The sequence below is a fragment of the Saccopteryx bilineata genome, chromosome 2 (assembly GCF_036850765.1).
Source record: "Saccopteryx bilineata isolate mSacBil1 chromosome 2, mSacBil1_pri_phased_curated, whole genome shotgun sequence".
In the NCBI taxonomy this organism is placed as follows: domain Eukaryota; kingdom Metazoa; phylum Chordata; class Mammalia; order Chiroptera; family Emballonuridae; genus Saccopteryx; species Saccopteryx bilineata.
This window is the reverse complement of record NC_089491.1, coordinates 187,878,583-188,892,519: the sequence shown is the minus strand read 5'-3', so window position 1 is coordinate 188,892,519 and position 1,013,937 is coordinate 187,878,583. Positions and strand designations below refer to the sequence as shown.

Genomic DNA, 1,013,937 nt, shown 5'->3' with positions numbered 1-1,013,937 from the left:
TACACTCAGCCCGCTGCTTCTGTGGCCCCTAAGTCTCCAACTGGCAAAGCCTGCATCCCAACCCCATGCACCTCTCTGTCCCCAGGCCCTGTCTTCAAAATCGCTCCCCTTCTTCCTTTGTGCTGATACCATCCAGGAGGCAAACTTATTTTCTCCAGCTTTTACTGACTAACTGATCCTCCACTGTGACGGGGGAGAAGTCATTTACTTTTTTCTCAGGAAACATCAACATGTAGGTGGGAAAGAACTGGCTTCCTGGAAGCATACTTCTAGAAAGACAACCCCCCTAGGAAATGAAGCAAACTTTTTATCCAGGTACTTCCTGTTTCCTCGGTTTAAAGCACCCTCTCCCCTGGTCACAGCCTTATAAAAGAACTTCAAAGGCCCCAGCTTCCTAGTTTAGGTTCATAAGTTTTTTTAAAAAGTCTTCACAAGTTTAGTCTAATTGGGCATTGAGTTATCCTACAGTGTTCTGTGGGTATTTAAAGGAACTTGATTACTAATTTCTATTCAGCTAATTTCTGCTAATATTCTTGTGTATATTTGATCTGAATATATATCTTACATTATTCCTGTGCTTGGGGCTTCGGAGGATAAAGCCTGCCTTGCTCATATGTCATTGTGAGGTGAAAGGCACACAGTGGATGATATTGTCACTTTAAAATGTAAATATTTAAGTTTATTAATTAAAACTGGAAAAAATGCATCTTCACTTGCAAAACTATAACTTATCCTTCTCCATGGCCCGGCTCTGCTCCCCATGTGGTTGCCCTCCTGCAGAGGCATGGATGAGTGATGGAAGAGTTCAAGATCATGGTGTCATTTCTCAGATACAAGTGTTAAATTGTTTTTTTGTATTTTTCTGATATGAGAAGCCGGGAGACAGAGACAGACTCCTGCATGCGCCCAACCAGGATCCACCTGGCAAGCCTACCAGGGGCGATGCTCTGCCCATCTGGGGCATTGCTCCGTTTCAAGCAGAGCCATTCTAGCACCTGAGACGGAGGCCATGGAGCTGTCTTCAGTGCCCAGGCCAACTTTGCTCCCATGGAGCCTTGGCTGTGGGAGGGAAAGAGAGAGACAGAGAGGAAGGAGAGGGGGAGGGGTGGAGAAGCAGATGGGTGCTTCTCCTGTGTACCCTGACCGGGAATCAAACCTGGGACTTCCACACGCCGGGCCGATGCTCTACCACTGAGCCAACCAGCCAGGGCACAAGTGTTACTTTCTTTAAAACTCCTTTTTATAAAGCTAATTATGCTTGGAAGGAGCATGTAAAGCAGCTAGCCTTTGTTTAAACCTTCTTGTAAATTTGTCTGTGAGTGATTGAAAAGATCTTAAGAAAAGGAAACATAAGTATGGTCGGCTACATGAACTTCGGCAAACTGCCACCATTCAGAGCCTCATTTTCCTCCAGGAAAATGAGAATAAGAAACTATTTCCCAAAGTAGTTTGAAGATCAAAATCAAAATGAGATGATTAATGGAAAGTGCTTTTTAAAACACAAATGCACAGGGAAAAGGTGGAATGTTGTTATGGTTCCGATGGAGGCCGAGGAGAAGGAGAGGACAGTGGAGATGGGGACACCGCAAACCCTGGAGGGCTGAGTAGCCACAGTGTCGAAAAAGGTGGAAAAAGAAGTGAGGAGCCCCAAGACACACACTCACTGGCTTCACAGCCTGCACAGAGTGGCTCTGGGAGTCAGGTCAGTCAGGTGACAAGGGGGGCACCTTCTGGTGAAAACAGCCTGTGTTTTATGCCGGAAGAGCTGGCAGGCCAATTCATAACCTTGAAGCTTTTGAAGACGTTTCTCAAGCTCTCTGTCCCTCAGTTCCTGGTCTGTAAGTGGGAGATGATGATAAATGTTATTGTCAGCATTCATGGGAATAGTAGAAGAACTGATGTTGTAAACAGTAAAGGCCTATGTTCACACTTGTGTAAAACAGCCACAATCAAGCAGCTTGCTCTCTGAAGCGAGGCACAGGCATGGAACTGCGTGGGGGGCCGCCGCACTCCTCAGGGCCATGTGTGCCCGGACAACAGTGCCTCTGTCACTTACAAATGTCCGTGATGGAAGCAGTAAAAATTAAGTTGATTAAATACCAGCCCTTGAGTATCTTGTCTTTTTACTATTTTCTTTGCTAAAATAGAAGTACATTTAAAGCACATAAGGAAGAGCACTTGTCCAGTTGTTTGAGATGTGAGCTCAATTAGCCTCTCCCCTTTTTAAATGAGACACCAGTTTTACCTAAAGAATATAATAGTCTCAGTGGTAGAGTGTCGGCCTGGCGTGGAGTCCCGGTTTGATTCCTGGCCAGGGCACAAAGGAGAAGCGCCTATCTGCTTCTCCACCCCTCACCCTCTCCTTCCTCTCTGTCTCTCTCTTCCCCTCCTGCAGCCAAGGCTCCATTGGAGCAAAGTTGGCCCGGGCGCTGAGGATGGCTCTGTGGCCTCCGCCTCAGGCGCTACAATGGCCCTGGGTACAACAGAGCAACGACCCGGCTGGGCAGAGCATCGCCCCCTGGTGGGCATGCCCGGTGGATCCTGGTCGGGCGCATGCGGGAGTCTGTCTGACTGCCTCCCCATTTCCAACTTCAGAAAAATACAAAAAAACTCCCAAAAAATAAAAAACAAACAAACAAAAAAGAATATAATAGATTATTGTTAGTTCTGGTAGATGAATACCAGAATATTTCATATTCCAGTAAAGGAATGAGAGAGCCTGTCATTTCAGAGAAAATAACACATAGTGTTTATCACTGTGATAGAATGAAAACCTTTGAGAGGAATTTAGAATTTTGTTTGTCCAATATTTAAAATTTGTCTAAAGATATCAATAAAATTAACCAATGTTATTTGTATTTGTGTGTGTGTGTGAGAGAGACAGGAAGGGAGAGAGAGTGGGAGGAGATGAGAAGCATCAACTTGTAGTTGCTTTAGTTTTTTATTAATTGCTTCTCATATGTTTCTTTACTGGGGGGCTCTAGCTGAGCCAGTGACGCCTTGCTCAAGCCAGTGACCTTTGGGCTCAAGCCAGTGATCTTGACATGATCTCATGCTCAAGCTGGTGACCTCGGGTTTTGAACTTGGGACCTCAGCATCCCAGGTGGACTCTCTACCCACTTGCTACCACTGGTCAAGTGTGATTTGTAATTTTTATTTAAGAAATCTTCCAGTTAGAATTTTGGACTCTACCCCAAAATGATGATTAATCTGAAGTCATGATATTTGGAGGGTGCATTTTCAACTTTTCAGGGTGAGAAGTAAACAAACTCATGAGCAGGTGTCAGACACAGTCAGCCTAGCCTGGTGCAATTCCTCTGAGTTTATTCCTGGTTGCTGGTATTCAGTAAATTAAGGCCATGGTTGTCTGAGACAAAATGATAAGTTAGAGAGCTTACCTAGTGCCAGCACTCAGAGTCTCCATGCTGGCCCTAGATGCCCAGGCCCTCTGGGTGGAGGGCAATGGCTCAGGCTCTAGAACCTGATGAGTTGTAGACGAGGGCCCAAATCTTCTGCTTACAGAGCTGGAGGGACAGGTCTGTGTGTGTTGGGTGTGCTCCAGGCAAGAGGAATCCAGTGAGGAGACTAGGCCTTGGCTGAGAGAGCTCTAGAGCAAGCATCGTGTGTCTGCCCTGCCTGGGTTCACAGCTGGCCAGCCAGCAGCCTGAAACCTACTCACAATTCCTGGCAGGAAATGTAGAGCCAGATGTAGCTCCTGGACTGGCCCTGGGACTGAGAGGGGAGAGGGTGGCTTTCTATTTGAGATCGTTCAAATAAAACAAGTCTCCAAGCCATTGATCACATGCATCATTCCAGTTGTGCTGTCCCATGTCTCCTGACCATGCCTTCCTCCAAGGACAGTTCCCAGATGCAAACACCAGAAACTCTAGGCGATCCTTGATGAAATTGTAGATCTGAATTGGTGGGGGTAGGGTGGGGCTCAGGCAAGTGCATCTTAAACAGGACTCCAAACACTTGTTATTGCATAAAGATACCCCCACCCCTGCAGATGGAAAACTTGTACAAATATTGATCGACTTACGACCTATGCAACTTACGACCATTAGACTTTACGACCACAATCACTAGCCATGACTGCTCTGCGTCTGGCAGCGCAAGCGTTGCCCAGCTGGGCATAAGACAGTGTGGACCAGCTTCCAGCAGCACTACCATCTCCGTGTGCACCATTTCAACTGTTATCCCAGACTCGGTACAGCAATTTGTGTTTTGTGTCTTGGATATTTTTCATCAAACCTCTCCCAAGATGTCTACCAAGAGGAAATCGTCTTTGCAAATATTAAACCAGTTGTACTGGTAATGCAGTGTTTTACCTAAACCTGATGAATATAAAAAATAAGAAACAAAATGGTGTAGAGATGATACAAATGGCATAAAATGAACAAAGAAAATTATGATATATAACAATAATGAAAGAAAATTATGATAAAATATGACTTAAAGATTTTGATAACATCATTTCACAGTACTGTACATATAGCCTACTCAACTTACGACCAAATCGTGTTATGACTGGTCTGTTGGAACCAATCGTGGTCGTAAGTCGAGTACTAGCTGTATGTCAAGACAGCTGGGAAAGCAAATATTTTTGGATTGCCAGCTTTTCAGTGTTCCTCAAATTAGACTATCCTAGTTGTTTACTCTGTCAAACCTTGAGAAAAAAAAGTGTGTTTAGGTGCTTGGAGTGGTAGAGAACTGCATGACATTTCTCATTCCCCCTTTCTTTTCAGGCTTAATGTGATTCCTGAGTTTCCAGTGAGCCTTCTTAGTTTGGAATCACATGGATATCACCTGCCCCCTGCTCCTCTACCAGGAAGTGGAAGCCTCATCATCAGGTAGGTATTCTTTTTCTATGCTGTGTTACCAATGACCACAACCTTAGCACTTAAGACAATGCCCACTTTTTATTGCATCGTTTCCGGGGGGGTCTCCTGCCCCACACAGCTATGACCCTGGGATCAGATGGCTAAGTCCTCATCTGGACCTCCTGCCCTCTGCCACACTTCCACGGATGTTGGTAGAACACACTTCCTTATTATGCAAACTGGAGGTCTTAGATTCTCACTTGGTTCTGGCCTGAGGGCACCTTAGGTTCCTAAAGGTGCCTGCAGTGCCTGACCACACGGCCTTCTCCACATGCGGTCCACAACAGGGCTGTTTGCTATCCAGTCGAAATCTTACTAGTTGCGTGGCCTTAAGTAAATTACCTAACCTTTCTCAACCCCACTTTCCTAATCTGTAAAATGGGAGGTTACAGTATACCTACCTCAGAGGACTGGACATCACAGAAGAGAACACATGCAAAGCACTTAGCACAGTCAGTGCACAACAGACATCACACCAGCATAGCCATTATTCATGAGCACTCTAGGGAGGTCTCCTGGATGGGCCAAGAGCTGATGGACACTTCCGTAACACAGGACTTTCCTCTCTATCCCCTCTCAGAGTTTTAGAAGCCTCCAAAGCAATAGTAATTCAAGTTCTGTTTCTATCATTCCTGGGGATGGGCAGTCTGTGAACATCTTCATATCATGCCTATGTCTTCAGTACCAATTCTCTTTGTCAGCAAACGGCCTCAGTAATCCTATCAGCACGACTCTTCCTTTCTTATGCTATCTCCTCATTCTTTTAAAACCAAGACAAGTTTTAGGCCATGTTCAATCCATCACGGGTTACTCAGCAAGTACAGAAATGCAAAGCCATTTCCATATGGACCACTTCCAGCAGCTGCCTCTCATCCTGCCCTGGCCCCTCGGACTGTGGAGGAGAGGGGTGTGACTGTGGCCACACAGCAGCAGTTCCTCCCAGCACTCAGTTCCTCTGAGGCAGAGTGAATTGAACCATTCACTTTATCACAAGGCTCTCTTTACCCCTTGCCCAGCTGCTCAATTCTGAGGCTAATTTGGCAGAAAACAGGACTTGCATTTAGTGAGTAAGGATCAGGTCTGAAATATTCTTACAGACCATTTGCCCTTTCTTTTATCAGAGCATGTTTACAAAGGAATAGACTCATCTAAATATCTTGTGTCTCAGTTTATCATCACAAGGAACGTCGACTCGATAGCTGGATTATTTAGGGGATCATGTATCACTCATTCATCCAACATATGATAGGTTTTTCCGGGAGCCTCCTATGTTCCAGACAAAGTTCTTGGTTTTAGAGATCCAGCAATGAACAGGCAGACAAAGCCCCTTTTCTGATAGAAGGAATGGGGGCAGGAAACACAAATAAACCAGAAAATAGAAATCTTACCTCTGCGACAGCATGGGTGGATGCTAAGTGAAAGAGGTCAGGCAGAGAAAGAAAAATACCATGGGTTCCACTTATAAGTAGAATCTAATGAACACAATAAACTGAAGAACAAATAGAAACAGAGGCAGGGTCACAGGGAACAGAGGGACAGCTGTCAGAGGGAAGGGGTAAGAGGGGATGGGATCACAGACCGTGAAAGGATTGGCCAGATTATACACACAAACACACAGATACAGACAACAGGGTAGCAATAGCCAGAGGGAAAGGGGGGATAGAGAGGTAGGGGAGAGGGGTAAAAGGGTAAAATGGGATGGGAGGAGACTTTGCTTGGGGTGGAGGGTGTACAATGTGGTGTGCAGATGGTGATATATTGAGTTGTACACTTGAAACCTGTATGCTTTGGTGAACTATGTCATCTCAATAAATTAAAAAGAAAAAAAGAAAAGGAAATAGCCTGGTGGCCAGGCATGCCAGATAGAGATTTTGGTTAAGAGCAACAGAAATAGACTTTGTTTTAACAAAAAGCAGAAGAAGGATTTTACTGGGAAGATCAAAGGAAAGGCTGAAGGACCAAGATGCGGAAGCTCCAAAACCAGAAGAACTCTCAGGATCTAAGAAACTAGAAGTGACTGGCGACAGTGGCCTTGAAAGGCATTCCCACTCGAATCAGTCAGCTCCTGCTGGGCCTGGCACTTCCTCTGGGTCAGGATGCCAGAGAGGGCAGCTGGTGGATCTAGCTTGAGTCATATGCCCACCTTGCGCCAGGGGAGGGCAGGCCACCTGGATCGACAGTTCTTCCAATCACCTTTCCAATGGATAGAGCAGTAACTCCCTAGGGCAGACCTGGGGTGCTGCTGTGGAGGTAGGAAAAACAAATACTGAGCAGACAAAAAGAACACATGTCCCTGATTATAAAGCAATTTATGTGGGAGAGCCCGAGGGGTTGTGGCTTATGCAGGTGTTCCTTTGGGTTTGGGTTTTGGGTAATTAGATCCCCCTGGGTTTTAAGGAAGTGACAGCCCCAAGGAACTATAGCGGTGAGAATAAGATTGAGGGTTTGAATTCTGTCATTTTGAGAAGGACATTTAAAATTTAAAATTTATGGAGGGGAGTCTGGATGGTTAAGGATCTGGAAAGCCTGATCTATGAAGAACAGTTAAAGAGGGTCTGTAAGCAGTCTAGAGCCCCTAAAAGGTGTTAGTTTTCTCACTATTATGATGTATTCTAAATGAGTTAAATAGTACATTTCTTCTTCAAATATAATTTATTATATAAGGTCTACCGGAAAGTTCTGCCCATTTTTGGAATAAACAAAATACACATTTTTCTTACCGTCAATAAACTTTATTAAATAATATAATTGCCATTATATTAATGATTTCTTGCCAGCATGAGGGTAATTTGTATATCCTATTTTTGAAAAATGTTTTATCTTTTGACGTGAAAACTTGAACCAGTGCTTGTTTGATAGCTTCTTCATTTTTGAATATTTTGCCCTTCAAAAAATTTTGTAAGGACAAAAACAAGTGATAGTCGGAGGGTGCTAAGTCCAGGGAATATGGTGGATGCGACAGACATTTCTTCCTTGTTGAAATTTGTGAAAATTACAGTGGCGTAAATGAACTTTATCAGTAGCCATGGGTACACTATCGCTTCACACATAAGACTAACGTGAATCAACTTTGTTTTAGTTAACTTGCTACGTCAGTATGTATACATTAAGTAATAAAAATAGAGAGGCACACATGCGGCAAATAAACATGTGCTTACGTGTCAAAACTTGTTGTGATAGAAACGGACAGAACTTTCCGGTAGACCTTATATCATTTTAGTTTAATCGAAGGAAAACTTTAGAATAGGTATCTCAAAGTCTGATAATTTGTTATTTTTGCACTTTTGTTTATCCTTTTGTGAAATGAATTTGAGTTAAATTACCTTTGGGGTCTCTTTCAGTTTTAAAATTCTATGTTCTACAAATTTCATCATCTTACCACAATCTGTTTTGAGAGCTATGTCATGTTAAGAAGAAACAACAGACCCAAAATGGAGTCAGCTATGCTAAGCCCCTCCGAGATTTAATACCTAATCTAATTTTCATGGGAGTGGAATTTTTAAACCAATCAGTCTGGAATTTCCTGGTCAGGAGGTAACCTGCCTGATAAAATTTCTTTCCCTCCCCTAAGGGAAGGTGACCTTGCCTGAAATAATCTACATTTTTACCATTCTTATTTATTTATTTATTTACTTACAGAGACAGAGAGTCAGAGAGAGGGATAGATAGGTACAGACAGATAGGAACGGAGAGAGGTGAGAAGCATAAATCATTAGTTTTTCGTTGCGACCCAGTTGTTCATTGATTGCTTTCTCATATGTGCCTTGACCGTGGGGCTACAGCAGACAGAGTAACCCCTTGCTCGAGCCAGCGACCTTGGGTCCAAGCTGGTGAGCTCTGCTCAAACCAGATGAGCACACACTCAAGCTGGTGACCTTGGGGTCTCAAACCTGGGTCCTCCACATCCCAGTCCGATGCTCTATCCACTGCACCACCGCATCATTTTTACCATTCTTGTTCTCCCCTATTTCTGTCTATAAACGCCTTCCATTTTGTAGAGCTCCTCAGAATACCGTTTCCATTTATTAGATGGAATGCTGTCAGATTCATGACTCCTTCAGTTAGATCTTTAAATGTACTTGGTTGAATTTTTGTTGCTCTAATAGTTGTAAATGATATTGTTAACATGGTACCTTTGTTTGCCAAAACTTACTCTATAATATTTTTTCCCAAGAGTATTAAGTTAACCTTTATAATCTTCCATTAAGTAGAGAGAAGTCTGATAAAATTTCTCCCATTTTAAAGATTAGAAAATGACAAACATAATGGAACATAATGGTTCTTAGAGATTTTGTCTAACTATGCTGAAGTGTATTTTCCTTGTTCCTTTTGTAATAAGTATACATTGGACACTATTAGATAACAATCTTGTGAGAATTATTGTCAAACAGGCTATTTATTTATTTTTTTAAAGAGAGGCAGAGAGAGAAAGACATGCCCTGACCCAGGATCAAACAGGCAAACTTTGCCTTTCAGAACAATGGTCCAACCAAGCTATTTTGCCATGGCTTAATTTTATTTATTTATTTATTTATTTACTGATTGATTATTTTAGAGAGAGAGGGGAGGGGAAGGGAAGCATTTATTTTTTGTTCTACTGAGTTGTGCATTCATTGGTTGCTTTCCATGTGTACCCTGACTGGGGATCAAACTGGCAACCTTGTTGTTTTGGATGCTCTTAACTAACTGAACTAACTGGCCAGAGCCCAAACAGGAACTTTTATATAATATTTATCCAAATGTTGTCTACGGTGTTAGGTCTGTTTGGTTACTTAGTTGTGCCAAGGTTTTAAAAATAGTTACAGTAAGATGTGAGCCTAAGAACTCAAAGATGAGATCTAAGATCTTTCTTTCTAGAGTAAGAAGCAATTACAATTTGCAATTTAGGAAAAAAAGGAATCAAGAGGGTCTATTCTTCTGCTGAATATTAAAGCTCACCACAAAGGAGACCCTCATGTGAGATGTAGTTGTGGCTAATTATCCACAGTCTATGGGCTAGAACAAGTGCCTTGCTCAGGGCTAGACAATGAACTCCTCAGGGGCCAGAGATTAATGACCGTTTAGTAAGCAAACGCTTAGAACCACACAACTTAGACTATGCCTGTCTACTGCAATATGTCACAAAACATAATGCATTCTCCTATATAGTTTTTCTACAGTCTATATACAGTTGCTTAGAACTGTCATATGCTTGGACTTGTTCATAAATTATTGATATGTGGACTCTGAGCCAGATCCAAGGCGAAGCTGACTGCTTTCTGCAGCAAGCAGAGTCAATTCCCGAGGTGCCAGGCCACTGAACAGAGTTGGCAGGGGCCAGAGATTTAACCCCTTGACCCTGGGGTGATGGACAACTCAGCTTGTAGACCTGTGCTCAGAACAGCATGAGCACGGAAAAGGGCACCAGGAGGAAAGTGAAGACTTTTGGGTGCTGGTCTTCTGGATCTGGCTCTGCCGCCGCAAGCTGTGTGACTTTAAGTCAAACCCTTCTGTTCTCTGAGCCTTGTTTATTTTTCCTGTAAAAATGAAACAGTTGCATGTTGTAAACAATTTTCAGGCAATGGGAAAACATAAAGGTGTATTGCAAAGTCAGCATTCTTCTTTTAAAGCAAGCTACACACAGGTAAAGGGCACTTCATTCCCATCCCATCTGCAGATCCGACAGCTGTGCCTTGCTGAGCCTGTCCTGGTTGTTCCTTGGTCTTCACTTTTGTCTCACCAGTAGGCACCACTGTAGCAGAAATTAGCTGCAAATGGAGAAAAATAGATGCCCAGACAACTTAAAAAAGGAAGAGGAATTTATTAGTAGCTGGTGGAGCTTATGAGGATAGTAGCAGCAAAGCACGTGCTCCCTGAAGTTAGATTTCGTACATCTTATATACCTTTACAGCTTTAGCTTTCCCGTGACAAGTGCCTGACTTCTTTGACTTCTTTATCTGCAGACCTATGTGGCTTTTGTGTATCCGGGAGGGGAGGAGATATGAGAGGTTTGGACTGTCTGTCCTTGACTATTCACATATCTCATTTTCCTTGCTGGTGCTGCAAGTTCATTTCAGGGAGCTGATACAGGGCTTCACAGCTGGGGTTTGTTACTTTTCAAGCTTTCTCATCCAGCCCTTTGAGCCCTTCCTCCCTCACTACCACGACACAGTGGGCTGTCATGACATTTATGCTCATTTCCACCCCCAGTGTACACAACTGCTGATACTGGTGTGGGCAGGAAATGCCATCGTGCACTGGAGAACCCACATGAATCCTGCTTCCCTGCACACTCCAGACAGTGTGCACCCACCAATGCAGGAAGATCAGTACTTAATAAATACAGTAGCTGTTGGCAATGTGTGCTTTGAGAAAAACAAAACTGGTTGAAGGGTCTGGTCCCATTGGAGATGGTTGCCACTTTTGCTGGAGAAGGCCTCCCTTATAAGGTGACATCTGAGCCGAATTCATAATGAAGGGAAGGCGGGTGTCCCACAATCCCTGGGCAAGAGCAGTCCAGGAGGCCAGCAGTGAAGGGGAAGGTGCTGAGGGTGGTGTAAGTTCTAGTTCAAGAAATACCTAGATCGCCTGACCAGGCAGTGGCGCAGTGGATAGAGCGTTGGACTGGGATGCGGAAGACCTAGGTTCGAGACCCGGAGGTTGCCAGCTTGAGCGTGAGCTCATCTGGTTTGAGCAAAGCTCACCAGTTTGGACCCAAGGTCGCTGGCTCAAGCAAGGGGTTACTCAGTCTGCTGAAGGCCCGCAGTCAAGGCACATATGAGAAAGCAATCAATGAACAACTAAGGTGTTGCAATGCACAACGAAAAACTAATGATTGATGCTTCTCATCTCTAGGCCCACAGTCAAGGCACATATGAGAAAGCAATCAATGAACAACTAAGGTGTCGCAATGCACAACGAAAAACTAATGATTGATGCTTCTCATCTCTCCGTTCCCGTCTGTCTGTCTCTGTCTATCCCTCACTCTGACTTTCTCTCTGTCTCTGTAAAAAATTAAAAAAAAAAAAAAAAGAAATACCTAGATGGATGAGGCTAGAGTGAGGAGGGAAAGCGGAAGCTGGGCAGTGGCGTCTTCTGTTCTGAAGCAGAGGGACCATGAGGAGTTGTTGACCCTTTGCGTCCAGAGCTTGGAAAGCATGCAGATGACAGCACCATCTGGATTTAGAGGTGCCCAGGTTGTCAGTGTTGGCTGGACTTAGAGAGTAAAAGAGTGTTCTGGACAGCTGTGGGACCCGTGCAGTCCCAGCGGTACCTGTGCTCAGAAGAGGGTCCCACCTGGCTTTAAGGCTCTGTGGTAGACATCCTAAAATTCTGAATAATTTTGTTTTGCATTTATGGTCTGTAAGTGAAGCCTGATGGGCCTGTGAAGCCTGGCTTGTGTTCAGGCCTGGCCCTGCCTCCCACCGCCCTCTTGCTGGGTTCTAGGCAGAGGCAGATTAAGGTTGGTTGAGGCCCCAGGAGCAGAAGAAAATATTGGGCCCCTTAAAAAACAGACAGGGCCTGACCAGTTAGTGGTGCAGTGGATAGAGCATCAAACTGGGATGCAGAGGACCCAGGTTCAAAACCCTGAGGTCACCAGCTTGATCGTGGGCTTATCTGGTTTGAGCAAAGCTCACCAGCTTGGACCCAAGGTTGCTGGCTCGAGCAAGGGGTTACTCAGTCTGCTGAAGGCCCACGGTAAAGGCACATATGGGAAAGCAATCAATGAACAACTAAGGTGTTGCAATGAAAAACTGATGATTGATGCTTCTCATCTCTCTCTGTTCCTGTCTGTCTGTCCCTATCTGTCCCTCTGACTCTCTCACTGTCTCTGAAAAAAAAAAAATTAAAAAAAAGACAGGGAAAAATAAAAATACATGTTAATCATATTTTTAAATAAATAAAAAATATTATGTACTATTAATGTTAAAATTGCACGTGAAACCAAACTTGGTGTCATTAGAAAAAAGTGTAGTTGGGATTTTGTGGGTCCCTTCAGAAGTCGGGTTCAGGGTGCACGCCTGGGGCACCTGCTATTAAATTTGCCTCTGGTCTGGGTCATCAGCTCCTGACCCTACCTAGGACTACTGCTGCCCTCACCTGGCGTGGCCTGAGCATGGTGGCAGGAGGGCCAGTGGTGACTTGGCTGTGACCTCTGCATACCCAGTCACAGGCACCTACCCTGCTGGTATCCCTGTGCCTGAGTGAGATGACATTAAATAGCAGATAAAACCACATAGTTCAAGGGAGACTGCAGAATAAAGGAAAGTTTTTTTCTTGCTTTATGAACAAGGGACCCGTGTTTTCATTTTGCACTGGCACCTGGTGCTCCACGTGGCTGGGAAGGCAGTGTCAGCCTCCGCTTTCAGCTGCTTCTCCTGTTGAACCTTATTTTAAACCCCACCACTCTAGGCACTTTCTCATGGATGCTGCTGCCCTCTGCTGGGCAGAGGAGATTTTAGTTCTACATCAAGCCTTGCGCAGAATATGGCTCCCAAATCAAGAATATCGAAACCCTACGTAAGATAATGGTTTCGTCCTCTATGTTCTCGCTCTGGGCTTCTGATGGCTGCTGCTGGTTTGAATAGCATACTTCAAAGTGAACTGCCTTGTACTCAGGTAAGTTTTGCTTCAAAACATAACTTTAGCATCCAGATCTAAGGTATACATTTTGAACAGTTGGTGATACTGGTTGTGCCATCATATAATATTGCTTACTGTGTATAAGATTATTATTATTATTTTATTTAGTGAGAGGAGGGGAGGTAGAGACAGACTCCCACATGTGCCCCGACTGGGATCCACCTGGCAAGCCCACTAGTGGGCAATGCTCTGCTCATCTGGGACCCTTGCTCCATTGCAACTGGAACCATTTTTTAGCACCTGCGGTGCAGGCCATGGAGCCATCCTCAGTGCCTGGGGCCAACTTGCTCAAAACATTCGAGCCATGGCTGCAGGAGGGGAAGAGAGAGAGCGGGAGAGAAGGAAAGGGGAGGGGTGGAGAAGCAGATGGTCGCTTCTCCTGTGTGCCCTGACCAGGAATCAAACCCAGGACTTCCACATGCCAGGCTGATGCTCTACCACTGAGCCAACTGGCCAGGGCCCATTATTATTTTTTTTTAGTCGAGGGGAGGGGAGATAGACAGACTCCCATAGGTGCCCCAACTGGGATCCACTCAGCTACCCATCAGGGCCAATGCTTGAATTAACCAAGCCACTGTCACATTGGGCTGATGCTCTACCACAGAGCCAACCAGCCAGGGCCAATGTATACTTTATAGTTAAAAAAATGAGTTAATGGCACTTTTGTCCAGGATTTAAAGAATATAATCCCTCTAATTCTCAAGTTCCATGTATCTGGCAATGTTTCTTTTCATTGAACATAGGGAGAATGACCTAGGGAACATATCTTTTTGACTGTAAAACATCAAGCAAGCATTTACTATTTCACCATTTCATCACTATGGGACTCTTCTACCAAAACCATAGGGGAAAAAAGCCATTAAAATCGGTGGGCTTCTGTTGTCTTTACCTGTTTCACATATGTGAGGTGAGCTTTCTCTGTGTGTAAGGACAGGGGTGTGATGAACACAATGGAAGTCCCCGTCCAGACTCTACTGTACTGAACATGGTGGCATGTACTTCATCTTTGTCTCATTTAAATTTTGCAGCAACTTTGCCCTAGAGGTATTATACTTCTTACAGAAAACTGAGCAACGATAACATTAAATAACTTTCCTGAGGCTGGTAATCTAGTTCACTGACAGTTTGGACTCAGTGCTGGATCTGCCTGAACTCCAGAGCCCCAAGCCCCTCCATGTAGAGTGTGACAGGCTGCCTCATGACAGACTCTAGCCCTGATTAATTTTGCAGAGAACTAAAGTTATAAGGCTGTAACAGATTTGTTAATGTAGTGACACATTACAATTCACAGAGGGCAAAACTGCAGCCCCGAGGACGGAAGCGGCCCTCCCTAAACCAAGCATGAAGGAGAAGAACTGGACTTAGGCTCCATATCTCCTTACCTCTAGTTCAGTGCTCTCTCCAACATTTCACAGTGAGAGAATAAATCAGTTTTAGACACTGGGGATAATCTCTTATGTGGTGTTTGGGCCTAGAGAAACATAAAAGAATGACCTGGTATGGTAGCATAAAATACATATTGATAAAGGAAAAAGAAAGGAAGCCAACTACATAGGCTGCTCACTGTCACTCTATTGCCACCCAGGGAAAACTTCCAATCAGTTGTTCAATCGGCCAACATTCACTGAGCATCTTCTGTGATCCAAGAACCAAGATAGGTGCTAGACAAACAGAAATAAGTAACTGCCAATAGGGGACTCGGGTCAAATGGAATGAACAAACATGTAAAAAAAACTATACTGCAATGCAAGTCATATAGAAACCGTACTACAGGTCTACAGAAGAGCCACAAACTCCAACTGGGAGAATGGGGGAGGCCCCACTGATGGACAGATGCTCACATCTACCAGGCCTTCAAGACGGCAATGCTGTTCACCCTTTATTTTATTCCTTTTTATAATGAAGTATGCATTCTTAAATTCCAGCTTGTACACAACAGTGGATCATAAAATAATCCAGAAATCAGAAATAGTAATAAGTAACAGAGATATGGATTACTAGAAGATTGCAGTAAATTTAAATTTTCTAGAGAAACTGAGCAACAAATGAAAGTCTTATTTCAGCTTGCTTAAACACCAAGTAAATTAGTGTGCTAATTTAATTAAAAATTTAAAGCAAAAATAAACATGTTAGCTAAAAGACTGACAATTCTATATTATCTTAAAGAGATTTCAATTTAAACATTTTTCCAATTAGAAATAGCGTTAATTTTAAGGTCCCAGATATATTACACTAAACTAAGGGGGAAAATTAAGATTTGGTAATGACTAATATTCTTCTGTTATTCTAGATAGATTACAGAATTACAGACTTTTAAAGTTTTAGAAAAACAGAAAATGGAATTGATCATTTACTGAATCTCATAATTTGTAAAGACTTTTAAATTCAAAAGTAGTATAGGATTAAGAGAGAAAAAAATGTACATACAAATTTAACTAAAAATGAGTTTCCTTATATAAAATTAAGAAGTACCATCAAATTACAAGACAAACTCTAACACATGGGAAAAATAATCACAGCAAATAAGCTAACAATTATATTAAATTCTATGTTAATTATATAACTTAATAATCAGAAAAATTGATAAGAAATTCTCTAACACCCTGATAACACTGGAGAACATTTTTTTTTTCATTTTCTGTTGCATGAGGTTTTAGAACTTTTCTATATATTTCTGCATTGCTGATTCCAAATCTGAAATTCATTTCTTTGGTGCATGCTCTAGTTTTTATGCAATTTTAATTTATTTTTGTTACAGTTAATGGCATGCATTGGTTTTTAAATTGGAGTTAAAAGGCAACGACTCTTGGGTTGAACATCACCACAAGGCAATTGGTGTTTTACAAACATCACTTTTACATAATCATAGTTGTTTTTAAATGTAAAAATTATTATCTGATAAAAACACCCCCTTATTTTGTTTTAAGATTGAATCATGGCTTCTTTGAGTAGGCGTAAATGTAAGAATAGTCCTGACACCTTCTGTTATATATGTGGCTGTTACACACTTCAATGTCAAAGGCGCAATATTTCATCATTTGTGACATGTGCATATATTGCCTATTTTCAAGTTCCCCTTGGTGATCAAGACAAGAATTGGGCTCCTCATATTGTGTGTCATAATTGTGAGGAAATGCTTCATGACTGGACAAAAGGAAAACACAAAGGAATGCCTTTTGGTATTACCACGGTTTGGCGTGAACCTAAGGACCACAGCAGTGACTGTTATTTCTGTCTGATTCATACAAAGGGCATTGGCAAGAAAAAACAGCATATGATCACATATCCTAATATTTCTTCAGCAATACAACCTATCCCACACTCTGAGACACTCCCGGTTCCAGTTTCCAATGGTTTTATTTCTTCTAAGGACGAAGAAAGTGAACATGGTGATCAAGTGTATTTTGATAAGATGCATGAAGAAATGGTTGTAGAATCTGAAGGGTCTTCTTCTGATGCCAAGCAGTCATTAAATCTTCAGCAGTTTAGCCAACCTGAATTGAATGACTTAATAAGAGATTTGGGCCTATCAAAGAAAGCAGCTGAGTTATTAGCCTCCAGGCTTTAAGAAAAGAATGTACTTCACCGGTCAGCTAAAGTATCCCATTTCAGGAAGCGTGAACAAATTTTTGTGGACTTTTTTTCCAAAGACAAACACTTTGTTTACTGTCATGACATCAGTAATCTTCTCAGCCAGCTAGGTGTTACCACTTACATACAGTCCAACAGAATGGTGGCTATTTGTTGACAGCTCTAAACAGAGTCTGAAATGTGTTCTCCGACACAACGGTAATGTTTATACAGCAGTTCCAATTGGTTATTCAACTCATCTGCGAGAAGATTATAATGACATAAAAATTGTCCTTGACTTACTAAAGTATGAGGAACATAACTGGATCATTTATGTGGATCTTAAAATGGTAAATTTCCTGCTAGGACAACAGAGAGGTTTCACAAAGTATCCTTACTTTCTGTGTTTGTGGGACAGCCGAGCTTGGGAGAAACACTGGACACAGAAGGAGTGGCCGAAATGTGAAGCTCTGGAAGTAGGGATGCAAAATATTGTGAATGAACCTGTAGTTAATTGAGATAGGATCATTTTCCCCCCACTTCACATCAAACTTGGCTAAAAGAAGCAGTTTGTTCAGGCTTTGAATAGAGAAAGTGAATGCCTTCAACATATTATTTCTGCTTTTCCTGCCTTGTCTTTTGAGAAGATAAAAGCAGGTGTATTTGATGGACCTCAAATTCTAACCTTCATGCGTGACAAAGAATTTGCCAGGAAGATGAATAAGGAGGAGAAAGCAGCATGGCAGTCTCTTGTGGCAGTTACAAAGAACTTCCTTGGCAACAAAAAAGCAGAAAACTATAAACTTCTGACTCAAAGGGTGCTGTTGGCTTTCCGCGACATTGGCTGTAACATGAGTGTTAAGATTCACTTCCTGAACAGTCACCTTGATAAGTTTCCCGAAAATCTTGGAGCTGTTAGTGATGAGCAGGGAGAATGCTTTCATCAAGATCTGAAGACGATGGAAGAGTGTTATCAGGTGTGATGGGACAGAAATATGATGACAGACTACTGCTAGAGCATCAAACGAGATTGTCCTCAACAAGAAAACAAATGCAAGAGCTACAAATGCAAATTTTTGCCTGAATAGAATTTAAATGTTTTGTGCAAATTTATGATTAAAATAAGTGTTTTAAAATATCTATTTCGAAATTGTAGACAAATTCTGATGCAATCATATCTTTTAGTGTATTAGTGTATTTACTGCATTATAGAAATTATTATATTTTCACAAAGATGATGCCCAAGAAGACATTCTACTTCATTATGTTAAACTAAATGTTGAAAATTTTACAATAAGATGAAAACCTAAAATCTTGAATTGCAAAAAACTGTAGCTTACAGAGAAAAACTAATGTCAGATTTGAGATCAGCACACTCGAATTAGGTAAGAACAATTGTTTTTGTGGATGCAACAAAAATTTTCTTCCCCAGTGTAATAGATATGTTAGTCAGATATCACTATATTAATGCTGCATGACAAATCCTCTATCACTCAGTGGCTTTCAACAACAGCATTTATTTATTTGTTTATTTTTAAGATTTTACTTATTTATTTTACAGAGAAAGGAGGGAGGGAGAGATGGGGGAAGGAGCAAGAGGCATCAACTCCCATAGGTGCCTTGGCTAGGCAAGTCCGAGGTTTCGAACCAGTGACCTCAGTGTTCCAGGTTGACACTTTATCTACTGCACCATGACAGGTCAGGCTCCAATAACAGCATTTATTTTCACACATCCACTGGTCAACTATGATTCAACTGACTTATATTGAACTGGGCTGGGTGACTACTGCAGTCTGCCAGTTCGCTGGGTTGTCTCCAGGATGAGGTTTGGGTATAGGTCTATTCTGAGTAACCCTCATTAGTCTAAGACTAATGATCACCCCGGTCTGGTTCTCATAGTGATGGCAAAAGTGCAAGAGGACAAACCAATCTGAGCAAACACAGCTGAAGCCTTTTGTCTTTTAACATTCTGTTAGCCAAAGCAAGCCATACTGCCAAGCCAACATCACTGAGGAGGGACTGGTGCTCTACCCAGAGTGGGAGGGAAAGTGAAACCCTATCTCAGTGATCAGAATGGAAAAAGGAATTAACTGGCAACCCACAAAATTTGAAACCCACAATTAACCTTTTTATTAATATAACAAATGGAAATTAAAATTGTATTGAGATAGCATTTATTATTATCAACAAAGAAAATGTCAAAAAAATTTAATTACTCAAGAGTAAAAATTCCTCCCAACAAGAACAACATGAGATGCAATAGTTTTACAGATGAGTTGAACTAAATTTTTTAAAAAAGATAATTTCATCTTTTGTAAATTCTTACAGAAGACTGAAAGAGTAGGAATATTTTTAATTCATTTTATGGCATCAAAACAAGAATGCTAGCATAAAGGAAAAACATTATAGTTTAGTCTCACTCTTAAGCATAGATATAAAAATCCTAAAAAAGAAATTACTAAATAGAATCTAACAGTTTAAAAAAGATGGCATGACAAAAAAATACCCCCAAAGAGCATGGCTTAAATAAAAGAGAAGTTGTTAGCTGGGCTGGTCTCTTTGAAGGGACAGATCTGCTTCAACAAATCATGTAGAGACCTAGGTTCCTTCCACTCTGTTGGGAGGTCATTCCCTGGATGACTGTATTCATTTGAATGGTCAAAGCCAGGCCACTCCCACCTCAATGTGATCAACACAATGTGAAGTCAAACTGAGTCCAGGGCAAGCAGTGTTTAAGGAGGATCTACCTATAATACATACCAGCTGCACATCACTCGTGGGGGCTGCTCCTTGTCCCAGGAAGAGAGGATAAACTTTTTAGAGATAATCAGCAGCCTAGTCTATCATTCTAGAGATAATGCTAAGAAAAGATGTGTAAGATTTATATAAAGAATATTATAAGATCTTATTGAAAGACTTTAAAAATAACACCAAAGAAAATAGAATGATATTCAATATTTTCAGAGAGGAATACTCAATATCATAAAGTTGTTTATTCTCTCCAAATTCCAAATAAAAACTGAATGGAATTTTCACTGAAATTGACAGGTCAGTTCTAAAACATACATGGAAAAAAAAAGGGCCAAAAATAGCTAAGAAATGTAAAGTAGATAGACTTGCTCTGGATGACATCGAGGCTTACTATAAATATGCAGCTTTTATGCATTGGGTATTGGTATACAGATAGACAACTTGAGCAGTGGAACAAAATAAAAATTCACAAAGAGCCCTGCATCCTCACAGAACTTTGATATATAATGGGGGTGGTACTGCAGATTATTGGGGGGAAAAGAACTACTGTATTTACTATATGGTTCCGGAACATCTGAGTATTCATATGGCTAAAACTGAAATAGGATTCCCATCTCCCACAAAATACAAAAGTAATTCCAGTTGATTAAGCATGAAAAATGTAAAAGGCAGACCTTAATTACTTTTAGAATAAAATATAATAGAATATCTTTCTAACCTTGGAATTTCTTAAACAAGACACAGAAACTTATGAAGGAAAGAGTTGATAAATTTGACTACTTTAGAATTAACACTTCTTCAAACATATTGTAAAGTAAATGAAAATCACTTCATTCACTGGGAGGGCATATTTATAATACATATAATCAACAAAGGAACAGTAGCAAGATTATAGAAAGAGCTACAAATCTAGAAGATGGACAACTAAATACAACCGAAAAATAGGCAAAAGATGTAAACTGGTATTTTTCAGAAGATAAAAGAAATATTTGTTTCACTAGTCATCAGGAAAATACTAAGTAGACCACAGTTAGATAGTATTTTATACCCAGTGGCTTTTCAACAATGAAGACAACCCAACAAAAAGAAATTATGAAATATTATACAGCAGAGAAAATGAATGAACTTCAATTGTGTGACATAATGTAGATGGATCTTAGAAACTTAATGCTGAGTACATAGCAAGCTGCAGAACTCCCATTATATATGGTGCCATTGTTGTAAATCTAAAAAGCAAACTCACTAATACATTATTTTAAAAGAAAAGAGAATAAGGCACATAAAACTCAGGCTACAGGTTACCGTGGGTGGGGGTTGGTGAGGTGGAGGGCAGGGGAATAGGACAGGAATTGCTCACCAATAGTTGCAAATGACCAGCCAGGTTATGGGTTCATGTGTGTTATTTTATTTAATAGCATACACGTTACATATGTTTTTGATGTTTTTAAAAAATTATTTATTGATTTTAGAGAGGAAGGAAGAGAAAGACAGAAACATCAATCTGTTCAGTATGTGCCCCAAAGGAGGATCAAACCCATAACCTCTGCACATTGGGATGGTGCTCTAATCCAGTGTTTTTCAACCAGTGTGCTGCGGCACACTAGTGTGCCGTGAGACATGGTCAGGTGTGCCGTGGGGAAATTAAACATGGGTCCCCAAACTATAGCCCTGGTGCCGGATACGGCCCACGGAGGCTATTTATCTGGCTCACTGCCAGCCGCCTCCATCCGAACATAAACATTCCCCTCACAGTCCCTCCAGCTATCAGCGACAGGAAGAGTGGAGGCACAGGGAACGCTCACTGACCAATCACCTTCTAGGATTCATCCCAACCAGTAGCGATGAACCAATAGTAGGCCGCCTCTCATCCACACCCAGGAAGGTCCCCACTCGGGCTGCTGCGCACTTGTCATTGTGTGGCCACAGCAAGTAGTTGAAGCTGCTACTCCTCTCCATGGTCCCGATTTCTAATCCTGGTCAGGACTGGAGGTAAATGTTGCCACCACTAGATGAAGCCTCAGCCTCACTGGTTATGTCTATCCTGATGGTGTATATAGATATTTGACCTTTTTCTTTTTAAAAGAGGCCCCGCAGAGGGTGATATACAATGCATCATAATGCATCACAATGTTATCTAACTTTAAAGCTAAAGTTTGCTGATCTTCCTTTGGACAGTTTTTGGTTATCTGTTACCAAGGAGTTCCCCATTCTGGCCAACAAAGCTATTTTGACATTGCTCCCGTTTTCAACCACATATCTATGTGAGCTGAGCTTCTCAAGCTTGACTGCGATAAAAACTAAAAACAGAGAGAGACTGAGAACTGTTGAGGAAGAGCTTCGTGTGTGTCTTTCTACCATTCCTGCCAGGATATCCCTTTTGTGTTCACCGAAACAGGCCCAGGTTTCACACTAAGTGAGTATAAATACATTTAGAAACTATATTATTAACTATATATATAATATGTACTGTGTTAGAGTGTCATTTTGGTAGGTGGTGTGCCCCAGGATTTTGTAAATGTAAAAAATGTGCCGCGGCTCAAAAAAGGTTGAAAATCACTGCTCTAATCAACCTACTATCCAATCAGAGGATATTTTTGTGTGTGTGTTTTTCAATGTTATATTAAAAAATATGATAAAGAAAAAGGAAAGAAATTGGGTACTATTTATAGGTATCAAATATGCAAAGCATTCACAGGAGATTAGAAGAAAAGGGAAGCAGCCCTCTGGCACACTGATGAGGGGTACGAACCGGTGCGGCCGCTTCAGCTGGATCTCTCTTCCTCTCCACACGCACCCTCACACACATGCTGCAGATATACATGATGATATATACACACATGGATATATATGGTCATAAACTTGCTAATATTATTTAACCCAATAATTCAGTTTTGGGAAAATAAAGGCTTAACCCCCCCATTACAAACATTTAATTAACCCCCGAAATTAGAGAAAAGTTGTGAACACAAAGATACAGTTAGGAAGCTCTTTTTCACGGAGGACTTACTTGTCGTTCCTTTCCCTCAGAGGCCTGCAGGCCGAGGCACAGCTGGGCAGACACTGCTGCGGAGGATCCTGGCATCCAAAGGAGACACCCACCTCTGAGGCTATGTAGTATCACCTCATCCATTTCTTCCACAGTCCTTGTACGGTCTGTCATTACCTGGAATGTAAATTTTTTGAGAGGAAGGGCCATGTCAGCATGGTCCTCATACTGAGCTGGGGCACAGGCTGGTGTATAGTAACCATCTGTCAGGAAATGGATGCCTACTAACACAAAAAAGGCCTTTCTGGACCAAACTGGTCAAGATCTGGGAGGCCTGAAGTAATACAAGCAATCTGTATACTAGCAGTGTACAAATTCTATAATCATGTTTGAATTTTTGAGTCAGTATTCACATTCAGTGCTCCCCAGAGAAATGCCTTTCTGAGATTCTAGGGAATTCTCATTCTCCTCGCAAAAGCCTCTTACAAGATCTTCTTGGTTAGGTTTTTAGACATTATAACATAATATAACAATTAGAAACCTGAGATGTTTGGAAAACTGGTCTGAATATATCAGATTTCCTGTGAAGTATTGTTTGAATGCTATAGATTGTGTTAAAATTGACATATACATTTTTCAATAGGTTTTGCCTAAATAACTAGCATATTTCACCTTAAGCCCATAAAACAATAAAAGGGCAGCAAAGAACATATCTTTCGATATACACTATTTTAGTTATAACCCTAAGTTAATGTCTCATTCTCAAGAGACTCATAATGCATTAGAAATTCAAATAGCACCCTGGCTGGATAGCTCGGTTGGTTAGAATGTTGTCTTAATAGGCAGAGGTTACTGGTTCAATACCTGGTTAGGGCACATACAGAAACAGATTGATGTTTCTGTGTCTCTCTCCCTTTTCCTCGCTCTAAAATCAATAAATAGATTTTTTTAAAAAAGAACAACAACAACAAAAAATTCAGCCTGACCAGGTGGTAGCAAAGTGGATAGATCATCGGCCTGGGATGCTGAGGACCCAGGTTTGAAACCTCGAGGTACTTGAGCAGGTGTTGCCAGCTTGAGTGTGGGATTATAGACATGACCCTGTGGTCACTGGCTTGAGTCCAAAGGTCGCTGGTTTGAAGCCCAAGGTCACTGGCTTGGGCAAGGTGTCACTCGCTTGGCTGAAGCCCCTCAGTCAAGGCACATATGAGAAAGCAATCAGTGAACAACTAAGGTGCCGTAACTATGAGTTGATGCTTCTCATCTCTCTCCCTTCCTGTCTGCCTCTGGCTGTCCCTTTCTCTCTCTCTTTCTCTCTTGCTGAAAGAAAAAAGAAAAGAAATTCAAATAGCATAACAGGATTGCAGCCATGCCAAATTGCCTGGGGGGTGTTGTCTTAGATCTAGGGATAGATATTATAATTTTTGTAGTATTTGTATCATTTGAGCAGTCTCATATTAAAGATGGACCTTCAGGGCAAACAGAAAAGTTGAGGCAAAACTTAATCTACCCAGTTGGCAGCAAGGTATTTTTAGGATATTAACTACAGTACTCTAAACTGTCATCAAATTTCAGAGAAAAAAAGAGGTCTTTAAACTCTTGGACACTAGAGCCACGTGTAAACCAGAGGCAGATTTCAAGAACAGTAGCCAACTATGTAACCTGCACTGGAGGGCGGGGTGTTGGCAGGACCCGGTAACAGCGGCCAAGCCGTGCCCCGTGGTACTTGAGAGAAAGATGAACCGTGACGTCCAGCTCCAGGCGGCACAGTCCAAGGACTGTGAAGTCTGCCCCTAGACCTCGCCTCTTACAGCTCTGCCTTCCTGCTCTGCTGAAAGGTCTTCCATTCTCCCGAGAGCCAGGCTGGTGGTTGCAGAGTAGCAGCAGAGGTGGCATGGAGAGGCCCAGAGTCTCTAGTGTGAGGACCATGACTTAAAGGGCACATGTCCTTAGACTTCGTGTGGCCCACTGGCCCAGGCTTGAAAGTGTTTCCGAGTGGGTGGGTGTGGCTCCCTGTCACTGGGTCGGAACTGTGCCTTCTCCCTTGCTCATTTGTTTTGCAGTCCTCAGGATCACTTCCCAACTAAGCTACTTGCACATGAGACTCGTATGTCCTGTGTTCAGAAGAATTCAGGCCATAATAACATCAATTTAGTGTACAACTAAGCTTATAAGAGAGTAAGAGGAATTGGCCAGGGACCAAAAGAAAAAGAAATATGAAAGCCAGATGGTAAGCAAGGACTCAGTAAGGAGGTGGCCTATACTCTAGGGTGTTGACAGCTCTGGGGGTGGTAGTTTAGTTCTTGGTTCATACAGGGGGACAGATGGAAACTAAGGTCTTTGTACAAAGGTTCTAAGGGCAATATCATTATAAGAAGACCCATCCAACAATAAAAGAAGTCCAGAGAGAAACCAAATATAATTTATAAATAGAAAAAAATTACCAACTATAGGAGGAAACTGCTCACAATGAATGAGGGTGAGTAGAAAAAGTAAATAATGTTATTAGATCCTCGAGAACTTCAGGTATTGGAATAATCACATGTAAAAATTTAGAAACTGTTTCTAACAGGTTTACTGACATTAAAGAGAGAATTAAAAATACAAGAAAAGAATAAGAGTATGAGATGAGCATACACATTGGAAAAAGAATGATGAGAATTTGAAGAAATGAATGCATAAATGTTAAGAAATGAAAAACAGCCAAAGAAAACATCAGGAAAAGTTTAACATGGGTAAACTACTGATGAGAAATTGGTGAGCTGGACTAGAGATGAGAAGGACTGTACAGGATGGGAGAAGGAAGGGAGGGAGAGTAAGGAAGGGAGAGTGCAAGAGAGAGATGGAAAATAAGAAAAACAGGCTAAGAGATACAATAAGAAAGTATAACACACATTTAATTGGGATTCCAGAAGGATAGAATGGAGAAAATCAGTATTAGATGATAGTGTTGGGGAATTCTCCAAAATTGATAAAAGATAATTCTTAGATGCAGGCAGCACAACAAATCACAAACAAGAGGAATTAAATGAAATCCACACCTTAGACATGCAGTGAATAGCAAAGCAACAAAGACAATGGGAAGAGAGGACTCAAAACCAGAGAGAGAGGAGATGGCTCACCTGCACAGGATAACACTGGACTGGACAGTGGAGGCAACAGAGGCCTGAGGAGAAAGAAATTGTTAATCTAGAATGGCAGACATGGGTAACTACTGCATAAAGGTAGAAAGGATATAAAGACTGGGAAGAGTTTAGCTTCAACACGTACTCACAAAGGAAGTTCTGATGAAGGATTCCAGAAAGAAAGAAACTGACCCCAGAACCAAAGAAACTGACTCCAGAAAGAAGATCTGAGATTCCAGAAGGAATGGTGAGCAAACGCTGACTATAAAATAATGACAACACTGTCTAATTTGCAGAGTAATAACCCCACTGAAATACTATGTGGCACCATGTAAGAGGGCAGGGGATAATCGGAGGCTAAGTACTCAAAGGTACTTTATTGTTCAGGAGAAGCACAAAGGTATGAAAATGAGTATTTTCAGCTACTTTTGCATCTTACAAGTTTAATGATAACAAGTGGAGGAAAAAAATAAAAGTGTATAACTTCCTCAACAGAAAATACAAAACAATGGAAAATTTCCCTCAAAGGGAAGCCAAAAAGAAGGAACAAACACAAATGCAGACCAATAGAAAGTACACAATTATATGGCAGAAGTAGCTTCAAGTATATAAATAATTAATATAATTGCATAATAATTATACAGGAAATTAAATGAGGTATATTTACAAATGAAAAGATAGATGTTGACAGACTGAATAAAAAAGCAGACACTGCAAATTTATGGGTAGCACACATCCGAGATGACACAGAAAGGATTAATGATAGAAAAAGATACATGGCTCTTATAACCAAAAGGAAGCTTCTGTAGCAATATTTACATCAGAGGAAAAAAATATTGTAACATAAAATGTATTAGTGAAAGAGTCACTAAAATGAAGAAATAGATAACTTACCAAAAGTATATAATATTTCAAAACTTGTTTGCTCCTGATAATATAGCTCTTGTATCTTTAAACAGCAGCTGACAGGATTGCAAAGAGAAATGGACAAATGCAGTGTCATAGTTGGGGATTTTTATACTCCTCTCTCAGAAATTCATAGCTTATGGAGATAAATGTTAGAAAAGATATAGAATATTTGAATCAAAAATATAAAACGCTTGACCTAATGAACACACATAGAACCCAACATCTGAAAAAGAGAATGTATATACAGTCTTCTCAGGAATGTGGAGTGTTTTTAAAGAGGTCACAAAGTCAATCAATGCCAACCTCAAACAAACCAGGTCTTCTTGCCAAACTGCAAGTAAATCAGAAATAAATGGCAACAAAGTATCTCAAAAAGCCTCACACATTTAGAAAGTAAAAAGACACTTGGAAATAACTCATGTGTCAAAAAGTATTTGTAATGAAAATTTACAATGGATATTGAAAGCACCACTTAGAAAAATGAAAAGTAAAGTTATTTGAAGAAAGATGCAAAATAATGAGCTAAGCTTCCAACGTGAGGTATGAAAAAAAAACAAGATAAACCCAAAGAACACAGATGAGAGGAAAAAATAATCAGAGCAGAAATTAGAACAATTGTAAATGAAACACAGTAAGTAGACTCAACAAAGAGAAAGGATGGTGCCTCAAAAGGTATGGAAGAGAGACAAACCTTAAGAAGAATGAGTTAAGAAAAAAATGGCACATCTAAACAACTTTAGAAACAAAATGAATGTAATTTCAGAAATAGCAAGTATTTAGAATTAATACAAAACTACTCTGACTTTATGCCATTTGTGGGGGCTACAGGATTGGTGGCCCAGACTCCCCCTTAAGGAGGGATTTGTCACCTCAGCTTGGGGAGTGCTGTGATTCTCACCTGCAGAAAGCCCCACCCCAAGAGCACATTTTCCCCAGAGAGTTGACATCCAGTGACTGATGTGGGTAGGGCTTAAGGATCTGGCCATGTAGCCCACCTTGGGGCTCTGACCATGTCATACATGCACTGGTATGCTTGTAAATGTTTAACACCTGGTTCTTTGGGGGAAAAACCCTAATTTGTAGTATTTGCTAATTTCTATGGTATAAATACACTCCCCATATATGACTTCAGGCTACCAAAGTGATACCATGAACGTGAAATTGGAAAGAGATGCTGTGGGGCAGCTGTGTCAGGCTTCCTTGCAGGGTTACCAGCTGCAAGCACTTTGCCTGATTGGTGCATAAGCACCTGGCCGAGGCACGGGTGCATAACCTATATAAGGTTATGGGTGCTTGTGCTTGAGAGAGATGGGGGATTGCAGATGCGTGGATTGATTGCGTGCCTGCCACTGTCAGGGGCCATTTTGCAGTTTGTTTGACTGAGAGGTGGTTTCCCCTGCCTGTGTACTTGTCCAGCACTGGGGAGGGAGACCAGCCAGGGTCAAGAGTTGCAGTGTGAGGTGCAGGCTGAACACCAACAGTGCCTGGAACTGAAGCAATCTCTGGAGAAGAAATTGTGGGTTTGCAACTTGTAGTTTGCCTTGGAAGCTGAATGTTGGCAGCAACAGCTGTTAGAGAAACAACTGCAGATTTAGGAGCTAGAGAGTCAAGTTCAGGAGCTTGAGAGTCAGCTTCAGGCCAACAGCTGGCAGCCATAGGAGCCAAAGTGGGTGCGGAAGATGGAGCTGCATTCCTGCCAGGAGAGTGGCTCTGAGTCTGCTGGAGCAGGTGTTTCCGACTCCTTCTCTTCTGAGGGGGAGGCTCAGGCTGCAACTGCCTTCTGCAGACTCAGAGCCCAGTCAGTGGTCACCCAGAAGGTAAAAATCCCAGCAGCAATCTCAGGGGCAGGCACAGCCTCCTCCACAGGTAGTAGAGCACTGTGTGGTCCGGCCCTACACCCAGGCAGAGCTGATGGAGTTGGGGGTACAATTCAGGCAGAAACCTATGGAGTCGCTGGCAGTCTGGTTCTACTGAGGTTGTGGGACTTAGGGGTTGTAGGGTCAGAGGCTCTGCTGGGCTTGACTCCCAATCCAGTTACTCCCTCTAACTATGGTCTTTTTCTCTTCCCAGAGACACTGACCCTCCTGCTGTGGTAAAGCAGCTGCTATGGGCTGAAAGTTTGTGTACCCCCAAATTCAGGTGTCGAAACCTAATCTCCAATGTGGTGGGAATCAGGAGGTGGGCCTTTGGGAAGTGGTTAGGTCTTGCAAGTGGAGCCCTCATTAATGGGACTGTTGCCCCAGAGAACTCTCTTACCTTTTCTGCCCTGTGAGGTCACAGTGCAAGGACAACCATACGGATGCTGGCTGGCTCTCACGAGACACCAAATCTACTGGCACTTTGATTTTGGATGTCCAGCCTCTGGAACTGTGAGAAGTAAATGTTTACTGTGTATAAGTCACCCTGTCTATAGCATTTTGTTATATCAGCCAGATGAACTAAGACACCAGCCTGGCCAGGTGTCATTCATGACTTGCAAACATTGCTCTGCACTTTCTTTGTCTGTTTATTTCCCTGGGCATTTCAGCAACTTGGAATTGCACCAGACAGATGCCTTTGGCCACCTCCGTGCCTCTCAGTTTGGGAAGACAATGGGGAAATTCCCCTGAAATCTGCCATGGGCACTTCGGTGGCCTGCACCACACCTCCTTGGTTGCCCTTGAATCATAGCTCTGATGGACCTCCCTTGGGAGCTGGGACTCGCATTGACAGTATCCCTCCTCCCCCAATGAAATGCTGCATGAGTCACTCTGTTTTTCTGCCTCAGGGTCTTTTCTAAAGCCCTGGGCAATGAAAGTGCAAGCGAGTTAAAGCCCCAAAGGGAAGTCCCATCCACAGAGAATAGGAGCCAGATGGTCACTGCTCAGTCTCCTCTTTGAAATGACAGTTATGCAAGCTTCCCAGAGATCCTGGGTATTGAGTACTTGGTGTGAATAGCAGTGACTTCAAAAACACACTTTTTTTTTTGACTTTTCATACTTTCCTGTCTCAATATTTCACTTTCATCACTCCTGCTTCCTGGGATCGCCTTCCAAAATAATCATTCTGTATCCAAGTCCCTATAACAGGCTCTGATTTGGGGAAACCTACATGAAGATACCTGCTGATTTATATATATATATATATATATATATATATATATATATATATATATATATATATATATATTTTTTTTTTTTTTTTTTTTTTTTTTTTTCTTAAAAGAACATTCTACTCTTTTTTTCAGTTTCTAAATACAAATAACCAAATGTAAAAATGGAACTTGGAATAAGTGCTGAGAACAGTAGATGCTAGTTTGGGGTCTCTGAGAGGCAGATACCAAGAAGGATTAGGTGTGCAAAAAATACATTGAGAAAACACCTGTGTAGGGCAGTACAGAATGGAGGAGGTTGGCACGTGGGTGAGGAGAGCCTTCCAACTGCCATGAGAGGTGAACACCTGTGAAAGGAGAGGGAAGGGAGGAACATGGGGTAAGAAGAGCTTCAGACTACAGGGCAGTGCTAAGAGAGCCTCGGCAGGGTGTGTGTGGGGGAGTTCTGGAACAAACACTGCCCATTCGAGGGGTCCTGCATCTGGCACCCCCTGCCACATATAGCCATGGGCTAGGAAGACTTCGGGAAGATGTGTGATCTTGGTGTGGGCACCCATTGTAATCCAAAGGTATGACAGCTGGGGGCTGTCAGTTATATTCTTGAGATTTGAGTGGTATGCCTCGGCGGCTGCCACAGAGCAAGGTGTCTCCACATTTTAGACAGAGGCACTGGATCGCCTTTGTACAATTTGCCTTGAAAAGGTTCTGCACCATTCCGCCCAAATCTATGGAAAGGGGGGACGCATCGAGGAGAAGGTTGGTAGTGAGAATTATAAGGTGCTGTGGGGAAGAGGAGGGAGTACTCAGCCACGTCGTGCAAAGAAAGGGGTGCTTCTGGAAAACAACTTGGAGAGCTCAATGTCTATTACCTGGGGTTGAGGATGTGCATGAGCCCAGAGATGGCTGCTTGACTCCCACATGAGAACCTTCAAGGAGAGAGGTTTAGCCTGTGACCAAGAAGTGAGGAGGGTATACTGCTCTGACAGGGACTGCGTGTACCTGGTGGAAGATAGCAGGCTTTGCCTGCAGGGCATGATGAACCTGCAGACAGTCTGTGTGAGGTGGGCCACCAGAGGAGAAGCTGACCAGGAAATGAGGACCAAGGCCTGGTGCAAGAGACATTTCCCATGCTGTCACCCTGGAGGTACCAGCCTTCACAGAGCTAGATGACAGGATATGGAACAAGAAAGAAAATGCAAGCTCTGAGCTTGGGTCAGGCTGGGACCCCGCAGAGGCAGAGGTGAGAGCCAGGGTTGGGGGTTGGGGGTCGGGGGGTTGGGTGGATGGGCTGGGAGCCAGGTGGGGAAGGATTAAGGGGAATGGGACTGATATTTTGATTTGAATTGGATTGGACTTTTTAATACCGGAGAATTGGAGAATGGAACTGTTGATTAAGACCTGAAAGTGACAGGAAAAGCTATAAAATCTGCCCTAAGTGACGTCACGGAAATGGCGCCGTGAGAAGCGCGTCCGACAGCTCTCCCCTAAATCACAACAAATTTATCAACTAGAAACAGAAAAATTTATCCTCGGAGCATTCCGGAGTTCCACACAAACTGAAAGCAAAAGGACTGTTATCACTTGAATCTGAGAGACGAGGGTGTGGAGGAAGCTACCGCAGCAGCGACGCTCATTCAAGCTGCGAGGGAGTGCGCCTGCGGTGAGTCAGCCCATATACTTGGGAACCGCGAGCCGCCCCCAGCGGCCGATGCGAGCTGCCACCGCGAGCCGCAGCCGCGAGCGGCCGCCATGAGCGGCCGCCGCGCGAGCGCCCAGTCCGGTTGAGCACCGCTGACGTTCCCAGCGGCCCGCACACTGCGAATGGGGGTTGCCGGCCACCGGTGCCCGGAGCGCCACATTCGCGCGCGTGCCCTGGGCATTCCACGCGCCCAGGGCGCCCTGCTGGCCCGCACACCCAGGGGGCTCCATTATCCTGCGCCTGGTGCGGTCCAGCCGCCAGCGGCGGGGCAAGCGGGAGAGGCTTGGGAGATTCTCTCCGTGGGCGGGGCACCTCACCCAGCCATTCAAGCTAACAATCAAGCGTTGGGGGAGGGGCGCGCGCAGGCAGCCTAAAATACCTTCGGAAGCACAGATGCGACCCAATCACTGAAATTAGCTTAACCCATAAAATCTGCGCACCCTCGGTTCTAATTGATAAGATCTCTCTCAGTTCAGCATTCCAAGACAAGAGGCGTGATATTTTTTAGTGCCTCTCGCTAAAGGGGCGGGGGCAACTTCTGATTGATAGAGCCTCCATATTCAGGGATAAACGCTAACAAGAAGGACTTGGCAGATAATAAGGTCTATACTACACTAGTCGTAAGCAGAGACTAGTGCCTCTTCTTCCCTGCAAAAACAGGCTACAAAGTGTGGAAAGCCTGGGTTGAGAGGTCCAACTAAATGATAGGCGCTGAACAGTCACCTTGACAACAATTGACTCCCACCCCCGCCTGATTACACTGGAGGCCCTGACTGTCAGAGCCTTTCCCAAAGCCTTGCACTGAGTGGGGATAGAGTGGGGATTTCCCAGCTCTTTGAGCCTCTTACTCCCCAGGCAGAAGCAGTTGCAGCCTTATAGCTGGATCACCAGGCTGCTAATTCAGAAAGGGGGGACTAGGAGAGAGAATCCAGGAAAGCAAACTCTCTCATCGTTGGACCCTGCAAACGCCAACAAGCCTTTACTTCCAGCAAGACTAAAGCCAATTATATGACATTGCCATAGAATCCCATCAACTGCAAATCCCTACCTAAGAGTGACACAGGGGCAGAGCCTGGGGTACAGAGTCACCGACTAGGAAGAGGGAGAGAAAAGAAAAAGGAAGAAGTTAACCTCTCAAAATCAAGAAAAACCCACAGACTTTACAACTTGATCCACTAATTTTTTTTTTTTGTTGTTGTTGTTGTTGTTTGTTTCTTCTATCTTTTGGCCTTTATTTCCTCCACCTCGGTCCTTCTATTCTCTGCCCATCTTATGCTTCCCCTTTCTTGAACTACACTACCCATGAGTGTTGCATTTTATTTTTCTTCTTCATCCTCACCCTCCTTTAAGGTTATACTCCAAAACACTTAACTCTCACTCTCTCCTCTTTTGTTTTTTTTTTGTCTTGCTTTATTTTGTTTTTTTCTCCTCCTATTTTATTTCTTCCTTCGTTTTTCTCTTTTTCTTATTTTTTCCTTTCTATTCGTTTTTTCTTTTCTCATTTTACTTTCCTCCCATATAATCCTCAATCACGAACAAATTAGTTAATTTGGGACTCAAGGCTTTTTTTTGGCTTTATTTCTCTTTTTTGCTTTTGTTTTTATTTTTTTTTCTCTTGTTTGTTTATTTTTGTGGCATTTTGGGTCCTCCCAACCCAAGGTCTCCATTGTATTTAGTCTTCGCTCCACTTAATACAACAGATTTTTACTTATTATTTTTATTTTTTCTTCTTTATTATTCTTTTTTGGTCCTTTTTTCTGATTCCCTCTTATCCCTCTCATTATATCTCTTAGTTGACCATCACTTACAAGCAAATCATCTTATGCTTGTCTAAGATTTTCTTCCTTTTTTTTTTTTTTGCATTTAGTAGGTCCCTACTCCCTTTTTTTTGCCCCTTGAACTCTTCACCCCAAATCAGGCCCTCCATTATAGGCACGATATTTCCCTGAGGAGGGGAGAGGAGGGAAAGAGAAGAGAGAAAAAAGGGGGAAATAATAAATTATTACTGTTTTTTTTTTGTGGGGTGTTTTACCCTTTTTTTTTTTCTTTTTACTCTTTATTAATTCTAATTAGTGCTATCAATAAGACCACCCTCAGATGCCGATAAGAAAGAGGAAATCGAATATTATGGATACAAAAGAAAGAGAGGTAACACAAATAGATGTGGAAAAATCTATGGAGAAAAGACTTAACATATTGGAAGCCTTGGAGCTAAATGACAGAGAATTTAAACTAGAAATCTTAAAAATACTCAGAAATATACAAGAAAACACAGAAAGGCAATATAGGGAGATCAGAAAACAACTCAATGAACACAAAGAATATATTACCAAGGAAACTGAAACTATAAAAACAAATCAAACAGAAATGAAAAACTCAATTCACGAGCTGAAAAACGAGGTAACAAGCTTAGCTAACAGAACAGCCCAGATTGAAGATAGGATTAGTGAAATAGAAGACAAACAACTTGAGGCACAACAGAGAGAAGAAGAGACTCAAAAATAATAAAAAACGAGAAAGCCCTACAGGAATTGTCTGACTCCATCAGAAAGAATAACATAAGAATAATAGGTATATCAGAGGGAGAAGAGAAAGAAAATGGAATGGAGAATATACTCAAACAAATAATAGACAAGAACTTCCCAAGCCTGTGGAAGGAACTAAAGCCTCAAATTCAAGAAGCAAACAGAACACCAAGTTTTCTTAACCCCAACAAACCCACTCCAAGGCACATCATAATAAAGATGACACAAACCAATGACAAAGAAAAAATTCTCAAGGCAGCCAGGGAAAAGAAGAGTACAACATATAAAGGAAGGCCTATTAGATTATCATCAGATTTCTCAGCAGAAACTCTACAAGCTAGAAGAGAGTGGACCCCAATATTTAAAGCCCTGAAAGAGAGGAACTTTCAGCCAAGAATACTATATCCATCAAAGCTATCCTTCAAGTATGAAGGAGATATAAAAACATTCACAAATACAGAAAAGATGAGAGAATTTATCAACAGAAAGCCCCCACTCCAGGAAATACTAAGGGGGGTTTTCCAACCAGATTCAAAGAACAAAAGAAAACAACACCACAAGTAACAGCTCCACCAAGAACACAATAAAACCAAACTTAAACTGTGACAACAAAGGAAAAAAAGGGGGGAGAGGATGGAGATTAACAGTAGCAAAGGATGATGAAGTGCAGAAATACTTATAAGATAGGGTACTACAATGAATATGGTAGGTACCCTTTTCATTACTTAATGGTAACCACCCTTAAAAAAACCACCACAAAAACACTTGACTTAAAAAAGGTAGCAACAGAGGAAAGAAGTATGGAACACAAACAAACAAAAACAAATGATAGAAAAACAAAAGAGAAGAATCAAACTAGATACAAAACTAACAGAAAGCAATTTATAAAATGGCAGTAGGGAACCCACAAGTGTCAATAATTACACTAAATGTAAATGGATTAAACTTACCAATAAAAAGACACAGAGTAGCAGAATGGATTAAAAAAGAAAATCCAACTATATGCTGCCTACAAGAAACACATCTAAGCAACAAGGATAAAAACAAATTCAAAGTGAAAGGCTGGAAAACAATACTCCAAGCAAACAACACCCAAAAAAAAGCAGGCGTAGCAATACTCATATCTAATAATGCTGACTACAAGACAGAAAAAGTACTCAGAGACAAAAATGGTCATTTCATAATGATTAAGGGGAAGTTGAATCAAGAAGACATAACAATCCTTAATATATATGCACCAAACCAAGGAGCACCAAAATATATAAGACAGCTACTTATTGACCTTAAAACAAAAACTGACAAAAATACAATCATACTTGGAGACCTCAATACACCGCTGACGGCTCTAGATCGGTCATCCAAACAGAGAATCAACAAACACATAGTGGCCTTAAACGAAATACTAGAACACCTGGATATGATAGACATCTACAGGACACTTCATCCCAAAGCGACAGAGTATACATTTTTCTCTAGTGTACATGGAACATTCTCAAGAATTGACCATATGTTGGGCCACAAAGACAATATCAGCAAATTTAGAAAAATTGAAATTGTACCAAGCATATTTTCTGATCATAAAGCCTTGAAACTAGAATTCAACTGCAAAAAAGAGGGGGGAAAACCCACAAAAATGTGGAAACGAAACAACATACTTCTAAAAAATGAATGGGTCAAAGAAGAAATAAGCGCAGAAATCAAAAGATATATACAGACAAATGAAAATGAAAATACGACATATCAGAATCTCTGGGATGCAGCAAAAGCAGTAATAAGAGGAAAGTTCATATCACTTCAGGCCTATATGAACAAACAAGAGAGAGCCGAAGTAAACCACTTAACTTCACACCTTAAGGAACTAGAAAAAGAAGAACAAAGACAACCCAAAACCAGCCGAAGAAAGGAGATAATAAAAATCAGAGCAGAAATAAATGAAATAGAGAACAGAAAAACTATAGAAAAAATCAATAAAACAAGGAGCTGGTTCTTTGAAAAGATCAACAAAATTCACAAACCCTTGGCAAGACTCACCAAGGAAAAAAGGCACAGGACTCAAATAAATAAAATCCAAAATGAAAGAGGAGAGATCACCACAGACATCATAGAAATACAAAGAATTATTGTAGAATACTATGAAAAATTATATGCCACCAAATACAACAATCTAGAAGAAATGGATAAATTCCTAGAACAATACAACCTTCCTAGACTGAGTCATGAAGAAGCAGAAAGCCTAAACAGACCAATCAGCAGGGAGGAAATAGAAAAAACTATTAAAAATCTCCCCAAAAATAAAAGTCCAGGCCCAGACGGTTATACTAGTGAATTCTATCAAACATTCAAAGAAGACTTGGTTCCTATTCTACTCAAAGTCTTCCAAAAAATTGAAGAAGAAGCAATACTTCCAAACACATTTTATGAGGTCAACATAACCCTCATACCAAAACCTGGCAAGGATGGCACAAAGAAAGAAAACTACAGACCAATATCTCTAATGAATACAGATGCTAAAATACTAAACAAAATACTGGCAAACCGAATACAACAACATATTAAAAAAATAATACATCATGATCAAGTGGGATTCATCCCAGAATCTCAAGGATGGTTCAACATACGCAAAACGATTAACGTAATACACCATATCAACAAAACAAAGAACAAAAACCACATGATCTTATCAATAGATGCAGAAAAGGCTTTTGATAAAATACAACACAATTTTATGTTTAAGACTCTCAACAAAATGGGTATAGAAGGAAAATATCTCAACATGATAAAGGCCATATATGATAAACCATCAGCCAACATCCTATTAAACGGCATAAAACTGAGGACTTTCTACCTTAAATCAGGAACAAGACAGGGTTGTCCACTCTCTCCACTCTTATTCAACGTGGTGCTAGAAGTTCTGGCCAGAGCAATCAGACAAGACAAAGAAATAAAAGGCATCCATATCGGAAAAGAAGAAGTAAAGCTATCACTTTTTGCTGATGATATGATCCTATACATCGAGAACCCGAAGGACTCCACAAAAAGATTATTAGAAACAATAAACCAATACAGTAAGGTCGCAGGATACAAAATTAACATACAAAAGTCCATAGCCTTTCTATATGCCAACAATGAAATATTAGAAAACGAACTCAAAAAAATAATCCCCTTCACGATTGCAACAAAAAAAATAAAATACCTAGGAATAAACATAACAAAGAACGTAAAGGACCTATATAATGAAAATTACAAAGCACTGTTAAGGGAAATCGAAAAAGATACAATAAGATCGAAAAATATTCCTTGTTCTTAGATAGGAAGAATACATATAATCAAAATGGCCATATTACCCAAAGCAATATACAAATTTAATGCAATTCCCATCAAAATCCCTATGAGATTTTTTAAAGAAATGGAACAAAAAATCATCAGATTTATATGGAACTATAAAAAACCCCAAATAGCCAAAACAATCCTAAGGAAAAAGAATGAAGCTGGGGGCATTACAATACCTGACTTTAAACTATATTATAGGGCCACGATAATCAAAACAGCATGGTATTGGCAAAAAAATAGACACTCAGACCAATGGAACAGAATAGAAAGCCCAGAAATAAAACCACATATATATGGTCAAATAATCTTTGATAAAGGGGCCAACAACACACAATGGAGAAAAGAAAGCCTCTTCAACAAATGGTGTTGGGAAAACTGGAAAGCCACATGCAAAAGAATGAAACTCGACTACAGCCTGTCCCCGTGTACTAAAATTAATTCAAAATGGATCAAAGACCTAAATATAAGACCTGAAACAATAAAGTACATAGAAGAAGACATAGGTACTAAAATCATGGACCTGGGTTTTAAAGAACATTTTATGAACTTGACTCCAATGGCAAGAGAAGTGAAGGCAAAGATAAATGAATGGGAATACATCAGAATTAAAAGTTTCTGCTCAGCAAGAGAAACTGATATCAAAATAAACAGACAGCCAACTATATGGGAACTGATATTTTCAAACGACAGCTCAGATAAGGGCCTAATATCCAAAATTTACAAAGAACTCATAAAACTCAACAACAAACAAACAAACAATCCAATAAAAAAATGGGAAGAGGACATGAACAGACACTTCTCCCAGGAAGAGATACAAATGGCCAACAGATATATGAAAAGATGCTCAGCTTCATTAGTTATTAGAGAAATGCAAATCAAAACTACAATGAGATACCACCTCACTCCTGTTAGATTAGCTATTATCAACAAGACAGGTAATAGCAAATGTTGGAGAGGCTGTGGAGAAAAAGGAACCCTCATTCACTGTTGGTGGGACTGTAAAGTAGTACAACCATTATGGAGGAAAGTATGGTGGTTCCTCAAAAAACTGCAAATAGAACTACCTTGTGACCCAGCAATCCCTCTACTGGGTATATACCCCAAAACCTCAGAAACATTGATACGCGAAGACACATGTAGCCCCATGTTCATTGCAGCACTGTTCACAGTGGCCAAGACATGGAAACAACCAAAAAGCCCTTCAATAGAAGACTGGATAAAGAAGATGTGGCACATATACACTATGGAATACTACTCAGCCATAAGAAATGATGACATCAGATCATTTACAGCAAAATGGTGGGATCTTGATAACATTATAAGGAGTGAAATAAGTAAATCAGAAAAAAACAAGAACTACATGATTCCATACATTGGTGGAACATAAAAATGAGACTAAGAGACATGGACAAGAGTGTGGTGGTTACCAAGGGTGGGGGGGGAGGGAGGACATGGGAGGGAGGGAGGGAGAGAGTTAGGGGGAGGGGGAGGGGCACAGAGAACTAGATAGAGGGTGACGGAGGACAATCTGACTTTGGGCGAGGGGTTTGCAACATAATTTGATGACAAAATAACCTAGACATGTTTTCTTTGAATATATGTACCCTGATTTATTAATGTCATCCCATTACCATTAATAAAAATTTATTAAAAAAAAATTAAGTAGGCTATATGTGCAGTACTGTGAAATGATGTTATAAAAATCTTTAAGTCACAAAAAAAAAAAAAAAAAAAAAAAAATCTGCCCTAGATTTTTTCTAGCAGAGAAGAGAGATCTGATAGAATAATTTTAAAAGACAATGGTTGGGGTGAGGAGGTAAGGTGCTGTTTTCATGACTTCCCTTCACCAAGTAGTTTGGCTTGTTAAAAAAAATAGCATAAAATACTGCTTAACATGGTAGTTGGGGAAAAGACACCCTTAAAAAACATTTAAACAGTGCAAGGACCAGTGCCCCCCCTCTTCCACCCCCCCCCCCCCGCTTTCATTTTTATAACGAGAAACATTTAGTCCACTTGCTGTCGGAACCAGAGAGTGCAGAAGCTCTCTGAGTTTACTTGCCTTTTCAGACCTCCTAGGAGCACTGCTCAGGGGATTGGAAGGGTCCTTGAGAAGTCATCAATCTATTTATTCATCAGAGCATCATGGTTCTCTAGAACTGCTCAACAATGTCAGGCACGCGGTCTGAACACAGACATAAACCTGATTCTGGAAAGGAACGCCTACCTTTCTCGCAAACACTTCTAGAGATCAACTCTGGGCTCCTCGTGAATCCGGAATCTTCCTGCCTTCCAAATTCTTCCCACGGATGGACCCAATTCCTCCTGCTGCTCCTAATTCTCAGCTGCTCCTCCTGTCCTAAGAAGAAAACAGCAGATCCACTCCCCGCATACCCCTACCCTGTAGTCTTCGCCTTCTGTCTTCCTCCTTCTTTCTCCTGGGGTCCTGGGGAGATCCGGACCACGGCGGCGCAGCCGAACCACCCCCGTGCGGCGCCCACGGGTCCGCCCTGAGCTGGAGGCCCACGCGCGCACGGCGGCCCTGCGGACGGCAGAGGGCGCTGCAGGTCCCGGCGGTGGGGCTGCGAGACGCGGGCCGGGAGGAGGTGTCCCGCCCCGGCGTGTGCGTTTCCCCGCAGCCGCGAGGGGCGCGCTCCACTGCCAACCGCATCACCCTCACGTGGGGGGCCGCTCGCCACCCCGCGGTTCTCACCGCGGACCGCCTCACGGGTTGCGCAGGCTGCGCGGCGCACTCCGGAACCGGGCTTCGTCGCTGACAGCCTGCGGCTTCCCTTTGTCCCGGATCCGGCCAGAGGAGCAGTGCGGCCGCGGCGAGCTAGCCCGAGGCGAGCCGACTGTCCCCGCTGCTCCCCGCTGCCCGGGCGCTCGACCCCCTGGCAGCTGGGGCGGGGCCTGCGCGTGGAGTGCGGGCGCGGGGCGGGCGCGGAGGACACCCGGGCGAGCCGGCCCAGCTGCGGGGGCCTCCTTGGTGCCTCCACCTGCGCCACGTCTGCCGGCTTCTCTTGGCAACTCTGTCGCCTCACGCCCCCATCTTTGCGGACACCGTCGGCCGGTCAGTGGAGTTCAGCCCCGTCATTAGATAGAAAACTCGAGCTGAACCGGGAGGGAGCGAGTCGGAGCCGGTCTGGAACGAAGATCTCATTGAGACTTGGACATTTTTCATGGCTCCTCGCCACCCAGGTGAGCGCATCCTTCGGCACAGTGGGCCCGGGCGGGGTGGGCTCCGGTTCTGCCTGCCAGAACCTGCACGGAGTCAGGTGCCAGAGCTGGGGGGGAGGTTGCAGCCGAGCTTGGCAGCGCGGCGTACCTCTGGCCTTTCGGTCACCGTGGCACTTGCTCTGGCCTGCCACACAGTCCGGTCGGGGTTTGCAGCTCGTTTGGCACGTCGCGTGCTGCCAGGTTAAACATCCTCCGTCTGGAAGGGATGGTAGGTTAGATAAATCGATTACCGCCCACCCCCAGCTTTGAATAATTTGTTCTGTCTTCGTCTTAATTTAGTCTGAATGTGTTATTTCCTTTGAGCTTGATGACGGTGAAGCAGCTAAGGGGGTTGCTAAATCCATTTTTTTTTTTTCCTCGTTCGGAGCCTGTGCACAGAAAGAATTTCAGGCACACAAGTGATGTTGTTACTACCAGTCTATTTTAAATACAGACACGGAAAGAAGTGCTCCTGGCAGGATACCAAAGGCGCCTGTACTCTCTGTTACATAAGGGCTTAAAAAAATCACTCATTAGTAAAGTTACAGTCGTGATTACCAGATTTTTACGAAGAGAGGTGGAAGGTGAGGATCGTCATTTCTGCTTTAAACTAAAACTTTACTTAAGAATGAGCAGGATCTTAGCTTGAGATAGCCTTTAAGATAATATTGAGCCTTTGCTTTGAACCAATTGGGCAGAATTATAAAATATTAATAAAGTAGGTTTTGTAAAGGCTATTCAGAAAGCTGGTGAAAATTCTTTGATTATGATAGTAATAAAAAGGATCCCACAGATGCCCTTTATGGCTTTCAATGATTTTATTTTTATATTTGATGGAAACACTAATTATGAACTGCCAGTTATTAAAGATCTATTCCTGCCCCAAAACAAAATAAACCCTCCTTTCATATTTTTTTAGGTAAGGAGAAGGACAAGTAGGATGCACCAGATATACTAATGTCTATGCACCCCCTTTTGTGCTCCCCAGCATTTTATTCTAATTGGTTTGGGGTGATGCATTGACAGCTGTAATGTTAAAAGCTCTGTTGGTGATACTAATGTGCAGCCAGGGGTGAGACCCACTGAATAGCATTGAATAATATTTTTTTAAAAAATTGTCACTTTTTAGCCCCAGGTGTGGCTACAGTGGTTTAAGGTAAGTAAAAAAAATAAATAAATAAGTGGTTAGAAATTTGGCTAGGGAACACTAAAATTGGAAAGGAGATGTGTGAAGAATTATAGCATGTACACTTTTGTATTTGTCTAAGTATCTTTCTTGACTTTATTATTTTTAAATCTTCAAAGAATAATTGATGCTTATCAGGAACTGCAATTTCATGTGGAACACGGAGGGGGCATCCTGAGTGGTACATTTCTTTGTGCAGAGGTGACAGGGAAGTTGAGTAGCATTGTCAGGCGATCCCTTTATTGTTTTCATGGAAAGATGAGCAGTCTTATCAAAGATTATTTTTTCCATCTAATCAAAAACTTCTGTTGATGAAGACTGGTAAATTACGTGCCAAACGCTTTGCTTGTTGCTGAGGTCAGAAATAACCCTGGTTGTGGCTTCAGCATTTCCCACCCACCTTAGGTGATTCCCGCACCCCAACCTGGGGGCAGACCTCAGGGATGGTGTATGGGGCTTATGTAAGAACTTCGACTATGCGTTTTGTGCTGCTAAACTCTCCGTTTTGTCTGTTACATAATTGACACAGTACTAGATTGTGAAAGCCCAGGTGTGTGTGTGTGTGGAGGGGAGCACACCCCCAGCCCAGCCCACGCATTTTTGTAATGAATTGCTGCTGTCAAATTAGAGGGGACAGCAGGGAGAGAGGTTTGTGAAAGAGAGATAAGAATAGTGTCTGCAGGATTGATATAATACTGTTCTACTTAGCGGGTTTCTACGGATTTTAGTGCTGCGGTATAAACCTCTCCAGTCTTTTATATCTCCCAGTAGAGGTGAACTGACTGAAAAGCTAATGAATCTTAAGCTTCAGCACTCCTCACCCAGGCTACTTCTGAGCCTCTGGGAGGGCCACTGGGTATTCACATGGTTACACTTAAGTTAGAATTTGTAATTTTGGATTCTTTTAAAATAAGGACATTGTCCGTAACCTGCCCACTTTCCATTATACAAATATGGGCTCCAGGAACCTTGAATCTGCCCTGTCTTCAAATTACATTCAAATATTAACTTATAAAAATGCTTTTTCTTATTTTAATGTCTGTAGTTTTATGAAAAGACAAATGTAAATCTGGCCAATATTGTAGTTGACCTGCTGAGAAAATGCAAATTTCTATCGCCTCGGGTGGTGTGGAGCTCCTGAGATTAGGTATTCTCCTGGAGAACCAGCTCCCAGGGAGCAGGACTGTTTTGCTCTGAGCATAAACTAGAGGTGGAGAAAAGGTAAGGGGAGTGGGGAAAGGAGAAAACTGGGTTAAAGCTCTTCCATGTCTCAGAGGTGGGCTGCCAAGGGAAAGGAAGAGAAAATTACCCAAAGATGCGTCATTAATAAAAAGTTAATCTTTTTGTAACCTCCTTTGCATCTGTCTTTAATAGGACTTTTTTTAAATTAATTTTTTTTTATTTTTTATTAAGTGAGAGATGGAGAGGCAGAGAGACAGACTCCCACATGCGCCCTGACAGGATCCACCCGGCAAGCCCATCTGGGGCCACTGCTTTGTTGCTCGGCAACTGAGCTATTTCAGCTACTGAGGCAGGCCCTGGAGCCATCCTCAGTGCCAGGGCCAACTTGCTCAAATCATTTGGGCCATGGCTGCCAGAGGGGGGGGGGGAGAGAGAGAGAGTGAGACAGAGGGAGGGGGTGGAGAAGCAGATGGTCATTTCTCTTGTGTGCCCTGGCTGGGAATCGAACCTGAGACTTCCATACACTGGGCCGATGCTCTACTACTGAGCCAACTGGCCAGGGCACTAATAGGACTTTTAAACAATGAGCAGTCTGAGATCTGGAGAACATCTTGCAGGAAACAAAAGTGGGTTGGGAAGGACTAGAATGAACAGTGGATTTATCTTCATTAGCAGCTTTTATGAATAAATGGTAGACATACTGTGTTCACCACAGGCATGTTTGGGAGGGAGTTGTTGGAGTGGAGGATTTTTCATTTTTCTCTGAAATGATTTCTACTTGCATCTGAATTAGGATGTCTTCAGATCTTATTATCTTGATCCCTTTTCCACAAACCCCTAAACCCCACCCACTGACACAGACTCTTTCTTTGATCAAACTGAAGTCAGGTCCCTCTGAGCCCTCTTCTTGACTAGGCTTCCACCTTGGCCTGTAAGGACTGCAACTTTCATAGCAGTCCCCCTGACCCCTCCCCATAAAGCAGCGGTTCTCAACCTGTGGGTCGTGACCCCGGTGGGGGTCGAACGACCAAAACACAGGGGTCGCCTAAAGCCATTGGAAAATATGTATTTATTATACAATACATTTTTAAATAAAATAAGTATTTCCAATGGCTTTAGGCGACCCCTGTGTTTTGGTCATTCAACCCCCGCCGGGGTCGCGACCCAGAGGTTGAGAACTGCTGCCATAAAGAGACTTGAAAAAATTCCATCATGGCTTCTAGCAGCCTCAGACCATGCCCCTGGAATGACACAGCCCCCCTTGAATTCCTATTTGGAAAACCTCAAGGCTGTCAAATGAATTTACCCTCTTTTTCAGCCAACACTTGATGATACCCCCCCCCACTCTCCTTTACTAAGCATTTATTTTAAAACCTTAGAATTATAATTATTTTTCTGCTACTTTGAAATGTGTATGTGTCTCCAACAACCCAGGAATATCCTTCTCAAGGACCTGACAGCCTTTTCTTTGAAGTGCAGTCATTAGGAAGGAGGGATCCTGTCTCCTAGTCTCTGTGGGAGGTTAGGAGCCTAACTAACTTTGACTACTGCCAGTTAGCAGACACAGATGCCTAATCACACTGACAGTGACCAACCACCCTACTGTCTTTTGTAATTTTCCATTTCCTTGACTCTGCTGGAACCCTGTTTGTCCCCTCTTGCTCTTCCTGTAAGATGCCCACTGGCTTCTACATGGACTGAAGTTGAGCTCAGTTCTATGCTTTGTTTCTTTCCCCTATTACAGTAAATACAGAATACCATCTGTCTTTACTGCCTTTAGTTAGTGTCTAGCTTTGCTTTTAACAACATCCAACAAATATTTTTGAGTGAGTGTGCCACACACTGTTGTAGGCATTAGATATTAGAGAGCAGTGAACAAAATGGACAAAAACTGTGTCCATTATGGTATGATGGATAAAGTGAACTAAACCATTTAATGTATCAGTTGGCAATAGTGCTATGGAGAACAGTGTATCAGAGAGGGCGAGAAGGAGGGTAGTGTGGGGACTTGCTGTGTCAAATAGGGTGCTCAGGGAAAGCCTCCCTGACAGGGGACCCTGAGCAGAGCATGAAGAGGATGAAAGAGGAGCCATATGGATACCTGAGGACAAGCATCACTCACTGGGGGTGGCCAGTACAGGGAATTTCAGAGCAGAGCTCAGCTGTCACTTTGGAGGGCAGATGGGCCTTTGCTGCAGGCACTTGTAGGGGATTGCATGTTAGTAGCCAGTGTGGCCCATGCCAACCCATCCCTGGAATTCTGTCACTGATTTCCTGGTTCTGCCCTGGACCCTACTCTCCAGTAACCTGAATGGTGCTGTCACTCTTGGGGCCTTAAGAGGCCTTATGTTGCTGCTAGGGACCAGGCACAGCCGAGGGCCGCTCAGGGTAGCTGAAATTCAGTCTAGGCCATTACATAAACTAGGCATAGGGAGGAGGTTGTATCTTCACCAGTAGTTCCCCTTGGCTTGTAGGAACGGGCCACCAGGGAAATTCCGTTTCAGTTTGGATTCCATGAAGTTTCCTAGGAACAAATAGTACTGTGATGAGTAAAGGACATTGACAGCAGGAACCATACTACTCTTTCTTGGGGAATGTCAAAATGTCAAGAGCCTAGAGCAGCTTTTAAGATGAAACTGAGGCAGAGAGAACCCCATGGCTTGAAGGCATCTCTGATTGGTTAGAGCTTGAGGAAAGGAACCTGCTCATTGGCCCTTGTGTGGCCAGAGGGCTGCCCTACATCTAACAACCAGAAAACACTGTATGGACCTGGCAGCAGGCTGTCACATACCCCGCGGGAAAGGTGAGAAGCCAGAGGGGAGCAGCGGCCAGGACCTGTTCACTGGTAGAAAGACATAGCCTTCTAGGATGTGTGGGGGATGGGGCGTGGGACAAGGTGGATAGCTGTTTACTTTTTCAAGCTATTAGCTTATAATAATGTTGATCCCTCACACAGTCAAAGAAGAAATCTTCCCTGTAGACAAAGATCTTCAGATTGTTTGCTGGCCCATAGAGCATGAAAGTAGCTGAAGGAGCACACAGCAGGTGCCCTCAGGAAGGTGGCCTGTTAGGGGATTGGCATTCTGGCCTCTTCTCTGTGCTCTGTGCCTGTTATTGCTTTGTGTGTTCTCTCACTTTGCAGGCTTCTCTCACATGCCCTACCACATACAAAAAATGGGGGATTTAAGGTTATTCCTTAACCCTTTGAGTAATATGAATGTTCATGTACGTCCTCACTCAAAGGGTTAACAAAAAATTCACTACTCAAAGGGTTAAAAATAATTATTTTATACTCTTTAGTTTTTGTGAAGGGTCCCTCTTCTGATTGGTTATATATATATGTGTGTGTATATATATATATGTTTTGGTTATATTGTCTTAGTTACTGTTATATTGTCTTGGTTACTGTTATATAATCAATTGGTTTTTAGTATATTACATATGTATATATTATACATACTGGTTATATTGTATTGGCTGAGTCTGTTATGGCTGCTTTAACAAAAACATAGCAGGCTGGGCAGCTTTTAAACCTCACAGTTCAGGAAGCTGGAAGCCCAGCAGATTCGGTGTCTGGTGAGGGCCCGCTTTCCGGTTTGTAGATGATGCCTTCCTGCTGTGTCCTTGTTTGTTAGAAGGTGCCTCTTATATAAAGGTACTGCTTCCGTTCGTGAGGGTCCTGACCTCATGACCTAATCACTTCCCAAAGGCTCCACGTCCTCATACCATTGCATTGGGTGTTAGGTTTTCAGCATATGAATTTAGGGGGGACACACACTGTTGGGCAGATAAAATATATTCTCACTTTGTTAAAGATGGTGCCGCCCACTTGGAGGCTCATCGCCCGGGTGATAATATTAGTTGCCCTTCTTGCTTGGGATGGGCGTGATTATGTTAATGTGTGTTGGGGGAGGGCTTTCCCGCCAAAAGGTTTTAAAAGGAGCGATCACGTTGTTCTGGGAAAGAGTGATTATGTTCTAGGAAGAGCCCATACTGGAGGAGATTAGACCAGAGAAAGGCCACGTGGAGGAGAGGAGAAGCAGCCAAGATGGTGGAGTGCTGAAGGAGAAGCCAGTTTGTGTAGAGTTTGTGCAGAGAGAAGGAGATGGGGAACAGAGGTGAATAAGGCTGGTGAGGCAGAAACTTTGATTTTAGGAAACTCGGATAAGTCAGTGTCTTTGGGAACCCTGAATGCAAAGGGAAGTATTTCCCCACTGTGTGTATTTCTTGCCCGCTGGGTGCAAGCTAGGATTAAAGCTAATGGCCCACCAGTTCTTGGCTCCGTTGTTTCATTACCATCTGTCCGAATCCAGTGCGAACCTGCATTGGCCAGGCGGCTGTGATGATGGCCGTGGCCACTGGCTTTACATTTGGTGTAGTCTGTAGCAGGATTCAATACAGATCAGTATGGAGCCACTACCACCTTTGAGCAGTGGAGTAGAGGACTGGCTGCTGTTATGATTCCCCATGGCTGTCCTTTTGGGGGCCGTAGGCTGGCTGACTTTTACAGCCATGTGTGAGGAAACCAAGAGCTCTGTGGAAGAGGCTGCCCGGGACCTGCAAACCAAGCAGTGGAAGGAGCTGGAGCAAACGTGGGAGAAAGAGATGCCGACCCTGGAGCTGGAGCAAGCACTGGAGGAGGCCGACCAGATTTGTGAGATTCGCTTGGAAATGGAGCAGCTGCTGGAGAAGGAATCACAGGTTCGTGAGTTGCAGTTTGCCCTGGATGTTGTGGAGAGCCAGCAGCGGCAGGAGGCCGGGGCCGAGGCCAGAGCTGGGGTTGCAAGGTCTGCAGAGCAGAAGGTCGTAGTGGCCCGGGGCTCGAGGCCAGCTGCGGGAACTGGCATTTCCAGTTCCTCTTTGGAGGATGAGGAGAATTGGTCTGGAGTTGCAATCCGCAGTCTCCAGAAGGTAAAAGCCCAGCAGCAAGGAGTACTTGCTATGCCCCTGGTAGGTTTGCGATCTTGGGACATAGGGGTGACTGCCATCCTGCTCTCTGGAGCAGAGATGGAAATGCTGACTGCCATTGCCATGTGCTCCTTCTTGGGACAGTGTAAGACCTGGCAGGAAGGCAGGGATGAGTGGAGTGGCTGAGGCCCCATGTGCATGGACTGATTCCTGGACTATGACTGGAGTGGGCACTGGCTTCTTTATTGGATGGACTTATGGATTTTGGACAATGTAAAATACCGTGATGGGGGTGGGGGGGTCGCTTTGCTGGAGGCCCTCCTTCTGCCCCGGGGAGCTTTTTCCATGGCTAGAGAGAAGTCTGAGGACATTTTGCACTTTTGGCAAAGTGCTCAGAGACTGGTGAAATGTACCTTTGTAATGGTTGAAATTGTATGATTTGTCATGTTGTTGTAATTTGTGTAATGTGCCTAATTTCCTTGCACAGGGATTCCGGTGGTGTGATTGTGGGTAGTAAAGTGAGCATAGGGGTGGATTGTTGGGCAGATAAAATATATTATGCTCACTTTTTTAAAGATGGTGCTGCTCACGTGGAAGCCTGTTGCCCAGGTGATAATATTAGTTGCTCTTCTTGGTTGGGATGGGCGTGATTATGTTAATGTGTTGGGGGAGGGCTTTCCTGCCAAAAAGTTTTAAAAGGGGAGATCACCTTGTTCCAGGGAAGAGTGATTAGGTACTAGGAAGAGCCCATGGGAGGAGAGCAGAGAGAGCAGAAAAGGCCATGTGGAGGAGAGGAGAGACAGCCAAGATGGTGGAGTGCTGAAGGAGAAACCAATTTGTGTAGTTTGTGCAGAGAGGAGGAGATGGGGAACAGAGGTGAATAAGGCTGGTGAGCTAGAAACCTTTGATTCTAGGAAACTTGGATAAGTCAGTGGCTTTGGGAGCCCTGATTGGAAAGGGAAGTGTTTTCCCACTGTGTGTATTTCTTGCCCGCTGGGTGCAAGCTAGGATTAAAGCTAATGGCTCACCAGTTCTTGGCTCTGTCGTTCTATTACCATCTTTCCGAATCCAATGCGAACCTGCATTGGCCAGGTGGCTGTGATGGTGGCTGTGGCTACTGGCTTTACACACACATTCAGACTCTAGCACATACATAACCAATACATGATATATAGAAAGTGATTGATTTTGAGACATAATTCTGTACCTAGGTGCTTTTCAAGCTCTTAATAGTTCTAACATTATTTGGGAAGGGTTTATTTCCCTTGAATTTTCTAGGTAGGTAATCATATCATCTGCAGAAAATGATTTAGGTTTCTTATTTTTGTTTCATGTCTTATTACCAGAGTGTGATTGTTAACTCAGTTTGTTGAGGGGCTTTTAAAATAAGCTTGATAATTGTCTTACCAGCAGATGTACTTCCCTAGTCCTGGAGAGGGTGAACTGTGTGACCCCTCAAGACTTTTCCTTATTAGTGTTGTAAAGTACTCTACCTCACTTTTGTGGGTTTATGTAGAGACACCAAGTCCAGATGAATTTTGAAGGCTTTTATTAAAAGGAGGAGAGTTCTTAAATATGCCAGCTGCATATGACTAATACGGGGCATTGCAGACCTAAATCATGTGCCAAATACATCTCAGAGGCTGGTTATATACCCTTTGACCACATACAGGTTGGGGGGAGCATGACATCATGACATAATTATTAAGCTTATAACAGTTGTTTAGGGGATTCATAGAAACATTAAAACTTTTAAGGTAATACAATCAAAGACATTTACAAATCTTTTGGTGTCTATCTTACCTCCTTTGCCTAGAGGTATGTTACTCTTAGAATTCCAGGAAGGGAGGAAGAGCCAAAATCAATGTAGGGTGGTATATAAATTCTGTCTCTTATTGAAAGAGAAAAGAAGTTCCTCAGACAACCTTTATTCTATAGTTAAAACTAAATGACCCATTGTCCTTGTAAGTCAGGAAGCTTCTACATTCTTCTCTCTCCCCTCCCCAAGGAAAGGATGGGACAGAAGGCCTGACCTTTCTTCCTAAAATATCAATATTAATTTTGCAACTTTTTGGTACCTTACCACATTAGTTTTGCCCGCTTTGTTCACCTACTGACCCATTGAACCAGTAGATTCAGTTCCCTTAGAAAAGCAAAACAGTATGTTTTAGAGGCATTAAAGGTGAGGCAGCATTATATATGATTAGGGTTAAGCTAGTATAAATGACAGGTTGACAGTGATTTGGGAACTTTGACTCACCTGTAGAAATGAAAAACCAACATATAGCTTTAGCTTCTATAAAGACTAGGGTAAGGCAGGTAAATTTGTTAAAAAATAGGCTAACATTGATATAGTAATTTTTTTGTTTATTATTTATTTTTACAGAGAGAGAGAGAGAGGGATAGATAGGGACAGACAGACAGGAATGGAGAGAGATGAGAAGCATCAATCATTAGTTTTTCGTTGTGACACCTTAGTTGTTCATTGATTGCTTTCTCATATGTGCCTTGACCATGAGACTGCAGCAGACTGAGTAACCCCTTGCTCAAGCCAGTGACCTTGGGTTCAAGCTGGTGAGCTTTGCTCAAACCAGATGAGCCCGCGCTCAAGCTGGTGACCTTGGGGTCTCAAACCTGGGTCCTCTGCATCCCAGTCCGATGCTCTATCCACTGCGCCACTGCCGGGTCAGGTGATGTAGTGATTTTAAAACGCTTTTCAAGCCTGAGTGATAATGGTACAATGGACTGACCATTGGCTGGGGACACTGAGGACCCTGTTTTGAAACTGCAAGGTTGCTGGCTAGAGCACTGGCTTTTCAGCTTGAGAGCGGGGTGGCCAGCTTGAGTGCAGGGTTGCTAGCTTGAGTGTGGAATATTTAACATGATCCAAGGTTGCTGGCTTGAGACCAAAGGTCGTTGGCTTGAAGCCCAAGGCTACTGTTGTGAGTCCAAGGTCACTGTCTTGAGCAAGGGGTCACTGGCTTGGCTTGAGCCCCTGGTCAAGGCACGTATAAGAGACAATCAATGAACAACTAAAGTGACCCAACTACGAGTTGATGCTTCTCATCTCTCTCCCTTTCTTTCTCTCTCTCTCAAAAAAATAATAAAAAGAAAGAAAGAAAATGCTTTTCAAAAGTGTTGTGGAAAAGAGCATGGGATATAGAAAGATGGATAACAAGAAAAGGAAATTGGCCTGACCTGTGGTGGCACAGTGGATAGAGCATCAACCTGGAATGCTGAGGTCACTGGTCAAAACCCTGAGCTTGCCCGGCCAAGGCACATACAAGAAGCAAGCAATGAACAACTAAAGTGAAATAAGTATGAGTTGATTCTTCTCACTCTCCCTCCTCCCCTCCCCTGTAAAATCAATAAATAAAATCTTAAAAATAAAACAAACAATAAAGCAGATTTTCACTCTTCGCCAGACTTAAAGTACTAATCTGAAAACTTGATATGAACACTATTTCTGTTAAATAACAGTACGTATTGAGGAAGCAATCTCAAATCATCTAGAATTAATTGTCTTTGTACTAAGCTGTTTGAAATTACTCAAAATAACTTTCAAGACAGTCTTTCTCTATACACAACTATCTTCTTGGGTTGGAAATTTCGCCGCATATTATGCCAAACATTTTTGTCTCTAACTGTTTTGTTTCTATCAGTTTATTTTTAAGGGAAGCTAATTTGAGAACTGAAATAATGCAACAGAATAATTTTGGTTGAAATTCTTATTTCTAAGTATTTCTGTTAGTGTTGCATAATATCTTAGGAAGTTTGTATGACATACATGCCAAACATTACATTTACTTTTTAAAACCTCTAGCATATATTTTTTTTGAAAAAAATCGCATGTTATATTAGTTTAACTGATAGCTAGTAATAAGTTTTATATTGAGTGAGCTAATTTGCTTCTATTAGCAGTTTTAAGAGATTAGTGTAATATGATTACTTAGTTCTCTACTCCCAAATTTAACACTAAAATTATTCTGCTAGATTTTAAGATTCTCATTTTAACAACAACCCAAAATACTGTAGTGGAATATAAATACAACTTAGAACTAATATGTTATTTTGGAGAGTTAGAAAACAAAAAGCAGAGATGTGGTTTGAAATTGTTGTAGAGTACCTAATCCACAAATCCGCAGGTGTTTGTAGAGGCACATAGTCCAAATTAGTTTTTGACAAGTTTTATTAAAGGAGGAAATTTACTAAATATGCCGGCCACATATGGCTGACACAGGGCAACAGACCCAAATTGTGCAGACCCCCAAAATAGTTCAGGGGCTGTTTATATACTCCTAATTATACATGAGAGGGGAGAAAACCAGACATCACGGCATAAGTTTATACCTTTTGTTTAGAGATACATACGTTAACCACATGCTTTCAGGGGGGAGGGGTGGTTTCCATGGGAACAAATGCCTACAAATTGTCCATCAGCTCAAGAAAAGATTTAATTCTCTTCTCCCTACACCTGGCTACCCATTGACCCTTCCCCCATAGGTATGGGGGAAGGTCAGGGAATCCAAGTCTCCTTTCTCTTTCTGCGTTTACAACACAATGCCATCTAGGTCTTATGCTAATCACACAAGCATAGAAATCACACTTACAAAATCTTTCTGCACACCTAGCCCAAATTAATAAAATGTTCTTTAAATTTCCTAAAATATTAATATTAATTCACTTTACAACATTCCCCACTGATTCTATTTCCTAAGTCAAATCTTTGACTTAATTTACTGATGAGCATAAGGCTGTTGTCTAGGAATATTAACTTATAATATGTAACAGACATTTAACAGACAGCATTAATAGCAATACAGTTCACTAAAGAAACAAATGCTATTGATTAATTTCTTACAAACTGCACATAACTTTTGCAACTTACATAAAACTAACTAGCCGTTATAACAATTTACTTTTAGTCAGAACTTTTAATTTTAAAACTTTTAACCTTTAATGACAAATAAGTTGGCTTTAGTTTTACCCTAGTTTTCCCTTTCCTCCAAGTCAGATTAAAAAGAATCCTTAGTTTCTTCATATATTCGCCATACGTAGACCTACAGTTTCCTGTTTGTGGTTGATGCCTTTTATTTCGACAGTAGTGGGAGTCCTCAGGATCACGGTGTGTGGCCCTGTCTGTGTGGGAGTCAGTCCTTGGGTGATGTACTGAATCTGCTGGAAGTACCTTTGGACAGTCTTTTGAACAGTTTGCTGAATAACCTGTAAATTCTGCAAGTACTTAGGAAAGAGTGGTTATGTTTCTTTTATTATTTGATTCATATAATTTACTTGCCCTGAAACTTTGGGTACCTGTGGGTACAATGTAACTTCAAATTAGCTTCCAATCAATATTAAGTTTCCCTTCCACTAGCTTTGAGACTGTGGACACGAATGCAGGTCCAAAACTAAAATGGGCAAGCTGAACCTGGAAAGAACCATAGATAGCAATTTCCTAATAATTGTCAGTTAATTTATTAAAGTTTATTTATAAATGTTTACCTGAGACAGTTTGTTTCTTCCCTGTTTTTAAATCTTTTCTAATTGGTTTCGAATAAACCTTTGGCAATAAGGGTCACAAAACCCCACTGATTCTGGATGGCATCTATTCATTTGAATTACTGTGTTTCGATTTTGAGGCAGACTAGAAGAATATACAATTAACAATAAAATTCAAATTGCCAATGTTAAGAAATACTATAACAAACATGTTAATACAATAAAGTGACTAAAGCCTACTAGATTATTAAACAAAAATAAAATTCTAACTAATATAACAGGATTTAAAATAAAATTCTTACAGTCACAAATGTTCTTAACATGTTAACGTAATTTCATTAAATCTATGCTGACACTATTGCAGCTTTGCAAATGTAGCCTAATTTCTATTTCAGTCTGAGAAATATCCTAAAGAACAGGAGTTACACATATTCAGGAAAAGTCCACAAGGCATTGGAGTTGTGGTCACATTCTACACTTTGCATCTAGAGTTTAAGTCCTAGTAACCACTGCTTATAGCTGGAATTAGGAGCAGGTCCCAGCCTATAATAGGCATGGGCATTGAGACAAGAGGAATAAATAAGACACTATACATTAAATAAAGCAATAAAATCAGACTGTCAGTACCCACAGTAGAGATCTTCGAGGGATAAATAAAACTCAAATATTCAGGCAAGGCATAGTAAATGGCCCTTGTGTTCACAAGAAATGAGATCAGTTTACTTGCTACTTGGAAGAAATACCTTAGTTAGGCCCGTGAACGATGTCGTGAGATGGGGCCAATGGCCAGCCTTGGGCACCTTTAGCCTTCAGTGGCAATTCCCAGTATACTGGGCAAGGTCAGGTCACAGGTAGCTGGAGCAGGACTAGAAGAGACTGAACCCTCCCTCTGTGGAGCAAGGGGGCAACTTACCTTCTCGTGTCCTTTTTCCACAGCAAAGATGTGTCACCCGGTGGGGCTGGGAAGCCTGGCAGTCCTCAGCTCAATGACCTGTATTTCCACTCTTGATGCAAGGCCCTGATAAAATCCTATGAAGCCCTTTAGGGTGCTGGAGCCTTTAAGAGCGTATGCCAAAAGCTGGTATTTCCTCACCTCTTTTGGGCTCTATTTGTCTTTTCTGTTACTACCTTGGTCATTATAGACCTTAAAAGCCATGCTCAGAAGATCTCGCTGAGGGACTTGAGAGCCCTTTTTGTCTATATAAACTCTTGGAAAAGGACAAAACAGCATTAGTAGCTGGATTAAATCAAGAAAACAAGATTTTTTTGGTGCCTCCTTTAGAATTCCAGAGTCTCTTCGCTGCTGAATAACTCAATACATTAGTATTCAAAATAAATGTCAACAAAAGTATTCCCACTATTCCCAACTCATGAAGGGCTTATTTTTAATTTTAAAGAAACTGTCAATTAACCAGAAGTTCCAAGATATGACTTAGTATTGAACAGTATTGTTTCAAAATAATAATAAATTAAACATGATATAGAAGACATTATTAACAATTCCTAATATTTAAACTAAAATTCTAATATTATAGGGCTATAAAACAGCAAATAAAGAATTAACAAAAGGCCTTTAAAATAACATACATTTTAACATGGAAAATACTTTTTTTTTTTTTTTTTACACAATAAGAGATTCTTGGTATAAACTACCCAGTTGGCAATGAGATATTAACTTTCTTTTGACTTATGGTAATTTCAATCATGAGGGGTGGGGTGGATGCCTGAAAGAGAAGCAGACTCCAAGAACTGAGAGCTTGCTACTTTTACCCCCCTTTTTTTCTCTTTTCCTTCTTTACACTACAATGGGGAAACAAATCACCACTCCTAACTCAGTGGTTGGAAAACCTATTAGTTAATAGAGCCAATTACTAACAGTACAATAACTGAATTTTCTTTTAAGAGCCAAATTTTAAATTTAAACTATATATGTAGGCACCTTCCCTACTGAGGCATCGCCCGCACTTGGCACTCTGTTGGAGAGCTATACCTAAGAGAGCAAAAAAGCCTTTTGTGGCCCACAAGCTGTTTGCGAATGGCAGCTTGCCAGCCAGAGTTCTTAGGAGAAGGGGAAAAGGAAGAGACATTCCACGTGTTTGTCCCTCTTTGCACAACTCGAGGGCTGCCTTGAACCCCAGCCTGGCCAAACTGCGAGGCTACAGGCTCAGTCCCAAAGCAGCATTCTCACAGGACTTCTGTTCCCTTCTCCTTTGCTGCCAAATTAGGGACACGGTTGTCATGAGAGAGGTAGCACGGTTGGGCGGGCGTTTGGATCTCACATTTCCAAAAGCCAACTGACTTTTATTTCTTCACCTGGCATCTGTTTAGCTTAATTTCTTATAATAAAAGCAGCAAATAAAATATAATTTTTATAAACTTATCTTCCTAATAATGGGCTGCTTTTAGCCTATATGAGGTTTCCAATTTTTCCCGCAATTCCCTGAAAATTCTATTTACAGTTTTTACTATTATAGTTAATGCTGGGGGTCTTCCTTATGAACTCCATGTCTTCTACAAAACTGAAAGACTTGGAGAGACTCTAGCACCCTCTCCGCCCGCGGGAGAGTGTTGGAACTTTTCCTCATTTTTACACCAGTGGGGGCAACAAGCCACTATTCCCAACTCATGAAGGGCTTATTTTTAATTTTAAAGAAACTGTCAATTAACCAGCAAGGTCCACACCTACGGTTTGTTAATTTCTAAATTCCTTTTCTTTCCTTTACGATTTTTCTAAAGCAAAGTTTCAATTTTTAATTCTATCCCTACCCTGTAATTTCTAAATGGGCAAACCTCTTTTGGTCAGTAGGTGGACATTTGAAACTAATTCCTATTCTATATTTTAGTTATTTTATCCTTACTTCATTGCTTTTTTCTGTTGCTCTATACACAGCAGGCTGAATCCTAACCTAACCATGTGCCTGGAGGCGGCGGGCTGTTGACTGTTTGCCCTCTGGTGCAGCACAACAGCGGAGAATGGAGAACGTTGGAGAGGGGAGGGGGCATGTGTATGTTTGCCTCTCCTCAGCTCCGCCCCTCGCTCCATGCACGGTGCGTTGCTGCTCGGTTTTTCTCACTCAAACTGCTTACTTGCTAGTCCTTTTGCTCCAGAGTTTGGAGAAACACTTTCAATTTGTGGACTCTGCTTTTCTCTCATTTAAATTGCTTGCTTGCCAGCCCTTCTGTATTAAGCAAACTTTTAAGCCACTGTGGTGGATTCATTGTTAAATTTAGCCACCGATCAATGTATGGAAACTGATCAGGACAACCCGGGTTCCCAATTACTATATTCCAGACTGTCCTTATTATCCGGGGATTAGAACTTCTGGTTGCTATTACTTATTACAAAAGTGAAACTTGTTTCAAGAGAATCTAAGAATTATTGCACCAATAAAACAAAAATATAAGACAGATAGTTAACTAGCACCCAGAATAAAAGTATTGACTACAGAGATAATAATTATTCCACAAGACAAGGGGAAGAAGCCAACCGAAGAAAGTGATTTTCCTTCAGGGGAGAAGTCAGAGCTCCCAGAAGGTAGATATGAGAACAAAGAAAGCCACTTAAGATTGCTTTTAAGTCAGAAGCTTCCAGTTTTAACACAAAAGACTCAAACAGGCCTTGAAACAGACACATTTAGACATTAAACAAAAGACTTACAACCACACATGAGCACGCCTATTTCAATTAAATGATACCGGATAATTTGGTGAACAAAGACAAAGCCTCACAGACAAGGGAAGGCTCCCCTTGTGGCCTCTCAGGTGCATGCAGGTCTCGGCACCAGAGATTTCTTAACCAGGGGTTTTAGAGACAGAAACATTAAAGCAAAGACTGAGATGAGATCTCGACAAACACAGAGACGTCTCTTGGAAGTCTTGGTTGAGATTAATCAATCCAGGTTAGCTCAGCCTCCACTGATTCAGTGCGATGTGAGACTGACTAATCCTGGATGGACTTAACCTCCATTAGCCTTCCTAGAGATAGATGCATGTCCTCACTTCTATTTCTCTAGAACCCGACGTCTCTGAAGGCCGGAGGCAGAACTGGTGGACCTGGTCCACTTAGTTCCTAATAATGACCAAATGTGCAAACACAAAACCACGATAGAAGCCGATGGACCTGGTCACTTTCAGCTCCTACTAATTGTCCTTCCAGAGTACGAGCAGATATCCCCCAGAGTCCAGGCAGGACCTAAAAACTTTCCACTGACGTCTTGGTCTTGGAAAGCCTGGGCGAACTTACAGCCACGTCTGATCTGTTTCACTGCAGATCAAAAACATAAAGACTGAAAAATAGTCTCGAAAGCCTTACTCCACCGGGGTTCTACATCCCCGGAGTCCCAAATCAGCAAAGCCCCCAAATCCACTCTACCTACTTCTAGTCTGACACAGACTACAGACTAGTTACAAACATAAAAGTGAAAGTAAGAGTTCAAAGGGAAGCCAGAAAGTTTGGTAAAGCAGAAAGTTTCTCCACCTACCTCCTCAATTTTCTCTGCCGAATTATCCAAATTGTCGAATTTGGAAACTGGAAGGTGTCTACTAGGGAACTGTCCAGACCCCACAGGAGGACCGGGAGCCCTGGAAGTCTCAGGTGGCACACCTCTCCTCGGCTCTCAAGCGGGCCCCGGGCAGCTCCCTGCAGAGTCCACACGATTCGAGGTGCCTCTACCTGGTGATGCGAAACACCGTTGGCCCCACGTGGGCGCAAATGTTGTAAAGTAGCTAAATCCACAAATCCACGGGTGTTTGTAGAGGCACATAGTCCAAATTAGTTTTGAAAAGTTTTATTAAAGGAAGAAATTTATTAAATATGCCGGCTGCATATGGCTGACACAGGGCAACAGACCCAAATTATGCAGACCTCAAAAACAGTTCAGGGGCTTTTTATATACTCCTAATTATACATGTGTTGGGCAGATAAAATGTATTATGCTCACTTTGTTAAAGATGATGCTGCCCACGAGGAGGCCGTCGCCCAGGTGATATTAATGTGTGTTGGGGTGGGCTAAAGGCAGGCAGAATCCTTGTAGCCTGGGGCTTGGTTTTGGGATTAAGCCTTTCCTACCCTTTTTGATGTGGGGTGGTACAATCCAATCATGCCTCAGATAAGTGACTTTGTATTAGAGACTTCCGTATTTTGTATATTGGATTAAAGGTTTGGATATCTACACTATAAAATAGGGGCAGAATGGGAGCTTGCTTTTGGTTCCTGAGATTATCATTAGAAGAGAGAGCAGAGGAGAGCAGAGAAAGGCCACGTGGAGTAGGCCAGGAGAAGCAGCCAAGATGGCAGATTGCTGAGTGAGAAGAGAGTTGGTGCAGAGTTTGTACAGGGAGAAGGAAGGAGATGGGGAACAGAGGTGAATAAGGCTGGTGAGCTAGAAACCTTTGATTCTAGGAAACTCGGATAAGTCAGTAGCTTTGTGAGCACTGAATGTGAGTGGGTTTTGGAGCCCAGTGTGTGTGTTTACTTGCCCGCCGGGTGCAAGCTAGAATTAAAGACTATGGCCCACCAGTTTGTGGCTCTGTTGTTTCTTTACCGAGTGTCCGAATCCAATGCGAACCTGCATAGGCCAGAAGGCTGCTGTGATAGTGGCCCTGGCCATGGCTCCTGGCTTTACAACATGGGAGGGGAGAAAATCTGACATCACGGCATAAGTTATACCTTTTGTTTAGAGCAGGGGTAGTCAACCTTTTTATACCTACTGCCCACTTTTGTATCTCTGATGGTAGTAAAATTTTCTAACCTCCCACCGGTTCTACGGTAATGGTGATTTATAAAGTAGGGAAGTAACTTTACTTTATAAAAATTTATAAAGCAGAGTTAGGTAAGTTAAAGCATATAATAATAATTACTTACCAAGTACTTTATGTCAGATTTTTGCTAAGTTTGGCAGAATAAATCTTTATAAAACAACTTACTATAGTTAAATCTATCTTTTTATTTATACTTTGGTTGCTCTGCTACCGCCAACCATGAAAGCTGGAACGTCCACTAGTGGGCAGTAGGGACCACATTGACTACCACTGGTTTAGAGATACATACATTAACCACATGCTTTCAGGGGGAAGGGGTGGTTTACATGGGAGCAAATGCCTGCAAATGGTCCATTAGCCCAAGAAAAGATTTAATTCTCTTTTCCCTACACCTGGTTAGCCATTGACCCTTCCCCCATAGGTATGGGGGAAGGTCAGGGAATCCAAGTCTCCTTTCTCTTTCTGCATTTACAACACAATGCCATCTTGGTCTTATGCTAATCACACAAGCATAGAAATCACACTTATAAAATCTTTCTGCACACCTAGCCCAAATTAATAAAATGTTCTTTAAATTTCCTAAAATATTAATATTAATTCTGTAGCTTTTGGCACTTCACAACAAAATTACCCTTCTCCAGGGTTAAGACTAGAGAGAGAGGCTTGTAAGACACTTGCCTAAGGTACAGAATTTAAGGGGACACCAGAAAATTGAGCAATGAAAGTAAGTAACTGTTGGGGAAACAAATGTTTTTAGGTTTGCTCACTTGTATTGGGGCAGTGCTGTGTGTGTAGTCTGTGGAAGGTTGCTGGTGCTTGCCCTCTGGGCGGCAGATTGCGGATTGCCTTTCTGCTTGGGAGGGGCTGTTGTTAGCTGGAGAAGTCCCCAGATCTGTGTTTGCTGGAGAGCACACGGAGAGAAAGATCCTTGCTGAGGCTTGTGGGGACCTAGGAGTCCTGAGGGTGAATCCAGAGAATGTGTCCAGGTTGTGGAACCTGAGATCGAGTCGGGGTTTGGGAGCCTTGATTTCCTCCTGGCCTGTTTGGGGAGTGCTGAGGCTGGTGGGGGCCTGAGAGTCTGGCTGAGTTCAGAATGCTGAGAGGCTTGAGAGCCCTGCCTGTTTGCTGGTCTGCCCTTATGAGACTCGAATAAAGGGAATGGCCCACCATCCTTTGGCTCCACTGCTCCTTTACTGTCTGCCCGGATCCAGTGGGACTCTGCATGTGCCTGGCATTGGCTGCGGCCACTGGCCTTACAGCAACATTTTAATATGGTTTAAAAAATAGTGTAAAAATCCATGATGAACAAAATATCAAAATACAGCATAAAACTTTGATTTTTCCTCTTGTTTCAGACTCCCATTTGGAATAGTATGATACTTACTGATCATACCTTAATTTAAAATGTTGATATTTTGTTCATCATGGATTTTTTGAATAAATTTTTAGTTTTTAAAATACTGTAAAGCCAGTATCCACGGCCACTATCACAGCCGCCTGGCCCATGCAGGTTTGCATTGGATTCAGACAGTCGGTAAAGAAACAATGGAGCCCAAAACTGGTGGGCCATTATCTTTAATTCTAGCTTGCACCCGGCGGGCAAGTAAAATACACACTGGGCTCCAAAACCCACTCAAAGTAAAATACACACTGGGCTCCAAAACCCACTCACATTCAGTGCTCACAAAGCTACTGACTTATCTGAGTTTCCTAGAATCAAAGGTTTCTAGCTCACTAGACTTATTCACCTCTGTTCCCCATTTCCTTCCTTCTCCCTGCACAAACTCTGCACAAACTGGCTTCTCACTCAACACTCTGCCATCTTGGCTGCTTCTCCTGGCCTCCTCCACGTGGCCTTTCTCTGCTCTCCTCTCTGCTCTGCTCTCTAATGCTAATCTCAGGAACCAAGAGTAAGCTCCCATTCTGCCCTCATTTTATACTGTAGATTCATAACTTTTAATCCAATATACAAAATAGGGAAGTCTCTAATACAAAGTCACTTATCTGAGGCATGATAGGATTGTACCACCCTACATCAAAAAGGGTGGGAAAGGCTTAATCCTAAAACCAAGCCCCAGGCTACAAGGATTCTGCCTGCCCACAGCCCGCCCCCAACACACATTAATATCACCTGGGTGATGGCCTCCATGTGGGTAGCGCCATCTTTAACAAAGTGAGCATAATATATTTTATCTGCCCAACAAATACCAATTATCTTGGAACCACATCTGAAATGTTGGAGTGAGGAAATTTTGTAAATTCTCTTTTCTGAAACGTTATAAGAATTTCACTGGTGGAGGCAAAAATTGACAGCCTATTTTAGAAATCTAGAAGTTAACCACTTTTAACAATCCAAGGAATTTTTATTCAAGAGAAAAGGTTTAATTTTGGTAAGAACAGTGAACTTTGTGGCTTTTAAACCTAGCACCACAGGAGCTTTGAAAACTGAAAACTATTGGAGGAGACTCTAGTCTCAAGGCACTTTAAATACCTTATTCTCTGAAAATTGTTGCTGGATGACCTGTCTGGCAGCTTGCTGTACAGTGCCATTCTCAGAGCTTTTTATTTCACCAAAGGAAATGAATTCTAATGACTCAATTCATTTATGTAAATAGCCTTAGGGCATTTTTAAAAATAGTGCTATTGTATACCATCACAGTGGTCTGAAGTGGATTCTTGACTTGGGGTCAACGAGAAATTGATCAAAAAACTTAAAAGGAATAATTGGAAAGGAGATAACCGTAAGAGGCTTTGAAAAGCTTTGGCATATTCCTTAGACTAGTGGTAGTCAACCTGGTCCCTACTGCCCACTAGTGGGCATTCCAGATTTCATGGTGGGCAGTAGCGGAGCAACCAAAGTATAAATAAAAAGATAGATTTAACTATAGTAAGTTGTTTTATAAAGATATATTCTGCCAAACTCAGCGAAAATCCGACATAAAGTATTGGTAAGTAATTATTATTATATGCTTTAACTTGCCTTAACTCTGCTTTATAAATTTTATAAAGTAAAGTTACTTTCCTACTTTATAAATCCCCATTACTGTGGAACCCCTGCCTTAAAACCTAGAAAGCCCATGTTCATGTGCATACACTCAGGAAAGACTTGAGAATGCCCTAATTTAGCATGTCTGGCTGACACTGAGACTTTACACAAACAGGAATAAAAGGCTAAGGCAGAGTTGTAAACTGCGCATCAGAGCACAGAAAACCTGTGTCAACATTCACATAAAGCCCCTCAGCAAAAGTTGTGAGACATACTGTTTCAAAGCATTTAAGGAAATCTCTGTTGTATCATTAGCTGACTACTAAAGCATATTGAGCAGAGACTTAAGAGGCTGCATGTGATAAAGAAAACAGACTTTACAAAATTAGTTTAGAAAATGGAAAACAGCATTAGAAACAACAAAAAGAAAGAGTGATAATAAACCTTTGGTAGTGGTGGTAGAATCTGATTTCTGAGTTGTGATATTACAGTACTTTAAATCCTGTTTTTAACACACAATTAGAATGCACATAAAGAAACAGGAAAGTATGATCCATTCACTAAGGTGACCAATCGTCCTCCTTTAGGGAGGACAGTCCTCTTTTTGTAAGTTCTGTCCTTCCTCGAAAAGTGTCCTCCTACATGTCCTCCTTTTTGGTATTGGAAGAGTAATCTGTAAATGTCCATATTTGATCGATGCAGAGTCGATCCATTGCATGTAATGTGATGTATTTGTATCTAAATGAGTACTTTTTCTTATAATTATTATTAAAAATTAATAGGCAAGTAAGCATAATTACAATATAAAATATTACAAATGTTTTTATTATGCATTTCTCATATTAGTGTATTATTGCAATGAATAAAATGTTTCTTTTCTTTACAATATTGTTTTCTTCAATTTATTTTTGTATTCCTTTTCATTGTAAAAAAGTTGGTCACCTTACATTCACGGAGAAAGAAACCAGTAAGAAGTATCCCCGGGACAGTCCAGAGATTGGACTTTTTAGATCAGTCAGCAATTATACATGTGTTCAGAATAAAATTGTGTATAGAGCAGGGGTTGGGAACCTATGGCTCCCGAGCCAGATGTTGCTCTTTTTTTTTTTTTGGGGGGGGGAGAACACATTCACTTATATATCTGATAAGGGATTAATATCCAAAACTTACTCATAATGAATAGAAACAGAAAAACTGTGTTCTTTATATGACACTGTGTGAGTAGCCCTCCCTGTTTTTTGCCCTCTTTGTTACCTTCGTTATGTACCAAAACCACGAGTGTTCAATGGCTTATTCCTTCCATCCTGGCTGTGACTGTCAATGCAGAAAGAACACTGGCAATGGGGATGGTTGGGTAGGGATGACGAAATAGTTTAGGAGATGTTGCTCTTTTGATGGCTGCATCTGGCTCACAAACAAATCTTTAATAAAAAATAATGACATTAAAAATATGAAACATTCCCATGTATTACAATCCATTCATTTCCTACTGCTCATGTTCATGGTTGTGGGTGGCTGGAGCCAATCACAGCTGTCCCCCGGGACAACACCAAATTTTTATTGGATAATGCGTAACGTACACGGGTCATTGTATGTCTCTCATGGAATTACATTTTAAAATATTGGCATTCATGGCTCTCTCAGCCAAAAAGGTTCCCAACCCCTGCTATAGAGAATTAAAGGCTAGTATGAGAATGCTGTCTCACCAAATAGAGCAGTGGTAGTCAACCTGGTCCCTATTGCCCACTAGTGGGTGTTTCAGCTTTTATGGTGGGCAGTAGCAGAGCAACCAAAGTATAAATAAAAATATATATATTTTGAATATAAAGTGGGTCTGTTGTAAAGAGACCAAATCATGTTTATTAATTAATTTTACAAATCTCTGCCTTTTTATTGGCATGTTTAGTCAATTTATACTTAGTGGAATTACATGTGGTATAGGATTTACATCTGCCATTTTACTGGTTTCTCTACATCACATCTCTTTGTTCCCCTATTCATCCATTACCACCTTGTTTTGTGTTAGATATTTTTGATTACCATTTTAATTCCCTTGATGTTTCTTTTATTAGATTTTTTTAGTTATGTTCTTGGTAGTTTGTAATATCTTTTACATTTTATAGATTTATAAATATAAAATATAGATTTATATTTATAAATATATTTATAAATAGATTTAACTATAGTAAGTTGTTTTATAAAGACTTATTCTGCCAAACTTAGCGAAAATCTGACATAAAGTACTTCGTAAGTAATTATTATTATATGCTTTAACTTGCTGTAACTCTGCTTTATAAATTTTATAAAGTAAAGTTACTTCCCTACTTTATAGATCACCATTACTGTGGAACTGGTGGGAAGTTAGAAAATTTTACTACTAACAGAGATATAAAAGTGGGCAGTAGGTATAAAAAGGTTGACTACCCCTGAAATAGAGGATATAAATAAAGAGACAGAAATGATCAAAAACGAACACAATAGAAATTCTGGAGTTGAAAAGTACAACAGCTTAAATGAAAAAAATCACTAGAGGAGCTCCATTGCAGATGTGAACTGGCAAAAGAAAGCATCAGAAAAGTTTAAAATAGAGAAATTTAAATTATACAATTTGAGAAACAGAAAACCAAAAGAATAAAGAGAAATGAATAGGACCTCAGACTATTCATTGTGAGTTCCAAAATCTGCATAATGGAATTCCCAGAAGGAGAAGAGAGAGAAAGGGACAGAAAGATACTTCAAGAAACAATGGCCAAAAACAGGTCAAATTTTATTTAAAACATTAATCTGCATATTCAAGAAACTCAATGCAGTCCAAATGGGATTAACACAGAGGTCTACACCTAAATACACAATGGTCAAGTTATTGAAGATCAAAACAAAGAAAATAGTAAGGGAGAAGTCAATCATTATACACAATGGGTCTTTAATAAGATTAACATCCGACTTCTATCAGAATTCACAGAGGCCAGAGGGTAGTAGGATGATGTACTCAAAGTGCTATAAGGAAGACCATCTAATTAAGAGTTCTATATCTAGCAATGCCATTCATAATATTAGAAGAAAAAATTAAGATGTATTAGCAAAGCAAAAAAATTTCTTAAAGATTCTTAAAAACCAGAGAATTTGTTACTACCAGACCTAATCTACAAGAAATAGTAAATGGAATCTTTTGAGTTGTAATGAAAGGACACTAGATAAGAACTCAAATCCACAGAAGAAATAAAGAATACCAGTAAAGGTAATGACATTGCTAAATGTAAAAGATATTACAAACTACTAATAACATAACTAAAAAAATCTAATAAAAGAAACATCAAGGGAATTAAAATGGTAATCAAAAATATCTAACATAAAACAAGATGGTAATGGATGAATAGGGGAACAAAGAGATGTGATGTAGAGAAACCAGTAAAATGGCAGATGTAAATCCTATACCACATATAATTCCACTAAGCATAAATTGACTAAACATGCCAATAAAAAGGCAGAGATTTGTAGAATTAATTAATAAACATGATTTGGTCTCTTTACAACAGACCCACTTTATATTCAAACACAAATAGGATATACCATGAAAGCAATAAGCAAAAGAGAGCTGGGAATGGCTATGCTAATATTGGACAAAATAGGTTTTATGTAAATAATTACTATGCGAGATAAAGGAAGTATGTATTGATAAAAGGGTCAATCCATCAGGGAGACATAACAATTACAAATGTGCATCTAACAACAAATCTCCAAAATACATGAAGCAAAGTGACAAAATTTGAAGACAGAAATAAAAAAGTTTAACAATAATAGCTGGAGCGTTCAATGTCTTACTTTCAATAACAGATTGAAACCAGGCAGAAATTCAACTAGAAAATAGAACACCTGAACAACATTATAAACCAACTACATACAACTAACATTTACAGAACACTCCACCCAAACACAACCAAATACACATTGTTCTTAAGTGCACATAGAAAATTCTTCAGAATAGAATATATCAGGCCTTTGAACATATAGTAGGTCACAGAACAAGTCTCAATGAATTTAGAAAGCATTGAAATTATACAGAATAGATTTTCTGATCACAATGGAGTAATATTAGAAATTAATAGCAGAGGAAATTTGAGAAAATCACAAAATGTGGAAATGAACACACTCTTAATAACCCGTGGGTCAAAAAAAAAAAATCACAAGGGAACTTAGAAAATACATTGAGGGGAAGAACTCATGGAATGCCAGAAGATCAGTGCTTAGGGGAAATTTATAGCTCTGAATGCCTATATTGACAAAAGGAGGAAGATCACAAATCAATAGCCTAACTTTTTATTTTAAGAAAGTAGAAAAGAGCAAAGTAAACCCAAAGCAAGCAAAATAAAGGAAACAATAAAACACTAGGGTAGAAATACATGGAATGGAGAATAGAAAAACAATAGAGAAATAAAACGAGAAAAAAACCAATGAAACAAAAAATTGGTCCTTTGAAAAGAGCAACAAATTTGGCAAAACTTTAGCTGACGAATCAATAGAAAAGGAGAGACAGCTCAATTACTGATATCAGGGATGAAAGAGGTAGCATCACTACCCATCTTAGAGAAATAAAAAAGATTATAAGGGAATATTACGAATAACTTTATGTCGACAAATTAGATAACCTAGATGAAATGGACAAATTTTCAGGAAGACACAGCCTATCCAAGTGACTGAAGATGAAATAGAAAATCTGAAGTGACCTATTACAAGTCAAGAGATTGAATTAGTAATCAGAAAGAGTTCCCTGCAAAGACAAGTTCAGGCCCAGGAGGCTTCACTGGTAAGTTATACCAAACATTTAAAGAAGAATTAACAGCAATTTAACACAATCTCTTCCAGAAAATCCAAAAGGAGGGAACATTTCCCACCTCATTCTTTTGGGCTAATATAACCAAAGAAACTAGAAAAGTACAATATTTCCAAATTAAAGATGACAAAAAGTTAGTTTGCCTGACTATTGTCCATTTTTGATGTAACATGTTACCACAGACTTAGCAACTTCACACATATATTTATTATCTTTCAGTTCTGGAAGTCAGAGGTTTGACATGAGTCTCACTGAGCTAAAATCAAGGGACAAGCAGGCCGCATTCCTTTCTGGAATCTGTTCCCTTTTCCAGCTTCCAGACACCTTCATTCCTTGGCTGTGGCTCCTTTCTCAGTCTTCAGCACCAGCATGGTGCATCTCTCCTGCCCTTTTCATTTTCCTTTGACTAAGACACTTTTCCAATTCCCTTTTGTACTTTTAAGAACTTGTTATTTTATTGGGTTTATCAGGAGAACTTAGAATACTCTCCCTGTAACAAGGTCATCAGATTAGTACCTTAATTCTACCTGCAACTTTATTTTTCTTTGTCATTTAACCCGACATATTCACAGGTTGTGGGGGTTAGGATGTAACATCTTTCTGGGAAAGAAGTTGTGTGTTTGTGTGTGTGTCGGGGGGGGGGCATGATTCTATCTACCACACTTTAAATACATATATGTTACTACATCACAGTTTAATATTTTCATGACAGCATAATAGTTGTCATTCAGTTGCCCTAATCTATAGAACTTTTTTTTAAATCTATATGAAATGTATTAAACTGGCCAGAAGCAACAGCAAGAAAAAAATGTGGAGATATAAAACAAATTGTACAACATAACCATGTAGTGATTATTTGTGCATATGTGTTTGTATACATAAAACTATACATGTATACATATGGGTGTATCTGTGTATATATAAATACACACATGTACACATAGTCTTATAGTTAATCAAGTGGTTCCAGAAAATCAATATACCATAGAGCTTCCTGGGAAGGTAATGCTTATAAAATAAGGTCAGATTTATGAGGATCCAAAAATCAACCAAAACTTCTTAGTGAAGAATGTAAAAGAGACAAAGAGATTTTATTCTTTCTAGGTTAGTCTCTTTTTGTACTCATTTTCTTCTCTATTTTTTCCTATTCTTGCAAATTAAATGTTTTTGTGCTCTTAATGGTCCATCATGTAGAAAGTGAACACAGCTCTTATGAACAATATGAAATCACCAACTCACAAGTATACCGTATTAGTACCGCTGCTTTGGAGGAAGTCAGTGAAAAACTAAGAAAAGCTATCTGTGCACTGTTGCATCCAGGACACTTGTAATTCTAGTGAAGGTCCTAATTCTTTCAGTGGCTACAACACTAGCTTTGGTTTTCCAGAAACACTTGACTTGCGAGTGTGATCACTGTCATTGGCAGGTGCCTGGTCCATGCCAGACTTAAAAGACGAAAGGTTGTAGTGGCGGCCATTCTTGGTCAGCAGGGAGCTCTCTGGCCACTCCGTGAGTGGCTCCTCTGTGTATTGGATTTCAGAGTCCCTGAAGTTAAATTTGAACAGTCTGCACACTTATCTTAACTTCAAGAGCGTATCCAAGTATAATCTGTGCTAGTCCACATGTGTTGCCTATAGAAATTAGATGATTCATCGTGAAGCTTAAAGGGATCGGATGACATTTACTGGGAGAATAAGTATAGAAAGACTGGGAATGACCTTTTTCACCTTTATTTGATCGTGCACTGTGGTGACCTGATATGGCATGGTGAACTTCAAAACTTCATACAGTTTATATTCCAAAGTGGAATCAGAGAAAAGAATGTTGTGATAATCTTGAATCCTAGTGAATTCAGTGCAGTGTATTTTCAATAATTCCACATATTTACATAATTTTCCAAACACATTTGAACCTGTATACTTCTCAGGACCAAAATTATATGGCTGGATCCAGTTACAACTTTGAGAAAAGAGCAGTTTTTCAGGAAGCTTACCACATTTTTCGCTCCATAAGACGCATCTGACCATAAGACACACCTAGAGTTTTAAGGAGGAAAATAAGAAAAAAAATATTCTGAACCAAATGGTGTATTAAATATTTAATAAAACACAATATTTTTAGCTCCATAAGATGCATGGGCATTTTCTCCTCCACTTTTGGGGGAAAAATGCATCTTATGGAGCAAAAAATACGGTAATTAATGTCTTTTTCTTTCATCCAACTTGGAATAAAGAGGCCCTGGTGGATATCTGAAATGACACCGATCTTCACTCATTGTATTTCTCTTTCTTTTCTTATGCAGCACCTTTAATATGCTACCCAAACAGCCCCTCGTAAGCCTTTCCGCTCAGCTGGGCACAGGTTGTTCCGCCTTTCTGTTCTCTTGCACACACGGTATCTGAGGAAACCAGCCTGCAAGACCATGTGGAGATTCCTTTTGAACTTTCTCTGCAGATACTGAACTCAGCGTTTCAGCTGGTGCCCTAAATATAAATGCAGCCTTCTGAAGTAGCAGAGGGTGGCCATCAGGAATTAAACTGCCAACATCACGAACCCCTTTGCTGGTCTCCAACCAGTTTCTAGGTTTGGCCTGAGACTAGTGTCCGGGAGTGATCAGTCATTCCTGCGGACTGGTGTGAGACCTCAGCCATGGGACTGTCAGCCATGCATCTGCCGGGCCAGCTTGCTTTTGGGTCTCAGTTCCATTCTTAAATATGTAGATACCCAACAAAATTAAAAACACGTGCACATAAAAACTTGTATATCAGTGTGTACATAATAGCCCCAAACTGGAAACAATTCTTTTTTTTTTTTCATTTTTTCTGAAGCTGGAAACAGGGAGAGACAGTCAGACAGACTCCTGCATGCGCCCGACCGGGATCCACCCGGCACGCCCACCAGGGGCGACGCTCTGCCCACCAGGGGGCGATGCTCTGCCCCTCCGGGGCGTCGCCATGTTGCGACCAGAGCTACTCTAGCGCCTGAGGCAGCGGCCACAGAGCCATCCCCAGCGCCCGGGCCATCTTTGCTCCAATGGAGCCTTGGCTGCAGGAGGGGAAGAGAGAGACAGAGAGGAAGGCGCGGCGGAGGGGTGGAGAAGCAAATGGGCGCTTCTCCTGTGTGCCCTGGCCGGGAATCGAACCCGGGTCCTCCGCACGCTAGGCTGACGCTCTACCGCTGAGCCAACCGGCCAGGGCCTGGAAACAATTCTAATATCGATCATTGTGGCATATTCCTACAATAGAATATTATTGGTACAATATGGGTGAACTTTGAAAATATTTTAAGTGAAAGAAGCCAGACACAAAGGGCCACATAGTGTATGATTCCATTTGTATCAAATATTCAGAACAGGCAAACTCACAGACACAGAATAGATTATTGGCTGCCAGGGTCTGGGCATAGGCAGACAGTGGAGTGTCTGCTAATGGGACTGCTGTTCCTTTGGGAGGGCAATGAATTGTATCCTTTAAAAGGGCATAATTTATGGTATGTGAATTACACAGCAGTAAAGTTGTTTAAAAATGTATTTGGCCTGACCAGGTGGAGGTGCAGTGGATAGAGTGTTGGTCTGGGGTGTGGAAGACCCAGGTTTGAAACCCTGAGGTCACCGGCTTGAGTGTGGGATCATAGACATGAACCCATGGTCACTGGCTTGAGTCCAGGGTCGCTGGCTTGAGTCCAAGGTCGCTGGCTCGAGCCCAAGGTCGCTGCCTTGAGCCCAAAGTTGCTGGCTTGAGCAAGGGGTCACACTCACTCTGCTGTAGCCCCCCTCCCCCATCAAGGCACATATGAGAAAACAATCAATGAACAACTAAGGGGACTAAGGAGCCGCAACAAAGAGTTGATGCTTCTCATCTCTCTCCCTGCCTGCCTGTCTGTCCCTCTCTCTGTCTCTGTCACATATAAAAAATAAAAATAACAAATAAAAATGTATTTGTCTTGGTTACTGAGTTGTTTTGTTCCTCTTTTGTGCCTCATTTAGTCCCTAGCCCTTTAGGGACTTTTCCCTACAGGCCTGTTGCCTCAGAATTGAGGAAGATACCAAGATGGAGAGAGTACCAAAGGAAGGTTGGTGCTTATGTGTGAAGTACCAACAGCTGTCATTAGAGAAGGGGGACTGCACTCACAAAGCAATAATCCGAGTGTCTGATGTGGGAGCAGGTTCTGTGTGAGCAGTAGGGCCAGTCTTTGATGCCCACAATTCTATCAGCATTAGGAAGAGTTAATGTCATCACAGTAGATTTATTAGTAAGGTAGAGGAAGGCTGTACTTTATGAAGTAGCATTGTCCAATAGAGATAAATGGAAGCGACAATGTAATTTAAAATTTTCTAGTATTCACCTTAAAAAGGCAAAAAGAAACAGGCAGAATTAATTTTAATATATTTTATTAAAATTAATATACCCAAAATATCATTTAACATATTTAAATATTTTACTTTTTTTTTTCATATTGAATCCTCACACTCAGGTGTATATTTTCCACACACAGCACATTGCATTGGATAAGCCACATCAAGTGTCCAGCCCCCACAGGAAGCTGTGTGGCTGCTGGATTGACAGTTATAGAGCTGTTTTTTAAAATCTGACTCAATAGCCCTGGCTGGTTGGCTCAGTGGTAGAGCGTCGGCCTGGCGTGCAGAAGTCCCAGGTTCGATTCCCGGCCAGGGCACACAGGAGAAGCGCCCATCTGCTTCTCCACCCCTCCCCTTCTCCTTCCTCTCTGTCTCTCTCTTCCCCTCCCGCAGCCGAGGCTCCATTGGAGCAAAGATGGCCCGGGTGCTGGGGATGGCTCCTTGGCCTCTGCCCCAGGCGCTGGAGTGGCTCTGGTCGCAACAGAGCAACAGAGCGACACCCCAGAGGGGCAGAGCATCGCCCCCTGGTGGGCAGAGCGTCGCCCCCTGGTGGGCGTGCCAGTGGATCCCAGTCGGGCGCATGCGGGAGTCTGTCTGACACTCTCCCCGTTTCCAGCTTCAGAAAAATACATAAATAAATAAATAAATAAATAAATAAATAAATAAATAAAATATGACTCAAGGCCTCTAGAGATACAGCACGGTGTACTGGTTTTGACTCTAATCCAGATTCAGATTTTGACTTTGGCTCTAGCACTGTTTATTATTAAAATGTTGACACGTAATCTCAAAAATAATGTTATCTATTTTATGATTGGACATGTAATATTAGAGAGAAATAAAATGTTATTTAAAAAAAAATTCCCATTGAGAGAGAGAGAAAGAGGTGAAGGGAGAGAGATAGAAAGAGAAGAAGGGAGAGAGAGAAGCATCAACTCGTTTCACTTAGGTGGTTTTCTTTCGTTGGGCGCTCCTTGATTGCTTCTCACAGGTACCCTGAATGGGGGGGGGGGGAGGGTTGGACCCGTGATCTCAGTGCACTGGGACAGTGCTCTATCCACTGAGAAACATGGCTTAGAAGTTTGGTTTGTCTGGGGCATGGATGTGGGTAGCTGAGGAGTAGGGTGGTTGAATTAGAGTTGGGGGTCATGTTTTTGCAAGACCCCTGCAAAGGAGTTTAGAATATATTCCATTATTAAATAGTGAGCACCCACCCACCAAAGAGCTTCGGGAAGAAAGTCTTATGGTAAGATTTGTTCTTTTTTACTTTAACACAGGGGTCCCCAAACTTTTTACATAGGGGGCCAGTTCACTGTCCCTCAGATCGTTGGAAGGCCGGACTATAAAAAAAAACTATGAACAAATCCCTATGCATACTGCACATATCTTATTTTAAAGTAAAAAACAACAACAACAAAAAACCAGGTACAAATACAATATTTAAAATAAAGAACAAGTAAATTTAAATCAACAAACTGACCAGTATTTCAATGGGAACAATGGACCTGCTTTTGGCTAATGAGATGGTCAATGTGCTCCTCTCACTGACCACCAATGAAAGAGGTGCCCCTTCCAAAAGTGCTGCGGGGGCCGGATAAATGGCCTCAGGGGGCCACATGTGGCCCGCAGGCCGTAGTTTGGGGACCCCTGCTTTAACATCTTGGGCAAGTCACTTGACCTTTCAGCTGTGCTCCTCAGTTTCTTCTCCTGCAAAACCTGTATATTGAAATCTACTAAATGAACTGCTTTGAAGAGGAAGTGAACTTGCCTGGTGACCCAGCTCATACGGGATGAATTGAGACTGCTTCTCTGGTAGTTTCCCTGTATTGCTATAGCACTGGTTCTCCAACTTGGCTGTGCTCCAGTACTACCCAGGGAAAGCTTTTAAGAATATAAATTCTTGGGATTCAAGGATAAGTTTTGGGTTAGTGCCCATAAATCTCTGTTTAACAAACTCCCTCAGTGATTATTGTGTAGCTACCGTTTCAGGTTTGCCTAGATAGTGAAAAAAGTTCACTTTCGCAGCCCTTTTATTATAGGACTCCCAGGCATTAGGTAACACCTACTTCTCTTGCCTGTCAGCTTCCTTGTCCTTTTGCCCGGTAGATGTTTTGTAGACCTTGCTTTGATAACAGTGTTAATTACCAGTGGCCTAGGGCTCCTCTCTATGAGGTTGAGCAGTTGGTTCTTAGGCTCTTCACAAAGTGGTCTCATTTATTTGTTATACGGCAGCTTCCATACATGTATGTGGTGTTCACATATCATAGCCAGCACTCCTTAACTTTGCTTACACTTTTATTCAGTTGCTTTCTTAATATAAAATCACTTTTTAAATTTTTTAAAAATCAGAATAGAGGAGATAATGAGACAGACTCCTGCACATGCCCCAACTGGGATTCACCCAGCAGTCCCCATCTGGGTCCAGTGCTCAGTCAAACAAGCTGTTGTTAGCACCTGAAGCTGACACTCAGACCAACCAAACCACTGTCTGGGGGGTTGAGGGGGTAGTCAGAAAGGGAGAAAAGAAGATGGTCACTTTTTCTGTGTCCTGACTAGAACCGAACCCAGGACATCCACATGCAGGGCCAATGGCTAGGTCCTGAAGTCACCTTTTAACTTTCACAAAAAGCAGTGTAATTCTAACTGGTCAGTTAATTCAGGGTGGTTATTTTTCAGTAGTTCTTTATGGTTGTGATACTTTTAGTAATAATTATTTCCTTTTCCTATTACTACTGTTACTATTAGTGCTGTTGAATGAAAATTAATATTGACTATGTGTTTTGTCACCAAAAAGAATTTATTTGGGAAAGAGAAAGGGATACAATATGGTGTGTGCAGACGTGGCAAGGGAAGTGGAAGTTGAGGGAAGGGGAAGCTAGAATGATAGAGCTCCATTATGAGCACAGAGCTCTTGCTGTAGAGTTCTTGCATACTTTTACAATTGTGTATGAGACTTTTATAAGCCCTAGCTCCTCCCATAAACCCTCCAGCCTGACTGTGTTCTCTTAGAGTTCCAGTTAGTCTTTGTCAGTGCTATCATTCAGCTATCCTTGCCATCATCAGTGCATTTACCTTTAACATTATCGTGGTCCACATTAGGTCATAATATCTCTGTTTTAAGGAAGCAGTCATCACTGGAACAATGAAGAGTGACTCTGAATATTGAATTTTCTCTCCTTGATTTCCTCTCTTGGTCTTATGTTTTAGAATTTTGATTTGGATATGAACAAAATTATGCATTTCACCTACCTAGCATATCAACTTGGACCTTGCTGCCACTTGGCGTGCTCAGAGTGTTGATTTTTTATCTTACTTCAGATAGTTAATTTTAAAAATAGGGAATGAGAAATAGAAGAAGTGTGGTACTATAAAGAGATCAAAAAGTTTATATTGAGACTGGCTGCTGTTCATGCCAAAACACAACAGAACAATTTGTGGTAGGCTGCCAACTTAATGGATCTCCTGGTAGTGTTGTCGAACAGGAGGCTGCCCTTCGGGTCTGCCTCAAGCCAGCTGGTGACATCTGGCTTCTTGACTTTGTGCAGGAAAAATCTCAAAACAAAGTCCAGGTCAGTGTTTTTCAGCCTCTGATCTGCAGACTGCTGTCTTCCACCAGAAATTTTGTGCTGGTTCGTGAAAGAGTTAACCACCCTGATGTTGTGGACTGGCACAAAATTTCTAGGGGACCAACACCAGTCCGCAGACTGGCTGTTAAAAAATACTGGTCTAGGCGATCCTGAGAGTATGTTTATTAAAGCTGGGGGCTGTAAAACAAGGAACGGCCTAGGATAGAAGAAGCAAAAGGAGGGCCTGGGTGGCTGTTGGGCAAACCAATGTGTTTCAAGTGTGAAACAAGTGAGCAGAGGTGGATCAAGGTCTGTTGAGGCCCTAAGTGCAGAAGAAAATATTGGGCTCCTTGTCCCTTGTCATTAAAAAAAAGTGTAAAGTTGGGGTTTTGCGAGGCCCTTCTGAAGTCATGTGCCTGTTGCGCCTGCCATTAAATCTGCCTCCGCAAGTGAGTTAGGTTTGCTCACTTGTATTTTGCATTGGTGTGGGGCAGAACTCTGCGTGTGTGTGTGTGTGTGTGTGTGTGTACGTACTGCTTGCAGCCTTGGGAAGGGGCTCAGGGTGGCAGATTGCAAATTAGAGTCTGCTTGCACCCTTGGGAAGAGGCAATTATTTGCTATTGTTTGCCAGAGGAGTATTTCTACCCAGCCTATTTGGCGGGGAGTGCTGAGATTGGTGGGGCCTGTGAGTCCGAAGGGTAAGTTTGAGGAATAAGTCTGGGTTATGGAACCAGAAACTGAGTTGGGGCTTTGGGAGCCATGTGGAAAGAGAAGCAGTTTTCCCTGTTTGCTCGTCTGCCATCAGAAGACTTTAATAAACATCCTCTGGCTACACTGTTCCTTTACCGTCTACCTGAATACAATACGAATCTGCATGGCCAAGATGGTGATGGCCACTGGCTTTACAGTGGTGCTCTGCTTGGCTCTCTGGGAATGCTATAAGAAAGAAATGAGTGGAGAAAAGAGGGCTGTGAGGACAGGTTCAGGGGGGTTAGCCTGGATAAGGTACCACTGCCCACTGCTCCCCTGGTTACAGTCTCCTGAGGATGCTTAGAGTTTAGGAAATGCACGCCTGCGGGGGTGGGAGACGAAGAGAAAGACTGGAAGAGGGAAAGGTGTGGCTCACTTCTGGGAGGGAGCACAGGCTGGGTTTTTTGTGTAGAGAGTTTTTAAAGACTGGGTGTTTAGGGGAGGGTTTCAATAGAATATTCATCAGCTTTCCAGGTGTACCCCTTGTAATGCCGTGGCCGAGGCCAGGTAGGTTCACATTGAATTCAGGCAGACAGTAGAGAAACTGTGGAGTCAAAGTGTTGGGCCGGTCCATTTTATAGAGTATCACGATGGTGGACAAGCACACAGGCAGGGAAACTGCTTCTCATGGCAGCAGATGAACCAACAGCAAAACTGCCCCTGGTAGTGGTGGGCAGGCAATTCGCAATCTGCCCTGAGGGCAAGCACCTGTAGTTTTACATAGACTAGACACACATGGCGGTGCCATGTGCTTACACACTAATCATGCAAAGTGCAAGCAAGCAAGCCCAACGCAGCTGTTTTCCCAACATCCCCGGAGGACTGCAGTCTCCTCCGACTGGCCAGCCCCAGGGCAGGGGGCCATTAGCCACCACAGCCTTCCAGGGGTAATCTCCCACCTGGGCCTGGAGCCAAAACACAGCTGAGGCCTAGATGTTATCTCTAACAAGGTGGCACTCTGCATCTGGCTGTAAGCTCAGCCAGCTGATTCAGCTGCCTCAGTTTTCTCATTCTACTTGCCAACAAATTTACCTCGCATCTTACTCTCATGTCTCAGTAGCAGGGGGCAATTATTTTGGTTCTTCGTACTCCATCGCAGAAAAAAACACATTCTGAAACATGTACATTTTTGTACCTAGGGTACTCGCATGGGCTCTGTTCTGTTGGTGTTTAGTTCCACGAGGTTGCCCATGCACATGTCTGGCGGTGGGGGTGGTGTTCACAGCAGTGTTGGGATGGTGCGAGAGTGATGGTTGTGGCGGGTCCTCAGATAGAGGGTTACTAAGTGTATTGTCAGGCAGAGGAAACGTTCCCTTCATTCAGTCTGGACTGGGACCTGCTCAGTTCTCTCAGTGTGGTGTCATGTGCCCTACACCCATGTCTGGGCAGCCCGTCTGCCCTTCCTCTAGCGTCTTTCTCCTGTATCTCTCACTTCTTCCTCTGCCCCCCACCTTTGTGTCTCTTCCTTCCTGTGGTGTGCCTTCCCTTTAGCCTTCTCCTGGAGGTCTGCATTCTTCCTCACACCTCTGTGCCTTCCAGCCCTCGGCCTTCCTGCCTGCCACACTGTGCTCTTGGACTTAATGCTGCAAAGTGGAAGTCGAGAGGGAGGGGCCAGAAACAGAGTCTGGATGGGAAGAAAGAATTGGAAAGAGACTCTCAAGCCCGTCCAAAGGCTGGAGGTGTTCATGTATTATTTTTCAGGTGCCATAAAGATCTTTTGGGTTGAAATAGGAACAGTTAATATCCAAACCACAGATGGTGCTCAGAAAAAATTATGTGTGCTGAGCAATCTGTAGTTTTTGAAAACTTGTTTCATAATTACTGGGTTTTAAAGTCATGTCTAATTTCTTGTTTGTAAAAAATGATAAAATTGTCATTTTTATAGGTAAAAAATGGTTGAATAACAGCAGTTTTATATGACACAATCTAATAATAGCAGGCATGCTGTGGTGTCTGTGGCAGTAGCATTTGGGAGGAAAATTTGTGTCTTTTCTACCATCTAACAACTAATGTTTTTGCTGGATAATTTAGCAAGGAAAAGAATTTTGGCTGATTTATTTTGAAATACAATTTTATTAAGAACTTAATACATATTTTTTAAAATTAATTTTTAAATTTATTTGAGAAAGGAAGGATTTGGGAGAAAAAGAAACACTGATTTGTTGTTCCACTTATTCATGTATTCATTGGTTGATTCTTACATGTGCCCTGACTGGGGATAGAACTTACAACTTTGGCATATTGGGACAATGCTCTAACCAACTGAGCTTTGTGGCCAGGACTTAATTAATATTAATGTTGTCAACATTGCAGAATATATGGGTCCTCTGACTTTTAATTTCTTCTGAATTAGAAGAAAATAAGAAGCACAACAGTATAAATTTGGTATAATTTAGGACAATTAAGATCTACAAAATGGACATCATTATTCATGTGTCAGAGGTATTCTTCCCTGACAATTGCCAAGTTTGAAGTCTTTAAGATAGTTCATTTATATGGAGTATTTAAGAATCAGTTTTCACACCATTAACAACTTGAGGGATTAAAATAGAAAGAAAATTGAAGTTATGTAATCCATTGAGGATTAATATGAAAATAAGATTATCTCTAAAATTCTAGACACAGGCAATGGAAAAATAATGAGTCTGTAACACAACCTCAATTTTGAAGAGTTTGTTTGTGGTATAATTATTGCTTAGATTTAAGAACTCCTGAACTAACTTTATTTTTCAGTGCCAAGTAATATCTTGATGAAGTTACTGGTTATGCTTTCCTGAATCTTACTTTTTTCTGCTAAATTTTCTTGTATCTTTTATTTTTTAAGGTTTCCACACCTGGCTTGTCAACTAGGCCTAATTGTCACCAGTGGCAGAAACACTTCTTTCTTGGGGGTCAAGGTGAGTGTATGTAGATTTCTATTTATTATTCCATTTGACTTGGGTCTGTAATTGCCTGTTAAATGTTATGTACTGCTTTCTGGTGCTCCAAGTACATAACTGGTGGTAACTTTTGTAAATATTAGTAATTAAACAGGCAAATGGAAATGAATTCTCATATGAAAGCCTAATTTAATTTTGCTTTTCTTTTTTAATGTGTGAGATACGTTCAGGCGTTGACTGAAACTGAAGTTAAAATATGTTTTGTAAAGGATTTTAAATTCGTGGAGTGTGTCTGTAATGGATATCTCTTTCCTAGTGGTAATTAATCTTCTACTGAACAAAAGGTTATTGTGTTCTGTTAACATGTGTTTAGTAATATCAACTGACAGAAATAGGACAGGGAGGCAGTAGCATTTGGGGGCTTACTCTGAGTGGAGGATGTGCTTGATAACTGAGGTTACTGAGAAAAAGGCCAGATTTTTTTTTTTTGGGGGGGGAATTACTACAGTACAGAGTTTATTAAACTAAGAGTAGACACTTTAGGGAAGAGCCAAGACCCCAGAAAATTAACATGTTTGAGAGAAGCTTTTCTGAGGGCTGCTGTGAGCTCACACGGCATTTTGTGCAAATTAGACAGTCACCCCTTCTGCAAGTGCTATGCTTCCGTCTGATGGAAAACTGCTGGACTATACTGAGTTTTAGAATAAGACACTTTATTGCCATATGCAGGGAAATTTCAATTTAAATAAATTACATTCCCTTAATTTATCAGAGTTGTAATAAAAATGCAATTTAAAGATAGTGGAGATGCTAATGATGTGATTGGTACCCCCTCAAATGTGGGGGCCTTGCATGTTCACACCCTAAACAACTGCTAGGCTGGCTTTGCTTTGTTGGAATCCAACTAGGACAGACTCCAAGGATGGGAGGCTTTCTGTTAAGTTCTGGTCATTGGGCACAGACAAGAGATATACTAGTTTGGGGGATGGCTTTGATTGTACGCTTAGATTTTATTAAAAGAATAGAGAGACAGCAGTGTCTGTAGTTTGGAGGCCAGACCCGGTGGGCTAAGCTTTCCAGGGATAGAACGAGGCAAGGAAAACTGAAATTGTGTTTTAAACCAACTCTGACTAAGTTCCTGTAAGTTAGTGGTATCAAGTGTATACTTCCAGATTCCCAGACACCGAGGTGGCTTTGTTCTTTACATCACCACCTCTGTGAGTTCTTTTCTCAAAGACTGTTTAAACGTGAGTCCCTCCCACTACGGTCAAAGGGAGTTGTATTCCAAATGTTCTTGTGTTTGTAATTGGTGGCTCTTCCCTACTTGCGAGCTTTTATAATTGGTCTCCTGATGAGAGAACAGCTGTTATGTTGTTGTCGATGGGTAGATGTTTTCTGACAAATACAGGGTAAGAGGTATAGCAATATGTTGGGACCAGAGATAGAGCTGCAGGTGGAGAATGTGACATGATCGATGTGTTACTGAAGAAAAAAAGAACAGATATGAGAAAAAAATAATACACTGGGAATAGTGGGAGTGGGTACCTCAACATGGTAGTTGAGGTCATGGGCGGACGTGGTGGTGGTGGAAGGGATGGTCGAGATGGTGGTGGCCAGTGGGGTGGCCATGGTGAGGGCTGGCAGCAGCTGCCCTGATGCGGATGACTCATAATAAGGGAGGGAATATAGGAGATGGAAAAGATACCAGGCCATAGATGCAAAATATACGGCCTAGGAAAAAACTTTGGCTCCCTTAGATGCTGATGACAGAATCGATTAGAGGGAAATTTAAGGGGCTCCTCTTTGTAGAATACTGAGGTAGCTTTCTTACTGTATCATTTATTCATCCCTTCATTTCAGGAAGACATCACCGGACCTTAAGAGTGACAATAACAAGACCTTAGAGAGGAGTTACAATTCCACTGAATGCTGATGTTTATGTCCTGTGTTCCTGCTTGAGGTCCACATTTCGTGTGTGTGTGTGTGTGTGTGTGTATGTGTGTGTGTGTGTGTGTGTGTGTATTGCAGGGTATGATACTCTAAATACAGAAGTAGAGGAGCTGATGATCAGCGAGAGAACCATTGAGGTGATTTAGGAAACTGGCCCTGGTGTTATTGCATCTGTAACCTTCTCTCCATCACCTGTACACAAACATGATCTGTTTTAAAGAAAGAAATGAGGAGGATTCTTTTTAGTGAATGAAAGGGGCAGAGGAAAAGGGGAAAGAGGTTCAGGGAGGCTTATATGAGTATTTCTTCTCCCTCAATCCCCCAGATAATTGCTTAGCTATCTATTTCACTTTGTATAATATTTTTGATTTTTTTCTTTGCCTTTGCAATACCAAGAAATGAGTGAGAATATGAAGACATTCTGTCTAATTTTTGGCACCTGTGATATTGAGCTAATAATTTTTCCTTATTTTTCAGTAGGGAGTAAGAGATTTGCTACCAGAAAAATATTTGTGAAGACACCAGCTTAATACATGTTAAAATAAAACAACATTTCACAACAATCAGACATTCTCATCATCATTTATTGTCATAATTTTTGGATTGAAATATTTTATCACTCTATGACTCAAATAATTGTCTTGCTTATTTCTAACAATATCCTTTATGCCAGGGGTCTCAAACTTGCGGCCCGCGGGCTGCATGCGGCCCACCGAACAATTTTGTGCGGCCCGCAGACTAATCCACGAAGTTCAAAATATTTTGGATAAAATTAAGTAAGCCTAGGGGCCTACTTGTATTTTTTATTTCTCTAGCATCCTAGCTAGATGTTAGCTTAGTTAACAGCAGTTGTGATGCGAACTACAGTTTCTGGTCGTTTTGTGACACTGAGTAAACTGCATGTACGATTGTGCTTGTTGTACTGATTTTTTTTTGTTTTCAACTGCAGTGAGAAAAGTGTTGCGTAACAGTTGCCTTTTGTAGACCTAGTGCGGCCTGCCTAACGGCTGTGATCTTGCTCTGTGGCCCACATGCTGAGTTGAGTTTGAGACCCCTGCTTTATGCTGATTATCTAAAGAGGTACATACTCTGCAACTAGAGAGATTTAGATACAGAGTAGCTCTTTAAAAAAGAGAAATTAGTGGGTTATCATCTGGTGAAGGTTCTTAGGTATGTAGACCTCATATATATATATGAGGTAGCTTTCTTACTGTATCATTTATTCATCCCTTCATTTCAGGAAGACATCACCGGACCTTAAGAGTGACAATAACAAGACCTTAGAGAGGAGTTACAATTCCACTGAATGCTGATGTTTATGTCCTGTGTTCCTCATATATATATGAGGTCTACCGGAAAGTTCTGTCTGTTTTTGGAATAAAACAAAATACAAATTTTTCTTACTGTCAATAAACTTTATTAAATAATATAATTGCCATTATTATTAATGATTTCTTGCCAGCGTGAGGACAATTTGTATATCCCATTTTTGAAAAATGTTTTATCTTTTGATGTGAAAAATTGAACCAGTGCTTGTTTGATATCTTCTTCATTTTTGAATTTTTTGCCCTTCAAAAAATTTTGTAAGGACAAAAACAAGTGATAGTCGGTATTATTCCTTCACCAAACACTTTCAATAAATTTCTACATGCTTCTGTAGCATTTCTTCCTTGTTGGAATTCGTAAAAATTACAGTGGTGTAAATGAACTTTATCAGTAGCCATGGGTACACTATCGCTTCACACATAAGACTAACGTGAATCAACTTTGTTTTAGTTAATTTGCTACGTCAGTATGTATACATTAAGTGATAAAAATAGAGAGGCACACATGCACCAAATAAAAATGTGCTTACGTGTCGAAACTTGTGATAGAAACGGACAGACCTTATATCTGTCTATCTATCTATCTATCTATCTATCTATCTATCTAGATACATTCTTAGTAAGATTTAGTAAATTCAGCAGGTCCTGGCATGAATGTGTTAAGTTTTTTCATTCTTGTGTTTATGAGAAACATGAGCCTGATGTATCCTAGCGATTTCTTCAATGTTTGGGCATATATTTGAAAGGCAAACTCTCATTTCCTCGTCAATACACTGAAGAATTCCTCTCTTTTTACTTTTAATTCTGTTGAGTGTAGAAAACCCACACCATACATATCATCTTAACTTTATACCAAACAAAGGATAGAAGAAACTTGCCTCCAGTCTTTCCCGGGAACATGGGGGGTAGTGTAAACAATCCAGCACCACAGCTTAACAGCCTTTTGCAACCTAATCAGGCAAGTGAGATGGGGGGTTGGGCAGACTGTCAGCTTGCAGCCAATTCCCCACACCTCTGTCCCCCAAAAATCTAAACTCCAAAAGCCCTGTTGGTTTTTTGGTCCCCAACAGGCACATATTTCTCTAGAATACCATAGGGCACACCTGGAAATCTTCTAGGGCACACCAGTGTACCCTGGTGCACACTTTGAGAACCACTGCCTTAACCACTTGGCTTTACTTCCTTTGGACACTGGACTGAAGGCATCTCTTAAAAGTTTTTTTTTGTTTGTTTCTTGAATTCTGTTAGTTTCAGTCTAGCCTGTTTCATCTCCCATAATATGAAGCATGAGTGCTTCATGCACAAAACTGCTTTAAAATTGAGCAGGTGAATTCTGCCATTAGAGGGCACCAGCTGAACCAGGCTGGCGGAATTCTAGAAATAAATTTATACCATGTGATGCACTGTGCCAGAACTGTAGGTTACAATTGGTTTCTCAGAGACCTTTGAGATTTTTTTAAAGAGCATATGTTTTTGTCCACCAAAGAAGGACCTGTGGTTCTGAAATAGCAAAATGTCCTCAGAGTTTGAGTATGTGAAGAAACTTAGCTGTGCGTGTGTCTTATTTTCTGCTTTAAAATTATCCTCAGGAGTTGATTAGAAGCATCAGGGTCTCGGAGTCCATTGTTTTGGGGAAGGCAAGGTTAATATTTTTCCCAATCCCACTTTTTCCTCGGGCAAAAAACACAGGAGAAAAAAAGGCCATACATATATTAGTATTTAAATCCATAGATCCAGAGCGCAAACATTTAGGGACTTGGTTGCTGGGGGTGGGGTAGGCAGAGTCAGTAAATGTCACAGGAACGATTCAGTCAGGATGGTAGACACCAGGGAGGCTTCTTTGTTGTCTGTGTTTAAATGGCGCACAGGACGGCACCGCTTTCCCTGTGCTGCTCCCTCGTCCTGTTGGCCACACATTGTGACCTTGCCTCTGTAGCTGGGAATGACACCTGGGTTCTGTTTGATGCGAGGCCAGATTTTATTAAACTAGGTCATCGGAGCACACACACAGGTGCTTGGATCATACTGGCAACTGGCACGGTATCATGTTTGGTGATTAAATGGGCAGGCACACCAGTGGGCAGATGGAACGACTTCACTCCTGCTCTCAGAAGCGGATAGCATGGAGCAGGCTGCCAGCAAATGCTGAATGACAGCGGGGATCCTGGATAAGTCCCTGTCATCCTCTTCTGTCAGACGAGTTCATCGCCTTTAAAATTATCACAGAAACTACAGCTGAGTTAAAAATGGATGAGTTATTCCAATGCTTTGAGTTATTGTTTCCACTTGCACATTTGTAGCACAGTGTGCCCCCCCCCCCCTTTGAGAAACACTGAGAACCTGAGCTGACATCAGCCATTGGACTGCGATTTCCGGGAAGAAGCTGGAGACTTTGTATAGGGAGGTTGGTTGGATATTCATTTCTAGTTCTGCATTTGAAGGCTCAGTTTTGTTCCCATGATAGGAGAATGAAATAAATGGCTTTTAAAAAAATGACTTTTTGAGATTTGCTTTGGCCTAAAAAGGATTTCATCATATTTTTATAGTTATTAATCATTGTACTTAGCATCCTGATTTTGTTTTTTAAAACGTGCTGTGTGTGTATTTAATGTTCAGCTGCTGAGATAGGGTTGTTCCTCTGAGATACCTGGACGGGCGAACGGCCTTTTCAGTGGTGGTTGTTGCCCGCGTGGGTTGGGGAGCTGGCTGGCACGTGGGCGTCTGCCACAGGTCCTCGTCCTGTTGCTGTCTGTCCAGCCCATGCCCTGAATGTAGGCTCTACAAGGGCTGGTAGTCTGTTTATTCCTCCTGGTACTTCAGCCAATAGATGTCTGACACATGCTGGGTGCTCTGTGAATGTGTCTAGAACTACTGAAGCAAGATTCATGTTGCCCTTCTTGCTGCCACAGATATACATTGAGAAATTGAGGCAAGACTGACTTCAGTGAAGAAATGGAAAGAAAAACTTTTATAATCGTAGATAGAACTTAGTGGAGGCTCTGGCTTTGCAGTACTGTCCTTGACAACTTGGGTGCCTGTTTATGCTTTGTTATACCAACAGCTATTATCCTTATCACTCAGGATGAGACAGGTCATCGGCAACCCATGATGAAGGGTGACATGGAATTCAATGACGCTCTGGATTGTGTCTCAGCTGTGCCTTTTTGCAGTGTGTGACCTGACTTGTATTATGGTTTCCTCACCTGAAAATGGGGTACCTCCTGTTCTGCGTTCTGACAGGACCCGATGAGATAATGAGAAGGACACCCAGTATGTTACAGGGCCTGGCACTGAGGCAGTGTGGCCTCTCTCTTCCAAATAAGGTCACGTTTAGAAGTTCCTTTCAGAAACTGGCATTTCTAGACTTGTTAACAAGTTTTTTTTTATACTATAGATAATAGTTTTTTTTTTTAATTCCTCCCTCAAAATAGGGCACATTAAAGAGAGTGCTATACCAGAGTAGGGCTTCTGGGGTTATGATTTGGCTTTGAGGAGCAAGTCTAGGCATTTACATAACAGTACTGATCTGAACTAGTTTGTTAATGAACTGACATTCTTAAACATGGAAGCATGTGAGAGAAGACCATGGGAAATCTGAACCTTTGAGGCCTGCCAATCCAGGACAGCTTTCCCTTCAGTGTTTAGTTTAAAGGGATAGTAGTAGTTCTCTGTAATGAATAAAATGCTTGAGAGAATTACATTGGAAACACATGGCTAATTATACATTCTAAGATGTGCTTCAGTTCACTCGAGCATTTCAACATCAACCAAAATGTACAGATACACTTCTGAGTCCCTTCAGCTGAAGCTGTATGCATCCTTTAAATATTTGAGTTTTCTTTTTTTTTTAAATTAAATTATCTGGGCAGATTAACCTCCACAGACTATTATAAATGTGCAAATAATATGCCACAACAGTGGATTTTTACAGACTGCTTGTCAGAACTCAGGTGTTCTTTGCTTCATGCAGAATAATTTGTTATTCATTCAGAAAACAAAGCATCTTTCATTTATTAAGAAAATACATGATCAGCACAACCAATGCATTTTAATAGGGGAAGAGGATTAGGACTAATTGTCTTCCTGAAAGGCAGACATAACAAAATGATAGTCCACCAAGCTCCTGTCTTTATAGCATTTTATCAATACCCTGTGTGTGACACCTTCTTCCTTATACTATAGTTTTTTCTAACACATGTCATTTTCTTACTGAAAACTACCCTTCAGTGGAGTGCTCCGTGTTTCATTCGCTGCCAACATGATCTGATAAAATGTCCTGCATGTGACAGAGCTCATTCAGTAATGTGTGAGTGGAAACACTGAGGAGGCATGGAGGTCTGGAGTCACTGTTTGAGGTTCTCATCATCTAAGATGGGAATGGTGTGGAAGTGTTCATGTCCTTCTTAGGTCCTGGCTGAGCAGGGCACCCACCATACTATGTTTGGGATGACAAGAGAAGCCTGCCAGCAAGTCATCTACGCAACATTTTTTTAAAAAGTGAGAATATATTGAAATGGGTGTGAACAGTTAGGAGTTTCTGTAAATTAAGTTATTACCACTTGAATTTTTTGGTGGCACTTTGGTTTTCCTTGTCAGATAGAGTGCACAGGAGGAGGCGAGGATGAGGGTGGACTCTGCAGTTTGCTGCTCAAAGGGAAGGGACAGGGGACAGGGGGCATGGGAGCTCTGACAGAGGAGGACAGTAGTGGTCCAAAGGGGAAGGCAAGAGGGGTGAGGGCCACGAAGGGGTGGAGAGCTGCCTGGGGGAATGAGGCCTAGGGTATGCTGAAAGACGTTGAGATGACTTTGAGACTTTCAGGTTTCTTTTGGTTCTGTCAGTCCTTTCCTTGTTTGTTGTCTGCACTGTGCCTTGTCTTGTCATCACTGGCAGAGGGAAGGGGTTGGTAAAGAGTCAGCAAGGTGGTTTTGCAGGGCAGGCTCATTTCCTTCCCTGTGTGGTCTGATCCTCTGTCCCACTGTCCGAGGAAGCCAGGCAGCAGCCCTGGAGACGATGCCACCTTGAGGTTATGCTTTCTGATGCCAGCTGGGACTCATATAGTCCAGTTGGTCATTTGCAAAGCTCGGGCTCAGGAAGAGAGTGGGAGTGTGGAGTGCGGCTAGGCCTGCCCATGTGACAGGGCCCAGCAGCTCCCTGGGCCTTCTGCCTCTGCCGGCCTCATATTCTCTGACCACTCTACACATGTACTTACAGGATAATGCCCAGATTCCTCCATGTTTTACCTGCATACTCCTATTTTAGTGCACGTGTGTAAGTATTTAGCGACTACCTACTTTGTGATATTTACTATGCTAGATGCTGAGAACATGAAAGTAATAAAATTTGGGTTTTTTATTTTGAAGAATTTAGTTTAATGGGTAAGCCCAACATGTAAACAGCGCCTTAAAGGAATGTTACAGGGAGTGTTCACCGGCCCTCGTCCATCTTTCCCAGGCCACTCACAGTATGTTTGGGGGCTCAATCAGTATAGATTTGATATTGCTGTTTTATATCTTTTGACTATAATAGTCAAAAAGAATTAAATTATACTTTGTTGATGGTATCTTGTCTGGCAGGACAAGAGATTACTATTTTGGAAATGTTTTCAATAAAAGGGGTATCTGTGATTGCTGAGTTTAAAAGAAAATTAAATTAGGAGATTTTTCCAGTGAAGTTTTCTATTAATTATCCTCTTACAATATTCTCACCGTTCCTTCTCCATCAATTCCTCTACTATTGATGAAAGAATATTTTTGGCCGGAATGGTCTAGTTCTTAATGGGGGTGATCTTTCTGTTTCTCCCAGTGGACATGTGGCAATGTCTGAAGACACTTCTTACAACTGGGAAGATACTATTAACAGCTAATGGGTAAAGGCTAGGAATATTGCCTGCTGTTGTGTAATACACAGGTCAGCCCCTCACAAAGAATTTTCTGACCCAAAATGACAGGTATGCCAAGGTTGAGAAACCCTGGTCTGTATGAATAACCTATATTGCTCGAGTCACTAGAAAATTTACAGGATTCAAAATCAAGTGTGACCATAAAGATATTTTAAAAGATGATATTGAACAGAAGGGGGTGGAGGGTTGGTGGGAGGTGGAATGATTGGTGGTGATTTTATCACTCGAGCTCTTTTACTTTGGCCTTTGATGCATGCCTTTTAAAAAAATAACAAGCTTATTATTATTTTTTAAATTGATGAATCCATCAGATAAGTTGTTTTATTTGATTATCACTTAGCATGTTTGGGCCATGACTCATGTAGGGCTGGTGTCTCGCACAGACCCTGGAACACAGCACGCAGTTAACGTGCATTTGGTTGGATGGACACGTGAATGCATAGATGCGTCTGTTCCCAGAGATGGTGGTGTTTTATTTGTTTTCAGATCCCTCCTTTTGTGTCCTCATGGTTAGCGAAGTGGAAAGTGTGCCTCGAGAGCTCCTGCAGGACATTTCAAAGACTCTAGGAGAGTATTAGGTCAGTAAAGGGAAGACACCCGGCTCTCCAAAGGGGGGAAGCGAGAGAATCACCGGCTCCAGTCAGCTTGTCTGGGAAGCTGAACAGGCAGAACCATGCAGAAGTTCACGAAAGTCCACTTGGTCTAGAGCCACAGAGGACTATGGCGCAAACAAACAGCTGTAGCAGAAAGCAAACGCAACAGAAGTCCGGTGTAGGAAAACAAGCGGGCACACCCCGGAGTCCTAAGGGGAGAAAAAACGGACTGATACAATGCGGGCAAGCTCAGACAGCCCCGCCCCGCTCCCGGGGCACCACCCCTGCCGGTTCTGCTGGGATCTCTGCGCAGGGTCTTTCGCTGGTTTCCTCCAGGAACCCTGCTCCAGCCAGGCAGGCCTCTCTGCCTGTGCTCCCAACATTCCTCGTGCTGTTTGCGCCCCATGTTCTTCTGTCCAGAATGCCCTTTTCTCCTTCTTTTCTACATTTGAGTGTTTTTTTACAAGACTCAGCTCAAGTTCTATGCCCTTTGTGAAACCTTTCCTAAGTTAGCAATCTTTAAGCCTCTGAGTCCTCCCTCCCCACAGTCCTTATGGTTTATCACCGGGGCTTCATGGGGACCCCTGTCAGCATGTTGCATGTGGACTGAGTCCTGGAGTGTGGAGGGGAGAGATGAGGAGAGGTGAGGACAGTACCAGGAGGACTCTGCTCTATGGAACCCTCTAGACTTTTAAAAATAATTCATGGGGGAAATAGGCATCTTTTTATGGTTGTTGAAGCAGAGAGTAAAGGTAGAAAAACATCCCTCTTCTGTCTAGCAAGTGCCTATTGGGTGAATGCCTGCTAGGCAAGCAAGGCATTTTTGGCCAGTCTGCACACAGCACCCTGTGTGCTGGCTTGAGAGCTGCTGGCGTAAGATTTGAGTTACAGTCCTTATCTGTACAAAGAAGGGATGTAGAGTGCTTATAACTTGTCTGCAAACTAGAGACGGACAGTACTGTAAATGCTGTCTAACATTAGGCAGAGGTAAGGTCCTTATGTACAGTGTAGAATATAGCCAGTTCTTGTTTTCAGGTCCAGGAACAATGTGGAAGGTGTGTATGTCTTTTGCTGTGCCCTGGTCTTGACTGCAAGCTCAGGGGGAGACGACATACTTTGCTGATTGACCAGAACCAACCCCAGTGTCTCACCAGGGACCCTCTTTCTAGATTTGCCTTGGAACTTTATAATATTGTGTGACATTCTCAGCAGCAGCGGTTTTTGGTCAGCTGTGTTTAGAAGAGCACTATTAAATGCATAAATTACTTAGAAGATAGGCTTAATAGTAAAGTGTTAAGCAATAGAAGGCAGAAGAGACTTGTAAAAATGTGAAGTGTAATTTTGGTACAGAGAACTTTCATTCTTTATGCAGCATTTCTTAAATATGTCTTGAAACCAGCCAGGAGGTCAGTCTTTAGACAGTTGATTCATTTTACAGTGAAAACTTAGATACAGTAAGATTAAAACCTCATGCTCTCATACCTGTTCTTATTACAAGTACTTGTTTTCTATTCATATGAAAACAATGGGTAGAAAAATTGACCTTGATTTTTGTATTCAGAGTATTCAGTTGCCTGTTTACCATGGTTCCATTTATTTCTCAGTGAAAATTTCCTTTTTTGTGTGTGTCACTTTAGTGTAGCTTTCAGTTGCTAAAGAGGAGAAGAATATCACTATTAAATTAGAATGATACCTTATTTGCAAGTTAAAATATATTCTGAAAAGGCTGAAAGTTTATTCTTTCCAGAGCTTGTTTGTTCTGTGAGGGCTATGTGGTGTCTCTCAGGGTTGTTTCTATACTGCGGTTTCTCCTGGGTCTTAGCAGTAAGGTATATTCCTGCTCTGGCCAAAGCCTTGACTTATGTCAGGATAGGAAGTAGAAAAGGGTGGGGACGTGTGGCTGGCATGGCCCTATGAGATATAGGAAACCCATAGCATTTGCACAACTTAAATGCAGAGCTAGTGATTCTGAAAGATTCTAAATTGTATTTTTGTTTATTATTTTTATAAATTGTATTTATTGATATTAGTGAGAGAGAAAGGGAGAGAGAATGAGTGAGAGGAACATTGATCTGTTCCTGTACATCAGTGGTCCCCAACCCCTGGGCTACGGACCAGTACCGGTCCGTGGGCCATTTGGTACCGGTCTGCAGAGAAAGGATAAATAACTTACATTTTTTCCATTTTATTTATATTTAAGTCTGAATGATGTTTTATTTTTTAAAAATGACCAGATTCCCTCTGTTACATCCGTCTAAGACTCACTCTTTTTTTTTTTTTTCTTTGTATTTTTCTGAAGCTGGAAATGGGGAGAGACAGTCAGACAGACTCCCGCATGCGCCCGACCGGGATCCACCCAGCACGCCCACCAGGGGCTACGCTCTGCCCACCAGGGAGCGATGCTCTGCCCCTCCAGGGCATCGCTCCACCATGACCAGAGCCACTCCAGCGCCTGGGGCAGAGGCCAAGGAGCCATCCCCAGCGCCCGGCCATCCCTGCTCCAATGGAGCCCCGGCTATGGGAGGGGAAAAGAGAGACAGAGAGGAAGGAGTGGGGGACAGAGAAGCAAATGGGCACTTCTCCTATGTGCCCTGGCCGGGAATCGAACCCGGGTCCCCCGCACGCCAGGCCGACGCTCCACCGCTGAACCAACCAGCCAGGGCCTAGGACTCACTCTTGATGCTTGTCTCGGTCACATGATACATTTATCCGTCCCACCCTAAAGGCCGGTATGTGAAAATATTTTCTGACATTAAACCGGTCCGTGACCCAAAAAAGGTTGGGGACCACCGCTGTCCATGATCTGACTGGGGATTTAACCAGCAACCTCTGTGCTTTGGGACAATGCTCTAACCAACTGAGCTATTCTGCCAGGGCTAAATTGTATTTTTAAATACTACCATGTAAGCACATGGACATTGGTGGAATTCTTCTTAAATGAGCCAGTGTGCCTGAAGCCCTGGGGTTGCTGATCCACAGAGCTAGAAAGTCAGAGTGCTTGTTTCAGAAACAAACGGTTATGTGTGTACATGTATGTGTATAACATATTCAGAAAATGGTTATTGAGTGAAGGTTATATATTGGGTACTATGCAGATGTCATGGATACATAGGAAAGTATGATAAGATCCTTGGCTTTCAGGAACTTAAGAGTCTAGAGAAGGTATGACAGGTGAACAGGCAGTTATGGTGCCTGTGAAAAGGGCTCTGACCAGGGTCCTGAAGTGTATATAGTTCTGAAGGCCCTTCTTAAAAAATGTCCAAAATTACAAAAATAATTAGATGGAGGAATGAATGTTTATTTAGAAGAGGCATATGTAGGTGAGGAACCCTGAAGTGTTGGCCCCCATCTGTGGCCCGTGGGCAGTATCCGGCGAGGCTGGGAGGCCCTGAGAAGGACCCAGCGCCCACTTGTGGGTCTCGGGACCCCTTCTTGGAAGAGGCAGCACAGCGGGTGTGTGTCATTTCTACTCTTGCTCCCTTAAGAGCGTTCTCCACACAGCAGCCAGATGGAGCCCCTGAAACCTGCTTCGGTGACACCAGTCCCCTTTCACAGTTTCCACTTGCTTTTCATCACAGTCAGAACGAAACCCACACCCTTCTTCCTTCTCCCTGTCGTTCCAAGTGCTCCTGCTGCTGGTCTCGCTGTTCTTGGAGCTTGTCAGTCATCTTCCTGGCTCAGGTTTGCACATGCCATCCCTCTGCTTGCAGGACACCCCCCTGCATCTTGTCCTGCACGTGGCCCACTCCATCCTGTGTGCAGTGAGGCCAGCAGCCTCCCTGACCATGCCCTCTGAGGCAGCCCTGCCTTCTCTGCCCTCTTTGTTTCAACGTCTCTTCTCAGAGCATCATCACTACATTACACACCCATTTGCTTGTTTCCCCAATTGCAGGGTCAGTTCTGGGGTCATGTCTTGTTCTCTGCACACAGGAGACCTGCAATTAATTTTGGCTAGATGAAAAGGGGAATGAAGGTAATGGAGAAACAGGGTTTGGAGACAGCATTAGCTAGGAGTTTTGTCGTCAGTGGCTTGTGCAGAGGAAAGCTAACCCTCTTCTGGGGCTGTAAATATTTTGAAAGGCTATAAATATATCTGTTTCTGAACAATATAAACTTTAAGAATTTTTAAATCCTCTGGAAAAAATTTCTCTGCTACCTGCCTATAGACAGACAGCATAAGATAACCTGAAATATGTCTAATATTGTACTATCATTAACACCCGTATTAAATGTTTTCTGTTTCAAATTCTTCATTTGAGTTTGGTTGGAGGAGAATTTAAGTTTGAGAAGTAGGAAAAGAGACAAGTGTGGTGGGGGACTATAATTTTAAAGGGGTTAAAAATCTCATATACAATTTTTTCATCTGTTAGTTATGCATTTGTTATGCTGTTTGGAAATGTATTTGATCATGAAAGCAGCATGTTGACCATGAAAGTGACCTCTTGTTCCTGATGGTCTTATATCCTCTTTTCTAGGATGTTTTTTACTGTTTTTTCTTTTATTTTTTCTCTTTTCTTTTCCTTTCCTTTCTTTTCCTTTCTCATTCTTCTCTCTTTCTTTTTTGAAAGAGACAGACAGACAGGGACAGACAAGAAGGGAGAGAGAGATGAGAAGCATCAACTCACAGTGAGGCACCTTAAGTTGCTCATTGATTGCTTTCTCATATGTGCCTTGATTGGGGACTCCGGCTGAGCCAGTGACCCCTTGCTCAAGCCAGCAATCTTTGGGCTCAAGTCAGCAACCATGGGATCATGTCTATAATCCCACACTCAAGCTGGTGAACCCGTATTCAAGCCAGTGAGCCTGCACTCAAGCTGGCAACCTTGGAGTTTTGAACCTGGGACCTCATGGTCCCAGGTCAACTCTCTAGCCACTGTACCACCACTGGTCAGGCTCTAAGGTGTGTTTTCCAAAGTAGGTGCCATGGGGAGTGGGGCTCATAGAATTCCTTTAGGGATACAAGATGAGACAGAAACTAAGCTTTGTTATATTTTGTTATATAAACGGGCATCTTCACTTGTTCACCTGTGACATTCTGAGCTGAGGTGTCCTGAGGAAGCAGTGGGAGATCACATCTGAATGAGAATCATGACACCTGCCCAGCTCTGTCCATGAATACAGGGTCAAGTTGATTTAAAATTGCATGATTTATTTTTAACTAAATTAACCTCCATAAAATAGATATGTGGCTTAGAAACCAGAAACTGTCATACTAACAAGTGAGAGTACAAACAAACATCAAGAAAACAGTGTATTAGCCTGACCAGGCATTGGTACAATGGATAGAGTGTCGGACTGGGATGCAGAGGACCCAGGTTTGAGACCTCGAGGTCGCCAGCTTGAGCATGGGCTCATCTGGTTTGAGAAGAAAGCTCACCAGCTTGGACTCAAGGTCACTGGCTTGAGCAAGGGGTTACTTGGTCTGCTGTAGCCTCAAGGTCAAGGCACATATGAGAAAGCAATCAATGAACAACTAAGGTGCCACAACGAAAAACTGATGATTGATGCTTCTCATCTCTCTCTTTGTTCCCGTCTGTCTGTCCCTATCTGTCCCTCTCTCTGACTGTCTCTTTGTCTCTGTAAAAAAAAAAAAAAAAAAAAAAGAAAACAGTGTATTAGATATTTTTTTACTACCCATTGTATGAGAATTTCCTTAGCCAAGTAAAAGGCTGTGATCACCGAATCCTGTTGGAAAAGAAGTTGGCCAAAAATTCAAAACCATCAAGAAGATGGTTTGAAATGAGGATTTGTAGCTGTTCTTGCAACACTGTACCTTGTCCTAATAGGATAGTATATGTCTTCTTACATTAGTTGCTGGTCAGAATATAGGTATATACAATTTATAAATAAACAGATGTATACATGTTGAGGGATGCTCAAAGTGTCTTACTGCCAAGGAATGTCCCTTCTAGAAAGTTTAGTGTCCACTGCTTGAGGGTCCTGCTATTCAAAGTGTCCCCAAACGTGGGAACTTGTTAGAAGCGCAGCATTTCAGGCCCCTGCATTAGACCTCCAGAATCTGAGCCACATCCCAACAGGTTCCTGGTGTTTTGAGGCGCATCACAGTTTGGGCAACGCTGCTCCCGGGCGTATTTCATCACACACTCCTGTGCTTTTGGAATCAGGCAGTGATTCCCCACACAAGAAATTGTGAAATTAAGCCTGATTTTCTTTTTAAAATTGAGATATAATTGACATAACATATTATCTTAGTTTCTGGTATACAGCATAATGATTTGGTGTTTGTATATACTGTGAAATGAACAGTATAATATATCTAGTTAACATCCATCAGCAAATATTTTAGATGTTTTTTCTTGTGATGAGAACTTTTAAGATCTTAGCAACTTTCAAATATGCAATATAGTGTTCTTAAATATAACCACCATGCTGTGCATTACATCCCAATGACTTACGTATTTTATAACTGGAAGTTTGAATCTTTGCGCATTCCTCACTCCACCTCTGGCAACTGCCAATCTTCTTCCTGTGTCTATGAGCTTGTTTTTTTTCTTTGGTTCTATGTATAAGTAAGATCATATGGTATTTGTATTTCTTTGTTTGGCTTATTTCAGTTAGGTTAATGCTCTCAAGATTGATTCATGCTGTTGCAAGATTTCCTTCTTTTTATGGCTGAATAGCATTTCTTTGTGTAAAGATAGAAAACATGTGGAGTGGGGTAACCAGGATGCAAGTGGGCTTTTAACTAATGCCAGGGGTCAGCAAGGCCCAGAGAACAGATGCCTTTTAGGGATTAAGGGGGCATAGTAATCATTTGGAAAGTCAAACTACAGAACTGCCCTTATTAAATTTTCTAACAAATAAAGAATGAAAATACGTTAGCTGTACCATGTCTTCTTTATCCAATCACTTATTGATGGACGTGTAGGTTGCTCCCATATTTTGGCTGTGGTAAAGAGGGTATTATGGTAAGTGAAATAAATCGGAGAAGACAAATATCATTGCCAGAGGGGAGTGGGGTTGAGGGGTTGGGTGAAAAAAGGTGAGGGGATTAAGAAGTTAAAATTAGTTATTACAAAATAGGGATGTAAAGTGCAGAATAGGGAATACAGGAGGTCCTCAGGTTATGACAGTTTCGACATATGACATTTCGAATTTATGATGCTCACTCTCATAAAAACTTTAAAAAATTGAGACGTGAGTGTTTCGGCTTATATTTTAGCATTGTGCTTATGGACTATGTGGGCAAACTAATTTGGTTGCACGTGGTGGAAGAATACGCAGTAGTGCCGTATATGAATGAGGGCATTGGCGTCCCCTGGTATGCTTACCTACGCCGTTGTGCCTTAGTTGTGTTTTTATGTTCTAGATTATGATTTTACTACTGTGTTAGGATAGCTAAGTGACTTAGGCTAGGGTGTGTTTTGACTTACACAAAAATTCAGGTTATATCACTGTCATAGGAATGGAACTGTGTCATAACCTGAGGACCCCTGTATGGTTAATAACACTGTAATAACTGTTGTTACCAGAACCAGCCAGGGTTTGGGTTGCCTGTCACCCCAAAGCCAATCACAGTGATGAGGACCAAGTGGAATATGAGTGTCTTTAATCAAATTGCCAGCAACCTGAGAAGTCAGTGGACTTTAGGTCCAAAGAACTACTTTAACACTTACACAGTGCTCTTCCTATAGGGTTCAGGGGCTGTTAGTAATTGTGCAAGGGCAAAGTCTGAGCAGTTAGTCATGTAGACAAAGAGGTAATGAGGTGCTTTGTTCTTGAGATAAGGAACCACCTGTCTTTGCATTTCTCCTGTGATAGAGGGGCTCAGACTGGCTATTCCTTCTCAATCTTCGAGCCTTTCATGAGCACTCTTCAGGGCTGGGCTCTTCCCAGTTGCTTACAAGGACACTAACCAGGCCTACTGCAAAGATAAATGTCTCCCTACATTTCAAAGGGGAAGGCCAGGGAGCCATTAAAAGAGAATAGCAAGCAAATGTATCAATTAACTATTTCCTAATGCTTACATAATTTCCTAGTGGCTACTATTACTGAAAATAAAATTTTAACTCTTGAGAAAAAAGATGGCAGCGGAGTAGGCGGATGCACAGATGCCCAGCTCTCACCACCGAACTGGAATACAAATCAATTTAGGAAAAATCAGCATGAAAAACCAACTCTGAACTGCAAGAACGGCTCTCAAAAACCAAGGAGCAAAGAGGAAATCACAGGAGTCCCGGTAGGGAGCCCTTGAACCTCCTCTGCTTGCCAGAACGGAGGGGTGGGGTGGGGCTGAGAGCCCAGAGAGGATCTCGGAGGGAGGGGAGCAGAAACTACTGCTCACAGCCACTTGCCTGGCGACCAGGTGCTTTGAAAGGACCAGCTTATCTCCCAGGTGGAGAGGACAGGGAGAGGGACAGACTGTGAGGGGATAAGGAATGCAGGAGGTGAGCTAAAAGGGCTGACTCATCCGTGCTGGGGGAGGGACTGAACCTTTCACAAAACAGAGCTGAAGTGCTTCCGGATCAGAGACCTCCAGACATCTCTCCAGCTCCAATCAGCGCAAAAAGAGACAGCTGAAAACAAGAAGTGGGGAGGAGGGGCAGTAACTCAGGTCTCCATGGAGATTTGAGATACACCTCCCCCTACTGAAGCTGAGAAAACACCCTGCCACCAGTGAGTCTAGCTGGCTAAAGAGGCCTTCAGAGTCTCAGGTTACACCCACCACATTCCTGGATACAGTTTCAAGGAAGCCCCCTGCTGAGATCAGTAAACAAGACTATCACCTGTTAAGAAAACAAACAAATCAAGACTTCAAAGCTGCCCAAATCCGAAAGTGGATTACAAATAATAGCTGATACCAACCCAAGAAGACCTAGAAATAACACAACTGAAAACTGGAGGCAGACAACACCAAGCCTAGACTCAACCAACTCTACAAATAAAACAAACAAAAAAAGAAGATGAGAAGACAAAGGAGTGCAATCCAAATGAAACCACAAGAGACACCTTCGAGAGATGAACTGAGTGATATGGAAATAATTAAACTTCCAGATGCAGAGTTCAAAATAATGATTGTAAGGATGCTTAGGGATCTTAGAACAACAATGGAGGGGCAGTTTGAAAACCTAAATAAAGAAATAGCAAGTATAAAAAAGAATCAGTTGGAGCCGACAAATACAATATCAGAAATAAAGACCACAATGGAAGGAATTAAAAACAGGATAGATAGAGCAGAGGATCGAATCAGCAAGTTAGAGGACAACTGGAATGAAGGCATGAAAGCAGAGAAGAAAAGAGAAAAAAGACTCAAAAAGTCAGAGGAAACTCTTAGAGAGCTCTGTGACAACATGAAGAGAAATAACATCCGCATCATAGATGTTCCTGAAGAAGAAGAATAACAAGGGATAGAGACTTTGTTCAATCATATCATAGCTGAAAACTTCCCTAAATTAATGCAAGAGAAACTCTCACAAATCCAAGAAGCACAGAGAACTCCATTAAAGAGAAACCCAAAGAAACCTACACCAAGACACATCATAATTAAAATACCAAAGCTAAGCGATAAAGAGAAAATATTAAAAGCTGCAAGAGAAAAAAAAGTTATCACCTACAAAGGAGCCCCCATAAGGATGATATCCGACTTCTCAACAGAAACCCTTGAGGCCAGAAGGGAATGGCAAGAAATATTCAAAGTAATGCAGAACAAGAACCTACAACCAAGACTACTTTATCCAGCAAGGCTATTGTTTAAAATCGAAGGAGAAATAAAAAGCTTCCCAGACAAAAAACAACTCAAGGAATTCATTACAACCAAACCAATGCTGCAGGAAATATTAAGGGGCCTGGTGTAAACAGATCAAAGTGGGAAAAGAATACAGAAAAAAAAAAAAAAAAAGGAATACACCTTTAAAGAAGAAAATGGCAATAAACAACTACATATCAATAATAACCTTAAATGTAAATGGATTAAATGATCCAATCAAAAGACATAGGGTAGCTGCGTGGATAAGAAAACAGAACCCATACATATGTTGTCTACAAGAGACACACCTTAGAACAAAAGACACACATAGATTGAAGGTAAAAGGATGGAAAAAAACGTTTCATGGAAAGGGAAATGAAAAAAAAGCTGGGGTAGCAATACTTATATCAGACAAATTGGACTTTAAAACAAAGGATATAGTAAGAGATAAAGAAGGCCACTACATAATGATAAAGGGAGTAATCCAACAGGAAGATATAACTATTATAAATATCTATGCACCTAATATAGGAGCACCTAAATATATAAAGCAGACTTTGATGGATTTAAAGGGCGAGATCAACAGCAATACTATAATAGTAGGGGATTTCAATACCCCACTATTATTACTAGATAGATCCTCAAGAAAGAAAATTAACAAAGAAACAGCAGACTTATTGGAAACACTAGATCAACTCGATTTAATAGATATCTTCAGAACCTTTCACCCGAAAGCAACAGAATATACATTCTTTTCAAGTGCTCATGGTACATTCTCTAGGATAGACCACATATTAGGGCACAAAAGTGCTCTCAACAAATTTAAGAAGACTGAAATCGTATCAAGCACTTTCTCCGATCACAACGGCATGAAACTAGAAATGAATCACAACAGAAAAGCTCAAAAATTCTCAAACACATGGAAACTAAATAGCAGGGTGCTAAATAATGAATGGATTAAGAATGAGATCAAAGAAGAAATAAAAAAATTCCTAGAAACGAATGACAATGAGCATACAACAACTCAAAATTTATGGGACACAGCGAAAGCAGTGCTGAGAGGGAAGTTCATAGAACTACAGGCACACTTTTAGAAGTTAGAAAAAGCTCAAATAAACAACTTAACCCTGCATCTAAAAGAATTAGAAAAAGAACAGCAAGTAAAGCCCAAATGTAGTAGAAGGAAGGAAATAATAAAGATCAGAGCAGAAATAAATGACATAGAGGCTAAAGAAACAATACAGAAGATCAATGAAACTAGGAGCTGGTTCTTTGAAAAGGTAAACAAGATTGATGAACCTTTAACTAGACTCACCAAGAAAAAGAGAGAGAGGACTCAAATAAATAAAACTAGAAATGAGAGAGGAGAAATAACAACTGACACAACAGAAATACAAAATATTGTAAGAAAATACTATGAAGAACTGTATGCCAAAAAACTAGACAACCTAGATGAAATGAACAAATTCCTTGAAACATACAATCTTCCAAAAATCAATCTGGAAGAATCAGAAAACCTAAACAGACCGATTACAACAAAGGAGATCGAAACAGTTATCAAAAAACTCCCAACAAAGAAAAATCCGGGGCCCGATGGCTTCACAACAGAATTTTACCAAATATTCAAAGAAGAACTAACTCCTATCCTTCTCAAACTATTTCAAAAAATTCAAGAGGAAGGAAGACTGCCAAGCTCCTTTTATGAGGCGAGCATAATTCTCATTCCAAAACCAGGCAAAGACAACACAAAGAAAGAAAATTATAGGCCAATATCTCTGATGAATATAGATGCTAAAATCTTCAACAAAATATTAGCAAACCGGATCCAACAATATATGGAAAAAATCATACACCATGATCAAGTGGGATTTATTCTGGGGAGGCAAGGATGGTACAATATTCGTAAATCAATCAATGTGATTCATCACATAAACAAAAAGAAGGAGAAAAACCATATGATAATTTCAATAGATGCAGAAAAAGCATTTGATAAAATCCAGCACCCATTCATGATCAAAACTCTCAGCAAAGTGGGAATACAGGGAACATACCTCAACATGATAAAAGCCATCTATGAGAAACCCACAGCCAACATCATACTCAATGGGCAAAAATTAAAAGCAATACCCTTAAGATCAGGAACAAGGCAGGGGTGCCCCCTTTCACCACTCTTATTTAACATGGTCCTGGAAGTCCTAGCCACAGCTATCAGACAAGAAGAAGAAATAAAAGGAATTCAAGTGGGAAAAGAAGAAGTAAAACTATCATTATTTGCAGATGATATGATATTGTACATAGAAAACCCTAAAGTCTCAGTCAAAAAGCTACTGGACCTGATAAATGAATTCAGCAAAGTGGCAGGATATAAAATCAATACTCTGAAATCAGAGGCATTTTTATACACCAACAATGAACAGTCAGAAAGAGAAAGCATTGATAAAAGAAATCAAGGAAGATACAAACAAGTGGAAGCATATACCTTGCTCATGGTTAGGAAGAATAAACATCATTAAAATGTCTACATTAACCAAAGCAATCTATAAATTCAATGCAATACCAATTAAAATACCAATGACATACTTTAAAGATATAGAACACATATTCCAAAAATTTATATGGAACCAAAAGAGAACACGAATAGCCTCAGCAATCTTAAAAAAGAATAATAAAGTGGGAAGTATCATACTTCCTGATATCAAGTTATACTATAAGGCCTGATATCAAGTTATATATATGAGTATAAAACAACCTGGTACTGGCATAAGAACAGGCATATAGATCAATGGAACAGAACAGAGTACCCAGAAATAAACCCACAGTTCTATGGACAACTGATATTTGACAAAGGAGGCAAGGAAATATAATGGAGTAAAGACAGCCTCTTTAACAAATGGCGTTGGGAAAATTGGACAGCTACCTGCAAAAAAATGAAACTAGATCACCAGCTTACACCACTCACAAAAATAAACTCAAAATGGATAAAAGACTTAAATGTAGGCCGTGAAACCATAAGCATCTTAGAAGAAAACATAGGCAGTAAGCTCTCCGACATCTCTCGGAGCAATATATTTGATGATTTATCTCCATGGGGAAGTGAAATAAAAGACAGGATAAACAAATGGGACTATATCAAACTAAAAAGCTTTTGCACAGCTAAAGACAACAAAAACAGAATAAAAAGACAAACTACACAATGGGAGAACATATTTGACAATACGTCTGATAAGGGGTTAATAACCAAAATTTATAAAGAACTCGTAAATCTCAACACCAGCAAGACAAACAATCCAATCCAAACATGGGCAAAAGAGATGAATAGACACTTCTCCAAAGAGGACATACAGATGGCCAACAGGCATATGAAAAAATGCTCAACATCACTAATCATTAGAGAAATGCAAATTAAAACCACAATGAGATATCACCTCACACTGGTCAGAATGGCGCTCATCAACAAAACAACACAGAATAAGTGCTGGCGAGGATGTGGAGAAAAGGGAACCCTCCTGCACTGCTGGTGGGAATGCAGACTGGTGCAGCCTCTGTGGAAAACAGTATGGAGATTCCTCAAAAAACTGAAAATCGAACCGCCTTTTGACCCAGCTATCCCACTTTTAGGAATATACCCCAAGGACACCATAGAACGGCTCGAAAAGGAGAAATGCACCCCCATGTTTGTGGCAGTATTGTTCACAATAGCGAAGATCTGTAAACAGCCCAAGTGTCCGTCAGAGGACGAGTGGATTAAAAAGCTTTGGTACATATATACTATGGAATACTACTCAGCCATAAGAAATGATGACATCGCATCATTTACAATAACATGGATGGACCTTGACAACATTATACGGAGTGAAATAAGTAAATCAGAAAAAAACTAAGAACTACATGATTCCATACCTAGAAGGGACATGAAAGTGAGACTCAGAGACATGAACAAGAATGTGATGACAACAGGGGTGGGGGATGGGGGGAGGGGGGATGGGGTGAAGAAGGAGAGAGGGGTTGGGGGAGGGGAGGGGCACAAAGAAAACCAGATAGAAGGTGACAGAAGACAATTTAACTGTGGCGGAGGGGTATACAGCACAATCAAATGTCAAAATAATCTAGAGATGTTTTCTCTCAACATATGTACCCTGATTTATCAATGTCACTGCATTAAATTTAATAAATAAATTAAAAAAGAAAAAAATTTTTAACTCTTGAGTTCCCCTGTCACTTTGTGTAGTGCCAGGTGTGTGCTAGACTCATCAATGTGATTGCTTTGTAAATCATATAAATGCATAACCATAGATAGAATGCATGACACCAATATAATATTGAATGTCAAGTGTAATTGAAAATTTTAAAAAATTTTAAAAAGTACATTAGATGTAATCATATGAAAGCAATGAGCAAAAGACTTGTTCAGAGTTTTGATGCAGAGAGTGTGAGAAAGTATTTACAGAAGGACAGTATAAAGAAATCAAGGTTCAGAGAGGTGCCTGCTCCAGTTTAGGTTTGCTCCAGGGCTGTGCACCTTACACTTTCACATTGGTATCTTCCTTCCATCCATCCTTCCATCCATCCATCCATCCATCCATCCATCCATCCATCCATCCATCCTTTCCATAAATGCCTTTGAAGACAGGATGGATGGAGGCAAGCTTAGACAGAGGGTGCACTTTGCTGGACCAGGAGGTGGGAAAGCCAGAGTTGAAGCCAGATGTTCAGATTCTGTCTCTAGTGATGGATGGAGGTGATGAGAGAAGGGAAACAGCTAGGTGTGGAGGGGGCTAACCAGGAAGCAAAGGGCTCTATCTATACATGGATCAAGAGGAGGCACATTCAAGGGGTCAGGCTGCCTTTTAGGGAACAGGAAAGTTTAGATAATTATATGGGAGTTTTTAAAAGATGTCTTTTATGGAGCCTTTGTCAGACCCAGGTGCAGAGCTGAGCCCTGTACAGCCATCACATTCACCCTTCACACCAATGCTATAAGCTAGGTGTCGCTGCCTCCACCTCACAGGAGAAGCTGAGGCCCAGTGAGGTTGACCCCCAGGTGGGACTTTACTCTGTGTTGTCCCGATTCAGTTGTCAGTGCTGCAGGAGTTGGGTTGGCGAGAGGACTGTGCCCTGCCAGGGGCCTTGTCCCAGGTTAGATGTCTACAGACAGTCCCTATGATTGTCTGGCATGGTTGGATTCTTCAGAGACAGGAGGCACAGAAGGACTTCAGGGACTTCTTGGGAATCTCAGGCCTATGGTCCAGTCATTTCTATGGAAAATTTATGTGTGCAGCCCCAGTTAAAAGCCAGCCTGTCTGGGTGATACTTTGGTTCCAGGACTGGGAGCTCTTGGGTGCACACTGGCTTCTGGAGGCCCAGACGTATGGATGATTGCCAGGCTACTAAACTATAGAAATTAAGGCTTTTATGAGTTAGAGGTCCTTAATGTAATATGCAGTATATGTAGCTACTATTAAAGTTAACTACTGAGGTAAAACTTTATTTTCATAAAGTGTAATGAATTTTCAAAAGCATGGGGTAAATTCCTGTCACTGATGTTAAGAAAGACTATTTAAGGAGTTTCATGATGAAACATGACAATTTGCTTCCAGAAAATTGTTTCTGTGGAGTGATCAGGATCCAAAGAAGATGCCCACAGATTTGGGGGGACGGACAGGGGGAGGGACGCAAGCCTTTCTGAGAACATGTTACTCATGGAGCTCCAGAGAGTTGGGTTTTATTTCAGAATTAATCTTGCTGCTTAATAAACTTCATTCTCTTGACTTTTGTGGCCAAACGGTGAGCCTGGGGGAGGCGGTGTTAGGGGGAAGATTTTAAGTTGCATTTAGTGGTGGAGGTCTTTGACAGGATGCTTGAGAGCTGACCTCAGTGCTCTTTGCTATGTGTCCCCCCACCTGTAAAGAGAGCTTCCATCTGGACAGACAGCTGACCTTGAGCAACACAGGGGTGAACTGCACAAGTCCACTTATATACAAAGTTTTTTTTTCCCCAATAATTGCTGTAAATGTATTTTCTCTTTCTTATGACCTCCTTAATAATGTTTTCTCTTCTCTAGCTCACTTTAATGTAAGAATACAGTATATATAATGCATGTAACATACAAAATATGTGTGAACCGATGGTTTATGTTACTGGTAAGCCTTCTGGTCAAAGTAGGCTTTTAGAAGTTAATTTTTGAAAGAGTCAGAAGTTATATGCAGATTCTCTACTGTGCCAGGGCATAGGGGTCAGCGTCCCTAACCCACATGCTATTCAGGTGTCAACTGCATAATCAAAATATTTCTCTCTATATATATTTTAAGGGTCCTTATGCCTTGTATAGATACTTTGTTTTTTCCAGATAACTCTTCATTTTCTGTGAAAATAAGCGAACAACTCATTCTGTAGAGGAGAAACAAGTCAGCATTCTTCCTGGTCTTCCCTTGCCAGCTTCTTGCAGGAATCAGGGAGTTTGATTTTCTTCCTCTAGAGAGCATAGTGTCTGAAGAGACACAAACCAAGAAGGCCTGGTAACTCTCACACCATCATTTGTGTTGAGTCCAGACAGAGTAAGAGGCTTGGAACTGGGACCGAAGGCTTGGTGTTCAGACTCCATGTGAAAGTGTGATTAGGAGAGCGTGGACAGTCTGGTTGGGGAGCCTGTTTGCCTTGGCCCCGGGGAGCAGCAGTGGGAGCATATCGACAAAACGTCACCACCTGCTGCCCACTGCAGTTCAGACTGGCAGTGCTGTGCTTGTCCCCTCAGCTCGGAGTTGGTCTTTGGAGTCTGACTACTCCCTCTTCTCTGTTCTCCTCTGTGTGCTGGATTCTGGAGAAACTAGGACAAGACATTCTTTTTTTTTTTTTTAAAGACTTTATTCAATTTTTTTTTCAGAGAGGAGAGAGAGAGAAAGGGAAAGGGTTGGGGAGAGAGAAGGTGGTGAGGAGCAGGAAGCATCAACTCTCATATGTGCCATGACCAGGCGAACCCAGGGTTTTGAATTGGTGACCTCAGCGTTCCAGGTTGTGACACTTTATCCCACTGTGCCACCACAGGTCAGGGACAAGACATTCTTGTTTTGCTTGAAGAGAGTTACTAAACATACATGTGAAATTTCATCCTGTGCACACCCAGTTTTTGTAAACATTGCCGTCGGACATGTGACAGTGATTCAGTGTGTGCATCTCACGTTTGTGCTGTGCCTGTTGTAGCTCTTGGCTGGCAGCGGTAGCTTGGCTCGATGATAATGGGAGTCCTCACCAGCGGCAGGTGGACTGTCCCTTGCTGGTTCTATCATGTTCTTGTCAGGTAATCAGTCTAATAGGGAATCTTGTCAGTCCCAAAGAGCCAGCTGACAGAGATGGCTGAACCTTTGTCACTCAGGGTCAGAGCCAGCGGGGGTGGTGCTCCTTGCTCAGTGTTGGCCCTCCCAGGGAGAGTATATCTCTGGCTCCATAAACAGAGAAAGTGGTCCCCTGGCCTTAGGATGGTATACAAAATGGGAAGAAATATGTGGTGGAGTGGAGTGCATTTGCACTTTGAAAATGTGTAAGATTATATAGATGAAGGGCCTGTTTAGTGAGTAATTGCCAGACTTGTGTTAGAGCATTAACTGCAGGTAGTCCGCACCTTCACACTGGGCTGTGCAGGGTATTGTTCTGCATGTAGCTGCGAAGCTATGAGGCCAAACAGGCCTGGAGTGGGTGCAGCCTGTCACTTATAGCCAGGCAGCTGGCTTTTCTGAGTCTATTTCTTTTACTCAGAAATGGCGACAATAGCCAGCCAAAGGGTTGCTTTGAAATTAAATAGGATGCATGTGTATGTGTAAAGCTGGTGGTCGAGGCCAGGCAGGTTTACATAGGATTTGGGCAGATGATAGAGAAACTGTGGATCTGGAAAGTGTGGGGCCATACCCATTTATTGGAGGCTTGTAAGGACAGATGAGCAAATAAACAAAAAAGGGAAAGAGTTAATAAACAAAGGAAAATCTGCTATTCGCAGTTAGGACAGGGGAGCAAGGAAAATAGCACCTCACGGTGGTGAGAGAGCGATCTGAGAGAATCACTGCCCCCGGGGAAGCACCCAGAGCCTTATACAGGCTATACACACATGCCTCTGCCACGTGCTCACACACTAATCAAGCAAAGTGCTTGCAGCCGGTAAACCTGCAAGCAAGCCTAATAACACAACTCCCCACAGTGTGTATTAATACATTTTAAAATGCCTGAGATTTAAATAAGTAATCAGTAGTTGCTTTTATATTAGAATATGATCTTTGGGAATACTTTTCACAAATCTGGAACCTAGGATTTTCCTTCTGGGTTGTGTGTACTGGGCCTGGCACAGTGCCTGGCATCTCATGGGCATCGGTCAGCCAGGGGAAAGTTAGGATGGTAGTGTTCTCTGGGTTCAGTGACCTGAGCAGTACATGTGTGAGGGAGAATGACTCTAGAGGTTTGAATGGGGGTATGACCTCTGGGTGGGACCCACTGGGAACACGTGAGTGTGAAAAGGTGCCTGTGTCTAGTTTTCCCTGATCTTGTTCCCAGAGATTCCCAGACAGCCCCTTACAGGTTCTCCTCCTTAGATTTTTGCTGCCCACCTCTTTCTTATACATACCCAACTCCCAAAAGTATGTGGGAAAAATCCCTTCTTATTCTCATTCTTAATCTAGAGGAGAGAGGCTAACATTTTACAAATAACTTAATCAGAAATAGACGCTGGGTCACAGAGCTGGGAACAGACAGAGCTAAAATTTAAATGCAGGCCAGTCGAAAGCCAGGCTCCAGGTCACCTGCCTGTGGCACCACGTCTCACAGTCTCTCCTTACCTGAGGTGCTTGAGCCAGGCTGATGCTGACCCCTACTGACAAGGCTGCAGAAGAAGGAGTTGAGAAGTTTACAAAGTTCACTCTTACAAAAATTAGCATGTCAAAAAATCTTTCCTGCCTGTGATAACTCTGGTCTCTGGGGAAACAGAATTATAATGCAATGCCAGAAGCAGTAGACAAAACTTGCAGGCAAGTTGCTAAATTTAATGTGCTATTAATTGAGAAACAGGAACACATTTTATATTCAAAATGACTTCAGCTAAACGTGTATCAAAGAAAGATGTAATATAGATACTTTCTATGCAACTGATAATGTTGTTTTATAATTTCAAAGAGTCTATATTTAAGGAATTATCTTCACTCAGTGTGATGAAAAAGAGAAAATGCAAACATATACAAGTCATTCATGTGTGCTCTTGTCTTCTGTTCCCAGACATTCTGGAACTGTATAGGAGAGAGCTGTGACAATAAAGCCTCATCTTCATCTGCGATAGTTAAACCAGAGCCCCAGGCTCATGGAATCCAACATCGTTCCTGTCCCCACTTCTTCTTCTAGCTCTCCTGTCATCGCCTAAGTGCCTGGCTTCCTTGACTTGCAAGAGCATGTAGGCTCTGTTGTTCCACAGACACATAGATGGTTCCTTACTCCCTCACTCCTTTTTCTGAATCACACATGTCCGGTCACCCACAGCCCTCCCAGTCAGTTACAATCTGTTGGTCTGAGGGACACACCTTGCCCACCGGAATACTGAAGAGATTGACACAAATCATGACGGGGCCCAGAGGTCCTCCCTGAGCCAATAGGCAGAAACTCACAAGGTCATTAAGGCAGTGTGTGCCAAACCCGGCAAGCGTCTAATGTGGCCTGAGGTTTAGGGACTTGGACCTTAGGCAGGAGAGGTTAGTATTAACAGGTGGCCACTGCTGCTCCTGGGCTGTGGGCTCTTTGTAAGCCATGCACAGTCGTCTCCCTGTTTGCTTGGAGTAGGCCTTTCAGGGAGGAAAAGAGAACTCATTATAGCAGAAGAAGAATGTTTCACAGGTGCCACAAGTAGTTTTCTGCTGAAACAAGTCTGTTTTAATATAAAGTTGATTTTTAGCCGTTAGCCCCCAGGCAGTTCCTTCTCCGGAGTTCAGAAGCCACAGGTTAGGATCACTAATTATACCCTCCCAACTCTGGTTTTCATCTTCTGCCACTTTGCCCATGTCTGAGAGGCTACAAAGGTGAATCTATTTAGGTGAATTTCTAACCGCCCTTTCCTCCCCCCATTGCATATTCACCAATGCAGGAAGCTTTCCTATCAACAGATGCCAATTATGAGTTCACAATTGTTAACTACATAGTAACCATAACAAATAAAATATACAGGCCCACACAGCAGAAAAGGCAAGTGGGATTACTTTCTACACTATTTTATAAGGAAGGCAAGGTTAACCTGATGTTAGGTTATCAGATTAATCCATGTGGATGAAAACTTGAGTTATGATCATGTCTAGATGGGAGAGAGCACTGTGCTTCAAGAGTGTATCGTGACAGGTGCTTAGCACCTGTAGCGATTGTACTTTCCAGGTTTCCTGGCTCCTCACAGGTTGCTCAGCTTGATGAGGCCAGGTGCATCTGCTGTAACTTACCAGGTTCTGTTGTGCACTTGTTATTGTTGACAGGGTTCCACTTAGCACCTGGATGGTTCAGCATGCCTGAACGGCTGAGAAGGTGGTCACAGGCACAAGAGGTACTTGAAGATAATCTGCTGTTTGAGATACTGACACCCTTTATATTTATTGAGTTCCTATTATTTGTCTTTGATGACTGTGGGGCAGCTGTGTTAGGCTTGCTTGTGGGTTTACCAGCTGCAAGCACTTTGCTTGATTAGTGTGTGAGCACGTGGCAGAAGCACGTGTGCATAGCCTGTATAAGGCTCTGGGTGCTTCCCCGGGGCAGTGATTCTCTCAGATCGCCCTCCCACCACTGTGAGGTGCTGTTTTCCTTGCTTCCTTGTCCTAACTGCAGATAGCAGATTTTCCTTTGTTTATTAGCTCTTTCCCTTTTGTCCTTGCAAGCCTCCAATAAATGGGTATAGCCCGGCATTTTCCAGCTCTGCAGTTTCTCTGCCATCTGCCTGAATCCAACATAAACCTGCTTGACCTCGGCCACCGGCATTACACTGACCTCGTGTTTCTTTCCCAATATCTTAGACCTAGCTAGAAACAGGCCAATGTAATTAGTGAGGGGATTGATTGACCTCTAGAACTATATTCACTCCTATGTGGCCCATTTTATTTTATGATTTTATTTATTCATTTGGGGCGGGGGGAGGAGCAGGAAGCATCAACTCTCATATGTGCCTTGACCAGGCAAACCCAGGGTTTCAAACCAGAGACCTCAGCATTCCAGATGGACACTTTATCCACTGCTCCACCACAGGTCAGGACTCACATGGCCCATTTTAAAGCTACTGTGCTGTGTGCCCAGCAGTACCCTTGACTCCAGCTGGCTGTCTTGTCAGTGAATACTGGTGGTTACCAAGAATCCCAAATTGGATTGTGGGTGGTTTAGTTCAGCTAATATCATTTGAAGTTTCTGTTGCCCTTTCTTCCTTTCCCCTTCCCCTTCCCCTTCCCCTTCCCCTTCCCCTTCCCCTTCCCCTTCCCTCTTCCCTATTCCCCTTCCCTTCTTTCTTTCATGTGTGTCAAGAAGGGTAGCCATTTGATTTGGTATTTGTAATGCCAGTGGCCGAGGCCAGGCAAGTGTACATTGGATTCAGGCAGACAGTAGATAAACCGCGCAGCTGGAAAGTGTTGGGACATTCCCGTTTAATGGTGTCTCACAACAGCAGATGAGCACACAGGCAGGGGAAACCACCTCTCAGGCAAAGAAACAGCAAAATGGTCTCTCACAGTGGCGGGCAGGCAATTCACAATCTGCCATTTGCAATCCCCCTGAGCGCAAGCACCCATAACCTTACATAGAGTATACACACATGGCTCTGCCAGGTGCTCACGCACTAATCAGATAAAGGGCTTGCAGCAGGTAAACCAGCGAGCAAGGCTAACACAGCTGCCCCACAGTATTCCACTTCAGAATAGTATAATGGAGCCTGACTAGGTGATGCAGAATGGTAGAGTGTTGGACTGGGATGCAGAGGACCCAGGTTCAAAACCCCCAGGTTGCCAGCTTGAGCATGGGCTCATTCGGCTTGAGCGAGGGCTCATTAGGCTTGAGCATGGGGCTCACCAGCTTGAAAGCGGAGTCTCTGGCTTGAGCATGGGATCATAGACATGACCCCATTGTTGCTGACTTAAGCCCCAGGTCACTGGCTTGAGCAAGGGGTCACTTGCTTTGCTGTAGTGCCCCTCCCCCCCGTCAAGGCACATACGAGAAAGCAATCATGAACAACTAAGGAGACTAAGGAACCCCAACGAAGAATTGATGCTTCTCATCTCTCTTCCTTCCTGCCTGTCTGGCACTATCTGTCTGTCTCTCTGTCTCTGTCTCTGTCACACACACAAAAGAATAGTATAATGGAATAAGGGCTTAATGTACTGATTGGTTCATTCTATAAGAATTTATCCTCTGAATGAGTAAAAGCTGCACCAACTGATCGAGTGTTCTGTGAAAACACTGAGGGAAATACGCGAGCCTTCCTTGCATCCTCAGAACTACACAGGTGCCCACCATCAACACAGCAGAGGTCTCAGCACAGAAAAGGACACAAAAAAAGGACTTCATTTCTCTTTAAAATAGCTACTAAAAATAAAACGCTGTTTTCTGCAGTGCTGCATGGAGGTGGATCAGAATTGGAGGGAACAGAACATTCTAGCAGTTCAGTAAAATTATTTTGAGCAAAAACAAACCTGAGAGCTCTGGGTGTTACTTTAGCTTATTGTCTATTAGATGTGACAGTGTGGATGAGGACCTGTGTGAGCTGCCTCAGTCCCTTTCTTGGAATGAGATGGATAGAAGTCAATAATTATAGAAGAGGAAATCTCTAGGATAGATTCATCACAATGATTTTACCCTGTTCTGTAGGTTCCTGGGAGGAATTTGGGGTGATAGGAGGAAGATGAGAAAGTGCAATGCAGGTGACTGAGGCCAGGCAGGTTCACATTGGATTCAGGCAGATGCTAGAGAAACTAGCAGAAAGGGTTGGGCCATTCCATTTAATAAAATGTCACAATGGCGGACAAGCACATCAGCAGGGGAAACTGCCTCTCAGGCAAACAAACAGCACAATGGCCCCTCACAGTGATGGGCAGGCAATCCGCACATCCACAGTCCCCCTGAGTGCAAGCACCCATAGCCTTGTACAGGCTATGCACACGTGCCTCTGCCAGGTGTTTATGCACTAATCAGGCAAAGTGCTTGCAGCTGGTACACCAGCCAGCAAGCCTAACACAGCTGCCCCATAGAAAGCTTTGTGGGAGGTTCACCTCATGTTGTAGGATCTGCAGCATGGAATCCTGAATCTAGTTTCTTAGAATAAAGCTTAGACTGTTTTATAATTAATAATCCAGTATAGGGAAAACAGCTGTGGTTCAGCTTGCTCACTTGTTTTCTGGCTGCAAGCAGTTTGCATGATTAGTGCATGATCATGTGGCAGAAACCCATGTATGTGTAGCCTACATAAGGCCACCACTGTCAGGGGTAGTTTTTTTGTTGCTCACTCACTGCTGTGAGAAGAAGTTTTTCTCTGCCTGTTTGCTCGCCTGCTGTCGTGAAAATTCAGTAAGCAGGAATGGCCAATACCTTTCGGATCTCAGTTCTTCTGTCATCTGCTCGAATCCAGTGTGCACCTGCCTGGCCTTGATCACCGGCATTATACCTGGCATAGTGGGCAGGGTTCAGATCAGACTCATCTAGAACTGGCATTACATCCAGCTTTTCATTTACCTGCAAGGAATCAGAGCTGTGAAGCAAAAACAAAACAAAACAAACAAAAACAGACAAACATTTATAACAGGCCTTTCTGGTGTTTTATTTTTTTCATCATTGAATAAGTTTCAAACAAGTCATAATTGGTAAAACATAAGTAATTTAATATTCATTAAATTAATAGCTAAAGATTATGAATTTAAAAATCCTACTATGGTCCCTTGACAATGACCAAACTAAAAGATTTAAAAGGGGTGGGCCTGAAATTGTGCTTGATCAAGCAGTTACAGGGTTTTAAACTCACTAAATGAAAATGCCCCACTCAGATTCCTCACACTTGATGCCAGCCAGTACTTTAGAACCGGGGGCATTTCCCTCTGTCCTCTCCTGGAGAAGTTGGGCAGCTCCTACAGAGGGGGGAGTGTCAGCTGCTGACGGGCAAAGAGGAACCATCTTATAAATCTGTGATTAACAGTTTATTTTCATTGTATTCTTTGATTTTTTACCAATTGTTTTTACCTCCATGTACCCAATTGAAAGCTGCCAGTAATTTAATTTTTTTAATGAAGTTTAAAAAATAATTTTTTTATTCATTTTAGAGAGTGAGAGGGAGGGAGGGAGGGGGAGAGAGAGAGAGAGAGAGAGAGAGAGAGAAGGGGGGAGGAGCAGGAAGCATCAACTCCCATATGATCCTTGACTGGACAAATGCAGGGTTTTGAACTGGCGACGTCAGTGTTCCAGGTCTACGCTTTATCCACTGTGCCACCACGGGTCAGGCCAAATTTTTGGGATAGTATAGACACAGCAACTCTTGAAGATTATGAAACCATATTTGACTTAAAGTTTTTTTTTTGTTTGTTTGCTTTTTTCTAGAGAAGCGGGGGGGGGGGTTGGGGGGAGAGACAAGGACATCGAGCTGCACCAGTATGTGCCCTGACTGGGGAATCGAACTGACAATCTCTGTGCTCCAGGAGGATGCTCCAACCAACTGAGCTATTGTAATGCTGGTGGCCGAGGCCAGGCAGGTTCACATTAGATTCAGGCAGATGGTAGAGGAACTGCGAGCCAGAAAGTGTCAGGCCATACTTGCAAGGACAGGCAAGGAAATAAAAAACAGAAGGGAAACAGCTAATAAACAAAGGAAAATCTGCTATTTACAGTAAGGAGCAAGGAAAACCGCACCTCATGGTGGTGAGAGAGCGATCTGGGAGAATCGCTGCCCTGGGGAAGCACCCAGAGCCTTATACAGGCTACACACATGCGCCTCTGCCACCTGCTCATGCACCAATCAAGGAAAGTGCTTGCAGCTGGTACACCTGGGCGCAAGCCTCACACAGCTAGCTGCCCCATAGCTATCCAGCCAGCACTTAATTTTTTTTCCCTTTTTTAGAGACAGACAGAGGAAGGAGGGGAAAGGGAAGCATCCATTTGTTGTTCCTCTCAGTTGTGCATCCATTGGTTGCTTCTCATGTGTGCTCTGACTGGGGATTGAACCCGCAACCTTGTTTTGTCTGGACAATGCTCTTAACTGACTGAGCTATCCGGCTAGAGCCAAAGTTTGAAATAAAATGTAAAATTCTTTCAGGTAAATACAACTTACTGAACTAAAAGGGTTCACCACTTGGGGTGTTCTATTCAATAACAAAACATGGTGATAGCCTTAGATAGATTCATTTTCATTTATTTGCAGCAAATAAAGGAAACTGGATTCATAAACCCTCTCTCTGGAAGGGGGCTTAGGCATTGCTTATATACACTATTTGATTAATTGTTGATTTCTTTTTTGCAGTTGGCTACACTTATCCTGTTGGGTTCTTATCAAGCTCATTTTATTTACAGCTGAATCTACAAAATACAGTGCTACATTTTAATATTTAGCAAGAATAGCATTTAGTAAGAACTGCCCAGATGTAGAGACCCTTGTCCTATATAATTCAACTGCAAAGGTGCATGCATGTCTGTGCATGTGTGTATCAGCAGTGTAGGGAAAACAGCTGTATTAGGCTTGTTTCCTTGCACTTTGAATGATTAGTGCATAAGCACGTTGGTAGAGCCAAGTGTGTGTAGTCTACATAAGGCAGGGGTCCCCAAACTACGGCCCACAGGCCGCATGCGGCCCCCTGAGGCCATTTATCCGGCCCCCGCCACACCCGGAAGGGGCACCTCTTTCATTGGTGGTCAGTGAGAGGAGCATAGTTCCCATTGAACTACTGGTCAGTTTGTTGATTTAAATTTACTTGTTCTTTATTTTAAATATTGTATTTGTTCTCGTTTTGTTTTTTTACTTTAAAATAAGATATGAGCAGTGTGCATAGGGATTTGTTCATAGTTTTTTTTATAGTCCGGCCCTCCAATGGTCTGAGGGACAGTGAACTGACCCCCTGTGTAAAAAGTTTGGGGACCCCTGACATAAGGCATGGATACTTTCACTCAGAGTGGTTTTGAGGATTGCTTGCCCCTGAGGGGACATTTTGTTGTTCTTTAGCCTGCTACCATGACAGGCGGTTTTCCTCTGCCTGTTTGCTCATTTGCTCTTGTAAGAATCTAATAAATGGGAATGACCCAGCACTTTTCAGCTCTGCAGTTCCTCTACTATCTGCCCGAATACATTGTGAACCTGCATGGCTTTGGCCACCGGCATTACAAACAGCTTCACTTGTCTGTGAACTAGTTGGTAGTTTATGGAGCACATTTTCTTGTGCATGAGAATTATAGGTATATGTTCCAGGGTTTGTCCTCTGAGACTGATTGAGTACCTCTGGGTTGGGTTCTAATAAGTACTGTGCTATTAATAATTGGGCTATGGGTGACACACAGGCCCATGAGTTAAAATACCCCCCCCCCCAACACTGTGGCCCCAGCCAGTTAACTCAGTTGGCTAGAGTGTTGTCCTGAAATGCCAAGATTGTGAGTTTGATCCCTGGTCAGGGCACATATTGGAAGCAACCAATGAATGCACAACTAAGTGGAACAACAAATGAAAGCTTCTCTCTCTCTTTATTTATCTCTCCCCATCTCCTCTCTCCCTTCTCAGTCTCTCTAAAATCAATCAATTAAAAACAAACAAACTTGGCTTTAAAGGTGTGAACATGGCGCTAGTGGAGTCCCCTTTTGTTTTCACTGTGGTTTTACCTCTTCCCCCAATCCTCTAGGTCAGACCTTCACTTGTGTCAGAGTCAAATTAAAGTGATAAAACATCCTTAAAATATGAAATTTTCATATTAAGTTGGCAAACTGCTGTTCTCAGCATTTGTGCTTCCCTGTGGCGCTATGATTCCTATGTTAGAGCGCAGTAATGAGAGGCTGAATGTGGTGAAGCAAGTGGTTTTAGCACAAAGTATCTGCCATGGGCTGTACATTTTACCTGTGGAGAAAACACAACCTGTGCTATGCAACATGTGGGGTTTGGCTGATGCTGGGATCTTCTGTACCATGGAATGGATTATAGTATTTCTAGGGTATTCCACTTAAAAATGATCCATTAATTGGGCTGGCACAGAAAGAGCCAGAGCCGTGGTGTAGGGAGCAACTTGTTTTCCCCATGGTGACATTTGAGGGAGAGCGGGTGCACTGGAGTGATGACCTCCTGGGTGCTCAGCTGCTGCTGCAGTTTGTAATTGCTTTCTCTAGTGATTTGCTTGATGAAGAAGCTGAACTGTTTTCTTGAAAAAAAGACTGGAAACAAACTGAGGCTGTTGGAAAACTTTGCTTAGAATTTGAAGTTCTACTTATCTTCATTTCAAAAGCTAATGTAATATTTTTAGGGTTCTTACTTGTCTGTAAAAGGCCAAGTATGAATAAACATGAGAGGTAGTGTGTCCAAGGATGGTGTGTTTAATTTTTCATGAGGAGTGCATTTTAGTGCTTCCCAACTAGATAGTCCTGATGCTAATTAGCATGAAGATGTTTGCTATCTCCAGAGCACATGTGTGCCCTGCATTTTGTGTCTGTACCAAGATAGTCGCTGTTACTGGTGCCATTTACTGCACTATCTCCTTGTTTTGACCCTGTCTGATCTTAAATGGTAATTTAACCAGAGCTTACCTTAAGCAGTGTGACTTCTTTTTCTTCTGATGAAAATTCAGATGAGTGGTACATCATTTTCCTGAACTTCAAATAGTAGGTGGTAAGCGCAGATGGTTACAGATGCATGCAGGTGAAGGCATGATGGGAGCGAAGAGCTGTGTGTTGCCTCCTGCTTTCTGGCATGTTGTATTTTATGGGCTTTATTCTTGGTTCCTGTGGCACTTGTGCTTCTTGACTGTGTTAGAGAATGTGGTGGTTACCGAGGGGGAGGGGAGGAAAAAGAGGGAGGGGGTGGAGAGGGGAGGGGCACAAAGAAAACCAGATAGAAGGTGACGGAAGACTATATGACTTTGGGTGATGGGTATGCAACATAATCAAATGTCAAAATAGCCTGGAGATGTTTTCTCTAAACCTATATACCCTGATTGATCAGTGTCACCCCATTAAAATTAATAAAAAAAAGAAGAGCTCAGTTGCTGAGCAATGGAGCAACACCCCAGATGGGCAGAACATCACCCCCTAGGAAAAAAAAAAAGAAATAGTCTGTGTTAAAATACCAAAATGACTGATTCTTAGTTTTCAGTTAGGTTTTGAAATTTAATTTTAAATGAGTTGTAGTAAATACTTAGATTTGTTATAAACTCTCTTACCTGATTATCCTCTTTTAAAGATGATTTTAGATAAGAGTCAGAGAAAATAGTTGCAAAGAATGGTTTTTAGAGAAAGTGTATATAATTTTCATTTTCACTTTTAATAGTTTTAATCAAGTTTTTATTTTTTTATTGACAACTAGACAGGTTTCTATGCTTGGTAGTGATTGATAAAGGGTCCACAGAAGCATTATTGGTGACCCATCTGTATGGGATCCATGCCTGCATTTGAAAGTTGTTCCATTGTTCTAAAAACATATTAATTAATTGAACATTGAAACTGTGTGGCCCTGGCCGGTTGGTTTAGTGGTTGAGCGTTGGATGGTGTGTGAAAGTCCTGGGTTTGATTTTTGGTCAGGGCACACAGGAGAAGAGGCCATCTGCTTCTTTCCCCTTTCCTCTTCTCTTCTCTTCTCTTTTCTCTTCTCTTCTCTTCTCTTCTCTTCTCTTCTCTTCTCTTCTCTTCTCTTCTCTTCTCTTCTCTTCTCTTCTCTTCTCTTCTCTTCTCTTCTCTTCTCTTCTCTTCTCTTCTCTTCTCTTCCTGAAGCCATGGCTTGGTTTGAGCAAGTCGGCTCTGAGTGCTGAGGATGGCTCCATGGCCTTGCCTCAAGCACTAAAATAGCTCAGTTGCCAAGCAATGACCCCAAATGGGCAGAGTATTGCCTGATAGGGGGCTTTACAGGTGGATCCTGGTTTGGGCGCATACAGGAGTCTGTCTTTGCCTCCCTGCCTCTCACTTAATTAAAAAAAATTGTGAAATGAGTTTTAAGGTAGTTTTTAAGGACAGGAGTAGGATCATGAAGGAATCAAAATGCATCTTACACCTCCTACTGAAGCAAATGTTGAAGTTACATGAATAATCTCTAAGTCCCTGCAAAGTAATGAAAACATAAATGAAGTCTTAAGTCATATCTTCTGGACTTCAGCAGTAGAGGTGGCTGGAGGAGGGCAGAGTGGTAGTGAGAGAGTGGAAGTTGGTCTAATCTGCGGAAACCTTTGCTCTTCACATTAAGCAAATACTCCTGTCTTTGTTACTACTAAATAAAACTGGCTTGTGGCTCTAACTCTTCAGGGTTTGTAATCAAAGCTGTCTTTCTTTTCTTCCCACATCCCCCTCATATTTGATATAATATAAATTTAAAATTTAAGAAATAATTACAAGAAAAAGATGGAGATCAGCAATGCAGAGTGACAGTTCTGGACCTGCTTGTAGTGCCAGCCAGGTGCATCCGAAAAGGAAGAGTGTGATTCAAGGTTTTTTCTTACCTTTTTGGCCCCAAATCACTTTGTATTGCTTAGAAAATATGTAGTGGGAGGAAAAGGTAAAGCTTTTTGTAGAGAAGACATGCACTATATCTCAGTTCTGTTGTCATTCTTCAGCACTGGGTGTGGCTTTCCTGCAATAATAAGACGAAGAGGCTAGGACTTTCCTATGTCAGGCGGGGAGTTGGTGTCTCACTGTAAACTGCCTGGGCTCTCAGCGTGCTGCTCTGTGAGCTGCGTCCCTTTGTTACTGTTTTGTCATGGTGATCCTGCAGCTTCTTTTCTTTTTTCTGAAACACTGGTAGAAGACCCAGGGGAGAGATTACAAATGCCTGGCCTTTTCTGCATATGTGTCATTGCCAATGGTTTGAAGTTCTTGGACATTAGGATCTTTTAAAGAAAATCCCTAAAAGACCAACACAAATAATTATTAGACAACTGCATAATTTTTATACCTGCTTCTAAGAAATTCAAAGCACTTTCTGTTCTTATTATTCTTTTTCATCTGCCTAAACAGGGATGAAAAGATCACAGGACTGCTTTAAGGAAAAAATAGCAAGAAATGGATGTCAGAGAAACAGCATTTTCCTTCCACTTTAACAACCTAGTGAGTGTTGGCTGTGCATTTTATCCTACTCAGGTGAACATCACCTTGTGGTATAATAATGTGTAGTTTATTGTAGTATATCATTACTATAGTGGTGTCCTACATGACAAATTCATCTATCTGTTTCTTGTCTTGGAACCTACACTTCTGTGGTGGTTTAACTCTCACCTAGAGTCATGAGAAGTACAACACTGGTGGTTTTCTGGTTGTGTCTGCTGGAGTTCTAGTATGCTCATTTCTCATCTTTCAGGCTGGACTTGTAGTGGAAGGAACGGATGGCTCATCACAGTGTTATGCTGCTGGTCCCGAGTCCCATCTCTCCAGGGTGTTCCTTCCATTCAGTTTATTACTGTTTGTATTTCTCCTGTTGGACTTTTATCTACTAGCACTACTCAGGTCTTATAAAGGGAAGATTTAGTATAGATCAACATATCCTTAGCTCTTTGGATTTCAGGGATTGGATAGTTCTGGGAAAAATATTCTGATTTTTAATTTTGCCAACCAAGTAATTTAAAAGAAATCCTCAGTCATCATTCATCACCATACTGTCATTCTCTCCTTATTTATATTGTCTATAGAGAGTTAATAAAAGAAGGAGGTTTTAACTCCAGGAAAATAGAAAAGCTATAATCTCAGACTATCAGTCCTTAAGTGATGGACTAAGTTCAGCTTTTTAAAAAAACTTTTAGAGAGAGATGAAGAGAGAGAGAGAGAGAGAATCAAACATTGATTTGTTGTTCCGTTTATTTATGTTTTCACTGGTTGAGTCTTGTATATGCCTTGACTGGGATTGAACCCGCATGTTGGCATATCAGGATAACACTTTAACCAATTGAGTTCCTGGCCAGGGAAAGTTCAATCTTACAGAGAGGTCACTATATTTCATTACAACAATTCATCATGGGCTGATTGATAACTTTGTTTTATACCAGAGTTTGGGAAGCCTTGGGCTGGGTGATTTCCAGGATTTTTCCCATTCCATGACTTGTGTGTGTGCAGGATGCTCATGAGTACAAGCAGAAAAGAGAAGGCTGCAGAACATAAGTAGTATCCAGGAAAATTGCCAGACACTTCTCTTTCAAAGCCACCCAGCTTAATGTTTATACAGTATTGATTTGATTATCTGCAAATCAGCTGCCAGTCCTTCTCAAAGGGAAAAAACATTTAGAGCTTTGAAAAGCTCTTTAAAATCTTGATTTTGACTTAAACTCCTATCCTCGTAGGTAGGACCTAACTCACTGTACTTGCTCTGGGTTTCTAAGTCCTCAAAACTAAGTAATTAAAGCCATCTTCCAATGAATTTAACCCAATAGCTCATTGTTTAAATGACCTCACACTGGCATTGATCCTAATAGGACCCTCTGAAAGCTATTAAATTCTAGTTCATATTAACTGGTCCTTAAATTAATTTGACAATGGCTGGACTTTCATTGGTCCACTTATAAGTCAGTTTTCATTGTGAAGAAAGACTCTTTTTCATTTCATAAAAAGAATAGTAGGGCAAAAACTTAATATTCGTAGAGTAATATTCGTAGAATTTTGTTAAAAAGAATAGTAGAACAAAAACTGAGGGAACAGATTCCTATATTTTGTGTCTGTTTTCTATGCACTATACAAATAGTTTTGTTTATCATCAAATACACGATTTCTTTAAACCTTTTTTTAAATTATTTATTTATTGATTTTTAGAGAGACAGAAAGAGGAAGAGGGGGTGGAGAGAGAGAGAGAAGCATTCATTTGTGTTCCACTTAGTTGTGCATTCATTGATTGCTTTCTGTATGTGCCCTGACCGGGAATTGAACCCACAACATTGGCATTTCAAGATGATGCTTCAACCGAATGAGATAACTGACCAGGGTCTAATCTTTTAAAAAATTTTATTAATGAGAGAGAGAGAGACAGACAGACATCGATCTGTTGTTCCACTCATTCATATATTGATTGGTTGACTCTTTTACGTGCCCTGACCTGGGATTGAAACCACACCTTGGCATATTGGGACAATGCTCTAACCAACTACCTGGTGAGGCATCAAATATTTGAATTATTTTAAAGTGTTCACTCTTCTCTCTAAAAAAATTAATACATAAAGTCTTTAAAGTGTTTACTCTTGGGCTGATACAGACTCTGATTTCTTTACACACATTAGTAAAAATGTATGTGGAGTATTATTAGACTGGAATTTTTACTTTAAAAAAAAAAGCTGAGATTTTAAGGAATCCAGATGAAATCTCTCATATTATTTGAGTAGTAAAACAACAACAGTTTTGATATCATTCCCATTATTTGAATGGTTGTCCCATTATTCGAATGGTTGGACAAATGGCCTCCCATGGAGAAGCAGACAGATGACAGTGTGGGAGGAGGAAGGCAAGCCCTCTGGAGTGGGGTCCCACATTATAGCTTCTTTTTTTTTTTTTTGTGAAGTTCTTTGCTGGGCCACTCACCAGCTCCTCACATTGATTGCCATGGTTGTCCGTGTCCATGCTTCTGGCAATGATTAAGCTTGTTGATTAGTTTGGATTTATCAAGTTTGGTTAGTTTTTTTGTTTGTTTGTTTGTTTTTACAGAGACAGAGAGAGTCAGAGAGAGGGAAGAGTCAGAGAGAGGGATAGACAGGTACAGACAGGGATGGAGAGAGATGAGAAGCATCAATCATTAGTTTTTTGTTGCAACACCTTAGTTGTTCATTGATTGCTTTCTCATATGTGCCTTGACCGTGGGCCTTCAGCAGACCGAGTAACCCCTTGCTCAAGCCAGTGACCTTGGGTCCAAGCTGGTGAGCTTTTTGCTCAAACCAGATGAGCTCGCACTCAAGCTGGTGACCTCAGGGTCTTGACCCTGGGTCCTCTGCATCCCAGTCCGACGCTCTATCCACTGCGCCACCGCTTGGTCAGGCAAGTTTGGTTAGTTGTTTTTAATTTTTTTTTATTTATTCATTTTTTTATTTTTTTTTAGAGAGGAGAGGGAGAGACAGAGAGAGAGAGGAGAGACAGAGAGAGAGAAGGGGGGAGGAGCTAGAAGCATCAACTCCCATATGTGCCCTGACCAGGCAAACCCAGGGTTTTGAACCGGCGACCTCAGCATTTCCAGGTCGACACTTTATCCACTGCGCCACCACAGGTCAGGCCAAGTTTGGTTAGTTTTGCAGTTGATCAAAAGTCATGGCTCAGAAGGTGTAGAAATTTATAGGAGCAACTCACAAGAAAGGTAGTAGGGTGTTAAGACATTGAAGATTTCCAGGAAGGAAGGAAACATTGACCTGATTTATGCTTTAAAAAGATGACTGTGGTCATGAATAGAGAGTAGACTGCAGAAAGTCCAGTCAGGAGCCTTCTGTACAAGGAGTCTACATGAGAGACGAGTGATGTGGGTGCTGGTGATGGTGGGCAGCAGAGGGAGAGAATGAATGAGTTCAGAATACATTTCAAAAGATCTATTGATGGATTTAAAGGGAGTATGAAGGAGAAAGAGGAATTGAGGGGCACTCTTAGGCTTTTGTTCTGAGCAATTGGGTAGATGTGATGCTTGTGACTTAGTAGGGGCACTTAGATAATAGTAGGTTTTTGGGAGAAAACTAAATGTTTTATTTTGGATATGGTAAGTTTGAGATAAATATTAGGTATCCAAGGGGAAATATGCAGGGCATAAGCAATATTTGAAAGTTTAATGGGTATGAATTTTCCCAATCTGATGAAAGATACCACAAATTCAGAGAATTCTACAAACCACCAATACCCTATAATTTCAATGGAGTAACAGTAAAACTGACAGCTGACTTTTTTTTTTTTTTTTTTACAGGGACAGAGAGAGAGTCAGAGAGAGGGATAGATAGGGACAGACTGACAGGAACAGAGAGAGATGAGAAGCATTAATCATCAGTTTTTCGTGGCGACACCTTAGTTGTTCATTGATTGCTTTCTCATATGTGCCTTGACTGCAGGCCTTCAGTAGACTGAGTAACCTCTTGCTTGAGCCAGCAACCTTGGGTTCAAGCTAGTGAGCTTTTTTGCTCAAGCCAGATGAGCTTTTGCTCAAGCTGGCGACCTCAGGGTCTTAAACTTGGGTCCTTCTGCATCCCAGTCCGACGCTCTATCCACTGCGCCACAGCCTGGTCAGGTGACAGCTGACTTTTTAAATAAACTCAACAAAAGCCAGAACACAATGAAATACTATGTTAAAAAAGCTGAAAGAAAATAACTACCAACCAAAAATTTTATATCTAGTGAAAATATCTTTCAAAGCCAAAAGCAAAACAAGGCCATTTTTTAGACAAATGAAAACAAAAAATATATTGTGAGCATACCAAAATGGAAGTGGAATAATATATTCCAGTAACACATCTTTGTGATTTTTGAACATGCTATAAGGAAGCATTTGCTTCCACCAAAGAGTCTTTAAGGCACATCCTCTTCCCTCTGCCTTGTATTATTCTCTTCTCTCTTTGTTATGTTAACCCATGCTGGGCATCTAGATAGAAGCACAAGTACCACTTCTCTGGAAACCTTCTATGATGCCTGATCTAGTTTGGAATGAGGTCAGATCCTCTTACAAAGGCTGTTATTTGTATTCAAATATTAGTTATTAGAGTCTTCTACAATAATGAATAGAAAAGTTATCGTAATATAAAAATATTTGTGAACTGATGACATGTAAAATTAGTTCTCACTTAGAAAAACTTCTTGCCTAAACATTATCCTCTATCTCCATTCATCCTTTCAGTGTCTTGTATTATTTAATCTCTATTGATAGTTGCATATTTACAACAATATAGCACTAATTGATTCCAAAGAAAAATTACACATATTTCCAGCTGTGCAGAATTTCATGGACTTTGAGGATGAGATGTTGAACTGCTAGAACCATGTACAATGGTAGTGATTAATAGCCAGCAGAGTTATGTGAGTTCCATCATTGGAAGAAGATGTAATGGACAATGAATGACCTTTAGTGGACAATAATTTGTAATAAAAAAGCTACTCTAAGAAAATTGGTTAGTTTTTTTTTTTTTTTTTATATTTTTAACTTTTTTTTTTTTTTTTTATAATTTTATTTTTTTAATGGGGTGACATCAATAAATCAGGATACATATATTCAAAGATAACAAGTCCAGGTTATCTTGTCGTTCAATTATGTTGCATACCCACCACCCAAAGTCAGATTGTCCTCTGTCACCTTCTATCTTGTTTTCTTTGTGCCCCTCCCACCCCCTATCCTTCTCCCATTCCCCCCTCCCCCCCGTAACCACCACACTCTTATCAATGTCTCTTAGTTTCACTATTATGTCCCACCTACGTATGGAATAATACAGTTCCTGTTTTTTTCTGATTTACTTACTTCGCTTCGTATCATGTTATCAAGATCCCACCATTTTGCTGTAAATGTTCCGATGTCATCATTTCTTATGGCTGAGTAGTATTCCATAGTGTATATGTGCCACATCTTCTTTATCCAGTCATCTATTGATGGGCTTTTTGGTTGTTTCCATGTCCTGGCCACTGTGAACAATGCTGCAATAAACATGGGGCTGCATGTGTCTTTACGTATCAATGTTTCTGAGTTTTGGGGATATATACCCAGTAGAGGGATTGCTGGGTCATAAGGTAGTTCTATTTTCAGTTTTTTGAGGAACCACCATACTTTCTTCCATAATGGTTGTACTACTTTACATTCCCACCAACAGTGTATGAGGGTTCCTTTTTCTCCACAGCCTCTCCAACATTTGCTATTACCTGACTTGCTAATAACAGCTAATCGAACAGGTGTGAGGTGGTATCTCATTGCTGTTTTGATTTGCATTTCTCTAATAGCTAAAGAAGATGAGCATCTTTTCATATATCTGTTGGCCATTTGTATTTCTTCCTGGGAGAAGTGTCTATTCATATCCTCTTCCCATTTTTTTATTGGATTGTTTGTTTGTTTGTTGTTGAGTTTTATGAGTTCTTTGTATATTTTGGATATTAAGCCCTTATCTGAGCTGTTGTTTGAAAATATCATTTCCCATTTAGTTGGCTTTCTGTTTATTTTGTTATCAGTTTCCCTTGCTGAGCAAAAACTTCTTAGTCTGATGTAGTCCCATTCATTAATTTTTGCCTTCACTTCTCTTGCCATTGGAGTCAAATTCATAAAATGCTCTTTAAAACCCAGGTCCATGAGTTGAGTACCTATGTCTTCTTCTATGTACTTAATTGTTTCAGGTCTTATGTTTAGATCTTTGATCCATTTTGAGTTAATTTTTGTACAGGGGGAGAGACTGTAGTCCAGTTTCATTCTTTTGCATGTGGCTTTCCAGTTTTCCCAGCACCATTTATTGAAGAGGCTTTCTTTTCTCCATTGTGTGTTGTTGGCCCCTTTATCAAAAATTATTTGACTATATATATGTGGTTTTATTTCTGGACTTTCTATTCTGTTCCATTGGTCTGAGTGTCTATTTTTCTGCCAATACCATGCTGTTTTGATTGTCGTGGCCCTATAATAGAGTTTGAAGTCAGGTATTGTTATGCCCCCAGCTTCATTCTTTTTCTTTAGGATTGCTTTGGCTATTCGGGGTTTTTTATAGTTCCATATAAATCTGATGATTTTTTGCTCTATTTCTTTAAAAAATGTCATTGGAATTTTGATGGGAATTGCATTAAATTTGTATATAGCTTTGGGTAATATAGCCATCTTGATTATATTTATTCTTCCTAGCCAAGAACAAGGTATATTCTTCCATCTCATTATATCTTTTTCGATTTCCCTTAACAATGGTTTATAGTTTTCATTATATAAGTCCTTTACATTCTTTGTTATGTTTATTCCTAAGTATTTTATTTTTTTTGTTGCAATCGTGAAGGGGATTATTCTTTTGAGTTCCTTCTCAGTTGTTTCATTGTTGGCATATAGAAAGGCTATTGACTTCTGTATGTTAATTTTGTATCCTGCGACCTTACTGTATTGGCTTATTGTTTCTAGTAGTCTTTTTGTGGATTCTTTGGGGTTTTCGATGTATAGGATCATATCATCTGCAAAAAGTGATACCTTTACTTCTTCTTTTCCGATATGGATGCCTTTTATTTCTTTGTCTTGTCTGATTGCTCTGGCTAGAACCTCTAGTACCACATTAAATAAGAGTGGAGAGAGTGGACAACCCTGTCTTGTTCCTGATTTAAGGGGGAAAGCCTTCAGTTTAGTGCCATTTAATATGATGTTAGCTGATGGTTTATCATATATGGCCTTTATCATGTTGAGATATTTTCCTTCTATACCCATTTTGTTGAGAGTCTTAAACATAAAATTGTGTTGTATTTTATCGAAAGCCTTTTCTGCGTCTATTGATAAGATCATGTGGTTTTTGTTCTTTGTTTTGTTGATATGGTGTATTACATTAACCGTTTTACGTATGTTGAACCATCCTTGAGATTCTGGGATGAATCCCACTTGATCATGATGTATTATTTTTTTAATATGTTGTTGTATTCGATTTGCTAGTATTTTGTTTAGTATTTTAGCATCTGTATTCATTAGAGATATTGGTCTGTAGTTTTCTTTTTTTGTGCCATCCTTGCCTGGTTTTGGTATGAGGGTTATGTTGGCCTCATAAAATGTGTTTGGAAGTATTGCTTCTTCTTCAATTTTTTGGAAGACTTTGAGTAGAATAGGAACCAAGTCTTCTTTGAATGTTTGATAAAATTCGCTGGTATAGCCGTCAGGGCCTGGACTTTTATTTTTGGGGAGGTTTTTAATGGTTTTTTCTATTTCTTCTCTACTGATAGGTCTGTTTAGGCTTTCTGCTTCTTCTTGACTCAGTCTAGGAAGGTTGTATTGTTCTAGGAATTTATCCATTTCTTCTAGGTTGTTGAATTTAGTGGCATAAAGTTTTTCATAGTATTCTACAATAATTCTTTGTATATCTACGGTGTCCGTGGTGATTTCTCCTCTTTCATTTTGGATTTTGTTTATATGAGTTCTTTCTCTTTTTTCCTTGGTAAGTCTTGCCAAGGGTTTGTCAATTTTGTTGATCTTTTCAAAGAACCAGCTCCTTGTTCTATTAATTTTTTCTATAGTTTTTCTGTTCTCATTTCATTTATTTCTGCTCTGATTTTTATTATCTCCTTTCTTCGTCTGGTTTTGGGTTGTCTTTGTTCTTCTTTTTCTAGTTCCTTAAGGTGGGAAGTTAAGTGGTTCACTTGGGCTCTCTCTTGTTTGTTCATATATGCCTGAAGCGATATGAACTTCCCTCTTATCAATGCTTTTGCTGCATCCCATAGATTCTGATATGTCGTATTGTCATTTTCATTAGTCTGTATATATCTTTTGATCTCTGCACTTATTTCTTCTTTGACCCATTCATTTTTTAAAAGTATGTTGTTTAGTTTCCACATTTTTGTGGGATTTTTTTCCTCTTTTTTGCAGTTGAATTCTAGTTTCAAGGCTTTATGATCAGAAAATATGCTTGGTACAACTTCAATTTTTCTGAATTTGCTGATATTGTTTTTGTGGCCCAACATATGGTCAATTCTTGAGAATGATCCATGTACACTGGAGAAAAATGTATACTCAGTCACTTTGGGATGAAATGTCCTGTAGATGTCTATCATATCCAGGTGCTCTAGTGTTTTGTTTAAGGCCACTATGTCTTTGTTGATTCTCTGTTTGGATGACCGATCTAGAGCCGTCAGCGGTGTATTGAGGTCTCCAAGTATGATTGTATTTTTGTCAGTTTTTGTTTTAAGATCAATAAGTAGCTGTCTTATATATTTTGGTGCTCCTTGGTTTGGTGCATATATATTAAGAATTGTTATGTCTTCTTGATTCAGTGTCCCCTTAGCCATTATGAAATGGCCATTTTTGTCTCTAAGTACTTTTCCTGTCTTGTAGTCAGCATTATCCGATATGAGTATTGCTACACCTGCTTTTTTTTGGATGTTATTTGCTTGGAGTATTGTTTTCCAGCCTTTCACTTTGAATTTGTTTTTATCCTTGTTACTTAGATGAGTTTCCTGTAGGCAGCATACAGTTGGATTTTCTTTTTTAATCCATTCTGCTACTCTGTGCCTTTTTATTGGTGAGTTTAATCCATTTACATTTAGTGTAATTATTGATACTTGTGAGTTCCCTATTGCCATTTTATATCTTGCTTTCTGTTAGTTTTGTGTCTTGTTTGATCCTTCTCTTTCGTTTTTCTATCTTTTGTTTTTATTTGGTTGTATTCCATACATCTTTCCTCTGTTGCTATCTTTTTTATCTCATGTGCTTCTGTGGTGGTTTTTTCAATGGTGGTTACCTTTGAGTAATGAAAAGGGTCCCTACCCTGTTCATTGTAGCGAACTATTTTGTGAGTACTTTTGCACTCCATCGTCCTTTGCTACTGTTAATCTCCGTCTTCTCCCCCTCTTTCTTTTTGTTGTTGTCACAGTTTAAATTTGGTTTTATTGTGTTCTTCTTGGAGCTTTTACTTGTGGATCTGTTTTTTTTTGTTCTTTGTATCTGATTGGAGAACCCCCTTTAGTAATTCCTGGAGTGGGGGTTTTCTGATGATAAATTCCCTCATCTTTTCTGTATCTGTGAATGTTTTTATTTCTCCTTCGTATTTGAAGGATAGCTTTGATGGGTATAGTATTCGTGGCTGAAAGTTCCTCTCTTTCAGGACTTTAAATATTGGGGTCCACTCTCTTCTAGCTTGTAGAGTTTCTGCTGAGAAATCTGATGATAATCTAATGGGCCTTCCTTTATATGTTGTATTCTTCTTTTCCCTGGCTGCCTTGAGAATTTTTTCTTTGCTGTTGGTTTGTGTCAATTTCATTATGATATGCCTTGGAGTAGGTTTGTTGGGGTTAAGAAAACTTGGAGTTCTGTTTGCATCTTGAACTTGAGGCTTTAGTTCTTTCCACAGGCTTGGGAAGTTCTCATCAATTATTTGTTTAAGTATGTTCTCCATTCCATTTTCCCTCTCTTCTCCCTCTGATATACCTATTATTCTTATGTTATTCTTTTTGATGGAGTCAGATAATTCTTGTAGGGCTATCTCATTTTTTTTAATTTTTGAGTCTCTTTCTTCTTCTCTCTGTTGTGCCTCAAGTTGCTTGTCTTCTATTTCACTAATCCTCTCTTCTATCTGACCTGTTCTATTAGCTAAGCTTGTTACTTCGTTTTTCAGCTCGTGAATTGAGTTTTTCATCTCTGTTTGATTTGTTTTTATAGTTTCAATTTCCTTGGACATATATTCTTTGTGTTCATGGAGTTGTTTTCTGAGCTCCCTATATTGCCTTTCTGTGTTTTCTTGTATATCTCGGAGGATTTTTAGGATTTCTATCTTGAATTCTCTGTCATTTAGCTCCAAGGTTTCCAATATATTAAATTTTTTCTCCATAGATTTTTCCTCATCTAGCTGTGTTACCTCTCTTTCTTTTGTATCCATGATATTCGATTTTCTCTTCCTTAATGGCATCTGAGGGTGGTTTTGTTGATAGTATTAATGAGATTTAATAAAGAATAAAAAGTTAAAAAAAATAAAAAAATAACAAATCGAAAAGAGTTGTTTTTTTTTAAAAAAAATTAATAATGAAATAAAGAAAAATAAAATAAAATAAAAATTTTTTAAAAAAGGAAATTATTCCCCCCCTCTTTTTTTCCTCTCCTCTCCTCTCCCCTCTTTCTTGAGAAAATCTTGTGGTGGACTGTGAGTTATAACAAACAATGCCTGTGATGGAGGGCCTGAATTGGGGAAAAGTAATAAAGGGGCAAAAAAGAGAGAAAGAAAAAAAAAAAAAAAAGGAAAAAAAAAAAAAAGAGCGTATGGACCCACAAAAAGCAAATAAGGAAAAAATTTGGGTCAAGAATAAAATGATTTGCTTTTAGGTGTTGGTTTTCTAAGAGTTATGATGAGAGGAATAAGAGGAAAATGGAAAAATGGGGGGACAAATTAAAAACTTACTATTGTATTTAGTGGAACAAGAACTAGATAATATGGAGAGCCAGGGATGGGAGCACTGCTAGTGAGTTAAAAAGGTGAAGTAAAAACCCCCCAAAATGCCACAAACATAGGTTTGAGTCCCAGATAAGATAATTTGTTTGTTATTGAGGTTTGAATGAGAGGAGATGTAAAGGAGAAAGGAAGAAACTAATATAGAAGGAGAAAAGAAAGAGAGAGAGAGAAAAAAAGAGGGAACCACTAAAAGAAGAAAAAAGAAAGGAGAGAGAGAGAGAGAGAGTTAAGGGTTTTGGAGTGCAACCCTCATAGAGAGAAAGGAAGAGAAGAGAAAAGATAATGGGAGATGTAACACTTATGGGTAGTGTAGTTCCAGGAGAGGAGAGAGTAAGACCGGTAGAGAGTTAATCGGCCAAATTGGAGGAGGAAAAAAAAGTCTCAAGAATGAAGATAAGAGAAACAAATGAACAAATATAATAAAATGGGATAGGTTATAAAGTCTGCAGATTATTCTTGATTTTGAGAGGTTATCTTCTTGCTTTTTCTTTTCTCTCCCTCTTCCTGGTCGGTGACTCTGTACCCCGGGTTCTGCCCCTTTGGCACGCTCAGGTAGAGGTTTGCAGTTGATAAGTCTCTATGGCAATGTCATGTGTTGTGCTTTATTCTCGTTGGGAGTCGAGGCTCATTAGCATTTATAGGCTCCGACAGTGAGAGAGTCCGTGTTCCTGGAGCCTTTCTCCTAGTCTTTCCTTCCTCAATTAGTAGCCTGATAGTCCAGGTATGGGGTTGCTGCTGCCTCTGCCTGGATAGTAAGAGGCTCAAATTGCTGGCAACTGCCCACTCTATTTCCACTCAGCACAGGGCTCTGGGTAAGGCTCAGTCAGTCAGAGCTGCTAGCATAATCAGGCGGGCTTTCTGCCCACTCGAAGACCTCTGGCTCTGCCACTCTATCCGATAACACAAGCGGGCGCCCACTTCCGGGGCGCTTGTAGGAAACTCTCACTCACTGTCTGCAACCAGGATATCTGGCCAGCAGTCTCACGCTCTGAGTGAAACCCCCAACCGCAGGGAAAAGTTGCAGCGTTGGAATTGAGTCTCGCTCCGTCTCCGTGTGTGGCTTTTGCAAGGCGCTGGGGCGTCCCGAGATTCCACTTTGGCCCACACAAAGGCCCCTGACTCTGCCCCTCTGTGCGATAACACGGGCACGTACTGCCGAGGCACTCGGAGGAATCGCTCACTCCTTATCTGCGCGCGCAAACCAGGATATGAGGCCGGCCGCGGTTCCCTCTGAGTGAAATAGCCTCCAGCACAGAAAATCTCCACCGTTGGGATTAGTTCTCACTCCCTCCCGTGCGTGGCTTTCCCAGGGCGCTGGGGCTGCCCAGAGACTCTGCCCTCAGCCCACAGAAAGGCCTCTGACCCTGCCTCTCCGTGGGGCAACACGGGCACCCACTTCCGCGGCTTAGGAAGAAATCTCTCTTCCACTAACTGCGCACCGACCAGGAGACCGGGTAAAATGGCCGCTCCGCTTGTCTTTCTTTGTTTGGGTTTGGCGCGAGTGTTAGCTTGTATTGCCCGGGTTGCCACAGGATCAGATTTTCCTCGGCTTGGATCTCTGAGCCACAGCCTGGTTCGGCCGTTTTTGCTGCGGCGGCCTGGATCTATTCACCCCCTTTGCCCGCCTCAGTTTCTATATTCACAGTTACCAGAGAAAGCCGCCCCGTTTAGGTTAGTGAGGAAGGCGGAGCATTTCTTACTCCCTATTTCCTTCGGGGTTTGGTTATATATTTAGCCAATTTTTCACTCAATCATACCTTTGGGTGTATTGCGAAGAATCTGGAAGCTCCAAGTATAGGTTTTTCTGTTTCTGGTTGAAGATCTTGTTGAGTTTTGGGGGAGATTTATCGGTATCGCTTCCTACTCCGCCATTACTCTGACGTCATCTCCGAAAATTGGTTAGTTTTTACAGAAGTCACCTTCCTTATTGTTGTCCTGTAAAAGTTCAGAGTGCAAATAAGAGTTTTGTATTGTGTTATTGTATTTTATTGTATTGTATTGTGCTATTGTATTGTACTATGCTATTTGTATTTTGAAGGAATTGTTATCCATCTCTAATCAACATGAGTCAAACTTTTGTTTTAAGAATGATTTTTAAAAACATTCTTAAATATTAGATGAAATAAAATTCTTTTTAAAACTGTTTTCAAGATAAGGCATTCAATTTATTTTGTGTAAGAAATCACACAAAGCTTAAAACAAGTGCCATTTATTATCTCTCATGCTTTCTGTTAGGAATTCAGGAAAAGTTGGCTAGTTAGTTCTTTTTTGCTGTATTAGCTGTTTGTGGTCATCCATAGGTGTGATTGGGCTGGAATGGCTTGTTCAGATGGCTGGCTGTTGGCTGGGAGCCTTATTTTCTCCTCACATGGGTCTTCCTATGAGGGTTCTTGAGTGTCCTTATGGCACAGGGACTGACTTCCTCAAAGCAAGTGATTCAGGAGGCCAAAGTAGAAGCCTCAATGCCTGTATGACTTAGCATCAGAAGTCACCTACTGTCACTATTACCAGCTATTAGTCACACAGGGCCAATTCTGATTAACTGGGTGGATGAAACTATGTGAGGACAAGAACACCAGGAGTCATGGCTCATTGTAGGCAATCTTGGGTATTGGCAGCCACATAAATTATTCTTTCTTTTTCACTTTTTATGAAAATTTTGTTTTGTTGTAAATGGATTCATTCTAAGGGGCCTTGATTTTGATCAATTATCCCGAGATATGTAGAACCTCCCAAACATTGTTTTGTTCTTATCATAAGCCTATTTGTTGGCTCTGCCTCAATGATGTTTTATGAAGGAAGGGTTCACCGGATCTCACCAACTAGCCCAGTACCTGGAACATAATATGTGCTTAGTAAAAATGTATTAAATGGATGAATAAATGAATTCAGTAGAGGTTATTTGTTCTTGGTTACAAAAGCTCTAAATTTAAATTAAATAGATTTTGTTTTGTTTTGTCTTATTTTTCTAGGTATGCCCTTATATTGCAATTGTAGTAAGCCTATGTTTTGAGTGTTCTGTATTCATGTTAATGTTTAATTTTTAGAGGATTAACTTAGTCTGTGCTATTGTAGAAGAAAAACAAACATTAAGTAAAATAGCCATCTTTCAGTAGCCTTGTAGAATTGGTTTCAAGAGCCCCAGTGGATAACAAAACCTGTAGATGTTCAATTCTCTTATATAAAATGGTATAGTATGTGCATAGAACCTAGGCAGTTCTCCCATATACTTCACACTATCTCTAGATTAATTATAAGACCTAATGCAAGGTAAATGCTGTGTAAATAGTTGTATCACTATGTTTGTTTAGAGAATAATGACAAGAAAAAAAGTCTGTACAAGTTCAGTATAGGCACAACCATCTATACTGATTCCTAACTTCATAGTATGGGGTCAGCTACAATGATTTTTTTTGTTGTTGTATTTTTCTGAAGTTGGAAACGGGGAGGCAGTCAGACTCCCACATGTGCCCTACCGGGATCCACCCGGCATGCCCACCAGGGAGCGATGCTCTGCCCATCTGGGGCATTGCTCTGTTGTGACCAGAGCCATTCTAGCACCTGAGGCAGAGGCCATGGAGCCATCATCAGTGCCCAGGCCAACTTTGCTCCAATGGAGCCTTGGCTGCAGGAAGGGAAGGGAGAGACAGAGAGGAAGGAGAGGGGGAGGGGTGGAGAAGCAGATGGGCGCTTCTCCTGTGTGCCCTGGCCAGGAATCGAACCCGGGACTCCTGCACGTCAGGCCGATGCTCTACCACTGAGCCAACTGGCCAGGGTCTACAACAATTTTTTAAAAGATATTTTTAATCAGTGGTTGGTTGAACCTGTGGATGCAGAGCCTGCAGATGTGCATATGGGAGGCTGACTGTATATGCTATTGGATTGCTATGGATTTGGCTTCTTCCTGGAGAGAAAATTATTCAGCTAAAGTCTATGTTTGATAAAAAAAAATTTAGACAACTAAGGATTAGTAAGAATGATAAAACTGCATTTTAAATAGAAAAATATTGGGCTCCCTTTGTTTAAATACATTATTGAAGCATCATTCCTGCAAATTTGAGAGAGTATCTCCTGAATAGGGTATATTGCTTGGTGTGCTTTCAGAGGGAGTGTATTAGTAAGTTAGAATTATTCTTTTTCAAGGACTTATAGCAATTTGGTGATTATTTTGTAGGTTTGCTATTTGCAGTGTTCTAGAGTTTGTTTATTTGTTGCTTTTTTCCTACTAAAACCTGCTTAAAATTATCTTTATTTAAAAATTAATGAGACTTGGATGGGTCACAGAATGCCAGAAAAGGCCAAGTTCCTGTAGCTACACACTATTATTCCTGCCTACACACTATTATTCTGTGGTGGTGTTATTTAAGTGGTTCAGCTCATAGCTGAAACATGACTCACCAAGGGGGCGTTAAGCTCTTCTAATCTTCTGCTTCATCTCTGCCTTCCTTTAAAATTAAGGAGCCTAATTTTCAATAATGAATTAGTATCTGTTTCCACCACCCCTATATGATAAATGCTGAGCTGTCGGGAGCCGATCAACAACTGCTGGCTGACAAGGTCACAGCAGGAGAAGACCCACAACTGCTGGCTGACAAGGTCACAGCAGAAGACAACCCACAACTGCTGGCTGACAAGGTCACAGCAGAAGAAGATCAAAAACTGCTGATTGACAAAGTCACAGCAGAGAAGACCAATGGCTGCGGGGTGACAAAGTCACTGCAGTGAAGACCAATGGCTGTGGGGTGACAAAGTCACCGCAAAGGAAAGGCACAACGATACTTCCCCCTTTGACTTTTTGAATTAATCTGGCCTTATATCCCCCCTTTTCTGGGTGTGTTCTATTAATTATGGCACAGGAATAATAGTACCGTGCTTTCCCTGTAGATTTGTAGTGATTTCTTTGGAAATGAGACAGAGGGTGTGAGTTCCACAGAAAAGCCTGTAAGTCCCTTGAACTGGGCTCATAGACATAAGAGGCTGGCTATGATATCCCTCGTAAAGAGTTAAGTCTGTAGGAGAATTTCTTCTTAATCATGTTAAAAAGAATAAATTGTGACTTAGGAGGCAGTGGCTGTGCACAGAGCACCCTCCGGCCTTCACTTAACATTTTTTTCTCCCTAGCCTTTTCATGTGATAAGTAGAGAAACATTCCTTTCTTCCTGCTTATTTGATCTGCAAATAGTGGTATATTCTGAGAAGAATAGAGTCAGAACTTAACTAGTGTTTAAATAAAATGTAGGAAGTAATAACAGTTAATGTCTTGTGTTGCTGCTGGGCTATCTTGCAAGTACACTCTGCATATCTTTGGGTGAAAGCTATTCTTAATGTTATGTTAATTTCTTTAGAGGCAAGCCTTTCAGAATCTTGTAGGACACTGCATAAACTCAAGGCCATTTACCTGAGCAAGCGGTGGTCCATTGTTAGTCATCTGCTAAATCTCTCTCTGCCCCTTAACTCACAACAGACTAATACTTTAAAAGCTTTTACTGATGTTGTTATTCAAGTTATTTTGAATGATTTGCTACCTGATTTGTGACTCATAGATGTAAATTAACTGTTATCCAGAAACATGCAAACATAATGAAACAAAAGCAATAATTAACACCATGTGATTGTAACTCGGTGTGCGTGTATAAAAAGGAAGCTATACTAGCATTTGGCAGAGATGCCTGGCAGTAAATGCTAACCGGAGAATAAAGAGAAAGAAAAGAATTTGGCTCTCTCACTCCATTTTCGCCGACGCCGTCTCCTCCTGTGGGACCCCTGGATCTTCCCCCCGGGGCTGGACCCCGGCACTGAGCAAAGAGACTCTGTCTTTAAAGAGCTGCCTTTAGATGCTTGCACAGAACATCCAGTGAAGATTGGCTAAATACTAAGATTTACTAGCACACATAGATACAGAAGCTGTGAGGTAGGGTAGGTGTCAGCATGACATCATCTAGAAGTTCTAACTCCATTTTTATGTGGGACTCTTGGCTCTTCACTCCACCATGTCCTCATCCATTATAAAGGTGGCCACAGCACTTACAAGCAACTCATCTGAACACGCTGTCTAGAGGAAGACAGCTTCTTCCTGGATGTCCCAGAAGACTGAGGAAGTTCTTCAAGGTCTCCAGGAAAAGCAATCTGTTTGGATCTTTAACCCATGTTGAGTCATAGCCCCATTCCTGAACTGATCTCTGGTGGTGGGAATGGGATTTTCCTTGGCTCAGTCAGGGGCCCCCAGGGAGCTGGGGGTAGGGTCAGCCTTTGAGGGTGCAGTGGAAGAGAGCTGAACATCTGGAAAAAAGTCAGGGTTTATTAGAAAGGAGGAAATACATGCTGTGTGGACAACCAAAACAGTATCCCCCACACTGCCTGTCAGGTCCCCAGTGCCTAGAACAATGCCTGGCATGTAATAGGTTGTCAATAAATAATTCATTAAATAAGTTTGTTTTTTTATTTCTGTTTTATTTTCCTAATTCTATGATTGTTTTTGTTTCCTGGGAGGTAAGTGTTTGTACGTTGCTTATGATTGTCATACTTTTAACTGCTATTAAAAAAAAGTATTTAAATAGTCTGTTGCTATTTCACAATTAATAGAATTATTAAAAATAATCTATAATTAGAATAATATGTTTGGACAACTTTGCTAGCATATCCCTAAGGGCTCATTTTTAGTAAAACTAAAGTTTGATTCATTATTCATAACTTATAAGCCAGTGGAAATATAACAGAGAATGCCATGTTATAATAATGGTATATTATAGGAAATATAAAATCTCACATCACTTGTTGACACTTGTTCAATTAAGAGACATGGATTTAGTGGGAGATTAATATAAATCCTGTAACTAGGGCAGTGATGAGGATGCTTTGGTAAGCTAGTCTGTAAGAAGATATTCAGACATTTCCCACTGATCTGTAGTAATATGGGTATGTGTTTATTTTATCTCTTGATGTTATAAACTGTAATTAAATTCTTGTGTTTCTGGGGCCATTGTTGGTTTACTTAGAATAAATTCAGCATCCGGATAACAGATTCTGATGCTTTGCCATGGGGCTTGTCATACTATAGGCAGAGCAGGTCCCAGAAGTGCTGGCTTCTCTTGTTTTATCACATCCCAAAATGTAAAAGGTTTGCACTTGATCATTTGACTAATGGCTGTTGCATTAGGGTGGGCAGTTTGTGGCTCTTGAGATATTTAATTGATGTGTATGAGAATCAATCTCACTTCCTGGTGGCCTTAAAGCTAATTGCCCACAATACTTTCAAATATTGAGCTTTGTGGCTTAAAAAATATTCGTTTCTAGAACAAATGAGGAATAAACCTTAATTACTATTTAAGACCTTTCATTCCCCTAACTGTCATGTCCCTCTGTGTTGTTAATCCCAATAAGGAAGTTCAAATTTTAGAGCCTGAATGTAGGGTTGTAGTGTTGAGGGTAGGGCAGGATCTGTGCAATACTGTCTTAATCCAGGCCCATTATTTTATGTATGAGTGATACAAAAATGTTGATGTTCAAAATTGACTCGAGGGCTCCCCTTTATAAATACATTCTTGAAACATCATTGCTGCAAATTTGGGAGTATCTCCTGAATAGGGTATATTGCTTGGTGTGCTTTAAGAGAGAGTGTTAAATGATCTCCATTGAATAATAGAGTCCCTTGATGATCTAGCAGAGGTTGAAAATTGATGGGAGTGAGAAGAGGACTCTCTAAAGTGAGATGAAAGACTTTCATTTTAGTATTGAGTGTCCAGTTGACATTGACACCAGGGATGTGTCCCAGCACCATTGACAGAGTTATGTGGTTTTCAGGGTCTGTGCTCAACAACTCATGAGAGGAGAACAGAGCAGGTAGAGGTAGATGAGTTGATTCAGGTCAGGGAGAAGAAGTTGAAGATATTTGTATGAATAATATCTGAAGTCATAGATCAGGGTTTTGAGGCAAGAGTTGAAGCCAGGAAGAACTTGATGTGTTGAAAGAAGACAGAGATTTGGCTACTGAAACATTCCAGTCACCACTTCATTAAGCATTTAGGTATGTTTTCTGAAACTTTATTTCACCAATGTTTGGTCTTTTTTGTTCAGCACATTTCAGTTATTAATATGATTTAAGGAAGATATTTATGTTTATTGTGCTCAACTCACACCAACTGTGAAAAATATGAAAAAAAGCATTTACTATTGGTGGAATTGAAATCTCATTTCCCTCCTGTATGCTCGTTATTGCCTCTGATTTGCACATTACTCTAGGCTAATGAGAGAATAACATGTATTTTATTAAGATCAGAATAAATCTGGCAAGCTTGATTTTTGAGTATTTATAAACATAGCAGTAAGTGAATAAAGTAAAGCTTTAATAAATTTTGTTGTCCTATCTTGGATTTTGTGAAATGGAAAAGCAAAGCCCAGGAATCAGGTAAAAACTCTGATGTGTTTTTCACAATCTGAAAACAATTCAGATGATAACACTGTATTTATTCACCAAAAAGCAAAGGTTAGAAGAAAAGAAAAATTAAGTAGCAAAGATATATGTATTTTATAATAGGAAAAACAAATCTTAGTGTAACATGTACATATTTGGAAAATAAGATGAAAAGGAGAACTAGTTACTATCAAGTATACTACTCAACAATAATCAGATAATATTTTGAGTGTTTTATTCCATATTTTGTTTTATTGGTGTATAGATTCTTCCATTATGGTTGTGGTTATTTTTAGTAAGTTTCAAACATTTATGTTACTTGAAAAGACTAGGCAGATAATTGAAGAAGAGAAAAATGACAGTTTCACTCATGGTTAACAGTAGTACAGTGGTTCTCAATCTTTTTGAAGTCAGGGTGCATTTAAAATCCTACAAATAATTGTAGACGCACTATATACAAATTCCTGAGAAGTGTTATAATAATTTAGTCAAATATTAAAGGAAAAAATATAAAGTCCAAGAGTGATTTTATGGTAATTAAACAAAATAAATACAACAAAATTAAATTTATTCTGACATTAAAAAACATTTTTATGTTACATTTTTTGAGTTATGCTTTTTAGAATTCATAAAAAGAAGGGTTAAAAAATAAAAAAAATTACAAAAAGTTATCTTTTTATATACCTAGATACATTCTTAGTAAGATTTAGTAAATTCGGCAGGTCTTGGCATGAACGTATTAAGTTTTTTTATTCTTGTGTTTATGAGAAACATGAGCCTGATGTGTCTTAGCAATTTCTTCAATGTTTCAGCATATATTTGAAAGGCAAACTCTCATTTCCTCATCAATACATTGAAGAATTCCTCTCTTTTTACTCTTAATTGTGTTGAGTGCAGAAAACCCCCACCATACATATCATTGCCACAGACCAGCGCAGCTAATAATTCTGGGTACTGAGGGAGAATGGTACGGAATTAAGTAAATAGACTCACCGAGAAAAGAGGATGGGATCGGGAGGCCTCTTCAGTGCTGATGGCAATATCCGAGAGTGCAAGAGCCCCCAGTTTGCTTTATTATATAGCCATATGCAAATAAGGAAGTCTTTGATACAAAGTCACACATCTGAGGCAAAAACAGGAACTCTCTTAAGGCATAAACAGAAATCCCCCCACCACGCATAAGTGAAATCAGCCAACATCTGAACAAACAAAGGGTGAGAGGAAGGGCATGTAAATTGCTTCCAGCAACTTAAGCAAGCAAGTGAAGTGGGTGCAAATACTCAGCATCATAGCCAATATGGAGGTGGAGGGGTGGGAAAACTTAGCCTTTTGCTAAGCCTCGAATTTACAAAGGCTTTTTGCCACTTGCAGTCTATCACATATCCTCCTTTTTTCTTTTTCTTTTTAATTTGTGTGCTGAGATTTGCACTCATCTGATTTCCTAGTTTCCCAGATTCTAATTCGGAGGCAGACTGAAAAAATACAGAATAAACACAAAATTAGTATAGCCAATGCTAACAGATATCCAAACAAATATTCTAATACATTAAAGGGATTAAAGCATTTTAGATTATAAGCAAACTTTTAGCCAGTACAGCAGGATTTATACTAGAGTCTTTGCTGTTTTAAATGTCCTTAATATGTTAATGTAATTTCACCAAGTCCATATTGGCACCATCACCATTCCACATCCCTGCAGATGCAACCCAACCCCACTTCAGTCCTATTGAGAGCCATCACAAGGGGCAGGAGTCCAGGAAATACATCCAAGAAAAGTCCAAGAGTCCAGGGAAAACTCCAGGAATCCAGCAACACATCCAGGAAAAGTCCACATGGCACTGGAATTGTTGTCACATTTATACACTTTGCAGCTAGTGTTAAAGTCTCAATGACCACTACTTCTAGCTGGTAATGATTCAGATAGACTGGAAAAGCCATCTGCAGCATGAGTGGAGATGGAACCCCTGTTCTCCTCAGCCTGGAGAGATGAGACCAGGGAGCCTTTTCCTGGAGTTTTGCAGCCATGGAGGTGGTGAGGAGAACCTTGGTATACACTATGCTGGGTGGCAGAGGTAAATTTGTCTAAATTAGGAACAGGTCCCAGCCTAAAATAGGCAAACAAAGCAGCAGAAAATAGGACTATCAACACCCACAACAGATATCTTTGAGGGATGAATAAAAATCCAAATATTCAGGCAAGACATATTAAATGGCCCTTGTGTCCATAATAAATGAGATCAGTTTACCTGCTACTTTGAAGAAATACTCTAGGCTCGTCCACAGTGACGTAGATGGAGCCGATGGCCCTGGGCACCTTTAGCCTTCAGTGGCAAGTCCCAGCAGGCTGGGCAAGGTTAGGTCACAGGTGGCTGGATGAGGGCTAAAAGAGACTGAACCCTGCCTTAGAGGAGTGAGGGGGCAGCTTACCTTTCAGTGTCCCTTTTTCCCACAGCAAAGGCATGTCCCTGGTGGGGGCTGAGAAGCCTGGCAGGCTTTACCTCAATGACCTTCCTTTCCAATATTGAAGCAGGGCCCAGATGGAGTCCTATGAAGCCCCTTTGGGGCATTGGAGCCTTTAAGGGCATATGCCAAGAGCTGGTATTTTACCTGATCTCTTTTGGGCTTTGTCTGCCTCTAGGTCATTATAGACCTTAAAAACCATGCTCAGAAGATCTTGCTGAGGGGTTTGAGGGTCCTCATCTGCCTATATAAACTTTTTCCATATATCTGGAGCTATTTGGAAAAAGACAAAACAGCATTATTAGTTGGATCAAATAAAAGAGGGTAGAAGTTTGCAGGAGAAAGAGGTTTGGCATCTCCTGTACATTAGCATTCAAAAGAATTTTTTTGAAGTAAAAAGCATGATAAGGTAGATTTGCAGGAGTTCCAGGATATGACTCCCCATTTTATATATTTTTAAATTGACCTTAAATATTTGCTGGGTACACTTTAATAATACCTTGACTTTAAAGATTGTAAGAAATACCCATAATTTGAAAGGTTTGACAAAATATAGTAAATGCTTTTCCTACATATGCAGAAGCATTGTCAGTTTTAACCAGTTTAGGAAGTCCAATAATAGAAAGTGCATACAGACAATGAGCTATAACATGCTTAGCAGCCTCTCCTGTTCTGGTAGAGGCTACTATAAATCCAGAATAAGTATCCACTGTAACGTGGACAAAGGACTGTTTGCCAAATGAAGGTATATGAGTAACATTCATTTGCCAAGATTGTCCTGATAGGAGTCCTCAAGGGTTAACTCCAAAAAAGGGGACAGATTGTAGTATAGGACATCTTGGACAGGATTTAACAATCTGCTGTGCTGCTTTCTGAGAAAGTTGAAACTGTTTACTCAGGTTTGCAGCATTCTAGTGATGAACAGTATGAGACTGGGTTGCTTGATCTGTCATGGTTGCTCCAATAATTTTCTTTTGGGTAGCTTGATCAACAAGGGCATTCCCTTGCGATAAAGCTCCAGGGAGCTTGGAATGAGCTTGAATATATCCTATAAAACATGGAGTTCTATGTTGATGTACAAGTCTTTGAAGAAGGAGAAATTGCTGAAATAGTTCCTTATCAAAGCAGTTGTCCCTAAGACAGCAGTCTCTATAGTGGAAACAACCATAAGTAAATATTTGCTGTCTGTATACAGATTAAAGGAGGAACATGGCAAATGCTGAAAGCCATGATAATGGCATGTAATTCTAGTCTTTGAGCTGATTTCAAGGTGACTGTTTCAGTATAAACTTGTCCATTGATTATTAAGCCTGCTATTCCTGAGTTGGACCCATCAGTAAAGACTACAGGTGCTTCAGGAATGGGCTTATTAACAATTGTTTTAGGAAAGACAAATGCAGTAATTAATGAAAATTGAACTATTTTATCAGCTGGGTTGTGAGAATCAGTTTGACCTGTAAAATTTGAAAAAGCAATTTGCCATTTAGTGAAAGTTTCCCAGAGCCATTGTTGTTGATCCTTTGAAAAAGGAACAACAATAATTTCAGGCACAAAACTTATAAGCTGTAAGAGTCGCCTACACCCCTTGATAATCAAGAGGCAACAAGATCAAAATACAGAGATAAAACTTTCTTAGGAGTAACAGCTAAATGAATCCATTCAATAGGACCTGAAGCTTGCCACAATAGTCCCGTTGGAGTGTAACTTGATGGACAAATTAGTAAGGCAATTGATTCTTCAGGACTTATGCATTTTAGTTGTAAGGCTTTTTCTACAAGCTTTAAAGCTTGCTGTCCCACAGCTGTAAGTAGATAAGGAGAAGCTGGTTCAGCTGAGCCTCTAAGAATATAAAAAAATGGCTTCAGTTCCCCAGTAGTTAATTTCAAGGAAGGTCTATGTCAGTTAATATCTCCTAATAATTTCTGGAAATCATTTAAAGTTTGCAAATGATCTGTCCGGATTTCTAATTTTTGTGGACAAATTTGTTGTCCCTCAATAATTTGTCCTAAAGAAGAGAAAAGCAAAATTGCTGTACCTTTTCAGGAGCTATATAAAGTCCCGATTCTTTCAAAGAATATTCTAGTTGTTCCAAAATGGTCAACACAGTGTTTTTATCTGGATGAGCAATAAGAATATCATCCATATAATGAATTATGTACACTTTAGGGTGCTGCCTTTGTACTGGAGAGATAGCTTGAGCAACATATTTTTGGCACAAGGTAGGACTGTTAGCCATACCTTGAGGCAAAACTCTCCACTGGTATCACTCCATTGGAGCCTGGAAATTAAGTGAAGGAACACTGAATGCAAAATGCTTGCCATCATGAGGGCTTAAAGGAATAGTAAAAAAGCAATCCTTCAAGTCAGTAATTGCAAGGTGAAGATTCCATGGAATGGCAGGAGAAGGGAGTCCTAGCTGGAGAGGACCCATAATTTCCATAGTCTGATTTATTGCTCTCAAATCTTATAATAGCCTCCAGTTTTCTGATTTCTTTTTAATAAATATAGGTGTATTCCATGGGCTATTAGAAAATTCAATGTGCCCAAGCTGTAACTGTTCTTGTACCAGTCAAGCAGCTGCCTTAAGTTCCCTCCTGAGAAAGGGGCCATTGGTCTACCCATACAGGATTATCTGATTTCCAAGTAATTGGATCTGCACAATGCACAAATCCCTGATCAAGCATTTGACTACTGACTAAACTATTAGGACTGACAAGCAACACTCCCATATTTTTAAAACATCTCTACCCCACAAATTAACTGGCAATCCAGGGAGCACATAAGGCTGAAAAAGTTCAGAATGACCTTCTTGATCTTCCCAGTGTAAAAAACTAGAGCTTTTTTGAGGGGATTTACTGTGCCCTATACCTTGTAATTCTGTGGCTGCTGCATAAGTACACCAAGAAGGAGGCCAATATATCAATAGCTCAGCAATAACAGATACATCAACTCCAGTATCTAAAAGTCCTTTTTAGACCCTTGTATTGTTAGTTCAATTTCAGGGCATTCTTGACCTATTTTTTTGAATCCAATAGGAAAAATCAGAGGAGCCAAATCCCCGATTTCCTCAGGGCCCCTTTTGCAGAATGTGGCCTGAGAAGCAGAATTAGCATCCTTCTATTATTCTTTTAACTGCCTGAAGCAGCTTGAGACAAATTCTTGAAATGACTTATTAGGGCCCTGCTTAATTTTGCTCGGTTCCTTCGTTTTACCTACCTGAGTAGAATCTTATAAACAAGACAATTACAAGACACATAAACACAAGTATAACATAGAACTTTGATTAATCCTCATACTTGAATTACTATTTGGCTCCTAACTCTGAACATAGCTCACAATGCACTAACCAAATTAGTAAGTCTTAAGGATCTACATTCTATTCTATTTAAATTTAAATGAGTGCTCCTTACAAGTTCTAAAATCATTTTATTTTTTCAATATTAGAGCCAGCATTTCCAATTTTTGCATGCAAGAACTTAATCCAGGCATTAAAAAGACACATTTTAGACAACATTAAACAAAGACTAAACAGAAACAAGAATTAGATGAACCAGACAAACCAGAGAGAAACCTGGGATTTCAGAGCACATCCAGATTAGAAAGATGCCTGCCTGATTTTAATCAGGGCATTTTCTGACAGAGGAACTGAAGGATGGGACTAAACAAAATCTCCTCAATAAAATTTGCTCTCGGCAACTGCATGAGAAATTTTGTAGTCAAATCTATCAGGAGTCCCCTCCCTAACTTTCCAGGCAAAGAATAGGAAAGAAACAAAATAATAGTTCAGAGGATTGTTGCTAACACATTAAAGAAAATCGGACAATAACAGGAAAAGCTATAACTTAAATAGCTGAGTCTCCTAACCATTCTCAAATTCCATAGTTGCTGTAACTGGTGGCTCAGGAAGACCATTACAAGACTTTTCTTCTACTTCAATTTTAGCTGAGTGGCAGACCAAGTACCTAGAGAGAACTAGGAGCAGCCAAACTGTCCCATATTCCTTAGCCCCTAAGCCACAAAGTACAGGACCACCTGCTATAATCTCCTCACACCACTGCCTTTCAGAACTTTACTTACTTGTTGCCCTGTAGCAGAACTAACCATTCCCTCCTTCAGAAACCAGGGACATACATCTTGAATATATTGTAAAAAGCATTCTAGCTGCATAACTCTTTTTACAAAAAGGTCCCCTACGTTTGACCCTAATTGTCCCATAATTTATTACTCCCTACTATACTCTCCCCCAAAACTTTCTCTACTCACTGTTCACACTTGGGGAGTTCTGTCACCTGCCTTTAGTTTAGTTTTTTCATACTCAAGCCCCACATTGGGCACCACTTACCATGGACAAGCACGGCTAATAATTCAGGGTCCTGAGGGAGAATGGTGCGGAATTAAGTAAATAGACTCACCAAGAAAAGAGGATGGGATTGGGAGGCCTCTTCAATGCTGATGGCAATATCCGAGAGTGCAAGAGCCCCCAGTTTGCTTTATTATATAGCCATATGCAAATAAGGAAGTCTTTGATACAAAGTCACACATCTGAGGCAAAAACAGGAACTCTCTTAAGGCATAAACAGGAATCCCCCCACCATGCATAAGTGAAATCAACCAACATCTGAACAAACAAAGGGTGAGAGGAAGGGCATGTAAATTGCTTCCAGCAACTTAAGCATACAAGTTAAGTGGAGCTATGGGATGAGTGCAAATACTCAGCTTCATAGCCAATATGGAGGTGGGGGGGGAGAGCTTAGCCTTTTGCTAAGCCTCAAATTTACAAAGGCTTTTTGCCACTTGCAGTCAACCACATATTATCTTAACTTTACACCAAACAAAGAATAGAAGAAACTTGCCTCTAGTCTTTCTGGAGATGGGAGGTAGTGTAAATAGTCCAGCACCACAGCTTAACAGCCTTTTGCAACCTCATCAGGCAGGTATGGTGGTGGATAGGGCAGACTGTCAGTTTACAGCCAATTCCCCACACCACTGCCTCCCAAAAATCTAATCTCCAAAAACCCTGTTGTATTTTTGGTCCGCAACAGACACATATTTCTCTGGAATACCATAGGATGCACCTGGAAATCTTCTAGGGTGCACACTTTTAAAACCACTGGTATAATATGATCTGTAGTTGAGAGACTCTCACAAAAGGTAGAGTTCTAGAATAGACTATAGTTCCATACTTGTTTTTATATTTTTAAAAAATTTATTTATTAAATTTAATGCAGTGACATTGATAAATCAGGGTACATATGTTGAGAGAAAACATCTCTAGATTATTTTGACATTTGATTGTGCTGTATACCCCTCCCGCAAAGTTAAATTGTCTTCTGTCACCTTCTATCTGGTTTTTTTTGTGCCCCTCCCCTCCCCCAACCCCTCACTCCTTCTTTGCCCCATCCCCACTCCCCCCACCCCCACCGCTGTAGCCATCACATTCTTGTTCATGTCTCTGAGTCTCATTTTTATGTCCCTTCTATGTATGGATTCATATAGTTCTTAGTTTTTTTTCTGATTTACTTATTTCACTCCGTATAATGTTATCAAGGTCCATCCATGTTATTGTAAATGATCCAATGTCATCATTTCTTATGGCTGAGTAGTATTCCATAGTATATACATACAAAAGCTTTTTAATCCACTCGTCCTCTGACGGACACTTGGGCTGTTTCCAGATCTTCGCTACTGTGAACAATGCTGCCACAAACATGGGGGTGCATTTCTCCTTTTGGAGCTGTTCTATGGTGTCCTTGGGGTATATTCCTAAAAGTGGGATAGCTGGCTCAAAAGGCAGTTCGATTTTCAGTTTTTTGAGGAATCTCCATACTGTTTTCCACAGTGGCTGTACCAGTCTGCATTCTCACCAGCAGTGCAGGAAGGTTCCCTTTTCTCCACATCCTCCCCAGCACTTATTCTGTGTTGTTTTGTTGATGAGCACCATTCTGGCTGGTGTGAGGTGATATCTCATTGTGGTTTTAACTTGCCTTTCTCTAATGATTAGTGATGTTGATCATTTTTTCATATGCCTATTGGTCATCTGTATGTCCTCTTTGGAGAAGTGTCTATTCATCTCTTTTGCCCATTTTTGGATTGGATTGTTTGTCTTCCTGGTGTTGAGATTTACAAGTTCTTTATAAATTTTGGTTATTAACCCTTTATCAGACATATTGTCAAATATGTTCTCCAATTGTGTAGTTTGTCTTTTTATTCTGTTCTTGTTGTCTTTAGCTGTGCAAAAGCTCTTTAGTTTGATATAGTCCCATTTGTTTATCCTGCCTTTTATTTCACTTCCCCGTGGAGATAAATCAGCAAATATATTGCTGCGAGAGATGTCCGAGAGCTTACTGCCTATGTTTTCTTCTAAGATGCTTATGGTTTCACGGCCTACATTCAAGTCTTTTATCCATTTTGAGTTTATTTTTGTAAGTGGTGTAAGCTGGTGATCTAGTTTCATTTTTTTGCAGGTAGCTGTCCAATTTTCCCAACACCATTTGTTAAAGAGGCTGTCTTTACTCCAATGTATTTCCTTACCTCCTTTGTCAAATATCAGTTGTCCATAGAACTGTGGGTTTATTTCTGGGTTATCTGTTCTGTTCCATTGATCTATATGCCTGTTCTTATGCCAGTACCAGGCTGTTTTGAGTACAATGACCTTGTAGTATAACTTGATATTAGGAAGTGTGATACCTCCCACTTTCTTCTTCTTTTTTAAGATTGTTGAGGCTATTCATGTTCTTTTTTGGTTCCATATAAATTTTTGGAATATGTGTTCTATATCTTTGAAGTATGTCATTGGTATTTTAATTGGTATTGCATTGAATTTATAGATTGCTTTGGGTAATATAGACATTTTAATGATGTTTATTCTTCCTAACCATGAACACAGTATATGCTTCCACTTGTTTGTATCTTCCTTGATTTCTTTTATCAATGCTTTGTAATTTTCCGAGTTCAAGTCTTTAGTCTCCTTGGTTAAGTTTACTCCTAGGTACTTTATTTTTTTGGTTGTAATAGTGAAGGGGATTGTTTCGTTAATTTCTCCTACTGACTGTTCATTTTTGGTGTATAAAAATGCCTCTGATTTCTGAGTATTGATTTTATATCCTGCCACTTTGCTGAATTCATTTATCAGGTCCAGTAGTTTTTTGACTGAGACTTTAGGGTTTTCTATATACAATATCATATCATCTGCAAATAATGATAGTTTTACTTCTTCTTTTCCAACTTGAATGCCTTTTTTTTCTTCTTCTTGTCTGATTGCTGTGGCTAGGACTTCCAGGACTATGTTGAATAAGAGTGGTGAAAGGGGGCACCCCTGCCTTGTTCCTGATCTTAAAGGTATTGCTTTTAATTTTTTCCCATTGAGTATGATGTTGGCTGTGGGTTTCTCATATATGGTTTTTATCATGTTGAGGTATGTTCCCTGTATTCCAATTTTGCTGAGTCTTGATCATGAATGGGTGCTGGATTTTATCAAATGCTTTTTCTGCATCTATTAAAATTATCATATGGTTTTTCTCCTTCCTTTTGTTTATGTGATGAATCACATTGATTGATTTACAAATATTGTACCAGCCTTGCCTCCCCAGAATAAATCCCACTTGATCATGGTGTATGATTTTTTCCATATATTGTTGGATCTGGTTTGCTAATATTTTGTTGAGGATTTTAGCATCTATATTCATCAGAGATATTGGCCTATAATTTTCTTTCTTTGTGTTGTCTTTGCCTGGTTTTGGAATCAGAATTATGCTCGCCTCATAAAAGGAGCTTGGAAGTCTTCCTTCCTCTTGAACTTTTTGAAATAGTTTGAGAAGGATAGGAGTTAGTTCTTCTTTGAATATTTGGTAGGATTCAGTTGTGAAGCCATCAGGCCCCAGACTTATCTTTTTTGGGAGTTTTTTGATAACTGTTTCAACCTCATTTGGTGTAATCGGTCTGTTTAGGTTTTCTGATTCTTCCAGATTGATTTTTGGAAGATTGTATGTTTCAAGGAATTTGTCCATTTCATCTAGGTTGTCTAGTTTTTTGGCATACAGTTCTTCATAGTATTTTCTTACAATATTTTGTATTTCTGTTGTGTCAGTTGTTATTTCTCCTCTCTCATTTCTAGTTTTATTTATTTGAGTCCTCTCTCTTTTTCTTGGTGAGTCTACTTAAAGGTTCATCAATCTTGTTTACCTTTTCAAAGAACCAGCTCCTAGTTTCATTGATCCTCTGTATTGTTTCTTTAGCCTCTATGTCATTTATATCTGCTCTGATCTTTATTATTTCCTTCCTTCTACTACATTTGCGCTTTACTTGTTGTTCTTTTTCTAATTCTTTTAGATGCAGGGTTAAGTTGTTTATTTGAGCTTTTTCTAGCTTCTGAAAGTGTGCCTGTAGTGCTATGAACTTCCCTCTCAGTACTGCTTTTTCTGTGTCCCATAAATTTTGAGTTGTTGTATGCTCATTGTCATTCATTTCTAGGAATTTTTTTATTTCTTCTTTGATCTCATTCCTAATCCATTCATTATTTAACAACCTGCTATTTAGTTTCCATGTGTTTGAGAATTTTTGAGCTTTTCTGTTGTGGTTCATTTTTAGTTTCATGCCGTTGTGATCAGAGAAAGTATTTGATATGATTTCAGTCTTCTTAAATTTGTTTAGCGCACTTTTGTGCCCTAACATGTGGTCTATCCTAGAATATGTACTATGAGCACTTGAAAAGAATGTATATTCTGCTGCTTTAGGGTGAAAGGTTCTGAAGATATCTATTAAATCGAGTTGATCTAGTGTTTCCAATAAGTCTGCTGTTTCTTTGTTAATTTTCATTCTTGAGGATCTATCTAGTGATGTTAGTGGTGTAAAGAAATCCCCTACTATTATAGTATTGCTGTTGATCTCGCCCTTTAAGTCCATCAAAGTCTGCTTTATATATTTGGGTGCTCCTATATTAGGTGCATAGATATTTATACTAGTTATATCTTCCTATTGGATTACTCCCTTTATCATTATGTAGTGGCCTTCTTTACCTCTTACTATAGTCTTTGTTTTAAAGTCCAATTTGTCTGATATAAGTATTGCTACCCCAGCTTTTTTTTCATTTCTATTTGCATGAAATGTTTTTTCCCATCCTTTTACTTTCAATCTATGTGTATCTTTTGTTCTAAAGTTTGTCTCTTGTAGACAGCATATGTATGGGTCCTGTTTTCTTATCCACACAGCTACCCTATGTCTTTTGTTTGGGTCATTTAATCCATTTATATTTAAGGTTAGTATTGACATGGAGTTGTTTATTGCCATTTTATTCTTTAAAGCTGTATTCCTTTTTTGCTATATTCTTTTCTCACTTTGATATGTTTACAACAGGCCCCTTAACATTTCCTGCAGCATTGGTTTGGTTGTAATGAATTCCTTGAGTTGTTTTTTGTCTAGGAAGCTTTTTATTTCTCCTTCGATTTTAAACAATAGCCTTGCTGGATAAAATAGTCTTGGTTGTAGGTTCTTGTTCTGCATTACTTTGAATATTTCTTGCCATTCCCTTCTGGCCTCAAGTGTTTCTGTTGAGAAGTCAGATGTCATCCTTATGGGGGCTCCTTTGTAGGTGATAACTTTTTTTTCTCTTGCAGCTTTTAATATTTTCTCTTTATCGCTTAGCTTTGGTATTTTAATTATGATGTGTCTTGGTGTAGGTTTCTTTGGGTTTCTCTTTAATAGAGTCCTCTGTGCTTCTTGGACTTGTGAGGGTTTCTCTTTCATTAATTTAGAGAAGTTTTCAGCTATGAAATGATTGAACAAAGTCTCTATCCCTTGTTCTTTTTCTTCTTCTTCAGGAACATCTATGATGCGGATGTTATTTCTCTTCATGTTGTCACAGAGCTCTCTAAGTGTTTCCTCTGACTTTTTGAGTCTCTTTTCTCTTTTCTTCTCTGCTTTCATGCCTTCATTCCAGTTGTCCTCCAACTCGCTGATTCAGTCCTCAGCTCTATCTATCCTGTTTTTAATTCCTTCCATTGTGGTTTTTATTTCTGATATTGTATTTGTCATCTCTGACTCATGCTTTTTTATTCTTGCTATTTCTTTATTTAGGTATTCATAATGACTACCCATTGTTGTTCTAAGATCCCTAAGCATCCTTACAATCATTATTTTGAACTCCGCATCTGGAAGTTTGATTATTTTTATATCACTCAGTTCATCTCCTGAAGGTGTCTCTTGTGGTTTCATTTGGACAACACTTCTTTGTCTTCTCATTGTCTGTTTTTAGGTGTTTTATTTGTAGGTTTGGTTGAGTCTAGGCTTGGTGTTTTCTGCCTCCAGTTTTCAGTTGTGTTATTTCTAGGTCTTCTTGGGTTGGTATCAGCTGTTATCTGTAATCCACTTTCGGATTTGGGCAGCTTTGAAGTCTTGATTTGTTTGTTTTCTTAACAGGTGATAGTCTTGTTAATGATCTCAGCAGGGGCTTCCTTGAAACTGTATCCAGGAATGGGATGGCTGTAACCTGAGACTCTTAAAGCCTCTTCCACCAACTAATCTCACTGGGGGCAGGGTGTTTTCTCAGTTTCAGTAGAGGGAAGTGTATCTCAGTTCTCCATGGAGACCTGAATTACTGCCCCTCCTCCCCACTTCTTGTTTTCAGCTGTGTCTTGTTGTGCTGATTGGAGCTGGATAGATGTCCGGAGATCTCTGATCTGGAGCAATTCAGCTCTGTTTTGTGAAAGGTTCAGTCCCTCCTCCAGCTATGGCTGCCGCCAACATGGATGATTCAGCTTTTTTAGGTTGTCTCCTTCATTCCTTAGCCCCTCACAGTCTGTCCCTCTCTCTTTCCTTTCCACTTGGGAGATAAGCTGGTCTTTTCAACACACCTCGCTCCCTGTTCGTCAGGCACGTGGCTGTGAGCAGTAGTTTCTGCTCTTTTCCCTTTTGTGAGATTCCCTCTGGGCTCTCAGCCTCACCCCCGCCCTCCGTTCCTGTAAGCAGGGGAGATTCAGGCGCTCCCTACCAGGTTTGTTGTGGCTTCTTCTTTGCTCCTAGGTTTTTGAGAGCTTTTCTTGCAATTCAGAGTTGGTTTTTCATGCTGATTTTTTCTAAATTGATTTGTATTCCAGTTTGGTGGTGAGAGCTGGGTGTCTGTGCGTCCGCCTACTATGCTGCCATCTTTTTCTCTCCATACTTGTTTTTATAATTAAATATTTTTAATAGAGCTATGGTTGTAAAAATTAAGTGCTTATGGAAATGGAGACCTAGAATAACCAAAAACATTTTGAAAAAGAATATTGTTGGAGTATTTATACTACCAAATTTGGCAATGGTCTATGGATAGACATAAAGATTAATGGTAAGGGTAAAAGACCCAATAATAAACCCACACATTTATGGTAATTTATTTTGATAAAGGTACCAAAGTATTTCAGTGGGGAAAGGATAATGTTTTCAAGAAATGTTGCTGCCAAAATGGGCTACTCACATACAGAACAGTGAACTAAGACTCTTGTTTCATACCAAATACAAAAATGACCTCAAAGTGAACCAGGAACGTCAGGAAAAATGTTAAAACAAAAACTCTTATAAGTTTGCTCATATGTATGAGACTTTGCGTTGGAAAGGTTTCTTAGATATCACATGCAGAGTGTGACCCATAAAAGAAAGCACTAATAAATTAGACTTCATTAAAATTAAAAAGTTCTGCTTTTCAAAAGACACCATAAGAAAAAGAAAACACAGCCTGACCAGGCAGTGGCACAATGTATATATTATCAAACTGGGTCGTAGAGGACGCAGGTTTGAAACCATGTCACCAGTTTGTTCGCGGGCACATCTGGCTTGAGTGTGGGCTCACCAACTTGCGTGTGGGATCGTTGGCTTGAGCATGTGTTCATAGACATGACCCCATGGTTGCTGGCTTGAGCCCATGCGTCACTAGCTTGAAGCCCAAGATTACTGGCTTGAACCCAAGGTCACTAGCTTAAGCAATGGATCACTCACTCTGTTGTAGCCCCTGGTCAAAGCACATATGAAAAAGCAGACAATGAGCAACTAAGATGCCACAATGAAGAATTGATGCTTCTCATCTCTTTCTCTTCTTGTCTCTCTGTCCCTTTCTTTGTATTTCTCTCTGTCTCTGTGACAAAAGAGAGTGAGAGAGAGAGAGAGAGAGAGAGAATGAAAAGACAAGCCACAGTTAAAAATTTTGCTCTATAAAAAATCCTCCTAAGAGGATGAAAAGATAAGCTATGGATTGGGAGAAAATATTTCTAAATCAGACATCTTAAAATGGACAATATCTGAAATACATAAAGTACTCAAGTGTAGTGAAACAACTCACTTTAAAAATGGGCAGAGGAGAAAGTCGAGGAGATGGCAGCGGAGTAGGCGGATGCACAGACACCCAGCTCTCAACACCAAACTGGAAAACAAATCAATTTAGGAAAAATCAGCATGAAAAACCAACACTGAACTGCAAGAACAGCTCTCAAAAACCAAGGAGCAAAGAGGAAGCCACAATAATCCTGCTAAGGAGTGCCTGAATCTCCTCTGATTACAGGAACGGAAGGGGGAGGGGGGAGGCTGAGAGCCCAGAGAGGATTTCACAGAGGAAAAAGAGCAGAAACTACTGCTCTCAGCCACTTACCTGGCAACCAGGGAGCAAGGTGGGTTGAAAAGACCAGCTTATCTCTCAAGTGGAAAGGACAGGGAGAGGGACCGACTGTGAGGGGCTAAGGTATGCAAGAAACGAAATAAAAAAGCTGACTCATTCGTGCTGGAGGCGGCCATAGCTGGGGGAGCTTTCACAAAACAGAGCTGAAGTGCTTCCAGATCAGAGATCTCCGGACATCTATCCAGCTCCAATCAGCGCAACAAGACACAGCTGAAAACAAGAAGTGGGGAGGAGGGGCAGTAACTCAGGTCTCCATGGAGATCTGAGATACACCTCCCCCTACTGAAGCTGAGAAAACACCCTGCCCCCAGTGAGATTAGTTGGTGGAAGAGACCTTCAGCGTCTCAGGTTACACCCACAGCATTCCTGGTTACAGTTTCAAGGAAGGCCCCTGCTGAGATCATTAACAAGACTATCACCTGTTAAGAAAACAAACAAATCAAGACTTCAAAGCTGCCCAAATCCAAAAGTGGATTACAAATAATAGCTGATACCAACCCAAGAAGACCTAGAAATAACACAACTGAAAACTGGAGGCAGACAACACCAAGCTTAGACTCAACCAACTCTACAAATAAAACAAACAAAAAAAGAAGATGAGAAGACAAAGGAGTGCAATCCAAATGAAACCAAAAGAGACACCTTCGAGATATGAACTGAGTGATATGGAAATAATTAAACTTCCAGATGCAGAGTTCAAAATAATGATTGTAAGGATGCTTAGGGATCTTAGAACAACAATGGAGGGGCAGTTTGAAAACCTAAATAAAGAAATAGCAAGTATAAAAAAGAATCAGTTGGAGCCGACAAATACAATATCAGAAATAAAGACCACAATGGAAGGAATTAAAAACAGGATAGATAGAGCAGAGGATCGAATCAGCAAGTTAGAGGACAACTGGAATGAAGGCATGAAAGCAGAGAAGAAAAGAGAAAAAAGACTCAAAAAGTCAGAGGAAACTCTTAGAGAGCTCTGTGACAACATGAAGAGAAATAACATCCGCATCATAGATGTTCCTGAAGAAGAAGAAAAAGAACAAGGGATAGAGACTTTGTTCAATCATATCATAGCTGAAAACTTCCCTAAATTAATGCAAGAGATACTCTCACAAATCCAAGAAGCACAGAGAGCTCCATTAAAGAGAAACCCAAAGAAACCTACACCAAGACACATCATAATTAAAATACCAAAGCTAAGCAATAAAGAGAAAATATTAAAAGCTGCAAGAGAAAAAAAAGTTATCACCTACAAAGGAGCCCCCATAAGGATGACATCTGACTTCTCAACAGAAACACTTGAGGCCAGAAGGGAATGGCAAGAAATATTCAAAGTAATGCAGAACAAGAACCTACAACCAAGACTACTTTATCCAGCAAGGCTATCATTTAAAATCGAAGGAGAAATAAAAAGCTTCCCAGACAAAAAACAACTCAAGGAACTCATTACAACCAAGCCAATGATGCAGGAGATATTAAGGGGCCTGGTGTAAACAGATCAAAGTGGGAAAAGAATACAGAAAAAAAAAAAAAAGGAATACACCTTTAAAGAAGAAAATGGCAATAAACAACTACATATCAATAATAACCTTAAATGTAAATGGATTAAATGATCCAATCAAAAGACATACGGTAGCTGCGTGGATAAGAAAACAGGACCCATACATATGTTGTCTACAAGAGACACACCATAGAACAAAAGACACACATAGATTGAAGGTAAAAAGATGGAAAAAAATGTTTCATGGAAACGGAAATGAAAAAAAAGCTGGGGTAGCAATACTTATATCAGACAAATTGGACTTTAAAACAAAGGATATAGTAAGAGATAAAGAAGGCCACTACATAATGATAAAGGGAGTAATCCAACAGGAAGATATAATTATTATAAATATCTATGCACCTAATATAGGAGCACCCAAATATATAAAACAGACTTTGATGGATTTAAAGGGCGAGATCAACAGCAATAGTATAATAGTAGGGGATTTCAATACCCCACTAACATCACTAGATAGATCCTCAAGAAAGAAAATTAACAAAGAAACAGCGGACTTATTGGAAACACTAGATCAACTCGATTTAATAGATATCTTCAGAACCTTTCACCCTAAAGCAGCAGAATATACATTCTTTTCAAGTGCTCATGGTACATTCTCTCGGATAGACCACATGTTAGGGCACAAAAGTGCTCTCAACAAATTTAAGAAGACTGAAATCGTATCAAGCACTTTCTCCGATCACAACGGCATGAAACTAGAAATGAATCACAACAGAAAAGCTCAAAAATTCTCAAACACATGGAAACTAAATAGCAGGGTGTTAAATAATGAATGGATTAAGAATGAGATCAAAGAAGAAATAAAAAAATTCCTAGAAATGAATGACAATGAGCATACAACAACTCAAAATTTATGAGACACAGCAAAAGCGGTACTGAGAGGGAAGTTCATAGCACTACAGGCACACTTTCAGAAGCTAGAAAAAGCTCAAATAAACAACTTAACCCTGCATCTAAAAGAATTAGAAAAAGAACAGCAAGTAAAGCGCAAATGTAGTAGAAGGAAGGAAATAATAAAGATCAGAGCAGAAATAAATGACATAGAGGCTAAAGAAACAATACAGAGGATCAATGAAACTAGGAGCTGGTTCTTTGAAAAGGTAAACAAGATAGATGAACCTTTAAGTAGACTCACCAAGAAAAAGAGAGAGGACTCAAATAAATAAAACTAGAAATGAGAGAGGAGAAATAACAACTGACACAACAGAAATACAAAATATTGTAAGAAAATACTATGAAGAACTGTATGCCAAAAAACTAGACAACCTAGATGAAATGGACAAATTCCTTGAAACATACAATCTTCCAAAAATCAATCTGGAAGAATCAGAAAACCTAAACAGACCGATTACACCAAATGAGATTGAAACAGTTATCAAAAAACTCCCAACAAAGAAAAGTCCGGGGCCCGATGGCTTCACAACGGAATTCTACGAAATATTCAAAGAAGAACTAACTCCTATCCTTCTCAAACTATTTCAAAAAATTCAAGAGGAAGGAAGACTTCCAAGCTCCTTTTATGAGGCGAGCATAATTCTGATTCCAAAACCAGGCAAAGACAACACAAAGAAAGAAAATTATAGGCCAATATCTCTGATGAATATAGATGCTATAATCCTCAACAAAATATTAGCAAACCGGATCCAACAATATATGGAAAAATCATACACCATGATCAAGTGGGATTTATTCTGGGGAGGCAAGGCTGGTACAATATTTGTAAATCAATCAATGTGATTCATCACATAAACAAAAGGAAGGAGAAAAACCATATGATAATTTCAATAGATGCAGAAAAAGCATTTGATAAAATCCAGCACCCATTCATGATCAAAACTCTCAGCAAAGTGGGAATACAGGGAACATACCTCAACATGATAAAAGCCATCTATGAGAAACCCACAGCCAACATCATACTCAATGGGAAAAAATTAAAAGCAATACCCTTAAGATCAGGAACAAGGCAGGGGTGCCCCCTTTCACCACTCTTATTTAACATAGTCCTGGAAGTCCTAGCCACAGTAATCAGACAAGAAGAAGAAAAAAAAGGCATTCAAGTTGGAAAAGAAGAAGTAAAACTATCATTATTTGCAGATGATATGATATTGTATATAGAAAATCCTAAAGTTTCAGTCAAAAAACTACTGGACCTGATAAATAAATTCAGCAAAGTGGCAGGATATAAAATCAATACTCAGAAATCAGAAGCATTTTTATACACCAACAATGAACAGTCAGAAAGAAAAATTAAGGAAACAATCCCCTTCACAATTACAACCAAAAAAATAAAGTACCTAGGAGTAAACTTAACCAAGGAGACTAAAGACGTGTACTCAGAAAATTACAAAACATTGATAAAAGAAATCAAGGAAGATACAAATAAGTGGAAGCATATACCGTGCTCATGGTTCAGAAAATAAGCATCATTAAAATGTCTATATTACCCAAAGCAATCTATAAATTCAATGCAATACCAATTAAAATACCAATGACATACTTCAAAGATATAGACCACATATTCCAAAAATTTATATGGAACCAAAAGAGGACACGAATAGCCTCAGCAATCTTAAAAAAGAAGAATAAAGTGGGAGGTATTACACTTCCTGATATCAAGTTATACTACAAGGCCATTGTACTTAAAACAACCTGGTACTGGCATAAGAACAGGCATATAGTCAATGGAACAGAACAGAGAACCCAGAAATAAACCCACAATTCTATGGACAACTGATATTTGACAAAGGAGGTAAGGAAATACAATGGAGTAAATACAGCCTCTTTAACAAATGGTGTTGGGAAATTTGGACAGCTACCTGCAAAAAAATGAAACTAGATCACCAGCTTACACCACTCACAAAAATAAACTCAAAATGGATAAAAGACTTGAATGTAGACCGTGAAACCATAAGCATCTTAGAAGAAAACATAGGCAGTAAGCTCTCGGACATTTTCGGAACAATATATTTGCTGATTTATCTCCACGGGGAAGTGAAATAAAAGATAGGATAAACAAGTGGGACTATATCAAACTAAAAAGCTTTTGCACAGCTAAAGACAGTAAGAACAGAATAAAAAGACAAACTACACAATGGGAGAACATATTTGACAATACGTCTGATAAGGGGTTAATAACCAAAATTTATAAAGTACTTGTAAAACTCAACACCAGGAAGACAAACAACCCAATCCAAAAATGGGCAAAAGAGATGAATAGACACTTCTCCAAAGAGGACATACAGATGGCCAATAGGCATATGAAAAAATGCTCAACATCACTAATCATTAGAGAAATGCAAATTAAAACCACAATGAGATATCACCTCACACCAGTCAGAATGGCGCTTATCAACAAAACAACACAGAATAAGTGCTGGCAAGGATGTGGAGAAAAGGGAACCCTCCTGCACTGCTGGTGGGAATGCAGACTGGTGCAGCCACTGTGGAAAACAGTATGGAGATTCCTCAAAAAACTGGAAATCGAACTGCCTTTTGACCCAGATATCCCACTTTTAGGAATATACCCCAAGGACACCATAGAACGGCTCGAAAAGGTGAAATGCACCCGCATATTTGTGGCAGCATTGTTCACAATAGGGAAGATCTGTAAACAGCCCACGTGTCCGTCTGAGGATGAGTGGATTAAAAAGCTTTGGTACATATATACTATGGAATACTACTCAGCCATAAGAAATGATGACATCGGATCATTTACAATATCATGGATGGACCTTGACAACATTATACGGAGTGAAATAAGTAAATCAGAAAAAAAACTAAGATGAATCCATACATAGAAGGGACATAAAAATGAGACTCAGAGACATGAACAAGAATGTGATGGCAATAGGGGCGGGGGGTTGGGGGAGGGGGGATGGGGTGAAGAAGGAGAGAGGGGTTAGGGGAGGGGAGCGGCACAAAGAAAACCAGATAGAAGGTGACAGAAGACAATTTAACTTTGCGGGAGGGGTATACAGCACAATCAAACATCAAAATAATCTAGAGATGTTTTCTCTCAACATATGTACCCTGATTTATCAATGTCACTGCATTAAATTTAATAAAGAAAATTTGATTGCTTTTTGAGGAAAAAAAAAAAAAAGGGCAGAGGACAGGCCGTGGCCGGTTGGCTCAGCGGTACAGCATTGGCCTGGCGTGCAGGAGTCCCGGGTTCGATTCCCGGCCAGGGCACACAGGAGGGGCACCCATTTGCTTCTCCACCCCTCCCCCTCTCCTTCCTCTCTGTGTCTCTCTTTCCCTCCTGCAGCGAGGCTCCATTGGAGCAAAGATGGCCCGGGCGCTGGGGATGGCTATGTGGCTTCTTTTTTTTTTTAGGAGAGTTAATGGTCACTCTCTTTTTTTTTTTTTTTTTTTTTTAATAATGTGTTTTTTTTTTTGTTTTGTTTTTATTCATTTTAGAGAGGAGAGAGAAAGGGAGAGAGAGAGATAGAGAGGGAGAGAGAGAGGAGAGACAGAGAGAGAAGGTAGGGAGGAGATGGAAGCATCAACTCCCATATGTGCCTTGACCAGGCAAGCCCAGGGTTTCGAACCGGCGACCTCAGCATTTCCAGGTCGACACTTTATCCACTGAGCCATCACAAGTCAGGCGGCTATGTGGCTTCTGCCTCAGGCTCTAGAATGGCTCTGGACGCAACAGATCGACGCCCCAGAGGGGCAAAGCATCGCCCCTTGGTGGGCATGCTGGGTGGATCCTGGTCGGGCGCATGCGGGAGTCTGTCTGACTGCCTCCCTGTTTCCAGCTTCGGAAAAATGAAAAAAAAAAAAAAAAAAAAAGGGCAGAGGACAAACACATGGACAGACTCCACAGCCATTTCACTGCAGAGGAGATGGTAAATAAGCACATGAGAAGATGTTCAAATCTTTAACCATCAGAAAAATGCACATTAAAACCATAATGAACCCTGGCCTGTTCACTCAGTGGTAGAGTGTTGGCCTGGCATGTAGAAGTTCTGCGTTGGATTCCTGGTCAGGGCACTTAGGAGAAGCGCCCATCTGCTTCTTCACCTTCCCCCCTCCTTTCTATTTTTCTCTTCCCCTCCTGCAGCCAAGGCTCCATTGGAGCCAAGTTGGCTCACATGCTGAGGGTGAATCCATGGCCTTTGCCTTAGGCACTAGAATGGCTTTGGTTGCAAAAGAGCAATGCCCCAGATGGACAGAGCATCACCCCCTAGTGGGCATGCCGGGTGGATCCTGGTCTGGTGCATGCGGGAGTCTGTCTCTGCCTCCCTGCTTCTCACTTCAGAAAAATACAAAAAAACAAAAACAAAAACAAAAAAAACCCATAATGAGCTAGCTATCGGTATACACCTATAAGAATGGCTAAAATAAATATAGTGACATGCAAAATGCTGCTGACATATTGCTGGTGGGAATGTCAAATATTACAGCCATTCTAGAATTCACTTCGGCAGTTTCTGTAAACTAAATATGTCTTTATCACATGATCCAGCAATCGCACTATTGGGCATTTATCTCAGAGAAATGAAAACTTATGTTCACAGATAAGCCTGTGCACAAATGTTCATGAGACCTTTATTCAGAATCACAAAAAATGACTCAGTTGTCCTTTACTGGGTGAGCAGTTAAGCAGCCATGGTATGGCCACACAGTGGACTACTGTGAAGCAAGAAAAAGGACAAACAATGCATGCAGTGACTTAGATGGGTTTCCAGGAAGTTACGTTGAGTACAAAAAGCCCGTATCAAAAGGTGTAATATTCTATTAATAGGACATTCTTAAAATAACCAAAGTATGGGGATTCACGGGGTTCAGTTTGGGGAGGTGTGGCTGTGCCAGGCAGCACAAGGGAGCCTGTGTGATAGAGCAGTTCTGTATCTTGAGTGTGGCAACTGTTACATGAATCGAACATGTTATAAAATTGTTTTTTAACTAGTGCTCACCATTACAATCATTTGGGAAATCAAATCAAAACCACTGGTTAGGACTTCATACCTATAAAGATGACTAGTATTAAAAAACAAACAAACAGGAAATAACTAGTGTTGGTGAGCATGTGCAAGAATTGAAAACTTGTATGTTGCTGGTGAGAATGCAAATTGGTACAGCCTTTGTGAAAAATGGCATAGAGATTTCTCAAAAACTTAAAAATAGAATTATTATAGGACCCAGCAGTTTCAATTCTGGGTATCTAGCCAAAAGAATTGAAATGAAGAACTCAGATATTCACGCACCCACATTCATAGTGGCATTATTTACAACAGGCCCAGGTGGAAACAACCCAAATTTTCATTAATGGGTAGATGGATAAACAAAATGTGGTACATACATCCAACAGAATATTATTCAGCCTTAAAAAGGCAGGAATTTCTGACATGTGCTCTAACATGGAGGAGCCTGAAGGACATTGTGCTAAGTGAAAGAAGCCAGACACAAAAGGACAAATATATGATTCTACTTATATGGGTACCTAGAGGAGTCAAGTTCATAGAGAATGGTGGTTTCTAGAGCTGGGAGCGGTGTATGGGAGAATGGGGTGTTAAGGTTTCATGGGGATAGAGTTTCAGCTTTGCAAGGTGAGAGGAGGTTTGTGGATGGACAGTGGTGACGGTTGCACAACAGTGTGAAGGTACTTAATGTCACTGAACTTAATACTGGTTAAGATGGTAAAATTTATGTTATGTGTATTTTACCATAATAAAAATTCATGGAGCTACACACACACACACACACACACACACACACACACAGAAATGAGTATATTTAAAACTGGTTAAATCTGAATAAAATCTGTAGGTTTTACCAATGTTAACTTTCTGGCTTGATATTTTACTGTAGTTAATTTGAGCAAGATGTTAGGTTGACCAAAACTGGGTGAAGAATCCAGGGGACCTCCCTGTGTATACTTTCTGTGAATTATTGCAAAATAATTTTTAAAATATTTTAAAGAGAAGCCACAACACTGATTCAAAAGAAGATACACACACCCAAGTCTATTGCAGCATTGTTCACAGTAGCCAAGCTCTGGAAACAGCCTAAGTGTCTGTCAGTGAACAAGTGGATTAAAAAGCTGTGGTACATATATACAATGGAATACTATGTGTATACGTCTTGCAAAGAAGGAAATCTTACCTCTTGCGAGATCAGGGCTGGGGATTATTATGCTAAGTCAAATAAGCCAGGCAGAGAAAGACAAATATCATATGATCTCACTTATATGTGAAATCTAATGAACAAGGTGAACTGAGGAATAGAATAAAGATAGAGGCAGAGTCACGGAGCAGAGGGACAGCTGTCAGAGGGAAGGGGGATGAGAGGATAAGATCAGAGAAGTTAAAGGGATTAGTGAAATTATATATACATAACACAGAGATACAGATAATAGGACAGCAAATCCCAGAGGGAAGGGGGGAGGGAGTTAGGAGGTGGGGGGCAAAAGGGGTATAATTGGGGGCATGTTGTTGGGGGTTGAAGGTGTTATATTGAGTGAGACACTTGAATCCATGTTAACACAATAAATTAAAATTAACAATAATAAAAAAAGACAAGCCACAGATTTCACTGGTATACAAGAAATAGATAAAATTGTACTTACTGGAAAGGTTTGCTATTTTGTTAGATTTTTCACCCATATATAGAGGAATTAAAATTCTGAGGTTTAGTAGAATTTTCCAATTGTACTTCTGCTTTTTTGCTCCCTTCAAATCACTAGACTGAAACTTATCATCAATGCTAGAATTCAAGTTTAGGAAATTATATTTTCAAATGAATGAATGGGTGAATTTCAGTATAGTAGGCTTTATCTTAACAGATTTTATTAGGGTGTTTTAAGAAAAGCATCATTCATATTTTCTCTTTATCTTGCTTTGCAGTGATTCTATTTTATTTTTTATGCTGGGAGGTCAAAAGGAGTGCAAGTATTAGTATGGGGAGAAAAGGAGCTGACATTGATTGTCAGCATTTATTGAAGCCTGGGCTGCAATTACTGTGCACTTACTTTTATACTGATTTTTACTGCCGTATTTTATGTCCTGTGTAGGAGAGATAAGTGTCACTAGAAGAGAAAATTGAAACTCAGAAACATGCAGCGTCTTTCCCAAGGGTAGTGGGCCCATGAGTCCCTGAACCAGGATCCAGACTTGTTTGGGAGAGGCAGCAGAGTGTGTGACCAGGGGCAGGATTTGGGTCAGATTTAGGAGCATGCTGGTTTTTATCCCCTTTATTTGTCTTTGGCTCTGGGTGGCCCTGGCTTTTCAGGAGGAAGTGTTCATAGCACACACACATGGTCAATATTAAAGATGAATATTTAAAACTATATTTCAAGGAGTAAGTAAATATTTGTTGATTAATTTACATTCAGTCAATTTTTATTGAGTCCTTAATTGGTCTCAGGATAAAGGAGTGGACAAACCAGAACAAAATCAAAAAAAGTAAAATATATGTGAGTTAGACAGTGGCAAGGAATAGAAGGGAGAGTGATAGGATGTGTTGGGATGAGTTGATATTTTGAATAAGGTCATCAGGGAGGGTCTCACAGGGCTACCTGAAGGTGGTGAGGAGCAAGTCTGGTAGATCTATTGGGGAGGGGCATTCCAGACAGGGGGAGTGGCAAGTCTAAGAGCCCCGAGAAGGGGATAGCAGCAAAGGGGCCTGGGTGTCTGGAGCATAGTGACTAGGTGGGGTGTGGGGTGGCTGAAATGAGGTCAGAGTAATATGGGGGCCACATTAGAAAGGGCCTTGGAGGCCATCCCTGAGACTTTTGCTTTTCTGTGGGAGAAGGGAGCAGAGGCATTAGCACACACCTTAATGTTCAAAGGATCACTCTGGGCCTTCGTGGAGAAGAGAGGCTGCAAGAAACCCAGGGAGGAAGCAGGGATACCAGTGAGGAGGTTGTTTCGGTAATTCAGGCAGAACATCACAGAGGCTGGGATCACATCGGTGGTGGTGGAGGCAGTGAGAAGTGGTTGGATTCCAGTTCTGTTTTTCTGTTGGGCCCACAGGACTTGCTGATGTAGATATGAGGTACGAGAGATCAGAAGACTGAGAAGGGCTTCAGGTTCTTTGGCCTCAGCTGATTGTGGATGCCATTGGCTAAGATGACGCAGAGTGTGGGAGGGGCAGTGAGCATGAGACCTCCACAGGGTGTGGAGTGATGCCCGTGTGTGCATTATTCCTGCGGCACGTTAGAGCAGGCAGAGTTAAGCTTGTGATGTGGTCATTGCTGTCACGGAACTTGCTGATAAATTAAGGGAGTTTAAAGTGCACACACATTAGGAAGTATGTGAAGTTTATAGGTGATAAGGACCAAAGCTGCATGAGAACCTCAGATGAATGGTCACCTTGGGTTGGAGTGGTTTAAGGTTAGGTTGGCTGTGGTGAGGAAGTAGCATTTCTCTTGGCTTTGAAGTGCTTTCAGGGTTTGGCAGATTAGAGGGCTGAGGAGGTACAGAAGTCAGAATGCCCAGCAGTAGGGATGAAGTCATGATGGCCAATGTGAGAGTTTGAGATGGAGATCAGAGGTAGGTTGGGTCGAGGAAGGCCCTGGGGCCCTGCTTAGGAGTTTCATATTATAGATAATAAGCCATGATTGAAGCGGGCTGATTTATGTAGTTGACCTGATTGAATTACTGCCATAGGAAGTTTAATCCCCATTAGGATTCTTAGAAGTAGGCCTCTTCGGCGTTTTAATTGAGCTGCTTCTCTGGGCAGCTTCCTCATTATTTACTACAGTTTTCCTGATACACTTGCTCCTTTCAGCCCCATGGATGCTGCAATTCCTAATTCCCCTCCAGTCTCTGTGACAACAGTGCCTTCCTCATTTACTCAGGAAATATTTGTGAAGAACTCTGTGGCAGACATTGTGCTGGACCTGGAGGATAAAGCAGGTGGTCTCATGGGGAACAGGCATTAAGTATGTGACCCAGACCACTGCAGTTTCATTTTCTTATGCTTTACAGAACACAGAGGCAGGAAGTCAGGGTAGATCCCTGAGAAAGAGGCTTTTAAGCCGAGGTCTGAGGCCTAAATAATGTTGGGCAATAGAAAGGGGGAAGAGCGTTCAAGCCTGAGAGCTGTGTATCATACCTGTGATAGGAATTAGCCCAGGAAAGAAAACAAAGGTGAATGCAGTCGCTGAGTTGTGAGGGAGGGTCCTCTGAGGCCTGTGCTTGGATCTCTTCTCTCATGCTTCTGCCTCTCCAGGAGTCCCATCTTTGTGGCCTGAGCCCTCTTCTGGGCAGTTATTCCCACCTCTCACCTCTCTCATGATGTGTGAACTTCCTCCTCACCAGGCACCTCCACCTGCGTGTCCTAAGGCACCTACATAGCACATCATAGACTCTACGCAGAATGTTCTCACTTTGCCAGTTCTCAAGGAAACACTGGATATCTAATTTGAGCCTCAGCTTTTCTTCATGCCTCTCTCCTTGTCCCAAACATGGTTTCCACTCTTCTTTCCTACCAAAACACTCAATGTTTTGTTTTGTTTTTAAGTGAGAGACATACAGAGAGAGACAAAGAAAGGGACAGATAGGAACAGACAGGCAGGAAGGGAGATAGATGAGGAGCATCTATTCTTTGTTGCATCACCTTAGTTGTTCGGTGATTGCTTTTTCATATGTACCTTGACCAGGGAGCTCCAGCTGAGTGAGTGACCCCTTGCTCAAGCCAGTAACTTTAGGCTCAAGCCAGCAACCTTGGGCTTCAAGCCAGTGACCTTTGGGCTCAAGTCAGCGACCATGGGGTCATATCTGTGATCCCTTGGTAGAGCCAGTGACTGTGTGCTCAAGCCAGCAACCTCGGGGTTTTGAACCTGGGTCCTCTGTGTCTCAGGCTGATGCTCTACCCACTGCACCACCACCTGGTCAGACAACACTCAATGTTTTGACAAAAAAGCTCAAATTTTCCTCTTTTGCAAGAACTTTTCTACCCATTTAGCCCCCCCCCCCCACTATGATTTGTCTTCCATGGCAGAAGGAATTAATTTTGTGATGTTATAAAACACTGTCCATTGCTATATTAACATTATTGATTTATACTATTGACCATTGTGTATTTGTGTTCTTAATGGATTGAGTCCTTCTAGATCTTTAATCCACTCTGGCACCTTATATGGCATTTGGGACTTAGAGTTTTAGTAAATAACTATTTTATGAGAAGATTAAAAATTAATACTGAAACACTGATGAAAATGCTTTAAATAGGACAATGAAAGTAGAAAGAAAAGAGTCATGTCTAACACAGAATGAGGATATATAAAATGAAGAAAACCCATCTATCTGATTTTCCCTTTGGCATCTTAATCTCTTTTGAACCGCCCGTTCAAAAGAGAATTTTGGTCCCTTGGGATAGTACAGTCAACCTCTGTGTGTCATCCTTTACATTTAAAATTGCATCATCGATGTCTAGGGCAAAGGGTAAGGGACAAACCACATTGTCTGGAATGATTAATTAAAGAAAAAAATAAAATTGTATGCTAACTCACTCCCTCCCCAAGAAAGAATGTAATTGATGGTGAAGTCTGATAGCCAAGAATCTACTTGGAAGTAATTGAAGTTTTCTGAGGGCGCTTCATCGTATTCATTAATTTCTTTTTAATTCTTTGTGATGATGGAGGTGACAAGCTTATTGTTCCCTTCTTCTTGAGTCTTCCCAGGAGGAATAGCTCTTTACATACTTCCCTTTTGTGTGGCAGGCTTCAGAACAGAGAGAGTCTCATCCTGGTGGCGTCCGTTCACGGGAAAAGCTCAGCAGCATATAGGGCTTCTGTTGACTTGCAAGAATGGTTGAGGGAAGACATGCCTTGGCTGCCCCCAAGCACTTTGGCTCATTTGCACAGTGGCATTTTCTCCTCTGTACCAGCATCAGGCTTGTAGGTACATGCTCATTATTTTTGGCTTTCCAATTATAGCAAACTCACCACAGATTTGGGTGAGCTGCCTGGTTATTAGCTAATTACTCTGTTGTAGGGTGTCTGACGTTGCAACGGAGCTGACGTGTGAGTGAGCATAGTCTTCTTTTGTGTTCCAGGCTTCCATGTTTCCCCTCAGTTTATGTGCAGTATTTATTACAAACAGTTATTCAACACAGAGCAGTACTTTATGCTGCATGCTGGGCTTTGCATTTCAAAAGAACGGGTGGGGGATTTTTTTCTCTTGGAGAGAGGGCAGCTTTGTTGAAGAAACATGGGAAAAACATTATATACTCTAAGATGCTCTAACTTGTGATCCTAAGTGTTTCTGTAATGAACAACCAGCAGCAGTGTAAGAGTCCCAAGGAGTTACACACAGAAACTTGGTATGACCTCACTGAAGCCCCCGCCCTTCATGTAGGTTTCTGTTTACTGCTCTCACGTGGAGTGTGTGAGGAGGCATTGCAGTCCATGGCAGTGGGGGTGGGGTGAGGGCGCAGGATGCCAGGGGTCCTCCAATGATACTTAATTAAGCTGTATTTGCCCACACCTGCATTTTAGTGCCTGTTTTGGAGGACTTAGTAGGAAAGTTTCGATGCAGTGTAGCAGCCATGTGTGACATTATGAGCATAGTATTATCCCTGAAAGACCCTTTATTTTGGCCACATAGCTTCATTTCAAATGATTTGTACTCTGTAGCCACAGCATGGCCTAAATTATAGGGGCTCTTAGTGATTATAGCATAAGCCTAGGAGATAGCTTGGAAGGGACCTTGTTAAAACATCTAGACAGCTGTATTTCAAACAGTGATTTGAGTGCTGTGTTCGTGATTTTTTCCATATCTAGAACTACCTGCACTCTTAATTCATATTTTTTCTCTAGATTTGATCCTGTATTGGGCTTAGCTTCCTCCTAAGCATAATATCTGGATTTCATTATGTTGCAGCTTGGGCTCTGGAGCCAGACTGTCTGGATTCAAACCCTAGTTGCACCTCTAACTGTATAGTAGCTTGGAGCAGGTCTCTCCACCTCTCTGTCCTTCAAGAGCAAAATGGGGATAGTTATAGGGTTTTCTGAGGATTCAATGAAAATGAATGTAAAACAGGTCCAGTTGTAAGTGCTCTCAAAATGCTAGCTATTGTTATTCGTTATATGTTTTTCTAATAAGCATGAAACTATTTAGCCATTAAAAACCTCACTTTTATGCTGGCTAAAATTATTATAGATAACATTCTACTTATGGAATATGTAACTTGCTTTAAGAGGCCTTGATCTCATCATTTAGTCTTGTACCTTTTTGTGCTGGGTCCTTTCCTAAATTACCATGGACTCTACTCCTTAGGCAGTTCTGAGAGGGGCCCCATAGCTTCCGCTCATTGAAATTTCCCCTTTGACAGCATGGGGGCCAACTCTAATCTCTCTTCCCTATTGGAGTCCTTTACATAATTGAAGAAAGCCGTGTCTCCTGGTGGCTTCTCTTTCTCATTTCTACACGTGTCAGCTTCTCTTCTGAACCAGCCCCAGCTTGCCTTGCTTGACGAACGCTAGCCCTTGACGAGATAAGAAGCTGTGGGAGAAGTGATTTGTCCTAGGGAACCTGGGATGCACTTTGCTGGGGCTAATTAGTGTTTATAAACCCTGTGAGCACCTGGAGACTGGAAGCATGCAGCATCTTTTCAGATGCAAAAGTGCAGGTGGAAAAAGGATACAGCCAACATATTTTTTAAGAGCCAGAAATGTCAATTTGAGGAAGTCTTGGAAAACTGGTACCTGCTGTTGCTTCTGTGACAAGGAGCTAGATAGCAAGTGAACTTGTTTTCCACTGTATACTTTTTTATCTTTCACATTTTGTATCATACAATGTGTTTCCTATTAAAAAGACTTCAAATGCACATACAGGAAAAGCAGAATCAGACTGTTGCAACTGGGACACATCTTTAAAAAATAATATGAAGGAGTTTTGTCACTGGTCAGTTCATAGTGAACAAAAAAGATAATAAGTATAGTGCTCTGAAAGGAGAATATAATAACCACAAAACCTCATCTCTAGTCTGGACCCTGCCTTCTTCTCCCACCTGCAGATCCGGTTTTGTATGACTGAGTCCTGCGTCTTCTGGAAAATCAGCTAAGGTGTTACTTCCCCTCGGGAAGGCTTCCTTCCTTCTACACCCTAACCCTCTCCCCCAGTCTGTGGCCAGGGTCTCCCTTCCTGTTTCCTGAACATCTTATCCAGGCTTCCAGACTTGTCTGTTTTTACTTAACACAGAAATTACTGTTTTACTGAGATATAATTAACATATAATATTATATGAAGTTTAGATGTACAACAGGAGTCAGTATTTGTATATATTGTGAAATGATCACCACAGTAAGTCTACTTAACAGTCATCACCATCTGTAGCTATACATTTGTGTCTATGGTGAGAACTTTTAAGATCCATTCTTTTGACAGCCTTGAAATATACAGACATGCTGTATATGACACCCCCAGGATGTACTTACTTTATAATAAAAAGTTTGTACCTTTTAACCCCCTTCATCACGTTCTCCTATCTCCAGTCCCCACCTCTGACAACCACCAGTCTGTCCTCTGTGCCTATGAACACTTTTTTTGTTGTTAAAGATTCCACATACAAGTGAAATCACACAGTGTTTGTCTTTGTTTGACTTATTTCACTTAGCATAATGCCCTCAAGGTATATATGTTAATATATATACATACACATATGCAATTTATATATATATATACACACACACACACTCACACACACACACACATACACATATACATATGTACACATAACATTTTCTTTATCCATGAATTCATTGGTGGCCACTGAGGTTGCTTCTATACCTTAGCTATTGTAAGTAAAGCTACAGTGAACTTGGGGGTACATACATCTTTTTTAGTTAGTGTTGGTTGGCATTTTTGGTGCTAAATACACAGAAGTGGAATTTCTGGATCATACTGTAGCTTTATTTTTTACTTTTTGAGGGACTTCATAGTGATTTTCATACTGGCTTTCCCAATTTACATGCCACCAATAGTGTGTAAGGGTTTCCTTTTCTCCACATCCCCACCAACACTTGTTATTTCTTGTCTTTTTGATGATAGGCATTCTGACAGGTGTGAGGTGATATCTCACTGTAGTTTTGACTTACATTTCCCTGATGATTGGTGATGTTGAGTACCTTTTCATTATCTCTTGGCCATCTGTATGTCTTTGGAAAAATGTGTACTCAGATTATCTGAGCATGTTTAAATTGAATAGGTTTTTATTGTTGTTATTGAGTTGTATGAGTTCTTTATATATTTTGAATATTAACCCTTTATTATATTTATGATTTGAAATTTTTTCTCTCATTCCCTAGATTGCTTTTACATTTTGTTGGTAATTTTTTTTGCTGTGCAGCTATTTAATGTGATGTAGTACCACTTGTTTATTTTTGCTTTTGGTGTGAAATTAAAAAAAAATCATCACCAACACTAATGTCAAGAAGCTTATTGCCTATGTTTTCATCCAGGAGTTTTATGGTTTCAGGTCTTATGTTCAAGTCTTTAATCCATTTTGAATTATTTTTGCATGATGTTAACATAGTAGTTCAGGTTTATTCTTTTGTATGTGGCTGCTCAGTTTAATTGGTTAAAAATACTGTTCTTGCCTTATTTTATAATTTTGGCCATATGTGTATGTGTTTATTTCTGGGATTCCTATTCTGATCCATTGAACTTTGTGACTGTTTTTATGCCCAAACCATATTGTTTGATTACTGTAGCTTTGTAATATAGTTTGAAACCTAGGGAGTGAGATATCTTTAGCTTTGCTTTTCTTGCTCAAGATTCCTTTGACTATTCAGGGTCTTTTGTGCTTTCATACAAATTTTAGGTTTTTATTAAATTTTTATGAAAGATCCATTGGAATTTTTGTAGGAATTGCACTGAATCTGTAGATTGCTTTGATATAGTATAGGCATTTAACACTATTAATTATTCCAATTTTTGAGCACAGACTACCTTTCCATTTATTTGTTTCTTCTTCAATTTGTTTTATTACTGTCTTATAGTCTTAGGTATACAGGTGTTTTGCCTCCTTGATTAAATTTATTTTAAGGTGTTTTATTCTTTTGATGCAATTGTAAATGAAATAATAGTTTTCTTAAATTCTCTTTCTGATAGTTTGTTATTTTTTTTTTTTTTTTTTTACAGAGGCAGAGATAGACAGGGACAGACAGACAGGAACGGAGAGAGATGAGAAGCATCAATCATCAGTTTCTCATTGCGCATTGCGACTTCTTAGTTGTTCATTGATTGCTTTCTCACATGTGCCTTGACCACGGGCCTTCAGCAGACCGAGTAACCCCCTGCTGGAGCCAGCGACCTTGGGTCTAAGCTGGTGAGCTCTTTGCTCAAGCCAGATGAGCCCGTGCTCAAGCTGGCGACCTCAGGGTCTCGAACCTGGGTCCTTCCACATCCCAGTCCGACGCTCTATCCACTGCGCCACCACCTGGTCAGGCTAGTTTGTTATTTATGTATAGAAATGTGGAAGACTTTTGTATATTGATTTTGTATTCTGCAACTTTACTGAGTTTGTTAGTTCTGATTGTTCTTTAGTAGAGTCGTTAGGATTTTCAGGACATAATATAGTGTCATATGCAAATAGTGACAATTTTGGTTTTTCTTTTCCAATTTTATTTATTTTTCTTGCCTAATTACTATGGAAAGGATTTCTAATACTATGTTGAATAAAAGTGGTGAGAGTGGTCACCCTTTGCTTGTCCCTTTATCTTACAGGAAAAGCTTTTAGCTTTTTACTATGATTATGATGTTAACTCCAGGATTGTCACATATGGTCTTTATTATGTTGAGGTAAGTTTCCTCTATGCCCACTTTGTTGAGAGAATTTTTATCAAAAATCAATGTTGAATTTTGTCAAATGCTATGAAAATGGTAACATAATTTTTTTCCTCTTTTTTGGGGAGGCGTATGACATGACTTATGTTATATACATTGATTTATGGATGTTGAACCATCTTTGTGTTCCTTGAGTGAATCCCATTTGATCATATTGTACGATTCTTTTTTTATATATGAATTTATCATTAATTTTAATGGGGTGACATTGATAAATCAGGGTACATATGTTCAAAGAAAACATCTCCAGGTTATATTGACATTTGATTATGTTGCATACCCATCACCCAAAGTTAATTTGTCTTCCGTCACCTTCTATCTGGTTTTCTTTGTGCCCCTCCCCTCCCCCACCCTCTCCCCCTAACCCCTACTGCCCCCCATAATGACCACACTCTTATCCATGTCTCTGAGTCTCATTTTATGTCCCATCTATGTATAGATTCATATAGTTCTTAGTTTTTTCTGATTTATTTATTTCACTCAGTAAAATGTTATCAAGATCCATCTATGTTGTTGTAAATGATCCGATGTCATCATTTCTTATGGCTGTGTAGTATTCCATAGTATATATGTACCAAAGCTTTTTAATCCACTAGTCCACTGATGGACACTTGGGCTGTTTCCAGATCTTCGCTATTGTGAACAATGCTGTCATAAACATGAAGGTGCATTTCTCATTTTGAAACAGTGCTACGGTGTTCTTGGGGTATATTCTTAAAACTGGGATAGCTGAGTCAAAAGGCAGTTCGATTTTTAATTTTTTGAGGAATCTCCATACTGTTTTCCACAGTGGCTGCACCAGTCTGCATTCCCACCAGCAGTGCAGGAGGGTTCCCTTTTCTCCACATCCTTGCCAGCTCTTCTTCTGTGTTGTTCTGTTGATGAGTGCCATTCTGACTGGTGTGAAGTGATATCTCATTGTGGTTTTAACTTGCATTTCTCTAATGATTAGTGATGTTGAGCATTTTTTCATATGCCTATTGGCCATCTGTATGTCCTCTTTGGAGAAGTGTCTATTCATTTCTTTTGCCCATTTTTTGATTGGATTGTTTGTCATCCATACAAGTTCTTTATAAATTTTTGTTATTAATCCCTTATCAGACGTATTGTTGAATATGTTCTCCCATTGTGTAGTTTGTCTTTTTATTCTGTTCTTATTGTCTTTACCTGTGCAAAAGGTTTTTAGTTTGATATAGTCCCATTTGTTTATTCTGTTTTTTATTTCACTTCATCCATGGAGATAAATCAGCAACTATATTGCTGCGAGAGATGTCGGAGAGCTTACTGTCTATGTTTTCTTCTTAGATGCTTATGGTTTTATGGCTTACATTTAAGTCTTTTATCCATTTTGAGTTTATTTTTGTGAATGGTGTAAGTTGGTGCTCTAGTTTCATTGTTTTGCAGGTAACTGTCCAATTTTCCCAACACCATTTGTTAAAGAGGCTGTCTTTACTCCAATGTATGCTCTTACCTCCTTTGTCAAATATCAGTTGTCCATAGAACTGTGGGTTTATTTCTGGGTTCTCTGTTCTGTTCCATTGATCTATGTGCCTGCTCTTATGCCAGTACCAGGTTGTTTTGAGTACAGTGACCTTGTAGTATAACTCAATATCAGGAAGTGTGATACCTCCCACTTTATTCTTCCTTTTCAAGATTGCTGAGGCTATTCGTGTTCTTTTTTGGTTCCATGTAAATTTTTGGAGTATGTGTTCTATATCTTTGAAGTATGTCATTGGTATTTTAATTGGTATGGCATTGAATTTATAAATTGCTTTGGGTAACATGGACTTTTTAATGATGTTTATTCTTCTTAACCATGAGCACAGTATATGCTTCCACATGTTTGTATCTTCCTTGATTTCTTTTATCAATGTTTTATAATTTTCTGAGTACAAGACTTGAATCTCCTTGGTTAAATTTACTCCTAGGTACTTTATTTTCTTGGTTGTAATAGTGAAGGGGATTGTTTCCTTAATTTCTCTTTCTGACTGTTCATTTTTGGTGTATAAAAATGCCTCTGATTTCTGAGTATTGATTTTATATCCTGCCACTTTGCTGAATTCATTTATCAGGTCCAGTAGTTTTTTTGACTGAGACTTTAGGGTTTTCTATATACAGTATCATATCATCTGCAAATAATGATAGTTTTACTTCTTCTTTTCCAACTTGAATGCCTTTTATTTCTTCTTCTTGTCTGATTGCTGTGGCTAGGACTTCCAGAACTTTGTTGAATAAGAGTGATGAAAGGGGGCACCCCTGCCTTGTTCCTGATCTTAAGGGGATTGCTTTTAATTTTTTCCCATTGAGTATGATGTTGGCTGTGGGTTTGTCATAGATGGCCTTTATCATGTTGAGGTATGTTCCCTGTTTTCCAATTTTGCTGAGAGTTATGATCATGAATGGGTGCTGGATTTTATCAAATGTTTTTTCTGCATCTATTGAAATTATCATGTGGTTTTTCTCCTTTCTTTTGTTTATGTGATGAATCACATTGATTGATTTGCTAATATTGTATCAGCCCTGCCTCCCCAGAATAAATTCCACTTGATCATGATGTATGATTTTTTTTATATATTGCTGGATCGGTTTGCCAATATTTTGTTGAGGATTTTAGCACCTAAATTTATCAGGGATATGGGCCTATAATTTTCTTTCTTTGTGTTGTCTTTGCCTGGTTTTGGAGTCAGAATTATGCTCACCTCATAAAAGGAGCTTGGAAGTCTTCCTTCCTCTTGAATTTTTTGAAATATCTTGAGTAGGATAGGAGTTATTTCTTCTTTGAATATTTGGTAGAATTCACTTGTGAAGCCATCAGGTCCAGGACGTTTCTTTGTTTGGATTGTTTTGATAACTGTTTCAATCTCATTTGGTGTAATTGGTCTGTTTAGGTTTTCCGATTCTTCCAGATTAATTTTGGAAGATTGTATGTTTAAAGGAATTTGTCCATTTTACCTAGATTCTCTAATTTTTTGGCATACAGTTCTTCATAGTATTTCTTACAATATTTTGTATTTCTGTTGTGTCAGTTGTTATTTTTCCACTCTCATTTCTAATTTTATTTATTTGAGTCCTCTCTCTTTTTTTCTTGGTGAGTCTGGTTAAAGGTTCATCGATCTTGTTTACATTTTTAAAGAACGAGCTCTTGGTTTTATTGATTCTCTGTATTGTTTTCTTAGCCTCTATATCATTTATTTCTGCTCTGATTTTTATTATTTTCTTCCTTCTACTCCTTTGGGCTTTACTTGCTGTTCTTTTCCTAGTTCTTTTAGATGCAGGGTTAAGTTGTATATTTGAGCTTTTTCTAGCTTCGTAAGGTATGCCTGTAATCCTATAAACTTCCCTTTCAGGACTGCTTTTGCTGTGTCCCATATATTTTGAGTTGTTGTATGCTCAATATCATTTGTTTCTAGGAATTTTTTTATTTCCTCTTTGATCTCATTGTTAACTCATTTGTTATTTAATAACATGCTATTTAGTTTCCAAGTGTTTGAGTATTTTTCAGTTTTCTGTTGTGGTTGATTTCTACTTTCATGCCATTGTGATCAGAGAAAGTGCTTGATATGATTTCAATCTTCTTAAATTTGTTGAGACCACTTTTGTTTCTTAACATGTGGTCTATCCTAGAGTATGTACCATGAGCACTTGAAAAGAATGTATATTCTGCTGCTTTAGGGTAAAAGGTTCTGAAGATATCTATTAAATCCAGTTCATCTAGTGTATCCTTTAAGTCTACTTTTTCTTTGTTAATTTTCTTTCTTGAGGATCTATCTAGTGATGTTAGTGGTGTAAAGAAATCCCCTACTATTATAGTATTGCTGTTGATCTCGCCCTTTATATTTATCAAAGTCTGCTTTATATATTTAGGTGCTCCTATATTAGGTGCATAGATATTTATAATGGTTATATTTTCCTGTTGAACTGCTCCCTTTATCATTATGTAGTGACCTTCTTTATCTCTTACTATAGTCTTTGTTTTTTGTTTGTTTGTTTGTTTGTTTTTTCTGTATTTTTCTGAAGCTAGAAACGGGGAGAGACAGTCAGACAGACTCCCACATGCACCCGACCGGGATCCACCCGGCACGCCCACCAGGGGCAACGTTCTTCCCCTCCGAGGCATCGCTCTGCCACGACCAGAGCCACTCTAGCGCCTGGGGCAGAGGCCAAGGAGCCATCCCCAGCACCCGGGCCATCTTTGCTCCAATGGAGCCTTGGCTGTGGGAGGGGAAGAGAGAGACAGAGAGGAAGGAGGGGGGTGGAGAAGCAAATGGGCGCTTCTCCTGTGTGCCCTGGCCAGGAATCGAACCTGGGTCCCCCGCACGCCAGACCGACGCTCTACCACTGAGCCAACTGGCCAGGGCCTATAGTCTTTGTTTTAAAGCCAGTTTGTCTGATATAACTATTGGTACTCCACCTTTTTTTTTTCATAACCATTTACATGAAATATATTTTTTTCATCCTTTTACCTTCAGTCTATGTGTATCTTTTATTATAAGGTGTGTCTCTTGTAGGCAGCATATGTATGGGTCCTGTTTTCTTTTCTACGCAACTACCCTATGTCTTATGATTGGATCATTTAATCCATTTACATTTAAGGTTATTGCTATGTAGTTGTTTATTTATTGCCATTTTATTCTTTAAAGCTGTATTTCTCTTTTGCTATATTCTTTTTCTTCTTTGATCTGTTCAGAGCATGCCCCTTAGCATTTCTTGCAGCTTTGATTTTGTTGTAATGAATTCTTTGTGTTTTTTTTGTTTTTTTTTTTGTCTGGGAAGCTTTTTATTTCTCCTTTAATTTTAAACAATAGCCTTGCTGGATTAAGTAGTCTTGGTTGTAGGCCTTTGTTCTGCATTACTTTGAATATTTCTTGCCATTCCCTTCTGGCCTCAAGTGTTTCTGTCGGGAAGTATGATGTCATCTTGATGGGGGCCCCTTTGTTGGTGATAATTTTTTTTTTCTCTAGCAGCTTTTAATATTTTTTCTTTATCACTTAGCTTTGGTATTTTAATTATGATTTGTCTTGGTGTAGGTTTCTTTGGTTTTCCCTTTAATGGGGTTCTCTGTGCTTCTTGAACTTGTGAGACGTTTTCCTGCATTAATTTAGGGAAGTTTTCAGCTGTGGTAAGGTTGAACAAAGTCTCTATCCCTTGTTCTTTCTCTTCTTCTTCAGGAACTCCTATTATGCGGATGTTATTTCTCTTTGTGTTGTTACAGAGCTCTCTTAGAGTTTCTTCAGACTTTTTGAATCTCTTTTCTTTTTTCTGCTCTGCTTCCATGCCTCCTTCATTTATCTTGTCCTCTAACTCGCTGATTCGATTCTCACCTTCATCCATCTTCCTTTTAATTCCTTTCACTGTGTTCTTTGTTTTAGATATTGTTTTTGTCATTTCTGACTGATTTTTAAATTTCAATGTCCTTTTTTATATTTGCTATGTCTTTATTTAGGTGTTTGTAATCATCATCTATTGTTCTAAGATCTTTGAGCATCCTAACAATCATTATTTTAAACTGTACTCTGGTAATTTGGTTATATCTGACTCATTCTGGTTCTTTTCTAGGGATTTCTCTTGATTCATTTGGATTGCACTTCTCTGCCTTCCCATTTTGTCTGTGTATGAGAAGGATGTGGTCACTGGAGTCCAAATGGTATGGCCTCTGTGATTCCTAGGTTGGTCTTTCTGCAGGCCCACCACCCCCTCTGCTGCTTCTGCCTAGGGTGTTCAGGTTTGAGCACTGCAGGTGCCAGCCTGCTGGGGCTGTTGCTGCAGTTTCTGCCTCTTCTCCACAGGAAGAACTATGATCACGTGCCCAGTTCTACAAGCTTCAGTGTCCTCCGCTTTTGCCCAGCCCTCACCAGTGGGGTTATACACTGTGCCCAGGCCATAAGCCTCTGCACCACATGGGTGAACTTTTGCTCAGCTGCAGGTCTCCGCCTATTTCCGGGTTTTGCCCCACCCCCATGGGAGGAGCCCGCTCTGGTCGACTGCAAACTTTGGCTTCGTGGGCCTGGTGGGTTGCATGCCTGTCCTCAGTCGTGGGACTTCGCCTGTTCTGGGCTTTCTTCCCAACCCTGCAGGAGGAGCCGGTCGTGGGTCTGGCTGCAAGCCTTGGTCTGCGCAGGCCGTGTATAATTCTTTTAATATGTGGGTGAGTTTGGTTTGCAAATAGTGTGTTTAGGACTTTTGCGTGTATATTGTCCTATAATTTTCTTTCGTTGAGGCATTTTATCTGGTTTTGGTATCAAGGTAATGCTGGCTGTAAAAAAAAAAAAAAGAATTTGGAAGTGTTTGTTCCTCTTTTTTATTTATATATTTTAATATCCAGAAGAGTTTGAGGATTAGTTCTCTTTAAATGTTTAATAGAATTAACTGGTGAAGCCATCCAGTCTTGTATTTTCTTTGTTGTGAAGTTTTAGCTTACTATCTCAATCTCCTTACTAGTACTCAGTCTGTTCAGATTTTTTTTTATATCCTTATGATTCAGTCTTGATAAGTTGTATGTTTTTTGGAATTTATCCACTTCTTCTAGGTTGTCCAATTTGTTGGCATATAACTGTTCATAATAGTCTCTTATAATTTTTTATATTTCTGTGTTATCAGTTGTAACATTTTCATTACTGGTTTTATATATTTTAGTTCTCTCTTTCTTCATGAGTGTAGCTAAAGGTTTGTCAATTTTGTTTATCTTTTCAAAAATAGCTCTTAGTTTCATTGATCTTTTCTATTATTTTTTAGTCTCTGTTTTATTTATTACTGTTCTGATCTTTATTATTTTCTTCCTTTTACTAACTTTGCCTTACTATCTTTGGGCTTTGTTTGTCCTTCTTTCTCCTAATTCCTTGAGGGTAAAGTTAAGTTGTGTATTTGAGCCAAGGAAACAATAAGAATGGTAATTTCTTCCCAAGAGCCAAAGGCAAAGCCATTGGTCAACTAATGTAATTGAAGGTTAGAAGAGTCTTGGAATGTCTAGATGTGGGCTGCATTATTAGTTCATTATATAGATTTGTATTAGCTTTGGTACACTGGCAATTTTTCTAGGTTTTGATGAGTAATTTAAAACTTTTTCTGAAAGATGGGAACAGAAATGCCACATGAAGCACAGGGCTTCTTGAGATACAGTTCTTTGCTGGTTTGCTGGAGGAGCTGATACTTCAGAAATTTCACAGACTGTTGGAGTTTTGAGGTAAGCTCTAAATGAGTTTTAAAGATATAGCTGCCTAAATGGTAAGACAGACTTTCCATATGAATAGAACATGATTATAATCATTTATATTGTTGAGTGGTGAAGCTTAGTTTCTGCCACGTGCAAATTTTCAAATTTTTTTAACTCTTTTTTTTTTTTTTTTTTTTTTTACAGAGACAGAGAGTCAGAGAGAGGGATAGACAGGGACAGACAGACAGGAACAGAGAGATGAGAAGCATCAATCATTAGTTTTTCGTTGCGCATTGCAACACCTTAGTTGTTCATTGATTGCTTTCTCATATGTGCCTTGACTGCGGGCCTTCAGCAGACTGAGTAACCCTCTTGCTGGAGCCAATGACCTTGGGTCCAAGCTGGTGAGCTTTTGCTCAAACCAGATGAGCCTGCACTGAAGCTGTCGACCTCGGGGTCTTGAACCTCGGTCCTTGGCATCCCAGTCCGACACTCTATCTACTGTGCCACTGCCTGGTCAGGCCAAATTTTCAAATTTTTATGAGTCAAAGAGATATATTGTGAAGGTAGGATCCATAAAAATTTTCAAATTTTTATGAGTCAAAGAGATATATTGTGAAGGTAGGATCAGAGAGACATCATTTTGCCTTAACTAATGACTTGGGATTTTGAATTCACAGCAAGTAAGTCACACTTTGTTTTTTAGTGACAGGCAATGTCACATAGATTAAGATGTTGAGAGCTTTTAGGGTTGGATTATTTGGCTCTCAAGAGCCTGCCAGATGACTCTTCCATGTTTACATTCTCTCTTCATCATGGTCCCTCCTGTAAACTGACTTGTATCTGTTGAAAATTCATATGTTGAAGCTATAATCCCCAATGTGTTGATATTTGGAAATAGAGTCTTTGGGAAGTGATTAGGATTAGATGAAGTCATGAGGATGGGGCCTTCCTGGTTGAATTAGTACCCTTAGAAGAAGAGGCACCAGAGATCTTGCTCATACTCTCTCTCTGCCATGTGAGGAGACAATGAGAGGAAGGTTGTCTTCATGTCAGAGGGAGAGTTCAGAAACCAAATGGATGGCACCTTGATCATAGACGTCACAGCCTTCAGAACTATGAGAAAATATGTTTCTTTTGTGTGAGCCGCTTAGCCTGTGATATTTTGTTGTGGTAATCTGAGCTGATTAATACAGTCCCACCACAAGCAAAACTTGTGGAAGTACAACTGAGGGCTCAGGACCATATGTTTACTACACAGAAGTGCCTCACCATTCCTTTTCAAGGTTGTGTTATGTAATGCATTTTTGACATATAAATGCTTGGTAGTTTCAGGAGGAGGTGAAAACTTCAGTCCATTTGTGGGACAAATTCTAGTAAAGAGGAGGGCATACTTTGCTTAAGAATCTATAAAAATTCTTGGAACCTGGGAAATTTTATGCTGTGATTAGGGAAACATGGTCATTTGAGTATTTACCTAGCCTAATGTTTAAATTTAAAAGTTCTTAGATGTTCAGTAAGATTAACAAAGTGGTTAATTCATGATGACTATCAATTATGGATGCCACAGTTCTATAGCAATAAGGACCTAAGACAAAATAGTTTAAAAGAGAAACATTCAAGAGAACTATGAAAGCATTTTGAAGAGTTCAAAGTCTGTCAGCTTTAGTTCTCCTAAAAATCATGCATTCACAGCAGTTGAAGGCCAGCCTCATGTGACCATGTTATGTTTAGAAAAACAGAGGCCGAAGGATAAGCTTGTATCTAAATGTGGCATTGTCCTTGCTGTGATATGTGCCAGGTCTGAAATACAGTGGGACTCCCCTAGCACTTGGGTTCATGGGTCTCTGAGGCTGCAGCCTTGTCAAAAGAGACTTCTACTATACTAGGCCAGTGATTTTCAACCAGTGTGCTTTAAGACTTTTTAAAACATGCAATACTTGACTATTTAGTCAGGGGCACTGACCTCTTTTCCATTAGATTGTCAAATAAAAAAAATGACAGGAGCCAATACAATAATAGCCATCCAGTGTGTATAAATAAAAATGATACTTATTTTTTGGTGTGCTGCAGAATTTTAGTGATTGGTTTATGTGTGCCATGAGATGAAAAGGTTGAAAATGACTGCCCTAGCCTGATACAGTACTAAGCAATTTTCAGGGATTTTCCCTGAGTTGGTTTTTTCCCCCCTCTAATTTGTGCAATAATGAACTGTACTCCTATTGGAGTTTCAGGCTCTAGAAAGATATTTTGAGGAATTTTTTAATTAAAAGAAAGTTTTAACTAGATATCTAAAATTTGGAGCCACAGAAGTCTCAATATTAATTCAGACTGTTAGAGAGTTAAATTCATTCTTTTAGATGAACTAGTATTGACAGTGTTTATCTACTAAGAATAGTTAAAGCAGTAGGGAGATTTATGATATACTTATTACAAACTTGTGCTTTTATAAGTTTTGATTGACCTTCTATAGAACCATGAAGGTGAGTGCTAAATTCTTGAGAAGTCAAATCAGAACAACTATGCACATTATCTGTATCAGGCCTTGTGGAAATACTAGATCTGTGCTGGCCAAGACACTAGCCACTAGCACATGTGGAAATTTAAATTTAAGTTAATTAAAGTTAAATACAAAATATATTCAGCGGCCCTGGCCAGCTGGCACAGTGGATAGAGCATCAGTCTGGCATATGGATGTTCCAGGTTCAATCCCTGGTCAGGGCACACAGGAGAAGTGACCATCTTCTTTGCTCCTCCTCCCTGTCCCCCTTTTCTCTCTCTCCCAAAGCCAGTAGCTTGATTAGTTCAAGTGTTGGCCCTGGGCACTGAGGATAGCTTGGTTGATTTGAGCATCGGCCCCAGATGGGGGTTGCTAGGTGGATCTTGGTTGGGGTGCATGTGGTAGTCTGTCTTTTTATCTTCCCTTCTCTCACTTAAAAAAAAAAGAAAGAAACTTCAGGAACTTAGTTGCATCAGACATTTTCCCAGTGCTCATTTGCTACCATGGCCAGTGGCTACTCTGTGAGACTCACAGATATAGACTATTTCTATCCATTCCAGTAAGTTCTATCAGGAAGTGCTGTGTAAGACCATTTTCTCTGCCTTCACTAAATTTTAGTTTGTTAGAGATTCAGGACAAAAAGATGTGAAGAGGAGATGACAAAAGAACACATTATTAACATTTTATCAGCAGAGTCTAAGTAGAACATATGATTAATTATCAGAAGATTTTTATAGGTGATGAATGGTCTAAGACATTAGGCTGAGGTGGTCAGGGAAGAGTTATGATTTTTTCTGGATGTTAAAATAACTGGTAGAGTTCTGACAGGCAGCAATGAAGTGGGAGGTGTTCAGTACGAATGGATTGAGGGTTCTTTTGGGGAGGGAGTACAGGGACAGTGGAAGGTCTGTTTGAGGCAGGCAATGCTGTATAATTTGCAGGACCCAGGGCAGACTGAAAATGTGGTTCTCTTCTTAAAAAATGATTAAGAATATTCAGCAGAGGATTAAACCAAGTATGGGGCCCTTGCAGGAAGCTGGCCTTGCTCTGATGGATTTCAAAGTCAAATTGACTTTACTCTTAGGAATGCTAAAAGTCCAAATTGAGATGTGTGGCTGGAAACACTGTCCAATCATAAAAGCTTGTCTTTGTCTTAGCTTTGTCATCTCCGGGCATGGTACACTTGTCATGGGTTGTTGTTTGGTGTGGGAGCTCCTTATCATCCCATCTGGAGCATGACACTGAAGATAGGGGTATTTTTGTGAACACAAAGAAAATCATAGTATGTGGCTAACTTCTTCATCCCTACTGATTGCAAATATCTCTTCAAGAAAAATGAATGATGGGGTTTAGAAAGTACTAGTAGCTGAGTGCCATTTGTGTGTTTGTTGACAGTTGACTTAATCTTCCCCTTTTAGTTAAATGCTTCAAAGGGATGTATCATGCCAAATGAAAAATCAAAATAGAAATTAACATGGAGGTATATATTTTTATTTTATTGCTGTATAACAGACTGAAAATTCTGGGAGCTTGAGTTCTTACTTCACCTGAACGGCAATGTGTGGTATTATCTTTGGTTAAATGTCTTATCAATTTGCATAGCCTCTTCTTCTGTGAGTTAATGATTACTTAGAATAATTGCCTACTACATGGGTAGGTAAAGAGAATAATAATAAAATAGTAAGGCTTGATGAAGATGCACACTTTTTATGTAGCAAATCAAGTTTTCTTTATTCCTACTTTTTTTTCAATCCCTACCACAATTACTGTGACCCTGCAAGGGTGATGTCTTTTACTTCTCCTGGCAATAACTACATGTGTAAGAAATAATAGAGCACTGTATACCTTTTATCTGGTTTTCCTCAATAATAACATCTTGTAAAACTATGGCACACAACCAGGACATTGTCATTGATATAATCTACCAGTCTTGTTTTAATCCCCTGAGTTTTACTTATATTTCTTTGTGTCTGTGTATGTTTAATTCTGTATAGTTTTTATTAAATGTCTTAGTTTAATGTATCACCACCACAGTCAAGATTCTGAAGTTCCGGGGGGTGGCACAATGGCAATGGAGTAGGCAGACGTACCAACTTCCACTTTCCAGAACCAAAGTGGATTACAACTTAATTTTAAGAACCATCATCTAGGAAAACCAACTTTGGACTAAACTAAGTGGACTCTTTAACCAAGGAACATTGAATAAGCCACACTGAGACTGGTAGGAAAAGCAGAAATGCGGAGAGGGCTGCCCAGCTTATGGAAGCGAATGCAGCCTGGAGGGACTTGTGTGGCGGGAAGTGAGTTTAGCGGAGAGGGGAGGGTCCTGGGCCCCAGGAATAAAGCCCCAGCCTGCAGCCCCAGAGCCTAGAAGAGGCGTATGGACAATATTTAGCTGCAAAACAATCCAGGATACTGTTTGCAAGAAAGAAACAGATTTCTCAGACCCAAGATTCTTCTTAAAGGGACCGCACAGAAAACCTCTTTTACAGCGATTCATCATGGACTCTGGATGACTGGGACACTTGAGAGAACTGGAGCAGCAGGAAGAGAGTGTAATCTAGGAGGCACAGGGAGAAACACTTTAATGGACAGCCACCCTAACCCCTGGGCTGAGTCAATCCCCAAATCTAAAGTGAATATTTCCTCTGAAACCAGCAATACCAGCAAAGAGAAGCAGGACACCAGCCAAACAGAAGCTCTCCTGCAGCATTCAGAGTGGAGTCGCTTAGAAGGAGGGAGCCATCGGGGTACAGTATTGAATGCTGAGGTCTCGACTGCATTGCCACCACCCACACTGCTGAGAGCTTGCTGTAGAGCAGGTGGCGATGGGACTCTGAAGTGCGGTCCTGTCAGCGGGGGCAGTAGCCGGGCTGGCCACAACTGAGGCCCAGCGTGAGCTTGGTCCCACCGGGTGGGGGCAGAGGGCAGCCAAGGGGGCAGAAGGGGTGCATGAAAGCGGTCCAACTTGGCTGTGGGCCAGATGAGCAAGAGCAGTCCTACCTGCAGTCCCACCCACAGGGGCAAGGCGAGGGCCAGGGAACCGGCGGAGGACCATGGCTGAGCATAGGTGCGCAGTCCCAACCATGGTGCTGAGGCTTGTGGCCCCTGCACTGCACGCAGACACACCTGTGGAGGCGGGGCAGAGGCCAAGGCTTGCCAGGGCTTGTACCCCAGCACATGAACACAGCCCTGCCCCTGGAGGAGAGGCAAAAACCACAGTGACTGCTGCAGCGGGCCGGTGCCGGCAACACACATACCTGAATGCTAGAGTCAACAGCAGAGAGGCTGGGGGTCCTGCAGACAGACCACACTTAGTGAACACAGAGGCCACACCCATTGGACTCTTGTGGCCACACCCTTCTTATACACAGACAAAATGAGAAGGCAGAGAAATGCAACCCAAATGAATCAAGAGAAATCACCAGAAAAGGACTTGAATGAATTGGATATAACCAAACTACTGGATGTAGAGTTTAAAATAATGATTGTTAGGATGCTCAAAGATCTAAGAACAACAATGGATAGACATAACAAACACTTAAAGAGATAGCAATTATAATAAAAGTCATTGAAATAAAAAAAAAGAATCAGTCAGAAATGACAAATACAATATCAGAAATAAAGACCACAATGAAAGGAATTTAAAGCAGGATGGATGAAGCTGAGGATCGATCGAATCAGTGAGTTAGAGAACAAGTTAAACGAAGGCACGGAAGCAGAGGAGCGAAAAGAAAAGAGACTCAAAAAGTCTGAGGAAACTCTAAGAGAGCTCTGTGACAACATGAAGAGAAATAAAATTTGCATAATCACCCTGGCCGGTTGGCTCAGTGGTAGAGCATCGGCCTGGTGTGTGGAAGTTCTGGGTTCAATTCCTGGCCAGGGCAAACAGGAGAAGCGCCCATCTGCTTCTCCACCCCTCCCCCTCTCCTTCCTCTCTGTCTCTCTCTTCCCCTCCTGCAGCCAAGGCTCCATTGGAGCAAGGATGGTCCGGGCGCTAAGGATGGCTCCATGGCCTCTGCCTCAGGTGCTAGAATGGCTCTGGTCATGGCAGAATGATGCCCTGGATGAGCAGAGTGTTTCCAGCTTCAAAAAATGCAAAAAAAAATTTTTTTTGCATAATAGGGTTTCCTGAAGAAGAGAAAGAACAAGGGATAGAGACCCTGTTCCAAAAAATCATAGCTGAAAACATCCCTAAACTGATGCAGGAAAAAGTCATACAGGTTCAAGAAGCACAGAGAATTCCATTAAACAGAAACCCAAAGAAATCTACACCAAGACACATCATAATTAAAGTACTAAAGCTAAAAGATAAAGAAAGAATACTAAAAGCTATAAGAGAAAAGCAGTTAATTACCTACAGAGGAGCCCCCATAAAAATGATATCTGACTTCTCAACAGAAACAATTGAGGCCAGAAGGAAATGGCAAGAAATATTCAAATTAATGCAGAACAAGTGCCAAAAACCAAGACTTCTTTATCTGGCAAAGCTAAATAACAAATTTTTATTGTTTAAAATTGAAGGAGAAATAAAAAGCTTCCCAGAACAACAACAACAAAACACAAAATACCTCAAGGAATTTATTACAACCAAACCAATGCTGCAAGAAAAGTTAAGGGGCCTGTTGTAAACAGAACAAAGGGGGAAAAGAATATAGTTAAAGAGGAATGTAGCTTTAAAGAATAAAATGGCAATAAACAACTACATATCAAAAAAAGCCTTAAATATAAATGGATTAAATGGTCCAATCAAAAGACTTAGAGGTTCTGTGTGGATAAGAAAACAGGACCCATTCATATGCTGTTTATAAGAGACACACCTCAAAACAAAAGATACACATAGAAAGAAAGTAAAAGGTTGAGAAAAAATATTTCATGCAATGGAAATAAAGAAAAAAGGAGTAGCAATACTTATATCTGACAAAATAGACTTTAAACAAAGGCTATATAGTAAGAGATAAAGAAGATCACTATATAATGATAAAGGAAGCAATCCAACAGGAAGATATAACCATTGTAAATATCTATGCACCTAATATAGGAGCACCTAAATATATAAAGTGGACTTTGATGGATATAAAGGGCGAGATCAACAGCAATACTATAATATTAGGGGATTTAATTACCCCATTAACAACACTAGATAGATCCTCAAGAAAGAAAATTAACAAAGAAACAGCAGACTTAAAGGACACACTAGATCAACTCGATTTAATAGATATCTTCAGAACCATTCATCCTAAAACAGCAGAATATACATTCTTTTCAAGTGCTCATGGTACATACTCTAGGATAGACCACATGTTAAGAAACAAAAGTGGTCTCAACAAATTTAAGAAGATTGAAATCATATCAAGCACTTTCTCTGATCACAATGGCATGAAAGTAGAAATCAACCACAACAGAAAACTGAAAAATACTCAAACACTTGGAAACTAAATAGCATGTTATTAAATAACAAATGAGTTAATAATGAGATCAAAGAGTAAATAAAAAAATTCCTAGAAACAAATGATATTGAGCATACAACAACTCAAAATATATGGGACAAAAAAAAAAACAGTCCTGAAAGGGAAGTTTATAGGATTACAGGCATACCTTATAAAGCTAGAAAAAGCTCAAATATACAACTTAACCTTGCATCTAAAAGAACTAGAAAAAGAACAGCAGGTAAAGCCCAGAGGTAGTAGAAGGAAGGAAATAATAAAAATCAGAGCAGAAATAAATGACATAGAGACCAAGAAAACAATACAGAGGATCAATGAAACCAGGAGCTGGTTCTTTGAAAATGTAAACAAGATCGATGAACCTTTAACCAGACTCACCAAGAAAAAAAGAGAGAGGACTCAAATAAATAAAATTAGAAATGAGAGTGGAAAAATAACAACTGACACAACAGAAGTACAAAATATTGTAAGAAAATACTATGAAGAACTGTATGCCAAAAAATTAGAGAATCTAGATAAAATGGACAAATTCCTTAAAACATATAATCTTCCAAAAATTAATCTGGAAGAATTATAAAACCTAAACAGACTAATTACAACAAATGAGATTGAAACAGTTATCAAAACGATCACAACAAGGAAAAGTCCTGGACCTGATGGCTTCACAGGTGAATTCTACCAAATATTCAAAGAAGAACTAACTCCTATCCTTCTCAAGCTATTTCAAAAAATTCAAGAGGAAGGATGATTTCCAAGCTCCTTTTATGAGGTGAGCATAATTCTGATTTCAAAACCAGACAAAGACAACACAAAGAAAAAAAAAATAGGCCAATATCCCTGATGAATTTAGGTGCTAAAATCCTCAACAAAATATCATATTAGCAAACCGGATCCAGCAATATATGAAAAAAATCATACATCATGATCAAGTGAGATTAATTCTGGGGAGGCAAGGCTGGTACAATATTTGCAAATCAATCAATGTTATTCATCACATAAACAAAAAAAAGGAGAAAAACCACATGATAATTATAATAGATGCAGAAAAAACATTTGATAAAATCCAGCACCCATTCATGATCATAACCCTCAGCAAAATTGGAAAACAGGGAACATACCTCAACATGATAAAGGCCATCTATGACAAACCCACAGCCAACATCATACTCAAGGGTGAAAATTAAAAGCAATCCCCTTAAGATCAGGAACAAGGCAGGGGTGCCTCCTTTCATCACTCTTATTCAACATAGTTCTGGAAGTCCTAGACACAGCAATCAGACAAGAAGAAGAAATAAAAGGCATCCAAGTTGGAAAAGAAGAAGTAAAACTATCATTATTTGCAAATGTATGATATTGTATATAGAAAACCCTAAAGTTTCAGTCAAAAAACTACTTGACCTGATAAGTGAATTCAGCAAGGTGGCAGGATATAAAATTAATACTCAGAAATCAGAGGCATTTTTATACACCAACAATGAACTTTCAGAAAGAGAAATTAAGGAAAGAATCCCCTTTTCTATTGCAACCAAAATATCAAAGTACCTAGGAGTATATTTAACCATGGAGATTAAAGACTTGTACTTAGAAAATTACAAAACACTGATAAAAGAAATCAAGGAAGATACTAACAAGGGGAAGCATATCCCATGCTCATCGTTAGGAAGAATAAACATCATTAAAATGTCTATATTATCCAAAGCAATCTATAAATTCAATGCAATACCAATTAAAATACCAATGACATACTTCAAAGATATAGAAAAAATATTCCAAATATTTATATGGAACCAAAAAAAGAACTCAGCAATCTTGAAAAGGAAGAATAAAGTGGGAGGTATTACTCTTTCTGATATCAAGTTATACTACAAGACCATTGTACTCAAAACAGTCTGGTGTTGGCATGAGAACAGGCATATAGATCAATGGAACAGAATAGAGAACCCAGAAATAAACCCACACCTTTATGGACAGCTAATATTTGACAAAGGAGGTAAGAGCATACAATGGAGTAAAGACAGCCTCTTTAACAAATGGTGTTGGGAAAATTGGACAGCTATCTGCAAAAAAAAAAAAAAAGTAGACCACCAACTTACACCATTCACAAAAATAAACTCAAAATGTATAAAAGACTTAAATGTAAGCCGTAAAACCATAAGCATCGTAGAAGAAAACATAGGCAGTAAGCTCTCTGACATCTCTCGCAGCAATATAGTTGCTGATTTATCTCCATGGGCAAGTGAAATAAAGACAGAATAAAGAAATGGGACTATATGAAACTAAAAAACTTTTGCACAGCTAAAGACAATAAGAACAGAATAAAAAGACAAACTACACAATGGGAGAATATATTCGACAATATGTCTGATAAGGGGTTAATAACCAAAATTATAAAGAACTTCTAAAACTCAACACCAAGAAGACAAACAATCCAATCAAAAATGGGCAAAAGAAATGAATAGACACTTCTCCAAAGAGGACATACAGATGGCCAATAGGAATATGAAAAAATGCTCAACATCACTAATTATTAGAGAAATGCAAATTAAAACCACAATGATGTATCATCTCATACCAGTCAGATTGGTGCTCATCAACAAAACAACACAGAATAAGTGCTGGTGAGAATGTGGGAATGCTCTGCTGGTGGGAATGCCAACTGGTGCAGCCATTGTGGAAGACAGTATGGAGATTCCTCAAAAAATTAAAAATTGACGTTGACCTAGCGTGCGGAGGACCCGGATTCAATTCCCGGCCAGGGCACACAGGAGAAGTGCCCATTTGCTTCTCCACCCCTCCGCTGCGCCTTCCTCTCTGTCTCTCTCTTCCCCTCCCGCAACCAAGGCTCCATTGGAGCAAAGATGGCCCGGGCACTGGGGATGGCTCTGTGGCCTCTGTCTCAGGCGCTAGAGTGGCTCTGGTCACAACATGGCGACGCCCAGGATGGGCAGAGCATCGCCCCCTGGTGGGCAGAGCGTCGCCCCATGGTGGGCATGCCGGGTGGATCCCGGTCGGGCGCATGCGGGAGTCTGTCTGACTGTCTCTCCCTGTTTCCAGCTTCAGAAAAATGCAAAAAAAAAAATAAATAAATAAATAAATAAATAAATAAAAAATAAAAAATTGAACTGCCTTTTGACCCAGCCATCCCACTTTTAGAAATATACCCGAAAAACACCATATCACTGATTCAAAAGAAGAAATGCACTTTCATGTTTATGGTGGCATTGATCACAATAGCAAAGATCTGGAAACAGCCCGTGTCTGTCCGTGGACAAGTGGATTAAAAAGCAGTGGTACATATATACAATGGAATACTGTGGGACCCTGAAAAAGAAGGAAATATTACCTTTTGCTACAACATGGATAGACCTGGAAACTATTATGTTAAGTGAAATAAGCCAGGCAGAAAAGAAAAATATCATATGACTTCACTGATTTGAGGAATTCAATGTGAACTGAGGAACAGAATTGAGACAGAGGTGGGATCAAAGGGACCAGAGGAAAAGAGGACAGAGGGAAAGGGGAGGATAGGATGGGATAAACCTGAAGGGAAGCGGTGAGGGCGCTATGGGTTGGGGGGCAATGGAGATGTTGAGGGGAATATGGTGCAGGGGGATGCATTTGGGACGACACTTGAATCTATGTGAACACAATAAATTAAAATCAATTTAAAAAAAAGGATTCTAAAGTTTCATTACCACAAGGAATTTTTAGATTTCTCTTATATTACTGAATGTACTGCCAATCCCACCAACCCCTGGCAACCACCCATCTCTTCTCCATTGGTATGTCTTTGTTATTTCACGACAAAAATAAATGTAATCATATAGTGTGTCACCCTTTAGAATTAGCCTTTTTACTTATCATAATTTCCTGATTATTAGTCCAAACTGTTGGGCCTATCAATATATCTCTATTTCTGTCTCTATCTATATCTAATGTATATCAATCTATCTATATTATATATATATATATCAATATATTGTGTGTCTGTAAAGTCATAGTGCACTTTTGACTGGTCACAGGAAAGCAACAAAAGACGATAGAAATGTGAAATCTGCACCAAATAAAAGGAAAACTCTCACAGTTTCATACCTATTCAGTGCAGTTTGATGTGGACTCACGCACAGATTTTTTAGGGCTCCTTAGGTAGCTATCCCGTATAGCCTCTACAGACTCCTCACTGACTGATGGCCTACCAGAATGGGGTTTCTCCACCAAACTGCCGGTTTCCTTCAACTGCTTATCCCACCGAGTAATGTTATTCCTATGTGTTGGTGCTTCATTATAAAGGTGCTGGTATTCACGTTGCACATTCATGATTTCTAATTTAGCAAGCCACAGAACACACTGAACTTTCCCCTGTACCATCCACATCTCAACTGGCATGGCCGTGGGCTGCTCCGCTGTATACACGGTGTTACGTCATCATCTGTGCATGCATACATGCTGCCACATCATCCTACAGAAACTGGGGGAGGGTTTTCTTTTTATTTGGTGCAGATTTCACATTTCTATCGTCTTTTGTTGCTTTCCTGTGACTGGTCAAAAGTGCACCATGACTTTACTGACACACTGTATATATGTATCTATATAAATATATATATAATATCTATATATCAATATATCTATTTATATCTATATTATTATCAATATATATCTATATATATACATATAGATTAGATATAGATACAGGTATAGATATAGATATATAATTTCACTGCTGAATAGTATCCCATGGTATAGATGTACCACAGTTTGTTTAAAAGATATTTAAGAAGTTTCCAATTTGGGACTATGAGCATTCATTGTATTAGTTTGTTAGACTTCCAAAACAAAGTACCACAGACTTGGTGGGTTAAACAACAGAGGTTAATTATTTTTTACAATCATGGAGGCTGGAAATCTCAGATCAAGTTGTTGCCAGACTTAGTTTTTTGTGAGGCCCCTCTGGGTGGTTTGTAGAAGGCCTTCTATTGTCCTGTGGTCTTTCATTCATTTGTAATGTATCCAAATTTCTCTTATAAAGGCATTAGTCATACTGGAATTGGGTTCACCCCCATGACCTCATTTAACCTTAATTACCTCTTTAAAAAAACTTAAAATATAATCAAAGGCTGAAATACTGGGGGGGGGGTGCTAGGACTTCAGCATATGAGGTGGGAGGTAGGGGGAACACAATTCAGCCCATGATTTTCATGTATAGATTTTTTTTTTCATTTTTCCGAATCTGGAAACGGGGAGGCAATCAGACAGACTCCCACATGCGCCTGACCGGGATCTGCCTGGCACGCCCACCAGGGGGCGATGCTTTGTCCATCTGGGGCGTTGCTCTGTTGCATCCAGAGCCATTCTAGCGCCTGAGGCAGAGGCCACAGAGCCATCCCCAGCGCCCGGTCCATCTTTGCTCCAATGGAGCCTTGGCTGCGGGAGGGGAAGAGAGAGACAGAGAGGAAGGAGAGGGGGAGGGGTGGAGAAGCAAATGGGCGCCTCTCCTGTGTGCCCTGGCTGGGAATCGAACCCGGGACTCCTTCATGCCAGGCCGACGCTCTACCACTGAGTCAACCGGCCAGGGCCCATGTATAGATTTTTTTTGATGACTGTCATTTTTCATTTTATTAAGGTAATTGCCCACAAATATAATTGCTGTTTTTTGTTTTGTTTAGGTTAGAGGTGGGAGATAGTGAGACAGACTCCTGCATGCAATGCATCCTGACCAGGATCCACCCAGCAACCCCCCCCCCCAATCTTAGGCCAATGCTTGAATCAACTGTGCTATTTTTAGCACCTTTTTCTTCAGCTCCCAAAGCCCACTGTGGAAAGGGAAGAGGGTGAAAAGGGGAAGAGGGAGGGAAAGAGAAGCAGGTGGTTGCTTCTCTTGTGTGTTCTGACTGGACATCAAAGCTGGTACATCCATATGCCAGGCCGAGGCTTTATCCAGTCAGCAAACCAGGCAGGGCCAATTACTGGGTTGTTTAGTTTTCTTTTTAAACTGTCCAGCTTTGTTCCAGAGTGTCTGTGCCAGTTTACATTACCACTAGCGATGTGTGAGTGATCCAGTTTCTCTGAAATCTTGATAGCATTTTGTGTTGTCACTATTATTTCCTGCTGACAAGTGTGTAGTGATATTTCCTTATGGTTTTAGTTCGTATCTCTCTGATGATGAATAATGTTGAACATCTTTCTATGTACTTACTTGACACCTGTATATCCTCTCTGGAAAAAAAAATTGTTCCTGTGTTTTGCCCATTTTAAAGTTGGAGTTTGGTCTTTTTCTTAGGATGGCTTCCGAGAATTTTTGTTTTCTTTTACATATTCTAAATACGAATTCATTTTTGTATATGTGGTTTGCAAGTCACAGAAGCGTAGCTTGTCTTTTTATCCTTTTAACAGAGTCTTTCACTCTGTTAAAATTAAAAAACAGATCAAACGTTTTTTAATTTTGATGAAGTCTAATTTGTTATGTTTTCTTCTATGTGATTGTGTCTTTGGTGTCAAGTTTAAGAACTTTTTGCATAGCCCTTGATCCCAAAGAGTTTTCTCTTACATATTTTAAAAATAAAACTTTTACAGTTTTATGTTTTCTATTTAAATATATGGTATAAGATGTAAGGTTTAGGTTGAGAATAATTTTTCTGTATATGGATAGCCAGTTGTTCTAGCACCATTTGTTGAAAGGGCTAGCCTTCTTCTATCAAATTGCTTTACATCTTTGTCCAAAAACTGTTGGGCATACTTTTTAAGTCTGTTTATGAGTTCTCTATTCTGTTTCATTGACCACTGTACCTATATCATACTACCAATATCATACTTTCTTGATTATTGTAACAATATATTAAGTCTTAATAAGGGCTTGAGTGATTCCTCTTATTATATATGATATATATAATATACATCAGATTTATATATAATAATATTACATATGCTATTATATATATTTATATATAATATAAAAGTATATTTTTAGCTATGGTAGAGGCTGTGTCTTTTCATATTCACTTTAGAATAGAATTTTTTTCTATGTCAAAGAAAACAGTTTGCTGGAATTTTGATGATAATTGCATGAGATAGATTTTTGGAGATTGAAATTTTTACTATTTTGAGTCTTTCAATCTTTGAAAACGATATATCTCTCTATTTACTTAGATCTTCTTTGAGTTTTTCATCAGTAATTGTATAAATTTCATCATAAAGATCCTACACATGTTTTGTTAAGTGTAAACCTAACTATTTCACTTGCTCTGGAAAGATTATAAATGGGTTTTAAGCTTGTTTACTGTTGTATACTTTGGTGGCACATAGAAATGCAGTTGATATTTGGTTTTTTAATTTTTTAATTCTATTTTATTTTATCATTATTAAATGTGACACAGGGAGGCAGAGAGACAGACTCCCACATGCATCCTGATTGGGATCCACCTGGCAAGCCCCCTACCTGGGGATGTTCTGCTTATCTGGGGCTGCTGCTCAGTTGCTGCTCAGTTTTTGAAAGGGCTAGCCTTCTTCTATTAAATTGCTTTACATCTTTGTCTAAAAACTGTTGGGCATACTTTTTAAGTCTGTTTATGAGTTCTCATAACATATTTTAGTGCTTGAGATGAGGCTGTGGAGCCATCATTTGCACCTGGGGCCAACTTGCTCAATACATTCAAGCCATAGCTGTGGGAGGAGAAGAAAGATATATATATATATATATATATATATATATATATATATATATATATATATATATATATATATATAGAGAGAGAGAGAGAGAGAGAGAGAGAGAAAAGAGAAGGGGTGAAAAAGCAGCTAGTCATTTCTTCTGTGTGCCCTGACCAGTGATCAAACCTTGGACTTTCACATGCTGGGCTGACGCTCTACCTCTGAGTCAACTGGCCAAAGCTTCAATTGATATTTGTATATTGATCTTGTGTTTGCAACTTTGTTGAATTCATTTATTATTTATAAGAGATTTCTTTTTGTAGTTTCTCTGTGAATTTCTACATAATAAGTTATGTCATATGTAAATCAGGATAGTTTTTTTTTCTCCTTTCTAATTTATATTTATTTCCTTTTCTTCCCATATTGTGCTATGCAAAACTTTCAGTATCATGTTGAATAGAAGTGGTGAGAGTACTTGTTCTTGATCTTCAAGAGAAAGCAAGCAGACTTCAGCATTGAGTGTGATGTTTGCTGTAGGTTTTCTGTAGGTATACAAGTTCCTCTCCTAACTTGCTGAGAATTTATTACAAATGAGTGTTGGAGTTTGTCAAGTGCTTTTTCTTTTTCTTTTTTGCATCAATTTATATATATATTTAGTCTATGTATAGTGGGCTGCATTAATCAATTATTCAAATGTTGAACCAACTTTATGTGCCCGGAATGCCATACTTTGTCATGGTATATAACTGTCTTTATACAATGTTGGATTCAGTTTGCTAATATAGCATTGAGTATTTTTGTGACTAAATTCATGAGAAGTATTTGCCTATAGTATTCTTTTTCCCGCTGTCTTTGTTTTTTTTGTTTGTTTGTTTGTTTTTTTCAGAGTAATACAGTTGCCTTAAAATGAGTTGGGAAGTTTTCGCTCAGTTTTGGTTTTCTGGAAGAGATTGTGTAAAATTGGTATTAATTCTTCTTTAAATATTTGGTAAAATTCTTCAGTGAAACCATTGGGTCTGGTTCTTTTGTGAAGCTTCTATAGTATTAAAATTTTTAGTGTTACAGGGCTATTCAAATGATCTCTGTCTTATTGGGTGAAACATACTATTGTTGGTGTAAATGAGTTTCTGTTTGTCTTTTTTGTTTGTTCACTTGTTGCTTTCAGTTTTATAGCTAACATATGAGTGAGTTCATATGGTTCTTGACTCTATATGGTCTGACTTATTTCACTTAGCATGATATTCTCAAAATCTTTCCATGTTATCTTTTGCAAATGGTAGTTTTTAGTGTTTGAGACATAGATTCACTTGTTCTAAGATTCCTTCTTTTATGACTTTATGAATTCTATACTGCTTACAAAAATTAGAGGATATTTAAAAATGAATATGAAGTGATAATGTAGCTCCTAATTTTTGTGAGCAGTAGATTTGAAGAACTTCCTTTAGCCACTTTCTAAGGGTTGGTTTTTTAACAAATTGTTTTAGTTTTCCCTCATCTGAGAATGTCTTTATCCTCATTCCTGAAGAATAGTTTTACTGGATAAAGAATTTGCAACTGACAGTTATTTTCTTTAAAGATTTTTTTTTTTTTTTTTGCATTTTTCTGAAGCTGGAAACAGGGAGAGACAGTCAGACAGACTCCCGCATGCGCCCGACCGGGATCCACCCGGCACGCCCACCAGGGGCGATGCTCTGCCCACCAGGGGGCAATGCTCTGCCCATCCTGGGCATCGCCATGTTGCGACCAGAGCCACTCTAGCGCCTGAGGCAGAGGCCACAGAGCCATCCCCAGCGCCCGGGCCATCTTTGCTCCAATGGAGCCTTGGCTGCGGGAGGGGAAGAGAGAGACAGAGAGGAAGGCGCGGCGGAGGGGTGGAGAAGCAAATGGACGCTTCTCCTGTGTGCCCTGGCCGGGAATCGAACCCGGGTCCTCTGCACACTAGGCCGACGCTCTACCGCTGAGCCAACCGGCCAGGGCTATAAAGATTTTTTTGTTGTTATTTATTGGTTTTTAGAGAGGGAGAGGAAAGGGGGAAAGAGAGAGAGAGAAATATTGATTTGTTGTTCCACTTATTCATGCCATCATTGGTTAATTCTTTTTTTTAAAAGGTTTTATTTATTGATTTTACAAAGACAGGGATGGGGGAGCAAGAAGTATCAACTCATAGCTGCTTCAATTTAGTTGTTCATGGATTGCTTGTTCTATGTGCCTTGACAGGTAAGCCCAGGGCTTTGAACCATAAACCTCAGCATTCCGATTTAATGCTTTATCCACTGTGCCACCACAGGCCAGCCCATTGGTTGGTTCTTGTATGTGCCCTGACCAGGGATCAAATTTTCAACCTCAGAATGTCAGGAAGATTCTCTAACAACTGAACTACCTGGCCAGGGCCTGACAGTTATTATCTCTCAGCACTTGTAAAATGTGGGCCACTTCCTTCTGGTCTCCATGGTTTCAGATGAATAATCTGAATTAGTCATTCCCTATAGGTAATCTATTTTTTTACTCTGAAATTTTTTAAAGTTTTTCTTTCTATTTAGTTTTGAGCAGTTTGTGGTGTGTTTTGGTGTGGATTTCTTTAACTTTATCCTATTTGAAATTATTTAGCTTCTTGATTCTATAGATTTATGGCATTCACCAAATTTGGAATGTTTTCAGCTGCTATTTCTGAAGTACTCTTTTTCCCATTCTCTTTCTTCTTTCCTTCTAGGACTCAAAAAGATGTAATTGTTGGACTTAAAAAGTTTTTTTTAATTATCCCACATGTTTCTGAGTCTTTGTGAATTATTATTATTTTTAGCTTATTTATTTCTGTTGTAAAGTTATGGTCAGTGTTTTAAAAATGAAATTTATTGGGGGGACATTGATTAATAAGAGTATATAGATTTTAAGTGTATAATTCTGTGAAACATCACTTATATATTGCATTGTATGCCCACCACATACAGTCACATCATCTTCCATCTCCACATATTTGACCATGATTTACCCTTTTCTTCCCCTAGCTTCTTCCTTCTGGTAACCACCATACTGTTGTCTGTGTCCATGAGTTTCCGTTTGTTTGTCTTTCTTGTTTGTTTATTTGTTGCTTTCAGTTTTACATCTCATATATAAGTGAATATAAATAGTTCTTGACTTTTTCTGTATATTTCATTTAGCATGATATTCTCAAGATCCTTCCATGTTTTTGCAAATGGCAGTATTTCATCATTTCTTATGGCCGAATAGTAGTATTCCATTGTATATATGTACCACATCTTTTTTATCCAGTCCACATCTTCTTTATCAAGTCCTCTATTGAGGGATACTTTGGTTGTTTCCATGTCTTGGCCACCATGAATAATGCTTTGATGAACATAGAGGTACATAGATTCTGGAAATAAATGTTTTCAAATTTTTCTGGCAGATACCCAGAAGAGGGGTTGCTGGATCATATCTAACACTGTTCTGAATTTTTAAAGAACCTTTATACTGTTTTCTGTAGTGGCCTTACCAGTTTACATTCCCACCAACAGTAAATGAGGGTTCCTTTTTCTCCACAACTTCTCCAATACTTGTTATTACTTGTATTATTGATAATAGCCGTTCTAACTGGTGTGAGGTGGTGTCTTATTATAGTTTTGATTTGCATTTCCCTAATTGCTAGTGAAGTCAACATCTTTTCATATGTCTGTTTGTGATCTTTGATCCATTTTGAGTTAATTTTTATATATGGGGACAAATAATAGTCTAGTTTCATTCTCTCACATGTGCTTTCCAGTTTTAAGATTGAGTAAAATTTATTGTTCTGTCATCAAGTTCACTGATTTTCTTCTCTATCATTCCTACTTTGTTACTGGGCCCATCCATTGAGTTTTTAAATTTGTCTTTTATTGTATTTTTATTTTGTTTTATAAAAATTTATAAGTAGTGATTAAAGCATCTTATTTTTTTCAGTGTTGGTGCCACTTGATTTTTTTTCTTTTTCATTCAAGTAGTCCTTTTCCTGGTTCTTGGTTTGATTAGTGATTTTTATTGTATTCTGTACATTTTGGCTATTATGTTAGGTATCTCTGAATCCTATTTAAATTTTTTATTTTGGAACATAGTTACACTGTTTTGGATTAGTACACAGATCCTAGCCCAGTTTTTTGGACTGTGGCTGCAAATAGTAATTTAATTTTCAAATCTGCTTGGTTTATGTGGTGCCACTCAGACTCCCATTGGTCTGTGCTGGTGCTGTTCAAGGGGGTGGAAATAGTTTATCCAAGTCAGACCTTGCATCTCTAGATGAGGGAAACACGTCTCTGGTTCCTGGGGACAGTGAGGTTTTTTGTGCCTGGCTGTTTGTGTTGAGATCCCCCTTACTGGTGTTTCCCAGATGATCAGTGTCTCCTGATGGGGGAGGCAAGTTCCATCCCATGAGAACAAAGCTACTTCCCATACCAAATCACTTGTTGGGGTGAAATACCCCTGCTTGTGAGAATGTAGACTGCTTCTGAGGCTTGGCATTGTTTTGTCTCTGTGTGTGTCTCTGTGTGTGTGTGAAGGGAGTGTCTCTCTTGCCTGTGCTGCCTGGCCTCTGGTGTCTCTGGGTGGTGAGGGAAATCTTAGGCCTTTAGGGATAAAGAAGCTTCTGAGTCACTTTTTGTAGTGGAATTCCCCTTGGTGGAGCCACATCCCTATCCTCCCCATGTTTCTCAGTAGAGGTTAGTATTCTTGCTTTATAGAGGGACAATGCCTTATCTGACCACTTGTCAGCTCAGGTTCCTGATCAGTTCCCCTTTGTTTGGCTTTCCTGTTGTTGTTAAAAGAACTTTCTTTTGATTCAGGGAAGGAATGAACCTACTTGGGCTGTCTTCTGGTACTAGGTTGAGAATAAGGAAATACTAGGCCTAGGTCATCATCTACCTTTGGGTGGGAGGGAGATCCTAAGGCACCCTGCTGCTCTGCTGATCATTCAGCCCTAGGGTTGCTAACCATTCTCCCTTCCTGTCTATATACCTATCATCTTCTTTAGTTGACACTTGTTTTATTTCCAAGGTTTGTAGCAGTACTCAGTGGGTGGGGCAGGGAGAAATGAATCTATGCCATCTTGTTCAAGCTCACATATTTTTGTTCAGTTTTCATTTTCTTCCTGGATTTGTTTTTCCTTCTTTTTGCTTGAAAAGCTGTGAGAATGGTCTTGTTACCAAGCAAGGCATTCTCTCATGCATCTTTGGATACAGATGCATGGAGGTCTTCTGGATCAGACCAAAGTAAACATCCAGTAGACTGAATTTATTTTGCTGGTGTGGAGTCTTGTCATTCTAATAACAAAAGATAGAAGTTTAAGGCCATATGTATAGGGCATAGAGGAGCAGGAGCTGTTGCTGCCCCTCTGTGGAGTTTACGGGCTAAGTTGGCACTGCTCTGTTCTCTCTGGCACCATGTTTGTAGTTGGTGCTTGTCCTGGTTGAAAGGAAGGTTGTAGCTATCTGGTCTCTAGTTTTAGTTACTTCAAGTAGTGGCCAGTAGCTCTCAGTCAGGGGACTATCTTTGTATTATATCTAAGTAATGCTTTTATTTTGGGCATTGAAAAGGAATGGAGAGGCCCTGGCCGGTTGGCTCAGCGGTAGAGCGTCGGCCTGGCGTGTGGGGGACCTGGGTTTGATTCCCGGCCAGGGCACATAGGAGAAGCGCCCATTTGCTTCTCCACCCCCTCCCCTCCTTCCTCTCTGTCTCTCTCTTCCCCTCCCGTAGCCAAGGCTCCATTGGAGCAAAGATGGCCCGGGCGCTGGGGATGGCTCCTTGGCCTCTGCCCCAGGTGCTAGAGTGGCTCTGGTTGCGGCAGAGTGATGCCCCTGAGGGGCGGAGCATCGCCCCCTGGTGGGCAGAGCTCCCTCTCCCCCCCCCCCCCGTGGGCGTGCCGGGTGGATCCCGGTCGGGCACATTCGGGAGTCTGTCTGACTGTCTCTCCCCGATTCCAGCTCCAGAAAAATACAAAAAAAAAAAAAAAAAAAAAGAAAAGGAATGGAGAAAGTGTAGAAATTAGCATTAGTGGGAATACGTAGAGAAGCAGATAAGCTCGCTCCTTGATGGTCATTTTTTTCTGTAGGAAAGGACACATACGTTGACTTCTGCTCAGAAAGAGAAACTAGCATCAAATTTGTCATGTCAGACAAGATGCGTTTCACTAGTAAGATTGATTCCATCATATAATGAATTGCAAAGGAAATATTATCATGCTTCCTTATTTTTATTTTTTATTTTTTTAGTGATGTAGAAACAGACAGAAACAGGCAGAGATAGGCAGGAAGGGACAGAGATAAGAAGCATCAACTTGTAGTTGCATCACTTGTTCACTGATTGCTTCTCATATGTGCCTTGACCAGGGGGCTCCAGCTGAACCAGTGACCCCTTGCTCAAGCCAGTGATGTTGGGCTTCAAGCCAGTGACATTTGTGCTCAAGCCAGTGACAGTGGGGTCATGTCCATGATCCATGCGCAAGCCAGCAACCCTGTGCTCACGCTGGTAAGCCCTTGCTCAAGTGTGATGAGCCCATGCTCAAGCCAGTGACCTCAGGGTTTTGAACCTGGGTTCTTAGCATCCCAGGCTGATGTTCCATCTACTGCGCCACCATCTGGTCAGGCTCATAGATCTTTTTGCTAATGCTGAGGAGACAGTGAGATGAGAGATGCCATGACTGCCTTTGTGTCATAAGGTGGTTGGGGATAAGCAGGGATATTTTGGGTCACTTTTGCGTTTATCACAAATGGAATGTTGTGTTGAATTATTCTGTCATGAGTACTGTTGATCATACATAGCTTTGCAAGACTCAATGGGATTGAAGGTTCTTGAAGGAAAATTTGAAAATATATTGATTCTGGATCCTTCTCTGATGATTAAACTATTAATGAACTCCTGGTTAAGTTCCTGTATTTAATGTTTTATGTAAGACTAATATTTTTATTGACTAAATGAAAATGAATTTGCTACTAATACACAGATGTGAACACAATCAGTATTTTAAAAAGTAACATTTGCTTGTCTTTTATCAAGAAATACTCATCATTAACTAATTTAATCTATTTCAACTTTTAGTAACTGTCTAGCATTATGTTTTCAAAATTCTCACCACCATGGAAGTGACTCCACGGGACTCACATTTCTCTGTTGGGTGGGGCTTGTGCTCTTGTGCTCCCTACACTGAGGATCTCTCACACTTGTCCGAGGACCTGGGGTGAATCTGTGGCATGACTTTGAATCCTGGTTCTACTGTTTAAAAACTTCAGGCCTTGGGCAGCTGTGTCATCTCTGGTTCCTCAGTTTTCTCAAATATGTACCAGGGAAATGCAGTACTACTGTGTAGAGGTATTGTAGGTACTAAATGGAACAATATGTGCAAAGCACTTAGAATATTATCTTGTTTATAACAATTACACTATGGGTGCTAGTTTTTCTTGAGGTGAGCAGTTACTGTTCTCATGAACCCAAAAGAAAGTTGGTAGGACTGTAGGAATTAAACACCTAGGGATAAAACCACATTGTCATTGCTGTTCATCACCAGGACTTTGATAGTCTGGATGAATGATAATAATACAGTGAACTAATATTTAGCTTGATGCCGTGTTGCCCTGCCTGAGGCTGCTATCTTCCACCACCTCTGATGCCCCCACCTCCTCCATCCCTCCCACTGGAGCGTCATGGTGGCCACGGCCCTGCTCTCATGGGGTGCAGGGTCAGGCCAACAGTGGGAATTTCCCTCAGTCTCTCATTGTTATGTTCTTCATAACAGTCAAATTGGAGACAAGCGATGGAACACACAAAATCCCCATCTAATTTGTTTCTAAAAGGTATGGCTTTAAAAACAGTGGGCATTTATGACAGTTAAATTTATTTTCCTTTGTTATTAAGAGAAGATGATATTAATACCAAATCGGAAATAAAAATCAATTAAATTCATTTAGGAAAATTAAAGTGCTGACAAGTTTATAATGGCTTTTCTGGCTGTCAAGTGAAATTGACATGGTTTAACAATTGATGGGATATAGAAGTTTGCTGTAAAATTTACTGAAGTACATTTCTATTAAAGTGACAGCTGTGTGTAAGGGCCATCACCAGGACATTTAGTTATAGGGTCCATGAGTGTGAAGGAGAGAGATAATCAAATAAGATAATTTGTACTTAGTTTTAATTAGGTAAATTCCCCTTCACGTTTTAATCACATTAACTTAATCATGGATGGTCAGAAGCAGATGGCCAGCCATCTTATTATTGTCTAATTCTGCTCTCTTTTTCTAAGTTATTTTTTTTTTTAAATAAACATAGCTGTCAACTTAACCATTTCACTTGATTCTGACTTAACCTCTTTAATTCTGATTTAGCCATCTTTTCAGCATTTAAAATTTAATGTAATCCCTACAAATTATATTTTAAAAAATATACTGGAAAATCCTATAGTATAATTTGCAATGAAATATGGAATCTGATATAAGGCACTTATTTCAGTGAAATCGTTTATTGTGGAAAAAACAACAATGTGTTTTAAAACACGATTTCTGAAAACCATTAAAGCCTTTTCCGGCTCGTGTGTGCTGTTTATTGTTCATTTGTTTGTTTTTGCAATGTGGATATAAATGGGATTCTGATCTGTATTAGTTCATTAGATTTTTGTTTTACTAGGATATTGGGGCAGGAAGGAACTGGATAATCAAGATTTGACGATACTTGTGGGATATAACTAGGTGTTATAGTGTTTATAGTCATGAAGTTTTCTTCTACTTAAATGTACAGCAGGTATAGCATAAAATTATTTTTTTGTTGCTGTAAGTAGACATATAATTTATGAATTTTGCAGCAGCCTCTGAGATTGGACTTAGTAAACATTTTTTATGTATCACCATCTGCAAATATACTGTGTGTACTTAGCACAAGGAAGATTTTTTTTTTTAAAAAAGGCCCTACTTTTAAGTTCTCTAAAATGGAAGAGACAGACAGATAAACAATAGTACAAAACACTAGGAAATGAATTCTAGATAGAGATGAAACGATTTCAGAGAAAAAAAAGAAAAATCTGAGAATTCCTGAAACTTGACATATGAGCTTGGCCTGGGATAAGGATTTTGTTGTGTAGAAAATGTGTGGCAATGTACTTCCAGGCTGAGGGTCCCAGTGAGCGATGGTGTGTAGGACAGTCTGTGCTGAGTCAGAGAAGGGCCAGGGAACTGTGGTCCCAGGTTGGGGGGTGAAGGAGGGAGAGCTGGTTGTGGTAGGAAATGAGTCAAATCCAGCCTTATCCACTCCATAACAAACACTTCACGGTGCCTGCCCACTGTGAGTGGGTGTGTGCTGGCTGCTTGGGCCACCAGGGTGTCATGGTGGCCACGGCCCTGCTCTCATGGGGTGCAGGGTCAGGCCACTATAAAGGGGGTAAAAGCCTCGCTGTGGAGTGTGTAGTATTAGGGAGCCATCATGTGTGTTTGAGGATAAGAGTTACATGACCTCACAAGGGTTTTAGGAACAGAGGTTGGGCGAGCTGCGGAGCTGAAGGCTGGGTGGAGACAGTAGGAGCAGAGGCTGCAGGGACGGTGAGGGAAATCTCATGAGAGTGGGGTAGGGTTGCAGCCGATGGGGAGTGCATGGCCCCACATGGCGCTAGGATTTTGAAGGGCTAGCTCAGTTATGGGCTTTTTCTTTTTTTATCTGAGAAACTTTTCAAGAAAAAAAATATTTATGACCTCTGCTCTTTCATTTTCCCTTATTCACATAACTTATTTTGCCTAATATACTAAAAGTAGGTGGGTTTACAAGTAAAATTACCTATTAAATAGAGATAGTCTTTGGGGAAGCTGGCATGATGATTTATCCATTAAAATGTGGCTGTCTTGGGCATAATGTGCTGCATGAAGGCAGTTTTATCACTTACCCTGAGGGCAGATGAAAGGTCTTCCCTACTGGATGGGCAAGGGATGAGAACAAGGTGAGGGGGCCGAGTCTGCTTACCTTGCTCTTCCTTTGGGCTGGGAGTGGGAGCCACGCAGGATCTCCCCCAGCACTTCTCCCATCCAAGTACTAACCAGGCCCAACCCTGCTTAGCTTCCGAGATCAGACGAGATTGGGCGCATTCAGGGTGGTATGGCCGTAGACTCCCTCAGCACTTCTGTTGCTTTGCTGGACAGATTTAGAACTTGGGGTCCTTCTGTTTTGATTTGAACCAAAGGTATAGTGGCAGTGTATAGAAGAACTCAACCACAGGGATATGGTTGGCAACTTCACTAAGAAGAACATCTCACATATGTAAGATTTTTTTTTAGATTCCTTTTAGCCCTTTAGGCAGTGATAGATTTTAATGAGATTAGTGATTGATTGTTTTTAGAGAGAGAGAGACAGACAGGAAGAGGAAGAGATGAGAAGTATCAACTCAACTCATAATTGTGGCACTTTAGTTGGTCACTGATTGCTTCTCATACATGCCTTGACCAGAGGGCTCCAGTGATCCCTGCTCAAGCCAGTGACCTTAGGCTCAAGGTCAATATTGGGTTCAAGTTAGCGACCATGGGGTCATGTCAGTGATCCCATGCTCAATCCAATGAGCCCACACTCAAGCCAATGACCTCAGGGTTTTGAATCTGGATCCTCAGTGTCCTAGGCTGATGCTCTATCCACTGTGCCACCACGTGGTCAGTCAAGACTAGTGATTTTTAGTTTAGTTCAGTCACTGGATTTTGAGGACCTGCCTTGCTTACCTAGTAGAATTTCACCTGCAATACGAACTATAGTAAAGTAGAATCTGAAACATTTTAAATGGTTGGATACAGTTCATGTTGGTTGGTATTGGTTTTAGTACATCTGAGAGGTGGTACTCTGGTGAGCAACCATAAAATATGTATGGATTAAAGCATGGGATGTGGCTGATGGCCCATAATAGGCTGAAAAAAACTCCACAAGTAATTGCAGTAACTGCTGCTGGTGGGATTGAGAAGCACTGCCTCTTTATAGTTGTTTGTTTTAGAAATAATTAGGACAGTTAAGTAGGCAGACCTGGAGTTGGTTGACCTGGGTCCTGCTTTCTACTATGATTTGCACCAGATACTCAGGGTGGATTGAATCATCGAGTCTCCCTTTTCACCCTCAGTTATAGTACTGCCCTTCCACACCATAGCTGTGGCCACAAGGTTGTGAAAGTGCCTCGCCTTTAAGCAGGGCCATGTGGCTGGCCTTGCTAGTGAAATATTGTTAGTGGGCCACTGGAGGAGGTGTGACTGTGCTTTTGTGGCCTGAGGATTTGCACTGAGAATAGGCCCTAGAAGGAGAAACAGAAGAGACCTAAACCACCTCAGCCTAGAGCCCGCGGGATCACTGGAGTCTCAATTGATGTGCATATGCAGGTGCGAGAAAACAAATGTTTGTGGTCACAGGCACCTGAGGTTGGAAATGTTGTTCTGTAGGATCACTGTGACAGGAGAGAACTAGCACTCAGTGCTGCGTCCTCTACTGAAAATGCAAGTATTATCTCTGTCCTTTCACACTGAGGTTCTGCACTTAAAATGAAACAGTGCTTCCCTCATAATAAACAGGCAGTAAACAAGTTGTACTATTTTTAATAATTAAAATATGGGATATACACACAAAATAAGGGCACAGTTTCTGTGGAGTGGGGAATTAACCAAGAGGAAGACGAGGCACTAGCATCATGTTGGGCGTTATTGTAAACTTGCTGTGGTGTGGGTGCTTTATACTTACTCATCCAACATGTACTAGGGCTCTCCGTAGTAACAGCCAACGTTGTAAGTGCACAAAACACCAAGTTTATTCTCATGTTATTATTTATTGGCTGTTGTATTATTTTCCATGTGAGCAACTGTAAATCTACTTTGCCCGACACCTATAGGTCTGTATGGCTTCTTTCTCTCTAAAGAGAAAATGATTGGTTGACTTATTTTATGGAATTGGCTGGTCCACTGGGTACTGGCAAGTCTGAAATCTATAGGGTAGGCTGGTGGGCTGGAAACTCAGGCAAGGTTTTGAGGCAGAATTTTTTCCTTGTTGAGGAACCACAGTCTTTGCCTTTAAAGCTTTCAACTGGTTGACTGAGGCCCACCCACAATATGGAGGGCATTTTGCTTTAATGAAGGTCAACTGATTATAAATGTTGATGATATCTAAAAAAATTCCTTTATAGCAACATCTAGACTGGTATTTGATTAAACAACAGGGTGCCATTGCCTACCTGAGGTAACATAAAATAACAATCATAGCATGTATGAATGGGATTTCTGCTTGCATGAGGTGTAGAGTCCCCAGCCTGTTCTTTTGTTTTGTCTTTACAAGAGCTCTGAACAGATGTGACTTGTTTCTCAGCATTTAGTGAATGAGGAAACCAAGGTTCCAGGAAATAAGCCCTTTAACTAAGGCAACACATCTGTCTGATCCAGGGACTTACTCTTTCTGTTCCCTGTGCTGTTTCTCCAGGGGGCATTTCCCAGATAATGGTGAACATCTTTCTATGAGATGCAACTTATATGGGATTCTCTGGCAGAAACTGACTCATAATTCTCCAATTTCAAGCCTGGATGACTGTTAGATAATGAGACTTAGGAAATGGAAATTTACTGATTTAAATGCAAAAAAATGCTGAAGGCTTTGATGTGTACATATTTTATATGATCAGTTGATATATCTCAGGAGTAGAGTTAGAAATAGACACCAGTCTTCTACCCAGTAAGCCAGAATTAAGTTAGGGTCCTTGCCAGAAAAATGAAATAAATCTATCATACATGCCTGTAAACAATAGATTAATTGTGCACTGTACCAAAAAGTCAGCCTAATGCTATACATAATAGAGATACTGATTGTTGAAGTTCATTTCATGTGTTCCTACCATCACATCCTGTTTTCTTGTGTTCCTTTCCTCTTGTGTACTCATTAATTGGTTTTATGTGTTAGTGTTCTGTGTCATTTCCCAGTTCATCCTTCTAGAGAGAAGGGACCTTTTGATTCATGCACTGTTATGCAATGTACAGGGATATACAGATGCTGTTTAATGGTAACCATAGCTGCCTTTTGTAATGAGTTGTTTTGTTCTTTTTATTATTTACTTATTTATTATTTTTTTAGAGAGACAGACAAGAATAGAGAGAGATGAGAAGCATCAACTCATAGTTGCAGTATCTTAGTTGTTCATTGATTGTTTTCTCATATGTGCCTTGACCCGGGGGGCTCCAGCTGAGCCAGTGACCCCTGCTCAAGCCAGCAACCTTGGGCTCAACGCAGTGACCTTTGATCTCAAGCTAGCGAGCATGGGGTCATGTCTATGATCCCCTGCTCAAGCTGGATGAGCCCACACTCAAGCTGGAGATTTTGAGTCCTCAGTGTTCCAGGCCGATGCTCTATCCATTGCGCTACTGCCTGGTCAGGCTGTTTTATTCTTTTTAAAGCTTGCTTTTGTGTTGAGTGATAACTGACATACAATAAAAACACACACTTGGATGTGTGGAATGATGAATTTTGAAATGTGTCTAAATCTGTGTAACTACTGTCCACCTCAAGACACGAAGTATCCCAGCACTGCAGCCAGTGCCACGCGCTGGGCCATTCCTTCTCCCCTCCAGGGCACCCACTGTTCTGTCCCCATGACATTGTCTGGCCTGGGCCTAAGCTTTGTATGAATGGAATACCAGAATATGTTCTCTTGTGTGTCTGGCTTCTTTCGCTGCACATTACACCAGTAGGCACTTGTATTTTTTTTCTTTATAGCTATGAAGTCTTTCAATATAAGAGCAGTCCATACTCTATTCGTTCTAATGTGGAGGGACATTTGGTTTTATTTTGGGGGGGGCAATTATACATAATACTGTTATGAACATTTTTGTACGTACACGTTTTGGTGAATGTAAGAACTAATTTCATATATGCTCAGGAGTGAAACTGCTGGGTCCTGGGGTGTGCACAGGCTTAGTCTCAGGAGGTGCTGCCTGCAGGATTTGAGAGCGGTGCACCAGCTCATGCTCCTGTCAGTGGTTCCAGTGCCTCTGCGTCCTCACAAATGCTTGTTTTTCATTTGGTTTTAAATTGGTAAAGACAGATTCTCTTTAAGACATTTATGGAGTTACATAAGTGACTGTATTTACAGCAATAATTATCACATGCTTTCCCCTTATGATTAGGTTCTTGAATATATGTTGTTCCTGGCAGGCCCTTTAATGTCCACAGATTATTCTCTGATGACCTCTTGGAGCAGTCCACATGTTTGGCTTCTGAGGCTGAGTTAATGTGTTTATAGTTGTGTTTGTTTTCCTTCTGGGCTGTTCCTCAAGACCAGACATGATTTGGGGGCCAGACTTTGTATTAGAGAAATGTAAAGAACTTCAGAGTTGACAGGACTTTCCACCACGTCCTGCACAGCCCCTCTGGGAGACGTTGTGAGGTGCTCTGACAGTCACGTGATTCTGTGAGGAGAGCAGGTGGGCTGCGTGGGCACTTCGGCAACTTTCTCAGCTCCAGCCCTGTAACAAGACTGACACTCAACTTAATTCGTGACGTTTTGTTTTCATTTTACAGCTGTAATATGGGTGTCTCCTGGCTACAAGTTGCACCTGGAGATAAAAATAATTTCTCTGACTTTTGTCCCGACCTAGCTTTTGCCTCCAATTGCATTTGTTATCTCCAGGAGCCTCCAGAGATGTCTGTGGCTCACAACCAAGCAGGGGCTGGTGTGGCCCGGACCCCCTCCCCCTTGCCCTGTGCTTCACAGTGAGCACAGGTGCAGGAGGCCGGTGTGCCAGCAGCCTGTGGGAACAGGGGAGCCCCTTCCTCAGCACCAGGGCACCTCCTCACTCTGGGCCTCTCCTCTGTCCTGTAGTGTTGTGAGGGGCTCTGCAGGGTGGCGGCTCGCCTCTTTCTCACCAGGCATGTCCTGTGGCTCTGGGAACCCCAGGCTGAAAACTGACTCAGCTGTCTGCTTTCTCTCCTGAGATCTTGATCCTGAGGAGACGATGAGAAATGCCCTGCCACCAGCGTGGGGACTGTGCCGAAGGAAGTGTGGTGGGAAGTGGGGGGGCCCTCTGTTACTGTTTCAAAATGTTATGTGACTTTGCCTTCTCTGTAGTTCTGCTTTGTCCCTTTGTGGTATATGATGATGATGTGCCTTTCTCCATGTGATGCATTTCCTCTGCAGGGATGCTGTGAGGGTAGGGCAGGGAATGGGCATAACGTTTATGCTGGAGGAGAATCCAGGGAAGCAGATTCTTTGTGGCTTTAGAATAGAAGCAAATTTGGTGCCTAGGAGGAGGAGGGCAGTTGGAGCCACCTGGTAGGCACCCTAGCTCTCCTCTGCTGACCCATCATGGCACCAGACCTACTTTTCCAGCTGTTTGTGGGTTGGTGAAGGTGGCCTCCTGTGTGTTCTGAGAGCATAGCCCAAAGTGAGCCTTCTTCATGGCCACAGGGCTGTGGCTTCTGATTGAGGGTCAGTGGAAGTGCCAGTGGCCTGGGGTGCCAATACTTAGGTCTGCCGACCCTTGGAACTGAAGGCAGGGACTAGGACTATGTTTTGGGCAGAAGACACCGTGTTGTTATGGGCCCGTAGTCTTAGCCACCTTACTCCTTTAAAAGAAGAGCAATTTTTGTGATTCGAACCACTGATCTACGCCTTCCTGTTTATCCAGTGGTCCTGTAAGCCCAGGAATAAGTACACCTCCCAATTTAACCCCTTATGCATATAGGACACTGAGGACATGAGAATTAAAGTTTAATTTATTATTAAATATGACTGATTTCATTAAAATGTATTTGTGTTTTCTTTGAAAATTTAGTAAGAGAAGGATATCTCAATCCTTCTAATTGATTATTGTGATATTAGAATGAATGTGGTCTTGCCCTCTTTAAAATCAGTGGTTGGTATATCACAAAGTAGGTTAGAATCTCTAGGCCACATAGAGGAAACAAAAATTAAATTTCATATGAAAAATAATTTTACCTCATTTTCCTTTCTTTACTAGCATATGTAGTATACAACTATGAGGTTCTCTCAAACATTCTGTATGGGGTTTTCATTTCCAAAAATAGAAAGAAATTTCTTATTGGAGAAATAGAAGCCCAGAGAGTCACACAAAGGCCAAGTGTTTTGCTTAATTGTATCATCTTTCTCACTAGATACTAAACAAGCCAGTGAGGTAAGTGCTTTGAGCTACCAAAGATTTCAATTTAAGACATTGAAAGGCATCTGAGATAATTTTATTTACTTTAAAATTGGAATTCATAAAAGTGAACATAGTTTAAAACTGTGCTTATTTAAAAAAACTTATTTAGAAAATTAAATTTAACAGGGTGACATTGATCAATAAAAGTAAATAGATTTCAGACAATCTTTCTATTGCATTTGAACTGTTGATTGTGTTATATACCCGTTACCCAAAGTCAAATTACTTTCTGTCACCATATATTTGTTCCTCTTTATACCCTTCTCCCCACCTCCTCCCCTGAATCCCCCTCCCCCTGGAAACCATTTCACTTTTATCTATGTCTGTGAGTCTAAGTTTTATATCCCACCTATGTGTGAAGTCATACAAAAAAACTGTGCTTTATAAATGAGCTGTACCCTATTTCAATAGTGCAGGTACTGTATTTCCCCATATATAAGACACGCCTTTTCCTGAAAAACTTGGGGTCTAAAAACTGGGTGCATCTTATACAGTGGTTGTAGATTTTTTTACTTGCATTTCCCACTTTATATCCTAGATGGAACTGAGGATGAGACAATATATGAAGACAGTGACTCGTCATTAGACACAGATGAAGACAAGATAATGGATGGGAGTTTTGACAGTAATGAGGAGTTGTATGAATTTTATGATGAATAAAACTTGAGTTCAATAACTTTATGTAATACATTTTTTTTTTCAAATTTTGGGCCCCAAAATTAAGGTGCATCTTATGCATGGGAGAGTATTATACATGGGGAGGAAATAGAGTATATTGTAATAGGAGACAAACTGTAAAATTGGTTTCTGTGATTGTGATGATTTCATTCTACTTCATATGTCTAACCTTTTCAGGAATTAACCAAAGTAAACTGGTAGAGCCCCATCACCATCTTTCTTCCTTTAGGTGGGAAAGTATTTGTATCACAGAAGACAACAGAAGAGAAATTCCATGCCTGCTGGAACCAGCTCCATTAAAAGGAACACATCAGGCTACTTGCTTTCCCTCTTTTGTTTAGAAAATTTCAGTCTGCTATCATAGTACCACTTTTTTTTTTTTTTTGGTGACAGAGACAGAGAGAGAACAGATAGGGACAGACAGACAGGAAGGGAGAGAGATGAGAAGCATCAGTTCTTCCTTGTAGCACCTTAGTTGTTCATTGATTGCTTTCTCATATGTGCCCTGACCGGGGGCTACAACAGAGTGAGGGGCCCCTTGCTCGAGCCAGCAACCTTGGGCTCTAGCTGGTGAGCCTTGCTCAAACCAGATGAGCCCACGCTTAGGATTTCAAACCTGGGTCCTCCGTGTCCCAGTCTGATGCTCTGTCCACTGCGCCACCTCCCGGTCAGGCTGTATTATCACTTCTTACCACGTGTCTCCTTTTCAGTGGGGCTGCGTTCTGTGTGCCTCACATGGCAGACCTTTTCATTGTGTTTGAGCGCTCACTTTGCTACCCTTGCACTAAGTAATTATGCTCTTTGCTGATGGACATTGTGAATTTGATCGGGAGAAGAATGAACATGGACCTGTTCCTTTTACATCTTGTGTAAATATTGACCTTCATGCTAAATTATGCTAAAAGTGTTTTTAAATAAATTAATTAAATTAATTAATTGTGTTTACATAGATTCTAGGCTTACCCTGAATGCATCCTCCCCTCTCCCATATTCCCTTCAACATCTCCCTTGCCCCCCTCCCTACAGCTAAAAGTTAACGCAGCTGGAAATACACTCACGCCAACAACATTGATGGAAAATGCATGGCAAGTGAGAAGTGAATAAAAAAACAAGGTGAAATCTCTCTTAGAAGAAAATCCTCACTTTTTTTCAGCATCTTCTGGTCTGTGTAAGATAGTTTATTCTCACTGTGACAAATGATAAACAAAACAGGCCTAATAAATGCACAGTACGTGTAACTGTGTGTGACTGTGATAGCTGTATCCCAATTATGATATTGTACTTCTTTGGTGAAAATCTTCCTGATACTCAAGCCTATTATTTCACCCTTAGTTGGAATTAAAATTTTTTCAAAATAGGAACAAGGAAACACTTGGTTCCTCAGCACCAGCGGGAATAAATGACCCAGCTGCTGTGAGTTTTATGGCTTTACTTTTTGCTTTTTGTACCTTCCTGACATTTCATTCTGTCACTGCAGACTGAGGCGGTGACAAGTATTCAGAGAGTCTGTGCTCACTTGGAACATTTACTTGATGGAAGTAGCTGGGGGTATGTGTCCCCCACCCACTGTTCCCCAACGATAGATTAGGTTGGGAAGGTAGGTAAGCACCAAGTTAACTCAAATTTTCAGGAAGGATTTGTGGAGTAAGATGATCTCTAAAAGGCACTGCATCAAAGAATTATCTGTCTGCATTTTCACATAACGGCTGTGGCAAGTTCCCACCAGAGTCAGCACCCTCTCCTGAGTCAAAAGAAACATGTGAGTAGGGTGTAGGCCTGTGAAGTTACATCCCCCACACATGTCAGCTGGGGCTGACGGTGCTGATCCAGGAACTGCAGCCCGAGAACCTCTGACCTGGACAGCCGGTCCACTCTCAGTCAGGCCCGAGAATTCCTTGCAGAGAGGAAATTTTATTACAAGGTTAAAAGAGGCTTAAAGTGTCAGAGGCACTTTGGAAGTAACAATGGTTGCTGACACTGCTATTGTTTCTGTAATAATTTTTACATTGTTTTCTCTAAGTATAAATTATTTCAGAAAATATGCAAGGAACTGCTATGTCCCTCTGCTACGGCCTAAATGTGCTCAATAAAAATAAGGTAAGATATTCCTACCTCAGGAAGCTTATAATTTAGTGAAGGGTATAAAAACATCAACAAAGAGAGCATAGACAGGTCATTAGGATAAAAGGAACACAAAGATCCTAGTTCATTGGGTTGGGGCGGATCCTGAGCCTGCATTTCTAACAGGCTTCAGATAAAGCCATGTTATCTGAGATCCAGAACTGACACCCGTGGGCAATGTGGCTTGCCTGGTCCTTCTTGTTTGAGGTGTTGATACAGCCAAAGGACTAGACTTCTGAGATGGAGAAAAATTTACATGCATAGGCTGTGAGCTATCATTTGGGGAAAGACAATTGGAGGCTCTAGGATGGTAACACAAAGAAACACGCTCGCTGAGGCTCTTTGCAGCCAATTCTCAGTTTATGGGGCTATTGAATTGCCTGTGTCACTTACATATATCTCCAAATAGCAATGATTAAAATTATTTCACTTAACTAAATGTCTTTTTTTATTGTGATTGAGTTCACTCTCATTACCGTGGCTTATGTAAGGTTTTATATGACTTTATATGAGGATCCTAATTGAGCCTTGAATTTGTTAATGAACACTTCACTGGAATTTTATGTTTCGGGTGTGGAGAAATGTGGCTGAAAGCAGGGGCTGCCTTCAAAGGTCTGGCGCTCTGTGGGTGGGTGTTGGGTGACAGTTATAACACCTGGGACTTAATTAAAGACTGGGGGTTGGACTGTTACATTGGAATGCATGAGCCAGTGTGGATTTTATAGGAGGAAATTGCTTGAGAAAAAAAAATTGTAAATGGAATTATAGGATTTTATTTTGATTGAAGTTTCGAAAAGTTAACTTTATGCGACGTGTTCATGAGTGAATTACTCATCAAGAAAAAGAGTCTCCAAAGCAGCTACCAAGGTTACACGAGTCCTTTTAGTTTTTACAAAAAAATAAAAAAAATTAAAAAAAATAAAATAAATAAAAAAAGAGCGTTTGTGACTGTTGCTGGAAAGAAATGATGAGTGAGCTGTTCCTGTGGACCCAAAGCAGCCTCCTGGTGAAAGTCACCTTTTAGAAATCCAGTCCCATAGTCTCTCAGGCATTGCTAGAGGTGGTTAACCCTCATTTAAAACTATATTTAAACTATATTTAAGGGAAAGATGAGAAGTCAGTTTTTTAATTTTGCTTTTTATATCTTTCATCAGAGAAAGAAAAATAACAAATAATTGGATGTATGTCACTTTTTCTTCCAGAAAGTAATTGAAGAGACTTCTAGAAATAGAATCCATTAACTTTTTTAAAAAATGGGATGTACTGGCCACATGGTCAAATTTTTACCCATATGATATTTGTTCAGGGTAATGGGAGAAAGGAACAACTTATTCTTGGCAGTTGGAAATGTTAGTGGATTTTGCCTCACAATGAGATGGGAGGTGTTGACTCGCCTCATTGTGGTAATGACTGCAGTGCATATGGGTATTGCATCACCCTGTGGTACGCTGTAAGCTTACACAGGCGTGTCTGTGTTGGTTCTGTGCCTGCTGTGTCTCAGTAAAACTGGGGAAACAGAGGAGTGCCCTGGAGGAGAGCCACACAAACAAAACAAAGAAGGAGAGCAGAAGTGGATTTAAAGGTGGGCCCTGGACCCCCACTTCTAAATGGCCCTGCAAAACCCCAACTTGACACTTTTTTTCTAATGACACCAAGTTTGGTTTCATATATGCAATTTTAATATTAATAGTACTTAATGTTTTTTATTTATTTAAAAATGTGGTTAACATGTATTGTTATTTTCCCTGTCTCTTTTTTTAAAGGGGCCCAATATTTTCTTCTGTGCCTCGGCCCTCAACCAACCTTAATACTCCTCTGAGGGAGAGTGCATATTTAACAAGTTACAGTTCATGATATCAAAACTTTAAATGAATCAATTTTTTTCAAGTAAGTATCAGAGTAGTCATAAAAGGAATTATGTGACCTGCAAAGCCTAAAATACTGACCAGATGGTCCTGCACAAAAGGACTGGCTGCCTCTCCTTCAGACCCGTGACTTAGAATGTGAGGAGAAGCAGGAACGTGGAGGCTTGACCCTGCTGGGGAACCTGTAATTTGAGAATGGATTACATGTGTGCCATCATCTGAGAGGAAGGGCTTGAACATGGAGTCTTCTCTTCAACATGCCCCTGTTTGTGATGGCACCCTCCTCCAGGTGGGCAGAGGCCCACCTCGCACACTGGCATGGGGTTCTGGTATCTGGTGCTTTCACTTCAGGGCCACGGGGCACGAGCTGTGCCAGCATGTTTCCCAGGGGCCTGTGCACTGCCAGTGCCCAGAGAAGATGCTTAGAGCTCTAGGTTCCATGGTGCCTGAGCCGGGGGCAGGACGTGATTGAGGCAACCATGTGGCATTTTATTATGTGCGTTTGTGACTTGTGAGGACACATGATGCAAATGGGTAAAAGAGCAGGACTTAATATTTAGTTGTTAAATTATCTGTGTTCTAATCGGGACTCACACACACACACACACACACACACACACACACACACAGAAGCAATGCCAGAAAGTAGAGATTGGTGTTGAAGTTAGAATTTTAAAGTGCTGTGGGTAAACATCATTTCAACCATTTGAAACTATTTTAAAGATATTTGGATTTGGAATATAATTTTAAAAATGGGAACACTGTACTGACTCATTATCAGTAGTATTTCTTTTTCGTATCAGTGAACTGAGGTAAGACTCATGGTCCATGCCACTGACAGGCACTGAAATGAGCTCACCCTTGAGGAATAGAAACCCTGTGTTTTGGCCGGGAACTCCATGAACCATCTCTGCTGGACCAGGGACTTAGGAAACTCCCAAAGGAGTCCCCAGGTTTTCCTTTTAAGAAAGAAACTGAGTCACTGTCCTCTCAAGCTGAAAAAGAAATTGTGATAAAAAGTTCAATCATTGAAAGACTTTAGCCAAAAGCGCTATGGAAACACTAAGTAGACCACAGTGTACAGGTGTGGAAATAGCACTCTCAGGGGTTCATTTCTGTGTAAAATGGGGCATCATATTACATTCGTTGCTGTTACCACTAATGACACCATGCCCCTGTGTTTTCCTAAAGCTCGCTATTTTGTGCAGAACTTCCCACTTATTTGGACTTATTTAGCTCTCATTTAAACATGTGACAAACATAGACAAAGAAATTGGGATCCCAAACAATGAAGGTACTTGACCAAGGTTAGAATGCTTTCATGTAGCCAAAATGGGGCTCACATTTTGCTGTTTTTATCTCATCTGCTGTGTTCTTTCTTAGATACCAAAGCTTCCTTTGTAAGTAATCGATGAAATTTATGTGCTGCATGCATATCTAATATCTATGTAAGACATTTTATGGATGCCAAGTGTTAATAGCCAAGGGTGAAGTTCAACATATGCATCATGATATTAATATTAATGAGAACTTCCACATTTTTTTTTTTATTCAGTGAGAGGAAGGGAGGCAGAGGCAGACTACTGCATGCACCCTGACTGAGATCCACCTGGCAAGCCCACTAGGGAGCGATGCTCTGCTTATCTAGGTCGTTGCTCCGTTGCTCAGCAACGTAGCTCTTCTTGGGGTATGAGGCGGAGGCCATGGAGCCATCCTCAGGACCCAGGGCCAACTTGCTCCAATTGAGCCATGGCTGCAGCAGAGGAAGAGATAGAGAGAAAGAGAGAGAGAGAGAGAGAGAAGCAAGAGGGGGAGGGGTGGAGAAGCAGATGGGTGCTTCTTCCATGTGCTCTGACTGGGAATCAAACCTGGTACATCCACATGCCGGGCCAATGCTCTACCACTGAGCCAACTGGCCAGGGCTGAGAACTTCCAAATGTCATAAGATACAGACAAGATTGAGGCTGGGGATGTTAAAGCTAGACATATAGACTGACTGTTGAGGAGAAAAATATTTGCTTAAATCAAATCCATTCTGAACAGTGCTCGGCAGCTTCAATCTGTGCAAACAAAACCATCTCTGGAGGGTGTGGGAGTGTTGTCTGCAGATGGAATGTACAGGGATGTTGCCAACCCCTGGGATCACAGCAATCCCAGGTACAGTAAAGAATGGCTTCTCTGATCAAGTGACTTTCCTATTCTTCCGGGACTTTCCACCACAGAAAATAGTCAGCATTAGTAATTTACAAAGTAATTGGTTTTGCCAAGTCCTTCTATATTATTTCAGCAGGTGGCCTTGTGAAGAGTCAGCTAAAATCATGCCTGTTCAGCATCAGGCAGCATTTCAACCACCAAAGCTTCAGAATAAGCAGTAAGCATTTGGGAGTAGAGCATTTTAATGTTAAAAACTCCTAAATAAGCTTAGTTTTTTTCAAATGGTTCAATCGTAAATAATTATGAAAAGCACAATCTCTTAGGTTAGTTTTGCCTCTGAATCCTACAGTCCAAGCGTCCTGCTCACACCTCACATCTTGAGAGCTGCAGTGTGTTAGAGAACAATGACCTTTACCTCCTATGAGGTTGGCTTCCTGTCTCCTGAGAGAAATGTGTACTTCAAGAAGGTAATTCTTTTAAAATCATTTAAAGTTTAATTTTGTGGATTTAAAAAAAGCCATATGATAACCAGGCAGTGGCGCAGTGGATAGAGCATCGGACCGGGGTGCAGAGGACCCAGGTTCAAAACCCCAAGGCCGTTGGCTTGCACACAGGCTTATCCCGCTTGAATGCAGGATCATAGACATGACCCCATGGTCACTGGCTTGAGTAAGGGGTCACTCGCTCTGCTGTAGCCCTCACCCCTGGGTCAAGGCACATATGAGAAAGCAATCACTGAGCCTGACCAGGCAGTGGCGCAGGGGATAGAACATTGGACTGGGATGCGGAGGACCCAGGTTTGAGACCCGAAGGTTGCCAGCTTCAGCGCGGGCTCGTCTGGTTTGAGCAAAGCTCACCAGTTTGAACCCAGGGTCACTGGCTCGAGCAAGGGGTCACTCGGTCTGCTGTAGCCCCACGGTCAAGGCACATATGAGAAAACAATCAATGAACAACTAAGATGCCGCAACAAAAAACTAATGATTGATGCTTCTCATCTCTCTCCATTCCTGTCTGTCTGTCCCTGTCTATCCCTCTCTCTGACACTCTCTCTGTCTCTGTTAAAAAAAAAAAAAAGTTAAAAAAAAGAAAGCAATCACTGAATAACTAAGATGTTGCAGCGAAGAATTGATGCTTCTCATCTCTCTCCCTTTCTGCCTGCCTGTCTGTCCCTGTCTGTCTCTGTCACAAGAAAAAAACCCCCATGAAAATACAGAAAATAATTGATCTCTCATGCACATCCACATTTAAGATGGGCTGCTTTTTTGTTTTTGCAATTGCTGAAGGATTTTTTTTTTTAAAAAGAATATTTCAGATAAAGCTACGACCTCAAATCTCTGTCTTAATCCTTCCTTGCATCCCTCGCCCCAAGAAAACTGCTCTTTAGTTCTATCTTTTGAGTTTAAAGTTTAGATACACTATGAATATACAACTTGCTTGTTTTATAAGAAGAAAACCTAGTTTTAAGCTTTTATCAAATACTTGGATTTAGTTTAATTATTTTCACTGTTTTATGATATGAATATGATATGAATATGAAATATTATTTTTCTGCTTTGATATGGACATTGAGATTGCTTTTAATTTTTCCCTCTTAGTAACTAAGTAATGTAATAAGATTCCTGATGGATAACTCCCTGGACCCATAGGTAGGTATCCTGGAGGCCACTATTTTTCAAGCTGTCACTCATTATCAGGTCATGACATCAATTTACTGTATTGCAACCCACATTAAAAAATAACAGTAGAAATTAATTATAAATTGTATCTTATATAGATAATATTAAAATCATCGCATATGATAAGGGTACGTTTTGTTTACATTTTCTTTTAGTTAGATGTGTATGCATGTGGGTGCACTGGGTTGTAATCTCCAATGTATGTCTCACTGAGGGCCAGAGTGAAATAAGGCTGAAGCTACCACTGCAGGGCATGTGTGTACCGTCCATCCCACTGCTGGGCCCCTGGATGTGCCTCTTCAGCTTTACTGATTGTTGCCAAATTGCTCTTGAAAGTGACTACCTTATTTGCAGTGTTCTTTCCTGTTTCACCCCATTCTAGCCGTGAGCTTTTGTGACAGGTGTTCTAATTGTAATCTTTCTGACTACAAGTCATACCTAGGTGTTGGAATTGAATGGGAAGGTTTATATTTTTTGTATTAACATAGTATTGAACAGTCATGAGGAAAATAACCAAGGCAAATGAAGGGTAGAAGTTGGGGCTTTACTGGTTTGAAAAAAAGAAGAAAGGTGAGAACTATCTGGTATTTTCATATCTGCTGTTGAGGACCTTAACCTCAGAAAGGGCCTAGACCTGTGCTATTTTCTCTCATGCGATGGGAATGATATTGGTGCATGTAACCAGTGGTCACCCTTGGGCAGAGGGTGAAGATAGATTTTGCCAGCAGCCCACAGTTCTGTATTAGTGAGTACAGTGTGCTGGGCAGCATGGATTTGCACATTTTACTCAGAGGACAGTTCTTCACTGATTCAAAGAATTTTTCTCCCTCTGGGTTTTCTAGAGTCAGCTGCCCTCTTTGTCTTTTATTTCCTCCTTTGGTACCTGTGTAGATGCAGAGAGCCTGTGGGTATGGTCGAAGGCTGGCTAGCAGTGGGTTTTCGGATCTAAAGGGGAAGGGCAGGGGTGAGTCCCGGAGAGAGTGTGGCTGACCTAAAGGAACAGCTGTGACTCCGCTCTGGGGACTGGTTTTGTGGAAATGCAAATCCACAGTTGGTGTTTTCCAAGAGAAAGTGGAAATATTTTTAAAATTAGCTTAATTTGGTGAAATATCTTGAATTTTTTTGTATTTTTCTGAAGCTGGAAACAGGGAGAGACAGTCAGACAGACTCCCGCATGCGCCCGACTGGGATCCACCCAGCACGCCCACCAAGGGCGGATGCTCTGCCCACCAGGGGGCGATGCTCTGCCCCTCAGGGGCGTCGCTCTGCCACGACCAGAGCCACTCTAGCGCCTGGGGCAGAGGCCAAGGAGCCATCCCCAGTGCCCGGGCCATCTTTGCTCCAATGGAGCCTTGGCTGCGGGAGGGGAAGAGAGAGACAGAGAGGAAGGGGGTGGGTGGAGAAGCAAATGGGTGCTTCTCCTATGTGCCCTGGCCGGGAATCGAACCCGGGTCCCCCGCATGCCAGGCCGACGCTCTACCTCTGAGCCAACCGGCCAGGGCCTTGATTTTATTTTTAAAATGCTTTAACCCATGTTTTAAAAAACACAGTTTTGGCAAAACAAAATGTATCCTAATTTAGTCTGTGGGACACTTGTAATATTTTAAAAATTTTATTTAGAGAATTAAGCACTGTGTAACAGGATGACATTGATCGATAAGAGTACATAGGTTTCAGGTAAATGTTTCTGTAGCATTTGAACTGTTGATTATGTTGCATACCCATCACCCAAAGTCAAATCATTTTCGGTCACTATATATTTGCCCCTCTTTATACCTTTCCCCCCTCCCCTCATTCCCACCCTCCTCTCCTGCTAACCACTTCCCTTTAATTTATGTCCATGAGTCTCAGTTTTATATTCTACCTATGTGTGAAATCATATAATTCTGAGCTTTTTTCTGATTTATTGATTTCACTCAGTATGATGTTTCAAGGTCCATCCATATTGTTGTAATTTTTGTGTTAAGAGAACAGAATTGTGTAGTGGCTTAAATTTCAAAAATCACGAAACTAAGGTTAATTCCTTGTGATCTAATTTGTAATTTTACTTGTTGCCGCCCAGGCAGGTGAATGGGTGCTGGAGGGGCTGTGAAGCACTGACTCACATTCATTGTCTCTGTTCCTGCGCAGTTACCCCAGTGCTTATTGTACGATAGGTTCATAATAATTATTTGTCAAATAAATAAGTACATGAATAATATAATCATACAGCTCCTATATCCTTTAGAACTGACAATCTTAAAGTTAAAAAAAATAGTTGTTGTTTGTTTGGTTTTGTGTTTTCTTAGGACTAATAATAGCAGGACTGATTCTGTGGCACTAGACTCTCTTCATGTCATTCTGTGACAGTTTTACTGTTCACCAAAATGCCACATAGTTAACTCATGACTTATAAAGACAGCTCAGCACATTAATAGATTAGATAGTTGGTAGAATGAATAATAAATGACAAAGCCATGTATACAAAGAATATATGCACACTCCTTAGAAAACCATGTAACTGGGGTTGGCCAGTTACATCTGGAACCTTTGCTTCCTGAGGGGAAATGAGAGAACTGAGCGGTAACCCTTCATAAAAGAAGAAAATGAAGGCCCATATGGGGCATTTGCTCAAGTCCAGAAAGTTGCAGTGCTGAGGAAATTCTAGAACATTTAACACTCTTCTGCACTTAACTCAGTAGGTGGCCCAACTGGATTGGCAGCAGCAGGGCGTTACCGAAGTTGTTAGTTTGAGTGGGTTGGAATGTTAACCACAGCCCTTTCCAACCCCAGTGGTCAGAGCTATCAAAGCATAACATTTATTTATCGTATATTGATTCTAAGAAGTAATTCAAAGCCATCCTTGATTCTGTCTTCTCCCCAGTCTCCAGGCCCCCACCTGAGGACATGAGCCTTCTCTAGGCAGTCTCTGACCCCTCCTGTTGCCATGCTTCCCTCCTGGCCTGGGCCAGAGAAGCTCCTGCATGGCCAGCCGGATCCCTGGTGTAGACCAGCAGTCCTTTCTGTCTTGTCCTGGCTTCTCTGACAAAACATTGGCTTCTTCAGGCAGTTGTCTCAGTGAGGGTTTCTAGTCCCATGTCCGTATCATGGTCATCTAGCCTTTACACTGTCAGAAACCTCTTTCAAGGACCATGGTGACAGTGGGGTCAGTCAATCTTGCGATCTTTCCTCTATTCTCATTTTTTTCCTTGACACCATATAACATCTACTGAGTGCTTTCCATATGCCAGGCACTGTCCTATGTGTTTGATATGTATTATCTCATTTTATCTTTACCACAACCATATGGGGAAAATACGATTATCTTCAGTTTTGTGATGCAAAAGCTAAGACACATCTTGATCACCTTCTCCATTTTGAAACTCACCTTGTCTTTTGTTTCTGTATCAGCTCATGGCAATGGGCATTTAAGTACCTACTCTACTTCATTACAGAGATGGAGGATTCTTTCTTCCTCTGGCATATAGTGGAGGGGAAGAGAGCTGGGCAGTGAATTCACTGTGACGTTGCATAAGGGAAGACTGAGACAGGCACAGGTGTGTGTGGAGGCTCGGTGCCCCTTCTGAGGGTTCAGAGGTGTCTTCCTGGGGAGGTGGTAGTAGATCTGTCCTGAAGACTGATGAGCTAAGATGTTCCATAATGAGGGCACAGCATGGACAAAGACAGGTACGAAGCAGCCTGACAATGTTGGAGGGCTACAAACAGTCTGATAAGTTGATGTGACTGTAAGGGGTGGGGTGTTGGAGGAGGCCTTGTGTAATGTGCTGATGAACTTGGCCTTCACCGAGTACATTGTGATAGCTGTTGAAAAATTTTAAGCTTGGGACAGATATGGATAGAATTCTAATTCAGTAGATTATCAGGGAAGAGGGAGGGAGAGAGAGAGGAAGAGAGAGGCATCAACCCATTGTTCCACTTAGCTGTCTAATCATTGGTTGCTTTTCATATGTGCCTTGCCCAGGAATTGAACCAGAGACCTTGGTGCACTGGAACAACTCTCTATGCACTGAGCAACCCGGGCAGGGCCTAGATGACCTATTCTTGACAAGGCTGGTTATGTTGGGTCTGAGGGGTGAGGCAGAGGAAGTTCCTAACTGCAGGTGAGGGAAAAGGTTTATCATGTGGTGTGGGTGGAGGAGGGGAGAGGGGATGCTGAGTCAGTCGGCGGTATATATTTTTCTCACAGTATGTTTAAGAAATTTGTGATTGAGAATGTCATTACTTTATCTCTTCTTCATTTAAAATTGCCTAAAATGTTGTTTTAAGGTATTTCAACCCAGTTGGCCTTTATTTCGACCAATTTTAAGAGAGTGGGGGATTTTAGATGAGTGAGATCCCTTTTCTGCAGGACAGAGGACAGCCACTCGGCCATTTGAGCTGCTCTTCCAGCTTTAGGAACAGAACCAGCACTCCCACCCCTCAGCCCTTGGCCCTCAGCCCTCGCAAACTCCAGAATGAAATGCAGGACGCTGCCCTGCCTGCCACCTCTCTGCTCTGGCTTGTCTTTCCAGAGGGTCTGGGAAGGTGGTCTTGAAGCCCCTGTAAACTCATAACTGGTCTGCAAGTTCACTGTGGAGGAAGGTAGAAACTGTGGAAAGCTGTGCAAGCTTAGAAGGGTTGATCCTGGGGGGTAGACCTAAGAGGAGAGTTGGTTGTTGTGGGGGCTGGGTTCAAAATATTTGCTTGTCGATGGCTTAGATGTTTTTAATTTTATAGCTTACACTTTCTGTAATCTATAGATTACACAATCCTTTGGGTTACTAGTCAGCTTTAACCAATGCAGATGTCTGGTTAGATCATGAATCGATTGGGCATACATACATTGGAATTTATTACTTTTAGGGAGCAAAGTTGGGGTGGATTGGGTCAGAGGCTCCCTAGCTTCCTCTGTGGAATCAGGTTCTGTGAATCAGGTTCCTGGCACTGGGATTAAGGAGTTACAGAGATGAGCCATTTGAAACTTGGACCAGTTTGGGGAAGATGGACAGACCTGGTGGGAGGCCATGTTGGAAGCTGTGGAACACTCTGGAGGTAGGAAGTTGGAGACAGAGTAAAGTGAGGTCAGGGGAAAGCAAAGGAACAGTGCATTTCTAAACATTTTGTCCAAGGCTAAACCTCTTCCTAGGAGAGTGAAAGGAACTTTTTCTTAATGACCAGAATTCATTAAGTCATTAACGAGTCAAATTGACTCTGGGGCATTAACCTGGGAACTTAAACACCATTATAGTTTTAAATTAAGGTTTAAAATTAAACACTATTTTAGTTTAAACACTATTTTAATTTAAAATTTGTTAAACATTATTATTTTTTTTATGGGAGAATGTTTCCTTAGTTCCTAACAACTTACTTATGCCTCAAGTTTTTAGAACATAACCTGTTTGGTTGGAGGGGAGCTATCCTTACTTGCTTTTTATTCAGCAGCTACTTGGTAGGACAGAACAGACATTTACAGACTGCTGGTAGCTTTGCATTAGTCATCGTAATGTTACTTTGCTGTATTTTCGGTTGGACATGAAAGCCTCTATTCCATCAAAACGATAAATAAATGTTGATTTCCCTCCACTGGGATGCAGCCAGAGAAAAAGTAATTAAGCAAAAAAAAGTTCTGCACTAATTCAGCTTTAGATCTGGTCGAGGTCGGGATTTGTTTATTAGTGGAAAATTCAAACATTATATATCTCAAAAATTACCATTTTGCCTGTTTACTGTTTTCAGTTTAAAAATACTAATTTACAAGCCTGCACTCTCAGTACTACACTTGAATGCTGGTTATAGTACATTTGCCCTCTCTTTTCAAACCACCACAGACCCCTCCCTGAGAGAGATTCATAGTCAAGAATCTCTTGACTATGGTCACAAACATAGAAACATGACCTTGGTACCACAGCCTCGCACAAAGTGTGGTGATGTTACTTCATGAGATAAAATTTCTCTGCCAAATTCAAGTGCTGTATTTCCTCTCCTGTGTGTCTCTTGCCACATGTGGTCTTCCTTGCTTTAAGCATTTTTATTGCACCTGACATTCATTAAAGTTTATTAAAAACACAGAAAGTTCAGTGATATAGTCAGATGTCTCAGCTACCTACTGGTGAATATTTTGCCCATAGTTTAAAGATCTTTCATCAGAAGGACTTTCTTGGTTCCACAAGATAGCTGAGACAGGATGAGACAACTTCTCGTACTGTAATGACAGAATAGAATGTCTAACTCAGGAATATAAGTTTTAACTATTAGATTAAGCAGCATAAAGTGAATAATTTAAATAACATCATTTTCAGGAAGAAGAGTGAGATGGGGGACATAATTTTGTACCTTTGTTTCCTCAAGATGTGGGAATGATACACCAGGCTTGTGTGAATTCATTCTTGTCCACTTAGGCACATCTTTCTCATTTTAGAACTCCATTGAGAGTTATCCTCTTCTCTATTAGAAAAGACCATGATATAAAGGTCATGTTTATAGTCTGTTTTACAACCGGGACTCATATTGTATGACAGTAATGTATGTCCCAGGGAATATAATTACTCATGATAAATTTCTTCTGTTGTAAGACAGCAGCATATCCTTTGACCTGAGTGACTAGATGGGCTCTGTTCCTAACTCTCCAGCCTGTTACTGCCCCTTTGTGGACCCTGCACCATCTGCTGAGATATTTCCCCAGGCATTAGCAAAGGCCATTAGGCTCTAACATCTGTGGTCACTGGAGGACTGCCAGCCAGGTAGCACCATTCTTGTGGTCTGTACTTCATTTTACTCTACTTAATATAACCTTCCCAATTGACCACTTTTCCTGGGCTGTGGAAAGCGACCCCTCATCAGTCCATGAGTCATTCAGAAGGTGACACATCTCTCTTTTCCCTGCTCCTCAAAGCGTCTTAGACTCTGGGCTCAGACATGGCCAAGAGCACCATGATTCCAGATCCCAGGACATGAAAGTTAGAAAAAAGCTTAATTGGGAGAAAATTTTTTTGAGGTAGGTAAAACAACCAATCATAGTTAAGGACTTAAATAAAATTTTTTGCTATGTATTCTGAATTGAGGGGTATAATTGTTATGGCCAAGTTGGCATATATAGACATATGATATGGCTGTACAGACATATATATGCTTATTTATTTAAACTTATATTTGTAAATTCAACCAGACTTCTGCCCAATTAGAGCCTCTCTATCCTTTTCCAAAAACCATTATTATAAACAACACATCATAGAAAATTAATAGTATCTTTTCATCCTAAGGACCATTATCTGGCCCTATTTTACAGAATAAATTATTAAAATTAAAGTATACACTTGATTTATTTAAGATACACTGATTTTTTAAGCTGAAACAATCCTTTCTATTTTTTTAAAAAAGATATTTAGTTCTCTTGAGGACAAGATTTAGAAATAAAAAGTTGGGAATGATGTCAGAGAAATAGCTCCATGAGGAGTGCTCCCAGTACCTCTTCCTGAAACTTCAACAAATTCAACAACTAGAGACAGAAAAACAATCTCAGGAGCATCTGAAATACACATACATCAAACAAAGGTACGATTGGGCAAAAAGGTGGCTGAATATATAACCCACCCTGAAGGAAATAAGACAGAGAATGGAGTATTCTGCTTTCCTCACTGACCTGAGCAAGGGCTGCTTTCACTTGGAACTGAGAGAAAGCAAGGGCTGGGGGTGTGGAAAAAGCTGGGCTAGGGCAGAGATGTTCAAGCTGAGGAGAGAGTGTGCCTGTGGCTCAGCCCACATGGAGTTAATGCCAGCAACAGACCCTGGCAGGGGTGGGCAAGAAATTGCCTTGTTTACTCCTGGTACCCCAGTCGGTGAGCATGGGCAGTGTGCGAGTGGGTCCACCAAGCTGCCTGCACTCCTGGATGGAAGGGCTGGGTTGGAGACTGTCAGTAGTGACCCTCTGTGTAGGCTGAGACCAGAGTTTCTGAATAATCCTGGCTTCCCAAACAACAGCGCACGGGAAGTGCATGAAACCTGGCTTCACTACATCTGGACCTGTCTGGGCGCGGCACCTCCGCCAGCCATACAGGCTAACAAAGCACACTCATGGGAAAGAGAACTGCAGAAGTGGTGGGGGGAAGGACACGCAGGCAGCTTGCAAACAGCCTCTGGAGAGCAGACCTACAGAGTGCTGAGGCATACTAGACATGCCTGGAGGCTCATAGAAAGACACCTGAAAGGCAATCGGCTCTCAGCCCTGCCTGATTACGCTGGCAGCTCTGGCTGGCAAAGCCTTACCCAGAACCCTGTGTTGAGTGGGGATAGAGGGGGGATTTGGCAGCTCTTAGAGCCTCTTGCTCTCCAGGCAGTGGCTGAGGCAACTTCACAGCTGGATCCCAGGCTGCTGGTTCAGGAAGAAAAGATTTGGGGAGATGCTCCAGGAAAACATATTCTCCCATTGTTAGAGCCTGCAAACGCTAACAAGCCTGCCTACAAATGGGACTGAGGCCTAGTTTATGTTATCACCAATGTAACACAACAGAAAAACTCTGCCTAAGAGTGCCACAGGGGCAGAACCTGGGGTACAGCACCACTGGCCAAAAAGTGAGAGAAGAAAGAAAAAGAAAGAAAATAACTTCTCAAAACCAGGAAAAATCCACAGTCTTTATAATTTTTCCATTCTTTTCTTGTATTTTTTATCTTTTTTTTCTCTTTCACGTTGGTCATTTTATCCTCTTTCCATTTTATTGTTTTCTTTTAATTTTGATCGTTATTGCCCATAGGTGTTACATTCTTATTTTTTTCTATGAGTGTTACATTCCAAAAAACTTAACTCAGTTTCTTTTCTCTCTCTCTTTTTGTTTCTTCTTTTCTCTTTCACTTTTTCTCTCATTCAAATCTCACCCACAAACAAATTATTCTAGATTTAAATTTTTTTTGTGGCATTTTGTGTGCTTTTTACTTTGCTTTTTATCTCTTTAGCATTTCCACCAACTCCAGCTCTCTGTTCTACATATTTTTTGCCACTTAATACAATAGAATTTTCATTTTCTCACTGTATTTTTTCTTTTTCTTTTTTTTAATTTTCTTTTACACTATTTCTCTCATTTGACCATCATTTACAAACAGATTATTTTATTCTTGATCCAAATTTTTTCCTTGTGGCATTTTGTGGAATCTTGCCTCATCTTTTGCCTCTTTGTCAATCCCCCCAACTCAGGCCCTCCATTCTATGTATTTTTGTTCCACTTAGCACAATAGAATTTTCAGTTATTCACTGCATTTTCTCAAAATTTTTTTTTATCAACTCTTATTAGTGTTATTAACAATACCACTCTCAAATGCCATTAAAGAAAAAGAAATTGAGTATCATAGATACAAAAGATGGTGATCAAGCTCAGATAGATGAGAAAAAAATCTATAGAAAAAAATTTGAATAGCTTAGAAAGCTTGGAGTTAAATGACAGAGAATTTAAAATTGAAGTCCTAAAAATGCTCAGGGATATACAAGAAAGCACAGAAAGGCAATTTAGGGAGCTCAAAAAACAATTCAATGAACAGAAAGAATACTTCAAGGAAATTGAAACTATGAAAATGAATCAAACAGAGATGAAAAACTCAATTCATGAACTGAAAAATGAGGTAACAAGCTTAGCCAATAGAAAAGGCCAGATAGAGGAGAGAATTAGTGACATAGAAGACAGGCAACTAGAGGTACTACAGAGAGAAGAGGAGAGAAACTCACGATTTTAAAAAATGAGATAGCCCTACAGGAATTGTCTGACTCCACCAGTATGAGCAACATAAGAATAATGCATATATCAGAAGAAGAGAGAGAAAATGGAATGGAGAACATATTCAAACAAATAATAGACGAGAACTTCCCAAGCCTGTGGAAAGAACTAAAGCCTCGAATTCAAAAAGCAAACAGAACACCAAGTTATCTTAACCCTAACAAACCTACTCCAAGGCACATTATAATGAAATTGGCACAAACCAATGAAAAAAAAAATTCTTAAGGCAGCCAGGGAAAAGAAGAATACAACATATAAAGGAAGGCCTATTAGATTATCATTGGATTTCTCAGCAGAAACTCTACAAGCTAGAAGAGAATGGACCCCAATATTTAAAGTTCTGAAAGAGAGGAACTTCCAGCCAAGAGTACTATACCCATCAAAGCTATCCTTCAAATATGAAGGAGAAATAAAAACATTCACAGATACAGAAAAGATGAGAAAATTTATCACCAGAAAACCCCCACTTCAGGAAATACTAAAGAGGCTTTTCCTACCAGACACTAAGAACAAAACAAAACAAAACTACAAGTAAGAGCTCCATCAAGATCACAATAAAAATAAGATTAATCTGTGACAAAGAAACAAAAAAGGGAGAGTATAAAGATTAACAGTAGCAAAGGAGGATGGAGTGCAGAAGCACTCGTGAGATAATGTACTACAATGAACATGATATGTATGCTTTCCATTACTTAATGGTAACCACCCCTGAAAAAACCAACACATAAGTACATGGCTTAAAAAAAGAAGTAACAGAAAAAAAAAGTATGGATTACAACTAAACAAAAACAAATGATAGAAAAATAAAAGAGAAGAACCAAACAAGATACAAAACTATCAGAAAGCAATATATAAAGTGGCAATAGAAAATCCTCAATGTCAATAATTACACTAAATGTAAATGGATTGAACTCACCAATAAAAAGACACAGAGTAGCAGAATGGATTAAAAAAATATCCAACTGTATGCTGCCTATAAAAAACACATCTAAGCTACAAGGATAAAAACAAATTCAAAGTGAAAGGTTGGAAAACAATATTCCAAGCAAATAACACCCCCCCCCAAAAGCAGGTGTAGCAATACACATATCTAACAATGCTGACTACAAGACGGCTAAGGTAATCAGAGACAAAAACAGTCATTTCATAATGATAAAGGGTACATTGAATCAAGAAGACAAAACACTTCTCAATATATATGCACCAAACCAAGGAGCACCAAAATATATAAGACAGCTACTGACTGACTTAAAAACAAAAACCGACAAAAATACAATCATATTTGGAGACCTCAATACACCGCTGACAGCTCTAGATCATTCATCCAAACAGAAAATCAATAAAGAAATATTGGCCTTAAATGAAACACTAGAACAATTGGATATGATAGACATTCACAGGACATTTCATCCCAAAGTGCCAGAGTATACATTTTTCTCTAGTGTACATGGAACATTCTCAAGAATTGACCATATGTTGGGCCACAAAAATAACAACAAATTCAGAAAGACTGAAATTATACCAAGCATATTTTTGACTATAAAGCCTTGAAACTAGAATTCAACTGCAAAAAAGAGTTAAATAGACCCACAAAAATATAGAAACTAAACAGCATACTTTTAAAAAATGAGTGGGTCAAAGAAGAGATAAGTGCAGAGATCAAAAGATACATACAGGCAAATGAAAATAACAATACAACATATCAGAATCTCTGGGATGCAGCAAAAGCAGTAATAAGAGGGAAGTTCATATCACTATGGGCCTATATGAACAAACGAGAGAAAGCCCAAGTAAACCACTTAACTTCACATTTTAAGGAACTAGAAAAAGAAGAACAAAGACAACCCAAAACCAGCAAGAGAAAGGAAATAATAAAATCAGAGCAGAAATAGAGAACAGAAAAACTATAGAAAGAATTAATAAAACAAAGACCTGATTCTTTGAAAAGATCAACAAAATTGACAAACCCTTGGCAAGACTCACTAAGGAAAAAAGAGAAAGGATTCATATAAACAAAATCCAAAATGAAAGAGGAGAAATCACCACAGATAGCATAGATATACAAAGAATTATTGTAGAATAATATGAGAAACTGTATGCCACCAAATTGAACAATCTAGAAGAAATGGATAAATTCCTAGAACAATACAATCTTCCTAGACTGAGTCATGAAGAAGCAGAAAGCCTAAACAGACCCATAAGCAGGGAGGAAATAGAAACAACTTTTAAAAACCTCCCAAAAATAAAAGTCCAGGGCCAGATGGCTATACTAGTGGATTCTATCAAACATTTAAAGAAGCCTTGGTTTCTATTCTACTCAGTCTTTCAAACAATTGAAGAAGAAGCAATACTATGAAACACATTTTATGAGGCCAACATAACCCTCATACCCAAACCTGGCAAGTACAACACAAAAAAAGAAAACTACAGACCATTAGCTCTAATGAATACAGATGCTAAAATACTAAACAAATTACTAGCAAATCGAAAACAATGACACATTAAAAAAATAATTCATCATGATCAAGTGGGATTCATTTCAGAATCACAAGGATGGTTCAACAAATGTAAAATGGTTAATGTAATACACCATATCAACAAAACAAAGAACAAAAACCATATGATCTTATCAATAGATGCAGAAAAGGCATTTGATAAAATACAACATCACTTTATGTTTAAAACACTTAACAAAATGGGTATAGAAGGAAAATAGCTCAACATAATAAAGGTCATCTATGATAAACCATCAGCTAACATCATATTAAATGGCATAAAACTGAGGACTTTTCCCCTAAAATCAGGAACAGGACAAGGTTATCCACTCTCTCCTCTCTTATTTAATGTAGTGTTGGAATTTCTAGCCCGAGCAATCAGACAAGAGAAAGAAATAAAAGACATTCCTATTGGTAAAGAAGAAGTAAATGTTTCACTTTTTGCAGATGATATGATCCAGTACATCAAAAACCCCAAAGACTCCACCAAAAGACTGCTAGAAACAATAAACCAATACAGTAAGGTCACAGGATACAAAATTAATATATATTAATAAAAGTCCATTGCCTTTCTGTATGCTGATAATGAAACATCAGAAAATGAGCTTAGGCCCTGGCCGGTTGGCTCAGCGGTAGAGCGTTGACCTGGCGTGCGGGGGACCCGGGTTCGATTCCCGGCCAGGGCACATAGGAGAAGCGCCCATTTGCTCCTCCACACCCCCTCCTTCCTCTCTGTCTCTTCTCTTCCCCTCCCGCAGCCAAGGCTCCATTGGAGCAAAGATGGCCTGGGAGCTGGGGATGGTTCCTTGGCCTATTCCCCAGGTGCTAGAGTGGCTCTGGTCGCGGCAAAGCGATGCCCCAGAGGGGCAGAGCATCACCCCCTGGTGGGCAGAGCGTCGCCCCTGGTGGGCGTGCCGGGTGGATCCCGGTCGGGTGCATGCAGGAGTCTGTCTGACTGTCTCTCCCCGTTTCCAGCTTAAAAAAAAAAGAAAAAAAGAAAAAAAAAAGAAAATGAGCTCAAAAAAATAATCCCCTTCATGGTTGCAACAACAACAACAAAAAAACCTAGAAATAAACATAACAAAGAATGTAAAGGACCTATATAATGAAAACTATAAAACATTGTTAAGGGAAATCAAAAAAGATATGAAATGGAAAAATATTCGTTGTTCTTAGATAGGAAGAATAAATATAGTCAAAATGACTATATTACCCAAAGTGATATACAAATTTAATAAAATTCCCATCAAAATTCCAATGTCACTTTTTAAAGAAATGGAACAAAAAATCATCAGGTTTATATGGAACTGTAAAAAACCCTGAATATCCAAAGCAATCCAATGGAAAAAGAACAAAGCTGAGGGCATTACAATACCTGACTTCAAATTATATTATAGAGCCATGATAATCAAAACAGCATGGTATTGGCAGAAAAAATAGACACCCAGGCCAATGGAACAGAAATCCCAGAAATATAACCACATATATATGGTCAAATAATTTTTGATAAAGGGGCCAACAACACACAATGGAGAAAAGAAAGCGTCTTCAACAAATGATGCTGGGAAAACTGGAAAGCCACGTGCAAAGAATGAAACTCGACTACAGTTTGTCCCCTTGTACTAAGACTAATTCAAAATGGATCAAAGACCTAAATATAAGACCTGAAACAATAAATTACATAGAAGAAAACATAGGTACTAAACTTATGGACCTTGGTTACAAAGAGCACTTTATGAATTTGACTCCAAGGGCAAAATGAAGTGAAGGCAAAGATAAATGAATGGGACTACATCAGACTAAGAAGCTTTTGCAGAGCAAGAGAAACTGACAACAAAACAACAGACAGCCAACTAAATGGGAGTTGATATTTTCAAACAACAACTCAGATAAGGGCCTAATATCCAAAATATACAAAGAACTCATAAAACTCAACAACAAACAATCCAATAAAAAAAATGGGAAAAGGACATGAACAGACACTTCTCCCAGGAAGAAATACAAATGGCCAACAGATAAATGAAAAGATGCTCATCTTCATTAGCTATTAGAGAAATTCAAACCAAAACTATGATGAGATACCACCTCACACCTGTTAGATTAGCTATTATCAACAAGACAGGTAATAACAAATGTTGGAGAGGCTGTGGAGAAAAAGGAACCCTCATCCACCGTTGGTGGGAATGTAAAGTAATACAACCGTTATGGAAGAAAGTATGGTGGTTCCTCAAAAAATTAAGAATAGAACTACCATATGACCCAGCAATTCCTCTACTGGGAATATACCCCTATGACTCAAAAACACTGGTACGTAGAGGCACATGCAGCCCCATGTTCATTGCAGCATTGTTCACAGTGGCCAAGACAGGGAAACAACCAAAAGGCCCTTCAATAGAAGATTGGATAAAGAAGATATGGTACATATATACTATGGAATAATACTCAGCCATAAGAATGATGACATCGAATCATTTACAACAACATGGATGGACCTTGATAACATTATACTGAGTGAAATAAGTAAATCAGAAAAAACTAAGAACTATCTCATACATAGGTGGGACATAAAAATGAGACTCAGGGACATGGACAAGAGTGTGGTGGTTATCGGGGGTGGGGAGGGAATGGGAGGTGGTGGGGGAGAGGAGGGGCACAAAGAAAACCAAATAGAAGGTGACGGAAGACTATATGATTTTGTGTGATAGGTATGCAACATAATCAAATGTCAAAATAACCTGGAGATGTTTTCTCTGAACCTATGTACCCTAACTGATTAATGTCACCCCATTAAAATTAATTAAAAAAAAGAAAAAACCAGAAACTAAAACAACAAAAAGAAATAAAAAGTTAGAAGTTAATAGAAGAGTTTAATGGTAAAACATGTAGTCACCGTCAAATTATTTTTTATGGCTATTTTGGGGTTTGTCCTGTTAAGTCCAAAGTCTTTTCAGGATTCAAAATGGAAAAGGAATCTAGAAGAGTAGGAGGCTTGGAAGAAGCTCTGAGTTTAGCCCCTCAGAAAACAAGATATCCTGTAATTGAGATTATGGACTTTAAATTAGGGGCCCTTTTAATCAGTTGGGCCCATTCTAATAATTTTAATCCTTAAATACAGAGAACTGTGTCTGGGTGGAGTCAGAGATGTCCAGAATGAGAAGTCAAAGATGGAAAGTAGGAGAGGGTCTGAGGTGTCCCATGGGAAGGAGGAGCAGGAATATGGCAGCCTCTAGGAGCAGAGACCAGCTTTCTATTGACGGCCAGCAACTAAGGTGACTTCAGTCCTACAAAGGCAAGGAATTGAATTTGGCCAATAATCATGCCCACGAGCTTGGGAGCTGATTCTTCTTCAGGGTTTCCAGCACGAAAACCTCAAAAGCCATGTGATTGTCCAGGCAGAGGACTCAGCAGGGCTGTACTGCACCAGTAATGCAGCCAGTACACAGTCCCACAAAACTGAGATAACAGATGTGTGTGTGTGTTCTTAAGTTGTTAAGTATTTCAGTTTTTGTCACATTAGCCATAGAAAATTAACACACTTGTCTTTTGCATCCGAACATACTTAAACATCTGTTTAGATCTTAACAAGCATCAAGGAATCTGTTGCGTTCATCACTTCATAGAACATTCATGACGGAAAAAATTATCGTCCTGCTAAGATTTAAAGCACAAATTGAAAAAATATATAAAATTTTAATTTGGATCAAGGAAATGTTTTAAATTTGGAGCAAGTATTTTTGAGGGGAGGGTTTTAAAGTAGTCTACTTACCAAAAAACATTGTTCCCTAGAAAGAACTGAGGACTGAGGAGAGAGGCAGGCCTTTTCTTTTGTGGTGATGCCTGTGAACAGAAAACACTTCAGAATCACAAAGAGCTTTCTCATGCCTGGTTGAACTACAGGATGAATTTTTAAAAGGAAGTCACTTTCCAGATATTTGAGGGATTTTGGATTTATTCAGTGTCTGAAAAGTAAATTTATTGATTTTGTAAATATTGGAAATAAATTGATAAAATGAAGAGTCCATGCCATCAAACTTAGTCGTTCTTTTCCCAAGAAACATTTCTCCTGATTCTTTTTTTTAAATTTAATTATTTTAAAACATTTACACTGTTGAAATATTTAAAATGACATTAGCACCATTCCTGCCCCCCACCCCCGTTTCCCTAACTTAGGATGTATGTCCCAGGCCCTTCCTGCACCAGGACATAGAGTCTCTCTGTCCTTTTTATTTCACAGCTGAATCACTAATTCTTTTGTGGGGAGTAGCTACACCATAGTCCGTGTGACCAGCTTTCTGTGGATAGTTACTTGGACTGTTGCTCATGTTTTTCTTTTACAAATATCGCTGTAATATTGTACATGCACATGCAAATATATCTGTGAGATAAACCTCAGAAATGGGACTCTCGGATCTAAGGTAAATGTGTTTATAATTTTCACAGACATTTGTAATTTGATAAAACATAGAATTTTTTTTTTTTTTTTAATTTTGTTCTCCCACCAGGAATGTCTGAGAGGAACAATTTATAGTTCAAACCAGGATTTTTACTTTTCAAAAGTGAGTCTATTAATAATCATACTGTGGCAACAAGTATGAGCCAGGACTTCGCTGGCCATTTGGGATATGTCCTGACTTACTCATAGCCTTGCCAACAGAACGGACTGTCAAACTTTCACATTTTTCTCAAGGGACCTTGAAGGGAATTAAGATTCAAAAATAATCATTTGATGAGGACAGCCTTTAAAAGTAAAGTTAACAATGGTGGTTGCACAGCAACATGAGGGTTCTTAATGCCACTGAACTGTCCATGTGAACATGGTTAAAATGGTAAATTTTATGTTATATGTTTTGTTTTGTTTTTTTGGCCACAATCTAAAAAAGAAAACATAATGATCAAACTATTGAAACATGGAACCACAGTCTCAAATTTTGCAAAATGAAAGAGGACAGTCTGAAAGGTGACCTATTATATGACTTTATAAGATATTCTGGAAAAAGTGAAAGTACAGAAACGGAGACTAGACGAGTGGTATCCGGGAGCTGGGGCTGCAGGGAGTGGTTGCCCAGAGGAGGGCGATGGGTTGTTCTCTGCACTGACTGTGGCAGTAGCTACATGGACGTTGTGTGTGTTTGTCACAACCGGCAGAACTGCACACTAAAAGGAGTATGTTTTCATGTATGTAAATTAACTTGAATTAAAAAAAATAAGAAACAAAAACAAAAGGTAAATGCATGCAGTATTGTTTCCTGTGAGCTTTGGGAAAGACAGGTGCTCGAACTGGCATACCTTTGCCTGTGGGCCTCCTGCCATGACCACTTGTGTTATTTGCATTTTTCTAGGCAGCCTCAGGAAACCCTGGCACTCTTGAGAGTTTGTCTGGCCTGCCTTAGGCTTTTGCAGATGCCTGTGTTGGGGTCTATACGGCTAGTCTGGCTCACTGGTGTGTCACAACAATGCTCAAGTGGACACTAACAACTCTGGTCTTAGTCTTATCTGCAGGATTGAGAACACCATCTGCTTCCTGGGCTTCCCCAGCATGGCTGAGGCAGCCTCCCTCAGGGGTTGTAAGGAGGGCACCACTGCTTCCTCGTGGTCAGCCCTTCTTTGCCTGCCTTAAAAGGTTCAGTTTTGTTTCTTCTTGGAGTAGGGAAGGAATTCTTAGGCAGTGAATCAGTCCTAGCTGTGACAGAGGGTGCTTGTCAATGGCCAAGGTGAATATCTGTTGCATCTGGACTAAGTAATTAGAATGATTAGATGGGCAAAAACAAAAGGTCCAACAGCTAAATAAAGCCCAGGGTCATGAAGATAGTTAAGACGGATAGAGAGGTCCTGTGGGCCCAGGCTACAGAGCAGATGCTCAAGTCAGAACAGTCAAGAATAAAAATCAGGAACGCTCAACATCACTAACCATTGGGGAAATGCAAATCTCATCAAAATGAGATACCACTCCACACCCATTAGGGTGGCTATTATAAAACAAACAAACAGAATAACAAGTGTTGGCGAGGATGTGGAGAGAAATTAGAACCCTTGTGCATTGTTGATAGGAATGTAAAGTGGTGCAAATGCTAGGGAAAATGGTATGGTGGTTCCTCAAAAAATTAAAATATAATTACTATGTAGTCCAGAAACCCCACTTCTGGGTGTATACCCCAAAGAACTGAAAACAGGGACTCAAACATTTATTTGTACATCCATATTTCTAGCATGAGTATTCACAATAGCTAAAGGTGGAAGCAACCCAAATGTCCATTGATGTTATGAATGGATAAACAAAATGTGGTCTATTCATACATTGGGACAGTATTTAGCCTTTAGAAGGAAGGAAATCTTGTTACATGCTATAGCATGGATGAACCTTGAGGACACTACATTTAAGTAAATAAGCCTGTCACAAAAGACCAACAGTGTATAAACCCACTTACATGAGGTGCCTAGAGGAGTCAGTCCATAGACACAGAGAGCAGAGTGACGGGTGCCAGGGCTGGAGTGTGGGCAGCAGAAGCGAGGATTTGCTGTTGAATGAGACTGAATTTCTATTTGAGAAGATGGAAAGTTCTAGAGATGGTGGTAGGGATGGCTGCACATCAGAGTGAGTATCCTTAATGCTATTGAGCAGTACACTTAAAGTGGTTTTATATTATATATATTTTATTATAAATAAAGCAATCTTAAAAAATATCTGAGGCAGTGGGCTACAGCAACCAAGCTTCTCCAGTGTCGCCAGAGCAGGTGACTGCGTCTCCCTTGGGCGGTGGTGGTCACCGCTGCAGTGGCCATGGCAGGGTCCACATCTGTGCACATCGTCTTTCACTCTTGTTCACACATAGGCATGGTCACCGAAAGCATATGTATTCTAGCTCTGAGTGCTTTCCTGAAGGTGAAAATCATGTGGGCTTGCTTCTTCTCATTGACTAGAGCAGGGGTCCCCAAACTTTTTACGCAGGGGGCCAGTTCACTGTCCCTCAGACCGTTGGAGGGCTGGACTAAAAAAAAAAACTATGAACAAATCCCTATGTACACTGCACATATCTTATTTTAAAGTAAAAAAACAAAATGGGAACAAATACAATATTTAAAATAAAGAACAAGTAAATTTAAATCAACAAACTGACCAGTATTTCAATGAGAACTATGGGCCTGTTTTTGGCTAATGAGATGGTCAATGTTCGGTTCCATATTTGTCACTGCTAGCCATAACAAGTGATATGACGTGCTTTCGGAGCCGGGACATATGCATCCCACGTCACTGGAAGTAGTACTGTACGTGAGCGATGCCGCGCTTTGCAGCGCTGCCACATACAGTACTCTAGGAGCACAGGAGTATCCTGTGCTCCTCTCACTGACCACCAATGAAAGAAGTGCCCCTTTCGGAAGTGCAGTGAGGGCTGGATAAATGGCCTCAGGGGGCAGCAGTTTGGGGACCCCTGGACTAGAATGTGTGCGGAGAGACTTGGAGCCTGAGAATGGACCCAGCAGTCAGTATCTGCAGGTAGACTTGTTCTTTTCCATTGCCACAAGTTGTCACCTGGTCCTACTCAAACTCTCTCCATCCCTGCCTCCCTCACATCTGGTAAACTGCAGATAGTTCTGGGGGCTTTCCTGCTCCTGCTGGGGTCCTGGTCGTAGTGCCTGCAATGACGAGTACTGCCACCAAGCTGCTCAGTCTGGTCTGAAGCTAAAAGTGCTGGTGAGGAGTCCTGTGCGCACCCCACAGACATCCAGTGCAGGATGTGCCCCTTAATTTTCTCTGCATTGGGACCTGGGGGAGGGCCTTTCTTTGCTACATGGGTTACCCAGTGGGGCCTTCTTGAACTCCTGGTGTGTGTTAACAAAGTTGCTCTTTTAGAATTCACTTTTTTAAAAATGTTTTATTCAGTGAGAGGAGGGGAGGCAGAGATAGACTCCTCTGCATACACCCCAACTGGAATCCATCCATCAAGCCCAGTGAAGGGTGAAGCTGTGCCCATTTAGGGCATTGCTCCATTGCTCAGCAACTCAGCAACTGAGCTCTTCTATAGCACCTGTAGTGGAGGTCATGGAGCCATCCTCAGTGCCCAGGGCCAACTCACTCTAATCAAGCTACGGCTGCAGTAGAGATAGAGAGAGAAGTCGGGGGGTGGGGTGGAGAAGCAGATGGGTGCTTCTCCTGTGTGCCTTGACTAGGAAATCAAACCTGGGACATCCACACTCTAAGTTGATGCTCTACCACTGAGCCAACTGGCCAGGGCTGAATTCACTTATTCTATAGCATAATAATCCTCTACCAGGACCTGGGCAGCTGTCATGGGCTAGACTAGACAACACCCTGAATTGCAGACTTCATGTGGTCCCAGGGGTCCCCTCCTGTCTCACACTGCATGAGAGTGAGGGTCTTCACTGTTGTGTCCTTTGGGATTTATTTTCTAAGGAGCTACTGTGGCCTCTCACATAGAGGTCCCTGGCAGGTCCACCACTGTCGTCCACAGATGCCTAACATGTCATTATTGGGTGATTGTCACTGGGCTCAAATTAATCCACAGCCACATACATTGTTGTTCCCATACAGTGGCCATCTTCTATAACTGTGCTGTCCAGTATAGTAGCCAGAAGTCACATGTGACTAGTAAGTACTTTAAGGGTGCTCATCCAAATTTGCTCTACATGAGGAAGCATGCCAGATTTTGAAGACCAATGGTGAAAACCATGTAAAATACCTCATTAGTTATTTTCTTTTTTAATTTTTATAATTTTATTTTTTTAATGGGGTGACATCAATAAATCAGGATACATATATTCAAAGATAACATGTCCAGGTTATCTTGTCATTCAATTATGTTCCATACCCATCACCCAAAGTCAGATTGTCCTCTGTCACCTTCTTATCTAGTTTTCTTTGTGCCCCTCCCCCTCCCCCTTTCCCTCTCCCTCTCCCCCCTCCCCCCGTAACCACCACACTCTTATCAATGTCTCTTAGTCTCACATTTATGTCCCACCTACGTATGGAATAATGCAGTTCCTGTTTTTTTCTGATTTACTTATTTCACTTCGTATCATGTTATCAAGATCCCAACATTTTGCTGTAAATGATCTGATGTCATCATTTCTTATGGCTGAGTAGTATTCCATAGTGTATATGTGCCATATCTTCTTTATCCAGTCATCTATTGATGGGCTTTTTGGTTGTTTCCATGTCCTGGCCACTGTGAACAATGCTGCAATGAACATGAAGCTGCATGTGTCTTTACGTATCAATGTTTCTGAGTTATTGGGGCATATACCCAGTAGAGGGATTGCTGGGTCATAAGGTAGTTCTATTTTCAGTTTTTTGAGGAACCACCATACTTTCTTCCATAATGGTTGTACTACTTTACATTCCCACCAACAGTTTATGAGGGTTCCTTTTTCTCCACAGCCTCTCCAACATTTGCTATTACATGTCTTGTTAATAATAGCTAATCTAAAAGGTGTGAGGTAGTATCTCATTGCAGTTTTGATTTGCATTTCTCTAAATAACTAAAGAAGATGAGCATATTTTCATATATTTGTTGGCCATTTGTATTTCTTCCTGGGAGAAGTGTCTGTTCATGTCCTCTTCCCATTTTTTTATTGGATTGTTTGTTTGTTGTTGAGTTTTATGAGTTCTTTGTATATTTTGGATATTAGGCCCTTATCTGAGCTGTTCTTTGAAAATATCATTTCCCATTTAGTTGGCTTTCTGTTTATTTTGTTATCAGTTTCTCTTGCTGAGCAAAAACTGATTAGTTTGATGCAGTCCCATTCATTAATTTTTGCCTTCACTTCTCTTGCCTTTGGAGTCAAATTCATAAAATGCTCTTTAAAACCCAGGTCTGTGAGTTTAGTACCTATGTCTTCTTCTATGTACTTTATTGTTTCAGGTCTTATGTTTAGATCTTTGATCCATTTTGAGTTAATTTTAGTACAGGGGGACAAACTGTAGTCCAGTTTCATTCTTTTGCATGTGGCTTTCCAGTTTTCCCAACACCATTTATTGAAGAGGCTTTCTTTTCTCCATTGTGTGTTGTTGGCCTCTTTATCAAAAATTATTTGACTATATATATGTGGTTTTGTTTCTGGGTTTTCTATTCTGTTCCATTGGTCTGAGTGTCTATTTTTCTGCCAATACCATGCTGTTTTGATTGTCGTGGCCCTATAATAGAGTTTGAAGTCAGATATTGTAATGCCCCCAGCTTCATTCTTTTTCTTTAGGATTGCTTTGGCTATTCGGGGTTTTTTATAGTTCCATATAAATCTGATGATTTTTTGCTCCATTTCTTTAAAAAATGTCATTGGAATTTTGATGGGAATTGCATTAAATTTGTATATTGCTTTGGCCATCTTGATTATATTTATTCTTCCTAACCAAGAACAAGGAATATTCTTCCTTCTCATTATATCTTTTTTGATTTCCCTTAACAATGGTTTATAGTTTTCATTATATAAGTCCTTTACATTCTTTGTTATGTTTATTCCTAGGTATTTTATTTTTTTTGTTGCAATCGTGAAGGGAATTATTCTTTTGAGTTCGTTCTCAAATGTTTCATTGTTGGCATATAGAAAGGCTGTTCTGTATGTTAATTTTGTATCCTGCAACCCTACTATATTGGTTTATTGTTTCTAGTAGTCTTTTTTGGATTCTTTGGGGTTTTCAATGTATAGGATCATATCATCTGCAAAAAATGATACTTTTACTTCTTCTTTTCCGATATTGATGCCTTTTATTTCTTTGTCTTGTCTGATTGCTCTGGCTAGAACCTCTAGTACCACGTTAAATAAGAATGGAGAGAGTGGACAACCCTGTTTTGTTCCTGATTTAAGGGGGAAAGCCTTCAGTTTTGTGCAATTTATTATGATGTTAGCTGATGGTTTATCATATATGGCCTTTATCATGTTGAGATATTTTCCTTCTTTACCCATTTTGTTGAGAGTCTTAAATATAAAATTGTGTTGTATTTTATTGAAAGCCTTTTCTGCGTCTATTGATAAGATCATGTGGTTTTTGTTCTTTGTTTTGTTGATATGGTGTATTACATTAACCGTTTTACATATGTTGAACCATCCTTGAGATTCTGAGATGAATCCTACTTGATCATGATGTATTATTTTTTAATATGTTGTTGTATTTGATTTGCTAGTATTTTGTTTAGTATATTAGCATCTATATTCATTAGAGATATTGGTCTGTAGTTTTCTTTTTTTGTGCCATCCTTGCCAGGTTTCGGTATGAGGGTGATGTTGGCCTCATAAAATGTGTTTGGAAGTATTGCTTCTTCTTCAATTTTTTGGAAGACTTTAAGTAGAATAGGAACCAAGTCCTCTTTGAATGTTTGATAAAATTTGCTGGTATAGCCGTCTGGGTCTGGACTTTTATTTTTGGGGAGGTTTTTAATGTTTTTTTCTATTTCTTCTCTACTAATAGGTCTGTTTAGGCTTTCTGCTTCTTCTTGACTCAGTCTAGGAAGGTTGTATTGTTCTAGGAATTTATCCATTTCTTCTAGGTTGTTGAATTTAGTGGCATAAAGTTTTTCATAGTATTCTACAATAATTCTTTGTATATCTACGGTGTCCGTGGTGATTTCTCCTCTTTCATTTTGTATTTTGTTTATATGAGTTCTTTCTCTTTTTTCCTTGGTAAGTCTTGCCAAGGGTTTGTCAATTTTGTTGATCTTTTCAAAGAACCAGCTCCTTGTTCTATTAATTTTTTCTATTGTTTTTCTGTTCTCATTTCATTTATTTCTGCTCTGATTTTTATTATCTCCTTTTTTCAGCTGGTTTTGGGTTGTCTTTGTTCTTCTTTTTCTAATTCCTTAAGGTGGGAAGTTAAGTGGTTCACTTGGGCTCTCTCTTGTTTGTTCATATATGCCTGAAGTGATATGAACTTCCCTCTTATCACTGCTTTTGCTGCATCCCATAGATTCTGATATGTCGTATTATCATTTTCATTTGTCTGTATATATCTTTTGATCTCTGCACTTATTTCTTCTTTGACCCATTCATTTTTTAAAAGTATGTTGTTTAGTTTCCACATTTTTGTGGGATTTTTTTCCTCTTTTTTGCCATTGAATTCTAGTTTCAAGTCTTTATGATCAGAAAATATGCTTGGTACAACGTTGATTTATCTGAATTTGCTGATGTTGTTTTTGTGGCCCAACATATGGTCAGTTCTTGAGAATGATCCATGTACACTGGAGAAAAATGTATACTCAGTCACTTTGGGATGAAATGTCCTGTAGATGTCTATCATATCCAGGTGCTCTAGTGTTTTGTTTAAGGCCACTATATCTTTGTTGATTCTCTGTTTGGATGACCGATCTAGAGCCGTCAGTGGTGTATTGAGGTTTCCAAGAATGATTGTATTTTTGTCAGTTTTTGTTTTAAGGTCAATATGTAGCTGTCTTATATATTTTGGTGCTCCTTGGTTTGGTGCATATATATTCAGAATTGTTATGTCTTCTTGATTCAGTGTCCCCTTAGCCATTATGAAATGGCCATTTTTGTCTCTGAGTACTTTTGTTGTCTTGTAGTCAGCATTATCAGAAATGAGTATTGCTACACCTGCTTTTTTTTGGATGTTATTTGCTTGGAGTATTGTTTTCCAGCCTTTCACTTTGAATTTGTTTTTATCCTTGTTACTTAGATGAGTTTCTTGTAGGCAGCATACAGTTGAATTTTCTTTTTTAATCCATTCTGCTTCTCTGTGCCTTTTTATTGGTGAGTTTAATCCATTTACATTTAGTGTAATTATTGACACTTGTGAGTTCCCTATTGCCATTTTATAGATTGCTTTCTGTTAGTTTTGTGTCTTGTTTGATCCTTCTCTTTCATTTTTCTATCTTTTGTTTTTATTTGGTTGTATTCCATACATCTTTCCTCTGTTGCTATCTCTTTTAAATCATGTGCTTCTGTGGTGGTTTTTTCAATGGTGGTTACCTTTAAGTAATGAAATGGGTTCCTACCCTGTTCATTGTAGTGCACTATTTTTTTTTTTTTTTATAATTTCATTTTTTTAATGGGGTGACATCAATAAATCAGGATACATATATTCAAAGATAACAAGTCCAGGTTATCTTGTCGTTCAATTATGTTGCATACCCACCACCCAAAGTCAGATTGTCCTCTGTCACCTTCTATCTTGTTTCCTTTGTGCCCCTCCCACCCCCTATCCCTCTCCCATTCCCCCTCCCCCCCGTAACCACCACACTCTTATCAATGTCTCTTAGTTTCACTATTATGTCCCACCTACGTATGGAATAATACAGTTCCTGTTTTTTTCTGATTTACTTATTTCGCTTCGTATCATGTTATCAAGATCCCACCATTTTGCTGTAAATGTTCCGATGTCATCATTTCTTATGGCTGAGTAGTATTCCATAGTGTATATGTGCCACATCTTCTTTATCCAGTCATCTATTGATGGGCTTTTTGGTTGTTTCCATGTCCTGGCCACTGTGAACAATGCTGCAATAAACATGGGGCTGCATGTGTCTTTACGTATCAATGTTTCTGAGTTTTGGGGATATATACCCAGTAGAGGGATTGCTGGGTCATAAGGTAGTTCTATTTTCAGTTTTTTGAGGAACCACCATACTTTCTTCCATAATGGTTGTACTACTTTACATTCCCACCAACAGTGTATGAGGGTTCCTTTTTCTCCACAGCCTCTCCAACATTTGCTATTACCTGACTTGCTAATAACAGCTAATCGAACAGGTGTGAGGTGGTATCTCATTGCCGTTTTGATTTGCATTTCTCTAATAGCTAAAGAAGATGAGCATCTTTTCATATATCTGTTGGCCATTTGTATTTCTTCCTGGGAGAAGTGTCTATTCATATCCTCTTCCCATTTTTTTATTGGATTGTTTGTTTGTTTGTTGTTGAGTTTTATGAGTTCTTTGTATATTTTGGATATTAAGCCCTTATCTGAGCTGTTGTTTGAAAATATCATTTCCCATTTAGTTGGCTTTCTGTTTATTTTGTTATCAGTTTCCCTTGCTGAGCAAAAACTTCTTAGTCTGATGTAGTCCCATTCATTAATTTTTGCCTTCACTTCTCTTGCCATTGGAGTCAAATTCATAAAATGCTCTTTAAAACCCAGGTCCATGAGTTGAGTACCTATGTCTTCTTCTATGTACTTAATTGTTTCAGGTCTTATGTTTAGATCTTTGATCCATTTTGAGTTAATTTTTGTACAGGGGGAGAGACTGTAGTCCAGTTTCATTCTTTTGCATGTGGCTTTCCAGTTTTCCCAGCACCATTTATTGAAGAGGCTTTCTTTTCTCCATTGTGTGTTGTTGGCCCCTTTATCAAAAATTATTTGACTATATATATGTGGTTTTATTTCTGGACTTTCTATTCTGTTCCATTGGTCTGAGTGTCTATTTTTCTGCCAATACCATGCTGTTTTGATGGTCGTGGCCCTATAATAGAGTTTGAAGTCAGGTATTGTTATGCCCCCAGCTTCTTTCTTTTTCTTTAGGATTGCTTTGGCTATTCGGGGTTTTTTATAGTTCCATATAAATCTGATGATTTTTTGCTCTATTTCTTTAAAAAATGTCATTGGAATTTTGATGGGAATTGCATTAAATTTGTATATTGCTTTGGGTAATATAGCCATCTTGATTATATTTATTCTTCCTAGCCAAGAACAAGGTATATTCTTCCATCTCATTATATCTTTTTCGATTTCCCTTAACAATGGTTTATAGTTTTCATTATATAAGTCCTTTACATTCTTTGTTATGTTTATTCCTAAGTATTTTATTTTTTTTGTTGCAATCGTGAAGGGGATTATTCTTTTGAGTTCCTTCTCAGTTGTTTCATTGTTGGCATATAGAAAGGCTATTGACTTCTGTATGTTAATTTTGTATCCTGCGACCTTACTGTATTGGCTTATTGTTTCTAGTAGTCTTTTTGTGGATTCTTTGGGGTTTTCGATGTATAGGATCATATCATCTGCAAAAAATGATACCTTTACTTCTTCTTTTCCGATATGGATGCCTTTTATTTCTTTGTCTTGTCTGATTGCTCTGGCTAGAACCTCTAGTACCACATTAAATAAGAGTGGAGAGAGTGGACAACCCTGTCTTGTTCCTGATTTAAGGGGGAAAGCCTTCAGTTTAGTGCCATTTAATATGATGTTAGCTGATGGTTTATCATATATGGCCTTTATCATGTTGAGATATTTTCCTTCTATACCCATTTTGTTGAGAGTCTTAAACATAAAATTGTGTTGTATTTTATCGAAAGCCTTTTCTGCGTCTATTGATAAGATCATGTGGTTTTTGTTCTTTGTTTTGTTGATATGGTGTATTACATTAACCGTTTTACGTATGTTGAACCATCCTTGAGATTCTGGGATGAATCCCACTTGATCATGATGTATTATTTTTTTAATATGTTGTTGTATTCGATTTGCTAGTATTTTGTTTAGTATTTTAGCATCTGTATTCATTAGAGATATTGGTCTGTAGTTTTCTTTTTTTGTGCCATCCTTGCCTGGTTTTGGTATGAGGGTTATGTTGGCCTCATAAAATGTGTTTGGAAGTATTGCTTCTTCTTCAATTTTTTGGAAGACTTTGAGTAGAATAGGAACCAAGTCTTCTTTGAATGTTTGATAAAATTCTCTGGTATAGCCGTCAGGGCCTGGACTTTTATTTTTGGGGAGGTTTTTAATGGTTTTTTCTATTTCTTCTCTACTGATAGGTCTGTTTAGGCTTTCTGCTTCTTCTTGACTCAGTCTAGAAAGGTTGTATTGTTCTAGGAATTTATCCATTTCTTCTAGGTTGTTGAATTTAGTGGCATAAAGTTTTTCATAGTATTCTAAAATAATTCTTTGTATATCTACGGTGTCCGTGGTGATTTCTCCTCTTTCATTTTGTATTTTGTTTATATGAGTTCTTTCTCTTTTTTCCTTGGTAAGTCTTGCCAAGGGTTTGTCAATTTTGTTGATCTTTTCAAAGAACCAGCTCCTTGTTCTATTAATTTTTTCTATAGTTTTTCTGTTCTCTAATTCATTTATTTCTGCTCTGATTTTTATTATCTCCTTTCTTCGTCTGGTTTTGGGTTGTCTTTGTTCTTCTTTTTCTAGTTCCTTAAGGTGGGAAGTTAAGTGGTTCACTTGGGCTCTCTCTTGTTTGTTCATATATGCCTGAAGTGATATGAACTTCCCTCTTATCACTGCTTTTGCTGCATCCCATAGATTCTGATATGTCGTATTGTCATTTTCATTAGTCTGTATATATCTTTTGATCTCTGCACTTATTTCTTCTTTGACCCATTCATTTTTTAAAAGTATGTTGTTTAGTTTCCACATTTTTGTGGGATTTTTTTCCTCTTTTTTGCAGTTGAATTCTAGTTTCAAGGCTTTATGATCAGAAAATATGCTTGGTACAACTTCAATTTTTCTGAATTTGCTGATATTGTTTTTGTGGCCCAACATATGGTCAATTCTTGAGAATGATCCATGTACACTGGAGAAAAATGTATACTCAGTCACTTTGGGATGAAATGTCCTGTAGATGTCTATCATATCCAGGTGCTCTAGTGTTTTGTTTAAGGCCACTATGTCTTTGTTGATTCTCTGTTTGGATGACCGATCTAGAGCCGTCAGCGGTGTATTGAGGTCTCCAAGTATGATTGTATTTTTGTCAGTTTTTGTTTTAAGATCAATAAGTAGCTGTCGTATATATTTTGGTGCTCCTTGGTTTGGTGCATATATATTAAGAATTGTTATGTCTTCTTGATTCAGTGTCCCCTTAGCCATTATGAAATGGCCATTTTTGTCTCTAAGTACTTTTCCTGTCTTGTAGTCAGCATTATCTGATATGAGTATTGCTACACCTGCTTTTTTTTGGATGTTATTTGCTTGGAGTATTGTTTTCCAGCCTTTCACTTTGAATTTGTTTTTATCCTTGTTACTTAGATGAGTTTCTTGTAGGCAGCATACGGTTGGATTTTCTTTTTTAATCCATTCTGCTACTCTGTGCCTTTTTATTGGTGAGTTTAATCCGTTTACATTTAGTGTAAATATTGGTACTTGTGAGTTCCCTATTGCCATTTTATATCTTGCTTTCTGTTAGTTTTGTGTCTTCTTTGATCCTTCTCTTTCGTTTTTCTATCTTTTGTTTTTATTTGGTTGTATTCCATACATCTTTCCTCTGTTGCTATCTTTTTTATCTCATGTGCTTCTGTGGTGGTTTTTTCAATGGTGGTTATCTTTGAGTAATGAAAAGGGTCCCTACCCTGTTCATTGTAGCGAACTATTTTGTGAGTACTTTTGCACTCCATCGTCCTTTGCTACTGTTAATCTCCATCCTCTCCTCCCCCTTTCTTTTTGTTGTTGTCACAGTTTAAACTTGTTTTCATTGTGTTCTTCTTGGAGCTTTTACTTGTGGCTTTGTTTTTTTTTTTTTTTTTGTTCTTTGTATCTGATTGGAGAACCCCCTTTAGTAATTCCTGGAGTGGGGGTTTTCTGATGATAAATTCCCTCATCTTTTCTGTATCTGTGAATATTTTTATTTCTCCTTTATATTTGAAGGATAGCTTTGATGGGTATAGTATTCGTGACTGAAAGTTCCTCTCTTTCAGGACTTTAAATATTGGGGTCCACTCTCTTCTAGCTTGTAGAGTTTTGTTGAGAAATCAGATGATAATCTAATGGGACTTCCTTTATATGTTGTATTCTTCTTTTCCCTGGCTGCCTTGAGAATTTTTTTTTTTGCCATTGATTTTTTCCAATTTTATTATGATGTGCCTTGGAGTAGGTTTGTTGGGGTTAAGAAAACTTGGTGTTCTGTTTGCTTCTTGAATTTGAGGCTTTAGTTCTTTCTATCGGCTTGGGAAGTTCTCATCTATTATTTGTTTGAGTATGTTCTCCATTCCATTTTCTCTCTCTTCTCCCTCTGATATACCTATTATTCTTATGTTATTCTTTTTGATAGAGTCAGATAATTCCTGTAGGGCTATCTCATTTTTTTAAATCTTTGAGTCTCTTTCTTCTTCTCTCTGTTGTGCCTCAAGTTGCTTGTCTTCTATTTCACTAATCCTACCTTTTATCTGGCCTGTTCTATTAGCTAAGCTTGTTACCTCGTTTTTCAGCTCGTGAATTGAGTTTTTCATCTCTGTTTGGTTTGTTTTTATAATTTCAGTTTCCTTGGAAATATATTCTTTGTGTTCATTGAGTTGTTTTCTGAGGTCCCTAAATTGCCTTTCTGTGTTTTCTTGTATATCTCTGAGTATTTTTAGGATTTCTATTTTAAATTCTCTGTCGTTTAACTCCAAGGTTTCCAATATATTAAATTTTTTCTCCATAGATTTTTCCTCATCTATCTGTGTTACCTCTCTTTCTTTTGTATCCATGATGTTCAATTTTCTCTTCCTTAATTGTGTCTGAGTGTGGTTTTGTTGATAGTATTAATGAGATTTAATAAAGAATAAAAAGTTAAAAATATAAAAATAAAGAGTTGTTTTTTTAAAAAAAATTAATAATTAAATAAAGATAAATAAAATTAAATTAAAATAAAAAAAGAAATTATTCCCCCCCTCCTCTTTTCCTCTCCTCTCCTCTGCTTTCTTTCTTAAGAAAGTCTTGTGGTGAACTGTGAATTATATTGTACTAAATAGAACAAATAATACCTCTACTGGCGGGCCTGAATTGGGGAGAAATAATAAAGGGGCACCCCCCCCCAGAAAAAACAGGGGGTATGGACTCACAAAAAGGAAATAAAGAAAAAATTTGGGTCAAGAATAAAATGATTTGCTTTTAGGTGTTGGTTGACTAAGAGTTATGATGAGAGGAATAAGAGGGAAACAGGAAAATGGTGGACAAATTAAAAAATTAATATTGTATTTAGTGGAACAGGAACTAGATAAAATGAAGAGCCAGGGATGGGAGCACTGCTAGTGAGTTAAAAAGGTGAAGTAAAAAAAACCCAAAATGCCACAAACATAAGTTTGAGTCCCAGATAAGATAATTTGTTCGTTATTGATGTTTGAATGAGAGGAGACGTAAAGGAGAAAGGAAGAAACTAATATAGAGGGAGAAAAGAAAGAGAGAGAGAAAATAGAGGGAACCACTAAAAGAAGAAAAAAGAAAAAAGAGGAGAGAGAGAGAGAGAGATAGTTAAAGGTTTTGGAGTGCAACCCTCATAGAGACAAAGAAAGAGGAAAGCAAAGGTAATGGGAGATGTAACACTTATGGGTAGTGTAGTTCAAGGAGAGGAGAGAGTAAGACTGGCAGAGAGTTAAACGACCAAATTGGAGGAGGAAAAAAAAATCGAGAATGAAGATAAGAGGAAACAAACGAACAAATAGAATTACATGGGATAGGTTATAAAGTCTGTGGATTATTCTTGATTTTGAGAGGTTATCTTCTTGCTTTTTCTTTTCTCTCCCTCTTCCTGGTTGGTGACTCTGTACCCCGGGTTCTGCCCCTTTGGCATGCTCAGGTAGAAGTTTGCAGTTGATAAGTCTCTATAGCGATGTCATGTATTGTGCTTCAGTCTCGTTGGCAGTCGAGGCTCATTAGCATTTATAGGCTCCACCAGTGAGAGAGTCCATGTTCCTGGAGCCTCTCTCCTAATCTTTCCTTCCTCAATTAGTAGCTTGATAATCCAGCTATGGGGTTGCTGCTGCCTCTGCCTGGATAGTAAGAGGCTCTAAGAGCTGGCAACTCCCCACTTAATTCCCACTCAGCACAGGGCTCTGGTTAAGGCTCAGTCAGTCAGAGCTGCTAGCATAATCAGGTGGGGCTTCCGCCCACTCAAAGACCTCTGGCTCTGCTACTCTGTACGGTAACACGGGCGGGCACCCACTCCTGGGGCGCTTGGAGGAAACTCTCGCTCACTATCTGTGCGCAGACCCGGATATCAGGCCAGAAGTCTCATACTCTGAGTGAAACCCCCCCCACACGGAAAAGTTCTAGCGTTGGAATTGGTCTTGCTTTCTCCCCGTGAGTGGCTTTTTCAGGGCGCTGGGGCAGCCAGGAGATTCTGCTTTTGGCCCACACAAAAGCCTCTGACTCTGCCTCTCTGTGGGGTAACACGAGCACCCACTGCTAAGGCACTCAGAGGAATCTCTCGCCCACTATCTGCGTGCGCCGACCAGGAGATTGGGTAAAATGGCTGTCCCGCTTGTCTTTCTTTGTCTGCATTTGGCACGAGTGTTAGTTTGTATTGACTGGGTTGCCACTGGCACTGTTTTTCCTCGACTTGGATCTCCGTGCCACAGCCTGGTTCGGCCGTTTGTGCCACGGCCTGGATCTATTCACCCCCTTTGCCCGACTCAGTTTCTATATTCTCAGTTCCCAGTGAAAGTAGCCCTATTTAGGTTAGTGAGGAAAGTGAAGCATTTCTTACTCCCTATTTCCTTCGGGGTTTGATTATATATTTAGCCAATTTTTCCCTCGACCATACCTTCAGGTGTATTGCAAAACATCTGGAGGCTCCAAGGATAGGTTTTTCTGTTTCTGGTTGAAGATCTTGTTGAGTTTTGGGGGAGATTTATCAGTATTGCTTCCTACCGCACCATTACTCTGACGTCATCCTAGTTATTTTCAATTAATATGTTGAAATAACATCTTGGCTAGATTAGGTGAAACAAAATACAATATTAAAATTATTTTCACTTGTTGGATTTTACCTCTTGAAAGGTGACTACTAGGAAGTCTAAAATTGCAGACATGACTCACACATCTGTGGGGCAGCACATTTCTAGAACAGCCCCTCCTCTGTTCTAGAAGCTTGTTAGAAATGCAGAACCCAGCCCCAGCCCGGGATCAGGGGACCAGGAATTGTGTTCACAGGACCCAGAATCTAAAGCCTGCCGGGGACTAGGGCCTGAGGGCCCTAGAGCCGCAGACTCAATCAGTTCCTGTCACTAGTTATTTTATTGGAAGCCTTTACAATGAGAGGAAATGAGTAAGAAAGGAAGAGCCCAGGAACCAGTGAACGAAAGTATGATAGCACTATAGCAACAACCAGACTAAAGATGGCTTTATTGCTGCCACTGAGCGCGTTTGACTCACAGCTCAGTGAGAGTGGGCTCCCCAAGATGTCAGCAGTCTGTAGACTCTGTTACTTTGCTCTGGGTTCTCTTCCTCTCTCTCCACACTCTTGCCTGTCAGGCCTCTGACTCACTTTGTGTCTTGTTCCGCGTCCCGTGTTCAGGGACCTGAAGACAGGGTGGGACTACCCTTTTCAGTGCTCCCTGGGTCAAAGCCTTGCATTTCTGGGCTCTTTCTGCTCCTGGAGGTACCAGAATTAATGAGGATTGCTGAGTCATGGTGTAAACTTGGCTGCCTTCTGAATGGCATCGTCATTCTGATTAGACAGACTGGAGAGAAAGACCTTCAGAAGAATAAGTCAGGGAAGGGTGCTGAATTGACTGGGTTTTGAAACCTCATGTATTCAGAAGCTCTTGGGGGGAAATGAGACTCCAAATATGCTCCTTTCTCCCTCCCTTCATTTCTTTGGGGAGATTTTTTCCCCCCAGTATCAGTAATGGCGTTTTATGAGAGTTCTGCACCTGGTTTTGATGAGACTACGTGTATTTGAGCAAAACATTTGTCGTTGCAGTGCTCCTAACCCCTGGTCCACAAAACAGATGCAGTGGTTCCTGGTGCGACGTGAAGGTTTGCAGCTCACTTCCTGTAACTGCCTGTGGGGGTGCTTGGAAGACAGGGCTGGGGCTAGGAGCCCCTGGGCTAGCCTTGACATCTAATAAGCTTTATTTGGGTTCTTTCTGAGCCTTGGCGACCTCATTTGTAAAGTGGGGATAATGTAGGTTCTCATTACTTTCTAGAAAACCCTTGGGGCCAAATATGTGCAGAAATTTGCACTTTCCCAGCCTCTGGACCGTGCTGTACCCTACAGGACATGCATTCCTGGGACGTCTCGGGCTGCATCCTGCAAGCAAATACATTAAATTTTCTGAAATAAAAAATGTGGATATTCTCATTTAGTGGGGGTAAAAGAAAAAAAGACTATATATAGCTTCATATCAGTCTAGGTAAACTTTTGCTGTTAAGTGAATTATAAAAACAACCTTTCAACTTTGAGAACTTTTGGTATCAGAATTGCAGATAAGGGCTTGTGCACTTTGGTAGTGACCATGTTATCTAAAATAATGGGGTTAAACTCAGATTAGCAAATATGCAGCTTTGGTTTCTTTTGGAATGCCTGAGGAATGTCCTGGGGTGGGAGACGATTCCAAAGAGCCCGTGTCTACCTTTCATAGTTGATGTTGACACAGGCCACCTCAGAGTTCTGTGCGTTAGTGGCAGAACCATGTGTGGACATTCCCAGAATTTTGTGCCTAATGTTTCTTTTGATTTTTAAATGGAAAAAAATCTTCAATCCAAATACATCTTTGAGTCTGGTATATATACATGCTATGCAAGGTTTTATTTTCTTTGAAACTATAACCAATAATTGCAAAAGTACATGATAAATGTCATGGGTTTGCTGTGATAATTGAAGGTGATACTATATGTATAACAGCACAGAGCATAACCCTTAATAAGTCAGTAAATGTTCACTTCGTATTATATTGTCATAATTACAAGTGCTAATAACAGGTGACACTGCCTATTCTTATGCCAGACAAAAGGCTCTCATAAAACTTTGCTCCTTATGTTTTAAAATACTTTTAGCAAGGGGAGAAATTATATTCTTCTATTTTTAAAGGTTATTTTAGATTTTTTCTCTCATTTCATCTCAGTGACCATGCTAAAGTCATTTAACCTCTGTGATGGTTAATATTGTGTGTCAACTTAACTGGGTCCTGGTGCCCAAATACTTGGCCAAGCAGTATGTTGGATGTTTTTGTGGGGGTATTTTTGTACGAGATTAACATTTAAATGGGTGGACTTTGAGTGAAGCAGACTGCCCTCTCTTATGTAGGTGGGCCTCATCCAATCAGTTGAAGGCATATATAGAACGAAAGATTGCCCTCCACTTATTTAACATTAATTAATATTTATAATTTAATTTTTTATTTTTTAAATTAAAAACATTTATTTTTCTTTTTATTCCAAGACAGAGGAGGGGAGCTAGAGAGATAGACTTCTGCATGTGCCTCAACCTGTGTCCACCATCCAAACATCATTAGGGGCTGATGCTCGCAACTGAGCTATTATTAGCACCTGAGGCAGATGCTCCACGGAGCCGTCCTTAGTACCCAGGGCCAGTGCACTCAAACCAATTAAGCCATGGCTGTGGGAGGGAAAGTAAGGTTGGGGTGAGAAGCAAATGGTTGCTTATCCTGGGTGCCCTGACTGGAAATTGAACCCGGGAAATCTACATAATGGTTTGATACTCTACCAGTGAGCTAACTGGCCAGGGCCTATAATTTAGTCCTTTAGTCACACTAATTACATTTCAGCCGCTCAGCAGCCACATGTAGTTAGTGGCTTTTGTATTGGGCAGCACAGATATGGAACATTCTATCATCACAGAAAGTTCTATTGGTCAGCAATGCTCTGGTCAAGAGCTTTGTATGCATTCTGTTGTGTACGATTGTGTTTTGGAATGGGAATTTACTGTCCCCATCTTTTAGATGAAGATATTGAGGCTTAGGCTGAATAACTGGCCCAGGATTACAACTTACAAGTGACAGAGCTGGGAACTCAAAATCTCTCCTAGAGAACCTGAGTAATTCTCTGTGTTTGGACTTGTCAGCCTGTGGGTGGTTGTGACACTATACCCAGGGAATTTTGCTATGCTCTGTGCCAAAGGCAGAACCTTGGATGACAAGGGAGACGAGAGGGCAGAGAGTGAGGAGGGGAAGCCAAGGATTTCCGGAAGGATCCAATATCTGAGATTAATCAGTGCAGTCCCCAGAATTAGGGCCGATTGCATGGAGTCCCTGGGATCTGGTGGAATAAGGTTGCTAATCTTTGTCATGAAAACTTTGCAATGAGAGGGAAAACAGCTGGATGTCATGGCTTTGGGAAGCAAATGGGAGATGAGGGAGGGAACAGAGAGACATAGGGGGTAGCTAGAAAGAGATCAAAAGACGCAGGACGTTTTTAGGGTTGTGGAGGCTTGACCCTATTGATAGACTAGGGTAACATCTGTCTTTGGGAAGCAGGCTCAGCATACTTGGAGGGAGCAGCAGGGACACTGGCAGCCCTGACATCTGGGCATGAGGGGACAGCTGCCATGCTGCCCAGCTGACTGTTGCTGGAAGGCCACATTAGCTATCTGTTGCTAGATTTCAGACATCTGGATTTTTATGTGAAATGTCCCTAGTATGAACACTTTCAAAATAACTTGAGTACTCTTTCCATAAAAAACATATATTCCATTGCAGAAAAATGTCACTTAAAAATGGTAAATTTTATGTTCTGTGTATTTTAGGCTTCATCCACTAACACATCTGTGTGTATACACACTTATCTCTGGGACATTTTGGCACATAGGCTGTGAGTTTGGGACTTGCGGGCTGGGGGGATAGATCTCTATCTTGGCTAAAGAGAAGAGTCCTAAAGACTAGGCCAGGTACCAGAACATAAAGTTAGAATGTCCCAGAGGGGGATCCAGCCATCAGTATTGTTTAAAACGAATAGATGATTCCAGCACACAGCCAAAGTTGAGAGCTGCTGGTGTAGAAGATGAAAGAATTGGAGGATCAAGGCCTTGCAGAGACCCAGGTATCAGGAAGTCTCTGTCTCCGGGAGGACAGAAGTGAGAATGTATGCAGGTTATGTTTAAGATCATGCACAAGGCAACTGTAGCAAGAGGAACAGAGACTTTCCTGATGAGCCCATGGGCCCATCCCTTCAGTTCACCCCTCAAAGTGTGAAGGGGGATGCTCTGTGCACCTGCCCAGCAACATCACCATATACCTTTGTGTCTCTACAAATCTAAAGATCAGTTACCAACAAAGCTTTTAGTGAGCAAGTACAAAGTGTTTACCGAATAGGAACAATTATTTTGAAAAGTAAAATGATCACTTTTGGCACAAAAATTTTAAAAGTCCATTAATTATCAGTTATTCAAAGAAGAGTATTAAGAGTAGACAGAGACCCGAGGCATTTGGGAGAGGGAGCATTTTTATTAAAGGGTAATGTATTTATGTGTACTAAAAATTAGAAGAGGCTTTGAATAATTCATGGGGCACAAATGAAGTTGCATTTCCCCCTTGAATTGAATGAAGTTTTAAGTGTTGTAAGCTCCGGCTTAAAATATTAGTTTAATATGAGAACAAGCCTCTTTACAGCGTGAAGACATTGCTCATTCAGCTTTGCTTGTAATCAGAAGCAATTGTTTGTGGGACAGCTCTGCAGTACTTGGACTCAATTGGTTTTGGATCAGATTCTCATCAAGAGATGCAAATGCTTTCTTGTCAACAGTTTGGCTGGCTGAGCCACATCTGCTGAGGTAGATGTACATTGATTCCCTGTATTTTAAGATGCTCTGTTGGGTGGGTTATCAAATTCTGGAGGCTGGGGAAGCACCCAGAGCTGCAATTTGCACCCTGGGTCGTTGTTGGTCTGAGAAGCAGCAGGGAGCTAGGCAGCCACAGGAAAACCATTGCTTGGTAGTTGGGACCTTCGGGGATGAGTTCTCATCTTGCCTAAGAGCTCACCAGAGAAAGAAGTTGATGAAAATGAGGCCAAGATAGAGGGGTAAACATAGAAGGAAATTTTAGAGGAGCATCTGGAATTCAGATACACAGCTCAGAAATTTTTAAAATACTGGCCTCATTAACAGAATTCATCCCAAGAAGACCCCTCCCCCCTTAGTCAACACCAGGAGGTGGTCAGAGGTTGGGATCACAGGGTTGAAAGAGACTTGTTTTCAGCTTTTGTGATGGACAGGGAGGGGTCAGTGAATTTGGGTCATCATGTGATGGGGTTGGTTCTGCTGCTCCAGAGGTCTCTATTTGGGTGCCCAGAAGGCCTAGACTGGGGGTCCAAGTGAGTGAGGCTGTCTGGAAAGAGGAGGACTCACCTTCTGTTGGGATAACAGTGTGAAGGGTGAGGATGGAGTGAACTAGGGAGCAAGCACTACTCCTAAAAAGGGGGGCCGGAATGTTGATGCCAAGTTGCCTCATTTTCCAACTTAAGTCAAGAGTCTGGATAATGGAGGCAGAATTTCCTAATTTATACTTGCTGATAATGAGTTTAAATTATTACATCATGAAGGTCAAATAAAATACCTTGGTAGGACAAAATTGGCCCATTCACCCTCTCCTCCTCACCTCCATCTTTAAAGGGGTGCATGTGACAGCAGAACCCCAGGGCCTTCTCCCTGGAGACACCGTCAACTTACTGGGGCATGTCTGGTGGTTTGGGGCCTCACTGGACAAGTCATTCATTTGACATGTGCTGATTAACCTGTCTGTGCCAGGCACAAGGTGGGTTGGGGGTGTGGTCCAGGCTGGGGAGACATCAGAGGCCTGGGGCTGAGAAGGGAGCTGACAGATCATGGCACATGACAGAGGGGGTCCACCCTGGAGAATGGGGGTGGTGTGAGATTGGCAAGTGAAACCGAGACTGGTGAAAGGCTCTAAGGCTCTTCGGAGCACTGTGTGGGCAAAGGAGAACCCTTAGCAGAGATGTGGCATAATCACATTTGATATTTTAAAAGATGATTCTGGCTGCTGGTGGGCAGAGGAGCAAGATAGAATGGGAGAGCTTGGCTACTGGCCAGCAGATGGGCTGGTGCAAGTTTAATTTAAGGGGCTAGATTTTTAAAACATAGCTTTGCTTTATTTAAGATTGCAACGATGTTAACTCTCACAGTAGTGAGGTCCTGTGCTGCTGTTGGTCAGGTGGGAGAGGGTGTACATGACACTGTGGAGCTAAGAGTGTGAGTTACACTAGCCTGTGCTGTCCAGGGCAAGATGGACACAAGCTTTCCTTGATTAGCAGGCATGTCGTCTCTGTTTATTTCGGCTGAGGTGGTGTACCAGCTATGAAACTCAGGTATGCTCTTCGTTTTCTGTAGCTGAGTTCAGTGGTGACTCTGAGCCTTTTGCCTGCTCTGGACTGGCAGGAGATTCTGTCTTCGCTATTTTTTTATAGTTCTTCCCTCTTCCTCCTTTGTGCACAGGTCCTGGGATTGGGGGCAGCACCCGGACAGGAGGGACATTTCTCTGGTCATGGGTATCAGATACATGGCAGTCATTTCCAAGAATCCTCAGAGTCTCTTCAGGTTACCACCCACTGCCTCTTCTGCATGGAGGGAGAGCCTGTGCGCCTGGGAGGCCCGCTGGGCCCCACCCCAGGCTCCGCTGGGCACCATGCAGCTCTGCCTCTGGGAACCAGGCCCTCTCTCCTTTCTAGGCCCCAGAAACTGACTTTGGGGAAATCTTTCAATTTTCCCCTTTCTCTGTAATTTTCACAGGGGCTCCTCCTCTTGTCTGAAAACCATTTTTTTCCCCCATGGGTCTAGGTATTTGGAAACAGAAGCAAGAAGGGAAGTGTCTTATAGGCAGTGCCCGCTCTCCGAGTCACAGACATCCTCTGACACTGGAGAGCACAGAGCCCGCCACGTGCTTAGGGGAGGCAGGCAGAGAAATAGGAAATAAAGGAATGAAACCGATTTAATACTTCCACATATATTTTGCCAGTTGCATGTTGATGTACCTGTTTGGTTTCAGAGCCAAAAGGGAGCTGATGTGAGGACTGTGGTGGAGGAGGGGGATCAGGACCTTTCAGGGTGGGAGTGCAGGGGAGCAGGCAGCAGAAGGACACGGTTTCTGTTGGCAGTGCCCGGAGCAGCAGTGCAGAGGGTTTGGCACTGGATGTGATTGCCGGTCAGGAGCAGACTGGTGTCCTGAGCTTCCTGGAGGAGGAGGCCCAGCTCTGAAGAATGGTGTTCATAGCTTTTCGTTAAGAAAGAAAGAGGCCACCTGACCAGGCGGTGGCGCAGTGGATAGAGCGTCGGACTGGGATGTGAAAGGACCCAGGTTCGAGACCCCGAAGTCGCCAGCTTGAGCGCGGGCTCATCTGGTTTGAACAAAGCTCATCAGCTTGGGCCAAGGTCGCTGGCTCAAGCAAGGGGTTACTTGGTCTGCTGTAGCCCCACAGTCAAGGCACATATGAGAAAACAATCAATGAACAACTAAGGTGTCGCCACGAAAAACTGATGATTGATGCTTCTCATTTCTCTCCATTCCTGTCTGTCTGTCCCTATCTGTCCCTCTCTCTGTCTCTGTTAAAAAACAAAATAAAGTAAAAAAGAAAGAAAGAGGCCTCATGTCCTCTCAGGGCCTACTGCTCTGCTCCTTCCCAAGAGTGAGCAGTTCGGGCTGCAGCCACGTGCTGCAGATGGAGCTGGATAGGGAAGCAGGGCCCTGAAACGGCCTCCCCTGCACACAGGGCCTGAAGAAAGCTGGACACTGATGGCAACAGCATTGAGCACTGCAGACAGATTCTAAACCTGTCACATTCTAGGAAGGTGCTACAAAACATTTCTTGAACTGTGTTTTGGGTAGTTCACAGCCATACCCATGGTTTGGCTAATAATGCCTGTACCTTTCTAGGACTGCATTCAGCTATCCCACTGGTGCTCTTTGGGCCTTTGGAAGACTGTAGTCCTGGCTGCCTTTACTCCCATACTCCCCCAGCAGAGCATTGACTTCAGGGTATGTAAAATGTTAGGGTTACTTGGCTAGTGGCCCCCAATTCCTCTGGATGGCTGAGGCTCCTTGAGGCTAGGGCTGCCACCTTATTTTCCATTTTGCTCCTGGTACCTTGCACAGAGATGGGTGAGGTATTTTACAGCATCAGGGAATGGCTTACTTTCTGACAGAGTGGCACTTGAGTAGAGATCCAAAGGTGTCTCTGTGCACCTGTTCTTTCCTTTTACACAGAGAGAGGTACAGATAGGGTCAGACAGATAGGAAGGGAGAGAGATGAGAAGCATTAATTCTTCATTGCAGCTCCTTAGTCTCCTTAGTTGTTCATTTATTGCTCTCTCATATGTGTCTTGACCGGGGGTGGGGGACTACAGCAGGATGAGTGACCCCTTGCTCAAGCCAGCAACCTTGGGCTTCAATGAGTCTGAGACCTTTGGGCTCAAGTCAGCAATTATGGGGTCATGTCTATGACCCCCCCACTCAAGCAGATGAGCCAGCGCTCAAGCCGACAACCTTGGGGTTTGAACGTGGGTCCACATCTAGTCTGATGCTCTCTCCACTGCACCACCGCCTGGTCAGGCTGTGCACCTGTGTTCTTATTCCCACATTTTCTGCCCTTCTCAGAGACCTCCTGCACTGACAGTCCCCTGTGTTTTCTCCTTGATAACTTTTCCCATCAGCATTTTACCAGGTATAGCTTTGCCATCTTAGGAAGTAAGGAAGAAATAAGGAAAGAAGACTGAAACAAAAACCTTTCTGGATGCCCATCTTCCTGTGTCACTGTCCTGATGACCCTCCCCGTCCAGCCCCCCTTGTGACTGCATTCTGCTCTCTCCCCCACCCCACTCCACAGTCCACTGCTGTCCTCCTTGAGTTCCTCTGAAACTGCTTGTCAGGGTCTCTGACAACATGCTCCACACTGTACCTGGTGGCACGTTTTTAGGCCTCTTGTGCCTGGTTCATCAGCAGCACCTGCCCTGGTGGGCATGCCTCTTCCAGAGGTTGGCTTCGTTCGCAGTCTGTCTACAGCACCGGCTTGTACTGCTTTTACAGTAGCCAGATCATGGTTCTCTCCCATGCTTCTTTGAGGGCTTCTTTTCCGAGCAGGGGTCCCCAAACTTTTTACACAGGGGGCCAGTTCACTGTCCCTCAGACCATTGGAAGGCCGCCACATACAGTGCTCCTCTCACTGACCACGAATGAAAGAGGTGCCCCTTCTGGAAGTGTGGCAGGGGCTGGATAAATGGCCTCAGGGGGCCACATGTGGCCCATGGGCTGTAGTTTGGGGACGCCTGCCTTACAGGGTTCAATCCTAAGCCCTCTTTCTTTTTCTCCCTTCTATAGGCTCATCCTAGATTTGTTTTAAAAAAATTTCTTTTCATGGTTTAAATAACCATTTACAAACCAAAGATTTCTAAATATACACCCAGTGTCTCTCATCACCAGATTCCACATGGCCAGTCACCATCCAGCATTGTGACTTGTCCACCCATACATGGTCCTAGAGTGCCCACTAGTCATCCTCCTGCTGAGTTTCCCACTATCTCAGGTACCCATTCTCTCGTCAGGACCCGAGGGTCATCTTTGACTCTAAGTCTGAACCGTCACCAAAGTTGGCTGTCTGACCTACAAGGCTGTGAATGCCGACTCCCCTTTCCCCTGCTGCTGCTGTCCTCCCCTGCTGCGCTCCCCGGTAACCTTCCTCCTTTCCTCCTGCTTCATTCTGTCCTGTGCCTTGCTGCCGCCAGAAAACCTTCTCCAGTGCAGACTTGTGTGCACGGCTCTGCCAAGCGCCCATCAACAGCTCCCCATGGCCCTTAAGACAGGGTCAGGCCACTTCCCATGGGCACCTGGCCCTTGCTTTGTGCCATCTGATAGTCCAATCTTTGGCCACACAGAACTGCGTCCAGTCCTGGGACACAGCACTTCATCTCCTTGGAGCTTGCCTACACTTCTCTCTCTTCTGGGATGCCTGCTGTAAATACTTTGGCTTTTACTCTGAGTGCAATAGAGAGCCACCAGAGGAGTTTAAAGAGAAGTGACATGAGCTACCTTGTATTTTAAGTCTCCTCTGGTTCCAAGGTTGAGGATAAATGGGAGAGTGGGATCTGGGGGACCATGCAGGCCATTGCAGGGACCCCATTGAGAGAGATGGTGGTATGGACTGGTGGCAGCTATGCAGGCGAGAGGGAGTCAGACGCTGGATCTGTTTTTGAATGGCTACCTGGCAGAACTTGATGACAGAGGTGACTTGCTCTGAGCAGCTGGAAGGAATGACTTGCCATCTGTTGCCTGGAGTATAGGCAGACTCTGGGCGGGACAGGCTCGGACTGAGGTGGTGATACTGGGCGAGAAGATTAGCTGCTCAGTTTTGTATGTGTTGAATTTGAGATCTATCCAACATCTCTCTGGGTGCAGTAGGCGGAATAATGGCCCCAAAGATGTCCATGTCCTAATCCCAAGAGCCTGTGAGTAGGTCACCTCACTTGGTAAAAGGGACTTTGCAGAAGTGACAAAATTAAAGATCCTGAGATGAGGATCTTCTGGATTATTCAGGTGGGTCCAGTGTACCCATGAGGGTCCCTTTAAGAGGCAGGCAGGCACATCAGGGTCAGAGATGGATTTATGGTGACTGGAGCAGAGGTCAGGATGGTGAACTTTGAATCTAGAGACTCAAAGCTAAGCAGTGCAGGGTCCTCTGTACCTTTCCTGAAATCTGTTTTCCAGCTTCTAGAAATCGACTATCCCCTGGTGGTGTCCCCAGAAAAAGAGCAGCTCTGCCGACACTTTAATTTTAGCCCGTAAGACCCAGCTTGGACTTCTGACTTCCAGAGCTACAAGATAATACACTCGTGTTGCTTTAAGTTATTAAGTTGTGGTGCTTTGTTATACAATCAAAATGAAATGAATACAGTGGAGACGTTGAGTGAGCCTCCCAGGAACACGTACTGCCCTTACAAATTGCTGGTCAAACTGACCGTGCTCTTTGGGCACCCTCAGCTGTCTTTATCAACAAACCCTACACAGTTCTAGAGAGCAGGCTACAAGGATGCCACAAGGTGCACAGTGTAAGTTTCCCGCCCTTTGTTGGAGTCTCATTCCCATGCCATAACCCATTGACTATGTACCCCTGTACCTCTATACTTTATGCTTTACATAATCTGAATATATATTGCATTGTGGTTTCAGATGCTAACAAAACTGGAAAAGTTATATTTTGAAGCATAAATAATGACAGCTGGAAGATATAATATTTAGCTACTAATAGGGAATGATGAAGAAAAATTAAAGTAAAAGGGAAATACCAGGATTACAGTGTGCTTGTATTTGAGCCAATAGTTTATCAAACAGATTATTGCATCCTTAAGACCATGACTATATCATAGCATTAGTCCAATGACTGATGTTCATTCAGAACGATCAACATGACTCAACAGAAAAATACTGTATTAAATTATTTATGATGCACTGTTTAAGAAAGTAGAAAGTTAGTATCCCATAGAATTTTGCAAGCTCTCTGTTAACATAATTCAAACTTTTATTTCAGCGGCTCTTAACTGTGCTTCAGGTGCTAGAAAATTAACTTATGTGGAACACTTTCTTCTCTGCTGAGGCCAGATAATGAGCATCACTGAACGTCAGCTGTGGATAAATTCACAAAATGTCATGTGAGCCAATGAGATATTGAAAGATTAGACCCTAATTGTGCACAGGCCCTCTTGTGAGCCTTTCCCTACAATATTGTAAATAACTAAAAGTAGCCCAAGAAGAGTAGTGCACCAGAAATTCAATTCCCTGGGTTAGACCCAAAGCAACAGCTCTGCTATAGCAATTGAGATGGAGAGGATGTTCTTCTTTAAATTTCTCTTTATTTTTAATTTTATTTAGAAAATTACATTTAAAGGGGTGACATCGATCCATAAGAATACATAGGTTTCAGGTGAACATCTCTACAGCATTTGAACTGTTGACTATGTTGTATACCCATTGTACCCATCACCCAAAGTTCAACCATCTTCCATCTGGGTATTTGACTGTGCCTGGGATGCCCGTCTCCAGAATTGTGCCTTTACCCCCTGGAGTCGAGTTTGAAGGCACTGCTTTCAACCTTTACCTGCTGCCACACCCACCTTAGAGGTGACCATCCACCATGGGGCCTCCCTGAGGGGACCGTTCTGTCCCGTGGGTGTGGACGCCAGTAGGGGAGCAGTGCTCCGCCCGTGTCCCAGCATGCTTTGGGGCACAGCAATGCCTGGGCCCAGCATTCAGGTTGTGGTGGGTTCTCAGTAGGCCGAATGTGGAAATAAAAGCAAGCCTGTATGAAAAGTAAATAAATAAATAAAATTTTTTAATTTAACAATCATACTCTTTTTACTGGGTGTGTGGTACTTTTCTAACCCCTTTGTATATATTACCAATAACTAGTTTAATTCTCATAACCATAACTCTGTGAGTGAGGAATTATCTTACAAATGGCAGAACTGAGGCACATGGAGGTTAAGTAAGTAACACAAGTTGACTCAGCTGGTCAGAGTCGAATCCAGGGAGCCTGGCTCCGGAGTCCACACTCAGCACAGTGCCGTGCACTGACCTCCCGGTCTTTCAGCTCTGCTTTCAGGCGCCCTCTCGTGCGCTTCTGCCCTCTCCAGTGGAGGTCCTGCAGCAGGTGCTAATGGAATCTCTCTTCAACACTTTTTCCCCCCTAGTTTGACATCTTTTGCCTGGTGTGGGCCAATTGTTATTCTGCCCCATTGTTTCTGGTGTCCAATCTAGTCTTTATAGAACTGCCTAACCTGATGTCTTTCTCCTTGCTTAAAATTATGCAAACTTTCCCATGTACTGCAGAGCAGAGGCCAAATTCCTTATCATGACATTTGTATCATTCAAGGTTCTAAGTTGTGAGCAAGAGAAGACCATTCTGGTAACTCTGAACAGAAAAGGGAGGCAGTGGATGCTGCCTGGGCCATGAGTAAGGGCTGGGAGCCCCCGCTGTGGGAACGAGGAGGCGGAAAGCTTCTGCTGACCCCTGCTGCTCCCTCAGGCACCGCCTTTGTTGCTGGGTAGCTGCTGCTCCCAGGGGCCACCTCGCATCCTCTCACCTCCCTGTCATCATCTCAGTCTCTGTCAGGTGCAGGAGATCCAAAGTCCCAAGGAGAGCGCCCGTTTGATCAAGCCCAGGTCACTTGCCTGGGGAAGGGAGGGCAGGCAGCTCCCCCTTTTTACTCTTTTACTGAGATAGAGGACACCTGCCCCCCCCAAGACAGTTTCAAGAATTACCCAAAATATTAAGTTGGTTTGTTCTAGGCCAGTGTTTCCCAACCTTTTTTTGTGCCATGCCCCACCTTAACCTTTCTAAAATTTTTATGTCCCCCCTATGTAACATACATAATTTTTAACATTAAAAATTGATTTGTTCACTTAATAAACATAAATGATAGGTTCTAGGAAGAAATCACTATGAAATTGTTAACAAAACACAGTAAGTAAAATTTCAAAACATATAATGAAAAACAGAAATTTAAATTCCAAATAATTTTAATACAGATTTTTCTATATTAATTTATTATTTTAATTTAGTGTGATCCTTGCGCTTGATGCTTGATGCACAGAGATTTTATATTAGGTTCCAATTTGGTTAGCTTTAGTCTCAAGTCTCCACGTTGTGTTATATCCAACCAATTTCTTTTTTTTACCAGTAAATCATTTATAGCACTAAATCCACATTCAGCTAAAAATGAAGATGGAAACGGTAGCAATAGTTTTCTTGCACATTTGGTTGAATTTGGGTATTTGATTTCTGTTTCCTCACAAAGCCATGCCATCGCTCCTTTGATATTAAATAAAGCTTTAACTGACTCATCATTTTGCAATTCTGCGAGTTCTTCTTGATACTGCATATTTGATATATCAGACAAATCCACTAACATTGGCTGCATCATCCATGTTGGGAAATCAATTTGTTTTCAATCAGAAAATCTTTCTTTTAAATCAGCCGATAGAATATTCAAATGATTGACAATAACAAGTAAAGCAGTATCAGTTACTTCACATTTTTGGAGCCAATGAAACTGTTTAAAGGTTTTGTTGTTAATATGTTTCTGACAGAACTCAATATTGGTAATGAAACCAAATATCTTTGCTTTTGCATCGACAAGAGTTTTATTTGTTCCTTGAAGTTGCTTATTTAATATATTTAGTTTTTCAAAGATATCAGCTAAATAACTCACAAATGCTTTACCATCTATTGTTAACAGATACTTCAGGTTTGTCGCTTAAAAAATCACTAAGAGTATCAAACAGTTCCATAAATCTTTTCAAACAGTTTTCTTTAGATAGCCATCTTACTTCAGTATGAAGTAAAAGTCTCACATGGTCTTCATTTTGTTCTTCACAAAATAGCTTGAAAAGACGCTCACATTTGGCACTAGCTTTAATAGCATTAACACACTTTATTACTGTATGTAATACTTCATTCAGAACAGGTGAGATGTTTTTAGCTACCAGGTTTTCCCTATGAATAACACAATGCACAAGAATCATTTCTGGATTCGCATCTTTCATCAATTTTAAGCAGCCATTTTTCTTGCCCATCATATTGGGAGCACCATCTGCAGCACAAGATGTTCTATTTTTCATTGGTATATCATTGACATCTAAGTAGTTTTTTAGCTTATTATATATATCTTTGGAGGTAGTGGTGCTTTCTAATCTTTTACAGAACAACATTTCTTCAGCAAAATGTCCTTTATCAATATATCTTACGTAAGTTATCAATACTGCCTCACTGTCTCTCAAAGTTGATTCATCCATTTGCAAGGAGAATTTTCTTGTTTTCAGCTTTTCAATAAGTTGTTTTTCAATATCCTCACTCATTTTGTCTATTCTTCTAACAGAATTGTTACTGAGTGGCATAGCTTTTACATCTTTGTCATCTTTTTCAAGAACCGTTTTAAGAAATGCTGATATTGATGGTTTTATTAAATTCTCTCCTATAGTGTGATTTTCTCCAGTTTTAGCGATGAATAAAGAAATTTGATAACTAGCCTCAAGAACACGATTATTATCGTGTTGAAGTATGAGCAGTAAATAGAGACTTTAATGTTCTTTTTTCAAAATTTTTCTTTAAAGTTTTAAAGTAACTCAAATCTGAATTAATATGAGCACTATGTTTTGCCTTCAAATGCGCCTCAAGACGACCTCATTTCATTGATTCGTTGGTCAAGCATTGCTGGCATAAAAGACAAAAAGGAATCCGCTCATTGTGAACAGCGGGTATGAACCCAAATTTTAAATATTCCTCCGAATATTGACGAGTTTTTTTCTTGCTTGCACCACTCATTTTACTATGGGCTATAAGAAATAAAAATAAGATCAATTAAAAACTAATATTAAAATATGTGTTAAAATATATTCAATGTGACATAGAGTAAACATATACTAAAAATTCATATTTATTTAAATGTATATAACACATTTACTACACTACCACCGCAAATCAAAAGGTATCTATATTTTTTCCACTTGACAAAATTTTCTGGAAAGTTATGCTTCTAAAATTAAAATTGTCGTGCATGCACTATTATAGCCCCAATAATATTTATAAAATATTATTGCTTTCTAGCCCCGATGCAAGAAGTACTTCATAAAGAGTTTAATATTGATAAAAATAAAATCAAATACTTACCAATTATATCTATACAATATATATATGTATATTTATTAAATCAACAAGCTTTTACAACAGTTTTGACTGACACTTATTTCAAATTAACACCAACTGAATGATGTGAAACACTACAGAAGTTGCGATGGGCCAATTAGGTGAGAATAACTGCGTTGTTTAGTGAGTTTTTAAAACGTCCGGGGTTCCCCGCTGCAGACGGCACACTCCGCAGTGAACCCAGGATGAAGTTTACTTGACGACGCCAATCACCCAGTTGATATTTTGGTCTCGTCAAATGAAATTATACTTAATAATTATTTACCGCAATTATTTAAGAATTGCATTTTTTGTTAAATTTGGCACCGATATCTAGCATTGCATTTAAATGGCCCCGGGCAAAAGAGTTAAAGTCGTGTCGAGTCCATTTTCAAATTGCCCCCCTTAACTATCAAATTGCCCCCCTGTGGGGCGTGGGCCCCAGGTTGGGAAACACCGTTCTAGGCAGTCATAAACAATGACAGACATCCTTATAACAGCACTGCTCAAACGTTTTTGTCTTCAACCTAGGAAGTATACACATGCATGCACATGCCTGTGCACATACACACACTACCCCCCAACTGAGAAAGATGTCAGGAAACACCACTTATCCATGGGTATGTGATAAACATCTTTTCTATTACAGAACCGTTTTTAAAAGTGCGGGTCGTGAATCACTGAACTCATTCCGGTTGGAAAGCCCTGCCTTTCAGCAGTCTCTGTGTGGCTACTTGCAATACCCCCAGTGAGTGGTTTTACAAAAGAAATGCTCATTTAGGTATGAGAGACATCTTTTTTTTTTTTTTTTCCAATTCTGGCCTTAAATGAATGCTTGTGAAGTAGATTCTTGAAGAATGGCACTTATTATCTTGACAATATAGTAGGCAAGAAAAAAAGAAAGAAAGAAAATATTAAACTGTTGTGTAAAGAAAAACAATTTTGTAGTTTTCAAAGAGAATGCCCAATTGTATCATGAGATAGTACCCAATGTCATAGTTCAGCATATTTGTTTATATAGCTTCCCAGGAAACTTTAAATCAATGATAGTGACTAGAAAGTTGTGGGGTTTTGAATGTTGGTGCCTATTAAACAGGTGTGTTTCTTTCCACAACAATGAAGTGATGACCTGCCCTAGGTGTTGCGAAGGACAGACACTCAGGTGAATGGGGCTGCCATCCTGGTCTCAAGGAGATGAAAGTCTAGTAGAGAAGAAAAGACGGGAGGTAGGAAATAGCTGAACCAGCACAAGTTGCCAGGATTGTGAGAAAGGAACACGGAAATGCACAGGGATCCAGAGAATGTGCTTGATGCCCAGTTCCGACGAGCAGTTCTGTGGAAAAAGGAAGACTGCAGAGAATGAGGAGGGGTTTTCCCATCACCTGGCGTCCACCCTGGTACAGCCGGTGAGGCCATGAGCATCATCAGCACAGGCTTACAGGCCAGAGGGCCTTGCTGTACTGAGGATTCCTGTGTTCTATCATTCCAAGCATCATGCCACCTTTGGTGCAGAGTAGGTGCTTAGTGCATGCGTGGTAAATGAATGACCTGAGCTTTGACACAGTGCTCCTGGGTCATGGTGAGAGCTCAGACATGGACATACTGGCAGAAGGACTCTCCCAGCCCTCCATGGGGCTGCAAGGGTGTGGGGGGAGGTGGCTGGGATGATAGTGGTACCGAGCTCAGCAGCCAGGGTGAGCTGGAATTCACAAATGGGCTCTGTGGCAGTGCTTGGCCAGCCCCTGGTCAGCCATCATAAGTTTTACCTGTGTTTTATGAAGTGTTATTGAGAGCCTATCATGCACTCAATATGGTCTTCTGAAAGGGTCTACAGATACTAAAGGGCAGAGACCTGCCCGAAAGAGCAGCTGGGCACTGTGAACAGAGCAGGGCTGGGAGTTGGGGGCTGGGCAAATGCAGAAGTGACTGACCAGTAGGACAGAAGGGGTAGGTGCACAGTGAAGCACAGGCAGAGAAAGTTTCGGCCAGCGGCCTCTGGCCACAGCCAGGTAGGGAACTTGACTTGGGCAAGAGTGGAGTGGCCCGCTTTGGTCTATGTGTCACAGGTTTCTAGCAGTGACAACAATGTCTTGTAACCCTGCTTCCTCCTAACCAGAATTCACCTCAGACTGTTAACTTAATCCCAGTACACACCAGATTCAGTAAACCCAGAATCTGCTCTCCAGGAATGATCACCATGGAAATAATGTTGAAAAGAGATAGCATTATGTCATCTGTTCTTTCAAAATGAAACTATTTCTATGTCCTGGCAGGTGGCCCATACTAACTATTCTTATCTGATTATAGCCAATTCTTTTAAAGATGAAGTTCTGCCGGAGGGACACTTTCACCAATGTCTTGCTAAATAGGGAGTCATTCTCTGGAATAAAAAACAGGCTTATATTTATTTTGTGTTGGGCTGTGAACATCCTAGAGAGGAGAGAAGGGTGAAAACATTGTTGAAGTGTGGGTTGGACTGGGAGCAGCCCAGGAACTGAGGCTGGCTGTGGGCAGGGTAAAGAGCGAGGTGAGAATGGAGGGTGCTTAGTGCTGTTGCAAAGGTCAGCTGCTGACGCAGGCACCTGTCCTGAGTGCTGACAGGAACAGGTGACAGCCAGCACCAACTTGCTCCTACATCTGTGGGCATCGCCCCTGCTGCAGCCCAATCAACCATGTTGCAATAAGTCTGTGCCTTTTTTTATGTGGTACAATAATATTACCATGCATTTAATACCCACGCATGACAGGTATATTACATACACCTGGCCTGCATAGCCACCATGCCAGCCTCTGTTGTCAGCTGCATTAAAGTACAGAGAGGAAGCAGGATGTGATCAGCGAGTGACTACAGAGCCGGAGGACTCAGAGCAGAGGATGCCACACTCCCTTCACTTATTCCAGGGGACCTGCTGAATGCTTGTCTTGTCACATGGCATTCTGAGGGACTTAACAATAGCCAGAAACCTCTCTTTTCAAGCATCAACACAGGGGTTTATGTCTTCTTGGAAGAACCCTCTGGGTAATTCAGAAACATCACAGGCAACTGGAGAATCCTAAACTTTGTGTCATATGTATTATAATTGAGTATACTTCTGAAATCTTGACTTCATTTGCATTAAACAAGCTCAGCATTCCTTCGAAAAACCTCCTCCTGGTGAGGTCAGGGACCAGTGTGTCCTCTCAAGGCGCCTGTTGAGACCAGAGAGTCTGTGAAGAACCTGGGAACACTGGTGTCCCCCAGCCCCTGCCCCACAGACCCAGCTGCAGATGCCCAGCCATGTCAGTAAGAACAGCCAGTCTGTTGAGTTTCCAGGTATCCAATGCAGGGGTCCCCTCTGATCTCTTTAAGTTTTGCATTTAAATTTAAGCTGAGAGGTCACTCTGTGGAGCTTTTTAATGAGTGTTTACCTTTAGATTTTCGTTAAAATGATCTAAATCTTCACGCTTTGCTTCAGCTTTCTTTAAATGTTCCAAAAGGCTTCAAAGATTGTTGACTTTTATTATAACAACAAAAGTCTGTGTTGGAACACCACAGTCTTCTTCCCACCTTCCTCATCCCAAATCCTGCTCCTCAGAGGCAGCAGCTCTCAGATCCTTGGCTATCCCTTCTGTTCTAACCCTGTGCTCTGCTCTGGCTTCATTTTGGACATCAGCACAGCAGTGGGGGACTCACTTCCCTCACTGAACATTCCAGTGTTTCCCTTTCCCAGCCTGCCCCAAATGTGGGTGGATCAACAGTGACCAGTTACATTATCACATTGCATGTAATTTACTGATGGTCCCATAGTGGACCAGGATCATTCATTTCTTTTCAAATGCAACTTTTTTTTTCCATTTTACCCCTAAGTCAATGATTGTTGCATGGGGCATTGCCAGTTTTGTTTTGATTTCAATCCCTTTGCCACCGGATTCAGTGACTCCTGGTTATGCTAAACCAGTCACCATGGCCGCATTCCTCTGCCCTGGAGAGGCAGCTTGCAGGGGTTACTTTTGGGGAAAGGTTTCTTGTTCTTAGAACAACACAGAAGGAGCTGCCTTCCCTTTGGAGAAAAGAGTTCCAGGAACCTGCAGAACACTCCCTAAACAAACCTCCCAACACAACGAGGCCATCTGCTGCATTTTCTCACTGGACCTCCCTCCCATCACCTTTTGGGTCTTCTGCTACAGTCTGAGATGGGCCTGCACACTCTTGTTTTCTTGGGGGTTTTCTTTGGGTCCTCCTTTACAGGATCTCAAATCTTTTTCATTTATATATTCACTTTGCAGAAGCATATTTTTTAGAGGTTTGGGAAATATTATCTATACTGCTCACAAAAATTAGGGAATATTTCAAAATGAATATAAAGCAATAAAATATCCCTTAATTTTTGTGAGCAGTGTATTTGAACTATTGAGTTTGAAAGTCAATTCATTCTGTACTCGCCACTTGATCTGGTAGTTCAGCAAAATGTGGAAGTCTAGATGCAGTCATTAGGTCTTGGAGTGTTTCCAGTGCTCCCTTGACTTCAGATGTTTCTGATTACTGTTCCGAACTCTGTTGCGAGTGATTCCTTTTACTGTGCTCTTTTTCTCTCTCTCTGCTCCTGGGCGCTGGAATAACAGGGTGCTGCGCCAGCTTTATTTTCTGGGCCCTTAGTGGGCCCTTCTGATCTGGACTTTGTGTTTGTCAGTGCTAAGAATTTTCTTGTTTTGTTTCTTTGGTAATTTTCCTCTCTTGTTTTCCTGGCTCTTCTGTCCTGCATTTCTATTAGAATGTAGAGTTCCTGCGTTGATGCACTAATTATCCTATCTTTGTTAGTTGCTCCTTTTTTGGAGCAACTAATTTTGGGTTTTGATGAGAGATTTCCTACATTTTTCCTTAAAGCCCTCTTTGATTTTTGTCATATTTTTAATTTCTTCGAGCTCTTATTTATTTTTTGACTGTCCTTTCTATGTCACTATGTTTCTGCTTTTATTTTATGGACACTCTTCTATATCTGAGGGATTTATTTAATTAGAATTTTTAAATGTTTTCTTCTCTCCTTTAACTGGCGAATGGGTAAACTGTGGTATGGCCATACAGTGAAATGCTACTCAGCAGTAAGGAATAAACTGTTAACACATGTAATGATATGGATGAATCTAGAATGCAGTATGCATTCTATGTTAATATTAATGATAATTAAAATTATTTATATTAATAAAAAAATAGCAATGTTATTATCTAATTTTCATCCAGTGAAAGAAGTGAAAGAAGCCAGATTTAAAAGGCAGCATGTTATATGATGACATTTATGTACCATTTGGGAATAGGCCAAACTAACCAAAGATGGAGAAGAGATCAGTATTTGCTGAAGGTCATTGGGGGTAGGCACTCATTACAAAGGGCTGATGGGAGAGAAGTTTTGGGGTTGGTACAATTATTTTGTATCTCTTTTTTTTTTTTTTTTTTGTATTTTTCTGAAGTTAGAAGCAGGGAGGCAGTTAGACAGACACCTGCATGTGCCCGACCGGGATCCACCCAGCATGCCCACTACGGGGCGATGCTCTGCCCATCTGGGGTGTTGTTCTACTGTAACCAGAGCCATTCTAGAGCCTGAGGTGGAGGCCATGGAGCCATCCTCAGCATCTGGGCCAACCTTGATCCAATGGGAAGAGAGAGACAGAGAGGGGGAAGGATGGAGAAGCAGATGGGCACTTCTCCTGTGTGCCCTGACCGGGAATCAAACCCAGGATTTCTACAGGCTTGGCTGACGCTCTACCGCTGAGCCAACCGGCCAGGGCCTTATTTTGTATCTTAATTGTGTTGGTGATTAGTCTGTGCATTTGTTAAAGCCCATAAAACAGTACACCCAAAAGAGTGGATTTTATTGTATGTAAAGGAAAATATAAATGGAAAAAAAGACTGTGGCTGGTTGTGTCAGCGGATAGAGTGTTGGCCCAATGTGTGGATGTCCTGGGTATGTTTCTTGGTCAGGGCACACAAGAGAAGCCACCATCTGCTTCTCCACCTTCCTTTCCTCTCTCTCTCTCTCTCTCTCCTCTTCCTGCAGCCATGTCTCAATTAGTTCAAGTGCATTGACCCTGGACGTTAAGGATGGCTCCATGGAGCCTCTGCTTCAGGTGCTAAAAATATCTTGGTTGCAAGCATGGTCCCAGATGTGCAGAGCATCAGCCCCAGATAGGGGTGACCAGGTGGATTCCAGTCAGGTGCATGTGGAAGTCTGTCTCTCAACCTCCCTCCTCTTAACTTGGAAAAGAAGAAGAAAAAAAAAGCAAAACAAGTTTTCTCTTGTTTTTTTATATTTTAAAAAAAAATTTATTGATTGATTTTAGCAAGAGAAGAAGGGGGAGAGATAGAGATAGACTGATAGACAGACAGGAACATAAATCTGTTCCTGTATGTGCCCTGACTGGGGATCAAACCAGTAACCTCTATACTTTGGGATCACAAATACTCAGCCAGGGATGTTTTCTGTATTTGTTTAAGTCCTTGTCTGTGTTTAATTTGAAGGCCTGCCTACATATTTTTCTCATTCCTAGCTGTTTACTCATATTTAAGAATGAGATTAGAAGCTAGAGCCATGTGGTATGTGTTGTCTGCTTTGCCCTTTTGAGGTATGGAGAGTTCGGGGGGATAAAAAGCTATAAAATGTTTACATGCACACACATACACTCACACATGCACACTCACACACATGTACCCATGTGCACACATAGTCTCGCATATGGAATTCCAAGCAAGAAAATAGTAAATCATGGCAGACCATTTTTCTCTGGCCAAAATGCATTGTCTTTTTCCACTATAATGCCCCTGGGTATTCCTTCTCTTTTTCTTCTCTTTTCTGCTGTAGCCTTCTATCTTTTGGTGGGGAGTTGTAATGCTGGTGGTTGAAGCCAGGCAAGTTTTCACTGAATGCAGGCAGACAGTAGAGGAACTGCAGAGCCGAAAAGTGTTGGGCTATACCTATTTATTGGAGGTTCACAAAGACAGGCAAGAGAATAAACAACAAAAGGAAAAGAGCTAATAATCAAAGGAAAATCTGCTTTTTGCAGTGAAGGGCAAGGGAGCAGGAAAACTGTACCTCATGGTGGCGGGAGAGCGATCTGGAAAAATCAAAGGGAAAGCACCAGAGCCTTACACAGACCACACCCACGTGCCCACGCACCAATCACAGGCGAAGTGCTTGCAGCCAGTAAACCCGTAAGCAAGCCTAACACAGCTGTTTTCCCCACATTCCACCCCTTTAAGGTTGCTCACCTCACAATCTACGTGACAGGTTTCTTCTGTGATGGCCCCTGTGTGAGGAGGGAGGTACATTACACAAACAAACAGTACAGTCTACAGCAACAGAATTACAAACACAGCTGTGGGTGAAATGATAGAGTAATCAGTGGCACCAAGAGAGGCAAATTTTTTCCTTCTGGCAGAACACAGGACTGAGTTCTGTCTGCAGACAGCACAGTAGCAGGTACCAGAGGCCTCTCCAGGTGGATATACCAAACCTTACTGGCCTGCACACCAGGATCTGCTGGTTCAATGTGCAGCAAAGTGGGAGAACTCATTATTGGCCATAAAAAAATTACAAAGATGCCCTTTATGATGCTGTGCACTCAAAGGGTAATACACTTCTCCCTTAGGCGACCAGGTGCTGGTTGCCCAGAGAGTTAACTAGAGGTCTAACTGTAGCCCTGTACCCTACAGTGCCAACAAGGCCACCCATCACAGGTGGGGGCCTGTACAGTCCAGGGCCATGTTGTCCACTGAAGCCGTTGGCCTTTAAGGAAGGTCGTTGGGGCAGGCAGGAGCACGTTTCTCTGCTGTCCAAAGCCCGGCTTGAGCAAAGCATCCTTGGTTGTATATCTGCAACTGGATGGGAGCAGCTGTCCAGTGCAGGAGGGCCTCCACCAGAGCTAGGCTCCCCCATTGAGGTCTCATTCAAAATCTAGAGTACTGTCTACAATTGGTGTGTCCATCCAGTAAGGATGTGCCCCCTCCTATCACAGTAAGCCAGTGTCCCCCTCCTGTCGCAGTCCCTGCTTTAAGAGTTCATACTGCTCAGTGATACCAGCAGCCTGGGGGTGTAGGGGACATAATACTTCCAGTCCACCCCCAGCTCTTGAGCTCATTGCCTCACCATAGAACCTGTGAAATGTGTACCATTGTCACTTTCAAGGATCAGCGGTCACCCATATGCAGCACTTAGGCGGTCCAGAGCCTGTCTGACTACCCTCTGGTCAGGGTTACGGGCAAGGTAAGCAGCAAGCAGACCAGTGGCAGTATCTGCACAGGTGACTGCATACTGATACCCATCTGACTTTGGTAAGGGTCCAGTGATTTGCCACTGTGTCAGTGGAACATGATCTCTCTGGATGTGGCCAGGTGATGCAGTTGTCTCCACGAATGCTTCTTGAAACACACTGCAATTGCTCGCAGGCTGCAAGTACCTCTGCATAGAACACAGGCAAGTTCCAAGCCTTAACCGTAGCCCACTTAGTTTTTTGTCCCACATGGAGCAGACACCAGTGGAGCCACTGCGTCACGTCACCTGCGAGCACAGTCTCTAACCATTGCACCCTTGCCAGGATGGGCTAGAGGGGCATGCCCTGTGACATGATATACTGTCACCTGCCTCTGGTGTCCTGTTTCCCATAAGTCCTGCCACATGGCCTGATGCAATAGTGGATGGTGCATTACCATCCACAGGCTAATGTGCCAAGTAGCAATCCAAAGGGTCAGTCCACGATAGACAGCCTAGACAGCCCAGCTGTTGGTGCAAATCACCAAAGGTGAAGGTTCGTTACAGGCAATTAGCCATAAGGCTCTCAATTCTGCCCATTGGCTGCTTTGGCCTGTACCCATGTCCATCCAAATAGTCTCAGTGACCACATGGAAGACTATGGCCGTCCACTTGGCAGGTTGGTCCTGCTAGAACTGTCAGTGTACCATGCATCCTAGGGGATGGGCATTTGCCCCTCCTGATAGGGACTGACTTCAGGTTCTGCCTCCTGAGCCCCAGCTGCACCTGACTCTAAGGTTGCATAGGTGACTGGACCCAAGACTTGCTGCAGTTCTGCTCAATGGGCTGGTGCTAAGAGCACAGCGTTGTTGCAGGTAGGCACCCCACTTGGCCAGGGAGGAGGTTTGGGCCATACCACTATAAGGTTTGGTAGCCCAATCTCTCACCCATCCTGCAATAGGGTACGTGGTCTTGACTGTAACTGTAGTTGTGGTTGTAATACTCTCAGTGGCCAGGAGGGCAGCATACACAGCTGCCAACTGCTTCTCCACTAATGAGTAACGGACTTCAGCGCCTTTCAACAATTGGGACCAAAACCTAATAGGTTACCGTAGGCGCTCTGTCTGTTGCCACAAGCCCCATCCAAACCCCTCCAAGGTTACATGAACGTCCAGCTCACAGGGCCTGGCAGGATCAAACACATTCAGGGTCTGTGCCACCTTGACAGCTCTCTTAGTTGTTGCTAATGCACCTTGTGCCGGCTCAGTCTAGTCCCAGCAAACCCCCTTCCGAATAAGGTGATATAAGGGACACAGTAACTGAGCTAAATGGGGTATTAATGCTCACCAATACCCCAACAGACCTAAGAATTCCTGTAACTGCTTTACTGTAGAGGGCATGGGGTATGCTTGGATCTTATTTGTAACAGTGTCAGGGATAACTTTTGTCTTACCCAACCAGACAACCCCCAGGAACTTAACAGATAACCCAGGTCCTTATAATTTGCCCTCATTGACCGTTCAGCCACATGCTTTCAAATGGGATAGCAGGGTAGGCACTGCTTGCTCCAATTCTGGAAGAGAGTCACTAGTTAACATAATATCATCAATATAATGATACATACAAACTGCCTCTGGCTCTTTCCATTTAGCCAGGTCAGCATGACACAAGATGGGGCTATGCAATAGCCCTGGGGTTACACTGTAAAGGTCCATTATCTCCCTTCCCAACTGAAGGCAAATTGGTCTTGACTCTCTGCGGCTATATCAATAGAGAAAAAAGCATTAGCCAAATCTGCCACAATTGGTATGTCCCCAACTCATGGCTTAGCCAATCTATCAAGTTATCTATTGAGGGTACAGCAGCATGCAAAGGGAGAACAAATTTATTAAGTTCTTGTAATCCACTGTCATTCACCAGGTTCCATCTGGTTGTGCACAGGCCACACTGGAGAGTTGTAATGGCTGGGTGCCAGCTGGGTGATCCTCACCTTTTTTAGTTTGAGGATCGTCCAGTAATTTCTTCATAGCCGCCTGGCAGGCAGTACTACTTCATGCTAGTCACATGCCAGGGAACCGGTAATTGCAAGGGGGAATGTGCTGCATGTCCCCAGAACACTGTGTTCATGACCTGAACTTGGAGGCGGAACTCCCTGGCTGTGGTTTCCAACCACAGTCCTTGAAAGACATCTACCCCCACAATATATTCAGGAATAGGAGATACATACACCTTATTTGGCTTAGGAGGCAGTCTTCCTATCCCCAATGGAATAGTTTATTAGCTTCACTTGAACAGTCTGGCCCCATATTCATCAACGGAAAGTGGGTTCCCAGCAAACTGTTCTGGGTTCCCATAAAGAAGGGAACATTCTGCACCTGTATCCACCAAGGCCAATATCCATTGTATATTAGAAGGGGACCAGTGGATAGCCAGTTCCATGTGGGGCCTCTGGTTGCTGCCCGTCCCTGTTAGATGGGTCCCTCAGCCTTCCCCTTATTCAAACTGGAACAGCGGGTTTTGTGGGTCCTCCTCCCCCTCAGCGGTCTGCATCATATAATCTTGTAAATGTGCTGCCCATGCACCAACCATTTTATTGGTAGCTGCTGGGGCTGTTCATCTCAGCAGCTGAAACCTCTGTCCTGGTTTAAGCTTCTGCCAAAGCTACAAAAAATCTTTATTAGGCTTGCCATCTAATTTCTCCTTATCTGCTGCAGCTGCAATCAAATCGACCCACATATGCATTCAGGTAAATTTTACGGGGGGGGGGGGGGCAGCATGGGCAGCAGCCCTCACAGCTTTGTAATACTTTGCTGCCTCCAACTCCTCCAAATCTGCTACCATCTGTGTAACTTTGTTGATGGGCTCTCTCACACAGGGGCCCAGGATAGCCACTAGTGACCCAAAAAGTGATGATGGGGTGCTGCAGAGGATAAGATCCCACATCCTGGCCATAAACACTTCTCCGTCTGGCCCACGGGACCCCAGGTTGAAAGGAGCATTCTTCATACCTAGTTCCCAAAGGATCCAGGGCAGCTCACTATAGCACTGCCATGAACTCACTGCCCCCACCCCCCAGCACTTCTCCAGTATTCTGCCAGACCATATGAATATCAGTCATCACCCATTCTAATAGGGTATGGTTTCCTCAGTTGTCACGGCAGTTCTGGACGCTGCCTCAAAGAGGTGTGTGTGATAATGGCAGCCAGTGTCTCCATTTCTGTTCTGGAGAGCATGATGTCATTCACCCCCTGTGTCCCACAACCATAGCAATCAGGCTGCCAAGGGCTCAGTGGGTTTCTGCCTGAATTGCACCCCCAACTCCATCAGCTCTGCCTGGGTGTGGGGCTAGACCACAGAGTGCTCACTACCTGGGAAGGGGGTTGAGGCCCTCTTGGTTGTTGGATTTTTACCTTTTTGGTGACTACAGGCGAGACTCTGAGTCTGTGGATGGCAGTTGCAGATCAAACTTCCTCTTTAGAAGAGGAGGAGTTGGGAATGCCTGTTCCTGCTGGCTCAGAGCCACTCCACTGGAATGGATGCAGCTCTGTCTTCTGTGCCTGCTTTGGCTCCTGCAGCTGCCGGCTCTCAGCCTGAAGCTAAGACTCAAGCTCTTGAACCCTCAGTTGTTTTTCCATCAACTGTTGGTGCCAAGGTTCTGCTTCCAGGGCAAACTGCAACTTGCAAACCCACAAATCCTTCTTTAGAGATTGTTCCAGTTCCAGGTGCTGTTGTTGCTCAGCCTGCATCTCACCCTACAGCTCTTGAACCTGGTCAGCCTCCCTCTCCGGTGCTCGCTCCAGTTCATGCTGTCTCTGGTTCTCAGCCTGCAGCCTGACCTGCAGTTCTCAGATCTTTAGCTCTTTTTCCAGTGACCATTCCAGCTTGTGCCATTGTTGCCAATTAGTCTGCAGCTCACCCTGGAGCTCCTGACCTTAGGCAGCCTCTTGCACAGAGCTCTTGGTTTCCTCTCACAAGGCTGTAAAAAACACCCAACACTCAACCCCCAGCCCATACACTGGAAAACCATACACTGGAGAATAGCAACCACTTCTCAACCCCACATTTTAGGATGTTGGGAGCTCCATACTGATCTCCAAATTCTGCTCACTATGCCAGATGTAAAGCTAGTGGTTGAGGACAGGCTGGTTCACACTGAATTTAGGCAGATGGTAGAGGAGCTGTGGAATCAGAAAGTGTTGGCCATACCCATTTATTGGAGGCTTGCAAACACAGGCAAGCATTTAAAGAACAAAAGGAAAAGAGCTAATAAACAAAGGAAAATCTGCTTTTTGCAGTAAGGGCAAGGGAGCAGGGAAAACCACATCTCATGGTGGGAGAGGGATCTGGGAGAATCACCGCTCAAGGGAAGCACCCGCAGCCTTACATAGACCACACACATGTGGTGCTGCCACGTGCCCATGCACCAATCAGGCAAAGTGCTTGCAACTGGTAAACCTGTGAGCAAGCTTAACTTAGCTGTTTTCCCCACAGGAGTGGAGAATTTGCGTTAACTTTCTAATATTCCCATATCCTTTCCATGTGAATCAGAGGACCTGTCATATGGAGCACAGGCTGTCACTTTCCTCCCCCTTGCCTGTCAGGTTCTCAGCTGCAGGGTTTGGGCCTCTCTGGGCTGCCACTCTCAGGACCCTGTGCCCAACCTGTCTGCCTGCTGGGAAGCTCTGCCCACTGCTAGGGAGAGGGTTTCCTCTGATTCACCACTGTTGACACCACAAAGTGCTCCCACAGAGAGCAGAATCACTTGGAGTCCTAGTTTGCTCCCTCCCTCAGAATTGTTCTCACATTTCACTTAAAAGGAGTCCTAACAGTGAGCCTGGAACAGATTTCTCTGATTGGAGGAGGGTAGTCAGTATGGACACATCCTGGTTTCAGAAGTCAGATGGAGGACAGTCTGGGCTGCAGACGTGAACAGCTGCCCCTCAGAGGATCAGCCCCAGAAGCATTCCTGGAGGGGAGACAGATTTGTATCACTGCTCCTGTTTCCATGCCTACAACATAGGCAATGTCACATGCAAGAAGATGTGACTACGAATCACTAAATGAAATCCACAGATTAGCTTTTTGGCTCTTTCATTTAAAAGATAAGAAACCTGAGACAGCATTTCTCTAAGAGTCTTTGATTAAAATGAATGTTTGAGTGTCTCATGTTATTTACTATGAATTTCTAAACTGTGATTTTAAGTATTTAAAACATGCTCATTATAATTCATACTTATTCTGTTTTCTGCTTTCTTGGAATGTTTGATTTTTGTTGCTTACAGAAGTTGTGTATTTTGGTGAATATTTAGAATGTATGAATCCCATGGCCTGTCCTAGAAATGCTAACAAGCCAATTTTCCACTCTGGGGTTATAGGTTGGGTGCTATTTAACCCTTTGAGTAGTGAGTGAGTTTTTTTCATGCTCACTTACCCCCCGGGAGTATTTTTTCAAAAAATGAAATTAGTTCCAGTTACAGCTTTATTAACTTAAAAATTTATTAACAAATTGGTTATTTGATAACTAATTTATGGAAACAAGAAGAACATACATTTGCCTTTTTTTAATGTTGCCTTACACATTTTTAAAATAAAAATTTTTGTTGCAATCGTACTCTGGATGGTCAGGAGGCATGAGGACGTACATGAATGTTTGTACTACTCAAAGGGTTAAATACATGTAAACACATTGCTCTTTAAGGAAGCATTTTTAAATTTTGTTGGGAATATTAATGTTTTTTACTTTTATTTCCAAGTTTTTGTGAAATGTTTAAGAATCCCTAAAAATTAATTAAAAGAATATTATTCATTTATCTCAGGTGTATTGAAAAACCAGTAATTTACCTCAGCATATGTCATTTATTTTTTATTGAGTATTTCTAGGCCAAGTAGGTTCCTACCTGAGTACAAGGGTTCCTTGGGTTACAACACAGTTCTGTTCCTATGACAAGTTGAAACACATTCTAGCCTAAGTCATTACCTATCCTAACAGAGTTGTAAATTATAATCTAGAATATAAAAACACAACTAAGCCACAGAAAAAGGAAAAGTACATAAATATACTGAACTGTACACTGTACTGTGTATTCTTCCACCACACAAAACTGAACTAGTTCACCCATGTAGCCTGTAAGTACAACACTAATGGTGTAAGCCAAAACATTCACATCTCAATTATTTTATGGGAGTGTCATAAACTCGAAATGTCATATGTCGAGACTGTTGTAACCTGAGGACCCCCTGTAATATATATATTTTTTCTGTTTACCTTTTTTTTTTTTATCTCAGCCTTGGGGATAAAGACATTCCAAGCATGGTGATTGTAAAGCTGGGGGTCAAGGCCAGGCAGGTTCACAGTGGATTCCGGCAGATGGTAGAGAAACTGTGGAGCTGGAAAGCATTGGGCCATTCCATTTAATAGAGTCTCACAGTGGCGGACGAGAACACAGGCAGGGAAAACCACTTCTCCGGCATCAAACACCAAAATGGCCCCTCACAGTGACGGGCAGGCAATCCGCCATTCACAATCCCCCTGAGTGCAAGCGCCCATAGCCTTGTATAGCCATACACACGTAGTGGCACTGTCATGTGCTCACGCACCACTCTGGCAAAATGCTTGCAACAGTAAACCAGCAAGCAGGCTTAACAGAGCTGCTTCCCCATAGTTATTCAAAATGCCTGTTACATAGTGTTATAGCTAATGACAACACAGAGACTCTTAACAATAGGCCGCCGGATGTGAGGGTTATGCTTTTCTATTTAGGGGGAAGATTTTGCAGTCACCCGTGTATGTTATGTATGTGCTTTCTGGTTGTTACAGACTTTTCGCTTGGACTGCAGCATGGTGTTAGATATTTAGCTTCATTCTCTTAGGTACTTAGTTCATTTGACAGAAGAAAGATTTTGTGCTTCTGATGGAAAATAAAGAAATTCACCTTCTGAAATAAAAAGATTTGAAAGAGCCCATTTAGAGTGAACTGTGCAGGCATTTGAGCTGGAGGTGATTCTGACTTTAACCCTGATGATTTGAGAAAGATATTTTCTTCTTTTCAGAGAGCAGACAGTCCCTGAGGTTTACAGCCTGTAGTCCTGCAGATAAACAGGGGTGTCATGTGCCAGCCCACCCACTCCCAGGGTCTGACATACACAGAAGAGGCTCAGGCAGGTGCAGCTCAAACATGCCTGTTGTTGTGAAGTGAACCCACCTGGAGAAGCTAGGCTGAGCAAGGTCTACCTGAGGAGTTTGAGAAGGGATCCATGTTTTCCTCACTTTGCACTAAGCCAGGAATCACCCCTCCTTCCCCAGGAATCAGCTTCCATCCCAACCAGAGGCGGATTTAAGGGGGGCACACAGGGCATGTGCCCTGGGCCTCGACTTCTGAAGGACACTGCAAAACCCTAACTTTACCCTTTTTTCTAATGTAAGGGGCCCAGTATTTTATTCTGTACCTGGGGCCTCAATTGACCTTAATCTGCCTGTGTTCCCAATCCGCCTCTGTTCCCATAGGTAGACATATGGATTCTCTTCCCAATCCACATTACAGACACTGACTGGGCCACAGGACTAATGGTTGGGAAGGCAGGAGGGGTGGGTTTGTTGGGAATCTTCACATAAGGTATTTGTGGTTAGAAATGGAGAAGGCAATAGATTAATGAAGTATTACAGAATTATGTTAACACCTGAGCAGGTGAATGAGTAAGAGTAGAGGCTCTGTGTCTCAGAGTGGTCTTCAGTTGCCTTCAGGTATGAAGCAGCCAGGCATCAGTTAAGAGGCGAGACAGCCAGTGGAGAAGGAGAAAGGGCCTGCACTGCAAGCATTGGTGTGAACTCAGTTTTGAAAAGTGCTGTCCTCTCTTCCAATGAGACTGTAACAAAACCTTGTCTGATTCAGCCCTTGGGATGACAGTGGGAATACCCATGTTGAAATATGTTCCCTTTTCTCTAAGTCAAAAGTATTTGCTTTCATCTAGATTTGAAGTTCCTCTCTTTTTAACCCCCTGTTAACAAACACTGGCACATAGTGAAGTTCTTGGAAGAGTGTGGATCTTATCTGCTGTTCTGTGGCTGGAGTATTAGTCCTCAGTGCATCTGCTTTCCCCACCTGGCTCATGATGTAACAGCAGAGAATTTATTACCCACTGTGGAGGGTCAAAGTCAGTGTTCTTGGAGGTTTTTGGAAGTGCTAATCCTTTAAACTACATGCTGACATTTTCTTTGTGGGCCATGACAGATAACTGTCGGTTTTTCTGGGGAGCAGATAGGGCTTGCAAAGATAAATGAAAACCATAGATAATTCTCATGCCTCATTTTAGCTATAATTTTGGCCCACTTCCTCAGGAAATCCTTTTCGAGAGCAAACAATGCTTGACAGATTTGAATTTCTTAGTGGCTTCTATTCCTTATTACCCCACCAAAGAGATTGTAAGGGAGTGGGTAGCAGGTGAAGCATCACCTATAAATCCAATACTACAGCCTTGAATGATGACCCACATGTACATCAGTGTGTAGGGGTCCAGCTGGAGTCTAGGTCAAACTATACACACACACACACACACACACACACACACACTGCCAGAAGGGGGAAAGATCTTATTGTCCCTGAGCCCCTCAATTGGAATGTCTCCTCCTTGTCATATGATGCTTAGTATTTCCACTTAACAGCATTGTAATGCCAATGGTTGAGGCCAGGCAGATTCACACTAGATTTGGGCAGACCACAGAAGAACCACGGAGCCTAAAGGCTATTCCTGTTTATTAGATTTTCCTAACAGTGGGTGAACAAACAGGCAGGGAAAACTGCTTCTCGCTCTGGCAGGTGAGCAAATGAGAAAATTGTCCCTCATGGCAGCAGGTGAGTGATCAGGAAAACTTCTCCCAAGGGAAAGTACTCGTAGCCTAATACACACACACACACACACACACGGCTAAATACATACATACATGGCTAAATACACACACACATGGCTAAATACACACAGACACACGCACGTAGCTTTCTGTCATGTGCTCATGTACCAATCATGCAAAGTGCTTGCTGTCAGAAAACAAGCAAGCAAGCCTAACCATGCCTGCTTTCCCTACAAGCATATTTTATTCCACCCTGCCTTGCTTTTGTCACTAGAGATGTTAGCTTTTTTTGTGTGTGTGTGACAGAGACAGAGAGAGACAGAGAGAGGGACAGATAGGGACAGACAGACAGGAAGAGAGAGAAATGAGAAGCATCAATTCTTTGTTGCGGCACCTTAGTTGTTCATTGATTGCTTTCTCATATGTGCCTTGACCGGGGGGGGGGGGGGGGCTACAGCAGACCGAGTAATCCCTTGCTCAAGCCAGCGACCTTGGGTCCAAGCTGGTGAGCCTTGCTCAAACCAGATGAGCCCACGCTCAAGCCAGCAAACTCAGAGTTTCGAACCTGGGTCCTCTGTGTCCCAGTCTGATGATACTCTGTGCACTGCGCCACTGCCTGGTCAGGCTAGAGATGTTAGCCTTTTCCCTCAGGAGAGTTTAATTTCTCTGAGGATTAGGACCTTTTGTTTATATTTTATTTCCTATTGTTCTTATACTATGTTTTCTTTATCAGTTGATGCTCAATGGATTGGATTTATTTGAGAACTGTTTTGAGTCCTGTTATCACACCACCTTGTTTCTCTTGCCTTTCTAACTCAGGAGTTTATTCCAGGGAGGCTGCAGTCTGCACAGGGGCCAAGCACCAGACAGGGGCATGACAAGCCTGGTCCCGCCTTGCTGTGGCATGTCTTCACCATGGGACTTTGAGTCACAAAGCCTCTCGAAGCTGTAGTTTTTACATATAAAACAAGAGCCTTAGTAGAGGATTGGATAAAGAGGATGTGGTACATATACACAATGGAATACTACTCAGCCATAAGAAATGGTGAAATACCGCCATTTGTGACAACATGGATGGAACTTGAGAATACTATGCTAAGTTAAATAAGCAAATCAGGGAAAGCTAAGAACTCTATGATTTCACACATAGGTGGGATGTAAAACTGAGACCCATGGACATAGATAAAAGTGAAATGATTACCAGAGGAAAGGGGTGAGGGAAGGGGAGTAAAGAGGGACAAATATACGGTGACAGATGTCCGACTTTGGATGTTGGCCACACAATGCAATGAATTGTTCACATGCTATGGAGATGTGCACCTGAAACCTATGTGTCCCTATGGACCAGTGTCACCCCATTAAGTTTAATCTCTAAATAAAAAATTAAATAAGAGGGTTGAACTAATTAATGTCTCACCTCCTTTCCACCTCTAATACTCAGCGATTCTGTGATTAATATATACTCAGCAAGACATCACCCAGAGAGCTAAATAAATTAGGAAAGTTCAGTTATACTACCATATTAGTTAATTTACCTGATATTTATTGAGTATGTACCATAGATTGGACACTTCTTGTCATGGAGGTCCATGGTGAGCAGGGCTGATACACTCCTTATCCTCCTGGAGCGGATGTTCTGGAGGGAGACAGAGACCATGGAAACTGAGCACACATGCACTAGCTGGGGAGGGCTGTGTAGGAGACAGGGGCTATGATTGGGAGGGAGGCTGACCTTCAAGGAAGCTGGCCTGAGGCAGGCACGTTGAAGGTGAAGCTTGAAGTGGAAGGGTCCAGCCATGTGAGGAGCCGGGCATAGAGTGTACAAAGCAGGGGTGGCCGCAGTGCAGGGCTGGCATGCGGGCTACAGGAGAGGCCATGGTGAAGAAGAAAACCCTGGAAGGGCTTGTGGCATGGAAATGACCCTGATTAATATGACTCTGGCAGGATATTACTCTGGCAGTCATGTGAGTGGAGAATGGCTCTTTACAGAAGCAAGAGCGGAAGCCAGTAGATCTGGAGTGGCTTACATGGGATGTAGTAACGGCTCTAGAGATGAACTGAGCATGAACTTTGAGAGTCCATCGAGTTGCCCCTAATTTATTGAGTGTGAGTTAAAGGCAAAGGGTCCAGGAAGCTTTTGAGATGTCTGGCTGTGGTGATGAGGTCAATGCTGGTACCAATGCGCCAGGTAGCAGAGACCTGGGGAGGAGGGGAGACTGGAGTCTGGCGGTGTGAGGTGGGTGGAAGGCAGGAAGTCTTCACCATAACTCCCTGGAACAAGTCCTTCAAATTCTGTCATTTCATTTTCTCTTGCTAAAACCTGAATTCTGGAAATAGCTGGTCTCCAGTGTTTGCCGTTAAAAATAATAATTTAAAACAATCTAATGTCTGAGCTATGCCATATAAAAGAATTACTAATAGCCAAACATCACATGAAATGATGTGTATCCTCACCAGAGTTAAAGTAAAAACAAAGCAAAATAAAAAATTTCAACCCAACTTTAAAAATGGTTGATTCAGTGCAAGCTCAGAATACTTGCTTCAGAGCATGGACTGTGAGTTCAAATTCTAGCTCTTTCCCCTGCTATCAGAAGTTAGTGAACTTTTCTCTGCCTTAGTTTCCTCATCTGTAAGATCGGAGAGTAATAATATTTAGCCGTCAGGTTGTTATGTGGGTTAAATGCAACAAAGCACTGGAAACTGAGCCCAGAATGGTGAGTGCCGTTTAGGTGTTGGTGAAAATAACTTCTAGTGTTGATTGAACTGTGTCCAATTAAAAAATTTTGTTCCTCTCATGGCCCCACTCCTGTTTAGGCTTGAAAATAGAGTGCATAGGAAGAGGGGCCTGCTGTCCTGGAGCTTAGATAGGATGGAGGGGCAGACAGTAAGGCAGTAAGCACAGGCATCAGATGACCTCGGGCGGTAAGAAGTGTGTACTAAGCAGAATGATCATATGTCCTGTTGATACCTGGTGGTGTGGCATTCTGTCTGGTTTAGCATTTTGAACTCTCAAAATATATCTGTTTCATATAAAAACTTGTACACAAATGTTTAGAGTAGCTTTATTTATAATTTTCAAAACCTGGAAAGAACCCAAATGTCCTCACCTAGGGTCTGGGTGAAGAAACTGGTATGCTGCATGGAGTCCTATTTAGCCATAGACAGGAGCTGGCTACAGATAGACCAAGTCCATATGTATTGTGCTAGGGCAGCGGCTTTTTCATCTCATGGCACACATAAACTAATTACTAAAATTCTGTGGTACTCCGAAAATATATTTTCTGTTGAACTCACAAGCACACACAAAAAAATAGGTATAATTTTGATTCATTCACGCCAATGGCTATCATTGTGTTGGCTGTTGTCATTTTTTTATTTGACAATCTAAGGGAAAAGAGGCTAATGTCTCTGACCTGTCAGGTATTGCACATTTTAAAAATTCTTGTGGCACACCTGTTGAAAATCGCTATGCTAAGGGAAAGACACTAGACACTAAGACTGTCCACTTACACTTAAATGACATTCTGAAAGAGGGAAAATTGTAAGAACAGGAATCTGATCATTATAGCCAGAGGCTGGGGATTGGGAAAGTGTTCACTACAGAACCTTTTGGTGAATTTCTGGAGCATGTGGCACTGTGCTGTGTCTTGCTTGTGGTAGTAGTGGTCACAAGAGTATACTTTTGCATATACTTACAGAACTGTACAGCAAAAAGGGTGAATCTCACCATATATAAATTATACCTTAATAAAAATTTGGAAAATATTCCTATGCAAGAGAAAAAAATGTGTCCCTATTTGAATGGTAAATGATCTGGTCATTCTAGTTCAGAAGAGTTTTGAGAAGGAAGAGATGGAGCAGGAACTAGGGGAAAAGAGGGATAGAATGAAGAGTGACAATTTTTTTTTCTTAAGGTCAATCTATATATGTTCAACAAATAATTATGGGACATTCATGATGCACCTTGGATGCACCTGTTAACAAAACAGACACCCAGCAGAGAACTCAGTGTTCAGTGTGGAAAATCAAGATGAGCAATACCTATTTCTACAGCGCGTCCAACTTTAGGAACAGATCTTAAGGAAATAAGGGGAGCAAAAAGATATGCCCTCGGTGGTTATCTGACAGCAAGAGGACTGTCAAGTAAATTATGGTAAAAGTGACCATTAAAAATGATGAAGTATTTATTACATGTATTTATGTGCAGGGGTGTCCATGAGATGCAAATGGACAAATTGGAGTTATAAATACCCATTCCCTCAGTGTAAAAATTTGAACATATCAAACTGTTTCTTGGGTTAGGAGTAGGGGACATTGGCATTTTTACTTTTTTTATATGGTGAGGATACATTTCTTTTATATTGGCAATTTTGGAGGAAAAACCTATTCAAGTAAGGAACAAAACAAAATAAATATTAAGCACAATAGACAAGGAATTCATACCCTGTATTTGCTGTGTGAAATTTCATCCTGGAAAGAAGGGTTTATTTTTTAAAGGGGAAAACAAATGCTTTTTCTTGGCAAATGTAAATGAGGCTTCTTTTGGAGAACTTTTCTCTGCCTTGGTGAGACTTTAAATATTAATTAATGTAATATTTTTCTCAAATGATTGGTCTATTTTTTGGAAAATCAAGTTATGTCTTTTTCTGGCCCTCTCTAAAGGGGAAATACCAGTATTTCAGTTATGTCCATATTCTTCTTCACTCTTCAAGGTAAAATTAAATAGCATCTGCTACCCATCCACTCCCAAAAGCAGGGTTTCTGAACACAGTCCTGTTTAGATATTAGAATAAAATGTGACATACTCATGTTCTGTACATTGATAAGGTGGGTAGAGCAAGACCCAGAGAGCTGTTATATTTTACACTATTTGGCACGCTTTCACAGAAGTCAGCATCACAGATAGCTACAGCGCCTTGAACATGGCTTCAGCATCCCCCAATTAACAGGTCAACTTTTAATGGTGCTGTAGTGAAGCTGAACTCATGAAATTCATTTACTCTGCAGCACACCATGTTTTAGATTACCTATAACTGTACCTGTAATAAACTTATAAAAGATTATGAAATAGGACCGATAACATGGCTATTTTTAAAAATTTTTTAAAGATTTTATTTATTTATTTTAGAGAGGAGAGAGAGAGAGAGAGAGAGAGAGAGAGAGAAAGAGAGAAAGAAAGGGGGAAAGGGGGAAGAACAGGAAGCATCAGCTCCCATAAGTTCCTTGACCAGGCAAGCCCAGGGTTTCAAACCAGCATCCTCAGCATTCCAGGTCAACACCTTATCCACTGCACCACCACAGGTCAGGCTTGGCTATTCTTAAGTAATTACAATGCTAGAAAACAAAGGAATGATTGCCATGGAGCTTTGTAAAGCAGATGAATACATTGACTTGTATATCAATATTTGCAGGTAATTTAATATAAAATTATCCTATTAAGTGTGGTGGAACATTATAGACCCCAAATATATGATCAGTAAAAATGTCAACTAAAATTAGAAAGTTGAGATTATTATTATTATTATTATTTGCATTATTATACTTACTATTAAATTTTGGGCTCATTCAGTATATTTTTTTGTATCTAAAATTCTTCTGAAAAAAAATTCTTCTGAATGATAATTTATTACATGGTAGGATCTGCAATAAATTGCAGCTTCTCTGACAAATTTTGTTAAGTTGGATGGAATTGCATTTATAATCAAAGTCATAGCGCTTGAATGTTTATATAAAGACCACAACCAATAATAAATCACTCAGTAAACTGGGCAGCTGAGAAATATTGTACAACAGTATTTTTCAATTTTTAAAAACCCATTCTCCCCTGGCCCTGGCCAACTGGCTCAGTGGTAGAGCATCACCCTGGCGTGTTGAAGCCCTGAGTTTGATGCCCAGTCAGAGCACACAGGAGAAGCAACCATCTGCTTCTCCACCCTTCCCTCTTTGCTCTCTCTTTCTTTCTCTTCCCCTCCTGCAACCATGGCTTGAATGGTTCGAGCAAGTTGGCCCTGGGCACTGAGGATGGTTCCATGGCCTCGCTCAGGTGCTGAAAGAGCTCCGTTGCCGAGTATGGGAGCAGCAGCCCCAGATGGGCCAAGTATTGCCCTATAAGGGGCTTGCCCAGTGGATCCCAGTTGGGGCATATGAAGGAGTCTGTCTCTCTGCCTCCCCACTTCCCACTTAATAATGAATAAATAAAACAAAACAAAACTATGCTTCCCTTTTAATAATATAAAAACCCCACCCAAGCTTTCCTTTTGTTTATTTCCTAAATAAATTAAAAACCATGACAAAAGCAAATCAAATAATTATGGTCAGAATTTTTCTGTATAATTTTTCCTGGGTATTCTGCAACAGCCCTCCTGGGCTGAGAGGGAGAGTATACTTCACCAGTTACTCCATTGAGAAGGGTGGTTTAATAATGCACATCTTAGAAGACTGGAAAAAGAAATAGGGCTTGTGCTGTATTGAAAGTGGTCTCTACATTACCATTCTGAGCTCCAGTTGGGAGGAGATTGCTTCATCCCAAATGCTTGCTATGTGCACACTGCTGTCCCGACACTGCATGGGAAACAGAAGCATCTACTCTGTTACCCGCCAGCTGAGTGAGCGTATGTATGAGTTAATAAAGGAGATAAGACACATGTAGCTATCTTAAAAGTGGGATTCATGTATCTGTAATAGACACTCTTAACTATAATAAAATAAGATGTGCATCACTGTAATTAACAAACATAGTCTGACAGTGCTGAGGAAAGACTGGGGATTCAGGAAATGACAAGAGACAACATCCAGCTCTTTCTGCACCATTTTTGGGGCAGGGAGGGTGGAGAAAATTTAGGAAAGTCTCCATGAAGGAGCTGGCCTTTGAGCTCAGAGGTGGGGCTCTCCACTGAATAAGGAGGGCAGCTTTACTGGGAAGGTGTATTTTAAGTAGAATAGTCAACGGGATTCAGTCTGGAAAGACATGGGCCCAGTGTTCATCAGACCTGGAATGTCAAACTGAGAAGTTGGGCTTTCACCTGCCACTCAGCCAGGTTAACTCATGGTCATGTTAATGGATGACACACAATTAGGTGGTGGGGACTGAATTCCTTTCTCCAAAAATGTCTTTCACACTGTACTGAACAAAACAAACATGGTGACAGGAAATTGAAGTACAAGATAGATGAAAAGATTGTATCTAAGCATATAGATCCTATCAGTCCTCTTAAAGATTCAGAAGTGTTTATGCATTCATCTGGAAAGTTCTAGATTAGATAATCAAACCATTGCCAGAGATTGTGAACAGGGGACAGCTAAAGAAGACATGCATGATTATTAAAGGTGGGCAAAGATGGTTTCATTTGTTAGTAAGGAGTGGGCAAAGATAGTTTCATTTGTTTGCAGTGCTCAAACTACATGTCAGTGAACCTGATGTGTGCCCACACTGAACTTTAAAAAGCACTTGTGGTTGTGAGCTATGAGCACTGAGAAAATAAATAGGGATCCTCAGGAGAATGGTGGGGAGTGTACAGAACAGGTGTGGCAGGTCAACCTCATTTTATTTTCTTCACTTTTGTTTTCTCTCATTCTCTTTTTGATGAGAGATGATGCTGTATTATATCAGCAACACATTTGGCAAAGTTTTATTCACTTTTTCAATTTTTATTTCTACTTTTTAAAGTTTTTATTCCCATCCCTCCACACACACCCTCCCTCTGGCTACCATCAGCTTGCTCTCTGTATCTAAGGGTATGTTTCTGTTTTGTCTATTTATTTCTTTATTTAGATTCCACATATGACACGATCATATGGTATTCGTCTTTCTCTGTCTGACTTAATTCACTTAGCATAATGTCCTCTAGATCCATCCATGTTGTTGCAAATGGCTAGATTTCATTTTTTTAATTGTTGAGTAATATTCCATCATTTCTCTCTCTTTCTCTCTATCTCTCTCTCTATATATAAACATACATATACATATATACTATACATACATATACATATATACTATATATGCATATACATATACATATATACTATATATACACACACACATATATGAGTGGATAAAGATGATGTAGAATAATACATGTATAGGCCCTGGCCGGTTGGCTCAGCGGTAGAGCATCGGCCTGGCGTGTGGGGGACCCGGGTTCGATTCCCAGCCAGGGCACATAGGAGAAACGCCCATTTGCTTCTCCACCCCCCCTTCCTCTCTGTCTCTCTCTTCCCCTCCCGCAGCCAAGGCTCCATTGGAGCAAAGATGGCCCGGGCACTGGGGATGGCTCCTTGGCCTCTGCCCCAGGTGCTGGAGTGGTTCTGGTCGCGGCAGAGCGATGCCCCGGAGGGGCAGAGCATCGCCTCCTGGTGGGCAGAGCGTTGCCCCTGGTGGGCGTGCTGGGCGGATCCCGGTCGGGTACATGTGGGAGTCTGTCTGACTGTCTCTCCCCATTTCCAGCTTTGGAAAAATACAAAATAATAATAATAATAATAATACATGTATATAAATATATTGTATAGATATAGATATATATAATATATGTATTATCCATTTATCTATTGATGAAATCTAGGTTTCTTCCTTATCTTGGCTATTACTCAAAGCTTCTTTCCTTACAACATTCTTGCGGACTCAGTGGGACACGTTCCGTGGCTGCAGGGCCTGGGGAGTGGAGGAGTCCCTGTGTGAACTTGCCTAAAGAGTGCTGAATGCTAATAAGCAGATGAGGAGCATCATGAAATTACTTCTCCCTGCTGCAGATGCTGCCACTACATCCTCTGCCCTTTTCAGCTGACATTGCTATTAGTGAAATGAATGACAATATGGAGGGTGCACTTACTTCTTTGAAGATGGAATGGGAATGAAAACAGAATGGACTGCATATACTTTGAATGGAAAATTAAGGGTCAGCCCAAAAAGTTTTGGATAGGAGAGAACAATGGGCCTAGACCAGGAAGATAAAGTTCAAGGAGTATATTTTTATGGTCTTATCCATGGGTGCTAAAAGCCAGTTAGGAATTTCTGGGATTGAGTCAGTGTAGTTTAGGAATAACTCATATAGTACTTGCCATTTTACTTGATGATGTGGAATTGACAGGGTGATTTACATGCCCATGAAGAGGTCACTCTTAGATTTTGTGATATAACTAAGGGAATGGTGCCTTGTTTCCACATAGCCTTGACTGATGCACCAAGGCCTGGGGTCCTATGTGTAGCTCTAAGCACCCTGTTTAAGAGCATCAGGCTTCCTGATATGTGATTAGGTGGTGAGGGCTTTCAAAAGCTGCTCCAATAGATGGGAGAATCTGAGTTTTTTACCAAAGAGAACAGGCTTGGGGGAGAAAGGGAGTGTAACGGCTCTTTACAAAGGATTGCATGTTTCTGCTTTAGGGAGGCCGGTATCAGCTCCTGGCTAGTTTGATCGTGGCACTGCCCAGAGGTGTGGGTGGCTGTCCAGGAGCTGGTGGATTTCCTGACACTAAGGTTTTCATCCTTAGTAGGGGGAATTCCTTGGAAAACTATTAAGCATCAGATAGGTTATAAGCACAGAAAAAAATCTCTAAATTCCTTCTGGACTTAGGACTTAATGAATAGATTTTTTTTCCAAGATAATTTACCTCTAAGGCCACTGTTTATGACTTTCTGTGTCATGGATGTGAAGCATGTGAAAACCATACTCCTCACCCTGGGAAAAGCATCTCAGTGGGGAGAGCACAGTTGGTTGACATATTTGCATGTTTTGTTTACTCACATATTCTTGTATCATGTGTCTGAATTTTTATGATCATGTTCATATTGGGGGGAAAGTTTATCATAGTTGACTGCCCTGGATTGAAGTCCAGACCCAGAAAAACCTATTGTTGCTGTTGACGATGTGATGACTGTCTCCTGGTGGAGCCAGGGAGCAGCAGGGGTGTGGCGGGCCAGCGCAGGGAAGGCCTGGCCTGTTAGCTTTGCCTCCTTCATTGAAGGTTTGGGATTTGAACTTCCTGTCTTGTGTGAGCTTTCTCTCTCCTTTTGGTCTCTGATTTTGTTTTTCTCTTCTTATTCTTAGGATAGCAACTCTTCATTTTATTTTTGCTCTGTGCTCTGTACAGTTCCAATATAAAGATATAATTTTTCTTTTGTAAGAAATAAAGTAACATGGAGTATGGTACCTTGAGATTCTATGAATGCTCTGTTCCCCAGCAGTCTTCTATCCAGCATTTTTGGCAACTGTTGGTGATCCTTACCCAAGATAATGAAGACTCCGGGGACTGCAGAATGGGGATTTCTAATTATGTCAGTCCTCCTGTGAAGATCCACCCTTTTTAATCAGTGTCAGTATGGACTTGTTGGATTTTTAAATTTTGAATTTAAGATTTAATAGGTGCTGATATCCATTTCTAACTATAATCCTTTTAAGATTTCCATTTCCCCGTGTCTGTCCAGCAAGAGCCCTAAGCTGAACAGTTTTTGAGAAATCTGTGGCCTGAGTGAGTGAAATAATAGTATGAAAACGATGACTAACTCTGTGTTTACTGTGCCCTTTTCTCCCGAGAACCCCTTTGTCAATTTACTGTGATTTTATTTCTGTTTCTTTCTAGGTCTCATGGACTAATTGGTTGTCCTTCAGCAGGCCCCTAAGAGAAAAGTCACCTTGCTGTATATCAAGACAAGGTTTGGTTTTACAACTGCTGTGAAAATGATTAAAAGCAGCTTCTCAGTGTGACATTGTCAGAGGGCAATGAGCAGCTTAAGAATTCCCTGTTGATCTGGTAGCAGCTGGAAGTAAGCCCCTTTCTGTCAGGGAGGAGCGCATGGCAACAGCCCCTACTGAAGGCCGAAGATGAGTGTCCCTTTGGCTTCTAAGAAATCATGTTACACTCAATTGCAGGACAACAGAAAAGGGGTGAAAAATAATGAGAGTCTACTAAATCTGGGGGATACAAATGCCAATCGAATCATGGTGGAGGTCAGTCCTTCTCCTGACGAGTCTCAGACATGTGATCTGACAGATGAAATTGGAAATGCGAATTCACGGGAGCCAGAAAATAGTACCCATTTCCATGCGGAGTTCCACCCTCTTCAGGGCTTTGGGAAGGAACTGCCAGCCGGCCCCAGCAGCCCGAAAGATTTAAAGTTTTATCCGACGAGTCGTGGGGAAGTCAGTGAAGAGCACGCAGCGCCCCTGCAGACCCCGCGGAGTGTCCAGGCACCGAGTCCCGCAGGCTGGGAGAGGGCCACGGCCGAGGCCGGCCCAGACGACCTGGCTCCATGCGAGGCCGGAGCTCCCAGGCAAGCTCCCAAGAATAAACTGGTGAAGACCCTGGACACTGAGGAGCTGAGGCGGCATGAGCCGGTGGAGGAGGACACTGCTGCTGTAGCGGACCTGGTCACCAGGGAGCATGCCCGGACCCCGACCCTGCAGCCTGCGCAGCCTGCTCCGCCAGGCTCCCCTGGAACCCTGGGTCATGTGTCAGGGTGTAATGAGGGGCCTCAGAGGACAATGACAGTCCACTCCTCAGGGGCCACTTTTCTTCCAGCTGATGTCACGTCTGAGGGAAAAAGTATGTGTCATCCTAAACCACCTACCTCAGCAACCAAGGAGACCACCTGCTTAGAGAGCCAGGTGGAGGGGGGATGTGTACCAGAAGGTAACAGTGCAAGTACACTACGTCCTGCTTGCCCAGAGCATGCTCTGGCCTCAGCGTCTGAGGAAGCCCCAGGCAAGCCAGAAGCGCAGTTAGGGCAGGGAAAGAGAGAGCCCAGGCTGGAGCTCAAATTTGTCCAGCCCTGGGCCACGCAGGAATTAGTGTCAGCCTGGGCCCAGAATCTGGGGTGTCCCCCAGAGGACAGTGGGTCACTCCAAGAGCGGAAGGAGCCCAGCAGGGAAGCACAGCAAGAAGCCACCACCAAGGCAGTCAGCAGTCTGCCCCACAGCTGTGTCCACCTGCTTGGCGTGGCAAGAGGCAGGAGTATGCAGGACAAGAGCGCCGTCCACCTGGCTGAGCAGGGTTCTCTGCAGACCACCCCCAAACCCAGCCCTGCTTCCTTGCAAGCTGCTGACAGCCAGCCCCCTGACAAGATTTCACCAAGTGCAGCTAGGAGAGGGGGTGAAACTTCATCCAGCAGCAATTCAGCAAGTGATAGCCATGTGGCTTTAACTCCTAGAACCCCAACTGAGAGCAGACCCTCAGGTGTTAGTGAGGAGAAACGGGCGCTGAGCAGCGGGAGCAGGGCCAGTGCTATGGTTTTGACTTCAGGTTCTTTTGCTGGAGAGAGCAAACCTGGAGTCCTCAAGTTCCCTAACCCTCAAAGCAGCAGCTCTGAAGCAGGAGAAAGCAAAGAGGTCACTGCATCTGTTGCTGAAAATGGGGATCTTCTAGAAAATGCAGTTAAGACTGAAAGTTCCCCAGCAGGAATTGATCTTCTTCTCAGACTCCCAGCCCCTCTCCTCCCAGAGACAGCTGTGAGTGTGACTCGCCAGCTAGCACTACCCAGTGCCACCTTTCAAGACCTGAGCATGTTGAATGTGGATATGGGGTCACCTTCGTCTGTGCCCCCTCCCACGGATAGCCCCCGGTTGTTGAATATCTCCCCGAAAGTGCCCAACAAGAACACCTGCTCCAGCGGGATCCCAAAACCTATCTCCTCACATGCTGAGGCCACACCTCCCTCACAGGGGGGACTGCAGGACTACCAGGTTGAAACAGCAGAAGAAAGGACAGAGCCCAAGCCTATCATTTTGCCTAAGCCCAAGCACGTGAGGCCCAAGATCATCACTTACATCAGGAGAAATCCGCAAGCCCTCAGCCAGGGGGACACTTCGTTGGTCCCAGTAGGGCTTCCTTATGCTCCGCCCACATGTAACATGCCTCTTCCCAAAGAGGAGAAGGTAGTAGGCGGTGACCTGAAGCCGGCTGCCAGCCTCTACGAGAAGTTCAAGTCAGACTTGCAGAAACCAAGGACCTTCAGTCCTGGACTGATGGTGTCTGGGATCAAACCCCCAGGACACCATTTCAGTCAAATTAGTGAAAAGTTTTTACAGGAGGTAAGAGAATGTCACTGTGATATGATCTATAAGTTGAACAACCTAAACTTTGTCACGTATTTTCAATGATTTTGAAAACAGAATATTCTCCCTTGGGAAACTGCAGATTTTGGTGGATACATTTGTATCAAAGTGGATGTTTTTAATAGAACAGGTTGTAGACAAATGGACAGTTTTGACTAGAAAAGTTTGGTCATTATAATGAGATGGGTCTACCATCTGAGGAGACCCATTTAAATTCCATGCGATATAATAAACATGAGGTTAGATATGCATACATTTAATTTGACTCACATGTTTAAATAAGTGAGCATAATTCTCTCTAAACCAGGCCAATAAGAAAAGAAATCAGAAATAAATACATTGTTCAGATTGTTCAGACTTCATCCTCTGAGGGAGATATTTCCCTTATGGGACAATTTCATATTCACTTATATAAAGAACGTAGTGAATAGAAAATAATGTGTTAAGCAGTTTTTTTCTTTTAAGTCAAAATAATAATTACAACTAACATTTAGTTGAGCACATACTATGCCCTGGGTCCATATAATATATTTAATCTTTGTTGGTCTTCAACAATCCTTACTCTAGTTTTCTGGAGGTTGGGATTGCTGTTTTGTTTTTATTATTGTATAGATGAAGGAACAGATGGGAGAGGTCTGGGTAACTCACCTAAGGCCATAGAACAAGGGTGGTACTGAGATGCTCTCCTAGGCCCTCGCTGTTCCCTCACGGTGCTACCCCTTTCTCAGGACCTGGGCGCTATGGCAAGTCATCCTCCAAGAGCTCATCCTTCATGAGTTAGTCTCTTGAAGCAATCTCATGGCAGGTAGAGTGATTGATTATAGGGGAAGCTGACTCAGATGACCCCTCTCCCTAACACACTTCAGTTTCGCCCAGGCTATTCAGGACAAAGACTGGAGCCTGGTAGGGTGGCTCATTACCTCCTTACTGCCTCTCCTTCCCCCACTCTTCCTCCCTCCCTCTGCTGCCTCAGGCCCTTTGCACTTCCCACTTCTTGGGATGCTTTTCTCCCAGATATCTGAATGACTGTCTTTACTTCTTTAGGTGTCTTTTCTTTTTTTTTTTTAATTTATTTTATTTTATTTTTTACAGGGACAGAGAGAGAGTCAAAGGGGTAGATAGGGACAGACAGACAGGAACGGAGAGAGATGAGAAGCATCAATCATCAGTTTTTCATCGCAACACTTTAGTTGTTCATTGATTGCTTTCTCATATGTGCCTTGACCAGGGGCCTTCAGAAGACTGAGTAACCCCTTGCTCGAGCCAGCAATTTAGGTGTCTTTTAAAATGTCACTTCATTGGAGAGGCTACCTTTCATCTGAGACCAGTTTATCTAGTTTTTTTTTTCTTAGCACGTATCTCCTCTGACGTACATACTTTTTTTTTTGTTTGTTTGTTTTTCCTGCATTAATTGAATGTGAAGTCCTTAAGAATAGGGACTTTTTCTATTTTTTGTTCTCCACTATGACCCCAGAGTTCATAATAATGCTTGGCATAAGTAAGTGCTCAGTAAATGTCCATTGATAACTGAATTATGAACTCATCTTCGTGGATCCAAACAGAAGCCATCCAAAGCTCCTTAGGAATAGAATGCTTGAGTTCAAAGTTGGACTCTAGCTTGATCGACTGTATGAACATTGTTGCAGACTCTATTGATCATAGCAGGAGGTGTCATCTCTGGCACAGAGCAAGCGATCAATCTATTCTCAGCAGCAGATCTTGACCAAGGCTGGCATTGAGCAGGTGTCCCAGCAAGCTGACTATCGCCCTACTACGGTGCCAGCTATCAGTGCCGAATCACATTACAGGCTCCCTGTCCTCTGTGCCTGATGGGGAGGTTTTCCCCACGTCTGTAGAAAGAGGACAATGACCCGGCAGTTCAGGCTTCTGTCTCTCTAGTAGGGACTCCACTCCCTGTGCAGGGCTGCATAGTGTCCTGTTTGAGGGCAGTGAGAGTATGCCTAGGGAGTGCTGTCTCACTAACAATGGACAACTTGCTACTCTGATTTATAGGTCAGTCTCTCAGCTTGGTTAATGTGAGTCTTCCTCAAACTTCCAATAATGTATTCCCCTGGGCTTCTGGGGCTCAGGTCAGGCTCTGACCCTGGGCTCTTCTCTATGGCCCCTGAGAGGCAGTCGCATGACACTGCCCAGGGCTGTGGGTACCAGAGTTGGTTAAATGAATGAACCTTTTTCATCTCAAAATCACTGTAGAAGTCACCAATGCATACAAGGTGGGGCTCTCAAATTGGGCATGGTGGAGTATCTCTTTGACAAGCAGACCCTGGAAGACAGCGAAGTGAGAGCTAAGCCTGGGGCTGGCTTTCCCTGGCTGACTTCTCTGGTCACCCAGGCAGTGCATTTGTTTTGGGCTCCCCATTATCTTTTCTATACATTCTACCAAAGCATCCAATTAAGTTTTTTTTCTTCCATTTCTCTAAACAAAGTAATTTGATACCTCTCTTCCCCCTCTCCCCAAAGAAAATCCCCTAGATATTTTTTCTATGAAAAAAATTCATGAGAGAAACTTTGCTTGGAGATGTTGGCAAAAACTTACTCTCTGCAGTTCTTTTTCTGTGATCCTAATTTGTCTTTTGTGTATTTCTTTTCTGTATTCCTTCAGTTCCCTCTATAAATTAGACATAATTTCTATAGTCTGTGCACATTTCCCCCAAAATATTTTCTTTTTTTTTTTTTAACAGACAGAGAGAGAGTCTGAGAGAGGGATAGAAAGGGACAGACAGGAATGGAGAGAGATGAGAAGCATCAATCATCAATATTTCATTGTGACACTTTAGTTGTTCATTGATTGCTTTCTCATATGTGCCTTGACTGTGGGGCTACAGCAGACCAAGTAACCCCTTGCTCAAGCCAACGACCTTGGGTCCAAGCTGGTGAGCTTTTGCTCAAACCAGATGAGCCCACGCTCAAGCTGGCAACCTCAGGGTCTCGAACCTGGGTCCTCCGCATCCCAGTCTGACGCTTTATCCACTGCACCACCACCTGGTCAGGCTCCCCCAAAATATTTTCTCTAAACTTTATCCTTTACAAATTACCCCAAGTGTCAAGGAAACGGGGTAGTGGGAGTGTTTGTGTGGCATTAATGGTTCAGAGGGGCTTGGAGAGAACCCGTTGGTATGGGGACAGCATCCTTTGTCAGCTTCTCTTTCAGGGTTTTTTGCCGTGTCATCAGAGCCCCTGAGGCCCAGTCCTGTTCTTAGGCTACAAGATAGAGCAGAGATGCCCCAGAGGTTGTGATGGGCTAATTTCTGTGACAAACATCATCTTTAATCAGAAGTGAGGGAAAGACAGGCCTATGGCCTTTTTTCCTGTCTCTTCAAATTGCTGTGGCTCAGCAAGTGTGTGTCCCTGGCCGGGCTTGGCATGGGGGATTGTGTTCCCAGCTCACCACAGGATGGCTTCAGGAAGTCTCCAGGAAAGGAACAGGTTTCTGACCAATTGCCACAGAAATATTTTTCAATTGTTGAAGGGATAGTCTTACAATAACAACCCAAACTAGCCTCAGGCTACATCATCGTTATTGCCTATTAGCATGAGTGGGGTGAGGAGTCATGAGTGGGCGCTCCCCTGAGAGAGGGGCCAACACAGACATTAGCGCTCCCAGAAGCAGCCTTGAAGATAGTCTTGGGTTCAGTCATGCCAGGACGATAAAATCTACTTACTTTTTTGCTGCTCCCTGCTTTCAGCTCTCCTGAGGTCTCAGGGACACTCTCTTTTACTGATGCCTTGGAGGGAGCCTTTAAATTTTGGTGCAGGGATGTGGGAAGACAGGAGCGGGGGTGAGAGGACAGAGGTTAGGTTGTGTGCTTGCAGTACACAGATGTGCAGTCTGGACTGTTCTCTCTTCCTGCTCCTTGGTGCCAACTTATCTCTGAAGAACACTGTGTTTGTAGGGTTCTGCAGAGAAATACAATATGGATACAGGTGTGTGTATGTGTGTATGTGTGCGTGTATTTATCTGTCTGTCTGTCTGGCTGTCTACCAGGACTTTAAGGAATTGGCAAATACAGGTATAAAGACTGGCAAGTCCAAAATCTGCAGGTTGGACTGCCAGGCTGGAGACCTAGGGGAAGAACTGATACTGCATTCAAGTCCAAAAGCTGTCTGCTGGCAGAGTTCCCTCCTCTTTAAGGGAGTTCAGACTTTTTTTCTGAGGCCTGCAACTGATTGGATGAGACACACCTACATTATGGAGGGCAATTTGCTTTATTCAAAATCTCTTGAATTAAATGCTGATCTCATCTGAGAAATACCTTCACAGAAATATCTAGAATAATCTCTGACCAAATATTTGGGTACGTTGGCCCAGCCAAGTTGACACAATTCATCATCACAAGCCCTCTCCCTGCAGCCATCCTGGTGGCTTCTCAGTGAAGCCTCCACATGTACCCCTCATCTTGCCAGCCCACGATCCCATAGGAAACAGGACAGTGCAAATACAAAGAGGTATAATCTAGTAACAACTTATTTATTTGTGTTGCTGTGATTGATTTTAGGAACTTGTTTGAAATCACAAGCATCCTTCAGTTTGCTTTCAAAATTATTTCTCTAAAAATATTCTATTAGAGATAGAGGAAAAGTACCCCTGAGAAGGGTCTCTGTGTTTCTGGCTGTGTCGTGATTCCTGTAGTGTCCTGTCGATAAAGATGAAAGAGAAGAGTGTGAAGCTGTTTGTAGATTCCCTTGTTTTATTGAAAATGCACAGATTAGGCATCTGAGGCATGCTTTTCACCTTTGTTAAAATTTGTTATTTTACCAGAGACAAATTACCCAACAGAATGACAGGCATTGAAGTTACTGAAATCGTGATGATCACTTTCCAATAACACTATGTGGGTTTTAACCCCTGAAAACTATCCATTTTCCAAGAACTGAGTAATTACTGAGCTCAGCTTATTGCACTCCTAAAAACTTGACAGATGTGGGTTAGAAATGATTATAATTTCCTCATGTGAAAACCTGCTAAAAGCAGTGTGCAACAGCACCAAAATTCAGAAATGAAAATGAAAAAATAGAGGAAATATGAGTATAGTGTAAAAGCCAATGTGATAGTAAGAGAATAAGTAGAGACTGGTAAAAATTTATCAGAGAGAAAATATGGAATGTAGTTTGCTATGGCCTAAATTCAATCTATCTACAATAGCAATCATGCATATTTTACAATAGGATTATGATAACACTTTAAAGGCCTAATCTTTTGTTTCAATAACATCAATTTAAGGAGAACTGTATCTATTTCAACATTTAAGAGTATCAAATTAAGGGTTTATCTCTTCCAACAGCTTGGATCAAAGCTTTGTAGCTCCTATGAAAATATATTGTTAAATTCTTGTGATTCCTGAATATGTATGACACATAAAATATATTGTGATTAAGAAAAGAATTAATTAACATGTATTTTTTATGCATAGCCTCTGGCACTATTATTTTTTAAATTGAGAGAAAATAGATTATTAAGTTGTCTTTTTTTTGTAATTTTGACAGAGGCAGAGAGAATCAGAGAGAGGGACAGATAGGGACAGACAGGAAGAGAGATGAGAAGCATCAATTCTTCATTGCAGCATCTTAATTGTTCGTTGATTGCTCATTCATTGATTGTTTTCTCATATGTACCTTGACTGGGAGGTACAGCAGAGTGAGTGACCCCTTGCTTAAGCCAGCGACCTTGGGCTCAAACCAACAACCTTGCGCTTCAACCCAGAGATCTTTGGGCTCAAGCCAGCGACCACGGGATCATATCTAAGATTCCACACTCAAGCCAGCAACCCTGCCCTCAAGCTGGTGAGCCTGTGCTCAAGTTTAAGGAACCCACGTTCAAGCCAGAAACCTCGGTCCTTCGCATCCCAGTTCAACGCTCTATCCACTGCACCACCACCCGTCAGGATTTTGTTTTTCATTTTTAATATGAAGAAACACATAATATGAACAGGATTTGTGAGTCCAGACTAGAAAGTAACCATAGTTATAGTCTAGTCTCAACTGTTAACTATAGGAAAAAGTAACAGGAATGTAACGTTATTAAATTTAAGATAGACTAGAAGCATGACTTTTTTATTGAATACTTCAGTTATGTGCAGACACTGATGCTGTGAATTCAGTAGCCAACAAGACCCTGCCCTAGAACTTTCACTGTGGTGATACTTTTTTAGATATTCCTGACAGCACCACCTTACTAGGGAAAACAGTTGGAGGAGGTAAATCAGGCTTTCATTTTTAATGATGTAAATAGATTATAGAGGCCCCCAAAAGTACATTTTTCCCATTAACTTCTCCTTTCTTTCACATAGCCTTTTCTCTCTCATTAACAGTGCATATTTTATTTTCTAAGTAGCCTAGAAAAGACAACATAGATTGATCAAGTTCATTTGCTTACTATAAGACTGTGTTAACATAAAAATTGTGCCTTCTCTTCTTAGGAAAAATGAAGCTTTCATAATTCTATGAACAGTTGCAAATTCTTTCCCTGCTTCATTGACATTACTTATGGGTTAGCTAGTTTCACAAATTCCAATGACTTTTAGAAAAATAAAAGTCTTTTGGAGTGAGTTCTTTTTCCTTCCAGTGAAATGTAGATTTGCACGGTATTAGACCGGAGATGACCCACGAGGTCCTCCAGGGGTGCTGTCAGCTCAGAGCTGAAGACGCTGAGCCCAGCAGGTAAGGGATCAGGGCAACTGGGAGCTGCCAGCACGGTCATTGCTGGAGCTCGGTCTTCCACGCAGGGCAGCACTCCTCTTGGGATGCAGCATTCTCTGACGGAGCTTCCACTCATTTGTCGTTGTCGTAGGTCACAGAACGCCCTGGAAAGGAAGAATTTTGTTCTCCTCCCTTTGCGCACTATGAAGTCCCTCCCACTTTCTACCGCTCGGCCATGCTTCTTAAGCCCCAGCTTGGATTGGGCGCAATGTCCCATTTACCGTCTGCAAAGAGCAGGATCCTGATAGCAAGTCAGAGGGCTTCAGCAAGTGCTATCCACCCACCTGGACCCAGTCTCTACAATTCCGATCCTGCAGGTAACCCATCCAGCAATGAATGCTTTTTCCTACTGCACTTTTAAATGGTAATTGTAGAAAATGTGGTAACTGTCTAAAATATGAATGCCTCTCACACTTTAAGTCTTTTTCTGTTCTTCCATCTGACATTTATCAAGACTCATCTATCTGCAACTGTCACCCTTCGTGTCACCCTTAAAATGATGACCCTTGCAAGCACCCCACACCCACTTCTTGTGGTTTCTTCCTTCTCCTAGTGTGTCCTGTATGCCAGGGTTCAGAAATTTTCCCTGTAAAGGTCCAGATAGTCAATACATTAGGCTCCTCGGCCATGCTGGTCTGTGTTGTAACTACGTGGCATAGAAGCAGCCACAGGCAAGACATGAGTGGACAGTGTGGCTGTGGGCCAGTGCGGTTTGGGTGCAGAAACTATGGGCTGGTTGTGGCCTGTGGACAGCACTGACCATGCTCGTTTTTTCTTATAGTTGTTCACAAATCTTTTTATTTTCTAAGATTTTTTTTTTTTTTTTACAGAGACAGAGAGAGAGTCAGAGAGAGGGACAGATAGGGACAGACAGACAGGAACGGAGAGAGATGAGAAGCATCAATTATCAGTTTTTTGTTGCGACACCTTAGTTGTTCATTGATTGCTTTCTCATATGTGCCTTGACTGTGGGGCTACAACAGACCGAGTAACCCCTTGCTCGAGCCAGCGACCTTGGGTCCAACTGGTGAGCTTTTGCTCAAACCAGATGAGCCCGCGCTCAAACTGGAGACCTCAGAGTCTCGAACCTGAGTCCTCCACGTCCCAGTCCGATGCTCTATCCACTGCCCCACCACCTGGTCAGGCTGTTCACAAATCTTAAATGCAGGATGGCCCTGCAATCTCTTCCAGGGCCATCTTTTAAAGTTTTCAAAAAAAATTAAAAATTTTTTTTGAATGTAGAAAATAGTAAGGAGAAATTAATGCTACTTATATTTTAGCAACCAGCCAGAGTTAATATTATAGTATTTTTTTCTTTCAATGTTTTTTTCTCTATACTTTTTTCAGTAGCTGTAGTAACATTTCTGTGCTTTTTGCTTTTTCCTGTGAATCTCATGTTGTAGGAATTTTCTATGCCATTAATGTTTCAAAACTGCTTAGTGGGCAGCTATTTAATAATGTAGTTTGCTCATTATTCCAACCAATTTTGATACTTATTCTGTTCCAGAAGTTGTAAACTGAGCCCTGTCTTCATGCATCCTATGGTCTAATGGATGAAATAGACAGTGAAAACAAATATGCAATTATAAATAGAGATAAATGTTTCCAAAAATTGCATCCTGAAGAGTTATATGTAGGGGACACAGGTGCCTCAGGGGCAGTGTCTCTGAGGTTAGAAACATGGGTGACTGTGGGGAATGATAGCAGCGTTGATGTAACCAGTTACTGGCAGTGGGGTTCTGTTACTCTGTACTGTGTTCAGTAATGTTGCAATTTGGTAATGTGCATGTGTGTGGTTTTCTTAAAAATTTTATTTGTTGATTTGAGGGAGAGAGAGAAAGGTGTGGGGGAGCATGAAACATCAACTATTATAGTTAAACATCAACTATTCTCATATATGCCTTGATTGGACAAGTCTGGGATTTCAAACCAGCAACCTCAGCATTTCAGGTCTACGTTTTATCCTTGTACCACCACAGGTCAGGCATAATGCTATAATTCGAATCTTTGTATTTATTTATTTATTTTGAAATTAAATTTAATGGAGTGACATTGATCAATAAGAGTACATAGGTTTCAGGTGAACATCTCTATAGCATCTGAACTGTTGATTGCATTGTGTACCTATCAGTCAGTCAAATCATTTTCCATTACCTTATAATTGTCCCTCTTTACTCTCCTCCCCTGGGTACCCATTTGACTTTTATTTATGTTCATGAGTCTCACGAAATGTATATTTTTCTCTCTTTACTCCCCTCCCCCCTACCTCCCTCTCCTTGGTAACCACTTCACTTTTGTCTATGTCCATGAGTCTCAGTTTTATATCCCAGCTATGTGTGAAATCATATAGTTCTTAGCTTTTTCTGATTTACTTATTTCACTTAGTATAATGTTCTCAAGGTCCATTCATGTTGTTATAAATGGCAATATGTCATCATTTCTTACAGCTGAGTAGTATTCCATTGTATATATGTATTGTATCTTCTTTATTCAATCTTCTATTGAGGGACACTTTGGTTATTTTCATGTCTTGGCAACTCTGAATAATGCTGAGATGAACATTGGAGTCATGTGTATTTACATACCAATGTTTTCAAGTTTTTTGGGTAGATACCCTGTTAAGGGATTGCTGGATCATATGATAGTTCTATATTCTTAATTTTTTGAGGAACCACCATACTTACTTTCTTCCAAATGGCTGTCCCAGTTTACACTCCCACCAACAGTGAATGAAGGTTCCTTTTTCTCCACAGCCTCTCCAACACTTGTTATTACCTGTCTTGTTGATAATAGCTAATCTAACAGGTGTGAGGTGGTATCTCATTGTAGTTTTGATTTGCATTCTCAAATAGCTAATGAAGATGAGCATCTTTTCATATATCATTTGGCCACTTTTATGTTTTCTTAGGAAAATTTTCTGGTCCGGTCCTCCTCCCCCCTTTTGTGTGTGTGTGTGTCTGTGTGTGTCTGTGTGTGTGTGTGTGTATGTGTGACAGAGACAGAGAGAGGGACAGATAGGGACAGACAGGAAGAGAGAGAGATGAGAAGCATCAATTCTTTGTTGCAGCACCTTAGTTGTTCGTCGATTGCTTTCTCATATGTACCTTGACCGTGGGGCTACAGCAGACCGAGTGACCCCTCGCTGAAGCCAGCGACCTTGGGCTCAAGCTGGTGAGGCTTGCTCAAACCAGATGAGCCTGTGCACAAGCTGGCGACCTCAGGGTTTCGAACCAGGGTCTTCTGCGTCCCAGTCCAACGCTCTATCCACTGCATCACCACCCGGTCAGGCTCCCTGTTTTTAATTGAATTGTTTGCTTGTTTGTTGTTGAACTTTGTGAGTTCTTTATATATCTATTTTGGACATTTGCCCATTATTGGATCTGTTGTTTGTGAATAGGAACTCCCATTTGGTGACTGTCTGTTTTGTTGTTGGTTTCTTCTGCTGTGTTTGTTTTCTTTCATGCTGTTTTCTTAAGATTATTTCAAGTGAAATTAGAAGATAAAGCATATCTAAACTTTTTACAGGCTATTTTAGAAAAGTTGTAACAATTATTTTTATAGTAGTGCTTCTTGAGTGTGCTTCTCCTTGACATACCCTTGCCAGTATTAAATATTAGCTTTAGTGCCACCCCATTATTATTATTATTATTGCATTTCTTTTATTATTAGTGGAAGGGAAATTTTTTCTTCTCTTTGCCATTATATTTGTGAACTATCATTTACTGAGGTAATTATTGATAGTCTTAATGATTAATTTTTTTTAAAATCATTTCTATGAAAGTTCAAATTACTTTTTGATGATTCCCATGATATATGTATATTGTGGTGGACCTACCTGTTGTTATCAGAGCTGCTGCAAGTTCATTATGTGTTCACTCATTTAGCAATTATTCCTGAGGGACTTTGACATGTCAGCACTGTTCTAGGTGGGGAGAGGGGATAAAGCAGTGACAGCAAACAAAAATTATTGAGGCTGGGGAGCTTTTATTGTAGAATGGGTGGGGAGAAGACATTTTTTAGTAAGTACACAAATTACATGGTTTATTGGAAGAAATAGCTAGAATTGAAGACAATGAAACATTGGAGAAGGGGGATAGGAGAGGTGGGATGTGGAGGAGGAGGATGGCAATTTTAGCTAAGGTGCTCAGAAAAGGCCTTCCTGAGAAGACGACTGCAAAGGAGGTGAAAGGGGGAACCGTGTGGGTGTCCTGGTGGAGCACCCAGGCAGGGGAAGCAGCCATGCAAAGGCCGTGAGGTGGCAAGAAGGCCAGGAGATGGGGCAGAGGGAATGGGTAGGAGAATGGTGAGGGTGTGATAAGGAGGTTATTGGCACGGTGGGGGGGGGGGTGTTGCCTAAGGCCTGAGAGCAGTTGCAAGGATTTTACTCTCACTCTGAGTGAGAAAATCATGGGAGGGTTTGGCCCTGGGCAGCATGATCGACTTTTGTTAAACAGGATCTCTCTGAGTGCTATTTTGAGAGCTGTCTCTGAGGGGACAAAGGCTGAAGCAAGGACAACAGTGCTGCCGTGACTGGGCCGGGATACGAGCAGTGGGAAGGTCAGGCACACGGGGTCCTGGCTGACTGGACACGGGCTGGGAGAGGAAGAGACAGGGACGGTGCCTGCAGGACTCTGGCCCCAAGCAAGTAGGAGGATGGAGGTGCCATTTTAAAAGTGGGAGAAGTTGGTGTAAAGGGAATGGTGGGGGCTAATTTAGGGCATGGTCAGGTTGAAATGCCTTTACTCCTCCTATGGGAGAAAGCTCTGGGTCTAGGACAGGAGAGCTAAGGAGACAGGACCCAGCTGGAAGTGTTGGTCATCAGCAGACAGATGTATGTAAAGCCTTGATGTCCTATCACTGGTTGGCTGTTTCTCTCCAGCACCATTTCACCTTCACCGTCACCTTCACCATCACCTTCACCATCAACATCACTGTCACTATCACAGTCACTGTCATCTTCACCATCAATTTCACCTTCACCTTCACCTTCATCACCACCATCACCTTTACCATCAACATTCACCTTCACCTTCACCTCACATTTGTCAGTGAGTTTTACATCTGATATAAAATTGAATTATGCACTTTTGAAATAGTATGAGATAACAAATGTTAACAGTTTTACTTTATATACAACATTTGAAAAAACATAAAATGAAAATCACAGCCCTGGCCAGTTGGGTCAGTGGTAGAGTGTCGGCCTGGCGTGCAGAAGTCCCGGGTTCGATTCCAGGCCAGGGTACACAGGAGAAGCACCCATCTGCTTCTCCACGCCTCCCTCTCTCCTTCCTCTCTGTATCTCTCTTCCCCTCCCCCAGCCAAGGCTCCATTGGAGCAAAGTTGGCCCGGGCACTGAGGCTGGCTCCATGGCCTCTGCCTCAGGCACTAGAATGGCTCTGGTTGCAACAGAGTGACGTTCCAGATGGGCAGAGCATCGCCCCCCTGGTGGGTGTGTGGGTGGATCCTGGTCAGGCGCATGCAGGAGTCTGACTGCCTCCCCGTTTCCAACTTCAGAAAAATACAAAAAAAAAAAAAATAAAGAAAGAAAGAAAAGAAAATCACTAAACATAAACTTAGTTGGGCTTCATCTTGCAAAAGTGAAGATTCCAGCAAAGTGAGGCCCTTTAGAACAGGCCCCTTGCATGGATCCCAGGGAGGCTGTCTGCTCCTCTGGTGCTGGCTGGTTTGTGGGGAGGCTGATGCTTCTTCCAAATTCAGTTCAACCCTCAGAGTAATCACTGGGAACCGGCAAAGCATTGTGGTGTTGATGGCTATTACTCGTACAGTACCCTGAAGATGTGAAAACTGTTCTCGGTGCTGTTGGGGGGATGGCCTGGCATGGGCCCTGGGACAATGGAAAGTTCTTACTCCAGACATTGGGAAGCTCTAGAGGGTGACGACGACTCCTCTGACTGGCTCCCGGGTGCCTAGCCGTGCCAGTGGGCCATTGCTTTGCCCACCTGTGGGCTTATCCCTGGCAGCAGAGCTCCCCTCCTTGAGCAGTATCACTAGAGTCCCCAAGATTCCAGGACCTGCTCTGGCAGTACTGCCCACTCACTCATTTTTTTCTTCCTGTAGAAATCCTTCCATTTTTCTTCATGTTTCCCTCACAGATAGTTCTTTTGTCCTCAAGCACTATTATCTTATTATTATCACAAGGTCCATTAAATGACAGCCAAAGAGGATGCCTGCAGCTGCGGGAGGGGACAGGTCACAGAACCGTGGAGGAGGGGACAGGTCACAGGCTCACCTGGGGAATCTGTGCTTGGTGCAGTGGGGTGGGCTCATGGGCCAGAGTCAGGGCTGTCTGGGCTGTTTTTCACCACACAACAGTAGGGGACAGGGCTGAATGATAAGCAGATACCTTTATAATAATCATTCTGTAAGACTGAGTGTCAAAAGACTCTGAGACACAGCAGCCTTACAGCTGTCCTCTTTATTTGTCTGGAGAGAAACAAGTTAAAACAACAGCCTGTGCTCAGCACACAGCCTCAGGCCCCAGGGCTCCTCGTGGAGTGAAGCATGCTCTGAACCCAGCTCCGGGCCCTTCCTGCACGAACCTCATGCCGACAGCTTGACCAGGAGAACTTAGGAGAAGATGAGTGACAGTCAAAACCCCATCTTCCCTCACCCCCTTCTCTCCTCACCAGCACACACTTGGCCCCAGCTGTGGGAGTCTTGGTCTCCAGGAAACATAGAACCTATTTTCTTCTGTGTTCAATGCCCTTCTTTTATTACCATTACACCTTTATTACTGTTATACTTCTTGTTTTTCCTGTTATCATAAAATTTTATGGAACTGTTTGCACCTGTTCTGGTCTAAGATGATGCAGAGAGACTGGGTCTTTCCCTTAGCAGCCCTGGGCCCTGGAGAGTTTCAGCACAGTCATTTTAAAAAGGTCATTTCTACTACCAAGAGGATGTTAAGGAGTCCAGTCTATACCTGCTTTTTTTTTTTTTTGTATTTTTTTTTTAATTTTATTTATTTATTTATTCATTTTAGAGAGGAGAGGGAGGGAGAGACAGAGAGAGAGAGAGAGAAGTGGGGGAGGAGCTGGAAGCATCAACTCCCATATGTGCCTTGACCAGGCAAGCCCAGGGTTTCGAACCGGTAACCTCAGCATTTCCAGGTCGACGCTTTATCCACTGCGCCACCACAGGTCAGGCTATACCTGCTTTTTATAAAGCAAGTGATCCAATCCCTAAGCATTCTAAAATTCTCACTCCCCATTTTCTCCTAGACTCTCATATCTTACAACTTTTTTGGAGCCCCCTTCTCTCTCTCCCAATTCTTAAATATCTCCCAATAATGTGCCATCTCCCTTGATGCCCACTCAGCCACCACCATAGGGGTTTTCTCAGCTCCTCATGCCCAGTACACAGGTACAACCACTGCTAGACCCAAAATGACCACCAGGCCTTTCTTCATGGCTCCTCCCCTTGTCCTGAGTTCCCTCAGAGAAAGGACAGAAAAGTGCTGGACTTCCTGTCTAGCTGTTTGCACAAGAAATATGTTCCAGGCAGAAGAAAGAGCACACACAAAGGCCCTGAGGTCAGAGTGAGCTTAGCTTGGTCAGAGTACAAAAGAATGGAGTAGGCATGGCTGGAGTAAGTGGGAGGTGAATAACAGGAGTGACGTAGGGACTGGATGACGTCCAGATCACACAGGGGCTTAGGTGCCTTGGTAAGAAGTTTGGGTTTTAATGCAAGTGTGATGAGCAGCCCCTGAACATTGTAAACATGGTCTGTGCTTATTGAAGACTGCCTTAGGCCATTTGTGTAGAATACAGAAGAAGTAAGTGTAGAGGTGGGGGATCGGTTGAGGGCTAGCACCCCATACAGATGAGAAGTCCTAGGAGCTGGGAGAACAGAGGGAGAAAGGGATGGAGTTGTTGGGATATATTGTGGAGATAAGAGTCAGTAGGTCTGGACATTGAGGGTGAGTGATGGAAAAAGAGGGGAACCAATGAGGACTTCTGGAATTTGGCTTGAGGAACAGAGTGGGTGCTATTGGTTGAGATGAGCTGACAAGCCCAGGGAGTGGAAAAGAGAACAGGCCTGGGAGGAAGTAGAGAGGACTCTGGGTTGGGAGTTCTATGGAGCCGCCTCGGAGGCAGTCCAATGTAGGAGCCAGGGGCTCTGGGAGAGTCAGGACTGGGGGTGAAAGGTTGGGTTCCCCAGGTACTACTAAAGTCAAGGGAGTCCAGTACATATTTGAAAGAAGCTAAGAGAGTAGTTCTTGAAAGTTCTCATCCCAAGACAAAACCATTTTATTACTATGTGTGACAGATATTAACTAGACTTTGAATGGTGAACATTTTGCGATATACAGTATACAAATATTGTACTATTACATTGAACTCATGATACGGACATAATGTTTTTTCAATTATACCTCAATTATGAAAGAAAGTCAAGGGAGTGCAGCTTGGGAGCAGAAGGGGCCCTGGGATGGGGCCTGCATTCCAACCTCCATACAAAGAAGCCAGAAAGCAGCAGCTAGGATAGGAGGGGATCCCAGGGGACAGTCATGTCCAGAAAGCCAAAAGAAGAAAGGACCTCAGAGAAGCAAGGAGGGGTTGGTCATTTTGATGCTTCTGAGGAACTGGGTAGGTTGCGGACAGAGACAGCATCAGTGAATTTGACAACATGGAAGTCACTGGTTACCTTTACAAGCGCAATTTCAGTCGAGTGATAGGGACAGAAGCCTGATTAGCCAGATAGACAAGAGAAAGCTGACACTCTAGTGTAGCTAGCTCAGGCCTTGGGAACACCAGAGGTAGATAGCAGAAGTCTGGATGAGACTGACAGTTATTTCATGATCTGGAGAATGACAGTGACTTTGTTATGTTCAGGGTTTCTGGAAACTACTTGTGATAGTCTGGAATGAGTACACTAATGTGAAGAATTTCCCTGACAACTACCTTTCTTGGGTCTAAGTATGACCCAAGCGGATAACAGCATTGTCATCTGTCCTCAAATGTGTTATGGCTTTCAAAAATTGATGAACTTTTCAGGGAGTAATTGATAGTTTTATCTTATTGCTGTCAATATGTAAAACATTATCTAGGGTCATTTTTCTAGGACTGTTTGCTCAGCTTTTAGGAAATCAAAATAGCTAAAAAGGGAAGGTCTAGATAAGGCCATGAAAATGGTCCAGACAAATGCAAATGAACAAAGCATCTGACTGGCTTTCTGCTACAGAATTAGCAGAAAGGTAAATAAAAGTTCCATAGAAAGCTGTTGTCCTACACAATGAAAGATGTCTTTTGCAAGACTGTGGGAAGAAAAGTGACAGCCAGGCTTTACTGAGAGTAGTGACTTGTTTTAGGCTGAGCTTGTATACAAAATTATTTTGACAACCAAAGACTGGTGATGATGAAGATGATAATTTTAATTGCAGTGACTATTATGAAAATATTTTATCGCACCTGCAAGCAAACTTGCGAGGTAGATTTTATTTTCTCCTTTTTCTCTGTTTTATAGGTAAGGAACTTATTTTACAAAGAGATGAGTAAGTAACATTACTCAGGGTGAGTAAGTAACATTCACAGGGTCACAAATCTAGTACTTCAGTAGAATAGTGCTCACACCCAGATCTGCGTGGTTGTTCATGTTCATCAGCAGGACGACAGAGCGTTGCCTTTCAGCTGCACGGGGCAGCCCGGTTCACTCTTTCTCCAGGCAAATGGGCAGGATCCAGTTTGGGGAGGTTTGGATGTCAAGTTAATATACCTTTATATAAACCTTTGTAACCACAATGATGATATACAACCTTTCCAGTACCCCCCCCCCCACATTTTCCTTTCTCCCTTTCCCAGACAATCCCCATCACAGGCAAATATTGATGTGCTTTCTATCATTGTAGATTACATGTCCTAGACTTTCGTTTAAATGGAATCACATAGTATGTGCTCCTTTTGTACATGGCTCTGACACTCAGCATGATGTTTTGAGATCTACTGCAAAGATGTCTGCATCTCTACTTCATTTCTCTCAATGCTGGGTGTTGGGTGATGGAGGTACCATAGTTTGATAATTCATCTACCTGTTGATGCACATTTCAGTTTGGGGTTGTAACTAATGAATGTGAATATGAACATTCATATAGATCTTTTTGTGGACAGTTTTGTTTCATTTAGGCAAAAACACCTAGAAGTTGAATTTTTCGAGGTGTTAAGGTCAGTGTGGATCTGATTTTAAATGAAACTGCCAAACTATTTTCCAAATTGGTTTTTCTGTCTTGTAGTCTATGCAATTTCCTTACCAATATCTGGCATTGTTAATCCTTTTAATATCAGCCATTCTAGTGGGCATGCAGTTATATAAAACTATAATGTTTTAATTTGAATTTCACTAATGACTAATGATGTTGAATATCTCTTTTTATGTTTATTTGCATTCATACATCTTTTTTTGGTGAAGTGCCTTTTCAAATCTTTTGACCATTTAAAATATCTGTTTTCTTATTTGGTTGTAAAAGGTCTTTATAGATTCTGAATACAGATTTTCTTTTAGACAAATCTTTTGAAAATATTTTCTTCTATTGTTTGTCTTAACTTTTTACTTTCTTAATAGTGTTTTCCAAATGTAGGCTTTTAATTTTGATAAATTTTAGTTTAGATTTTTCTTTTGTTTTATGATTTTTGTTTTCTACCTAAGAAACTTTGCTTAACCCAAGGTCTCAAAGATTTCTTTCTATATTTTATAGAAGTCCCATAGTTTTATTTCTTGTGTCTAGACCTGTTAATTTTTGTATCTGGTGTGAGGTATGGGTTAAGGTTCATTTTTTGCACATAGTGTCATATTGTTCCAATTCCAGCTCTTGAAAATGCTGTTCTTTTTCCACTGAAAATGAATTGACCAAGTCGAGTCTTCATCTGTCACCATTTGAGTTGGGGGGCGAACACACAATACGGAATACAGAGGTGTGTTGTAGAAAAGTGCATCTGAAACTTGTTTAATAATTATGTTAACCATTGTCACCCCCATAAATTCAATTAAAAAGAAAAAAAAGAAAATGAAATGACCACATAAATGTAAATCTATTTCTGGATTCTACATTGTGTTGCATTGATCTGTCTCTTTATGCTAATACCACATTCTCTGGAATACTATAAATTTGTAGTAAGCCTTGAAATCAGGTTCATAAATGTTACAACTTGTTATTCTGTTTCAAAATTGTTTAATTATTCTAATTGTCTGAACTTTTATGCATATTTTAGAATCAGCTTGTAAATTTCTAAAAAAAAGTATATATATGGCAGTGATTTTGATTGGACCTACATATTAATTTAGAAAGAACTGAGATTTTTACAGTGGTAAGATTTCCAATATATAAACATAGCATAGCTCTCAATTTATTTGGGCCTTCTTTAATTTTTCTTAGCTGGATTTTCTAGTTTAATGTAGATATTTTGTACATTAACATTTTTTTGTATTCATAGTGTTCTTTTCAAAGGCCTAGAAGTGGAAGCACCCCAAGTGCCCACTGATGTATGAGTGGACATACAGAAGTGGCACAAACACACACACACACACACACACACACACACACACACACACACACTGGGATCTTATTCAGCCTTAAAAAGGAAGGAATTTTTTTAATTTATTTTTTATTAATTTTAATGCAGTGACATTGATAAATCAGGGTACATATGTTCAGAGAAAACATCTCCAGATTATTTTGATATTTGATTATATTGCATACCCCTCACCCAAAGTCAAATTGTCTTCCGTCACCTTCTATCTGGTTTTCTTTGTGCCCCTCCCCTCCCCCCACCCTCTCTCTCTCCTTTCTCTCCCCCTCCCAAACCACCCCAGCCCACCCCACCTCTGTTACAATCACATTCTTGTCCATGTCTCTGAGTCTCATTTTTATGTCCCATCTATGTATGGATTCATATAGTTCTTAGTTTTTTTCTGATTTACTTATTAACTTATAAGTTATCAAGGTCCACCCATGTTACTGTAAATAATCCAATGTCATCATTTTTTATGGCTGAGTAGTATTCCATAGTATATATATACCAAAGCTTTTTAATCCACTCGTCCACTGACGGACACTTGGGCTGTTTCCAGATCTTCGTTATTGTGAACAATGCTGCCATAAACATGGGGATGCATTTCTCCTTTTGGAACAGTTCTATGGTGTTCTTAGGGTATATTCCAGAAGTGGGATAGGTGGGTCAAAAGGCAGTTCGATTTTTAATTTTTTGAGGAATCTCCATACTGTTTTCCACAGTGTCTGCACCAGTCTGCATTCCCACCAGCAGTGCAGGAGAGTTCCCTTTTCTCCACATCCTTACCAGCACTTACTATGTGTTGTTTTGTTGATGAGCGCCATTCTGACTGGTGTGAGGTGATATCTCATTGCAGTTTTAATTTGCATTTCTCTAATGATTAGTGATGTTGAGCATTTTTTATATGCCTATTGGCCATCTGTATGTCCTCTTTGGAGAAGTGTCTATTCATTTCTTTCGCCCATTTTTTGATTGGATTGTTTGTCTTCCTGGTGTTGAGATTTACAAGTTTTTTATACATTTTGGTTATTAACCCCTTATCAGACGTATTGTCAAATATGTTCTCCCATTGTGTAGTTTGTCTTTTTATTCTGTTCTTATTGTCTTTGGCTGTGCAAAAGCTTTTTAGTTTGATACAGTCCCATTTGTTTATTCTGTCTTTTATTTCACTTGCCCGTGGAGATAAATCAGCAAATATATTGCTGCGAGAGATGTTGGAGAGCTTACTGCCTATGTTTTCTTCTAAGATGCTTATGGTTTCATGACTTACATTTAAGTCTTTTATCCATTTTGAGTTTATTTTTGTGAATGGTGTAAGTTGGTGGTCTAGTTTCATTTTTTTTTTCAGGTAGCTGTCCAATTTTCCCAACACCATTTATTAAAGAGGCAGTCTTTACTCCATTGTATGCCCTTACCTCCTTTGTCAAATATCAGTTGTCCATAGAGCTGTGGGTATATTTGTGGGTTCTCTGTTCTGTTCCATTCATCTATATGCCTGTTCTTATGCCAGTACTAGGCTGTTTTGAGTACAATGGGCTTGTAGTATAACTTGATATTAGGAAGTATGATACCTACCACTTTATTCTTTTTTAAGATTGCTGAGGCTATTCGTGTTCTTTTTTGGTTCCATGTAAATTTTTGGAATATGTGTTCTATATCTTTGAAGTATGTCATTGGTATTTTAATTGGTATTGCATTGAATTTATAAATTGCTTTGGGTAATATAGACATTTTAATGATGTTTATTCTTCATAACCATGAGCACTGTATATGCTTCCACTTGTTTGTATCTTCCTTGATTTCTTTTTATGAATGTTTTATAATTTCCCGATTATAAGTCTTTAGTCTCATTGGTTAAATTTACTCCTAGGTAAATTTTTTTATTTTTTTGGTTGTAATAGTAAAGGGGATTGTTTCCTTAATTTCTCTTTCTGACTGTTCATTGTTGGTGTATAAAAATGCCTCTGATTTCTGAGTATTAATTTTATATCCTGCCACCTTGCAGAATTTATTTCCAGGTCCAGTAGTTTTTTTGACTGAGACTTTAGGGTTTCCTATATACAATGTCATATCATCTGCAAATAATGATAGTTTTACTTCTTCTTTTCCAACTTGAATGCCTTTTATTTCTTCTTCTTGTCTGATTGCTGTGGCTAGGACTTCTAGGACTATATTGAATAAGAGTGGTGAAAGGGGGCACCCCTGCCTTGTTCCTGATCTTAAGGAGATTGCTTTTAATTTTTGCCCATTGAGTATGATGTTGGCTGTGGGTTTGTCATAGACGGCTTTTTATCATGTTGCGGTATGCTCCCTGTATTCCCACTTTGTTGAGAGTTTTGATCATGAATGGGTGCTGGATTTTATCAAATGCTTTTTCTGCATCTATTGAAATTATCATGTGGTGTTTCTCCTTCTTTTTGTTTATGGGATGGATCACATTGATTGATTTGTGAATATTGTACCAGCCTTGCCTCCCCAGAACAAATCCCACTTGATCATGGTGTATGATTTTTTCCATATATTGTTGGATCTGGTTTGCTAATACTTTGTTGAGGATTTTAGCATCTATATTCATCAGAGATATTGGCCTATAATTTTCTTTCTTTGTGTTGTCTTTGCCTGGTTTTGAAATCAGAACTATTCTCGCCTCATAAAAGGAGCTTGGAAGTCTTCCTTCCTCTTGAATTTTTTGAAATACATTGAGAAGGATAGGAGTTAGTTCTTCTTGAATATTTGGTAGAATTCACTTTTGAAGCCATCGGGCCCCGGACTTTTCTTTGTTGGGAGTTTTTTGATAACTGTTTCAATCTCATTTGTTGTAATCGGTCTTTTAGGTTTTCTGATTCTACCAGATTGATTTTTGGAAGATTGTATGTTTCACGAATTTGTCCATTTTATCTAGGTTGTCTAGTTTTTTGGCATACAGTTCTTCAATGTATTTTCTTACAATATTTTGTATTTCTGTTGTATCAGTTGTTATTTCTCCACTCTCATTTCTAATTTTATTTATTTGAGTCCTCTCTCTTTTTTTCTTGGTGAGTCTAAAGGTTCACCAATCTTGTTTACCTTTTCAAAGAACCAGCTCCTTGTTTCATTGATCCTCTGTATTGACTTTTTAGCCTCTATGTCATTTATTTCTGCTCTGATCTTTATTATTCTCTTCCTTTTACTACATTTGGGCTTTACTTGCTGTTCTTTTTCTAGTTCTTTTAGATGCAGTTTTAAGTTGTTTATTTGAGCTTTTCCTAGCTTCTAAAAGTGTGCCTCAATTTAGGGAGCTCAGAAAACAACTCAATGAACACAAAGAATATATATCCAAGGAAATTGAAACTATAAAAACAAATCAAACAGAGATGAAAAACTCAATTCATGAGCTGAAAAATGAAGTAACAAGCTTAGCTAATAGAACAGGTCAGATAGAAGAGAGGATTAGTGAAATAGAAGACAAGCAACTTGAGGCACAACAGAGAGAAGAAGAAAGAGACTCAAAAATTAAAAAAAATGAGATAGCCCTACAAGAATTATCTGACTCCATCAAAAAGAATAACATAAGAATAATAGGTATATCAGAGGGAGAAGAGAGAGAAAATGTAATGGAGAACATACTCAAACAAATAATAGATGAGAACTTCCCAAGCCTGTGGAAAGAACTAAAGCCTCAAGTTCAAGAAGCAAACAGAACTCCGAGTTTTCTTAACCCCAACAAACCGACTCCAAGGCATATCATAATGAAATTGACACAAACCAACAGCAAAGAAAAAATTCTCAAGGCAGCCAGGGAAAAGAAGAATACAAGATATAAAGGAAGGCCCATTAGATTATCATCAGATTTCTCAGCAGAAACTCTACAAGCTAGAAGAGAGTGGACCCCAATATTTAAAGTCCTGAAAGACAGGAACTTTCAGCCACGAATACTATACCCATCAAAGCTATCCTTCAAATATGAAGGAGAAATAAAAACATTCACAGATACAGAAAAGATGAGGAATTTATCATCAGAAAACCCCCACTCCAGGAATTACTAAAGGGGGTTCTCCAATCAGATACAAAGAACAAAAAAAAACAGAGCCACAAGTAAAAGCTCCAAGAAGAACACAATAAAACCAAATTTAAACTGTGACAACAACAAAAAGAAAGAGGGGGAGAAGATGGAGATTAACAGTAGCAAAGGACGATGGAGTGCAAAAGTACTCACAAAATAGTTTGCTACAATGAACAGGGTAGGGACCCTTTTCATTACTCAAAGGTAACCACCATTGAAAAAACCACCACAGAAGCACATGATTTAAAAGAGATAGCAACAGAGGAAAGATGTATGGAATACAACCAAATAAAAACAAAAGATAGAAAAACGAAAGAGAAGGATCAAACAAGACACAAAACTAACAGAAAGCAAGATATAAAATGGCAATAGGGAACTCACAAGTATCAATAATTACGCTAAATGTAAACAGATTAAACTCACCAATAAAAAGGCACAGAGTAGCAGAATGGATTAAAAAAGAAAATCCAACTGTATGCTGCCTACAGGAAACTCATCTAAGTAACAAGGATAAAAACAAATTCAAAGTGAAAGGCTGAAAAACAATACTCCAAGCAAATAACATCCAAAAAAAAAGCAGGTGTAGCAATACTCATATCGGATAATGCTTGCTACAAGACAGGAAAAGTACTCAGAGACAAAAATGGCCATTTCATAATGGCTAAGGGGACACTGAATCAAGAAGACATAACAATTCTTAATATATATGCACCAAACCAAGGAGCACCAAAATATATAAGACAGCTACTTATTGACCTTAAAACAAAAACTGACAAAAATACAATCATACTCGGAGACCTCAGTACACCGCTGATGGCTCTAGATCGGTCATCCAAACAGAGAATCAACAAAGACATAGTGGCCTTAAACAAAACAGTAGAGCACCTGGATATGATAGACATCTACAGGACATTTCATCCCAAAGTGACTGAGTATACATTTTTCTCCAGTGTACATGGATCATTCTCAAGAATTGACCATATGTTGGGCCACAAAAACATCAGCAAATTCAGAAAAATTGAAGTTGTACCAAGCATATTTTCTGATCATAAAGCCTTGAAACTAGAATTCAACTGCAAAAAAGAGGAAAAAAATCCCACAAAAATGTGGAAACTAAACAACATACTTTTAAAAAATGAATGGGTCAAAGAAGAAATAAGTGCAGAGATCAAAAGATATATACAGACTAATGAAAATGACAATACGACATTTCAGAATCTATGGGATGCAGCAAAAGCAGTGATAAGAGGGATGTTCATATCACTTCAGGCATATATGAACAAACAAGAGAGAGCCCAAGTGAACCACTTAACTTCCCACCTTAAGGAACTAGAAAAAGAAGAACAAAGACAACCCAAAACCAGCCGAAGAAAGGAGATAATAAAAGTGTGCCTCTAGTGCTATGATCTTCCCTCTCAGTACTGGTTTTGCTGTGTCTCATAAAATTTGAGCTGTAGTATGTTCATTATCATTCATTTCTAGAAATTTTTTAATTTCTTCTTTGATCTCATTCTTAATCCATTCATTATTTAACAACCTCCTATTTAGTTTCCAAGTGTTTTTGAGAATTTTTGAGTTTTTCTGTTGTGGTTGATTTCTAGTTTCATGCCATTGTGTTCAGAGAAAGTGCTTGATATGATTTCAGTCTTTTTAAATTTGTTGAAACCGCTTTTGTGCTTTAACATGTGGTCTATCCTAGAGAATGTACCATGAGCACTGGAAAAGAATGTATATTCTGCTGCTTTAGGGTGAAAGGTTCTGAAGATATCTATTAAATCCAGTTGATTTAATGTATCCTTTAAGTCTGCTGTTTCTGTTAATTTTCTTTCTTGAGAATCTATCTAGTGATGTTAGTGGGGTATTGAAATCCCCTACTATTATAGTATTGCTGTTGATCTCGCCCTTTATATTCATCAAAATCCGCTTCATATATTTAGGTGCTCTTATATTAGGTGCGTAGTTATTTATAATAGTTATATCTTCCTGTTGGATTGCTCCCTTTATCATTATGTAGTGATCTTCTTTATCTCTTACTATATCATTTGTTTTAAAGTCCATTTTGTCTGATATAAGTATTGCTACCCCAGCTTTTTTTTTTCATTTCCATTTGCATGAAATGTTTTTTTCTATCCTTTTACCTTCAGTCTATGTGTATCTTTTGTTTTAAGGGTGTGTCTCTTGTAGACAGCGTATGTATGGGTCCGGTTTTCTTATTCATGCAGCTACCCTATGTCTTTTGATTGGATCATTTAATGCATTTACATGTAAGGTTATTATTGATATGTCATTGTTTATTACCATTTTATTCTTTAAAGCTGTATTCCTCTTTTGCTATATATTTTTTCCACTTTAATCTGTTTACGGCCAGCCCCTTAACATTTCCTGCAGCATTGGTTTGGTTGTAATGAATTCTTTGAGTTTGTTTTTTTTTTGTCTGGGAAGCTTTTTATTTCTCCTTTAATTTTAAATGATAGTCTTGCTGGATACTGTAGGCTTGGTAGTAGGTTCTTGTTCTGCATTACTTTGAATATTTCTTGCCATTCCCTTCTGGCCTCAACTGTTTCTGTTAAGAAGTCTAATGTCATCCTTATGGGGGCTCCTTTGTAGGTGATAGCCTTTTTTTCTCTAGTAGCTTTTAATATTTTCTCTTTATCACTTAGCTTTGGTATTTTAATTATGATGTGTCTTGGTGTAGGTTTCTTTGGATTTTTCTTTAATGGAGTTCTCTGTGCTTCTTGAACTTGTGAGAGTTTCTCCTGCATTAATTTAGGGAAGTTTTCAGCTATGATATGATTGAATAAAGTTTCTATCCCTTGTCTTTCTCTTCTTCTTCAGGAACCCCTATGATGCGGATGTTATTTCTCTTAATGTTGTCACAGAGCTCTCTAAAAGTTTCTTCAGACTTTTTAAGTCTCTTTTCTTTTTTCTTCTCTGCTTTCATGCCTTCATTCCACTTGTCCTCCAACTCGCTGATTCAGTCTTCTGCTGGATCCATTCTTTTTTTAATTCCTTCCATTGTGGTCTTCATTTCTGATATTGTATTTGTCATCTCTGACTGATTCTTTTTTAATATTTCAATATCCTTTTTTATACTTGCTATTTCTTTATTTAGGTGTTTGTAATGACCATCCATTGTTGTTCAAAGATCCCTAAGCATTCTTACCATCATTATTTTGAACTCCGCATCTGGAAGTTTGTTTATTTCCATATCACTTAGTTCATTTCCTGGAGGTTTCTCTTGCAGTCATTTGGATTGCATTTCTCTGTCTTCTCATTATGTCTGTGTGTTTGGGTGTTTTGTTTGTAGAGCTGATTGAGTCTAGGCTTGGTGTTGTCTGCCTCCAGTTTTCAATTGTGTTATTTCTAGGTCTTCTTGGGTTGGCATCAGCTATTATTTGTAATCCACTTTTGGATTTGGGCCACTTTGAAGTCTTGATTTGTTTGTTTTCTTAACTGGTGATAGTCTTGTTTACTGATCTCAGCAGGGGCTTATTTGAATCTGTATCCAGGAATGCAGTGGCTACAGAGACTCTCTCTAGGGGCAGGGTGTTTTCTGAGCTTCTGGGGGGAGGTGTTTCTCAGATCTCCATGGAGACCTGAGTTACTGCCCCTTCTCCTCACTTCTTGTTTTCAGCTGTGTCTTTTTGGGCTGATTGGATCTGGAGAGATATCTGGAGATCTGTGACCCAGAAGCACTTTAGTCCTTTGTTTTGTGGAAGGATCTGCCCCTCCCCCAGCTATGGCCACCTCCAGCACTGGATGAGTCAGCTTCTCAGGTCATCCCCTGCATTCCTCTGCCCCTCATTGTCTGTCTCTCTTTCTCCCCTTTCTTTTTGGAAGACAAGCCAGCCCTTTCAACACACTTTATTCCCTGGTCACCAGGCAAGTTGCTGTGAGCAGTATATTCTGCTCTTTTTCTTGGAGTGAGAGCCCTTCTGGGCTCTCAGCCTCTCTGCCCCTCTGTTCCTGTAAGCAAGGGAGAATCAGGCATTCCCTACCAGGTTTGTTGTGGATTCTTCTTTGCTCCTTGTTTTTTTTAGAGCTGTTCTTGTAGTCCAGAGTTGGTTTTTTCCTGCTGATTGTTCCTAAATTAGTTTTTAATGCAGTTCAGTGGTGTGATCTGGGGGTCTGTGCATCTGCCTACTCCGGCGCCATCTTTAGGTCCCAAGGAAGGAATTTTTTTGATACATGCTACAACATGGACAAGCCTTGAAGACATTATGCTAAGTAAAATAAAGCAATCACAAAAAATGCTTAGGTTCCATTTATGTGAGGTATCTAGAGTTGACAAATTCATAGAAATAGAAAGTAGAATGGTGCATGCCAGCACCTCAGGTGGGAAGGAAATGCGGAGTTGTTTGAAGGGGACAGAGCTTTAGTTTTGTAAGATTAAAAAGTTCTAGAGATTGGTTTCACAATAATGTAAACATACTTAACCCTATGAACTGTACACTTAAAATTGTTCAGATGGTAAATGTTATATCATGTATATTTTACTACAATTAAAAATTCCTTAATACTTTATGGGTTTTTTTGTGTGTGATATTGCCAAATTTTTATAATTTCAATTGCTAGCTACATCTTAAAGATTGGGGGTACTTATTTTTGTTACAACTCAGTTAAAAAGTTTTTCTAGTTTTTCTTGTGACTTCTTTGTGCTATAGGTTACTTAGTTTATGTTGCTAATTCCTCCAAATTTGGGGATTTTCTAAGTACCCTTATATTGACTTTGTTTTAATTCCATTGTGGTCAGGAAACATCCTTTGTTTGACTTGAATCCTTATAAGCTCATATTCGATGACCAAAAGTTTGCGTATGTTTGGTGTATTGCTCTATAAATGTTTATTAAGTCATTTATGTGTAATATTATTGAAATCCTCTATATATTTACTAATTATATTTAAAAAAATTTTATTTATTGATTTTTCTAGAGAGAGAAGAAGGGGAGAGAGAGAAATATTGATTTGTTGTTCTACTTATTTATGCAGTCATTGATTACTACTTGAATGTGCCCTGACCGGAGATTGACCCCACAACCTTGGTATATTGGGACCATGCTCTAACCAACTGAGCTACATGGCCAGGGCTTTGGTGTGTCTTTTATTTGTTCTGGCAATTAGAGAAGAATGATGAAATTGCTAAATGTAATTGTGGATTTAAAAAATTCTTTCTGTTAAACTATTTTTTTTTCATATTTTAAAACTCTTATTAAATGTATAAATTCATTTAGAATTTTCATTTGTTGAATTTACCCCCTTTTCATTATGAAATACTTTATCCCTTATAATGTTCCTTGTTCCAAAGTCTATTTTGTTTGATATTAATATGAATATTCTAGTTCTCTTTTGATTAGTATTTACCAGTAACTCTTTCCCCGTTATTTTACTTTTAATATATTTATACTTTAATAGTTAATATAGGTTTTTAGAAATCCAACCTGCTAATTTTTTTTCAGCTTACATTCAGTTTTGCTATGAATTCTGCTTAATAAAATAAATTTTATTTTAGAGTTCAATATATTGTGCCACAGCACAGGAAGTACCTGTGTGCAGTGCGGCTGGCGACGGCAGGGCTCGAGGCTGTCCTTTTCTGAGGGCCACATTCCTGTGCCAGCTGCTCTACCATTTCTGAAAACATTAGTTGCCTATATTTTGTTTTGTTTTCTAATTGTTTATGGCAGTTTACATAGCAATTAAATCTTCATGGGTGGCATTTCTCTTACATATTCATCAAAGATTGTTAACATCAGATGGTGTTTGTTGTAGCTAATAAAAACTTTCTTTCCCTTTTGTGTTTATTCTTTTAGTTTCAGGCTATTTATGCAGTGGTTGTTTCAGGGTTCTTTTTGTTTTGTTTTATTTTGTTTTTGTTATTTTAGGAATGCTTTAACAATGTACCTGTATGTGGTTGCATTTGGTATTTAACAGTATCACATACTCAGCAGGTCTGCCTCTCGGTCACTTTCACTTGGATTATTCTATCTGTATGGAACGTGCTCACTCAAGGCTCTGTGCACCAACACAATGGCAAATGGGAACTGGAGGTGGGACCCGCCCTTAGGGCTGCACGCTGTTACACTTTTCCAACCTCAAGTGATTTCCTGTATTCTGCATTTGAAGACCTGGTTTGATATGTGAATTGCATATATTGCATTTTTTTTTCCAGTTCTAAAGTAGGAAAACTCTTAGGTCTCTAATAAGCAAGTAAACCTGTGACTTAGACCTTGGGAAATATTCCTGATGTCTCTACTGCTGTGTTGGCTTTATGAGTACCAGTAAGTACATCATGGCGTTAGGGCAGCCTAGAAGAACTGGCCATGCAGTGACTGCATACTACCCCACAAATCTGACTCTTCTAGAGTTTCTGTCATAAATTAATGCACTTTTCTAAGGCTCTTAAGTCTGACAGCTCTTGATGTGACTGTTTGTGCTGAAGGATAGTTGAACCTAAGCGCCTTCTTACCTCTTATATCATTTCTGGAATTTTGTATTCCATGTTTTCTGACTCCACAGGTGGGCCTGAAACTGTGAAGTTTTACTGTCATCAGGCCTGGATGCAACACTCAGGAGCTGTTTCGATGCTCAAAATAGAGTAGGCTGTTACCTCTCTTGGTTGGACATAAAATCTGTTTTAGTGAAACCTAAGATTATGTGTATAAACAATTTGCTGTTAGATCCCTCAGGTCTGAGAAGTAACAAGGCAGTACCTTTCTGTACTGCCTTTTTAGTAGATCTTTATATGTTTTATGTTATTTCTTCAGAGGAATGTCTTTTATAGCCTAAAATATTATGTGAAATATGCTAACTTATACAACATATATCATATCGGAATGTAATTCATACTCATGGAGATAATTATACTCAGGTTGCTGAAGGCATGATGTTTTGTGTCAGCCAATGCTGTCTAAAAGAACTATGATATTTTTTTGAGAGGAGTAAAGTGTCAGTACAGAAATCTTTTAAAGACTAGATAAGAATACTCCATTATATAAATAACCAGAGAAATCCAATCAGTTAAGAGAAATTGGGATACTTTTTCTCAACGTACATCCAGTTTTATTATGAATTCTGCTTATTAACATAAATTTTATTTTAGAGTTCAACATACTTTGTGAACTCCCCTCTTTGCTAATTTTTTTTAAAGATAGGATGAATCCTATCAAATTTTAAGATATTGACAATTAGTTTCACAAAATGCATCTCCAAGAGCTGTATTTCTCAGTTGAAACAATTTAAAACAGAAGCACAGTTAATATTTGTTGAAAAGTCTGACTGGTCATGATAATGTCAGAAATTTAGCAAAATGTCAGCATATTCTCAATATTTCTAAAGTTTAGAATTCTAAGGTGAGAGCATTATTTTTCCCTTAAAGTTTTTGCCTTTTCAGTGCCAAAGCATGTAATAATTCTGAATCTTTTGATTTGTATTAGAATACTCTTGTCTGTGAGATATTAGCATGAAGTTTTTGGGATACCTTCAGATGGCAGTAAGACCTTCACCTCTTCCCACTCTCGCAGAGCTCAGTGATAGAAAGCAATGAGGCCTGGTGACACTCATTGTTTCAGTAAACACATTCGGGCACCGGCGCCATGCAAAGTGCAGTGAAGTGTTGCTGGAAGCTGTTACCACAGGAGGAGGAAGGTTACGGGTATGTAGGGGGCGATGTGGGTGCTGGGCCTGGAAGGATTCTTGAGATGGACAGAATGCCACAGTGAAAAACATGATTCAGGAAAAACATGGCAGAGACTTAGAAGTGTGTGGCTTCTTTAGGAAAGAGGGACGAGTTCTAGGGGAGTCCTGGAAGCAAAGCAGGATGAGTAGGTTGGAGCCAGATTTGTGATTGTGATAATTTTTAAATTGAGGGACCACATTGTAGAATTCAGGTGGAGCAGATGGGAGATGTGTGTGTCTATAGTGACACCTTCCCAACCAGATACTTCCCAACACGTTGTCCTGAGTGTTTTCTTCACTGTCTTTATCAGGGTTTGTAGTTATTATCTCTCAACTCACTACCATGTATAGTATATAAGAAGAGAGGAATTTATTACATCCATATCTATCAAATAAATGTTAATAATAGCAGTTTTTTATCATTATGAATAATTCATAATGTCCTGAGATACTGTGGAACAGGGGCGAGTAAATTAAATGCCAGATAGTATTTTATGGGCAAAGCAGCCACTGTTAAAATTACTCAGCTCTGTGGTTGCATGCAGAAGCAGCCACTGATACTATGTAAGTGAATGAGCCTTCCTGTGTTCCAATAAAACTTTTTAATAAAGCAAGGCTAGCCTGTGGGCTGCAGATTGCTGACTGACCATTGTCTTAGAGATAATTAGATTCATTTCTTAATTTCTTTATTCAATTTATTTCTTAATTTCTTTATTCAATTCAGCTATTTAACATAGCCTTTCTGAGGACCTGTTATGGGCCAGGTGCTGGTCTGTGTGTTCAGGATGCACCAATTACATATATAGTTCATGTCAGGTCTAACCTGTGGTGGTGCAGTGGATCAGGTGTCAACCTGGAATGCTGAAGTCGCCGGTTGGAAACCCTGGGCTTGTCTGGTCAAGGCACATATGATAACCAATCAATGAACAACTAAAGTGAAGCAACTATAGACCATGACTTTGTGGGGATGCAGGGGTAAATCAGTAATTACAATAAGAAGAGAGAAGTATGTGATAGACACATGAGAAGGAGTATTTATCTCAGCTATTTGCATTTAAAGTCTTTTTTCATCCCTTTACTTTTAATCTGTGTGTATCATTTGTTCTGAGGTGGGTCTCTTATAGACAGCATATATATGGGTCTTGCTTTCCTATCCATTCAGCTACCCTGTATCTTTTGATTGGAGCATTTAAGCCAATTATATTTAAAATGATTACCAATAAGTATGTATTTATTGCCATTTTACTCTCTATAACTATGTTCCTCTGACTTCTTCATCTTTATCTTCTTTCTTCTTCTTTTTAAAGAAAATTCTCTATCATTTCTTTAATACTGGTTTGGTGGTAATGAACTCATTTAGCTTTTTCTTGTCTGGGAAGCTCTCAATTTCTCTTTCGATTTTAAATGATAGCCTTTCGGGTTAAGCAGTTTTGATTAAAGGTCCTAACTTTTCATTATATTGAATATTTCATGCCAATCCCTTCTGGCCTGAAATGTTGCTGTTGAGAAATCAAGTGACAGTCCTATGGGAGCTCCCTTATCAGTAACTGTCTTTCTCTTGTGGCATTTAGAATTCTCTCTTTGTCTTCAACCTTTGTCATTTTAATGATGATGTGTCTTGGGTTAATCTTGTTTGGACTCTCTGAGCTTTCTGGACTTGTGTGTCTTTTTTCTTTTCTAGGTTAGGGAAGTTTTCAGCTTTTCTTCTAGTAGTTTCTCAATCCCTTGTTTTCTCTCTATTCCTTCTGTTACCCCTATGATGCATATGTTGTATGCTTCATGTTGTTTCAAAGGACTATACTTACTTTTTAAAATTCTTTATATTTTTTGCTGCTCTGATGAGGAGTTTTCTGCTACTTTGTCTTCCAATTCACTGATTTGATCCTCTCCTTTATCCAACCTACTCTTTATTCCTTTATTTCAGAAATTGTTTCCTTCATTTCTGACTGGTTCTTTTCTATGGTTTCTATCTTATTTTTCATGTTGTTCTATTTCTTACTAAGTTCCTTGAGCATCCTTTATAACCTTTTTTTTTTTGAACCTATATCTGGTAAATTGCTTGCCTTCATTTCATATAGCTCTTTCTCTGGAGATTTCTCCTTTCTTTTATTTGGGGCATGTTTCTTTGGCTTTCCATTTTGGCTGCCTCTTTGGGTTTGTTTCTATGTATTAGGTAAATCTGCTGTTTTTACCAGTCTTGGTAGGGTGGCCTTATGTAGTAGGTATACTGCGGGACTTAGTGGCACAGTCTCCCTGCTCACCTAAGCTGGGTGTTCCAGCAATGTCTTGTATTTGGGTTATGCGGGCCATCCTTTTGTAATTGAGTCTTGATTTCTATTGCCAGTTCATATGTGGCGTTGACCCTCAGGCTGACTGATTGTGAGGCTTACCTCAACCAATGCATGCAAGCTACTGTGTAAGTGCTGACCACATGAAGTGAATTCAGCTCAGTGCAGTCTGGTGCCTGCTGAGATCTCCTTTTGGCTATGCTGCTTGTGAAGTTCATTGAATCCTGCTCTGATGTCAGAAGCTGGTCACTGGGCATGTCTGTTATGGGACCTCTTAGGAGGAACTTTGGTGCATGTAAATTTCACACACTGCCTGTGATTGGCCCTGGGCAGCCTGTTTGGAGCTACAGAGCAATCCTTAGTTTGTGGCTGCCTTTTTTCGGCCTGAGTATGTGCAGGAAGGACCAACCTGTGTATCAAGGTTGGCCTCTACCAGCACCAAGTGTGGGGGCAGGTCTACAAAAGGCCCAGGGCATCTTCCTTCACCTGCCTCTGTTTGTAGGGTGCCTGTTAGGCTCAGTCACTGAAAGTCTCTGGTAATACTCAAGTTGCATGAAGAAGGTTCTCGGTGAGTCACCAGGTAGGAGTGAGTGGTGTTCACTGTATTGATACAGGTTCTGTCTTATACTAGTGCTGGGTCTGAGGGCAATCACCAAAAGTCCCAGTGTATACTAAGTCTACCTGCCTCCTGTAAGGGGCCTGAAGTACTTTGTAGTGGAGGCAGTGTCTCAGGAAATCATCAGGGTAAGGGTAGTGAGTATTAGGCCCAACCATACCAAGATTTGGCTATGTGAACAGAGGGCTCTGCTCCAGTCAGGGAGGTGAGGAGAAAATGATCCCCATTCTAGAGCCACACAACTCAATCTGTCCCAGATTCTTCCTAGAGCCCAAGCTCAGCAGTGCTGGGCTGCCTGGGATTGGGTGGATGGGCTAGTAGATCTCCCATGAAGGGGAGTGTCGGTTAGGCTTGGAAGAAGAAGGGAGAAGTTGCTTCTGCTCAGAGCCACACAGCTCTGTCACTGATAACCCCTGAGGATAACTGGACTTCTGCACCCCTGCCCCTCTACACCCAGCCTGGGAGCTGACTCATCAGCAGGTGTGAGCTCTGCAGGGTGGGGCGATAAGGAATCCATAGGGTGCAGCTATTGGATTCCCCCAGGCTGATGCTATAAGGAGGGGCGTGCTCCCCTCAATTACAGTGGTGTCTGTAGTGTGAGGAGAGGGACTCAGCATAGGGATCTTGGCAGCTGTTCCTTCATCTCTCTCCCCAGAGCCACAAACCCCAGTCTCTCCTCATGTGACTCTAGTCTGCTTTGCCCTCCCTCTACCAGAGCCCAGGGTGATATTTTGTGTGATGGCACTTTAAGAAGGTACCTTTGTTTCTAGCAAACTTCTCTCTCCCCCTAGAAAACAACTTCTTCTGATTTTTATAGCCAAATGTTATGTGGGTACGTTTTCCAAGCTCTATTGCTTTGTTCTGGGGAGTCTGGAATGGAGTTGAGACCCCATACTCTTCAGGGAGAACCTTTGCAATTGAGATATCCCTATAGAATCTAGCTGCTTCCCCAGGGAGCTAGGCCAGCTCTTTTCAGTCGGTGCTTCCTACCAGTCTGGGTGTGCCTTCTTCTATAAATCCTTAACTATGACTTCTGTTTGACTAGTCTACAGTGGTTATTCTGGTTTCTATTTATTTTTGTATTTTAATTGTAATTCCAGTTTGGTCCTGAGGAGAGGTGAGTGTAACATCTACCTACTCTACCATCATCTTGGATCTCTGAAGGATAAATAGGAGTTAGCTTGCAGAGAAGGGATAAAGTTATACCTGTCAGAGAGAGAGAGAGAGAAGTCATCAGTTCAGGTGATTTGGCTCTCTTATAAGGTCCAATGACTCAGTAGGGAGTGCTGGGTGGGCTGTTTTGTAGGATTGAGGTGGTGCTGGACAATTATTTGACACATGCTGAGTTTGGGATTTTTAGGGAATATTATGTAAAAATTTACAAAAGGTAGATTTGGGGCAGGAGAGAACTTTGAGTCAAAGATAAAGGTCATTACCCCCCAGATTGGAGGCGAAGCCATGAGAATGGATGACCAGATTCTGGGATAGAGAAGGACAGAGGAAGGAGAAGGTCAAGGGGCGAGCTTTATACCCACATGTAAGGAGTAACTCAAGTAAGGGCCCTGTAAGAGACAGAGAACTATAGGGTGGAGGGGGCAAGAAAAGAGGGGGTTTCCAAAGTAGAATATGATCAAAACTGCCTCACAGAAGAAAGGACAAGTAAAAATGTAGATACTTTGGGGATTGGAAATTAGAAAGCAGTTGGTGACCTAGTTTTGAATGCACAATTTCAGTAAAATGTGGGAGTGGAAGTCATATATTAGTAGATTGAGAAGTGAATGAAAAGTGCGGAAGTAAAAGCAATCAAAATAGAATACTGTTTCTAAAAATGTACTGATAGAGGAAAGAGCCATGGGTGCCAGATGGAACAGGGGTACAGGGGGAGATTTTGTTTTCTATAGTGTGGTGGGAAGGATTGGAACTAGTTGGAAATGTGAGAGAGAGTGGCCTGTGGAGAGAAGTTGGGCATGTGGTGGTGGTATCTTTGGAACAAGACCTCTGGAAAGGCAGTAAATATTGACGTTGGGATCACACGTGAAATGGTTAACCTTGGAATTAGAAGTCAAATGTTGATTCTTCTAAGACCCAGGAGGAGAGGAATAGATAGAAAACAGGGTGGGCAAAGTGTTGATTCCTATGTTAAGAATGAGAACAATTAATTAACATCACCAAAATGCCATTTCATTATTTTCATCACTATTTTACTTAATTTTATGAAAACTATAGCATCTACCAAAGAAGAATTAAAGCAGGTGTCTTAACCCAATAAGACAAAAAAGGTGAATTGCTGAGATGGTAAGAGAGAACATGGCCTAACTGCAATTTCTTAATGACACTCAATGACCTTGGGACCTATCTTAGAGGCTCCAGAGGCACAGTTCAATTTGTTCTACATACCATTGAAATGTACATTGACAATGCCAGTATTTTCACTGTGCATTTAGCAAACAAATTGTTCTATTTTTGGCTTATTTTCATTGCAACTGAGTAGGCTAATAATGTCTGGGAGAAAGTTTTGACTGGTGAGATGGTGGTGCAGTAGATAGAGCGTTGGCCTGGGACACAGAGGACCAGGTTTGAAACCCAAGGTCGGCAGTTTAAGTGCAGGTTCACCAGCTTAAACAGGGGGTCGCTGGTTTGAGCATGAGATCATAGACATGACCCCATGGTTGCTAGCTTGAGCCCAAGGTCGCTGGCTTGAGCAAGGTGTCACTGGCTCAGCTGGATCCCCTGGTCAGGCACATATGAGAAAGCAATCAGTGAACAACTAAGGTGCCACAACAAAGAATTGATGCTTCTCATCTCTCTCCATTCCTGTCTGTGTGTCCCTATTTGTTCGTCTCTCTAGCTAAAAAAAAAAAAAAAGTTTCCTCGAACCAGGCCCAGAGAACCAAGGCTTTTGTTCTTTATTTGGACAATGACTAGTTGTGCATTAATAAATATTTATTGAGCACGTACTATGGGTTAAGCTGCTCTGAGATACAACTATGAACGATATAGAAGAGATCCCATATGCAATATGACACATTGTGATTAGATACTGTGATGGCAAAGTCATCTGAGCTCAGGAGAACATAAGAGGGGACTCTCACTCCAAGTTCGGGTCTAGGAAAGTTTCTCAGATGTAGTATAGTATGAAGGGCTAACAGTTTTAGGTGTGGTATGAGGGATGTGGAAATAATGGGAGTGGAAGAAAGGATACTCCAGGCAATGAAGATGAATGTTCCTGGGATATAGAGTATCAGGAAAGGATGAGAAGAAAGACAGAAGATGGTCTTGCCATGTCATCATGGTTAAAGAGTTTGCCTTTTATCCTTAGAGCAAGATGGTTAAAGGGTATTAAGCAAAGGATTTCTATGATCCTGTTTCATTTTTTAAAATACCAGTTGGACTAAAGTTTGGACAGTGGGTTGAGGGACAGGAATGGGGTGGGCTGGGGTAGAAGTTTTGGAGACAGAGACCTTTTAGGAAGCTGTTGCAGTAAACCAGAAATAACAGCCCATCCGAAATGGTGGTAGTGGTGTGTGTCTTGGAAGGGGGTAGTGGAATGGAAAGAAGAATATGGGTTTTAGAAGGTGGATTAGACCAACTTCCTCACCCTGAGTCAAGTTTACATTAGAATAGATTGGCAGGGAAAACAATTGAAGAACACAAAGCAAGGGAAGAGGAATTTCAGCTGTCAGCCCTAGCTCAACTCTACAGGCAGAACCCACTACTAACTCTAATGTGACCCAGCCGAAGAGTGTGGCCCTTGTGATATGCTTTTTTTTTTTTTTTGCTTATTTAAATGACAGTAAAGATGAGGATGAATAATCTAGTTATTTTTTCCCTGTTACTGTTCACCTTGGTGGTTGTAGAATCTTGAGATGTTTGCCTCATTTAGCATTGTGTATGAGTACTCAGCACAAAGCTTGTCTTCCTGGATTTACATAGTATGGAAAGAAGTGGTATTCTTATTTTTATCCCTTCTTCTTCTTCTTCCTTAATCCAAAATCATATAAAAATATAACTTCAAATATAGATTCAGAATTTGGAGAATATTGAGTGATTTGGGTAGGAGGAGCCTCAAACTGGAGTGAGGGAAGGATTGCCTGCCATTGTCTTCAACTTTCTGTGTCACGGTGCCTTTCTCTGTTGGCCTTCTCAACCACATGTTTTTCTTCTGAACTCCCTTCATTTTTGTCCTGGGATGGATCCATGTGTTCTGCACTTTGATTTCCTTTTTTTTTTTGCTGGTACATCCTTAGCAATTTCCCAAGGGAGAGTTTGAGGAACAAAAGCTAACAGAGCTTTGGCTTTTCTGAAGCTGTCTGTAGTCTGCGTTTACTAGATTAAATGTAATTTTCTAGGTTAAAAATGAGATTTTTTCAAAACATAAAGATTTCCAGAGAAACTAGATGCCACTCTGAAAAAAAAATTTTTTTTTGTAGGAGATCAGATTGTTTTTGTCTTTGAAAACTTTTAGAATCTTCTTTGTCTTTAATGTTTTAAAAATTCCCAGGGATGTGTGTATGTGTGTGTTGTGTGTGTTGGGTGTGTGTGTGTGGTGTATACGTGTGTGCATGTGCCAGGAGAGATAAGAAGATGAAGAGAGGGTCAGAGAGATGACAGAGAAATCAACTGAGTGTGAGACAGAGAGAGCGAGGGACTTAGGAGAAGAGGAGAGATTAATTGATCTTGCTAAGCAATTGTGAAAGTCTCAGTTTGAGAATTGAGTGTCTCTTCAGCTTTGGGGTATAAATCCTCTTGTCTTCTTACTCATCAATTTCTACTTCTCTGTTTTTCTTTCTTCCTAGAATTTCCACTGTTCGGTTGTTGGGCCTTCCAAAGTGATTACTTATGCCTACTTTTTCTGCCATGTTTTCTCTTACCTCATGCGTTCCTTCATTTCAGGCAATCTTACTGGACTAGTTTTCTAACACTACTATTGAATTGTTGTTTTGGTATTTTTAATTTCAAGAATGCTTTCATGGTTTCTGACTGCTTTTTTCATAGCATCTTGTCTTTTATTTTATTGTTGCAATTTCTTCTCAAATTTCTCTGAAGATACTAATTAGATTTTGTTACTTGATTTCTCTATATTCTCAAGAGTAGTTATTCTCTTTCTGTTTTAAAATTTCTTGTTTGTTTTTATGCTGGGTGATTTTCTTAAATTCTTTATGATAATTCACTTTTATTGAGTTGGATAAACTTGGAGTTCATTGTTCAAATTCTTTTTTTAAATTAAATTTATTGGGGTGACATTGTTTAATAAGACTATATAGGTTTCAAATATACAATTTTATAACACATTGTCTATGTATTGCATTGTATGCCCACCAACCAAAGTCAGATCTTCTTTCATCATATATTTGGCCCCTTTACCCTTTACTACCTCACCACTTCCCTTCCCTCTGGTAACCACCATACTGTTACCTGTGTCTGTAAGTTTTTGTTTTTCTTTTTTGTTCATTTGTTGCTTTGTTTTATATTCTACGTATGAGTGAAATCATATGATTCTTAACTTTTTCTGCCTGACTTATTTCATTTAGCATTCTAAAGATCCATCCTTGTTGTCACAAATGGCAGTATTATGCTGGAAGTCTATTTCCTCTCCCCCTAGGGCTTGGCAGGAGGTGGGAGATGGGAGGTGAGGACCTTAGTACTGGACACAGCATTTCTCAGCCCACTTTTCCTGCTCCTTGCCTGTGGTCTACACCTCTGTGCTCCGCTATCTTAGTCAGAGGTCACCAGCTGTGTGCTCTCCTGCACTGTTGCTCTCTCATCTGCTGCAGGTTGCATTTTTCGTCCGCCCATCACCCAGGGGCTGCCATCTGTGTTCCTTCCAGGAACTGTCAAAACACCTGGCTCAGCACGGACCTGTCTCTTTACTCTCTGAGAACTTTAGCTATTCTTATTAGTTGTATCTCTTAAAATGGAATGAATCTCATTTACGGCATCTTTGATTAGAGATGTGTTCTGTCTCCTGCCTTGAGCTGCAGTGTCCTCTTCTACTTCCATCTGGTCAGTGGTGCTTACCAGCGCCCCCAGGGTGCTGTTTGCTGTTATATAAGCATGGCAGAGACAAGTTATGTCATAACAGTTTTTCTGAGTTTTTCCTTAACAAATAGAGCAAGTCCTTTACTTTTTCTTTGTTTTGTATGCTAAAGCCATTCATCAGAACAAAGATGATTCAACTGTGTTGCTCCTTTTGATTAGTTTTGAGCCTCTGATGATTGTCCTGAGAATCCCTGACACAGACAGGACCCAGGATTTATCAGTCCCCATTCATAACCGAGCAGCTTTAGTAGATTTATGATCTGTTTAAAATAACTGACCAACTCTTCTTCTGTCAGATGTGCTAGGGTACGGTCACAGGGATTTGATATATCTTTTTAAATAGCTTCTATTTATTGAATATAAGTAGACCTGTCCAGCAACAAAAGTATGACATGGGCAGCATTTGCATTATTGTCCCTTCTGCTTATTTTCTTCTTTTGGTAGTGCTCTTGCCAAGCCTGCCCTCTCCCATTCCCTTCCCTGTCACCCAGGTTTTGATTCATTTATGCACTTACCAGTACGTACAGGTCAGCCCTCCCTGGTGGTTGCTTTATTCTAATATGGTGGAGAACAAGCCACTGGTTATTACTGAATCCCTGGGTTAAATGCAGTCACTTTAGGTAATAAACGAGATCTAACCAGAAATGCAGATAAAAATCCTCAGATCCCAGTTGTTCTAATACTCCAGTTTTAATCTCATTTAAAAACAATTCTTGTAAGAAGTAAAACTCAAGGTGGGCCTCAATTAAAGGTACTGCATACATAGGTTTATTTGATTTTGATTATGAATGGCTCATGTAGCACTGGGTTCTGTTTACCTTGGACTGATCTCATCATAATTCTAAAAAACTTAATGAAACCAAACCACTTACACCAGTTTCTCTTTCTGGCCTGGATATTCCATAATGCCAGTGAGCCACTACTCCCAGCAAAGTTTTCCTTCTGCTTATCCTTCTTAGATTATACACTGGGGAACAAAATTTTTGTTGCATCCACAAAAACACTTGTTCTTGCCTATCTCGAGTGTGCTGATCTCAAATATGACATTAATATTTCTCTGTAAGCTACAGGTTTTTTTGCAATTCAAGATTTTAGGTTTTTATCTTATTGTAAAATTTTCAACATTTAGTTTAACATAATGAAGTAGAATGTCTTCTTGGGCATCATCTTTGTGAAAATATAATAATTTATATAATGCAGTAACTACACTAATACACTAAAAGATATGATTGCATTAGAATTTGTCTACAATTTCTAAATAGAACATATTAAAACATTTATTGTAATCATAAAATTTGCACAAAACTTATTTATATTCTATTCAGGTAAAAATTTGTGTTTGTAGCTCTTGCATTTGATGGACAATCTCGTTTGATGCTCCAGCAGTAGTCTGCTCATCACTAACAGCTCAAAGATTTTCAGGAAACATCAAGGTGACTGTTCAGGAAGTGAATCTTAACACTCATGTTCCATCCAATGTCGTGGAAAGCCAACAGCATCCTTTGAACCAGAAGTTCATAGTTTTCTGCTTTTTTGTTGCCAAGGAAGTTCTTTGTAACTGGCACAAAAGACTGCCATGCTACTTTCTCCTCCTTATTCATCTTCCTGGCAAATTCTTCATCACGTATGAGGGTTCAAATTTGAGGTCTGTTGAATACAACTGCTTTTATCTTCTCGAAAGACAAGGCAGGAAAAGCAGAAATAATATGTTGAAAGCATTCACTTTCTCTATTCAAAGCCTGAACAAACTGCTTCATTAAGCCAAGTTTGATGTGAAGTGGGGGGAAAATGATCCTGTCTCAATTAACTACAGGTTCATTCACAATATTTTGCATCCCTACTTCCAGAGCTTCACATTTCGGCCACTCCTTCTGTGTCCAGTGTTTCTCCCAAGCTTGGCTGTCCCACAAACACAGAAAGCAAGGATACTTCGTGAAACCTCTCTTTTGTCCCAGCAGGAAATTTACCATTTTAAGATCCACACAAATGATTCAGTTATGCTCCTCATACTTCAGAAAGTCGAGGACAATTTTTATGTCATTCTTACTAAATCATTAAGTTCAGGTTGGCTAAACTGCTGAGGGGTTAATGACTGCTTGGCATCAGAAGAAGACCCTTCAGATTCATGCATCTTATACATTTGATCACCATGTACACTTTCTTTGTCCTTTGAAGAAATAAAACCATTGAAAACTGGAACCTGGAGTGTCTCAGAGTGTGGGATAGGTCATATTGCTGAAGGAATATTAGGATATGCAATCATATGCCGTATTTTTTTGCTGATGCCCTTTGTATGGATCAGACAGAAATAACAGTCACTGCTGTGGTCCTTAGGTTCACGCCAAACCATGGAAATACCAAAAGGCATTCCTTTGCATTTTCCTTTTGTCCAGTCATGTGTGTCCTTTTGTCCATAATTGTGTGTCCTCACAATTATGACACACAATATGAGGAGCCCAATTCTTGTCTTGATCACCAAGGAGAACTTGGAAATAGGCAATATATGCACGTGTCACAAATGATGAAATATTGTGCCTTTGACATTGAAGTGTGTAACAGCCACATATATATACAGAAGGTGTCAGGACTATTCTTATATTTACGCCTACTTGAAGAAGCCATGATTCAATCTTAAAACAAATTAAGCGAGTGTTTATCAGATAATAATTTTTTACATTTAAAAACAACTACTATTATGTAAAAGTGATGTTTGTAAAATGTTAATTGCCTTGTGGTTATGTTCAATCCAAGAGTCGTTGCCCTTTAACTCCAATTTAAAAACCAATGCATGCCATTAACTGTAACAAAAATAAATTAAAGGTCCTGGCCGGTTGGCTCAGTGGTAGAGCGCCGGCCTGGCGTGTAGAAGTCCCGGGTTCGATTCCTGGCCAGGGCACACAGGAGAAGCGCTCATCTGCTTCTCCACCCCTCCCCCTCTCCTTCCTCTCTGTCTCTCTCTTCCCCTCCCGCAGCCGAGGCTCCATTGGAGCAAAGATGGCCCGGGCGCTGGGGATGGTTCCTTGGCCTCTGCCCCAGGCACTAGAGTGGCTCTGGTCACAACAGAGTGATGGCCCAGAGGGGCAGAGCATCGCCCCCTGGTGGGCATGCCGGGTGGATCCCGGTCGGGCGCATGCGGGAGTCTGTCTGACTGTCTCTCCCCGTTTCCAGCTTCAGAAAAATACAAAATAAATAAATAAATAAATAAATAAATAAATAAATAAATAAATAAATTAAAATTGCATAAAAACTGGAGCATGCACCAAAAAACGAATTTCAGATTTAGAATCAGCGATGCAGAAATATATAGAAACAGTTATAAAATTTCATGCAACAGAAAATGAAAAAAAAATTGTTTCCCAGTGTTATGGACACATGTTTTATGAGGACAGCAATTGCTTTTTTTGGTATGTTTTGGTCCTTTACCTCTGAGTTCTTATCAAAGCATGGGATGGAAGCCTCCCCTCCATCTGCTAGGATCAGGTTCTGTTCAGGTTTTGTGGGTTTACTCTGCTCTTGTTCCTCAGTTTTCTATGCCTTCCTGGGACTTGCTGTCCTGATCGCAAGGGTGCCTGCTGATGTCCAGCCCTCTGTGGGAGAGTCTTCCATGCGCCCCACTGACCAGAGCTCTCTGATGTTCTTTTTGAAGTGAAAAGTATTTTCCTAAAATTCCTACAAATTGTTGTATTTTCAGGTGTGCATGATGTCAGTGGGGCATGGTTTAAGTACAGTGGTTTCCTCGGACATTTTTTAGGTATGTAGGCTGTAATGCCGGTGGCTGAGGCTAGCAGGTTTTGGGCAGATGGTAGAAAAACTGCAGAGCCGGAAAGCACTGGGCTATTCCGTTTAATAAAGTCTCACAATGGCAGACAAGCACACAGGCAGGGGAAACGGCCTCTCAGGCAAACAAACAGCAACATGGCCCCTCACAGTGGCAGGCAGGCAATCCACGCATCTGCAATCCCCCTGAGTGCAAGCACCTATAACTCTATATAGGCTGTGCACTAATCAGGCAAAGGGTTTGGTAAACCAGCGAGCAAGCCTAACACAGCTGCCCCACATAGGCCTTTTCTTGTTCCTATAACAAAGAGGATTACTTCTTACTCACCCCACCCCCATCCCTGCTGCTCTGTAACTTGAATTCCCTGGCTCCACTGGTCCATGCAGTCAGACACTGACTTTTATCTGACTTCCTGCTTCAGTCTGCCCCTCTCTGATCTGCCCTCCACACAGTGAATCAGTCCTTAGTCTCCAGCCTTCAACATGTTTTAGTGGCTCCATGTTGCTGTCAGAAGAGAAGACCAAGCACCTTAATGTTGGTCACATTCTTCCTGTCTACCTGGCCTCCTCCAAACTGACCCCTCCTGCAGCTTCCTACCTGAAACACCTGCTGCTTTCTGTATTCCTCACTGCAGTCCACTCACTAGGTTTCTCCTGTGTGACCCAGCTCAGTACCTTGATCAGCGCAGTCTGGCCTGCAGGCTCCCTCAATGCAGCTCCCACAGCTCTCGTTCTTGCCTCTGTCACGTCACTGAGCAGACTTTGTGATTTTCTTCGTGTGCGTCTAATGCTGATGTTAGCAGGGACTGGGTCCCATTTATTTTTATTTTGCAAGAGCTAGCAGTACATCAGCATGTGTTTGTTCATTGTTTCTTGGGCTCAGCTGAACTGAGTAGAGCCCAAGGATCTGCTGCTCCATTCGCCTCCACCTCCTCCTTCACTGTTACTGTCCTGGAGGCAGGTTTTTTCTCTGACCTTCATGCTAGTAGTCACAAGTAGATGTGCTGTGTGCTGACACCACAGAGGCCTGTCTTTGGGGTCAAGAAGAGCTGATCTGGTCATCCATTTTCTATGTCTTCTGTCTTATCTCTATTTTCTTTCTGGGAGCTAGTTAACTAGCTAGCTAACCTCCAGTGCTTTCTCCCTCTGTCTTTCTCTTAAATAATAACTTGACTGGGATAGAATTCACATACCATACAGTTCACCCACTTCAAGTGTGAGTTCAGTTCAGTGATTTTAAGCCTGCTCACAGAGTTGTACAACCATCACCAAGTCAATTTAGAACATTTTTATGACTTTAAAAAGAAAGAAATCCTGTACCCATTATCAGACACCCCTCATATACCCCAAACCCCAGCCCCTGGAAACCACTAATCTACTCTTTGTCTTTATAGATTTGCCTATTCTGGACATTTCATAGAATGGAGTCATGTAATAGGTAGTCTTTTGTGTCTAGCTCTTTTTATTTGCCCTAATGTTTTTAAAGGTCACCAATTTGCAGCACATATTTGTACTTCATTCCTGTATTAGTCAACTCAGGTTGTCATAGTAGAATACCACAGACTGGGTATTCTACTGGGTGTTTACATAGATTCAAGTGTCCCACCGAATACATCTCCCCCCCACTCCATGTTCCCCTCAACATCCTCTTTGTCCCCCTCCCTGCTTCCCTCCAGCATTTGCTTTCCTGCTCTCTATAACACTGTGTTATGTATATATAATTTCACCAATCTCTATCCCTTTTCTGATCCCATCCTCTCATCCACTTTCCCTCTGGTCCCTTTGATCCCGCCTCTGCCTCTGTTCCATTCCTCAGTTCACATTGTTCATTATATTCCTCAAATGAGTGAGGTCATATGATATTTTTCTTTTCTGCCTGGCTTATTTCACTTAACATAATAATTTCCACGTCCATCCATGTTGTCACAAAAGGAAAGATTTCCTTCTTTTTTATGGCCATGTAGTATTCCATTATGTATATGTACCATGGCTTTTTAATCTACTCATCCACTGACAGACACTTGGGCTGTTTCCAGATTTTATAGCATAGTAAACAATGCTACAAACATGGGGGTGCATTTCTTCTTTTGAATCAGTAATTTGGTGTTTTTAGAATATATTCCTAAAAGTGGGATAGCTGGGTCAAAAGAAAGTTCCATTTTTAATTTTTTGAGGAAACTCCATACTGTTTTCCACAGTGGCTGCACCAGTCTGCATTCCCACCAGCAGTGCAGGAGAGTTCCCTTTTCTCCACATCCTTGCAAGCACTAATTCTGTCTTGTTTTGTTGATAAGCACCATTCAACTGGTGTGAGGTAATATCACATTGTGGTTTTAATTTGCATTTCTCTAATGATTAGTGATGTTGAGCATTTTTTCATATGCCTATTGGCCATCTGTATGTCCTCTTTGGAGAAGTGTCTTTTCATTTCTTTTTCCCATTTTTGATTGAATTGTTTTTCTTCCTGGTGTTGAGATTTACAAGTTCTTTATAAATTTTGGTTATTAACCCCTTATCAGATGTACTGTCAAATATGTTCTCCCATTGTGTAGTTTGTCTTTTTATTCTGTTCTTATTGTCTTTGGCTGTGCAAAAGCTTTTTAGTTTGATATAGTCCAATTTGTTTGTCCTGTCTTTTATTTCACGTGCCCGTGAAGATAAATCAGCAAATATATTGCTACGAGAGATGTCAAAGAGCTTACTGCCTATGTCTTCTTCTAAGATGCATATGGTTTCACGGCTTACATTTAAGTCTTTTATCCATTTTGAGTTTATTTTTGTGAATGGTGTAAGTTGGTCTAGTTTCATTTTTTTTCAGGTAGCTGTCCAATTTTCCCAACACCATTTATTAAAGAAGCAGTCTTTACTCCATTGTGTGCCCTTACCTCCTTTGTCAAATATCAGTTGTCCATAGAGCTGTGGGTTTATTTATGGGTTCTCTGTTCTGTTCCATTGATCTATATGCCTGTTCTTATGCCAGTACCAAGCTGTTTTGAGTACAATGGCCTTGTAGTATAACTTGATATCAGGAAGTGTGATACTTCCCACTTTATTCTTCCTTTTCAATACTGCTGAGGTTATTTGTGTTCTTCTTTGGTTCCATATAAATGTTTAAAATATGTGTTCTGTATCTTTGAAGTATGTCATTGGTATTTTCATTGGTATTGCACTGAATTTATAAATTGCTTTGGGTAGTATAGACATTTTTTTTTTCATATTAAAGTATTTTATTTAGAACTCCCCAAAATTGGAGTAGGAAAGGACCTCAGAATGAAATCTAACGCATTTTTTAAGAAGTTCATGAGAAAACTGAATAACTTCCTTTTTTATTTTTAATTTTTTTAGCTATCTGAATTATAGTGTCAGAATTGGGTATGTAACTCAACAATGTTATGCTTTTATTACATTATTCTCTTTTGGGTTGCCAGTTCCCTGCAACTTGCTTTATGGAAAAACTTGGGTATTTTTATTTGCTTGCTTCTTATTCCTATTTGAATAATCAATACCCAAAACCAATTATTTAGATCAATCTTGGAAAAGTAGGAATTATTCTAACATCTTACACTATATTAAATTTTTTAATTTCTTGGGCCATCATGCCAACTTTGCAAAGCAAGAAGCATTACTACAATGGTGTTAATGATTTTGTAAAAATAATCACTACAGAAAAGTTTTGTCGCCATTATAAAACAATACCTTTTAGACCCTAGACAAACAACAAGAAAAGTTATTGCTAAAAAATAATAAAAATTGAGGAGTCCATGGTCTCTCTGAATAAAGAATGTATATATTTTGGGAACAAAGATAAAAGTGGAGCATTTTTTTTTTCACTTAGTAATTTTATTATTTTTTTTAATGGGGTGACATCAGTAAATCAGGATACATATATTCAAAGATAAAATGTCCAGGTAATCTTGTCGTTCAGTTATGTTGCTTACCCATCACCCAAAGTCAGATTGTCCTCTGTCACCTTCTATCTAGTTTTCTTTGTGCCCCTCCCCCTCTTCATTTCCCCCTCCCCTCATAACCACCACACTCTTATCAATGTCTCTTAGTCTCACATTTATGTCCCACATACTATGGAATAATGCAGTTCCTGGTTTTTTCTGATTTACTTATTTCACTCCTTATAATGTTATCAAGATTCCACCATTTTGCTGTAAATGATCCGATGTCATCATTTCTTATGGCTGAGTAGTATTCCATAGTGTATATGTGCCACATCTTCTTTATCCAGTCATCTATTGACGGGCTTTTTGGTTGTTTCCATGTCTTGGCCACTGTGAACACTGCTGCAATGAACATGGGGCTGCATGTGTCTTTACGTATCAATGTTTCTGAGTTTTTGTGGTATATACCCAGTAGAGGGATTGCTGGGTCATAAGGTAGTTCTATTTTCAGTTTTTTGAGGAACAACCATACTTTCTTGCATAATGGTTGTACTACTTTACAGTCCCACCAACAGTGAATGAGGGTTCCTTTTTCTCCACAGCCTCTCCAACATTTGCTATTACCTGTCTTGTTAATAATAGCTAATCTAACAGGTGTGAGGTGGTATCTCATTGCAGTTTTTATTTGCATTTCTCTAATAACTAAAGAAGATGAGCATCTTTTCATATATCTGTTGGCCATTTGTATTTCTTCCCGAGAGAAGTGTCTGTTCATGTCCTCTTCCCATTTTTTATTGGATTGTTTGTTTGTTTGTTGTTGAGTTTTATGAGTTCTTTATATATTTTGGATATTAGGCCCTTATCCAAGCAGTTGTTTGAAAATATCATTTCCCATTTAGTTGACTATCTGTTTATTTTGTAATCAGTTTCTCTTGCTGAGGAAAAACTTATTAGTTTGATGCAGTCCCATTCATTAATTTTTGCCTTCACTTCTCTTGCCTTTGGAGTCAAATTCATAAAATGTTCTTTAAAACCCAGGTACGTGAGTTGAGTACCTATGTCTTCTTCTATGTACTTTATTGTTTCAGATCTTATGTTTAGATCTTTGATCCATTTTGAGTTAATTTTAGTACAGGGGGATAAACTGTAGTTCAGTTTCATTCTTTTACATGTGGCTTTCCAGTTTTCCCAGCACCATTTATTGAAGAGGCTTTCTTTTCTTCATTGTGTGTTGTTGGCCACTTTATCAAAAATTATTTGACTATATATACGTGGTTTTATTTCTGGGTTTTCTGTTCTGTTCCATTGGTCTGAGTGTCTATTTTTCTGCCAATACCATGCTGTTTTGATTGTCGTGGCCCTATAATATAGTTTGAAGGCAGGTATTGTAATGCCCCAGCTTCATTCTTTTTCTTTAGGATTGCTTTGGCTATTCGGGGTTTTTTATAGTTCCATATAAATCTGATGATTTTTTGCTCCATTTCTTTAAAAAATGTCATTGGAATTTTGATGGGAATTGCATTAAATTTGTATATTGCTTTGGGTAATATGGCCATCTTAATTATATTTATTCTTCCTAACCAAGAACAAGGAATATTCTTCCATCTCATTATATCTTTTTCGATTTCCCTTAACAATGGTTTATAGTTTTCATTATATAAGTTTTTTACATTCTTTGTTATGTTTATTCCTAGGTATTTTATTTTTTTTGTTCCAATCGTGAAGGGGATTATTCTTTTGAGTTCGTTCTCAATTGTTTCATTGTTGGCATATAGAAAGGCTGTTGACTTCTGTATGTTAATTTTGTATCCTGCGACCTTACTGTATTGGCTTATTGTTTCTAGTAGTCTTTTTGTGGATTCTTTAAGGTTTTCGATGTATAAGATCATATCATCTGCAAAAAGTGATACTTTTACTTCTTCTTTTTCGATATGGATGCCTCTTATTTCCTTGTCTTGTCTGATTGCTCTGGCTATAACCTCTAGTACCACATTAAATAAGAGTGGAGAGAGTGGACAACCCTGTCTTGTTCCTGATTTAAGGGGGAAAGCCTTCAGTTTTGTGCCATTTAATATGATGTTAGCTGATGGTTTATGATATATGGCCTTTATCATGTTGAGATATTTTCCTTCTATACCCATTTTGTTGAGAGTCTTAAACATAAAATTGTGTTGTATTTTATCGAAAGCCTTTTCTGCGTCTATTGATAAGATCATGTGGCTTTTGCTCTTTCTTTTGTTGATATGGTGTATTACGTTAACCGTTTTACGTATGTTGAACCATCCTTGAGATTCTGGGATGAATCCCACTTGATCATGATGTATTATTTTTTTAATATGTTGTTGTATTCGATTTGCTAGTATTTTGTTTAGTATTTTAGCGTCTGTATTCATTCAAGATAATGGTCTGTAGTTTTCTTTTTTTGTGCCATCCTTGCCTGGTTTTGGTATGAGGGTTATGTAGGCCTCATTAAATGTGTTTGGAAATATTGCTTCTTCTTCAACTTTTTGGAAGACTTTCAGTAGAATAGGAACCAAGTCTTCTTTGAATGTTTGATAAAATTCGCTAGTATAGCCGTCTTGGGCCTGGACTTTTATTTTTGGGGAGGTTTTTAATGTTTTTTTCTATTTCTTCTCTACTAATAGGTCTGTTTAGGCTTTCTGCTTCTTCTTGACTCAGTCTAGAAAGGTTGTATTTTTCTAGGAATTTATCCATTTCTTCTAGGTTGTTGAATTTAGTGGCATAAAGTTTTTCATAGTATTCTACAATAATTCTTTGTATATCTATGGTGTCCGTGGTGATTTCTCCTCTTTCACTTTGGATTTTGTTTATATGAGTTCTTCCTCTTTTTTCCTTGGTAAGTCTTGCCAAGGGTTTGTCAATTTTGTTGATCTTTTCAAAGAACCAGCTCCTTGTTCTATTAATTTTTTCTATAGTTTTTCTGTTCTCTAATTCATTTATTTCTGCTCTGATTTTTATTATCTCCTTTCTTTGGCTGGTTTTGGGTCGTCTTTCTTCTTTTTCTAGTTCCTTAAGGTGTGAAGTTAAGTGGTTTACTTGGGCTCTCTCTTGTTTGTTCTTATATGCCTGAAGTGATATGAACTTCCCTCTTATCACTGCTTTTGCTGCATCCCATAGATTCTGATATGTCGTATTTTCATTTTCATTAGTCTGTATATATCTTTTGATCTCTGCACTTATTTCTTCTTTGACCTATTCATTTTTTAAAAGAATGTTGTTTAGTTTCCACATTTTTGTGGGTTTTTCCCCCTCTTTTTTGCAGTTGAATTCTAGTTTCAAGGCTTTATGATCAGAAAATATGCTTGGTAGAACTTCGATTTTTCTGAATTTGCTGATGTTGTTTTTGTGGCCCAAGATATCGTCAATTCTTGAGAATGATCCATGTACACTGGAGAAAAATGTATACTCAGTCACTTTGGGATGAAATGTCCTGTAGATGTCTATCATATCCAGGTGCTCTAGTGTTTTGTTTAAGGCCACTATATCTTTGTTGATTCTCTGTTTGGATGACCGATCTAGAGCCGGTAGTGGTGTATTGAGGTTTTCAAGTATGATTGTATTTTTGTCAGTTTTTGTTTTAAGGTCAATAAGTAGCTGTCTTATATATTTTGGTGCTCCTTGGTTTGGTGCATATATATTAAGAATTGTTATGTCTTCTTGATTCAGTGTCCCCTTAGCCATTATGAAATGGCCATTTTTATCTCTGAGTACTTTTTCTGTCTTGTAGTCAGCATTATTAGATATGAGTATTGCTATGCCTGCTTTTTTTTGGATGTTATTTGCTTGGAGTATTGTTTTCCAGCCTTTCACTTTGAATTTGTTTTTATCCTTGTTACTTAGATGAGTTTCTTGTAGGCAGCATATGGTTGGATCTTCTTTTTTAATCCATTCTCCTAATCTATGCCTTTTTTTTGGTGAGTTTAATCTGTTTACATTTAGTATAATTATTGACACTTGTGAGTTCCCTATTGCCATTTTATAGATTTCTTTCTGTTAGTTTTGTGTCTTGTTTGATCCTTCTCTTTCATTTTTCTATCTTTTGTTTTTATTTGGTTGTATTCCATACATCTTTCCTCTGTTGCTATCTTTTTTAAATCATGTGCTTCTCTGGTGGTTTTTTCAATTGTGGTTACCTTTAAGTAATTAAAAGGGTTCCTACCCTGTTCATTGTAGTGCACTATTTTGTGAGTACTTTTGCACTCCATCGTCCTTTGCTACTTTTAATCTTCATCCTCTCCCCCCCCTTTCTTTTTGTTGTCACAGTTTAAATTTGTTTTTATTGTATTCTTCTTGGAGCTTTTACTTGTGGCTTTGTTTGTTTTTGGTTCTTTGTATCTGATTGGAGAACCCCCTTTAGTAATTCCTGGAGTGGGGGTTTTCTGATGATAAATTCCCTCATCTTTTCTGTATCTGTGAATGTGTTTATTTCTCCTTCATATTTGATGGATAGCTTTGATGGGTATAGTATTCGTGGCTGAAAGTTCCTCTCTTTCAGGACTTTAAATATTGGGGTCCGCTCTCTTCTAGCTTGTAGAGTGTTTGTTGAGAAATCGGATGATAATCTAATGGGCCTTCCTTTATATGTTGTATTCTTCTTTTCCCTGGCTGCCTTGAGAATTTTTTCTTTGCCGTTGGTTTGTGCCACTTTCATTATGATGTGCCTTGGAGTAGGTTTGTTGGGGTTAAGAAAACTCGGAGTTCTGTTTGCTTCTTGAACTTGAGGCTTTAGTTCTTTCCACAGGCTTGGGAAGTTCCTGTCTATTTTTTGTTTGAATATGTTCTCCATTCCATTTTCTCTCTCTTCTCCCTCTGATATACCTATTATTCTTATGTTATTCTTCTTGATGGAGTCAGATAATTCTTGTAGGGCTATCTCATTTTTTTAAATTTTTGAGTCTCTTTCTTCTCTTTGTTTTGTCTCAGTTTGCTTGTCTTCTATTTCACTAATCCTGCCTTCTATCTGGCCTGTTCTAATAGCTAAGCTTGTTACCTCATTTTTCAGCTCGTGAATTGAGTTTTTAATCTCTGTTTGGTTTGTTTTTATAGTTTCAATTTCCTTGGAAATATATTCTTTGTGTTCATTGAGTTGTTTTCTGAGCTCCCTAAATTGCCTTTCTGTGTTTTCTTGTATATCTCTGAGGATTTTTATTTTAAATTCTTTGTTGTTTAACTCCAAGGTTTCCAATATATTAAATTTTTTCTTCATAGATTTTTTTTCTCATTTATCTGTGTTACCACTCTTTCTTTTTTATCTATGATATTTGATTTTCTCTTTCTTAATGGCATCTGAGGGTGGTTTTGTTGATAGTATTAATGAGATTTAATAAAGAATTAAAAGTTAAAAAAATTGAAGTGTTTTATTAAAAAAATTAATAAATAAGGAAAAATAAAATAAAAATTATAAAAGTAAAATAAATTATTTCCCCCCCTCCTTTTTTCTCTCCTCTCCTCTTCCCTCTTTCTTGAGAAAAATCTTGTTGTGAACTGTGGATTATATTGTACTAAATAGAACAAACAATGCGTGTAATGGAGGGCCTGAATTGGGGAGATGTAATAAAGGGGCAAAAAACAAAAACAAACAACCAAAAAAAAATAAAAGAAGAAGAAAGAGGTGGTATGGACCCACAAAAAGAAAATAAGGAAAAAATTTGGGTCAAGTATAAAATGATTAGCTTTTAGGTGTTGGTTGACTATGATTTATGATGAGAGGAATAAGAGGGAAACAGGAAAATGGGGGGACAAATTAAAAAGTTACTATTGTATTTAGTGGAACAAGAACTAGATAAAATGGAGAGCCAGGGATGGGAGCACTGCTAGTGAGTTACAAAGTGAAGTAAAAAAACCCCAAAATGCCACAAACATATGAGTCCCAGATAAGATAATTTGTTTGTTATTGATGTTTGAATGATAGGAGACGTAAAGGAGAAAGGAAGAAAGTAATATAGAGGGAGAAAAGAAAGAGAAAGAGAGAGAAAAAAACAGGCAACCACTAAACAAAGAAAAAACAATAAAGAGGAGAGAGAGAGAGAGAGAGAGAGAGTTAAGGGTTTTGGAGTGCAACCCTCATAGAGAGAAAGGAAGAGGAAAGAAAAGGTAATGGGAGATGTAACACTTATGGGTAGTGTAGTTCAAGGAGAGGAGAAAGTAAGACCGGCAGAGAGTTAAACGACCAAAATGGAGGTGGAAAAAAAAATTAAGAATGAAGATAAGAGAAACAGGAACAAATAGAATAAAATGGGATAGGTTATAAAGTCTGCGAATTATTCTTGATTTTGAGAGGTTATCTTCTTGCTTTTTTTTTCTCTCCCTCTTCCTGGTCGGTGATTCTGTGCCGTGGGTTCTGCCCCTTTGACACGCTCAGGTAGAGGTTTGCAGTAGATAAGTCTCTATGGCGATGTCATGTATTGTACTTCAGTCTCGTTGGCAGTCGAGGCTCATTAGCATTTATAGGCTCCGACAGTGAGAGAGTCCGTGTTCCTGGAGCCTCTCTCCTAGACTTTCCTTCCTCAATTAGTAGCCTGATAATCCAGCTATGGGGTTGCTGCTGCCTCTGCCTGGATAGTAAGAGGCTCAAAGAGCTGGCAACTCCCCACTCTATTTCCACTCAGCACAGGGCTCTGGGTAAGGCTCAGTCAGTCAAAGCTGCTAGCATAATCAGGCGGGACTTCTGCCCACTCAAAAACCTCTGGCTCTGCCACTCTGTCCAGTAACACGGGCTGGTGCCCACTCCCGGGGTGCTTGGAGGAAACTCTCGCTCACTATCTGTGCCCACAGACCAGGGTATTAGGCCAGCAGTACCACAATCTGTGTGAAACCTCCTCCCGCATGGAAAAGTTCTAGCGTTGGAATTGGCTCTCACTCCCTCCCCGTGCATGGCTGTTTTAGGGCGCTGGGGCGGCCTGGAGATTCCGTTTTTGGCCCACACGGAGGCCTCTGACTCTGCCCCTCTGTAGGATAACACGGGAGGGCACTGCTGAGGCACTTGGAGGAATCTCTCGCTCACTATCTGCAAGCGCAGACCAGGATATCAGGCCGGCCACCTCACCCTCTGAGTGAAACCCCCAACCGCATGGAAAAGTTTCAGTGTTGGAATTGGCTCTCACTCCCTCCCCATGCGTGGCTTTTTCAGGGCGTTGGGGCAGCTCGAGATTCTGCTTTTGACCCACACAAAGGCCGCTGACTCTTCCCCTCTGTGGGATAACATGGGCGCCCACTCCTGAGGTGCTGCGAGGAATCTCTTGCCCACTCTCCGTGGGCGCAGACCATGATATTAGGCCAGCCGCCTCACCCTCTGAGTGAAACCCCGCCCGCACGGAAAAGTTCCAGCGTTGGAATTGGCTCTCACTCCCTCCCCGTTTGCGGCTTTTTCAGGGTGCTCGGGCGGCCCGGAGATTCCACACACAAAGGCCCCTGACTCTGCCTCTCTGTGGGGTAACACGAGTGCCCACTGCTGAGGCTCTCGGAGGAATCTCTCTCCCACTATTTGCGGCGCTGACCCAGAGATCAGGGAAAATGGCTGCCCCGCTTGTCTTTCTTTGTCTGGGTTTGGCGTGAGTGTTAGCTTGTATTGACTGGGTTGCCACAGGCATGGTTTTTCCTCTGCTTGGATCTCCATGCCATAGCCTGGTTCGGCCGTTTGTGCCGCGGCCTGGATCTATTCACCCCCTTTGCCCGCCTTAGTTTCTATATTCTCAGTTCCCAGTGAAAGCAGCCCTGTTTAGGTTAGTGAGGAAGGCGGAGCATTTCTTACTCCCTATTTCCTTTGGGATTTGATTATATATTTAGCCAATTTTTCGCTCGCCCATACCTTCGGGTGTATTGCGAAACACCTGGAGGCTCCAAAGATAGATTTTTCTGTTTCTGGTTGAAGATCTTGTTGAGTTTTGGGGGAGATTTATCGGTATCGCTTCCTACCATGCCATTACTCTGACATCACCCCAAAATGGACTTTAAAACAAAGACTATAGTTAGAGATAAAGAAGGTCACTACATAATGATAAAGGGAGCAATTCAATAGGAAGATAAAACAGGTATAAATATCTATGCACCTAATATAGAAGCATCTAAATATATAAAACAGACTTTCATGGACTTAAAGGGTGAGATCAACAGCAATACTATAATAGTAGGGGATTTCAATACCCCACTAACATCACTAGATAGATCCTCAAGAAAGAAAATTAACAAAGAAACAGCAGACTTAAAGGACATACTATATCAACTAGATTTAATAGATATCTTCAGAACCATTCATCCTAAAGCAGCAGAATATACATTCTTTTCAAGTGATCATGGTACATTCTCTAGAATAGACCACATGTTAGGGCACAAAAGCGGTCTCAACAAATTTAAGAAGATTGAAATCATATTGAGCACATTCTCTGATCACAATGGCATGAAACTAGAAATCAACCACAACAGAAAAACTGAAAAATACTCAAACTCTTGGAAACTAAATAGGATGTTATTAAATAATGAATGGGTAAACAATGAGATCCAAGAAGAAATTTAAAAATTCCTAGAAACGAACAATAATGAGCATACATCAACTCAAAATTGATGGGACACAGCAAAAGAAGTCCTGAGAGGAACGTTCATAGCATTACAAGCATACCTCAAGAAGCTAGAAAGAGAGTGACATCATGAAAATGGTGCCGTGAGCAGCGCGTCCGACAGATCTCCCCAAAATCTCAACAAATTTATCAACTAGAAACAGAAAAATTTATCCTCGGAGCATTCCGGAGTTCCACACACACACTGAAAGCAAAAGGACTGTTGCCGAGGAGGGAGTACACCTGTGGTGAGTCAACCCACACGTGCAGCTGCCTGCCCACACTCGGGGACGGCAGCCTGGGCACTGGCGGCCGCCCAAGCATACCCTGAGAAACCGCGCGCGTGCCCCGTGCCGCGGTCCCCGGCCACTGGCGTGCGGAGAAACCCCGCGCGCGCCCCGTACTGCGGTCCCCGTCCAGTGGCGTGCTGAGAAACCGCGTGCGCGCCCCGTGCCGTGGTCCCCGGCCACTGGCGTGCTGAGAAACCGCGCGTGCACGTGCCCTGAGCTGCGGTCCAGGAGGGGAGCCAAGGCTGTCTTTCCTAGTCAGGAGATTCTGTCCGTGGGCGGGGCACGTCACCCAGCCATTCAAGCTAACAATCAAGCGCTGGGGGAGGGGTGCGCAGGCAGCCTGAAATACTTTCTGGAGCACAGCTGCGGATCCAATCACTGAAATTAGCTTAACCCACGAAATCTATGCACCCACGGGGCTCTAAATGATAAGATCTCTCCCAGTTCAGCGATCCAAGACAAGAGGCGTGATATTTTTCAGTGCCTTTCGCTAAAGGGGCAGGGGCAACTTCTGATTGACAGAGCCTCCATATTCAGGGATATACCTAACAAGAGGGACTTGGCAGATATTAAGATCCATAAAGCAAACAGCGACTAGTGCTTCTTCTTCCCAGCCAAAACAGGCTACCAAGTGTGGAAAGCCTGGGTTGAGTGGTCCAACTGAATGATAGGCGCTGAACAGTCACCTTGACAACAATTGACTCCCAGCCCCACCTGATTACGCTGGAGGCTCTGACTGCCAGAGCCTTACCCAGAGCCTTGCGCTGAGTGAGGATAGAGTGGGGATTTCCCAGCTCTTTGAACCTCTTACTCCCAAGACAGAAGCAGTGGCAGCCTCATAGCTGGATCACCAGGCTGCTAATTCAGGAAGGGGAGACTAGGAAAGAGACTCCAGGAAAGCAAACTCTCTCATTGTTGGACTCTGCAAACGCCAACAAGCCTTGACTACCAGTGAGACTAAAGCCAATTATATGACATTGCCACAGAATCCCATCAACTGCAAATTCCTACCTAAGAGTGACAGAGGGGCAGAACCTGGGGTACAGAGTCACCAACCAGGAAGAGGGAGAGAAAAGAAAAAAGGAAGAAGTTAACCTCTCAAAATCAAGAAAAATCCACAGACTTTATAACTTGTTCCACTAATTCTATGTTGTTGTTGTTTCTTTCTTCTATCTTATTGCCTTTATTATTTCTATTTCTTCCACCTCGGTCCTTTTACTCTCTGCCCATCTTATGCTACCCTTTTCTTGAACTACACTACCCATGAGTGTTACATTTTATTTCTTTTCTTCATCCTAACTCTCCTTTAGGGTTACACTCCAAAACCCTTAACTCTCACTCTCTCCCCTTTTGTGTTTTTTTTCCTTTCCTTTTTTTCTTCCTTCGTTTCTCTCTTACTCTTATTTTTTCCTTTCTATTCATTTCTTCTTTTCTCCTTTTACTTTTCCTCCCATTTAAGCCTCAATCACGAACAAATTATTTAATTTGGGACTCAAGTTTTTGTGGGGGTTTTTTTGTTGTTCTTTTTTTTCTTCTTCTGCTTTTGTTCTTGGTTTTCCTTTATTTGTTTGTTTTTGTGGCATTTTGGGCACTTTTTACATTGCTTTTTAAATCACTAGCATTCCTCCCAACCCAAAGTCTCCATTGTATTTAGTCTTTGCTCCACTTAATACAACAGATTTTTACTTATTATTTTTATTTTTTTCTTCTTTATTGTTTTTTCTCTCCTTTTTTCTGTTTCCCTCTCATCCCTATCATATCTCTTAGTCGACCATCACTTACAAGCAAATCATTTTATGCTTGTCTAAGATTTTCTCCCTTTTTTTTTTTTGTATTTAGTAGGTCCCTACTCCCTTTTTTGCCCCTTGAACTCTTCACCCCAAATCAGGCCCTCCATTATAGGCAGTTTTTGTTCCATTCAGCATAATATAATTCACAGGTCATCACGATATTTCCCTAAGGAGGTGAGAGGAGGGGAAGAGAAGAAAGAAAAAAGGGGGAAATAATAAATTATTACTTTTTTTTTTTGTGGAGTGTTTTCCTTTTTTCTTTTTTTTTCCTTTTTATTTTTTATTAATTCTAATTAACACTATCATCAAGACCACCTTCAGATGCCAATAAGAAAAAGGAAAGCGAACATTATGGATACAAAAGACAGAGAGGTAACACAAATAGATTTGGAAAAATCTATGGAGAAAAGATTTAACATATTGGAAGCCTTGGAGCCAAATGACAGAGAATTTAAAATAGAAATCTTAAAAATACTCAGAGATATACAAGAAAACACAGAAAGGCAATTTAGGGAAATCAGAAAACAACTCAATGATCACAAAGAATATATTACCAAGGAAATTGAAACTATAAAAACAAATCAAACAGAAATGAAAAACTCAATTCAAGAGCTGAAAAACGAGGTAACAAGCTTAGCTAATAGAACAGCCCAGATAGAAGACAGGATCAGTGAAATAGAAGACAAGCAACTTGAGGCACAACAGAGAGAAGAAGAAAGATACTCAAAAATAATAAAAAACGAGAAAGCCCTACAGGAATTGTCTGACTCTATCAGAAAGAATCACATAAGAATAATAGGTATATCAGAGGGGGAAGAGAAAGAAAATGGATTGGAAAATATACTCAAACAAATAATAGATGAGAACTTCCCAAGCCTGTGGAAAGAATTAAAGCCTCAAATTCAAGAAGCAAACAGAACACCAAGTTTTCTTAACCACAACAAACCCACTCCAAGGCACATCATAATGAAGATGACACAAACCAATGACAAAGAAAAAATTCTCAAGGCAGCCAGGGAAAAGAAGAATACAACATATAAAGGAAGGCCTATTAGATTATCACCAGATTTCTCAGCAGAAACTCTACAAGCTAGAAGAGAATGGACCCCAATATTAAAGCCCTGAAGGAGAGGAACTTTCAGCCAAGAATACTATACCCATCAAAGCTATCCTTCAAGTACGAAGGAGATATAAAAATATTCACAAATACAGAAAAGATGAGAGAATTTATCATCAGAAAGCCCCCACTCCAGGAAATACTAGAGGGTTTTCCAACCAGATTCAAAGAACAAAAGAAAACATAACCACAAGTAACAGCTCCACCAAGAAAACAATAAAACCAAAGTTAAACTGTGACAACAAAAGAAAAAAAAAAGGGGAGAGAGGATGAAGATTAACAGTAGCAAAGGACGCAGAAATACTCACAAGAAAGGGTACTACAATGAATATGGTAGGTACCCTTTTCATTACTTAATGGTAACCACCCTTGAAAAAACCACCACAAAAACACTTGACTTAAAAAAGGTAGCAACAGAGGAAAGAAGTATGGAATACAAACAAACAAAAACAAACGATAGAAAAACAAAAGAGAAGAATCAAACAAGATATAAAACTAACAGAAAGCAATTTATAAAATGGCAGTAGGGAACCCACAAGTAGGGGCACAGAGAAAACTAGATAGAGGGTGACAGAGGACAATCTGACTCTGGGCGAGGGGTATGCAACATAATTTAATGACAAGATAACCTAGACATGTTTTCTTTGAATATATGTACCCTGAATTATTAATGTCATCTCATTAACATTAATAAAAATTTATTTAAAAAAAAGAAGCTAGAAAGATCTCAAATAAACAACTTGACCCTACATCTAAAAGAACCAGAGAAAGAACAGCAAGTAATGCCCAGAGCTAGTAAAAGGAAGGAAATAATAAAGATCAGAGCAGAAATAAATGACATAGATGCTAAAGAAACAATTCAGAGGATCAATGAAACGAGGAGCTGTTTCTTTGAAAAGGTAAACAGGATCAATGAACCTTTAACCAGACTCACCAAGAAAAAAGAGAGAGGACCCAAATAAATAAAATTGGAAACAAGAGTGGAGAAATAACAACTGACACAACAGAAATACAAAATATTGTGAGAAAATGCTATCAAGAACTGTACGCCAAAAAACTAGACAACCTAGATAAAATGAACAAATTCCTTGAAACATATAATCTTCCAAAAATTAATCTGGAAGAATCAGAAAACCTAAACAGACCAATTGCAACAAATGAGATTGAAACAGTTATCAAAAAACTCCCAACAAAGAAAAGTCCTAGACCTGATGGCTTCACAAGTGAATTCTACCAAATATTCAAAGAAGAACTAACTCCTATCCTTCTCAAGCTATTTTAAAAAATTCAAGAGGAACACTTTCAAGCTCTTTTTATGAGGCAAGCATAATTCTGATTCCAAAACTAGGCAAAGACAACACAAAGAAAGAAAATTATAGGCCAATACCCCTGATGAATTTAAATGCTAAAATCTTCAACAAAATATTAGCAAACCGGATTCAGCAATTTGTGAAAAAAAATCATACACCATGATCAAGTGGGATTTATTCTTGGGAGGCAAGCCTTGTACAATGTTACAAATCAATCATTGTGATTCATCACATAAACAAAAGAAGGAGAAAATCCACATGATAATTTCAATAGATGCAGAGAAGCATTTGATAAAATCCAGCACTCATTCATGTTCAAAATTCTCAGCAAAGTGGAAATACAAGGAAAATACCTCAACATGATAAGGCCATCCATGAGAAACCCACATCCAACATCATACTCAATGGGCAAAAATTAAAAGCAATGCCCTTAAGATCAGGAACAAGGAGGGGTGTTTCCTTTTACCATTCTTATTCAACATAGTTCTGGAAGTTCTAGCGACGGCAATCAGACAAAAAAAAAATAATAAAAAAATAAAAGGCATCCAAATTGGAAAAGAAGAAGTAAAACTATCATTATTTGCAGATGATCTGATACTGTATTTAGAAAACCCTAAAGTCATAGTCAATAAACTACTAGACCTGGTAAATAAATTCAGCAAGGTGGTAGGATATAAAATTAATACTCAGAAATCAGAGGCATTTTTATACACTAACAATGAACTGTCAGAAAGAGAAATTAAGGAAGCAATCCCCTTTACCTTTGCAACCAAAAAAATAAAATACCCAGGAATAAATTTAACCAGGGATATTAAAGACTTGTACTCAGAAAATTATAAAACATTGATAAAAGAAATCAGGGAAGATACAAACAAGTGGAAGCATATTCCATGCTCAGGATTAAGAAGAATAAACATCATTAAAATGTCTATATTACCCAAAGCAATTTATAAATTCAATGCAATACTGATTAAAATACCAATGACTTACTTCAAAGATATAGAACATATATTCCAAAAATTTATATGGAACCAAAAGAGAACACATATAGCCTCAGCAATCTTGAAAAGTAAGAATAAAGTGGGAGGTATCACACTTCCAGATATCAAGTTATATTATAAGGCCATTACACTCAAAACAGCCTGATACTGACATAAGAACAGGCATATAGACCAATGGAACAGAACTGAGAACCCAGAAATAAACCCACACTTTTTTGGACAACTGATATTTGACAAAGGAGGTAAGAGCATACATTGGAATAAAGACAGCCTCTTTAACAAATGATGTTGGGAAAATTGGACAGCTACCTGCTAAAAAATGTAACTAGACCACCAATTTACACCATTTACAAAAATAAACTCAAAATGGATAAAAGACTTAAATGTAAGCCATAAAACCATTAGCACCTTAGAAGAAAACATAGGCAGTAAGCTCTCTGACATCTCTCACAGCAATATATTTGCCGATTTGTCTCCACAGGCAAGTGAAATAAAAGACAGGATAAACAAATGGGACTTTATCAAACTAAAAAGCTTCTGCACAGCTAAAGACAATAAGAACAAAATAAAAAGACAAACCATACAATGGGAGAACATATTTGACAATGCATCTGATAAGGGGTTAATAACAAAAATTTATAAAAACTTAAAACCAGGAGATCAAAAAAACCAATCCAAAAATGAGCAAAAGAAATGAATAGACACTTCTCCAAAGAGGACATACAGATGGTCAATAGGCAGATGAAAAAATGCTCAACATCACTAATCATTAGAGAAATGCAAATTAAAACCACAATGAGATATCACCTCACACCAGTCAGAATGGCGCTCATCAACAAAACAACACAGAATAAGTGCTGGCGAGGATGTGCAGAAAAGGGAACCCTCCTGCACTGCTGGTGGGAATACAGACTGGAGCAACCACTGTGGAAAACGGTATGGAGATTCCTCAAGAAATTAAAAATCGAACTGTCTTTTGACCCAGCTATCCCACTGTTAGGAATATACCCCAAGAACACCATAGCACTGTTTGAAAAGAAGAAATGCACCCCCATGTTTATGGCAGTATTGTTCACAATAGCGAAGATCTGGATACAGCCCAAGTGTCCGTCAGTTGACGAGTGGATTAAAATGCTTTGGTACATGTATATACTATGGAATACTACTCAGCCATAAGAAATGATGATATCAGATCATTTACAACAACATGGATGGACCTTGATAACATTATACTGAGCAAATAAGTAAATCAGAAAAAACTAAGAACTATATGATTCTATACATAGGTGCAACATAAAAATGAGACTCAGAGACATGGACAAGAGTATACGGGTTACAGGGTGGGGGGGAGGAGAGGAGAGAGGAGGTTGGGGGATGGGAGGGGCACAAAGAAAACCTGTTAGAATGTGATGGAAGACAATTGGACTTTGGGTGATGGGAATGCAGCATAATCAAATGTCAAAATAACCTAGAGATATTTTCTCTGAACATATGTACCCTGATTTATCTATGTTGCCCCATTAAAATTAATCAAAAAAAGAGGAAGATAGCTTTAAAAAATAAAACGGCAATAAACAACTTCATATCAATAATAACTTTAAATGTAAATGGTTTAAAAGATCCAATCAAAAGACATTGGGTAGCTGTGTGAATAAAAAATCAGGTCCCATACATATGCTGTCTACAAGAGACACACCTCAAAAGAAAAGATACTCATAGTCTAAAGGTAAAAAGATACAAAAAATAATATTTCATGCAAATGGAAATCAAAAGCTGGGGTAGCAATACTTATATCAGACAAAATGGACTTTAAAACAAATACTATACTAAAAGATAAAGAAAGTCACTACATAATGATAAAGGGAGCAATTCAACAGGAAGATATAACCATCATAAATACCTACTCACCTAGTATAGGAGTACCTCAATATATAAAGCAGACTTTGATGGATATAAAGGGTGAAATCAACAGCAATACTATAATAGTAGGGGATTTCAATACCCCACTAACATCATTAGATAGATCCTCAAGAATGAAAATTAACAAAGAAACAGCAGACTTAAATAACACACTAGATCAACATGATTTAACAGATATCTTCAGAACCTTTCACCCTAAAGCAGCAGAATATACATTCTTTTCAAGTGCATATGGTGCATTTTCTGGGATAGACCACATGTTAGGGAACAAAAGCAGTCGCAACAAATTTAAAAAGACTGAAATTATATCAAGCATTTTCTCTGATCACAATGGTATGAAACTAGAAATCAATCACAACAGAAAAACTAAAAAATAATTAAACACATGGAAACTATATAGCATGTTATTAAATAATGAATGGGTTAACAATGAGATCAAAGAAGAAATGAAACACTTCCTAGAAAAGAATGATAATGAGCATACATCAACTCAAAAGTTATGGAACATAGCGAAAGCAGTACTGAGAGAGAAGTTCCTACCACTCCAGGCATACCTTGAAAAGGTAGAAAAAGCTCAAATAAACAACCTAACCCTGCATATAAAGGAACTAGAAAAAGAACAGCAAGTAAAACCCAGAGGTAGTAAAAGAAAGAAAATAATAAAGATCGAAGCGGAAATTAATGACATAGAGGCTAAAGAAACAATATAGAGGATCGATGAAACCAAGAGCTGGTTCTTTGAAAGGGTAAACAAGATCGATGAACCTTTAATCAGACTCACCAAGATAAAAAGAGAGAGGACTTCAAATAAATAAAATTAGAATGAGAGTGGAGAAATAACTGACACTACAGAAATACGAAATATTGTAATAAAATACTATGAAGAACTGTATGCTCAAAAATTAGACAACCTAGGTGAAATGGACAAATTCCTTGAAACATATAATCTTTCAAAAAATCAATCTGGAAGAATCAGAAACTCTAAAGAGACCAATTACAACAAATATGATCGAAATAGTTATCAAAAAACTCCCAACAAACAATAGCCCTGGGCCAGATGGCTTCACAGGAGAATTCTACCAAATATTCAAAGAATATTCTTCTCAAGCTATTTCAAAAAATTCAAGAGGAATTAAGACTTCCAACCTCCTTTTATGAGGCGGGCATAATTCTGATTCCAAAACCAGACAAAGACAACACAAAGAAAGAAAATTATAGGCCAATATTCCTGATGAATTTAGATGCTAAAATCCTAAACAAAATTTTAGCAAACCAGATCCAGCAATACATGAAAAACATCATACATCATGATCACGTGAGATTTATTCCAGAGAGACAAGGCTTTTAAAATATTTGCAAATCAATCAATGTGATTCATCACATAAACAAAAGGAAGGAGAAAAACCACATATTAATTTCAATAGATGCAGAAAAAGCATTTGATAAAATCCAGCACTCATTTATGATCAAAACTCTCAGCAAAGTGGGAATACAAAGAACATTCCTCAACATGATAAAGGCCATCTATGACAAACCCACAGCCAACATCATACTCAATGGGCAAAAATTAAAAGCAATCCCCTTTAGATCAGGAACAAGGCAGGGGTGTCCCCTTTCACCACTCTTATTCAACATAGATCTGAAAGTCCTAGCCACAGCAATCAGACAAGAAAAAGAAATAAAAGGCATCCAATCTGGAAAATAAGAAGTAAAACTATCATTATTTGCAGGTTATATGATACTGTATATATAAAACCCTAAAGTCTCAGTCAAAAAAACTACTCGACTTGATAAATGAATTTCATAGGGTGGCAGGGTATAAAATTAATACATAGAAATCAGAGGCATTTTTATATACCAATAATGAACTGTCAGAAAAAAAAAATTAAGGAAACAATCCCCTTCACTATTGCAACGAAAAAAGTAAATACCTAGGAATAAATTTAACCAATGAGGTTAAAGACTTTTACCCGAAAATTATAAAACATTGGTAAAAGAAATCAAGGAAGATACAAAGAAGTGGAAGACTATACCTTGGTCATGGATAGGAAGAATAAACATCATTAAAATGCTATATTACCCGAAGCAATTTATAAAGTCAATTCAATACCAGTTAAAATACCAATGACATACTTCAAAAATATAGAACACATGTTCCAAAAATTTATATGGAACCAAAAATGAACACGAATAGTTTCAGCAATCTTGAAAAAGAAGAATAAAGTGGGAGGTATCAAACTTCCTGATATCAAGTTATACCACACGGCCATTGTACTCAAAACAGCTTAGTACTGGCATAAGAATAGGCATATAGATGAATGGAACAGAACAGAGAACCCAGAAATAAATTCACACCTTTACGGACTTTTGGTATTTGACAAAGGAGGTAAGAGCATACATGGCGTAAAGCCTCTTTAACAAATGATGTTGGGAAAACTGGACATCTACCTGCAAAAAAATGAAACTAGATCACCAACTTACACCATTCACAAAAATAAACTGTAAATGGATAAAAGACTTAAATGTAGGTCATGAAACCATCAGCATCTTAGAAGAAACATAGGCAGTAAGCTCATGACATCTCTCGCAGCAATATATTTGCTGATTTATCTCCATGGACAAGTGAAATAAAAGACAGGATAAACAAATGAGACTATTTGTTTTTGCACAGCTAAAGACAATATGAACAGAATAAAAAGAAAAACCACACAATGGAAGAACATATTCGATAACATGTCTGATACGAGGTTAATAACCAAAATTTATAAAGAACTTATAAAATTCAATACCAGAAAGATAAACAATCCAATCAAAAAAATGGGCAAAAGAAATGAATAGACCAGGGGTTGGCAACATTTTTGGCTGAGATAGCCATGAACGCCACATATTTTAAAATGTAATTCCATGAGAGCCATACAAGGACCTCTGTACATTATACATTATCCAATTAAAATTCTATGTTTTCCCGGAAGACAGCTGTGATTGGCTCCAGCCACCCACAACCATGAACATGAGCGGTAGGAAATGAATGGATTGTAATACATGAGAATGTTTTATATTTTTAACGTTATTATTTTTTTAATTAAAGATTGGTCTGCGAGCCATCAAAAGAGCCACATCTGGCTCATGAGCCATAGATTCCCAACCCCTGGCATAGACACTTCTCCAAAGAGGACATACAGATGGCCAATAGGCAGATGAAAAAAATGCTCAACAACACTAATAATTAGAGAAATGCTAATTAAAACCACAATGAGATACCCCTCACACCAGTCAGAATGGCGCTTATTAACAAAACAGCGTATATTAGGTGCTGGCGAGGATGTTCGGAGAAAAGGGAACCCTCCTGCACTGCTGGTGGGAATGCAGACTGGCGCAGCCACTGTGGAAAACAGTATGGAGACTCCTCAAAAAATTAAAAATGGAACTGGCGTTTGACCCAGCCATCCCACTTTTAGGAATATATTCCAAGAACACCATATCACTGATTCAAAAGAAGAAATGCGCCCCCATGTTTATGGCAGCATTGTTCACAATAGCGAAGATCTGGAAACACTCTTATTACATGTCAGTGGATGAATGGATTAAAAAGTTTTGGTACATATATACAATGGAATACTATGGGACCGTGAAAAAGAAGAAAATATTAACTTTTGCAACAACATGGATGGACCTGGAAACTATTATGTTAAGTGAAATAAGTCAGGCAGAGAAAGAAAAATATCATATGACCTCACTCGTTTGAGGAATCCAAAAAACAATGGAACTGAGGAACGGAATTGAGACAGATGAGGGATCAAAGGGTCCAGAGCGAAAGCGGACAGAGGGAAAGGGGATGAGAGGATGGGATAAACTTGAAAGGAAGGGGGGGAGGGCGCTGTTGCAAGGGAGCAAGGTAGATGTTGAGGGGAATACAGGGGAGGGGAGATGCATTCGGGGCGAAACTAGAATCTGTGTAAACACAATAAATTAAATTACAAAAAACAAAGGAAAAACAAAAACAGAAAAAGAAGACCTAGCTTGTCTTTCGGATCAAAAATTAATATAAGATACTGTCTTATTTTTGGGGAAATACGGTACTAGCATGTAATTTTTTCATAGACTAAAAAAATATGGCAAAATGTTGGGCAAGTTAGAGTTAAAAAACAAACAATTACTTTGAAAAAAAAAGTATTTATAGAGCTTCTCATCCCACCATTGTGAACGTTGTCTCTCTTATGTGTTCTTCAGTTTTATTATAATATTAATCACTATCATTTGTTTATTGAGGGTGTACTGTACACCTTGACACATTATTTCTTTCAAAGTCTATAGTTTTTAATAGTCCAAGTATACAAAATATTGACGTTCCTCTGACATGCTGGTTTGAAAGAGTATGAACTGCATTTTTTAAAAATAATTGAGTCCATTTTTATTAAAAACTAAGATTAAAGTGAGGCATATTCAATTAGATCATTGAATGTTATTTCACAGGGTGAGTTGGCATATTCTGTTGAAGTTTTCCACGTGCAGTCCAGGGAACTTCCTGAATAAGAATAACTAAGGCGTCTGCTTAAAAAGCAGATGTCTGACCTCTACTCCAGACTAATTCTTTTTTTTTTTTTTTTTTTTTTTTATTTTTCTGAAGCTAGAAATGGGGAGAGACAGTCAGACAGACTCCCGCATGTGCCCGACCGGGATCCACCCGGCACGCCCACCAGGGGCGATGCTCTGCCCACCAGGGGGCGATGCTCTGCCCCTCCGGGGTGTCGCTCTGCCACGACCAGAGCCATTCTAGCGCCTGGGGCAGAGGCCAAGGAGCCATTCCCAGCGCCCGGGCCATCTTTGCTCCAATGGAGCCTTGGCTGCGGGAGGGGAAGAGAGAGACAGAGAGGAAGGGGGGGTGGAGAAGCAAATGGGCGCTTCTCCTATGTGCCCTAGCCGGGAATCGAGCCCGGGTCCCCCGCACACCAGGCCGATGCTCTACCGCTGAGCCAAACGGCCAGGGCCCAGACTAATTCTAATGCGAAGAGACTAGTGAAATTATTCGCCTAATGCTCTGGGCTAAATTAATGTAGTGCAAGCTTGGCTAATGCAGACTTCAAGTAAACTTTACTGAGTAATAACTTGTCAAAACTAAGTGGTATAGGTTTTCTCTATACCACTGGTGCTTGGGACTGAAGGTATATAAAAGAACAAGACTTGCTCCTTTAAATCCTGAAGGTCTATACTGTTTTTGAGATTTACCTGGTAGAAGAAAGACTGTTGCCTAGAGACTTCATGTATACTCTAAGTTTATATTAAATTTAGAAAAAGTATGTACACTGAGAGTACATGGAGGGACAAGGCATAATTCCACAAATAGCCCCCTTTATTAGAGGGAAGAGCGGGATTAAGAGAATGTGTACATCCTATGTACTTGGAGTCCTGTGTTTTCATGTCCTCCTCCTCTCTATATAGGTGCCACTGTTGCCTTTCTACTAATAAAAATAACAATGATTGGCTCTAGATAAGGGTAGGATAGGAAAGATTCATCTCTGAACACCTTCGATGGCTTTATAAACTTAGTATTCTTTATTAAATAAATATTAAATGGATGTTTACCACATGCCAAGATGCTTTGTTAGGAATTCTGACTTCTCCTTCATTTCCATATATGTATTTTTTCCTTCAAAAATATTGACTGAAAATAGAATAAAAATATAATGGGTTTAGTGTTTACTTACTGTGAAATTACATCTGAATCAAAATATAATGGGTTTAGTGTTTACTTATTGTTGTAATTACATCTGACTTTTAACAACTCTTCAACTGTTTTTACAGGCATCATCCAAAATTTATTAGTTATAAACTTACTGTGAAAATGATATCTGATCTATAGGGATACTTTTCTTGATCTGGGGATATCATGTAAAAGTAAGCAAAATGATATGAAAACAATTTAAAGACATTGGGAATGGCATTTAATTGCTAATGCAAAAGGTCCATTTCTACTTATTAAATAGTTATTATTCCTTCATTATCATATTTGAACATTTTTTCCAAGCATTAGGATAGACCTGAGTTGGGAATATTTGCAGCCCCAAATCCCTGTTCCCTCTTCCCTCTGCACTCACCTGATTCCTGCTCTTCCTAGTCCTGACTCAAGCATCAGGAAACAACAGATGTCAGATTGCACCTGCACCCGATGTGCAATTGTCCATGGCCTCACTCTTAGAGGGAGCTGTTAGTAGAGGACATGGCACCATAAAACCAGCCTGGCATCTATTTTTTTTTCTATATTTCCACCCATAGAAACTTTCTAATATGTAGACTCTTCATTGATTTGAGACACTTTTTTTTTTTTTTTTGGCAAAAGGGCCATTTTAAAAATTATGTTTAATCTGCTCTCTGATTAAACTTTCACTGGATAACGAGTTGATCAACTTAAACATAAGACATTGCTGAAGGATTAGGGTATGAGCACTCCGGTAACTATGGCCGTAGGGGAACGCTGTGGACATGGCTTGGCGAGGACAGTTACACAGATTACTAGGAGCATGGCCCCCCTTTCCTTTTAAATTCTGTATCATAGAGCAAATTCTATTTCTATCTGGTATTGAGAAACTTCTTATAGTTTTACAATGATCGTGGGAGCCCCACTCAGACATAGTGGTGCTGAGATAATGAGTTTATGCATGATTTTTTTTAGCATGATTATTTTAAGCTAGATTTGCATATATCTGGGAACTAATTTTGAAGTTTGCACTAATACAAAAATAAGTAATAAAAAAAGGAGAAAAGAATTCTGGCATTCATATTTAAGCACTTGCCAAGTTCTGTAATATAAACAGGAATACTTACATTAAAGCTGCAAAGCCAGTGTTATGATCCCCCCATTTCCTTCTGGAACAGGAAACTGTGGTTTTGATTGTTAGGTCAAGGGCCCAAAGTTACATGCTAGTAACTGGTACAGCTTAGATTCTGACCTGGCCAGCTCCACAGTCATCCTAGCCAAAAAAAAAAGGTAGTGAAATGATTCGTTTTACCTGTTTCTATTGCTTAGTACATACTGGCTATAATTGCTAATGACTGGTTGCCTGAGGGTTCTTTACCATTGTGTGTCAGATTTTAAGGTGTGTCCAATTTCACAACTCTAGGATAACTTGCAACACTAAGTATTCTCATTCCATTAAGCTTCCTCAGCACTTTGTATCTTTCTTTATGACCCCACAGTATGTGGGTTAGTTGTCTGTTCTGGTCTCATCCACCTTCTGCCCCCCTCCTCTTTGAGTTCTCTGAACCCTCTGGCCTACAGCGAGGGGCTTTCTCAGAAAGATGTTTGTGAATGTGCTGAATCGGCCCCTCCAGGTTGCTCATGGTCCGAGTATGCTAGAACTCGGTTAGTATTCACACTCCATGTATTCTCTATCTTGCTGTCAACTGAGATTGTTTTTTTTTTGGGGGGGGTCATTTTTAGCAGATTTAAAGAAAACCTCCAATTCAAATGCTGCTAAATCCAGTCTCCCGAAATCTGGACTTCGTCCTCCCGGCTACTCGCGTCTCCCGGCAGCCAAGTTGGCTGCATTTGGCTTTGTGCGGAGCTCCAGTGTGTCCTCGATGTCCAGCACCCAGTCGGTGGACAGCGCACAGGCAGAGCAGAGCAGGCTGGCCAACCGTAAGTGGGGCAGTGGCGGGGCCTGTGGGAATGCAGCTACTGTATCATGAAACACATTAGATATTAAATAATAGTGGAAAAATCATTTTAGTAACCTATGATTGCCTCCATGGTGCCAGAGCACTGGACTGGATATCTGAAAGTTAATTCCAGGAAAGCACAGCTGAGCTTCTTCAAGTCGGTGCCCAGAAAGAAGGTCCCCATTACCCGTTATGACTGCAGTCCAGCCCTGCTTCCTGTGACTTACATTGTAAGCTATATTTTAAAGCATGAATTAATAGCCTCAGAGCAAGTGACAGCAGCCAGTGTCCCTAAAGAAGATCCTGAGGCTGTTCCATTTGGCTAAGCTTTTCATGGCCAAACCCCATCTCAGCCTCATCAACTTCAAAGCTATTGTTATTGGATTTGAAGCCATGACATCTCAGATGTTGGTTAGTGAGAATCCACCTGAGGACCAGGACAGTTTTAGAGGTTTTTGTGTGGAAAGCTGTTTTGAAGGGATTATAGTAGTTAAATCAAATTGGAGGAGAGAGAAGAGGAGGGAGGGGGAAAGAGTGGGGAGGGAGAAGGGGAGAGGGATATCGAGCTGGAGAAGAGTGATTAAGGATGATATTGATTTTATAATATTTTTTTCCCCAATTTTCTTTCTCTGAGCTTGTTCTTTCTCCATCTGGAGTTTACAGAGGTGATGTGTGGAATATTTGTACATATACAGTTCTAAGTTTGGGTTTACCTGGTTATTCCTGGAAGTAATGCATTACATTTTCCTTAATCTTGATGTATATTGGTAAGCAGTTTCTAAGAGGTTCCTTGCTCACTTGGTTTCCTGAACGTGCTGTGGCTCTGACCTACTTTCCCATTGGATTTGTTTTAGGAATACCATTGTAGTTAGGGACTGCATCACGCACAGGAGCAGTCTCAAAATCAGAAATGTGAACATAATAAGGAACTATTTGCAAACGTATAACTTGTATTTTTAGATATGCATATCCATAACAATCTGAAGATTTTAAAATACAGAACCAACTCCTTGTCATTTTTAGTAGTAAAATTTCCAATGGCATATTTCTCTTTTTAGAGGAAGCATGAAGGAAAAATATCTCATAGTATATCTTTCTAAGGAAGAAGTGAAGGTTTTGAATCCTTAAAAAGGAAAAAATTAACATCAAGGTGAATTGAGCTATGTCCCCATGGTATCAGCTTTTGCTAAGGGAGAGCTGACAGGTGTAGACAGAAGAACGCCAGGTGTGTTTAGGACATTTCCAGTCATGTCTGCTTCAAAGAACACTAGAGAGGCCCCCCCGTGAGCCTCCAGGGTTATATGCCAGAAAACAATAACTCCTAGTTTAAAGGCTTCATATTAAAAGCAATATTTAATACTGCTATTCAGAATTTTTTATTTAAAAAATAGTATGTTAGGTTTATTTTTAATTACTTGCCATTTAACTGTATCTAAATTTGTACTTCACCAGTAAATCACAGAAAAATTTTGTATGTATTTTAATTGATATCTTAGAACCATTAACCATTATTCTGAAAGCTGTTGTTACATTTAATATCAAGAAAAATTTTGTTTCTGTTCTTTAATGGAGAGATGATGCTTTAGTGACAAGGATTAAGTAAAATATGAAGCTCTTAAAAGACCAGAATGTCCTTCAATGATATCCTAGGAACAGAGCTATGTTGGTTTAGCACATAGAAACAGCTAACATGGTATCAGTTGGTTTCTTTTTCTTCTTGGAATGTGATTCTTTCCTCAGACACTACCCTCCCATTGTATTCATTTTAGGAATACCTGTAATTCGAGGTTGCACCTGACACAGAAGGTCTCGCAAGATCTGAAACATGATTATCAAAAGGAACTATGTGTAAATGTGCAACTCATATTTTTAGATACTCATGCGCCTGTAAACAGTAGGAACCGTGTCCATGGTAACTGTGGAATGATATATTTGGGAGCTATTTAAGTAACTCATTGTAAAGTCTTTAGTGTTTCCTGGCTTGGCTGTGACACTTCTGTGCTGTATTCATGACTTCTGAGGGGCAGATGATGAGTGTCAGGAGGGGAGGCACCGGACACCCGAGACATGGGTCCAGCAGGTCTGTGCAGAATCCATCCCCTGCCTGGGCTCGGGCTCTGTGCCCTCAGTGCTGCCCCACTGGGCAAAGGCTTCTTATGTCAGGGGCCCTTCCATCTCTTTCTACCTTTTCCACAAGGTTTGGCAAGTGGAGCAGACACAGGGAGGTGGATTATTTTTGGAGGTCCTTTGCACCCAAAGATGTGTTAGTGTCCATTTTCTCGCTGAGCCAATGGAAATCAGAGTGGCTCTTGGGTCCTGGCTCGGCTCTATTTGCTTCTTACAGAAGCCACACAGGGTGAAGACACATGTGTGAGTTAAAGCCTTTTCTTTCTATTAGTGAAGGAATTTAGGGCTGGAGTTGCCTGGAGAGGCCCCTCAGGCCCAGCCCACATTACCCCTCCACCCCCTGGTGTCATCAGCTAGGGCTGTGAGTGTGTGAGCTCTGAGTGGTGGGGAGTGGCATCCGGTGAAGAAGCTGGCTCTGGGCTGCTCACCAGGTGAGTTCCTGCTGCGTCTCTGTAGTCCCTACTAGTGGCTCAGGTCCGCGGGTGAGCACGGAAGCTTTGTCGTCACTGTGCTGTGGGGGACTGTCCTCACACCCCCCTGCGCTCCTTGGTGGTTCACCATGTGAGGCTATGAGGCAGGCCCTTGTAGCGCTTCAAATAAAATTTGAAATTATACTAGTTTGCCTTGGCCAACAGAGGTTGCCAGTTTGATTCCCCCATCAGGGCACATATAGGAATGGATTGATGTTTCTGTCTCTCTCTCTCAAATCAATAAAATAAACATTTTTTAAATAATTTTATTTTTAATGGGGCGACATCACTAAATCAGGATACATATATTCAAAGATAACAACTCCAGGTTATCTTGTCATTCATTTATGTTGCATACCCATCACCCAGAGTCAGATTGTCCTCTGTCACCTTCTATCTAGTTTTCTTTGTGCCCCTCCCCCTCCCCCTTTCCCTCTCCTTCTCCTCCCTCCCCCTGTAACCACCACACTCTTATCAATGTCTCTTAGTTTCACTTTTATGTCCCACCTACGTATGGAATAAATGCAGTTCCTGGTTTTTTCTGATTTACTTATTTCACTTCGTATAATGTTATCAAGATCCCACCATTTTGCTGTAAGTGATCCGATGTCATCATTTCTTATGACTGAGTAATATTCCATAGTGTATATGTGCCACATCTTCTTTACCCAGTCATCTTAAAATAAACATTTTAAAAATCAAATCAAAACTACAGTAGTTAGTAACCCACAGCTTTTTTAAGATTGAAATTGATCAGGGAAAAAAGTAATTCTCTAACTTGAAACTTAAATTTAAATTTGAAATCATAGTATTTGAGCAGGTCTGACTTAGAATGTAGTTCATAATCATTTTATAGTTTTCAGAGAAGAAAAAAAATCTTCCATATGTGCTTTAGGTAATGGAAACTTAGAGAAAAACAATTACTGTAGAATTTACTGAAGGTAACATACCATAGACTAAAGTATATCCAGCTGTCAAATTGATCAGTAGTTAGGTATAGACTTGATTTTCCTAGGGGATAAGTAGGTATAATTTAAAGTTAAAACTTTTGAGGGTGTTTGTGTGAAGTGGAGAGGAGGAAAACTTAGGATCTCGTGAGTTAATCATTAATTAAAATATATCATGTTACCCAGGGATAGAATTATTTATGTAGAGGATCATATCTCGTTGTATATTCTGTATAGCAGCTACCCCACAGTGTGCTCAGAAGCAGGAAGTATCAGAAAAGAATATGAAGATGACGTTTGCAGTTGTCCTTTCCAATTTCTCCTCAGCTTCCTCTCTTTTTAAATACCATCATGTATTGGGTGAGCTAAGGCCAGAAATGACAAGACAAACAATATGGAAGGAGAAACTTGCCCATTCCCTAAAAATAAGGTTTATTTTCCCCTTGTTTCTTCTTTTTGTGCAAGAAGTAGTAGAATGGGAAAGTAGGGATATAGCTGAGGCATTGTTGGACAGGGAGGCTGACATTTATATGAATAACCATGATACAGGATGTATGTGCCCACATCCTTAAAAATGATATAGGCCTGACCTGTGGTGGCGCAGTGGATAAAGCGTCAACCTGGAAATGCTGAGGTCGCCGGTTCGAAACCCTGCGCTTGCCTGGTCAAGGCACATATGGGAGTTGATGCTTCCAGCTCCTCCCCCCTGTCTCTCTCTCTCCTCTCTCTCTACCTCTCTCTCTCCTCTCTAAAATGAATAAATAAAATTAAAAAAAAAAAAAAAATGATATAAAGTAGAACAGAATTCATGAGTTGGGATGGAAGGTTACTGTCTGATTAGGGTGATAGAAGACTTGTAAGCTGAGCAGTATTTTGTGAGGTAGAGATGGGCTCTAGGAGATCTTTGGTGGGCGAGAGAGGTACATTCAGAAACCTGAATTTTTTTTTAAATTTTAATGGAGTGACATTGATCAATCAGGGTACATAGGTTCAGAGAAAACATCTCCAGGTTATTTTGACATTTGATTATGTTGCATACCCATCACCCAAAGTCAAATTGTCTTCTGTCACCTTCTATCTGGTTTTCTTTGTGCCAATACCATGCTGTTTTCATTATTGTTGGTCTATAATATAATTTGAAGAAAGGTATTGTAATGGCCCCAGCTTCGTTCTTTTTCCTTAGGATTGCTCTGGCTATTCGGGGTTTTTTATAGTTCTATATAAACCTCATGATTTTTTGTTCCATTTCTTTAAAAAATGACATTGGAATTTTTATGGGAATTGCATTAAATTTGTATATTGCTTTGGGTAATATAGTCATTTTGACTATATTTATTCTTCCTATCCAAGAACAAGGAATATTTTTCCATTTCATTGTATCTTTTTCGATTTCCCTTAACAATGTTTTGTAGTTTTCATTATTATAGGTCCTTTACATTCTTTGTTATGTTTATTTCTAACTATTTTATTTTATTTTTTTGTTGCAACCATGAAGGGGATTATTTTTTTGAGCTCATTTTCTGATGTTTCATTGTCGGCATATAGGAAAGTTTGGTGCGTATATATTAAGAAGTGTTATGTCTTCTTGATTCAATGTCCCCTTTATCATTATGAAATGACCGTTTTTGTCTCTGATTACCTAGCCATCTTGTAGTCAGCATTGTTAGATAGCGTATTGTTACACCTGCTTTTTTGGGGTATTTGCTTGGAGTATTGTTTTCCAACCTTTCACTTTGAATTTGTTTTTATCCTTGTAGCTTAGATGTGTTTCTTATAGGCAGCATACAGTTGGACTTTCTTTTTTAATCCATTTTGCTACTCTGTGTCTTTTTATTGGTGAGTTTGATCCATTTACGTTTGGTGTAATTATTGACATTGAGGGTTTCCTATTGCCATTTTATATATTGCTTTCTGATAGTTTTGTATCTCGTTTGGTTCTTCTCTTTTATTTTTCTATCATTTGTTTTTGTTTGGTTGTAATCCATACTTTTTTTCTCTGTTACTTCTTTTTTTTTAAGCTATGTACTTCTGTGTTGGTTTTTTCAGGGGTGGTTACCATTAAGTAATGGAAAGCACACATATTATGTTCATTGTAGTACAATTTTTGGAATGTAACACTCATAAAAAAAAAGAATGGAAAATGTAACACCTATGGATAATAAAGTTCAAAATAAAAAGAAAAGAATAAAATGAAAAGAGGATAAAATGACCAAGGTGGAAGAGAAAAAAATAGTAAATACAAGAAAATAATGGACAAAGTTATAAAGACTGTAGATTTTTCCTGGTTTTGAGAGGTTATCTTATTCCTTTTCCTTTCTTTTCTCTCTTTTTGGCTGGTGGTGCTGTGTACCCCAGGTTCTGCCCCTGTGGTACTCTTAGACTGAGATTTGCAGTTGATATGTTGCTATGGCAATGGCATAAACTAAGCCTCAGTCCCGTAGGCAGGGCTTGTCAGTGTTTGCAGGCTCTGACAATGGGAGAGTCCGTTTTCCCTGAGCCTCTTCCTAAATCTCTCCTTCCTGAACCAGCAGCCTGGGAATCCAGCTGTGAAGTTGCCCTAGCCACTGCCTGGAGAGTGAGAGGCTCTAGGAGCTGCCAAATCCACCCTCTATCCTCACTCAAAGCAGGGTTTTAGGTAAGGCTTTGCCAGCCAGCGCCGCCAGCATAATCAGGCAGGGCTGGGAGCCAGTTGTTCTCTAGGTGTCTTTCTATGAGCCTCCAGGCGTGTCCTGTATGCCTCAGCACTCTGCGGGTCTACTCTCCCCTGGCTTTTTGCACTTTGTAACCTGTATCAGCTGGCAGGAAGATGCCCCAGTCACTGCCTGCAGAGGAAGAGGTCCTAAAAGCTGCCAAGTCCCTCCTCCAGGTTCATTCAAAGCACAGCTCTGTGTATGAAAGCTTTGTCAACGAGAGCCACCAGCTCAAGCAGGCAGGGGAGTGAGCTGATTTCTGGTTCTAGTTAAATTTGCCACAGTGCTCCATGGGTTTGCTCTCCACAGGCTTCTCCCTTGTTGGGAAATCTACAGCCCAGCCCGCCCAGCTTCCTCAGTGTTCTTTGAGATCTGTTCCATGGGACTGTACTTTTTAACCTGTGTCGGCTGGCTGGAAGTTGCCCCTGCCACTGCCTGCAGAGCAAGAGGCCCTGAGAACTATTAAGTCCCTCCTCTTGGCCCCCTTAAATCTCAGGCCTGAGAAAGAAGGCTTTGTCAGCCAGAGCCGCCAGTGTAAACCTGCCTGGCAGTGAGCAGACTGTGGATTAGGCTTCTTTCAGCACTCAGTGGATCTGCTCTCCAGAGGCTGTCTGTACGCCCTTCCCCCCACCACTTTCACAGTTCTCTTTCCCAGGAATGTGCTTTGTTTGCCTGTATGGCTGGCGGAGGCACAGTGCCCGTAGGAAAGCCGGCTCTCCGTGCATTTCCCGCACGCTGCCGTTCAGGGCACTGGGATTATACAGAGACTCTGGTCACAGCCCATGCAGAGGGCCACTGGCTGACAGTTTCCAACCCAGCCCCTCCATCTGGGAATGCGGGCACCCACACCCAAAGCACCAGGTGGACCCACTTGCACACTGCTCGTGCTTGCTGACCTGGAGACCAGGAGACCGGGAGCAAACAAGGCACCTTCTCGCCCACCTCTGCTGGGGTCTGCCGCTGGCGTTAGCTCCGTATGGGCTGAGCCATGGGCACACTCTCTTCTCGGCTTGAACGTCTCTGCCCTAGCCCAGCTTTTTCCACGCCCCCAGCCCTCCCTTCCTCTGTGTTCCAAGTGAAAGCAGCCCTTGCTCAGGTCAGTGAGGAAAACGGAATACTCTGTTCTCTGTCTTATTCCCTTCAGAGTGGATTATATATTCAGCCACCTTTTCACCCTGTCGTACCTTTGTTTGATGTATGTATATTTCAGATGCTCCTGTGATTGTTTTTCTGTCTCTAGTTGTTAAATTTGTTGAAATTTCAGGGAGAGGTTTTGGGAGCACCCCTCACAGCATCATTTCTCTGATGTCACCTCTTTTTTTTTTTTTAACCTCCTAAATCTAAGAGGTAGATTTCTGGTGCAGCCACCAGTTCATCAGAGCATTGCCTGTCTCCTGACCACTGAAGGCCATGGGTTTGGGCTCCCAAGGTTTGTTCTTAGAACGCATCTATTTCAGTTCTTTGGTGTTCACTCTGGTCATCTTATCCACAGACTCCGCTCTTAGAATTACAGATATAATGTTGAATCCATATTTCTGGCCCCAACCTCGCTCTAGAACTACTCACCTATCTTTCAAATGACCTTCCAAATCTCTTCAGCTGGGTGACTCAGGCTACCTCAAACTGAGCATTTCCCTTTCAATGAATCTTTTACTATCTTTTACAAACCAATGCCTCCTCTCCAAGTTGCTCTATTTCTTCATAATATCATGATCTCCTGGTTGCTGAGGCTGAACATTTTAGTCAGTTTTATCTGTTACCTTCCTTTGATTTCTTTTGTATTCAGTAATCAAATCTGATCAGTTCTTTTCCCTCCCCCCTTCACCCTGTCCTCTTTCTCCTTTCCTCATTATCATAGTACCTCTCACCTAAACTATTCCCTGTATGTCTCCACTTTTCTAATCTATAAGGCACTTGATCCTAGATTAGTTTCCCTTTGGCCCTGTGTGATTGCTTCATGGTGTCCCTGTCACTGCTTCTGCTTGCTGGGTGTTCCAGGTCCTCCATGACCAGCCCAGCTCTCTTTTCACCTTCCGTATGCATCATCCTCTCACATGTACACTCAACTAGCCAACCAGAGTTATTCCCATTTTTCTCTGAGGGATTTATGCTTTCCTACCTTAGGGTCTTGGTGTGAACCACTCATCTCTGCAATGCTGTCTCCTCCTCCAAAATCTCTCTATGGATTATGTCATTTTCAAGTGCAATTTAAATACCACTTCTTCCAAAATCCCTTCTTTCATCTTTGAACCTGAAATGATCTTTTCTCTGGGAACTTCGATGGCCCCTTGCTTTCCGCACTGTTGTGAAATCTCACACACCATCTCATTGCCATTATTGGTTCCCATGTCCTGTCTTCCCTATGGGTTGTGAGCTCTTGAGGATAGGAGCTATGTCTCAATTTTAGTGTCTCTCATACTATCCCACAGGGCCTTCATGGTGGTCGAATTTTAAGAGACATTCTCTCCCAATAGAAACAGTCTCTCTTAGGTGGATATGGAGCAAGAGTGACCTGGGAGTAACCTGGGAAGCTTTTGCAAGTATTTTGTGCTGGGAACACATTTTCAGTTCATTAAGACATTCACAAGCCTTGGTAGTTGATGAAGTTTATTGTTGTGTTTTTCATAATTTTCTAGAGTCTCTGAAATGTTTCTTCCATTGATTGTGGTGTGCCTACAGATAATTTATGCAAGTTGAGCAGAAAAAATATAGGTCATGAGTGTATTTATATTCAGAGATAAATTATCATGTAGACAAGCCTCATAGTTTCAGAAATGTATAATAACCTTATATCTCCTTGCATATAGTTAGCCATTTTAAAATAATTGGACTACTGTTGGAGCTTTTATGAGAGTATTTCAAAGTTTCCAAATTAGGTATCTCAACCTGAAGAGATTAGATAGTCTCAGTAAATTCTAGAGTTTTTATTTCTTGTTTTATTACTTAACATAAATAAGTAAATATATATATATTTTTAAATTATTAAATAGGATTTTGGATCTGGGGAAATAATATGAACTGGAAAATCAGTAGCCTTTCTGGAAAGTTAATCAGTGAAAATTAAGGTTCATATGAAAGCCTTCTTGCAATGTTAACTTTAGCATTTATGCTCATGAGTATTATAAAATACACTTACATACATAACATGTTTGGCTTTCTGTATTGGACATGCATTCTAAATAAGGTCAGAGTTGACAAGAAGTATTATTAATAACTTCTACCAAAATAGCCATTAACCTATCTCATGTTCCATTGGCAAAGAGGAAGTCATTTTTTATTCATGGAAAAAGAACTGGGAGGGACCTGTGAGGTCAGATTTCAGAGAAGCTACTGCCTATTTCAGACAAAGCCTCATTGGCATCTTTGTACATTCTCTTTCAAAGTACTCAGACAGCAATCATGCCTGTTCAGAGATGACATTAGAGTATAAATGTATTTTGTTTTGTTTTGAAGAAAGTTGACCATTTATGGTTGTAAGTAAGATCAACTGTAGTTTGGGGGTAATGTTTTTTAAAGTATTTTTACTTTAAAAATATTTTTTTAGAAAAAAAATTTTAAATATTGATTTATATTTCTTAGATATTTTTATCTAGTTGGACTGCCTCATTTTTCTTGGCTGTCTTGTTTTACAAAGATCAGATTGCCCATTTTGCCATCCCCTGTCCTAAACACTTAAGCCTCTCTTACTAGGTAAGAATGGAGCTCAGTGCTGGCAAGGTTGTGACCAGAACCCTCTGGTCCTCGCCTTGTGAAGTTAGAATCCGGTGGGGACGTGGGAGTGCGCAAGTATGCAGGGGGTGTTTAGTGTGATGGTGTCTGAAGACTACACAGCATTTGGTGGGCAGGTGGGGGAGGAGGAACATGAAGGGGAAGCCTCTAACCTTCCTGATGGGGGTGTGCAAAGACTGCGTGACCCTTGGCTCCTCCCCTGGCTGTCTCAGCACTATAGCATTTTATCTTTGTATCTAATTATTCTCCACTGGTTTTAGGTAATGACAGTGTTCTGGATTTGCTGTAAAATGTCCAACCAAGAAATAAAACATATTAAAAAAAAAACTAATAACAAAACAAAAATAGCAATGAGAAAAACATGATAAAAGATAAGTAAATTTTGGATAATCCTTGAAACTGGATGATAAAACTGTGAGAGTTCACTGTACCACTTACTTCACTTTTTTGTATGTTTGAAAGTTTCTAAAAAAAGAAGGTTAAAATCTCATCTTTTCTTTGTATTGGCTTCCATTTCTTGAGAGATGACATAGTATGGTGATGAGAGACGTGGTGTATGGCAATTGACCACCTGGCTTTGCATGCTGCCTCTGCGACTTATCAGCTTCATGACTCTGAGCAAGTTAATTCTTAAACTCTCTGTGCCTTTGCTGCTCCACTATAAAATAATAATTTTAATAAAAATAAATAAAGTGCAAAAGACCACCATAGAATTGATGGGAATGTTAAGTGGAATTAATAAATGCAAAATGCTTACCCCAGAGCCTTGACCAATAATAATAGTAATGTTTTAATGGCCATTTCCACCCGTTGGCCAAGTGCACAAAGTTATATGTTGAGAGGGATTTAAAAGCTCAGTTGGAGCAATGGCTGCAGAGAGTAACTGTGTCTGGCATGAGGTAAGGAGAGTGGCAGTGATGACAATATCTGAGCCAGGGAGATGACAGTCATTCCATTTCTAAAGTGGTATAATCACCTCTCTTGTGTATGGTAGATAACTCTCTGAGCATTAAATGAAATTATGAATCCTTGAGACAGGCAGTTCTAGAAGTTGATCAGTTGTTTTTCATGGGAATCTTACTTTTTGAGCTATCAGCTTGTGATTGTTTGGATATTTATAAAATACAGGCAAGGAAAGCCATGTTTTGATTTATCCATCTAAAAGGGCTCTGCCATGTCCTTAGCATGTTATCTTTTAAGAAAATACACTCAGTTGGGTTCCCTTTAAATGAAAGATATTTATGCAACGTGACTAATGCATACTACATTAATCTATGCTGATGGCATTTCAAACCTCTGCTCAAAATAGAAACTGAGAGTTGGGTCTGCTTTTATTTCTGTGCCTTTCTAATGCCTGTAGAAAATAAATGGGAACGTTTGATTTTGTATTGTATAAAGGGCTTCACATAGCTTCTTGCTTTGCCAGTACAATTCCATTGTACTGGGGGTTTACTTTGTCAAGTATCTCAGTCCTATTTGGGTGGGTGGGGGGGAGGAAGAGAAGGGTGAGAACAAAAAATAAACTTCTGATTCTCCCTGGAAATGAGGAAATCAAACACGTGTCACTGATGAGTTTAAATATCTATTTCCCTGGAATCTGTAATTATATAATTTAATTTATTTTTTTAAAAAAATAGAATCATTTTCACTGAATTATGCTGTGAATTTTTCCAATTATTTTCACACATTCACTTCTTGTTTCTTCTCTCTTTGCTTCCTTCACACACATTTACAAGGGAGAACATAGTCCTTCTGAGGACTAGTCATTGCCTGTAAGTAAAAATGTTCTTTTTATTGCTTAAATAGCACCTAGTTTATCCACCTCGACTCAAATATGTGGGGAAAACCATTAAAAATAACCCTGTCAGCCTGGCCTGTGGTGGTGCAGTGGATAAAGCATCAACCTGGAAATGCTGAGGTCGCCGGTTCGAAACCCTGCACTTGCCTGGTCAAGGCACATATGGGAGTTGATGCTTCCTGCTCCTCCCCCCTTCTCTCTCTCTGTCTCTCTCTCCTCTCTCTCCCTCTCTCTCTCCTCTCTAAAAAGGAATAAATAAAATTAAAAAAAAATAACCCTGTCCTTCAAAAGTTTTATAAGTGCCAGATTCTGGCATGTTCTAGCTCACATAAGATCTCTAATGAAGAAAGGATACCTCAAACTACGGGAAAGTTGTTAAGATAAGAAATATGCCACACTTGCATGCATATTTTGCATCAAAATCAGCATTTATGGTAATAGAACAATTTGGGGGAAAGTCGATTAACCTCACTGGTTTCAGATTTTTATTATACAGTTGGGAGAGATTGAATTCAATGAAGTAATGGCCACTTTGGGCTCTCAAAAGCTCGAGTCCTGTCATTTTATTCTATAAAAATTTTGGAGAATTTATGGTTCTTTATGTTAATAATTATAAGTGTATTTGAGAAAAAGTTATTATGGTAATGGTGAGCAAAGTTGGAGAAGAGAGAGTGACAGAGAGAGTCTGGTTCTGCCAAATTTAGGAATACTTCCTTTCTGGCCAGACCTTCCTTTTGTTATTTTTTCTGTCATATGAGATGGAAATTTCAGAATACTAATAGCCAGAGAGCAGCTCAAAGGTTTAATTGCCCTGCCTTTTCCCATAAAATAAGGAGCTTGGAGATTCTTAGTAGTCACTTTCTTGCTCCTGCACCTGCCTAATGCTGAGCATCTTGGCTTTTTGGCCCAGGACTAGAGTAGAGATAGGTGGTGCGGACAGGAAAAGAGGCAGGGGAATGTTTTCATACCTTCTGTTACTTTTACTTAGCAGAAATGATAGGTCAGAGGTAACAGTCCTATCACAGCTCCAATGCCACTTGGGACAACAGAGAAAGAATAGTAAAAAGCAATCAATCACAACTTCTAGCTCATACTAACTTCTTAAAGGAACTTTGACAAGAGGACACACTTTCTTGTGTCTGTGACATGCACACGCTGTCTTATGGATAGGTTCATAAAGATCCCTGCAGTGTCTCCCTTCATGTGGAAGGCAGGGGTCACACATTGGCAATTCCTTTTGCTTTCAGTGAGAAGGAAAATACATTTCATGGTGATGCCAAATAGTCCTTAATAGGCAACCATAACAGGCAGCAGTTGGGAGGACAGTGTTCATAGAAGCCTGAAATAGGGATGGCAGTGGGGATGGAAAGAAGGCACCAAATGTGACTGAGTCAGAACTGACAGGTTAAGAGCACCTGAGCAGGAGGTGGTGGTGGTGGGGTGACAGGAAGGACAAGAGTGTCACTCACAAAATGGTGGGCTCTGGAGGAGGAGTGGGTTTGAAGGGCTCTGTTATGTTGTTTGCAGAAACCTTTCACAGAAATACATCCAGCAGACTTACAGAAATACTAGACTAAAATTAAGGAGAGCAGCCATCGAAAATAAATGATGTTTGAAACTATGACTGGAAACTAGGGAAGTGCAACTAGGGTGAGATTGGAAGGGGGATGTGGACAGATTCTGCAGGATATGTCTCTCTGGATCCAGAGTGGGGGGCACAGCCAGGGAAGGGGTGGTCAGCAAGAAGGGTGGAGCCAGCAAAGCCAAGAGGGGCAAGATTGCTGGAAAAGAGGTAGACAGAGCTCTCTATGCTGCAGAGGTTAAGAGAGTCGGAAACTGAGAAAAACGGGTCTACAGACTGTGATTAGGACATCACTGGTAACTCTGAATCTAGCTTGAACAAAATGTCTGAGGGCAGAAATCAGGTTACAAGGGAGCACAGAGAGTGAAAATGGCGAACACCAATGAGTGTTGAGAACCTTGGTGAAGGAAAGACCCAGGGTAGCTGGGGAGAGGAGAAGGGTAAGCAGTGAAGGGGAGGCTGAAGGGAAGAAGAAAGCAAGTGAGGAGGGTGGGTAGGGCTCTTCCTGGAGCAGGCAAGAGGGGATGATATGAAATACCAGGTTAGGGGAGCCCTAAAGTCAGAGAGAACAGGATGAAGGGTGAGTAGAGAGAAATGTTGGGCAAAAGGAGAGCTCCAAGGAGATCACGTCAGGTAGCAGCTTCATTTGTCCCAGGGAATGGAAATGCAGGGTTTGGCAGAGCTAACGTAATGGCATTGAGATTTTGTAAAGTAAAAGGCATTTAATGCTTACCTGGAGCAAGGCAATGAGTCAGTGGGAGGTAAATGGGACTTAGGGAGCTCCATGCTGCTCGAGGCTGGAGAGCATGATTTCACACTGAACATCATCAGCCAAACATGAGGACTGCCTCTAGTGAACATGGTAGAGCCCCTTCTCTCATTTATAGTCCCTATTGTTCTGTAAATTAGTGCAATTCTAATCCTAGAGCAAATATGGAATGTTTCTCAGGAATTTTGAGTCAACAACTATTTAGAAACAACTCCATGCATGTGGAGGTGCTGGTGACAAGGTATGGAGGGCCCGAGGCCCCACGGCCTGACCCGTCCCTGGCCTGCCTGCCTGCCTGCTGTACCAGCAGCGCCTATGGAATTCCGTGGAGCACAGTTGGAAATCACTGCCTTTATAGCAAGTTAATCTAGTTGGCTCAAGACACGGAGACAGAATTCACTACTGTAGTCAAAAGAATAAAATTCTCTTCTAAAATTTGAATTCCTAATTGTTACTGCCAGAAAAGACATTTTTTCACTTACTAACTTAATAAGGCTCTTGCGTGTCTGTGAGCATCTCTGTGCAACAGAACTCTCTGTGACAATGAAATATACTGTATCTGTGCTCTTGGTACTGTAGCCATTGTGGCCATTTAACAACTTAAATGTGGCTAGTGTAACTGAGGACTGAATTATAAATTTGGTTAATTGCAATGATTTTAAATAACCACATAGCCATAATACCTAGTGGCTACATCATTGGACAACACAATTCTAGATTATATTATTTGTTTAGATTTTCTAAAGGATATAACATTACTTCTTATCATAACATCTTTAAGGTTTATATGACAGGCATTCATTTCCTCATTCATGGGCGACATCCCACAGGAGTCTCTGCAAGTCTCAGGCTCCTGGGTTGACAGCACAGAACTAATAAAGACCTCATGTTTGATCCCTTTAACGTGCTGCATGGGGGGGGGCTAGGGAGTCTTTTTTTTTTTTTTTTTTTTTAATAAATTTTTATTAATGGTAATGGGATGACATTAATAAATCAGGGTACATATATTCAAAGAAAACATGTCTACGTTATTTTGTCATCAAATTATGTTGCACACCCATCGCCCAAAGTCAGATTGTCCTCCGTCACCCTCTATCTAGTTCTCTGTGCCCCTCCCCCTCCCCCTAACTCTCTCCCTCCCTCCCTCCCATGACCTCCCTCCCCCCCCACCCTTGGTAACCACCACACTCTTGTCCATGTCTCTTAGTCTCATTTTTATGTTCCACCAATGTATGGAATCATGTATTTCTTGTTTTTTTCTGATTTGCTTATTTCACTCCTTATAATGTTATCAAGATCCCACCATTTTGCTGTAAATGATCTGATGTCATCATTTCTTATGGCTGAGTAGTATTCCATAGTGTATATGTGCCACATCTTCTTTATCCAGTCTTCTATTGAAGGGCTTTTTGGTTGTTTCCATGTCTTGGCCACTGTGAACAGTGCTGCAATGAACATGGGGCTACATGTGTCTTCGCGTATCAATGTTTCTGAGGTTTTGGGGTATATACCCAGTAGAGGGATTGCTGGGTCATAAGGTAGTTCTATTTGCAGTTTTTTGAGGAACCACCATACTTTCCTCCATAATGGTTGTACTACTTTACAGTCCCACCAACAGTGAATGAGGGTTCCTTTTTCTCCACAGCCTCTCCAACATTTGCTATTACCCGTCTTGTTGATAATAGCTAATCTAACAGGAGTGAGGTGGTATCTCATTGTAGTTTTGATTTGCATTTCTCTAATAACTAATGAAGCTGAGCATCTTTTCATATATCTGTTGGCCATTTGTATCTCTTCCTGGGAGAAGTGTCTGTTCATGTCCTCTTCCCATTTTTTTATTGGATTGTTTATTTGTTTGTTGTTGAGTTTTATGAGTTCTTTGTAAATTTTGGATATTAGGCCCTTATCTGAGCTGTCGTTTGAAAATATCAGTTCCCATATAGTTGGCTGTCTGTTTATTTTGATATCAGTTTCTCTTGCTGAGCAAAAACTTTTAATTCTGATGTAGTCCCATTCATTTATCTTTGCCTTCACTTCTCTTGCCATTGGAGTCACGTTCATAAAATGTTCTTTAAAACCCAGGTCCATGATTTTAGTACCTATGTCTTCTTCTATGTACTTTATTGTTTCAGGTCTTATATTTAGGTCTTTGATCCATTTTGAATTAATTTTAGTACACGGGGACAGGCTGTAGTCGAGTTTCATTCTTTTGCATGTGGCTTTCCAGTTTTCCCAACACCATTTGTTGAAGAGGCTTTCTTTTCTCCATTGTGTGTTGTTGGCCCCTTTATCAAAGATTATTTGACCATATATATGTGGTTTTATTTCTGGGCTTTCTATTCTGTTCCATTGGTCTGAGTGTCTATTTTTTTGCCAATACCATGCTGTTTTGATTATCGTGGCCCTATAATATAGTTTAAAGTCAGGTATTGTAATGCCCCCAGCTTCATTCTTTTTCCTTAGGATTGTTTTGGCTATTCGGGGTTTTTTATAGTTCCATATAAATCTGATGATTTTTTGTTCCATTTCTTTAAAAAATCTCATAGGGATTTTGATGGGAATTGCATTAAATTTGTATATTGCTTTGGGTAATATGGCCATTTTGATTATATTTATTCTTCCTATCCAGGAACAAGGAATATTTTTCCATCTCATTGTATCTTTTTCGATTTCCCTTAACAATGCTTTGTAATTTTCATTATATAGGTCCTTTATGTTCTTTGTTATGTTTATTCCTAGGTATTTTATTTTTTTTGTTGCAATCGTGAAGGGGATTATTTTTTTGAGTTCGTTTTCTAATATTTCATTGTTGGCATATAGAAAGGCTATGGACTTTTGTATGTTAATTTTGTATCCTGCGACCTTACTGTATTGGTTTATTGTTTCTAATAATCTTTTTGTGGAGTCCTTCGGGTTTTCGATGTATAGGATCATATCATCAGCAAAAAGTGATAGCTTTACTTCTTCTTTTCCGATATGGATGCCTTTTATTTCTTTGTCTTGTCTGATTGCTCTGGCCAGAACTTCTAGCACCACGTTGAATAAGAGTGGAGAGAGTGGACAACCCTGTCTTGTTCCTGATTTAAGGCAGAAAGTCCTCAGTTTTATGCCGTTTAATAGGATGTTGGCTGATGGTTTATCATATATGGCCTTTATCATGTTGAGATATTTTCCTTCTATACCCATTTTGTTGAGAGTCTTAAACATAAAATTGTGTTGTATTTTATCAAAAGCCTTTTCTGCATCTATTGATAAGATCATGTGGTTTTTGTTCTTTGTTTTGTTGATATGGTGTATTACATTAACCGTTTTGCGTATGTTGAACCATCCTTGAGATTCTGGGATGAATCCCACTTGATCATGATGTATTATTTTTTTAATATGTTGTTGTATTCGGTTTGCCAGTATTTTGTTTAGTATTTTAGCATCTGTATTCATTAGAGATATTGGTCTGTAGTTTTCTTTCTTTGTGCCATCCTTGCCAGGTTTTGGTATGAGGGTTATGTTGGCTTCATAAAATGTGTTTGGAAGTATTGCTTCTTCTTCAATTTTTTGGAAGACTTTGAGTAGAATAGGAACCAAGTCTTCTTTGAATGTTTGATAGAATTCACTAGTATAACCATCTGGGCCTGGACTTTTATTTTTGGGGAGGTTTTTAATAGTTTTTTCTATTTCCTCCCTGCTGATTGGTCTGTTTAGGCTTTCTGCTTCTTCATGACTCAGTCTAGGAAGGTTGTATTGTTCTAGGAATTTATCCATTTCTTCTAGATTGTTGTATTTGGTGGCATATAATTTTTCATAGTATTCTACAATAATTCTTTGTATTTCTATGATGTCTGTGGTGATCTCTCCTCTTTCATTTTGGATTTTATTTATTTGAGTCCTGTGTCTTTTTTCCTTGGTGAGTCTTGCTAAGGGTTTGTCAATTTTGTTGATCTTTTCAAAGAACCAGCTCCTTGTTTTATTGATTTTTTCTATAGTTTTTCTGTTCTCTATTTCATTTATTTCTGCTCTGATTTTTATTATCTCCTTTCTTCGGCTGGTTTTGGGTTGTCTTTGTTCTTCTTTTTCTAGTTCCTTAAGGTGTGAAGTTAAGTGGTTTACTTCGGCTCTCTCTTGTTTGTTCATATAGGCCTGAAGTGATATGAACTTTCCTCTTATTACTGCTTTTGCTGCGTCCCAGAGATTCTGATATGTCGTATTTTCATTTTCATTTGTCTGTATATATCTTTTGATTTCTGCACTTATTTCTTCTTTGACCCATTCATTTTTTAGAAGTATGTTGTTTAGTTTCCACATTTTTGTGGGTTTTTCCCCCTCTTTTTTGCAGTTGAATTCTAGTTTCAAGGCTTTATGATCAGAAAATATGCTTGGTACAATTTCAATTTTTCTAAATTTGCTGATATTGTCTTTGTGGCCCAACATATGGTCAATTCTTGAGAATGTTCCATGTACACTAGAGAAAAATGTATACTCTGTCGCTTTGGGATGAAGTGTCCTGTAGATGTCTATCATATCCAGGTGTTCTAGTATTTCGTTTAAGGCCACTATATCTTTATTGATTCTCTGTTTGGATGACCAATCTAGAGCCGTCAGCGGTGTATTGAGGTCTCCAAGTATGATTGTATTTTTGTTAGTTTTTGTTTTAAGATCAATAAGTAGCTGTCTTATATATTTTGGTGCTCCTTGGTTTGGTGCATATATATTAAGGATTGTTATGTCTTCTTGATTCAACTTCCCCTTAATCATTATGAAATGACCATTTTTGTCTCTGAGTACTTTTTCTGTCTTGTAGTCAGCATTATTAGATATGAGTATTGCTACACCTGCTTTTTTTTGGGTGTTGTTTGCTTGGAGTATTGTTTTCCAGCCTTTCACTTTGAATTTGTTTTTATCCTTGTTGCTTAGATGTGTTTCTTGTAGGCAGCATATAGTTGGATTTTCTTTTTTAATCCATTCTGCTACTCTGTGTCTTTTTATTGGTAAGTTTAATCCATTTACATTTAGTGTAATTATTGATACTTGTGGGTTCCCTACTGCCATTTTATAAATTGCTTTCTGTTAGTTTTATATCTAGTTTGATTCTTCTCTTTTGTTTTTCTATCATTTGTTTTTGTTTGTTTGTGTTCCATACTTCTTTCCTTTGTTGCTACCTTTTTTAAGTCAAGTGTTTTTGTTGTGGTTTTTTTAAGGGTGGTTACCATTAAGTAATGAAAAGGGTACCTACCATATTCATTGTAGTACCCTATCTTATAAGTATTTCTGCACTTCATCATCCTTTGCTACTGTTAATCTCCATCCTCTCCCCCCTTTTTTTCCTTTGTTGTCACAGTTTAAGTTTGGTTTTATTGTGTTCTTGGTGGAGCTGTTACTTGTGGTGTTGTTTTCTTTTGTTCTTTGAATCTGCTTGGAAAACCCCCCTTAGTATTTCCTGGAGTGGGGGCTTTCTGTTGATAAATTCTCTCATCTTTTCTGTATTTGTGAATGTTTTTATATCTCCTTCATACTTTAAGGATAGCTTTGATGGGTATAGTATTCTTGGCTGAAAGTTCCTCTCTTTCAGGGCTTTAAATATTGGGGTCCACTCTCTTCTAGCTTGTAGAGTTTCTGCTGAGAAATCTGATGATAATCTAATAGGCCTTCCTTTATATGTTGTACTCTTCTTTTCCCTGGCTGCCTTGAGAATTTTTTCTTTGTCATTGGTTTGTGTCATCTTTATTATGATGTGCCTTGGAGTGGGTTTGTTGGGGTTAAGAAAACTTGGTGTTCTGTTTGCTTCTTGAATTTGAGGCTTTAGTTCCTTCCACAGGCTTGGGAAGTTCTCGTCTATTATTTGTTTGAGTATATTCTCCATTCCATTTTCTTTCTCTTCTCCCTCTGATATACCTATTATTCTTATGTTATTCTTTCTGATGGAGTCAGACAATTCCTGTAGAGCTTTCTCATTTTTTATTATTTTTGAGTCTCTTTCTTCTTCTCTCTGTTTTGCCTCAAGTTGTTTGTCTTCTATTCCACTAATCCTATCTTCAATCTGGGCTGTTCTGTTAGCTAAGCTTGTTACCTCGTTTTTCAGCTCGTGAATTGAGTTTTTCATTTCTGTTTGATTTGTTTTTATAGTTTCAATTTCCTTGGTAATATATTCTTTGTGTTCATTGAGTTGTTTTCTGATCTCCCTATATTGCCTTTCTGTGTTTTCTTGTATATTTCTGAGTATTTTTAAGATTTCTATTTTAAATTCTCTGTCATTTAGCTCCAAGGCTTCCAATATGTTAAGTCTTTTCTCCATAGATTTTTCCACATCTATTTGTGTTACCTCTCTTTCTTTTGTATCCATAATATTCGATTTCCTCTTTCTTATCGGCATCTCAGGGTAGTCTTATTGATAGCACTAATTAGAATTAATAAAGAGTAAAAAGAAAAAAAAAAAAAAAAAGAAAAAAAAAAAAGGGTTAAACACCCCACAAAAAAAAACAGTAATAATTTATTATTTCCCCCTTTTTTTCTCTCTTCTCTTTTCCTCCTCTCCCCTCCTCAGGGAAATATCGTGCCTATAATGGAGGGCCTGATTTGGGGTGAAGAGTTCAAAGGGCAAAAAAAGGGAGTAGGGACCTACTAAATGCAAAAAAAAAAAAAAAAAAAAGGAAGAAAATCTTAGACAAGCATAAGATGATTTGCTTGTAAGTGATGGTCAACTAAGAGATATAATGAGAGGGATAAGAGGGAACCAGAAAAAAGGACCAGAAAAGAATAATAAAGAAGATAAATAAAAATAATAAGTAAAAATCTGTTGTATTAAGTGGAGCGAAGACTAAATACAATGGAGACCTTGGGTTGGGAGGACCCAAAATGCCACAAAAATAAACAAACAAGAGAAAAAAAAATAAAAACAAAAGCAAAAAAGAGAAATAAATCCAAAAAAAAGCCTTAAGTCCCAAATTAACTAATTTGTTCGTGATTGAGGATTATATGGGAGGAAAGTAAAATGAGAAAAGAAAAAACGAATAGAAAGGAAAAAATAAGAAAAAGAGAAATACGAAGGAAGAAATAAAATAGGAGGAGAAAAAAACAAAATAAAGCAAGACAAAAAAAAAACAAAAGAAGAGAGAGTGAGAGTTAAGTGTTTTGGAGTATAACCTTAAAGGAGGGTGAGGATGAAGAAGAAAAATAAAATGCAACACTCATGGGTAGTGTAGTTCAAGAAAGGGGAAGCATAAGATGGGAAGAGAATAGAAGGACCGAGGTGGAGGAAATAAAGGCAAAAAGATAGAAGAAACAAACAACAACAACAACAACAACAAAAAATTAGTGGATCAAGTTGTAAAGTCTGTGGGTTTTTCTTGATTTTGAGAGGTTAACTTCTTCCTTTTTCTTTTCTCTCCCTCTTCCTAGTCGGTGCCTCTGTACCCCAGGCTCTGCCCCTGTGTCACTCTTAGGTAGGGATTTGCAGTTGATGGGATTCTATGGCTATGTCATATAATTGGCTTTAGTCTTGCTGGAAGTAAAGGCTTGTTGGCGTTTGCAGGGTCCAACGATGAGAGAGTTTGCTTTCCTGGATTCTCTCTCCTAGTCCCCCCTTTCTGAATTAGCAGCCTGGTGATCCAGCTATAAGGCTGCAACTGCTTCTGCCTGGGGAGTAAGAGGCTCAAAGAGCTGGGAAATCCCCACTCTATCCCCACTCAGTGCAAGGCTTTGGGAAAGGCTCTGACAGTCAGGGCCTCCAGTGTAATCAGGCGGGGGTGGGAGTCAATTGTTGTCAAGGTGACTGTTCAGCGCCTATCATTTAGTTGGACCTCTCAACCCAGGCTTTCCACACTTTGTAGCCTGTTTTTGCAGGGAAGAAGAGGCACTAGTCTCTGCTTATGACTAGTGTAGTATAGACCTTATTATCTGCCAAGTCCTTCTTGTTAGCGTTTATCCCTGAATATGGAGGCTCTATCAATCAGAAGTTGCCCCCGCCCCTTTAGCGAGAGGCACTAAAAAATATCACGCCTCTTGTCTTGGATCGCTGAACTGAGAGAGATCTTATCAATTAGAACCGAGGGTGCGCAGATTTTATGGGTTAAGCTAATTTCAGTGATTGGGTCGCAGCTGTGTTTCTGAAGGTGTTTTAGGCTGCCTGCGCGCGCCCCTCCCCCAACGCTTGATTGTTAGCTTGAATGGCTGGGTGAGGTGCCCCGCCCACGGAGAGAATCTCCCAAGCCTCTCCCGCTCGCCCCGCCGCTGGCGGCTGGACCGCACCAGGCGCAGGATAATGGAGCCCCCTGGGTGTGCGGGCCAGTAGGGCTCCCTGGGCGCGTGGAATGCCCAAGGCACGCGCGCGAATGTGGCGCTCCGGGCACCGGTGGCCGGCGACCCCCACTCGCAGTGTGCGGGCCGCTGGGAACGTCAGCAGTGCTCAACCGGACCGGGCGCGCGCGCGGCGGGTCGTGGCGGCCGCTCGCGGTGCCGGTGGCGGTTCGCGGGGGTTCGCGGCGGCTCGCCGTGGCTTGCGGTTCCCAAGTATATGGGCTGACTCACCGCAGGCGCACTCCCTGGCGGCTTGAATGAGCGTCGCTGCGGTAGCTTCCTCCACACCCTCGTCTCTCAGATTCAAGTGATAACAGTCCTTTTGCTTTCAGTTTGTGTGGAACTCCGGAATGCTCCGAGGATAAATTTTTCTGTTTCTAGTTGATAAATTTGTTGTGATTTAGGGGAGAGCCTTCGGACGCGCTTCTCACGGCGCCATTTCCGTGACGTAGGGAGTCTTTCTAAAACCACAGATGTTGTCTGTCATCCTGACTGGTGTTTAGTAAGTTCCTACCATTGGTTATCAGACTAGGTCATAGGAGGTGGAATAAACCTTTTGTAGAGAGTATTATCCTCAGGTACAAGAACAGCAGAGTCCATGCCATTTAACTATTTTTTAAGGTATCTTTACAGAATATAAATATAATGGCTTAGTTTTACTCTGTCTAGACAAAGTTGGACAATATCGAAACCAGAAGAAATATGTAAAATACAAGGAAAGATGGAGGATAGGGTAAGGAAGGACAGCAAGGGAAGTAAGGTACAGATGTTAACCTGTCTATTATGGGAAATAGCTGAGAAGGGGATAGAGAACCATCAGTACTCCATTTGCTTTGCTTTCTTCTGATTCAGCCTGTCTCCTGCCATGAACAACACTCCCACCCCCATCCCAGGTAGGGGCACAGTGAGAGCTGAAGTGAAAGCCCAAGGTCAAGATTAAAGTCATCCCTAGGATCTTTTGAGATGCAGACATTTGTATTTTAAATTCAGGGAAACGCCAGACCATTGATGACATATTATTCAGCCAGTCACATAACATTTTTTTTTAATTAAGTGAGATGCCTGGTGGCAGAGAGATAGACTCCGACATGCATCCCAACCAGACTGGGATCCACAAGGCAAGCCCCCTACCAGGCAATACTGTGCCCATCTGGGGTTGTTGTTCCATTGCTCAGCAATTGAGCTATTTTAGTGCCTGAGGGGAGGCCATGAAGCTATCCTCAGTGCCCCGGGCCAACTCACTCAAACCACTTGAGCCATGGCTATGGGAGGGAAAGAGAGAGAGATAAAGAGAGAAAGAAGGAGGGAGAAGAGGGGTGCAGAAGCAGATGGGTGCTTCTCCTGTGTGCCCTGACCGGGAATCAAACCCATGACTTCCACATGCCGGTTCAATGCTCTACCACCAAGCCAACAGGCCAGGGCCAGAGAACAATTTTAAATGGATGCTTCTAGGTAAAAGAAAATTTTATTTCTTTGAAATGCAAATTTTACTCTGAGAATTAGCTCTGCAGACACTAGAACTATTAAATAACTTTGGGCACTTTGTGTTGTACATTCCTGAACGAGAGTAGCCTGTATTGAAAAGAAGACAAGACGAGAGAAATACCCAGTCCCAAGGAAGTAAAACAGACTTTTGTCTGCGAATGAGTCCCACCAGCTGAAATGAAAAATAGACTTTGTAATTAAGTATATCTAGGTTCCATTAATGCTATACCTGCTATTATAATAGTATGAGTCTATTCAACCAACAGACATAAAAAATTCTGTCTGGCGAGAGTGGTAACTTTTGGACACTAATTTGACATTTCATTGAATGTTGTTACATAGTTGAATGCATGCAGGTTGTACATGAGACAATTCGGGCGGCTTTGGTGATTTCAGTGAAATAGATTCTCCAGCTGGGGTTTGAATACCATTGAACAGCGGCGTGTGCACTCCTGAACTTGGCATTGGCAGCAGGAAAGTGGCCACCTGAGACTCTCCCACTAAGGCTACTGTGACAGAAATCTGAGGCTTGAATCTTTTTTCTCACACACTTTATTAAAAACTGTGTGGCAGGAAGTGGACATAACAGACAGCCTCAGCTGTCAACTGTCAACACCCATTTACTCTGACCCCTTTGATTAGGAAAGACTAATGCTGGCTCCTCTAGGGCACTTTCAGTCTGTGTGCCTTGAAAGTTTGTGCCGACAGAGGGGACTTCTGTTGGCATTGGTCATGTTTATGAGTGAAGGCAAATGAGCCTGGACAGACCCTGTCAAACAGTGTCGCTGCATAAATATGCTGATTACACTGGAGATCAAGGAGCAGGTGTTGTTTTGAGCAGGTGCTATTAGTTCCTATCCACCAGTGGCCCTGAAAGTCCAGAAGAGACGGCCCTGTCTTGCTCGTTCCATCCCAGTTGGGAAAAGGTGTGCTCACTGCTGAGGCTGGCTGCTGGTCCAGGAAGTGTGAGTTCCTGTGCACAGTTCTTTGCCTTCCTGGGGTACCTTCCTGTGCCATGCCGGCACCTTCACAAGCCTTTCTCTGTCTCTTCCTTCCGGAGCCTTGTTCAATATCACAGAGGCCTCGACTGTCCCTGCTGGCACCTTAGCCATCACCCTGGTGATCACGGTCACCCCCCAGAGGATGAGGGGAAGTCAGAAGGAGAAGATGACTTTTATCAGCATGCCAGGGGAGTTAGTGAGGAGCGGGGGCTAGAGCAAAGGTGGAATGTCCTCATCCTGTGACACACCAGGGGAAAGTCACTACAGGTCACTCCGGGTTTATAGGATAAAGGTCACTTGTTCCATGTGTAGCCTGAGTCTCAGGATGAGGAGGTTCCATGGTCGAGGCCTCACAACATAAACTGGCAGCTACTAGAATCTCAGTTTCCTGTCCTGGCCCTTTTGCTGAGCGTCTGTGGGAAGTGGAGTTCAGCTGCCGCCCGCAAACACACAGAGCCTTTCAGCAGTGTGCAGGTACCACTTAGAGCTCCTTGGGGACTAGAGAAGGTGGAGGTGTGCGTGTCGTGTATGAGCACAGGAACTGGCGAGACCCTGAGCTCCTCAGAGACCTCAAGAGAGGCAGTGAGGTGGAATGAAACAGATTTAGAAACTGACCTGGCTATCCCCTTGGACACATCACATGACCTCTGTGGGTATCCAGTGCCCTGTCTCTCAAATGGGGGATGGGACCATGGTTTCTGAAGTGCTTTCTATATCTCTTGTGTCCCTGGTCCCAAGGATCCAGAGCAGAACGTTCCCAGGAGGCTCCAGGGCCTCAAACGCAAATTTGCTGCTTCTTACATTTTCATTCAGAGACAGGAAGGAAAGGCTCCTTTTATTTCCCAGGTGTTCTTCTTTTATCACAACTGGAGGGCCTACAAATTATGCTGTCTAAAGGTGGTTGTCAATAAAATTAATAATTGAGTGACGTCACGGAAATGGCGCCGTGAGAAGCGCGTCCGACAGCTCTCCCCTAAATCACAACAAATTTATCAACTAGAAACAGAAAAATTTATCCTCGGAGCATTCCGGAGTTCCACACAAACTGAAAGCAAAAGGACTGTTATCACTTGAATCTGAGAGACGAGGGTGTGGAGGAAGCTACCGCAGCAGCGACGCTCATTCAAGCTGCGAGGGAGTGCGCCTGCGGTGAGTCAGCCCATATACTTGGAACCTCGAGCTGCCGCGAGCCCCCGCCGCGAGCGGCCGCCGCGAACTGCCACCGTGAGTGGCCGCCACGAGCCGCCGCGCGCGCGCCCGGTCCGGTTGAGCACTGCTGACGTTCCCAGCGGCCCGCACACTGCGAGTGGGGGTCGCCGGCCACCGGTGCCCAGAGCGCCACATTCACGCGTGCCTTGGGCATTCCACACGCCCAGGGCGCCCTGCTGGCCCGCACACCCAGGGGGCTCCATTATCCTGCGCCTGGTGCGGTCCAGCCGCCAGCGGCGGGGCGAGCGGGAGAGGCTTGGGAGATTCTCTCCGTGGGCGGGGCACCTCACCCAGCCATTCAAGCTAACAATCAAGCGTTGAGGGAGGGGTGCGCGCAGGCAGCCTAAAATACCTTCAGAAGCACAGCTGCGACCCAATCACTGAAATTAGCTTAACCCATAAAATCTGCGCACCCTCGGTTCTAATTGATAAGATCTCTCTCAGTTCAGCGATCCAAGACAAGAGGCGTGATATTTTTTAGTGCCTCTCGCTAAAGGGGCGGGGGCAACTTCTGATTGATAGAGCCTCCATATTCAGGGATAAACGCTAATAAGAAGGACTTGGCAGATAATAAGGTCTATACTACACTAGTCGTAAGCAGAGACTAGTGCCTCTTCTTCCCTGCAAAAACAGGCTACAAAGTGTGGAAAGCCTGGGTTGAGAGGTCCAACTAAATGATAGGCGCTGAACAGTCACCTTGACAACAATTGACTCCCACCCCCGCCTGATTACACTGGAGGCCCTGACTGTCAGAGCCTTTCCCAAAGCCTTGCACTGAGTGAGGATAGAGTGGGGATTTCCCAGCTCTTTGAGCCTCTTACTCCCCAGGCAGAAGCAGTTGCAGCCTTATAGCTGGATCACCAGGCTGCTAATTCAGAAAGGGGGGACTAGGAGAGAGAATCCAGGAAAGCAAACTCTCTCATCGTTGGACCCTGCAAACGCCAACAAGCCTTTACTTCCAGCAAGACTAAAGCCAATTATATGACATTGCCATAGAATCCCATCAACTGCAAATCCCTACCTAAGAGTGACACAGGGGCAGAGCCTGGGGTACAGAGTCACCGACTAGGAAGAGGGAGAGAAAAGAAAAAGGAAGAAGTTAACCTCTCAAAATCAAGAAAAACCCACAGACTTTACAACTTGATCCACTAATTTTTTGTTGTTGTTGTTGTTGTTGTTTGTTTCTTCTATCTTTTTGCCTTTATTTCCTCCGCCTCGGTCCTTCTATTCTCTTCCCATCTTATGCTTCCCCTTTCTTGAACTACACTACCCATGAGTGTTGCATTTTATTTTTCTTCTTCATCCTCACCCTCCTTTAAGGTTATACTCCAAAACACTTAACTCTCACTCTCTCCTCTTTTGTTTTTTTGTTTTTTTTGTCTTGCTTTATTTTGTTTTTTTCTCCTCCTATTTTATTTCTTCCTTCGTTTTTCTCTTTTTCTTATTTTTTCCTTTCTATTCGTTTTTTCTTTTCTCATTTTACTTTCCTCCCATATAATCCTCAATCACGAACAAATTAGTTAATTTGGGACTCAAGGCTTTTTTTTGGCTTTATTTCTCTTTTTTGCTTTTGTTTTTATTTATTTTTTCTCTTTTTGTTTATTTTTGTGGCATTTTGGGTCCTCCCAACCCAAGGTCTCCATTGTATTTAGTCTTCACTCCACATAATACAACAGATTTTTACTTATTATTTTTATTTTTTCTTCTTTATTATTCTTTTTTGGTCCTTTTTTCTGATTCCCTCTTATCCCTCTCATTATATCTCTTAGTTGACCATCACTTACAAGCAAATCATCTTATGCTTGTCTAAGATTTTCTTCCTTTTTTTTTTTTTTTTTTGCATTTAGTAGGTCCCTACTCCCTTTTTTTTGCCCCTTGAACTCTTCACCCCAAATCAGGCCCTCCATTATAGGCACAATATTTCCCTGAGGAGGGGAGAGGAGGAAAAGAGAAGAGAGAAAAAAAGGGGGAAATAATAAATTATTACTGTTTTTTTTTGTGGGGTGTTTTACCCTTTTTTTTTTCTTTTTACTCTTTATTAATTCTAATTACTGCTATCAATAAGACCACCCTCAGATGCCGATAAGAAAGAGGAAATCGAATATTATGGATACAAAAGAAAGAGAGGTAACACAAATAGATGTGGAAAAATCTATGGAGAAAAGACTTAACATATTGGAAGCCTTGGAGCTAAATGACAGAGAATTTAAAATAGAAATCTTAAAAATACTCAGAGATATACAAGAAAACAAAGAAAGGAAATATAGGGAGATCAGAAAACAACTCAATGAACACAAAGAATATATTACCAAGGAAATTGAAACTATAAAAACAAATCAAACAGAAATGAAAAACTCAATTCACGAGCTGAAAAACGAGGTAACAAGCTTAGCTAACAGAACAGCCCAGATTGAAGATAGGATTAGTGAAATAGAAGACAAACAACTTGAGGCACAACAGAGAGAAGAAGAAAGAGACTCAAAAATAATAAAAAACTAGAAAGCCCTACAGGAATTGTCTGACTCCATCAGAAAGAATAACATAAGAATAATAGGTATATCAGAGGGAGAAGAGAAAGAAAATGGAATGGAGAATATACTCAAACAAATAATAGACGAGAACTTCCCAAGCCTGTGGAAGGAACTAAAGCCTCAAATTCAAGAAGCAAACAGAACACCAAGTTTTCTTAACCCCAACAAACCCACTCCAAGGCACATCATAATAAAGATGACACAAACCAATGACAAAGAAAAAATTCTCAAGGCAGCCAGGGAAAAGAAGAGTACAACATATAAAGGAAGGCCTATTAGATTATCATCAGATTTCTCAGCAGAAACTCTACAAGCTAGAAGAGAGTGGACCCCAATATTTAAAGCCCTGAAAGAGAGGAACTTTCAGCCAAGAATACTATACCCATCAAAGCTATCCTTCAAGTATGAAGGAGATATAAAAACATTCACAAATACAGAAAAGATGAGAGAATTTATCAACAGAAAGCCCCCACTCCAGGAAATACTAAGGGGGGTTTTCCAACCAGATTCAAAGAACAAAAGAAAACAACACCACAAGTAACAGCTCCACCAAGAACACAATAAAACCAAACTTAAACTGTGACAACAAAGGAAAAAAAGGGGGGAGAGGATGGAGATTAACAGTAGCAAAGGATGATGAAGTGCAGAAATACTTATAAGATAGGGTACTACAATGAATATGGTAGGTACCCTTTTCATTACTTAATGGTAATCACCCTTAAAAAAACCACCACAAAAACACTTGACTTAAAAAAGGTAGCAACAGAGGAAAGAAGTATGGAACACAAACAAACAAAAACAAATGATAGAAAAACAAAAGAGAAGAATCAAACTAGATACAAAACTAACAGAAAGCAATTTATAAAATGGCAGTAGGGAACCCACAAGTGTCAATAATTACACTAAATGTAAATGGATTAAACTTACCAATAAAAAGACACAGAGTAGCAGAATGGATTAAAAAAGAAAATCCAACTATATGCTGCCTACAAGAAACACATCTAAGCAACAAGGATAAAAACAAATTCAAAGTGAAAGGCTGGAAAACAATACTCCAAGCAAACAACACCCAAAAAAAAGCAGGCGTAGCAATACTCATATCTAATAATGCTGACTACAAGACAGAAAAAGTACTCAGAGACAAAAATGGTCATTTCATAATGATTAAGGGGAAGTTGAATCAAGAAGACATAACAATCCTTAATATATATGCACCAAACCAAAGAGCACCAAAATATATAAGACAGCTACTTATTGACCTTAAAACAAAAACTAACAAAAATACAATCATATTTGGAGACCTCAATACACCGCTGACGGCTCCAGATCGGTCATCCAAACAGAGAATCAATAAAGATATAGTGGCCTTAAACGAAATACTAGAACACCTGGATATGATAGACATCTACAGGACACTTCATCCCAAAGTGACAGAGTATACATTTTTCTCTAGTGTACATGGAACATTCTCAAGAATTGACCATATGTTGGGCCACAAAGACAATATCAGCAAATTTAGAAAAATTGAAATTGTACCAAGCATATTTTCTGATCATAAAGCCTTGAAACTAGAATTCAACTGCAAAAAAGAGGGGGAAAAACCCACAAAAATGTGGAAACTAAACAACATACTTCTAAAAAATGAATGGGTCAAAGAAGAAATAAGCGCAGAAATCAAAAGATATATACAGACAAATGAAAATGAAAATACGACATATCAGAATCTCTGGGATGCAGCAAAAGCAGTAATAAGAGGAAAGTTCATTTCACTTCAGGCCTATATGAACAAACAAGAGAGAGCCGAAGTAAACCACTTAACTTCACACCTTAAGGAACTAGAAAAAGAAGAACAAAGACAACCCAAAACCAGCCGAAGAAAGGAGATAATAAAAATCAGAGCAGAAATAAATGAAATAGAGAACAGAAAAACTATAGAAAAAATCAATAAAACAAGGAGCTGGTTCTTTGAAAAGATCAACAAAATTGACAAACCCTTGGCAAGACTCACCAAGGAAAAAAGACACAGGACTCAAATAAATAAAATCCAAAATGAAAGAGGAGAGATCACCACAGACATCATAGAAATACAAAGAATTATTGTAGAATACTATGAAAAATTATATGCCACCAAATACAACAATCTAGAAGAAATGGATAAATTCCTAGAACAATACAACCTTCCTAGACTGAGTCATGAAGAAGCAGAAAGCCTAAACAGACCAATCAGCAGGGAGGAAATAGAAAAAACTATTAAAAATCTCCCCAAAAATAAAAGTCCAGGCCCAGACGGTTATACTAGTGAATTCTATCAAACATTCAAAGAAGACTTGGTTCCTATTCTACTCAAAGTCTTCCAAAAAATTGAAGAAGAAGCAATACTTCCAAACACATTTTATGAGGCCAACATAACCCTCATACCAAAACCTGGCAAGGATGGCACAAAGAAAGAAAACTACAGACCAATATCTCTAATGAATACAGATGCTAAAATACTAAACAAAATACTGGCAAACCGAATACAACAACATATTAAAAAAATAATACATCATGATCAAGTGGGATTCATCCCAGAATCTCAAGGATGGTTCAACATACGCAAAACGGTTAACGTAATACACCATATCAACAAAACAAAGAACAAAAACCACATGATCTTATCAATAGATGCAGAAAAGGCTTTTGATAAAATACAACACAATTTTATGTTTAAGACTCTCAACAAAATGGGTATAGAAGGAAAATATCTCAACATGATAAAGGCCATATATGATAAACCATCAGCCAACATCCTATTAAATGGCATAAAACTGAGGACTTTCTACCTTAAATCAGGAACAGGACAGGGTTGTCCACTCTCTCCACTCTTATTCAACGTGGTGCTAGAAGTTCTGGCCAGAGCAATCAGACAAGACAAAGAAATAAAAGGCATCCATATCGGAAAAGAAGAAGTAAAGCTATCACTTTTTGCTGATGATATGATCCTATACATCGAAAACCCGAAGGACTCCACAAAAAGATTATTAGAAACAATAAACCAATACAGTAAGGTCGCAGGATACAAAATTAACATACAAAAGTCCATAGCCTTTCTATATGCCAACAATGAAATATTAGAAAACGAACTCAAAAAAATAATCCCCTTCACGATTGCAACAACAACAAAAAAATACCTAGGAATAAACATAACAAAGAACGTAAAGGACCTATATAATGAAAATTACAAAGCATTGTTAAGGGAAATCGAAAAAGATACAATGAGATGGAAAAATATTCCTTGTTCTTGGATAGGAAGAATAAATATAATCAAAATGGCCATATTACCCAAAGCAATATACAAATTTAATGCAATTCCCATCAAAATCCCTATGAGATTTTTTAAAGAAATGGAACAAAAAATCATCAGATTTATATGGAACTATAAAAAGCCCCGAATAGCCAAAACAATCCTAAGGAAAAAGAAAGAAGCTGGGGGCATTACAATACCTGACTTTAAACTATATTATAGGGCCACGATAATCAAAACAGCATGGTATTGGCAGAAAAATAGACACTCAGACCAATGGAACAGAATAGAAAGCCCAGAAATAAAACCACATATATATGGTCAAATAATCTTTGATAAAGGGGCCAACAACACACAATGGAGAAAAGAAAGCCTCTTCAACAAATGGTGTTGGGAAAACTGGAAAGCCACATGCAAAAGAATGAAACTCGACTACAGCCTGTCCCCGTGTACTAAAATTAATTCAAAATGGATCAAAGACCTAAATATAAGACCTGAAACAATAAAGTACATAGAAGAAGACATAGGTACTAAAATCATGGACCTGGGTTTTAAAGAACATTTTATGAACTTGACTCCAATGGCAAGAGAAGTGAAGGCAAAGATAAATGAATGGGAATACATCAGAATTAAAAGTTTTTGCTCAGCAAGAGAAACTGATATCAAAATAAACAGACAGCCAACTATATGGCAACTGATATTTTCAAACGACAGCTCAGATAAGGGCCTAATATCCAAAATTTACAAAGAACTCATAAAACTCAACAACAAACAAACAAACAATCCAATAAAAAAATGGGAAGAGGGCATGAACAGACACTTCTCCCAGGAAGAGATACAAATGGCCAACAGATATATGAAAAGATGCTCAGCTTCATTAGTTATTAGAGAAATGCAAATCAAAACTACAATGAGATACCACCTCACTCCTGTTAGATTAGCTATTATCAACAAGACGGGTAATAGCAAATGTTGGAGAGGCTGTGGAGAAAAAGGAACCCTCATTCACTGTTGGTGGGACTGTAAAGTAGTACAACCATTATGGAGGAAAGTATGGTGGTTCCTCAAAAAACTGCAAATAGAACTACCTTATGACCCAGCAATCCCTCTACTGGGTATATACCCCAAAACCTCAGAAACATTGATACGTGAAGACACATGTAACCCCATGTTCATTGCAGCACTGTTCACAGTGGCCAAGACATGGAAACAACCAAAAAGCCCTTCAATAGAAGACTGGATAAAGAAGATGTGGCACATATACACTATGGAATACTACTCAGCCATGAGAAATGATTACATCAGATCATTTACAGCAAAATGGTGGGATCTTGATAACATTATAAGGAGTGAAATAAGCAAATCAGAAAAAAACAAGAACTACATGATTCCATACATTGGTGGAACATAAAAACAAGACTAAGAGACATGGACAAGAGTGTGGTGGTTACCAAGGGTGGCGGGGGAGGGAGGACATGGGAGGGAGGGAGGGAGAGAGTTAGGGGGAGGGGGAGGGGCACAGAGAACTATATAGAGGGTGGCGGAGGACAATCTGACTTTGGGCGAGGGGTTTGCAACATAATTTGATGACAAAATAACCTAGACATGTTTTCTTTGAATATATGTACCCTGATTTATTAATGTCATCCCATTACCATTAATAAAAATTTATTAAAAAAAAATTAATAATTACAGCTATGTACCTGAAAATATAAACTCCTTTGATAATATTGCTAAGAGGATAAAATCCTGAGTTTCAGTACATGAATATACATCAAGCTATATTAATAGAGGAAAAGCACAGCTGAAAAACTAATTTTTAAAAATCTAAATAATGGTACAGTTCTCTTGTTTCTTACAGTTTGCCTTGGGCCCTATCTCACATGTACTTCATTTTTAAAACATGATAAATCACTGAGTATATATTGGAAACTAATTATAGATCTAATGTTATAAATTCTAAATTTAAGAAGTATGTATGACACAAAGTATTCATATATTGTTTTATATGATATTTAAAAAATACCTCTTTTATGATATATAGTAACTTTAAAACTTTATTAAGGTTTATAACTTACAAGTTTGATACGTAGAAATTATATGATGATGTTATTAAAGTAAAAAGTTTACTAAAATCTGTAGGAAAAATAAAAAAGAAAAGAAAGCTGCCTTATTTCTACTTCAGTGTTTGTCCCTCAGAACCTTGCTTGACTCTGTGACAGATGACAGACCAGAGTTTGACACCAGTGTCCTCAAACAGGCCACCGTGGTCTCTTGTCCAGGTTTTAAGCATATGGAATATAAAATTCTATTACAAAATATGTTTATAGTTATATCGCTAGGATATGAAACAAATTTATAAAAACATGCAATTAGTAAATGTCAGAAAATGGCCAGATCATTGTGATGAAGGTTAGGAATGAGGCAAGAAAATCCACTGTGAATTCCTGTTGTTTTAAAATGCTGGCCAAAGCCAATTCAGCAAGGAAAAGGCATAGGTGCAACCCTTGCAAAAGGGGAGACAAAATAATCGTTTTGATGATAAAATGCTGTTCATGGAAAATCAAAGAAACTGAAAAATTTTCAGAGCTGGTTAGTTAGAAGACCAGTTGTAAAATACAGGAACCTTGTTACTGTAACAAGGTTCCCCTCTAATGCCAAAGGGGGAGGCAGAGCAAAGAGCCACAGATTACAGCAACAAAGAGACAGAAGTGCAAAAATTAAACTAAGCATTGGAAGCATATGTGAAGGAAACTGCAAAGTTTTGCCAAGGGATAGAAAAGACAATCTGAATAAATGGAGATTGTTGTCCTGCTCTTGGAGGGAAGACTCATATAGTGAAGGTGTTGTGGGACCCCCCCCCCCTTAACCTAAAGGATTTTTCTACTAAAGTGCCGTCACAACTTCAGTAGGACTTAACAAAAGGTGCTTAATACTCATCTGTGGGAATATATGTACCAGAATATATTTGAAAATGAAAAGCCATAAGAAGGCACTTGCCCTTCCAGTTCAAAATGTTTTATAAGTTGAATTGAGAAAAAAGGAAGTTTGATCTCTATATCCATCACATACCAAAGCTTCAAGATGAATTACAAGTATAAAAAAACAAAAACAAGCCATAAATCACCAGAAGAAAATGTAGGCAAATGTTTATGTGGTCTTAAGATGGTCATAACACCAGAAGCAAAAACTATAAAGGAAAATATTAAAAGAGCATGTCATTTCCTCCAATCTGTATCAAAAGATGGAGAGTTTGTTTCAGTTTTTTTAGTTAAAATACAATTTAAAACTTCTATGGGTCATAAAATTATAAGACAGACTGTAGAGTGGACAATTTGTAACCATTATGGACAATGATTATTATCCCTAATATGTAAAGGACTCTTATATAGCAGTAAAAAATAAAACAAATAATTCTCATTTCAAATGTGGGCATTCAATATAAATGGACATTTGTAAGAAAAATGAAGCCAGTATCCAACAAACTTATGGTAATTATTTTTTGCCTCACTATTAATGGAATAAAATAAATTCAGCACAGTATCATGTCTGCTGTTTAGACTGACAAAAATGAAAAGAATAGTAATATATACCCTTACTGTGGTAATCATTTTGTAATACATAATATACCAAATATTATGTTGTACACCTAAACCTAATACAATGTTACATGTCAGTTATATCTCAATTTTTAAGAAGATAAATGCCTAGATTACTTTTTACTTTAATGTTAAGATTATTGGAAACTTAAATTTTATGTTTTCTAAACTTAGGAGATAAATGAGAAGAAAAAAGAGAAGAAAGGAAAAAAGACAAGAGAAGAAAAAATAGGATGGAAATGTTACATCTTTACAAATAAAGAATAATAAAAAGAAAGGGAAATAATGGTTAATGGACTCATCATTACCAGGACTTCAGAAGGAGCTGAAGTTCAGGGGAGTTCGCCCTCCTGAAGATGCCTGGGGGTCCAGGGTGATTACCAACCCTTCCAGATTGAATTCTGTTGCTTCTGGCAGTGGGGATCAGAGGGGAACAGAAAGATCTTCACAGTATTCTGACAAAAATAAAAAGATAAAAGAAGGTATATGAAATAACTAATATAGTGAGAAAAAACAGATTCTGCTTATGTTCAAAAAGACTTTGATCAAAGTCTCTAAGTGATATGATACGGAACAATGTGTGGAACAAAACGTCAGATTGCTTTTCTAACAAAGTGTAAGAGCATTTGAAATTTTTCCATCTCTCTCTGTTTCTCAAAGGAGTATTATTTCAGTGATCATAAAACTCCTCATCATTTATTTCCAAGAGATAACAATGCAGAAGTTTTACGAGACATCTACAAGAAATAACTCTCACTTCTCCTTAAGAAAGCTGTCTTAGTCTAAGTTTGACAGATGTTGTCAGGTGTGGATTCTCAAAACTGCCTTTGATTGCTCCCATATTCAAACAGCTTCAGAAATATTGATAAAAGCCCATTACTTTTTTTCCTGTACTGGGCGCTTGAGTATCAAAGCAGAAATATATATATGCAAATGATGAGAGTCTGGGCATTAAAGAGCTTATATTTATGTGTTTTTTTAAAGACTTCTCTCTATAAAATTAATTTTATACTAAGAATTGCATATATTACTTTTGTACAGGCAATATCATACAGACAAATATGGGGAATGATATAAAGATATATAGTAATAAAGTTAAGTTCCATCCAAGGTGTGGTTGAGGCTAACGCAAGGGCAGGACATGGAAGCACAGAAATGGCCCCAGGAGGACGTTGTTCCAAGTGCCCACTCCGCACCTTCGTCACTCACTCCCTCACTTCTGCAACCTCATTCTCCACGGGACTGTGAGAACAGGAGCATGTTACTGAACCTCCTTGTAACTAAAGGATGTAAGATGTAGCGTAAAGAAGGATACTTATAACTGAATCCTGCCAAAAACGGCCCCGGCAGTGAGCCCCTAATTGAGTATGGGGCAGCCATATCCTAGGTTGGCAGTTGAGGCTTTTGGGAGAGAGAAGAAGGACTGAGCTGTACTAGGTCTTAAAGACCCACAGCGTTTGGGTGATGGCAGTGACGGCGGAAACATTGCCACTAGGAATGAGTAATTTGTGAGAGGGCTGTCTAGACCAGTCTTCAATGCTGTGGGTCTGTCACTAGCTGTGTCTGCATTTCCTTGTCACTAGCCACAATGATTTCTTGCTGATGACTTAAACTGACAATATGTTTCCTACTATTTAATGCAAGACACTCTTTTCCCAGCTATATTCACAGCTACTTTGGGAAGATATGGGTTACTTTTCCTTCCCTCCTCAGTGGTATTTGTTTAATAGAGACAAAATAACATGTTTTTGCAACGTTGTCTGGAATCAACTTCATGTATTTTTACTCCAGTTCAGTCTAACTAAGGAAGGGAGAAGGGTAGATTAGTAAAAAATCAGGTCAAAAAAAGAAACTTGTTTCATTACCTCTTACAGAGTTGAAATTTCTACCTGCCTAACCATCAGAAACAGAGCAAAGAAATTGAATGATGTGAGTTTATTTAAACAAATTCATGTTCCAACTCATCACTGTTTCTTTCCTTCAATTCCTTTCAACTCTGCCAAAGGGTTTTATCATATGGAGAAGGAATAAAAAATGTTTTGGAGGATGGTACCTGATTGTCCTACAGCTTGATGGTCAGCCTGTCAGTCGGCGGGTCTGCGGTGACCCCACTGCCTGGTTCTGGGCCTGCTCCCTTTTAGTTGAACCGTAAATGCTTAAAAATTGGGAATAATTGAAAAACTATGGTAAGAATAAAAATTATTGTAATTTCTAAATTATTTCCTTTATTTTTATTTTTAAATTTCTTTTATTGTAGTAATACATGTCTATAATACATAAAAATAATAAAGTCCAGAAGTCTTCCATGAAACTGCCAGTGCTCTAACGGTGTGCCCACCCCACAGGAAGCCCCTTTCAGTTCCTTCTCTTTCTCGTCAATGTGAGCATGCTTCCTTCTTTTGTTGATTTTAGCAGTTACTCTTTTCTGTTGTGAGAAAGGAGAATTTTAGCTCTCTTATACCCCTTCCTTCCAATCCTGTCAGTCTTCCTACTATTAGAATGAGGGGGAAAGATTCTGTTATGATTCCTTTATGTAGAAGTCCACAGATTGTTCTCCATACACAACACAGTCATGGGGGGCAGTGAATGGTTGGATTTAGCCATGTGTCAGATATTTTTAAAACAGCTCTATGAGTTCGTTAGCTATTTGGCCAACTATTTTGAGATAATATATGTGCTGCTGATTTCTGTCTCCTTGTTTAGGAAATTCAAATGGGTAGAATCTAGAAGAATTCTACAGAAATTGAAGCAATCACATTTGAGAAGCTAAAGAAAATGTTGGTTTCCACATCTTTAATGAGAATTTAATGTTAGGAAAAAATCTTTTTTTATTTTTGTCAACTAATCCAGCCTGATTTATTTCTCTTTGTCTTACTTTCTCATTCATATTCTGTTTTCAGCTGATATATTGTATATACTATAAATATATGTGTGTGTGTGTGTGTGTGTGTGTGTATTTTATTAACTGAGAGGCAAGGAGGTGGAGAAACAGACTCCCACATGCACCTGACTGGGATCCACCCAATAAGCTCCCTACTGGTTGATGCACTGCCCATCTGGGGCCGCTGCTCTGTTGCTTGACAACTGAGCTATTTTAGCACCTGAGGTGAGGCCATAGTGCCATCCTCAGCACCCGAGGCTAACTTGCTCAAACCATTCGAGTCATGGCTACAGGAGTGGAAGAGAGACAGAAGTGAGAGGGGGAGGGGTGGAAAACCAGATGGTTGCTTCTCCTGTGTGCCCTGACCAGGAATTGAACCCAGGACTTCCACACACTGGGCCAACGCTCTACCACTGAGCCAACCAGCCAGGATCACGTTGTATGTATTTTTTAGGTTGCCATAAATCCTTTTAAAGCAAGGTATGTCTATATCTTAATGAATGAATGAATATACAAATAGCTGTTCTAGTCTTTCTTCCTTTTTATTTTCTTCTTTCTTCCTTTCTTCCTGCTCTCCTCTTCTTCCTTCCTCTCTTTTGCACCTAAGATCCTGAGGAGATCTTTAGGATTTCTCATTATTTAAGATGAGAGAGCCATAAAGGTGGAAGCAAAAAAGGTCACAGCAGTATGTAAGCATTAATATCTTCTTTTTCTTTATTCTTGATCATTGTATGGTTTGATATAAAATATCCACCTGTTTTGTATTAATATTCTCTTATCAATACCTATAATATTTTATTCAAGTTTGCAATAGTATTCATTGTTTTAGTCTCTTTAATAAGTATCTCTTTGGGTTCCTTTCACTGTACTTATGTTTGACAATTATTATTTCTTGTTTATATAACTTACAAATTTCCTGTTTTTACTTTTCATGGATAGTTTAGCAGCTATTCTGTGATTCATTGTGTCCTTAATTTCTATTTTCATATTTATTTGCTTCTCACTTTGAGGTTTTATGTCATTTATTAACATAACACATTGATATTTCTGCTTTTAGTATTCAGAACATAAAAATTTGAAAAATACATTCTTTTGAACCATGAATTGAGACCCTCTGTGTTATGCTGGAGTTTCCCCAGAGAATAAAACCAAACTGTATTCTCAGCACAGTCCTACTCTGCACCCTTCTGCTTCATTGCTAGATGGCCATCCTCATCCAGACATGTACTGCCCCCACCCCAGTAGGTCTGTATAGCCAGGTAATAGGACTCCATGACTCCAGGTGCTCTGGTCACCTCCCCATCCCCAGACAGCGGTGATTGTAGCATCCTCTTGCAAAAATAACAAGTAGTTACTTTCCCTTGTTGATAAGGTGCACATGTTAGCCTGGCATTCGAGGTCTTCCACCATCTACTGTGAGCTTACTACTCAAAGCCATGTTATCCATTGGTATGAGGAAGGGACAGACACTCAGGAAACATATTCAGGACCAGCCATGCTGCTGGCTTTCTGTTTAGAGTGAGGGGTATTTAGGATAAAGAGAACTTGGTTCCTGCCATTAAGGTGGTCGATTGTAGATGATTGGAAAAGGAAATAGATATTTAATGCAAATTATTATAATACAGTATAATACCTGCAGAAGTAGAGATATAAAAAAAATAAAGCCTACATGAAATCCAGCAGTCACTTTACACCCATTAGGGTGCCAACTATTAAAAAAAAACAAAAAATAAACAGAAAATACAAGTTTAGGTGAGGATGTGGAAAAATTGGAACCCTTGTGCATTGCCAGTGGAAATGTAAATTGGTGAAGCCACTGTGGAAAACAGTATGGCTATACCTGAAAAAATTAAAAGGAGAATTACCATATGATCCAGGAACTCTACTTCTGGGTATATACCCCAAAGAATTAAATACATGGTCTTGAAGAGATACTTGTACACCCATATTCATAGAGCATTAATTGCAATAGCCAAAAGGTGAAAACAACTTAAATGGATAAGCAAAATGTAGTACAAATATACACACAGAGTGAAATATTATTCAGCCTTAAAAGAAAGGAAATTCTGCAGTATCCTATAGATGGATAAACCTTGAAGACATCATACCAACTGAAATAAGTCAGACCAAAAAAAAGGGCAAATACTGTGTGACTCCATATATTTGAGACACCTAGAATAGACAGTGTCATAAACACAGGAAGTAGAATGTTGGTTTCCAGGGACTGGGGGAAGGGAAATGGGGAGTGTTTAATGGTCAGTTATTTAAGATGAAACGAGTTCTATGGATGGATGGCAGTGCACAATAGTGTGAATGCCATGAAACTGTAGATTTAAAAACGGTTAATATGATAAATTTTATGTTATGTGTATTTTAGAACAATAAAAAAATATCAGTTAAAACAAATCTGGTAAGAGGCAGTGATGTAGTAACTATTAAGGAAATAGAAAACTAGATCCAGTGTTCCAGGATGTCATTTTGATGACTCTGGGCAGATTGTCGAGCCAGTGGGGCATCCAGTGTGCCATCCAGTACTGGCATTTCATACGCATAGATCTCCTGTGTGAGAGTAGGCTGAGTCTGTGACAGGCATCATATTCAGCTTCTTGAGGAGCTTCATTGGTTTAAAAATGAGAAGCTGCTCCAGCAGTTTGCAATTCAATTCAAGAAACACTTGGTGTTGCCAAGCAACACATGACTCCTGCCAACAGGAGCAAATCTAACATTAATTTTGTATCTCCTAAAGTGATAGGAGAATGGTGGAATCTAAATGTTTTCATTTCTACCTACTCAACTGAAAAATACAAGCACTTGGATGTCAAGTGCTGTGGTGTTTCCACAAGAACAATGCTTCAGGAGGCAGCTCTCTCCCATGGTTTGTTTTTGTGGCCAGAGCACACTCAGTCTCTCCAGAGATAAGAGGCAGAACTGGCTGCCGAATTTACACGGGGAGGACTAAGAGCTTTATTGAGATCTCCTAAGGTTACTCAGCAAAATAAACCCATTAAACAGGAAACTTCTTTTCTTTAATGATGATTCCTTTTTCCTTTTTAAATTCAAAGATTTCTTTTTGGTTCAGCTTAGGGAAAGAAGAAACATAGTAAGGTTACGTACTTATTGCACTTGCACACCAAGCAACAGAACAGACTTCAAGGGTAGAGAACTTTGTGTTTGAGACTGCCCTTACTAATGTCTGAGATCCACAAAAATGGAGCCAGTAGGAAATACAGAGAATTGAAGTGATTCAGCCAGATTGGCCAAAGGCTATCTACAGAAGAAAGGGAGTTCTTTTCCTTTTAAAGCAAGATCCATATGTTCCACTCCAACTGCAGCTTTCATTGTATTTGACCAAATCTGAAGCCATCCAGTGAGGAATATATACATAGTAGTTAAGCATGTGAATTATTTTGACATTCACTTTCTCCAAATGCCAGGTTGGTGGGAAGTCTGACCACCTGGACCTCTTCACCTTTACCCTGCCCTTTCCTGGGAGCTTACATGGCCAGCCTGTCCAGCACCCAGTCTTCTCGGTCCCTCACCTCTTGAGTTTCATGCTAATGGCTGCCACCTGCAGTCACACCAGCAAGGGGTCAGCCTCTGAATCATTGCTAGTCTGTGGTCATTCTACCTATCCTTTCCTCTCTTACCCCTCTTCCTCACGGATGACTCCAGACCCCCCGCCCTGCTCTCTGGAATGCCTGTTTAACTGCAATCCCCCCTCTCTCTACACTCAGCTTTCGCTCCTTCTTTCCTGCTTTCTGTTTAATGCTGAAGTAATTTCTCCCTCTGTATCCTTGACTGTCTTCTTCCACAGCCTGCAGACCTTTTCTGTCATTTGAAGAGCTGGGTTAAGATTCTGCCTTTATGCTTAGATGCTATGTGACCTTAGGGAGTGAGTTGGTGTCTCTGTATGCCAGCTTCTCATCAGCAAAGTGTAGCTGGTGGTACCTATGCCACAGGGTGAGTGTGAGGATTAAAGGAGCTAATGCATGTAAAACACCTTGAACACACCTGGCATGTCATCACCAAGGTCAGGTCCAATGCCATGATCACAGCATCAGCCTCTTTACTTCTCTGCCTCTGATGCTGGTCGTGGGCGCCTCCGCCTGGGGACCTGGGACCCCATTTGTATATGCACTTTCTTTCTGCCCACCCTGCCCATAGCCCTAGGCTTCCTCCACCCTCCCTCACCTCCCCATCCTTCCCCTCTGTGATGGGCAGTTTTATGAGTCAACGTGACAAGGCTGCAGCACCCCTTTTTAAAATTTTTGTTAATGTTAATGGGGTGATATCAATAAATCAGGGTACATATGTTCAAAGAAAACATATCCAGGTTATCTTGTCAATCAATTATGTTGCATACCCATCCCCCAAAGTCAGATTGTCCTCCGTCACCTTCTATCTAGTCTTCTTTGTGCCTCTCCCCCTCCCCTTCCCCTCTCCCTCCCTCTCCTCTCCCCCACCACACCCCCCTATAACCAACACATTCTTGTCCATGTCTCTTAGTCTCGTTTTTATGTCCCACCTACGTATGGAATAATGCAGTTCTTGTTTTTTTCTGATTTACTAATTTCACTCCGTATAATGTTATCAAGATCGCACCATTTTGTTGTAAATGATCCAATGTCATCATTTCTTATGGCTGAGTAGTATTCCATAGTGTATATGTGCCACATCTTCTTTATCCAGTCTTCTATTGAAGGGCTTTTTGGTTGTTTCCATGTCTTGGCCACTGTGAACAATGCTGCAATGAACATAGGGCTACATGAGTCTTTCTGTATCAATGTTTCTGAGTTTTACGGATATATACCCAGTAGAGAGATTGCTGGGTCATATGCTGGTTCTATTTTCAGTTTTTTGAGGAACCACCATACTTTCTTCCATAATGATTGTACTACTGTACAATCCTACCAACAGTGAATGAGGGTTCCTTTTTCTCCACAGCCTCTCCAACATTTGCTATTACCTGTCTTATTAATAATAGCTAATCTAACAGGTATGAGGTGGTAACTTATTGCAGTTTTGATTTGCATTTCTCTAATAACTAATGAAGCTGAGCATCTTTTCATATATCTGTTGACCATTTGTATTTCTTCCTGGGAGAAGTGTCTGTTCATATCCTCTTCCCATTTTTTTATTGGATTGTTTGTTTGTTTGTTGTTGAGTTTTATGAGTTCTTTATATATTTTGGATGTTAGGCCCTTATCTGAACTGTTGTTTGAAAATATCATTTCCCATTTAGTTGGCTGTCTATTTATTTTGTTGTCAGTTTCTCTTGCTGAGCAAAAACTTCTTAGTCTGATATAGTCCCATTCATTTATCTTTGCCTTCATTTCCCTTGCCTTTGGAGTCAAATTCATAAAATGCTCTTTAAAACCAAGGTCCATGAGTTTAGTACCTATGTCTTCTTCTATGTACTTTATTATTTCAGGTCTTATCTTTAGGCCTTTGATCCATTTTGAATTAATTTTAGTACAAGGGGACAAACTGTAGTCGAGTTTCATTCTTTTGCATGTGGCTTTCTAATTTTCCCAGCACCATTTGTTGAAGAGGGTTTCTTTTCTCCATTGTGTGTTGTTGGCCCCTTTATCAAAAATTATTTGACCATATATATGTGGTTTTATTTCTGGACTTTCTATTCTGTTCCATTGGTCTGAGTGTCTATTTTTCTGCCAATACCATGCTGTTTTAATTGTCATGGCTCTATAATATATTTTGAAGTCAGGTATTGTAATACCCCCAGCTTCATTCTTTTTCTTTAGGATTGCTTTGGCTATTCGGTGTTTTTTATAGTTCCATATAAATCTGATGACTTTTTACTCCATTTCTTTAAAAAATGTCATTGGAATGTTGATGGGAATTGCATTAAATTTGTATATTGCTCTGGGTAATATGGCTATTTTGATTATATTTAATCTTCCTATCCAAGAACAAGGAATATTTTTTCCATCTCGTATCTTTTTCGATTTCTCTTAACAATGCTTTGTAGTTTTTATTATATAGGTCCTTTACATTCTTTGTTATGTTTATTCCTAGGTATTTTATTTTTTTTGTTGCGATCGTGAAGGGCATTATTTTTTGAGTTTGTTCTCTAATGTTTCATTGTTGGCATGTAGGAAGTCAATGGACTTTTGTATATTAATTTTCTATCCTACGACCTTACTGTATTGGCTTATTGTTTCTAGTAGTCTTTTTGTGGATTCTTTGGGGTTTTCTATGTATAGGATCATATCATCTGCAAAAAGTGATACCTTTACTTCTTCTTTTCTGATATGGAAAATCCGACTTTGATTTCTTTATCTTGTCTGATTACACTGGCTAGAACTTCTAGCACCACGTTAAATAAGAGTGGAGAAAGTGGACAACCTTGTCTTGTTCCTGATTTAAGGAGGAAAGCCTTCAGTTTTGTGCCATTTAATATGATGTTAGCTGATGGTTTATCATATATGGCCTTTATCATGTTGAGATATTTTCCTTCTAAACTCATTTTGTTGAGTGTCTTAAACATAAAATTGTGTTGTATTTTGTTGAATGCCTTTTCTGCATCTATTGATAAGATCATGTGGTTTTTGTTCTTTGTTTTGTTGATATGGTATATTACGTTAACCGTTTTACATATGTTGAATCATCCTTGAGATTCTGGGATGAATCCCACTTGATCGTGATGTATTATTTTTTTAATATGTTGTTGTATTCGATTTGCTAGTATTTTGTTTAGTATTTTAGCATCTGTATTCATTCGAGATATTGGTCTGTAGTTTTCCCTTTTGTGCCGTCCTTGCCAGGTTTCGGTATGAGGTTTATGTTGGCCTCATAAAATGTGTTTGGAAGTATTGCTTCTTCTTCAATTTTTTGGAAGACTTTGAGTAGAATAGGAACCAAGTCTTCATTGAATGTTTGATAGAATTCACTAGTATAACCGTCTGAACCTGGACTTTTATTTTGTGGGAGGTTTTTAATAGTTTTTTTCTATGTCTTCCCTGCTAATTGGTCTGTTTAGGCTTTCTGCTTCTTCTTGACTCAGTCTAGGAAGGTTGTATTGTTCTAGGAATTTATCCATTTTTTCTAGATTGTTGAATTTGGTGGCATATAGTTTTTCATAGTATTCTCCAATAATGTGTATACCTATGATATCTGTGGTGATTTCTCCTCTTTCATTTTGGATTTTGTTTATATGAGTCCTTTCTCTTTTTTCCTTGGTGAATCTTGCCAAGGGTTTGTCAGTTTTGTTGATCTTTTCAAAGAACCAGCTCCTTGTTCTATTAATTTTTTTTATAGTTTTTCTGTTCTCTATTTCATTTATTTCTGCTCTGATTTTTATTATCTCTTTTCTTCAGCTGGTTTTGGGTTGTCTTTGTTCTACTTTTTCTAGTTTCTTAAGGTGTGAAGTTAAGTGGTTCACTTGGGCTCTCTCTTGTTTGTTCATATATGCCTGAAGTGGTATGAACTTCCCTCTTATCACTGCTTTTGCTGCATCCCATAGATTCTGATATATCATATTGTCATTTTCATTTGTCCATATATATCGATCTCTGCGCTTATTTTTTTTTTTGACCCATTCATTTTTTTAGAAGTATGTTTTTAGTTTTCACATTTTTGTGCATTTTTTTCTTTTTTGCAGTTGAATTCTAGTTTCAAGTCTTTATGATCAGAAAATATGCTTGGTACAATTTCAGTTTTTTTGAATTTGCTGATGTTGTTTTTGTGGCCCAACATATGGTCAGTTTTTGAGAATGACTCATGTATACTGGAGAAAAATATATACTCAGTCGCTTTGGGATGAAATGTCCTGTAGATGTCTATCATATGCAGGTGCTCTAGTGTTTCATTTAAGGCCAATATATCTTTATTGATTCTCTGTTTGGGTGAACAATCTGGAGCTGTTAGCAGTGTATTGAGGTCTCCAAGTATGACTGTATTTTTGTCACTTTTTGTTTTAAGGTCAATAAGTAGTTGTCTTATATATTTTGGTGCTCCTTGGTTTGGTGCATATATATTAAGAATTGTTATGTCTTCTTGATTCAGTGTCCCCTTAGCCATTATGAAATGGCCATTTTTGTCTCTGAGTACTTTTCCTGTCTTGTAGTAAGCATTATTCGATATGAGTATTGCTACACCTGCTTTTTTTTTTGGATGTTACTCTGTGTTTTTTTATTGGTGAGTTTAATTTGTTTACATTTAGTGTAATTATTGACACTTGTGGGTTCCCTATTGCCATTTTATAAATTGCTTTCTGTTAGTTTTGTATCTTGTTTGAGTCTTCTCTTTTGTTTTTCTATCCTTTATTTTTGTTTGGTTGTATTCCATATTTCTTTCCTCTGTTGCTATCTTTTTTAAGTCATGTTTTTCTGGGATGGTTTTTTCAAGGGTGGTTACCATTAAATAATGAAAAGGGTTACTACCCTGTTCATTGTAGTACACTATCTTGTGAGTACTTTTGCACTCCATCATCCTTTGCTACTGTTAATCTCTGTCCTCTCCCCCCTTTTTTTTTGTTTTTGTTGTCACAGTTTAAATTTGGTTTTATTGTGTTCTTGGTGGAGCTTTTACTTGTGGTTTTGTTTTGTTTTGTTCTTTGTATCTGGTTGGAAAACTTCCTTTAGTAATTTCTGGACTGGGAGTTTTCTGATGATAAATTCCCTCATCTTTTCTGTATCTGTGAATGTTTTTATTTCTCCTTCATATTTGAAGGATAGTTTTGATGAGTATAGTATTCTTGGCTGAAAATTTCTCTCTTTCAGGACCTTAAATATTGGGGTCCACTCTCTTCTATCTTACAGAGTTTCTATTGAGAAGTCCAATGATAATCTAATAGGCCTTCCTTTATATGTTGTATTCTTCTTTTCCCTGGCTGCCTTGAGAATTTTTTCTTTGTCGTTGGTTTGTGCAAGTTTATTTATGGTGTGCCTTGGAGTAGGTTTGTTGGGGTTAAGAAAACTCGGTGTTCTGTTTACTTCTTGAATTTTTTTTAAATTTTTTATTTTATTTTATTTATTCATTTTTAGAGAGGAGAGAGAGACAGAGAGACAGAGAGAGGAGAGACAGAGAGAGAGAAGGGGGAGAAGCTGGAAGCATCAACTCCCATATGTGCCTTGATCAGGCAAGCCCAGGGTTTTGAACCGGTGACCTCAGCATTTCCAGGTCGACGCTTTATCCACTGCGCCATCACAGGTCAGGCCTGCTTCTTGAATTTGAGGCTTTATTTCTTTTCACAGGCTTGGGAAGTTCTCATCTATTATTTGTTTGAATATGTTCTCCATTCCATTTTCTCTCTCTTCTCCCTTGATATACCTATTATTCTTATGTTATTCTTTTTGATTGAGTCAGACAATTTCTGTAGGGCTTTCTCATTTTTTTAAATTTTTGAGTCTCTTTCTTCTTCTCTCTGTTGTACCTCAAGTTGCTTGTCTTCTATTTCACTAATCCTACCTTCTATCTGGCCTGTTATTAGCTAAGCTTGTTACCTCATTTTTCAGTTTGTTAATTGAGTTTTTCATCTCTGCTTGATTTGTTTTTATAGTTTCAATTTCCTTGGTAATATATTCTTTGTGTTTGTTGAGTTGTTTTCTGAGCTCCCTAAATTGCCTTTCTGTGTTTTCTTGTATAACTCTGAGTATTTTTAGGATTTATGTTTTAAATCTCTGTCATTTAGCTCCAAAAATTTTAATATATTAAATTTTTTCTCCATAGATTTTTCCTCATCTATCTGTGCTACATCTCTGTCTTTTATATCCATGATATTCGATTTTCTTTTCCTTAATGGCATCTGAGGGTGGTTTTGTTGATAGCACTAATGAGATTAATAAAGAATAAAAAGTAAAAAATTATTATTTCCCTTTTTTTCCCTCTCCTCTTCTCTCCTTCTTGAGAAAAAATTCTGATGAACTTTGAATTATATTGTGCTGAATAGAACAAAAACTGCTTATAATGAAGGGTCTGAGTTGGGGAGAAGTGATAAAGGACCAAAAAAAGGGGGTATGGACTCACAAAATGCAAAATAAGGAAAAATTTGGGTCAAGAATAAAATGATTTGCTTTTAAGTGATGCTTGACTAAGAGATATAATGAGAGAGATAAGAGGGAAACATGAAAAATGGGTAAAAAATTAAAAAATTCCTATTGTATTTAGTGTAGCAAAAACTAGATAAAATGGAGAGCCAGGGTTGGGAGCACTGCTAATGAGTTAAAAAAGCGAAGTAAAAAAACACAAAGAAAAATTTGATTTCCAAATAAAATAATTTGTTCGTGATTGAGGATTGAATGAGAGGAAAAGTAAAGGAGAAAGAAGAAACTAATATAGAGGGAGAAAAAAGAAAGGATAAAACGAAAAGAAGAAAAAGAACAGAATGAAAGAGAGAGAGAGAGAGTTAAGGGTTTTGGAGTGCAACCCTCATAGAGAGAAAGGAAGAAGAAAGGAAAGAAATGGGAGATGTAATATTTATGTGTAGTGTAGTTCAAGAAGAGGAAAGAGTAAGACCAGCAGAGAATTAAACGACCAAAGTGGAAGAAGAAGAAAATAATCAAGACAAGAAGATGAAAGGAACAAATGAACAATTAAAATAAAATGGAAAAGGTTATAAAGTCTGTGGATTTTTCTTGATTTTGAGAGGTTATCTTCTTGCTTTTTCTTTTCTCTCCCTCTTCCTGGTTGGTGACCCTGTTTCCTAGGCTCTGCCCCTGTGGCATGCTTAGGTAGAGGTTTGCAGTTGATAAGTCTCTATGGCAATGTCATATATTAGGCTTCAGAGTCGTTGGCAGTCAAGGCTCATTAGCATTTGCAGGCTCTGACAATGAGAGAGTCTGTTTTTCCGGAGCTCTCTCCTAGTTTCTCCTTCCTGAATTAGTAGCCTGATGATCCAGCTATGGGGTTGCCACTGCCTCTGCCTGGAGAGTAAGAGGCTCAAAGAGCTGGAAAATCCCCACTCTATCCCCACTCAGTGCAGGGCTCTGGGTCAGGCTCTATTAGTCAGAGCCGCAAGCATAATCAGGCAGGGCTGGGAGCCAATTGTTTTCAAGGTGCCTTTCTATGTGCCTCTAGGCATGTCCAGAATGCCTCAGTGCTCTGTGGGACCACTTACCCCAGGCTTTTGGCACTTTGTAACCTGTTTTGGCTGGGTAGAAGATGCCCTAGTTGCTTTTTGCAAAGCAGGAGGACTTATAAGCTGCCAAGTCCCTCTTTTTAACGTATAGCCCTGAGTATGAAAGCTCTGCCAATCAGAAGTTGCCCCTACCCCTATGTGCATAGCATAGCAAGAGGCACTAAAAAATATCACTGAACTGAGAGAGATCTTGTCAGTTAGGGTCACATAGGTCAGTTGGGAGGCGAGCAGACTGTGGGTTAAGCTAATCCTTCCCGGGTCTGTTAGCTTGTATGGCTGGGTGAGGTGCCCCTCCCGCCCGGAGAAGTTCGAACATAGGGAATTTCACTTTCGCACACTCCCTGCTCACTGCTCTTCAGATTGTAGGGGCGGCACCAAGACTCCGATTACAGCCCACACAAAGGCCTCTGACTCTGCCCCTCTGTCCAGGAACACAGGTGCCTACTCCTGAGGCATTAGGAGGAACCTCTCGCACAATATCTGTGCTCGCCAACCTGGGACCTGGGTATTGGTGCCGCCACCACTCGTCCGGGGTGAGGCGCCCTGCCTGCTCAGAGAAGTTTGATCATAGGGAAGTCTGCTTTTGCGCACTCCCCACGAACCGTTCTTCAGGGTGCAGGGGTGACCCTGAGACTCCAGTCTGGGCCCACACAAAGGCCTCTGACTCTGCCCCTCTGTCTGGTAACATGGGTGCCCACTCCCGGGGCTCTAGGAGGAACCTCTCTCACTCTATTCGCGCTCGCTGACCAGGATATCGGGGCTAATGGCTGCCGCACTTACCTTTCTTTGTCTGGGTTTGGCGCAAGCGTTAGCCTGTGTTGACTGAGTCGCCACAAGCACAGTCTTTCCTCAGCTTGGATGTTTGTGCCACAGCCTGGCTCTATTCACCTACCCTTTGCCCGCCTTAGTTCCTATACTCTCGGTTTCAAGTGAAGGCAGCCATTGTTTAGGTTAGTGAGGAAGGTGGAGTGTTCCTTTCTCCATCCTATTTCCTTCGGGGTTGATTATATATTTAGTCAATTTTTTGCTCGATCATACTTTCGTGTTCAGTGTGGGACTTCTAGATGCTCCAAGGATAGATTTTTCTGTCTCTGGTTGAAGAACTTGTTGAAATTTTGGGGAGATTTATCAGTGTCGCTCCTTACGTCGCCATTTCTCTGACGTCACTCTCCCAGCACCCCTTTATTCACTCAGACTAACCCAGGTGTTGCTGTGGAGGCATATTATAGGTGAGGTTTATGTCTGTGATCAGTTGACTTTAAGTATAGGAGGCTATCCAGTATACTCTGTGTGGAGCTCATTCCATCATTTCAAAGGCCTTAGAGTAAAACCAAGGCTTCCTAAGGAAGAGGAAATTCTGCCCCAGGGAGACAACATCGCTGTGCCTGAGAGTTTTCACCCTGCAGACTTGCACTGTGGGTTTTGGATCTGCCAGCCCCCATAGTTGCGTAAGTATGTGTGTCTGTGCATGTGTGCATGCGTGTGTGAATACACACATAGGACTACACACACAGGTATAGATCGGTTTATGTTCTGCTGGTTTTGTTTCTGCAGAGAAGCCAGACTGCCGCCCTCGCAGCATGCGCACACTGCCTGCGCCGCTTGCTTTATGACTCTTCTCCCTTCTGACAGGCACCTCTTCCTGGTGCCTGTCCCACAACTCAGTTTACACTAAATGAATGAATGCTAGAGTGAGTCAGTCAGAATGTATAATACCTCATCCTTGAGCATAATAGAAATGATTCTCTAAAGAAGAATGGCTCCCCTAATTGGTGGGCTGGTCCTCATGTCCCTCTAGATGGAGTCCACACAGCTGATGTCTCTTGCTCCTGTCTCCTTGCTAGGCCCATGGGGGTCGTCATTATTACCATCATCTTCCAGTTTCCCCCTGGCCTTGGTGATAGAATCAACCATTGATTTGAGGTGACGATTAATTCTTTTCACCTTTGTATGACCCACTGTGGGCCTTAGCTCTTTAATTTTTCTACACATGCATCATCTGGATGAGAACAATTTATAAACAGCTGGGTGATATTTCCTCCCTACTTTGTCCTTCATTAGGATTTTTCTCTTTCTATAGAATTCTTTAAAAGTTCTGGCAGCAAGTTTGTTTTGAAACCTAGGCTGAGGCCAGATATGCTCACGAGGGTGCCATTGTAGATTTGTGATGTGTATTTACTCCAGAGTGCAGATTTCGCTTTACATTGTTTAATGTCCTTTTCAATGACAAGTTCAAAACCTAGGCCACCTCCCCATTTTGAGTATCTCTTCACCTGTGTCCTCATAGTGACAACCTGGCCTCCTGCTCACTCAGTCCTAGACTGATATCCCTCTAAAGCTTCAGCCCCTGTACTTTTTTTGGCACTGAGCCTGTCTCAATTGTGGCCAGGAAAGCATGAAGACTGGACAGGATCCTCTGCCTGATCACGTAGTGGTTCCCCTGGGACTAAAAGCAGAGACATGGTTTCCCAAGAACCACAGGACAGACTGAATAGAGGTCCTTCCAACAGGAAAAACGCCTGATATCATTCTCTCCTTGAGAAGTTATTTTTAGTTCCTTCAAGTGTCTCCGCATCCAAACAATTCAAGGAACTACCGAGTTCATAGTTTCAACGTGTTCCAACTTTGAAATGAAAAAATCCATTTACATTTAACAAAATTCAACATCCTCTCATGATTAAGAATTCCCAATCAATGAAGTAGAGGAAGGGTGTGCCTCAACCTAATAAATACCATATATGACAAGCCCACGCTTAACATTTACTCAAGGTTGAAAACTTAAAAGCCTTTTCTTTAAGATCAGGAACAATAAAAGGATTCCCACGCTGGCTAGTACTATTTCAGATAGTACTGGAAGTCCTGGCCATAGCAATTAGACCAAAAACCCCCACAAAACCAACAACAACAAAAAATGAAATTTATCCAAATTAGAAAATCTGTTTTTGAATGACATGATCTATAGAGTATCTAGAAAAGCCTAAAGATGCCACCAAAAAATTGTTAGAACTAATAAATGAATTTGAATTTAGTTAAATTGTAGGATACAAAATCAAGTTACAAAAATTAGCGCTTTTCTACACACTAACAATGAACTACCTGAAAGAGAAATTAAGAAAGCAGTTCTATTTACAATACCATCAAAACAATAAAACTCTTAGGAATAATTTTAACTAAAGAGGTAAAACACCTGTACACTAAAAACTATAAGACATTGATAAAAGAAATTGAAGACATAAATAAATATAAAGATATTTCATGCTCATGGATTGGAAAAATTAATATTGTGAAAATGTCCATAAAGCCCAAAGTGATCTACAAATTTAGTACAACTCCTATCAAAATTCAGTGGCATTTTTCTCAGAAATAGAAGAACTTATCATAAAATGTGTATGACATATGACAAAAGACCCCAAATAGCCAAAGCAATCTTGAGAAAGAACAAAGCTATAGGCATCATGCTTCCTGCCTTCAAGCTATATTACAAAGCTATAGTAATCCAAGCAGTATGGCACTGGCACAAAAATAGACATTCATGAATATATGGTCAATTAATTTATGGCGAAAAAGCCAAGACTATGCTTTAGAGAACAAATAGTCTCTTTAATAAGCTGGAAAGAAACTGTTGAGAAAACTATAAGCCAAATTCAAAAGAATGAAACTGGGTCCCTGTTTTAAACCATGTACAAAAATGAACTCAAAATGGATGAAAGTCTTGAACATAAGACCTGAAACTGTAAAACTCCTAGAAAAAAGTATAGCAGGTAAGCGCCTTGACATCAGTCTTGGTGATGATTTTTTGGGTTTGATGTTAAAAGCAAAGGAAAAAATAAACACATGGGACTACATCAAACTAAAAAGCTTCTTCAAAGCAAAAGAAACCATAAACAAAAAGGCATCCTAATGAATGGGAGAAAATATTTGCAAATCATGTCTCTGAAAAGGGGGTTAATAGCCACAATACACAAAGAACTCATAGAACTCAGTAGCAAAAACAAGTAATTTATTTTAAAATGGACAAACAACCTAAATAGACATTTAAAAATTTTTTTTGCATTCATTGCAGAGAGAGGGAGAGAGAAAGAGAAGCATCAACTTGTTTTTCTACTTAGTTCCATTTAGCTGTGCACTCTTTGATCACTTCTTGTAAGTGCCAGGCCTGACTGGGGATCAAACTTATGATCTGGCTGTGCCAGGACAATGCTATATCCACTGAGCTATCTGGTCAGGGCCAATAAGACTTAAAAAAAAAACCATACAGATGGCCAACAGGTACATGAAAAGGTGCTCAACATCACTAGTCATCAGGAAAATGCAAATCTAAACTACCATGAGCTCTCACCTCTCATGTGTTAGGATGTCTGTTATCTAAAAGATAAGAGATAGCAAATGCTGGTGAGAATGTGGAGAAAAGGGAACCCTCACGCACTGTTGGTAGGAGTGTAAACTGATATGGCTCCTGTGGATAACAGTATGGAGGTTCCCCCAAAATTAAAACTAGAATTAACATATGATCCAGCAATTCCAATTCTGGGTATATAGGCAAAGGAAATGCAAAACAAGATATTAAAGAGCTTTCTGTACACCCCTGTTCATTTCAGCATTATTCACAATGGCCAATATATGGAAACAACCTATGGGTGCATCAATATATTAATGGATATTAATGGATAAAGAAGATATGGTGTGTGTGTGTGTATATATATATATACACACACACACACACACTCACACACACACACACTATAGGACAGTATCCTCCCATGAAAAAGAAAGAAAAAAAATGGTTCCCGTCATTCATGACAACATGGATGACTCTGGAGGGCATTATGTTAAGTGAAATAAGCTAAACAGAAAAAGACAAATATTGTATGGTATCATTTATCTATGAAGTCTATAAAAAAAGAAAGCTCATAGAAACAGAATAGAATGGTGGTTTCCAGGGGCTAAGGGGAAGTGGAAGTGGGGAGATGGAAGTCCAATGGTACAAACCCTCTGTTATAAGAAGACTAAGTTCTGAGGATCTGATAGTGTGGTGACTGTAGTTATTAATGTGATATTATATACTTGAAAGTTGCTGGTTGATTCTAAGTATTGTTAGCACACACACAAATTATGTGAGATGAGGGATGCTTTAATATTACTTTTAGTAATTATTCCACAATATATATGTACATCACATTATAATACTGTATACTTTAAATATATATACTTATATTTGTCTATTATTCCTCAATAAAGTTGGAGGGGAATAGATTAATGTTCTTCACAAATGCTTTTATTGACTATTTGCTATAAGCCACATACCTTGTACAGGACTGTGGGTCCCAACCTGAAAAAACCCCACCCCTGCTTCCCAAGAGGTACAGTCTGGTGGGAGATCGGCACTGAAACAGTCACTTATAAGATTCTAAGATGGAGCTGTGTATAGAAAAGCTGTCCTATTAGTAAAGTGTGGACATCAGAGAATGTGGTAGAGGCAGAAGAGACAAGTGTGAAAGGACATCAGGGTTTATAGGAGAGACAGACAGGGAGAACAGCAGTGGGCATCACAGAGGGTACGAGCCAGTGCATGGAGGCCATGGAGGCCGTGGAAGGAGAGTCAGCAAGGAATGGCTCTGGCTTATGAGTTAGAGAAGAACACATGAGGGGCGGTGTAGAGAGTAGATTGGGGAGATGGGTCTGGAGGGGTGAAGACTAGCCCAGCACAGTCACTGGTGATAGGGACTTGTAGTCGGGCATGGCGGAATGGAGAGACGGGGCTGGGTATGTAAGATCTTTAGGATTTTCTCATTTTCTAAAGTGTAGACCACTAAAAAATATATGGATAAAAATGAATATGATAGCATGGTAATTAAATCAAAATACTGTTGATTTAAAAAATATCTTATGGTATGTGAATTATACCTCAATAAAAAGAAGGAAAAAGGGAACTCTCTGAGTAAGCAAAGATTCCCCAAATCAGAGTGACTATCTCTGAATGGTGGCATATGAGGCAAGTTAATTTAATTTTTTTTCTTATTATCATTATTTTTAATAATGATAATATCCATGTAGTACTTGTGCAGTTAATGCATAGGTTGCCTTCATCTGTGTTTATCAAAAAAGAGCCTCTTACAGCTTTGATTTATTTTTATGTCTTGATGTTTCTCTCATGTATAAATGAACAAGTACTGAATGTATTCAGTGACTGAATGGGAAGCAAGAGAAAGAAGAAACCCTTCATCATGGATGCCTTTGTATTCGGAATCAAAAGATGACCCCAGTTTAAAATGAAATTATAAATGATTAAACAAAGGTGTCGTTGAAATCACTGCCCTAAACTTGGGCTTGTAGAGTATATTTTTAGACTATTTTAAATATTGCAGCAAGCACAATTTTACAGAATGATGGACACACAGTCCATTTCCCCTGGCTTATAAATATTTAGTGCCATGATTATTCATAAACCCAGGGATCACCATGAAACTGTTTTTTTTTCCCCCCTGGAAGTCTGTTTTTTCATCTGGAATGGCATTAAGATTCAGGAAGAACTACCTGTCATTTCACTCTGTTATTTGGGAGAACTGTAGTCCCATTTTTCTGTCATTGGTCTAGGGCCCAGATTTTGTGGAATAATATTTTAATATTCTTTTAACAATTGGAGTTATAAAGCAGAAAGTTGTTGGTTGTGACAGCAACCTTTTCTGAAGATCTGACCAGTTCTGCTCACTATGCAACAGACAGTGATCTTTCTATTTAGATCCATTTCCCTTGTCTTCCCAATTGGTCATTGTTTAAACAAGGAGGATCGGGGAACTCCTGGTCAAGATGGGATCATAGTAAATGCTTTAATCGAATCCTCCCACAACCACATCAAAATCACAGCTTAAACTACAGAACAACCATTATTCAGAACTGCCAGAAATCTGGCTGAATGGATTTCCTAAAGCTAGGGATTTAAAGAAGAAACCACATTGAGACTGGGAGGAGGGGTGGAGACTCAGACAAGCTGATCCCACTACTCATGTGGCAGATAAAAATTGGGAGAGATAGCTTGGCTGGGAGGTCCCTTCTAAGGAACGAAGGCCCAGCCCCATACCAGGTCTCCATGCCCAGGGTTCCAGAGCCAGTAAGAGAAATCCCCATAACTCTGACTGTAAAGACCAGTGGGGAGTGTGGCTGAGTGAGTCAGTGAGTTGCTGGAGTCCTAAACAGTTCCTCTTAAAGGGCGCATGCATGGACTCACTCGGATTCAATCCCTCTGAGCTCCAGTGCTGGGCAGCAGCTTGAAAGGAACTAGGACATACAAGGGATGAACAGAATTGTCTGGCATCAGGGCAAGAGCTGGGGGGGGTGGGTGGGTTGGCAGCTTTCTGCCAGACAGAAGTGTTGGGAGAGGCCATTGTTCTTTTTCTGAGATACTACCCCCCCACACACACACAGAGAGCCAGAAGGTGGGCACCAGATCTGAGTCTCCATTAATTTCACTCACACTGTTCATCTCACCCTAGTGATGCTCTGAGACCATACCCTAACCATTCTGCAATCCCACCCAAGCCATTTCCAGTGGCTTTTCTATACAATGGCCTCTCCAAGCCATTTCCAGTGGCTTTTCTATACAATGGCCTCTCTTGCCTCATACTTTGGACTTTCCTAAAATATCTCAAACAAGCAGTATCTGGCATCAGCATGCCTTATTTCTTGCTAAGTGGCCCTAGGCCTGGCATGAATGGCAGCTGGCCTTGGTTTATAGCTTGGACTTTCCTAAAATATCTCAAACAAGCAGTATCTGGCATCAGCATGCCTTATTTCTTGCTAAGTAGCCCTAGGCCTGGCATGAATGGCAGCTGGCCTTGGTTTATAGCGTGGCCTGTGTCATGCACCTTTAAGCCCAGCATAAGTAGCAGCCATCTGAAGATCACTCTGTAGTTCATGCTGGGTGGCCCCAGGAAGGGCACAGGTGGTGGCTGACCTTGCATCTCCAGGAAGGCCTCAGAACTGGTGCATCTGGTGGACAGCTTCAGAGCACACTGGATTATAACCCTACTACCTCCAGGAGTGATACCCTCAGGAGGCAGACTCAGTGAGCTCCAGAGCCCCACTGAAGCAAGTCCTGCTCCATAGGGTTGACTCCTGCACAGCGTCTCCTCTGTAGCCCCAGCTGGTCCTCACAGCCAATTGACCTGGGGAGTCAGTCCCTCCCAGTGATACCAGCAGTAGTCAAAGCTCAACTACAACAGGACAGTGCACAAAGCCCACACAGGGTTGAAGCTAAAGTGCCCAGCTTGGGTGACTGGGGAGGCTGCACCACAGGCCCTACAGGACACCTCCTGCACAAAGTCACTCTGCCACGTCTGGCAGACACAGCAGCTCTACCTAATAATATGTAGAAATAAGCATAAGGAAGCAGCCAAAATATGGAGACAAGCAAACATGTCCCAAATGAAATAGAAGATATCTCTAGAAAAAGAAAGAAAGAAAGAAAGAAAGAAAGAAAGAAAGAAAGAAAAGAAAAGAAAGAAAAACTAAATGAAATTAAATGGAAGAAAGGAAATTACCAGATACAGAGTTCAAAACAACTATTACAAAGATACTCAAGGAACTTAGTGAGAACTTCAGGGAACTCACTGTGAATTTCAACAGCGTCAAAAGAAGGCATAGAAACCATAAAAAAAGAACCAGTCAGAAATGAAAGATATACTAATGAAGACTAATTGGCATCAACAGTAGAGTAGATGAAGCTGAGAATTAAATCAATGATTTGGAATATTAAGGAAACAGAAAACACCCAATCAGAACAGCAAAAAGAAAAAAGAATCTAAAATAATAAAGCTAGTATAGGAAACCTCTGGGAAAACTTTAGTGCACCAACATTCACATCATAGGGGTACCAGAAGGAGAAAAGAGCAAACAAGAAATTGACTATTTATTTGAAAAAATAATGATGGGAAACTTTCCTAATCTGGCGAAGGAAATAGACATACAAGTCCAGGAAGCACAGAATCCCAAACAAGATGAACCCAAAGAGCCCCACACCAATATACATTGTAATTAAAATGCCAGAGTTTAAAGACAAGGAGGTAATCTTAAAAGTAGCAAGAGAAAAGCAGTCAGTTACCTATAAGGGAGCTCCCATAAAACTGTTAGGTGGTTTCTCAGCAGAAACTTAGCAGGCCAGAAGAGAGTGGCAAGAAATATTTAAAGTGATGAAAAGGAAGGACCTATAACCAAGACTACTCTACCCAGCAAGGCTATCATTTAGAATTAAAGGACAGATAAAGAGCTTCCCAGACAAGAAAAAGCTAAAGGAGTTTATTACCACCAAACCATATAACATGAAATGTTAAAGGGTCCTCTTTAGGAAGAAGAAGAAAAATAAAAGATAAAAAATATGAACAATAAAATGGCAATAAATACATATCTATCAACAATTGAATCTAAAAACAACCCAAAACCAAAATAAACAAGCAGAACAGAAACAGACTCATAGATGCAGAGAATATTGTGATGGCTGCCAGATAGAGGGGGTTTGGGAGGAATGGGTGAAAAACATGAAGGGATTGAGAAGTACAAATTGGTGGTTACAGAATAGTCATGGGTGTGTAAAGTGCAGCATAGGGAATACAGTCGATAATATTTTGACGCCTATGTATGGTGTCAGATGGGTATGAGATTTATCAGGATGATCACTAAGTTATATTATGTCTAATCACTGGAGTGTGTACCTGAAACTAATATAATATTGTATGTCAACTGAAATTTAAAAATTTATAAAATGATTTTAAAAAGCCAAGGAGATTTGGCCTGTTTGGGGAAGGTGGTTCTTTCAGTATCTGGTGGGACATGACTGAGAGAAGGGAGGGCAAAGTGAGCACGGCTGGTGGAGGAAGGTGCACTGTGCATAGAAGCTGTTGGGAGCAGCCCCTTTGCTTTCATCAGAGCTGGTGTTTTGATTTTGTGAAGCAGAAAATATCCCTTCAGAACATAATGGGGTAATAAGTGGTCAATTAATTTACAACCAAGGAGGAAGAAAAAGGACAGTCTTTTCAATAAATGTTGTTGGGAAAACTGGATGGCTACATGCAAAAGAATAAAACTGGACCACTATATTACACCATACACAAGAATCAACTCGAAATGGATTAAAAATGTGAATGTAAGACTAGAACTTATAAAACTCATAGAAGAAACCATAAGGGGTAAGCTCCTGGACGTAGGTATTGGCAATAATTTTTTTGAATTGGAAACGAAAAGCCAACTCAACAAGAGCAACATAAACAAATGGGATGACATCAAACTATAAAGCTTCTGTGCAGCAGAGGAAACCATCAACAAAATAAAAAGGCAGCTTATGAAATGGGAGAAAATATTTGCAAATCATATATCTGACAAGGGTTTAATTTCCAAAACATATAAGTCAATAAAAAAAACAACAAATTGGCCCTGGCCAGTTGGGTCAGTGGTAGAGCATCAGCCCGGCATGTGAAGTCCTGGGTTCAATTCCTGGTCAGGGCACACAGGAGAAACAACCATCTACTTCCCTACCCCTACCCCTCTTTCTTCTCTTTTTCTCTCCCTCTCTCTTCTGATCCTGCAGCCATGGCTTGAACGGTTCGAGGTCCAGGGCACTGAGAATGGCTCCATGGCCTTGCCTCAGGAACTAAAACCAATCAGTTGCTGAGCAATGGAGCAACAACCCAGATGGGCAGAGCATCGCCCGGTAGGGGACTTGCCAGGTGGAACCTGTTCAGGGCGCTTGTGGAAGTCTGTTTCTCTGCCTCCCTGATTCTCACTTAATAAAAATAAATAAATAAATAAATAAATAAATAAATAAATAAATAAATAAATAAGAAAGAAAAACAAACAGGCCCAGGCCATTTAACTTAGTCAGTTAAGAATACTGTCCCAAAACTATAAGGTTGCAGATTTGATCCCCAGACCACACACAGGAAGCAACAAATAAATGCACAACTGAGTGGAACAACAAACGAATGCTTCCCTTCTCTCTCCCTTCCTCTCTTTATATCTCTAAATAAAATCAATCAATCAATAAAATAAAATTGTTAAGCTCTGGCAGTATAGGTTAGTTGGAGCATGCTCCTGGAGCATGGAGGTTGCCGGTTCAATTCCCCAGTCAGGGCACATACAGGAGCAGCCTGATGTTCCTGTCTCTCTCTTTCTGCCTCTCTCTCTCTCTCAAAAAAAAAAAAAAATCTGACTTAAAAATGGACATAACTGAACGGGCATTTTCCCAAAGAAGACAGACATACATGGCCAGCAGATATGTGAAAAGGTGCTCAACATCATTAGTCATCAGGGAAATGCAAATCAAAAACACAATGAGATATCACCTCACACCTGTTAGAATGACTTATAAAAAAAGACAAGATATAGAATGACTTATAAAAAAAGGAAAGAATGCTGAAAAAAGAGAATGCTGTGCACTCTCAGTGGGACTGCAAATTAGCACAGCCACAGTGGAAAACAGTGTGGAAGTTCCTTAAAAAATTAAAAATAGAACAATTATATGACCCAGTCATCCTATTCCTTGGTATATATCCAAAGAAAATGAAATTACCATCTCAAAGCAGTATCTGTACTCCCCTGTTCATTTCAGCATGAATTACAGGGGCCAGGATGTTGAAACAAGGTGCCAACTCAGATGAATGGGTAAAGGAAAGGTGGGATATAAGGACAATGGAATGTTATTCAACTGTGAAAAAAAAAGAAAATTCTGCCATTTGTTACAACATTGATAACCCTGGAAAGCCATATGCTAAGTGAAATAAGTCACACAGAGAAAGGAAAGTACTCTATAATCTCACTTATACATTGAATTTAAAAAAAAACAGAACTCAGAAACAGAGTATATCCATGGTCATCAGAGGTGGGGGATGGGGAAAATGAATGAAGGCGATAAAAAGGTATAAACTTTCAGCTTCAGAGAAATAAGTTCTGTGGATGTGATTTAAAAATAAGAACATAGGTCCTGAGAGAGTAGGGGGATTCATGCACGGTCCACTATGGTAAGACAAGGCGGGTTTAATTGTACACTTAGACCAGGGGTCCCCAAACTTTTTACACAGGGGGCTAGTTCACTGTCCTTCAGACCGTTGGAGGGCCAGACTATAAAAAAAAACTATGAACAAATCCCTATGCACACTGCACATATCTTATTTTAAAGTAAAAAAAACAAAACGAGAACAAATACAATATTTAAAATAAAGAACAAGTAAATTTAAATCAACAAACTTACCAGTATTTCAATGGGAACTATGCTCCTCTCACTGACCACCAATGAAAGAGGTGCCCCTTCCGGAAGTGCGGCGGGGGCTGGATAAATGGCATGTGGCCCGCGGGCCATACTTTGGGGACCCCTGACTTAGATGAAGCCCCTGCCTCTTCTCCACACAGATGGCAGTCAGCTGCTGATTAACCACTGCTGTCACGGAACCTTCACCCTTCCTGCTTTCAGAGCTACCATGAGCTTTGCTTAGCCATTTGTTGGAGAATCAAGTCAAAGTCTCACCTCATCATAAGGAGGGCAAAATGGGGTGCAAGGAGAGAGGAGGACTTGGCCATTCCCGGAAGTCCTGTGAAGGGCACAGGAACTTGGTTGGATTTGAGTATGTAGTGAGCTCCTGCAGGGTCTGTCATACAATAGCCTGGGTGGCAAACAGATTACAGACTGCTGCTGGGGAGGACGGCAGTTTTGGTTTTCAATAGGAAGGCAGATGTGCAGCTCTTGGATGAGGGACATAGCAGCCAAGGTGATCATTTTAGCAAGTTGGAGTCCAATCAAGTGCCCTCTCCTCCAAAGTCTCCCAATTTTCTTTCATTCAGAGTGGAACCAAAGCCTTTTTCAAACGGCCACCATGGCCCCATGTTATCTAGTTCTCCTTCTCTGGCTGTCTCCCTGTCTTCACTCTGCTCCAAACGCTGCCATCTCCTGACTGCTCGTTCCACCCACACAGCAGTCTTGCTCCAGCTTGAAGCCTCAGCCTTCCATTCCTCTCTGCAGCCTTTGCTCAGCTTTCCCCTTCTTGCTCGGCAAGTCCCGGTCTGCTCACCCAGCATTGATGGTGATGCACCCCAAGGCCTCATGTCTTTATTTAGCTTGAGCACTTTCATGGCACACGTACCCATTGTATGTGCTTGCTGTAAATATATACTGGTTTTTAAGTGTTCATTTATTACACTGAGGAACAAAATTTTTGTTGCATCCACAAAAACACTTGTTCTTACCTAATTCGAGTGTGCTGATCTCAAATCTGACATTAGTTTTTCTCTGTAAGCTACAGGGTTTTTTTGTAATTCAAGATTTTAGGTTTTCATCGTGTAAAGTTTTCAACATTTAGTTTAATATAATGAAGTAGAATGTCTTCTTGAGCATCATCTTTGTGAAAATATAATAATTTATATAATGCAATAAATACACTAATACACTAAAAGATATGATTGCATCAGAATTTGTCTACAATTTCTAAATAGAACATATTAAAACACTTATTTTAATCATAAAATTTGCAAAAAACTTATTTAAATTCTATTCAGGCAAAAATTTGTGTTTGTAGCTCTTGCGTTTGTGTACTTGTCAAGGACAATCTGGTTTGATGCTCCAGCAGTAGTCTGCTCATCACTAACAGCTCCAAGATTTTCAGGAAACTTATCAAGGTGACTGTTTAGGAAGTGAATCTTAACACTCACATTACATCCAATGTTGCAGAAAGCCAACAGCATTCTTTGAACCAGAAGTTCATAGTTTTCTGCTTTCTTGTTGCCAAGGAAGTTCTTAGTAACTGCCACAAAAGACTGCCATGCTGCTTTCTCCTCCTTATTCATCTTCCTGGCAAATTCTTCATCATATATGAGGGTTCAATTTTGAGGTGCATCGAATACAACTGCTTTTATCTTCTCAAAAGACAAGGCAGGAAAAGCAGAAATAATATGTTGAAAGCATTCACTTTCTCTATTCAAAGCCTGAACAAACTGCTTCATTAAGCCAAGTTTGATATGAAGTGGGAGAAAAATGATCCTGTCTCGATTAACTACAGGTTCATTCACAATATTTTGCATCCCTACTTCCAGAGCTTCACGTTTCGGCCTCTCCTTCTGTGTCCAGTGTTTCTCCCGAGCTCAGCTGTTCCACAAACACAGAAAGCAAGGATACTTCGTGAAACCTCTCTGTTGTCCTAGCAGGAAATTTACCATTTTAAGATCCACATAAATGATTCAGTTATGTTTCTCATCCTTCAGAAAGTTGAGGACAATTTTTATGTCATAATCTTCCCGCAGATGAGTTGAATAACCAATTGGATCCGCTGCATAAACATTACTGTTGTGTAGGAGAACACATTTCAGACTCCGTTTAGAGCTGTCAAGAAATAGCCACCATTCTGTTGGAGTGTAAGTGGTAACACCTAGCTGGCTGAGAAGACTACTGATATCATGACAGTAAACAAAGTGTTTGTTTTCAGGGAAAAAAAGGTCCACAAAAATTTGTTCATGCTTCCTGAAATGGGATACTTTAGCTGACCAGTGAAGTACATTCTTTTCTTGAAGCCTGGAGGCTAATAACTCAGCTGCTTTTTTTGATAGGCCCAAATCTCTTACTAAGTCATTCAATTTGGGTTGGCTAAACTGCTGAGGGGTTAATGACTGCTTGGCATCAGAATAAGACTCTTCATTTTCTGTTACATGAGGTTTTAGAACTGTTTCTATATAATTCTGCAATAACCGGAAAATGACCTTTTCATCTGCAGAGCCCGATGGCGCATTGCTGGTGCCCCTTCCACGGGGCCCATGTGGAGCTCAGTCAGGGAGGCTTTCCTCATTGGAAGCAGCCACGTGCAGACTTCCCCACAGGTGCTGCAGGCTGCGCTGGAAAATACAACAGAGTCTGTATTCATATTTTTCCCATGTCTGGCATTGTGCTTCTGGACTGCTGGTAGACCCACTGAAGGCAATGTATTAGTGTGTTCAGATATCAGGAGGGGAGTAGAACCAGCCTCACGTGCCCCCTGACCCCTTCAAGGACCAGCAGAAATGACTTTAATTTTGATTCTGAACTAGGCTTTTTGTTAGCATAAAGTATATTTATGTTTGGTTGTTGAGGAAATTGAAGCAAAGAAAACTTAATTGCATATAGTATTAAATCATACCCCATTACTTTTTTCCCAGTCAGTGGGTGTTGAGCACCAGTTGTATGAAAAGCACTGGGATGCAGTGATGAGAAAAAAACTGTTGCCAGGTACTTATAGTGCAGGGTGGTGGGGCAGACAGATAGGTGAACATGCTTTTTGTAAGAGTGTGGGTAGTGCCAGAATAGTGGAAAATAGAGGAGAGCCCAGGAGCACAAGGAAGGGGTGTCTCACTATGATGGAGTGGGGACCAGAGAAGTGTCCTGAAGGTATGCCTTGGAGGACACAGAGGAGTTATCTAGGCAGGCAGGGGACAGAGAAGGGCATTTGAGGGTGAAGTTACACCTGGAGATACTGTTGGAAAGTTACAAATAACTGTATGGAATCTTGGGAAGGAGATACAGTTACAGCAGTATGTAGGAATGTGGAGGTAAAGAGCATTGCATGCAGAACTAATGTTGGTCTTCTCAGCCTTCATCAGAGCTGCAGATACATACTTAATTGAAAGAATGTGCTTCATTTATTTTCTTTCCTTTGTACCATTTTGGTCAAAGGTGCTAAATAGTATTGATCCCAGATGGTAACAAGAGACAAGTGGTATTTGGCAAAACATGTAGTAAGTGTCAACTCTGTGCCAAACACTGTTCTATGTGCTATTAGGTCAGAAATATAATAATATAGTTGTATTGTATCGCATGCCTCCTGCCATCTGAAACAGCTTACAATCTTAATGGGGATCTAACGTTTTTAGAATGATATACTAGTTAAGAAACTGTGTGCTTATGTGTGTATGCACTTCTATATTTACACACGTTTGGTTCTCAAACTTGAGAGTGCATCAGAGTCTTGGGGAAGACTTTTTGAAATTATTTGCTGGGACCCACTTTAAGTGTTTGTGATTCAGTGCATTTGAGGGGGATCCCAAGAGTGTGTTTCTAATAAGCTCCTCGGCGATGCCGACACTGCTGGTCCAGTGTGCTGACCTGTGCAGAGGCATATGCAGCAAATTCAGGAAGCCCCGGTGTGTGCGGGTCAAGGCGGTGAGAACTAAGCAGAGTGGTTTAGGCAGATCACCAGGTGAACACTGTATCTGCCTTCGAATCTTCAAACATGAGCCAGGAGGCCATGTTGTCTTGAATGGATAGCCTATGAAAAAGCAAGTAGGGAAGAGTTTTGCTTAAAGGGGCATTAGCTAGTTATCCTGGCTGGCAGAGAGAAGTTCTGGTTATTAAATAATGAAGGCATTAACAGAGAATACTATACTGGGAAGAATGGGTGAGAGAAGTTTTTAAAAGAGTGTTTAATAAAGCCAAAATATATGTATCTTAAATAACAGGCATAAGAAAGTCACTCTAAGATCCCCAGATAGGTAAGATTGAGCTTAATAAAACATTCTCTCTGTGTCCTGAGTTGGACCAAGACAAAGTCTGTCATAATTTTCTAGGTTTAAGGCAGTGGTCCTCAACCTTTTTTGGGCCACGGACTGGTTTATTGTCAGACAATATTTTTGGCCCTGGCCAGTTGGCTCAGTAGTAGAGCATCAGCCTGGTGTGCAGAAGTCCCGGGTTCGATTCCCGGCCAGGGCACACAGGAGAGGCGCCCATCTGCTTCTCTACCCCTCCCCCTCTCCTTCCTCTCTGTCTCTCTCTTCCCCTCCCGCAGCGAGGCTCCATTGGAGCAAAGATGGCCCAGGCGCTGGGGATGGCTCCTTGGCCTCTGCCCCAGACACTAGAGTGGCTCTGGTCGCAACAGAGCGACACCCTGGAGGGGCAGAGCATCGCCCCCTGGTAGGCAGAGAGTTGCCCCCTGGTGGGCGTGCTGGGTGGATCCCAGTCGGGCGCATGCGGGAGTCTGTCTGACTGTCTCTTCCCGTTTCCAGCTTCAGAAAAATACCAAAAAAAAAAAAAGAAAAAAAAAAGAAAATATTTTCACGGACCAGCCTTTAGGGTGGGACGGATAAATGTATCACGTGACCGAGACAAGCATCAAGAGTGAGTCTTAGACAGATGTAACAGAGGGAATCTGGTCATTTAAAAAAAATAAAACATCGTTCAGACTTAAATATAAATAAAACGGAAATAATGTAAGTTATTTATTCTTTCTCTGCGGACCGGTACCAAATGGTCCTCGGACCGGTACTGGTTCACGGCCCGGGGGTTGGGGACCACTGGGTTTAGGCAATGAAGGCTTATACCCAGCTTTTGTGTGTGGAAATATTAGTAGAAAAAAATAAAATTGAAAAGCAACAGCTAAAACTATGGAGAGTGTAATTAAGAAGTTAGACAAGACAGATGCCTGCCTTTGTTCCTTTCATTGTTTTCTTTTTTTTTAATTATAATTTTATATTTTTAATGGGGTGACATCAATAAATCAGGTTACATATATTCAAAGATAACAAGTCCAGGCTATCTTGTCTTTCAATTATGTTGCATACCCATCACCCAAAGTCAGATTGTCCTCTGTCACCTTCTATCTAGTTTTCTTTGTGCCCCTCCCCCTCCCCCTTTCCCTCTCCCTTTCTGCCCTCCCCTCCCCCGTAACCACCACACTCTTATCAATGTCTCTTAGTTTCACTTTTATGTCCCACCTACGTATGGAATAATGCAGTTCTTGGTTTTTTCTGATTTACTTATTTCACTTCGTATAATGTTATCAAGATCCCACCATTTTGCTGTAAATGATCTGATGTCATCATTTCTTATGGCTGAGTAGTATTCCATAGTGTATATGTGCCACATCTTCTTTATCCAGTCGTCTATTGACGGGCTTTTTGGTTGTTTTCATGTCCTGGCCACTGTGAACAATGCTGCAACGAACATGGGGCTGCATGTGTCTTTACATATCAATGTTTCTGAGTTTTTGGGGTATATACCCAGTAGAGGGATTGCTGGGTCATAAGGTAGTTCTATTTGCAGTTTTTTGAGGAACCACCATACTTTCTTCCATAATGGTTGTACTACTTTACATTCCCACCAACAGTGTATGAGGGTTCCTTTTTCTCCACAGCCTCTCCAACATTTGCTATTACTTGTCTTGCTAATAATAGCTAATCTAACAGGTGTGAGGTGGTATCTCATTGTAGTTTTGATTTGCATTTCTCTAATAACTAAAGAAGATGAGCATCTTTTCATATATCTGTTGGCCATTTGTACTTCCTCCTGGGAGAAGTGTCTGTTCATGTCCTCTTCCCATTTTTTTATTGGATTGTTTGTTTGTTTGTTGTTGAGTTTTATGAGTTATTTGTATATTTTGGATATTAGGCCCTTATCTGAGCTGTTCTTTGAAAATATCATTTCCCATTTAGTTGACTTTCTGTTTATTTTGTTATCAGTTTCTCTTGCTGAGCAAAAACTTCTTAGTCTGATGTAGTCCCAATCATGAATTTTTGCCTTCACTTCTCTTGCCATTGGAGTCAAATTCATAAAATGCTCTTTAAAACCCAGGTCCATGAGTTTAGTACCTATGTCTTCTTCTATGTACTTTATTGTTTCAGGTCTTATGTTTAGATCTTTGATCCATTTTGAGTTAATTTTAGTACAGGGGGACAAACTGTAGTCCAGTTTCATTCTTTTGCATGTGGCTTTCCAGTTTTCCCAGCACCATTTGTTGAAGAGGGTTTCTTTTCTCCATTGTATGTTCTTGGCCCCTTTATCAAAAATTATTTGACTATATATATGTGGTTTTATTTCTGGACTTTCTATTCTGTTCCATTGGTCTGAGTGTCTATTTTTCTGCCAATACCATGCTGTTTTGATTGTCGTGGCCCTATAATATAGTTTGAAGTCAGGTATTATAATGCCCCCAGCTTCATTCTTTTTCTTTAGGATTGCTTTGGCTATTTGGGGTTTTTTATAGTTCCATATAAATCTGATGATTTTTTGCTCTATTTCTTTAAAAAATGTCATTGGAATTTTGATGGGAATTGCATTAAATTTATATATTGCTTTGGGTAATATAGCCATCTTGATTATATTTATTCTTCCTAACCAAGAACAAGGAATATTCTTCTATCTCATTATATCTTTCTTGATTTCTCTTAACAATGGTTTATAGTTTTCACTATATAAGTCCTTTACATTTCATTGTTTTCTAAATACAGTTCTCCATATATTCTGAACACTTAGTGATTGTTCACTGAGCAAATAACTTACAGTTAACTTCAAGAAACATTTCTTTTCTAAAAATGGGGATTTTACATAGCAAGGCTACCTCCGAGTATTGCACGGATAAACAAAATAATTTGTATAAAGTAACTTTTATCATCCAAAAATCTAACTATGATTATTATTACTGATGTCAGAATGAGGAATCAAGTGCTCATGTGGGTTGAAATTGGCTCAGAGAAAGGAGATTTGTGCTAATTCCTTTCACAGGAAGAAGTTAATGGTGTGCCTCAGGAATTGGTGCCTAGCATTTGAAATAATTAGTTGGAGAAAAGTAACTGGCTCATTGAAGTAGCTAATGTCACAAAATTATGTAGGCTAGTAAGAACCCCAGTGAATTCTACAGACTATTCCAGAAGGATCTAATCAAACAGTATGACCAGAAAATAGAGAGCAGCTCCATTTTAACGAAGATAAATGACTTGCTTAGAAAGGAAATAGTTCCAGTTTTCTCAGCGTGTTGATTAACCAAGAGATCATAGAGGGAACAGCAATGTATTGCAGTAGTTAATATATACGCAGGAATGCTAAAGTGCCATAGTCATTCATTTATTCCTTTATTCACTCACTCACTAGCTTATTCATTCAGCACACACTGGCTTTCTGTGTGTCAGACAAACTGCTAAACACCAGGGTGAGTAAGAAACAAAAGGCATTCAAGAGAATCCCCATCTTTGGTTTTTGGGTTTTTTTGTATGTGTGTTTTTCCAAAGTTAGAAGCAGGGAGGCAGTCAGACAGACTCTCGCATGTGCCCAATGGGCATCCACCCGGATGCCCACCTGGGGTGATGCTCTGCCCCTCTGGGGCATTGCTCCGATGCGCCTGGAGCCATTCTAGCACCTGAGGGGGAGGCCATGGAGCTGTCCTCAGCGCCCAGAGCCTTGGCTGCGGGAGGGAAAGAGAAAGATACAGAGGAAGGAGAAGAGGAAGGGTGGAGAAGCAGATGGGCACTTCTCCTGTGTACCCTGACTGGGAATCGAACCTGAGACTTCCACACGTCTGGCCGATGCTCTACCACTGAGCGAACTGGCCAAGGCAAGACAGTCCCCATCTTTAAACTCAGGGCCCACTGAGAGGCATAAAAAGGTAAACAGGTGTGGCTACAAACTACCAAAAAAGTAAATGTATCAGGTTTTTTTATGCCATGTAACAAATTACACAAACTTAATGGCTTACAACAACATCCTTTGTCTCTCAGTTTCCTGGGTCAGGAATTGGGCACAGCTTAATTGGTCCTCTGCTCAGAGTCTATATAGTTCAAATGCCTGCTGACTTTATCCTCATTGGAGGCTCAACTGGGGAAGAACCCACCTCCAGGCTCACTTAGGTTTCAGGCAGAATTTACTTCCTTGTGGCAATATCAATGAGGGCCCCATCTTCTTTGCTTGCCATTGTCAAGAGGTCACCTTCGGCTCCTAGGGATCCCTGTAGTGCCGACTGATCACCTGCAGTTCTAGAAGTCACCAGCAGTGCTTAACAGTCACCTGCAATTTTTTGCCATGTGGGCTTACTCAACATAACCCCTTCCTTCCTCAAATTAGTAAAGAGAAATTTCTTGCTCCACTCTAAGATGGAGACTTATATGACATAACCTAATCTCGAGAGCGACGTGCCATCACCTTAGCCATATTCTGTTGGTATGGTCCAGGCTCAGGCCAGCTGCAGTTGGAGTGAAGGGATTACACAAGGGCATAAAAATGGGGGCTGGGCAACAGGGGTCACATCACACCTTCAGTCTGTCTGTCACAGTACTGTGCTAGAAGCTTCCTAGCAAAGAATACATTATTCAAGAAAAATTTGGAAGGTTATCAGACACATTATTCATCTACTTCTCTTGATCCTTTTGATTACATCCTGAGGGCATTTAAGGCTAACGGGTGGCTTTACTATTGGGCTTGGTAGGACTGTCATCATTAAGCTGCACTTTGGTATTCTATGAACTTTTATCAAAGTTCACATATACCAGCAATAAGAATAATTACTATTGTGATTATTGGTTAAGAAAGGTCACAATTTACATATTTTTGTAATTATTGGTCAAAATACTATCGGACAAAAAAAGAACAAAATGTTTTATTTTTATCTGAAATTCAAAAATATCAGTATCTTAACCTTATGAGACCAAGGCCAGTTACAGTTTTCAGTTTAGTTTGTTCTCAACGGCACAGTCTCTTGCAGACCTATTTGAAGTGGACCCAGCGAAGAATAGTTCTGGAGTGTGACACCTCTCTCTGTCTGTACCCTTGCCACTGCAGTCTTCTAAGAGTCTTAGGACATTTTTAATACAACTTGCCACTATCATTTTTCCTAAAGCCTCCAACATCTTTTTCATAGGAACATCTCTCTTTGTGCATTTGTATTTCAGTTTATGGTAAATTTTAGTTGTTACATAATTACAATAGCAAGTATAATTAGCATTAATAGTTTCAGAAGCAAGAATAAGCAATCCATGGTAGCACAAAAAACAGACCTTTGACTGGTTCAGACACCTGGACAAGAGTCACATTCCCAAGTGGCAACCTGGGTCCTCCAGATGAAGGTGGGTGGAATCCCTTCTGGGCCTCATTGTCCTATGAATATGACTTCTGCATTTGCTGTAAAACTCTGTTGTTGTTGTTGGTGTTTTGCTTTTTATGTCTATCAGTTTCCTACATAAATCTTTTTTTTTTTAATAAATTTTTATTAATGGTAATGGGATGACATTAATAAATCAGGGTACATATATTCAAAGAAAACATGTCTAGGTTATTTTGTCATTAAATTATGTTGCGTACCCCTCGCCCAAAGTCAGATTGTCCTCCGCCACCCTCTATCTAGTTCTCTGTGCCCCTCCCCCTCCCCCTAACTCTCTCCCTCCCTCCCTCCCATGTCCTCCCTCCCCCCACCCCTGGTAACCACCACACTCTTGTCCATGTCTCTTAGTCTCATTTTTATGTTCCACCAATGTATGGAATCATGTAGTTCTTGTTTTTTTCTGATTTACTTATTTCACTCCTTATAATGTTATCAAGATCCCACCATTTTTCTGTAAATGATCTGATGTCATCATTTCTTATGGCTGAGTAGTATTCCATAGTGTATATGTGCCACATCTTCTTTATCCAGTCTTCTATTGAAGGGCTTTTTGGTTGTTTCCATGTCTTGGCCACTGTGAACAGTGCTGCAATGAACATGGGGCTACATGTGTCTTCACGTATCAATGTTTCTGAGGTTTTGGGGTATATACCCAGTAGAGGGATTGCTGGGTCATAAGGTAGTTCTATTTGCAGTTTTTTGAGGAACCACCATACTTTCCTCCATAATGGTTGTACTACTTTACAGTCCCACCAACAGTGAATGAGGGTTCCTTTTTCTCCACAGCCTCTCCAACATTTGCTATTACCCGTCTTGTTGATAATAGCTAATCTAACAGGGGTGAGGTGGTATCTCATTGTAGTTTTGATTTGCATTTCTCTAATAACTAATGAAGCTGAGCATCTTTTCATATATCTGTTGGCCATTTGTATCTCTTCCTGGGAGAAGTGTCTGTTCATGTCCTCTTCCCATTTTTTTATTGGATTGTTTGTTTGTTTGTTGTTGAGTTTTATGAGTTCTTTGTAAATTTTGGATATTAGGCCTTTATCTGAGCTGTCGTTTGAAAATATCAGTTCTCATATAGTTGGCTGTCTGTTTATTTTGATATCAGTTTCTCTTGCTGAGCAAAAACATTTTATTCTGATGTAGTCCCATTCATTTATCTTTGCCTTCACTTCTCTTGCCATTGGAGTCAAGTTCATAAAATGTTCTTTAAAACCCAGGTCCATGATTTTAGTACCTATGTCTTCTTCTATGTACTTTATTGTTTCAGGTCTTATATTTAGGTCTTTGATCCATTTTGAATTAATTTTAGTACACGGGGACAGGCTGTAGTCGAGTTTCATTCTTTTGCATGTGGCTTTCCAGTTTTCCCAACACCATTTGTTGAAGAGGCTTTCTTTTCTCCATTGTGTGTTGTTGGCCCCTTTATCAAAGATTATTTGACCATATATATGTGGTTTTATTTCTGGGCTTTCTATTCTGTTCCATTGGTCTGAGTGTCTATTTTTCTGCCAATACCTACATAAATCTTTTAATAAAACTTTATGTCAAGGTCCTGGCCGGTTGGCTCAGCGGTAGAGCGTCGGCCTGGCTTGCGGGGGATCCGGGTTCGATTCCCGGCCAGGGCACATAGGAGAAGCGCCCATTTGCTTCTCCACCCACCCCCCTCCTTCCTCTCTGTCTCTCTCTTCCCCTCCCACAGCCGAGGCTCCAACGGAGCAAAGATGGCCCGGGAGCTGGGGATGGCTCCTTGGCCTCTGCCCCAGGCGCTGGAGTGGCTCTGGTCGCGGCAGAGCGACGCCCTGGAGGGGCAGAGCATCGCCTCCTGGTGGGCAGAGCTTCGCCCCTGGTAGGCGTGCCGGGTGGATCCCGATCGGGCACATGCGGGAGTCTGTCTGACTGTCTCGCCCCGTTTCCAGCTTCAGAAAAATACAAAAAAAAATAATAATAATAAATAAATAAATAATTTTATGTCAAAATAAAGTATCAGACCCTAAACTAAACCCCACCCTCCTCCTAACCCTTACCCTTACCCTAAACCTCACCCTAACCGTAATGCTAGCACTACCTTAAACTAAACCCTACACTGACGCTCACCCTCACCCTCACCCTCACCCTAAAATAAAGAAAAAAAAACAATAAAGTATCAAATAAGCCTTTACCCTCCCCGAAGAATCCCAACCCTTTGTAATAAAGAGAGTGGCCCACCTTCTGTGTGCCCCGCCTTTGCCTGGCTGTGCATGCAGCCACAATGTGAGGAGTAAATGTTCTGGACATAGTGCAGCTTTAGTGATGGGGGTTTGGGCATTTGGTTTTTAATGCTGATATCTATACATGGCTTGCTTTTTAAATTTAAAATAAGATAATTTTAAGGAAAAATTTGAGAGGTAAACTTTGAGAAGCAGTTACTATAATATAAAATAGAATTAAAATCCCATTTCTTAATCTAAAGATTCAGCTTTTTACACAGATGTTTTAAAACAAGAACAACCTAACAATTCCTATTATAGATCATCATGCACCCAACATTAGCTGCTGTCATCATTACTTTATAGTCACACAGTTCGAACCCACAAATCAGACCTCCTTATGGATATTTGGTAACCATGGTAGGAGAAAATGATTTACTTGACAAGTTGGATAAATAAATTATCCAATGAGAAAGGCTACTTACTACCTATGCCAGTGGTTCTCAACCTGTGGGTTGCGACCCCGGCCGGGGTCGAACGACCAAAACACAGGGGTCGCCTAAAGTCATCGGAAAATACATATTTATTATACAATACATTTTTAAATAAAATATGTATTTCCGATGGCTTTAGGCGACCCCTGTGTTTTGGTCGTTTGACCCCGCCGGGGTGGCGGCCCACAGGTTGAGAACTGCTGACCTATGCAAATGTGACTAGAAACCAGTATGGAAATAACAATGATATCTGGCTTGTAATGTCCACAGTTGCTGGCCCAGCAGACTGAAGTCCACTGGTGTTGCATAGAGCTAACTTCATTTCTCCTATCTGCAACATGGGAAGCACAATAACATCTATGTTGCAGGCTTGTTTTAAGGGTGAAAGATAATTTTTTTTTTTTGTATTTTTCTGAAGCTGGAAATGGGGAGAGACAGTCAGACAGACTCCCACATGCGCCCGACCGGGGTCCACCCGGCACGCCCACCAGGGGCCACGCTCTGCCCACCAGGAGGTGATGCTCTGCCCATCCTGGGCGTTGCTATGTTGCGACCAGAGCCACTCCAGCGCCTGAGGCAGAGGCCACAGAGCCATCCCCAGCGCCCGGGCCATCTTTGTTCCAATGGAGCCTTAGCTGTGGGAGGGGAAGAGAGAGACAGAAAGGAAGGAGAGGGAGAGGGGTAGAGAAGCAGATGGCGCTTCTCCTGTGTGCCCTGGCCGGGAATCGAACCCGGTACTTTTGCACACCAGGCCGACGCTCTACCACTGAGCCAACCAGCCAGGGCAAGGGTGAAAGATAATTTATGCAGAGTGCCTAGCACACTATAGGATATATTAAATATGTAATACATGTTTGTTGAATGAATGAATGAATAAGTGAACTAATAAAGTGATGAGTAATGTTGTGTAACAGTTTTCAGTCAGGATGGAAGAACCAACAAGATATTAAACCACAGACCAGCAGGTAACAATAGTGGTTGCAAGACATTTTTATTAACTTTACCAAAGTGGCTATAATACCCATTGGATGTAGAAGAAATTCAGATTAAGCTTCTATGTCATAAGGTCAAAGCTGAATCTATTACCCAGTTGATTCTAAGCGACGTTCATTAACCACCAATGAAGTACAATCAAGAGGAGGTAATGTTCATCTACCAAGTTTATGATATAATTCAGATTGAATTCATGGTTGGTACCTTATAATATTTGCAATCAACTCCTCTCCCTGGGAAATTCCTATAGCTGATACAATGGAGGCCACCAGCTAGCTGACTGTGTATGATTTCTGCAGTCACGAGTGTCTGAAATCAGACCCCTCCTGTATTTCAGATCACACTGCGTACGAAAGGAGAATTTTGTATGTGCATTGCTAATACTAAGTGGGCCCCAATTAATTGTTTCCAATGAATTTTTCTGAAAGAATAATACTAAATCACTATAATAAATGTCTTCTGAGGCATTAAAGTAGAGAGGAGTTTCCTAAAAGTGTGATCAAGATGCTTTCACTTTTCTCATCTGGGAGGCTTACTATGTAAAGAAGGGAAAGTACTTGAAGGACTTAAAAGATGCTGATCATCTGTGTGACCTTGAGAGTTCCCTAACCCTCTGAATTTCAAGTTCACATACACAAAATGTGAGTTGTACCAGATGAACTTCGTAATGTCTTAGACTTAAATAGTCTAAATTCTTTGTAAGTTGTATGATTTGGACAAAACAACAGTGTGGTGGATCTTGACCCTTCCGTGCACTGTAGTGTCACTGTCCAAATGGAAGCTGAGCTGGCTGCTTAGACAGGACAGGACGATTGCCATGTCCTTGTTAATACCTGTTAACAGCCAAAAGACATCTTCGTAGTTTAAAAACACACATGTCCAGTTTTGCAGGATAGAATTTAACTGAGAATTAAAAAAAAAATTTTTGTGTGTGTGACAGAGACAGAGAGAAGGACATATAAGGACAGACAGACAGGAAGGGAGAGAGATGAGAAGCATTAATTCTTCATTATGGCACCTTAATTTCTCATTGATTGCTTTCTCATATGTGCCTTGACTGGGAGCCCACAGCAGACCAAGTGACCCCTTGCTCAAGCCAGACCTTGGGCTCAAGCTGGTGCACCTTGCTCAAACCAGATGAGCCCACACTCAAGCTGGTCACCTCAAGGTTTCGAGCCTGGGTTCTCTGCATCCCAGTTCTACACTCTATCCACTGCGCTACCGCCTGGTCAGGCTTAACTGAGAATTTTTGGTAGCTCTCAAATGCATAATGATTTATTGCCTCTTCCTCCTCCTTTTCCTCCTCTTCTTCATTTTTGGTTTATTTTAACAGTGTTTCCCTTGGATTAAAATAGGATCAGGTGATACTGACTCTTTTTACCTCTTTAAAGTCTCTGAGTTTTATTTGGTGGGGAAGAAAATGGAAGGTTGCAGCTGTAATACCCACCTGTACTCTCTGTTGCTCAGTCAAGAAGTTTTGAGAGCCAAAGGGGTATCAAGGAGGCTGGAAGAAAAACCAGCCATGGGCACCTCAAAGAATCTAGCTAGTTCAAAAGGGTTGAAGAGTGGCAAATGGATGTTGGAGGTCAGTTTATTGCCTGTGTTGTTCCACCTCTGGCTTTGCTATCACATTGCTCACCGGTGCACATGACCAAAACTCAAGAGGGAAAAAGATTCTATGTTTTGTAGGCCAATTTAATATAAATTAAATTCTTAGTTCAGAACATTTAAGATTTATGGGAAAACTAAATTTTAAACTATGGCTTTTCATCCTGAACTACATTATTGTTAAATACTTGAACTCGTTTGGTTACTCTTCCAGTTGCAAATGCTTTTCAAATGTTTAAAAGCAACTGGAGGCTCTGGCTGATGGCTCAACGGACAGAGTGTTGGCCCAGCATGCAGATGTACTGGATTTGATTACTAGTCAGGGCACACAGGAGAAGTGACCATCTGCTTCTCCCTCCTTCCTTCTCCCCCTTCTCTCTCTCTTCCCCTTCTGTAGCTAGTGGCTCAATTGGTTCCAGTGTGGCCTCAGACACTGAGGATAGCTCTGTTGGAGTACATCAGCCTCAAACACTAAAAATAGCTTCGTGCTTGGGCATCAGCCCAAGATGAGTTTACCAGGTGGATCCCAGTTGGGACGCATGCAGGAGTCTGCCTCACTATCTCCCCTTCTCTCACCTTAATAAAAAAAAGAAAAGAAAAGCAACAGGAGCTAATCCATATAATCATTTTGCATATCTTTTTTTCCAATATTGCAGAAGTATATAGTCTTTCTGGAAAAGTAAATGAATTAAAGGGCCATTACCTCATTCATTATGAAACATAAATTCTGCCATTGGCTAAATCAATTAACCAGTAATCTCACAATACATGTGTCAGGAATCAATTTCATAAATAATATAGTTTTGCAATGATAGTGCAAAATGGGATTTGTGAACAGCTATAATACTAGAATACCAAATAAAAAGTTGAAAGTTAGAAATGTTACTAAGTATTCTTCAGGAAAAGCAATACATGAAAAGAGTTCAAATTACCTGTAATTATGCCATATGCTACCATTCTTGCTTACATAATATATTTAATTGTCTGACAGATGCATCACACTTGAAATCATTGAATATGGCTGAGCTGAATTAGATTTTATATGTTACCTATTATCTACAGTGAAATGGCTTATTGCTTTGGTGTTTCTCCTTCTCAATTCATAACCTCATTGCTTTCCCTTATATGTTGAGTCTATAGTTTAAAAAAAAAAACAACTGACCATTTCAAAAGAAAAAGGAATAAAAAGTAGCTACTGGTACAAACATGTACAGTAAGTCACATGAAAAGTGCCCCTTTTATCAGGGTCAGTGGGAAAGAAGGGAAGTTAACTGAGGCCAGCGCCTGCGGGATGAACTGCCACGGGCAGCGCTCTGAACACACACAGTCCGTAATGGGAAACCACAGCCAATTTTTAAAGTTCCAATTTATTTTCTCTGAATTGCAGGGGAAAATTATATGGTTAGAAAGGTTGATAAAGATAAACTGTAATAGCATCCCAAGGGCTTATGAGATGTGAAAGGTTTACCTATATATATTTGATGAAACTGTCCTTTGTCTGCTAGCACTCAGCATGCTTTTTAAGCCTTGAGGAGTCTGTGGGTTTCTGTCACATCCCAATAGGGGGAAATGGGACTTGAGGGAACTGGGAGTTTAAGAGTATCAGAATTTCATTAAAAGGTGCTTATAGCAATGGTCTCCCATATCTCTATATAATTTGTAGTTCCCTGGGCAAAATAGAAACACATAAAATAAGTCCAGTGTATTTGATATTATCACTGCAAACAAAGTAGGGCTATTGTCTGTCCTCTCTCAGAAGCACTGGGCTCGGCTCGGCCTGCATGTCAGCTGGGCCCCCTGGGAAGGGCAGAATGAAGCGGACATGTGGGCCAGTACCAGGCAGTGGTACTGTCAGGATGGCTACGCTCTAAGAAAGGACTCCAATGCTTAATTCTCAAATTATAAAGTCTGTACAAGATTGTGGAAATTTTGTGATATAGAGGGAAAATCACCAGTAATTCTAATGCGCTGACTCTGTGTGTGTGTGCACATATTTTTATATGTGTACATGTATCTCTATGATTTAATCATGATGCAATATAATTTGACTTCTGCTTTTTCTCACTTCATATTACATCCTAAGAAGGGTGGTATTAAAAACATTTAACAACTGATAATAGCTCCAATATTGACACAAGAAGTGTGAGCAGTAGCTATTCAGAATGGACACTAGTCATAAGGAGTCATTTACTCAGACCCACACACATTGGCTAAATACTGTTCTTATCCATTGCTGCAGACTCTTCATGATTAAAATGTTATCTTCATGACTAAAATGTTAATTACTAAGTTAAGCACAATTATCTAGCCCTTGCCCTACTAGAAGTAATTTAGGATGCTGACATTTTTGTGTGTGTTATGTTTTGTACAATAAAAAAGTTATGTTAACATATTTGTAAGAATTGGATGACAGTTATAAACTTGTGAAAACTAGAGAGTCGACAATGGTTAAAAAGAATGAATCATGAGTTTGCCGGGTAGCATGTAGGTTCCAACACAGCTTAACTCTGCGATCTCAAGTTTGTCACTAAGATGTGTCAGTATATCATGAAATAGCTACCTATATTGGTTTTTCAATCTGACAAATGGAAAGTATGCCCATCATTGACAAAAGGCTCTCAGTTATACAATAAAAGGCATAGAAATGCTTGTTATAAATGAAAGTGTCTAAAACTTTTTTTGGATGATGGGGAGAAAAAACACCAGATTTGAAACCTGGGTCTGAATCCTGACTTCACTTCTTATTAGCCATGTGATCTTGAGCAAACACTAGCCACTCTGAGCCTCCCTGTCTTCAAAGGGAGGCAGCGTTTCCCATGACTGCTCTATGGTCACTCTAAGGACTCAGATGGAGAGTCTCATCAACTCCAAAACACTTTAGAATGGGAAGAATTATTACTTAGTTAATGCAAAATATCTGTATTGATATCTTTTAAAAATTATTCCAAACACAGAAAACTGGAGAGTAACAAAACAAAATCCATGTGATCAGCACTCAACATAAGTGTGTGTGTGTGTATGTATGTATGTATGTAAGCTTTTAACATGTATGAATGTAAACTTTAGAACACAAATGCAAGTACATATACAAAAAAGTTAATGGGTAGCTTATAATAATTTTTGGAGCCATCATACTATTCTATATATACATATGTATTTGTATACAAATGTATACACACATACATACATGCATACATAATCCAGACTTAAATGTAAAAACAAAACTATAAAACTTTTAGAAAAAAATAAGAAAAAACTTTTAAGACCTACCACTAAGCAAAGAATGCTCAGATTGGATACCAGAAATGGTCTATAAAAGGAAAGTTGATGAATTGGGCCTCATCAATGAAAAATTTTGCTTTGCTAAAGACCCTGTTAAAAGGATTAAAAGGCAAGCTAAAGACTGGTATAAGATATTTTCAAACCACATATTCAACAAAGGACTAGTATATAAAAAGAACTCTTAAGACTCAACAGTAAAAATACACAATTAGAACATAGGCCAAAGACATGGACAGCCATCTCACAGAAGAATGTATACAGATGGTGTACAAGCACATGGGAAAACATTCACCATCATTAGCTCCATCGCCTCTGCCTCAAGCACTAGATTGGCTCTGGTTGCAATGGAACAACACCCCAGATGGGCAGAGCATCGCCCCCTAGTGGGCTTGCCAGGTGGATCCCGATCATGCTCATGTGGGAGTCTGTCTCTCTGCCTCCCCACTTCTCACTTCAGAAAAAAAAAAACAAAAACCAATGTGAGGAATCTTTTTAGTGATGGAATTGTTCTGTATGTTGATTGTGGTGGTGATAAAATTACATAGAGATACACACACGGAGACACACATGAATATAGGTGAAATGAGGAAAATCTGAACAAAGTTAGCAGACTGTATCAATGCCTATATCCTGGTTGTGGTATTGTACTGTAATTTTCCAAGACATTGCAATTAAAGAAAAATGAGTGTAGGGTATACAGGATGTCTCTGTACTGTTTCTTATGAGTGTTTAAGAGTCTACTAGTGTCTTTAAAAGTTTGATTTTTAAAAGTTATAGAATTTTTATAAATATAAATTATATAGCATATATTTATTTAATTATATAACATGTATTATTTATATATAACTGATTATATAGTACAATACTCCCTCTTACCCTTGGTTTAGCTTTCTGTGGTTTCAGTTACCCACAGTCAGCTGTGAGCTGAAAATATTAAAATAGAAGATTTTAAAAATAAGCTATTCATAAGTTCTAAATGATACACATTTCTGTGTAACATGCTGAAGTCTCACACCATCCCACTCCTTCCTGCCTGAGACGTGAATCACCCCTTTGTCTGGCATCTCCATGTAGCATCCACTCCCCACCTGGTGGTTACTCAGTAGCCATGAGGTATCACAGTGCATGTGCTCAGGTCACCCTTATTTTACTTACCGAAGTACAAGAGTAGTGATGCTGGGGATTCCAACATGCCTCAGAGAAGCCGTAGAATGCTTCCTTCATGTGAAAAGTCCTGTATGTACAGCAAGTTCTTGAATAATGTTTCCTTCATCATTATTTTGTTATCATAATTGAAGGGGGGAAAAGGAATCCAGGCTAGGGCCACCATGTGGCATTTGCCCATTCTTCCTTTGTTTTTTGTTTTGCTTTGTTTTGTTTTAATTGATTTTAGCCAGGGTGGTGGGGGAGAGAGAGAGACAGGAACATCAATCTGTTCCTGTATGTGTCCTGACCAGGGATCGAATTGGCAACCTCTCTGTGCTTCCAATCAACTGAGCTATCTGGCCAGTGTTGCCTTGTTTCATGGACTTTCTGTGAGTCCTCTGGTTTCTGCATGTGAGATGAACTAGTGTGTCTCCCTTGTCCCAGTCTGAATGAGTGTGGGTGGGGTGGCCTTGTAATGGAAGGGTGTCCTGTCCCAAGTGTGTCCCACCTGGTGCCCTGAGCTACCTATACAGGCTCTGACCACCCAAAACCTTGAACTGGAATAAGCAGTTGGAAAAGTATAATCTTTCTTGTTTTTCTTAATCTTTCTTAACTGTATGTAGAGCTCATATTTATGTCAGTGTTTAATGTTAGAGGTCTTCATTTAGAGGTTTATAACCAGAAGTATGCCATAGGAACTTAACTCTTGTCTGTATCAATTAGCCTGTGGTAAAACTGGTTTTGTTATATGTTGTTTCACTTAAATTTGCAGTTTCCAAGAATCTATTAAAGATGTTAAGTGAAGACTTACTGTATAGGAAACAAACAGTATGAAACAGTATGTATAGGGTTTCAGGCATCCACTGGGGGGGCGGTCTTGCAACATAGTCCCTGTAGATAAGGGGGGCTAATATATATACTGTACTCATATATATATATATATATACTGTATTCATATATATATATACTATATGCATATATACTGTATTCATATATATACTGTATTCATATATATACACTGTATTCATATATATACTATATTCATACATAGTATATACACATATATATATATTGAATTATAGGTTGGCATTTAAAAGAAATATATTAGTTATTAATACAAGAACTTGACCAATTTGAAATAGTGAAGAACTTTGTTGCAAGACGCAATTAATAATTATATCCCGGCCTTGGCCAGTGGCTCAGTGGATAGAGCATCAGCCCAGCATATGGGCATCCCAGGTTTGAGCCCTGGTCAGGGCTCACAGGGGAAGCAACCATCTGATTCTCATCACTCTCCCCTTTCTCTCCCTCTTCCCCTCCCACAACCAGTGACTTAGTTGGTTCAAGTGTGGCCCTGGATGCTGAGGAGTGTGTCAACCTCAGGGGCTAAAAATAGCTTGGTACTCAAGGATCGACCCCAGTTGGGGCACATGCAAGAGTCTGCCTCACAATCTCCCCTCCTCTCATCTAAAATAATAATAATAATAATAATAATAATAATAATAATTTACTTTTTTTTAAAGCAAATCTCTATGAAAGCATCTGTTCTCGTCATAAAGATTTCTCTCTCAAATTCACTTGTCATTAGGATTTCACCTACACAATGTTACCAAAATATACTGAGACCACCAGTGAGTCACAGAATATCAACTTCAGGCCCCTTCTCAGTCCACCTGCCTGGACCCAGCAGCAGCATTTGTCATGCTGATAACATCCTTCTTGGCATAGTTGCTGCCTGTGGCTTCCTGGTTCTTCTCTTAAGGCTGAGCGCAGATCACTGACTGGCTGACTTCCCTTCTCAGTCTTCGTGCTCTTTCTGATATCACCCAGTTCGTGGTTGTAAGTTCCACTGTTGTGCCCATGACTCAGTTTTCCCTTTCTAGCTCACTCCTTTCTCTTGAACTGCAGATTCACATATCCAGCTGCACACCTGACACCCCACTTGGATATTTACTAACGTCTTAAAATTTAGCAGGCTCCAAACCAAACCCCTAACTTCCAACATCATCCCCCCCCCCCAAGGCTTCCCTACCCACAGCCTACATCTCTCAGTTAATGGCATTTTCATATTTCTAGTGGCTCAGGCTAAAATCCTTAGTGTCGTGAGTTTGCCTCTGACTCTTCTCTTCCTTTTATTCAAATCTAGTCTGTCAGCAAATCGTAGTGATTCTACCTTTGAAATATATTCAGGGTTCAACTACTTTTGTTTTTACTCAGATCTCTACCTATCTGGTCCAAGCCATCCTCACTTTTTGATAGGTTACTACAGTAGCCTCTGCCCCATCCCCAAAGTCAACATAGCTTCCAGAGTGATTTCTTAGAACCCAGATCAGATGTCAATACTCTGCTCAATGGCATAAAATTAGCCTCTGCAAGATGCAGTCAGCTGACCTATTGCACTGGCCTGGTGTCCCCATCACCTCTAAACCACTTTTTTTTTTTTATATTTTATTTATTGATATTTAGAGAGAGAGGGGAGAGAGACAGACAGTAAGGGGAGAGAAACGGGAAGCATCGAACCAAAGTAGTTGCTTTCTGTATGTGCCTTGACCAGGCAAGCCCAGGGTTTCGAACCAGCAACCTCAGTGTTCTAGGTTGATACTTTATCCACTGTGTCCACTATGCCACCACAGGTCAGGCTAAACCACTTCTCTCCTCTAAGCTCATTCAATCAGGCAAAGAATCCTTCCTGACCTTCCTAGCTTATGGGGGTTGCCATTGAACCTTGCCATTTTTTGGCATGTGGCTGCATACCTTCAGTTTCTGCCTGCACATGGCCACCTTTCCTCTGTGGGTCTCTGTGTACAGATATCCCTCTTTATGTAAGGATGACAATCATATGGGATTCAGGACCCAACTAACCCAATAGGACCTCACTTTAAATTGATGACATCGTTCAAGACTCTCTATCCAAGTAAGGTCACATTCACAGGTACCTGGTGGATATAAATTGGGGGGGGGGGGGGTCACTGTTTAATCAGCACACATACCATATAATTGTGTTATTGTTTTAATTTGTTATTATGTGGCTCCCAGTTCTAAAACGTAATTTTTTTAGAGACAGGCAGTTTCTTCTGTTCAGTGCTGAGTCTATGCCAAGTTCCTAGTACATTGCCTAGCAAAGAATATAATCTCAGTGAGTTGCACAGCTCACTTTGATATCAAATGATGAACTTGAGGGGTTTACTGACACCCTTAATGCACTGCATATGGACAAAGTCAGTCAGCTCCTTAGACAATGTTCACTGAACAAATACACACATTAAAATCCCAAGTGTTAAAGTTAAAACAGAGACCTTATTTGGCCATTTAAAATAACTCTTACATTTTCTAAATCAAATTATTCTGGCTCTTTTTAGTGATAGTTTTCACAATACTTGAGAAGATTTTTGGAGATAAGGGGCTGTGTGATCCCATTCAGAGTATATACATACTTGTTAACAATGTGTTTTATGTGATAGCTGCTTTATTTCTTGCTTTCTGGTGCACTGTGGAGTTACTGGAGCAGATCAAACCTCCTAGGATCTACAGGAGACCCGGTGTTGCTTGTGGCTTGCTGCTGGCCCTCCCTGTGCCCAGAGGTCTGACCCATGCGTGCTGGGGGCTACGACATGAGCAGAAGAGCCCTGTGGATTCTGAAGCTGTGAGCACTATGTCCTGTCTCTCACTCCGAAAATGTCAGACCCGTCCAGCCCAACCTTGTGTTTGTGGTGTGGGTCCGTGTGTGCTTGTGCATATGGACGTGTGTGGAGACAAGTGTGATGTGTATGTCACAGCTATTTTACATGATTCAAACCACAGGAGGATGCCTTGATAAGTGTCTAAAGGAACACAATTTTGCTGTTACTTCATACTTCAGTATGGGTCAGCACACCAGAATACATGCATGTTCATGTGTGTGTGCATGTGTGAGTGTCTGTGCATTTCCTTGGCTCTGGAACATCTCTGGATGGTTACGTGGTGGTTTATTTAAAAGGAACCCGTAGGCTTTCACCTCATTTCAATAACACTAGAAGGACAGCTCCATCCTTGCTGACCCCACAGTGTCCCTGGATACCCCTGAGCAAGCCCTCATGGGGACATGCAGCCCAGTCTCCCTGGCCTATCATAATCAACTTTGCAACCCATACAGGGGACACTTTTGGACTTCACAAGAAATGCTATCATTAATAAATCAACAAACAAGTGTTGGTGAGGTTGTTAAGAAAAGGGAACCCTTGTGCAGTGTTGGTGGCATGTAACTTAGTGCAGCTGCTGGGGAAAACAATGTGGAGATGCCTCAAAAAAAATTTTAAAAGGCCCTGGCCAGTTGGTTCAGTGGTAGAGCTCTGGCCTGGCATAGAGCTCTGGCCTGTCATGTGAATGTCCTGGGTTCAATTCCTAGTCAGGACACACAGGAGAGGCACCCATCTGCTTCTCCACTTTTCCCACTCTCACTTCTCTCTCTCTCTCTCTTTTCCCCTCCTGCAGCCAAAGCTCAATTAGAGCAAGGTGGTCTCAAGTGCTGAGGATGGCTCCATGGCCTCCTCCTTAGGTGCTAAAAAATGGCTCCCATTGCAATCGAGCAAGTGCCCCAGGTGGGCAGAGCATTGCCCCCTAGTGGGCTTGCCAGGTGGATCCTGGTTGGGGCACATGTGGGAGTCTGTGTCTGCCACCCTTCCTCTCACTAAAATGGAAAAAAAATTTAAAAAGGAACTATCGTATGACCACTTTGGGATATTTTTTTAAAGAAATTCAAAATACTTATTTGAAAAGACATATGCACCCCTATGTTCATTGCAATGTTATTTACAATAGCCAAAATATGGAAGCAACCTAAGTGTCCATTGATAGATGAGTGGGTAAAGAAGTGGCACATGTATACAATGGAACATTAATGAGCCATAAAAAGAATAAAATCTTATCATTTGCAACAATATGGATGGACTTGGGGGGGGGTATTATGCCAAGTGAAATAAGACAAAAAAAAAAAGGCCAATACCATATGATCTCAATTATATGTAGAATCTAAAAACAAACAAACTTACACAGAGAAAGACTGATGGTTGCCGGGGGGAGCAAGGGATGGTGGATAAAAAGGTGTAGGGATAAGAAGTACAAATTGGTAGTTATAAAACAGTCACAGGGTGTAAAGCACAGCACAGGGAATACAGGAGTGGGCAAAAGTAGGTTTACAATTGTGAGTATGTGACACAGAGTTTATTCTTGTACTATTATTTGTTAATATTTGTGTTACAACTGTAAACCTACTTCTGCCACCCCTGTATCATCAGTGACACTGTAACAGCGGTACAGTGCCAGATGAGTGCGAGACTTACCAGGGCCGTGGCTGCCTAAGCTATATAAACGTCAAAATACTACACTGTACACTGGAAACAACACAATATTGTATGTCAACTATAATTGAAAAATTAAGAACACAGAGAAATACAGTCATCCAGGGAAAAATAATCTCTGCAAGCTCTTCCCCACACCAGGCCTCATGAATTCTGAGTCTTTAAAGGGATGGGGACCTCTTTGTCTTAAACACATGTGCCTGTAGCTCAGACACCCCTTTACTGAGCGCAGCTGGAAACTCCAGTCTCCACCCTCTCCATGGCCCAGGGAGTGGCCAGGGCCCCGGAGAGGACAGAAAACCCAGGAGGTTTGTTACGCAGCATTTCCCTTTCCTGATACCATATACCTGCTCCGTTTGCCATGAGTGGTCAGGCAAGACGAGAGGACCACACAGGGGAGTGCCAGCTTCCACAGCCTGAGGACACACTGCTGGGAGAATCCACACCGGAAGTGTCCCTGTGCCTGCTGTGAGATGCACGGTCTCTCTTCCTCTGTGCCTGCTGTGAGATGCACGGTCTCTCTTCCTCTGTGCCTGCTGTGAGATGCACGGTCTCTCTTCCTCTGTGCCTGCTGTGAGATGCACGGTCTCTCTTCCTCTGCTTCCAGGCTCCGTTCAGCACTGGCTCACTGGTGACATTCTTCTGTCTGCTCATTCTGTTTGCATTATTATTTCTGTCCCAAATTTAGCAGCATTGTGCACCGAGCTTATATTTCTGACAGCGATTCTGTGCACAGTGGTGGGAATACAGGTGCCTTACACAAATCTTAATGATGTTAATGATTATAAATTACCATGTCACTCAAAGATGATCTCTTTAAAATTGCTTATTGACAGGGTTTTTGGAGAAAAGCCTCTCTAGTGCCAGTTTGTCATGTAATATAGTTTGCGGTATTCCCATCCTTTGCCTAGGGATAAGGTATATGTGAATTTAATCCACAGTACTTTTGCACTGGAATGTAAATCCTCATGGAGAATATGACTGAAGATAAGATCCTTTTACAGAATATTTAAATAAAGAGTACTTTTATGAAAAAAAATTCTTTCTAGGAAATTCTGACACTACAAATAATTATGTATTGGTCTTATGAAATAATTTCAAGTAGGAAATAACTTTTGTTTACCTTAAGTAAAAATAATTTAAAAGCAGGTACTCTACTATCAGTAACAATGGAAAACTTAAAATAATTATATAATATTTTCTACTTAAACATTGAAATTATGGAAATGGAAATTTATCTAAGGTAAAAATGTATCATAAAATATTGAAAAAGTTTGGGGTTTACTTTAAGAATAAGGATGAATATTTCTTTGTAATCGGGGAAATATTGAAAAGCTTGTACAGGTGGCTTGCTGTGGTTCTTAGAATAAAAACTCCACTGGTTGACAGGAGCTGTTAGATATAGTGAGCTCTCCTTCCTCTCTGGTCTCTGTTGTCATTAACATACAGACTGCCCTCACTCTCTCCACTGGCAGTAGCTTTTACCATCCTTCAGGTGCTTAACATGCTTCCTCCTGCCCCAGGGCCTTTGCATATTCTGCTCCCACACCAGGCTTATCCTTCCCTTCAGTCTTCACACTAGTGAAGATCTCATCTAAAGCAAAAAAACCAGTCCTGACCTTTTTGACTAGATCAACTCTCACTTCCCACCCCTACCACATGAGCCACACACATAATACCCATTTTACCTTCCTCTCCTTCAGAGCTCTTATCAGAGTTGCACTTTTATAGTTACATTTAAGAATGTTTGGGCAGGTGATGTCAGAGAAATGGTGCCGTGAGGAGCGCTACTGATAAATCTCCCCAAAATTTCAACAAGTTCTTCAACCAGAGACAAAAAAAATCTATTCTTGGAGTGACTGGGAATCCCACACACTAAAAACAAAGGTATGATCGAGCGAAAAATTGACTAAATATATAATCAAGCCTGTAGGAAATAAGATGGAGAAAGGAACACTCCGCCTTTCTCACTAACCTGAGCAAGGGCTGCTTTCACTTGGAACTGAGATAGAGTGAGGGCTGGGGGTGTGGAGGGAGCCAGGCTGCAGCACAGATGTCCAAGCCGAGGAAAGAGTGTGCCTGTGGTGACTCACGCGAGCTAACGCTAGCGCCGGACCCCAGCAAAGACAGGCAAGCAGCAGCCGCCATTAGCTCCGATATCCTGGTCGGCAAGCATGGATAGTGTGCAAGAGGTTTCTCCTAGTGCCCCGAGAGTGGGCACCCATGTTCCCAGAAAGAGGGGCAGGGTCAGAGGCATTTGCGTGGGCTGTGACCAGAGTCTCAGTGTGGTCCCTGCACCCTGAACAGTGGCACACGGGGAGTGCGCAAAAGCGAACTTCTCTATACCCAGACTTCTCCAGGCGGGCGGGGTGCTTCACCCAGCCATTTAAGCTAACATCCCTGGGGAGAAAAAAATAGTGTTAGGGGGAGAGGCACACAAGCAGCTTGCAGTCCGTCTCTGGAGATCTGCGGATCCAATCACTGAAATTAGCTTAACCCACAGTCTGCTCACCTCCCAACTGACCTACACGGCTCTAACTGACAAGATGTCTCTCAGTTCAGTGATCTAAGACAAGAGGTGTGATATTTTTTAGTGCCTCTTACTATGCACATAGGGGTGGGGGCAACTTCTGATTGGCAGAGCTTTCATACTCAGGGCTATACGTTAAAAAGAGGGACTTGGCAGCTTATAAGTCCTCCTGTTTTGCAGGCAAAGACTAGGGCATCTTCTTCCCGCCAAAACAGGTTACAAAATGCAAAAAGCCTGGGGAGAGTGGTCCCACAGAGTGCTGAGGCATACTGGACATGCCTGGAGGATCATAGAAAGGCACCTTGAGAGCAGTTCACTCCCAGCCCCAACTGATTATGCTGGCGGCTCTGACTGACAGAGCCTTACCCAGAGCCCTGCGCTGAGTGGGGATAGAGTGGGGATTTGCCAGCTCTTTGGGCCTCTTACTATCCACACAGAGGCAGCGGCAACCCCATAGCTGGATCATCAGGCTACTAATTCAGGAAGGAGAAACTAGGAAAGAGCTCTGGAAAAATGGGCTCTCTCATTGTCAGAGCCTGCAAATGCTAACAAGCCTCGACTACCAACGAGACTGAAGTCTAATATATGACATTGCCATAGAGACTCATCAACTGCAAATCTCTACCTAAGCATGCCACAGGGGCAGAGCCTGGGGTAGAGAGCCATCAACCCGGAAGAGGGAGAGGAAAGAAAAAGGAAGAAGATAACCTCTCAAAATCAAGAAAAATTGACAGACTTTATAACTTTTTCCATTTATTTTGTTTCTTTCATCTTCTTGTCTTTATTATTATTTTTTCTTCCACCTTGATCCTTTTACTCTGCCTGTCTTAGTCTTTTCTCTTCTTGAACTACACTACCCATAAGTATTACATTTCCCATTTTCTTTTCTTTATTTTTTCTTTTTTTATTTTTCTGAAGCTGGAAACGGGGAGAGACAGTCAGACAGACTCCTGCATGCGCCCGACTGGGATCCACCCAACACGCCCACCAGGGGCGATGCTCTGCCCACCAGGGGGTGATGCTCTGCCCCTCTGGGGTGTCGCTCTGCCGTGACCAGAGCCACTCTAGCACCTGGGGTAGAGGCCAAGGAGCCATCCCCAGCGCCCGGGCCATCTTTGCTCCAATGGAGCCTTGGCTGTGGTAGGGGAAGAGAGAGACAGAGAGGAAGGAGGGGGATGGAGAAGCAAATGGGCGCTTCTCCTATGTGCCCTGGCTGGGAATCGAACCCGGGTCCCCCGCATGCCAGGCCAACGCTCTACCACTGAACCAACTGGCCAGGGCCACATTTCCCATTTTCTTTCTTTTCTTCTTCCTTTCTCTCTATAAGGGTTACACTACAAAACCCTTAACTATCACTCTCTCTTTTTTTTCTTTTTTTTTCTTCTTTTCCTTTTTCCCTTTTTCTTTTTTCTCCCTTTCTATTAGTTTTTTCATTTCTCCTTTACTTTTCCTCTCATTCAATCCTCAATCGCAAACAAATTATTTTATTTGGGATTCAAACTTTTTCTTTATGGCATTTTGGGTGATTTTTACTTTTGCTTTTTAACTAATTAGCATTCCCCCCAACCCCGAATCTCCATTCTATCTAGTTTTTGCTCCACTTAATACAATAGTAATTTTTTTCCTTTTTCCTGTTTCCCTCTTATACCTCTCATTATATCTCTTAGTAAACCATCACTTACAAGCAAATAATTTTATTAGTGACCCCAATTTTTTCCTTTTTTGCATTTTGTGGGTCCCTACCTCCTTTTTTGCCACTTTATCACTTCTCCTCAAGTCAGGCCCTCCGTTATAGGTACTTTTGTTCCATTTAGCAAAATAAAATTCACAGTTCATCACGATATTTTCTCAAGGAGAAGGGAAGAGAGAAGAAGAAAAAAAAAGGAAATAAATTTTCAGTTTTTTTCCATTTTTTCCCCATTTTATTCTTTATTAATTATCATTAGTGCTATCAACAAAACTACCCTCAGATGCCATTAAGGAAAAGGAAATCAAATATCATGGATAAAAAAGACAGAGATGTAGCACAGATAGATGAGGAAAATTCTATGGAGAAAAAAATTTAATATATTGGAAACCTTGGAGCTAAATGAAAGAGAATTTAAAATAGAAATCCTAAAAATACTCAGAGATATACAAGAAAACACAGAAAGGCAATTTAGGGAGCTCAGAAAACAACTCAACGAACACAAAGAATATATTACCAAGGAAATTGAAACTATAAAAACAAATCAAACAGAGATGAAAAACTCAATTCATGAACTGAAAAATGAGGTAACAAGCTTAGCTAATAGAACAGGCCAGATAGAAGGTAGGATTAGTGATATAGAAGACAAGCAACTTGAGGCACAACAGAGAGAAGAAGAAAGGGACTCAAAAATATAAAAAAATGAGAAAGCCCTACAGGAATTGTCTGACTCCATCAAAAAGAATAACTAAGAATAATAGGTATATCAGAGGGAGAAGAGAGAGAAAATGGAATGGAGAACATATTCAAACAAATAATAGACAGGAACTTCCCAAGCCTGTGGAAAGAACTAAAGCCTCAAATTCAAGAAGCAAACAGAACACCGAGTTTTCTTAACCCCAACAAACCTACTCCAAGGCACATCATAATGAAATTGGCACAAACCAATGACAAAGAAAAAATTCTTAAGGCAGCCAGGAAAAAGAAGAATACAACATATAAAGGCAGGCCTATTAGATTATCATCGGATTTCTCAGCAGAAACTCTACAAGATAGAAGAGAGTGGACCCCAATATTTAAAATCCTGAAAGAGAGGAACTTTCAGCCAAGAATACTATACCCATCAAAGCTATCCTTCAAATATGAAGGAGAAATAAAAACATTTACAGATACAGAAAAGATGAGGGAATTTATCATCAGAAAACCCCCACTCCAGGAAATACTAAAGGGAGTATTCCAACCAGATACAAAGAACAAAACAAAACCACAGGTAAAAGCTCCACCAAGAATACAATAAAACCAAATTTAAACTATGACAACAAAAACAAAAAAAGGGTGGGGGGGAGAGGATAGAGATTAACAGTAGCAACGGACGATGGAATGCAGAAGCACTCATAAGATAGTGTACTACAATGAATATGGTAGGTACCATTTTCATTACTTAATGGTAACCACCCTTAAAAAAACCACCACAGAAGCACATGACTTAAAAAAAGTAGCAACAGAAGAAAGAAGTATGGAATACAACCAAACAAGAACAAATGATAGAAAAACAAAAGAGAAGAATCAAACAAGATACAAAACTAACAGAAAGCAATTTATAAAATGGCAATAGGGAACCCACAAGTGTCAATAATTACACTAAATGTAAATGCATTAAACTCAACAATAAAAAGACACAGAGTAGCAGAATGGATTAAAAAAGAAAATCCAACTGTATGCTGCCTACAAGAAACACATCTAAGCAACAAAGATAAAAACAAATTCAAAGTGAAAGGCTGGAAAACAATACTGCAAGCAAATAACATCCAAAAAAAAGCAGGTGTAGCAATACTCATATCTAATAATGCTGACTACAAGACAACAAAAGTACTCAAAGACAAAAATGGTCATTTCATAATGATTAAGGGGATGCTGAATCAGGAAGACCTAAAATGTAAGACCTGAAACAATGAAGTACATAGAAGAAGACATAGGTACTAAACTCATGGACCTTGGTTTTAGAGAGCATTTTATGAATTTGACTCTAAAGGCAAGAGAAGTGAAGGCAAAGATAAATGAATGGGACTACATCAGAATAAAATGTTTTTGCTCAGCAAGAGAAACTGATAACAAAATAGCAAACTAAATGGGAAATGATATTTTCAAACCACAGGTCAGATAAGGGCCTAATATCCAAAATATACAAAGAACTCATAAAACTCAACAACAATCAAACAATCCAATAAAAAAATGGGAAGAGGACATGAACAGCCACTTCTCCCAGGAAGAAATACAAATGGCCAACAGATATATGAAAAGATGCTCAGCTTCATTAGTTATTAGAGAAATGCACATCAAAAGTACAATGAGATACCACCTCACACCTGTTAGATTAGCTATTATCAACAAGACAGGTAATAGCAAATGTTGGAGAGGCTGTAGAGAAAAAGAAACCTTCATTCACTGTTGGTGGGAATGTAAAGTACTACAACCATTATGGAAGAAAGTACGGTGGTTCCTCAAAAAAACTGAAAGTAGAACTACCTTATGACCCAGCAATCCCTCTACTGGGTATATACCCCAAAAACTCAGAAACATCGATACGTAAAGACACATGTAGCCCCATGTTCATTGCAGCATTGTTCACAGTGACCAAGACATGGAAACAACCAAAATCCCCTTCAATAGATGACTGGATAAAGAAGATGTGGCACATATACACTATGGAATACTACTCAGCCATAAGAAATGATGATATCAGATCATTTACAACAAAATGGTTGGAACTTGATAACATTATACAGAGTGAAATAAGTAAATCAGAAAAAAACAAGAACTGTATGATTCCATACATAGGTGGGACATAAAAACGAGACTAAGAGACATGGACAAGAGTGTGGTGGTTATGGGGGGCGGGGGGGAGAGTGAGGGAGAGGGGGAGGGGGAGGGGCACAAAGAAAACCAGATAGAAGGTGACAGAGGATAATCTGACTTTGGGTAATGGGTATGCAACATAATTGAATGATAAGGTAACCTGGACATGTTTTTTTTGAACATATGTACCCTGATTTATTGATGTCACCGCATTAAAATTAATAAAAATTTATTTTTTAAAAAAAGAATGTTTAATAATACCTCTCAACCTCTATATAGCCCATGAGTTGCTTAAAAGATGGAACTTAAGCCTGGCTTTGCTTATTATAATAGCTCTTTCTCATCTATCCAGATTCCTTAATTATAATTTTGGAAGGAAGTTAAGACAATCTTTGTGAGACCAGTCCTTTTTTAGTGGCTTATGTATTTAATATAAAGTAATTTCTTTTAAAATGTTTACTGTATCTCAGAAAGAGGTTTTGTGTTTTAATGAGTAGACAACGTTGCAGAGAAAAATTTTTGAGATATAATTGACAAAATGTATATGTTCAAGGTATTAATTTGATACAATTAACAACTATACCATGTCACTTAATTACCATTTCTTTTTTGTAGTGAGAACATTTAAGAACTAGTCTAATAACAATTTCAAGTATATAGTAGAGTGTTGTTGACTAGAATCACCATCCTGTGAATTATATCTCCAGAATGCACTCATCCTCATTTCAAAGTCTTTCCTTCTCTTCAGGGTGGGGCAAAAGTAGGTTACAGTTGTTTGTGTGGAAAATAATATAGTAATTAATAAATAAAATACAATAATAAGCTGTTTCACGTGCTTACAACTGTACTTCTTTTTGGCCTGCCCTGTCTTTCCTTGGCTGTCACTGCGTTGCTGCTGTCAGTGTGACATTAATACCATGTCCACTGTGTTCTAGGTGGAAGTGAGGTGTAGTTCTTGCTGTCCTGCAGCTTTCCCCCCCCACTAAGTATGGAGTTGGGGGGGCATTCTTAAATGCCCTGAATAATTGAATTTTCACAAAACTGATGCAGTGGTAAAGCATGTGTTTTACCGAAACTCTAGTGGGTACAGCTACTGGTAAGACAGAACTCTGCTATTGTTATCAAAAGAATGGCCTGGTCACACATCCTAGGTAGAATGAAGACGTGGGATTTTAACTTGCATACTGTATCTGTTGCTTTAGGGCTAGGATTTTGTGTCAATAGCAATACTTCTAGAATGGAAACATAGGTGTAGGAGCTTTGAAACACATTGTCTTGATCCTTAGAATTAAAGAGAAAAAATAATCTGACATGAAAGGCCAACATAAGGTTGAAGTAGAACTCCATACAAGAATTTTCCAACAAGTGAACCTTTCACCAGACCTTCCTGAGATGTCATTTACTACTCAAGATAATGTGGGCTTCCTCGCACCTGCTGTCCTAGATGTGGAATGAACCTCGAGTCTTGCTGCTGCTGACGGCTGTCTGCTCCAGGCCCATTACCCTCCTCTACCTTTCTGAGACTTTCTTCCTGCTCCGGTAATTCTTGGCAATAAATGTCCAGGTTTAAATATATATCAGTTATGTTTTTTGTGTTTGTAACCTGCCCCCAAATAGATAGGTTTTTATTTAGGAAGTCAGAGTAGTAACTGTTTGCAGTGATGGGTTTTATAAGTATTTGCATATAGCTCTCTAAAACAATCAGGTTTAATACAGACGTGGTTTTAGACTTCAGCTTTCATAAAAAGTCGTGTGAGGATTTGTCATTTCAGTACTTACCAGGTCAGTAGCCTACCACTTGACAATAAAACTAACTTAGTTTTAAAATAATCTTGCTCTATTGATGATAAAAAGTAAATGAATTTTAATTGCTGTCCAGTATGTTCTGTGTTGGTAATAAAATTTTTCCAAGAGTGTAATATGTGTGGCCTTGTGGAAGAACGGGAACATCTAATCACATTTTTTTATTTAAAAATTGTGTTTTATTGGGTCATTGAACAGTTTTTTTAGTCAACAGTGAATTCATTGTTAATAAAAATTAACAAATGCCAACATAAAGCTAATCATTAAAAAAAAAACTACTTTCTAAATCAAATTAGTGTTTTATGTAGTTTGAATTGTAATGCAGTCTCTCCTAATATTGATAACTAAGAATGTCTACATGGCTTCTAAATTTGATCATTAGAAAAAAAATCAGTTTTTAAAATTGTCTGATCTAACCAGGAAAGTTAAAATTAGAATATATATTTGGGAATGCACCACAATAAAGGTCTTAGTGAAGTAACATTATATTCGTCCTCTCAAGTTCATGTGTGTGTAGCACTGAAAGAGACAGAGGGGGTGTGAGCAAAGGGATGGGAGGGGGCAAAGCTAGTGCTTTTGTGTCCTTTCCACCAAAGTAAAAAAGGGACATGGTGAAATGCATAATTTTGTTGTGCTAACATTTTAAATTATACTAGCTGCATTTAGTGTCTCTATTATGACAAATTTATTTAACATTGACATTAATGAGCAAACTTTGAAACAAGCCAAAAAGCTGATGGAATCCCAGCAAATGTAGAGGAGGGTTTGTTACAAACATTATCCGAATGCTTTTTATGTTACTCAAATAATTGACCTGGACTTTAGGTCATTACACACACACCAGGTGACTTTCCAAACCCACCACAGCCCTTGAGATGACTTCTGCTCGTTAAGGAGGTCGCTGTGTTTCAGGTTTTCACTGGGCTCCATGTGTGGGGCACACAAAAAGACACCTTTTTCCGCAACAGGGAATATTAGATGATCACTGTTCTCATGAACAGCTTTGGCTCTGACAGTCCAGCGTTCGGTGTCCTTTTGTGAATTCTCTCTCTTAGCACTGTTGTAAAGCAGGGAACTGCTCTAAACTTCATCTTATAGTTTAACAAATCAAATAACCTACTAGTGCATAGGCAGCACCAGAGTATAGGTCGAAAGTCGAAAGTCACAATTCAAACAGCTGTCTGTGCCTTTGCTTACATAATTTTTATATGAATGTCCAGAACAAACCAGGAAGCAGGCAGGAAGATAGGTGAGGCATTCCAGTGTGATGCTACTGACAGCCAAAGTATTTATGTTCTGCCTTGGGAAAAAACTGCTGCTTCTTTATCCCCCTAAATCTTGAATTGCCATTATTCCAAGATTACTATATTACAGGTAAGGCAAGAGGAAGAATTCCAGCTGGGACATCCTGGTTCTACAATTGAAGCCTTGCTGCAGAAGTAGAATGCTATTGTTTTGCAGATACCCTCACACACGTGAGACTCCTTTCACTCTATTAAGCCAAGGGTACCTGTGAAAAGAATATGTTGTGTCATCCATATCATTTCTAGGGCATGCTCCTGTTAATCCTACCCTGATACCATCAGCTGAGGCTGATCTACAGGGTACTCGCCAAGGAGGGGACTTTCTTTGTAGGTTTGCAACCCACCTGCCCAAAGCTTTCCATAGGATAGATACGTGCCTCAGTTTTCTGCACTCCAGGCTTGTTGGGGTAGAAAAGCAAATGAACTCCAAATTAGACCTTGCTGGTTCTCACAAAACCACATGGATGGCAAAGAGAGTGAACAATAATGCTTGGCAGTTTATAAAAGTGGGATTTAATAGTAAAGTGGGAGTTAGCCCAAGGACAGGGTGCTCTGAAGGTCCTTTGGTGAAATGTCCTTCTCTGTTACAGAAAGAAAAAACAAAGAAACAAACAAAAACAAAGCACAGAGTATGAATGTGTATGAGTAACACAGTCTTATCATTTAAAAGTAAAATAAAGGTGGTTGTTTGTAAAATAAATGGCTTTGAGTGTATGATTCATCCCTTTGTATTCTAATAAAAGAGGCAGCACTTGCAGCAGCAATCTTTTTTCAAAATAAGGTGGCTCTTGGCCCTGGCCGGTTTGCTCAGTGGTAGAGCGTCGGCCTGGCGTGCAGGGGTCCCAGGTTCAATTCCCGCCAGGGCACACAGAAGTACCCATCTGCTTCTCCACCCCTCCCCCTCTCCTTCCTCTCTGTCTCTCACTTCCCCTCCCGCAGCCGAGGCTCCATTGGAGCAAAGATGGCCCAGGCGCTGGGGATGGCTCCTTGGCCTCTGCCCCAGGCGCTAGAGTGGCTCTGGTCACAACAGAGCCATGCCCCGGAGGGGCAGAGCAACGCTCCCTGGTGGGCAGAGCATCGCCCCTGGTGGGCGTGCCGGGTGGATCCCGGTCGGGCGCATGCGGCAGTCTGTTTCTCCCCGTTTCCAGCTTCAGAAAAATGCAAAAAAAAAAAAAAGGTGGCTCTTAGCATGTGGGCGAGTGGAGCATTACTGAGTATCTGTCTGCAATGTGTGCAGGAGACCACGCTGGCCCTGGTCAGTGCGGACAGGCCAGCAGCTACACAGATAATTATATGCAGTGGTGGGAAGCAGATAATTTAACAACTGGTTCTCTGCGCTAATGACCATTTTAAGTGTAAAAAATGATACACCGAAAGGTAGTTATTATTTCATGCACTTAATATATACTTAAATAAGAACAATAAAAGAGGTACAATAAACTAGATTATGTTATAAAAAAGAGTTTTAAAATATTTAATGAAAAGATATTATTAGGCCCTGGCCGGTTGGCTCAGTGGTAGAGCGTCAGCCTGGCGTGCAGAAGTCCCGGGTTCGATTCCCGGCCAGGGCACACAGGAGAAGCGCCCATCTGCTTCTCCACCCCTCCTCCTCTCCTTCCTGTCTGTCTCTCTCTTCCCCTCCCGCAGCCGAGGCTCTATTGGAGCAAAGATGGCCCGGGCGCTGGGGATGGCTCTGTGGCCTCTGCCCCAGGCGCTAGAGTGGCTCTGGTCGAGGCAGAGCGACCCCCCCCCCCCAGGGGCAGAGCATCACCCCCTGGTGGACAGAGCGTTGCCCCCTGGTGGGCGTGCCAGGTGGATCCCGGTCAGGCGCATGCAGGAGTCTGTCTGACTGTCTCTCCCCGTTTCTAGCTTCGGAAAAATACAAAAAAAAAAAAAAAAGATATTAAATCATATTTGACCAAACACAATAAAGCTGGTATTTAAGATATTGCCATAGCCCACCTATCTGCTGTCCTTAGATTGGCATCCTCACTTGCAATTTTTTTACCTATGGATGGAATGAACATTACTACAGGTGCTCACAAATACACTGTTGCACAGATGAAGTTATAAAGGAGTAAGGAATGTAAATTTTTGATTTTCACACTGGGAGGGTGCCCAGGCACCCACCTTAGAGAGAATCCTGATTACAAGTCCCATTTTAACAACTGGTTTGCCAAACTCAACAAAGAATTGAGTATCGGTTCTGCTGAACTGGTGCAAACCAACTGAATCCCACAGCTGATTAAATGTGTGTATATTTTTTATACTATCAATATATGTAGTTACATGTTCCATTCTCAATTTTGAGATAGCCTCCTTTTATTTACCTCTTTGTTCTCCACGTAATATTCTATTGTCCTCCTGAATTGGGGGAAGCAGGTGAGACATTTCAGCCAGCTCTCATGTTGGCTCACATCACCAGGAGTAGCTCACCAAGGCTGCAGGACAGGAAGAACACGCCAAGAGGGTTGCAAACAGGCTGATAACGAAGCATCGATGTTTAGCATTAGACTGTCCTAGTGTCTCTCACCTGTCGCCAAACCTCTCAGTCCTATCAACATGTTTCCCTGTTGAGAGGCCCCTGGAGCCTTCATTGTGAGGGGCGTGCTGGTATATTAGAAAAGGCTCACAGTAGAGCCACACCAGGGACTAGGAAGAATGGAGAATAAGGGAGAACTGTGAAGCAGGGACAGATAACCTGGAGCAGGGGGACACTAAAGTATGAGGGGACCCACTGACTGAGGAAAGGGAGAGGAAAGTGTAGAAGAACAGCACAGATCTGAAAAAAGAAGAACTTAGGGTAAGTGCAGAGTTTTCTTTCTGGGGACTCCTACAATGCAGGGCAGCTTGCCTGAGGACCTTAGTACTATTATGACTCTTACTCTATTACTGTTAACTCTATGACAGTCCGAAACAAAGTTGGGCACTGATGAATTACAGCTTACTTCGCACTCAAGTAAGGAATGTAAATTTTTGATTTTGTAATATGCCACTTCACATCAGCGTCTGCTTCTAAGAGACCTATAGAGCAAAAAAAAATGGGGGCTGAATTTTAAAAATCAAATGACATATTGTATATTAAATATATATAGAAAGAGTATATCAAATATATATATTTTATACTGTATATATGCACTGTAATGGAATATAACTGTTAGTAATTCTAAGTCCATTTCTGACATAGCCCACCTATCTGGTGTCCTTAGTGTCCCTCCGCCATGAGGTCTCCCTGGCGTTGCTCCCAGATCCTGCTGAGCCTGAGTGAGGCACCCTGCATGTTGGGGCTGACCAGCAGTTGGAGAAATGCTATAGGTCCCAGTGTGTCCTCCCTGGACAATAGTGGAGGACACACTTAGTTATTGTTATTATGTAACATAGTTCTTTGAAACAGCTCTCTATATTTAGAGATTATTGATTTAAAAAGAAAAAAAAATCTTTCTAAAATGTGGTCACCATCACAGGCAGCAGTTACGGGGAAGAAAAACTCACTCTCTCCAGCCTTCAACGTCAGGAATGCGATGTTCTCTGACTGCTGGTTTGACTTGAGAAATCTGCCATGCCTTCTCCCGTCTCCTCTTCTCCATCTGAGAACTGTGGGTTGTAGTGCATATTTTTAGAGGCAGATTTGGAAACACGGGATTTTCATTTAGCTGGAAGGCTTGGTGACTAGGGAGGGAGGGTCCTAGTGAATGAAATTTTCTGTTAATGTAGAGCTTACAAAAATTTTGTTGTTCAGGTTCTAGCCAAAACCTTTCTCATATGCTTCACTGTATGTGTTTCCCTTACAAATATAGAATGACTAGAATAGAATCCTGATTTGGTGGATAAGAATCTTGCAGAATCTGAGGGTACTCATTCTCAGCATCAGTGGACACGGTACACGGTTGATGTAGAAAGCATGGGTGGTCGGGCTGAAGTACAAGAACTTCCTCTTCTAAGTGAGCAGTGATAGGACTGATGGAGTAGGATAGGCAGAAAGGGAGTTGTTCTGAGTCCTGAGGAAAATAAAGCAGACTTAGTATTAGTAGCAGAGGAGGTGAGATCTATAAGTAAAAGGAGTCAAATGAAGGAAAAGATAAGACATGGGTTATATCAGTCAAGATTAGGTTTGTGCACCACAGAAAGTCCAAAATAATTATGACTTAAACAAGAAAGAATTAATTTTTCTCTCATGTAAAAGGAATCTGGAGGGGTTGTATGACTTGATGTTAGGTACTCAAACTTTTACTATTGTATTTCTCTTTCAACTTAAGTTCAAAGCTTGTTCCTCATGATCCAAAATGGCTGTGTGAAATCTAGACATTATGCCAGCATTCCAGTCGGTGGGCAAAGAAGAGCAGCCCAACATGGGCTGGCTTCTTTCTTTTCAAAGCAGTTTCCAAAAGATGCACATTACAGTTCTGCTTACATTGCAGGGATTAGAACTTAGACACTTGGTCCTACCTAGCTGTAAAGGAGGCTGGACAACATCTTCTCTGGTCCAGGTAGCCAGATGCTCCACTAAAATCGTAGAGTGGCCCTGCTCAGATGGAAGGAGAGAGTAGCCATGGAAAACCAGCCCACAGCCTCTGCCGTGAGGTCTGGAGACATAGGACAATTGTTGTGTTGCAGAAACATCTATTCATAGGAATCCATGCCTGGAGTCTCACGACTGTTCTGCTGCTGGTTCCATGTGTGGCTTTGGCAGGCCACTTCACTTGACCGAGCCTCAGTCCTGTCATTTTTACTGTGTAGGTGCAGAACCTGCTCATCTCTAAGACCACGTCCCCCTCAAACATGCAATACTTTCTATTCTGAATGTGGTTGGTCAAAACAAAACGAGAGTGATTCATAATTTTAGCTATTTAGCATGTAATACCTCCAGGATTTACTGTATGAATTGAATGTTCTTTGGCCTGTGAAAAGAAGAGTCACTCAGCAAATTGATGCATTTAATAAACTGAATAAAATGGTATAATGAATTAAAAGATTAGTCAGACCTAATATTTCACGGGGAATTAAATGTTGGCAGTGTCCAGTTCAGTGTGTTCTTCAATTTGGCATTCTGGGCTCCAACTGAAATTAGCATGATAATTTATTATAATAAGATTCAATTACACATTCAAGCTTGAAATCCTTCAAGGAGATAAAAATACAAAAAGAACCCTCTGCAAAGGGATTATTTATCTCAACAAAAATTGGAATACCGGCTAACTGCCAGGTGCTGTACTGGGGACAAGGAGACATTTCCCAGTGAGTGTGGGTCACAGATAAGCACACAAAACCATGTAAGGTGTGATGGCCACAGTGATTGAAGTGGACAAAGTAGAGAAGGAAAATGGAGGCGAGAACAAAGTGCACTTGACCCTTGAACAACACAGGTTTAAATTGCATATGTTCACTTATATGCAGACTTCTTTTCAATAAATACCTGTATTCTTTTTGACTGATGGTTGGGACTCTGTGGATGTGGAGGCCTGACAGTACACATTGATCTAGTCCAGCAGTTCTGAACCTGTGGGTCATGACCCCGGCGCAGGTCGAACTACCAAAACACAGGGGTCGCCTAAAGCCGTCGGAAATACATATTTTATTTAAAAATGTATTGTATAATAAATACATATTTTCCAATGGCTTTAGGTGACCCCTGTGTTTTGGTCATTCGACCCCCGCCAGGGTCGCGACCCACAGGTTGAGAACCGCTGATCTAGTCCATTTCATCAAGGCAACTTGAGCTCCTGGGGACTTGGGTATTCCAGGGCACTGGAACCAGTTGCCCACAGTAGTGAAGGGACAACTGTAGCTCAGGTTTAGGGGAATCAAAAGTTATAGTCTTTGGGGGGGTTTAGAGCCCCTAACCTTCATGTATTGCTTAAGAGTCAAATGTAACAAGTTCAGATTGGGACAGGCTGTCTGGAATGTGCATGGGCAACATGTAGCTGGCCGATAGATATGCAGGGTGAACATGTGGGTTTAGAAATCATCACTGTATTAGTGTTGGGCAGAATCATGGTACTGGCAGAGCCTACCTAGGAGGGGCCTAGACTGAGAGCTCAGGGCAGCATTAACATTGAGGGTAGAGAAAGATCAGTGGAGAAGGTCGAAGTGGAGCTGGGAGCTGATAGGAAGGAGAAAACTCACTGCAGTGCTTCATAGAAGTCAAGGGAAAGTTGCTCCAAGGGAAGCTGTGTGTGTGTGTGTGTGTGTGTGTGTGAGAGAGAGAGAGAGAGAGAGAGAGAGAGGTAGAAGAGAGAGAGAGAGAGATTGTTGACCACAGTAAACACTGTTAGGTGTCAAACATAATATCTGGATTATAGCAGCCATTATTAAGTATACGTTAAATAAAGGAATGAATCTATTGTGAACAAATGAATGTATATAAATAAAAGGAATGGACAATGTCCACTGGCTTTAGAAAGTGAAAGGTACTGGGACTGTGGGTGTGGGTGGGCACCACATTGGAGAATGTGAGAAATGAACAGGGCATGGGAGTGGAGGTATCATGATGACACCATTTTGGGACAAGAGGAGATGGCAAGAGACATTTAAGGGCCCATCAGAAAGAAGCACATTAGGGAATGAAGTCCTTGAGGGAAAGGAAGAGAAAGAGCTATGTGTATTTGTGATCAGAGAACACCCAGGACCAGCTCAGAGTGCCATGGATACAAGCCAGGACAGCTTGGTGGGCGCAGCACCCTGTGCAGCTGACAGAGCGCTACGCTCAGAACACCCCACCCTTGCTTTATTGTTCTGTTGTCACCATTTTGAAATTTTTAATAATAATTTTTAAACAAGGGGCTTTGCATTTTTGTTATGTGCTGGGCCTGGGTAAGACCCTATAAATCACTGGATCACATTTTCTGTAGGTTTTCATCCTCATTCTTCATTTTCCACCCAACATATTTCTAATCTGCACCTGCTATGTGCCAGGCACCCTTACCTGGGACTTGCTTGTATTGGTTACAAAATAGTTGCACCTTTTTGTTGTTGTTGTAAACTTTAATATAACTTATATTTTCTTTTCTTTATTGATATTTGGTGTAATGCATTAAAATCAATTATCTGTATCCACAATCTTTACTTTTTGGAACCAGCCATTCTACTCTTAAGGATTTTTTCGTTTGCAGATAGAAATTGGGGAAGGATGCTGTTACTTGGCTATTTCCAGCTTCAGTATATATGAGTAACTAAGGCCGAAGTGCTTGTTGCCTTAATTCTCCAGTCACTTGCTTATTTGTAAAGTTTATTTTGGTTTCTTTAGGCCTAAATGTTAATGGTCTTAAGGAAATACACTAAAACTCAGAAGTCTGTGAGATACCGAGTATTCAAGTGTTGGTTTTACCCTACCATGGTCATTTCTGTATTTGCTTATAAAGCTTAGGTTTTCATGTCTTGCCCAGCTATCTGTAACACTCACATGTAAATAGAGGGGTTTAGTAAAATGAGATATCATGGCCTTTAGTGATGTGTTAAATGTCTTCCATTTCCTTGGGGGAAAAATGATAGTTCACAGCAAGTGATTGGGATTGGGATGGAAATAGAGTATTGATTCTCTTGCAGAGAAGGTCAAGATGGTAAATTATTTGGATGCTTCTGAGGATGTGACTGGGTTGGTACTACATTCAAATATTGTTCTTCTCATTTTTATTTTGTGGCTCAAATGAACTTATATATTTTAAAAACTCCCATTTGTCTTTCTTGATATTGAAAGTGAAAAACATATCATTTGTAAGTGTTATTTTATCCTAGACCTAAGTTCAGATTTTAATTTAGACATTACCTTTCTTCCATATACATATGAATATTTAGAGGAGATTTCTCATTCTGTTCTGGGAATACAGACACCTGCAGTTCCCTCCCTCTAAGGCAGGGGTCCCCAAACTTTTTATACGGAGGCCAGTTCACTGTCCCTCAGACCATTGGAGGGCCAGACTATAAAAAAAAACTATGAACAAATCCCTATGCACTCTGCACATATCTTATTTTAAAGTAAAAAAAACAAAACGAGAACAAATACAATATTTAAAATAAAGAACAAGTGGCCCTGGCCGGTTGGCTCAGCAGTAGAGCGTCGGCCTGGCGTGCGGGGGACGTGGGTTCGATTCCTGGCCAGGGCACATAGGAGAAGCGCCCATTTGCTTCTCCACCTCACCCCCCTCCTTCCTTTCTGTCTCTCTCTTCCCCTCCTGCAGCCAAGGCTCCATTGGAGCAAAGATGGCCCGGGTGCTGGGGATGGCTCCTTGGCCTCTGCCCCAGGCGCTAGAGTGGCTCTGGTCGCGGCAGAGCGATGCCCCAGAGGGGCAGAGCATCGCCCCCTGGTGGGCAGAGCATCGCCCCTGGTGGGCGTGCCGGGTGGATCCCGGGCTGGCGCATGAGGGAGTCTGTCTGACTGTCTCTCCCCGTTTCCAGCTTCAGGAAAAAAATAAAATAAAATAAAATAAAGAACAAGTAAATTTAAATCAACAAACTAACCAGTATTTCAATGGGAAGTATGCTTCTCTCACTGACCACCACTGAAAGAGGTGCCCCTTCCAGAAGTGCGGCGGAGGCCAGATAAATGGCCTCAGGGGGCTGCATGCAGCCCGCAGGCCAGTTTGGGGACCCCTGCTCTAAGGTATCCTGCAGACTGTGACGTTGTTCTTGTAAAGGCAGTCTGATTTTATTTGCTTTAATATTAATTTGAAACAACATGCCTACAAGTTAACAGTTGTTTCACTCTCATTTTCTCCTTGAAGCAGCTTTTTTCTTTTAACTTTAGTGGAAAATGTACTTCATTAATTCCAGATGTTTTCATGCTACCTGGGCACATCGTGATATGCCCACACCATTTATTTTACATAATGTGACATATTGCATATTTGGGTGCATTCCTCCGAGATAATCAAGGAACCAATTTCCTGACAACAAAAGAAGAAGGAGCCCGTGGTAGTCTGCACATTTATTTACTATTCTGTCCTTGAGAAATCCTTCACGCTGGCTAAGCTGCAACACTTAAAAATGCCAGTGAGCCATCAGAACTGGAGCAGCAGCTCTCATGCTCTATTCATTAGTGTTTGTCATGGCTGTCTGTACTGAATTATGGAATTTGCAAGTATTTTATTTTATAGAAACAGGGTTGGATTTGGACTGCAAAAGTGAGCGATATGCGAATGAAAGATTAGCCAATCATTTCATTTTGCATTCTCAAACCACCTTCAATTTGCCTTCAACAGATATATTGCCCCAACCACCCCATTGGTTAGGGACTTGTGTTCAGTTTGGTTACAGAAAATTAGTTTTCTGCTAACACTCTCATGGTCATCTGGACCCATTTCTCTTCTTCACAGGATTGTGGAACTTGCATTTACTACATAGAAGGACTTGTGGCTTTCTCCCAGTGGGGCAAATAATTATTTATGGTCAAGTAGTTAATGAGTAGTAAATTCTGTGAGATTTATGTTTTACAAAGGTTAACAATTTGCAGAGTAGATGTAAACTGCTGGCCAGCGACTTTCCAGACCCTCGCTTGAAGTGGCCCGCTGCTCGTCTGACTGACAATCACTTTACTTCGCTATCCCTCAGTTATATTTCCAGCCAATACCATGTTCATAAATCAAATAGATAGTTTCAGTCCGGTGGAATAGTTATGTCTTACGTATATCCAAGATCTGAGAATCTTATTTTTGAGGCTTTTAATATATCACCATTTGATTCTTTTTTTTTGAAAATTTATAATTTTTTATTGCAAGCTGAAAATAATTTAAAACAGAGAAACTGATGCTGAGGTCCAATGTTATTCATATACTGTAAACACAGTCTAAATTCTTTCTTTGAAAGAATGAAAGATGTTCTATAAGAATAGATGTATTATTTTTGGAATGTGGAGACTAATGGACAGTAAAGCATAAATATTTATGGATGATAATAAAGGAAAGGGCTTCGATCCCACTTACCCCCAGGAAGGTAGATTTGCTGTCCTTCGCCTCATAATTATAGTTATTTTCATTTGAAACATCTATAGGTGGTAACAGAGCAGAAAAGGGCAATACTTTGTTGCAATAGCCATTAGACAGAGCATGTTCACCACTTAATACATGTGCTGGAAAAGGTTGCTGTGGGATGGTAACACAGAGAGCTGCTGTGTAAGTATCTGTCATTACTGCTTCTGCAGTCTGTCAGTGACTTTGGGCTACAGTACTTAAAGCATTGTGTTACGTTGTGGGACATATTAAACTCAGTAATGACTGCCTTTAAGCAAGACGATGGGGCGTTGCTAACAGCAGTAGACCTACAGCTTTCTGTGCACGATGTCAGCAAACACTATCTGGCTGTACAGAGCTCCATTATGCAGGGCTCAACGGTGTACTTTATCTTTTTTCTTCAAACTTTCATCAGAGATTTGCTTCCATCCTGCTGTGGCTGCTGAACATTTTTTTAAATATGACACATATTTTAATGTATAATTTATGTAAACATTAAAATACAACTGTAACAGAGATAGGTTGGCTTTTTCCCTCAACAGCCTCATGTATTTATATGTACTCTTTATATATTTAGTGGGTTTGAGTTTTTAACCCCCAATTGGTCATAAAGGAAATCATATTATTCTTTATTGTTCTTAGCCTACTCGTGAGCCATCATTTCTGCTGATAAAAGAAACAGAAGCTGATAGCTCAGTTTCTACTGGGTTGAACATGTTTTTTGGGTAATACTCCATTAGTTCAAAAAGTTTCCCCCATTTTATTGTAGTGAAGGTTTAAAACTCTCTAACTGTATTAATATTTCCTCTGAAAGATATTCTTTCCGAGGAACTGGCTTTGGCTACAGAGAGCAGATATCTTGGCAAGAGTTGTCTGGTTCACCTTACAGGCCTTCCTTCTTCTGAGCTGTCTAGTCTTGCTTGATGTTTGCTGTCAGCATTTACAGTCATGGCACCCCTATGGTGGCATGCAGTGTCTGTTCCCTGGGTGCAAGAGCTGTGTGGCACTGCTCCCAGGGCGTGGCTTGGCTCTTTCCACATCTTGGCTGCACTGGCACTGCTGCTGCCCCCAGACCATCCTGTCTGCTCTGAGCTTTGTGGCTGTTAGCAGGCATGGTGGCTCCTTCCTCTTATCTGCCATCTACTTGCCTTAGAGAAATTGTGGGAAACTTCTCAGACATCTTCCATGCCCAAGGTTGTGGGCACAGAGACTGGGTCATTTTACCCCGTGATTTGCCTGGACATTATCCTTACTGTCCTATGGCCACAATGTTGGGGCAGGAAACAGATTTGAGGGGGAAGTGAGAAGTTCACATATTTAAATCTTGCATTTGGGGTGCCTTAGGGACCCAAAAGTGGTGTGAGCGGTTGAATAGATAAGTATTGAGTTTAGGGGAAAGTTCTGGGTTGGAGATAAGAATTTGGAAGTCATTAACCTTTAGGTTCTACCTAAAACTGTAAGAGTGCATAGCAGCGGTTCTCAACCTGTGAGTCGCGACCCACAGGTTGAGAACTGCTGGTGCATAGGATCACAAAGAGAATAAATGTAGGCAGAAGAGTGAAGAGAAAAAATGGTTTCATTTAAGGAGGAAAAAATGGAAAAGAAGCTACTGTAAATAAAAATCATAATTTAAAGAAAAACGTTCTAGGCTCAAAGGCAAGGGTGGTGTGTTAAATTCTTATTTGTGGGAGTGGAAGGAATAGGCTTATCAGCCATTCCTCTCATCCCAGTCCTTCATTAGTTGATCTCAGAACTCTTTCTGTAGGGCCTGGGTCCTCCACTATTCCACACAATGCTTTACCAATAGATTGAAACTGTACACGCGTAATAAAACTTATCAACTCTGAAACAGATTTCAGGGTGGGAAAAGCAATAATTGGTTTAAGTAAAATACATAAATTTCCTTCCTGAAGCCTGACCTGTGGTGGCGCAGTGAATAAAGCATCAACCTGGAAACACTGAGGTTGCCGGTTCAAAACCCTGGCTTGCCTGGTCAAGGCACATATGGGAGTAGATGCTTCCTGCTCCTCCCCCTCCTCTCTCTGTCTCTCTCTATCCCCCCCTCCTCTCTAAAATGAATAAATAAGAAAAAATAAATAAATAAAATTAAAAAAAAATTTCCTTCCTGGAAATCTCTAGTCTTAACCTACTTTAAAATATCCAACTATGACACACAGGCTGGAATGAGTCCCTGTTAGTCCAAGACCGGACCACTGTAGCTGCTGTCATGAAACTACCTACAGCAGTGGGGAGCCCCAACGTGACACAGAAGACCTTTCAATACATCTTCGTGGAGGAATCCAGAGACAGAGAAGCCTTCAACTGTTATCTCCCAGGATCTCTCTTTTTTTTTTTTAAAATGAGGGAAGGGATGATACTAAGACAGACTCCTGCTTGTGCCCTGACCGGGGTCCACCTGGCAACCCCCATCGGGGGCCACTCACAAACGGGCAATTTTTTTTTTAGCATCTGAGGTGGAGGCTCAATGGAGGAGATTTGTTAAATATGCTGGCTGCATATGGCTAACATGGGGCAATTGCAGACCCAAATCATGTGCCCTGAGTGTATTTCAGAGGCTGGTTTTATACTCTTTGACCACATACAGGTGGGGGGCATGACAGCATGACAATCATTAAGATTAACACTTGTCTAGGGGATTTACAGAAAACGTTAAAACTTTCAAGGTAATATAATCAAAGACATTCACAAATCCTTTCAGTATCTATCTCTACTTCTATGCCTAGAGGTACAGGTTAATCTCAGGATTCCAGGAAGGGAGGGAGAGCTAAGATCAGTGTAGGGTGGTATGTTAATTCTGCCTCCTATTGAAAGGGAAGAAGTTTCTCAGTTAACCTTAATCCTTTCAGAGAACTTAAGAACAAATGACCCTAGTCGTCCTTGTAAGTCAGGAGACTTCTATATTCCTTTTCCTCCATTTCCCAAGGAAAAGACAGGGTAAAAGCTGCAGGAGGAACAGGTTTGGTGTCTCCTTTAGAATTCCAGAGTCTCTCCACTGTTGAATAACTCAGTACATTAGCGTTCAAAAGAAATTTTAACTTAAGCATGATAAATAGATTTGCAGAAATTTCAGGATATGACTCCTTTCCTTATATTACCTAGCATTAAACAATATTATTTCAAAATGATTATAAACTAAATATACATATAAAGACATTATTAACAATTATTATATATTTTCCAAATATTTAAACTAAGATTTTGACATCACAGGGCTATGAAATAGATAAAAAGATAGTTAACAAAAGGCCTTTGAAATAACATATACATTTTTAACATGGAAAATATTTTTACACAAGGGAACGTTGGTACAAAAAGGAAGTCTTTTCAATTTGGAAGGCTATATAATTCTATATGCCTTATTAGTAGTACAATTTTAGTACAATTTACAATAAGAGGATTGTAAATTACTACCCCATTGAATTATTGATTGAGAAAAATAAGGAATGGTCAAAATACATTCACTATTTTGTAACTACCCAGCTGGCAAAAAGATATTAATTTTCTTTTTTCCTATAGTAATTTACACTATTTAGGTCAACATGAGGAGTGGGATGCCTGGGATTCTTGGTGCCAAAGGGTTACTTTTATGGCTAAAGCAGTAAGTCACCCCCATGAATCCCATACCTGCCATATTGGATAGCAACCATGCCACATGAAGGAACTGGGGAAGGGTAGGGGAAACTTGGAGGGGACCCCACACCCACTTCGGTCCCACAGGAGAGAATCAGAACCCTTCTCCCAGTACTAGTTTTGTTCATTTTACACTTATTTTCTCTTCTATAACTTTCTACACATCAGTGGAGGGCAATAAGCCATTAATCCTAACCCATGGAGGGCCCACATGACCCCTATGTCCTAGGGAGGGGAAGGGGAGAGGCAGCTGGAGGGCCTGTTTCTGATAATCCCATTCCCTATAATCCTGTTACTCATGATCCCAGTACTCCTTCTGGAATGTCCTGATAATTCTATCTCCTATAATCCTATTACTCATGGTCCCATCACTCATCCTGGACTGACCTGATAATCTTATTTCCTATGATCCTATTACTTGTGATCCCATAATCCTATTTCTCATGATCCCATCACTTTTTCTGGAATTGCAATTCATTTCAAAGAACTGATAACCAGCAAGTTCTACACACGTGGTTTGTTAATTTCTAATTCCTTTTTACCAGGTCTTATTTCTTTTTCTTTTTCTAAAGCAAGGTTCTAATCTTTTTTTTTTTTTTTTTTGTATTTTTCTGAAGCTGTAAACGGGGAGGCAGTCAGACAGACTCCCGCATGCACCTGACTGGGATCCACCTGGCACGCCCACCAGGGGGCGATGCTCTTCCCATCCTGGGCATCGCTCTGTTTTGACCAGAGCCACTCTAGCACCTGAGGCAGAGGCCATGGAGTCATCCCCAGCGCCCGAGCCATCTTTGCTCCAATGGAACCTTGGCTGTGGGAGGGGAAGAGAGAAACAGAGAGGAAGGAGAGGGGGAGGGGTGGAGAAGCAGATGGGTGCTTCTCCTGTGTGCCCTGGCTGGGAATCAAACCTGGGACTTTCGCACGCCAGGCCGACGCTCTACCACTGACTGCAAGGTTCTAATCTTTAATGCTATTTCTACCCTGTATTTTCCAAATGGGTAAAACTTCTTTTGGTCAGTAGGCAGATATCTAAAACTAGTTTCTATTCTATACTTTCTCTAGTCACTTCACTTCACCCTTAGTTGCCCCTGCCATTTTGCTCTAGTGCCCTTTCCCTGCTGCTCTGCTCACAGCACGTCTGGGGCCTGCTTTTTCCTCACCCAAACTGCTTGCCAGCTCTCCACCCCAGAGGCTGGGGAAACACTTCAAACTGTCCAGAGAGGAGGCAGGAATTAGCACACTAATAAAAAGCAAGAAAAACAAGACAGACAATTAACTAGCACCCAGAATAAAGAGTGTTGTACTATAGAGGTGTAAAGCCAGAAGCCAGGGCCAGGGCCACTATCACAGCAGCCCGGCCCATGCAGGTTCGCATTGGATTCAGACAGTCGGCAAAGAAACAACGGAGCCAAAAACTGGTGGGCCATAGTCTTTAATTCTAGCTTGCACCCGGTGGGCAAGTAAAAATACACACTGGGCTCCAAAACCCACTCACATTCAGTGCTCACAAAGCCACTGAATTATCCGAGTTTCCTAGAATCAAAGGTTTCTAGCTCACCAACCTTATTCTCCTCAGTTCCCCATCTCCTTCCTCATCCCAGATACAAACTCTACACAAACTGGCATCTCACTCAGCACTCTGCCATCTTGGCTGCTTTTCCTGGCCTAATCCACGTGGCCTCCTTCTGCTCTCTGCTCTGCTCTCTCCTCTCATCATCCCAGGAACCAAGAGCGCAAGCTCCCGCTCCGTCCCCATTTTATAGTGTAGAAATCCAAACTCTTAATCCAATATACAAAATAGGGAAGTCTCTAATACAAAGTCACTTCTCTGAGGCATGATGGGATTGTACCGCCCCACATCAAAAAGGGTAGGAAAGGCTTAATCCCAAAACCAAGCCCCAGGCTACAAGGATTCTGCCTGCCTTTAGCCCACCCCAACACACATTAATATCACCTGGGCGATGGCCTCCTCGTGGGCAGCGTAATCTTTAACAAAGTGAGCATAATACATTTTATCTGCCCAACAGAGGACACAAGACAAGAGGAAGGAGCCAACAGAAGAGAGTAATTTCTTCAGGGGAGTAATCAGACAGAGTACCCTGAAGTTAAAGAAAGGTCTTGGATCCAAGAAAAGAGACTTTATAATTGTCAGGCTTGTTTTATGAATTTCCTTTTTCTTTTGCCCAGAAATTTCTAATTTTGTATGCAAAAATTCAATCCAGTCCTTAGAAACAGACATAGTTACACATTAAACAAAAGACTTCACATACATAAATTATAAATCAAGAAATCTAAATGAGCGTGCTTTACTTGTTCCAATTAAAATTACACTAGAGATATTCTCTGACAAAGAGACAAACAGATTACTTACTCACACAGCTCAATAGACAAAGGAAGGGGTTCCACTTTCAGGGGCTTCTCAGGTGTTCTCCCAGCCACGTTCCTGGAACTTCGGCTTAGGCACCAGAGATCCCCATTCACACACCAATCACTCAGTGGTTTTAGACAGAAACAATAAAAACAGAATGAGATCTCAACAAACACAAAGGTGTCCCTGGAAGTCTTGAGACAGGACTGATCAGCTCAGTATTAACTCATCTCTACTCAGGGCTCTTCCTGAGAGCACCCCCAATGTGGCACCACCAAATGTCCCCACTTGGTCTCTCTCAGAGCACAACTACATGCCTCCAGAAGTTTGGGTTCTCAACTTAGTTTCCACTAATTGTTTTCCTAGACAAATGTACAAATGTGCAAACAAAAATAGACGTCTCTGAAAGCCCGAGGCAGAACTGGTCAACCTGGTCAACTCAGTTCCCACTAACTGTCTCTCTAGAGCAGTGGTCCCCAACCTTTTTTGGGCCACGGACCAGTGTAATGTCAGATAATATTTTTACAGACCGGCCTTTAGGGTGGGATGGATAAATGTATCACGTGACCAAGACAAGTGTCAAGAGTGAGTCTTAGATGGATGTCACAGAGGGAATCTGGTCATTTTTTAAAAATAAAACATCAGACTTAAATATAAATAAAATGGAAATAATGTAAGTTATTTTTTCTTTCTCTGCGGACCAGTACCAAATGGCCCACGGACTGGTACCGGTCCGCGGCCCGGGGGTTGGGGATCACTGCTCTAGAGTACGAGTAAATGTGCAAACACAAATGGACACCTCTGGAAGCCCGCTTTCCAGAGTACAACTAGATGTATCCCAGATAACCCCAAGGCAGGACCCAAAACTCTCCACCGACGTCTTGGTCTTGGAGAGCCCAATGTGACAGTATGACTGCGTCCAGTCCTCTACACACTGGTCCAAACTGACTAGTCACAAAACCAAACAGCAAAGTAAAAGTTCTGCTTTACCTTTAAATCTTCAGAGTCCCAATTCAGCAAAGCAAAGGATATGCCTTACCTACTAATCTCCGAAGTCACAATTTAGTGGAGCAAAAGATTCACCCTGCCCAAAAAACCCTTGGAGTCCCAATTCAGCAAGGTAAAAGATTTTGCCTACCTACAAATCCTGGAGTCCCAAATCAAAAGATCTTCCTTACCTACTAATTTCTGAAGTCACAAAATCAGTGGAGCAAAGGCTCTGCTTCACCTAAAAATCTTCTGAGTCCCAAATCAGCAAAGCAAACCTACATAACTCCAAGGTCACAAATCAGCAAAGCAAAAATCGACCCTACCTACAAATCTCCAAGGTCCAGAAACTCCCGAATCTCTCTGCCGAATTGTCAAATTTAGAAACCGAGGTGTCTGCCAAGAGAATGTCTGGGCCCACTGGAGAACCGGAGCCCTGAAATGTTTCAGGGGGGTGCCCCTCCTAGTAAACCAGCGAGGTCAGGCAGTCCCCCAGAGAGACTAGCTGATTCGGGGTGTCTCTACCTGGTGATGCAAAACACTGGATCCCGGCCGAGCCCCCAAATGTTATAAAGTACTGCACCCCAGATTTGAAAGGCACTGTACCTCACTTCATTGAGTCCATGTAGAAACACCCAGTCCAGATAAATTTTGAAGAGTTTTATTGAAGGAGAAGATTGTTAAATATGCCGGCTGCATATGGCTAACATGGGGCAATTGCAGACCCAAATTATGCACCCTGAATATATTTCAGTGGCTGGTTATATACCCTTTGACTACATACTGGTGGGGGGCCTGACAGCATGACATAATCATTAACAAGATTAACATTTAACAAGATTTACATTACATTAACAAGATTAACCTTTGTCTAGGGGATTTACAGAAAACGTTAGAACTTTCAAGGTAATACAATCAAAGATATTCACAAATCCTTTCAGTATCTATCTCTCCTTCTATGCCTAGAGGTACATGTTAATCTCAGGATTCCAGGAAGGGAGGGAGAGCTAAGATCAATGTAGGGTGGTATATTAATTCTGCCTCCTATTGAAAAGGAAGAAGTGGCCCTGGCCGGTTAGCTCAGTGGTAAGCGTCAGCCTGGAGTGCAGGAGTCCCGGGTTTGATTCCTGGCCAGGGCACACAGGAGAAGTGCCCATCTGCTTCTCCACCCCTCCCCCTCTCCTTCCTCTCTGTTTCTCTCTTCCCCTCCCACAGCAAGGCTCCATTAGAGCAAAGTTGGCCCAGGTGCTGAGGATGGCTCCATGGCCTCTGCCTCAGGCACTAGAATGGCTCTAGTTGCAATGGAGCAACGCCCCAGATGGGTAGAGCATCGCCCCCTGGTGGGCCTGTGGGGTGGATCCCGGTCAGGCGCATGCGGGAGTCTGTCTGACTGCCTCCCCGTTTCCAACTTCAGAAAAATACAAAAAAAAAAAAAAAAAAGAAAGAAAGGGAAGAAGTTTCTCAGTTAACCTTAATCCTTTCAGAGAATTTAAGACCAAATGACCCTAGTGGTCCTTGTAAGTCAGGAGACTTCTATATTCGTTTTCCTCCATTTCTCAAGGAAAGGACAGGAAAGCCTGACCTTTTCTTCCTAGAATATCAATATTAATTTGCAGCTTTTTGATACTTTACATCATAGGATCTGGGCATGGGTAGGGGGCAGGAGATGGAGTAGGGGATGAGGGGAGGGGCGGTCTAGGAGCTGGGCACAGGGAGGGGGCAGGAGATGGAGTGGGGGATGAGGGGAGGGGCGGTCTAGGAGCTGGGCATGGGGAGGGGCAGGAGATGGAGTAGGGCATGAGGGGAGGGGCGGTCTAGGAGCTGGGCACGGGGAGGGGGCAGGAGATGGAGTGGGGAATGAGGGGAGGGAAGGTCTAGGAGTTGGGCACGGGGAGGGGGCAGGAGATGGAGTAGGGGATGAGGGGAGGGGCGGTCTAGGAGCTGGGCACAGGGAGGGGGCAGGAGATGGAGTGGGGAATGAGGGGAGGGAAGGTCTAGGAGTTGGGCACTCGCAAAGAGCATTGACCTGACATGGAGTGAGAAGGGAAGCCTGTTGAATGTTTGGAGTACAGAAATGACATTGCAGGATTATGTGTGAATGGGATCTCTCCAGCTGCTTTTGTTGAGAACAGCCTCAGCAGGGCTATTGCAATAATCTAGGCAAGAGGTGATTGCACATTGGATTGAAGTGGGTGCAGTGGAGGTGGTAAGAAACAGCCAGGTTGTGGTTATATTTCTGAAGTCAGTGCCCACAGTATGTCCTGATGGATTAGCATTGAAGTATGAGAGAAAGAGAATCAAGGGACTGACAGGGACTATAGCTGAATACCTGGAATATGGAGCTTCTGTCACCTGAAAGTAGAGCAGGTTAGGAGATGTGTTTAGGGGAGGGAGGATCAGAACTCCATTTTGGACTTACTAATTTGGAATTTTCTATAGACTTCCAAATGGAGAAACCAACTAAGGAATTTGAAGGTGAGAGGAGAAAGCTGGGACGACTGATATAAAGTTGGGGGCTGTGAGCAAATAGATGGTATTTAACACCATGAAACTAGAAGACGTCAGCAAGAGAATGAGTATAGGAAAAAAGGATTTTCAAGAACAGAACCTTGGGGACATTCTGATGTTAAGAAATTGGGAGAAGAGGAGGAAGCAGTAAAGAAGAATCAAACAGTGAAATTGGAGAAACCAAGAAAATAGAGGATCTTGGTAGCTAAATTAAACTATTGAGAAAGGAATCATTTGGGTCTAATGACGTTGATAGATTGACCTTACATATAATGTTCTTTCGATCCTCTGTACCCATATTTCTTTTCACATCATCAGTGCACTTCACCTCTAAACATTTCACCATGCATATCATTATGTAGATCTCAATATTTGTTCACACTTTTATTTTTCCCTGTAGGTAAAATTTGCTTGTGGTGAAATGAATAAATCTCAAGTGTTCCATTCAGCTAGTTTGACAGAAGCATGCAGCTTGTAACCCAAATCCCATTAAGATATAAAACAATACTGTCATCCTAATGAGCTCCCTTTTACATTTTTCAGTAAATCTCCAACTGTGCCATTCTCTAGAGTCGGCCACTGTTCTGAAATTTTTCACCAGAGACTAGAGTAGTTTATTCTTGAATTTTATATATATGTGATCATATATTGTACACTTTTTGTATATGATTTGTTTTACTCAGTATGTTTTGAGCTTCATCTATGTTGTTGTATCTGAAACAATAATTTGTTCCTTTAACTGTTGAGTACTATTTCATTGCACCAATAAACCACAGTTTATTTATCCACCCTCCCACTAATGGACACTAGTATTGCTTCCATTTTGCAGCTACTAAAAATAAAGCTGGCATGAACATTTTTAGACAGGTCTTTTGATAGATATTCACTTTTATTTATTCTGAGTAAATCCATAGGAGTGGAATTGCTGGGTCACAGAATAGGTGTAATCTAGTTTTAGAAAAAAAATTGTTGGTTTTTGGCAAAGTGGTTGTATTAGTTTGCACTCACAGCAACAATATATGAAAGTTCTGTTGCTTCAGACCCTTACCAGCATTTGTTGTCAGTTTTGTTTTTTTAGTGTTGGACATTTTGGTGAGCTTATAGTATTATCTGTGGCTTTAATTGCATTTTCATGATTGCTAATGTTGTTCAGCACTTTTTCCTATGCCTATTGGCCTTTCATATATCTTTGTGAAATGTCTGTTCAAGACATTTTTTCATTGTTATGTGGTTGTTTGTTTTTATTATTGAGTTGTAAGGGTTCTTTATAAATTCTTTAGAAACAAATTCTTTGTCAGATAAATATTTTACAAGTGTTTTCTTCTACTCTGTGATTGCCTCTTTACTTTTTCACCAGTAAAGTACTCTGTCTTTGATGACAGAATTTAAAAATTTTGAGAAAATATAACTTTTCATGGTTGTTTTCTATAATCAGTCTAAGAAAGTTTTGTTATCTCTAGTTGCAAAGATATTCTCTAATGTTTTCTTTTGTAAACTTTATATTTTAAAATATTCAGTTAAAATTTGTCTATGGTAAACATTAGCGGTCAAGGTTTATTCTTTTTTTTAATTTTATTTGCATTTCTTTAAACTTTTTTTATTATTAATTTTAATGCAGTGACATTGATAAATCAGGGTACATATGTTCAGAGAAAATATCTCCAGATTATTTTGAGATTTGATTATGTTGCGTACCCCTCACCCAAAGTCAAATTGTCTTCTGTCACCGTCTATCAATATCTGGTTTCCTTGTGCCCCTCCCCTCCCCCCACTCCCTGTCTCCCTCCTCACCCACTTCGCTGCCCCCGTTACCATCACATTTCTTGAGTCTCATTTTTATGTCCCATTCATGAATGGATTCATATAGTTCTTAGTTTTTTTATGATTTACTTATTTCTCTCCAGATAAGGTTATCAAGGTCCATCCATGTTATTGTAAATGATCCAATGTCATCATTTCTTATGCCCAAGTAGTATTCCATAGTATATATGTACCAAAGCTTTTTAATCCACTTGTCCACTGATGGACACTAGGGCTGTTTCCAGATCTTTGCTATTATGAACAATGCTGCCATAAACATGGGGGTGCATTTCTCCTTTTGGAACAGTTCTATGGTGTTCTTAGGGTATATTCCTAAAAGTGGGATAGCTAGGTCAAAAGGCAGTTCCATTTTTAATTTCTTGAGGAATCTCCATACTGTTTTCCACAGTGGCTGCACCAGTCTGCATTCCCACCAGCAGTGCAGGAGGGTTCCCTTTTCTCCACATCCTCGCCAGCACTTAATCTGTGTTGTTTTGATGATGAGCGCTATTCTGACTGGTGTGAGGTGATATCTCATTGTGGTTTTAATTTGCATTTCTCTAATAATTAGTGATGTTGAGCATTTTTTCATATGCCTATTGGCCATCTGTATGTCCTCTTTGGAGAAGTGTCTATTCATTTCTTTTGCTCATTTTCTTATTGGATTGTTTGTCTTACTGGTGTTGAGATTTACAAGTTCTTTATACATTTTTGTTAATAACCCCTTATCAGATGTATTGTCAAATATGTTCTCCCATTGTGTAGTTTGTCTTTTTATTCTGTTCTTATTGTCTTTAGCTGTGCAGAAGCTTTTTAGTTTGATATAATCCCATTTGTTTATCCTGTCTTTTATTTCACTTGCCTGTGGAGATAAATCAGCAAATATATTGCTGCGAGAGATGTCGGAGAGCTTACTGCCTATGTTTTCTTCTAAGATGCTTGTGATTTCATGGCTTACATTTAAATCTTTTATCCATTTTGAGTTTATTTTTGTGAATGGTATAAGTTGGTGATCTAGTTTCATTTTTTTGCAGGTAGCTGTCCAATTTTCCCAACATCATTTGTTAAAGAGGTTGTCTTTACTCCATTGTATGCCCTTACCTCCTTTGTCAAATATCAGTTATCCATAAAGCTGTAGGTTTATTTCTGGGTTATCTGTTCTGTTCCATTGATTTATATGCTTGTTCTTATGACAGTACCAGGCTGTTTTGAGTACAATGGCCTTATAGTATATCTTGATATCTGGAAGTGTGATACCTCCCACTTTATTCTTTTTTAAGATTGCTGAGGCTATTCATGTTCTTTTTTGGTTCCATATAAATTTTTGGAATATGTGATCTATATCTTTAAAGTATGTCATTGGTAATTTAATTGATATTGCATTGAATTTATAGATTGCTTTGGGTAATATAGACATTTTAATGATGTTTATTCTTCTTAACCATGAGCATAGGATATGCTTCCACTTGTTTGTATCTTCCTTGATTTCTTTTATCAATGTTTTATAATTTTCCGAGTACAAGTCTTTAGTCTCCTTGGTTAAATTTACTCCTAGGTACTTTATTATTTTGGTTGTAATAGTGAAGGAGATTTTTTTTCTTAATTTCTCTTTCTGACTGTTCATTCTTGGTGAATAAAAATACCTCTGATATCTGAGTATTAATTTTATATCCTTCCACTTTGCTGAATTCACTTATCAGGTCCAGTAGTTTTTTGACTGAGACTTTAGGGTTTTCTATATACAATATCATATCATCTGCAAATAATGATAGTTTTACTTCTTCTTTTCCAACCTGAATGCCTTTTATTTCTTCTTGTTGTCTGATTACTGTGGCCAGGACTTCCAGGACTATGTTGAATAAGAGCGGTGAAAGGGGGAACCCCTGCCTTGTTCCTGATCTTAAGGGGATTGCTTTTAATTTTTTCCCATTGAGTATGATGTTGGCTGTGGGTTTCTCATAGATGGCTTTTATCATGTTGAGGTATGTTCCCTGTATTCCCGCTTTGCTGAGAGTTTTGATCTTGAATGGGTGCTGGATTTTATCAAATGCTTTTTCTGCACCTATTGAAATTATCATGTTGTTTTTCTCCTTTCTTCTGTTTATGTGATGAATTACATTTGTTGATTTGCAAATATTGTACCGGCCTTGCCTCCCAAGAATAAATCTCACGTGATCATGGTGTATGATTTTTACCATATATTGTTGGATCTGGTTTGCTAATATTTTGTTGAGGATTTTAGCATCTATATTCATCAGAGATATTGGCCTATAATTTTCTTTCTTTGTGTTGTCTTTGCCTGGTTTTGGAATCAGAATTATGCTCGCCTCATAAAAGGAGCTTGGAAGTCTTCCTTCCTCTTGAACTTTTTGAAATAGTTTGAGAAGGAAAGGAGTTAGTTCTTCTTTGAATATTTGGTAGGATTCAGTTGTGAAGCCATCAGGCCCCAGACTTATCTTTTTTGGGAGTTTTTTGATAACTGTTTCGATCTCATTTGGTGTAATCGGTCTGTTTAGGTTTTCTGATTCTTCCAGATTGATTTTTGGAATATTGTATGTGTCAAGGAATATGTCCATTTCATCTAGGTTGCCTAATTTTTTGGCATACAGTTCTTCATAGTATTTTCTTACAATATTTTGTATTTCTGTTGTGTCAGTTGTTATTTCTCCATTCTCATTTTTAATTTTATTTATTTGAGGCCTCTCTTTTTTTCTTGGTGAGTCTGGTTAATGGTTCATCAATCTTGTTTACCTTTTCAAAGAACCATCTCCTGGTTTCATATATGCTCTGTATTGTTTCTTTAGCCTCTATGTCATTTATTTCTGCTCTGATCTTTATTATTTCCTTCCTTCTACTACATTTGGGCTTTACTTGCTGTTCTTTTTCTAGTTCTTTTAGATGCAGGGTCAAGCTATTTATTTGAGCTTTTTCTAGTTTCTTAAAGTGTGCCTGTAGTGCTATGATCTTCCCTTTCAGTACTGCTTTTGCTGTGTCCCATAGATTTTGACTTGTTGTATGCTCATTGTCATTTTTTTCTACAATTTTTTTTTATTTCTTCTTTGATCGCATTCTTAATCCATTCATTATTTAACAACCTGCTATTTAGTTTCCATGTGTTTGAGAATTTTTGAGTTTTTTGTTGTGGTTGATTTCTAGTTTCATGCCATTGTGATCAGAGAAAGTGCTTGATATGATTTCAATCTTCTTAAATTTGTTGAGACCACTTTTGTGCCCTAACATGTCATCTATCCTAGAGAATGTACCATGAGCACTTGAAAAGAATGTATATTCTGCTGCTTTAGCGTGAAAGGTTCTGAAGATATTTATTAAATCCAGTTGATCTAGTGTGTCCTTTATGTCTGCTGTTTCTTTGTTAATTTTCTTTCTTGAGGATCTATCTAGTGATGTTAGTGGGGTATTGAAATCCCCTACTATTATACTAATGTTGTTGATCTCACCCTTTATATCTACCAAAGTCTGCTTTATATATTTAGGTGCTCCTATGTTAGGTGCGTAGATATTTATAATAGTTATATCTTCCTGTTGGATTGCTCCCTTTATCATTATTTTGTGGCATTCTTTATCTCTTACTATATCCTTTGCTCTAAAGTTCATTTTGTCTGATATAAGTATTGCTACCCCAGCTTTTTTTTCATTTCCATTTGTATGAAATGCTTTTTTTCATCCTTTTACCGTCAGGCTATATGTCTTTTGTTTTAAGGTGTGTCTTTTGTAGACAGCATATTTACGGGTCTTGTTTTCTTATCCATGCAGCTACCCTATGTCTTTTGATTGGATCATTTAATACATTTACATTTAAGGTTATTATTGATATGTAGTTGTTTATTGCCATTTTATTCTTTAAAGCTGTATTCCTCTTTTGCTATATTCTTTTCCCACTTTGATCTGTTTCCAACAGGCCCTTTATCATTTCCTGCAGCATTGGTTTGGTTGTAATGAATTACTTGAGTTTTTTTTTTTTTTTTGTCTGGGAAGCTTTTTATTTTGCCTTTAATTTTAAATGATAGCCTTGCTGGATAAAGTAGTCTTGGTTGTAGGTTCTTGTTCTGCATTATTTTGAATATTTCTTGCCAGTCTCTTCTGGCTTCAAGTGTTTCTGTTGAGAAGTCTGATGTCATCCTTATGGGGGCTCCTTTGTAGTGATAACCTTTTTTTCTCTAGCAGCTTTTAATATTTTCTCTTTATCATTTAGCTTTGGTATTTTAATTATGATGTGTCTTGATGTAGCTTTCTTTGGCTTTCTCTTTAATGAAGTTCTCTGTGCTTCTTGAACTTGTGAGAGTTTCTCCTGCATTAATTTAGGGAAGTTTTCAGCTATGATATGATTGAACAAAGTCTCTATCCCTTGTTCTTTCTCTTCTTCTTCAGGAACCCCTCTCATGTGGATGTTATTTCTCTTTATGTTGTCACAGAGCTATCTAAGTGTTTCCTCAGATTTTTTGAGTCTCTTTTCTTTTTTCTGGTCTGCTTTCATGCCTTCTTTCCACTTTTCCTCCAACTCACTGATTTGATCCTCAGCTGCATCCATCCTGTTTTTAATTCCTTCCATTTTGGTCTTCATTTCTGATATTGTATATGTCATCTCTGACTGATTCTTTTTTAATATTTCAATATCCTGTTTTATACTTGCTATTTCTTTATTTAAGTGTTTGTAATGACCATCCATTTTTGTTCGAAGATCCCTAAGCATCCTTACAATCATTATTTTGAACTCTGCATCTGGAAGTTTGGTTATTTCCATATCACTAAGTTCATTTCCTGGAGGTTTCTCTTGTGGTTTCATTTGGATTACACTTCTCTTCTTCTCATTATGTCTCTGTGTTTGGGTGTTTTGTTTGTAGAACTTGTTGAGTCTAGGCTTGGTGTTGTCTGCTTCCTGTTTTCAATTGTATTATTTCTAGGTCTTCTTGGGTTGGCATCAGCTATTATTTGTAATCCACTTTTGGATTTGGGCCACTTTGAAGTCTCGATTTGTTTCTTTTCTTAACAGGTGATAGTCTTGTTTACTGATCTGAGCAGGGGGCTTATTTGAAACTTTATCCAGGAATTTGGTGGGTATAACCTGAAACTCTGAAGTCCTCTTCTGCCAGTTAATCTCTCTGAATGCAGGGTGTTTTCTCAGCTTCAGTAGGGGAAGGTGTATCTCAGATCTCCCTGGAGACCTGAGTTACCACCCCTCCTCCCCACTTCTTTTTTTCAGCTGTGTCTTGTTGTGCTGATTGGAGCTGGAGAGATGTTTGGAGAACTGTGACTCAGAAGCACTTTAGCCTTTTGTTTTGTGAAAGGATCAGCCCATCCCCCAGCTATGGCTGCATCCATCACTGGATGAGTCAGCTTATTAGGTTGTCCCCTGCATTCCTCTGCCCCTCACTGTCTGATTCTCTCTCTCACCTTTCTTTTTGGAAGACAAGCTGGCAGCCATTGGAGGGAGCAACACAAGGTTGGAGCTTCTTAAAAGTCACATTCTTAGAGAACTATCATTACTTAAACCATCTGGTTATTCTCTGAAAGACTCCACTCACAAAGCTCTCTTTATTGGACCTGAATCAGAACTTTCCCAATAAAAACAGCCTCTTTTTCCTGGGACATTCTTTGAAAACAATCAGAGACAATTGCTGAACATTGTGGCAGAGGATAAGAGTTGGGCAAACAATGAGCTCACTCAAAAATTTGAAAAGGAAAAGTTGAGGAATGCAGTATACATAGAGGACTTCAAAAATCTCTGTTATGTTTCTGAGAGTCTAAAGGTCATGCTCATAGATAGGGCTGAGCATGATAGTGCTCAGGGAAAACCTGAGGAGGCCCTGAGCTCTCACCTCTGGCTAAACTTGAGGCATTGGGCAAGTAGAAGCAAAGTTTAAGGTGGAGCTATAAACTGCTGGGCTGAACATTGAAGGTATGTACCAACAATACACAGAGCCACTCAGCAAAGACTATGAGACTTAATATTGCCCAGCCATTAAGGCAATCTCTGCTCAATAATTAACTATCCACTCAGCTAACAGACTGGAAATTTCACTGGCTGCACATGAAAATGAATATAGATTTTACAGAAATCATTAAGAAAAGTAACTACACAAATAATAGCAAAAAGTTAACCTTGGGGAAAGAGGAAAGTCTTGTTTTCCAAAATTGCCAAATTATGTTATTTAAAATATTTAGTTTTCAGTAAAAATAATAAGATACTCAAAGAATGAAGAAAACATGGCCAAACAGGGAGTGCATAGGGTACATGGAGGAGGGGGAAGTTAATAAAAACTAGTCCTAAGGCATCCCATACATTGGATATACTAGACAAAGATTTTAAAGCAGAAGTTTTAAATATGTTGAAAGAATTATAAAAAGTCTAAATAAATAAATAGAAAATGCCTCAAATATAAAATATCAAAAACAGATAGAAATTATAAAAACTAGAATTAAATACAAATTCTGGAGTTCAAAACTACAATAACTGAAATGAAAAATTCACTAAAGGGGCTCAAGAGCAGAATTGAACAAAGATTTACCTAACTTGAAGATAGACCAAATGAGATTGTCCAGTTGGAGGAACACACACACACACACACACACACACACACACACACACAAAATGGAGAAAAATGAAGAGTCTCAAAGAACTGTGGGACATCATCAAGCATAGCAAGATATGTATAATGGAAGCCCCATACAAAGAGGCAAAAAGCAAGTAGAAAAAAAACCTGATGAAATAATTTTTGAAAATTTCCAAAATTTGATTAAAAGCACTAAGTTGCACACCAAAGAAACCCAATAAACTCCAGGTAGGATAAACTCAAAGAGAAGTATCTTACACACATTATAATTAAACTGTCAAAATCCAAAGAGAAAGAGAGTTCTTAAAGAGAGAAGCAACTCATCACAAGTTCAAGGGAGTCTCATAAATATCAATAGTTTATTTTTTTTTATCAAAAAGTATAGAGGCCAGCAGGCAGTGGGTGGCACAACGTGCTCTAAGAAAAAACTATAAACCAAAAATTTTATATCCAGAAAAACTGTTTTTCAGTAATAAAGAAATGAAATAGCCCCGCATTGACAAAAGCTGAGAGAATTTGTCACATCAGACCTTTCCTATGAGAAGTACTAGAGTTTGTTAGTGAAAGAAATGACAAGTGAATTACTATAGTAACTAGAAAATATCTATTTAACACAAAATAAAGCAGTCAGGAATAAAATCTGTAGAAGGAATGTATAAAACAAATAGAAAAATTACACATAGATCCTGCTTTGTGAATACTTTTATTAAATATAAATAAATTAAACACTCCAATTAAAATAATTGAACACCAGATTTTTTAAAAATGTGATCCAGTTATATGCTATCTACAAGAGACAAACTTCTGATTTAATTTAGACCCAAATAGGTGAAAATAAAAAGATGGAAAAAGTTATACTAATATACAAAATAGTACTCAAGAGAACTAGAGCATCTATATTAATATCTGACAAAATTGACTTTAAGATAAAAATTGTTACTAGAGATAAAGAAGAATAAGATGATAAAATCAATCTTTTGACAGTATATAAAAATTATAGTCATATATACACCAAACACCTGAACCCCCAAAAAGAAAAACTGACAGAATGGAAGAGAGAAATAGATTATTCAATAGTAATAGTTGAAAACTCCCATATTCCATTTTCAATAAATGGGCACTTAGTAAAATCAACAGTGAAATGGAAACTTTAACAATTGCGTCAACTAGATTTAATAGATTTCTAAAAGACACTTTACTAAAAAGTAGCAGAGGTACACTTTTCTCAAGTGCACGCATAACATTCTCCAGGACAGACCATGTCAGGCCATAAAACAAGCTTCAATGAATTTAAGAGGGCTGAAATTATACAAAGTATGTTATTCAATTACAATTTTAAAAAAGGAATAAACAACTGAAAGAAACTTGAAAAATTAAAAAATACACTCTTAAATAATGAATGGGTCAACAAAGAATCACAATGGAAAAACTAGAAAATATTTTGAGATGAATTAAAATGAAAACACAACGTGCCAAAAGTTATGGAATACAACAAATGATTGCTTACAGGGGAGGTTATAGCTGTGGGTGCCTAAATAAAAGCATACAAGAGATCTCAGTGCTTACAAGTTAGCAAAAGGAGAGCAGACACAACTGAAACAGAAAGAGAAAAAAAGACTAGAGAGAAAATGAAATAGAGAATAGAAAAGCACTGGAGGACATCAGTTAAACCAAAGGTTGGTTTCTGAAAAAACAGTGACTTGAGCATTACATGAGGTGTTTGTAAAGCTATAATTATAGGTATGGTCCATAGTTATAACTAAATAAATGTTAGTCACTGTTATACTTAAGCTTACTCATTCGTAGCCTTCCTCATGTCACAAATTCAAAAACACGTTTCTATAAAGATAGCTAAGTTTCTATGGCAAAGTTTGGCACCAAAATTAACTTACTTTAGTTTAATTTCTGGATCTGGTCATAGAAACGTTTAAAAATCTATATTTAAACTCCTTTTTCCCTAAAATCTTCAATGATAGGTATAGATGAAATTAGTACATCTGCCTCTTCCTACCGCATTCCAAGCTGTCATTTGACTAGGTTCCCTTCTCTGTAGGCCCACCTCTGAGTGAACTGACACCTCCTCCAAGGTTTTATTATCTTTTTTCTCTTTTTTTATGCTTTTCTGCCACATCTGTTTCTTTATCATTTTTCTCCTCTATTATTTCATTTCTCTAGTAGCCATCAAATCATAGAATGAATAATCTCACTTTTGACCCTCAAGGAAAGGCTTTTAAAACCCTTGTATGCAGGCCCTGGCTGGTTGACTCAGTGATAGAGCATCGGCCAGGCGTGTAGATGTCGTGGGTTCAATTCCTGGCCAGGGCACACAGTAGAAGCGACCACCTGCTTCTCTACCCCTCACCCTCTCCTTTCTCTCTATCTGTCTCTTCTCCTCCCCTCCTGCAGCCAAGGTTCCATTTGGCCCTGGGTGCTGAGGAAGGCTCTATGGTCTCTGCCTCAGGTGCTAAAAAAAATGGATCCAGTTGCAACAAAGCAATGCCCCAGATAGGCAGAGCATCACCCCCTAGTGGGCTTGCCGGATGGATCCTTGTCAGGCTTATGTGGGAGTCTGTCTCTGCCTCCCCTCCTCGCACTAAGAAAACAAACACTTGTATGCATACATAGATTCATTTCTATAATCTAGTTCTGATTGCTTTCCTTTTCATAGTACGTAGTGTTGTTGTACCTAACAGAGTAAATACAGTTCTGGAATGTGCTCAGTTTCATTGCAGTGAAACTAGTGTGAGATGTACAGCAAGAAGGACTGAGCCAATCTCTGTAATTCCTTACTTCCTCACTGTCAGTGAGACTGCTGACCACGACTGAGACACCTGAGACTCTGGATCATCAACTAGAAATGAACAATTTCACTGTCTCAAAGCTGTTGAAATTAGATATGATTAAATAAAATAATTTTCTGAAAGTGCTTAATCCATGTTCTCATTAAGGAGGCTCTACAAGTGTTCATTTCCTTCCTTCCTCGAGCCAGTCAGTGACTGCTTCATCGAGAAAATTACATTACAGCTCTCACAGGGTTTGAAGAGATGAAATATTAAAAGTAATTTTAAAAATAATTGATTACTCTGCCAATGAAAGATATTATTATTTCCTTATTTGTCGCTAAATGTCTCATATTTGTTGATACCTTGATTGCACATTATAGTCTATTCAGAGAGATTCGGATAGATATTACATGTAGGTATCTGTGATAATATCTTAGTCCAGCCCATGCTACTCATCCCACCTGAATTCCTCATTACCTCTCAACACACGCCTTTGGTAGAGCTCTTGGTGCCTTCCTCCTTGCCCCGTACACACTGTTCAGACCTGTCCTTGGGCTTCATTCATGATTTTTCATTGCCCAATACTTTCTCTTTTATTCCCAAAGTGTATTTTCTTGTTTCAATGAAACAGCAAGGAACTATAAGAGCAGAGATCACATCTTGTATTTCCCTGTGAAAGCTTCCAGCATCCAGAATTTTGGCTCACAGCCTGGCTTCCCATCACCTGGAGAACTTTTATAAAAATTACAAATTACTAATTTCCTCCCCCTGCCCCCCAGAAATACAAGTGTGGTCGGGAAAATGCTTCATTGACTATCTCGGGTGCTTCTCATGCACCTTCTCTGAGACTCAATTCAATGTCAAGGATTCAAGGAAAAGAGCAGTAAATGCTAGTAGGTGGTCGACTTCTCAGACATTTTTCATTCTCAGAAAAATGAAGTGATTAAGTAGCAAAAGAATCAGAAATTACCAGTGGCTTCTTAGGTTAAATGATTTAACAGTTTAGCATAAATTATATTAGTCAGGAAGATGGATGGCTTGGATTTCATTTGACCTGACAGGCATGTTATATAAATGAGCCAAAAAGTCTGAAATGTACTAGCTCAAAAGCCCATGAACACCAAATACAAATGTTTGCACATCCAATTGTTTTAAACATAGCTCAAAAAAGCAGACTTTTAGCCCATCAGCCCCTGCCTGCTTTGCATACCCTGTGAAACTTTGCGATAGCCTCTGGACCATCTTAGGCTGTGAGAGACTTCCCCTGCACACAAGTCTGTCAAAAAGTCTCCTCATGTATTGTGTGTGTGACTGCCACCTTGAGGTTCTGTCTTTTCCTTGCTCAGAGCTGAAATTCCTCAAACCCCCTACACAGCCACCATAGAGTGAAAGGACAACGTGTTGATTCTGGAACGCAGAAAACATCAAAATGGGAAGGAAGTACAGTGGCCAGATAAGATGCACCTCTGCGCCCAGCAGGCCAGAGCTCTGAATCCCGCTGGAACTGGGGCAGTGCAGAGGCTCTGGAATGCCAGGGTCCCCACACAAGCCTGGGCAGAGAGGCTGCATTGTTAACTGCACGTTTATTACATTTCTAGAAGGTGTGGCACACAGGATGATGGAAAAGAATCATCCTGTGTGCCATAGGACAAGAATTCATTGTTGAGAACTTAGAAATTTCTTCGGAGGATAGAAAAAAACAAGTAATTTGTTTTGTTGTGAGCATATTTTTTGTTCCTAAGGAAGAGACAATTACAATTGTAAACATTTATCTCACAGCATGGAGAGAGCCATGCTCCCATGTGTTCAACTCTCATAACTGTTCTTCATGTTATCCTCACAATATTAAGGCTATAAAACTATCTTTGTTTTGGTTATGCCATTAAAACTATGAAAACAATTTCTTCTAGCCCAGCCAAGGAGACTGTTAAAAAGTAAGTTCACCGGAGAAGAAGAAATTTTTCATCTCTAATTACTTAACTTGCCAACTTACTTGACTAACCTTTTGCTCCTGTGTGTCACCCAACCACATGCCTTTTGTTTGCTTTATTTTATTGCGCTTGACCTATAATTGATTGCCAATTGAATTAAGCTGGGAACCTCCATCTCACAACTGAGGTGAACCCTAAGCAGTTGTCCTTGTGGAGTAAAACACCCATGGGGGGCCACCTATATGTTCTCCTCCCATGTGCTCTAGTAACAGGAAAAGCAATGTAGTGATACCTATAATACTAAGGACTTTTCATATACCAACCCAGCCCCATACTACCCAAGAGGTAAGTGCTATTTTAACTCCATTATTTAGATTGGAAAACTGAGGCAAAGAAAACTGAAGTAAGCTGCCCAGATTTATGAACTGGGCAAGTGGTGGAGCCAGGATTCAAACCCAGGTCATCTAGCTCCAGATTCCATGGTCCAAACACTTTGCCACCTCTGCCAAGCTCCATGCTGTGGAGGTGGTTGGAAAACTGGCCTGGCTTGAAAGTGCTTTGGCCTCTCTGTGGCTTTGGCAGTGACTTCCAGGGGAGCCGAGTACAGGTGAGCACGGGCAAACACAGAAAGCCACACTGAGTTAGCTTCTGGTGTGTGAATTGGACACAGGAGTTCTGTGCGGCTGAACAGAGATGTACTCATGGCATTTTTTCTAATTACCCTGCTGTGATTGTCAAGGCGAAGCATTTATTGTGTACAAGTTAGTTTGTTGTCATTCCAGCACTTCGGAGGTTATCAGAGTGACAGTGTGGTGGCACTCTGTCAACAAAAGGCTGCTTTCCAGGCATTTCCAGACTGTGAACCTTGATGACCAGTTGGTCTGGGAGCATTTACTGTGACCTATAGCATCACCATAGGAGACTTTGGTAACTATATGTTTTCCCCTTTAAACCCAAATGACTAGATTTAAGGGACATTCTCTAAAATACCTTACTCCCAGCTTGCAAATCTAGGCATGCTCACTAGAGAAGAGCTCTTTTTGGAATCCTGTGTGGAGAGGCGGGCAGCCCCATCTTATAGCTGCCACATGGCGGGCGGCGGGGAAGCCTGGGAGGTTTGTCATGGGCACTCTCAGTGCACCTTCCAGACCAGTTCTCCCAGAACCCTGAAGTGCAGCAGCTCGCCCCCCCCCCTTTGTGTTCATTATCAGTCATGCTTCAGTGGAGGGCTCAGCAATCCAGCGTGGTTCTGAGGGCATCCCAGTAGACCCCTGTAGAGGTGGTAGATGAAGAATGCCAGGCTTCAGGATTTTATGACTGGCACTACAAGTTTCGAATGTAAATGTGTTTGTTCGTTTTTGTCTTCCACACATAATTAGCTCACAGGGCATCTGATTTAGGAGTAGAATTGCAGGTTTAAAAACAGTGATGAGAAGCAGTTGCTTGGTGGAAAGGTGGTAATTAAAGCTTGTCTCCCTGGGTACTGGTGCAGCTCAGATTTTGACATCCTGGCAGGTCGGATATGTGTCTGTGTTCTCTCAGTTTCTGGGAACTCTTTTGCAGTGTTTTCAGGGGATACCTAAAGTGTAGATGGTGGACTGGGACAGCAGGGTGACTGGGCTGCTGTATCTAAGAGGCTACAGCTGGACTGAGACAGTGATGGTTCTCCAGGCTTTGCACCCCATGATCCTGGGAAATCCTTGGTGTGGGCTGATTGTAAACCCACCATCCCTGCTCTTGAGAGCCTTTACCTTCAAGCCTAGAAAGAAAGGTAAATAGTCCGAGGTGCACTTTCTCTGCGTGTCTCTCTGATCTTTTTGAATGTGTGTGGTTGTGTAATGGCTATGAAATTACAGAATCATCTATTTTCATCCCTTTTCTTTTACCATAGCAAAGTCTTCAGTCCCATGTAAAACAGACTTTGTGTGGCATCTGAAAAAAAAATTTGTCAGTGATGTTGTGAGGATAATGCAGTGAGTTATTTCCCAAGGGCTATATAAAACTGGGAAGAGATGTTAACAGCATAGAAGTCTGCAAGGGTGTCATAAATCTCAAAATATGCTTTGTGCAGAAATATTTTATTACAGCATTGATAGCACTTGGAAAAAAATTTACTGAGTAATAACTTAGTCAGATTAAGTAATTATAGTTTGTTATCATTTATTTTTAAACCCAAACTGGTGTTGTATATCTGAGGTCACAGACAAGCAGCCTACACTATATCTGGAAACACCACTTTATAGCTTAAATCTATTAACTTAGGCCCAGTGTGCCTGAGAAGCAGAGATGGTAAAATAAAATATGAGATAATAACAGTAGGACACCCTGAGCAGGAGGTGAGGGGCTGAGAGGAGAGTACCACGGGGAAATACTGGAAGAGAAAATACAGTAACCAAAAATGCTTACTATGTTTTCATCCAGAATAAACTCTTTGGGGAGACTGAGTCAATGGCATAAGTTTACATTGTAGGCCAGGAAGAGAACATTGAGAAGAGAATGTTTTCAGTCTTCTAACTGTAAAAATTCCGTTAATATACACCTTGGTAACCTCTCTAAGGTTGTTAGACGATGCAAGAGATGATAGGTGAGTGACCCAAGTTTATTTCTTGTTTTCTTTTTTTGACAGAGAGAGAGAGAGTCAGAGAGAGGGACAGACAGATTGGAAGGGAGGGAGATGAGAAGCATCAACTCTTTGTTGTGGCTCCTTAGTTGTTCATTGATTGCTTTCTCATATGTGCCTTGACTGTGGGGGCTACCACAAAGTGAGTGACCCCATGCTCAAGCCAGCAGCAACCTCGGGGTTTCAAACCTGGGTCTTCTGCATCCCAGCCTGACTCTATTCACTGCACCACCACCTGGTCAGGCTATTTCTTGTTTTCTTACGCAGTGAGATGAAATACCTCATTAGTCGGGAAAACTAGAGAGGGGGAAATAGTAGTAAATATAGAACACACTTGCAATTCAGTTAAGTATTTCTGGGCCAGGCATCGTAGTAATTCTTAAGAGCTACAGTAGTCAATGAATTATAATCCTTCAGTGTCAAGTTCAAAAGACAGGAAAGATTTGGAGGCCCTGTGGAGGCTGGAGGAGAGAACCCAACCCAACCTGGGCCAGTCGAGGAGGCCATCCAGATGGAGAAAGGTCCTGAGCATTGTTTCATGAGGGAAACAACCTGAGCACAAAGACAGATGCAAAAACAGCATGATGTGTTCAGAGGAACAAAAAGGAATTGGTATTATGGAAGCATGAAAAAATGAGGGGCCTGGGAGATATGGCTGGACGTGGGTCCCCAGGTTGCATCCCAGAAGGCCTGCGTGCCAGTTCAGGAGCCTGGGGTGGGGGTGCGGAGCGCTGAGACTTATGTGGTCAGACTTAGGTTTTAAAAAGAATGCTCTGGCAGCAGGGGAGGCAGGAAGGTGCATTTGAGAGGCAATAACCCTGGCGCACAGAGACTCTCAAGATTATCCAGGTGATATGACACAGGTCACAACCACTACAGAGGTCACCACCAGTTCAGAAAAATCTGAAAGGTTATGTTTTGTGTATTTCTTTAGTCTATTTTTTTAAGTAAGAGCTATTTTAAACATGCTGGAAAGTATAAAAAATAATACAAACACCCAAGTTCCAAACACAAAAGTTTAGTAGCTATTAATATTTGCCATAATTTGATGTATAGAGTGGTAAAACATTATAATTGAGTTCAATTTTCCTGTGAGCCTCCCCACAATCCCAGTCTTCTCTCACAATATAAATGTGCAGCTTAGCTGTCCTTTGCATGTGCTTTATATTTTTCTACACATATTTCTACCTACACTATTTTTTTACATATCTTAAATTTCTACACCAGGGGTATCAGAATATGTAATGTTCTGTAACTATTTCATTCACCATTAATTCTGAGTTATAGCTACATCCATCTATGTCATATAGCTGAAGTTCTTCCTGACAACATTTCACAGTGTTCTGGGATATACTGCAATATGTATAGCTATTCTCCTGTTGGACACATAGTTTATCTCACTTTAGACTATTTCCAGCAATGAGGCTGTGAACGTCCCTCACAGCCTTCTTCACTCAGGGTCCACAGGAGAATGAAGCCACAATACCCAGTGTCACTAGGGTATTGTATGCATGAATTAACTCCTCACCTGTGCATCTACAATGATGCTGGTTATGCACCATCCTTGGGATAGTTGAGAACATAATCCCACAAATCATTTTCTGTTTTATGTTTCTGATGAGAACCACTTATTGAGAAAGTCTGAGTAGAATTACTGGGTTATAGGGTCTGTGCATAGTTCTTTCTTTAAGCATGTCTGACCCAAAACTATTCCAAGAGATATTCCAGTTCATGATCCCTAGTTCCGCATAAGCAGTTTGCTCCCTGTCCTTGCCAGCAGTTGTCATTGTCAGATTTTTCTGTTTTTGCCAACGAAGGGGTATAAAAAGTACCTTAATGTTTTAATTTTTATTTTCCAGGTTATTAATCTGTGTGAGAAAAAAAAATATGTATATATATACACACACATACGCATACCAATATATATATTTATGTAATTTGCATTTCTCCTATAAATTTATAATTTATATACTTTTCATTATATACATTTTTATCCAGTTTTTTCTTTTTCTTATTTATTTTAGGTTTCTTTATATGTTCTGGTTATTAATTCTTTGTTGGTTATATAAATATCAAAAATATATTTCACTTATGGTGTCTTTTTCGGATAAGTGATTTCCACTTTAATTTTAATCAAATTTATTAAACTTTTTTTGTTACAGCTTGCACTCTGTGTTTCTCTCAAAATTCTTCCTGACCTGTCTTTTTCCCCCAGTATATTTTTATAAGGTTTGAAGTTTTACTTTTCTTATACAGTAGTTTTTATTTCTCTTGAAATTATCAATTGATTTTTATGTCTAGCGTGTGGTAGAGGACTTATTTGTCTTTTTTTCTTTAGAGATTAGTATTTACTAAATTGTACTTGCCACGGTTCACCACCACTTCACTGCTTTCTGCATGGCATGTGGTTGTCTTGAGCTCTCTGCTCTGACAGTCTACCCTGTTCTCTGCCAGTGCTGCGCTGTCCAAATCACTATACCTTGTACTCACTTGAAGATCTGGCAGAGAAACTTCTTTCTCTTTTTTCCTTATTATCATCTTGCCTATTTGGGGACCTTTGTTCTTACCTGTGAATTTTAGAGTCACACTTAGGACTTTTGTTACAATTATTTTTGGGATTATAGAATAATTTAGGGAGAACAAATATTGATGATATTAAGTTTTCTATTCTATAAATATGCTATATCTTTGCATATACTCAAGTGCTCTTTTATGTTATTTGTTAGTGTTTTATAATTTACTTCAAAAATGTCCTTCACATACTTCGTATGACTTAGTCCTGGGTACCTTATGACGTTCCAGCTGTATCTTTCCAAATATTTTTCCTACTCTCTATCATTGTTCCAGTTTCCTTCCTGTTCTTTTTACCTCTCTGTCTGTGCTGCATTGTGCTGAATTACTCAGAAGTCTTCCAGTTCACTAAATCTTGCTTCTACTGTCCAGCTAATGTTAACCCCATCTGGACTTTTTATTTAAGTGGCCAAACTTTTATTTCCAAATTTTTCTTTTATTTTAATTAGTTCTCTTCTGTATCCATATGTTTCATTTTGCCTGTTTTTATTCCATAATGTCTTAGGTTTTGAGTGTGTGTGTGTGTGTGTGTGTGTATGTGTGTGTGTGTGTGTGTGTGTGTGTGTTTAATGGGCATGCTCTAATTTATTTCTCTGAGTCTCCTAGACATACTTATTTTAAAATCTTTGTCAGACTAGTTCATTAAATGAATTCATTCACAGTAAATTCATGTCGATTTTGTTGTCTGCCTTTCTTAGCATTGTACATTTTGCAGCTTTTGTGTTCAGGCTTATACTGTGTTACTGCTGTTTCTGTTCTTACTGCCACGTTCACTTGCCCTGTTCAGAGGTTGTGTATGCCAAGTTCTGGGTTCTCCAGCCTAAAACAAGCTCAGATGATCTGAACTCCTGTGTCATGATGACATTAACACTGATCTAATCACAACACCAGATATAGTGAGTCACCATATGGAGGTCACCGTGGATCCTTTTAATTCTCATTTTCCTGATTATTAGTGAGCAGTGACCAGATTGTGTGTGCTTCCTCCAACTTCTCAAGGTCTGCAGTAAGCAGCAGGTTTTCCAGCATTCTTGACAAGGCTGCTCCTTCTCTGATGGTCACTTTGGACAGTGGAGTGCAATGTGTACTTGTCCCCACAGGAAACTGCCTACTGACTGGGAGCCCTTGGGGCCCTTCCCATGATTTCATGTTCTGCTCCAGTTCTGACTCACAACTCTGCCTTCGTGTAGAAGATGACCATGATTACTTCTATAGATATGTATTTAAACTTGTCAGTGGCATATGTTACAGCAGAGGATGTACATCAGAGTGTGACCATATCTTGCCATCTTGACTCAACTCCACACCTTATTTTAAAAATAATAATTTACAAAGCTGTGTGGTGTTATCCTAATATTTGCCTATCACAACAGTGCAATTCCATTCCCTTCCAACCATGGCTCCCATCTGTCTTTATGACCATAGAACTGAGGGAGATATTCTTTCTGTGAATTGTACTGTGATCCACCAGCTGAAAGATTAATTCAGGAAACATGATTAGAAAGAGACATCTGAAGACTGTTTCTGAGCCATAAGGCATGAACATCAGTGACAGGATTTAAATAACTGAAATGAATTCTCTTTAGTTTTCCTGTCTTACCAAATTAGCATCAAAATGTTTTTAGTGGTTTTGTTAGGCAATGTCAGAAAGACTAACTGCTTTGCTGGTTATAAATTATCGCTGTGTTCATGTGCGGACTGCAAGAATACTTTCTGTTGTGAAAATGCCTAGTTTGTCTTTTGAAAAAGAATGATAATATGGTACAAATTAAGAATAATTAATATCTGTGACATACCAAATTCTGTCATTTTCAACAATTTATCAGCAGCCTGGTGTAAGGTATTTTTCCCTGCCGAGAAGGAAGGAAGAGGCCAGAACCACAAAGTGTGGAATAGTAAACGGCTTTATTGAGTAAAGAGCATGCATCCCGCCCAGCAAGGTTCTCTGGCCCCGAGGTAAGATGGAGGCCAGGGAAGTTGCAAGGATTAAACCGTGTGGGAGATATTTAAAGGGTCCCTCTAGGGAAGTCGGGCTAATATGATGTGGGGAAATCTCACTGGCTGGCAGATGGTTGCTTTTTTCTAAAGGGTTCCTGTGAAGCTTCTTTTGGCATGCTTGGTTGTGGGTGGTCCTAGCCAAAGTTCGCAGGTCTGAGTTCCCCAAGTGACCATCCCCCATTATCCACCAACCTTACATTCTGACCTTTTGTGTTAAATAGAAAAGGGGCGCCATTTATTCATCTGGCTACTTCTGCTGAATAGGGGCATCGTGGGGAGGGGGAGATCAGAAGGTGGTGGCTTTGAGGGGTGTCAGGAGGAACATCTGTGTGGCTGTTACTGGAGAAACTTCGCGGATGAGGTCCTGTAAGGATTTAAAAAAATAAGAGGAGTAATAGGGGGATTTGTAGGATCCAGCCTTTTGGTGAGCTGGAGATGGATGGAGTCCAGTGGTTCCAACTGCCAGTGGTCCTGTAAGGAGGAAAGCTTGAGGCAGAACTGCATGTCAGGAGTGGCGTAAAAGGGGAAAGGAAGAGGTCTCATCCATTCCCATAACCGAGACCTGTGAGGAACTAGAAGTCCAGAGTGTGATGGCAAAACAGAGAAGGCAGCCTCTGTGTTCACAGGAAATGAGATGGACTTACCCACTCGTTGCAGCATACCCTGGGTTCTCCAAGTTCAGGCCATGTCCTAGGAGTTTGAGCGATGCACCCACCTGGCTGGATTGGCCTTCCCATTCAGGCAGCTTGTCCTCCACGTAGAGGCACTGAGGAAAAACCTGTTGCCCAAAGGGGCAATCACTCCGCCAGTGACTGGTCTGCTTACAGTCAGGGCAGGGCTCAGTGGGCAGCCACTGGCAGGGGCCCTGCCGGGACCAGTGGTCCTGCTTGCCACACTTAAAGCAAGCTGCTGGTGGCTCTACTGGTCTCAGGGTTGCCACAAGAGCCAGGGTTTGGAGCGTTACCTTCTGCTGCATGCAGGCCTGGCAAACAGCCTTGGCCTGTTTCTACTAGTTGGGACCATTAAAAACTTTAAATGCCGTGTTCACAGGTTCCGGATAGGGTCTTGGGAGGGGTTGAGAATAAGAGGAGGAGGACTCATGCGGAGCCCGGCACCCAGATCCTGCAGGAAATGCTGGAGCCAAAGGCAGGACAGGGCAGGAACTTCCTGCAATAAACAGAGTGTGCATCCTGCCCGGCGAGGTTCCCTGGCCCCGAGGTAAGATGGAGGCCAGGGAAGTCGCACGGATTAAACCATGTGGGAGATATTTAAAGGGGTCCCTCTAGGGAAGTTGAGCTAAGAAAAGTCCCGAGAGAGGGGTGCTCCGAGGGTCAGACAGGAGGGAGAGAGAGTTGGGAGTCCACGGAGAAGGAAAGATCAGGAGTGGTGGTTTTAGGTGAGGTTTCTCTGGCCAGAGAAAGGTCTGTGCAGTGGAACAGGTGGCACAGAGATTAAGGACGGGTGCACAAATAATTAGAAGCCATGTATGTAAGAGATCTCCAATCAGTTCCCAGCTTTTTTGGCAATAGTTAAATTGGTGAGGGTGTTAACACCGAAAGTCCCTTCAGGAGGCTAATTGAGTGGGTTCTGTGGCCTGGCCACAGCGGAGAAGAAGAACAGTTTCTTCTTCTTTAGGGAGGGAGATTCCTGTGACCCCACAGCCGCCCTCAGTCCTCGAGTGGTCAGATTTGAGTATTAGCATCCTAAAAACTCAAGGTCTGGCCACGGATGGAAAAGGTAAAGTGGATGTGCTTGGGGACAAGCACACACTCACTCAGAATGGAAAAGAATTCCCTGACATAGCTACGGTTTTGGACAGGGAGTCTCGGAGAAAAGAACTGAGAGGAAGGCTGGAGGCAGGGGACTTACCACACCGTGTGCTGAAGTGGGTGGAAGGTTGGAGATCCTGGTTCTTTCTCCTGGTTCTTTCTCGGAGGGGACAAGGAAGAGGAGCGGTCCTTGCTGACTTCTACTCCTCCCGGGTTTTCGGCACCAAAATGTAAGGTATTTTTCCCCGCCAAGAAGGAAGGAAGAGGGCTCAGAGCCGCCAAGTATGGAATAACAAAAAGGCTTTATTCAGTACAGAGCATCCCACCCAGCAAGGTTCCCTGGCCCCGAGGTAAGATGGAGGCCAGGGAAGTTGCAAGGATTAAACCATGTGGGAGATATTTAAAGGGGTCCTTCTAGGGAAGACAGGCTAATATGACATGGTGAAATCTCACTGACTGGCAGACAGTCGCTTTTTTCTAAAGGGTTCCTGCGAAGCTTCTTTTGGCACGCTTGGTTGTGGGTGGTCCTAGCCAAAGTTTGCGGGTCTGAGTTTCCCACGTGACCATCCCCCATTATCCACCAACCTTACACCTGGTAACTAAAAAATTGCACTTCTCTTAATGAACTTTATGTTCATTACTTGATGCTGCTAGTGTAACAATGGAATCAACCTGGAATTGATATGTTTATTAGAATTAGGGCTGTGTCTCCCAAAATGACATTAAACTTAGGTTACTGCTGGCTATACATTCCCAGTGTTCTGCCAAGTTAATATTAATCCGTCTCACCATCGTTGTGCTATCAGATCTTAGAACATGATATGAAACATCCTCTCTCAGATTAAAATGGTGACATTACAGATTCTTCATGGACCTTATTTTATTTTATTTCATTTTATTTTATTTTATTTGTATTTTTCTGAAGCTGGAAATGGGGAGGCAGTCAGACAGACTCCCGCATGCGCCCGACCGGGATCACCCAGCACGCCCACCAGGGGGCGATGCTCTGCCCATCCGGGGTGTCGCTCTGTCGCGACCAGAGCCACTCTAGCGCCTGGGGCAGAGGCCAAGGAGCCATCCCCAGCATCCGGGCCATCTTTTGCTCCAATGGAGCCTTGACTGCGGGAGGGGAAGAGTGAGACAGAGAGGAAGGAGAGGGGGAGGGGTAGAGAAGCAGATGGGTGCCTCTCCTGTGTGCCCTGGCAGGGAATCGAACCCAGGACTTCCACACACCAGGCCGACGCTCTACCGCTGAGACAACCGGTCAGGGCCTTATTTTATTTTATTAACAGATTTTATTGCCCTGGCTGGTTGGTTGGCTCAGTGGTAGAGCATTGGCTCAGTATGTAGATGTCCCAGGTTTGATTCCCAGTCAGGGCACATAGCAAAAGCAGCCATCTGCTTCTCCATCCCTCCTCCCCCCCCCTCTCTCTTTCCATCCTACAGCCATGACTCAAATAAGCAAGTTGGCCCTGGACCCTAAGGATGGCTCCATGACCTCACCTCAGATGCTAATAGCTCAGTTGCCAAGCAATGGAACAGAGTTTCAGACATGCAGAGCATCAGCCCCAGATGGGGGTTGCCAGGTGGTTCCAGGTCAGGGCACATGTGGGAGTCTGTCTTTCTACCTCCCTGCCATCCTGCCTCTCACTTAGTAAAATAAATAAATAAAAAATTTAAAAAACCTACAGATTTTATTTGTTGGTTTTAGAGAGTAAGAGAGAGAGAGAGAGAGAGAGAGAGAGAGAGAGAGAAAGGGAGGAAGAAGCAGGAAGCATCAACTCATAGTTGTTGCTTCTTGTATGTGCCTTGACCCAGAAGCTCAGGGTTTGGAACTGGTGACCTCAGCATTCCAGGTCAACTCTTTATCTACTGTACCACCACAGGTCAGGTTGGACTTTTCAGATGTATGTTCATGTTTAGCTTAAATAAAAAGATGTGCATTTAAAAGATAAAAAGGTGCCTGACCAAGCAATGGTTTGGTGGATAGAGCATTGGACTGGGATGCAGAGGACCCAGTTTTGAAACCCCGAGGTTGCTGGCTTCAGTGCGGGCTCATCGGCTTGAGCACAGGGTCACTGGCTTGAGTGTGGGATCATAGACATGACCCCATGGTCACTGGTTTGAGCCCAAAGGTCACTGAATTGAAGCTCAAGGTTTACTGGCTTGAGACCAAGATCACTGGCTTGAGCAAGGGGTCACTCACTGTGCTGTAGCCCCCCCCCCACTCTGCTCCGTCAAGGCACACATGAGAAAGCAATCAATGAACAACAAAGGTGCCGCAACAAAGAATTGATGCTTCTCATCTCTCTCCCTTCCCATCTGTCTGTCCTTCACCCTGTCTCTCTCTGTTTCTGTCACAAAAAATAATAATAAAATAAAAGATAAAAGGGTCTAAAGTACTTGGGGGATAGTTCATTTTGGATTCTGCCCAATAATATTTTACATTGTGGCCAAACTGAAGTGCTAACCCTTTAAGTGGTTTTTCATGTTCACATTTATATTATCAAGAGAAGAAGAAGACACATTAGATTTTAAATATTAAAATATGAAATCTTTTTATATGAAGAATTCAGAGAGTTAGACACACGCTGTCCATGTCCACCATCACTTGACTTGAAGAAAACTCCATTTGAATTCCCAAAACAGGACATAGATTCATTTATTTTCATGTTTAAAATTTTAAACATGAGGTAAACATTAACTTTTTATTCCCTTTAAAAGCTTTCAAGACTATAGAATTCAGTGGGGATTATCAGAATTCATAGAAGGTAGAAATAAATTATTGACCTGTTCCATTTCCAACCTGGGCCGGTTCACCCCTCCTTAGGCAATCTGGTGGTCCCCCACTCCCGGGAGGTCACCATGTTGATGCTGAACTTAGTGCAGACACCCGATCCGCATAGCGCACTACAGCCCAGAACTCCTGGGCTCAAGCAATCCTCCTGCCTCAGCCTCCCTCAGGCTTGCGCCACTGTGCGCGCAATAGAAATAAATTCTTAAACACTTGAATTGTTTTGACTTACACTTGAAGCCTCTTTAATATTAAAATCTTTGCTGAGGAAAAGGGATTTTTCTAGCCTTTGAATAGCCAAAGAAAGTAATTTAAGTAAATAGAGATAATTAACTCCACATTTGTGACTCTTAAAGTGTCATTTAAATGCCGAAGTTAAGCCTCTGTGAAGATGGTGCTTGATCTTAGAATCCTTTTTTCAAAATTTTATGTATTCATTTTAGAGAGGGAAAGGAGTGTGTGTGTGTGTGTGTGTGTGTGTGTGTGTGTGTGTGAGAGAGAGAGAGAGAGAGAGAGAGAGAGAGAGAGGAGCAGGAAGCATTAACTCCCACACATGCCTTGACCAGGCAAGCCCAGGACTCCAGACGACCTCAGCATTCCTGGTTGATGCTTTATCCCCTGCGGCACCACAGGCCAGGCTAGAATTCTTTCAAGAAGAGCAGTTTTAGGGTTTAGAATGATAACAGGGTTTCCAAGTCCCATCTCTCTTCTCCAGTGTGCCTGGACCTCTAATCTGGAGGTCATAGAGACAGCTCCATTCCAAACAGAAAAATTGCTTTTAAGTCCTGAAATACTGCTAGAAAGCTACCTCTGGCTGGGGTTGTCAGCCAGCAATTGATTAACTGTATCCTTGGCCCAATACAATGAATGTATCTGTAACCGAGGGCATGTGACCTGAGGCCCCTGCTTTCTGGAGCTGCAGCAAGAGACCCAAGCCTTTTTGACTTCTCTTCTAGCCGGGAAGAGCTGAGAACGCCAACCAGTCAGAGTCAACCTCTTGAAGTTGTCCCTAGATAGCTTCCTCTACAGACTGCTGAGGAGGATCGGAGGACTCTCCAGTGCTACTTGTCCTGAGATTCTTTTCTTTTGTAAAAAACAGAAAATAAAATTATAGTCAGGGCTAAATCACTCCAACCTGGAGGAGGGCAGTTTCTTTCTCCTTGGAATGGACTGCTGTCAGGCTCAGTTGCTGTACACTCCACCAACGAAGTTACGTGCTACTACAGGTTATAGACTGTCTTCCTATCATCCAGGACTTCTCAGAAAGAGAATATTAGAGTGTGAATGGCTGAAAATCTTATGTCTCACTGATGTGTTTTCCAAACAACAATGCAAATTTTGCATTTTATTCCAAAATAAATTCAGTTTTATGCTAATAGTTATAGGGTTATATTTGTGAATTATTACAGCATTTTTGGAAAACAATCTGGCAATATCTGTTGATATTAAAAATATATGTACCCTTTTACCCAGATATCTTACTCTGGGGAATTTGTCTCATAGAATGAACTGCATCAGTATATAAAGATATATGTATATTTATGACCACATATCATGGCAAAAATTAGAATAAAACGAATGGCTTCAAACAGAGAAGTGGTTGAATGCATTATAAACCGCCATGGAATTGTGTAGCCATTGAAGACAATGCATTGGAACTCTGCCAGACTTGAAGGATTTTCTAGGAGTAAAGCGAAATGCAGGAAAGCACATACAGGATCCCTCACGTAAGAAAACAATGACAGAATAACTGTAGGTGTGTTTATATATATGTCTTTTAAATAATGATATCAGCCTGAGGTACTAGGTAGTACACCAGGTTACCTGCAGGAAAAGGAATACACGGAGGAGAGAGGATGAAGGAAGCAAAAAGGAGAGAAAGAGAAAAAGAACGAGAGAGAGAGAGAGAGTGAGAAATTGCAGTTATATAATCATGTGAAGTTGATTATGTGGGTGTGATGTATGTAATACAAGTTTTAGATAAATAAATTACCTCCTGTCTTGTATGTTTGGAATGTGCACAGGCCTGTGCTCACTGGCTTTGCATTCTCCTTGTCCCAGAACAGCATAGCCTTGGGAGCAGTCATACACTGGCTTGAGGAACATGGGCATGACCACATCCTTAGTACAAAGATCCCATGGGATATGAGCCATATGCTGCCTCCAGCTGCTAGAATGCCTGCCCAGAAGGTTCTGTCAGTTCTGCCATGACATAAACACAAAGGGGCTTCTTGCCTGAGAAAGACTGTGATCTTTTCTAAAATTTCCAGACTTTGATACCTTGATTCTGAGGCCTGTCGCTGCTGGCTCTCTGACATTTGATGCCTTGCCTGGTCTGGCCTCTAGCTTCCAGCAGTGATTCCTGGTTCTTTCTGAGGTTCCACCAACGGTTGTTGGCTTTAACCTCTAGTGTTCATGCAGTTTCTACATCTGAACCATCCTTTTTGTTGCAAGATACTTTACTCCTCAATTTTTTTCTTTATTCTCTCCTTGACCTTTACTTAGAACAGCCTATCTTTTAATCCACTTTATCAGGATCAAGGATACTTTTAATATGAACTCTATTAAGTGCAGTTTTCTCACCCACTGACTTTTAATGGAACATTCTGAAACTGCTATGTCACTGATAACAACAGAGATTCAGGTGGATCTGTAGTCTGTTTCTTTAGAAGCCTGAATTCTATATTGGATGAATTTGGGTGTTTGGTTTGGACTCTGTCTCCTTTAGCATAGTAGTTTCTTTGCCTTGAAAATAAACCCCCAAAACTCTGTTTTAGATAGGGATCTGAAAGGTCATCTAATCCAACCAACTCCATATACAATAATCCTTTCTGAAACACTTCCACAGAGTGCTTGGCCAGACTTTGGAACATTTCTCTGTCACTATAGGAAACTCAATATTTTCAGAGGTGACTTATTTTCATCTGTGCACATTTATTTCTTATTGATATTAGTTTAAGTCTGAGCAGTGAAATGCCCATACTCTGACTGGCAGCCAGGTAGAAATTAGATTCTTTCTTGGTAGAGATAACATCATCAAGACCCTTCTAAAACGTGTCATACACAAGTAGCATTACATCAAACAGTTACCAGGCATTCCAGAAGAGAGGAGCAAATAACTGAAACCCTAGAGGGAAAAACCCTGCAACATCACCTTGTGAGACTTCTGGAAGCTTAGCTGCTGATTTCTACTCGGCCCCAGGACCCTGTGTTGCTCCCAGGGAAGAAGGTGGTGGAGGGGGTCTGGCTCACATCTTAATACCTTTTGCTTCCTGCTGGTATATTGGCTGCTCAGGTAGCTCTCCAATGCTTTCAGGCAGCTAACTTTTGTGTTTGTGTGGTTTTTTGCTTGTTTGTTTTTGTTTGTTTATTTTTTTAGTGGTTACATTTTCATTCAGTGGGGAAGGTTGGTCCAATACAAGATACTCCTTCATAGTCAGAGGCAGTCTGAACACACATGATAATGAGAAATGTCAATGAAACATTGATAATTTATTTTCATAAACTTAAAAATCAGAAAATATTCTGGAGAAATGTAGAATTCAGAATTTAGAGGAATTAAGGCTTTACAACTTAGAGATTAGAATTGAAGCCCTCATTTTTATTTCTGAAGACTGATTTCAGTACAAGAAAGTGAGCTGAAATATTCATGCGGATGACTTTATCAGCCAGTTCCTGTATTTGTGTACTGCTTAGAAGTGTCTAAGCAGAGAGTATTCAGATGTTTAGATAGGTTGCAGCAGCATCCAAGAATTCCAAGTCTCTGAAACGCTTTTTCACCATCAGGATTTTGCCTGCGTGATGAGAACAATTTTTTTTTCTTTTTTTAAAAATAATTTTTTATTTATTGATTTGAGGAGAGAGAGAGAAAGAGACAAGAAGAGATAGAGAGGGAGAGAGTAACATTGATTTGTTGTTCCACCTATTCATGCATTCACTGGTTGACACTTGTCTGTGCCCTGACTGGGGATCAAACCTGCAACCTTGGTGTACTGGGTGACGCTCTAACCAACTCAGCTACCTGGCCAGGAAATTTTTTTTTTCTTTTTAACACTTAAAAATATATATCTCTGGCACCACCACCTGACATTACACAGTATAGCTAAATACCATATTGTACATCTGGTCTATCCAGCCAAGCACATCAATTGACTTGGTGTGATTTAAGTCATATGGGGTGTATGTAATTCATAATTTTATTATCTTCTGTTTTTAAATTTTTAGTGCAAAGCTTGTCTTGGTGAATGATTTTATGAACTGACTTAAATTACCCTTATAAATGTTGTTATTCAATGTTATATAACAACATGGACATGTTCTGTATTATGACATGTGAAATTACCACCAAAGGAGAACTACCTTTAAAAATGCTTCCTTCATTAAAAGTTCTTAAAAAAAAAAACCTTAAATGTTTCCCAGTCCACTTAAAATAATTTCCTGCTGCTATCTATTTAATAGGTACTGTGTTCAACAGCTTTTCAACCATATCAAGGTTCTCTTTACCTCACCAATAAATAAGACTTACATGTTCCATGTTCTCACGAACTGGAACAGCAATTTAAAATTTACCTTTTCCATACAACTTGTCCTGTTAATTTTCCACCAATTGTTCAATACCCTGAACAACTATGTTTCAAATTACACTTATATTTACAAAAGTCTATTTCTGTCTTTTCAGGATACATAATTATAGCTGTATTCAAGAAACAGGTTTATAAGCTCACCATTTCTAAAAGGTTGAATGCCCAGCAATTTTTTTACTTAATTCATTATTCACAATTACAGCAGCTATTTCATTTACATTTAGAAACAAATTTGGGAGATGACGTCAGAGTAATGGTGGGGTAGGAAGCGATATTGATAAATCTCCCCCAAAACTCAACAAGATCTTCAACCAGAAACAGAAAAACCTATACTTGGAGCCTCCAGATGCTTCACAATACACTGAAGGTATGGTCGAGTGAAAAATTGGCTAAATATATAACCAAACCCCGAAGGAAATAGGGAGTAAGAAATGCTCCACCTTCCTCACTAACCTAAACAGGGCGGCTTTCTCTGGTAACTGTGAATATAGAAACTGAGGTGGGCAAAGGGGGTGAATAGATCCAGGCTGCGGCACAAACGGCCGAACCAGGCTGTGGCACGGAGATCCAAGCCGAGGAAAAACTGATCCTGTGGCAACCCGGGCAATACAAGCTAACACTCGCGCCAAACCCAAACAAAGAAAGACAAGCGGGGCAGCCATTTTACCCGATCTCTTGTTCGGTGCGCAGTTAGTGGGCGAGAGATTTCTTCCTAAGCCCCGGGAGTGGGTGCCCGTGTTACCCCACAGAGAGGCAGAGTAAGAAGCCTTTCTGTGGGCCGAAAGCAGAACCTCTGGGCAGCCCCAGCGCCCTGGGAAAGCTGCACATGGGAGGGAGCGAGAACTAATTCCAACGGTGGAAATTTTCCGTGCTGGTGGGGGTTTCACTCAGAGGGAAACGCGGCCGGCCTCATATCCTGGTCTGCGTGCGCAGATAGGGAGTAAGAAATTCCTCCGAGTGCCTCGGCAGTGCGCGCCCGTGCTATCGCACAAAGGAGCAAAGTCAGGGGCCTTTGTGTGGGCCAAAGCGGAATCTCAGGCTGCCCCAGTGCCTTGCAAAAGCCGCGCACGGGGACGGAGCGAGAGCCAATTCCAACACTGCAACTTTTCCATGCGGTTGGGGGTTTCACTCAGAGCGTGAGACTGCTGGCCGGATATCCTGGTCTGCACGCGCAGACAGTGAGTGAGAGTTTCCTCCAAGCGCCCCGGAAGTGGGTGCCCGCCTGTGTTACCGGACAGAATGGCAGAGCCAGAAGTCTTTGAGTGGGCGGAAACCCCGCCTGATTATGCTAGCAGCTCTGACTGACTGTGCCTTACCCAGAGCCCTGTGCTGAGTGGAAATAGAGTGGGGAGTTGCCAGCTCTTTGAGCCTCTTACTATCCAGGCAGAGGCAGCAGCAACCCCATAGCTGGATTATTAGGCTACTAATTAAGGAAGGAAAGACTAGGAGAAAGGCTCCAGGAACACAGACTCTCTCACTGTCGGAACCTATAAATGCTAATGAGCCTCGACTTCCAACGAGACTAAAGCACAACACATGACATTGCCATAGAGACTTATCAACTGCAAACCTCTACCTGAGCGTGCCAAAGGGGCAGAACCCGGGGTACAGAGTCACCGACCAGGAAGAGGGAGAGAAAAGAAAAAGCAAGAAGATAACCTCTCAAAATCAAGAATAATCTGCAGACTTTATAACCTATCCCATTTTATTATATTTGTTCGTTTGTTTCTCTTATCTTCATTCTTGATACTTTTTTTCCTCCTCTAATTTGGCCGATTAACTCTCTGCCGGTCTTACTCTCTCCTCTCCTTGAACTACACTACCCATAAGTGTTACATCTCCCATTATCTTTTCTTTCCTCTTCCTTTCTCTCTATGAAGGTTGCACTCCAAAACCCTTAACTCTCTCTCTCTCCTTTCTTTTTTCTTCTTTTAGTGGTTCCCTCTTTTTTTCTCTCTCTCTCTTTCTTTTCTCCCTCTATATTAGTTTCTTCCTTTCTCCTTTACGTCTCCTCTCATTCAAACCTCAATAACAAACAAATTATGTTATCTGGGACTCAAACTTATGTTTGTGGCATTTTGGGGGGGTTTTACTTCACCTTTTTAACTCACTAGCAGTGGTCCCATCCCTGACTCTCCATATTATCTAGTTCTTGTTCCACTAAATACAATAGTAATTTTTTAATTTGTCCCCCCATTTTTCTGTTTTCCTCTTATTCCTCTCATCATAACTCTTAGACAACCAACACCTAAAAGCAAATCATTTTATTCTTGACCCAAATTTTTTCCTTATTTTCTTTTTGTGGGTCCATACCCCCTTTTTTTTTCTTCTTTTTTTTTCTTTTTTTTTCTTTTTTTTGCCCCTTTATTACTTTTCCCCAATTCAGGCCCTCCATCACAGGCATTGTTTGTTATAATTCACAGTTCACCACAAGATTTTCTCAAGAAAGAGGGGAGAGGAGAGGAGAGGAAAAAAGGAGGGGGGGAATAATTTCCTTTTTAAAAAATTTTTATTTTTTTTATTTTTCTTTATTTCATTATTAATTTTTTTTAATAAATTTTTATTAATGGTAATGGGATGACATTAATAAATCAGGGTACATATATTCAAAGAAAAAATGTCTAGGTTATTTTGTCATCAAATAATTTTGCAAACCCCTCGCCCAAAGTCAGATTGTCCTCCGTCACCCTCTATCTAGATCTCTGTGCCCCTCCCCCTCCCCCTAATCTCTCCCTCCCTCCCTCCCATGTCCTCCCTCCCCCCCCACCCTTGGTAACCACCACACTCTTGTCCATGTCTCTTAGTCTCATTTTTATGTTCCACCAATGTATGGAATCATGTAGTTCTTGTTTTTTTCTGATTTACTTATTTCACTCCTTATAATGTTATCAAGATCCCACCATTTTTCTGTAAATGATCCGATGTCATCATTTCTTATGGCTGAGTAGTATTCCATAGTGTATATGTGCCACATCTTCTTTATCCAGTCTTCTATTGAAGGGCTTTTTGGTTGTTTCCATGTCTTGGCCACTGTGAACAGTGCTGCAATGAACATGGGGCTACATGTGTCTTCACGTATCAATGTTTCTGAGGTTTTGGGGTATATACCCAGTAGAGGGATTGTTGGGTCATAAGGTAGTTCTATTTGCACTTTTTTGAGGAACCACCATACTTTCCTCCATAATGGTTGTACTACTTTACAGTCCCACCAACAGTGAATGAGGGTTCCTTTTTCTCCACAGCCTCTCCAACATTTGCTATTACCCGTCTTGTTGATAATAGCTAATCTAACAGGAGTGAGGTGGTATCTCATTGTAGTTTTGATTTGCATTTCTCTAATAACTAATGAAGCTGAGCATCTTTTCATATATCTGTTGGCCATTTGTATCTCTTCCTGGGAGAAGTGTCTGTTCATGTCCTCTTCCCATTTTTTTATTGGATTGTTTGTTTGTTTGTTGTTGAGTTTTATGAGTTCTTTGTAAATTTTGGATATTAGGCCCTTATCTGAGCTGTCGTTTGAAAATATCAGTTCCCATATAGTTGGCTGTCTGTTTATTTTGATATCAGTTTCTCTTGCTGAGCAAAAACTTTTAATTCTGATGTAGTCCCATTCATTTATCTTTGCCTTCACTTCTCTTGCCATTGGAGTCACGTTCATAAAATGTTCTTTAAAACCCAGGTCCATGATTTTAGTACCTATGTCTTCTTCTATGTACTTTATTGTTTCAGGTCTTATATTTAGGTCTTTGATCCATTTTGAATTAATTTTAGTACACGGGGACAGGCTGTAGTCGAGTTTCATTCTTTTGCATGTGGCTTTCCAGTTTTCCCAACACCATTTGTTGAAGAGGCTTTCTTTTCTCCATTGTGTGTTGTTGGCCCCTTTATCAAAGATTATTTGACCATATATATGTGGTTTTATTTCTGGGCTTTCTATTCTGTTCCATTGGTCTGAGTGTCTATTTTTTTGCCAATACCATGCTGTTTTGATTATCGTGGCCCTATAATATAGTTTAAAGTCAGGTATTGTAATGCCCCCAGCTTCATTCTTTTTCCTTAGGATTGTTTTGGCTATTCGGGGTTTTTAATAGTTCCATATAAATCTGATGATTTTTTGTTCCATTTCTTTAAAAAATCTCATAGGGATTTTGATGGGAATTGCATTAAATTTATATATTGCTTTGGGTAATATGGCCATTTTGATTATATTTATTCTTCCTATCCAAGAACAAGGAATATTTTTCCATCTCATTGTATCTTTTTCGATTTCCCTTAACAATGCTTATAATTTTCATTATATAGGTCCTTTACGTTCTTTGTTATGTTTATTCCTAGGTATTTTATTTTATTTTTTGCAATCGTGAAGGGGATTATTTTTTTGAGTTCGTTTTCTAATATTTCATTGTTGGCATATAGAAAGGCTATGGACTTTTGTATGTTAATTTTGTATCCTGTGACCTTACTGTATTGGTTTATTGTTTCTAATAATCTTTTTGTGGAGTCCTTCGGGTTTTCGATGTATAGGATCATATCATCAGCAAAAAGTGATAGCTTTACTTCTTCTTTTCCGATATGGATGCCTTTTATTTCTTTGTCTTGTCTGATTGCTCTGGCCAGAACTTCTAGCACCACGTAGAATAAGAGTGGAGAGAGTGGACAACCCTGTCTTGTTCCTGATTTAAGGTAGAAAGTCCTCAGTTTTATGCCGTTTAATAGGATGTTGGCTGATGGTTTATCATATATGGCCTTTATCATGTTGAGATATTTTCCTTCTATACCCATTTTGTTGAGAGTCTTAAACATAAAATTGTGTTGTATTTTATCAAAAGCCTTTTCTGCATCTATTGATAAGATCATGTGGTTTTTGTTCTTTGTTTTGTTGATATGGTGTATTACGTTAACCGTTTTGCGTATGTTGAACCATCCTTGAGATTCTGGGATGAATCCCACTTGATCATGATGTATTATTTTTTTAATATGTTGTTGTATTCGGTTTGCCAGTATTTTGTTTAGTATTTTAGCATCTGTATTCATTAGAGATATTGGTCTGTAGTTTTCTTTCTTTGTGCCATCCTTGCCAGGTTTTGGTATGAGGGTTATGTTGGCCTCATAAAATGTGTTTGGAAGTATTGCTTCTTCTTCAATTTTTTGGAAGACTTTGAGTAGAATAGGAACCAAGTCTTCTTTGAATGTTTGATAGAATTCACTAGTATAACCGTCTGGGCCTGGACTTTTATTTTTGGGGAGATTTTTAATAGTTTTTTCTATTTCCTCCCTGCTGATTGGTCTGTTTAGGCTTTCTGCTTCTTCATGACTCAGTCTAGGAAGGTTGTATTTTTCTAGGAATTTATCCATTTCTTCTAGATTGTTGTATTTGGTGGCATATAATTTTTCATAGTATTCTACAATAATTCTTTGTATATCTATGATGTCTGTGGTGATCTCTCCTCTTTCATTTTGGATTTTATTTATTTGAGTCCTGTGTCTTTTTTCCTTGGTGAGTCTTGCCAAGGGTTTGTCAATTTTGTTGATCTTTTCAAAGAACCAGCTCCTTGTTTTATTGATTTTTTCTATAGTTTTTCTGTTCTCTAATTCATTTATTTCTGCTCTGATTTTTATTATCTCCTTTCTTCAGCTGGTTTTGGGTTGTCTTTGTTCTTCTTTTTCTAGTTCCTTAAGGTGTGAAGTTAAGTGGTTTACTTCGGCTCTCTCTTGTTTGTTCATATAGGCCTGAAGTGATATGAACTTTCCTCTTATTACTGCTTTTGCTGCATCCCAGAGATTCTGATATGTCGTATTTTCATTTTCATTTGTCTGTATATATCTTTTGATTTCTGCGCTTATTTCTTCTTTGACCCATTCATTTTTTAGAAGTATGTTGTTTAGTTTCCACATTTTTGTGGGTTTTTCCCCCTCTTTTTTGCAGTTGAATTCTAGTTTCAAGGCTTTATGATCAGAAAATATGCTTGGTACAATTTCAATTTTTCTAAATTTGCTGATATTGTCTTTGTGGCCCAACATATGGTCAATTCTTGAGAATGTTCCATGTACACTAGAGAAAAATGTATACTCTGTCGCTTTGGGATGAAGTTTCCTGTAGATGTCTATCATATCCAGGTGTTCTAGTATTTCGTTTAAGGCCACTATATCTTTATTGATTCTCTGTTTGGATGACCGATCTGGAGCCGTCAGCGGTGTATTGAGGTCTCCAAGTATGATTGTATTTTTGTTAGTTTTTGTTTTAAGGTCAATAAGTAGCTGTCTTATATATTTTGGTGCACCTTGGTTTGGTGCATATATATTAAGGATTGTTATGTCTTCTTGATTCAACTTCCCCTTAATCATTATGAAATGACCATTTTTGTCTCTGAGTACTTTTTCTGTCTTGTAGTCAGCATTATTAGATATGAGTATTGCTACGCCTGCTTTTTTTTGGGTGTTGTTTGCTTGGAGTATTGTTTTCCAGCCTTTCACTTTGAATTTGTTTTTATCCTTGTTGGTTAGATGTGTTTCTTGTAGGCAGCATATAGTTGGATTTTCTTTTTTAATTCATTCTGCTACTCTGTGTCTTTTTATTGGTAAGTTTAATCCATTTACATTTAGTGTAATTATTGACACTTGTGGGTTCCCTACTGCCATTTTATAAATTGCTTTCTGTTAGTTTTGTATCTAGTTTGATTCTTCTCTTTTGTTTTTCTATCATTTGTTTTTCTTTGTGTTCCATACTTCTTTCCTCTGTTGCTACCTTTTTTAAGTCAAGTGTTTTTGTGGTGGTTTTTTTAAGGGTGGTTACCATTAAGTAATGAAAAGGGTACCTACCATATTCATTGTAGTACCCTATCTTATAAGTATTTCTGCACTTCATCATCCTTTGCTACTGTTAATCTCCATCCTCTCGCCCTTTTTTTCCTTTGTTGTCACAGTTTAAGTTTGGTTTTATTGTGTTCTTGGTGGAGCTGTTACTTGTGGTGTTGTTTTCTTTTGTTCTTTGAATCTGGTTGGAAAACCCCCTTTAGTATTTCCTGGAGTGGGGGCTTTCTGTTGATAAATTCTCTCATCTTTTCTGTATTTGTGAATGTTTTTATATCTCCTTCATACTTGAAGGATAGCTTTGATGGGTATAGTATTCTTGGCTGAAAGTTCCTCTCTTTCAGGGCTTTAAATATTGGGGTCCACTCTCTTCTAGCTTGTAGAGTTTCTGCTGAGAAATCTGATGATAATCTAATAGGCCTTCCTTTATATGTTGTACTCTTCTTTTCCCTGGCTGCCTTGAGAATTTTTTCTTTGTCATTGGTTTGTGTCATCTTTATTATGATGTGCCTTGGAGTGGGTTTGTTGGGTTAAGAAAACTTGGTGTTCTGTTTGCTTCTTGAATTTGAGGCTTTAGTTCCTTCCACAGGCTTGGGAAGTTCTCGTCTATTATTTGTTTGAGTATATTCTCCATTCCATTTTCTTTCTCTTCTCCCTCTGATATACCTATTATTCTTATGTTATTCTTTCTGATGGAGTCAGACAATTCCTGTAGGGCTTTCTCGTTTTTTATTATTTTTGAGTCTCTTTCTTCTTCTCTCTGTTGTGCCTCAAGTTGTTTGTCTTCTATTTCACTAATCCTATCTTCAATCTGGGCTGTTCTGTTAGCTAAGCTTGTTACCTCGTTTTTCAGCTCGTGAATTGAGTTTTTCATTTCTGTTTGATTTGTTTTTATAGTTTCAATTTCCTTGGTAATATATTCTTTGTGTTTATTGAGTTGTTTTCTGATCTCCCTATATTGCCTTTCTGTGTTTTCTTGTATATCTCTGAGTATTTTTAAGATTTCTATTTTAAATTCTCTGTCATTTAGCTCCAAGCCTTCCAATATGTTAAGTCTTTTCTCCATAGATTTTTCTACATCTATTTGTGTTACCTCTCTTTCTTTTGTATCTATAATATTCGATTTCCTCTTTCTTATCGGCATCTGAGGGTGGTCTTATTGATAGCAGTAATTAGAATTAATAAAGAGTAAAAAGAAAAAAAAAAAAAAGGGTAAAACACCCCACAAAAAAAAACAGTAATAATTTATTATTTCCCCCTTTTTTCCTCTCTTCTCTTTCCCTCCTCTCCCCTCCTCAGGGAAATATCGTGCCTATAATGGAGGGCCTGATTTGGGGTGAAGAGTTCAAGGGGCAAAAAAAGGGAGTAGGGACCTACTAAATGCAAAAAAAAAAAAAAAAGGAAGAAAATCTTAGGCAAGCATATGATAATTTGCTTGTAAGTGATGGTCAACTAAGAGATATAATGAGAGGGAAAAGAGGGAACCAGAAAAAAGGACCAAAAAAGAATAATAAAGAAGAAAAAATAAAAATAATAAGTAAAAATCTGTTGTATTAAGTGGAGCGAAGACTAAATACAATGGAGACCTTGGGTTGGGAGGACCCAAAATGCCATAAAAATAAACAAACAAGAAAAAAAAATAAAAACAAAAGCAAAAAAGAGAAATAAAGCCAAAAAAAAGCCTTGAGTCCCAAATTAACTAATTTGTTTGTGATTGAGGATTATATAGGAGGAAAGTAAAATGAGAAAAGAAAAAACGAATAGAAAGGAAAAAATAAGAAAAAGAGAAAAACGAAGGAAGAAATAAAATAGGGAGAGAAAAAAACAAAATAAAGCAAGACAAAAAAAACACAAAAGAGGAGAGAGTGAGAGTTAAGTGTTTTGGAGTATAACCTTAAAGGAGGGTGAGGATGAAGAAGAAAAATAAAATGCAACACTCATGGGTAGTGTAGTTCAAGAAAGGGGAAGCATAAGATGGGAAGAGAATAGAAGGACCGAGGCGGAGGAAATAAAGGCAAAAAGATAGAAGAAACAAACAACAACAACAACAACAACAAAAAATTAGTGGATCAAGTTGTAAAGTCTGTGGGTTTTTCTTGATTTTGAGAGGTTAACTTCTTCCTTTTTCTTTTCTCTCCCTCTTCCTAGTCGGTGACTCTGTACCCCAGGCTCTGCCCCTGTGTCACTCTTAGGTAGGGATTTGCAGTTGATGGGATTCTATGGCAATGTCATATAATTGGCTTTAGTCTTGCTGGAAGTAAAGGCTTGTTGGCGTTTGCAGGGTCCAACGATGAGAGAGTTTGCTTTCCTGGATTCTCTCTCCTAGTCCCCCCTTTCTGAATTAGCAGCCTGGTGATCCAGCTATAAGGCTGCAACTGCTTCTGCCTGGGGAGTAAGAGGCTCAAAGAGCTGGGAAATCCCCACTCTATCCCCACTCAGTGCAAGGCTTTGGGAAAGGCTCTGACAGTCAGGGCCTCCAGTGTAATCAGGCGGGGGTGGGAGTCAATTGTTGTCAAGGTGACTGTTCAGCGCCTATCATTTAGTTGGACCTCTCAACCCAGGCTTTCCACACTTTGTAGCCTGTTTTTGCAGGGAAGAAGAGGCACTAGTCTCTGCTTACTACTATAAGGTAGTATAGACCTTATTATCTGCCAAGTCCTTCTTGTTAGCGTTTATCCCTGAATATGGAGGCTCTATCAATCAGAAGTTGCCCCCGCCCCTTTAGCGAGAGGCACTAAAAAATATCACGCCTCTTGTCTTGGATCGCTGAACTGAGAGAGATCTTATCAATTAGAACCGAGGGTGCGCAGATTTTATGGGTTAAGCTAATTTCAGTGATTGGGTCGCAGCTGTGCTTCCGAAGGTATTTTAGGCTGCCTGCGCGCACCCCTCCCTCAACGCTTGATTGTTAGCTTGAATGGCTGGGTGAGGTGCCCCGCCCACGGAGAGAATCTCCCAAGCCTCTCCCGCTCGCCCCGCCGCTGGCGGCTGGACCGCACCAGGCACAGGATAATGGAGCCCCCTGGGTGTGCGGGCCAGCAGGGCGCCCTGGGCGCGTGGAATGCCCAAGGCACTCACGCGAATGGGGCGCTCTGGGCCCCGGTGGCTGGCGACCCCCACTCGCAGTGTGTGGGCCGCTGGGAATGTCAGCGGTGCTCAACCGGACCGGGCGCGCGCGGCTGCTCGCGGCGGCTGCTCGCGGTGGCGGTTCGCGGGGGCTCGCAGTGGCGGTTCGCGGTGGCGGCTCGCCGACGACCGCTCGCGGCGACTCGCGGTTCCCAAGTATATGGGCTGACTCACCACAGGCGGACTTCCTTGCGGTTTGAAAGAACGTCCCTGTGGTCGATTCCTCCACACCCTCATCTCTCAGATTCAAGTGATAACAGTCCTTTCGCTATCAGTTTGTGTGAAACTCCGGAATGCTCCGAGGATAAATTTTTCTGTTTCTAGTTGATAAATTTGTTGTGATTTAGGGGAGAGCTGTCGGACGCGCTGCTCACGGCGCCATTTCCATGACGTCACCATTATTAATTTTTTTAAAAAAAACAACTCTGTTTGATTTTTTAATTTTTTTTTAACTTTTTATTCTTTATTAAATCTCATTAATACTATCAACAAAACCACCCTCAGATTCCATTAAGGAAAAGAAAAACAAATATCATGGATACAAAAGAAAGAGAGGTAACACAGCTAGATGAGGAAAAATCTATGGAGAAAAAATTTAATATATTGGAAGCCTTGGAGCTAAATGACAGAGAATTCAAGATAGAAATCCTAAAACTCCTCCGAGATATACTAGAAAACACAGAAAGGCAATTTAGGTAGCTCAGAAAACAACTCAATGAACACAAAGAATATATGTCCAAGGAAATTGAAACTATAAAAACAAATCAAACAGAGATGAAAAACTCAATTCACAAGCTGAAAAACGAAGTAACAAGCTTAGCTAATAGAACAGGTCAGATAGAAGAGAGGATTAGTGAAATAGAAGACAAGCAACTTGAGGCACAACAGAGAGAAGAAGAAAGAGACTCAAAAATTAAAAAAAATGAGATAGCCCTACAAGAATTATCTGACTCCATCAAAAAGAATAACATAAGAATAATAGGTATATCAGAGGGAGAAGAGAGAGAAAATGTAATGGAGAACATACACAAACAAATAATAGATGAGAACTTCCCAAGCCTGTGGAAAGAACTAAAGCCTCAAGTTCAAGAAGCAAACAGAACTCCGAGTTTTCTTAACCCCAACAAACCTACTCCAAGGCATATCATAATGAAATTGACACAAACCAACAGCAAAGAAAAAATTCTCAAGGCAGCCAGGGAAAAGAAGAATACAACATATAAAGGAAGGCCCATTAGATTATCATCAGATTTTTCAGCAGAAACTCTACAAGCTAGAAGAGAGTGGACCCCAATATTTAAAGTCCTGAAAGACAGGAACTTTCAGCCACGAATACTATACCCATCAAAGCTATCCTTCAAATATGAAGGAGAAATAAAAACATTCACAGATACAGAAAAGATGAGGGAATTTATCATCAGAATACCCCTCTTCAGGAAATACTAAAGGGGGTTCTTCAATCAGATACAAAGAACAAAAAAAAAAAAACAGAGCCACAAGTAAAACCTCCACGAAGAACGCAATAAAACCAAATTTAAACTGTGACAACAACAAAAAGAAAGGGGGAGGAGAGGATGGAGATTAACAGTAGCAAAGGACGATGGAGTGCAAAAGTACTCACAAAATAGTTCGCTACAATGAACAGGGTAGGGACCCTTTTCATTACTCAACGGTAACCACCATTGAAAAAACCACCACAGAAGCACATGATTTAAAAGAGATAGCAACAGAGGAAAGATGTATGGAATACAACCAAATAAAAACAAAAAAGAAAAACAAAAGAGAAGGATCAAACAAGACACAAAACTAACAGAAAGCGATCTATAAAATGGCAATAGGGAACTCACAAGTGTCAATAATTACACTAAATGTAAATGGATTAAACTCACCAATAAAAAGGCACAGAGTAGCAGAATGGATTAAAAAAGAAAATCCAACTGTATGCTGCCTACAGGAAACTCATCTAAGTAACAAGGATAAAAACAAATTCAAAGTGAAAGGCTGGAAAACAATACTGCAAGCAAATAACATCCAAAAAAAAGCAGGTGTAGCAATACTCATATCGGATAATGCTGACTACAAGACAGGAAAAATACTAAGAGACAAAAATGGCCATTTCATAATGGCTAAGGGGACACTGAATCAAGAAGACATAACAATTCTTAATATATATGCACCAAACCAAGGAGCACCAAAATATATAAGACAGCTACTTATTGATCTTATAACAAAAACTGACAAAAATACAATCATACTTGGAGACCTCAATACACCGCTGACGTCTCTAGATCCGTCATCCAAACAGAGAATCAACAAAGACATAGTGGCCTTAAACAAAACACTAGAGCACCTGGATATGATAGACATCTACAGGACATTTCATCCCAAAGTGACTGAGTATACATTTTTCTCCAGTGTACATGGATCATTCTCAAGAATTGACCATATGTTGGGCCACAAAAACATCAGCAAATTCAGAAAAATTGAAGTTGTTCCAAGCATATTTTCTGATCATAAAGCCTTGAAACTAGAATTCAACTGCAAAAAAGAGGAAAAAAATCCCACAAAAATGTGGAAACTAAACAACATACTTTTAAAAAATGAATGGGTCAAAGAAGAAATAAGTGCAGAGATCAAAAGATATATACAGACTAATGAAAATGACAATACGACATATCAGAATCTATGGGATGCAGCAAAAGCAGTGATAAGAGGGAAGTTCATATCACTTCAGGCATATATGAACAAACAAGAGAGAGCCCAAGTGAACCACTTAACTTCCCACCTCAAGGAACTAGAAAATGAAGAACAAAGAAAACCCAAAACCAGCCGAAGAAAGGAGATAATAAAAATCAGTGCAGAAATAAATGAATTAGAGAACAGAAAAACTATAGAAAAAATTAATAGAACAAGGAGCTGGTTCTTTGAAAAGATCAACAAAATTGACAAACCTTTGGCAAGACTTACCAAGGAAAAAAGAGGAAGAACTCATATAAACAAAATCCAAAATGAAAGAGGAGAAATCACCACGGACACCGTAGATATACAAAGAATTATTGTAGAATACTATGAAAAACTTTATGCCACTAAATTCAACAACCTAGAAGAAATGGATAAATTCCTAGAACAATACAACCTTCCTAGACTGAGTCAAGAAGAGGGAGAAAGCCTAAACAGACCTATCAGTAGAGAAGAAATAGAAAAAACTATTAAAAACCTCCCCAAAAATAAAAGTCCAGGCCCTGACGGCTATACCAGCGAATTTTATCAAACATTCAAAGAAGACTTGGTTCCTATTCTACTCAAAGTCTTCCAAAAAATTGAAGAAGAAGCAATACTTCCAAACACATTTTATGAGGCCAACATAACCCTCATACCAAAACCAGGCAAGGATGGCACAAAGAAAGAAAACTACAGACCAATATCTCTAATGAATACAGATGCTAAAATACTAAACAAAATACTAGCAAATCGAATACAACAATATATTAAAAAAATAATACATCATGATCAAGTGGGATTCATCCCAGAATCTCAAGAATGGTTCAACATACGTAAAACGGTTAATTTAATACACCATATTAACAAAACAAAGAACAAAAACCACATGATCTTATCAATAGACGCAGAATAGGCTTTTGATAAAATACAACACAATTTTATGTTTAAGACTCTCAACAAAATGGGTATAGAAGGAAAATATCTCAACATGATAAAAGCCATATATGATAAACCATCAGCTAACATCATATTAAATGGCACTAAACTGAAGGCTTTACCCCTTAAATCAGGAACACGACAGGGTTGTCCACTCTCTCCACTCTTATTTAATGTGTTACTAGAGGTTCTAGCCAGAGCAATCAGACAAGACAAAGAAATAAAAGGCATCCATATCAGAAAAGAATAAGTAAAAGTATCACTTTTTGCAGATGATATGATCCTATACATCGAAAACCCCAAAGAATCCACAAAAAGACTACTAGAAACAATAAGCCAATACAGTAAGGTTGCAGGATACAAAATTAACATACAGAAGTCAATAGCCTTTCTATATGCCAACAATGAAACAATTCAGAACGAACTCAAAAGAATAATCCCCTTCACGATTGCAACAAAAAAAATAAAATACTTAGGAATAAACATAACAAAGAATGTAAAGGACTTATATAATGAAAACTATAAACCATTGTTAAGGGAAATCGAAAAAGATATAATGAGATGGAAGAATATACCTTGTTCTTGGCTAGGAAGAATAAATATAATCAAGATGGCTATATTACCCAAAGCTATATACAAATTTAATGCAATTCCCATCAAACTTCCAATGACGCTTTTTAAAGAAATAGAGCAAAAAATCATCAGATTTATATGGAACTATAAAAAACCCCAAATAGCCAAAGCAATCCTAAAGAAAAAGAATGAAGCTGGGGGCATTACAATACCTGACTTCAAACTCTATTATAGGGCCACGACAATCAAAACAGCATGGTATTGGCAGAAAAATAGACACTCAGACCAATGGAACAGAATAGAAAGTCCAGAAATAAAACCACATATATATAGTCAAATAATTTTTGATAAAGGGGCCAACAACACACAATGGAGAAAAGAAAGCCTCTTCAATAAATGGTGCTGGGAAAACTGGAAAGCCACATGCAAAAGAATGAAACTGGACTACAGTCTCTCCCCCTGTACAAAAATTAACTCAAAATGGATCAAAGATCTAAACATAAGACCTGAAACAATTAAGTACATAGAAGAAGACATAGGTACTCAACTCATGGACCTTGGTTTTAAAGAGCACTTTATGAATTTGACTCCACAGGCAAGAGAAGTGAAGGCAAAAATTAATGAATGGGACTACATCAGACTAAGAAGTTTTTGCTCAGCAAGAGAAACTGATAGCAAAATAAACAGAAAGCCAACTAAATGGGAACTGATATTTTCAAAGAACAGCTCAGATAAGGGCCTAATATCCAAAATATACAAATAACTCATAAAACTCAACAACAAACAAACAAACAATCCAATAAAAAAATGGGAAGAGGATATGAACAGACACTTCTCCCAGGAAGAAATACAAATGGCCAACAGATATATGAAAAGATGCTCATCTTCTTTAGCTATTAGAGAAATGCAAATCAAAACTGCAATGAGATACCACCTCACACCCGTTCCATTAGCTATTATTAGCAAGACAAGTAATAGCAAATGTTGGAGAGGCTGTGGAGAAAAAGGAACCCTCATACACTGTTGGTGAGAATGTAAAGTAGTACAACCATTATGGAAGAAAGTATGGTGGTTCCTCAAAAAATTGAAAATAGAACTACCTTATGACCCAGTAATCCCTCTACTGGGTATATACCCCAAAAACTCAGAAACATTGATACGTAAAGACACATGCAGCCCCATGTTTATTGCAGCATTGTTCACAGTGGCCAGGACATGGAAATAACCAAAAAGCCCATCAATAGATGACTGGATAAGGAAGATGTGGCACATATACACTATGGAATACTACTCAGCCATAAGAAATGATGACATCGGAACATTTACAGCAAAATGGTGGGATCTTGATAACGTGATAAGAAGCGAAATAAGTAAATTAGAAAAAACCAGAAACTGCATTATTCCATATGTAGGTGGGACATAAAAGTGAAAGTAAGAGACATTGATAAGAGTGTGGTGGTTACGGGGGGAGGGGGGAATGGGAGAGGGAAAGGGGGAGGGGGAGAGGCACAAAGAAAACAAGATAGAAGGTGACAGAGGACAATCTGACTTTGGGTGATGGGTATGTAACATAATTGAACGACAAGATAACCTGGACTTGTTATCTTTGAATATATGTATCCTGATTTATTGATGTCACCCCATTAAAAAATAAAATAAAATAAAAAGAAACAAATTTGATAGTTTCTGATACAATCAAAACAGTTTCTTTTTCATTTGACTAAGTTTTCATCCCAAATCTTTCCTTATGCCAGCATTTATTGTGGTTTATTTTAAAATGACATCCTATGTTGCTTGTTTTCAATGCTGGAATGCTCATTGCATATTAAATACTAGCATATTTTTATGCAGAAGTGAATATTACTTTCTCACAATTTTTATGGCACATTTAGCTTTTTGGATCTGCCTTTCATTTTTTTACACTTACTATAGATACAATAATATTTCACTTTCCTTTCAATCAAGTGTGAGAGAAACAGTGACACAACTTAATGACTGATAGCCACTGATATTTCATCTTAAAGTTGTATAGACTTTAGAGAGCAGTGGAGACTGTGGCAAACTGAACCATCAGTGCCCTGTCTAAAGAAGGAAGCTACTACCCACCCAGGCTTCATTGAGTATGTCCAGATCTTCTGATTAAGAATCTATAAATAAAAGCCAGAAATTCCTATTTGTGTTGAAATTCCTCAATTCTGAATACTGTTAATTCCATGATTTCTGAAAACAATACATGAGCCAAACAGAATATGTCTTTTGGACTGTTTCCTTGTGCAGGTGTCAGTTTGGAAGCTAGTTTTATAGATTCATAGATGCCAAGAATGCTAGAGCTGGAAGGAACCTTAGGGCTTATCATAAATAAACAGCTGCTGAGAATTCAGATCAGATCTCAGACTCCCAAATCCATGATGCTACAGATTTCTAATCTGTTTAATAAAAAATGTTTTAGAGCTGTACTATTAACGCAAAATGCAGCTATAACCAGATAGTCAAAACAGAAAGAATTCAAGGAATGGATTTGGTTGGGTGTCAGTAGCCTGTTTTTTACCTGTATTAACTGAGCAGTTCTATCTCCATTTTTCTCATTTCTATATCAATAAATACAACTGTGGAGGGTAAGAGTGTGTGTTAGTACTGTCAGGGTTTCCTGTATTATCTACAATTCAGAATTAATTACTGTTGTGTCTGCTTTCTTTCAAGTAGGTAGAAAATTTTTTTCTCACAACATGGGATAATCACTATTCCGGGAGAAATGCCCATATTAAATGTGAGGAAAAAACATTCCTCAAAGAGTTTAAATGCTTGAATTTAGAATTGCTTTTAAAAAACAGTGAATGAGAAGCGATTTGATATTGAATGTCCCTAAAGTTTCCGAGTCTCTTGGCCAGAGGGGACGTCAAGGCATCGCTCCTGGAGGAGAGGAGAAGGGACAGCAGAGTGACCTGAAGCTGGGTCACAGCAGATCTGACTGGTACCTGTGTACTGTCCTTCTGCCTTGCTGTTGCCTTTTTAGAAATTAGGTTAAGGTAACTTTCTTTCTATTCTGTTTCTTCCCTTTGTGATAATGGTTCAACAAGAGCCTAGGGCTATTTATTAAGGGGTTTGGTGATTGTATTTTTTAAAAAGTTTTTGGCCATATGAAAGCTTCCTGAGCCTGGTGGGGGGTGGGGTGGGTAGGTGACAAATATGTGGGCTTGGCTCAGATAACTGGGAGGAGGACCAGACAAGTGAAGCCACTGACAGGGACAGTGACACCAACACCACTGGCTCCTTGGGACTGAGTCGGGGAGTGTGCCCAATGTGCATTTACCCAAAAGTAAAAGAGATAAAATTGTAGTCAATTTTGATGCCCTTTAAGATTTCTTTCTATATAAATGTGGTAATCTGAAGCACAAAACTAAACAATTTTGTGAGCGCTGAAGGTTAACAGCAGCTGCTGGAAAGGCCGCGATGAGCCATAGCTCAGTTGTGTGGTGGAGGAGCGGGCTGTGTCCACTTGCCTCACAGTGCTGCTCATCAGTGCTGATCAGCCTCAGCTTTTCAGTTCTGTTGAAGAGGTTGCTATTTCCAATGAGACATTTCCACCATAATTCAGAAAGGAAGAGCGAAATCTCCCAAATGATCTGGGGGGTGACAGAAAAAGAAGGAAAACAATTTCTTTGAATGCTTTTGGAAGGGAAAAAAAAGTGAGCCATTTTAGCCATTCCCATTTCAAAGGTTATTCTCATCTGAAAAAGACATTTGAGAGGTTGAAATGGAATATTGCCACTACCGTCCCTCACACAGTGGAGAGAAATAAGAGGCAATTATTTTTTAAGTGCAAGCTCAGAAGAAAAGCTATGTAGGACTGAGCCCATATTTGTCAGATAAAATGAGGGAACTGAGCAGTTATTCAGTGAATTTTTGACAGTGTCAAGAGCCGGTCATGATTTTCTCCTGAAGTATGCAGGCTGTCTTTTCTGGAGTGAAAACGGCTTCTAGTCCCTGTCCCATTATGAGGATAATATGGTTTACTGTTTTGTTTTGTTTTGTTTTTTAAAAAAAGACAATACAGAAAACCACACAAAAGAATTTACTTCAATTATTCACTTTCTATCTGTTGAGTACCCACTGTGTGCGGATTGTGTGTCGGGGTCTCTGTGTACAGACAGCCATGGTTCTTGCCCTCTGTCCTCACTGCCTGTGTGTTTCTGCAGGTCCAGGCAGACATTGTGCTGTGTGAATGAACACAGGCCAATGAACAGCTCTGTGAGAGCAGTTCTGTTACGTGAGCAGTTCTGCCATATATTATCACCTAGTAGGTGGTCCTCACTGATGAATAAAACCAGGTGCCACTCTTTTATGAGTGCACAGTATTCAGTTATGTGATTTCACCATTATTTAGGTAAAACCATCCTTTATTGAAAAATATTTAGGTTGTGTCCAGAGTTATTTCATTATCTTATTTATTTAATTAGTTTTGCTCTTTTTTAAAAAAAGCAATAGACTTTATTGTTTTTAAAAGATTGAAGTTTGTATAAAAGTGAGCAGAAAGTACAGAGAGTTCCCATGTACCCCTTTAACCTTGCCCTCATTTACTGTGTTAATCATTGGGCAAAACACCTTGCCTTAGCATGGTGCATTTGTTATCAGTGATGAGCCAATATTGACAGAGATTTAACTAAATTTAATAGTTTGCATCATAGTGTCATCTTTGTGTTGTACATCCTGTGGACATGGCAATATGTAATGATAGGTATTCATCACGGCAGTTTTATACTGCCCTAAGACACCCTGTGTTACACCTGCTCATTGCTTTCCCCTCTCCAACACCCTTACAACCGGCAACCAATGAACTTTCTGTTGTCTCCATAGTTTTGACTTTCCAGTATGCCTCATACTTCAGATCAAACAGAATGTAGACTTTTCAAATTGGCTTTTTTCACTCAGCAATGCATTTAAGGTCCCTCCATGTATTTTGTGGCTTAATAGCTCATTTCTTTTTATTGCTCAATACTATTCTATTTTAAGTATGGACAACAGTTTGTCTATTCTCCCATCAGAGGACATCTTGGTTGCTTCCAAGTTTTGACAACCATGAATAAAACTGTTATAAATATTTTATGAAGGTTTTTATGTAGACGTAAGTTTTCAACTCACTTGGGTAAATACAAAAGAGCACAATTGCTGGATCTAGGGTAAGACTATGTTTAGTTTTGTCAGAAACTGCCAAGCTGTCCACAGTGGCTGCACCATTTGCGTTCTCACCAGCAGTGAGTGAGAGTTTCTGTTGCTCTACGTCCTCACCAGCATTTAGTATTGGTGGTGTTTTGGATATTTTTTTTATCCTTTTTAAAAAATTTTTGTATTTTGAAATTAAATTTAATGGGGTGACGTTGATCAGTAAGAGTGCACAGGTTTCAGGTAAACATCTCTTTAGCATTTGAACTGTTGATTGCACTGTGTGCCCATAACCCAAAGTCTAATCATTTTTCCTCACTGTATATTTTTCCATCCCCATTTTCTCCCCTCTCCCACATCCCTGCCCTCTGGTAACCACTTCACTCTTATCTATGTGCATGAGTCTCAGTTTTATATCCCACCTATGTTTGAAATCATACAGTTCTTAGCTTTTTTTTATTTACTTGTTTAACTTAGTGCAGTGTTCTCAAAGTCCATCCATGTTGTTGTAAATGGCACTATGTCATCATTTCTTATGGCTGAGTAGTATTCCATTGTATATATGCACCACATCTTCTTTATCCAATCCTCTATCGAGGGACACTCTGGCTGTTTCTATGTCTTGGCCACCATGAATAATGCTGCAATGAACATCCATTTTAAAAGATGTGTAGCAGTATTTCACTGTTGTTTTAGTTTGCAGTTTTCTAAACATACAATGTTGAACATCTTTTAATATTCTATTTGCCATCTTTATATCTTCTTTATTGAGGTGTCTGTTCAGATATTTTGTCCATTTTTAAATTGGGTCATTTTTTTCTCTTACTGTTACGTTTTTAGAGTTCTTGCTATGTTTTGGATACTAATATTTTATGAAATAAGTGTTTGCAAATATTTTCTTCCAAAACTTATCAAAGATTTTTCTTAAATCTTAATTTTGGTGCTGTATATAAAGTGTCATTGCCAAATCCAAGGTCACCTAGATATTATCTTTATCCTATGTTATCTTTTAGAAGTTTTATAGTTTGCACTTGTCATTAAATTTATGACCCATTTTGGATTAATTTTGGTGAAGGGGAGAAGGTCTGCATCTAAATTCATAGTTTTACATATAAATATCCTGTTGTTCCAGACCCATTTGCTGAAAAGATTATCCTTTCTCTGAAGAATTGTCCTTGCTCTTTTGTCAAAGATCAGTTGACTATATTTATGTGTGTCTATTTCTGGGCTGTCTAATCTGTTTCATTGATCTGCTTATCTATTTTTTTCTCAGATACCACATGGTCTTGATTACTGTAGCTTTACAGTAAGTCTTAAAGTGGCGATATGTCAGCCCTCTGTTTTTTCTCCATTAATATTGTGTTGACTATTCTGGATCTTTTGCCATTCCTTATGAGCTTTAAAATCAGTCTGTCCATATCCACAAAATGACTTGTTGGGAATATGATTGGTATTGCACTGAATCCAGAGATCAAGTTGAGAAGGACTGACATTTTGACAATATCGAGTCTTCTCTTTACAGAATAGTTCTCCATTATTTAAAAATTTTTGATTTCTTTCATCAGTGTTGTGTAGATCTTGTATGTTATTTTTTTAGATTTATACCTAACTATTTCATTGCAGGTGTTCTAATATGGATGGATTTTTTTTTTAATTTTTCCATTGATTTGAGAGAAACAGAGAAAAGGAGGTGGGAGGAGGGAAAGAGAGAGAGAAAGATCAACTCGTTGTTCCACTTAGTTGTTCCATTTAATTATATACTCATTGGTTTTTTCTTGTATGTGCCCTGACCCGGGATTGAAACCATGACCTCGGTTCACTGGAATGATGCTTTATCTACTGAATCACCAGACAGGGCCTGGTTTTGTGCATTTTATTTCAAATTCCAATTGTTCATTGGTGGTATTGAAAGCAGTTGACTTTTATATAGTAACATGTGTCATGCAACTTTACTACTATAATCACTTATTAATTTCAGAAGTTTTTTTGATTACCATATTTCTGATTTTAGTAGGAAATACCTATTTTCTCTCCATTAAGTATGATGTTAGCTTTAGGTTTTTTGTAGATATTCTTTATCAAATTAAGGAAGCTCCCCCTCCCCTTTATTTTTAATTTACTGTGGATTTGTATCATGAACAGTTGTTTAATTTTATTAAATGCTTTCCTATATGTATTGATATAATTTTTTTTCTTAAGCCTGTTGATGTGCTAAATTAGGTTAATTAATTGATTTTTCTAACGTTGGACCAGTCTCATATCTCTTAAATAAATCCTACTTGGTCATTATATTAGTTTTCTAGGGCTGCCACTGTAAAATACCTCAAACTGAGAGGCTTAATTTTAATTTATTGTTTCACAGGTCTGGAGGCTAGAAGTTGGAGATCCAGGTAGTCAACAGGGCTGGATCCTTCTGAGAGCTCTGAGGGACGATCTATTCCATGCTTTGTCCTAGCTTCTGTGGTTTGCTGACAATCTTTGGTTTTCCTTGTTTTGTAGAAACATCACCATAGCTCTGTCTTCATCTTCACAGAGTGTTCTTCCTGTATGCATCTCTGTGTCCAAATTTCTCCTTTTTGTAAGGACATAGTCATAGTGGGTTAGGGTCCCACCCTACTTTAGTATGGCCTCATTCTGGTTAATTATACCTGCAATGACCCTATTTCCAAATAAAGTCATTCTGAGGTACTTCAAACAAATGAATTTTGTGAAGACACAATTTAACATTTAACTCATAATAGTCAGTTCTCTGGCTCCCAAAACTCATATTTTTTCTCAAATGTAGCATATATTCACCACCCCTTATCTCAAAATCCCCAAAAGATTTAACCCATTCTGGTATCAACTTTAAGTACAAACTCTCATTTAAATATCACCTAAATCAGGTATTAGTAAGACTCATGGTATGATGCATGTTGGGGGAAAACTCACATATCTATGAATGTATAAAACCAGGTAATACCTTACATTCTCCCAAAATACAATGCTGGGACAGCTATGGTATAGACATTTCCACTTTAAATCAAAAAAATCAGAAGGAAAAGAAAGAGTCAGATGTACCAAGCAAGTCTGAAACCTAGCAGGGTTTCATAAGACCCAGTCTTCGGGGACCCTAGACTCCATAAGACCCAGTCTTCGGGGGAACCCACACTTTTGTGAGTTTCACCTCCAGGACCCCCACCATGGATGAGTCTACCTCTTTGCACATACCCTCGCCAACATTGACTGTTAGATCTTAAGGCTTCAGAATAATCATCTTTGGTTCATGCCCTGGGCTCGCGGAGGTAGCAGCCTCACCGTCCTCTGTGCCCATGTGGGTGTCATCCCACTGTCTGAAATCAGAGAGCTGTCCCACCCTCTGCAATCAAGGAGGAGCCAGCCCCTGAACTGCCCGTTCTTCCTGTTCCTTGAAGGATAGCACCTGTTCATAGTTGATGAGCTCCATCTGCCTATTTCCTGCCTATAGAGTCCCAGAAATCCAGCAGTTCTCCTTTATTTCACCCCTCTCTTATCCTTTTGTCTGAGCCGGCAGCATTTCTGCTGAGATGGTTAATTGGATCTACAAGTTGCAGCTTCATCTCTTTGGCCAGTGGTTGTCTAGCCACCTCCTTGGTGTCCTCTCCAGCTCACATTTCCAAATTTTTTGCAATATTTTCCAAATCTTCAAGTTCTGATTTCTTTCTGTTGAATACTCCTTCCTTCCATTTTTCTCTACCTTTTGCCTTATCCTCACCTCATAAGGCACAAGGAGAAATCAGGCCTCACCCTCAATGCTTTGCTTAGCAATCACCTCCTCTAAATACCCACGCTCATCACGTACAAGGTCTGCCTTCCAGAAGACAGCAGAACGAAGCTACCACTTTATAACAAGGGTAAGTTTTCCTCCAGTTTCCAATAGCATGCCCCGCTGTCCATCTGAAACCTACCAGAGCATCTTTATTGTTCGTATTTCCAAAAACAGTTGGTTAGTTTCTGGTGGAAGACATCCTCTGAGGGCAGGCCTTATTCAGAAGAACAGAAAGCTCAGGGCTCATTTCAGAATGCCTCCTTTCCCCTTCCCTTTGCCAGAGCACAGGGGACTTTTTCTCTGCTCTTCACTGTGAAAGCCTGGTAGGACCCTGGAGGTAAAACCCACAAAAGTGTGGGGTCCCCTGACACTGGACCCCTTTGGAATTTTTGTCTCTCAGACACGTTCCCAGAGAACCTCCAGCAGCTTATCAATCACAATGTGGGTCTTCCCACCCCAATACTAGTCTGTACAGAGGTTTCTGCCCGTGTGCTCTGCTCCAGTGCAGATGATTCTGTCTCTCCAGTGCCGGCACAGCAGCTTGCCCTCTGACCTCAGCTTTCTGGTGGATCTAAGAAGAGTTGCTGATTCTAAGTTTGTTCAGCTTTTTCCTTGTTGTGTGGGTGGGAGTGATGACTTCTAAGTTTCTTACATTCTGGACTGGAAACCGAAGTCTTTATTTAAGTTTTTTTTTTAATTTTTTTTTTGTGTGTGTGTGTGTCTCAGGTGAGGGGTTTCCACTGTCATTAGCAATACTGCATGTATGACAGTTGCCTTTTGCAGATTGATTACTCTATGTGGATCAAAGGTTATACAAAATGCTAATTGATTTATTGGGCAAATTTTCTTATTGTGAGGTCACTATACACTCACCAGTATGACTGTGTTCACAAGTTTCCCCACACCCTCACCAACTCTGACTATTGCTAGACTTTTCTATACTGCTCACAAAAATTAGGGGATATTTCCAAATGAATATGAAGCGATAAACAAAGAAGCATTTGATTTTTTTTATAAACAAGATCAGAAAAGCAAATGACAAGTCAAAGAAAGATGTTTGATTATGCAAATGAGATGCAACACCATTGGTGAAAATGCACTATACAAAAGGCTGAAAGTACTGGAGTATCTGCATGTTCCCTGATCCTCCAACTTTTGTGAGCAGTGTATCTGTCAGTTAGATAAGTAGTAAGAGATAGCTCAGAGTTTCACCTACATTTCTTTGATTAATCATCAATCTCTCTTTTCACTTTTATTATCTCTTATATTTCTTTTCCTATTAATTACCTGTGTTTATTTTGCCTATTTCTCTATTTGGATGATCATCTTTTACCTATTAATTTATAAACAGTTTATTTTAGGGTTAGTAAACCTTTGTGTATCTTATATAAATATTTTTCAAATGTTTTCTTCCACACATATGTTGTTTATATTGACTTGATTTATAGTAGGATTTTTCTTATTTTTCTTTTTTATGTTTTAGAGTAAAATGTATATCCCTTTATCATTATTTGGTTTTTGTTGTTTTGTTTTTTAAATGTTGATAACACAGATTTCCTCCCGTTTCTTGTATAGTCAGTTGTTTGAGTTTGGTCTTTGCTTTTGCTCAGCCACATCATTCTCTAGTTTTTAAAATATAAATCTTTTGTTCACCTGGAATTTATTCTGGGTGAAAGCCTATGAATGAGGTCAGGCTTGATTTGTAGCCAGGGAGCTAGGCAATTGTACAAACAGCTAGGAAATAGCTCTTTATTTCACTGATTTGTAGTCACCTGCTGGGTTCTCCTCCTGGACTCTCCATTTGATGGATTTGTCTCCTTTGTGCTGTGTAACACGCAGCCTTACCGCTGCTCATGATATAGCATTTCTCTCTCCTGGAGGTATACCCCTTACCTCTCCTCCTATTTCTCCTACTGCCAACTACTCTTACAAAGTTGTTTGCAAGATGGCCTTTTGAAATCATTTTCCAAGGTCACCTCCCCACAATATCAGAGTTAGTACTTTTTTTATTATCACCCTCACAAAATTTCAGTTGAATTTGTATATAAAATTTTTATTGACTTGTAAATAATTTGAATCAGGCTTTTAAATTTCTTTCTTATAACTAATAGAGCTATTATTATTTATGCGTTTAATTGATCATCTATTTTCAGTTGAATATTTTTTGGACTTAGTATGTTAGTAATAATATACTAACAATGCAAATAATGATATATGTATTTTTGTTTTTAATGCTTAGAAACTTTGCTTTTATTCCCTTGTTTTAGCTGCAGTTTGTAAATAATATTAAATAATAATAGTGTAAATGCATACTTTTATCTCATTTGGGGCTTTGCTGGGAATGCTTCTAGTGAGTGTTTAGCTGTGGTATGAAGCACACTGCTTTTATAATTTTAAGGAATTATCCTTATTTCTTTTCTATTTTTTTTATCTTCAATCAAGAATAAAGTTTGGCTTTTGCCAAATGTTTGTTTAAACCAATAATCAACAAACTCCTTTCATTTTTCTCCTAGTCGGTATAGTGAATTAAGTAGATTTTCTAGCATTGAGCTGGTTTTGTCTGTACTGTGGACCTAATTAATGACATACTAATTTTTTCTCATTTACTCATGAAACCATCTTAGCCAGGAGCTTATTAAAAATCAATAATTGAAAATTTCCTCAATGATATTTTTTGGCCTGCTTAGGTATTCCAGTTAATATCTATACATTTTCCTAGAAAATTATTCATTTTCCCCAAGTTACCTAATTCATTAGCACACAGTTCAACTTTTATTTGTATCTTGGTCATCCCCTCTTACATTTAATATTACATCCGTACACTTTATATAACGTCTTCTTTTCATTGCTTCATTTATTTTCTCTCTTGGCACAGAAGGTATTTTTTACTCTGTAGCTTTGACTATATTCTGTAGGCTTTATTAAATAACTTGAGTAAGATTGGTTTCTTTTTTAATTTATTGTGTTTACATAGATTCAAGTGTCCCACCGAATGCATCCCCCCTCCGTGTTCCCCTCAACATCCCTTTGTCCCCCTCCTCCCAATGCCCTCCCCTCTTCCCTCAAGAATTTGCTTTCTTCCTCTCTATAATGCTGTGTTCTGTATATATAATTTCACCAATCTCTTTCCCTTCTCTGATCCCATCTCTCCTCCACTTTCCCTCTGGTCCCTTTGATCACGCCTCTGCCTCTATTCCATTCCTCAGTTCACGTTCATTAGATTCCTCAAATGAGTGAGGTCATATGATATTTTTCTTGCTCTGCCTGGCTTATTTCCCTTAACATAATAGTTTCAAGGCCCATCCATGTTGTCAAAGAAGGTAAGATATCCTTCTTTTCATGGCTGTATAATATTCCACTGTGTATGTACCAAAGCTTTTTAATCCACTGATCCACTGACGGACAATTGGGCTTTTTTCATATCTTGGCTATTGTAAACAATGCTGTAGTAAACTGGGGATACATTTTCTCCTTTTGAATCATTGATGTGGTTTTCTTGGGATATATTCCTAGAAGTGGGATGACTGGGTCAAAAGGCAGTTCCATTTTTAATTTTTTGAGGAATCTCCATACTGTTTTCCACCATGGATGCATCAGTCTGTATTCCCACCAGCAGTGCAGGAAGGTTCCCTTTTCTCCACATCCTCGCCAGCATTTATTGTGTGTTGTTTTGTTAATAAGCGCCATTCTGACTGGTGTGAGGTGATATCTCATTGTAGTTTTAATTTGCATTTCTCTAATGATTAGTGATGTTGAACATTTTTTCATCTGCCTATTGCCCGTCAGTATATCCTCTTTGGAGAAGTGTCTATTCATTTCTTTTGCCCATTTTTTTTTTTTTTGTATTTTTCTGAAGCTGGAAATGGGGAGAGACAGTCAGACAGACTCCCGCATGCACCCGACCGGGATCCACCCGGCACGCCCACCAAGGGCGATGCTCTGCCCACCAGGGGGCGATGCTCTGCCCCTCCGGGGCATCGCTCTGCAGCGACCAGAGCCACTTTAGCGCCTGGGGCAGAGGCCAAGGAGCCATTCCCAGCGCCCGGGCCATCTTTGCTCCTATGGAGCCTTGGCTGCGGGAGGGGAAGAGAGAGACAGAGAGGAAGGAGGGGGGGGGTGGAGAAGCAAATGGGCGCTTCTCCTATATGCCCTGGCCAGGAATCGAACCCGGGTTCCCCACACGCCAGGCCGACGCTCTACCGCTGAGCCAACCGGCCAGGGCTCTTTTGCCCATTTTTTAATTGGATTGTTTATCTTCCCAGTGTTGAATTTTACAAGTTCTTTATAAATTTTGGTTATTAACGTCTTATCAGCTGAATTGTAGAATATGTTCTCCCATTATGTGATTTGTCTTTTTATTTTGTTCATATTCTCTTTAGCTGAGAAAAAGCCCTTTAGTTTGACATAGTCCCATTTGTTTATCCTGTATTTTATTTCACTTGCCAGTGGAGATGAATCAGCAAATATATTGCTGCAAGAGATGTCAGTGAGTTTACTGCCTATGCTTTTTTCTAAGATGCTTATGTTTTCACAGCTTCCATTTAAGTCTTTTATCCATTTTGAGTTTATTTTTTGGAATGTGTAAGTTGGTGATCTAGTTTCATATCTTTGCAGGTAGCTGTTTAATTTTCCCAACACCATTTGTTAAAGAGGCTGTCTTTACTCCATTGTATGCTCTTACCTCCTTTGTCAAATATCAATTGTCCATAAAAGTGTGGGTTTATTTCTGGGTTCTCTGTTCTGTTCCATTGATCTATATGCCTATTCTTATGCCAGTACCAAGCTGTTTTGAGTACAATGGCCTTGTAGTATAACTTGATATCAGGAAGTGTGATACCACCCACTTTATTCTTCTTTTTCAAGATTGCTGAGGCTATTCATGTTCTTTTTTTGTTCCATATAATCTTTTGAAATATTTGTTCTATATCTTTGAAGTATGTCATTGGTATTTTAATAGGAATTGCATTGAATTTATAAATTTCTTTAGATAATATAGACATTTTAATGATGTTTATTCTTCTTATCCATGAACACGGTATGTGCTTCCACTTGTTTGTATCTTCCTTGATTTCTTTTATCAATGTTTTATAATTTTCTGAGTACAAGTCTTTAACTTCCTTGGTGAAATTTACTCCTAGATACTTTATTTTTTTGGTTGCAATAGTGAAGAGGATTATTTTTTAAATTTCTCGTTCAGACATTTGACTGTTGGTGTATAAATATGGCTCTGATATCTGAATATTAATTTTATATCCTGCCACCTTGCTGAATTTATTTATCAGATCGAGTAATTTTTTGACTGAGACTTTAGGGTTTTCTATGTACAGTATTTATATATATATATATATATATATATATATATATATATATATATATATATATATATATATGTTTGTATTTTTCCGAAGCTGGAAACGGGGAGGCAGTCAGACAGACTCCCGCATTCACCCGACCAGGATCCACCCGGCACGCCCACCAGAGGGCGATGCTCTGCCCATCTGGGGCATCGCTCTGCCACAATCAGAGCCATTCTAGCGCCTGAGGCAGAGGCCACAGAGCCATCCTCAGCGCCCGGGCAAACTTTGCTCCAGTGGAACCCTGGCTGCAGGAGGGGAAGTGAGAGACAGAGAGGAAGGAGAGGGGGAGGGCTGGAGAAGCAGATAGGCACTTCTCCTGTGTGCCCTGGCCGGGAATTGAACCCAGGACTCCTGCACGCCAGACCGACGCTCTACCACTGACCCAGCTGGCAAAGGCCTTATTAACAATGTTATATCATCAGCAAATAATGATACTTTTACTTCTTCTTTTCCAATTTGGATGCCTTTTGTTTCTTCTTGTCTGATTGCTGTAGCTAGGACTTTCAGAACTATGTTGAATAAGAGTGGTGAAAGGGGGCACCCCTGCTTTGTTCCTGATCTTAAAAGAATTACTTTTAATTTTTGCCCATTGAGTATGATGTTGGCTGTGGGTTTGTCATAGATGGCCTTTATCATGTTGAGCTATATTCCCTGTACTCCCACTTTGTTGAGAGTTTTGATCATGAATGAGTGCTGGATTTTATCAAATGCATTTTCTTCATCTATTGATATTATCATGTAATTTTCCTTCTTCCTTTTTTTTATATGCTGAATCACATTGATAGATTTGAAAATATTGTACCAGCCTTGCCTCCCCAGAATAAATCCCTCTTGATCATGATGTATGATTATTTTCATGTATTGCTGGATCCAGTTTGCTAATATTTTGTTAAGAATTTCAGCATCTAAGTTCATCAGAGATATTGCCTATAATTTTCTTTCTTTGTGTTGTGTTTGTCTGGTTTTGGAATGAGAATTATGCTCGCCTCATAAAAGGAGCTTGGAAGTCTTCCCTCCTCTTGAATTTTTTGAAATAGCTTGAGGAGGATAGGAGTTAGTTCTTCTTTGAATATTTTGTAGAATTTACCCCTGTGAAGCCATCTAGCCCAGGGCTTTTGTTTGTTGGGAGTTTTTTGATAACTGTTTCAATCTCATTTGTTGTAATTGAGCTGTTTAGGTTTTCTGATTCTTCCAGATTGATTTTTGGAAGATTATATGTTTCAAGGAATTTGTCCATTTCACCTAGGTTGTCTAATTTTTTGGCATACAGTTCTTTATAGTATTTTCTTACAATCCTTTGTATTTTTGCTGTGTCAGTTGTTATTTCTCCACTCTCATTTCTATTAATAATTTTATTTATTTGAGTCCTCTCTCTTTTTTCTTGTTGAGTCTTGTTAAAGGTTTATTGATCTTGTTTACTTTTTCAAAGAACCAGCTCTTGGTTTCATTGATCCTCTGTATTGTTTCTTTATCCTCTATGTCATTTATTTCTGCTCTGATCTTTATTATTTCCTTCCTTCTACTTTCTCTGGGCTTTACTTGCTGGGTTTTTTAGATATTTCAGATGCAGTGTTAAATTTTTTATTTGAACTTTTTCTTACTTTTTAAGGTATGCCTGTAATGCTATAAACTTCCCACTCAGGATTGCTTTTGCTGTGTCTCATAAATTTTGAGTTGTTGTATGTTCATTTTCATTTGTTTCAAGGAAATATTTTATTTCTTCCTTGATCTTATTGTTAGCCCATTCATTATTTAATAGCATGCTATTTAGTTTCCAAGTGTTTGAATGTTTTTCAGTTTTTCTATTGTAGTTGATTTCTACTTTCATGCCATTGTGATCTAGGAGATTCTTGATATGATTTCATTCTTCTTAAATTTATTGAGACTCATTTTGTGTCCTAACATGTGGTCTATCCTAGAGAATGTACCATGAGCACTTGAAAAGAATGTATATTCTGCTGAAAGATTCTGAAGATATCTATTAAATCTAGTTGATCTAGTGTGCCCCTTAATTCTGCTGTTTCTTTGTTAATTTTCTTTCTTGAGGTTCTATCCAGTGATTATAGTAGGGTATTGAAATCCCCTACTATTATAGTATTGCTGTTGATCTCGCCCTTTATGTCCATCAAAGTCTGCTTTATATATTTAGGTGCTCATATATTAGGCTGATAGATATTTATAATGGGTATATCTTCCTGTTGGATTGCTCCCTTTATCATTATGTAGTGACCTTCTTTATTCTTTATTATAGGCTTTGTTTTAAAGTATATTATGTCAGATATAATTATTGCTACCCCAGCTTTTTATTTATTTCCATTTGCATGAAATATTTTCTTCCATTTCTTTACTTTCAGTCTATGTGAATATTTTGTTTTGAGGTGAGTCTTTAGTAGACAGCATATATATGGGTCCTGTTTTCTTATCCACACAGCTATATTTTTTTATTGAAAATCCATTTACATTTAAGGTTATTATTCATATGTAGTAGTATATTGACATTTTATTCTTTAAATCTACATCCTCTTTTACTATATATTTTTATCTCTTTGTACTATTTACAACAGGCCCCTTAACATTTCTTGCAGCATTGGTTTGGTTGTAATGAATTCCTTGATGATTTTTGTTTGTTTTTTTGTTTGTTTGTTTTGGTCTGGGAAGCTTTTTATTTCTCCTTCAATTTTAAATGATAGCCTTGTTAGATAAAGAAGTCTTGGTTATAAGCTCTTGTTTTGCATTACTTTAAATATTCCTTGCTACACTCTTCTGGCCTCAAGTGTTTCTGTTGAAAAGTCAGATGTCATCCTTATGGGGGCTCTTTTTTAGGTGATTGACTGCTTTTCTCTTGCAGATTTTAGCATTCTTTTTTTATCTCTTAACTTTGTTATTTTAATTATGATATGTGTTGATGTAGGTCTCTTTGCGTTCCTCTTTAAATGGATTCTCTGTGCTTCTTGAACTTGTGTGACTTTGTCTTTGATCAATTTAAGGAAGTTTTCAGCTATGATTTCTTCAATCAGGTTCTCTATCCCTTGTTCTTTCTCTTCTTCTTCAGGAACCCCTATTATACAGATGTTGTTTCTCTTCATGTTGTCACAGAGCTCTCTTAGAATTTCCTCAGACTTTTTGATTTTTTTTTCTTTTGCTGTTCTGCTTTTGTGCTTTCACTTTTCTTATCCTAAATCACTGATTTGGTCCTCTGCTTCATCCAGCCTGCTTTTAATTCTTTCTAGTGTAGTCTTCATTTCTGATATTGTGTTTGTCATTTCTGTCGGATTTTTTTTTATGATTTTAATGTCCTTTTTGATGCTTGTTATTTCTTTGTTTAGGTGCTCATTTTGTCCATCTATTGTTGCTCTAAGATTCTTGAGCATCCTAACAATCACTATTCTAAACTCTGTATCCAACATCTTGGTTATTTCCATCTCATTCAGTTCTTTTTCTGGAGATTTCTCTTGTTGATTCATTTGAATTACATTTCTCTGTCTTCCCATTTTGTCTCTGTGTTGACTGTTCCTTTAGATGTGTTGTTTGTGTATCTAGCTGAGTATAGGGTTGGTGTTGTCAGCCTCCAGCTTTCAGTTGTGTTGTTTCTAGATCTTCTTGGGTTGGCCTCAGCTATTGTTTGTAATGCGCTGTGGACTACTTGTCTGCTGCTACTGCTCTTTTTGCTATTTGTGTCAGTGTTTTATATGCCTTAGCTGGGTCATGTGTGAGGAGCCTTTCCTTAAGATACCACTCTAACTAACATTGTTAGGTCCTGAGTTGAATCTCTTCATATCTGGCCACAGGATATACCAGCCCTGGACCTCCCTGGCTGGAACCTGGAGCAGACCAGTGGGGGTGATTGCTTATGACTGGCCCTTAGTAACCTTCATGGAGCTACTGGCAATCTAGAATTTGTGGCTGCATTTGCTGGGTCCTGATGCCATTGTAAATATCTGCTGCATTCCTAGGCTGGCTTTTATCTACTGTTGGCCAGTGTGTGTGGCCTCTCTATTCCCGAAGTGTGGTCTTTCTGCCGGCTCCTCACTGCCACCCTCTCCTCCGGCTCTCAGGCACTGGCACTGCCAAGCATGCAGGTTAGCAGGCTGCAGCTCAGGCTGACCTGTGGGTGCGGGGGACTCCTCGCCTCACCGGGCTCCACCCTCTGTGGGCACGCAGGCTGCCTCTCTAGGCTCTGCCCCTCACCATCACTGTGTGATTCGCTGGGCTCTGCCCCCTGCGGGTATGCAGGATCCCTTGTGAGGCTTCGTCCCCCATGGGTACACTGGCTGCCTCTTCGGGCTCCATTCCCGGCTGGCACGAGGGGGGGTCTTTCCTGGTTCCACCCCCCCCGGGGGGCAGCATGGGCCACCTGGCTCCACGTTTATTGACATGGTCTCCTAGGGCTCAAGCCTCAGCACACAGATCAAGAAAGCTGGTTGGGCCTGACCTGTGGTGGCACAGTGGATAAAGCGTCGACCTGGAAATGCTGAGGTCGCCGGTTCGAAACCTTGGGCTTGCCTGGACAAGGCACATATGGGAGTTGATGCTTCCAGCTCCTCCCCCCCCTTCTCTCTCTCTGTCTCTCCTTCTCCTCTCTAAAATGAATAAATAAATAAAACCCTGGAATTAAAAAAAAAAAAAAAAAAGAAAGCTGGTTGGACACTGTAGAACGCCAGTTGTTCCAGGCCAGAATAGACTTCAATTTCTTCTGATCAATGACATTAGTGAGGCCTGTTATGTTTTACCCTTTTCCATTTGCAAACCCAAATCTACCACAATGTTAGAATAAATGGAGGACATGAGCACCAGCACTAGGAGGAATGCACACAGGAAAGCTGTTATTGAGCAAGACAAGGCACATTGGGCAAAATGTCTGGAGCCTGGCTGGTTGGGGCCCAGCAGCATCTACAATGGAGGAAAAGAGCAGAGAAAGAGAACCCTCCATGGCCCGTCTTCTTTCAGGCAGGAACCCGTGCTGGGATTTCCTGCACTGAAGGGGAGGTGCAGAGCCATCAGACCTGTGGGTCTATGTCTAATATTGCTCAGTCACAGATGTGTCCCAGAGTCCTGGAGAGTGACCTATTGTTGATTTTCATTCTCCATTGAGAAGAGCAGGATAAAGGTAGAAAGATGAAACACTAAAACATTCTTGGGGGTCAACTGTTTCAATTTGTATCCTCTAATTTTTTATCTTCTTTGGTTGTGGTTTGGATAGTTTATTTTATCCAGAATTTATTTAGAAAATCATTTTTTACATTTTCAATTGACTTGGTTTACTTTAATTTTAGGTATTTATTTCTAGTTATACAGAGCTGTGAGCTCCAGAAGTGTTTTAAATGGTTTTCAGCATTTTGGAATTGGTTGACTGTGCGCTCTGGGTCACAGAAGCATCCTCCTCTATAATTTTGTGTCTCTAACAGGCCCCCCAGGGTCTTTCACGCATTCTGGATCTATTTCATAATCATTTCTCAGTCTGGGTTTCCTGTGCCCTAGTAGTCACCCCATCACAGCTCAGAAGGGCTCCTGTTTCTTCAGGTGACCCTGATGCCAGGCCATCGGCAAATGGCAGGCTTCTGTGCTGCTTCTCCAGGCCGGGGGTGGAGTTCTCTGATTCCTTGGCATCTTGATTTTAGGCTGCAGATCAGCCTCCAGCTCCCTGTGGTCTCTAGTCTGTACTCGGTGCCCATAAGGCGTTCAGGACCACAGACATTGAGGGAATGTCCCATGATTTGGTTGGTTCCACTTCTACTCACTTCTGTGACTTTGCTTCTTTCTTGACTTCTTGTATCTGGAGAGTTTTGTTTTGTTTTTAGTGAGAGAGACAGACAGAGAAAGGGATAGATAGGGACAGTTAGGCAAGAAGGGAGAGAGATGAGAAGACAGATAGAGACAGACAGGCAGGAAGAAAGAGAGATGAGAAGCATCAGTTCTTCATTGTGGCTCCTTAGTTGTTCATTGATTGCTTTCTCATATGTGCCTTGACTGGTGAGCTACAGCAGTGAGTGACCCCTTGCCTAAGTCAGCAACCTTGCGGTCAAGCCAGCTCCTTTGGGTTTCAAGCCAGTGACCATGGGGTCATGTCTATAATCCCATGCTCAAGCCAGTGACCCTGTGCTCAAGCTGGTGAACCCGCGCTCAAGCCTGAATAACCCGCGCTCAAGCTAGCGGCCTCAGGGTTTCAAACCTGGGTCCTCTGCATCCCAGTCTGATGCTCTATCCACTGCTCCACTGCCTGGTCAGGCTGAAGATTTCCCTTTCTTCATTTTTTCTCAACTATGTAATTGAAAATTATTTTGCTGTATTTTACCCAGAATTTTCATGTGTGAGAAACCAAGGGGCAGAGGTGGGAGAGGATCCCTAGGTCTGCACACATTTTTGCCTGGTTTTCTGGGCTGGTGATTACTTACACTCATTCCGTGTCAATGGTTCAGTTTAGGGCCTCAATTTGTATATAGTCATGTAGCCTATACATAAAAAATCTCGTCTTCTGTTAATCCACTTCAATTAGATTCAGCAAATATGTACTGAGAATCTAATACAGGGCAGTTATGAGAAATGGTCTTGATGGCCAGTGTGAGGCCATCATCTAGTGGGAAGGACAGCCAGCCAGAGTACACATGGATGTCATGTATTTCCTCTGTGGTGCCTGGGGGAACTCAGGAATCAGGCCACTCGTCGGATTCTGAGAGCAGAATGAACTAGAATAGATAGATGTGGGTTTTCAAATCTCAGGGAGCTCTTAGACTCCTTTGAAAATCTGAAATACTTATGAACCTTGGCCTCAGAAACACTGTTTGCACAAGGTTTCTAAATTCCTGAAGCCCTTTTCAGACTTCTCAGGGTTTAAAACTATTGAAGTCAATGGAAGCTTATCCTGTTCAGGTTTTAACTGCAAATCTTTCTGGAAAGAAGAGTAATTTTGTTGCAACCACACAATCAGTAAAGAGATACCATGGATGCCTTGAGAATTGCAGTTAAACATGGCCAGTGTTTCATCAGGATACATGTTATTATTCCTAGTAGTATGTAAATATGGTCACCAGCAGTATTGCGGACAGATCACAAAGGCATTTGTGAAGTCAGTACCCTCATGTAGAGGCTGCCAACACCGCTGGTCTAATTAGCCATCTTCTTCAACTGTTAGAATGTCAGCATAGGAAGTCTCAGCTGCCTGATGTGACCCTGCGGGCAGCTTCTGCAAATTTAATGTTGTTGTAATGATGATGGAAAGACTTTTAGATGACAAGGAAGACCTGAGCTTTGTTTACAAAGTGAAGGACATTTTCTCCTACTTCTGCTATTTTTCAGTAGACTTCGTTCTGCATGAATCATAGCTGTATTGTTCATTAAAAAAGTTTTTGCCAGTATAAGAAAAAAATAAATACAATATTAATTTTGTTTGAATTCTTGATGGCAGTGTAACAATTTTATTGCATTATCATCAGTAGGTGATTTGATTCTAAGTAATCAAGTATGATGAAAATGACAAGTGGTGGGCTTCTGACTGGGAGATGAGCATTCTCAGCAAACAAATGCAATTTTTACCTTGTTTATGATTTCTTTATGAAGAATATTTTTCATGAATTGTTTTTTTAACCTGAGATCTATTCTTTACTTTGAATTTGCTTTCTTTTTCATTGAGCCAATATGTTTGTCAGTTTTCTGGAAACTTTATACATAAAATCCAACCTTACAGAAAAGAAAATGTATAATTCTCTTAAATGAGGGCAGATATGAAACCGGAGAAAATATCTGTAGTCGTGCTGCCTGTTACCATGTAGCCAAATAAGTAGAGACAAGGACTGAATCTTCATGGGCACTTTATTCAGATGGCCGGTATAAGGCCAGTAGCCATGGCCACCATCACAGCCGACTGGCCCGTGCAGGTTCGCATTTGATTCGGACAGATAGTAATGAAACAATGGAGCCAAGAACTGGTGAGCCATTAGCTTTGATCCTAGCTTGCACCCGATGGGCAAGAAATACACAGTGGGAAAACACTTCCCTTTCCATTCAGGGCTCCCAAAGCCTCTGAATTATCTGAGTATTCCTAGAATCAAAAATTTCTACCTCATCAGCCTTATTCACCTCTGTTCCCCATCTCCTTCTCTCTGCACAAACTCTGCACAAACTGGCTTCTCCTTCAGCACTCCGCCATCTTGGCTGCTTCTCCTCTTCTCTACATGGCCTTTCTTTGATCTCCTGTCTCTGCTCTCTCCTCTAATGCTAATCTCAGGAACCAAGAGAGAGCAAGCTCCCGGTCTGCCCCATTTTATAGTATATAAATCAAAACCTTTAATCCAGTATACAAACAAGGAAGTCTCTGATACAAGGTCACTTATCTGAGGCATAATGGGATTTCTCATAAGAGTACACTACCCCAGGGTGGGAAAGGCTTAGTCTTAAAACTAAGCCTTAGGCTATAGTGACCCGACCTGCTTACAGCCTGTCCCCCACACCCAATGCTAACTATAAGTGAGCAAACATATACAATATATATCATATTTACAAACTTATTTGACCAACAGCTGGTGATCTGAGAAGATGGGATTATACCCAAAATCCAGATTAACACCTCATCATAGCCAACCTTTTTCATAAGGAAAAGAAAGGGGTAGGTAAGGGGTTTGGAATTTAAAGAGAAGTTATTTAGATAAAAGTTTCAGTCCAGAGATTCTTCTAGCTTATTTTCATCTGCTGACCAACAATTATATATCTGCATCCTTGTCAGTGGATGTTCAGTCCTAAGAGCATCAGGGCTTCGGTTCCATCTTGTTTGTGGCTCTCCTGGTCCTGGGGCACAAAGGTGGACTGCCTGCAGTCTCATGAAATCTTAGGCTCATTTATGTATCCAGTTCCTGGAACAAAGATTTGTACTTGTATTGCAGGAATCAAAGGAGGACAGAAATGCCCAGACAACTTGATGAAGGAAGTAGGATTTATTTAGCCAGCGGAGCTGTGTGACCCCAAAAGAGGCAACAAAACACGTGCTCCCCAAAGTTAGATTTCTTATATCTTATTGTAAAGCCAGAAGGCACGGCCAGGGCCACCATCAGAGCAGCCCGGCCCATGCAGGTTCGCATTGGATTCGGACAGTCGGTAAAGAAACAGCGGAGCCACAAACTGGTGGGCCATAGTCTTTAATCCTAGCTTGCACCCGGCGGGCAAGTAAAAATACACACTGGGCTCCAAAACCCAATCACATTCAGTGCTCACAAAGCCACTGACTTATCCGAGTTTCCTAGAATCAAAGGTTTCTAGCTCACCAGCCTTATTCTCCTCAGTTCCCCATCTCCTTCCTTATCCCAAATACAAACTCTATACAAACTGGCATCTCACCCAGCACTCCACCATCTTAGCTGCTTCTCCTGGCCTCCTCCATGTGGCCTTTCTCTGCTCTCCTCTGCTCTCTCTTCTAATGATGATCTCAGGAACCAAGAGCCAAGTCCCATTCTGCCTCCATTTTATAGTGTAGAAATCCAAACCCTTAATCCAATATACATAATAGGGAAGTCTCTAATACAAAGTCACTTCTCTGAGGCATGGTAGGATTGTACCACCTCACACCAAAAAGGGTGGGACAGGCTTAATCCCAAAACCAAGCCTCAGGCTACAATGATTCTCAACACACATTAATATCACCTGGGCAACGGCCTCTTTAACAAAGTGAGCATAATACATTTTATCTGCCCAACAATCCACCCCTATGCTCACTTTACTACTCACAATCTATACCACCGGCATCCCTGTGCAAGGAAATTAGAACATTACACAAATTACAACAGCAAAAATAATACAGTTTCAACAATTACAAAGGTACACTTCACCAGTCTCTGAGCACTTTGCCCAAAGTGCAAAATGTCCTTGGCCTTCTTCCTAGCCATGGGAAAAGCTTCCCAGGGCAGGGGAGTGCTTCCAGCAAAGCCAACCCCCACCCCCATCAGGGTATTTCATGTTGTCCAAAATCCATAATCCGTAAATCCATCCAACAAAGGAGCCAATGCCCACTCCGGTCATAGTCCAGAAAATCAGTCCACACACATGAGACCTCAGCCACCCCCCTCATCCCTGCCGTCCTGGCAGGTCTTACACTGTCCCAAAGAGGAGCATGTGGCAGTGGCAGTCAGCATTTCTATCTCTGCTCCGGCAAGCTTGTCCAGCCCTCTGTCCCAAAATCGCAGACCTACCAGGGCCGTAGTAGGTGATCCTTCCAGCTGGGCTCTCATCTTATAGAGACTGCGGTTGCAACTCCAGTCCGATTCTCCTCATCCTCCAAAGATGAACTGAAAACACCAGCTCCCATTGCCGGTCTCGAGCCCCGGGCTGCTGCAGCCTTCTGCTCCGCAGACCTTGCAGCTTCAGCCTCAGCCTCAGCCTCAGCCCTGGCCTCCTGCCACTGCTGGCTCTCTGCAACATCCAGGGCAAGCTGCAACTCACGAACCTCTGAATCCTCCTCCAGCGTTTGCTCCATTTCCAGGCGAATCTCGAACACCTGGTTGGCCTCCTCCTCCAGCGCTTCCTCCAGCTCCAGGGTCAGCATTGGTTTCTCCTGCGTTTGTTCCATCTCCTTCCACTGCTCGGTTTGCAGGTCCTGGGCAGTCTCTTCCACAGAGCTCTCGGTTTCCTCACGCATGGCTGTAAAAGTCAGCCAGCCTACAATCCCCAAAAGGACAGCCATGGGGAACCCTAACAGTAGCCAGTCCTCTACTCCACCGCTCAAAGGCTCCTTGCCGATCTGTATCGAATCCTGCCACAGACTACACCAAATGTAAAGCCAGAAGGCACGGCCAGGGCCACCATCACAGCAGCCTTCTGGCCCATGCAGGTTCGCATTGGATTCGGACAGTCGGTAAAGAAACAGCGGAGCCACAAACTGGTGGGCCATAGTCTTTAATCCTAGCTTGCACCCAGCGGGCAAGTAAAAATACACACTGGGCTCCAAAACCCAATCACATTCAGTGCTCACAAAGCCACTGACTTATCCGAGTTTCCTAGAATCAAAGGTTTCTAGCTCACCAGCCTTATTCTCCTCAGTTCCCCATCTCCTTCCTTATCCCAAATACAAACTCTATACAAACTGGCATCTCACCCAGCACTCCACCATCTTGGCTGCTTCTCCTGGCCTCCTCCACGTGGCCTTTCTCTGCTCTCCTCTGCTCTCTCTTCTAATGATGATCTCAGGAACCAAGAGCCAAGTCCCATTCTGCCTCCATTTTATAGTGTAGAAATCCAAACCCTTAATCCAATATACATAATAGGGAAGTCTCTAATACAAAGTCACTTCTCTGAGGCATGGTAGGATTGTACCACCTCACACCAAAAAGGGTGGGACAGGCTTAATCCCAAAACCAAGCCTCAGGCTACAACGATTCTCAACACACATTAGTATCACCTGGGCAACGGCCTCTTTAACAAAGTGAGCATAATACATTTTATCTGCCCAACACTTATATACCTTTAATGTTATAGAGTACCACACCCCAGATTCTGAAAAGTACTGTACCTCACTTCAGTGGATTTTCGTAGAGACACCAAGTCCAAAAATGAATTTTGAGTTGTTTCTTTTTTCAGAGACAGAGAGAGAGAGTCAGAGAGAGGGACAGATAGGGACAGACAGGCAGGAGTGGAGATGAGAAGCATCAATCATTAGTTTTTTGCTGCAACACCTTAGTTGTTCATTGATTGCTTTCTCATATGTGCTTTGACCGCGGGCCTTCAGCAGACTGAGTAACCCCTTGCTTGAGCCAGCAACCTTAGGTCCAAGCTGGTGAGCTTTTTGCTCAAACCAGATGAGCCCGCGCTCTAGCTGGTGACCTCAGGGTCTCGAAGCTGGGTTGCCTGCATCCCAGTCGATGCTCTATCTGCTGCACCACTGCCTGGTCAGGTGAATTTTGAAGAGTTTTATTGATTAAGCCAGCAGCACACACGGGGATTCCTCAGACCCAAATCATGCAGCCCCCAGTATATTTCAGAGGCTGATTTACCCTTTGACTACATACAGGTGTGTGTGTGGGGGGGGGGGGCATGACACAATCATTAAAAAGATTAACATTTAACAAGATTTACAAGATTAACATTTGTTTAGGGGATTTACAGAAAAAGTTAAAACTTTCAAGGTAATATAATCGAAGATATTCACAAATTCTTTCAGTATCTATCTCTCCTCCTTTGCCTAGAGGTACATGTTAATCTCAGATTCCAGGAAGGGAGAGAGAGCTATGATCAGTGTAGGGTGGTATGTAAATTTTCTCTCTTATTGAAAGGGAAAGGGAGTTCCTCAGATAACCTTAATACTTTCAGAGAACTTAAAATCAAATGACCCTAGTCCTCCTTGTAAGTCAGGAGACTTCTATATTTTTTTCCCTCCATTTTCCAAAGAAAGGACAGGACATAAAGCCTAACTTTTTCTTCCAAAATGGCATTGCCAATACTAACTTTTACAGTTCTCTGGCACCTTGCCACATACAGCTTTAGCTTTCATGTGACAAATGCCTGATTCCTATGACTTCTTTGTTTGCAGGCCTATGTGACTTTTGTGACTTAGGGAGGGGAAGGGAAGAGGTAGTCAGAGGGTCTGTCCTTGATAATTCTATCACTCATTCTTCTTACTGGAGCTGCAAGTTCATTTCAAGAAACTAATAACAAGCAAGGTCCACACTTGTGGTTTGTTATTTTCCAAACTTTCTTGTCTGCCCTTGTTCCTTCAGTCAAAAAACACTGAGGTCACAGGCTGGAGTGTAAGACCCCAGACATTGCCGGCTCCCCCCTTCTCTGCATTCTTCTGGTTTCTCTTCCCTCACTCTGGCTATAGATAGACTTGTCTTGGGTGGTTTACTTGTCTTGGGTGTGCCTTAAGAAGGCACACTGGTTCAACTTCGGTTCATATCAACATTTGTGGAGCACTCCTTTGTGCTAGGCCTTGAAGAAGAAAAAATGAATAAGACATCATTCCTGCCTTTGAAGAACTTATAGTCTAACAATAACAGCTACCATTGATTGAGTACCTACTACTGCTGGGGATGGTTCTAAGTAATGGCATGCATTGTCTCATTAAACCTTGTCATCACCTGTGAGGAGGATAGTATCATTATAGATGAGACTGGCCCAGAGGGGTTAAGTAACCTGTTCTAGAAACTTGCTATATGTAAAGCCAGTAGCCAAGGCCACCATCACAGCCGCCTTGCTCATGCAGGTTCACATTTGATTCGGACAGACGGTAATGAAACAACAGAGCCAAGAACTGGTGGGCCATTACCTTCGTACCCAGCGGGCAAGAAATACACACAGTGGGAAATACTTCCCTTTCCATTCAGGGCTTCCAAAGCCACTGACTCATCTAAGTATTCCTAGAATAGAAGGTTTCTACCTCACCAGCCTTATTCACCTCTGTTCCCCGTCTCCTTCTCTCTGCACAAGCTCTGCACAACTGGCTTCTCCTTCAGCACTCCACCATCTTGATTGCCTCTCCTATGCAATGCTAATTTCAGGAACAGAGCAAGAGCAAGCCCCCAGTCTGCCCCATTTTATAGTGTAGAAATAAAAACCTTTAAACCAATATACAAATAAGGAAGTCTTTGATAGAAAGCCACTCATCTGAGGCATAAATAGGACTCCTCATAAGAGTGCACCACCCCACATCATGCAACAGTCAAGGGTGTGGGGAAAAGCTTAGTGTTGAGAAGGACGGTAAAGGCTTAGTCTTAAAACTATAATGACTTTGTAGGTTTACAGCCTGTCCCCCACACCCAATGCAAACTATAAGTGAGCAAACATATATATATTTACAAACTTATTTGACCAACATTTCACCCCTTTTGCTCACTTACAATCTAAAGCACAGGTATTTTTCTGCACAAGGAAATTAGGCACATTATACAAATTACAACAACATGAGGCCCTGGCCAGTTGGCTCAGTGGTAGAGCGTCGGCCTGGCGTGCAGAGGTCCTGGGTTCGATTCCCAGCCAGGGCACACAGGAGAAGCGCCCATCTGCTTCTCCACCCCTCCCCCTCTCCTTCCTCTCTGTCTCTCTCTTCCCCTCCCGCAGCCAAGGCTCCATTGGAGCAAGGATGGCCCGGGCACTGGGGATGGCTCCTTGGCCTCTGCCCCAGGTGCTAGAGTGGCTCTGGTCATGACAGAGCGATGCCCCAGAGGGGCAGAGCATCGCCCCCTGGTGGGCAGAGCGTCGCCCCCTGGTGGGCATGCCAGGTAGATCCCGGTCGGGCACATGTGGGAGTCTGTCTGACTGTCTCTCCCCATTTCCAGCTTCAGAAAAATACAAAAAAACCCCCAAAAACCAAACATGACAAACCATACAATTTCAACAATGACAAAGATACACTTCACCAGTCTCTAAGCACTTTGCTAAAAGCACAAAATGTCCTCAGACTTCTTTCTAGCTATGGGAAAAGCTTCCAGCTAAACCGCCCCTTGCCCCCATCAGGGTATTCCACATTGTCCAAAATCCGTAAGTCCATCCAACAAAGGAGCCAGTGTCCACTCTTGTCATAGTCCAGGAATCAGTCCACGCACATGGGACCTCAGGCCCCCCATCCCCACTGTCCCAAAGAGGAGCACGTGGCAATGGCAGTCAGTATTCCCATCTCTGCTCTGGAGAGCATGATGGCATTCACCCCTATGTCCCAAAATCGCAGACCTACCAGGAATGTAGTAGGAACTCCTTCCAGCTGGGCTCTCACCTTCTAGAGACTGCAAATCGCAACTCCAGCCCGATTCTCCTCATCCTCTGAAGAGAAACTGAAAATATCAGCTTTCAGCTTAGTGTTGAGGAGATCTTAGTATTAAGTGTTGAGAAGTTTTAAGACTAAACCTTTGGCTATAATGACTTTGCAGGCTTACAACCTGTCCCCCACACCCAATGCAAACTATAAGCGAGCAAACATATGTATCATATTTACAAACTTATTTGACCGACACTATAACTTAGGAGATTGTGCTGTAAGTGCCCATAACTGAGATAGGAAATGCAGAAAGAATAATTCCAAGGGGCCAAGAATGGAAACGATACAAAGAGAGCTTGAAACAGTTTAGCTTTGAGATGCCATAGGAGACTCAAGGGAAGATATTGGGCAAGTATTTGTATGTACTCATGTAATGCTAGGGTATGAAGTCAAGGCTAGTGAGAGGAGCATGTGAGAGGAGGGGAAGTCATGAGAGGGGACGAGGCCACCCTGGGAGAGTGTGAAGAGTGAGAGAGACTGAAGCTGAGCAGCTCTGTGTGTGGGAGAGCAGGAGGCATCACTCCACCCCAAGAAGAAATGTTGACAGAGTTTGGAGCAGGACCAGTGGGGCCACACAAACCCATAGGCAGACTGTCAAGGCAGCCAATGCAGCATCTGGACCCAGGAAGGTGTGACCAAAATGTCTCCCAAGTATGGAAAGATGGAGACTATTGATGCCATCTGCTCTCTGAGCATTGGAGAGTTCAGAAGCCAGTTTGTAGTGGCTTTAGAAAAGGATGGACCGTGATCTGTAGGGGTCACAAGTGGGAGCTGCTTTTTCAAGAGTTTCAAGAACTCAAACCTTGAAGACTCAGAGTATCAGAGAATGGATTTTGTGTTGTTGTTCAATATCACAGGCTGGAGGATATTTATAAGTGTGAGGCAGGAATCCAGGAAAGAAAAAATGTTGAAGGTTTTAGAGTGGCGATTCCATGCTTCTCGACCCTAGCTGCATATTAGAACCACCAGGGTTGGGGGAAGAAGGGTGATGCTGCTTAAGAAAAATAGAGGCTCTCTTTCAGTTAGTCTGGTAGTGGACTTGGACATCTATAAATTTTTTAGAGCTACCTAGGTGATCCTAGGTGATCCCAGGATTGAAAAAGCATTGGAGTAATTGATAGAATGGTCTTCCAAAAGAGATGGGATTAATAACAAATGAGGGGCTGGCCTGACCTTGAGATTGGGTATGTGAATCTCTGAGAACAGGGGTGAGGATGGGGATATTTGTAAGTAGGTTTACAGTTATAGAAATAATAAGTTGAAATAGTATCTGCCTGTTAACCTTGAGTTACTCAGCTGAAGGCTGATGCTATAATAAGATGAGGGAAGTGGAAGTTAGATGACTTGTAAAAAGCGGTAAAAATTTTGGAATACATCAGGGGTGGGCAGGTGACTAGGAGGCCAGCTAATATTGACACCCTATCTACTGTTGGAGACACACAGTGTTGATGCAGCCTTCGTGCAAGGACAAAGGTGGAAGGGCCACTTCTTCTGGTAGCAGAGAGGAGAATCTATTCATGATCCAGGGCTGGCATCTGGCCAAGGAGGGCTCAGTAGGATGGAGTCATGGATGTGAAGACCCTACTGATAGACTAATTCTGGTTTTCAAATGCAGATTTCAGGAGAAGCAGAGAAACAAATGAAAGTAAGAGGAGACTGATTAGGAGGAAAGGAAGGATATGGAGATGGAATAGACCCCTGAGTTCCAAGTTGAAATGCTGGTGAGGTTCGGGTATGAGAAAATGAAAAGGAAGGGCCCCTGCCTGGTGGCTCAGTGGATGGAATGTCAGCCTGGTGTGTGGAAGTCCCAGGTTTGATCCCTGGTCACAGCACACAGGAGAAGTGGCCATCTGCTTCTCTTCCCCTTCCTCTCCCTTTCTCTCTCTCTTCCCTTCTCACAGCCAGTGGCTCGATTGGTCCAAGCATCAGCTCTGGGTGCTGAGGATGGCTCAGTGGGTCCAAGAATCGGCCCCAGACAGGGTTTGTCAGGTGGATACCAGTCCGGGTGCATGCGGGAGTCTGTCTCTCTATCCCCCCTCCTCTCACTAAAAATAAAAAAAGGAAAGAAAAAAAGAAAATGAGAGGAAGGGAACTTACACTTGGCATATGATACTGGAATTTATGGCATCTAACATAGATCAGCTCCAAGATGCAGTGCTAGACTGTGGTTAAAGTTAAATGAGGTTGATTGAAAGTAAAATTATGTTGAATTGGAGATGTAAAGAAATGATTAGGCTACAGTGTTGGGCGTATCATCCATTTGGATATTGAAACTATTCTGTTGAAGGCTTAATTTGGGGTGTTCAGAGATGAACCAGATGCCAATGTTTTTAATGAATAAGAAGGAATAATAATGAAAGTGAGACAGAATTCTTGGGACAAAGAGAGGCAGAGCCTTAGTCCTGAGCCTTCAGTGACAGAAAGATTTCCCAGGAAGGTGGTAGCTAATTAATGGTTTGGATTGGAGTGAGGAGCAGAGATGACCAAACTTTCTTCTGGCTAAACTCCATAGTATTTGGGCCCTGGAGGAATACACATTTAGGCAGGAGAAGCCTGCAAGAAAGAAGTGAATTCTAGGAACAGACCAGTTTGGGATGAGCCAGGAGAGTCTGGTAGGGAGGGAAGTGTTTCTCAGAGCGCAGCCCTGAGGGAAAGGCAGCCACACTGTGGTGTACTTCCTGCAGCAGCTTGGTTCCTGCTTCAGCTTGCCTTTCATCCTTATCATGAGTCAAGGAGAGTCTTTATTCCTGCTGCCATTCTTTAAAGACCCTGCTAACACTTGCTAATCTCTTTCTCTCTGTTTTATTGTTTTGTTTCAAGATTTTTTTAATTAGTCGATCAGTACTTAAAAGAGCTTTAGATTGACATAAAAATTGCTCATAGAATAAAGTTCTCATATATCCTTTTCTTCTCAGTTTTTCCTATTACTAACATCTTACATTAGTGTGGTATATTTGTTACTGTTAGTGAATAATCCATACTAAACACTAAGGTTCCCTTTTTGCATTGTGTGTGTATATATGTATGTATGTATGTATGCATGCATAGATTGGAGAGGGAAAATCAGATGGCAGAATAGTATTCCAAATAGTGAAAAGGGAAGAAAAATGTTTCAGTTGAAATATTTGGATTATGCTGATCAGCTTTGCTCTTACAGTTCTTAGTTCTTCTCTGACCAAGGCCACGTTTCATCCTGTTAGCCATACCCCAAAGTTTGGTTGTGTGACTTTGAACGGGAAAATTAATGAGCATTACTATCAGCATACATTTTTAATGGCATCAGAACATGGCTATTGGTTACAGCTATTCAGAACAATATGCTTCTCATTTACTTGGAAAATGAGAGCCATCCCACTGTCTTAATCCTTCTTTGGAACTAATGCAGTCACTCCATTTCTCCTGTGTGGCTGAATTTTCCTTCCACGATCACCTCTGAGCCTGTGACACAGTCCCACTCCCCAGGGAGAGAGTGAAGACGGGAAAGCCTGCCCCTTTCTCACCTCTCCATTGTGTCAGAGAGGGGAGATGTTGCTTTTGACATCAGACTTCCAAATGTTTTAGTTGAAATATGTCTTTGCAATTTGAAAATAATATTGATCAGTATTGCCATTTTTAGTCTTCACAGAAAGCACAAGTTTAATGAATGTTGGAAAATTTCCTGGTGCAGTACCAAGAATTTTAAACTTTTTTATTGCCAAGAAATTTCATTTTAACTTACCTGCGAAAAAGAATCTTCAGTGCTTAGAGATGTGAGATTTGCCTAATTGTCCCTCTGGACCAAACTTTAACCACCAGGGTGGTGTGGAGAGCGCCTCATGTCACTGTCACCTGTGCATGGTCTCAGCATACATTGGACACCAGTTCTCTTGAACTCAATGAAATGCTCCCTCTTTTCACTGACAATTCAAAGGGCCAAAAAAAAGGAAGAAAGTGATGAGATGGTGATTTATAGCTTAGAGTTGTGAGTAAGGCTGTGATGGAAATTATAGAGGAAATAGATTTTCTGGCAGAGTTGGTAGGAACATCATTTAACATAAAAGTAAGACCCAAGCAGTACACTTTCTCAACTGTGAAATTGGGATAATAATAATAATAATGTCTACCCTCTTGGGGTTAGGTTTTCTGAGTTGTTATCTGGCTTGCTCATTTGAAAATTTACCATTTTAGCCATTTTTAAATGTATAGTTTAGTGGCGGTTAAGTACATTCCCATGTTGTACAACCACCACCACTCTCCACCTCCTGAATTTTTTAACTTTCCAAACTAAAACTCTGTCCCCACTACACACCAGTCCCTGTTGCACCTCCACCCAACCCCTGGGACCTACCATTCTACTTTCTGTCTCTGAATTTGACTGCTCTGGGGACCTCATGGAAGTTGAATCAAACAAATATTTGTTTTTCTTGTATCTGGCATTTACTGAGCCTAATGTCTTCAAGATTCATCCGTGTTGTAGCAACTGTGAAAATTTCATTTCTTTTTAAGGCTGAATAATAGTCCATGCTGTGGATGGACCACATTTTGTTTATCCATTCTCCTGTCCATAGCATTGGAGTTGCTTCCACCTTTGGCTCCTGTGAATAATGCTGCTATATATAAGAAATGTATATTAATATTAATATGTTGTTAATATAATACTAACAACAATAGTAGTAATAATAAGGTATAATAAGGTATAAGCCTTTGGGACTCCATCGTTTCCAGGCGTGAGGTCTGGCCACCCCAGGTGAGGACTTTGTGGGAATTGCATGTTGAGAAAAGACAAGTAGCTGGAAAGAACACATTGGTTTGAAACGGAAGTAAGATTTTAGGTGTTGCAAAGAAATTTCTTGATGAGTTAAGCAGGTAGAATATTCGCCAAAAGATTAACCTGAAAAGAGAATTGGATATTTATATAAAGCATGCTTCTTTGGAACTTTCCTGTCATTAACACCTCATCTTACATTTTGGAGGGGGTTTTCCCCCTTTTTTCTAAGGATCTCATCCTGGGTCCTTTTCCCTTCTCTCTCCAAAAGCCCATTGACCCAAGAGCTCCACATATTATCTCTGTCCCCTGCCTGCTCCCTGTGCTCTACCTCCAGCCCAATGTTCCTCCTGAGCTCCTCTCGTTATACAACAGATTTTATGGAGTCCTCACTGTCTGCCAGTCACTGCTCTAATGCTGGGGATATGACAGTAAACATAAGGAGTGGAACCTCTCCTCAGGTTGATGTGTGGTGGAGGCTGAAGACCAAGGAGGCTTCCCCAAGGCAGGAAATCCCAGCAGGCATCTTGTTTCTCTTTTGGAATCTCTTTCTGACACCAAGCCTCTGAAACTCAGTTTTCCCAACCCTAAATTCATGATCTGCCCTCTCTCCCTGCAGTCTGTTCCTGCTGTGGAATATTCTATCAAAGTCAGCAGTGCTCCCATCCTCCAGGTTGTATAAGGTAAATGTCTGGGAGCAAGGGCTTCCTCCACCGCCATAGCTAGTCAGCCACTTCCTGTCAGTGTTACCCACCCACCGTGCATGTCCTGAACCTGTCCTACTGTCTGTCTCTAACACTGTCACCATCATCTCAGACTTGGACTTCCACCAAAATGTGCCCTCTCTCCATAACCACCTTGCTGTCTCCTCACTACAGCCAGAGTGATCTTTGAACAAGGCCCTCAGAGCATGTCACTCCCCTGTGAGAAACTTTTAGTACTTTCCTAGAGCTCTTAGTTTAAAAGCCAAGTGTGTTACCAGAATCTTTAGGCTGGTGTGATACAGGCCTGTCTCCTTAGCATGTTTAGATTCACCCGTAATGACCCATCTCCGTGCCCCTGTTCCTGATGTGGCCATCCTTCAGACCACAGATCCCACTGCTCCTTTCCCTCCCGGGCCTGGAGCCTGCTGCTCGTTCCCTGAGCACTCCCCACCCTGTCCGCACTGCTGGCCTCACCCTTCAGGTGTCCTTGTAAACATGGTGGTTGTGTGCTTGTCTCAGCCCATCAGTGATCAAGGCTGTGGCTGGCCCAGCCCTCATGGTTCTTAATATCATTGCAAGATACTCTCAGCTACAACCATCAGGAGACTTAGAAAAGATACAGGCTTATTACTTACAAGACCTGGAAGTTGCAGAAGGAGAGGAAGGTGGAGAAAAGAAGTGCATGTAGGCCGGGCTCTGCTTTCATTGGGGTCAGAGGGTGGGGGGCCTAGGGTTTTTGTGGGATCACCTTTTTTTTTTTTTTTTTTTTTTTTTTTTTTCTGAAGCTGGAAACAGGGAGAGACAGTCAGACAGACTCCCGCATGCGCCTGACCGGGATCCACCCGGCACGCCCACCATGGGGTGACGCTCTGCCCACCAGGGGGTGATGCTCTGCCCATCCTGGGCGTCGCCATGTTGCGACCAGAGCCACTCCAGCGCCTGAGGCAGAGGCCACAGAGCCATCCCCAGCGCCCGGGCCATCTTTGCTCCAATGGAGCCTTGGCTGCGGGAGGTGAAGAGAGAGACAGAGAAGAAAGCGCGGCAGAGGGGTGGAGAAGCAAATGGGCGCTTCTCCTATGTGCCCTGGCCGGGAATCGAACCCGGGTCCTCCGCACACTAGGCCGACGCTCTACCGCTGAGCCAACCAGCCAGGGCGTGGGATCACCTTTTATTGGTGAATTTAAAACATAAAAGTGGAAATAAAGCTTGGGAAAAGATAACAAACCAGTAGGCCAAAAGCTAGTTATTGAAATCAAGATCTTTAAAACAAAGGTGCCACTTGGGGGGCTCTATCTAGTCTCTCAGCCTCAGTTTTTTAGAGATAGGGGTCTTTGAAGTGGACACCTCTTTGAAATGGATGCCTCAGCAATCAAAGCTGAAGATAGGTACTTGCATTACACAGAGAAAAAAAGCCAGTGTCAGGGCTCACAGTGCAGTAACTCTTTTGAAGTCTTTTCAGACCTTCTACACTCCCAGATTAGGCTAGAATTTATAGGTATTTTTTTCCCAAAGTTTCTTGTACTTGTTCTCTGCAGGCTTTATTCCCATTTATCCATCCATTGAAGAGCTATTTAACAAAAGCTTCTATGACAGGCGCAGTTCTAGAAGCAGAGACTACACATAATCCCTGTAGATTTATATTCTGATAGGGTGGGACCAAATACATAAATAAACACAATAGACTCAGAAATAGACTCAGTAGTGTATGAGAATGTGAACCAGGCTCTGGAATAGTAATAGAGTTTGTAGGGGAGTCAGGCCATGATGAGGTCAGGGGTTGAGTTGCAATTACAGAAAATCCTCCTTTCCCACTGCTTCACTTTCTGTGTTTTCAGTTACCTGCTGTCAACCAAAGTAAAAAAATATATATATATTTATATATATATATTTATATATATAGTATATATATATATATTTTATATATATTAAATTAAAAATTCCAGAAACAAACAATTTGCAAGTTTGAAACTGCAGGCCATTCTGAGCATGTGATGAACTCTCAGGCCGTGAATCCTTCCATTTCCCAGCATCCCCACCTTGCATACCGCCCCACCCCTTGGTCACCGAGTAGCCCTCTCAATGATTAGATCCACTGTCCAGGTAGCAGTGCTTATGTTCAAGTCACCCTTATTTTACTTAATGGTGGCCCCAAAGCGCAAGAGTGGTGATGCTGACAATTCGGATATGTCACAGGGAAGCCTTGAAGTGGGTTCTTGGGAGAGAGTATATATGTGTGGGACAGAACATAGACTATGTAGGGTTCAGCACTATCCATGGTTTTAGACATCCTCGGGGTCTTAGAATGTATCCTCTGTGAGGTATCTAAGGGGGGACTGCTGTACATCTAATTGTGAATAATTTTTAGTGTGTTTCATGTCTTCCTTGCCAGATGTTTAGTCCCGTGAGGGCTTCCATAGCATGGTCTTCCCCAGGCACAGAGGAGGGTCTGTTGAATGAGAAGTGAATGAGTGAATAAACCAGCAAGCAAACGTGAAGACAGCTAGGACAGCCTGGCACTGGAACCAGGCTGTTGGCCAGACTGGAAGAACGGGTGTTGGAAATGCTTCATGCAGGGATGCAGGGGCAAGCAGCCGTGTATGGCCATTAGGTTGGCATGATGCACTGGCATGCAGTAAGAAATACACCTCTGTTTTACCTATTTGTTATTACTTTATTTTCTAATTGCAGTCAACATACAATACGATACTCCTTTCCAGTGTACACCATAGTGATAACACATTTCTATGTCCTGATGGCACAGAGGTTTCTTGCTGGGAAGACTGGTGCCACATGACCGCTGGCTGATGCTTTGAGAAAGCTGACTATGTCAGGGACACTCACCTCCATTTTCCCTGACACGGGCAGTGGGACTTCCACCCTGAGAAACATACCATTAGGGCTACTCAGAGAGGAGCTTTCCAGGCCCACCCCAGTTTCAGAGTGTCTCTTCTTTCTCCTAAACCTCTTGTCCATTTAGCTTTCCCTGTTTGCCCCAGTGATTTCTTCCTTGTGACAGGAAAGTAGAGTGGCACTTAACAGGAATATGAAAATGCTGCCAGCTCAGATCACCTCCACCTCACCTCCTTCTGCCTGTTGTCAGCGTTCCGTGTGCTGACCTGGAAACACAGCTGCCAGCTGAGCTAGTGATCAGACCACAGTCCTGGGCTCTTGCCTCCTGCTTCCTCTCTCTCACTCCTGCTCAGTAGTTTTCAAGTTACAATACCCATGCCACCACTTAAAAATTCCTTTTCACAAAATTGCTTACTTGAATTAAATGTGCCCTAATTTTTTCCTGAAAGATGCCAAGTTCTGAGTGTCCCCTAGCTTGCAAGCAAAGTGGTTTTTGCTCCAAGTGCCCACTTGCATCAGGAGTAAGTGGCTCCCCAGTGAACATTTTCCAAATACAGCCACTGTAATTGCACCCCATGTAGCTGGGGACAGAAGTAAGCAGAGCTGGCAAAGAGGCCACATCCCCAGTGTTCTGAGCAGAGAGAGACGGAAGGGTCCAGATGGGGCAGAGTGAGAAAGGGGGTCAGCCTAGGCCTTTGTTTTCTAGGTTAATCCTGGGGCTTTTCCATTTCAGATTAAATGGGGATTTCATCCTCTGCCAGGTGGTTTCCGTAGGGATTGCAAGTAGCCCCCTCTGGTCCACCTGTCCAACTGTCATCCCAGAATAGAAATTCTGACTAGCTGCACAGAAAGGTAGAGGAGCTCAACCATATTCTATACTGCTTCTAAACTGCTTTGGGGCCCTTTGATGGCATTGTTCTATGACGGTTTTATATTTGTCTAGAAAATAAAATCAAAGACTAAGTAAGTAACACTGTAAGAAGTATGCCCGAGTAGAGGCATCTCTAAGGACTGAACTTTGGAAATCCCAGGATTTACCCTGTGGGGTTTGAAGGAGACAAGTTGAGCACAGTCCTGTGGTTTGTGGACTCCTGGCTCCTGTCTGGGTGGCAGACTACCTGACAGTTGTCAGCCAGTCTGGGGGAGGGGTGGCTGAAAGTTTTGGGAGCTGCAGGTGAGGGGGAATGAAACTAGAAGTAAAGCCAGAGCAACCGGCTCCAGCCACCAGACCCCTAGGGTTCAGGCGCAGCCTTCAGTTTTCCAGGCAGGCTGTGTTGAATTGTTGAAAAAACTTGAACTTTGGAAAGAGACAGACTTGAATTTGAAAGCTGACTCTACAGTTTCTATCTTTGTAGTCTGGCCTGATTCAAGTTAGCCTTAGTTTCTGCTTTTACAAAACAAGCAGGAGATTGCAGACCACACAAGTTCATCGGCGTAGGCACTTCTTCCAGACCTGGTCAACAGCACTGTGACAGTGACAGGGCCTCCGCCCAGGAGGGGGCTGGCGCACCAGTGTGAGATCGCGCAGCGAATCAGAAACAGAAGGTGCCTGTTGGGTGGTTCGGCTGTGCAGCTGTGGCCCAGAGTTTATCAAAGTTGCAGTCAGAGGCTGTGAACTGAGGGGGAGCACAGTAGCTGGCAGGATGTGTCCCCATGTCTGCCAAACAGCAATGTGGGGGACAGGAATCTGGTGGCTAACCTAGGGACAACTCATCCTAGGCCTGCTTCTCAGGGAGGCGCCGGTCAGTTCTGAGGCACTGAAGTGGGCCTTAGGGCCAGGTCCTGCAGGGGGGACTGAGGGAGCCTGAGCCCAGTGCCTACTGCTCAGGGCAGGTAAGGTGAGGAGGGCAGAGCACCAGCAAGGCAGAGGGCAGTGCCTTTTACGTTGTCGTTATATGCCCATGTCCTAGGTCTCTTCCAGTCTGTCTGTGTGTCTGGCTCTGAAAACAATTGTGAACAGAATAGACTAGTATTTCATTTGCTGAACACAAAGGGAAAGAAATAGAAGATTTAATTCTGGTGTTTCAAAATATGTGACACGTTGCAAACACAACCATCATCTCTACTATTGGACACAGTTAAGTTGCTTGTTGTTGGTCAAATAAGTTTGCTTGCTTATAGTTTGCATTGGATGTGGGAGACAGGCTGTAAGCAGGCAGGGTTGTTATTACACAGGGGGCCAGTTCACTGTCCCTCAGACCATTGGAGGGCTCCCACATACAGTGCTCCTCTCACTGACCACCAATGAGAGAGTTGCCCCTTTCTGGAAGTGCGAGGGGAGCTGGATAAATGGCCTTAGGGGGCCAAATTGCGGCCCTCGGGCCGGGCAGTAGTTTGGGGACGCCTGCCCTAAGGCTTAGTTTTAAGACTAAACCTTTCCCATCCTAAATGACTTTGTATCAGAGACTTCCTTGTTTGTATATTGGATTAAAGGTTTTGGTTTCTACACTATAAAATGGGGCAGACCAGCAGCTAGCTCTCTCTCGGTTCCTGAGACCAGCTTTAGAAGGGAGAGCAGAGAAAGTCACGTGGAGGAGAGGAGAAGCAGCCAAGATAGTGGAATGCTGAAGGAAAAGCCAGTTTGTGCAGAGTTTATGCAGAGAGAAGGAGATGGGGAACAGAGGTGAATAAGGCTGGTGAGCTAGAAACCTTTGATTCTAGGAAACTCAGATAAGTAAGTGGCTTTGGGAGCCCTGAATGGAAAGGGAAGTGTTTTCCCACTGTGTGTATTTTGTGCTTGCCGAGTGCAAGCTAGGATTAAAGCTAATGGCCCACCAGTTCTTTGCTCCGATGTTTCATTACCGTCTGTCCAAATCCAATGCGAACCTGCATGGGCCAGTGGGCTGTGATGGTGGCCATGGCTACTGGCTTTACATTTTTCCTTCCATGGTTGTTCCACTCCTAACAGACCAGCTTCCTCCACATTGGAATGAACTCTCCTCACCCCTCAGTCAGAATCCTGCCGCCACTCAGAGCTTGTCCAGACCTGGGCTTGTTAGCACGATGTAGCCCATTGAAGATGTGTCCAGCAGGTATTCTCAAATCCGGAGTGGCCCCTTCACAATCATGTAGGCCCCTTCCAGCACCTTCTAACATTTTCTCTCTAAAGTTGCCTTCTTCTGGTCAGGACTTCTCTGTGGCCAGCCCCCAGTGCTGCTGACAATAGCTGTTACTTAGCTGGGCCCCTCACCTGTCTCCCTGACAGACTGACACAGCTTCACAGTACTCCTTGCCTCCAGCCTTGCCCATGCTACTCTGCCCAGCCCAGCCCTGCTGGTCGAGCATACACCATCACTCCTTTACTGAATCCCTGCAGTGGCTTTTTGGTTTCTTCAGGATTGATTCCAAAGTCCTTATCACTATCATAAGGCAGGTGCAAATGTAAAAATATTGATATGTGCAAAAGGTGTCTGGATGTCACAGCCAGATGGTGCAACCATGTCTACACCCTTCCCAGAGTAGTTGACTATGCTTGCAATGCCTGGGTGGGGTTTTAAAGAATGAAGCAGACTTCACCTGGCAGGAAGGGAATGGGAGAGGCATTGGGGAAGAAAAGAGCCCACATTTACAGGTAACAAAGCCATAAAACCCAGCAGGGCTTAGTCACAACGTGATCAGTAGTTGAGTGCTGTTTGACCTTTAGATGCAAGGAAGGGCAGGCCCCTTGCTCTCCAAGGAGCTTGGCTTCTCCTTTGTAAGAGCTGAGGAATCACTAAAAGGTTGTAAACGGGGCAAAAAACTGTTTTGGGTTTTTGAAAGAAGAAGATGGCAAAGCAACTGGAAGGTAGAGGAAGTTAATATTTACTCTCTCCTTGGTGTCATGAGCTCTGCTGTATGCGTTGTCTGAGTGATTTCTTTAAATTTACACCAAGACCCACTTTACAGTGGAGGGAACTTAGATTCGGGAACTTTGAGACGTTCTTCTGAGAAGATTTAATGTGTATGTGGTGGAACCGGCCTCAGGGGGTAGGTGCAGCCTCAGTGTTGGGGGGCTGGGCACTGCACCTAGGTGTTCCCTGTCTGTCCTCACCTCTGATGCAGCCTCTCTTTCCCTGAGGCCTGCCTCCCCTGCCACTAAGCTAGACCAGCTCTGCTCACATCCTAGGCTGAAGCATCATTGGTCTGTAGGAGTTTTCTATTGTCACCTAACAAATTACCACCAATCCACGACTGAAAACAAAACCTGCTTATCAGCTCACAGGCAGCAGAGCTGAATTCTCTACTAAGGGTCTCAGAGGCTGAATTCAAAGTATTGGTTGGGTTGAGTTCCATCTTCCGGCTCCAGGGAAGAATCTACTTCCCAGCTCAATTGCTGGCAGAGATCATTTCCTTGCAGTTCTGGGTTGAAGGTCCCCCTTTTCTCGCCAGCTGTCAGTCAGGAGCTACCCTCAGCAACCAGAGGCTGCCTGCATTCCCTGCTGCTGGTCCCTCCACCTTCCTCCTGGAGACTGGGTTAATGCTTTGAATCTCTGACTTTCTCATCTCCCTCCAGCCAGAGAAAACTTGGTGCTTTTAAAGGGATTGTGTGATTGGATCAGGTGCACCCAGATAATCTCCCTCTTCTGAAGTCAGTGCCCAGCGTAACCTAATCACAAGAAGCAAGTCCACAGCTCTCCTCCTGCAGACTGTGCAGGGGTTATGACAGGGAGCCGGGCTTTTGGGAGACATCTTAGAATCCTACTTCCCCCACACATACCTTCATGACATTTATGTTCAGAATTTGCTATTATTTAAAATAAAAATTTTTTGCCTGACTTGTGGTGGTGCAATAGATAAAGCAACGACCTGGAATGCTGAGGTTGCTGGTTTGAAACCCCAGGCTTGCCTGGCCAAGGCACATACAAGAAGCAACAACTACAAGCTGATGCTTCCTGCTCCTTCCCTCCTCATTTCTCTTTTTCTCCTCTCTCTGAAATCAATAAAAAATATAAATTCTTTTAAAATTAATTTTAATAGGGTGAAATTGATAAATCAGGGTATATATGTTCAGAGAAAACATCTCTAGGTTATTTTGACATTTGATTATGCTGCATACCCATCACCCAAAGTCCAATTGTCTTCTGTCACCTTCTAACTGGTTTTCTTTGTACCCCACCCCTCCCCCAGCCCCCGCCCTCTACCCCCCCGTAACCCCCACACTCTTGTCCATGTCCCTGAGTCTCATTTTTATGTCCCACCTATGTATGGAATCATATAGTTCTTAGTTTTCTCTGATTTACTTATTTCACTCAGTATAATGTTATCAAGGTCCATCCATGTTGTTCTAAATCAGGGGTCCCCAAACTACGGCCCGCGGGCCACATGTGGCCCCCTGAGGCCGTTTATCTGGCCCGCCGCACTTCCAGAAGGGGCACCACCATCTCATTAGCCAAAAGCAGGCCCATAGTTCCCATTGAAATACTGGTCAGTTTGTTGATTTAAATTTACTTGTTCTTTATTTTAAATATTGTATTTGTTTCCGTTTTGTTTTTTTACTTTAAAATAAGATATGTGCAGTGTGCATAAGGATTTGTTCATAGTTTTTTTTTATAGTCCGGCCCTCCAACGGTCTGAGGGACAGTGAACTGACCCCCTGTGTAAAAAGTTTGGAGACCCCCGTTGTAAATGATCCGATGTCATCATTTCTTATGGCTGAGTAGTATTCCATAGTATATATGTACCACATCTTCTTTATCCACTCATGCACTGACGGACACTTGGGCTGTTTCCAGATCTTAGCTATTGTGAACAATGCTGCCATAAACATGGGAGTGCATTTCTTCTTTTCAAACAGTGCTATGGTGTTCTTGGGGTATATTCCTAAAAGTGGTATAGCTGGGTCAAAAGGCAGTTCGATTTTTAATTTTTTGAAAAATCTCCATAATTTTCTCCCCAGTGGCTGCACCAGTCTGCATTCCCACCAGCAGTGAAGGAGGGTTCCCTTTTCTCCACATCCTCACCAGCACTTATTCTGTGTTGTTTTGTTGATGAGCACCATTTTGACTGGTGTGAGATGATATTTCATTGTGGTTTTAATTTGCATTTCTCTAATGATTAGTGCTGTTGTACATTTTTTCATATGCCTGTTGGCTATCTGTGTGTCCTCTTTGGAGAAGTGTCTATTCATTTCTTTCGCCCATATTTTGATTGGATTGTTTGTCTTCCTGATATTGAGTTTTACAAGTTCTTATTTTTTATTATTATTATTATTATTATTATTTGTATTTTTCTGAAGCTGGAAACGAGGAGAGATAGTCAGACAGACTCCCGCATGCGCCCGACCGGGATCCACCCGGCACGCCCACCAGGGGGGGATGCTCTGCCCACCAGGGGGCGATGCTCTGCCCCTCCAGGGCATCGCTCTGTTGCGACCAGAAACACTCTAGCGCCTGGGGCAGAGGCCAAGGAGCCAACTCCAGCGCCCGGGCCATCTTTGCTCCAATGGAGCCTCGCTGTGGGAGGGGAAGAGAGAGACAGAGAGGAAGGAGAGGGGGAGGGGTTGAGAAGCAGATGGGCGCTTCTCCTGTGTGCCCTGGCCGGGAATCGAACCCGGGACTTCTGCACGCCAGGCCGATGCTCTACCACGGAGCCAACTGGCCAGGGCCAAGTTTTACAAGTTCTTTATAAATTTTGGTTATTAACCCCTTATCAGATGTATTGTCAAATATATTCCCCCATTGTGTAATTTGTCTTTTTATTCTGTTCTTATTGTCTTAAGCTGTCCAAAACCTTTTTAGTTTGATATAGTCCCATTTGTTTATCCTGTCTTTTATTTCACTTGCCTGTGGAGATGAATTGGCAAATATATTGCTGCAAGAGATTTCAGAGAGCTTACTGCCTAATATTTTCTTCTAAGATGCTTATGGTTTCACGGCTTACATTTAAGTCATTTATCCATTTTGAGTTTGTGAATGGTCTAAGTTGGTGGTCTAGTTTCATTTTTTTGTAGGTAGCTGTCCAATTTTCCCAACACCATTTGTTGAAGAGGCTGTCTTTACTCCAATGTATGCTCTTACCTCCTTTGTCAAATATCAGTTGTCCATAAAAATGTGGGTTTATTTCTGGGTTCTCTGTTCTGTTCCATTGATCTATATGCCTGTTCTTATGCCAGTACCAGGCTGTTTGAGTACAATGGCCTTGTAGTATAATTTGATATCTGGAACTGTGATACCTCCCATTTTATCCTTCCTTTTCAAAATTGCTGAGGCTATTCGTGTTCCCTTTTGGATCCATATAAATTTTTGGAATATGTGTTCTATATCCTTGAAGTAAGTCATTGGTATTTTAATTGGTATTACATTGAATTTATAAATTGCTTTGGGTAATATAGACATTTTAATGATGTTTATTCTTCCTAACCATGAGCACGGTTTAAGCTTCCACTTGTTTGTATCTTCCCTGATTTCTTTTATCAATGTTTTATAATTTTCTGAGTACAAGTGTTTAATCTCCCTGGTTAAATTTATTCTTAGGAACTTTATTTTTTTGGTTGCAATGGTGAAGGGGATTGCTTCCTTAATTTCTCTTTCTGATAGTTCATTGTTAGTATATAAAAATGCCTCTGATTTCTGAGTATTAATTTTATATCCTGCCACCTTTGCTGAATTTGTTTATCAGATCAAGTAGTTTTTTGACTGAGAGTTTAGGGTTTTCTATATACAATATCATACATTTGCAAATAATGATAGTTTTACTTATTTTTTTTCCAATGTGGATGCCTTTTATTTCTTTTTCTTGTCTGATTGCTGCGGCTAGGACTTCCATAACTATGTTGAATAAGAGTTGTGAAAGGGGGCACCCATGCCTTGTTCCTGATTTAAGGGGATTGCTTCTAATTTTTTCCCATTGATTATGATATTGGCTGTGGGTTTGTCATAGATGGCCTTTATCATGTTGAGGTGTGTTCCCTGTATTCCCACTTTGCTGACAGTTTTGATCATGAATGGGTGCTGGATTTTATCGAATGCTTTTTCTGCATCTATTAAAATTATCATGTGGTTTTTCTCCTTCCTTTTTTTTATGTGATGAATCACATTGATTGATTTGGAAATGTTATACCAGCCCTGCCACCCAAGAATAAATCTCACTTGATCATGGTGTATGATTTTTTTCATGTATTGCAGGATCCGGTTTGCTAATATTTTGTTGAGGATTTTAGCACCTAAATTAATCAGGTATATTGGCCTATAATTTTCTTTATGTTGTCTTTGCCTGATTTTGGAATCAGAATTATACTTGCCTCATAAAAGGAGCTTGGAAGTCTTCCTTTCTCTTGAATTTTTTTAAATAGCTTGAGAAGGATAGGAGTTAGTTCTTCTTTGAATATTTGGTAGAATTCACTTGTGAAGCCATCAGACCCAAGACTTTTCTTTGTTGGGAGATTTTGATAACTGTTTCAATCTCATTTGTTGTAATTGGTCTGTTTAGGTTTTCTGATTCTTCCAGGTTAATTTTTGGAAGATTATATGTTTCGAGGAATTTGTCCATTTCATCTAGGTTGTCTAGTTTTTTGGCATACAGTTCTTCATAGTATTTTCTTACAATATTTTGTATTTCTGTTGTGTCAGTTGTTATTTCTCCACTCTCATTTCTAATTTTATTTATTTGAGTCCTCTCTCTTTTTTTCTTGGTGAGTCTGGTTAAAGGTTCATCGATCTTGTTTACCTTTTCAAAGAACCAGCTCCTGGTTTCATTGATCCTCTGTATTGTTTCTTTAGCCTCTATGTCATTTATTTCCTCTCTGATCTTTATTATTTCTTTCCTTCTACTAGCTCTGGGCTTTACTTGCTGTTTTTTTTCTAGTTCTTTTAGATGTAGGGTCAAGTTGTTTATTTGAGCTTTTTCTAGCTTCTTAAGGTATGTCTGTAATGCTATGAACTTCCCTCTCAGGACTGCTTTGGCTATGTCCCAGAAATTTTGAGTTGTATGCTCATTATTGTTCGTTTCTAGGAATTTTTTTATTTCTTCTTTTATCTCATTGTTAACCCATCATTATTTAATATCATGCTATTTCGTTTCCAAGTGTTTGAGTATTTTTCAGTTTTTCTATTGTGGTTGATTTCTAGTTTCATGTCATTGTGATCAGAGAAAGTGCTCGATATGATTTCAATCTTCTTAAATTTGTTGAGACCGCTTTTGTGCCCTAACATGTGGTCTATCCTAGAGAATGTACCATGAGCACTTGAAAAGAATGTATATTCTGCTGCTTTAGGGTGAAAGGTTCTGAAGATATCTATTAAGTCGAGTTGATCTAGTGTGTCCTTTAAGTCTGCTGTTTCTTTGTTAATTTTCTTTCTTGAGGATCTACCTACTGATGTTAATGGGGTATTGAAATCCCCTACTATTATAGTATTGCTGTTGAGCTCGCCCTTTAAATCTATCAAAGTCTGCTTTATATATTTAGGTGCTCCTATATTAGGTGCGTAGATATTTATAACGGTTATATTTTCCTGTTTGACTGCTCCCTTTATCATTATGTAGTGACCTTCTTTATCTCTTACAATAGCCTTTGTTTTAAAGTCCATTTTGTCTGATATAAGTATTGCTACCCCCGTTTTTTTTTTTCATTTCCATTTGCGTGAAATATTTTTTTCCATCCTTTTATCTTTAGTCTATGTGCGTCTTTTGTTTTAAGTTGTGTCTCTTGTAGATGGCATATGTATGGGTCCTGTTTTCTTATCCACACAGCTACCTTATGTTTTTGATCTGATCATTTAATCCATTTATATTTAAGGTTATTGATATGTGGTTGTTTATTGCCATTTTATTCTTTAAAACTGTATTTCTCTTTTGCTATATTCTTTTTCTCCTTTGATCTGTTTACAACAGGCCCCTTAGCATTTCTTGCAGCATTGGTTTGGTTGTAGTAAATTCTTTGAATTTTTTTTTTTATCTGGAAAGCTTTTTATTTCTCTTTCAATTTTAAATGATAGCCTTGTTGGATAAAGTAGTCTTGGTTGTAGGCTCTTGTTCTGCATTACTTTGAATATTTCTTGCCATTCCCTTCTGGCCTCAAGTGTTTCTGTTGAGAAGTCAGAAGTATCCTTATGGGGGCTCCTTTGTAGTTGATAGTCTTTTTTTCTCTAGCAGCTTTTAATATTTTTTTTTTATCACTTAGCTTTGGTATTTTAATTATGATGTGTCTTGGTATAGATTTCTTTGGGTTTCTCTTAATGGAGTTCTCTGTGCTTCTTGAACTTGTGAGACTTTTTTTCTGCATTAATTTAGGGAAGTTTTCAGCTATGATATGATTGAACTAAATCACTATCCCTTGTTCTTTCTCTTCTTCTTCAGGAACCCCTATGATGCGGATGTTATTTCTCTTCATGTTGTCACAGAGGTCTGTTACAGTTTCCTCAGACTTTTTGAGTCTCTTTTCTTTTTTCTCTCCTCTGCTTACATGCCTTCATTTATCTTGTCCTCTAACTCGCTGATTTGATCCTCAGCTTCATCCATCCTGCTTTTAATTCTTTCCATTGTGGTCTTCATTTCTGATATTGTATTTGTCATTTCTGACTGATTCTTTTTTATTATCTCAATGTCCTTTTTTATATTTGCTATCTATTTAGGTGTTTGTAATGACCATCTATTGTTGTTCTAATATCTTTGAGCATCCTAACAATCATTATTTTAAACTCTGCATCTGGTAATTTGGTTATATCTGACTCATTCAGGTCATTTTCTGGGGATTTCTCTTGATTCATTTTTGTTGCATTTCTTTGCCTTCTCATTTTGTCTGTGTAAAAGAAGGTTTTGGCCACTGGAGTCCACTAGGTGTGACCTCTGTGTTCCCTAGGTATGGTCTGTCTGCAGGCCCACCACCCCCTCAGCTGTTGCTGCCTAGGGCATTCGGGTACGGGCGTTGACTTTGCCTGCCACTGGGGCTGTTGCTGTGGTTTCCACCTCTCCTTCACAAGAGTGGCTGTGATCTCGTGCTCTTGTGTACCAGCCTCGGTGACCTTGGCCTTCACTCTGCCCCAGTGAGTGGTGTTATGCTCAGCCCTGAGGGCAGGGGTGAGCACCTTTGTTCAAATGAGGGTCTCCACCTGATTCTGGGCTTTCTCCCCACCCTTGTAGGAGGAGCCCGCTCATGGGACGGCTGCAAACCTTGGCTCCACAGGCCAGGCGGGACTGCGTGCCCATGCTCAGTAGTGGAACTCGCCTGTTCTGGGTTTCTGGCTCCACCCCCACAGGAGGATCCAGCTCCCAAGTCAGGCCACAAGCCTCCATTCCGTGGGTGGGGCAAGGTTGTGCTCCTGCACCCTTGCTCAAGGGCAGGTCTCCGCCCCTTCTGGGGCTCCTGCCCTTCCCCTGCAGGCTGGATTGCAGGCGACCCACAGCTGGGCTTGACCACTTTTTCACGTCCCCTCCTCCCCAGCCAGGCAAGACTGAGCTCACACCTAGGCCTCAGTGGTGGCCAGCCAGCTTCTGCCCTTGCCAACAGAACCACACTTCCGCGTCCCGCTGCCGCCCGCCCTTGGGCGAGCCTTCAGCTGTGTGGGTGGGGGAGCTGTAGCTCAGACTCTAACACTCACTACTGTAGTCTGGAAAGCTCCCTCCTTCTAAGCAACTCTGCTCTGAGTACCGCGGGAGAGCTTGTTTGGCTGGTGTCCTGCTTCCCTTTGCTGATATTGCTGTTTCCAAGGGAAATATTCATTTCAGATTTGGGGAGTGACTCGTCCCAGAGGTTAGGGTGGCAGTCTCTCAAAATGTTTCTTTCTGTGCCTCCTAGATTACATTCTCTTCCTGTTACTGCAGTCCTCTCCTCTCTCCCCATCCCTCAGAGCCCCGGGTGAGTGGTTGTGAGAGAGATTTTTGCGCAGTCCCTTTAAGAAGTATCCTGGGTCTGAGCAATCAGTCTCTTTCTCACAAACAGTATCCTGACTTGTTTCCAGCTAAATACTGTCCATGTGCCTCTTCTGGGCTCTGGGGCTGCAGGCTGGGGCTTTGTTCCTGGGATTCAGGACCCTCCCCTCTCTGCTAAACTCTCTTCCCACCATGCGAGTCTCTCCCGGCTGCCGTTTGCTCCAGGGAGCTGGGCAGCCCTCTCCACATTTCCACTTTTCCTACCAGTCTCAGTGTAGCTTCTTCAGTATTCCTTGGTTGAAGAGTCCTCTAAGTTTAGTCCAAAGTCGGTTTTTCCAGATGATGGTTCTTAAAATTAGTTTGTAATCCACTTTGGTTCTGGGAGGTGGAAGTTGGTACATCCGCCTACTCCATCACCATCTTGTCTTCTCTCCAAAAAATAGAAATTTTAAAATAAGAATTTTTCTCCTCGGAGTTGCCCAGGGTTTGGTTCCTATTTTCTGCCAAACAGTTTAGCAGAAGCCTCCTTAGTGAAGGGGACCTTAGCAGATGCCGCATTTCATAAATATTTCAGGAAACAATTTCTTCCACTTCTGCTTAAGCCTCTAGGCAGCAGCCTGACCCACCCTTTCTTTCCCTTCTCTGCACACAACCTTTGACATCTTAGTATTTGGGTTAGAAAAAAAAAGAAGATTCCAGTCTTCATTCCTTGTACCCACCTGGCCCAAAGATGCCATTGCCACTGAGCTGGAGAGATGCTCTCTCAGAATTCTGTGCCTTACACCAATGGTCCCCAACCCCCGGGCCACAGACCGGTACCAGTCCATGGGCCATTTGGTACTGGTCCGCAGAAAAGGAATAAATAACTTACATTATTTCCGTTTTATTTATATTTAAGTCTGAACGATGTTTTATTTTTAAAAAATGACCAGATTCCCTCTGTTACATCCGTCTAAGCTTCACTCTTGACGCTTGTCTCAGTCACATGATACATTTACCCGTCCCACCCTAAAGGCCTGCCGGGGTCCAGCCCCAGGGGGAAAGGATCCAGGGGTCCCACAGAAAGAGACGGCGTCGGCACGAATCGAGTGAGAGAGCCGAATTCTTTTCTTTCTCTTTATTCTCCAATTAGCATTTACTGCCAGGCATCTCTGCTAAATGCTGGTCTAGCTTTCTTTTTATGCATACACACTAAGTTACAATCACATGGTATTCAGAATACATTGATTAATCATTGTTTTTGTTTCACTATGGTTACATTTTCTAGGTATCAGTTAATTCATTTCTATAAACTATAAATCATTCAAAGTACAATTATACAATAACTTGAACAGCAATAACAATGTTGGTACAAACTTCTAAAAGATCAGTACTGAATAACAACTCTACCTTACCTATGATGCTATTGTCTAATCAAATTTTATTTATTACTATATTCATACTCTAGTTAAGTTCTAACTTTACTTTTCTCAGAGTGTTCCACCACCTGCAGGTCAGGTATGCAAGAAGAATGGAAAGTTTCTTTACCACATGAGAAGGCTAGGGAGGAAAAGTGATGAATTAAGTGAAGGCTGAAAAGTACTCTGTGTATAGTTACTGTTTCCTACCTATTCATAAGTCACAATCTATTCTTTCTAACATGATTAATAAGAATAAGTTCTCCTACCAACTTAACCCTTTATGAGGGATATCATAGCCAGCCTCTTATGTCTATGAGCCCAGTTCAAGGGGCTTACAGGTTTTTCTGTGGAACTCACACCCTCTGTCTCATTTCCAAAGAAATTACTATGAATCTACAGGAAAAGCACGGTACTATTATCCCTGTGCCATAAATCATAGCACACACCCAGAAAAAGGGGGGATATAAGGCCAGATTAATTCAAAAAGGTCAAAAGGGGGAAGTATCGTTGTGCCTCTCCTCTGCGGTGACTTTGTCAACCCGCAGCTGTTAGTCTTCACTGCGGTGACTTTATTAACCAGCAGCCATTGGTCTTCTTCTGCTGTGACTTTGTCAACCAGCAGTTGTGGATCTTCTTCTGCTGTGACCTTGTTAGCCAGCACTAGTGGATCGGCTCCCGACAAAGGCTGGTCTGTGAAAATATTTTCTGACATTAAACCGGCCCGTGGCCCAAAAAAGGTTGGGGACCACTGCCTTACACTACAGGTTCTGACTCACGAAGAATCCAGATTATGCTATTTGATTAAAACGCTTCTGCTTATAAACTTTCGGTGATGAATTTTAAGCCCTATGAATAACAGTTACGTGTCATTACTTTCTACTTTTACTAACATTCTTTAACTTTATGGATTTAAAAAAATAATTACATGGTGAGAGAGCACTCATCAGCTGGAGTTGGCCACCCTGGGGGCTGAGACTAGAGAGAAGGCGCGTGTGCTGCAGGGGCAGCCCGGGGGGGGGGGGGGGTACCTGGCCCTGGCAATGCAAGGTGAACAGGCGCTCACCAGTGCCTGCCCAGCACAGGACCTCGCCATTGTCTGAGGGCCTCGAGGGGAAAGCATGCAGAGGGAGCAGTGGGCGGGGCATGCAGACTAAAGGAAAGTCAGGGGTCTCCAGCTTGGTGTCTGAACCTTATAAAACTCAGAAGCCAAAACCTAGGCCTGACATCACTGCTTTATGCTGAGTGTCAAGGCCACTGGCACCTTCCCTGAGGGACTTCCCTAAAGGAGAGCTCAGCTTAAGCCCTTTCTTCTCACAAAAACTGAAGTTTTTAAAGGGGTTGTAAACATCATTGATTAGGCTGTTTATGATAATTTGCAAATGAACAGTTTGAATAATGTTTGCTTGAGTGATTTTTATGATAGATGATAGATTTTTGAATAAATTTTATTCTGCATGGTTGATGGTTGGTTGGCACAGCAGGTACCAGTCATAGAAATAAAAATGAATGAAAATAGGGCTTTCAATTTTGAAATTTTGTATTAGAAGGGACTTGGGAAAAAAGAATTGTATACTGCTCACAAAAATTAGGGGATATTTTATCGCTGAATATGAAGTGATAAACTAAGAAATGAGCAGATAGTTTTCAGAGGTCAGGAGAGGGGAGCTCACTGTGCATCACATACTGTGTAGTGATTATTTTAAGGCCCAGTGGGACTTGCTCTTCTGATGTTACAAATGAGGACTCAGATAAAGAAAAGTTCATGACTGTCCCCAAGTGGCCATGGTCTCAGGCTGTAGCAGCACGGGGCTCAGTGACCACAGCCCTCATCTGTGGGAGCTCACAGCCAGAAGGCACAGGCAGCCAAAGCAAAGAGCTCGTTTTTATTATTTATGAGCCCAGTAAGTTTAATGCTTTAAAGACTATTTCTCTACATAATCCTAGGTTCTTCTAAAGAATGACATGTTCTTCACGAAACCATAATTTAAACTCCTTAACAAGCATCGCCATCTGGTTTTTATTGGCATTGCGCTGTACAAGCCCAGTTGAAATTGACTGCATTTATGTTAACAAGACATTTTCATTTGGACTTTAATGCAGCTCCTGGGGATTCCAGGTTTTGGACCAAAGTATCAGAATTAAGAATACGGCCCTGGTGGGTGGTTCAGTGGACAGAGCCTCGGCCCAGCATATGGACATCATGAGTTTGATTCCCAGTCAGGGCACACAGGAGAAACAACCATCTGCTTCTCTCCCTCCCTCTCCCCTTCTCTCCCTCTTGCCCTCCTGCAGCCAGTGGTTTGATTGGATTGAGCATGGCCCTGGGTACTGAGGATAATTCCATTGGAGCACATCAGCCTCAGGTGCTAAAAATAGCTTGTACTCGAGCATCAGACCCAGACAGAGTTGCCAGGTAGATCCCAGTCAGAGCACATGTGGGAGTCTCTCTCTATCTCCCCTCCTCTCACCAAAAAAAAAAAAAAAAAAAAAAAAAAAAAAAAAAAAGAAAGAAAGAAAGAAAAGAAAAAGAATCAAGAATATTTTAGTCCAGCCTGACCAGGCGGTGGCTTGAGCGTGGGCTTATCTGGTTTGAGCAAGGCTCACCAGCTTGAGCCCAAGGTCACTGGCTAGGGCAAGGGGTCACTTGCTCTGCTGTAGCCCCCTGGTCAAGGCACATATGAGAAAGCAATCAATGAACAACTAAGGTGCTCCAATGAAGAATTGTTGCTTCTCATCTCTCTCCATTCCTGTCTGTCTGTCCCTATCTGTCCCTCTCTCTGACTCTCTCTGTCTCTGCCACAAAAAAAGAAAAAAAAAAGAATATTTTAGTCCAGCTGTCTAGCTTTTCACTGAGACTGATCAGGGTAATCAATATGAAAAGCAGGGGAGGTTCCACAACACAACTGAACAATCATTAAAACATTGCTCAATATTGACGATAGCATATTTATACAGTCCTAATTTATCTAAAAAGATTAATCAAAAATTAGCTATCAGGTATTGTTAAAGAATTAACTATCAAGCTAAACCAACAAGATTTTAGATGTTACCAGTCTCATGTTTCACAAAGACTAGTAATTACTGTACAGTATTTTGATTAAATCAATCTTTCATTCAGCTAGAGCAGTGGTTCTCATCCTGGGGTTGTTTTTGCCCCTTGAGGACATTTATTTGGTTATGTCTGGGGACATTTTATGATTATCACAACTTGGGTGTGGCTGGGAGGAAGAGTGCTGTTTGGTAGAGACCAGGGAGGCTCCAGTGCACAGGACAGCCCTCCCCAGCGAGGACGTGTAGGTTCACCACATGGATACTGCCTGTTGATAATAAAGTCTGGGCAAAAGAGTCCTGAATTTACTCTTTAGAAATGAAACCCATATGTTTACAGAGACAAAGGGAAAATGACTACTATCCTTGTGGACTCTGAAGGAAGAGAGGGAGTTTTCTAGTGCCCAGGAGGGAAGAGAAAATCTTAAAAGTTCAAACAATGAATAGTATTTTGATTTACAAGTTGACACACCTCCTTAAAGTCAATGTGCTGTTCATTTCCTAAGAAGCTGTTAAACATCTCCCGTAAACATTTCATGTTCCCCAGAAGTTGCTGAATAGAGAGTGTTCCTTTTCCCAGTGCAAGAAATCCCAGCTAGATGTGCCATCTGGTGCTTTTCAGCAGCCCTGCAGTGTTTATAATTATACGGCAAAGGAGTTTGGGGCTCATTCACAATGATCCACTTTTTAACATTTGACTTGGTTTCTTAGGATCTGAACTGGATTTGCTGCTCAACTGTAACTCATTAAAGCCATATTTGACACATAATAATCCATGAGTCTCTCAGACGCCTCAAAACAACTAATTAAGTAGACCTGTAACACAAAAAGGCAACTCGATTAGACCACCAAATTGAAGCGGTGGAAACAGAACTCCTGAACTTCCCTATTGCTCTATTAATAAAAGGTGAAATATTGAAATGAAGTAGAGAATTCACTTTCTTCAAAACAAAGAAACTTAGCAGAACTTACTTTCTCTAAAACAAAGAGACTTTCAGCAGAACTTTTATCTAAAAGACTCCTTACTCCGGCCTTGAGACTGGTTTTCCAGGCTGCAGCTTTGGGATATTTCTGCGAGGTTGCAGGTGTTCCCAGAATGTTTCTCCCTAAATTAATCCTATAGGTAAGCGTCGGAAATGAGCTTGTTCCACTGCTTTGTTTTACTGCTAGGCTTTCCCTCCTCCCCATACCCCAATTAATGTGTAATTCTGTCTTTAAAAGCTGACTTCTAACTGTGTTGGGGCCGCATGATTTGAGTGACTTAGGTCTCCGTGCAGTGCAGTCCCCGACTTTGAATAAAAGACTCCTTTAAATTTGAACTTTGGTGTGTGGAGAGCATCTGTATAATTTTGCTGGTTTCACTACAACAATGTAAGTCCTTGGTTGTTTCTCTCATTTCTTATACCATATTAATAACTTCAGCAGAGTTTAAATCAAGTTCAAATCAGATGCTCTTATCTTTTAACAGCTCCCATATTAAGCATATAATTAAAATGCTCCAGTTTAATTATTTTTCCCAAGTTATCAGCTACAAAAAGATTCGCACATCGATGAACCAGAATTTTCTGGATGATGGCTCAAGCTTTTAAGTACTTCAGATAGTGAGAAGGGATTTACTACAACTAGTCTCTTTGATATAAAAAAGGAATGGTAAAAGTTGGTTTTAAGTACTCACACATCTCTTTGTATGTCATACTAGCTCTTGGTCTTTTAAGTAACTAACCTCCACCAATATTTAACTATGTTCTCTCCTTTGGGAATATGACTCGGTATATATATTAAAGAGATTTTCTCAAATCAGAAAGAAGCTTTGAGTCATTTGTGTGGCGAGCATTCAGATGTCTTGGACTGGGTAATGCTGGCTTTCATCTTTTGGGATTCCTTCTGTGACTTTGAGATGGTATTGTCACCCCCTGGCCTTCGCTTTCTTTGTTAACTGGCTTGGTTTTTCTTCAAGTAGTTCTGTTACCTAGAGAGGAATTGAGAGAAGAAATTACAAAGAAGATGGCATTGGACCGGCTGTGAGGCACTGGGGGACTTGCCCATGTCATAGAATGTTGCACTCTCTCCGATAAAGAAGGACACTATTCATGCAAGCCTAACTTCCCTTTCACTTTGTGTCCCTGGACTACAACTACCATTTTTCAGTTCACCTGCACACATACCCCCTCTGTCCTGCACAGAAATAAGAATGAGGACCCTCTTTGCTGTATGTTAGAATGGGTTCCAAGAGGAGTGCCTGGTAGGGACAGGACAGAAAGTCAAGGCAGAAAGGGGGCAAAGGTTTCCTTCTCTTCTGTGATGATTTACTTGTGATCATTGTTAAAAGAAGGAAACTTTGGGAGTGATGGCCACCCCTGCAGCACTGGAGAGACTACCACTTGAGGCAGTAGGCCCTGTGAAGGCAGAAATGACTGTAAGAATCAGTATTGGCTAGTTTCAGAAGTCATCTGCCTTTGTCATTAATCTGGTGGCCTTAGGGATGTCTTCTTTTTTTTCTTTTTTTTTTCCTTTTTTTTTTCCTTTTTTTTTTTTGAGAGAAGGAGACAGAGACAGATACAGACACAGGAGGTGAGAGAGATAAGCATCAACTCTAAGTTGTGACACTGTAGTTGTTCACTGATTACTTCTCATACGTGTCTTGACGGGGGGGGGGGGCTCCAGCTGAGCCAGTGACCCCATGCTCAAGCTAGTGATGTTGTGCTCAAACCAGTGACCTTGGGCTTCAAGCCAGCAACCTTTGGGCTCAAGCCAGTGACCATGAGATCATGTCTATGATCCCACACTCAAGCCAGCAACCCTGTGTTCAAGCTGGTGACCTTGGTGATTCAAACCTGGGCCCTCAGCGTCCCCGACATTCAATCCACCGCATGCAACTGACATCCTGATCAGATGGGATGCCTTAGGGTATTTCTGTGAAATAGGATCTTAAAGTGTAGTGTCACCTGGGCTTGTGTGGGGCAGAGAGAGAGTTCTTGCAGAAATGGCAGCTGATGAGTGAGCTGCTTGTGCTGATGCTGACGCTCGGACTAGCATTTATTGAGCTCCTGGCACTTTGCAAAGTGCTTCATGTGGATTTTCTCACTGAATTATCAGATTAACCTAATGACAAAGGGTAAAAACATAAACACTAAGGCATTTCATCGAGCCTTAATTAACTTTTTAAAGAGAATATCACTAATAAGTTTCAAATCTGGTGTTGACTTTGGGCAGAACCTATGATATCCATGAGCCTCCTATACAGCCCTTGAAGTATCACTGCTAGGAGCCGCTGCCTTGCCCAGCTGGAAGAGCTCAGGAGCTGAGGCCTCCCCGCAGCAATCCAGGTAGTTCCTGTGGACCTGGAGGAACTGTCCTCCACCTATAGAAGTGTGTCCTGTCACCTGTTGAGGATGCTGGTCTCAGGCTGGAATCACTTACTGAACTCCTGGAGTACTACTGTGTTCAGAAGGATTCCTGACTTTGTGGGAAGTTACCATGTGCTCTAGTTGAAGGGGGAGTAGTGAAATGCATGCCCTGTGTCCCTCCTTTTGTTAGGACTTAGGCCACCAGGGAAGGGTGGGTAAGGGGCCACAGTTCTCTCAAGTTGCCTCATTTTTAAGTCCATCAGGGATACAGAGGCACACTGACTTTCACTGGTTGATACAAGAGAAAGAGAGACTCTAGGGTGATTCTGATGCTATAATTCTGATTTCCTAGAATAATAATGATGCCATTAATAATAAAGGATAAAGGAGGTTGGGGGCCAGTGTGCAACTGAGAGAAATGTTTCCTTCAATGTCACCTCCTTTAAGAGGTCTCCCATCCACTCCACTTAAAGTAGGTTTTCCCTTCTTCACCCTGGAGTATTTCTTCTAGCTTTGCCCCTCGTGTTTCTTTAACTAATCACAGTCGTGGTGAATTCATTTGGCTGTGTGTGTCTGTTTGAGGTCTCTGTGTCTCCCCTACTGGATTGTAAATCATGTGACAACAGACCATGTCTGTCCTGTGCCCCTGCCTATAGTAAAGCCTGGCCTCTACTTTAGTCTATTTCATTATGACAAGGAGTTTTGCTGGAATGGCAAGACAGCAGGTTCACTTCAGCTCTGTAATGTAAGGTATTATAACACCTGAATTAAAATATGCAGAAGGTGGGAAATAAAACATTCAATTAATACGTTAATAAACTTAATTTTGCTGGCAAGTGATAAATGCTGCCAAATCAATGAAATATGCCGCAATCGGGCAATTATGCAGCCAGAACATTACACAACCTGATTGCCTGGGATTGTTTGAAAAATAAAATCAGTAAAAGGAGTAGTTTGATCATGATAACATGGATACATTTGCAAAATCAGTGAAACATCTTTTTAACATTTGGCTGTGATGCCTTGTATTATATAACTGCTTTGCCTTACTTCTCCAGCATCCCCACAGGAACCTCACTATGGTCTGGTTAGTGCTTATCCACACTGCCATTCTTTCTTCTTTTTAAAATTCAGGATCAACAATTGGCATTCCCAATAAATGAAGTTGTAGAAAGACCATTGATATTTGGATCAAAAATCCTAACTTTTCATTCTGACTTGCTATAGTCACAATTGTCCTATTGAAAATGTGGAGTAGAGGCACCACTCATGACTTTGTATGGAGAGACCAGAGGTCCATCCATAAATGTAACTTCCCCTGCCCAGTGCTGACCTTTAATGCAGCCCTTTCCAGCCTGAATTTGTATGAGTCTGTTGTCCTCTGTCCAAAGAGTAGGACCAGAACAGCTCTGATGCACACCTGGTTTGGTGGGTGTAGATGGGAAGGACAAAGGATTTGGGGAGGAATTGAATATCATCCCCCTCACTGCTGCAATGAATGGGATGCAGTGATGGTTTGAGGAATATTCCTTTTTATATTATACAGGAGTATGCCATTAGGATATAGAGCAACCCTGGGACATGCTGGTTGGGTCAGGCTGCTTGGGATATGGGAGCAGGGATATGGGACAGAAAATAGCCCCAGAGCAGGGATATGGGACAGAAAATAGAAATAATACCTGCCTAAGGAGTAATAAGGCTACCAGGAGTTCCTGAAGGGAGAGGGGTACTGCTGAATCGCAGTTCTCAGAATTCGTTCCAGCTAGGGAATCCAGGAAAGGAAACTTATGGAGGAGATTTTTTCTGTACTGAGATATAATTCAAATACCATAAAGTTTACCCTTTTGAAGTGTATAGTCCAGTGGGGGTTTTTTGTATCCACGAGGTTGTGCACTATCACTCCTATTGAGTTCCAGAGTGTTTTCATCCCCCAGAAAGAAAGCCCTTACCCACTGGCAGTCACGCCCCACTCCTCTCGCCTCAGCCCTGAGAGCCACCGACCTACTTTCTGTCTCTATGGATTTGCCTCTTCTGGACATTTCATATCAATGGAATCATACAGGATGTGGCCTTTTATACCTGTCATCTTTCATTTTTCATAATGTTTTCAAGATTTGTCAATATTGTAGCTTGGAGACCTCATTTGGCTATCCATTCCTCAGCTGATGGACATTTGGGTTGTTTCCACTTTTTAACAATTATGAGTGATGCTGTTGCAAACATTAATGTACAAGTTTCTGTGTGGACATATGTTTTTAGTTCTCTTGGGCACACACCTGAAAGTGGGACTGCTGTGTTATATGATAACTATATTTAACATTTTGAGGAGCTTCTAGACTATTTTCCAAACAGGTACAGCATATTACAATCCCACCAATTTTTCCACATCCTCACCAACACTTATTATTGTCTGTATTTTTTATTATAGCCCTCTAAGTGGGTTTGAAGTAGCAGCACATGGTTTTGATTTGTATTTCCCTATTGACTAATGATGTTGGGAATCTTTTCATATGCATATTATCTATGTACTTTCTCTGGAGAAGTGTCTATTCAAATCGTATGCTTATTTTTAATTGGATTATTTGTCCTTTTGTTGTTGAGCTATAAAAGCTCTTTATATATTCTGGATACTATACCCTTACTAGATATGTGATTTTCACATATTTTCTTCAATTCTATGGGTTGTTTTACTTTATTAATAGTATCATCATTCTTTTATTTTGATGAAGTCTAACTTATGTATTTTTCCCCAGTTATTTACAGTGTAGGTGTCATACATAAGAAACCATTTTCTAGATGCCTGAGTTCTTGCCTGAAGTAGAGAGCCATAAAACAGTAGACCATTCAGAGCACTTGTGTTAAATGATTCACGGTCAACAAATAAACTTTTGCTATAAGTTACTGAAATTTGGGGGTGGTTAGTTTACCCTAATAATCATACCTGTGTGGGAAATTGACATACAACAGCTGGCAATGCAGATGTGGCAGTGAAAATGGACTGTCCAATATATAGGGCTGGGACAATTGGCTGTCTGCGTAGAAAACAACAGTAACAAATTGATCCCTGCCCTGTGCCCCATTTTCCAGGTAAATTAATAATGATCCAGATGTAAAAAATAAAACTTTTAGAGGGATACATGGGCAGACATATTTACCATGTCAGATAGGGAATGAAAGGCTAAGACACACAAAGTACAAAGCAAGTGAGAAAAGACTGAGGAAGAATCAACTGCATTAAAATGGAAGACCTCTGAATAAAGGTACCATGAATGTGAAGATAATTCAAATACCGGGAGAGCATTTGAAAAATATGTACCAGTAGAGCAGGGGTCAGGAACCTATGGCTCGTGAGCCAGATGTGGCTCTTTTGATGGCTGCATGTGGCTCGCAGACAAATCTTGAATAAAAAAAAAAATAGTAACGTTAAAAATATAAAACATTTTCATATATTACAATCCATTCATTTCCTACCGCTCATGTTCATGGTTGTGGGTGGCTGGAGCCAATCACAGTGTCCTCTGGGCAACACCAAATTTTTATTGGATAATGCCTAATGTACATGGGTTGTTGTATGGCTCTCACGGAATTACATTTTAAAATATGTGGCGTTCATGGCTCTCTCAGCCAAAAAGGTTCCCAATCCCTGCAATAGAGCATCAGGATCCAGAATATTCAAAGAACTCCTATATGTCAATTAGAGAGACAAAAACAGGTAAGTAGGAAAAAAATGAGCAATAAGTTATGAAGGGGCATATTGTGAAAGAAAAGGCTTGAATGGCCCCTATTTGTATAAGAAAAATGCTCAACCTCATTACCTGTCAGAGATTAATAAATTAAAACCAATTTAATTACTAATTGATTAAAGTTCGATAGTCACTACCTGTGGTTGGTGTGAATTGCAACTGGCGATTTGGAAAACAATTATGAATCTCTAGCGAAGTTGAACCTGACCAGGCCCTCTGTCCAGCCATTTCCTTGGTAGTGGAACTGGCAATGTGTTGTACTTCTGAAGCTTGGTGGTTCCTTCTCTTGTCGGTCTCACCTTCCCCTTTGTCTGAGGTAGTTCATTGTAGTTTGTAAAGATAATTGTATTGTCACTCTTCTTAGCCTTTCAAGCTGCAGTTACTATCAGATCTACCTCAGCCCTTTCCTTTCTTCTCACTGAGAGCAGCTTTTCTGATATTAATCCTGGAACACTTTCCGAGTTCCTAGGAGAAACTGATTTGCTGGGATGGCTTACCACTGAATTTAAAAGGAACCTATAAGTGTTAATAACCAACACATCAGAGTTCCCCATGCACCAGACACGGCTACTCTAAGCAATTTCTTGTACTAACTCTTGTGTCGGTTTTTTTAAAAATTCACTTGCACTACCTCTTGCAAATCTCACAACAGCTCTGTGAGCTCAATGACCATGATCCCCACTTAGCAGTGAAGGAGCAGAGATGCAGAGAGGTGGGAGGCCCAAGTGGTGGGTTCTGCGGGCTGGTGGCTCTCTCCCAAGTCTCCACCATTCACCACTTGGCTCGTGCAGGTAAGGATAGATTCAGGCTGGCTGGAGATGAGATGACTGAATTAATCACATGAACTACATGCATGGGCTGAATTCTCCAGAAAAACATTTTCCTGACTCACACAAACACAGTTTGTTTATTTCTAGTTCTTTTCTTCCTCTTATCAGTGGTTTCCTATTGTCTGCATTGTTGGGAAGTACCCAGAGTATTTACAGAATTCAGCACCACTTTCAAATTTAGAGTACTTTTCTTTTAAAAGAATTTTTTTCAATTACAGTTGACATTCAATATTCAGTACTGTTGTGGCTTCTCTTTATATCCTGAGTTATAGGAGTTCTGTTCATCTAGTTTTCAGGTGGTTCTCAGGGTGGTGGTTCTGTAATTTAGTTGTCATTTTGATGTGGTCACAAGAGGAGGTGAGCGTTGTGTTTACCTCATCTGACATCTTGACCGGAAATCTCTCAAGTACTTTCCATTTGCCAATTAATGATTTTCATTACTGTCCCACTTAAGCTGGTTTTCAAAGAGCGATACTGTTTTACTGCCAGCTGTACCCTACAATAATAGATAGGAATAGAATTTTACTGTGTTTTTGTATTTTACTTTATTTTATTTATTTATTTTTGGTTTTTGGTAAGTCAAGACCTGTTTCAGAGGGGAATCCAGAGCTTCCTTGACACTTCAGATTTCAAACAGACAGATTACTCTCTAGCCTGAAAAGTGGCCCAGTCTCTAAATTGACGTGTGTCCCAGTAGAGCCTGAGCTCTACGTAGATCAGGTGTCCCTGATTCAACTTCCCCGCACAGTGGGACACTCCTGTTTACCAGCAGGGCTGGCAGCCTCTTGGAGACTACTCTTGAGGTGGCTATGAGGATTCTACTTATCAGTGCCCAGACCAACTGCCACCGGAGGAAAGACACGACCACACACGTTAGTTGCAAGAATCACACAGGCAGTTTATTACTCACAAATCCTTTTGGCGTGCCTGGGTACAGCGTAAGGGGGCCCCGTCGGTGTGCTCCTCTTGGCTGCCTTTGGTCAGAGCTCAGAGTGGCGTGGAGACAGTCCACATCAACACTGGAGTCTGGCTGACTACCGCAGCAGGGGGGGCCCTCAGCTTTAGTACATTTTCTGGCCAACACCTTCTAACAGGTGTCAATCTACAGGATTATCACCTCAAACCACCTTTTTGGGAGTTCCTCTCAGGAAGCCCTTTTTATGTTAATCTACTGAAATGTCACATCAAGCCACTTTTAAGGTGTTCCTAGAGAAGTTTTTTTTTATGTTAATTTATAGAGTTATGACATCAAACCACTTCTTATCACACACACACTAACTGGGCCCTGCGCAAAAGACAAAGTCTGCCTATCATATCTGTACACAGTATATTAATTCCTGTCCAGATGGCATAACTTTATTTAATTTCCTTAATTGCTTTTAATATCCTAATTATTTTTATATATCTTCCATATTTTTCTATATTTCTATATATTTAATTGCTATAACCTTATATTACTGCAACAACATGTTTATTGAATAATAAATTTCATGTAAAAGAAGGATGCCAGGAGCAAGAGGATTTGATAGAAGGGCACTTGAAGTCTACAAATGATACAAAATATATTTGTTCTTGAGAAATTTTAATAAGTTATTAAATAAAAAAGACTTTGTGTGAAAAGTTTTATGCTTAGTTCAGCTTCTACTACACATTATGGTGAATAGATTATTGTCTCAGTATTATGTGCGGTAGGGCTAACCGTGAGATAATTCCCTGTGGAATATGCCTGGTGGCTGAGTTGCCAGCCTCATCTGAAATGTCCTGCACATCTCCAGAAGTGCTCTGAGTTCAGGGACTGGGCTGGGGAGCCTGCTCTGTGATTGGGAGGCTGAAACTCCTGTTTTACAGGTCCATGGTGCCTCTCTCCGTGGCAAGGTTTGGATTAACCCTGTGCTTGCTTCTTTCTCTGACATCTGGCACACAGTGCAGGTGCTTTTGGTAGCATTTCCATGCATCTGTTCTGTTCACATAGATCAAGTGCACCCTCTGTTTAGAGCTGTTTGAATCTTTGCACAGAGCCGTAAAAGAAGTATAAGGCATAGGGTCTGTACTAGGAACAGAGGCAGATTTAACCGTGAGCACCCTGAGCACACGCCCTGGGCCCCGACTTCTGAAGGGCCCCGCAAAACCCCAACTTTACACTTTTTTCTAATGACACCAAGTTTGCTTTCATATGTGCAATTTTAACATTAATAGTACATAATATTTTTTATTTATTTAAAAATATGGTTAGCCCTGGCCGGTTTGCTCAGTGGTAGAGCGTTAGCCTGGCATGCAGGAGTCCCGGGTTTGATTCCCAGCCAGGGCACACAGGAGAAGCGTCCATCTGCTTCTCCACCCCTCCCCCTCTCCTTCCTCTCTGTCTCTCTTCCCCTCCCGCAGCCAAGGCTCCACTGAAGCAAAGATGGCCCGGGCGCTGGGGATGGCTCTGTGGCCTCTGCCTCAGGCACTAGAATGGCTCTGGTTGCAACAGAGTGAAGCCCCAGATGGGCGGAGCATCACCCCCTGGTGGGCATGTCAGGTGGATCCCAGTCGGGTGCATGCGGGAGTCTGTCTGACTGCCTCCCCGTTTCCAACTTCAGAAAAATACAAAAAAAAAATAATAAAAATATGGTTAACATGTGTTTTTATTTTCCCTCTTTCTTTTTTTTATAAGGGGCCCAATATTTTCCTCTGCAGCTGGGGCCTCAACTGAACTTAATCTGCCTCTGGTTAAAAAATAGCACATTCTTTATATTTTTCTTTTCTAAATACAGTTTTCTTTAGAAGCAAAAAAAATTTCTCCTATTTTAAACAGACTTTCAGGTCTTCAGAAGGAAGAAAGTGATTGAATAAAACTCTTGGATGGTGTGACACTAAAGCCTTTTTCATGCAGGCTCAATCTAAATAAAATGTCAAGAGTATCCTTTTAAAATGATGAAAATAAAAAAGTAATCTTTCATTAAAATTCTCTATATGTCTCCCAGCTGTCATTGCTCATGTCGCATGATTCATGCTTATGTTCCCGTAACTGGCTGACTTTATCCCAAACAAGCAGTATCTTAGTATGTTAAGGCTTCCTATTTAATTTGGTAAATTAGGCCTTGCAGCTGTATTCAGGGGTGTGTTTAGAAGATTTATTCTTTAGCAGAAAACAGATGATGGGGTCACTTGTTTGTAGGTTGGAAAGATCTAGAAGAAAAGTTTGTGCCGCAACCACACTGCTTGTAAACCTGAGACACATCCCAATTTGCCATATCTTCAAAGTGCTTGTAAACACGCTACCTTCTAGACAGAGAGTCTGCTTTTGTATAAAATGGTAAACTGAAATTACCCGTAAGTGTCTCCTGCCTCTGACATAAACTAGGCTCTAATTCAGGGTCCTCTCAGTTTGATGAGGCCTCAGCTTTCTGAACAAAAGTTTCATGAGTTTCAAAGGGATTATCTGTGGCCATGCTTCCCACTCATCTCCCTTTATCCCACACTTCTGAAGGCAGAATTAGCTAGGTCCGAGGGAGTGCCAAGTAAACTGCCCTGGCTGGTGGTGCTTGTAGATTGTTACTCTCACCCCTCCTGAGTCACCCACACTGGTTTCCAAAAAGGGCTGCTCATCCTCTGTGGGCTATCAAGTAAATGCTCATTGTAGGGCCAGTAGTTGCGGCCACCATCACAGCCACCTGGCCCGTCCAGATTCGCAATTGATTCGGACAGATGGTAATGAAACAATGGAGCCAAGAACTGGTGGGCCATTATCTTTAATCCTAGTTCACACCTGGTGGGCAAGAAATACACACAGTGGGAAAACACTTCCCTTTCCATTCAGGGCTCCCAAAGCCTCTGAATTATATGAGTATTCCTAGAATCAAAGGTTTCTACCTCACCAGCCTTATTCACCTCTGTTCCCCATCTCCTCTCTGCACAACTCTGCACAAACTGGCTTCTCCTTCAGCACTCCTCCATCTTGGCTGCCTCTCCTCTGCAATGCTGATGACAAGATCTGAGAGAGAGTGAGCCCCCAGTCTGCCCCATTTTATAGTGTAGAAATCAAAACCTTTAAGCCAATATACAAACAAGGAAGTCTCTGATACAAAGCCACTTATCTGAGGCATAAATGGGATTCCTCATGAGAGTGCACCACCCCACATCATGCAGCAGTCAAGGGTGTGAGGAAAAGCTTAGTGTTGAAAAGATCTTAATATTAAAAGGGTGAGAAAGGCTTAAGCCTTAGGGTATAAGGACCTTGGGAGCTTACAGCCTGTCCCCACACCCAATGCAAACTATAAGCGAGCAAACATATATATCATATTTACAAACTTATTTGGCTAACACTCATTATGTACACATAAAGTTAAACATCCATATGAGGAAACCAGGTATGTATGGTGGGGGGGGGGGGTGACCTATGTACAAATGTATAGAATCTGTGGACTAAGTCTGCTCTTGACTCTTGTGGAGCAGACTGCACAGGAGATCCAAGTGACAGACTTTTACATGGTACCTGAAGGGAGCTCTTTCCCACATCTGGTCCCAGAAAAATACTTTTTAAGGCTACACACAGAGAGTCAGGGCACATTCTAAAGCAGAATTGGTTGGTAACTGCAGATGGTGAGAGGGCCCATCCATTTTCCATGAAGTTATGGTGAACCTACTGTCTACTTCCCACAGGTTCAACCTCCAGGAATGAAGAGCAGCCCACCCTGAAGGTAGCTCTGCCTTCGAAAGACACGCCCAAGGGAGCCAGCCGGGCGGCCCTTCCAGCGTCCACCAGTGGGACTACACCCCGCAGGAGTCTGCTTCTGGCACCCAAATCCACGTCCACACCCACTGGTAAGACATTCTGCCATGGAGTGTCCTTTCTGCATTAAAATGTCTTTTGAAAGTCCATGTGTACATCAGTTTATTAGATCTTAGATCAGATGATTGTCAGTCAAATAAGTTTGTAAATATGGCCTGACCAGGTGGTGGCACAGTGGACAGAGCATCGAACTGGGATGCTGAGAACCCAGGTTGGAGACCCCAAGGTTGCCAGCTTGAGTGTGGGCTCATCTGGTTTGAGCAAAAGCTCACCAGCTTGGACCCAAGGTCGCTGGCTCAAGCAAGGGGTTACTGGGTCTGCTGAAGGTCCGTGGTCAAGGCACATATGAGAAAGCAATCAATGATAAACTAAGGCAGGGGTCCCCAAACATTTTACACAGGGGGCCAGTTCATTGTCCCTCAGACTGCTGGAGGGCTGCCACATACAGTGCTCCTCTCACTGACCACCAATGGAAGAGGTGCCCCTTTCAGAAGTGCAGCGGGGGGCTGGATAAATGGCCTCAGGGGGCCGCATGCAGCCCATGGGCCATAGTTTGGGGACGCCTGAACTAAGATGTAGCAATGCGCAACAAAAAACTAATGATTGATGCTTCAATCTCTCCATTCCTGTCTGTCTGTCCCTTCTATCCCTCTCTCTGACTCTCTCTCTGTCTCTGTAAAAAAAAAAAAAAAGTTTGTAAATATGGTATATATATGTTTGCTTGCTTATAGTTTGTGTTGGGTGTGGGGGACAGGCTATAAGCCAGTGAAATCATTATAGCCTAAGGCTTAGTTTTAAGACTAAACCTTTCCCACCTTTTTAATACTAAAATATTCTCAACACTAAGCTTTTCCCCACATCCTTGACTGTTGCATGATGTGGGGAGGTGCACTCTCATGAGGAATCCCATTATGCCTCAGATAAGTGAATTTGTATCAGAGACTTCCTTGTTTGTATACTGCTTAAAGGTTTTGATTTCTACACCATAAAATGGGGCAGACCGGGGGCTTGTGCACCCTTGGTTCCTGAAATTAACATTGCAGCAGAAAGGCAGCCAAGATGACAGAGTGCTGAAGGAGAAGTCAGTTTGTGCAGAGCTGTGCAGAGAGGAGATGGGGAACAGAGGTGAATAAGGCTGGTGAGGTAGAAAACTTTTATTCTAGGAAACTCGGATAATTCAGTGGCTTTGGGAGCCCTGAATGGAAAGGGAAGTGTTTACCCACTGTGTGTATTTTTTGTCCACCTGGTGTGAGCTAGGATTAAAGATGATGGCCCACCAGTTCTTGGCTCCATTGTTTCATTACCGTCTGTTTGAATCAAATGTGAACCTTCATGGGCCAGGCAGCTGTAATGGTGGCCGTGGCTACTGGCTTTACAATGATAAATGAGTTTCCAATGGCATTTAAAGTTAATAATAATAGTAATACTATTGTTTTTTTTTGGTTTTTTTTTTTTTTTTTTATGGAACGCTTCACAAATTTGCATGTCATCCTTGTGCAGGGGCCATGCTAATCTTCTCTGTATTTTCCAATTCTAATATATGTGCTGCCGAAGCGAGCACAATACCATTGTTTTTAAGGCATGTTCATTATTTATTTTAAATTTTCACAACTTCCTCTCACTCTTCATCTGACTAGTAACCTGTTGAATCATACAGTTTTGATTGTAAAAAGAAAATAAGAATCAAGCTATTTTAGGCCAGATTAGCCTTCGTCTCAGAGAAGCGGGTGCTGACGAAATCACTAGAAGGACGGTTAGGAGCAGGCTGCAGGCTGGGCCTCCAGGAGCCAGTTCCAGAATCCCAAGGGGACCTGCCACCTCTCCAGGGATATGGAAATGCCTTCCGCCCTGCTGGCTCCAGGCTCACACTACCCAGGCTGGCATCTTGGGATCAGTGGCTGCCGCAGAAGGGCAGACCCAGAGCCATGCTTTGCCTGCTGGATCCAGACCACCAAAACGGGTGACCATACCCTGCCCCTTCACACCCCTGAAGCTAGTGACTAGACACAGAAAACTCACCTGATGCAAACATTAGACAAGTGAAGGTGCTTGTCCACAATACTGCTGAAGCAACCCAAGTATGACCCCGGCCCCCTGCTCCTCCAGTGCCTCACACACAGGTGTTGTTTCCCTGCAGGGATGTCCAAGCAATTAGGTCTTTGTTCTCCATGTGATCCACACCAGAGCAAGGCATAGTCTCAGAAAAGGAGAGTAGATATTGAGCTCTAATCCACTGTAGAGCAAGATCAGTGCACACGGGGCAGCAATTTGTTTCGTTCCATTACTCTACCTACTGTGGGGATTGCAAAGAATTGCAAAAATTAATATCAATATTTTAGGAGGAAAAGTCATCCTTTCTTTAAAGAATGGAGGGAGAAAAATGCAGAAGCTTTCTGGCTTGCAAGGACAACTGGGTCATTTAGTTTAACTATAGAATAAAGGTTATCTGAAGAACTTCCTTTCCCTTTCAATAGGAGACAATATTTACATACCCTACACTGATTTTAACTCTCCCTCCCTTCCTGGAATCCTGAGAGTAGCATATAGCTCTAGGCAAAGGAGGGGAGATAGACACTAAAAGATTTGTGATGTCTTTGATATGTAAAACAACATCACTACTGTGTTACCTTGAAAGTTTTAATGTTTTTTTATAGATCCTCTAGACCAGTGATTTTTAACTTTTGAGCTGCGGCACATTTTTTACATTTACAAAATCCTGGGTCACACCACCTACCAAATGACACAAAAATGACACTCTAACACAGTACATATTATACATATAGTTAATAATATAGTTTCTAAATGTATTTATACTCACACCTGACCATGTTTCACGGCACACTAGTGTGCCGTGGCACACTGGTTGGAAAACACTGCTCTAGACAAATGTATAAACTTGTTAATGATTGTGTCATGCTCCCCTCCTTTTCCCCCAACCTGTATGTGGTCAAGAGTATATAACTGTTGGAATCCATGGGAGTCCAAAAGACCAGAGTAACAGGCTTTATTGAAAGGAAGAAAGGAACCCTGCCGGGCACTTCTCCCGGGGGAGAGGAGCACCAGTTACAGACTAGGGGGCCAGTTATATAGCGTTTGGGAGAGCCTGAGGGGATACTGAGGCAAAAGTCCTGGTATGTCCGGAATGCTCCTCCTTGGGGGGCTTTGAGCATGTGGGTGTTGAACCAAAAGTCCTGGTATGTCCGGAGCCCCTCCTTGGGGCGGGTTGTCAACTTTTTGGAATTCCTCTGTCTCAGGGTCAATAGTCCAGTAAGGGTGAGGTCTGACAGATAAGCGGAACAGCAAGAGGGCAGTTTGGAATTCACGTATCTATCATTTCTCGACTCTGTGGTTACATATAAAAGAAAGGCAGTTATTAATTTTATAATATATGGTGAGGGGTGATGAGGAGAAAGAGGAGAAACAATTGGAAAATTATTTCTTCTTCTGGAGAAAACTCAAGAAGGGAATCTTGCCAAGCCAAGTCCCTCATCCAGTTAAGGAGGTCGTCAATTTCCATGCTGTAAGGTCTGAACCATGTGATGTCTCTGAAAACCTGAGTGAGGAAGTAAAAAAAAATTTTTGCGAGGTAATAATTGTTAGTTGCTTGCTGCTAGTGCCAAGTGGACAGAGTGACATGGTGATACATGGTCTCCTGTATGAGCCTCATGAGACATGCTGGTCTGGTTCCTCTCAAATGAGAGGACATGTGGAGATTTTAAGATACAGGAAACCTGTTGGTATAAGTTTTTTTAGAAGGATTGAATATGTGTGGTAAAGAGGAAGAGGGTTTGGAGAACATTCAGGAGGGAACTTCTCGGGCTGAGGGGCGGCTTCTTCCTGCTGTCATCCCTAGCTATTGATATTTCCCTCGTGAAGTTCTCCTTGGGGTACTGGGGAATAGGAGTGTAGGAGCATTTGATTGTAGGTAATCCTAGAGATTTCTCTCATCCCGGCCTGTAGGAACTTAATAAAAAAAGAGGCAGGTATTTGGAGATTAGCAATACAGAGATAAGGAGGGTTGTATAGGGGTGTGTGTGTGAAAGTTCTTCCATGGTAAAGTCAGAGATATTTTTTCCTGGCAGACCTGGAGAGAGCAGTTAGCTTGAGTTAAAAGAAATGTTTCATGTTCATTTGTAGGCTCCAAGAAGACCCAGCGATCTTGTCCTTTTACTATGTGAAGGGTAAAAAGACTGAAACGCATTAAGAAGTGAATGCTATTCATTCTCCTAGTTCTTCAGGGATACGGGAGAGCTTTAGGGTTTGGGGACCTGTAGAGGTTGAAAGATAGAATATAGGTTTGCTGATACAGGGTTTCAGATTTTTCTGTTTCATGAGGGCAGGTTTCAGGGTTGATGTGTAGGGTTAGGTAGATTTTTCCAGTGGTCTGATTGGCGAAGGTCTGCATGCAATTCTGTAAGAAACTAGTGAACAAATGTAAGAGGCAGGGTCTAAAAGTTAGAAAAATAAATAGGAGAGTGAGTGGAGCAATGAAAGGTAATAGTCAAGATGCCCAGTTTGTGTGAAACCACTGATTCCATGTTTACGAATTCACTGGGCTTCAGAGAGAGAGAGAGAGAGAGCAAATATAAATAAAACAGGGAAATGTGGCTAATCCCCTGTCCCTAGATCTACTTTTGTAGAGATTTCTAAAGCAATAAGAAGAGAAATTACCTGTATAGCTTGTTTGGTCCTTACATTGATGGATAGTATATTAGGAACTGGAAGAGGCTCATGGGGTGGGATTAGTCTGATATTTAGGGTGAGATAGATTAGGATACAGGTTTTTGTCTAATTAGTATGGAGACACAGATAGGTGTTGGTCCCACACAAATAGAAAGTTCCTGATTTGGTGAGGTAGGCTGAGAGGTGAATAGAGAATAGAAGGACAAGAGGTCGGTTTTGTTTCTGTTTCTGAGCTCCAGATGGTCAGGGTGGAGGAAAGAGTTGTCCTAATAAGTGGGGAGGGTAGAGGATTGTTAGCTAGGGTGACTGATTAAACATTCTTTGAAAACCAGTTTTCTGACTGTACAAATTCTTTTTTTCTCGGTACAAATCTCCTACAACCTGCACAAACCTTCTACAACTTACATAAACCTTCAACTTTCATGCACTTTCTTATCCAGAAATAACTGGCCTTCATAACAACTTGCTTTTCCTTTTTCTTTCAAAAGTATTTTCATACCTTATACCTTCTGTTATCAAAACCATACAATTCCTTTCTAGTCAGAACTCTTGATTTAAAAATCTTTAACCTTTAGTGACAATTAAGTTGACTTTCTTTTTATCCTAGTTTCCCTTTTCCCAAAGCCTGACTAAAAGAGTCCTTAGTTTTTTCATATATTTGCCATACGTAAATCAACCAGCTTCAGGTTTGTGATTGGAGTAAGGCATTCCGTTTTTCTATTTTAGCAGCAGTGGGAGTTGTCAGGATCACGGTGTGTGGACCTGTCCATGTAAAAGTCAGTCCTTGGGTGATGTAATGCTGGAAGTGCCTCTTGGACAGTGTTTGAACAGTTTGCTGAGTAACCTATAAAACCTGCAAGTACTTAGGGAAAGGGTGTTACATTTCTACACTTTGCAGTTAGAGTTTAAGTCCTAGTGACCACTGCTTCTAGCTGTAATTACCAGCAGGTCCCAGCCTATAATAGGCATGGGGCATTGAGATAAGAGGAACAAAGGAGATACTAAACATTAAATAAAGCAATAAAATCAGACTGTCAATACCCACAGTAGAGATCTTTGAGGGATAAATAAAACTTAAATATTCAGGCAAGGCATAGTAGATGGCCCTTGTGTTTACAAGAAATGAGATCAGTTTATCTGCTACTTGGAAGAAATACCTTAGGCTCGTGAAGGATGTCCTTGGGCCTTCAGTGGCAATTCTCAGCACGCTGGGCAAGGTCAGGTCACAGGTAGCTGGAGCAGGGTTAGGAGAGACTGAACCCTCCCTCCATGGAGAAAGGGGGCAGCTTACCTTCTCGTGTCCCTCTTTCCACAACACAGGTGTGTCACCGGTGGGGCCAGGAAGCCTGGCAGGCTTCAGTTCAGTGACCTTTCTTTCCACTCTGGAGCAGGGCCCTGGTAGAATGCTGTGAAACCCCAGGGCGCTGGAGCCAAAAGTTGGTATTTCCTGACTTCTTTTGGGCCTTATTTGCCTTTTCTGTTACTTCCTTGGTCATTATAGACCTTAAAAGCCATGCTCAGAAGATCTCACTGAGGGGCTTGACTAAGAGAGCAAAATTGGGAATTCAGTGTTTAAAGAAGCCTATTAGACTGAGGAAAGAAAAGATTTGATCTGTTGTGGTAGATGGTTGGAGACTGTGGAGGGTCTGAGTTTGATCTAGGGTGAGACTTCAGGTGGTGGGGATTAAAGTAATGCCTAGATAGACTAGGGACTGAGAATAAAGTTGAGCCTTAGCAGAGAAGAGAGGATAACACTTCATAGCGAGGAAGTTAAGAAGGGTGGTGGTGAGTCTCCTTGAGGCAGGCAGGGAGGGGCTGCAGAGGAGTAGGTTATCTACATATTGTAAGAGAGTACTAGTTTTGAGATTGCATGCTGCTAAATTCTGAGCTCGTGCCTGCCGAAACAGGTGTGGGCTGTTTCTGATTCCCTGGGGTAAGACAATCCAGGTAAATTGCTGGGCTGCATTAGTGTCTGGGTAAAGGCAAACAGAAAGTAAGAGTCAGGGTGTAGAGGAATGGTAAAGAAGGCATTCTTGAGGTCTAGAACCCTGAAGTGAGTGGTGTTTGAGAAAATGTGTGACAGTAATTTGTAGAGATTAGGGACTACTGGATGGAGGTGAATTACTGCCTCATTGATTAGGTATAAGGCTTGTACGAGGTGATAAGCTCCTGAAGGTTTTCGAACAGGAAAGATAGGGATATTGCAGGGAGATTCCGTGGGGATGAGTAAACCTGGTTTATGAGGTGGGTAATTATTGGTTTAAGGCCTTAGAAACAGACACAGTTACACATTAAACAAAGACTTCACATATTATGAATTAAGAAATTTAAATGAGCGCGCTTTACTTGTTTCAATTCACTAGAAATATTTTCTTTTTCTTTTTTTTTTTTTTTTTTGCATTTTTCTGAAGCTGGAAACAGGGAGAGACAGTCAGACAGACTCCCGCATGCGCCCGACCGGGATCCACCCGGCACGCCCACCGTGGGGCGATGCTCTGCCCATCCTGGGCGTCGCCATGTTGCAACCAGAGCCACTCTAGCGCCTGAGGCAGAGGCCACAGAGCCATCCCCAGCGCCCGGGCCATCTTTGCTCCAATGGAGCCTTGGCTGCAGGAGGGGAAGAGAGAGACAGGGAGGAAGGCGCGGCGGAGGGGTGGAGAAGCAAATGGGCGCTTCTCCTGTGTGCCCTGGCCGGGAATCGAACCCGGGTCCTCCGCACGCTAGGCTAGAAATATTTTCTGACAATGAGACAAGACAGATTACTTACTCACATAGCTTAATATACAATTTTGTTTTTTAAGTTTTTTGAGATGGCAGGAAGTTGCCAGCATAGAGGGGAGGAAGAGAGAAAGCAGACGGATGGACAGTGTGAGCAGCTGGATGGAAAGAAGGAGGGTCAGAATCTGCAGGAGGAGAGAAGGAGGTTAAAGTATTGGTGTGGCGCCACATGGTCAGAGGAGTCAAAAGGATTTAGAGCTCTGAGGAGAGAGGAGAGGGCAAGGAGGAAAGAGGCACAGTCACAGTTTGTAAGGAAGGAGGAGGGGTCGGAGAGGAGACAGACAGAACTGCAGTTTGTAAGGAGGGAAGAGAGGTCAGAGATGAGACAGGCACTGCAGCCAGAGCCACAGCTTCTAAGGAGGGGGGAGGGGACGAAGAACACAGTGGAGAAGGGAGAGACCCCTGGCCAGCAGGGGAGGAGAAAGAGAGAGACTGGTGAATGAGAAAACAGGATTTAGTGAAGGGAAGAGCTTTCTGGAGGGAAGAGACTCCAGCAAAAAGATTTGCTGAGAGACTAGAGAGGGGTCCCGAGAGAGAGGTGCCCCAGGGGTCAGGCAGGAGAAGGAGAGAGTTTGGGAGTCCGCGGAGAAGGAAAGATTAGGAGCAGAGGTTTTAGGTGAGGTTTCTTTGGCCAAAACCGGCCTGCGTGTAGAACAGAAAGTACAGAAATTAAAGACAGGAGAGAAAGGAGAAGAAAGCCTGCACGTAAGGAACTTCTGATGCCCTCCCCGTCCGGTGGCAGAAATTGTCAAGATCTCTTAGGATATTATAATCGAATGTCCTGTTTTCAGGCCAATGGGAGTCATTGTCTAGTCTGTACTGAGGCCATGCCGTGTTAGAGAAGAAGATTAATTTCTTTGGTTTAAGGTCTGAGAGACCGAATTTGGCGAGGATTTTTATGAGACATCCTAGAGGGGTCTGGTCGGAAGGCTTAGACCCTGAAGAGCCCAGAGTGGAGACAGGTGAGCAAGAGGGGGCGTCCCCGCCTTTTGTCACTGTCTCAAGAGGAGAGAATCTCCGTGTGGGGGAGTCGTCCCTGATAGAGGTCATCACCACCTGTCAGGGAGCTCCGAGGACGAGAAGTCCGAGAGAGTGGAGAGGTTTGGCTAGGCGCCTAGTCTTCCGTGCAGTCCACTGAGACTGAGTCAAACCCCTCAAAATGTGAGGCGTATCAGAGAAAACTGTCCGACCAGAAAGGGATATTTTTAGAGAGAAATTTAGAGGCCAACCGGGGAAGGGGAAGGGAGAAACTCCTTACCTTCTGGTCCAGCAGGGGTTCAGGACAGGGTTAGACTGCCGGCCAATCAACCCACAATTACACGTCCAAACATAATCAGGGAGTAAGCCCGGGACGAGCTGCCGCTGCCCATTGCTTCCCTGGTTGTAAGTTTGAACAGCAAAGAGGGATCATCCAGGCAGTTAGTACCCTGTCCCGGGTTTCGGCACCAAATGTTGGAATCCATGGGAGTCCGAAAGACCAGAGTAACAGGCTTTATTGAAAGGAAGAAAGGAACCCTGCCGGGCACTTCTCCCGGGGGAGAGGAGCACCGGTTACAGACTAGGGGGCCAGTTATATAGTGTTTGGGAGAGCCTGAGGGGATACTGAGGCAAAAGTCCTGGTATGTCCGGAATGCTCCTCCTTGGGGGGCTTTGAGCATGTGGGTGTTGAACCAAAAGTCCTGGTATGTCCGGAGCCCCTCCTTGGGGCGGGTTGTCAACTTTTTGGAATTCCTCTGTCTCAGGGTCAATAGTCCAGTAAGGGTGAGGTCTGACAGATAAGCGGAACAGCAAGAGGGCAGTTTGGAATTCACGTATCTATCAATAACCAGCCTCAGAACTATTTTGACACTGCATGATTTGGGTCAGCTATACGCCATGTTAATCATATGCAGCCTGCTTAATAAATCTCTTCCTAAAAATTCATTTGGAATTGGTGTCTCTACGTAAACTTGCGGAAGTAAGGTACAGTACTTTAAAACATTTGGGGGCTCATCCAGGATCCCGTGTTCCGCATCACTGGGTAGAGACACCTGGATCAGCTGGTCTATCCAGAGGGTTGCCTGACCCTGCTTGGATCTTGAGGAGAGGTGCCACCTGAAACAATCCAGGACTCTCATCTTCCTGTGGGGTTTGACAACTCTTCAGCAGACACCCCGATCCCCAAATTTGACAATTCAGCAGAGAGATCGAGGAGTGTAAAATTCTGACCTCTAGAGGTAAGTAAGGCAAATCTTTTGCTTTGCTGAATTTGTTTGGGACTAGTCAATTTGGACTATTGTGTAGAGGACCGGTGTTGGGCAGATAAAATGTATTATGCTCACTTTGTTAAAGATAACACAAGGAGGCCGTCGCCCAGGTGATATTAATGTGTGTTGGGGATCGTTGTAGCCTGGGGCTTGATTTTGGGATTAAGCCTTTCCCACCCATCTTGATGTGGGGTGGTACAATCCAATCATGCCTCAGAGAAGTGACTTTGTATTAGAGACTTCCCTATTTTGTATATTGGATTAAGGGTTTGGATTTCTACACTATAAAATGAGGACGGAACGAGAGTTTGCGCTCTTGGTTCCTGAGATTATCATTAGAAGAGAGAGCAGAGAAAGGCCACGTGGAGGAGGCCAGGAGAAGCAGCCAAGATGGTGGAGTGCTGAGTGAGATGCCAGTTTGTGTAGAGTTTGTATTTGGGATAAGGAAGGAGATGGGGAACAGAGGTGAATAAGTCTGGTAAGCTAGAAACCTTTGATTCTAGGAAACTCAGATAAGTCAGTGGCTTTGTGAGCACTGAATGTGATTGGGTTTTGGAGCCCAGTGTGTATTTTTACTTGCCCGCCGGGTGCAAGCTAGAATTAAAGACTATGGCCCACCAGTTTTTGGCTCCACTGTTTCTTTACCGACTGTCCGAATCCAATGTGAACCTGCATGGGCCGGGCTGCTTTGATAGTGGCAGCCCTGGCCCCGGCTCCTGGCTTTACAACCGGACATGGTCTCACTCTCGAAATAGGCTCTCCAAGACCCAGACTTCAGGGGAGATTTTTGGGTCCTGCCTTGGGCTTTTCTGGGAGACATCTGGTTGTACTCTGGAAAGACAATTAGTGGGGATTAGGTCCTACCTCTGACTTTCAGGGACATCTTTGTGTTTGTACATTTGTTTGTGCTCTAGGAAAGCATCAGTGGGGACTGAGTTGACCAAGTTAATCAGTCCTGCCTTGGACTTCCAGGGACATCTGTTTGTTCTTTAGGAAGACAATTAGTGGGGACTGAATTTGACCAGGTTAATAAGTCCTGCCTCAGACTTCCAGGGACATCTAGTTGTGCTCTCAGAAAAAGACATTAGGGGACAGTTGTTTGTGCTCTAGAAGGTATCAGTGGGGACTGAGTTAACAGGTTAATCAGTCCTACTCAGAATTCCAGGGACATCTCTGTGTTGATCAGATCTCATTCTTTGCTTTTATATTTTCTGCCTAAAACCCCTGAGTGATTGGTGTTTGAGTGGGGATCTCTGGTGCCTGAGCCTAAGCCCTCCCAGGGACATGGCTGAGTGAGCACCTGAGAGGCCCCTAACAGGAGAATCCCTTTTCTTTGTCTATAGAGCTGTGTGCCTAAATTGTAAATTGTCTGTTTTGTAAGTTCTCTTTGTTTGTCAGGAAAATCTCTGGTATAATTTTAATTAGAATAAGTAAAGCATGCTCATTTAAATTTCTTGATTTGTGATTTGTGTATGTGAAGTCTTTGTTTAATGTCTAAATGTGTCTGTTTTAAAGGCCTGAATTAAGTTCTTGCATGCAAAATTGGAAATTTCTGGCTTAAAACCAGAAATTTCAAAAGTGGGCAAAAGTGAAGGGAAATTTGTAAACCTCATATAAGCTAGTGACTGTCTGCTGGAGCCTGCAAATTATAAACTAGCAAATTCATAGAAGTATTAAAAAATTCTTAAATGGTGAACTGTCTGTACTGTAGATTCTCTTTGTCCATCCAAGAAATCTCTCATGACATTTCATGGTATGGGCCTTTTTCCCAGACCCACTAAATCTCTTTTCTTGGATCCAAGACCTCTGGCTTCAGGGTACTCTGTCTGACTTCTCCCCTGAAGAAATTATTCTGTTATGTTGGCTCCTACCTCTTGTCTTGTGTGATGATTGACACCTCTATAGTCAAATATCCTTTATTCTGAGTGCTTGTTAATTATCTGTCTTGTCTTTCTTGCCTTTTATTGATGTGCAGATTCCTGCATTCTCCTGGTTAGTTTCAATTTTGTAAATCAGCACCCAAAACATTAAATATGGGAGGAGAAGGCTGAGGAATGCACTTGGGGAAGTGTTTCTCCAGCCTCTGGGGGCGAAGGACTGGCAAGTAAGCAGTTTGGGTGCGAGAAGAGCAGAAGACAAGGCTGGGACATGCTGTGTGCAGAACAGCAGGGGAAGGGCACTGGAGTAAAGTGGCAGCAACAATTCTATTCTATACTTGCTGGAGGAAGTATAGAATAGAAACTAGTTTCAGATATTCAGATATCCATCTACTGACCAAAAGAAGTTTTACCCATTTGGAAGATACAGGGTAGGAATAATGTTAAAAACTAAGACTTTACTAGGGAGGGGGTTGGGGGAGAGGAGGGGCACAAAGAAAACCAGATAGAAGGTGATGGAAGACTATATGACTTTGGGTGATGGGAATGCAACATAATCAAATGTCAAAATAACCTGGAGATGTTTTCTGTGAACCTATGTACCCCGATTGGTTAATGTCACCCCATTAAAATTAATTTAAAAAAAATAAAGAAACAGGAAAAGAAAAAAAATGACTTTACTTTAGAAAAATCTTAGAAAAAGAAAAGGAAACAGGACCATGTAGAAAGGTTTAGAAATTAACAAACCACGGGTGTGAACCTTGTTAATTATAAGTTTCTTGAAATGAATTGCAGCTCCAGGAAGGAAAATGAGTAATGAGATCATGAGTAATAGAATTATAGGGGATGGGATTGTCAGGGACAGGCCCTCTGGCTGCCTCTCCCTTTCCCCTCCCCTCCCCCTCCCTAGGACATAGGGGTCATGTGGGCCCTCCATAGGTTGGAGTTAGTGGCCTGTTGCCCTCCACTGGTGTGTGGGAAGTTGTAAAAAGATGAATAAGTATGGAGTGAGGTGGATTTTGGGTCCCCTCCAAGTTTTCCCTACCCTTCCCCAAATTCCTTTGTGTGCATTGTAGTCTGACATGGAGTCATAGGGTTCATGGGGGAGACCCACTGCTTTAGCCATAATAGTGGAAAATCATAAGAGAGGGTTCTCAGGGAACTGGCAGTTGGTTGCAGGTGGTGGATTGGATTGAATTCCTGCTTAGGAGGGGCCACTGTTTTTGCTAATGACTTCACGAAAAACAGCAGGCTCCTTTCACAGCTCCCAGAGCCTGCTTCCCCTCTGGCACCTGAAATCCCAGGCACCCTGACCGATTCCCTTATATTGACTTGATGGTATAAAACACTGTAAGTCAAAAAGAGGATTAGTATCTCTTTGCCAGCTGGGTAGTTATGAAATAGTGAGTGCATTTTGACCATTCCTTATTTTTCTCAGTCAATCAATAGTTCATTGGGGTAGTAGTTTACAATCCTCTTATTGTAAACTGTATTAAAATTGTACTAATAATAAGACATATAGAATTGTATAACCTGCCAAATCCAAAGATTCCTTTTTGTACCAAGGATCCCTTGTTATCTAAAAAGTATTTTCCATGTTATAAATGTATATGTTGTTTCAAAGGCCTTTTGTTAATTCTCTTTTTATTTACTATTTCATAGCTCTGTGATGTTGAAATCTTGGTTTAAATATTAGGAAATATGTAATGATTATTAATAATGTCTTTTTATATGGTGTATGAATATTTAGCTTATTATCATTTTCGAAAGAGTATTGTTCAATGTTAGGTCACCAAACTCAGAGTGACAAATATTAGTATTGATTGGCTTAATTGGCTTAACAGTAGAATTCTCAACATAATAGGTGGAACAGAGAAAATAGAAAATAGATAACTAATTGTGGTAGTAACTAACGTTTAAGTTTTGAGCCCAGATTAAAAGAGCTAAATAGTCCCTGGCCGGTTGGCTCAGCAGTAGAGCGTCAGCCTGGCATGCGGGGGACCCGGGTTCGATTCCCGACCAGGGCACATAGGAGAAGCGCCCATTTGCTTCTCCACCCCCCCTCCTTCCTCTCTGTCTCTCTCTTCCCCTCTCGCAGCCAAGGCTCCATTGGAGCAAAGATGGCCCGGGTGCTGGGGATGGCTCCTTGGCCTCTGCCCCAGGCGCTAGAGTGGCTCTGGTGGGCAGAGCGTCACCCCTGGTGGGCATGCCGGGTGGATCCCGGTTGGGTGCATGCGGGAGTCTGTCTGACTGTCTCTCCCCATTTCCAGCTTCAGAAAAAAAAGGGGGGGGGCTAAAGAATGTGAACAAAAATCTGTTTCTCTTGAGCTTTTTTAGACATTATCTGTTAGGGTGCATGAAATTACAGCATAAATATGGTGTGTTTTCTTAGAATGTAAAAGAAATTTTTGATTAAGTAGAAAATAAGATTTATTTTATGAAATATTGGTCATTTTGGTTGGGGCTTGTAACTAAATCTGTAGAATTTAAGACATAAATGTGAAAGGAAATAGTTTAAATCCTTTTTTTCAAGTGACCTATAGAATTAGAAAACTTAGAATTCCCTTTCTCGGGGAAGCCTTAAACCCTAACAGGACTGTTAGAATATGTACTGTACACACAATCGAGACCACGTTAAGAAAATGTTTCTGGTTGCCTGGCCTAAGTGGGACCCTAACACCCAAGCAAGTGAGAAAGGTCTAGACATTTTCCACCCGTTTCTGGTAGCCAGGATCAGAGAAAATACTAAGAAAAAGAACCATAAACTTGTCTAAGGTATCAGAAGTTATTAATAATCCTCAGAAGACACCCGCAGCTTTCTTAGACTATAGAAAGCTTAGAGTCTATGCACCTCTAGCTAGAGGCACCAGAAAATACTAAGGCAGTTAGCTTAGCCTTTACATAGCAGTCAGCTCTAGAAATTAGAAAGAAAATGTATTATAAGTTTTTAAGAAGGTAGAAACATCAGCTGCTAAAAAAAAACAAAAAAACAACTAAGCATTTTGGAAGGGACATTGCTCCTCCCTCAATCACATAACTGTTTGGCCCCTAAGATGTCTAGTTAGCCAAAGACGGGTAATATTCCTGCAGGCAGGAACAACCTCAGACAGGCACAATTGAAGAGGGGCCATCAGGAGAAGGCTTAAGAACTAACAAAGGTGAGGCTCAAACCCTCACCCCAATAATACAGGAGCTTTCTCCCCTGAAATAGTGGCCATCGTCCACTGTCCAGGACACCAAAAGAGGGGGACTCCCTAGAAACTCAAGAAAAACCAAGCAGCTGATGATACAACCAATAAGGTAGCCCTAAAACCAGTGGAGTTTTGGGGGAAAATTTAGTAACTTTTACTAGAACCCTTGTTGCCAAAGGTTTATTTGCAACCAATTAAAAAAGATTTTGCTAGTAGAAAAGGGGATAATTAGAAAAGCCAGACTTAGAATCTATTACAGAAGGCACAATATTCGAGTGTTTAGTCTATGCCCAAATAAATATTAAGCATAGTAGAGAAATTATAGAAAGAAACAAGAAGAAAGGAACTTTCCCAAGTGAACATGTAGAAATAGATTTTACTAAAGTGATCGACAAGTAGGTAGAAGTTTTTTCCTACTAGAAATGAGACTGCAATAACATTTAAGAAATTGCAATATGAAATTATTCCAAGATTTAGCTTGCCCATTAATACTGGGTCTAATAATGGGCCTGCATTTGTATCCAAGGTCTCACGGCTAGTGGGAAAAGCATTCAATATTAATTGGAAATTAACTGAAAATTATATTGTGCCTACAAGCTCCAAAACTTCAGGGTAGGTAGAACTCATGAATCGAATTGTAAAGGAAACTAACCAAATTTGTTTTTGAAACCAGTGAAAAGTGGCCCTCCTTAGGGCAAGGTGCACCCCTCTCCTCTTTAACACCAACAGTTCATGGGCCAGCTTGATGGAACCCAGCTCCCTGGAGGACGAGGTGGCCACGGGTGCCATTGGAGCAGTGCTGAGGCCACTGGACACCACACAGTGCTCCAAGGACTACCGCAAGGTCCTGGTGCTTGGCACATGGTTGCTAGTGCTGCCCATGATGTTGGCTATACGGCTGGTCCACAGGGAACACAAGAGCCTCTGCCTGCCAGCTAGGAACCAAAGCGCCCACAGTGCCTACCTGACATTGCTCTTTGGGACTGGCATTGTGAGGCCTGGTATGGTCATTGGACAGCTCTACATGCACCTGGCCTGGGTCTACTGACTGTCTCAACAGGTGTCCTTCCCACAGACGCAGCGGCTGCCCAACCCCAGAGTGCTGTACCTCATCCTGGGCACTGTGCTACTCTTCTGGACATGCTTCATGCCCTTTTGCATATAGCAGCTGCTGGCCTAGTACTTTGGTGTCCAGCCACTCACACCCCATGGCAGGAGCACCAGTGGACACGTGGGCACCCAAGACTTTTGGCAGTGCTCTACCCACTCCCAGCATGCCTTTGGCAGCTTGCTGTTTGCCAGCAACCAGCTTGGTTGTCACTAAAGGTATAAGGTATGGAAATACTTTTGAAAGAGAAAGAAAGAAAGTAAGTTGTTATAAAAGCCAGTTATTTCTGAATAGTTAAAAAAGTTTATAAAAATTAAGGGTTTATATAAATTGCAGAAGGTTTGTACAGAAATTAATCAATAGCTTTTGTTTCTTCAATAGGCTTTTTTTTCTTTCTTTTTTCTTTACAGGGACAGAGAGAGTCAGAGGGAAGGATAGACAGGGACAGACAGACAGGAACGAAGAGAGATGAGAAGCATCAATCATCAGTTTTTTGTTGCGAGACCTTATTTGTTCATTGATTGCTTTCTCATATGTGCCTTGACCATGGGCCTTCAGCAGACTGAGTAACCCCTTGCTTGAGTCAGTGACCTTGGGTCCAAGCTGGTGAGCTTTTGCTCAAACAAGATGAGCCCGTGCTCAAGCTGGCGACCTCGGGGTCTCAAACCTGGGTCCTCTGCATCCCAGTCCGATGCTCTATCCACTGCACCACCACCTGGTCAGGTTTCAATACACTATTAATGAAAGCATCAAGTCTACCTGTTAAATATCTGTTGCATGTTATAGGCTGATATTCCGACTTAACAACCTCATACGCTTTGTTAAAATGAGTCAAGGATTTGACTCAGGATATAAAACCAGTGGGAAATGTGGTGAGGTACCAAAGAATTGCAAAAATTAATATTAATATTTTAGGAGTAAAAGTCAGACTTCTTGCCCTATCCTTTCTTTAGAGAATGGAGGGAGAAAAATGCAGAAGCTTTCTGGCTTGCAAGGACAACTGGGTCATTTAGTTTAACTATAGAATAAAGGTTATCTGAAGAACTTCCTTTCCCTTTCAATAAGAGACAATATTTACATACCCTACACTGATTTTAACTCTCCCTCCCTTCCTGGAATCCTGAGAGTGACATATACCTCTAGACAAAGGAGGAGAGATAGACACTAAAAGATTTGTGAATATCTTTGATATGTAAAATGATATCACTATTGTGTTACCTTGAAAGTTTTAATGTTTTTTATAGATCCTCTAGAATAATTTTATAAACTTGTTAATGATTATGTCATGCTGCCCCTCCTTTTCCCCCAACCTGTATATGGTTAAGAGTATATGACCAGCCTCAGAGCTATATTCTGCACTGCATGATTTGGGTCAGCTACACCCCATGTTAGTCATATGCAGCCAGCTTAATAAATCTCCTCCTAAAAAATCATTTGGACTTGGTGTCTCTACATAAATCCATGGAAATAAGGTATGGTACTTTACAACACTACGAGAAGGAGACCACACATGTTGCGCAAAAACCCAGAGAAAGGGGAATTGAGCTATCAGGTGTGAACTGGGAAAACAAAGCAGGAAGCTCAGTTTAAAGACTTCAGGACTATCTCTTTATCTAGCACCAACTAGATAAGGCTTCTTTGTATTTCAAAACTATTGTTTTTGAAAGAAAAAATGTACTACTGAGTTTTAGCTTTTCATTTATTCTAGTGATTTGAGTTTGTAATTTAGATAAAATCTAGTTTCTAAAACAAAATCAGCTTCCACGTTGCCTTGTTTGTTCATTATCAAGCTAAGTAAAAGGAAGGTAGGCATGCTGGGTACAGTTAAATCCAAATAATTGGATTTCTAGGGACTGGAAGGTGTTTGAGTTATTTGAATTACTTAGATCATGCCAACACTTGTTTTAACCCCTGCCATGGCAAACATTTCTGACCTGTGGTGCTTTGCTGCCTTCCCTTGATGATCCCAGCCTCTTGAAACTTTGGATCATCTGCTTATTGCTGTCATCCAGGATTGTAGATGCTACATGTACCCACAATAAGACATACCCTGGAAGTCCTGGTACTTCTTCCTTAAACTAGATTCCTGATGTGAGCTTTTTTATAGGGACCTTATTCAGCAAACATCTCAGCGCTGATTTTAAGCTACTGGTGACTTGTATTTGAGAATAATTAGAACTGTCCTTACCCTGGAGGAATTCACAGTAAGGCAAACAGATTTGTAAACGAATAATTAGAGTGAGAACAAGATAATCTTACCCGCTGAGTTCCAGTTTATTCAAGCAGACTAGGAATTCATAGTAAAATGGATTAAGAAACACATGAGCTGAAAAAGCTTAAATTAAATATGAGTAGGTTTTGTTTATTATTTGCTTATTTCCTAATTTATTTTTTTAATGACTTTATAATTTCAAAAATGGCCCAAGGTAGCATGCAGTAAGGGGCCCAGAATAACACAGGTACAAGCGTAAAAAATCTAAGTAACACAAAAAAGAAAATGCTGACACAACTAGGCTCAGATCTTCCTAGCTATAAGGGCACAATAAGAAAACTAGTCAGGGGAAAGAGAGTATGTCACTTCCTTAGAAAAGAGAAATTTATTTTCTAGCACAAATTTTTAAGATTTGTAAATCTGTAACTTAAAAAAAATTAGGTTGAACAGCATAATAGACAATAACTTTAATTGTATGTTTGTAAAACATCTTTCTGATAATGAAATAATTGGAAATTAGTTTACAGTTTTGGAATAGGGAAAGCCTTTCTCAACATAACAAAAAACCTTTTTTTTTTAATAGCTTCAACTACACAAAAATGTAAAATTATTATGAAAGAGATAAAAAGACAGTAAAAGACATCATGGAAGTACGAAGGATGATAAACTGATAGAAAATGCCACAACAAAGTGTTAATATGCATGCACTTGAAATAACTCCTGAAAGTTAATAGGAAAAACTACAACTTAATTTGGAAAATAAGCCCTAGCTGGATGACTCGGTTGGTTAGAGCATTGTTCCAAAGCACAGAGGTTGTTGGTTCGATCCCTCATTGGGGCACATACAAGAGCAGATTGATGTTCCTGTCTCTCTCTCGCGCTCTCTCCCTTCCTCTCTCTAAAATCAATAAAATAAACATTTAAAATTCTTTTTGAAAAACAAGTAAAAGATATAAATGGGTAATTTACACAGTAGAAGTACAAGGGTGTCAATGGCTGTAAACATCTGAGGATTCTCTGTGTTCAATTCATTATGGTCAGGGATTTGTCTACTCTACCTCACTTGATTCTAGAGAAAACCAGGGTTTAAAGAAATTAAGTAAACCCTCCCATCCAGGGTCATACAGTTTCTATGAAGCAGGACAGGTAGTTGTAGCAAACAGGAAAATACTTTCAGATGAAAATATTGATCTTAAAATGGGTTACTTCTCAGTCAATATGCCTTCTGATTCTGTCATGTTGACATGATGGGATTATAGAAAATAAAATCTCTTTATTCAGCCTGAGATATAAAAGGATTTCTCATGGTTCTACAGAAAATGAACAAATGGTGTCTTATTTCTTGGGTTCCTCTCTGTAGGGGGAAAAAATCCCTGGAAATAGTGAGGCTGTTACAGACTACAGCAACTCCACTGTATTGTAAAAATTAATTTTACTACTTTAAGAGCAGATTTTTATTTCTTCATTAAATCTACAAATTGTGATATTGCAGGGCATGTTATAATTGAGAAATACAAGTAGCTCATCTGTGTCATCAACATGTGTTTACCGAGTGCTTTGATATGCACAAGGGCCAAAAAGCACTGCTCTGACAGGTTCTCACTGCCCCCACTCAAGTCTGGCCAGATGTCTTCTTCCTGTTCTGGGCACATCTTAAATGAAGAAATTCAGGAAGAGCTTGCTGGCCTAAAATATTTTGCTTTAGAAACATATATAAGACAGGCAAAGGACCACCATAACTGCCACTGGAATCTTGGGTCTAGGTGATTTGGAGTAGGTCTTACCACAGTGTGTGGCAAATGTACATTTGTCACTAACAGCTCTAAGAACACGTGGTTTTACTGATAATGAAAGAGTCATGTCTCAGGTGTAGAGCATGGGCCTGGCATATGGAAGTCCTGGTTCAATTTCTGGTCAGGCCACAAAGGAGAGGCAACCATCTGCTTCTTCACCTTCCCCTCCCCCCACCATCTCTCTTCCCCTCCAGAGCCATGGCTTGAATGGTTTGAGCAAAGTTGGCCAGGGCACTGAAGATGACTCCATGGCCTCGGCCTCAGGCACTAAAATAGCTCAGTTGCTGAGCATCAGAGCTGTGATCCAGCCAGGCAAAGTATTGCCTGGTAGGGGCTTGCTGGGTGGATCCCGGTCAGGGCACATGCAGAAGTCTGTCTCTGCCTCCCCACCTCTTACTTAATGGAAAAAGAAAAAGAAAAAAATAAAGAGTCATGGCACCTTGAAATGTGGAAGCTCATATTAACTGAGGAGTGTGCAGAAACCTACCAGGAGTGGGACCTACAGGAGACAAGATCAAAGTGGTCAGGCTGCTCTGGACTCTTCAGAGTTATTGTATGCTGTTGGCTGTGTTCTCCCTGAGCATGAGTCTCAATTGGGTCACAGCTTCAACTAATTTGTCATTGTGAAGCCCAAAGGGGAAAAAATAATAAGTTGGGATAGAGGAGATTATGGGACAGTAGATGTTTAGAAAGAATCTTTGGGGGAGCAAAATTAAAGCAGTCAATTTGAGACCCATCCTTTGCATGAGATCACAGAGAAAAATATAGTGGGGTTGAAGCAGAGGATGTTTGGAAAGAGGAGCCATGCAGTTTGTCATTCAGAGAGTCATGCTGCTGTTTGCTGTTCTGTTCTGTCTGGGAAGCAGGGGGGAGGCCCCTAGCTCTGCACAGCGGGCCAGGAAGCACTGTGAACCGCAAGCTCTGACAGCAGTCAACTCTCAGTAAGCCCAGACGATGAGGACAGGTGAAATTTGGATGATTATGCACTCATTCACAGGTGTTTACTGAGCACCTTCTTTAAATTGAGCACTGTGTTGGATGCCTGAGGAAATCATGATGAATGGGCCCACAGTGAAAGAGGAGAGAGATCTAGAATTCATACTTGTGTATTTGATTATTTAACTACATTTGTGCTAAGAGCTGTGAGAGGGACATGAATATGCAATAAAAGCATATTGCATAGACCCAGTGTAGTGTGCAGGAAACACACAGGCAGAAAGACCTGAAGAGCCAATAGAAGTTGTCAGGTGGTAATAGCGGGAACAGTGTTCCATATGGTGAGCACATGCATTCCCTCTCCGGAAACTGCACTGGTTCCCAAGGCTGCCCCCTTTGCCGTCTTGGATTACAGCCGTTAATTAGAAATTAGATACCTTGTCAATTTGAAAATATACTTCTCTCCCCCTTCCAATCCTTTTAAGGATGAACTTGCAAGCTGTAAATTGGTCAAGAGAGAGACAGCATGAAAAAAATTGCACTGAATCACAGCTGCTTCCTCAGTCTGGTTTCACTGGTGATTCGCCCTCATTATGATGGTTACACAGAGCTGGCCCCTTAAACAGTTCCATTGAGACAGTTTGATTTTTTTTTTTAGAGCATTTGAGTTTAAAAGTCTAACAACCTCATTCTCTGTTGCCAGTTTCGTGACCCAGGGTGCTGCTTAGCAATTGAAACACTGCAGAATGATCCAAGTAAGGGGACAGAAACACTTCAGTTCCTCTGCTCTACCCTTCACATTCCCCCACTGAAACAACAGCAAGAATAATAATACTTTATTGGGAAGCAGGGTAAGACACACCCAGAGTGCCCCAGGAGACTTTGTAAGCTGCTGGGGCTCACCTTTCCCATGAGCCACCTGCAGGCTGATGTGACACCTTTCATTCTGTGGCAGCTCCTCAGAGCTGGGCACCAGAGCCCGACTCCCTTGTGAGTGAATGCACAGATCGGCGTGAAGCTTGCACCCTAGTATTTTGCCCACTCTGCCCATCAACATGGGGGAGCCGTGGAGCCGTTCAGCGAGAAGTAATGCAACTGATGTTTCAGAGCTGCACTCTCCATTGTGATTTCTGACATGCAGGTGCTTTAGAACTCTGTGCTAAATGCATTGTTATGCAAAATTTATACCATGATGTAGCCCCGTCTCTGGACACGATGAGCCTGGAACTTCTGGTTACATGTCAGTATTTCAAACTTCTCCTTTCTTTGCTATCTTACAGTGATGAAGTACCCATATATTTCATCATCATGGAAGGAGATAGAAGACATGCATACATAATAGAAAGAGACTAATGCCAGTCATCTCTTTCCTAAGATAGCTGAAAAAGAAGGACACTTTTCTTGGTCATTGAAAATCTTCATATCTTTCATCTTAAATCCATCAGCATGTAAGCACTGAGAACCACTTTGGGCCCCACACTTTGTTAATCGATAATCACCCAACCAGCCTACCTGAGATGAGTCTAAACCCACTCTCCCCTCCACCAAGTGCTGGTGGTGGCCCTTCATACCTCTCTGCATGCAGATCTGGCCCTGTTTCTCCCCAGCTCAGGGGCTTTCAGTGGCTCCCCATTGCCTGTGGGCACAACCCAGACTCCCCGCCTGGCACAAAGGCTCTTTCTGAGCTGTGTGTCTACCACTTCCACCTCTACCATCTACTTTCTGGCTCTACCATCACCTTGCACCTCCAGGTCCCTGAATAAGCCAAGGCACTGTGTGTCCCTGTGTCTCTCTCCTCATTACTGCTTCCTGCCATGCCTTCTCCTCACCCTGACACAGCCAGCCACTTGTCAGACATCTGGTTCTCGTTCAGGATGTTTGTTGACTGATTGCATGGTTGTGAAGAGCCCTTTACTAACCCAAGCACTTGACCATTGTGAAGGCCACCACCCTCATTGTGAACATGGTCCCTGTCAATTACTGACTAATACCATGTGCCAGACTCACCCTAGTGCTTTAAACTCACCGTGTTCCCCAGAGCAACACTGTGTAGCAAGCACCTCTTCTCCCATTTCTAAACAGGAGCTGACTGTAACTTTCCCAGAATCCCAGTCATAATGGAGCTGATCTACAACTTGAGTTGAGGTCTGTCTTTCTTCAAAGTCTCTTTTGCTAATAGCCTACATTCATTTACCAATTGGAAGATTGGCTGAATAAATATGACATTGATTATTACTTAAGACAAACTGCTGAATATAACGTTGACTTAAGACTCCAGAATGTATTTACCATGAGAAGGTCAAACTCAAGCAGGATTGCTCTCATGAGAGAAGCGATGTTTATACCGTGAAGTGCTTGGGATAGAAGGTGAGACCTGAAGGGGCCTGAATGTGATCAGAGCTCATCTGGTGTCAGATAGAGAAGAACAAGGCACCTGCACTCGTGTAGCACCCTGTTTCCTCATGGCTTCACCATGCTCCCCGGGATCCCATACTCAGCATCAGAAGCCAACATGTGACCACCAGGTACAGGAGCCTGACATAGAGTCTTTTGACCTACAAGTCACTCTGATGTTGAACAGTGTACAGGGCAGGGGAGAGACAGGGGGTGAATAGAAGTAAAATGCCTACTATATGCCACATAAAGTGATGTGATGACATCATGCTGCGTGTCTGAGTGGCACAATGGGATTATATTGTGCAGGCTAAACTGAGGTGCTGGCTCCTGGGTGGGAAGCTGTAATAATAGTAACAGCCAGCATTTATTGAATATTCACTGTAAGCTTAGCTATCCCTGCCACCTCATTTTATCCTCACCTTTAAAGTTATGATACACAGGTACTATTCTTAACCTTATTTTATAAATTAGGAAGCTGAATTAGAGAGATCAAGTAATTCATCCAAGATTACAAAACCAGGAGATATAAGGGTTAGACACTGAAGCCCGGGCATCTGGCTGCCATGCTCACACGTCTGTAGCCCCGGCGCCAGGCGATTGTGAGAGTGCCCTTCACACAGCTGCCGTGACCGCATCTCCCAGTGCAGGACTGGCCTGTTCCACTTGCTTGCGTGCTGTGCATTTGTGCCCACAACCTGGGAAAAAATAAGTTATAGGAGCCTTCTTTTTTTTTAATTGGCTACATCTTTTTAAGTTTAAAAAAACAAAAGCCACCTTGTACATATTTCTAAATACATGATGGTTTTTATTCCAATGAATGGAACAGTTGTATTAATAAGCCACCATGAATTATCACACAGAATTTGGATGGCAGATAAATTAAGAAAGAGCTTTGAAGTTAGACTCAGATTCTGGTCTTGGTCTGCAAAGCCAGTAGCCATGGCCACCATCACAGCCGCCTGGCCCGCATATGCAGGTTTGCATTAGATTCAGACAGACGGTAATGAAACAACAGAACCAAGAACTGGTGGGCTATTAGCTTTAATCCTAGCTTGCACCCAGTGGGCAAGTAAAAACACACACTGGGCTCCAAAACCCACTCATTCAGTGCTCACAAAGCCACTGACTTATCTGAGTTTCCTAGAATCAAAGGTTCCTAGCTCACCAGACTTATTCACCTCTGTTACCCATCCCCTTCTCTCTGCACAAACTCTGCACAAATTGGCTTCTTCAACATTCTGCCATCTTGGCTGCCTTTCCTCTCCTCCACGTGACCTTTATCTGTTCTCCTTTCTCTGCTCTCTCCTCTAATGCTAATCTCAGGAATCGAGAGAGAGCAAGCTCCGGGTCTGCCCCACTTTATAGTGTAGAAACCAAAACCTTTAATCCAATATACAAACAAGGAAGTCTCTGATACAAAGTCATTCATCTGAAACATAATGGGATTCCTCATGAGAGTGCACCACCCCACATCAAAAAGGGTGGGAAAGGCTTAGTCCCAAAACCAAGCCCCAGGCTACAAGGATCCTGCCTGCCCATAGCCCACCCCAACACATGTTAATATAATCATGCCCATCCCAAGCAAGAGGGGCACCCAATACCATCACCTGGGTGACGGGCTACTAGGTGGGCAACGCCATCTTTAACAAAGTGAGCATAATATATTTTATCTGCCCAGCATGGTCACACCACTGATGGCTGTGTAACCTCAATTCAGTTACATAACCTCTTTCACCTCAGATTTCTCATTGAAAAAAGGTAGTAACACCCACCTCATGCAGTAATAATTTAATATACTAGCACAGTGTTTGTAATCCATAGGTTCTAAATGAAGATTTATAACTGAGTTAATATTGTTAATGAGGACCTTTTTTTTTTATTTTGGGGGGTATTTGTAAGGCCAGGAGCCGCCATCGTGACCATTCACATGCAGGTTTCCATTGGATTCGGGCAGACGATAAAGAAATGGCGGAGTCAGAGGATGGGGGGCCATCCTATTTATTGGTGTCTCACCAAGACAGGCAAACCACAAAAGAAGACAAGGGAAAAGCAGAAAACCAGCTCTTCCCATGAAGGGCAAGGGATCAGGGGAGCCCCTGCAATTGTGATAGCAGGAACTGTGTGTCCAAGCTCCTGGTCTGTCCCACTTTATAGTGTAGAAAACCAAAATCCCTTAATCCAATATACAAACAAGGAAGTCTCCGATACAAAGTCACCTATCCAAGGCATAATTGGATTCCTCATGAGAGTGCACCACCCAGATCATACAATCAGTCAAGGGTGTGGGGAAAAGCTTAGTCCCAAAACCAAACTTCAGGCCACAACAACCTGGCCTGCTTATAGCCTGTCCCCCACACCCATTATAAGTCACAAGCGAGCAAACATATATATCATGTTTACAAACTTATTTGACCAACATTCCACCCCTTTTGCTCGTTTTACAATCTAAACCACAGGCATCTTCCATGATGGTCACTGTGCAAGGAGTAGGATACATTGCATAAACAGAAATAGTACCAACTACAGCAATAGGATTAACAGATCAAAAACTATGGGCAAAATGAGAGAGCTGTCAGTGGCACCAAGAGAGGCAAATCCTTTCCCTCTGGCAGAATACAGGCCAGAGTTTTGTCTGCAGACAGCACTGTAGCTGGCACCAGAGGCCGCCCTGAGTGGGCATACCAAACCTTATTGGCCAATACACCAGCATCTGCTGGTTCTATGTGTAGTAAAATAGGGGAACTCATTATTGGCCATAAAGAAATTACAAAGGTGCCCTTCAAAATGCTGTCCCCTTGAGCACTCAAGGGATAATACACTTCTACCTTAGGTGGCCATGTACTGGTTGCCCAAGGAGTTAATTGGAGTTCCACCTCTAACCCCTTTCCCCATGGTGCCAATAAGGCCACCCATCTCAGATGGGGGGCCGGTACAGTCCAGGGCCAAGTCCATTGAAGCCATTGTCCTTTAAGAAGGGCTGTTGGAGCAGGCAAGAGCACGTTGCCCTGCTGTCCGAAACCTGGCTTGAGTAAAATGTCCTTGGTGCGTATCTGCAACTGAATAGGGGCAGCTGTCCGATGCAGGAGGGCCTCTACTGGAGCTGGGCTTCCCCGTCGAGGTCGCTCATTCAAAATCCGAAGTACTGTCCATAAGCGGCGTGTCCATCCAGTAAGAGAGCCAGTGCCCCCCTCCTGTCGCAGTCCCTGCTTTAAGAGTCCATTATAACGCTCAATGATGCCAGCAGCCTGGGGGTGGTAGGGAACATGGTACTTCCAGTCCACCCCCAGCTTTTGAGCCCATTGCCTCACCGTTGAACCAGTGAAGTGGGTACCATTGTCACTTTCAAGGACCAGCGGTCGCCTGTATGCAGCACTCAGGCGGTCCAGAGCCTGTATGACTGCCCTCTGGTCAGGGTTACGAGCGGGGTAAGCAGCAAGCAGCCCGGTGGCAGTATCTACACAAGTGACTGCATACTGGTACCCTTCTGACTTTGGTAAGGGTCCAATGATGTCTATCTGCCATCGTGTCAGTGGGACATGACCCCTCTGGATCTGTCCAGGTGACACCAGTGGTCTCCGAGGGTGTTCCTTGGAACATACTGCACATTGCTCACAGGCTGCAAGTACCTCTGCATAGGACACAGGCAAGTTCCAAGCCTTAACCGTAGCCCACATAGTTTTCTGTCCTGCATGGAGCAGGCGCCGGTGGAGCCACTGTGCTACATCACCTGCAGGTGCAGTCTCCAACCATCGCACCCTTGCCAGCATATCTGCCTCATCATTCCCAGGATGGGCTAGAGGGGCATGCCCTGTGACATGATATACTGTCACCTGCTTCTGGTGTCCTATTTCCCATAAGTCCTGCCACATGGCCTGACCCCATAATGGACGGTGCATTACCATCCACTGGTTAATGTGCCAAGTAGCAATCCAAAGGGTCAGTCCACGATAGACAGCCCAACTGTCAGTACAGATCACCAGAGGTGAAGGTTCATTATGGGCAACTAGCCAAACAGCTCTTAATTCTGCCCATTGGCTGCTTTGGCCTGTACCCGTGTCCATCCAAATAGTCTCAGTGGCCGGATGGAAGGTGATAGCCGTCCATTTGGCAGGTTGGCCCCTGCTGGAACCATCAGTATACCAGGCATCGTCGAGGATGGGCACCCGCCCCTCCTGGTAGGGACTGACCTCAGGTTCTGCCTCCTGAGCCCCAGTTGCACCTGACTCTAAGGTCACATAGGTGACTGGACCCAAGACTTCCTGCAGTTCTGCCCTCAATGGGCTGGTGCTAAGAGCACAGCATTGTTGCAGATAGGCACCCCACTTGGCCAGGGTAGACATTTGGGCCATACCACTACGTGGTTTAGTTGCCCAATCTCTCACCCATCCAGCTATAGGGTATGTTGTTTTGACTGTAACTGGTGTTGTGGTTGTAATACTCTCAGTTGCCAAGAGGGCAGCATACACAGCTGCCAGCTGCTTCTCTACTAATGAGTAACGAACTTCAGCACCTTTCCACAATTGGGGCCAAAATCCAATAGGTTGCCGTAGGCGCTCTGTCCGCTGCCACAAGCCCCATCCAAACCCCTCCGAGGTTACATGAACATCCAGCTCACAGGGCCTGGCAGGATCAAACACATTCAAGGCCTGTGCCACCTTGACAGCTCTCTTAGCAGCTGCAAATGAACCTTGTGCCTGCTCAGTCCAATCCCAGCGAACCCCCTTTCGAATAAGGTTGTACAAGGGGCGTAGTAACTGAGCCAAATGCGGTATAAATGCTCGCCAATACCCCAACAAACCTAAGAATTCCTGTAACTGTTTTACCGTAGTGGGCATGGGGTATGCTTGGATCTTATCTATAACTGCGTCAGGGATAACTTTTGTCTTACCCAACCAGACAACTCCCAAGAATTTAACAGATAACCCAGGTCCTTGTAATTTGTTCTCGTTAACTGCCCAGCCACATGCTTTCAAATGGGATAGCAGGGTAGGGACTGCTTGCTCCAATTCTGAAAGAGAATCACTAGTTAGCATAATATCATCAATATAATGGTACCTGAGAACTACCTCTGGCTGTTTCCATTTAGCCAGGTCAGCAGCCACCAGCCCATGGCACAAGGTGGGGCTATGCAAATAGCCCTGGGGTAACACTGTAAAGGTCCATTGTCTCCCTTCCCAACTGAAGGCAAATTGGTCTTGACTCTCTGCAGCTATATCAATAGAGAAAAAAGCATTGGCTAAGTCTGCCACAAAGTGGTATGTCCCCAACTCATGGCTTAGCCGATCCATCATGTTAGCTATCGAGGGAACAGCAGCGTGCAAAGGGGGAACAACTTTATTAAGTTCCCTGTAATCTACTGTCATTCTCCAGGTTCCATCTGCTTTGTGCACAGGCCATACTGGGGAGTTGTAAGGACTGTGTGCTGGCTGGATGATCCCCACCTTTTCTAGTTCAAGGATTGTCCCTGTGACTTCTTCATAACCACCTGGCAGGCGGTACTGCTTGGTGTTAGTCACACGCCGAGGGACGGGTAATTGCAAAGGGGAATGTGATGCATGTCCCCGCAATACTGCCTTCACAACCCTGATCCACAGCCGGAACTCCCCGGCTGTAGTTTCCAACCACAGTCCTTGCAAGACATCTACCCCCAAAATATATTCAGGAATAGGAGATACATACACCTTATATGGCTTAGGAGGCAGTCTCCCTATCCCCAATGGAATAGTTATTGGCTTCACTTGAACAGTTTGGCCCCCATAACCGTCAGTGGCCACTGGGGTCCCAGCAAACCGCTCTGGGTTTCCATAGAGAAGGGAACATTCTGCACCTGTATCCACCAAGGCCAACACCTGTTGTACGTTGGAAGGGGACCAGTGGATAGCCAGTTCCACATGTGGCCTCCGGTCCCCGCCCATCCACGTTAGACAGGTCCCTCGGCCTTTTTCCTATTCAAACTGGTACAATGGGTCTTGGGAGTTCCCCTCTCCCTCGGCTGTCTCTATCATATAATCTTGTAACCTAGCTGTGCGCGCACCAAACGTTTTATTGGTAGCTGCTGGGGCCTTTCGTCTCAGTGGCTGGAACTTCTGTTCTGGTTTAAGCTGCTGCCAAAGCTCCAAAAGAATTTTATTAGACTGGCCATCCAATTTCCCCTTATCTGCTCCAGCCGCAATCAAGTCTACCCACATCTGCGTTCGAGTAACCTTTACAGGCCCGTTTCCCTTGTTAGTTGGGGGGGAAACATAGGCAGCAGCCCTCACTGCTTTATGATCCCGAGCGGCCTCCAGCTCTCCCACATCTGCTATCATCTGTGTAACTGCATTGATGGGCTGCCCCAGATAGGGGCCCAAGATAGCCACAAGTGACCCAAAAAGGGCTGACGGGGCGCTAGCAAGGACAAATTCCCTCATTTTGGCCGTAAACACTTGTTTGTCTGGCCCACGAGACCCAGGGTTGAAAACAGCATTCTTCATACCTAGTTCTCGAAGGACCTTTACTAACTCACTGTAGCACTGCCACCGACTCATTGCCCCCGGCAGTTCTCCAGCATTCTGCCAGACCATACGAATGGCAGCCATCACCCATTCTAATAGGGTATGGTCTCCTGGGTTGCCATGGCAGTTCTGAAGACGCTGCCTCAAGGAAGAGTGTGTGGTAATGGCGGCCAATTTCTCCATCTCTGTTCCAGAGAGCATGATGCCATCCACCCCTATATCCCATAATCATAGTAACCAGGCTACCAGGGATTCAGTAGGTTTCTGCCTAAATTGTGCCCCCAACTCCATCAGCTCTGCCTGGGTATAGGGCCGGACCACAGAGTGTTCCATTACCTGGGCAGGAGGCTGTGGCTGCCCCTGAGGGACTCTTTGTTGCTGGGTTTTTACCTTCTTGGCGACAACTGGTCAGGCTCTCAGTGTGCGTATGGCAGCTTCAGCCTGAGCCTTCTCATCCTCAGAAGAGGAGTCGCAAGCGCCTGCTCCCACTGACTCAAAGCCAATCCACTGGCATGGATGCTGCTGCTCCTTTGGTGACCGTTTAGGCTCCTGTGGCTGCTGGCTTTTGGCCAGAAGCTGAGACTCGAGCTCTTGAATCCGCAGTTGTTTCTCCAACAACTGCTGGTGAAGACGTTCAGCTTCCAGGGTAAACTGCAATTCTCGAACCTGTAATTCCTTCTCCAGTGCTCACTCCAATTCCAGCCTTTTCTGCCGTTCTGTTTGCAATTCATGCTGAAGCTTTTGACCTCGGGCAGTTTCCTCTTGAGTAAAAAACATGTAGCCCATGGCCCCTAAAAGGACAGCCATGGGGAGCCAGAGCAGCAACCAGTACTCTATCCCACCCATCAAGGGTGGTGGCTCCATACCAATCTCTGAATCCTGCCGACTATGCCAGTTGTAAGGCCAGGAGCCGCCATCGTGACCATTCACATGCAGGTTCCCATTGGATTCAGGCAGACGATAAAGAAATGGTGGAGTCAGAGGATGGGGGGCCATCCTATTTATTGGTGTCTCACCAAGACAGGCAAACCACAAAAGAAGACAAGGGAAAAGCAGAAAACCAGCTCTTCCCATGAAGGGCAAGGGATCAGGGGAGCCCCTGCAATTGTGATAGCAGGAACTGTGTGTCCGAGCTCCTGGTCTGTCCCACTTTATAGTGTAGAAAACCAAAATCCCTTAATCCAATATACAAACAAGGAAGTCTCCGATACAAAGTCACCTATCCAAGGCATAATTGGATTCCTCATGAGAGTGCACCACCCAGATCATACAATCAGTCAAGGGTGTGGGGAAAAGCTTAGTCCCAAAACCAAACTTCAGGCCACAACAACCTGGCCTGCTTATAGCCTGTCCCCCACACCCATTATAAGTCACAAGCGAGCAAACATATATATCATGTTTACAAACTTATTTGACCAACATTCCACCCCTTTTGCTCGTTTTACAATCTAAACCACAGGCATCTTCCATGATGGTCACTGTGCAAGGAGTAGGATACATTGCATAAACAGAAATAGTACCAACTACAGCAATAGGATTAACAGATCAAAAACTATGGGCAAAATGAGAGAGCTGTCAGTGGCACCAAGAGAGGCAAATCTTTTCCCTCTGGCAGAATACAGGCCAGAGTTTTGTCTGCAGACAGCACTGTAGCTGGCACCAGAGGCCGCCCTGAGTGGGCATACCAAACCTTATTGGCCAATACACCAGCATCTGCTGGTTCTATGTGTAGTAAAATAGGGGAACTCATTATTGGCCATAAAGAAATTACAAAGGTGCCCTTCAAAATGCTGTCCCCTTGAGCACTCAAGGGATAATACACTTCTACCTTAGGTGGCCAGGTACTGGTTGCCCAAGGAGTTAACTGGAGGTCCACCTCTAACCCCTTTCCCCATGGTGCCAACAAGGCCACCCATCTCAGATGGGGGGCCTATACAGTCCAGGGCCAAGTCCATTGAAGCCGTTGTCCTTTAAGAAGGGCTGTTGGAGCAGGCAAGAGCACGTTGCCCTGCTGTCCGAAACCTGGCTTGAGTAAAATGTCCTTGGTGCGTATCTGCAACTGAATAGGGGCAGCTGTCCGATGCAGGAGGGCCTCTACTGGAGCTGGGCTTCCCCGTCGAGGTCGCTCATTCAAAATCCGAAGTACTGTCCATAAGCGGCGTGTCCATCCAGTAAGAGAGCCAGTGCCCCCCTCCTGTCGCAGTCCCTGCTTTAAGAGTCCATTATAACGCTCAATGATGCCAGCAGCCTGGGGGTGGTAGGGAACATGGTACTTCCAGTCCACCCCCAGCTTTTGAGCCCATTGCCTCACCGTTGAACCAGTGAAGTGGGTACCATTGTCACTTTCAAGGACCAGCAGTCGCCTGTATGCAGCACTCAGGCGGTCCAGAGCCTGTATGACTGCCCTCTGGTCAGGGTTACGAGCGGGGTAAGCAGCAAGCAGCCCGGTGGCAGTATCTACACAAGTGACTGCATACTGGTACCCTTCTGACTTTGGTAAGGGTCCAATGATGTCTATCTGCCATCGTGTCAGTGGGACATGACCCCTCTGGATCTGTCCAGGTGACACCAGTGGTCTCCGAGGGTGTTCCTTGGAACATACTGCACATTGCTCACAGGCTGCAAGTACCTCTGCATAGGACACAGGCAAGTTCCAAGCCTTAACCGTAGCCCACATAGTTTTCTGTCCTGCATGGAGCAGGCGCCGGTGGAGCCACTGTGCTACATCACCTGCAGGTGCAGTCTCCAACCATCGCACCCTTGCCAGCATATCTGCCTCATCATTCCCAGGATGGGCTAGAGGGGCATGCCCTGTGACATGATATACTGTCACCTGCTTCTGGTGTCCTATTTCCCATAAGTCCTGCCACATGGCCTGACCCCATAATGGACGGTGCATTACCATCCACTGGTTAATGTGCCAAGTAGCAATCCAAAGGGTCAGTCCACGATAGACAGCCCAACTGTCAGTACAGATCACCAGAGGTGAAGGTTCATTATGGGCAACTAGCCAAACAGCTCTTAATTCTGCCCATTGGCTGCTTTGGCCTGTACCCGTGTCCATCCAAATAGTCTCAGTGGCCGGATGGAAGGTGATAGCCGTCCATTTGGCAGGTTGGCCCCTGCTGGAACCATCAGTATACCAGGCATCTTCGGGGATGGGCACCCGCCCCTCCTGGTAGGGACTGACCTCAGGTTCTGCCTCCTGAGCCCCAGTTGCACCTGACTCTAAGGTCGCATAGGTGACTGGACCCAAGACTTCCTGCAGTTCTGCCCTCAATGGGCTGGTGCTAAGAGCACAGCGTTGTTGCAGATAGGCACCCCACTTGGCCAGGGTAGACATTTGGGCCATACCACTACGTGGTTTAGTTGCCCAATCTCTCACCCATCCAGCTATAGGGTATGTTGTTTTGACTGTAACTGGTGTTGTGGTTGTAATACTCTCAGTTGCCAAGAGGGCAGCATACACAGCTGCCAGCTGCTTCTCTACTAATGAGTAACGAACTTCAGCACCTTTCCACAATTGGGGCCAAAATCCAATAGGTTGCCGTAGGCGCTCTGTCCGCTGCCACAAGCCCCATCCAAACCCCTCCGAGGTTACATGAACATCCAGCTCACAGGGCCTGGCAGGATCAAACACATTCAAGGCCTGTGCCACCTTGACAGCTCTCTTAGCAGCTGCAAATGAACCTTGTGCCTGCTCAGTCCAATCCCAGCGAACCCCCTTTCGAATAAGGTTGTACAAGGGGCGTAGTAACTGAGCCAAATGCGGTATAAATGCTCGCCAATACCCCAACAAACCTAAGAATTCCTGTAACTGTTTTACCGTAGTGGGCATGGGGTATGCTTGGATCTTATCTATAACTGCGTCAGGGATAACTTTTGTCTTACCCAACCAGACAACTCCCAAGAATTTAACAGATAACCCAGGTCCTTGTAATTTGTTCTCGTTAACTGCCCAGCCACATGCTTTCAAATGGGATAGCAGGGTAGGGACTGCTTGCTCCAATTCTGAAAGAGAATCACTAGTTAGCATAATATCATCAATATAATGGTACCTGAGAACTACCTCTGGCTGTTTCCATTTAGCCAGGTCAGCAGCCACCAGCCCATGGCACAAGGTGGGGCTATGCAAATAGCCCTGGGGTAACACTGTAAAGGTCCATTGTCTCCCTTCCCAACTGAAGGCAAATTGGTCTTGACTCTCTGCAGCTATATCAATAGAGAAAAAAGCATTGGCTAAGTCTGCCACAAAGTGGTATGTCCCCAACTCATGGCTTAGCCGATCCATCATGTTAGCTATCGAGGGAACAGCAGCGTGCAAAGGGGGAACAACTTTATTAAGTTCCCTGTAATCTACTGTCATTCTCCAGGTTCCATCTGCTTTGTGCACAGGCCATACTGGGGAGTTGTAAGGACTGTGTGCTGGCTGGATGATCCCCACCTTTTCTAGTTCAAGGATTGTCCCTGTGACTTCTTCATAACCACCTGGCAGGCGGTACTGCTTGGTGTTAGTCACACGCCGAGGGACGGGTAATTGCAAAGGGGAATGTGATGCATGTCCCCGCAATACTGCCTTCACAACCCTGATCCACAGCCGGAACTCCCCGGCTGTAGTTTCCAACCACAGTCCTTGCAAGACATCTACCCCCAAAATATATTCAGGAATAGGAGATACATACACCTTATATGGCTTAGGAGGCAGTCTCCCTATCCCCAATGGAATAGTTATTGGCTTCACTTGAACAGTTTGGCCCCCATAACCGTCAGTGGCCACTGGGGTCCCAGCAAACCGCTCTGGGTTTCCATAGAGAAGGGAACATTCTGCACCTGTATCCACCAAGGCCAACACCTGTTGTACGTTGGAAGGGGACCAGTGGATAGCCAGTTCCACATGTGGCCTCCGGTCCCCGCCCATCCACGTTAGACAGGTCCCTCGGCCTTTTTCCTATTCAAACTGGTACAATGGGTCTTGGGAGTTCCCCTCTCCCTCGGCTGTCTCTATCATATAATCTTGTAACCTAGCTGTGCGCGCACCAAACGTTTTATTGGTAGCTGCTGGGGCCTTTCGTCTCAGTGGCTGGAACTTCTGTTCTGGTTTAAGCTGCTGCCAAAGCTCCAAAAGAATTTTATTAGACTGGCCATCCAATTTCCCCTTATCTGCTCCAGCCGCAATCAAGTCTACCCACATCTGCGTTCGAGTAACCTTTACAGGCCCGTTTCCCTTGTTAGTTGGGGGGGAAACATAGGCAGCAGCCCTCACTGCTTTATGATCCCGAGCGGCCTCCAGCTCTCCCACATCTGCTATCATCTGTGTAACTGCATTGATGGGCTGCCCCAGATAGGGGCCCAAGATAGCCACAAGTGACCCAAAAAGGGCTGACGGGGCGCTAGCAAGGACAAATTCCCTCATTTTGGCCGTAAACACTTGTTTGTCTGGCCCACGAGACCCAGGGTTGAAAACAGCATTCTTCATACCTAGTTCTCGAAGGACCTTTACTAACTCACTGTAGCACTGCCACCGACTCATTGCCCCCGGCAGTTCTCCAGCATTCTGCCAGACCATACGAATGGCAGCCATCACCCATTCTAATAGGGTATGGTCTCCTGGGTTGCCATGGCAGTTCTGAAGACGCTGCCTCAAGGAAGAGTGTGTGGTAATGGCGGCCAATTTCTCCATCTCTGTTCCAGAGAGCATGATGCCATCCACCCCTATATCCCATAATCATAGTAACCAGGCTACCAGGGATTCAGTAGGTTTCTGCCTAAATTGTGCCCCCAACTCCATCAGCTCTGCCTGGGTATAGGGCCGGACCACAGAGTGTTCCATTACCTGGGCAGGAGGCTGTGGCTGCCCCTGAGGGACTCTTTGTTGCTGGGTTTTTACCTTCTTGGCGACAACTGGTCAGGCTCTCAGTGTGCGTATGGCAGCTTCAGCCTGAGCCTTCTCATCCTCAGAAGAGGAGTCGCAAGCGCCTGCTCCCACTGACTCAAAGCCAATCCACTGGCATGGATGCTGCTGCTCCTTTGGTGACCGTTTAGGCTCCTGTGGCTGCTGGCTTTTGGCCAGAAGCTGAGACTCGAGCTCTTGAATCCGCAGTTGTTTCTCCAACAACTGCTGGTGAAGACGTTCAGCTTCCAGGGTAAACTGCAATTCTCGAACCTGTAATTCCTTCTCCAGTGCTCACTCCAATTCCAGCCTTTTCTGCCGTTCTGTTTGCAATTCATGCTGAAGCTTTTGACCTCGGGCAGTTTCCTCTTGAGTAAAAAACATGTAGCCCATGGCCCCTAAAAGGACAGCCATGGGGAGCCAGAGCAGCAACCAGTACTCTATCCCACCCATCAAGGGTGGTGGCTCCATACCAATCTCTGAATCCTGCCGACTATGCCAGTTGTAAGGCCAGGAGCCGCCATCGTGACCATTCACATGCAGGTTCCCATTGGATTCAGGCAGACGATAAAGAAATGGTGGAGTCAGAGGATGGGGGGCCATCCTATTTATTGGTGTCTCACCAAGACAGGCAAACCACAAAAGAAGACAAGGGAAAAGCAGAAAACCAGCTCTTCCCATGAAGGGCAAGGGATCAGGGGAGCCCCTGCAATTGTGATAGCAGGAACTGTGTGTCCGAGCTCCTGGTCTGTCCCACTTTATAGTGTAGAAAACCAAAATCCCTTAATCCAATATACAAACAAGGAAGTCTCCGATACAAAGTCACCTATCCAAGGCATAATTGGATTCCTCATGAGAGTGCACCACCCAGATCATACAATCAGTCAAGGGTGTGGGGAAAAGCTTAGTCCCAAAACCAAACTTCAGGCCACAACAACCTGGCCTGCTTATAGCCTGTCCCCCACACCCATTATAAGTCACAAGCGAGCAAACATATATATCATGTTTACAAACTTATTTGACCAACAATATTTTTTTTGTACTTAGTAAATGCCTGACATTATACTAAGCACTTTTATTTAATGTACAACACCATTTTATCCTCACCGCTACCTACAATAACAGCTACTGCCTTTATCATCCATTTTACAGAGGAAACAAAGGCTCAGATTTTAACCAGCCTGAGGTCATACAACTAAAAACACAGTAGAGCTGAGTGTCTGGGCCCTTAACAGATATGCAAATATATGCCAAATAACCTCCCTATTTTGTCTTTTATCTACTTCCACCTCCAACTCAAAAATAATTGATATTTATAACCACAGGTTCTATTTTATCATCGCTACTGTCTCAATTGCAAGTTATTATTTAAACTAAGTTAATAATTTAAATTTGAAGAAAAATTTTTAGATGAATATTACCATGAGAGACGATTATAAGAAATTAAGTTTTTAAAAAGGGTACAAAATTATATTATATTTATATGTCAGTGTAAAAAAAAATGCTGACAAAAAAGGAACAAGAAGTCTTGGCCAATGCTCCATGAAAGGAAACAGGATCAGACATCCAGTCCTCATTTGAAAAGGTTACTCAACTCCACCAGTAACCAGAAGAATGCAGTTCAAATTATAGTAAAGTATACAGCCATCAGTATGATCATGATGTAAAACCTGACCTCCTTGAATGTTGCCGATGAAGTAGTACATGAGGAACTCACACAGTCTTGGCAGGAGGGGGGGAAAAGGGTACAACCACTTCAGAAAACAATGTGGCCTGATTTTGTTAAGTTTACCTGTGCTTGAACTTAAGAATTCTGCCTGTAGGTATGTGAGGAACACACAGACACACGTATTCGGAAGTGTGCACAAGTATGTTCAAAGCAGGATTGCTTGTAATTACTAAAAACTGGAAATGGAAGCAATTCCCACGTCCATCAGTGGTAAACTAAATGGAGACATTGTGATACATGCATACAGTGGGTTGCTGTTTGGCACTGAGAGTGAATTAAGGCTACATGCTGCTCTAATGCAAGTGAATATTATGGTACAATGTTTTTGCAAGACAAAAGTATATACACGGCATGATTTCACTGATATAAAGTTTATAAGCAGGCTTCAGGGTATTGTTTAAGGGTGCCTGTGGAGTAGCAAAACTATGAAGAAAAGCATTTGTGGTTTCCACAAATGGGAAGGAAGAGGTTTGAGACATGACAAGCTTCTAGGGTGCCAGTAATGTTCTTGACCTAGGTACAATTTCATGAGTTTTTGCTTCATAATTATTTGCTAAGCTATACAAATAAGCTTGAAGTATTTTATTTCACAGTGAAGTGTTTAAAACTATATTATAAGATTTTATTTAGAAAAAAAATCTAAATATACATAATATGATCTGAAATAATGCATTTCAATGGGCTTATAGTGGTTATTGCTGGGTGAGGATATGGTGAAATAAAGAAAAAGTATTTTCGCCTGACCTGTGGTGGCGCAGTGGATAAAGTGTCGACCTAGAAATGCCAAGGTCCCAGGTTCAAAACCCTGGGCTTGCCTGGTCAAGGCACATATGGGAGTTGATGCTTCCTGCTCCTCCCCCCTTCTCTATCTCTCTCCTCTCTCTCTCTCTCTCCCTCTCTCTCTCCTTTCTAAAATGAATAAATAAATTAAAAAAAGAAAAAGTATTTTCTCATTTTCCTATAATGAGTACATGCCTTTTATTAAAAAGAAAGTAAGATATTTAAAAATTTGTTTTCATTTGATGACTGAGTCTTGATTTGTCATCTTAGCCAAATACCTTAGTTTGAACTGTAAGCAATAGCAGCCATGAACAGGTCAAATTCCTGGTTATTTTCTGTTTTTTCATTAATCATTTTTTCCATTCATTAGCAACTTCAATTACAGTTTCTCATTTATAAAAAAGAAAGCAAAAACCTATATAAAATTAAGTATTTAATTGAATAGTAGTCTTTTTTAACCTTAAATTGGATTTTCAGGGGAATTCAGATTTGTTAAAGGGAAAATGAGTAAGAAATTTGCCTTCATCTGATGAAGTTAAAGATCACAGAGGGACCCTGGCCGATTGGCTCAGTGGTAGAGCGTCGGCCTGGCGTGTGGGGGACCCGGGTTCAATTCTTGGCCAGGGCACATAGGAGAAGCGCTGCCCATTTGCTTCTCCACCCCCACCCCCTCCTTCCTCTCTGTCTCTCTCTTCCCCTCCTGCAGCCGAGGCTCCATTGGAGCAAAGATGGCCTGGGCACTGGGGATGGCTCCTTGGCCTCTTCCCCAGGCGCTAGAGTGGCTCTGGTCGCAGCAGAGCGACGCCCCGGAGGGGCAGAGCGTCGCCCCCTGGTGGGCAGAGCCGGGTGGATCCCGGTCGGGCGCATGCGGGAGTCTGTCTGACTGTCTCTCCCCATTTCCAGCTTCAGAAAAAAAAAAAAAGATCACAGAGGGCTAGAGTTTAGGGTAGGCTGGGCTCAAAACGAAACCCTCCTCCAGTCTCACAGTCTCCTCCTATTTCTGAACGTACTGTTCCTTTATACCTATATCTTTACACATGACCCTGCTGTGTCCTTTCCCTCTTGATGATTCTTCTGCATATTTTAGACCTGAGCTCAAATGTAACCTACAGTGAAGCCCTACCTGGCTCCTCCTCTAAGTTCCCAGAGAGAAATCCTTATCCAGACCTCTGGGCTGGCATTTGATACATTATTTTGTCATTACTTATTTATACAGTCTACTAATTGGTGAATTTCGGCAGATAAAGATTTTGTCTTTTCACCATGGACTCTCCAACAGTGAGTGCCATGCCAAATATAAGGGAGCCACCCAGTAAATATATAATGAATGAATGAATGGATGGATGGATGCTTAGGAGCTTTTAAAGAATGGATAGTTCAGAAAATAATAGGGATGACACAGCCTTTGGAGTAAAACTATAAGATACTAACATGATGGCACTTATTTAACACTAAATAGACTATTTTAGGGACTTTTTTATTTGGAGAAAATGTTATCTTTGAAAAGCACAATTTCATTGTGCTCTTGAATAAATGTGAAAGTAAATTATTGGGTAGAATGAGACAAATCATCAGTCCATGTCTTTCATTGTGACTTACCAAGCTAAAACTGCCACAGTGAGTGACATCTAGTACCTGTTGGTGTAGTTTCAAATACACAAAGTATTTTTTCAACTGTGACTTAATGTTTTCTCTGGACATAACAGATCACTCAGTGTCTTGATTCCCCTGGAGAACTGGATTATTTGCCTTCTACAAATCCATCATATTCAGGACTTGACTCATTTTAGTGCTAGCAGAGTGTAACGTGATTTCTCATTACTCACTTAGAACATGCCTGTTTATTACATGCAGGAGAGAGGTACTAGAGGAGAAATGAGAAGAAGAAAATAGTAAGAGGTTTCAAACTGTCAGGAATTCACCTCATTTCAAGATTGATTTCATTATCTAGCAAGGAAGAACATGATTAGTTAGTAATAATACCAACTCAATTATTTATTAACATTTACTGAGCAGGGAGTTCTCATGTAATATGTTGTCTAATGTGAAGTATGGAAATTCAGCTGTGTAATAAAGCTGTAGAACAGAGCATAATAGCAACATCCAGAGGCCTCCAGGTTGAGGTCAGAGGGTTAGACGGGGCAGAGTTAACTGGAGAAAAGAAGCAGCAGGAAGCTGCTGCACAGTTCTATGACAGAAGTGACATTGTCTGCATGAGCAAGTTGCAATGACTGTCAAAAGAGATGTGCGTTAATTTAAGAGAAGTACAAGATGCGTATTTCACAATACTTGGCACTTTATTGCATGTAAAGAAGCAAGAAAGAGGGAGGAGATGAGGATGAGGTTAACATTTTGTTGTAAAGTACCGTAATGTATCCCAGATGCTGAAAAATACTGTACCTCACTTCTGCAGGTTTACATAGAGACACAAAGTTCAGATGAGTTTTGAAGGGTTTTATTAAAGGAGGAGATTTATTAAATATGCTGGCCACATATGGCTGACAGAGGGCATTTGCAGACCCAAATCATGTGTGCCAAATACATCTCAGGGGCTGGTTATATACCCTTGATCACACATGGGCTGGGGAGAGCATGATATCATGGCACAAGCTTACAACATTTGTTTAGGGAAAACACAAAAACATTAAGACTTTCAAGGTAACACAATCAAAGATATTTATAATCTTTCAGAGTTCATCTTCCCTCCTTTGCCTAAAGGTATGTTACTCTCAGGATTCCAGGAAGGAGGAGGAACCACAATCAATGCAAGGTGGTATGTAAATTCTGTCTCCTATTGAAAGAGAAGAAGTTTCTCAGTTAACCTTTATTTTAGTTTTAAAACTAAATGACTGATTGTCCTTGCAAGCCAGAAACTTCTACATTCTTCTCCCTCCCCTCCCCAAAGGAAGGACGGAACAGGAAAGCCTGACCTTTCCTCCTAGAATATCAATATTAATTTTGCAGCCTTTTTTTGGTACGTTACTACAATTTCTATTTTGAGCAAAAGACACACTTCACTGAGATAAGGAAGATGGAATTGAGAAGTTTTGTCAGGTGGCAAGGAGTTCAGTCTCAGGCATATGGAGTGGATTGTGCATGAGAGATATCGGAAAGAAGCCCAGATACATAAGTTGAAGAAATACATACATCTATATCTATCAATCAATCAATCAACCAATAGATAAATAGATAATGGTAGATAGATATATAAATATAAGATAGATAGATAGATAGATAGATAGATAGATAGATAGATAGATAGATGATAGATAGATAATATAGAGATACAGGGATATAAGGATTTATATGGCACCAATAATAAGAGTTCCATAGGAAGAAAACAAAGAAACCAGAGGGGAAGAAATTATCAAAGCAACATCTCAAGGAAGTTTCCAGAACTGTAGGATAGGGGTTTGCAGACTGAAAGAGCCTACCTAGTGCCCAGTGTAACAAATGAAAAAAGACCCACACCAAGGCACGTCAGCGTGGCATTTCACAACATTGGAGAAAAAGAGAAATACCAAGAGCTTCCCAAGAAAGCAAACAGATCACATAGCAATTGTTGAAATTTAAAATGGCATCAAACTTTTCAACAGAAACCCTGTTTATGCTACAAGAAAAGCTAAATGCCATCACAGTTCTGGGAAAGGTGACTGACATACTCAAATTCTGGATTAAGTCAAACAATAATTTACTGCCCATAAACCTTTCTCTCTAAACTACAAAAAAAATGCTCTACCAAAATAAGGAAGCAGATAAAGGAAGAAGACCTGAAGGGTCCAGCGAAAAGGGACCCAACATAGGAAAGAGGAAAGGAGTTTCTCAGAATGATGAGAAGGGACACTCCAGGGTGACAGCTCTGAACAGCCCTGTAAATTATCAGTCCAGAATACAATGGAGAATTGAGGGCTGCAGGAAAACAGAATGAAACCTCTTACATAATTGTGAGAAGAGAGCTGTGTTCTGATAGAGGTTTGAGGAGAATTAACAAATATCTCTAGAAATATCAAAAATCAAACAATAAAACAAGGAAGTTAGTAAGTCCAGGGAAAACAAAAAGTCATACAAATAAGGAAGTTGTTCAGTTACAAATAATATTGAGTTTAATAAGATGAACAATGTTTTTTGACTTAACCAAAAAGTGTGGTACAGCTGGGTTGATGAGGGAACTACAGAAAGCAAGGTTATCATTTTCCATAGTGGAAGGTATTAAAAGAGTAAAAAATGAAATGTAAAGAAATAGCAGTATAAACATGTTACTTAAATACATGGAGATAGATACTAGGAAAAACTACGTGAAATGTTCAAAATGGTGAATATGACTTGCGCATGTGGACAGTGAGACAAGACGCTATTTTTGTTTAAAACCTTTTTTTGCAGAATGATCTAGAAAAGTACAGATGTAGAACTTCAGTTTTCTTAGGAAAAAAAAAGAAAGAAAATTAAAACAATTTTAACCTCTGTGTACAATCTTTATTGAAATTATACAAAAAGAATCCCCCAAAAGTGAAAAAATATTTAAAAGAAAAAGGAAAAATAGACATGCTGGACTGTAAATTTGGTGGCCCCGACTGTGCCTTGTGCTCAGCCAGATTGGAAGAGGGTGACAGCTGAATTAAGCTGGGCTTGGGTTCTGCAGACAGGTGTGACTGTGGTGGCCTCTCTGCCTCTGTGATATTAGAGCAAGAGTGTCACAAGAGGATAATGGAGGTGGAGGACATTGGAATCAACCCCAGATTGGATAAAAAGGGGAAGGAGACAGGAGCCCGGAAGTTTGGGTATAAAGGGGTTCGTAGTCTAGAGAGAAATGAACGGATGAAGTAGCAATAACATGGTGGGACAGCTGGAGGACAGAGGTCCTGTTCAAAAAGGGGAACAGGAGAACTGCAGAGGTGACATTCCAGGTGGTACCCAGGCATTCTGATTAAAAATTCCTGGCAAGTGTAGCAGATGTCAAAGGACTAGAAGCCTGGAATGTCAGATGAATTATGCATGGGTGCATTGACATTTATCAGGATGACCACAGGACCTATGTGTGGTAAGAGGAAGACCATCCTGGGGCAAGGGGCTGGGGATAGGGTAGCGGCAGTAACCATGTGTGATGACAGCAGGCAACACAGTTAGAGTGTGCCAGCCATTGCTTTGGAACCCCCGTGCAAAAGCAGCTTCAGCTTTAAGCACTGGTGGGGTTAGACAGTTTGCGGGGACTTCCTGACTCGACAATATGGAAGAGGAAGCTCAGGACAAGGGCAAGCATTTGAGAAGGCTGTTCTGAGAGAGGCTAAAGGTGCAGGTGGGAGAGGGAAGTTGTTTACCAAAGGAGTAAGAAGTCACATGCATTATGGATCAAGAGTTGGAGAGGTGAAGGTTGGGCCTACGGACGGAAATTATTTAGGGATTCCCTGCTTCCAGCGTTTAAAAACAAATGTCTTGAGCCATTTCCCAGTCTCTTGGTCACACCGGAAGTAGAAACATTTATGTTCTACTGCCCTCTCTCCCAGCTCAGCTCAGAGCATTCTCACCTGTTGGTCAAATAAGTTTGTAAATTGATATATATGTTTGCTCGCTTATAGTTTGCATTGTGTGTAGGGGACAGGCTGTAAGCAGGCAGGGTGGTTATGCCTAAGGCTTAGTTTTAAGACTAAGCTTTTCCCCACACCCTTGACTGTTGCATGATGTGGGTGGTGCACTCTCATGAGGAATCCCATTATGCCTCAGATAAGAAACTTTGTATAAGAGACTTCCTTGTTTGTATATTGGATTAAAAGGTTTTGATTTCTATACTATAAAGTGGGCAGACCAGTAGCTTGTTCTCTCTCGATTCCTGCTATCACCATTGCAGGGGCCTCCCTGATCTCTTGCCCTTCATGGGCAAGAAAACTTGCTTTTCCCTTGGCTTCTCTAGTGGCTTGCCTGTCTTGGTGAGACACCAATAAACAGAATGGCACACCATCCTCTGACTCCGCCATTTCTTTACCGTCTGCCTGAATCCAATGAGAACCTGCATGTGAATGGCCATGATGGTGGCTCCTCGCCATACATCACCCCTGCCCCATCCCACTTCCCTTTAAACCTCATGTGGACTCAGACTCACCTGGGTTAGTCATGTTTCCAAATGTAGGTACACTGGCAGCCTGTGGGATTCATTACTTCTCAGGACTCTCTGAAGCCATTTGGTGGCAGAAAGTCACAGGTTCAGATCTTGGCTCAGCCACATACTGGTAAACATGGCTGTCATTACATTCTCCATAGCTTTGGTTTCCTCATTTGCGAAGTAGCAATACCAGTAATAACACCAACAGTGTCTGGAGTCAGGGGAAGTGGGATAATATACACAGAAGCTGGTACTTGACATTTATAAATGCTTATCACAAACACACTCCATAAAAACGTAATGTCAGGCCCTGGCCGGTTGGCTCAGTGGTAGAGCGTTGGCCTGGCGTGCAGGAGTCCCGGGTTCAATTCCCGGCCAGGGCACACAGGAGAAGCGCCCATCTGCTCCACCCCTCCCCCTCATCTTCCTCTCTGTCTCTCTTTTCCCCTCCCACAGCCAAGGCTCCATTGGAGCAAAGTTGGCCTGGGCGCTGAGGATGGCTCTGTGGCCTCTATCTCAGGCGCTAGAATGGCTCTGGTTGCAACAGAGCAATGCCCCAGATGGGCAGAGCATCACCCCCTAGTGGGCGTGCCGGGTGGATCCTGGTCGGGCACATGCGGGAGTCTATCTGACTGCCTCCCCATTTCCAACTTCAGAAAAATATTTTTAAAAAATAAAAAAATAAATAAAAAATAAAATTGTAAAAAAAACAAACGTAATGTCTATGACCACTCACACTTCCTTTCTCACTGGAATAGTGCCTGCTGCATACTTGGCACTTAAGAATGAATGAATAAGATGGTATTTGTAGGCCCTGGTTGGTTGGCTCAGTGGTAGAGCGTCAGCCTGGCGTGCAGGAGTCCTGGGTTCGATTCCCGGCCAGGGCACACAGGAGAAGCGCCCATCTGCTTCTCCACCCCTCACCCTCTTCTTCCTCTCTGTCTCTCTCTTCCCCTCCCACAGCTGAGGCTCCACTGGAGCAGGGTTGGCCCAGGCGCTGAGGATGGCTCCATGGCCTCTGCCTCAGGCGCTAGAATGTCCCTGGTTGCAACAGAGCAACACCCCAGATGGGCAGAGCATCGCCCCCTGGTTGGCATGCCGAGTGGATCCTGGTCGGGCATATGTGGGAATCTGCCTCCCCATTTCCAACTTCAGAAAAATACAAGAAAAAAAAAAAGATTTTATTTGTAGAGCGACTGCACATACAATATATTTGTCAAAATAAACCCCACTTCTTCCATCTTCTGTCCTTACCTTTTTATAATAATTTTTGGAATTAAATTATTCCTTAGTCTTACCCCAGAGAATAATTGAGTCTGTATTGAAAGTCTAATTTTTATGAGCCTATTTGTAAATGCCCTTCTTTCTTCTCCTTTATATTCCCAGTTGCAGGGTCTACCCTCCACCATGCAATACGTAGTTGCTGAGATGGAGTGAAACTTAAATCAATTAAATCCAACCTCTTCTCAAGTATAGCCCAATATTCAGATTCCCCTCAAAAACTCTACTCTCCAATGTCAGATATTCCTTTTGAGTTTTTGTTTTATTTTGTTTTGTTTTTGACAGAGAGAGAGACAGAGAGAGGGACAGACAGAAAGGGAGAGAGATGAGAGGCATCAACTCTTTGTTGTGGCACCTTAGTTGTTCATTGATTGCTTTCTCATATGTGCCTTGACCAGAGGGGCCACAGCAGACTGAGTGACCCCTTGCTCAAGCCAGTGACCTTGGGTCCAAGCTGGTGAGCCTTGCTCAAACCAGATGAGCCTGCGCTCAAGCTGGCAACCTTGGGTTTCAAACCTGGGTACTCCACGTCCCAGTCCAACACTCTATCCACTGTGCCATCGCCTGGTCAGGCATTTGTTTTGAGTTTTTAAAATTACTATTAGCAGCTAAAAACTGTTTTCTTTTCCTCTTGTCCCTCAACTCCTTTGCAGCATTCTCTCTCTCTCTCTCTCTCTCTCTCTCTCTCTTTCTCTTTTTCCCTCTGCCTCCCTCTCTCAATTCATCCAAGTTCCTCTTCTGTTGGAGATATTTCTACCTAGCTAACATGTTGTTCCTTTATTCTAGTCAATTCCTAAATCTTTCCTTGACCTGCTTCCCCTTTCTGTTTGTCTTATCAATGACATCAGAATCTATTTCCTGATTACAGCACTCATTTTGTCCTAGTCACCCTTTTCTCCTGTATGAGTGTGATAATAACAGCTCGCATGGTTGCCGGGTCAGCATTTCACTTCCTCCTGCTCCTCTTCCTCCTTCTCCATGGTTGTTCTGCACCATCCAAGAGGGGCCTGGAAGGGGGTCAGCAGCCCCCCATTCTCTCATAGCTCTGAGAGACTAAGTGAGAATAGGAGTAGACAGTGGTCACATCTGTCATTTCTTTTTTAAATTATTTATTTTTAAATTGATTTTAATTTATTTTGTTTACATAGATTCCAGTGTTGCCCCAAATGTATCCCCTCTCCCCCATATTCCCCTCATCCCCTCAACATTTCCCTTACCTCCTTCCCCGTAGCACCCTCTCCCCTTCCCTTTAGGTTTATCCCATCCTCTTACCCACTTTCCAAGTGTCCTCCTTTCCCTCTGGTCCCTTTGATCCCTCCTCTGTCTCAATTCCGTTCCTCAGTTCACATTATTCCTTGAATTCCTCAAATGAGTGAGGTCATATGATATTTTTCTTTTTCTGCCTGGCTTATTTCACTTAACATAATAGTTTCCATGTCCATCCATGTTGTTGCAAAAGGTAAGATTTCCTTCTTTTTCATGGCCCCATAGTATTCCATTGTATATACGTACCACTGCTTTTTAATCCACTTGTCCACTGACGGACACTTGGGCTGTTTCCAGATCTTTGCTACTGTGAACAATGCTGCCATAAACATGGGGTGCATTTATTCCTTTGAATTGGTGATATGGTGTTCTTGGGATATATTTCTTTTTCTTTTTTTTTTTTTCATTTTTCTGAAGCTGGAAACAGGGAGAGACAGTCAGACATACTTCCGCATGCGCCCGACCGGGATCCACCCGGAACGCCCACCAGGGGCGACGCTCTGCCTACCAGGGGGCGATGCTCTGCCCATCCTGGGCGTCGCCATGTTGCGACCAGAGCCACTCTAGCGCCTGAGGCAGAGGCCACAGAGCCATCCCCAGCGCCCGGGCCATCTTTGCTCCAATGGAGCCTTGGCTGCGGGAGGGGAAGAGAGAGACAGAGAGGAAAGCGCGGCGGAGGGGTGGAAAAGCAAATGGGCGCTTCTCCTGTGTGCCCTGGCCGGGAATCGAACCCGGGTCCTCCGCACGCTAGGCTGACGCTCTACCGCTGAGCCAACCGGCCAGGGCTGGGATATATTTCTAAAAGTGAGATAGCTGTAAGCAGGCCGGTCATTGTAGCCTGAGAATTAGTTTTAAGACTATGCTTTTCCCCACACCCTTGACTGTTGCATGATGTGGGTGGTTCCTCTTATGAGGAATCCTGGTATGCCTCAGATAAGTGACTTTGTATCAGAGACTTCCTTGTTTGTACATTGGATTAAAAGGTTTTGATTTCTATACTATAAAGTGGGGCAGACCAGGAGCTTTCTCTCTCTCAGTTCCTGCTATCACCATTGTAAGAGCCTCCCTGATCCCTTGCCCTTTATGGGATTCCTTGTCTTCTCTTGTGGCTTGCCTGTCTTGGTGAGACACCAATAAACAGAATGGCCCACCATCCTCCGACTCCACCATTTCTTTACCTTCGGCCCAAATCCAATGGGAACCTGCATGTGAATGGCCATGATGGCGGCTCCTGGCCATACAACTGGCATAGTTTGTGGCAGGATTTGGAAATCGGTATGGGGCCGCCACCCTTGAGGGGTGGGGTAGAGGACTAGTTGCTGTCCTGGCTCCCCATGGCTGTCCTTTTAGGGGCCGTGGGCTGGGTGTTCTTTACTCAAGAGGAAACCAGGAGTTCTGTGCGAGAAGCCGACCAAGGTCAAAAGCTTCAGTATGAATTGCAAATCGAATGGCAGAAAAGGCTGGAATTGAAGCGAGCACTGGAGAAGGAATTACGGGTTCCTGAGTTGCAGTTTGCCCTGGAAGCTGAATGTCTTCACCGGCAGTTGTTGGAGAAACAACTGCGGATTCATGAGCTCGAGTCTCAGCTTCTGTCCAAAAGCCAGCAGCCACAGGAGCCTAAACGGTCACCAGAGGAGCAGGAGCATCCTTGCCGGTGGATTGGCTTTGAGTCAGCGGGAGCAGGCGCTTGCAACTTCTCTTCTGAGGATGAGAAGGCTCATGCTGAAGCTGCCATTCGCACACTGAGAGCCCGACCAGTGGTCGCCAAGAAGGTAAAAATCCAGCAACAAAGAGTCCCTCAGGGGCAGCCACAGCCTCCTGCCCAGGTGGAACACTCTGTGGTCCAGCCCTATACCCAGGCAGAGCTGATGGAGTTGGGGGCACAATTTAGGCAGAAACCTACTGAATCCCTGGTAGCCTAGTATTGGGCAGATAAAATATATTATGCTCACTTTGTTAAAGATGGCGCTGCCAACATGGAAACCCGTCGCCTAGGTGATAATATTAATTGCCCTTCTTGCTTGGGATGGGCGTGATTATGTTAATATGTGTTGGGGGAAGGCTGTCGCGCCAAAAGGTTTTAAAAGGAAGAGAGATCACGTTGTTCCGGGAGAAGAGTGATTACGTTCTAGGAGAAGCCCATGCTGTAGGAGAGCAGAGTAAGGCCACATGGAGGAGCGGAAAGGCAGCCTAGATGGCAGAGTGCTGAAGGAGAAGCCAGTTTGTACAAAGTTTGTTCAGAGAGAAGGAAATGGGGAACAGAGGTGAATAAGGCTAGTGAGCTAGAAACCTTTGATTCTAGGAAACTCGGATAAGTCAGTAGCTTTGTGAGCACTGAATGAGTGGGTTTTGGAGCCCAGTGTGTGTTTTTACTTGCCCATTTGGTGCAAGCTAGGATTACAGGTTATGGCCCACCAGTTCTTGGCTCCGTTGTTTCATTACCGTTTGTCTGAATCTAATGCAAACCTGCATGGGCCAGGCAGCTGTGATGGTGGCCGTGGCTACTGGCTTTACACCTGGTTACTACGATTATGGGACATAGGGGTGAATGGCATCATGCTCTCCGGAACAGAGATGGAGAAATTGGCTGCCATTACTATACACTCCTCCATAAGGCAGCCTCTTCAGAACTGCCATGGCAACCCAGGAGACCATACCCTATTAGAATGGGTGATGGCCACCATTCGTATAGTCTGGCAGAATGCTGGAGAATTGCAAGGTGCAATGAGTTGGTGGCAGTGCTACAGTGAGTTAGTAAAGATCCTTCGGGAACTAGGTATGAAGAATGATGTTTTCAACCCTGGGTCCCATGGGCCAGACAAGGAAGTGTTGATGGCAAAAATGAGGAAATTTGTCCTTGCTAGCACCCCGTCAGCCCTTTTTGGGTCACTTGTGGCTATCTTGGGCCCCTATGTGGGCCAGCCCATCAGTGCAGTTACACAGATGGTAACAGATTTGGGAGAGCTGGAGGCCGCTCGGGATCATAAAGCAGTGAGGGCTGCTGCCTAGTTGCCCCCCCCCCCCACTAACAAGGGAAACAAGCCTATAAAGGTTACCCAAACACAGATGTGGGTAGATTTGATTGTGGCTGGAGCAGATAAGGGGGAATTGGATGGCCAGTCTGATGACATTCTTTTGGAGCTTTGGCAGCAGCTTAAACCAGAACAGAAGTTCCAGCCACTGAGACGAAAGGCCCAGCAGCTACCAATAAAACGTTTGGTGTGCAAGCAGCTCAGTTACAAGATTATATGATAGAGACAGCCAAGGGAGAGAACTCCCAAGGCCCATTGTACCAGTGTGAATAGGAAAAGGGCCGAGGGACCCGTCTAACGGGGATGGGCGGGGACCGGAGGCCACATGTGGAACTGGCTATCCACTGGTTCCCTTCCAATGTACAATGGGTGTTGGCCTTGGTGGATACAGGTGCAGAATGTTCCCTCCTCTATGGGAACCCAGAGCGGTTTGCTGGGACCCCAGTGGCCATTGACGGTTATGGGGGCCAAACTGTTCAAGTGAAGACAATAACTATTCCATTGGGGATAGGAAGACTGCCTCCTAAGCCATATAAGGTGTATGTATCTCTTATTCCTGAATATATTTTGGGGGTAGATGTCTTGCAATGACTGTGGTTGGAAACTACAGCCGGGGAGTTCCGGCTGTGGATCAGGGTTGTGAAGGCAGTGTTGCGGGGACACGCATTAAATTCCCCTTTGCAATTATTGGATCTACCGGTACGAGAACAAATGTCGGAGACTTTCAGGAGCTTAGATCATACTTTATTGGCCAAGTTTAACCTGCACAGGGGTGAACTCCCTAGTGTCCTGAGACACCATACTCACAGGGAGATGCAAATGGGAGTCGCCTCTGGCGCTTACAGCCAGGTCCTTATATATCCTAAGTAAGCAAGCATTTACAGAAGCAGATGTGGCAGTTAACTATTCACTAAGGGGTCCGCACACAGCATAGCAACAGGGGCTGGGTTTAGCTTAGTGGTGAATTTCAAACATAAACTTCTGATAAGGGTCTCTAACCAATGGAATGCAAACGTTTTTCCTCCTTTGTGCTGATCTTCTTTGTTCTCAGCCTCAGAGGGGCTCTATCAGCACCTCCCTGTTCTGGCTCCTTCAATAATTACTTCTGGCAGTCTCAGCATCCCTTCCTGAATCTAACATTCCCCCATCTCTTTTGGGCATAAATCAAACCCTTGATTCTTCATCAGTGGGAAGAATGGTATAAGGTTGGGACAGAACCATTAACTTTACTACATCTATTCTTTATTTAACATAACTGAGTAGCTTGTTGAACAAAATGGGCCCTAAAGACAATAGGCACAAGAAACCAATACACGGACCTAGCAAAGGGAGAAGGTAAGGCAAAGCACCGTTGAGGCTTCTCCACAGGGGGCTTTCAAAGAGCTCTCTTCTTCTCTTTACTAGATCTTCTTGTAGCCTTTTGATTTTGTCTCGCACTATACCAGCTTTGTTGACAGAGAAGCAGCAACGTTCCTGTAAAGCCAAACAGATGCCTCCCTGCTCTGCTGTAAGTAAGTCTAAGCCCCTTCTATTTTGCAGGACCATTTCTGCTAGAGAATCTAATTGATCTTGAATACCCTGGATAGTACTGGATATAGCTTGAATATCATCTATTAGCTTGTTAGAAAGCTTAGTATAGGAATGAACGGCCACCCCTAGTCCAGCAGTACCAGTAGCTACAGCCCCGGTAATACCCAGGCCTACTAACAATGGAATGAGTGTAACAGCTCTCTTAGAGCGACCTGCGGTATAGTCTAAAATAGGGACGGGGACAGTATAATGTCTATATCTGGCAATAGAGTGGCTAGCACACAGACCCCGGTCCAGTTGGTGGGCAAATAAGAGAAAGCTAGATTACCTCCACATAACAACACTTGTCCCCTGCCAGGGAAGAGGGGAGAGCTGGAGTTAATGAATTCACTACAATTAGCAAAATCCGCAAACCCAATGTCTATATCAGAACTGTTATTTTGTGGATGACTTAGGATGCAAGAAACATTGAAGAAGTCTATGGGCCGAACTCTAAAAGGAGTGTTAGCACTGCAATTAGGATGTTGGGTAAGCATAGACTCACTGAATGCTGCTGGTAGAGTGATTGGCATGGGTGTGCCTAGGGTCATACAAAACCAGCAATCAGCAGCTAGAGTAGGATTCGAGGCATTAAGTGCCCGATGGGTAGCTGGGAGTATATCAGAGGACTGAGTGTCTAAGTTGACACCTCGTGCTTTTGGCAAAGCCAAAGGATGATAATTAATTTTTGGGTACATAAGGTTAATAATTTGTTCAATTCTTTCTTGCACTATAGATTCTCTGATAGTATCTTTGGGTCCTCCTCCATCCGAAACATGTAGAGGGGATTTCTTAGACCAACATATGGGCTTGCCGCGCGTCCCTTTGCATGAAGCCTGCATGCGGCCATGTGATCCTATCTGCGGGCTAACGCCCGCTCGAGTTCTCTGAAGGATGGCAGTGAAGTATCATAACTAGTGCATTCCTGAAATTCCTCGTAACAGGAGGAGTGCATTTGATCATAGAAACTAGTGCACTCATCAGGACAGAGTCCTGGCTTGCCTTGAATAAGGGGAATTATGCGGGGTTTGTTATTGCAGACCCACTCTTGGGTGATACCTCCCCCTATACCTGGTGTCATGGCGAGGTACGCTATTTTGCTATTACAATCTACCTGTCTTGTGTATTTCTCCGGTCTAGTGGTAGTGGTTCCTCCTCTGCAGTCACAAGGGGAGCCATACAGTGTCCTGAGTAGCTCTTCAGCGTTTGGTGTCGGCCCCAATCCTCCTTCTGCAAAATTTAATAAACACAGTAGTCCTCCTAGGATGTGGACAAGAACTGCAACCTTAAGGGGTCCTTGGGATTTGTGGACTCTCCATTTTCTCAGGTCCAAGTCCTGGGCCCCTGCTACCTTGTCAAGCTGGGCTGATTTTATGTGGGAAAGGTGGATCCAGTAAGGTTTTTCAGCTACCTTGATAGCTGTGGGTGTACTCAGGATCACCTGGAACGGTCAATTCCAACGTGGCTCAAGGTTGCCCTGTCTGTGGTTGAGAATCCACACCCACTGTCCAGGCTCCGGTGGCTCCGGTAGTCAGGAGCTGTGTTTCGCATTCAATTGGGCTGATCTCTGGAGGGCTCACACCTCGCTTCTGATGTGTTGCAGGGCCTGCAAGGACTTGAGGAAATTATGATTAGAAATCTCTAGTTCCCCTCTGGTCAATCGAGGTACAAGGGGCTCAGGTTGCCCAAATAAGATTTCGTAAGGGGTCCATTTATTGAGATAGGAGGTACATCTGGTTCTAAAAAGGGCGAAAGGGAGGAGCTCAACCCAGTTTTCACCGGTCTCCCCTCTCAGCTTAATTATAGTTTCCTTCAGAGTCCTGTTCATTCTTTCTACCTGTCCCGAACTTTGGGGCCTATAAATGCAATGCAATTTCCAATTGATACCTAACTTAGTGGCTAATTCTTTTTTTTTTTATAAATAAATTTTTATTTTAATGGGGTGACATCAATAAATCAGGGTACATACATTCAAAGAAAACATTTCCAGGTTATCTTGTCATTTAGTTCTGTTGCATACCCATCACCCGAAGAGAGATCATCCTCCGCCACCCTCCATCCAGTTCTCTCTGTACCCCTCCCCCTCCCCCTTTCCCTCCTTCCCTCCCCCCACCCCCATAGCCACCACACTCCTGTCCATGCCTCTTAGTCTCGCTTTTATGTCCCACCAATGTATGGAATCCTGCAGTTCGTTTTTTTCTGATTCGCTTATTTCACCCCGCACAATGCTACCAAGGCTCCACCATTCCACTGTAAGTGATCCGATGTCATCATTTCTCCTAGCTGAATAGTATACCATGGTGTATATGTGCCCCATCTTCTTCATCCAGTCCTCTATTTTTTTTTTTTACAGTGATTAAAAGCCTTTAAGCAAACTCTTGGCAATACAGCAAGAATCCATAAAAGAGTAGTGTCCTTAACATGTTCACCAAGTCCAAGTTGACCCCATCACCATGCCAAGTCCCTGAAAAATGCAACCCAACCACAGTTCAGTCTGTTAGGAGCTGTCACAGGGAGCAGGAGTCCAGGAAAGTTCCCCACAGGAAAAGTCCGCATGGCACTGGAATTGTCACCATTCTATACTTTGCAGCTCATGTCCAAGTCCCAATGACTGCTGCTTCTAGCTGGTAATGATTCAGGTAGACTGGAAAAAGCCATTTGCAGCATGCGTGGATATGGAGCTTCTGTTCTCCTCTGCCTGGAGAGTTGAGACCAGGTTGCTTTTCCCTGGAGCTCTGTGACTGTGCCATGGTAAAGAGAACCTTGGGATACACTAAGCTGGGTGGCAAAGGTAAATTCATAATACAAGTTGGCAAAAGGAGGAAAGAGAGCTCTAAATTAGGAGTAGGTCCCAGCCTGAAATATGAGTGGGGCATTGAGGTAGGAGGGCTAAAGGAAACACTATATATTAAGCAAAGCAGCAGAAAATAGGACTATCAACACCCTAGTGGCTAATTCTTGAGATATCCTGGATATGAATGCAGGTCCATTGTCTGACCCTAGGGCTAGGGGAATGCCATATCTAGGTATGATTTCCCTTAATAAGACTTTGCAAACTGTGGAAGCAGCCTCTCCTCGCGTGGGGAATGCTTCTACCCATCCTGAGAAGGTGTCTACTAATACTAATAGATACTTATAACCTGACTTCCCAGGGGTCATTTCTGTGAAATCTATTTCCCACAGTTCTCCCGGAGCTTTCCCCCAATACCTCACAAAGGAAGGTAGCTTCTTATTCTGCGCATTTACTCTGGCACAGATACTGCACCTCGAGACAATGGAGTGGACAATATCCCTGATGTTGGGCCCTACATAATACTTCCTGATAAGTTGTTCTAACTTATTCTGCCCTAGGTGAGTGCTAGTATGAATATCTCCTACTATTTCTCTTACTATTCCCTGGGGTAAATAGAGCCGGGAGTCAGGAAGCTCTATCCATCCCTGCTGGTTTCTCTTTCCCTTCAATTGTATCCCTTCCTGCTCTTCTTCTGGGGAATATCTAGGATCCAGAGGTAATGTTGGCTTAGGCAATAATGGTAAAAGGCTTTCTTGTGGCCCAGTGGCTGCCTCTCTTGCAGCTGAGTCTGCTAGGTTATTACCCTTTACAATGGGAGAGTCCCCTCTTTGGTGCCCTCTGCAGTGGATGATGGCAACTTTGGTAGGTAGCCAAATGGCGTTTAGGAGGGCAAGAATTTCACTGTGGCTCTTAATGTCCTTTCCCTCTGTGGTATTAGGGTCCCAGGTAGGAAGTTGAGATGGGAGAACGTCTTCTACCTCCTTTCTTCCCTCCCGAGTTTCCTTTTCCTCCCCCAATACCGCCTTAGCAGCTTCTCTCATTACTCTATCCCTTTCTTCAGAAGTGAAGAGGGTTTGTAAAATCTGCTGACAATCGTCCCACGTAGGCTGATGGGTCCTAAAAATGGTCTCAAGGAGAGATATTAGTCCCTGAGGTTTCTTGGAAAATGGGGGATTCTGATGCTTCCAATTGTATAAATCACTGGTGGAAAAAAGGCACATAGATGAGGCGAGGAGGCGCCCGTGGACCAGCATCTGGTGCTGGCGGCGCCTCCCGGAGGGGCAAGATGGCTGCCCCTCCCCCCGAAGGAGACATATCCGCGCCTCCCGCTGAAGAAGAAAAAATGGCCACGCCCCCCCCACTGAAGGAGGAAAAACGGCCATGCCCTCTGCTGAAGGAGGGAAAACGGCCGTGCCCCCTGCCAGAGAAATGGCCACACCCCCTGCTGAAAAAGGGAAAATGACTGTGCCCTCTGCCGAAGGAGGCCACGCCCCCTGCCAAAAAAGGGAAAATGGCCGGGCCCTCTGCCGAAGGAGGGAAAACGGCCGTGTTCCCTGCCCAAGAAGGAATGACCATGCCTCCCACACCCATAGACTGCCCCTCCTCAGGTGTGGGGCGGACTCAGGAGCGGGTCCTGCTGCGAGGAATCTGGTTTCTCCTGCCACTGATAGGGTGGAGGGGAATTCACCGGGTCTAGGTGGTCCTCCGGCGGTCCAGGCAAAACAGGGTAAAGTCTGGACAGTTAACCAGGCTGTGTCGGGGAATGGGCTTCTCCCTTTTCCTTTTCTTTGACCCTCCCAACTTTCTTATCCCCCATAGTGAAACAAACTGCTTGCCTGCCTCGCTGGCTGTCCTTCAGACACTTTCTGATGTACCTAGGCCTCTCGGTGGCTATATCTACCCACACATCTATATACAGGTATTGGTCTGGGTGGGGTGCTCTATAGACAATGGCTCTAACAGAAAATAAAGTTGTAAGGTGAAAAGTGCCCTCTGTGGGCCGTCCTACATTAAACGCAGGCCAATCCAGCTGGCTCAAGGTTCGGAGGAAACCTGGACTCCAAGGCGGACCTCCGTACCCCTGAGCCCTCTTCTGGAAATCAGAAAAATTCTTCAACAGGCATTCAAGCGGGGATCCCGGCACAGACTCCTGTTGTCCCATCCTAGATGACTCAGGAATAAGAAAGGGTAGGATACAGGCGACACTATTAACACAGGGAACACACTTGTTTCTCTCACACTCAACTCAGTCATTCAAGCTCAGACAAAATGCAGCGCAGCGCAAAAAGGATTCCTAATGTGACTGGTCACTCCTAGAGTTAACAAATCCAAATATCCAAATTTCAGAGAGCGGCGTCCCGCCTCTGAAAGCCCTGGGTGAGTTACCGGCAGCGTCCCACTTACCACCTCAGGAATGTGCGCTCTAGAGCTCAAAAGCCAACCCAAATGTGGATCTTCTGTGAATATTTACCCTGCTTGAGCTGTTTGAACTGCTGTCCCTCCGGTCTCCGACCCAAAACTCCGCCAAGGGAGAATCCCGGACGAGCCCCCAAAATATTGGATCCACCGGGTACGAGAACAATCAGAGACTTTCAGGAGCTTAGATCGTACTTTATTGGCCAAGTTTAACCTGCGCAGGGGTGAACTCCCCAGTGTCCTGAGACACCATACTCACAGGGAGATGACTTACAAGCAGAGCCCAGTTAGTATGTGTGTGTGAAGTTATACATAGATAAGAAGTGGCTTGGTGTTATTTACATTAACTTTGTAAATTAATGAAAATAAGAACATCTTAAAAAGTGGTTTAATGTAAACATTTCAGTAGAATCACATAAAGGGGGTTCCCTATGAGAAACTCCCAAAAATGTAGTTTGAGGTGATAATCCTGTCGATTGACACCTATTAGAAGGCGTTGGCCAGAAAAGGTACTAAAGCTGAGGGGCCCCCTGCTGCAGTAGTCGCCCAGACTCCAACGTTGGTGTGGACTGTCTCCATGCCACTCTGAGCTCTGACCAAAGTCAGCCAAGAGGAGCACACCAATGGCCCCCTTAAGCTATACCCAGGCACGCCAAAAGGATTTGTGAGTAATAAATTGCCTGTGCGATTATTACAACTAATTTGTGTATCGGTCATGTCTTTCCTCCAGTGGCATTTAACAATAGCATCCTCATAGCCGCCTCAAGAGTAGTATCGAAGAGGCTGCCAGCCCTGCTAATAAGCAGGAGTGTCCCACTGCATGGGGAAGTCGAATCAGGGATGCCTGATCGACCTAGAGCTTGGGCTCTACTGGGACAACAGAGAACTTAATAAAGTTGTTCCCCCTTTGCACGCTGCTGTTCCCTTGATAGCTAACATGATAGATCGGCTAAGCCATGAGTTGGGGACATACCACTTTGTGGCAGACTTGGCCAATGCTTTTTTTCTCTATTGATATAGCTGCAGAGAGTTAAGACCAATTTGCCTTCAGTTGGGAAGGGAGACAATGGACCTTTACAGTGTTACCCCAGGGCTATTTGCATAGCCCCACCTTGTGCCATGGGCTGGTGGCTGCTGACCTGGCTAAATGGAAACAGCCAGAGGTAGTTCTCAGGTACCATTATATTGATGATATTATGCTAACTAGTGATTCTCTTTCAGAATTGGAGCAAGCAGTCCCTACCCTGCTATCCCATTTGAAAGCAAGTGGCTGGGCAGTCAACAAGAACAAATTATAAGAACCTGGGTTATCTGTTAAATTCTTAGGAGTTGTCTGGTCGGGTAAGACAAAAGTTATCCCTGACACAGTTATAGATAAGATCCAATCATACCCCGTGCCCACTACGGCAAAACAATTACAGAAATTCTTAGGTTTGTTGGGGTATTGGTGAGCATTTATACCCCATTTGGCTCAGTTATTACGCCCCTTGTACAACCTTATACGGAAGGGGGTTCGTTGGGATTGGACTGAGCAAGCGCAATGTTCATTTGCAGCAGCTAAGAGAGCTGTCAAGGTGGCAAAGGCCTTGAATGTGTTTGATCCTGCCAGGCCCTGTGAGCTGAATGTTCATGTAACCTCTGAGGGGTTTGGATGGGGCTTGTGGCAATGGACAGAGCGCCTACGGCAACCTATTGGGTTTTGGACCCAATTGTGGAAAGGTGCTGAAATTCATTACTCATTAGTGAAGAAGCAGCTGTCAGCTATGTATGCTACCCTCCTAGCCACTGAGAGTATTACGACCACAACACCAGTTACAGTCAAGACAACATACCCTATTGCAGGATGTGTGAGAGATTGGGCAACAAAACCACGTAGTGGTATGGCCCAAATGTCCACCCTGGCCAAGTGAGGTGCCTACCTGCAACAACTCTGTGCTCTTAGCACCAGCCCATTGAGGGCAGAACTGCAGGAAGTCTTGGGTCCAGACACCTATGCGACCTTATAGTCTGGTGAAGCTGGGGCTCAGGAGGCAGAACCTGAAGTCAGCCCCTACCAGGAGGGGCGGGTGCCCATCCCTGAGGATGCCTGGTACACTGATGGTTCCAGCAGGGGCCAACATGCCAAATAGATGGCCATAGCCTTCCAACCAGCCACTGAGACTATTTGGATCGACATGGGTACAGGCCAAAGCAGCCGATGGGTGAAATTAAGAGCTGTTTGTCTAGTTGTTCATACTGAACCTTCACCTCTGGTGACCTGTACTGACAGCTGGGCTGTCTGTCATGGACTGACCCTTTGGATTGCTACTTGGCACATTAACCAGTGGATGGTAATACACCATCCACTATGGGGTCAGGCCATGTGGCAGGACTTATGGGAAATAGGACACCAGAAGCAGGTGACAGTATATGTCATGGGGCATGCCCCTCTAGCCCATCCTGGGAATGATGAGGCAGATACATGGGCAAGGGTGCAATGCTTGGAGACTGCACCTACAGGTGATGTGGCGCAGTGGCTCCACCAGCTCCTGCTCCATGCAGGACAGAAAACTGTGTGGGCTACGGTTAAGGCGAGGAACTTGCCTGTGTCCTAGGCAGAGGTACTCAGCCTGTGAGTATTGTGCAGTATGTTCCAAGGAGCACCATCGGAGACCACTGGTGTCACCTGGACAGACCCATGTTTCATTGACATGATGGCAGATAGACATCATTGGAACCTTACCAAAGTCAGAAGGGTACCAGTATGCAGTCACTTGTGTAGATACTGCCAATGGTCTGCTTGCTGCTTACCCTGCCCATAACCCTGACCAGAGGGCAATCATATAGGCTCTGGACCACCTGAGTGCTGCATATGGGTGACTGCTGGTCCTTGAAAGTGACAATGGCACCCACTTCACTAGTTCAATGGTGAGGCAATGGGCTCAAGAGCTGGGGGTGGGCTGGAAGTGCCATGTCCCCTACCACCCCCAGGCTGCTGGTATCACTGAGTGGTATAATGGACTCTTAAAGCAGGAACTGTGATAGGAGGGGGAAACCGGCTCCCTTACTGGATGGACATGCCGCTTATGGACAGTACTCCGGATTTTAAATGAGAGACCTCGACTGGGGAGCCCAGCTCCAGAAGAGGCCCTCCTGCACTGGGCAGCTGCCCCCATTCAGTTGCAGATACGCACCAAGGACATTTTAGTCAGCCAGGTTTTGGACAGCAGGGCAATGTGCTCTTGCCTGCCCCAACAGCCCTTCTTAAAGGTCAACGGCTTCGATGGACTTGTCCCAAGACCATACAGCCCCCCCATCTGAGATGGGTGGGCTTGTTGGCACCATGGGGAAAGGGGCTAGAAGTGGACCTCCAGTTAACTCCTTGGGTAACCAGCACCTGGCCACCTAAGGTAGAAGTGTATTACCCCTTGAGTGCTCAGGGGGACAGCATTATGAAGGGCACCTTTGTAATTTCTTTATGGCCAATAATGAGTTCTCCTATTTTACTACAACTAGAACCAGCAGATGCTGGCATATTGGCCAATAAGGTTTGGTATGCTCACTCATGGAGACTTCTAGTACCAGCTAAGGTGCTGACTGCAGACAAAACTCTGGCCTGTATTTTGCCAGAGGGAAAAGATTTGTCTCTCTTGGTGCTGCTGACAGCTCTCTCATTTTACCCATAGCTTTTGATTTGTTAATCCTATTGCTGTAGTTGGTACTGTTTCTGTTTATGCAATGCACCCCACACCTTGCACAGTGACCATCATGGAAGATACCTGTGGTTTAGATTGTAAAGCGAGCAAAAGGGTTGGAATGTTGGTCAAATAAGTTTGTAAAGTGATATATATGTTTTCTCACTTATAGTTTGCATTGTGTGTGGGGGACAGGCTGTAAGCAGGCCGGGTCTTTGTAGCCTGAGGCTTAGTTTTAAGACTAAGCTTCCCCACATGCTTGACTGTTGCATGATGTGGGTGGTGCACTCTTAAGAGAAATCCCATTATGCTTCAGATATTTGACTTTGTATCAGAGACTTCCTTGTTTGTATATTGGATTAAAGGTTTTGATTTCTAGACTATAAAGTAGGGCAGATCCAGAGCTTGCTCTCTCTCAGTTCTTGCTATCACCATTGCAGGAGCCTTCCTGATCCCTTGCCCTTCATGGGAAAAGCAGGTTATCTTTCTGAGGAATCTCCATACTGTTTTCCACAGTGGCTACACCAGTCTGCATTCCCATCAGCAGTGCAGGAGGGTTCCCTTTTCTCCACATCCTCGCCAGCACTTATTCTGTGTTGTTTTGTTGATGAATGCCATTCTGAGTAGTGTGAGGTGATATCTCATTGTGGTATTAATTTTAACTTCTCTATTGACTAGTGATGTTGAACATTTTTTCATCTATTGGCCATCTGTATGTCCTCTTTGGAGCAGTGTCTATTCATTTTTTTTTTTTTTTTGCCCATTTTTGACTGGATTGTTTATCTTCCTGGTTTTGAGTTTTACAAGTTCTTTATAAATTTTGATTATTAACCTCTTATCAGATGTATTGACGAATATGTTCTCCCATTGTGTGGTTTTATTTTTATTCTGTTCATATTGTCTTAAGCTGTGCAAAATCTTTTTAGTTTGATATATTTCCATTTGTTTATCCTGTCTTTTATTTTCCCATGGAGATAAGTCAGCAAATATTGCTGAGAGAGATGTCAGAGACTTTACTGCCTATGTTTTCTTCTAAGATGCTTATGGTTTTATGGCTTACATATAAGTCTTTTATCCATTTTGAGTTTATTTTTGTGACGGGTGTAAGTTGGTGGTCTAGTTTCATTTTTTTGGAGGTAGCTGTCCAATTTTTCCAACACCATTTGTTAAAGAGACTGTCTTTACTCCACTGTATGCTCTTACCTCCTTTGTCAAATATCAATTGTCCATAAAGGTGTGGGTTTATTTCTGGGTTCTCTGTTCTGTTCCATTGATCTATATGCCTGTTCTTATACCAGTACCAAGCTGTTTTGAGTACAATGGCCTTGTAGTATAACTTGATATCAGGAAGTGTGATACCTTCCATTTTATTCTCTTTTTTTCAAGATTGCTGAGGCTGTTCGTGTTCTTTTTTGGTTCCATATAAATTTTTGGAGTATGTGTTCTATATCTTTGAAGTATGTCATTGGTATTTTAATTGGTATTGCATGGAATTTATAAATCGCTTTGGGAAATATAGACATTTTGATGATGTTTATTCTTCCTAACTATGAGCACGGGATATGCTTCCACTTGTTTGTATCTTCCTTGATTTCTTTTATCAATGTTTTATAATTTTTCAGTACAAGTCTTTAATCTCCTTGGTTAAATTTACTCCTAGATACTTTATTTCTTTTGTTGCAATAGTGAAGGGGACTGTTTCCTTAATTTCTCTTTTTGACAATTTATTGTTGGTGTACTAAAATGCCTCTGATTTCTAAGTATTTTATACCCTACCACCTTGCTAAATTTATTTATCAGGTCCAGTAGTGTTTTGACTGAGACTTATAGGTTTTCTATATGCAGTATCATATCATCTGCAAATAGTTTTACTTCTTTTCCAATTTGGATGCCTTTTATTTCTTCTTCTTGTCTGATTGCTGTAGCTAGGACTTCCAGTATTATTTTGAATAAGAATGGTAAAAGGGGGCACCCCTGCTTTGTTCCTGATCTTAAGGGAATTACTTTTAATTTTTGCCCATTGAGTATGATGTTGGCTGTGGGTTTGTCATAGATAGCTTTTATCATGTTGAGATATGTTCCTTGTATTCCCACTTTGCTGAGTGTTTTGATCATGAATGGGTGCTGAATTTTATCAAATGCTTTTTCTGCATCTATTAAAATTATAATGTAGTTCTTATCCTTCCTTTTGTTTATGTGATAAATCACATCGATTGATTTGCAAATATTGTACCAGCCTTGCCTCTCCAGACTAAATCCCATTTGATCATGATGTATGATTTTTTTCATGTATTGCGGGATCCAGTTTGCTAATATTTTGTTGAGGATTTTAGCATCTAAATTCATCAGGGATATTGGCTTATAATTTTCTTTCTTTGTGTTGTCTTTGCCTAGTTTTGGAATCAGAATTATGCTTGCCTCATGAAAGGAGCTTGGAAGTCTTCCTTCCTCTTGAATTTTTTGAAATAGCTTGAGAAGAATAGGAGTTAGTTCTTCTTTGACTATTTGGTAGAATTCACTTGTGAAGCCATCTAGCCCAGGGCTTTTTTTTGTTGGGAGTTTTTTGATAACTGTTTCAATCTCATTTGTTGTAATTGTTCTGTTTAGGTTTTCTGATTCTTTCAGATTGATTTTTGACAAATTTTATGTTTCATGGAATTTGTCCATTTCACCTAGGTTGTCTAATTTTTTGGCATACAGTTCTTTATAGTATTTTCTTACAATCCTTTGTATTTTTGCTGTGTCAGTTTTTATTTCTCCACTCTCATTTCTAATTTTATTTGAGTCCTCTCTGTTTTTGTTTTTTGTGGGGTTTTTTTGGTGAGTCTGGTTAAAGATTCATTGATTTTGTTTTCCTTTTGGAAAAAAGCCAGCTCTTGGGTTCATTAATTTTATTTTATTTTATTTTAACCTCTATGTCATTTATTTCCACTCTGATCTTTATTTTTTTCTTCCTTCTACTACCTCTTGGCTTTACTTGCTGTTCTTTTTCTAGTTATTTTAGATGCAGGGTTAAGTAATTTATTTGAGCTTTTTCTAGCTTCTTAAGGTGTGCCTGTAATGCTATGAACTTCCCTTTGAGTACTGCTTTTGCTCAGTCCGATAAATTTTGAGTTTTTGTAAGCTCACTATCATTCATTTCTAGGAATATTTTTTATTTCTTCTTTGATCTCATTGTTAACCCATTTGTTATTTAATAGCATGCTATTTAGCTTCCAAGTGTTTGAGTATTTTTCAGTTTTTCTGTTGTGGTTGATTTCTAGTTTCATGATATTGTGAACATAGAGGGTGCTTGATATGATTTCAGTCTTCTTAAATTTGTTGCAACCCCTTTTGTGCCCTAACATATGGTCTATCCTAAAGAATGTACCATGAGCACTTGAAAAGAATGTATAATCTGCTGCTTTAAGGTGAAAGGTTCTAAAGATATCTATTAAATCCTGTTGTTCTAGTGTGTCCTTTAAGTCTACTGTTTCTTTAATTTTCTTTCTTGAGGATCTATCTAGTGATGTTAGTGGGGTATTAAAATCCCATACTATTATAGTATTGCTGTTGATCTCGCCCTTTTTATTCATCAAAGTCTGCTTTATATATTTAGGTGCTCCTATATTAGGTGCATAGCTATTTATAATGATTATATCTTTCTGTTGGATTAATCCCTTTATCATTATGTGGTGACTGTCTTTATCTCTTACTATAGCCTTTATTTTAAAGTCTATTTTGTCAGATATAAGTATTGCTACCCCAGCTATTTTTTTCATTTTCATTTGCATGGAATATTTTTTTCCAACTTTTTACTTTTAGTTTATATGCATCTTTTATTTTAAGGTGTGTCTCTTGTAGTTCACATATGTATGGATCCTGTTTTCTTTTCCACACAGCTACTCTATGTCTTTTTATTGGATCATTTAATCCATTTACATTTAAGGTTATTATTGATATGTAGCTGTTTATTGCCATTTTATTTTTTAAAGCTACCATCCTCTTTTGCTATATTCTTTTTCTCCTTTGTTCTGTTTACAACGAGCCCCTGAACTTTTTTTTTTTTTTTTTTTTTTTTTTTTTTTTTTTTTTTTTTGGTCTGGGAAGCTTTTTATTTCTTCTTCATTTTTTTTTATTTATTCATTATAGAGAGGGGGGAGAGAGAGAGAAGGAGGGAGGAGCAGGAAGCATCAACTCTTATATGTGCCTTGACCAGGCAAGCCCAGGGTTCTGAACCGGCAACCTCAGCACTTCCAGGTTGACGCTCTTATCCACCGTGCCACCACAGGTCAGGCCTCTTCTTCAATTTTAAATGATAGTCTTGCTGGTAAAGAAGTCTTGGTTGTAGGCTCTTGTTCTGCATTACTTTGAATATTTCTTGCCATTCCCTTCTGGCCTCAAGTGTTTCTGTTGAGAAGTCAAATGTCATCCTTATGGGGGCTCCTCTGTAGGTAATAGACTGCATTTCTCTTACAGCTTTTAGTATTCTTTCTTTATGTCTTAGCTTTTGTATTTTAATTATGATGTGTCTTGGTGTAGGTTTCTTTGGGTTTCTCTTTAATGGAATTCTCTGTGCTTCTTGAACTTGTATGAGTTTTTCTCAGATTAATTTAGGGAAGTTTTCAGCTATGATTTCTTTGAACAAGGTCTCTATCCCTTGTTCTTTCTCTTCTTCTTCAAGAACTCCTATGATGCAGATGTTATTTCTCTTCATGTTGTCACAGAGCTCTCTTAGAGTTTCTTCAGACTTTTTGTGTCTCTTTTCTTTTTTCTCTCCTCTGTTTCTGTGCCTTTGTTTATCTCGTCCCCTAATTTGCTGATTTGATCTTCAGCTTCATCCATTCTACTTTTAATTCCTTTCATTGTGGTCTTCATTTCTGATATTTTATTTGTCATTTCTGACTGATTGTTTTTTATTATTTCAATATCCTTTTTTATACTTGCTATATCTTTATTTAGGTATTTGTTATGTTCATTCATTGTTATTCTAAGATCTTTGAGCATCCTGACAATCATTATTTTAAACTCTGCATCTGGTACTTTGGTTATATCCGACTCATTTATGTCCTTTTCTGGGGATTTCTTTGGATTCATTTGGGTTGCATTTCTCTGCCTTCCCATTTGTCTGTGTATAAGTGTGAAAAATATGAAAATGTGAAAGATGTGGCCTCAGGAGTCCAATTGGCATGCCCTCTGTGTTCCCTAGGTGTGGTCTGTCTGCTGGCTCACCACCCCCTCTGCTGCTGCCTCAGGCATTCGGATATGGGCGTTGCCTGTTCCAGCCTGCTGTGGCAGGTGCTGCGGTTTCCGCCTCTCCTCCACAGGCAGGGCTGTGTTCATGTGCACAGGCTACAAGCCCTGGCCAGACTCGGCCTTCTCCTTGCCTCCATGGGTGGGGCTGTGCCTATGCACCACACTGGGGCCATAAGTCTTGCCTCATGAGCTGGGCTGCACAACTATGATCAGCCACAGGTCTCCGCCGGTTCCCCAGCTTTCACCTTGCCCCTGCAGGCAGGACTGCAGGTGGAACTGCTCTTGCTCACCTGGCCAGCAGCTGCCGGTTGGACCGCTTTCATGTGCCCCTTCAACCCCCACAGCCACCCTCAGCCTCCTCCCCCGCAGCAGGACCAAGCTCACACTGGGCCTCATCTTGGCCAGCCTAGCTTCCACCCCGCCAATGGACTGCTGCCACCCGCTCTCCAGTGAGCAGTCAGCAGTGTGTGGGGGTGATGCAGCTCAGACCTTAGCACTTAATACTATTTTCCTGATGGCTCCCTCCTTCTAAGTGACTCTGCTCTGAGTGCAGCAGGAGAGCTTCTCTTTGGCTGGTGACCAGCTTCCCTTTCCTGGCAATGCTGGTTCCAGGAGAAATATTCACTTTTGATTTGGAGAGTGACTCAGTCCAGGGGTTAGGGTGGCTGTCCGTCAAAGTGTTTCTCCCTGTGCGTCCTAGATTACACTCTTTTCCTGCTACTCCAGTCCTCTCATCACTCCCCATTCCCTAGAGTCCCGGGTGAGTGGTTGTGAAAGAGGTTTTCTGCGCAGACCCTTTAAGAAGAATGTTGGGTCTGAGAGATCTGTCTCTTTCTCACAAACAGTATCCTGGCTTGTTTCATAGCTAAATACTGTCTGTATGCCTCTTCTAGGCTCTGGGGCTGCAGGCTGGGGTTTCATTCCCAGGCCCCAGGACCCTCCCCTCTATGCTAAACTCACTTCCCACCACGTGAGTCTCTCCCGGCTGCCATTCCCTCTGGGGAGCTGGGCAGCCCTCTCTGTGTTTCCGCTTTTCCTACCAGTCTCAGTGTGGCTTCTTCAGTGTTCCTTGGTTGAAGACTCCTCTTAGTTTAATCCAAAGTTGGTTTTTCCAGATGATGGTTCTTAAAATTAAGTTGTAATTCACTTTGGTTCTGGGAGGTAGAAGTTGGTATGTCCACCTACTCCATTGCCATCTTGCCACCTTTGAAGGCTAACCACACTACACTTAATCAGTCCAGAATTCTTCAGAACAAATGATGTCAAACTTTTTATTTGTAAAGGTCCTGTAAGGACTGGGGGTCTGGACCATTTTCATGAAATCTGCATGGGGGATTGTGAGGCCATCTCCCCTAGGTCCCTTGGTGCATGCCATGTGATCTCTGAGTAGTCATTGTCTCCATGACAAGTGGTGCCCTCTGTTCCCCATCTCCCTCTCTCTGCACAAACTCTGTACAAACTGGCTTCTTCAGCACTCTGCCATCTTGGCTGTTTCTCCTTGCAATGCTAATAGCAGGAACTGAGAGAGGCTTGTGTATATTTCTTTATCTTTTTTTGTTTCTTATCTTTCCTTACCTGTACTAGATTTATTTGCAGGAGTTTGTGGCCTATTGTATGTTGGTTTAAGTGCCTGTAAAAATTCCCTTTGATCTTTTTTTTTTATGTACTTATTTCTATTGATGAAACACGTATATGGCATTCTTCTAACATTATCTTAAATCTAACTTTCCCCCCTAATTTGATGCACTCCATGAGGCTCTGACATTAGCCATTGTTATTTTGTCATTAAATTTTTTCTTTGATGACATGCCTCACCTCAGAGCAGCCCAGGAGCCCAGGATGGGCAACGTTAGTCATTCGTATGGCTCCTGGACAAGAGGTTTTTGCTTTACTCATCCATGATGGACAAGTTGTTAGTCACTTTTGTGATGTCCAGTTCAGGGATAAAACAAAAATGGGTCTCTCTCAGCAGTTGTCAATCTCCCCCATATCACTGTGGAAGGCCCTTGCCCATGTGAGAAGCTAAGGTTGTATGTTTTTGTTTCTTTTTATTTCCCCTCCCCTCTCCCCCTCCTCTCACTTCCCTTTACTTTTCCTTACATTTCTCACCCCTTACCCTCCCCTTCCCTCCTCTTCTCCTTTTTTTTTTTCATTTCCACCAATGGTGCTGGTACCATTGGACATCACTGTATAAATAAATTTTTATTATAATGGAGTGACATCAATAAATCAGGGTACATATATTCAAAGAAAACATTTCCAGGTTATCTTGTCATTTAGTTCTGTTGCATACCCATCACCCAAAGAGAGATCGTCCTCCGTCACCCTCTATCCAGTTTTCTTTGTACCCCTCCCCCTCCCTCCTCCCCTCCCCCCACCCCCTGTAACCACCCCACTCTTGTCCATGTCTCTTAGTCCTCTTCTCCTTTTTATTCATTTTCCTGTTCTCTTCCTTTCTAAGGAACTGCGTGTGAATTGCCAGGTAGCATCTTTCAACTGTTAGGCCTTTGGGATGCTTCTTGCTGCTCTATTTAAGATGAAATATTCTAGGACCATTTGTATTTGTAGTAAGTGTGTGGCATTGGGTGAATATTGTCATTGACAGTGTTTCAAATGGGCTTCTCCTCTGAGACCAGAGTGAAGCTGGCATTTCTCCCCCTTCTGCTGCCTTCTTCTAAATACCCCCAAAGCCACAGTAGTGGGGCTATGTATACATTATTTGGTATGTATACATTATTTTATGTAGCTCGAAATCTCTGCGCATCAGGCACACTGAGCTACCCCAGGGGTAGTGTTGACCCATTACAGCCCCATGAGAGAGAAACATGATATGTATTTATTAAAGAGCTGTTTTCTCTGGCTAGCATTGTGTAGTTCAGATTTTGTTTGGTTGCAAGTTACAGAAACCTAATTCAAACTGCCTTAAGCAAAAAAGAAAGCAAAGAGTCAGAGAACTTTGGCTCAAATAACTGGAAGTTTCAGAAGAGAATGCTAGAGTGAGGGATGGTTGAACACATGTACTTAAACAGTGTCACTGTAGATGTTTTCCCAGTTCCTGGCCCTTCTTTTCCCTCTGTTGGCTTTTTCTTCACAAAGGCTCTCCTCCAGTGGGAACAAAGATGCTCAATGACAATTCAGACTTACATCCCACCAGCTTAGTCACCTGTCACAAAAAGAATTCTCTTCCAGTAATTCCAGCAAAATTCTCAACATAGGTTCTCTTATTATCCCAACTTGAATCTTGGTTTCATTCTCAAACCAGGGCCAGTGTGATGCGGAGCTCTGATTGGGTAGGCCGGGGTCATGTGCCTACCTCCAGATCCAGGTGGCTCAGCAACCACATGGACCAAGAGGAGAGCATGTTTGGTTCCCCAAAGGTCAGCAATGGGTACCATGAAACGAAGCTGACCAGGCCAAAGGAGAGATGCCCACTAGAGACATAATTTGCAACTGGAGGGAAATAATAGGATAATTGAGTGGAGTCTAAGAAAAGGTTTCTATTGAAGAGGAGTTAGGAAAAGCTACATAAATAAGTGATAGGGACACAGGGGACCAAGCAGCTAGTTCCTTTTTGGTGAGTAAAAAGGTTTTCCTCATTTAGTAATTCAGTTAGAGGAAGTGTGATAAGCTGAATAATGGCCCCCAAATATATCCATGCTGTAGTCACTAGAACCCATGAATGTCACCTCACATGGCCAAGAGACTTTGCAGGTATAATCATGAGTCTTGAGACAGGGAAATTACACTGAGTTATCTGGATAGACCAGTGTAATTACAAGGGTGCTTATGAGAGGAAGGCAGGAAGAGTTTGCAGAGAAGGAGAAGTATTGACAGAAACAGATCCTGGAGCGATGTGCTTCAAAGATAGAGGAAGGTGCCATGAGCCCAGGAGCGCCAGAAGCTGGAAAGGTGAGAAACAGATTCTCATGTGGAATCTCCAGGAGGAACCCGCCCAGCTTAAACATCAAGTTATCCCAGTGAGAGTGGTTTCACACTTCTGACCCCCAAAACTGTAATAGAATAAAGTTGTTTTGTTTTAAACCACTACGTTTGTGCTCATTTATTCCAGCGACAACAGAAAACTAATCCAGAAGCTTTTAGGGATGAGAAATGAGCTAAATCTGAGGATGATCAGAAGTAGGCCAAGCAGATAAGGAAGAGACTGAGCAGTCTAGCCTAAAGGAACAGCATAGGCAAAGACTCAGAGCATTAACCAAAAACTGTGATGTCACAGCAAGGGCAAGTGGCAGAGGAAATCAAATCCTAGAGATGGCTTATCCCATGCCACAGAAGATCACAGACAGCTTTGGAAAAGCTCTTCAAAAGACAATCATGTGATCTGGTTAATGATCAAGAAAGGTCATTCTGTCGATGGTAAGGGGGCAGTGAGCTAGGTAAAGATGGGGACAATAAGACACAAGACAGAGGTCACTTAGGGGGTGGTTCTCGTTGTCCCAGCAAGAAGTGCTAGGGACTGAGCCAAGGTAAAAGGTGAGACTGGGTGAAGGGCAGTTTCAGGAGCTCCATATGAGGCAGAATCAGGAAGACTTAGTGACTAATTTGACATGGGAGGATAAAGAAGAGGACTCACTGGCTTCTGGTTTTAGTGACTAGGGGACAATGATTAGGAAAGAAAATACAGGAAGAGGTGTGAATTTTTTTTTTTTTTTTTTTTTTTTTTGTATTTTTCTGAAGCGGGAAATGGGGAGAGACAGTCAGACTCCCGCATGCACCCGACCGGGATCCACCGGGCACGCCGACCAGGGGGCGACGCTCTGCCCACCAGGGGGCGATGCTCTGCCCCTCCGGGGCGTCACTCTGTTGCAACCAGAGACACTCTAGTGCCTGGGGCAGAGGCCAAGGAGCCATCCCCAGCACCCGGGCCATCTTTGCTCCAATGGAGCCTCGCTGCAGGAGGGGAAGAGAGAGACAGAGAGGAAGGAGAGGGGGAGGGGTGGAGAAGCAGATGGGCGCCTCTCCTGTGTGCCCTGGCCGGGAATCGAACCGGGACTTCTGCACGCCAGGCCGACTTTCTACCACTGAGCCAACCGGCCAGGGCCAGAGGTGTGAATTTGAGAGGAAGATAATCAGTTCCATTTGAGGCATGATGACTTGGTTGTCTTTAGGTAAGTGATAATGTCTAGTTGGCAGCTATGAACAGGTGTGGCTCTCAGGAGAGGTGCCCGGGCCCACCTGGATTGGAGATACCAGATCTTATAGTCATCTGTGTACACAGCTCCGTGGTGCAAGCATGTTGAGTAGATATGCTCATTCAGAAGAGAGGACGGGAGAAGACTGAGGCAGAATCCTGGGGTGGCTTTCCTTGGGTGTAGGGGGAAGGGGAAGCCGGGACTGGGGAGACTGAGTGGCCAGAGGGCAGTAGGAAAAATCGTGACACCAAATTGTCTGTACTTGTCAGACAATTGGCAAGTCAGAGATCTTAGAAATGAAAGCTGATGTTATACTTAAGAAAGTGTGGGTAGAGTCTAACTCACAAGAAAACTGCCAAAAGAACAGAAAGTCTCGACTGGTGGCTGTAACTTTCCATCAAGAATTCCCAGAAACACACAGGGATCTTCCAGGCAGAAGGGTTCCTGCCGGTGCGGGAATCATGAAACTTTCTCATCCTAGTAATTTCTGCAGAATTGGATGTACTAGGCTGGTTCCTCTCCTTATTCTTTTATGGGTCACACAAATTATTTTCATTTTGGTTTGGTTTCTCTCCCTTTATTATTTATTTCTTATTATAAATGTCATATGTGATCCATCATAAAAAATGGAGGTAATGCAGAAGCATATTAAAATACAAGGCAAAAGCCCCTCAATTCTACTGCTCAGAAGTTACTATATTAAAATTTTGGTGCCTGTGTTTCAGATCTTTTCACATATTTACAATCATAGTACAGATAACACTTTGTGTTATAAAAACAAGGTAGAAATGTATAGTGTTCAACAACCACATTGTTATTTATCTTAGGCATCTCTCCACGCTGCACAATATAGAGCGACCTCATTCCTGTTAAGGGCTGCATAGTTCTTTGCAGCATAGATGTGCCATGATTTATTACTAGCATGCATTTTGGTTGTTTACATGTCTTTATTACTGTGCATAGTGTATGAAGTATCTTTGAACATACATCTTTTCATACTCACAAAAGTGTTCCAAAGGGAGATTTGAAGAAGCAAAATTGCCAAGTCAAGTCTATGAATATTTAAATATTTGCTAGAAGTTGCCAAATTGCACTCCATGTATGGAAAATATTGAAACTCAAAATAAATATGCATATTTAGTTTTCTTTTAAAGTACTGCATGAGTGCAGACTTTTGACCTTTAACATTTCTCTTCTCAGCTCCCAGGGTACTTGGAGGCCTTTTCTGTTTGTTGATACCTGACATCAAAGCAGAGGGGAGGAATGGAAGAATGAGATTAACCGATGATATAGACTGGTACTCTGAAGGGTGGGTGAGCTGTCAGCAGTGTGGCATGTTAGATGGGCTTGCAAGACCCCAAGTTTTAGCCTCCATGAGCCCCAGGGTACCTAGACAGGGCCTGTCTTGAAAGGAGCCCAGTGGGAGGTTGAGGAGCAGGAGGGGTGTCGACTGAACAGCCCATTGTGCAGGGAAGGGTGTGGCCCACTGGTTGAAATTTGTGTTGGGGGGGGGAAGATAGGCAATAAACCAAGAAATGATTATGTAACATATTTGGGAGCAATGACAATGCTGTGAAGAAGAACGAAGCAAGTGAAAGGGAGAGTGGCAGGTGGCAGGAGGACTGTTTCACCCTAGAGCAGTGGTCCCCAACCTCCGGGCCGCAGACCGGTACCGGGCCATGGGCCATTTGGTACAGGTCCGCAGAGAAAGAATAAATAACTTACATTATTTCTGTTTTATTTATATTTAAGTCTGAACGATGTTTTATTTTTTAAAAATGACCAGATTCCCTCTGTCTAAGACTCACTCTTGACGCTTGTCTCGTAAGTTCAACAATTATATTTAAAATACCACAGTTTTTATGCTAGTCACATAATTTTATTTTATGCATTTATCCATCCCACCCTAAAGGCCGGTCTGTAACAATATTTTCTGACATTAAACTGGTCCGTGGCCCAAAAAATATTGGGGACCACTGCCCTAGAGGGCCAAGCATGGCTTCTCTGAAGATTATCATTTGTGCAGAGACCTGAATGCACAGATCAGGGAACCGTGCCTAAGATCCGGGGAGGCATATTCTGTGCAGATGGAACTCAACTTAAAGTGCCCAGAGGGCAATGTGTGCTTAGTCAGGGTTCTTCAGAGAATCACAACCAATAGGATATATATGCAGGATATATATGCATATATATGTAATATATATATTTATTATATATATAAAACATGTATTATTTATACAAGTTATATGTCATATATATATGATTATAGAGTCTAAGAAATCCAGTCAGCCAGCCAGGGACCAAGAACAGCTAATGGTGTAAGTTCAAGTCCAAAAGAAGACTGGTGTCCCAGCTCAATCGATCAGGCAGGGAAGTGCCTTTCCTCTCAGCCTTTTGTTCTCCTGAGCCCTTCAACAGATGGACAAAGCTCATCCCATGAGGGAAAGCAGTCTACTTAACCAGTCCACCCATTCATCTAGATACACCCAGAGATGTGCCCATCTCATCTAGACACACCCAGAATAACATTAGACCAAATGGCTGGGTACCGTGTCACCCAATCAGGCTGACATAACATTAATCATCACTTTGTTGAAGCAGCCTGGGGACCAAGCCATCTGGGACTGTGCTGTCCACTCTGCTGGCCACTGGCCCATGAGCATTTACTGACCACTTGAAAGGTGAACTATGCCATGTTGAATTGATATTGAATATGTTGGATCAAATAAAATGCATTATTACAATTGATTTAACTTTACTTTTCTCTTAGAAAAATTTAAATTGTATTCAGTGGCTTATATTAAATCTCTATTGGAGAGTACTGGTTTATCAGGCTGCTGTGGTGGGGGCGACTTGTCAGGGCAGAAGTGGGAGCAGCAGAGCAGGCAGGAGGCCATAGAGGAGGCAGCTGATGGTGGTGGCCTGGGCGCAGCAGAGGCAGTGCAGTAAGGTGTGGTCAGCCTGGGGGATACTCTCAGAGGAGAGCCTAGAGCTTTGCTGAGAGTTTGGATGAGGGATGAGAGCAAAGAACTACATCAAGGCAGCTCCTGGTGTTTCTGACCTGAGTACCACAAGTGGACATCTCCATTTACTGGATGTGAAAGGCTGTGGGTACGTTAACTAAATGCCACAATACATACTGCGAGTAGGAAAAATAATGGGGGAGGGGGAATACAAAATAGAATTCAGACCTTAGAAGATTTAAATCAACAAGACTAAAACAGTGTGTCCAAAGGCAGTAAAACAGAGGAGATCAAGACAGGTCTAGGATGAAAAAGCCCGAAGGCAGGTGGTCTAGGATGGAGAAGGGCTGGGGCCGGTGCAATGACGTGAGGGAGGCAGTGGCCCAGGTGGGCCAGAGAAAAGCAGGAGAGAATGAGGTAGCATCCAAATACCTGCCTTTCTCCCCAAACTCCAGAAATGATCCTTGCGCCCGGTTATACACACCCCCACACGTGTTTGCATGCACACAGATGTACAGATAACCTATAACAGTGCTTTTAAAAAAGCCAAAAAGGGAAAATTAACATATTTGAACACATTAAAACTACATAAGATACAGTACAATGAAAGACTATAAAAAAGTTTTAAAAGGTGAAAGGTTGGAAAATGTAATTTGTCACTTAGGCAAAGGATTAATGTCAACAATAAATGAAGAGTCCTTACATATCAGTAAGAAAAATGGACCAAGAGTTTAATTAGGCAATTGTCAAATAAAAAGTGCACGTGACTAATACAAAAAGACTGTATCTGGCCAAAATTAAAATGATTGAGACTTCTGTGTGAGTAGAGTGTGAGGAAAGTATTGCTCTCACCCACTCTTGGCTGGGACCGTTGACTGTGTCCAGCATTATTGCAAATGAGCAAAAGCCCTTCTGTGCACTTGTCCTATGAAGATACTGGTGCATGTGTGCAGAGAAACAAGGAGGAGAATGTTTATTGTAGCACACTTAGCCATTTTAATAGCCAAAACTTGCCAACGTCTAAATGTTCACCAGTAAGGGTAAATGATGGGTAAATGAATTATGGTATGGTACATCTTTGCTCATTAATAATACAATGTGGTATTTTTAAAAAATTTATAAATACATGATAAAAAATAGAAATAGATCTTTTAAAAACATGGGTAAGTAAAAAGATATTGCAGTATGTGATTCGTTTAGCTAATTAAAGCTACATTTGTATATGTGTGGATATATTTATAAATACCCAGAAAAGAACGGGAAGAATACCCGCCAGACTCCCAGCAGCCATACCTCTGGAAGAGGAGTGAGGTCGCAGGGTGTGGGGAAAGCAGGATGCATCTAAGAAACCATCACCAAGGTTTGGTTTTGAGATGACTTGAGAAACTGTGATGATGTGGAGGCAGGTCTAGGTCTACCCAGGTCTGTGTTAGTTCTCTAATATTCCATCTGCTGTTCTTCGACTTTCTAATGAAGGTGGTATGAAGGTGAGTGTCCGTGCCTGGCACACAAAGGAAACACAGCTCTGTGTGCCCCTGGGTGTAATATAAGGAGCTGTTCTTAGATGTCACTTCTAAGATATCCCCACACTCAGTTTACCTCATGCTGCTGGGGTCAGCTCTGGTTCCACAAAGGCTCAGCTGAGCCAAGAGGGCACAAGGCTTAATGGGTCACCTGTGTGCACCTGTTGCATGGGAATTAATTTAGAGGCAGACTATGTCTCCAGTGGTTTGACCCTTGATGACGCTGAAGTCATTAGAAGTTACATTCAGTGACAGCTTCCTTCTCTGTCTTCTGAAAATTAGTTTCTGTAGAAAGAAGCAGGAAGGTTGTGTTGGTGGCACAGGACAGGACAACTTAAAATTCCTAGAGAGTTCATCAGGGTCATTGGGGCGCTATGACCTCCAGAGACAGGGGCATTTTCATTAAATCAGAGACAACACTGTGCTTATTCCCCTGACCACTACAACTGACTTCCCTTTGCTATAAACAAGTGTGTCATTCCTGAAGCACAGGGGTGGTGACCATAGCAACAAATCATCCAAATATGACTTTGTTCTGTTTGCCTTTCCTTAAACCTTCCTTTTTAGGAACAGCTTATGTTACTGTTCCCCTTGTAACAACATTGCTTTCTTTCTGTTTCTCTTTTTAAACTATATGTAGGGACAAAGAAAGAACTACAAAAAGATCAAGATGCTAATAAGGTTGCTGTTTCATCTCCGAAGAGGATGGCCACTTCAACCACCAAGCTTCACTCACCAGGTATTTGGGAAATGGGACCTGTGTTATTTAGGAAGGAGACTTGAACTTGAAATTTGTTTGTTCAAGTTTCATTAATAGAGCAATGCCAGCACATATGATATGCAGGATTGTCCTGGGGACTTGCTTACATATACTAATGTGTTCTTACTCTATGAAATGAACCAGTTTTTGGCACCATTTTCTCTTAAAAAACAAAATGTTATCATGCTACATGTAAGTGATGGAATCTTCTCTGTGTAAAGAGTTCTGCTATTCCAACAGCATGTAGAAATAATTTATAATTGAAAAACAGACTTTTAAACTAACCTCAAGAGATAATACTATCTTTAGAAGGAAGAAAAACAGAGAAAACACATATAAAATACTTGTTATTTTGTCAGTGAGAAAGCAATTTCTTTACATTCAGACATAAATAAGCTACCTAGTGTCACTTGAAAGTTGAAAATTATTTATTATGAGAATTTATATCATAAGGCATTAACCCCTTAGACCAGAGTGCAATATAGAATGTTCATGCCGGACACTATCCTGACTCTTTACCTGAATTAATGTATTTAATGTTCACAATAACATGTGAGGCAGGGCCATCCCGGCACCTCCCTTTACATGTGGGGAAGTCAGGGTACACAGATTTTCATTAATTTACCTAAAGCCACAAGAAATAAGTAGTAGTGTGTTGGTTTGAACCCCCAACACTTGGAATCTCAAACCTGTGTTCTCAGTTGTTTTGCTGTTAATCAGAAAGCTTGGAGAATAGAAAAAGTATTAATAGTTCTGGTTAATTAAAAGTGTGTGGGAAATAAGCCAAAGTTACACGTGAGAGGGTGAGGAGACAAAGCTGGGTGGCCAACAGGGAGATCAGGTGGAGGAGCCTGTGCAAACCTGGAACTCGTGAAAGGCAGAGTGCTCCTGGATCAATTAGGAAGAAAAAGAAAATTCGCCCCGCAAGGAGGGCCTGGCTGGCTGCAGCTGTAGCTTTTGAGAAGGTGACGAGTGGAAGCAGCCTGCCCTTCCTTAGGAACTCCTTACCCGTCCCTGCCCGCCAAAACTTTGAAAGCTGGATTCCATGCTACCCCCATGGTCTGAAAATTCAACTTAAAATGCTATAAGATGTGTGTCCTCTTAGAAGAATAAAAGTGAAATTATTACACACACGAGGAAATAAGCCACCATGTGGAAGGAAGATCCTTATATTCTAGGGGAACTAAAGATACTGTGTACTTTATATGGTAAAATTTCTAGGATAACCAGTAAAATAGAGTGTATAGTTCTAAAACAAGAAGAATGGAAAAAGTTGGAATGAGAGGTAAAAGTAATTTTAATCAATGTACATGAAGATAGAGGAGAAAAGAAAAAGCAAAGAGAGGGAAAGAGAGAAAGAAGGAAGGGAGAAGTCAAAAGAATAAAATAAAGTATTAGAAATGAACTGGCCTGATCTGTGGTAGCTCAGTGGATAAAGCATTGACCTGGAACACTGAGGTCGCTGGTTCGAAACCCTGGGCTTGCCTGGTCAAGGCACGTATGTTAGTTGATGCTTCCTGCTCCTCCCGCAGTTCTCTCTATCTCTTTCTTCTCTCTCTCTCTCTAATAAAAATGAATAAATAAAATCTAAAAATAAAAAATGAAATAAAGGCATTTGCTTGTTTCCATGTTTAAAAAAAAAAGAAGTGAACTAAAAAATATCATAATGAATGTGCATGAACAAAACTCTAGACTAAATCAAAGGTTTAGATGACCAAACTGGGTATGTTTATTTAATAATCAATAAGCGTGTATTGAGTGCACATCAGATGCTGTAACATTTGGCTTTAGATTGTTTACAAAATACATGCCTAAAATATAAGAATACTATAAGATTGAAAGTAAAAGGACTGAAATATTTATCCTAAGAAATACTAAACAGGAGAAAGTTTGTGGTGCTATAGTTTTAAAAATGTCTCTATTGTGGCATAATTAACAAATATTAAACTATGCCTACTTAAAGTGTATAATTTTTTTAAGCAAGAAGGGAGACAGTGAGACAGACTCCCACATATGTCCCCACCAGGATCAACCCGGCAACCCTTGTGTTGGGCCAATGTTCATGTCAACCAAGCTATTTTTAGTACCTGAGGCTGACACTCCAACCAATGAACCATCCTCAGCACCCAGGACCAAAGCTCAAAGCAATCGAGCCACTGGCTGTGTGGGAGGGGAAGAGAGAGAGAGAGAGATAAAAGGGAGAGAGAAGGGGAGAGAAGCAGACCATCGCTTCTCGTATGCCCTGAGTAGGATCGAACCGAGTAGGATCAAACCCAAGACATCCACATACTGGACCAATGCTCTATCCACTGAGCCAACCAGCCAGCGCTAAAGTGTACAATTTGCTAAGTTTTTATTTTATTTTATTTGTGACAGAGACAGAGAGAGGGACAGAGAGGGACCGAGAGGGATAGACAGGCAGGAAGGGGGAGAGATGAGAATCATCAATTCTTTGTTGCGGCACCTTAGTTTCTCATTGATTGATTTCTCATATGTGCCTTGATATGGGGGGGGGGGGCTACAGCAGAGTGAGTGACCCCTTTCTCAAACCAGCGAGCTTGGGCTCAAGCTGGTGAGCCTTGCTCAAACCAGATGAGTCTGTGCTTAAGCTGGTGACCTTGGGTTTTTGAACCTGGGTCTTCCACGGCCCAGTCTGATGCTCTATCCACTGTCAGGCATCAATTTGCTAAGTTTTTACATAGATACACACCTGTGAAGCCCTCACCACCATCAGGGTAGCAGACAAATTCCATCCCTAAAGTGTCTGGTGCCTTCGTATTCTACCTGTCTGCTCCTCTGCACCCACCCAAGTCCCCACCAGATACTACAGCTTAGTTCGCATCTGCTAAAGTTTTATAAACAAAAAAAATGGAATCACATAATATCTACTATTATCTAGCTTCTTTTACTCATCATGATTATTTTGAGATCCATTATCTTTAAATGCACTTTGGGGGATTTTCCTGAGAATTTGGCTATTATGAAAAAAACCTGCTGTTCACATTTGTGTATGTCTTGGCATGCCCACCTGCTTTCATTTCTCTGAGTCATATGTGTTTCACTGTTTTTAAAATGTTACAGTTTTCCAGACTGTTTACCAAAGGGGTTGTTCCAGTTACTGTTCCCGCCAGTAGTGCACGTGAGACAGGTCCTCCATGTCCTGCCCGCGCTGGCTGTGGTCAGGCTTTTAAATTTCAGATATTGTCATTAGCACACTGACAGTGGTATATTGCTGTGGTTTTAATTTGCATTTCCTCAATAACTAATGAATTTATGGTGTTGATCATCTTTTTATGTTTATTTGACAGCTGTGTATACTCTGATAAAATATCTATTTGAATCTTCTGCCATTTTAATTGATTTTTTAGTCTTACTGAATTTTAAGAGTTTATATATATATATTCTAGATTTTTTTTTCAGCTATGTGATTTACAGTTTCCCCCTACAATCTGTGACTTGTTTTGCATTCTTGAGCAATTATCTTTTGAAGAGGAGATGTTCTTAGTTTTCATAAGTCTCATTCATAATCTTTTTTTTTATAAACATGCTTTTGGTGTTATCTTTAAAAAGTCACAAGATTATCTACATTTTATTCTAAAATAGTGAAAGTTATAGGTTTTATATTTAAATGTATGATCCATTTGAATTAATTTTTGTATATAGTGTAAGGTAGGACTTGAATGTCTTTGCAGAAGAATATGCAACTCATTTCTACTCATCATTATTATTACTTTTCTTCTGCTTACCCTGGGTTTAATTGGCTGATGTCATTAGTTTGAAGTTTTTCTTCTTTTCTTTTTTTTTTCTAATTTTGTTGGTACAGATTGTGCCTATTTTTTTGTTTGTTTGTTTGTTTTGGGGTTTGTTTTTGTTTTTTTTATTTAGACAATTTTAATGGGATGACATTGATTCATTAGGGTACATAGATTCAGAGAAAACATTCATAGATTCTTCTTTTCAAATGTGTGTTTAGTACAGTAAACTTCCCTCTATATATACTGCTTCAGCCATAATCTGCAAGTTTTGATCTTGGGTTTTTAGCTTTATCTAGTTTAAAATTTTTTTTAAAGTTTTCTTTTTTTATTTCTTCTCTTACCCGTGTGTTTTTAAAGGTGTGTTGTTTAGTTTGCAAATATTTGGGACTCTTCAGAGATATGTCTGACTTTATTTCTAATTACATCATGATTGGAAAACATACTTTGAATGACTTCAGTCCATTTAAATTTATTGAGACTTATTTTATGACCAACAACAAGGCCTGTCTTGGTAAATATTTCAGATGCACTTAAAAGGAATGTCAAATCTTTTGTTCCTTGTGGAGGATTCCACAAATGTCCTAGGTCGAATTGGCTGATAGCATTGCTCAAGTGTTCTATGTCCTTACTGATTTCTGTCTAATGTTCTGTCAGTAACTGAGAAAAGCTGTTGAGACCTCAGTGTAATTATGGACTCGTCTGTTTCTTCTTTCAATTCTATTCTTCTTTGCTTCATGTATTTTGAAGCTCTACTATTAGGTGCAATAGCATTTAGGATTGTTTATGAGTTTGTTGAATTACCACTTTGTCATTATGAAAGGACTCTCTTTACCCCTGGTAACATTCTTTCCCCCAAAATCTACTTTACTCGATATTAATAGTGCCACCCAGCTTTTTATTAATGGTGTAGCACTTTCCACACTTCCCTTTTATCTGTTTGTCTCTTCATATTTAAGTACATTTCTTACAGGCAGTATATAATTGGCTCTTGCATTTTTATTTCACTTGAAAGCTCTACCTTTGATATACATTTAATGTTATTGATTTGATTGGGATTAAACCTACCATCTTGCTATTATTTTCTGTTCGTCCCACATGTCTCATTTTCTATTTTCCCTATTTTACTCCCGTATGCAAATGTTATTTAGAGTTTCATTTGTCTCCTTTGTTGATGTATTATCTGCCTATACCTTGTTGTGTTATTTCAGTGGTTGCTTTAAGGTTCATATTCTATTCTTTAACTTGTCTCATTTCAGCTGCTAGTGATATTTCATTCACATAGTATAAGAACCTTACAATACACGCTTCCATCCTTCTCCTCCTGGCATTTCTGCTATGATAGCAAGCATTTATTTGGGTTCTTTTGGGGTTTTTGTGGGAGTTTTTTGGTACATAGATTATAAACCTGCACTATATTGTTGTTGTTGATTGTCAACAATCTTCTATTAAAGAGATTTAAATAAGAAAAAAAAGTCTTTTGCAGAAAAAAGACAAATACTGCATGGTTTCATTTTATGTGGAATTTAGAAAACAAAACAAAGAAAGCCAAACCAAACCCAGATTCACAGATACAGACAACAGAGATTGGCTGTTAGAGAGAAAGGGAGGCAAAGTGGATGCAGAAGATCAAGAGGTATAAAACTGCAGTTAAAAGATAAATAAGTCATAGCGATGAAATGCGCAGCATGGGGAATATAGTGAACAATATTCTGTCAACTGTACAATGACAGATGGTAACTACTGTGGTGATCATTTTGCCATATATACAGAGGTCAAATCACTATGTTGTACACATGAAACTAATGTAATGCTGAGAGTCAATTATACTTCAATAAAAACAGGAAAAAATCTTTCAGTTATACTCATTGAGTTCACATTTCTAGTGCTCTTCATTTTTTATGTAGATCCAGACCTCCATCTGATAGTATTTTTCTTCTGCCTAAAGAATTTCCTTTAACATTTCTTGTGGAGGTTTTCTGGTGATGATATCTTTCAGATTTTGTTTACCTTCATTTTTGATAGATTCGTTTGCTTTGTCCAGAAACCCACTGTGCCTATTTTTATTTACTCAATTAAAAATGTTGTTTTAATGTCTTCTGATTTGATTTGTATCTGCAAAATATCAACTGTTATTCTTATCTCTATTTCTTGGTACACAATCTGTCTTTTTCTTCTCTGGCTGCTTTACCATTGGTTTTCAACACTGTGATTACACTATATCTTGGTGTCATATCCTTTATGTTTTTGAGCTTGAGATTTGTTGAGATTCTTGAATCTGTGGGCATACATTTTTCATCAAATTTGAAAATTTTAGCCCACTAACTTTTCAAAAATTTTTAGTCCTAACCTCTTCTCTACAATGACTTCCAATTATGCATATATTAGGCCACTTGAAGTTGTCTCACAGCTTCTATGTAAGATGATTCTGTGTTTATTTCTTTGAGTCATTTTTTCTGTGTATTTGTTTCATTTTGAATAGTTTCTCTTGCTATATGTTCACTAATATTTTTCTTTTTCATTTCTTAAAAAAAAATGCCCATATGTTAGTTTTATAGGTTACAGTTCCATAGGACAGGTGCCCAGTGTGGCTTAATTGGGTCTCTATTCAGAGTTTCACAAGGTTAAAATTACAGTGTCAGTGATTCGAGAGGTTCGAGAGAAAATATCCACTTTCAAGTACATTTGAGTGGTTTGTAGAACTAGTTCATTGTGACTGTGGGACTGAGATCTCTGTCCTGAGGTTTTCTTGCTGGCTGTCAGTCAGAGACCACTTTTGGCTCTTAGGCCACCACATTCCTTGCCATGTGGCCCCCTTCATCTTCAAAATAGTGATGGTGGTTTAATCCTTCTCAAGCCTCAACACTCTGACTTCCTACTCTGTGACTAGCTGAGTAGGAAACTTGTTTTTAGCAGGCTTGCCTGATTATGTCAGGCTCTCCAAGAGTAATCTTCCCTTTGCTATACAGTCATGGGCTGGATAGCAACACTTCAGTCAACAACACATTGCTATATCGATGATGGCCCCACATGATTATATTGGAGCTGAAAAGTTTCTGTCCATCTTCTGTCCATAATGACTTCTGAGCTGTTGTAATGTCGTAGCATAATGAATGCATTGCTCACATGTTTATGATGATGCTCGTATAAACAGACCTACTATGCTGCCAGTCATATAAAAGTATTGAATACCATGTTTTTTTCTGTACCTTTTCTATCTTTAGATATATTTAGATGCACAAACACTTACCTTGTGTTACCATTGCCTACAGTAGTCAGTACAGTAACATGCTGTATAGATTTCTAGCTTAGGAGCAATAGGCTAACCATGTAGTCCAGGTGTGTAAATAGGCTATTCCATCTAAGTCATGGCACTCTATGATGTTCATACGATAGAAAATCACATTTCTCAGAACATATTCCCATTGTTCAATAACACATGGCTGTACCCTGTAACATAATCATGGGGATAGCATCTCACCATCATCACAGATTCCACTCATATTCAAGTACATCGTTCAAGGATCTCAGCTTAGGCTGCTATAACAAATATAATCCTGGGGTGCTTAAACAACGGAAGCCTATTTCATATTGTTCTGGAGTCTAGGAAATCCAGGATCAAGATGGTAGCTGATGTGGTTCCTCCTGTTTTGCACATGAATGCCTTTTTGCTGTGCTCTCATATGAGGGAGAGAGAGATCATCTGTCTTTTTTAAATTTTAATGGGGTGACATTGATAAATGAGGGTACATATGTTCAGAGAAAACATCTCCAGGTTATTTTGACATTTGATTATGTTGCATGCCCATCACCCAAAGTCAAATTGTCTTCCAAAACCTTCTATCTGGTTTTCTTTGTGCCCTTCTCCTCCCCCCAACCCCTGTAACCACCACACTCTTGTCCGTGTCTCTGAGTCTGATTTTTATGTCCCACCTATGCATAAAATCATATAGTTTTTAGTTTTTTCTGATTTACTTATTTCACTCAATATAATGTTATCAAGGTCCATCCATGTTGTTGTAAGTGATCTGATGTCATCATTTCTTATGGCTGAGTAGTATTCCATAGTATATATGTACCAAAGCTTTTTAAGCCACTTGTCCACATACGGACACTTGGGCTGTTTCCAGGTCTTCGCTATTGTGAACAACACTGCCATAAACATGGGGGTGCATTTCTCCTTTTGAAACAGTGCTATGGTGTTCTTGGGTTATATTCCTAAAAGTGGGATAGCTGGGTCAAAAGGCAGTTTGATTTTTAATATTTTGAGGAATCTCCATACTGTTTTCCACAGTGGCTGCACCAGTCTGCATTCCCACCAGCAGTGCAGGAGGATTCCCTTTTCTCCACATCCTGGCCAGCACTTATTCTGTGTTGTTTTGTTGATAAGCACCATTCAACTGGTGTTAGGTAATATCACATTGTGGTTTTAATTTGCATTTCTCTAATGATTAATGATGTTGAACATTTTTTCATATGCCTATTGGCCATCTGTATGTCCTCTTTGGAGAAGTGTCTATTCATTTCTTTTGCCCATATTTTGATTGGTTTGTCTTTCTGGTGTTGAGTTTTACAAGTTCTTTATAAATTTTGGTTATTAATCCCTTATCAGACGTATTGTCAAATATTTTCTCCCATTGTATAGTTTGTTATTTTCTTCAGCCGTGCAAAAGCTTTTTAGTTTGATATAGTCCCATTTGTTTATCCTGTCTTTTATTTCACTTGCCCATGGAGATAAATCACCAAATATATTGCTGCGAGAGGTGTCAGAGAGCTTACTGCCTATGTTTTCTTCTAAGATATTTATGGTTTCACGGCTTACATATAAGTCTTTTATCCATTTTGAGTTTATTCTTGTGAATGGTGTAAGTAGGTGGTCTAGTTTCATTTTTTTTGCAGGTAGCTGTCCAGTTTTCCCAACACCATTTGTTAAAGAGGCTGTCTTTACTCCATTGTATGCTCTTACCTCCTTTGTCAAATATCAGTTTTCCATAAAGGTGTGGGTTTATTTCTGGGTTCTCTGTGCTGTTCCATTAATCTGTATGCCTGTTCTTATGCCAGTACCAGACTGTTTTGAGTACAGTGGCCTTTTAGTATAACTTGATATCAGGAAGTATGATAACTCCCACTTTATTCTTCCTTTTCAAAATTGCTGAGGCTATTTGTGTTCTTTTTTGGTTTCATATAAATTTTTGGAATATGTGTTCAATATTTTTGAAGTATGTCATTAGTATTTTAATTGGTATTGCACTGAATTTATGAATTACTTTGGGTAGTATAGACATTTTGATGATGTTTATTCTTCCTAACCATGAGCACAGTATATGGTTCCACTTGTTTGTATCTTCCTTGATTTCTTTTATCAATGTTATATAATTTTTTGAGTACAAGTCTTTTATCTCCTTGCTTAAAGTTACTCCTAGGTTCTTTATTTTTTTAGTTGCAATAGTGAAGGGGATTGTTTCCTTAATTTCTCCTTCTGACAGTTCATTGTTAGTGTATAAAAATGCCTCTGATTTCTGAGTATTAATTTTATTTTATTTTTTTTAATAAATTTTTATTAATGGTAATGGGATGACATTAATAAATCAGGGTACATATATTCAAAGAAAACATGTCTAGGTTATTTTGTCATCAAATTATGTTGCAAACCCCTCGCCCAAAGTCAGATTGTCCTCCGTCACCCTCTATCTAGTTCTCTGTGCCCCTCCCCCTCCCCCTAACTCTCTCCCTCCCTCCCTCCCATGTCCTCCCTCCCCCCCCCACCCTTGGTAACCACCACACTCTTGTCCATGTCTCTTAGTCTCATTTTTATGTTCCACCAATGTATGGAATCATGTAGTTCTTGTTTTTTTCTGATTTACTTATTTCACTCCTTATAATGTTATCAAGATCCCACCATTTTGCTGTAAATGATCTGATGTCATCATTTCTTATGGCTGAGTAGTATTCCATAGTGTATATGTGCCACATCTTCTTTATCCAGTCTTCTATTGAAGGGCTTTTTGGTTGTTTCCATGTCTTGGCCACTGTGAACAGTGCTGCAATGAACATGGGGCTACATGTGTCTTCACGTATCAATGTTTCTGAGGTTTTGGGGTATATACCCAGTAGAGGGATTGCTGGGTCATAAGGTAGTTCTAGTTGCAGTTTTTTGAGGAACCACCATACTTTCCTCCATAATGGTTGTACTACTTTACAGTCCCACCAACAGTGAATGAGGTTTCCTTTTTCTCCACAGCCTCTCCAACATTTGCTATTACCCGTCTTGTTGATAATAGCTAATCTAACAGGAGTGAGGTGGTATCTCATTGTAGTTTTGATTTGCATTTCTCTAATAACTAATGAAGCTGAGCATCTTTTCATATATCTGTTGGCCATTTGTATCTCTTCCTGGGAGAAGTGTCTGTTCATGTCCTCTTCCCATTTTTTTATTGGATTGTTTGTTTGTTTGTTGTTGAGTTTTATGAGTTCTTTGTAAATTTTGGATATTAGGCCCTTATCTGAGCTGTCGTTTGAAAATATCTGTTCCCATATAGTTGGCTGTCTGTTTATTTTGATATCAGTTTCTCTTGCTGAGCAAAAACTTTTAATTCTGATGTAGTCCCATTCATTTATCTTTGCCTTCACTTCTCTTGCCATTGGAGTCAAGTTCATAAAATGTTCTTTAAAACCCAGGTCCATGATTTTAGTACCTATGTCTTCTTCTATGTACTTTATTGTTTCAGGTCTTATATTTAGGTCTTTGATCCATTTTGAATTAATTTTAGTACACGGGGACGGGCTGTAGTCGAGTTTCATTCTTTTGCATGTGGCTTTCCAGTTTTCCCAACACCATTTGTTGAAGAGGCTTTCTTTTCTCCATTGTGTGTTGTTGGCCCCTTTATCAAAGATTATTTGACCATATATATGTGGTTTTATTTCTGGGCTTTCTATTCTGTTCCATTGGTCTGAGTGTCTATTTTTCTGCCAATACCATGCTGTTTTGATTATCGTGGCCCTATAATATAGTTTAAAGTCAGGTATTGTAATGCCCCCAGCTTCATTCTTTTTCCTTAGGATTGTTTTGGCTATTCGGGGTTTTTTATAGTTCCATATAAATCTGATGATTTTTTGTTCCATTTCTTTAAAAAATCTCATAGGGATTTTGATGGGAATTGCATTAAATTTGTATATTGCTTTGGGTAATATGGCCATTTTGATTATATTTATTCTTCCTATCCAAGAACAAGGAATATTTTTCCATCTCATTGTATCTTTTTCGATTTCCCTTAACAATGCTTTGTAATTTTCATTATATAGGTCCTTTACGTTCTTTGTTATGTTTATTCCTAGGTATTTTATTTTTTTTGTTGCAGTCGTGAAGGGGATTATTTTTTTGAGTTCGTTTTCTAATATTTCATTGTTGGCATATAGAAAGGCTATGGACTTTTGTATGTTAATTTTGTATCCTGCGACCTTACTGTATTGGTTTATTGTTTCTAATAATCTTTTTGTGGAGTCCTTCGGGTTTTCGATGTATAGGATCATATCATCAGCAAAAATTGATAGCTTTACTTCTTCTTTTCCGATATGGATGCCTTTTATTTCTTTGTCTTGTCTGATTGCTCTGGCCAGAACTTCTAGCACCACGTTGAATAAGAGTGGAGAGAGTGGACAACCCTGTCTTGTTCCTGATTTAAGGCAGAAAGTCCTCAGTTTTATGCCGTTTAATAGGATGTTGGCTGATGGTTTATCATATATGGCCTTTATCATGTTGAGATATTTTCCTTCTATACCCATTTTGTTGAGAGTCTTAAACATAAAATTGTGTTGTATTTTATCAAAAGCCTTTTCTGCATCTATTGATAAGATCATGTGGTTTTTGTTCTTTGTTTTGTTGATATGGTGTATTACGTTAACCGTTTTGCGTATGTTGAACCATCCTTGAGATTCTGGGATGAATCCCACTTGATCATGATGTATTATTTTTTTAATATGTTGTTGTATTCGGTTTGCCAGTATTTTGTTTAGTATTTTAGCATCTGTATTCATTAGAGATATTGGTCTGTAGTTTTCCTTCTTTGTGCCATTCTTGCCAAGTTTTGGTATGAGGGTTATGTTGGCCTCATAAAATGTGTTTGGAAGTATTGCTTCTTCTTCAATTTTTTGGAAGACTTTGAGTAGAATAGGAACCAAGTCTTCTTTGAATGTTTGATAGAATTCACTAGTATAACCGTCTGGGCCTGGACTTTTATTTTTGGGGAGATTTTTAATAGTTTTTTCTATTTCCTCCCTGCTGATTGGTCTGTTTAGGCTTTCTGCTTCTTCATGTGAGTATTAATTTTATATCCTGCCACCTTGCTGAATTTATTTGTCAGGTCCAGTAGTTTTTTGACTGAGACTTTAGGGTTTTCTATATACAATATCATATCATCTGCAAATAATGATAGTTTTACTTCTTTGCTTCTTCCAATTTGGATGCCTTTTATTTCTTCTTGTCTGATTGCTGTGGCTAGGACTTTTAGAACTATGTTGAGTAACTGTGGTGAAAGAGGGCACCCCTGCCTTGTTCCTGATCTTAAGGGGATTGCCTTTAATTTTTGCCCATTGAGTATGATATTGGCTGTGGGTTTGTTATAGATGGCCTTTATCATGTTGAGGTATGTTCCCTGTATTCCCACTTTGCTGAGAGTTTTGATCATGAATGGGTGCTGGATTTTAAGAAATGCTTTTTCTGCATCTATTAAAATTATCATGTGGTTTTTCCCTTCCTTTTGTTTATGTGATGAATTACATTGATTGATTTGCAAATATTTTACCAGGCTTGCCTCCCCAGAATAAATCCCAGTTGATCATGATGTATGATTTTTTTCATATATTGCTGAGTCCGGTTTGCTAATATTTTGTTGAGAATTTTAGCATCTAAATTCATCAGGGATATTGGCCTATAATTTTCTTTCTTTGTGTTGTCTTTGCCTGGTTTTGGAATCAGAATTATACTCACCTCATAAGAGAAGCTTGGAAATCTTCTTTCCTCTTGAATTTTTTGAAATAGCTTGAGAAAGATAGGAGTTAGTTCTTCTTTGACTATTTGGTAGAATTCACTTGTGAAGCCATCAGGTCCAGGACTTTTCTTTGTTGGGAGTTTTTTGATAACTGTTTCGATCTCATTTGTTGTAATTGGTCTGTTTAGGTTTTCTGATTCTTCCAGATTAATTTTTGGAAGATTATATGTTTCAAGAAATTTGTCCATTTTATCTAGGTTGTCTAATTTTTTGGCATACAGTTCTTCATAATATTTTCTTATAATATTTTGTATTTTTTTTATGAGTCTGGTTAAAAGTTCATTGATCTTGTTTACCCTTTCAAAGCACCAGCTCTTGGTTTCATTGACCCTCTGTATTGTTTCTTTAGCCTCTATGTCATTTATTTCTGCTCTGATCTTTATTATTTCCTTTTTTCTACTACCTCTGGGCTTTACTTGCTGTTCTTTTTCTAGCTCTTTTAGATGCAGGGTGAAGTTATTTATTTGAGCTTTTTCTAGATTCTTAAGGTATGCCTGTAATGCTATGATGTTCCCTCTCAGTACTGCTTTTGCTGTGTCCCATAAATTTTGAGTTGTTGTATGCTCATTATCATTCATTTCTAGGAATTTTTTTATTTCTTCTTTGATCTCATTGTTAACCCATTGTTATTTAATAACATGCTATTTCGTTTCCAAGTGTTTGAGTATTTTTCAGTTTTTCTGTTGTGGTTAATTTCTAGTTTTATACCACTGTGTTCAAAGAAGATGCCTGATACGATTTCAGTCTTATTTTTAATTTGTTGAGACCCCTTTTGTTCCCTAACATGTGGTCTATCCTAGAGAATGTACCATGAGCACTTGAAAAGAACATATATTTTACTGCTTTAGGGTGAAAGTTTCTGAAGATATCTAAGAAATCCTGTTGATCTAGTGTGTCCTTTAAGTCTGCTGTTTCTTTGTTAATTTTCTTTCTTAAGGATCTATCTAGTGATGTTAGTGGGGTACTAAAATCCATACTATTATAGTATTGCTGTTGATCTTGCCCTTTATATCCATCCAAGTCTGCTTTATATATTTAGTTGCTCCTATATTAGGTGCATAGATATTTATAATGGTTTTATTTTCCTGTTGGATTACTCCCTTTATCATTATGTAGTGGCTTTCTTTACTTCTTAATATAGCCTTTGTTTTAAATTCCATTTTGTTAGATATAATTACTGCTACCCCAGCTTTTTTTTCATTTTCATTTGCATGAAATATTTTTTTCCATCCTTTTACCTTCAGTCTATGTGCATTTTTTTGTTTTAAGGTGTGTCTCTTATAGACAGCATATGTACGGGACCTGTTTTCTTATCTATGCAGCTACCCTATGTCTTTTGATTGGATAATTTAATTCATTTACATTTAAGGTTACTATTGATATGTATTATTTTATTACCATTTTATTCTTTAAAGCTATATTCCTCTTTTGCTATATTCTTTTTCCTCTTTGATCTGTTTTGGTCTTTGGTCTGTTTACAACAGACCCCTTAGCATTTCTTGCAGCATTGGTTTGGTTGTAATGAATTCCTTGAGTTTTTTGTTTTGTTTTGTTTTTGTCTGGGAAGCTTTTTATTTTTCCTTCAATTTTAAATGATAGCCTTGCTGGATAAAGTAGTCTTGGTTGTATGCTCTTGTTCTACATTACTTTGAATATTACTTGCCATTCCCTTCTGGTCTCAAGTGTTTCTGTTGAGAAGTCTGATGTCATCCATATGGGGGCTCCTTGGTAGGTGATAGCCTTCTTTTCTCTAGCAGCTTTTAATATTTTCTCTTTATCACTTACCTGTGGTATTTTAATTATGATGTGTCTTGGTATAGATTTCTTTGGGTTTCTCTTAATGGAGTTCTCTGTGCTTCTTGAACTTGTGAGACTTTTTCCTGCATTAATTTAGGGAAGTTTTTATCTATGATATGATTAAACAAAGTCTCTATCCCTTGTTCTTTCTCTTCTTCTTGAGGAACCCCTATGATGTGGATGTTATTTATCTTCATGTTGTCACAGAGGTCTCTTAGAGTTTCCTCAGGCTTTTTTTTGTGTGTGTGTGTATTTTTCTGAAGCTGGAAACGGAGAGAGACAGTCAGACAGACTCCTGCATACGCCTGACCAGGATCCACCTGGCATGCCCACCAGAGGCGACGCTCTGCCCACCAGGGGGCAATGCTCTGCCCCTCCGGGGTGTCGCTCTGCCATGACCAGAGCCACTCTAGCGCCTGGGGCAGAGGCCAAGGAGCCATCCCCAGTGCCCGGGCCATCTTTGCTCCAATGGAGCCTTGGCTGTAGGAAGGGAAGAGAGAGACAGAGAGGAAGGAGGGGGGTGGAGAAGCAAATGGGCGCTTCTCCTATGTGCCCTGGCCAGGAATCGAACCTGGGTCCCCCGCACGCCTGGCCGATGCTCTACCGCTGAGCCAACCAGCCAGGGCCTTCCTCAGGCTTTTTGAGTCTCTTTTCTTTTTCTCTCCTCTGCTTCTGTGCCTTCATTTATCTTGTCCTCTAACTCACTGATTTGATCCTTAGCTTCATCCATGCTGCTTTTAATTCTTTCTATTGTGGTCTTCATTTCTGATATTGTATTTGTCATTTCTGACTGATTCTTTTTATTATTTCAATGTCATTTTTTATATTTGCTATCTCTTTATTTAGGTGTTCGTAATGACCATCTATTGTTGTTCTAAGATCTTTGAGCATCCTAATATTCATTATTTTGTACTCTACATTTGGTAATTTGGTTATATCTGACTCATTCAGGTCCTTTTCTGGGGATTTCTCTTGATTCTTTTGTGTTGCATTTCTCTGACTTTCCATTTTGTCTGTGTATATGAAGGTTTTGGCCACTGGAGTCCAATTGGTGTGGTCTCTGTGTTCCCGATGTGTGGTCTGTCTGAAGGCTCACCACCTCCTCTGCCACTGCTGCCTAGGGCATTTCAATATGGGCATTGCCGTTGTCAGCCCACTGTAGCTGTCGCTGCAGTTTCTGCCTTTCCTCCACAGGAGAGGCTGTTATCACATGCCTGGGTCTACAAGCCTCAGCGGCCTTGGCATTTGCCCCACCCGTGGAGGTGGGGCTATGCCCGCCCTTCCCCCACAGGCGGGATTGCAGGTGGGGCTGCAGCTGGGCCTGACCACTTTTGCAAGTCCCCTCTGCCCCAGCTGGGCAATACTGAGCTCACACTTGGGCTTCACTTGTGGCCAGCCGGCTTCTGCCCTTGCCAACGGAGCCATGCTTCCATGTCCTGCTGCCGTCCTCCTTCCGGTGAGCCCTCAGCCGTGTGGGTGAGGGCACTGCAGCTCAGACCCTAACACTCAATACTATAGTCCCAAAAGCTCCCTCCTTCTAAGCGACTCTGCTCTGAATGCCACGGGAGAGCTTGCTTGGCTCGTGTCCTACTTCCCTTTGCTGATATTGCTGTTTACAGGGGAAATATTCACTTCAGATTTGGGGAGTGACACAGCCCAGGGGTTAGGGTGGCTGTCCCTCAAAGTGTTTCTCCCTGTGCCTCCTAGATTACACTCTCTTCCCGCTGCTCTGGTCCTCTCCTCTCTCCCATCTCCCGGATCCCTGGGTGGGTGGTTGTGAGAGAGGTTTTCTGCACTGTCCCTTTAAGAGGAATCCCTGATCTGAGAAATCTGTCTCTCTCTCACAAACAGTATCCTGACTTGTTTCATAGCTAAATACTGTCCATACGCCTCTTCTAGGCTCTGGGGCTGCAAGCTGGGGCTTTGTTCCTGGGGCTCAAGACCCTCCCCTCTCCGCTAAACTTACTTCCCACCACATGAGTCTCTCCGGGCTGCTGTTCACTCCCAGGAGCTGAGCAGCCCTCTCCACGTTTCCACTTTTCCTACCAGTCTCAGTGTGGCTTCTTCAGTGTTCCTTGGTTAAAAAGTCCTCTTAGTTTAGTCCAAAATTGGTTTTTCCAGATGATGGTTCTTAAAATTAAGTTGTAATCCACTTTGGTTCTGGGAGGTGGAAGTTGGTACATCTGCCTACTCCATCGCCATCTTGCCATCCCCGAGATCATCTGTCTTGTGCATTTTCTTTTAAGGGTACTGAGTCTATTCATGAAGTCTCCACTTTCATTGCATAATCCTTCCCAAAGGCCCCACCTCCAGCCAACATCAAATTGAGGATTAGAGATTTAACATATGAATTTGGCAGGAACACAAACATTCTTTTTTATTATTATTCATTTTTAGAGAGAGAAAGAGAGGCAGGGGGTAGGGGTGGAAGCACCAACTCCCATATTTGCCTTGATCAGGCAAGCCCAGGGTTTTGAGCCAGTGACTTCAGTATTCCAGGTCAACGCTTTAACCACTGGTCTACCAAGGTTAGGCAACACGAACATTCAGTTCACAGTAGCAGGATATATATACTACACAGTGGAAATATTGGAGTCCCAGTTACCACAGGTGAATTTCAAGCTAGCCCTGGCAAATGAAAACTTGGAAATGCCATATAACCATGGTGGAAAGACCTGGAGGATAAAGTATTCCTGTTCCCAGGCTCCCCTCCTTGCTTCCTTCATCTGTTTCTGAGGGTCACTCTCCTCTCTTCAGATTACAGAACAGCAAGAGATTAACAAGAAATGTGATGTCTGTGTCAGACCTTTGAACCCTCTAATGTCATCTGGCTCAGGAGTAATTTTCTGGGTAATGAATTGAGGAGTGCTCACCCTGCCCCCTATTGATCTGTAAATTCATTGAAGACAGGGGCTGTATTTTCTGTCATTAGTCCCATTCTTGAAACAGAACAAACCATAACAACAACTTCTCCTGACACACACATTTCTGACACATCTCTCTCCCCTTCCTTGTAGCCAGGCTTGGGAAAGAGGAGCCCATGCTCCCTGCCTCTGTCCCTTTGCTTACAAATGACCCCTGCACTCGCTGTCACTCCCACCATCCCACTGACCTTGCTCCTGCAAAGGCCACGAGCTACCCCTTGCTTATAAAGTCTATGTGGACATGTCCTGCTCTTCATCTTCTCTCTGTGTCTTTGACATTACTGATCACCCCCTTCTTCCTAAAACTTTTCTTCCTTCAACTCTGTGACTGTCCCCTCTGCCAGATCCCTTCTTGCATCTGCCAATATGCATACTTAATTGCCTTCACTAGAAACTCCTCTCACTTTTAAATGTTGCCAAAAGAATAGACTGAACTGGGTTCAAATCCTGGCCCAGTGGCTCACATGATGTATGACCTTGGGCCAATCACATAACTTCTTGGAGCCTCAGTTTCCTCTTTTGTAAACTGGGAATTATGTCCATGTGACATGAACGGCAGAAATTAGTGGTAACACATTTGTAAAGCACCCACATATCGGAGCCTTTATTCTCCATGACCCTGAGCATCTTAATATCAGAAACTATATTTTCAAGGGACACAGGACATTCTGGGACAGTTGTTTTGACACTAGCATTTTGATTAAATGTCCAAATGCCCCATGTTCAAACGAGCCTATGAAAACACCCTTGAGTCTTTCTATTAGTTGAGCTATAATTCACATAGCATAAAACTGGCCCTTAGAAATAAGTGTACAATTCCGTGGTTGTTAGTATATTCACAAGATTATGCAACTGTCACCACTAATTCCAGAACATTTTCATTACCCCCAAAAGAAACCCAGACCCATTAACAGTCATTCTCTACTCCTGGTGTTCCCTAGCCCCAAGAGCCGCAGTTTTACTTTCTGTTGGATTTGCCTCTTTTGGACATTTCCTATAAATAATGTAATAATATGTGGGGTTTGTATTTGTTTCTTTCACTTAACATAATGCTTTTGAGGTTTATCATGTCAAAACATGAATCAGTAATTTGTTCTTCTTTCTGGCTGACTAATATTCCATTACATGGACATATGACCTATTATTTATCCATTAATCAGTTGATGGACTTTTGGGTTGTTTCTAATTTTTGACTACTATGAGTAATGCTGCTATGAACCTTCATTGTATTCATATCTTTTTAATATTTATTTTTCATTTACAGTTGACATTCAATATTATATTAGTGCCAGGTGACATTAATTTTTTCTTATGTGGTATCTAATCTACTTCTGCAGTATCTAACCTACTTAATCCCATCCAGTGTATTTTTCATCACAGACAATTGAGTTTTTAATCTCTAGAATTTTTACTTGGGTCTTTTTTTTAATCTTTTTTATTTCCACTTGACATATTTAATTGTTGCTGTAGCTTTTACATTTCACTACATGTGGAATGTAGTGGTAATAACTTTTAACCATATGTGTTGTTTTTTGGTGGGCTTCCGTTGAGGGCATCTTCTCCTCAGTATGGGTCATATATCCATGCTTATTCACCTGCCTGAGGATTTTTTAGATGCTAGACTTTGTGAATTTTTCCTTGTTGGGTACTAGATATTTTTATTCCTGTAAATACTCTTGAGCTTTTTTCTTGGGCAAAACTATGCCACTTGTAAAGAGTTTGATAATTCTGGGTCTTGCTGGTCAGCTGTGTTAAGAAGGTCTTGGTTGGCCTGGGGCTCATCCCACCATCTGCTGGGGTGCCGTCTGAGTCCTCTGCCATGCTCATGAGTTGTGAGGGGCTCTGCCCCAGCTGATGGAACTCTGGGGAGGGTTCTCTCTGACCCCCAGATCCAATTGAGTTCTTTCCCTAGCTTTGTGTCTTTTCCTACACGTATGCACCCATGTTGGCTGAGAACTTGAGGAACCCTTGTCCCCACTGACTCTCCACCCCAAAACCCCAGCTTCATTTTCTCATCTCAGAGAGAATACCAGACTTCACCTGAGTAACTTGCTATGTCACTGTTAAGCCTAATCCGGAGGGACCCAAAACATTGAAGACACGAACAAGGTCCGTCGGTTACACACCAAAGGTTTATTGTCTAGCTTGGCCAAACGGCGGGAACTCCGACAGAAATCTGAAGGAGAGTGCGCAGGCCCTTTGTTCTACTTAGTTTTTATAGTTTTGTAAGTGGGAAGTACAGAAGCAAAAATTGTAATTAGGAGCCTCTTACCACTATTGGTTATAGTCATATGTCCTTTAACATGATAGGATCATGTTCAATTTGCAAGCCATACGTCCTTTTGGGGAAAACAAAATTTACAAATCAACACAATGGTAGAAAGATGTCTCTTTAGATATTAAAAGGCATTCCTAAATTATCTAGTGTTCATCTGCTATCTCTCTGTCCAGAGTCGCATGTGTTAACCACACGCATTTACATAGGAGAGGTAGTTTCGGTGAGGACAAATGCCCGCAAATGGCTCATTGCTATGAGAAAGGTTTATTTTGGTTTTTCTCTCCTTGTACCTGGCTAGCCATTCACCCTTTTCCCCACATGTACCTGGGGATCCATGTTTTCTTCCCCTTTGCATTTACAATACAATGCCAAGGGCCATCCTGACTATGCCAATCACACAGTACAGAGACTATTCTCACAATTTCTCTGCACACCTTAACCCAAATTAATAAAATGTTCTTCAAGCCTCCCAAAATATTAATATTAATTCTGTAGCTTTTGGTACTTTACAACACCTGTGGGTGAAGTGGCTCGGTGGCTCCTCAGTCACAGCCTGGAAAGACAACCCATACAGCAGACTGAGGCAATAGTAGGGGTTGTCTCATTCATTTTCCAACTCTCTGAGATCAGTGTGCTTCATTGCCTGATGTTAATGCCTTGGAAACCAGTGTCTTAGATATTTTGGACAAGTTTTGGGGCATAGTTTCAGATAAGAAGGTAAGCCTAATCTTTACTCCATCTTGGCCAGAGGGGATAAATTTGTTTTCATATAAAAATTTAGCAATTGCTATAACACTATTAAACCACTATTTTTCACCCTTTGAGAAAATAGAAGTTCAGATTTACCTTGATAAGTAGTACCTGTACTTCTTGTAAATAGTAAAACATTTCTGAAGATGGGAATATTTTATGTCAGCGTTTATTTTGTCTAGAGAGTGGATTGTGATAACTAATGTCTTATAGTTGGCTTTGAAAACTCAGATTGTAACTTCCTGCCTTCTCTTCTGTACATCAAAATAGAAGAGAACCTGTCCCATCTTTGGAATAGGAAATGTAGACTTGTCTTTCCTAGAGCGTGGCAGGTCACTTACTTGTTGCAGGGCTCGGCTGCCCACTGTCGCCATTTGGGCCCTTACTCAGGCACAGGGCCAGCCAGAGGACACTTTCCAGCCTGTCATCTTCTCCTTATCTTCCAAGCCCAGGCAAACAAGTGCAATCCTAAGTAGGAAAAGAGTGTGCTACAGGGAACAATTTTCTGAAGTAACTTGAGATTGCTTTAAAAAACATGAAGCTTGTCCAAGACCCCAGAGAACTCAGCACACAAAGTACCTGGCTGGCTGGCTGGGGCTGACCATCCACACAGAAGGGGCTGCCGTTCTGTCAGGGTATTGACTGAACTCACGCAGCACTCTCCCTAAGGCTGTCCAGGTTGTGTCCTGTGCTTCTTTTCCTTCCTGTTTACAAGAGTTAGTCATGGGCCTTCTCCGGTGTAAATACGCAGGTTTCAAGGTGACATATTTTTCTTCTCATGTCAGTTAAGCTTCCAGCTTTAAGATTAAACCACACTTTTCTATCCATTAGGATCCTCTGGATAGTGACCAGATGGCTGCAGATGAATTTTTAATATTCTCTTTCCACCTCCCAGGGCTGTTCTCACACTTACAGCTTGTATTCAGCCTTGTGAGGATATAAGGTGACTTGGCTTTTTCCTCTGAGATGCCCGTTGTCACTTCATCATGAAGTCTATCTGCCCCTAATCAGTTATGGAGCCAGTGGGATACCTAACGAGAGGTCTGATTGGAGCAAGATGGAGATAAGAGGAGGATGTTCTAGATTCAGCATGTGTCCCCAAACCCATTGTTGTAAAGTACTGTTCCCCTGGGTTTATGTAAAGACACCAAGACCAAGTGAATTTTTAGGAGTTTTATTAAAAGGAGATTTATTAATAAGCTGGCTGCATATGACAAATACGGGGTATAGCTGACCCAAATCTTGCAGTCTCGAATATAGCCCTGAGGCAGGTTATATACCCTTGATCACACACAGGTTGGTGGGAAAAGGGGGGGGAGCATGACATAATCATTATTAAGTTTATAACATTTGTCTATAGGATTCATAAAAAACATTCCTGCATATTAAAACTTATAAAGTAACATAATAGCAAAAAATGTTGTTTTATATATTAAAAGACATCCCCAAATCTTTTAGTGTTCATCTGTCATCCCTTTGTCTAGAGGTATATACATTAATCACATGTTTTCAGGATGGGAGGGGGAGCCAACATGGTGTCAGGGGATAAGTGTTTGTGACTGGCCCATCAAAGAAAGAAAGAGGGGAGAGGAAAGGGCCTGCTTAATCCTCCCCCCCCCCCCCCCGCACCTGGCTAGCTATTTACCTTCTTCCTCACAGGTGTGGGGGAAGGGAGGGAATCCAAGTCTCCCTTCTCCTCTTCACTCACAGTACAATGCCATCGGCCATTCTGACCAGGTGTGAACCACATACAAGTATAAAAAAATCTTATTTTCAAAATCTCTCTGTATGCTTAGCCTAAATTATAAAATGCCCTTTAAGCTTCCTAGTAAAGACAGGGGTTTCCTACACAGTATGTCTCTGCAAGCCAGGAAACTCCCACATTCCTCTCCCCTCACTCCTTATAGAAAGGAGGGGGCAAGAAACCTCTTTCTCCTAAAATATTAATATTAATTTTTCCATTCTTTGGTACCTTACCCCAGCATGAGATCTGTCGATAAGGTTGCAGAGGGTCAGCAGTGGACGTGAGTACTAAGAGACCTGGGAGTGGAGGGGCTCAATAAAAGCTGTCAAGTGTTTGGTCTCCTCCAAATCACCTAACGTGCTCTGTCCATGGGTCACGACAAGACGCTGGTCTGAGTATTTCTGATCCTATGCTTCATATCAAAACGATGCACTGGGAATAAACTTCATCAATAGCGGGGGAGTTTACAAGAGCAAACTGGTATTTCTAGTCTTTTCACTTCAATGAAAGACTCTGAAACCATCAATAGGCCCTATTTGGAAGGTCTTTGCTAATGTCAGTGTCCTGGTTCAGTGGGGTGGAAATCAGAAGGACAGTGTGGGAAGCCAGAGCAGGGAGAAGTCAATGGAATGCCTGCCTGTTTGGAGCCTTCAATCACCCCAGAAGCCCAGTAAATACTGCAAGCAATGGGAAAGGAAGTGACAACAAAACCTTTCAGCACCTGGAAGTGTCCTTAGGGACATGGTATGCCCCTCACTTAAAGTGTGCACAGTGGCTCTTCCAGAGAAACACATGGGTGAGAAGTGAGCTCTCGCATGTCTGACCCAGAGTTGACCACATGCTCCACGTCCCACGTGGACCTGACATCCAGGAGGTTTTCATCTCATGGCCCATCAGGCCCTTGCTTCCTAAGAAGATTATTTAGCTTCATTATTTGCAGCTTTAAGAGAAGACAGCAGAAGCAAACAAAATCCTCCTTAAATTTTAATGAAACAGGTGAAGCTGCCTATATGTCAGTCATCTTTGAGCACAAGCTCTTTATCCCCAAGACAGTGGGTGAGCCCGGGTGGCATCCCGATGTACATCCTGGGGGTGGCCATGTAGGGCAGAGTAAGTGACAGAACAGTACTTTTGGAATTAATTAAAGAAGTATATAACAAAAACTGACATCACAAGAAACTATGGTTTTCAGTGAGAACCAAAAATACGCTACTGACTGTGAAATTATCATTATTCCTAAGCAAAGTTTTATTTGCTATATTTAGAAAATGGCAAAACCCTTTAACTTAAACACAATGGAGTACTCTATTGCCCTGCTTCTCTGTGTTTCCTCCTGACAGACTTAGCACTGGGACTTGCACTCTGGTCTATGCTGGGACAGTGGCTAGCTGTCACATGATGCCAGTCAGGAGTCCCACAAAAGGACTGGCTTCATAAGGTGGTGTGGTGTCACAGATCAGCTTGGCTCTTGCTTGGTGTGTTGATGCCAGAAACTACTGTTCTCAGCAGAGCCTCTGTCTTAGCTCAAATGTTCATTTTTTGGCCCCAGGAATAGAAATGTGGACTGAGTGTAATGGTGTCCAACAGAACACTGGAACTGAGTGTGTGAATAAGAGCCATGTAATAATGGCATCAATATCAAAGTAAGTACTGTAGGGCACAAAAAATAACTTTACTTCTCCTTCTTTGTTCTACTGCACTAATAATCATATTAACAGGAGAAAACATCAGAAGGTTATGGTACAGATGTACATTTGGGAGTGCTGTAATATACAAGACCCAAGAGGCATTGGCCGGGGAAGGCTTCTATGTCATCTTGAGCTAAGGAGAAGGGGGTGAGGGTGGTTATGGTGTGGGACTCCGAAGGGCAGAAAGGCAACTCCCATGGAGATGGAGAGCAAACACTTGGCAAACCAGTGCTTCCTAGGCCACCTTTCACAGGGAGACACAGGGAGGACTCCGATCAAAGGGGCCTAGCTGGGTCCCTCCCTGTTGTCACACCTGGTTCAGATTAAACCGCAGGGACCTCTGAAGACAGCTCACTTCCCGGAGCAGGTCTTCTTTCCTTTAGACAAGTAAAGGGGGAGGCCAATAGTTCTTTCTGAGTCTTTTGTTTTTTAATAACCGGCTTAAAATAATCAACATTCTAAAAGGTGTATTTTGGGGGTGGCAAACTCCCCTTCAGGACCAAGAATGGGATTTCACCAAATCCTTTTACATTGTCCATTGAATATAATTGCTAACCTAACAATGATAGTGATGATAATATTGATGGTAATAATGACAACAAGGAATAACTGACAGCCACAAATGCAGGACAGCATGATTCCTTACCAATATCCACGAGCTCAGATGTGACTCTGTGTACTCTAGATGGCAATAAATTTTAATTCACTGGCTGGAACTATGTTTATTATTTTCTTCAGATTTCCAAAAGAAGTATCTTCTATTGTATCAGTGTCAGGCACCTGGTACCTCAACATATTAATTAGAACACTGGAGTGTTTTCTAAAATGATCAGCTGCAGCAATAAAATGACAAACAGTAATTATGAAAAAAATCCACCTTAAGTCTTAGGTTATGTCTTAGAGTTTAATGAATGCAGTAAATCTCTCATATTTTGTTGATAGTTATTTTTCTTTTGTGTTCAGCATTGAGAATGTTAGGACTAAGTAGATTTAAGACTGACTTACCTACAACAAGAAAGTGAATTTTCTGTAATGTTATGTACTAGACTATCATAAAGACAGTTTTAAAGAAGCAGTATGTTCACATTCTCCTATTCTTTTAAGCCATACAGTTTAAGACATATCATATGAGAGGTCATGTTGCAGTCTCTGATGATTTTTTAACAGGAGGAAGATTTAATGAAAATTTGCATGGTTATATAATGAAATTAATAATCAGAAGTAGTTAGAGCAAGTAACCATCTTTTCCCCTGAAAAGATGAGGGCACTGTGTTTCCCTAGCCCATTGCCCTACTCTGGGTATCAGGTACTGAAGAGGCTACATTTTATGATTTGGTTTATGTTATGCCCTGGTATCTTAGAGGTAAATGGAGGACAAAAAGAATGTTTGAAATATTAAAGTTTATTCATGATTGTGTGGTCAGTGTTGATGTCAAGTCCTCCAGGGTCCCTTTGGGCAAAGGACAGAATGTACCTCTGGACGGTAAGTCCATTGTGCAGCACAGAGGTCCTCGGGTGTTGCGTCTGCCTGAGCTCCTATGAGGAGGACAGCAGTTCCGAGAAAGACCCTGGCTCACCTGTGGGTCTTGGGCCATGACACAGTCCTTGTCTCTGTGCTCTTTCCTAGGGCCTTGCCTTTGTGCCCTCAAGCTTCAGTCTAATAGTCACTTCACCTTAAAGCTTCCCCACCATGTCTCTAACCCCAGGCGGAATTTCTGATTCCTTTCCCTGCCCCCCCTCCCTCCCATACACACACCCCTAATGTTTGCCTGGCAGGAAGCAGATCTCAGGCCTCATGGGCCATGGGAAGGAGAGAGCAGTTTGCTGCAAGGGAGCATCCTTGCAGGGAGCAGTCCACACAGGTCCTGAGCTGTGCTCTAATTATAAGGATCATTCTGGCAGCTGTGCAGTTAGGGGTGAGAAGCTGAGAGGTCATGGTGGCTTGGACTGGACCTTGAACTGTGAAGGTGGTCTGAGTGGTCACTCGGGGAAATATGTTGAGGACATTGATGCTGTAGAAATTTAAAGCCAGAAAACACTGGAGTTTAGGTCATCAAAGGTATGACTGGAATCTGACATCAAAGAAAGGACCACTAGAAGGGCCACAGAAAGGGAGGGAAGGGCACATGGGCAGTACTCCCTTTTATTGCTCAAATAAAAGGTTACTATGTTACAATGACTGTGACCTGAACAGATGGATTTGTATCCCATTAGACATTTTCAAAGTGTAATTCCCTTGGAGATAAAATATCTGCTCCAATCTCTCTAAGCAGACCTGGAAGAAACAGAAAAAGTTGGATGCAGTTTGGTAATTTGGCCTGTTATCCTTTTCCCAACCATGAAACCTGGCACTTAAAACCACATAAGCAGCCTGACCAGGCAGTGACACAGTGGATAGAGCATTGGTCTGGGATGCTAAGGACACAGATTCAAAACCCCGACGTCACCAGCTTGAGCGTGGGATCATAGACATGACCCCATGGTCACTGGCTTGAGCCCCAAGGTCACTGGCTTGAGCAAGGGGTCACTTACTCTGCTGGAGCCCCTGGTCAAGGCACATATGAGGAACAATCAACGAACAACTAAGTTGCCGCAACTATTACTACTATGAGTTGATGCTTCTCATCTCTCCGCTTTCCTGTCTGTTCCTGACTGTCTCTCCATCTCTCTCTCTCTAAAAAAAAAAAAAAAAAAAAAAAAAGAACCACATAAGCAGAGCAAATATTAGGTCCCTGCCTGTTCATTTTTTTCTGATACCTACACGGACAAACATGGCTATCCCTTTTGGCCACTTGCTCCTGATAAAATCCTGCAATAAGAAGCTATTGTCCCATTTGGGGTGAATGATTATTTTACAAGTGACTATTTTTTTTAATAGGATACCCCAAGCAGAGAAGTACAGCTCCCCGAAATGGGTTCTCCCCCAAGCCGGACCTGCAGGCCCGTGAGGCTGAGCGGCAGCTGGTCCAGCGGCTGAAGGAGAGGAACGAGCAGCAGGCCAAGCAGCTGGGCCGTGTGCAGGGGGAGCTGCGGCGGGCCGTCTGCGCCTTCCAGGTGCTGGCTGTGTCCACTCAGCACTTCTTCGGAAAGGTGAGGCCACCGTGTGTGTGTGTGTGTGTGTGTGTGTGTGTGTGTGTGTGTGTGAGATGTGTTGGTTTGGGTTTGGGGTTTGATTTTTCAGGTCATAAAATAACCGGCAGCATGTTTGGGAGCCAAGTTTATAGTTACCTGTGAAAGAAGTTAGTTTGGGAACAATGATTTAATCACCTGATCCTAAAAGGGAAAACTGTGTCTCAAAGAAAGATAAGGACATACAGTAGATGAATATTTTGACGATGAGGTTTTTGAAGAAAATGGAGCATGTGGTTGTTTGTGCTGCAGAGATGAGATGGCCAAATCTGACATTTCTGTGCACCTCAGGTCTCAGGGAGGTGGGCAGGCTGCCGGTGGGCATGGCAGGCCTGGCGCGTGTTCCCAGAGCCCACTCACGGCACTCCAGGGCAGCATGGGCTGGGGGTGGCCTCCCTGCTCCCTGGGTTTTCTGGAAATTCAGACAGGGCTGGTTTCCTGTCAACAAGCAAACACCCCGGCTCCTGGGGCCCTAGGACACAGAGGCCGTTATTAGCTGTGGTGGTGAGGCGCCCCGCTCCACCTGGACAGGAGGCTGGTGCACACCTAGGTCTCAGTGAGGATGGTGGTGATCCACCTGGAGGCAGCTAAGGTGTATTTGGGCGAGAAAATGAACATTTACCTGTGAGGCTTAAATATTATGAATTAGCCTATTAAAAACCTGTAGGGCATTTTGCTATTCACATGTGGACCTTCTGGGACCATATGGGACCATATGAGAAGAAGTAAAAATGCTATATAAATGCTCTCCAAGTAAGAAAATGCACTTACAAAATTCCTGGCTAATTTAAAGAAAAAATAAGCAATGTTAAGTAGCTCCATGCCCACTGGTTTTATTTATCATCTGAACTTTACAGTGTGAAGGACCCTTAGGCCTTTACAGCGCCCTCCGCCCTCCCCATCCTCATTGTGGAGGCCCAGCTGGCCTTTCTGCTGCTGTGGTCTTTGCTGTCCAAATCTTCAGGAGAAACAGCCAATTACCTATGTTGTAATGAAGGATGAGATGAATGGATTTCAGTTTACCAATGATTTTCACCTCTTCCCTAACCAAAATGCTAGCAGGAGCAGTAATGGGCCACTTTGAATTTCTGGTTAACCTTGAACAACTGAAGTGGCTGCACACCCACCCCTGTAAGAATTAAAATTACACACTTTTGAAGTGCCAAAGCAGCCTGCTCCACCATGGAAATACTGACCATTTTCCTTATTAGACTGGCATGCTCGTTGTTCTCCAGCTGGATGGACCGTCAAGTGTTTAGTAAAGAGAAGGAAACAGGCTGGTCATTAAAGGTCAGTGATAGTATTTATATTTTTGCTCAACCTGCTGTGGGTTACTCCAGTAGAGGGAGTCAAATAATTTTACAATCGGTTCTCTGCCCTAATGACTGTTTTAAGTATAAAAAAATTATACACCAAAAGGTAATTTATTATTTCATACACTTAATATTTAAATAAGAACAATAAAAGAAGTACAGGCCCTGTCCAGTTGAATCAGTGGTAGAGTGTTAGCCCAGCATGTGGAAGTCCCAGGTACGATTCCCAATCAGGGAACACAGGAGAAACAACCATCTGCTTCTCTACCCCTCACCCTCTCCCATCTCTCTTTGTCTCTCTCTTCTCCTCTTGCAGCCATGGCTCAGTTGAAGCAAGTTGGCCCCGGGCACTGGGGATAGCTCCATGGCTTTGCCACAGGTGCTAAAATTGCTCGGTTGCTGAGCAACAGAGCAATAGCTCCAGACAGGCAGAGCATTGCTGGGTAGAGGGCTTGCCAGGTGGATCTGATGGTCAGGGTACATGCAGAAGTCTATATCTCTGCCTCTCTGCTTCTCACTTAAGAAAAATAAAAAAATAAAATAAAATAAGTACACAAAGCTAGATTATATTATTAAAAAGAGTTTTAAAATATTAATGAAAAAATATTAAATAGTACCTGACAAAAAAAAATAATAAAACTGTTACTTAAGATATTTCCATATTGCTTCTTGATTGTCATCCTCACTTGCAATTTTTTTCACCTGTGAACGGAATGAACATTACCATGGGCACTTAGAATATGCTACTGCTCAGATGAATGTTAAAAAAGAATAAGGAATGTAAGTTTGTGATTTCTACATTGGGCAGCTGCCCAGGTGCCCACCTTAGAGAGAACTCTGATTACAAGTGCCATTTTAACAACCGGTTCACCGAACTCAACAAAACATTAGGTATTGGTTCTGCTGAACTGGTGTGAACCGGCTGACTCCCACCACTGGGTTGCTCCATCCACACATCATCCACAGTCATAGCTGATCCCTAGTGGAGGTTTTCTATGGATAGACATGGATATAACACACCAGACACATGAGCAGTGATTTGCAGTTGGAGCTTTTGGACTCCATTATGGAATCATGGCAGAGAAGAGAGTTTCCTTGCCGAAATTAAGAGTCAGCTACCCTTTTCTGTATTTCTTTGTCCTAGGAACATTCCTGTTGGCCCAGAGACCATGAACTTTGTTCCTCTGCCACACAGGTGGCTCATATGAGGCCCAGGGGCCACGAGGGCCGTGGGGTTTGCAGGCACCTCCCATAGCCCCCCTTCTGCTAGAGCTGTGCACAGCCTGATAGCCAGCAGCAACGTGGATGGCTGATGTCCATTTCATTTTTTTCTTCAGTAAATCACAATCAGCAACTCAAGACAGGTCTCCCAAAGAACCATGGCTTTTCATCCCACACAGGGTCTTCTTTTCACCTCTCTCTTCAGATAAACTCCAGAATGAAAAATGAACATGTTACAAAAAAAAGTCTATATTTGAACATAAATAGCTTCCACACACGCTATCATATATCCTATGTGGTGATTGGTCTGAGAATTTGTCAGTAATGCCAAATGAGACCAGGAGGTGTGACAGGGAGTAAAACACCTGGAAAACAGAGGCAGAGGCACCTGGAAGCCTCTGGTGATGGAGCCTCGGTGACAAGGGCCAGTGGTCCTGAGATGCTCACATAACTCCTGTGGGAAGCTCACGCAGTATTATTAAGTATGAGGAACTGTCATAGCCAAGCATGCCCACTATGAAGTGCATGGCCTCTCTAGCCAGCCTGAAAGGGCAACAATTTTTTTACTCTTTCCGTTAGAAGACCCTGCTGAATCTACATGTGTACCTTTTCTACACTGGCATATTTGTCTGCAATGGCACAGTGGAGAGAGGGTGCAGGACCAGCAAGGAGTCAGTCCCACCCCACCCCCCATCTAGTATAGGTCTCCAGCAGGTTACTGGCCCTCCTTACACCTCCTCTTCATCATCAAAGGAGTAGTGCTGCCCTTACCTTTGTTCGGACTCCCACTAACTCCGTCACCAGTGTGTGCATCCCAGTCTCCCAAGTCTCAGATAGCACCGATAATTCTTCACGAGGTCATTATGATAATGTTGTGAATTAATAGTGAAGGTACTTTGAACAAATATTCAATAAAACATTTCTTTGGAGTACAAGGTAATCTGAGTAAGCCCTACCCTCAAATATCTTGCTCTCAAGCATAAGACATAAATGAGGTATCACATATAAAGTTAAAACAGTGCAAACCACTCTTATCGTCTCCTATATGGACATAAAGGTTCTCATCTGGGTGTACTTTAAGAATAGAAGTAATTTTCTAGTCCAGGTATTTAATTGCTGCTTTATATTTTATCCATAATGTGCTGATGGCATTAAGTATATATATATATATATTGGAAGTAAGTCTCAGTGTGTAGGAAGTCACTAGAAAAAAGAGCCCAGAAGCTGTATAACAAACAGTCTTCATTTCTGCCCCATGCTTTACAGCTCTTGACAGAGTAGCTGTGACAGTTGTCAGCTGGGACACAGCATGAGCTCAACGTCCAAAATTCTAAGGTGCCACATTTAAGTGCCAACACCAGCCATGTGTTTGTATTGGTTTGAGGCAGCTCTGCCCCTGTGGCAAGGCACTATCTCCACCACCTGCCAGACGGACCTGCTGAAATCCAAGTCCCAGACCTCTGGGTAGTGTCGTAATGAGTGTGACTCTCAGAAATTTGAACTTCTAAGAGTCAAGTGAAATGATGTTATTTTTCTCTTGTTGCCTGGTTCCTGAGAACACTGTTCTTAAAAAATATACTGCTAACCCTGGCCGGTTGGCTCAGCGGTAGATCATCAGCTTGGCGTGTGGAAGTCCCGGGTTTAATTCCTGGCCAGGGCATGCAGGAGAAATGCCAATCTGCTTCTCCACCCTTCCCTCTCTCTTTTCTCTCTATCTCTCTGTCTCTTCCCCTCCCTCAGCCAAGGCTCCATTGGAGCAGGGTTGGCCTGGCACTGAGGATGGCTCTATGGCCTCTTCCTCAGGTGCTGGAATGGCTCTGGTTGCAACGGCCCAGATGGATGCCGTGTGGATCCCAGTCGGTCAGGCGCATGCAGAAGTCTGTCTCTCTGACTCCCCGCTTCTCATTTCAGGGGAAAAAAAATACAGTGTGTTCGTAAAGTCATGGTGCACTTTTGACCAGTCACAGGAAAGCAACAACAGACGATAGAAATGTGAAATCTGCACCAAATAAAAGGAAAACCCTCCCCGTTTCTGTAGGATGGTGTGGCAGCATGTGCGCATGCGCAGATGATGACATAACACTATATATACAGCGGAGCAGCCCACGGTCATGCCAGTAGAGATGTGGACTATACAGAGGAAAGTTCAGTGTGTTCTGTGGCTTGCTAAATTCAAATCCGTGACCCAAGTGCAACGTGAATATCAGCCCGTTTATAACGAAGCGCCACCACATAGGAATAACATTATTCAGTGGGATAAGCAGTTGAGGGAAACCGGCAGTTTGGTGGAGAAACCCCGTTCTGGTAGGCCATCAGTCAGTGACGAGTCTGTAGAGGCTATACGGGATAGCTACCTAAGGAGCCCTAAAAAATCTGTGTGTGAGCCCACATCGAACTGCACTGAATAGGTATGAAACTGGGAGAGTTTTCCTTTTATTTGGTGCAGATTTCACATTTCTATCATCTTTTGTTGTTTTCCTGTGACCGGTCAAAAGTGCACCATGACTTTATGGACACACACACACAATACATACTGCTCACAAAAATTAGGGGACATTTTATAGCTTCATATTCATTCTGAAATATCCCCTAATTTTTGTGAGCAGTATAAATATTTAAATTATTGAATTTCCTTGGTTGACATCAGTTAATAAAATCCTGTAGGTTTCAGGTATACAGTTCTGTAATACTTCATCTGTACACTGTATTGTGTGTTCACCACCCCAAGTCAAGTCTCATCTCATCACCATTTGTTCCCCCTCTACCTCCTTCTACTTCCCTCACATCCCTTCCCTCTGGTAATCACTGTACTGTTGTCTGTGTCCATGAGTTGTTGCTTTTTTCCTTTGTTTAATCTCTTCACCTTTTTCACCCAGTCCCCATTACCCCTCTCTTCTGACAGCTGTCAGCGTGTTCTCTGTATCTGTGAGTCTGTTCCTATTTTGTTAGTTTGTTTTGTTCATTAGATTCCACGTATTAGTGAAATCTCTGCCTGGCTTATTTCATTTGGCATAACTCTCTCCATATACATTCATGCTGTCACGAGGGAACATTTTCCACTGCACTACTGCCTGGTCAAGTCACATTTTCCTTTTTACAGCCAAGTAGTTATTCCATTGTGTAAATGTACCACAGCTTCTTATTCACTCATTTACTACTAGGCAGTTGGGCTCTTTCCAAATCTTGGCTATTGTAAATAATGCTGCAATAAACATATGGGTGCATATATTCTTTCAAATTTGTGTTTCAAGTGTTTTCAAATATATTTCCAGAAGTAGAATCACTGAGTCATAAGACAGTTCCGTTTTTAATTTTTTATCATAACTGCATACTGTTTTCCACAGTGGCTGCACCAATTTGCATTCCTACCAACAGTGCACAAGGGTTTCCTATTGTCCATATCCTCTCTAGCACTTGTTGTTTATTGATTTATTGATAATAGCTATTCTGGCAGGTGTGAGGTGGTCTCTCATTATGGTTTTAATTTGCATTTATCTGATGATGAGTGACTTTGAGCATCTTTTCATGTGTCTTTTGGCTATCTGTATGTCCTCTTTGGGGAAGTGTCTGTTCAGGTCCTTTGCCCATTTTTAATTGAGTCATTTGGTATTTTTGATGTTGAGTTTTATAAGATATTTATAAATTTTAGATATTAACAGATGTGTCATTAGTGAATATGTTCTCCCATTCAGTGGGTTCCCTTTTTCTTTTGTTGATGGTTTTCTTTGCTCTGCAAAACCTTTTTTTTTCTTCTTGCTATTTAAAAACCTTTTTAGTTTGATGTCTCATCTGTTTATTTTTCCCTTTGTTTCCCTTGCCCTAGGCAATATGTCAGTAAAAGTATTGCTATGAGAGATGTGTGAGATTTTAGTGCCTATGTTTTCTTCTAGGATTTTCATGGTTTTGAGTCCAACTTTTAAGTCTTTAATCCACTGTGAGTTTATTCTTGCGTATGGTATAAAAAAGTAGTCTAGTTGTATTTTTTTGCACATATCTGTCCAACTTTCCCACCACCATTTATTGAATAGACTGTCTTTACCCCCATTGTATGTTTTTGCCTTCTTTTTGAAATATTAATTGAACTTAAAGGTGTAAATTTATTTCTAGGCTCTCTATTCTGTTCCACTGATACATATATCTGTTTTTATGCCAATACCATGCTGTTTGATAACTATAGCCTTGTAGTATTGTTTGATATCAGGTAGTATCTTACAATTTTATTCTTCTTTCTGAATATTGCTGTGGCTATTCGGGGTCTTATGGTTTCATATACATTTTTGGAACATTTGTTCTAGTTCTATGAAATACACCATTGGTATCTTGATAGAAATTGCATTGAATCTATAGAATGCTTTGAGCAATATTGACATTTTAATGATATTAATTCTTCCAATCCATGAAAATGTTATATGCTTCTATTTCTTTGTATCTTCTTTCATTTCTTTCTTCAGTGTCTTATAATGTTCTGAGTACAGGTCTTTTACACCCTTGGTTAAACTAATTTCTAGGAATTTTATTCTTTTTGATGATTGTGAATGGGTTTTCTTGGTTTCCCTTGCTGATAGATCATTATTGGTGTATAAAAATGCGGCTGATTTCTGGATATTTATGTTGTATCCTGCTATTTTACTGAATTTATTTATCAGTTATAGTGGGTTTTTTGGTGGAATTTTTAGGGTTCTCTATACAGATAGTATCATATCATCTGCAAATAGTGACAGTTTTACTTGTTTCTTTTTAATTTGGAAGCCTTTATTTCTTTTTGTTTGAATGCTGTGGCTAGGACTTCCAGTATTATGTTGAATATGAGTGTTAAAACAAGACATCCCTGTCATGTTCCTGATTATAAGGGAAACACTTTTAGTTTTTGCTCATTGAATATAATGTTGGCTGTGGGTTTGTTGTATATGGTTTTTATTATGTTGAGGTATGTTCCCTCTAGTCCCACTTTGCTGAGAGTTTTTTCATAAGTGGGTGCTGCATTTTATCAAATTGTTTTTCTGTAGCTATTAATATAGTCATCTGATTTTTTCATCCATTTTATTTATGAGATGTATCACATTTATTGATTTGCGCCTATTGTACCAACCTTGCATCCCTAGAATAAATCCCTCTTGATCATGGTATATAATCTTTTTATGTATTACTGGATCCAGTTTGCTAATATTTTGTTGAGGATTTTGGCATCTATGTCCATGAGGGATATTGGCCTGTAATTTTCTTTCTCTGTAGTGTCTTTATCTGGTTTTGGAATTAGAATAATGCTGGCCTCATAAAATGAGCTTGGGAGTCTTCCTTCCTCTTGAAGTTTTTGAAATAGGTTGAGGAAGATAAGTGTTAATTCTTGAATATCTGGTAAAATTCACCTGTGGAGCCATCCAATCCAGAACTTTTGTTTGTTGGGAGTTTTTTTTTTATTTTATTACTGCTCTAATTTCACATCTGTCTATTCAGATTTTCTGATTATTTCTGATTCAGTTTTGGAAGATTGAATGTTTCTAAGAACTCATTCATTTTGTCCAGATTGTCCAAGTTGTTGGCATATACAGTAGTTGTTTGTAATATTTTCATACAATCTTTTGTATTTCTGTGGTGTCAGTTGTTACTTCTTCCTTTCATCTCTAATTTTATTTATTTGGGTCCTGTTTCTCTTTTTTCTTGATGAGTCTGGTTAAAGGTTTGTCAACCTTGTTTATCTTTTCAAAGAACTAGCTCTTAGTTTCATTGATGTTTTATATTTTCTTTTTTAACGCAGTCTCATTCATTTCTGCTCTGCTCTGCTCTTTATTGTTTTCTTCTTCTACTCCTTTTGAGGGGTTTTTTTGTTATTTTTTTTACATTTATTTCCTTTAAATGTAAATTTAGATCATCTATTTGGGATTTTTCTTGTTTCTTGAGGGAGGCCTGTAATGCTATGAATCTCCCTCTTAGCACTACTTTTGCTGTGTCCCATAGATTTGGGGTGATTGTGTGTTTTTATTTTCATTTGTTCTAAGTTTTCTTTTGATTTCTTCCTTGATCTCCTGGTTAAGTCATTCAATGTCCTTGTGTGTTTTTCAGGTTGTTTGGTTTTTGTGATTGATTTCTAGTTTCATACCATTGTAGTCAGAGAATATGCTTGATATGATTTCAATATTCCTAAATTTATTGAGATTTGTTTTGTGGCCTATCATGGTTCATACTAGAAAATGAATGTTCCATGTACACTTGAAAATAATGTATATGCTGCTGCTTTGGGATAAAATGCTCTGAAGTGTGTAATTTAAGGCCACAGCATCCTTATTGGTTTTCTGTCTACAAGATGTATCCATTGATGTCAATGAGATATTAAAATTGCCTACTATTATTGTATTGTTGTCAATCTTTCCCTTTATGTCCATCAAAATCTGCTTTATATATTTAGGTACTTCTATGTTAAGTTCATAAATGTTTATAGTAGTTATATCCTCTTGTTGAATTATTTCTTTTATCATAAGGCAGTGTCTTTGTCTCTCACTGTAGCCTTTGTTGAAAAGCTTATTTAATCAGATACACTGTAAGGTTTGCTCCTCAGCTTTTTTTCACTCAATTTGCATAAAATATCTTTTTCTATCCCTTTATTTTAGTTTGTGTACATTTTTTGTTCTGAGGTAGGTCTTTTGTAGACAGCATATATGTGGATATTGTTTTCGTATCTGTTCAGCTACCCTATGTCTTTTTGTTGTTGTTGTTGTTGTTGTTTTTTGTATTTTTCTGAAGCTGGAAACGGGGAGAGACAGTCAGACAGACTCCCGCATGTGCCCAACCGGGATCTACCCGGCACGCCCACCAGGGGGTGACACTCTGCCCACCAGGGAGCGATGCTCTGCCCCTCCGGGGCGTCGCTCTGTTGCGACCAGAGCCACTCTAGCGCCTGGGGCAGAGGCCAAGGAGCTATCCCCAGCGCCCGGGCCATCTTTGCTCCAATGGAACCTCGGCTGCGGGAGGGGAAGAGAGAGACAGAGAGGAAGGAGAGGGGGAGGGATGGAGAAGGAGATGGGCGCTTCTCCTGTGTGCCCTGGCCGGGAATCGAACCTGGGATTTCTGCACGCCAGGCTGACGATCTACCACTGAGCCAACTGGCCAGGGGCTACCCTATGTCTTTTGATTAGAGCATTGAAACCATTTGAATAAAGTGGTTATTGATAGATATATATTTATTGCCACTTTATTTTTTATAACTATATTTCTTTGACTTCTTCTTTCTTCTTATTCTTAAAGAATTCTCTTTAACATTTCTTGTAATACTGGTTTGTTTCTCCAATTTGGCTACCTTTTTGTGTTTGTTTCTCTGTTAGTTGATCTTCTATGACTTCTAGTCTTGGTAGAGTGGCCTTATGTAGTAGGTGTCCTGTGAGACCCGTGGTGCAATCTCCTTGATTACCTGAGCTGGGTGCTCCAAAAATGTCCCTTATGTGGGTTATGTGGGTCCTCCTGTTGTCATTGAGTCTTGATTATTATTGGCATGTTCATGCATGTGGTTGACCTTCAGGCTGGCTGACTGTAAGGACTGACCCATATATCAGTGTATGAGATACTGTGCAGGTGTTGACCACATGAAGTGGAATTTGCTTCAGCAGGGTCTAGTGCCTGCTGAAATCTCTCTTTGGATATGCTGCATATGAAGTTAGTTGGATCCTACTTTGATGTTGTCTAAAGCTGGCCACTGGGCGTGTTGGTTCTGAAGCCTCTACAGAGGGACTCTGGTGCAAACCAATGTCAGATGCTACCTGTGACTGGCCTTCAGCCACCTGTTTGGAGCTACAAGTGATCCCCGGTTTGTGACTGCCTCTACTGGTCTTGATTATGGCAGGAAGGACCAAGCTGTGTACCAAAGACAGCTTTACCATTACTAAACCTGGGGGCGGGTCAGAAAAGCCCCAAATTACACTATCATCTGCATGTTAGGCTGCCAGTTAGGCTCGGTCTCTGAAAGAGCCTCTGGCAGTACTTAAGTTGTATAAGATAGGTTCTCAGTGAGTCACCAGATATGGCAAGTGGTGTTCACCAAATTGATATGGGTTCAAACTCAGTACCAGTGCTTGGTTTGAGGTCACCCAGCAAATGTCCCAGGGTATACCAAGTCTAGCTGCCTCCTGCTGGGTGCTCACACACCCTTTGTAGTGGGGAGGGGTCTCAGGGAGTTGTCAGAGTAAGGCCTGCAGTTTATCAGACCCAAACAGAACAAGATTTGAGCATATGAAGGGAGGGCTCTGCACTGCTCAGGTGTGCAAGGGAAAGATGTCTCCTGTCCTAGAGCCACACAACCCAGTCTGTCCCACATTCTTCTAAGAGCCCAATCTCAACGGGAGAGTGGTGGCACTGGGAATAGGTAGGATGGGACTGTGGATGCTCCATGAGAGGAAGGTGCTGGTCAATATTGAGGGAGGGTGGGGATAGTGGCCCCCATCCAAGAGCCATACAACTCAGTCTGTCTAGGATTCTGCCCAGATCTCTGCAGGGCAGAGCCACCAGGAGTCAGGAGGGTAAAGCCACTAGAAGCTTGGAGAGTGGGCTAGTAGATCTCCTGTGAATGGCAGACACCAGTCAAGTTCACAGAAAAATGGAGGGAATGGCCCTTGTCCCAATGCCACACAACTTAGTTACTGATACCCCCCTGAGTCTGCCCAGAACTCTACACTCTGACCCAGGCAGCTGACTCCTTAGTAGGATGCAAGCTTCTCAGTGTGTGACTACAGGGAGTCCAGAGGGTGAAGCTATTTCATTCCCCCAAGCTGATGCTAAATGAAGGAGAATGCTCCACTCAAGAAAGATGGCATGTGCAGTGTGGGAGAGGGACTCAAGATGGAGATCTTGGCAGCTGTCCCTTCATGTCTCTACCCAGAGCCACAAACCTCAGTCTCTCCTCACATGACTCTAGTCTGCTGCGCACCACCTCCACCAGAACTCAGGGTGAGGGGCTGCACATGAGAATTTGTGTGTTGGCTCTTTAAGAGGGTGACTGTGTGTTTAGAAGACATCTATCTCTCCTGGGCTAACAGAATCCCCTCTGATTTTCACAGCCAGATATAATATGAGTGCTTCTTCCCAATTCTGTTGCTCTGTGTCAGGTAGTCCAGCATGGGGATGAGCCCCCATGCTTTTCAAGGGGAACATTTGCAACTGCAATATTGCTCCACAATCTTAGTGCTTCCCAGGGAGATGAGCCAGCCTTTTCCCATCTCTGTCCTTCCTGCCAGTCTCATTGTGGCTTCTTCTATAAACCCTTTGTTATAAGACTTCTCTTCAGCCAGTTTTCAGTTGTTTATTCATCTTGATTGCTCTATATTTTATTTATAATTCCAGTTTGGTCCTGGGAAGAGCTGAGTGTAACATTTACATACTCTGGTTGCCATCTTGGGTCTCTTTCATGAGAATGCTACTCTTTAGCAGCCCCTGGTGGCTAATTCGGGAAATAACCCAGTCAGTGGTCCTGTATTAAGTGGTGTCACTCACTCCATAGCATCAATTTTTATGTAAGTTTCATTTGAAAGTGCATTTATTTTCAATAAGATCTATTATATTTATTAAATATTTTTATTTTAGTCTGTCATTTTTATCATTAACTTTATGAATATGGTATTAGAGGATAGCCTTTAAATTTTTATTATTAAAATGTTTAGGCATAAAGACATGAAAATTAATGTCAAGTATTTCTGTAATCTCTAAATTTAATAAAAATGCATCAGCACCCTTTTCCCCCAAATGTGTGTGTGGTGTGTGTGTGTGTGTGTGTGGTTTTATTTGACCTTTTCTTTTATTACAATCTTTTATAAATATAAAAAAGTAGAAAGAATAACACCCCAAAAGCCATCATCTGTACTTAATACTTATGAACATTTTGCCATATTCACTTTATCTATGTTTTTGTTGTTAGTCAGGGGTGCATGTTTTTAAATACAGTACTTCACAGATATTATTATAACCCTCCCAACAACCCTACCTAAGGTGACAGTGAAGGAAACTGAAACACAGGGAAAATGTGCAGCTTTCCAAACGTAGCATAGTCAGATAGTGATGGAGCCCAACACAGATTCATGTCAGTCCATACCCACCCAGCACCATGTTTCCCACAGTGATATGATGCTACTTCTCCCTCTCCCCCAGCCTTCAAAGTGCTCTTGATGTAGTTAAGGGGAAGAAAAATAATTGGGGAAGAAAAAAACAAAACAAAACAATAATCCAGAAGTTAAACAGTTACACAGGATGCAAACAGAGACTGACCTAATGTAAAATTTCACCTGTTGCCATGACAAAGTGCTACATGCTCAGGCAAACACCCAGTTATTGTGACTGGGAAGGAAGCTGTCTGGGAAGGAGACCTAGGAGAGCCAGGATGGGGAGACGGGCAGGATTTGAGTTGAGTAACAAGGAAGAGCATGAGTGTAAAGTGAATGCCCAGATCCTGTTGTTGGCAAGATAGTGCTCCCTCCCTATCTTTAGGCTCTTGGTAAATGAGTTAATGCTTGATGACTAGAGCTTGATGACTAGGAACAAGAGAATTGGTTGTAAAAGTGCAGTGGTTCCTCTATCATGGATTGTAAGCTCCTTGGTTGTGAAGATGGCCCAGCTTTGTTGTACTTGCTCTGTAACCCTGGGACTGGTGCTTTGGTCAGAACAGTCTGTGTATCTGAAAGGGTAGGAGAAAAGAGACAGAGATAGACTCCTGTTGTAAAATAAACACTTGCTTGCTTTAGCCATTTAACACATTTAGATTTTAAACTCAGAGCTTCAGCAGCATGAATGACTTCCTTAGAGCTCCAAAAGCAGGAGAGGAGCCATTGCATCCACCCGCCAAAGGACTCGGTGCTTCAGAGACTTTCCCACTGAGTGTGGCTCTCAGAGAAGTAATTACACCTGATCAAAATGGAAAACAGTAAGCTCTCTGTTGCTTTCTATATCCTTAAAATGGCCATTAAATATAGTGTGTTGTGCCCCTCCCCCTTATAAGCAGTGCCCTGTGATTATCTTCTCTTCCTTTAATTTTACCTTGGGTAAGTAAAGGCTTAGGAAAAATGAGAGCACTTAGGTTGGCATTTCTGACAGTTTTCAGCGTATCACTTGGTGGGAAATGTTGGTGAAGTAAATTGTTCCGATGACTGTTGTTCTTGGAGAACATTACATGTCACCGCTAGCTGGCGGGGAGAACCAGGAGTGTTTGCTTTTACTCTTAGGACTCTAACTCACAGAAATTCTTAGCATAACCCCCTAAATATCACAGTATTCCCAATATTGAGGAATAGAAATCAGTCAGCTGTGCCAAGCAGGGCTTTGAAGTAATAAGAACCATTGACCTGGGTGTCAAAGATGGAAAGCATTGCAGTAGGCAGAAAATAAAACTCAAAACTATAAAGTCTTCTCAACTTTTGTAGAAGACCCTAGAGCTGGGCCTGACAGGACCCAGCTTCATGGATGACGACAGAACTCTCATAATGAGGTGATAAGAATACATACATGGAATACTAAGATGGAAACAGGTTGCCCCCATTCAGTTCGTCTTTTATGCTTTGTCATAAATGCTTTTTTCTTTTTAATTAAATGACCCCCTTTTGAATACATTCATGTACTGAATAACATCATTTTGGTCAATGATGGACAACATATACGATGGTGGTCTCATAAAATATAATGGTACAAAAAAATCCTATCGCCCTAGTGACTTCATAGCCATTGTTAGTTGTAGTACAGCACATTACTACTGTGTACCTCTTGTTCTAGCACTAGCAATGTTATCACAGAAATGCCTGGGGCACTCACCTGGGCCATGAGTTTCTCATGAACATCTGTCCTTTCTAAACCCATGTCACAACAGCACCTACCCTTATGGTTCTTATCACTACAAGTGGCCATTCAGTGATAACCATTTGGAAACTTAATTAAAAAAAAACCAATTTATTACTTGCAGGTCCTGCAGTGTATGAATTTGAAGTTGCTGGTAGAGAAAAGAGAGAGAGAGAGAGAGAGAGAGAGATAATGGGGGGGGAGTGCCTGGGGTTCTGCTTATACTGGCATCGAGAGTGGGCCTAAGGTTTCTTCTGGCTCACTCTTTATTGGTGAATTTAAACATAACAGTGAGAATTTAAAGTGTGGGAAGAGAGAAAACAAGTAGCCCAAATGGTTATGTACTGAAATCAACCAGAATTTGACACAAAGAGCCTCCGTGAGGGAAGTGGCCTGGCTTTTCATTGGGGTGTTTATTCAGATAGCCTTCCTGCAGTGCGTGCTGGGCAGCCAGCTTCCGCCAGGCCCATGTATCACAAACAGAAAAGCCCACCAGTGGGGATGCTGGTGTAAACAGACCCACTGTGCTGCCAGTGCTATAGAAGTATAGCGCGGACAATTATAGCGGTGTAGTGCACTGTACTATGCAGGTGTGCGTGAGTGCGTTTATGATGTTGCAACAACCATAAAATCACTTAACGACAAATTGCTCAGAATGTATCCCCTTCATTAAGTGGTGCCCTACTGTACAACAGGACCCTGGGAAAAGAAAGACGAGTTCCAGCTACTCCTTTCTCAGGAAGGTGGGTAGGCTTCCCAGCCCCGCCTAGGCAGTTGGCTAACTGGTACCTGTAGTGCAAGTGCATGCCTTTACAACAGCCTGAACTGCAGGGGACAGTGCAGTTCCCCTCCTGGCCAGGGGGGCAGCAGAGCAGAATGGGAATGGTACTTTACAAGGCCGCACTATTCAACCCTTCTAGACCCATGCCTTCTGATGAATGCCATCTCTACCTAAATGTCACTGGAAATTTACTTTAAAATAACTAAATGTTGTAAACTTCTCTCAAAGTAAAAACAGGTTGAAAAAATAATTTTCAAAAATAAGTACTGCCTGAGGGGATAGGAGATACAGTTGCCTCAGCTCCAAAACCTTTTTCTGTGACAGATGAGTTTTTTTTTTAACTTTCCTAGACCTCAGTTTTTCTATTGTCAAAGCAATTCAAAGAGTCTGAAGGCTTTTCTAGAAATAATGATAGAGATTTATTCAAGGGTCTTAGAGTTTGCAAACTGAGAGCACAACTAGGCAAAAATCTAAAAGTGTTCCAAAGTTAAAAGTTTTTATAGTAAAAAGTACCTGTTGAGAATTATTAGTCCTGCATTCTTAGCCCTAGGGTTGATCCAGGATGGGTATCAATCAGGTGTCAGGCAGTCAGTATGATGGATGCTGGATGGTGGGAGTGAGGGATGCCGTGTGGTCTAGTCCTGTCTGGTGGTAGGGTAGTGAATATCAGGTGGATGTAACCATGAGTCCTTCAGGGGGTAATCAGGTGACCTACCTACATGAGTTCTTTAGAGTGTAATTATTGGACTCTCCGTAGGTCCAGAGGTGGTATATCTAGGCATTGGTACAGGACTGGAAAGTTCAAAAGGTTTATGTTCCCAAGCTAGTTAGAACAAGCCTTCCCTCATGCCTCAACATTTATAATGCTAATAATTTTAGCAGCTTGTTAAAGTGACTCCATTTTACATATTTCCTCTCTTCACCCATTTTTCACTATAGTGTAGAGTGACTAAAGGTCCAACTTCAAGCCTGACCTGTGGTGGCACAGTGGATAAAGTGTCAACCTGGAACACTGAGGTTGCCAGTTCAAAACCCTGGGCTTGCCTGGTCAAGGCACATATGGGAGTTGATGCTTCCTGCTCCTCCCCCCTTCTCTCTCTCTCTTTCTTCTCTCTCTCCTCTCTCTATAAAAATGAATGAATAAAATCTAAAAAGGAAAATAATTTTTTTAAAAGAACATTCATTGCTATCATCTATAATAAATAAATAAATAAATAAATAAATAAATGTCCAATTCAGGGACAGGGCTATAGTGAAGGAGCTCTCATGCCCTGGCATCTGTGGTTTAATTCCACTCCCCTAACTGTGACAGTGCTATCACTTAAATGCCAGAAAATGCATAGCTTCTCCTCAGGTAACGGAGGATGCCTGTTAACGAGTATAGCTCACTTTCAATTTACCTGCTGTGACTGTCACAATTTAGAAAATATGTTAGATTTGCCTGACCAGGCGGTAGCACAGTGGATAGAGCATCAGACTTGGATGTGGAGGACCCAGGTTCAAGACCCCGAGGTCACCAGCTTGAGCACAGGCTCATCTGGTTTGAGCAAAGCTCACCAGCTTGGGCCCTCACCTCACTTGACTTAAACAAGGGGTCACTCAGTCTGCTGCAGCCTCCTGGTCAAGGTACATATAAGAAAGCAATCAATGAACAACTAAGGACTGCAATGAAGAATTGATGTTTCTCATCTCTCTCCCTTCCTGTCTGTCCCTCTCTCTGACTCTCTCTGTCTCTGCCACACACACACACAAAAAAAGTTAGATTTTTCTCTTTGAGAAAACCATCTTTAAGTAGCCAACTTCTTTGGAGCATTTAAAACATGAATAAATTTTTAAGGATATCATCACCTCCTGCAGCTTCTTGGGGACATTGCCAGCACAGAGAAAGCGGGGGAGAGAGGGCTGTGGAATAGCTTCCTGATGAGGCTGAGACCCCTCCTTGCTCCTTTTTCCATTTGCTTTCTGGAAGGTGCACCCTAGTGGGTTGCATAGTACTTTTTCATCCAGGTTAGAGCTGGGAACTTGGTCCCTTTGTGTAAGGCACTTGGTTGCCCCTAGTGAATTACGCTGAGAGCCTCCCTTCACATCTCCCACCCCACTGCCCCCTCAGTGTCATACACTCTGGGTTGTCTCTGACCCATGGACACTTCCCTGTCCACCCTAGCCAACCTGTTTAACTCCACACCCGTTTGTTAAATGAAAAATCTGAACACTAGGTCTCAGACCCTGATTTCCAAGCCTGGAGGAGAGACTTTGTTTAGATTGCTACAGAAAGGAGGGACTCCTCCAGCTGGGGCTCCTGAGGACCCTTCAGAGAGGACAGATCCCTGTGAACTGGCCCTCAAGGGTAAGCAGGATTTCAGTTGTCTGTGGTGGAGAGTTGTGGCACGACAGGTGGCACAGCCCTGGGAACAGGCAGGACAGTTCTGGGAAGGGTCTAATTTGTCTAAAGGTTGGAATATGGGACTGACAATAACTAGAAGTGAGGCACAAAGGTTTGGGGACTTGCATAGTAACGTAAGGAGAAGGGACTCTGTTTGAGGCAGTCAGGAAGTGCCCAGAGTTTTGGGAAGAGTAATGAAATGCTTGAAACAGCGTTTGAGGAAAATGAACATGGTAGGAGGTTGAAACTGATGGTAGAAAGAAAACTCCAGACAGAGACACAATTAGGAGGTTCTGCTAGAATAATTAATGATCTGGCAAGGGGTGAGAAGGGCCAGAAGGAGGAGGAAATGGTCTTGGTGGAAAGCAGAGAGCAGTACAGAACTCAGGTTGCGGGTTGTGAACCAATTACAAGGCTCAGTGGGGCTCTGATGGCTGCAAGGCACATCAGATGCAAGATGACTAACCCTCGAGGATATCTCCTGAGCAAAATCACACAACTGTGGAATGGTGTTAAGAACTTAGGACTTGTGCCTGAGCTGTGCCCAGAGGCGGATTTAACAGGGAGCCCACCAGGCGTGTGTCTTGGGCCCTGACTTCTGAAACACCCCGCAAAACCCCAACTTTACACTTTTTTCTAATGTAACGGGCCCAATTTTCTTCTGTACCTGGGGCCTCAACTGACCTTAATCCACCTCTGTAGACTGTGCCTGATCTGTGCCTGATCTTGTACTGGATGGAGCATCGACCTGGAACACTGAGGTTGCCAGTTCAAAACCCTGGGCTTGCTCGGTCAAGGTACATACAGGAGTTGAAGCTTCCTGCTCCTCCCCCATCTCTCTCTCTCACTTTCTCTCTTTCTCTCTAAAAGGTATAAATGAAGATTTAAAAAAGAATTCAGGACTTGTGACTGTGTGTGTTTTATTTATTTTAGTGAGACAAAGGGAGGCAGAGACAGACTCCCGCATGTACCCGACCAGGATCCACCTGGCATGCCCACCAGGGGGCAATGCTCTGCTCATCTGGGGCGTTGCTTTGTTACAACCAGAGCCATTCTAGCTCCTGAGGTAGGAGGCCATGGAGCCATCCTCAGTGCCTGGGCTAACTTTGTTCCAATGGAGCCTTGGCTGCTGGAGGGGAAGAGAGAGACAGAGAGAAAGGAGAGAGGGAGGGGTGGAGAAATAGATGGGCGCTTCTCCTATGTACCGTGACCAGGAATCAAACTTGGGACTTCCAGACACTGAGCTGACACACTACTGCTGAGCCAACCGGCCAGGGCTAGGAGTTGTGTTTATAGCTCAGAAGTATTTAAAGGAGCATGGGGTCTCTTATTGAGTATCTTCTGTGAATCACACACTTTTTGGGTCCACAAGTGCTCAGGGTCCAGTCCAGTGGACCTATAAGGATAGGCATTTTAAATACACACACACACACAAACACACACACACACACACACATACACACACACACATATATATTTTAACTTAAATGTCACCTATCCCTTTGAAATTCAGAAGGAATTGTCTAGAATCTTACCCCACATTTCAGGGGTATCCTGTGTCCCATTCTCCCAGGAATTTCAGGTGAGAGGAGGTTCTACATTTTAGAGTCACCTGTGCTCTGAAATTCTGTTTCTCTTAATTGGTGGTCTCCGCTATCCTGTTGTGCTGGTGTGCACCAGCAGCATCCCTCCACGCTGGTATAGCCTCCCCGCCCAGCCCCCACTTTGCTGATGTCCAAGATTCTCTTTGTGGTGCTCGGGAGTTGTGATTGCAGAGTTCAATATGGGGTTTGATGTCAGGGGAGAAAAAGGAAGCTCTAGAAAAATCAACGTGGGAGCCATTTATGCAGAATTGATATAACAAGGGATGAGAGTGACAGGATAGTGTGCACAGAGGAGCAGAGAAGGCCCAGGACTCACCCGTGTTGTAGGGGACATGGGAAGAAGGAGAAGGAACAGGAGCTGGTGAGAAAATGGAACTCCCACCTCCGAGAAGCCCGGGAGAGAGCAGTTCCTGAAAGGTGAGTGTGTTTTGCAATATCAGGTACCAGACAGTGGATAAACATGAGAAAGAGTAAAGAAATACCCTAGGACTTGGCCATTTTGGATGCAAACAGATAAAGACAACCAGATTTCTCTGGTTCCTTGACAAGTGATTTAGCAAAGTTTGGCTTCCGTCTGCCCCACTGTGAAGCGGCACTCTCTCCTGTGAGAAGTGGCAATGGTGACATCTACAGGGCGTTGTCTGGAATTGGCAGTCTGTGCCCAGGAAGAGTGCATGCCAAGCATTACTTTCAGTTCCAGGGAATTTTCCCCAGAGCAGGTGCTGTTTCCCTCCCCTGCTCACTAATATGTGAGCTACAGACCTGCCCATGCCATGGACATAATTGCAACTAGGTTTGAAATTAAAAACCCACAGCTACTTTTATTTTTCATTTTATTCCTGACAATCAAATTACTAAAACAGCAGGAATAGGATTTATGTCATACCCTGCAAACAAGTTCACCTCTGAGATAATTCACAAAAGCAATTATGCATCACACAAACCTAAGAGTCCAACAATCTATATCTATAATTCAGCCCCTGGAGAGAAGAGCAAAAGCCTATCACTTTGGCTCTACCAGGAACAGAAAGAGAAATGTTTCAGATTCCAAAAGTATTGAGACTCTGTCACATGACAGTGTTCTCTTGAAAGCAAAGACTGGCCCAGGTCCCATGCTTACAAAATAGGTGGGAGGTGATATTATTTCTGAAATGTTCCTTAATAGTATTTCCCCATTTTTTTGTTTCAGCTTGAAAGAAACACAGAGCCAGAAAACCATGTTTATTTTACAAGCATAGACAAGCATAGAAAAGGCAGAAGAAGGTGTAGGGAGAAAGAAAAGAAATGCAATAAATAGAATAGTTACAGAGATGGTAGATATTAACACAACTATACCAATAATCACATTCAATGAGAGTGGTCCAAACATTACCAGTTAAAATACAGAGATAGTCATAAATGATTTTTTAAAAACCCAACTATATGCTGTCCACAAGAAACCAAATTTAAATAAAAGACTCAAATTAAAGGTTAAAGGGATGGAAGAACATACACTTATCAGAAGAAAGTTGGAATTATTACTTGACAGGCAGACTTCAGAACAAGTAAGATTATCAGAGACAAAGAGAGGCATTACATAGTGATAAAGGGGTCAGTTCTCCAAAAAACATACAAGTATGAAGATAGTTGTTGATATTCTAGGCTAACTCTGTTTGGATCCAGTGACTTTTACATCCAGGTAATATTCAGTTGTTGCAGTTCTGAGAAACCTGTTTTTTTTTTTTTAATCTAAAAGAATCTGTTGAAAAACCTACAGAACTGAGGGGGGAAGTAACTGAGAAACCCTGATGTGTCCTGATCACTCCTGTGCCTGTTATATTTCTTATGTATGGTATCTCATTTAATCCTGTCATTAACCTTTTGATGCAGGTGTTTTGGTGCCCAAATTGTGGATAACTCAGGTTGCTTTAATTACATACTAATCTGCTGATTATTTCATTCATTAAATACAGGATAGAGCAAAAGTAGGCTTCAAATTGTTACTACACAAAACACAGATTTATTATTTATTATTCTTGATTTAGTATTTATTACTTATTATATTATTTGCCATCTGAACAACTGTAAACCTACTTTTGCCCCAACCTGTATTTAGCAAGCACTTGCTAAATCTCAAAATAATAAAATAGATATGATATAGTGTCCTCCTTCCAGAAGACCCCAGTCAAATATCTCACCTAATGGTTGTAAAGCTATTTGCTTCTCTTCGTATTGCCAAGGACAGGCAGGGGAGCACTTTGTATTCCCATTTTCCAGATAAAGAAACAGAGCAAGAAGTGCTTATCCTGGTTGCAATCTCACGTTAGCAAGCAGTAGAACCAAGGTTTCATGCAGGCCTTCCACCTCCAATCCAGGGCTCCTTCCACTGTTCCAGCCATGGTGTTTTACTGACAAGGACATGAAATTGATTTTTCATGATCAGAATGATGCAGAGGTGGGTTTAGCCTCTCAACATTGTAGCTGGATGAAGCTATGTGCTATGTTTATTGCAGCCCCTTCCTCTGATCAGGGCTGCATGGAAAGTGACAGTTCTTTAAAATGCCACTGGGGTTAGCACAGGACCCTTTGTCAGGCAGTGGTGAGAGTGTTTCAGCTTTGATGTCTTTGTTCCTGTATCAGTCTAGGAATGCCAGACACCAAGCTCTCAATGCAGATGGCATTGTGACCTCATGCCGAGCTGTCCCGCTTCTGACTTTCAGTGCAGAACAGTCTGTAGTGGCTGCAGGGAAAAGCCACACTCCGTTCAATAATTTGGCACCATGAGCCAAGGGGTACTAATACTGTATTGGTTTTGTATTGCCCTAAATTGCAAAATCCTAAGTAACAACTGTAGCTCTGTTAAGATTAACTATGAGGTTCACCAAAAGCTCAGTATTTTGCCCCACTTCTGGGACAAATACCCATCTATAGAAGACCACCCACTATGCCCAGGGCAGCCATGACACAGATTCAGGTGCTATTGAGTGAGAAGACACTACAACATTTATATAAGGGGCTTGAGCATCTGCAGATTTTGGTATCTGCAAGCATTCTGGAACCAGTCCAGATACCGAGGGACAGCAGTATATGCTTATAGGATATAGCATAGTTACAGTATAGCACAGAATAATCTCAAAGCAAGTGAAGGAAAGGAAATAATAAAGATAACAAGAGAAATAAATGACATTGAAAACAGAAAAATAATAGAACAAAACAATGAAACCGAAAGCTGGTTCTTTGAAATGGTCAATAAAATTGATAAGCTTATGGTAAGAACAAAAAAAGAAAAAAGACCAATTTATCAGGAATGACAGAGGGGACATCCCCACAAGGGAATGCCCTTTTTTTTTCTCTCTGTTTTCTTTTTTTGTTGTTGTATTTTTTCTTTTATTTACTTATTTTTTGTATTTTTCTGGAGATAGAAATGAGGAGGCAGTCAGACTCCTGCATGCGCCTGACCGGGATCCACCTGGCATGCCTACCAGGGGAGAATGCTCTGCCCATCTGGGGTGTTGCTCTGTTGCAAACAGAGCCATTCTAGCACCTGAGGCAGAGGCCATGGGGCCATCCTTAGTGCCCGGGGTGGCTTTGCTCCGTTGGAGCCTTGGCTGTGGGAGGGGAAGAGAGAGAGAGGAAGGAGAGGAGGAGGGGTGGAGAAGTAGATGGGCGCTTCTTCTGTGTGCTCTGACTGGGAATCGAACCCAGGAATCCTGCACACCAGGCCAATGCTCTACCACTGAGCCAACCGGCCAGGGCGTAGGAATGCCCTTGTTGATCAAGCTACCCAAAAGAAAATTATATGGAGCAACCATGACAGACCGAGCAAGTCAGTCTCATACTATTCATCACCAGAACGCTGCAGCCCGGTGTAAACAGTTTCAACTATCTCAGGAAGCAGCACGGCAGATTGGGAAATCCTGTCCAAGGGGTCCTATACTGCCCCTTCCTTTGGAGTTAACCCTCAAGGACCCCTATCAGGACAATTTTGGCAGATGGATGTTACTCATATACCTTCATTTGGCAAACAGTCCTATGTCCACGTTACAGTGGATACATATTCCGGATCTATAGTAACCTCTGTCAGAACAGGAGAGGCTGCTAAGCATGCTATAGCTCATTGTCTGTATGCATTGTTCTATTATTGGATTTCCTAAACTGGCTTAACTGAAAATGCTCCTGCATATGCAGCAAAAGCATTTACTATATTTTGTCATGCTTACAATCTTTAAAGTTAAGGTATTATTAAAGTGTACTCAGCAAACATTTTAAGGTCAATTTAAAAAAAATTCAAGAGGGGGTAGTCATATCCTGGAACTCCTACGGGTCTACCATATCATGTTTTTTACTTAAAAAAATTTACATTTCTTTGGAATGCTGATGAACAGGAAACACCAAATCTTTTTCACCTGCAGACTACTACCTTCTTTATTAGATCCAGCTAATAACAGTTTTGTCTTTTTCCAAATAGCTCCAGATATATGGAAAAGATTTATATAGGTGGATGGGGATCCTCAAACCCCTCAGCGAGATCTTCTGAGCATGGCTTTTAAGATACCTAGAGGCAGAAAAAGCCCAATAGGGATCAGGGGAACTACCAGCTTTTAGGATACACCCTTAAAGGCTCCAACGCCCCAAAGGGGTCTCATAGGATGCCATCTGGGTCCTGCTTCATTAGTGGAAAGGAAGGTCATTGAGCTAAAGCCTGCCAGGCTTACATGCCTCTGCTTTGAGGAAACAGGGACACTGGAAGGTAGGCTTCCCCCTTGCTCCTCTAAGGGAGGGTTCAGTCTCTTCCAGCCCTGCTCCAGCCACCTATGACCTAACCTTGCCCAGAAAGCTGGGGTTTGCCACTGAAGGCTGAAGGTGTCCAGGGCCGTCGGCCCCATCTACGACACTGTGGATGAGCCTAGGGTATTTCTTCCAAGAAGCAGGTAAACTGATCTCATTTGCACAAGGGCCTCTTAACTATGTTTTGCCTGAATAGTCAGATTTTTTATTCTTCCCTCAAAGATCTCTGTTGTGGGTGTTGATAGGATAGTCCTATTTGCTACTACTTTGCTTAATATATAGTGTTTCCTTTATCCCTCCTACCTCAATGCCTCACTCATATTTCAGGCTGGGACCTACTCCTAATTTAGAGCTTTCTTTCCCCCTTTTGCCAACTTTTTTATGAATCTACCTTTGCCCCCCAGCTTAGTGCATCCCAAGGTTCTCTTTACCATGCCACAGTCGCAGAGCTCCAGGGAAAAGCAACCTGGTCTCAACTTTCCAGGCAGAGGAGAACAGAAGCTCCATATCCTTTGAGAATCATCTTAAAAAAACAACAACAAAACAAAACAACAAAAATACCCAATTAGGTTACGTTTCCCGCTATTGAGAAAAATAGAGGCTCAAGGTTAGAGATAAGGGCACTCAGAGAATAAGAAAATGATACTTTTGAAGTTTTATAGTTCGTATTTGTAGCATGCCTTTGAAAAACCTGTTATAGCTGAGCATAGGAAGGAGTGGGGGTGTTCATGTTTTTAGGCTGGCAGTACATGCTAGCCTACAGAGGAGCCTCCACCCTAGACTTGAGGCACTGTATTTTGCAGCTGGAGTACAAGCCTGCAGAGGCTAAGTGCATGAGATCGCACACAGAGCCTGGGCTTGGGGACCTCTGACTCTCAGCGTGCTCTCCCCCACTGCTCCACACCACCTCTTGGGACAGGAGAAATGCAAGGGTCACCAGTCGCTCAGTGCCCAGGGAACCCCTGTTCCATGCAGGGCAGGTGGAGAACCTGAGAGAGACACAGTCATGCTGCATCAGAGTGACCAGCCTCAGCCCTGACACTGGGCAGCTGTCAGCCTCAGCTGACACTAGAGACTAGTCCCAGAGCATGAGCTCACTTCTCCAGTAAACCCATACTCTTATTTTGTTTATATCTTGAAAGACAAAAAATTTTAAGTGGGGCATTCCCAGGAGGAAAGGGCTCCCCCACCTCACTCTTTTCTTTGTGGGTGGGGTTTGGCCTACCCTGTGACTGGACTGAGCTGGTGGCTTCATTCACCTCCATTTGCAATAGTTTAAGTTGTTCTGCTAGACCAGTGATTTTCAGCCAGCATGCTACAAGGATTAAAACATGCAATACCTGGCTATTTAGTCAGGAGCACTGACCTCTTTTGCCTCCGACTGTCAAATGAAAAAGTAACAACAGCCAACACAATAGCTGTTCAGAGTGAATGAATAAAAATTATACCTTTTTTTTTTTTTTTTTTGGTCAGGTTGGCAAAAATTTTAGTCACTAGTTTCTATGCCATGAGCTGAAAGTTGGAAGTCTCTGTGTCAGAGGTGGGAACGCACTGCAACGGGCTCGTGGGCACTTGGCGAGGAAGGGACAGGACAGCCCCGGCTGCCACAGGCCAGCTCCCAGGCTGGCACGGCCAGGACTGGCCGCCTGTGCATTCCCTTCTAAGAAAATGCACACTGACTTAGGAGGATTGTGCACTGGAGAGAAGAAAGAGACAGAACAACCCAGACCCATAGGGCTCACGCCACCATTCACAGCGACAGCAGGATTTGTTGGTTTCTGGCTGACCTTCCATCCTGCTCCTGGACTGGCAGCCTGTGAACTGTAAGCCATCTAAAAGGGCCCTGGGGTGTGGCCCTCACTTCTCAGCTGCTGCTGTGATCCAAGCACGCCTTCAGGGCTGTGATCCTTGGCTTTGCCCTCTCAGGGTTCCATGAGGACAGTGGCCTCTGGTTGTCAGGTCCCCACAGGCCCCGTGCCCATTCCTGTCGGTGATGTTTTCCATCCTCAGAGTGTTCAGGGCACTCGTCCACCCTCGCCGCTCACTGCACCCTCCACTCTGCCACTCTCCACCCACTGTAGCTTGAGGGTGGTGAGCAAGGCAAGGGTCTTCACTACTCTGGGATCCCCCAAATTATGAGACCCCTCCTCTAGGACCCATCCTGAAGTGGTTGCAAACAAACTAAGGCTCAAATCTGAAGATTCTTCTATGCAGCTGGCAAGAATCCTTCCTGCCACTGGTAACCTATAGCTGGGTCCCAAAGGGGCGGTTTCCAGGCTTATGTCCAGGTACAGATGGTGCTAGAATTGAGGGACAGACAGGAAGCTTTGTGCTGGGAACAAAATGCGGGCCATCTAAAATAGACTAAGCAGAGCTGGGAGAAAGGTTGCAACTGGAGTAAGCAGGGAGAATAGTAGTTCCCAGCACAGGGCTTGGTGCTGTATCAGCAGAAGCTGCAGCACTAGCACAGAGCAGAGTCACAGTACAGAATGTGACCTGCCAGAGGAGAGGGTAGGAATTACGTGGAGGGCTGGGACTCAGCGGAACACATACACTGTCTGTCCATCATTAATATTAGCTGGTATTTTTGTGTGCTTGCCATGTGCCAGGCACCTGGGGAGGGGCTCACTGCACCTGTCCTGTTTAATTCTCACTACAGCCCCATGGGTGGCCACTGTTGTTAATTTGAGAGATGAATTGCTTTGCCTAAAGTCACACAAGTGGGTCAGAGCAGGACGGGGGTGTGAGGTAAGCTCTCTGTACCATTCAAGCCCATGTTTATCACTCTTCCACTTAGTACAATAGCACGAGAAAGTGTGGTGTAGAGAAAGCACAGCACTGGGCTTCAGGATACCTGCCTCAGCTCGGATCCTTATCAGCTCTGTGGCTTGGACAATGCACAGAATCCCTGTCTCCATTTCCGCATCTATAAAATGAGACTGTGCCGAAGGAGAACATGAACATGGTCTGCGTGCTCTTCCACTTTGTGGTAATGGCTGTTCAACGGGTGCTCTGAACTGGGAACTGTGCTCATACTAGGGATGCAGCAGAGAGTGGAGTGCATGTGGTCTCTGTGCTCACAAAGCTCAGACCCCGAGGGAGGGATTGATCAGGTCACCACAAAATTCAATACAGAAAGCAGTACCGCAGGCTGTGACCTGGCCCAGGAGGTCAGGAACTCGTGCTCTGAGATAGATGAACGAGGTCAGGGAACAAAATTGCCATAGAGTTGGGTTGCAGTATAGCTCCATGTAAAAATCACTGTGGATGGGATGGGACATGCATGCCTCTGTCACTGAAGGAGGCCAGAGAAGGCCAGTAGAACCTAAAGCTAGGGAGGTGGCTGACAGGCCATACCTTGCAGAGACCCGTAAGCCAGTGGTTGGCAAACTCACTACAGAGCAAAATATCAACTGTACAAAAATTGAAATTTCTTTTGAAAGCCAAATTTTTTAAACTTAAACTATATAGGTAGGTACATTCCTTTTCGAGGTAGCGCCCGCACGTGGTATTTTGTGGAAGAGCCACACTCAAGGGGCCAAAGAGCCTCATGTGGCTCGTGAGCCGCAGTTTGCCGACCATGGCACTAAGCAGTGACAGGGATCCTAACCTAGGAGCAAAAAGAAGACTCTGTGGAGGGTGATCTGAGCAGACCCGTGTTTTGAAACAAATGGGCAGGGAGATCAACAGAAGTCTATGGCCATAGTTCACCTGGGAGTAATGGTGGTGGCTTAGATCAGCGTGTTGGGTGTGGAGATGAAGACGTCGTGGGTGGTCAGAGAGATATTTAGAGCAGGGGTAGTCAACCTTTTTATACCTACCACCCACTTTTGTATCTCTGTTAGTAGTAAAATTTTCTATCCACCCACCGGTTCCACAGTAATGGTGATTTATAAAGTAGGGAAGTAACTTTACTTTATAAAGTATATAAAGCGGAGTTACAGCAAGTTAAAGCATATAATAATAATTACTTACCAAGTACTTTATGTCAGACTTTCGCTAAGTTTGGCAGAATAAATATAAAACAACTTACTATAGTTAAATCTATCTTTTAATTTATACTTTGGTTGCTCCGTTACCACCCACCATGAAAGCTGGAATGCCCACTAGTGGGCAGTAGGAACTAGGTTGACTACCACTGGTTTAGAAGGTAATTTACACAGATAGTGGTGATGCATTGGAATAAGGGGTAAAGAAGAGGAAGCTGCCATGAGTGAGGTCAAGGGCTCTCTGGCTGATGAACCAGATGAACAGGGGTGCCATTCGCTGGTGGTACGACAAGTGGGCATGATGGAGCTTCATGAATGGGGATCTCAGAGACATAGAGTTTGAGGGGTCTTTGAGACACCCACTGAAGATATCAAGTGGGCTAAACAGATTTGGCACTCAAAACCAGTAGCTACTACATTTTCTGTGACATTTAAGAGGAAAGGACAGAGCATCTGCTGTAGGCACAAAGAGGTTTTTCTTCTATATAATAAGTCACAGTATCTCCCCTTAACGAGTAAGCCTCTTTTGTGAGATTAGATGAACACATGACGCCAAGGAGACACGTTAGTCCATGGGTGATTGATTACCAAAGATTGGGGTATGCCGGAAATGAATGGATAAAGTCCCTGAAAAACAGGGAGGCTCACCGGAAGGCACCTGGCCAGCTGAGGGTCAGGTGGGAAAGCAGACAGCCATAAAACTAGGAGAACAGAGAGAATAAACACAGCTTCGTGTTGGAGGCAGCGAGGTGGAAGACTGGCTGGAGAGTGCAGTGCGTATATGAGATGAAACTAGGTCACAGGGCTCCACTGCTTAGCGTGGAGGTGGATTTGGAGATCAGACATGTACTTTTTGAATTGTTTGTTGGCTTTCTATTTCATTGGCTCCTGATCTGTTAAAAAGACTGATCTGTCATGATAAATGACAAACAAGTTCATATGATATGAAAATTGAGTGTATATGTGTGTGTGTTTTTTCCTCAAGCAAGGCTCAGGCAGTTCAGTGCCTAATAGCCATCTTAGGAAAAATAATATTTTAAAATAGATGTGAGGGCCCTAAAGGAGATGATGTCTATTTCCACTCCCTCAGTCTCCACTGTTGGGTGCAGCTGGGTGACCCCATAATCTAACTGGGAGCCCTGCAGTGAGGGGAGTGGACAGCCACCAGAGCCAAGGCAGAGACACCTTTCTAAAACAAGAGTGCGTGAATGACCCTCACATTTTGGCTCACATGGAAAGATATCTTCTGATTTGAATAAAAGTGTGTTCACATAGGGAAGATGGCTCATCCTGGGGCTTTCTATCCTGCATTCCTGCCCGGTCAGGCCCATCAGCTTCCCCTCGTCTTTTGAGGTTGGGACCAGCCCTGTCCCAGAGGCTGTGAGAGGTCAGAGGGTGTGCACGTGAGGCACGGGGGGGGGGGGGGGGGTGGAGCTGTGCTGACCAGGTGAACTTCCACAGCAGCCGGGAAAGGGGACAGGGCACCCAGAGCAGGAGCACCTTCCCAGGAGGGTCACCCACAGGCGATTGGCACAAAGGAAGCATTTGTCTTACGCTTGTAACTGCCCACTTTTCTCAGTAATAGGGGAAACAGTTACTCTTTCAGAACCATGAAGTTGTTCAAGAGCAGCTACTTCGGGGCCCATTTAAAATAAGTTGGCCTATATTTATATAATTAAACCTGCAATGGATTGGATTTTGAAAGATGCCTTTAAACTCACAAATACTTTTCCAATGCACCACAGCAAAATCCCCAGAGAAAAGGACATAAAAATCCTCTGTGTCTATTCACAGAAATCCTCTTTGCATGAGTATCTTAGTGAAAGGTAGACAGCAAGGAGAAATTTTACAGCCACACTGGCGACCTCCCTTCCCACCAAAAATACCTTTTCCCAAGCCCTGGAGATCCTGTGTTCATCAGACTCATGACATCATCTGCACTTTCTAACATAATTATGCCCCTACTTGATAAAAAATAGCAGCTCTTTCTAACCCAGGGTTTGACCTGTTACGTTCTGTTTAGAAGAAACAGCTTGGATGCAGTATGTTGCGCATTCTCATTCTGGATACTGTTTTGGCCAGTAGAGAGGGAACCCAGACGGCGATGACAAGCGCTTCATCCAAACTGAATTCTGAGTTCGTAGGTCCGTTAACAGTCTGAGTGCTGTAAGACCTGCAGGACAAAATAGAGGTCTCTGCTACTTGTGATTGCCAATGATGACGTTCAGGGTGGTTTCTCTTATCTTCAGTCCTGACAGCGCTTGGGTACATGAGACCTGTCCAGTCACAGTCTCTAATATCACTCCTGGGTCACATACTGCAGGCAGCCAAGTGCCTCCACAAGGCGCAGTCTCATCTGCCGAGTCAGAAGGTCATTCAGACGTGACAAGCGCAAGCCTTGGGCCCCAGCCAGCGTCTAGCAGTGCTCCTGGCCTTGCTTGTGTGTCCAGCAGGTGTTAATTCAAACCACTTAACCTTAGACAGTTATTTCCATCAAAAAGCAGACCACAGCTCCTGCTCCAGTAGTGCTGGTGACCTACTAACCTCTAGCTGTAGCTTTAAAAATACGAGTGGTAGAACAGATTGACAGCTGTCAGAGAAAGGGGGGTTGAAGGGTTGGGTGAAAACAGTGAAGGGATTAAACAAAGAAAAAGTCTCACACACAGACAACAGTGTGGTGATTGCAGGAGGGAAAGGAGATAGGGGGTAGAGGAGGGTAAAGGGTAGGTAAGTGGTGATGGAGGGAGACTTGACTGGGGGTGGTGAATGCACAGATGATGTGCTGTAGAACTGTACACCTGAAACCTGTATGATTTTGTTGATCATTGTCATCTCCAAAAATAGAAATACAACACACACACTTGTGATAGATCACTGCATTACTCTGAACATGCGCTGACTGGAGCAGAGAACGTTGTCAGGCTGCCCTGTGAAATGGCAGCCGTGGAGCCCTGGAGACCCCACACAGCCCCTGTCCCTTAAGCCCAGACGATTGTCCCTCGACACTACCAGCTGGTATGGAACTCCTCATGCTGAGAGACAGCCAGACGTTCTCTGTCAACTCCAGTGCACCACCCTCAACGGCCATTCAGTTTAGCACTGTGACAGGCCACCACAAAGTGGCCAGTGTCACCAGTGAAAAAATTAAGGTGAGATTAGGAAGATTGGCTTTATTCTTATTATCTTTTATAGTTTACCTGATTAATCTTGTGGGTGAAGTAAAGTGCTACTTGATAAAGTACAGCCTGTCTGAATGCTCTCTAAACCAGTGTTTTTCAACCACTCATCAGCAGACTGGTCCACCAGAAATTTGGTTCCGGTTCATGAAAGAGTTAATCACCCAAATTTGTTTGAAGATTATAGACACAATGATCTTAATTGAATTTGCTTATTCTCATGGTGATTTCTGCCTTAGCAGTCCTTGAAATAATTCTCCTAATTTTACTCATTCCCAAGTGTCAAAAGGTTGAAAACCACTGCTCTAAACAAAGGGGTCCAGCAAAGTAGCATCTGGTTCTCTCCTTTGTCATTTTCTCAGGCAGGATGGTTACTGAGACCAAACTTTGTTCTTTAGGATGCTGAGTCTATCTGCACACCCAGAGCTTGGATCCAATGCTAATTTATTTTGACTTCCTAGTTATTCAAACAGTTAAAAGCTAAGCTCATTGTTTATAATCATCAATGTCAATTTTGACTTTACTATTGGGAATTGTTTTATTTTAAAACTGAAAAATAATTAAGCCACCTTTGCAGACATTGCAAATTGGGCTAAAAACTAATGAAATGTCTTGCAACACACAGTCTGTGAATGACTTATGTTGGGTTATCACAAGTAACATCTGAGTTTAGCTCCATTGGTACATGATTTTTCATGGGCACATGTTCAGCTTTTGTATCCATCTGAACTGAAAAAGACAGTTTCATATTTTATGTCTCACTCCATGTCATTTGCCCAAGGCTATTGTCTTGGCTCTGGAAGTATTTCCTCATGGAACTGTCATTACAAAGGGCCACATGCAGCCCTGGCCCTGGCCAGTTGGTTTAGTGGATGGAGCATTGGCCCAACATATGGATGTACTGAGTTCAATTCCTGCTAAGGGCACACAAGAGAAGCGACCATCTGCTTCTCTACTCCTCCCTCTCCCCCTTCTCTCTCTCTTCCCCTCTCATAGCCAGTGGCTCTAGTGGTTTGAGTTTTGGCTCTGAGCACTGGATGGTACAGTTGGCCTGAACACTGGCCTCAGGTGCTGAGGATAGCTCAGTTGATTCAAGCATCGGCCCTAGATGGGGTTACTGGGTAAATCCCAGTTGAGGCAATGTGAGAGTCTGTCTCTCTATATCCCTTCCTCTCACTTAAAACAAACAAACAAAAACAAGGGCCACCTGCATCCATCCACATCCTGGCTTTTTTCATAGCAGTGATAATCTATAAATTAAACACAATGACATCTCAGAGATACTGTTACAGTCTTGATGCCTTTGTTCCCATTAAGTCAATCTGAGTTGTTTTTCTTTTTTAACTGAGAATTTTTAAATTAAATCTATTGGGGTAATTTGGTTAGTTACACATTATATAAATTTCAGGTGTACAACTTTATGATATGACATCTATATACGGAAATGTGTGCTCAAAGCACCCAAAGTCTAGTCTAATTTCGTCATCTTGTATTTGACCTCCTTTACTTTGGTCACCACCATTTTGTTGCCTGTATCTATGACTTTATCTCTGTTTTGCTTGTTTATTTGATACTTCTTTTATATCCCACATGACTGAAATCATATAGCTCTTATCCCTTTCTGTCTATTTCACTTAGCATGATATATCCATCCATGTTGTCACAAATGGCAATATGTCATCTTTTTTTTGGCCGAGTAGCATTCTGTTCTGTATATGCACCATGTCTTTTTCATCCAGGCACCCACTGAAGGACACTTGGCTTGTTTCCATGTCTTGGCTATTGTGAATAATACTGCAATGAGATTGGAGTTGTTTTAATCGTAGTTTCCTTTTACTGACAGAAAGGAGAAACCAAAGGTTGTTTCAACAAAATCAATTTTTTTTTTTGTTTTTAATAATGAGAAACTACTGGAAGAAAAGAAGAGGAAGGATTCATGAGGCTCAAAATACTTGTAGGGCAGGGGTATGTAAGAGGGTCAAGTGTAGCTTATGAGTCAGATCAACTGATGGACAAATCATGGGTTTGTCTAATGCAGTGGTTCTCAAAGTGTGCACAGGGTGCACTGGTGTGCCCTAGAAGATTTCTAGGTGCGCCCTATGATATTCCAGAGAAATATGTGCCTGTTGAGGACTAAAAACTAACAGGGGTTTTGGAATTTAGATTTTTGGGGGACAGAGGTGTGGGGAATTGGCTGTAAGCTGACAGTCTGCCCAACTCTCCACCTCACTTGCCTGATTAGGTTGCAAAAGGCTGTTAAGCTGGATTGTTTACACTACCCTCATGTTCCCTGGAAAGACTGGAGGCAAGTGTCTTCTATCCTTTGTTTGGTGTAAAGTTAAGATGATATGTACGGTGGTGGTTTTCTGCACTCAACACAATTAAGAGTAAAAAGAGAGGAATTCTTCAATGTATTGATGAGGAAATGAGAGTTTGCCTTTCAAATATATGCCCAAACATTGAAGAAATTGCTAGGATACATTAGGCTCATGTTTCTCATAAACACAAGAATTAAAAAACTTAACACATTCATGCCAAGACATGCCAAATTTACTAAATCTTACTAAGAATGCATATATATATATATATATACACATATATAGTACAAAGATAACTTTATTGTCTTTTTTATTTTTTAACCCCTCTTTTTTATAAATTCTAAAAAGTATAACTCAAAAAATGTAACATAAAAATGTTTTTTAATGTCAGAATAAATTTAATTCTGTCATATTTATTTCATTTAATTACCATAAAAGCACGCTTGGACTTTTTTTTGTTTGTTTAATATTTGACTTAATTATTATAACATATTTCTCAGAAATTTGTATATAGTGCACCTACAATTATTTGTAAGATTTTAAATATGCCCCAACTTCAAAAAGTTTGAGAACCACTGGTCTAATGTATTTACATTGAGCCTGAAAAGGTGTTTTGAGGCCCCTGTTGGTTGAAGTCGGTGTAGGCTAGGGACAGAGCCACTGCACATTGCTCCTCTATATTACTCTTGAACTTCCTGATAAGCTGTTTATACTTACAATTGGCCTCATATTCCATGGAAGCCCGAAGGCTCTGGTTACATCTGAGCAGGTGTTCATAATCCAGGTGCTCCCACCTTCCCAGCCCTTTGCTGCGACAACAGTGTGACAAAAATCCTACCATAGTGAGATGCCGTCTGTAGTACACAGAAGAGTGTCAAGTAGATTGGTCTACCTCCTTATTTCACATGACTTCAAGGGAAATGTCTCAGAACAAGGGTGCCCTTGAGAAGTTTAAGAACTTTGTTTACAGTCTTGGTCTTTCTACATGTGTGTGTTTACATTGAATTTTTCCTCATTTTTATTGTAGTAAAATGTACATTAATAAATAAATAAATAAAACCAAATTACCATTTTAGGTGTATCAGTCAGTTGCATTAAAAACATTCATATCATTGTACAACCACTATCTGTCTCCAGAACTTTTTCATCTTCCCAACCTGAAATTCTGTCTCCATTGAACAATAACTCTCTGTCAACCTTGGCACCCACCATTGCACTTTTTGTCTTTATGAATTTGATGACTCTGGGTACCTCCTGTGTGTGGCATCAGGGTGTATATCCTTTCGTATCTGGTTGGCTACACTCAGCGTAATGCCGCAGTTTCATTATGGGTTCTCTGGGCTCTGAGATCCATGCAGAGTGTTAGGCAAGCCGGACTAGATCCCAAAACTCAGGAACATACAACTGACATGAATCCTCACCTCCCCTGTCTCCTCTCTGGACTTTGCTGGCCCTGGGGAGAAGAAGTAGTGGCTCTTTCAGGTAAACTGAAGAATTCTTTACACCCGGTACACTTTCTGGTGTGCGTTTATGTGAGTTTTGAGGCACTGATGTTTTAAGTGTTCTTAGCTCAGCAACTGATAAAACCAATAAGCGGATATATGAAGTTGCTAGCTTAGTCACATTCATAAAGACAGAATGTTGCTGCCAGGGGAGAGGGGACAGAATTAGTATTTAGTGGGGACACAGCTTCAGCTTGGGAAGATGAAAAAGTTCTGGAGATGGCGGTGGTTGTACAACAATGTGAATGTGCTTAACGCCACTGACTGTATACTCACAACTGGTTTTAAGTGTAACTTCTGTGCAGTAGTATCTGATACTTGGGACTCTGGAATGGTTTTAATCATTAGAAGAAAATAAATCTTTCCTTTTCCTGGAATGAATGAGACAACTCCATACATAAGGCAGGGCCACAGCCCCTCGCAGAAGCACGAGTAGTGGGAGCATGACACCACACCACTTCCTTCACAGGCCAGCTGTGACAAGAGGAGAAGAGGCAGGACAACAGGTCAACCACCAAAGCCTCCCAATGCATTTATTATAAGGTGACCAACTTTTTTACAATGAAAAGGAGGACAAAAATAAATCCAAGAAAACAATATTGTAAACAAAAGAAACATTTTATTCATTGCAACAATAATACACTATAATATGATAAATGCATAATAAAAACATTTGTAATATTTTATATTGTAATTATGCTTACATGCCTATTAATTTTTAAATAATAATTGTAAGAAAAAAGTACTCATTTAGTAAAACTAAATATCAAACAAAAGCACTAATTTGGAGTGATATTTGGGTGTATTTATCATTTTCTAATTAAAAAACGTGTTTTATGCAACTATTTAATTAAAATGTGTTTTTTTTTTAATTGTTGAACTATGAATCCAAATTTTGGATTCTGAACAATACTATCATCACATGCCATGTATCAATTTTATTTATTTATTTTAATTTATTCATTTTAGAGAGGAGAGGGAGAGACAGAGAGAGAGAGAGAGATAGAGAGGAGAGACAGAGAGAGAGAAGGGGGTAGGAGCTGGAAGCATCAATTCCCATATGTGCCTTGACCAGGCAAGCCCAGGGTTTCGAACCGGCGACCTCAGCATTTCCAGGTTGATGCTTTATCCACTGCGCCACCACAGGTCAGGCTAAAATGTGTTATTAATAGATATGGTTTGAGGTTAGATTTCCACTTTAAAACTTGAGTTCTGGGAAAAGCTTGTAAATAAAATTATATGTATTTGGAAATTATTAAATAGATAATGAATTAATAAAATGTGCATTGTGCTTACCTGTCTATGATGGAATATTCACTGAGAAAGAAGTAATCGTGAGTCTACAATGTCGTATGTGCTGTGTTGTATTTCAGTAGGAAGTGCACAAAGCCATTTGCGTGCTCAGTATATCACGCTCTCTCAAGGTCTCCTATGGGGAGCTCATGTGTCTCATAATCGCACCTCGCCACACTGCACTCATCCTTGACGAATCGTCATGTCAAATGCAGATACGTCACATCACACGTAATGGATCCACTCTGCATGGATCAAATACGGACATTTACAGATTAGCCTTCCAATATCAAAAAGGAGGACATGTAGGAGGACACTTTTTGAGGGACGATGGAATTTACAAAAGAAGGACTTTCCTCCCTAAAAGAGGACAATTAGGCCCTTTATTTATTAGCATCTTTTTTTTATATAAATAAATTTTTATTTTAATGAGGTGACATCAATAAATCAGGGTACATACATTCAAAGAAAACATTTCCAGGTTATCTTGTCATTTAGTTCTGTTGCATACTCATCACCCGAAGAGAGATCGTCCTCCGCCACCCTCCATCCAGTTCTCTCTGTACCCCTCCCCCTTCCCCTCTCCCTCCTTCCCTCCCCCCACCCCCCATAACCACCACACTCCTGTCCATGCCTCCTAGTCTCACTCTTATGTCCCACCAATGTATGGAATCCTGCAGTTCCACTTTTTTTCTGATTTTCTTATTTCACCCCGCACAATGCTACCAAGACTCCACCATTCTGCTGTAAGTGATCCGATGTCATCATTTCTCCTAGCTGAATAGTATACCATAGTGTCTATGTGCCCCGTCTTCTTCATCCAGTCCTCTATTTTTTTTTACAGTGATTTAAAGCCTTTAAGCAAACTCTTGGCCAATACAGCAAGAATCCATAAAAGAGTAGTGTCCTTAACATGTTCACCAAGTCCAAGTTGGCCCCATCACCATGCCCAATCCCTGAAAAATGCAACCCAACCACAGTTCAGTCTGTTAGGAGCTATCACAAGGAGCAGGAGTCCAGGAAAGTTCCCCACAGGAAAAGTCCGCATGGCACTGGAATTGTTGTCACCATTCTATACTTTGCAGCTCATGTCCAAGTCCCAATGACCGCTGCTTCTAGCTGGCAATGATTCAGGTAGACTGGAAAAAGCCATTTGCAGCATGCGTGGATATGGAGCTTCTGTTCTCCTCTGCCTGGAGAGTTGAGACCAGGTTGCTTTTCCCTGCAGCTCTGTGATTGTGGCATGGTAAAGAGAACCTTGAGATGCACTAAGCTGGGGGGCAAAGGTAAATTCATAATACAAGTTGGCAAAAGGAGGAAAGAGAGCTCTAAATTAGGAGTAGGTCCCAGCCTGAAATATGAGTGGGGCATTGAGGTAGGAGGGATAAAGGAAACACTATATATTAAGCAAAGCAGCAGAAAATAGGACTATCAACACCCACAACAGAGATCTTTGAGGGAAGAATAAAAAACCTGACTATTCAGGCAAAACATAGTTAAGTGGCCCTTGTGCAAATGAGATCATTTTACCTGCTTCTCGGAAGAAACACCCCAGGCTCGTCCACAGTGTCGTAGATGGGGCCGACGGCCCTGGGCACCTTCAGACCCCAGTGGCAAACCCCAGCTTTCTGGGCAAGGTTAGGTCATAGGTGGCTGGAGCAGGGCTGGAAGAGACTGAACCCTCCCTTAGAGGAGCGAGGGGGAAGCCCACCTTCCAGTGTCCCTGTTTCCTCACAGCAGAGGCGTGTAAGCCTGCAGGCCTTAGCTCAATGACCTTCCTTTCCACTATTGTAGCAGGACCCAGATGGCATCCTATGAGACCCCTTTGGGGCGTTGGAGCCTTTAAGGGTGTATCCTAAAAGCTGGTAGTTCCCCTGATCTCTATTGGGCTTTTTCTTCCTCTAGGTATCTTAAAAGCCATTCTCAGAAGTTCTTGCTGAGGGGTTTGGGGATCCCCATCCACCCATATAAATCTTTTCCATATATCTGGGGCCATTTGGAAAAAGACAAAACAGTGTTATTAGCTAGATCCAATAAAGAAGGTAGTAGTTTGCAGGCGAAAAAGATTTGGTGTCTCCTGTTCATCAGCATTCAGAAGAAATGTAAAAAAAAAATTTTTTTTTAAGTAAAAAGCATGATATGGTAGACCCGTTGGAGTCATTGGCCTGGTGTGCAGGATTCCCAGGTTCGATTCCTGGCCAGAGCATACAGGAGAAGTGCCCATCTACCTTCCACCCCTCCCCCTCTCCTTCCTCTTCGTCTCTCTCCTCCCGCCCGCAGCCAAGGCTCCACCGGAGCAAAGCCACCCTGGGCACTAAGGATGGCCCCATGGCCTCCACCCGAGTCGCTAGAATGGCTCCAATTATAACAGAGCAACACTTCAGATGGGCAGAGCGTTCCCCCCTGGTAGGCATGCCAGGTGGATCCCAGTCAGATGCATGCAGGAGTCTGTCTGACTGCCTCTCCATCTCCATCCTCAGAAAAATACAAAAATAAATAAATAAAAGAAAAAATACTACAAATAAAGGGGGGGGGGGCATTTGCTTGTGCTAAAGCTCCAGGGAGCATGGAGTGAGGTCGAGTATGTCCCGTGAAGCATGGAGCTCTATGTTGACATACAAGTCCCCGAAGAAGGAGGAACTGCTGAAACCGTTTATCAGCATTTGTCCCTAAGACAGCAGTCTTTATAGTGGGAACACCATATGTAAATATTTGCTGTCTGTCCACAGATTAAGGGGGGAACATGGCAAATGCTGAAAAGCCATGATCTTTGTGCCCCTCCCCTCCCCCAACCCCCTCCCTCTCCTCCCCCACCCTGTAACCCCAACACTGTTGTTCATGTCTCTGAGTCTCATCTTTATGTCCCACCTATGTATGGAATCATTTAGTTCTTAGTTTTTTCTGATTTACTTCTTACACTCAGTATAATGTTATCAAGGCCCATCCATGTTGTTGTAAAAGATCCTATGTCATCATTTCTTATGGCAGAGTGGTATTCCATAGTATATATATACCAAAGCTTTTTAATCCACTCGCCCTCTGATGGACACTTGGGCTGTTTCCAGATCTTCACTATTGTGAACAATGCTGCCATAAACATGGGGGTGCATTTCTTCTTTTCAAACAGTGCTATGGTGTTCTTGGGATATATTCCTAACACTGGTATAGCTGGGTCAAAAGGCAGTTCAATTTTTATTTTCTTGAGGAATCTCCATACTGTTTTCCACAGTGGCTGCACCAGTCTGCATTCCCACCAGCAGTGCAGGAGGGTTCCCTTTTCTCCACATCCTCACCAGCACTTATTCTGTGTTGTTTTATTGATGAGCGCCATTCAGACTGGTGTAAGGTGATATCTCATTGTGGTTTTAATTTGCATTTCTCTAATCATTAGTGATGTTGAACATTTTTTCATATGCCTGTTGGCTATCTGTGTGTCCTCTTTGGAGAAGTGTCTATTCATTTCTTTCGCCCATTTTTGGATTGGATTGTCTTCCTGGTATTAAGTTTTACAAGTTCTTTATAAATTTTGGTTATTAACCCCTTATCAGACGCTATGTCAAATATATTCTCCCATTGTGCAGTTTGTCTTTTTATTCTGTTCTTATTGTCTTTAGCTGTGCAGAAGATTTTTAGTTTGATAAAGTCCCATTTGTTTATCCTGTCTTTTATTTCACTTGCCTGTGGAGACAAATCAGCAAATATATTGCTGCGACAGATGTCAGAGAGCTTACTGCCTATGTTTTCTTCTAAGAGGCTTATGGTTTCATGGTTTATATTCAAGTCTTTTATCCATTTTGAGTTTATTTTTGTGAGTGGTGTAAGTTAGTGGTCTAGTTTCATTTTTTGCAGGTAGCTGTCCAGTTTTCCCAACACCATTTGTTGAAGAGGCTGTCTTTACTCCATTGTATTGTCTTACCTCCTTTGTCAAATATCAGTTGTCCATAGAGCTGTGGGTTTATTTCTGGGTTCTCTGTTCTGTTCCATTGATCTATGTGCCTGTTCTTATGCCAGTACCATGCTGTTTTGAGTACAATGGCCTTATATTATAACTTGATATCTGGAAGTGTGATACCTCCCGCTTTTTTCTTCCTTTTCAAGATTGCTGAGGCTATTCGTGTTCTCTTTTGGTTCCATATAAATTTTTGGAATATGTGTTCTATGTCTTTGAAGTAAGTCATTGGTATTTTCATTGGTATTGCATTGAATTTATAAATTGCTTTGGGTAATATAGACATTTTAATGATGTTTATTCTTCCTAACCATGAGCACGGTATATGCCTCCACTTATTCGTATCTTCCCTGATTTCTTTTATCAATGTTTTATAATTTTCCGAGTAAAAGTCTTTAATCTCCTTGGTTAGATTTATTCCTAGGTACTTTATTTTTTTGGTTGCAATGGTAAAGGGGATTGATTCCCTGATTTCTCTTTCTGACAGTTCATTATTAGTGTATAAAAATGCCTCTGATTTCTGAGTATTGATTTTATATCCTGCCACCTTGCCAAATTCTTTTATCAGGTCTAGTAGTTTTTTGACTGAGACTTTAGGGTTTTCTATATACAATATCATGTCATCTGCAAATAATGATAGTTTTACTTCTTCTTTTCCAATTTGGATGCCTTTTATTTCTTTTTCTTGTCTGATTGCTGTGGCTAGGACTTCCAGAACTATGTTGAATAAGAGTGGTGAAAGGGGGCACACCTGCCTTGTTCCTGATCTTAAGGGGATTGCTTTTAATTTTTGCCCATTGAGTATGATGTTGGCTGTGGGTTTGTCATAGATGGCCTTTATCATGTTAAGGTATGTTCCCTGTATTCCCACTTTGCTGAGAGTTTTGATCATGAATGGGTGCTAGACTTTATCAAATGCTTTTTCTGCATCTATTGAAATTATCATGTGGTTTTTCTCCTTTCTTTTGTTTATGTGATGAATCACATTGATTGATTTGCAAATATTGTACCAGCCTTGCCTCCCAAGAATAAATCCTACTTGATCATGGTGTATGATTTTTTCCATATATTGCTGGATCCAGTTTGCTAATATTTTGTTGAGGATTTTTGCATTTAAGTTCATCAGGGATATTGGCCTATAATTTTCTTTTTTTGTGTTGTCTTTGCCTGGTTTTGGAATCAGAATTATGCTCGCCTCATAAAAGGAGTTTGGAAGTCTTCCTTCCTCTTGAATTTTTTGAAATAGCTTGAGAAGGATAGGAGTTAGTTCTTCTTTGAATATTTGGTAGAATTCACTTGTGAAGCCATCAGGCCCAGGACTTTTCTTTTTTGGGAGTTTTTTGATAGCTGTTTCAATCTCATTTGTTGTAATTGGTCTGTTTAGGTTTTCTGATTCTTCCAGATTGATTTTTGGAAGATTATATGATTCAAGGAATTTGTCCATTTCATCTAGGTTGTCTAGTTTTTTGGCATACAGTTCTTCATAGTATTTTCTTACAATATTTTGTATTTCTGTTGTGTCAGTTGTTATTTCTCCACTCTCGTTTCTAATTTTATTTATTTGAGTCCTCTCTCTTTTTTTCTTGGTGAGTCTGGTTAAAGGTTCATCGATCTTGTTTACCTTTTCAAAGAACCAGCTCCTGGTTTCATTGATCCTCTGCATTGTTTCTTTAGCTTCTATGTCATTTATTTCTGCTCTGATCTTTATTATTTCCTTCCTTCTACTAGCTCTGGGCTTTACTTGCTGTTCTTTTTCTAGTTCTTTTAGATGCAGGGTTAAGTTGTTTATTTGAGCTTTTTCTAGCTTCTTGAGGTATGCCTGTAATGCTATAAACTTCCCTCTCCGGACTGCTTTTGCTGTGTCCCATAAATTTTGAGTTGATGTAAGCTCATTATCGTTGGTTTCTAGGAATTTTTAAATTTCTTCTTTGATCTCAATGTTAACCCATTCATTGTTTAATAACGTGCTATTTAGTTTCCAAGTGTTTGAATGTTTTTCAATTTTTCTATTGTGGTTGATTTCTAGTTTAATGCCATTGTGATCAGAGAAAGTGCTCGATATGATTTCAATCTTCTTAAATTTGTTGAGCCCGCTTTTGTGCCCTAACATGTGGTCTATTCTAGAGAATGTACCATGAGCGCTTGAAAAGAATGTATATTCTGCTGTTTTAGGGTGAAAGGTTCTGAAGATATCTATTAAATCGAGTTGATCTAATATGTCCTTTAAGTCTGCTGTTTCTTTGTTAATTTTTGTTCTTGAGGATCTGTCTAATGATGTTAATGGGGTATTGAAATCTCCTACTATTATAGTATTGCTGTTGATCTCGCCCTTTAAGTCTATCAAAGTCTGCTTTATATATTTAGGTGCTCCTATATTAGGTGTGTAGATATTTATAATGGTTATATCTTCCTTTTGTATTGCTCCCTTTATCATTATGTAGTGACCTTCTTTATCTCTAACTATGGTCTTTGTTCTAAAGTCCATTTTGTCTGATATAAGTATTGCTACCCCAGCTTTTTTTTCATTTCCATTTGCGTGAAATATTTTTTTCCATCCTTTTATCTTCAGTCTGTGTGCATCTTTTGATTTAAGGTGTGTCTCATGTAGACAGCATATGTATGGGTCCTGTTTTCTTATCCACGCAGCTACCCTATGTCTCTTGATCGGATCATTTAATCCATTATCATTTAAGGTTATTACTGATATATAATTGTTGTTGCCATTTTTTTTCTTTAAAACTGTTTTTCTCTTTTGCTATATTCTTTTTTTTCCTTTGATCTGTTTACAAGAGGTCCCTTAGCATTTCTTGCAGCCTTGGTTTGGTTGCAGTGAAATCCTTGAGTTTTTTTTTTTTTGTCTGTAAAGCTTTTTATATCTCCTTCAATTTTTTTTTTTTTTTTTTTTTTTTTCATTTTTCTGAAGCTGGAAACAGGGAGAGACAGTCAGACAGACTCCCGCATGCGCCCGACCGGGATCCACCCGGCACGCCCACCAGGGGGCGACGCTCTGCCCACCAGGGGGCGATGCTCTGCCCATCCTGGGCGTCGCCATGTTGCGACCCTCCTGGGTGTCGCCATGTTGCGACCAGAGCCACTCTAGTGCCTGGGGCAGAGGCCACAGAGCCATCCCCAGCGCCCGGGCCATCTTTGCTCCAATGGAGCCTTGGCTGCGGGAGGGGAAGAGAGAGACAGAGAGGAAGGCGCGGCGGAGGGGTGGAGAAGCAAATGGGCGCTTCTCCTATGTGCCCTGGCCGGGAATCGAACCCGGGTCCTCCGCACGCTAGGCCGACGCTCTACCGCTGAGCCAACCGGCCAGGGCCTCCTTCAATTTTAAATGATAGCCTTGCTGGATAAAGTAGTCTTGGTTGTAGGTTCTTGTTCTGCATTACTTTGAATATTTTTTGCCATTCCCTTCTGGCCTCAAGTGTTTCTGTTGAGAAGTCAGAAGTCATCCTTATGGGGGCTCCTTTGTAGGTGATAGTCTTTTTTTCTATAGCAGCTTTTAATATTTTCTCTTTATCATTTAGCTTTGGTAATTTAATTATGATGTGTCTTGGTGTTGGTTTCTTTGGGTTTCTCCTTAATGGAGTTCTCTGTGCTTCCTGAACATGTGAAATGTTTTCCTGCCTTAATTGAGGGAAGTTTTCTGCTATAATATGTTTGAACAAAGTCTCTATCCCTTGTTCTTTCTCTTCTTCTTCAGGAACCCCTATAATGAGGATGTTATTTCTCTTCATGTTGTCACAGAGCTCTCTTAGAGTTTCCTCAGACTTTTTGAGTTTCTTTTCTTTTTTCTGCTCTGCTTCCGTGCCTTTATTTATTGTGTCCTCTAACTCACTGATTCGATTCTCTGCTTCATCCATCCTGCTTTTAATTCCTTCCATTGTATTCTTTATTTTAGATATTGTATTTGTCATTTCTGTCTGATTCTTTTTTATTATTTCAATGTCCTTTTTTATATTTGTTATCTCTTTATTTAGGTTTTTGTAATGGCCATCTATGGTGGTTCTAATATCTTTGAGCATCCTAACAATCGTTATTTTAAACTCTGCATCTGGTAATTTGGTTATATCTGATTCACTTAGGTCCTTTTCTGGGGATTTCTCTTGGTTTATTTGTGTTGTATTTCTCTGCCTCTGCATTTTCTCTTCACAAGAGTGGCTGTGATCACGTGCTCGGGTGCAGAAGGGTTGGTGGCCTTGGCCTTTGCCCCGCCCCTGTGTGTGACGTTATGCTCGGTCCTGAGGGCACTGGCAAGCACCTTTGCTCTGCTGTGGGTCTCCACCTGTTTCCGAGCTTTCGCCCTGCCTTTGCAGGATGATCCCACTCAAGGAACAGCTGCTAGCCTTGGCTCTACCACCAGGCAGGGCTGCGTGCCCTAGCTCAGCTTCGTAGTGGAACTCCACCTCTTCTGGGCTTTTGGCTCCACCCTCGTGGGAGGAACAGGCTACCAAGTCAGACCGCAAGCCTGGGTTGCACGGGCGGGGCAGGGTTGTGCTCCTCTGCCCTTGCTCCAGGGCTGGTTTCTACCCTTTCTGGGTTTCCCGCCCTCCTCCCAGAGGCTGGATTACAGGCTGCGGGCAGCTGAGCTTGGCTGCTTTTGCACGCCCCCTTCTCCCTAGCCGGGCAAGATTGAGCTCACACCTGAGCCCAGTGGTGGCAGCCGGCTTCCACCTCTGCCAGCAGAACCGCGCTTTTGTCTCCCACTGCCGCCCGCTCTCCGGTGCGCCCTCAGCCGCGTGGGTGGGGGCGTTGCAGCTGGGACCCTAAGACTCACTACTGTAGACCCGAAAGCTCCCTCCTTCTATGCGACTCTGCTCTGAATGCTGCGGGGGAGCTTGTTTGGCTGCTCTCCTGCTTCCCTTTGCTGGTATTGCTGTTTCCAGGGGAAATATTCACTTCAGCTTTGGGGAGTGACTCGTCCCAGGGGTTAGGGTGGCTATCTCCCAAAATGTTTTTCCCTATGCCTCCTAGATTGCACTCTCTTCCTGTTACTGTGGTTCTCTCCCCTCTCCCTCCGTCTCCAGGAGCCCCGGGTGAGTGTTTGTGAGAGAGATGTTCTGCGTGGTCCCTTTAAGAAGGATCCTGGGTCTGAGAAATCAGACTCTCTCACAAACAGTATCCTGACTTGTTTCCAGCTAAATACTGTCCTTCTGCTTCTTCTAGGCTCTGGGGCTGCAGGCTGGGGCTTTGTTCCTGGGGCTCAGGACCCTTCCCCCTCTGCTAAACTCACTTCCCGCCATGCAAGTCTCTCCCTGCTGCCGTTCACTCCGAGAAGCCGGGCAGCCCTCTCCGCATTTCCGCTTTTCCTACCAGTCTCTGTGTGGCTTCTTCAGCGTTCCTTGGTTGAAGAGTCCTTTTAGTTTAGTCCAAAGTTGGTTTTTCCAGCTGATATTTCATAAAATTAGTTTGTAATCCACATTGGTTCTGGGAGGTAGATGCTTGTACGTCCGCCTACTCCAGCGCCATCTTGTCTCTCTCCCTGATTTCTTTTATCAATGTTTTATAATTTTTCGAGTACAAGTCTTTAATCTCCTTGGTTAGATTTATTCCTAGGTACTTTATTTTTTTGGTTGCAATGGTAAAGGGGATTGATTCCTTGATTTCTCTTTCTGACAGTTCATTATTAGTGTATAAAAATGCCTCTGATTTCTGAGTATTGATTTTATATCCTGCCACCTTGCCAAATTCTTTTATCAGGTCTAGTAGTTTTTTGACTGAGACTTTAGGGTTTTCTATATACAATATCATGTCATCTGCAAATAATGATAGTTTTACTTCTTCTTTTCCAATTTGGATGCCTTTTATTTCTTTTTCTTGTCTGATTGCTGTGGCTAGGACTTCCAGAACTATGTTGAATAAGAGTGGTGAAAGGGGGCACACCTGCCTTGTTCCTGATCTTAAGGGGATTGCTTTTAATTTTTGCCCATTGAGTATGATGTTGGCTGTGGGTTTGTCATAGATGGCCTTTATCATGTTAAGGTATGTTCCCTGTATTCCCACTTTGCTGAGAGTTTTGATCATGAATGGGTGCTAGACTTTATCAAATGCTTTTTCTGCATCTATTGAAATTATCATGTGGTTTTTCTCCTTTCTTTTGTTTATGTGATGAATCACATTGATTGATTTGCAAATATTGTACCAGCCTTGCCTCCCAAGAATAAATCCTACTTGATCATGGTGTATGATTTTTTCCATATATTGCTGGATCCAGTTTGCTAATATTTTGTTGAGGATTTTTGCATTTAAGTTCATCAGGGATATTGGCCTATAATTTTCTTTTTTTGTGTTGTCTTTGCCTGGTTTTGGAATCAGAATTATGCTCGCCTCATAAAAGGAGTTTGGAAGTCTTCCTTCCTCTTGAATTTTTTGAAATAGCTTGAGAAGGATAGGAGTTAGTTCTTCTTTGAATATTTGGTAGAATTCACTTGTGAAGCCATCAGGCCCAGGACTTTTCTTTTTTGGGAGTTTTTTGATAGCTGTTTCAATCTCATTTGTTGTAATTGGTCTGTTTAGGTTTTCTGATTCTTCCAGATTGATTTTTGGAAGATTATATGATTCAAGGAATTTGTCCATTTCATCTAGGTTGTCTAGTTTTTTGGCATACAGTTCTTCATAGTATTTTCTTACAATATTTTGTATTTCTGTTGTGTCAGTTGTTATTTCTCCACTCTCGTTTCTAATTTTATTTATTTGAGTCCTCTCTCTTTTTTTCTTGGTGAGTCTGGTTAAAGGTTCATCGATCTTGTTTACCTTTTCAAAGAACCAGCTCCTGGTTTCATTGATCCTCTGCATTGTTTCTTTAGCTTCTATGTCATTTATTTCTGCTCTGATCTTTATTATTTCCTTCCTTCTACTAGCTCTGGGCTTTACTTGCTGTTCTTTTTCTAGTTCTTTTAGATGCAGGGTTAAGTTGTTTATTTGAGCTTTTTCTAGCTTCTTGAGGTATGCCTGTAATGCTATAAACTTCCCTCTCCGGACTGCTTTTGCTGTGTCCCATAAATTTTGAGTTGATGTAAGCTCATTATCGTTGGTTTCTAGGAATTTTTAAATTTCTTCTTTGATCTCAATGTTAACCCATTCATTGTTTAATAACGTGCTATTTAGTTTCCAAGTGTTTGAATGTTTTTCAATTTTTCTATTGTGGTTGATTTCTAGTTTAATGCCATTGTGATCAGAGAAAGTGCTCGATATGATTTCAATCTTCTTAAATTTGTTGAGCCCGCTTTTGTGCCCTAACATGTGGTCTATTCTAGAGAATGTACCATGAGCGCTTGAAAAGAATGTATATTCTGCTGTTTTAGGGTGAAAGGTTCTGAAGATATCTATTAAATCGAGTTGATCTAATATGTCCTTTAAGTCTGCTGTTTCTTTGTTAATTTTTGTTCTTGAGGATCTGTCTAATGATGTTAATGGGGTATTGAAATCTCCTACTATTATAGTATTGCTGTTGATCTCGCCCTTTAAGTCTATCAAAGTCTGCTTTATATATTTAGGTGCTCCTATATTAGGTGTGTAGATATTTATAATGGTTATATCTTCCTTTTGTATTGCTCCCTTTATCATTATGTAGTGACCTTCTTTATCTCTAACTATGGTCTTTGTTCTAAAGTCCATTTTGTCTGATATAAGTATTGCTACCCCAGCTTTTTTTTCATTTCCATTTGCGTGAAATATTTTTTTCCATCCTTTTATCTTCAGTCTGTGTGCATCTTTTGATTTAAGGTGTGTCTCATGTAGACAGCATATGTATGGGTCCTGTTTTCTTATCCACGCAGCTACCCTATGTCTCTTGATCGGATCATTTAATCCATTATCATTTAAGGTTATTACTGATATATAATTGTTGTTGCCATTTTTTTTCTTTAAAACTGTTTTTCTCTTTTGCTATATTCTTTTTTTTCCTTTGATCTGTTTACAAGAGGTCCCTTAGCATTTCTTGCAGCCTTGGTTTGGTTGCAGTGAAATCCTTGAGTTTTTTTTTTTGTCTGTAAAGCTTTTTATATCTCCTTCAATTTTTTTTTTTTTTTTTTTTTTTTTTTCATTTTTCTGAAGCTGGAAACAGGGAGAGACAGTCAGACAGACTCCCGCATGTGCCCGACCGGGATCCACCCGGCACGCCCACCAGGGGGCGACGCTCTGCCCACCAGGGGGCGATGCTCTGCCCATCCTGGGCGTCGCCATGTTGCGACCCTCCTGGGTGTCGCCATGTTGCGACCAGAGCCACTCTAGCGCCTGGGGCAGAGGCCACAGAGCCATCCCCAGCGCCCGGGCCATCTTTGCTCCAATGGAGCCTTGGCTGCGGGAGGGGAAGAGAGAGTCTGTAAAGCTTTTTATTTCTCCTTCAATTTTAAATGATAGCCTTGCTGGATAAAGTAGTCTTGGTTGTAGGTTCTTGTTCTGCATTACTTTGAATATTTTTTGCCATTCCCTTCTGGCCTCAAGTGTTTCTGTTGAGAAGTCAGAAGTCATCTTTATGGGGGCTCCTTTGTAGGTGATAGTCTTTTTTTCTATAGCAGCTTTTAATATTTTCCCTTTATCATTTAGCTTTGGTAATTTAATTATGATGTGTCTTGGTGTTGGTTTCTTTGGGTTTCTCCTTAATGGAGTTCTCTGTGCTTCCTGAACATGTGAAATGTTTTCCTGCCTTAATTGGGGAAGTTTTCCGCTATAATATGTTTGAACAAAGTCTCTATCCCTTGTTCTTTCTCTTCTTCTTCAGGAACCCCTATGATGTGGATGTTATTTCTCTTCATGTTGTCACAGAGCTTTCATAGAGTTTCCTCAGGCTTTTTGAGTCTCTTTTCTTTTTTCTGCTCTGCTTCCGTGCCTTTATTTATTGTGTCCTCTAACTCACTGATTCGATTCTCTGCTTCATCCATCCTGCTTTTAATTCCTCTCATTGTATTTTTTATTTCACAAAAGAAAACCCTACATCCATCAGCAGTCACTCCACATTCTTCTTCCCTTCAGCCCCTGAAAACCATTAATCTTCTGTCTCTGGGGATTTTCCTGTTGTAGATGTTTCATGTGAATGGAACCATGTCATAGGTAGTCTTTGTGACCGGTTTCTTTCATTTGACATAATGTTTTCAAGATTCATTGATATTGCAACATATGTCAGTATTATACATTATTCTTTTTTATGGTCAAATAATATTCTGTTGTATGGATAAACCATATTTTCTTTATCTATTCGTCACCTTATAGGCATTTCAGTTTTCACTTTTGGGCTATTGTGGATAATGCTACCATGAACATTCATTTACAAATTTTTGTACAAACGTATATTTTTATTTATTTGGGATCTAACCTACAAGTAGAATTACTGGGTCATATGGTAAATTCACATTTAATATTTTGGGGAGCTGCCAAACTTTTTGAAAGTGGCTCCATCATTTTACAATCTCACCCACAAAGTACAGAGTTCCAGTTTCTCTACATCCTTACCAACACTTGTCCTCTTCTTTTTTACCAACACTTATTACTGTTTGTCTTTTTTATTTTGCTATCCTGGTGAGTGTGAAATGGTATCTCATTGAGGTACTTATTTGCATTTTCCTAGTGGTTGATGATGTTGAGCATAGCGACCATTTATATATCTTCTTTGGAGAAATACTTATTAATATCCTTAGTCCATTTTTTCATTGGTTATTTGCCTTTTTATTAATTTGTAAGAGTTATTTATATATTCTGGATATGAGTCCTCTTTTGGGTTTTTTTGTGTGTTTTGGGGTTTGTTTGTTTTTTTTTTTTGTATTTTTCTGAAGTTGGAAACGAGGAGGCAATCAGACAGACTCCCGCATGTTCCCGACTGGGATCCACTCGGCATGCCCACCAGGGGGCGATGCTCTGCCCATCTGGGGCATTGCTCTGTTGCAACCAGAACCATTCTAGTGCCTGAGGCAGAGGCTATGGAGCCATCCTCAGTGCCCGGGCCAACTTTTTGCTCCAATGGATCCTTGGCTGCGGGAGGGGAAGAGAGAGACAGAGAGGAAGGAGAGGGGGAGGGGTGGAGAAGCAGATGGGTGCCTCTCCTGTGTGCCCTGGCCGGGAATCAAACCCGGGACTCCTGCACGCCAGGCCGACGCTCTGCCACTGAGCCAACTGGTCAGGGCCATGAGTCCCTTATTAGATATGATTTTCAAAAAATTTTTTCCATCCTGTGGGTTGTGGTTTGTATTCACCTTTTTGAATAAATTTTGAGGGGTCACATTGGTTAATAAAATGTTATAGGTTTCAGGTGTACAATTCTATAATAACATAATTTAATATCACTATAAATACTGTGAAGAAAGTAAAGTCAGGGTGAAGGCATAAGGAGTGTATGGGGGAGGGGGTAGGTACTCGGGGGTAATCAGGAAGGGCTCGTCTGAAAAGGTGATTTCATTGATGTGAAGAAATAAACCCTGTGAAGAGATGGACAGAAGAATGTTCCAGCCAGAAAAAACTTGAAATCCACAGATCCTGAGACAGCAATGGGTTTGATATGTTTGAGAAACAGCAAGAAGGTACAGCTGAGATGCCAGGAATAAGAAGGAAAACAGACAGAAATAAAGACGGACAGTTAGGCAGGACTCCAGTCATCCTCTGTATGGCTCATTTGCTTAGTGCTATTGAACAGTTTCAATGGAGATAGTGCACGGTCTGATGTACATGTTTAAAAGATTACCCTAGTTGCTCTGTGGAGAATGGATTGTGGGCAGCAAGAGTGGATGCAGGAATCAGCAGATAAATGTGGTAGTTGGAATCTCCCACAACCACATCAGAATTAAAACTAAACTACAGAACAATTACTCAAAACTGCTTGAAATCTAGCTGAATAGAAATCCTATAACTAAGGATATAAAGAAGCCAGATTGAGGCCTTGGCCAGTTGGTTCAATGGGAGAGTGTCAACCGGCATGTGGACATCCCAGGTTCGATTTCTGGTCAAGGCACACAAGAGAGACAACCATCTGTTTCTTCACCCCTCCCCCTTCTCTCTCTTTTTCTCTTTCTCTCTTCCTCTCCTGCAGACATGGCTTGATTGGTTCAAGCACATTGGCCCTGGGTTCTGAGGATGGCTCTGTGAAGCCTCCGCCTCAGGCACTAAAAATAGTTCTGTTGCAAGCATGGCCCAAGATGGCAGAGCACTGACCCCAGACAGGGGTTGCTGGGTGCATCCTGGTCAGGGCACATGCAGGAGTCTGACTCTCTATCTCCCCTCTTCTCACTTGGAAAAGAAGAAAAGAAAAATAAAAGAAGCCACATTGAGACTAGTAGAAGGGGTATTTATGTGGAAAGGCTGCTCCCATAACCACATCCAATGGATAAAAATTCAGAGGGATGTCTCAGCTGTGGAGATCCCCTCTTAGGAGCGAGAGATTCTAGCCCCACATCAGAAACCCCAGCCCAGGGCTCTGGTGCTGGGAAGAGAAGTCTGCATAAATGCTGACTGTGAAAACCAGCAGGGATTGTGGCCGAGAGAGAGGGAGGCTCCTGGAGTCCCAGGCATTTCCCTTAAAGGGCTCCGCACCGGTTTACTCAGACTCACTTGTTCTGAGCTCCAGCGCTGAGGCAGCAGCCTAACAGGTGTGCCAGGGGCATAAGGGGAGAACTTGAACTGTCTGGCTTCAGAACAAAGCTTGAGGGGCACTTTTCTCCCAGACAGAAGTGAGGACAGAGGCCATTGTCCTTTTCTGAGCCCCCTCTCACAGAGCTGGCAGGCAGACCCCATATCTGAGTCTCCACCAACCTGGCTGAAGCTGTAAGCTCTTCCCTGATGATTCCTAGAGACCCCTCCCACCCAACTTGTGGGCCCACCTAATCCCCTTTCAGTGGCTTCTTCTTGCATGCATCAGACTTTCCTAAAAATCTCTCAAACAAGCAGCATCTGGCCCCAAGAGCCCCGTACCACTTGCTAAGCGGACCCTGGCCCAGCACTAGTGGCAGCAGGCTTTTGTTCACAGCTTGGCCTCTCCTGGAAATGTCCAAGCCCAGCATAAGTAGCAGCCATCTGCACATCGCTCTGTAGCTCTTGCCAGGTATCACCAGGAAGGGTGCAGGCAGTGGCTAACTTTGCACCTTCTGGGAGGCCCCAGAGCCAGTGCACTCAGTGGACAGTGTTTTCAGACCATGTGGGAGAACAACACACCACCTTTGCAAGCAGGACACTCAGAGGAAAACTTCAGTGAGCACCACAGCCCCACTAAAGTAAGCCCTGCTTCATAACATCCACTCCTGCACAGCAGCTCCTCTGCTGTAGTCGCAGCCTATCCTCGCAGCCAATCAGCCTGGGGGTCAACTCCTCCTAGAAGTGACATGTCAACAACAATCAAGGCTCAAGCACAACATGACAGTGCCATAGCCCACACAGGGGGTGCACCTGGAAGGCCCAGCTCTGCTGACTGAGGAGGCTGTGCCACTGGACCTTACAGGGTACCTACTGCATAAGGCCACTCTACCAAGTGTGGGAGATGTAGCAACTCTACCTAGTACAGAGAAACAAGCACAGCAAAACAGCTAAAATGAGGACACAAAGAAACATGTCCCAAATAAAAGAATAGAAAAAATATCCAGAAAAAGAACTAAATGAAATGGAAGCAAGCAAATTACCAAATACAGAATTCAAAACAGTTATAAGAATGCTCAAGGAACTCAATTTAGAGAGAACTTCAACAGTACATTAAAAAAAAAGGCATGGAAACCATGAAAACTAACCAGTGAGATACCCATGTGACCTTAAGTCTATTTCTGGGTTTTCTATTCTGTTCTGTGGGTCTGTGATGTACTCAGAGGCCAGTCCCACAATGTTTGTATGTTTTAATGTCGGTTACGTCTAGTCCCCCTTATATATGTTTTCTTTTTTATTATTCTTCTGAATATTCTTGCATGTTTGTCTTTCCAAATAAACTTGAATATGAGTGTATCTAACTCCATGAAACAAAAGCTTGTTGGTATTTTAACAGGATTACATTAAATTAATTCATTAACTAAGTGAGAACTAACATCTTTATAATGTAAAGTGAGATGCTTTCCATTTGTCTAATTTTGTGTCTTTGCAGGTGACTTTAAATTTTCCTCATATAAGTTTTACATATTTTTTGACAAGTTTATTCCTACATATATAATCTTTTCTCTTGTTGGGGTTTGTAAACTGGGGTTTCTCTTCCATATTTCTCTAGTTATTGTTTGTTTGTGAATATGAAGGCTATTGATTTGCTTATTAATTTTAGATCTTGTTACCTTACTAGATTATTGTACTGTTTGAGTCAGTTTTATCATTGACCACTGATTTTCTAGAGCTTTCCAGTTTATACTATCTTATGTAAAAACAGTTTTACTTCTTCTTTACCAAATATTTTGCTGCTAATTAGTGTTTCTTTTCTAATTGCATTGGCCAATACCACTAATATGGTATTGAATAGTAATGAAAATAAAAGGTATTCTTGACTTGTTTCTGATTTGAATGGGAATTCATCTAGTGTTTCCAGATTAAGTATAATAATGATTTTATACTACTTTGTTTTATCATGTTAAGGTGTTTTCTTGTGTTAAGAAAGTGTCCTTCAAATTCTATGTTCTTAAATGTTAATAGGAATGGGTATTGAATCATTGTCAAAGGTTTTTTCAGCATCTATGGAAATGATCTTATTTTATCCCTTTGATTTCTCAGTATTTATTTCCTAATTCTGAAACAACATTAAATTACTAGGATAAACCCTAACTGGTCATAGTGTATTATTTTCTTTATCTGGTATTGGACTGTGTTTGCTAGCATTTTATTTAGTTCTTTGGCATCAGTATTCATGAGTGGCAATGGTCTACAGTTTTATTTCTTTCTTTTTTATTTCTACTCTTTTTGGTGAGCCTTCACTAGGTATCAAATTTAGGTCATAATTTATTTTAAAAATCTAGAAGTTTTTCTTTCATGTTGTATTAGCATTCTGTGCTAGTTTTCTATTTGTTGCTGGAATAAATCACTACAAACTTAGTGGCTTAAAACAACATGATCTTGTTACCTAACAGTTGTGAAAGTCAGAAGTCCACTGTGGGTCTCACTGAGCTAAAATCAAGATATTGGCAGGCTAGGCCCTGGCCGATTGGCTCAGTAGTAGAGCGTCGGCCTGGCGTGCTGGAGTCCTGGGTTCGATTCCCAGCCAGGGCACACAGGAGAAGTGCCCATCTGCTTCTCCACCCCTCCCCCTCTCCTTCCTCTCTGTCTCTCTCTTCCCCTCCCGCAGCCAAGGCTACATTGGAGCAAAGTTGGCCTGGGCGCTGAGGATGGCTCTGTAGCCTCTACCTCAGGCACTAGAATGGCTCTGGTTGTGACAGAGTGACACCCCAGATGGGCAGAGCATCACTCCCTGGTGGGCGTGCTGGGTGGATCCCAGTCGGGTGCATGCGGGAGTCTGTCTGATTGCCTCCCCATTTCCAACTTCAGAGAAATACAAGAAAAAAAAAAAGATATCGGCAGGCTGTGCTCATTTCTGTCGACTTGAAGAGGAAATCCTTTTTTTTTTCTATTCTAGCTTCTACAGGCCCACATTCCCAATTTTATAGCCTCCTTCCATCTTTCAAGCCAGCAATGGTCCAGTTTTTCTTTTCTCACTAGTTTTCCTGTCTTCTAACACTGATGCTCCTGCCTTTCTTTTGCATATTTAAAGCACTGGACCCTCCCAGGTAACCCAGCGCCATCTCCCCCTCTCAAGGTCAGTGGTTGGCAGCCTTAATTCTACCTGCAAACTTCATCCCTCTTTACTATGTGATCTCAAAAAGCCAGAGGTTCTGGGGATTGAGACATAGCCATCTTTCAGGGAAAGGGAGGCAGTACTGTGTTCTGCCCGCCACACTCTTCAATGTCCCAGAGCAGTTTACAGGACAGTGGAGCTATCTGATCTTCAAGGAGCCTGGTACTTTCTCTGGTTGGTTGTTCCTTCATACTTGTCTAAGTATGTTCCTTCATACAGTGTCTAACTCTGGGTTAGACACTGTGCAGAATAGAGAATGGAGCAGGGAACAACCGTCAAAGTCCCAACCAAACTGTGAGTATGTTTTAGTAGAAGAAGATGGACAATAAAGTTATGGTAAGTCCCTTTGGGCAGAAAAGCATCAGGAAAAAGGCCTAGGGACACTGGGGTCGGTGAGGCTGTGTTGTAAATTTACATGGAGTACTTAAGGAATGCTTACAGATGAAATGGCAGTAGTTGGGGAACCAGGCACAGGTATATAGGGAAAGGGTATTCCAGGCATGAGGATGAGTGAAAACAAGCTGCCACATGTGGCAAACACTTGTAGTGTTAGAAGTACAGCAAGGAAGCCAGCCTGGAGGTGTGGTCAGTGATGGAAGAGTACTGGCTCATGAGATCAGAGGGTTCACAGAAGACCAGCTCATGAAGGGCCACTGAAAGGCTTTTGGCTTTCATTCTGAGTAAGAAGAGAAGTCACTGGAAGATAGAGGATAGAGGAGAGACATACTCTGACTTTTGTTTGTGAAACTTGCCCTGGTCTAATTTGTTGAGAATAGACTGGAGGGATGGGCAAAGGTAGACACAGGAACATCACTGGGGAGGCTACTGGCATAACCCACGTGGAATATGATGGCAGCTTAGACCAGGACATTACAGTAAGAAGTGGTCAGATTCTTGATCTATTTTTTAGATGGAGCTGACAGGATTAGCTGCTGGATTGTGTGTAGAATTATAGTTCATTAAACAATCATCAAAGAACTGTGATCACCTTCACTGTAAGAAGTGTAGACTGATTGCAAACATCAGATATAATCATTAGTTGTGGGACACCTCCATCTCCTTCCCTGAAGTGGTAGGGTGTTTGAGAATTCAGGCACATGGTGCAGAGGGACAGCTGTATGGAACTGCTGGTCAGAGGCCACGTGTCAATCTAGAGTCAGCAGTGCTAATAAGCTATACACCCACACAGGTAAACGCCCAGGCTCTGAAGCATCAGTGGGAAAAAGAGAGAAGTGGTAAAATGGTTGTGAGAGTCAGCTTTATTTCACTCTTATAAAGATAATGATGGACAATAGCCCCCTGAAAATCAGATGTTTTTTCAGTGTTCCCAATGAAAAGAAAAATACAGGTGGTTATAGGAGCAATTTCTTCAACTTTGCTGGATGATGTCTATGCATTTCTGTCCATTAGACAGAAATCCTAATGTTAAAGCAACCACTGTGTTGTTGCATGTGTTAAATAAATGTGCTTATTTAACATTGACTGATACTGTGTGCCTAGCACCGTACTAAGCGATAAGAATATAGGTAGATGGTCATTGCTATCATGAAAGACAGACTTTAAACAAACAAGTTACCTGACTAATTAATTGCCACGGTGAGAAATGCCACAGAATAGGCATAGAGGTTTCTGGGAGAACCTTAACCTGGATAAGTGTTAGGGACTGGTCTTACCAGTGGTAAGGTCAGTGACAAGTTACTCCACTTCTGCAGCCTGTCCCCGGAGAGACCGTCGCTTCATCATGGGGTAGTGAGGAGGATTAGGGCGCAGGAAGGGACACTGATATTTGGAAGAGACACCATTTCAGTGTCCTTATCCTTTCTCCCTTTCTTTATAATGGCAGTCAGTGGTTGACTGGAATTCAGTTTATGGCCCCTGTGATCAGCTTTCTCATCTACTCTATGTCAGGATGACAGATGCACCTTGAGTTTTGCCAAGTGCTTCCCATCTCTGTATCTGAGTCTATCTGTCAGCTCTCTAACCTTGCCCAGCCCATTTTATCTAGCTAGGAAAGATCACTGTGAATTTCATAAGTAGCAACCTTCCTACGTGGGTATTACAGAGAAGCAATATTTTTATGGTTCTCTATGGTTCTCTCTCTCTCTCTCTCTTTTTGTAATTTAATTTTATTTTTTTTTATTTTGCTGAAGTGAGAAGCGGGGAGGAAGAGAGACAGACTCCTGCATGTGCCCGACCAAGATCCACCTGGCATGCCCACCAGGGGGCAATGCTCTGCCCATCTGGGGCATTGCTCCGCTGCAACCAGAGCCATTCTAGTGCCTGAGGCAGAAGCCATGGAGCCATCCTCAGTGCCCGGGCCAATTTTGCTCCAATGGAGCCTTGGCTGCAGGAGGGGAAGAGAGAGACAGAGAAGAAGGAGAGGGGGAGGGGTGGAGAAGCAGGTGGGTGCATCTCCTGTGTGCCCTGGCTGGGAATCAAACCCGGGACTTCCACACGCCAGGTCAATGCTGAGCCAACTGGCCAGGCCTATGGTTCTCTTTTGACAAGTATCTAAAAACAGAACCATACCTATGTCATTTGTTTTATTCCCTTAATATTTTAAAATTTGATGATCACATCAAAGGCATTTTAGAACATTTGTTTTCATTATGCGGGTGACTGCAGCCGCTGGTCACTTCAGCCACCGTCTCTTCTAGTTTAGAGATTTCTGCTTTGTATGTTCCCTTTCCAGTCCGTTCCTGCCTTGTTAAAATCTCTAGGTGGAACCTGTTTGGTAAAAGCTAAATGTATTTTCCTAGTGACCCGCTTTGCTAAACTTCATGTTTCAGACGTGTGGAAGAAGGAGGGTGTGCTGGGGGGAGCATGGTAACACGTGGGGGTCTTGACAGTCTGTAAAAGGCTCTGTCATCCTTTTTTCCTGGTTTTCTTTCGAAGTAAATAATGAGACAGAACTACAGTTTTTATCCTGTGGACCTCCTACAGATGGCCCCATGACTCACCTACTACGTGGAACACCAAAGTTACCCTGCCAAGGAGCTACCTTTACTTAGCTAGATTCCTCTTCCACCCCACCCCCATCACCCTAGGGTCTGGTCACTGAAGCCTGTTCTCAAGGCACGTGCTAGTAATGTTGTGAGTGTGAAGGTGAGTGAGGCACAGCAAGGAGGCTGTGAGAATTGGGGGGAAACAGATTTAACAATTATAATTATGGAAAGCAGAATGTCATTGGCAAGAACAAGTATACAGAATGACAGAAAACCACAGAAAAGGAGAACATTCACTCCGAATGGGAGGATCAGGCAAAGGAGATGAAGTGATGCCGACGGGTACAAGGGTCCAGTCTGAGCAGGAGGAGACTTGAGTCTGACACAGTGACTGAGGCTGGGGATGGGTAAGAAATGCCAAGTTGAAGCAAGTCAAAGAAACAGATAATAGAGTTGAACATTTTAATGTTAGCTTATGCACATGGTTTTTACTACGTCAGTTTAAAAGTATTTTGTACAAACAAAAACATTGCAGAGGAAGCTCTTATTCCAAGATCTGAAAATGTGAGGCAATTTCATTATTATGCTCATTTGTTTGTTTATTTAGTGAGAGAGAGACAAAGACAGACAGGAAAGGAGAGAGATGAGAAGCATCAACTTATAGTTGTGTCACTTTAGTCGTTCATTGATTGCTTTTCATGCATGCCTTGACTGGGGGACTCAAGCTGAGCCAGTGACCCCTCAAGTCAGCTACCTTTGAGCTCAAGCCAGTGACCTTGGATCATGTCAATGATTCCATGCTTAAGCCTGAGACCCCGGGGTTCCAAACCTGAGACCTCAGTGTCACAGGTAGACACTCTATCCACTCCTCCTCCACCATTCAGTCTCATTAGTATGTTTGAATTTTCCATTTTCATTTTTATATGCTCAGATTCCTCATTTGGATTATAAACTTACAAATTTACAATTGTGTAGGCATTACAGATTAAAAAAAAAAAAAGACTCAACAATTGTAATGTAATTAGTTAGCACAATGGCCAGGCACATGAGCTTCCAAGTTCACTACCCCACTCAATCATTTCCTAGTTTTGTGTACACCTTATAAGCTATGCAGCCTATGAGCCTCAGTTTTTTTTATTTGAAAAATGGGGTGATAGTAAAGCTTATTTCACACTGTTTTGTGAGAGTTACATTATATACTGCATGCAAGACCGAAGCACAGTGCCTGGCACCTGGGAATGATCAATTGATGTTCATTGTTATTGTTTGAAAACATAAGGCTTTCTCTGAAGAGATACACCTACAGACCTTCATGTAACTTCTAAATGCTCGTTCTTCTTCCAATGCGATAAAATATGCCACGATAAAAACCATCTCAAACTTTGAACAATGTTAGAAACTGGAATGTTCCAGATTTCATCAGCCTCTGAGGTCATACTTCCTCCTGTGCCCAATCACTATGGTCCAAACCTCTTTCTATGTGCCATCTATAAGTTCAGTTTTGTTTTGTTTTGCTTATCAGATATCCAAACACTTTGAGAACTCCTTAGAAGGCACCTTCCCACCTAAGCCTTAGCTTGCTGCCATGGTATAGAATTCAGTCTGTCTCCCTCAAAGTGAGTGTCATTGAGCATTTTCCCACTTCTAAGGGCCCCAGAGAAGGAGCTGTTACTTTCTCACTCCACCCTAAGGCCCCATCCTGAGTTTTTCAGTGACCTCTATCAAAGACGTTTTTTCTTTAGGAAGGATCACTTTCTTCAAGGGACCTCTCACCCCTCCCAGGTGGCCCTCAAAAGACAGCAAACAGTCCTAGACTACAGTATCTAATTTCCATTCTCAACTAAAAGGAACCAAGATTCCTGGAGGGGGAGACTGGTCTTAAATCTCCATTAAGAACTATTCAAGATGAGCCCAGGATATAGTGATATGTCTGAAAGCAAAGGTTGTGTCAAAAGGACACAGGAACCAACAAGAAGGCACTCCCAATGGCCAAAGATAAGAAAAATTGAACATCTAAAAAGAATAATAAATGCAATTGATTAAAACACATTGTGTAAATTAATATAAAAGCATGAGCTCATAATGATATTTTGAAAATGTATGAGAACCACTTCATTGAATACCATTGTCTCACCAAGTCTTGGTTCAGGAAATTGGCACTTAAAAGGAAAGGACTAAGCATTTATTCTGCCTTTCCTGTATAAATTGTATTGCAGGGAACTGACATCACATTGGTTGATAATGAAAAAATTATTTCTTATATAAAAATCCTAGCAAAAGGATGATGGAATCTGAACATCATGTTGTAACTCCCAATGAAATAATTGACACAGGTAATAATCACTAACAAATGAAATCATTAGCTGAAAGGTTGATGGGAACTTTATGATGGAGGAGATGAGGCTATCACATCTGACCCATTTAGAGCTTCTCAAAAATGGAGCACCCAGACATCCTATGCTTCCTGCTGTGAGGCAATATGATGCCCGGAACATTTCATCTAAAGGTAATGTTGCCCAAATAAATTGAGCCTGAGTCTCATCAAACCTCATAAAAAACTATATTTCACATTTAAGGATGTATGAAAAAGTGAAATGACATTACAAGGAAGCAAATAAGCCAATCCAGAGTGTGGGACATTCTCTAAGCCAGCCCACTGAGTTTCTGAATAAGGTAATAGCTCAGGGAAATGGGGGGGGGGAGACAAGGGTGAACATTTAACATCTAATGTTATATGTGGACCTAGTTTGAGCTCTGATTCAAGAAAACCAACTATATGTTAAGAATGCAGATTGGTGCAGCTATAGTGGAAAACAATATGGAGGTTCCTCAAAAAATAAAAAATGGAACTGCCTTATGTGAAGCAATTTAACTTCTGGTTAGATATCTGAGGAAACCCAAAACACTAACAAAAAAATATGTGCACCCCTGTGTTCATTGCAGCTTTAAAATTTTTAATTTATTGATTTTTTTTAGAGAGAAATGAAGAGAGAGAGAGAAACCGATTGTTGCTCCACTTATTCATGCCATCATTGGTTGACTCATATTTTATTTTTTAATCTATTGATTAGAGAAGAAAAGAAGGGGGGGAGAGAGAGAGAGAGAGAGAGAGGCATTCATTTGTTGTTCCATTTAGTTGTGCATTCATTGGTCGCTTTCTGTATGTGCCCTGAGGATTGAAACCGGAACCTCCACATGTCAGGATGATGCTCTAATCACCTGAGCTACCTGGCCAGGGCCACAACATTATGCACAATGGCTAACATATGGAAGCAATGCAAGTGACTGTCAATCAACAAGAGGATATAAAAGTTGTGGTACAGCCTGACCAGGCAGAGGCACGGTGGATAGAGCATTGAACTGAGACTTGGAGGACCCAGGTTCAAAACCTTGAGGTCGCTGGCTTAAGCACAGGCTCACCAGTTTGAGCTCAGGGTCACTGGTTTGAGTGTGGGATCATAGACATGACCCTATGGTCACTGACTTGAGCCCTAGGTCGCTGGCTTGAGCAAGGGATCACTCACTCTCTGCTGAAGCTCCCTCCCCCCCATCAAGGCACATATTTGAAAGCAGTCAATAAACAACTAAGGTGCCATAACAAAGGTTTGATCCTTCTCATCTCTCTCCCTGTGTCTGTCCCTATCTGTCCCTCTCTCTGTCTCTGTCACACACACACACACACACACAAAAGCTGTGGTACATACATATAATGGAGTATTACTCAGCAGTGAAAAAGAATGAAATCTTACTGTTTGCAACAGTATGGATGAGCCTAAAGAGTATTATGCTAAGTGAAATAAGTTAGAGAAAGACAAACCCATATGATTTCACTTATTGTGAAATATAAAGAACAAAATAAACAAAGAAACAAAATTAAAACAGACTCATAGATATAGAGATCAGACTGATGGTTGCCAGAGGGGAGGGAGGTTAGGGTAGTCGTTCAAAAAGCTGAAGGGATTAAGAAGTACAAATTGGTAGTTACCTAATAGTTATGGGGATATAAAGTACAGCCTAGGGAATGTAGTCAATAATACTCTAATAACTATGTATGAAGTATATGATTGTGTAACCACTATGCTGTACACCTGAAATTAATACAAAGTAATATTGAATGTCAGTTGTAATTGAAAAAATATATATGTGTGTTCTAAAAAGGGTAATAAGTTCTTTTTTTAATGTGCTTTCAAACCTTAAAATATAATACAATCCTTGACATCATTTGCTCTACATGCAATTAAATATATTGTTTCAAAGCAGTCTGATTTCTGACAGATATTTATGTGTTGATTTTTTAAGGTAACATTGGTACTTACCAATAGGAAAAATACTTTTAATTAATAACATCTTCATACAAAAAAATGAAAAAGCCAACAGTAAAATAATTTTCTTTGAGAAACCAAGAATACTTTGTTTTGGACTAGGCATTAGGTGCTAAGGAAATATTGTCATTTTGTGCCTTGTACCGATGGCATGGTGGTTATGTAAGCATGTCCATAATTTTCAGCAATGCATACTAAAGTATGCAGGGCTCTGCTTTCAAATATACTGCTTACAGAAATTAGGGGATATTTCATAGCTTCATATTCATTTTAAAATATCCCTTAATTTTTGTGAGCAGTATACTTCAGCAAATTAGAAAAGAAAAGAGACAAGCAAAACTGAACTGGCAAGACCTTGGTAATCGTTGCATCTGAGTGAAATGGGACAGATGAAACACATCTGCCAAAACATCGATATCTGTTGAAGCTAGAAATGTGTACACGAAGGTCCTCTGTATTTCTCCCTCTATTTCTGAGTGTTTTTAAAGTTTCCTTTTTAACATATAAGGAAAACAAACATAGCACAATCCCAGGACATTGGTACATTTCTCAAAATGTTATTTGCAGTGAACTCTTAGCACCATGTGTGCAAAGGGTTCAGCAATATTACCTAGGATGGACTGAGCCAACCCCAGTCCCATGCCCCATAGTCCCCTCTTTGCACAGACAGAGAGGCTGGGTGTCACCTTTCCCTGGGCAACCTCCCAATCTTACCCTAACCCGTGGGCAGCTGCATGAGCAAGCATTCTCATGCATCAACCAAGAATGGGCAATAGTTTTCTAGTACAGTGTAATCTAAATTCTAATTTAGAAAGAAATTATTTCTAAGGTGCAGAAAGACTGCTCTGCTCCATTGTTTACATTTCTGTGGGGCCTCCGCACTGCCACTGGCTCCTTCCACCGTGGGGGCTTTGCTGTATCTTGATGTGGTCTGTTGTTAGGGATTCTCTGCCTCCAAGTGAATGCAAGCCACCACATTTTTTATTTTTAATTGTGATAAAATACACATGACAAAAAAATGATCATTTTAATCTTTCAGGTAGCATTCAGTACATTCATATTCTTGTGCAACCAGTTCCTAGACTTCTTTACATCTTGCAAAACAGGAATTGTCCCCACTAAACTATGGCTCTCTGTTCCTACCTCCCCCCAGCCCCTGGCAACCACATACTACTTTCCGCTTCTGTAAGTTTACTCTAAAGACCTCATATGAGTGGAATCTCACGGTATTTGTCTTTTTGTGACTGGCTTATTTCACTCAGCATAAATGTCCTCAAGGTTCATCCTTGTTGTAGCATGTGCCAAAATTTACATTTTTTTTTGGCTGAATGTAGTCCATTCTATGGAAAGACCACATTCTCTCTATCCATTTTCCACTGTTGGACACTTTAGTTGCTCCCACCTTTTGCCTATTGTGAGTAATGCCACTGTGATATATGTGTACCAAAGCACCGTAACTTGCAATATAACATTTTTATCCCAAGGTTTCAAAAGTCCCAGGAACAGTTCTCAGACCAGGTTCAAGCTCCAGATACTGTGAACTTCAGTTTTCCAAAGAGATCTACACAAACTCATTGCTGAGGAGAACAAGCCTGTGTGAGAAGCAATGATTGCTGCCTGCTCCTTGGTACACTTTGTTTTAAAACAATAAAAATAATATACAGTGTGTTCGTAAAGTCATGGTGCACTTTTGACCGGTCACAGGAAAGCAACAAAAGATGATAGAAATGTGAAATCTGTACTAAATAAAAGCAAAACCCTCCCTGTTTCTGTAGGATGATGTGGCAGCATGTGCGCATGCACAGATGATGACGTAACACCGTGTATACAGCGGAGCAGCCCACGGCCATGCCAGTTGAGATGTGGATGATACAGAGGAAAAGTTCAGTGTGTTCTGTGGCTTGCTAAATTCAAATCCGTGACCAAAGTGCAACGTGAATATCTGAATATCGGCGCGTTTATAACGAAAAGCCACCACATAGGAATAACATTACTCGGTAGGATAAGCAGTTGAAGGAAACCGGCAGTTTGGTGGAGAAATCCCGTTCTGTTAGGCCATCAGTCAGTGACAAGTCTGTAGAGGCTATACGGGATAGCTACCTAAGGAGCCCTAAAAAATCTGTATGTGAGCCCACATCAAACTGCACTGAATAGGTATGAAACTGGGAGGGTTTACCTTTTATTTGGTGCAGATTTCACATTTCTATTGTCTTTTGTTGCTTTCCTGTGACCGGTCAAAAGTGCACCATGACTTTACAGACACACTGTATGCTGGCAAGAGGGTAAAAGTTGGAATTCACTTCCTTACCCCTATCTTTCCAAAAGCTTTATTCTATACACATATAAATGTATACATGAGTATAGTTTTGCTTTGTGTTTTGTAACAGTTTATCATCTCTCTCAACAATGTGTCACCTTTCCATGTAATGGGAAGGTGTTGGATATCTAGAGTATTTTTCATTTCTATGCGATTACAAACGATGCTAAATTGAATATTCTCATACTTACAACTTGCATATTTTTGTATTATTGTAGGATAAAAGTGAAAATAATGGCTCAAAGTGTATGTACATTTAAAATGTTGACAAGGAGAGCCATGTTGCCCTCCTAATGGACTACGCTAATTTACCTGTTAGCTTAAAAGACAGATTTGAGTTTATTTCTTCGAGTTTAGGGCAAACATCCCAGTCTGTTCTTTCTTTCTTTCTTTCCTTTTTTTTTTTTTTTTGTGACAGAGACAGAAAGAGTCAGAGAGGGACTGATAGGGACAGACAGGCAGGAATGGAGAGAGATGAGAAGCATCAATTCTTCATTGTTGCTCCTTTAGTTGTTCATTGATTGCTTTCTCATATATGCCTTGGGGGGGGGGGTGTTACAGCAGAGCTAGTAACCCCTTTGCTCAAGCCAGCAACCTTGGGCTTCAAGCCAAGGACCTTTGGGCTCAAGCCAGCGACCTTCAGGTCATGTCTTTGATCCCATACTCAAGCCAGTGAGTGACCCTGCGCTCAAGCTAGTGAGCCCGCACTCAAGCTGGCAACCTCAGGGTTTCGAACCTGAGTCCTCCACATCCCAGTCTAAAGCTCTATCCACTGCACCACCGCCTGGGCAGGCTCCCAGTTCTTTGATCGTTAAATATCCTTGCCCTCTCTATGTGCAAATCTAAATAGCCTGTGCTACTTCATCAAAATCTTCTTGAAAAATCTCAGATTAGAAAACAGATAATTTTAACAAGTGCTGTCTGCTTATAGTGTTAGGCAAATGTAATGGGGAAAAGGTAATTGTATGTTTTTGCAGGTGATACTGTTCAGGATTCCTCCTTCGAAGTATCAGGAAATACAAAGTTAATCTGTCAAGATTGGCATCTTTTACTTTCAGGGTTACACAAACATACATTTTAAATGCCATGTCTCTTTTGGGGTAGGGGGAAGCCCTTTGCTCCCTACCCCTTCCTGTTTTCATTGTTAAATGTTTGAAAGATTATAATTGTCCAGAAAGATCAAATCCCCAACCACCGGGGCCGCGGACTGGTACAGTCCACAGAAAAAGAATAAATAACTTACATTATTTCCATTTTATTTATATTTAAGTCTGAACGATGTTTTATTTTTAAAAAATGACCAGATTCCCTCTGTTACATCCGTCTAAGACTCACTCTTGACGCTTGTCTCAGTTACGCAATACATTTATCCGTCCCACCCTAAAGGCCGGTCTGTGAAAATATTTTCTGACATTAAACTGGTCCATGCCCCAAAAAGGTTGGGGACCACTGCTCTAAGGCCTTTATGTTGATATGCCCAGGGGGAATGTCTGCCCCAGCCCTGAATTTAATTACTTAGGCAGCTTGAAAGGTTTGTGAGTATTTGCTTAGGCAAACGATTACACAATTATATTTCAAATATAAAGATTTCATAAAATAAGTAAAAATTGCTCATGGCACACAAACATGCAAATGAGCAACTGGTGGTCCCCAGTGGCAACTCTGGGAGGAGGCATTACAGGAGAGCATACATCACGTTTAGAAATGTTTACTTCCCAGGAAAACGTTAAGCCGGCGTCTGAGCAGAGCACAGCCGGTGCCAGCCCTCTCCCAGTCCTCGGCGCGGAGTTCCCGTGGACGCTGGCTCTTCTTTGTGTTCCCTGCGTCCTGTCCCCGCGTGTCCGCTCGGCGCACCGCACACCCGCGGGGCCGGGAGTGGCCGCCCCGCCACACCCCACCTCACCCCAAATGGCAGCCGGCTGGCCCCGCGGGGAGACGGTGATTGGCACAAGCTCAGTTGTTAGGCGACTATCGATCGCCTCACTGAGGATTCCGGTTGCCAAGTGGCCCTCCCTCCGCCTGTCCCCTCCTTTCCCGGCTCCCGCCCTCCCCTCCCCGCAGCAAGATCCCAGCGCCGCCGCTCGGCGCCCCTCCTCCTCCCGCCCCTCTGGCTCTGGGATTCCTTAAGTTATTAGGAGAAATGCGGTAGCTGAGGGGACCACATGGAAGTTGTGACAGCTCCCGGCGGCGCGCCCCTTTCCTTGGAGCCATTACCTCGCACCTCGCCCTAGGAATTACCGCTGACGCGGATGAAGGAGGTCCCGGTGCCAGCCAACCTGCCGGGATGGGCCACTGCTGCTGCAAGCCTTATGTCTGCCTTCAGTGCCTGCACAAGACGGTACCTTGCCTTCCCTCTCTCTCCTTCCCCCTCCTCCTTTGAAAGCGCAGAGAGAAAGCCGGATCCCAGAGCCACCGTTTTCCCTTTCCCCCAGCCTGGGTGTGCGCTTTGTTGGTGAGCGGGAGGCTGCCCTTACTGGTTCCAGAGTGCTGGGCTCACCCTCTGCAGAGCCTTACATAATCCCGTTCCTGCAGTCTCAGATGTAACTGTTGCATTTTTCTGAAACAGCCGGGCTCTGCACGCTGCCAAGAAATCCTTGGAATATTCTCTGTGTTTTAATGTACCTGTGAAACCGAAGATGTTCTAGTGGGGAATTTAGACAAGCTAGACATGTTTTCCTCTGCCAACTACTAACTTTGAAAGTTTACCACTCTTTTTTATAAACAGCATCCAAGCCTTGTCATTTATATTCTTAAGGTCAGAGAAGAAAGCAGCAGGGCAGTTTATTCTCTCTGTGCTCCTTTGCATCACATGGGGTGACTGGCACAGAGGTGGAAAGTAAGAGCCAGAGTCCGCGGCAGTGTGCAAGCGTCCAGCGGCAGGAAATTCACAGCCAGGGACCCCGCGAAATAGTACAAGCGAGACTTGTATGACAGCTCCAAAACAAAGCAGTTCTTTTCTTTTGACATTTGCCTGTCAGCTTTCAGATGGATTAGGATGTGCTTTTAATTTTACTACTGGAAATATGTTGGCCAGAAATCTGGTCTCTGTGATATATTTTATTCTTATACTCATTGGAATTTTTCAGACACATGATATAGGATTTAACAAGGGGTTGAAATCGCCTTTTTTTTTTTTTATCCATGTGGACATCACAGCTATGGAGAGACAGCTCAAGGTCTAGCATGTGACCAAGTAGAGGAAATATGTATATGGCTTAATGTAAAACTCATAAGGGGGCACTTGGGAAGATCTTAGTTATCAGTATGTTTATAAATTGTGACCTAAAGTTGGGTTATGTACCAACTAAGAAAATTAAACTATTGTTGTAAAAGTCACCTAATACTTTTGTTCCAGTAGAAATAACTGTTTCAATGGGTTTGGCTTTTGCTACCATGAGTATGAACACATATTTATGTACACATTTATGTGCTTTTAACAGAAAATAGAAATATAAGATATTTGCATTCAGTTGTTTGCAAACCCAACATTGAAATAATCAAACCCTTTTTCAAAAAGAGTAGTCACAAAAAGGCACTGAAGAAAGCTTTATTACAGTAATTATAATAAAAAGGAAGAGTTTGCTACATGTATATTATGTTCATATTTCTAAACCCTCAAAAAGAAATTTGAAGAAATAGAAACAAAATTTTTAGAAATAGAAACTATAATATTCAGACCTTTTTTGAGAAAGATATATTTTAAGATGAGACTACCCTTTTTAGTTTCAAATAACATTCTTGAAAATAATTATTCCTTCCTGACCTGTAATGGCACAGTGGATAAAATGTTGACCTGGAATGCTGAGGTTGCCAGTTCAAAACCCAGGGCTTGCCTGGTCAAGACACAAATGGGAGTTGATGCTTCCTGCTCCTCCCTCTCTTTTCTCTCCCCTACCCCCAAAATGAATAAGTAAAATCTTTAAAAAAGAAAAGAATTATTCTTGTGTCATTCTTCTTAGTTTGGGGGTTAGGGAAGATAATTAAAAGTTATTTCATCTCTTTAGCAGTGTGATAATTAAGTAATTTGCAAATGTTCTAGCTTTGAAAGCTTCAACTTAATACAAATTATTTTTTACTGATGAAAACTTAAAAACTTACACTGCATCTATCAACTTTTTCATTATGTTTACACCCACACTTCTTGACTTTTCTTTGCTATATTTTAGAATAGTATTCCTAATGGAGATTTTTTTGATATGTGTTAATGGGTGCTCATTTAGGAATTTTAGGGCTCTCTTTTGTTAAATAAAAAAAATTGTTTTATTTAGTTGCCCACTTTTTAGGATAACTTCACAGGCAGTATGCCAAAAATCATCTGTTTATTAAATGGTTACCTGTTGGGTAATTGGTTCATTGTACACTGGAAGTATTACAGGATTCCACTCCAATCTCCAACTCTGGAAATCACTACCCCTTTAAGTCCCACAATGAAATCCTTTAGTCTGTCAGTGAACTTGAAGAATCCCAGCATCACATTGAAAAGAGGTCTGATAAAATTGTTGGTGAAGTTATTTCTGGTAACTTTAGCCCAGCTTAATACCCCTTAAAAAAAAAAAAAGAAACATTTCCTTAGAACTTTATATGAATACAAAATAAAAAACCTAATTTGGAGAAATAAAAAAATTTTTTTTTTAAAAATTTGATTATAGTGCAGCTAAAGAGGTTCTGAAAAGTGGTGGGGGAATGGAAGATTTTTAAGTAATCAGTTTCAGAGATGAGGCCAAGAAATAGAAACCTGAAAATGCTTCCTTAGCATTAATTTATTGGGAGAAAATAGGGAATCTTGCCTAGAGTGTTAATTAAATAATATATGTTACATGAACAAAGGATTTTTAAAATCTGAATGTGCTCATATGTTTTTAACTTTGGAAACCTACTTATTGACAATATTTATTGCTGGTTCACTCTGTGACTGTGTATGGTGGGGACTATCGAAGGATTCCTAAAAGGCACATTTTGCCCGATGGAGTTTACCATTTACTTGTTTCATTATACTTCTCCCTTTCCCAGAGAGATTACATGTGGAGTAGATGATAATAACATATATAGAGTAAGTAAAACATTAGTATAGGAATGGCATGCCATTGAGGTTCTGTGGTCCTGACCCTAACCTAAACATGTTTTTTGGGATCCAGTGAAAAGAGAAGGTTATACTAGACTCATAAGCAGGGTTTCTTGGAAAAAGTGGAACGTGAACTTCACTAGGAAGAATGTGGAGGAGTTTTCATGAACTGTGAGGGAAAGGAATGGAATTCTAAGCAAGGAGTACCTGCGTGAAGTGCTTTTCAGGAAGAAAGCCAGAGCTAGGTTTTTTAAAAACTTGAGTTGATAAGAAGTAAGGAACCATCTTGAAATTTTGAGCTGTTTAGAAACAGCCAAGCCCTGGCCGGTTGGCTCAGTGGTAGAACATCGTCCCGGCATGTGGATGTCCCAGGTTTGATTCCTGGCACACAGGAGAAGACCCATCTGCTTCTCCACCACTCCCCCTCTTGCTTCTCTCTCTTGCTCTTTCTTAATCTCTCTCTCTCTCCCCCTTCTGCAGCCATGGTTCTACTGGAGCTAGTTGGCCCCAGGCACTGAGGATGGCTCTATGGTCTCTGCCTCAGGCACTAAGAAGAGCTCAGTTGCTGAGCAATAGAGCAATGCCCCAGATGGGAAGAGCATCGCCTCCTAGTGGGCTTGCTGAATGGATCTTGGTTGGAACGCATGTGGGAATTTGTCTTTCTGCCTCCCTTCCTCTCACTGAATAAAAAGGAAAGAAAAAAGAAAAATAAAGAAAAGAAACATCCAAACCTGTAGAGAATTTTATGAGTTTATTAGGATGAAACTGAGAGCATTGTCAGGAGACAAGGTCTCAAATGCTCCAGAGAAGGACAGTTTTGCAGCTTTTCATGTGTGTCTGGAATTAAGGAGGGCATGCAGGAAAGATTGCCTGAAGGTGGAGAAAGCCAGGTGCAGGATAGTTACCAGGAGGGTGTGCTCCCTTGAGGGTGGTTATGCCTTGAAGGGGTCTAAAAAAGAGCGTTACTCTGGCATTTCAAAGGTCTATCGATATAGATGAACAAGAGCAAGGGGCAAGGCTGAACTAAGGCACAGATATAACTTTTTTATAGGCCTGGGGAGTGACTTCCCCCTCCCCACGAACTGCACAGTTAGAAATTTATGACCAGCTCACCCTGGGAGGTTACTTTCAGTCAGATTTATTCCACAGCCACTTTTCATCCAGCTCAGAGCAGAAATCTGTAGAAAGACTTATTCTACAGGTATTTCAAAAAGAAAGGTGTGACCCAGGAAGAACTTTGGGACATCCAGATGGATCCCAAAGAGCCCATTAAGCTGTGGCTGCAGCCTGGTCCTTGACCAAGCCAGCAACTCTGTGTGTTCAGAAGCTCCTTACCCTTAACCTGCCAGAGCTGATCGTTCTAAGGAACATTGACTTAGTAAGAGAAATAAAGTAGATCTATAGGCCAGAATGACACCTTCTTTCTAAACAGTAAGAAACAAGAAAATGAATATGAACCAAATGCCAAGCAAATGAATGATAATCTGCCTGAGAAACATATTTCTTTTTAGAGTCAACGTCTAGATTCACAGGAAGCTTTCATAAGAATGGAATCTGAGCCACATTATTTAGGCATTCAGTGGCCTCAGAGCCTGGCGTGTCCGTGTCCCATCATCCCTTTAGCCTGAAATTAATGCAATTGAGAAGGCTGTATGATCGTTATTACCTTAGTGACTGCTTTTGCTAAGCTCCTTTTGCTTTGCCACTGTCACTACAATTCACCTAGCTGGTTTAGTTACTGCCGTGTCCCCTTTGGGTTAATTTGTATAACTCTACCCTAACCTTTTCTTTGTTGATTATAATGCCAGTGGTTAGTCTTCTATACCTTTTCTTTCAAGTCTTGGTAGTGGTGGGAGTTGGGAGAAAGCGCCCCCCTCTCCCTCTCAGGAATGTCTGGATGATCTGACAGTAATGAATTTGAGAAAGTAATTAGAAGATAGATACATAAATGGATTTAAAATCATGGTACTAAGTTTCCTTTATTTTGCTCACTCTGAGATCCACAATTTCCCAGCATTACTTCTTTGGACCCCGTAAGTCTCTGTCCTCTGTAATTGTTCATCAGCAATTCAGGTGTAGCGTGACACCTCCTACTTAACGACAGACTCTCGGATAAGCTAGTTTTTTTGTAACTGACACTCTTCAGCATGCACAAGGGCAAAGGCTGGAATGAAGCACCTGTAAATTTAATCATTTCTGATTTATAAAACAAGATACAGCTTTGCTCATTTTTCACCCAAGTAGACATTGACATGTATTTGAGAATGTTAAGCATGAATAAAGCCTTCCCTTTGACCAGTCTATATTAAATTTCATTTCAGCATAGAGAGGCAGATTTAGAAGTACAGTGGCCTGTGCTAATCATATGTGAAAGAAACAATAGTCCTTGATGAAGTCAAAGCCTGGCGTCAGTGCCGCCTCTGAAAGCCGTGATAACTGAGGTGAAGCACAGAGGTCTGTGTGCCTCCCAAAGGGCTGCTCCCCAGAGTTGTGTTATGAATCTGGCCCGTCTGCACAATGTTGGTGCTGGAAGTGAAGGCAGCATTCACGTGAAAAGGTGCTGTGAAAAGAACACCAAAGACATAAGAGGTTCTGTTGTTGTCATTCGTGTGGCTGCTTTGTTTCAAAACACAAAAGGAAATGTTTCCCTACATGACATGACTCAGTTCTATCCTGTAGAATTAAACCACAACCCAAACTCCTGAAACCCGGAATGAAAAGCAATATTGTTTCTAGTAAGAATGAAAATTTCTTAACCTCTTTGTAATTTTGTGTGTATGCATGTCCTTTGAATTTCAAATTTTCCCATCCCAAAGAATTAGGATGTTTCCTCAAATACCAGCATTCTATAGATTTCTTATCTGACTCCCTATTGTGGGTCTTTTGTTTTGCCTGGAAAAAATGGCCCAGCTTGTGTGGTTGGATTTTCCTGATTTACATGGATTTCAAGGCAGGCTAAGAATATAGGTGAAATTAGTTGGGAGTCTTTGGGCTTACAAATATATTTATATATTTACACTTGCATATGTATGCCCACCTTTTAAAATTATCAGGTGGGAAAGAAAGAGCTGATAAAAAACACTCAGAAGGGAGAAGCGATCGATACACAACTAAAGTGAAGCAACTACAAGTTGATATTTCTCTCTCTCTTTTCTCTCTCTGTCTCCCCCCCTTCCTTTCTCTCTCTCTCTCTCAAAAACAAAAAACAAAAAACCAACACTCAGAATGACAGTGAATTTTATGAAATTGTAATCAGTACCCCTGTAGTCAGTTAAGGATTCTTGCAGGGAGAATCAGACCAGAGGTAGAAAACTTGGTGAGAAGAAGAGAAGGGCCCATATGATGTGGGTGACAGGTTCCCAGAAATAGCCCAGGTGCCCTTTTGGTCGCCAGACCTCTGGACTTTGCCTAGGGTACAGCCTTTATATCCTCCTGTTCATTCGTCTGCTGGTCTCAGGAGATCATGCCAGCCCTGCCCTAGCGGGTTATCTCATATTGCTTTATAATTGTTCATTCATCCACTGACTCTGTGAGACTCTATGCCCCCTTAAAGGCAGGATATCTGCCTGGCATGTCCGTTGGGCACAATAGTGGACATTCAGTAAATATGTTCTTTGGTGTAAATTCATTTCTTCATTAGTTCAGGTAAAAGTACTTCAGATTCACCCAACATTCAGTTTTCATAATAAACAGTTGTTCTGTTGGTTTCTGATTCCAGGAGGGGCTTAGGATGCCCACCAAGAATTGTGTAGCTGATGCTGACAAGGAGAGGCATTTTCACATCCTGTTACTCCCAAATTCACAGGGGTGGCGTCAGCCGCTTGAACAGATAATTCCAATTGACCAGGTATGTTAAGATAACAGAGTATGGCAGGTTTGCCTGGGGCTTGGCCACACATCCAGTTGCTTGAAGTTAATGGCATGATTAGCAGTTCATGGCTTTACCAGGCTTCTGTAGCTGGGAAAGATCGAAGCAAAACCGCAGAGGTTGTGAGCTGCCACAGCAGAAGCCATGCCTGAGAACTGCAAGCTTCTTTGTAATGGACTTGCAGGGCTCTTTTGAGTGGAAGGGAGAGCTGTGGTGTCATGGGAACAGCTCACTTTGGACTCCTCTGTGACGGCAGTGTGTCACACTGGAGAGACTAGAGAACTCAGCATGCAGAGCAGAGGTACGTGACCAAATAAGAAAGATAGCTAAGAAGACAGCACTGTTGGCATGGGGCTTAGGCGAAGGTTCTCTGAGGGTCCATGGCCAGTTAAGCCTGTCACAGAGTAATCAGTAATACTAGAGGGATGGCCTTCAAGACTTAATGACTTCTGGACTGTATCACTAGCATGGTTTGGGTGGTTAATCCTGAGTTCTATGTTTAGCCCTTTGGAGTGAAAACATGTGCTTGGCACCAGTTGGGAATTTTCCACTCATCCCCCTCGGAGGGGAGCGCTGACCTAATGCTGGCCCAGCAGGGGAGGCCTGGCTCACATTCCAGTCATCCCAGCATGTCATCACCGTGACCTGGCTTAGGTGCAGGAGCCAAGGGGAATGGTGGCAGGAGGTCCTTTCCAAGGGAGTCTTTGAGACAGCCTCACTCCTAGGTGTTCAGCAAGGCAGCTGTTGAGCTCTGTTGACCCCTATGGATGAAGGATAACTTTTTAAGTCAAGGAGTCGAGAGTGAAGGTCCCTTTATGTTCATTTCTCGCCTGAGGAACAGTGTTCCTGCAGTTACAGCAGTTAATTCATTTCACAGCAGGCAGTGCCCCGTCATTCTGGTTTGGCCAGCACAAAACAAAAGGTAATGTCATTGATGCAGAGAATTCATGAATTAGAGGAGTTGATATTTCAGAAACAAGCACTTAAGGAAGGTCTGTTGCCAAACTGCACAGGCTGGTTTTCACAAGCAGAGCTCAGCAATATATTCACTCAGAGGCCACCAGAGAGCATTAGGGAAAGCCATAGGGAAGGCTAAATAGCTACCCTATCCAAAGTTACAGCCCCGTGCATGTGATGGGTGGTGTATAACTACAGCCAGGAAAATTTTCATTGAAATAGTGGTCAGAAGCTGACACTGCCTCTCTCCCATCAGACATAAAAATCTCATGGTGATGCAGATATCCTGGGTTTGATCCCCAGTCAGGGCACACATGAAAAACAACCATTGACTTCTCCTCTCCTCCCTCTCCCCCATCTCTCTCTCTTCCCTTCTTGCAGCTAATGGCTTCTTTGGTTTGAGCCTCAGTCTCAGGTGCTGAGGATAGCTCAGTTGGTCCAAGCACTGGCCCCAGACAGGGGTTGCCCGGTGGATCCCAGTCAGGTTGCTTGCAGAAGTCTGTCTCTCTATCTTCCCCCCTCTCACTTAAAAAAAGAGAGAGAGAAAGAAAAAACCTGACCAGGTGGTGGCGCAGAGGATAGAATGTCGGACTGGGATTCAGAGGACCCAGGTTCAAAACCGCAAGGTCACCGGGTTGAGTACGGGCTCATCTGGTTTGAGCACAGCTCACCAGCTTGAACCCAAGGTCACTGGCTTGAGCAAGGGGCCACTCACTCTGCTGTAGCTCCCCAGTCAAGGCACATATGAGAAAGCAATCAATGAACAACTAAGGTGCTACAAGGAAGAACTGATGCTTCTCATCTCTCTCCCTTCCTGTCTGTCTGTCCCTATCTGTTCTCTCTCTCTCTCTGTCTCTGTCACCAAAAAAATTAATTGGAAGGAAAGAAGGAAGGAAAGAAGGGAGGGAGGGGAGGAGGGAGGGAGAGAGGGAGGGAGGGAGGGAAGGAAAAGGAAAGAAAGAAAATCTCATGGTGCTCAGCTCCAATCTGAGAAGCAATGTAATTTGAACCTTGATGTTAAGTCTGTATATGCATCGGTAGGAGGCAAGAATGTCAGTGTGTTAGTGTTTGATGAAGAGATGAAGAGTGTGAATTCTGGATTCCGATTCCTGAATTTGCCATTTCCTGACTGACTGTGTAACCATACAACCCCTGTTTGGTCCTCCATAAAGGCAAATAAAAACACAGAACCTGTTTGGCAAAATTTGGAAGAGCCATGAAGTAAAGCCTTAGCTGGCACTGTGCTTGGCATGCGGAAAGTGTTTGGGAAAGGTTCATGTTAATATTAACACTTGAGCCATTGCATTTGTTGCTTACCTTGGGCGGCTGACCCCTCCTCGGTAAGCCACCTGATGGTTGTGGTTCAGCAGTGGTTGGGTTTCTAGCCTGTGCTGTCAGAGAGTGGGGATGAGGGTGTGGTGGGGTCACTCCCACTTCTTGGTCTCTCCCCGTGGCCTCTGTTGCCCACAGAAGGTGCAGGGCCTCCACGCTACCCGCTTCCTTCCCATTCACGCTTCTCCTCTTTTCCTGTCTCCTTTCTTTCTTTTCCAGCTTCTTTCTTCTCTCACTCTTACAACAAAGCTTGTGGGGCAGGCCTGGCCATGGATATCAAAATTAGCTTTTCACCAAAGTGATCCAGTTCTGTAGGTAGAGTGCAGAGCATTTACCTAGCAGTTGTGGTTGATGCAATGCTGTGAGAATACTCCAGCTCCCAGAACCCTCCTGGGCACACCCAGGAAGGGAGCTCACCCGCTATACGGAAATTACTCGGTGCTAACCAGACAGCCTTCTAATCTTTTTTGGCCATTTGCCCTGCTGTAACATTCTATTGGCTGAACCCATGTATATAAGCTAATTTACTTCCTGAATAAAGTGGATCTACATCACTGAACCTGGTCCCCGGAGTTGGGTCTCTGCGTCTCTGTCATCCTCACCCCCCCATGGGTCTTGTCTACATACTGGCACCTCGAACAGGGACCCAACTGGCATCCAAGGGATGGGTGAGTGACCCTCTGCAATGAGAAACCTTCTCCCTCACTCTCGAGCCCTGCAGGCTTGAGCCCTGCATGCCCTATTGCAGAGTAGGCGAGTTAAAGTTAATGACCTACTGGGAAATCCTCTCAGGTTTCAACCCTTGGCTCTGGGAGAGCCTCTTTGGGACCCTAATACTTGGGCCCGAGCTTTCCAGCACATCCCTTCAGCCGAAGTAAATGAAGGACAAACCTTTCCTCTCGGCCTCATTCCTGCCCTGTTAGCGATACATGCCTGCCTGACCAGTGCTCCCGCTGGGGACCCTCCGCCAGTGCCAAAAATATTACAGGCTGCCCCTCTCTCTGGGGAACCCCCACCTTCCTATTCGCCCCCCTCCACTGAGGAGGAAGTAGTTTAGCCACCGAGTTTGATGGACTCGCAGCCGAGCATGCAGAAATGAAACTAGATACATTAGAAACGGCGCCATCAGCTCCGCCACCCAAAGAAGCAGAAGTCGCTACTTCCACATTCCCTGCTGGGCTCAATGCCCCACCCCAGCCTCTCAGACACCATTTTCTACCCCAGCTTTAACTCCAACACATGTTCCTGCTGCAGACCCACGGGCCAGCCTATACGCCCCCATGTGTCTTTTTTCTCCCCCCCCTTGTTTGTCCGTCTGTCTTGTCTATTTTTCTGTATCTCTTGATCTCTCTCTCCTCTTCCCCTCTCTCTAAAATGATGCTGGAAGGACCCAGCCACGGCACAGTGGTGGGGACCACACCTTCTTCTAATTTAAGGGAGAGGTTATGCTTGTGTTTTTCCACCAATTTGGATCCCAGGAACCCCCCAACCTGCTTGACAGGGTTTCTTGGGCACCCACTAAGTGGTTCAGTCTTTACCTGTCCAAAGCCACAGCCCTGGCCTCCTCCACACCAACTATGCCTGAGGGGAGGCGGTCCTCAGCGCTGCAGAAGAAGAATTCGCGGCCAGCATGTATGCCCCATCACCTAGGGGGATGTGGAGCCTTTGGCAGGGCGGGCCCAGAGAATGACCCCTGATGGACCCCTAGGCTCTGGTGCTCTGTTCTTGCTTGTGTGTGCTATAGTGACTGCTGACTCCCAGATGCGGGCAGACCCCCACGTCTGGGCTGCTGTTCCCCACCCTGGCATAATTATGCCTGTTGAAGTTAATAGCCCACAGTTTCCAGCACTATGTTCCACTAACTGCTCCCTTAGTCTCCCTTGTGACAATAGTGGCCAGGAATACCAACAGTGGAACGGCACTATATGGGGTAACCTCAGTGACCCAATGCTACTTAAGTTTAATAATGCCATCCCCTCGGAGGGGTGGGTCCTTCTTCAAAATCATACTATGGGGGACTTTGCTAAAAACAGTACTACCAACCAAGGCTCAGTACTTGGCCTACAAGCCCTCCTCCCCCTACCTACCAACAGCTGGGCCCACCCTGCTAACCTTGCCTTCCCAGGGTTGCCTCTTTGCCCATTCCTGTATGACGAACATCTAAGAACACTCCCAAGAGAAGGAATTCCCTGGAGAGACTGCTGCATTGCTTCTGGCCCAGATGCGCAGACCATCAACCTCAGAGTTTGGCATCGGAAGCTGAGAGAAGGAATGCAACCATATGCAGTACACAGCCCATGGCAAGCCATCCATTCTGTGTTTGGATGCTGGGACTTTTGTGGGAAGGGAGCATGCATGGACCTACGTCCATTTTTTACAATCAAAATGGAACTGTGTTTAATGGCATCTGGAAGGTCTCTGTAACACAATGGGAGGGAAATGACATCCTGACCGCTAGGAGGAATCCCCTGTTTAAGACTCCCGTTCTATTTCCTAATTAGTCAAACATTACAGAAGCTTGCTTCATTGTTTAATGCAGCTAAGCTATTAGCATATAGTAAAATAGGTATTATAGTTGTTTTAGTTCTACTAGGGTTCCGTTTCATAATGCATAGCATTCAGAAGCTACAACAGCAACAAGCTGTCATCAAGCAAGTTCAACTGGCCTTAATTAAAAGAGAAGGGGGAGATGTAGGTAGAGTGCAGAGCATTTACCTAGTAGCTGTAGCTGACGCAATGCTGTGAGAATACTCCAGCTCCCGGAACCCTCCTGGGCACACCCAGGAAGGGAGTTTGCCCACTATACGGAAATGACTAGGTGCTAACCAGACAGCCTTCTAATCTTTTTTTGGCTATTTGCCCTGCTGTAACATTCTATTGGCTGAACCCATGTATATAAGCTAGTTTACTTCCTGAATAAAGTAGATCTACATCACTGAACCTGGTCCCCAGAGTTGGGTCTCTGCGTCTCTGTCATCCTCACTCCCAGTGGGCCTTGTCCACACAGTTCAAAGTCTCCATAGATGACATCTCCTCTGCAGTCGGCACAGCCGCCAGCTAAAGCCATCTTCCTCCTGCTGAGAACCTTCAGACTTCGCCTTCTCAAAGGGTCCACACTCCTGTGGTGGAGTGTGGAGGCTTTTCTGTGATGGGGGGGAGTCCCTCAGGCATGTTAACACCCCCTCGGGGCTACTAGCTTGAGCAGAGGGAAATACGGGCTTTGGGTCAGAAAATCAAGTTTGTTTGTTGTTTTTGTTAAGTTCTGGTTGTTCACTGCAAAAACCTCTTCTTGGTCTCCACACCTCTTTCCCTGTGAGAGTGAATTCTTTGGTGATGCCATTTAGGTCTGATGAGTACAATATTTTGAGCCATTGGCTCTACTTAGAAACTAAGGATATAAGTAGTCAAAATCATTCTTGGTAGTAGAAACAAGTTAGTATTTTTCACTAGATTAAGATTAGTGTGAGGTACATACTGAAATCCACCCTCTTCCAGAAAATCAGACTTTCTTCACTTGTACTAGCAAGTTGAACATCAGGTGCCATATTGTAAATAACGAACATGTAATTCTGGTGGTCAGTCTCATTAAAATATGTTCCCGCTCTGGCCGGTTGGCTCAGCGGTAGAGCATCGGCCCAGACTGTGGAAGTCCTGAGTTCGATTTCTGGCCAGGGCACACAGGAGAAGCACCCATCTGCTTCTCCACCCCTCCCCCTCTCCTTCCTCTCTGTCTCTCTCTTCCCCTCCCACAGCCAAGGCTCCATTATAGCAAAGTTGGCCAGGGCACTGAGGATGGTTCCATGGCCTCCACCTCAGGCACAAGAATGGCTCTGATTGTAGCAGAACAACACCCTGGATGGGCTGAGCATCACCCCCTGGTAGGCGTGCCGGGTAGATACTGGTAGGGCACATGCGGGAGTCTGTGCCTGACAGGGATCTCACTTTGGAAAAATAAAATTAAAAAAAAAGTAAAATATATTTTCTGTTCTGGGTTCTCCAGTCTTTGAACTTAGAGTAGAATTGGGGCAGAGCCAGAAAGCTGCTACAAACAAAACAAAATAAAACAAACAAACAAAAGAGTGTAAGATTGGTATGACAATTTTAAATACATTTTGATAATATGAAAGCACCTATTATCTACAGGATGTTATCCAGTTACAAATAACATAAAAGGAAACAACGAAGTTATAAAACAACTAACATTTGTATAGAGCTTGCTAAGTGCCAGGCACCATTCTAACTACCTCACCTGAATTAATTTATTTAACCCTTGTGCAGTGGACATGGCAGAGAGGCAGCATCACTTAGTGATTAGGAAAACATACACTTGCGGGCACAGTCTCCAGCCTTCAAATCTAGGGAGGCAAGGATGCTCTGCGCTGGGATGGAAGGAGAGAGCTTCATGAATGGATCTCATGAATAAGATCCATTGTCCCTCAAAGGATGTATCACTGCTACGTTATTCCTAAGAGAACCATGATCTCATAACTATTGATATCTGGGACTAAAAAAATACATATATAGCTCTCAGTTTATTCTGCAAATAGAGTTTTATTTTGGAATTATGAAATGATGACCTTGCCTAGCAAATGCCTTTTGGATAACCTGAGACCCGCCCCTTAACCCAAACATGTAACCTGAGTCTAAATGCAGCAGACACAGAAATGAGATTGTGAAAACTGTCTATTCAGATTTAGCACAGCTTCTTCAGAGGTGAAAGTCAAAGTCAAAAGGGGTTAATAAAGGAAGAACATTCACAAGGCCCCAATGATATTCATGCTAGATATTTGGTGCACGTTTGCTTTGGGAGTACATTCTACAGAATGACAGACTTTATATTTTGAGTATCTTTAACTTGAAGAGAATTTATATGACACATCTTTCTTAGTTATTTATTATAGTAGTAATACAATCTTCATAAATGTTTAAGATGAAACAATAATGAAGATTTTATATATATTCAGCATTGCTTCAACTACTTTTCTTAGCAGTTATTTAGTTACAAATGACATTCTTTGCACTAAATTATACAAATGTGAGATTTCCTCTTATTCCTTTTATTGATATAGAATCCGACACTAGAAACTCTGAAGACTTCTATTTATTGTTGGCCTTAATGTACAAAGAGAAATATGTTATGTTTTGTGCTCATTATTCGTTAGGGAGCTGACCATGCATGTGTGGACAAAGGGTAAATTTGAGAGGACAGTTAGTAAAATAAGCATTTGTCCCTCAGAACAATAGGATGTGGTCATTTTCATGCTCAAAATCTTATAATGGTGAAAATAATTAACAGTGTATAATAATATATTACAGTAGGTTAATGTAAAGAACGTAAATATGCAAAAGAGTATTGAAGGATGATCTATATAAAAGCAACATAGAGAAAAGCACAACCATGGATATCTTTAATGTTGTATTGCAAGCTTTGCATGTTGAATACGATCCAGATGAATGAGTCAGGCTTGGTTTTGGAAGTTTTTATATATGTATCTAATGAGAAAATTATCTGCTTGAGGCTTACAAATATTTGTTTAATACGATTCATTAATTAAACATGTGAAAGTGCTATCTGGCATCAAACTGGGGGACTCTCAGTTTCCGTTTTGTTTTTTCAGAATGAAAGTGCCCTTGTGAAAGAAAAAGAGCTGTCAATTGAACTTGCAAACATCAGGGACGAAGTCGGTAAGTAGGGCATTGAAAATGAGGCACGTGCAGCATGCCTTTTTTCCTGATACCTGTGAATGTGCAACAAAAGCAATTATGTCTCGTGTAATGAGCCAAAGTAGACCTGCCCAGACAAATGAAGTGTCTTACCCAGCACAGCAGTGAGCTGCTGCAGCCTTGCGGGGAGCCATAACTCTGTGGTTATAGAGGCAGCTTTGTAACAGTCTACTGTGGAGCTGACCAGACCTGGCCCCTGCTCCTCACAGATGGCAGCCCGTCTGTCCATCTGTGTTTGCGCTGTGACAGGCAGTTAGTTCATGCTTAGGCGTCCCCTGGGCAGGCAGCTCCAGTGGGCTGCACAGGTGCTGTCTGAGATGCTAGGGTTCTGTGGCTGCCCACCCTGTGTGTCCTGCCACGGAATCCTCTGCGCTACAGCACCAGGTCAACAGCATACATTTGGGGGGATTCAAATGCTGAGGTTCGTGTTGAAACTCCTGGTCTGTTGCTGATAGGATGGTGTTATTCCGTCTGAACACAGGAGACCTCACAGATGACAGGACGGTCCCCGGACCCCAGGGCTTCCACTTGAAGCCAAAGATCAAACCAGTATTTGCCACCTTCCCTCTCCTGATCCCAATCCTCTCTTGAGGTCCCGCTATTCTGTTTCCCCAGGAAGCAGTCAGCAAAGGTGAAATCAACAGCCTGTGCCCCTTGGGCTGCTGCTCTTTTCCTTCCAGTGAGCATTTGTCCCCCTGCAGTGTGGTCCTGGGGGCAGCCTGCGTGTACAGGTGTGGTCTCCACCAGGAGCAGAGGACTGACCTGGCCCCGGCCTTCCCAGAGCCTCCTCCTCTGGGCCAGCCGTGCACATGGGCTTGAGTCTGAAGGTCAGGCTTCCTGGGAACTGGCCCTGAGTATGTGCAAGTGGGCAGGGTAGTGATGTCCAAACAGAGCTTCTTTGCCCTTTCTTTTTAACTCTAATTTTTTTTTTTAGTTCTTCACTATAGTTTTGTGACTTCTTTTGTCATTTAGAGGGATCAGCAATAGCCTCTTCTCCCCTCTCAGGACAGTGGGGCCCCTGTGGCAAAGCAGGAAATGGCAGTTTTCCTCCCCAGCCTGAGCCTCTGGGTGGGAAGCCCCAGGGAGGAACCCGACGTGAGTTTTCTGAGAGCAGCCTGCCTGGACCAGCAGCAGCAGAGCTGCAGAGGGACGCTCCTGGACGCCAAGGTCCACAGGGCATGTTTCTCCGTGAAGCGGTGCGTTCTTAAGGGGTTCTGAGCATGGGCTTTGGAGGCACATGACCCACCTGGTCAAGTAAGGTGAGCTAGCTATCCTCTCTGTCCCTTGTTCCCCTTCATAAGGAGGAAAGTCAGCTAAAGAAGACACCAGTGATGAAACAGTCTGTGAGGTAACTTCCATAACTATTAGGTTGTAGTGCCTTCCATCAGAAAACAGAACTCTTCACCTCTAGGTTGAATCTTTCCCCAGAGGTGTCTGCACCCCAAGGTGATGTTTTGGGTTTGGTGACCCACATCCAGTGCAGCTTCCCTCTGTCCTTTCCAGAAGCTTCTGATTGCAGCAGGAACCTTACAGAGTTTATCAGTGTTTTGTATTTAAGTCATTTCATTTCTGTGTTAGTGCTAAGAACAGAAGCAGCAATCACCTGCCAAATGAAAAAGCCATAGTTTGGGGGGAGTGGGGGGTGGACAGTATTAGCAGCTTGCTGCCCAGTCCACTCGGCCCAGCGTCCGCCCCAGCGGGCATCTCCGCAGCAAGCTCCCACGCTGCTGCAGAGACTGCATTTGTGAAGGAAGAAAGACAGGGGGTTTGGGCTCCACATTAACGGAAAAGTCCATAAATTCTAGTGTCTTGACCTACAAAGTATTCCTTTGAGAAAACAACAGAATTAAGCTCTGCTTTCCTGGCTTACAAATGATCATAGACAAAGAAAGATGGTCAAGCCTAGCTCTAAATAGAAATTAGGACTTTCTAAAGGTTGTGAATTTAGACATGGGAGAAAGGGGAAAGCTGCAAAAAGTAGGTTGTAGCCTGCAATAAGGCTCCCTCTGAATATGGGCTAAAATGCTGCGCCTTTGTACCCCCAACTGGCATAGGGCTGCTGCCTCCCAGATGCTGGAACGCTTTTTTCTATTTGCACAAAGAAGCCATGTGGGCCAGTTGAGACCCAGTGCTATGCATCGTAATGGTGACTAACACTCAGCTCATGTCCTCAAGCTACACGCAGAGGCTGTGTGGAGGAGCAGCTATCTGAGATGGGCCTTGTAGAATGACTAAGATTGGGGTGGGTGCATGTAAGGAGGGAAAGAACACAATTACTGAGCACATACTAAAGCCTGCTGCCCCAATGAATGTAACCTGGACCATTGGGTGCCATAATCGTTTTTCAGGCATTACTCATTATGCACAACTATGGAAAGAACAACTGTTTCCCATTCCCCTTTGTATCAAAAACGCTTTTTGTGCTTGACATGCACTATTCATAGAACATTCTATCATACTGATAAATTAGAATAAGCTACTCTTCCCCATGGAGTATTTGGAGTTTTACTGGGTTTTGCAACAAAGAATATATTATTTGCAAATTACTTTTTTTCTCTTGTATTTTTTCCCTCAAAAGTATGGACCAATAGTTTTGATAGTATTTGCCATTTGTTCTAAATTTATCTGTATGTGATACATCCTTGATATTTGTTCTGTAAATCAAGGTAAAAGGTTCGGGTGGATTTAATCTCACTGTTTCTAGGGTTGTCATAAAGAGGAAATTAAATCAGCCTCTCTCTTTCTCTCTCTCTCACATACACACCTACCTGAGAAAAGACAGAGAATGTCCAACTATGCACCAGGGTATAGTTTGGGGTGGAGCTTTTTGTGGTCTAAGAGTACAGTCCTTGTGGAGTGGCTGAAAATTGCTGTTCGTTGTGTTTCATTGTATCCCCTCCAGAGACAGGGATCTCCGCTCATCTTCTTGAAAGCTTTTCATCCTCAAGTCACCCTCCAGGGATGCCGACTTTTGCCTTGCCTTTGAAGTTGGCCTGCCTTGGGACCGACCATTCCTGGAAAAGCCTGCCCTAAGCTTTAGCGATTGAGGGATGCAAGGCAACGGGCCTCCAGGAAACCAGGATCCAGCCCCACATCTAGCGGAGGGGGAGCAAAAATGTTAGTAATAGGTTTAATGTTAGGATTTCCCAGAAAATGTAAATCTTAAAATGAGCCTTGATTTTTTGATACAGTATCATTCTCCAAATTTGGAAGTCAGATATTGAATTAATTAAGCATTACTCTACTCTTACATGTATAAATGCTGAAACAGATTTATGAAACATTCTTCCTAAAGGGAAATTTTCTTCTGAGACCTTAGTCTTCAAGTTGTTAACTGCCATCAGGTGGACGTTTATGACCCTCCCTCCAGCAAAGCTGCCTTATTAGGAAACTGAGCCTTAAAAATATATAAATTAAATGAACTCCACCATACAGACAAACAGGCAGTGCAGAGCTGGGCTCAGACGGAGCCCCTGGCTTATCTCCTAGCCGGCCCTGGCATTCCCCAAGCCAGACAGAGTCCCGCTGAGATGTGCGTGCAGACTTGAGCTGAACCAACGCCGACTCCACTACAGTGTCCTGCCAGAGTCCTTCCTCGGGGTGCTCGGAGCTGTGACTACCTGAATTTGGTGTGAAATTGACAATCATCTTTGAAGCTCTCAGTCACCCCAGCTGCCCTCCTTCTGCTCTTATTTACCTGCCACTGCCCCCAGTCTCCAAGGCTGGGGACAAGGTTGTCTTCTGCTTCCCTCACCCTCTCTTAACCCCCTTCCTCTCTTGAACTTGTTACTGCCTATACTCTGGCTATTCCTGCCCCAGGCCTGATCCATTGGGTTTTTATCTTTCTACCAGCTTCAGATTTAAGATGGACTTTTTTTTCTCTACTGAACACTTTAAAAACACTAGAATGAAACACAGTTTTAAAGCAGAGAGCAGTTTTGAACAAGGCAATCATTCTGGAAGTGTTTCTCAGATATTGTTTAAAAAGCTAAATGGTGAAATCAACCCTTACATCAAAGTCAGCCTATTGAAATAAAGTAAAAAAAAAATTTTTTTTTCATTAAAAAACCCTGGATAGTCTATAATATAAACTAAGAGATATTAAAGAATTCTGACAGCTTTGACATGAAAGTAAGATAGGAGTCTACGTTTGTGGAAATACACCACAAATTGTTTATTATGTTTTTAAGTTACTAACTAGAATATGTTTTTCAATTTATTCTCATTTATAACTAGCAACCCACACATACATAAAAACACTACTGTAAGTGTATTTGTGGAATAATTTCACCTTTCAGAGTTATAGATAAAACATGTTTCCAAATGTTATGATTATAACCCCTTATATTTACATAGTGCTTAGTACTTACCAAGCTCTGTCATATATATTTTACTTAATCAATCCAACAACTCAATAAAATTGAATGTTGGTATATTTATTTTATAGAAAATTAAGGTTCAGACAGAGTAAGTCACTTCCCTGAGAGCACATGCCTGGAAGGGAAAGAGTCAGACCCTAAACCCAAATCAGCATCTGCTACAAATAGGATGTAAGTTTTCCATGGCATTCTAGACCCACCACTAAATTATATTTAAAATTTTTAATTTAATACATTGAAAAGTCAAAGGAACAGAATAAAATAGCCTTGCCTCCCATTTCTATATGGCTTTAACACAAAATCATAACAGATGCTGCTCAGATCAGTCCAAACATGGAGCAGAGTGTGATTATATAACACACTATGGTGTTAAATTGACCCTAGACTAATCCATTAGGGTTGGGTTCAGGGATGAAAAATGAAGTCCCCAAGTAGTAGTAGCCTAATCAAAGTAGATTTTTATTTCCCTCTTATAGAAGAGTCATGAGGAACAGCTTGAGGCAGGGATGGTTCTGCTCCACAGAGTCCGCAGGGGCCCAAGCTTCTTATAGCTCACTGTTCTGCCCTCAAGACTGTGGCCCTTCTCCCCATGGGCCAGTGTGGCAATGGTGTGAAAGCCATGTCTGTGCTCCAGATAGGAGGATGGAGGAAGGAATGAGCAAAGAAACAGAGAGTGTGTCAGCTCTTTCTGGGGGAAAGTTCCCAGGAACTATATACTTCACCTTAGATCTCATTGGCCAGAACAGAGTCACAACAATGCTCATCAAAAGGAAGACTAGGAAATGTGCTCTTTTCTCTTAATGACCTTGCTCAGATATTATTCTGTTACTTCAGAAAAAGGATGAATGACAATGGGAGGCTGTTAGCAGACTGTGCTGTGCGCTGGAACAGCCTCAGTAAATTGGAGGGAATAGTCCTGTCCACTCGGTGAATGAATACAAAGGATCTAGCAGAGTATTTGGCAGAATAGAGGGGGTTTAGTATGTGCTAATCCCCTTAAATTTCAAATTAGATTCTTCTATCCTCCATCCTCTCGTAGCTTTAAAAAAAGCTGAGTCAAAATGTAAAAGCTAAGAAAATATTTCAAAAAAAAAATCTTGAGATCAGAATAATAATGGACATTATCTAATTTATAACAATATCTCTCCTAAGCACACCAGTTAAACCTACTTCAAATATGAAGACAAATAAAGGGATAGAAAATATCTATGCTAACACCAATCAAAAGAAGAATTGGAGTGTCTGTGTTAATATCGAACAAAGTAAACTTCAGACCTAGAACTTTACTCAGGAGGAAGATGACCATTACATAATAACGAAGGAGTCAGTTTACTGAAAAGACATAACAATACTAAATATCTATATACCTAACAATAGAGCTTCAAATAACATGAAGTGAAAACCCATTGAACTAAAATGAGAAATAAACCCACAATTATGTTTGGGCACTTCAGCTTTCCTTTCTTAGTATCAATAGAACAAGCAAGCAGAAAGTCAGGAGAGATATAAAAGATTTGAACAGTAATATCAACCAACTTGACCTAATTGATATTAAGAGCATTCCTCCATACAACAGTATTCTTTTCAAATGCACGCAGAACACTGAACAACATAGACCATATTTTGAGCTATAATACAAACCTCAGATAATATAAAAGAATTGAAATCACACAAAAATAGTTTTGGATTATAAAAGAATTAGACTGTAAATCAATAATATGATACCTGGAAGACTCCAAACATTTGGAGTAAGTCACATTCACAGAAAGTAAAAGCAAACCCCACATCATATACCATATTTTCCCATGTATAAGATGCACCTTAATTTGGGGGCCTGAAATTTGGAAAAAAAAATATTACATAAAGTTATTGAAGTCAAGTTTTACTCATCATAAAATTCATACAACTCCTCATCACTGTCAAAACTCACATCCATTAGCTTGTCCTTATCTGTGTCTGATGATGAATCACTGTCTTCATATAATGTCTTGTCCTCAGTTCCATCTATGGCATTTGAAATACCACATTTCTTAAATGACTAGACAACAATCTCAATCTTGATATTATTCCAGGATCTTTTCACCCAGGTACAAACTTCTCCTCTAGTTGGTTTCTTCACTCTTTTTGCTGGTGTCAAATTGTCCCCAGAAGACTTCATTTATTGGTTCCATTCATCTTTGAAGGGTTTGTTAATGCTGACATAAGTGGTTGGAGGTGGGATGTCAAGCCTCCAGGTATGACAGCAAGTTTTGCTTTTTTCTCTGGAGCAATCTTCTTTGTGTTTTTTGTTATGTGTGCCCTGAACTGATCAAGCACCAATAGGGCAGGTTTACATAAGAGCCCACCTGGTCTCCTTCTCCAAGCTTTCTCAAACCAGATCTTCATCCCTTCCTGATCCATCCAACCCATATCATGAATGTGGATAATCACTCCTTGAGGAATGTCTTCTTTTGGCATTGCTTTGCGTTTGAAAGTCAGCATAGGAGGCAGCTGGGTTCCATCGGCACAACAAGCTAGAACAACTGTATAATGGCTCTTCTTATGTTTACTTGTCTTCACAGTTACAGTTTTCACCTCCTTCTTATCAACAGTTCTGTTACTTGGGACATCAAATTGAAAGGGGACTTCATCCATATTTGCAATCTGTCCCAACTCAAACTGATGTGTCTTCTGACATGGAATGACAAACAATGAAATTCAAGGACCTTCAGCTCATAGCTTTCAGGCATCTTTTGGACAAGTCTGGTGTGTGTTCAAATTTGCCTAGTCCATTCTGTTTCATGAACCTGAAGCACTGATTGTGTCCTGCTTTGAAATCGGTAACTTCTTTTTCATCAACAATTCTTCTTTCCTCATGCTGAACCATTTTTGTGGACACAGGAATTCCAATTGCTCTTTGTTCTTCAATCCATATCTTCAATTCCCTCTGTAAATTCAGGCCATTTTGTTGACTTGCCTCTCATGGCCTTCTTCTGCTGTGGAATTTTCAGTAGGGTTTCTCTTCTTCCTGTTGCCAGTATCGGATTGGTATCTCAGTTGGAGGAGGACCAAACTTATGTTCAGCAACACGATTTCCATTCACCTTTGCAAACTGGATCACTTTTAACTTGAATTCAGCACTGTACGAAAATCTTTTGTGAGCCATTTCTGGGCAGAACTTGGCAAAATGTAACCTACAATAATATACTGGTAACAAGTGCAAAACAATGAGCACAAAGAAAACAAGCGCAAAAAAGCGAGAATTGCAAGTAAAAAAATCTACAACCACTGTATAAGATGCACCCAGTTTTTAGACCCCAATTTTTTTGGAAAAAGGTGCGTCTTTTACATGAGGAAATACAGTAACCATAAGAAATCACAGAGTTGGGTTCTTATCTGTTTCACCATGATCACATGCTACCTTCATGTTGTAAGATCTCAACTGGTGTCTCAGGAAGATATTAAAAACCAAGAGAAAGACATTACCTGCTATATACAACTAACTCTCTCTGGAGGAAAGTTACCAGGAACTATATACTTCAGCTTAGATCTCGTTGGCCAGAATGAAGTCACAAGGCAACGCTCATCAAAAAGGAGACTAGGAAATGTGCTCTTTTCTCTTGATGACCTTGCCCAGATATTATTCTGTTACTTCAGAAGAAAACTGCTAAAGAGCATCTTGCAAAATACGTGTTTTCAATGACAATTACATGCAAATTATGCAAGTACAATCACCTGGCCTTGTGAGTTTCTCATGCATACAGATCTCCTTTTATCTTTCTTCATATATTGAATCCCAGCCCAAGGCTGAGCACCTTGATTTTTGAGCATTTACTGCTTCATCTTATAAGCTTGATTGAGCCCAGGAGACATACCCCCATTTATGTGCAAGAAATCACAGAGGGATGTGACACAATCTGTGACCTCAGGGAATGCCTGTGTATCAGAGAGATGGACACAGAACCAGATAATTTAAACCCAGTACACTGAGTCAGGTGCCAGAGGTCTAGGAGTTCAGAGGACTGTTTGTAACCCAATCAGGGTTAACATTTGATTTTTCTTGTCTGATGTCATTGTCAATTCTTCTTCTTCATTCAGAGGGCCACAGATGCCTCCCAGGCCATATGGAGGTATTCACAAGTACTGTCAATCTTTTTGCTTTGTTTGGCAGTTTACTTGAACAAAGTAATATATAAATTGCAATATACGCTTATGTAATATGCAAGTCGTTTTTTATCTATTTACTTATTTTTACCAAAATTTCAGATTTTCAGTCAAATATCAGGTCTTTGGGAAGTTAATTCTGTGGAGAAGATGATAACTAGACCAGTTCTATACTCTGAGTAACTATGTGAAGACTTCCTTGGTTTCAGCCATAATGAATCTAGTCATGATCTTAGGGCTCGTTAACACAACTAACTGTTTTCTTAAAGAAAATAAAAGCTGCTAACGAAGAATATGGTCAGAGTTTAACTAATCAGATAATGGTTCCTATAGACCAGGCTGGCAGCAGAGTGTGGGCTTTGACCTTGGTGGAGTCACTGTGGCCCACTTCTTTTGTTTTATTCATTAATACACCAAGAATGGCTCTGGCTGTCAAGAAAACATCTTTTACCTATATTGACTAAAGCCTGATGTACAAAACAAATACCAGTTTATTAATTTATAATAAGAAATATATCTCCTTATAGGCAGATCTCTCTAGAAAGCTAAAATTGTAATCAAATGACAAGACCAATCATGTGCTGTACATCATAACAGCATTTTACTGAGATAGCTTTGGGCAGCCACCTGCCTGACTCTTACTTTTCTAAGATGTTAATTCTAGGTCAGGGTCCCCATGGGAAGAGGTGGAAGCCTGTTGGAATCACCCAGGGGCTTTTATCAACTCCTCATACCCACTCTTATGCTTCCAGCCATAAAAAAAGTAACTAGAACTGGATTTCACATTGCCCTCTATACAGCTATGAAACAGGAAAAATATACAAAGCAGCTGTTTTCAAGCATTGGGCAATGGACACCTGAGGCCTATTATTCCTAAGAAAAGGGAGTTACACTAAGAGCATCCCATGTTAGCCCCAGCTCTCTTCCTAGGGCCACTTAGCAGACCACAGCGCAGAGAAGTGCTCTAGGAAATGACTACCATTTCACTAATCTGAGGAAGCAGAGACCAGACCTCAAGATGATTAAAACAGCTCAACATTGTAGGGCCACTACTGAAGAGGAGTCCTCTGAGCAGAGCAGGGCCCCGGGAATGTGTTGTTAGATGAAGGGTGGGCTGCACATGCAGGGTCCAGGCAGAGGGTGCTGCGCAGTACTTTGAGCTGATGGAGGCTCTGGAAGCTGTGAAGTACCAGGCAACAGAGCTGCAGCCAGCCCTGCTAGAGCCACCTCCCAGAGCACCTTGAGCAGTCAGTCGTGACATGAGAAAGGCCAGGCAAGAGCAGTACAGATTGTGACCTAGAATACGGGTCTTTCTAGAGCTAAAGAAAAGCAAGTTGACAGACCTAAACAAAAAAACAAAAACAATAAACAAGCAAACAAACCAAAAAAACCACACCTGACAGAATCAAGAGTCTAATAATTTACCTGCCTGTCAACTAATCTAATACCTGTTAAAGAAAGACATTGTAATGCAAACTCCCTACAATATACAGCTCACAATGTTGAACAAAGAATTTAATAAAATTAGACATACAAAGAAGCAGGATCCATAATCAGGGGAAAAAGTCAATTGAAAAGGGTATTGAAGGAACCCAGAGATTGCAACTAGCAGGTAGAAATTTAAAAAGATGTTACAAACTTGTTCAACCACTTCCAGAAAAAGGGGATCCTGATGAGTAAACAGTAGAGAAGCACCAGAGAGAAATTAAAACTACAAAAAAGAACCTAATGGAAATGTTAGAACCCAGAAGTAGAATCTCTGAAATGAAAAATGGCCAATGGGCTGCACAGCAGATTGAAGGCTGCCCAAGAAAGGGTCAGCAACCTGAAACCATCACCAGGCATCCCATCAGATGAATAGAGAGGAAAAAGGATTTTTAAAGAAATGAACAGTGTCAGTGACACGTAGGACTACACTAAGCAGTTTAATAGGTGTATAAGTGGGTTCACAGAAGGAGAAGAGAAAGATTGGGGAGAAAAAGATATTTGAAAAAAAAATGATGGCCAAAACATCATAAATTTGGTTTTAAAAGAGCAATGGTAACCCCAAGAAACTCAGTGGAGCCTGAACAGGACAGATACAAATTGACAAATTATACCTGAGCACATGATAGTCAAACTGCTGAAAAGCAATAATAAAGATGAAATATTAAAAGCAACTAGATAAAGACGCACGTTAAGTAGAGGGGACAAGGATGTGAATGACAGTTAAATATAATTAGAAACAGAACGGGGCAGTGGGATGAGGTTCTCAAAGTGTTATAGAAGAGGGAACTGTCGGACGTTAGAGAAATGGCGCCGTAAGGAGCAATACCGATAAATCTCACCAAAAATTCAACAAGATCTTCAACCAGAGACAGAAAAATCTATCCTTGGAGCCTCCAGAAGTTCCACACTAAACGTGAAGGTATGATCGATTGAAAAATTGACTAAATATATAATCAACTCCGAAGGAAATAAGACGGAGGAAGAAACACTCTGCCTTCCTCACTAACCTAAATAAGGGCTGTTTTCACTGGGAACTGAGAGTATAGGAACTAAGGTGGGCATAGGGTGTGAATAGAACCAGACTGCGGCACAAACGTCCGAACCAGGCTGTGGCACGGACATCCAAGCTGAGGAAAAACTGTGCTTGTGGCAACCCAGTCAACACAAACTAATGCTCGTGCCAAACCCAGACAAAGAAAGGCAAGTGGGGCAGCCATCGGCCTCGATCTCCTGGTCGGTGCATGCAGATAGTGGGCGAGAGATTCCTCCTAGAGCCCCAAGAGTGGGTGCCCGTGTTACTGAACAAAGGGGCAGAGTCAGAGACCTTTGTGTGGGCCAAAAGCGGAATCTCGGGGTCACCCCTGCGCCCTGAAAAGTGGTGCATGGAGAATGAGCAGGAGCGAAATTCCCTAGGCTCAAACTTTTCTGTGTGGGCAGGGTGCCTCACCCAGAGTGAGAGGCGGCCGGCCTGATATCCTGGTCAGCAAGCTTGGATAGTGGGCAAGAGATTCCCCTGGGAGTGGGTGCCCGTGTTCCTGGACAGAGGGGCAGAGTCAGAGGCCTTTGTATAGGCTGAAATTGAAGTCTGGGGTCACCCCTGCACCCTGAAAAGTGGTGCATGGGGAGTGAGTGGGAGCGAAATTCCCTATGCTCGAACTTCTCCCGGCAGGCAGGGCACCGCCTCACCCAAGGAGAGAGGCAGCCGGCACAATATCCTAGTCGGTGAACACAGATAGTGGGCGAGAGATTCCCCCGGGAGTGGGCACCCATGTTTCTGGACAGAAGGGCAGAGTCAGAGGTCTTTGTGTGGGCCAAAGTCCCGCCTGATTATGCTAGTGGCTCTGACTGATTGAGCCTTACCCAGAGCCCTGCGCTGAGTGGGAATAGAGTGGGGATTTGGCAGCTCTTTGAGCCTCTTACTCTCCAGGCAGAGGCAGCAGCAACCCCATAGCTGGATCATCAGGCAACTAATTCAGGAAGGAGAGACTAGGAGAGAGGTTCCAAGAAAACAAACTTTCATTGTTGGAGCCTGCAAATGCTAATGAGCCTCGACTGCCAACAAGACTGAAGCCCAATATATGACATTGCCATAGAGACTTAACAACTGCAAACCTCTACCTGAGCGTGCCACAGGGGCAGAGCCCAGGGTACAAAGTCACCGACCAGGAAGAGGGAGAGAAAAGAAAAAGCAAGAAGATAACCTTGCAAAATCAAGAATAATCCACAGACTTTATAATTTATCCCATTTTATTATATTTGTTCATTTGTTTCTCTTATCTTCTTGTCTTGATTATTTTCTTCCTCTTCCAAGTTGGCCATTTAATTCTCTGTTGGTCTTATACTCTCCTCTACTTCAACTACACTACCCATAAGATACATCTCCCATTATCTTTCCTTTCCTCTTCCTTTCTCTCTATGAGGGTTACACTCCAAAACCCTTAACTCTCTCTCTCTCTCTCTCCTTTTGTTCTTTTTTCTTTTTTCTACTTTTTGTGTTTTCCTATTTCTTTTTTTCTCCCTCTATATTAGTTTCTTCTTTTCTCCTTTACTTTTCCTCTCATTCAATCCTCAATCACGAACAAATTATTTTATTTGGGACTGAAATTTTTCTTTGTGGTACTTTGGGTTTTTTTTTTTTACTTCACTTTTTAAACTCATTAGCAGTGCCCCCAACCCTGGCTCTCCATTTTATCTAATTCTTGATCCACTAAATACAATAGTAATGTTTTCACTTTTTTTCCTGTTTCCCTCTTATTCCTCTCATCATATCTCTTATTGAACCATCATCTAAAAGCAAATCATTTATTCTTGACCACCCAAATTTTTTTTTTTTGCATTTTGTGGGTCCATACCCCCTTTTTTTGGCCCCTTTATCACTTCTCTCCAACTCAGGCCCTCCATTAGAGATAATTTTTGTTCTATTTTGCACAATATATTTTACAGTTCAACACAAGATTTTCTCAAGAAGGAGGGGAGAGGAGAGGAGAGGGAAAAAAGGAGGGGATAATAATTATTTTTTTATTTTTATTTTTTTAACTTTTTATTTTTTATTAATTCTCAGTAATACTATCAACAAACTGCCCTCAGATGCCATTAAGAAAAAGGAAATCAAATATCATGGATACAAAAGATAGAGAGGTAGCACAGATAGATGAGGAAAAATCTATGGAGAAAAAATTTAATATATTGGAAACCTTGAAGCTAAATGACAGAGAATTTAAAATAGAAATCCTAAAAATACTCAGAGATATACAAGAAAACACAGAAAGGAAATTTAAGGAGCTCAGAAAACAACTCAATGAACACAAAGAATATATTACCAAAGAAATTGAAACTATAAAAACAAATCAAACAGAGATGAAAAACTCAATTCACAAGCTGAAAAACGAGGTAACAAGCTTAGCTAATAGAACAGGCCAGATAGAAGGTAGGATTAGTGAAATAGAAGACAAGCAACTTGAGGCTCAATAGAGAGAAGAAGAAAGAGACTCAAAAATTTTAAAAAATGAGAAAGCTCTATAGGTATTGTCTGACTCCATCAAAAAGAACAACTAAGAATAATAGGTATTATCAGAGGGAGAAGAGAGAGAAAATGGAATGGAGAACATATTCAAACAAAAAATAGATGAGAACTTCCCAAGCCTGTGGAAAGAACTAAAGCCTCAAATTCAAGAAGCAAACAGAACTTCGAGTTTTCTTAACCTCAACAAACCTATTCCAAGGCACATCATAATGAAATTGGCACAAACCAATGACAAAAAAAAAATTCTCAAGGCAGCCAGGGAAAAGAAGAATACAACATATAAAGGAAGGCCCATTAGATTATCATCAGATTTCTCAGCAGAAACTCTACAAGCTAGAAGAGAGTGGACCCCAATATTTAAAGTCCTGAAAGAGAGGAACTTTCAGCCACAAATAATATACCCATCAAAGCTATCCATCAAATATGAAGGAGAAATAAAAACATTTACAGATACAGAAAAGATGAGGGAATTTATCATCAGAAAACCCCCACTCCAGGAATTACTAAGGGGGGTTTTCCAACTAGATACAAAGAACAAAACAAAGCAAAACCACAAGTAAAAGTTCCACCAAGAACACAATAAAACCAAACTTAATCTGTGACAACAACAAGAAAAAAGGGGGGGTGGAGAATAGAGATTAACAGTAGCAAAGGGCAATGGAGTGCAAAAGTACTCACAAGATAGTGCACTACAATGAACAGGGTAGGAACCCTTTTCATTACTTAATGGTAACCACCTTTGAAAAAATCACCACAGAAGCACATGATTTTAAAAAGATAGCAACAGAGGAAAGATGTATGGAATACAACCAAACAAAAACAAAGAATAGGAAAACAAAAGAGAAGAATCAAACAAGACACAAAACTAACAGAAAGCAATGTATAGAGTGGCAATAGGGAACCCACAAGTGTCAATAATTATACTAAATGTAAACAGATTAAACTCACCAATAAAAAGGCACAGAGTAGTAGAATGGATTAAAAAAGAAAATCCAACTGTATGCTGCCTACAAGAAAATCATCTAAGCAACAAGGATAAAAACAAATTCAAAGTGAAAGGCTAGAAAACAATACTCCAAGCAAATAACATTAAAAAAAGCAGGTGTAGCAATACTCATATCTGATAATGCTGACTACAAGACAGCAAAAGTACTCAGAGACAAAAATGGTCATTTCATAATGACTAAGGGAATGCTGAATCAAGAAGACATAACAATTCTTAATATATATGCACCAAACCAAGGAGCACCAAAATATATAAGACAGCTACTTATTGATCTTAAAACAAAAACTGACAAAAATACAATCATACTTGGAGACCTCAATGACAGCTCTAGATCAGTCATCCAAACAGAGAATCAATAAAGATATATTGGCCTTAAACAAAACACTAGAGCACCTGGATATGATAGACATCTACAGGACATTTCATCCGAAAGTGACAGAGTATACATTTTTCTCCAGTGTACATGGATCATTCTCAAGAATTGACCATATGTTGGGCCACAAAAATAACATCAGCAAATTCAGAAAAATTGAAATTGTACCAAGCATATTTTCTGATCATAAAGCCTTGAAACTAGAATTCAACTGCAAAAAAGAGGGAAAAAACTCCACAAAAATGTGGAAACTAAACAGCATACTTTTAAAAAATGAGTGGGTCAAAGAAGAAATAAGTGCAGTGATCAAAAGATATATACAGACAAATGAAAATGACAATACAACATATCAGAATCTATGGGATGCAGCAAAAGCAGTGATAAGAGGGAAGTTCATCTCACTTCAGGCCTATATGAACAAACAAGAGAGAGCCCAAGTGAACCACTTAACTTCACACCTTAAGCAACTAGAAAAAGAAGAACAAAGACAACCCAAAACCAGCTGAAGAAAGGAGATAATAAAAATCAGAGCAGAAATAAATGAAATAGAGAACACAAAAACTATAGAAAAAATTAATAAACCAAGGAGCTGGTTCTTTGAAAAGATCAACAAAATTGACAAACCCTTGGCAAGACTTACCAAAGAGAAAAGAGAAAGAACTCATATAAACAAAATCCAAAATGAAAGAGGAGAAATAACCATGGACATCATAGATATACAAAGAATTATTGTAGAATACTATGAAAAACTTTATGCCACTAAATTCAACAATCTAGAAGAAATGGATAAATTCCTAGAACAATACAACCTTCCTAGACTGAGTCAAGAGGAAGCAGAAAGCCTAAACAGACCAATAAGCAGGGAAGAAATAAAAAAATTTATTAAAAACCTCCCCCAAAATAAAAGTCCAGGCCCAGACGGTTATAGTAGTGAATTCTATCAAACATTCAAAGTAGATTTAGTTCCTATTCTACTCAAAGTCTTCCAAAAAATTGAAGAAGAAGCAATACTTCCAAACACATTTTATGAGGACAACATAACCCTCATACCGAAACCGGGCAAGGACAGCACAAAAAAAGAAAACTACAGACCAATATCTCTAATGAATACAGATGCGAAAATACTAAACAAAATACTAGCAAATCGAATACAACAACATATTAAAAAAATAATACATCATGATCAAGTGGGATTCATCCCAGAATCTCAAGGATGGTTCAACATACATAAAACGATTAACGTAATACACCATATCAACAAAACAAAGAAGAAAAACCACATGATCTTATCAATAGATGCAGAAAAGGCATTCGATAAAATACAACACAATTTTATGTTTAAGACTCTCAACAAAATGGGTATAGAAGGAAAATATCTCAACATGATAAAGGCCATATATGATAAACCATCAGCTAACAAAATATTAAATGGCACATAACTGAAGGCTTTCCCCTTAAATCAGGAACAAGACAGGGTTGTCCACTCTCTCCCCTCTTTTTTAATGTGGTGCTAGAGGTTCTAGCCCAAGCAATCAGACAAGACAAAGAAATAAAAGGCATCTATATCGGAAAAGAAGAAGTAAAGGTATCACTTTTTGCAGATGATATGATCCTATAAATTGAAAACCCCCAAAGAATCTACAAAAAGACTACTAGAAACAATAAGCCAATACAATAAGGTTGCAGGATACAAAATTAACATACAACAGTCCATAGCCTTTCTACATGCCAACAATGAAACTTTTGAGAACGGACTCAAAAAAACAATTCCCTTCATGATTGCAACAAAAAAAAATAAAATACCTATGAATAAACATAACAAAGAATGCAAGGAACTTATATAATGAAAACTACAAAGCATTTTTAAGGGAAATCGAAAAAGATACAATGAGATGAAAGAATATTCCTTGTTCTTGGATAGGAAGAATAAATATAATCAAGATGGCCATATTACCCAAAGCAATATACAAATTTAATGCAATTCCCATCAAAATTCCAATGACATTTTTTAAAGAAATGGAACAAAAAATCATCAGATTTATATGGAACTATAAAAACCCCGAATAGCCAAAGCAATCCTAAAAAAAAAAAAGAATGAAGCTGGGGGCATTACAATACCTGACTTCAAACTATATTATAGAGCCATGACAATCAAAACAGCATGGTATTGGCAGAAAAATAGACACTCAGACCAATGGAACAGAATAGAAAGCCCAGAAATAAAACCACATATATGGTCAAATAATTTTTGATAAAGGGCCCAACAGTACACAACAGAAAGAAAAGCCTCTTCAACAAATGGTGCTGGGAAAATTGGAAAGCCACATGCAAAAGAATGAAACTAGACTTCAGTTTGTCCCCTTTTAGTAAAATTAATTAAAATGGATCAAAGACCTAAATATAAGACCTGAAACAATAAAGTACATAGAAGAAGACATAGGTTCTAAACTCATGGACCTTGGTTTTAAAGAGCATTTTATGAAATTGACTCCAAAGGCAAGGGAAGTGAAGGCAAAAATAAATGAATGGGACTACATCAGACTAAGAAGTTTTTGCTCAGCAAGAGAAACTAACAACAAAATAAACAGACAGCCCACTAAATGGGAAATGATATTTTCAAACAGCAGCACAGATAAGGGCCTGATATCCAAAATATACAAAGAACTCATAAAACTCAACAACAAACAAACAATCCAATAAAAAAAATGGGAAGAGAACATGAACAGACACTTCTCCCAGGAAGAGATACAAATGGCCAACAGCTATATGAAAAGATGCTCATCTTCATTAGTTATTAGAGAAATGCAAATCAAAACTGCAATGAGATGCCACATCACATCTGTTAGATTAGCTATTATTAACAAGACAAGTAATAGCAAATGTTGGAGAGGCTGTGGATAAAAAGGAACCCTCATTCACTGTTGGTGGGAATGTAAAGTAGTACAACCATTATGGAAGAAAGTATGGTGGTTCAAAAAACTCAAAAAACTGAAAATAGAACTACCTTATGACCCAGCAATCCCTCTACTGGGTATATACCCCCAAAACTCAGAAACATTGATCCATAATGACACATGCAGCCCCATGTTCATTGCAGCATTGTTCACAGTGGCCAGGACATGGAAACAACCAAAAAGCCCATCAATAGATGACTGGATAAAGAAGATGTGGCACATATACACTATGGAATACTACTCAGCCATAAGAAATGATGACATCAGATCATTTACAACAAAATGGTGGGATCTTGATAACATTATACAAAGTGAAATAAGTAAATCAGAAAAAACAAAGAACTGCATTATTCCATACATAGGTGGGACATAAAAATGAGACTAAGAGACATTGACAAGAGTGTAGTGGTTACGAGGGGAGGAGGGGAAGGGGGAGAGGCACAAAGAAAACTAGATAGAAGGTGACAGAGGACAATCTGACTTTGGGTGATGGGTATGCAACATAATTGATTGACAAGATAACCTGGAGATGTTTTTTTTGAACATATGTACCCTGATTTATTGATGTCACTCTATTAAAACTAATAAAAAATCTGTAAGGCAACATTAAAAATTTTTTAAAAATTAAAAAAGAAAAGAGGGAACTGTCAACCTAGACCTCTATATCTAAAGAAAAATTCTTTAAAAATGATATAGACTTAGGTCTACCAGAAAGACTTAAGAAGCTCAAAATGGCAAATATGTGGATAAATAATAGAAAAGACTATTTTGTAGTTTTAAAAAATTATTTTTAAATGTCCAGTTTGATGGTCTTTGGCTATGAATACATCCTTACACCCAAGCAGGATCGCTCCACAAAGTTCCCTCAAGCCTCTTTCCAGGCAGTTCACTTCATCTAAAGTGACTACTTTCTTATTGCTCACACCATGGATTAGTTTTGCCTGTTCCCTGATGTCATATCAATGGGATTAGACAGTATAGAGTTTTTTGTTTCTGGAAGCCAGTGGTGGGATTCAGCTGGTTTGCACTGGTTTGGCAGAACTAATACCTAATTTTTTGTTGAGTTTGGTGAACCAGTTGTTCAAATGGCACTTGTAATCAGGGTTCTTTCTAAGGTGGGTACCTGGGCAGCTGCCCAGTGTGGAAATCACAAATTTACATTTCTTACTCTTTTTTAACGTTCATCTATGCAACAGCATATTCTAAGCTCCCATAGTAATGCTCATTTTGTCTAATGTTAAAAAAAATTGCACATGAGGACGCCAATCAAGAACCAATATGAAAATATCTTAAATAACAGCTTTTTTTTGTTCAGGTATTGTTAAAATTTTTTTCATTAATACTTTAAATCTCTTATAATCTAGTTTTGTGTACCTCTTTTATTCTTATTTAAGTACTGAATGCATGAAATAATAAACTACCTTTGATATGTCATTTTTTTCTACTTCAAACGGTCATTAGGGCAGAGAACCAGTTGTTAAGTTATTTGCATCCCACCATTGTGGGAAGCTTTTGTTCCACATAAGAGATTCATCCACATTGCTAAGTATATCAGTAGTCTGTTCCTTTTCATTTTTGAGTAGTGTTCTCTTTGCATGAATACACCAAAATCAATTCATCTGCTGATGGATATTTGGGTTGTTTCCACCTCTTTTGCTGTCATGACTATTCTTGCACAAGACTTTTTGTGGACAGAGACTTTTCATTTCTCTCAAGTAAATTCTTACTTGAGATACAACTGTGTCATAGGACAGATGGGTTTAAATCAGAAGACACTGCTAAACAGTTCTCGAAATGGTTGCACCATTTTGCACTGTCCCAAGAATGTTTGAGAGTTCCAGGACCTTCATAATCTTGCCAACATTTGGTATTATCAGTAATTTTGTTGTTATTATTTAAGCTATCCTTGTAGGTGTGTCAGATGATACCTCATTATGATTTTAATCTGCATTTCCCTGATCACTGGTGATGTTGGGCACTTTTTATATGCTAACTGGCTATTTCAATATCTTCTGTAAAAGTGTCTTTTGCTTATTTTTTACCATGATGGGTTTTTGTTTGTTTTTTGTTTTTGGAGGGTTTTTTTTGTTTTGTTTTGTTTTTTTGTTTTGTTTTTTTGACTGAATGGCAGCTGCTCCTTCACCTGGGCACACAGGTCTCTCAAGTTTGCCACAGTCCCTCTTGGCCTACAACTTATCAGTGTGTGTGATCTTTTCTCTGAATCCCAGCCCTAATGGCAGGCAGGGGGCGGCCTAAGTCTACAGTCATGAACAGGAAAATTAAAAGCACATCTTTTGCTAAACTCTATAATATTTCAAGAGTGTTATTCTTCAGAAAAAATTTAAATGTCTGTTCTGCATAATAAAGTAATTCAGATATTTTATTCAGGTATGAGAAAGCTATAATGAACCCAAAGAGTTTATAATCAGTTAGGAAGACAAGCATGTTAGCAAGTAATTGTAACACAAAAATGAAGTAAGGATCTCTCTCCTTCGAGTATCTATTCTAAATGCTGTCCTGAGCTTTTTTTCCCTCTCATTTTCTATGATCTCTGTTGATTTCATCTACCATTACAGCTTTAAATACCACCTAAGCCGCTTCCACCCAAAGCCATGTACTTAGCCCTGATCTCTCTTGAGGTCACCTCTTGGTTAACCACAGGCAATATTCTTCATGGCCAAATAGTTTTATCTCTGCCCACCTATACCTCCCACCTCAGAGCAAAACAAAACAAAATCTATATTTCTCCAATATACCTAAGTTAGTTCAAGTATATAAGCTGCTGTAACAAAGAGGTCCTCAATATATGGAATTTATATATGGAATACATAAGAGAGATATTTTTCTTTTGTGTAGTAGTCCAAAAGTGAGAGGCCCATGGATGGCCTTGCGTCGCTGCTCCACTGTTCCTTAAACCTTTATCCCTGCCTGTGTGGTTGAGGCTGATGTGGGCAGGGGTGCATTCTCGCCAGAGGGAAAGAAGGAGAGAAAGTGGAGGGCAAGCAGAGTCTTTGTGGAACATGATTCTAGATGTTGCCATGTAACTTCTTCACATCCCTTTGACCCAAACAGAGTCATAGGGCCACAAGGAGGTACCGGGGAGGCTGGCAGAGTGTCCAGCAGGATAGTCCTTTGAGTTAAAACTTGAAGAGTATCATCAATAAAAGACAGAAAGGAGATGGGAGGCAGATAGCAGGCACAGCCACAATCTTTAGCTTGATTACTAACACCACAATCCACAGAATAAACTGACTTAGAAAGCTGGGGGTCATTACTGACTCCGCCTCTCTTTCTTCACACTTGATGTCCAGTGAGTCAGCAGGTCCTGTTGATTAAAATTTGGAAGTCTGTCCTAATTCTTGTCACTCCTCCTCATTTGTGTGATGACTCAGGCTTTCCCTTTGCAAACACCTCCTCAGTAGTCCCCTTATTTCTCTGCTTGCCCGTAGGCCTCTGTCACTTCCTTGATTAAAATTCATCAGTAACCAGAAACATGCCTGCCTGTGACAAGAATAGTGGCTGTCCCTAGTGAGGGGGTCTAGGATAGGAGGGGAAATCACTGTTCTCTACATTTTTCTCCATATTGCTTGAATTTTTTTTCACATGCCAAAAATAAAAATCAAAACACTACGATAAAGAAAGATTCTTCAGTGGCTTTTATCATTCATAAGATATGTAGAATTCAAATGGTTTAGCATGGTGTAGTGGGGCTGCTGTCTGCCCTCCCAGATGCACCCTTGCTGCTCCCCTCATCACCTCCTCCATAGTAGTTCCACCCACTTCATTGCTTCCTCCTGAGCTGGCCTCTCTGTCTCCCCACCCCACCTGCCCCACCCACTTCCCCAGCTTCTTGGAAAATTAACGTCTGCCATCACCTCCTTAACACCCTCCTGAAAGAAACACCTGCTTCATAGCACCTCTCTGCTTCTGTGCTTCCACACACACAGTGTCACAGCAGTTGTCACATTGCTGTCATTGTTCATTTGTCCATCAGATTCTCTGTTTCTGCCACTTGATCAAGGCCTCTCAAGGGGTTGGATTGTGCTTAGTAGTCAAAGTTAGTTTCCTGAATACCTTGTGCAAGAGATTGTATTCCAGGGACTTAAGGCCACAGGAGAAAATCATTTGGGGAAACAGAGCTTACAAGAAAAACCCTTAAAAAATACTTTTGTACTTACTAAAATAATATAATACAGCAGTTTGAATAAAAATAGTGTTATGCCACATTGTACATTTAAATTAATTTCTTTTTCCATCCGTTACTCACTAGAGACACCCGGGCCCTCCTTCCCTGGGATTGTCACCACATGATTGAGGACTATGCATGTATTATTCATAATCGAAGCTGCCGTTCATTGAACGCCCACAAGATGTCCGGGAGTGTAAATACATAGTTTCTCATTCTCCCAGTAACCCTGCAAGTTAGCTTCTATTATGCCTATTTTATACATGGGAATATGGAGGCTCAGAAAACAGATGATGACTGTTATACACTGTCTATTGGGAGTCTGAACAGAGGCCCATCCAGTGCCAGGTTGCCTGGTCTCCCTGTGAGCGCTCTGCTTCTTGCCGACTCAGACAGTTTTTGCTCTGGTCTGCTTTAATGTCCACCTCTCCATCCAAAGGTAACGGTTCCCAACATTACTAGATCTGCTGGTGGTGCCTTGCTCTCAGGACAGTCCCACCACGTGACACCAGCTCCTCGTTCTTGTTCCTCGGCCCCCTGCCCACCATGGGCTCAGCATTTAGGTCCAAATTTACTTTTCCTCAGCTTATTCTTGCCATCAGAACTTCAGTGTGAATGTGTCTCTTCCGGCTATGCCATCCACTTTGTCCCTAGTCCAGTAGTTCTCAAAGTGTGCGTCAGGGCACACTGGTGCACCCTAGAAGATTTCTAGGTGCACCCTATGTTATTCCAGAAAAATATGTGCCTGTTGGGGACCAGAAAAACCAACAGGGCTTTTGGAGTTTAGATTTTTGGGGGACAGAGGTGTGGGGAATTGGCTGTAAGCTGACAGTCTGCCCACTCCTCACCTCACTTGCCTGAGTAGGTTGTAAAAGGCTGTTAAGCTGTGGTGCTGGATTGTTTACATTACCCCCCATGTTCCCCAGAAAGAGGCAAGTTTCTTCTGTCCTTTGTTTGGTGTAAAGTTAAGATGATATGTATGGTGGGGGTTTTCTGCACTCAACACAAGAGTAAAAAGAGAGGAATTCTTCAATGTATTGACAAGGAAATGAGAGTTTGCCTTTCAAATGTATATCCAAACATTGAAGAAATTGCTAGAACACATCAGGCTCATGTTTCTCATAAACACAAGAATGAAAAAACTGGAGACACGGAGAGTGACTTTTATCTGCGTTACTATGTGGGTCAGAAGGGCAAGTTCGGCCACGAATTCCTGGAATTTGATTTCCTACCCAATGGGAAATTGAGATATGCCAACAACAGCAATTACAAAATGATGTTATGATCAGAAAAGAGGCTTACGTACATAAAAGTGTGATGGAGGAACTGAAGAGAATAATTGATGACAGTGAAATAACCAAAGAGGATGATGCTTTATGGCCTCCTCTTGACCGAGTGGGCCGGCAGGAGCTTGAAATTGTCATTGGAGATGAACACATTTCTTTCACAACATCAAAAATTGGTTCACTTATTGATGTCAATCAGTCCAAGGACCCAGAAGGCTTACAAGTATTTTATTATCTTGTCCAGGACCTGAAGTGTTTGGTCTTCAGTCTTATTGGATTACACTTCAAGATTAAACCAATCTAGGTTGAATATTGGTATGGACACAAGGGGAGATAGGAGTAGCTATTTTTAAGTACCATTATCAAGAAATTTTTGTGTATATGAGGGCAATTTTTTTTATAAACTATAAAATGATTGTGTTTAATAAATACATAACAAAATGCAAAAAAAAAAAGAATGAAAAAACAACACATTCACGCAGGGACCTGCCAAATTTACTAAATCTTACTAAAAATGGATCTATATATATAAAAAGATAACATTTTTGTCGGTTTTTTTTAAATTTTTTAACCCCTCTTTTTTACAAATTCTAAAAAGCATAACAAAAAATGTTACATAAAAATGTTTTTTAATGTCAGAATAAATTTAATTTTGTCATTTATTTCATCTAATTACCATAAAAGCACGCTTGGACTTTTTTTTTTTTCTTTAATATTTGACTTAATTATTATGACATATTTCTCAGAAATTTGTATATAGTGCACCTGCAATTATTTGAAGGATTTTAAATGCTCCCCGACTTCAAAAAGTTTGAGAACCACTGCCCTATTCTGTCCCCAGACCCTGTTTCTTCCTCTCAGTTGTCCCAGCAGGGGAGCTCGTGAAGGGCTCCGTCACCACGCTGTGGACTTGGGCAGGGAGAGTGGCTGTGCGCCGTACTGAGCTCCTTGCCGCCTGGGGTGCATGATGGGGGCAGGGTGCCACTACATATATGACTGCATATATGACTCCAGGTGAGGAGGGTGGGAAGCTGCACGCAGGAATCTTGAAGGAAAGTCAGCGTCCTGGGACTGGAGCGCTCCAGAAAGGCACATCCTCTGAGCTCGGTCTTCGCACACATGCTCAGGGTCAGCACTGGGGGCTCATGCAGCTGAGAGGGAACAAGTGGGCCTAGGATTCAGAGAGGCAGCCACCGGCAGGCCCTGTGGGCAGCGACAGACACTGCCCTCTCTTCCATACAGGTGGTGAAAGCTGCTGGTCTCTGCACACCAGGGGATGAGGGCCCTAGGGACCTGAGCCCCGAGCACCAGGGAAGGTCCTGCCCTCACACAGTGGTCCCTGGACCAGCTGGGGGCTGTGCTAAATGTACCCTCTCAGCCTCCAACCCAGCCTCTGAGTCAGGATCCTCAGATAATCTGTTAAAGTTTAAGAAGCACTGTCTTTGCTCACAGGAGTGGTTCCCAGTATGTGGTCCCTGCTCAACCAGCAGCAGCCTCACCTGGGAACTCGTTAGAAATGCAGATTCTCAGACTGGGGTGGTCCCAGCAGTCTGTGTTCTAACACACGCGCCGCCCATGACCCTGATGCTCACTCTGAAAACCATTGGCTTGTGGTGTGTGGTTGTTACAAACATGACCTTGAGAAAGCCACAGATCTGGGCTACCCCTAAAATCTTTTCACACCATTGTGTCGGCTTTGTGTGGATGGCACGTTCTGCCCCTGTTCTCTTCCCTGAAAGGGGTCAGCAGGGTTCCCTGCCCATCTCATTTGGGTTTTATTTTATTTTCTCTAACTTGCCATTTTTTCTGTTCTCGCACTCTAAGACTCTTCAGCCACTCCTCCTTCCCCTTGACCATCTTGTGGAGAGACCTAGCCCCACCTCTGTGTGCTGACCCTTCAGCCTGGTGCAGGGGTCTGGGTCTGGGCAGCTGCTCCAACAGCACACGTCTTCCCTGAATGCTCACTGGGGATGGAGGGCATCCTGATAGGTTGTAAGTCCTGAGAACTTTTACTTTATCAGTGCCCCACCCACCTAGCGGTGCATGCTCAGCAAGAGGGGGCCCCTGCGGGATGGAATGTCACCTCCATGCACCATCAGTGCACCTCACGTCCCTCAGAACAGTGCTGCTTATACAAATCTTCCCCTATGGGGGTCTTGTTAATATGCAGATTCTGATTCAGGGAGTCCAGGGTGGGTCTGAGACTGCATTTCTAACAAGCTTGCAGGCTGGGGCTATGACCTGTGGTCCGCAGTTGGGGGGCCTACGCACAGCAGCCAGTGTGGGTCAGCCTCAAAACCCAGAGGCCGGAATGTGTTCAATCCTGGCTGCACCCTGTGAGGTAACGTTGTCGTTTTTCAGTTGAAGGTCATGTCTCTGAGCATTCACGTGGTTTTAGTGACTGCATATATGAAAGCAGTTTGCTTGTTGGCAGGAAGCTGGGGCTCCACAAAGAACCTGCCACCCTAGATGGAATGGCTCCATGGAATTGATTAGGTGGCTGTTCTATTCTAGACACAGCCCAGGAGGAAACTGTTACCAGTGGGCTCGGCCCTGCAGTGGCAACCGAAACCCATCAGCCAGTACAGCCCAGCCTCCGCAGGTGGGAAGCCCCAGGTACTCTGAAAGGGGTGTGCTTCCCCAAGCTGCTGTCCCATAGGCCTTTATCCACGAGGACCGAAAGTGATGGACTGGCTTTGTCCCGGTCAGCGTGTCGTTATGGGAATCATCCTGGCCGTGTGCTAAGGGATGGGGTTCCGTAGAGGAGGGCCGCCGGAGTTCCAGTCAGGGTAGCAGACAAATATCTCTGGTAATCATAAACACATTGCGGCTATTGTAGAATGCTTAGGAACTTTGCTCTTCAGAGTCTGTGCCTAAAAGTTAATGGGTAGAAACCATTCAAGGTGGTCCATTTCATTCCTTGGAATCATTCTGATGTACTTGGAAGTTATGGAGAGAAGCTGGGATGTGTTCATGGGGAAATAACACACATTTTTTTTTAAAGTGAGGTTTTAAAGATCGAAAACATTAATCCTTAATTCTTGTGTAAAACTAAAAGCAGCAAGCCTTTGTACAAAAATAATCATAGGCCTGGAAAGATGTCCATCTGTGGGGAGCACAGAATACTTGGGCCATGTCTTTGTCATCTGGCAAGAAGGAATGACAACATTGAAGCCTACGACCCTCAAATAAGCAATGCACTGTGTAATGAGACCCTGAGCTGTGAAGCTTGTTAAGTGAGAGGTCATGGGAGTTCAGTTTTTAGAACTGTGTAGACGTACAGTGAAGAGGAGTCTAGAATCTGCACTTCTGTTTCTGTCTAAACATATTAGAGAAACTTATTAAAAGCTCCTTCAAAACGGAATGTTCAACGTGTTAATAATGTTATCAAATACAATTTATGTCACAAATAGGTTCACTTTTTTTTATGTCACTTTTCATAGGAGAAAAAAACTTCAGGGCAGTGAATGCTCAGTGCACCCACATGGAGCCAGTACTTGGCCCTCAGGGTGCCCCCAGGGCAGCATGGTGAATGAGCCGGTGCCCTGGGGTTGCCTTTTTTTTTTTTTGGTATTTTTCTGAAGCTGGAAACGGGGAGGCAGTCAGACAGACTCCCGCATGCACCCGACCGGGATCCACCCGGCACACCCACCAGGGGGCGATGCTCTGCCCATCTGGGGCATCACTCTGTCGCGACCAGAGCCACTCTAGCGCCTGGGGCAGAGGCCACAGAGCCATCCCCAGCGCCCGGGCCATCTTTTGCTCCAATGGAGCATCGGCTGCGGGAGGGGAAGAGAGGGACAGAGAGGAAGGAGAGGGGGGGGTGGAGAAGCAGATGGGCGCCTCTCCTGTGTGCCCTGGTTGGGGATCGAACCCGGGACTTCCACACGCCAGGCCGATGCTCTGGGGGTGCTTTTAAGCCCAAATTAATGTGCAAGAAAAAAAGAGACAAGCTCATGTGAAACCATCTTCCTATAAAGCCATTTCCTATTTATGGGCAATACTTACCAGTTCCCATGTAGACACCATTTTTATTCTTTCTAACACAATTACAACCAGCCTCTTAAATCCATTTCCTTTTTCCTTCTTTGTCCTTATAAATCATCCAGGTATTTTTCTCCTCTCAGACCAAGAAGGGAGTTACTCTTAGAAGCACTACAATTATATTCACACATGAGATCAGTTGTGTTACCCATTTGTTAAAATACTGATACATAGTCTTAAAGAACACATAAAAATGGCACAAAGTATTTATTATGAAAATGGAACCTTAGACTAATTAGAATTTTTGTGTGTTTTTCCTTATATTTTTATCTTTTGCTTCTTCCAAAACATGAGGCAGATAGAGTCATTATTCAAAAGAGCTCTCTTAGTTTGAGAACACCTGGATGGGGTCCTGGCTCTCCCCTTCCAGCTGTGTCACCTTGTGCTTATCCCCTCTGATCCTCTGTTGCCTAATCTAGAAAATCAGTGCAAAGATAGCTGCTTTGCCAAGCTTTGAAATTTGGGGGGAAGGTTAAGCAAGGTAATATTGTGTGTTGAAGAATATTCTAAACTAAACACAAGCCCTGGCTGGTTTACTCAGTGGTAGAGCATCAGCCTGGTGTGTGGATGTCCTGGGTTAGATTCCTGGTCAAGGCACACAGAACTGCCCATCTGCTTCTCCACCCCTTCCCCCTCACTTCTTTTTTTCTCTCTCTCTCTTCCCCTCCCGCAGCCATGGCTCAATTGGAATGAGTTGGCCCCAGGTGCTGAGGATGGCTCCAAGGCCTCCACTTTAGGTGCTAAGAAGAGCTTGGTTGCTGAACAACAGAGCAATACCCCAGATCGGCAGAGCATTACCCCTAGTGGGCTTGCCAGGTGGATCCTGGTCGGGTCACATGTGGGAGTCTGTCTCTGCCTCCCCTCCTCTCACTAAATAAAAATTTTAAAAAAATTTTAAAATAAACTAAGCACAGACATATGCTGAGCGTCAATATTACTATTCATGTCTCATATCACTGGGGAGTGAGTGGTTTTACAAAAAGCTCATTTTCTCTGTAGGTGAAGCTTACGGCTTTAGGGGTCCATTTTAGGAAAAAGTCAAAATAAAAAATGTGATGCCCTTCCCTGTCTTCTTAAAAAGAAGACTGTGGACATAATGGAAACTCTCCCTGATGAAATGGGTCACCATTACAGTGTCTGTAGAATTCTTGAATGTAGCACAGGGAGGCAGCGTGCCCTCCGAGTGCCTGTGTAAGTCGGCTCGGGCTGCACACACCAACGACTGGGGCTGAAACAACAGAGACTTGTTCTCACAGATCTGGAGATTGGAGTCCAGACCAGGGTGCTGGCGGGCTGGTTCCTGCCAGGGCCTCTCCTTGGCTTGCAGATGCCTGTCTTCTTCCTGTGTCCTCACACAGCCTCTGAGCACATCCCTGGTTTTTCTTCTTTGTCTTCTAAGGACACAGTCATACTGGATTAGAGTCCCACCTTAAGGGCCACATTTTAACTTAATCACCTCTTCAAAGAACTCGTCTCAAAATATAGTGACATTCTGAGGTGCTAGAGATTAGGGATGCAAAGTGCCAATTTAGGGGGAGCACCTTTCAGCCCGTAGCAGCATGTGACCTCCCCCTTTCACAGGTGAGAGTACACCCACAGTGTGCCAACAAGCCTGGGACAGAGGCTAGGCCCGGGGATCCGTGCTGCAACTACCTCCCTGGCTTACTGGTTCCGCCTTTGTCTCCCCTCCTTTCCAGGTGTCCCCTGACCACTACCCTTCCTCCTCTTTTACCCGTTCTAACCTCCATTATCTAGAAACACTAACATTCAGGTTTCAGTGTACAGCGAGTTATTTAATATCACTCTTAACATGAAACATTTGGTTGTCGGGTTGGGCCTTCAGTGCCTCACATTAAGATGTATTTGGGGACCTTGAGGCCTGATCTATGTAGTCATCCAGTTTGGGAGCTCTGTTTCTGAAGTTTGACCCACAGGTAAGTAAAATGTTAGTGTACTTTAAAACCTCACCGTGATAAGGAGTCTTTCTGTTTCGTGATGTAGCATTCAAAGATCCTAGCCACTAAAAAAGGCTCTTTATCTATCCCTGCACAATCTCACGTCCCTGCACAAGCCTTTGCACACCCGCAGGCAGCCAAATACATCGGCCAGTCTGCCCCTACTTCACTGTGTGCCATTTAATGACTAGTCTGTCCCAAAGACTGCTTTTAAGACTTCAAAACTTTTATAAAATAGGCCACAGCATATGAACCATGTGAAACGGAATCTTGTCATGAATCATTCAAGTGTCAAAATAAGGCAGTCCTGAATTTCCTATTTTTCATACTAATTGACACCATCCAGAACTGACCCTCCCCTGGGTACCACGGGCCAGAGGAGAATTCCACAGTAACATCTGCGTGAATTCCTCTACTGGCTCAGTAGAGATTTGTTCACTATCTAGTGTATGATTTTCTCTCCCTAGTGGGACTCATCCTCCGATGCCCCATCATCCTGAATGGCTCCACTGTCCCCAGTTGCTCAGACCTGAGGCATCCTTGGTTCCGGTCTTACCCCCACCTCATCCAATCCAGGAGTGAATCACGGTGGCTTTGCCTCCAGATCTCACAGTGAACCCATTCCTCACTGAACAGCAGCGTTAGTCCCTGTTGCCATTAAACCAGCCTGGACTTGGGAAACAGCCTCCGCTCATACCCCTTGCTGCCTGCAGTCTCTTCTCTGCACCCCAGCAGAGGGAACCTGTAAGAGCCCAGTTCGCTCTTATCGGCCCTGTTGGAAACTGTTCAGGGGCTCTCTCTACACTGTCACCCGGGTATAACTCCAGCTCTTCCAGAGACCACAGGCCCTGCGTGACCTGACCCTGCCTGTCTCTTGCACACCATCTCCCACCTCTCTGCCCACCATGGACACATGTAAGGCATTGCCTCTGTGCCCTGAGTATGCTGAAACCGTTCCCACCTCAGAACCTTACACCAACAGTTCCTTTCATCCAAGCTCACTCCCTTCATCTCTGCACGTGCTTTTTGCTGCCAGCCACTTCTCCTTGGACAGTGTCATCTTGAAGGGGCCTTCCTGCCTACCGTAGCTAGAGCGACCTCCCCTTTGCCCAGGCTTTCCCCATCTTTGCCCTTATTTGACTTTCTTCACTGCAGTTAGCACAAGTTTTTTCTATCTACAATCTTGCCTACATTTTTTGCTCATTTGTCCTCTATGACAGTGTGTTGTCCACCACCGTGCCCAGGATTGGGCACATAAAGGGTGCTCGGTACATGCAATTACCTTCTATTGACTGTCAGCTTGCCTATCTGACCGCAAATACAAAAATGATCATGAGGCTGTCCCTGCCCACTGCTGAGGGAGGCAGAGGTAAAGAGATCTGATTCTAAGCAGTGAGTGCCTGCAGGGTGAGACACCGACAGACTGCCATAGCACTGAGGTAAGAGAGCCTGGTGCACCGTGGCAGCCCCCACCTCCGAGGGGAGGGAGGCGGACAGAAGCCTGTGCCTGGGCCCAGCTCTGTAGCCATGCTTGGGGGCTTTGGATCCATTAGTTACCTTTCTCAGCCTGCACTGGCTCCTGGCAAATGGAGATTAGGCTACCACTAGGCACCTGGGAGGATGGGTGACAGGGGTAGAACATCTGTCTGGGTGCAGAAGGTGTTCCAGGTGCTTGGAACCCAGGAGCACTCTAAATGCAAGCTGTTGTTTTTACAGTGCAGGCTCCGTCTGGGCACAGGGCCGGGAGGCGCTGCGTGGCCCTGCGGAGATGGCTTTCACTCCTGCTTCTGCTCTTGCTCCGTGGCCCTTGCATAGTCCATTTCCAGGCCCTGCTTCTTGACATTTTCAGCCAAAAAAAGAGTATAAAGGAACAAAGAAGAAAGAGGTGGGCATAGAGGGTAGCGTCGCCTGGGTCCCAGGAGGTGTTTCAGGAGACTGGCTGGTCCCCTCCTGTGTGTCACTGAGATCTGACAAGTTTGGACAAAGGTGTTGCCACTAGAGGGCATTTTTTCAGGCATCATAGCTCCCCCAGATGGGCACGAATTTGTTATAGGATTGCTGTCATCAAAAAAGAAAAAAACAGGAAAAAAAATAAAAAAATACTAATAATCTTTAACCCTTTGGAATTTAGCATAATGAAAAAAACAAAACAGTATATGAGTAATACAAACTCATATGTCTAGTAAAAGGGTATATAAATTATAGTACATCAACGCGAGAGTGTAAGGTAACCATCAAAATATTGGCTAGAAAGACCTGGGAAATTCCTAGCAGAATAGAAAGAATTCTCATGACTTCAACGGCTAAGAAGGGATTATGCAACTGGAAATTCTGTTCTTCTTTGTTCAATGAGATAATGGGTAATGTTTAAGTTAAATTTTTTTCTTGAAAGTTTTCTTCTTTTATTTACTTCCATCTCCCAAAGAGATAACTTACTCAATCTTTTACTCAATGGTGAGAGCCCGTGCTATCAGTGTGTAACAAGTACTAGACCACACACCCCGGGGGCTTAAACAACACAAATTATTTTTCTCACAATCCCAGAGGCTGGAAACTGTCGGCTGGGTTGGTGTCTCCTTGGCTTATAGCTGGCCACCTTCTCCCTGTGTCCTCATGTCCTCTTCTGTCTGTAGCTGTCTGTGTCCTAATTTCTTATTAAGATGCCAGTCCTATTGAGTTAGGATCCACCCTGATGACCTCATTTATCTTAATTACCGCTGTAAAAATCCTCTCCAAAGGCTGTCATGTTTTGAGGTCTTGGGGGTTAGCACTTCAGCATAGGAAGTCCGGGGGGAGGGCAACATTCAGCTCTGAACAGTGACCATTATAATATACTGCTCACAAAAATTAGAGGATATTTCAAACTGAATATGAAGCTATAAAATATCTCCTAATTTTTGTGAGTGGTATAACACCACTTAGTTATGTACAGTGTCATGTCATCATATCTAGATGATCCCTTTTATGATTGTTGTATCTAAAGCACACTTTGGGACATAAAAAGGCAAAATAATATCATTTCTTAGGCTTTTATCATGAGCTATAGGGCCAGATACTTCTCTCGGTATAAGTTTGGTGCTATGGACCACCAGATCTGCTACCACATTGGTAAACCAATAAAAAAAATTACACTTATTCACCAGACATTTGGGTTGTCTATTTAAAGAAACTTGATCTTACTCCTAAGTTATTTCCCTCCTCTCACTTCTGATCTGTGGTTGAAATTAGGCCTGTTTTACAACGGGCTCCACAGTAATTATTGTCTGCCATTGTCCTAAGGACCACACTGCATCCTTGTGCTTTATACTCACTGGTTGGTGGATTGGAATCTTTATGTTGTACACGTCTGAGGATGTCCTGAGTACAGCTGTAATAATATTCTAGGTATTTTCACATCATATGCACACATTATAGCTATACACACACACACACACACACACACACACACACACACACATACATGCTCAATTACTAAACAATTAGACTTTAATTCTGCTTTTGCTTTTCAGACTTATGCTTGTGAATTAAAAGTGATATATTTTCTTGGCAAATCACATTCCTGTTGCTTTAGAAATTATTTTCTCAGCATCTTGGGGTCTAGGAATTTATTACTGTGTTGTTGGCCTCTCATGATAAAGTACCAAATGTTTTAGCATAAATAGAAGTAAAGAAAGAATGCAAGTAAGACCCCAGGTGTTATCTAATATTAAATTGGTCTCCATTAATCTCTGAGAAATGCCTGAAGAGGTACGTGTCTGAAGACTTCCCAGAGGCGAGAGGGCATTTCCTACTTCAGGGACTACACTGCTGGAGCTCTTCCCTGCCCCCCCCCCTCCTGTCCCCTAGCAGCCTCTGCAGGCCCAGCTCACAACCGTGTGCTAATCAGATGAGATAAGCATCACCTCTCTCATAACATAATAGCCATTGGGATTTGGAGATTGGAGCTATGTGTGAAAAAAGGCATTACTTTGCCACCTTACAAAACAGCAAAGCTGAGTCTACTCTGCTCCTGATTTATTAAAGGTGGAGTGCATTCAGCGGCAGCTTGAGGATCAAAACCTTTGGTCTCTGAGCCCCCTGGTAGTGCCAGGCCCATGGCTCATCATAACATAAATAGAATCACAGGTAAGATAGAAGAGTCATCGCATTGCTGGCCACCAGATACCAGAACCTTTTTAAACCCTATCTTCTCCTTCATTAGGACAGTAATTTATAAATTGCTTTTACTCATAAAACATGCAAACCAACAATAGCACAGTGTTTGCTGGGCAGTGAGTCCTGTAACTGAAGCACATTATCTCCTGAGGGAAGAGAGACAGAAATATAGATACATTTCTATTATGAATAGAACTATGGAAGCTTACTATTTCTGCATCTTGCCTTTCTTGTTCAGTAATGTATTATAGATATCATTCCATGATAGCACAAAAAGATTTACCTTATTTCTTTTTACTGGTTGCCTATATCCTGTTGTATATAGGATTTATCCTATATGTATGGGGTGGGATAAAAGTAGGTTATAGTTGTGAGTATGCAAACACAGTTTATTCCTATATTATTTATATTATAACTGTAAACCTACTTTTGCCCACCCTGTATATTGGATTCATTATCATTGATTTAACTAGTTCCCCAATATTTCTCTTAAGGCAAACCACACTGTAGTAATCTTTGCCCAAATTTTTTTTGCTTATACTCAGGGTGATTTATGAAACTGTTGGGTTAAAACCTATGTCATTTATGTTTTGGCATTAATTCAGTGGTTTTCAACTGGCAGTCTACAGGATGGTCCACTAGAAATTTCATGCCAGTCCACAAAAGAGTTAACTACCCTGAGTTTGTATGAAAATTATAAACCCAGGCCCTGGCTGGTTGGCTCAGTGGTGGAGCGTCAGCCTGGCATGTGGATGTCCTAGGTTCAATTCCCGGTCAGGGCATACAGGAGGAGCGACCACCTGCTTCTCCACCCTTTCCCCTCTCGCTTCTCTCTCTCTCTGTTTCTCTCCGTCTCCCCACGCCCATTGGAGTGAGTTGGCCCCAAGTGCTGAGGATGACTCCATGGCCTCTGCCTCAGGCACAAGGAAGAGCTCAGTTGCTGAGCAAAGGAGCGACACCCAGATGGGCAGAGCATTGCCCCCAGTGGACTTGCTGGGTGGATCTTGGTCAGGGCACATGCAGTAGTCTGTCTCTGCCTCCTTTCCTCTCACTGAATTAAAAAAAATAAAATAAAAAAGATTATAGACCCAATAATCTTAGTCAAATTTGCTTATGCTCAGGGTGATTTCTGCCTTAGCGGTTCCCCCAAAAATTCTCTTATTTTCACTGGTCCCAAGTGTAAATAAAAAGGTTGAAAATCACTGATTTACTTTTTTCTCTAATGTAACTGACTTGTTTTTATTCATTTTAAAACCTTTTTATCTATTTTATTCCATCTTAGGTTCCATTAGAATGCACCTATATTTGTGTGTGTGTGTGTGTGTGTGTGTGTGTAAACAGCATAGAGGTTGGCTTTTTGTGTTTTATTTTGCCATTGTATATTTTCACCATTGTCATGCAGACTTTTAAATCATAAGATGAGCTTTCCTTCTATAAAAACATTTAAGATTCCCTCTAAGGCATTTTCCCTGTCATGTTCTTATTTCCTTTTTGGAAAAACTGTAAGATATAACTTATGTAGTATATACAGTTTACCCATTAAAGTGTACACCTCAGTGGTTTTGTTTTTGTTTTTTGTTTGTTTGTTTTTTTGACAGAGACAGAGAGTCAGAAAGAGGGACAGATAGGGACAGACATACAGGAAGGGAGAGAGATGAGAAGCATCAATTCTTCATTGCAGCTCCTTAGTTGTTCATTGATTGTGTTCTCATGTGTGCCTTAACCAGGAGTGAGGGGCTACAGCAGACCAAGTAACCCCTAGCTCAAGCCTTTGGGCTCAATTCAGTGACCATAAGGTCATGTCTATGATCCCAATCTCAAGCCGGCGACCCCGGACTCGAGCTGGTGAGCCTGTGCTCAAGCCAGCGACCTTGGAGTTTTGAACCTGGGTCCTCTGTGTCCCAGACTGGCACTCTATCCACTGTGCCACCACCTGGTCAAGCTTCAGTAGTTCTTGTTATATCCACAGAGTTGTGTACCTATCATTACAATCTATTCTAGAACATTATCATCACCCTCCAGAATGGAATCCTGGACTGGTTAGCTGTCCCCCCCACCACTACCATCCCTTATCAGTTAAATTTTTAAAGATATTGTGCACGTCAAAGCAGGTTATCAACTGTGTTCCCACTAATAGTCCATTGAATGTTTGTCTCTTCATACTTTTCCTGTATTATCAGAATATTTCATTTTTATCAGTCTTTTAGATTTAAAATATATATATAATTTGCTTCGATTTGCATGTTTTATCAGGAATGATGCTGACCATCTGCTCTCGTGTTTCTTGGTCACTTGCAGCTCCACACTGGGCACTGCATTGCTGGCCTGTTTGAAACACTAGCAGACATTTTGTTGCCATTACTTTCTTCTGATCCCAATCACCAGAGCATGGTACATGGGGCAAAGATCACTCTGAAGTTAGTTAACCCAAATTACAAAAAACAAAGCCACCCTCTGAAGAGGCCCTATACACCCAGAAACTGCCCAGGAGCCCATTACCTGAGCTCCCGTTGTCACCTGGGATGTCTGCTGCTGTCTACAGGGTGACTTTCTGCCATCTCCCAAATAAGCAAAATTTTTACTCCTCTATTTGCCTCAATTTGACTTTGTCCAACAATCATTATTTTCAGTGGATATTCCCATGGTCTTTGTTCTATTAAAACTCAGACAACTCAGGATAAGCCCATATTTTGACATATATCTATATAAATAAAAATGTAAATGTTCATTTGTTCAAAATCTTAAACTTCTGAAAGTTCTTTACCAATTGCTTTGAAATTTTGACACAACGTTGCATTAGAATGTTCGTGTGTTTTTATATACCTACTATTATATAGATGTCACATCTGTGACAGGTAAAAACATGCTCTTTTTTGAAAAACAGTGCCATCTGTTGGACATAAAAGCAACACATGCTATACTAAATATTTTACGATTCCATTTCAATGTTTTCAATTTACAATCCATTTATGATTTCCAAATTTCCAATTTTACGATTCCATTTCAGTGTTTCCAATTGCATTGTTAAATTGAATTTTCATAGATTTCAATTTATTTATTTTTATTTTTTTGTATTTTTCTGAAGTTGGAAACGGGGAGATAGTTAGACAGACTCCCACATGCACCCGACCAGGATCCACCCAGCACGCCCACCAGGGGGCGATGCTCTGCCCTTCTGGGGTGTCGCTGTGCTGCAACCAGAGCCACTCTAGTGCCTGAGGCAGAGGCCATGGAGCCATCCTCAGTGCCCGGGCCAACTTCGCTCCAATGGAGCCTTGGCTGTGGGAGGAGAAGAGAGAGACAGAGAAGAAGGAGAGGGGGAGAGTTGGAGAAGCAGATGGGTGCTTCTCCTGTGTGCCCTGGCTGGGAATCAAACCCGGGACTCCTGCACGTCAGTCCAATGCTCTACCACTGAGCCAACCAGCCAGGGCCGATTTCGATTTATTTTTATTTAATTATTTCATGTGAGATTGCTTTGGAATTGAGCTGTGTCGTTTACCATAGCATTCATTTCGTGAGTATAGTTTATTATTTTCGTGAACAAAATTACAACACTGGTGATCTTTTGTAGTATGTGTAATCAAACATTCCTAAGCTAACGCTTGAGCAAAAAGGCATTTACGATCAAATAACGCAAACTGTCAATAACAGGGTTGGAGAAATCCTCTTCTTAGATGTGCCAGGAGGAACTGGTAAAACGTTCCTAATTAGATTGATTCTGGCAGGAATTCATCCCAAAATGACACAACCTTAGCTCTTGCGTAGTCCGGAATAGCTGCGACACTGCTACCAGGTGGAAGAACTGCTCATTCTGCTTTGAAGTTGCCATTGAACATACAATTCATTGAAACTCCCAAGTGCAACATTTCCAAAGCATCCAGCATGGGAAAAGTATTGCAGAAATGCAAACTTATTGTTTGGTATGAATGCACAATGGTGCACAAAAAATCGCTCAAGGCTCTTGATTGATCATTGCAAGATCTGCGTGGAAACATTAGACCATTTGGGAATGCATTAATATTGCTTGTAGGAGATTTCAGGGAAACATTACCTGTAATTAATTCCTTGATTGACATCAGGGGATGAAATAAATGCTTGCCTGAAATACTCTACTTTGTAGCAACACGTAAAGACGTTAAAATTACTACAAATATGCATGTCCAGCTGTAAAATAATCGATTAGCTGAGATATTCTCACATCAATTGCTGGAAATTGGGAATGGAAAGGTGCCGGTTGATCTGACCTCAAGACGAATTTTATTGCCTCATAACTTCTGCAATTTAGTGACATCAAAAGAAGAATTGATTGAAAAAGTATTTCCCAATATTCAAACAATTATAAGAATCACAACTGGCTGAGTGAATGAGCTATTCTTGCGGCCAAGAACAAAGACGTCTACGAACTTAATATTATTCAGTCTAACATTCAGAGCGAGGCAGTCACATACAAGTCCGTCGACACTGTTGTGGAAGCAGATGAAGCGGTTAATTATCCAACAGAATTTTTGAATTCACTCAATCTGCCAGGGATGCCACCTCACGTACTGCAATTGAAAATAGGCATGCCAATTATCATGTTGCGAAATATCAACCAGCCAAAGCTTTACAACAGCATGCAGCTTGCAGTAAAAAGATTAATGAGCACCTGACCAGGCAGTGGTGCAGTGGATATAGCGTCGAACTGGAATACGGAGGACCCAGGTTCGAGACCCCGAGGTCGCCAGCTTGAGCACGGGCTCATCTGGTTTGAGCAAAAGCTTACCAGCTTGGACCCAAGGTCGCTGGCTCGAGCAAGGGATTACTCGGTCTGCTGAAGGCCCACGGTCAAGGCACATATGAGAAAGCAATCAATGAACAACTAAGGTGTCACAATGCACAATAAAAAACTAATGATTGGTGCTTCTCATCTCTCCATTCCTGTCTGTCTGTCCCTGTCTATCCCTCTCTCTGACTCTCTCTGTTCCTGTAAAAAAAAAAAAAATTAATGAGCAACATTGTAGAAGCAACAATCTTGACAGGACCTTTCAAAGGTGAAGATGTCCTCATTCCTTGCATTCCTATGATTCCAACGGATATGCCATTTCAATTTAGGAGATTGCAATTCCCAATTCGATTGGCATTTGCAATCATTATCAACAAAGCTCAGGGCCAATCTTTAGAATTGTGCAGTTTAGATCTAGACACGGACTGCTTCTCACATGGACAATTACATGTTGCATGTTTTAGACTCGGCAAACCAGATAATCTCTATGCACAGACAATGGAACAACAAAAAATATTATATACCCACAGCATTGTGAAACTAAACATATTAGAAACATGCACTTTCTCTTTTCTATCTTTTCCATTTCACTAGACTGAGCCATAACAAAGTGTGGCTGGGTACAGCACACACACACACACACACACACACACACACAAACACATGCACGCGCACTTCTCTCTATATCTCTTAACTAGCCTTTGGATTCTGGTAGCATTATTTCCTACCTAGTACATGGTAAAATCCATGGTAACTTTCCCTAATAGGATGGTCTTTGGGAAAAGCTGGAACTTCCCAAAGCCTGTAGGTCAGATCTCCTGGAATCAGGCATTCACACCCCTGCCACCAGGCCTGAGTCACATTAGCCATTACTTACTGTTGGGATCTTTTTTAGGGTGTGTAGCCTCCAGTAGTCAGAGGTAGGGGATGAGGCTGACCTCTGCCACCACGACCCCACTACCAGGAACCAGAAAGCCTCAGCCCGACTCTGCTAGTCATGTTCATATTAACAAACCAGCAAAAATGCTGTTATACTACTTGTGGTGGGAAGCCCAGTGCACTCTGTCCCTCACCTAAAAGGTGTGACAATAATATCTATATTCAGAGGTAGACCTAACATATGTGATACCCAAGTTGGACCATTTGTAATGCAAGTTTATTAATATCAGATGAGAAGAGCACACAGAGCCTCATTTTTGTGACATTTCTGCCAAATGTGCATGACCTAAATCTAATCATGAGAAAACAGACACACAAAATTGAGATACATTTTATCAACTGACTGGCCTGTCATCTTTAAAAGTGTCCTGGACCTGAAAGTCAAGAAGAAGCTGAGGGGAATTTTGTCTTAGGAGCTCCAAGATGGCAGCAGAGTAGGCGGACGCACAGACGCCCAGCTCTCACGACCAAACTGGAATACAAATCAATTTAGGAAAAATCAGCATGAAAAACCAACTGAACTGCAAGAACAGCTCTCAAAAACCAAGGAGCAAAGAGGAAGCCACAATAATCCTGGTAAGGAGTGCCTGAATCTCCTCTGCTTACAAGAACGGAGAGGCGGGGGGTGAGGCTGAGAACCCAGAGAGGATTTCACAGAGGAAAAAGAGCAGAAACTACTGCTCACAGCCACTTACCTGGTGACCAGAGAGCGAGGTGGGTTGAAAAGACCAGCTTATCTCTCAAGTGGAAAGGACAGGGAGAGGGACAGACTGTGAGGGGCTAAGGAATGCAGGAAATGAAATAAAAAAGCTGACTCATTCGTGCTTGAGGCGGCCATAGCTGGGGGAGAGACTGAACCTTTCACAAAACAGAGCTGAAGTGCTTCCGGATCAGAGATCTCCGGACATCTATCCAGCTCCAATCAGCGCAACAAGACACAGCTGAAAACAAGAAGTGTGGAGGAGGGGCAGTAACTCAGGTCTCCATGGATATCTGAGATACACCTCCCCCTACTGAAGCTGAGAAAAAACCCTGCCCCCAGTGAGATTAGTTGGTGGAAGAGACCTTCAGAGTCTCAGGTTACACCACAGCATTCCTGGATACAGATTCAAGGAAGCCCCCTGCTGAGATCAGTTAACAAGACTATCATCTGTTAAGAAAACAAACAAATCAAGACTTCAAAGCTGCCCAAATCCGAAAGTGGATTACAAATAATAGCTGATACCAACCCAAGAAGACCTAGAAATAACACAACTAAAAACTGGAGGGAGACAACACCAAGCCTAGACTCAACCAACTCTACAAACAAAACACCAAAAATGAGAAGACAAAAAAGTGCAATCCAAATGAAACCTTCAGGAGATGAACTGAGTGATATGGAAATAGTCAAACTTCCAGATGCGGAATTCAAAATAATGATTGTAAGGATGCTTAGGGATCTTAGAACAACAATGGATGGTCACTACGAACACCTAAATGAAGAAATAGCAAGTATAAAAATGAATCAGTCAGAGATGACAAATACAATATCAGAAATAAAGACCACAATGGAAGGAATTAAAAACAGGATAGATAGAGCAGAGGATCAAATCAGCGAGGTAGAGGACAACTGGAATGAAGACATGAAAGCAGAGAAGAAAAGAGAAAAGAGACTCAAAAAGTCAGAGGAAACTCTTAGAGAGCTCTGTGACAACATGAAGAGAAATAACATCCGCATCATAGGGGTTCCTGAAGAAGAAGAAAAGGAACAAGGAATAGAGATGTTGTTCAATTATATCATAGCTGAAAATTTCCCTAAATTAATGCAAGAGAAACTCTCACAAGTCCAAGAAGCACAGAGGAGTCCATTAAAGAGAAACCCAAAGAAACCTACACCAAGACACATCATAATTAAAATACCAAAGCTAAGCGATAAAGAGAAAATATTAAAAGCTGCTAGAGAAAAAAAAGTTATCACCTAAAAAGGAGCCCCCATAAGGATGACATCCGACTTCTCAACAGAAACACTTGAGGCCAGAAGGGAATGGCAAGAAATATTCAAAGTAATGCAGAACAAGAACCTACAACCAAGACTACTATATCCAGCAAGGCTATCGTTTAAAATCGAAGGAGAAATAAAAAGCTTCCCAGACAAAAAACAACTCAAGGAATTCATTAAAACCAAACCAATGCTGCAGGAAATGTTAAGGGGCCTGTTGTAAACAGATCAAAGTGGGAAAAGAATATAGCAAAAAAAGGAATACACCTTTAAAGAAGAAAATGGCAAAAAACTACTACATATCAATAATAACCTTAAATGTAAATGGATTAAATGATCCAATCAAAAGACATAGGGTAGCTGCGTGGATAAGAAAACAGGACCCATACATATGTTGTCTACAAGAGACACACCTTAGAACAAAAGACACACATAGATTGAAGGTAAAAGGATGGAAAAAAACATTTCATGCAAACGGAAATGAAAAAAAAGCAGGGGTAGCAATACTTATATCAGACAAATTGGACTTTAAAACAAAGGATATAATAAGAGATAAAGAAGGCCACTACATAATGATAAAGGGAGTAATCCAACAGGAAGATATAACTATTATAAATATCTATGCACCTAATATAGGAGCACCCAAATATATAAAACAGACTTTGATGGATTTAAAGGGCGAGATCAACAGCAATACTATAATAGTAGGGGATTTCAATACCCCACTAACATCACTAGATAGATCCTCAAGAAAGAAAATTAACAAAGAAACAGCAGACTTATTGGAAACACTAGATCAACTCGATTTAATAGATATCTTCAGAACCTTTCACCCTAAAGCAGCAGAATATACATTCTTTTCAAGTGCTCATGGTACATTCTCTAGGATAGACCACATGTTAGGGCACAAAAGTGCTCTCAACAAATTTAAGAAGACTGAAATCAGATCAAGCACTTTCTCCGATCACAACGGCATGAAACTAGAAATGAATCACAGCAGAAAAGCTCAAAAATTCTCAAACACATGGAAACTAAATAGCAGGGTGTTAAATAATGAATGGATTAAGAATGAGATCAAGGAAGAAATAAAAAAAATCCTAGAAATGAATGACAATGAGCATAAAACAACTCAAAATTTATGGGACACAGCGAAAGCAGTGCTGAGAGGGAAGTTCATAGCACTACAGGCACACTTTCAGAAGCTAGAAAAAGCTCAAATAAACAACTTAACCCTGCATCTAAAAGAATTAGAAAAAGAACAGCAAGTAAAGCCCAAATGTAGTAGAAGGAAGGAAATAATAAAGATCAGAGCAGAAATAAATGACATAGAGGCTAAAGAAACAATACAGAGGATCAATGAAACTAGGAGCTGGTTCTTTGAAAAGGTAAACAAGATTGATGAACCTTTAAGTAGACTCACCAAGAAAAAGAGAGAGAGGACTCAAATAAATAAAATTAGAAATGAGAGAGGAGAAATAACAACTGACACAACAGAAATACAAAATATTGTAAGAAAATACTATGAAGAACTGTATGCCAAAAAACTAGACAACCTAGATGAAATGGACAAATTCCTTGAAACATACAATCCTCCAAAAATCAATCTGGTGCCTGACCTGCGGTGGTGCAGTGGATAAAGCGTCGACCTGGAAATGCTGAGGTTGCTGGTTTGAAACCCTGGGCTTGCCTGGTCAAGGCACATATGGGAGTTGATGCTTCCAGCTCCTCCCCCCCCCTTCTCTCTCTCTGTCTCCCTCTCCTCTCTAAAATGAATAAATAAATAAAAATTTTTAAAAAAATCAATCTAGAAGAATCAGAAAACCTGAACAGACCGATTACAACAAAGGAGATCGAAACAGTTATCAAAAAACTCCCAACAAAGAAAAGTCCGGGGCCCGATGGCTTCACAACGGAATTCTACCAAATATTCAAAGAAGAACTAACTCCTATCCTTCTCAAACTATTTCAAAAAATTTAAGAGGAAGGAAGACTTCCAAGCTCCTTTTATGAGGCGAGCATAATTCTGATTCCAAAACCAGGCAAAGACAACACAAACAAAGAAAATTATAGGCCAATATCTCTGATGAATATAGATGCTAAAATCCTCAACAAAATATTAGCAAACCGGATCCAACAATACATGGAAAAAATCATACACCATGATCAAGTGGGATTTATTCTGGGGAGGCAAGGCTGGTACAATATTCGTAAATCAATCAATGTGATTCATCACATAAACAAAAAGAAGGAGAAAAACCATATGATAATTTCAATAGATGCAGAAAAAGCATTTGATCAAATCCAGCACCCATTCATGATCAAAACTCTCAGCAAAGTGGGAATACAGGGAACATACCTCAACATGATAAAAGCCATCTATGAGAAGCCCACAGCCAACATCATACTCAATGGGCAAAAATTAAAAGCAATACCCTTAAGATCAGGAACAAGGCAGGGATGCCCCCTTTCACCACTCTTATTTAACATGGTCCTGGAAGTCCTAGCCACAGCAATCAGACAAGAAGAAGAAATAAAAAGCATTCAAGTTAGAAAAGAAGAAGTAAAACTATCATTATTTGCAGATGATATGATATTGTATATAGAAAACCCTAAAGTCTCAGTCAAAAAACTACTGGACCTGATAAATGAATTCAGCAAAGTGGCAGGATATAAAATCAATACTCAGAAATCAGAGGCAATTTTATACACCAACAATGAACAGTCAGAAAGAGAAATTAAGGAAACAATCCCCTTCACAATTACAACCAAAAAAATAAAGTACCTAGGAGTAAACTTAACCAAGGAGACTAAAGACTTGTACTAGGAAAATTACAAAGCATTGATAAAAGAAATCAAGGAAGATACAAACAAGTGAAAGCATATACCGTGCTCATGGTTAGGAAGAATAAACATCATTAAAATGTCTATATTACCCAAAGCAATTTATAAATTCAATGCAATACCAACTAAAATACCAATGACATACTTCAAAGATATAGACCACATATTCCAAAAATTTATATGGAACCAAAAGAGAACATGAATAGCCTCAGCAATCTTAAAAAAGAAGAATAAAGTGGGAGGTATCACACTTCCTGATATCAAGTTATACTACAAGGCCGTTGTATTCAAAACAGCCTGGTACTGGCATAAGAACAGGCATATAGATCAATGGAACAGAACAGAGAACCCAGAAATAAACCTACAGTTCTATGGACAACTGATATCTGACAAAGGAGGTAAGACAATACAATGGAGTAAAGACAGCCTCTTTAACAAATGGTGTTGGGAAAATTGGACAGCTACCTGCAAGAAAATGAAACTAGATCACCAGCTTACACCACTCACAAAAATAAACTCAAAATGGATAAAAGACTTAAATGTAGGCCATGAAACCATAAGCATCTTAGAAGAAAACATAGGCAGTAAGCTCTCCGACATCTCTCGGAGCAATATATTTGCTGATTTATCTCCATGGGGAAGTGAAATAAAAGACAGGAATAACAAATGAGACTATATCAAACTAAAAAGCTTTTGCACAGCTAAAGACAATAAGAACAGAATAAAAAGACAAACTACACAATGGGAGAACATATTTGACAATACGTCGGATAAGGGGTTAATAACCAAAATTTATAAAGAACTTGTAAAACTCAACACCAGGAAGACAAACAACCCAATCCAAAAATGGGCAAAAGAGATGAATAGACACTTCTCCAAAGAGGACATACAGATGGCCAATAGGCATATGAAAAAATGCTCAACATCACTAATCATTAGAGAAATGCAAATTAAAACCACAATGAGATATCACCTCACACAAGTTAGAATGGCGCTCATCAATAAAACAACACAGAATAAGTGCTGGCGAGGATGTGGAGAAAAGAGAACCCTCCTGCACTGCTGGTGGGAATGCAGACTGGTGCAGCCATTGTGGAAAACAGTATGGAGATTCCTCAAAAAACTGAAAATCGAACTGCCTTTTGACCCAGCTATCCCACTTTTAGGAATATACCCCAAGGACACCATAGAACGGCTCCAAAAGGAGAAATGCACGCACATGATTGTGGCAGCATTGTTCACAATAGCGAAGATCTGGAAACAGCCCAAGTGTCCGTCAGAGGACGAGTGGATTAAAAAGCTTTGGTACATATATACTATGGAATACTACTCAGCCATAAGAAATGATAACATCGGATCATTTACAATAACATGGATGGACCTTGACAACATTATACGGAGTAAAATAAGTAAATCAGAAAAAAAAAACTAAGATGAATCCATACATAGAATGGACATAAAAATGAGACTCAGAGACATGAACAAGAATGTGATGGCAACAGGGGTGGGGAGTGGGGGGAGGGGGTTGGGGTGAAGAAGGAGGGAGGGGTTGGGGGAGGGGAGGGGCACAAAGAAAACCAGATAGAAGGTGACAGAAAACAATTTAACTTTGGGGGAGGGGTATATAGCACAATCAAATATCAAAATAATCTAGAGATATTTTCTCTCAACATATGTACCCTGATTTATCAATGTCACTGCATTAAATTTAATAAATAAAAAAATAAATTAAAAAGAAGAAGCTGAGGACCTATCCCAGACAAAAGGAGAGTAAGAAAACAGGATAGGTATATGCCACTTGTGGTTCAGAACTGGGTCACTTTTCTCAAAAAGACACTGTTGGGATAGTTGGTGAACCTTAAATGGATCTGAGCATTGGGTGGTGGTGTGGGATCACTGGTGACTCCCTGACTGTGATGACTGAGGAGCCACTGAGCCATTTCACCCACAGGTGTTGTAAAGTACCAAAAGCTACAGAATTAATATTAATATTTTAAGAGGCTTGGAGAACATTTTATTAATTTGGGTTAAGGTGTACAGAGAAATTGTGAGAATAGTCTCTGTACTGTGTCATGGGCATAACCAGGATGGCCCTTGGCATTGTATTGTAAATGCAAAAGGAAGGAAAACATGGATTCCCTGACATTCCACCACACCTGTGGGGAAAAGGGTGAATGGCTAGCCAGGTGCAGGAAGAGAAAAGCCAAAATAAACCTTTTCTTATAGCAATGAGTCATTTGTGGGCATTTGTCCCCACAGAAACTACCTCTCCTATGTAAATGTGTGTGGTTAACACGTGTGACTCTAGACAGAGAAATAGCAGATAAACACTAGATAATATAGGAAAGCCTTTTAATATGTAAAGAGACATCTTTCTACCAATGTGTTGATTTGTAAATTTTGTTTTCTCCAAAAGGATGTATGGCCTGCAAATTGAACATGGTCCTATCATGTTAAAGGACATATGACTATAACCAATAGTGGTAAGAGGCTCCTAATTACAATTTTTGCTTCTGTACTTCCCACTTACAAAACTATAAAAACTAAGTAGAACAAAGGGCCCGCGTGCTCTCCCTCAGATTCCTGTTGGAGTTCCCGCCGCTTGGCTAAGCTAGACAATAAAGCTTTGGTGTGTAATTGATGGACCTTGTTCGTGTCTTCAATGTTTCGGGTCCCTCCGGATTAGGATTAACAATGACTATTGTGGTTCCTAGTGTTGCAGGAAAGCGACCCAGTGGAGGACACTCAGATAATTTTATAAGAGGAAAAGAGAATTTATTAAAAAGCCAGCAGAGAATGCGGAGCTTGTGGCTTCAAAGACATGTGCTCCCCGAAATTAGATTTCTTATATCTTATATATCCTTTACAGAACACAGGTTCACATACGTGGATCTTGTGATCCCTTTGTCTAGAGAGACACACATCAATCACATGATTTCAGCCATGGGAGGATGCTTAGGTGATGTCAGAAGATAACTGTTTGTAAATCGCCCATTAAGGTCTTAAAAACTGAAAGGAAGGGGCTACTCAGATCTCTCTTCCCTTCTACATTCTTTATTGCTTATCTTCCTCCCCAGTGAATGGGACAAGGAGGAGAGAGATCTGATGTTGCCTTCCTCCTTGCTTTCAAACTTTCTAGTACAAAAACCTCTCCATTAGCAATATAATAGCCCTTTCTAAGCAGGAATGCAATCTGTAACTTTATCAGCCATCTTTAGCTGGTGTTGGCTAGCCCTCATTGTAAATCACATACAGGTATAAAAATCATCTTTACAAAAACTCTCTGAACACTTGGCCTAAAACATAAAATGTCCTTGAAACTTCTTGGTTCAAGGATGTGGGAGACTTTCTTCCTCAGTAGGAGAAGGTCCTTGTTGGAAGGGAATATATATATAAGTCATCTGGGGTTGATGGGACAGCAGTCAGCATGTCATTCTCAAACAGTCTAGGGCAGGGGTCCCCAAACTTTTTACCCAGGGGGCCAGTTCACTGTCCCTCAGACCGTTGGAGGGCCGGACTATAAAAAAACTATGAACAAATTCCTATGCACACTGCACATACCTTATTTTAAAGTAAAAAAACAAAATGGGAACAAATACAATATTTAAAATAAAGAACAAGTAAATTTAAATCAACAAACTGACCAGTATTTCAGTGGGAACTATGCTCCTCTCACTGACCACCAATAAAAGAGATGCCCCTTCCGGAAGTACGGTGGAGGAGGATAACTGGCCTCAGGGGGCTGCATATGGCCCTTAGGGCTTAGTTTGGGGACCCCTGGTCTAGGGGTCATTTGCACAATAATGAAAAAGTCATTTGCACAATAATATCCTTGTACTGTTATAAAGTGCCAAAAGCTACAGAATTAATATTAATATTTTAGGAAGTTTAAAGAACATTTTATTAATTTGAGCTAAGTGTGCAGAAAGATTTTGTAAGTGTGATTTCTATGCTAGTGTGATTAGCATCAAAACTAAGATGGCCAATGGCACTGTGTTGTAAATGCAGAAGAGGAAGGAGACTTGGATGCCCTGACCTTCCCACATACCTATGGGGGAAGGGTGAATAGCTAGCCAGGTACAGGAAGAAAAAGATTAAATTAAAATCTTTTTTTATGCTGATGAACCATTTACAGGCATTTATCCCTATGGAAACTACCCCTCCCCTCCTGAAAGCATGTAGTTAATGTATGTATATCTAAACAAAAGGTATAAACTTATGCCGTGATGTCAGGCTTTCTCCCTTCCCATGTATAATTAGGAGTGTTAAACAGCCCCTGAACTATTTTTAGGGTCTGCACAATTTGGGTCCATTGCCCTGTGTCAGCCATATGCAGCTGGCATATTTAATAAATTTCCTCCTTTAATAAACTTTTCAAAAACTTATTTGGAGTACGTGCCTCTACGAACACCCGCGGAATTGTGGATTTAGATACTTTACAACAGTACCACACTTCTAACTTCTCTCTATGATTTTTTAAATACAAAAATTATTGTTAAAAACCTTAACAGTTACTGTAGCAATTGTTTAAACAGACCAACAAATGACTTTTGAGGAGCATTTTTTTTTTTTTAGTGAGAGAGAGAGAGAGAGATAGAGAGAGACAGGAAAGGAGATGAGAAGCATCAACTCATAGTTGCAGCAACTTAGTTGTTCATTGTTTGCTTCTCATACATGCCTTGACCACAGGGTTTCCACCAAGCCAGTGAACCCCTTACTCAAGCCAGCAACCTTGAGCTTCAAGCCAGCAACCTTTAGATCATGTCTATGATCCCACATTCAAGCTGGTGAGCCTGCTCTCAAGTCAGCGACCTTGGTGTTTGGAACCTGGGACTTTAGCTTCCCCGGTCAGTGCTCTGTCCACTGTGCTACCACCAGTCAGGTATTTGTTGGAATCCATGGGAGTCCGAAAGACCAGAGTCACAGGCTTTATTGGAAGGAAGAAAGGAACCCTGCCAGGCACTTCTCCTGGGGAGAAGAGCACCGGTTACAGACTAGGGGCGAGTTATATAGTGTTTGGGAGAGCCTGAGGGGATACTGAGGCAAAAGTCCTGGTATGTCCGGAATGCTCCTCCTTGGGGGCTTGGAGCATGTGGATGTTGAATTAAAAGTCCTGGTGTGTCCAGAGCCTCTCCTTGGGGTGGCTTTTCAGCTTTTTGGAATTCCTTTGTCTCAGGGGCAATAGTCCAGTAAGGATGAGGTCTGACAGATAAGCGGAACATCAAGAGGGCAGTTTGGAATTTACATATCTATCATTTCTCAACTTTGTGGTTACATATAAAAGAAAGGCAGTTATTAATTTTATAATTTATGATAAGGGGTGATGAGGAGAAAGAGGAGAAAAAATTGGAAAATTATTGCTTCTTCTGGAGAGAACTCAAGGAGGGAACCTTGCCAAGCTAAGTCCCTCATCCAGTTAAGGAGGTCGTCAATTTCCATGCTGTAAGGTCTGAACCAGGCAATGTCTCTGAAAACCTGAGTGAGGAAGTAAAAAAATTTTGTGAGGTAATAATTGTTAGTTGCTTGCTGCTAGTGCCAAGTGAACAGAGTGACATGGTGATACATGGTCTCCTGGATGAGCCTCATGAGACATGCTGGTCTGATTCCCCTCGAGTGGGAGGACATGTGGAGATTTTAAGATACAGGAAAGCTGTTGGTGTAAGTTTTTTTAGAAGGAATGAATATGTGTGGTTAAAAAGGAAGAGGGTTTGGAGAACATTCAGGAGGGAACTTCTCAGGCTGAGGGGCAGCTTCTTCTTGCTGTCATCCCTACCTATTTGATATTTCCCTTGTGAAGTTCTCCTTGGGGTATTGGGGAATAAAAGTGTAGGAGCATTTGATTGTAGGTAATCCTAGAGATTTCTCTCATTCCGGCCTGTAGAAACTTAATAAAGAAAGAGGCAAGTATTTGGAGATCATGAATGCAGAGATAAGGAGGGTTGTATAGCGGGGGTGAAAGTTTTTCCATGGTAAAGAGTTAGAGATATTTTTCCTGGCAGCCCTGGAGAGAGCAGTTAGTTTGAGCTAAAAGAAATGTTTCATGTCCGTTTGTAGGCTCTTCTTTGGCCAAGAAGACCCAGCGGTCTTGTCCTCTTACTATGTGAAGGGTAAAAAGACTGAGAAGCATTAAGAGGTGAATGTCATTCATTCTCCTAGTTCTTCAGGGATACAGGAGAGCTTTAGGGTTAGGGGACCTGTAGGGGTTGAAAGATAAGATTTAGGAGGTTTGCTGGTATAGGGTTTCAGATTTTTCTGTTTCACAAGGGCAGGTTTCAGGGTTGGTTTGTAGGGTTAGGTAGATTTTTCCAATTTTCTGATTGGCGAAGGTCTGCATGCGGTTCTGTAAGAAACTAGTGAACAAATGTAAGAGACAGGGTCTAAAAGTTAGAAAAATAAATAGGAGAGTGAGGGGGCTAATGAAAGGCAATAGTCAAGACACCCAGTTTGTGTGAAACCACTGATTCCATGTATACAAATTCACTAGGCTTCCTAAAGCAACAAGAAATTACCTGTATAGCTCTTTTGGTTTTTAGATTGACAGGTAGTGTATTAGGAATTTGAAGAGGCTCACAGGGTGGGATTAGGTTGATATTTGGGGTGAGATAGATTAGGGTACAGGTTTCTGTCTAATTAGTAGGGAGACACATATAGGTGTTGGTCCCACACAAGTAGAAAGCCTTCGATTGGGTGAGGCAGGTTGAGAGGTGAATAAAAAAATAGAAGGACAGGGGGTCGGTTTCGTTTCTCTGTTTCTGAGCTCCAGATGGTCAGGGTGGAGGAAAGAGTCATCCCAATAAGTGGGGAGAGTAGAGGATTGTTAACTAGCGTGACTGATTAAACATTCTTTGAAAACCAGTTTTCTGACTGTACAAATTCTTTTTTTCTCAGTACAAATCTCCTACAACCTGCACAAACCTTCTACAACTTACATAAACCTTCAGCTTTAATGCACTTTCTTATCCAGAAATAACTGGCCTTCATAACAACTTGCTTTTCCCTTTTCTTTCAGAAGTATTTCCATACCTTATACCTTCTATTATCAAAACCATACAATTCCTTTCTAGTCAGAACTCTTGACTTAAAAAATTTTAACCTCTAGTGACAATCAAGCTGACTTTCTTTTTATCCTAGTTTCCCTTTTCCCAAAGCCTGACTAAAAGAGTCCTTAGTTATTTAATATATTTGCCATATGTAGACCAACCAGCTTCAGGTTTGTGATTGGAGTAAGGCATGCTGTTTTTCTATTTAGCAGCAGTGGGAGTTGTCGGGATCATGATGTGTGGACCTGTCCATGTGAAAGTCAGTCCTTGGATGATGTAATGCTGGAGTGCCTCTTGGACAGTCTTAGACGAACAGTTTGCTGAGTAACCTATAAATTCTGCAAGTACTTAGGGAAAGAGTGGTTACATTTCTACACTTTGCAGTTAGCGTTTAAGTCCTAGTAACTACTGCTTCTAGCTGGAATTAGCAGCAGATCCCAGCCTATAATAGGCATGGGGCATTGAGATAAGAGGAACAAAGGAGATGCTATACATTAAATAAAGTAACAAACTTAGACTGTCAATACCCACAGTAGAGATCTTTGAGGGATAAATAAAACTTAAATATTCAAGGGAGGCATGGTAGATGGCCCTTGTGTTTACAAGAAATGAGATTAGATTATCTGCTATTTGGAAGAAATACCTTAGGCTCCTGAACGATGTTCTTGGGCCTTCAGTGGCAATTCCCAGCACGCTGGGCAAGGTCAGGTCACAGGTAGCTGGAGCAGGGCTAGAAGAGACTGAACCCTCCCTCCATGGAGCAAGGGGGCAGCTTACCTTCTCGTGTTTCTCTTTCCACAGCAGAGGTGTGTCCCTTGATAGGGCCAGGAAGCCTGGCAGGCTTCAGTTCAATGACCTTTCTATCCATTCTTGAAGTAGGGCCCTGATGAAATTCTATGAAGCCCTTTAGGGCGCTGGAGCCAAAAGCTGGTATTTCCTGACTTCTTTTGGACCTTATTTGCCTTTTCTGTTAATTCCTTAGTCATTATAGACCTTAAAAGCCATGCTCAGAAGATCTCACTGAGGGGTTTGACTAAGAGCAAAATTGGGGATTCAGTGTTTACAGAAGCCTATTAGACTGAGAAAAGAAAAGATTTAATCTGTGGTGGTAGGTGGTTGGAGACTGTGGAGGGTCTGAGTTTGATCTAGGGTGAGACTTCAGGTGGTGGGGGTTAAGGCGATGCCTAGATAGACTAGGGACTGAGAATAAAGTTGAGCCTTAGCAGAGAAGACAGGATAACACTTCATAGTGAGGAAGTTAAGAAGGGTGGCGGTGTGTCTCCTTGAGGCAGGCAGGGAGGGGCTGCAGAGGAGTAGGTCATCTACATATTGTAAGAGAGTACTAGTTTTGAGATTGCATGCTGTTAACTCCTGAGCTAGTGCCTGCCCAAACAGGGGTGGGCTGTTTCTGATCCCCTGGGGTAAGACAGTCCACATAAGTGCTGGGCTGCATTAGTGTCCAGGTAAAGGTAAACAGAAAGTAAACGAGTCAGGGTGTAGAGGAATGGTAAAGAAGGCATTCTTGAGGTCTAGAACCCTGAAGTGAGTGGTGTTTGAGAAAATGTGTGACAGTAACTTGTAGAGATTAGGGACCACTGGATGGAGGAGAATTACTGCCTCATTGATTAGGTGTAAGGCTTGTACGAGGCAATAAGCCCCTGAAAGTTTTCAAACAGAAAGGGTGGGGGTATTGCAGGGAGATTCCGTGGGGATGAGTAAACCTGGTTTAAGAGGTGGGTAATTATTGGTTTAAGGCCTTAGAAACAGACACAGTTACACATTAAACAAAGACTTCACATATTATGAATTAAGAAATTTAAATGAGCGCGCTTTACTTGTTCCAACTCAAATTATACTAGAGATATTTTCTGACAAACAAAGAGACAAGACGGATTACTTACTCACATAGTTTAACATACAATTCTGTTTTTTAAGTTTTTTGAGATGGCAGGGAGTTGCCAGCATAGAGGGGAGGAAGAGAGAAAGCAGATGGATGGACAGTGTGAGCAGCTGGATGGAAAGAAGGAGGGTCAGAATCTGCAGGAGGAGGAGGAGAAGGTGCAAATATTGGTGTGGTGCCACATAGTCAGAGGAGTCAAAAGGATTTAGAGTTCTGAGGAGAGGGGAGAGGACGAGGGGTATTAGAAGGCACAGTCAGTCTCTGAGGAGGGGGAAGGATGCGTTGAAGAAGAAAAAAAAAAGACAACCGAAGCCAGTGGGTCAAGGAAGAAAAAGGGACAGAGCTGTCCATCTGTAAGGAGGGAGGAGAGGTTTAAGAACATTGTGGAGAAGGGAGGGGGACCTGGCCAGCAGGAGAGGAGAAAGAGAGTGTGGTATTGCAGGTGAACGAGGTGAGGTTTCTTTGGCCAAAAACGGCCTGCGTGTAGAACAGAAGGCACAGAAATTAAGGACAGAAGAGAAGGGAGAAGAAAGCCTGCACATAAGGAATTTCTGATGCCCTCCCCGTCCAGTGGCAGAAATTTTCAAGATCTCTTAGGATATTGTTTTTTTGTTTTGTTTTGTTTTGTTTGTTTTTTTATTTTATTTTTTTAATGGGGTGACATCAATAAATCAGGATACATATATTCAAAGATAACAAGTCCAGGTTATCTTGTCGTTCAATTATGTTGCATACCCACCACCCAAAGTCAGATTGTCCTCTGTCACCTTCTATCTTGTTTTCTTTGTGCCCCTCCCCACCCCCTATCCCTCTGCCATTCCCCCCTCCCCCCCGTAACCACCACACTCTTATCAATGTCTCTTAGTTTCACTATTATGTCCCACCTACATATGGAATAATACAGTTCCTGGTTTTTTCTGATTTACTTATTTCGCTTCGTATCATGTTATCAAGATCCCACCATTTTGCTGTAAATGTTCCGATGTCATCATTTCTTATGGCTGAGTAGTATTCCATAGTGTATATGTGCCACATCTTCTTTATCCAGTCATCTATTGATGGGCTTTTTGGTTGTTTCCATGTCCTGGCCACTGTGAACAATGCTGCAATAAACATGGGGCTGCATGTGTCTTTACGTATCAGTGTTTCTGAGTTTTGGGGATATATACCCAGTAGAGGGATTGCTGGGTCATAAGGTAGTTCTATTTTCAGTTTTTTGAGGAACCACCATACTTTCTTCCATAATGGTTGTACTACATTACATTCCCACCAACAGTGTATGAGGGTTCCTTTTTCTCCACAGCCTCTCCAACATTTGCTATTACCTGACTTGCTAATAACAGCTAATCGAACAGGTGTGAGGTGGTATCTCATTGCCGTTTTGATTTGCATTTCTCTAATAGCTAAAGAAGATGAACATCTTTTCATATATCTGTTGGCCATTTATATTTCTTCCTGGGAGAAGTGTCTATTCATATCCTCTTCCCATTTTTTATTGGATTGTTTGTTTGTTTGTTGTTGAGTTTTATGAGTTCTTTGTATATTTTGGATACTAGGCCCTTATCTGAGCTGTTGTTTGAAAATATTTCCCATTTAGTTGGCTTTCTGTTTATTTTGTTATCAGTTTCTCTTGCTGAGAAAAAACTTCTTAGTCTGATGTAGTCCCATTCATTAATTTTTGCCTTCACTTCTCTTGCCATTGGAGTCAAATTCATAAAATGCTCTTTAAAACCCAGGTCCATGAGTTGAGTACCTATGTCGTCTTCTATGTACTTAATTGTTTCAGGTCTTATGTTTAGGTCTTTGATCCATTTTGAGTTAATTTTTGTACAGGGGGAGAGACTGTAGTCCAGTTTCATTCTTTTGCATGTGGCTTTCCAGTTTTCCCAACACCATTTATTGAAGAGGCTTTCTTTTCTCCATTGTGTGTTGTTGGCCCCTTTATCAAAAATTATTTGACTATATATATGTGGTTTTATTTCTGGACTTTCTATTCTGTTCCATTGGTCTGAGTGTCTATTTTTCTGCCAATACCATGCTGTTTTGATTGTCGTGGCCCTATAATAGAGTTTGAAGTCAGGTATTGTTATGCCCCCAGCTTCATTCTTTTTCTTTAGGATTGCTTTGGCTATTCGGGGTTTTTTATAGTTCCATATAAATCTGATGATTTTTTGCTCTATTTCTTTAAAAAAACGTCATTGGAAGTTTGATGGGAATTGCATTAAATTTGTATATTGCTTTGGGTAATATAGCCATCTTGATTATATTTATTCTTCCTAGCCAAGAACAAGGTATATTTTTCCATCTCATTATATCTTTTTCGATTTCCCTTAACAATGGTTTATAGTTTTCATTACATAAGTCCTTTACATTCTTTGTTATGTTTATTCCTAAGTATTTTATTTTTTTTGTTGCAATCGTGAAGGGGATTATTCTTTTGAGTTCCTTCTCAGTTGTTTCATTGTTGGCATATAGAAAGGCTATTGACTTCTGTATGTTAATTTTGTATCCTGCGACCTTACTGTATTGACTTATTGTTTCTAGTAGTCTTTTTGTGGATTCTTTGGGGTTTTCGATGTATAGGATCATATCATCTGCAAAAAGTGATACCTTTACTTCTTCTTTTCCGATATGGATGCCTTTTATTTCTTTGTCTTGTCTGATTGCTCTGGCTAGAACCTCTAGTACCACATTAAATAAGAGTGGAGAGAGTGGACAACCCTGTCTTGTTCCTGATTTAAGGGGGAAAGCCTTCAGTTTAGTGCCATTTAATATGATGTTAGCTGATGGTTTATCATATATGGCCTTTATCATGTTGAGATATTTTCCTTCTATACCCATTTTGTTGAGAGTCTTAAACATAAAATTGTGTTGTATTTTATCGAAAGCTTTTTCTGCGTCTATTGATAAGATCATGTGGTTTTTGTTCTTTGTTTTGTTGATATGGTGTATTACATTAACCGTTTTACGTATGTTGAACCATCCTTGAGATTCTGGGATGAATCCCACTTGATCATGATGTATTATTTTTTTAATATGTTGTTGTATTCGATTTGCTAGTATTTTGTTTAGTATTTTAGCATCTGTATTCATTAGAGATATTGGTCTGTAGTTTTCTTTTTTTGTGCCATTCTTGCCTGGTTTTGGTATGAGGGTTATGTTGGCCTCATAAAATGTGTTTGGAAGTATTGCTTCTTCTTCAATTTTTTGGAAGACTTTGAGTAGAATAGGAACCAAGTCTTCTTTGAATGTTTGATAAAATTCGCTGGTATAGCCATCAGGGCCTGGACTTTTATTTTTGGGGAGGTTTTTAATGGTTTTTTCTATTTCTTTTCTACTGATAGGTCTGTTTAGGCTTTCTGCTTCTTCTTTACTCAGTCTAGGAAGGTTGTATTTTTCTAGGAATTTATCCATTTCTTCTAGGTTGTTGAATTTAGTGGCATAAAGTTTTTCATAGTATTCTACAATAATTCTTTGTATATCTACGGTGTCCGTGGTGATTTCTCCTCTTTCATTTTGGATTTTGTTTATATGAGTTCTTTCTCTTTTTTCCTTGGTAAGATTTGCCAAGGGTTTGTCAATTTTGTTGATCTTTTCAAAGAACCAGCTCCTTGTTCTATTAATTTTTTCTATAGTTTTTCTGTTCTCTAATTCATTTATTTCTGCTCTGATTTTTATTATCTCCTTTCTTCTGCTGGTTTTGGGTTGTCTTTGTTCTTCTTTTTCTAATTCCTTAAGGTGGGAAGTTAAGTGGTTCACTTGGGCTCTCTCTTGTTTGTTCATATATGCCTGAAGCGATATGAACTTCCCTCTTATCACTGCTTTTGCTGCATCCCATAGATTCTGATATGTCGTATTGTCATTTTCATTCGTCTGTATATATCTTTTGATCTCTGCACTTATTTCTTCTTTGACCCACTCATTTTTTAAAAGTATGTTGTTTAGTTTCCACATTTTTGTGGGATTTTTTTCCTCTTTTTTGTGGTTGAATTCTAGTTTCAAGGCTTTATGATCAGAAAATATGCTTGGTACAACTTCAATTTTTCTGAATTTGCTGATGTTGTTTTTGTGGCCCAACATATGGTCAATTCTTGAGAATGATCCATGTACACTGGAGAAAAATGTATACTCTGTCACTTTGGGATGAAATGTCCTGTAGATGTCTATCATATCCAGGTGCTCTAGTGTTTTGTTTAAGGCCACTATGTCTTTGTTGATTCTCTGTTTGGATGACCGATCTAGAGCTGTCAGCGGTGTATTGAGTTCTCCAAGTATGATTGTATTTTTGTCAGTTTTTGTTTTAAGATCAATAAGTAGCTGTCTTATATATTTTGGTGCTCCTTGGTTTGGTGCATATATATTAAGAATTGTTATGTCTTCTTGATTCAGTGTCCCCTTAGACATTATGAAATGGCCATTTTTGTCTCTGAGTACTTTTCCTGTCTTGTAGTCAGCATTATCCGATATGAGTATTGCTACACCTGCTTTTTTTTGGATGTTATTTGCTTGGAGTATTGTTTTCCAGCCTTTCACTTTGAATTTGTTTTTATCCTTGTTACTTAGATGAGTTTCCTGTAGGCAGCATACAGTTGGATTTTCTTTTTTAATCCATTCTGCTACTCTGTGCCTTTTTATTGGTGAGTTTAATCCGTTTACATTTAGTGTAATTATTGATACTTGTGATTTCCCTATTGCCACTCTATACATTGCTTTCTGTTAGTTTTGTGTCTTGTTTGATCCTTCTCTTTCGTTTTTCTATCTTTTGTTTTTATTTGGTTGTATTCCATACATCTTTCCTCTGTTGCTATCTTTTTTATCTCATGTGCTTCTGTGGTGGTTTTTTCAATGGTGGTTACCTTTGAGTAATGAAAAGGGTCCCTACCCTGTTCATTGTATCGAACTATTTTGTGAGTACTTTTGCACTCCATCGTCCTTTGCTACTGTTAATCTCCATCTTCTCCCCCTCTTTCTTTTTGTTGTTGTCACAGTTTAAATTTGGTTTTATTGTGTTCTTCTTGGAGCTTTTACTTGTGGCTCTGTTTTTTTTTGTTCTTTGTATCTGATTGGAGAACCCCCTTTAGTAATTCCTGGAGTGGAGGTTTTCTGATGATAAATTCCCTCATCTTTTCTGTATCTGTGAATGTTTTTATTTCTCCTTCGTATTTGAAGGATAGCTTTGATGGGTATAGTATTCGTGGCTGAAAGTTCCTCTCTTTCAGGACTTTAAATATTGGGGTCCACTCTCTTCTAGCTTGTAGAGTTTCTGCTGAGAAATCTGATGATAATCTAATGGGCCTTCCTTTATATGTTGTATTCTTCTTTTCCCTGGCTGCCTTGAGAATTTTTTCTTTGTTGTTGGTTTGTGTCAATTTCAATATGATATGCCTTGGAGTAGGTTTGTTGGGGTTAAGAAAACTTGGAGTTCTGTTTGCTTCTTGAACTTGAGGCTTTAGTTCTTTCCACAGGCTTGGGAAGTTCTCATCTATTATTTGTTTGAGTATGTTCTCCATTCCATTTTCTCTCTCTTCTCCCTCTGATATACCTATTATTCTTATGTTATTCTTTTTGATGGAGTCAGATAATTCTTGTAGGGCTATCTCATTTTTTTTAATTTTTGAGTCTCTTTCTTCTTCTCTCTGTTGTGCCTCAAGTTGCTTGTCTTCTATTTCACTAATCCTCTCTTCTATCTGACCTGTTCTATTAGCTAAGCTTGTTACTTCATTTTTCAGCTCGTGAATTGAGTTTTTCATCTCTGTTTGATTTGTTTTTATAGTTTCAATATCCTTGGACATATATTCTTCGTGTTCATTGAGTTGTTTTCTGAGCTCCCTAAATTGCCTTTCTGTGTTTTCTTGTATATCTCGGAGGATTTTTAGGATTTCTATCTTGAATTCTCTGTTATTTAGCTCCAAGGCTTCCAATATATTAAATTTTTTCTCCATAGATTTTTCCTCATCTAGCTGTGTTACCTCTCTTTCTTTTGTATCCATGATATTCGATTTTCTCTTCCTTAATGGCATCTGAGGGTGGTTTTGTTGATAGTATTAATGAGATTTAATAAAGAATAAAAAGTTAAAAAAATCAAAAAGAGTTGTTTTTGTAAAAAAAAATTAATAATGAAATAAAGAAAAATAAAATAAAATAAAAATTTTTTAAAAAAAGGAAATTATTCCCCCGCTCCTTTTTTCCTCTCCTCTCCTCTCCCCTCTTTCTTGAGAAAATCTTGTGGTGGACTGTGAATTATAACAAACAATGCCTGTGATGGAGGGCTTGAATTGGGGAAAAGTAATAAAGGGGCAAAAAAAGAAAAAAAAAGGAAAAAAAAAAAGAAAAAAGAAAAAAAAAGAGCGTATGGACCCACAAAAAGCAAATAAGGAAAAAATTTGGGTCAAGAATAAAATGATTTGCTTTTAGGTGTTGGTTGTCTAAGAGTTATGATGAGAGGAATAAGAGGAAAACGGAAAAATGGGGGGACAAATTAAAAAATTACTATTGTATTTAGTGGAACAAGAACTAGATAATATGGAGAGCCAGGGATGGGAGCACTGCTAGTGAGTTAAAAAGGTGAAGTAAAAACCCCCCAAAATGCCACAAACATAGTTTTGAGTCCCAGATAAGATAATTTGTTTGTTATTGAGGTTTGAATGAGAGGAGATGTAAAGGAGAAAGGAAGAAACTAATATAGAGGGAGAAAAGAAAGAGAGAGAGAGAAAAAAAGAGGTAACCACTAAAAGAAGAAAAAAGAAAGGAGAGAGAGAGAGAGAGAGTTAAGGGTTTTGGAGTGCAACCCTCATAGAGAGAAAGGAAGAGAAGAGAAAAGATAATGGGAGATGTAACACTTATGGCTAGTGTAGTTCCAGGAGAGGAGAGAGTAAGACCGGTAGAGAGTTAATCGGCCAAATTGGAGGAGGAAAAAAAAGTATCAAGAATGAAGATAAGAGAAACAAATGAACAAATATAATAAAATGGGATAGGTTATAAAGTCTGCAGATTATTCTTGATTTTGAGAGGTTATCTTCTTGCTTTTTCTTTTCTCTCCCTCTTCCTGGTCGGTGACTCTGTACCCCGGGTTCTGCCCCTTTGGCACGCTCAGGTAGAGGTTTGCAGTTGATAAGTCTCTATGGCAATGTCATGTATTGTGCTTTAGTCTCGTTGGCAGTCGAAGCTCATTAGCATTTATAGGCTCCGACAGTGAGAGAGTCCGTGTTCCTGGAGCCTTTCTCCTAGTCTTTCCTTCCTCAATTAGTAGCCTGATAATCCAGCTATGGGGTTGCTGCTGCCTCTGCCTGGATAGTAAGAGGCTCAAAGAGCTGGCAACTCCCCACTCTATTTCCACTCAGCACAGGGCTCTGGGTAAGGCTCAGTCAGTCAGAGCTGCTAGCATAATCAGGTGGGCTTTCCGCCCACTCAAAGACCTCTGGCTCTGCCACTCTGTCCGGTAACACAAGCGGGCGCCCACTTCCGGGGCGCTTGGAGGAAACTCTCACTCACTGTCTGCGACCAGGATATCCGGCCAGCAGTCTCACGCTCTGAGTGAAACCCCCAACCGCAGGGAAAAGTTGCAGCATTGGAATTGGCTTTCGGTCCGTCCCCGTGCGCGGCTTTTGCAAGGCTCTGGGGCGGCCCGAGATTCCGCTTTTGCCCACACAAAGGCCCCTGACTCTGCCCCTCTGTGCGATAACACGGGCGCGCACTGCCGAGGCACTCGGAGGAATCTCTCATTCACTATCTGCGCGCGCAAACCAGGATATGAGGCCGGCCGCGTTTCCCTCTGAGTGAAACCCCCAACCGCACGGAAAATCTCCATTGTTGGAATTAGTTCTCACTCCCTCCCATGCGTGGCTTTCCCAGGGCGCTGGGGCTGCCCAGAGACTCTGCCCTTGGCCCACAGAAAGGCCTCTGACCCTGCCTCTCCGTGGGGCAACACGGGCACCCACTCTCGGGGCCTAGGAAGAAATTCTCACCCACTAACTGCGCACCGACCAGGAGACTGGGTAAAATGGCCGCTCCGCTTGTCTTTCTTTGTTTGGGTTTGGCGCGAGTGTTAGCTTGTATTGCCCGGGCTGCCACAGGATCAGATTTTCCTCGGCTTGGATCTCCGTGCCACAGCCTGGTTCGGCCGTTTGTGCCGCGGCGGCCTGGATCTATTCACCCCCTTTGCCCACCTCAGTTTCTATATTCACAGTTACCAGAGAAAGCCACCCTGTTTAGGTTAGTGAGGAAGGCGGAGCATTTCTTACTCCCTATTTCCTTCGGGGTTTGGTTATATATTTAGCCAATTTTTCACTCAATCATACCTTTGGGTGTATTGCGAAGCATCTGGAAGCTCCAAGTATAGGTTTTTCTGTTTCTGGTTGAAGATCTTGTTGAGTTTTGGGGGAGATTTATCGGTATCGCTTCCTACCCCGCCATTACTCTGACGTCATCTCCCTCTTAGGATATTGTAATCGAATGTCCCGTTTTCAGGCCAATGGGAGTGATTGTATAGTCTGTACTGAGGCCATGCCGTGTTACAGAAGAAGATTAATTTCTTCGGTTTGAGGTCTGAGAGTCCGAGTTTGGTGAGGTTTTTTTATGAGACATCCTAGAGGGGTCTGGTCAGAAGGCTTAGACTCTGAAGAGCCCATAGTGGAGACAGGTGAGCAAGAGGGGGCATCCCTGCCTTTTGTCACTGTCCCAAGAGGAGAGAATCACTGTGTGGGGGAGTTGTCCCTGATAGAGGTCGTCACCACCTGTCAGGGAGCTCCGAGGACGAGAAGTCCGAGAGAGTAGAGAGGTTTGGCTAGGCGCCTAGTCTTCCGTGCAGTCCACTGAGACTGAAAGTCAAACCCCTCAAAACGTGAGGCGTGTCAGAGAAAACCGTCCAATCAGGAAGGGGTTTTTTTTTTTTGTTTTTGTTTTTTGTTTTTGTATTTTTCTGAAGCTGGAAATGGGGAGAGACAGTCAGACAGACTCCCGCATGTGCCCGACCAGGATCCACCCAGCACGCCCACCAGGGGGCGACGCTCTGCCCACCAGGGGGCGATGCTCTGCCCCTCCGGGGCATCACTCTGTTGTGACCAGAGCCACTCTAGCGCCTGGGGCAGAGGCCAAGGAGCCATCCCCAGCACCCGGGCCATCTTTGTTCCAATGGAGCATCTGCTGCGGGAGGGGAAGAGAGAGACAGAGAGGAAGGAGAGGGGGAGGGGTGGAGAAGCAGATGGGTGCTTCTCCTGTGTGCCCTGGCCGGGAATCAAATCCAGGACTTCTGCACGCCAGGCCGACGCTCTACCACTGAGCCAACCAGCCAGGGCAGGAAGGGCTGTTTTTATAGAAAAATTTAGAGGCCAACTGGGGAAGGGGAAGGAAGAAACTCTTTACCTTCTGGTCCAAAAGGGGTTCAGGACAGGGTTAGACTGCCAGCCAATCAACCTACAATTACACATCCAAACAGAATCAGGGAGTAAGCCCAGGACGAGCTGCCGCTGCCCATTGCTTCCCTGGTTGTAAGTTTGGACGGCAAAGAGGGATCGTCCAGGCAGTTATGCCCTGTCCTGGATTTCAGTACCAAATGTTGGAATCCATGGGAGTCTGAAAGACCAGAATCACAGGCTTTATTGGAAGGAAGAAAGGAACCCTGCCAGGCACTTCTCTGGGGAGAAGAGCACCGGTTACAGACTAGGGGCGAGTTATATAGTGTTTGGGAGAGCCTGAGGGGATACTGAGGCAAAAGTCCTGGTATGTCCGGAATGCTCCTCCTTGGGGGGCTTCGAGCATGTGGGTGTTGAATCAAAAGTCCTGGTATGTCTGGTGCCCCTCCTTGGGGCGGCTTCTCAGCTTTTTGGAATTCCTTTGTCTCAGAGGCAATAGTCCAGTAAGGATGAGGTCTGACAGATAAGCGGAAGGAACATCAAGAGGGCAGTTTGGAATTTACATATCTATCAGTATTGAGGAGTATTTTCCACCAATATTCTTTAAACTTTCTGGCACAAAGTGGCAGAGGGGTTTTCAAGTTCATGTGGTTATTATGGCTCTGAAATTCTCTGTAGAGAGTGCCTCCTCTTATTGCTGACCCTGGGGGTGAGGGGACAGCGCCCACCACTCTGCCCTCATTTCACCCTGATTACAGTGCTTGATCCTGCTAAAACTTCACCAAACTATGCACCAGAATCACCCATGCAAGCATGGGACATGGGGCACTAGGGCAATTGACCAAAGAGGCCACTGGGGACAGTGCTAGACTGCTCTACTGTAGCCCTAGGGCAAGGTACCCAGCCAACCAACCCATGACTCATCTAACCAGGGGGTAAATACTTTGAAACTTCCTTCATGCTAATTAACAAACTCTTTTAGAGCTGAATATGACAAAGAAGGCCCTGAATTAGCTCTTCATTAGGGCAGGCTTCTGATCAGGGGTTTCCAAGGCTATTGAACTACCTTGCATGTATATTTCTGATGGGGACCAAGCAGCCCTTGGGTGTAGATTATCATGAGCCATCCCATATACCTGCTCACTCGATTTTAAAGTGAGTGTGTCTCCCCAGCACATGCACAGAGCAAGGGCATGGCAGCACCATCTGTGGACAGTAAATGATGTGTGCCTGCGCCTGGACATCTGTGCCGCGTGTGTGGCAGCAGCATCATGGACCAAACCTCGCAGGTTATTGAGATGCTTCTCTCCTCCCAGGGGAGGCACAGGGACTTAGGTGGGTCAGCAGGCTGCTGTCATTGGCTCATCCCCTGCTGGCAGCTTGGAAAGCAAACCAAGACAGGAACAGGGTGGTGTGCCTATGCATGGGGTATTGTATGGTTACTGGACAGCCTCTTCCCCTGACAGGAAGTGCGGACTTTCTCTGCCACTGTCCAGTGGAGCATTTCAGCCTGCAGAGAACCGCCTTCAGCCTGGTGCCTCCCCTGCCCAGGCCCAGCTCCCAGAATTGCACAGGTCTCAATCCCAGGCAGGGGTGTCACCGAGGACCTTGTGAAACGTTTCTGTCCTGGGCTGCTGCCCCAGGGCTCTGAGCCACCCAGCGTGCACCTAGGAAAGTGTCTGCTGAACAGATGCCCGGTACTTTTGGTGCCTGTGGTCCGTGGGCCCTCACAGGAGCCCCACTCTAGCTGCAGGACCGTGGGGCTGGCGGTCAGAAAACCCCACTTTGCCTTTGCTGCTCTTTCTCTGAGCAGCAGGTGGCCATGGGCTTCCCCTCGATATTCACTGTGGTAGAAGGGAAAGCCCTTTACAAACTGTGAGGCTCTTCTAAAGCAAGAGGGTCTTCCCCGGCTTGTGACGTTAACTTTGATGCCCTACCCTTGGAAGTTGAGGCCTTTGGGTACTTCCTCCCAGTTTTTACAAAGCTGCTGTTCTGTCTCCAGCCTTCAATGCAGCCAAGTGTGAGAAGCTGCAGAAGGAAAAGGAGGAGCTGGAGAGGCGGTTTGAAGACGAGGTGAGGAAGCTGAGCTGGCAGCAGCGGGCCGAACTCCAGGACCTACAGGGGCGGCTGCAGCTACAGTTCCAGGCAGAGATGATGCGGCTTCAGGAGGAGCACAGCGCCCAGCTGCTGCGGATCCGGTGTCATCACCAGGAGCAGGTCAGTGTGCACTCTGCAGGCAGGTGGACGGTGGCAGCGAGTAACGCTGCTTGAGCCAGAAGTCCTGTTCATAGGTGAGCTTCTTGTGAAGTTTCCTCTCTGACTTCATTTCTTTCTTCTGTTGCCTCCTTCCCTCCGCTCCAGCCCACCTGGCCTCCCTTTCCTTGTCCTGCCAGCTCAGTCCCACTGCCAGCCTGGAATGCTCTGCCTCTAGAGCAGGGGTAGTCAACCTTTTTATACCTACTGCCCACTTTTGTGTCTCTGTTAGTAGTAATATTTTCTAACTGCCTACTGGTTCCACAGTAATGGTGATTTATAAAGTAGGAAAGTAACTTTACTTTATAAAATTTATAAAGCAGAGTTACAGCAAGTTAAAGCATATAATAATAATTACTTACCAAGTACTTTACGTCGGATTTTTGTTATGTTTGGCAGAATAAATTTTTATAAAACAACTTACTATAGTTAAATCTATCTTTTTATTTATACTTTGGTTGCTCCACTACCACCCACCATGAAAGCTGGAGCACTCACTAGTGGGCGGTAGGGACCAGGCTGATGACCACTGGTCTGGATGCTCCAGTGCTCCCTCTGCCCCTCCTTTCCAGAGGTTTCTCAAAAGTCTGTTTCTCAGAGAGGCTTTCTTCATCTCAGATTACTACCCCTCCCCACCCCACCCCCTGCCTGTTCTCCTTCCTGCTGTAGTTTTTCCTCAACACTACCACTACTTAAAATATTATAAATTTCACATTTGTACCCTATTTGTCATCTGCTGTTTCTTGAGGGTAGCACGATAAGGTAGGCACTGCTCTTAACCCTTACCTGTACTAACTCACCTCATCCTCACAATCACCCTACAAGGTAGGTGTCATTGGTATCCTCCATTTACAGTGACAAGACAGAGACCCGGAGGTCATTTAACTGGCCAGGATTCACAGAGCGGGTTATGGGAGGCCCCAGTTGAGTGCAGTATGGCTGCAGAGGTTGGAGCTGTCTGCCAGGCTTGCTGCTGGGGTGTTGGTACCTGAATGGGCTGCCTGGGTTGGGCCAGCAGTATGAACGTGCCAAATAATACGTGGGTGCCGCCAGCTGGCCCATAGCCTTACTAGAGAGGCCAGTTCTAGCCGGAATGGCCTTGTCCATCATTGCTGTGGCTGGCTGCTGTGGGAGACAGTGATCCAAGTCTGCTTCCGCAAGAGCGAGTTCTGCTCCTTTCTTTTCTCTTCTAAGTCCGCAACCTGCCGTTGCCTCAACCCCACCTTCTAGGTGGTACGTTGTTCCTCATGCTCTGCGTATGACATTCCTAAGAGAAACCGGCATTTCAGAGAGCACTCTAAACTTGCTAGTGGCCGTTCACGACCATGAACACGTGGGCTACTGTCCTCAGGCTGCTTTCAAATACAGACCCTGGATAATGACGGTCCCTAGATACTTGTGACTCCTAGGGGCAGAAGGAGAATGTCAGAGTAATAATAAGTGCTGTTGCTGTAAATAAAAATCTCCTACTTGACGCATTTTATTCCATTCAGTGTCTCCTTTTCTAGAGGCCTGTGGAAACCAGACACACCTGCCTGCTTGAAGTCATTTAGACTTAGAGACCAGGAAATGGAATAGGTTACAGCTACTAAAGTTACACCTGGTGCTAATATTAGAAATGGAACCTCCAGCATCTCGTCTCCTAAGCTCAGCTCGCAGGGCGTGACTCCTGTAAGCGAATGTCTGACCTTGCGGTTGTGTGCAGTGTTAGCACGGCCCCTGAGACATCCCAAAGCTGGTGGTGCCAGCATCAGCCTGTTCTGTGCCTCAGTCACCCTGAGCCATTCACTTCCCAGTTTTAACACAGAGAACATGTTTATACCATTATTCACTAAAAGATTTCTGGTCTGAAGTTCTATGTTGGTTGAAAATGTGCCAGGAGGTGGGGCGGGAGGGCAGGAGGTGCTGCCAGGCAGGGAAACGTGCTTTGAGGCACCCTCTGAACAAAGGTTCCCAGGCGGGTGCCACATATGGAAACCACAGAGCTGAGGCCACTGCTGGAGAGAGCCCATCCACCAGTGGGTCAGGGCCCAGGGTGGAACATCTCCCTCAGTATTGTGGGCACAGAAGCACGGCTGGGAAATGAACCCTCACCTCGCCTCTAAGCTGGGACACAGCAGCATATTAGAGGTTTTGTGCCAGGCAGGATTGAAGGAAAGACTCCCGACTTTGAATGAGTTACAGAAGCTGCCTGTGCAGACAGGAAAAGAGCTGTGTCCTCTGAGGGCTCAGAGTTCTGTTCTTCCTGATCCTGTACAACCACTAACGTGATTCACCCAATTATCTGTTCACCCATGCCAGGAGTATTGAGGGAATGCTTACCGTATACAAGGCACCATATCAGGGCCCTGCCAGAGACACAAAGGGTTATAAACCGTGGGCTTGCTTGGTCCATGCCTCGGGTGATAACCAGGGCACGTTCTGAGGAAGTGCCCAAGAGCTTGTGGTACTAGGTGAGAAGCACAGATGATGTGTTTAGAAATTGAGAGTTTAGTTCTCTCTGCAAGGCTAGGAAACACTTTATGGTAGAACTAACATCTGGGTACTGAAGGTCTGTGTAAACCCTGCCTATAGACACCCACTGGTTTGAGGAGATGGATGACTTACATGTGTGAATTATTCCAGCCCCTGGTTTTGTCCTTGCTACTGGACGTTGGCTGGTAGGCTGAACATTAGCGTGTCTAACAGAAAGCACACAGGCAGTGAGAGAGAAAAGCAGTACACTCACTCAGGGTTTTAGCTTCCAGTAGAATCAGTGCTCTTCTGCTTTAGTGCAGGAGATTTGTGTGGTCTGTGCTTTCAGCTATCCAGGTGGACTGTCCACACTAGGGTTTCCTTATCAGGGATCATTGCACTTGCAGACTCAATGTGTAATGGCGTCTCTGTCAGAAGTTAGGCTCCGCGCCGGCCTCTCCTTGTCCCCCGTGGCCCCAGCAGCACTGCAGTTCCTGAGGCTTTACTCAGAGTGGGAGTAAAGTGCGCTGAGGCGCACTCACCTCTGGCTGTACTGTGGCCTTTGTCATGACAAAGCCAGCTGCCTGCCCACCTGCAGGGGCAGAGACTGTCTCCCTCTGCCTACACATGGAAATCTCTCAGGAAATGTGTAAAAGACACCCTCCTCATCCTCACCCCACGCCAATTGAATCAGAATCGCTGTCAGGGTCAGGCACTGGGTCTCTTGTTAGTGTGCCCCAGAGCCCAGAACTGCAGAGTCCCCAGATGCAGGGCCTCGCTCTTCTGTCCTGGGGCATGAGCAAACAGTGTGGCCTGGCCTCCTGGCTTCCTTACGTGCCTTTAAAGATGGGAGCTGACTTTTATTTCAAAAGTATGACTATAAGGTGTTTAATCAAAATTAGCACTCAGGCCTTAGCTCAGGGGTTGGGAACCTACGGCTTGTGAGCCAGGTGTGGCTCTTTTGATGGCTGCATCTGGCTTGCAGACAAATCTTTAATAAAAAAATAACATTAAAATATAAAAAATTCTCATGTATTACAATCCATTCATTTCTTTTTTTTTTTTTTTTTTTTTTTCATTTTTCTGAAGCTGGAAACAGGGAGAGACAGTCAGACAGACTCCCGCATGCGCCCGACCGGGATCCACCCGGCACGCCCACCAGGGGGCGACGCTCTGCCCACCAGGGGGCGATGCTCTGCCCATCCTGGGCGTCGCCATGTTGCGACCCTCCTGGGTGTCGCCACCCTCCTGGGTGTCGCCATATTGCGACCAGAGCCACTCTAGCGCCTGGGGCAGAGGCCACAGAGCCATCCCCAGCGCCCGGGCCATCTTTTGCTCCAATGGAGCCTTGGCTGCGGGAGGGGAAGAGAGAGACAGAGAGGAAGGCGCGGCGGAGGGGTGGAGAAGCAAATGGGCGCTTCTCCTATGTGCCCTGGCCGGGAATCGAACCCGGGTCCTCCGCACGCTAGGCCGACGCTCTACCGCTGAGCCAACCGGCCAGGGCCTCCATTCATTTCTTACCGCTCATGTTCATGGTTGTGAGTGGCTGGAGCCAGTCACAGCTGTCCTCCAGAACAACACGAAATTTTTATTGGATAATGCGTAATGTATACGGGTTTTGTGAGGTCAGGAAGAAAACTTCCCTCATTTTAATCAAGTAGTCAGCTAGCTAATTGCAGAAACCCTTTTGACAAAGAAGATGGCTAAAAGAAAAAAAGATGAGGAGTATCATACTTTTCAGCAGGAATGGACAGAGGAATTCGCCCTTGTGGAGAGAGCAGGTTCTACAGTGTGTCTAATAGCAATGATAAAATTGCATCGATGAAATGGTCAAATATAAAGTGGCACTTTGACACACATCATACTGCATTTGCATCAAAATATCCAGTGGGGGACAGCAGGAAGAAAGTATGTCAAGATCTACTGTGCAGAGTGTAAGCTAGTCAGCAGCAACTTCGTGTTTGGGACCCAACAAGGTGACTGGAAATCGGCTAGCTTTGCTGGTGCTTTAGCAATTCTGAGAAATGGAAAGCCATTCACAGATGGGGAGTATGCCAAAACATTCATGCTTGATGTTGCCAATGAACTTTTTGATGACTTTTCGGATAAAGACAAGATAATCAAATGAATAAAAGACATGCCTCTGTCGGCAAGAACTGTTCACGATAGTACCATCATGATGGCAAATCAAATTGAGGCAACACAAGTGAAGGACATAAATGCAGCACCATTCTTTTCTCTCGCTTTGGATGAGTCAACAGATATAGGCCATTTATCCCAGTTCAGTGTGATTGCAAGGTATGCTGTTGGTGACACACTACGTGAGGAAAGTCTTACTGTTTTGCCTATGAAAGAGACAACAAGAGGGGAGGATTTATTCAAATCTTTCATTGAGTTCACTAAAGAAAAATATCTACCGATGGATAAATTTATTTTGATGTGTACTGATGGTGCTCCGTGCACGGTGGGGAAAAACAGAGGATTCGTAGCGTTTCTTCATGAACATGAAAAGAGACCCATCCTAAGTTTTCGCTGCATCAGGAGGCACTTTGTGCTCAAATGTGTGGTGAGCAGCTTGGTGAGGGGATGTCGCTGGTCATTTGGGTGGTCAACTTTATTGTTGCCGAGCTTTAAATGATCGCCAGTTTAAAACACTCTGGATGAAGTTGGGAATAATTATCCTGGTCTGCTTCTGCACAGCAATGTGCGTTGTTTGTCAAGAGGGAAGGTGCAGCTTGTCTGAGCAAAATCCGGACTTTTCTTGAAATGAAAAACACCAAGCATCCTGAGTTAGCTAACACTGAGTGGCTCCTGAAGTTCTACTATCTCGTGTACATGACTGAACATCTGAACCAGCTCAATGTGAAAATGCAAGGTGTTGAAAATACAGTCTTATTCCTTCAACAAGCAGTGTTTGCATTTGAAAACAAGCTGAAACTCTTCATCACAGACATTGAAACAGGTCATTTACTACACTTTGAAAAACTGGGAGAGTTTAAAGATGCATGCACAGCAAGTGACCCTGCTCAACATCTTGATTTCCAGCAGCTAACGAGCTTCACATCTAATCTCCTGCAGTCATTCAAAGCACGTTTGGAGAATTTCGTGAGCACACTCGTCTTTTTAAGTTCATCACCCAATCACATGAGTGTGCAGTGGACAGCACTGACCTGAGTTACATCCCCAGTGTCTCCATCAGAGATTTTGAGCTACAAGCTGCTGACCTGAAGGCCTCAGGCATGTAGGTGAATAAGTTCAAGTCACTTAATGAAGATTTGGAAAGACTTGCACGACAGCAAGTAGAGTTGGTGAGCAAATACAAGTGGGGAGAAATGAAAAAACTTCAACCCGCAGACCAGCTGATTATCAAAACTTGGAACGCGCTTCCTGTCACATACCACACACTGTAGCATGTGAGTATGGCTGTACTGACAATGTTTAGCTCTACGTATGCATGTGAGTAGTCTTTCTCACATCTAAAGAACATTAAGACCAACCTATGATCACGTTTAACAGAAGTCTCAACGCCTGCATGAAGCTTAACCTCACCACGTATCAACCAGACTACAAAGCCATCAGTAAAACCATGCAGCACCAGAAGTCACATTAATGGTAAGAAGTACTTTATTCATCATTGGTTAGCAACAGCATAACAACATTATTAAAAAGAATTCAGAGACTTATTGTACTTTAAAAGTGTTGGTCTTACATAAAATGCACACAGTTACTTGTATTTAGTGTTAAACACATTGTATGGCTCTCACGGAATTACATTTTAAAATATGTGGCGTTCATGGCTCTCTCAGCCAAAAAGGTTCCCAACCCCTGCCTTAGCTAGACATGCATTAATAGAGTTGGCAGACTTCCCCATCTCAAAGCACACAGAATGGGTTTTTACTGTAAACACAGGGCTTTTCCCTTTTGCCCAACACAGTGCCTTCCAGTTCCCCTCTCTGGGCTGCCTCTGACTGTACCCCAAAGATATTTAGCCACCGATCCTGACATTCAGTGATCTGTGACCTTTGACCCCATTCCTCCCTAACCCTATGGTCTTCCTCCCTGATCTGGCCCTGAAGCCATTGTGGATTCTATTCAATAAAGTCTGAGTAGAGGTGCCTTCCCTTCCCACCAAAGGCAGCAGGGATCCTTCTTGGTCATTTGCATTTGTTTTGTCTCCAATTCAAGGCATCCCCCCCCCATTTCTGCAGGAAATCAACGTTCAGACTGACTGGCAGGCTCAGCGTCCTTGTGTTGCACCATCAGAACGTGTAGGGGCCGCTCGTTCATCATCTGGGTTGCATCTCCTTAGCTCTCCTGTGCAGCAGGCACACAGCTGCTACCAGCAGAAACCACACTTGCTCTAATCAGACAGAATGAGGTCTTGGGGGACCCTCGGTCTCCCAGCACAGCCCCAAGTCTCAGTACCCTGGGGGAAGTGAACACCTACCCATGTGGTAGACTGCAGAAAGGGCAGAAGGCACAAGCAGGAATAAGATGAAGTGGGACCGGGCACTCTGGGTGGCTGGCTGCCCACTCTGAGGTGCTAGGTACCCAGGCCACTGTGAGGGGGAAGGGGAGGGGAGGGGAGGGGAGGGGGAAGGAGGGGAGGGGAGTCAGTAAGAGAGCCCTGGGGAGAGTAAACATGGGCGCTGCTCTGTGTCTGGGATGGGGGTTGATGGGAGTTTAATCTGGTTTGGGTTTAGTGAGTAAAGCCGAGATGATACAAAGCACATGCATCTTCATTCTAAATGTAAGTTGTCTCTCGTGAATCACCAAGGCCTCAGATAATGGTGTTTTGCTAATGACTGAGTGATGGAAGCCCACAGCTGTCCCTTAGTCATCTGAGAGGGTGGCTGTACAATCCTTTGCTCTTCTGTTGTTCAGCCAAGCTGACCCACAAGTCCCAACAGGGAAGGAGCCATGGGAGGGGCAGGTATTAGACTAATACTATAACAAGAAAAGATGGCCAATAGTAGAAAGCCCCTTCCCCATGGAGGGGTCATTCTTTAAAAACCATAAAGGTGTATAAAAACTCTAATTACTGAAAAGGAAGGACTCTTTTTTTTTTTTTTTTTTTTTTTTGAGAGGTGGGGAGATAGTGAGATAGTCTTCTGCATGTGACCTGACCAGTATTCACTCAGCAACCCCATCTGGGGCCAGTGCTCAAGTACCAAGCTATCCTCAGTGCCCAACGCCCACACTAGGACCAATCGAGCCACTGGCTGCAGGAGGGGAAGAGGCAGAGAAGCAGGAGAGGGAGGGGAGAGAAGTACATGGTCACTTTTTCTGTGTGCCCTGACCAGGGATCAAACCCAGCACATCCACACACCAGGCCAATGCTGTATCCACTGAGCCAACTGGCCAGGGCTAAGGAAGGATTCTTGTGCCCAAATCCTGGCTCATCGGCTTGCATGGGCTTTCTTTTAGTGCCTACAGCCTTTCAGAGTTAGGGGATCAGCATTTCATTCATAAAAGCACCTCTGAAGGGCTTAATGCCCTTATATCATGCTTACTATATTGAGCATGGTATTGTATCACCACCAAATCAAACACCTGCCTCCCTGCAAATGAGAGGGACATCCACTTAACTTCAGACACAACATGGTGGTATTATCAGTCAGGGTGCCTTCACCACCGGGAGCACGAGACTCCTGGAACATGGAAATTTGTGTAAGAGCCCAGTAAGTAGGATCACACCAAGGACTGATCAAAGAGTTTTCTTTAGACTGACTTGGGTAACAAATATCCAGATACTGTATGGGTGCCTGTGTCTACAGACAGGTTGCTCTCAGCTCAGCTGACATCAGTAATGAAGCAGAAACAAAATATATTTCCATTTTTAAACAAGTGATTTATTTTTTTAAGAGACTGAAATGCCTCAGACAAAGATGCTATAAAACATCACATAAACAAGAATTGGACAAGTAGGTACTGTGGTGATCGGCTTTTCTGCTGAATGGGGCCATAGCTCTGAGGCTTACATAAAACACTGTGCAGTCAAGAATGGCCAGTGAGTAAAAGGGAGTCATCGCTGCACGTTCTTCTTCAAACTGCGATGCAGTGGCCTTAACGCTGTGGACCTCACTGTTGGCTTTTCCTGTGATATTTGTTTTCATGGATGGAAGTCGCACTTACCTTAGGAGAGAAAGGCAAGCAAGTGTTTCATATCATGAGAGTACCCAGAACAAAAATCTACCCTATCTTAAGATAAAAATACTCCCCTGCGGCCCTGGCCGGTTGGCTCAGCGGTAGAGCGTCGGCCTGGCGTGCGGGGGACCCGGGTTCGATTCCCGGCCAGGGCACATAGAAGCGCCCATTTGCTTCTCCACCCCCCCTCCTTCCTCTCTGTCTCTCTCTTCCCCTCCCATAGCCGAGGCTCCATTGGAGCAAAGATGGCCCGGGCGCTGGGGATGGCTCCTTGGCCTCTGCCCCAGGCGCTAGAGTGGCTCTGGTTGCGGCAGAGCGAAGCCCCAGAGGGGCAAAGCATCGCCCCCTGGTGGGCAGAGCGTTGCCCCTGGTGGGCGTGCCGGGTGGATCCCTGTCGGGCGCATGCGGGAGTCTGTCTGATTGTCTCTCCCCGTTTCCAGCTTCAGAAAAAAAAGAAAAAAAAATACTCCCCTGCATCTACTCCACCAGAGGGCTTACTTTCCTGAGGGTTGCCCTCCCTCCTGCCAGATCAGAGGTCCGCCTGCCAATTATCTCCTGGAAACAAGGACCCTGAGCAGTGGCTGACTGTGACCAGCTAAAAGTAGTATGTTCAACTGGCCACCAAGGAGCTTCAGGACCTGAACACTTCCTGCTTTACTGTTTTTCAGATGCCAGGTTTTGAAACGTTAATAGGTCTACAAACATTTTGAAATAAAGTAAAATAGAATAAAAATTTAAAAACCAGATTATTGCAAGTAGGAGGGGAAAATATTGTTCTGTGACACTGTAATTTTTGTGTGTATGTGTGCTGTGTTGCAATGTACAGTAGTATTTTTTGCAATGATCACCAACAAAGAATTTGGAAAAACATCATTCTGGTTTGCTAGCATAAGGCAAGGTCATTTTATGCAATTATTCCTGTAAGCCTTACATCTGAAGTTAAAACTACAGCCACAACAACAAAAGAACAAAAACAGTGCACATTGTGAAAGGTGAAAACAGGTCATCACAGGCTGGCTGTGTTTCTTGTGGTCGAACTGGAAATGGCCCACAGCCAGACAAGCGGCAGCCCAACCAGGAGCAGCCTGGTGCACCTAACGCTGACGGCAGTGAGCACACAGGTCTGTGCTGCACAGCTGCCGTGGCCTTCGTGAGAGGTTCCTAAGGCCCCAGTTCCTGGTCCTGCTAGGAAAGCAGGAGGGGTGTGCTTGAGGGAGCTTCACCTTTAGTGTCAGACAGACCTGGGCCGACTGCTGGTTCTGCCCCTTACTAGGCCTTGGGCAAAGCATTTCAAACCTTGGTAAGCCTCGGTGTCCTGTAAGAAGGGCATAAATATTTACTTTATAATGTTGCCAAGATGGTTAAGTGGAGTAACTGATAGCAGGTCACTTAATATATGTTAGTGCCCACAGTTTACCTTGTGCAATGTGGTTCCCACCTGCTGCTGGGAAACAAAACAGACCACCTAGAAGGGAGGTCCCCTTCTTCTTACTCCTTGTTACCCCATTGAGTGTTTTCCATGAAGAGAAAGAACGGGAGTGGGAAGCGGATGGTCCAAAGCCAGGCCCAGGATGGTGAGGAGGGGACTTGGCAGTCATCCGCTACTGGGAGCTGCTCTCCTCCTGTGGACAGCCTTACTCCGGGGGCTGCCACGTCACCATCAAATCCTGGCTCTCCTGCCCTGGTACAGAGATGAGGGCAGCTGTCATCTCAGCAGATTGACTTGTCCATGATATTTTGGAACATTGACCTTTCTACTCATTGAATTCCATCTCTGTTCTCCATGCAGTGAAGATATCACTGCCACCCATCCCAGCTCTGTATAACCATAACTGTGACTCTCCCGCAGGTGGAAGATATCACCGCCAGCCATGAGGCGGCTCTCCTAGAAATGGAAAATAACCACACTGTGGCCATCGCAGTCCTGCAGGATGACCACGACCACAAAATCCAAGGTAGCAACCATTCCTAGCTGTGTGTAGCTGGCAGGGGAGGCCACAGAAGCCTAACCTTCCTGCTACAGAGCCCCTCCTGCCCTCTTATTCCACTTTCCTTCCTTCCTTCCTTCCCCTCCTGGGGTGTCCTTTGTGTTCCATGCTGCAAAAGAAAAGATGGAAAGCCAGAATGCAGGTAGCAGTTTCCTCTGAGGCAGTTACTGTCTCCTTTGCCTAGATGTTGGAATGCCTGAGCACTATCCAGGAGGCTGGCGCCAGCCTGAGTGCTGCTCCAGGGCGCCCTGTAGCGGGCCTGGGATGCAGCCTGGGCATGGAGATGTCTAAAAGCCCCTGAGGTGAGTCTGTTGGGTAGCCATGCTTGAGAACTGCTGTTGTAAAGTAGGCATGGAGACCCTGGGCCCTGTCTTGGCCTTACAAAATAAAATGGCTCTTCCCACATGGATGCACCTTCCCCGCACTGGGGGCACTGTCTGGACTACAGTGGCATTGGATCGGACCTGGGTTCACACCTTGAGCTCATAGACCACATTCGCCAGGAGCCTAAGTAGAGTATCTGAATCCTTCTTCTTATAATTTTGGTAACTTTAAATTATCTTTGGGTCTTAGGGTTCTGTGAAGGCTACAAAACCAACAGTAACATTTACAAATTCTACTAAGATTTTGACTGAAATTTTTACACTTTTAACATGCATTTAAACTAAATATACAACTTATTTTTCAGTTTTCCTCCCTCCATTTCCCCTCCAGCCAGAAATTTAGACAATAGATTTAAAATTTTTTAATTAATAAGTTTAAATTTTTTTAAGAAATAATATCAGTTAAGTTTCATGATTTTTAAATGTGATCTTTTTTATCACAGTCTGCTGTGCTGTGATTGGTACTACTGTCAGTGCCCCCGGAAGCACTAGCCCTGCCAGCTCTGGAAGCTGCTGCTGGGACGTGAGCAAGAAGCCCAGGTCCAGCACCAGGAAGGGGCACATCACGAGGACGTTTCGGTGTGCGCCTGCGCCCTGACAGCGTGGCGTGGGGGTGGGCGGCAGTCCCTGTTGTGGGTATTCGCGCATCTTTGCCACAAGCGTTCTTGCCACACGCCTTTCCACCACATAACTCAGTGTCTGCAAGGCAATTTTGCCTTAAAAATGTATATATATAAATAGACAAATACTGTAGAGCAGGGGTTGGGAACCTATGGCTTGCAAGCCAGATGTGGCTCTTTTGATGGCTGCATCTGGCTCACAGACAAATCTTTAATAACAATAATAATAATGTTAAAAATATAAAACATTCTCATGTTTTACAATCCATTCATTTCCTACCGCTCATGTTCATGGTTGCAGGTGGCTGGAGCCAATCACAGCTGTCCTCCGGGACAACACCAAATTTTTATTGGATAATGTGTAACGTACACGGGACGTTGTATGGCTCTCACGGAATTACATTTTAAAATATGTGGCATTCACGGCTCTCTCAGCCAAAAAGGTTCCTAACTCCTGCTATAGAGGGACATTTAAAAGAACATAATGAAACATAAAGAAGAGAAATAAAAAAATTTAGACTCTCTTTACATGAGTGTAGATTTGTATCAGTGCTGTTCAAATAAGTGATGTGATTTTGTAGATTGCACCTAAGCACTAGTATTCCTTCTCAAGGAGACTTGGGCTCACCTGTGTGCCCTCAGGGAGGGCCCTCGGACCCTCTGACCCTCCCCGTGCACTGTGCTTCAAAATGAGACCCAGCTCCCAGGCCCATCGTCTCACCTGGAAGAAGTGCTGTTTAAGAGCATGTGCACCACACGTCTACTCCTCCCTGTATAAACCATCTTGTGGGCTTGTTAATATCTACATAGAATATATAAATGGGAATAACAGAGAGAATCATCAATGGAAAAACGAAACCAGACAGAACCCCTGCAACACCCCAACCTGACAGCCAGTTATTTTATCTTGTTTACATAAAAATAGCCTAACAGCCAGGTTAGTTCTTCTGCAGAAACGCTGGTGGTAAAGGTGTCTGCAGCAGAAGCCCCACTCCGGGTTGTGCATTGGGACCACCAGGGAGTTTTTAAAAAAGCACTGATAAGTGAATCCCGCCTCAGAGCTACAAATTTAATTGCTGGGTGCAGCCCAGGCATCGGAATTTTTTAAAGCTCCCCAGGTGATTCTAATATGCAGCAAATTTGAGAGCTATTGTCTTAAAGCAGGGTTGAGTATAGGACAGAGTGTCATGACCTTAAAATAAGTAAATACATCATGGGTATATAGATATTAGCCATGGTTTATACCATGTCCAGAATAGATATCAACCATCTTATCTTAGGGTATTGGGGTCATCTGAGAATACCCTCTGGCCCATCAGTTACTGTGCTATAGAAGAATGCTTTGAGCAGGGGTTATGAATGGAAGCCAGTATTGCCTTTCGTTCCTGGATTTTCATATAAACAGACCTGGTAGGTTTTCATTACTAGCAAAGCCTTGCTTAGATGCTAGCATCCAAGGCCTTTGAATGATATATAATGTATATAATAGTAGCAATGGCTGTTAAAACGAATCACTTAGAGAGAGGCAGGTAGACAGAAGGCCACATCATTTCATGTTAATGAAATCGCACAAACTTTTTCCCCAAATAAAAATTTCTGCTGTAACAACTGGATTTCTTAGAGAGAGACCTTCAGCATCATTAGCTGGAAGATCTGGATCAATGGAAACCACAATTTTTTTCCTAATTGCAGCTCTGGCCAGCCAGAATGATAATTGTTGGTCTCTAGTGCACTTTTGTATGAAGCATGTGTGACCTGAGCTGACTAATGAGACCTTTCCTCCCTCCAGTTATAGCATGCAAACAAATTGCTTGTGTAGTCATAATGAGATGGGTTTCACTCAGCTAATAAGACTGTTCCCATCTGGAGGAAATAGAATCCTTTTGCTTAATAAGTCTAACATGACACCTCTTTCTGCCTAATTTGCAAATTATTACTGGAATGACATTTTGGACAGAATAGAATGTTTCCAAACTCTCCAAGAGGAACCAATCCAATTAGTCCTCCCTCCTGCCTGGGTGTCTTCCTATCAACTCTTTGCTCAAGCAAATCCTAGAGGTCTGTGGTTTCCGAATATGGTTCAGAAGCCCTGCAGACACAGCCCTGGCCCTGTTCACCCATCTTCTGCAGTGAGCCCAGGCAGCATGGTGGCTGCCAGCGGCGCCCCTGACCCTGAAACCTCCCTCCTTCAGCCCAGATGGCTGCTTTGTGGTGGAAAGAGTGACCTGAGAGGAGAAAGAGATGGAGACTTAATATTGACCACCCAGTTGTTCTACCACTAGGAAACCTGGAGAATCAATGAGGACTGTGGATGGAGACTCTGAGTTGGTCAGGATGGTGGGAGAGCAGGGTATAGACAAGAGTGTGTTTGTGTGTGTGCGCGTGTGCACACACGTACTGTTTGCTTCTCCGTATTTACTCTTTTCCTCATTGTCTCTCCCTTTCTCCAATTCCCTTCCACTTTCTTTCTCTTCTAAATAACAACACACACAACTCCAAAGTAATGGAGAGGTTTCTTTAGGCTTGACACTACTGTGTCCCCTTATCCTTTAGTCACCTGGTCTTCCATGTAGTCTGGCAAAAGGGTCTCGTTTGATCCCTTTCAGAAGAAAGGCCAACTTAACAATTTGATGTCTTCTCTCTAGAATTGATGTCTACCCACGAGCTTGAAAAGAAAGAATTGGAAGACAATTTTGAAAAGCTGCGGCTGTCATTACAGGTTAATATCTCCTTAGCTCTGATGTCCAACTCATGGCAGCACCATTAGTCCTGTCCACAGTCATTTATCTAGCACCTGTGCTAGGAAGGAACTTCTTCCTGCCCTAAGGAATTTACTGTCTACTCAGAGAGGTGTGACACAAACAGTGGCAGACAGCCACAAAAGGTAATACACACTTGTACCAAGTAAATACTGCCGTTGGCAAGCACTCTGGAAGTTCCGAGATTGCTGCCCACCTGCTGTGGCCAGAGGGGTCGCTGAGCTGTGAGAGGAAGGGGAGGATGGGGGAAGAGCATTCTGGGCTGGGGAGTGGAGTGAGGAGAGCTGTGAAGGGCAGAAGCCATGGGGCCTGCCTGGGAATTGGAAAAAGGACTTTAATCACCTGGAGATTGGAGGGAAGAAGGAAGCTCCTCTGCCTTCCACTGCCGACCTACAGAAAATGTGAGTTTCAGATTCCAGGGTGCCGCCTGGATCCTTCTGACCTCCAACAGGAGTTCGCTGGATCCTGCCTCCGGCCTTCCAGAGACCCAGGCCAGCTGCTTTGTGGAAAGATGACGACCCCACAGCCCCGGGGAGGAGCTGCCTGGGGAGCTAGGGTCAAGTTGGTGGCCCTGATTCTGTTCCCAGCTGTGGACATCCTCATCACAGCAAGATTATTTTTTAAATATCAGGGGCACTGACATGTGGACATTGTGATGACAATAACAGTGACTGTCCCTTGGTTACCATGACTGACACAAAGCCAGGGGTTTTGCTTCTCCAATGGCTCATTTCCCCAGGCAGAGTTCACTGCACAGAAGTGGTCCTGCCCAGAAAGACCCCAGGACTGTGCAGTTACCAATGTCACATGATAACACAGGCTGTCTAAATGGATATAGCCTGCAGGGAGCCCACCACCAACCCACGGAGGAGCTTGCAATACACAGTCCTCACGTGACTTAGCCTTGGCAGGTTTGCCCAGACTGCCTTGCTCGTGCACCCACCTCTTGTGCCATTATGCGTGCTGTCTTTGGGGAAGTCAGTCCAGGAAATTGAAAGCCAGACGGTGATGTGACAGAAACCCATCCAGCCCAGAACCACAAAGAAGGCAGAGTTTTGTTTCATCTGTGAGTGGGTCTTCATTCTGCCTGTCATCACACATATTTTAGCTGTGATGCCCCATGAGCAGAATCCATTTGGGACGGAGGTTGTTTGGGGCAAGGAGGATGGTGTTGCTCAAGCCAACTTCCTCAAGCCACAGGCAGCTAGACAAACAGGCTTGGTGGTAAGAGATCTGAACTCTTGGGTTTAAATCCCCATGGCACCCCCACTTACCAACTTTAAAATCTTAGACAATGCCTAAGCTCTGTGAGCCTCAGCTTACTCGTCTGTGAAGTGGTGACAATAGCAGTAACTTCCTCCAGGAGCAAGCAGATTAAAGGAAGGAATGTGTGTAAAGTGTGCAGCACTAGGTTGGCTCATGGCAAATGCTGGTAAGTAGCAGCTATTGCTATTCTAATAGTTACATACAATATTACTTGTTATGTTTATTTTATTATCATCATCACTATTATTATCATGTCACTGGTTAGATCCTACATGTCCAGTGTTGGGCCAGGTCACCAGTTGGGTCTTTGTACCGCTTACTTGACATATAGGAGCCAAACCACACTGGACCACAGTCTGTGTGCTGTGTGATTGCCACGTACCCATGTGTGCCCATGAGTTGTTTTTGAGTCATGGTAAACAAGGTAGAAAAACCACAGTTTGACATTTGAGGTCCATCCTAGGTGGTATTTGAACAGTTTTTTGCTGTTCTGATTTTTAATGGAAAAAGGCTTGAAAGAAATGCTTCCCCTGATGGCACTGGCAAAGTTGGTGCAGGAGCTCTGTGGTGACCTAGACATGTTGGTGGTCATGTTCTAGAAGGCTACTGCCCCGTCTGCTGCACCCTGCGGGGCTGCCCAGGTCTCTGACCTAAGCTTGCCACGCCCTGACGGTTACAAACTCCCACTGACAATCTCATTGCCGAATGCACCAGTTTTTACATTTGATGGCATTGTGGGGTTTTTTGTTTCTCAAAAATGAAATGGAAGTAACTGGAAAAGAACAAACAAAAATAAAGGATGAGAAACCTGCCAAGGATGGTTTGCCAAACCAGGTCGTCTGCTATGGTGAAGAAAGCGGTGAAACCAAGCACTTCATACATTGCAGTATTTTGTGTAGAACCGCATAATTTACAATGCCTAGCTTAGGGGTCGGGAACCTTTTTGGCTGAGAGAGCCACGAACGCCACATATTTTAAAATGTAATTCCATGAGAGCCATACAATGACCCATGTATGTTAGGCATTATCCAATAAAAATTTGGTGTTGCCCAGAGGCAGCTGTGATTGGCTCCAGCCACCCACAACCATGAACATGAGCGGTAGGAAATGAATGCATTGTAATACATGAGAATGTTTTATATTTTTGTTATTATTTTTTTTATTAAAGATTTGTCCTCAAGCCAGATGCAGCCATCAAAAGAGCCACATCTGGCTCATGAGCCATAGGTTCCCAACCCCTGGCCTACTCCTTGTGTTGAGTGGAGAGCCCATTTCTCTTCGTCAGAAGACCATAGGTTCTAATGTTACAGAAATGGTTCAACGGGTGGAGAGCTTTGGTGATCAGTCATTGCTGGGTTTGCCAGGCAGAGGTGAGCCAGGGACAGGTGATGTGCACCTCAGTCTGTCTCCCTTCAGTCTGATGCAGTGGGCGGCCCTGTGGCTGGTGTGTCCTAGGAGCCAGGAGCATGGTCTAAACAGAGGGTCTGAGCAGAGGGGACAGATGGTCTAAAAAGGGAGCACAGACTCAGCTCACTTCAGGGACATGCACACCAGCCTTGAGCCCCAGGGAGGCCGAGTGGAGGCTAGAAGTGACCCTGGAATGAGAGGGAGCTGGCAGGCGAGCTGGGGGAAGATGGGGTGGGGGCAACAAGAAGTTGGGGACAGGCCCTGCCACTATGGGAGGCCAGGACATGGCGCTGTCATTCACACCCCAGCCTGGGCTGGGCGTTTTACACAGAGCATCTTATCACAGCTCTCAGGCTGTAGCAGCTGCAGTGGACTGAGCTGGACTCTTGCTGTTGTTACTTGCAGGACCAGGTGGACACGCTGACCTTCCAGAGCCAGTCTCTGCGGGACCGAGCCAAACGCTTCGAGGAGGCTTTGAGGAAAAACACTGAGGAGCAGCTGGAGGTAGTGGGGCTCTCCGGGCGGGAGTAGGGGCTCTGTGGAGCCTCTGCCCAGGAAGCCATGTGGCTGCCTTAGCATCCTCCCCAGGGGCAGGGCCTTGTGCTAACCTGCCACGAAATGACAGCAGTCGGGGCCTCCCTAGGATTTTAAATATGTCAGTGCCTCTCTTCTGAGACAGGACAGCTGTGGGCTCCTCCACCTCAGTCTTATTCCTGCCACATCGCACACTCTGGGAAAACAGCTGTGTTAGGCTCGCTCGCTGGTTTCCTGGCTGCAAGCACTGTGCACAATTAGCACATGAGCCCATGGCAGAAAGCCACATGTGTGTCCTATGGCTGCTTTTCCTCAATAGCGATTCTCCCAGATTGCTCTCCCACCACTGCGAGGTGTGATCCTGACTCCCTCAGCCGCCACCATGAGGTGCGGTTTTCCTAATCCCTTGCCCTCCACTCCAAAAAGCAGATTTCCCTTTGTTTATTAGCCCTTTTCCTTTTGTTGCCTATTTGCTCACCTGTCTCTGCGAGCCTCCAATAAACAAGAATGGCCTGACACTTTCTGGCTCCACAGTTCCTCTACCGTCTACCCGAATCCAATGTGAACCTGCCTGGCCTCAGCCACCGGTCACTGGCTTTACACACACTGCTCCCCAGTCACAGTCTCTGAGCTCCTGTGATGAGCTCAGCCTGCCCCCTTGCACTGGTCAGACCCACCTTCCCTGTCCTTGCCCACCTCCACCTGGCGGGCATGGAGGCACTGGAGCCCAAGTGAGCAAGATGAAGGGACATTTTTCTAGAAAAGCTGGCAAAATTCCTTCCCTCTGATGTAGGGTTGCCAGATAAAACATTACACCCAGTCAAATCTGAATTACAGATAAGTGAACTTATTATAAATATGTCCCTTTACTTTAAAAAAGTTATCTGAAATTTAAACTTCATATATACAGTGTGTCCGTAAAGTCATGGTGCACTTTTGACTGATCACAGGAAAGCAACAAAAGATGATAGAAATGTGAAATCTGCACCAATAAAAGGAAAATCCTCCCAGTTTCTGTAGGATGATGTGGCAGCATGTACGCATGTGCAGATGATGATGTAACACCGTGTATACAGCAGAGCAGCCCATGGCCATGCCAGTCGAGATGTGGATGGTACACAAGAGAGTTCAGTGTGCTCTGTGGCTCGCTGAATTTGAATCCGTGACCAAAGTGCAACGTGAATATCTGAATATCGGCGCGTTTATAACGAAGCGCCACCACATAGGAATAACATTACTCGGTGGGATAAGCAGTTGAAGGAAACCAGCAGTTTGGTGGAGAAACCCCGTTCTGGTAGGCCATCAGTCAGTGACGAGTCTGTAGAGGCTATACGGGATAGCTACCTAAGGAGCCCTAAAAATCTGTGCGTGAGCCCACATCGAACTGCACTGAATAGGTATGAAACTGGGAGAGTTTTCCTTTTATTTGGTGCAGACTTCACATTTCTATCATCTTTTGTTGTTTTCCTGTGACCGGTCAAAAGTGCACCATGACTTTACGGACACACTATATATCATCTTTTTGTTACATCTGGCAATCTCATTCTAACATTTCTCTTTCTAAAATGCCTTTTCTACTTTTTAAACCACTTTTCTCCTGTCCTTCGCTGGGATGGAGGACTCTCACATTGGTACAGGTGGGACTTGCAAACCCCACCAGTCTGTTGAATTAAGTGGTCTGCATGACTGTTGAAAACCAATGTTGAATTGACTCCTTTTACCCCATGAGTTCCCGTTCAAGGATGGGCTGGTAGGAGCTAGCCATTCCAGCATCCAGACTCTTCAGGGCCAGTGGCTTCCTCTCTTTTCCCCCCAGAGGAACTGGATTTTTAGTTGCATTTCCAATGAGAAACAAGTGGACTTCCCAGGGAAGGCTGTGAGCTCCTGTTCTCTCCCTTTCTCTCTCTCTCTCTCTCTCTAATGTCTACTGGGCAGCTTGTTGAAGAAGACTAGCTTTAGTGTAGCCCATGACCTTGGTGAACACTGGCCTCTGCCAGACTAGGTCAGTAGCTTGCTGTTCTTTGCCCCTGCAGGTTGCACTGGCTCCCTATCAACACTTGGAAGCAGACATGAAGAGTCTGAAGCAGGTATTAGAGATGAAGAATCAGCAAATACACCAGCAGGAAAAGAAGATTATTGTGCTGGAAAAACTGGTGAGTCAGTCTGTCATCATTGATGTCAACACGAACACTGTTTGGGATGTGGGCACTTAGCCTGTTGCTTCCACCTGAGTGAAAAATCCCATTGATGAATCTCAGAGCTTTTCTTAGGAAGCCAGGAGTTCTGATGAGGAATCTCAGAGGTGGCCTTGTTTTGTACAACTCTGGAGCCCTCCTCATTGCCTGTCTCCATCCCCAGCCCTCCTCCAAAGTGCTGTTTCATCACTCCTGCCTGGGGGGAGAGGGCGGTGAGCCAGCATAGACAAGCAGAGCAGACACCATGCAGAGCACTTCCGTGCATTTGTGCTTAACTCCTACAGCAGAGCTGGGAAGGAAGTGCCTCCAGGAGCCTCCTATCACAGGTTGGAGAGGGAGGCCTGGGGACAGGACATCTTACCCAGAGCAGATCAGTAGCCAAGCGCTGGCGGGAGCCCCAGCCCAGTGCTCTCACCATGCTCTCCACCGCACCTTTCAGCCTGGCTCCCACCAGCCAGCAAAGGGTACTCCTTTGGGGGAACAGAGCACCCCAGAGTTCCCTACCTGTAGGCACAGGGCCATGCCAGAGCTAGAGTTGGAGATAGGTGTCTGAAGTTAGTAGCAGAGAAGCCTGTTTCCAAGAAGGTATCATCCTGATGTGAACTTGGCCCAAGGCTCCAGATAGATCCTTATTTTTGTTTGTTATAGGTAAAACAAACTTTTGATAATATAGAAGGAAAACATGCACATGGTAAGAAATGTTAAGATAAACAAAAATACAAAAATTAAAATACAGTTCTAGCACTGTAAACGCTTTCCAGAGCTTCTCTGAACACGTGCACACCACACCAACCCCCTCATACGCACCCATGCTTTATGTCCCACTTTCTTTTGGTTAGATCATCTTTAACTTACCAGCTCAGTAATGGGTCAGCGGGTCTAACTTTTCAAGTTCTCTGTTTGTCTCTGAAATACCCTTGAGGCTGGTTTGTGACAACCAGGAGCTGATGGAGGAACACATGTTGCATCCAGCTGTCATGCCCCTCTTATCTAGTAGTGTCCCTTTTTACAGGCATCTCTTATCATTTACGAGGTGTTTGTCAGTTACCGGGGCTGACCTGGGGATGAGTGTCTGTTATCAGCATCCTGGCTAACTTTGGCCACCTGGAACCATTCAGCAGCCCAGAGCTTCCAGCAAGACTACAGCTGAGACAGTGGGAGCCTCTCGGACAGAGCCCGACCCTCCCAGCCCTACCTGTAATCTGGCCAAAGTGGGGACAGCACACCTCCTCCTTCCAGGCTGGGCCATTCGCATCCAGTTGTTTGATAACCCACAAGTTCTGGGGTCCAGTAGCTGCTTTGGGCCATGCCCCATGCTTTCTGTAGGCATGCATAACTTCTCATTCCAGAAACCCCTGGAGAAAAGGGTTTTAACCACTTCCCACTCCCTGGGAGCGCAGAGGGGGCTGGGGTGAAAGTGTTGTGCTGAAGAACAGGGACAGAGGCCAGTCCCTCTAATTCTTAACCCTTATTCCTGGAGAAGTGGTCGTCTTCTTTAAATATTAACGACACTAATCGTGACTTTGTCACATTCTTTTAAAAAATTATTTATTTAAAATTTCATATTGGAATGGAACTGTCCTTCAGCTCAGCCTCAGGCTCTGCAGACCCTCCAACAGAGAATGGCATACACTGAGAGGCAGGATGGTACAGTTCTCTGGTAATGTGCCAAGCTGGTCTTGTGCTCTGAGTTCCTGGCTGCCCAAGGCCTCCGAAGGAAAAATGTGTCCACGTTATACTTCCATCTCTCCATTCATTGGGAATGTCATAGGGTGCGTGCATGCCCAGCCAAGGAGGGTGGTGCCTGCAGCACAGGGACCCTTTGGGAAGGACCATGGGACCCATTAGCCAAACTAGGTCCTGGTGCTGCTAATCACAGCTTATCTCTGATAGTGGCAATGGTCTGGGGACACTCACTATAAAAAAATACATTCTACACAGGATTCCAGTATATACATACACACATGTGCATAATATATGTGAAATAAAACTATAGATCTAAGATATGTAAACAATACTTATTTTTACTGTATACAGTACATTCTGGTATTTTCTCTTCTGCTTTATTTTGTTAAAAAAAATGCTGGCCACATTCATTTAACTAATTGTACAGCCTACCAATGGACTGCACACTGTGGTTTGTAGAGCACTCTTGGTAACAACCCCCAAGGGCACTGGTCTCCTCCCTTCCAGTGCCCCATTGAAGACCTAACACAGCACCCTTTGCAGGCAGAAAAGAACCTTATCCTGGAGGAGAAGATCCAGGTTCTCCAGCAGCAGAATGAAGATCTCAAAGCAAGGATCGACCAAAATACGGTTGTCACGAGGTAGGCCAACCTGGGTGTCTAAACTTACAAACCATGTGTCACCTACAAAGTAGTTTTGCTCTTGAGCCTCAGGGCTCTGTTTCTGTCCCAATGTCCAATTTACCTCACTCCTCTGCATTGTGAGGCTTCCCCGACATTCCAAGAGCATGTGGCAGAGGCCCTGCCACTGCTGGTTCTGAATGGTTTATTCTTGAGGGATATTTTGGAGAGAGCTGCCAGATGGGTGTTCCCAGGCACAACGGAACTGCCGTGTGAACCCTCCCTGCGCTCTGTCAGCTCGGTAGTGCAGATGCCTGCCTCCCGCAGCTGCTGGGCTGTCGTCCTAGGCCAGCCTGGCTGTGGCAGTAAAGGGCTGGCCCTGGTCAGAGGATGGCAGGGATGGAGTGTGCCAGAGAGAAGGTATGTTGCCATTGCAGCTGCTCCTAAGTGACACTGCTTCTATATTGGTCCCCTGCTCTGAGGTTTCCCCAACTTCCAAGGAAAGATGTGGAGACATCCCCCTCCTGCTATTAGTGTGAAGTAAATTAAGATCTGGGGCTTCAACAGCAAGTTAGTGGCTACTTCTCTCTACGAGGGCTTAGCCACCACTGGGAGACTGTGCCAGGCACCAGCCTGAATGCTGGGGACTCAGGAAGCAAACTGTGGCCCTGTTCTCTGGGGCTCACACTCAGTGTACCTGTGCCGTCTTACTGTCCACTCTACTCTCTCCAAGCCTCCGGGCAGCCCTCCGGCACTACCCCCCTCTTCCGCCTCTGGCCCTTGCTCTGTCTACTGCTTCCCTGATGGAGCAGCGGGATATGAGCAATTCAGGGTTGGCAGGAAAAGTGACAGTTGTGGTTCAACCGAAATTGTGGATGACGGTGGCCAGCCTATCCCTGTTGTCCCTGCAGGCGTGGGTCCCTCCTCCCTTTACTCTGTGTCCTTGGCTGAATCTCAAGCTAAGGCCTTCAGGCATGACTACTGTTTGACAGTATCTTCTCCCCACGCAGACAGCTGTCAGAGGAAAATGCTAATCTCCAGGAGTACGTGGAGAAAGAAACCCAGGAGAAGAAGAGGTTGAGCCGGACCAACGAAGAGCTGCTCTGGAAGCTCCAAACTGGGGACCCAACCAGCCCAGTTAAACTCTCTCCCACCTCTCCTGTTTACCGCGGCTCCTCCTCCGGGCCCTCCTCACCTGCCAAAGTCAACACAATGACCAGATGAGCCTCCACGTAGCCCTCTGGAGCCACGGCTCCTCCTGCACCCTGTGCTTCCACCTGAAGGGAGTGTTGATCCACGTGGGCCAGCAAGCCCTGTGCGCATGCTCAGTAGCTGCGCAGCGGCATGCCCCGGAGTCCTCTCCTGACCCCGGTGTGAGCCTGTTCTGGTATTCACACTTAGGAAAGTTCAAGGTAGTGTCTGATGTGCAAATGTTTGACCGTAGTTAGAGCCAAAAGAAAGACATGCCAGCTGTCCTTGAGTGATGAACTTTCACTGCAAAATTTCAGGTCAGTGACAAATAGCTCCGTTTGAAACCCACACTGAATAATCGTTGAATACTGCACCCGCGTGTGTATATTTAAATATACTACCTGCACATGCAGCAGTTCGGAATGCATTTTTTATAACATGAAGTGCTGACATATTTTGGTGAAGGTCAGCAGTTTTCTAACTTGTGCCTAAGAATAATTGGGAAATGAAAATGCATTTCTACCCAGCTTCCCAGGAATATTTCTACCCAAAATAAAAAAAAGGAAAAAAAATATGGAGAAGCGCCTTTCAATCAGCCACCAAGTGGTACTCTATTTAACACAAACACCAGCGACCTGTGAACAGTAACTGCCTTTGGAACAATCATCTTCATAGTCAACATAGTGTGAAGTCACTATTATCCCATTCGCAGGTTTTAATTATCAGTGTCCCTGTCGTGAGAGGATAAGGGGGAGCAGTGGGAAACCCTGCAGGGTTTGCAGCTTTTCGGACACTACTCATGACAGTGAATCATCTACAGTCTTGTAAACACAAGTTTTGCTTTTTTCCTAAATGGCATCTTGGAATCTGTCATTCAGCTGTTGCACCCATGGGACAATATGGAAGAGCATGCCCTTCTGGAGTGCGGTGAGGATGACCTTGGAGTTGACAAAGACCACTGTTCCTCGAGTCTCAAGGAGGACTGCAGACAGGGTCTGTCCTTTGACCAAGGACTGAGTAGGGAAGCTCTGGCATTCTATGTGGTTTGCTCTGATCTGATGCTGCAAATCATCAACCCACCGACATGGCTCTCAGGTCCCCATTTCATAGCAACCTCCCCTTCAGTTTGGTTTGATAACCCAATCCCATCACTGTACATTGAGATGGCTCAGGGGTTCTAGAAGGGCTTCCAGAAAACCAGTTCTTCCATCCTAGGGGACCAGTTCCACTCTGTGCTAGACCATCACATGGCTTTCCAGGAACCCAGGTGTGTTTCCTGCAGAATCACTGAGCAATGCCACAGCTGACAGTGGTGCCAGCTTAGACCCAGAAGGTCCTTCCACACAGAGGAGCCCATTGAAACAGCCGGGCAGCAGTCACTGGCTGCTGCACTGGCATCTGTCTCTGAAATGGTAGAATTAGAATGTGAAAGGTATTCCTGTAGTGTTGTGGAAAGTTAGGAGCATGACACCCAAAAGGGAAGTAGTTTTCACAGTTGATATGGTGATAATGATGATGCCTTTATTTCCTGTTTGTGACAGAAACCCTGCACTTTCCTCTCTAAGGCCCCTGGAAATTTTTCTGAGTACAGGGCTGTCTCTGAGCATGACCAAGGCAAGTGGACTCACGCAGGAACATCCATGGTAGGGAAGAGATGGCCCATGAAAAGGGTCACCTTGTCCAGGGCTCTGCCTGCTTTGCCAGCATGAAGAACAGACTTGGTCTGTGTTCCCTGCCTGAGTCAAAGTTGGGCTTCCTCGCCTTGGGTCCATCTCGTTGCTCACAAACCCCAAGGGTTTTTGCCCATCCTGGGGACATACACAGTAGATACCCATGGGAGAAGCATTTCTCTTTTCCTTTCATGGCTCTGCATGATGCTGTGATACTGAGTTGGGCATTCCATTAGAGTAGATCATACCACATTGACAAAGTTCACAGTTATGTCTTCTTTTAGCGGGCACCACCTACAAACACAGGTTCAGAGGTAGCTCAGCTCTTCAAATTAGGAACTGCGTCATAGGGCACCTGTTACGTGCAGTTACACAGCAATACCGATTTCAGTGTTCTGTTAGGATGTGCTACAGCGTATTAGCCTACTGTGGTCAAAGGCTTAGTGGTGTTAGCACTAAGTAATCCCTCCCAGGTAACTGAAGCTCTGCCCAGACCAGCCCTCACCTTGGGTACATGAGCTAATTCTTATGTGGCCTCGGCTTCATCTCTTTGTCATGGACACTCTTCACATCTGGCTTTTATCCTGGAACATGAGAGGTGGCAGTGGCTATGCCCCCTTTTGCCACTCCACCTGCACATTGAATTCCTGCTGTGCACCTCCCCAGCTGGAGCTGTTTCCATACACCGATGCTGCCCCCTGCCTCAGACAAACTCACCAAACCTCAATAACATTTTCTTGGCATTTGGGAACTGAGTTGGTAACCTTCCCCACCTCAATCTCCAAAGCTGGAGCAGAATTCTGGCTGGTGTCGAGCGGGGAGGGGCTGATGGGTTGGCACACTGGGTGTGATTGTTTGAATGGGGTCACACACTGCTTACCTGGCCCCTACACTTTCTGTGTTGCATATTTGTGTTTGAAACATATTAAAATTAATTTTAGGGAGCACCTGTGACATGCACTTGATAGAACGCTCGGCTTGGATAGCTCAGACTTTAGGAAAGTCAGGCTGGGGTCCAAAGCAGGCAGTCAGGGAGGTGTTTGGCAGACCAGGTTCTTTTTCTGTGTTTTCCAGGATCAGCCGCTGAGTCTCCAGACCCCTTGCCCTGACTCAGCATGACCAAGGCCCCCACACCATATTTGCAGACTGGGATCTTCAGCAGCCTGGCCCTGACTTTGGGGACTGCAGTGACTCTGCTCTGCCCAGCTGTCTTCAGTAGTCTGGGTGTACTGCAGTCAGTGGGGAAAAGGACACAGAAGAATAAGTATAATCCCTTCACTCTCAATTTTAAGTTCAGACCTAGACAAAAGCTTAATCTGCCTAAATCCTGTCAGCTCTGCCTGGATGGCCACAGAGCTCTCACGGTGGCAAGGGAGGGGCCCTCTGGTGTGGTGGCCATGGTCATAGCAATTCCTTATCATGCAGACAACTGGGCGGGCTTTTTCACACCAACACGGGGACACAGGACCCTGGACAGCTCTGTGGCTCTACCTGTAGTACTCCATGTGGAGCCAGCCCACTGTTCCAGCGTGCAAGTACTCTTGCTCCCTCCATCCTGGCGTAGGGTTGGGTTGGTCATCCAGGCCCTGCTTAGGGTGGCAAGGGGACCCCTGGTTATCCAGTTCCCAATGGTGGTTTTGCAGGACATACAAAGGTGACAGCAACTTCAGGGAGACTGCAGCAAGTCTGCCCCCCTGAACAACTGCTGAACAAATCACCTCAAGTCACTTCCAGACCTGCGAGGACCACAGGACCCCACTAAATCACTCATGCTTCCAGATTATTGAAACAACTACGTATTTATCAATGTTTCACTTGGCAGCATGTCCCAGCCGGTTAGTGTCTTTGGAGGTGTCTTGTGCCCTCCACTTTTATACTAACCACCTTCCGTTTCCTGCCCCCACATGTGAGCCTCACCTTCTCTGAACAGGAGAGCAGATGGTGACTTGGCCACTGGCACGTGTGGGAAGTGACAGTAGAGCAGCTTCTCACAACTGATTGGCAGCAGGAAGAGGAGACCGATGAAGTTATCCAGTCAGGCACCTCTTCCTGCAAGGCAGACTTGGGTCATCCAGTGGGAGGGAGTGACTCCAGATGTAGACACAGGCATACCTCAGAGGAACTGCGGGTTTAGTTTCACACCACAATAAAGCAGATATTGCAATAAAGCAAGTGGTAACATTTTAACTGGTGGAGAGTCTAGCCTAGGGGTCCCCAAACTACGGCCCACGGGCCGCATGTGGCCCCCTGAAGCCATTTATCCGGCCCCTGCCGCACTTCCAGAAGGGGCACCTGTTTCATTGGTGGTCAGTGAGAGGAGCATAATTCCCATTGAAATACTGGTCAGTTTGTTGATTTAAATTTACTTGTTCTTTATTTTAAATATTGTATTTGTTCCCATTTTGTTTTTTTACTTTAAAATAAGATATGTGCAGTGTGCATAGGGATTTGTTCATAGTTATTTTTATAGTCCAGCCCTCCAACGGTCTGAGGAACAGTGAACTGGCCCCCTGTGTAAAAAGTTTGGGGACCCCTGGTCTAGCCGTCTAGCCTATAATTCGTTAAAAATGCAACATCTGTGAGGCACAATAAATCAAAGCCCGATGAAACTAGTGTGCCTGCACTTTTCACTTGGTGCTGCCTCAGAGCGTAGGCATCGAGCCAGACAGCGGGGACTGCGCCCTGTTTTCATGGGTCAGGGTCCTGACTAATAGAAAGTTGGGTCACGAAAAACACACTCAAAAGCTAATATGCTGTCCTAGTTAAGACAAGCAGAATTAAATCACTAAAGTTTGCTAAATATCATTGTTTAACCACTCTGCTTTTTTCAAACCTCTTAAAAACACAACAAAACAAAAAAACAGAGCCTTCTGGGGTTTCTCCAAGCCCAATTCTGTTCTCCTGCCCCCTCATCCCCTTCCCCAGAGGCTAATTCTCCTGGCTCACCAAGTTCCACCTGGGGCAGCCACCATGAGGGAGGGGAAATGGCATTCTATGCATTTCTAAGCTGGGATCACCCTGCCGCAGGTGACAGAGGGCCCTGCCTGGGTGCTGCATGCCCGGACACCCACCGCACAGAAAACAGCAGGCCACCATGCACAGCTGCTTCTCTCTGTGGTTTCTGCTTTCCCTGCACCCAGATTAATATAGCAGGTGGCATGTTGTGTCCCCCTCTCATATGACTGCAGAGTGCTGGTATCTCAGTCAGTATTCAACAAGTAACTTCATTGTTTGAAGGAGTACTATTATAAAGTACTGCACCCCAGATTCTGAAAGGCACTGTACCTCATTTCATCAAGTTCACGTAGAGACACCCAGTCCAGATGAATTGTGAAGAGTTTTATTAGAGGAGGAGATTTATTAAATATGCAGTCTGCATATGGCTGACACGGGGCAGCAGACACAAATCGTGTAGTCCCAAAAATAGTTCAGGGGCTGCTTATATACCCTTGATCACACATGGGTTGGGGAGAGCATGACATCATGGCACAAGCTGGCAACATTTGTTTAGGGGATACATAGAAACATTAAGACTCTCAAGGTAACACAATCAAAGATGTTTACAAATCTTTCAGGGTTCCTCTTCCCTCACTAGCCTAGAGATATTTTACCCTCAAGATTCCAAGAAGGGGGAAGAACTACAGTCAGTGCAAGGTGGTATGTAAATTCTGCCTCCTACTGAAAGAGAAGAAGTTTCTAAGTTAACCGTTATTTTAGATTTGAAACTGATTAACCCATTGTTCCTGCAAGCCAGAAACTTCTACATTCTTCTCCCTCCCCTCCCTAAAGGAGGGATTTGACAGGAAAGCCTAACCTTTCCTCCCAGAATATCAATATCAATTTTCAGCTTTTTGGTGCCTTACAACATTCCCCACTGGTTCTATTTTCTAAGTCAAATCCTTGACTTAATTTACTGAGGAGTATAAGGCTGTTGTCTAAGGATATATATTTTTTTTTAAAGATTTTATTTATTCATTATAGAGAGGGAAGAGAGAGAGAGAGAGAGAGAGAGAGAGAAGGGGGGAGGAGCAGGAAGCATCAACTCCCATATGTGCCTTGACCAGGCAAGCCCAGGGTTTTGAACCGGCAACCTCATTGTTTCCAGGTTGATGCTTTATCCACTGTGCCACCACAGGCCAGGCTGTTGTCTAAGGATATTAACTTATAACATGTAACAGATATTTAACAGACAGCATTAATAGCATTACAGTTCACTAAAGAAACAAATATTACTGATTAATTTTCTATTAACTATATAATTTCCTTTCACAATTTACATAAAACTAATTGGCTCTTATAACAATTTACTTTAAGTCAGAACTCTTAATTTAAAAACTTTAACTTTTAGTGACAATTAAATTGGCTTTCATTCTATCCTAGTTTCCCTTTTCCCAAAGTCTGATAAAAAAATGTCCTTAGTGAGTTTTTCATACATTCATCGTATATAGACCAATCAACTTCCGGTTTGTGGTTGGAGTACGGCACACCATTTTTCTACCTTAGCAGCAGTGGGAGTGGTCAGGATCACGGTGTGTGGACCCATCCATGTGAAAGTCAGTCCTTGGGTGATGTACTGCTGGAAGCGCCTCTTGGACAGTCTTTAAACAGTTTGCTGAGTAACCTATAAATCCTGCAAGTACTTAGGGAAGGGGTGGTTTCATTTCTTTTACTATTTGATTCATGCAATTTACTTTCCTGGACCTTTTGATACCTGTAGGCACAAAGTAACTTCAAATTAGTTTCTAATTAATATTGGGTTCCTTTCCTACTGGCCTTGAAACTGTGGACACAAATGCAGGTCCAATATTAGAATGGGCAAGCTAAACCTGGAAAGAGTTTAATATAGCAATTTCCTAACAATTGTCAACTATTTTATTTTTATTTTTATTTTTTTTTTAAAGATTTATTTATTTCTTTTTTTTACAGAGACAGAGAGAGAGTCAGAGAGAGGGATAGACAGGGACAGACAGACAGAAACGGAGAGATGAGAAGCAGTCAATCATCAGTTTCTCATTGCGCATGGCGACACCTTAGTTGTTCATTGATTGCTTTCTCATATGTGCCTTGACCACAGACCTTCAGCAGACCGAGTAACCCCTTGCTGGAGCCAGCAACCTTGGGTCCAAGCTGGTGAGCTTTTTGCTCAAACCAGAATAGCCCACGCTCAAGCTGACAACCTTGGGGTCTCGAACCTGGGTCTTCAGCATCCCAGTCCGACGCTCTATCCACTGCGCCACCGCCTGGTCAGGCAACTATTTTATTAAAGTCTATTTTAAATGTTTACTTGGGAAAATTTCTTTTTTCCCCTGTTTTTTTCTTTTCTTTCTTTTCTTTTTTTTTTTTTTGGATTTTTCTGTATTTTTCTGAAGCCGGAAATGGGGAGAGACAGTCAGACAGACTCCTGCATACGCCCGACCGGGATCCACCCAGCACGCCCACCAGGGGGTGACGCTCTGCCCACCAGGGGGCAATGCTCTGCCCCTCCAGGGCATCGCTCCATTGCAACCAGAGCCACTCTAGCACCTGGGGCAGAGGCCGAGGAGCCCTCCCCAGCGCCTGGGCCATCTTTGCTCCAGTGGAGCCTCGGCTGAGGGAGGGGAAGAGACAGACAGAGACGAAGGAGAAGGGGAGAGGTGGAGAAGCAGATGGGCGCTTCTCCTGTGTGCCCTGGCCCGGGAATCAAACCCAGGACTTCTGCACGCCAGGCCGACGCTCTACCACTGAGCCAACCGGCCAGGGCTTCCCCTGTTTTTTTCTATAATTTCCTTATTTTGCTTAGTATTCACTTGGGCATAAACTAAACACTCAGATATTATGCCTTCTGTAATAGATTCTAAGTTTGGCTTTTCTAATTATTCCTTTCCTGTTGGCCAAATCATTTTCTAATTGGTTTTGAATAAACCTTTGGCAATAAGGGTCCCAAGACCCCACTGGTTCTGGGTGGCATCTAATTATTTGAATTACTATGTTCTGATTTTGAGGCAGACTGGAAAAATATACAATTAACAATAAAATTCGAATAGCTAATGTTAACAAATATTATAACAATCATCTTAATACAATAAAATGACAAAAGCCTACTAGATTATTAAACAAAAATAAAATTCTAACTAATATAACAGGATTCAAAATAAAATTCTTACAGGCACAAATGTTAACATGTTAACATAATTTTACTAAGTCTATGTTGACACTACTGCTGCTTTATATTATTTGCCAATGTAATTCAATCTTACTTTAGTCTGAGAAATGTCCCAAAGAACAGGAGTTAGACATATTTAGGAAAAGTCCACAAGGCATTGGAATTGTGGTCACATTCTACACTTTACAGCTAGAGTTTAAGTCCTAATGATCACTGTTTCTAGTTGTAATTAGGAGCAGGTCCCAATCTACAGTAGGCATGGGGCATTGAGACAAGAGGAATAAAGGAGACACTATACATTAAATAAAGCAATAAAATCAGACTGTCAATACCCTCAGTAGAGATCTTTGAGGGATAAATAAAACTCAAATATTTAGGCAAAGCATAGTAAATGGCCCTTGTATTCACAAGAAATGAGATCAGTTTACCTGCTACTTAGAAGATATACCTTAGTCTCATGAATGATGTCATGAGCTGGAGTCAATGGCTGGCATTGGGCACCTTTAGCCTTCAGTGGCAATTCCTAGTATGCTGGGCAAGGTCAGGTCATAGGTAGCTGGAGCAGGACTAGAAGAGACTGAACCCTCCCTCCGTGGAGCAAGGGGGCAGCTTACCTTTTGTGTCCCTTTTTCCATAGCAAAGACGTGTCCCCTGGTGGTGCAAGAAGCCTGGCAGGCCTCAGTTCAATAACCTTTCTTTCCAATCTTGAAGCAGGGCCCTGATGAAATCCTATGAAGCCCTTTGGGGCACTGGAGCCTTTAAGAGCATATGCCAAAAGCTGGTATTTCCTGACCTCTATTGGGCCTTATTTGTCTTTTCTGTTACTACTTGGTCATTATAGACCTTAAAAGCCATGCTCAGAAGATCTCGCTGAGGGGCTTGAGAGCCCTTTTCTATCTATATAAACTTTTGGAAAAAGATAAAAACAACATTATTAGCTGGATTAAATCAAGAAAAACAGGTTTTTTGGTGCCTTCTTTAGAATTCCAGAGTCTCTTCACTGCTGAATAATTCAGTACATTAGTATTCAAAAGAAATTTTAACAATACTGTTTCAAAATGATAATAAACTAAACATTACATAAAAAGACATTATTAACAACTTCCAATATTTAAACTAAGATTTCAATATCACAAAGGTATAAAACAGCAAGTAAAAGAATTAACAAAAGGCCTTTTAAACAACATATACATTTTAACATAGAAGATACTTTTTACACAATATGGGATTCTTGGTATAAACTACCCAGCTGGCAAAGAAATATTAACTTTCTTTTGACCCACAGTAATTTACACTATTAAGTCAATCATGAGGGGTGGGGTGGATGCTGGAGGGGGAAGCAGACTCCAAGAACTGAGAGCTTGCCGCTTTTACCTTTATTCTCCTGCAGTTTGTAGCCAAGCTCCTTAGCAAGATAATGGGACTTCTCCCTAGGCAGGACTTGAACCAATTTGCCACCTGTAACTGCCTTGCTTTGAGTAGCTAAATACAATTTTCACAAAATTACTTTCCCAATAGTGAATTGCTTTAGCCTATATGAGGTTTCCAATTTTCCCTGCAATTCCCTGAAAATTCCCTTTTACAGTTTTTTCTAATTAATATTTTTTAAGAGTTTTTATTTATTTATTTACAGAGACAGAGGGAGAGTCAGAGAGAGGGATAGCTAGGGACAGATAGACAGGAACGGAGAGAGATGAGAAGTATCGATCATCAGTTTTTTGTTGCGACACCTTAGTTGTTCATTGATTGCTTTCTCATATGTGCCTTGACCGTGGGGCTACAGCAGACCGAGTGCGAGTGACCCCTTGCTTAAGCCAGGGGTCTTGAGTCCAAATTGGTGAGCTTTGCTCAAACAGATGAACCCATGCTCAAGCTGGTGACCTCGAGGTCTCGAACCTGGGTCCTCCGCATCCCAGTCCAACGCTCTATCTACTGCACCACTGCCTGGTCAGGACCCTTTTACAGTTTTTACCATTATGGTTAATGCTGTGGATCTTCTTTATAAACTTCATGTCTTTTACATAACTGAAAGACTTGGAGAGACTCTAACATTCCCTTGGTCCTGTGGGAGTGTTGGAATTTTTCTCTAATTTTTACACCTGTGAATGGCAACAAGCCATCATCCCCAACCCACAGAGAGCTTATTTTTTATTTTATTCCCTATAGTCCTATTACTTAGGATTCTATCACTCCTTCTGGAGGTGCAATTTAATTTAAGAACTGCCAATTAACTAACATGATCCTCACCTATGGTTTGTTAATTTTTAAATTCTTTTTCTCTTCTTTAAGATTTTTTTTAAGCAAAGTTCTAATTTTTAATACTATTCCTACCCTGTAATTTCTAAATGGGCAAAACCTCTTTTTGTCAGTAGGCAGATATTTGAAATTAATTTCTATTCTATATTTTAGTTATTTTATTCTTACTTCATTGCTCTTTCTCCTCTGCATCGCACATAGCAAGCTGAATCCTAATTTAATCATGTGCCAGAAGGCGATGTGGCTTGTCTCTTGGTTTGCTGTTTACTGTTTGCCTTCTGCTCTGGTGCAGCGCCCCACAGAGACCCAAGAACAATGAAGAGGGGAGGGACCATGCATACGTTTGCCTCCACTCAGCCTCGGCCCCAGCCCTCACTCTGGCACCGCGCAACCGGCTGGGTTTTTCTCTCACTCAAACTGCTTACTTGCTAGTCCTTTTGCTCCAGGGTTTGAAGAAACACTTTCAATTTGTGGACTCCGCTTTTCTCTCTTCCACATGACTGCTTGTAACTTGGGACATTTATTTTTCCAATGGCCCTCTTCCTTACAATAAGCACATTGATTCTTTCCTACCCGAATCTTACTCTTTTTTGAATTCTTCCCTTCTCTATTTTTCTCCTTTGGGGGTCCCTCATCCTTAAAAGAGTTTGTCTCTTGGAGCGCTGCTACTGTCATTTTAACTATTCTTTCATCCTGTTCTAGGCTCAAATCTGGCCTGACTAGGAAGACGTGGCACCCACTTTGTGTCGAGCATGTTTTAAGCCACTGTGGTGGATTCATTATTAAATTTAGCCACCGATCAATGTATGGAAACTGATCGGGACAACCTGGGTTCCCAATTACTATTATATTTTAGACTGTCCTCATTATCCGGGGACTAGAATTCCCGGTTGCTATTACTTATTACAAAACTGAAACTTGTTTCAGGAGAATCTAAGAATTAGTGCACTTACAAGAGAGATAAGACAGATAATTAACTAGCACCCAGAATAAGAGGGTGTTTGACTATAGAGGTATTAATTATTACACTAAACCAAGGGAAGAAGCCAACAGAAAAGAATAATTTCCTTCGGGGGAGAAACCTTAGCTTGCCCATTCTAGGGCACCCCAAAGCTAGTATTTGAGAATAAAGAGAATAATGGTTCACTACTTGAGATTGTTTTTAGTCAGAAGCTTCCAATTTTAACATAAAAGACTGAAGCCAGGCTTTAAAACAAACATTTAGACATTGAACAAAGGACTTATACACACAAACAATGTGCACCTATTTCAATTAAATAATACCGGATAATTTGATGAACAAAGACAAAGCCTCACAGATGAGGGAAGGCTCCCCTCATGGCCTCTCAGGTGCACACAGGTCTCTGCACCAGAGATTTCTTAACCAGGGGTTTTAGAGACAGAAACATTAAAGCAAAGACTGAGATGAGATCTTCACAAACACAGAGACATCTCTTGGAAGTCTTGGTTGAGATTAATCAATCCAGGTTAGCTCGGCCTCCACTGATTCAGTGCGATGTGAGACTGACTAATCCTGAACGGACTCAACCTCCATTAGCCTTCCTAGAGATAGATGCATCGTCCCCATTTCTGGCATTTTACAGAGAGCCTCGTTTAGATACCTCTGGAAGTCCTGGGCAGGATGAAGTTACTACTAATACCTCTCTTAGAGAAACTGACATCTCTGAAGGCCCGTTGCAGAACTGGGGGACCTGGTCCACTCAGTTCCCATTAATGTCCTTCTAAAGCAGGGGATGGGAAACTTTCTGGCTGAGAGAGCCATGAACGCCACATATTTTAAAATGTAATTCCGTGAGAGCCATATAACCACCCATGTACATTAGGCATTATCCAATAAAAATTTGGTGTTGCCCAGAGGACAGCTGTGATTGGCTCCAGCCACCTGCAACCATGAACATGAGCGGTAGGAAATGAATGGATTGTAATATATGAGAATGCTTTATATTTTTAACATTATTATTATTGTTATTAAAGATTTGTCTGTGAGCCAGATGCAGCCATCAAAAGAGCCACATCTGGCTCGCGAGTCATAGGTTCCCAACCCCTGTTCTAAAGTAAGAGCAGATATCCCGAGAGCCTGAAGCAGGGCTTAATCCCCACCAATCATCCCTCCATAGTATAACCAGAAGTCCCTCTCCCAGCAAAACCCAAAGTAGGACCACTAAAACTCCTCACCGACATCTCAGTCTTGGAGAGCCTAAGCAAATTTACGACCACATCTGGTCTGCTTCGTGACAGTTCCAGTTCAAAACATAAAGACTATAGACTAGTAACAACCAGCAAAGCAGTTTTAAAAGCCCTACCTACTCCACCAAAGTTCCACATCCCTGGAGTCACAACTCAGCAAAGACCCCAAATCCACTCTACCTACATTCTAGTCTGACACAGACTACAAACTAGTTACAAATATAAAAGCGAAAGCAAGAGTGTAAAGCCAGCCTGACCTGTGGTGGTACAGTGGATAAAGCGTCGACCTGGAAATGCTGAGGTCACCGGTTCGAAACCCTGGGCTTGCCTGGTCAAGGCACATATGGGAGTTGACGCTTCCAACTCCTCCCCCCTGTCTCTCTCTCCTCTCTCTCTCTCTCTCTCTCTCTGTCTCTCTCTCTCCTCTCTAAAATGAATAAATAAAATAAAAATTTAAAAAAAAGAAAAAAGAAAAAAAAAAACAGTTTACTTTAAAAAAAAAAAAAGAGTGTAAAGCCAGTATCCAGGGCCACTATCACAGCCACCTGGCCCATGCAGGTTCACATTGGATTTGGAGAGTTGGTAAAGAAACAACGGAGCCAAAAACTGGTGGGCCATCATCTTTAATCCTAGCTTGCACCCGGCGGGCAAGTACAACACACACTGGGCTCTAAAACCCACTCATTCAGTGCTCACAAAGCTACTGACTTATCCGAGTTTCCTAGAATCAAAGGTTTCTAGCTCACCAGACTTTATTCACCTCTGTTCCCCATCTCCTTCCTTCTCCCTGCACAAACTCTGCACTAACTGGCTTCTCACTCAACATTCCGCCATCTTGGCTGCTTCTCCTGGCCTCCTCCATGTGGCCTTTCTCTGCTCTTTCCTCTCTGTTCTCTCCTCTCTAATGCTATCTCAGGAACTAAGAGAGCAAGCTCCCGTTCTGCCCCATTTTATAGTGTAGAAATCAAAACCTTTAATCCAATATACAAAATAGGGAAGACTAATACAAAGTCACTTATCAGAGACATGATGGGATTGCACCACCCCACATCAAAAAAGGTGGGAAAGGCTTAGTCCTAAAACCAAGGCCCAGGCTATAATGATGCTGCCTGCCCACAGCCCGCTTCCAACATACATTAACATCACCTGGGCAATGGCTTCCACATGGGCAGAGCCATCTTTAACAAAGTGAGCATAATATATTTTATCTGCCCAACAAAGAGTTCAAAGGGAAGCCAGAAAGTTCAGCAAAGCAAAAAGAGTTGCTTTACCTACCTCCTTGATATTCTCTGCCGAATTATCCAAATTGTCAAATTTGGAACCGGAATGCATCTACCAAGGAATGGTCCAGACCATTCCACAGTAAGATAGGGAGCCCTGAAAAGTCTCAAGTGGCACGCCTCTCCACAATATTCAAGAGGGGCCGGGCAGCTCCCTGAAGAGACCAGCTGATTCGGGGTGTCTCTAGCCAGTGACACAAAACACCAGATCCTGGATGAGCCCCCATATGCTATAAAGTACTGCACCCCAGATTCTGAAAGGCATTGTACCTCATTTCATCAAGTTCACGTAGAGACACCCAGTCCAGATGAATTTTGAAGAGTTTTATTAGAGGAGGAGATTTATGCAGTCCCCCAAATAGTTGAGGGGCTGCTTATATACCCTTGATCACACATGGGTGGGGGAGAACATGACATTATGGTATAGGCTGGCAACATTTGTTTAGGGGATACACAGAAACATTAAGACTTTCAAGGTAACACAATTAAAGATGTTTACAAATCTTTCAGGGTTCCTCTTCACTCACTAGCCTAAAGGCATTTTACCCTCAAGATTCCAAAATGGGGAGGAACTATAGTCAGTACAAGGTGGTATGTAAATTCTGCGTCCTATTGAAAGAGAAGAAGTTTCTAGGTTAACCTTTATTTTAAATTTAAAACTAAATAACCCATTGTTCTTGCAAGTCAGAAATGTCTACATTCTTCTCCCTCCCCTCCCCAAAGGAAGGATGGGACAGGAAAACCTGACCTTTCCTCCCAGAATATTAATATTAATTTTCAGCTTTTTGGTAATTTACAACAGTACAACTTAAAGCATCCTTGGGAAATTGTAACCCGCACAACTGCTCCCTTTGCTAGCTCAGCCTGATTCCCCTGGGATTAGCTGCTGCCCATGCTGCGAAGCAGGCCCCAGGACTGTTGTAAGGTGCCAAAAGCTACAGAATTAATATTAATATTTTAGGAAGTTTAAAGAACATTTTATTGGTTTGGGCTAGGTGTGCAAAGAGATTTTGAAAATAATCCTTATATTTGTGTGATTAGCATAAGACCAAGATGGCATTGTGTTGTAAATGCAGAAAGAGGAAGGAGAGTTGGATTCCCTGACCTTCCCCCATACCTATCCGGGAAGGTCAATGGCTAGCCAGGTATAGGGAGAGAAAAGAATTAAATCTTTCTTGGGCTGATGGACCATTTGCAGGCATTTGTTCCCATGGAAACCACCCCTCCCCTCCTGAAAGCATGTAATTAATGTATGTAACAAAAGGTATAAACTTATGCCATGTCAGGTTTTTTTCCCCTCCCATGTAAAATTAAGAGTATATAAACAGCCCCTCAACTATTTTGGGGGGCTGTACAATTTGGGTCTGTTGCCCTGTGTCAGTCATATGCAGCCAGCATATTTAATAAATTCCTCCTTTTTTTATTGTTTGGGTTTTTTTTTGCATTTTTCTGAAGTTGGAAACAGGGAGGCAGTTAGACAGACTCCCACATGCGCCCGACCAGGATCCAACTGGCATGCCCACCAGGGGGCAATGCTCTGCCCATCTGGGGCTTTGCTCTGTTGCAACCAGAGCCATTCTAGTGCCTGAGGCAGAGGCCATAGAGCCATCCTCAGTGCCCCGACCAACTTTGCTCCAATGGAGCCCTGGCTGCGGGAAGGGAAGAGAGAGACAGAGAGGAAAGAGAGGGGGAGGGGGAAGAAGCAGATGGACGCTTCTCCTGTGTGCCCTGGCCGGGAATTTAACCCAGGACTCCTGCACGCCAGACAGATGCTCTACCACTGAGCCAACCAGCCAGGGCTAAAGTCCTTCTTTAATAAACTTTTCAAAAACTTATTTGGACTACGTGTCTCTATGAACACAAGCAGATTTGTGGATTTAGCTACTGTTGGTCAAATAAGTTTGTAAATATGATATATATGTTTGCTCGCTTATAGTTTGCATTGGGTGTGGGGGACAGGCTATAAGCAGGCAGGGTGGTTATAGCCTAAGGCTTAGTTTTAAGACTAAGCTTTTTGGCCCTGGCCAGTTGGCTCAGTGGTAGAGCGTCGGCATGGCGTGCAGGAGTCCCAGGTTCGATTCCCGGCCAGGGCACACAGGAGAAGTGCCCATCTGCTTCTCCACCCCTCCCCCTCTCCTTTCTCTCTGTCTCTGCCTCCCCATTTCCAACTTCAGAAAAAAAAAAAAAAAAAAAGACTAAGCTTTTCCCCATGCCCTTGACTGATTGCATGATGTGGGTGGTGCACTCTCATGAGGAATCCCATTATGCTTCAGATAAGTGACTTTGTATCAGAGATTCTCTTGTTTGTATATTGGATTAAAGGTTTTGATTTCTATACTATTAAGTGGAGCCGACCGAGAGCTTGCTCTCTCTCAGTTCCTGCTGATCACCATTGCCCTTCATGGGAAAAGCAGGTTTTCTGCTTTTCCCTTGCCTTCTCTTGTGGTTTGCCTGTTTTGGTGAGACACCAATAAACAGAATGGCCCAACATCCTCCGACTTCACCATTTCTTTACCATCTGCCTGAATCCAATGAGAACCTGCATGTGAATGGCCACAATGGTGGCTCCTGGCCTTACAACTGGCATAGTTTGTGGCAGGATTTGGAGATCAGTATGGGGCTGCCACCCTTGATGGGTGGGGTAGAGTACTGGTTGCTGCTCTGGCTCCCCATGGCTGTCCTTTTAGGGGCCATGGGCTACGTGTTTTTTACTCAAGAGGAAACCAGAAGTTCTGTGTGAGAAGCTGCTCAAAATATTCAGTATGAATTGCAAATCAAACGGCCGAAAAGGCTGGAATTGGAGTGAGCACTGGAGAAGAAATTATGGGTTCGCAAGTTGTAGTTTGCCCTGGAAGCTGAACGATTGCACCGGTGGATTCAAAAGCTCGAGTCTCAGCTTCTGGCCAAAAGCCAGCAGCCACAGGAGCCTAAAGGGTCGCCAAAGGAGCAGCAGCATCCCTGAGGGTGGACTGGCTTTGAGTCAGTGGGAGCAGAGGCTTGCAACTCCTATTCTGAGGATGAGAAGGCTCAGGCTGAAGCTACCATATGTACACTGAGAGCCCGACCAGTGGTCTCCAAAAGGTAAAAATCCAGCAACAAAAAGTCCCTCAGGGACAGCCACAGCCTCCTGCCCAGGTAATGGAACACTCTGTGGTCCGGCCCTATACTCAGGTGGAGCTGATGGAATTGGGGGCACAATTTAGGCAGAAACCTACTGAATCCCTGGTAGCCTGATCACTACGATTATGGGACATCGGGGTGGATGGCATCATGCTCTCCGGAACAGAGATGGAGAAATTGGCCACCATTACCACACACTCCTCCTTGAGGCAGCGTCTTCAGAACTGCTATGGCAACCCAGGAGACCATACCCTATTAGAATAGGTGATGGCTGCCATTGGTATGGTCTGGCAGAATGCTGGAGAATTGCCATGGGCAATGAGTCGGTGGTAGTGCTACAGTGAGTTAGTAAAGTTCCTTCGGGAACTAGGTATGAAGAATGCTGTTTTCAACCCTGGGTCCCATGGGCCAGACGAGGAAGTGTTTATATGGCAAAAATGAGGGAATTTGCCCTAGTGCTCCGTCAGCCCTTTTTGGGTCACTTGTGGCTATCTTGGGCTCCTATGTGGGGCAGCCCATCAATGCAGTTACACAGATGGTAGCAGATTTGGGAGAACTAGAAGCTGCTTGGGATCATAAAGCAGTGAGGGCTGCTGCCTATGTTGCCCCCCCCCCTCAACTAACAAGGGAAACGGGCCTGTAAAGGTTACCCAAACGCAGATGTGGGTAGATTTGATTGCGGCTGGAAATTGGATGGCCAGTCTAATAAAATTGTTTTGGAGCTTTGGCAGCAGCTTAAACCAGAACAGAAGTTCCAGCCACTGAGATGAAAGGCCCAGCAGCTACCAATAAAACGTTTGGTGCGCAGGCAGCTTGGTTACAAGATTATATGATAGAGACGGCCAAGGGAGAGAACTCCCAAGGCCCACTGTACCAGTGTGAATAAGAAAAGGGCCGAGGGACCTGTCTAATGGGGATGGGCGGGGACCGGAGGCCACATGTGGAACTGGCTATCCACTGGTTTCCTTCCAATGTACAATGGGTGTTGGCCTTGGTGGATACAGGTACAGAACGTTCCCTCCTCTATGGGAACCCAGAGCGGTTTGCTAGGACCCAGTGGCCACTGACGGTTATGGGGGCCAAACTGTTCGAGTGAAGCCAATAACTATTCCATTGGGGATAGGAAGACTGCCTCCTAAGCCATATAAGGTGTATGTATCTCCTATTCCTGAATATATTTTGGGGGTAGATGTCTTGCAATGACTGTGGTTGGAAACTACAGCCGGGAAGTTCCAGCTGTGGATCAGGGTTGTGAAGGCAGTGTTGCGGGGACACGCATCACATTCCCCTTTGCAATTACCCATCCCTCGGCGTGTGACTAACACCAAGCAGTACCACCTGCCAGATGGTTATGAAGAAGTCATAGGGACAATCCTCGAACTAGAAAAGGTAGGGATCACCCAGCCAGCATACAGTCCTTACAACTCCCCCGTATAGCTTGTGCGCAAGCCAGATGGAACCTGGAGAATGACAGTAGATTACAGAGAATTTAATAAAGTTGTTCCCCCTTTGCACGCTGCTGTTCCCTCGATAGCTAACGTAGATTGGCTAAGCCAGTGGTACCCAACCATTTTTGGGCCACGGACCGGTTTAATGTCAGAAAATATTTTCACAGACTGGCCTTTAGGATGGGACAGATAAATGTAGCATGTGTCCAAGACAAGCGTCAAGAGTGAGTCTTAGATGGGTGTAACAGAGGGAATCTGGTAATTTTTTAAAAATAAAACATCGTTCAGACTTAAATATAAATAAAACAAAAATAATGTAAGTTATTTATTCTTTCTCTGCAGACTGGTACCAAATGGCCCATGGACCGGTACCGGTTCATGGCCCGGGGATTGGGGACCACTGGGCTAAGCCATGAGTTGGGAACATACCACTTTGTGGCAGATTTGGCCAATGCTTTTTTCTCTATTGATATAGTTGCAGAGAGTCAAGACCAATTTGCCTTCACTTGGGAAGGGCGGCAATGGACATTTGCATAGCCCCACCTTGTAACATGGGCTGGTGGCTGCTGACCTGGCTAAATGGAAACAGCCAGAGGCAGTTTGTATTTATCATTATATTGATGATATTATGCTAACTAGTGATTCTCTTCCAGAATTGGAGCAAGCAGTCCCTACCCTGATATCCCATTTGAAAACATGTGGCTGAGCAGTCAATGAGAACAAATTACAAGGACCTGGGTTATCTGTTAAACTAGAAAGCCAGCGGTCATACGAAATGACCGCTGTTCTAGATATTATAAATTGTAATTAAAATGATTTGTGCAAAGGTGTCTGCTAATTCAAACTGAATTACCCAGGGCAGGCGGCGAGGACGCCCCTTTGCTTACTGCCCCATGGGGTTTCCCCCTTCTATTTGCTTAATTGCTTAAAGTAGAGTGCAATGAAGGAAACCACTGGCGGTACATTTCTTAAGAGCCACCGCTAGCTCAATAAATAAAGGTGATTTAAATAATAAAATGTTAATTCACATGTCATAGATCTCTTTGTACACAACATTTCTTGTGTAGATCTTTCCACCATTTTTTACAATGTTTCCGTACTTGCAACATTGAGAAAATCCTTTCTTGCCACGGTCAAATTGATTAGTTTCTAACTTGAAGTTTAAGGACTGACAGTGTTCACATTTAATATTCATGTCACCAGAGGAATCCTCAAAAATTAAAGTTTCTCCACTTGAAACTGTTTTAATCCTTTTTGCATTTTGGTCAGCATTACTCTGTCGTTTTTTTGCATTTCTCTCCTGCCGTTGTTCAAGGGACTCATTTTGTCGAGACAGGCTTTTTTGTCTTGCATCTGAGGCAAGCCTTGTTTCTCTATGCTCATCAGTCTTATTTTGCCGAGAAAGACGCATTTGCTCTGCAACTGAAGCAAACCTTGTCTTTCTCTGCTCAGTGGTTTCTTTTTGTTGAGAAAGCCGTTTTTGTGCAGCTTTAGCTTCTTTTCTCTCCTCTTCAGTGTTGTATTTTCTAGAAGGCATTCTTAAAAGAAATTACGTTAAGACGTAGTTTTTATGTAAAACAGATGATTGCCAATGCAAACAAATGTTCACCTTCCCCCTGACCCGCTCAATTTGTGTTCAGCCGTGGCAACTTCACCCCATTGGCTAGTATAGTTACCCAAGCAACCCCTAAGCTATCGGCGACAAACAGACACTTAAGCCGCATATAATAAAGATTCTTGGGAAGTACCATGTCCCCTACCACCCTCAGGCTGCTGGTATCACTGAGTGGTATAATGGACTGTTAAAGCAGGAACTGTGACAGGAGGGGTACACCGGCTCTCTTACTGGATGGACACGCCCCTTATGGATAGTACTCTGGATTTTGAATGAGAGACCTCGACCGGGGAGCCCAGCTCCAGAAGAGGCCCTCCTGCACTGGGCAGCTGCCCCCACTCAGTTGCAGATATGCACCAAGGACATTTTAGTCGAGCCAGGTTTTGGACAGCAGGGCAACGAGCTCTTGCCTGCCCCAACAGCCCTTCTTAAAGGCCAACAGCTTCGATGGACTTGGCCCTGGACTGTACAGGCCCCCCATCTGAGATGGGTGGGCTTGTTGGCACCATGGGGAAAGGGGTTAGAGGTGGACCTCCAGGTAACCCCTTGGGCAACCAGCACCTGGCCACCTAAGGTAGAAATGTATTACCCCTTGAGTGCTCAGGGGGACAGCATTATGAAGGGCACCTTTGTAATTTCTTTATGGCCAATAATGAGTTCTCCTATTTTACTACAACTAGAACCAGCATATGCTGGTATATTGGCCAATAAGGTTTGGTATGCCCACTCATGGAGACTTCTAGTACCAGCTAAGGTGCTGACTGCAGACAAAACTCTGGCCTGTATTTTGCCAGAGGGAAAAGATTTGTCTCTCTTGGTGCCGCTGACAGCTCTCTCATTTCACCCATAGCTTTTGATTTGTTAATCCTATTGCTGTATTTGTACTATTTCTGTTTATGCAATGTATTCCACTCCTTGCACAGTGACCATCATATAAGATACCTGTGGTTTAGATTGTGAAGCGAGCAAAAGGGGTGGAATGTTGGTCAAATAAGTTTGTAAATCTGATATATATGTTTTCTCACTTATAGTTTGCATTGGGTGTGGGGAACAGGCTGTAAGCAGGCAGGGTGGTTATAGCCTAAGGCTTAGTTTTAAGATTAAGCTTTTCTCCACACCCTTGACTGATTGCATGATGTGGGGTGGTGCACTCTCATGAAGAATCCCATTATGCCTCAGTAAGTGACTTTGTATTAGAGACTTTCTTATTTGTATATTGGATTAAAGGTTTTGATTTCTATACTATAAAGTGGGGCAGACCAGGAGCTTGCTCTCTCTCAGTTCCTGCTATCACCATTGCAGGGGCCTCCCTGATCCTTTGCCCTTCATGGGAAAAGCTGGTTTTCCGCTTTTCCTTGTCTTCTCTTGTGGTTTGCCTGTCTTGGTGAGACACCAATAAACAGAATGACCCACCATCCTCCAACTCCACCATTTCTTTACCATCTGCCCGAATCCAATGGGAACCTGCATGTGAATGGCCATGATGGCAGCTCCTGGCCTTACAGCTACTTTACAACATTTGGCACCCACACAGGGCCTATGGTGTTTCACATCATTGCGTAGAGGCACCCTGAATCAGACGGACTCTATGGGGAGCTGCCCGGGGCCCGCTTGAGAGCCAAGGAGAGGCGCGCCACCTGTGACTTCCAGGGCTCCCGGTCTTCCTGTGGGGTCTGGACAGTTCCCTGGTAGACACCTCCAGTTCTCAAATTTGACAGTTTGTACTATTCGGCAGAGAAATAAAGAAGGTAAGGAAAACAACTCTTCCTGCTTTGCTGAATTTTTCTGGCTTTCCTCTGAATACTTTCTTTCACTTTTCTGTCTGAGACTGGTACTGGTCAAATTTGTTTGGGACTAGAAGTAGGTAGAGTGGATTTGGGGGCTTTGCTGATTTGGGACTCCAGGGATGTGGAACCCCGGTGGAGTAAGTAAGACTTTCGAGACTATTTTGCAGTCTGTAACTGTTCTATAGTCTTTATGTGTTTGATCTGCGGTGAAACAGATCAGAGTGGTCGTAAATTCATGCAGGCTTTCCAAGACCAAGACGTTGGTGGAAAGTTTTTAGGTCCTGCCTGGACTCTGGGGGATATCTGCTCGTACTCTGGAAGGACAATTAGTAGGAACTAAAGGTGACCAGGCCCATCAGCTTCTATCGTGGTTTTGTGTTTGCACATTTGGTCATTATTAGGAACTGAGTGGACCAGGTCCACCAGTTCTGCCTCCGGCCTTCAGAGACATTGGGTTCTAGAGAAATAGAAGTGAGGACATGCGTCTATCTCTAGGAAAGCTAATGGAGGTTAAGTCCATCCAGGATTAGTCAGTCTCACATCACACTGAATCAGTGGAGGCCGAGCTAACCTGGATTGATTAATCTCAACCAAGACTTCCAAGAGACATGTCTGTGTTTGTCGAGATCTCAGTCTTCTTTGTTCTCCTTACTCTTTTTTTTTGTGTGTGTGTGTGGCAGAGACAGAGTCAGAGATAGGGACAGACAGACAGGAAGGGAGAGAGATGAGAAATATCAATTCTTTGTTGCGGTTCCTTAGTTGTTTATTGATTGATTTCTCATATGTGCCTTGACCGGGGGCTACAGCAGACCGAGTGACCCCTTGCTCGAGCCAGCGACCCTGGCCCCAAGCTGGTGAGCTTTCCTCAAATCAGATGAGTTTGTGCTCAAGCTGGTGACCTCGTGATCTTGAACCTGGGTCCTCCACATCCCAGTCCAATGCTCTATCCACTGCGCCACCGCCTGGTCAGGCTGTTCTCCTTACTCTTAAATTCTAAATTTCCTGGGTTTAAAGTTTAAAGTCCCCGCAGAATGTGGCCTGCGTATACCTGAGAGGCCATGAGGGGAAGCCCTTCCCCCTTTATGAAAGCACGTGTGTGTGTGTGTGTGTGGGTGTATTTGTGTGTATAAGTCCTTTGTTTAATGTCTAAATGTGTCTGTTTTAAGGCCTGTTTGAGTCATTTGTGTTAAAACTGGAAGCTTCTGACTAAAAAGCAATCTTAGGTGGAAAACTATTATTCTCTTTGTTCTCAAATTAGCTTCAGGGCACCCTGCTAGTTTTCTCCCCTTGTCTTATGTAATAATTAATATCTCTATAATCAAATACCCTTTTATTCCAGGTTCTTGTTAATTATCTGTCTTATCTCTCTTGTAAGTGCACTAATTCTTAGATTCTCCTGAAACAAGTTTCACTTTTGTAATAAGTAATAGCAACCTGGAATTCTAATCCCTGGATAATAAAGACAGTCTGGAATATAGTAATTGGGAACCCAGGTTGTCCCATCAGTTTCCATACACTGATCAGTGGCTAATTTAATAATGAATCCACCACAGTGGCTTAAAGCAAGGTCGATACAATGCAGGTACTATGTCTTCTTGGTAATGCAAAATGTGAGTCAAAAATAGGAAGAAAGAATAACTGAAGCAATAGTAGTAGCATTCCAAGAGACAAACTCTTCTAAGAATAAGGGACCCTTGGAGGAGGAAGGAGAGTTCTCCAAGACACATGAGGACATGGCTACCCTTGAGAAGGATTATGAGAAAGTTAGTGTGAATTCTAGCAAAGGAGAGGGGGAAAAAGAAAATAGAGAAGGAAATAATTCGAAAAAGAATAGGACTCAGCTAGAAAAAAATCAATGCGCATAGTGTAAGAAAAATGTACATTGGAAAAATAAATGTCCCAAGTTACACGCAGCCATGGGGAAGAGAGAAAAGCAGAGTCCACAAATTGAAAGTGTTCCTCCATTCTCTAAAACTGAAGGACTAGCAAACTAGTTTCAAATGTCCACCTACGGACCAAAAGAAGTTTTACCCATTTGGAAAATACAGGAATAGTATTAAAATTGGAACTTTGCTTTAGAAAAATATTAGAAAAAAAAACAAGACCAGGTAAAAAAGATTTAAAAATTAACAAACCATAGATGTGGACTTCGCTAGTTAATTGGGGGTTTCTTAAATTAAATTGCAACTCCAGGAGTGATAAAAGCATGAGTAATAGGATTATAGGGAATAAAATTAAAAATTATAGAAGAGTTCTGACTCTCTCCCACGGGACCAAAGCGGGTGTAGGGTCCCCTCTAAGTTTCCCCTACCCTTCCCCAGTTCCTTCCTGTGGCATATAGTTGTTATCTGATGTGGGAGGCATGGGATTCACGGGAGAGACCCACTGTTTTAGCCATAATAGTAAAAAAAAAAAAGAAAAAAGGGACTTTTCAGGGAATTACAGGAAAGATTGGAAACCTCATATAGGCTAAAAGCAGCCCCATTATTAGGAAGGTAAATTTATGAAAATTATATTTTATTTGCTGGTTTTATTATAAGAAATTAAGCTAAACAACTGCTGGGGGGAGGGAATAAAAGTCTGCTTGGTTTTAGGAAATGTGAGGTCCAAACGCCTACACCTCTCCCATGACAACCATGTCCCTAATTTGGCAGCAAAGGAGAAGGGAACAGAAGTCCTGAGAGAATGCTGCTTTGGGACTGAGCCTGTAGCCTCGCCGCTTGGCCAGGCTGGGGTTCAAGGCAGCCCTTGAGTTGTGCAAAGAGGGACAAACACATTGAATGTCTCTTCCTTTTCCCCTTCTTCTAAGAACTCTGGCTGGCAAGCTGCCATTCACAAACAGCTTGTGGGCCACAAAAGGCCTTTTTGCCCTCTTAGGTATAGCTCTCCAACAGAGTGCCAAGTGCGGGTGATGCCTCAGTAGGGAAGGTGCCTACATATATAGTTTAAATTTAAAATTTGGCTCTTAAAAGAAAATTCAGTTATTGTACGGTTAGTAATTGGCTCTATTAACTAATAGGTTTTCCAACCACTGGGTTAGGAGTGGTGATTTATTGTTTCCCCACTGTTGTATAAAGAAGGAAAAGAAAAAAGGTAAAAGCAGCAAGCTCTCAGTTCTTGGAGTCTGCTTCCCCCTCAAGCATCCACCCCGCCCCTCATGACTAAAATTACTGTTAGTCAAAAGAAAGTTAATATCTCATTGCCAGCTGTGTAGTTTATACCAAGGATCCCTTATTATATAAAAGTATTTTCCATGTTAAAATGTATGTGTTATTTTAAAGGCCTTTTGTTAATGCTTTATTTGCTGTTTTATAGCTCTATAATATTAGAATATGATAGATAATGTGTATTCCAAACTGCCCTCTTGATGTTCCGCTTATCTGTCAGACCTCACCCTTACTGGACTATCGCCCCCGAGACAGAGGAATTCCAAAAAGTTGACAAGCTGCCCCAAGGAGGGGCTCCGGACATACCAGGACTTTTTTTTAATCTTATTTTTATTAATTTTAATGCAGTGACATTGATAAATCAGGGTACATATGTTCCAAGAAAACATCTCCAGATTTTGACATTTGATTATGCTGCATACCCATCACCCAAAGTCAAATTGTCTTCTGTCACCTTCTATCTGGTTTCTAGGACTTTTGATTCAACATCCACATGCTCGAAATTCTTCTTGACCCCATATAATTTGTCCCCCTAGTTTGTACTGGTGCTCTTCTCCCAGAGGAGTGCCCCAGCAGGTCTTTCTCCTCTAATAAAGCCTGCACACCTGGTGATCGAGTGCCGTCTCATTCTTACAGAAACAATATTGTTCAATACTAAGTCATATCTTGGAACTCCTGAGATCTATTTTATCATGCTTTTGTTGAAATTTATTTTAAATACTAATGTACTGAATCATTTAGCAGTGAAGAGATTCTGGAATTCTAAAGGGGACACCCAAATCTATTCTTTTTGAATTGATCCAGCTAATAACATTGCTTTTGTCTTTTTCCAAAAGTTTATATAAACAGACAAGGACCCTCAAGCCCCTCGGTGAGATCTTCTGAGCATGGCTTTTAAGGTCTATAATGACCAAGGTAGTAACAGAAAAGGCAAATAAGGCCCAAAAGAGGTCAGGAAAATACCAGTTCTTCGCATATACCCTTTAAAAGGCTCCAGCACCCCCAAAGGGCTTCATAGGATTCCATTAGGGCCTTTCTTTAAGAATGGAAAGAAAGGTCATTGAACTGAGGCCTGCCAGGCTTCCCAGCCCCACCGGGGACTGTCTTTGCTGTAGAAAAAGGGACACGAGAAGGTAAGCTGTCCCCTTGCTCCACAGAGGGAGGGTTCAGTCTCTTCTAGCCCTTTCCAGCTACCTGTGACCTGACCTTGCCCAGCCTGTTGGGACCTGCCACTGAAGGCCATTTATGAGCCTAAGGGAATTTCTTCCAAGAAGCAGGTAAAACTGATCTCACTTCTTGTAAATATGAAGGCCATTTACTATGCCTTGCCTGAATATTTAAGTTTTATTTATCCCTGGAATATTTTTACTGGGGGTAATGACAGTCTGATTTTTGTTGCTTTATTTAATGTATAATGTTTTCTTTATTCCTCTTGTCTCAATGCCCATGCCTATTGTAGCCTGGGACCAGTTCCTAATTCTAACTAGAAGCAGTGATCACTAGGACTTTAACTCTAGCTGCAAAGTGTAGAATATGACCACAACTCAAATGCTTTGTGGACTTTTCCTGGATATGTGTAACTCCTGTTCTTTAAGACATTTCTCAGACTAAAGTGAAATTAAGTTACATTGGCAAATAATATAAAGCAATATTGTCAACATAGATTTAGTGAAATTAGGTTAACATGTTAAGAAAATTTGTGCCTGTAAGAATTTTATTTTAAATCCTGTTATATTAGTTAAAATTTTATTTTTGTTTAATAATCTAGTAGGCTTTAGTTACTTTATTGTATTAAGATGCTTGTTATAGTATTTGTTAACATTAGCTATTTGAATTTTATTTTTAATTGTGTATTCTTCCAGTCTGCCTCAAAATCGGAACATAGTAATTCAAATGAATAGATGCCATCCACAACCAGTGGAGTTTGGGGACCCTTATTGCCAAAGGTTTATTTAAAACCAATTAAAAAAGATTTAAAAGCAGGGAAGAAAGGAATTTTCTCAGGTAAACATTTAGAAATAGACTTTAGTAAATTAATTGACACTTGTTAGGAAATTGCTACATATAGTTCTTTCCAGGTTTAGCTTGCCCATTCTAGTATTGGACCTGCATTCGTGTCCACAGTCTCAAAGCTAGTAGGAAAGGAACTCAGTATTAATTAAAAGCTAATTAAAAGTTCATTATGCCCACAGGTACCCAAAGGTTCAGGGCAAGTAAATTATATGCATTGAATAATAAAAGAAACATAACCACTCTTTCCTAAGTACTTGCAGGATTTACAGGTTATTCAGCAAACTGTTTAAAAGTGAGGAGCCACTGTGCCACTTCACCCGCAGGTGTTGTAAGGTACCAAAAACTACAGATTATATTAATATTAATATTAATATTAATATTTTAAGAGGCTTGAAGAACATTTTATTAATTTGGATTAAGGTGTACAGAGAAATTGTGAGAATAATCTCTGTTCTGTGTGATTTGCATTGTATTGTAAATGCAAAGGGAAGGAAAACATGGATTCCCAGACATTCCACCACACCTGTGGGGAAAGGGGTGAATGGCTAGCAGGTGCAGGAAGAGAAAAGCCAAAATAAACCTTTTCTTATAGCAATGAGCCATTTGTGGGCATTTGTCCCCACGGAAACTACCTCTCCTATGTAAATGCATGTGGTTAATACGTGTGACTCTGGACAGAGAGATGGCACATAAAGACTAGAAAATATAGGAATGCCTTTTAATATGTAAAGAGACATCTTTCTACCATTGTGTTGACTTATAAATTTTGTTTTCTCCAAAATAATGTATGGCTTGCAAATTGAACATGGTCCTATCATGTTAAAGGACATATGACTATAACCAATAGTGGTAAAGGGCACCTAATTGCAATTTTTGCTTCTGTACTTCCCACTTGCAAAACTATAAAAACTAGGTAGAACAAAGGGCTGGCGCGCTCTCCCCCAGATTTCTGTCGGAGTTGTCGCCGCTTGGCCAAACTAGACAATAAAGCTTTAGTGTGTAATCGACGGACTTTGTTCGTGTCTTCAATGTTTCGGGTCCCTCTGGATTAGGCTTAACAAAAAGACTGTCTAAAGGTGCTTCCAGCAGACTCAATACATCATCCAAGGACTGACTCCCACACAGATGGGGCCACACACCATGATCCTGAGGACTCCCACTACTGCCGAAATAAAAGGCATCAACCACAAACAGGAAGCTGGCTGGTCTATGTATGGTGAATATATGAAGAAACTAAGGACTATTTAATCAGACTTTGGAAAAAGGAAAACTAGGGTAAAACAAAAGCCAACTTAATTGTCACTAAAGGTTTTAAATTAAGAATTCTGACTAAAAGTAAATTGTTATAAAAGCAAATTAGTTTTATGTAAGTTACTAAAGGTTTGTGCAGTTTATAAAAAATTAATAGTGTTTCTTTAGTGAACTGTATTTCTATTAATGCTGTCTGTTAAATGTATGTTACATGTTATAAGTTAATATTCCTAGACAACAGCCTTATGCTCATCAGTAAATTAAGTCAAAGATTTGACTTAGGAAATAGAATCAGTAGGGAATGTTGTAAGGTGCCAAAAGCTACAGAATTAATATTAATATTTTAGGAAGTTTAAAGAACATTTTATTGGTTTGGGCTAGGCGGGCAAAGAGATTTTGAAAATAATCCTTATATTTGTGTGATTAGCATAAGACCAAGATGGCATTGTGTTGTAAATGCAGAAAGAAGAAGGAGAGTTGGATTCCCTGACCTTCCCCCATACCTATGGGGGAAGGGTCAATGTCTAGCCAGGTATAGGGGGAGAAAAGAATTAAATCTTTTCTTGGGCTGATGGACCATTTGCAGGCATTTGTTCCCATGGAAACCACCCCTCCCCTCCTGAAAGCATGTAATTAATGTATGTAACAAAAGGTATAAACTTATGCCATGATGTCAGGTTTTCTCCCCTCCCATGTAAAATTAAGAGTATATAAACAGCCCCTGAACTGTTTTTGGGGTCTGCACAATTTGGGTCCGTTGCCCTGTGTCAGCCATATGCGGCCGTCATATTTAATAAATTTCCTCCTTTAATAAACTTTTCAAAAACTTATTTGGACTACGAACACCCATGGATTTTGGATTTAGCTACTTTACAACAGACTTCCCCTCATTAGCAAAGGTACTGTCTGTTTTGGTCCCTGAGCCTTTTCTCACAGTGCGTTTTTTTAATGGCTGTATTAGTGAGTTGGGGGACAGGCTTGATTTGCTCAAATGAAATTGTTCCCTTTGAAGAGAGGCCAGCAATGTCACCCAGTGCCTGGCTCTGGGGCTGAGCCTGGCAGCGCTGGAATGCCATGTGTGCAAGGTGGCTGCAGTTCCGGGTGACGGGCCTTCGTGGGAGTCCTCATTACTGTGAGTGCCATGCTGTTGGAACAGCTCTGTATTCACCAGAGTGTATCATGGTCAAACTGTGCAGACAGAAGGTGTGCCAGGTGAACTGCTCTCAGGCCTGCAGAGGGCAGCGCTTCTGGGGCTCCGAGTTTCCTAAGGAATGGCTGGAACCCTGCGGAGGGACTCAGCTGCTCGGCAGGCCCCTTATCGGCCACCAAGTGGCAGTGTAGCACTGCGGGGACGGGCTCTGCCCCGTGCTCCGCCCAGGTGGGTGGTTAGCAGACACCCCCTGTCCCACCACCTCACCCCGAACCCCCGTGGTCCTGTCCCAGTTCTAGGCTCTCTGGGACACTTGGTGACTCTGGCTGGTCTTGAAGGCCAGGGGCTGGGCTCGCTGACGACCTCCAGGCAAGAAGACCCCCCCTAGGAGAGCCGGCTGGGGGGCGTAATGGACCAGTCTGCCCATCACCGGACACGCCTGGGAGCATGTTGGGAACACTTCCACACCATCAGGGTCTGTAGTCTGGTCTACTGTCTGGCAGACGACCATGCACTAGTTTATTCCCCATGACAAGCTGCCAGCACTGGGCCTAGCAGCAGCCCCCTGCCCTTCTCCCTGTGGCCTTGGGTGTCCCCTCCAGCACTGCCATCAGTCAGTGTACATCTGAGAGCTAGGGCCCGTTCACCAGAATTTGCCTTCCTTGCAAGAAAACGCATCTTTCTCAGGGAAAAATGGGGAAAGATCTAGTACTAGAACAGCAGCAATCCCCCACCCCCTCCGGGCGCACACCCGCCCTCCCTGAGAATGTGTGTGTGGGAGGGGGGGTTGGCTGCTCCCTACCCAAATCTTGCAGCTAATTGGGACCTCCCGGGTCAAAACCTAAGCCAAAGTAGGAGAGTGGAAAGTGGGGAGCCAGAAGCAGAGGACCCTAAACGAGGGCTGGGGTAGGGGAGTCCCTGGTTGTGGGCTTTCTAGCTAATTGTTGGAATAAGTATTTCCACTAAATGGCTGAAAAGCCCTCCACCAGCCTAGGGGAGCCAGGAAGGTACTAAACTGCAGAGAGCGAGACCTGGCACTCTCCAGGGGCTGCCACCACCAGTAGGGACCTGGCCAGGAGCTGCGAGAATCTTGAGATGAATATCCACAGTGCACACTGAAGCCATAGACAGAGTTTATTAAAATTTACAGAAGCATGAGATGATAATGTACCACAAAACAGTTTGATTTTACAACCTAAAGTATGGTAGGAAGTGGTTGATATACAGAGATGTCAGCAAAAACGGGACACAAAGCAGCATTTCACATTTTTTAAAGGTAATGGACATCTATGCTTGTCTTTAAAATAAAATAAAAGCAGGAGGGACCAGCAGAGACCAACCCAACTTGCAGTTAGCGGCAAAATCTATATCTAGGATCACAAGTGTAAGAAATTATAAGAAAACTACTAGAAAAATAGAGCATCAAATAAGCAAAAAATATTTTATGATTTACATAATAAAAACAATTTGTTTAATAATGGCTCCATGTTCAGTAGAAGTTTACTGGATAAACCACAGCTCCTCAGGTTACAACAACCATCCCTTGTGGGGACCATCACCCTTGGTGTTCCTCACACACCCATTGACGCTGAAAGGCACAACTTAAGCAGGAAACATATTTTAAAACTATAACTTGTCAGACAGGAAAATAAGTCCCCAAATTTAAAAAGTTTGTCATCAAGAAACACAAGATTGTATACCTTGTTAATAAGTTAACATGGTCTGAATGCACCTTTCTAGCCCTGCTTCCTGAGCCTACTAGACACTCTCACACCCTGAGAAAATGCCTTGGACTTCACGACCAAGGTCGTCCATCTCGTGTGGGTCTTCCAGCTGGCAGCTCAACATCTAGGGAATGATCCAGGATGGCTCCTTGGTAACTGCGCCCTGAGACCCTTGGCCAATCCACATTCCCTTGAAAGGGAGCAGGGTACTAGGCAGCAGGCACAAAGTCTGGGTTATAGTGATGAAGGTGAAAGTCAGTTGCCATTTTTATTTTGGCCTAAAACCCCATCAGGCATCATAACAATGATGAAATACCGAGTGAACACTTACAGCACCAGATCAATAAAGCATTTCATTACCAAAAAGTCCATGAGTTTTAAAAAAATGTACATCTCACTCTCCCCAAGAAGCCTACTCTCATTATGATGCAAACAGATATAGCTGAAATTATAAACAGTGATTATACATAATTGGGTTTCATCCAAAGGGAACATTTCGGCACACACATGAGGCCTGTCTTCATGGTGATGACTCTTATTAGATGTGTAATGGTGGGGCATTCAAATCAGAAAAGATGGGTCCTGTACAGAGCCAGTCAGAGGTCCCCCAAATGCCAGTGAGCTCACCTACTGTCTCGGCAGGGCCTCCATGAGGTGTGCTCATACCCACCCAAGGAACCCAGCCTCCCCTCTGACCTCAGTTCTGTTTCCAGTGTTAGGCTCAAGGCCATCCTATGTGTGACAGCAAAACCCAGTCAATTCAGAATGCCTGCTTGTGGTAGGGATTGAAGGGAGATCTGGCAGAATCCACCTTCCTACCCCCATGCATGCAGCCAGCAAACCCAGTGGCCAAGTGTCTGGCAGGGCCAGGAGCCTCACCTGGGTGTAAACATGGGACATGCCACAGGTACAGAAGAGAGTGTGTCAGGGTCTTGGGAGCTGGGGGTGAGCACATGCAGCAGGAGGCAGGCCTGTGGTATCCACACATCAGCACATGGGGCCAGGTGGCTGACTGCAGATAGACTCAGTGAAACGAAACCAAAGATGGGGGAGATATGCAGGGGTTCTGACAACTACCTAAATATAGTAGTCCTTCCAAAAACAGCCTGGAAAGGACGGCCCTATCACTACGCCCTCCTCTTGGTTTGGAAAAATAAATCTGGCCCAAAGTTGGCTGAGGGGCTGTGAGCACGTGGGGTGAGGTGAGGCATGTTCAGAGGTGATGGTCCCCCTCCTAGAAGGTCCCCTGGGGCCTGGCTGTTTCCTTGGAAACTCCCTCCACCCTTCCTCCTCAGCAGAGGTCCAGAGGCTCCTATTTGCTCCTTTGTGAATTTCCAAGAGTGAGGTCATGCAAACAGGCAGGAAGGGGCGCCTGCCCATCACAGTGGGTCTTTCCATCCTGAGAGTTTCAGGCTGGGGCACAGATGACTAGACACAGCATCCCCAAAGGGTGTGTCTCTAGAGTGTGGAATATCTGACTATGGAGGGAAAAGCTGTTGAGCCATGAAACTGACAATCCTAATCTTGTTTGAGGGGAGCACTTTTGGTGGGTTTTCTTTATGCCTGTGTGTTTTTTCAGGGGCAGGAAAGAGGGGTGTGGAAGAAGTCTATTCACATTGAGAGGTCAGTCCCAACACCACCCCTATCAGGCGCAGAAGAGAACAAACTACTCTCAACAAGAGCACAGGGACCATGTGCACTGTGTCCGAGTCACCCCCAAGAGTCCTTCCCTACGTGGGAGCTCTTGCTCTGACAGGAGAGTGCCAGGCCTTCTCCTTAGACTTGAGCCGTACGCCCCGTAGGACCTTCTGGCTCTGGGCTGAGGAAGGAGAGCCCGTCTGCAGGGAAGGTCCCATCTAGGAGACTTTGCAGGGGAAATGCATTTTTTGTTTGCAGAATGATGGATGTTTCCAGCAAAAAAGTCAATTGTATTCAGTCTGTTGGGCACTGTCTTGCATGGAAATTTCAGCCAGCAAGAGAAATTAAAGGTTAAAAAAAAAAAAAAAAAGAATCCTCTCTTAGATACACTCCCTCCAGTTTGCTTACGTGGAAAAATACCAGACAGATAAAGCAGAGAAAACTAACAGACCCAAGGAGACAGTAGACAACACAAACCCAACAACATAAGTTAGTATCTATCAAAATAGTTTACAGCACCAATCTACATAAAAGTTAAATATACCTTTCTTTGGAAATCCAAGCTTTGAGCTCTTGGGATCCTCTCTCTGGGTGGGGCCCAAACAGTGGCCCAGCCCTGGGTGGCCTACCGGCTACCTGCCCCCACTGGCCAACCCAGCCATTTGCCTGTTTCACAAATTTTTAAATTTTTCTCCAAGAGCCTTCTGGGAGCAAAAGAGACAAGTGCTTTTGATTTACCAGGCTTCTTTCTACCAGATTTGTGCCGAAGGTCAGGGGGGAAAAATGGGAAACTAAGCTTTGAAAGCAGCATTTACATTTTCTGTGGTGTCCAAATGCCTGCCTCCCTCCACTTTCGTCAGCATGGTCCTGAACTATACTCCAATGGAAGGAGATGAGCCAAGGGTTCGTTTCCTGTGGTTTCTGTGAGCGCCACGGAGGGGAGTGGGCAGTGGAGACTTAAGGAGTCACGGAATCAGGGTAGGGTTCCTAACCCATGGCAAGTGGATGAATACACCAGAGGGACAATCATATGCCCCAACTGTCTCATGTGTGGACCCCACTCTGAACAGTACGCTGATGGCACAGTGATTATTTGGCCGTATTCCAAGTTAATGTTAAGCACCAACTTATTTGGTGGAGTGATTCACAGCAACTGACAGGACTCAATTTGATTATACTTAAGAGAGGACCAAGCAGATTGTGGCAGGGACCCCAGGTGGCCGGGGGTACCGGTCACCATCACCTCAGAAGGAGAAGACAGATACCTCTCCTGGGAACCTTACAAGACCCCAGACACTGACCTGTCACCTTCAGAGAGCATAAACAGTGTCACAGTCCAGTTAGTCAGGACACACAGCCAGCGGTGATACACCAGAGCTGCAAGAACAGCAGGCCTGGAGGAAACACGGCTGCAGGATGTGCCCTGCGTGCATGCGGCCTAGAGTAAAGCCAGCCCAGGCCCCACCTCGTTCCTACACAGCCTCCCTTCCACTGTCCTGCCCAGAATCCCCTGCCCTCGGTCCTGCCGCGGGGTGCACTGGGGTCTGTTAGGGTGGCAGAGCAGAGGCCCTGCCTGGAAAGGAAGGGGACAGGGGTTAAAGTCCTAAGACCCCTTAAGAAAGCAACTCGGAGGGCAAGAAAAGGAAGCCAGTCTTGGCCTTTGAGTAGACTGCCGTCCTTTGGCTCTGGAGTGGGCCTGTGGGGACACACTATCTTGTGGTACTCATCTTGCACCTCTGGCCAGCTGTTTGGGCTGAGTGGGGAGATGGCTACTACGAATCTGGAGGAGGTACATTTTCAACACCAGAACAGTGCTAGAGACAGAGCTCTGGATGCCCAGTAATGAGAGAAGGTGACCTCCACTGTACTTGGGGCGGCAAAATATGGCAGGAGAGGAGCTGCTTTCTTCATTCAGAGGGAGGCTGGGAGACACAGTAGCCAGCCACAGCCAAGTGGCCCCAGCCAGGGAGCTGTCAGGAGGTGACTGGGGCCTGGTGAGCCTGCTGCAGAGCAAACTGTGCAGGCCCTGCAAGCTGTAGGCTGGGGGTGCAGTCCAAGCAGTGTTCCTTCTGCTGCTCAGGGGGCTGTGGTTATGGGTGGGTCCTGTTGCATTGGTGGAGACAGCAAGGTGCTTTAGGGTCCTACGTGGGCACCCTCAGGGCTGCTGTCACCTCCAGGGAATGGGGCTGTGCGTCACTTGCAGTTGTCCAAATTGCCATCAGAAGTCCTGGCTTGGTCAGCGGCCAGGGACGCCTCCTCGCTGTGCCACAGTCCATAGCCAAAGTAGATGGCGAAGCCTGGAGGCCAAGAGCAGAAAACCGTCAACAGAGCAGGCAGGATCCGAGGAAGCAGGCAGAATAGCCCCAGCCCTAGCAAGGCCTCACCATGCCTTGCCCCCAGCTGGGTCTGCACTTTCTACACTTGGAGAAATAACGTAACTCTTCAGACAGGGCCAATAACATGACCCTCTAGAGAGCCTCACACCAGGGAAGTCCCTGAGCAGGAGACACAGCTTAGTTAGGGGCCCTTGAGAGGGGCATCAGTCCCTCAGCTTTTCCACTGACCCCCTGGATGGGGAGCTTGTGTCCACTGCAGGGGACGGGATGGACACTGCAGAAGCTGTGCTGCTCTCCGCTAGGGCGGAGTCCCAGCGGGCACGGGGTAACCGGGATCTCCGTGCTGTCTACACCGTACCAACTGCCGTTTTCTCTGTGTAAGTGACCATCACACGGCAGGAGGCATACATTCTAAGGTCACCTGGGAACGTATATACCGTAAGAATCTAGTCTGGTCCAGTGCTAGGCTCTCCAGACATCTGTGGTTGGGTCTAGAGACCTGTGCTTCTAACTATCTGTCCAGAGACTGTGACCCATGCTGGTGAAGGAGAACTGACCTTAAAGGACTCAGGTACCAAAAGTACGGGACATAGCTAAGGCCCAGACACCAGGAGCTCCCAGCAGGGATGCACCTCTGGCAGGAAGCGAGCATCTAGCCCTGCAGTCCCAAGGGATGGCCACAGCAGGCTGACCGCGGCTGAGCCAGCTCTATGGGAGATGCCAGTCCAGTTGGACACAGGCTAGACTTTGAGGGGAGTAAGGGATAGGCAGAGAACAGGGCAGCACCACACCCCCTGAAGATGGCAGCAGCAGCTGTCTACTGCACAATGTGGCAGAACCGTGGTCCTGAGATTACTGCTCTCGTCAGGGACACCGAGGCGTAGATCAAGGCCAGTCCCCCGCATCAGCATGAGCCCAGACACCGAAGAAGAAATCAGAATCTATCTCCTGTAGCCCCCAAAGGCAGAGGCCCTGAGAGGCCAGGCTGGTCAGTCCCCGACAGGACCAGCACCCAAGTGGGGACACCCAAGCCTCACAGGCCCTGCCAGAGCCCACAACCCATGGGAGAGGTGGGGTTCCTACTTTCCCACTAGGGGTGAGACAGGCAGATGCTTTACCGACGGCAGACACATAGCCGTGCTCTTATTCACCTCAAGCTCCTTGCATGATGACATAACCAGTTCAGGAAAGAAGTATCTGAAAGGGAGGGAAGGGCCCACAACCTACCAGAAGCTCCTTGTTTGAGAGAAAACTGCTGACTACATGTGTTCCCACTGTGTTTTGAAATCTGAACCAAGGGAGGCTCAATGACATAAGCAGTCCAGGCAAGTAGCAGGGACATGAGTGTATAGCAGGGTCAAGAGGCTTCAGGAGACACCAGACTATGGAACATGCCAGTCACAGCAGAATCAACGACCTGACCTACCTATCAGCATCCATACTGCAAAACGGACCCATGTGCCTTGGTCCAGCTGCATCATCAGATAGACGTTCACAAAGATGCTCAGGACAGGAAGGACCGGCAGGAAGGGCACCTGCAAAGACACAAGGTAGCAGTGTCAGCCCTGACAGAGCAGAGAGCACAGAGCTGGCACCCATTAGGACCATTAAGCAAAGCTACCTAGGAGAAACATCGTGCCCGACATGTTTATGGGCCACTGAGATTGATATGGACTGCCATCTTTCTATGGGGATTAGGACTTGAATGGCAACCCCACCCCTGCGCTCCCAGCGCCCCTCCAACATAAGTACCGCCATGCAAACAAGTCCTAACAGGTGGGAGTTTGGGTCTAAGCAACTAATTGCCAAGTTTCTTATTTTCTGCGCCTGCTGTTTTCTCACTAAAAGAGGAGAAGGACTCTACTTTACCTCTAAGGTTGAACTATTTTCTTATTTGTATAATTTCAAAGCGCAGACGCCTTGGTCACTTCCAAGGCTTGGTGGTGACACACACTCCACCTGGACAGCATGTGGAGAAGCCCCTGTAGATGAGGTGCACGGCCTCCCGAGAGCCGGGCACAGGCAGAGGCGTCCTCTCCCAGGGCCAGGTCCTCAGCAGGCACTGCCGGTCCCTGCAGGCCCACGTTCCCAAGGCCGGCCAGCAAGCACCTCCACATACACCCAGGCCTCAGGGAGCGTGTGCAGGATCTGTCCAGCCAGCTGGTTCCTGCAGGCCCATCAGGCAGAGCTGCTCACCTTAAAAGAAAGCTTTGTCTTGCTCTCAGGCTGTCTCCAGATGACAACCGTGACCACTGAGCAGAGGAGGGCCAAGCAAATGAGGACAAAGACTGCCCACAACTTCCCATCAGTCAGAGCCTTCTTTCCAAGCACAGCCATGATGCAGAAGATGATGATAAGAATTGCTGAGAGACAGACAGAGAGAGAGACACATCTAAGCCATTTCTCAAGTACTTACAGATATACTTGGCTCTCCCCAAAACCTACTGGGAGGGAGGCTCTATTCCTGCAGGCATCCCTACAACGAGGACAACTAACACACAGTCCACCAGCAGACAGATGTGCATCCCTTTGGCACCCACCCCCACACCCAGTGACAAGAAACCATGAAATGCCAACAAGCTGGACCCCAGAAATATTACAGGGAAGGGCAGGTTCTTACCTATGAGGCTGGTTGAAATGTTCACAATTAGCCCAGATAATCTGGAGGGCTCCATGTTTTTTGGTGAAAGTATGGTTTTTAAAGAAAACTTTTCTGCTTCTGGCAAAAAGCCTGTCTGGGAATCACTGGTGCTCACCAATTCATTCTGGTCTGCCTTGTCAACAGTCCTGGCCATCTGGTAGACCATATTAGGTTGCTCTGGTTGGTACCTGCACACAAATGTAAACATCATGACATGCTTTCATTAAGCAAAAGGACACACAATAATTCGAGTTTTTAGTGAGGCTTCAAAGCTAAGTTGCCCAGGATAAGGCATCAAATGGGAAGACAATGATCAGAATGACGTATTCTCTGGCAAAGCGCCAACAGCGGAGGAGACATAGGTCCTTGCTTTCTTCTCCCACTTTTGGCAACATCCTCTTTGGTGTTTTGTCTCGGTTTTGAGACAGCTTGCCCTCCACCATGAACCAGCAGAGAGAAATGCCCCGAGACGGTTTCTGTGGCTCTGAGTAGAGCTGGCCCTTGGTAGCTTATGATATTAGGCCACTTCCAACAAAATTAGTCTGCAGGGAGCTAAGTGCACAGACAGAAATAGAAAGCAATAATGTCAGGATCCTATTTGGCGCAGAGAGCTGGAGAAATGTGTCTGCTTGCTGATAGCTTTGAGATATTCTGTTTGCAAGACTTAATATAATCAATTTATTTTAGTACTCCAAGTGCCTTGGTATAAATAAATCTACAGAGCTGACTGAAGGACACCAGCCTTAAAAAACACAGTGCCTAATGAATTATTTTGCATATAGTCTAAGAGTAAACATAAAAATATTCACCATATTTTCACCGATTCACTTATGTAACACCATTCAGTCAGTTAGCAAAGTGATGGGACCTTGGCAAAGACTCTAGCATTGAGCCCTTGGGAAGGAATAAGTGGTAGGAAGACTAGCCACTTAGTTTTCGCTGATTCTGTAGTCACTACCAAGGCTCGGCCAGGTTCTACATACACTAGCTGATGAGCACATCAAAAATGGGATCAGCGCCCTCACAACTAGAAATACCTGAAAAAAGTAAGGAGGCTCTTGCCAGGTAAGCAACACTGAGTATCCATGATTGCATGTCCTCATGATGAATGCCACCTTGGTCCATTTCTGGGACTTGGGAAGCAGAGTCCTGTCCTTTCAGAGCAAAGGAAAACTGGCACCAACAAGTCTGCTTTGGAAGAGGTGCCCTGGGGTAGCTGAGGCACCACACCTAAACCGGTGGCTTCTTTATTATTGTTGCCCCGGGGCCAGCCTGAACAGCCATAACCTGAGAAGTTTTTCTGGACAGCAACCCCCGCCACCCACACCATATAACAGGACCCCTTACTCCAGCGGCACTGCATCACAGCAACCTGAGTTTTAAAGGCTATCACAGTGACCTAAATTTCACTGGTTTCTTCCAATTCCCACCAGGGCCAGTCCACAGTTCTCTCTGTCCTAGATCACACTGAAATCATTAGTCAAGCCTCAAAAAATATGATCCCAGGATCCAGGCCCAGCAGTTGGGCTGAGAACCTGTCTAGTCTCCCAACCTCCAACCAGAAAAATGAGGGCATACGACAGACTGAGGTGGGGCTACCCCTGACTCTTTTCAAGGATCTTCTCTGTAACTAGGCTCTCAACCGCCAGGTACCACCCTATCCTGGGAGCTATCAACAACTTAAAATTTACCTGTATATAAACTCTTAATTTGAACTGCTAAGAGGCTAGCAGGGTTCTCATGCATTTCTGTCACAGGACTCAGAAAAGCCATACATACCGTAAGACCAACACACAGGCAGCCACCAACGAGTAAGCCAGGAGAGTGCCGATGGACATGAGGTCCACCAAGTCCTTCAGGTCAAAGAGGAAGGCCATCACCGCTGGGGAGGAGACAAGCATCAAGATCCATGGATGGCCTCCACACATACTGACACCCAGAGCCACCACCCACCTGCGATCCAGAGCGTATGAGAGATGCTGCGTTTTCGTGCTCCCCACGCCCCAGCCCTTTCTATGGAAAGACACTTAAAGGAAGAAAGCTCCACACATTTATGTGAGTCATTTCCCATTTATTTATTTACTTGTTTATTTATTTATTTAAGAGAGGAGAGAGATGAGAAGCATCAACTTGTTGCACCACTTTAGTTGTTCACTGATTGCTTCTCATACATGCTTTGACCTGGGAGGGGCGGTTGGGGGGGCTCCAGCCTAGCCAATGACCCCTGGCTCAAGCCATCAACCATGGGCTCAAGCCAGCGATCCTGGGCTTCAAGCCAGTGACTTTGGGGGTCATATCAATGATCCCACTCATGCTGGCAACCCCACATTCAAGTTGGCAGGCCTATGCTGAAGCCGTCAACCTTGGAGTTTCAAACAGGGGACTTTAGCATCCCAGGTGAATGCTCTATCCACTGCACCACCACCAGTCAGGCAGATTTTTTCCCATTTAAACAATAACTTGGCTAGATCTATTTTGGGGTATTTTTGAAATCATCCACAATTGATACAAGTTAAACACAAAACCACTGCTTTTCTACACAATCACTTTCCACAATTTCCTACAGCTAAAACAAATTTAAATTGTGATAAATAATAGGATTTAAGTGCAGAGAGAATCTTGTGGATAATTAGAATAGTGTCCAACCATGCATGACACAAATGCCTACGTTCCGAGTCACAGAGAAACTCAAGACAAATTTCTTCAATGGGAGGTGATTTTAGAAAACCTAACAGTTCTTTACACTCCCACCAAATAAAAAGAGTAAATACTTGGTTTGGTGAGTGTACTTTGTAGTCACTTTAATGATTATAGCTTCATCTCCCTAAATCAGCACAGGAGAGAAATTAATGCCAATATTTAATATGACCAAATTACATGTAAATACTGAAAAAAAATTTCACTGTTTCCAATGCCTTAATCCTTTAAATATTTTGGTCATATGCAGACAAATGGTGTCCCTTACCCTGACCAATGCAATTCCTCTCAAAAATGTACAATTACAGGGCAAATTTGGTAAATAATAAGATAAACTAGTTTTCTTTTGTTATATAGTATTAATCCACAAAACAAAGCATACTTTGCTAAGGGCATATATAGTGCTAATAACTCATTCATTTAAAGTGGTCAAATGTCTTACCATCAATGGTCATTTAAAAACTCTCTATGGTACAAACTATGACTGGTGTCAGGTGTCCTAATTTATCAAAAGACACACTGCTGTACTCACACCCTGAAAGAAGCTAGACTCCGTCATAAGAAGAAACCAGAAACAAAGAGCCAGCGCTACACTGTGGGTGTGCATCCTGCCTCCACTTCCACATCTGTCCAATGGGATCAGTAGAGGAGGACACACGTACAACAAACAGCATGCAGGCCATGTACAAATAAGTTTCAGGCCCCCTTTCCTTAATCCAGGGTCCTTGGAACATCACATAGACTCAAAGTGTTCTTTACTCCTGACGGCATCTGTCAAAATTGTCCCATTGGCGAGGAACCTCATGTTTGATAAGATCAGGGGTCCCTAAACTTTTTACACACAGGGCCAGTTCACTGTCCCTCAGACTGTTGGAGGACTGGACTATAAAAAAAACTATGAACAAATCCCTATGCACACTGCACATATAGTATTTTAAAGTAAAAAAACAAAACAGGAACAAATACAATATTTAAAATAAAGAACAAGTAAATTTAAATCAACAAACTGACCAGTATTTCAATGAGAACTATGGGCCTGCTTTTGGCTAATGAGATGGTCAATATGCTCCTCTCACTGACCACCAATGAAAGAGGTGCCCCTTCTGAAAGTGCAGCGGCGGCCCGATAAATGGCCTCAGGGGATCGCATGCGGCCCGCGGGCTGTAGTTTGGGGACCCCTGGATAAGATAACCCTCCTCTGAGCCTATTATTATTTACATACTGAGGGCAAATGGTTTCACCAGCAATGCCCTCAATATACCCTAAAGAATCCCTGTTCCCCAGAGAATTCACAAACGAAGATTCAAGGACACTACATTTTCAGTAATAATGCAATGTCTCACTTGGCTTGTAAGTGCAAGCAGGTATCATCTCTCCAAAATCTACTCAGTGACATTCAGGAAAGGAGGAGACCAAGGCTCTGAGGGATCCAATGTGTCCTGAGCTCTGGCCAATGAAAAGAAAATACTATAGCAATACAAGATTTCAAACGTTTTGAGAACCCCACCACACCTCTGTAGCACTGGCCTCTGCCTTTTGTCAAAAGGGCAGGTACCTTGGCTGACCCAGGTTCTAAGGGTAAAGACCAAATGTAAAAAAGATCAGTTAAAATTTCTCACAGAGCACAGTACAATTCAGGCTATCTTCCTAAAGAATAATAACTGTTGAAATACCGGTATGTCCTCTTAGTTCTAGTTCTTACCAGCGATGGCACCTGAGGTTAATGTGGCAATTATTGGTGTTTTGGTCCTGTTGTTGACTTTGGCCAAAAATTTAAATAACAGTCCATCTTCAGCCATGGCATAGATAACTCGAGGCATGGGAAACATGGAACCCAAAAGGCTGGGTGGGAGGAAAAGGCAAAATGCATCGGTTACACGAGCTTACCAGGAACCAGGACCCTCCCAGGCCCATTGACCTCTGTGCAGAGGACAACCTGACTCTCAGCAAGGATGCGTCCCGCCACGCCATGTGACACTTGTGGCTAGACAGCATTCCATAACCAACCCCAGAGAAAGCACTCTCTCTGGGTATGTGCAGGTGTAAGAATGGGAAAGGCCTAACAAACCAGCACAAACCAACTCATCGTTTTTCTGGAAGAGAAACTATATTGCTATAGTCATTCCAGCTGAATCACACATAAGATAAAAGCATCCCGGCATTCGCTAGGATGTCTCTGTGGTAGATAATTGTTTACCAGTTAGTGTTCACATGGGTGGGTAGCAAACACCAGGACAGACATTAAGAGGCACTCACTCCCCTTTTTAGGATCACCTCCGTATGGGCAAACTGAGGCCAAATGCAGTGTGCAAAATGGTGGCCTGGTCCAGTGGCCAAAGTAGGGATAGAAAGGCAGTTTTCTGCTGAGTAAATGATGCTAGCAAGTGGGTCTCAGGTTCTTCAAGAAGATCAATAACACAATCAAGTCTTGGGTGATTAACAGCAATAACAAGGGACAAACCACAGAATCAGGGATTGGGTACTGGCTCTATTTCCATGGGAAAGAGTAATTTTAACAGCACGCCTGCATGTCCAGCTTTACCTGGCCCACCATACCTGACATCATCCCGAGGGTCTGAGGCTACTCACCTGGCAGACAGAGCGCAGAGTGAGCCAACAGCCACCACGTACTTGGCGCTTTCCCAGCCCACGTGTTTGAAGGCGTCGGGCAAGGGGCTGTCCTTGTCCAGGCAGAAGTATGGCATCATGAGAGTGAGGGCAGCCGATACCCCAAAGTAGGCAATGAAGCAAATCAGCAGTGAGACGACGATGCCCACGGGGATGGCCTTCTGGGGGTTCCTGACTTCTTCACCTAGAAGCAGCCAGGAGTCAGCCCAGGAGGTGAGGAGCGCCCCACAGCCACGAGGCCCCAGGCCTTGCAGTGTGCAGGAAGTCTGTGCCACCACAAACAACTCTCACAGTACTCAGCCTTGTGCAGACCAGGTATCCTGGGCTCAGCAACACAGACCAGGTGACCCTGGCCCATGGTATTCTTGGCCTTTATATCATGGTTCTGCTAAGGAAAAGACTCGTTTCCCTTGGCAGGGAGACCTGGGAGGCCCGATGGAGCCCATGCTATTCAATTCGCCAGGAGGATAATATTTTCAATGGCCATGTTTCTTCTGGATAATGCAGAGATTATGGAGTCAGGCTGTAGTGTAGCTGTCATTATCCCATTCTAGTGGGACAGTTAGTTCCATTCATGATGCAGTTTCCTGTCAGGAACTGCCCCTCAGGGAAATGATAAGGGTGGGGAAGATTAGCAGGAAGCTGCAATCTACACATTACTCATGTGTGCACATGCCCACAGCAAGTAAAATAGTGACCTGGGGTACAATTAGGCTGGCCCGTCTTGGGGAGCAAGAAGACCCGGGTGGCTCCAGACAGCATACCTGTGGTAGCAATGCAGTCAAAGCCCACGAAGGCATAGAAGCAGGTCGCTGCTCCCGACAGGACGCCGGAGAACCCAAAGGGCATGAACCCACCGACACCGGGTTTCCCTTCTTTTGTGGTACTAGAAAAAGAGCCACAGCAAAGATCACATACCACCTTATGGTCCCAAAGGGAAGACATTCCAAACAGTCACCAGCTGACATCCCACTGCCCCAGACCCTGGGTACATGAACCTGACAGCAGGCACTGGCCACCGCGTCTAGACACTGGGGACAGCGGGCCTCTTGCTCTGTATGGTCCAGAGAAGCAACAGTACACACTAGCCCTTTTCAGAAGCATCTATATTGAGTTGGGGCGGGGGATGAAATGTAGAGACTGTGACAGGGTGGCCAGCAGGAAAGAGGGAGAAATCAGCAGCTTTACATTCTCTCTCAGAACCTAAGAAAGAAGCAGAGCCGGCAGTGCAGGGGTCCCAGACCCAGGTACAAAATACGAAAGATCTCCATATTTACCAGTAACTGAGGCCTCAAAACAAGCATTTCCAAAGACACTAAGATTTGAAAAGTAATTTATTTTAGAGAACAAAAATGTTTCTTCAGCACCCACATGCACAAAGTAAACAGTTGGGATGCTTCACCAGTGGGGACCAGTGCTCAAGACAGCCAGCCTCATGGGCAGGGCTCAGCAGTGTTTACTCGTTTACTCAAGTAATAAACTCAAAGTCAAGCACATTTTGTGAACCTGAGAGTCCTAAAAGATCCAGAACGTAGTCCCAATGAATCAGAACCTCTGACTCTAAACACTGTACCTAAGCTTGAACAGTGGGTGCTGTCTCTGACATCAGTCTTACTTGGACCCCACCTGTCACCAAGTAATCTTAAGCCTCAGCCACCTGAAGAACAGTCCAACTCCTTCCAGTTTGAGAAGTCAGCTTCAGCTCCTCTCATGCCGGCCATATCTTTAGCCAGCCACATGACTGCAGGCTTTCTGTCACTTAACACAGGCCCCAGAGGACAGTCCCACTTCCCCATGGCGACAGGCTGCCCACTGCACCTGACCCTGCACCTTCTGACCTGAGAGCAGGAAGGAGACAGAATATTCCAATCCTATCAACACGGATGCACTGAGGTTGGGTTAGCTACTCAATTTGCTTTCAGTGGGATTTATCAAGTAGCTAGTAAAACAGACAATTTGGACCCAATTATTCTCTAATGGCAATTAAGCCTTTTACTGACTCCCCAGGGAAAATTACATTTCTCAGTTCCAGAAGCTGCCCCAGAGCTCTGGGCGTGGAGCAGGAGGATGGCCTGACTGCAGGGCTCACTGCGGTTCAAGGGCCATGAGAGAAACCCCAAGAAACACACCAGAGAAAGGTATGGAGAAACTGAACCCAGATTCAAATGGAAGCTTGTCACTTTAAGTATGACTGAAATGAACTGCCAGGCCAGGAGCAAAAAAGGCAGCCCAGCCCAGGATCAGCACAGGGCAGTACACAATATAGTGAGTGCCTCCCGGGTGGCATGGGGTCTGCGAATCACAAAGAATGAGTACAGTGTGGTGAGCTGACTTCTAAAATCACAGCATGCTACATGGTAGATGGAAACTGCCTCCTGGGCCATGCAGGACAAAGGCCCGCCACACTCTGTGGTTTTGTTGGGAAATGCTTTAGTACTTCTGAGAGACAATTTCATGTAAACTGTGTGGCCATTGTCAGAAACACAAATATACAGATGGTAAAAAAATAAATAAAAAAAAAAAGGAAGAATCTTACAGGTTTTAATGAAAGGAACAAGCAAGCTATGTCCCCATCCCACTGCACTCCACCTCTTAAAGTGGCTGACTCACTGCCCCAGGGCTGCAGACAGATGTAACTGATGGAGTCTCACATGGTACCAAGAGCTGGTCAACAAACACCACTTTGGGAGTCCAGCAGTCATAGTTCACTACTGCCAGAACACACAGGATAACGGTGACTGATGAAAGTAAATACCAGCAGTTGGCATGAACAATCTCTTCATAAAAATAATAAAATTAAGCCTTGACTGACACCCACCCAGGAAATATTTAATTCCTGACCTATAAACAGCAGCCAGTAACCAGTAAAATAGGTGTCCAAGGTTTTCAAAGTCAATTGTTTCTTCAAAGCATATCTGAGTTGGCTTTACTTCACTCTAACTGAAATGGGCACCAAGAAATTTGATATAAGTAAGTCTCAGGAATGCTTGGGAAGATATATTAAAAGTCCTCATTTCTCTGTAATAGAGTTTAGTTCCCAAAAGAAAAGCTCTTTTTAGTTGAACTGTTAACCATATAATTTTAGAGTTGGTGAAGTTTCATGCATTTAATTCAATAGTTTCCTGTTTGTGTTCTGGTCGTAAACTAGTCACACATCAACACGCATTAATCATACAACTGACACCTGGCTCTTAACAACCAGCAATTACATTGGCCTGTGACCATTAAGACCCCCAGTGTCTCAGCCTCCCTTGCAGCAAGATGTGGCTGCTTGCTGGATTCTGGCCAGGGGAACACGGGCAGGAGGAACATGTGTCTCCTGGACCTGTCCTTAGAAGCATCGGGAGCACTCGGTCCCCTGCCAGGATGGCTGGATCGTGTCAGCGCCCAGCACCTAGTGCCCAGATCTGACCGGCTAGATGAGGACAACATTATCAGAGGACAGAATAGTCAGGTGTGCGTTTGGGCTCCCTGAAAGCCTGTACATAGCTGCAGTGACCAGTCACCCTGAGACCTCATTTTAATACCACTACACTTAGAAGAGTCTCTTTATCGGAGCAGTTTAACCTTTAGCTGTAATTAAAATAGGTAAACTCAAACTCTCTGTTCTCTATCCTGGGACCCTAAGTTTCACCTGAAAACTGACAAAAAGAAAAAAGGATAAAAAGACATACTCTAATTATTTAGCTTTTGAGTCCTAGATAATATTGAGTTGTTGGTTCACTGTGAGGCCTGAAGAGGCAGGTGGTTGAAAGTCAGGCTGTCACCTGCCTCTAACCGGGGTCCTGAGCCAGAGACATGTCAGGGGGCAGGGCTCCCTCCTGCTTCTCTGGGTTGATGCAGCCCAAGCCAAGTGTGAGAAGAAGAGATTATCAGAATCACATTTTGATACTTCTGTAGTTTTGAAAACCTTTGATACAGTCTGTGATATTTCTTTTTCCATCTTATTAAATATTTCAAAATAAAGCAGTATCAAAAAAAAAAAAAAAAGCAGTATCACCATGGTACTGCAGAGAAAATCTTTTCTGATCACAAAACTCAAAAGAAGGTCATAAAACAGAACGTGAGAAAAAAGGGATGGCCCGGCGGGCCTGACAGCGACCCTCCGCTGTGCATGTGCTGGGCCAGAGTGAAGCCTCTGTGTCCCCAGGAGTGTCCTTCGTCATGCACGGCTCTGTCTAGTACAAGAAAATAAAATACAATTTTCAAACCAGTAAAACACACTTAGCTACTTCACTACAAATAATAATAATAATAATAATAATAATAATAATAATATATCCAAATTCAAATCACATCATTTAAAAAAAACAAACTCATATGTTTCTAGGCAATTACATGCCCCCAAATACACGTGGGACAGACAGAGGGAACAACTCACTTCAAGCACAGGCGACCTGATGAATTCTGGAAATCCTCCTCTGAGAGCTGCCAGTTTTTAATCGATCCTTTCACAAATCCTGACACCATGATGAAGCCCAGGACCAGCACGTTGACACAAGTGAATACTTTGTTGACCATGGCTGACTCTTTCACACCCAGAGTTAAAAGTCCTGAAAACGTTAATACACAGGAAACTCTGAGCATTAACCTCATAGCAGGCAAACCCTTCCTGGGATAGGGAGAGATGAGGACGAGGACTTAAGAAGAATCCTCATGGCGTCAAATCTCTGAAGACTTCCGTGAGCCTCTGGGGAGGGGGCCAAATTCATGATCTTTCTAGAGGAAGTGATCAAAGTCCCGGGGTTTAACAATGCTGTGAGGACACCAACCAGGGGGCAAGAAGAGACTGCAGCTCTGGGACATCAAGCCCCACGGGGATAAAGTGGCAGCCGCCCCCCACCCTTGGCCCCACGGGGATAAAGTGGCAGCCGCCCCCCACCCTCGACCCCACCGAAGTATGTTACTGAAAACCACCCTCAGGAGCAGGATTTTCTTTCTTCCAGGGGAGACACTTTGCTCAATTTCTTGGCAGACTGAATTTTTTAAATGAGGAAATCATTCAGATTGACTTGGGGATGTCAGCAATATCAGCAATGACAGGTGTCTGTGGCTGCAGAACCACTGCCATGGACGGTCCCCCTGAATTCGGTGCATTACACACATGAAGCAGACAAGCTCTAGCTCATACACTCATATTTTAAAAAATGCCGAGTGATAATAACGCCCAGGAAGCACACTGACAACACATGCCACCTTGCAGTATGCCATCCGGGGAGTTCTGTGGCAAACACTCGGCTGGGCGAGAAAAGAGGCATAAAAAGTTGCCCAGGGAACACACGGCCACCACTTATGATTTAAGATTGTTGCTCTGCTATGTATGTCTTGTATACATTTTAAAATAAAAAACACTCACATAACAGACTGAATTCCGAGGTGTAGGTGTGAGGAGAATGGAGCAGCTCGTCACAGGGACCACAGTGCCACACTGGGCTGGGTCTTATTTTCCGTGTCCCTCCCTCTCACGTTAATGAAAATTATAGTGCTAACTTAGCTTCTGATACATGCTCCAGCAACTGGACCAGAAATACTGTGGAGACTGGCCCGTGCAAAATGATCTCAATTATAATACATAGTGGGCAAAATTAGGCAGGTTGTTTTTAAAACCTATGCAAGGTTTCCTAACATCCAAAGAGAATTTATCTGCATTTCAGCTTAATGTTTATATCAATGAAACTCCCGCCAAAGAGGCTGAGACACAGGTAAATGTCAGTAGAAGAAGCTGCCATCGGCTGTGGGCAAGCACTATGTGAAATTTAAAAATTCTGTACCCACAGCTTTGTCATAAAACACATTTACTGAGAGGGTGTTCTGACAGCCGGCTGGTGTGAAAGCTCCCGAGACTGACCCCAGACACCTGCTGGTGCTGCACAGAGGCCACGCCCCTCCACCACGACCAGACTGAAGAACACCACCTTTCCTTACGGTCGTCACAGGGTCACTGTGTTCCTGGGTCACGTGCACAGAAGGCCTGCAGTGCTAAAAACATCTTACTCCACAGTCACACAAGCACCTGGGGTTCCCTTAGCTATACATGCCACTCAACTTGGCAGCTATTAACTAGGCCAGTATGTGTATGTGAATCTATCAGATATAAGTATGTGAATCTGTCAGAAGCCATTAAGACAAAAAGATATCTGCGTTAATTACAAAACGAAAATGGAGGGAAGGAAGAAAGAAAAGAAAACTTAATGGGAGCCTGCCTTCTACCTTGGACCCCTCCATCCAACCTGATGGCTCTCTCACTGTGTGGCTGTACCTGTTAAGATGAGAATTATAATCACAGCAAAGATGTCTGGGTTTTTGGCCAGCACTCCAGGGGCGTTCAGAGCCATGTGTGTCTGAGAGAATTCCCCAATGGGTTTGCCAATCAGCTCATCAAATGTTGCGCTCCAGGCTCTCGCCACACTTGAAGTACCTGTCACATAAACACACACCAGAGGAAAGGGAAAGAAAGCAATTAACAAAGCATTTGCCATCAAGCCGGACATGTACCCATCCACACAGGGTCACGCCGGTGCACAGCGTTCTGCAGCACCAGACCTCAGCATGCACAAACTCAGAGAGGGTCCGTGTTCCCAGTGAAAAGAAGAAAGATTCTAGGGCCTGCGGAAAAAAATGTAGTTTTCCACCACAACCTAACACATACATGTGTTTCAAACACATAACTAAGTTATTAATAAAAATTTCACAAAACGTTATCCTTGCCACCTGAGAGGCACTCAGATAGCATTTATTCAATTCTACCTATTTTATTTCATTACAAAAAGAAACACTGATGGCAAGCCATCAAGTTGACGGCACAAGGCACTTGAAGGTTGCAGTTGGCAATGTACACCTTGCTCAGAAGCTCTTTCTCCAAGACCCTCATGGTGAACGCTGCTCTCCCAGCACCATCACATGGCCAACCCTCACCAGCCACTCTGTGCCTGACCTGGGTACAGACCCACAGGTCCCCACACACCTGCCGGCAAACAAAGCTCTCTCCATTCTCCTTGCACCCCGTCCACAGGGAACACAAATGGAGGCAGTATACCCAATGCCAACCACAGCTGACTGTGCACACTCTCTTTCTGAACAAAGTCACTGCTTTTCCAGCACTGTTCCTTAGGAAATGCCGCTAAAATTCCAAGACTCATATATAGCATTTTCCTTTGCTTTCTCAAAGGGAGCCTTGCCAGTGACTGCAGTCTGGACTGCCCCAGGAGTTTGCCAGAGTGATCTGCAGAGACTTGATTTTGCTATTTAGTCTCACAATAAGTATTTTTCCAGCAGTTCAAAAATGTAACCAAATTTCTTTATGCTGAGCAGCTGCCTGTTATGACATCTGTCCACCAAGGCAACAAACCCGTGAAGAATCATAGTCTCCCCTCTCCCCCAGGGACTGGTCCACTGCCAGCTGGGCTCCTGAACCCCACTCCATGGGCTGAAAGGGGCTGCCTGGCCTCCCCCACCCCCAGCTAAGTCAGGGCTTTAAAAGCCCATGTTGGCTGAAAAAACTGCCCTGACCAGTAGCTAACGCTGAGACATTTCTGCAGTGACATAGGACACAGGCATGACCCCACACAGGTAGGTGGTGCTCTGGAAAAGAAGTGTCATCGGTGGTCTGTCACGCTCTCTCATGTCTTGTGCCTAGATAAGTTCTCTGGAAACACAAGAGCACATTTCAAATGGCTGTATTCCCACCGAAACGCCTCAGCTTGCCTGAGCATTTGTGCTTGTAAGTCTCAGTGTCGGCTGAGAAAACCACGGCTGTGAATTTCATCATGGAAGTTAGAAGAGTAAGGCAGGTTAGCTCGGAGCAGACCCAGCAGGCTGAAAGGGAGGGTGGCCTGGGCAGGTGGCAGTGGGCACCCCACAGAGGCCCAGGCCCGCGGTCCCAGCAGGCCACACCCAGCAACACACAGGCGTTCTCAGGACCCGCATGGCTTAACTTACATCTTACTGTCTTTTGTTAATAGTACAAAAAGCCTGACAAAATAGGAACGGAATGTTCAGTGGCTATTTCTAGTTCCACTCCTGTGAACTGGCCACTCAAATCCTTTGGTTATTCTTCTATTCAGATGTCTGCTTCAACAGAACGAGAAGCAGACATGAGAAATATTACTTTGCAAAAACAGGTAACGCTGTGACAAATGTTTACGATCTGTTGTTTCATAAATAAAGAGACAGCCTGACCAGGCGGTGGCACAGTGGATAGAGCGTCGGACTGGGATGTGGAGGACCCAGGTTTGAGACCCCGAGGTCACCAGCTTGAGCAGGGGCTCATCTGGTTTGAGTAAAGCTCACCAGCTTGCACCCAAGGTTGCTGACTTGAGGAAGGGGTTACTCGGTCTGCTGAAGGCCCACAGTCAAGGCACATATGAGAAAGCAATCAATGAACAACTAAGGTGTCGCAACGAAAAACTGATGATTGAGGCTTCTCATCTCTCTGCGTTCCTGTCTGTCCCTATCTATCCCTCTCTCTGACTCTCTTTTGTGTCTGAAAAAAAAAAAAAAAAAACCTTAAAAAAAAAAATAGACATACTATGCCAAAAATATGCATTTAAGTTCACAAAAATATGGACAATAGTTAAATCCCTACACGGTACACTCTCATGAACAGACTGTCTTTTTCCTGCATTGTGTTCCCAATATCTCACAGAATGTCCTGCACAAAGCAAGTGATCAATAAATATTTGTTGAAAAAAAAAAAAAAAAAAATATTTGTTGAGAGAATGAATGGATGGATGAATGAAAAAATTAATGTCTCCCAGTTCTCAGATTGAATAATTTCTACTCTCTTCTTTATGCTTGTATTTCCCCCATCCTGCTGTGTCCATGATGAGTTTACTCTAGTAGTCAAAGAAAACCTAACTAATATAGACTAAGTTCTTTTTAACTAATTAGAAGCATCCTATTGGTTCTCTATCTCTTGTGTTAATAGGAACAACCTCCTTGTTAGCCTGGCTTGTCCCCACTAAGCCCTGACACACTTGACCGTGAACACCAAGAGTAGTGGTGCCTTGTAAGGAAGCCTCCACTTTCATAAAAGGAAACAGTCAAGGCAGGAAGGGAGGTCCTGGGAAGAACTAGACTTGGTTAACTTGGGAGCAAACTGGGGACCCGCCCCTAGTTGGCAGGTGGGAACAACAGAAGAGGGGGACTCACCGATGATGTAGGAGAGAATGAGGTTCCACCCTGTGATGAAGGCCCAGAGCTCCCCAACAGTGACGTAGCTGTAGAGGTAGGCCGAGCCGGTCTTGGGGACACGAGCGCCAAACTCGCCGTAACACAGGCCGGCCAGCACCGAGGCCAGCGCGGCAATCAGGAAGGAGATGACAATGGCAGGGCCCGCGTTCTCACGGGCCACAGCTCCGGCCAGGACGTACACACCGGCACCCAGCGTGCTGCCCACCCCCAGCGCCACCAGGTCAAAAGTGTTCAGGCAGCGGGACAGCCGGCTCTCCTCGTGGCTGCAGTCCACCACCTTCCGCCTCAGCATTTGCTGACCAAGGCTGAACAGCATCTTGCACCCCATTCTGCTGATCAATCTGCCAAAGAGAAAGAACAAGGGCGTTTCATCAAAGTCACCCTTTCACTTCCTCTAATCGCAACAGACAGTGGCCCACATCCCTTACTCACTGCTGAAATGTTTTCAGTGTCAGAATCCCCAATCAGAATACCCACCTAGGGCCTCTCCAGCCTGAGGCTTGCCCAGAGTGCACAGAGACAGCCAAGGGCCAGGACACCAGCTGACTGCACCCTGAGGCTGCTGAGCCCATTTCTCTCAGACCCTAACTGAAGCCTTGTATGGCAGACGCTACAGTGTGAGGGAAACACACACTAGTGACCATGTTCCTGCCCTCTGCAGTCATGCAATTTGCCAGGAAAAACAAGATATCATTCGAAGTGTACTGTAAGGAGAGGCAACCAAATCATTTTAATTTAATCATTGAAACCCAGAGGCCTCAAGTAGTAATGGTCACTCTTTTAAGATCTTTCTGGAGTCCTCTTGGAACAAGGACCAAGCTGTTTCCACTTTTAAGTTAACAGAGTTAGGTCCAGAGCAGAAAAATGTTTACCAATTATTAGATGTTAGGTTTTCTTGTAATTGTTACTACTCCAGGAATCACTTTTTCCTGGACCCAAAGGTCAGCCTGATGTGTATATGACGTACTTCTGCACACGTAATAAGAGCATGTGTTTGCATGTGGCTCACCTCCCCATCCCTCACACGGGACAACCTGTGACGGCCCGGGAAGCCAGGCCAGCCTTGAAATAGAACTCCTGGAATGCAAGGGCCAACCTTGCCTACTAGGTTCATTCCAAGGGGGGTTGTTGTGAGCCCTTAACCAGGATGGGCCGGGGCCCACCTTCAGGGCGGTGGGACTAAACTCCCCACCCTGAAGTGGGGCTGCCCATAGTAACTTCCTTCCACAGTAGACAGTCTAGAGAGGGAAGAAAAAAGAGTCACTTAACAGCAGAGAAACTAATGGTCAACATCAGCAGTGACAGTCATATTGATGGTATGATGTGATAAGAAGGACACTTCATCTCATATCCAAACCCACAGCCCGAGTCTATTCATGAGAAAAATACCAGATGAATTACAGATAAGGAACATTCTACAAAAACACCTGACCAACATTCCCCAACAAACAAAAACAAGGAAATGGAAACCAAAAACAAGGAACGTGAGAGAAATTGTCACAGGCAAGAGGGGCCTGAGGAGGCAGGACAATCAAATGTCATGAGGGACCCTAGATGGGAAAAAGGACATTGGGGAAAACCTAAGAACATCTGAATAGAGTACAGCCTTTATTTGTATCAATTTCAGTTCATGATTATAATTACCATACCATGCTAATGCAGGCTATGAACAGGGGAAAGTGGGTTCGGGGTATATGGAAACTCTGTAATAGCTTTGTAACCTTTCTACAAATCTAAAACTGTTCTAAAATAAAGTTAATTGCCTGACCAGTGCAGGTGCAGTCAATAGAGCATCGACCTAAGATGCTGAGGTCCTCAGTTTGAAACCACGAGGTTGCTGGCTTGAGTGTAGGGTACTTGGCTTGAGTACGGGCTTGCCAGCTTGAGTGCAGGACCATCAACACAATCCCAAGGTCACTGGCTTGAGCCCAAGGTCGCTGGTTTGGCGTGACGCACCCCCCCCATCAAGGCACATATGAGAAGGAATCAATAAACAACTAAAATGAAGCAACTTACGAGTTTATAATTCTCATTTCTCTCCTCCCTGTCTCCCTTCCTGTCTCTCATCAATAAAAATAAATAAAAATTTTAAGTTAAATGGTTTATTTCTTTTTTAAAAAGCAAGTGCAGAGACAAGCAAACATCATTATTTCTGGCTACTGAGATACAAAAAAATAAGCACTGACTTTTCATCTTTAGCATCAGTTGATACTTGCTGACCTAACTTTGCTGCAACTGAAAACGAAACAATCTAAATGGAGATCACAGATCGCCAAAGTCCATATCTAACCACCCAGAACATTCAACTGCCTGCCATACCCTGCTGGCCCAGGACAGCGCCCTTCTGTGTGGGTCAGGTCACGGGACAGGAGGAGCTGCGATGATCCTTTCTGCACTTTATCTAACAGTTCTTAACTAGAATGATGAATAAAAATCATCCAATCCAGTCCTATTGTTACACAGATGAGAAAAAATAACTACAAGAGCCAAGTTTATACCAGGTCACAGAGCTCTGACGGCAGAGCGGCCTAGTGCTCCTTTAGGGCTCTGGCTTTACAGGTGGGAAGGAAATGAGCTCACTGTGTTGTAAGATGGGGAGGAAATGAGGAGAGATGATTTATTCGTGAAGCAGGAAAATCAGACACAAGGGTTTGATAAGAGCAAAAGAGGGCAGGTGACCAGAACAAGAGAGAAACGAGCATAGAGGTCAGTGGCGTCCCCGTCTATCTTTAGCACCACCGGCCTGTTCCTGACAGCTCGCAGGCCAGGAGCAGGCTCTGAGGGAAGGTGGTTTCCCAGCCAGAAAGTTTCAAGACAAGAGACACTTGAGGGGGAACAGGAATGTGAGGCCCTGGATGGGACACCAGGGTGGAGAAAGCAGGTCTTTGCTCAGACTCTAGCCTTACAGTATCCTATTAAGGGGTGGACATAGCAGCCAACTAAGTCATTTCGGCTCCCTCCAGCTGAGCAGCTGGCCAAGCACATGGCAGGTGGGCTTGTGGCATATAGGTGTCTGCCCCGAGGTAGAGCTCACATAACTTTAACAAGAAAGGAAGCAGGATGCTTGTGACTGACAGATCTGCAACCAGATGGTAGGAGGGGTCCAGAAAAGGGCGTTGCAGAACACTGGCCACTGTGGGAGAGAAGGAGACTCAAGGCAAGGAAAAAAACCTATGTTGAAGGAAGTGTTCTCAAAACCAGATCTCCACTTCCCCCTAGATGTTAGAAGGCCCAGGTGCAAGAAATTAGATTTTAAAAACATCAGAGTATAGATGAGACTGGTAGATACTAAATATGGAGATCCAAGAAGTAGTCAGAGCCTTGCGAAAGAAGGTAAGAAATGTGAGAACTGAACCAAAAGTACAAGGCGGGGTTGTAAACTACAAAAACAATGGTAATGCCTAACCAGGCAGTGGTGCAGTGGTAAAAGTGTCGGACTGGGATGTGGAAGACCCAGGTTCGAGACCCCGAGATCGCCAGCTTGAGCACGGGCTCATCTGGTTTGAGCAAAAGCTCACCGGCTTGGACCCAAGGTCGCTGGCTTGAGCAAGGGGTTACTTGATCTGCTGAAGGCCCGTGGTCAAGGCACATATGAGAAAGCAACAATGAACAACTAATTTTGCAAGGCGCAATGAAAAACTAATGTTTGATGCTTCTGATCTCTCTGTTTCTGTCTGTCTGTCCCTGTCTATCCCTCTCTCTATCTCTCCATCTCTGTAAAAAACAAAAACAAAAAAAATAATGGTCATGGTCTGGAATTGAAACAGGGCCAGGTCCTGGCTGGTTGGCTCAGTGGTAAAGCATCAGCCTGGTATGTGGAAGTCCCGGGTTCCATTACAGGTCAGGACACAAAGGAGAAGCATCATTTGCTTTTCCACCCCATCCCCTCTGTTCCCCTCCTGTAGCCATGGCTTGAATGAGCACGTTGGCCCCAGGCGCTGAGGATGACTCCAAGGCCTCGCCTCAGGCACTAAAACAGCTCTGTTGCTGAGTAAAGGAGCAGTGGTCCCAGATGGGCAGAACATCAGCCCCAGACAGAGGTGTTGCTGGGTGGATCTTGGTTGGTGTGCATGCAGGAGTCTGTCTTTCTGCTTCCCTGCCTATTACTTGATAAAAAAAAAAAAAAAAAAAAAAGAAAACAGAAAGAAAGAAATGGGCTGGCTCACACCCACAGGTCCTCACTGAGCAAAAGGAGTCTGTCTGCCTCGGAGCAAATGTGATATGGGACCTGGACTATTTAAAGCCCCCCGGATCTCCATTTCTCTGACTCCAGGCAGCCAGGGACAAAACTCACTCATCTCACGCCTGTCCTCGACACAGCCAGGGTAGAAGGAAGTGTATAAACCCACAGCCCTACCCCCAGGAAGCAGTGTCAAGGTGGACAGGCCCATGGGTGATGGAGCTCCATGGGAGGGGTGTGAGAGCTGGTGCAAGTTTAACTGTCTCAGAGGCGACCACTTTCATGGAGAAGGTTAATTTTATCAAGTGAAGACAGAGGCAGAGAGCCTAGAAATCCACCTGGTCACATCTGTGCATCTAGTCAGAAGACTCAGTTATAAAGACATTTAATGTTTTTCTAAAATCCACAACCTGTAGGTAATGTGGCTTCTCGTTGGCATGGGCAGGCACACAATCCAATATGATGGTTGAACCTCACAGTGCCCACTATTCACATTCAGCTTCACAAACCACTAGGCCAATATTGTCCACTGTCACCTAACTTGTGAGTAGTGGAGCCAGGATCTGAAATGAGCCTAGGTCATCAAGTGCTATTCCACACTAGGTGCCAAACTGACTCAACTTTGACCAAGCTTAATCTCTCCGCTGCCTGATAATTCTTACTTTGTCTGTCACCCTGTCTAAAATCCTACAAATAAAAGATTGACATGTGTTAGGCCCTGGCTGGTTGGCTCAGTGGTAGAGTGTCGGCCTGGTATGTGGAAGTCCTGGGTTTGATTCCCGGTCAGGACACACAGGAGAAGCACCCATCTGCTTCTCCACCCCTCCCCCTTCTCTCTGTCTCTCTCTTTCCCTTCCGCAGCCAAGGCTCCACTGGAGCAAGTGGTCCAGGGGCTGAGGATGGCACCATGGCCTCCGCCTCAGGTGCTAAAATGGTTCCAGCTGCAAGGGAACTACGCCCCAGATGGGCAGAGCATCTCTCCCTGGTGGGCATGCCAGGTAGATCCTGGTCGAGCACATGTGGGAGTCTGTCTCTCTGCCTCCCTACTTCTCACTTAAGAAAAATACAAAAATAAAACAAAACAAAACACGACTGACATGTGTTAAGTGACAACCTTTTCTTGAATGACAACACCCCAGTAAAAATTAAGTCAATTAGTTATTCACAAGGTGCAGTTAATAAACATAATCTACCCACTTCCCTCCAGCCACTGAACACAGCCCACTGGCTGAGGCCACAGGAGCTTTATTTGAGACCCAGGAATGTAGGTGACATCATTCCTAGATGACCAGCAGGGTTGGTTCCAGGACCTCCCCTGACCCCTGTAAAAAACAAAATCAAGGAAGTTCAATTCTCATATAAAATGATGTGGTATTCGCATATCATCCACACACATCCCCATATACTTCACATCACCTCTAGATTACGTATAATACCTAATGCAATGTAAATGCTATGTACATAGTTTTGATACTGCATTGTTTAGGGATAAGGACAAGACAAAAGTCTGTGCATGTTCAGTACAGATGCAATCATCGTAGACCTAAGCACATAGCGCACGTACATCAACAACAACATAACATTTTTTCAAATACTTTCAATCTGCGGTTAGATAAATCTGCAGATCTAGAACCTGCAGATCTCGCAGATCTGGAACTTGCAGATGTGGAGGGTGGCAGAGCCGCACCAGGAATTCGGCAGAGAGTTCTGGAAAGCACAGAGAAAAGAGGCTTAGAAATAGCACGTGGAGGGAGAGCTGGCCCAAGCAGAAGGATTAAATATTATGTTGGAGATACTATGTATCTGATAAAAGAGGAGGAAAGTGTCAACATAGCATGTATAGCTTTCCTTTAAAACATAACATGTGAATATAAGGGTGTGTAAAGAATGATCTAGAAGAACTGAGGTGCTTGTCTCTGAATAGGAGATCATGGGTATTTTTATTTTCAGCATTTTGACAATTTTTTTTCTATGAGTGTATATTACTTCTGATGTAACCAACAAAGAAACAGTGGGAAAAAGGAAGCCAAGAGAGTCCACAGAGCAGTCAAACTCATGCCAGGGGTCCATCTAGGAGACGTAGATAATGGGTACATGGAGTCATTTTTCTTTCTCTGACCTCTGTGCATGTTTGAAAATTTCCATAAATGTGAAAAGAAACTCGTCTAGGGCTGACCCAGAAAACATAGAAGAAACACTTTTACCACCTATAGCCTCAGGCCAGCATAGCCCCGCAAAGCTAGAAGCCACAGCTGCGGAGTAGTTAACATCTTTTGTATAGAATTGTCAATATTCGGTCTTTTTTTACCTAGAAGAAATGGCCGAGAGTAAAGGATTTGTAACAGGCAGCCGCAGTCTTACCTCTCACAGGCCACTTCTCTGAGCCTACCTCCGTATGACTTGGGGAACAAGATTGAAATCAGAAAAGACAAAGTGAGTTCCAAGAACAGACGTCAGAACAAAGTGATTCATAGGTTATCAAAAAAGCAGCAACAGCTGGAGAAAGACACTGGTAGACACACCCAGTTTTGTGCTACACATCACGAGGGACGCAATGACTTTTGTGGATGACCTTCTCCTTTCAGCATGATACCCTCGGGGGCAGGGGGGCGATAAAGCCCAGTGGAGCCACAGGTGACAGCAGGTAAGGCTGGAGTGTGGGTGTGCGGAGAGGGGCAGGAGAGTCTCAAATGGTCAGCTGAGAGATTGACAGTTGACTCAGATGTACAATTTTTAAGTATTTGTTTAAGGGCATCAACAAAATGATATTGAGAGGATTACTCTGGTCTCGTAAAGGACAGACTGGAGGAGGAAGTGGCAGCAGAATTGCCAGGTCTGGTGGCTCAGCCTTTTTGGTAGAGCAAAGCAGATGTCCATCTTTGAGCATGGTATGTCAATCCGAATAAGAAAGCACCTTTTGCATAAGCCAATGCTGACACTTTCATAGTTACCTCCATTTGTCATTTGTTCCATGCCCTAATGTCTTCCTTAGAGCCCTGAGGCACACGCAATGCACATGTCCGTGATTACCATGGGGATTATCTCCGTGACGCCTGTCACACACACAACCCCTAAGCAGGAAATGCCATATTTTATGATAGGTCTTGCTGTCGTATTTGCAACCAAACTGCACGGATGACCAAGATTTCAGACATTCACCCCAAGGAAAGCTTTAAAGTCTAAAAGCAACGTCACAGCCCACTGCTGTGGTTCACCCCCTTGCCTGCCCTCACCTCGGAGCTGCCCGCATGCTTTTCCACTGTGGTTTCCTTTCACGTGACATACTTGGAGGAAACATCCTGGTAGGGGGTCACAGGGCAGTCTCTCATGGAGAGTAGAATGGGACTTGACTCATCTGACATGACTTCGAGGCATTGGAAGCAAACGGCTGATTTCATGAGGTTCTGCGAATTCCAGAACAATCACAGACCAGGAGAGGACTGCGCAGAGGAAGGGGCTGAGCCCGAGATGAACAAATGTGGTTACTTCCACTAGACAAGCAAGCCAGGCGTGGCGGTGAGCGTGAAGGAGCTCGCGGCATGCCACTGGCACCGTAAACACAGGCGGGGCTGCTGGCTCCGCTTCAGTGGAGGGCTCCCGTGCAAGACCCAACCACAGACGTGGCCCCACAGTCTCAACATGCCAATCCTTGGTCATCCAGACTGCAGTTAGCTGAAATTCTCCCTCCTCCGGTCTCTGCATTATGATGCCATGTTTTCAGAGAACAGGGTACATGGCCTTTTTAAAGAAGTTCTTAAAAGGCTGAAAATAGACATGGCAACTTATACCCCCAAAATGCTCTCTGTGTGCTCTACTGCCACAGAAAACAGCAGTCACTTGAGACTCAGGCCATATTTTCCTACACAAAGAACATGACAAAACCACCACTGGGTGCTAAGGCAGCTCACAAAAAGCAGTTTAACCTGCAATGTCCCCAGAACAGTGCAGAGCCCCCTGGAGCCATGCACCACCCAGCAGAGTCGAGGGGGCGAGAGCTCTCCAGGCTAGGAGGAAGGATAAACGGATCCTGGAGAGTTGTAATCTTTTAATAGATTTAAAGTCATGGGTAATTGTGGAAAAAAAAAAAAAAAACCATAACAATGTTTGACAAACACAGATTGTAGGTGGGATTCACTTTTCAATCCCTCCTCTCCAGGGCCCAGGAGAGGGGACCTGTGGTGGACAATCTAAGGTGCCCAGGAGCTCCATCTCCAGTGTTCCTGTGGGTGTGGGTGGGGACTGTGACTTCCTTCTAATCAACAAAATACGGTACAGAGGATGAGGTCTCTCCTGTGTCTACATTATGTTATATGAGGCTCCAACGTGCTAGCTGACTCTCCTTGCTAACCCAACAGAGTCAGTGGCCATGCAGGTGGACTCCAGGTCAGCCAGCAAGAGGCTGGGGCCTTAAGTCCTACAGCCACATAAATGCACTTGGCCACCTAAAGGAGTGTGGGAGCAGATTCTACCCCAGCCAAGCCGCCACATGAGAACACAGCCCCAGTCAGCTCCTATAGTAGCCGCGTGGCACTCAGGACAGCACCGCTACACTGGGTTCCAGCTTCCGACCAGAAAAACTGTGACAAAACAGATGTGTATCGTCACAGCCGCTATTTTTAGAGAGGTTTGCTATGTCTAATGGCCCAAACAGGAGATAATGAGTCTGTATTCATTCTCTCTTTAAATCTTCAAGGAACCAGAGCCTCATCATTCCTTAACCATCTCTCTGCTTTGGTAGTTCAACTAATCTTCACCTCACCTGAAACCATTTTTTCTTGGTAAAGGCTGAATGATTTGAACAAAGATTCCTCCTTCTGGAAGAATGGCAAATATTAAATGGCTATTATTTCATTTTTTTTAATTGTGTGTCTACCCTCCCCTACACTGTCCCTGCCTTCAGGGTGCTCACAGCTGTACAGGCAGAATAAGCGCCATCCACACCATCAACAAATACTGTCTTATACCCACTACGTGCTGCCCCTACTAGATGCTGAGGACACGGCAGGGCGTGGAACAAAGCTTCCTACCCTCTCAAAAGAGAAGACAATGTGAACAACCAAAGAACACACACAGGCATGGCAGAGACTGCAAGGCCAGGAAACACACCATCTCTGTCACCATTTGGCACCTGGTCTGTATCTCTTCACCTGAGGAGGGTGACATCATGGCGGCGTCCAGTAGATTGTGGCTTCCTCTGATTGGACACGGTTCAGGACCTGTACCGAAGGACCTAGGGCCATCGAGAGCTTCCCCATACATTTTGCCTAAGCACTGTCCACCCCCAAAAAAGGAACAGCCTGATTGACGTTTTTCACTCATATGAAAACACTCACCCCCCCCCCCCCCCCCCCCCGGTCAGGCTGTTATTAAGTAACAGAGGAAGAGATTCTAAAATAGTCTGTTACAACAGCAGAGACACACATCTGACTATTGCAACAAGAGGAGGAAAATACAGAATAAACTCACTCTAATTTAAGCACTTTTATTAAATAACTGCTGAGAAGGAAAAGGAAAAAGAAATATTCAAGGCTCACAGTGGCTTCTGGCACTCCACAGAATCCCTCCTCCCTCTTCCCTGCTGGCAAGGATCTAATTTCCTGCCTTGGGAAAGTGCTCCTGGTAACTCTGAACCTTTGCTCTGACAGTTACAAGACTGCAACAGCCTCAAAGTAAGGGGCTTACTTAGAGCCATCACCCCCACCCTCTCCTACACCCTGGGAACTAGGAGCTCTAGGAGTCCCTCCTCCTCCTTCTATTCAAGGCAGCTGCTTAGAGATGTTGCCAAGTGACAAAGGGCATTGGCTAGACCCCACCAAAGTCCCTCCAAAGGAAGACTCAGTGTGGGCTGCTGAGCCCTGAGTACATGAGCACTCTTCATATAGCTGCACACTCAGAGGTACAACTATGAATGGCCCCCAAGGAACATAAGAATGGGAGAGGAGAATAAGTCAGGTGGTGTGCATTATACACACACACACACACACACACACACACACACTCTCTTGAAAATAAAAGACCCTTGTTTTTTTGTGATGAATAAAATAGTGACAACGATGAAGTCTCTATGTAGTAAACTCATTTTTTTTTTTCTTAAATTGAAAATTGAAACAAAAGCTTCCAAATATGTTATTAGGAAAACCCTTTTGTTCCCTCACTACTACATCCTATGCCAAACCCAAAAAAAGAGTCAAATAAAACTGGAGCTACTCTTATTTAAAGAGAGATGGGCACACCAAGCCCCACTGGCAAGCCGTGCCCACCCCTGCCTGGCTCCTGCGCTCCTCCAGGACTCTGCGCCCAAGAACCTGCCTGAGCAGATCCACATGGCAAAAAAAAACACACACCCCAAAACAAGCCACAGAAGAATTCTTAAGTAAAAGAGTGAAAAATAGAAGATGGAAAGGAAGAGGAGCAAGAGGAAAGGTTTGGATGCAGGAAAGAAATTGGAGCCTGCCCTTGACATTGAGAGAACCTAAGTCCCCCAGAGTCAAAGACAGAAACACAGCCCGAGGCATCACTGGCACGCTGTGCACACCCTCATGGGCAGACAGCGGCCACATGCAGAGCACCGGCCTCCACACGTCACCAACCACACACACGCAGCGTCTGCCCCAGGAGCAGGCGTGTGGAGGGCCTTCTCATCTGTAGGTATTAAGAGTGCTGTTTGAAGGACATGTGGGAATTTAAGCAACCCAGCACTGTGAAAAGGCAAATCTGATTTTTGATGAGATAGGAGAATTAGACAATTCTGAAAAAGCACAGTAGCTGTAAATTTATTTAAAGGACAATTGAGGGTTGTGGTTGTCAGTCAACAACTGACTAAAGGTCTAAGTGAATAAGATATTCTTGCACTAAAGTGATGGCCATCCTGCTGGGGAGCTGACAAGCAAACTCTACCTGGGATATGATGCGAGGACTTGTCACCGGACGATATCCTGGGTCTTGGAACAAATATGTCTCAAGATGGGTGAGCTGGGGGTTTCAGGTTCCTGAGAGACAAAGAAGACACATCAGACACAATTCATTTGGCCCCAGAATCTCCACGCCTGTGGCTGTTCCAAGAGGAATAATTCCAGCTGACTCAGCACCAGGAAGGGCATCCCAGCTCTAACACCAGTGAAGACCAGATGGAAGCTGGTGGGCGTGGTTATGTCACAGGCACTGAGCTGACACAGGTGAGGCACCACCAGGCAGGGGCAGCAGTGAGGGAATTCAGAAGAAGACAGGAAACCGGGTGAGATGGCTTAGAATCCAAAGATCCTACTACATCACCATGACAAATGGAAGATCATAGTTTATATAAGAATGCTACCAAAGCATCTCCCATACTAGCTGCTTCCATAGATCTGGGGCATAGAGGTAGATATGTGAAACCTCGAGGTCCTTGTTAGGCACCGCAAAGAGGAAGGAACCTTTTCCTGACACTGGCACTGGGAACCACTACCAGCTAAGGCTAGAAAACCTTAGCTGTTTCTTTGAGGAAACAGTCATACTCCAAGCTATACAGTTAACCATTTCATGAGGGAGCTCTCTTGTACTGGCTGACACATGGGCACTGAGCAGGCTCCCAGACAAACTACAGATTGTTCTAAACGTAGAATGTGCATCATTGATGTGCATGGTGGCGTGGCCTGCGGTCCCAGAAGGAACAGGTTCGGGGACTGGAGATGCCACTCTGAATGCAGCAGCGTCACACTTTGAGGGCACACTAGGAAAAATCACCCAGGTGAGTGACACTCCAGAAAGTCCTTTGCTTTCTCAGTCTGATCATTTCTACTCCACACATATACACTCACCCAGGAGCTGGGGAGATTTAATTAAACTTCCTGAATATGATTTGCCTAATGTGAACCCAGAGAGGATTATCATTGTGCCAAAAATGTAATGAAGATGCAATCAATAGCTAGTTTTCTCACATCATCAGCAGCAAACCAGCTTCCCAACAATGGGAACTCAACTCCACCCCAACCCACACCGTCCATGTACTCAGTCCACATTAATGTTTCATTCCTTTCCACTTTATATTTTTAAAAAGTCCAAACCTACAGAAAAGATAATTAAACATGAACATTTTCTTATCTATATTTACCAATTTTTAACATTTTGCCATATTTGCTTTTTTTAAGAGAGAGAGAGAGAAAGAGAGAGAGAGAAAGGGAGAGAGAAGAGAAGCATCAACTCATAGTTGTGTCACTTTAGTTGTTTACTGATTGCTTCTCATACATGACCAGGGGCTCCAGTCGAACCAGTGACGCCTTGCTCAAGCCAGTGACCTTGGGATTCAAGCCAGCAACCTTTGGGTTCAAGCCAGTGACCTTTGGGCTCAAGCCAGGGACATTGTGATCCTGTCAATGAGCCCGCACTCAAGTTAGTGACTTCGCACTCAAGCTGGTGACCCCGTGCTCAAGCTGGTAAGCACACTCTCAAGCCAGATGAGCCCACATTCAAGCCAGTGACCTCGGGGTTTCAAACCTGGGACCTCAGAGTGCCAGGTCGATGCTCTCTCCATTGTCACCACTGGTCAGGTGCCATATTTGCTTTATCTTTAGAGAAACATACACTTCAGCCCTGGCCGGGTAGCTCAGTTGGCTAAAACATTGTCCCTATCTGTCAAGGTTGTGGGTTCCATCCCTGGTAAGAGCACATACAAGAGTCAACCAATGAATACATGAATAAGTGAAACAACAAATTGATGTTTCCTCTCTCTTTGTCCCGTCCTCTCTCTCTTAAAGGGAGTATGGGCTGAAGCTGGAAGGAGCTGGTTGATCTTGCCATCCTGTTCAAGTAAGGAGATAAATGACAGAGTCAAGACTTCAAGTGCAGAATAGAGCCCACAACAGCCCCAGAACTATGAGGACAGGCCTCCAGGCATCACCAAAGGATCTAGAATTGTCCTCAGTCTTGCACACTGTCCTCCCTTCTTTTTATGAGCCTACAACATGGGCACTGCAGGGGCAGCATCAAAAACTGAGATCACAGTGGCTGCATCTGCAACACACTAACAGTAAGTGAGATTCCAGAATGGTTTATGGACCCCAAGAACTTTGGATCTCCTGTCTGTTTGCCTCCCAGTCTTGAAACTCTACACTTTGGATTTATCCCAAAATTACCAGATTCTTCTTAACTTCACAAGAGGCAGGCTTAGATGGTACCAGAAACCAAAATACTGTTATCTATTACATTCCCCTGCACTTCCATCTTACCACACTGACCTCCACAGCTCTATAACCACACAGCACACCCTCACTAGATTCTCAGTGGTAACACATCATCTTTGCCTGATGACAGTGGGTTTTATAGGCAAACTTACAGAATGGACTCCAGTGTCTACCTGAGAACATGAGTGTCTTACCTCTTCTCCCAGTGGCCAATACCCACCCTGATTCTGTGAACCTCTTCATTTCTTTTTTTTTTTTTTTTTTTGTATTTTTCTGAAGCTGGAAACTGGGAGGCAGTCAGACAGACTCCCGCATGCGTCCGACCGGGATCCACCCAGCATGCCCACCAGGGGGCGATGCTCTGCCCATCCGGGGTGTCGCTGTCGCGACCAGAGCCTCTCTAGCGCCTGGGGCAGAGGCCAAGGAGCCACCCCCAGTGCCCGGGCCATCTTTTGCTCCAATGGAGCCTTGGCTGCGGGAGGGGAAGAGACAGACAGAGAGGAAGGAAAGGAGAGGGGGAGGGGTGGAGAAGCAGATGGGCGCCTCTCCTGTCTGCCCTGGCCTGGAATCGAACCCAGGACTTTCACACGCCAGGCCGACGCTCTACCACTGAGCCAACCGGCCAGGGGAACCTCTTCATTTCTTAACCCTGAGTAGTATAAACGTTCATGTATGCCCTTATGCCTCCTGACCAACCAGATAACAAAAATTTTTATTTTAAAAATATGTCTTTCATTAAAAAAAGGAAAAAATGTATGTTCTTCTTATTTCCATAAATTGGTTATCAAACAAACTGATTTTAAGTTAATAAAACTGTAACTGGAACTAATTTCATTTTTTGAAAAAAATAAAAAACTCACTTCCAGGGGTAAATGAGCATGAAAAAAACTCACTACTCCAAGGGTTAATGCCTGAGAACATGAAAAATGAAATCACAGGTTCTAAGAATTGGAAGGCATGAGTCATCTAATGCAGAAACCCTCTCAGATTGTGAAAGGGAGGCAGAGGAAGGGAGGACTAGTGCTGTGGAGGGGGATGTGGAAGAAAAGGCTGCTTTTCCCGTCAGCCCTCCCTCTCCCCACTCTTGAAATGCTGTCACAAACTATCTTCAGAATTCTGACACTGGCCAGCCATAATAAACGCATGCCTGAAGTCAGGTTTGTCCCCTTGACAATAATAATAATGGCAAACATTCTATTAAGTGCCCACTATGTACCTGTGCCCTTTCATGAGGCACTGAGTGTCAGCTCATTTAGTACTCAAACTAAGCCCTAAAGCTGGTGCAGCTTTTATACCAGCTCATATACGAAAACCCAGCTGTATAAAGTGGGCCCTTGGCTCAGACCTCAGCAGGTCTAACTCTAAATCTACCCTATGTTCCACGATTTCTGACATGACTCAGAGTCCACAGGAGACCTACAACGGGTCTCCTAGGGCAACGTGCCATAATGTCATTACAGTAAATCTTTAATTACATACAGGGACCATCTCCTGCTTAACAAACAGGTTCTGAAGACGACTTTGGTTTCAATCCCTGATTGAAAAACCACTGAATTTGTAGTTTAAGTGGATGATCTTTATGGTATATAAGTTATAATCAATAAAGCTGTTTAAAAGCAAACGGGTGCCCAATCCCTAAGGGACTGCAGTATGGTTTCCTATTGGGTGCCAGGCAGACACAGTTCGGTTGTCAAAGGAACACTTTCTCTCACACATGTTCATTCTGCTTCAGGTCAAAATCCTACCACAGCCACCAAATCCGTCACTACAATTTCAGATGCAGTTGGTGAGATTGCCACACCAGCTGCACAAGCCAGTTATTACGTGGAACAGGCATTTCGCTTTGAGGTTCAGGAATGCGAAAGTGGTTCCTGTGCGCTGCCTCACCGCTGAGTCTGCTTCCACCATGAACACGAGCTCCAGTCTTATTCACAGCTCATTATCCTATGGCAACAGGGCAGAGAGTAATGAAATTAAGGGAGACTACAGCATTGGCTGCTTTCAATGATATACACTTAGTTTAAGCTCTTAGCTCACACGGGGAACAGGGAGAGGGACCCCTTTCACTCTGTGTACACATGGTCCAGGATCTCAGAGAAAACGGCACAGCATTCACAGGTCATCAGAAGATGATAAATGATTACCATGCAGTAACAAATTTAACAAAGTCTCTTAGCAGCAACACGGTATTTTCTAAGACCAGAAGGTACCCTTCCAGTGAGGCAGGGAAAAGATGTGTCCAGCTATGGGAGTGGCAAGGAAAGATGTCCGGAAGGCAAGTTTGGGATTGCTTCCCACACTGATGGCCCCGAGTGCTCAGGGAGCTTGGTGGCAGCCCTTTGTCTGCCAGGTACACTGACAGGTGAGTTCGTGCCGCTCCCCTGGCACTGACAAGCTCTTGTACAACTCCCTGCAGGCAGGTGTGAGCCTGCCCCGTCCTCCCATGGATGGATGTGTCCCCAGGCGGCGGCAGCTCAGAAGCGGCATGTGGAGACAAATGGGCCTTGGATGTGGCCAGGCGATGCCAAGGGCAGCCAGGTTCAGGACAGAAGAGCCTGCCTGCACCAGCCCAGCAATTACCCAGGGGAATTAAGCAAGCAATTGCAAGCTTTGACCTCTGAGTTTCTGATCGACTTCATTTGTTCTCCTGGGGCTAAATCACCGGCCATGTCACTACCATTCTACACATAAACAGAGTCAGGGAAATGCAACGTGCTGGGAGTGACTTATGATGCTTAAAGGCTCCAGCCCTATGGGCAGTGAACTCTGACATCACCTGAAGAACGTGAGCAGTCCAGGCCAAGTACAATTCCTCTATTATATACCCACACAGCTGGATGGGGCCTTGAGTGACTCACCCTCCTCCCTCTATACACAGCCTCCCCTAGTATCAAAAATGCCCCGGCAGACTCTAGTGACCAGTTACAACACACTGCATTATCAAAACACATTTGTTTTTAAGTCCTCAATATAATACAGTAAAATCTGAGCAGCTGGTATGTCACAGACTAAGTCTTCCTCATTCAGAAAAAAACAACACTCAATCCTGACTTCATATATGTAAAGACTGAGCCTCAGAGAACCTCAGTGTGCTTAGCAGGACTCTAAGTGGCTGATGTGGCCTTGTCCCAAACACCTTCACTGGGCCAGCTCCTGCAGGGTGCACCTCTATGGCTGACCACGCCCCACAGTGAACACAGCGAGGCCTCCAACTAGTCTGTTCACAGACACCCCTGTCACAGTACACAAATTAACTAACCTAAGATAAAAGGTTGGACGAGGTGGAGGGAGGCAAAAAGTTTTCTAACAGAACAAGGAAGCTGCCTCTTCCGACCTTCCTCTGCCCTGAACTTGGCATAGAAAAGGATACCCGGTTCTGGGCACCTAGGTGAGAAGGCCCGGCCACTCGTATGAAGCTACATTATTGATTTTGTTGAACTAAGTATACAATGAATGAAAACATGTTTTTCCTCGGTCTCATTGTATCTCTGCTTACATCTGGTGAGGAATCAGGAGACCTGCCTGCCCCTGGCTGTGTGATCTTGTGCAACTCACTGTTTCTCTGTCGTGGCCTTTCATCCTGGAAATGGGAAAAGGACAGTTACCTCACCATACCTCCCACCCCAGCCCTGCCTGTCTCCACTCATAAAGACAAAAGAAGCAAGATAGAGACTAAAATCTCAGAAAAAAATGGATTCAAAATATGGTGGGCAGATTACTACCTTTCCTGGCCTTCTGTTTTTATAATAGCTACCTCAGAGGTGGGGACGATCAAATGAATAAATATATGCCATGCATTAGAGAAGTGGTCCCCAATCTTTTTTGGGCCACAGACTGGTTTAATGTCAGAAAATATTTTCACGGATCGGCCGTTAGGGTGGGACAGATAAATGTATCACGTGACCGAGACAAGTGTCAAGAGTAAGTCTTAGACGGATGTAACAGAGGGAATCTGGTCATTTTTAAAAAATAAAACATCGTTCAGACTTAAATATATATAAATAAAACAGAAATAATGTAAGTTATTTATTCTTTCTCTGAGGTACCAAATGGCCTACAGACCAGTACCAGTCCGCAGCCCGGGGGTTGGGACTGCATTAGAGCACTGGCACACAGTTAGTGCTGTGTGTTTCCTATTAGCATCATTAGTTTCTTCATCTATAAGAATTCTTAATAATCAACTTGTAAAGTGCTGTGGAGATTAAGCAGGTACTCAAAATAATAACTACTAGATTTTTATTATATGACGCTGTTCTGTAATTGATAAAGGACTATACAAATATTCAGCTTAAAAATAATAATAAGCTTAGTATTTGATTTACTTCCTTCTGTGATAATTCAGATGATGAACAGTTTGAGGGTAACTGCCTAGAAATGCTTAAATTGACTTAAGACTACTAAAAGTATAAAATATAACTAATATATGTAAGTACAAACAATACAATTAATAATACTGAGTTTTTAACCATTGTTTTTTACTTGTGAATATTTAAATATCCCGGTTTCTGTAGAGCCAACAACCAAAGTCCTCTGTGGTGTCTGTGTCAGGGCCTGGCAGCGACTACAGATGTCCTGGATCACAGCGTGTCACTTTAGTGCCAGGAACTGTAGCTGATGTGCCTCCTTTAAAAAGAAACAGGCCACACACACTGCAGGTTGTGGGTCACTCCCTTGGATGACACCATCCCACCCAGAGGCTTTGGCATCTGTTTGACTCTCAATCCCAAATCTAAAGTTCTATCTTGCATTTCCCATATGAAATGCTTTGCTTTACCTGTTCCACCACAGGGGCAGCCTTTCACACTTCTACTCTGTGAACTCAACAGAATAAGACTGGCCAGCCATCTGGACACTCACGAAGTCCAGCTATTTGTCTTGCCAAACTGTGTATACATTGAATAAAAATGTTTGTTTTCCATGCCCCACTTTCCATCTCTAAAGACAAATGATCAAAGAAGAGTTTCAAGGTCATTCCTTTCTGCTTGGCCCCTCCAACTTGGGTACACTAAGCAGCCTCGCTTCCTGCCTTTTAACTTGTGTTTCTGTCTGCGAGTCACCCACTCTTCTTTGTTGACCTTCACATAGACAGAACCTTTCTTCAAAGGAAAGGTCAAAATGAAATGTCACCTGCAAAGATACCAGAGGTCAGAGGCCAGGAGGGCACAAGCTCCCAGAGCTGAGACCAGCTGTGAGGCATGTGACACAGGCACCAAAGGCAGGTGGGAAGGGAGCTGCAGCTGGACCACCTGACCTGACACCAGATAAGATCACACCACTACCCAGAGAGGCCCAATTGACAGGGTTCAGGCCCTCAGGAGCAGAGCCAAGAGCTGCGTCCTGAGTATCCAATGCACACGCCCTGTCAGGGGCTGTGGGAGCCAGGAAAAGCCATGTGGCACCTACCCTACAGGGACTTGTAGTTTAACAGGGGAGGAAGGACATATCCCCAAGAAAAGGATGGATACAGAAACATAAAAAACATACAAAATTGGGAGAAAGAGCATAACAACATAACAAAAAAGGACATACTAAAAAACACAGGACTCCAGAAAAATGGAGGGTTGGCAAGCTGTCAGTAAAGGAGAGTCTGGCTAACAAGATGGAATGAATATTCCATGGCTAAGGACTGATGGCAGACCACAAGACTGCCTAATTCAAAAAGAGGTGATTGTGAACAGTTATAATGTAATCATGGGAGCTTAGTTTTCGGGGGAAAGAGGTAGGTGGAGAAAGAGAATGGCACTCTAATTGGCTTAATCATAAAAGAATGGGGTTCTCAGCCAATGGCTTGTACCATCATAGTATCTGCAGGGGACCCCCAGAGTTATGCCCCGAGAAGCAAGCACTTGGGTAAGTCGGTGCTGGCACCCATGTGCACCAGGCCAGCATCTGCTGAGTGAATGAAAGCTATACTTCCTAGAGAGCTTTCTTTTGAAATTTGAAATCTTACGCAACAATCAAAAATGACCATCTCGCCTCGGACTGGTGAGCAGAGAATTAGTTAATGCAATTATCATGGCTTTAAAAATTAGGGTCACTGGCATTATGTCATCATTTCTTAAAGTTCCCAGTCCCCCCACTTTTTTATATTTAGATACTAAATTTAATGGGATGACATTGATCAATAAGAGTATATAGGTTTCAGGTAAACATTTCCAGAACAAACATATACTTTGTGAAGCTGTGGAAAGTTAAGACTCGGAAGGAGCTGGGGTTTGGCCTTCAGAGGTCCTGTGGGAAAAGGGGACGCCCCAGGAACTCAACACCAGGTGGGGCTCCAAATTCAGACTAGAGGGCTGTGTCCATCCTGGCACTGCAGCTCACTTTACAATGACCATGGAAAGTGCATAAGACAACTCGGATGGCCATCCTGTTCCTCCCTGCAATGCCAACAACGTAAGAAATATCATCTTGGTCAAACGTGGTCTGCTCTGGCCAAGAGTCCTGTTTCTGGAGACTCTCACAGAGCAATCTCTATGAGCAGACATGCCCCGTATAGCATTTTCAGAGGATAAACCCAAACCTTGCAGCTCCCACATGTTATCAGAGAGGACCATCTTCGTGAGGACTCCCCTTGCACACCTTTGGTCCCTCGGGGTGTCAGTCTCTCACCAGCTGTGGAAAGCATCATTTGCTTTTTATTTAGCCTAAAACATTTGAGAGTCCAGACAAGGGACAAACTTTGACTTTCAGAGCTGGTTGATAAATCTGAGGTTCGACCCGCTACAACCAGTACGAGCCTTACACTGTGGTCACAACTTCTCTCGGCGCTGCCAGACTGGGCGGTCCCAAATCTTCCAGTCACCCCGCATATGACCTCTCCTCCTCTCCAGAACAGAAGCGAAAGTTTCCTTCGGACTGGCAGACCAGCAAGTTCCCCTCTCCTGTAATACAACCCTCATTGGATTTCTGTCCACAGAGCAGATATTTAAGACATCTGAACTTCAGCTGCACAACTAAAGTCTCTTTTTGCAAATTTGACTATTTGCCATCCTTTGTCTTCCTTTGAACCTTCTGTGAACTCAACAAGAGTGTGTTATTTTTATATACACGCATCTGCATATCTGAATAACACTGCCATCAGGGGATCGGTCCCATAAGGCAATCCTAAAGGGCTTGGGCAGAACACCCTTAGGAGGACCTTGAAACTGAGAGCCAGAAAAGGTGCCACTCTCCCTCTGTCTTCAGACTGGTCTACCCAGAATACAGGAAAGCAGTGACGCCTTCACACCCCTGGAGTTGTTCCCAGTCTCATCCCTGCAAAAGCAGCGAACATCAGAGGCCTGCCCTTGTTACTGCATCTGTACCTGACTGCAGGCAAGACTGTTCCTGTTCTCTCACACCTTTGACATCACCTTTATCCTTACCCCACTAGGCAGGCACAAGTCTGTGTCTCCAAGGAGGCGGGGAGAAGCAGAGGCAGGAACATTGAAGGATTTTTAGAAAGAAATGTTTCTGGCAGAAGGCAATTCTTTCTAGAAGCTCTGCTGCAGAGGGCTTCACCCTAAATTCCAGTGAAGGGGTAGCACAGGCTAGCTTGCTTTCTTTTTTCCCCTTTGGCAGGGCCTGTACATACTTTGATTTGTATGGTTGGCTGATCCTTTTGAAAACTAACCTCTCACAAGCTTCCTCCCTGGTGAGATAGTTTGGGACTGAAACTTCTCAGGACCTGTCCATATTTTCCAAAACTTCAGCAGAAACTGCCCCATACAACAGAGCACTGCTGTCAAGGGCCGTTCCCAACCAGCGGCTGCCCCAGAGGGAGTTCTTGTCCCCATCTGTGGGCGAGCACCCAGACTGTGAACGACCCGGTCCAGGGCTGCTCGCTCTGCCCAGAGAGGAACTGGGAAACGTGCTGTTCTGACCAGCATGGCTCTTTGGGAGCGCCCCACGGGGGGGGGGATTTCTTATTGCAGTAGCCCCGCTCAACATTTCTGGGTTAATCCAGGCAAAGTGACCTGCTCAATCAAAATCTTTCCATCATCCTAACACCGGGCTTTCTGTTGCTACTACATCAGATTATTACTGAACCCCACATAACGTCCATTTTTATGGTGTGGACACAAAACCACACAGAGCTCTTTAGTGGACACAAAATCATGGAATGTCACCAATTTCCTGCTTAGGGCTGGAAACCCCAAAGGAAGTATCCTAACACAATGTCTTCCAAGTCCAAAAGCAAAAATGGTGACTGTAAGTACTCCGTCTGACCCAGGATCACAAATGTCTGTGGCTAGGCTGGTGGCATGGAGGTGTGTGGACTCCCAGGCCATGTCTAAGTGAGGAGACGGCAAGCCTGGGGGCGCTCAGGGAGGGGAATGTGCGGGGTCCCAGGAGGACCTTGGGGCCAGGACCCAACGGGAAAGGACTCTAGGCTCTAGGCACCTGTCATCAAGCCATGTTCACCACAGGTGACTTCCCATCACATTCATAAATCAGCCCTACTCTGCAGGTCCCCTTCTTCCTGCTCAGATGACCCATGAAAACCCATGGGCGGGGGGGGGGTCCATGTGCTGTACAGCACGACCTTCTCCTTTATATCTTTTCATACCTTAAAAGTGTCTTAATTTCCTCACCTGACTGCTTTGCAGAACTATCAAAACACGTTCCCTTAGCTGATGAATTTTCCTCTCTGCCAAGGCAAGTGTTATAAGCAGCATATTCACCGGCCCAACTACAAAGTTTCACCCATGCAACACACTGCTCACACCTTAACACCTGGTGAGACAAGCCTACCCTACAACGTCAGAGTTTCTAGACACTGAGAAGTGTGAACAGGTGATTAAAAGCTTCCCTCTACATTTCTGCATCAGGTGATATGAATTAAACATGCTTTTTCCAAAGAAACAATGTTATGATGGGATGTAAAATGTGAAAGTCATCACAGGCAGGCACAGAACGAAGCGCATGGGTCAGTCCCCCCACACCACCCCGCCCCAACCCCACCATCAGAAGTTCTCCTCAGAAGTTCCCGACTGGGCTCACAAGCCTTTACAGACGGGATCACGAGTCCCTAATTTTGAAGAACAATGTCTATGATCTTTCTATGTCATGTAACAGAAAGCCTTCTAATAAGCATATGAATTAAGCAGACAACCCAGCATCAATAAAAGTCACATACAACTGAACATAGTAGCTCAGTTCCCATTACTTTTCCCCTGTCCTTGCCTCTGTGAGAAGGTGCAAGAATTCCATTTAGATCAAGAAATTTCAGGGTCCTTTTCCACACCATAGAGCACCTGCAGAAGAGCACTTGGGGAAGCAGGGTCACTGTCTGCTTTGCCGCCTTCCCTTTTACCTTAAATTCCCCAGTGCAAATACACAGACCAGGCACAAAGCTTTCAACTAAATGACCTCAAATGCAGCCGAGTTCTTCCCTGACTATGGCAGAGGCAGGTCTCCCAATTAGCTGAGTCTAGCACTTCTGGGACCCACATGGGCCCACCCATTTACCTTTAGCCATCCACCCCTAAAATTCCTCAAGTACCCAATGTAAGTAAACCATAAGTAGGCTTAAAAACTCGAGTGTCCACCCAACATGTGCCCTCCCTCTCCATGTGGGGACATCCTGGTTTCAGACCCTCTAAGCAGGGGACCCTGGAGCCTCTGCCTCCTGCCCTGGCTCTGGCACTGTCATGCCTCATCCCCCCTTAATTAGAAAGTTGACATCTGCCTCTTCCATTAAAATGTCCTAAGAGAAGACAAGCAGCACCCTCTTCTGGGCCTGCTTCCCTCTCCTCAGCCTTCTGGAAGAAGCACTTTGCAAGTTAACTCACACCTACTCCTGGATCAGCCCAGGAACAACTCATGTGCAAGCTCAAGAATGTGCAAGCTCAAGAATGGGATGTTTCCCAAGGCAGAGACCACCCTGAAGGCTGGGGCTGAAGTCTTTACTCAGCAGCCCTAACTACAGCCAGCATCTACTCAACACCTATCTTGACCCAGGTAATGCGCCTAAGGCACAAAGCTGTAGGCAGGTGTGCACACAGACCTCCCAGAACAAGAGGGTGGCTGGCCACTCTACTCCAGAATCCAGAGGACAGTTGCTCCATAGCTGTCCTTGCAGCAAGGCCTCAGCTATCACTTCTCCCACAGGTAGGAGCTCCGCTTCTGCAGTCTAACCCACCACCTTCTATCAGCAGCCAGCTGCAAGCAGATAAGGGGCACTCAGAAATGAGGACCTGCGTGGGCCCCAGGCCTCTTCCGTCTCAAGGGTGCTAAGGGCTTCACTGGTTTCAGTTCTGTTGAAAAGCTACCTTTTAGCATCTACTCTACACTAGGCACAGTTCGACAGCTCCGGTACAGGAGCCACACAGACAAATGTGCCACGGTGGCTCAGTCTCCCTCATTCTCCCCAGATTCCGGCAGTGTCACAGTGCCCTCTGCTCCCAGAGCTCCTGGGAGCTGGTCAGAACTGTGCCACCCAGAAAGGAATTCGCTCTGGCCCTCAGGGAGACCCCCAGGGCTTGTGTGCATGTTCCGGCCTAGGTTGTCTGGAGGTATCTGAAGTTGACTTTAGAATTCAGAGGCTCTATTACATTGTGTAAATTACTAAATTTACAGGCTCACTGTAATCCTCTTCTCTACCCTTAACACCTGCCTCTATCACCACGTCTGTCTAATCTATGTGTACACCTTTCTATGTGCTTTTTAGATACTGACAAAAAGAGAGCAATAATGAAGAGATAAATCACAAAAGTCATCCACGATGCACTATATAGTAGAAATGTCTCCTGTTTTGCGTACTACATTTCCAGAAACAAAATATAACATGGTTAGTCTTGTCCCTGGGTTTACCTTTTTTTTTTTTTTTTTTTTTTTGTATTTTTCTGAAGCTGGAAATGGGGAGAGACAGTCAGACAGACTCCCGCATGCGCCCGACCGGGATTCACCCGGCACGCCCACCAGGGGCGACGCTCTGCCCACCAGGGGGGGATGCTCTGCCCCTCTGGGGTGTCACTCTGCCGTGACCAGAGCCACTCTAGCGCCTGGGGCAGAGGCCAAGGAGCCATCCCCAGCGCCCGGGCCATCTTTGCTCCAATGGAGCCTTGGCTGCAGGAGGGGAAGAGAGAGATAGAGAGGAAGGAGGGAGTGGGGTGGAGAAGCAAATGGGCGCTTCTCCTATGTGCCCTGGCCTGGAATCGAACCCGGGTCCCTGCACGCCAGGCCGGCGCTCTACCGCTGAGCCAACCGGCCAGGGCCGAGTTTACCTTTTTTTATTGGTATACAGTTTACCTTTTTTTATTTGCCTGTGTACGTGCAGCCTTCCCTGAGGTCCAGACCTAGCAGGGACGTGGCCCTTGGGCCACAGAATGTTTCAGGAGCCTTTCCCATGCCCAGACAAGTAATAAAGTCCTGTTAGCTCCAGACAGTTTAGCCTCAGGGCAATTCCAGAAGAGGAGGACTACAATTTCTGAGTCATCCATGCATTTATATTTGGGGCACTTATGTATGAAGGGAATGCTCCTCTGCCCCCCTCTCCCAGGGCCTCTCCAGAGCCAATGGTGCTCCCTTACTACACAGCCACATATCTGGAAAAAGAAACCTCTGCTGGGGCCTTGAGGGCTCGCTGGGTGTCAGAGCCAGCCAATCCAGGATGCTCCACATACATTTCTCACCAAATCGAAGGTTCTCCAGGGTGATTCAGAAAAATATTCCCTTGCAGATCCTCAAGCAAAATGGTAGGCAGCCAGATTAACAGAAGAGTGTCCTAAATTTGTATGGAGGATGTTCGAGCCATGGCCCCCAGCACTGCCCTGACTCAAAATCAACCATGGAAACTATGCTTTTGCCTCACTATACCACAGACCCATGGTAGTCTTTCAGTGACTAGGCCTGAATGACATCTGATAATTTTCCCAAATTCTTATTGTATCAAACTCAGATTAGGGAGACATTCTCCCCAGTTCAGTAGATAATACTCTAAGAATTAAGGAAGTTATTGCCTAATGTCTTCCAAGATTGCCATTTAGGGAGAAAGATACATCTTCCAACAAAAGCCCTTAAAAAAAACTAGCTGCTATAAATTTGAGGTTATAAATTTATGGGGATGCCTTATATAATGACAATGACAGATTATCCCTTATTTCACAGAATATTAACATAATAATGTGATAAGATGCCAAGGAACTGCAAAATTGTTAACATTAATATTTTAAAAAGGAAGAGCCAGGCCCTCTTACACCTCCTTTCTGAGGAAGAAAAGACAAGAAGAATGCAAGAAGAAGAGCTTGCAGGGCCAAAGTCAGCTAGTCACAGTTTAACTATTTCCTGTAGTTCTCTGGGAGGACTGACACCACTTGCTAGACAGAGCAAAGAAGATAGAGCCTATCTGAAAACCCCTTCCTCTTCTCCTTTCTTAAAAGCCTTCAGGAAACAATGTTTACGTACCTTAATTAAAAATTCCTACACTAATCCTGACTCTTCCTCCCAGCCTGGAGTTATGAGAGTGACCTATTCCTCTAGACAAGGGGATCACAAGCCCCCTCTTGCATGAAAATCTGTATTCTGTAACATTTTATATGCTTTCTAATAATCATCATTTTGTAATTCTTTGTATGTACAAAACTTGTAAACTAAGCAAGCGGGGACTAGCTTTTGACTTCCTACTAAGCTAACCCCAACACTCTTAGCAAAAGTAACTTCATTTAGCTTCTCTCCTTATCCTAAACCAAACATTTCCCACAATTGTGGCAACAAGGATAGACTGTAAATCCTAGAAGGTTTGGGAATGTCTTTGTCAGGTATGTAAAACATTCATCACTACTGTGTTATCTTATGGTCTTAGTGTATAGGAATGTTTTTTTCTTTTGATAGATCCTATAGGTGAACGTTGTAACAAGACAGCAAAAACTCAATAAGCTTGTTAGTAAATGACTTTTGTACCATGCTCCCCCTCCCTTTCCCCAACCAGTATAAAAGCAGCCTCAGTACCATGTGTGATCCAGGCTGCATGATTTGGGATTATGTCTCGTACATGTTGCCGGTTTAATAATAAAGCTCCTCCTAAAATTTCTTCTATAACCTACCTTGGTGTCTCTATTTAATTCGCTGGATTACTTTATAACAATAACAGTATAAAATCAAGTTCTGGAAGAATCCTTCAAATACTAACAGTGGTGGTGATATTTGTAACTTAAGAGATACATTTTTGCCTGACCTGTGGTGGTGCAGTGGATAAAGCGTCGACCTGGAAATGCTGAAGTTGCCGGTTCGAAACCCTGGGCTTGCCTGGTCAAGGCATATATGGGAGTTGATGCTTCCAGCTCCTCCCCCTTCTCTCTCTCTCTCTCTCTCCTCTCTCTCCCTCTCTGTCTCTCTCTCCTCTCTAAAAAAATGAATAAATAAAATAAAAATAAAAAAGAAAAAAAAAGAGATACATTTTTAAGAGACTATAAATTAAGTACTCTGAATTCTTTCAATAAATTTATTTTTACTGAGAAGTAGTATAGCAAATAAAGGAGTTTACAATAAACAAAGACAGAGATTTGTATACTGTTTCAATAAGAGGCAACTGATCTGATTCTAGTCAGTGTGTCCCTGTGCTCTGGCTCTGTAGATTCAATTCCCTCTATTTATAATTATTTAAAGAATTACACACACAGACTTGTTAATGAGTATTTGTTTTCTAAGAAAAAAAAATCCATTGAAAATTTCTCAAGCAGTATTTAAATTTATGTAAAATCTACTGAACTTTTCTAAAAGAACTACTTAATGGTATGGTTGGTATTTCTAATATTAAGTTTTAAATACTCTGTTCAACTTCAATCAGAAAAGACTTTATAGTCCACCAGTTACTACTTCTGTGAGGGTACCTTTCGGCCTTTCCCTCCCACAGACCTCTCACGCTGCACGAACAAGCTCAGGCTCCCCTCTCACACCAGCTCTCTCTAAGTCACTGCCGGGCAGTGGCTGCCGCGGTGGCCATGCAGTTCCCACTGGATCCAGGCAGATGGGAAAGGAACTGTGGAATCAGAAAGTGGTGGTCCATTCCATTTATTAAAGTCTCATAACAGTGGACGAGCAAACAGGCAGGGAAGACCACTTTCCTCTCACTCAGGGCTCCCAAAGTCCCCGACTCATTCTCTGGACTGTCCCAGACATACAGACCCCACCAGCCTCAGTGGGGCTCCCCAACCCTCTGCATCCCCCACACACACACTCTTCCACAAAAACAGGCTGGTGGGGGGGACCGCTTTCTCCAGCAAACAATAGCAAACAATCACCCCTCTCCACTGCAGCTACAGGCAGTCTACAATTTGCAATCTGCTGCCCTGAGGGCAAGCACCCTCAGCCTTCCATCGACTATATATAAGCACTGCCCCAATACAAGCAAGCAAACCTAAAAAAAATTTGTTTATCCAACAGTCACAGTGAGTGAAAGAGACTAAAAAAAAGGGGGGGTCAGTGCTGAAATTAACAAGCATTTGTCTCCTTTCTGAATACTCCCAAGCAGCCTGACCAGGCCACCTTTGCAACAGCAGTGTGGGAGGTGGCTATGGTCCACACCAGACTCACACAGGTGTCCCCTGCACCCCTGGAAGCTTTTCTGGAAGCCACCACAAAGAATAATTAATGGCCACCTCCCACCAAAAATTCTAAATCACCACAAAAAGAAATCTACACCCTTCTGAAAATCTTTGTCCAAACTGGTCTGGACAGAGAATTATCCCCACCCTCACACAGCAAACCTGACCCTAGGACAGCACCGTGGGGGCAGGCGGATACACAGACCAGCATGCTCCAGGCCCACAGCGTTGGCCACTGCAAGTGCCCCTCAAGGCTTTTATAACTCAACGGAAAAGAACCCAAATGATCAGACTGCACTGCAGGTAAGAATGAGTCCTGTTTTCTGAAACTCTCCTTTGAATCTCTATGGAAACATGATGTCTCTGTCTGTGCTTAATCAGTGTAAATGTATCTCTCAAGATTGTGGCCAAAGAAGTCTAAAAGCCACCACCCTCGGGAAACCCAAGTGGAGCCGCCCACACACAGCCCAAAGCAAGGCTTCCTGAAGAGCGGGCTTCCAGAACCCTTGCTGGCGGCCCAGTGGACAGACTGCTGCTCAGGCTCTAAGACCTGAGTGCCTGTGTCCTTCTGAGGAGCCATGAAGTGACCTCACCAAGGACAAGTAAGGCAGCAGCAACATTCACCCTCCTGGCACAAAGTCAAAAACCAGGGCCATTTCCAAAACCAAGCCACAATGTAGGTTAGATCTGAGAGGCTAAGAGCTTCATACATTAGAAATCGAGACAGTTGTAGCCAATATAACCTAACAGCACTGATGCCCAAAGATGAAAAATCCCGGGCAAATCAGGCAAAAGTTCTCACAAGAACAGGAAGCCTGTCCAATGGCACATGAGTTGCAGAGTACATGAGAAGTTATTTCTCCCCATCTGCAAAAGAGCCTAGTAACCAACCCAGGGGAAACTTCTTAACATTCTGACCTTCTGATTTCAACAGACCAAATTATAATAAAAACAGAGCCCCTGGCTGCTTGGCTCAGTGGATAGAGCATCGGCCTGGCGTATGGACATTCCAGGTTCAATTTCCTGGTCAGGGCACATAGGAGAAGTGACCATCTGCTTCTCTCCCTGTTCCTCTGCCCCTTCTCTCCTCTGCCCCTCCTGCAACCAATGGCTCAACCGGTTCGAACATCAGTCCCTGGCACTGAGGATCTTTGCTGGTCCCAGCACATCAACCTCAGGCAGTATAAATAGCTTGATTAATTCAAGCATCAGCCTAAAATGGGATTGCCAGGTGGATCCCAGTCTGGGCACATGTGGGAACTGTCTCACTATCTCACTATCTCCCTTCCTCTCACTTGAAAAAAAAAAAAGCAGAAATGTCAGAGTCATTGATTCACAAAATGATTCATAGCAAAACACAAAGCAGGATACACATTTGTACCAAGAAATAAACCCCAGAGTGAGATGCCAGGGCAGAATTACAATAGAAATGTAAAATAACTTCTGGTTCTTTCCACCTGCCATAATGTTACTATTTAGCTCAGAGACAGTCCTCCTTCAAAATATCTTGTTACTCTACTAATTATGAAAATATTCATTCAGCAAATATTTGTTGGCACTATTTTAGGAGCAGCGTACATAAGCAGTGAACAAAACTAAGTCCAACTCAACAGCATGTTCTTTCTGTGCAAATACATATATCTCACTAAGATAATACTCAATATGAAAAATTACAGATAGATTTTTTTTACTTTTACAACAGTAAAGCTTTTCCCAAATGATCAAATGTCCTTTGAAAATGCCATTTTTATTGGCTACCAATAAAATTATGACATCATGGATGGTGTCATAATTTCCCAAAAGAACTTACAAGATAAAAATACAAAAGAGAGTCAGTTAAATATAACATGCTAGACCTAGATTTTGGACCTCAATATAAACAAACAAACATGGAAAATATAACTCACCGACTCACACTGCGGGCACTGGACAGCAACAGCCGCATCTTTGCTGTGCCGCAGTACGGTCTGATCTGCTCATCGCCCTATATAATCCCACTGCCTCTTTGATGTAAGAGAACATTGTCTGCACAGAACAATTTCAATTTCCCTTCTTTTCAGGAAAGGAAATGTTTGCACTTCAAAAGCTTTCTTTGAAGAGCTGCCCTGCCACCCTGGCCGGTCCTGGTTAGCAGTTCCGCGGCCCCAGCGGGGTGTGCAAGGCCTGGGCTGCGGCCCACCGCACTCACCCTCAGGGCTAGCTCCTCCAAAGGGAGGCTCTGGTGCAGGGGAAGAAATAACAAACACATGGGAAAATATTTCAGGCTTTGATCATGACCTTCAGAGGTCCCTTCTCACACACAATGTACATTCCCAGCTCAGGGAAACTGAGGTACAGGCAACAAGGAGCCACACACAACACAATAGCAGCTTCAAAGGGCAAAATTGTTCTCAAAACCAGACTTACTCTGAGAAGACCCCTTCCAGTCCAGGAAGAAGCGAAGCCCCTCAGTTACTGCAGGTGATGACGAAGGGAACAGCCTTGACACATGAAAGGCGCAGGAAGACCCACACTTCAAACACAGTTCTGAGACCTTCCCCTAGGAAATTCTGAGCAGACAAATCACTAATAAAAAACAAAATTCACAAGTTAGAATTTCGCCTCTTCTTTCTCCACTGGCCCACTGGTAGGCGGCCAAGGATGTTAACAAAAGTAGTACTAAATAAGCACGAGATATCTGCCAAGAGCCAGCGCTGTTTCTCCAGTCCAGACCAAGGCCCCACGCCCATCCTTGCTTTCTGCTAAGTCCAGGAAGCCAGGGGCATCGAGCTGACAAGAGGACCTGCAACACTTCTTCTGAGGTCTGGAACAAGTCCTGTGTATTGAATAATGACTTCTACCCTCCCCCACCCTAGGTGGTTTAATTCACCTGCTCCGGTGGGCAGCTACCCAAGCATTGGGTAAGGGCATGAAGACGGTCGGCTCTAGATAGGAGCCATCTCCTCCCCATAGCCCGAGACTGGCCCTGGGCTGCTGCCGGGCGTGTGGGCACAGGTCACCCCTGGGCTGGAGTCTTCTAGCACCTTTCACAAGCCATCCACCTGGCACAGCACTCAGTCTTTGTGCCGAAATTGTGGGTGGTTTACTTTCCTTCTTTCACTTTTCTGTACTTTCCAAATTTTTCACAATGAGCATTCTAAGTTTTAGAAAGTATTTTCTTAAGAAAGTTTTTGAGATAGAAAATTAGACCTAAGTTCATTTCTTAGAAAGATCTACTCCTGCAAAATACAAATATTATACATATTATTTCCTGTAGCAAATGACATATTCGGACAACTGAAAATTGAATGTGGACTCTGGGCTAGGTAACAGTGTGACTCGATGTTAAATTTCCTGACTTTGATACTGTGCTATGGTTAAGTAGGAGAGCATCCTTACTCTTAAGAGTGACACACGGAAGTTTTCAGGGTAAATGAAAGGGCATGACATCTTCAGCTTACCTTCAAATGGTTCAGGAAAAAAACACATGCATGTGTGTACATAGATCAATCGATTGGTCAACAGAAACAAAGTACGGAGGGAGCAAACTGTGGAAAACTGGTAAATTTAAGAAAAGGTTCCATAGGAATTCCTTGTACTATGCCTACAATGTTTCAGTCTGAAATATTATTCAAAAGAAAGTTGAAGGAGTCCTTTCCGTAAGCAGCGTGAGGTGGCCTCTGAAAAAAGTTCACTGTTTACTTGATCCAGAACACCCCACAAAATCATGCAAAGTAAGACGTTCAACTCTCTGTGTTCACTTTAAGAACACTTGTGAAACTGCCCAGGCCATCAAGTGTGTGCATATTCAATAAGCCACCAAGTATTTGAGGGATGTTACTTTATAGAAGCATTGTGTGCCATGCTGTCATTACAATGGTAGAGTTGGTAGGGGTGCACAGGCCAAACAGTGAAGCTGGACACAGGGTCGGTGGCCCAAAAAGAGTGCTGATTTTTTCCTGCAGAAGCTTAAAAATGCAGAGAGCAATGCTGAACTTAAGGGTTTAGATGTAGACTCAGCTGGTCATTGAGCACATCCAAGTGAACAAAGCTCCCAAGATGCAACACAGAAGTTACAGAGCTCGTGGACAGATGAACCCCAATGTGAGCTCTCTCTCCCATATGGAGACGATCTTACTGAAAAAGAACAGATCTTTCCTAAACCAGAAGAGGATGTTGAAGAAACAAAAACATGTGGCCCTGGAATAAATTCAGCATAAAATAAATGCTAATGAAAGTAAAAGAAAAAAAAAATTGAAAGTTGAAAGAGGAAAGGAAAATATAAGAAAGGAAGGAAGGGATGGGGGGTTTTTCCCACTCAACTGCCAGCACCTAAGCTGCACCCGGACACATGGCCAGGTGCTCTGAGGGTGTCAAAGAAGTGTTTTTCCAAGCAAGTAGGCCCTTCCCCACTTCCCAACAGGACAGCGATCAGCAAGGTAGAGGCGGGGACAGGAAAGAGTATAGTCTGGAATAGACTGTAAATAGAGTCCAATTCCCACAAACCCCCTGCTGTCTGCACATGCAGGTGACTAGGTGTAGACAATGGAACAGAATTCCTCTGCAACCTGGGCAGGGTGCCCCATCCAACCTGACTCTGGGGATATGCAGTCAAGCTACTGACCCAGAAAGTATGCAGCCCAGCCTCTGTCACACATGCCAGCTCCGGCTCCAGCCACTGCCCAGCACTGCTGTCCCAGGGACACTAGTGCCAGCTGTACCTAGGGCTCTGCTACGGGGGCTTACGGAAGAAATACCTGCATTCAGACTCAGAGAAATCTGGACAGAGAGGGAAAGCAGGGTGCTCTCCAGCAGCAGAGCAGCCAGCCCCTGCACCCCAGGACTGACTCAGAAACGACAAGGGGTGTGGGGGGAGCCTCCTCAGGTTCCTATGCTGAAACCTAGGAACCCGTGAACACCCTTTTGCACACATACCCAGGCAAGCTCTAAGAATGGGGCTGTGAGCTCTGCTTTCCAGAGCTTTGAGATACCCAGCTCTTGTGCAGATCTGAGACCCAAAAGAACCTGCCTCCCATTCCAAGGGAGGCGCCTGGTTCCACAGAGAGAATGGCTTCAATGTCATCCAGGCAGTCAAAGCCAACACAGCCCCAGAGACTGTGGTTAATCCTCAGTGTTCTCCTTCCCCATTGTGGCAAAAGGCCACAGAATGCCCTCCTGACCTCAACTGTGAAAGGTCAGTCGTCAAGAGAGCACCCCAGGTCTTCAGAAAACAATGGTACAAGAATTAGGGCCATATCCTCAGATCCTGGCCCAGGATCAGCAGATGCAACAGAGGCCCGACGTCCCCACAACACCTTGGCCCTGTAGCACCCCTGCAATGCAGACACCGTCCAAGGAGAGGAACCACATTTTAATACCTTGGCAAAATGGTACAGCAAGATAACGTTGTTATAAAATTGATTTCTCTCCACACCTAAATCACACAACGTGGCTATCCTTCCAGGATAATAGTTAACATTTATATCAAGCACTCATCTTTGCCAGAAGCTGTAAGTCTGTAACCTGGACTAGCTCATTCAACTCCTCTCACTGCCATAAGAAAGCACCAGAAGCCAACTGTTACACAAACAACACGGGAAAGGACTTGATGTGGCTCTGAGAGATGGCTTAGAACCCGCATTCATTCTGTAAGTGAAACCCTGACGAGGACCTGCCCTTCCTGCAGAGAGGCCCATGTCATCTCCTCTGACCGCAGCATGCACGGCCCCATGAGCAGCTCAGACCGGCCATGCAAGGCCAGAGGCTACTTCCCTGCAGTCAGACTCAGCACTGATGGTGTCTACGATGCAGAGCTCGCTGACCTGTTCCTAAACAAATGGAAACATATTTGGTTGTTCTCACAGTCAAGAACCTCATCTGACCCAAACACAAGAAGAAAGCACTACAGGGAAATATGGAATGTTAAGAAAAAAACCCCACCCATCCCCTCCCTGCAGAAAAGGGAGGAGAAGGTCCAGCAGGAACAAGGGGGAGATAATGCATAAGTGTACCCAGTCCTGCACAGGAGAGGGAGGCTCTTGCTTCCACTGTCACGGACGTCCACCTCACCGTTAGCCTTCAAAGGCGCCCCTGGACAGGACTGCAGGTTACCACCATCAGATCCATAGACTGCCAACAGAAAGAACAGATTTCACAAAAGGAATCTACATGTATTTAGTCCCTTTACTCTTCCACAGATTCCCACAGACCTCCTGTTCATTTGCCTAACTATATATTATGAGGCTTCAAGGGAAGGCTTTCCCAATCCACAGACAGAGCAGGGTTACAAGGCTCAGAAGGTCTCAAGAGCTTTCTGGAGGCTGCACATAAAGACAGCCGCAGAGCCAAAGGCTGCACTGTCCCCTGCATGGATCCCACCTGCCCTCAACTCCTAGAAGCGTCCCTGTCCCACAGCAGCTCATCTCAGGCACCCCAAAGCTGTGAAGGCCTCTTCCCTCCCCACACCGCTCTAACTCCAGGCCCTGCAGCAAATGCACATGTGTTAATAACGATAACTAGGGAGAAACCAAATGAAGGATAGTGGCTGTGGCAGAACGGGTGAGCCTTCTGCCAGAGTCTGTGCTGATGTCCAGAAATGTCATTTCCACAGCCTGTGTTCTGGGGACGAACAAATCCTGAACAACACGTGAGGAATGCTTCACCCACAGCTTGGCCAACACCAAGCCTATGAAGGAGTGCCTTCAGAGTGAAATGAACACATTTAAGTTGTCCACCAAATCGTTTAAACAACTTGCTGCTTGTCCTTCTAGCAGATTCCCAGGCTGCAAACACATTAACTCGTCCGTGATAAATTATGACTCCCTTTGAACTGCAGGGATAGTTATTTTCAAAGCTGCTTTGGAGTTGAGGTACAGGTTGGGCAGGGGCAGTGAATACGGAGAAAGAGAGAGTCCCTATAGTTTACAAGGCTAACAGTCTGCCACTGAAGATTCTAGTACCATATTCCTTGACTAGAAGACACCTAACACCTCAAGGTGGATGGAACCTCGGCCTGGGATCCAACGCCCATTGCCTACGGCCAACAAAAGCCCTGCAAGGTAGGTGTTCCGAAGGCCAGGAAAGAAAAAGCAGGCACGCTCTGTGACTTTGGAATCCAAGTGGCAGAGAGTCTCCATCCTGACAACAGGACAAACCCACAGCCAAGGTATCCACTAAAGGGTGGCAGGGGAGCAGAGGGAGGCTGCAGGCACTGGGAGAACCTCCGGTCAGGTATGAGAAGGCATGAAAGCTAGGTAAAAAGAAAGATGCCACCGATCTGAGGTTAAGTGGCTACCAGGCAGTCACAAACATAGGAAAGCCCCCAAGAGGGCAGATCTCCTTCAGCACTGTCCCTTGAAGATGGAAGTGGCAGTTATGACTTCAGTCCTTCTTTGCTGGCTCTTTCCTCAGCCTCTCCCATCTCACTCATGTGGCAACTCTACGTCTCCTGGAATCACAGTGGACCTCATTCACAAACCTCACACAGATTACACTGGCCAATCTTGTTGAATGGCCAGTTGGCTCAGTGGTAGAGCATCAACTTGGTGTGTAGAAGCGCCAGTTTTGTTTTTTTTTTTTCTTTTTTTTGTATTTTTCTGAAGCTGGAAACGGGGAGAGACAGTCAGACTCCCGCATGCGCCCGACCAGGATCCACCCGGCACGCCCACCAGGGGCGATGCCCTGCCCACCAGGGGGCGATGCTCTGCCCCTCCGGGGGGTCGCTCTGCCGTGACCAGAGCCTCTAGCGCCTGGGGCAGAGGCCAATGAGCCATCCCCAGCGCCCGGGCCATCCCTGCTCCAATGGAGCCTTGGCTGCGGGAGGGGAAGAGAGAGACAGAGAGGAAGGAAGGGGGGGGTGGAGAAGCAAATGGGCGCTTCTCCTATGTGCCCTGGCCGGGAATCGAACCCGGGTCCCCCGCACGCCAGGCCGACGCTCTACCGCTGAGCCAACCGGCCAGGGCCTAGAAGTGCCAGGTTTGATTACCAGTCAGGGCACACAGGGGAAGTGACCATCTGCTTCTCCACCCCTCTCCTTTCCCTCCCTCTCTCTATCTCTCCCCCCCCTTCCCCTTCCACAGCCATGGCTCAATCATTTCGAGCACATCAGCCCCGGACACTGAGGATGGCTCCATGGAGTATCTACCTGACGCACGAAAAGCAACTCAGTAAAGAGCACGGCCTCAGATGGGCAGAGCATCAGCCCCAGATGGGGATGCTAGGTGGATCCCGATGGGGGTGTGTGCAGGAATCTGTCTAGCTCCTCTCCTCTCACTTAAAATAAATAAATAAAATAAAATAAAAATAATACAAATAAAATTTATAGGGGAGCAAAATTCAATCTCCTCACATGACTACTCCAGTTCAAGCTGCCTTCATCTCTCACCAAAATTACTTATGGTCACTCTCCTCTGTTCAGAAATAGACCAGACTAAGGTTTCACACCAGAATTAGTTACAAGTCTCTGAAATGAACTCCCTGCTTCCATGTCTGCCTCTCCTCCTCATCTCTTTTCTACACAGAGTTGGAAGTCATCAAGAAAGCCTCCAATGGTTCCCCACCCTCACTCAAAGTAAACGCAAAGTCCTCATAGCCTCTGAGACTCCTTTCAGGGAAGCTCCCTTGCTCATGACAGGGATTAATTCAATTATGAATAATGCTGAGCCCTCCAACATCATTACATATTTTTACTGCCCTTAGTAGAAAGAACCTAGACTAAAACAATCAATAAAACATAAATGTAATCCTATCAAGGAATGAAACCTACCAAATGTAATTAGAATTCAAGATAGTTAGGTCAGCAATTTTGTCCTTCATGACTTTATTTTCCCTCTAAAGCAAATAATTATAATACCAAAGAGCACCCATGTAGCTCAAATCCAGGTTCAAACAAATGACTACATTTCTGATCTCTGCTAAGTCTTATCCTGTTTGCTTAGTCAAATTCCTTTGACGTCCTTTCAATTTTATGTATAGTAATTAAACATAACCTTAATGTGCTACTAAACTTTAAAAACTATTTTAAACCATTGTTCAGTTTATCCCCTAAATTCTATTCTGATTGTGTGACTTAAAAAAGACCTTTGGTTTGTTTTTTTTTTCCCCCTGTTTTTATTGATTGATTTTTAGAGAAAGAGAAAAGGGGAGAGAGAGAAAGAAACATCAATTTGTTGTTCACTTATTTATGAATTCATTGGTTGATTCTGGTATGTGCCCTGACCAGGGATCAAACCCACAACCTGGCATATTAGAATGACTCTAACCAACTGAGCTACTGGCCAGACCCAGACCCTTTGTTTCAAATGCAGAAGGGTGTATTCATTTAAAAATAACAATTTGCACTGAGACCAACTAAAATTATCAGGGGAATAACTGTACCACAGTTTCCTATTAGCTGAACCAAACATAAAAGGCAAGAAATGTTAAGACCAATTGTAAATAAATTGTAATTTATATTAAACACAATTAGGAAATTCAGCCAGAGACCAACATATGCAGTTGTACTAGACAAAATTTTTAAGAGCACATTTTAGGGACATACACCTAGGCTGAAACCCCAACCCTCTCCTCTTGTAACTAAATCTGAAATAAATCCAATGTTACTTCCACATGAGAGCCTGACCATGCATGGTTTTCTTCCAGGAGGCACATGTCTGGTTGTCCTGCTCTTATTAGGGAACCAGGCCTCGCGGCTGATTCCCACACCCACTAAGCAGGGGTAGGAGCTGGAGCAGCCGCAGGACTACCTCAGTACACCTGCTCCGCACACACACAGGCTCTGGAAAGGGCTGCCTGACCCGCTGACCGCCTGGGAAGTTTCTACTACGCAGTCAAGAACATGCCGGGAAGACGTGGTGGCTACGTAGCCGGAAGAACTTCCTCCCGCTCAAACTCAGGATGCTTGAAGAACTCGGCCTTTTCTGGCCAAGTCAAATGACAGGGAACTCCACCTAACCAAGATTTCCCCGAAAGAAAAAAGAAAATAAACCAAAAAAAACCCCTGGGGCCCTCGGTAAGGGGTGTGGGCAGGCCAGGGTGCGTCCGGGGGTCTGGAGTAGAGAGGTGGGCGCCAGGGCCAGCTGTCTGCAGCTGGCCACCTGCCGTGGGCCCACCCTCAGGGACCCTGGGCGAGTTGGCGCTGCAGGATGGATGACACACCGCGGACCTCGTGGCGGGGCGGGGTGTTGTGCCCCGCGCCATGTACGGAAGAATCCCTGGATGATCCGGCCAACCCTGTGGCCGCTCCCAGCCCTACTCGTAGACCACCGGCGCATCCAGGTGCTGTCCCGTGACATCAGGTGGCCCACGCTCCCTCACTTGGTGTTGCATCATACACTACACCGCGCCTTAGGGAACCAAAATGGACTCCGCATGGGCACCGGCCCACAGTGCCGGGCTGCCCTGCCCATGCCACGCGGAAGATACCAGCACATCCGCGTAGCGTCCCGTGCCGCCCTTCCACAGCCCCATGCTGCCCCGGGGTCCCCTCCAAGATGACTCAGACCCAGGAGCTGCACTGCAGTGTCGGGGCAGGGCACTCACCAGCCGGTGGGCAGCGGGAGGCAGGCAGGATTTCGGCTGGCTGCGCCGAGACAAGGAAGGAGGCACAGGGGAGCTGGAGGAGGATTGGCGATAGCCAAAGCTGGTGGCCGTGCCCGCCCGCCCGCGCGTGACCGGCACACACCCGCCCGTGCAGACTGAATGGAGAGTGGCAGGCGGGCGAGATCCGAGCCTGGTTTTATCAGCCGCGCGCCCGCCCGCCCGCCCACCGACCTGGCAGCCCCCGCCCACCCGCCGCGTCACTGCTGCGCACCAATGGGAGGAGCACGCGCCTCGGAGACAGGGGGCGGGCAGAGGCAACGCCTTTGCGCCCCACAACCTGGGGTTTCCCCTCCCCCTCCGCCCAACAACCTGGGGTTCTCCCCCCCTCTCCTCCGCAGGCAGTACCTCCTGATGCTCAAGGGTGCCCCGCCCGCTTGTTACCTTGCGGCCAAACCGCAGGCCTGGGCGGGTACCTTGCCAAGTCGTGATCTGCTTGCCCAGGTAGCAGACACCAGTTTATATTTGAAAGGGTTGTTTTTCATTGTTATACATCTTCATTTATTTTATTTTCTTGCCCTGCCCTTGTTTCATATAAATAACTTAACCTTACCTGGTGTCAGGAAAGGACTCAAAGCCTGTCTCTGCCTGTGCCCCCCCCCCCCCCCCCCCCCCCCCCCCCGACCAGTAAGCAGCACACCTGGCTAGAGGGCTGGTCAAGAGCTTTCTTCTGCTGTCACTGTATACCAGCGACAACACAAATCCTGCACTACTCACCTCACCAGCTCCCTCTTTGTTGTCTCTCTTTGTTCCAACAACCCAAGCAAGGACCACAGTTGATAGAGAGCCAGTAATCTGTGACATGGGGGAGATAAGTGGGTCAGATTCATCCTGCCAGCCTCCTTCTGACTTCGGAAAACTGAAAACCTATAGGTCAGTGTCCGTGGCTTTTGAATCCTTTCCACATCTCTTACCGGCTCAATGTCCTTGGTCAGTAATAGGGTCTCATTGTCAGCACTGGACTTGATACTCTCTTGTAATTCCACTAGCAATTTATACAGCATATAACCACACAGTGCTAGCTTGAGAGAAGGTTATAATGAAACATAAAAAGGGACTAACATTTGAATTGAACAGTGCTTGGCATCGTAAGTGACTTGTATTAAAATAATACATCCCAGTTTCAATTGTACAGTGGTGAAATGACATTCCCAAATTACACCGAGGAGCTCTACCCGGCTGAGGCTTTTCCTGAATCCCACACAGCTGGCTTCCTTACCTGCTGGCACTGCCATCAAAGGATGCCTCCCTTCTCTCCCAGTGTGACGCGAGGACCAGCCGCTTTACCTTTGGCACTAGATATAGATTTGAATCTGAACTCTACCACTTTATTTACTGGGTGGTCTTCTGCAGCTCTCTCACCTATGCTTGGAACTCATAACCCTTATATTCTCAACAGAAGACTGACTATCCATTAGTGTTTGAAATATGATTGTGGGTTAAAAAAAAACAAACTCCTGGCAATAAATAGAATTTAGTAGATTGTAGAGTTGCTCTGTTTGTGCAAAACAGAGAGGGAACGTAGAATTAATATTTGTAATTACTGAGAGCAAAGGAATTTTTAGGGCTGTACTCAGGGCCACAGTCCCACCCAGCAGGCTTGTCTTCAGAAAGATAACAGGGGACCCTCAATGACAAGGCCCATAAGAAAGCAACTTCCCAGAAAAAAGAATTCAATGTAAATTAGGGAAAAAATAATTATGTTCAGGGGCTCTTCACAAAGTGAGAAAAAAAGATTTTTTAAAAACTGGCTGAATATTTTATGTAAAGCTATATTTTAGCCAGGTTAGGATTCGGATTGTAGGTCCAGGGAACCATGAATGATAGGCAACCTTGATTAGAATACAAGAGCAATTGAGCCAAGATTCCAAAGATGATTAAGGAATGGAAATGCTAGAAATTAGACCCTAAAGAGCACTATTTAAGCGTAAGATTGACAGAGCAAGTCCCAGCCTAGCACCATTAGGTAGCGTGGCTGCATAGGAAGTCCACAGAATTAGTCAGGCAGATGTGGAAAAAAAAGAAAATATATATAAGGCATTCATAAAAATTAAATCAAAATGAATCAAAGCTTTAAATATAGACCTGCTACTATAAAACTCCCAGAAGAAAACATAGAGAAAAAGCTCCTCAACATTGGTCTTGGAAATGAGTTTTTGATATGACACAGAAACACAAACAACAAAAGAAAAAATTAATAAGGGAACTACATCAAACTTAAAAGCCTTTGCACAGCAAAAGAAACAACAAAATGAAAATATAACCACAGAACGGGAGAAAAATTTTGCAGACCATATATCTAATAAAATTTGGTTAATAATCAAAATATATAAAGCATGCATTTCTCAATAACAAAACAAACAAGCAAACAATCTGATTAAAAAATGAGCAGACTGCCTGACCAGGCAATGACGCAATGGATAGAATGTCGGCCTGGGACAAGGACCCAGGTTCAAAACCTGATGTCCCTGGCTTGAGCACCAGCTCATCCAGCTTGAGTGTGGGGTTGCCAGCTTGAGCATGGGATCACAGACATGACCCCACGGTCACTGGCTTGAGCCCAAGGTCACTGGCTGGAGCAAGGAATCACTCGCTCTGCTATAGCCACCTCGCCCCGTCAAGGCACATATGAGAAAGCAATCAATGAACAACTAAGGTACTTCAACAAAGAAGTGATGAGTCTCATCTCTCTCCCTTCCTGTCTATCTGTCCCTTTCTCTGTCTCTCTCTCTGTCTCTCTTGTAAAAAAAAAAAAAAAAGTGAGCAGAACAAAATAGATATTTTCCTTAAAAAGATATTCAAATGGCTACCAGGTACATAAAAAGGTGCTCAACATCACTAATCATCAGGAAAATGTAAATCAAAACAATAATGAGATATCACCCCCACTTGGTAAAGTGAGGGCCCATGGTGCATGGGCAGATGACCTAAACTGAGGTCACTTCAGAAGCCTTCCTTGGAATTTAAAGGACAAGTCTTTTCCCTCACTGTCAGCAGAGTCGGACAGATGTCAGCTAGGTGCTCCCAGCAGCCCCAGTGGCAGCTATGTGGAATTAGTCTGAGAGAACCATGTGGGCACACATTCTGAGAAATGAATGGGGAGGGAAGAATTGAATGTTCAGGTCTCCAGACCAGGCTCACGGAGGCCAGCCACCTGGTTACAGAAGCCAGTGAGCTGCTCTTTTTTGCCAAAGCCCCTTGTCTTGGGTTGCTGTCACTTACATCCAAAAGTGTACTGATTCATACATCATTTTTACCATAGGAGCTTCCCACCCTGGGAGAATTATGACACTTGACAAGGATTGCCCTGGCAGAAGAGACAGTGAGTGACATGTCTGGTGTCTATTAGAATTGAAAAGTGTGGCCCTTGCATTGAAAGATTTGACTGTTGGTTCTTTGATAATGAATAAAATTAAAATTCTGTCAAAATTTTCAGGAGACCTTTGAAAACAGCAATATGTGTAGCTGTGTCATGGCAGAAAGTGTGCCTACCCCAAAGAGGAAGAGTCTTCCTTTTACTGTACATCTTTGTAAGAAGATACAGCTGTGAGAAAATGAGAAGAGATGTCCACAAAGTTGTAGGTACAGGTATATTTATCACAAGGTTGATGCAAAAGGAGAAACATAAATATCCGAATATAAAGAATTGGTTAAGTACACTCAGATCCACTCATAAAATAGAATAAAATATTCAGCAGCTATTAAATATCATATTTTCAAATAATAATGTTGTGGAAAGTACTCACATTATTTTATGAGAATGGGGTATAATATTTTTTCTACAACAAACTTCCAAATTTTATATATACCCACATGCATGTTTATCTACATATATTTATATAAGCAAACATTATCCACTATATATTTTATATAGTTGGGATGGAAACATAAAATTGTCCCTAGAAGGAATTTCAATTTTTTTGTATACTTACCTTAATTTTCCACATTGAAAATTTACAGTAAATCTGGCCCTGGTCAGTTGACTCTGTGGTAGAGTGTCAGCCCAGCCTGTGTTTGTCCTGGGTTTGATTCTCAGTCAGGGCACACAGGAGAAGCGGCCATCTGCTTCTCCATCCTTCTCCCCCTTCTCCCCTCCAGCAGCTATGGCTCCATTGATTCCAGTGAGTTGGCCCTAGGTGCTCAGGATGGCTCCATGGCCTCACTGCAGGCTCTGAAAAGCACTTGGTTGCCAAGCCCCAGATGGGCAGAGCATCGCCTTGTAGGGGGCTTGTGGGATGGGTTGGTCACGGTGCATGCGGGAATCTATCTCTCTGCCTCCCTTACTCTCAATTAAAAAAAGAAAAAAAAAGAAAGAAAAATAAAATTTACAATAAATCTAATAGTTGTCATTAAAACTCAGAATTATCACCCCAAAATAACATAAATTAAAATTTCTGCCACCAACTTCATTCTCCCCCCCTCCAAATCTGCATAGACAAAATACACCCAAACCTTCACCCTCAATTCTGATTCTCCCTTGGGGTTTTGTCAAGAAAGAAGTTGAGGCCTAGCATGCAACTATTGACAAGATTTTTAGACACTAGCACCAGAAAGTCAAGACATGAGCTCTGAAAAGATATTAATGCCATATCTTCCCCATAAATATTCAAAATAAATATATTAAAATAAGTGTGAGGAAGTCCAACAATCTCTGTTTGTTTTTCCATGCTGTCCTGGTTCCCTTCAAGGCTTTCTTCTTTAACATCACATTCTTTGGAATAACAATTCTTTGGGGCGCATTTGTGCTGGAGCCCTATACATGGGCATGGTGGGCCAGGCTGGTGTGGCACTAACCGAAAGTTCTAACCTGAGCCCTGGCCAGAGTCACCACAGACACCTTTCTCTTCACTCACTTCCCAGTATAAATTTGCTTTAGATTTGAAGGCCAATGGTATACATTTTTTTAGTGGGTTCCCATAGTGTTTGGAAGTGTTTTACGTTTCATGAAAAAGCTTTATCTAATTTTCCATACCCTTGCTATGTTCTTTAACATCCAAATGTTATATCCATTGACATTCAAATTTAGAAAACATGTGAGAACATTGTGCAATATATAGTATGTTATGGACTGAATTGTGTCCTCCTAAAATTCTAACCCCTAACCCCCAGTACTTCAGCATGTGATTATATTTGAAGAGTATACCTTTAAAGAAGTAATTAAATAAGGCTGTAATCCAATATGGGCAGTATCTTGACAAGAAAAAAAGATTTGGACACAGAGAAAAATACCTGTTCAGAGACACAGAATAAATACCATGAGAGGACAGGCAAGAAGGTGATCATTACAAGCCAGGAGGAGAGGTGACAAAAAGAACTGAACCTACAAACACCTTGAGCTTAGACTTCCAGCCTCCAGAACTGGGAGAGAACAAATCTCTGCTGCTTCAGCCCCAGGCTGTGGACCAATATATTGTGGTAATCATATTGAAACAGGTTGTCTGTCCAAACTGATAAAGACACAGGTAGAGCACCAATGGAGCAAACCTCTGGCTCCACAGAAGTGGGAGGCACCCTCTGTCCTCAGGGTCTCACAACCAAGTGAGAGGCACAGCTGGGTCCCGGGACCTAACTGTGCAGGACTCTTCCCCACAGAAGACTGAGGCCCCCATTGCTTACTTATCAATTTGTTGCCATCAAGGTGTTTCCCTCAGTTGCTTTCCTCCCTCTGGGCTCGCATGCCCAACATGGAAAATGAGAAAGGTTGGAACATCCCCAGGTCAGCCTTGTCTATGTCATTAGTAGTTTAGTAGCTATGCTGCCAATACAAGCAGTTCACTAATCTGCACTGATGAGCACAAAGCTATCCTCTTTAGAAGACTGTTACTTCCGACTGTGAGCAGAGTGGTAAAGTAGAAAAAATGGACTTGTGCGATCACAGAGGCCTGGGTGTGAATCTGGACTTCATCACCACTCAACTGTGTGATCAGGTTATATGGCCATCTATAGACTCCTTAAAAGAGTACAACAATATCTACCCTTGAATGACTCTTGTGAGACATGGATGAGTTACTGTGTGGGTTAGCAAGCTCCCTCCTACTCTGCCTCTTTCCCCCACCTCCCTGCTCTTCCTTCCTCTCCCCTTCTAGCAGGAAGAAAGGAAGTCAAAGAAAGGGTACTGGTGCTGGCACCCAGGTTTCTGACTCTCTTCCATTGCCCTTTTCACTAAAACACATGGGTCGCACTCAACCAGGGAGCCTTGCCTTTGGACCCGAGCATTCTGGTGGCAACTGGACACAGCTTACCAGGTCAGTCTCTTTTGTGGGGCTTAGCTGATTCCTACAGCAAATTTAATTTGACAGAAACCATGTCTTCCTTTGGATTGCTAAAAAGATGTGCTAGGTGACAGATCAGCTTTAGCCAAACCCAGACAGAGTGATCCTTGCACTTGGGCAATGTTCATTACAGATAAGTCTGTCTTGTTACACTATGATTTAAAAAAATAATAACAAAAGGTACGATATCTCAGCTCACCAACATACCCCAGAAGTTTCTACTTGGTTAAGCAAAAATATAACCTGTGTGCAAAGACATTTTGGACTTCTAAACAGCTTGCCCATATTTTTTTTAGCCATCCCATTCTTGCCTTGAGCAACTCTGACCTCACAGTCTTGTAATGAGGTCTCTATGCTTGCATCTGACACTGAACATTCCTCCCACGAGAATGGACAAGCTCAATGCAATGCCTGAGACCACAGAGAAGCAAGACAGAACTATCTGTGGAATTTTCAGCATGTAATTGACCTCTTTAGGCTTCAGTGTCCTCATCTAAAAAATTGGAATTCGAAATGAAACCAGAAATATCAGTTTATACTGCCTGTCACCAATTTAGCCAAATAAATGGAGGCATAGATTTAATCTTTGATGGGAGCTTTATTCAGATGGTCTGTGATCTGAGGAGATGGGGGTTACATTCCCAATCTGTCTCAAACCCCTACTCCCAGGCAACCTTTTCATAAGGGTAAGAAAAGGGTAGATAAGGGCTTTGGAATTTCAAGGGAGAGGTAATCAGATCATAGTCAAAGGTAATTGGATTATGATCAGCAGGCTTTCTGTCCTTGGAGTACAGAGGCTTTGCTTGCAAACCCCTGGGGCACAAAAGTAGATCACTCATAGCTCTCCTGGGGCACTAAAGTGTAATACTTGCAGATCTTGTTGAGTCACATAGGCTTGTTCAGATACCTCAGTTCCAGGAACAAAGCCTTTGCTTGCATTAACCATTAAGCCCACTGTCTATAACCAAAGCCAGCATTACGCAAGCTAAAATTTTAACTCTTGAGTTCCACCTATCATTCCCCCACTGTTAGCTTTAAACTATCTCATTTCTATAAGATTAATTTCATATGGATGTAATCATTTTACTGCTGAACATGTTTAAAGAGAACGCTTCCCATCCCTTAGTGTTACCACAGGTAAACATCAAAGTAGGTCTTAGGGACATGCTGAGACAAGTTCTGGGGGATACAGATACCTACAAGATACAGACTGAAAGTTTGTTTGATGTAGGTTCCTCCTGCAAGACAAAAGTCCGAAATATTTAGACCCAGATATTTTCATCCTGTTTGAAAGGAATAAATTCTAAGTCATTGTTTTTGAAAAATGACTGTCCAGGCTCCTTGTGGCTCAGCAGTCCACTGCTCTTCCCATGCTTTCTCCACTCTGCTGTGATGAGTCCAAAGCTGTATCCCTGCCAGTCTCACCAAGGTCAGGTGGTGAGCAGTAAAGCCCAAGGTCCAGTACACTTTTCCTCTCACTGCTCTCTAGGGATCCTGACTTCCAGGTCTTGAGTAGCACCTTTTCTCCAGGCTCAAAGGGATGTTGCAGACCTGGGGGAAGAGACCTAACACAACCAAGGTGGTGAATCACAGCTGAGGTCTGACTTAAGTATTGTACATAGTTCACCTTCATTTCTTGGTCTACATACATGCCTCTCACCCCAACTGTAGTCTGAAATGGCTGCTGGTAACACAACTTCTTAGGGACTCAACTGAATACTACTTCAAAGAGCTGCTCTTACCCTGAGCAGGGCAATGGGTAAGACTTGGTCCCAGTGGACATGAGTTTCTCAGCACATTTTGGCTATATTCTTCAAGGTGTGATTCATTTTCTCCACTTTCTCAGAAGCATGAGTTCTTCATTTGCATCCTAAAATTTTACTTTCTGTGTAATTTCTGAAACAAAAGCAGGTCCATTATCACTCTGGATGCCTCTAGGTGGGCTGCAGTGTAGATTTACTCCCTTCAGCAGGGCTCTCGCCACCTCTGAGGATCTCTCGGTGCTGGGAGGACAGGCTTCTAACCATCTTGAAAAAGTATCAGGACTAGCAGATATTTCCATCCTCGGACCCTCAGCATCTGGGTAGTCTATTTGCCATTCCTCAAAAGGACACCGTCCTTGGTATTGTTTCCCTTCTTTCTTCTTATGAGGATCTACCTGTGTTGGGTTGTTTCTCTGGCACACAACACATCTAGCTATTATTTTTCATATGGCCTTAGAAACTCAGGACCCATGTGCCATGGTTTAATATAGGTGGTCAATGAATCGTTCCCATCATGTGAATGCTTATGACTGGCTCCACTAAATATTCAGGAAGCAGTATAACTCCTTTCTCCTTCTTTCTCCATCTACTACTGGAGCCCTCTTCATCAAAACCCCAGCTCTTAGCTTTCTCAAAGTCTGCAGTCAAATACTTAGGGCTGAAATGTGATGAATCTAGAACAGGTACCAAAGGCATTATAAGTGTTCCCTTAGCAGCCTCTTTTGCTGCTCAGTTAGCCAGATCATTTCCTTTAGCTACCTCAGTGTCCTTTTCAAGACTCCCAGAAATTCCAAGTACAGTTATAGCTCATCATGAGGACTCAGTTGGGGGTCCATTGACCATAGAATATGTCGCTTTGGTATCAGTCTAAAAGTCTACAACAGGGGTCCCCAAACTATGGCCTGCGGGCCGCATGCAGCCCTGAGGCCATTTACCTGGCCCCCGCCGCACTTTCGGAAGAGGCACCTCTTTCATTGGTGGTCAGTGAGAGGAACATAGTTCCCATTGAAATACTGGTCAGTTTGTTGATTTAAATTTACTGGTTCTTTATTTTAAATATTGTATTTGTTCCCATTTTGTTTTTTAACTTTAAAATAAGATATGTGCAGTGTGCATAGGGATTTGTTCATAGTTTTTTTTATAGTCCAGCCCTCTAACGGTCTGAGGGACAGTGAACTGGCCCCCTGTGTAAAAAGTATGGGAATCCCTGGTCTACAATTTGTCCCCTCATGTTAGTATCACCCAAGGTTTCTGGGGGATGAGGGGAGATGTGACTATAATAAGTGGTTGTAGTGATTGAACCTCTGGGCCCTGTCGGTCATTGATGGAGCTGTTCTCTTTCCCCAGCATAACTTTCAAGTTTTCTGACTCTGGCTTCCTTTTCCCTCGCTTGGCACACTTATCTTTCCAGTGCCCCTTTCCTTTGCAATATCAGCCGTGAGAGAGCCAGATCGGGGCTGGGCACCTCTTGCTGCTGATGGAGCTGACCTGAGTCCTGACCCAAGAAAATGGTGGCCATTTTGGCCTTCTTCTGTCTCTATTATTATAAACTTTAAAGGCAATGTCTACTGATTGGAAAGGGCTCATGCCTATTCCTTCCTCTAACTTCTGAAGTTTCTTTCTGATATCCAGTGCACTCTAGGAGATAAAGATCACATTTATCATTCTAATATTTCCGGAGGCTTGCAGATCTAAATCAGGGCATCTTCTCTAGGCCTGGTAGATTCTTTCAATACATTCAGAGGGGTCCTCAGAGGGTTTTTGCTGTACCACCTTCACCATATTTAGACTTTTCTGTTCAGGGACTCCTTCCTTCAAGTTCTCAAGGATGAATCTTTTATAAGGCTCTAGGAGAGGAAGCCCAACCCCATCAGGATCTCAGTCAGGCTCTGTTAAAGGCATCCGGAGTCAGGTTAGAAACTTCATTTGGCCTTTTTAAGTACAGTCTCTGAGTACAGTCTGAGTTTCTCCTTTTGCTTTATCCAATACCAACCTTCATTCATCCCTCATAAGATATTCAGTAAAGCTTATATATTTGCCCAACTGGGTTGGTGGGTGGCAAAAATTTATATAATTAAGTCAATCATTTAGTAGGGTCATCCCTGTAGGATGGATTTGAGCTTTCCAGTTAAACAGATCAGATGCAGAAAACAAAGTATGTGCCCAATAATACCCATTGGTTGGTTCTCTGGCTCTATTCCCACAGGAAGTCTTTGCAAAAAGTATTGCTCTGCCTGGGTAAGAGCTTGTTTTTCACAAAATTTGGTTCCCTGACAGGTCTGGGATAGAGAGGCTAGCTCAGGCTCCCATCCTTTGGCTCCCACAGCTGAGTAAGGAGGATAATCCTCTTACACTGGAAGAGCACAGGAACCCTGGCCCTATTTTTAGCATCCAAAACATCCTGATCTTCCTGGACAGGTATATTTCCTTTTCCCCAGACCATTAATCCTAATTCCTTTTGACTCTGTAGCCTATTATATAAAGTTATAAAAGCTTGTACATAAGGTATTTCATCCCATATCCCTGATCTTTGACAAAACAACAACTCCAATGGCAATTTAGTATAGTAATTCAGAGACCTGTTTAGTGGCCAGCACTCTCTTAAGTCCAAGTTATATGTAAGCCAAACAATGTTACAATAATAAACCATGTTCTTCTAGTCATGGATCCATGAGCAAAGGTCTACCGGTCATCCAAAATTTGCCAAAGGGCTATTTCCTGAAATAAAGTTTTCTTATCTCCATTCTGCTAGACAGAGCTCCGAAATATCCCACCCCCAAAGAAACTGTAAGAGGTTAATAGGATATTAGAGTTTAACTACTATATATTCATAGCTTAGAAAATAACCCATAAGTAATCTTTGTTTCATGTCCTACCAAGTGTAAGAGGATAAAGCGTTCAGTAATAATAATTCTTAGCATGAATAAATAGCACATCTTATAAACAATATAATCTGTGCATTCTGTTCTTCAGAGAAAAGTAGGGAGTTGTTTTACAGATGGGTCCCCAAGAAGTCAAGATGCCAATGCCCTGGAGACCAAGTTAAAGAACACCTATAAGGCCATCGCTCATGTCAAGCAAGTGTCCAGGGGATATTCCTACATGCCAGGTCCCACCCACCTGCACTCCACCATGTGTTTAACTGTATGCTCCATAATTAATGACTAATCTTCCAGTCGGCTGGGACGGTCAAGGCAGTTTTTCAGACATACATCCTCTGCCTTCTCAAGTTGCTAGCAATCTTGGTTAAAGATGTTCTTATACCTACTCAGTCCTTATCTTTCATAAATTGGCAATAAAAGGGTGAGAGGAAACACTTCAGCTTGTTCTGGTAACAAAACCAGAAGGCATCTAAACCAGATGACCAATTTAGGTCATAAAAATCAAAAAGTGCAGCAATTCAATCAGAAGTAAAGGCAATGGAGGGTGCCAGGAATCAGAGGAAGAGAGTCGTCCAGTGAATTCACTCAGCAGCTGCTAAGGAGTCTACAAATCTGCTCTGCTCCCCACCCCAGTCCAGACAGCCAAGGGGACTCCCCGCTAAATATGCAGACATTCCAGAGAGTCCCAAAGTTGTTCCACCAGAGTCAACAGAAATGAAACTGAAAATATCACAGTTCATGCTGTCACCAGTTCAGCCAAATAAGTAGAGACAAGGACTGAATCTTTTATGGACATTTTATTCAGATGGCCAGTGATCTGAGGAGGTGGAGTCATGTTCTCAATCCCCTATCCACAGCCAACCACTTTATAAGGGGAAGAAAAGGTAAGGGTTTTGGAATTTCAAGGGAGAGTTAATCAGATCATAGTTCATGTTAACTGGATTATAGTCAGCAGGCCTTCTGTCCTTGGAGCACAAAGGCTTTGCTAGCAAACCTCTGGGGCACAAAGGTGGACTACCTGCAGTCTGCTGGGACACAAAGGTGGATAGCTGGCAGCCCTCCTGGGGCACAAAAGTGTATTAATTGCAGACCTTGTTAAGTCATGTAGGCCAGTGGTCCCCAACCTTTTTTGGGCCACGGACCGGTTCAATGTCAGAAAATATTTTCACGGACCAGCCTTTAGGGTGGGACAGATAAATGTATCATGTGACGAGACAAGCATCAAGAGTAAGTCTTAGACAGATGTAACAGAGGGAATCTGGTCATTTTTTAAAAATAAAACATCGTTCAGACTTAAATATAAATAAAACAAAAATAATGTAAGTTATTTATTCTTTCTCTGCGGACCGGTATCAGTCCGCGGCCCCGGGGATTGGGGACCACTGATGTAGGCTGTTTGGGTATCCCTGTTCCTGGAACAAAGCCTTTACTTGCATTAACTGTTAAGCCCACTGACCATAACCAAAGCTACCACTACTCAAAATAAATCTTAACTCTTGAGTTTTCCCTATTATAATGAACTATAAGAGTTTAGATAAAACCTGATAAATGGCCCTGTCTGGTTGACTCAATGGTAGAGTATCAGCCTGGCATATGGATGTCCTGGGTTTGATTCTTGGTCAGGGCACACAGGAGAGGCACCCATCTACTTCTCCTCCCCTGCCCTTCTTACTTCTCTCTCTCTCTCTCTCTCTCTCTCTTTCTCTCTCTCTCTCTCCCCCCCCCTCCTGCAGTCATGGTTCAATTGGAGCAAGTTGGCCCTGGGTGCTGAGGATGGCTCTTGGCCTCTGCCTCAGGTGCTAAAAACAGCTCGGTTGCTGAGCAATGGGACAGTGTCCCAGATGGGCAGAGCATCGCCCTCAGTGGGCTTTCCAGGTAGATCCTGGTCAGGGAGCATGCAGTAGTCTATCTCTCTGCCTCCTTTCTTCTCACTGAATAAATACATTTTTTTTCAAAAGCTTGAAAAACTTCTCTCATTGTTTGACACATAATAATAATGACTCTATTAAGGCTACCTAGTATTATTATCATTATCAATAATTTTCACCTAACACATGCTCTGCTGACACAAGGAAATGCTACACCAGTAGAATACCTTCCTCAGCACCTAGTTATTTTAGTCTTTAACTACTAATTGACTTAGTGGTTTTTATAAACAGCTTTTCATTGTGAAGTGACAGCAGTCCCCCACAAACTGAAAAGCTGGACAAAAAGGAGTGCTATAATAAATCACAAATTCCAAACCATGCAGATTATGGTGAGTAGGCATGCCCCAGGCCTATAACTTCTATAGTGAAAGGTTTTTAAGCCAGCTCTGTTCTTGTGGGTATAGGTTAACACGCCTTTGAAATGTCGGAAATAATACCTCTTGAAGGTATGACCATCCTCAAGAAAGCACATCATTAAAACTAGCCCTGGCCGGTTGGCTCAGCGGTAGAGCATCGGCCTAGCATGCGGAGGACCCAGGTTTGATTCCCGGCCAGGGCACACAGGAGAAGCGCCCATTTGCTTCTCCACCCCTCCGCCGCACTTTCCTCTCTGTCTCTCTCTTCCCCTCCCGCAGCCAAGGCTCCATTGGAGCAAAGATGGCCCGGGCGCTGGGAATGGCTCTGTGGCCTCTGCCTCAGGCACTAGAGTGGCTCTGGTCGCAACATGGCGACACCCAGGATGGGCAGAGCATCGCCCCATGGTGGGCGTGCCGGGTGGATCCCGGTCGGGCGCATGCGGGAGTCTGTCTGACTGTCTCTCCCTGTTTCCAGCTTCAGAAAAATGAAAAAAAAAGAAAAGAAAAACTAATCTGTAATCCAATACCCCTGGCTTTCTCCTGCCTTTATGTATTCTTCCTTAACTTTCCCTCCTTAATCTCAAATGCATAAAAGAAACTGCAAAACTGTCATTCTCTGGAGCATTTGAGACTTTTCTGCCTTATTGAGTTTGGCTCAAATAAACTAAAAAAAATTATCTACAGTTTTGGACATTCCTTGCACCAATGGTGTGACTGTGCCAACAAGACCATCTGCAAAAATTTTGTTATAAATCAGAGCATGAGCTGCTATTACAGGATTTCTCATTCTCTCTACTACTGACATTAGGGGCCAGATAATTCTTTGCTGTGGGGTTGCCTTATATGTTTTAGGAAGCTTTGCAGGGTCTCTGGACTCCACCCACTACTTGTGCCCTCCCACAACCCAAAATGTCTCCAGACATTGTCAAATAACACCTAGAAGGCAAAATCACCCTCTTTTGAGAGTTACTGGTCCAGAAGGATATCTGATTATCTTGTATTAGGTGTAGAATACTGTTTCTTGTATGAAAAGAGAACATGATCCCAACAGGTAAGGCTGCGATCCAGTTGCTTAGCACCAAACTGTTGTTTATAATCTAGCACCTATTGTGATTGGTTGATGTCTGTGCCATATTTTTGTTAAATATGCTTAATATAATTCCTGCATTGTGGTGTGCTTTAGGCTAAATTTTCTTTAAAGAAGTAAAAATTAAAGCAGATCTTAACTGTTCAAGTAGCAAAGACAAAATTTATTCAAAGAGCATCATGGTAACTAAAAGTTGTGAGATGGCATTTATTTTATCTCAAAGACTTCCAACAATGTGCCAATATGGTGGGTCTCCCCACCATTATCTTCTTACCCATCTCCCCCAATCATATTACAGAAAAGTATTTCAGACTGCTTGACCTTAATGTTGACTACAAGCTACTTGGCTAGTTCTGTACTTGTGCAAAGCAAGTTTAAAGGGATGATTCTCTTCCAAATGTCTCTGCAAATAGAAATGCACCATTTCTGACAGCACATCCTTAGGCTCTGGGTAATGTATGCATACCATGTTTCTCTAACAAATTGTTTCAGCCTTTGGGCCCCAGAGTGCTTGTAGTGGAGGGAGAGGAGACAACCAGGTAACTGGAGTGCCAATGAATTCAGACCAAGGAAAAGATGAGAGCTACATTAGGTTGGATTATTCTCTAAAATGAGTCCATTCTGTCAAGTGAAGTCGTACAACTGCCATGAACAATATTAACATCATGGTGGCAATGTTGTTAAAATGATCAGAATAATGGGCCACCCACAGTGAGCTTCACAAAAATACCAATATTGATAAAGGCATGTTTTTTGGTCAGAGCTCTGGACCTAGTTTCTGGGTAAGAGTGGGAATTCAATGTGGTTTGTCAACTAGCAACTTGGTCAAACGGAAGAGGCTTATCAGTCTCTGAAAATAAGATTGGAAGTACTTCAAACTCTTAGAAAAACATGGATGCTTAAGTCACAATTTGCTTATGTTTACCACCAAGACTGTGCACCTGGGGTTCTTTGTCCAGCTAATGGTCAGCTCCGCAGAGGGGTTCCAGCATCTGCCCACATGGTATTCACCACCTGGAAAATTCTCCTCTCTGACTCACATACCTAATGCCCTATTCATTTTACTATCTGCATGGCTGTGAGGATGTTAGTTAACTTCTCTGTGCCTCAATTCATTGTCTTTTAAATGGACAAAATCAGCATTGCTACTTTAGAAGTTATGGTGAAGATTAAACAAGATAACACATGTAAAGTGCTTGCACAGTGCCTGGAACATAGCAAGCATTCAAAACATGCTAGCTATCCTTAGAGAAATTGTTACTTCTCCTTCACATGTCAGTTTCCTCCACTAAGCCCCTCTTGATGTTCTTGACCAGGCCCTTTGCTTGTTATGGGCTCACATAGCACATTGGTATGAGGTATGCACATTATCTTCAGGAATTGTCTTCAAGAATGCTCCTGTCTGATTCTCAGCATGGCTTTAAGACATATGCACAAACAAGACCATCCAGAATAAGACCCCAAATCTCTGGGCATATTTATTGATACGGTGGAAGGCAGGGACATAATGCTATTTGAAAAATTGAGGGATTGCTATGGAGACTGGAAGAAAGAGGAGTTCTCTTTCTGTGAGATCAGGTGTACTCAGGGGGATACTTTTCTGGAGTTATCAGCAAGAAAGCCAGCCTGGGAATGAAGATAACGTGTAAGAAACAGAGAGGTAGGAGAATGAGGATGATGGGGACAGGGAGACTGGGTTACATTGCTGAAACCCAGAATCCAGCCACACCCGCAAATAGATCCCTATCCCCCACCAGGGCTACTATGCTGGTAGTTCACAGCCTCTTTATACGCAAATTAGCTTGAATTTGTTTTCTCTCACTTGTTTGTTAAATTGTGATCAACACATCATAACTCTCCATTCATAACACACATAACACTTCGCCCTAGTTAATTGTTTAATTGTCTGTTTTCTCCCAATGAGGCTGAAATTCCATGAAGGCAGGCCCTGTCCCACCTGTCCACCACAGTGTGCTGAGAAGGTGCCTGTCCAGAGGATATGTCATTTGTTAGATGATGGGTGATAAATAACCTGAGGATATTCTAGATGAGAATGCAACTGCTATCTGAAGCAAGAACGGGAAGGATAAAGCCTCACTATCTTTTCTCAACTTCTCCCTAGCTAAACACAGATTGGAAATCTTACTATCCTAAAAGATGGCCCCCCATTTTATTGTCTCCTGTTTCTCTCATTGCTCAGGGAAGCAGATGCTATGAGATCATTTCAGTTGTTGGAAATCAGGGTCCCCAACTCTGATTCAGGAGAGGGGAGACAGAACTATGTCAGAGGAGGTATGCTTGTGTACATAATACTTATGAGTTATCATCATCTCATTAAACCATCAACTTCCTGAAAATTTCCAAGGATAACTATTTGTTTTCTTATTAACAATTTCTCTAAAACAGTAATAGACATTGGGTATAAAACTAAGTAAAGAATAAGTTGTTCCTGACTTCTTTGAGATTCCTGCTTCCACAGGTTACAGTCAACCATAATTTTAAATGGCAAAAACAAAAACAAAGAAACACTTCTCTGTATTAATCAAGAATCACTCAATTGCTAGTAATTCACCCCTGATTTAAATAGCTGTAAGAAAAATTTGAAATTTCATTATTGTGTCACTGAAGAGTTTAGGATTTGCCAGATGGACATATGGCTGGTGGGAATTCCTCAAGATCAGTCTTGTTCTCCTCAACTCATCATTTTATTGATGTCTGTGTTCTCTACTGAGCCTCTCTCATGGTAGCAACAATGGTCCTTGAAGTGTGGCATGGAAGAACACTCCTTCTAGCATCCACTGCAACCCTACAAACAGATCCCAATAGGCTCTTATGCACCTCTCACAAGCCCAGCAGAAAGGCATTCTCTTGTGGACCAGCCTGGGTCATGGGGGCAACGCAGGGAGGAAGTTGATGGGCAGTTCTATCATCATGGAAATGGATGAAGAAGAAGTTCCCAAAGGGAAGAAATGTGAGCAGACAGAAAGAAAACTGGTGTCCTTATCTGTCTCTACTCATCCACTTACTCAAATATCTCCCCACCCACTCCCAGAGGACCCAGAGGGATCTACACTGCTCTTAGCTATCGTGCTTCCCACCTGGCTCTGCTGATCTCTCCAGCCATGACTGCCCGGTGCTTCAATCTTATCCCAGGTAGGGACAATAAGCTTAATGTCCAGTTGTGCTAAATCTGTCACACAGTGGCAAAATATCACACACCATGCTGCTCTGTGTTCTCCTTCTGAAGAGACTTGTCATGTCTTACCTTTTCTTTTAACTGGTCTTCCTCTTCCCCCTCCTATGAAATCCTGAGAACTAGGCTGAAGGATGCAATCTGAGCAACTCAGCTCTAATGAGAAAGTTCCTTCATCTTCAATACTGACCTTGAACCAAACCTGTGGACATGGGCTTCCCCCCCCCCCAGGTTTAATTCCTTTTCAGAAGCTCCCTTGTGCTCTCATTCCAACAAGGTTTTCAGGCAGGTCAACTCCATGCTTTCCCACGAGATTGAACTAAATAATTCAGCATAGCACACAGCAGGGATCACTGCTGGGCTTATTTCAGGAATATTTTATTCCTACCAGATTTTCTATTTAAATGTTATCAGGCTTCTTTGTTAGTTGCTCTAAACAACTGTATCCCACCACTGGTCATCTATCAAATCGACTGTGTGATATTCTAATTGGTTATCACAGGAGCAAAAATGTATAGCTTCCTGTTTGAATTTTCTTTCTTTGAGAGGCAGAAGTGCTTCTATTTTCTTACCTCTGTTCCCATGTAGAAATCTTCAGTTTTTAAAGTCACAGACATAAAACATTGATGTAACAGTTAATGTACTGTTGACATACTGATTGACTCTTAAGTAGAATTTTAAGTGAAGGAGAAATACTTTGAGTGACTCTGCAGTTATCTAAGTATATTGCTGTGGTATCTGAGCTTCTGTCTATGCCAAAAATTTCTCCCCATGAATGGGACATACTGCAATCCAAAGTAATAATTCTATGCAAACAGATGTTGGCTGATATCACAGGCAGAATTTCAACACCTTCTGACACTCATTTGACCATAATGGGTATTTGAGTATGCAGACTCCTGTTGTGGCCATGTTCCCATTCTTTCCCCTAAAATTCATCCTCTCTTCCAGCCTTCTAACCCGTGTCATCACTAGCCTCCTAATCTGCTCATCTTTCCTCCCAGCAGACCTCATTCAGTCCCACTCATTTCCAGTAGTACTTTCTACCTGCCCGTTACAAACCCTCCCCCAGGAAATAGCAACTCAGAACCTCTCTCCTCCAGCACACACACATTCCCTCATGATGAGCCAAACTTTTCAGATTGACATGAACACTAAGCAACATACAGACATAAAATGGATAACTTAGAAACCTGTTTATTCTCACAGTTATGACACTGTTGTTTCTCTGGTGCTAAAAATTACGCATAGAGAAAGCACCAAGGTCTAAAGTAAACACTTGGCAGATTAAACCAGTGACAATTGAGAAGACCACAGACATTAATTCTGATAGGACATCTACTCCACTGTTTTGTTGTATGGCAGCAGAGTATATAACAACATGGAGATCACTAATTTTACTCATTTTCTCATGTGCGGAGCACAGTTGGTAATAGAGATGAATGAACCAGTTCTCCGGCCCACACACAGGTCAGTGGCTGGGGAAAAGCAGGCTGCTGATCAATACAAATTGGAATCTGTGTGTTCACTCACCTTTGCCAATTCTCCAGGGACCCTGGTGCCCATGCTGGGAACTTTTTTTCTCTAAACCCAACCAAAGATTATACATGTTCCTTGCTCTGCAGATAATTCAACAAGTGAGTCTTTTAGGATATTAATAGGGTAGTATTGATTATATAGAGCATATTAACTGGGGCTTCCTAGAAAAATGTTTTAAACAAAACAAGTCTCATCATTTATTTATAACTTCTAAGCCCTTTAAAGCATAATTCAACTTTAAAAAAATCATTTTAGAGAGGAGAAAGAGAGAGAGAGAAAGACAAGGAGATGGGAGGAGCAGGAAGCATCAACTCCCAAACCCAGGGTTTCAAACCTGCGACCTCAGCATTCCAGGTCAACATTTTATCCACTGTACCACCACAGGTCACACAAATTCCATTTGACTCTTAAAAAATTCACAAAGTGAAGATTCTAATTTTTTTCTTAGATAAGGAAACTAAATTCCTGAATCCTTGAGTGATTTTCCCAAAGGACCTTATATTTTTGAACTGAGGTCTGTGTTATATGGCCCAAAGATAAACTCTTTTCTGCTTAAAATTACACACACAGCGAAAAAGATATTTGAAGAATTGCAAAAATTTCCAAATTTGATGAAAAATATCTACTAACAAATCTAAGAAGCTCAAAAAAGAAGAAGCAGGACAAATACATAGAAAAATGCCATAGTCAAATCACAGAAATCCAGAGTAATTCTTTAAAGCAGCCAGAGGGAAAAAAAAGACACATCACAACTGGAAAAAAGCATGGATGCATGGCAGACACAATGGACCCACAATGCAATGGATCACTTTTAAAAAAAAGAAAAAAAGAAAACTAAAAAGCAAATGATCAATCCAGACTTCTGTATTCAACAAAAATATCCTAAGGGTAAAATGAAGACATTTTCAAATAAGTGAGAGCATTTCTTGCCAGCAGACTTGTACTAACATTTCTTAAGGCTGAAGATTTCTTCAGGCTGATGGGAAACTGTAATATCGAAACTTGAATGAACAAGAAGTAATTCTGGGACACAGGTAGCATTCTGAGTAATGAATCACTGGGGAACAATTTTTTTTTTTTTCATTTTCTGTTGCATGAGGTTTTAGAACTGTTTCTATATATTTCTGCATCACTGATTCCAAATCTGAAATCCATTTTTTGGTGAAGGCTCTAGTTTTTATGCAATTTTAATTTCTTTTTGTTACAGTTAATTGCATGCATTGGTTTTTAAATTGGAGTTAAAGGGCAACGACTCTTGGATTGAACATAACCACAAGGCAATTAATGTTTTACAAACATCACTTTTACACAATTGTAGTTGTTTTTAAATGTAATAAATTATTCTCTGATAAAAAACACCCTCTTATTTTGTTTTAAGATTGAATCATGGCTTCTTCAAGTAGGCGTAAATGTAAGAATAGTCCTGACACTTCTGTTATATATGTGGCTATTACACACTTTAACGTCAAAGGCGCAATATTTCATCATTTGTGACACGTGCATATATTGCATATTTTCAAGTTCCCCTTGGTGATCAAGACAAGAATTGGGCTACTCATACTGTGTGTCATAATTGTGAGGAAATGCTTCATGACTGGACAAAAGGAAAACGCAAAGGAATGCCTTTTGGTATTCCCATGGTTTGGCGTGAACCTAAGGACCACAGCAGGGACTGTTATTTCTGTCTGATCCATACAAAGGGCATCAGCAAGAAAAAACAGCATATGATTGCATATCCTAATATTCCTTCAGCAATACAATCTATCCCACACTCTGAGACACTCCCGGTTCCAGTTTTCAATGGTTTTATTTATTCTAAGGATGAAGAAAGTGAACATGGTGATCAAGTGTATTTTGATAAGATGCATGAGGAAATGGTTGTAGAATCTGAAAGGTCTTCTTCTGATACCAAGCAGTCATTAACCCCTCAGCAGTTTAGCCAACCCGAATTGAATGACTTAATAAGAACGACATAAAAATTGTCTTCGACTTTCTGAAGTATGAGGAGCATAACTGAATCATTTGTGTGGATCTTAAAATGGTAAATTTCCTGCTAGGACAACAGAGAGGTTTCACGAAGTATCCTTGTTTTCTGTGTTTGAGGGACAGCTGAGCTTGGGAGAAACACTGGACACAGAAGGAGTTGCCGAAACATGAAGCTCTAGAGGTAGGGATGCAAAATATTGTAACTAACCTGTAGTTAATTAAGACAGGATTATTTTTTCCCCACTTCACATCAAACTTGGCTTAATGAAGCAGTTTGTTCAGGCTTTGAATAGAGAAAGTGAATGCTTTCAACATATTATTTCTGCTTTTCCTGCCTTGTTTTTTGAGAAGATAAAAGCAGGTGTATTCGATGGACCTCAAATTCGAACCCTCAAACGTGATGAAGAATTTGCCAGGAAGATGAATAAGGAGGAGAAAGCAGCATGGCAGTCTTTTGTGGCAGTTACAAAGAAGTTCCCTGGCAACAAAAAAGCAGAAAACTATGAACTTCTGGTTCAAAGGATGCTGTTGGCTTTCTGTGACATTGGATGTAACATGAGCATTAAGATTCATTTCCTGAACAGTCATCTTGATAAGTTTCCCGAAAATCTTGGAGCTGTTAGTGATGAGCATCTAATGAGATTGTCCTCAACAAGTACACAGACGCAAGAACTACAAATGCAAATTTTTACCTGAATAGAATTTAAATGAGTTTTATGCAAAATTTTATGATTAAAATAAGTGTTTTAATACGTTCTACTTAGAAATTGTAGCCTGACTGGGTGGTGGCGCAGTGGATAGAGTGTTGGACTAGGATGCGGAAGACCCAGGTTCAAGAACCCGAGGTTGCCAGCTTGAGCGCGGGCTCATCTGGTTTGAGCAAAAGCTCACTAGTTTGGACCCAAGGTCACTGGCTTGAACAAGTGGTTACTCAGTCTGCTGAAGGCCCACAGTCAAGGCACATATGAGAAAGCAATCAATGAACAACTAAGGTGTCATAACAAAAAACTGATGATTGATGCTTCTCATCTCTCTCACCACTCCTGTCTCTCTGTTCATGTTTATCTCTCACTCTCTCTCTCTTTGTAAAAAAAAAAAAAAAAAGGAAAGAAATTGTAGACAAATTCTGATGCAATCATATCTTTTAGTGTATTTACTGCATTATATAAATTATTATATTTTCACAAATATGATGCCCAAGAAGACATTCTACTTCATTATGGTAAACTAAGTGTTGAAAATTTTACAATAAGATAAAAACCTAAAATCTTGAATTGAAAAAAAACTGTAGCTTACAGAGAAAAACTAAATGTCAGATTTGAAATCAGCACACTCAAATTAGGTAAGAACAAGTGTTTTTGTGGATGCAACAAAAATTTTGTTCCCAGTGTACAGTTTAGAGGGAAAAGAGGCAGAAAATAAAATATTGTAAAGTAATGAAGCAATGACATATGGCATAAGGACAGAGGAATTTTTTCTTTTTTCTATTTTATTTAGTTTTCCTTCCTTATTTATTTCTATAGTTCCTTTTGTCCTTATAAAGCTTTTACTGACCAGAGGTAAGTAATTCACTCATATAACATTTCATTTTATAGCTTCTTTTAAATTCAACTGTTTAATTTATCCTAAATTTATTCTAATGTATGAAATGAAGTGAGAATATAAACATTCCCACCACATAGCTAGTTTATCACTATCATTTGTTGAATAATTCACCTCCTTTCTATTGACTTATATAAGCCCTTTATTACATGTTAAGCTTACATCTATAGGTTTTGTCTCTGAGTTATTTAGGGTCTCTCAAATTGATCTATTACTAATTGTGTGTTATACCATTTTTCTAGAATAGCTTTATGATGGAGCTCAGTATCAAGCAAGTCCGTTCTTCCCTCTTCCCATTTCTCTCAAATTCTTGCTCTTCACACCAATTTATTTTTAGAATAATTTTATGGCATTTTCTTCCTTTACACACATAACTCTGGAATGCTGAATGTATTTTCTTTTACACTACAAAATAATTTCAGGAGAATTATACCTTTGTTGTGGTTCATTTTACCACAAAAATATAAAATATGTCCAGTCTTGATTAAGGTTCAAGCAAGGAAATAAAGCTGAAACCCTTCTACCATTAGTAAATCTAATAGGAAACACTCTCTCCTGCATTCAACTGGGACACCAAGAGCAATACTCTGTTAGACTGAAAAAGGAGTAAGAACTGACATGAAAAGGGAACAAAGGAAACCTGCCTGTCTTGAACTATTGTTCATTAGAAAATAAAAGCCCCTCTAAGAATTCATAATCTCAACCTGGCCCCTACATAAATGTTGGTACAAGTTCATACTACTTAGGGGTCTGAATGATGTCAAATCATAATTAAATCTAAAGTAGTGCCTTTGAGGAGCTGGAAAAAGAAATTTATCATCAGCTGAAATCTCAGATTATAACAGAAATATGCTTAAAGAAAATGAGTGACTCACAAGAACAATAAAAACAAAACAACTAAACATGGAAGGAAAATGCACCATTAGTGAAGTAAGGTATAAGAGACAAGTTAAAAAGATACGCAAAACTTCAGATAGATGATTATTGAATCCAAAATGACAAATAACCACATTTAACAATATTAAATAAAATCAAATAGAAGTTGAAAATGGTGAATGGAACTCTAAAAATGAAAAATATAACCACTGGCCTGACCAGGTGGTGGTGCAGTGGATAGAGCATCAGACTGGGATGCAGAGGACCCAGGTTCGAAACCCTGAGGTTGCTGGTTTGAGCCCAAAGATCACTGGCTTGAAGCCCAAGGTCACTGACTTGAGCAAGGGGTCACTCACTCTACTGTAGCCCTTCAGTCAAGGGACATATGAGAAAGCAATCAACAAACACCTCAGATGCCACAACAAAGAATTGATGCTTCTCATCTCTCTCCCTTCCTGTCTGTCCCTATCTCTCTCTCTCTCTGTCACAAAAAAATAAAAAGATAAATAAAAATAAATATATAACCACTGAAACTAAAAACTCAACTGATTGCCTCCATCTGTTTGGCCATTATACAAACAAACAAAAACAAAACAAAACAGTGGCAAATAACAATTTTTGCCAAAGATGCAGAGAAATAGGAATCCTTATATACTATTGGTGGAAATGTCAAGCAGCTACTATAAAAAAACAACATGACAGCTCTTCAAAATGGGAAACAGAACTACCACATGATCCAGAAATTCTACTTCTGAATATATAGCCAAAAGAATGGAAAATGGGAACTCACATAGATTGTATGAATTGAATATGAATGCTCATATTCATTGTAGCATTATTCACAGTAGCCACAATGTAGAAGCAACCTGTGTCCATCAATGGATGAGTTAATAAATAAAATGTGGTACATTATGTATACACAAAGTAATATTATCCAGCCTTAAGTATAAAGGAAAGCCTGACACTTGCTACAACACGGATGAACCTTGAAGACATTATATTAAGACAATCACAAAAAGACAAATACTGCATGGTTCCACTTATATGTTGTGTCCAGAATGATCAAATTCCTAGAGACAGAAAGTAGAATGGTGGTTGCCAGGGGCTGGGGGCAGGTGGTAATGGGGTCTTTTTCAATGGGAATGGAATTTCTGTTTAGAAAAATCAAAAGAGTTCTGGAGATGGATGGTGGTGATAACTGTATAACAATGTGAATATAGTTAATGTCAATGAACTATATACACTTAAAATGGTAAAATTGGTACATTTTTAAAAATCATTTTTAAAATTTGATTTTAGAGAAAGGAAATGCAAGATAGAGAGAAAGAGAGAGACATAGATTTGTTTTTCTATTCATTTATGCATTTATTGGTTGATTCTTATATGTGCCCTGACCAGAGATAGAACTTGCAACCTTAGCATACTAGGATGATGCTTCAACTGAAGGGTAAAATGGTAAATTTTAGGTTACATATATTTTACCACAACTTAAAATAAATAAATTAATTAATTAATTAAATTTTAGACCTTGATTGAAGCTTCTGATAATGATATACTAGATTATTCAGATCTATTTGCTGAAAATAACAGACAAAATAAATAGTGTCTGCTTGAACACAAGCAAGAGGTAATGAAAAGCACTAAGAGAAATGAGATGTTTAAGGAGGTGAGCCTGTTTTTTCTTTTGAATTTTAGGCTGTTTTTCCTTGGAGACATTTTCCAGTTTTATAGAGGAGTCACTGAAAAGTTGAAAGGGTCTTTCACAGCATCAAAGACTGGTTAAACAAGAATTGGGTCTAGGTTCTCCAAGGTTGAAGGAGGTCTCAGTGACCCTCTCTCTGAGTGGCAACCTTGAGCGCTAAATTTTAAAAATATGGGTAAAATACAAGTAGAGAGTCCCATTGAATCTCATCAACTCCTGAAATTACATTAAAATGTTTCCAGAAACCTGCCAGAAACAAATCTCAAATTATTCTACAAAATAATTTACAAATACAATTCCCAGCACTCAGTAATAATATTTTTAGAATAGAAAGAGACTGGGCATGATAGAAAATCAGCAGAAACAGCAGACTAGCTGAAATAATAGCTTACTAACACCAAATATTAGTAATATCAGATACTAATTTTAAAATAACCAAATTTACTATATTCAAGTACTCAGGAACAAGATGAAGATTTTTGATTAGGATTAGAAACTATAAAAAAAAGAACCAAATGGATGTTTTAGAACTGAAAATTTCAATTATGTTATTTCAGAACTCAGTGGGAAAATCTGATAGGAATTTAGACAGAGCTAAAGAGAGGATTTGTGAATTGGGAGACAAGTACAAAGAAAATATCTAGAATAATGCATATATAGTACAAATTATGAAAAATCTAGAAAAAGAAATGAGAGAAAAATAAGGTAGTGTGAGGGTATTTAATTGAAGTTCCAGAAAAAAATGAGATCTATAATGAGGTCAAAATAATATTTGAAAAGATAATAGCCAAGAACTTTCCAAAACTAATGAAAGACATCAATTGCAGGTAGAAAAATCTATGCACACCCAAATCAAAATAAATCAAAAGATAACTATGCCTAGGCAAAGCATAGTAAAACTGTTACAAACCAGAAAAACTCAAAAATATTAAAAGTAGCCATAGGGTAAACAATTTACTTCAAATAGGCAATACTTAGATTGGCATCTTATTTTTCAATAGAATGGATAGTCAATGATAATGAAATGCCATTAAAATGATAAAAGAAAATAACATATATCTTAGAACTTTGTAAAATTACAGTGAAAATATCCCTCAAGAAGTAATGTGAAATAAAAACTAAATATATGAGGCCCTGGCCGGTTGGCTCAGCGGTAGAGCGTCGGCCTGGCATGCAGGGGACCCGGGTTTGATTCCCGGCCAGGGCACATAGGAGAAGCACCCATTTGCTTCTCCACCCCCCCCCCTCCTTCCTCTCTGTCTCTCTCTTCCCCTCCCGCAGCCAAGGCTCCATTGGAGCAAAGATGGCCCGGGCGCTGGGGATGGCTCCTTGGCCTCTGCCCCAGGTGCTAGAGTGGCTCTGGTCGCGGCAGAGCGACCCCCCGGAGGGGCAGAGCATCGCCCCCTGGAGGGCAGAGCATTGCCCCTGGTGGGCGTGCCGGGTGGATCCCGGTCGGGCGCATGCGGGAGTCTGTCTGACTGTCTCTCCCCGTTTCCAGCTTCAGGAAAAATAAAACAAAAAACAAAAAACCTTCTTTAAAAAAAAAAACACTAAATATATGAAGAAAAGTAAAATAATTCTCATAGAAGTTCTGAGTTAAAGAAAATGCTGAAAGGTATTTTTCAGGCAAAAGAAAAATTATCCCAAATAGAAAACCAGAGATACAAAAAGGAATAAAGAACAATGAAAATAGTGAGTCTTGGTTCTGGCCAGTTGGCTCAGTGGTAGAGAGTTGGCCTGGCATATGGATGTCTCAGGTTCGAGTCCTGGTCCAGGTACACAGAAGAAGCACCCATCTGATTTTCCAGCCCTCCCATTATCACTTCTCTCTCTCTCTTCTCCTCTTGCAGCCATGACTTGATTAGAGTGAGTTGGCTCCAGGCTCTAAGGATGGCTCCATGGCCTCTGCCTCAGGTGCTAAGAACAACTCGGTTGCTGAACAATGGGGCAACACCCAGATGGGCAAATCATTGCCCCCTAGTGGGCTTGCCAGGTGGATCCTGGTAGAGGCACATGCATGAGACTGTCTTTGCCTTCCTTTCTCTTACTGAATTAAAAAAAAATAGTTAGACTTTTGTGAATATTGATGTGAATATTAATTGGATAAAAATAATAGCTTGTGATTTTTCAAATATATAAAATATACATAAAAATATAATAACAATTGCATAAAAGTCAGAATAGGGGATAAATCAATTTAAAATATTCTACAGTCCTTTTGTAAAAAGGTAAAAAATTATCAAATAATTAGATGACACACTTATACCCAAATATGTCAGTAATTATAATAGATATAAAAAGGCCCTAAGCAGTGGATAGAGCATTGGTCTGGTGTATGGATGTCCTGAGTTTTGTACCCAGTCAGGGTACAAAAGAGAAGTGACCACCTGCTTCTTTGCTCCACTTCCTCCCCCTTCTTTCCCTCTTCCCCTCCCACAGCTAGAGCCTAGATTGGTTCTAGCATTGGCCATGGGTTTGAGGATGGCTCTGTTGATTCAAGCATCAGCTCCAGAGAGAGGTTGCTGGGTGCCAAAAGACTACTAGCTATATTACTATCAAAACAAATTATCTAGTATTTCACCATCAAGATACAATAATTCTAAATCTGTATGTACCTAATAACATAGCTTCAAAATATATAAAGTAAAAATTGACCAATCCAAATAAGGGAAATTCACAACTATAGTAAGATACTTTGCACACCTCCCCAGGTGTAATTGTAGACCAAGCAAACAACATAATTAAGCAAGCTGATGTAATTTTCATATATAGAACACTCATGCTCAATATCTTTTCTAAATCTATTGAGTCAAACAGCATATTAGCCATTATTTTCAAATGTATAAGAAACGTTTATAATAATTGCTACAGAAGTGTAATAGAAACTTTCAAATATTTTAATTAAAATCTAATGGAAATATTGCATATCAACATTCAAAAAATGCAATTAAAATGTACTTAGAGGGTAATATGTACGTATGCTTATATGAATATTTAGGAAAGAAGAAAGATAAGAATTCATTATCTAAGTAACAATCACAAGAAAAGATATTAAAAAAATAAATAAAACCCAAGTAATTAGAAGGAAGAAATAATAAATGTGAACATTAATCATAATAACATAGACAATAAAACAAATAAAATAGGAGTAACAAAATCAAAAGTTGATTGTTTGAAAAGATTAATAAATTGATGTGCTCATGGCAACAGTGATTGATAAAGAAAAAAATATATATACAAATAACCAAGGACGGAATAAAGAAATGGAATACCACAGAGCTCAGATGTTAAAACACCATTAAATATTATAAACAATTTTACATTTTATAAGTTAGAAGGAACATTCAATTTGTTAAATAAAAGTACATCTTACCAAAACAATATTCAGCAAGAATAGAAAATCTGAATGTCATGTAAATATTAAAGAATGTGATCTATAATTACATAATTACCTAAATAGATTTGTCAATTTAATCTTCCAGACATTTAAGAAAGAATAGTACTAATTTATCAGAATCTCCTACAGATAAAAGAAAAAAGTAGGACTACTCTACATTATTAGGCTGCATTATGATGAACCTTGTGAAATAAATGGTGGTTGTGTAGGTAAAAAATGACAATCAGCAATGTCATAGGGGTCCATCTAATGGTTTTATGATCCAGCATAAAATTGAGACCAGATCTTGATAGGATATTATCAGAAAGAATAATACAGCATGACTAAATTAGGCTTATTCCAGAAGGTTAATTTAAATGTTGCAAAATCTATGCAATTCACCAAATTAATAGACTAAAATGAGACAATTAACTAAAATTTAGAAAAGTCATTTTATAAAATTCAACATTTCATGACAAAGAAGAGAAAAAAATCCTCAACAAACTAAGAATAGAAAGGGACTGATATAATGTATCTATGAAAAACCTACAGCCAACATCACACTGATTGGTCAAGCATTAAAAGCTTTTCTTCCGAGATCAGAATCAGATAAGAATGTACATAGCCACCACTTCTATTAAACATTATTCTGGGCAATCTAACCAGGGCTGTAAAGTGATAAAAAGAAGCCACACATATATATGAAGTAAACAAAACTATCAATATTCACAAATAGAATAATTGTATCCATGAGAAAAATTTAATTATCCATAAGTAATCATTACTGAATGTAAGTAAATAGGAATTAGTGACTGGTAGCAGGGTTGCTAGGTACAGCATTTCTGTGTACTGGCAAATAAAGTATTTTAAGTGAGATTTTAAAAGTTATGCCACTTAAAAAAATTTAAAAATATAAAATACGTAGAAATAATTCTAATAAAAGGAAACCATAAAAGCATTATTGAGATAAAGAAGAAAAGTAATAAAAAGATAAAGAAGCCTACACAAATAAAGGGATACACTATCAAAGATTCAATATTGTATGTTGGGTGTCCATTCTTCATGGGCCCCTCATATATCTCTACCTATTGGGAAGAGTCACCGACTTATCTTGTCAGATATATGTATTACATCTGTTTTGCTGTCTATACATCTGTATAGAAGATTCCCTAAACTCAGAGTTTCTCTCCTTAACATCCTTAACACAGCCCACTAGGTATTTAGGGATCATCTGGCCTTATTACTTTCTCTATGGGAACTGAGACTCAGAATAGGCAACAAGTACACTATTATATTGTACTGTGAGTAGTCAAGTACTTTGTCTCTGATCCAGAGGTCTTGTCTCCAGCATCCATAAAACAGTGACCAGCTAACTTGTTAGCTTTTTTCATTTCTCTTAAAAAAAATTTTTTTTTAATGACAGAGAGAGAGAGACAGACAGACAGGGACAGACATACAGGAAGGGAGAGAGATAAGAAGCATAAATTCTTCGTTGTGGCACCTTAGTTGTTCATTGATTGCCTTTTCATATGTGCCTTGATCAAGGGGCTCTTGCTGAGTCAGTGACCCCTTGCTCAAGCCAGCAACCTTTGGGCTCATGCCAGTGACCATGAGGTCATGTTTATGATCTTACACTCAAGCCAGCAACCCTGCGCTCAAGATGGTGAGCCTGTGTTCAAGTAACTTGTTAGCTTTCACACAAGATAAATTCTCAGACCCTTCATAGTTCTTGACATTTAAAAACATCAATTCCCCCAAAGTGATCTGGAGTTTTGTGGTTCTAATCAAGGACAGCAACAGGACTTTGTGTAACTTAAAGCTGATTCTATAATAAATATGGAATATCATAGCTCTAGAATAATTAAGACATTCTCTAAGAAGACAAATACAACATTATGTGATCTACCAGATGTCAAGGCTAGTTAAAAAGATACCACAGTCAAGACAGCATGGTATTTGCACCAGTATTGACAAAATAAAACAATGGAAAAGAGCATCATGTCCAACCACAGTTCTGGGTACATATGGACACTTGGTAACAACACAAATGACACTGCAGTGAAGTCAGAAAGAACAGTTTCTTTCATAAATGGTGCTGGGAAAATAGAGTATCCACATGAGAACAAGAACACATCAAAGCAAATATGACAAATTTGACTTCATAAAAGTTAAACAGTTCCTTATGGTAAAGGTCACCATGAATAAAATTAAATACAAACAGTGATTCACAACAAATTGGACAATGTAGATGAAATTGATAAATTCCTAGAAACACATAATCTTCTAAACTGAATAAGGACGATTCAGATAATCTTAATAGACAGATAACATCTAGTAAAATTGAAGGAGTGATTAAAAAAAAACAAAACTTCCAACAAACAAAAGTCCTAAACCAGATTGCTTCACAGAAGAATTTTACCAAACATTCAATGAAGAACTAATAACTAATCTTCTCAAACTTTTCCAAAAAAATTCAAGAGGATGCAACATGCCCAAGCTCATTTTATGAGGCCAGCATTATCCTAATTTCAAAACCAAATAAAGACACTACAAAGAAAGAAAATTATAAGCCAATATCTCTGATGAACATAGATGCTAAAATACTCAACAAAATATTAGCAAGCCAGATCCAGCAATACATTAAAAAGATCATACACAGTTTTTTACAAGATGGTGGCAGAGTAGGTGGATATTACATCCATCTCTTCCCTCGACCAAACTGGAGTTATAACTAAATTTAAGAACAATCATGCTGAAAAATGAACTCACGACTAATGGAGTTTTATAATCAATGTGTCACAAAAGAAGCCACATTGAGTCTGGTAGGAAGGGCAGACACACAAAAAGGGCTGGCCTCGCTCCCATGAGCAGCAGCTAAAATTCTGGAGGGAATCAGCTGTGGGGTGAATTTCCCCTCAGAAGTGTGGGGCCCAAACCACCAGCCCAGAGCACCAGAGGCAAGAAGAGGTGCCCATATAGTATTCGTCTGTGAAAAGGGGTGAGGTTTCTGTCTGCTAAAAAGTGATGTAACTCCACAGAAACATGGGCACCCTCTTAAAGGGCCAACGCACAACATCTTGTTCACAGACAATTACATGGGGCTCTGGCAGAGAGACAGCTGAGTGGACTAGAAATTCATGAAGAAAGTCTAAGTTTATTGGCTCTGGGGAGAGACACAATGGGGGACAGCTGCCAGGACCCCTTTGCTCATTCTCTAACACTGCAGTTGCCATCTTTCTTGGGTTGAGCACACCCCTCCGGCTGGCATCAGCCTGGGAAAAAGCAACTGCTTCACCCTCAAGAACCTTTCTGGCCCGAGCCTGTGGAAATTAGGCCCTGCTGAAGGGTCAGTGGCCTTAGCTTGGGAGTGAGGTCTGAACAGACTTGGGGTGACAGAGAGTTGGTTGTGTGGCTTTGAAGAGGTAGCTATTCCCTCCATTTTCCTGTGAATCTGACTGGAGCTATCCCCTTACCTGAGATTCACTAGAACCACTGTCTGGGCTGTTGGCAGACCACACCTTGGCTCCAGAGACCCCATCCGCTCATGCTGGTGGCTCTGCCCTGCTGAGCTCTGAGAAAAATTTCAAAACAGACCAATATCTGTTGCTATGGGATGAGGGCCACATCCACCACCCTTCCTGAAGCCAGACCAGCACCTCCCCCACAGGAGAGATAGCCCCATCCTCCCGACCCTCCCAGAGGCTCTTTTGGTGGCCCAGCCTAACAAGCAGCCGGCAGATGGAGGCAGATAGAGATGGATTTCAGAGTGTCTTGGGTCTTTTGCTGACCTGTCCCCCGGTCCGGTGCTGGTAAACCCAGGCTTGGTGTGCAGCTTGGCCCTTTCACGTGCACTTAAGCCCTGCAGAGCCTGCCACAAACTGTATATTGTTTGCAGTTTCAAACAGGTTTCTGAGGGCCAGTCACAGGCAGCATCTTACATTGAATGACACCAGGTTCCCTCCAAAGAAGTTCAGAATCAACACACCCAGTGGCCAGCTTCAGACAATATCAGAGCAGGATTCAATTAGCTTTATAAGCAGCATATCCAAAGGGAGAGCTCATCAGGCACCAAACACAGCTGAGGCGAATTCTGCTTCCTGTGCTCAGCACCTGCCAGCAGCTCACACACACTGCTTGAGGCAGAGCCTCAAAGTCAGCCAGCCTGAGGGTCAATCTCATGTAAAATGAGCCAATAACAATCAAGACTCAATTACAATTATCTACATAACCCATACAGGGAACATTCCAGGAGCAGAGAGCTCAGGTGATCAAAAAGTCTGCACTACTGAACCCAACAGAACACCTACTACATAAGGCCAGCCCACAAAGAGTGGGAATCATAGCAGATCTATATAATACATAGAAAGAAACACAAAGAGGCAGCCAAAAGGGGGGAGAAAAAGAAACAGGCCTCAAATAACAGAACAGGAAAAATCTCCACAAACAGAGATAACTGAAACAGAGATAAGTAATTTAACAGGTATAAAGTTCAAAGTAATGGTTCTACAGATGCTCAAGGAACAAAGTGGGAACATCAACAAAAAGATACCAAGCATAAAAAAGGACATAGAAACAATAAAAAGGAACCGATCAGAAATGAAGAATATAATATCAGACATAAAGAGTACACTGGAAGGAATAAGCAGTAAGTTGGAAGAAGCAGAGGACTGAATCAGTGATTTGGAGGACAAGGTAGAAAAACACCCAATCAGAACATAAAATAAAAATTAAAAAGAATGAAGATAGTTTAAGGGAACTTTGGGACAACAGGAAACATAACAACATCCATTAAATAGGTGTACCAGAAAGAGAAGAGAGAGAACAAGTGATTGAGAACCCATTTGAAGAAATAATGACTAAAATTTTTCCTAAACTGGTGAAGGAAAAAGACACACAAGTCCTGGAGGTGCAGAGAGTCCCAAACAAGATAAACTCAAAGAGGCCCACACTAAGACTCACCATAATTAAAATGACAAAAGTTAAAGACAAAGAGACAATCTTGAAAGCAGCAAGAGAAAAGCAATTAGTTACTTACAAGAGAGCTCCCATAGCACCGTCAGCTGATTTCTCAACAGAAACATTTCAGGTCAGAAGGGACTGGCATGAAATATTTACATGATAAAAAACAAGGACCTACAACCAAGACTACTTTACCTAGCAAGGCTATCATTTAAAATTGAAGGAAAAATAAAGAGCTTCCCAAACAAACAAAAAAAAGATAAAGAAAAAAGCAGTTTGTTACTACCAAAGCAGTATTACAAGAAGGCCTGATTTAAGAAGGAGAAGAAGGAAGAGAAAGAGGAGGAAGAGAAGAAGAGAGAAGAGGAGGAAAAGGAAGAGGACAAGAAGAAAGAGGAGGAAAAGAAAAAGAAGAACACAAACCTATTAATAATCTTTTTACATGTATTGTAAATTCTTAAATACTCCAATAAAAGACATAGGATAGCTGAATAGATAAGAAAGCAAGACCCATAGATATGCTGTCTACAAGAGACCCATCTCAGAATAAAAGATACACACAGACTAAAAGTAAAGGGATGAAAAAAAGATATTTCATGCCAATGGAAATGAAAATAAAAATTGGGGTAACAGGGCCTGACCTGTGGTGGCGCAGTGGATAAAGCATCGACCTGGAAATGCTGAGGTCGCCAGTTCAAAACCCTGGGCTTGCCTGGTCAAGGCACATATGGGAGTTGATGCTTCCAGCTCCTCCCCCGCTTCTCTCTCTCTGTCTCTCCTCTCTCTCTCTCTCTTCTCTCTCTCTCTCTCTCTCTCTCTCCCTCTACTCTGTAAAATGAATAAATAATAAAATTAAAAACAAATTGGGGTAACAATACTTATGTCTTTAAAAAATAGACTTCAAAACAAAGGGTATAGTAAGAGATAAAGAATGACACCACCTAAAGATAAAGGGAGTCATCTAACAACAGGATATAACCCTTGTAAACATTTATGCACCCAATGTAGGAGCACCTAAATATGTAAAGAAAATCTTGTTTAACATAAAGGGAGAGATTGACAGCAATACAGTCATAGTAGGGGATTTTTACACCTCATTGATATCAATAGACGGATCTTTCAAACAGGCAATCAACAAAGAACAAAGAAATGGCAGCCATAGATGACACATTAGATCAGCTGGATTTAATTGATATCTTCAGAACATTTCACCCCAAAGCTGAAAAATTTACATTCTTTAAATAGCACATGGAACATTTTTTAAGATAGATCACATTAGGACATAGAACAAGTCTCAATAAATTTAAGAAGATTGAAATCATATCAAGCATCTTCTCTGGCCATAAAGTTGTGAAACTAGAAATCAATCATAAGAAAAAAACTGAAAAGTACACAAAGACATGGAAGCTAATTAACATGTTACTAAACAATGAATGGTTTAAGAATGAGATCAAGAAACAAATCAAGGTCCTGGCCATTTGGCTCATAGGTAGAGCATCAGCCTGGCTTGTGGAAGTCCTGGGTTCGATTCCCAGTCAGGGCACACAGGAGAAGCGACCATCTACTTCTCCTTCTTACCCTCCTCTGCTCCTTCCACAGCCATGGCTCAAATGAGCAAGTTGGCCCCGAGCACTGAGGATGGTTCCATGGCCTCACCTCAGGTGCTAAAATAGCTCAGTTGCTGTGCAACAGAGCAATGGCTTCAGATGGGCAAGAACATCAACCCCAGATAGGGGTTGCCAGGTGGATCCCAGTCAGGGCGCATGAGGGAGTCAGTCTCTCTGCCTTCCTGCCTCTCACTTAATATAAAAAAAGAAAGAAACAAACAAAAAAAATCAAAAGATACCTTGAAACAAATAAAAATGAGAATAAAACAACCCAAAATATATGGGACACAGTGAAAGCAGTCTTAAAAGGGAAATTTATAGCATTTCAGGCCTACCTCAAGAAAAAAGAAAATTCTCAAATTAACAATCTAAATATACACTTAAAGGAACTTGAAAGAGAATAACAAAGAAAACCCGAAGTGAGTAAAAGGAAGGAAATAATAAAGATCAGAGCAGAAATAAATAAAATAGAGACTAAAAAAAAAAAAAAAAGAAAGTACAAAAGATCAATAAAGCCAAGAGTTGATTCTTTGAAAAGGTAAATAAGATTGACAAACCTTTTACCAGCCTCATCAAGAAAAAAGAAAGAGAGAGAGGACCCAAATAAATGAAATAAGAGATAAAAGAGCAGTAACAAATGACACAAGGATATAAAAAGCATTGTAAGAAAATATTATGAACAACTATATACCAATTAATGGGACAATCTGGATGGAATAAAGAAATTCCTAGAAACATACAGTCTTCTAGAACTGAATCAAGAAGAACCAGAGAATCTGAATAGACTGATTATTGCCTGTGAAATTGAAACAATTATCAAAAGAACTCCTAGAAAACAACAGTCCTGGACTGGATGGCTTCACAGGTGAAATTTTACCAAAAATTCAAGGAAGAATTAACATCTATCTTTCTCAAACTATTGCAAAAACTTCAAAAGGAGGGAACCCGCCCAAGCTCATTTTATGAGGCCAGCATTATCTTAATTCCAAAACCAGATAAAGACACTACAAAGAAAGAAAATTATAGGCCAATATCCCTGATGAGCATAGATGCTAAAATCCTCGACAAAATATTAACAAACCATATTCAGCAATACATTAAGAAGGTCATACAACATGATCCAGTGGAATTTATTCTGGGGATGCAAAGATGGTATAACATTTGCAAATCAATAAACATGATACACCATGTAAAGAAAATGAAGGATAAAAATCACATGATCGACCCAGGCTGGTTGGCTCAGTGGATAGAGCATCGGCATTGTTTGTGGACATCCTGGGTTCAATCTCAGCCATGGCACACAGGAGAAGCAACCATCTGCTTCTCTTCTCCTTCTTTACCCCTTTCTCTCTCTTCTCCTCTCTTAGCCAGTGGCTCAATTGGTTCAAGCATCAGCCCCAGGCACTGAGGATAGCTCAGTTGATTTGAGCATCCAACCCAGACAGAGGTTAGCAGGTGGATCCCAATCAGGGTGCATGTGGGAGTCTGTTTCACTATCTCCCCTATTCTCACTTTTTAAAAAATCACATTATTATATCAATAGATGCAGAAAAAGCATTTGATAAAATCCAGCACCCATTTATGTTAAAAAGCATTCCACAAAATGGGAATAGAGGGAACAGAGCTCAATGTAATAAATGCCATATATGACAGACTTACAGCAAACCACATATTAAGTGGGTTACAAGCATTTCCCTTAAGATCAGGAACAAGATAGAGGTGTCCACTTTCACCACTCTTATTCAATATAGTGTGGGAAGTCCTAGCCACAGCAATCAAATAAGAAGAAGAAATAAAAGGCATCCAAATTGGAAAAGAAGAAGTACAATTTATTATTTACAGATGACATGATATTGTATATAAAGAATCCTAAATATTCCACCAAAATTTTCTAGAACTGATAAGTGAATTCAGTAAAGTAGCAGGATACAAAATAAATATCCAGAAATCAGTTGCATTTTTATATACCAATAGTGATCTAACAGCAAGGGAAACCAAGAAAACAATACCATTCACAATCATCAAAAAGAATAAAATACCTAGGAATAAACTTAACCAAGGATGCAAAAGACCTGTATTCAGAACATTATAAGACACTGAAGAAAGAAATGAAAGAAGATACAAAGTGGAAGCATATAACATGTTCATGGATTGGAAGAATTAACATCATTAAAAAGTCCATATTACCCAAAGCAATCTATAGATCCAAAAAGTGTACATGGAACCATAAAAGACACCGAATAGCCACAGCAATTTTGAGAAAGGAGGACAAAGTTGGAGGAATCAAACTACCTAATATCAAACTATACTACAAGGTCATAGTAATGAAAACAGCATGGTAATGGCAGAAAAACAGATATTTAGATCAATGGAACAGAATAGAGAGCCCAGAAATCAATCCATGCCTATATGATCAATTAGTATTTGAGAAAGGAGGCAAGAACATACAATGGGGTAAAGATAGTTTATTCAATAAATGGTGTTGGGTAAGTTGGACAGATATGTGCAAAAAAAAAAAAAGAAAGAAAGAAAGAAACTAAACCACCTTCTTACACTATACATAAGAATAAACTCAAAATGGATTGAAGATTTAACTACAGTGTGTCCGTAAAGTCATGGTGCACTTTTGACCGGTCACAGAAAAGCAACAAAAGACAATAGAATTGTGAAATCTGCACCAAATAAAAGGAAAACCCTCCCAGTTTCTGTAAGATGATGTGGCAGCATGTGCGCATGTGCAGATGATGACGTAACACCGTGTATACAGCGGAGCAGCCCACAGCCATGCCAGTTGAGATGTGGACGATACAGAGAAAAGTTCAGTGTGTTCTGTGGCTTGCTAAATTCGAATCCGTGACCAAAGTACAACATGAATATCGGCACATTTATAACAAAGCGCCACCACATAGGAATAACATTACTCGGTGGGATAAGCAGTTGAAGGAAACCGGCAGTTTGGTGGAGAAACCCCGTTCTGGTAGGCCATCAGTCAGTGACGAGTCTGTAGAGCAGAGGTCCCCAAACTTTTTACACAGAGGGCCAGTTCACTGTCCTTCAGACCATTGGAGGGCCAGACTATAAAAAAAAACTATGAACAATCCCTATGCACACTGCACATATCTTATTTTAAAGTAAAAAAAAAACAAAACGGGAACAAATACAATATTTAAAATAAAGAACAAGGCCCTGGCCAGTTGGCTCAGCGGTAGAGTGTCGGCCTGGCGTGCGGGGGACCCAGGTTCGATTCCCGGCCAGGGCACATAGGAGAAGCGCCCATTTGCTTCTCCACCCCCCCTTTCCTCTCTGTCTCTCTCTTCCCCTCCCGCAGCCAAGGCTCCACTGGAGCAAAGATGGCCCGGGCGCTGGGGATGGCTCCTTGGCCTCTGCCCCAGGCGCTAGAGTGGCTCTGGTCGAGGCAGAGCGACGCCCCGGAGGGGCAGAGCATCGCCCCCTGGTGGGCAGAGCTTCGCCCCTGGTGGGCGTGCCGGGTGGATCCCGGTCGGGCACATGTGGGAGTCTGTCTAACTGTCTCTCCCGTTTCCAGCTTCAGAAAAATACAAAAAAATACAAAAAAAAACCAAAAAAAAAAACCAAGTAAATTTAAAATTTAAATCAACAAACTGACCAGTATTTCAATGGGAACTATGCTCCTCTCACTGACCACCAATGAAAGAGGTGCCCCTTCCGGAAGTGCGGAGGGGGCCGGATAAATGGCCTCAGGATAAATGGCCTCAGGGGGCCACATGAGGCCCGCGGGCCGTAGTTTGGGGACCCTTGCTGTAGAGGCTATGGGATAGCTACCTAAGGAGCCCTAAAAAATCTGTGCGTGAGCCCACATCAAACTGCACTGAATAGGTATGAAACTGGGAGAGTTTTCCTTTTATTTGGTGCAGATTTCACATTTCTATCTTCTTTTGTTGCTTCCTGTGACCGGTCAAAAATGCACCATGACTTTACAGACACACTGTATTAGACTCAAAATTATAAAAATTCTAGAAGAAAATATAGGCAGTAAAATCTCAACCATATCTCGTAGCAATATTTTTTATATAAATTTCCTCAGGCAAGGGAAACAAAGGGGAAAAAAATAAACAAATGGGACCACATCAAACTAGAAAATTTTTGCACAGCAAAGAAAACCATCAACAAGATGAAAAGGCAACTCACTGAATGGGAGAAGATATTTGCCAATATGTCTGAGAAGGGATTAATACCCAAAAATTTTAAGAACTTCTGAAACTCAACATCAAAAAAAAGAAAAAAAAAAATTCCCTGGCTGAATAACTTGGTTGGTTACCGTTAGAGCATCATCCCAAAGCACAGAGGTTGCTGGTTTGATCCCCAGTCAGGGCACATACAGGAGCAGATCGATGTTCCTGTCTCTCCCTCTCTCCCTTCCTATCTCGCTGAAATCAATAAATTAAAAAAAACAATTTTATTTAATTTTAAAAAATTGGCAAAAAACTTGAACAGACACTTTTCTAAAAAGTCTTCACGGCTCTGGCCGGTTGGCTCAGCGGTAGAGCATCGGCCTAGCGTGCGGAGGACCCAGGTTCGATTCCCGGCCAGGGCACACAGGAGAAGCGCCCATTTGCTTCTCCACCCCTCCACCGCGCCTTCCTCTCTGTTTCTCTCTTCCCCTCCCACAGCCAAGGCTCCATTGGAGCAAAGATGGCCCGGGCGCTGGGGATGGCTCTGTGGCCTCCGCCCCAGGCGCTAGAGTGGCTCTGGTTGCAACATGGCGACGCCCAGGATGGGCAGAGCATCGCCCCCTGGTGGGCAGAGCGTCGCCCCATGGTGGGCGTGCTGGGTGGATCCCGGTTGGGCGCATGCGGGAGTCTGTCTGACTGTCTCTCCCTGTTTCCAGCTTCAGAAAAATGCAAAAAGGATAAAAAGTCTTCACCAGGTGATCAAGGTCAACTTTGAAATGGAAGACTAATAAGGGTATCACAGTGCATAAGTTATCTAAATTGGAAAGAGTGACATAAAAGGGAAAGAATAAACAGATCAATGTAATACAGTAGTGAGTCCAGAAACAGATCTATGTACATATAGGAGTCTAGTAAATGACAAAGGTTGTACTTTGGGTTAGTAAATGAAAAATTCAGCTGCTCTGGAGAGCAGCATGGCATTATAAGCTAAAATAATTAAATACCTTTACTTGATGATCCAAAATGCATTTTTAGTTATCTAATAAAGAGAAATACTATACATAAGCTCAAAGAGAAAAACTTTAAATCAACTTAAATGTCCATTAAAATTGTTAAATAATTGGTTATACTTTCATACTATCAATTATTGTAGCATTTTTTTAAAAAGCTAAATCAATATATACCAGCATTAAAATATGATATCTCTGACATACAGAGTAGGGTAAAAGGAGGTTGACAGTTGTGAGAGCATGAAATACAGATTTTATTCTTGTATTATTATTTCTTAATTATTGTATTTTCCATGTGAACAGCTGTAAACCTACTTTGCCCACCCTGTATTTATCAGATGCAAAATGGATACTGCTGAAAATGTATGTAATGCTATGTAATAAAACACAATAAAGTTTATGTGGAAAACTGTTACTATTTCTATGTTTATCTATGTAGAAATGTATGTAAGCACATAGAAAAATGTGTAAGAATATATACTCCAAATTAATAAGCAGATATTATCTCTAAAGATGTAAATGAGATTGGAATCATCCATTAAAGAAACTTTTGTTTTATTTCTAACTTAAAAAAATTTAATTGTATTAAAAAAACCATAAAATTTACCATCTTAACCATTTTTAGGTGTGTAGTTCAGTAGTGTTAAGTATATTCATATTGCTGAGCAACAGGTCTCCAGAACTCTATTCATGTTGCAAAACTGATACTCTGTGATTGTTAACAAGTCCCTGTTTCCCTCTCTCCCCTCTGTCCCTGGCAACCACCATTCTACACTCTGTGTCCATGAATTTGACTACTTTCGATACTTCATACAAGAGGAATCATACAATATTTGTCTTTTTGTTGTGGGCTTACTTTCCTTCACATACTGTCTTCAACATTTAGCTATGCTGTACTGTGTGTCGGAATTTCCTTCCTTTTTAAGGCTGAATAACATTTCATTGTATGTAAATACCACGTTGTATTTATCTGTTTATCCTCAGAGGGATGCCTGGGTAGATCCCACTGTTTGGGTATGTGAGGAGTGCTGCTAAGAAGGTAAGTGTGCAGCTGTCTCTTCAAGACCCTGCTCTCCTTTCTTCTGGAGATACACCCAGACATGGGGTGGCTGCAGCATATAGTAGTTCAACGTTTAATTGTTTTAGGAACTGTTAGAAAGTTCTTGTTTTACTTTTATTGTCTGCATACTTCACAAGAAGAATATATTTATGTATTATTTGTGTAATTAAGGGTATAGGAAAAGATTCATCAGGATAAATGTAGTTCAAAGGACACCCAGTCCCAAGTAAACAGTTTTGGTGCCAGCTCAGAATGGGCAGGCTGGGTGGTGCCTGGCCTGCCAAAATGCCTTGGAACTGCAAGTGTTGGAAATGATGGGTCTTACGTTTAGTTAGCATCACTGATTGTTTTATTGTTCACAAACATGCACTAGCTTTGCCTGGGGGAGGCTACACTTCCCAGCCACACAAAGAACCTGTGTGGTCCACCTGACTTGCTTTAGCCAATGAAACGTGAGCCAAGTTACTGAGAGCTGATGCCAGTTTAAGAGCCATTGTGTGGTTTTCTGTTTCTCTCGCCTCTGGTGTGTTAACCAGCAGTGTCCTGAGCAGAGAACACCATGGTAGCTGTGGTCCCAAAGGGAGGACATGTGCAGCAGAGTGGCAGTCAAACCTTAACTCACATAAAATGTGAGTGAGAAGTAGATCTTGAGGGCTGAAAATGTCTGGATTTATTCTGATGCCACAGACAATGTGATATGTGTCATGCAAGATTTTGATTTAAATCTCCAAATTGCCATAAGGACTGTGGACTCCAGGTGGGAACAGGAATCGGGGAACTCGCAACCTCATCTCCTCCGACAGCTTTCAGGCCTTTCTGAATATATGTATCCATGACTTCTGTACCAGGGACAATGCCAGCACCACACCCCACACTGCATTTTAAGGAGGAGGACTTGCAGCCTGGGATGTGGCAACTAAGGAACCATCAGAGCCTTGCAAGCCTGCAGGGGACAGCAGGCCCAGCCCTTATCCCTCTGTGCAGTCTAGATACAATCTGGACTAGCTTCAGACATAGGAGGACCAAACCACAGAAGGAATACCCACTCTCTCCCACCCAAACCTTTATCATGTTTGAACAGAGAAGGAATGTCTTCACCTCAGGATTCATCTTCCAAAGTCCAGCTTTAAGGGAATGTGTCAGAGTGTGAGCAGTTATGGGCTCTTTTAACCCATTACCTTTGGTGTGATGGCAAGCACAGTACATCACGACTGCCTCCAGAATGCCCACTCCCAACTGGAAAGTGGCAGTCAGCTTCACTCTGATAGAATAATACTTCTCTGCTTTGCTTGCAGCATTGTGCCTCGTTGGCACTCATCTAGTTGAAGGTGAAGGTGAAACTAGAAGTAGAATTTAACCTCATTCCCTGGAAAAGGCTAAAAATTCTCTTTTGTATTTTTTGTCTTAATTTTTTTTTTTTGTATTTTTCTGAGTGAGAAGCGGGGGTTGGGGGGTAGGGTAGTGGATGGCAGATAGACTCCCACATGCGCCTGACTGGGATCCACCTGGCATCTGGCATGCTTGGCCCATCTGGGGCGTTGCTCCGCTGCAACTGGAGTCATTCTAGCGCAGGGATTGGGAACCTTTTTGGCTGAGAGAGCCATGAACGCTACATATTTTATTTTATTTTTATTTATTTTTTTATTTTTTTATGGAGACAGAGAGAGTCAGAGAGAGGGATAGATAGGGACAGACAGACAGGAACGGAGAGAGATGAGAAGCATCAATTATCAGTTTTTTGTTGCAACACCTTAGTTGTTCATTGATTGCTTTCTCATATGTGCCTTGACCACGGGGCTACAGCAGACGGAGCAATCCCTTGCTTGAGCCAGCAACCTTGGGTCCAAGCTGGTGAGCTTTGCTCAAACCAGATGAGCCCACACTCAAGCTGGTGACCTCGGGGTCTTGAACCTGGGTCTTCCGCATCCCAGTCCGATGCTCTATCCACTGCACTACTGCCTGGTCAGGCCGAACGCTACATATTTTAAAATGTAATTCCGTGAGAGCCATACAATGATCCATGTATGTTACACATTATCCAATAAAAATTTGGTGTTGTCCCATAGGACAGCTGTATTGGCTCCAGCCACCCACAACCATGAACATGAGCAGTAGGAAATGAATGGATTGTAATACATGAGAATGTTTTATATTTTTAATGTTATTATTTTTTTTTAAAGATTTGTCTGCGAGCCAGATGCAGCCATCAAAAGAGCCACATCTGGATCACGAGCCATAGGTTCCTGACCTCTGTCTAGTGCCTGAGGCAGAGACCATGGAGCCATCCTCAGTGCCCAGGCCAACTTTGCTCCAATGGAGCCTTGGCTGCAGGAGGGGAAGAAAGAGATAGAGAGAAAAGAGAGGGGTAATGGTGGAGAAGTAGATGGGCACTTTTCCTGTGTGCCCTGACCGGGAATCGAACCCGAGACTTTCACACTCCAGGCCAACGCTCTACTGCTGAGCCAACTGGCCAAAACCTTAATTTTTTTTTAAAGTAGATACATTTTGACAGAAGATTGTGCAAGAAAAGTGTATATGACAAGATATATAAGAAAACTGATTAATTACAAGAAAATTAATTACTGCTGGTCAAAAAGGAATCTGATGTTAACTTCGTGAAAGCAGCTATTAAATTAAGGGTATTCATTGGTTCTCAACCTGTGGGTCACAACCCCGGCGGGAGTCGAACAACCAAAACACAGGGGTCGCCTAAAGCCATCGGAAAATACATATTTCCGATGGCTTTAGCTGCTGAGAAGCTGCGCTACCGTCTGCAGCAGCGCTATTCAGCTTGAACGCACGCCGTTATGGACATGCGTACCAAACTGAATGCCTGCGATCATGCGCAGAGGTAATTGCATCATCCATCCAGGGCCTAAGGGGTGGGGGAAGCGGGGGGTGGGTTGAGGGGGGGAACGCTCCACAGTCCATAGCAGCGCATTACGTGTGTCTGACGCTTGCTGACGTCATCAGTGGGCGGGTGCAGCAAGCGCCGGAGGACAGAAGCCTAGGAGGCAGAGAGCCAAGAGAGCCTGCGAGACAGCCTGCTGGTGTAAAAAAGGTTAATAATGTAAAAACAGTACACACATCATACACACAATACTGTGTAAGTGTAAGGTGCTTTGTGTGTAATCATTACACAGTACATAAAGCAGTTTACACTTACACAAAGCACCATACATTTACACAGTGTGAACTACATCAGTCTTATACTATGAGACCACTATAAGATGTAGTTCACACTGTTCCCCAATGTATAATTATCTCCCATATCCCCCACTATTTTTCCCATATTCTGAATGAGGAAACTGCTGAAATCAGCGGTTTCCGGCATTGAATCCACCTCCTATTGATTTCATTGAGAGTGCGGTGGATTTTGTGGAAGAGAGCTCCTGAGAATCTCAGGTTACCACACAATCCGCCGCAGCCTCCTTTTGATTTCAATAAGAGGCGGAGAAATGACAGTTTCTGACACATTTCTTCCTCTCCTATTCAAGTCAATGGGAAACCGCAGCAGATTCCGCTCAAATATAGAGCATGTTGCTTAATTTTTTCCACGCTAGAACTTTTCCTAGAGCAGAAAAGTTCCAAAGGTGGAATCTGCCACCCCCAATAGACTGAAAGAGGCCTCACACTGAGGAATCTGCTGTGCGGATTCTGCAGTGTAAAAGATCTGCCTCCTATAGAAGTCTATTCGGGTGGCGGATTCCACCTTTGGAATTTTTCTGCTCTAGGAAAAGTTCTAGCATGGAAAAAATTAAGCAACATGCTCTATATTTGAGAGGAATCTGCTGCGGCTTCCCATTGACTTGAATAGGAGAGGAAGAAATGTGTCGGAACTGCATTTCTGCCGTACAGGGGATCTCTCTTCTGCGGAATCCACAGGTCTCCCATTGAAGTAAATGAGATGTGGATTCCACCGCAGAAACCGCTGCTTTATAGTGTGAAAGAGTCCTGAAAGATACCATGCTGTGCAGAAACTGCAGTGTATCCTCTGACGTAGTTCACACTGTTCTATATAGAAAACTTGCCACTAATCTGAAAAAAACAGATCCATTAGTTAAGCAGCTATTTACGGAATGGTAGCCCCAGTACACTAGGTAAGGAGGTCCATTAGTAATAAATATTTCTCAATATATAATTAAATATTGTTTTTGTGATTAATCACTATGTTTAAATTATGTTTGACTTGTAGCAATGAGAATACATAATGCATATCAGGTATTTACATTCCAAATCATAACTGTAGCAAAATTACAGTTATGAAGTAGCCACCAAAATTATTTTTTGGTTTGGGGTCACCACAACATGAGGAACTGTATTGCGGGGTCACGGCATTAGAAAGGTTGAGAACCACTGCATTAGATTCTTTCAGCTTTTCTCATTTTCTGGCTTATCTTCTGCTAGCATGAAATGCTAACACATTTACTGAGAAACTGATGGTGAATCCAAACACAACACAAATCCACAGAGCTTCAAGTTTCCTGGGATCTCTTGAAACAGTCATCCTAAGCATATGTCATTCCTCAAATGTCAGTAAAAATATCCCATGAATGTGGTTTTACTATCTCTAAGAAGATACATTCTGTCAAATATGGGGCCTATGCAAATGTATGTTTTCTCTTGACATTCCTGTATGTAATGTTGGCTTTCCCAAAGTGCACTAGTTAATTAGCATTTTCTTAATTAGCACTTTTAAGTCATTCTTATAAGAGCATCTGGGGTGAAGAAAGGCATGCTGGGGGCTAGAAATGTTCGATTCTAACTCCAGCGTCAGCACTGACTAACAGGATTGTGGGCAAGTTGAAACATCTCTGGCCTCATTTTTTCTGTCTATAAAACGAGGGTAAAATAATTATGGTTCACCTCTATTATCCATTGTGTTAAGGCAAATGTCATGACCACATTGGCATGAAATCTGAATGAGATTGAGACTGAGAGGTGCATCAGACACGCTTAATCAGGATGGTGAAGGAAGAGGGACAGGAGCCAGGGCAGCCATACTGGGCCTGGCCAGTGTGCAGTCGGGGGGGAGCTGGTGGCAGAGCCATCTTGAAACCACAGCTGTTATTTGAAATCAGGATATATTTGGTTATATTTTAGTTAACTTTCAGTAAATTACAGGAGATATTGTGATATATATAACTATATATCATAAATTATGATTTTAGATAAAGGAATGAGATAACGTATTTCAGTTCCCAATTGTTTTTTGGGGTTATTTTTTTTGTCCTTTTACTTTTCCCAGTAAGAGGAACTCTCTGGATGGTGTTAAGGAGAAAGATCTGAACCAGTTGGTTCTAATTCTGGTATTTTAACCAGTGAACCCTTTCCACTCCCACGCTGGCAGACTCAGTGAGTCCTTCTCTCTTGTTAGGAGGACATGAGAGGGACCGTTTTGGTGTGGGTTTTCCATCCTTTCACATCTACTCAAATTGACAATGTGCAAACTGATGCTGCCCCTTGGCAGAGCACTGAGTGCCTTCTTAAACAATGCCTGTGTCATAGCTGATGTACGATTATAAAATCGAGGGACGTTGCAAGCCTTACCACTCGGCACTCATGTATCGTTCAACTAATATACTCAGCATTGTTTAAATGTCATTTCTTTCAGAAAAACAAACAAGAGCAAAAACTCAAAATATTAACATAATAAACATATATTATAAACATAATATAAAAGTGTTTTAGAATAATTGAAAACAGAATCTTCACCATTGGAAAAAAGTTTAGTTTGTGGTTCTCATTTCTATCTTTGTGAGCATTCTTTAGTTTATGTACATAAAACCAACTTGGGTTACATCAACTTGCTGAGAAAAAGGAGTAAATAATACTTGTGACCACAAGCAAGTGATCTAGGTGAAACATATTCTTTAAATATGTCATTAATTTCCAGAGACACACCCATAACACTGGAGCTTGCAGAACATAAAAATGTATTAGGAAAAACTCAATTTCAAGTGCTAATAAAAAAGAACACAAAAGATTTTTTTATTCACCAGCACTCTCTATTCCCTTTGATTTACAGTTTGCAGAAAGCAACAGTGTCATTCAACATCAAGTCACAATGCTGATACTGATGAGGTGCCTGTCCTGATGCACAGTGAATGGATGATAGCCAGCTTTTTGTTGCCACAGACATAGCCGACATGACAGTCACTGGGAACTTGCTCCCAGGAATTAGGGCCAGTTATTGCACAGCTCCAGAGAGACTGCAGCCCAAAGCACGTGGCTGCTTTTGTCTTAGGCATCCACTAACTAATACCTTCTTGTCAAAGGAAGAAAGCATTATTGCAGGTGACACAAAATGGTAAAAAATCAGCCCAAGGCTTTCCTCAAACCTTCTCGCTGCTTCCTGAGAGGCATTTTCTGGAATTTCCATCTGGACAATACAGGACAACTTCTGCATCATTACTGTATTGGTCATGGAGTGATGAGGAGTTCTTGATACTCTTGGAATCGTCATATAACAATGACAACCGCGGGGGATGAGGACCTGGGTGCCATTGTATTATTCTTTATTTCTTTTGGGTTTTTTGTTGCTGTTGTTGTTTTGGGGTATTTTTTATCTTAACTATCACATAGTATATGGTTTTTGAGAAAAGTAAACTCAAATAACAGGGTATTAGGAATGAATTCATTCCTCTTAAGCTATTATTTATGTATGTGTACCCTTTTTGTGCTCCAGGCAAGAATTAGTTCTGCAATTAAAATTCTCTTCATTCGTTAAACATTTTTTTGGCATTTTAAGAATTATAGAGAACACAAAAAAACAAATAGCAAGACCAAGCCAGTCTCTCCTGGGCTCTTGCTCTAGCTTCATGTCCCCCCACACAAAGATACCCACTCTTTCTGACTCAGTATCTATCCTTCAAGACCATTTTCCACACCAGTAAGTATATTTACACACTGCACTTCTTAATGTGGGATCAGTTTTGATTTATGCATCTTGTCTGGGAGTTGATCACTTTAGGGTGTATAGGAGGAAAGAACTGAAGTCCTGAGTTAGAAGGAATAAAAGTGTTCGAGAGGAAAACTTGAATAATTAGAGAGACACCTATGATCTTAGTAGGAAATGTTTGGAGAGAACTTTGGCTTGTTAAACTTGCCCTGTGGTCCAAATCTATGATGGGTCCTCTTAATCCCATGGGTAGTAGTGGAAGATGTAAGTGTCAAATCTTGGGGACCCTGCCATTTTGTGTCTCTTTTAGGGACAAAAGCTCTTCCTTCTCGCCTTGGGAGTAGGAATCCCTAACACAAGGCAGATCTATGAACACAGATTCTATGCAAATAAACTTAGAGCCAGGTGCCCTGGGTTGATTGGGCCACCTTACACCCTTTGCTGCTTCCAGGGCCTTCCTTGAGTGTGCACTTTCCGCTCTCTTCCTTCCTCATGTCAGAGGTGAGCACGTGTGTGTGCCCTGCTCTATGGAGGCTTTTCCGGAGCCAAGTCTTCCTGCACCTGTTTCCTTGGGAGCTGCACGGGACAGGAGGTGGGCCAGCCCGGTGCCACCTCCATCCCCTCAGAGTCCCTGCCTGCGGGCCAGCGGGCCAGAGGCCTCTCAGCGCCCATCAGCTCCTACCTGCCCAGAGCCTGCTTGTAAGGTTCATGTCTGGTGGAGGGACAGAACCCACACATGCAGACGCTGTTGATTTTTGCTGCCTTCTTGGCTCCTCTTGTTCCCCAGAGAGACAGGGAATAACTAACAGTTCTTGAAGCCAAACTGAGTTTCAAAATTTACTGCTTTTCTCAAAGAGTGAAGAAGAAATCAAGAATCAGGCCTCAAAAATATTACATAGAAACAAATTCCGTTCCTGTCTGATTGTGAAGCACCCAGCAAATCTATACTTGCGGGATTTGATATATGCTGCGAAGGGATAGTCTCCAATGTTAACAAAATAGAAGTAAATCTAAATTAAACACTAACAGATAATCAATAAAGTAGTAATCCAATATAAAATGGTTCAAATAAAGCAAAAATAGTTGTGGGAAGTAAATTCTAGCACGAAGTATAAAAATTACATAACAGAAGAAATAATGTAAAACATTATCATTTTCTTATTTCTAAAGCAATTTTATATTACTTTTCAATAAAAAAAAGATCTTGGTCAATATTTTTAAAAATAAATCTTTATTAATTTTAATGGGGTGACATCAATAAATCAGGGTACATATGTTCAAAGAAAACATCTCCAGGTTATCTTGTCATTCAATTATGTTGCATACCCATTACCCAAAGTCAGATTATCCTCTGTCACCTTCTATCTGGTTTTCTTTGTGCCCCTCCCCATCTCCCTTCCCCTCTCCCTCCCTTTCCTCTCCCCCTCCCCCTGGGAACCACCACACTCTTGTCCATGTCTCTTAGTCTCGTTTTTATGTCCCACCTATGTATGGAATCATACAGTTCTTAGTTTTTTCTGATTTACTTATTTCACTCCATATAATGTTATCAAGATCCATCCATTTTGTTATAAATGATCCGATGTCATCATTTCTTATGGCTGAGTAGTATTCCATAGTGTATATGTGCCACATCTTTTTTATCCAGTCATCTATTGAAGGGCTTTATGATTGTTTCCATGTCTTGGGCACTGTGAACAATGCTGCAATGAACATGGGGCTACACGTGTCTTTACGTATCAATGTCTCTGAGTTTTGGAGGTATATACTCAGTAGAGGGACTGCTGGGTCATAAGGTAGTTCCATTTTCAGTTTTTTGAGGAACCACCATACTTTCTTCCATAATGGTTGTACTACTTTACATTCCCACCAACAGTGGATGAGGGTTTCTTTTTCTCCACAGCCTCTCCAACACTTGCTATTACCTGTCTTGTTGATAATAGCTAATCTAACAGGTGTGAGGTGGTATCTCATTGTAGTTTTGATTTGCATTTCTCTAATGACTAATGAAGATGAGCATCTTTTCATATATCTGTTGGCCATTTGTCTTTCTTCCTGGGAGAAGTGTCTGTTCATGTCCTCTTCCCATTTTTTTATTGGATTGTTTGCTTGTTTGTTGTTGAGTTTTATGAGTTCTTTGTATATTTTGGATATTAGGCCCTTATCTGAGCTGTTGTTTGAAAATATCATTTGCCATTTAGTTGGCTGTCTGTTTATTTTGTTGTCAGTTTCTCTTGCTGATCAAAAACTTCTTAGTCTGATATAGTCCCATTCATTTATCTTTGCCTTCATTTTTCTTGCTTTTGGAGTCAAATTCATAAAAAGCTCTTTAAAACCAAGGTCCATGAGTTTAGTACCTATGTTTTCCTCTATGTACTTTATTGTTTCAGGTCTTATATTTAGGTCTTTGATCCATTTTGAATTAATTTTAATACAAGGGGACAAACTGTAGTCGAGTTTCACTCTTTTGCATATGGCTTTCCAGTTTTCCCAGCACCATTTGTTGAAGAGGCTTTCTTTTCTCCATTGTGTGTTGTTGGCCTCTTTATCGAAAATTATTTGACTATATATATGTGGTTTCATTTCTGGACTTTCTATTCTGTTCATTGGTCTGAGTGTCTATTTTTCTGCCCATACCATGCTGTTTTGATTGTCGTGGCTCTATAATATAATTTGAAGTCAGGTATTATAATGCCCCCAGCTTTGTTCTTTTTTCTTAGCATTGTTTTGGCTATTCAGGGATTTTTATAGTTCCATATAAATCTGATGATTTTTTGTTCAATTTCTTTAAAAAATGTCATTGGAATTTTGATGGGAATTGCATTAAATTTATATATTGCTTTGGGTAATATGGTAATTTTGATTATATTTATTTTTCCTATCGAAGAACAAGGAATATTTTTCCATTTCATTGTATCTTTTTTGATTTCCCTTAACAATGCTTTGTAGTTTTCATTATATAGGTCCTTTACATTCTTTGTTATGCTTATTCCTAGGTATTTTGTTGTTGTTGCAATCGTGAAGGGAATTATTATTTTTAGTTTGTTTTCTAATGTTTTGTTGTTGGCATATAGAAAGGCAATGGACTTTTGTATGTATATTAATTTTGTATCCTGCAACCTTACTGTATTGGTTTATTGTTTCTAGTAATCTTTTTGTGAAGTCTTTGGGGTTTTCGATGTATAGGATCATATCATCTGCAAAAAGTGATACCTTTACTTCTTCTTTTCTGATATGGATGCCTTTTATTTCTTTATCTTGTCTGATTGCTCTGGCTAGAACTTCTAGCATCACGTTAAATAAGAGTGGAGAGAATGGACAACCCTGTCTTGTTCCTGATTTAAGGGGGAAAGTCCTCAGTTTTATGCCATTTAATATGATGTTAGCTGATGGTTTATCATATATGGCCTTTATCATGTTGAGATATTTTTCTTCTATACCCATTTTGTTGAGTGTTTTAAACATAAAGTTGTGTTGTATTTTATCGAATGCCTTTTCCATATCTATTGATGAGATCATGTGGTTTTTCTTCTTTGTTTTGTTGATATGGTATATTACATTAACCGTTTTACATATGTTGAACCATCCTTGAGATTCTGGGATGAATCCCACTTGATCATGATGTATTATTTTTTTAATATGTTGTTGTATTTGATTTGCTAGTATTTTGTTTAGTATTTTAGCATATATATTCATTCGAGATATTGGTCTGTAGTTTTCTTTTTTTGTGCCATCCCTGCCAGGTTTCAGTATGAGGGTTATGTTGGTCTCATAAAATGTGTTTGGAAGTATTGCTTCTTCTTCAATATTTTGGAAGACTTTAAGTAGAATAGGAACCAAGTCTTCTTTGAATGTTTGATAGAATTCACTAGTATAACTGTTTGGGCCTGGACTTTTATTTTTGGGGAGGTTTTTAATAGTTTTTCTATTTCCTCTCTGCTAATTGGTCTGTTTAGGCTTTCTGCTTCTTCATGACTCAGTCTAGGAAGGTTGTATTGTTCTAGAAATTTATCCATTTCTTCTAGATTGTTGAATTTGGTGGTATATATATATAGTTTTTCATAGTATTCTACAATAATTCTTTGTATATCTATGATGTCTGTGGTGATTTCTCCTCTTTCATTTTGAATTTTGTTTATATGAATCCTTTCTCTTTTTTCCTTGGTGAGTCTTGCCAAGGGTTTGTCAATTTTGTTGATCTTTTCAAAGAACCAGCTCCTTGTTTTATTAATTTTTTCTATAGTTTTTCTGTTCTCTATTTCATTTATTTGTGCTCTGATTTTTATTATTTCATTTCTTTGGCTGGTTTTGGGTTGTCTTTGTTCTTCTTTTTCTAGTTCCTTAAGGAATGAAGTTAAGTGGTTTACTTGAGCTCTCTCTTGTTTGTTCATATAGGCCTGAAATGATATAAACTTCCCTCTTATTACTGCTTTTGCTGCATCGCAGAGATTCTGATATGTCGTATTGTCATTTTCATTTGTCTGTATATATCTTTTGATCTCTGCGCTTATTTCTTCTTTGACCCACTCATTTTTTAAAAGTATGGTGTTCCGTTTCCACATTTTTGTGGAGTTTTTTCCCTCTTTTTTGCAGTTGAATTCTAGTTTCAAGTCTTTATGATCAGAAAATATGCTTGGTACAATTTCAATTTTTCTGAATTTGCTGATGTTATTTTTGTGGCCTAACATATGGTCAATTCTTGAGAATGTTCCATGTACACTAGAGAAAAATGTATACTCTGTTGCTTTGGGATGAAATGTCCTGTAGATATTTATCATATCCAGTTGCTCTAGTGTTTCATTTAAGGCCAATATATCTTTATTGATTTTCTGTTTGGATGAAGGATCTAGAGCCATCAGCAGTGTATTGAGGTCTCCAAGTATGATTGTGTTTTTCTCAGTTGTTGTTTTAAGGTCAATAAGTAGCTGTCTTATATATTTTGGTGCTCCTTGGTTTGGTGCATATATATTAAGAATTGTTATGTCTTTTTGATTCAGTGTCCCCTTAATCATTAGGAAATGACCATTTTTGTCTCTGATTACTTTTGCTGTCTTGTAGTCAGCATTATTAGATATGAGTATTGCTATTCCTGCTTTTTTTTTGGATGTTATTTGCTTGGAGTATTGTTTTCCAGCCTTTCACTTTGAGTTTGTTTTTATCCTTTTTGCTTAGATGAATTTCTTGTAGGCAGCATACAGTTGGGTTTTCTTTTTTAATCCATTCTGCTACTCTGTGTCTTTTTATTGGTAAGTTTAATCCATTTACATTTAGTGTAATTATTGATACTTGAGAGTTCCTTATTGCCATTTTATAAATTGCTTTCTGTTAGTTTTGTATCTTGTTTGATTCTTCTCTTTTGTTTTTCTATCATTTGTTTTTGTTTGATTATAATCCATACTTCTTTCCTCTGTTACAACCTTTTTTAAGTCATATGCTTCTGTGGTGGTTTTTTCAGGGGTGGTCACCATTAAGTAATAAAAAGGGTACTTACCATGTTCATTGTAGTACACTATCTTATGAGTGCTTCTGCACTCCATCGTCCTTTGCTACTGTTAATCTCCATCCTCTCCCCTTTTTTTTGTTTTTGTTGTCACAGTTTAAATTTGGTTTTCTTGTGTTCTTGGTTGTGGTTTTGTTTTGTTCTTTGTATCTGGTTGGAAAACCCCCTTTATTATTTCCTAAAGTGGGGATTTTCTGGTGATAAATTCCCTCATCTTTTCTGTATCTGTGAATGTTTTTATTTCTCCTTCATATTTGAAGGACAGCTTTGATGGGTATAGTATTCTTGGCTAGAAGTTCATCTCTTTCAGAACTTTAAATATTGGGATCCACTCTCTTCTAGCTTGTAGAGTTTCTGCTGAGAAATTCAATGATAATCTAATAGGCCTTTCTTTATATGTTGTATTCTTTTCCCTGGCTGCCTTGACAATTTTTTCTTTGTCGTTGGTTTGTGCCAATTTCATTATGATGTGCCTTGGAGTAGGTTTGTTGGGGTTAAGAAAACTCGGTGATCTGTTTGATTTTTGAATTTGAGGCTTTAGTTCTTTCCACAGGCTTGGTAAGTTCTCATCTATTATTTGTTTGAATATGTTCTCCATTTCATTTTCTCTCTCTCTTCTCCTTCTGATATACCTATTATTCTTATGTTATTCCTTTTGATGGAGTCAGACAATTCCTGTAGGGCTTTCTCATTTTTTTTTTTAATTTTTGAGTCTCTCTCTTTCTGTTGTGCCTCAAGTTGCTTGTCTTTTATGTCACTAATCCTATCTTCTATCTGGCCTGTTCTATTAGCTAAGCTTGTTACCTCATTTTTCAGTTCATGAATCAAGTTTTTCATCTCTGTTTGATTTGTTTTCATAGTTTCAATTTCCTTGGTAATATATTCTTTTTGTTCATTGAGTTGTTTTTTGAGCTCCCTAAATTGCCTTTCTGTGTTTTCTTGTATATCTCTGAGTATTTTTAGGATATCTATTTTAAATTCTCTGTCATTTAACTCTAAGGTTTCCAATCTATTAAATTTTTTCTCTATAGATCTTTCCTCATTTACCTGTGCTACATCTCTGTCTTTTATATGCATGATATTCTATTTCCTTTTCCTTAATGGCACCTGAGTGTGGTTTTGTTAATAACACTAATGAGAATTAATAAAAAGTAAAAAAAAATTATTATTTTTTTCCTTCCTCCTTGAGAAAATACTGTGAAAAACTGTGAATTATATTGTGTTAAATGGAACAAAAACTACCTATAATGGAGGGCCTGAGTTGGGGAGAAATAATAAAGGGGCAAAAAAGGATGTAGGGACCCACAAAGTGCAAAAAAGGAAAACATTTAGATCAAGAATAAAATGATTTGCTTGTAAATGATGGTCAGCTGAGAGATATAATGACAGGGATAAGAGGGAAATAGGAAAAAGGAAAAAAAAATACTATTGTATTAAGTGGAACAAAAACTAGATAGAATGGAGAGCTGAGGTTGGAGGGAATGCTAATGAGTTAAAAAGTGAAGTAAAAAGCACCCAAAATTTCACAAAGAAAAAATTCGAGTCCCAAATAAAATAATTTGTGAGTGAAGATCGAATGAGAGGAAAAGTAAAGGAGAAAAGAAAAAACTAAGAGAGAGGGAGAAAAAAGAAAAAAGGAAAAAAGAAAAGAAGAGAAAGAAAAAATAAAAAAAATAAGAGGCCCTGGCCAGTTGGCTCAGCGGTAGAGCATCAGCCTGGTGTGTGGGGGACCCGGGTTCAATATCCGGCCAGGGCACAAAGGAGAAGCGCCCATTTGCTTCTCCACCCCTCCCCCTCTCCTTCCTCTCTTTCTCTCTCTTCCCCTCCCTCAGCAAGGCTCCATTGGAGCAAGGATGGCCTGGATGCTGGGGATGGCTCCTTGGCCTCTGCCCCAGGTGCTGGAGTGGCTCTGGTCGCAGCAGAGCGACGCCCCGGAGGGGCAGAGCGTCACCCCTGGTGGGTGTGCCGGGTGGATCCCGGTCGAGCGCATGCCCAAGTCTGTCTGATTGTCTCTCCCCATTTCCAGCTTCAGAAAAATACAAAAAAAAAAAAAAAGAGAGAGAGAGTTAAGGGTTTTGGAGTGTAACCCTCATAGAGAGAAAGGAAAAAGAAAAGAAAAAAATGGGAAATGTAACACTTATGAGTAATGTAGTTCAAGATGAAGAGAAAAGAATAAGATAAGCAGAGAATAAAAGAACCAAGGTGGAAGAAAAAAAAATAATAAAGACATGAAGATGAAAGAAACAAAAAAAAGTGGGAAAAATTATAAAGTCTGTGGATTTTTCTTGATTTTGGGAGGTTATCTTCTTCCTTTCTCTTTCCTCTCCCTCTTCCTGGTTGGTGGCTTTGTACCCCAAGCTTTACCCCTGATGCATGCTTAGGTAGAGATTTGCAGTTGATGAGTCTCTATGGTAATGTCATACACTAGGTTTCAGTCTCATTGGTAGTCAGAGCTTCTTAGCATTTGCAGGCTCCAACAATGGGCAAGTCCGTTTTCCCAGAGCCTTTCTCCTAGTCTCTCCTTCCTGAATTAGCAGCCTGATGATCCAGCTATGAGGTTGCTGCTGCCTCTGCCTGGAGAGTAAGAGGCTCGAAGAGGTGGCAAATCCCCACTCTATCCCCACCCACTGTAGGATTCTGGGTAAGGCTCTGTCAGTCAGAGCTGCCAGTGTAATCAGGCAGGGCTGGCAGCCAGTTGCTCTCAAGGTGCCTTTCTATGAGCCTCCTGGTGTGTCTAGTATGCCTCAGCACTCTGTGGGACCACTTTCCCCAGGCTTTTCGCACTTTGTAACCTGTTTTGGCTGGGAAGAAGATGCCCTAGTTGCTGCCTGCAGAACAGGAGGTCTTAAAAGCTGTAAGTCCCTCTTTTTAATGTATAGCCCCAGGTATATCTAGTTAAATTTGCCTTAGTGTTACGTGGAATTGTTTCCTGCAGGCTTCTTCCTTGTTAAAAAGCCTACAGCCTAGCCTGTGTAACTTCTGCAGTGTTCTCTGAGGTTTGTTCCGTAGGAAGGTGTTTTTCATCCTGTATCAGCTGACAAGAAGTTGCCCCTGCCCCTACATGCATAGCAAGAGGCACTAAAAAATATCACATCTCTTATCTTAGATTGCTGATCTGAGAGAGACCTTATCAATTAGAGCTGCATAAGTCAGTTGGGACGTGAGCAGACTGTGGGTTTAGCCAATTTCAGCAATTGGATTCGCAGATCTGCTCCAGAGACAGACTGCAAGCTGCTTGCGCGCCCCTCCCCCTAGTGCTTCTGTATTTATTCTTCCCGGGGATGTTAGCCTGAATGGCTGGGTGAGGTGCCCCACCAGGAGAGGTTCGGGTGTAAGGAAGTTCACTTTCGTGCAATTCCCGCGCACTGTTGGGGGTGCAGGGACCACACCGAGACTCTGGTCACAGCCCACGCAGAGGCCTCTGACCCTGCCCCTCTGTCCAGGAACACGGGCCCCAACTCCCAGGGTGCTAGGAGGAACCTCTCACACACTATTTGTGCTTGCTAATGAGGATATTGGGGCTAATGGCAGCTGCCGCTTGCCAGCCTTTGCCGGTCTGGCACCGGCGTTAGCTCACGTGGGCTGAGTCTCTGCAGGCACACTCTTTCTTCGGCTTGGACATCTGTGCCACAGCCTGGCTTCCTCTGCGCTCCCAGCCCCCACTCTCTCTCAGTTCCAAGTGAAAGCAGCCCTTGCTCAGGTCAGTGAGGAAGGTGGAGTGCTCCGTTCTCCGTCTTATTTCCTACAGGGTTGATTATATATTTAGTCAACTTTTCACTCCATCATACTTTCGTGTTTAGTGTGTGGGACTTCCAGACACTCCAAGGATAGATTTTTCTGTCACTTGTAAAACTTGTTGAAATTTTGGGGAGAGATATCAGGAGCACTCCTCGTGGTGCCATTTCTCTGTAAACATTTTTTAAAAAGAAAATGCAACTATTTTTCTCCTTAGGAAAACTTAGCTCAGGAAACCTATTCAGAGAAGGACTATCTAGTATTTGTCTGGTTCCATGCACAAAATGATAACCCACTGACCAGAAATAACTCTGGGTGTATGTAATTTTATAAGAATACAATAAACAAAATCCAAGATTCACAAAACATTAAGAATGAAAGAGTAGCTTGGCTGCATAGCTCAGCTAGTTAGAACATCATCCAATATATGAAAGTTGCAAGTTCAATCCCCAGTCATGTCAGGACACATAGGAGAATTAACCAATGAATGCATATATAGATGGAACAAGAAATTAATGTTTCTCCTTCTCTCTCTCTTCCTTCAAAAATCAATCAATAAAAATTTTAAAAGAATTAAGGAGTTATTACTAGCTTTCCAAAAACAATTTGGCATTTCATCTTGCTGAGATCTATTGTATTGGATGTGAC

General features: G+C 41.8%; 2 protein-coding genes, 1 non-coding gene and 2 pseudogenes across 10 annotated transcripts; 2 read left to right on the top strand and 3 right to left on the bottom strand.

The window, feature by feature from the left end:
* Window positions 1–40,143: 40,143 nt before the first annotated feature.
* Window positions 40,144–869,261, top strand: MTUS2 (microtubule associated scaffold protein 2). Of its 4 annotated transcripts, none has more exons than XM_066258934.1 (16): window positions 40,144–40,689; window positions 78,557–78,629; window positions 294,704–297,150; window positions 303,983–304,208; window positions 367,181–367,375; window positions 593,134–593,295; window positions 669,014–669,112; window positions 695,992–696,203; window positions 777,490–777,556; window positions 841,900–842,114; window positions 852,601–852,706; window positions 856,388–856,461; window positions 859,580–859,678; window positions 861,742–861,861; window positions 864,133–864,230; window positions 865,220–869,261. In XM_066258934.1, the coding sequence occupies exons 3-16, from the start codon at window positions 294,946–294,948 to the stop codon at window positions 865,431–865,433; spliced, it is 4,092 nt and encodes a 1,363-aa protein (XP_066115031.1). In that variant the 5' UTR covers window positions 40,144–40,689; window positions 78,557–78,629; window positions 294,704–294,945; the 3' UTR covers window positions 865,434–869,261. The 4 variants fall into 4 exon arrangements, with proteins under 4 accessions (XP_066115031.1, XP_066115028.1, XP_066115030.1 ...); XM_066258931.1 differs by having other exon boundaries at window positions 367,178–367,375; XM_066258933.1 differs by lacking the exon at window positions 40,144–40,689 and adding an exon at window positions 43,042–43,114 and having other exon boundaries at window positions 367,178–367,375.
* On the bottom strand, window positions 68,421–69,725 carry LOC136322399 (inactive ubiquitin thioesterase OTULINL-like; annotated as a pseudogene).
* Window positions 594,719–594,824, bottom strand: LOC136327922 (U6 spliceosomal RNA). Its single transcript, XR_010729977.1, has one exon. It is a non-coding gene; the product is annotated as a U6 spliceosomal RNA (small nuclear RNA).
* On the top strand, window positions 800,806–801,371 carry LOC136323088 (protein mago nashi homolog pseudogene; annotated as a pseudogene).
* A 26,362-nt stretch (window positions 869,262–895,623) lies between the features above and the next one.
* Window positions 895,624–955,963, bottom strand: SLC7A1 (solute carrier family 7 member 1). 5 transcript variants are annotated; one of them, XM_066258927.1, is made up of 14 exons: window positions 955,748–955,963; window positions 947,636–947,794; window positions 928,441–928,532; window positions 917,322–917,704; window positions 914,431–914,589; window positions 912,553–912,724; window positions 908,936–909,057; window positions 908,133–908,355; window positions 907,246–907,385; window positions 904,626–904,728; window positions 902,826–903,034; window positions 902,402–902,568; window positions 901,632–901,740; window positions 895,624–900,166 (listed from the first exon to the last, which is right to left on the bottom strand). In XM_066258927.1, the coding sequence occupies exons 4-14, from the start codon at window positions 917,689–917,691 to the stop codon at window positions 900,063–900,065; spliced, it is 1,878 nt and encodes a 625-aa protein (XP_066115024.1). In that variant the 5' UTR covers window positions 917,692–917,704; window positions 928,441–928,532; window positions 947,636–947,794; window positions 955,748–955,963; the 3' UTR covers window positions 895,624–900,062. The 5 variants fall into 5 exon arrangements, with proteins under 5 accessions (XP_066115024.1, XP_066115027.1, XP_066115023.1 ...); XM_066258930.1 differs by lacking the exon at window positions 928,441–928,532; XM_066258926.1 differs by lacking the exon at window positions 947,636–947,794.
* Between the last annotated feature and the right edge of the window lie 57,974 nt (window positions 955,964–1,013,937).

Excerpts from the sequence above, each read along its gene's own strand:
- MTUS2 (XM_066258931.1), top strand. The coding sequence starts at position 294,946 with ATGAGTGTCCCTTTGGCTTCTAAGAAATCATGTTACACTCAATTGCAG. Across the intron at positions 856,462-859,579 it reads AGCTGCGGCTGTCATTACAG|GACCAGGTGGACACGCTGAC; the intron begins GTTAATATCTCC and ends TGTTACTTGCAG. Across the intron at positions 861,862-864,132 it reads TTATTGTGCTGGAAAAACTG|GCAGAAAAGAACCTTATCCT; the intron begins GTGAGTCAGTCT and ends CACCCTTTGCAG.
- SLC7A1 (XM_066258927.1), bottom strand. The coding sequence starts at position 917,691 with ATGGGGTGCAAGATGCTGTTCAGCCTTGGTCAGCAAATGCTGAGGCGG. Across the intron at positions 909,058-912,552 it reads TCAGGTCGCCTGTGCTTGAA|TACCACAAAAGAAGGGAAAC; the intron begins GTGAGTTGTTCC and ends CTCTTTTTCTAG. Across the intron at positions 907,386-908,132 it reads CTCTGCGCTCTGTCTGCCAG|CCTTTTGGGTTCCATGTTTC; the intron begins GTGAGTAGCCTC and ends CCTCCCACCCAG.